Source organism: Carcharodon carcharias, chromosome 17 (genome assembly GCF_017639515.1).
Source record: "Carcharodon carcharias isolate sCarCar2 chromosome 17, sCarCar2.pri, whole genome shotgun sequence".
Lineage (NCBI taxonomy): Eukaryota > Metazoa > Chordata > Chondrichthyes > Lamniformes > Lamnidae > Carcharodon > Carcharodon carcharias.
Genome location: NC_054483.1, coordinates 25,586,854 through 26,642,832, shown reverse-complemented (window position 1 = coordinate 26,642,832; position 1,055,979 = coordinate 25,586,854). Strand labels below are relative to the sequence as shown.

General features: G+C 46.1%; 7 protein-coding genes, 1 non-coding gene and 1 pseudogene across 13 annotated transcripts in view; 4 read left to right on the top strand and 5 right to left on the bottom strand.

Moving 5' to 3' along the window:
• Positions 1–13,816, bottom strand: part of bin3 (bridging integrator 3) — a 128,462-nt gene extending 114,646 nt beyond the window's left edge. The window contains exon 1 of the mRNA XM_041210347.1: positions 13,701–13,816. Coding sequence (XP_041066281.1) covers positions 13,701–13,708 — 8 coding nt within the window. The 5' untranslated portion in view covers positions 13,709–13,816. The remainder of the gene's footprint in view (positions 1–13,700) is intronic.
• Positions 13,817–49,474: 35,658 nt separating this feature from the next.
• Positions 49,475–53,968, bottom strand: egr3 (early growth response 3). Its single transcript, XM_041210486.1, has 2 exons — positions 53,306–53,968; positions 49,475–52,108 (listed from the first exon to the last, which is right to left on the bottom strand). Exons 1-2 carry the CDS (start codon positions 53,466–53,468, stop codon positions 51,114–51,116), a joined length of 1,158 nt encoding a protein of 385 aa, XP_041066420.1. The 5' UTR covers positions 53,469–53,968; the 3' UTR covers positions 49,475–51,113.
• Positions 53,969–142,446: 88,478 nt separating this feature from the next.
• On the bottom strand, positions 142,447–142,610 carry LOC121290252. Its single transcript, XR_005945733.1, has one exon. It is a non-coding gene; the product is annotated as a U1 spliceosomal RNA (small nuclear RNA).
• A 22,522-nt stretch (positions 142,611–165,132) lies between these two features.
• On the bottom strand, positions 165,133–676,576 carry LOC121290046 (phosphatidylethanolamine-binding protein 4). The gene is made up of 7 exons (XM_041210194.1): positions 676,449–676,576; positions 593,696–593,827; positions 588,885–589,017; positions 476,433–476,531; positions 319,040–319,085; positions 273,278–273,394; positions 165,133–167,260 (listed from the first exon to the last, which is right to left on the bottom strand). The coding sequence occupies exons 2-7, from the start codon at positions 593,824–593,826 to the stop codon at positions 167,169–167,171; spliced, it is 618 nt and encodes a 205-aa protein (XP_041066128.1). The 5' UTR covers position 593,827; positions 676,449–676,576; the 3' UTR covers positions 165,133–167,168.
• A 52,274-nt stretch (positions 676,577–728,850) lies between these two features.
• On the top strand, positions 728,851–729,134 carry LOC121290125 (annotated as a pseudogene).
• Positions 729,135–731,642: 2,508 nt separating this feature from the next.
• Positions 731,643–791,311, top strand: LOC121290189 (rho-related BTB domain-containing protein 2-like). 3 transcript variants are annotated; one of them, XM_041210447.1, is made up of 10 exons: positions 731,643–732,450; positions 747,984–748,185; positions 752,390–752,493; positions 753,483–753,668; positions 755,335–756,326; positions 763,281–763,399; positions 769,532–769,682; positions 774,328–774,416; positions 781,767–781,872; positions 786,499–791,311. In XM_041210447.1, the coding sequence occupies exons 2-10, from the start codon at positions 747,994–747,996 to the stop codon at positions 786,690–786,692; spliced, it is 2,133 nt and encodes a 710-aa protein (XP_041066381.1). In that variant the 5' UTR covers positions 731,643–732,450; positions 747,984–747,993; the 3' UTR covers positions 786,693–791,311. The 3 variants fall into 3 exon arrangements, with proteins under 3 accessions (XP_041066381.1, XP_041066383.1, XP_041066382.1); XM_041210448.1 differs by lacking the exon at positions 731,643–732,450 and adding an exon at positions 732,675–732,813; XM_041210449.1 differs by lacking the exon at positions 781,767–781,872 and having other exon boundaries at positions 786,499–786,695.
• A 19,418-nt stretch (positions 791,312–810,729) lies between these two features.
• Positions 810,730–828,370, top strand: LOC121290174 (eukaryotic translation initiation factor 4E-binding protein 1-like). The gene is made up of 3 exons (XM_041210427.1): positions 810,730–811,006; positions 826,575–826,748; positions 827,912–828,370. Exons 1-3 carry the CDS (start codon positions 810,874–810,876, stop codon positions 827,941–827,943), a joined length of 339 nt encoding a protein of 112 aa, XP_041066361.1. The 5' UTR covers positions 810,730–810,873; the 3' UTR covers positions 827,944–828,370.
• Positions 828,371–850,565: 22,195 nt separating this feature from the next.
• Positions 850,566–860,416, bottom strand: LOC121289616 (nodal homolog 2-A-like). The gene is made up of 3 exons (XM_041209238.1): positions 860,101–860,416; positions 856,902–857,698; positions 850,566–850,718 (listed from the first exon to the last, which is right to left on the bottom strand). Exons 1-3 carry the CDS (start codon positions 860,414–860,416, stop codon positions 850,566–850,568), a joined length of 1,266 nt encoding a protein of 421 aa, XP_041065172.1.
• Positions 860,417–1,007,789: 147,373 nt separating this feature from the next.
• On the top strand, positions 1,007,790–1,055,166 carry ash2l (ash2 like, histone lysine methyltransferase complex subunit). Of its 4 annotated transcripts, none has more exons than XM_041209736.1 (18): positions 1,007,790–1,007,904; positions 1,018,110–1,018,173; positions 1,019,477–1,019,625; positions 1,021,224–1,021,312; positions 1,024,376–1,024,470; positions 1,027,690–1,027,785; positions 1,030,335–1,030,430; positions 1,034,747–1,034,822; positions 1,037,240–1,037,257; positions 1,038,587–1,038,649; positions 1,044,442–1,044,529; positions 1,046,287–1,046,504; positions 1,047,873–1,048,040; positions 1,050,256–1,050,449; positions 1,051,531–1,051,623; positions 1,052,511–1,052,609; positions 1,053,359–1,053,418; positions 1,054,277–1,055,166. In XM_041209736.1, the coding sequence occupies exons 1-18, from the start codon at positions 1,007,840–1,007,842 to the stop codon at positions 1,054,382–1,054,384; spliced, it is 1,839 nt and encodes a 612-aa protein (XP_041065670.1). In that variant the 5' UTR covers positions 1,007,790–1,007,839; the 3' UTR covers positions 1,054,385–1,055,166. The 4 variants fall into 4 exon arrangements, with proteins under 4 accessions (XP_041065670.1, XP_041065673.1, XP_041065671.1 ...); XM_041209740.1 differs by lacking the exon at positions 1,007,790–1,007,904 and adding an exon at positions 1,019,975–1,020,142; XM_041209737.1 differs by lacking the exon at positions 1,037,240–1,037,257 and having other exon boundaries at positions 1,007,791–1,007,904.
• Positions 1,055,167–1,055,979: the final 813 nt, after the last annotated feature.

The following is a 1,055,979-nucleotide window of genomic DNA, read 5'->3' as shown; positions in this document are numbered from 1 at the left end:
TTTTGCGTCATCAGCAAATTTAGAAATATTGCATTTGGTTCCCTCACTCAAGTAATTTATATATATTGTGAATAGCTTGGGCCCGAGCACCGATCCCTGCGGTACACCACTAGTCACCGCCTGCCACCTGGAAAAAGACCAATTTATTCCCACTCTGTTTCTGGTCTGTCAACCAATTCTCAATCTATGCCAGTATATTACCTGCAATCATTTGTGCTTTAATTTTTCCCACTAGCCTCTTATGTGGGACCTAATCAAAAGCCTTCTTGAAATCCAAATACACCACATCCACTAGTTCTACCTTATCTATTCTACTAGTTACATGCTCAAAAAACTCCAGAAGATTAGTTAAGCATGATTTCCCTTTCATAAACTCATGCTGACTTTGTCTAATCCCGTAATGCTTAAGTGTTCTGTTACCACGTCTTTTATATGAGACTCTAGCATTTTCCCCACGACTAATGTTAGGCTAACTGGTCTGTAATTCTGTTTTATCCCCTCCCTCCTTTTTTAAATAGTGGGGTTACATTTGCCACCCTCCAATCTGTAGGAGAACTTTTTTAGCCAGTATGTAGAAAGCCCAACAAGGGAGGGGGCAGTTCTGGACCTAATATTCAGAAATGATCCCGGGCAGGTGGAAGGCATATCAGTAGGGGAGCATTTTGGAGATAGTGACCATAACTCAGTTATTTAGGATATTATGAAAAAGGATAAGGTTGGGCTGGGAATAAAAGTTCTAAACTGGGGAAAGGCTAATTTTACTAAGATGAGGTATGATTTTGCCCAAGTGGACTGGGAGCAGCTACTTGCAGATAAAACTGTGTCAGAGCAGTGGGAGGCATTCAAGGAGGGAATAGCAAGAGTACAGGGCAAATATGTTCCCATAAAGACAGGGCGGGGGGAGCAAGTCCGGAGAACCCTGGATGTCAAGGGACAAAGGTTAGGATTAAGAAAAAAAGAGGTTATGGCAAATACCGAGGGCTCAATATGGCAGAGTCCCTCAAGGAGTATAAAAAGTACAGGAGGGAACTTCAAAAGGGAATTAGGAAAGCTAAGAGAGTGCATGAGAAAGCATTGGTGGATAAAATAAAGGAAAATCCAAAGGGGCTTTTTAAATATATAAAGAGCAAGGAGGATAGCCGTAAACTGCAGGAAGATATCAACGGACTAGTCAGGCGGGCAGAACAGTGGAAAATAGAATTCAACCCGGAAAAGTGGGAAGTATTGCACTTGGAGATGGCTAACAAGGCAAGGGGTTAACTATGAATGGTAGGACCCTGCAAAGTACTGAAGATCAGAAGGACCTTGGTGTGCATATCCACAGATCCCTGAAGGTAGCAAGGCAGGTAGACAAGGTGGTTCAGAAGACATATGGGATACTTGCCTTCATTAGCCAAGGCATAGAATACAAGAACAGGGAGGTTATGCTGGAACTGTATAAAACCTGGTTAGGCTACAACTGGAGTACAGCGTGCACTTCTGGTCACCACAATATAGGAAGGATGTGATTACACTGGAGAGGGTGCAGAGGAGATTTACAGGATGCTGCCTAGGCTGGATGATCTGAGCTATGAGGGAAAATTGAATAGGCTGGGGTTGTTTTCCTTGGAGCAGCGAAGATTGAGAGGGGACCTGATAGAGGTGTATAAGATTATGAGGGGCATGGATAGGGTGGATATGAAGGCACTTTTTCCATTAGTAGAGGGGTCAGTAACAAGGGGGCATAGATTCAGAGGTAGAAGGCTAAGAAGGGAGTTGAGGAGAATTTTTTTCACCCAGGTGGGAATCTGGAACTCACTGCCTGAAAGGGTGATTCAGTCAGAAACTCTCGTATTAAGAAGTATTTATATATTCACTTGTGTTGCCACAGCCTCCAGGGCTATGAGCCAAGTGCTGGAACATGGGATTAATGTAGTCAGATCTTAGTTGACCGATGTGGACACGATGGGCCAAATGGCCTCCTTCTGTGCTGTAAACGTCTATGAGTCTAACATTAAGCCTGTCAAAACGTCTCTGTCCAACCCATGGTTAGGCTGCCTTCTCTCTTTCAAATGCAGATGGATCTTCCTCCAGCATTTTCAGTTTTATTTCAACTGGTTTTCCCCCATTGGCTCCGGCTGCCTGGGTCCACCCCCCCCAGCAACAGGCAACTGAAGGTTAAAGTGTGCAGCTTTTGTTAAACTGGCAGCCAGAGCAGCCTGTTTTTCCACAGGGTCTTAATGCCCACTGCTGGAATTACTCCGGCCAGTAAAGGTATCCTAGCACGATTCCGGAATAACGCAATATAAAGCACGAGAACACAGCATCATCATCGTCATGATAGCATCAAGTATCATTAAACAGCACGAGCAATGGCAGAAAATCGACAGCCAAGGGAAAGAGCAGCTGGAGTAACGATATCACACAAAACAGTGCAGGGAGTGGAAATCTGAAATGAAAACAGCAGCAACCGTGGAGAGAAGAACCAAGTTAACAGGTCGGTGACCTTACATCAGAACTAGGGTGAAGCCAGAAATGGAATAGGTCACATGGGGGAGGGTGGAAAAAGAACACAAGGGAAGGTGTGAGAGAGGCCAGTAGGCAGCAGACATTGAATGACAAAAGAGTTGGGTGGGGCATAGTAAAGAAAAAGCAAAGAAACAGAAGATCTGTCCAGAGTAAGTATGAGCTGCAGAATAACGAGCCAAAAGCAAAAACAAGAGAATATCAAGTTGAGACTGGCATATGCAAAGAAAAGGAAACAAAATGGGAACAGAGATTATTGGCTGAAATTATTGAACCCAATGTTTAGTCCAGAAGGCTATAAATTGCCTCATCGAAAGAGCTGTAACATTCACTTGGTTTCTTTCTCCACAGATGCTGCCTAACCTGCTGAGTATTTCCAGCATTTTCTCATTTGATTACATTTTCTTCTGCTGTGCCAAGGCGCCACATAATTTCACAGCGAGCGAGACAGTGGATTTAAAACATGCATTATACCCCTATAGGCGAACTGCCTGTGCTTGCTGCATGCTTTCAGCCAGTCCAACTCCAGCTTCCGTGGTTTTTCTAGTCCAAGTACAGAGCCTAGAAATGGGAGTCGGAAGATACGCTATAAATACGGTTCCCTCTGTGCCCACAGGCAGGGACACAACTCTATTTTCAAACATTTCTGATCGGCATTTCAAATGAATTCTCCACACTTGAACTCGCTGACCCTGCTGATAGGAGGACTGTAAATCATCAGCTAAAAACCTCACCCTTTCCTGGTCAAGAAATTGGTCTTTGACACAAGCACCAGTTGCACAAATCAATCAAGCTGTACTGGAGGGGCCGTCAGCTCAGTTGGTTTGAGTGTGGCATAAAATTACGCTGGCAGCCTGAGTTCAGTCCCCGGGCCAACTGAGATACTTACCTATAAAAACAAAAAACTGCAGATGCTGGAAATTCAAAACAAAAACAGAATTACCTGGAAAAACTCAGCAGGTCTGGCAGCATCGGCAGAGAAGAAAAGAGTTGACGTCTCGAGTCATCATGATCCTTCAGCAGAACTGGATGAATCCAAGGAAAGGGGTGAAATATAAGCTGGTTTAAAGTGGGGGGCGGGGGGGGGTTTGGGTTGGGCGGGGGGAGAGAAGTGGAGGGGGGTGGTGTGGTTGTAGGGACAAGCAAGCAGATAATCAAAAGATGTCACGAACAAAAGAACACATAGGTGTTGAAGTTGGTGATATTATCTAAACGAATGTGCTAATTAAGAATGGATGGTAAGGTACTCAAGGTATAGCTCTAGTGGGGGTGGGAGGGCATAAAAGATTTAAAAATAATGGAAATAGGTGGGAAAAGAAAAATCTATATAAATTATTGGAAAAAACAAAAGGGGGAAGAAATAGAAAGGGGGTGGGGAAGGAGGAGGGAGTTTAAGATCTAAAGTTGTTGAATTCAATATTCAGTCCAGAAGGCTGTAAAGTGCCTAGTCGGAAGATGAGGTGCTGTTCCTCCAGTTTGCACTGGGCTTCACTGGAACAACGCAGCAAGCCAAGGACAGACATGTGGGCAAGAGAGCAGGGTGAAATGTTAAAATGGCAAGCGACAAGGAGGTTTGGGTCATTCTTGCGGACAGACCGCGGGTGTTCTGCAAAGCGGTCACCCAGTTTACGTTTGGTCACTCCAATGTAGAGGAGACCGCATTGGGAGCAACAAATGCAGTAGACTAAGTTGGGGGAAATGCAAGTGAAATGCTGCTTCACTTGAAGTGAGTGTTTGGGCCCTTGGACGGTGAGGAGAGAGGAAGTGAAGGGGCAGGTGTTGCATCTTTTGCGTGGACATGGGGAGGTGCCATAGGTGGGGGTTGAGGAGTAGGGGGTGATGGAGGAGTGGACCAGGGTGTCCCGGAGGGAACGATCCCTACGGAATGCTGCCGGGGGGATGAAGGGAAGATGTGTTTGGTGGTGGCATCATGCTGGAGTTGGCGGAAATGGCGGAGGATGATCCTTTGAATGCGGAGGCTGGTGGGGTGATAAGTGAGGACAAGGGGGACCCTATCATGTTTCTGGGAGGGAAGAGAAGGCGTGAGGGCGGATGCGCACGAGATGGGCCGGACACGGTTGAGGGCCCTGTCAATGACCGTGGGTGGGAAACATTGGTAAAGGAAGAAGGAGGACATGTCAGAGGAACTGTTTTTGAAGGTAGCATCATCAGAACAGATGCGACGGAGGCAAAGGAATTGAGAGAATGGGATGGAGTCCTTACAGGAAGCAGGGTGTGAGGAGCTGTAGTTGAGGTAGCTGTGGGAGTCGGTAGGCTTGTAATGGATATTGGTGGACAGTCTATCATCAGAGATTGAGACAGAGAGGTCAAGGAAGGGAAGGGAAGTGTCAGAGATGGACCACGTGAAAATGATGGAGGGGTGGAGATTGGAAGCAAAATTAATAAATTTTTCCAAGTCCCGAAGAGAGCATGAAGCAGCTATGAAACAGGCGGCTATGCCAGTCTCTTTATGGGGTACGTGGAACATTCCTTGTTCCAGTCCTACTCCGGCCCCCTTCTACAACTCTTTCTCCGGTACATCGATGATTACTTCGGTGCTGCGTCATGCTCTCATCGGGACTTGGAAAAATTTATTAATTTTGCTTCCAATCTCCAACCCTCCATCATTTTCACGTGGTCCATCTCTGACCACTTCCCTTCCCTTCCATGACCTCTCTGTCTCAATCTCTGGTGATAAACTGTTCACCAATAGCCATTACAAGCCTACCGACTCCCACAGCTACCTCGACTACAGCTCCTCACACCCCGCTTCATGTAAGGACTCCATCCCATTCTCTCAATTCCTTTGCCTCCGTCGCATCTGTTCTGATGATGCTACCTTCAAAAACAGTTCCTCTGACATGTCCTCCTTCTTCCTTTACCGAGGTTTCCCACCCACGGTCATTGACAGGGCCCTCAACCGTGTCCGGCCCATCTCCCGCGCATCCGCCCTCATGCCTTCTCCTCCCTCCCAGAAACATGATAGGGTCCCCCTTGTCCTCACTTATCACCCCACCAGCCTCCGCATTCAAAGGATCATCCTCCGCCATTTCCGCCAACTCCAGCATGATGCCACCACCAAACACATCTTCCCTTCACCCCCCCGGCGGCATTCCGTAGGGATCGTTCCCTCCGGGACACCCTGGTCCACTCCTCCATCACCCCCTACTCCTCAACCCCCACCTATGGCACCTCCCCATCCCCACGCAAAAGATGCAACACCTGCCCCTTCACTTCCTCTCTCCTCACCGTCCAAGGGCCCAAACACTCACTTCAAGTGAAGCAGCATTTCACTTGCATTTCCCCCAACTTAGTCTACTGCATTCGTTGCTCCCAATGCGGTCTCCTCTACATTGGAGTGACCAAACGTAAACTGGGTGACCGCTTTGCAGAACACCTGCATTCTGTCCGCAAGAATGACCCAAACCTCCCTGTCGCTTGCCATCTTAACACTCCACCCTGCTCTCTTGCCCACATGTCTGTCCTTGGCTTTCTGCATTGTTCCAGTGAAGCCCAGCACAAACTGGAGAAACAGCACCTCATCTTCCGACTAGGCACTTTACAGCCTTCTGGACTGAATATTGAATTCAACAACTTTAGATCTTAAACTCCCTCCTCCTTTCCCATCCTCTCTCTGTTTCTTCCCCCTTCCTTTTGTTTTTCCAATAATTTATATAGATTGTTCTTTTCCCACGCATTTCCATTATTTTTAAATCTTTTATGCCCCCCCACCCTCACTAGAGCTGTACCTTGAGTGCCCTACCATCCATTCTTAATTAGCACATTCGTTTAGATAATATCACCAACTTCAACACCTCTGTGTTCTTTTGTCTGTGACATATTTTGATGATCTGCTCCTATCACTGCTTGCTTGTCCCTACAACCACACCACCCCCCTCCACTTCCCTCCCCCCCACCCAAACCACGCGCCCCCCCCCCCCCCCCCCCCCCCCCCCCCCCCCCACCCCAACACCCACCTTAAACCAGCTTATATTTCACCCCTCTCCTTGGATGCACCCAGTTCTGCTGAAGGGTCATGAGGGCTCGAAACGTCAACTCTTTTCTTCTCCACCAATGCTGCCAGACCTGCTGAGTTTTTCCAGGTAATTCTGTTTTTGTTTTGAGATACTTACCTGCCTCTTCTACTTACCCCATTGTGATATCATAGCTTCATGAAGCCATGATGAGCAATCATCTGACAATGAGCATGCAGCAGGAATAGAGATGAAGCTGGACTCAACGACACACAGCATTAACAAGGATCTTCACCAATAATGCGATAAAAGAAAAGACTTTTGATTATGTTGAGCTTTTCACAAGCTCGAACATCCCAAAGCACTCTACAATCAGGTATTTTTGAAGTGTCATTACTGGTGTAATGTATAAAACACAACAGCTAATTTCTGCACAGCAAGCTCCTGCAAAAAAAAACAATGTGAAAGTGAGCAGATATCTGTTTCTGTGGTGCTGATTGGGGGATAAATATTGGCCAGGACATGGGGGAAGAACTTGCCTGCTCTCCTTTTAATATAGCGGCTGTGGGAATACTTTTACATCTACCTGGCAGGCAGATGGGGGCCTCAGTTTAACGTCTCACCTGACAGAGAACAGTTGCAAGCCCCTTTGCTCAAACTAAACAAACAGTCGCAAAACAACTTTCATGGGGAAAACTCGCAGCAAAGTTCAAATGATCACCGTCCATTGGCATCAATATTGGGGCCAGAGGGACAGAAGAAATACATGTGGTGAGTTTACTCTTTCCTTCCATTGCCTGTCTGGAACCTGCATACTAACAGGAGACAGTAGAATTGCTCCAAGATGTAAGTTGTCCTGAAGAGAGAATGTTATTATTTTGTAAGCTTGCAGGACAGATGGAGTCCAGTTCAAACTACAGTCTAGATTCTCATAAACGCTGACCCGGGCAGTGATTATACACTTGAGATCACAGGGCAGCATATGAATTAAGACATGTTTCAAATTCCTATTAATATTGAATAAAGTACTCTTTCACCATATTACAACAAGCATTATGAACATTGGGCATTTGTATGCACTTTGCTGCTATTAAAATGAGCACAGCCTGCCAGCCATTCAGAGTTTTATCAAGGGCAATTGTACAGACTTGCAGCAACCAACCTGCAATGCCAGGGGCCTTGTGTTCAGATGTAAATAAGGTCACATTAACACAAGTGCTGACAAAGTAAGAAATTGGATGTCAAAGAATATTAAGTGTGCGCGAAACATTCCAAATACCTCGGCATGGCCTTGGCATTCATAGTTGAAGAAGTGAATTAATAGCCAATTTCTTTTCTCTGCTAATTGACAATGCCACTGAGCATTGAGCAGTGAAACCGCTCTCGTTGCTGAGCTGAAAACGGCTGGTGGCTTGAACACTGCAGCAGCAACACAAAGAACCACACGTGTGTTTTAGATTTGATTCCTTCTGAGCTTTCACATCGCTCAACAATGCCAGTTACCTCAGCTATTTAACTAGTTCATCCAGACTTTGTCCTTGCTCTGTAGAAGCTGTTATTGCAGCTCAAGGCACCAAGTGCTTAAAAAGCTGTCTTGCACGTCAAGTATGCTGTTGTGATATTTTTCTCGGGAGGACAAAACAGTAACAAGGATAATTCTATTCATGTGTAAAGCATAGACCAAACATGGATAATGGTTACGAAACACAGCCATCTGAGTCCCTGCTTCCGTCCCTCAACTCCCTCACCTCACTCTCTTCCCCTTTAAGAATCTCCTTAAAAACCACTACTTTGAGCAAGGTTTTGGTCAGCCCGCTCAGGAGCCATTCTCCTCATGTCTATCTGGGACTCACTTTGGGACCTTTCCCTCGTCAGTGGAATAAAAAGGTGTTGTTATTCACATCCAGGAGAAATGCAGGGCTGAATGTGAAAGCCCTTGGCTCAGATGTGCAGGGGACTGAGGTCATAGGAACAAGGGAGGCTATTCAGCCCCTCAAGCCTGTTCCATCAATTAGATCGTGGCTCATTTGTATCTAAACTCCACCTTGGTTCTTTCACTCTTCATACCCTTACAGTGCAGGAGGTGGCCATTCGGCCCATCAAGTCCACACCGGCTCTCTGAAAGACCATTCTCCCTAATCCCAAATCCCTGCCTCATCCCTGTAACCTTACACATTCTCTCTCTTTTCAGGTCGCATTCCAATTCCCCTTTGAATACCTTGATCGAATCTGCCTTCACCACCTTCTCAGGTAGCTCGTTCCAGACTCCAAGGGTGAAAAAAAATTTCCTCACATCACTTTTACTCCTTTTGCCAATTATTTTGAATCTGTGCCTTCTTGTTCTTGATGCTTCCTTGAGTGGGAACAGTTTCTCACTATTTACCCCATTTTTAGCCCTCAGGATCTTGAATACCTCTATCAAGTCTGCTCTCAACGTTCTTTTCCCCAAGAAAAACAGTCCCAAACTCTCCAATCTATCCTCATAGCTACAGTTCTTCACCCTGGGAATCATTCTTGTGAATCTCCTTATTGTGCTCGCTCCAATGCCTTCACATCTTTCCTCAAGCATGGTGCGCAGAACTGGACGAAGTACTCCAGACAAGACCTAACTCACGTCTTATACAAGTTCAACATGACCTCTTTATGCTTGTACTCAATGTCCCTAATAATAAAGCCTAAGAAACTGTCTGCTTTATGAACTGCTCTCTCAACATGCCCTGTTATGGACTTATGGACATATACACTGAGGTCCCTCTGTTCCTGCACCTCCTTTAGAGCCTGCCTTTATTTTATACTGTACCTCCATATTCTTCCTGCCAAGATGAATTACCTCACACTTCTCTGCATTGAACTTCATATCACACTTGTCTGTCTAATCCACCAACATGTCTATGTTCTTTTGAAGTTCAAGACTATCCCCATCACAGTTGACAAGTGGTGAACAGAAATCTATCAATCTTAGCTTTAAAAATTTCAATTGAATTCCAGCCTCAACAGCTTTTTGGGGGGAAAAGAGTTCCAAATTTCCGCTCCCGTTCCTGACATCACTCTGAAAGGCCCAGCTCCAGGAGTTGGTGGGTGTTTTCCTGAGAAATATCACTGCACTCACCAAGAAGAATAGGACATAGCCAATTACTGTTCTTTGCAATGGGAGAATTACAGAATCTTAAAACCACCTCAAGTTCCACCACCAGGGACCAAACAAAAATTGAGTTGACATGCTGAATTCTGTAAAAGAGTTCTCTTAAAACCTGAGAGAGAATTAAAGCCTCCTAGGAAGTTTAAAGCTATAATGAACAAGAGGAGGAGAAAAAAAAAACACTGCTTTTCAGTTTGATGGTCTCCAGCAGCCCAGTGGTGTAACACATTAGCGCAATGTGCCTTCGATTCCAATTGCAGCTCCCTGACATCTGTTCTCCAGAAAGGCAGAAACATGACTGATGTGACTGACAAGTGAGTGGACTACAGATGCAATGAATGCATGAGGCTTCTTAGAGGTTTACAAATCATTTCCACAGTCTGTCAGCACAAACGCTCAATGCATTTACTGCTAACTTTGTGGTTGGATTTTGAACCTGCCCCTCACAGGTCCAAATACACACATGTGAACTCAGTAAACCTGCTGTGTTATTACATTCAATCCCTGTGCAATCAAGTATTTCACAAGGATGTAGAGTTTGGAGAAGGCCATTCAGCCCCTTTTGCCTGTTCCCCCATTCAATAAGGCAGCTAATTTATGCACAGCAAGCTCCCACAAACAGCAAACTCCCCAAAGCAGCAATATGACAATAAGCTTTTATTTAGGTGATGTTTATTGAGGGATAAAAATTGGCCAGGAAACCTGAGAGAACTCCCCTGCTCTTCTTCAAAGTAGTGGTCATGGCACCTTTCACATTGACTCGATGGGGCCTTGGTTTACAGCAAAATACAGCATTTCCGGCAATGCAGCATTGGATTGTAAACTTTGATTATGTGCTCAAACATGTCAAGTGCAGAACCCTATGTCTCAGAGACGAGAGTGCTAACCACTGAGTCATTCTTGTAGCTTTTTCAATGGTCTTTAGCTTGGTAATGAGCACACAAGGTGCATTTAAACACTATCTTGCTTACACTGCTTAGCTCTGATGCACAAATGTAATGTACACATACAATACTTTGAAAATCTCTGTAGCTTGACAGCTCATTGAGCTCGATATAAAGGTCAAGTGTGGTACCAGACAATATGGTGCCCAAGTGACACAAAAACAAATAGGATGTTATTCTTTATTGTGAGGAGAATTGAATGGAAGAGCAGGGAGGTGATGCTTCAGTTCAGGCACTGGTGAGACCACACCTGGAGTACTGCACACAGTATTGGTTTCCTTATTTAAGGAAGGATGTAAATGCATTGGAAGTAGTTCAGAAAAGGTTGACGAGACTAATACCTGGAATGGACGGGTTGCCATATGAGGAAAGGTTGGACAGATTAGGCTTGTATCCATTGGCGTTTAGAAGAGTAAGGGGCAACCTGGCTGAAACATATAAGATCCTGAGGGGGTAGATGACACAGTGGATGTGGAGAGGATATTTCCTCTTGTGGGAGAATCTAGAATGAAGGGTCACTGTTTAAAAATAAGGAGTGCTTAGTTAAGATGGAGATGAGATTAGATTTTTTTTTTCTCCCAGAGGAGTGGAATTCTCTTCCTCAAAAGGTGGTAGAGGCAGAATCTTTGAATATTTTTAAAGCAGAGGTAGATAAGATTCTTGATAAGCAAGGGGGTGAAAGAATATCGGGGGGGGAGGGGGAGGCAGGAACGTGGAGTTGAGGATAAAAATCAGATCAGCCATGATCTTATTGAATGGCGGAGAAGGCTCGAAGGACCGACTGGCCTACTCCGAATTCGCATGTTTGTAATTTCAAGACATTGTTGCAGATCGCACAACACATGCTTTTCACTCAGTGATCGCATTCTCATCTGAGCCAGCAGGATTATGGCTACTTCTAGGGATCACCAAGGGAGTGCTGCACTGTCAGAAGTGACGTCTTTCACCCAGTCATGTGGATTTAAAAGGACAAACAGCCTCAGCCTATACCACTGAAACAACTCACCTCACCAGGGATCTCTTGCACACAGGAAGCTCCCACAAACAGCAAGCTGACGACCACATTTTCAATGTTATGGCAGCAATTACAATTCAAACGCATTTCACTGGATCCGAAGTGTTTTGGGGCAAACGAGGTCTGAAAAGCCGTCACATCAATGCAGTTCTCTCTTTTATACATCACCTATTGACATGCCAATCTCAAGTATCAAGCATACATATAGTCAGTAGCACTGAGACGTGATCATTCAACTTCGTAAAGGTTTCTTCAGTCACCGATAAAGGAGACACATGGGTTTGATCATAAATCCATCAACTGACCTTGCAACTCACAAGACAGTTCATGTCAATAACTCCTCAGCTAATACAGAACATATCCCACACTCCATCTTTGAACCATTTCAGTATCTCCCTAAAACACAACACCAAAACACTTCAGAAGTATTTTGTTGTCTGTGAAAAATTTTGAGCCATATTTGAAGATTGTGACAGATGCTACATAAATGAAAAAAGCTTCCCCAACAGATGATGACAAAATAAATCTGATAAATAAGTGAACAATAAGGCTTGGTGGTACAGTATATCCTGTGTGGTTTCATTTCAGCACAGGCACAGACAGGATAGGTGCGAATTGGTTTGTGTGTGATGTGGCTTCAATACATTTCTTTATCTTGTAGAGTACTTGTCGAGTCAATCTTCAAAGGGAATACAGTGACTTAAGGCGGAATTGGACATGGGCTGTACAGCCCAGCAGCCTGACCGAATGTGAAGAAGGATAAGCTGTAGCCAGTTGCACAGCCCCAGTGGATCTGCTATCATACTGCTGAGGGAGCTTTGTGAAGAATTGCTCACGCCACAAGTTCTGAATCCAAGACCGCTCCCAGGCCCTGCTGACAGCTCAATATGATCCAATCTAAATCCCACTCTGAACTTCCTCAACCTTGGCCCCTCCCAGCCCTCCTGTCCCTCAGTACCTGTCCAAATGGTTCAAGATGAGGTAGCCCACCCTTCACCCCTGCACTCTGGTATCACGCGCACAAACCTTCTCCAGCCCCTTTCTTCTTCCATCGCCTGTTTAACAAGTAAAGATCCCCCACCCAACATACTATATATATAACATTTTGTGCCTGCGCATGACAACTTGAAGAGTCTGAGCTTACAGGGAAAGTCAGAGCCCGGGGGGGATCATTCAGCCTGTCGTGCCTTGGCAGCTCTCTGTGGGATCTACTCCCTTTGTTCCACTCCTTTTCCCCAGAGCCCTGCAATATTTTTCACCCCCTTCAGATAACAATCCAGCTTCCTTTCCAAATAGACTGGCTTTAGAGAGCACGCTGGCATCACCATAGCCCATCCCAACCCACCCCACCTTGTCCTCACTCCCGCCCACTCGCAGGCCTAGACCCCCCTTCCCCCTGCTCCCAGCAGGATTGGGGCTCCTCCCGGGGCAACCAACTCTTTTTAAGTAAAATCATCGACACTTGAGGAAAGTGAAGCTGAGACCACAGCCATGATGCTACTGAACGGTGCAGCAGGCTCGATGGGCCAAATGGCCTGCTGCTGCTGCTGCTATGTTCTGGAGTTGTAAACCATGGGAATTGTGAGGGGGTACGATGGGCGAGTGCGAGTGATCACAAGAGTGGGGAGGGTGATCAGAACTCCACCCCCACCCCACCCCACCCCCTGGTAGCCGCTGTCCACAGGTTGCATGAGCGAAGAGGTGAGGGAGGGCACATTCTCGGGATCAGTCTCCCCTAGGCTGTCCTCAAAACTAAGGGTCAAGAGACGTCTGATGAAGGGTCGTGGGACGAACCATCAAAAGAAAGGCGACAATCCCTTGAAATACACGACAGGTGGTCGCCCGGCCTCCTACCTATTCCCCTGCTCCTGCCACTGCGACGACAGACCCGCACCCTTGCCTCCCCGCGACATCAGACCCTGCCCTGCCCTGCCCCAGGATTGGGGGCAGAGAGGGGAGGGGGGAGGGGCGGGTCTCCCGCTCTGACCCTCTTCCCCGGACCCTCAGTCCCGGGGCCTCTTCCTGGGCCGCAGAGCCGGGGCCTCTCGCAGCGCCCGGTCGCCGCAGTCAGTGCGAGCGCAGGTGCGGATCCCGACCGCTCTCTCCCTCCGTCACTCACTCACCAGCTCATCCCGATCCCGATCCCGAACCTCCTTCTCCTTTCCCTGGGATTTGCTCCGCCGTCTCCTGGAGCCGGGGGGGTGGGGGTCACCGAGGGGGAGGGGTCAAAGGGCGGCCCCGCCCCCCCCCGGGGTCACGGTGACGTCAGCAGCAGCTGTTGCTGTAACCTCCAGGATTACACAGCAAGAGGCAACACAAACTTTCCCTCCTGCCCCTGCAGCTCAACCCTGAGTCAATATTAGAGAGGCAGACAAACCCCCTCATTCATTCCTTATTCTTACCTCCCCCACCGCCCCCAGACTTGGCCGCAGTCCACTGGCTGACTAACTGAGCCCCCATCTTATGGGATCGTCCCTAGTTTTTTGGGGTGACCAGACATCCCAGTTTTAATTGCCGGGATTCGTGTCCCAGGCTGCTGAGGGAGGCAAGGGAGGAGATCGCAGGGGCTCTGACCCAAATTTTTAATTCCTCTCTTTGGCCACGGGGGAGGTGCCAGAGGACTGGAGAACAGCTAATGTGGTTCCGCTATTTAAGAAGGGTTGTAGAGATAAGCCAGGGAACTACAGGCCAGTGAGTCTCACGTCAGTGGTAGGGAAACTATTGGGGAAAATTCTGAAGGAGAGAATCTATCTCCACTTGGAGAGGCAAGGTTTGATCAGGGATGGTCAGCATGACTTTGTCAGGGGGACGTCATGCCTAACAAATTTGACTGAATTTTTTGAGGAGGTGACCAGGTGTGTAGATGAGGGTAGTGCAGTTGATGTAGTTTATATGGATTTCAGCAAAGCCTTTGACAAGGTCCCACATGGGAGACTAATAAAGAAGGCAAATGCACATGGGATACAGGGTAATTTGATAAGGTGGATTCAAAATTGGCTTAGTTGTAGGAGACAGAGGGTGTTGACAAAAGGATACTTTAGTGACTGGAAGCCAGTGTCCAGTGGCATACCACAGGGATCTGTGCTGGGTCCCCTATTATTTGTCATTTATATAAACGACATAGATGACTATGGGGAGGGTAGGATTAGTAAGTTTGCGGATGACACAAAGATTGGCCGGATGGTTAACAGTGAGGTTGAGTGTCTTGGGCTATAGGAAGATATAGGCGGGATGGTCAAATAGGCAGGTAAGTGGCAGATGGAATTTAACCCTGAAAAGTGTGAGGTGATACACTTTGGAAGGAGTAATCTGACAAGGAAGTATTCAATGAATGGTATGACACTAGGAAGTTCTGAGGAACAAAGGGACCTTGGCATGTGTGTCCATAGATCTCTGAAGGCGGATGGGCATGTTAGTGGGGTGGTGAAAAAGGCATATGGGACACTTGCCTTTATCAATCGAGGCACAGATTACAAAAGTAGGGAGATCGTGTTGGAGTTGTATAGAACTTTGGTGAGGCCACAGCTGGAGTACTGTGTGCAGTTCTGGTCGCCACATTATAGGAAAGATGTGATTGCACTGGAGGGAGTGCAGAGGAGATTCACCAGGATGTTGCCTGGGATGAAACATTTAGGTTATGAAGAGAGGTTGGATAGACTTGGATTGTTTTTATTGGAGCAGAGAAGACTGAGAGGCGACCTGATTAGTTGAAGGGTCACTCACAAGGGGACATAAGTTCAAGGTGAGGGGCAGGAGGTTCAGGGGAGATGGGAGGAAAAACTTCTTTACCCAGAGGGTGGTGACGGTCTGGAATGCACTGCCTGGGAGGGTGTTGGAGGCAGGTTGCTTCACAACCTTTAAAAAGTACCTGGATGAGCACTTGGCACATCATAACATTCGAGGCTATGGGCCAAGTGCTGGTAAATGGGATTAGGTAGGTAGGTCAGGTGTTTCTCATATGTCGGTGCAGACTCGATGGGCCGAAGGGCCTCTTCTGCACTGTGAGATTCTGTGATTCGATGTGATAGTCCCAGGTTTTCATTAAATGCCCCGGTGTCCCGATGTTTTCCTAAAGATAGTTGAAATGTCCCAGGCATTTCACCTCTTCCCCTTCTGCCCAATATAAACTGAGCCTGGGTGGGGCAGATGAAAATCAGTGAGAAATTCCACCCTTCTTCTGCATAAACTGCAGTATTCGGGGTGTTCAGGGCTGAAAGGGCTAATGAAGAAGTACTGCCCAGATGAAGGCAAGAAGGAGAAAGCTCATGGCTTCGACTGTCGTCTTGTCCAGCCGTAGTTATGTTCGTCCAATAAACCAATTATTGTTCAGACATACCTGTGACTCCATAACCGCTCCTTAGTCAATCACAACCAGCAGTCAATGTAAACACCCATCACATGGTATATAGCAGGCTTGTATCCAACACCCGGCACCTCTGCCATCCTCCTGACATCTCTAAGGGAGTTAGAGTCATAGAGTCATAGAGGTCTACAGCACAGAAAAAGGCCCTTCGGACCATCAAGTCTGCACTGGTCAAACAAGTACCTAACTATTCTAATCCCATTTTCCATCATTAGACCCATAGCCTTGTATGCCATGGATCGCAAGTGCACATCCAAATACTTCTTAAATGTTATGAGGGGTTCTACCTCTATCACCCTATCAGGCAGCGAGTTCCAGATTCCCAACACCCTCTGGGTGAAAAAATTCTTCCTCACATCCCCTCTAAACCTCCTGCCCCTTCCCTTAATCTATGCCCCCTGGTTATTGATCCCTCCACCAAGGGGAAAAGTTCTTCCCTGTCTACCCTATCTATGCCCCTCATAATTTTATACACCTCAATCATGTCCCCCCTCAATCTCCTCCACTCCAGAGAAAATAACCCCTGTCTATCCAATCTCTCCTCATAACTAAAACTCTCCAGCCCAGGCAGCATCCTGATAAATTTCCTTTGCACTCTCTCTTGTGCAATCACATCCTTCCTATAATGCAGATTCCAGAACTGCACACAACAATCTAGCTGTGGCCTAACCAGCGTTTTATACAGTTCCAGCATAACCTCCCTGCTCTTATATTCTATGCCTCAGCTAATAAAGGCAATTGTCCCATATGCCTTCTCAACCACCTTATCTAGCTGTCCCGCTTACCTTAAGGGACCGGTGGACATGCACACCAAGGTCCCTCTCATCCTCAGTACTTCCCAGGGTCCTACCTTTCATCGTGTATTCATTCCCGTACCTTGTTTGTCCTGCCCAAGTGCATCACCTCACACTTATCCGGATTAAATTCCATTTGCCACTGATCAGCCCATCTGACCAGCCCATCTATATCCTCCTGTAATCTCAGGCTATCCTCCTCACTATTTAACATCCCACCAATTTTCGTGTCATCCATGAACTTCCAGGTCAACCCTCCTACATTCAAGTCTAAATCATTTATATGTAACACAAACAGCAAGGGACCCAACACCGATCCCTGTGGAACCCCACTGGACACAGGCATCCAGTCACAAAAACACCCCTCGAACATCACCCTCTGCTTCCTGCCACTCAGCCAATTCTGGATCCAATTTGCCAAATTGCCTTGGATTCCATGGGCTCTTTCCTTCATTATCAGTATCCCATGTGGGGCCTTATCAAAAGCCTTGCTGAAGCCCAAGTAGACTATGTCAAATGCATTGCCCTCATCTGCACACCTGGTAGCCTCTTCAATAAATTCAATCAAGGTGGTCAGACATGACCTCCTATTAACAAAACCATGCTGACTGTCCTTGATTAATCCCTGCCTCTCCAAGTGTAGATTAATTCTGTCCCTCAGAATTGCTTCCAATAGTTTTCCCACCACTGAGGTTAGACTGATTGGCCTGTAGTTCCCTGGTTTATTCCTTCCTCCCTTCTTGAATAACGGTACCACATTGGCTGTCCTCCAGTCCTCTGGAACGTCTCCTGTGGCCAGAGAGGTTTGAAAATTATTGCCAGCGCCCCTGCTATCTCCTGCCTTGCCTCACTCAACAACCTAGGATACATTTCATCCGGGCCTGGAGATTTATCTACTTTTAAGCCTGCCATACCACTTAAAACCTCCTCCCTTTCTATGCTAATTTCTTTAATTATATCACAGTCCTTCTGCCTGATTTCCACACCCACGTCTTCCCTTTCACCTGTGAACACCGACACAAAGTATTCACTTAGAACCCTATGTCTTCCGGCTCCACGTACAAATTACCACCATGGTCCTTAATGAGTCCTACTCTTTCCCTAGTTACCCTCTTACTCTTAATGTACTTGTAAAATAACTTTGGATTTTCCTTTATTTTACCTGTCAATATCTTCATGCCCCCTTTTTACTCTCCTAATTTCCTTTTTAAGTTCCCCCCAACACATTCTATACTCCTCTAGGTCATCCGCTGTTTTGAGCCGTCGGTATCTGCCATAAGCTTCCCTTTTTCTCTTTATCCAATCTTGTATTGCCCCCAACATCCAGGGTTGCCTGGATTTGTTAGCCCCATCCTTCATCTTTACTGGAATATGTTGGCCCTGTACTCTCTCTATTTCCTTCTTAAATGAGCCCCACTGCTCTGACACAGATTTACCTAAAAGTAGCTGGTCCCAGTCCACTATGGCCAAATCATATTTGATCTTATTAAAATTGGCCTTCTCTCAATTTAGAACTCTGATTTCTGGCCCATCCTTGCCCTTTTCCATAACAACCTTGAACCTAACAGAGGTATGATCACATCTGCAAGATGCTCCCCTGCTGATACCTCTACGACTTTCCCAGCTTCATTCCCTAGAATTAAGTCCAGGATCACTCCATGTCTTGTAGGACCAACTACGTACTGGTTTAAAAAGCTCTCCTGGATACATTTTAAGAAATCCACTCCTTCTAAACTTATCACATTATGACTAACCCAGTTAATGTTGGGGAAGTTGAAATCCCACTATTACTACCCTATTATTTTTACATTTCTCTGAAATTTGCCTACATATATGCTCCTCTATTTCTCTCTATTTGGAGACTTATAGTACACTCCCAGCAATGTGATCGCTCCTTTTTTGTTTTTCAGTTCTACCCATATGGCTTCATTTGAGGAGCCTTCTAAGATGTCATCCCTCCTTACTGCTGTAATTGATTCCTTGATCAATATTACGATACCCCCTCCTCTTTTACCTCCTTCCTGTCTCACCTGAAGACCCTATATCCTGGAACATTGAGCTGCCAATCCTGTCCTCTCTCAACCATGTCTCTGTGACAGCAATGACATCATACTTCCATGTGTTAATTTGTGCCCTCAACTCATCTGCCTTATTCGTCAGACCTCTTGCGTGAAAATAAATACCATCCAACCTTGCCAAACTCCCTTGTGCCTTAACGGGCCTTTTATTTCTATGCCTTCCAGACTCACTTGCTCTCTCTTCTAAGTTTGGCTGCGCATCTCCTCCTGCTGAACCTCATCTCAGGATCCCATCCCCCTGCCAAGTTAGGTTAAACCCTCCCCAACAGCATGAGCAAACCTCCCCGCAAGGATGTTGGTCCCATTCCGGTTCAGGTGCAACCCGTCCGCCTTGTATAGGTCCCACCATCCCCAGAAACCATCCCAATGTCCCAGAAATCTAAAGCCCTCCCTCCTGCACCATCTCTCCAGCCATGCATTTATCTGGACTAATCTACTATTTCTATACTCACCAGTGCGAGGCACCAAAAGTAATCCAGAGGTTACTACCTTTGAGGTCCTGTTTTTAAATCTGCTTCCGAACTCCCTATATTCTGCTTGCAGGACCTCATCCCTCCTTCTACCTACGTCGCTGGTACCAATATGAACCACGATCTCTGTCTGTTTGCCCTCCCACTTTAGAATGCCTGCAGCCGTTCAGTGACATCCTTGACCCTGGCACCAAGGAGGCAACACACCATCCTGGAGTCACGTCTACGGCCACAGAAACACCCGTCTGTTCCCCTTACTATCGAATCTTCTACCACTATTGCTCTTCCCCTCTTTTTCCCCGATACCTGTGCAGCTGAGCCACTCACAATACCAGGAGCGTGGCTGCAATCCCCCAAGGAACCGGCACTCTCACCGTTTTCCAACACAGAAAAATGGTTCTCCAGAGAGATGCACCCTGGGGATTTCCTGACTACCTGCCTGACACCTTTCTTCTGACTGATGGTCACCCATTCCCTCTCTGTCTGCACTTCCGTAAGCTGTGGGATGACCACGCCTAAAAACGTGCTATCCACAAAACTCTCAGCCTCACGGATGCACCTGAATGCCTCCAGCTGCCACTCCAGCTCCGAAACTTGGAGCTCAAGTGATTGTGACGACGTTTTTGGCACTGACGGCTCCACTGCTGAGTTACGCCTTTGAAACAATCTACCGAATAGGTTTGACAACTCTGGTTGGGCATGGTCCAGGAGATGTCCCTACGACCTCCTCACTTCTACTGTCCCTTGCCCAGGCAACAGGTTGGTTGCGCAATCTGTCTGTCATCGCACAGCCCCCACCTTCCCACGGCTTTTCAACATGTCCTGGTTTTGATTTTCGAAAATGTGGTCACCCCACTTACTTTGACTGTTTCTCCGATGTCCCTTAAGTGGACACCTTTTGTCTCTTACTTCCAGGGCAGCCTGTGATTTGAGCAGCTCTGCAAGTCTCTATGAGTCAGCCAGCTGAGTGATGACAATGCTGTGACTCCACAAGATAAGTTCTAAGTTTTGGTTGCTTTAAAACACCCCACCTAACTGTTATGGTAACAAGCACCCCCGCCTCCTGGTTCCATCATCAAAGTGTCCCTTCTTTTATTACACAACAATTTGTCACTCCTGGCTGGTCTCCCACATTCTACCCTCAATAAACTTCAGCACATATATACACAGAATTTACAGCACAGAGAGAGGCCATTGGGCCCATCATGTCCACTCCAGCCAATAACCACCCAGCCTTTCCATCCACCTCTAGCTCTGTAGCGTTGTAGTTTACTGCAACTGCATGCCCAGCTACTTTTTAATCCCATTGAATACTCTGCTGAGCATATCCTACCTCACAGCGATTCCCTTTCCTGTCACCCCCGTGCTCGCTCACCTACATTGGCTCTCACTTCAGCAATATCTTGATTTTAAAATTCTCATCCTTGTTTTCAAATCACTCCGTGGCCTTTTCTCTCTCTACTTGTGTACTCTCCTCCAGTCCAACAACCCACCCAGGTCTCTGCTTTCCCTTAATTCTGACCTCCTGAGCATCCCCAATTCTAATCTCTCCTCTATTCGTGGCTGTGTCTTCATCTGTCTGGGCCCCAAGCTCTGGAATACCCTCCCCACACCTCTCCACCTTGTTACCCCTCTCTATCCCTTTAAGACACTCCTTAACACTCTTTGACCAAGCTTTTGGTCACCTCCCCTGATATTTCCCTCTGTAGCTCAGTGTTATATTTTGTTTGGTAATGTAACACATTGACTTGTCTCATTATATAAAAGGCATGATATAAATGCAAGTTGTAGTTGACACAGAAGAATGTTTTTTGACATGAGTTGTTGTAATCTGCAAAACGCTGCCTGATGTCTTATCAATTATGTTATTCAGGGAAACAGGTGATGGGTATTTGAGCATATATAATTAGGGGATAGCTGGGACACTGGGTGTTGATGAGGAGTGTTGACACTGGACAAAGTCACGAAACTTTCTCAGCAAGGACAGTTTCTGTGTCTTAGTTTTGACTGCACCAGGCACCGTGGGACCTGTTAAAACACCTGAAAGGGTAATGGAAGCAGATTCAATCATAACAGTGAAGGGAACTGGACAAATACCTGATAAGTATTCAGGGAATGAGGAAAGGGCAGAGGAGCATGTCGAATCCAACAAATTTTCAAAGAGCCAGTACAGACATGGTGGACGGAATGGTCCCCTTCTGTGAGGTAACATTCTATAATTCTATACTACTAAAGCAAAAATGAACAGGCTAATAAGGCATTTGTAGAAATAAAGAAGCCAACATTCCATGGCATTACCCCCGATGAGTAGGGTTGCCAACCCTTCAGGATTGTCCCAGAAAATCCAGGAATGAAAAATTAATCTCGAGAAAATTTTTACTGGAAACCCAGCAGAGCAATTAGAGGGGTCACTAAAATGAATGTTTCAAGTCATACTTTTCACAACCTCAACAAGCATTTATACAGAGTTTCTAACATTAGAAGATCCCAAGAGCATTTCAAATGGAATTTGGCACCAAGACCCACAAAGAGTTTGTTCAAAGAGGAACATCTTACAGGGGGAAAGCATGTTAGAGAGGTGGAAAGGTTGAGGGAGGGGATTTCAGAGCTTAGGGCCCAGGTGCTAATGGTGGAGCAGTGGAAATCAGCAATACCTCAAGGCCAGAATTGGAAGAGTGCAGTGAGGGGTGTGGACTGGAGGGGATTACAGAGGTAGGGAGGGGCGAGGCTGTGGAGAGATTTAAAAACAAGGAATGGGAAGTTTATAATGGAGGTGTTACCAGACTGGAAGCAAGTGCAAATGAGGATTTGGGATTTCAGGATCAGGGAGTCTGATGAGCTGAAGTGTATGGAGAGAATAAGATGGGAGGCCATCCAGGAGAGCCTTGGTGTCATTGAGGCTAGAGGTAATGAAATCATGGCTTGGAGCTTCAGCAACAGAACAGCAGACACAGGAGTCAAAATAAGTTGATGCTCTGGAGGTGGAAGTAGGTGGCCCTGGGAATGAAAAGGATATGGGGCAGAAGATTATCCCAAGGTTAAACAGGCAAGCAAAAGCACCAAATGCTCTGGTTCAACCTCATTAATAAAGGTTTAATTGAGCAAGTTAAGTTTAGTTGCAGTTCTAATGGAGGAAAGGTGACAGGTAATTTGCAAACAGCAAGGTCCTGCAAGCAATGATGACTCAAAAGACTATTTTAGCTGCTGATAGGGGGCTAAATATTAGCATTAACATGGTAGAATTTAGCATTCAGTTTGAGAGTGAGAAATTTGGGTTGGAAACAACTGTGCTAAACATAAATAAGGGTAATTAGAAAGGAATGAGGGCAGAGTGGACTGGAGTGGACTGGGAACGGAGTTTAGCAGAAAAGACATTTGATGAACAATGGCAGACGTTTAAGAAAATATTTCATGACTCACAACAAAAATATATCACAGTGAGGAAGTAGGAATCTAGGAAGGGGATAGACCAACCATGGTTAACCAAGGAAATTAAGGATAGTATCAAATTGTAAGATAAAACATACAGTGCAGAAATTCACCCATCGGGGCTGGAAGGCAATTTCACACTCCACGTTTCAACGGGAAACGTGAGCAGCAGTGTTCAGCGCTGCCTGTGCAGGCGGGGGGGGGGGTGGGTGGGGAGGGCCAGTCGGCTGAGTGCGTGTGCGCACGTGCACACTTCATAACAAAGTGTGATACAAAAATAAAGAAAATAAAAATGTAATGAAACATGTCCCCTCTTGTGACTCTGTCACATGAGCAGGGACGTATTATTAATTAAGTTTCAAAATTTTAATTTGCTTTAGGAAACCATGCCCCACCCGTGGATGAGGTACCCTTAAAAAATGCCAAGGCCGCTTGGCCTTTTCGCCTGCCCGCCAACCGTAAATTTGGAGAGGCAGCGAAAAATTCATCTTCATTGATCAATTAATGGCCCTAACAGGCCTTTAATATCGCGCGATAGCGCGTCGATGTCAGGATACTCACCCGATGTCGATGTGCATTATTTTACGCTCGGGCGAGTCAGGTGCGCACCCACCTGCTGAGCTAAAAAATTTATCCACAAACATGGCAAAGATTAGTGGTAAGCCAGAGGATTGGGAAAGTTTTAAAAACCAACAAAAGGTGACCAAAAAAGTAATAAAGAGGGAGAAAATAAACTTTGAGGGTAAACTAACAAGTAATATAAAAACGGACAGTAAGAGCTTCTTTAAATATATAAAAAGGAAGAGAGAGGCCAAAGTGAATATAGGTCCCTTAAAGAATGAGGCTGGGAAAATAATAATGGGGAACCAGGAAATTGCAGAGGAGTTGAATAAATACTTTGCATCAGTCTTCACGGTAAAATACATTAATAGCATTCCAAAAATACTGAATAATCAAGGGGCAAAACGGTGGGGGGAGGAAATAAATACAAGAACTATCACTAGGGAAAATGTACTAGGAAACTAATAAGGCTAAAGGCCAATAATTCCACTGGACCTGATGGGTTGCATCCTAGGATATTAAAGGAAGTAGCTACAGAAATAGTGGATGCACCAGTAGTAATCTTCCAAGGATCCTTAGATTCTGGAAATGTCCCTGAAGATTGGAAAACTGCCAATGTAATACCCTTATTCAAAGAGAGAGGGAGACAGAGAGTTGGGATAAGGGGGGCATTTTCAGGATGGCAACCTGCAGCCAGTGGAGTGCCACAGGGGTCAGTGCTAGGGCCTCAATTATTTACAATATATATGAATGACTTGGATGAGGGAAATGTATGTACCATCGCCAAGTTTACAGATGACACAAAAATACATGGGAAGGCAAGTGGTGAGGATGACACAAAGAGTCTACAGAGGGATAAGTGAGGGGCAAAAAATAGCAGATGAAACATAGTGCGGGAAAATGTGAGGTTATGCACTTTGGCAGAAAGAATAGAGGAGCTGAATATTAATTAAATGGTAAAAAGACTGCAGAAAGCCGCAGCACAAAGGGATTTGGGAGTCCAAGTGCATGAATCCCAAAAAGCTAGCATACAATTTCAGCAGGTCATAAGGAAGGCAAATGGAATGTTGGCCTTTATTTCAAAGGGAATGGAGTATGAAAATAGGGAAGTATTGCTAAAATTATACAAGGCACTCGTTGGACCACACCTAGAATACTGTGAACGGTTTTGGTTCCTTTATCTCAGGAAAGTTACACTGGCATTGGAGGCAGTCCAGAGAAGGTTCACTTGGCTGATCCTGGGTATGGAGGGATTTGCTAATGAGGAGAGGTTGAGTAGGTTGGGCCTATACACATTGGAGTTTAGAAGAATGAGAGGTGACCTTATTGAAACATATAAGATTCTTAGGGGGCTTGACAGGGTAGATGCTGAGAGCTTGTTTCCCCTTGTGGGAGAGTCTAGGACCAGAGGGCATAACCTCAGAGTAAGGGGGTGCCCATTTGAAACAGAAATGAGGAGGAATTTCTTCTCTTAGAGGGTAATCAATCTGTGGAATTCTTTACTGCAGAGAGCTGTAGAGGCGTTAAGTATATTCAAAGTTGAGATAGACAGATTTTTAATCAGTAAGGGAATCAGGGTTATGGGGGAAAAGACAGGAAAGTGTAGTTGAGGATTATCAGATCAGCCATGATCCCATTTAATGGCAGAGCAGACTCAATGGGCCAAATGGCCTACTTCTGCTCCTACGTCTTATGGTCATTAAGGACACCAGGAAAACACCACTCCTCCTCTTCAAGATACGACCATGGGATCATGCAGATCTACCTGAGAGAGCAGAAAGGGTCTCAGTTTATCATCTGACCTGAAAGATGGCACCTCCGACAGTGCCATGCTGGAGGTGCCAACCTGGATTATGTGCTCAGGTCTCTGGTGTCGGTTTTGAACATGAATCCTTTTGACACGGAGTGTCAGCATTTGATCAAAGTGGTGGTGCATGTTCCTTTCAACCTTCAACAAATTAAACATAAAAAGGGTTACACCAGTTATCAACTGTATCTTGCATTAAGTATGTGAGAAAAATAAAGAAAAAGGGAACAAACTGTTAACACACAAAATCAATGTTCTAAAATAAGTCAGTTGCCCAATGCAAACCAGAAATTTGGTAATGAAGCAACAGGCACAGATCTTCCCTCCCCAGGGAAAGTCTGACCACGCTCCAGACAGAGTCCCAGAGGACAGCCACCCTCTCAGAGTGGTTAAGAAACATCGACTCACTTGCTGAAGGTGACAAGTTCACATTTCCTAAGGACAGAGTCCACTACCGCACAGGCAACAATCCCACTGTACCAAGTGAAGAACGATTGATACTAACTGGCTTACCCTCCCCCTTCAGGTATCGTGCCCCACGAGGGCATTGGCGACCATGGACATCCATTGGATTGGTTCATCATTGTGCTTGGCAAAGTACTGCAGTGGTTTACCGTTGCCTTCCGCAGTATGAGCGACCAGGAAACTCTCCCGTTCTTTCTGCCTGCCATCGGGCCTAGTGGAAGGATTTACAGGCCGATAATCAACCTTTTTTGGCCACGTGAGGAGCGCACCTTCCATGGCCACCAAATCCTGCAGCGGGACTTGAACCCAGGGCTGCTGGCCCAGAAGGAGGACACTACCCACTGCACAATAAGACCTCCTGCCAGCTGATTTTAAAGGAAAAATATCAAAAGGCAAGATATTTATTGAATGCCTGACAGTGTCATTAATGTTGCAAAATCAAAGGCCGATAAATTTTTTTATTCATTCATGGGATGTGGGTTTTGCTGGCTGGGCCAGTATTTATTGCCCACCCCTAATTGCCCCTTGAGAAGGTGGTGGTGAGCTGCCTTCTTGAACCGCTGCAGCCCTTGTGGTGTAGGCACACCCACAGTACCTTTTTTGAGACTTTGCAGCGGTTTGATCCAACTGAGTGGCTTGCTAGGCCATTTCAGAGGGCAATTAAGAGTCAACCACATTGCTGTGGGTCTGGAGTCACACGTAGGCCAGACCAGGTAAGGACAGCAGATTTCCTTCCCTAAAGGATATAAGCTCTAATATCTAAAATGGTATCTCCCAGTCTCCCATCAGCAACAGAAATAACTTGCCAGCTCACCAACGGAAACTTGACACTGAAAATACCCCAGTTTGGGGTCCCAATTCTAGTTGGACATATTCCTTGAGGTTTCATCACAAGATCTCTCAGCTCCAGCCAAGCCACCCCTCAACTCTCTAGCCATTGATTTTTTTAAAATTTGTTCTTTCTTGGGTTATGGGCATCTCTGGTTAGGCCATCATTTATTGCCTATCCCTAATTGCCCTTGAGAAGGTGGTGGTGAGCTGCCTCCTTGAACTGCTGCAGTCCATGTGGTGTAGGTACACCCACAGTGCTGTTAGGGAGGGAGTTCCAAGTCAGGTTGCTGTGGGACTTGGAGGGGAACTTCCAGGTGATGGTGTTCCCACGTATATGCTGCCCTTGTCCTTCTAGGTTAGTTCGAGGTCACGGGTTTGGATGGTGCTGTCAAAGGGGCCTTGGTGAGTTGCTGCAGTGCATTAGGTGGTACACACTGCTGCTACTGTGCGGCGTCAATGGAGGGAGTGAATGCTTAAGATGGTGGATGGGGTGCCAATCCTGGATTGCCAATCCTGGCCTGCTTTGACCTGGGTGGATTGACTGACTCGTCCATCATTGTGAACTCGCACCTTCCCACATTAATTGAAAAGAGACAGGCTCTTTGATACTCAATTGCATAATTCTTGACTGTCAATCAAAGGAATAATTTTCCCACCTCCAATATTTTTACAACTAACATGTGAAAGGGCTCAAACAAAATGGAAACAATGCACATGTTTTTGAATGTTCCAATGGTTCTTTTAGCTGAGTTGTTCACAGCAGTGCCTGAGGGTTTAATCTGTCAATCCTGGAGATTCCAGGACAACCCTGAACGATTGGCAACCCAACTTACTTCAGTTGTGTGGATAGGCTGGAGAAGCAAGTTGTCCTTGGAAAAGAGGAGGAGGGTAGATTTGATAGAGGCGTGAGGGATTCAGACAGAGCAGATGGAGAGAAACTGATCACATTGGTGGAAGGCTTCAGAACCAGAGGGCACCAATTGAAGGTGATTTGCAATAGACGCAAAGACGACAGGAGGAAAATCACTTTCACACAGCTCATGGTTAGGATCTGGAATGCCCTGCCCAAGAGTGTGGTGGATGTAGATTCAGTCATGGCTTTCAAAGAGGATTTGATAATTAGCTGAAGGGAAAGACCTGCCAGGTTAGGGGGTTGTGGGGGGGCGGGGGGGGTGGTGGTGGGTAAGGAAGGGGAATGGGTCTAGGTGAGTTGCTCTTGCAGAGAGCTGGCTCAGACGCAGTGGGCTGAATGGCCTCCCCCCTGTGCTGTAACCACTCTGTGGGCAGAATTTTCTGTTTGACATGTGGCGGGGGCAGGCCATGGTGATGTTGTGCGAGCGTCCCGACATCACTGCGCGCCATCACGACATTTCGCTGGGCGGGCAGGCGATGAAGTTCGACGTGCACCCGCCATTAGTTAATGGGCTAGTTAAGGCCCTTAAATCGGCAACTGACGGCGATTTTCAGGCGCCCATTCGATCTTCGGGCAGGCGCATGGGCGCAATGGGCAGGCGGGTAAGAGACTTTTTAATAAAACTCATCCATGGGCGGGATCTATGGGCTCAGTGGGGTTGTCAATCTGGTCTGTGAGTATTTACTGCAGAAAGTTTTTTAAACTGGCCTGTGTGATCTGCAGCAGTTTGGCACGAATTCCAGCAACTTTCTGTACTTCTAACCGTCAGCTCAACACTCTGCCGTCAGTAATTTTTATCGGGCCTGTAGCTTTCCGGAGGCCTCCCTTTAGCCTGGGTATGGATTCTGGCATGTCCACTGGAGGCAGCTCCTCTGAGGAGGAAGGGAGGGGCTAGAAGGGGGAGGAGGCCAGGAGTGGACAATCAGCCTCCAAGGGAGCCACCTTTGGGAGGACAGGTGCAGGCACGAGGGGCGCAGGGCCTAGAGGGAGCCCAAGATGGAAGGGGCTGCAGAAGACACCACTATCCTGCTGCCAGAGTACACAGGCGGCGAAGCAGCTACCTCAATATGAATGTGCTGCAGTGCCTAAGGAGGCTTCATCAGTCAAGGGAAACAGTCAACCATACCTGTCAGATGATTGGCCCTGAGATCTCCGCTAACTGTGTGGGTGGACACCCCATGCCAGCGGCTCTAAAGGTCACAGCTGCCCTCAACTTCTATGCCTCTGGCTCCTTCCAGGGGTCAGTGGGTGATCTTTGCGGTGTCTCCCAATCAGCTGTCCACACTTGTGTCAAGCAGGTTACAGATGCTGTGTTCAGGAGTGCATTGACCTTCATCCACTTCCGCTGGGACCAGGCAAGCCAGACACAGCGAGACAGAGGCTTCACAGCCTTTGCTGGCTTCCCCCGTGTCCAGGGTGCTATAGACTGTACACATGTGGCCATCAAGGCGCCAGCAGGTGAGCTCGGTGCCTTCATCAACAGGAAGGGCTTCCACTCCATGAACGTGTAGATAGTGTGTGATCACAGGATGCTGATTCTACAAGTCTGTGCAAGGTACCCAGGCAGCTCCCACGATGCCTACATCCTCAGACACTCCCAGGTATTGAGGCTGGATGGTTGGCTGCTCGGTGACAAGGGCTATCCCCTCAGAAGGTGGCTCACGACGATCTCCGCCATCCAAGACCAGAAGCTGAACAGCGGTACAATAGGAGCCACGGCTCCACAAGGGCTGTGGTGGAGATAACCATCGGTCTTCTCAAGATGTACTTTCGATGCCTGGACCGTTCAGGGGGCGCACTCCAGTTCCCCCCAGATCGTGTGTCGCTGATAGTGGTTGCATGCTGCACGCTCCACAATCTTGCGCTGGAAAGGGGGGCTGCAGTGGGCGATGAAGATGTTGACGCAGTGGCTGCAGCTGCACACGATGATCCCAGCACTGATTCTGAGGATGAGGAAGCACAGGGCGATGATGAGAGGCTAACCGCTGTCCCGGCACTACACCAAAGAGGCGGGGACACCTGGGAGGCTTTAATCCAATGAACCTTCAGCTCGGTCCGCACAAATGGATCAGGAGGACCAGCTTTGCCTGGCACTTCCATAGTGCTACATCTTCCATCTCATCAGCTGCAACTAAGGGCTTTGGACATAAACCTCAATGTCCACTCAAACACTTATGACATGTATGTAAAATATAAAAATGCAGAACAAAAGAGCCACCCTCAGCCATGGCAAAACGTCTGGTTTCAATTTTCACCATCATAAGGTCAAACAAAATGAAACCAAAATGTTTTTCCAGCATAAACAAATAATAATTCCCTTATCTAAAGCCAACACAAAAGCACCAGTGAGAAACCTGTGGTGCGCCTAAGGTGCCTTATGTTGACATTTCCAGGTGCTACGTCTTGGTGCTGCCCCATCGCTGGGAGTGGCATCTGAGCCAGCCTGCTGACTCTGCTGTCCCGTTGGCCTTGATGACCTTAGTGGTCGTCCTCTGGCCCGTGGAGCCTGTGCTGGCCCTGCCTCGGAGGGAGATGCCTGTTCTGCAGCTGGTATCTCCCCAGTTGTCGCAGCTTCATCGGATGTAACGGTCACTGGGAGAGGGGTGGAGGAGATGCTGCCCTCATCCGGAGCGCCCTGAGAGGTGCCCACAGAGACGACAGGCAGCTGCTGCGCTGACATGAGGTTACTTTGGACCTCCCTGCTCACCGTGGATGGATGGGCAACAAGCTGGGAAACTTGGTGCCCACACCATCTCCCACATTGGCACTGACCAGCTGCGGCCACTGGCACTGTGAGGGCTGGCAGATCCGAGCGTAACCCCAGAGAAGCTGCTTGTTCTCCTGGAAGCCCCTCTCTACGAGAGCTGCTAATCTCTCCATGGAGGAAGCATGATGGTCTGCCATGAGACTCATTGCATCAGTGATGCTACGCGTGGACTCCTCCACCACAGACACAAGCGAAGCATAGTCTCACGTATCTCCCCCATATGCTCCCGCACATCTGGCTGCATTTCCTGCAGTTGCTGCGTCGCGGACGACTCCAGAGGAACATCATCAGGTCCCGAATGTGCCTGGTCCCCTGCAGTCCTCTAGCTGTTGGCGCCATGGGCACTCTCTATCTCTGCCATCTCCTGCAGCGATTGTGAAGTGCCCTCACCACTATGCCCCGGAGACACAAGCCGATGTTGCAATGGCCTCCGAGGTGCTAGTATCTGCGCTGGTGCCTGACTGGCAGAAATGGCGTGACACAGGTGACAGTTGAGGGCCCTCGGGCGTGAGAGGGTGCATCTGGAATTGCTCCTGGTGAACAGGCTCTGATGATGCTGAAATGAACAACAAGCACAGTGGGTCAGTTAGCGTGCACACAGTGATACACTTCATCCCTTTCCCCCTGGCTCATTATGCGCTCAACCTTCCAGAACCTATGGAGACGAATATTGGTGGGGTGGCAAATAGTCAGGAGGAGAGCCTAACATTACAGATGGATACAGACGGGCTGGTCAGATGGCCTAAGGAATGCCAAATGGAATGTTATGTGGATAAGTGTGAGGTGATGCACTTGGGCAGGAGAAACAAGGTACGGGAATACACGAGGAATGGTAGGACCATGGAAAGTAAGGAGGATCAGAGGGACCTTGCTGTGCATGTCGACAGGCCCGTTAAGGTAGCGGGACTGGTACATAAGGCGTTTAAGAAGGTAAATGCCATACTTGCCTTTATTAGCTGAGGAATAGAATATAGGAACAGGGATGTCATGTTGCAAGTGCAGAAAACGCTGCCTAGGCCACAGCTATAGTTCTGTGTGCAATTATGATCAGCGCTTCATGGGAGGGATGTGATTGGAGTGGAGAGAGAGCAAAGGTCACTGACCAGGATGCTGGCTGGGCTGGAGAGTTTGACTTATGAGGAGACATAGCATACACGGGGGATATTTCCCCTGGAGCAGAGGAGATTGAGGGATGACATTATTGAGCTTTATACATTTTGAGGGGCATAGATAGGGTTGACCGAAAGGAACTTATCCCCTTGGTGGAGGGATGAGTAACCTGCTGGCATAGATTTAAGGTAAGGGGCATATGAGGTTGACATGTGAGGTGATGAACAACTTTTGCACACTGTATTGGGAATGTGGGACGCACTGCCTGAAAGGGTGGTAGACACAGAAACCCTCCTAACATGTAATAAGTATTTGGATGTGCAGTTGGGATGCCATGGCATACAAGGCCATGGGGATATGCTGGGAAATGGGATAAGGCAACTTTGGAAGGTGGTGGACATGCGCATCTTCGAAGGGCCGAGGGACCTTTGTCTATGACCCACACGTCTGACTCTATCAGTCTATGAATGAGCAATATTGCAACAATAACAATTCAAACAATCATCGGTGCTTTGGATGTTGGGAGGACAGAGCAGATGTCACTGTTGACAAATACCTGGCCACTCCACCCCAGCCTCACCGACACCTGTGGACCTGGGCACATGGCATTCTTCTCCTGGAAAACAAAGAAGATCATTCATTGCTGCTAATCGTACGTGGACTCTGCACGCACACACTGCACCCCAACCACAGTGGCCCATGTCAGGCCTCCAGTGCCTCCTCTCCACGTTACTGCTGATCAGTCACACAAAGATAGTATGCCTGCTCCCAAACCCCACCCCCCAACACCCACCACCACCCCCCCACCCCCCCACCCCCAACAGCCACCTTTGACACATTCTGCATCCATCATTTTAGGAAACATACGGTCTTAGCTCCCTTAGCAAGGAGGTGTAATTAGGTGCAGCGTCGAGTGCATCAGAAGGCTCTTGGCCACGAGACTTTGAGGCTCCCTTTCCACCATCTCATCACCGTGAATAGGACATGTGTTGGAGTTCTGAGTAAGCGCCGGGCTGCATCTCCTGCAGGTTGCCCCCAGACTAGTCATGTGCGACTAAGAGCAACACATGGGGTAGGACTCATCTCCTCATGAACCACTCAGGCTGATGTAAGCATGAGCACTATCTGCTTGCCCACCCAGAGTACGAGAAATGCCCAACATGATTCGGGGGGGGGGGGGTCCTGCTAAGGCTACCTGCTGGGTTAAATGCCCAATGCCAACATGGTGCTCACTCTTCCAGAGTGCAACAAATCATTGAAGCACTTATGGCACTGGATCCAGATACACCGCACCACATCACAGGAGCTCACCACCTCCGCTACGTCCTCCCAGGCATGTTTCATCATGGTGGGGGGCCTCCTCCTCCCGCCTTGAGGAACCAGCACCTCCCACAGTGCTGTAACCTCCTTGAGGAGGGCAGCAAGGCAATCATCAGAAAAACGAGAGGCACATTGGCCACCCCTGCTGGCCTACTCTGCAGACTGCCCTGCTCCTGTGGCAGACTGCCCTGCTCCTCTGCTCTCCCCTCCAGAGTGCCCTGCTGAACAGACCCCCTGCAGTTGGATCTCCAAGTGGCCATTGTGAGCAGCCTACAGGAGGCTGCCAAGCTTTTAAACAGACTGCCGGGTCACCTTTGGACCCAGCGGTCTGTGGACACCCGCTGCAGCCCACACACTCCCGCTATCCACAGGAGTCGGAAATGCGCTGGGCGTGCACAAAATGGTGGCGCAGCCCCGATCGCGGGCGCCGATCCAGGTCTGTACCTTCCCACGTCCACTCCTGCTCCACCAGCCCGCCAAATGGAAAATTTTGGCCCATGATCCTAATCTCTCCTGGGCTCCTACTTTTAACCCATTGAAGAATCCTAGTTTGGAAAACTCAGTTGTTGATATACACTAACTTTTCTATTCTGTAGAAATATATGCAAGGGATTCTGATTAGATACCAGGAGGTGGTTCTTTCTCTGAAAATAGTGGGCACCTTTGCATCTAGGTATCTCATGGAAGGGCAAAATCATGATCGTGGCAGTCCTCTCAAAAGGAAAGCTCCCTTGTATGTTGACGCTCATCAAGCAGAGGCGACTTCACTGGGGCATGTTTGCAGGATGGATAATGGTCACATATATTAATAGTATGTTAATTATATTGTTTGGATACACAGGTAAAAAGCATTGCTTAATTAAGTTCTTGGAGCAAATATAAATAGGGGACAGCTGGGACACTGGGTTGAGTAGGAGAGTTGTAAAACTGAACAAAACTGAACTCTCTCAATAAATAAAAGTTTTGTGTCTTGGTTTTGGCTTGATCAGCTGGCTTGAATCCTATTAACAACATGCATAAGGATTTTCTGTATGGCGAGGTAACAGTCAGGAGACCAGTAAGACATCCAGGGCTCTGCCTTCAAAGATACTTGCCAGCCTGACATGAAGGCCCTAAACATCAATTTTCACACCTGTGAGGCACTAGCCAATGACAGAGGAAAATGCCGACATCACCTGTGGGCTGGCATATGCTATCATGACAATCAGTGGCTACAGTGGCTTGATGACAGGCATGAAAACCAGAACCCACAACGACACTTGGCAAACTACTTCACACCAGGCAATTGTGCAGAACCTGTGTGTCAGGGATTGGTCTCTTCAGCGAACAGTGCAAGTCCGCCATGTGAAGCTAACGCATCCTCAGTGGATTTGATTTGCTGCACGTGCACCATAGATGGAAGGATGCCAATGACAATGAGCGAACAGGCTGGCTTATACTTTGGTGGACACCGATTCACTGAGTTTCCTTCAGGTGAGAGACGGACCTGTTTCTGATTCAGGGTGGAGATCAGCTCTTACAAAAAGAGAGCTATGGCAGGGAATTCAGGAGCAAAGCAATCTCCCCTGTCGTCTAGGTGGATCGGAGAGAAGTTCTTTCTCCCCCAAATTGGCCTGGTTTTCAGTAGCTAGGGATTATACATATTTCAATGCACAGGGCAGGTTAGAGGGAACAGAGTCTTTTCCCCTGTCTCTGATTGTTCTGATTGTAAATGCATTTCATTTTCCTCAGTTAGGCTTTATACAATAAACAGAGGAAGCAATTCATTTAATCACGTTTGTCATTGCTGTTCCTCTTTAGATTTTCCTCACTTCCAAATGTTAAATTTGATGAGTATCTCTGGAATATCGCTGCAGACTGCAGTCCAGGGAGAGTTGCGTTTTACTTCATTCGGCGAGCCGTGGGCAGGGGTGCAGGTTCAAATCTTCTCCGTGATCCTGCACGCACACAAACTGAAATGAGTAGAAAAACAGGCAGAGAAGGGATGGCGACGGCTATATGGGAATGATAACATAAATCCTGAGCTGGGACCAGGATGAGAAATGGTGTGAAAGGAGAAACAAGGAACAATCTTCCAAAATGTCCAGGCGGAACACTTCACAATGATTAAATAAAAATATAATACACTTTAAGTCATAGACACTTGCAAAACTTGTAAAACTTATAACAAGTAAATGAAGGCTGGATCTGAGCACAGTTAGTTACAAACCCTAACAAGGAAGTAATGGTATTCAAGCCAAGTTTAGTTTTTTTTGCTTTGGGAGGTGCTGTGTCTGTTTATACCTACATTACAACATTGTCCACACTTCATGATCTGTGAAGTGCTTTGGGGTATCCCGCAGATGGGAAAGGTGCTATATAAATGCAAACTTTGATACAAGTTGTTTCTATAATGGCCATTTGGGTTTTTTTTATGCTGTTTGGGGCGGTTTGTCTATATTCTGAAGGACCAGTTGAGATGGTTCACTGCAACATAGGATTGTGTGCAGCGCTGAAATGGTGCTGTTAATGTAGCTCAGCGGGTAGCACACTCACCTCCAAAGCCGTGGATTCAAATCCCACTCCAGACAGTCGAGGACCAATCTCAGTTGACACACCCAGTGCAGTGAGTACTGAGGCAGGGCTGCACTGTTGGGGGTGCAGTCTTCAGGGTGAAACATGAAATTGGCACCTTCTCTGCTCTCTCAAGTGGATGTCAAACCCACTTAAAAGAGCAGCAGTTGAGTTCTAGTGACCTGGCTGGTATTTCTCTTTCACCAACATCACAAACATCAGGTAACCTTGTCATTTATAGCATTGCAGTTTGTGGGAGCTTCCTGTGTGCAGAATGCCTGCTTTTCCCACAATACAACATGTCAAGAATATTTCTTCATCTATAAAGTGATTTGCAACACCCTGAGGCTGTGAAAAGATATGACAAAAATGCACATGCTTGTTTATTTCTGCAATACCTTTTACATCAGGTCTACAACACAGAATCAGGCCATTTGGCATAATGATCATCGCTGATGTTTGTTCTACACACGCGCCTCCTCTCACCCCTCAACATCTCAACTCTATCAGTATATCCTTCTATTCCTTTCTCCCTCATCTGCTTATCTAGTTTCCCTTAAAACCACCTGTACGGTTCTCCGCGACCACTCCCTGTGGTGACGAGTTTCACGTTCTCACCACTCTCTGGAGAGAGAAGTTTTTCCTGAATTCCCGATTGGACTTATTCCTGACTATCCTGTCGCCTCTCATCCTGGTCTTCCTCACAAGCAGAAACACCTTCTCAGTCCTAACGAAACCTTTCATAATTTTGAAGACTTCCGTCAGATCAGTCGCCACTTTATTCAGAATGATTGCAAAGGGTGTAACATTTCCACACAGATAGAAGGTGGTATGATCACCGACTGAAGCAGGAATGAACAGTTGCCCACAGGAAACTTAACGTCTCTCATTGGTTATGACAAGTTTCAGCCATGCAAGCCGGAACTGTGATCTAGTTTGTTGACTTGCCACAAGCTGGTCGGGGTGCATTAGCAAAACAGGTAATTCTGGTAACATGGCAAGAAGGATAGAGGATGGAACTTACACGGTGCACCTCAGCACATGATGGAGGAACGTCAGTCAACTGTTCAAATTGTAACAACAGCGTCGGCCTGAAGGACAAAAGGCTACATATCTTTTTTTTAAAGCATCTTTCATGACCTCAAAGCAGTTGAAAGCCAATTACATATTTCTGAAGTGCAGTCAGTCTTGTAATGTAGGAAATGGAGCAGCCAATTTCTGCACAGCAAGCTCCCACAAACAGCAATGTGATCATGACCAGATTATCACAGTTAACTAGGGATGGGCAATAAATGCTGGCTCGGCCAGCTAAGCCCACATCCCATGAATGAATTAAAAAAAAAATAACTTTTTTTTGTGATATTGATTGAGTGATAAATATTGGCCAAAAGGCAGGGGAGAACTCCCCAGCTCATCTTCAAAATGGTGCCATGGGACCTGAAAGGGCAGGTAGGGTTTCAGTTTAAGGTCTCATCTCAAATACAGCACCCCTGGGATAGCACAGCACAATGTCAGTATACCACTGAAGTCAGATGAGATTTTGTGCTCAGGTCTCTGCAATGGAGCATTAACCCACAACGTGCTAAGACAGAGAATCGAGTGCTACTCACTGAGTCAATCCTAACAACAATCTACCTACCTGTGACACAACGAGAATCGAGCACCAACCTATTGTGATGCTCCACGGTACTTAGCTTTATTTTCATTAACAGTGCAGGTGTACTTGTGTGTAGCATCTCATTCTGCTCAAAGAAAAATCATACAATTAGCTGGCACCAACAAACTGCTGGCAAATTGCAGCTTAGCTCCTTGCACAGGTAGCACTGGCCTCATCATTAGTGTTACATGCAATCCTTTTCTTCATTCTTAACTAAAAGCATAATGTTAAGAAATGACTTGCCACTCCGAGGTATTTTCTGGGCAGAAGCCAAGGACTATGAGTCCTGGCATGCCCTGGGAGTTCCGCCACATGCAGAGGAGCGGGACAGGCTGTGTTCCAGGCTCTTGGGGCCATGGCAGAGATTACCCACGTGGTGATGGTGGCATAGAAATCCAACCACAGGCCCTGTGGTGCTGGGAAGAGATAAGCTCATATGAATGGGTGTGTCAGGAGGCAGAAGTGAGAGGCTCCAGGCAGCAAAAGTGAAGACTCCAGGATGAAGGCTCGGGAGAAGTCTTGGGGGGTCCTGGGAAGGTGGCAGGAGGTTGTTGGAAAGGACTGGTGCTCAGAAGAAGCCCTGGGAGCTCTTAACAACTCAATACTGCCGTGAGACTAGAGTTTGGAGAAACTCAGGGGCCGTGCCAGCTCAGTGAAGCTAGCAATCTGCTAAAGAACCGAAATAATGAGATGTTGGAGTGTAGCTTTGTGAATCCTGTGGAAGGCAGTCTCAGGAGAAGAGATTAAACCTTCAGGAGGTTTGCCAGCATTGAGGCAGTTTTAGGTCGGAGCTGCTTTTGAGAGAATTCAGACGCTAGACTTCTGAAAGTGAAGATTTGCAATCCCTAGTGAGGGAGACAGAGTTTTCATGAGATTGTGTAACTCACTGTGGATACTGACATCTGGGCAAATTGATGAGAAATCCGTGGGATCTGTCTTGATTGCATCTGCTATTTGTTGTGTCGTTCAGCATGTTCAACTACAGTTTGCCTGTTAATTTCTATTTATCTCCTGTTAATTCTGAATTTTAGAGTATAAGATAGATATTGTAAATTGCTTTATTTTTCTGACATTGTAAAGTTTAATTTATTTGTTTAAAACCATGGAATCTTGTAGCTTTATTCTCTTACTAAGTACCTGAGATTTCAACCTTTGTCTACTTTAAACAAAATGTCACTGCTCCCCCACAAGATTTTAATGCTAAGAACTTAAGAAATAGGAGCAGGAGTAGACTGTATCACCCCTTGAGCCTGCTCTGCCATTCAATATGATCATAGTTGATATTCAGCTTCAACTCCACTTTCCTGCCCACTCCCCATATTCCTTGATTCCCAGAGACTCTATCCCAGCCTTAAATGTGTTCAATGCTGGAGCATCCACAACACTCTGGGGTAGGGAATTCCAAAGATTCACAACCCTTTGAGTGAAGAAATTTCTTCTTATCTCTGTCCTAAATGATTGGCCCCTTATCCTGAGACAGCACCCCCCCCACCCCTTCCGTTTTATATTCCCCGACCAGGGGAAACAACCTCTCAGTATCTATCCTATCAAACTCCTTCAAAATCTTGGATGTTTCAATGAGATCACCTCTCACTCTTTTAATTTCAAATGGCGGCCTTTATCTCAAGAAGGCTGGAATAGCCATGTGAGGAAGAGAATATAGACCCAATTTACTCTGCCTCTTATCATAGGACAACCCCCTCATCCCAGGGACCAATCTAGTGAACCTTCGCTGCACGGCAAGCATATCTTTCCTTAAATATGGAGATCAAAACTGCAAACAGTATTCCAGTTATGGTCTCACCAAAGGTCCATACAATTGTAGCAAGATTTCTTTATTCTGGTACTCCAATCCTCTTGCAATAAAGGCCAACATGTGATTTGCTTTCCTAATTTCTTGCTGTATATGCAAGCTAACTTTCAATGTTCCTTGTATGAGTACACCTAAGTCCCCCTGAACATCAACATTTACAAGTTCCTTGTCTTCTGAAAAAGTACTCTGCTTTTCTGTTCTTCGGATCACAGTGAACAACCTCACGCTTTCCACATTATACTCCATCTGCCATCTTGTTGCTGACTCATTTCACCTGGCTGTGTTTTTGCAATTTCTTTGTGCCCACCTCACAGCTCGCAGTCCCACCTAGCTTTGTGTCGTCAGCAAATTTAGATATGTTACTCTTGGTCTCTTCATCTAAGTCATAAACATAGATTGTAAATAACTGAGGCCCCAGCACTGATTCTTGCAGCACCCCACCAGTCACAGCCTGACAACTTGAGAATCTCCCATTCATGTATTCTCTGCTTCCTGTCCATTAACCAATCCTTTATCCATCCAAATATATCACCCCCAACTCCATGAACCCTTATTTTGTGTATTAACCTTTTGTCCAGCACCTGATTGAATGCCATTTGGGGATGCAAGTAGATTACATCTACTGTTCCCCTTTGTCTACCCTGCTTGTTACACTCTCAAAAAACTAATACATTTCTCAAACAGGATTTTCTATGTTCACTTGTTCTAATCATACTATGCTTTTCTGAGTACATTGTTAAGACTTCCTTAATAATAGATTCCAGCACTTTGCTGATGACTGAACAGGCTAACTGTTCCCTGTTTCCTCTCTTCCTCCTCTTCCAAATAGCAGTGTTACATTTTCCAGCTTCCAATCTGCTGGGACTGTTCCAGAATCTACATTTTGGAAAACCATTGCCAGACCATCCACTATCTCTGCAGCTATCTCTTTGAGAACTCTAAGATGTAGGCCATCAGGCCCTGGGGATTACATGCTCATTCATGAGTCTATAACAATGTTGAGACCAGTCAATGAGGTCACTGCAGTGAAGAAATTCAAAATACTAGGAAGAAATATGCCAATCAGATGAACACCAAGAGAACGGATGCTTCAGAGGGCTAAAAAAATAATTTGCAGTCACAGAGAACCTTTTCAAATAGTGGCCTTTATCTCAAGATGCCTGGAATAGGCAAGTGAGGAAGTGATGCTTGTGTTGCGCAGAGCCTTGGTCAGGACCTATTGGAATACTGCCTTCAGTAATGGTCACTACTCCTCAGAAAAAATATTGGCCTTAGACCAAATACAACATTGGTTCATATGACAAGGCTAAATCACGAGAATAGGTTTAGAATAAACTTCTTTCAAAGAGCTGGATTTTACAGGCGGACATACTGCCCTCCTCCCCAGCCAAAAAGTCTGTCATCTGTTGGTTTACCCAGCGATGTTACCCTGTGGGGCAGCCTTAATCCTGGAGGAAGTCCTACCCAATCTGATTGGCCGGCAGCTCCATAGTCCCCAGCAGCACCGGAATAAGGTAGTGGCCACAGCTGGGAATATAGGCAATCCACAAGGAAGCAGTGTCACGGATCCCAGGTGTGAAGTTAGTCCGGGGTTTTGGATGGGCCTGCCTGGCAGACCCCAGCATGCGGTGGGACTGGGGGATGGTGGGCGGTGGGGAAGTGGGGTCTGGGTTTTAGAGGGCAGGAGGGGGAGGCTTAAAGGGGAGGTACGATCTTGAAGGGGAAAGTATGATAGGCACAGGGCACACTGAAAGGAGGTGTCCCCTCTCCCCGCCACTTCCCGACCTGTGAAAGTTGCCAGGCTGCCCGCTTTGCCTTTGCCTTCCCCTGCTGCACATAAAATGGTTGTGGGGGCAGAAGGAAGCCTTTTAATGGCCACTAATTGGCCACTGATGAGCCTCAATAGGCCCAAGGGCAGGTTGGCTGCCCCAGTGACATATGGGAGACAGGTCAGGAGTAGGTGGCAAGGTGCTAATCGGCCACCTGTTTTATTTGAACTGCTTCCCTGTCTGCAGATGTGTCAGCGGGTGGAATCCAGCTCTTTTTCCTTTCAGTGCAGATAATTGAGGGGTGGTCTGATCAAGATGCTTAAAATGACCAGGGGATTCAATGGGGCAGATGGAGAAAAACTATTTCCTCAGCTGGGGCAGGGAATCCAGAACCAAGGAGGAACGGCCTATAAATTAGGATGAGGTAACTTTGGAGGGAAAGCAGGGAACATTGTTTCACACAAAGGCAAGGAGAAATCTGGAATTCTCGCTCCCCACCGCACCCACCCCCACCCCTCAACTCCCCATCACCACCCGAGCCCCCCAAAAAAATAATGTAGATGCTGGGAGTGTACAAGTTGAAGAATGATCTTTTTAAAGATTGTTTCCTCAGTCCTAACATTTACGAGGCTGAGATTGACAGATTTTTAGGATTTTGAGGAAAGGAAAGTCTCTGGAGTTGAGGTGAAGATCAGCCATGATCTGAATGAATGGTGGTGGAACAGGATGAAGCAACGGAAGGGACTATTCTTGCTCCTACGTCCCTCGAAGAAATGCCCAACAGAATTCCAAGTCCAGCCACCTTCTTTGAAGTGCAGTGGCTCTTGCAATGTGGAAACTGTTTGGGAAAGAAGGAATATTGCATTTTGTGCAAACGTGGCAAATTCTCTGAATAGTATGAACCAGAGCAAAGTTTGCAGTCTGTATATATTGGCCAATATGTAAGAGGATGAGTGACTCATTGTTCTGTGCCTTGTTAGCATGACTGATCCACTGACACAGTATTAAAGCCTTGAGATACTTTCTAATGACTTCCACCTCTTGTTCAGACAAGGGAAAAGAAAACAAATGATACAAGCTTGAAATTATAGGATTATAATCATTCCTTGTTTGGGAGGAAGGTTTTCTCCTTCCTCCACGCCAAGTTAAAAGAATGTGTTTAACTCTCACTGTACTTCAGGATTGTAGGAAATAATGACATTTTTCTTCCTATAATTGAAGGATGATCTTTTTTCAATGAGTTTACTCAGTGCTAACATTTGGGATTCAGGATTTAAGATGCTGGCATCAGTAAAGTGACTGTGAAGTTGTTGCATTGGCAACAAAAAAACCCAACTGGCTCACCACCATCTTCTGCAGGGTAGTTAAGGATGGGCATAAGAACACAAGAACATATGAAATAGGAGCAGGAGTAGACCATTCAGCCCCTCGAGCCTGCTCTGCCATCCAATAAGATCATGGCTGATCTGTTTGCGTTTCTAATTCCACATTCACATCTAACCCTGATAACCTTTGATTCCCTTGCCTAACAAGAATCTGTCTACCTCTGCCTTAAAAATATTCAGTGACCCCGCCTTCACCACCCTCTGAGGCAGAGAATTCCAAAGTCATACAAAGCTCTGAGAGAAACAATTCTCCTCATCTCTGTCCTAAAAGGGTGACCCCTAATTCTAAAACAATCCCCCCTAGTTCTGGACTCACCCACAAGAGGAACCATCTTTTTCATGTCCACCTTGTCAATAGCGTTCAGGATCTTATATTCCTCAATCAAGTCACCCCTCACTCTTCGAAACTCCACTGGAAACAAGCCCAGTCTGTCAAACCTCCCCTCTGAGCAAACATTTTTTTTCCTCAACTCAACACAAGGAAAAAAAATTATCTGATTTGTCCTCTGAATTGCCTCCAATGCATTTACATCCTTCCTTAATTCAGGAGACTAAAACTGCATACAGTATTCAAGGTGCTGTCTCAACAATGCCTTGTATAATTGAAACATAAAATCCTTACTTTCATGTTCAGTTGCTCTTGTTATAAACGATAGCATTCCATTAGCTGTCTTAATTACTTGCTGTAATTGCATACTAACTTTTTGTGACCTAGATCCCTCTGCACCTCAGGATTATGCAGCCATTCTCCATTTTAGTAATACTCTGCTTTTTTGTTCTTCCTGCCAAAGTGAACAACTTCACATTTTCTCACATTAAACTCCATTTGCCAGATCTTTGCCCACTCGCTCAACCTATTTATATCCATCTGCAGCCTCCTCATGTCCTCTTCACAACATACTTTCTCACCTATCTTAGTGTCATCTGCAAATTTAGTCACCAAGCTAAATGTTGGCCTTGCCATGATGACTCCATTCCACAAAGAGAAAAAAAAAACGATGTGCTTCAGGGAAGGAAAGCTGTTGATCTGTGACTCCAGTCTCACAGCAACTTAACTGACTCTTAACTGCCCTCTGGTGCGGCTCAGTTAAACACTCAAAGGGCAACTATGGGGTGGGCAATAAATGTTGACATTGCCAGTGATGCTTACATCTTGGCAATGTATTAAAACTTTATTTTATCCTCTCGTTTGGACAACTTTGCTCGGGGGGGGGGAGATATGTTACGCTCGTCCAGAGAGCGGAAACAATTCAGAATAAACAGGTTCCTATCTCAGGGAAAGGGATGCACGATGAAGCCATTCAGCATACATTTGAGATTCTGGCCCATGGCAGCAGTGAGTTGAACGTGATGGTCAGGACTGCTGAATATTGGATGCTACATCAGGGCATCAACTTTGGGAGTGCCAATCTGAATGGGAGTTTTGGTGTAGGAGTGCCCAATCAGCTTGCCACTCCACTGGCAGCACACTGGCGTCTACATTCAAGAGAAACACAGAGAGCTGGACTCACCATTTCAACACAGGCAGGAACCGGTGTCACTCTCAGGCTTGTGTACAGAGAAGGGCATTTCGTTCCAATGTCAGGAAGGGAAAATCTTCTCCCGATAAAAGCAAAATACAGCAAATGCTGGAAATCTGAAACAAAAACAGAAAATGCTGGGAAAACTCAGCAGGTTCTGGCAGCATCTGGTGGGGGGTTGGTGGCGGGGGTGGGGGGGGGGGGGGGTTGGTGGTTACAGAAACAGAGTTGACGTTTCTAGTCGGTATGACTCTTCTTCAGAGCAAATCTTCTCCTGCTCTGGTCTCTGGAGTTAACCACCTCCCTGCTGCCTGTTCCCTGTGCTTTGAACTTTCTGTATTAATGCTCGGCTGGGCGGATGGAAATGATCATGGTTGTTGAAAATGAGAGATCCTGGCATTCAGAAAAGCGCTCCTCACGGTGCGACAGAGCCAATCAGCGCACAGCAAGCTCCCAAAACATTTCTTTCCATTGTGCTGGGTTGAGGGGGAGGGGGAAGAAACGTTGGCTGGGGCAAGAAAACCTCCCGCCAAAAAAAAAAAAATAAAATAATTACGGATGGGGGAAAATCTGAAATAAAGACAGAAAATGGTCAGCAGCATGTGCAGAGAGAAAGAGGGAGGCAGCTCAGCCAGCCAGAGCAGTGGGATCTGTGACAGCCTCACACGGGTGCAGTACTCCCTCATTATTGCACTGAAGTGTCAGGGCCTATGATGTGCTTAAGTGGGACTCAAGCCCACAAGCTTGTGACTCAGCAGCGAGTGTGCTGACACTGAACCACGGCTCACAACCTACCGACAAGCTCACAAATACAGGTGACACAAAAATGACAAGCTCAGGACTGGAGCTATACCGCTGATCCGACACCGAGGGACAGACATTCTAAAAAGCACAGCTGACCCCTGCTGGACACCGCCTCGCACAGCTTAGACTGGACTTCCCTGTGGGAAATAGGATTTAGAAAATGTTCAGAAGCTGATGGGCTATTTTTTTTTAAAGTTCCGAGAAAGTGCTTTTGCTGGTGGCCAGAGAGGGTGGTTCGCAAAGAGTCGCGGTATAACTAGGGCGCGACCGACCGTCTGCTCTTCCACTGTCGGGAGGTTAGAGTGCAGACACAGCCTGAATGTAGACGCCTTTTTATTACCTGTGTGTTTTGCCCTCACAGTCAGGCAGGAATGTGGCTCAGGTGCCTGTGCAGGTGGGCACAGCAACTTCTGAGCAGGGGCAGGACTGTAGAGCATTCCATCCCTCACTAAGCTCTGGTCCTCACACTCAGGCCACCAGGATGTGCTCCACTTGACTCCCCCCCCCCCCCCCCCCTTTCTCTCTACCCATCGAAGACAGGTTTTAGCTGCCTGGGGACTCACTCTGCCAAGGCCCTCCACCTCTCTGTCTCACTCCCCACCTTCTCAAAGCCCAGCTCTGCCCATAAGGCTTTGCTCTGTTCTGCAGACCAGGAGCTGAGTTGCTTTCATTCTTGCCCAAATGTTGGAAGGCAAGGCAGCCCCCCAGATAGCCTTTGACCTTGTCCTGCACTCACTCCACCAGCTGGTTCACCCCTGTGCCCAGGGGAGGCGACCTGCCCATTCTCTGGCATCTCTCGCCTTGAAGTGCCTCCAGTCCATCCGAGGTGGTGGACTCTGACTGGCACATTGAGAGCCACTCAGTCACCCAACAACCCGTCATGAGGAAGGCCCAGCACCATCTTCTCAGGATAACTTGGGAAATTGTTCAGGGGAGAGAACTTCACATTCCTGAGGGAGATGAACTAAACAGCTGGGTGTGCCTGACACTGAGCCTTTTCCCAAGCTAACCAAGGTCTTGGCCCAGATGGTTTTATGCTGTCTTTTCCCAAAAAGATGATTGCTTAACTCACTGCCCGACATAAGGAACATTATTACACAATACCAAGGTTTTAATGGAAACAAGGTGGGTTGGCGGACTGAAGATACATTTCAGCCAGAATCTAAAGGCTGGAGGAAGTGAATGGCCTCCTCCTCCTCCTGTGACTACGTTCCTTTGTAACATCAGGATTTTTTGCTTAATTATTCACAAATCTTTCTGCAAACTCAGATCAATTTAAAACATAGGTTAAAATAATTTGCATTTATATAGCGTCTTAGCGTCTAAGAAAGTGTCTTCAACTGAGAGCAATGTCCCAAAGCTCCCTGGGAGTTTTATCAAACAATATTTGACACCAAGCCACAAAAGAAGATACTCAGGTAGGTGAGGCAGGTTTTAAGGAGGAGCGAGCAAGGCAGAGAGGTGGAGAGGTCTTGGGGGGAATGCTAGATCAGCAGGACTGCCAATGGTGGAATGATTAAAATCTGGGTTGTGCAAGAACCATATACGTAAAGATTCATATAAATTTGAGATATTAGCTATTGGATTGCAAAGTGCTAATTCCTGTGAATGAGATAAACTTCCTATTTAAGTTTGTTGATTGGAGTTATCGGATGATTATTTTCGGTCTTTGAGGGCTTCCTTTGTGTTGCTTATGTTGAGTTGGCAGATTCTCGGTTATATAATAATAGAGGGTTTTACATCATGTGGAAGAAATGATCAATAAATCAAGTTCTAATTCTATGACAGAGAATTCTGGAATTTTCCTGGCTCTTTGGAGATTGAATTTTGTGACCCTGTTGGTCTTTGACCACCTCCCATTTGTATTGTTCATAGTGACTTGATTTGTTTCATAAGAACAAGGATGTCAATATTAACCTTAATAATATATTCAAAGCCATTCTAAACATTAAGCAATTGGATTATCTGAAAAGTGAACCTTTATAAGAAAAAGCCATGAAGGACTTAGATGGTTGAGATCCTGCTCTACAATTCTCCCTGAATTGAAGTTACAAATAAAATTAATAATTCTCCCAATTAAGTCTCATCGAGTTCCCACATGAAAAATGAAATCAACAAAAGCAGAGGTCTTTGGAAGGTAGGGTAAAATTTGGAAATGGCGAAGAATTGAATAAATAGTAAGAGAAAATGTGAAGTGCAGTAGAACCACAGGGAAACGTTTTGAATGGACTATTGCATGATTCAGAACTCTAACCTCTCTTTTATCAATCCAAGTTATTTGGATTTGTGTTCAATTGTAAGCTAGTTCAATTTGGAAATGACAGTAGTAATGACTTGCTTTCAACATAATAAAACATTCCAAGGAACGTTATATTAGGGGCAAGAGGCCAAACACTTGGTCAAAGATTTTAAGGAGCAACTTCAAGAAAGAGAGAAAGGTAGAAAGGTGGAGAGTTTGAGGAAATGATTGATACTAACATTCAGGAAGCAATGGGAAGACAATGTACTGAATAACTTGTAGAAGGATCCAGACCAGTTATGTAACCAAATAGGAAAATAAAAAATAAAATTAAGTAAAGTGTTGTACATTGAGCAGAACAATAACCCATGATAGGCAGTGGAGTTGGGGAGAAAACTGGACTTACATTACTGTGAATGTGGAAACATCAAGGAGTGATCAAATAGCAAATAGAATATATAGATAGAACACAGAACACTGGATGATAAATTGACAGAGCTTTACAATGCAATCACGACATTACATTTAATGTGCTGTGTACAGTTTTGGTTATTGGACTTCAACAAGAATCTGCACTTGCTGCAGAGGAAGTAGAGAAGCACAGGGTTGATCCCAAGTGTAAAGGGGGAGTGCTATGTGGAAAGGTTAGAAATGTTTAACTTGTGCCACTCCATCTGTCCTGTAACCATTATATGACTCCACACTGCCTGGAAAGGGCGTTTCCATTAAGGTTCAGAGAGCATTAAGTGATATATCCAAATATACAATGTTGAATAATATTTCAAGATCATTTGCCCAAGTAGGACCAAAAGCCATAAACTTAAATATTTTGAGTAAATTTAAAACAAATAATTGGGGGGCATATCTCTCTAGAAAGCATTCATATTTTCAATCATCTACCAGGTGAAAGAGCAAAATCAAAGTAGTTCATAGTATTGGAAATGCTGTTGGATGAATTGGAATATTGCAGTGGCCAGTTTCCATGGGATAATATCACTGAATTCTCTTCTGTTCTGCCTATCTACAACAATTAGCTTGAATTAAGTTTGCACATTCTATGCTATTTTAATAAGGTATGATGGTAGGTTCCATAAGTGAACACACTTGATCACTGGGGCCACCATTTGCACAGAAGCAGCACAGAGATGGGAGGAAATCGATCTTCTGGGATTCTGTGTGAGGTCAGGCAAGGGTTTAACGCAACCCTCAAGTGGGATAGAAACCAAAACTAGTACTTAATTTAGAAAAATAACTTGCAAGGAAATAATGGGCTGTTCGGCTTAGAATCATGCCCACACTTAAAGTGCTTCAAATACTGAATCCTTTGCTTTGGGAAACAAACATTATGTAGTGGTTTGCATAAGATTTCCACTTGTACGAGCGCAATACTACTGTGCAATGGTGAAAAATGAACCTAAGGTGCCCATTATTTTGTGAGGCAAAGGCGGGTTACTTAAATGGCTGGCTGTTTACCAAGAGTCTGTATTAACAAAAAACAATAACAAAACAGACAGTCCTACAGGCTTTGTCATTGTTGTTAGGCTGCAGCTTTATGTTTTTATTTGCAATACTTTCCAGTTACTACGTAGAATGCTCCTGTCTTCATCGTCTATGACAATTAAACTACCTGCATTAATGGGTCTGAATTTATTCTGTGTTAAGCAGAGTTCCAGTCTATTCCCCAAAACATTCCTACCTGTCTTCCCCAATATAATTCAAATAGCAGAGAAATGCATATCCCTTTTATTGTTGGTACCAATTTGAAGTGTCCTGAGGCCTGCACTATGTTGGGAAATTATGTAAATAATTAAAGACTTGTAAGATTTGCATTTGCTGTTTATTAAATTGTTCTTCAGTGTCATATGAAATCAAATTAACTTTATAATGTTTGTTTTTAATATTATATCTTTCCCTTTTTGAACATTGTTAATAATTCCCCATTTGAAACTGAACTTGCTCGTCTTTTAATTTTTCAGTTTATTTTATTTGGCATGAACTAAATAAGTTTTCAAAGTCAATGATTATTCATAGTTCTTGCTAATCATTTGCTGTGATTCCCTGAGAATCAACTTTGCTTGGATGATTTCAATTTGGTAACAAGCCTTACTGAATTATTGCTATACACCATCCAGAATGTAAGTTTATGATTCACTTTATGCAATCAACATTTTAACTTTGGAAAAATAAACTTTGAAAGTGTTTATTTTTCTTGTTGATTATCTCCTTTGTTTTACAGAATGAATTCAGGCATTTATATATACTCATATCTATATATATTAACACAACTATTTTTGGTTTATTGAGGACATTTTGGAATAATATTATGTTGAGTATTTGACCCAAATTTTCCAACTGTCCAGCCTCTCTTGATATATTTTATTTAGATATAGGAATACTTATTGAATAATTAATTGCATTTCAGATAGTTTTATATGTGAAACAAAGAGTATTCTCTGGAATGCCTGGGTGATGGTATCTTATAATAACTGTTCTTTTTATATGTATAATATTATGAAACGTTTCTCTGTTCCTTTAGGCAATGTCTAGAAATGGTATTTTATTTAATAAAAGGAAAATACTTAAAGAATGCCAGGGTTACAAATGCTCAAACTATTCCTGTGCTGAAAGGTCTATTAAGTAGAACTGAAGCACACAAACAGCCCAGCTAATCTATTCAGATGTTTATATTTCCTAACAAGCCTCCTCCCATCTTATTTCATCTCAGCCCCTCAGCATGCCTTTATATTTATTTCTCCTTTGTGTGTTTATCCAGCTCCTTTCGATGATTCTATGATTCCCCTAAATGCAATGATACTACTTCCTCCAACCACTCCCTGTGGAAAGGTTCCATGTTCTAACCACTGCCTGGGAAAATAAGTTTCTCCTGCATTTCTTATTGGATTTATCAGTGACTACCTTATATTCATGACCCTTAGTTCTAGTCTGGAAACATTTCCTCCCCATCAAACCACTTCATAATTTTACAGACCTCGATCAGGTCGCCCCCTCATCAGCCTCCTCTTTTCTCGAGAGTTGGAAATGGAGAGAGAAAAAAATACATTATTTTTCCAAGAAAGGAAGTAGATCTTGTTGCAAACACGGAGATGGGGATAACAGGGAATGAGAAAGAACAGGAAAGGTACAGAGGAGATAGGCAGACTGAAAAGGGAGGGATTGGAGGAGAGAGATAGAGAGACTCCATTTCATGTGGGCTGGAGTTGAGGTCAAAAAAACACAGAGGGACTTCTCTCAGCAAACACAATATATTTATGTTTCAGCATTTGCCCACAGTGCAAATGGTACAACAATACATTAGGTATCTGTCAAATGCCTATACTTTAACTAAATTACAGTATTTGCATTACAATAGACAATAAGCCAATGAGAACATCGGTGAATAATCACCATCTCTTCACAAAATCAAGCATGTACCTTATTATAAGGTACCATAAAATCTTAAAAATAAAGCCACAAAATATAATACATCTCTGTTCAAAATACTGTATGCAAAAATCTTCCGGAAAAAACGCATTTCCCACAGGTTTCTTCTTGACTGTAAATATCAAACCACTTTGATCCCATGTCTGACATAAAATGTCCACATGCAGACATTAAAAACTGGAAAGAGCAAACAATAAAGGAAAACATTCTGCCTTGAAAGAACAGCTTAAAACTTTTTTTGCGCACAGTTTTCGAGGAAATAAATGTTAGCGTGCAGTAACATGCTTGAGATTAATGACTGGGAGTGCTCAGTCAAGGTGCAGAAGTGCTCCCCCTAAAAAAGGGGGTGGGGGGTGGTGGAAATGAAACAACACAACTTAAGTTCTGAGTGTACAAGTGGCGTGATTTTCCAGATGGGACTTGCACTCCCAGTATGGCTCAACCCAGTTTGCCATGTAAAACTGCAGTACACACACGCACACACACAAAACACAAAAGTCAAAAAAGAGAGCGTCAATTTAAAGGAGTCCGCACCAAATTGCAGGACACCACATTGTCTGTCTGTCTGGCGGTTCTTACACGGCAGTGGAACCCAAGAAAACCTAGGAACTTCTCGACTTGTTTGGCGTGTGTGTGATGAGGAGGATGATCATTTGTACAGTCGGCTGGTAAAGACTGCAGTGACCCTCCCGAGGTTTGTTTAAAAAAAACCCAGAAAGCAATTGTGCAAAGTTGGGAGACCCAAGCAAGTATTTGGGGAGGTGAAATTGGAAGAGTCTCTTTCGCTTGGTCGGTGTATTCAATTGGATCCGTTCATAAAATCTCACGGGTTTATAAACAGGTTCCCTGGTTGATGCTCTGAGCACTCTGCACTGACCAAAAATGTGCTCAACAAAACTCAGCCGGAGTTGGAGGAGGGTGGTGGGCTGATAGCTCATGGTCTGTGTTGTCCATTCCACAAGAAGACCCTGTACGAAGGGGAGGTGTTTATATCTACGCTTCAACAAAATTTGCTCCAGATTGATGCTTCACAAGGCAGTGTTCAATATTCCGCCGACATGGTGGCGTCCCGTTCGCGAGCTGCGCCGAAATTCCGCTAAGCGTTTGACGGAAGGGTTGCGCCTGGAACACACACACATACACACACGCACACTCGTCTAAAATTTGCACAGAGGCAAAGTCCGCCAGAGCTGAGTGCAGCTTCACGGAATGCTTCCATCCTGCCTGGGCCCCCTGCGCCAATTGGCTGCAAATCAGATTCGCGTTGCGCGCGCCAGGAAAAAACGGGCGCAAGAGGGTGAGCAGTGACCTCGGGCCCCGGAATAAAAGGTGCAAAAAATCCACTGCACTGAAGGACGCACTCTGCGGCTGTTGTACATGGCCTGGTGCTGAAGCTGATTTAGTACAATTTAACCTCTCATCTTTGTGCACATGGAGAGAATGGAGTTTAAGCACAGGTAGTCACCGGGGTGCTGGGGTTAGTTGGATTCGAGAGGGCTGGGTTCTTTTCCAGCTTTTTCTCCTTCTGTTTGAGGTGGATCTTGGCGTGTCTCTTGCGCTCATCACTCCGAGCAAACTTGCGCCCACAGAAGTCACAGGAGAAGGGTTTCTCTCCAGTGTGGGTCCTGATGTGAGTGGTCAGGTGGTCACTCCGGCTGAAGCTCCTCATGCAGATCCGGCACTGGAAGGGCTTGTGTCCCGTGTGGATCCTCAGGTGTCTGGTCAGCTCATCCGACCTGGAGAACCTGCGATCGCAGCCCTCCGCCGGGCAGGCGTGGGGTCGCTCGTGGACTGGGGTCTTGCTGGGCCGGTTCGGATACTTCCTTGGCCGGATGGGTTTGAGGGTGAGCGGCTGCGGATGAGGGCTGAAGTTAGTGGGCATCTGTTTGGAGTCTGTGTAGGCCTTGATGGTGGTCAGTGGGGTGAGGGGCGGAGGGATCCGAATGGGGTCGACAGAGGAGGTGAAATGTTTGTGTTCTGTAATTGAAGCCAGGTCGTTCTGGTGATGGAACAGGTTGTAATCCGGAATGACCGAAAAGATGTTACTCTCCTGGCTGGATTTGGAGTGATAATCCTGGTTGGAGTAAGGGTTTGTAGTGCTAGTAGGTGGATTGTGATAGACCTGTTCCTGGTACATTTCACTACACTGTGGATATGATGCTGGTCCCTGGTAGAGCGGCTCCATCTCGCCCTGATTCTGCACCATGGTGCAGGCAGTTGATGTCTGGGTGGTCGTTGAGGGGGAGTGAGAGACTCCGAAGATGCCCGCCAAGTTGATGATGTTTTCTGGACACCAATTCGAGCCTCCAAGTGGCCCAGGAGGCGAATCGAAAGCAAATTTGCCCAAGTATGTGAGAGTTTGACTCCGGCTTGAGTGCTGGAAAGTGTGTGGATAGGACAGCTCCTGATTGCCTTTGTCCATCCCAACGTCCATCAGTCCATCTGAGCAGGGGGGCAAAGAAGAAGGGTCACCATTAGTCTATCAGGACTTGGAACTGCATTCGTTTGTAGAGATAAATATTCACTTCTTCAAATACAAATTGTCTTTAATACCAGAGCCTTCCCGATATACACCCCTTTCCTTTAAAACATAAACACACGATTGAAGTTGGCGCTGAGCAATTGCAGGCTATTTCAATGTTTGATCAAATGTTGGCGGCAGTTTGTAATGTTGTAAATAACTGCTGGTGAACCGCAATAAAAGCCGAACCAAACACACCAACATGAGATGCCACCACACTAAAGTCACAGCGCGTTCGTGCTCCTGCCCCCACCCCCAGCAATCCACCCACCCACCTCAAGTGATGGTAATGCAATAAAGTGTAAATATGTAAATGTGTAAAATGCCTGCGTTTTATTTAATCTGCAACTTCACTATTACACGTTGAGCAGCGGCAGCCACATGACATCTTCGTGAACAGCTGAAATTTAGGCGTCAGTATCCTACATTACAGGGCTTCAAGTGTTATTTTTATACAGTGAGAAACATGTATTTCTATGGATCGTTATTGCCAGAAAGTTCCACAGTCAGATTGTGGAGAATACTTTATAATCCATTACTTCAGTCCCATGCACGGGGACTCCATAATATTCGAGAACTATATTACAATTTATCATTAGTATGCTGCAGAATCATCACCAAAATTATTTAAACGCAGCCCTATGGAGACAGCTCGCCTATTTATTTCATAACCCCCTTAATGATTTCTATTATTCCTGGCTACCTAAGGCACTGATTGACTATAGAAATATTGTCAAGAATACAAAGCGCGACGATGTCAAAGCTCCTGCGATGCAAATCTCACATTGAACCAACTACATGCAGCAGTGACAAGGAATACACGGAATTATTCCAGATTGTACAACTCTTATCACGAATGGATCTGTAGATAATGCCAGGAAACAGAGAGTGGAGAAACCCTCCAGAACATACATTGGGATCACTTAGGCTGAGCCGAGTATTGCTGTATATAACCTGCATACATCTCAATTGTATATCTGAACACCACCCACCCACAAACCCCCCCCCCACCCCCACCTCCACCCCCACCCAATTCAACACCCACACCTTGGTACAGTGAATGTTCAATACGCTTGAACGTTAGATCAGTATTACTTGACATTATTAAGGTGTCTTACCTCCGCCCATTTGACCGTACGCGCTGCCGGAATCGGAGTTAAAAATGTTCATGGATGTTGGTACTGCCGAAACAATCTCATCCTCGGGGTAGACAGTATCCTGCAGGTGGTTTAACAAACTGCTCATTGTCACCGGGATGTTCTCTGCAATCTTCCCTGTCATATCAGAGCGCAAACAGCGGGGGGATCCTCTTCAAACAAACGAATAACAGTCCCAGATCACATCGATTAGATATAGATAGAAACCTTTCCTTTTGCTCCTCTCTGGGTTTTTTTTTGGAGGAAAAAAAAATGAAGAAAATCCGCCAGGCAATGGAAAGGCTTCCAAGCAGGATGAGGTGGAAGCTGGAGTCACTGAGTTAATATGAAGGAAAACAAAATCATGTATTTCTCTCCTGTTGTCTCTTGGTGTTTCTCTGTTGAAAGCTTGCAATGCAATATTGAACTGCTGAAGAATTATGGTCCCCTCAGTATATATAGTGAGAAAAGGAAAGCACCGTGACGTAGATGCCCTTACATGGACATACAAAGAGTTAGATTCGGTGACGTCGAAGGTGGAAACGCACTTCATGGAAGATTGGGGCTTGCAATGAAGTGAGAAACCCGGGGAGAGAGGCAAAGCAAACCTTGCTCATTGTCAGACAGCAGCACTGAAATCTCAGAGGCCCGGGGGGGGGGGTGGGGGTGGTGGAGGGGGGAATGAAATTAAAAATAAAGGGTGGGTGACATTTTTCATTGTTTTGCACCCCTGAACACGGCGGAAATCGCCTTGCACTCTGCAGATGGAGCAGCCGCCGAGAGTGTGTGTTTGCACTTGAATCGGCTTTTGTCATTTTCGTGCAGAGTGGAACTCCATATTAGGGCAATGGCAGCCTACGTCACGGCACTCCCCGTCCAAATTTGGCACTTTTTCCGGCCTCTGTGTGTGTGTGTGTGTGTGTGTGTGTGTGTGTCGTTCCGTCCCTGGAGTGGAAAATACTGTCTGGTCGGAACCACATCCTTAAAAAGCAGCGACGTAATGGTTACTTCTGGGCACTCTCTCGTTTAAAATTGTAAAGTAGGAAAAAATAAAATTTAAAAATCCATTTCCTGATTTGAAAGTAAGAATTTGTGTTTTATTTGATTCACACTTCATCACCCCCTCCTTCCCTCCCTACTCCCCCCTATCCAGTTCTCTCTCTCTCTCTCGCTCCTGTTTTGCAGAGCCATTTTGATTTCCTGCTGTAATTTTAGAAAGCTGTTTTCATACATTCATTGGGATATGAGCAGATGGCAGCCAGGGCGAGCCCTTTGACAATGAGTCTGACGGTACATTCTCCAATTGCCAGGCAGCTGGGAGAGAGTGCGAAGTTGCTTTCTCTCTCTCTGTTCCACCCACAGGCCTGATCACAACAAGACAGGCCTGTCCCTCATCTCATCGCATCCACATCCCTGAAATCTCAATGATTGAACAGATCTAGTTTCAAAACACAAATGATATATTTTACCTAAAAACAAGGCCTGAAAATGGAATAAGTGCCTTTGACAGACTTGGGATGTGGCACAGTGCACAGTCCCACTTTATAGGTAATGAAACTGACCCACGGGTGATGACAGCACGATTAGCCTGTGCAATCGTTTATTCAAGGATGTATTTCCTTGATCTGGTATCCGGTGTCTAAATAGCTCACTGTTCAGTCTCAACCTCCCGAAAGGTTGGGACTCCTGGGTCTCATTGCACAGGAGCCTTACAGATGCATCTTCTCACTAGTGAGACTCCCAGCCACCAAAGCATTGCAGCTGGCACCGGTCAGCACTGCAAGTTGGCAATGGTCAGTGCTGCTGGTTGGCATTGGTCAGCGCTGCTGATTGAAAATGGTCAATGCTGCAGGTTGGCAATGGTCAGCACTGCTGTTGGCATTGGACAGTGCTGCTGGTTGGCATTGGTCATCGCTGCTGGTTGGCAATGGTCAGTGATGCTGGTTGGCATTGTCCAGCACTGCTGCTTGTCAAAGGCCAGTGCTGCTAGTTGGCAATGGTCAGTGCTGCTGGTTGGCATTGGTCAGTGCTGCTGCTTGGCAATAGCAGCACTGACCAATGCTGCTGGTTGGTATTGGTCATTGCTGCTGGTTAGCAATGGTCAGTGCTGCTGGTTGGCAATGGTCAGTGCTGCTGGTTGGCATTGGTCATTGCTGCTGGTTGACAATGGTCAGTGCTGCTGGTTGGCATTGTCCAGCGCTGCTGGTTTTCAAAGGCCAGTGCTGCTGGTTGGCAATGGTCATTGCTGCTGGTTGGCATTGGTCAGTGCTGCTGGTTGGCAATGGTCAGCACTGCTGGTTGTCATTGGTCAGTGCTGCTGGTTGGCATTGGTCATTGCTGCTGGTTGCCATTGGTCAGTGCTGCTGGTTAGCATTGGTCAGTGCTGCTGGTTGGCATTGGTCAGTGTTGCTGGTTGACAATGATCAGCACTGCAGGTTGGCAATGGTCAGTGCTGCTGGTGGGCAATGGTCAGTGCTGCCAGTTGGCAATAGCCAGCACTGCTGGTTGGCAATGGCCAGTGCTGCTGGTTGGCAATGGCCAGTGCTGCTGGTTAGCATTGGTCAATGCTACTGGTTGGCATTGGTCAGTGCTGCTGGTCAGCAATGGTTAGTGCTGCTGGTTGGCAATGATCAGTGCTGCTGGTTGGCATTGGTCAGTGCTGCTGGTTGGCAATGGTCAGTGCTGCTGGTTGGCAATGATAAGTGCTGCTGGTTGGCAATGATCAATGTTGCTGGTTGGCATTGGTCAGTGCTGCTGGTTGACAACGGTCAGTGCTGCTGGTTGGTACTGGCCAGCACTGGTGGGTGATAATGGTCAGTGCTGCTGGTTGGCAATGGTCAGCACTGCTGGTTGGCATTGATCAGTGCTGCTATTTGGCATTGGTCATTGCTGCTGGTTGGCAGTGGTCAATGCTGCTGGTTGGCAATGGTCAATGCTGCTGGTTGGCAATGGTCAGTGCTGCTGATTGGCATGGTCAATGCTGCTGGTTGGCAATGGTCAGTGCTGCTGGTTGGCAATGGTCAGTGCTGCTGGTTGGTACTGGCCAGCACTGGTGGGTGATAATGGTCAGTGCTGCTGGTTGGCAATGGTCAGTGCTGCTGGTTGGCATTGATCAGTTCTGCTATTTGGCATTGGTCAGTGCTGCTGGTTGGCATTGGTTAGTGTTGCTAGTTGGCATTGGTCAGTGCTGCTGGTTGGCCCTGGCCAGCACTGGTGGATGACAATGGTCAGTGCTGCTGGTTGGCAATGGTCAGTGCTGCTGGTTGGTACTGGCCAGCACTGGTGGGTGACAATGGTCAGTGCTGCTGGTTGGCAATGGTCAGTGCTGCTGGTTGGCATTGATTAGTGCTGCTATTTGGCATTGGTCAGTGCTGCTGGTTGGCATTGGTTAGTGTTGCTAGTTGGCATTGGTCAGTACTGCTGGTTGGCCCTGGCCAGCACTGGTGGATGACAATGGTCAGTGCTGCTGGTTGGCAATGGTCAGCACTGGTGGGTGACAATGGTCAGTGCTGCTGGTTGGCAATGGTCAGTGCTGCTGGTTGGTACTGGCCAGCACTGGTGGGTGATAATGGTCAGTACTGCTGGTTGGCATTGATTAGTGCTGCTATTTGGCATTGGTCAGTGCTGCTGGTTGGCATTGGTTAGTGTTGCTAGTTGGCATTGGTCAGTGCTGCTGGTTGGCCCTGGCCAGCACTGGTGGATGACAATGGTCAGTGCTGCTGGTTGGCAATGGCCAGCACTGGTGGGTGACAATGGTCAGTGCTGCTGGTTGGCAATGGTCAGTGCTGCTGGTTGGCACTGGTCAGTATTACTGACTGGCAATGGTCAGTGCTACTGGTTGGCATTGGTCAATGCTGTTGTTTGTCATTGGTCATTATTACTGATTGGCAATGGCCAGTGGCACTGGTTGGCATTCGTCAGATCTGCTGGTTGGCACTGGTCAGTAATACTGATTGGCAATGGTCAGTGGCACTGGTTGGCATTGGTCAGTTCCACTGATGGCATTGGTCACTATTGCTGGTTGGCATTGGTCAATTCTGCTGGTTGGTAATGGGCAGTTCTGCTGGTTGGCAATGGTCAGTTCTGCTGGTTGGCAGTGGTCAGTGCTGCAGGTTGGCAGTGGTCAGTTCTGCCACTGTTTCCAAGGATTCCCCCATGGACCTTGATTTGAAAAGGTAACCTCAAGGTGCCTCCCAGTTTATAGCAGATTTTTACGTATTAGGAAGTTCAACGCCTCGTGTTGCTGTGTCATTCTCCAGTCTCCACTGGCTGCACCTAGTTCCTTGGCACTCGGAGCAGCTGCATTGACTCTGATGCCAGACTGTCTCTGACAAGGTTGGAAATATACACAGAGCCTATCTCTGATTGTGTGGCAATGGAAGGGTCTGTGCTGCAACGAGTGCTTGCCTTCATCCAAAAATACAAGGCTAACATGCCTTCTTCCATTTCATGAATACAGGTGGACAGTGACTGCACACACACACACACACACACACACACCATGGTAACAATGTCCTCACTCCCATTATTCTGCACCCTGTTTGACTGAGTGACACTGCCTCCCACGTTGCAGGGGTCGATGGCTGAGGTGTAAATAAAGACAGGCTATTGTTCTGTGTTAAGAGGACAACTTCGAGTGTTGTACCCTGCTGCAGGCAATGATGCATAGTGGTGAGAATACTGCAGGGACTTTGAATATTGGGGATAAACTTGGCAAAGCTCCGATATGAACAGGAAACAAAGTATTGCGGATGCTGGCAATCAGAACATAAAATGTTGGAAGTAGTCAGCAGGTCAGGGCACCATCTGTGTAGAGAGTAAACACACTGAGCTCACGTCTCAGGAGCCATCGACCCGAAAGGAATTGAAACGCTACAGAGTGAAATGCCCATCATTAGGAGGGCATTCGGCCCATCGTGCATGTGCTGGCTCTTTGAAGGCTGGATGGATAAAAGCGCCCGGGATGTTTCACAATCCCCAGAGTTGGTTCTGAATGAGGAACTCGCCCACCCGTACCCCGCTATCACCTTATTTCGACTCTTGATGCTGGGTTGAATCCCATGAACTCACCGGAGAATTGGCATTAGTTATACCCCACCTGGGTCACCTCCAACTGATTCAAAGTGTCCCCAGACTCACGATTCCCACCCCATCAGCTTGCACCCAGTCCCCACTCTCTACTGTGGCAGGAGGTCAGAAATATATTTTTTTAAAAGTGACAACAGAATGACGCTGTGTGGTTTTTTCAGTGAAATCTATACCCCCCCCACCACCCACCCCAACCACCTACCCCCCACCCCCCGCCCCCCCCCACCCCCTCCACAACCAACCCCCAAACCCCTTCCTTTTTTTCAAGGTGCAAGGATATTTACACCGTCCTCATCCAGGGCTTCAAACAGCGTTCGTGCAACAATCCATTCGACTGTTCCTCACCCCCTCACTGTCGCTTGACAACTGTGGAGTGGACAAATCAGCCGGGATTTCAGGGGATGATCTCTCTCTCTCTCTCTCTCTGTGTGTCTGTGTGTGTTGCTCCTTGTGGCTCAGTGTCTGTGCTGAAGGAATACGGTGCAGGCCTGAAGAGGGCAGCAGTAAATTTGAACCTGACCATACTCTTGTCACGGAGGGAGAGCTCGTGTTGAGCAGGCAGTGAGAGTAACGTGGCGGAATACAGGGATTCCCCCGAATGACGTCCGCGCTTCCAAAAAGCACACGGGTCCAGGCAGAAATGGTGATACCTGTGGAGAGGCTGACTGACCTCCCCCGCACTCCACTGAAAAAGGTCTTCCAAGGCAGCCTCTCACTCCGCTCGCATTCTGACTCTTAAAAGGGCAATATCAAGCCCACCGAACAGCCAGACCTGCTCTTGCCGCAGTGAAATCAAATCGAGCAGGGCTGGGAGCTTTTAAAATGCAAGTATCAGTAAGGAATCAATTCAAGGAGGATCCCTGGGACCCCATCAAAAGCGTTCTACCACCCCACCACCACCACCACCCCCCGCCACCCCACGAGTGACATTATTTTATTTACGCGTGTTTTTGAATAATACAATCCATGGGGCCGGGATCTGAGCATTTCTCAAAGGTGGGACAGTGTCTGGTACGGCGCGGGGATCACATCTATCCTGAGAGCTGCAGGAAGGGGCGAAACTCGGTGACATTCCCCCCACCCACCCCCTCTCGTGAGCCAGCCAAAGTTTCCTGATCCAAGCGATATTATGATGAGCCAGCCCCGGCTGCATTCTCGAAGTCGGTGTTGCCGAGGTTGGAGCAACACCCGGACTCCAGGCAGTACCTGAATTGCCGAATGGCCAGAGGGGCTTAGCCGGAACACTTTGAGCTTTGAGAGGTGCCAGTTTGAGTCTGACGGCTGCCATTTCGGGAAACAACAGAGAGGCAAGGAGATGGGTGAAGTTTGTTTGTTTCATATCTTCACACGCAATGTAAGGAAATGTTGGAAGGATTAGCAAGCTGATGAACTCCCTTTTGGATCATGTCATGAACATCCCTTTGGGTGGCCATCAAGTCCTGGAATGGGACTTGAACCCTAAGCATCTGCCTCAAAGGCAGGGAAGCCAGCTACTGAACCCCAATGCCCCCAGGGACAGAGTAATAAGGATAGGCTGAGCTTCATTGGATCACTGGAGCAGGCCGAGGATAGGGAGATCAGAGTGGGAACAAGGTGGACAATGGAAAGAGCTGGAAGCTCAGGGTCACGTTTGTAACTGAACGAAGGTGTTGTGTAAAGTGACATTCTGCATTCGGTCTCCTCAGTGTGAAGCACACAGCATTGTGTGAAGAACACAGCATTGTGAGCAGCAAGTTCATTGTACCAACCTGAAGGAAGTACACGTAAATCACCGCTTCACTTGGAAGGAGTGTTTGGGGCCTTGGATGGTGAGAGGGGCGGAGGTAAAAGGTCAGGTGTTACATCCGCTCAGCTTGCAAGGAAAGGTGGGGTTAGAAAGAAAGGGGGTGTTGGCGGAGATGGAGGAGTGGAGCAGAGTGTCACAGAGGGAACAGTTCAGGCAGAATGTCGAGAGGGGAGGGGAAGATATATTTGGTGATAGCATCTTGCTGCAGGTGGCAAAAATGTTGGAGGATCATCCGTTCAATATCGAGGCTGGTGGGATGGAAGGTGGGGACAAGGGGAAACCCATCATGGTTCTGGGAGGGAGGGGAAGGGGATGAAGTGCAGGAAATGGGATGGATGTGATCGAGGAGCCTGTCAGCCATAGTGGGGGAGATTCCTTGCTTGAGGTTGTATCATCAGAACATGTGATGAACATGGGGAATCTGGGAGAATTGAAGGGAAGCCTGACAGGAGGCTGGGTGTGAGGTGTTGTAAGGTGTTGGTTACTGTTCGGTAGGTCTGAATGAGTCTTTGTAGTTAAACATAGGTGACCTGTAAGTCTTTATTGACTCTTAGAATGATTCACAAAGATACAGTAAAGGGTACAAGCAAGGAGCTGTCTCCATGTTTAGGTCTGCACACAGCTCTGTCCAACACCACACTGACCCTGGGGGTGGGACATGTGCTCTCCTACATCACTGTGTGGGCGGTATTGTACTCAGCCCTATATGTGCCAGACCTTTATACTGCATGAGGATGCTTAGTTGAAGTAGCTGTGGGAGTCAATGGGCTTATAGTCAATATTCTTGGATAGGCTATTCCCCAGAACTGGAGACAGAGAAATCGAGGAAGGGAAGAGTCAGGTAGATCATGTGAAGGTCAGAGAAGGGTGGAAACAAATAGGAAGCAAAGTTGATGAGATTTTGCAGTTCAGGGAAAGATCAGGAAATGGCACAGAATATAAAGCAGATTTCACATCATTGTCAAGCAGGCCAGAAGATTCATACATGTCTTAAAACTATAATTCTCCAAATCCAAATTTGATCCTGAATTAAGTTTCTGCCTGAATCACCACTTTAAAATAACTGAATGTGAAATATTTTCTATCAAACATATGCATGGAACAGTTGAAACAATACCTTTCTATATCAGTCATAAATGAATGAATATCAATTTCTAAATTATGGTCTTTGAATTGTTTTTTTTTACAGCAAAGAAACTGTTACATTAGGAATTCAAAGAGTAACATAACCTCAAAGAAGAAAAAGAAGAGACAAATTAGCTATAATTTCAAGCAATCAGCCCGCTTTCAGTAGCATCAAACTGTATATAATGTATACTGGGCAATTTCCCTGTAATCAGCTGCAAATTATTTCTCGATAAACCTGCGGCAGTGATGGCAGAGGACAGTTTAAAGCCATTCGTGTAACATTCTGCTCCTTGTGGTATTGAATAAAATGGTGTCATTTTGATCAACATTAGTAGCAATTATGAATTTAATTATCTGCACAAACTTGATTTGTGTACATGATACAAAAAAAAATACTTACTGGGGATCATTTCAGGACATCAATCTGATTTACGGGTTGGGGTCATGTTTAGAAATGTTCTGAAGTTTTCTTTTGTGGTCAACTACTGATTAAACTACAACTTGTCATTCATTCTCTGCAGACCACGAGAACACCAGTGTCAGGATACGGGGTCGGCCATTCAGGACTGAGGTAGAGAGAAGTTTCTTCACTCAGAGGGTGGCGAAGCTTTGGAATTCTCTAACACAGCGGGTTGTGGATGCTCAGTTGTTGCGTATATTCAAGGCAGAGGCTGACAGATTTTTGAGTAAGGAAATTAAGGGATATGGGGATATTGCAGGAAAGTGGAGCTGAGGCAGGAGATCAGCTATGATCTTGGTGGATGGTGTGTAAGAAATGATATTTTTCAGAATATGATAGAATTCTTATGGAATTAATTGGCATTTCATGAGAGTACCCAGCAAAAGAGTTGTTTCTCTTCTCTGTGGTAAAACAGGTAAACAGTCCCGAGACATGTCACAGTCTCCTGGTTCAAAGCTTCTATGTTGACATCCCTAAGTCAATAGGACAGCATCCTGTGTACTTTTATACAAGCCTCCAGTAAAGGCTAACAAATGATTCCCAGCATGAGGTAAACTAAAAGATTAAGAACATAGGGCCAGGTGTAGGCTATTCAGCTCTGGGAACTTGCTCTGCCATTCAGTAAGATCATGGCTGATCTGCTTGTGGTCTCAGCTTCACTTTCCTGTCTGCCCCTCTTAACCCTCGACTCCCTTGCCCATAAAAAAATTTGTCTGACTCTGCCCTGAATACATCAGAGACCCAGCCACCATGACTTTCTGGGGAAGAGAATTCCACAAGCCAACCGTCCTTTGAGAGAAAAAGGTTTCTCTTCATTTCTGTCTTAAAAGGGAGACCTCTTATTTTTAAACAAAACCCCGGAGGTTTAGATTAGCTCAAGCTAAAGTGTTGGGTGCGGGGTCAGTGGGGGCTTGGGGTGTTGAAGGGGGAGCGTGGGGATGTGTGCTAAGGTACCTGTCCTGGGGTCTTTGGCCAGACCTATTTGAACAACTAATTGACTTCGGGTAAACAACCGACCCCTAAGAATAAGTACATGAGTGGGTGCTCAGAGACAAAGGGCAGTGCTCTTCAGGCAGCTGCCTGATCTTCAAATGGAAGAAGACTAGGGAAGATAGAAGAAGACCTGGGAAAAGAGCTTCCAAAAACCTCAGGCCGCACAAGCTACAAAGATCAGCACACTCTATGCCATCCATCCATTTCTCCTCCAAGAACAGGAAACTGCTCTCACCTGTCACGGGTCAAATACTTTACCTGTCCATTGATCTGATACATCATATCTAAACTATTGCTTTTAATAAACTTAATAAACTAACTTAAAATAACTTATGAGTTCTCAGCTGCCTATCCTTGACTCCTGAACCTTAAAACTTACAGGTGCAGCTGGTCCGAAGAGCCAAGTGGCCTAATCGTGCTCCTATCTTTCATGTTTAATTTTTATCCATTCATGGGATGTGGGCATCGCTGGCTGGGCCAACATTTATTGCCCAACATGAGTTGCCCTTGAGAAGGTCGTGGTGAGCTGCCTTCTTGAACCACTGGAGTCCCTGTGGTGCAGGTACACCCACAGTGCTGTTAGGGAGGGAGTTTCAGGATTTTGACCCAGCGACTGAAAGAATGGCGATATATTTCCAAGTCAGGATGATGAGTGGCTAGGAGAGAAACTTCCAGATGGTGGTGCTCCTATCTATCTGTTGCCCTTATCCTTCTGATTGTAGTGGTCGAATTTGGAAGGCACTGTTGAAGAAACCTTGGTGAATTCCTGCAGTGCATCTTGTAGATGGTACACACTGCTGCCACTGTGCGTCAATGGTGAATGGAGTGAAGGTTTGTGAATGTGGTGCCAATCAAGCAGGCTGCTTTGTCCTAGACAGTGTCAAGCTTCTTGAGCGTTGTGGGAGCTGTACTCATCCAGGCAAGTGGGGAGTATTCCATTACACTTGTGCCTTGGAGATGGTGGGCAGGCTTTTGGGGGTCAGGAGATGAGTTACTCATCACAGGATTCCTAGCCTCTGACCTGCTTTTGTAGCCTCAGTATTTATATGGCTAGTCCAGTTCAGTTTCTGGTCAATGGTAAGCCCCCAGGATGTTGATAGTGGGGGATTCAGTGATGGTAATGCCATTGAACATCAAGGGGTGATGGTTGGATTCTCTCTTATTGGAGATGGTCATTGCCTGACGCTTGTGTGGCGCGAATGTTACTTGTCACTTGTCAGACCAAACCTGGATATTGTCCAGGTCTTGCTGCATTTGGACATGGACTGCTTCAGTATGTGAGGAGTTACAAATGGTGCTGAACATTGTGCAATCATCAACGAACATCACCTTATGATAGGAGGAAGGTCATTGATGAAGCAGCTGAAGACAGTTGGGCTGAGGACACTATCCTGAGGAACTCCTGCAGTGATGTCCTGGAGCTGAGATGACTGACCTCCAACAACCACAACCATCTTCCTTTGTGCCAGGTATGACTCCAATCAGCAGAGAGTTTTCCCCCTGATTCCCATTGACTCCAGTTTTGCTGGGGCTTCTTGATGCCACACTCGGTCAAATGCAGCCTTGATGTCAAGAGCGGTCACTCTCACCTCACCTCGGAAGTTCAGCTCTTTTGTCCATGTTTGAGTTAAGGCTGTGATGAGGTCAGGAGCTGAGTGGCCCTCGAGGAACCCAAACTGGGCATCAGTGAACAGGTTATTGTTAAGCAAGTGCTTCCTGATAGCCTTTGTTGATGACCCCTTCCTTTACTGATGATGGAGAGTAGACTGATGGGGCAGTAATTGACTGGGTTGGATTTATCCTGCTTTTTGTGAACAGGACATACCTGGGCAATTTCCACATAGCCGGGTAGATGCCAGTGTTGTAGCTGTACTGGAGCAGCTTGGCTAGGGATGTGGCAAATTCTGGAGCACAAGTCTTTCATACTATTGCTGGAATATTGTCAGCGCCCATAGCCTTTGCATATCCAGTGCCTTCAGCTGTTTCTTGATATCACGTGGAGTGAATTGAATTGGCTGAAGACTGGGATCTGTGATAAAAGCAAATATTGTGGATGCTGGAAATCTGAAGCAAAAACAGAAAATGCAGGCAAAACTCAGCAGGTCTGACAGCGTCTGTGGAGAGAGAAAAACAAAGTTAATGTTTCGAGTCTGTATGACTTCTTCAGAGCTGAAGAGAAGCAGAAGTGTGATTAAGTTTATACTGTTTAAGGGGGGTGGGGTTGGTGGAGCTGGATAGAAGGCCAGCCATAGGTGGGGACAAAGGGAAAATTGACAAAGATGTCATGAACTAAGGATAAAGGGAGTGTTAATGGTAGTGGTTAGTGCTAAAAAAGGTGCTAATAGTGGTGTAAAGGTAAGAAAGCAGAATGTGATTACAGCAGAACAAAGGTAGCATTGGGTGAAAGAACAACATGGAACAAGTAACAGATGGCTTTGTCGGGGATGGGGTGGGGGGGGGTGAGGGGGCAATTGTGGGGCAAAGAAAAGATAGAAAATTGGACAGAAGGGGGATAAAAAAGGGATAAAACCATGGATAAATGAATAAAAATAAAAATAAGTGGATAAAAAAATGAACATAGATAAAAGGGGATTTAAGAAGGAGGTGAGGATGGAGGAGAGAATTCATGGTCTGAAGTTGTTGAAATCAATATTCAGTCCGGAAGGCTGTAAAGTGCCTAGTCGGAAAATGAGGTGCTGTTCCTCCAGTTTGCATTGAGCTTCACTGGAACATTGCAGCAGGCCAAGGATGGACATGTGGGCATGAGAGCAGGGTGGAGTGTTGAAATGGCAAGCGACAGGGAGATCTGGGTCATGCTTACGGGCAGACCAGTCAAAGCAGTCACCCAGTCTGTGTTTGGTCTCCCCAGTGAGAGGAGACTACCATCTGTGATGCTGGGGACCTCCGGAGGAGGCTGAGATGGATCATTCATTTGTCACTTCTGGCTGAAGATTGTAGCAAATACTTCAGCCTTATCTTTTGCACTGATGTGCTGGGCTCCTCCATTATTGAGGATGGGGATATTTGTGGAGCCTCCTCCTCCAGTGAGTTGTTTAATTGTCTACCACCATTCACAACTGGATGTGGCAGGACTTAGATTTGGTCCATTGGTTGTGGAATCACATAGCTCTGTCTATCACTTGCTGCTTATGCTGTTTGGCACACAAGTAATCCTGTACTTTAGCTTCCCAACGTTGACACCTCATTTTCAGGTGCTGCTTCTGGCATCCCCTCCTGCACTCTTCATTGAACCTGGGTTGATCCCCTGGCTTGATGGTAATGGTAGAGAGGGGGATATGCCGGGCCATGAGGTTACAGATTGTGTTCGAGTACAATTCTGCTGCTGCTGATGGCCCAAGCACCTCATGGATGTCTCGAACTGCTAGATCTGTTCGCAATCTATCCCATTTAGCACAGTGGTAGTGCCACACAACACGATGGAGGGTATCCTCAATGTGAAGGTGGGACTCAGTCTCCACAATGATTGTGCGGTGGTCAATCCTACTGATACTGTCATGGACAGATGCATCTGCGGCAGGCAGGTTGGTGAGGATGTGGTCAAGTATGTTTTTCTCTCTGGTTGGTTCCCTCACCACCTGCCACAGACCCAGTCTAGCAGCTCTGTCATTTAGGACTCAGCCAGTAGTGATGCTACCGAGCCACTCTTGGTGATGGACATTGAAGTCCCCCACCCAGAGAACATTCTTCACCCTTGCCATCCTCATAGCTTCCTCCAAGTGATGCTCAACATGGAGGACCACTGATTCATCAGCTGAGGGAGGGTGGTACGTGGTAATCAGCAGGAGGTTACCTTGCCCATGTTTGACCTGATGCTATGAGACTTCATTGGGTCCAGAGTCGACGTTGAGGACTCCCAGGACAAATCCATCCAACTGTGCTGCCATCCCTTCTAGGTCTGTCCTGCCAGTGGGACAGAACATACCCAGGGATGGTGATGGTGGTGTCTGGGACATCATCTGTAAGGTATGATATCATGAGGATGACTATGTCAGGCTGTTGCTTGACTAGTCTGTGAGACAGCTCTCCCAATTTTGGCACTAGCTCCCAGATGTTAGTAAGGAAGACTTTGCAGGATCGACAGGGCTGAAATTGCCGTTGTCGTTTCTGGTGCCTAGGTTGATGCCGGGTGGTCCATCCGGTTTCATTCCTTTTTTGCGACTGTGTAGTGGTTTGATACAACTGAGTGGCTTGCTGGGCCATTTAAGAGTCAACCACATTGCTGTGGGTCTGGAGTCATATGTCGGCCAGACCAGGTAAGATGACAGATTTCCTTCCCCAAAGGACATTAGTGAACCAGATGGGTTTTTACAACAATCGGCATTGATTTCATGGGGCTTGTAATTCCATATTTTTATTGAATTCAAATTCCACCTTCTGCTGGGGCAGGATTCAAACCCAGGCCCCCAGGAGCATTAATCTAGTGATAATACCACTACGCCACTGCCTCCCCCTAGATTCTTCAATCCCTCATCACAATACTATATATCCTATAGATCTAGGTCAGCCTTAGATCAGCAGTGGCACTCTGATCTCAGTCCCACTTCAGGGCTTGAACATGGAGGACCAAATTTTTTGCGACTGAGACAGCTAGCTTGGACCCGCCTTGGTAAAAAGGCCCCCTTGAGACCCAATTTTTACCATGGGAGGTGTTGGGGGTGGGATAGAGTCGGGCCCTGAAACAAAGCATAGGCAGCGATGTAGGTGAGGTGAGTGCTGAGGTGGGCTGGTTAGAAGGCCTGCCTCACTTCTCTGAGACAAGCTGTCAGGCCCTCGAGCCCTCAACCCCACCGTCCCGATGCCTCCACATACCCTCTATGCTGACTCAATCATGTCCCCACCCACTCCCATGCCCCTGATTGCCAACTTGCCAACTCAATGCCTACTCATGCCCCTCACCCACCCTGCTGCCAACTCCATAGCTCTCCACCTAGTATCTACCATGAGCAGGCCTCAAGAGGAGATGAAAAAAATTCTAACAAAGTCATACAGCTCCCATTTATATGCATTTGATAGTGAAAAAACTCCCATTCATGAAATCCATTCAAAGCTTTTGAATCTCAAGTGGTTAATCTATTATTAAAACAAACAAACTTCTATTCAGACTCCACATCAAAGACAGCTCATCCTTTAATAGCTTCTTCAAACTGGCAATCTAACTGTGAATCCAGAAAACCCTGCTGAGATAATAGTAGCTTTTGAAAATTAGCCAAGCATTCATAATGACATGATAATAGCCCTTGGGGATAAGACAACAAAGGCCGCTATTGAAACTGCAGAAATAGATGTTAATCTTTTTTTCTTACCTATACCTGGTGACCTGTCAATCAAAGCAGTCCGGAAGAGTTATTTTTTAACACTCACTGACAGCCTCAGCGTATTTTTTAACTGTTTGAAGTGCAGGGCATTTTAAAAAATTTCAGATTATGACACATAAACAGATATTATCCTCCCTTCGAGGGCATTTACTGCATCAATTTGTGACTTCCACATTGCGGGTTAAGGCTTTTGCAACAGAAAAAAATGGGGCTCTGTTTTATCTCAGTATTATCTTCAAATGCCCCTGCTGATGTTGGGTTTCCTGGCTTGTGATTCATGCCTTATCCTTTTCCCCTATCAACAAAAATGGAATCTGTTGGAAATGGGGGTGGGACCTCTTCATCTGGGTCCAGTCTGCCATTTTTAAAGGTCCGCAGAGCCTTCCTAACTCGGTGAAAATCTGGCCCACGAAGTCTGACATGAAATGGGGGCAAAAACAGCCAATTTGGCAGGCAGCATGCCCGGTGCATCCTGAGCTTGGAGTACTCCACCCACCAGCATAGGTATGAGGTGTTCTCGACCTGCACCTGATGCAGGAATTACACACTTTCCATATGCAAATAAGAAGCCTAACACCTGTTTAATGCTCTCATTGGCAATTTTTTCCCCCCCTGAAACCAGTCAGTGCTGGGCAGGCTGCATTCTGGAAAACATGGTCTGCGTTTGGCCTAACCAGCAGCCCCGAAATGGTTAGAAACAATTTGCCGTCAAAAAGTTACACTTTGTAAACTATATTGATCTAAGTTTGCAGTCGGAGGAGCATTGAGGGTCCTGCCCAGATCCACTGCATCTCTGGAGACTTAACAGCCCCCACTCGCAGTTGCCTCCCTTTCTTCCAATTGCTTCACACCACCACCAGCAACCCCCCACAGTCCCACAAGAGGAAACATCCTCTCCACATCCACCCTCAGGGTCTTATCTGTTTCAATCAAGTCGCCTCTTACTCTTCTAAACTCCAGCAGCTACAACCCTAGCCTGACCAAACTTTCCTTCTAGGACAACTAGCCCATTCCAGGTATTGGTCTTGTAAACATTCTCTGAACTGCTTCCAACACTGCATCTTTCCTTAAATAAGGTAATCAATACTGTACACAGTACTCCAAACGCGGTTTCACTAGTGCTCTGTACAACTGAAGCATAACTCCCTACTTTTTGTAGTTAATTCCCTTCACAATAAATGATCACATTCTATTAGCTTTCCTATTTACTTGCTGTACCTGCATACTAATCTTTTGTGATTCATGCACTAAGACATCCAGATCCCTTTGCATCTCCGAGCTCAGCAATCTCTCACCATTTAGATAATATGCTTCTCTTTTATTCTTCCTGCCAAAATGGACAATTTCACATTTTCCCACATTATACTCCATTTGCCAGATCTTTGCCCACTCACTTAGCCTATTTACATCTTTTTGTAGTCTCCTTATGTCCTCTTCACAACTTACTTTCCTACTTATCTTTGCATTATCAGAAAATTTGGTAACCATCCCATCCATTCCTTCATCCAAGTTATTTATATAAATTGTAAACAGTTGAGGTCCCAGCACTGATCCCTGAGGCACACCACTTGTTGCATCTTGCCAACCTGAAAAAGACCCAGTTACGCCTACTCTTTGCTCCTTGTTAGCTAGCCGATCTTCTATTCATGCCAATACGTTACCCCCTATAGTATGAGCTTTTATTTTCTGCATTTTGATGTGGCACTTTATCAAATGCCTACTGGAAATCTAGGTATAGTACATCCACCGCTTCCCCTTTATCCACAACACATGTTACTTCCTCAAAGAACTCCAATAAGTTGGTTAAACATGATTCTCCTTTCACAAAACCACATTGACTCTACCTGATGGCCTTGAACTTATCCAAGTGCCCTGCTATAGCTTCTTTAATACTAGCTTCGAACATTTTCCCTGTGACCAATGTTAAGCTAACTGGCCTGTAGATTCTGTCTCACTCCCTTTTTGAATAATGGAGTTACGTTTGCTATCTTTCAATCTAGGGAGTTTTGGAAAATTAAAACCAATGCACCAACTATCTTGCTGACCACTTCTTTTAAGATCCTAGGATGAAGTCCATTAGGACCCAGGCGCTTGACAGCTCGTAGCTCCAACAATTTACTCAGTACCACTCACTTCTCTGGTGATTGTAATTTTCCTGAGTTCCTCCCTCCCTTCCATTTTCTGATTTATAGCTGCTTCTGGGATGTTACTTGTATAGTGAAGACAGATGCAAAATACCTGTTCAATTCATCTGCCATTTCCTTCTTTTCCTTGATCAATTCTCCAGACTCACTTTCTATAGGACCAACAGTCACTTTGTTAACTTGGTTCTTTTTAAAATGTTTATAGAAACTCTTACTCTCTGTTTTTATATTTCTGGCTAGCTTTCTCTCGTACTCATTAATCTTTTAGTCATCCTTTGTTGTCCCGTATATTCTGTCCAATCTTCAGGCCTTCTACCCATTTTGCACAATTATATACTTTTTCTTTAAGATTTATATTATCTTTAACCTTTCTAGTTAACCAGGAATGGTGTGTCCGTCCCTTGGACCTTTTCTTACTTGTTGGAATGTATCTATTCTGTGTATTCTGAAATATCCCCTTAAATGTTGGCCACTGCATCTCTGTTGACTTTTCCCTTAATCTAATCTGCCAATTCACTTTAGCCAGCTCAGCTTTCATGCATTCATAATTGTCCTTATTTAAGTTTAAAAACCTAGTCTCAGACCCACTCTTCTCTCCCTCAAACTAAATGTAAAATTCAATCATATTATGGTCGCTGCTACCTAGGGGCGTCTTCACTATGAGATCATTAATTACTCCCATCACATTGCACAATACCAGGCCTAGTATACCCTGCTCTCTAGTTGGCTCCAGAACAAGCTGTTCAAAGAAACTATCCAGAAACATTCTATTAACTCCTCATCTAGGCTACCTTTGCCCATCTGACTTTGCCAGTCTATATGTAGATTAAAATTTCCCATGATTAACGCCATGCCTTTCTGACAAACTCCAATTATTTCTTCCTTTATGCTGCATCCTACCATGTGGTTACTATTAAGGGGCCTGTACACAACTCCCACAAATGACTTCTTGCTTTTATCATTGCTTTTCTCTACCCAAACCATTTCCTGAACTTAGGTCATCCCTCTGTATTGTGCTAATGCCATCATTAACTAACAGAGCCACCCATCCACCTTTTCCTCGCTTCCTGTCCTTCCTAAATATCCTGTATCCTTTAATATTCAGGTCCCAATCCACGTCCTCCTGCAGCCATGTCTCTATAATGGGCATCAAATCATATTTATTTATTTCTATGTGCGCTCTCAGTTCATCTGTTTTGTTTCAAATGCTTTGTGCATTCAAATACAGATACAGATCCTTTTCAGATACAGATACAGACCCATTCAGATACAGAGCCTTTAGTTTTAGCCTTTTATTCCTTTTATAGCCTCCAGACTCATTTGTTGATTTTCCTGTTACATATGTGTTCTCTATCCCTCCCTGTCATGGTCTGTTTTTCATCTCCTCTTACAAATTTATTCTCTATCCCTTCCTGTCATGGTCTGTTTTTCATTTACTGTTACATATGTTCACTCTATCCCTCCTTGTCATGATCTGTTTTTCATTTCCTGTTACATATGTATTCTCTATCCCTCCCTGTCATGGTCTGTTTTCATTTCCTGTTATAATACCTTTTTCTTTTGCCTTGTCTCTAATATTTGATTTACCATATCTTCCCAAATTTGATCCCTTGCCCCCACTACTTAGGTTAAAACCCTCTCTGCTTCCCTCGTTATGCAGCTTGCAAGAACACCGCCCCAGCATGGTTTGGGTGTGGACCATCCCAACAGTACACATCCCACTTTCCCCCAGTACTGGTGCCAGTGCCCCACGAACCGGAACTCACTTCTCCCACACCAGCCTTTGAGCCACACATTCATCTCCCTAATCTGACTTGTCCTATGCCAATTTGCATGTGGCTCAGGTAATAATCCAGAGATTATAACATTTGAGGGTCTGCTTCTTAATTTGGTGCCTAGCTCATCATACTGACTATGCAGAACCTCCTTCTTTGGCTTGCCTATATCATTGGTATTAAAATGGACTACTGGATTCTCCCCCACCCACGGCAATTTTATCTCCAGCCCCGATGAGATGTCTCGAACCCTGGCACCAGGATCTCAACACAGCTGCTTGGGCTCATGCTCTTTGCTGAAGAGAACAGTGTCAATCTCTCTAACTATACTGTCCCGTACCACTGCTACATTCTTTGTAACTCCCCCCACTTGAATGGCTTCTTGCAATGTATCGTCTGAAAGACAACACCTTCAACAATGCAGCACTCCCTCAACACTGGGGCTGCAGTCTCTGCCTTGTTTTGCGCTGAACCCACAATCCTCTGACTGAGTGGCACTGAGCCACAGCTGACAGACTATGAACAGACAGGACCAGAAATGGATGCAGTTGAAGCTAAGTTCGGGCAAACGTTTTCCCCAGGGCTGTACTGTGAAACTATCTGTGTAATGTCTGGTTGTGCCGATGACTGATGTCTTGGACGTGCTGTGAACAATTTTCTTTCATGCATCCTGTCCTGAATTGCGTGTACTTGAATAAATAGCATTACTTTGTAAAAATAGAAAGCTTCAATTTTTCAAAATAAATATTGCACGCTGTACCCAAGTCCAAGCAGCCAGGAGTCCCTGTGCAGTCAGGACTGGTTTGCCAAAACAAATCCAGTTGAGTTGACATTCTCTTTTTGTTCCTTAAGTGGGCAAAGATGCTTTTTTTTTGTCAATGTTAACAAACTATTAAGAATGCCGTGGGAACGCACATGTTTGAGATCTACGATTCCTGAGAAAATGCAGTGGCAAAGCTTGAAGCACCTGCAGTGACGATCTTCTCATTTGCCCTTCAGTTGATCAATGGCTTTGCTGATGAAAACATCAGAGTGTCCAATAAGTTAACCCTGGAATTGATCAGTGGCAGTTACGCCAAGTGCGATTTATGAACCAGGACCTGCAACCATGGTGAATGCTGTTGCTTTGCTGCAGACTACCCCTTCTCACTCAGCTATACAGGAACTGTAATAGGATCTTAGGGCATCCAGGACAAAGAAGCCCGCTTGATTAGCACCCCATCTAATACCTTAAACATTCACTCCCTCCACTGCCAACACACAATGGCAGCAGTGTGTACCATCTGTAGTAACTCACCAAGTCTCCTTTGACAGCACCTTCCAAACTCATGACTTTATGATCTAGAAGGACAAGGGCAGCAGATAAATGGGAGCACTACCGCCTGTACGTTCTCCTCCAAGTCACTCACCATCCTGACTTGAAAATATATTGCTGTTCCTGCCCTGTTGCTGGGTCAAAATCCTGGAACTCCCTCCCTAACAGCACTGTGGGTGTACCTACACCACATGGACCGCAGCGGTTCAAGGAGGCAGCTCACCACCCACCTTCTCAAGGGGCAATTAGCGACGGGCAATAAATGCTGGCTGAGCCGGTGAGGCTCACATCCCGAGAAGGAATAAAAGAATTGGCTCACTCGATCTTGATTCACACTTCTGACCACCGAACATAGTCTCAATCAGGAGTCTACTATCTTTAGTGAAATAGTTTTGTCCAACTTATTCACTACTCCAAGAGGGAATGACTTGAGAGAATCAGCCAGGGTTCAGTGGCGAGCACTCTGGGTTAGAAGGTTGTGGGTTCAAATCCCATTCCAAAGAACTGAGCACCAGATCTACATTGACACTCCAGATATTCCCAAAGACATGGGCAACAACAGGAACAAAACTGATTATCTGGTCATGATCTTGCTGTTTCTGGGAGCTTGTTGTGTGCAAATTGGCTGTCACCATTTCCTACATTACAACAGTGATGACACTTTTACACGATCCTTTGGCTGTGAAGTGCTTTGTGGTGTTCTAAGGTTTGGAAAGATCTTATAGAAATGCAAGTTTTTTCTTCTCCTTTTGTGTCAACTGTAAAAACTGTCCCCCTAATTTTAGGCTCGCAGTCGAAGTTAAACCATTCATTGATACCTCTGAGCATTTGAATGACCTGGACAATCCCTTCCTCGCAATGCCTTTGCTGTGATGTGGGAAAGCTCAGCTCTGCAAGTCTCATCTCACAACTTTGGAGCATGATCCCAGGATCAGTGACACTCTTCTTGGAACCCTCTCCATGCATGAATGGCCCAGAATTTCCCTGGAGCTGCTCCTACTCCCTGTCATAATCTTCCAGCAAACAGATGGTGCAGAAGCAGGAGCATCCCTATCTAATTCAAGGTCAGGGACCCAGAGTTAGACATGATGTTTGAAGTATGGCCTCACTTGCAATCTCTAAAAGGTTAAAATAATGCTCTTAACCTCATGAAAATTGTTGCATGAGGATAAAGATGTAGCTCACAATCTAACAACAATCCATCCTGCCTCTATTAATGCCAGGAATATCAACAACTCTAAATGCCAATTTGACTCTCACAGTCTGGTGCAAAGATACATTGACACAAGCAACACTGGATAAAAGATTCAAATGCAACATCTATAGTTTGGTGACAAAAGAGGGGTTTATAATGTTCTAACCATGAATGCTTCAAGTTCACAGTGGAAATAGCCAATAAAGAGTTCAGCATTAGTAGAAATTACTTCGAGGCTAAGTGGCTGAGCTTGTTTGGGAGTGAGGGATTTTTTAATGTCTTGGTGACATCTTGTTGCCAATTGGATCAGTCCTTAAGCTATCTGTTAATGCGCATTAGCGCAAAGGGATCAGTATTCAGCCAATTGCCAGAAACACCAATGCTTCATCTAACAGTTTAAGTATGATTTACATAATCATCACTACTGAAGTGTATATTTAAATGATTAATTTAGTAATCCCATGGTGCACGACGCACTGAATGGCTTGTATGCACTGATCAAACACAAAAGCTACTAACTGTGTTCTGGGCAATAAAACCAATGGAGCATATCAGTGATTTTACTGTAAATGTAGTTCATCCACTGCCACGCTCTGTGACTCTCTGAGTCAGTTCCCCAGTGTCGCCATTAGCACTATTTAAACAGAGTTCTTTCAAAAACTGAAAGCAACACTGAAGAACAAAAAAGGTTACTGAGGATTTAGATTATTCCTTTTGAATTTTTATGTAAAGAAAAGATCATAATTAAAACTGCTGGCCACTTACCTTCGATAAATGTATTGGATGTAGCTTTCTTTATGAGATTATGTTAATCTATCTTGACTCCCTCCTCCTGCATTGTGACCTTACATTATTGCGAACACTTAAAATAAATGACTGATCTGTCAAACTTTGCAGTGAAATTATCCTCACAAAAACTGTTTGACAATTTTATTTTATTCAGAGTGGCTAAAAGAGCTCCATATCATTTTTAATGTAGCGGCATCCCTTGCAAGTGATCGTTCACGAAAAACAAGAAACAATTTCCCAGTTATTTTTTGATGAAAGTGGAGTTTCTTTAAACCTGATAGAAAACTGCACCTTAGGACAATGTATGGATAAAGCTGCTCTGTGCAATTCAATGGGAACAAGTTATTGGTGGACATCAGTGGAGACTCCTCCCAGCTGTCAGCTCACACTGTCACCTCTGAGTCAGAAGGCCATCAAGTTCAGTCTGCTCGAGAGACTTGGATAAGTAATCCCAGCTGATACTTGAGTGAGGAGCTTGAGGGAGGTAATTCCAGATCCTAGGCCTCAGGAGGCTGAAGGCATGTCCACCAATGGTGGGGCAAATAAAGTGGGGAAGACATCAAGGCCAAACAAGTTGATGGATGAACAGGGGAAGGAGGGCTGGGGGTAAACAGGTGAGGGGCACTGTTTAATTAAGCATAATAATATAATGATAGGTATTTCCGTGACCGGTGGGTACTGCTGGGGCTGGAGTGCATCATTGTCGCCCAAAATGACTTTAATTTATTTATTTGTTCATTTGTAAATTGGTCAATTTGTGTAATTGAGATACTGGAAAGAGTATAAAGAGAGCCTTGCACTGGTGTGCCTTCACACCCAGGTGGCGGCTTTCCCCCTTCAGCGCCTACAGCGACGCCTTTGTGTCGTGTGTCCTCCTAGTTGCTTTCCACTGACGACATCTTTCTTCCGCCAAGTGCAGCTCCTGCAGCTCCTGCAGCTCCACCGGAGCTCTCTCCAATCAGGAGTAGTGGCTATCGTACGAGAGCTGGTGCTCAGGTACCAACCCTCCAGCAATATGGGTTAATTTGGCAGGGGGATGAGGGGACATGGGTTGCTGGGGTGACCAGAGTCAGGGACATGCTGGATGGTGGAGGAACGGGCTGGGTGACACCACAAGAACTTGGACATCGTACATCTGTAGATGTCCAGCCTGTGGCCAAAGCCATCTGGACTCTTAAAAGTGTGGTGCTCGGCCCCGAGTGCACTCGTGGACTCATGGCAGCTCTAGCATGCGGAGTACTCCTGTCTGACCTGACTCATGTTCTGATGGAACTTCACATTTGCCCTGGGACTCGAAAGCTCCGTAGGGCAGCTCAGCTCCACAATTTGAGCCGTCCCTCAGAAGGTCCTGCTGTGCCATTCCATTCTGCACAGAGGGGTTTCCTGTACGGGCTGTTGCTGCACATCCTTCACTTCCTCACCTTAGGCTGGGGCATTCTGTCCTGCTGTCCGGCAGTGGCAGGGGCCTCCAGTGGAGCGATCTCTCCATAGGAATCCTCCCTTTTTCCATCGGGGGTTTGGTGTGGAGTGTGTTGCACACAGCAGTCCCATACAGCAAAAGAACACAACGGTTCATGGACTCCAGGCTGCCTGTATTTTCTGCGCTCTTGAGGAGTCCTGGTTCCATGTCTGTAAACGATGTGCAAGGTTGCAACCCCTTTTTGGTTATTTGAGGGGGCTGATCCGCAAATTTTGGCTGCACTTGAGCCCCACGCTCCCGACCTGTGGCCTCCTGGTGCGGACATGGGCGGGTGGGCGTGGGAAGGCATATCAGAAGGCCTCCTCTTGGATTGCTCCTGGGCCTGGCCAAGGGGGCCCAGGCAGTGGGCAACTGTGGGGCTCGTTTGACCCAACTGCTTACCTCCCTTCTGCAGCTATATTTATGTCCAGATGTCCCAGGAGAGGGAACACCTGGTGTCCACCGGTACGCTTCAGGCTTTCTGTGATTGGTGGGTGCCACATGGGCTGGAGTGCATCATCAGGACTGGCAATGACATTTTAGTTTAATTTTCTAAATTTCCTTTGTTGGTTTGTTTTAGTTACAGTGTCCCTTTAAGGGGCTGTTCATTATATTAGTTGTTAATTTGTTTCTCGTTTACTCAAAGGGTATAAAGAGAGACTGCTGGGACACTGGGGTTGGGAGGTAGGAAGCAGACATATCTAATGCTGCATTCTGTAAATAAACGTACTATCAAGATAAGTATTAGTGCTTCTTTCATTCTTCACCAACTGGCTTGGGATCGAGATAACAGGAATGAGAATATGGAGAGATTTGAGACAAGTGATTTTAGGCAAAGCAGTAGACTCTACAGTGAATGTGTTCAGGTGAGGAAGAAAGAAAAAAGAGCAAACTGTCAGGATAAAAGGCAAAGGGAGTTCTGATGGTGAGGTTCTATCCAGTGATACGTGACTTTGATCAGAATGGAGTTACCAATTAAGACTGTTAGCTGAGCACTCCGCATTTGATCTGCAATTTTATTCATCAGTAAATTGTGTTGCCTTTTTTCTCAGCAGGTTGTTTCAATGGTATTGACAAACAACATGTGGAAGGCAGGGCTATCCTGAGAACTGAGAACAACCAGCGAAAAGATCCCAAACATCTCTGTTCGTCTAGTTTCCTGGTACCTGACAATGGCAAAAGTTTATGTAAATGTGGCTTCATGGTAATCAGCTGCTGCTCTGTTTAAGCGTTACTTTTACTTGGAATGTTTTTCGTGAGGGCTCAATGTTTATCTTCTATTCTCAGCCATGGTCTCAGAGCCATTGATCCTCTGTAGTGTTTTTATTCATCCTTACAATGCACTGCAGTGACAGATGTCACAGACATTGCCAAGCCATGCATTTAAGAGGAAGGTTTACCGAGGGACAAAAGTTGATTTGTTTGTGAATACATGTTCATATTGTGCTGGCCATCACAACAGCCAGCATTCTTTGAAATAATTCACTCAAGGGCTGATTCACACTTCCAGGAGGGAGAAGTATTTGGAGATGATATGTGGTTGGAAGTTGTGGGTGCTCAGCCAGTGACCTTTGGCTATGTGCCAGCAGTGAGTGCAGAAAAATTTTGAGATTTCTCTGAGGTGATAGGGCACTGAAGATGCATTTGCAGATTCAAAGACAGAATCGAATTGCGGAACAACAGAGAAACTGGGATGGATACTGCATGATGGATACTGGGCGGCTACTAGAAGGCAGCTACTGGAGGACGGATAATGCAGGGTGGATAATGCAGGCCACAAAATAGTGAGAAAGTGGGAAAGGAACAAATTTGAAGGCAAATTGCAGAAAAATCCAGGAACTTGGTTATTTTTTTAAAAAAAGGATATGGGCTTTGCTGGCTGGGCCAGCGGTTATTGCCCATCCCTAGTTGCCCTTGAGAAGGTGGGGGTGAGCTGCCTTCATGAACCGCTGCAGTCCATGTGGTGTAGGTACACCCACAGTGCTGTTAGGGTGGGAGTTCCAGGATTGTGACCCAGCGACAGTGAAGGAACAGTGATATATTTCCAAATCAGGATAGTGTTTGGCTTGGAGGTGGTGAGAGGCATCTATCACCCTCATACAGACTGGGAAAGTAAAAGATTAAAGGGCAAAGAGGGGAGGAATTGCTGACATGTGTACAGGAGAACTTTCTTAGTCAATGAGGAAGGAGGCTATATAAGGGGAGGTGGTGGTGTAGTGTTATTGTCACTGGACTGGTAATTAGAGACCCAGGTATTGGGGACCTGGGTTCAAATCCCAGAATGGTAGATGGTGGAATTTGAATTCAATAGAAATTCTGGAATTAAAAGTCTAATGATGACAATGAAACTAAAAAAGGAAGCAGTACTGGAGCTAGTCCTGGGGAATGAAGTGGGACAAGGGAAGTGCACTTGGGAAATAATGCACCACACCATCCTTATTAAGTTGAGTAGCCACCTTGTAAAGGTATCTGGCCCTGGTGGATTGGAATCAAAGATTGGCAGGTAAAACAGTAAATGAGCAATTGGGTGACCTCAAAGAGGAGATTGTTGGGTCTCAGATGAGACACATGCCCAGGAGGAGGAAAGCAGGGCTCCCAAAGTTAGAGTTAACCAGGATGATGAACAACAACCACTTGTATTGTCTGAAACCTTTAACATAATGAAATGGAGTGTTATAAAGCAGATTATGATACCGAGCCATGTAAAGAGATACTTGTGCATATGACCAAAAGCTTGGTCAAAGAGGTAAATTTCAAAGAATGGTCTGAAAGTGAGGCAGAGTGCTTTACAGAGGGAATTGCAGCTGAAGGCAAGGCTGCCAATGGTGGTGCAATTAAAATCGGGGATGTTGAAGAGGCCAGAATTAGAGGTCTGAGAGGGTTGTGGGGCTGGAGGAGATTTGAAAACAAGGAATGAGGAGTTTTAAAATTGAGGCATTGCGTAATGGGAACCAGTATAGGTCAGCGAGCTCAGGCCTGAGGGGTGAACAGGGCCCATGCAAGTTAGGACATGGGCAGCAGAGTTTGGGTGGCCTCAAGTTTACAGAGAGCAGAATGCAGGAGACCAGTCAGGTAAAGAAGTAATGGATGTGACTTTCAGCAGTAAAAGAAATGATGGCTAACTGGGGCAGGGTATGTTTGGTGATTTTACGGGGTGGGAATAGGCAGTCTTAATGGTAGCATTGATAGGTGGTTGAAAGCTCACCTCACGGTCGAGTATGACACCAAGGGATGACTGTTTGGTTCAGGCTGAGATAGTTGCCAGGAAGAGGGATGGAATTAGTAGTGAGTTTGTGGCAGGAACCAAAGACAATGCCTTGGGCCTTCCCAATATTTAATTGGATGAAATGTCTACTCATGCAGTACTGGTTGTCAGTCAAGCAGTCTGACAATTTAGAGACTGGATAAGCATTGAAAGAGAAGGTGATGATGTTGAACTGGGTGTTGTCAGCGTACATATGAAAGCTTTCTCTGTGCTTTTTGATGATGTTGCTGAGGTTCAGCATTAGATGAGAAATAGGAAGGGGGGGGCAAGGATAGATCCTTGGGGGACAGCAATGCTAACTGTGCAGGACTTGGAAGATAAGCAGTTGAAGAGATACTCTGGCTAAGATTGGACAAGAATGGACCCAGTACAGCTATATCACTGGCATCATTCTAACCAAGTGGAAATTGCCCAGGTGTGTCCTGTCCACAAAATGTAGGACGAATCCACTCGATCCAACTGCCACTCCATCAATTTACTCTCGATCATCAGCAAAGTGATGGAAGTGTCACTGACAGTGCTATCAAATAGCACTTACTGAGCAATAACCTGCTCACCAGTCCACAGTTTGGGTTCTGCCAGGGACATTTGGCTCCAGACCTCATTACAGCCTTGGTCCAAACATAGAAAAAAAAAGCTGAACTCCTGAGGTGAGGTGAGAGTGACTGCCCTTGACATCAAGGCCGCATTTGACATAGTGTGACATCAAGGAGTCCTCATAAAGCTGAAGTCAACAGGAATCGGGGGAAAACCTAACACCTTATTCCCAGGACACCAATGCTGGAGTTCCTCAGAGTAGTGTCCTCGGCCCAACCATCTTCAGCTGCTTCATCAATGACCTTCCTTTCATCATAAGGTCAGAAGTGGGGATGTTTGCTGATGATTGCACAATGTTCAGCACCATTCGCAACTCCTCAGGTAACTGGACAGCCCATGCCCGCATGCAGCAAGACCTAGACAACATTCAGGCTTGTGCTGATAAATGGCAAGCAACATTCACACCACACAAGTGCCAGGCAATGGCCATATCCAACAAGAGTTCTCATTCAGAGAGCTGGTACAGACACGATGGGCCAAATGGCCTCTCTCTGCTCTGTAACAATTCTGTGAAGTGAGAATTTGATCATCACTCCTTGGCATTCAATGTCATTGCCATTACTGAATCCCCCACTAGCAACATCCTGGGGGTTACCAGTGACCAGAAACTGAATTGCACTAGCCATACAAATACTGTGGCTGCAAGAGCAGGTTAGGGGCTGAGAATTCTGAGGCAAGCACCTCACCTCCCCAAAACCTAGCCACCAACTACAAGTCAGGAGTGTGATGGAATACACCCCACTGGCCTGGATGAGTGCAGCTCCCACAACACCCAAGAAGCTTGACACCATCCAGCTTCCACAACCCATCCACCATTTTAAACATTCACTCCCTCCACCACGCTACACAGTGTGTACCATCTACAAGATTCACTGCATCAACTCGCCAAGTTTGACAGCATCTTCCAAACCCACGACCTTTCCCACCAAGAAGATCAAGGGCAGAAACACATGGGAACACTAGCACCTGGAAATTCCTCTCCAAGTCACACAGCATCCTGACTTGGGGCAGGATTTTCAGGTCGTCGGGCGGGCGCGGTGGGAGTGCCCGGGAGTGGCTGGGAAATGGTCCACCACCCGTGATCAGCCCCCGACCGCGATTTCACGCTGGCAGGCTAATTAACGCCCGCCCAGCCCGAAACCCGGCTCTGCACTGGCCGGGAAGAGCTGAGTGGGGGCGGGGCACTGTTGGCTGCCGGGCCCAATGGCGATCCGGCCGCCGGTTTAAAAACGGCCCAGGCAGCCCCTGGAAGGCTGGCACGGAAGGACGTCTCCTCTATGTTCCCAGTGGAGTCATGTGCGGCTGGACACGGCAGGCAGGAGGGCAGGTTGGGTGGCGCTCGGCCCCCACCCCCCCACCCCCACTTTTCTGATGGGTGCCTCACCGTCCTCCTGGAGGAGGCGGCTGCCAGGAGGGACACCCTTGATCCCAGGGATGGGAGGAGGAGGCCCCCGCACCTCACAAAGAGGGCTCGGGAGGAGGTGGTAGCAATGGTGAGCAGCCGTGATGTGGGTGCAGTGCTGGAAGAAGTTCAATGACCTGCTGCGTTCAGGAAGGGTGAGTACCGTGTTGGCGTGGGTCACGTGCAGAAGTGTTGAGGTGCGGCTGTCCCCCACCGGACCTCGTGGGTGTTATAGAGTCTGAGCGCCAACTGTCAATGACGCCGGGGCTGGCCAAGGGGCTGAGCCCTGGCTGCTTGGACTGAGTGCCTTGCAGCTCGAGGGCCATGACTCGGATGTGCCCTGCGAGGTGTTCCTCAGATGGGGTTGGCCAGGCTGTAATAGTGCTGCAGGTACAGAGTGGACTAATCAATGCTCCTCTGTTCTTTCAGGAAAAGACAAACCATAAAAAGCACTTAAGGCAATCAGCTGAGCCACCCGTCCAACCTTAAGGTTGTCGGGCAGGCGAAGAGCCCAGGCGGCCTTCGCATTATTCGTGGAACCTCATCCACAGATGGGATGAGGTTTCATGAATGATTTAAAATTTTCAGAAAATTTTTAATTAAAACTAATGTACATGTCCCAGCTCATGTGACAGTTTCACATGAGGGGACATGTCATAAACATTTTTTCAACACCTTATTAAGCTGTTTAAACTTAAAACTAATCTCCCCAAGGCACTTCCCGATTCAGGCACCCCACCCCACCCACCCCCCACCCCCCTCCCGCACAGCGCTCCCAGGCACGCGTCACACTGGATGGGCATTAATTGGCCCGCCCACAAAAAATGGCAGTGCTCAGCTGATCAGGGGCACCAATCGGCTGCGCACACGCCCACCCCAGCACAACTTCCCCCGATGGGGAGAAAGTTTGTTTCTCTCTCCACGCTTACTCAGACTTGATAGGCTGAATGGTTTGTTTTTGTGTTGGAATATCCTATGATTTGCGCTGGATTATTCTATGCTTTTATGAGACGTTGCTTCATGGAGCTAGTGATGAACACTGGGTAAATCAAACTGAGGTTCTGTGGTTAGTTATCACTCTGAATTTGAAAAAAGGAGTAGCACTTATAGTGAAGGATGACATGAGGCCATTAGTGAGAAACGATCTTTGTTCAAGAAATAGAATCAATATGGGTGGAGATTAGGCCAACAGCGGTATACAGTTGAACAGAGCATAAATTAGAAAATAATTGGGGCTTTTAACAAAAGCAATGGAATAATCATGTGGTCTTTAAACTTCATATAGACTGCACAAATCAAACTGGCAACAATAGTCTGGAAGGTGAGTTTGTTGAATGCTGTTGCAACAGTTTCCTGGAACAATATGTGGTGGAACCAACTAGGGCAAAAGCTACCTTAGATCTAGTATTTTCATTGAGGCAGGTTTAATTAGTAATTGCATAGTAAAAGAACCTCTGGGAAGATGTGATCTTAATACAATGGGATTAGATTAGTTAGGTACTTGTTTGACTGGCACAGACTCGATGGGCTGAAGAGCCTCTTTCTATGCTGTAGACCTCTATGATTCTATAAACAAGCAGAGAGGTCACGTACAGGCAGAGGCCCGCCCAACCTCCTGCTGCTCAGCAGGTCCGAGCACGACGCTCTGGAGCTCGAAAGCTGGCATGCTCCCCGTGCAACCAGGTGTGGAGAGGCGGGGGTGCCAGACAAAGGTAAGAAGGCAGTGCGGAGGTGAGAGTTTCAGATTGTACAAACATTCCAGTGTCTTCACTGATGTGAGCCTCGAACCTGGAGTCCCCATTGACCATTGGAAGACGATGGCACCGTGATGCAGATCTCCATTGTCTCACCAGAGTGCCTGGCATGCACAGTGACAGTGTGATGACTTTAACTAATGACCTTCTTTTCCCTGAGATTCACCAGCATGCACTCACTCTCTCGACCGCAAAGGCACCCCACCCCCCCACCCCCCCCACCCCCAGATGTCTGAGAACACCAGGCTTCAGTTGCACCTACGTCACACCCGCTCTCTGAACCAGGCACCAGCACAGATACCGGCACCTCAGTGGGCATTGGATTGCCGAGTAGAATGTCAGTGCACATTGGTGAGGGCAATTCACACTCACTTGAGGTGCAGATGGAGGCAGAGAGTGCCCAGGGCACTGGCAGTTGGAGGGCTGCTGGAGACCAGGATGATGCTCAGCCGAAGGCAGATGATGAGCCTCTGGAATCATCCATTAGGTGGCAGATGCTGGATGTCGAGCGAGATGGGCAGGAGGTGGAGATCCATGGGGGTATGTGTGCCATGGGCTCCGTTGTGGTGGAGTCCATGTGGAGCATCAGCACTGCATTGACCCTCATGGCCGAGCAGACTGCCTCCTCCCATTGAGAGAGTGACGACTCTCATGGAGAGGCAGCTCCAGGAACAGAATCAGGGGTTCCTGGGGTTGCATTCAGATCTGCAGCCCTCACACAGGCATTGATCTCAGGTGGTCAGTGCCAGTGTGGGAGATGGATGAGGCACCCAGTATCCCAGCTGTGTGTCTGGCCATCAATGGTGAGCATGGAAGTTCAGAGTGGCCTCACATTGGTGCATGAGCTGCCTGTCATCTCTGCTGGCTCCTCTCAGGATGAGGGCAGCAGCTCCTCTGCCCCTCCGCCAATGGCCGTCGCATCTGATGAGGCTGTGGTGACTGGGGAAATGCCAACCGTGGCACTGGCCACTCTGTCCCAGGCAGGGCCAGCACAGGCTCCACTGGCCAGAGGATGCCCGCCAAGGTCACCAAGGCCCACAAGACAGCAGGGTCAGCAGGCTGTCTTCAATGCCAGTGCCAGTGAGGATGGGGAGGACACCAAGATGTAACACCAGTTATAGGCACCATGAGCACAAGAGGGACAAGTCACGAGTGATTTTATATTCACTTTATCTAGACTAGTCTGGGAATGAAGACCAGAGAAGGTTATGTAAATTGTTCAGAATTGTCAAAATGAGATAAATTTTGTTTTTGTTGTCATAGCCTGAGTATGATTCACGTTTTTAGTTTATTGGTGCAGGGAAGGCCAGTCTGTAATGCTGGACGTAGGTGGCTCTGAACTTTACTGCACAGGCACTGAGTGTTCTTTGCCTTCAAATGAAAGGGTCATTTCAGACATCCGGGATGGAGGCGGCAGCCCTGGCATGTGTTTGAAGCTGATCTTTGGTCGCCTAGCTGATGGAGCGTTGGATCGAGGCGTCCCTGGTGTCCCTGCCTCCCCGCAGGTTCTGGGTCCATGCCCTCAGTGTTCTCCTCACCATGCTCCTCTTTTGACTCACCGCTGGACTCATCATCTGTGACCTGTGCAGCTGTGTCAAGATCCTCTTCCTCCAGTGGGTCCCCCCTTGCCAGTGCCAGATTGTGGAGAGTGCTGCTTGCAACCATGATCAGTCTCACCCGCTCTGGGGGGTATTGTAGTGCACCCCATGAACAGTCCAGGCATTGGAAGCGCATCTTGAGAAGACCAATGGCCCTCTCTATCGCCGCCCTTGTGGAGGCATGGCTTGCATTGTAACACTTCTCTGCCTCTGTTCTTGAATGGCAGAGAGGTGTCATGAGTCCCTCTTCAACAGATAGCCCTTGTCACCCAGCAGCCATCTATCCAGTCGGGCTGGAACACTGAAGAGCCTCGGCACCTGGGAGTGTCTCAGGATGTAAACATCATGGGAGCTGCCTAGATACCTTGCAGAGACTTGCAGAATCTGCATCCTGTGGTCACACACTATCTGCACGTTCATGGAGTGGATTCTCTTCCTGTTGACGAAGGCACCCGGCTGACCTGCTGTCGCCTTGATGGCCACATGTGTGCAGTCGATGACACCCTGGACACCGGGGAATCCAGCAATCGCTGCAAAGCCTCTGGCCTGCTCAGCCTGGCTGACATCGTCCATACAGTAAAGAATAAAGGTCAGTACCTGCCTGAATAGAGCTTCTGTCACCAGCTTGACACAGCTATGGACAGCTGATTGGGACACTCCACACAGATCCCCCACCGACCCTTGGAAAGTTCCAGAGGCACAGAAGTTGAGGGTCACTGTGACCCTCAGAGCCACTGGCATGGGGTGTCCACCCACACAGTTGGAGCTGATCTCAGGCCCAATCATCCGGCAAATGGAGGTCATGCTCTCCCTGGAGAGGCAGAGCCTCCTTCGGCATTGCACCTCGGACATATTGAGGTAGCTGCATCGCTGCCTGTAAACCCTGGCAGCAGGATAGTGGCGTCTTCTGCAGCCCCTTCCACCTTAAACTACCTGCTGGCCCAGCGCCCCTTGTGCCTGAGCCTCTCCTCCCACAGGTCCCTTCCCAGGAAGCTGCATTAGGGCACCTGGCCTCCTCTCCCTTCTGCCCCTCTCCCCCTCCTCAGAGGAGGCACCTCCAGCAGAGACCACAATCCCCATTCCCAGGGTAAGGGAAGGCTATCTGATACCTGGAAGGGTCCACACGGCCTGGATCCTGCGGGGGCCTGGCAGACACCAATGAGTCCTGGAATGAAGCCTGGAAATGCTAAGAATGAAGGCTCGAACAGAGATGAAGCTGCCAAGTTCCAATAAGCAACAAGCAGCAAACTATGTGCCAAACTCCTCACTCCTCATATTAACAATGTTGTTGTCCCCTCTTATCCCACACGTGGATGAGGTTTTTGAAAATGTCAGCTGGCCACCTGCCTGTTTTGCCCGTGCGACGAGTGTGAAAGGCGTGGGACTGCTGATGGCCTTAAGTGGCCTCTTAATTAATGGCGGGTCCGTCTCTGGTACCTGCTTGTGCTCACCAACTGAAATATCGTGTGAGTGTGCAATGACTTTGGGACACTCACCCGATGTCATCGCGTGCTATTTTGCGCCCATGGGGCGTAAAATTCTGCCCTTGGAAATATATTGGCCGTTCCTTCACTGTCGCGGGGTCAAAATCCTGGAACTCCCTCCCTAACTGCACTGTGGGTGTACCTACACCACATGGACTGCAGCGGTTCAAGAAGGCAGCTCACCCCCACCTTCTCAAGGGGCAACTAGGGATGGGCAATAAATACTGGTCAAGTGTACCAAAGGCTGCAGACAGATCGAGAAGGATGAGGAGGGATAATTTGCCTTTGGTGGTAGTTTGCAAGGATGGAGGGCTCACGTGTTGTATTTGCGAGGCAAGGGGTGTTGAGAGCAGATCTGAAGGGGAGGGAGGCACAATCCAAAAAAAAATGTAACCTAGAGATATGGAGATTAAAAATGAAACAGAGAAAGGAAGTGATTCAGTCCAGAATGCAAGCTGAAAATGAACAGTACTGGGAAGAACTGAAAAAGGAGGTAAGAGGGTCAAGGGGAGTATCTGAGAATAGATTAGTTGAAAAATATTGGCTGGAATATCAGAGCGAAATCCCCTGCTCTTGAGAGTTAGACTTTGGGATCTCCTGAATCTATGTAACGGAGGGAGTCTGCAATCCAAGCCTGGAGGGTGAGGGGATCCTAAAGGGCTGAGAGGCTGCGGAGGTTGGGTGGGGGTCATGTGGGCAGTGTAGGCATGCACAGAGTGGGTTGGGGGTTTTGGGGATGGATAGGGGGAAGCATGAACACAAGTCAGCAGAGCACCTCATTATTTTTTGCTGCCGTTCCTGAGCCCACAATTAAAGATAGTGACATGAGTTGAGCTGTTTCATGAATGGCTGCCAGCAGACTGCTCAATGGAAGTACAAATGGACAGGACTCGCAAGGCGCAGGCTCTGCCCATTTGTCCCTCCTGCAAACAGGGACCTCTGCTTGCATCATAAAAGAGGCCACTCCATGACACTTTAAGACATGAGTGAACAATGTAAGCTCCTGCTCTTTCCATCTACCCTGCACTCCTGAGCTGGTGAGCTCCTTCAGAGTGCCAGTGTGGCGCAAGTAGCTTGTTGAATGACTGCAGACGAAGTCCGGGGACCCGAAGCGGCTCAGTCATCTGTATTGTGAGGATAGGTGGGCTAGTAGCTCCCCATCAAATGTCCCTTTTGTGCCAAATGTTGAAATCAGCCCTATAGCACAGCAGAAGGGTTGCCTGTGCTTGTTTCAGAGTGTTAGACAAAGACAGGCCAAGGCTCTGGTAGCAGGAGTGGAGTACAGGAAAGAAGGATGCAAAATTTGGGAGAACTGAAGGCGTGCCTTCATACAAAGAGGTTACTGAGGCAGGGAAAGGTTCATAAATGGAATGTATCAGAGTCATTATGACTCTCTTCCCATTGAGTCCTTGCTGGCTTTCTGCAGAGCAATCCACTCTCCCACTCTATCCCCATAGCCCTGCAAGTTTATTTCCCTCAAGCATTTATCCAGTTTCCTTTTGAAATCAGCGATCGTCTCCATTTCCACCGCCCTTGAGGGCAGCAAGTTCCAGATCATTGTCGCTTGCTGTGTAAAAGGTTCTCCCTCACAACCCCACTTTCCTGGACAATAATGGAAGATCCATGGAAGAAAATTGAGGCCTTTCAAATGGGGATGCTAATCCATAAAATAAAAATTCCATAGATAGACCATAAGACCAATGAAGAGGTGCTTGAAATAAAAACAAAAAGAATTCTAAAAATTAAGTGACATCCAGAAAAGGCAGTGTCAGTGTTTCAGCCATTGGGTCAGAGCTGAAAAGCTACAGAGATCTCTCCCAGAGGACAAAGTTGGGGGGTGGGGGGGGCGGCAGCAGAAAGAGGGCTCGATCTGGGTGTAGTTGGATCATGGACATCACAGAGCGATTTCAGATGAGCTACGGTGGATGTGTGAGGATGGCACAAGACAGACGAGTGTGTCGTACCATGATGGAGGGTCTCCTGGTCGGAGGAGCTACAAGCAGCAGCAGCACTTCCCCCAGCTCACTCTGGATCTCTTACCCAAAACCTTAGATGTGTGTCCCCCATCCCTTGTACCATCAGCGATTGGCGACAGCTTTTCTTTGTCCACCTTATCTATACCTGGCACAATCTTGCACACCTCCATCAATCCCCCCTCGATTTCCTTTCTTCAAAGGAGAACAATCCCAGCTTCACCAACCTAACCTTGTGGCAAAAATCCTTCCTGGAACCATTCTGGCAAATCTCACTTCCTGTCTCCCCAAAGCCTATCCACTGTGTGATGGAATACTCTCTATTTGCCTGGGTGAGTGCAGCTCCAACAACACTCAAGAAGATTAATACCATCCAAGCTTAAGCAAGGAGTCAGGAGGGCTAAAAGGGGTCATGAAAAGTCATTGGCAACCAGGATTAAGGAAAATCCCAAGGCCTTTTATGCATATGTAAAAAGCAAGAGGGTAGCCAGGGAAAGGGTAGGCCCACTCAGGGATAGAAGTGGGAATCTGTGTGTGGAGCCAGAAGAAATGGGAGAGATGCTAAATGAGTACTCCTCATCAGTATTTACCAAAGAGAAGGACTTAGCAGTTGATTTGTCTAGGGAAGAGTGTATAGATAGCCTGGATATGTTGAGATCAAAAAAGAGGTGTTAGGCGTCTTGAAAAATATTAAGGTAGATAAGTCTCCAGGGCCAGGTGGGATCTACCCTAGAATACTGAGGGAGGCAAGGGAGGAGATTGCTGGGGCCTTGACAGAAATCTTTGTATCCTCACTGGCTATGGGCGAGGTCCCAGAGAATGGCCAATGTTGTTCCATTGTTTAAGAAGGGTAGTAGGAATAATCCAGGAATTTACAGGCTGGTGAGCCTTACATCAGTGGTAGGGAAATTATTGGAGAAGATTCTTCGTTACAGGATTTACTAACATTTGGAAGCAAATGGGCATATTAGTGAAAGGCAGCATGGTTTTGTGAAGGGGAGGTCGTGTCTCACTAACTTGATCGAGTTTTTCGAGGAAGTGACAAAGATGATCGACGATGGAAGGGCTGTGGATGTTACCTACCTGGATTTCAGTAAGGCCTTTGACAAGGTCCCTCATGGCAGACTGGTACAGAAGGTAAAGTTGCACAGGATCAGACAAGATGGATACAGAATTGGCTTGGTCATAGAAGACAGAGGGTAGCAGTGGAAGGGTGCTTTTCTGAATGGAGAGCTGTGACTAGTGGTGTTCCACAGGGATCAGTGCTGGGACCTTTGCTGTTTGAAGTATACGTAAATGATTTGGAGGAAAATGCAACTGGGCTAATTAGTAAGTTTGCAGACGACACTAAGGTTGGAGGAGTTGCAGATAGTGAAGAGGATTGTCAAAGGATAGAACTGGATATAGATTGGTTGGAGACTTGGATGGAGAAATGGCAGATGGAGTTTAATCCGGACAAATGTGAGGTAATGCATTTTGGAAAATCTAATATAGGTAGGAATTATACAGAATGACAGAACCCTTAAGTGCATCGACGGGCAGAGGGATCTGGGTGTACAGGTCCACAGGTCACTGCAAGTGGCAACGCAGGTGGATAAAGTAGTCAGGAAGGCATATGACATGCTTGCCTTCATTGGCAGGGGTATTGAGTATAAAAGCTGGGAAGTCATGCTGCAGCTGTATAGAACCTTGGTTAGGCCACACTTGGAATATTGTGTGCAATTCTGGTCGCCACATTACCAGAAGGATATGGAGGCGTTGGAGAGGGTGCAGAGGAGGTTTACCAGGATGCTGCCTGGTCTGGAGGTCATTAGCTATGAGGAGAGGTTGGAGAAACTTAATTGTTCTCACCAGAGCGACGGAGATTGAGGGGCGACTTGATAGAAGTTTACAAAATTATGAGTAGATAGTCAGAAGCTTTTTCCCAGGGTGGAAGAGTCAATTACAAGGGGACATAGATTTAAGGTGAGAGGAGAAAACTATAGAGGAGATGTGTGGAGCAAGTTTTTTACGCAGAGGGTAGTGAGTGTCTGGAATTCGCTGCCAGAGGAGATGGTGGAAGCAGGTACGATATTGATGTTTAAGAGGCAGCTTGACAAATACACGAATAGGATGGGAATAGAGGGATACGGACCCCGGAAGTGCAAAATGTTTTAGTTTGACAGGCAATATGATCGGCACAGGCTTGGAGGGCCAAAGGGCCTGTTCCTGTGCTGTACTTTTCTTCGTTCTTTGTTCAGAAAAATTTCAAGATCGGAGGGGTGGAAACCGGATCAATCAAAAAAAATTGTGTGCCTAACTAAGGTACTTTTGGTGAATAAATCCCTGACTTGCTTTCAGTATACAGTGCATTGCTTTCATGTTCATGGTGCCAATGAGAAAAGGAGGGTGAAGGTTTGGAATTTGATGTGCTGCGAGACAAAGAGCCATTGGGGGTTTGTAAAGATGAGGACTGGGGACAAATGGGGATCTGCACAATTCAATGCCAGTGGCTCAAGAAGCTCCTGTTCAGGAAAAAAGAACTGGGTTTTCTGCACCATGCGACTAATTCCTTTGCTGTTTCTTCCTTTAGCTACCCTTCTCCATTCATGAAGTGATCCTGCTGAGGTCCTTGTGAAGCTCATTCATGGAAGGGTATCGAGGGCACTTTGATTCTGAATCAGGCCCTCCAATGTGAGCCTCCATTGGTCCAGCACCAGCACTTCCCGGCATGGAGTTAAAATTCAAATGAGATGCTGGGCCTAACTCCATTCATAGCATGTGTACCATGACGTAAACAGCAACACGTGACACATGCAAGTGATGTGCAACATGTGTGAAGAGATTATTCCATTTGGCAGTGAGAAGAGGAGTTTCACATCACTAAATTATCATTCATGTCTTTAATGCATGTCTGGTGGACTTTTTTGTGTCAGCCGAAGAGATTACATTTGGTGCAGTGGAGGGAAAGCAGCCTCACAAAGTGTTGGAGGCTCTTAAACTTCTCAGTCACAAAGTCGGGAAATATTTCCATGGTAGACTCTCCTCTGAGATGTTTTCAAGATGCTTGGACCACTGTGATTGATGGTAAAATGTGGCAGCAAGTAAGGGCTGAGGAGAACTGGAATTTCCCATTAGATCAAAATATGTTGAGACGGTGGGAGAGTAGAAATATTGTGTGGTGTTTATAATAGTAAGTAACACATGGTTTACAGAGTTGTGAAAAAAATCATTCTAGGTCAACCTGAAAATAATCGGCCCATAATCTTGGGTCTTGGGAAGATAAAGCCTGGTGATGATTCGTGTTTTGTGCAATAGAAAGTAATGAAAATAAAAACTGCCTTTCCAGAACTAGGCTTGATTACGTAAGGAACGGCTATTGTCAAAACCATAAGAATAAGGAGAAATTATTGAAGGACAACTTAAAAGAGAAATTTTTGTCTCCTTCCGAATTCTACGTTAATGGATTGGACTGCACTCACAATTTAATTTACCGGAAATTGGAAAGTACGATGAGGTGTATCATGTGGAAAAAAAAATAAAGATGGTTTCGAAATAAATGCCGGGGGCTGACCCCACCCTCGAAACAAGTTCTGCAGTTGAGTTCTGCAGGCCTGCCCCCGCTCAGTCATCATATTGCCAGTCCCAAGGGTTTAGACTGACTGAATAAACAGACCAAGAATAGACTGGTAAGAGGCTGCTTTATTCCAGCGAGGTTTGAAACAATAGACACTTCTCAGGCTGCAGATGTTTCTGGAAAGCTGTATTACGGTGCACTATACCTATGAGTGTTGCTTTAAAAGGAGCCGGAAAGGATCATTAACTGTGAGAAGAAAAATAGGGAAGTCATGCTTTTCTACGGTCCCTTTCATGACCTCAGGATGTTCCATAGCTCTTTACAGCCAATGATCTACTTTTAGAAGTGCAATCACAGTTGCAACGTAGGAAGCGCAGAAGTCAATTTGCACACAGCAAGATCGCACAAATAGCAATATGATAATTGACTGCATAATCTGTTTAAGGGTTGTTGGCTGAGTGGTGGGGGGTGGGGTTATATATTCACTCGGGAAGGGCACCAGGATAGTTCCCCTCCCCTTCTTTGAAATAGTGACCTTGGAACCTAATACATCCAGCTGAGAGGGCAGACGGTGCCTCGATTTAATGTGTATTGCAAAAGCAGGAATTGAACAGACTTCACCTTTTTCACAAACCAATAAGGAAAGTTAATTGACTCTTGGTCACCCAATTGGATGATCAGTCAACGGCCCTTCTCTCCCCAAGGCCAATATTTCACTCAAGTTGGTATATTTGATGTGTGGACCCAGAAAACGATGGATGAAACAAAAGGTGTTGTACGAGAATTCAAAAAGGGATAAAGAGATGGCTGCCACCTTATGTTTTCTCCTGGGTTTGCTCGCGGCAGTGGACAGTGTCCTGCGAATTCAAGTTGAATTCTCGGAGACTCCAGGGCAATCCTGCAGGGTTGGCAACTCTCAGTTGGGAACGGTGCTAATTTGCTGTGTCAGAATAATGAGCGACTTTACTTTGCATTGTGATCTGATCCGGAAGTTATTGACTTTGGTGCTTGATATGGAAATTGCTTTGTATTCCTACCCTAGCTTCCCTCATTATGGAAATCAACAGAAAGATAACATCACAGTCCAATCATCCATTGTGACCCACTGTTACACATTCACCTTTAGTATTGCTGAAAAAAGAGACATTTTTTGTCGAAGCTTTTTGTCATACACTCATCAGGATAATTCTCAAGAAAATGCCAATGTCGGGGGAAACAACACACTTATACTGTATAAGAAGAGAGTGCTGATTTGTTGGCAAGTGGACTCTGATTGGTAGAGGCATTGCCATGGAGAGTGCACCAGTTGATGGTGACTGACAGTTAACTGCCAAGCATTGTTTGAAATTTAAACCAGGCAATTTGGCTTTGAAAAGCCAGGACATTGCCCTGGGGAATAAATCAGTGAATGGCTGTCACTTATTTTGTTTCGCTGACACAGTGTATGTGCATTCACCTTTGTACTGATGAGGTTCCATTGAAGTAACTGCCTCTTATGCCAAAGCAGTTTGTGTTTCAATGTACACATTGCTGAAATGACTACGAACATGACAGCAATACAGCCATTCCAATGTGACAGTCAGCTTAAATATGGTGCGAGCCAAGTCTCCATAATCAGAAATCCTCAGGCCGATCGTGTTTCACATTTCAGATCATTTCAATTTTCAGATACCGCATATAGGGCTAGCCCTAGTTACATTACAATGGCTGATGCCTAGTCTAACTATAGTCTAAAGTCAATAAAAGAGCTAGAAGATTAAGACGTATCACTGAATAATTAATACAGGGTACCTGAAATAAGTTCCCACCCATGGTGCAATCTACGATTCTGCTTGTAGTCGAGGTTCAGAGTATTGATGTGCAGACAAACAACTGGACTTTCCAGGTGTGGCCGGCAAGGTTTGTACTGGCTCAGGTCATGTCGGTTGGGGTCAGGGACTTCTCGCACTCGGGGTCGGGTGTGGCCGGCGAGGTTCGTGCTGGCTCAGGTCATGTCAGCTTGGGTCACAGAGTTCCCACGCTAAAGGCTGATGAGGTTCAAAAAAAGTGCAGTTTTTGGATGTGTTTGGTTTTCTGATTTGCAGATCAAAGATACTCAACCTATGATATCAACTGGACAATGAAACAAATTTTTAAACAATTGGGTAATATTGACTTTGCAAGATGGCTTGGAATAGGTGATGGCAAATCGTTACCCATCTTACACCTGCCTAATTTTTATTTCCATTGCCACTGGTTGAAAGAGAAAGCCCACCATTACCTTCTTGAAATAAGGGCTGGGCAATAAACCCTATAAAGCCACGAAGTATACTTCCTGGAGGGAAGAAGGGGACCATTCTGAACTTGAGAGTGTTATTGCATTGCGGAAGGTCACATCTTTAGGTCAGCGACCATTTGAAAATCTAGAATTCATTCTGAGGTCAGGAAGAGGCCACTGCCGTTACCCTTTCCTCAAATGATATTTGAGCCAATCAAATTCAAGTGTGACACAGGCTTTGCACATGTGGCGCTTCCAAACCTGGCAGGTACAGATGTGCCCGATGTACATGTTTGAATTTTCCTCTGTTACCTCGCCCTGAAACAGGTGGGGCAGTAAAAGGAAGCTGCAAGCTTACTTCTGCCTCTCAGGACAAGCCTTGATTTCGCACTTCACCCCCGCCCGCCCAAGCAGGGACCACTGCCGGCCTCCACTTCCCAGTCTGCTGCCTCCCTGGAACTAACTGCCTGCTGAAAGGTAGGTGGAGGCTGTGCCACATGTGATTTTACAGCATGGAGGCAGGCCATTTGGGCGCACTAGTCCATGCTAGTGTATGTCCTCCACATGAGCCACCTCCTACCTCACCTCATCTCACCTGATCAGCATGTCCCTCACGTACTTATCTAGTTCCCCATTAAATGCATCCATCCTATTTGCCTCAACCTCTCCACTTGGCCGTGAGTTGTTGCCCCAAAAGCCGAGGCACCTCTCCCTCCGATCCTTGGGTCTGCAGTCTCGTTCTTGGTCTTTGATGAAATGCTTCCAGTCTTCATGTGCTCTGTGTTCCCTTGAATGGTTACCCTTTCCACCTCCTGCAAGGTTCTCGTCCTCAGGGTTGTCCTGCTGCAGCCTCACCTTGATCTTCCGCTTGCTGATCCGATTGCCAGTCTGAACCCCTGGAAAACCGTGGCAGGTCCATGTCAACTGTTGGGCCCAGCCAGCAGGAATCCCGCCCCACCCTGCAGGGGCAGGTTAAAGAGCATCCAGCCCACGGAATTATCTTCTCCCTCTCAATTGGAAATCATTTGCATTTCAAGTGTTCGGATTGAACACATAGATGTAAACGTTTGAAACAGAGGGAGGAAACTGCCCCACATGACAGAGCATCATGCCGAGAGGCTGGTTACTCCCTCCTGCCAAGCCAACTAATCTCCAAGGAGAGTCAAAAAAAAGCAGAGCAAGGGAAAAGATACTCTGGAGATTGTTGCAGTATACCTTTAAGAATGTGAGCATGTCCCTGTATGCATCTCTAGAAGGGAAAGTATGGGCGTATTGTGTGTTCCACCTTTTGCTTTCAGCAGCAGAGCAGACAACAGCTCCTAGTGTTCCAAGCTCTCCAACAATGCCCCGTAACTGCCAGTCAGAATTGGATTGTCGCTCTGTTCCTACTTACTTACCTGGAAAAGAAGGTGCTCCTTCCTCGCCTGACCTTTCGACTTAGGCTGGGCGGGAACAGTGCAGTGCAGCAGGTTCCTCAGGCCTTCTGTCAAGGGCTGCAGAGTTAGAGGTAAGGAAGCCATGGCCCCTTTTTTTACGGCACTAGCTGCTGTAAAGCAGGTACATTTAAAGATCCAGCCACTTTGAGAAGCCAGGGAGAAGGTAAGTTTGTAAAGTAAGTAGGCAAGATTAGGGTGTAGAGGTGGGCGTGGGGAAGGGTCAGGTGGTCGGAGGGTGGGATGGTGGGGGCATTCAGGTGGTCAGTGGAGGGGTGGATTTGGAAGGTCAGTGGTAGGGTGATCAGGTGGTCAGAGGATTTGGTCGGGGGAGGGGGATGTGAGGTCAGTGGGGGTGTCGGGTATCAGTGGGGAGCAGGGTCAGGTGGTCAGTGGTGCGGGGTCAGGTAGTCGGGGAGTTTGTCAGTGGGGGAGTGGTCAGTAGGGGGTTGGGGAGGGTGGTCGGGGGAGAGGTGGGCAGTCGGTGAGGGGGTCCCGTGAGGAGTTGGGGCGGGGTGGGGTGAATTCCATGGGGAGGTTCGTAGTGGTAGTTGGGGTTTCCATGGAGGGTCAGTGGAGTCCCGTGGGGGCTTGGCAGGTGGTGGGGGCTGGGGGCAGGCGGTGAAGTCAGTACTATAGTTACGCAGAAGTTAGAAGTGGTTTTAATTCTCCTAACCCTTCCTTGGTAACTATTGTTATAGGACAGTTGGAACCATCCGATGTTTCTGATTTATATCATACTTTCGGATGGTTCCCAGTGCAGGGCAATCGCCCAACGGAAGTTTGAACTTCCCAGGTAGTTGCTGTCCAATCCTTTCCTGGGGTCTTCCCTGGTGGTGGAGGGGGTCCCCACTGCATCTTTGGGATCCCCCAGTTACAATGCCCTGCAGCTCAGAACTTACGGGCTAATGTAAGACTGTTCTCAAGTGCCTAGTGGAAATAAGTGAACCCACAACATGTTTACCCAATCCCTTCTGTACAGCAAATAAGCTCAAAAAATTATATCATATTAATAACATGACAGGGATATCCCTCCCAAATCCTGAAAGGGAACAAAATCAGCTCAGAACATCTGCACCAAATTTTACCTGTAAAGACACTTGCCCTGAACATCTGTGGCTGTAAAGCACTTTGGGAGTCCTAAGGTTGTGGAAGTTGTGATGTAAATACTTGTCTACCTTTTTAAATCCATACAGTAATTTCTCTGTGTCAGTCAGAAACCAGTCCAACACTGTGTTGAAAGTAGCGAGTCAGCACTCAGTGCACCAGACCACAAAAAAATTGCAGAGGCTCGCTACTCTCTGAGAAATCGAGTCTATTCCAAATTTGTTAAAGTAACTGCAAGGGAGCAGATTTAGTAAACTGCTTCCTTCTTGACCGTGTCATGTACCTTATCCATGTCAAAGTAATTCCTCATTTACATACACACAATCAGCTAAACAAGTTTGGCAAAGTGTTCTCTGAAAGATAAAGATACCACGGAGGACAGAGAAATGTCCTGTTTTCCTCAAACATAGCGCCGGAAATTCCAGTTTAACAATGTCGGTCTTTATCTCAAAATGAATGCAAGGAAAATTGGGCTGGGTTCTGTCAGAGCTGAGTGATTTTCCCTGCCCAATATTCCTCTCTGTGCTCTACCTGCATGATGCTTTATGCCCAGGGGTATTTTGAATGGTGACTGAGTTGGGAGGAAGACTTCAGCAACTCACTCTGTTGTGTAGCCTGCTGGTGAGAGCCTGCAACAACATGGTTACAGGCAATCTCACGTGGCATTTTACCAATGGGAAAACAGCGATGGAAATTCTACCGGATGAAAGCCTTCCCCCAGGAGCTAATTGCAACTGGGCAACCTGGAAGTGCCTTAACAGACTTAGGACTGGTGTAGGTCATTCAAAGGTGTCACTAAGCAAATGGGGATATACAACCAGCCCGACAACTTGTGAATGTGGAACTGAGCCACAGACTATGCAACATCTCCTGCAATGTCTATCGCTAGAGGAACCCTGCACTGAAGCAGATCTTGCCGAATTCAACAACAAGGCGCAAAAATGTGTCCATTTCTGGCTGGGCCATGTATAGACTGTCCGTGGACATGATAAGAAGAAGCCAAGGTAAATCAGGGAATATGTATTCTCTGTTAACCTGTCTCTGCCATCCTCGTGTTGTTGTTTCATTCATTTGTCTCTCCTCCTCTGGTTTTCATCTCTCTCTTTTTCTTCTGTCATGAACTCCTCTTTGTTATGGTGTTGTGGAGAAGGGAGACAACAGTGACTGCAGGCTGCATTTGGAGTGGGAATGGGGAAGTGTGGCTGACACTGGCTGTGTTCCTATCCCCTTTCCTTGATTACTCCTGCTTCCTCAAACCTATTGTATTCTTTCTCATTACCCATTCCTCTTCCTAATCCCCTCTTGCCTCCATTGCTACTCCTATCTATTTATCTTTGAACTATCTAATCAAGCCCTTCATCTTCCCCTTCTGCTCACTCCACTGTCACTCACCTCACCCATAAATTTCCATCCACTCTCTCTACTCTCACTTGCTCCCGCACGGGCAGTTGACGTGAGGCTGGTGGACCGCTAACTAGTTTCCCTCCTCCCCACTGCCTTTTACGCTACCTTCATATCTGTTTCAATCAAAGAGGATTTGCTCGCTTTCAAAACTCAACTTGTTTTTTCTTAGAGAAATCAAATTAGAATGAGGAAAGGAATTGCCTGTCTGTTTTGTCTTCCCCTCTGGCACACAGATATTAGCAGTAAAAATCTCAATATCACAGATGTTAAGCCATTTCTTCCCACTGTCAACAAAATGCAGGTGCGGCCATGAGTTGAGTCCAAAATTCAACTTTTTTCTCACTATTTCATGACGAAAGACATGTTTCCCCACCTTCATCTCTCTCTCTCTCTTTCACCCTGACTCCAATATCTCTTTCAAGCAAAAGCTGTAATAGAAGTGTCATCACATCATACACATTGCTCTCACTCTCGCTCTCTCACACGCACACAGACATGGCCCCTCTGTTCAAAGAATAAACACTGAGTAGCTATTTTACCCAAATGAGGCGTTTGACATTTCCCCTCTCCAAGTAATTTTGAACAATCTTTCAACAGAATTTGCTGCAAACTGAAGCAAAACTGTTCCATCGTGCAGGTGGTGCATCCTGAGGAAGGAGGTGCACGGCACATGTGCAGATTACACAAGGTGAGGATACAGTGGCCTGGTGGTAATGTCACTGGGCCAGTTATCCAGAAACACAGATTAATGTTTTGAGGACAAGGGTTCAAATCCAATGAAGCAGCTGCTGGAATCTAAATTTAATTAATAATTCTGGAATAGAAAGGTAGTCTCAGTCATGATAACCATAATAACCTGTCTGGCTCACTAATGTCCTTCAGGGAAGAAAGTCTACTGTCTTTACCAGGTTCGGCCTATGTGTGACTCCAGACCCACAGCAATGTGGCTGACTCTGCCATTTTGAAATAGCCGATCAAGCCACTCAGTTCAAGGGCCATTAGGGATGGGCAACAAACGCTGGCCTTACCATCAAAGTCCACATCCCATGAAAGAATAAAGAGAAAAAAAATTCCAAATGCAGCCGACAGCATCTCAGCTCTGGGCAAAACCTCAACTCCCAGACCCTTTCAGTGAAGTGATTAATGAAGACCTTGAAATACAATTCAACAGATAAATTTCATCCTGTCTTTCTGAAGTAAGTATTTTTACATTTTTTTAAAAAAATAATAATCTTGTTTTTTTTGGACATTTTTAGGATTAAGTTATGTTGGGAAAAAAATGGGAGTTGAAAAAAATGAAAGTGTTTTCATAGAGTGCACAGGCATTTTCCATGACAGGATAAATGCAGGCACTGAGTTTAGAAACTGAAAACTTTGACCCAAAAAGTTTGAGTAAACCATGAACACAGGAAGTTGTGTGGCACAGACAGGAAGTGAGTGAATATGTAAGATTATTAATCCATTATAGTTACCAATGTAGATCTGCTGGGCAATTCTGGAATTTTAACCTTGTTCTATATTTTTATCATTTATCAGGTTTTCAGTTAACTCTTCTGATTATTTGCCATCTCCGTTCAAGGTCACGTCAGCGAGTGGTAGCACTCTCCTGTTCGAGTCCAATCCAGGCTGAAAATTCACTGCAGGACTGAAGGGGTGCTACACTGTGGAAGATGGTGTTTTTCAGATGAGATGATGAAATGAAACCCTGTCTGCCTGTTCATGTGCAGGTAAAAGATCCGAAGGTACTCTTTCGAGGAAGAGCAGGGCAGTTCTCCCAGGTGTTCCTAACATTTATCCATCACCTTCTGTCTCAAATGTAGTACTTGGAGCCAGTGAGAAGGTTCAGAGCATTTTTGCCATAGGAATACACCTTTACCCGATGCAAGTCACAGCAAACAATACATTAGACAAAAGACAAACAGATTTAAGTCACCAAGGAGGCAAGTTGGATCACTTTGGATTCAACTTGACTCCAAGGTGACACCTGGTGATTTTTAAAAAAACTTAACAACATCGCAAGGGCTGATATCATCTGCCCCTTGTCTGGCATGTGGCTTTATTTACAAAATGGTTATCATGTGCCTGGAAAAACATTTCACTCAGATTTTTCTTCATTATTCTTTTGTGAGATGTGGGTATCACTGGCAAGGCCAGCATTTGTTGCCCGTCCCTAATTGCCCTGAAACCAAGTGGCTTGCTTGGCCATTTCGGAGGGCAGTCATGAGCCAACCACATTGTTGTGGATCTGGGATCACACGTAGGCCAGAGCATGACAGATTTCCTTCCCTAAAGACATTGGTGAACCAGATGTGTTTTTACAAGAACCAACGATTGACCTTATGCTCTTTTGATAGAACCAATTAAACTAAATTAACAAAAGTAGGGACAAATTAGAAGGTAGCCCCTTAAAGGGATACTGCAAAAAGAAAGACAAAATCTTAAAGGGAACTTACAAAATTCAAATTAAAAATTGGTTAAGGGGGTCGGTAAAGCACCTCAGTCCCCGCGGTGCCCACCAAGTACAGAAGGCCCTGATTGTGCCGTTGGACACCGCATGATCCCTATCCAGGGACGCCCGGTCACGAACATAGCCACGGAAGAGGAGCAGACAGTCAAGCTGGAGGACCCCCTCGATCGCCCACTGCTTGGGCTTGTTCAGAGCCAGTTTTGGCCAGGCCCAGGAGCAGGTCCAGTTTAGCCAGGTCCAGGAGCAGGTCCTCCTCCTTCCCTGTCCCCCACCATCTGCACCGGGTGGAGATTAACTTTATATTCCAGCTTTATGATTAATTAAATTTAAATTCCACAAGCTGCCAGGGTGGGATTTGAACCCATATCCCCGGAGCATCGGCTTGGGCCTATGGCATTACTAATCCAGTGACACTGCCATTACATCACCATGCCTCACACAAATTGGAGTTGTGTTTGGCCTCCTTGGCAGACTTGGCAACCTGATACCTGAGCCAGGCATGATCTCACTGCTTGAAGATGCCGTTGATGTCTGGCCATCCATGTGGGATCTGGTTGGGCAAATCTGTCACTGAACAAAAACGATCAGACTTTCCTCTCCTTGGGATATTTCACAGCCCATGAATTATTTTGAAGTCTTGTCCCTGCTGGCGAACAGTGAGACCCAAGACCCAACCTATGTAGAGAAAGCGCCGGTTAAGAGAGCTCACACCATAATCAGGCAAATGATAACTTTACTTGTACATATTTTTCAGTAATTTCATTTGAAGACCCTAAAACAAGAGGATGGGTCTCTGTGCAGACCTGTGCAGACTTTAAACTTTCTGTTTTGAATTACATTCCTTTTCCCTTCTTGTGATCAAAATTATCCATTCATCTTTTTCCCCAGCATAACCAAAATTACCCATTAATTTTTAACCAAGTTAACAGACCCCAGATAATAATCCAAATCCAAAACCACTCTAACGAACCAGTGGTACAGTTGATATGGGGAAGTGGTGGGGAGGGGGTGGCAGTGTTGGGAAGTAACTGGGGAGTGGATTATGTCAAGGGGCCAAAATGTACAAGGGATGTTTGGAGGTAACAGCAACAGAGCCACATTACTAGGGGTAAAAGTTTAAGAGCTGGAGTTGAGAGTCAGCTTAGACCTATGAGTGACCTGTGTCTTGTATTGTTCTGTTGTAATATCTCACCTTTGTGCAATCGCTTGTTGCATTCAATTCATTGGATAAATTGTCAGCTGGAGAGCTTTGTGACACAGAATGAGATTATGACAGGCTGCTGTGGTGAAGCTGTGTCAGTTTGCAGACCCGATCATCAAAGGGGAAGAAGCATGTAACATTGCCTTTACCCTACAGTCGACTTGTTTAGGGCTGGTTTAGCAAAAATCAAATGAACATCTGTGTTTGAGAATTAGTCAAACCAGTTTTCAACCGGAAACCAAGTCAATTAAAAGTAAAGAGAAATAAAGCAGCAGAGGAGTGGGAAGATTTCAGTTCGTCATCGCTCACCAGAACCCTGGATTAACAGTGAAAGTGCCTTCAGAGTACCAGTATTATGCTATATTGAGGGGATGAAGACCTGTATTGAGGGGATTAAGACCGTAATGAAGGGATTAAGACCAGTATTGAGGGGATTAAGACCTGTACTGAGGGGGATTAAGACCCGTATTGAGGGGATTAAGATCTGTATTGAGGGGATTAAGACCTGTACTGAGGGAATGAAGACCTGTATTCAGGGGATTAAGACCCGTATTGAGAGATTAAGACCCGTATTGAGGGGATTAAGACCCGTATTGAGGGGATTAAGACCTGTATTGAGGGGATTAAGACATGTATTGAGGGGATTAAGACCCGTATTGAGGGGATTAAGACATGTATTGAGAGTATTAAGACCCGTATTGAGCTATTGAAACTTGTATTTTGGGGATTAAGACCCGTATTGAGAGATTAAGACCTGTATTGAGGGGAATAATACCCCCATTGAGGGGATTAAGACCTGTATTGAGGGGATTAAGACCTGTATTGAGGGGATTAAGACCTGTATTGAGAGTATTAAGACACATATTGAGCTATTGAAACTTGTATTGAGGGGATTAAGACCCATATAGAGAGATTAAGACCTGTATTGAGAGGATTAAGACCTGTATTGAGGGATTAAGACCCATACTGAGGGGATTAAAACCCATGCTGAGGGGATTAAGACCCATATTGAAAGATTAAGACCCGTATTAAGGGGATTAAAACCTGTATTATGGGGTTTAGGACCCGTATTCAGGGATTAAGACCCGTACTGAGGAGATTAAGGTCTGCACTGAGGGTAATTGAGATATTGTAAAATACCATAACAAACAAAACCACAAGTGCTATCAAAGGGGGTGAGGGTTGGTGGGTGGGGTGGGGTGTGTGGGGGCAGATCAGAACATTAACAGGAATAGCCATGAAAATAACTGTAACCAGATTAGTACCAGAGTGGATCCTTACCAGACCTGTATTGGTTACCATGTACAATTACAGGAGACAACAAGTGAATTCGTTGTGAATAAGTGCTGGTCAGCTTGTGAGGTATCCAGGTGCTGTTGAGGAGTGAATTTTTAAAAATGTATTCATTGGATGTGGGCGTCGCTGGCTAGCCCAGCACTTATTGCTCATCCCTAATTGCCCTTGAGAAGGTGGTGGTGAGCTGCCTTCCTAAACTGCTGCAGTCCATGTGGTGTAGGTACACCCACAGTGCTGTTAGGAAGGGAGTTCCAGAATTTTGACCCAGTGACAGTGAAGGAATGGTGATATATTTCCAAGTCAGGATGGAGTGCGGCTGGAAAGGAACTTCCAGGTGGTGGTGTTCCCATCCATCTGCTGCCCTTGTCCTAGATAGTAATGGTCATGGGTTTGGAAGGTAATATCTAAGGAGCCTTGGTGAATTCCTGTAGTGCTTCTTGTAGATGGTACACACTGCTGCTACTGTGCGTCGGTGGTGGTGGAATTGAATGTTTGTGGATGGGGTGCCAATCAAGTGGGCTGCTTTGTCCTGGACGGTCTGAAGCTCTGTGAGTGTTGTGGGAGCTGCACTCACCCAGGAAAGTGGAGAGTATTCCATCACATTCCTGACTTGTGCCTTGTAGATGGTGGAGAGGCTTTGGGGAGTCAGGAGGTGAGTAACTCATCACAGGATACCTAGGCTCTGACCTGCTCTTGTAGCCACAGTATTTATATGGCTAGTCCAGTTCAGTTTCTGGTCAATGGTAACCCCCAGGATGATGATAGTGGGGGATTCAGTGATGGTAATGCCATTGAACATCAAGGGGTGATGGTTGGATTCTCTCTTGTTGGAGATGGTCATTGCCTAGCACTTGTGTGACGTGAATGTTACTTGCCACTTGTCAGCCCAAGCCTGGATATTGTCCAGGTCTTGCTGCATTTGGACATGGACTGCTTCAGTATCTGAGGAGTTGCAAAAGATGCTGAACATTGTGCAATCATCAACAAACATCCCCACTTCTAACCTTATGATAGAGGGAAGGTCTTTGATGAAGCAGCTGAAGATGTTTGGGTTTAGCACACTACCCTGAGGAACTCCTGCAGTGATGTCCTGGAACTGAGATGGTTGACCTCCAACAACCACAACCATCTTCCTTTGTATTGGGTATGACTCCAATCAGTGGAGAGTTTTCCCCCTGATTCCCATTGACTGCAGTTTTGCTAAGACTCCTTGATACCACACTTGATGTCAAGGGCAGTCACTCTCACCTCACCTCTGGAGTTAGGCTCTTGTGTCCATGTTTGAACCAAGGCTGTAATGAGGTCAAGTTGAGTGGCCCTGGAGGAACCCAAACTGGGCATTGGTGAGCCGGTTATTGCTAAGCAAGTGCTGCTTGATAGCACTGTTGATGACCCCTTCCATCACTTTACTTATAATCGAGAGTAAACTATTAGGGCAGTAATTGGCCAGGTTAGATTTGTCCTACTTTCTGTGTACAATTTTCCACATAGCCGGGTAGATGCCAGTGTTGTAGCTGTACTGGAACAGCTTGGCTAGGGGCGCAGCAAGCTCTGGAGCACAAATCCTCAGTACTATTGCCAGAATATTGTCAGGGCCCATAGATTTTGCAGATCCAGTGCCTTCAGCTGTTTCTTCGTATCATGTGGAGTGAATCGAATTGGCTGAAGACTGGCATCCGTGATGCTGGAGACCTCCAGAGGAGGCCGAGATGGATCATCCGCTCAGCAATTCTGGCTGAAGAATGTTGCCAATGCTTCAGCCTTATCTTTTGTACTGATGTCCTGGGCTCCTCTGTTATTGAGGATGGGGATATTTGTGGAGCCTCCTCCTCCAGTGAGTTGTTTAATTGTCCGCCACCATTCACAACTGGATGTGGCAGGACTGCAGAGCTTAGTTCTGATCCATTGGCTGTGGAATCACTTAGCTCTGTCTATCACTTGCTGCTTATGCTGTTTGACACACAAGTAGTCCTATCGTTGTGGTCAAATAGTTGTAGCTTCATCAGGTTGACACCTCATTTTTAGGTATGTCTGGTGCTGCTCTTGGCATGCCCTCCTGCACTCTTCATTGTTAATCCCCTGGCTTGATGGTAATGGTAGAGTGGGGAATATACTGGGCCATGAGGTTACAGATTGTGTTTGAGTACAATTCAGCTGCTGCTGATGGCCCACAGCACCTCATGGATGCTCAGTCTTGAGTTGCTAGATCTATTTGAAATCTATCCCATTTAGCACGGTGGTAGTGCCACACAACAGAGGATGTGTGCTATGCTGGCCAAGCCAGCATTTATTGGCCGCCCAGCCCAAGAGCTAATCCAGAATATACACTGAAGTGCATAAGATAGATTTGACACCACTACATTCATTCTGCAGGTTCTGGGACCCAAACCAAAATGACGGTGGAATGAGTTGTGGGCTAAGGACAGAAGAGCTTACATTCCAGGTGAGTCTGTGCCTGGCTAACAGCTCATTTTACTGTGTTTTTCCCTTTGTGTGATGCAAGTGTATCTAGAACAACCAACTGCATTTATATAGCACCTCTAACCGAGTGAATAATCCAAGGGCACTTAACAGGAAAGCCATCAAACAAGATTTGCCATCCAGCCAGGTCAGGGGATTTTAGAACAAAGCTTGGCCAAAGAGGATTGGTTTCAAGGACCCTCTCAAGGATGGAGAGAGAGAGGAAGAATGTCAGAGAGGTTTATGGAGACAATTCCAAGGCTTTGGGGCCAAGCAGCTGAAGGCAAGGCAGCCAATGGTGGAGCGATTGAAATCAGCAGTGTGCAAAAAGCAGAATGGGGGCAACACAGCAATCTTGAAGGTTTAAGGAAGGTTACAGAGAAAAAGACGGATGAAGCCATGGAGAGATTTGAACGCGAGGATGAGAATATTAATTTCAAGGTTTTGGTGGACCAGAAGTTAGGATTTTGGGAGCACGGTTTTTGACAAATTAAAGTTAAAAGAGGTTGGAAGATGGACATTGAAAGGCCTTCTGGTGTGTCAGCCTTAGCTCATTGTTGCCTCGAAATCACAAGGTTTCTAGTTCAAGACTCAGGGCCTGGGCACAGAAATCAAGCCTGATACTCCAATGCAATACTGTCAGAGGTGCCATCTTTAGGTTAAGGCATTAAACTGAGGCCCCATCTGCCTGTTCAGGTGGATGTAACAGATTACATGGCACAATTTTGAAGAAGTGCACAGTGCAGATGACTCCTCGGTGTCCTGGCCAATATTTATCCCTCAATCAACATGACATTAAACAGATTAACTGCTCATTTTCACATTGCTGTTTGTGGGAGCTCGTTGTGTGAGAATTGTCCACTGCATTTCCCACATTACAACAGCGAGCACACGGGAAAAAGTACGGGAAATTGACTTGAAGCAGCAGGTGGTCAGGAAAAAATGCAATATAAATGCAAGTCTTTCTCTCTTCCTCAGTGTACCAATGGCATGAGTAAAAGCTGATGCTCGAAAGAACAACACCAGATGTTCATAGTTTACCCAGCAGTCGTATTGTTATATTTGCTCGTGTAACATGGATATGTAAATTACCAATATTATGGGAAAACGCAAACTAAAATAAATGCAGACTTTCTAATTTGTCTTGCTGTTCTGCCCAAGTCATTCCATGAGCTTGATGAGTCATGTTCTCCAACACTTAATGTGCAATTTGGGGGCTGTAATAAGCTTGTGGGCAGGCTTACCACACCTTATCAAATTTTTTTCTAAAGTAATTTATTCGCAGTTCTGAACCACTTTTGCCAAAAACCAGGAGGTAAACACTGAGCAAGTAAGGATATGTGTGTGTGAGGGGGCGGCCTGGATAATTGGAGGCTGCTTGCTGCAGGTTTGAAGGTTGTGCCAGGGTTTTTTTTTGCCACACGCTTGAAGCACCCAACAGGGCATGTTCTTAAAGTGGGTTTGGAGAAGGGAGAACTGCTCTTCAGGGAAATCACACTGAAATAAGACAGAAGGTGAAACGCACCACACAGATCCAGAAATACGCAAGGAGTGTCAGAGATAAAGAGGCTCGAACAAAACTGCATCAATCCAGGAGCCTGGGGTATCCTCACTCCTTACCCGGCCATGGACAGGAAGCAGAAATTTTCCCTTTCCTTATGAAGGCACAGATTCTTTGATCTGCTCTCCCACTCTTTCTGATGCTTTGCCCGAGCAGCCAGCGTTTGTGCCTCAGCCTGAGTGAGAGTCAGCAACTCAACCTTGAGATGTATCAGTTCCAAGTTTGCTCCTTTCTTTGCCTGGTGCCCATTCAAACAGCAATCGTTGCATCGTGAGGAGAAAGCGAGAAATTCTTCCCTACCCCGGAGACATTGGCCCGGATTTTCCGTGCCCACCCATGTCGGGTGCGTTCGGTGGTGCGGGCGAACAATGTGGCGCAATCGGTTTCACGATGGCGTGAAACCAGTTTGCGATCATCCGCTCAGCCCACCAATGGCGGGCCACGTTTCCCACCATCGGACATGGGGAACTTCATTGTAATACATCAGCATATCCTTATAAGGCCAGCCTGCCGGACCCATTTCCTCCCCCCTCCTCTCCCCCCACTGCACAGCTGGATTGTCCTCCCACATCAGCGGGATAACACGCCAATGTGCTTCACAACAGCATATCAATGACGCCCACCTTATGGGCTATGCTTCGCTTAGGACTTCGAGGTTTGTTTGCCGACCTAGCTTGGGGCAGCACTTGCAGTCATCAGCACCAGGCTTCACAGACAGCACCACGTCACTGTTAGCGGGGCTCATGGGTACGTCTCTACCTACCCGATCAGCCATATGTGGGTGGCTTTTCAACAGTTGCAGGACTAGGGCTTGCTTGAAGGAGGGGGAGAAGTGGCCTCAGGCAAGGGAAGAGGCTGCAGGGTGAGGGCTGTACTGGGGAAGAGGGGTATCCCAGGGTGTGTGTGGGGGCACATGTTGATCTGTGCAAGTGGCCTCGAGGTGGTGAGGGCTGAGGAGGCAGCCTCCAGAGGAGATGAGGCCAGATGGAGATGTGAGGGTGTGTGTGAGAGAGTGAGTGGTGATGTCTCTCGACCTGACAGTGAGTGAGATGCCAGTGAATGTGTGATGGGCTTGAGCGTGTGAGTTTAGAGTGAACCCTGGCTGCACGGATGAGATTATTCATCCTCTATCCCCATTGGATGGCCAACCTCTTCTGTGCAGCATTGGCACTGACAACTGCTACCGCTGTCGACCAAGCCGGAGTGGTAACGTAGCTGCCCCTCCTGCTGCCAGAGGACATCACAGCAGCCTCCACAGTGTTCAGAAGGTGCTCGAGGGCTGCAGTCTTCTTGCCTTTTGGGGCCATGTCTTCTTTGCTGCAGCCCTGGGCCGGAAGCACTGAGCGTGGCTGTACTTTAAATGTGGTGCCTGACGTGATGAAGCGGCGAGGTGACAGTGTGGTGGGTGAATGAGAGCCCGCCCGCCGTGGAAACGGTGTTTATCCTGGGAATGCATAAATAATGCGGCAGGTTTGGGACAATACGATGTGGAAACCCACCATTGCAGCCGGTGGATAAAATGATGATTTACCCCCCCGCTACCACACAGTGCAAATCTAGACAATTTCACCCATTGAGACCATGAGCTGCATCCTAACTCACTATTGATTGGAGTTAAACACTGGACCTTATGGTTTTCTACAGCTTTGCATACTTGTGAATGGAGGAGAAAAATAATATAAATAATCAGCGATTGATTTCTCATAATGGTACTGCATACAGCAGATAAAGCTGATCCTTCACACTCAGTAGGTGCTGTATGCTTTGTATACATTTATATTTTAATTTGTAACATGTGATGATAGATGATGGTCATTTGCTAATGAATGGTACTGTGTTCCTTGAATGTGTCTTATCTACCTACATCTTCTACTACCCAGGAGGACTAGGGCAGCGGACACATGGGAACACCATCACCTGCAGGTTACCAAGCCACACACCATCCTGACTTGGAAATATGCCAGCCGTTCCTTCACTGTCGCTGGGTCAAGATCCTGGAACACCCTCCCTAACAGCACTGTGGGTGTACCTAACCACATGGACTGCAGCGGCTCAAGAAGGCAGCTCACCGCCAGCTTCTCAAGGGCAATTAGGGAGGGGTAGTAAATGTGGCTCAGCCAGTGACACACGCATTCCATGAAAGAATAAAAGAAAAATCACACTGTTTGGCAGCTCTGCTGGTGATGGACAAATGTCTCATAGCACCTCGAACATCTGAGATGGACACAGGAACAGTACAGATGAGATAAATCTCTTCTGTACATGCACAAAATGAAATGAGGTGAAATTCATTTCAAATTTGAAAAAAAATGCTCCCAATTAGTCAGCTAGCCTTCATTTTGATATTTGGATCACTTTGACAGAGACTTTTATCTGGAATGGATCTTCTAATTGCAACCAGTTTGATTCAGATTTCTTGCTGAACTGACAGTTTTCAATAAACTTCAGTATCTGAACTGGAAGACTGGAAATTGGCTCTTCCTCCAAGCCGTCCTTTTGACTCAGTCATGCCCAATCTCCGCCAGTGTGACTTTGGTGGAAATTCCATTTACATGTGAAAAGACGGTCCTACCAATGCTGTGCAGGGGAAATGACAGAAATTCTTAAAGAATCTCTGCTGCTTCCATTGTTGAACCACTTGAGTTATGCTTCCCTCACAACCTTAGGGAGAAACTAACAGCTTTCATTGACTATTCATGACACGATAGGAATCAGAATGATGGCGAGGGAGAAAAGCTACTTAGAAAGTTGAGGATACAACATCCTGAATCTTTCTTCCCTCGCCCGCCCCACCCCACCCCCAGCCCCTTGGCTGTTTATGAAGCTGTGTGTGGAAGTACAGCTGCTGGGACCCAATGGATTATTACAACATTGCACTAAACAGATATCAAAACAATGATGCAATCACAAAAAGACATGTGAGGTAAGGGAAACATTGCATGAAGCTGCAGTGTTCTTGAATTTAAACTGTTGCTTTGTGTTGCAATGTTTTCATCATTGCCATAAAGAGTGCAATTGGAAAAATGTCAAAGGAATACATTGTAAATTTCCTCAGGGTTTCTTTCCCTCCACCAGTGTGACTTTGGTGGAAATGCCATTTACATGTGAAAAGAGGGTCCTGCCAAAGTTGTGTAGGGGAATGATAGAAATTCTTAAAGAATCTCTGCTGCTTCCATTGTACCTCTCCTTACCTCATCTCTCAAAACTGCCAATCACACTCCATGTGATATTTATTGCTTGAGGTCCAATACAATTGCCCAGCAGGCAAATGCAGCAGCATTTTACACTGAGTAAGATCCCACATGAGATGAAAGTACATTAATCAATTTTTATGATGGTATTGGCTGAAGCAAGAATATTGCCTGGGATATCATTGCACATCATGACAGCAAATGTCCACTCAAACAGATAGATATTCAATGTCTCATCCAAGGCACAACACCTTTGACCACTTCTTCAGCACTCAAGGGACTGTTGAACAACTGCAGATTCAGCAAGGATGGAAGATAAATCAGTTCTTGACCAAGAGTTCAACAGAAACCTTTGGGCCTTGCCTATTTTTGAGAGTTCATTTGGATGTAATGCAGAAATCCACTGTTCTTGATACAGTGTAGATGGCCAGTCGACTGCTCAAGCGAAAGTCTCGCATCAAGTGATTGTACATTTGCGATGCTTATGTTGTCTTGTTTATTTATTCTTGGTCTTTTAACTGTAAGAATATCAGCATAGTAGGGTCTTCGTAACCCTGACATTTTTTTTCCTCACTGGTGTCAGCACTTTGCTGCTACTCCTCTTTGAGCTTGCCCTTTTTTTTGCAGAGGGAGCGTGCGTGTCTTAGTTGGCCACTTTCCTGCTATCAATTATCTGTAGTTTCCACAGCCAGACCACGACCATAACTCAATGCAACAGCACTAATTTGAAAGGGTTTTATTCAAAGGGTTGAATGTCGTTTTCAGAAGGCATAAAGAGGTGAGAACATTTGCATTTGGGGAGACATTATTAACAAATCAATATTGCATTTCTCTTTTAGTGCCTGAACATGCTTCTGCTCTGCACCTTGGGATGTTTTACTAAGTTCAGGACGCTGTATAAATGGCAGGTCATTGCTGCATTTGTCAAGAGGAAAATTTCCTCATGAGATTGACATGCCAGGTGCTGAGGTACAAAGGACCAGAACATTGCAAACTGTACTATCCAATGGGACAAACAAAACAGTGACTGTATTTTGACAAGTGCTTGATTGCTAATCAACCCAGGTACAGAAACACATAACGTTCAATTCAGCACATTAAACCATGTTTATTCCAACTGAGAATTTGGACCTGGAAAAGCAGAAACAGTTCTATGGCCTGCTTCTGTTCTTATTTTTAAATTATTCCATTGAATCCAAACGAAGCAATGTGATTTGATTTCTTGTCACCCTCTTTTTATCAATGCCAACATTTGTGGTTGTAGGGCTGGTATCAGTCAAAAAGAGAAAAGCTTTGTGTAAGTAATATAAAATGTCGTTGTTTCCAGCTGAGTTTCTAGGCAAAGTTTCTATGGTGAAGAGGGATCATACATCAAACATTATATTTCACTGCAGCGAGAGAATTTCTCTCTCCACTGTGGCAAACTACAGCATGCATAGATATTGGGAAAAAATTATCCAGTGTAATTAAAAAGCATTTACATAAAGGAAACATTTTGTTTTCAAATTAAGGGTATGTAAGTAATGGCAGGAACTCCAGTGGTGCAACATCTGTTCATCCAGCTGTTCTTACTTAGTGGAGCCAGAATTTACGGATACGATATTGCACCAGCACAGAGTTATTGCAAGGCTCCTAACCAGGTTCTGTCATTTTCTCTAAGAAGCTTCCTTCATTATAACCACATAACACATGGAATCTCTTCAGCTTTTCTGACAAGCTACATCTAATTGTAATTAATAACAAAGAGTCTCGTCAGGAAGGCAACACTCAAGAAACTCTGATCACTTCACAAAGGAGACTTTAAGTCTTGACAATGTTTGGGGGGAAAAAACAGCTCCCAAGTGATGAAGACAATCTGAGCTAATGGTGGTTTTTTTTATTAAATCACTTTCTGAAGGTGGAATTACCAGAAAATAGGACTGTATCCAGTGTCTATATTCCCTAATTCTGTGTCGAGTATTTTTAATAGGGCTGTTAGCCTGATAAGTATATATCTCTTGACTACAGCACTTAGAGCTTTATATATTCACAGAGTCACCTGTGAGCACTCATTGTTGAATGTTCATTAAATTGTACACCTGCACAAGAACAATGGAGCTCCCGGGTGAAATGAAGGGATGTTGGAAAATGCTGTACACATCGCACAAATATTATAGGATGAGCGCCAAAATCAAACACCAATCCAAACAGAGGACAAATAGTCTCATATTTTCAGAGTTTTCAATTTTTAAAAACTTTTTATTTTAATTTAGACAGTGTTATTGGTTGAGGTGCCTCTGAATTTAGCCTGTCGTTATATTTTTTGGTCTCAGTAATGGCTGTGAATTGTTGAGGCCAATGGGTTTTTAGGATCATTGAGTTTTAGAGCATATGAGGCCAATCGGCTCTGCGGGCTTGTACCAGATTGCTAAAAGGGTTTCCCGCTTTGTCCCATTCCCCTGCCCTTCCCCCATTTGGCCCATTACACCCATGTCCATATTAAGGGGAAGCAGATGAGGTAAATTGGGAGAACCTATTTCTGCTATTTAGGGAGTCTATGTCTAGGGGAACATAGTTCAAAAAATAAAACCTAAGCTTTCAAGGATGAAATTAGGAAACATGTCTTCAGGGATAAAGAACTGGAGCCATGAGGATAGATTGGAGAGATTGGGACTGTTTTCCTTGGAGAAAAGAAGGCTGAGAGGGGATTTGATAGAGGTATTCAAGATCCTGAAGTGTATGGACAGAGTAAATAATGAGAAACTGTTCCCACTCAAGAGAGCATCAAGAGCGAGAGGGCACAGATTCAAAATAATTAGTAATAGGAGTAAATGTGTTATGAGGAAAAATGTTTTTCACCCAGAGGGTGGTTGGAGTCTGGGACAAACATCTGAAAGGGTGGTGGAGGCAGGTGCGATCAAGGTATTCGAAAGAGAATTGGATTGCTACCTGAAAAGAGAGAATGGGCAAGGTGACGGAAATCAGGCAGGGGAGTGGGACTAGGTGGAATGCTCTTTCAGAGAGTTAGTGCAGACTCGATGGGCCGAATGGCCTCCTTCGGCACTGTAAAGATACGGTGATATTGTAATACAGAGGGGTGGTGGAAGTTTTGAACTCTCTTTGCAAATAGCACTTGATATTATCAATTGTTCATTTTCAATCTAAGATGGTTAGCTTTTTATTAACCAAAGGTGCTCAGGGATATGGGGCAAATGCAGGTATATGGAGTTGGGTCACAGATAAGCCCTGGTTTTGCTGAATCAGGTTCGAAGGGCTGATTGGCCGAGATCTGTTCTTATTTCCTAGGATCCGAGATATTTTCGATTGCAGCCAGGTTAATTCGTTCTTCTATTTTTTAGTTTCAGAAACTAACAGTTTGGCGAATAAAAGAAGCTTTATTTACAACTGGATTGAGAGCTTAGAATTAAAATTTAAAACTAAACTCCCCTGAACGGACTCGGGTAACAGGTGTAAACTGGTGTCAAGGAGCTTTTGAGGCTGCAGGATTTGGAAATATTTGCAGATCATTTTATCCTCATCGGCCAGTGTTGTCAATTTTCAGAAACTTCTCTGCTGTGACGCACCTTCGGAGCAGCAGCAGCAAATATTCATTTTCCCACATTTCCTTAGCTGTGCCAAAAAAAAAAATCAGAAGTATAATGATCCACCGTACATGAACAGAGGCAGAAGCAACCTTGTGAAAGCTCAGTCAATTCCCAGTCAGCACAATTTCTCTGAAAAGAGACTCTTGAGTGGCAGCGATCCCCTTCACAACACGAGGACTAGCAGCCAACTGCTCCTCTTGTATAGCAAAGAACTCTGCGGCCATTACGCTTTACATGTGTCATAAAAGTTCCAAAAGCAGCAATACACTTATCAAGGATGGGTCGGATGGGAGAGCATACTGCCGCCGCTCCTGCCCTGTCGGGGGGTTGCTTGCCGAAAGCTGGAAAGCATGCCAGGCCTCGCTTTCTCATTATATCATCGAATCATTGTTTTCGCAAAGTAGCTAAGAAAGGCTCAGTGCCACACATGCTGCTTGGCAAGGCTCTGCTGTAGAGTCACTGGCTATTTTTCTGCGGTGTGCTTCTCTTGCCATCACAGAATCACCACCGTGAAGAAGAGGCCCTTCGGCCCATCGAGCCTGCACCGACACGTGAGAAACGCCTGACCTACCTACCTAATCCCATTGACCAGCACCTGGCCCATAGCCTTGAATACTATGACGTGCCGAGTGCTCATCCAGGTACTTTTTAAAGGATGTGAGGCAACCCGCCTCCGACACCCTCCCAGGCAGCGCATTCCAGACCGTCACTACCCTCTGGGTAAAAATGTTTTTCCTCACAACCCCCCCCAAGCCTCCTGCCCCTCACCTTGAACTTGTGTCCCCTTGTGACTGACCTTTCAACTAAGGGGAACAGCTGCTCCCTATCCACCTTGTCCATGCCCCTCATAATCTGGTACACCTCAATCAGGTCGCTCCCTCAGTCTTCTCTGCTCCAACGAAAACCACAAGTCTATCCAAACTCACTTCATAACATGAATGTTTCATCCCAGGCAACATCCTGGTGAATCTCCTCTGCACCCCCTCCAGTGCAATCACATCCTTCCTATAATGTGGCGACCAGAACTGCACACAGTACTCCAACAGTGGCCTCACCAAGTTTCTATACAACTCCAACCTCCCTACTTTTGTAATCTATGCCTCAATTGATAAAGGCAAGTGTCCTATATGCCTTTTTCACCACCCCACTATCATGCCCCTCCGCCTTCAGAGGTCTATGGACACACACGCAAGGTTCCTTTGTTCCTCAGAACTTCCTAGTGTATTGCCGTTCATTGAATACTTCCTTGTCAAATTACTCCTTCCAAAGTGTATCACCTCACACTTTTCAGGGTTAAATTCCATCTGCCACTTATCTGCCCATCCCGTCTATATCTTCCTGCAGCCTAAGACACTCAACCTCACTGTTAACCACCCAGCCAATCTTTGTATCACCCGCAAGCTTACTAATCCTGTCCCCCCACATAGATAGTCATCTATGTCATTTATATAAATGACAAATATTAGGGGACTGAGCACAGATCCCTGTGGTATGCCACTGGACACTGGCTTCCAGTCACTAAAGCATCCTTCTGTCATCACCCTCTGTCTCCTACAACTAAGCCAATTTTGAATCCACCTTATCAAATTACCCTGTATCCCATATGCATTTGCCTTCTTTATAAGTCTCCCATTTGGGACCTTGTCAAAGGTTTTGCTGAAATCCATATAAACTACATCAACTGCACTACCCTCATCTACACACCTGGTCACCTCCTCATTGTCGTCTATTTTGAAAAAAAAGACCTAAAGGGCCTCCTGTTTTGCTCGTGTACATAACATCCCAGGAATCAACTGCTTTACCTTGTGTGACTCCATTAAAGAGGTAACTGAAGCTATATTGAGAAGCACTCAATGATCATGATGCCTATATGACAAACATCACTAAATGACAGATGATCTGGGCATGATCTCATTGCTGTTTGTGGGAGATTGCTGTGCACAAATTGGCTGCCGTATTTCCTACATTACAATAGTTGACTTCTCTGCCCAAAGACAGGTCCTTGGCGGTTCTTTGCTGAAACATGGCAAATGGACATGATTTTTTTCCTACGGATAGGGCAGGAGGCAGGCCCAGAGTTCTCCTCAGCCAGAATGCGGGTTGAAACCTGTGCTATTGTCCTTACCTTGATCCACACACCAGCCATTTAGCCAAGTGAGCTAGCCACCTTCCCACAACGAGGACTGCACTTCAAAAAAATCAATTTATTGTCTGTAAAGCACTTTGGATGGTCATGAAAGGCGCTTCATAAATGCAAGTCTATCTTTCTTCCTTTATGACGCAATAGTCAGGAGGAACGAGCAATTGGAGACACTGATTAAAGGTTTCAATATTGCTGACTTCCCTATAGCCTGGAGCATCACTGCCTGGACACATGCACAGTTCAACAATGCTGTGACACATCTACTCCATCAACATTTTCGTGGAATGCAACCCCTGAAAATTAAATAAAAATGATATCTCAACACACAAATCCTTGGAAAGTGAGATCCTTTCATTCCAAGCAAGACATACGTGTCATAGGTCTTTGTGGGAAAGGAAGGATAGAAGGCTTCTCAAAGTTAAGTGCAAACTTCACTGATACTATCATGACACAGCCCATGGCCACTGCCAAACATTTGCAAGGCAATGGAAAGGGTAAGATTGAAGAATTCAGGACCATTCTTAGCCAGAATGTTTGCAAGGGCCATTGACAGACTTAATTACTCCCCGTGTAGAGTGACTCTTGCAGGCTGTGCTTGTTGGAGAATCACATGTTTACCGGCTTGGATTGTCCCTCAGTTTAAATTATTGGAATCAGCGAGTTTGTAATTTGCTGGTTCATGCCCTACGCAAGCACCACTTGTTCCCCCTCCTGTGGTTTTCCTCCCTCAGGGTTTAGCCTGGCATTCCAGTGGAGAGGTTACCAGAAGCTGGAGGGTTTTGTCACTAAACTGCACCATTTATTATTTGGTAGAACAGAACTTGAATATTGCTAAAAAAAACACAGATTTTTTCGTTGAAGCTTTACATCTTGCGCTCAGGGCAATTTGCAAAAATACCAAATTGTGAAGGGACCAACAATTTACACTACATGAGAAAAGAGTGCAGATTGATTGGCAAGTGGACTGTGATTAGTGGAGGCCCTGCCATGGAGAATTTGCCAGTTAACTGATAACTGACAGTTAACTGCCAAGCCTTGTTTAAATTCAAACCAGGCAGATTGATTGTGATTGGTCAAGACACTACCCTGGGGAATGAACCAGCAAATGAATGTCACCTGAACTAAACAAAATAGGTGACAGCCATTCGCTGGTTCATTCTCCAGGGCAATGTCTTGACCAATCACGGTCAACCCTGCCTGGCTTGAATTTAAACAAAGTTTGGCAGTTAACTATCAGGTTTCTGTTAACTGGTGATTTCTCCATGGCAATGCCTCTACCAATTAGCACTCTCCTCTCATGCAGTATAAATTGTTCTTCCCTTTGCAATTTGGTATTTTTGCAAATTGTTCTGATGAGTACATGATGAAAAACTTTGAGTTTTAAAAGACTGAACAACAGCATTTCAATGACATAAAACAGCAACTTCTCAGATTGCCGAGCATTTGTTTCACTGTACCCTACAACTTGCAAAGCCATCAAGACAGAGTCAGACTATCTAGTAGAACCCCTCCAAGAGAATAACCTTAGAAGAATATGAGTGACTTCATCCCATGAACCATTCGCAAAACATCCAGATAATCACCTGTGCATTCAACTGGGTGTGGTACAAGCTGGAAGAAACAATCACTTTGAACAGTGGACCCTGGCTGACAAGGGAATTCTTCATGTCTAACCTAATCATGTCTAACCAATGGACCTGGAGTCAACTTACTCTGACCATGTTTGGGTAACTGGTCAGTTGGTGAGAGGGGATCATGTGAAGAGCCAACTAATCCTCTTTGTGGTAAAGAAACTGTTTTTTCCAGCCAGTCAAAACAGAAGAAGAAGAGATGTAGGAGAAGCAGGAACCTGAATGGGTACTCTCCCTTTCTTTCTATCTATTATGCAAGCTCAAGCCTTGCCTATTGTTTGACCAGCCACAGGCAGACTGTTAATATTCAACCCAGCAGTTGCTGACTCCAGAAGAAAAGATATAAATTATCTTTAAATTTAATCATGACACACAATCCAGAAAGACCATTAATGTACAATATTGGTAAACCATTGATTTTTATTAGACTTTTAAATGACTTAACCTGTCCTCCCACTTTGTAACTTGTGTGTGTGTTTTTGTGTGTGTGTGTGTGTGTGTGCCAATGCATGAATGCATGTGTGTGTGAGAGTTGGAGCATTTTTATTGTTTTCATTCAGATTGGGTGTTATGTACAATAGATACTACTCTCTTTCCTTTTAAAACTTACAGGAAAACCTGTCTGTGACTGTCTTTTACAGTCACAACACTTGAACTTAGTTTTAAAAATAACCTGTTGGGGTAAACAAGGGGTGGAAATAGAAGGGAGCCATTCTATCCTTTTGCAACTGGCTGTCACATGATGTCTACAGATTAGGTGACTCAATGGCTGATTGAGAAGCCTTAAAAAGTCTTTATCCCAAGGGTATTTGGTGCTAGTTCCTCGCCATTTCAATCTAAATCCCATTCTCAGAAACTGAATGTCTCAGAGCTTCAAACCTCTGCCGATTTCACCAGCAGTTCACAAGTAATATTGAAACACAGACACTTTACCCAAATTTTAAGAAAAGGGGAAAACACAGCCCTTAATGAGCCTGCTAAAATAAACCTACTAGTCCCAAGTCTAATCAGCAATCACATGCTGCTGCCTTGTTCTGTTTTTGGATTATCAACTCTGATTGGATGTATTCCTGGTGGTACCATCACATGATCTTTTCCCTCCAATTGTTCCTCATCCTTTGTTTCTTTATCACCCCAGCGCTTCCTGGCCTACCTTGCCTCCTGATCAAATAATGTCTTGATTTTAAAACTCTTAACTTTATTTCCAAATCCCTCCATGACTTTGCCCCATCCCTATCTATGTCATCTCTTCCAACCCCACAACCCTCTGAGGTGTCTGTGCTCCTCTAATTCTGGTCTCTTGTGAATTCCCAGTTGTGATTGTTCCACCATTGGTGGCTGTGCCTTCAGTTGGCTGGGCCCCAAGCTCTAGAATACTCTCCCTACACCTCTTCGCATCTCTGTCCCACATTCCTCCTTTAAGACACTTCTTAAAACCAACCTCTTTGACCAGGCATTTGGTTGTCTGACCTAATATTTCTTTATGTGGCTCTGTAGCATACTTTGTTTTATAATGATCCTGTTGAAGCACCTTGGGATGTTTCATTATGTTAACAGTGCTATATAAATCTAAGTTGTTGTTGTTTGTATTGTTCTACCCCCATTGACTGTACGACATGCCCATCCTTACTGGGCCCTGCATTTTCATGGCCAATTCAAAAGCAAACAATATCCACCTTAGCTGATTTGAAGTTTCTTGACTGTCAGTCAAACAGCCTTTTCTTTCCCAAACCTCGCATTTTTATAATTAATAAACAAAAATGGTGAAAGATAACTTTTTTTTTTCTTGGGTTGTCCTCAAGATGAGTCTTCAATTTTTGGAGACTGCAGGGAAATCCTGGAGGGTTCGTTGTTGAGGTATGAAACTAGACATTAATACTTTACTTGACAATAGGTTTATTCACAGAACACGGCATTACAAATGTCTGCTTCCTACCGACCAACACAGTGTCCCAGCAGTCTCGGTTTATATGCTTTTGGTACAATAATAACAAATGGGCAAATTAAATTAGTGATGGGCCCTTTCAAGGGACACCATCCCTCTTTTTGTCTTTTTGAGCGAAATGTATTTAACAAACTGAGAAGAAACCAATTGAAAACAATTGAAAGGGACGTTGTAACTAATGAAAAAAATAAAAAGGAACCTTGCCGAATTAAATTAAAATGTCATTTTAGGAATCACTCCAGCCCCCGTGGTGCCCACCAGCTGGGGAAGGCCTCGAGAGTGCCAATGGACACCATGTGCTCTCTTTCTAACGACTCCTGGCCACGAAAATAGCCATGGAAGAGGGGCAGCGAGTCAAGCTGGATGACTCCCCTCAACAACCCACTGCCTAGACCTGTTAATGGCCAATTTGGCCAGACCCACGAGCAGGCTTAGGAAGAGGTCCTCCTCCCTGCCTGCTCTCCCCCACCACCAGCCCGCCCGCACCCCCACCCCCACCCCCACCCCCCACACCGGGGGGCCAAAGATCAGGAGCGTGGGGCTGAAGTGCAGCCAAAACCTGAGGAGTAGCTCCTTCAAAAAAAAATTTAAAAGAGGGGTGCAACCTACTACAATCCTACAGGAAGATGCACGGACTCCTCGGGACTGCGGGAAATACAAGCGGCCTGGGAGTCCGTGAGCCAATGTAACCTGTGGTTGTATGGGGCTGCTCAGTCTTGGTTTAGAAGTGCTCCAAGTGCATTTTAACAACACGATGAACAGACCATTAACAGGGCCAGCCAAATCTGCAGGGAAGCATGATCGTTCCTTCTGCAAGTGCATGCCATCCCAAAGAGTACGTGACCAACTTCGAAAAGTGTCACAGGATAAATGCCACTCATGAATGAAGACCAAACATTGACATCACAGACAGTGACTTGACACACTTCACTCGACACACAAGTCTGGTGGTAGGATAGTTTCTAAACCTATGAATGGAAAAAGGAACTGAGGCCTTGACAAGTTGAACAGAAATAGTAATACAGGAAAATAAAAACTTCAACCACTTTAGTCACCACGTCGCAGATACCATCACATGTTAAACAACAATCATTGAAGACAATAGCAGCACTGACTTCATACAACTTCCTGCATCAGTGAGTCTTGTTTTTCCTACTTCTCTAGTGTAGAAGCTCTCGTCAAAACCACCAGAAACTATGCACTGTGCAGCGGGTGCTGCAGAGTGAATTCCACTTAACTTCTCAATTTGTGCTTTCTTTTGTGATGATACACAATGTGTCAAAGTTCAAAATGCTTGCATTACCCAGAGGGCTTCTGCAAATACAAAAACACCCGGTGGGATGTCATTTTCCTGGCGCAATTATTTGGTTGGAATTTGCAGTGGGAGCGCTGCAGCAAGGCTAGACTGGAAGGTGCTCCACATGTCCGGACTGAAAGCTTGCAATTTGTATTGGGATTGCTTGACCTGCTGTGCTAACAATCCTGGGGTCAGTCAGGGAGGTTACGACTAAGGCCATGCTGCAAAGGTTACACCTTGGACTCCTGTCCGCCAGAGGAGACAGGAGATGGTGGTGGAGTAATCTGCACCAAGTGGAGGCGGCAATGCTGCCTCAAAGCAGTGTCACGATGTCCCAGCAGCCCCTTTGATAAGAGATTCTGGAGCCCAAGCCGAGGCCCCAGACAGCTGAGTCTCTTCAACACGGCTACTTACCTCCTTGTCCTCAACTGCTGTCAAGCGGGGAGAGGACACTCTGAATGTAGTGGTTCAGTAGCTTGCGAGGGGAGGAAGAGTCTTCACTCTTGACAAAAGACCATTGGAAACTCCCGGGCAAGTCTGGGACCCAGCAGCCCTGAGTACCACAAACAAAAACAGAAAATGTTGGGAAAACTCAGCAGGTCTATCTGTGGAGAGAGAAAAAACAGAGTTAATGTTTCGAGTCCGTATCACTCTTCTTCAGAGCTCTGGAGGAGAGTCATACAGACTCGAAACGTTAACTCTGTTTTTCTCTCCACAGATGCTACTAGACCTGCTGAGTTTTCCCAGCATTTTCTGCTTTTGTTTCAGACTTCCAGCGTCCTCAGTATTTTGCTTTTATGTTCCTGAGTGCCAGCATGGTTGTGGCTATTCTCGCACACGCCCACTAGACTTAGGCTGGGTCTGTGCCTGATGAGCTGGCCGTTATTAGCCTCAGGAGCTCTCAACACAGAACTTAAGAGGCATTTGGAAAGGTCGATGCACCCAGCTTCTTGGGCCAGGGAGGGGTGTGGTTGCAAAATTATGGAAGGGCACGGTATGTCTTGGCTCAGTTTGTTTGCCCTGGAAACAAACTCTCTGAGTTTTTTCGGGTTTTCTGCCCATCATTCAGTCATAACTTTGACGAAAGATCGTCAGAAACTCCGGAGAAGCGATGTTAACAGCTCTTCTGCTCAGAGAAATTTCAGGCAGAGGTGTTTGAGAAATGGGAGAGAGGAAGCAAATAAAAATCATCTCGTCATTCCAAACAACAAACCAAACAATTTGAGACCATTTCACATGATTATTTTAAAACATAAAAAAAAATCTTGAACAACAGATTGCACAGATCCTTGGGCGGTGTAGGATTTACTGTACCTAAGGGCAGAATATCCCACACGGCTAAGGTTTAAAGTCAAATTGTACTGAAGAATGGTTGAACTGCAGGTGGAAATTGAATAGCTTCTCTGGGTCCCAGAGAAGCCTCCCCAGAGTCACTGACATCAGAAGGCATAGGAAAGAGAGGGGAGCAAGTGTGTTTACAGCCATTTGCACCCTACTGACCAGGACAGAAGAGTACAATCCAATTACTGAACAACGCAAGGAGCTGTTACTTCCAAGCAGCACAGAACAGACCATTGAGAGTACTGGGGGAAAAGAAATTCATCTCTGGTGGCAATTTTAACTTAGGATCAAAGTGTGAAATGGCCGACGGTAAACTAGCCACCAAATACCAGGCCTGAGATTCCTTCCCGATGAAGTGAGCAGGAAAGAAAAATGGTCAGAGTTTATAGTGGATGGAAATTTCTCTATCACCGCTCCAACATTATCATCCAAAGTTAAAATGGCCTCCTCCTTCTCCAAGGAGACCAGGAAATTGGTGTGGCTTCCACTCCGTTTGAAGTACTGTATCTTTGAAGAGCTTCCCAATTTCTACATCGCTAGAAATAATTTCTCATCAGAACAGTGGGGGAGTCACGTCATTGGCCCACAGACAGGTGAAAATGGGGCTCATGATGTGGTTCCTCCCCCACCCATGTTGAGTTACCTGTAAGGGACTCAGGGACTGAACAGCGACAAGGTATTTCCACAAAATGAAGGTTGGAGAGAGAGCCTGGGGCAGGTGGTCCATAAATCTTGTGCCCGAAGTAAGATACTTCAAAGGCACCCTTGTCAGGATAAATGAGTAGAAATATTACAGCATCAAAATGTCTTTGTTGTTAAATGAGAACTTATTTGTTTGGTTGGCTGAGTGTCCGATATGTGCAAAAGCTTGGCATGACGTTTTGGGGTCTTCGCTCCAAGCTACAGAGAAACGTTCAATGAATGTAATCACTTTCTCCTGTTAGAGACACATCCTGTTCACCAGAGTCTAAAGAGCTGATGTGCAGGTTGGCAACAATTAAGTCTTATACACTGTAAAATGTGCACAGGGGTTACTGCTGCATTCTAGCTCGCTGAAGCTCGTTGGTGATCTTTCTGTAGCTTGTCCAAACCACCTTCCGATTTGTAGGGTTTTCTCAAAACCCAGCTTTCTGTGACTGTTCCACTCCTGCAGGTACCATTCATGAAGCAACCAATGATCAGGAATTCCCTTGAGTACCATGGACCCAGATAGTGGATAATACGATCTGTCAGATGGGTGTTTGTGTCTCAATCCTCTTTTGGCTGCCTGGTCACTTTGGAGTCGACTGGTTCTCCGTACCCTCTGCCCAGAGTGAGTCGCCAAGCGGCCAAGCCTTGTTCATTGGAAACCTGGCAAACGCATGTTTGAGGCCTTTGGTGGTTGAGTGGGGTGTTGGGGTGGGGGGCGGGGGGGGGGGGCGTGGGGGGGGTGCAGGTTGTCCTGAAATACCGGGAACTCCGCATAAATGGAATGGTGAACAGTACAACTCAATCAAATGTGAGATTGCATCGCTACCATCACGAACCAGAGTTCAAACATGTGTCACATCCCTTTGAATGATGGTGCCAGCAGCAGCGGTAACTATTTCTCTGTTTGGAACTGACTCACGCTCGGCAATGGGCCCTGGCTATATCAGCACATCCTCCAACTGCCTCCAAATTGTTGTTCCAAGCTTCATTCCCTCATCAGCTAGACAGGTGACATCCTCCTTCAATGTGCGAGTTCCCTCAGTGATCCCATGCTACATACCAGGTCTACGCATCAACCTAAGTTTTTTGGGGAACCTTTGGCAGGGAGACAGGCTCAGGCTGAGGGTGAGACCTCCTCCAGGGTGCTGGTGCAGTCCGGACATTCCTTCCCACTGTAAACGCTTCGTTACTTTGCCACCTCACAGCCTGATCCGAGAGCTTGGTCATGAGCCAAACGACACCTGCACAGACCAGGGTCTGTCCCATTTGGACATAAATTTTGCATAGCTGCTCTTTGAAAGAATAAAAAAAAACAGATGTGGGTTTAAGATTTCATTTTTCCTGTGTTTCCAGACCATATCGACTGCCACGTCATGTTCCCGGTGAGTGGCATTGAAAAATGTAAGGCACTATTTTAATAATGGAGATAAAACTCTGGATGAATCAAATGTCATGTTCAACCTCAGTTCAATTAATACCTGGTGATTGTTAAATGACCAGCAATCTTTACATCAAGAGTCGTCAGCTCCTAGCCCCCACTCCCCCGACTCTTCTGCCACACGTTACTCTCACGTTGGTGAACAAAATCCCTTTTTTTTCCTGTAATCTCCCACAAAAGCAATAGTTTTATTTAGGCAGACCTAAATGTGACCATCTCCCGCTGGGTGTCCCAATGGCTGTAATGCGAAAGCCTTCAATTCCTGATGGGGAACCTTGGAATTGAAACGACAATGTTGACAGATGCTGACAGCCTGAGCTGCCCTCGGGTGCAATCTTTGCCCAGGTTGCCCTGTTGGCAAGGGGCCGTGCCCACACACAACTCAAGCTCGCCAACTTGGGGTCTGCTCTGAGGGAATCAGCAGAAATGTCGGTGAGCTGGCCTGAGTGAGACTGCGTGAGAACACGCTCAGACAGAGGAAGGAACTGTGTGTCCCCATGTTCCCGTTGCAATCATATCCAAAACTAAACGGTCCATGACTGCTGGTGCGTTTGTAAACTCCACCATTAATGAATTCAACTGTGGTGAATTCAATTTAGGCAAAGCAATATTTGTCAGTTAGAACTTATGACTTTGTCATGCCAAAGGAGGCTTTAACTTGTCAATTAAATCTGAGCCTATACCTCCAAGGGAAAAATAGCCTAAAACGCTTCTACTGTGGGTTCATTTCAGTATATTCAAGAAACAATAGTCAGTATGTTCTGACTTTACAACAGTGATTACACTTCAGGAAGTACTTAATTGAGTCTAAAACGCTTTAGGACATGGTGAGGTCGTGAAAGGCACCAGATAAGTGAAATTCTTTCTTTCTTCAACATTAATTTGATATTACTACCAAGGCATTAGCAGAATTTATAACAAGGGGGACCATTCAAGGGGAAATTAGTTGTGTGTTGTGTTGACAGTGACACTCATGTAATGGAAATTAACGCAAATGTTGAATGCCAATCTTTGATCAAAGGAAACATTACAGTAGAGTGTATTAGAAATCAATAAGAATGATACCCAACAGAAATAGAATCAGAATAATTTTTCACCAAGCACTGTTCCATTACAGAAGCGTCTAACAGTCTGTGGTCAAAAGCTTGGCTACCCACTTCCTCTTAGGAGTTACGTATTTCCTTGATCTTTGAACATAATTAGCAGCAAAAGATTTCCACATTTAGAACTCAGTCATCTTTAATGTTCAAAAAAAAACATAATGATACAAAACAAAGGTCAGGGCCTATGTTTGATTTTAAACACCGCTGTATAGTTTTAAGTTAACCGATTCGAGGATAATTATTTTTTCAAAACTTGCGGCAGCCCTGAGTCTACGAGCACTGCGTATTAACTGAAACAGAGGCAAAATGTGCCGCCATTTTCCAGGAATCTTAGAAATTAATTGCAAGCACAAAGCAGAAAAGTGTACTTGCTTGCTTGTGTGCCGGAGGAGGACAGGCCTGAAGCCAGTGGGTGCTCAGAGTCTTTGCAAGTTATTCTGCACAATGCACCACTATCCCACGGCATACCCATCACCTGAATACAGAATTACAAATCTCTTCTACTTTCACAGCCCACATAACAATGTAAACTTTGGTTGAATCGCATTTCTACTGCTTGCCCAACATCTGACAACCGATTAATTTCCACCCAGATAGGTATGTTGGTAATCACACTTTCTCTTTAAATAAAGTCATGCAGTGAGTCATACGAATGTGTTGTGACAAGTGTAATACAATGAGGGACAGTACCTTGTCACTGCCCACACAATGAGTTGCTGATCTCAGTCATGTCACTGCTAAGTTAGGTGAGCTGCTTCCTCATAGGGTAGAGGGGAGGGGGAATAAAATGGGAACTCAGATGAATGCAGGTCCCTTTCATTGTCTGGGGAGTTATCACCCGGAACTCTCCCAGGGCGATGTGGAGGGGTAGGACATTGAAATGAATAAGACGAGAGTCCAGATATGGCATCTGGCAGCACCCATTTTCCAAAAGTTGCGCAGACACCGCAGGCCCCAAAATGGCAGGCAGCAATTGCACGTATGCTTCACGGAGTAATAGAAATGTGACAGCACACAAGGAGACCATTCAGCCTGTTGAGGTCGGGTTGGTTCCATGCAAGATTACCTTACCTGACTCCACTCCCTGAGAATCCCCAGAACTGTGCCCTTCACCAGTTTGGGTAAGGGCAAACATGAGGATTCCTTTACCCTTATCCACACACTTTTATTGCCTCCACATACGACTATTGCAATGCTCTCCTGTCCCACCTTCCATTAACCCGAACCCCTCAGATCCCTGGTGCCCTGTATCCTAACTCGCTCCAAGGCCCATTCACCCATCAACCCCATGTGCATGCTGACCTACATTGGCTTCCACTCTGGCAATGCTTAAGTTTTAAAATCCTCACCCTTGATTTCAAATCCCTCTGTAGCCTCAGCCCTCTGTATCTCCGTGCGTTGCTTCAAGTTTTCTGTGGCTCCTCCAATTCTGGCTTCTTGAGCACCCAGTTTTAATGGTTGTGCCACTGGCAGCTGTCCCTTCAGTTGCCTGGGCCCTAAGCTCTGGAATTTCCTTCCCCAAACCACTCTGCTTCTCTACTCCTCTCCTCTTTTAAGACACTTCTCAAAACCTACCTCTCTGACCAATTTTGATCAACTATCCTAATATCTCCTTAATGTGGCTCAGTGTCAACTTTTGATTGATAATGCTCTTGTGAAGTACCCTGACGTATTTTACGTGGTTAAAGGTGCTTTAATGCTATAATGCTATATAATGGGCGAAATCCTCCCATCCAGGACCAAGACCCATGCTGGGGGAATAGTTCCAAAACCCGTGGTACCTTCTGGTCCTGATGTCATGAATTATGCAGCTGGGAGTTTCCAGACGTCTTGCGCAGTGGGGCAGGCTTGGATAGCACATGCCCCGCCGTCATTTCCGGGCACTATGTTTAAAAGGCGCCTGGACATCCACTGTCAAAATGAACAATGGAGATGTCTGGAAGGGGAGGTGAAGGTCCAGTGCCGAATTTCAATTTCAGTGACACTGCCCTGCACGTCCTCCTGGACCGTGTCCGGAGGAATATACTGTGCCCGGCTGGTGGGAGGAGAAGGAGGAGACTGAACAGGAAAACGAACCCTGTATGGGTGCAAGTGGCTGATGCCATCAGTGCCTAGACTGTGCAGAGTGGGTCAGCCATACACTGCCGCAAAAGGATGAACGATCTCAAGTGAGGGTAAAGTAAAGTTTCAACTGCTCCCAACAAAGATAACAAGACCAATGAAAGTCAGAGCATATGGGTCTCAGTGGCAGCAGTATCGTCAGACATCACAGCCCCACTGCAACGCATCCACTCTGCGGTGGGCTGACCACTGTGGCCTCCTTTACCTTCCCACATACAGAGACCAGTGCTGGATGGAGAGGGTGTGTTGGGGTGGTGGGGTGGGGGGGGGGGGGGGGGGGGGGGGGGGGGGGGTGGCGGCGGGGGTGAAGGAGGGCACTGGGTTTAGGTGCAGGGGGCACCAGCAACGTCGTCAAATAAGATGCCTGTCTGAGCCTTCTCCTGGCATGTGGATGATCTCAGCGCTCAGGAAGGGGCTGGTCCGCAACCCTCCTGGGTTCTGCCCTGCCACACAATCTCCCTCCAGATGATCCTTCTTCTCAAGGAGTCAGGCCGGAGCTTTCAGGCACAGGAAGGGGTGAGGAGTGGCAGCTGGACACCCCTGGGTCATCGACTCAGGAATCTCTGAGGGTGTCCTGCCCTTCCGAATCCCCTCTGCCTGTCACCCTGCCAGCCTCGTCCTCTGTGACTGCAGAGGGAACAGCTGCCCTCAGGAGGACAGCCAAAGGAAGCCGGGACCCTCCAGGCCTCAGCTCTCCAGAGGACGGCCGCTAAGTCATCAAAGGCAACAGGGCAAATTAGTCAGCGGGCTGCCTTCACCCCTGCTACAGATGTCAGGGGAACACCTCAGAGAAGAAGGAGGAGGTTATAGAAAATAAAGGAAATTGTAAAAACAACTGGCTGCATGGGTGAACAAATGATTGTAAATATATCACTTTCACATCTATAATGTCTACTGTCTTTTTTCAGTGTGGTTCTTAAGATGAAGTGAACACACCCCTCCTCTCCTGAAGATACCCATCCCCCAAGTGAATCTGCAGAGAGTCAAGGGTATGTGGCAGTGCCTTTGTGAGCCATGTGCAAGCACTCCCCCGTGCACACTGAGCCTTCATCCATCATCCCAGGCCCTAGCATGGTCAATGCTGCCTGCTGGGGTTCCCTTTCAGGTGTCCAGCTCAGATGATCTGCATCTCCACCCACCCACTGACCCAACTCCCATGCAGCACCTTGGCACCTCCACCATGAGGCTCTGCTTACCTTCGATCAGACCAGTGTGCTGGATGTGACATTCTTCTTGTGCTCTGGCACCATTTCCGCTCTGCCAATCACCCACGCCCTTCCCCCCATCACCATCGACTCCCCACCTCAGCATTATATTCAACCTCTCCACTGTTACCCCCCACAACCCAAACACCTTTCCTTTGATAATGTCCAGGTGCATATTCACATTCCCTTCCTCCCTGAAAATCCCACCCCAGTGCACATTGACCTGCCCGACCTCCTCCTGCCCACATCCCGACTCGGTGTCTACATCCAAGTTCCCAGGAATGACCCTCACTGCCCCTTCACATGGCACTGTCCACCTTTGCCCTCCCACTCTGCTGGCTCACTCTGCCCCATGTCACCTTGACCATTCCCTCATACCACGCCCACCCTGAGACCTCTCCCCAGGAGTCAGCGGTTAACTCCACTGACCCCTCCCTGTGAGGCCCGTCATCTGGACATAACCTCCCCCCCCCCGCCCAGCAACCAATGCAGCCTTACCTAACCTCCCCATCCGTTCCCCGTACCACCTACCACATCCCTGTAAAGCCCTATCCTGTACCTCCAGCCGACAATGCCCCCCTTATTGGCTCCCAAACCCCCACCACATCTGCAGTCCGCCTAGCCTTCTTTAACATCCCCACCACCATTCCATCGCCGCCCAACACTACCTTCTGCTGCCTTCCATCCCATTGTTTGAATATCCAAACCCAGGGAGAAGCCTCTGGAAGAAGATCCAAACCCAGGGAGAAGCCTCTGGAAGAAGATCCAAACCCAGGCAGGAGCCTCTGGAAGAAGATCTGACCCCAGGGCGAAGCCTCTGGAAGGAGATCCAAACCCAGGGAGAAGCCTCTGGAAGAAGATCCAAACCCAGGGCAAAGTCTCTGGAAGAAGATCCAAACCCAGGGCGAAGTCTCTGGAGGAATGTCAGAACGTTGAGTGAGGTTGCTGCGTTGAGATCTCCCACTTCCTGGGAGCTGCTTTGCCGAGGAACATGTGGGTGAAGCTCCACCCACACTGTGCTGCAGCTGGAGGCCTCCATCTTCTTCTCGGATGTCCTTGGGCTGAGTAAGGTCCTTAAGGTGATCCCAACCTTTGCATGCCATGTTGGTCTGGACCTGCATGGTTTCCCACTGGTGTCAAGGAGAATTGGGCGGCGGGAGGGAACGATTCCAGTCGGGCCTTCATTTGCTGCCTATTATGGGATGCCAATCAGCTTCACACTGGCCTCCAGCAGGAATCGCAACCTGCTATGGCGGGCAGTGTTATTGGGCGAGATAATGTCGGTCAGCCTTTCCACTCGGAGACCTTCAGCAGGAGCGTAGAAGGTGTTATGCAGCCCTGAGAGCATACAGGCAGAGATTCGGCTAACTGCAATTGTCAGAGACTCAATGCAGGAGAAGACTCAGACTATCAAGAGCTATGGTCACATCGCCCTGCGACATGCTTACAGGGGAGATCTCCTCCAACTGCATAGGGGGGAACCCGATGTTTGTGGCTTTGAAGGTTACTGTCGCACTCAGCTTGTTTGCAACAGGTTCATTCCAGGCAGCCTAGGGAGAACTCAGGCATCACACAACCTGCTGCACACCACTGCACTCACCTTTGAAGCCTGCAAACTGTCCACTTACACTTCTTCCAGAGACTTTTTACTCGATCCTACATCTGCTGGGTCGCCTGACACTGCCCCCGTGCCAGGGGGGGGGCCCTGTAACATACAGGCCCCGACCTTGTCGGGTCATGGCCTTCGACCTCGGAGGCCGGACATCCCGCTCTACAGTACCCATTGGGCAGGATGAAGGCCTCAAACCCGCCCTGCAGCCAATGCATTATTGGGCACGTTCTGAAGAGGGGACTGGAAGTTGAAAGGCTGCCTGCCCGCCGACCTCCGGGTGCGAATCCTGGCCTCAGCGCCCCAGCATTTTATTCCACCCATAATGCCTGTTTGAGTTCTCCTCGCCAAGACTGGTCAGCCCTGATGCAGCACTCTGAGAACCAAGTCCGAGGGATTGCCTACCAACCAACCTTAGTCACTTATCAGAAGCCATTAAACCACCCTCCTGATTCCTGCTGTGGCCGCCTTCACCCGCACCACCCCTCCCAGTTACCAACGTTCCCCCGACTGGAGATGCAAACTCTATCCCGATTCCCCCAACCCATCTCTAACAGTGTTCCCGCTGTGCTGGGTTTCTGTTCACTCCCAGAGGCTTTAAAGGTCATGGAATCCAAATCCAATATCAGGGATCCTCAGACCTAGTAAGTCAAATTCAGAGACTGATCACTGCAGCTTCCCAAGCACCCGCAAATGGGTGCCCCTAAATGCCGGGGCTATTGCATATAAAAGCACCGCAGTGGATGAACACAGAAGCTCTCCTGCTGCAGAAGCTCAAGCTGTTAACTAAGACAGCCTCAGTTCATAGAAAGTGAAGCGTACAACATTCCCACAGGTAACCATTAATGCTCTTAGAACTTTAATGTTCCATTACCTTGTGTGAAATTGGGTTAATTCAAATTGAAACGTAGGAACAAGCAATTAATCATCCAAACTAATGAGCTGATATTAATTAATGTAAAATATTTTACTCAAGTTGCATTTTCATACCGGCTCAGGACCTGGAAACATGGTGTGACTTTAATAAAACGTTAAAAAAGCAGCACCGCGTCAAATTATTTGCCAGACGACAAATCAAATGTTGCTTGTTGCCTGCACCTTTGTTCTCCTCTTCTCCCCTACGAGCTGGTTTAACTGGTTTCGAGCTGCGGTCAGTAAAGAACGTATCCTCTCAAGATGGAGGAGCACTGGCTATGATGCATTCATAGGTTGTCTTGCCTTATCTTGAGCAGAAAGTTCATTCCAGGAAAATGATTGGCTTTGTTATGCAGTCAGAATGTCGGTGGAGGTGAATGCAGTAGCCTTTTTGTGTAAAGGATGCCACGATTCAATATGGTGAAGTAACAGTTCACTTTTTTCTGGTGGCGTTGGGTGAGGGAGGAATGTTGTCCAGGACGCCAGGACAAGTTCCTGCTCTCCCTCGAAACTGCCAGGACAAGGCGATGAGACTTCAGATTGATGACTGCTCTGGATCACACCTTGTGCTAGCTTAGCCCAAATAAATACAGGGGTATTTCAGTAGGTGGGTAATAGGCATCTCGCGGCCCAGGAGCAGGAGGTTTGTCCTCCTTCCTCACATGAAAGTAGCAGCAGTCGAGGTGGCAACGGTAAATTTGTCCATGGATTGGTAATGACGGTTCACCACGTTAGTTTTCAACCACAAATGATTCTAGGAAAACTGCTGGATTTCACAGACTTGTTCAATAAATGCTGGCCCAGTCAGCAACACCCACACCCCATGAACAAATTAAAAAAAAAAAGACAGGTATGCAGGTGAAATCTTAAATTGATCACTTCTATTCTGTTCTGAGGGATGCAGATTTTCCACAATCAGCCTGTTCACCAAGTGCAGGCAGGTTCTTCCCGATAAAACCCAAGCAAACACCCCACCTCCGCCACCACCAACCCACACCCCCGCCAACCCCTGCCACCTTCCCACCTCCCTGTGACCTCCCACCGCTGCCACACCTTGAAGCGTTTGCTGACAGTATCAGTGACAGTGTCTGTGGAGGGCGCAACATGGGCTAGAGTTTATTTTTCCTGCTGACCCAGGGGGCCAAGGTAGAGAGTGCGGGGGTGGGGGGGAGCGAGGAGATCGGGTGTGGGGGGATGTGGGGGGTGGTGGGGGGGTGCTCGGAAAAGGGAGAAAATGAGAGGGGGGTGGGGGAGAGGGGTGGGGGGGGTGCTAAGAAAAGAAATGAAGTTGTTCTAAATTCGAAGCAGCACTTCTTTCTAATTTGGGGACCAGATGCACATTCTCGTCATGTCCTAAAGATTAATATATGTTAGAGTTTGGTCAGGGTGATGTTTTAAAGGTCATCAAATGAATAATTTGCAGAAATTAAATGATCACTTCCTCTCTTTTCTTTAATGCAGATTACACACATGCTTTGTTTCCCACCCACCCCCCCACACCCCCACGCCCCCCACCCCCCCCCACCCCCCCGCCCCCCCTCGTCCACCGCCCAGGCTGTGGTGTGTTGCATTGCAGACTTCCTTTATTTCTGAACTTAAAACTTCCTTCCTTTTAATAAGGCATGCTTTCATGATGAGTGCAGTTCGAAGCAGGAAGTTGGCCCAGTTAGGTTTCTGTAACTACACTATTATATGTTTGTTAGGACACTCGGTAATTAATCACTTTCACTGATGTGTGGTCCTCCACAGGACGTGTGTAGCTAAAGTGTTTTCTATTAAAATTCTCTGCCAGTTCCTAACCTCTGCTACTTTGCAGCTTTGATGTATCTTTACAGGAATTATTCATATGGCTGGTCGCCACTAATCAGTCACCAGTTTCAGTCCCCCATGCTAAATCCACAACAGACTACAAACTACAAATGGCCCTTCATCGATGAGGAAATTATATACAGTGCAGGCTTATACCAAACATGTGGCGTGTGGAACCCCACTGGCAGCATCTTCCGCCTCAGCTGTTCTCTTCTTTAAAGCAACAGTCCCAGTTGAGGCCTATGTGTGCAATGGTTAATGTAAATCTATATCACATGCCACAACTTCATGGACCACAGCAGCAGAAACTTACCTTGCTCACCATAGATGCTGAGATGTCACCTCAATCTCATAAAGTATTTACTGGAGAAGGGGGGTAGAAATACTCTGTTGTATGCTGCTCGCAGTCCACTCGAGCTCAGAACTTATACTACTTATTACTCAAAGAATATTGCTTTTTAAATAAAAGCACAAAATTTTACATATGGAACTTGTTTTTAAAAGAAATTATGGACCAAAAGAGGGGAGGTGCTTCATGACTTTCCCTTCAAAGGAAGGAAGACTTGCATTTATAGACTGCCTTTCATGATGATGTTTCCTCTGGCTGGGGCGGGGGGGGGGTCTAGAACAAGGGGTCACAGTCTCAGGATACAGGGATACAGGATACAGGACTGAGATAAGGAGAAACCTCTTCACTCAGAGGGTGGTGAACCTGTGGAATTCTTTACCACAGAAGGCTGAGGAGGCCGAGTCACTGAATATATTTAAGAAGGAAATAAATGGATTTCCCAGGCGTCAAGGGGTGTGAGGAGGAGCGAAGAGTATGGTGTTGAGATAGAGGATCAGCCATGATCATATTGAATGGTGGAGCGGGCCCGAAGGGTTGATTGACTTACTCCTGCTCCTATTTTCTATCTCAGAATGTCCCAGAGCCCTTTACAACCAATGAGTTACTTACTTAAGTATTTGTTGTCACTATTGCAGTGTAGAATATGTGGCAGCCAATTTGTGCACAGTCAGCTCCCACAAACAGCAATGTGACAACGGCCAAATAATCTGTTTAAGGTTAAAATTACCCACATGGGGGTAGATTTTAAACTATCCCACCAGGGCATGGCAGATGATTCTGTAACAGGCGGACGATCAGCATCACCACTTTTGTGCCCAGATGGAAAATGGACATTGACCCCATGGTCATGTTCCTCTTTATAGGATCAAAATGTTCTTCCAAACTGCAATTGGACATTAATGTACAAAGATGCTCTGCTATCAATTAATTACAAAGAAATTAAGAATTTGCAAATACAATGTTTTTCATGTCCTGAAGATATCCCAGAGAACTCTGCAGTCAATGGAGTACTCTCACAGAATCACAGTGCAGAAGAGGCCCTTCGGCCCATCGAGCTTGCACCGACATCAAGTTTGAGAAACACCTGACCTACCTACCTAATCCCATTTACCAGCACTTGGCCCATAGCCTTGAATGTTATGACGTGCCAAGTGCTCATCCAGGGACTTTTTAAAGGATGTGAGGCAACCTGCCTCCACCAGTCTCCCAGGCAGCACATTCTAGACTGTCACCACCCTCTGGGTAAAAAAGTTTTTCCTCACATCCCCCTAAACCTCCTGCCCCTCACCTTGAACTTATGCCCCCTTGTGACTGACCCTTCAACTAAGGGAAACAGCTGCTCCCTATCCACCCTGTCAATGCCCCTCATTTTCTCAAAGAATACCTAGACTGTTTCAATGTCAGGAAATCCGGTTCGGGGGACTGAATGTGAAATCTAAATACATGGACGTACATGGAAAGTTCGCGTCCACCGCTCATGCATATGATATCTCTCCAAGGCGAGCTCACCTCGCCCAACATATCCAAATCCACCCAGTCCACCATTGGAGTTGGCTGACTTCCTACCCTCCCCTGGGCGGTGAGTTCCTTCACCCAACCCATTTGGTGCACGCAGAGCCCTGGCAGGGAGGGTACTGGCTAGGCTTGGCTAGGTGCCTCAGGCTGGCAGGCCGGTGTCACCCCTTTCCCCACTTGGTACCTGTTCAGGGCACAAGTGGAATTTCACGGGCATTCCCTGATGCTGCTTTTGTGTATCCAAAATACCTGCTGACAAGATGCTCACTTTGCAATATGATACGGGCAACAGATTGAGGGTCACCCAAAAACAAGTGGAAAAGAGGGGCAATGATTTCTGGAAAGGCACACTTTCAAAAATCTAATCAATAGATATTTTAATTTCTTTTGGTAGATCACCAATCAAAAGTTAAGTGAGTCATTTTAACTTGAGGCCAAGGCATAGTATGGGTCATAGTGGATTAGTTGGCTGTTATCAGGGGATGGTGACATAATGGTAATGTCACTAACTGAGACACCAGAGGCCCAAACTAATTCTCTGGGGACATGGGTTCAAATCCCACCATAACAGCTGGTGGAGTTTAAATGCAATGAATCATAATTCTAGACTATAAAACTACCCCCAGGAAGGATGACCATGAAACTATCATCAATTGTTGTGAAAACCCATCTGGTTCACTCATGTCCTTCAGGGAAGGAAATCTGCCATCCTTACTTGGTCCGGCCTACATGTGACTCCAGATCCGCAGCAATGTGGCTGACTCCTAACTGCCCCTGGAAATGGCTGAGTAAGACACTCAGTTCCAGGGCAATTAGGGATGGGCAACAAATGCTGGCCTTGCCAGCGACGCCCACATCCCCTGAAAGACTTTTAAAAATGTGACGGTTGATTTTTTTTCTCTCCAATGAAATTAACTTGAAGGCATATCGTGCTGAGTGTATAACGGGCAGCCTATTCCTTAGTGTTCTTTTGACCGCATTGGGCAGCCTTAAAAATACTCTAATTGTGCTGCATTATGCAAATACTGACTATGGTTGAGGACAGGAGGAGTAAACTATTGTAATCAAATGACTGGGTGTGTTTCATGATTTTTACTATCTTTCGGTCTCCTTAAAAAGGTGCTGAAGGTCATTCTGGAATCTCAGGGTCAAGCAAACCACTTTGTGTGGGCTCCTGTGCTGACAATTCTTCTTAAGCAGACCAAGTCAAAGCTCGTTTTCACCACTCCCTCTTGTATTTCTGATGTTGCTGAAAATTAATGCCAGCCAGCCTCAATTAGGAGGCAGGGGTGGAAGCCACTTCCTAATAAGCAGCAGCAGCTTTTCAGTGAAAGCCTTCGTCAATCTGGCCAAACATCTCTGTTTGAGATTGAGGAATAACGTGCATTTTCTGCTCATTGGAGCATATTGGAGATGACGAGGGTGGGGAAGGAGGAGGAGGTGTGGAGAAGGAGGTAGTGATTCGTTTTCTAATGGTTTGCCCAGGATGGGGCAAGTTTAATGGAAGCTTTTCCAGTTCCATTGGTCCGGAATGAGCTGAAGGCAGGAGTCGCTCGAATACCTTGGCCCCTTTAATTTCCCACTGACAACACTTACAGCAGCATCTTTCAGCTCATTCCAGAGGGAAGCTGACTGCACCAACATTCCCAAAGAACCGGAGTCAGAAATTGGAATCGCAACTGAAGCAAAACGAACCAAAATGGCAGAACTGGACAGCGGCAGTATTGAATTTCCCTCAAAATTGCCAGCCACTTTCTGCTGGATTTGGAGTGGTAAAGGGAGTGAAATAGGACAGGACTGCAAACTGCCTTCAAAACCCTAATGGGCAGAAGTTTACAGCCCCGTTGCAGGAGGTGTGGGGCCGTAAAATGTGGCGAGCCGTTCAAATGTTCATTGAACTTGGCGGGACCATAAAAGCCCACTCACATAAAATTCCGCCTAACATCGTCTGATGTACATGTGGGGTGGTTGCTCGCTTCTGGTATGCTTAACCTATCCTGTCTAGAGAAACTGTAGTCCTACTCCAGCACCTGCTTTAAACTGATTTATTAACACTATGTATAAGGTAGGTTACAGAGCAGGTACGTCTCTCCTTAGTGCAGAGGGTTCCAACTTCCCTCTCTCTCTCTCCCTCAAGTGTCCAGCACATGACTGCTGATATCACCGATACATCATATTCTACACCACTCATGGCCATATCTATACTATTAACCCATTACACTACAGTATTGCACCGCAATTCTCCTGGAAAATTAGTTGCCATCCCTGGTCAGGCCGACAGCCTACTCTGCTGGCAATTTAAATGGAGTGAAATAGATGTTACTGATCCAGTTTACTGCTACAGTACTTGTATCTAACAAAACTTATGAAAACAAGACTTTTAAATTGGACATCTTCCAACAAAAATGGCACAATAAACTAAAACCTCAACCAATTTTCATGTCCTCCGATCCATTTCCATATCAAATTGGCCCTAATTAATTAACCTCAATGTGAATGTGGCAAACACAGCACCAGTAAGGTATCCCTGAGGCGCATACTGCTTGGAGGAGTCATTTTGGTGGTTAAAACTGAAGTTTTGTGCCACTTTTCCTGCATATTGATCTATTTACTGCTTTGAAGGTCTGTCGGGTGTTTTGTTGCTGCTTTTATACAGTTCCACCAAAAGTAAAGCTGAAGACCGGGGACTTGGGCTTCCCAATGGGTATCTGTCTATTCTTATGTTATAAAGAGGCAGAGGACGTGCATGTGGTAGAGGCTTGACTGGATGTTCTTAATATTAAGTATCAGAGAGGATGTTTCTTTCTTACGTCTTACAGGCTTACTCATCAGGGTTGACAAACCAAGAAAGCCCGACTTTGATTGTTCAGAACTTCAATATTTCACCTTCCCATCTTCCTTTGCAGTTTTCTGGGGAGCAGGCGGATGGGTGGGAAGTGGGGTGTGGTGCCAGCTGCTGGATGAAAATATGCACCCCAAGAGAAAATGGCAGCGTATGGCAGGCTGAGTTTGTCACTGGGAATTGCTTTGCCCAGGCAATGAGCTCTTCAGCTGTTGTCAGTCTGCTCAACTGCTCCTTCACCTCCCCCCTGATAACTTTACTTTCCCCCTTCCTGATCATTCCTCCCGGGATCCATCAAATCCAAAGGCCACACTAGTTTAGCATGGCTATTTCAGCCGTCCAGCACCAGATCCGTCTCAGATCAAGGACTATCATTCTCCACTAATTCAGCATTATTCTGGAGAGAAACAATGATCTTAAGCCTCTTTCATCCATGACTAACCATGTTTTGCAACCCCTCTCCCTCACCCACCCGTCACCCTCCGCTGCAACAATAAGGAGCTCACTGACTGAGATGAAGATGAGCTGCCTCTGATGCTCCTTGCTTTACCTTGTTCGCCTAAACTAAACCTTCTCCTACGCTCCCTCTGCCGTAGCCTTAAACAATTTTCCCCTTGAGTTTCTCCTCTTCCCCCATGCCATCTTTGAGTTCATCTAAGCCAGATCCTCGCTTCATTTCCTTGGCTGGCCACCCAATTTTTAAATAGCCCTTCTGCTCAGGTATTGTACCACCTCCCTGCCTCTCCTAATTTGAAAACTGCCAATGACACACACCCTTCCTCATAAAACCCATTATGACCCCTCTGTCTTTGCAAACTGCCATCCCATTGCTCATCCTCCCATTTTCCTCTTTTCTGCGCCCATGTTTCCCACAGCCTCATTTCCGAATCTCTCAAGTCAGCTTTCCCTTCCTGCCACAGCATATTGAACAGCGCCAAGCAAAGCCACAAATGACATCCTTCGTGAAGGTCTCACATGATTCCCACCTCAACGTCTTCAACATCTTTGCAGCTTTTGACATGGTCGATTACAACAGCCTCTTCTGAATCCTTCCCTTCCATTGTTCAGTCTCGTGGGATTTCCTTTGCTTGGAACCACTGCTATTTATCTGCTACAACACCTTCAGGAATGTCTCCTATGTCACACTGTGATCTCTGGCATCCACCCAAAGGAATATCCTCAAAAGGCGGTGGAAGCAGAGACTCTGAATATTTTTAAGGCAGAAGTAGATAGATTCTCGATAAGCAAGGGGATGAAAGTTATCAGGGGTAGACGGAGTTGAGTTAACAATCAGATCAGCCATGATCTTATTGAATGGCAGAGCAGGCTCGAGGGGCCAAGTGGCCTTCTCCTGCTCCTAATTTGTATGCTCGTACATACCCCTCCATTGCCTCTCCGGTGTCAGGCTGGTTTTCTGATTTTCAGTCTTGGATGAGCTGAACATTCTGCTAGTGAAGTATTATGAAGACTGAGGGCCACCTTCAGCCTTTGCCACAATCTCTGTACTCTTGACACCAATTCCACCCTCTTCCCCAGCCACTGTCACAGGCTGAGCCAGGCCTCAGCATACTGAACACTTACAGCGCCCATTGCTAAGGCTGCCTACCTCCAACTGTGAAATGTTGCCTGTCACTGGTCCTGATGCCAGAGTCCTCACCCATCAATCTGTTAGCTCCAGGTTTGACTCTTCCAATGTTCTTCCAGCTGGTCTCCAGTAGTTCTTCTCCAGAAACTTGAGCCGTAACTCTGCTACTCATATCCTATCCCTCAACATGTTCTGTTCGCCTATCACCTCTTCTTGTTAACATGTTGGATTCTGATCCCTCAGCGCCTCGACTTTAGAACTGCCTAGTGTTTTACTGCTTTCGTGGCCCTGCTACTCCCTATTTCTGTTCCGGTTGCAGCAGCATCTGGCATTGGCAAGGAGTGGCGAGCCCTTATATGAAGCTCCGATTCAGCCCACTAAACTCTGACAAAGCCTGTTAAACCTATTTTGGTGTACTTGTGAGGATTGACTCACATTGTGGGCTGAAGTGGATGCCAGACTGGGTTATAAAACCGGCTGACCAGGGTGAAGAAGTGAAATTGGCATCAAACTCAATTGACACAGTAATTAACTCCAGAGTTATGGTGATTAGAACAAGATGGATAATGAGCTATTTTTTACCCTGTGGATTATTTCTTCCTTTATGCAAAATTAAACATGGGGCAATGTGTGAGCCTGAGCTGTTTGCATTAGACATTCTTTCACAAGTGGAAACAACTCATGACTCATGTGTGACACAAACACAGAACAGTTGTCATGGATTTCTGGCCCATGTGGAAGCAAATTGGTAATACATCAATGCTGGACTAATATTTTGCAAATCTCAGTCTTTGTCTTTAGCTGTTTGACGACTTACTACCAGTGAATGAAAGCATTTGATTTCACTAAGTGAATGGTCATTTCGGCAGCAGTTGAAATAGTTTCAGGCTCGTTTCATGCATTGGAAGAGGGTTTTCTGAATTGGAAACTTGTCAAGGGCTTGTCCTTTCCCATTTTTGGCTGATTGCAGACCATTGGAAAGCTTCAAGTTCTCACAGGGATACCTGCCAATCCAACTGTCTCTGATCCTTTGCCTACTTACAACATCTAGCGGAGATCTGTTGGGTTACAAGTTGTACCTGCACCAAACGGACTGCAGCGGTTCAAGAAGGCTGCTCGCCACCACCTTCTCAAGGGCAATAAATGCTGTCCCAGCCAGCGAAGCCCACATCCCGTGAATGAACAAAAAAAACAAGCCCCCTCTCATGTCAGTCATGATGTTTCAGTGGTTTGTAAGAGTTAAGGTTCTTATGTTCAGTTGACTGATCTGGGACACTAATTTACCAGCACTGGGCAGCCTAGAGTCTGGCAACAATGGAATGGGGCTCAGGATTGAACAAAAATATGAGGAGGCTCTAGGACTGAGCTGAGATGGTGGCTCTGCAGCTCAGAGAACACAGCAATAGATGCTGGGATCTGGAATCACTGGGAGAGAGGGTTTGGGAATATTGAGAAAAGAGATTCCAGGGTCTGGGAGCATTGAGGGCTGCCCTAGGATCAGAGAGGAAGATGGGAATGCAGTTTCAGGATTTTTGAACAGCGAGAGGATGCTGGAACCTGGAAATGCTCATGGTGGAGAAATCCTGGAAAACGGAATCCGAGGATCCAGCTGATGGAAAGGGTCTTGTAGATCAGATCTAGTAGCCTTTTGGTGGCATGGAGCGGAGAGCATGCAAGCAGGAGGATGTAACCTGAATAACACTTGGCTCTTCTTGGAGCATCGGGCCCCCTGTCTCTCATTGTATTCCCTGACATCAGGTGGTTCCAGACATTTATGTTTTTGGCAATTTTTGTGCTATTCATGACAAACAAAAAAAAATTGCCTCATAAAATTAGTGGCCCAGAAATTCAGGCATTGAGCGTGCAAGGGTGCATGGGAGAGTGCTGGTGGCACAGGGCAGGGAACGTGTGTAGGGTGGGCAGGTCTGCGTCTATATGGTCACAAGGAGTGAGCAGGGTTGAGTGCAGGGTACCTTCCCTTCACCTGAACAATGAGCCTGGTGACAAATGTGTAAAATTGGATTGCTACACTCGCAGCCATTCTGGAACCCTCAGTAGCGTTCAAGAACTGAGCGGACAAGGATCATTGATTACACAGTCCTCCCCGGTTTGAATAAGTAAGTAAATAAAAACCTCTGTTAACTTCTCATAAAGGCTTAGTCGAAAAGAATATTTTACCTGCATTTTCAACCTTTCGAGCGAGGGAAAAGCAGCCCGTTTCGATCGACAAACTTTGACGATCGGAATGAAAGTGCAGCTGCTGCTAATCACACAGGTGATTAAATCTTCTCCTGTCGCAATCAGAGAGCGGACGGAGGCTTGGGAGAAAAAGTATTTGGGCAGAAAGTCATTCGTGTAAGATTCGTCGCCACAAAGAATCCCTGAGGCTGAAACCCTTCATGGTATCAGCCTTCACTCATTCACATCATCCTTGGATCTCAGTCAGAAGGCCATGGGTTCAAGCTCAGGACTTGAAGACATAATGTAGGCTGCAACTTCAGTTACATCGACAGAATATATTTCTTTTCAGGGGGGAGCGCGAACGCAGTCCCCCATTACCACAAATTTTATAGTCGGGCATCCCGCATTTGGGGACATTGCGGGCATCGGCACACCCGGAGTGCAATGGGGTAGCCTCGCCCAGGGAGCACTACCTCCATGACCATTGTTTCTCCGCTGCCAGGTAAACATTGGTGAACACTCAGCTGGACGTACAAGATCCCGGGTGGCACTATTTTGAGGAGACCAGGGGCAGAGTTTTGCCCTTGTCGGGCGGGCCTGAGAGCGTTGGTGAAGCCGACCACCGCCCACGATCGGGCCAAGTAAAAAGTAAAGATATTAAAAATGTTAAAAAAACATGTTAGAGATGAGTGTCAAAAGGTTTTTTTTAAAAGTCACTGCCCGAAACCTCATCCCGCCCGTGTCGCCAAAAATGCAAAGGCTGCTTGGCCTTTTCGCCCGCCTGCCAACAGAACGGTTGGACTGGTGGTGATCGAGTTGAACCAATTACTCCTTTAAGCGCCTTAGGCTGCTTATTTATCAGCGGGTGCACTGCCGACTCCTGTGCGCGTCCGCCGACCGAAAAATCGCGCAAGTGCATGATGAGGTCGGGAGGCTCGCCCCACATCATCGCGCGCCATTTTACATTCGGTTCAGGTCGGGCATGCGCCTGCCCAACAAGCGCAATATTCTGCCCCAGGGAATACTTTTTCCCTTGTCCTGGCCAACATTTACCTTTCAACCAACTTCCCCAAATGCAAATTAATTGGCCACTCATCTTGATGCTACTTGCGAGAACTGGCTGCCTCACTGGCTGATTTTGCATTTCCCAGTAACTCGATGACTGTAAAGCCTTTTGGAAATCCAGAGGATGTGGAAAGCACTGTATCAATGAGAGTTATTGAAGTGTTCAAAGCGGACGGAGATAGAGAGCCGTGAGGAGGATGGCTGGATTATGTTTGGACTTTGCAACACACACGATGGGCTGAATGACTTGCTGCTGTGCTGCAAATTTGTTTATGGTTAGGATGGGAGTATTGGAGAAGAGAGAACATTCCCTTCTCACACCTAATAAAAAGTACTTGAAATACCAGGTAATGCAAGCCTGGCCTCCGGCATGAGTTTCCATCATCCTTCGTGTTATGATCTCCATGGGGGAACGGTAATCCAAAATTATCAAATTTACTGAGTGACTCCAAAATGAAGAGATTACCAACAAGATTTCACTTCTTGTAACTTCTGCTTTAACACGAGTCAGAACCAATATTAATATGAATTAACAGATAAATAATACTTCAAATAAAAAGGTAAATTTCACTTTGAATGGTCAATGCAGCAAAGATACGTTTGAAATAACCACAGGCACCCACAGGCATGTGGCACTGTGTGCAGTTCCAAAGTTCTCTAACTCAGACTCTCGTACACAGGATCTCTTATTTCCCACTCAATTGGCCCTTCAGTCACATTCACCAGCAGCTGTATTCTATCCGAGGCCCGGGATACAGTTAACGCCAACAAGGCACATGTCTATGAACCATCTTGCACTCGGTCACATCAGTCCTGATGGCAAATCTTTCCAGAGTTCCTTTTCAACCGACCAACCAACAATACCTTGTTCATGACCCGGTGCCCTGATACAAACTCTTAGCTCTTTCGCATGCCTGAGCTATTCACGCTGCTTTTATGATTCAGTCCCTTTTAGTTCGGTTGAATAACATTTGCCCAAGAGCATTTGGAATTCTGTTTTTCTTCTAACTTCAAAAATGACCTTTTTCTAGATTGTTCTTCCTTGCTCCTAAACACACACAGAGTTTCATAAATATATTCTGCTGCGGTACCTCTTTTTGTCTGCATCTGTATACTGATCGCCTTCTGCCTCCAGCTCTCCTTTGTGTCTGCCAGCAACATGAGTTCTTAACTTCCTGCCTGTTGGTATTGCTTCCAGACTAAGAATCGCGAGGTCACAGGGACCAGTATTTCTTATTCTCCAAGAAAATTACAATTAATCCTTTTGCAATTGATGAAAACTCTTATATGTCCTTTTCAAGCATTTTTCAAAACAATTATAAATTCTACAGTCATTTTGAAGAAATGACAAATTTTCTTCATTGTACCACTTTGGGGTCAAATGTCATCAAACTTAGGAAAGAATTTTCCAGATTTTTCTTCTAGAATTGACCTTAGATGTTGACATTTCATTCTCTCTTGTGGGCAAGGTGTGTCCAATTATGATTCTTCTGGCATATGATTGTGTGGGGCAGTCTCGATAGACAAAGCTGAACCTTCTCTATTGATCCTTCCTGGATTTTCCAGTCTGGTGTTAGTCCAATTAATTTCCGCTTTCATTGCAGCTTCAAAGCAATACTTCCTACTTCACAAGTATAACGTGTTTTATCAACTCCAGACATCTTTGTGACTCTACCAAGTAAGGTTATCTAATGTATGCTTAATAAACCCTGTGCTGCATACTCAGGGCCATTGGAATCTAGACTTCTAGCAAAGTTAATTCATTTGAAGCAAATATTGACACCACTAAGATCAGCCAATGAGTTGGAGGCAGAGAGGGTCTTAGGCAGGACTCAAGACAAGCAGCCTATTTAACAGCAAAAAGGGTCTTTTTACTCAGCAAAGAGTCTCCTTGAACACAGTCTGCACAAACTACAGCAAACAGAACTCACGGTCGAAACTGTGGCAAAATCTCCCGATAAATCTCTCAGTAAAATGCAGTGGTTACATAACATAAATTAAGTTGCCTTAAATCAATCCCAGTCACGCCCTCCAGGCACGATTGATAGGGAAATTACCCAATCTTCGCAAATGGTGGTGGGGGTCAGGGGGCAGCATTCCAGGCAGGCTTTAAGCCCCCGCCTCGTCTGCCTGGATTCAGCAGCAGCTACAGGCCACTCTGTCAAGAGACTCCTTGCCCACAGTGAATGCTTTGAAAAAGTTGGGAGAGAGGCCGCCTCCCTTTTGAAGTGCCCTCTTGCTCACTAACCTGTCATGGCATCCCTGCTGCTGCTGCTGCTGCTGCTGCTTTCAAGAAGGAAGGCTTCTGATCTGCTTTCCAGCTTTGAGAGCCTACGCGCTTGCCATCCTTCTTTGGAAAGGAAACCTGCCTTCTAGACATCAGTTGGTTGATGTGGGGAAAATCACACTGAGAGACTGTTTTCCACACACGCTGCAGAATTTAACTCTGCCCTCAGGAGCAGGCTCAGAGTCAGGGTTGGGTGGGGGTGCGGCGCAAGGGCTGGTGGTGGCGGTGGTGTTGTTGGAGAGGGCCTTAAAAATCAGGACCGAAGACAAGGGATGGAGGGTCCGTTGTCTTCAATTCCCTCCAATTAAGTCAAGGGCTGGGAAAGTCCATGACAGCCTTCCCGCCTGGAGGCCAATTAATGACCACTTGAAGGATTTCATCCCGTTGGTGCTGGTAATCTATCCCCTCGCAGGAAGTGTTGTATGCATGTGAGTAAAAGCTGGTGCCTGCCTTGAGGGCTCAGGGAGGTTGGGGGGTGGGTGGGGGTGGGGGCGGGGGGAGGTGGTTGTTGGGGGTGAGGGGGAGGTGGGGGTGGGGGTGGAGGAGTCTGCAGTATTTTGCTTTTGTAGCAAACTACCCAGTTGTATTCAAGAAGGCAGCTCACTACTACCTTCTTTTCAACAATAATTAGCAATGGGCAGTAAATGCTGGCCTCGCCAGCAATGCCCACATACCGTGAATGAATTAAAAATTGCAAGTAAAATCTGAAATGGGAGAAGACAAACAAGGGGAGATAAAAATAAATGGCATGAATCCGGACACAAGGTTTACTGGTATAGCTCTTTCATTGCTACAGAATTGCTAACAACTTGTCCCATTGTGAACAGCTGCTGTAAAGTCAAATTTAATATGTACATCTCTCAAAGCGACAATAGGAGGGGTGGTGGTGGAGGGGGTATCTGAAGATAACACAGGAACGCCAATAAACAAAAGTGTGAGACTTGTTTATTTCTGTAGGAAGCATGGTTGCAGGAGGTGGGATGCTTGAGAACGAGATAAACCATCGGGATTAGGAAAGCCAGTGGGAGTTGCAACTGGGCTTGCAAACAATCTGGAGGAGTGTAGTAATCTCAATAGACGTGGTTAAGATCCCTGCCAGGATGCATGATCAGACTATTACTGTACTCAGTGGAAAGCAGGCTCCTCAGAAAGACAGATGAATGTTAATGAGTTTTTCATCATTGCTGGATATTCCATATCAAACAGAACAGTTTCATCACTAATGAAGTTGCCAGCAGACCGAAGAACTGAAGAACAATGAGACCCTTTGAACATAGGGACAACCAAGAAGGTTAAGATGAGTTGAGTCATTTATAGACAATGAGTAACAAGTGAATTTCCCCTGGCAAAAAATCAATGTAGAGCAGCAGTAACACTCAACACTCCTGATAACAGAAACATTTCAAAGAGATTTACAGTGGGGACAGTAGGCATTGGAACGGAAAAGGAGGGATGTTAGGGGAAGAGAGAAGTGAAGGCATAGTTGAATTGGTTTTCATTTTTTGAGGTAGCAAGACAAAATAGTTTTGGGGGAGAATTGCAGAGAGTGATGGAAAAGTTGGCCTCCACTGAAGGTGCAGAAGGGGCAAGCATTAAATAGCATTCGAGGGTGGAGGGTACATTAGACTTACAGCGGGAGAACATCAGTAAGCTAGCAAAGACACGGAGATATCTGAAAACAAGGGCATTGATTCACCAGGGCACAGGGAAGCAGCAGAGTTCAGCAACAAAGGTGATGATTGTTGGGTGGGAAAAGACTTCAGATCACAGAGAAACAGAAATTCCAGCCTTGCAGCTTAACTGCTTCATTCTGATGTTCATGCCTCACATGAACCTCCTTCCACTCCTCTTCATCTCACCCTGTCAGCATTACCTTCTATTCCTTTCTCTGCTTGTGTACAGATCTAGTTCCCCCTTAAGTGCATCTATGCTCATTGTCTTAACTACTCCAGTGGAACTAAGTATCAAATTCTAATCACAATCTGGGAAAATAGGTTTCCCCTGAACTCCTTATTAGTGACTGGCTTATATTTATGACCCCCACTCCACCCAGTTTTGGAGTTGTCGCAATTGGAAACCTTTTCTCTTCATCTATCTATCTTACCAAATCTCTTCATAATTTTAAGGACTTGGATCTGGCCACCTCTCAATGTTCTGGTTTCTTGAGAAAGCACGCCCAGCCTGATCAGATCAGTCGAAGTGTGCGAATTGTGGAGGCGAGGAAGGTATCTGAGAAATGAGCGCTGAGTTGAATGAATATTGTGGCATTGCTGGAGCAGAGGTAATTAAATAGAAGGGCCATGACCCTGGGTTTAAGAAGCTCACCGAAACCGCAAGGCTCCCAGCAACTAATTTCAGCCGAACCAGGTGGCCAGATAAGTTGATGGAATTTGAGTGCTGACAGATGCCAGAAGGGATGGCCTTTGTTTCTGTGACATTGCGTGAAAGGAGATTTTGGCTAACCCGGGAGCTGAGGGTAGACATGCAGCCGGAGGTGGGGTGGCAACAGGCGGCACGAGTGGTGGCGGAGACAGAGAGAGAGAGAGAGAGAGAATCATCAACGCGAATGTTTAAGGTGAGACCATACTTTGCAGATTATATCACTGATAAGTAACATGCTCATCGTGAATGGGTGTAACCCTGAGACACTGTTATTGACTGTACACACACAGGAGGAGATACAAATGAAGCCAGCAAGAGGAAGACGTTAACAATGTGGCCAAGCACAAACTGAGATGGGGAAGTGGGGCTGTCAGGAGCTGGATCAAAAAGGATTATAGAAACTGGAGTAAGCTGTTTCAGTCTCTCCCTCTCTCTCACACACACAGACACACATACATACAAAATTTCCAAGTTTCTTTCAAATAATTTCAACAAACAGAACAGAAACTGCAATGAGCTGAAGGAAAATACGAAATCAGTTTAAATCCTGGGTTGCGGACAGGAAGGGGTTCATTTAACAAGCATTAATTTCACCTCTCACCACCTGTCCGTAAACAGAAAAGTGTTTTGATTTGTTTCTCTCTTTATAAGCGGAGGCATATTTCGCAACCCCTCAGTTTTGGTGCAATCCAATTTTCTACCAATAACCCCACAGTGAACCCGAGGTAGGATGAGCTCAAAGGGGTTTGTACATTTGCACGCACTCAGAGCGCGTTAAGAGAGGGACAGAAAAAGAAAGATTTACAACGCAGAGACCACAGAGAAAAGAAATATTGGGTGGGATCTTCTGCTCAGCATGCGGGTGCCCGACACGCCTGAGCGTGAAATAGCACGTGATGACGCTGTCGCGCACTCGCACGATATTTCGGTCGGTGGGCCATGGGCGAGAGTCGGCAGCACGATCGCCGACCATTAAGAGGCCTTTTAAGGCAATTAATTAATTAATTAACCCGTATTTTTTGATGCCCGTCTAACGTCACGGTTGTACGCGGGCGAATCGGCCAGGCGGACTTTGCATTTTTGAGGAAACTTCAGCCATGGGCGGGACGAGGTTTCCATAATTAAGTTTTTAAAAATGAAGAATGTTTCAAATCTACATGTTAAGGTGAGTGAGTCCGCTGTGTGGGCATTTTTTCCGCAATCTTAAAAACTTTATTCATTGGTTTAAAATACTTCAGCTCCCTGAGGCAGCTCTCTGCCTTCAGAGAGCTTTCACCGGACACTCCCCTGTGCCTGCACTGACTTCAGCGCTTGCCCTCCTCCCACCACCCGGACTCCGGCAGCACTGAGCTTCTCAGCGTGCCTTTCACGGCCAGCCAACGTGAAATCGCGGTCGGGGGCCGACCGCAGGTGAAGGGTCATTTCCCAGCCACTCCTGGGCCCGCTGCTGTGCCTGCCCAATGACCTGAAAATTTTGCCCTTCGTTTCACATGGGTTCCAAAATCCAAAATCAACGTCCAATGAGTTATTCCTTCATGGAGGTCGGTGGGTTGAAAACCAATTCACTTTTCCGATGGTGTTGACTTCACATGGTGAAATAGGTATGCAATGATGAATCAGTTTTGTAGATGATGGTACAGAATTTCCAGCAGAAGCAGTGCAGATCAACCTGGGCAGATCTCCTTTTCTGTGAGGCTGCCAGTTAGATGGTAAACAGCAGACTGAGCATTTCAGTTCAGCAAGTCAATATTACTGGTCCCACAAGCCAGGGGCCTGTGTCACATGACTGCCACCTCTCCACGCTGTCTTTGACAAGGGATGTGTATCCCTCGTCTGGGTCCTCAAGATTGTTAAATGTCTCAACCATTAAGAAATAAAAGAAAAGTTGTGGGTCCCTTAGTCTTAGCAGGTGAACAGACTCCTGGATTACGAAATGCAGATGGCCTTTGTACAGCTCTGTTTGAATTTGGTCTGTGCAGCCCACAGGGGGTTGTTAGTGGCTCCCCAGAGATAATGAAGTGCGAGTTTTCCCAGTACTGTCAGGTAGTTTCCTTTGTTCACAGGTCACAGACAGATATAGTGCCCTTGTCGGGCAGGTGCGGTGGAGGGGCCCGGGAGTGGTCACGAAACCGACCACTGCCCCCGATCGGACCCTGACATCGATTTCATGCTGGCTGGCCAATTAACAGGCAGCCAGTGTGAAACGCGCGCTACAACGCTGAGCGCTGCCGGGGTGGGGGGGGGTGGGAGGAAGGCCTGCACAGAAGGTCACGCGTGCGTGCGAGTGCATACCATGAAAGTTCCCTGAGGCACAGAGCCTCAAAAATAAAAAAAAACTTACGAATATTAAAAACATGTCCCCTCACGGGACTCTGTCACATGAGCAGGGACACGTTATAAATGACACGTTAAAAATTAAAATTCCTGTTTGGAAACCTCATCCTACCCCTGGATCAGGTTTCATAAAAAAATCCAAAGGCCGCTTGGCCTTTTCGCCCTACCCTCAACCGAGAGGCTGGTCGGGCGGCGAAAAATCCGATTTAATTCGTTGATTAAGGGCCTTAATATGCGTCTTAACGGTCGGCAGGTGCGCTGCCACCTCCCGCATGTGCCCACCGAACGAAATACCGCGAGAGTGTACTATGATGTTGGGACGCTTGCCCGACATCATCGCGCACTATTGTACTCTTGTTCGGGCCAGGCACGCGCCTGCCCACCGAGATAAAAATTCTGCCCGTAGACTCGGCCATTTTTAAAGGTCTTTGCCCAGTTTTAAAAATTTCAGAAACATCCCACGAGGATATCTACGTATATCTATATCTTTTAAAACATGCACAGTGTGAGGTCTTGGTCCCCTCGCACCTGGGAATCTGGAAGCATTGCACATGGGTCAGACTACACAAACCACCTTCAGTGAGCAGCGTCACCCCTGTGGGCAAAAACGTTATGCAGGCTCTCCATTCGACCACTGCGCCTGCAGCAGTGAGGCAGCCAGCACGATCACCCTCTCTCTCGACATGACCAACTGACCTGGCCGTATATCTGGCTGCAGGGGTCATCACCCCTACGGGAGGCAGGCCCCTTGGTTTTTGCTGGAAAGTTACGCCACTCTGAAAGTAAAGTCAAGCCTCGGCTGGAGAAAACGGTTATATATTTATTTTATTTTTATACTTTACATTTTCCTGGCGGAGTGAGTACATGTCTGGATTCCGAAAATGGTTATTCAGGCCTCAACTGTGCCGTTTGGCTAAAAGCCCCCTCCTGCCATCAGATGCCTCTCCCCCCCACCCCCAGTATTGGAACAATGGAAAGAGTGGGAAAGCTGACAGGGACCTGGTTCTGTCATGAGCCTATGACTGATATGCGTTTGACCACACAGGGGCACGGGCATTCGCCTTGAGAGAACTGGCCTCCAGCAAACAAGCTGAGCTGCAGTGTGGTACAGCCTCTTAGCTCAGCATGGCAGGTACCGGCGAGTCCCATGTGTTGCACGTTAGTGCGTCACTGATATTGTTGCAATTCATGTTCCTCTTGTGTTTCCATTCTTGTCCCCGATGAGCCACCCACAGCTGCATGCCCAGAGGAGCGACTGTGCAGCACACACGCTGACACTCCCTGCACCTGCTGCGAGCGCCAGCAGAGGAATACCCACGCTGGGGAATTCTGATTTCGGCTTTCAGGAAGCAGCACTGAGTTGAAACACAACAGCACCAGCACCAGTCAGGGCCAAATCCAGGTGGCAGCAGAGGAGCAGCAACAAGCTGAGAGGAAGGCTAGGCAAGCTCAAGGGAACACTCAGCTGCTGAGCTCTGAGACTGGTGTTGTGTGGAGCTCATGTAGAAAAGAATTCTACCTTCTGAGCACCATCAGTACAACCGTCAGCCTGGGGATGCTTGTTTCACATCCAAAACCTCGGCGCTCATGTACTGAAAGTCAGGTGCCGATCATTCATATCTGTTTTGTGCACAGAGCGTGCCTGTTGCCATGTTGAACAGCTTCTTTGCGTCGACCAGCCTGCTTGAATGACATCGACGGGTGCCTTTTAACGCCAATTAGAGTCCGGCGCGGAAAGATCCAAAGGCCCTTTTCAACAGCTCTGCCATTCCAATTGCCAATTTTATATCAGCCGCACAAATCATGGATGAGGATTGCCTGATGGCCATCACTTAAGCGCGATATTTAAAGGGACCAGCAGCTGCTTTCAGCTAAATCGGTGGCCATTTTATTTCGGCCACTCATGCTGATTTTGAGCTTTTTGCAACTCTCAGCTCCTGAAGCTGGATTGTAGAAGTGTTATGGTGGGTAAGCAAAGGGTCTCCTGGCAAACTTGTGATTGTTTTTACACTTTTGTGGATGGAGGAGAAGGAAGAAGAGGTCGAGGACAAAGAGGAAGAGAAAGAAGAAGTGACTGAGGATGAGGGAGAGGAAGAGGAGGAGGAGGAGGAGGGGGAGGAAGAGGCAAAAGTCCAGGAAGCTGGAGCTGCTGAGAGGATAATGGGAGAGCTGTGCGGAATAATTCTTGCCACACCTTTCTGTACAGGCACAGAACTTCTCATTTGTAGCTGTATATCCAGGAACACCTGTTGTCTTTCAGTCATTTGTACCCCGAGCTGCCCTCTCTCCATGCTGTCGCTCAACGAACACATGCTCAGTGAATGCCCAGTACAGAACTCTCTAGGTCAGCATGTAAAGTCCCTGGGATTTAAATTTTGAGCTGGTGCTAGCATTACTACATCACTTGCATTACTATACTATCTACTGAAGCAGTCCATGTCCAAATGCAGCAAGACCTGGACAATATCCAGGCTTGGGCTGACAAGTGGTAAGTAACATTGGCGCCGCACAAGTGCCAGGCAATGACCATCTCCAACAAGAGAGAATCCAACCATCGCCCCTTGACGTTCAATGGCATTACCATCACTGAATCCCCCACTATCATCATCCTGGGGGTTACCATTGACCAGAAACTGAACTGGACTATCCATATAAACACAGTGGCCACAACAGCATGTCAGACACTGGGAATCCTGCGAAGAGTAACTCACCTCCTGACTCCCAAAAGCCTGCCCACCATCTACAAAGCACAAGACGGAAGTGTGATGGGCAGTTACTTGCAGTGGATGTGGTAACTTTCCCCCACTTGCCTGGATGAGTGCAGCTCCAACAACACTCAAGAAGTTTGACATCATTCAGGACAAAGCAGCCCACTTGATTGGCACCACATCCACAAACCTTCACTCCCTCCACCACCGACGCACAGTAGTAGCAGTGTGTACCATCTGCAAGGCACACTGCAGCAACTCACCAAGGCTCCTTAGACAATACCTTCCAAACCCATGAAACTAGCATCTAGAAGGACAAGGCAGCAGACACATGGGAACACTACCACCTGGTAGTTCCTCTCCAAGTCACTCACCATCCTGACTTGGAAATAAATCACTGTTCCTTCATCGTCGCTGGGTCAAAAATCCTGAAACTGCCTTCCTAACAGCACTGCAGATGCACCTACACTACATGGACTGCAGTGGTTCAAAAAGGCAGCTCACCACCACCTTCTCAAGGACAATGAGGGATGGGCAATAAATGCTGGCTCAACCAGCAAAGCCCACATCTCCTGAATGAGCACTTGAAACACCATAGCATAAAGAGCTATGGACCAAGTGCTGGAAAATGGGATTAGAATAGATAGGTGCTTGATGGCTGGCATGGACACAATGGGTCGAAGGGCCTGCTTCTGTGCTTTATAACTCTATGACTCAATGACTCTATAACATGCTGTCCTAAGAAACTATCCTGAAAACATTCTATGAACTTCACATCTATGTGACGTTTGCTCATCTGATTTTTCCAGTCAATGTGTAGATTAGGCTTTCTGGCAACCTCCCATTATCTCTTCTTTTATACTCTGTCCTACTGTGTAGTTACAATTAGGGGTCTGTACACCACTCCCACAAGTGATTTCTTGCCTCCATCATTCCTCATCTCAACCCAAACCGCTTCTACATCCTGGTTTCCTGAACTTAGGTCATCCGTCTCTAATGTACTAATACCATTATTAATTAACAGAGCCACCCCTCCACCTTTTCCCAACTTCCTGTCCTTCCTAAATGTCACATACCCTTCAATATTCAGGTTCCAATCTATGTCATCCTGTAGCCATATCTCTGTAATAGCTGTCAGATCGTACTTAGTTATTTCTATTTGCGCTCTCAGTTCATCTGTTTTGTTTCGAATGCTACATGCATTTAGATGCAGAGCCTTTAGTTTAGTCCTTTTATTATTTTTGTAGCATCAAGCCTTATCTCCTGATAAGGCGGTGGCATAGTGGTACTATCACTGGACCTGTATTCCATGATAATTCTCTGGTGACCCCAGTTCGAGTCCCATAACGGCAGATGGTGAAATTTGAATCCAATAAAAATCTGGAATTAAAAGTCTGTTAAATGTAAAAACCCATTTGGTTCACTAATGTCCTTTAGGGAAATAAATCTGCCGTCCTTACCTGGTCTGGCCTACATGTGACTCCAGACTCACAGCAATGTGGTTGACTCTTAAAAAAAAATGCCCTCTGAACAAGGGCAATTAAGGATGGGCAATATATACTAGCCTAGCCAACGATGCCCATATCCTATGAATAAATAAAAACAAAAATTGTACTCTCTGTCCTTTCCCGTCACAGTCATTTCCCACGTTAATACTTGTCTTGTCTCTATTCTTTGATTTACCACATCTTCCCAAATTTGATCCCTTTCCCCCACTATTCAGTGTTAAAACCTTCTCTATTTCCCTAGTTAGATGGCTCGCGAGAATACCAGCCCCAGCACAATACAGATCCGACTTTCCCCAATATTTGTGCCAGTGCCCCACAAACCGGAACCTGCTTCTCCCACAACAGTCTTTGAGCCACACATTCACCTCCCTAATCTGATTTGCCCTATGCCAATTTGCATGTGGCTCAGGTAATAATCGAGAAATTATTACCTTTGCAGTCCTACTTCTTAATTTGGTGCCTAGCTCGTCATACTGACTATGAAAAGCCTCCTTCCTCATCCTGTCTATGTCGTTGGTACCTACATGGACCATGACCACTGGATTCTCCCTCTCCTATTGCAAGTTCCTCTCCAGCCTTGAGCAGATGTCCTGAACCCTGGCACTGGGCAGGTAACAAAACTGTCTGGACTCTTGCTCTTTGCTACAGAGAACAGTGTCAATCCCCCTTACTATACTTCCCCTACTACCACAACATTCCTTTTTTCTCCCCCCACTTGAATGGTTTCCTGTACCATGGAGCCACGGTCTGTTTGCTCAACCACCCTGCAGCTCCCAATCTCATCCAAACAAACTGAAAGAACCTCAAACCTATTGGACAATTGCAGACGCTTACAATCCTGCACTCCTGCCCTCTGGGTCTCCTTACCTGCCTCACTCGCAGTCACACCCTCCTGTCCCTGGCCACTGACCAAATCAGAAGACCCTATCCTAGGCGGTGTGACTGTCTCCTGGTATAAAGCATCCAGGTAACTTTCCCCCACCCTGATGTGTCGCAGTGTCTGCAGCTCAGCCTCCAGCTCAATGACTCTGAGCCAAAGGTCTTCAAGCCGCAAACACTTAGTGCAGACGTGTTTGCTCTGGATCACAAAGTTATCCAGGAGCTCATTTGTGGCAGCCTTAACACATCACCAGTCCTGCCATCCTTAATGTGTTTTAAATAATTACTTAATTATATTAATCAGTTATTTACATTGCTTTCTTACATATTTTATTAAATTTACCACCAAATTGTGTACTATTTAAAACCTTAGGGATAGATTAGAATTTACCCACTTAGCAGATACTCACCAAACAGCTAGCTCCTTTCCCTGTAGTACAGCAAGAACCAATTTCTATGGGGTGAGAAAGATAGAAAGAGGAAACAAACAACTCCTTCTCCCAACTCCCATCCCACCAAATCCAAGTCTTCACTCAGTTAGTCAGCTACACTCGGTTTGCCCTCTATCACCGACACACAGTGGCAGCAGCGAGTACCATCTACAAAATGTATTCAGCGACTCACCAAGCCTCTTTCAACATTACCTTCCAAACCGGTGACCTCTACCACCAAGAAGGAAAAGGGCAGCAGATACATGGGAACACCACCATCTGCACATTCCCCTCCAAGCCACACACTATCCTGACTTGGATCTATATCGACATTCCTTCACATCCCTGGATCAAAATCCTGGAACTCCCTCTCCAACAGCACTTTGAGTGCACCTGCACCAGATGAACTACTGTGGTTCAAAAAGGCGGCTCACCACCAACTTCTCAAGGGTAATTAGGGATGGGCAACTAACACTAGCCTTGCCAGCAAGATCCAAATCCCATGAAAGAATAAAAACAGCAGGTTTAAACAGAAGACAGAGGGATTGGTGTAGGATATTGGTTGACAAATGTCCCAGTCAATTCTAACTGCTTGGCCTTTTGGTTTTCACCAGGGTGACAGTGTTAAAAACGCCCCTTTATGTCTATGCTGATGCAAAACAGGACAGCCCCCACAATAACAGTGAGGGTGTGCGAAGAGCAAACTGAACACATTCTCAGATCAAAGAAGAGGAATCAACAGTGGGGGACCAAAGTAACCAAATATGTAAATTTATTAAGAAAGCAACTAAGCAGTGAAATGCTTGTTCATCATTTTGTTCAAATTATTGTACTTAAATTAGACATACTTTTTAAAAATTAGTCTATTTAAAATTTTTCATTGATGTCACACCCACAACACTTTGTGATCCAATCTGACTAGGTGACATTTATAAAAGGATCACTTGTTATCTGATGACATTTCGTTATCTTGCAAGCTATCTGTTTTTAGAGACAAGATGGGCACAAAATGGTGAGATTGCTAATGCAACACACTGGAGGTCATTGGACTTTACAAAAAGGTGTGTTTAAAGCTAGCACTAAATTCTAAACTTTAATCTACCGATGTTTGTGCCACAGGAAGACAAAGGCTGCAGCCGGGCGGGCAAGTTGGTGCAATTTGAGGTGAATTTTCCCAGTGTCCTCAACCTAACTGGTTTAGGAAATGGAACCTTGTTGAAACCTCCCAAGTACCGAGGCAGGTTGCAACCCCACGATGTGACAAGATCTGTGCCAGTCACTGCAGCATCATGTTTCAAACACAACCTCAAATACTGTGAACCCTGAAAATTCCCACATTACTAATAACTGAAAGGTCACAGTCTATTTTTGAAGCAATTGGTCACATTTGTTTACTTCTGAGAAATTATAATTTCTCTCATTGAGCACTGTTACAATGCTCTGTGGTTCTGGTTAACCGTAATAGCGAGGATGCACCCCAACCGTATTAGGGATTTTCCCTATGTAGGCTATTTTAATATAGGCTCGGTGTTTCCCCAGGCCACATTGTGTTTGTACCAACTGGAAAGACAATGAGAAAATATATCATAAGAACAATAGCCTCCAATTGCCGTAAATGTAAGTAATACTGACCTGTTGACACCAGCAGCAACCTCATAATGATTGACCAGCTCTTTGGCACAACATCAGTCGGAGAAGCTCTGTCTCAGGGTTGCTTATGTCTGTTGTTTAGCTAATGCTCTGATGACTTCATGAAACTATCTTTACAGCGAGAGTAAGGAGGTTCCTAAATCTAGGCGACATATACTTTCATCTGATACCCCAAACCTACTTAATTCCAATACACAAGACTGTGACAAAAGGAAATCCCCAAGCGAGTGGCATACTTCAGAAGCTGACAGGAAATATCTCTTGGATTAAACTCCAGTGTTTAAAACCAGTGAAATCTACATTTGAAACTTGATTTGCAAGCACTTACTTGATTGTTCCCTTAAACTTCAGTGGATATGATGTCTTAAAATGTATTGCTCTAGGGCGGGATAAAAAGGGTCGGCGGCATTGCCAATGTGAGTAGTGAGGAGTTTTGGAGATAGTCTGCTGCTTGTTACTTATTGGTACCAGGCAGCCTCATTCCTGTTCGGTGCTTCATTCTTAGCATTTCCAGGCTTCATTTCAGAACTCATTGATGTCTGCAAGGCCCTCAGAGGGCTCAGACTGTGTGGACCCTTCCAGGTATCAGACAGCCTTCCTTACCCTAGTAATGGGGATTGTGGTCTCCACTAGAGGCACCTCCTCTGAGATGGATGAGAGGGGCAGAGGGGAGAGGAGGCCACATGTCTCTGTGGAGCTTCCAGAGAGGGACCTGTGGAAGGAGAGGCTCAGGCACAAGGGGCACAGGGCCAGGAGGTAGTCCATTGCAGAAGGGGCCACAGAAGGTTCCACTATCCGGTTGCCAGGTTTTACAGTCAGCATTGCAGCTACCTCAATATGTCGAGGTGCAATGCTGAAGAAGGTTCCGCCTCTCAAGGGAGAGCACAACCTCCATTTGCCAGGTGATTGGGCTTGAGATCAACTCCAACTGTGTGAGTGGACCTTCAGAGTGGCTCTGAAGGTCACAGCAGCCCTCAACTTCTATGCCTCCGGCTCTTTCCAGGATCAGTGGCGGATCTGTATGGAGTGTCCCAATCAGCTGTCCACATTTGCACCAAGCTGGTGACAGAAGCTCTGTTCAGGCAGGTACTGACCTTTATTCTTTAACGTATGGATGAGACCAACCAGGTTGAGTGAGCCAGAGGCTTTGCAGCGATTGCTGGGTTCCCCTGTGTTCAGGGTGCCATTGACTGCACACATGGCCATCAAGGCCCCAGCGGATCAGCCGGGTCGTCTTCGTCAACAGGGAGGGATTCCACTCCATGAACGTGCAGATAGTGTGTGAACACAGGACGGTGATTCTGCAAATCTGTACAAAGTACCCTGGCAGCTTCCATGATGCTTACATCCTCAAGACACTCCCAGGTGCGTCGCACCACATCATGGCTGCTCACCAGCACTGCCTCCTCCTCCCATACCCTCTTGGTGGCCTCCTCCTCCCATCCTTGAGGATAAGGCACTCGTCGGAAAAGCGGGGGGCTAAGTGCCCACCCAACCTGCCCTCCTGCCTGCTGTGTCCAGCCATACTCAACTCCATTGGGAACAGTGAACACACACCCATCCATTGTAGCCTTTCAGGGGCTGCCTAGGCCATTTTTAAACGAGCTGCTGGGTTGTCATTGGACCTGGCAGCCGACAGGCCCCTGCCCCTGCTCGGCCCTTCCCGTCAAGTGCGGGGCGCGTTTCACTCTGGACAGACCTTAATTGGGCCCCCAGCATGAAATTGCAGTCGGGAGCTGGATCGCGGGGGGCAGACCGCTTTCAGTCTGCTCCCGGGCCCATCCACCGCATCCATCCAACGACCTCAAAATCCTGCCCATGGGATTAGAATAGTCACCGTTTTTTTTTACACCCTGTCTAATTTTACTTTCCAATGGAGTCAATGACAAAAATAATCAGGCAGGGGTTTTAAAATCTTTTCATTTATTCATTCATGAGATGTGGCCAACACTTATTACCTATCTCTCATTGCCCTTGAGCAGGTGGTGGTGAGCTGCTTTCTTGAACTGCTGAGGTCTGTGTGCTCCCACAATGCTGTTGGGACAGGATTCCAGGATTTTGACCTGGTGACAATAAACCAATGGTCGATATATGTCCCATGGTGGACCCTGGGTGGGAAATCTGGCACCGTTACCTTTTACTGGGAGCTCCTCAATGGTTACCTTTTGCAGTCTATGAATTCCAGTTATCTAGGGAATATTATAATTATCTGGGAGTATAAAGTACTTGGGTTAGGAAAGTGCCATTGCCAGAAATTTCACATCTGCTACTTTGTGAAATTTTCCCTACTCCCATTTCTTTGGTGATTGTGGTTTGTTTGTGTTTTAGGACCAAAGATTCAAACAGGTAATTGATTCAATCTCATCAGCTCCCTGCTGGGCAGGTTAGGATAAAACTTCCCTAACTGTGCTTGTTATTAGCACTAGGTCCTTGGCAGGAGCTGTCTACTCTAACCTTTTGCCCCTGCTCCATCTTCTTCCTTTCCAAGTTGATTTGAATGAACACAAACTCTGCTCCTAAAGTGCACAGATCTGAACTTAATGCACAAGGAAAGCTTTCTTAGGATGAAAGCAAAATACTGCGGATGCTGGAAAACTAAAACAAAAACAGAAAAAGCTGAAAAAACTTAGCAGATCTGGCAGCATCTGTGGAGAGAGAAACAGAGTTAATGTTTCGAGTCTGTATGACGCTCCTTCAGAGCTTTCTTTCCTGCCTCTATGCATTTTGACCATGGTATTCCTTGCAGTTTCTTGAAATGCACAAATATGCCCGTCAACTATTTGGTTACTAATTCACGTTACTTGTAAGCAATACTTATTTCAACTTGAACATCCGCTGTGTCCGTCAGAAATATCAACTCGCAGGTATGAAAATTTCAAATCTTCCCACAAACAAAATGCGCCCTTTCCTCTGATTTTTTGTTTTGTTTCGCGGGAACACAAACCACATTGGCACGTTATTCCAGCACTGTTGCCACCAGTGTAAGGTTTCTGCACATGTAACCAGGAACACAATATGTCAGGATAAGGGGTGCAGCTACCCGCAAATGCCAGTCACGCAATAGCCCCAGTATTAACACCCTCATGACGGAGGGGAGAGGTGGCTAAGGAGTTATGAACTGGAAACATGGCACATGCCCCACCTCCTTTTGTACAGATATCAGATATAACTGAGTTTTCCACCAATGCACGAAGTAAGTATGTATTTAAGTCAGGCTTCCAAAGTGCGCTGGGAGCTTGATCTAAAATTGACAGCCGCTCCTCCGGTTTCCCAGGGAATCAAGGATGTCAGCAACGAGAGGTGCGAGATTCCACTTCTACTGTTTTAACTGGTCCTTGTGGGCTAGGAGGAGCAGGAGTGCTCCCTCCAGCTCCTCAAGAAAGCCTCTTGGCCTCCTGCAGACCCAGCTCCCAGCCCTCCTAATGACACCTCCTCTCTATCCCATCTGATCGTTGTCTCTCTGCCACCCGATTGTGGCCCCTTCACCCCTCCTATTTATTTGTCATCTCTCCTCCTCCCGATCATGCACACCTCCCCCCAAACCCCGGCTGGAGAGGCCCATCTCCAAAAGCACCACGGTTGCAGCCCCCAGCTGCCCAGCAGCCAGGCCAGGCTGTCCATTGTGCCAGCTGCCGCACAGGAAACAGGCCAAAATATGTGAATAAGATTCTGCCTTTAAGTTGGGCGGGAATTCCACAGCTCAGGCTTGGCAGATTCTTTGTTGTTTTTGACTTTCTCTACACCTCCTGAGGCCAACGTGTCCGATCCATTTCAAAATACAAGGATGGGCTTTTCAGGTCATTTCTGTAGGTATCGAATGAACCTCAGGGGTTGACACAGCAAATCCTCAACCACAATGAAGACTTAGGGGAGGCGATGGCGTAGTGATATTGTCACTGGGTTAGAAATCCAGCAGCACAGGGTAATGCTCTGGGGACCCGTGTTTGAATCCCGTCATGGCAATAAAAATCTGGAATTAAAAGCCTGATGATGATTATGAAACCATTGTCGGTTGTTGTAAAAACCCATCTGGTTCACTGATGTCCTTTAGGGAAGGAAATCTGTTGCCCTTACCTGGTCTGGCCTACATGTGACTCCAGGCCCCACAGCAATGTGGTTGACTCTTAAATGCCCTCTGAAATGGCCAAGCAAGCCACTCAGTTTTAACAAACCACTACAAAGTCACAAAAAAGGAATGAAACCGGACGGACCACCCGGCATTGACCTAGGAACCGGAAATGACAACAGCAAACCCAGCTCTGTTGACCCTGCAAAGTCCTCTTTAATAACATCTGGGGACTAGTGCCAAAATTGGGAGAACTGTCTCACAGATTAGTCAAGCAACAGCCTGACATAGTCATCATCACAGAATCATATCTTACAGATAATGTCCCAGACACCATCGCCACCATCGCCATCCCTGGGTATGTCCTGTCTCATGGGCAATACAGGCCCAGCAGAAGTGGCGGCACAGTGGTAAGTCAGGAGGGAGTTGCTCTGGGAGTCCTTAAAATCGACTCCAGAATCAGGTCAAACATGTGCAAGGAAACCTCCTGTTGATTACCACGTACCGCCCACGTATCTATTCATCAGCTGAGGGTGGCAAGGGCGCAGAATGTACTCTGGGTGGGGGACTTCAATGCCCATCATCAAGAGTGCCTCGGTAGCACCACTACTGACCGAGTTGGCCGAGTCCTAAATGACATAGTTGCTAGACTGGGACTGTGGCATTTGGTGAGGGAAATGACACGGGGGAAAAACATACTTGACCTCATCCTCACCAACCTGCTCGCCACAGATGCATCTGTTCATGACAGTATCGGTATGAGTGACCACTGCATAGTCACTGTGGAGACAAAGTCCCACCTTCACATTGAGGATACCCTCCATCGTGTTGTGTGGCACTACCACCGTGCTAAATAGGATAGATTTCAAACAGATCTAGCAACTCAAGATTGGGCATCCATGAGGTGCTGTGGGCCATCAGCAGCAGCGGGATTGTACTCAAATACAATCTATAGCCTCATGGCCCGGCATATCCCCCACTCTACCAATACCATCAAGACTGAGGATCAACCCTAGTTCAATGAAGAGTGCAGGAGGGCATGCCAGGAGGAGCACCAAGCATACCTAAAAATGAGATGTCAACCTGATGAAGCCATAAAACAGGACTACTTGCATGCTAAACAGCATAAGCAGTAAGTGATAGACAGGGCTAATCAATCCCACAACCAATGCATCAGATCTAAGCTCTGCAGTCCTGCCACATCCAGTCATGAATGGTGGTGGACAATTAAACAACTCACTGGAGGAGGAGGCACCACAAATATCCCCATTCTCAGTGATGGAGGAATCCAGCACTGCAAAAGATAAGGCTGAAGCATTTGCTACAATCTTCAGCCAGGAGTGCCAAGTGGATGATCCATCTCGGCCCCCTCCTGAAGTCCCCAGCATCACAGATGCCAATCTTCTGCCAATTTGATTCACTCCATATGATATCAAGAAACGGCTGAAGGCACTGGATAGTGCAAAGGCTATGGGTCCTGACAATATTCCGGCAATAGTACTGAAGATTTGTGCTCCAGAACTTGCCATGCACTAGCTAAGCTGTTCCAGTACAGTTGCAACATTGGCATCTACACAGCTATGTGGAAAATGGCCCAGGTATGTCCTGTATACAAAAAGGACAAATCCAACCCAGCCAATTACCGCCCCATCAGTCTATTCTCCATCATCAATAAAGTAATGGGAGGGGTCTTCAATAGTGCTATCAAGCGGCACTTGCTTAGCAATAACCTGCTCACTGATGCCCGGTTTGTGTTCCGACGGCCACTCAGCTCTTGAACTCATTATTGCCTTGGTTCAAGCATGGACAAAAGAGCTGAATTCCCAAGGTGAGCTGAGAGTAACTGCCCTTGACATCAAGGCAGCATTTGACAGAGTGTGGCATTAAGATGCCCTAGCAAAACTGGAGTCAATGGGCATCGGGGGAAAACTCTCCGCTGTTTGGAGTCATACCTAGCACAAGGAAGATGGCTGTGGTTGTTGTAGGTCAGTCATCTCAGCTCCAGGACATCAACGCAGGAATTCCTCAGGGTAGTGTCCTTGGCCTAACCATCTTCAGCTGCTTCATCAACGACCTTACTTCTATCATAACGTCAGAAGTGGGGATGTTCGTTGATGATTGCACACTGTTCAGCACCATTCGCGACTCCTCAGATACTGAAGCAGTCCATGTCCATGCATGCAGCAAGACCTGGACAATATCCAGGCTTGGACTGACAAGTGGTAAGTAACATTTGCACCACACAAGTGTCATGCAATGACCATCTCCAGCAAGAGTAAATCCAATCGCTACCCCTTGATGTTCTATGGCATTACCATCACTGAATCTCCCAATATCAACATCCTGGGGGCTTACCATTTTCCAGAAACTGAAATTGAGTAGCCATATAAATACTGTGGCTAGAAAAGCAGGTCAGAGGCTAGGAATCATGTGACAAGTAACCCACCTCCTAACTCCCCAAAGCCTGTCCACCATTTACAAGGCACAAGTCAGGAGTGTGAGGGAATACTCCCCCCTTGCTCAGGTGAGTCCAGCTCCCACAACACTCAAAAAGCTTGACACCGTCTAGGACAAAGCAGCCTGCTTGATTGGCACCACATCCACAAACATTCACTCCCTCCACCATTGACGCACAGTAGCAGCAGTGTGCACAATCTACGAGATGCACTGCAGGAATTCACGAAGGCTCTTTCGACAGCACCTTTCAAAACCTCGACCAATACCATCCAGAAGGACAAGGGCAGCAGATAGATGGGAACACCACCACCTGGAAGTTCCCCTCCAAATCACTCACCATCCTGACTTGGAAATATATCGCCGTTCCTTCACTGTTGCTGGGTCAAAATCCTGGAACTCCCTCCCTAACAGCACTGTGGGTGTACCTACACCACATGGACTGCTGCGGTTCAAGAAGGCAGCTCATCACCACCTTCTCAAGGGCAATTAGGGATAGACAATAAATACTGGCCCAGCCAGCGAAGCCCACATCCCGTGAATGAATAAAAAAAGTTGATTCAGACTGCAGTGAGAAGCATGTATGCACACCCACCTCACTGATATCTAAAAGTCAATATCTGTTTTCTTAAAAGCATTATTTGATCACTCTTTGATGGGAATCAGTGATTACTAATCTTGAATATTGCTGAGAAGAGAGACATGTTGCAGAAGCTTTTCATCTTGCACTCATCTGGACAAAGGCAAAAATGACAAATTTCAAATTATCACAACAATTTATACAATGGGAGGAGATAGTGTTGATTGGTTGGCAGGTCAATTCTGATTGGCTAAGGCATTGCAATAGGGAAAGTTAGAGGAACTATAGTCTCCCCCAATCCACTCATGGATTCTCCATTAATGTCTATCGGAAGCTTACCTTCAATGGTCAATATACACAGTGGGATTCCTATGGCTCTACATGCTATAAGATTGGCCTTATCAGCTATCATTTTGAAAACCCAGAAGCAGAGATTTCAAATAGTGGTGTCTATGGGGATACAAATGTTAAATATAAATTTAACAGAGAGAGATGAAAGAGTACTCTGTCTTTGATGCATTTTCTAATGTGTTGAAAGATCAAATACAAGTTACATCTCATGCAATGTTCAAGTCCCACTAATAAACCAAGCTAATTCAGAAGTAAATAACTAGGTCATGCATTGGCAAAAGCAGAAATATATTTCATCTGATTTAGTTAAGTCTTTATGATGAACAAGTTTGATGCATTTTTCGCTTTTTCAAGCAGCATTTTATTTTTGTTTCTGAACTGCAGGAAGAGACACAGAAAGAAAAAGATGAGTAAAAATGAAATTCCACCACGAGCGTAAAGCTAACAACAGCTCAGTATTTGATACACCAGTTAAGTCATTGACGGCAAAGCTTTTCCTGTCAACATCAGTTGCTTTATTAAAAATCAATCCAAGCCAATGAACAATTCAAAACTCATCAGTCTTAATTTAGCACCCAAATCTTGAAACTTAGAAAATAAATTACACTCAATTGTTACTCAATATTCAAAATAGTTAGCAATCTTCGCATGAACCAATTATGATTTGTGAAACAAAGAACTAACTTCTTTCACAGCCTCAAATCCAACTTTGCTCAAAAAAAAACTTTCAAATTTTAATTATTGAACAGGCAGAAGAAACAAGAGGCAGTCTGGCAATCACAGTTTAGACCCCCATCACGTGATTGAGTCTGGAGATAACCCACCACTGAGGCTCAAGCATCCAGGTTTATTCATGTGACTGGAGTCATATGGAAGCAAATTTTTAGCTGGAAAAAAGAACTTAAAGGTGCAAATCTTGCTCAAGAATGGCGAAATGTCAACTTTTTATCCGGGAATGGGGCATCTTGGAGGTTATCTTATGAAGGTCTACAGCACAGCCAAGGAAATGAAAGAGATAAATCTAGGCTATTACTTTAAATTGTGGGAGTAACTGTGCAAGAATTGATATCAGGACTTCCTTCACACAAAGGGTGATCAGCAAATGGAATCCAACTCCAGGTAGATTAGAGGTGGTGCTTTAAGACACAATTAGATATTACAATGGGAGAACTGTAGGGTCTATCTCAATCGATGAACTAAGGTGGGGTGAATAGTCTTCCTTGTTAATGTTCACACACTGGTTAAGGGCATTGTTTGATTAAGGGCTGAGAAACGTATAAGGAGAATCAGCTGGGACACTGGGGGATCAAGATAGTTAGGGGGCAGATCTGCAATGCTGCATCCTCTGAATAAACCTACTATCAAAGAAAAGATCCTTTTTTAGACTTTATCATCTGGCTTGAATCCAACATTCCACATCCTAATTATCTCGTGCAGAGAAGTATTCTTCAAAAATGTATGAACGGAATACTGCGCACAGTTAAAGAGAATCAAGCACCTTGGTTCACAGATGGATAAAAAGAGCATTGCTGTGCAACAATTCTGCAATTCTGCGTGATAGCCATTTGTCTTTATGCAATTATGTTACCACAAATACTTCTCAGGATTCATGACAAAACACAAATGAAATAAGAAGTCCACATTGCTCAGTGTAAAGAGTAAATTCATTGCACAATCAAACCTAAAGCAGTAAAGCCAAGAATCTGCTTGCCACGCCTCAAGCTTTAATTTTGAGTGAATCAGGTTTTGTTACGTGTCTCACCCTAACCCCTTTCCTCGAAACACCCGCATGACATGTCGATTTCTTTCTAATCTAACAATACATCATAGTAATATTGCCCAACGCACACCGATTAGAGCAGAATTAAATGCTCAGAATGAGCCTTGACCTAAATCAACTGAGAAGTGCACCAAGACACCCAAACTCATTTCACTTGGGACTCTTAGTAAGTAGTAGTAATGTTTTGAGAGAAAATCTTCTCAACCATAGGAGACCTGTTTGATTCAAAAATCCCTGAAAGAGACAGCAATCTATTTTCTTTTCTCAGTGCTGATAAAAAGAGATGAAATAAAGCTATCTCAATATCATAGATTTTTCCTCTCCCATTTATTATTTAGGCTGAGCTGTTCCCGTTATTGCTGATGGAATATTTTTAATTTTTAGGGTTTCAATTGCAATCATGATACTGACAGAGGTTATCCCTTGTTATGCTTGTTTTTGTAAAACATTTGTAGCCAAACAAAAAAAGAATTATCACATCATTTCTTGGTATCAGTCAAGCAAAAGCGGTGAAGCAATTTTTTCTAGTAGTGGGTGAAATGCTAAGCTGAAGTTCCTCTTTGAAAGCTTTCAAAGCCGAGCCTTTCTTTCTTTCAGTCTTCAAAGTTCTGGGTTATCAGTTGGGTTGACGCCACTGGGTTTCCCAGGTTGAAACTGGACACAAATGAATCCAAGTCCCAAGAACCTAAGCCAAGAAATAAAGCAGCGTTAGTGTAAATCAACTGCTGAGTTGAAAAGCTCATGTTAACACACTACAATGGAATCCTGTTACCTGTAATCTGTTCAGGCATGCAAAAGATGTTTAAAGTCCAACTTGCCTGTGTATGCAGGAAAGGTTATATCAGAACTAGCAGACTAAGGGATTTGTAAATATTTGTTTGTATTAGGTTTGTGTATGTAGACTTGGAAGGTGCATAAGCTGTGAGTATATAAGAATTTCCATATAACAGTGAATGATTGCAGGGATTAATGTACTTTTGGATTTCAGAAAACATTTCAAAGCAATGTTTATGACGTGTAACTGCATGATGATTTCCACCTTGTAATTCTTACCATTATCTTGTGTTTGTTACAATATATGTTACACATATATATCCGTTTATGTTAATGAGGGGGGAGGTTTCTTACAATCACTGTTTGTAAAATTGCAATACAATCTTGCTAAGTAGTGAACAAGGCAATCAACTCTGTTAAAATGGTTAGTTCTTATCCGTTTCTACCCTCGTATTGCTTGCAAACATAATGACAGACCTGGAACCTACCCCAATATTATAGTTCGAGCTAATGGCCTAAGATGAGTTGGGAGGATGGCGAGGGAGTGGTGGGTTTGGGTGGGGGAAGGTGGATGATAGAGAGGCAATCAGAGGGGGCTGAGCAGTGGCCAGCAGCAGCCCAGAGGTTTGTCATAGAGTCGAAAGGGCACCCTTGCACCTCCTGGTTCCACATAAAGGGGTATTTTTAAAAACATTGGGCAGAATTTTGCCCTTGGTGGATGGGCTCAGCGGGGGTGGTCAGGAAGCTGACCACGGCCTGCGATCAGGACCGGACCGCGATTTCATGTTGGTGGGCCAATTAAGGCCTGCCCAGCGTGAAACATAAGTGGCAGTGCTCAGCACAGCCTGTGCGGGGATGAAGGGCAAGTGGGCCGAGCGTGAACGCGCATGCGTGCGAATGAGCGCTTGAAAATTTCCCTGAGGCACAGAGCTGTCTCAGGGAGATGAAGTGTTATTAAAAAAATAAAATAAAAATTAATTAATAACATGTCCCTGCTCATGTGACAGAGCCACATGAGGAGACAGGTTTTATTACAATTGTAAAACTTTTATTTTATTTTTAGTTGCTTTTGGAAATCTCATTCTGCCCAAGGATGAGGTTTCCAAAAAAATGCAAAGGCTGCTTGGCCTTTTCGCCTGCCCGCTAACCATTAGATTGGATGGGCAGCAAAAATTTTAAGTTGATTGATTATTTAATGGCTTTAACAGGCCTTATAATTGTCGGCGGTCGCGCTGTCAACTCCAGTGTGCGCCTGCCAACCAAACTATTGCATGACTGAGGATTGACGGTGGCACGTTTGGCTGACGTCAACGTGCGTCATTTCACACACGAGTGAGTCGGGCATGCGCTCGCCCACCCAGCGAAAAATTCTGCCCATACTTTTTTCTGGCAGCTTCAGTCAAAGCTCACACTAAGCTATGTGTGTGTGCAACTATTTAACAGCCTGGAAGATATTGTACAGGCCTTAAAAACAAAAAACTGCGGATGCTGGAAATCCAAAACAAAAACAGAAATACATGGATAAACTCAGCAGGTCTGGCAGCATCGGCGGAGAAGAAAAGAGTTGACGTTTTGGGTTCACATGACCCTTATATAGAACTGAGTGAATATTAGGAGAGGGGTGAAATATAAGCTGGTTTAAGGTAGGGTGGGGCGTGGGGGTGTGGGGAGAGAGGTGGGGAGTGGGGTGGTTGTAGGGACAAGCAAGCAGTGATAGGAGCAGATAATCAAAAGATGTCACAGACAGAAGAACAAAGAGGTGTTGAAGGTGGTGATATTATCTAAATGAATGTGCTAATTAAGAATGGATGGCAGGACACTCAAGGTACAGCTCTAGTGGGGGGTGGGGTAGAAAGGCTAATAGGGCATAAAAGATATAGATTTAAAAATAATGGAAATAGGTGGGAAAAGAAAAATTATATAAATTATTGGAAAAAACAAAAGGAAGGGGGAAGAAACGGAAAGGGGGTGGGGATGGAGGAGGGAGTTCAAGATCTAAAGTTGTTGAATTCAATATTCAGTCCGGAAGGCTGTAAAGTGCCTAGTCGGAAGATGAGGTGCTGTTCCTCCAGTTTGCGTTGGGCTTCACTGGAACAATGCAGCAAGCCAAGGACAGACATGTGGGCAAGAGAGCAGGGTGGAGTGTTAAAATGGCAAGCGACAGGGAGGTTTGGGTCTTTCTTGCGGACAGACTGCAGGTGTTCTGCAAAGCGGTCGCCCAGTTTACGTTTGGTCTCTCTGATGTAGAGGACACCGCATTGGGAGCAACGAATGCAGTAGACTAAGTTAGGGGAAATGCAAGTGAAATGCTGCTTCACTTGAAAGGAGTGTTTGGGCCCTTGGATGGTGAGGAGAGAGGAAGTGAAGGGGCAGGTGTTGCATCTTTTGCTTGGGCATGGGGAGGTGCCATAGATGGGGGTTGAGGTGTAGGGGGTGATGGAGGAGTGGACCAGGGTGTCCCGGAGGGAACGATCCCTACGGAATGCCGCTGGGGGGGTGATGGGAAGATGTGTTTGGTGGTGGCATCATGCTGGAGTTGGAGGAAATGGCGGAGGATGATCTTTTGAATGCAGAGGCTGGTGGGGTGATAAGTGAGGACAAAGGGGACCCTATCATGTTTCTGGGAGGGAGGAGAAGGCGTGAGGGCGGATGCGCGCGAGATGGGTCGGACACGGTTGAGGGCCCTGTCAACGACCGTGGGTGGAAAACCTTGGTTAAGGAAGAAGGAGGACGTGCCAGAGGAACTGTTTTTCAAGGTAGCATCATCAGAACAGATGCGACGGAGGCAAAGGAACTGAGAGAATGGGATGGAGTCCTTACAGGAAGCAGGGTGTGAGGAGCTGTAGTCGAGGTAGCTGTGGGAGTCGGTATGCTTGTAATGGATATTGGTGGACAGTCTATCACCAGAAATTGAGACAGAGAGGTCAAGGAAGGGAAGGGAAGTGTCAGAGATGGACCATGTGAAAATGAAGGAGGGGTGGAGATTGGAAGCAAAATTAATAAATTTTTCCAGGTCCCAACGAGAGCATGAAGCAGCACTGAAGTAATCATCGATGTACTGGAGAAAGAGTTGTGGGAGGGGGCTGGAGTAGGACTGGAACAAGGAATGTTCCACATACCCCATAAAAAGATGGGCATAGCTGGGGCCCATGCGGGTACCCATAGCCACACCTTCAATTTGGAGGAAGTGAGAGGAGTTAAAGGAGAAATTGTTCAGTGTGAGAACAAGTTCAGCCAGATGGAGGAAAGTAGTGGTGGATGGGGATTGTTCGGGCCTCTGTTCGAGGAAGAAGCTAAGGGCCCTCAGACCATCTTGGTGGGGGATGGAGGTATAGAGGGATTGGATGTCCATGGTGAAGAGGAAGCGTTGTAGATGTGATGTAAGGTGTCAGAGGAATCACGGATGTAGGTGGGAAGGGACTGGACAAGAGGAGAGAGAAGGGAGTCAAGGTAATGAGAAATGAGTTCCTTGGGACAGGAACAGGCTGACACGATTGGTCTGCCGGGACAGTTCTGTTTGTGGATTTTGGGTAGGGAGTAGAAGCGGGCTGTCCGAGTTTGGGCGACTATCAGGTTGGAAGCTGTGGGATGAAGATCTCCAGAGGAGATGAGGTCAATGACAGTCCTGGAAACAATGGCTTGATGTTCAGTGGTGGGGTCATGGTCCAGGGAGAGGTAGGAGGAAGTGTCTGCGATTGACGCTCAGCCTCCGTGAGGTAGAGGTCAGTGCGCCAGACAACAACAGCACCACCCTTGTCAGCGGGTTTGATGACAATGTTGGGGTTGGACCTGAGAGAATGGAGTGTACTAAGTTCAGAGAGAGTCAGATTAGAATGGGTGAGAGGAGCAGAGAAATTGAGATGACTCTTACAGCCTTCCGGACTGAATATTGAATTCAACAACTTTAGATCTTGAACTCCCTCCTCCATCCCCATCCCCTTTCCGTTTCTTCCCCCTTCCTTTTGTTTCTTCCAATAATTTATATAGATTTTTCTATTCCCACCTATTTCCATTATTTTTAAATCCTGTTAGCCTTTCTACCCCAACCCCACTAGAGCTGTATCTTGAGTGTCCTGCCATCCATTCTTAATTAGCACATTCATTTAGATAATATCACCACCTTCAACACCTCTTTGTTCTTCTGTCTGTGACATCTTTTGATTACCTGCTCCTATCACTGCTTGCTTATCCCTACAACCACCCCCGCGCCCTCCCCCAATTCTCTCACCCCAGCCCCCACACCCCTCCCTCACCTTAAACCAGCTTATATTTCACCCCTCTCCTAACATTCACTCAGTTCTGTTGAAGGGTCATGAGGACTCGAAACGTCAACTCTTTTCTTCTCCGCCGATGCTGCCAGAGCTGCTGAGTTTTTCCAGGTAATTCTGTTTTTGTATTGTCCAGGCCTTGTTGAGTGTTAAATACTGTGCATTACAAAATACTCGCCACGCACAACAAAGTTTTATAATGAACACTGCCTCCAGTAGTCATTTTAAGTACCGCTAGTTCTATCACATCCACATCAGGTAATCCTGGTCCAATGACTGCTATGTTCAGGACAAACGTCTTTCTAATTTGGGCCCTAAAACAATACTTGTTCTTTTACTAGCATATTCAATGACCTAACAGTTGTTTTAGGCAATAGGATATCTCGACTGCACTTAACCAATATGCTGGTATACATGATGAAGGCAAAATGCTACGGATACTGGAAACCTGAAATAAAAACAAAAAGTGCTGGAAAAACTCAGCAGGTCTGGCAGCATCTGTGGAGAGAGAAGCATAGTTCACATTTTGAGTCTTTATGACTCTTCTTCCGAGCTGTTACTCATGGTTCTGACAGTCCTCAGGCAAAAAGTTTGGCTCTCTAAATTGGACCTCTTGTATCCATTTATCACAAGCAAAATGGAGTCAACAAAGTCCAATATCACCCTCATTCTTTCCAGGCAGGGCAAATGGAAAGCAAGCAGAAATCTTACATAGGTTCAAGACATTGAAGTTAACTGTGGCAAAATACTTCTGCTCTGGTTGGGATTAGCTCGTGCTAAGTACTGCATTATTCCTTTTTGACCTCTCTGGAACTTTTTTTTAATTCATTCACAGGATGTGGGCTTCGTAGGTGGGCCAGCATTTAGTGTCCATCCCTCGTTGCCCTCGAGAAGGTGCTGGTGAGTTGCCTTCTTGAACTGTTGCAGTCTATGTCGCGTATGTACACCCACAGTGCTGTTAAGAAGGAAGTTTCCGGATTTTGATCCAGCGATAGTGAAGGAATGACGATATATATCCAAGTCAGGATGGTGAGTGACTTGGAGGGGAATTTCCGGGTGGTGGTGTTCCCATCTATCTGTTGCCCTTGTCCTTCTAGATGGTAGTGGTCGTGGGTTTGGAAGTTGCTGCCTTGGAAGTTGCGAAGGAGCCTTGGTGAATTCCTGCAGTGCATCCTGTAGGTGGTACACATTGCTGCTACTGAGAATCGATGGTGACACCAGTCAAGCAGGCTGCTTCGTCCTGGATGGTGTCGAGCTTCTTGTGTGTTATGGGAGCTGCACTCATCCAGGAAATTGTTACTTGCCACTTGTCAGCCAAAGACTGGATATTGTCCAGGTCTTTCTGCATTTGGACATGAACTGCTTCAGTACCTGAGGAGTCGCGAATGGTGCTGATCATCAGCGAACATCCCCACTCCTGACCATATGATGGAAGGAAGGTCACTGATGAAGCAACTGAAGATGGTTGGATGGGAACACTACCTGAGGAACTCCTGCAGTGATGTCCTGAAACTGAGATAACTGACCTCCAACAACTGCAACTATCTTCCTTTGTACTAGGTATGACTCCGTGTCCCCTGATTGCCATTGACTCTAGTTTTGCTAGTTTTGATGCCACACTCTGTCAAATGCTGCCTTGATGTTAAGGGCAGTCACTCTCACATCACCTAGGGAGTTCAGCTCTTTTGTCCATGTTTGAGCCAAGGCTGCAATGAGGTCAGGAGCTGAATGGAACTGGCGGAACCCAAACTGGGTGTCAGTGAGCAGGTTATTGCTAAGCAAGTGCCGCTTGATAGCACTGTCGATAGCACTGGCTGGGTTGGAATTGTCCTGCTTTTTGTGTACAGGACATTTCTGGGCAATTTTCCACATATCCGAGTAGATGCCAGTGTTGTAGCTGTACTGGAACAGTTTGGCTAGGTGCGCAGCAAGTTCTGGAGCACAAGTCTTCAGTATATTGCTGAAATATTGTCAGGGCCCATAGCCTTTGCAGTATGCAATGCCTTCTACCGTTTCTTGATATCAATGGAGTGAATCGAATTGGCTGAAGACTGGCATCTGTGATGCTGGGGACCTCCGGAGAAGGCCAAAATGGATCATCCGCTCGGCACTTATGGCTGAAGATTGGAGCAAATGCTTATTTTTTGCACTGAAGTGCTGGGCTCCTCCATTATTGAGGGTGGGGATATTTGTGGAGTCTCCTCCCCCAATGAGGTGTTTAATTGTCCACCGCCATTTATGTCTGGGTTGGCAGGACTGCAGAGCTTAGATCTCATCCGTTGGTTGTGGGATCGCTTAGCCCTAGCTATCACTTGCTGCTTATGCTGTTTGGCACGCAAGTAGTGCTGTGTTATAGCTTCACCAGGTTGACATCGCATTTTTAGGTATGCCTGGTGCTGCTCCTGGCAAGCCCTCCTGCACTCTTCATTGAACCAGGGTTGATTCCCTGGCTTGATGGTAGAGTGGGGGATATGCCAAGTCATGAGGTTACAGATTGTGTTCGAGTACAATTCTGCTGCTGGTGATGGCCCACAGCGCCTCACGGATGCCCAATCTTGAGTTGCTAGATTGTTAGAAATCTATCACATTTAGCATGGTGGTAGTGCCACACAACACGATGGATGGTATCCTCAATGTGAAGGCAGACTTTGTCTCCAAAATGACTGTGCAGCAGGTAGGTTTGTCAGGATGAGGTCAAGTATGTTTTTTCCTCAGCACCTGCCACAGACCCAGCCGAACAGCTATTGTCCTTTAGGACTCAGCCAGCTTGGTCAGGAGTGATGCTACTGAGCCGCTCTTGGTGATGGACATTGAAAGTTCCTCCCCACCCAGAGTACATTCTGCACCCTTGCCACCCTCAGTGCTTCCTCAAGTGATGTTCAACATGGAGGAGCGCCAAGTTATCAGCTGAGGGAGGGCAGTACAAAAACAGAAGTTACCTGGAAAAACTCAGCAGGTCTGGCAGCATCGGCGGAGAAGAAAAGAGTTGACGTTTCAAGTCCTCATGACCCTTCAACAGAACTAGGGAGGGCAGTACTTGGTAATCAGCAGGAGGTTTCCTTGCCCATGTTTGACGAGATGCCATGAGACTTCATGGGGTCCAGAGTCTATTTTGAGGACTCCCAGGGTAACTCCCTCCCAACTGTATACCACTGTTCCACCACCTCTGCTGGGCCTGTGGGACAGGACATACCCAGGGATGGTGATGGTGGTGTCTGGGACATTATCTGTAAGATATGATTCCGTGAGGATGACTATGTCAGGCTGTTGCTTGATTAGTCTGTGAGACATCTCTCCCAATTTTGGCACTAGTCCCCAGATATTAGTAAGGAAAACTTGGCAGGGTTGACAGGGCTGAGACTGCCATTGTCATTTCCGGTGCCTCGGTCAATGCCGGGTGGTCCGTCCGGTTTCATTCCTTTTTTGTGACTTTGGAGTGGTTTGTTACAACTGAGTGGCTTGCAGGACCATTTCAGAGTCAACAATATTGCTGTGGGTCTGGAGTCACGTGTAGACCAGACCAGGTAAGAACAACAGATTTCCTTCCCTAAAGGGCATTAGTGGACCAATTGACAATGGTCATCATTAGACTTTTAATTCCGGATAGTTTATTGAATTCAAATTCCACCATTTTCCATGGCGGGATTTGAACCCCAGTCCCCAGAACAATACCCTGCGTCTCTGGATTACTACTCCAGCGACAATACCACGATGCCATTGCCTCCCCATTTGACACAGATTATCACACAATCCTCCTCCATCACCTGTCCTTCGTTGTTCAAATCAGTGGGATTGTCCTTGTTTGGTTCCACTCTTAGCCATGGGATCAAAGCCAGAGTGTCTTCAGCAATGGCTTCTCTGTAGGGTCTTTCTCAATTGATGAACTAAGGTGGGGTGAATAGTCTTCTTTGTTAATTGTTAGTTCATACACTGGTGAAGGCTATTGTTTGAGTAACTTTTGATTGAGAGCACATATAAAGATAATCAGCTGGGACACTGGGGATCAGGGTGGTTAGGAGGCAAAGATCTGAAATACTGCATCCCGTGAACGACTTATTATAAAGGAAGATTATTCATCCTGCCTTAGTTCTTTGATCAAGAAACCAGGCAAGCCATAGCTGGAGATGCTCCGTCTTTGATCGCACGGGTAAGAGTGGAACCAAACAAGGACAATCCCACTGAATTGAACAGGTGATGGAGGAGGATTGTGTGATCATCTGTGTCAAAGGTCCCAGAGAGATCAGCCATACCATAAACCAGGAAGTGATCTATTGACCTATCCTTGGCTGCCTCTTCTTCATCAGCTTCTAGGCATATACTGACAACACCAAGATCTACCCCTCCAGCAGCTCACTTGACCCTTCCAGTGTTTCCAGGTTGTCAGACTGCTGCTCCAATATCCATGATTAGAGGAACCACAATTTCCTCTAATTAAATACAGGGAAGTCTGGAGTGTAAGTTTTAGCCTGACCACAAACTCCAGGGCTTTGCCTTTGATTCCATTGCATTCAAGAGTGAATCACGTTGTTTACAATCTCAACCTCCTACACAACCCAAGATGAGCTTTCAATCCCATAGGCTTCAATATAAAGACTACCAATTCCACATGTGCAAAATTTTGCATCTCTGACCCTGTCTCAATCTATCTGCTGCAAATCCATCATCCATGGCTTTGTCATCTCCAGACTTGGTGATGCTAATGCTCTCCAGGTCAGCCTCATATAGCCCATCCTCCACAAACTTCAATAATAAAAACAGAAAATGCTGGAAAAACTCAGCAGGTCTGTCGGAATCTGTGGAGCAAGAAATAGAGTTAACGTTTCAAGTCCATATGACTCTTCTTCAGAAAATGTTAACTCTGTTTCTCTCTCCACAGATGCTGCCAGACCTGTTGAGTTTTTCCAACATTTTCTGTTTTTATTTCAGATTTCCAGCATCCACAGTATTTTGCTTTTATCTCCATAAACTAGTTCATCTCAAACTTTGCCCATATCCTTTCCCCTTCAACATCCTGCTCGCCCATCACTGTTTTCCTTGTTGACTAACATTGGCTCTCAGTCCTTAAATGCCTCAAAGTTAAATTCTTCTTCTCATGACTTCATCCATTTGTATCGCTTGGTTACTTCTTCCAGAACTATAACTTGCCCTGATCTCTCAGCTGCTCTTTTGTCAATCTCCCACCTCTCATTCTGGTGCCACCACTGACAGTTGGAACTTCAGTTGTCAAGACCCCACACTCTGCTATGCTTTCCTAAAATCCTCTGCCCCTTCACTATCCTCTTCTTTAGGACACTCCTTAAAATACATCTCTTTGACCAACCTTTAGGCCACCTCTCCACATATCTTCTTGATAGCTTTAAGTCCATTTTTGTCTGATTGTATCGCTGCGTAAAACCATGGAAAATTTCTCTGTGTTAAAGGTGTTAAATAAATGCAAATTGTTGTTATTATTAGAATTTTCTTTCAGAGCATATGAGATAAGCTTAGATTTTCAGTTAACTGGATCTCTTCCCCATGTGTTTCTGGCATTCATATGTCTTTGTTATGTACAAGTACACATATTTTTTATTTAATCTTATTTTCTGAGCAGGATTTTGTGTTTACTGTTATATTTCTTACTGACATTGGCCCCAATTGTATATTTTTTAATGCAGGGATTAAGTGATGAGCAGTAGGATGCAGTTGCCTTTCAAGCCTTCTTACCAATGTGGTTGCTGTTTGCCTTGTTATTTGATTCTTTGTCTAAAAATGCACAGTATTCTTCTGGAGGTTAACCAGCCCGATGTTGTCTTGTGATTCCTCCTTGTAGTCATTTACTGATAGCCTGCTATCATACACTGTATTTCACAAATTCATAAATAGGAAAAGGAGCTGTCACTCCTATCATTGCAACCATAACCAGATTTTTTTCAAGGAGGTGTCTACCAGGAACATTTTGCTTTGTGCTTTTTATATTTTCTATGCTACACACTACTCAACTTAAATGCAAATTGTTTCATGGTCATTTTTCACTCTGCATTAAGAAATCTGTCTTTTAACTGTGGCAGTGAATTATTTTTCTCCCCATCCATTTTCTTCAATTGATTTTATTTCTGCCTCTTCACTTGAAGTCTCCACAAGAGAGTCAGGGAAGTTGAGGAGTCAACCCACTCTGAGATCTCTGATGGCTTGATCTTGAGACTACTTGTAAAAGGAGTGTGAAACTGGTTGAAGTGTACCCTCTCAGTGCCTTGCCTTAACCCGGCATTTCACCCCACTGGAGCCCAATATATGGAGAATGCCAGCGTGCGCTGACCAAGACATGCCACAGTGATCATCCTGAAATAAACTGTTTTGCTGGAGAAAAAAATCCTTCTTTTTTGTCTTTAATGAGTTAGTTTTTCATCACCTCTTCTGCACCAATTAACATGTATTTTTAACAGAGGATGTGAGTGAACACTGCTGCTCTCCTAAGTCCACTGTAAGGCATGCTGTAAAAAGGAGCACAGGAGCAGCCTTAGGCAGGTCACTACTGATGTCCCAATCTTAACCTTGGGAAGTCTTCTTGTTTTGGAGCCTTTTGTTGATGCCAAACTTTCATTTGAAAATTTAGAGGAATGTGAGAAGGAACTTCCATTCTAAGGCTCCTTGCATAGTATCCTTTATTTCAAGGTGTTGACTCCAAAAGAAGCATTTTTCTTCCCTTCTTTCAAGGAATATGGCAACACTGACAAGACCAGCGTTTGTTAACCATCCTCAATTGCCCTTGAGAAGTGGTGGTGAGCCGCTGCTTTGAACTGCTGCAGTCCATTTGGTGCAGGTACATCCACAGTACTGTTGGGAAGGGAGTTCCAGGATTTTGATCTCTCGGCAGTGAAGGTACAGCGATATAATTCCAAATCAAGATGGTGTGCAGTTTTGAGGGGAACTTGGAGGTCGTAGTATTTCCATGCATTCATTGCCCTTGCCTTGCAACGTGATAGAGGTCGCAGGTTTGGAAGGTGCTGTTGAAGGAACCATGCTCAGTTGCTGCAATACATCTTGTACATAGTGCTGCCACTGAGCACCAGTGGCGGAGGCATTGAGTGTTCAAGGTGGTGGATGCTTTGTCCTGGATGGTCCCAAGCTCTTTGAGTGTTACTCATCCGGGCAAGTTGAGACTATTCCATCACACTCCTGACTTCCGCCTTGTAGATGGTGAACAGGTTTTGGGGAGTTAGGAAGCGAGGTACTTGCCTCAGAATGCCCAGCCTCTGACCTCCTCTGGCAGCTACAGTATTTATATGGCTGGTCCAATTCAGTTTCTGGTCAATGATAACTCCCTAGGATGTTGATAGTAGTAATACCATTGAATGTCAAGGGGCGATGGTTAGATTCTCGCTTATTGGAGATGGTCATTGCCTGGCACTTGTGTGGCATGAATGTTACTTGCCACTTGTCAGCCAAGCCTGGGTATTGTCCAGGTCTTGCTGCATTCGAACATGGACTGCTTCAGTATTTGAGGAGTTGCAAATGGTGCTGAACATTATGCAATCAGCAGTGAATATCCCCACTTCTAACCTTATGACGGAGGGAAGGTCATTGATGAAGCAGCTGAAGATGGTTGGTCTAGAACACTATCCCACAGCAATGTCCTAGGACTAAGATGATTGGCCTCCAACAACCACAACCATCTTCCTTTGTGCTAGGTTTGATTCCAACAGTGGTGATTTTTTTATCTGATTCCCATTGATTTCAATTTGAAGCTACACATGGTCAAATGCTGCCTTCATGTCAAGGGCAGTCACTTTTGCTCCTCTCGAGCTCAGCTCTTTTGTCTATGTTTGGACCAAGGCTGTAATGATGTCAGGAGCTGAGTGGCCCTGGTGGAATCCAAACTGAGCATCAGTGAGCAGGTTATTGCTGGGTAAGTGCCCTTTAATAGCACTGTTTTTGTTACCTCCCATCACTTTGCTTATGATTGAGAGGAGAGTGAAGGGGCAGTAATTGGCTGAATTGTATTTGTCCTGCTTTATGTGGACAGGGCATACCAATCTTCTACATTGTTCGTTAGATGCCAGTGTTGTAGCTGTACTGGAACAGCTTGGCTCGGTGCACGGCTTGTTCTGGGACATATCTGCAGTACTATTGCCGGGATGTTGTCAGGGCCCATAGCCTTTGCAGTATCCAGTGCCTCCAGCTGCTTTTTGATACCATGTGATTGAATCAAATTGGCTGAAGATTGACAGCTCAGATGTTTCAGATAATTGAGGAATATGAGGAGCTGGCGGAAAAATGGAGTTGAAGCATAAGATCAGCAATCATTGTACTGAAGGATAGAGCAGGCTTGACAGGCCGTATGGTCTACTCCTGCTCCTTGTTCTTGAATGCTGGGGACCTCATAAGGAGGCTGAGATGAATCATCCATTTCGTACTTCTGGCTGAAGATAGTTACAAATGCTTCAGCCTTGTTTTTTTCACTGATGTGCTGGGATTCCCCATCATTGAGGATGGGGATACTTGTGGAGCCTCCTCCTCCAATTACTTGTTTAATTGTCCACCACCATTCATGACTGGATGTGGAAGGGCAGTTTTGATCTGATCCATAGGTTGTACAAAAAAAAAGCAGAGTATCACTTGAATGGAGAACGACTGCAGAATTCCCACGTGCAGAGGGATTTAGATGTTCTCGTGCATGGGTCACAAAAAGTTAGTACGCAGGTCCAGCTTGTAATCTAGAAGGCTAATAGAATGCTATCCTTTATTAGGAGAGGAATTTAACATAAAAGTAAGGATGTTATGCTTCAATTATACAGGGCATTGGTGAGACCGCATTTTGAAAACTGTGTGTAGTTTTGGTCTCCTTATTTAAGGAACAATGTAAACATGTTGGAGGTGTTTCAGAGGAGGTTGACTAGATTGATACCTGGAATGAGCAGATTGTCTTATGAGGAAAGGTTGGACGGACTGGGTTGGTTTCTACTGGAGTTCAGAACACTGACGGGTGACTTGATTTTAGTAAATAAGATCCTTGAAAGGTCTTATCAAAGTGGAGGTGGAAAGAATGTTTTCTCTTTTGGGTGAGTCCAGAACTAGGAGGCACTGTTTTAGAATTAGAGGTCACCCTTAAAGGACAGAGATGAGGAGAAATTTTCCCTTTCAGAGGCTTGTGCGACTTTGGAACTCCCTGCCTCAGAAGACAATGGAAACAGGGTCACTGAATATTTTTAACGCAGAGGTAGATAGATTCTTAGGCAAGGGAATCAAACTTATCGGGGGTAGATGGGAATATAGAACTCGAAACACAAACAGATCAGCATACTTGAGGCGCCAAATGATCTACTCCTGTTCCTATTTCGTATGTCTGTATGTTGTGGGATCATTTAGCTCTGTCTATCTCATGAAGCATCTGCTGTTTGACATTCAAATCATTCTGTGTAACTGTAAAATATAAAGAACCAGCACAGGAAGGATGGGTTGAATGATCTCTTTCTGTATGTACAATTCTAAGAAAGTTGAAAACATAACTCTATATCTTATCTTTAATGCTTATTTGTTAAATTATTGAAGAAATTTGACTTGGTATGATTATCCTTCAATGATTAACCTGCAAAGAAGCTCACCACATATAGTTTTCATGAGCCACTGGGAGCTAAATGTGCAGCTTTACACAAGGGTTCAAATCATAAGGCAAACACCAGCCCAAACGGGTAAAAAAGCTGAGAGTCTGGCACAGGTTGAATACAACTGATTTCCACTCAAACCATCGTCACTTAATCCCTGCATTGAAGTAGTAAAATGGGCCCAATTGTCATGAAGAAAAGGAACAGTTAAAAACAAAATCCTGCTCAGAAAATTAGATCAAAATGTCTATAAACACAGTCAGTTTACCTACAGTTGATGCAGTTGCTAGGAGATTCCCCTCCACTGCTATGGTGATGGGTTTAGATTCACAAGCAAGGCTGGGGCACCTTTTGAACACCTGATCATAGCAGAAGTGGAATATCTCCTAGCAACAGTTAGAGATAGGTAGGCTGTTTTCCCTCTTTTCCCTTATTCTCTGTTTTTAGAGATATGAACAAGTCATTGCCCAACATTCACGTAGTCTTGCATACTCAGAGGTGACTTATGAAGAAGGTTATGGTCTAGAATGCATTGCCTGAAGTTGCTGGAAACAGGTTTGATATTAATTTCCGAAAGAAAACTGCATATCTGTTTGAAAATGGAAGATTCACAGGATTATGGGGAAAGAGCAAGAGAATGGAACTAACTGGATAGCTCTTTCAAAGAATTGGCACAGACCTGATGGGCCGAATATGGTATAATTCTATGATTCCATTTATAGATTCTGTTGCACAAAATTTGTAACCTTGTCTTAGTTGGTATTGGACAGCGGATACATATTTTAAAAATTTAAGTAAATTTTTAAAATAAGTTTTTAATTCTTTGAGTCAATACACACACTGCGCAGCATCCATGGTTTTCATGTACATGTAATTATTTTCTTTTGGATGTGACCTTCCTAGCTTCTTAGCAACAGCAGTGATGCTGGTGAAATTAAATAAATCCATATCTTGATTGCAGGCATTACCAATATTACACAGCAAATCAGAGGCTGGTGGGATGGAAGGTGAGGGCAAGGGGAACCCAATCAATTTGCGAGGGGAATATGTCAGAGCAGAAATGCAAAAAATGGAATGGACCGTCAACCATGGAAGATGGGAATCCTTGGTGAAAGAAAATGGAAGCCATTTGGGAAGCACCGGTACTGAAGGTGGGTAATGATTCTGCTGATCTCATTTGCACTTCCTCTAGATTCATCTTATGTTTCTTAATTTCTCCCACTCCCACTTTGCCTTTCACCTTCATGCCTTTAGTCATTTAATCTCTCTCATCTTCAAACCTAGCACAGACTTGCCTTTTTGTTCTCCCCACCCTCACGCCACCCCCCCGCATTCCCCCACCCTCACATTGCCTTGGTATTTGCTTAAGACCTGCCACATCTCTAGCCACATTTCCAGTTCTGAGAAAAGGTTGTTGACCTATGATGTTAACTCTGTTTCTCTCTCCACAAATGCTACCAGACCTGCTGAGTAGGTCTAGTTTTTTCTGCTTTTATTTCAGATTTCCAGTATTCATAGTAATTTGCTTTGGGACTGGATACGATATGGATTTTCATCTCCTGCCAAAAACTCCAAATCACGCTACATGCTCCCTCCTCCTTCCCAACAAATTGCTGAGGCTAAACCAGATGGTATGCACCTGGTTTTGTCTCAGGATTAGTTTGGAGATGGGTGAGGTGGAATTCTGCAGCAACATGTCAGGTTTTTGACAGGAGCTAAACAAAATGGCTTAGATTTTCTCAATGTCTATATGCTTCAAATGTAACATTCTCACTCCAAGTCAAATGGGATGCTTTCAAGATGTGCACAAGGACTTGAACACAAAATCACTGCCGTATTCAGGGAGTACTGCATTGTCAGAGGTAGCGTTCTTTGGTTGAACCACCGTGGAGCCATGGCATTTGTCTGTCTCCTGAGACGATGGACTGCGCCCAATGCGCTTCTGGAGTGAACACAGTCTGTTGTGGCTGTAGAGGCCAGTTCACGAGTGACAGTCCCTTCTGCAATAGCAGGGGTGAATAGTGTTAGGCTAAAGTCAACTGATTTCCTCCCAGCGATCTCTCCTTTCCACCATCTGGTCATTTCTTTTGTCCTCTGCTTTTTTCACATCCTTCCTGCTTGTCTCCAGGCATTTTGATCAGCAGCAAGGTCTTCCCAAGAATCAGCTCCAATTCTGGGCAACTTGACATTTCACTTACAGACATTCTTGTATTGCAGACATGGGCTACCTGTTGGTCTTGTGACAACAGCAAGCTTGCCATATAGCATGTCTCTGGGGATGCTGCTGTCAACCATTCAGCTCACTTGACCTAGCCAATGCAGTTGCCATTAACTCCAGGGGGCAAACATGCTGGGGATCCACTGTCCGCTGGCATACTTCCATATTCAGCATTCTGAGGCAGCAGAGGTGGCAGCTGGTCAGCTGCTTTTCTTGGCTTGTATATTTTGTCCATGCTTCGCTACTGTAAAGGGGTTTGCTGAGAGCACAAGGCTGGTGCACATGGAGCTTTGTGTTTTTAGTTGGCTTGCTGCTGGTCCACTCTCAACTTCTCAACTTTGACATGACAGCTATGGCCTAGGCAATCCTGGTGCTGATTTTGGCATCGAAGGACAGGTTGCTGGTAATTGGTTGATCCAAGGTATATGATGTTGTCGATGACTGTTTTGATGTGTGTTTGGGGTCTTTTTGGGATTGTCTATTCTCCCAAAGTATGCTGCTTGAGTCTGTAGTTTCTTAAAACCATGACTCTTTATTTGCAGCATTATTTACACATTTGGACTTCTACATGAGGTTGGAGCTTCTCTTCCTTCCAGATCGTGCTCTTCTCAGTCATGTGAACTGACATTATTATTAGATCAGCATCATGTATGGTTCTGATGTTGACCCTTGACTCTACAATGACCTCCAGAGTGAGCTCGTCAGCGATGCTGGAAGGTGGCTCTCTATGTGCTGGCCCCTAACTTTGGTCTTCCTGACGCCAATTGTCAGTTCAAATGACTTGCAGGCCTGGGAGAACTGATATACAAGCTGTTGCAAGTGAACTTCAGGATGGAATACCTACATGCTGCTGTTAGCCAACAGTGAGTCATGGACCAGGACATTACACACTTTGGTCTTGGTGCGCAGTCTTGCCAAGTTGAATAGCTTGCGGTTGGCTCTGGCATGCAGGTAGACACCCTCATTTGAGTCATTGAAAGTGTACAGTAGCAGCATGAAGAAAAATATGCCAAATAGAGTTGGCACCAGGATGCAGCCTTGCTTTACCCTGCTGCTGATCTTGAAAGCGTCTGATGTTGCTCCATTGTAACTGACAAAACTATGCATTTCTGCATCGAATCACACCCAGGAGTTCAGTCTATTTTGCACAGCAATTTAAGCAGTCTGTCTCTGCTGACAAGGTCGAAGGCCTTGGTGAGGTCTATGATGGCAATGTAGAGTGGTCTGCACTGTTCGCAGCACTTCTCCTGTAACTGCTGAAGTGAGAGAATTATGTCAACCATCAATCTGCCAGCTTTGAAACCGCACTGAGACGCATGATGCCAAGGTCTGCAATCTGATCAGAGCAATGTAAGCAAAGATCTCTCCCACAATATTTAACAACATCAGTAATTTTTACAATCACACCCTTTGTTTTTGTACAAGGTGACGACTTTTGCCATCACACACATCTTGAGGCACAAATCTTTCCTTCTAGCAGAGACAAAAAGTTCATGGGGATGCTGCAATAGTGCTGGTTTTCCACTTTTGATGATTTCAAGTGGAATGCCATTGTTTCCTGGGGCTTTACCACTGGCGAAACAGTCAAAGACCTTGTTGAGCTCTACTATGGTGGGCTTGCTGTCCAGCTCCTCCATGAGAGTTAAGTCTGGAAGGGTGCTGAGAGCTCCTTCAGTGACAACGTTCTCCGTTGTGTAGTTCAAGGTAGTACTCCACCTTCCTTTCCAGCTGCTTGCCAGGTTCAATGACAATCATCCCAATCGTTGTCTTCACATGGGCTGATTTGGTTGCTACTGGGCCTTTTACTTTCTTGATTACTTCCCTGGATACAGCAAAAGATTGTATGCTGTTGCTGAGTTTTAACCGGTTTGATTGGCACAGAGCTGAGCAGTCTGCTGAGACTTGATTCTTGCAGTTCTGAAAGCATCTAGATTTTGTTTGCTGGGGTCTTGCTTAAAGTTTATGAGGGCTCTCTTCTTAGGTGCAGCAACTGGCTCATTTCTGTCCAATAAGCCACAAACCAGTTAGCATTCCCCTGACCTCTTTTCTTGTACTGTGAGTGCAAAGTTATTGATGGTGTTGCGCAGATGATCCCACTTTGACACTGCACTCTGACCTTGGGAGTTGTTGTCCGAAAGAGCCTTATTGAGGATGTTCAGGAACTCCTGGGTCCTTTCCGGATCAGAGGTATGGCAAGTGTTGATCTGAAGATGATCTTTCTTCTTGAAGTGGATAGTTTCCATGGCTGAGGCCTGACCAAGACTGACCTCTTTTGGTTGAGGCATTAAATTAAGGCCGGCTCTGCCAGTTGGGCAAGTTCCACTGCAAGACTTAAAAGAGAACAGAGAATTTTTCCAGTGTCAAATCTAACATTTATTCCCTCAATCAACACCATCAAAACAGCTTGCTGGTCAGCTATGTGTTTGATTTTGGGATCGATCATGGATGAGCTGCCATTTTATCACAAAAACAGCTGTAAAATGTTTTGATACATCCTGAGGCTGGGAAAGAAGCTATGCCAATTCAAGTTTGTATTTTTTTTCTTTAGCATATTGCCAGTTCATTAAATAGACAAAAATTGTTATGTGACCTTACCATCGGGAAAAAAAATCTATACAGGTGAAATACCACAATGCTATATAAATATGTAATCATATAAGAATAGAGTCTCTGTGCACGGGGTGACATAGCGACTCGCAAAGATAATTTTGTTCAGGTGGTGACTGAAATCACCCTGCTATCCCCACCTCCCCCACCACTTCTAATTTTAGTCTTGAATTAATGAGAATCAGACAGAATTATGTTAGTAACTATAGTGATCAAAAAATGCATTTGTTGATAGTTTAATATTCCACATGAGTTAGAAGATTTAAGTCATTCTGGTCATGTGGCACTACTAATATCAGTCAAACCTATCAAGTCACAAATGCTATTCTGATGCATGGTTCGAAATAATCTTAAGGTTAATTTTGATGCACCTGAGCTGATTTTCTCAATGGTATTGCTAGCGAAAAGGCTTGCTTACTGGCAGTGAATAACAAGAAATAAAAGGGACATTGTGCGTGGTTTCTCAGCAAAATGATGACCTATATCATGAATGGTCAATGGCCTTCCAATTCTAAAACATATAGAGGAATAACTCTTTGCTTGGTTATTTGTTCATTTATGAGTGCCTTGTCTAAAAAAATACATTTTTGATTTCCCTACCAGCACCTCAGCGAATCTTCCCAGGACTATGGGATAAATCAGACCTTACAACAAAAGAACCAATAGTTTGCTTTTCTGTTGCACTGATGTATTTTTGACATCAGGCTTTCACTACATCTAGCTAATCAGACCAATGTAAATTACATTTATGAGGTTCGTTGAAATCAGTTGAAATACTAAAGGGCGTAAAGGCTGTTCTGGTTTCCTTATTTTCCAAATCCGTATAAATAGGTGGCAGAAATTCCAAATCAGCAACTTGAGCAAAAGCAGGGATTCCACAATGAATACAAATTGCTGAGTAGTTTGAGAAAATAAGCTGGTAGTTCTGAGGATAAACCATGATAAGAAATTGTGAGCTAGTTATAAATATCATTCACATACTAAGATTAAATTATAGCCTTAAAATCACTGCAAATCTGTCATTTTCTCATTTATATGGTTTAGTTTGTGATTCTCTTTCCCCTGTTTCTAAATCATGTTTACACTGACAAGTGTCTAACACAGCACATCAATACCTTGACACAGAATGATGATCATGGAAAAATATGAATGCCACAAGACACTATTTCAGCACTGCTGGCCTTTATGTTGCAGTTGATTACCAGAATCTACTGTCTTTAATATAAAAGTTGCAAAGTTTGAGTTGCTCCTTTGATTTGCATAAATATAAGATTGTGTCTGATGCAAAGATAAAATCACTTCCTTGAATTAATTAGCAAGTAATTTTCTTATGATTGGCGAGGACTGGATTGTCCTATTCTAAGTATTTTTACTTCAGTCCAGGCTGCAAATTATTCTCATCACCTACAAGACAATTTAAATAGTCACCATTATATTTATGACCTCTGGTATATAGTTAATTGGTATATTTTAGTTAACATAATAATACACAAAATTATTGTTCAAACTGTCTGGGAAAAAACAATTTTGCCACAGATATTGCAGCCAGATTCAGTTGTTCAAAAACAGCTCAAGGACACCATTTTCCCAGAAGTTTACATTAAGATAAATTGAAGGTGCTGCTGCATAAGATGATGTCCACATGAGGACAACTACCAAATGTGTTACTGACAGAAGGAAAGCAGGCCTAGCAAGAACAGGCAGTCATACTCAATAGTGCATACACAATTCAGAGTACCCTGCAGCCCTCTCACCAACCTTTCCAACCACTAGCACAAAAACACACATTCCACATTGCTTGAGCAGATGATGTTTGATATTCCAAAAGGCCCAGGTTCGAAACAGTAAGCGGTGGTCCCAAAAGAGAACAGAACCCACTAGTCACCATCAAGGATATCCCGAACTCTAAGAAATGCAGAAATGTATTGAAAGTGGGCTATATTATGTTTCTTTTGCTATTCAGCTGATAGTTCAAATGTTCTATTTTAGTGTGAAGCAATAAGAATTCAGCGTACTCATAATTGTGCTTTCCATTGGTAGTGTCAACCCTATGGCATAGGTTGGCTGCAGATATCCTTGCAGCATAGGGTCATGAGGACTCGAAACGTCAACTCTTTTCTTCTCCGCCGATGCTGCCAGACCTGCTGAGTTTTTCCAGGTAATTCTGTTTTTGTTTATTTTTATAGTAATGAGAGTCCTATTCAAGTTCCATTCATTGTATTCCTCCTCTTCTATCATTCCTTTAGATCAAGGATGATCTGTACATTAACTTTATTTATTCGCCTTTGGATCCATATCCCTAGATACCCTTGTGCTACAAAAATCTGTTAATGACAATCTTGAAAATTTCAATTGATCGAACATCCACAGCATCTTGAAGGAGTGAGTTCCAAGTTTCTGCTACACTTGTATGAAAAAGTATTTCCTCATTGCTTTGTAAATTAAGTGGCTTGATACGTGTACATCTATAGTTTGAGCTGTAATACTAAGGCATGACTCAATAGTGATCATGAGCGGAAACCCAATCATCAATGCAGCCAACTCGGAACAAATAGGGCATCCAACATAACACCTTCCTGCTTTCTGAGGTCCAATGATATACAAATCAGCTGAGTCACTGGTGAGCTCTGTTTCATCAGGTGACCTTAAGAAAAGGTCATTTTTAAACCGTTGTATGTGTTTACTTCCCTCCACATCTTCTTTTGACCTCCCCACAGTCATTGACATCATTGAATAGAAGAGGTTTTGAGAGGCATGGGGCAGAATTTTTAGGTTGGCAGGCGCGTGCACGACCCAATCGGATGGAGATGACGTCGGGCGACTGTCCCAATGTCATCCTGCACTCGGGTGATATTTTGGCTGGCGGACGTGTGCAAAAATCTAAAGTGCGCTGCCGACAATTAAGAGGCCAATTAGTGCAATTAAAGTTGCAACCGTATCTGATTTTTTTGTGGTCCGTCCAACCTTAAGGTTGGAGGAGGAACGAATCGGCCAGGCAGACTGTATTTTTCATGCAACCTCATTCAAGGGTTGGATGAGGTTCCCATTATTAAATGTAAAAAAAATCTATGGACAGCATTTTTATCGTGTATATGTTCAGGTAACTGATTGTGATGCTTGGACATTTTTCTCCTAATTTTAACAACTTTATTCAACTGTTTTCAAGACTTCAGCTCCCTGAGGCAGCTCTTTGCCTTGAGGAAGCTTTCATTCAGTGTTTGCCCATGCCCACACTTAAATCAGTGCCAACCCCCCAGCCTGGCAGCACTGAGCATTTCAGCGCATGCTTCACACTGGCTGGCCGTTAATTGGCCAGCATGAAATCGCGGTCGGGGGCCGATCGCAGTCAGCAGTCCATTCCCTGGCCGATCCTGGACCTACCGATTGCGCCCACCAACCTAAAAATTCTGCCCATGGAGACGAATAGAAATGACAGATAACTTAGTGAAATACTTTTTGAATAGCAGTCATTTCAGGGAAATTATATCAAGTGCCATTTTTCAGACATTCAAGCTCTAGGAATAAGTATTGGGTTCAGATAAAATGAACACTGAAATAATAACAGGCCTATAATTGACTAATACATTACAATTCCCCTGGCACATTGATTCAGGACATTTATTTAATTTTCAAGTGTTTTCCTTCTCTATGTATCGTGTTCCCACTGTCAGTTCCTGGTTTGGTCAGCTGGGTGTTTTTATGTAAAAAAAACCTTTTACCATGCTTTTGAGCCTTCCAAATTTTTTAAAGGACTTTGCGGTTGTCTTTATTAGTTTAAAATCTAAGATATTTATGAAAGGCAAGCAAATAAGAATAAAAATAATAAAAATAAGAAGCTAAATCAACCACTGACTCTTATAAACTCCAATGTAAGGTCAGATTTTAACCATGCCAGTGACATGATTGATAATTTTGATAAATTTTTGTAAGGATATTCAGGGTTATGGATATAGCCTTGGTTTAACTTAATGGCTGAACTGACTCGGACTGACGGGCCTACTTCAGATCTTATGTTAGCGTCCTTACTTTCACCTTGTGCAAAGATAGTCACTGGTATGGTTATACACAATATGCCTTGCCATTCAACAGCACTAACATGGCTGCTTTTCATGAAGCAAAATGTCTAGAAGCAAAAGAGAGACTGGTCATTAAGCTGTGGTGTGGGGGCTGGTTTGGATATTTGTTAGAAGGTCCAATTTAAGAGGCTGATTTTGAGGATGTCTTTGAAAGAAGAATCATAAGATTCATACAATGGTTCCAGCACAGAAGGAGGCCAATCGGCCTGTTGTGTCTGTGCCAGCTCTCTGCAAGAGCATCTCACCTAGTCCCACTCCCCTGCCTTTATCCTGTAGACCTGCAAATGTTTCCTCTTCAGATAACAATCCAATTCTCTTTTGAAAGGCACAATTGAATCTGCCTCCACCACAATCCCAGGCAGTGTATTCAAGATCCTAACCATTTGCTGCATAAAAAAGTTTTACTGTCTGTTGCCATTGCTTCTTTTGCAAATCACCTTAAATTGGTGTCCTCTGATCCTCAATTCTTCAATCAATGAGAACAGTTTCCCTCTATCTACTCTGTCTGGACCATTCATGATTTTGAATACCTCTATCAAATCTCCTCTCAGCCTTCTCTTATCCAAGGAGAACAGTCCCAGCTTCTCCAATCTATCCACAAAAGTGAAGTTCCTCATCCCAAGAGCCATCCTTGTGAATCTTTTCTGCACCTTCTCTTCTGCCTTCACATCCTTCTTCAAGTGTGGTGCCCAGAACTGGACACAATATTCCAGTTGAGGCTGAACCAGTGTTTTATACAGTTTTAACATAACCTTCCTGCCTTTGCACTTTATGCCCCTCCTTATAAAGCCCAGGATCCCATATGTATTTTTTGTAACTGCGCTCTCAATCTCTCTGCCACCTTCAATAATTTGTGCATATATATCCCAAGTTCCTCTGTTCCTGCACCCTCTTTTTAATTATACACTTTACTTTATAATGCCTCTTCCCATTCTTCCTACCAAAATGAAACTCTTCATTTCTCTGCATGAGATTTCATTTGTCCGCCCATACCACTAGTATATTTTCTTTTGAGGATCAACACTCTCACAGTTCACAATACTTCTACGTTTTGTGTCAAACGCAAATTTTGAATTTGTACCCTGTACACCAAAGACTTGGCCATTAATATATTTCAAGAGCAGTAGAGGTCCTCACATTAGTCCCTGGGGATCCCACGATAAACCTTTCTCCAGTCTGAAAAACACCTATTCACCACTACTCTGTTTCCTGTTACTTAGCCAATTTCGTATCCATATTGCTATTGTCCCTTTCATTCCATGTGCAGAAAGAGAAGTGGTAAGGCTTCAGTAAGTAACTGCTCTCTCTCTGTCTCTCTTCCTTCTGGTTGATGTAGATGTAGAGCACCAACTATAATTTTATATTCAGGCATTTAAACCAGATAATTGGGTCAGGAGTGGCATGGAATATTGCTGTAATGCATCCTTTTGTTCATCAAGTATCCACAGCTGCCATGGTTTGAGCGGATGAGGTTTAAGGTTGCTCATGAGCTAGCTGAAGATGGATGCCAGGGATCCTCTGCATCAGATCTTTCACCAGCTGCTTGTTTGGGCCTTCTGGTGAACTCTATTTGGCTTTTAAAACTTCATCAGGGTTTGAAGCTTCATTGTTGGAGGTTAAGCAATGTGTCCAAAAGGGCTTGTGTGTCTTCAGGCCCTTGGGGCAGACAGTGGAATTGTGGAAATGTCATTGCATGAGTAATCCAGAGGCCCAGGCTGATTGCTCTGGAGACATAGTTCAAATCCCACAATGGCAGCTAATGGAATTTAAATTAATTTATTAATTAAATCTGGAATTGAAAGCTAGCCTCAGTAATGGTGCCATGAAACTATCATCAAGTCCTTTCGGAAAGGAAATGTTCAATCCTTAAACTAAAACAGAAAATGCTGGAAAAGCTCAGCAGGTTTAACAGCATCTGTGGAGAGAAAAACAGGTTAACGTTTTGAGTCCAAATGACTCGTCTTTAGAGCTTGGATCTTTTTGCTTTTATCTAAATGTTCAATCTTTACCTGATTTGGCTTAAATGTGAATCTGCATGAAATGTGTTTAACTCTCAACTGTTCTCTGAAATAGCCTTACAGGCCACTCAGTTTTTTTTATTCATTCGTGGGATGTGAACGTTATTTATTGTCCATCCCTAATTGCCTTTGTTCAGAGTTCAAGGGCAATTAGGGATGGGCAACAAATGCTGATCTGGTCGGCAACAGCCATGTTCCATGAAATAATAAAGAAAAAAAGTGTTGAGGGACACTTTTGAGACCCTGGTGGATGGGAAGATGTTTGCTGGACTTCCCACAATGTTCCAGCACCGTGATGTGTAGATGGGGGAATGATATGTGTCAGCATGGGCAGTATATGTGTTGAAGGTGACTTGGAACTTCCAGTGAAACACCCGTTTACAGTGTTCAGTTAATCATCAACAGCTCGAGTATGCTATGTCTGGTCTATACAAGTGCACAGTACTTGGCTAAGGAGTAGACAAAGGCCATTGTTGGTGTCCAAAACATGGGCCAATGCTCCCGAATTTCAGCTTGCCAGTTCTTTGTCTTCATCTGGGTGGCTACCTTATTCAGGCAGTTGCAGGAGGTTGCAGTGTGGTTCAGCTTCATTCCAAGGTAGCTAGGAGTGGGGCCAAGTCATCCAGTATTGACACAGAAGGTCACGTTCAGGCTGCATTTAGTGTTCCTGTTACCAAGGTGAAACACAGTCGCTGTTATTATTGGGGTTCGGCTCGAACTTCCATTCTGGAAATATTGTTTCACGATGTTTAGGTCCCTGGTCAAGACGGACTCAATGTCATTAAAGGTGGCTGCTTGTATTGTCGGGGCAAGCTCATTTGCATGTGAAAATTTGCATGACTTCATTGGTGACTTGTTGCTCTTGTGAACTGTAGGCATTGAAGAGCACTGGCTTGAGTACTGAGTCGTGTGGCAGTCCAATTTTGAGGAATTAGGGAGAGCTAATTTTGTCATTCAAAGAGACATGTAAGCATCTATTTCTCAGTATTGTCTATAATAGCCTGAACAATGAAATAATTTTTCTGAGATTCCGCATCAGTCCTTTAATCCAGACCATGTCAAGCCTAATGACAGGTCTATAAAGGCTGTGTTGGTCTTGGAATTCATCTGGAATTCGATGAACAATGTTCCCAGTGTTCCCCGATTCGCTACTTCCCTACTGAGTTGGAACATCACCTTTCAATTTTTACTAAAATGAAACAGTTTTGTTGGGTTGTTTGATTGTACAGAGTATTTATGCACACTACCTTCTATTTGTCTCCTAACAGGCCACTGAAAAGTTGTCTTTTGGTGAGATTATTAAATCAGGGCCTCGTTAATGATCACATGAGAATGTTCAAATAAGAACATCATAGCTGGTTGCCTAAGCAGCCTTTGCTTAGTGGGCAGCACTTGTGCTTCTGAGTCAGATGGTCGTGGGTTCAAGTTCTGCTTGAGAAGTGAGCACAAAATCCAGACTGACACTCCAGTGTAGAACTGAAGGATTGCTGGAGATGCCGTCTTTCAGATGTTACAATGCACTGAGGTTCCAATCTCAGGTGGACATAAAATATCCCATGGCACTAACTGATGAACAACAAGCAAGTTCTTCCCAGTGCCCTGGTCAAAAATTACCCCTCAGCTGAAATGGCTATTTTGGTCACCTTCTCTGGGCTGTTTGTGGGATTTTGCTGTGCGCAAATTGGCTGCTGCATTTCCAACATTATAGCCGTGACAACACTTTAGAAGTACTTAACTGGCAGAAAAGTGCTTTGGGATATCTTCAGATTGTGGAAGGTGCTGTAGAAACACAAGGTATTTCATCAAAGCTCATCAAAAAAATTAACCAATGTTTCATGTCAACAAAATGTATTCGCTTGTCGAACAATAATCGCTCTATGTCAAAGTCATTGATTGTATGTGAAACATTTAGGTTTCTGAGACATGTAATTAAGGAACCACACATATGTAAGTTTTTTGTCTGACTGATCAGTACTATTTGTACAAAACTATTTTGAGTGATGCAGTCCAATCCATGAGGAGATAAATAGGAACAATCAAATAAAGCAAATAACTGGGTGACTGACAAAAGGAAAATGATTCAGCATTAAATATGACAAAATATTTACCATTAAAAACCTGAAGTTTAATTTTGTGACTTTCATTTTGTTTTGCAAGTTTATCACAAAAAAAGAAAATCATTGCTCCACATTAACAATATGGAATATCCCAGTTGTTTGCATTGCTGCTGGAGGGCTCCATTGGAGCAGTCAACCTACCACCCCTCTTTTGAGAACTAAAGGGTGCTGAAAACTGGAGATGGAATGACTCTACAGCTCAAAAGCTCCACGATGATTCATAATATTAATTATTGCTAAGTATGTGCAAGGCCTCTGATCGGTCAAGTACCATGACAGAACCCAAAAACAAACCTCGCTTAACTCAGCTTCAAAACAATTCGAATTTCTGTTGCTGTAACATTAAGAGGGTCCCATACAACATAATATTGTTGATAGCCTATGTTATAAATATCAATTAATTTTTAAACTAATCAATAAGATATTTGCTTATCTTGGGGTTAAGCACATGAGTATATACTGAACCTCACAATAAATGTACAATTGCACATTCATTTTAACTTCCTACAACTTAGCGAAAAAAAAGCATAAACCCAAATTCTCACTGCTGGTGGATGATGTAAATGGGAAACCATTTAGCCCTCTGGACCTCATCCACATGGCCATGAGCTGGCTGACGGCAGGAGGAGGATTTCAGGACAAGGACAATTCATGGACTTCTGCTGATAACAAGATTCATCTATGAAGCTATCTTGATGAGCATTCTGAAGCAACCACCAGAATGGTATTTGTAACTGGGAGACACCGAATATTAGTCAGCTTGGATAGCTGACAGTGGTAAAATTGATCCAGTACACTTATGAGTTTCGCAAGGACAGACCTGTTCCATTTTCAATCCCTACCTGAGGCTAATCACTATGCTGTATGGTGAGTGTCTCCACACTGCAGAATATGGAATGGATTTTTGTGGGGGATGCGGGAAGTCCATGTTGGAAAACTTCCTGAACCAGCAGACCTGTCTCCTTTAAAAGGGCCTCTATCACCATCTTTTAGTTGCGTAGAGACAGATGCAGGATTGAGCCAGACCCATGACATCCGGAGGCATGCCCGAGGCAACAATGAAGGCAGGTGGATGGCCAGGCTTTCAGGCTAGATTGTCTATCTCACATCTACCCAGTTTTAATAATGAATGACAAACCTTCAAACCCTTACTCCCACCCCACTTCGCCCTCCGCCCCATGCTCCCTTCATGCCCCACTGCCGTGCCCCCCCACCCTCCATTTATTCTCCACAACCATTTACCCAGCATCTACTATGGGCAGGCCTCAGAATGTCTCCAACATGGACATTAAAAACAAATTAAATTCTAACAATCTAATCAAATTCAAACACACCATACTGAAAAAAATTCTCATTCCAAAAAAATGAATCTCAAGTACTCAATCTGTTGTAAAAACATCTATTTCACCAACCACATGAAAGATAGCTAATCCTTTAATTACCTCTTAAAATTGTCAGTCAAAATGTCTATTCAGCCTCCTGCTGAGATTAGTGATTCCGGACCTATTGAAACTCAGCTAAGCATTCATAATGGCTACAGCTATCATAATAAATCATTCCAGTTCCCAGGCACCGGAGCCAATTGAAATTGCAAAAAAAACAGATGGTTATGTTTTTTTAAGCTACAGCAGATGGCCTGTCAATCAATGCACTTCATAGCTGCCTTATTTTTATTCCTCTGACAGTTGCTGAATTTCATTTTACTTTTAAAGGACTCTGGGCATTCAAATCACTTCAGATCAGTACAATGAAGTTCCAAAGCATTGTTTTCTTCAGTTTTGAATGCATAAGAGCAATTTTCCTAATGCACCTAAACAATTGCACAATGTTGGTGAACGTAATGGTCATTTTACCTTTGCAGAAAAGAGCCTTACTCAGTACAGGAGAAACACATGTACAATATTCAAAAATTGAAACTGAAAGAACAGATGTTTTTATTTCAAAGCCTGCTAATGGAATTCCAGAAGGTAATTGTTTTTTTGCTTCCCCACTTTGGACTGCGGTTCCCCATGGTTCACATCTCCTCTGAGAGGCTGTGGATCATGTTACTTACTGAAGTGGCCCGACTCCACTAAATTTGTGGGGGGGTTGGAGAGCGGAGAGGGGGGGGGAAATGTTTAAATTGCCCAGCAAGGGCAAAAGTGCTGAACATAGGATTCGGCTGCACCCTTATCCTGCACCAAAATTGCCAGAAACTATACTGGGGGCGGGAATTCTGGAGTTGGGTGAAGCCCGCCATTTTTAAAGGGCTCCCAAGTTGGCCTGACTCGGCGAAAATCCGGGCATATAAATCTATTCATTGCAATGAGTGAAATGCAGCGAGATACTCAGATGGAGGATGCCTCAAAGCCAAAGATCCCACTTGATCAGATGACCAACATGAGCAGAAGAGAGTTGGGCAGGATTTTCTTTCCTGAACCTGCCCTAGGGGAAATCAGTTGCTGGCCCGAATTTCCATGGATAACCCTTTAATTGGCCTCGAGATAGATTTGCTGGTCAATTAGCAGATGGAGGGTCAGGGACAGAAGTGCGGTACTTCAAGTGAAGGCCCCATTTTAAACAGACTCCTACTTTAGCCATTACTGTGGCTGCTATTTTACTGTTGTATCTTCTGTTTGCAAGATCAGAGAAACTTGGATTGTCTTAGGAGACCAAGTTGGATCATATCTGAGCAAAGCAGCAGAATGTAAATCCAAACCTGTTTGCTTGCATACCAAATGACCAGGATTAGGAGACATACACTGCACCACATTTTGGAGCCGTCATCAAGTCAATGCAGTATTATGAGCTCCCAGTAAATAGCATGCCAAATGGACTTGTTTGCTGTCCACCTCACCTCAGCACAATTTCTCTGGATGTGTGTTCCCCGTCTATATAGAGGCACAAGCATTATGAAGATCAACTGAAGTGATGATTGTTGGCCTCCCTGAAGAATACTATTCTTCTGGTAAACCACTATTCTATCAAATCATAAAATAGTGCTGCACTGAAGAAGGCCATTCAGCCTATGAGTCTATGCTGGCTCTATTGAAGAGGAATCCAGTTAGTCCCACTCCCTGGCTCTTTGTCCCTAGCCCCACAATTCCTTCTCTTTCAAGTACTTATCCAATCTCTTTTTGAAAGCTACCACAAAATCTTTATGCGGCAGCAGTGCACTTACAGTGCATCCCAAATGCTAGCCACTCTCTGTGTAAGTAAGTTTTTCCTCATGTTACCTCTAGTTCTTTTGTTTGTCACTTTATGAACACTTCAGCCAATGAAAACAGTTATTCCTCATTCACTCTGTCTCAACCTTTCATTATGTGAAGCATCTCTCGCAAATCTACTCAGCTTTCCCCGCTCTCAGGAGAACAATCTCAATTTCTCCAGTCTATCCTCAGAGCCTGGAACCATTCTCATAAATCTCTTCTGCACCTTCTTTAAAGCTTTCAATTCCTTCCCAAAGTATGACACCCAGACTTGGGCACATTATCCTAGCTGGGGCCAAACTAGTGTTTTACACAGGCTTTGCATAGCTTTCTAGCTTTTCTCCTCTCTGCCTCTATTTATAAAGTCCAGGATCCATATATTTGATTAACCTGTCCTACCACCTTCAAAGATCTGTGCACAGGAAATTTTGATCTCTTGCTGAAGCCAGGGGTGTCAGTTTGACTTGACCTGCCCAGTAAGAAATTGATAGGATTGAGTTCTCCATCCTGTCCAATTCTGATCTCTCTCTATTGATTGTCATGATAGCATAATAGCAAACTGCAAAGAGATTACCACAGATTCAGGTTTAGCTGCAAGCACCTAGTAATTCTATGAGCATCTGAGAACAGAAAGTGGTAGCTGCTAATAGCTGTTGTGAGGGCTTGCAGGTCCGAGTGCATCCCCAGGAAGTTTCGATTGATCTCCTGGAGGAGCCTTTCCATGAGAGTCACCACTCTCTCCATGGAGGAGGCATTGCGCTCAGCCATGAGGGTCATTGCATTGCTCATGTTCCGCACGGACCCCTCCATCGTGGAGACCATGGCATGTATTCCCTCATGTATCTCTGCCAGATCCTCCCACACACCCTGCTGTACTTCCAGCATCTGCTGCCTCAGGGACGACTCCAGAGGCCCATCATCAGCTACCGACTGAGCATATTCCTGGTCCCCAGCATTCCTCCAGCTGCCGGTGCCCTGGGCACTCTCTGCCTCTGCATGCATGTCAAGTGAGTGTGAAGTGCCCTCACCGCTATGCACCGAGATACTAGCCGACGATCTTATTCCCACCGAGGTGCTGCTACCAGTGCTGGTGCCTGCCTGGCTGAGAGGGTGTAACGTTGGTGCGTTCATATCTCCTGTGCCCTCAGGTGTCAGCGCCAGTCCCTCAGCCTTCTGAGACCAGGTGTGCTCTGGTGAGGCTCAAAGGAAGAACAAGGACATTTAATCATTGAAGTAGTTACACTGTTAACGTGCATGCCTGGCACTCGGATCAGGATGCACTCCTCTTTCCATTATCAAGGGGGTCCCATGTTGCAGGCTGAAATCAATATATAGTCAACAGTGGAATGGTTGCAATGACAGACATTGTGACCTCAGTGCACGGCACTCTTAGCTCCTAGTGGCACCCCAACCTCACAGTGGCCGACTGATCTAGGCGCATGACGTCTCTCCAGCTCCAGTGCCTCCTGCTCGTATCTGGTGAGGATCAGAAGGTGGGGCTGCTCTCCGCCAGTCCGCAGCCTCTCAGCATTATTGTGTGCTGTCTTCTCCTGAAAGGAGAGAGGAGCATTGATTAGTCCACACTGTACCTGCATTGCCATTGCAACCTTGCCACCCCCACCTGAAGAAAACTTTGCAGGGCTCATCCGATTTGTGACCCTGGAGCTGCAATACACTCATTTCAAGCAGCCAGAGCTCACCCCCTTGCCCAGATGCTGCCTCCATGACATTTGGCACTCACACTCTAAAAACTTCCAAACCCACGACCACCACCGCCTAGAAGGACAAGGGCAGCATATAGATGGGAACACCGCCACCTGGAAGTTCCCCTCCAAGTTACTCAGCACCCTGACTTGGAAATGTTTCGCCGTTCCTTCACTATCGCTGGGTCCAAATCTGGAGCTCGCCCCCTAACAGCACTGTGGGTGTACCTGCACCACATGGAATGCAGCGGTTCAAGAAGGCAGCTCACCACCATCTTCTCATGGGCAACAGAGATGGCAACAAATGCTGACCCAGACAGGAAGCCCACATCCTGTGAATAAAAAAACAAAATTCTGAGCTGTGGGGGGTGGTTGGTGGCCAACCTAACTACTGTGCTAAGTGACCCATGCCAACACAGTACTCACTCTTCTTGATCGGAGGTCATTAAATCACTTGTGGCACTGCACCCATGTACGTCTCACCACATCATGGGAGCTGAACTGTGATGCCACCTTCTCCCAGACATGTCTGGTTAGGTGGGGGGGGGGGCCTCCTCCTCCAGTCCTTTGGGACAAGGATATCCCAGCGTGCTGCCACCTCCTCGAGAAGGACAGCGAGGCACTCATCGGAAAACCTTGGGGCCGACTGCCCTGCCGACCTGCCCTCTCACCTGGCCAGCTCTCCGATGACGTTGTCCATTGCAGCTAACCGAAATTAGTGGCAGATGACCAAACTCAACGGCAGATGACTGAACTCAGTGGAAGCTAACCAATATCAGTGGCAGCCTTAGTATGGCTGCCTGCGCCACTTTTGAATAGGCCACTGGGTCGCCATTGGGCCTGGCGGACACTGGCTTCCTGCAGATCTCGGGAGCCATGAATTATGCTGGGTGGGCCTTAATTGGCCCTCCTGTGTAAAATCACAGTGTGTACATGATCACAGGCGATGATCAGGTTCCCAACCACCCCTGCCCACTCCCGCTGAGCCCACCCGCCAACTGAAAAATTCTGGCCAAGATTTTAGAGGCTTCGAAACAGTCTGACATTAACCTAGGGCTACATCAAACAACACAACTAAAAACACTTTGTTGTGCTTGGGTCTAGAAGATGAGGCTTCTCATACTTGCTGGATAGCTGAATAATGGCCATACAGCAAGATATTAGGTGGGGAACAGGGTACTTGCAACAGCTTTAGGGAAGAAAAAGACACTGCTGAAAATTATATTTTATATATACATATATATATATCCATATATATTTATCAGTCCACTTCAGTAACAGAGATTAAAACACTGGAAAATGCAAATTTTCAAAGCTTTTATTGAGGCAAGAAAGTTGAATGATTATGGCACCTGTAAACATGGAAATTATATCTCCAGGCCTGCACACATCAGTAGTAACCAGATCCTGAAACTGGATGCTTACCTCTACAACAATTTGGCTTGAATTTAATTATTTCTGTGTTCAACAGCGTTGCACCGGAATTTGTGGAGGTGTCTGAAAAGTACACAGTTCTGTCCATGGTATCCTGTTAAATTACAGCTACCTACTTGTGACATTTTCCGGCTTCATTGACTTCTGCCTCTCTTGGTCCCGGCAGTTCCTTCTTAGTCACTCTGCAATAAGCAGATGAGTGCTACACACACACACAGACAGACAGACAAACAGACACACACGCACACACACACACACACAAACACACACATATCTTTGCCAGGATGACTCATGCTCTCAGACACCATTATTGGCAGCTCCAGTCAGATGCTGCAGTGCCGACTCGTTGGGGATTTCCGAATCTCTGCACTGCTGAACTTAACTTGATGAGAACAAGGTTTTTTTCATAAAAAAAGAAACTGATTCCTTTCAACTGCCAAGTATTCTCTGAACTAATCTCCAAACATTATGATTGGCATTCTTCAGCACTGTGGAACACTTTCAAAATCAAACCAATTGAGCCTAGTAATCTTTCACCTTTGAAACATTGAGTTGTCCTAATTAGTTTTATATTCATATTTGTTCTCCATCAGTATTCCCCTCATTTTCCATTAGAGCAATTATTACTTTCATTTGAGGTATCAGCACCAGATAGTATCACCACCACAGAAATTTAGCCAAAACAAACTCAATTTTGAAACAAATCATTGTAAAAAGAGAGTGACTGAATAGCACAGTAAGTGAACACATTGACTTTTAAACCCTCAAGATCAGAGTTTGAGACCAATCCAAATAGTTGGATGAGAAATCTACTGTGTCCATTGTCTGCAAGGGTTCTATGTCAACTGATATCAGTTACATTTATAAAGGGGTCCCTGCTTTTGCACAAATCAGCAGTTGTATTTAAACAGTGGGTGTGACAAGTGGAAAATAGTTTGGTGTAAAGTGTTGTTTTGAGGTTGGGGTTGAATTGCATTATTATGGTAGGATAGAGATAACTTGACTTCACAGTTAAAATTATCTCCTCCCCCTTCTGCCATTTTTTGCGACCTTTCTCTCATGAGGGCACTGATTCCTTATAAATTGGTCATATTAATTGCAAAAGCCTATTCATGTAAGGGGACACAACCTTCAAACCGAATCTAGTTCTTGTCCGAAGTTCACATGTTAATTTGCAATCACAATTGCTGGACAGCATGCAGGAGTCTGAAATCTGGCAGAAGTATCATTCTGACAATGGAACAGCAACTGCTGCCGCAGCTTGAGATTAGGGTCAGGAGAGAGTCATGTGGATTGCTAGCAGTTAAACTGTAATATAGGGGTGATGTTTCTCATGACAGTCAAAACAGTTAAGTCTAAGATCAAACAGTGAATGCACTTTTGATTGATATTGTCTGAAAATAGGCATGGCAACTCCTCAGACAATACACAAAACTGGAGCAGGCAACAGTTTTGCTACAGCAATGACTGTGACATTAAACTCATTTGAGTTCTTGCAACACTCAACTATGTAGCAAGGACGTCTCTTTCCAATGAGTAGGCAACAATCCTCCCTGGCAAATGATGGGTTTTTTGACTGAAAGTGGCCATCATTGAATAGGCAGGACACCCAATTATTGTGCTGGTACACACAATTTGAAACAGGAAATTACACATTTAATGAATTAACAGAACAAATGACAGCACAAAATCAACCTTCACACGACATCATAAATAATTATGGATGATGAGGTGAAAGGTGTCAGAATGTCACCCTGTTACCTCTTCCTCAGTTTCAATTAAGTTCAGTACAAACAGAGCGAACCATGTTTCTGCTCTCTAACATTCATTTAAATGAATTCCTGTAGCTCGCATCTACTTCAAGTGACGCCAGCTAACAATAGGAATCCGTCCCTGAATTTAATGGGACAATCACACCCATATGTGCAAAGTAAGGTGCTGAAAACAGAGTTAGGGTACCAGTGTAGGAGTTGATGGAATATCAGATATTAAATATTGTGTGTGGTAATGTGAAGAATTCCATTTTCTTCCCGACTCAGCTTGAATCTTGCATTTTAGATCAATATCAGAATGGTCACAGAGCCAAATGTAAATGCCCAATTGCAACATTCTGTAGCAAGCAATGTGTCTTCACACTGCCACCCCCACATGTACTGCAGTGGATTAATTAGAGTTGGTGTGTCAGCAATGCTTGCTTTACTGCGGTTTGCAGGATCTAAGAGAATCTCACAGGGATCTCAAAATCTTCCTTCTTTCTTATTCCTAATGGTGAATAAGATTATGCCAGCAGACAATGATAGGATCCATGGATTTTGAACAACTTTACACGAAGTTGAGAAGCTACAATGGGGTGGGGCTAAATAAGAACAGGAGAAATTGTCGAATTTGATGAAAAAAGCAGCAATCCTGCTGAAATGGGGACAACTACCTTGATGTCATGTACCAACTCCTCCATCCAATGTTAAGGGAGCAGTTCGCGCTTTTCTTTCAACAAATGAAAGCTGTGCTTACCGAAAGCAGCCAGTGAGTGGAATCTGAATGGATATGAACTGTGAAGATGTGAGAAAATAGGTCTGAAAGGGTTTAATGGTGAGATTTTAAAACTTTCATGTATCTCTGGAGGTGTCCCAGCCAATGAGTTTACAGTCACATTATTGACATAATAGGGGATGTTATCCTACACCAGATAGTACTCTTAGGTGGAGAAGGCAGCATATTGGTAATGTCACTGGATCCAGAGACCCAGACTAATACTCTGGGGAAATGGGTTCAAATCCCTCCACGGCAGCTTGTGGTATTTAAATTTAGTTAATAAATCTGGAATATAAAGCTAGTCATCAATGACGGTGACCATGAAATTATCAGTCATTAAAAAATCCATCTGGTTCACTGATGTCCCCTTAGGGTGGGAAATCAGCCGTCCTTACCTGGTCTGGCCTAAGTGTGACTCCAGAACCACAGCAATGTGGTTGACTCATAACTGATCTCTGAAATGACTTAGAAAGGTCAGTTCAAGGGCAATTAGAGATGGGCAACAAATGCTGACCTTGCCAGTGATGCCCACATCGCATTAAAGGAGATAGAACAAAAATTAAAGTATGCTAAGATCCAGCAATTCACATTTCGCCACTTTACATTAAGGACTGGCAAGGTAAATTACCAATAAGGTCGCAGTTTTGAGTTGCAGATCAAAAATCAGTAATGAACTCTCTACATAGCTGGTAGTCTATCTCTGTCCAGCTATGATTCTGTATAAAGTAATTTGTTAGAACCATATCTTCATGTACGATATTTTCTTTTAAAATGTTGCAGGTCATTGCATTATTTGGACACTTGGGAATGAATCTGGGTTTTTTCAAAAAGCTCAGCATAAGTTCACCAATTTGGCTTGCACGAAGGAGCACCAGATCAACAGCATCAAATACACTGCAAACTTTATCCTTTTCATAATGTCTTCTTTTACTGCCCACCTCTGCAGAGACCCTATTTGTTTGTCCTTTGTTTGTTTGTGTGTGCGCGCATCCTGGGGTACTTTAAAAGGTGTAGATAGCTACACTTGCAGATTGCAAATTCTGTGTTAACCAGTTCTTCCAACAAAGTTTTGTTTTATAATAAATCAATCATTCTGAATTCATTGAAAGAAGCCTGGTTAAAGTCTCTTTTATTCTGGGTCTAACAGTAGCGAAGGTAAATAATTTGCCATTTTGGTAAGTGAATTCAACATTTACACTCATGGTACGACCCGCAGATCAGTGGGGCTAGATAAACTGCACACTATTCCCATCCCGGTCATAACAATATACAATATTATTCTCTATTTCTTCATGAAAAATGTCTGGTGCTGTATAAAAATATGCCCATTATAAAAGTGAAAGGAGCATTGTTAATGAACAATAGATCTATGATGCCACAAGCAGAAAAGCGTAATAGGCATCTCACACTAGAGAGGCAATGTGCCAAAAATAATGTGTTCTCACAAAAGAATTTGCAGTTTACAGACACGATAATGAACACGTTAGAGTGCTAAGTACCTTATATGTATGATGCTGTTAAGAACAGTAGAGATGCAAAGATGGAAATTAATCTTTGTTGCACCTATTTTCCAGGGGTAAAATGAGGGCAACAAAAACCAATTTTTGGACACAATATTGTAAGCCTGATCTCTGCCGTAAATGCGTCAATTCACTTATCCAGTTTTATAGCAACCTAACCAATGATTCTTAAACGCTAGAGGCTGCTGAAGAGAAGGTAGGTACTTTTTTTGTACTTATACTCTTGTGGAGAGGGACAGGAATACTCCTTCTGGCTCCAAAGCATCACTGCCAGGCTGCATCTTCCCAATCTCGTTCCCACCCCCAGGCATTAACTGAGTCCTGCTGCTAGTGAGACAGTGATATCTACATTGGTCCCATTGGTAAGTAGAGAGCTACCTTTGGAGATGAGACAGGCACCCCACAGTTCAGTGGCAACATTACAATAAGGTCAAAGGCCCAATTTCTGTTGGGCCTCGGAGTCAGCCTTGCATTTGAATTGTGTCAATAGTTAGGCTTCCACTTTTTATCAACAGCTTCACTGACAAACTAATGTGCCAATATTATACATCAGAACCAAGCACTGTAATGTTGATGTGCAATATGTACTTTCTGGAAATTCTTTGTTATCTCATTTTTATCAAAGATGCTTATTACTTTCCCCGTTATAAAGACATATAATGTGGATAACCCATTAAAATCCCTCAATGTCACAAATTTAGTGATTTATCAAAGTGGTTTCTTAACATCAAAAGTTCAGCAGGATCAGTACTTTTCCCAAAGTTTCTTTCCCTCACATTCATTTCAATTTTCTTTAACCTTTTGTTAATTCTGGTATCTTTTTAATTTTGTCTACTTCATATTTTATTTTCATATTTTGAGAGGTTGAAATTATGGTATGGGACACCAACAGATGGATGTTTCACACATTTGTCTGAAATTCATTTTAGGAGAAATGTTCACAGATTTGAAATTGCATTCTGAAAACTAGTTTTTATATAGTTTTCCCTTATTTCAATTTTGTTCTTTTCCACAACCCTCTGAGACTTATGTTGTCCCCCAATTCAGGCCTCTTGCATATTCTCAATCTTAATTGCTCCACTGTCAGCGGCCATGCTTTCAGCTGCAAAGGCCCATGGCACTGGAATTCCCTCTCTAAACCTCTCCGCTTCTCTACCTCTCTCTCCTCCTTTCAGATGTTCATAAAACCTAACTGACCAAGGTTTTGGTCATGTGCCCTGATATCTCCTTATGTGGAGGTGTGTCAAATTTGGTTTGACAATTTCCCTGTGATATCCTTTGGGACATTTTACTAAGTTAAAGGTGCTATATTAATTCAAGTTGTTGTTATTTTAACTCCCGTCTAGTTTCTTCACAACTTCCTTTTTTATTTATTTTCTTCTTTGTTTATCTTTTCCCTTTACTTTCTCCATTAATTCTGACATTACAGCAATGACTACATTTCAGATTTTCATCATTGGTTGCAAAGCACTTTGGAATGTAATTTGGACACGAAAGGCACAACATAAATGCAAGACTTTCTTCTTATTGCTTTGCATTTTGCTCATCTATTTCTATATTATTGTTTTTCTATTTAGTATTTCTTTTCATTTATAAAATGTATAAATTTAATTTTCTTTTCTTGCATTTTTTCCAAGGACAGCTCAGGCAGTGAGCATTTAATTCTCCTCTGGGGCACTGAAGGGAGGATCACTTTGTGTGTGTGGGGGGAGGGGGGGCACGAAAGAGAAGAGAGGGGGCGAATTAGTTTCATCTGCTCATGGTTAGCATTGTGACTCAGCAAGGCATTCCTTGGGGGTGGATTGTATGCTGCCTGCTTAAATCTCCAACCATCCAATCAGGAAAAGCACTGAAGGTGGTGGAGAATGTGTTTTTAAGACCACCCTACACAATCTAACTTGAGGGAGGAAGGAGCATTAGTCAGAGACTTGCAAAGGAATAAAAATAGCACTTTGGTGTTATCCAATTGTATCAATACATAATCTGAAGGAGAATTTTCTGACTTCAGACTTCAACGTACATGAAAATAAAACAGCCAGGAGAGACATTATCAGACATGGGAGTACAAAAAACTGTAATTGTTTCAAATGTTCAGACCATTCACTGTTATAGTTAAGATTGCTTTTTAATTTATTTACCTAGCTCATTATCAAAATAGCAAAATCTTCACATTAACCATTTAACGTGAGATAAATCTTCCGAATTGAATTATTTTTCAGTGTTGGTGACTTTTTTACTCTGCTTGGTGGGCTAAAAAGTAAAATCTCAGGGATTATTCTATTACATTTGATTGGTACCTGCTTAGTCCATGGGATGTCCCACCCTCTCCATAAAGTGAGTGTCAACAGTAAGATTTAAACAGTTATAATTTACTCCCTGATTCTCTTACTCTCTAAGGGTCTGTAATATGTGATAGAAATTCTTGGCATTCATTACTTACCATCAGTTAATGGCAAACTGTCTTGTTAGACTAACACATTACTTTTTTCACTTTGTATGTGTGTATGCTTGCTTCCGTATGTTTTCCCTCAAATGTAAATATAAAAACTATTGTTTAAAGCTCCCAACAAGCCCAGTAAATCTCATAAATAAGGCAATGTTGCAGTGACATTTCCAAAATCTCAAAATAACTGGATACAATTCAAAATAGCTAAAATAAGTGAATTAAAAATGGAACCTGTCAACAAAATTCAGTCAAGACCAAAGCTTCCAAAGAATGTAGCCCTTACAACTGAGACTTCCCTTTAAATCTGTCATTTCTCATAATCTTCAAATATCCCTTCCTGTGGTCAACGCAACTCATATTACACGCTCCGTCTATTTGCTTTGAGGAGGCTAACATCACTTCACTGATGCAACATCTTCTAAGGTTTACAGATCCTTTGCTAAATTCTTCTTATTGTGACACTGCTGATTATGTTCAACTCTTCCCCTTTAATTTAGAATGATAATGGGCAGGCTGTGCTATACACCCAAATTACTACCAGTTGAAATAATTTCCACTTTGCTCTTGCTTTATTCATTAACCCGCTTCCTTGAAATCTCCCAGATTATGCACCCTACCCCAGTTAGGAGAGGAAGTAAGCAATCTGCTCCTAAAACTTAGCCAAGTTTATGAGGAAGTAAAATTGGGAATGCTATTATCAGTTGTACTCTCACAACTGCTGTATTAACAATATCTCTGATAGAACTTCACATCCTAAAACAAAGCTACCATTTGTGTCCATCAATCTCCCTTGCCCCTCTCAAATTTTTAACCAAGCCAACCTCCAAACACACTGACTTAGCCCATATTTCTAAACACATACCTGTGGTGAAATACCAACTTTACATTTATATGTCAATTTTTTCTGCAGTCTCATGAAATATGTTGACGTTTTAAATGGTGGTTTGATTCTCAGCAGACCAAACCAAACTTCAAATCGAAAGATATCCTCAAGGGAAAGTTTTCATAAAATTGGGCAAAGATGTGTGAAGCCATTCTTGAATTATTTCTTAGAAATAAAGAATGATGCTGTCGTGTCAGTTTTAATCATATCAAAATAAAGGAAAAAAGTTTATCCTCTAGGGTACTTGTCATTAACATTTGGTGAAGCACCAATAAGTCGTTGTACAGCTATCCACCAACTGTGTTTATCATGGAAATATTGATAGGCAGTTGCAAGAATTGGATCCCCATTGTATATGTAAGTTTTAAGTTATTTAAAGAATCAAGAGTTCCAAATATCATTAGAATTGTACTATTTCAAAACTAAAATATTTTTTCTTACCTTTTAGTTTAAAATCAAGTCTCTCTGTGCTTTCCTGTCTTGGACTCTTGTCCTCTCTTGTCCATTTTTCTGTACTATCATGTCAGTCCATTTTTCTGCACTATCATGTCAGTCTCTGTTACTCGTTTTCTGTAGGTCTTTACATTCTCAGCCCTTGCACTTCCTCCATTTTGACGATCCTGTATCTGCTGAGATGGATCTTTTCTCCAGTCCGTTTTGTCTCTCTGATATAACATGAAACAAATCTTCCCTAATTTAAGTAACTGTATGTTGCACAAGAAATCTGACCGAACATGTTCTCAACAGCTGCTTACAAATGCAATCCACCACCACCCACCCATCAGCTGATTGTATGTAGAGAGCTCTGTTGAATACAATTGGTATGATACCTGACACTGAATTACTTCATGATGTAAAAACAAAAAACTGCGGATGCTGGAAATCCAGAACAAAAACAGAAACAGAAATACCTGGAAAAACTCAGCAGGTCTGGCAGCATTGGCGGAGAAGAGCACAGTTGACGTTTTGAGTTCTCATGACCCTTCAACAGAACCTTCATGATGTATTTGGGACGGAAGTGGAGAGATTCCTGCTGCCTAGAACTTCCATTTCTATGTCTTGATAAGATGAAATACATGAAATAAATAATCAAGTAAAATGTAAGGAAAGCATAATTAGGAATGCAAAGCTTTCTGAAGTTGATAAACTGAGCAAAATGAAAAATGTTTTGAGTCTACAGAGAGTGTACTTTTTTTTGTAATATTCAACAAAGTTGAACATGAACAAAAAAGTGTCCAATCCTCTCATGGTTTCCAGGCTTGGTATATTTTGTAAATTTGTCAGTAAGATTTTACTCGGAATTGACTCTCAAAACAAGTAGTTTTGATCTCTACCAATTGCACTGAATGCTAATGTCCTACATTATAACATTGACTGTACTTCAAAAGTACTTCAATGACTGCAAAGTGCTTTGGGACATCCTGAGTGAAGGGAGTGATAAAAATGCAAGCTTCTTCTTCATATATGTGCTCGGAGGCATTAGTGTATGAACACTTCATGTGTTTAGATACCTTTTATGGTAGTATAGTGGTTATGCTACTGGATTCATAATCCATAGGCCTGAACTAATGATGCTAAGGCAGGAGTTCAAATCTCATCACAGTGGCTGGGGAATTTAAATTCAGTTAATTAAATAAATCTGGAATAGGAAAAAAGCTACTGTCAGTAATGGTGATGGTGAAACATCCGTATTATCATAAAAACCCATCTGGCTCACTAATGTCCTGCAGAGAAAGAAATCTGCCATCCATCCCCAGCCTTTATACAACTCTAGACCATAAGACCATAAGACATAGAAGCAGAAATTAGGCCATTCAGCCCATCGAGTTTGCTCCGCCATTCAATCATGGCTGATAAGTTTCTCAACCCCATTCTCCCACCTCCTCCCCTTAACCTTTGATCCCCTTACCAATCAAGAACCTATCTATCTCAGTCTTAAATACACTCAATGACCTGGCCTCCACAGCCTTCTGTGGCAATGAATTCCATAGATTCACCACTCTCTGGCTAAAGAAGTTTCTCCTCATCTCTGTTCTAAAAGGTCTTCCCTTTACTCTGAGGTTGTGCCCTCGGGTCCTAGTCTCTCCTACTAATGGAAATATCTTCCCCACGTCCACTCTATCCAGGCCTTTCAGTATTCTGTAAGTTTCATTCAGATCCCCCCTCATCCTTCTAAACTCCATCGAGTATAGACCCAGAGTCCTCAAACGTTCCTCCTTTGTTAAGCCTTTCATTCCTGGGATCATTCTCGTGAACCTCCTCTGGACCCTCTCCAGGGCCAGCACATCCTTCCTGAGATACGGGGCCCAAAATTGCTCACAATATTCTAAATGTGGTCTGACCAGAGCCTTGTAAAGCCTCAGCAGCACATCACTGCTTTTATATTCTAGTCCTCTCAAAATAAATGCCAACATTGCATTTGCCTTCCTAACTACTGACTCAACCTGCAAATTAACATTAAGAGAATCCTGGACTAGGACTCCCAAGACCCTTTGCACTCCAGATTTCTGAATTCTCTCCCCATTTAGAAAATAATCTATGCCTCTATTCTTCCTACTAAAGTGCATGACCTCACACTTCCCCACATTGTATTCCATCTGCCACTTCTTTGCCCATTCTCCTAACCTGTCCAAATCCTTCTGCAGCCTCCCTGCCTCCTCAATACCACCTGTCCCTCCACCTATCTTTGTATCATCTGCAAACTTAGCCAGGATGCCCTCAGTTCCTTCATCTAGATCATTAATGTATAAAGTGAAAAGTTGTGGTCCCAACACTGACTCCTGCGGAACTCCACTAGTCACCGGCTGCCACCCTGAGAAGGACCCCCTTGACCCCACTCTCTGCCTCCTGCCAGACAGCCAATCTTCTATCCATGCTAGTACCCTGCCTCTAACACCATGGGCTCTTATCTTACTGAGCAGCCTCCTGTGCGGCACCTTGTCAAAGGCCTTCTGGAAGTCCAAGTAGATAACATCCATTGGCTCTCCTTTGTCTAACCTACTCGTTACCTCCTCAAGAATTCTAACAGATTTGTCAGGCATGACCTCCCCTTGATGAAACCATGCTGACTTTGCCCGATTTTACCATGCACTTCCGAGTATTTTGAAATCTCATCCTTAATAATGAACTCTAAAATCTGACCAACGACCGAGGTCAGGCTAATCTGCCTGTAATTTCCTATCTTTTGCCTCACTCCCTTCTTAAACAGGGGGATTACATTAGCGATTTTCCAGTCCTCTGGGACCCTCCCTGACTCCAGTGATTCCTGAAGAATCACCACTAACGCCTCCACTATCTCTTCAGAACTCTGGGGTGTAATCCATCTGGTCCAGGTGATTTATCCACCTCCAGACCTTTCAGTTTTCCTAGCACCTTCTCTTTGGTAATGGCCACCACACTCACCTCTGCCCCACGACTCTCTTGAACTTTGGGGATGTCACTCGTGTCTTCCACTGTGAAGACTGACGCAAAGTACCTATTCAGTTCCTCCGCCATTTCTTTGTTCCCCACTACTACTTCTCCAGCGTCATTTTCCAGCGGCCCAATGTCCACTTTTGCCTCTCTCTTACCCTTTATATATCTAAAAAATCTCCTGCAATCTTCTTTTACATTACTGGCTAGTTTACCCTCATATTTAATCTTCTCCCTCCTTATTTCTTTTTTAGTTGTCCTCTGTTGGTCTTTGTAGGCTTCCCAATCCCCTGGTTTCCCACTGCTTTTCGCCGCATAGTATTACTTTCTCTTTAGCTTTTTTGCTGTCCCTGACTTCCCTTGTCAGCCATGGTTGCCTCGTCCTCCCTTTAGTATGCTTCTTCTTCCGAGGGATGAACTTTTGCTGTGTCTCCCAAATTACTCCCAGAAACTCCCGCCATTGTTGTTCCACTGTCTTTCCTGCTAGGCTCATCTCCCAGTCAATTCTGGCCAGCTCCTCCCTCATGCCTCTGTAGTTGCCTTTATTCAACTATAATACCTTTACATCTGATTCCAGCTTTTTCCTCTCAAATTGCAGGGTAAATTCTATCATATTATGGTCACTTCCTCCTAAGGGTTCCTTCACCTTAAGCTCCCTTATCAAATCTGCCTCATTACACATCACTAAATCTAGAATTGCCTGTTCCCTAGTGGGCTCCACCACAAGCTGCTCCAAAAAGCCATCTCCTAGACATTCCACAAATTCCTTTTCTTGGGATCCACTACCAACCTGATTTTCCCAGTCTACCTGCATATTGAAATCCCCCATGATCACTGTAACCTTGCCTTTCTTACACACCTTTTCTATCTCCTGGTGTATCTTGTGCCCCACATCCTGACTACTGTTCAGAGGCCTGTACATAACTCCCATTATGGTTTTTTAACCTTTGTGGTTCCTCAACTCTACCCACACAGATTCTACATCATCTGACCCTACATCATTTCTTGCTATCGATTTAAACCCACAGCAATGTGGCTGACTCTTAACTTCCCTCTGAAATGGCTCAGCAGTCTGCTCCATGAAATCTCACCGGTCTCCAATTCTAAATGAAATGACTATTTGCCTATGCCTACATAGATCGATGGTAGGATCGTAGTTTACACACACATTATCTACTCAAATACTTCAGTATTGATTCATAATATACCTGCACTTTGATACCTTTCTATTAATAACACTGTTACATTTAACACAATATGTCCCAGGTTGTAATGCCAATGACAATACCGATCAGAACACTACCAAATGGGTTATAGACTGGGAAAGGAATATCCCTGGGACCAATTTCTTCATCTATCTGGAGTCCAAGCAATTCCATGGCTTTACCGCGGAAATGCTAGAGGCTTGCGGGACCCTGCTTTAAATATGCAGATCAAAGACCAAGCATGTCACCAAGCTACGATTATAATTTAACCAAAGTGTGCCAGGAAACATAAATACAGAAAAAAATACTAATTTTAAATATTTTGATTTACATGCTATTATTGACATTTCAATTGTCATTCAGGTAAGCTTTGATATTGCAGTGCTAACATACAAACAACTAGTGCTGCAATTGGCACTCAAACCCTGCGCCTTGAAACGTAGGTCTTCAAATATTAGCAGCTGAACTATTAACATATTCATGTGGTGAACTTTCTTTGTTCACTATTGTAACAAGGCACATGGTCTGAATGGGTCAACACTTTCAATAATTTAGCAGGGAAACACATTTTATTTATCTTTATATTGCTACGGATATCTAGTTTATAATTCATATGTTTTAGGATATAACTTGTAGTTTCAGGAATTAATGTTTTAACTATAGAAAATAGGGGCATCTTAATGAGAAATCGATAAGCAACTCTGATGTAAATGCAACTCAAACAAGCCAGGGGGCAGGAATTTACAGCCCCTGCGCAACAAAGGTGGGGCCGAAAATGCGGCAAGCTGTTCAAAAGTCCACTGACTTCGGTGGGACTGTAAAATACTGTTGGCGTAAAATGCCACCCTGGCTTTAATACACTTAAAAGGTAATTTGTGTTTATCTTACATGGTCAGAATTGATAGTGAAAATATACTTCATCAATGGGTGACCCATTTCGGGACTTCTGGGGAGAGCCAGGGAGTCTATTCTTATTTTTATAAAAGAAGCTAAAATCTAGCGATTCTGGGAAAGAATCATGAACTTGATTCATAATATGTGATTCATATCGTTTCCCAGAATCAAGGAAAACACTGAAATTAAAAGATAGTTAATGTGCATTTCTACTTGTGAATAGGCCATGTGTGTCATGGTGCCAAAGAGATAGTGATTGAGGGTGGCGCCTTGCTTAGAAGGTCTTTTTGTTTAATTTATGTGTGTGCGTTTGCTGACAGAAGCGGGCAGTTAGTTAAGTTTGGGAACAAAGCTTTGCTTTGGTGAGGACTGCATATACCAGGGTTGAAGGAGCCAACAGTAGGTGGTAGTCAGTTAGGCCTATATTTCAAGAGAATACTAGCTTCAGCATTTGCTGCTTGGAAAGCAGATGGAGCTATATCTCAGTTTAGAGTGCGTATGAGGAGAAAACAGCTGGAGGATTTGCTCAAACTTACAGTTAGTAGAAAAAATCTACACTGGTCCTCACAGAGCCTTGGGGCAGAAAGCAGTCTGGATAGTTAGCTTGGAAAACTGTGGGAAGGAAGTTAGATATCTGCTGGCAACCCAAAAGGAGCTGAGGCATCCACAGTCATGAGATCTGTGAAGGAAATGGGAAGATCACTTCGCCAGAAGCTAATGGAAGGATCCCGATACAATTTGTACCTTGAGGAAGCTGGAATACTAAGGAGAATTGAAATAACATTTAAGGTTGAGAGAGACTTGGAGAGACTGAAAGGCTGAGAGAGGGAATTCTAGATCCTAGGGCCCAGGTAGCTGAAGGAGTGGCCCCCAATGGTGGGGCAAAGAAAATGGGAGATGCACAATAGGCCAGTGTTGGAGGAGTGCAGAGATTTTAGAGGATTGTAGAGCTGTAGGAGGTTCCAGAGAGAGGGAGGAGCAAGGCCATGGGGGAATTTGAACACAAGGATGAGAATTTTAACATTAAGGCATTGATGGACCAGGAGCTGATGTGGATCAATAAGCACAGGCACAGATATGGAACAAAAGCAAGTAAATAGGGTGGAGTTATACATATATCATCTGTCACCAAACTGAATGATAGAATGATAGGTTTGAAGGGCTGAATGACCTATCCCTATGTTCTTATATGTCATAATGATGTCTTGATTGCAGAATAAGATCCTTAAAAGCTGTGACATAGAAAGGAACCATTTCACACCAAACAAGTTGTGAAATGGCTATGTTCATTCATTCTCTTCCAGTTTCTGTACAAAATAAACCAGATAGGTACTGAAGGAAATACTGTAACCTATTTCGCCAACTTGCACAAACAAATGACCGCAGTAACAGTCACCTTCAAATAATTACTGATCTACTGAACATCAGTTAGCATTTTTCTTAATTCCTTTGTTATCGGGCAGTCCTAATTGCCCTTGAGCTGCCTTCTTGGACCACTGCGGTCCATGTAATGATTTCAGATGTCTATTGTGGTTTGATTCAACTGAGCGACTTGCTAGCCCATTTTCGAGGGAAGTTGAAAGTCAATCGCATTGCTGTGTTTTTTCAAATTCTTTCATGGGATGTGTATCACTGGCAAGGCCAGCATTTAGTGTCCATCCACAACTGCCTTTATAGAAAGTGGTGGTGAGCCACCGTTTTGATCTGTGGCAGTCCATCTGGTGTAGGTACACCCACCATGCTGTTAAGGAAGGAATTCCAGAATTCTGACCCAGTGACAGTGAAGGAACGGCAGTATAGTTCCAAGTCAGGCTGGTGTGTGACTGCAGGTCATGGTATTCCCATGTGTTTGCTGCCCTTGTCCTTGTAGGTGATAGAGGTCTAAGATTAAAAGGTGCTGTCAAAGGAGCCTTGGAAAGCTACTGCAGTGCAGTGTTTAGACCATATAGACCAGAGTTGATAAGGACAAAAGACTTCCTTCCCTAAAGGACATGAATGAGCCAGTCAGGTTTTATGACAATCCAGTAGCTCCAAGGACACCATGACTGATAGGATTTGAACTTACATTTCCGGATCATTCGTTCATGTTTGTTGTATATTAAATGTGTTCAAATGGATGCAGGTGATGGGCGTTAACCAGGCATTAATTCGGGTTCCTATAAATAGGAACAGACAGAAACTAGGGTTTGAGTTCAGAAGGTCCAGGTTTGTATTATGTCTTGCTATTAATAAAATTTATATAGGTGTGTAAAGATTGGCTCCTGCTTTCTCATTCACCAGTAGGCTTTCCGGAGAGTAACAGTGCAGATCTCTAGATTGCTAGTCCAGTAACATGATCACTCAGCCAAAGTATGCCTTTTATCAAATGGAAATCTGTTAATTGATGTTGAGTATGATAAGACATTCAATGCTCATCAACAAACTTAGGCCACTGCAAAACATAACAAGCTGTTACCTTATCAAAAGATCCAGAAACCCAATTATCATCCACAGCTATGTAACTCACAGAATAACATTGAAGTGTCAACAAACTGCACTTTATGAAGAAAACAGGCTGTTCAAATCAACTCTATGAACTCAGCTAACTCTTCTGCCAAAGATTATTCATTGGGCTGGATTTTCAATCTAGGGTTGGGAATCCAATGCTCAGATCAGTTCTGGGTTACTAGTTTAATATGCAAAGCCCCTAATTGGGCTGGAGGCGAGCTCAGCGCCTATAGTAGCGCAGGACAAAGGAACTGGAGTACAATGCTCAAAGGCAGGCGGTAGTAATGGCTGGGAGCGGGGAGGAGAGCAGATGGTCAGCAGCCTCACGGTGCATATAATGTCCAAACAGAAGCTCACAAGGTACTTGATCTGCTTTGCTCAACCGATGGCAAATTTGTGCTCTCATTTGAGCATCTCATTTCCAATAAGCTTTTTTTTCAACATTTTAATTCAGCAGCAACATGACTTTATGTCTCCCCATAGTGCTCCCAACAGGTGTGCAGTGCACCAGATCATTCATTCTACATTCTTGCTGCTCTGAAATTCTCCTTCTGGTCCTCACCTGGCTGGTTGCAAGCTCTTCAACAATCTTAACTATCAGTTCATTGGAAGCGAGCAGGTTGCTGGCTCTCCCACTGCAGTCGCTTTGAAAATTGTAGTATGCTCCTGAGGCAATGGAAGACACGCCATCCAGAAGCACCACTTTCAAAGCCCGCACCCAACCTTGTCCCCATGGGCATTGGCAATCCATCCCTTAAATCTGGGGCTGCTCCTTCCTCATTTCCCATTATAATTCATCCAAAGATACACATAAAATAGAGGTCAGGAGTCAGAAGTGGAGTACTGGGATCTCATTTCTATTTGGTTATTAATGTCACAATGTCGTTTACTACATTGTCATTCTGGATGACATCACTATCAGGAGCGTGGAATGGAAACTAAACAGGGTATGGATGTAACCACACACACACCTTAAATCAGCTTATATTTCAACTCTTTCTTGGACTCGAACTCAAGTTCTGTCGAAGGGTCATGAGGACTCGAAACGTCAACTCTTTTCTTCTCCGCCGATGCTGCCAGACCTGCTGAGTTTTTCCAGGTAATTCTGTTTTTGTTTTTGTTATGGATGTATTACTGTACTTGGACCACACATACTATGTGTGCAGTGATAAAGGAAAATTTATGGAGCCTGCACTCTCAGTGGAGCTATGCTCAAAAGAACAGGATTAGCAAATTTACCCAATGAGGATCCCAAATTTGGTTTACTCAGTACAGTTCTTTGTTAGATCAGTCAAAAAATCTTGTACATGCCTTCAGACTTTCTAAAGAAAAACAGGCATGAGAAAAACAAAATAAAAATAAAAGTGTGCCTTAAAAGCTGACAGGGCTTTCAGTGTAAGGCAAAAAAAGGTGATAAGATGTTATGGGCAGAATTTTGCTGTCGGTGTGCGGGGGCAGGCTCGACAGCCAATGTGTAAAATGACGTCGGGCGTGTGTCCCGACGTCACCGTGTGCCATTGTGATATTTTGGAGGGTGGGCGCTATGAGTTCCGAGGCAGTAATTGACAGCGATTTTTCGCAGCCTGTGTGACTTTCAGTGCGTCGCAACGGGCAGGCCACATTTTTAAAAACCTTATCCACGGGCAGGATAAGAGAGGTGAATGGACTCGCTGATGTGAGTTGTTAATACTTTAGTTTTTAAATTTATTGCAACTTGCTCATGTGAACAGGACAACTTCAATTCTCTTCAGAGCTGCTTTGACAGAAAGAACAGGCTTCAGCTGAGATCTCTGGAGAAATCATAACACTTGGGGTCTTGCAGGTATCAGACAGCCTTCCCTTACTCTGGGATTCCGGATTGTGCTCTCCGCTGGAGGCGCCTCCTCTGAGGAGGAAGAGAGGGCCAGAAGGAGGAGGAGGCCAGGAGTCCATTTTCAGCCTCCAGGGGAGCCACCTGTGGGAGGACAGGCGCAGGCACAAGGGACGCAGGGCCACAGGAAGGGCAAGGCAGAAGGGGCTGCAAAAGAAGCCACTATCCTGCTGCCAGGGTTTATAGGCAGCGATGCAAAATGTCTGAGGTGCAACGCTGAAGGAGGCTCCGTCTCTCAAGGGAGACAGTGACCTCCATCTGTCAGATGATTGGGCCTGAGATCAGCTCCAACTGTGTGGGTGGACACCCCATGCCAGTGACTCTGAAGGTCACAGAGACCCTCAACGTCTATGCCTCCGGCTCCTTTCAGGGGTTGGTGGGTGATCTTTGTGGAGTCTCCCAGTCAGCTGTCCACAGTTGTGTCAAGCTGGTGACAGATGATTTGTTCAGGCATACATTGACTTTCATTCACTACCGCTTGGAAAAGGCCAGCCAGGCAGAGCGAGCCAGAGGCTGTGCAGTGATTGCTGGGTTCCCCTACATCCAGGGTGCAATCGATCGCACATGTGGCCATCAAGGTGCCACTGGGTTAGCCAGGAGCCTTCATCAACAGGAAGGGATTCCACTCCATGAATGTGCAGATAGTGTGTGATCACAGGATGCAGATTCCTGCAGATTCAACTGCAAGGTACCCAGGCAGCTCCCATGACGCCTACATCCTGAGACACTCCCAGGTGCCGAGGTTCATCAATGCTCCAGCCCGGCTGGATGGATGGCTGGTGGGTGACAAGGGCTCTCCCCTCAAAAGTTAGTTCATGGTGCCTCTCTGCCATCCAAGAACAGAAGCTGAGTAGCGCTACAATAGGAGCCACGTCTCCACAAGTGCTCTGGTAGAGAGAACCATCAGTGTTCTCAAGATACACTTCTGATGCCTGGATCGCTCAGGTGGTGCACTCCAGTCTGACCCAGATCATGTGTCACTGATAGTGGTTGCATGCTGCGCTCTCCACAATCTGACGCTGGAAAGGGGGGACACAGTGGAGGAAGAACATGTGGACGCAGATGCTCTGGCTGCAGACGATGAGTCTAGTGGTGAGTCCGAGGACAAGTACGCTCAGGAGGACGCTGAGGGGATAGACACTGACCCGAGCAACCTCCAGGGAGGCAGGGACACCCAGGAGGCTTTGTTCCAACGCTCCTTCAGCTAGCCTACCAGAGATGAACCTCCAACACGTGCCAGGGCTGCAGGCTCCTTACTCGATACCTGACAGCAACATTTGCCTGGTTAGGACCATTAATTAAGTGCCTTGTCAATAAACAAACAAGTCACTCGTAACATCATGGGTTCTCCTTCACCTTCAGAACTAATGAACCAAAACATTTAATGACTGCCAACTTGCATACAGAAATCAAAGTCCATTAAAAGATGTTGAACAGCACACCTACTTAAAAACAACTGAAAAAGGGGTCAAAAGAAAACCACCAGTGATAAGCCCATGATGTGCCTAAGGTCATGATGATGTGTCTTTGGCATTGCCCCTGGGGCAGAAAATGCTGGAAATCTGGCAGAGTGTGCGGGAGGATCTAGCGGAGATACATGAGGAAATGCGTGCCATGGTCTCCGTGGTGGAGGGAGTCCATGCGGAGCATGAACAATGCATTGACCCTCAGTGGCCGAGCGCAATGCTTCCTCCATGGAGAAAGTTTACATTTGTGGGTGCTACGTCTAGGTGCTCCCCCTTTGTCGGCACCAACATTTGAGACAGCCTGCTCACTCTGCTGTCCTGTTGGCCTTGATGACCTCAGCAGGCATCCTCTGGCCAGTGGAGCCTGTACTGGCCCCAACTGGGAGAGAGCGACCAGTGGCATGGCTGGCATCTCCCCAGTTGCCGCAGCCTCATCAGATGCCACGGTCACTGGCAGAGGGACGGAGGAGCTGCTGCCCTCATCCAGAGCACCCTGAGAGGAGCCAGAAGAGACGACAAGCATTTTGTGCGCCAACGTGAGGTTGCTTTGGACCTCCCTGCTCACTATTGATGGATGGGCACCTAGCTGGGATACTGGGTGCCCAATCCCACACTGACACTGACCACCTGAGGTCAATACCGCAGGTCCGTGTGCATTCCCAGGAAGCCCTGTTAGTTCTCCTAGAGGAGCCTCTCCATGAGAGTCGCCATTTTCTCCATGGAGGAGGCATTGCGCTCGGCCATGAAGGTCAATGCATTGCTTATGCTCTGCATAGACTCCCTCCATCATAGAGACCATGACACGCATTTCCTCATGCATCTCCGCCAGATCCTCCCGCACAATCCTGCCGGATTTCCAGCATCTGCTGCCTCAGGGAAGACGCCAAAGACACATCATCAACCACCAACTGAGCACTGTACTGTTTCCCAGCAGCCCTCTGACTGCCGGCGCCCTGGGCACTCTCTGTCTCCGCCTGCACCTCAAGCAAGTGTGAAGTGCCCTCACCGCTGTGCACCAAGATACTAAACGGCGATCTTATCCTCAGTGAGGTACTGGTATCTGTGCAGGTGCCTGCCTGGCTGAGAGGATATGACGCTGGTGCGTTTATATCTTCTGAGCCCTCAGGAGTCAGTGGCGGGTTCTCTGCCTCCTGAGTCTGGGCATGCTCCGGTGGGGCTGAAAGGAAGAACAAGAACATTTGATTAGCAGAAGTCGTTACAGTTAACGCGCATGCCTGGTGCTCCTCCTTCCATTATCAACGGGAAGCCCATGTTAGATGCTGAAATCAAGATACAGTCAACAGTAGAATGTTTGCATTCACAGATATTATGACCTCTGTGCACAGCAATCTTAACTACCAGTAGCACCCCAACTTCACAGCAGCAGGTTGACCTGTGCGCATGGCGCCTCTCTAGCTTAATGCCTCCTGCTCATATCTGGTCATGATGAGAAGGTGGGTCTGTCCTCCACCAATCTGCAGCCGCTCGGCATTATTGTGTGCTGTCTTCTCCTGAAAGGAGAGAGGAACATTGATAGTCTACCTTAATTGCCATTGCAGCCTTGCCCACCCCCTCCTGAGTGAAACATTGCAGGGCTCATCCGATTCTTGACCCTGGAGCCACCATACACTCATTCTAAGCAGCTAGGGCCAGTCCCCTTGCTCAGATGCTGCCTCCATCACATTTGCCACTCACACTCTCAGACCTTCCAAGCCCACGAGCACTACCACCTAGGGGGGCAAGGGCAGCAGATAGATGGGTGCACCACCACCTGGAAGTTCCCTCCAAGTCACTCAGCATCCTGACTTTAAAATGTTTCAGTACTCCATCATTGTGGCTAAGCCAAAATCCTGGAGCTCACCCCCAAACACTACTGTGGGTGTTCCTGCACCACATGCAGCAGATCCAGAAGGCAGCTCAGCACCACCCTCTCAGGGGCAACTAGGGATGGGGAATAAATGCTGGCCCACCCAGCGAAAACCACATGAATGAATGCAAAAGCAAAACTCTGAGTTGAGCGGGTGGGACGGTGGGGCCCTACCTAACGGCTGTGATAAATGACGCATGCCAACGCGGTACTCATCCTTCCCGATCGTAAGAGGTCATTAAACCGTTTGCGGCACTGCACCCAGGTGCGTCTCACCACATCGTGGGAGCTGACCCTTCCTGCCACCTCCTCCCAGGCACGTTTTTTTATGTGGAGGGGGCCTCCTCCTCCTGTCCCTTGGCACAAGGAGTCGCAGTGTGTGCTGCCACTTCCTCGAGGAGGGCAGCAAGGGCACTCATCCGAAAATCTCGGGGCAGACTGCCCCACTGACCTGCCCTCCCGCCTGGCCTGCTCTCCGAGAGCGCTGTCTGACTTCCTCCTGTGCAACATTGGTGGCAGCCTTTGGAAAGCTGTGTGCCTCGTTTTTGAAAGCTGTGTGCCGGGTCGCCATTGCCGTCCTGCCGCTGCCCGCCCCTTCCCGCTGTTCTCGGGAGCCACAATTCATGCTGGGCAGGCCTTAATTGGCCCACCCGCATAAAATGGCAGCGTGGAGCCGATCGCTGGCGGCGATCGGCTCCGCTCCCGTCCACACCCACTCCTGCCCAGCCCACCTGCCACTAGTAAAATCCTGGCCTATGGTTTGTCACCTTCAGCTGATCTCCAAAAATTGGTTTCGATGATTGTTAACTATGAAGCCCATTTCAGGAGGAATAAAAAGGATCACGGCCACAGTGCACTTTAGTCCCATTGATACAGAAAAGTCGAATGAACCCAAAATGAATACACTGTCCATCACATGCAGGCACATTATCAAAATATGAAGTTTAACTGAATGTATTGTGCATCTCTTGTAGTCCCCCATTACCACAGCAAAACCACAGAAAGGTTAATCAAATATGTAAAACAAAAATGCCAGTCAGGTCTCAATGATGACTGAATATGTGGAGACACAGCTTGTACAGTATGTTGCATGCTCTACATTTGCTTCTTTAAAAAAAAAGCATTTCCTGCTAAGATTTATATCAGGAACTGAATATCGTGTGCTGTCATTTGGTAATACGATAAAGCAATGAGTCATTTGTTTTAATCTGCTAAGCAAACAGATCAGCATTTCTGGTTCCACATCTCGAAAATACCTATATACTACAGACATGTTCCATGAGGCGTCAATAAGTACTTTAGCCACAGCTAGGAAATGTTTGGTAATGGAAAGTTGAATTTAGAAATTCAAAAAAAAGACTTAATTTTATGGAAAATAAATAACAGGAAGTGAATTCAACGCAAATAGATGTTTCAGTTCCTTGAGCCATTTTACATTATGTTAGGTAAATGCAAAGAGATAAATATTTTGTACCAGAATAACAATTAACAATTCCACCTACCTCTCATTATCTTCTTAATGGGATAAGGAACAATGGACAATGACTTCCTTTGCAATATTAGGCTAGAGAAATCTTAAAAAGCACTGTCTACAAATCAGTTTCTTATTTTGCAGCAATATAGAATGGAAATCTCCCCCACTGCCAAGTGCATACAATTTCCAGGAGGAAAGAGATGTGTTATTGAATGGGTGGAACATGAATGTATGCAATAAATTAGCAGATTGGTGTTATTCAGTTGTTTCAGTAGTTCAGTTAGCGAATGCCAACTGAAATGGTAAATGGAAATAGCTGAATAATGGACAGACTTGCAAAATTAAGTTCTTGGTACAACAATCGTATAAGTTAGATACTGCCATTACATGATGAGGCACATAATGCTTTTAGTTGATAGACAATTCTGAAATATTAAAAATAAAACTGCTTCCATTACAGGGAGGGGGCAGCGACTAAATGGATAGCACTTTAAGATAGCTTGCATAGATACAATATCCTGAATGGTTTCCTTCTGTACTAGCAACTTTCTGGAACCTGCTTCCGCTCCGCTTTGTTAACTTTGTCATGAATATAGTTTTCACCACACTGTCAGTCAATGTACAGTACGAAAATGAGAGCAACTCTGAGGGTATTTTTTGGCTCCAATTTCAAGTGAAACTTTATAATTACAAATACTTGCAGAAAAATCTTTTCCCAAACCCAGTAGAAATTCCATTATAGTTAGTTGAGAATTTTAATTTGTTAAGGCTCATAATAAGAACTACTTTAGTGGTCTGTTGTAGAAAGTTTGACTGCCTGTTTATGATTGATATCAATGGGGGATATGCAGGGGAAGAATCGTTGTAATACAGTTTAATTAAAAATCTGGGTTTGTGATCACGATTCCCTTCAACATTAGCTCCTAATCTTGGCCATATTATCAGTGAACAGATGCTGAATAAAGTCCAGATGTTTCCACACATTCAGGTTAAAAAACATTAAATGACAAGATAGCCAGAAGTGTTTTGGCGCAATATTTGGGAAAGCCTGAATGGGTACACAGCTTAAAATGGAGAAAAGGGTTAAAGATAGCTAAAAAAAAAAGTGAAGGACATTTGTAAATAAAGTAGGTTTTAATTTAGAGAAAGAAGAATTCCCATTTATACATTTCATTTTCACATGGTTCACCTATGACACTTCCCTTCCTTGATCTCTCTGTCTCAGTTAAGACTGTCTACCAATATTCATTACAAGCCTACAGACTCCCACAACTACCTTGACTACAGCTCCTCACACCCCGCTTTCTGTAAGGACTTCATCCCATTCTCTCAATTCCTTCGCCTCTGTCACATCAGTTCTGATGATGCCACTTTCAAAAACAGTTCCTCTGACATGTCTTCCTTCTTCCTTAACCGAGGTTTTCCACCCACTGTGGTTGACAGGGCCTTCAACTGTGTCCGGCCCATCTCCAGTGCATCCGCCCTCACACCTTCCTCTCCTTCCCAGAACCATGATAGGGTCCCCCTTGTCCTCACTTATCACCCCACCAGCCTCCGCATTCAAAGGATCATCCTCTGCCATTTCCGCCAACTCCAGCATGATGCCACCACCAAACACATCTTCCCTTCACCCCCCACCCCCCGGCAGCATTCCGCAGGGATTGTTCCTTCCAGGACACCCTGGTCCACTCCTCCATCACCCTCCACACCTCAACCCCCTCCCACGGAACCTTCCCATGCAACTGCAACAGATGCAACACCTGCCCCTTTACTTCCCCCCTCCTCACCATCCTCACTTGCACTTCCTTCAATTTAGTCTACTGCATTCGCTGCTCCCAATGCGGTTTCCTCTACATTGGAGAGACCAAACGCAGACATGATGACCGCTTTGCGGAACACCTTTGGTCTGTCCACAAGCATGACCCAGACCTCCCTGTCGCTTGCCATTTCAACACTCCACCCTGCTCTCATGCCCACACGTCCGTCCTTGGCCTGCTGCATTGTGCCAGTGAAGCTCAACACAAACTGGAGGAACAGCACCTCATCTTCCAACTAGGTACTTTACAGCCTTCCGGACTGAATATTGAGTTCAACAACTTTAGATCATGAACTGTCTCCTCTATCCCCACCCACTTTCCGATCTCCCTTTTTCCAATAATTTATATAGATTTTTCTTTTCCCACCTATTTCCATTATTTTTAATTGTGTTTCCATCCATTGTTTTATCTCTACCTTTTAGCCTATTTCGATCCCTTCCCCCTACCCCACCCCCACTAGGGCTATCTGTCCCTTGCTCGTCCTGCTTTCTACCCTTAATGTCACCATTCGCACATTTCTTAGCTAATATCACCACCGTCAACACCTCTTTGTCCTTTTGTCTATAACATCTTTTGGCAATCTCCACCTATCACTGGTCCTCTATCCAGCTCTACCTGTCCCACCATCCACCACCCGCTTAAACCAGCTTATATTTCACCTATTTTCTATTTTTCCTTAGTTCTGGTGAAGAGTCATATGGACTCGAAATGTTAACTGTGTTCCTCTCTGCAGATGCTATCAGACCTGCTGAGTTTTTCCAGGTATTTTTATTTTTGTTTTGGTCCAGCATCCGCAGTTTTTTGCTTTTACTCATTTATACATTATATATTTCATGGCCTCAGGGCATTCCAGTTACAGCCAATTAAATATTTTTCAATCGTAATCATGGTTCTAAATTAGGGCATTGTAGCAGCCAACAAGATCTGAGAAACAATAACGACATTACGGCCAGATTTTCTGTTCCAGTAACGTTAGGTTAGACATGGGGAAGATCTCCCTTGGCCATCTTTGAAATTGTGCTCTGGGATCATGTACCTCCATCCAAGAAAGCAGAGGGGGCCTCGGTTTCCCGGCTTATCTGAAAGATGATAACTCCAGCAATGCAGCACTCCCCAATACTGTACTAAAGTGTCTCTCAGTCAGGATTTGAACCCATGACTTTCAGACTCTAAAGCAAGAGCATTATGAACTGTGCCAGGATTGAAAACCTGCCATAGCCTACCTATTCTTGCTTCCATATAACTCCTCTTTTAGTCTATGTGGTTGAGACTTAATGGCTGGAATTTTATGGCCCTGTCACAGTGGGGGTGGGGTGTAACATGCAACGAGCCGTTCAAAGGTCCATTGACTTTGGCAGGACGGTAAAATTCTGCCCAATGTCTTCAGGTTACAAGGCATGGAAAATAATTTTTACCTTTATATTGACAGCCCAAAAATACATAAAGAAGAAATTAAATGATACTATAACATTGTCCCACAATCAGGAACATCTTTGACTGCCCAAGGAACAGGTTCATTATATGGTGCAGCCCATAACCATCGATGTATAATTCCTGTTCTATGCTTTCCACTGATTCAGGCAAGGTCACTTTTTTAAAAAATTGGTTGCAGTATTTTTGGAGTCAAATAGAAAAGAAAATCAGCCAAGGTTCTGAACACTAGAAAGCATACTTTTAGGGACAGCAGGCCTGGATTTGGCTCTGGTGTCCCCAGACCACACCACATGAGCATTAAAATCCAAGTCACCAGAAGCTCATTGCACTACCCTCCTCCCCCGTTTCCCTACTCCATGAATTAAACACACTGTGTCTCAATTGCTGCTTTCGGGGAAGGAAGACAGTTATGGGGATGGAAAAAATGTTCATCCTATAATACATTCAGAAATGACTTGTGTAAATTCTGCGCAGCACAGCAGAGTTCATTTTGACAGAGTAAAACAGGTGATATCAGATCAGCTGCTCATTACAACAACAATTTAGATTTATGTAATAAAACATTCCAAGGAGCCACACAGGAATATTCTGAAACAAAGTATAACACCAAGCTACATAAGGAGATATTAGGTCAGATGGCCAAAAGCCTAGTCAAAGAGGTAAGTTTGAAGGAGCAGCTTGAAAGAGCAAAGTGAGATAGAGATGCGCAGAGATATAGGAATGGAAGTCCAGAGCTCGGGTCCTAGGCAAGTGAAGGCATGGCCACCAACATTGGAGCAAGTAAAATTGGGGATGCTCAAGAGGCTAAAATTACAGTACAGATACCTCGGGAGGGTAATGGGGCTGGAACAGATTACAGAGATAGGGAGGGCATATGGCCATGGAGGGATTTGAAAACAAGGGTGAGAATTTTAAAATCAAGACATTGCTTGACTGTGAGCCAATCTAGGACAGGAAGCACAAGGGTGATGGGAGAACAGGACTTGGGCGAGTTATGACACAGGCAGTTGATTAATGGAACATAAATGCAACAAGAAAAATCAGCAGAGCTGTAAAATGGGAAGCCAGGGGGTGGGGTAGCGCAATGAGCTTCCCAGTTTATACCATCGTCCAACGTCAAAGTGACCCCTCAATACGTTTCCAATCTATGATAACCAACCAGCAAGTAGCAGAACAGAAATGGCATTTTCTCCAAGAGAGTGCAGGTCAATTTGCATGATCATACCATGATCGATTTGTTTTATTATGTGTTCCTGGAATGTCAGCATCACTGGCAAGGCCGGAATTTATGACCCATCCCAAATTACCCTTGAAAAGGAGCTGGTGAGCTGTCGTTTCTTGAACCACTGCAGTGCATGTGGTGTAGGTACACCCACAGTGCTGTTAGGGAGGGAGTTCCAGGATTTTGACCCAGTGATAGCGAAGGAACGGCGATATAGTTCCAAGTCAGTATGGTGTGTGACTTGGAGGGGAACTTGCAGGTGATACTGTTCCCATGAGTCTTCTGCCCTTGTCCATCTCGATGGTAGAGTTTGAAGGCTCACAAAGACTTACCCAGGTTTAATATGCTCTACTGCCAATAAAGAAGTTTCTTCCAGAAGGAAAATAGTTTGTGGTGATGAGGTTTTACTGTAAAGAAAAAAGTATGACACTGTTTATCTGCGTTGTGTTTTTTTATTTGTGAAATTTTTCTTGAATTCTTGTCAGTTCTTTTGTGTTTTCTTCCTTCTTTTCCTTGCAATGTCCATGCACAGGAATTTCTTTCTGGTCATTGTGCATCTGTCACAATGGAAAATAATGACCCATGATGGAGTTTATTCCATTGACATAAAAGTCCTCCAATACTTAGCCCGAACAACCATTCTTCCAAATGTGAGTCCAAGCAGTAACTTGTTCACAGGCTGGTGGCCCATGGATCTCACGTAGCATTTCCATATGCACACTTTCCAACAGGATTGCTCCAATCATAAGCAGACCAGAACAAAAACAGAATTACCTGGAAAAACTCAGCAGGTCTGGCAGCATCGGCGGAGAAGAAAAGAGTTGACGTTTCGAGTCCTCATGACCCTTCGACAGAACAGTTTTTTTGTTTTTATAAGCAGACCAGAGACTGAGTTTGGTCTTCCCTTGTTCCTTTACCAGAGGAGATCAGCACAGATCAGGAAGTAAACTTGTCTTTTATATTTATATTTTTATAGTCTTTAGCTTCTTTAAGTGTTTCCATTTCTCCATATATCAGGTGCCGAAGGTGGGAGACAAGAAAGATTTAAATTGGATTGTACAGTTGTACTACAATGCTTTGGCCACTAGTTGTTGCTCATGTGCATTGTGTTCACAAAGCACTTTAGTGGCGCCAAGTGGTGGAAATAAGAACTACAGTAAAATCACAAAATGTTTGATCTCTGGGCCTGAGAGTATGGGGATTGCTTTCTGCTATTTAGCAATCCAAATTGTGATGAACTTGAACAGGCCCTAAAGACCTAGCTTCATACTCCTGGATTTTTCTTTTACCTCTTTACACACACTCACACACACACACATACAAAGTGGAACAGAAAACTAAAGCCCCAACAATGATGGTCCAAATTATAATCTCCATATAATACAACATGATTTTAAAATCTTGTAAGCTTAATCGGCTTCACCAATGCCTTTCTTATCCATTAATTAAATCAAGGAAGCTCTAGGAAACCCTGGTTACTCATAATGCATAAATGGACATATTTAACCAAACCTCTCTCAAGTACGTCCAGGTCTATATTCTAACTGTAGAGAGGTGTATATGCATATACTCATGTCCTGTTTGCAAAAGCTGCATTTTTAAATTTTTACCTCAGCTCCTGTTTCTTATTTATTTCTGCTTTTCTCAGTCCAACCATGTTAAATACCATTCCTGTTACAGGTAACATGAGTTGGGACATAAGCCAGGTTATCATCACCTCCCTGCGAAAAAGCTGAATTCACAAATCTTGTGAAAGTTCCTTAGGATACATGAAATCATAGACAATTTTATCCACTCATGTAATTTCCGATAGATTTTAAAGAATAGAGAAATTTTAGACCATCTGAGCTCCAACAAAATTTCTAAATCAATTCAAATATTATATTGAGGTTATAATTTGAAACGATTTATGGGTAGCCATGGAAACCGAGCATGTAGCCATTGCTTCAGAGACTGCATGTTTATTTGCCCAGATTCTGCCCATCATAATGATCTTGCTAACATGGGACTTTTTGAAAATCAGTGATTTTCATTATGCCTTTGTTCATTTCTTGTTTTCAATATTTCTTTCTTAAATTGAAGAAACCAAGACTGGCAGTGCTTAGGAGCAAAATGAGAAGAAATATTGGTCCAGGTGGGTGCTACTTGGACTAACAGGGCCCAATAAATGGCAGACAGGAAGCATGTGCACAGTTCCAGCCCAAATTGAGCCATTCAACATACAGGGAAAGGACAAGCAAGAAGCATCCTTTACCTATGCATGAAGTAGCTGTTCAGCTCTTTACATATGCAAATAAGGGGCATAATGTGTGATTACAGTCTCCTCTCCAGGAATGGTTTGCTCTGAGGGAGTTGGCATCATTACAGGTTCCACTGAGGGAAACCAAGCTCTACTGGCCAAGAAGTTAATTACAGGGTAACTTAACTGAAAGTAGAGTTAGGACCATCAGCAGCAGTGTTGCTCCTGGTTAGATATTAAAAGAACCAATAAGTGCCATTCTCTCATACCACCCAACACTGGTGGTTCTAAACTGTGATCTCGATCGTCCCAACTCCTGATTGCAACCCTCTTCCATTTTCCCTGCTCCTAGACCATGTTCCTTGACCCCTCAACCTCAAGACCTAATTACCGTACAATTAAACTTGTAGCAGCCAGATTTTCAACTACACTTGAGACCACCTGGGGCCCAATATTTAGGGAGTCAAGGACATCATCATTCAAGCCCTATGGCTCCTTTGTGCAACAAAACAGCCGAATGTCATCAATTGAAGCATGTTTCAGCGTCCAATCTACATGCTAAGTTAGTTCTCTCACACAATCAGTCTCAGTATATCTTCTGAAGATGGTACATCCAATGATGTCATCAGCAATCATTGTTTGCTAAATTCAATACTTGTGATAGTCCCTGTCACCAATCAATCCCGCGCACCTACTGACACATTTCCAAACCAGAACAAAAAATAGATTAACAATCAAAAACTGTTCAACGACTTTTAAAAGGCTGACAGCGGCAGTCGGCATTAAATAACTCAAAGTGCAAGATCTTTAGTTCAACCGCAACAAGATTCTGAAACTGTGACTGTGACAATTGTTAAGGGAAACAATTGTAGGTCATTGTGCAAAACTGAATGCAAAATTTGTGCCAGGTATCCTTGTGGCTCGAGATAATCAGCTAAGCCTGAGACGATGAAACAAAAGGCTGAATTTTCCCCCCATTGGGGGCGAAGTTGAAGGGCAGGCGTGCACAGGCGTGCTTCTGATTGCCATTTTACACGGGTGGGCCAATTAAGGCCTGCCCAGTGTGAGGTCCGCACAGAAGTACTATGTGCTTCCTGTGCAGGCGGGGGGTGGGGGAAATCCCAAAATCAAGAGTGCGCTCTTTCACGCATGTGGACGAAAGAACGCACTCATCTCCCTGAGGCTAAATGCAGCCTCAGGGAGATTGGCTTTAAATGTTAAAAACCTAAAAATAGAAAAATAAAATTTCCCTAACATGTCTTTTCAAGTGACAATGTCACATGAGTTGGGACATATCCATAAGTTTTACAAAAAATTTATTAAAATTTTAAAAAACCTACATGAAACCTCATCCCGCCTGTGGATGAGGTTTCATGTTTTTTCTAATTCGCCCCGGGGCTCCTGGCCTGCCCGCCAACCTTAGGGTTGGACGGGCAGGTCCTTTAATTACTTAACTGACCCTGTCAATGGCCTCAATTGGCCATTGACAGGTCAGCGGGTGCATAGCTAATTTTGCTGCCCCCTTGCCACACCGCACCCCCCCCCCCACCCCCCGCCTACCTGAAAATTTAAATGGGGCGTGGTGACACCGGGAGCTCCGTGCGACGTCACCATATGTCATTTTACACGTCAGCGAGCGGGCCCCGCCCCCACTCATCGGCGCGTAAAATCCTGCCCAGTAAGTTTAGGTGCTACACCACCTCTCACAAAAGGCTGCCACCTCCAGTTGTGGTTACAGAAAATCCCGTTGTTCAGAAAAGGCATCAGCAAATGGCTTTACTAATGTGCAGACATGCACAACATATAATCAATTTCCAAACTTGTTTCAATGGGGATTTCCCCACCTTTGAAAAGGAGAGTTTGACCGAATGGAATAAAGTACAAGCATTTAGTGCAAGTCTCGAACTGTCAGAGCTCACTGATGGCCACATTCTTTATTTACTGATACAACCATGTTAGCATTTAACTTTGCTATAACATTTATGCATTCCTAAGATCAATTTCAAACAATGTAAGGAAAGGCATTACAGGAAAATTCTTACCTAAAATTCTCCTACGAATAAATCCTAAATAACACTCTATTTTTTCAAAAAAATGTCAAGACTGTGGGGGCTATTTTTGCCAAAGAGTGAAAACAAGCATTAAATGGATGTAGTGCTAATAAGCCTAGACGCAATGAAAGTCTGGATCTAGCACAGAAATTTCATCTTCATTACTGATTGCCACAATTTGAATTTTCCTGCAGATGCTCAATAGATACCTGTAGGTTCAGCACTCCAGTACTGATTAGATGCAATTTACGTGAAGTAATATTGAACATAGAAACATTTATGACACAGAAGAGAGGCTACATGACCCACTGTGTCTGTGCTGGCTGAAAAAGTGCTATCCAGTCTATCCCACCTTCCAGTTCTCGGTCCCTAGCCTTGTATGTTATGACATTTCAAATGCAAATGTTTTCAAAATGTGACGAGCATTTCTGCCTCTACCGGCCTTTGAGGCAGTGAGTTCCAGATCTCACGATCCTCGTTACTCCTCAAATCCCCTCGTCTCCTTCCACCAATTGCTTTGCATCTATGCAGTTTAACTTCAGTGGTGGGGAAACTTCTAGAAACAATTATTCAGGATAGAATTATAGCCACATGGAAAAATGTGGATTGATTTGGAAGAGACAGCATGGATTTGTTAAAGGAAAATTGTGTCCAACTAGCTTATTGGAGTTTTTTGAAGAGGTAACAGAGGTGGTTGATGAGGGCAAGGGCGTTGATGTGGTATATATGGACTTCCAAAAGTTCGATACAGTGCAACACAACAGACTTCTGAAGAAAGTTATACGTCGTGGAATAAAAGGGACAATAGCAACATGGATACAAAATTAGCTAAGGGATCAGAAACAGAGAAATGGCTAATGGTTATTTTTTGGGCTGGAAGAAGGTTTGTAGTGGAGTTCCCCAGGGGTTGCTGTTGGGACTCTTGCCTTTCCTGATATATATATAAACAATCTCGATCTTGTTGTGCAGGGGAGAATTTCAGAGTTTGCAGACGACACAAAACTTGGGAGAATTGTAAACTGTGAGGAGCACAGTGTAGAACTTCAAAATGACATTGACACATTGGTGGAGTGGGCAGATAGATGGCAGATGAAGTTCAAAGCAAAGAAGCGTGAGGTGATATACTTTGGTACAAATAACATGGAGAGACAGTATAAAATAAAGGATACTATTCTAAAGGGTGTTCAGGAGCAGGGAGACCTGGGTGTATACATATGTAAGTTATTAAAGGTGGCAGGACAGGTAGAGAGAGCTGTTTCTTAAGTATACAGCATCCTAGGCTTCATTAATAGGGGCATAGAGTACAAAAGCAGAGAGGTTACGATGAACTTATATGAGACCTTGGTTAAACCTCAGCTGGAGTACTGTGTACAGTTTCTGAGCGCCGCACTATAGGAAGGATGTGAACACGTTGGAGAGGGTGCAGAAGAGATTTACGAGAATAGTTCCAGGGATGAGACACTTCATTTATGAGGAAAGATTGGAGAAGTTGGGACTGTTTTCCTTGAAGAGGAGATGGCTAAGAGGAGGCTTGATAGAAATTTTCAAAATCATGAGGGGTTTGGATAGAGTAGATAGGGAGAAACTGTTCCTGCTTGTAAGTGGATCGAGAATCAGAGTTTTGAAGTGTTTTGCAAAAAAAAAACAAATGCAAGGTGAGAAATAACTTTTTCACACAGCGAGTAGTTAGGATTTGGAATGCATTGCCGGAAAGTGTGAATGAAGGCAGGTTCAATTGAGGTATTCAAGAGGGCATTGGATGATTATTTAAATCGAAACAATGTGAAGGTTACGGAGAAAAGGCAGGTGATTGGTACTAAGTTAAAATGCTCAGAGAGCCAGTACAGACATAATGGGCCAAATGGCCTCCTTCTACACTGCAACAATTCTGTGAGGTTATTGACCTCTGTTAATGGAAGTACATCCTTTCTATTCATTCTGTCTAGGCCCCTTATAATTTTGCACACTTCAGTTGAATCTCCCCCTCAGCCTCCTCTGTCCCAAAGAAAACAAACCCAGCCTATCTTATATGCCAGTTCCTTGCACTTATTTCCAATGAAGTCTGGCTGGCACACAGTGGCAGGTTGTAGGATGGCTCAAGGACCACGGAAAAGGGCGTGCATGTTCTCAGATGCAGTACTGGAGGTCCTTGTGGCACAGGTCCAGAGAAGGAAGGGCGTCCTGTGTCCTCGTGTGCTTTCTCTTGCAGCAGCCAGGTGTTACCCTGCTTGGTCTCATGTTTTCCTCCCATTCATCATTCAGACAAAGGGGGACCTCGAGCAAGATGGCCATGACCAAGCGCTCCCTTTCTCTGAATGACTCCAATAAGGAGCAATAAGGTAGAGTAGCATGGCTTTTATTCTTTTTAGTGAAGCACTCAGAGAATTTCTGCAATAAATGCTGCTCAAATGTTGATGAAGACTTAATAAAGTGTCACAGAAACTAACCCATCCTCTTCACAGCTCCAGCAGCAATATCCATGAAATGGAGATTATCCCTCTAAGTAGCACTTGAAATCAATATCAATGCTGCATTTAAAGATGGTCGCTGTTAGGAGAGGATGTTAGTTGCAGTGTTAGCCACCAAAATGTCTTGTAGCCTCTGTGATGTGCGCCAGCTGCAGGTGGCAGTTCCTGACACTGCCTTTAACTCCTTTACCAAGGTGGCGTTCAATGCTAAATGCGGGCTAAACTGATGTTTCATCTTAAGGTTGCAACTTGGCTATCACTTTACTGCCTGCAATAGTAAAAAAAATACCCCCGATAACTCAAGGTTTGCTCAAGGTAAATAGGTTTTTCCAGGGTGCATTGTGTGACACATTAACAAAAAATAACCACTTGCACAAAATATGGCAGTGATAAGCTCAAGTTACATTCCAGCTGTACAAAACATTTGTATAATTATATGCATAACAAATCAATTCAGGAGATAAAGCGCACAGTTGGGCAGATGTTATAATCAAGATGGTGTGTTCTGAGAAAACATTAAATCTTTTAATCTAATGGCTTATTTGACTGCAAGAGTTGAAAATGTCAAGGAGAAAATCCCTGAGTTTCATACAATCACACAGCACCATAGGAGGCCAGTCAGCCCATCATGCCTGTCCTGGACTTTGAAAAGATGACGCTATTACTCTTATCAGTTCCCTTCTCTTTCCCCAAAGTCCTAGAAATATTTGCTTTTTAAGTATTAAATCAACTACCTTATGAAAGTAACTACTGAATTTGTTTCCACCATCATTTATGGCACAGCAATCCAGGTTATAACAATTTATCATGCTCTGCTTACCAACCCTTCTGCAGTGGAATCAGTTTCTCCCTATTTACTCTATTAAACACATCATAATTTTTGAACAACTCTATTAAATTTCCCCTGACCTTTCTCTGTTCTGCTGTAAAGAGAATAATCCCAGCTTTTCTAGTCTCATCAAATACTGAAATAATATATTTAATAAATTCGACAGAAGTGTTGGAGCTTCCTGTGCAAACCCTTCATTTTAATTGTCTTCAAAAACAGCCTAAAAGGTGAAAGCTTCAGGAAGCTATTTTTCGTTGATTAAACTGTAGATTTTACCAGATTGATATAAATATCAAATTTTTCAAAAGATTCAATGGCTTTTTATTTTTAAAAGCGAACTCTTGGTGAAATCAAGTTACATCGAGTATACAGCACAGAAAACAGGCTAATCGGTCTAACTAGTCTATACTGGCTTTTAAGCTCTGCACGAACCTCCACCATTCTACTTCATTTAACCCTATTATCATATCCTCCTATTCCTTTCTCTGTCATGTGCTTATCCAGCTTTCCCTTAAATGCATCTCCGTTATTTGCCTCTCCTGAGGTAGCACATTCCACATTTTCATATTTTCTGGGTAAAGAAGTTTCTCCTGAATTCCGCATTGGATTAATGAGTGACTAGTTTTGGACACCCTACAAATGGATTACAATATTTTCTTTAGGACTGCTCTATTGATTCTTTTCAATAATTTTAAAGACATCTATCAGAGCATCCCCACAGTCTTCTTGCAGCTTTCAATTCTAATGAACAATTTGAGCTTCTTTCCAGCTCACTCTTTTAACCCACAGTATGAATGGCATTCTTGTTTTATTTCACGATTTGTGTGAATTTTCATTTTTTCATCTGGATTTGTATGTTGATTGAACATATTCAGATATTCCAATGCTGGGGAATGTTTTTTTTTATTTATTGCATTTGTGGTCAGCATCAAACACTTACACAACAGGAATAGCATGGCTGGAAGGACAGTAAAGCTGCCTTGAGTTTCCCGAAATGATTGGCCTTGAGACAAAGCTCAGAAGAGGCCAGCTGGAAAAGGAGGCTGGCTCCACTCTGCCTGGGCAAGTGCCACAAGGTGAACCTTTTACCAGATTTGTTGGTGACCTCTCGAAGCAAGACCATAACTCAATGTTAACTTATGTCACTCCAAGAGAAGCTTTGTGTTGTGTTCTGAGCTGTCACCCACAACAGACTGCACAAGGGACTGATTTAATTTTGGGTGTTTACTGCCAGACAGCAGTTAAACCTTTTATTTTGTCAATCTAGACATCAAAAGTGAAAGAAAAATGCAATAATTAACCCATGTTAGTGTTTGTGGAGTTTAAATCCCATGATCTTGAAACTCAAAGGTAAGAGTTCTACCAACTGAGCCAAGTTGACAAACCAAATCAGAGGGGTGACATGAGTAGAGTTATTCAGGTCTGCAACATTAATATTTTCACCTTGCTCTGCACAAAGCCCAGAAGACTTAGCATATATTACACAATGTGGGTAGGGCAAGGGGAGGGGAGTGGGTTATGGAAGAAAATGCTGCTGTGTACATATTTCACATCTGATCTAGCAGCATCCAATATCATCACTCCCAAACAAAATGTTGGGAAGAAAAACTGTTCTATTTCCCAGCACTACAGTTCATTGCCTCAACAAGTACAAATAATAAATAAGTAACAGAGGATATTTTATTGCCAAATTCCCATACTTCCGTTTTGATATGGGCACACAGACCCCTTGTGCCCTTCCTCAAGCAAGAAAACAAGCCCATGCAGAAGCACTGGATCGATAAAAGATAATGCTGCTGTTCTTGGCACCATTTCAGCTGGGCGCTGAGCACCACTGAAACATTCTTCCAGATGTTTCTGTGAAATAAAACACACTAATGTGACGTTACATGTTTCTCAGATGGAACAAACTAGATAACCATTGGTTTATTCCCATGGGTTATTAATCACAAGGATGTCCCATATGCTTATTTACCATTGTTACCATTTGTTACAATTATTATTTTAAATTCGTTTCAAGTGAAGTTTCTATGTGATAGATGTAAGCAACTCAGCCAAATACAGGGCATGTCAGAAACTGCCTATGTTTCTTTATAAGCAGAAACAATGTCCCAATTTGTACACAATTCATGTCAATTTCAATTTACTCAATTCACATCCATTATGGCTCGTTCACAATTTGACCCTGCTTAGACTGTTTCGGACATTGGATTGTTTATCCTGTGTGGCTGTAGGCCATGTGAAATAAAAGGTAACACTTAAAACATACCTGAAGAATGGCACCACTTGGTAAACCAGGAGAATTAACGTAGAATTCACAGCACACAAGTAGGCCATTCGATTCAACTGCATTGTTCACACAAACTTCCTCCCACCCTACTTCTCTAAACTCATCAGCAGATTACTGGGAAAATAATTTTTAAAACTTGTCACGGACTCACAAATACAGCCATCAATTGTACACTTGGACTGCATATAACATAAAACATCTGTAATGCTGACAATTGAGAAATACATGTCAACTTTTAAACGCTGCTGCAGAATTATGACTGTGAAATCCCTGCCTTGATATCACTATCAACTGGTACTAAAATTGGCTTTGTTTATAGTTCCATGGCTAGAATTAAGTGATGAAACAACTGTTCATTTCAAACACATATGCACATCAATTCTAAAGAAAGTCCCACTCAAAATGTTAAACTATGTTTTCTCTTTTCAGCTGATACTCTGTATTTCTGGGGTTTTATTTATGATTTCCAGCAGTTTACAGATATGATTTATATATTTATATATCTGTCGTTCTTCCTAGCTACTAAAAATGCACAGCACTATTTAAAAGTGACCAGTAAAAGACTAAAGCATTCCATCTTCAGTTGCTGAATTTTGAAACAACGAACAAGTCTTCAGCAGCTGAGAAATTTACAGAACAATCATGCTTGAAAATGTTATATAATGGTCCCTTATTATCCAATAAAAATGTTGTGAAAAATTACTGTGTCACCACGCAATAATGTTATGTGCCGAAGATTCTGAGTGGAAATAGCAAAGGGAATCCTATTTGATTCCAGGGCATAGCTGATGACCAACTTCTTGGAATTTCATACAAATCTGGAAATAATTCTATGGGATACAAGCAGACAATAACTTAACACATCCATACCTTAAGTGTTAACAGTTTTACGTGAAACAGATTGAAGCCTCCTTTAAAATAGCATAGGAAGGAATTGCTCACAAACAAATTGAATATCTGCTTCCTAGGAAAGAAAGCACAATTTCAAGTATATCGCTTTACTATTGTTAAGACCCTTTTGTTTTTTAAAAGATAGGTTCTGTTCATGAATCTTGAATGGAGCAAGGTTCTATACAGCTGCAGCATTACTTCCTAGCTTTTATACTCAATACCCCTGCCAATGAAGGCAAGCATGCCATATGCCTTCCTGACTACCTTATCCACCTGCATTGCCACTTTCAGTGACCTGTGGACCTGTACACCCAGATCCCTCTGCCCGTCAATGCACTTAAGTGTTCTGCCATTTACTGTATAATTCCTGCCTGTATTAGACCTTCCAAAATGCATTACCTCGCATTTGTCCAGATTAAACTCCATCTGCCATTTCTCCACCCAAGTGTCCAACCAATCTATATCACATTGTATCCTTTGACAATCCTCTTCACTATCTGCTACTCCTCCAACCTTAGTGTCGTCTGCAAACTTACTAATTAGCCCAGTCTGCTGAAAACACCAACACGCCAATGAATGGAGTGCAGAATTTTTTTTCCCCAAAATTTCACTAATTTCTACACATTGTTCATGCAGGCAATATTTTACATGTTTTTTACGTTATTTAAACATGCATATCATATCTGTCCCTCATCTGGCTACCACACTTTCTATTTCTTGTACTATACACATGGAGAATTAATATCCAAAATCAGAACAACTCTTAATATTGTTGGCACAATGAAATTTAATCTTGCTGCACCACAGATTTTCCTGACCTCAGTAGCATGGTGCAGACAAGCCAGTGTGCATCGGTGCCAGTCCCCAGCTTAGATAAATGGGGAGGGTTAGCAGCAGGAGGGGCATCTGGCTGTAAAACCACCCACCAAATCCAAACAATAATGGTTGATATGAAAGGTGATCAACCAGCATTGTGGCGACCCCATGCAACATGGGAAAAGCTGAAAGAGGATGAGAGAGCAGCATAGTGCAAGAAGGCACAGAGCACAGGCCAGGTGCCTCCCCACAGGAGCAGGAAAAAACATGGTCCAGATCTTCTGGTCTCCAGATGGTCAAACCCTGGACATACCCCAGAACATAAGCTGGGGAAACCCCTCAGAGGTCCCAACACAAGGACTCTGCGGGAATTGCCCAGGAAGTTTCAACTTCTGATGGGCAATTCAACCCTTCAACCACCCCAACACTCCAATTCCACACTGACCCCAAGACTTCCCCCTCAAACCTCGGACTCCCCCGTGACCCTCTGACCCCCAACTTCCCCTGCAACTGTTTGATTCTCTGCTAACCATCCTTCAATTCCCTCAACTCTCTGATCCTCCTGATCACATACCCGACTCTTAGCCTACCCCCCACAACCCAACCTCACCACCTGACCCACCCTGCCACCTACCACCCTATCCAGGTGGCACTCTGCCAATCTGCCATCTAACATCCTGACCAGCTGGCACCCAACCACCTTATCCACTTGCCTCATTCACTCTCATTCACTATCACAGTGAAAAGCTATTTAAATGCCCCAAAGTTTTTCGCTGTGTTAGTGAATGAAGGCTTGGCAAAATACAGCAGCTCGTGTCTTAAAATTGATGTGTGGCTTAGCTTCCCCAACAATCTTGCCTCACAATGAAGCACTCCAACAACAGATATGCGCTGCATTTCTGAATAAGCCCGGTTCAGAAGTCTGGACCAGAAATGTGGAGGTCTGGTGCTGTGTTAAAAAACAGGAGTGGAGTGGCAATCCGATGGTGATTGCCACTTCTCAGAAGGTTCGGTCCTGAGTCAGATCAAATTGTTGCAAGACCACTTGCTCAGATTCTAGTGGCCTTCTTAAAAAGTAGCTTTGCATCCTCACTGGCTATGGGTGAGGTCCCAGAGGATTGGAGAATGGCCAATGTTGTTCCATTGTTTAAGAAGGGTAGCAGGGATAATCCAGGATATTACAGGCTGTTAAGCCTTATGTCAGTGGTAGGGAAATTATTGGAGAAGATTCTTCGTGACAGGATTTACTACCATTTGGAAGCAAATGGGCGTATTAGTGAGAGGCAGCATGGTTTTGTGAAGGGGAGATTGTGTCTCACTAACTTGATCGAGTTTTTCGAGGAAGTGACAAAGATGATCGACGATGGAAGGGCTGTGGATGTTATATACATGGATTTCAGTAAGGCCTTTGGCAAGGTCCCTCATGGCAGATTGGTACAGCAGGTAAAGTCGCACAGGATCAGAGGTGAGCTGGCAAGATGGATACAGAATTGGCTTCAACACAAAAACAGAAACAGAAATACCTGGAAAAAAACAGCCGGTCTGGCGGCATCGAAGGTGAAGAGTACAGTTGACGTTTCGAGTCCTCATGACCCTTCAACAGGACTCTGATCCTGTGCGACTTTACCTTCTGTTTCCGTTTTTGTTTTGGATTTCCAGCATCCGCAGTTTTTTGTTTTTATCTACAGAATTGGCTTGGTCATAGAATACAGAGGGTAGCAGAAGAAGGGTGCTTTTCTGAATGAAGAGCTGTGACCAGTGGAGTTCCGCAGGGATCAGTGCTGGGACCTTTGCTATTTGTGGTATACATAAATGATTTGGAGGAAAATGTAACTGGGCTAATTAGTAAGTTTGCAAATGACACTAAGATTGGATGAGTTGCAGATAGTGAAGAGGATTGTTAAAGGATACGACGGGATATAGATCGGTTGGACACTTGGGTGGAGAAATGGCAGATGGAGTTTAATCCGGACAAATGTGAGGTAATGCATTTTGGAAGGTCTAATACAGGCAGGAATTATACAGTAAATGGCAGAACACTTAAGTGCATTGACGGGCAGAGTGATCTGGGTGTACAGGTCCATAGATCACTGAAAGTGGCAATGCAGGTGGATAAGGTAGTCAGGAAGGCATATGGCATGCTTGCCTTCATTGGCAGGGGTATTGAGTATAAAAGCTGGGAAGTAATGCTGCAGCTGTATAGAACATTAGTTAGGCCACACTTGGAATATTGCGTGCAATTCTGGTCGCCACATTACGAGAAGGATATGGAGGCATTGGAGAGGGTGCAGAGGAGATTTACCAGGATGCTGCCTGATCTGGAGGTTATTAGCTATGAGGAGAGGTTGGAGAAACTTGGATTGTTCTCACTAGAGCGATGGAGATTGAGCGGCGACTTGATAGAAGTTCACAAAATTATGAGTGGCATGGACAGAGTAGATAGTCAGAAGCTTTTTCCCAGGGTGGAAGAGTCAATTACTAGGGGACATAGATTTAAGGTGAGAGGAGAAAACTATAGAGGAGATGTGCGGGGCAAGTTTTTTACGGAGAGGGTAGTGAGTGTCTGGCTGCCAGAGGAGGTGGTGGAAGCAGGTACGATAGTGGTGTTTAAGAGGCATCTTGACAAATACATGAATAGGATGGGAATAGAGGGATACGGACCCCAGAAGTGCAAAATGTTTTAGTTGACGCGCAATATGATCGGCGCAGGCTTAGAGGGCCAAAGGGCCTGTTCCTGTGCTGTACTTTTCTTTGTTCTTTGTTCAGAGATGTAGAAATATGTTGCCCAAATATTCACCTTTCATAGCTGGTGAATAGCCCAGTCAAATGCAAGCAAGGAAACAAATATACTCAATTTAGGCTGATTAAATAATCAAGGGGCTGGATTGTGTCAGTATTGTTCCATTATTTCAGTTTGAAAGATTGAGAAGGACCAGAGAATATCGCTGAATTATACAATGGTTACAGCACAGAAAATGGTCATCAGGTCTGTCATGTTCATTCCAGCTTGCTGCAAGAGCAAGTAAGTCCATTTGTGCCACTCCCCTGCACTTTGTCCATTTCCCAGAAACTTCTTCCTCTTCAGGTGCTTATCCAATTCCCATTTGAAAGCTACATTTAAATTTGCCACACCACATTCTCAGGCAGTATACTCCACATCTTAACCACTCGCTGCATAAAGAACCTGTTCTCATATTGCCATTGGCTCTTTTCTAATTCACGTCAAATTGGTGTCCTCTGCTTTCTGACCCTTACACCAATGAGAAACGCATGCAAACCAAGCAGAAATGGGAATAAGCTAGATGCTGGGAGGTTCTTCTTTTCCTAGAGTGGCGAGCCTCTGAAATGCAATGCAATGCCTGCTGGTGCAGTTGGTGCTGAATCTCTCCCTTTAAGAGAGACAAGTTCTAGGCTGAGGCAGAGATCCTGTCACACAGGAAACAAGTGGATTGCAGATAACAAACAAATGGTTTATGTGATCTCTTGGGCTGGTTTTGATCACCGGTTGGCCAGGAATTTTCTTCTGCTCCCCGCCTGAACTCTTCAGCCCTGCTCCTCTGCCCCCAGTGAGCTCAGATTACTTCAGTAAAATAAAAACAAAATACTGCAGATGCTGGAAATCTGAAACAAAAACAAAAATAGCTGGAAAAACTCAGCAGGTCTGACAGCATCTGCGGAGAGGAATACAGTTAATGTTTCAAGTCCGTATGACTGATGAAGAGTCATATGGACTCGAAACGCTAACTGTATTCCTCTCTGCAGATGCTGTCAGACCTGCTGAGTTTTTCCAGATTAATTCAGTGTTTGGGGGCAGCATCTATTCATAGTGCTCCATATAAGATATGTGTGGGGCAGGCTTGATGACCAGCTGGTCTTTTCCTGCTTTTTATTTTCCTACATTTTTATATTTTCACAAAGACATATGCGAGCAGGACACTGTACTGTAGCTCTACCATTCTCTCTCCTCGGAATTCTCTTCTAAACAATTCATTCTTCTGCAGGATTAAAATCTCTTAAATAAACTTCAGCTAATAGCTTTTTCAGTGGAAATAGTTCATACAAGTTAATAAATTTGAAAATTGATACCAGTGCAAACCTGAATTTTGAGACAGCAACAAATTGCTTCCAAGTTGACAACTGGAAACAGATACTGTGGCCCACTTGTGTATTGTAGAAACATATGAATCACTTCTGCGTGGACACTGTTGGGATGTGCTTTGCTTGTATTGATAATTGTTCCACATGAGTTTTATTTTATGCTTTTATTCATTGTGATTTTTTTTTGAAGTATTCGTTTCCAATCACCTTAACAAAGCAAATGCTAATTACTCCTGCAACAAAATACTCTCAAACCGTTGATGTGCAAATCCAATATAGGTAAATGCATAGGGAATTTATAGAGTGTCAGTTTTCCCTCTGACAAATAAGCACAAAGTCACTGTGCTCACTGCTGCTTTATACAAATCTGGCAATCCCCAAGTGTATACCCCACATGAGATTAAGATCTCACGGAATATTAAAAGAAAGACAAAATTATTTTGTCGAAAAAATGTATTGTGAACACATTACCAGCTGTAAAGAGTTAAAACAGTTGAAGTGCTAACATCACACAGATAAATGGTAATGATAAGCCTGTGTCTATGCATGGTGGTAATCATTAATGATCTCTCCATGAGTCACGCAAACATCTTCAAAAGTACTGCTGAGGGAGGGGGTGGTGGTGGGAAAGAGGAGTATTACAGAACTCTTATCCATTAATCATATGAATGCTTTTTATACCATCATACAGGGATTTACCAAAACCACACAATGCTTAGGAAAGAAAATGACCTTTTCTGAGAATTTTTTCATTAATAGAGGCCTCCGTTTGTATTCAAAGGGCTTGTGTACAATGGGATTGGGGCTGCAGGGTGGGGAAAGAAAGATCTATTTTCCCTTCTCTTCCTCTTTTATTTGTTTCTCATTTTTTATTTTTTTCCCAAGTGAAATCCTACCGTCAGGCAAGCAAGCCATGTCTTCAATAAGAACCCTGGAATTCTACAATCAGAAAATAACATCTATCCCAGCAAGCTTGCTCCTTCCAAAGGCCACTCATTCCACTACAGGCTCACATTATCAGGGAGCTTGCAATAAGCAAAACCTCAAAGAAAATAAAGATCTGTGGAATTTTGGACAGAGCACTAAAGGTAAAATGGTATTAGTCAAGGTTATTAATCTGTTATTAGCATTCAATATTCAACCGAATAAATTGCATCGTCCTAATAGTAGAAGAACCATTGAGTCCAAAGATCCACTTTGTCCTCTGTGTCTGTTTTTAGTGCTTAAATTCCACACCCTGAGTCTACATTGAAACATTATCTGGCCACTTTTTTCTTTCAAGGGATATGAGTGTCACTGGCATTTGTTGCCCCATTTTTCCAGATCCTAACACTTTAACAAAAATTCTTCAAAACTTTTCTCTTCGACCTTTCCCTCCTCCCAATTTTTCTGTTTTACCTTTGGCTTGGAGGCCACGGCCTTATATTTACTATAAATTCCCTGAAAACATCTCTTTGTCACTGCGGAAATTTAAGTTACCATTGTTAAATTTTATCCTCAACGTTGCTGACAGTGCATAATACTGGGCATTCATTGTGAGGGAAATAAGTTAGAAAGATATCAATGTCGACAAAACTAATTACCCTGTTTAAATAATAGCCTATCTTTTTTGTTACCTATTTACAGTATGGCAGGGATTGCAGTTTGAATTACATTGGTCTGCTGAATTTGCTACTTCTTATTACTGAATCACTGACAATAACAGCTGGAGATGTATCCAGCTCAAGGCTGGAATGATGCAAGAACTTGAGCATCATAACCCCTCCGTCAGCAAGCTGGATTCCCATTTGGTATAGATGCTAGGAGAGAGACTTTGAGATGACATTCTTTATCCCAAAGCGTTACTAGACATTTGATTCAGTCACTGTGCTTTAGGAACAAAGCAAATTTGTTTGGAAACTGGAGACAGGGAGCTTTGTTTTAATTCAACATCAGTTCGGGATACTCTTTACTTTGGTCTCCCCAGCTTCCTTGATCCATTTGTGCTGCACATTTCTTTGGTGAGAAGCCAGGTAGGGAATATGCTCCCAGGATTCAGCCAATGCCATGGACCAGACAAATTTGACAGCGTTGTTCGGGAAGTTTGCCCTGTGTTTTTTCCCCTTCCTGTGACCTCCAATTCACATTTCCCTTGATGGCTGATACCAAGAATTCACTGAGTGTGGAAGAACTTCAAAGCAGCCCATATTCTACAAAGCACTGATGTTCACACAAAAGGTGGCAGAAATCTGGAACTCTCTCTTGCAAAAAGATGGGGGAGTCATTTGAAAATAATCAAAACTAAGATTGACAGATTTTTAGAGGGACAGATTAGCAAGGGTATTGAGGATGACAGAAATGAAGTATAGGGGAGGAATGATCTAATGAAATGGTAGAACAGGCTTGAGGGATTCTTATGTTCCTCAACATTTACAAAACAAGTTGGAGGTAGTGTTAGGATAGTGAAACTCTTGCAATAAACTGAGCCTCTCATCCAGTCAGCTCAATCGCTTTTTACTTCTATTTGTTCTTATCTTTCAATTCATCCAATTGTCTTCCATTTGTTGCAATATTGATGTTTCTCCTGTTCTGTTTAACCTGTATGTTTAATTTTAGGTAAAGAAGCGGGTCATGTGAGTTGTTCTAAATGCTGTTTGATAGCAAGCTTGGTTTAGCTGCGATGGGAACAAAAGGCCCAAGTCAAGGAACTTGTTGGGCAAGGTATGACACATTCTCACACTTGGGCCTGAGCAGCTGTGCTAGCAGAGAGTAGACTTGTCGACTCCAGGCACCTGAGCAGAAGAGAGAGAGCGAGGTCTCACAGAGGGAGGCAAAAGACTGCAGCTGATGTGTGGTCAGCAGAGAGAGAGGAAGGGAGGCTGCCATGCAGAATGTGGGAGAGTATGTGGTCTTTGGTTGGAGAGATGCATCCCATGGAAATTGAAGGAATCCGGAAGATTCATCCTGGCATAGCCAGGTGGTTAAAGCGTTGCCGGTATGGACCTTACTGCTGATAATCGGTTCAGGGATTCTCCAGAAATTTAGGGAAGCACTCTTTGATGGTCACTCAACTTTGCGACTTGGCGAAAAGAGGAGAGATGAATGTGTGTTGAGGGTGTGTTGAACTGGTTCCTCTAAAAATTTGACTCTGTGGATAGTGGGCAGTGAAGTATAGTTGTAGCATGGGGTTTTTGGTCGTGTTAAAAGTTACATGGCGGATCCTTCCTGTCGTTTAAAGTACAAATTGCTGAAAAAAAGAAGGTAGTGTTTAGTCAATAGTGATTTTTAGTCATTTGTTGCAAGAACAGTTTATTTTTAAATTGTGAAATCTTGATGCATCATTCTTTCAGCAATTAATTGGAAGTTCAAATCACTTTTTACAAAGCTATCGATCTCTACGGAGATGGTAACATTTTTAAAAAATTGGTAAATAAGTCAGTAACAAAGCTGAGACAGCTGATTTGACAGCAGGTGAAGTACGTAGTATATAATATCACTGTCTGCTGAAATGCAGAACCCTGGCCTCAAATTGAATCTCTGTGCGGGGCCTTCCACAAGACAAATGCGCCTATGCAGGAAGTTAACAAAGTAATTTGCAAATATTGCATGTTGTAATAGGACACACAGGGATTTTACTGAAGAAATATGCCATTGCCCAAGAAGAAATCATGTAAATCATGTTTCTATGGAAACAAGGCATTTGAGAACAGGTCTGTGAAGGCATTAAAGAGATTGGCATAGTGTTTCAACCTACCTCCAAATTAGGTAATAATGAACAAGGAGGGGTGGGTTTTAACTCACTTGGGATCACTGAAGGATGAGACAAAACTAATTGATGGAATATAAACATTTAAAAAATTTGTAGCAGTAGGTCCTCATTATAATGCTCTCCGATATATTTGTGCCTTCATTATGATGCAATATTTCCAATGACTCCCATTATTGCAGGATATGGAATTTGTTATAAATGTTATCTTTTCTGACAGGCCATAATTCAAAACTAAAGGACTAGGAGAGAGAGAGACTGGAAATCTCAAATTAAAAACCAGCAATACAGGAAAAACACAGCAGGCCTATCAGCATCTGAAAGAGAAGGACAGATTTCGGTGAGAGATTTCATTAAAGGCAACATTACAGACAGGCTGAAAAGGACTTGCAGATGGCCAAGAGAAACAGGAGAGATATTCAAAAGCAATAAACAAATCAAAATGGGAGTAATCTTAACAGAGGTGAAAGCACTCCATAAAGTTACAAATGGCATGCAACAATTAATGAAACTGACTCACTCCTGCTGTTTTTGTTTGATAGGGTGCCCAACAACACTCACTGTAACTACCACTGACCTTCGTACATCCATTCAAATCTGCTTTACAATTTTCTTACATGACATCTAGTCTGAAAATAATGCCACTGAGAAATTTAGAACCATGGATAACACTGAATTAAGGGTACGAGATACAATTGAGCAAATGTTAATGCAAACTCCTCTTCCTCATAATGAAGACATTTTTTCTGATGAATTAATTTGATTTTTCAGTACCTCCTGGCACTAACAGCACGTTTTTAAAGCTTGAATGTCATATTGCAAGATGATATTAACATTGATCTAATTTCACAAATTAAAATCTTTTTATTACAGCATGTTGGGATCATCATTTATTTTCAGTGACAAGTATTCCCATTGTATCTACCATTCTAAAAGAACAATTACCAGGCATAACAGAAAGTTTTAAACTGATGTTCTGCAATGATCTAATTTATCAAGTACAAAGAACTCCACCACATAGAATTTATAGTAAAGTAACAGGTCGCTCCATCCAACTTATCCATGCTGGTATTTATGCATCAGACCCTCCAAACCTTTTCATTTAACCATATCAACATATCCTTCTATTCCTGTCTCCCTCATGTAATTCTCTGGATGCCCCTTAAATGCACCAATGCTATACACCCTCAACTACTCCAGCTAGTCATAAGTTCCCATTCTTACTACTCTCTAAGTTCATAAGTTTTTAGTGAATCCCTTATAAGATTTATTGGTTTATCTTACAAATAACTGCCTGCAATTTTGGACGCCCTCATAGGTGGAAACATCTCTTTATCTATCCTATTAAATCCATTCATATTTTTAAGAGCTCTATTAGGTCATTCCTCAGCCTTCACATCTTTAGAGAAAAGTACACCCACGAAGACAAGTCTGAAGCAAGGACAGTTAATATATGGATTTGTACAACATTCCAATCTTGGCTGGGCTGGCTGGAGAGTTTGGAAATATAATTTCCTCATCAAGTGTGTGAGCTAAAAAGGTGATCTCTGACAAAGTCGGGTGGATGGTTGCAGATTTGTTAGCAACGATTTGGCTGCAGAGCACCTGGTCACAATTCCACAGCAGAGCTAAAATGAGGGAAAATAATTTTTAAAAAGCTGACCAAACACAAAAAGCTTGCTAAAATGTTGCTATTTACTGGGGAATACTGTACCGTTCATTGACATAACTTGTTACACATTGGTAATTCAAAATGAACCAATGCAATATGTACCTTCACATTTAAAGTCACAGTGTCGCTTTGTGTGGGCATCCCTTTGGATTAGCTCACACCAAGGCTGTTTGCAAAATCTATTTCTAAAATTCTTGACAGGCTATTTATTGCAGTGATTAAATCAACTGACATTCTCTCAGTGTTCATCGCCTACGATTGCTAGATAGTTTCTTCATTAAGCAGAGCAAATTCAGCAGAAGATGAAGCCACAGCTCACCTATTCCAAAAAGGACTTACAAGTATAATAACAGCAACACATAATACTAGTGATTGCAATGAAATGTCTTTAACTAGCTGTTCTCTCAGAGGTAAATTATATTCCCTTTTATTATTTGCATTAACAATGGTAGCCTTCCATTCTAGTAAATATAAAGGTGATGCTGTGTCGTCATTTCTAAAGCCATAGTTTCTCTGGATCCTGGCTTGTTTGTGGCTCTAATTCAGGTGTTCACCACTGAATTTCCAATGCAAGAGTTTCAGGAATGCAATTTTTGTGATCAAAGTGGTTTTGGCTCCAGCTCTTTGAGTATGAAGTGGCCACCTTTGACAGATGATTCCCTACAGAGGCAAATTTCAATCTCAGCAGGACCAACTGGTGAAGGCGTCACAGTGCTTCTCCACAGGGAGAGGTTGAAAATTGGCAGACGAAGCCTTTTGCTTGTTCACCTGTGGCTACATCCGGGAAATAGTCATTCACTATCCAAATTGAGGTATATGGGTGTATTTGGAGAGGAATATTTCAAAAACAAATTCCAGTTAGAAAGTTTACCTTTAAAGATATACACTTAATAAAAAATAAAGTGAAGTAAACAATAAAAATAAATTGTGTGAACATCTTGACAAACACAGCTCACAAGCACACACAAGATTTTACAGTCTTGTCTTTTTGTAGCAGTCATACCAAAGCTTCAGCTATTTCATCTCTTGTCTCTTTCAGGATTCTAGAGTATACCTAGTTGACATGATTGTTTCTTTATTCAAAACATGCATGGATGAACTCTGTGTATAGTATGGGGCAACTTTGCAATTTTGCACTCCAATTTCAGAGTTTTTACTTGCTGGGAGTGCATATTAGGAATTTGGCCACTTGGTGTGATGACTTTCCATCCATTAATTCCTGAATTCATAAAATTACACACATAGTGTAAACATTCCTGAGCCAAAACAACTGTCTGCATTTGTGGAAATAATCATTTTACACCTGTCACTTCCTGATTCTCTGTCACATTTCAGGTTGATTTATCTTGTAAATGATCTTGTTTTTGTCTGGGCTCCTTCCAATATCCTTTACTTTTGGAAAGGGCTGGATGCCAGTTTCTTTACAAATGCAAACCTGAATCTGTTACTCTCTGTCATACTGAGTTAACATAGCCTTGGCCTAGCCAATTAATCCCAATCTCACTATGTTACTTGTGGAAAACACACAGCTTGCTCAGTACATTGCCTGCCATTCTGGAAGGCAGAAAATATTCATAATTCTACATGCGACAAGATGTATTTACAAAAAAAATGACTCACAGAAGCAGAAATTTTGTTAATTACTCTGCAATAACTTTCTGCTAATATAATTGAAGTGGCTGTTGGAAGAATCTAATGTTTCAACATTGCTTTGGGAAATACTTTTAAGTGCTGTATATATAACAATGACAGATAGATAAAGACCTACTGGCCTATTGAGCCTGTCCTCTGTAGCTGCTTCATTCTTTCAGTCCATATTTCTTCAGCTGCACAAAGGACAGTACTGAAACCTGGGGCACTCATCCACATGATCTCCTTTTATGTCAAAGCACCTTTTTTGCTCCTGAAGAAGCAAATAAAATGTTAGCAGTCTTCACAAGAAGCAACATGATAACGCTTTCTAACTGCTGAACGTCATGCCTCTGACTTCTTTAAATCTTCATTATACTACTTTAACACATCTCAGTGAAGAAAAATCACATATGAGCCTTCCTCGTTATTCCAGGAAGAATTGAATGAATGGAGAGTTCAGGTGAATATTTCTTGTTCTTCATCAAACCAATCCTGATGAAGCGTGCTTCACAATCCAGTCAGACATCTGGATCAGCCATCCACAGACTAACCTTGTCCCAGAATAAAGGACATTTTCCAAATTATATCCCTGGGATACAGGCTGGGAGTATCCTTGGAACTGCTGTAATTTGGTTGAAAGTGCAGCAAAGAGCACAACTAAGCATGATAAACATAGTCTCCACTTCTGATAAAGTTATGGCATAAACGAAAGAGAGGTTCTTAAGAAATTCCCAGCACTACGTCATGATTGGAAGAAATGAAGGAAAAGATATATCTAGCTACGTCACCCTGGCTATTTTATAAAATAATTATTTTTCTTTCTAAAATGGACAAAGGGCTGGACTGATAAAATGGCCGTCGCTGACCATATGATGGTAGGTCTGAAAATTTCTGAGCAGTTTAAAAAACGGACAAAGGCTAACACACCAAACCCCTGAAATGTAATACTCCTTGCATTATATAAACATTCCAGCCAAGCCAACACAAAGGATAGCAGATGAGACATCTGCACCAGCCAGCTATGGACAAAGGCACAACTATTTCAGACTCCTCATCTCCAACAGTGTGTTAATGGTTCCATCAGTTATCTGCTCAAAACACAACGGGTTTTAACAAGAGGCCTCATTAGCCAAATAACATGGCCCGAAACCACCCTGTCACATGGCCAAGACTTGAGCTGTTTAAATTGCTTGTATTACACAGCTTTCGCATTCCATCTTCAGTCTGCTGTTTAACATCTGACGGTCAGGCCATACAGAAGCAAGCTCTGGCCAGGTGGACAACTGGGCCCCATCTAACATGGCTCTTTTGGGACGATTTTGTACTATCGCCTACAGAACTGATTCAATCTCTGCATGCCTCCTTCATCTTGGGACATCAACAGCACCGAAAAAGCGAACCTTACACCTCTGGTCTTCAGCCAGCTGAGCTCTGCGTAAGAAACCTCATTGGACTTTGATTCTGAACTTATGGGGGAGAATTTTCTCTTCGGAATGCGGGGGCAGGCTCAGCATACCGATGCGTAAAATGACACGTGGTGATGTTGGGCGTGTGGCCTGATGTCACCACGCGTCATTCCGATCTTCTGTTCGGTGATTGTGCACCGGAAATGGCTGCATGCCAGCCGAACTGTCAAATGTCTGTTAAGGCCATTAGTAAACCAATTAAAGAAATTGACAGGGCTCCCCGTCCAACCTTAAGGTTGGTGGGCCAGCGAAGAGCCCAAATGGCCTTGGCATTTTTCATGAAACCTCATCCATGGGCGGGATGAGGTTTCATGAAGGGTTTGTTAAATTAATAAATACTTTTTGAACATTTTAAAAACATGTCCCATCTCATGGGACATGTGTGAATGATTTTTTACCTTCTTTATTAAAAATTCTCATCATGAAATTAATCTCCCTGAGGCAGCTCTGTGTCTCAGGGAGATTTCTGTGTTCTTTCACGTGCATGCATGAAAGTGCACAGGCCCCAACCCTCACTTCTCCCCGCGTCCACACAGGTAGCATTGAAAGCTACCTAACGCGTATCATGCTGGGTGGGCCTTAACTGGTCTGCCCATGTAAAATGGTGGTGCGCAGCCAATCGCGGGTGGCGATTGGCTCCGCGCCCGCTCTCAACCGGCCTGCCCAATGGTGAGAAAATTCTCCCCATGTGAAACCATGATTGTTATTTTACTCGTGGTCTCTGCCCTGAACCTCGTTCTTTTCCTCATCCCTCTTTTACTGTATGAATGCAAAAAGGGGCAGACCTTGCAAAACCCCTTTCCTGAGTTTTGTGTGTGTGTGTAAAATAACACGGCCCTCGTATTTTAGCTTATCTCGAGTTTGCTGTGGGGTTATTAACAGAGGATTGGATGACCCCAAACCAAAAGGTTGAGGAACATAAGCCACCACTTACAGAAGAGGAAAATCAAAAATATCTTTCCATTTACGAATGGGTGGTGAATGGGGAAATCAGGGCTGTTCTAAATTAAACCCCTTCTGCCAATAACACATAGTTAACTTTTAATATGGACTTTGTTTCAGTTATCTCAAAATATATAGGAAAAGAAAAATCAGAATCTTATTGTGGATCTAAATGTTGCCTGCAAACCCCCCAAATATTACAATCATAGCTCCCTTTTTGTCCATCTTCTTTATAACCTTGCTGAAATTGTTGTGGAACCATGCTTTATGTAAAATAAAGTTATTTTTGAATGTAACGGCTGGGAACATTGAATTGATTAAAAAAAACACTAAAGCCACAATTCCAGTTATTTTTGAATGTAACGGCTGGGAACCTTGAATTGATTAAAAAAACACTAAAGCCACAATTCCAGTGACTTGGGATACTAGTCAAAGATAGCTACACATTTGCATTGCTGTACCTTCTCGATTCTAAAATCATTAAAATGGAGACAAACTATCTGCAAGGTTGCACCAGGAACAATTGCCTTGTTCTCCTATTTCATTAGCAAATCATCCAGACAATCATCTAAGTACTCAACTGAGTGCTGAGTAGAGAAAAACCATTAGACATAATCACTTGAACAATGGGACCCTGGCTGAGAGAGGATTTCCCCGCCAAGATCTAATCAAGTTACAACTGGAATACACTAGCCATGACAATATTTGGGTCAGCGGGCAGTTGGAGAGGATCATATGATAAGCCAACCCTTTTATATGTTTAAGCATCTGTTTTCTCTGCAGATGAGACAAGTAATTGAGATGCTAAACGAGCAAGACGTGGAGCAGGTTCCCTTCCTCTCTCTACATCTGCTGATTTTAATGATCCAGGTGTTGCAGACCAAGATTTAAAAGAGAGCTTAACCCAGCACTGCTGTCTCCAGAGGAAAAGAAAAAAATGTCTGTCCACATCTTTGAACTGCCTCAATGCTGAAAGTGGAACCACTGAGTTCAGCATAAAGCCAGCAAGTCACCAACCTTCGGGTGCCTTATACCCCTTTAATTTTAATAGACTTTAAATTGCTTAATCTATCCTCCCAATCTGTAATCTATTTGCGTGTGTGTGAACATGTTAACTTCAAGTATGTGTATGTGTGTGCGTGTGTTTGTGTGAGTGACTGCTTGAAAGTCAGAGCATATTTATTATTTTATGTAGAACACGGTAAGCACAATAAAAACTATCCTCTTTTTTAAAACTAAAGAAATCCTACCAATGTGCCTTTTATCGTCACAGCACATAAAGAGTTAAACACTCTGAATTAGAAAACATATCTTTTTTAAAAAAAAAATCTGTTGTGGTCAAATGAGGAGTGGGAAAAGACATCCAGTTCTTCCTCACCTGAATGCAACAGTATAAAATATAAACTAATGGAAACTGCCACCCTCAATCTATTTCTGTGCTTCATCCTATCGTGAAGCATGGTTTTTTAACATTGCATATGATCTCTTGTTACCACCCAGCCCAGGTGAGGTTCCCCAAAATTGTTGATCCAGGCAAGACTCCTCAATTTGTCACCGGTTGGCTGGGGCACCCCCAAATTGTTATGCCCCATGTGAGGAGGGATGAATTGACTCCCTGTCTTTATTCATTCTGTTGGTCACAACCAGATTTAATTTTAAAAGGATCCCTTTCACAGATACCTTTTTCCCAGACTCAATCATTCTGGTTTTGCAGGAGCCAATTTGATCTGACATTCTTGAGCTAAAGGTAAGAATGAGTTTATTATCTACTAAAGGCAAAAAAGGATAAAACACATGCATATACGGTCATACATGTCAAAAGTAAGAACTTAGCTTTAAGTGAGTGAATATATATATATATATATATCTATATAAAAAAGGTACATGGAACACTTCTTGGCTCATGGGGAGTAGGTGATTGAGCGATGTGGCCGTTGCGATTCGAGATTCCAGTAGAATTGACTCCGGTAGCCAAATAGTCGGGTTCAAGGTTCTAGTAGTGTTGAATTTGGTAGAGAGATCGGGATACCTGCAAAATGGCGATTTGCAGGGGTAGTGTGTGGCTATTACTTCTGAGTCAAACTTCAAGCACTTTTTCTCTCAGAACACCCACCAACAGACAGATCCCAGGGCAGCATTAACCTTCTTTGTGTATTCCAAGTGGGAAGTGAATTAACAAATCTGTCTCAGCATTGCTCACGTGATTTCTTGATGAGATGATGCTCATCTCCCATTGTCTCTAACGGAGGGAGCAATTAGCTTCTGGAAAAATTTATTAATTTTGCTTCCAATTTCCACCCCTCCATCATTTTCACATGGTCCATCGCTGACACTTCCCTTCCCTTCCTTGACCTCTCAATCTCAATTTCTGGTGATAGACTGTCCACCAATATTCATTACAAGCCTACCGACTCCTACAGCTACCTCGACTACAGTTCCTCACACTCCACTTCCTGTTAGGACTCCATCCCATTCTCTCAGTTCCTTCGCCTCCGTCTGATGATGCCACTTTCAAAAACAGTTCCTCTGACATGTCTTCCTTCTTCCTTAACCGAGGTGTTCCACCCACGGTGGTTGACAAGGCCCTCGACCGTGTCCGGCCCATCTCCCGCGCATCCGCCCTCACACCTTCCTCTCCCTCCCAGAACTATGATAGGGTCCCCCCTGTCCTCACTTATCACCCCACCAGCCTCCGCGTTCAAAGGATCATCCTCCGCCATTTCCGCCAACTCCAGCATGATGCCATCACCAAACACATCTTCCCTTCACCCCCCCAGTGGCTTTCCGCAGGGATCATTCCCTCTGGGACACCCTGGTCCACTCCTCCATCACCCCCTACAACTCAACCCCCTCCCATGGCACCTTCCCATGCAACCGCAGAAGGTGCAACACCTGCCCCTTTACTTCCCCTCTTCTCACTGTCCAAGGGCCCAAACACTCCTTTCAAGTGAAGCAGCATTTCACTTGCGCTTCCCTCAATTTAGTCTACTGCATTCGCTGCTCCCAATGCGGTTTCCTCTACATTGGAGAGACCAAACACAGACTGGGTGACCGCTTTGTGGAACACTTTCAGTCTGTCCGCAAGCATGACCCAGACCTCCCTGTCGCTTGCCATTTCAACACACCACCCTGCTCTTATTCCCACATGTCCGTCCTTGGCCTGCTGCAATGTTCCAGTGAAGCTCAATGCAAACTGGAGGAACAGCACCTCACCTTCGGACCAGGCACTTTACAGTCTTCCGGACTTAATATTGAGTTCAACAATTTCAGATCATGAACTCTCTCCTCCACCCCCACCCACTTTCCGATCCCCCTTTTTCCAATCATTTAAAAATTTTTTTTACAAATATATTTTTCTTTTCCCTCCTATTTTAAAATTTATTGCGATCTATTGTTTCATCTCCACCTTTTAGCCCATTTCGATCCCTTCCCCCCACCCCACCCCCACTAGGGCCATCTGTCACTTGCTCGTCCTGCTTTCTACCCTTAATGTCCCCATTAGCACATCCTTTAGATAATATCACCACTGTCAACACCCCTTTGTCCTTTTGCCTATGACATCTTTGGCAGTCTCTTCTTGGCCTCCAACTATCACTGGCCCCCTATCGAGCTTCATCTGTCCCACCCACCCCCCTCTACCAGCTTATATTTCATCTAATTTCTATATGTCTTAGTTCTGATGAAGGGTCATACGGACTCGAAACATCAACTGTATCCCTCTCCGCAGATGCTGTCAGACCTGCTGAGTTTTTCCAGATATTTTTGTTTTTGTTCTAGCTTCTGTGTGCCTTTGGAAGTGCTTTGTCTGGCAACAGGGTGGGGTTCCATTACCTCTTAGGGAGCCACCCTGCAGCATTCCAGCCAATGGCTTATGTGCATTTTTAAAACTCAGGTCTTATTTTTTTGAAGTCCAATATTTCCGGATGCAATTTGGTGTTTTTTCCTTCATTATCACGACACTCTCTTCAGTAGATGAGAATCAAAGGCAAGCTGAGATGGATATCATACTGCAACAAAAACACTTAAACGAGAGATAGTTTAAATAGCCACTGGTCATGCGACAAACTAAAATCACTAGGCACTTTATTTGTTTACCACAAATATCGGAGACTTTGACATTGTTCGGGGAGGAAGGAAGTTAAACATTTTGATGAGGAAAATAAGGAATGGTAAGAGAGCCGACATACACCTAGGAAAGACAATAGAAAATTAGGAAAATAATAAATTGGTGGAATTTGATGAACTGCAATTAACAAATGTCAATGACTGAGTTGGGAAAGTAATGGGACTTTTTTTCTATCAATGGGACTTTTATTTTAACCTGATTGGTTGACATAGTTTCAATGGCTCTAGTTTTCAATTTCTTTCACTTGCAAAATCTCAGAGACAGGCTTGAACAAAATGCCTGTTCTTGGCTATCATTAACTCTGGTAATGTGTGTGCCAGTTTTCATAGTACTGCACAATTTGTGAAATAAATATCAAGTGCACAAGTTTAGTTGCTGAGAAATTGAATGTTTAACGGATTTAAGTTTGTCATGTTCATATCTGAATTAGGAGTGTCAACAGCCATTCAGGAACCATCTGAAACCCAAACATTGAGAATAAACATGACCCTTTTTTCATTTCTGCTTTCTTGAATATTTTTGATAAACTAACAATGGAAGACATGACTGGGGGCAAGTGCCAAACTAAGTTAGTATGGGACATTGTGAAGGGGTTGGAAAAATAAAAACTGCGAATAACGATTCCTTCTGACTCAGGCGGGTCCTCAACACCCGGCATCACAGTCCAGCAGAGTCGGGTTGAAGAAGATGGCATCCCCATTTTTATGGGACTAGCTGCCGTAAATCAGGTAAGGTAAAGGTCCCATTGAAATTGACAGGCCAGGGAGAAGGTAAGTGTCTCAGTTAAGTGGACAGATTTGGGGGTTGGGAGTGATTGGAGGTTGGGGAGGGAAATCGGAGGTCAGGGGGGCAGGGAGGTCAGACCTCGGGGAGGGGAGTGAGACCTCAGTGGGGGTGGAGGGTCGGACCTCGGGGTTGGTAGGGGTGAGGGATCAGACCTCGGGGAGATTGTGTGGGTTGGGGGTCAGACCTCGGGTGGAGGGGTGTGAACCACTGGATCTTGGGTGCAAGGGGTCAGAGGTCGGGGGGGTTTAGTCGGAACAGTTCGGGTGGGGGTCAGGCCTGCGGTGGGGGGGATTCGGGTCGGGCTGGGTTGTGCCTGCCAGGGGACATGGGTTGTGCTAGGGGGTTAGGGGGGAATCTCTTGGGGGAATTGGGGAATGCCGTGGCGGGGGGGTGGGGGGTGGTGCTTGGGGGATTGGGGGGCATCCTGTGGGGGTTCAGTCCGGGTCTTTACAATAGTTATCCAGAAATTAGAAAACGTTTTAATTCTTCTAACATTTTCTGGGTAACTATTTGTGTAACACAGCTGGAACCATGCGAAGTTTGCAATCTAAATCACATTTTCAGATCGTTCCCAGCACAGGGCAATTGCCCAGAGGAAGTTCGCACTTCTGGACAACTGCCATGCCAACACTTAATTATGAAGTTCCGAGAGGGATTCCCCAGCACATCTTTGGGGTGCCACTCTCAATCCGACACAGGGAAGCTTGGAAGTTACAGCCAATTTTTGTGTATTCATTTTTATTCTCTTCAGTGCAGAAGATTAAGAGGAGACCTAACTGAGATGTTTAAGATAATTAAAGAATTTAATGGGGAAGGGGTCAAGGGAATGTGTGGGGGTTGACTGGAACAAGGGTTTCCGGAACAACATTAAAAATGGAGCTGGGGTGATATCAAGAAGGCCTTATTCACACAAAGGTGAGTGGAAATCTGGAACTGTCCACAAAAACGCTACAGTGCTGAGGCTTGTGAAATTGTCAAAACTCAAGATTGACAGATTTTTGCTAGGTAAGGTTAATGGAGCAAAGATGGGTTTGTGGAGTTCCGTACAAATCAACCCCGATCTAACTGAATGGCAGGACAGGCTGGAGGGGTTGAATGGCCTATTCATGTTCCTATATCAATTAAGAGATTGTCCCAAGTAGTACTGAGCCTTTGTTACAAATTTCACTGTCAGTATTAACATTCAGAAGCAAGAAACATGAGGACCTCAGCACTCCTCAGCAGCTGCCAGCCGCATAACACCTAACAGCTAATGTGTGACATCCAAACAGATCTTTATCTGTCAGGAGATATAGCATGGCATGTCTCTGAAATTGGTATTTGAAGCTATAGAAATGCAAGTATATTCTCCAAGAAGAAGCTATATGAAACAACCTTTTGTAAAAGAATTTGAGGAAAGACACGAGAAGCACCTCTTCCCCTCTCCTTTAATTAATCCAGAATATTTCAACAAACTTCTCTTGCTAATTCACCTTTTTATTACAATCAGTACAGTAAATCCTTCAAACCAGTCCTCACCATTCATGTCATCAACATTGAATGGTGAAAAAAACATTCAAAGGGAACACAAGGGGATGCAAAACACCAAAGAAAGTCAGTTTTTTTTAGTAAATGGCTTAATTGGAAAATAGTGGTGACTGAAAGGTAACCTCTGAGGTTGGGGGATGTGTTAATAATTGACTTAATCAAAATCTAAACAAGAAACGATAAAAACTTTTACACAGAATTTGTGTAAAGGAATTGAATGCCTTCTCATGAATTTTTAAAATCTAATTAGCAAGGGAAAGGCTGCGTTCATAACTCAGATCAAAGAAGTTGTGAATGAGTTATAGTCAGACTCCTAAGTGCAAATAAAAACTAGGTTTCACTAGAAAGCACTAAGCAGTATTCATACCGGTGTGTTTTTATCCTGTATTATGTCTTTTTTTTCACTTAAACTTGAATAACTGCTGAGTGATATCAGAGCCATTATGATAATATTTTTAGTTACACAACTTTGGTGGCCGGTCAGCTGTTATAATGAAAGGAATTAGTATTATACTTTTAAATCTAATTACTATTAGAGCAAATAAGTCACATGCCATAGCCTACTTTGCAGGAACACTATTATTTATTCATCAACAGGGCTAAGGCATCATTGGCAAGGCCAACATTTATTGTCCAACCCAAAATGCCCTTGAAGAAATGGTGGTGAGCCATCTTCTTAAATTGTTGTAGTCTGTGTGGCGAAAGTGCACCCACAGTGCTGCTAGGTGGGTAGTTCCAAGTTTTTGACCCAGCGATAATAAAGGAACAGTGATATAGTTCCAAGTAGGGATGCTGTGTGGCTTGGTTGGGAACTTGCAGTTGGTGGTGTTCCTATGCATCTGTTGCCCTTGTCCTTCTAGGCGCTGAAGATTGTAGGTTTAGAAGGTACTGTTGAGGAGCCTTAATGAGTTGCTGCAGTGCATATTATGGCTGATACACACTGATTCCACAGAGCGCTGATGGTGAAGGGATTGGATGTTTAAAGTGGTGGATCGGGTGCTTATCAAGTAGACTGCTTTGTCCTGGATGGTATTAAGTTTCTTGAGTAATGTTGGAGCTGAACTCATCTAAGCAACTGGGAAGTATTCCAACACACTCCTGACTTGTGCCTTGTAGGTGTAGAAAAGCTGTTGGTGAGTAAGGAGGTCAGTCACTTGCTGCAGAATTACTAGTCTCTGACCTACTCTTGCAGCCACACTATTAATGTAGCTCAGTCAATTCAGTTTCCTTTCAACAGTAACCCAAGGTTTTTGACAGTGGGGTTGATGGTGGGGATTCAACTGTGTTGAATATCAAGAAGAGGTGTTTAGACTCTCTCATTGGAGATAGTCATTGCTGGCACTTTTGTAATGTGAGTGTTACTTGTCACTCATCAGCCCAAATCTGAACACTGTTCAGTTTTTGCCACAATTGAGCATGGACAGTTTAATTATCTGAGGGATTGTGAATGGAACTCTGAACCATACAATCATCAGGGAACATCTCCACTTCTGACCCTATGATGGAGGGACCATCACTAATGAAGCAGCTGAAGATGGTTGAGCCTAGGACACTACCCTGAGGAACTCTTGCAGCAATGTCCTGGGGCTAAGATGATTAGTATCGAACATCCAAAATCATCTTCAAGCACAGTCATTGTTACCTCATCTCTGGAATTCAGCTCTTTTGACCATGTTTAGACCAAGACTGTAATGAAGTCTGGAGCCAAGTGGTCAAAACAGAACTGAGCATCAGTCAGCAGGTAATTTGTAAGTGCTACCTGATAGCACTGTCAGCAGCCCCTTCCATCACTTTTCTGTTGTTTGATAAGAGGCTAATGGGCAGTAATTGGCCAGATTGGATTTGCTCTGCACATATGTGGGCAGTAATCCATATTGTAGCTATACTGGAACAGTTTGGTTAGAGGCACAGCTAGTCCTGGAGGTCAGGTTTTCAGCTTTATAGCTGGGATGTTGTTGGGGCTCAAAAACAAAAATAAAAATACCTGGAAAAACTCAGCAGATCTGACAGCATCTGCAGAGAGGAACACAGTTAATGTTTCGAGTCCGTATGATTCTTCAACAGAATTAAGGAAAAATAGAAAAGAGGTGAAATATAAGCAGATTTAAGGGGGGGCAGTGGTGGGACAGGTAGAGCTGGATAGAGGGCCAGTGATAGGTGGAGATAGTCAAAAGATGCCACAGACAAAAGGGCAAAGAGGTGTTGAAGGTGGTGATATTATCTATGGAATGTGCTAATAGGTGATATTAAGGGTAGAAAGCAGGACGAGCAGGGTACAGATAGCCCTAGAGGGGGTGGGATGGGGGAAAGGGATCAATATAGGCTAAAAGGTAGAGATAAAACAATGGATGGAAATACATTTAAAGATAATGGAAATAGGTGGGAAAAGAAAAATCTATATAAATTATTGGAAAAAGGGGGGATCGGAATGGGGGGGGGGATGGAGGAAAGAGTTCATGATCTAAAATTGTTGAACTCAATATTCATTCTGGAAGGCTGTAAAGTGCCTAGTCAGAAGATGAGGTGCTGTTCCTCCAGTTTGCGTTGAGCTTCACTAGAACAATGCAGAACAAGGACGGACATGTGGGCATGAGAGCAGAGTGGAGTGGTGTAATGGCAAGCGACAGGGAGTTCTGGGTCATGCTTGCGGACAGACTGAAGGAGTTCTGCAAAGCGGTCACTAGTCTGCGTTTGGTCTCTCCAATGTAGAGGAAACCGCATTAGGAGCAGCTAATGCAGTAGAATAAATTGAGGGAAGTGCAAGTGAAATGCTGCTTCACTCGAAAGGAATGTTTGGGCCCTTGGACGGTGAGGAGAGGGGAAGTAAAGGGGCAGGTGTTGCACCTTCTGCGGTTGCATGGGAAGGTGCCGTGGGAGGAGGTTGAGGTGTAGGGGGTGATGGAGGAGTGGACCAGGGTGTCCCAGAGGGAACAATCCCTGCGGAATGCTACCAGAGGGGTGAAGGGAAGATGTGTTTGGTGATGGCATCATGCTGGAGTTGGCGGAAATGGTGGGGGATGATCCTTTGAATGCGGAGACTGGTGGGGTGTTAAGTGAGGACAAGGGGGACCCTATCATGGTTCTGGGAGGGAGAAGAAGGTGTGAGGGCGGATGCGCGGGAGCTGGGCTGGACACGGTTGAGGGCCCTGTCAACCACCGTGGGTGGAACACCTCGGTTAAGGAAGAAGGAAGACATGTCAGAGGAACTGTTTTTGAAAGTGGCATCATCAGAACCAGATGCGACGGAGGGGAAAGAACTGAGAGAATGGGATGGAGTCCTTACAGGAAGCGGGTGTGAGGAACTGTGGTTGAGGTAGCTGTGGGAGTCGGTAGGCTTGTGACATCAGGTCATTATTTCCAGGACTGTTACTAACCTCTGGAGATCTTCCTTCCACAGCTTCCAACCTCATCATCTCACAACCTTGGATGGCCTGCTTCTACCTCCTACCCAAAATCCACAAACAGGACTGTCCCGGTAGACCGATCGTGTCAGCCTGTTCCTGTCCCACGGAACTAATTTCTTGCTATCTTGACTCCATTCTCTCTCCCCTTGTCCAGTCCCTTCCCACCTACATCCGTTGTCCTCTGACACCCTACATCATATCAACAATTTCCAGTTCCCTGGCCCCAATCACCTCCTCTTCACCATAGAGACATCCAATCTTTCTACACCTCCATCACCCACCGGGATGGTCTGATGGCTCTCTTCTTCCTTGAACAGAGGCCCGAACAATCCCCATCTACCACTACTTTCCTCCGTCTGGCTGAACTTGTTCTCTCACTGAACAATTTCTCCTTAAACTCCTCTCACTTCCTCCAAATAAAAGGTGTGGCTATGGGTACCCGCGTGGGCGCCAGTTATACCTGTCTCTATATGGGGTATGTGGAACATTCCTTGTTCCAGTCCTACTCCGGCCCCCTCCCACAACTCTTTCTCCGGTACATTGATGATTGCTTTGGTGCTGCTTCATGCTCTTGTCTGGACCTGGAAAATTTTATTAATTTTATTCCAATTTCCACTCCACCATCATTTTCACATGGTCCATCTCTGACACTTCCCTTCCCTTCCTTGATCTCTCTGTCTCAATTTCTGGTGATAGACTGTCCACCAATATTCATTACAAGTCTACCAATTCCCACAGCTACCTCGACTACAGCTCCTCACACCCTACTTCCTGTAAGGACTCCATCCCATTCTCTCAGTTCTTTCACCTCTGTCGCATCTGTTCCGATGATGCCACTTTCAAAAACAGTTCCTCTGACATGTCTTCCCTCTTCCTTAACCGAGGTTTTCCACCCACGGTGGTTGACAGGGCCCTCAACTGTGTCTGGCCCAGCTCCCGCGCATCCGCCCTCACACCTTCTTCTCCCTCCCAGAACCATGACAGGGTCCCCCTTGTCCTCACTTATCACCCCACCAGCCTCTGCATTCAAAGGATCATCCTCCGCCATTTCCACCAACTCCAGCATGATGACACCACCAAACACATCTTCCCTTCAACCCCCTGGCAGCATTCCGCACGGATCATTCCCTCCGGGACACCCTGGACCACTCCTCCATCACCCCCTACACCTCAACCCCCCCCACAACATCTTCCCATGCAATCGCAGAAAGTGCAACACCTGCCCCTTTACTTCCCCTCTTCTCACTGTCCAAGGGCCCAAACACTCCTTTCAAGTGAAGCAGCATTTCACTTGCACTTCCCTCAATTTAGTCCACTGCATTCGCTGCTCCCAATGCGGTTTCCTCTACATTGGAGACCAAATGCAGACCTGGTGACCGCTTTGTGGAACACCTTCAGTCTGTCTGCAAGCATGACCCAGACCTCCTTGTCACTTGCCATTTCAACACTCCACCCTGCTCTCATGGCCACATGGCCGTCCTTGGCCTGCTGCATTGTTCTAGTGAAGCTCAACGCAAACTGGAGGAACAGCACCTCATCTTCTGACTAGGCACTTTACAGCCTTCCAGACTGAATATTGAGTTGAACAACTTTAGATCATGAACTCTTTCCTCCATCCCCCACCCCCCCCCGCCATTCCGATCCCCCCTTTTATCCAATAATTTATATAGATTTTTCTTTTCCCACCTATTTCCATTATTTTTAAATATTATTTCCATCCATTGTTTTATATCTAGCTTTTAGCCTATTTCGATCCTTTCCCCCCCACCCCACCCCCACTAGGGCTATCTGTACCTTGCTCATCCTGCTTTCTACCCTTAATGTCACCTATTAGCACATTCCTTAGATAATATCACCACCTTCAACACCTCCTTGTCCTTTTGTCTATGACATCTTTTGGTTATCTCCACCTATCACTGGCCCTCTATCCAGCTCTACCTGTCCCACCCTCACTTAAACCAGCTTATATTTTTTCTATTTTTCCTTAGTTCTGGTGAAGAGTCATACGGACCCGAAACGTTAACTGTGTTCCTCTCCGCAGATGCTGTCAGACCTGCTGAGTTTTTCCAGGTATTTTTACTTTTGTTTTGGATTTCCAGCATTTGCAGATTTTTGCTTTTATCTTGTTGTTGGGGTTCATTGCCTTAGCTGTATCCAGTCTGCTTATCTGTTCTTTGAGATCACGTAAAGTCTCCATTTTTTCTATCTGTTATTCATTATTTTACATTTTTTGGAAGTTTCTCTTCCATGTAATTTGTTTTCCTATTCACCTGGTCTCGACCCCTCCGCAACCAATAAGAATGGTCTCTCCAACTGGTCCCAGGTTGCCATCTTAACACCGTTTGCACTTCACAATCATTAGACAATAGGCACTGCTTTGCTCTGTCTTTCTCCTCTAATTCTTCCTTTTCTACTTAGCATTTCCAACTCAATAAAAATTTAATTGGGAAAGAGGATGAATCAGAAAGCTGAGATATTTCCCAAGTCTGAGGCTCAAAATGTTGATGTTTTCACACTATCCTCTGGAGCACATTTATAAATTTATGGCCTAGATGCAGGGTAAATAATCTGCCCAGGAATGGAGATGTTCAACAAGCCCTGGATATTGGATCTCAGATCTAACTGGAATGAAGACATTGCTGCGGGAGGAATTGGCAATGGTCAGATATTGCTATCACCACAGTTAAGCAAAGGACTTCAGGAAGGGTCACTGGCTTTGGCAGGGGAGTGGAGGCAGCTGCTAAACTAAGTTAGTTAATGTAGTTATGCCCATCATTCAAACTTGACTTGTAAAATCAGGGTTTCAAGCTCGGCATACTGTGCTTTTGTTCTAATTTATCTGCAATACTATGTGCAAGAGAAGATTTGCCAAGTGTAAGAGAGATGGAGACCTTCCACCTTTTTCACAAAGTAAACAAAATTGGAATATTTATTATTTTGTGACACGGATGCAGTTATGCGAAGGACATCCTTTTCACTAAAATGACCTGACAGTCACACTTTTCAAATATGCAAGTTAACCTTTATCAAATCTATTTTAGCATTATCACCTTATTGCATTGAAGGTCACAGTTGAACGGGGAAAATAAACTGTTTCCTGGTTTGTTATGTCAGTAATCCTGAGCAATATTCTAGCCTGTTTGCGGCAACCTGGCAGTTCTTATAATTATTTTTCTAATGTTAATTGCGACTAAAAGATGTGATTATCTGTGTCTTACAAGACAGTTTTAATACAACAAATTAAAAACTCTTTCTACCCAGAACAGATCAATGTTCATCCAATTATGTTTGATGTAAAGCAAATTCCTCTGGTCAACAACTGTTCCATGTGTACAAAAAACAGAAAATGATGTTTATATGTTCAGTGAAGATCAAGGTATTTATTCCATCAGAAAATATGTTTTACATTGCTGTTATGTGCACTGTTCCCTGGTCAAAGAACCATGTAGGAATGTGTTCCCAGACCTGCTCCTTGTTTATGGGGAGACTGAATCAGCAACCATGAGCAACTGCCATGAATTATTCCACCACTCAGCAATTAAATCCATTTTCAATATGATGCAATACTCCTGCACCTTGATAGATCTCATTTGTAGTAAGTTGAGACAAAAGTCTAAGTACAATGCACAATAAACAAGAGGTTTTACTCTGGGTAAACATGACAGTGGCAGCTTTGGTGTGAAGTGGTTTCACTTCACACCAGTATTAAGGTGATAGTATAAATCTTCAGTTATGAGCCCAGCCTAACACAGGAGAGAAGCAGAGTGGCAGAAGCAGTCTCTGCTTCACTCTGGAGTCAGATTTACACAACAACTACAATTACATATCATTTTACAGCACAGAAACAAGCCATTCAGCCCAATTAGTCAATGCCAGAGTATATGCTCTCCACGAGCTTCCTCCCACCTTACATCATTTCACCCGATCAACATATTATTCTATTTCTTTCTCCCCACACTATGCTGTGCTGCAAATGCAGACAAATCTGTTTCTTTTATTAATTCGTGGGACGTGAGCATCCCTGGCAAGGCCAGCATTTATTGCCCATCTCCAAATGCCCTTGAGAAGATGGTGGTGAGCTGCCTTGAACCATTGCAGTCCATGTGTTGTAGGAACACCCACTGTTCGGAAAGGAGTTCTAAGATTTTAACCCAGTGACAGTAAAGGAACGGAAAAATAGTTCCAAGTCAGAATGGTGTGTAACTTAGACAGGAACTTCCAGTTGGTGGTGTTGCCATGTACTGATGTCCTTGTCCTTTTAGGTGGTAGAGGTCACAGGTCTGTAAGGTGCTGTGGAAGGAGCCTTGTCAAGTTGCTGCAGTAGTGGAGGGAATGAATGTTTAATGTGGTGGACGGGGTGCCAATCAAGCGGGCTGCGTTGTCCTGGAAGGTGTCAAGTTTCTCGAGTGTTGTTGAAGTTGTGCTCATCCAGGCTAGAACAGAGTATTCCATCACACTCCTGACTTGTGCCTTGTAGATGGTGGACCGGCTTTGGGAGTAAGGAGGTGAGTTACTCTCCACAGAATTCCCAGCCTCTGACCTGCTCTTGTAGCCACAGTCTTTATATAGCTAGTCCAGTTCAGTTTCTAGTCAAAGGTAACCCCCAGAATGTTGATAGTGGGGGAATTCAGCGATGGTAATGCCACCGAACGTCAAGGGGCGATGGTTAGATTCTCTCTTGTTGGAAATGGTCATTGCCTGGCACTTGTGTGGCACGAACGTTATGTGCCAATAATCAGCCAAGTCTGGATGTTGTCCAGGTCTTGCTGCATGTGGACATGGACTGTTTCAGTATCTGAAGTGACATGAATGATGCTGAATATTGTGCAATCATCAGCAAACATCCCCACTTCTGACCTTATGACGGAGGGAAGATCATTGATGAAACAGTAGAAGATGGTTGGGCCTAAGACAGTGCCCAGAAGAACTCCTACCGCCATGTCCCAAGACTGACATGATTGACCTCCAACAATGACAACCATCTTCCTTTTAGGTAAGACTCCAACCAGTGGAGAGTTTTCCTCCTGATTCCCACTGACTTCAGTTTTACTGGGGGTCCTTAATGCCACATTTGACCAAATGATGCCTTGATGTCAGGAGCAGTCACTCTCACCTCACCTCCTGAGTTCAGTTGACAGAGAAAAGGAGGTATGCAGTATAAAAACCACAAAAAAAGAATATTAGTTCATCTAAGTTCCACATTCCAAAGCCAGAGTCCAGAAGATGTTTTCTTCATCGTGGGGTTCTGTTCTGATGTGTTTCTGGCTGGTGAAACGATATGAAAATCATTGAAGCCACTGACGTGGCTGCACGATGAACTTTTCAGTGTTTCAGCCTCTTGGCAGTGTTGATCAGAGACTTTTAGAGTTAATCAGGTTTTGTGGAGTTGAGACTGCTCACCCAGCCTGGCTGCTGGAGTTGTGTCCAGTTGATGTTAAAACAGCAGACTGGCTGTGAAGACCAGAAATGGCATATCAGGCCAGAGGCTTGAGTCATGTGACTTTCCTTCTCCACAATGACTTCAAAAGGGATGTTTATCCAGCATTTGGAATTCGCTTTGAGTCATTAGTTGTTGAACGGGGTGCCATCTATGTTGAAGTCCTGGCATTTGGGAAGCCTTTGGGCGGAATTGTCCGTGCCTGTTTGCATTGGGCGTGTTTGGTGGTGTGAGCGGACAACCTGGCATGGCCAAAAATCGGTTTCACAACGCCGTGAAACCAGTTTGCGGTTGTCCGCTCAGCCCATCAATGGCAGGTCACATTCCCTGCCATCCAACATCGGAAACCTCATTGTAATACATCAGTATATCATTGAAAGGCTACCCCGCCGGACTAATCCCCTGATGGATTGTCCGCCCGCGTCAGTGTGATTGGAGTTGGCTAGGGAAGAAGGCTGACCTGTGGCTGAGGGGTCTTTGAAGGGGGGGGCAGGGGATCAAAGCTGCCCTGCAATTGAGGCGACTTTGGGGAGTGGGGAAAAGGCAGCCCTGCAGTTAAAGGTAGGGCACAAGCATGTGCAGTGTGGGGTGGGGCGGGGTGGGCAAGGGAAGCGGCCACACATTAGGGACACCTTGTATAAAGTGACCATTCCTCTGCAGCAGAGACAGTTCAGGTGTAGCCACATTGATTGGAGTTAGATTTCTAGCTTATCTGCCCACTCAAACAATGCAGAGACATCAAGGTGCCACCAAGTACTCCAGAACTTTTCACCCCTCGGGCATAGACTGCAAACTAATGAGCATTTTATTGGACTGCAGAACAGTTGGATGACTGAGCACGTTGTACAATCTCCTTGCTAAAGCTGGCCATGGAGCAGTCACTGGTGGAGGCACTCACAGCCATGTGCAATGTGATCACACCAGTTTGGACCAGTCTCCCCCATGGTTCAAGCTAACAGTGCAGCCTTGCGTCCGAGTTAGGAGAATGCCTGCGCCTGAGCTCAGAGCACAGCATGCAGTCCAATGGGCAAAGCTGCCACCAATTGGTCAGGTGGGGTGAGGCGGAGGAAGGTGGGGTTTTGAGCGGCCATGCAGCGCACTGATCTCTGGCCAACCAAGTGGTGGCCAGCACTCTCCGGGGTGTGTTAAGGGGCCCTCAAGCTTAACCAAGAGAGGTTCTTAGTACACCCATGCTAACCCATGTGTCTCTCTCTTTCATCCTGCAAGAGGAGTACATCAGGATCATGGAACTTAGTGAACTAGCTGTGTGGCTCTGAAGAGCCATAACGAGTTGTTGCTGGTCAGCGCCTAGCTAGACCCGGTCTATAAAAGCTGCCTTTCATTCCTGCAGATGACTGAGAACCAGCGTCGCCAAAGACTGCGCATATCTAGGGAACTGGTTGGTCACATCTGCCAGTTGCTGCAGGATTTGGCACCACATGGAAATGGAGGGCATCCAATGCCAGTGGCCGTGAAAGTGACAACGGCACTCAATTTCTATGCCAGTGGTTCCTTTCAGGGTTCCACAGGTGACTTCTGTGGGATATCATAAGCCTCCACCCACAAATGCATCCATGAGGTCACGGATGCCATCTTCACAAGGGCATACAACTTTGTGCATTTCGCCCGGGACTAGGAGAGCCAGGATGCAAGAGTGATTGGATTCGCCCAGATCTCGGGTTTCCCACAGATACAGAGTGCTATCGACTGCACTCATGTGGTGCTCAGATTTCCGTTGCAACACGCAATCAACTATGCCAACTGCAAAGTCTTCCATTCACTCAATGTGCAGCTGGTGTATGACAACTAGAAATGCATCCTGATGGTCTGTGCATTGTTTCCAGGAAGTGTGCACCACTCCTACATTCTCAGTCGGTCACAGATCCCTGATGTCTTCTGTGGTCCACAGAGGCTGCAGGGATGGCTCCTTGGGGACAAGGGCTATCTGCAGACACTGTGGCTGATGACACCTGTGTGGCGGTCTCAGCCTGCAGCAGAGCGAAGCTATAATGAGGCTCATGCTGCAACTCGCAACTTGGTGGCACAAACCATCGGGATGCTGAAATTGAGGTTCTGGTGCCTGGGCCGGTCTGGTAGAGTCCTGCAATATAGTCCGCAGAGGGTGTCACGCATCATTATCACCTGCTGCGCCTTTTACAACCTGGCACTGCAACAGGAAGAGGAGTTGGCTGGGGAGAAGATGCAGGAGCTGGAGATCTCCGATGAGGAGGCCATCGACGGTGGTGAGGGTCAGGTGGTCCTCAAAGGTGGTGATGGTGGTGGTGAGGCCTCGCACTGGCCAGACGAGGAGACAAGCTTGGGAGGCCCTTATAGCGGCTAGATTTGTGGAGGATGATGACGACATGCAGTAAGGAGACACCAGAAGATCCTAAGATTGCAGCTATGAACATTTGACTCCAGTCTGGCTTATGGCAGTGCTTTGTGATAAAGCTCCTGTCATGGGGACGCAGTGGAGGCCCTAATCGTCACTCAGTTGCAGGAGAATAATGACAGCATGCAGTGAGGACACTCTACAGATCTTCACATAGCCTCTGTGAATGTCTGACTCCTGTCTGGCTGAGGGCAGTGCTCTATGTTAATGGCTGTGCAAGTACATCTTCTTAACATTCCTAAACCCACTGCTGCATCTTGGTGCTCCCCAGACATCTACAGCGAAGGTGGAGGCAGCCTGCTGACTGCTACGCCCTGTGATGACCTTGATGGGTGCCTTCCGTAGGGCCGAGACCTGGAGGGTCCCTGCCTGCATGGAGTGAATCAAATTTGCTGAAGATTAGCATCTGTGATGCTGGGGACCTTCGGAGAAGGATGCGATGGGTCATCCACGCAACACTTCTGGCTCAAGGTGGCTGCAAATGCTTTAGCTTCGTCTTTTGCACTGATGTGCTGGACTCCCCCATCAATGAGGATGGGGTTATTTGTGGAGCTTCCTCCTTCATTGAGCTGTCGAATTATTCACCACCATTCATGACAGGATGTGGCAGGACTGCAAAACTGAGATCTGATCTGTTGGTTGTGGGATTGCTTCATTCTGTCTATATTATGCTGCTTCGGCTGTTTGGCATGCAAGTAGTGCTGTGCTGTTGGTTCACCAAGTTGACACCTCATTTTTAGTATGTCTGGTGCTGCTCCTGGCATGCCCTCAAGCTCTCTTCATTGAACCAAGGTCAATTCCCTGGCTTGATGGTAATGGTAGAGTGGGAGATATACTGGGCCATGAGGTTACAGATTGTGATTGTATACAATTCTACTGCTACTGATGGCTCACAGTGCCGCATGGAGACCCAGTCTTGAGGTGCTAGATCTGTTTAAAATCTATCCCACTTAGCAAAGTGGTAGTGCCACACAACACTATAGAGGGTATCCTCAATATGAAGACGGGGCTTCGCCTCCACAAGGACTATGTGGTCAACACTCCTACAAATACCGTCATGAACAAATGCAATTGTGACAGGTAGATTGGTGAGGACGAGGTCAAGTAGGATTTTTCTCTTGTTGGTTTGCTCACCATCTGCCAAAGTCCCAGTCTAGCAGCAATGTCCTTTAGAGCTTGGCCAGCTCAGTCAGTAGTGCTGCTACCAAGCCACTCTTTGTGATGGATATTGAAGTGTCCACCCAGAGTATCTGCACCCTCAGTGCTTCCTCTAAGTGCTGTTCAACATGGTGGAGTACTGATTCATCAGCTGAGGGGGACTGTAGGTGGTAACCAGCAGGAGGTTTCCTTGCCCATATTTGACCTGATGCCATGATACTTCATGGGGACCAGAGTCGATGTTGAGGACTCCAACGGCAACTCCCTCCCAACTGTATACCACTGTGCTGCCACCTCTGGTGGGTCTGACTTGTTGGTGAGACAGGAAATACCCAGGAATGGTGATGGTGGTGTCTGGTACATTGTATGAAAGGTAGATTCCGTCAGTATGACTATGTCAGGCTATTGCTTGACTAGTCTGTAGCACAGCTCTCCCAGTTTTGGCACAAGCCCCCAGATGTTAGTAAGGAGGACTTTGTAGGGTCCGGCAGGGCTAGGTGTGCTGTTGTGGTTTCCAGTGCCAGGCGGTCCAACTGGTTTCATTCCTTTTGGACTTCATAGTGGTTTGACGCAACTGTGTGGCTTGCTAGGCCATTTCAGAGGGTATTTAAGAGTCAACCATATTGCTGTGGGTCTGGAGTCACATGTAGACCAGATCAGGTAAGGACGGCAGAGTTCCTTCCCGAAAGGATGTTAGTGAACTAGATAGGTTGTTACAACATTCGACAATGGTTTGGTGGTCAACATTACACTAGATTTTAATTTCAGATTTTCTTAATTGAATTCAAATTCCACCAGCCATGGTGGGATTGGAACCTCTGTCCCCAGAGCATTTTTCCTGGGCCTCTCGAATACTAGTCCAGTGACATATGACATGTGAGTTTAGTGAAAAGACATAAACATTTTAAAATCAGAGCCTGAAGTCCAATCTATTCTTAATGCATTGACAGCATACTGTTGCATAAAGCAAACATGGCTATGAGAAATTTGTAAACTGTTTCCCAGAAATTGAGATCATGTGCCTCATTATTATGGTGATTTAATACAGTACCACATAAGCTTGATGGTAGTTCAAATAATTATTAGTTATTTGTTCTACAATTTGGATGCCTAACCCTTACAATATTACTACCGAACAACTATAAAAGTCCATAAATAATAACAATTTCATATCCACACATTTTTCATGAAAATAAGATAAAATCCAGACATCCTTGTTCAAGTTTAACTTTGAAGGGAGCTACTTTGATCTTGTGTGAGCTATTGTGAATGTCAGGTATGCTAAATTAATCACCATATAAAGGTAAAAGCAAAATACTGCGGATGCTGGAAATCTAGAACAAAAACAAAAATAACTGGAAAAACTCAGCAGGTCTGACAGCATCTGCAGAGAGGGATACAGTTGACGTTTTGAATCCGTATGACCCTTCATTAGAACTAAGACATATAGAAATGAGATGAAATATAAACTGGTAGAGGAGGGTGGGTGGGACAGGTAGGGCTCGATAGGGGGGCAGTGATAGGTGGAGGCCAAGAAGAGATTGCCAAAGATGTCATAGACATCTATATAAAGGTGTTAGGTTAACTTAGTCAGGCTTGGACAAATACGATAAGTCACCTAGAACTTCAGAGTATAATTGATAGAGGTTATCACCAATGGGACATTTCTTACTCCCAATTATAAACTTGCATTTAATATTCATTCCAGGACCAATGCAATCCTCAGGTGAAACATGTTAGTGAGGACAAAGTGCAACTATCTAAAGCATGATTCTTTTCTTAGGTACCCTATCCATAAGGTAAATGCAAGACACTGACTTAGCCTGATGAACAAAAACTATATTGAACTTCTCTCCTCTTTACAGAGGTTAGGTGCAATTCCATCCTATGATGTTGCTCTAAGAGCCTCCAGACACAATTGCACTGCCTCATTAACATGTATGTTTGTTTGTTATTGCATCAGTGCAACATAAAAGTGCCAGAAGGGTTGAGTGTCAGCTTGCCAATCAGAGTTCATGTCGCAGCTAAGCTGCCCTACTATTTCATGAAGATCCTGTCAGAACAGTAAAACATACTTGTATGTGCATCTGTATGAGATCAGTAAAGAGATTATATATCAATATTTTGAATTGGTGAAGATATTAAAGAAAGAAAATGATTGTTAAAACCAAACTGCTGAGAAAAGAAATGCTGTCCCCCAGTTAATTTTTTGTCATCTTACCCAAGGATTTAGTTTCCTGTTTATTCAGTGAGATTATTCTATCGTCTGGCTGCTCGTAAAGGCAGAACTGGTAGCGGTGGTACCCTGTACCAGATGGTGGGGTGGGTGGCCTGTACTCTGTAATGCAATGAAACAAAATTAAAGTCATAAATACCAACATTTTCACATTAAGGGGTCCTTTACTGAGAAAGCAATCACACAACTTATTTTTTTAAAATTAGATATATTTATCAAGCACATCAACTCTCTCAAATTTGTATTACATTTACTCTGTTTTTTTGCAGTAATCAGCTTAAAAGTTAGTGTCGAGCGGTACAGAATTTTTAAATAGCTATGTGCTGATAATTTCACCGCATATATTGCAAAAAAAATATATAAAATCACATCTGAATACTGTACATTTAGCTCAGGACCACAATTCGAAATTCACTTGGCTGATGTCGGCAGAGTTCTAAGGAGAAAGAATTTGTTCAGTAGTTTGGATTCTCTTGACATAAAGGAGTAGTAACCCACTGCATCTGAACAACATCCCTTCACCTGCGATTACACTGTAAGCTCTCCAGTCCGGAATGTTTGGAACCAAGTCATTTCTGGATTTCAAAATTTTCTGTATTATAGAATGATGTTAGAATGATTAACCACAAGTTTGTGAACTGATAAACAGCGGAGATATAAATATTTACCTGAAATATGAAGAGTGATATTTTGTAGCATGTAGAATCTCAGGTATCTAGACAACACCACATTCCAAGTTTGAATAAAGGAAGAGCTCAAGACTATGGCAGGTCTAGTCAAAAGACATGGTGAGTCTTTTGGACTGAATATAATTGAGGCTAAGACCAATGTTATGGCTCAAAATGACAAGCACCAACACAGAGGCAGTGGACAAATTCAACGACCTTGGTTTGATGATAAACACCAAAGTTACATCCAAAAATGAAATCCAGGTTAGATTAGTTAGAGACGTGACCAGTGACTGAATTAGGCTCTGCAAGTCCAAAAGCATGGAGCTGAAAAAAAAGTCTAGTACAATCACTAGTGTGCAGTGTTGCTTGCACTCTTAGTATGCAACAGCTATCCTCTAAAGAAATGTTGGCATGACAGAGGATGCTCAGAATCAACTGGATGGACAGAAAGACAAATGAATGTGTAGATCAAGAGCAGAAGTTCAGGAATCAAGAGTTGCTAAGTGCAGTTAGAGAGAGAAAGATAGCCAGTAGTATGCACATTGAAAACAAAGGCCCAACAGCTTTGTCCAGGCAACAACTGAAGGAGAAATGGAGGGTAAAAATAGAAAAGGAAGAAGAAAAATTGATGGTAAATAAGATTGAGACATGGACTGAGGGAGGTATGAAGAAAGCCAGAGAATAAGCAAGACATTATCAAAGGACTCACTTAGTCTATGGTGACAACGAATGAACTAAAACAGTACATAAACATTGTAAAGCAAAAATAAAAAATATTTTACTAATCCATGTTTCTGTCCCCAAAGAACTGTACTAAAATGATGCCAATGACGCGTGGGAATGCTTGGGTCTCCTCAAATAATTTCTGGACAACTGGCTCTTCTGAACAATAGATTTCCGGAATGGAGATGTTGAAGTGTGTTGACAAGTTTTGTCTGTGGAATAAAATTGTGAACAGATTTCTTGGCCTTCAAATTAAAACATTAACTGAGGAGCATGAAAGAAATTTCTAAAAAGATGACATTTTATTCTTTGGAACAATATCAGGTATTATTTTTAGAAATGCAGGGATATTTGTTTACTGTAGCTACAACATAGAGAAATACCATTAGCCAAACCAGTGCTTGTCAGCATTTCCTCTCCATCTGAGCACAGTTCAAAGCACATTATCTCACGCTTTCCTGTATCCCTCCAATACTTTGACCTTCACCCACTTATGTAATCTTGAATGATGTTGTGGTTTTTGTCCAAACCACTAACTATGGAAGTGAGCTCCTTTACAACTCCGTGTCCTCTGTTCTGAACTTCTTTCATTTAATCTTCTTTCTTGTAGGTGCACAGGTATTATTCAGTGAAATTACAAATATTTAGAATAAAACTATGGGCAGAAGCTGAGCACATCTTGAAGAAAGGCTCATTCCGGGTTGCTTGGAGCCTTTTCACCATCTATGAGGCTCAAGTTAGTGGTGTGATGGAAGATTTGATAGGTACAGCCACAACAGCCAACATTATCTGGAATAGGAGAGGCTACCTGATCACCAAGCCAGCTGATCATGACGTTACCAGCAAAGTGGCTACAGCATCCACTGGCTATAGAAAGCACTGTGGCAACTCAAACAAGCTTCCCCAATACCATCCTTCAGCTTCCTGACTTCCACGAACCACTGAGAAAGACAAGAGGTATCAGTGTCAAGCGAACAATAGTACCTCCAAATTGCTTTCCAACTCATACACTGCCCTTCCTTAAACATTTACCGTCATTCCTTCAGAGCCACTGGGTCAAAACTTGAAACTCACAAGCTTACAAATTGCAGCGCCATCAGCTCAAGGACTGCAGTGGCTCAGGAAAAAAGACCACCATATTACAACTGGGGATGGACAATAAATGTACCTTTGTCAGATAGGCAAACTAATAAGGCTAATTCATTGCCCCTGTCTCAAGAGCAAATATACAGGTAATACAGTTTTGAAGTCAAAATGGAGGGTCATGCTTCTAAGAAAGGACGAAAAAGCAGTGAGAAAGAACTGAAGTGCAAGTCATTCCTGAACTCTGCACACAATTCTCTGCAAGCTGTTACAAAGCAGCACTGGTTGACATGTGGGAGCAGACTGGCTGATTGCCCAGACAGTGCTGTATGCAATGTGTTAAAACGAATGAAGTCTGCAAACTTAATACTAAATTGTTCAGCTGCACTGATAGCGCTTCCACAATATCTTTCCCCGCAGTTTAATTTCCAAGTTCCAGAGCATTCATTTGTAATTTGAAATAGCGCTGAAGATAAAAATGAGTCTGGTTTGTTGAGTTCTAATTACATTGCCCTTGCAACAATATTAATTCACCTTACAGTTATGTTATGAGGGGAGTTAAACATTGTGATGGATGACATGACCTGTAAAGGTATAACTTGATTGACAGATTCCAACTGGATCAATTAAAAGTCTATTTCCTGTTAAAAGAGATGACAATAATCCGACAAAGTCAGTGAACCATGACCTGTCGAAGATATAAATCAAAACTGAGTAATATAGATCTGGAAATTATTGCTTGCAATATTATCCCACTGAATGTTCATATACTATTCCTGAGTTCACTACTTAAAGAAATATATTATGCTAAATATTTCAACAGGTTAATGCCTCCTATAAAATTGAAAGAAGAACGCCATGCAAATGGTTTCAGTGTGCATTGTCTCATGTTACCAACATTCTAAGCCATTGCTTTTTTTTTCACACAAATTGGATTGACCTAACAAATTATTTATCTCCAGAGCCAGGAAGGTTCTGAGATACATCAACACTTGGACCAGAAAGGTGATTGACAAACTCTGTAAAAATTTTAGCGTCATACACTTTTTGTTTTTTAAATTAAACTCTTAAATTAAATGAATACAGTAAACTTTGTGAGATCCGGCACTCTACCAACTGGAATTTCTGATGTACCCCGCATACGAATCGTCACTTTACCAACTGAAAGCAATTGGGAAGTTATCTGGAACCTGTATCTGTATGCTGTTTCTTTTATACTTTATGTTTTAATGTACTGTTCAAGATTTACAAGTAAAAAGAATACTATTCTTTACTTCATGGGTTACTACTACACGTGTGCTCCATTGGTAAATGGTACTCTCCGTTAACTGGCATCTTTAATTAACTGACACCACCCATTCCCCGTGCATGCCGGACAATCAAGATTTTACTGTAGTTTGGGTTTTTCAAACTGCAAACCACAAATGCCTCTCTCCTTACCATTTCCAGCAAGACAAAGTCAATTTGTTGCAGTTATGTTGAAGAATAACTTGCACTCCAGCGAGGTGAATCAGTGCTTTTAGTATGTTACTGAGGCTGCACATGTCAGATCTTCACATCCATTTGAACTTAACAACTGTAGGCCAGGTTTCCCAGCCATCTCGAAACCCTCAGCCAAAGTGGGGGAGGGAGCTGCCAACTCAGACAAAGCAGCTAATTGCTTTTCCAGCACTGCTTGTGGGCCAGAAATAGGAATGCTTCCCTGTGGCATGACAAGCAAACCTGTCATGATTTGATCTCTCCATCCATCATGATCCTGGTCCTCCAACCCACAATCTCTCCCTCCCTCCCTCCACTCCAATCTGAGCCCTACACTCCAATCCAAGCCCTACACCACCCCTAATCTTCTTAATGCCTGGATTTATTCCTGGTTGCTTTCTTGTAGAGGTAGGTTGTCTGACCCAGCCTCTCAATCTGTCTGTCAAGCAGGAAGAGTAGAATACTTCTAATCAGGTTATGGTGATAAATTCAGCAGGACATCTGCCTACTCAGTGTTGCTAGGGGTCTTGGCCAGTAGTAGGCATCCTCAGTACCACTCTGTCACTCTGAATGTCAGTTCCTTAGTGTTTTACCTCTTAAAGTAGCTTGAGCATCTTTAGTGGGGCTCGACTGACTTCATGGCCAGCTGTGCTCTAAGTGGTTATTGTTGGTGGCAACAGAAGTTAGACCAGGGCTGGAATTTTCTGTTCCATTGTTCCCTGCTTTGTGATTTTCTCCCATCCTTTATTAGAATGAAGGGGTGGTTGGTGAGCAGAGAAGTAGGAAATCTGCCAAACCCTCACAACGATAACAAAACACTTGCACGCTCTACTTTTCCTCTTACCATTTTTGCAATAAATGCACAGAAAGCTTACAATTTACATATGTATGCCATGTGAATCTGAATACTCAGCTGCATGCCAAATGACTGTGGTGATTACTCATTTTGACCCAAAAATCAGAAAAGATAATAGGAACAAATGGGCCAGAATATTGCTGTCGGCATGCGGGGTGGGCCCGACACGACGTCCCGACATCATCGTGCGTCATTCCAATATTGTGTTCGGCAGGCACGCGCCCGCCGTACTGTCAAAGGCCTATTATAGCAATTAATAAAGTCATTAAGATCATTAACACCACTGCCCGTCCAACCTTAAGATTGGCGGGCAGCCGGAGAGCCCAAGCAGCCTTCGCATTTTCCAGGAAACCTCATCCACAGGCGGGAGATGTTTCCTGAAGGTTTTATAAAATTAATAAATAAATTTGGTGAACTTGACAAACTTGTCCCAGCTCATGTGACACTGTCACATGAGGGGACATGTTCAGATAATTTTTTATTTATAACAAAATTTTCTTCAACAACTTAATTTCCCTGAGGCAGCTCCATGCCTCAGGGAAATTGCTGCGCTCTTTTGCGCGCATTCGTGAAAAAGCGCAGGCCCCAACTCTCCCTCCTCCCCCCGCTTGCACAGGTCGCTCTGAGCGCTACTGGCTGCCCGTTACGCTGGGCGGGCCTTAATTGGCCAGCCCATGTAAAATGGCAGCGTGCAGCCGATGGAAGGCAGCAATCAGTTCCACGCCCTCTCCCGCCTGCTCCCGTCCGGCCCGCTGACATAGGTAAAATGCAGCTCATGGATTCTGAATTCATGCCATGTAGCTAATGTAGTGGAAACCACTGCTATGGAAATATACTCAATCAGGAGTACATTGGCTGGCAAGCACTCTGACATTCTTTTCAAGCAGCCACTTTGAAAAACATAAATTGAGAAACCTTCATATCTAATCGTCTGCACAAAATGCATAGGTAACACTAATCACAAACAATGTTACTGGAAGCTCTCAGGAAAACTTAGTATGTTGTCAATTTGCTTCCTGTCTTATTTACAGCAGGAAACAACTACAAACTAAAATGATCTAAAGTCTGTTTTAAAAATATCAATTATGACTGTTCTCAATAGCTTTAACCTCAACACGGATTTCTGAAGAATCCTAAAGATCCAGTATCATGCGCATTTAGGAAAGATAATTATGGCAATAGAAAAGAAAGATCTGGAATCTTATTTTAAATTGCAGGAATAAAACAAAGCAACACTGACTGAGGGGAGGGAAAGGTAAATTTAAGACTCATCTTGGGAAATTCATCTTCATGTAGGGTGATCAAAATTTGGAATAGACATCCACATGTAGCAATAAAGGAAAAAAAAAACACTGGGATCATTTGTGTTCGGAACAATGTATAATTTTTGTTGAATATATATATTTGTGTATTAAGAAAGGTAAAATGGTTTCAGCGTCATTTTTGGTTCTCAGCCTTTGTGCTGAGAAGTCTGGGTGGACCTGTGGTTGAAAGGTCAGTCTTTTGGGTTTGGTTTATACAACCCCTGAAGTTAAAGAGGTGGGTTAAAAAGGGGTTTAGTGATTTTGGAAAAAAAACACAAACTAGAAAAGATTGGCTGTTGCCTTGCAACAGTGGTCAAGTGACACAGAGAAAGACAAGCAAGAGTTCAGTGTGTGTTAAAGGGTGAAGACAAGAGGTGGAATTGTTCCAGACTTGCACGAAGTTCGACAGCGGGCGGATAAAAACCACGTTCTACCCAGCGGCTGCAACTATTCTCAACACCATATTGTCTCAAACCTGCCACATTAATTCTGCATTCCCGGGAAACACGGAGTTTCCACGATGGGCAGACTCTCATTCCTCTACCGCGCCATCACCTCGCCGCTTCATCACACCGGGCGCCATATTTAAAGTCCAGCAGCACGCACACATCTCAGTGCTTTCAGCCCACAACTGTTGCAAAGGAGACATGCCCCTTAAAGGCAAAAAGATTGCAGTTCCCAGGTTCAATGACACGCCCCTCCAGCGTCTTTTGGATGCAGTGGAGGTTCACCGTGTTGTCCTCCAACCCGCTCTGGCTGCAGGATGGACAGCGACCTCACTAATTTGGCTTGGGAGGCGGTGGCAGTGGTGGTCAGCGTCAATACCCTGCACAAGAGGACAGCCACCCAGTGCGGCTACAGGATGAATGGTCTCACCCGTTCTGATGAGGTAATTCACTCTTCTCATCACTCTGAACTCACACACTCACAAACCAATCACACATCCACAGGGATCTTACAACTCAAGGGACAACACCACTAACTCTCACACACACACCATTACATCTCCATTGGGCTCAAACCCTAACGAACTCATGTCTCCATCCTGTCCATGGCTCCACTCACCACACAAACATTCCAAACAGTGCCATATGTCCTGCTCACACTCTCATCATCCGTTTTCATGCAGGAGAAGCCTGCTCACATGAGCAGGGAGTGGTCCCAGACTGGGGCTGGTATGGCCCACATTAGGTCCCTCAGTCACTTTGAGGAGTGTGCCATCATGCTGAGTGGTGAAGACTAGGGCCATGAGGTTGGCAGTGAACACCTTCGTAAGGATCCTGTACCACATCATCTCTCCCTCAGCTTAAATGTGAATGCTTTCTCTCCTGCTTATGACTTTGCTGCCATGCACTAATTATCTCTACTTCAGTTCACAGGGAGCTTTGCCAAGTAACCTGACCCCTCAGCCAGCCAGTCCCTCAGCTCCATCTACGTCCTCAACTCCAGCCAAGGGGATGCCTCCTCTATTGAAAGGTTGGAAATAAGCAGCCTGGAAGACCCGTCACAGAGCTCACCAAGACACTGCACCAATGCAGAGACACACAGCTTGGTGGAACCTAGACCTAGAGCAGGCTCGGGTTCACAATGTGGAAGTCACCGCATGGACACATGTCCGCAGCAGCAGGAGACAGGTTCGTGCGAGCTCCCCAGCACTCGGAGGACTGCTGGGGATCAGGCATCTATGAGGTCCAAGTCAGATGATGAGCCTCTACATTTGGCCTTCCAACTCATCATGGAGAGTCAGCAGAAGGTCAAAGCTGTTGAAAGCCCTTAGCAGGTTGGCATACGAGTCAGAGGAGTGCATCCACTTGCTCTCTGATGAAGTGGTACCCACATGTGTGTGTATGGAGGTCTCCATGTGGAGGATGACGGATGCCATGGAGACCCTGGTGCAACAGAACGTGGAGATGTGTGCAGGCCTGCACTCCTTCGTGGGAACCATGGGTTAATTCCTGCAATAACAATGTGAGAGGAAAATGGGGCACATCGATGTCACTCCATGCGCTTCTTCCCCTTAAGGAGTCGGGCAGGACCCCAGGGCACCCGAAGATGAGGAGGAGAGGCAGCTGGACATCCTTGGGTCATCCATAAGACTATAAGACATAGGAGCAGAAACTAGGCCAATCGGCCCATCGAGTCTGCTCTGCCATTCAATCATGGCTGATAAGTTTCTCAACCCCATTCTCCCACCTTCTCCCCGTAACCTTTGATCTCCAAACCAATCAAGAACCTATCTATCTCGGTTTTTTTTTATAACATTTTTCATGCCCCCTTTTTGTTCTCCTAATTTTTTTAAGTTCTCCCCTATACATTATATACTCCTATAAGGCCATAAGACATAGGAGCAGAAATTAGGCCAATCGGCCCACACTCAGGAATCTCAGAGGCTATCCTCTCCCTCCGAGTCTCCTTTGCCTGTGAGCCCCTTATCCTTGTCCTCCATCACTACAGAAGGAGTAGCTGGCCAACGAGTGATTCTGGATGGAGAGGTGCGTGTGTGTGTCAGGGCCTTTTGGAGTCTCGTGCAAGCACTCTCCCACGCACGCGGATCCTTCAAGTATCATACCTCAATGTCCTGAGAATTTGGAATGCTGCCTGCTGGGGTTCGCTTTCAGTTGTCCATCTGAGCTGACATGCATCTCCACCCACCCAATGATCACACTCCCATGCAGCACCTGATCTCACCCATCATGACGGTTGTTTCACTTTTGATTTGGGCAGCATGGACTCGATTTGGTTTTTCATCCACTCCCCCATCTTTTCCCTTCCCCCAGCCACCCATTTCCTTTCCCCCATCACAGTTGATCCTCTGGCATCACCTTCCATCTCCCCTCCGTGATCTACCAGCTATAACCCTTTTCCTCACCACCCTGTGACACCTTCATTCCCCCCTCCCAACCTCAACCCTGACACTTATTCCTCGCCTAGTCGATCCCAGACCTTCCTCTCCCAACCCCTCGACCATCATCCAATGTGAGCATCAACGGTAATTTTCCAACTTCCATGAGTTGTTTCGCAGCAGAGCCATGTACTTGAGAATCCACCCAGCATGCCATGGACCTTCCTCCAGGATCCCGTTGGTGTCAGGCTCCAGCATCTTCTGCTCCTCAGATGTCCACGATGTGAGCAAAGCGCTGGTGCTAAGTCCCAACTTCTGCATGTCACAGTTATCAAGTCATGTTCTGCACTGCCGTGTTTTCCTGCTGACATGGCAGATGATCCAATTGGGGGAGGGAAACAGTCTGGCGGGCTAGCCTTATAATGATATGCAGATGTATTACAATGAGGTTTCTGACGTCCGATGGCGGGGAACGCGGTCCACCATCGACGGGCTGAGCAAACTGGTTTCATAATGTTGTGAAGCCTATTTTTGACCTTCTCGTCATAATGTCCACTCGCACCACCGAACATGCCCGACGCCACGAGGCATGGAAAATCCCAGCCAAGGATTTTTCAGCTCTCTGAGAAAAGTATAAGGCTTGTGGGACAGGGGTTAACTGAAGAGTCAGTTAATGGACTCAGTACCTGATCAGTTTGGCAGTGTTGCTACCGAAACAGAGAGTTTAAAGTTTAAAGGTATTTTACAGCCTTCCGGACTTAACATTGAGTTCAACAACTTCAGACCATGAACTCTCTCCTTCATCCCCATCCCTTTTTGATCCCCCCCCCCTTTTCTCTATATTCATTTTTATTTTTAAATTTTTATTTATTTATGTATATATTTTTTCCCACTTATTTTCATTAACATTACTTTTAAAATGTATTTCCATTTTTATTCATTGTTTTATCCCCAGCTTTTAGCCTTTTCAATCTTTTCTCCTACCACCGTCCCCTCTCCCCACCCCTATTAGAGACATCTGTCACTTGCAAGTGTGCTTACCCTGGTCCGGCCATTATCACATTCTACTTTCCAATCTTAATGTCACCATTAACACCTCCTTTAGCCAGTACCACCACTATTAACAACCCTTTGACTTTTGTTTATGACATCTTTCGCAATCACTCCTTTGCCTCCACTTATCACTGGCCTTCTATCCTGCTTCACCTGTTCCACTTCCCTTAAACAGTATATGTTTCACCACATTTCTACTTCCCTTGAGCTTTGAAGAGTCATAAAGACTCGAAACATTAACTCTGTCTTTCTCTCCAAAGATGCTGTCAGACCTGCTGAATTTTTCCAGCATTTTTTGTTTTTGTTTGAGTTTAAAGTGCAGTTATTTTTGGGTGTCTCAGGAGTGATACGAGTTGGATGAGAAGCATCGAGTGAATGCTCAACAATTCACCGGAAGCATACCATTTGCACATGTGCCAGTTGTAAGCAAGGAGCCTTTGTGTCAAGCTTGAGGTAGCTCTTCACTCATTTTTATGTCTTTAAAGATATTGCTGGGTAAAGGAATATTGGGAAATTGAATCATCTTCTTCTGTTTGTATTGAGATTTTTCCAACCTTTTTGTCTGGTATAATATGGTTCATTTTTCTTGTTTTAGTACATATTTTATTCTTCGTGTTATAAGTTAATTAGCGCACTGCTGTGAATTTGTTCAGAAACTTTCTTCCAAAATTTCTAAAAAAAATACATTTCACTCTAAGATCTGACTTGTCCAGTGGTGACATCAGCTGGGGTCATAACATTTGTGAAACAACTGTATTGAGCAACAAGGATTGATCTAGGATGGACGGATCCTCATCCTTCACTATTTTGTGATCTTGCGCAATGAAAAAAAACTACCACTTTAAAATCTGATGTGGATTATTTCAGTCTAAACTGCCACACTGGTGTTGCAACTACTTGCTAACAGCTGATCTGATCAATGTTTAACTTGCAGAGTTCCACTATCAGCAGGCAATGCACACATCATACAAAGACATACTCACAAGAAGAAAAATGACTGCAATTTCCATGCAACATCAACTTTTATCTCACAGTTCATTAAACTCCATCTTGTTTTAAAATGGTCAGTTGTACAAATGCTGTGGCGAAGCAGATTATGCTCTGAAGGAAATCTGTGCTCTGTACTTGCTGTAGACAAGTTTATTTTACAGTATTTAAAGCAGCTCTATCCAGGTTTGTTATGTGAAATATGGGTGATAAAAATAAAAAGTGAATAAATCCAATGATAACACTGATGTGACAGCCTTGGAAATGTAAACATTAAATGGCAGTGCCATGAAATGAGAAAACACACACTTAGGGTGGGATTTTCCGCCCCTGTCAGCGGCTGGTGTAATGGTGGGTGGGAGGGGAAAATATTGCACGAACAAAAGTCAGGTTTTCATCGGTGTGAAAACAAGTCGCGATCGTCCACTCCAGACTTCAATGGCAGCATGTTTCCCACTGCGCCAAGTCAGGAACAGTATTTGAATATATGTGAATATCATGGATGATCATTGTGAGGGCAGCTCGCCGGAATCATGCCCCCACACTGGATCAAAAGGCCACGTCAGCTCTAATTAGACCGGCATCATTCACAATCAGATATAAGGGACGTGCACCTGGTGAACTGCACTTCACTCGTGACTTCGAGGTATGTTCGCCTACCTTACATCGCACATCGCTCATGGTTCCTCTGACTCCGTGCCAGGCTGCGCAGGCAACAGCACAATGATTTCAGGGTGGCTTCAGAGCCAAGGCTCTATATACCAGACCAGCAGTAAGGCTGGGGGAGGGGTTTGGGTTGAAATGAGCTGGAGGGCAAAGAGCTGACTGCAGGAGGGACGCGGGTGGGGAAGACAGGACAGAAGCAAGGGAAGGGGCTGGACGGCAAAGGCCTAACTACAGCGGGGGCGGGGGGAATACTGGGTAAGGGTGCACTCAGGCACATGATTGGGTGGGGGGTAGTGAAAGTGTCCTTGGGGCCAGAATGGGAAATGAATCTAAGGTAGAAGCCCAAAAGCAAGCCAGGGCCAGAAAGGGCATAGAGCCGAATAAAGGAGCACTTCAGTTTAGATCGGTGAGCTTCCAAAGATTGTCCTTGTTCCAGTACAGAAAGCGCGGGATGCCATGCCATTCCATTGTCAGTCATGCCCAGCAAGGTGCGCAGGGCCTGGTAACCACCTCACATGTCTGGGGGGTGGGGTTTCAGGTATAATACTGGGCTGCTGATGGCACAGTCACAGTCAAGGGGGGACATCTGCAGCTTATAGATCAGTAACAGGTAGTGTAGGGATGGGCACTCAACGGGGTCATGGGGGTTGTCTCTATATGTCACTGTGCATTGGGCCTTGGGGCACAGGTACATCCATCTCACACAATGCGGGGAATAAGACAGGGATATTCACCACAACGATAATGGGATTAAGAATTACAGGTGGAGGACTGAGAGTTATTGGATTGGGGGGGGGGGGGGGGGGGGGGGGGGGGGGGGGGGTGAGAACTGTACATTTTGCTCCTCCAGGTCAATGGAAGTCATACAGGGAGGGTCGAAGCTGGTCTAGTAGTACAGCCTCAGTATCACCATCTTGCAGCCTGAACCTTTGAAGCAGTAGAAAGCACTCTAGTAGGGAGGGCATAGGGCTTCTAGGAGGAGTGTACTGATGGGTCAACTTAAAGGGAACTCAACAGATGTCTGTATCCCCCAATGAGGGGGAATGCACAGCTGAGACATGTTAGGAGCATTTTAGCAGCAATAGATGCAATCAGGAGTCCCAAACTGTTCCATTACAGTTATAATATTGGCATCTACCCGGCTACGTGGAAAATTGCCCAGATATGTCCTATATACAAAAAGCAGGACAAGTCCAACCCGGCCAATTACCGCCCCATCAGTCTACTCTCAAACATCAGCAAAGTGTTGGGAGGTGTCATCAACAGTGCTATCAAGCAGTTTTTACTCAGCAATAAACTGCTCATTGATGCTCAGTTTGGGTTCTGCCAGGGTTACTCAGCTCCTGACCTCTTTACAGCCTTGGTTCAAGCAGAGACAAAAAAGCTGAACTCCAAAGGTGAGATAAGGGTGACTGCCCTTGACATCAAGGCAGCATTTGACCAAGTGTAGCGTCAAGGAGCTAGAGCAAAACTGGAGTCAATGGGAATTGAGGGGAAAATTCTCGGCTGGTTAGAGTCGTACCTAGCACAAAAGATGATGATTGTGGCTGTTGGAGGTCAATCATCTCAGTTCCAGGACATTATTGCAGGAATTCCTCAGGGTGGTGTCCTTGGCCTAGCCATCTTTAGCTGCTTCATCAATGATATTCCTTCGATCATAAGGTCAGAAGCAATGATTGCACAATGTTCAGCATCATTCGCAACTCCTCGGATATTGAAGCAGTCCATGTCCAAATGCAGCAAGACCTGGGCAATATCCAGGCTTGGGCTGACAAGGAGCAAGTAACATTCAGGCAATAACCATCGCTAACAAGAGAGAATCTAACCATCTCCCCTTGACATTCAATGGCATTACCATCGCTAAATCTCCCACAATCAACATCCTGGGGGTTACCATTGACCAGAAGATGAATTGGACTAGCCATATAAATACTGTGGCTACAAGAGCAGGTCAGAAGCTTGGAATCCTGTGATGAGAAACTCATCTCCTCACTCCCCAAAGCCAGTCCACCATCTACAAGGCACATGTCTAGCGTGTGATGGAATACTCTCCAATTACCTAGATGAATGAAGCTCCAACAACACTCAAGAAACTCAACACCATCCAAGAGAAAGCAGCACACTTAATTGGCACCCCATGCACAAACATTCACTCCCTTTGCCACCGACGCACAGTAGCAGCAGTGTGTACCATCTACGAGATGTACTGCAGGAACAAAGTTCCTCAGACGGCAACTTCCAAACCCATGACCGCTACCATCTAGGAAAACAAGGGCTGCAGACAAATGGGAACACCATCACCTGGAAGTTCCCCTCCAAGCCACTCACCATTCTGACTTGGAAATATATCGCCGTTCCTTCACTGTCGCTGGGTCAGAATCTGGAATGCCCTTCCTCACAGCACCTACACCACATGGACTGCAGTGGTTCAAAAAGCAGCTCACCACCACCGTCTCAAGGGCAATTAGGGATGGGCAATAAATGCTGACCTATCCAGTGATGCCCACATGCCATGAAAGAAAAAAAATCATGAAGCCCATTCATATGAGATTAATTTCAATTCATGCCACTCATTGGTCTCCTTGCAATAATCCCTTGTCCCAAGCGTAGAATTCCCCAGTGCAACAATAAATCCAAAACCAAGTGGGCTACTGGACAAACTGCAGAAGGCCATTGGAAACTGCACTTCCCAACCTTGCAGGTGGAATGTTCAAAGATGTGAAACCCCAGCCCCGCTTAAAATAATCGCATTCCCTCAATGAACATTCGCCCTCATGTGTATTCCAAAGGATGTAGTCGTAAAGTGCACCGGATGAAGATTCCAGTGCCTGGGATAAAAGCAGCACAACCAAGCGCCTGTCCAAAACGATCTCAGAGCATTAGATCTTGGAATAGGAAGGTGGAGGGTGGGGGTGTCAGGGTAAGGCGCATACTCTGTTCCTGAAAATTGTCATTGCACTGCCAAGGAACTTTCTGGAGATGAGGTGCCTCGACTGAAACTAACTCCTTGAAACTGCAGTCATTTATCAGTCACCAACAGGAAGAGGAGCTTTGGAGGCGGATGTTTTCTCATGTTTTTCTTCAATGCTCCAGCAGAAAGGATAACGTAAGGAAGATGAATGTTGCATTTAACATAGCCCTCATCATCGCCTGCAGGCAGGAGGAAAGGTGGAGAAGAGTGCAACGTCAGGGCCAGGCTCGGCAAAGGGAGGTGCATCACCCTGATGAGCAAGGGGTAGCAGGGCCCCCTCCACACCCAGAGGGTGAAGCTCACAGATCCGCTGAGTGCAGGTGGCTCACAAGACCTATGGTGTAAAGAAGACACATGTCATTCCTCCACATGGGCGAAAATCAGTGGCGTCGACAGCTCCGCGTGCCAGAGATCCGGTAGGTCACATCTGACACATTCTCCAGCAGTTGGCACCATGGGGACAGGGAGGATATCCACTGCCAGTGGCTTTCAAAGTCACCACGGCCTTAAGTTGTATGCTTGTGGCTCCTTCCAAGGCTCCACTGGGGACCTTAGTGGCATCTCTCAAGCTTCCACTCACAAGAGCTCACAGGAGGTGACGGAAGCCTTCTTTGCCAAGGTGTACACACACCATGCTAGAGATCAAGCTAGCCATGCAGCCGGAGCACTGGGATTTGCTGCTCTTTGAGGTTTCCCACAGTTGCAGGGTGCCATCAACGACACTCACGTGGCTGTAAGAAGTCCCCGGCAAGAGCCAATGCAATACGTTAACAGGAAAGTAATCAAAGTAATGTCTGCGACCACCAGGAACATATCATACAGTTATGTGTAAGATACCCAGGAAGCTGCCACTACTCTATCTTGACTAAATTGCAGATTCTGGACATCAAGGGCCCAAATCACAACCAGGTTGGCTCCTCAGCGACATAGGCTACCCACAAAGCTTATGGCTGATGGCGCCTGTCAGGCGGCCACAAACTCCATCTGAGGATAAGTGCAATGATGTTCATGTCACCACACAAACACTGGTAGAGCAAATCATTGGCATATTGAAGATGCGATTCCAATGTCTCGACAGATCTAGTCGCACATTCCCAATTCACTCCCCAGAGGGTCTCATGGATCACTGTGTCTTGCTACATCCTACACAACCTGGTGCTGCAAAATGGGGAGGTCTTGCCTAATGATGAGAGAGCTATGAGGGCATTAAGAGGGCTGAGGGCAACGAGAGATAGGAAGTTGAGGCTGCAGGGGAAGAGACCATAGCACAGGCCAGTTGAGGCGCTAACAACCACCAGATTCCAGGAGGATGATGACAAGATGAAGTGAATATACTCTTGGATCACTGGCCTCTATCCAAGAGAGTATAGATAATTAGTGCATGGCAGCAAACTCCCAAACATAACAATGTACACGCAGTGTCACTGTCAGAAGGAGTAGCTGATGAAGGATCCTCACTTGGGTCTGCATTGCCAACCTCACCAACACCGCAGGCACGGTCCCAGTCCTTTCTGGCCCACTCAACAGCACAGGCCTCAAAGGCAGTGATCGCCTTGAGCTCAGTCACCTCACCACTGGTCTGGGACTTCACCCTTATATTGTGGGCGAGCCTGTCCTGCATAAAGACAGATGGCAAAAGTGTGGTCAGGACATATGCCAAGGCAGATGACAAGGATGTCATGCATGGAATGAGTACATGAGTTGCACAGGACGTGAACCAGATGGAAAGGTCAAGGTGTGTGTGATAGAATGAGTGGTGATGTCCCTTGAGCTGGCAGTGTGTGAGATCCCTGAGGAGACTCATCCTGCGAATGTGAAAGTATGAGTTCAGAGTGATGAGATGGTTGACTTAACCTGGTGAAATGGGTGCAATCATTCATCGTCTTCCTGCACTGGATGGCTGGTCTCTTGTGGGCTGCACTGGCACTCACTGCCCTTGCCGCCTCCTGCCAAGCTGCAGTTGAGAGGTTTTTGGACCTTCTTTTGCCATCACGGGGGTACAGCGCCTGCCAGCACTCATCGACAGTATCAAGACGGTGACCTAGCGATGTGTCGCTAAACTTGGGAGCTGCACACACGGCTTGGGAAGTGGTGGCAGAGGTAGTCAGTACCAATGCTGCAAGATTGCTGCAATACCAAGAGGTCAGCCTTCCAGTGCAGAAAACAGATGAATGATCTCATCCATGCTGCCAGGGTAGCAAGGCAACCATTTTATCACTCTAACCTCACACACTCACAAGGCCATCACACATTCACTGGCATCTCAAGGGACATCACCACTCATGCTCTCATACAAACCCTCACATCTCCATCTGGCCTCATCTTGTCTGGAGACTGCCTCCTCAGCCCTCACCATCTTGAGGCCGCTTACAAGATCAACATGTGCCCCCACACGCATCTTGGGATACTTCCCTTCCCCAGTACAGCCCTCACGCTGCAGCCTCTTCCCTTGCCTGAGGCCACCTCTCCCCCTTCCCCAAACAAGCCGCCACCCTGCAGCCGTTAAAAAGCTACCCCCACCTTACGGCTGGTCTGGTAGGTAGAGGCCTGCCTGTGATTCCCCCCCTAGAAGTGATGTGGTGCTGCCTACGAAGCCTGGTGCTGATGACCGTGAGTTCTGCCTGCAGCAAGGTAGACAGACAAACCTCGACGTCCTGAGCGAAGTGCAGCTCACCAGATGCATGTCACAAATGTACAGTTGTGAAACATATGAACAAACAATCATACCAACGTGCTTGGATGATCCTGCGTGGAGGACGATTCCAGCGAGCAGGTCTTATATTGAGAAGCTGAAGTATTGAAATTAGATTCCCGATGTGTGGTAGCAGGAAACGCGGCCCGCCATTGATTGGTGGGGTGGACAATCGCAAACTGATTTTGAGACTGCGTGAAAATGATTTTTGGCCTTCTCGGCATATTGTCCCCTCTGGGTCTCTGCCCACCATGACACCCAACGCCAATGAGGCCAGAAAATTCCAGCCTTGGAGTTTCTTTTTGCAATACAATAAAAATCTATCTTTATCTATTTAACTCATTTACAATTTGTTCCAACATGCTGTTGCTAATTCCAGACTCAACTATCCCAAATGCTGTCTTGACCGTCCTCCATAAATCTGAGCTCATTCAAAACTCAGCTGCCCACATCCTAACTCACACTTGTTGACTTGTCCGGTTATCATTCTTTTATTTGTTGACCTACATTGCTCCCAGTCCACCAGCACTTCAGTTTTCAAATTCTTATCTGTGTTTTCTATCTTCCATGAGCTGGGCCTATCCGGCCTCTGTAACTTCCTCCAACAATACAATATGTAGCATTCCTCCAATTCTGGCCTCTTGTGCTTCATCTCATCGCTAAGTGCTTGAACCTATGTGTGGCATAAAGGTGGATCTTGTTTGACTGATGGAAGTGCAAATGCACCTGTTGAGTATATTTTCTCTGATCTTCCTCGTTGAGCACCTGAAAGCAAAAAGGATGCGCAGCAGGATATCCTTTACTCTTATGCAGGCAGCATGCAAAAAAAATGTCCCCTTGGGAAAAAAACAAAGAAAGCAAATGTGACCTGGCTTGAAAAGCTCCCAGTTCAGTAATTTTTTGGCAGAGAACAAAAGGGCTAAAAAGAAAAACAGATAAACAGCAAAGAAGCACTGCAACAGGTATACATCAGTGAAGTGCAACAAATTCAACAAATGGGTCCACCTTAAGAGATAGGATCCAACGTATGGAAAGAATCTTCACAAGCCATGACATTTTAGAAAAGCTTGTTCAAGCACTCCAAATAAAGCAAGGCCCCACCTGCCCTCTCAGGTGGATGTATAAGGTCCATTGAAACATAGGCTGACAGTCATAAGAACATAAGAGCAGGAGTAGGCTATTTGGCCCCTCAAACTTGCCCCGCCATTCAATAAGATCATGGCTCAGCTGCCCCAGGCCTCAAATCCTCTTTCGTGCCAGTTCCTCATAGCCCTCAACTCCCTGATATTTCAAAAATCTATCTACCTCCTCTTTAAATACTTTTGGTGATCTAGCCTCCACAACTCTCTGGGGTAAAGAATTCCAGACTTTCACTACCCTATAAGAGAAAAAATTCTTTTGCATCTCAGTTTTAAATGTGTGCCCCCTTATTCTGTAACTATGTCCCCTAGTTCAAGATTCCCCCACTGATGGAAACATCTTCTCAACATCTACCCTGTCAAGCCCCCTCAAAATCTTGTATGCTTCAATAAGATCACCCCTCATACTTCTGAACTCTAATGAATAAAGGCCTAACCTGTTTAGCCGTTCTTGATAAGTCAACCCCTTCATCCCAGAAATTGGCCTAGTGAATCTCTTTTGAACTGCCTCCAACGCCAGTATATCCTTTCTTAAATACAGGGACCAAAACTGGACCCAGTACTCCAGGTGCGGCCTCACCAACACCCTGTACACTTGTAACAAGATTTTGCTATTTTTAAACTGCAACCCCTTAGCAATACAGGCCAAAATTCCATTTGCTTATTCAACTATTTGCTGCACCTGCATGCTAGCTTTTTGTGTTTCATGCACAAGAACGCCCAGGTCCCTCTGTGCTGCACTTTTTTGGAGTCTCTCTCCATTTAAATAATAGTCTCCCTTATGATTCTTCCTACCAAAGTGCATGGCCTCACACTTTTCTACATTAAACTCCATCTGCCAAGTTTTTGCCCACTCATTCAACCTATCTATATCTCCATGCAGATTCCTTACGCCCTTATCACAACATGCCCTCCTACCTATTTTTGTATCGTCAGCAAAATTTGAATACATTACACTCTGCCCCCTCCTCCATGTCATTAACATAGATAGTAAATAATTGAGGCCTTAGGACTGATCTTTGCGGAACTCCACGAGTTACTTCTTTCCAACCTGAAAAAGACCTATTAATCCCAACTCTCTTTGTGTGTGTTAACCAATCCTCAATGCATGCCAATACATTACCGCCAATGCTGTGAGCTCCTATCTTGTTCAATAACCTTTTATGTGGCACCTTATCGAATACCTTCTGGAAATCCAAATGCTCTACATCTACTGGTTTCCCCTTATCAACTCTGCTTGTTATATCCTCAAAGAGCTCTAACAAATTTGTCAAACATGATTACTCTTTCACAAAACCATGTTGTCTCTGTTTGACTGTGTTAAACTTTTCTAAATGTCCTGCTATTTCTTCCTTAATAATGGATTCTAGCATTTTCCCAATGACAGGTGTTAGGGTGACTGGCCTATAGTTTCCCTCCCTGCTTGAACAGGGGCGTCACATTAGCGGTTTTCCAATCCGCTGGGACCCTCCCAGAATCCAGTGAGTTCTGGAATATTTCCACGAATGCCTCCACTATCTTTGCAGCCACTTCCTTTAAAACCCTAGGATGCAGGTCATCAGGTCCTGGTGACTTGTCTGCCTTTAGTCCGTTAGTTTGTCAAATACTTTGTCCCTCGTGATAGAGACTGTTACAAGATCTTTCCTCCCATTAGCTCCTTGCTTATGTGATATCTTTGGGGTGTTTATAGTATCCTCCACCGCAATGATTGATGCAAAATATTGGTTTAAATTATCTCCCATTTCTCTGTTCCCCGTTATCAATTCTCCAGTCACAAGCGCCAAGGGTCCCACGCTTTAGCCACTCTCTTTTTATATACCTGTAGAAGCTCTTGCTGCTTATTTTAATATTTCTTGCTAATTTACTTTCAAAATCAATTTTCTCCCTCTTTATTATCTTTTTAGTCATCCACAGCTGGTTCCTAAAAAAACTCCCAATCCTCTGGCCTACCACTCATTTTCACTGCTTTATATGCCTTAGTTTTAATTGGATACTCTCCTTGACCATCTTTGTTAAGCACAGGTGGTTTATCCTTCTCATCGAGCCCTTCTTTTTGACCGGGATAAATTTTTGCTGAGCGTTATGAAACATCTGCTTAAATGTCTGCCACTGCTCATCCATGGACCTTCCCCTTAGTCTATTTTCCCAGCCCATTTTAAACAATTCTTTCTTCATACCTCTGTAATTGCCATTATTTAAGTTAAGGACACTGGTTTGAGACCTGAGTTGCTTGCCCACAAACTGAATTTGAAATTCTACCATGTTGCGATAGCTACCCCCTAGAGGATCCTTAACTACGATATCTGTTATTAATTCCACCCCATGACACATTACTAGATCTAAAATAGCCTGTTCCTGGGTAGGTTCTGAAACGTATTGCTCTAAGAAACAATCCCTGATGCACTCTACAAATTTGTTTTCTATGTTACCCCTGCCAATTTGATTTGTCCAGTCAATGTGCAGATTAAAATCACTCATGACAATTGTAGCACCCTTCTTACATGCCTCCATTATTTCCTGATTTATACTTTGTTCTACAGTGAGGCAACTCTTCGGGGGCCTACAAACGACTCCCACCCATGACTTCTTCCCCTTTCCATTCCTTATTTCCACCCAAACTGATTCCACATCACGATCTATTGCACCTATATTACTACTCACCACCACACTGATACCTTCCTTTATTAACAAAGCTATTCCAAATCCTTTTCCATTTTGCCTATTTTTCCAGAACGTCGAATAACCTTGCATGTTGAGTTCCCAGTCTTGGTCACCCTGCAACCACGTCTCTGTAACAGCTATCAAGTCATATTCATTTATTTCTATTTGATCCGTCCACTCATCTATCTTGTTACAAATGCTGTGTTCATTCAAATAAAGAGCCTTAAGCTTTGACTTTTTACCATTATTACTCATTTTGGTTCTAATTTCTGTGCGCTCTTCTGCTTATATTTTCTGCCCCTTCCAGTCACGCTCTATCGTTTGTTCTTCACTACCCTGCACCTCTGCTCTCTCATTTCTCTTTGATTTTTTAAAGTTCCCTTCAATTGAATCTTCCCCCTGACTAATTAGTTCAAAGTCCTATCTATAACCCTAGTTAAATGATTTGCCAGGACACTGGTACCAACATAGTTCAAATGAAGCCGTCCCAACGGAATAGCTCTCTCCTTCCCCAGTACTGGTGCCAGTGCCCCATGAATCGGAACCCATTTCTCCCATACCAATCTTTGAGCCATGCATTTACCTCTCTAATCTTATTTACCCAACATCAATTTGCATGTGGCTCAGACAGTAATCCGGAGATTATTACTTTTGTGGTTCTGCTTTTTAATTTAGTCACGAGCTGTGCGTAGTCCCTCAGGAGAACCTCTTTCCTAGCCCTATTCATGGACCTACATGGACCACGACAACTGGATCTTTCCTCTCCCACTCCAAGTTCCTCTCCAGCCCAGAAAAGGTGATCTTAACCTTGGCACCAGGTAGGCAACACAGGCTTCGGGACTCTTTCTTTGCTGCCAAGAACAGTATCTATTCCCCTAACTATGCTATCTCTTATTACTACTACATTTGTCTTTTCTCCCCCCACTTGAATGGTGCTCTGTACCACTCTGCTGTGGTCTGTTCGCTCATGCTCCAAGCAGTCTGCCTTCATCCACATGGGAGCAAGAACCTTGTACCTATTGGACAAGGGCACTGGCTGAGGCTCCTCCAAGGTTAAATTCTGGATCCCCATACCTGCATCACTCACACTCACACGTTCCTGTCCCTCACCACGGTCTAAATTTGATATAATTAATCTAAGGGGTGTGACTGTCTCATGAAACATAGTGTCCAGGTAACTCTCCCCCTCCCTGATGTGTCGCAGTGTCCGCAGCTCGAATTCCAGCTTATCAACTCTGAGCCGAAGTTCCTCAAGCAGTCAACATATGCTGCAGATGCGATCACTGTGGATCGCACTGGCGTCCATCAGCTCCCACAATCTACAGCTGCAACACATTGCTTACCCAGGCATCTCTATTCTATTTAATTAGTTTGGGTATTAAATATTTTAAAAGTGAATTTCTCAACTGTAGTCTTCAGCTGTAATAAGTCTCCTGATTTAAACCACTTGGCCAATCAAAAGAGACACGGAAGAGATACCCACCAATCACCCACCTGTTTTCCTTTGATGTTACACTTAGGCTCTGACAGGTAGAAACAGGTTGAAGGGGCTCGCTGTCACTGGTTTTTATCTCCCGCCGCTGCTGCCCTTCTCACTCAGGTCCGCTCTCCGTGTGCTTATGTCAGGGTAATTCTGGGTCACAAATATGTTTATATTACTGTTATGTGATAATACCTGTCAAGAATAAGTACTTTGGTCTCAAGCAAGTCATCTTCAAAAACCACCACAAAAAAAGGCTCAAAATATTTCAGTTTTTAACTGTATATTAACTGTATATTAACTGTATATTTCTTTCTTATACTTTTCTGAAGGAAGGAAATATTTTCATTTTATCTGTAGATAAATAAATCTGTAGTTTACTCACCTTCTTTCCATTTACTTAATTATGTCTCTGTTCTCCAACAAATCGTCCTTTGGCAAGTTGCTGAGGATTACCTCCTATCCACTGGGACAGGTGAAATTGAGTTTGTGACTTTATGACTGAATCATTCCTTATCTCATTAAATGAGGACTCATAACCAGCCAGTTGTTTAGATAGACTAATGTCATTAACAGGATTAAGGCTGTTTTTGCCTCAATTAACCCATCACCTTCCAGATGAAAGGTCATCTATTGCTGGCAGAGATTGATATTTCCTCAATTCTTGAACATCTTTACATATAGGCTCCTTGAAAATAATGGAGCTCGTTAAGGAGTTTTGCGATGATATAGTTTTCTGCTAGGGTATCTTATGGTGCAAGAGATGCTGGCTAAGGTCGTCATGTGAATTTCCATGGTACTAATTTTACATTTTCAAGATATAATGCTCAAAAGAGAAATGAATACATTTCAAAGGTACAGTGATCAGGTTTTCACAAACATGAACAAGCCACCCTTCCAGTGTTTCACATGAACAAAATTAGAGAATGTGATTTTCTAGCCAATAAATAAGGTAACATAACCAGCCCCATGAAGCAACACTGGCATTTCTCACCAAAATACAGAAAATATTTCAAACATTGCAACAATATGAGGTCAGGGCATCAGCAACCATGATTTCAATGTGACCATCACAATGACGATTAAACTGGAAGATAAACAGCAGCTTTCTAAACCTCAGGATTAAACACATGATATAGTGAAGAAACTAGTAGGATGAAAAGACTGAAGAGTGAAGATGAAGAGGTAAAAAGACATGGTTGACTTTAAATGCCAAGGAAGCCTTGTGCTCAATTAAAATAATTCTAGAAAGAGCTCAAGAGAGGCAATGCTTTTCTGGCTTTCAATGAAAAGCAATAAAATAGAATAAGGCAAAGAGAGGCCAACTGACTCTAAGGTAGCGGGGAAATGCTCAATATGCACAGTACAATGTGAATATAGTTCAGTTTTACAATAAAACCACAAGCTTCTTATTGGATAAATTGAACATGTCAGTCTATTACTGGATAACAAACAATTCAATTGTTGTTCCTTCAGAAGACTTTTTCTTTCACTCTGACTGATCTTGATGATGGTGGTTTTCCCTCAACCTGCATGAACACAGAAAAGCCAAAAGAGCAAAATGCTGTGGATGCTGGAAATCCAAAACAAAAACAGAAAATGCTGGAAAAACTCAGCAGGTCGAGCAGCGTCTGCGGAGAGAGAAACACAGTTAACGTTTCGAGTCCGTATGACTGTGAAAAAGGCTCTGAAGAAGGGTCATACGGACTCGAAATGTTAAATCAGAAAAGCCAATTCCACATGTTGCCTGATGTTCTGAATACAATTACTCTAGAAAAAGCCACAGCAGTCATATAGGTTAGGATTTTACCGAAGTATAATATAGATCAATAAGGAGAATTCATGTTCAGAACAAAATTACTGAGCTTACATATCTTGCACCAAGTTTATCTATACAGGTGACTCTGACTCTTGGCCGGAAGTGAAAGCACAGTCCAGTTACTCAGAACAGTGCATTCAGACACTGATTTGGTCCCCTTAAACTGTGGGTCACCCTCTCCATCTCATATTCAGCAGTCAGGCTTTTCCACCTTGTCTTTGTTTCCACAATATTTTATGGATGTTTGGCTGCCAGCATGTTTAAAAGTCTCTGTAAAATTAGCAGCTCTCCCATGGAGCAAAATAATAATGATTTGGCGATAGGTCGAGGTGGTGGTGGTGGGGTGAGTTGGGGGGGGGGGGTGGTGGCGGGCGGTCAGGAAGCAGGCTCACATGGAGAATAAATTTCAGCATGGACCATTTGGACCAAATAGCCTACTGCTGTGATGTACATTCAAGGTCGAGGTCAGTCAGTATGATCCTGTTCTTGTTTCTTCACTCTGCTCAACTAATTCAGCCATGTTTTCCTCATGAAAATACAAGATGTATATGTAAGGGTTCATATGACACAGCAAGTAAGTTTTGGATGATAAGAGTGTTCAAACAGATTTTAATTTAAATCAGGTCTTAGTCTCTGCTCATAAGATTAATAAACTTGGAGGCAAATGCCATATTTAAATGCCACACATTCTGTAATTTTAGTAAAATGAATTCCGTCTAATGCTATTTGACTGTCCTTATTTTCTAAAGTTCCTATTTCTTTCAGTGGCTGCACGTTCATGACTGTCAGTTTTTATTGTCTGTTCCTGTGTATTACTATTTGACTTTTGTATGCAGAATTCCTGTGCACACGTTTTTTATTTCTATTCATTTCTGACACCAGCCAGAAGCAAGCGCCAGCAGCTTCCTTAAAACAGGATACATAATTAGATGCTGCACAAACATTTTTGACAGTCATTGACAAAACTGAGTGCCTTTTTTCAAAGTGGCCTAATTTTTCAAAATAGTTCATCAGGAGTATTCTTCTGAGGGAAGCACAAATTGGTGTTAACTTGTTGTGATCACTAGTTCAGCTGTCAAAATGTCATTGTCAATAAAAGGAATCTATTTTATTGATCAGCAGCAGCACACTTCAGAAATCGGTATCAATGGAATACTTATAAAGCCACAACCCGCAGATTTAAGACTTGAGCGCCAAGGACCATCTAAGCCTCCAAAAATCTGTTTACAATGATGATTATGAGAGAAATTTGATCAAGGTTGCGTAGAAACTGAGCTCACAGCTCAGGACATAAAAACATAATTTGGCAGACTCTAAATCGAAAGCAATAAGAACACGACTAGTATGAATTTTGCCTATTTTGCTGGCGCAAAACAAACACAAAGCATACCAATTTAGCAGTGTGACGGCCTGCGTTTTATCTGTTTGGACGCTGGTCCACTGCTAAGTTTGTGATGCACCTTTTTTTAGGAGACGTGGGGGAAGTAAGTTCTGGACCTGACACATGTTAAATTAGTGATCAATGTGACAGGCTTGCATCTTTAAAGACAGTGTTCCTGCTATTTTTCTGAACAAAATAATTGTTTCCAAGAAAGAAGCTTTACATTGCCTTCTTTAGCTTTTGACTGTTTATGACAGAAGGAAAAGGAGAATATGATCATCATGGTTTTTAGCAAATTTTATCAGCATGCAGATGCTCACACATGTGAACTCTGTTTTAAATGAACCCTCATCTTTTTTGTTTGAAAACACCTCTTTTATTGAGTAACTTGTACTTTCATGGAGCTCCATTCAAAAACTGAACTCTTCACCCTGACATGAGTCCCGTATGTATTCATGGTAAAGTGACGCTGTGGATAGAGGAATTGTGGAAAGATAAAAAGCAGAGTAGGAGTAAATGGATATTGCTTGGAATGGATTAGTGTTACCAGCAATGTTCCCTGGGATTTGTGTTGGGGCCTCTCCAGGTATATAAAAGATTTGGATATGAGCACAGAGAGATATGTGCAAACACAAATTAGATGGCACAGTAAACTATGAGGAAGAATGCCTGTGTGTGCTCGAGGGTGCAGACAGGTTTGAAAAATGGCAGATATTTGGCAAAGGCAATTCAACATGAGTAAATGTTAGAGGTTAAAAAAAATGGAAATATAGCCAAAGGGTAGAATTCTCAAGGAGTGGAAGAGGAGAGAGGTTGAGGAACACAGATACACGGACCTTAACAAGCAGGATTATAGGTTAAAAATGCAACAAGAAAGGCAAAGGGAATTTTGGCTTTTTTTTCTTAAACATAGGAGCATCAAATTCAAACACAAGAAAAATAAAGACTCTTAATTCGATATGAACTTGTACCTTCCTACTGCCCCCACCCATGAGATAACTGAAAGCACAAATGAAGAGGTAGATTTTAAGGATGCCTCTGAAAGCAGGAAAGTCAGGTGAAAGGGCATTGAGAGAAATTGGGGCTTACGCTTTTGCCAGAAATGCTAGATTGGCAGGAAAGGGAAGCACACGGAGATCAGAACTGGAAAATCAGACAATGTGAACAGGAATGAAGGACTGGAGGGGGCTGCAAAAGGTAGAAAGGGGAAAGATTGTGGAGAAACTGGAAGACAAGGACAAGGGTTTTGACATCAATATACTGATGCATGAGGACCCAATGAAAATGAGCAAGGAGCGATAGGTGACTTTACTGTGTTAAGAGAACTATATAAATGCAGGTTGTTGATTTGGTGTGCCAATTGTAGTGAGTATTCCTGTAAGATGGAGTTTAGGCTGATAACAAGGGCATCAATTTAGAACTGATGTCAGAAACAGGAGAGGTATGTTCTTTTCATGCAAGGGTTTTTAGAATATAGAAGGCGGATGGCCATTCAAGTGGAGTTAATCATGGCAATTGAAAGTGAATTAGAGAAACATTTAAAAGAAGAAAAATATGAAAGAGGATGGGAAAAGAGCTGGGAAATGAAATTAAAGGAGTTAGCTCCAAAGTGAGCTCACACTGGCAAGGGCACAATGTGCTGAAACTCCTACAATACACTCTTACAAATGTGATTCAAACAAATCAGATGGCACATGTCAATGAAATTCAAGAACGTTGCTGTATTTCATGAATTCATTGCTGCACAATGGTACATTTTTCTGGCAGCTGCATTCAGTACAGATACCCATTTCTTGTATTAAGACCAAATGTCAAAGAACTCATTTGAAAGACAAAATCAATGTATTAGACAAGGTTGCTATCTCATTTTATCATGCATTTAATATTTTTCTGGAAATTATATACACATAAATAGCCATCATGTAGAATCAAGAATGAAAACTTCCTTCTCTTCTTCCATCATCGGGATAAAGGAAGGAAGCAACATCTTACTAATGGAATATTTTAGTCTTCTTTCCCCCACTAAATGGGTGACATGTAATTTGTCACATCCCAGAGTTAACATTCAAAGGAAAATCTTGCCCTACTTGGCCCTTTGTGGGCGACTGCGGCTCCGAGTATGGCAGTGAGCCGACCAGGAAGCCAACCCAGGTTCAATTGCTGATCTGTGCTGAGTTAGCTGATCTCAGATGGCGTCCTTATGAAACAAAGCCAAATTAGCCTTTAATCAAATACTGTTGCGTTCATTACAGATAAGTTTATTAAAAGCAGCAATCTTTTATCTTGGTTTAAAAATGCAACCTGCTTTTGTGAATGTCACTTATAAAAATAAACACCACTCCATATGCTTAAGTGGGTTTGCAAGCTGTGTCACTCTTTGTTGATTGCAAATGTCACCAGGAGCAGTTCCCTGATGCGGTTACAGTCTGAACACTGTAATGCTGATGGGCTATAAAGATTGTACAGGATAGGGTGTATTGTTGTACTACAACATGCTTCACAGTGGGATGGAATGAAATAACTCCAGTAAAATGAAAGTGGTTAGAGTTTTTTGTTACAAGTGAGGGAGGCACATTATTTTCCAAGTCTCACATTCTGTTCACAATAAAATCAAATTCACTCATGAAAATAAGAATCACTCCATGAAAATGTTACTTAAAATGCACCTTTGCTTCCTGGTTCTTTATTGCAAAATGACAACTTATTGCTTTAGATTGAATGTCACCCAGTCACAACAGTGTCATTCCAGCAGATTTTTTGAATGCATGGAACTTCAAGATCAATGCTTTCAGCTCAAATAATATAACTTTCAGGAGCAAGTGGAGCTTCCAGAATATATTAATCTTAACATTAAGGTCCCAGAGATACAACCTCCCACTTTGATAATGTTCAAAGGATAGCATAATTAGAGGCTGTGGTAGACAGTAGGTTAGTCCAACAAGCAACCAGGCTCTGATACTGGAGGCTGGTAACGGATTGGAATTTATTTACACAAGTCTAGATAATCAATGTTTGAATATTTGAGTTGAGAATATGATGGGTGTTCAAGAGCAAGATCTGTGCTTTTGTCCAAGAAGCTGGAATTTTGAAAATCCAACCTCCAATGTGACTGGAGAATATAGTTTCTGTCACTTGTCTTTGTTTTCTCCATGTTACTGTTTTTCCCTTTCTCAATCATTCCACTTCTGCTTCCCTTTACTGAATCCTTTTTTCCTTCATCTTCACCTTTACCTTCTTTCCCTTTGGGTGGGATTCATGAGTGGCAAGGCATAGTACAGCAGGAAGGAGCCACGAGTTACTGCACATTGCATTTGGCACAGAACCACCATGGAAAATGAATCCTCATCAGCTTCCTTCCCATCCCTCTCCCAATTACTTGTGCTTTAACTACCCTCTCACTTACATTGCATTGCCTAACCCTTCCACATCATCTTCCAATCATCCCCTCATTTCCAACACGACTTGTACTTTGATCCCTATATCCACTCTCCCTTGAACCACTCACACTCACCTCAATGAACACTCCATCCACCCACTTCAGCTAGCCCCGAGAAGGGTGGATGATGTGATTTGCCTTCTTCCTTACTCTCCTCAACTATTTGTTGCCTTCTAAAAGCTGTTGCCTTGTAAAAGGCTTTCCCTCTTTTCAAAATTCAGCTTGCAGGTTTTCTACAACAAAGTCAAATCAGAAATGTTCAAACACTATGTGGCTGGATTTTCAGACCTGCTAGGGCCGAAATCAGAGGAGAGCTAAATAATAGCCCCACAAGCCTCCATCACACGTCTGGGCTATTGATGTAGGGTCAGGATTTGGGGGAGGGAGCAAGGCTAGCCCATGAGGCTCCAGGTTCTTGGAGGCGATGGAGGGCAGTTTAGCTACCTGGAGGTGGGATCCCGGATGCAGACTGGGGAGCCAGCACTACAGATAGGCCTATAGGGCCTACCTCCCTGCCAAGGTGGAGCCACACAGCAGTGCCCTGGCTACAAAAGCTATATTTCATTTTTTTAAGTTGGAGAGAGAGTGCCTCCATCTTGAAGCATGTTCTTTTTCACTTGCCTTCCTTTAGTATACTGCTCCTTTCCTGCACTTTGCCAGGAGGAGTTGGGCAGGTGTTTTCATATTGAGGCCTCTTTTTAGATATATGCCATTAATACTGGACTTTTCCATCTAGAAACAAAACACAGGTTATTAATTTTGTTTTTTTCAAATGTGAATGATTAGCACAAAGAGAAGTGCTTTTTTTTCACTCGCTGCAGTCTATCTCTCACTCCAACCCTCAGTCAATGCAGTTTTTTTGAATGTTTTCAACACAAAACAAGGTTCCAACATCTTGGTCACGAGACAGCCAATTTTTTCACACTTTTTTTGCAATCACGCACAGTGGGGAAGGGGATTTCCCCACACTGCACTAAGTGCGGGAGCGGGTGAGAAAAGCTGTGTTTGACTCACTGATCGCAACGGTGAATATTGTCCGGTCCTCCACTTATCAATTATGCACACACATGAAGCATGCCGTGTCATTGGCGGGCGGTCTCTGATTCGTCCACATCGCCATCAGCTCTCAGCACCATGTATTAAGTACAGGTATGCACATCCTTCTCAATGTCAGCACCCCAGGATTGCTCCACTGAAAACATGGCCCCAAAACTCAAGAAGACCGCAGCCCTCAAATTCAGTGATGCGTCACTGGAGCGCCTGCTGGACACAGTCGAGGCCCGCCATGTCCTCTACCCCGTTCTGGCCACAGGAGGTGCAGCAAGGTGATCAATCCAGCTCGGGAGGCAGTGTTAGCGGTGGTCAGCGCTAATGCAGTCCATAAGAGGTCAGCCACTCAGTCAAGGTTAGGTCAACCATCTCAACACTCTCAACTCACACACATCATTTCACTAGCATCTCACTCATTGTCAGCTCAAAGGACACCACCACAATATCCCTCAAACAACTTCACATCTCCATCTGGGCTCATTTATTCTGGAGATTGCATCCTCATCCCGTTCATGGCTCCACTCACACATGCTAGGCATCCCTATCATCTGCCCTGACATGTGTCTTCCTCATACTCTGATGGTCTGTCTTTATGCAGGACAAGCTGCAACACAATAAAGGGAGAAGTCTCAGACCGGGGATGGAGTGCTCAGCATCAAAGTCCTCACAGGGTTTGAGAATCTAGCCAGCAAGCTGGCTGGAGAGGACATTGTGCCTGTGCCAATGGTGAGGTTGGCGGAGCACACCCAAGTGAGGAACCTCCACCAGCTCATTCCTCATACAATCATACTGTGAGTGCTTTGTCTTGTTTCAGAGTTGCTTGCTGTGCACTCATTGTCTCTCCTTTGTCTCAGGCACCTCTGGAAAGCATCTAATGGTATCCACAAGCATCCACTCCACCCTGAGGACACCTCGAATGAGGAACCAGTGGGGAGCACCATAAAAGACCCATCACAGCACTCACCGCATACCCTCCACCAGCGCAAGAGACACGCACCTCGGTGGGACCTAGTTCTAGAGCAGGCTTGGGGTCACAATCTGGTCCTCCCGCTGTGGACCAGATTGTGAGTACAACACACAATCTGGTCCACAGAAGGAGGAGGCAGGAACATCCAAGGTCATCGGCACTTGGAGGACTGCTGGAGGCTGCCCTGCTGAGTCCAAGTCAGATGACGAGCTTCAGGACTCAGTCCTAAATCAGTTGCTGAAGCTGCAGTGACAACATCAAATGCGTTCCTCAAATTGCAACATACAATGGAGGAGTCCGACCACCTTCACTCTGAGGTCATAGGGCCAGCATTCCAACGCACCGAGGTCAACACTGGTAGGATGGCGGCCAGTGTGGCCGAGGACATCGATCCTGCACCGCTGCAAGAGCAGCACTCCATAGCTTTAACCCTTACTGGCATCCATCAGTGGCTACGCGAGAGGGAGATGGAGCACCTGGATCTCACTGCAGCTGCCCCTTCTCCTCAAGGAGCCAGCCAGGGGCCCTTGAGCACGTACATGGAGAAGGACCAGCAGCTGGACACCCTGGGGCCATCCAGCCAGGTGACTCCGGGACTTCCTGGCTGATCTAAATCCCCTTTTTCTTTGATCCCATCACTTCCAGCTCCACAGGCCAAGAATCACAACGATGGCACAGTTGTTCACAACATGTTTGCGATGTGCACGAATGTAAAAAGAGTCGCACCCATTTCACATCTTTTCTTGTGCATGCCTTCTTTTTATGATGAGCTGTGTTGCTGTCAATCAGGTGCAATACCATGGTCCCTCCCCCCACTTAGCACACATGTCACCATCATGGGCCTCTTATCTATGTGGTGTGCTTCCATATCACCACAGTGTGTGTCCCTTTTGCACATCATTCACAACATCAGTGATGTCTCAATCTTAATGTTAAATGTGCTTGTGGAATGAACCTTGTTCACATGCTTTGCAGGGTCATGTTATCTTTATTCTTGACTGTGTATGATTGAGGCACAGGTGTTCTCCTATCTCATATACATTCTTCAAAGGTGGAGTTACAGCATTTAAGGAAACATATGTTCATGCATGGAGAGTGGTCATATATCGTGCGAATCCCTGTGCTCTCTGTCTTTTGGCAGGATTTTTATGCCATGAGCCCATACTCAGAGCTCATGTGCACTACTGTCAGCCAACCACGTTTTTGACTTTCATTTCGCCAATAAGCGGGGCACCTTACTACCTCAAGCTGACGAAGCTCGGGCCCTCTCAGCCACATTATAGTCCTGGCGCTTAAATGTCCAATCTTGGGTGTCTCTCACCATGCGGTTGTGGGGGCAAGGCTTTTGTCACAAACTAGGGATTAGGTGCTGTGCGTCCCCTCACCTGAGCATTTGCCAATATCACTTACGCTAATTGCAAATGGTGTTTTCTGGCAGGCAATAGATGCTTTGAGCATGCTCTGGAAGTGCATGTGTTTGCTTCAGACAATATGGAGGGGAGCAATGGGATAGGAGCAAGGATATAATGAAGCTGAAGTGTGCTCTTCATTAAGCAATGACACGTGCCCTTGAGGGCTTCATGTTTTGTGTGCGCTTTGTGGACTTGGCAAAGGCCCTGGCTGGCCATGAGGGCACAATGTCGGCAGTAAAGAGGAGACATTTTAATGTCTGGCAGGCAAGTCTTTGACGTCGTCATGCTCAGGTGGTCTATGTTAAGCTGAGGATATATGTAGCCCAGGACCCCTAACTGACAGTGCCACATGTCAATGTGATTTGGAAGAATGCACAACAGATGACTGAGTCATCACTAAATCGATGAGCAGCAGCAAAGCGCCTTTGGTTGCCTTATCCCAAGTGTAAATGATCTGATTCACCATCGATGTTGCACAGAGTGCATATTCCGTTGCTTGAGATCGATCTCCTTAAGGAGCCTTGTCATCTTGAAGGCATACAGCTATGAGACCACTGAGGATCGTGCAATAACTCCTGGCTCTTGCAGGTTGTTGTGGTGACTGGGATGCTGAAGAGATGCTTGAAGAGGCAGCACCTTTTGACATCTGACGCTAGTATGCCCTCCTCCAGTTAGCACCCCATCTCAGCAAGGACACATGCTGCCAAGGGTTCATCATCCTTCAAAGGATCAGGACAATGTGAGCCTGATGTGTAACTGTTCACTCTCATATTGAAGTGCATGGCGGAAATGAAGGAATTGCAACACTGGTGCTCATGCTAGCTCTTGATGGGGTGCTCTTGTCTAATAGGATACTCACTACAACTCATCATTCTCCTGGTGGAATCTGGTGGCAATGAAGGCTTCACGGGCATGACTACTTCATCTGTCCTGTGCTATGGCCTCTTCCCATATAGCCTCAGCTTTCTTGAACTCATCACCCTCATCGCCTTCAAGGTCCTCCTCCATCACAATACCTGGCAAGTCCTCCCCCTTTAGACCACCAGGTTATGCAGCGCGCAGCAAGCCACGATGATCCATGATACCCTCTGGAAACCACTGGACTGCTCTGCCAGATCTGTCCAGGCAAGGGAATCCCATGTTTAGGATCCTTATGGTGTGCTAGCAGCATGAGCCTCATTGTACCTTTCCCCTGCAGGAGAATGAGGCTGCCGAACGGGCATCATCAGCCACTTCCTTTGTGGGTACCCTTTGTCACCGAGCAGCCAGCCCTGGATTCTATGTGGTCCCTTGAAGATGTCCGGGATCTGTAATCTTCTCACGATGTACGAGTCGTGGACGTTTCCTCAATACCAGGCGCAAACCTGCATAATCAGTTTCTTATGGTCGCAGACTAGCTGTACGTTGAGCAAGTGGTAGCCTTTCCGGTTTATGTATTGCAATGCCTGTTGCCAGGGAGCCTTTATAGCTGTGAGTGCAGTTGATGGCATCCTACACATGTGAGAATATAGCAATCTCAGCAAAGCCCAGTGCGCTGGTGCCCTGGCTTGCTTGGTCTCTGTCAAACTTGACGTAATTGTGGACCTTGGCAAAAGACGTGCCTGTTGCTTCATGATTGCAATTTTGCATGGACGTTTGAGTGATCCCACAGGAACCCTGGAAGAAGCCGCTGGCATTGAAGTTCAGAGCAGCTGCTACTTTCAAAACCACCGGCAATGAATGCCCTCCCAGTTGCCATGGCGCCAATTCCTGGAGAATGTGGCACACGTCAGTCACTAGATCCTTGGACATGCGGAGCTGTGAGTGACACTGGTTCTCGCTCATCTGAAGATAAGACATGTACAGTTCTGTGGACCCTGAGTCTTGCAAGCCACTTACGCATGACCTGTGTGTCAGCGTCATCCCCTGGGTCTGAAGGAGGCCCTGCTGGCCCTTGGTCTTAAGGGTATTTCTCCTCCCTTCGGCGATCCAGGCACCTTTAACACAGTCATCTCCTTCTATCTTGCCTGTACCGAGAATGCAGGCACTGATAAATCCAGACTCCATCTTTGTGACTGTCGCCTCTTTGCAGTATCAATGAAAAAGAGACAAGTGTCAGCATTAGTCTCCAAAGGTCCATCTTAGGTCAATGAAGCGTGAGTGAAAGTGGGTTCAAGGGCTTTGTTCCCACGTCAGAGAGTACTCATCCCTGAAATGATGGCCTGTGCAGGGGTGCACATCAAGGTCCCCCTGCTCAACATGACCTTCTATGTCGTCTATGACATTGCTTTGGCCAGGCGCTTGGATGTACTGCTTTCAGCTGAGGCACCAGGAGCCTCATATCACTGCACTCTAATACTAACCCTTCAGAATAAACCTGAGGGTAAATGTTCATTCAGGAAATGAGATTATTTGAGGGGGGCCTGATGCTTCTCTTCCATGAACTGTCCAGTGCCAATTTTCTAACAGGCTTGTCCATTCGGCCAATTACTATGAAGTTTGTTACTACTCTGGGGAATTTCCACACTGTGAACAACAGGTTAAAACAAGGAAATCGATTAATGCCAATTTGCGGGATTAGTCTCGCATGAATGGGCATTCACTGTCCTGATTTCCTGCACTGTCAATGAAAGGCTCCTAACATGTTTCAGCTGTGCCTCTCTCCATTTTGGGAATGCACAGTTCAGTTGCATGCCAATGTAATCAGCTCCCACACTGCATTCAGCTGCCCTCCAATCCGACTGCAGCGCCCTCACCAGAAAAGTTATTCCTCATTTTAATTTAGCACTGTGCCATCGCTAGAGGTTGGAACATGGTGGTGCAGAACTCTCACTGCCAGACCAGCTTGGACCCACCCTGTAAGAGTATGAAAATCCCTCCCATCACCCTGGAGCAGCTTCATGTTCATAGTTTCCTCCCTCACAGACCTCTCCATCCATCCCCTGTATTCCTTGATCCCGTTGCGCATCTGATGCATGTCCGTTTGTCAGCCCCTGAACATTGTGAAGTGGATTTGCCGATGTGCCGTGTGGACCTCACCCATCCCGATCTTGAGGCCACTTAGACTGTTCAACTTCCACATCCCCTCCTCCCTCCTCCATCTTGCCCCCAGTCATGTGTCTGAGTGCAACATTCCCACTCATAACCCCCAGAACAGCCCTAGTCCAGCCCCTTGTCTTTTGTAAGGTCACTTGCCCCCTTCCCCAGGACAGGCCTAGCCCATGAGAAGCCAAACCCCACCCACCCCCCCCACCCCCCAGCTTACTGCTGGTCTGGTAGTTAGAGACTTACCTATGATAACCCTCTGAAAGCAAAGTGGTGCTGCCTGTGAAGGCTGGTGCTGCTTCCCACAAGTGCTATGCGATGCAAGGTAGGTGAACTAACCTGAGGTTGCCAGGTGCACGTTGCTTATATCCCGTTGTGAAACACGCCATTCTAATTGCACACTGACGTGCCCGGATGATTCCGGTGAGGAGACCTCATAATGACATGAAAAAATATTGAAATGACGTGCCCGACGTTCCGCAGTGGGAAACGCAGCCCATCACTGACAGCTAGAGCGCATAACCATGGCCTGGTTTTACAATGCTGTAAAACTGACATTTGACCTTCTCGTGATATTTTCCACTCCCGCCCATCATGACGCCCACTGGGAACAGGTACAGAAAATCTGGCTAGCGTTTTTTTCAAATCACAGTACATATTTTGCCTGAACAAAAATTTAAACTTTTTGCACAAAATTTACATCACAAAAACAAATCTTTGGACCCAAATGGTCTCTGCCAATGTTTTGGTTCCACACAGAATATAAGCATCAAGAGCAAGGCCAGCAGTTATTGTCCATCCCTTACTTGTCCTTGAGAAGGTGGTCCTTGAACCGCTGCTGTCCCTGTGGCATAGTGCTGTTAAGGAAGAAGTTCAAGAATTTTGACCCAGTGACGATGAATTCTAAGCGACATGTCGGTAGAACATGAAAGAAAGCATAAACTGTGTAAATCAAACTTAATTCTTTTTGGTTATTTAAAATTGGACTTTGCAGAACCAAAATATGGCTGCTGCAGGTCACATGACTCACAGGATTGGCCACAGTTTCCAGCAATTTCCAACACAAGTTATAAGGACAATAAAGTTCCACCCTTATCCATGTGGAATCTCACATCTAATTTTAAGAATCCCTTGTAATCCACAAAACTAGAGGACTATAACAAAGAGGGAGGCACTGAAACTCGTTATAGCGCATCAGCACTAACAGTCGGCATCTCATACCTGGGACTATCAAGGTCCATTTTGAAAATGAACTATGGAAGGGAAATGGATGTAATTTACACCCCTCTAGCAGAGTCCGAGGACCTACCAAGACAATAGCTACCCGGAAGAGGGTCAGAGGCTGATGATTGGGACATTATAAGCCATAAAACAAGCAGGTCATGACAACAGATAAACATTCTTTTATGAAATCATTGTGGAGGAAGGAGGTCACATAACACAAGTGACCATTTTGAAATCTTTATATTCAGTTGGGAACTGAGAAACAAGCAGTCTGTTGATTTACCTCCAACCTGCAAGACCAACAACAGGACTCCAGGTTGACCAAGCAACCTGCAACAATGTCAGCCCCTCGAAGCCTGATTATCTGGAAACCTCTGAGACTTGGTCTGCTTGGCAGGCTACGTATAGCAATCTCATCTCGCTACATCACCATCCACTTAAAAGGGATTCGGTGCTGCTATCTTCTTCCAGGAACCCACTGGAACTGGAACTTCTCAGTGAAGGTATCCCCCTCTGGACTTTGACTTTCTGGATTCTGAACTGATATCCATTTCTGTGGTTGTTTTCCTGTTAAGTTATTCACATTTGTAAAACGCATCTTTTCTATTCCCCCTTACTGTATATTTGCATGTGTGTGTGTGTGTGTGTGTGTGTGTGTGTGTGTGTGTGTGTGTGTGTGTGTGTGTGAAGTTGTGAACATCCCCCGGGTTTGAATTTGTGAATAAACTAATCTTTTGATTTAATCATAAAGAGAGTTTGCTACGAGTCTCTTTAAAAATTGGACTTCACAATTTGAGAGTTTGGGGAAACATACCACGGCCTCTTTTTAAACATTTAAAAACACCCCTGCTTATGGACAGACAGCGAAAAGATAAAGGAGTTCAGTTTTGCCTCTCTCTTCTGTCCATAACACAAATTTTGCTGGTTTATGCCTTGGAAAGGAACTTGGATGTGGTGTTGTTCCCAGATGCCTGCTTCCCTTCTCCTTTGAGGTTGGAGTGGTCATGGGTTTGGGAGATGCTGTTGAGGAAGCCTTGGAGAATTGTTGCAGCACATAATATAGATGGTGCACATTACACCAGAGGCAGGGTAGTGAATGCTTAAGGTGATGGGTGCAGTGCCAATCAAGTAACCTGCTTTGTCCTGGATGGTGTCCAACTCCTTGAGTATTGTTGGAGCTGTGGTCACCTTGGCAAATTCCATCACACTCCTAACATGTGTCCTGTAGGTAGTTGAACGAATCTGGAGAGCCAGCAATCACCACAGAAAACCTAGCCTCTGACCTTATCTTGTGCTTATATGGTTGGTGCAGTGAAGTTTCTGGTCAGTGGTAATCCTAAGGATGTTGATAGTGGAGGATTCGATGATGCTAATACCATTGAATGTCAAGGGTAGATAGTTCGACTTTCTCTTATTGGAGATGGTCAGTGCCAAGCACTTGTGTGATGCAAATGTTACTTGTCACTTATCATCCAAGCCTAAACGTTGTCCAGATCTAGCGCCAAGTTGGCATGGACTGTTATACTTTCCAAGGAATTGTCAAGGAAACCAAATATTGTGACATCACAGCAGTCACCCCCACCTGTAACCTTATGAACATAAGTGTTAACGCAGCTATAGATGATTGTGTCTTGGAGGTTGGCCTGAAGAACTCCTGCAGCAGTGTCCTGGGGCTAAGGTGCTTAACTCCAACAAGTTCTTCCTTTGTGCTTGGAAGACATCAGCCAATGTAGAGTTTACCCCTGATCCTCATGAACTTTAATTTTCCTGGGGTTTCTTGGTGCCATAGTCAGCCAAATGCTGCCTTAATATTTACAGCAGTAACTCTCACCTCAACCATGGAAGTCAACTCTTTTGTCCAACTTTGGAGCAAGGCTGTAAGAAATCTGCAGTTGAGTGGTCGTGGTGGAATCCAAACTCAGTATCACTAAGTAAGTGCTGCTTGACAGTGCTGTTGATGACACCTTCCATCACTTGGCTAATCACCACCTTCATATATGGATATACGAAAATGGCAGATGTTGACAGTGACAACAAGAGACAGATGCCGATGGCCGTGATCGCTGAAGACTGACTGTTTGGAAGGGCATTAGAAGAGGTGAGCAGAAATGAAAAGCTCAGCTGGCTGAACAAGGGCCCAGAGAAACAAGGCCAGCAAATCGTGCATCTTCTCAGCTCATTGACTTCATCTGCAGCAAATGCAGGCGAGGCTGCCAGAAGAGTGACTCACATCAGGCAATACTTAACATCAAGTTGACCACCACAACGTAAACCACCGTGTTCCGAGACAGAAGGCTACCATGTGATTGGGTGGCAATTGGCCAGATTGGATTTGACCTGTTCTTCTTGTGGACAGGGCATACGTGGACAATTTTCCACATTGTAGAGTAGATGCCAGAGTTGGAGCTGTACAGGATAGCCTGGCCTAGAATTGTAGCTTGTTCTGGAGAACAGGTTTACAGCACTACATTTGGACTCATCGGCTTTTCTGTATCCAGTGCACTCAACCATTTCTTGATAACACGTGGAAATGGCATCTGTGATAGTGAGAACTTCAGAAGGGGGCTAAGGAAGATAGATCGCTCACTTGGCACTTCTGGCTGAAGATGCTGCGAACACTTCATGCCTGTTCTTTGCACTCACATGCTCTGTTTGCCATCACTGAGGAGGATGTGGGATGTTTATGGAGTTGTTTCCTCTTTTTAATTGTCCACCACCATTCACAAGTGGGTGTGGTGGGATTTTGAAGCTTTGATCTGATCCATTGATTTTGGTATCACTGAGCTCTGTATAAAGCATGTTCCTGCTGTTGTTCATCATGAATGCAGTGCTGTGTTGCAGCTTCACCATGTTGGTACACATTTTCAGAGTGCCTGGTGCCGTCCTGGCATACATACATTCATACTAACAAATGAGTTAGGAGCAGGAGTAGGCATTTTGGCCCCATGGCTGATTTGATTGAGGCCTTAACTCTATCTACCTGTCTACCCCCTATAATATCTGACTCCCTTGATAAACAAGAATCTATCTAACTCAGCTTTAAAAATATGCCTCCATTGCTCTGTGCGGAAAAGAACTCCACAAACTAATGACCGTCTGAGAGAAAAAAATTCTCCTCATCTCAATTGTAAATGAGAGACCCCTTATTTTTAAACCATATCCTCTCGTTCTAGTCTCTCCCACAAAGGGAAACATCCTCTTGGCATCCACCCTGTTATAAATGTTTCAGTGAGATCACCTCCCATTCTTCCAAATGTCACTGAGCATAGGCTCAACCCATCCAACATTTCCTCATAAGATAACCACCCCATCCCAGATATCAGTCAGTTGGACTCTCTCTGCACTGCTTCCAATGCAACTGTATCCTTTTTTAGATAAGGAGGCCAAAACTTTATAGAGTACTCCAGGTGTGGACTCACCAAAGCCCTGTAACAAAACTTCCCTACTTTTACACTCAATTCTCCTTGTAATAAACAATAACATTCCATTTGTGTGCTCTCGTACACTCGTTATTGAACCAGGGTTGATTCCCTGGCTTGATGGCAATGTTACAGTGAGGGATATGTCAGCCCATGAGGTTACTGATTGTGGCAGAATACAATTATGATGCTTCTGACAGCCCACAGAGCCTCATGGATGTGCAAATTTGAGCTACAGGATTTGTTCTGAATCCATCCCATCTAGCACAATGGCAATGCTATTCCATACAATGGACTGTGTCCTCAGTGTAAAAACAGAACTTTGCCTCCACAAGCCTAGGGAGAGGCTTGAGCCTTAATAAAGAAATTTGAATAAAAGCATTGAAAGACAATTCAATTAACAATGTCATGCTGTTGCCAAATACGTTTCCTTGTATTTTATCTGAATTTTTAATTTTGGTTATAGAAATTTCAGTAACCAATACAATGTGGCACCTGAAAATTATATTCACAAAGCATTCTCCCCGATTTGTGGGAACCCAGAGGTCAGAATTCAATTTGGCAAATTAACATGGTGAAACCTCATTCTGAATGTGGACCCAGGAATTTTTAATAGGGAAATGTTGACATAAAAAGGTATGACAACAAGAAGTATATTTGGGCAGACAGCAAATGCACATAGATGTTATGTTTATTGATAAGATAGGGATGGATATATTCAAAGGCAGCTTAGATATAGTTCCCAAGCGCTGAGGTTATGAAACTTGGATGTCATATTCTATAGGCTACAGGGGGAGGGAGAAGAATAGTATGCTGTTGGGAGGAGAAGCTGAGCAAATGGAATTTGTTTCTCCTTAGATTCCTCTCATGCACCCCAACAAGTAGTTTGAACTAAACTTTAGAAGCCAAATGCCTGTGTCTGATTTTTGATTACAGAGTGCTTGTGGCATGAGGTGATGGGGACTCAGGGGAAAGAGAATAGACAATAGCGCTGCAATTACCATATTTAAATTTTGCTGTGAATTGTAAATAATGTGTTAACATTTCAATATACATTTCTATAGTCTGATATTTTATTTAATAATAAATGAATTAATTTTCTCTAAAATTGTAATCAAAGAAATTGCCTACAAACTGTTTCGGTTATTGCACAACATGAGTTCTTCCCCGTGTTTCTTTCATATTTTGTTTTAATGAAACATGACACAAACAACGATTTCAATGTAATTGGCATTCATTTATGTACAAAGCTTGTTTTCAGTTTCATTAACGGAAGCATGATCATTGTAAGACTGCAGTGTTCTTATTCTTACTACTCCCAAATTGCTGATACACAAAAGCTTCTGTGCAAGCCTGATTTAAATGCAGTATTACGTCAAAAGTAATTGGGAGAGTGTTTCGTTAACAGTCAATAAAATGAAGTCAAACTAATTAGCCAAATGCACTAATTGTGACATCTTGTGGTAAATATGTACCCATTATCTTTCGGTGCAGGAAGAAACAGCTGGTCACCCTGCAGTAAATGTGTACCACTTCATGAGTCTGATTCGTCCTTTAGTTTATGAATACCATAGGTACAGTGCAGCAGGGCTTAGACAGAGGCTTGAAGCTATTTATGGGTTTATTCCAGACAATTAGGAAGTTCAAAAGAAGATCGCATATATATCATTGGCATTAGGCCGATGGTTAATACCCGGCTTTTTTTCATTTCATTCATTCACGGGATGTGGGCTTCGCTGGCTGGGGCAGAATTTATTGCCCATCCCTAGTTGCCTTTGAGAAGGTGGTGGTGAGCTGCCTTCTTGAACCACGGCAGTCCCTGTGGTGTAGGTACACCCACAGTACTCTTAGGAAGGGGATGCCATGATTTTGACCCAGCGTCAGTGAAGGAACAATGATATATTTCCAAGTCAGGATGGTGAGTGGCTTGGAGGGGAACTTCTAGGTGAGGTGTTCCAATCTATTTGCTGCCCTGTCCCTCTAAACGGTAGTAGTTGTGGGTTTGGAAGGTACTGTCGAAGGAGCACTGGTGAATTCCTGCATTGCATCTTGTAGATGGTACACACTGCTGCTACTGTGTATCGGTGGTGAAGGGAGTGAATGTTTATGGATGTGGTGCCAACCAAGCAGGCTACTTTGTCCTGGATGGTGTCAAGCTTGAGTGTTGTGGGAGCTGAACTCATCCAGGCAAGTGGGAAGTATTCCATCACACTCTTGAGTTATGCCTTGTAGATGGTGGACAGGCTTTGGGGAGTCAGGTGGTGAGTTACTCATTCCAGAATTCTTAGCCCCTGACTTGCTCTTTTAGCCATAGTATTTAAATGGCAACTCCAGTTCAGTTTCTGGTTAATGGTAATCCTCAGGATCTTGATAGTAGGGGATTCAGTGATGGTAATGCCATTGAACGTCAAGGGGCAATGGTTGGAGTCTCTCTTGTTGGAGATGGTCATTGCCTGACACATGTCTGGCGTGAATGTTAGTTGCCATTTGACATCCCAAGCCTGGATATTGCCCAGGTCTTGCTGGACGTAGATTGCTTCAGTATCTGAGGAGTCACGAGTGGTGCTGAACATTGTGCAATCACCAGCGAACATCCCCACTTCTGACCTTATGATGGAAGGAAGGTCATTGATGAAGCAGCTGAAGATGGTTGGGCCGAGGACAGTACCCTGGGGAACTCCTACAGTGATGCCCTGAAGCTGAGATGACTGACCTCCAACAACCAAAATCATCTTCCTTTGTGCTAGGTATGACTCCAATCAGTTCTCCCCCTGATTCCCACTGACTGCAATTTTGCTAGGGCTCCTTGATGCCACACTCGGTAAAATGCACCCTTGATGTCAAGGGCAGTCACTCTCACCTCACCTCGGGTGTTCAGCTCCTATGTCCATGTTTAAACCAAGGCTGTTTTGAGGTCAGGAGCTGAGTGGCCCTGGAGGAACCCAAACTGGGTTCCGCAGGTTATTCCTAAGCAAGTGCCGCTTGATAGCACTGCCGATGACCCCTTCCATTACTTCACTGATGATGGAGAGTAGACTGATGGGGCGGTAATTGGACTTGTCCTGTTTTTTGTGTACAGGACCTATCTGGGCAATTTTCTACATAGCCGGGTAGATGCAGTGTTTTAGCTGTACTGGAATAGCTTGGCTAGGGGCGTGGCAAGTTCTGGAGCACAAATCTTCAGTACTATTGCTGGAATATCGTCAGCCTTTGCAGTATCTAGTGCCTTCAGCCATTTCTTGATATCATGGGGAGTGAATCGAATTGGCTGAAGACTGGCATCTGTGATGCTGGGCACCTCCGGAGGAGACCGAGATGGATCGTCCACTCGGCACTTCTGGCTGAAGATTGTAGCAAATGCTTCAGCCGTATCTTTTGCACTAATGTGCTGGGCTCCTCCATCATTGAGGAAGGGGTTTTTTTGTGGAGTCTCCTCCTCCAGTGTGTTGTTTAATTGGCTGCCACCATTCACGATTGGATGTGGCAGGACTGCAGAGCTTAGATGTGATCCATTAATTGTGGGATCGCTTAGCTCTGTCTATCATTTGCTGCTTATACTGTTTGGCATGCAAGTAATCCTGTGTTATCGCTTCAGCAGGTATGCTTGGTGCTGCTCCTTGCATGCCTTCCTGCACTCTTCATTGAAACAGGGTTGACCCCCTGGCTTGATGGTAGTGGTAGAGTGGGGGTTACGCTGGACCATGAGGTTACAGATTGTGTTCCAATACAATTCTGCTACTGCTGATAGCCCAAAGTGCCTCATGAATGCCCAGTCTTGAATTGCTGGATCTGTTTGAAATCAACCCCATTTAGCATGGTGGTTGTGCCACACAACACAATGGAGGGTAACCTCAATGTGAAGGTGAGACTTCATCTCCATAACGACTGTGCTGGTCACTCCTATCGATGCTGTCATGGACAGATGCATCTGCAGCAGGCAGGTTGGTGAGGATGAGGTCAAGTATGTTTTTCCCTCTTGTTGGTTCCCTCACCACTTGCCACAGACCCAGTCTAGCAGCTATGTTATTTTGGACTTGGCCAGCTCAATCAGCAGTGGTGCTACTGAGCCATTCTTGGTGATGGACAGTGAAGTCCCCGACCCAGAGTACATTCTGCGCCCTTGCCACCCTCAGTGCTTCTTCCAAGTGGTGTTCAACATGGAGGTTCACTGATTCGTCTGAGGGATGGCACTATGTGGTAATCAGCAGGAGGTTTCCTTGACAATGTTTGACCTGATGGAATGAGATTTCATGGAGTCCAGAGTCAACGTTGAGGACTCCCAGGATAACTCCCTCCCAATTGTATACAACTGTGCCGCCACCTCTACTGGGTCTCTCCTGCCGGGGGGAGTCAGGACATACCCAGGGATGATGATGGTAGTGTCTGGGATATTATCTGTAAGATATGATTCTGTGAGGATGACTATGTCAGGCTTGCTGTTGCTTGACTAGTCTGTGAGACAGCTCTCTCAATTTTAGCACTAGCCCCCAAATGTTAGTGAAGAGGACTTTGCAGGGTCGACAGGGCTGCGACTGCCATTGTCTTTCCGGTATCTAGGTTGATGCCGGGTGGTCCGTCCGGTTTCATTCCTTTTTTGTGACTTTGTGGCAGTTTGATACAACTGAGTTGCCTGCTAAGCCATTTCAGAGGGCATTTAAGAGTCAACCACATTGCTGTGGGGCTAGAGTCACATGTAAGCCAGAACAGGTAAGGACAACAGGTTTACTTCCTTAAAGGACATTAGTGAACCAGGTGGATTTTTACAACAATCGACAATGGTTTCATGCTCATCATTAGACTTTTAATTCCAGGTTTTTATTGAATTCAAATTCCATCATCTGCCATAGTGGAATTCAAACCCTGGTCCCCAGTGCATTACCTTGGGTCTCTAGTCCAGCAACAATACCACAGCTTCATCGCATCCCCAGTTGTTGCATTCATTACAGCACTTAGAGAATGTGTTTCAGGAATACAAATGCTGTTAAATTTTGGTGCATTGGAAAAGGGCATTTTCAATATTCTTAATTTCACCTTTCCAAATACAATTGTACTTTTAATAGTCACAGAATTTGTTTTTAGTTTTATTCATGTGTAAAAGGAGCCATTCAGAAAGACTTTTGACAAGTAAAAGTGACCCGTGGGTATCTATAGCAAGGGAAAAAAAGCAGTGGGAGAATATACCTTTAAGATCAGTATGAACAGCCTTAGAAATTTTCTTTATTCTGTGAGAATTAATTAAGCACACCCCCTCTTCTGACTAAGTCACTGAGCAATACTTGTGTCACAGGACTGGAGGAGTGTTTGTGCCAGCCCTGCACTCTCAGCTGAAGGTGGATATGGAGGGGTGAGTGGCTGTGATGGGGGTTGAAAGCAGCACATGAAGGGAGTGGTGATCAACGAATGCTTACCTGAGAGTACTGTGCCGTGAATCATTCCAACCCGTAGATCTTTACCCTGTCAGTGGAAAATAAGAAGGATAAGAGGTACTCAATGAAAAAAATAGTGTTATGCAGCTTCAAGCATTAAATATCCATGCAGTTATTCAGATTTTTCCCACAATCTAACACTGAATTCCCTAACCCTGGATCAACTTTTGAGAAAGATGGTTTGTTGGTCTGGCTCACGACTAAGATAATCCTAACTATTGAGAACAGCTGCAGAGTAAAGCTCCATCTTTCCTGCCTCAGCAAAGGGACTAAATTCAACCCCAATTACCACTTCTAAATCCACCACTTCTCACATCAGCCATCCTTACAGCTCCTATGGCAACACTGGCAAACTGCAAGCACAAATTGGTACTGTGTACTGATACTAAGTGGTATCATGAAAGAATAAAGAAAAAAGATCTGGTTTCAGTCTGCTCTACTTAAGCCACATAGAATCCTTAAAATAAGAATGGAGCTCCTCTGGATTTAAATCCAAATCCCTGATGTGAAAGGATAATGAGCCAGCCACTAGTATCAGACAAACAAAAGAACCTTTAAACCAGAAGAATAATAAACAACAAGGGCAATGGGGACAAAGGTCTGATAATCTCATCCTTCTTGGTAACGTCAGCAAGTGTAAGCCCATTTATAAATTCATTCCAACAGGATCCATTCATGATGAGATCTGATGAAAGGTCACGAGCTGAAATGTGAACTCTGTTTCTCTCTCCACAAATGCTGCCGGACCTGCTGAGTATTACCTGCATGTTCTGTTTTTACAAGCAGGGTAGTTATTATTTCTTGTGATTCTGTGAAATGGATTTCAGTGAATTGGCAGCCCATTTTATATTTCTCCTGATTTTTATTCCCAATTACTTAACTAAACATCAGGAGAGATGTAAAACAGATGTTGATTTGCTATCACCCATTTTACACAATCACACACAATCAAGTTTATCCTGTCTTCAAAAAACATATAACTGGCAGTCATATTTAAACCCCAAAAACACTTTCATGCACACCTTTATAGATTCACTTGACATTTAGAAGTTATTTCTAAAAAGAAACAGTAACAATTCAAATTCAGCACAGAATGAGCAAGCAGTCAGCTACATTCTCCATCTCTCAGACTGCTAATCAAGATGGCCTTATTTGAAACATCAGTTCCATCCACCCTGAACTCCCAGACGAATGTTCCTGTAAAAGAACTGCAAATATCCATGAAGGTGCTGTAGCTTCACCTTTTATTTACAGTATGATAACAAGCAAGTTATATAGTAGAGTCAGGGCAATATGTGTGTTTGTGAGAGATTTGCTGGTTAATAACGTTCAGGTATGAACATAAAACTGTCATGTGTCATACTTTTGAGTGTGCAGATGTCTCAAAAATCAAAAGCAGCTCCATAACAGTTACGGAGAACTTTGTAGGTTCTTGATTTGTAAGGGGAAAGTGTTGACAAATAATACTATCGATGGAAAAAGCAAATAAGAACTGACATTTGCAGGGAGGGCATGAGGCAACGGAAACCCTTGGAAGGGCCACAGCTGTGATTTAACTTTCTGAGTGAGAGCACAGGTGGCGGGGGTGGGGGGGGGGAGACATTGCAAGTGAGGGAATGCATAGTAAAAATATAATGGTATGGCCCACTTAGGGCCTGCGGTTTCCTCTAGTTTATCCAGAAGCCTCAATAATCTAATGGACAAGATCATACTAAAAAGTTATGACTTTCTGTAAATGAATATGTGAATGAATATTCTAATGATGAAATCTGTCACAGGTGATCACAAACAATTGCAAGCATAGTAGAGAAAACATGTGTATTATATTTATCCTGCTGGAAAAATCACAGTGGGTATGTGGCATTTCCCATGGGATACACGTAGCACACAGGAGGAACTTCCTCTTGTACTTTGGTTTCAAACACCTTCTGCAGCAACATGATCTCATAATGTAACTTTTATTTCTGAACAATGGGTAGGCAGTGATATTGTATTTTTTAATTGAAAATGTGTATCTGTGTGCAGATTAAACACAAGGATGCATGTTATAGCCAACAATTAATGTTAATAGTAGTTAATGCTTCGTTGGTTTATATGATTTTCCTCTATCTGTGACCTTAATAAAGCCATTTGACCTATTTAACTGCACCACAATGGCACACATAGCAATGTCATTTTGAGAGCACGCAGTACTCATCTCTAAATGTTGACAACAGTTATTTGTTGGCTTATAAGTGTTTCCATGTATCTCCTTATTTAAGCACACACAAATTTGTGTTGAAACCAATCTCTGGGTATGTATAATGTACGACATTTCCTTTAAAAGACTTCTGGAGGGAAATAAATGAAGCTGAATAACCTGGGGTAGGAAGTAAATTCCCCTATCATTTCTACAGAGATCTAGCGTCACATTTCTCAGGTTACGTACAGTCAAGTGTACAGAAACAAATCAGTCAGTTGCAAGACTGCCCTTTTCCCAAAGGGACGAGTCCAGATAGAAATGGCAATAATTTTTTTAAGTTCCAACTAAAATTGATCTGAACAATCTTGGCTTCATTCTGAGTGGGCACAAGCCCACTGTACAAAGCTACTCAGAAACCTGGCATAACTCAGCTAATTCTGTCATTTCATTGAGTGCTTAATCACTCTCAAATCTTTGTCCTTTCCAGCTTTTGCTCATGCACACCCATACAGTGTGCATATGCTTTAATTTGAATATTTTGTCCAACATTTATCATTTATTATTTCCTCAACCCATGCCTTAATTTGTCCAGATCCTTTGGAATGCTATCAATATCCTCTATAGTTGTTAGCTAGCCACATAGGGTTGATACTCAGCACGTTGTATTTTTAGAACAACTTCCGACAAAGAATAACAGGTATGTAATCAAGGTCCTTTCTCCTTCCAAAACCGCCCGATTCTATCTGCACGACTTAAACAAGAATTGAGTCATAGGAACAAATGTGACAAGTTGTAATTTCAGTTAATGTTAAAAATTCCAATTTCTAAACTATACTTACTACCATACTTTATATATCCATAAACAACCATTAAGTACAAACAGCATCACAAAGAAGTTTTTCCTCTGTTATGGAGGATGAACAAATACCCCTATAACTTTGACAAGTATGCCACATAGGACTGAAACTATGACAGAAATACTTAAAGAGATCACTGTTTTGGGGTGAGAAGTTGAGCTGTTTATTTTTGGTACACTGAAGGAAAAGCTGGTCATTATTTGTTTTTAACTGCATTGTCATGATGTTGCGTGCTAGACAGGGCTCTGTGAGGAAAAAGAAGGCACCAAATGCTTAAATAGAAATAAGATTTGCATACATCCAAGCTTTGTACAAATAGGTTGAACTATACAACTCAGTAAAAGGTTAAATGTTCGATCCTAGAATCAACAATGATTCGTTTGCCATGGCACATGAATGGTGTGCTGTGAAAGAGAAAAATATGTACTTTGAATTTGCGAATCCTGAAGCCCAAACAAGAGCTTTTCAAAAAAGTTGTAGCAATCTTTTAATGAAGATGAGAGATAGGGTATGTAGAACAGCACAAAAGGTGTTATGTGAAACCTCTGTGAAAATTTAAACAGGCAAAAACAGGCGATTTTCAATTCAGCCGGAATATGGTAATAACAGTATAATACGTGGAACAAAAGAACTCAGGGTCAAACAGAATGCCAAGGATGCTTACCACTGGATTTAGCTAGGGAGATTAATAGGTTTCATAATTATAACAGTATTCTATTTAAGAAATACGTTAACACTGAATTGCAGTGTGACTGCAATCAAAAAGTTCACAAATATACTAAGTAAGCAGGTTAAAAATTTGCAAACATTGAACTGAAAATGACCTGAAAGGTTAACTATGTTTCTGTCCACAAATGCTACCTGGCCTGCTGGGTGTTGTCAGTAAATTCGGTATTTCAAGGGCGATGAGGAGGATGAGGATGTTGGAAATGGGGCTTTAGAAGAGTGGAAGGGAGATATGGCGAATTGGTGATGGGGACAGCGTTGTGAACCTAAGAGCCCCTAGTCAAGAATCTCCAAACTGGCATCACCGCAATACACAAAGTCGAAGATGAAAAAAAATCAACGTATAAGCCCTAAAGCAGTCCAGCCGAAGAGAGTGATCCCAAGTGCAGTTCACGAGCAATCTGTAAAATCCTCACACATCTAATTTCAGAATAGTGAGATCCAATTAAGTTATCTAAACAAGACTCCTGTGTCCATACCTTTGGGTCACCAGGACTGGTTCACCGAAAATGATGCAGAACTGTGTGACCTCCTGGAACAAAAACGAGCAGCTCTCATTGCCTGGCAGAAGAACCCAAGGTCGTAAGTTAAGAAGGCAGCATTCCAACAGCTGAAGATTGACACCCAAAGACAAATCTGGAAGATAAAGGACAAACGCTGGGAAGAGAAAACAAAAACAGAATTACCTGGAAAAACTCAGCAGGTCTGGCAGCATCGGCGGAGAAGAAAAGAGTTGACGTTTCGAGTCCTCATGACCCTTCGACAGAACTTGAGTTCGAGTCCAGGAAAGAGCTGAAATATAAGCTGGTTTAAGGTGTGTGTGTGGGGGGCGGAGAGATAGAGAGACAGAGAGGTGGAGGGGGTTGGTGTGGTTGTAGCGACAAACAAGCAGTGATAGAAGCAGAATATCAAAAGATGTCAACAACAATAGTACAATAGAACACATAGGTGTTAAAGATAAAGTTGGTGATATTATCTAAACGAATGTGCTAATTAAGAATGGATGGTAGGGCACTCAAGGTATAGCTCTAGTGGGTTTTTTTTTTTTATTTTATATAATGGAAATAGGTGGGAAAAGGAAAATCTTTATAATTTATTGGGAAAAAAAAAAGAGAAGGGGGAAACAGAAAGGGGGTGGGGATGGGGGAGGGGGGGGGGGGGATGACATCTTTTGATATTCTGCTTCTATCACTGCTTGTTTGTCGCTACAACCACACCAACCCCCTCCACCTCTCTGTCTCTCTATCTCTCCGCCCCCCACACACACACCTTAAACCAGCTTATATTTCAGCTCTTTCCTGGACTCGAACTCAAATTCTGTCGAAGGGTCATGAGGACTCGAAACGTCAACTCTTTTCTTCTCCGCCGATGCTGCCAGACCTGCTGAGTTTTTCCAGGTAATTCTGTTTTTGTTTTGGATTTCCAGCATCCGCAGTTTTTTTGTTTTTATCGCTGGGAAGAGAAAGCCTGACAGATCCAACAGTATGCTGACTGTCATGACATATGTTTCTTTTTTCAAGCCACCAGGGCCATCCATAGACCAGGGTCAAATAGACAAAATCCCCTTCACTCACAGGATGATGCCTCTCTCTCCTCAAGGATGGCAACGCCATAAGTCAACACTGCAAAAGAACATTTCTATTGACTCCACAATCATAAATCCACTGTGGCAGTTGATATTCTCCAGGCTATCCCCTAGTACACAGTGTGGTAGAATCAGTAGGTGAATTGCCATTAATGCAAGAGTTGCAATAAGCAATCGAACAAATGAGCAACAGAAAAGCCTGAACCCCTGACGGTATTCCAGCTGAGGTCTTCAAAGCTGCTGGGTTTTTGCTCACATCAAGACTCCGTGCATTCATCATATGGATTTAGGAAGAAAAAGAACTCCCATGCCACCACCCACCACCCGATTTCAGGAATGCAACAATTGTAACTACCTTTGAGAAAAAAGATAAATCATGCTGTGGAAACTATAAAAGTGTTTCTCTCTTGTCCATAGCGGAGAAAATCCTGACACGCATTTTCCTGAATTGCCTACTTCCTGTGGCTGAGGAAATCCTCCCAGAGTCACAGTGTGGATTTAGGCATGGCCTTGTTGCCAGACAAATCCAAGAAATTCTTAATCGCTTTCATTGACCTGACCAAAGCATTTGACTGAGTAAATCTTAAGACACTGTGGATTGTGCTCCAGCGATTTCGACATCCAAGAAATTTCATCACAATTTTGCAACTGCTTCATGATGATATAACTTAACCTGCCTTGAGTGGGAGATCTTAAACAGATGCCTTATAATGCAGGCTAGGGTCAGGCAAGGCTGAGTGGTAGCCCCCATACAATTTACAATCTACCTGACAGTGGGTATTCACCTCATGAAAGATCAATTGCCCCCTGGTGTCAGAATTAAATACCACCTAGATAGGAAACTCAACCTCAGTCGTCTCTGTGCCAAACCTAATCTGACCACCAAAGACAAACCTGATCTACAGATTTCAGGTGACTGCAGTGTTGTTACTCACTCACTGCACCAGGTTTATAAGCCACTCTCGATCTCTTCAATTCTGTACACTTGAAACAAGGCCCGTCCTTGACTGTTACCAAAACAAATCTCAGATCAACCAAGACCTGGTCTGTCAAATATTCTACCTCCCATATATGTTGAAGGAGAGACTGTGGAATATTTTGAGCACTTCCTATATTTTGGCAGCCACCTCACTAAAAGGCTACTGCTGATGAGGAGAGCCAACACTGCATCAGTTGCACCAGCTCAGCCTTGTACAAACTATGCAAGTGAATGTTTGGCAACAAAGATCTCCCCAAGTCAACAGAAGTCCCAATGCACAGAGCAGTTTTCATCATCACACTTCTGTACTGCAGCAAGACCTGGACTGTGTATCAGGGACACATAGAAGTGCTTGAGAAATTACACCAGCAATGCCTCCAATGCATCCTCCAGATTCAATAGGTGGAACCAACAAACAAACGCTAGTATCCTTCATGAAGCCAGCTCTACAAGCATTTTGGCAAAGCTTCTGCAAGATCAACTACAGTGGACTGGACATAGTGTCCAGATGGCTGAAAAGTGTCTCTCCCACAAAGTCCTGTTTTCTTAACTGTCAAAAGGCAAGCACTCCAGAGGAGGACAAGGAACACTCTACAAAGACACTCTGGAGCTCTCCTTGAAGCTCAGCACCATTGATGTTGATGACTGGGAGGAGTTTGCCACCAAGTGCTCATAATGGCAACAGCCTGACCATCAAGCAGCATCATGCCTTGAGTCCAAAACCTTTAATGTTGAGGTTGAGCTGTGGCAGAGAAAGAAAGAAAAGGAAGCAAATCCTGCACTCTGGATCCCACTACCTCATGGGGCTTCCTGCCTCTTATGCTAAAAAGATGTGCAGGTCAAGAAACGGTCTGTTCAGTCGCATGAAAGCCCATGGTAGAAACTTGCAACCTGAGTAAACATCATTTCAAATCGAGGTACAGTCAATAATGATGATGTACCCAGCTCAGCCTTGTCAGAAAAAGTAATACGACACTGGTGCACACAAGGTGCAAAACTTCCTCCCCATCTGAATGAGGCTTAGTTATTAAAGCCCCTATTGCTTCCACTCCTGAATAATTTAAATGCTTGCGTTGCTGTTTTCTCACCCAGGAGTTAAAAGTGTTGGTGTGAGCAACAGTAAATTTTAGATTATAATCAGCTCAGAATTTGCACTGCGTTTTTCCTTTCATCATATTCTCTGAATCAGTCCCAGGAAACATGAAGGAAAATATATATATCTACCTATATCATCCTGGCTACGCCATAAAATTATTATTTTAAAAAAATGAACAGCCTTTTTTTTTAAAAGGCTTTACATAACTGAAGCAGGTGAGTGATGACTCACACGACAGGAATTCCTTGCCTTCATAAAGCAGCAGGGACCTTGTTATCGCTAAAGAGTTGCTAATGCCCCCTGTGACTGCAGAAATCAAATTCCAAGGAAATGCACAAAGACCTTTTACATTTCTAAGGCAGAGCTCTGGTTAATGGAGATGATACATCTGTGAGGACAAAGGGGCCCTGTAATCTCTGTTAAATGGATTAATGGATGAAACATCAGCTATCCCAAGAAACCAGACCAAAAATATATATCATTTGTCCAAAGCAAGGGGAATAAGTGGGAATTTTGTTACGTGACTCCTCCCCACTACCCCCACCCCAAACTGTTAGAACCTGTAGTATTGCCTTGCCAGCTGAACAAAGGCAGTGTGCCATCTTCCATCAACCAAGCAGCAGCAGAATGAGAGCTCTGTCTAGGTTTAAAGTGCCTGGCCCTCATTTACACTGTTACTAGAACATCTGAACTTCTGTACCAGCACCTATGACTAGACTAATTCACCTCTACATGTTACTCCCATCGTGGAAGTCAGCGCTACTAGAAAAGTGGGTGACCCCAGATCAGCTTCATCCTGCTAACCTCTCTGAAGGAATACACAATTGGGCTTGTGATTCTGGAGTGGACTCATGTGAAACAATAATTCTTATTTTGTCTGTGGTTCTTTGCCCTGCACCTCTTTTTTATCCCTTATCCCTCCTTTATTGTGTGAATGTACAGAGATTATGTAACGACACCCCATCCCGGTGTTTTGAGTGCGTGTAAAATAAAATAATCCTACCTCAAGTTTGCTGTGGGGTTATTAATAGAGGATTGTATCACTCCAAAAATTAGGGTTTGGGGAAAATACACCACTTATAAAGGAGGAAAGCAAAAATGAAAAGGTGGAGAGCGAAGAAGCTTAAACCACCTCCTGCCCATAACACTTGTAACAAAACATTCAGTCATAGAGTGATAGAGATTTACAGCATGGAGAGAGGCCCTTCAGCTCATCATGTCCGTGCCAGTCATCAAGCCCCTGTCTACTCTAATCCCATTGGTTAATCGTTCTCCCATGTAACTCAGAGAAAGAGGAGAGGATGATGGGCTGCAATGGTGTACTTGTGGACAGGCTTCACTTATTGTTCACAATAGAATGTGTGTGTTAGACGAGACCAAAGCAGATTCATAGTTTGCAGGACTGCCCTTGCTTTCCATCAGCTACAAATATGTATCTACAGTTATGATATGACAAAGGACACCAGCAACATCAGTTAAGTTATAGATCGGAAATATATAATGAAGGTGAGTAACGTGTTGTTGAAAAGACAATGCATTTTTTCGCATGGCATGATTCCGTAAACTTTAGGATGTCACCCATTCGGCATTACTGGCTTTGGCACACAATTTATTTGCCTTCAGAACTGCAAGGGCTTCCACTCCATTAATACACAGGTTGTGTGTGACTATCAGAAGCAGGATCAAGCAAATAATGTCAAGTTCCCCAAGAAGCAATCATGATGCCTGTCATGAAGAGATATTAACACCCATAATTTTATTGGAGATTATTTTTAAATAGGAATTGTAGTGGGGTCTGTGTCTATATGTGTGGCTGCGTGTGTCTTAACTGGATGACAGCAAGCTAGTCTGGGTGCTTTGATTTATAGAAAGAAGTAGGTTTGAAATGGTAATTAGATAAACATGGGGAAGTTTAGAAACAGAGGTGTCAAGGGGACAATTTGTATTTTTAAATAAATCATTCAAAAGAATGGGTGAAATCTTGCACCTAACTAGAAGATAACAAGCGTTTTTTTTTTCAGCTTACTAATAAAATTGGTGGAGTCAAAGGAGAGGTAAAATGGAAAACCTAGTTATACAACAGAAAATTTACATTCAAAGAGAAAGATATGTATAAACGGGAAAGGAGTTTGTGGGTGTAAGTCAGAGGCATTTAAGATCTAACCAGCCTGTAAGCCTATAAATGTGTCTGCAAAGGAACTAAATTGCAAGGAACCTCATTTTGAATTTGTACGGTCAAATGTGCTTTGCCCAATGTCTGTCTAAAGTCTATGGGTTACTGTTGTCTTGGTGGAGATTTACCTGGAAGTGATTAATTTGGGGTTTGATTAGAAGTTATTATGGGAGTAATTTGTAGACATGTGTATGTGTTTAATTTGTTGTTAAATTAATAAATGTTTAATTTAGTTTGATATAAAAAAACCCCTGAGACTCGGTGGTCTTATTCTTGAATTCGGAGCTGCATCTCAAATACACCAATTGAAAATAAAGGTTATGACAGTTGTTCAAGTTTCCCTCTGGGATTTAAACAACTCAGCCTTTACCAACTGTTGTGTCACAACAATTGGGGGTTCTTGGCAGGGTATATTTGAAATTCCTTGATTGCTTTGAAATTGGTGAATCTTAAGGCGACGAGTACAAGAAGCACTTGGAATTCAGGAGTGGGTGTGAGGTATTTTGAAGCGGTGAGGCTGCAAAAATGGCTGAATCCATGGCTAAATTTTTTTTGGAAGTAGAAGATATAACTCTGATTGGTTTACAAAAGATATCCAAAAGTAAGTTAACAGAGTTGGCGGATAAATTATAATTGGGGTTACCTGTGGGGGCTAGGAAATCAGACATAATTAAAGGTGCAGCACAGCATCTACAGTGGGAAGTGACACCTGCCACTAGTGAGTCACAGCTAGAGGCAGTGAGACTTCAATTACAAATGAAGACGCAAAAACTTGAACAAGCAAAGGGACTGAAAAAAGTTGAGTTCAAAGCAAAGGAAAGAGAAAGGGCATTTCAAAGGGAGCAAGGAGAAAGGCAGGATAAGGCAAGGAAGCTGGAACTGGAATTTCAGGCAAGAGAGAAGGATAAAGAAAGGGAGGCAAGGGAAAGAGAGAAAGAAATAGAATACCTGCTTGAAAGGCTGGAAGTTAAAAAAAGATCTCAGATTCTGAGGAGAGTTCTGATGATGAAAAAGTCTTTAACCTAAAACCCAGTGGAGAAATGTTTACATTTGTACAAGCTCTTCCGAAGTTTGAGGAAAAAGATACTAAGGATCTTTTATTTCATTTGAGAAGATAGGTAAACGGATGAAAAGGCCACAGAAAAACTGGACATTATTATTACAGTCTGATTTGGTAAGGAGAGCACATAAGGTATATGCTTCGCTATCTGAAGAGTTACTGGTGAGTTACTATGTGGTGAAAAAGGCTATTTGAGTGCACATGAGTTGGCTCCTGGGGCATACAGGCAGAAATTTAGGAATATGAGAAAATAGCCTGGGCAAACTTATATTGAATTTGAGCGAGTAAAATAAAGTAATTTTGATCAGTGAATACGGGCATTAAAAATAGAGACAACATATGCAGTTCTTAGAGAAGAAAATTCTTTTGGAAGAATTTAAAAACTCAATCCCTTCGGTAGTGAGAACTCATGTGGAGGAACAGAGGGTTCAAACTGTAAGGCAAGCAGCAGAGATAGCTGATGATAATGAGTTAGTTCATAGAGCTAAACCTTCTTTTGGTTCACCCTCATAAATCTGAAAAGGATACAAAGTGGGAAGGTGAAAGGAAGGTGGGTAGTCAGGGAAGAGAAGGAGTAGGTGGAAGTTCCCAGGAAGTTTTTTCTCAAAATAAAAAGGAAGGTGATGAGGGTAGAAGTGACATTGGAAAATTGAGGCGTTTCTATTGTAATAAAGTGAGACATATGAAGTCAGTGAGTTGGAAATTACTGGGAAAATCTGTTAGAATTATTGGGGTGCAGAAAAGTTCTGGAAGTAAAAGTGCTGTGGGTTCTGAGGTTCAGGCACAGGAGAAACCAGGGGTTTGTGTACAAGTAAAACAGGGAGAATCAGTGAAAAGGTAAAGAAGTGGGACTGTGTTCACAGTTTATCGAAGAGAATTCTGAGAAGCAAGTTGCAGAAATGTTTAAAGACTTTGTGTGTGAAGGGAAAGTCTTTCCATGTGTACAGGGTGCAGTAGGTGAGGATGTTAAAATATTAAGAGACATGGGGCTAGTTAATTGTTACTGTTGTGGGATAGTGACATTTGCTGTTCAGAGTGAGTTTTACAGGGCCAGGTGATAATAAGTGGGGTTCATGGAGATGCTAAACATATCTCCTTGCGGAAGATAAATTTAAAGAGCAAGTGGAAGACAGGTGAAATTATTGTTGGAGTAGTGGAAAAATTGCCCATTGCAGGAGTTCAATTTATTCTAGGTAATGATACAGCAGGATTACAAATGTGGGTGATGCCTATGGTAGCTGAGCAGCCTGTAGAAATGGTTTCAACAGAGGTGCTACAGAAGGAGCATCTTGGATTGTTTCCAGATGGTGTGGTAAATGAGATCACAGGCTCTGATTAAAACTAGAAAAACAATAAGGAGAGGCAGTTCAAAGGCATGTACACATGTGTATGTGTTACATTTGTTGTTAGATTAATAAACATTTAATTTAGTTTTGTATAAAAAACCTCTTTAGGCTTGGTGATCTTATTCCTGGATTCAGAGCTGCATCTCAAATATACCAATTGAAAACATAGGTTATGGCGGTTGTTAAAATATCCTCTGGGATTTAAACAACTCAGCCTTTACCAACTGCTGTGTCATAACAATGCTTTCATTTTAAGTTCATTCATACTGTGCTAGTTTTATGGCACAGCAGTTGGTACAGGCTGAGTTATTTAAATCCCGGAGGGAAACTTGAATAACTGTCATAACCTATATTTTCAACTGGTATGTTTGAGATGCAGCTCTAAATTCAGGAATAAAACCATCAAGCCTCAAGAGGTTTTTAGATAAAACTAAACTAAACATTTATTAATTTTACAACAAATTAAACACAGACATTTAAACAAATCCCCAAATTAATCACTCCCAGGTAAATCTTCACCATGGCAACAATAACCCATGGACTTTAAACAGACACCGGGCAAAGCACATTTGACTTTACAAATTCAGAATGAGGATACTTGCAATTTGGTTCCTTTGCAGACACAGTTCTAGACATACAGGTTGGTTAGATCTTAAATGCCTCTGACTTATACACACAAACTCCTTTCTGTTTATACCTGGCTTCCCCTTTGAATGTAAATTTTTAATTGTATTACTAGGTTTTTAAAATTTTACCTCTACTAACAATAATCGTTTCATTCGCCCAGTTTTATTAGTAATATAAACATATTGCTTGGTGTCTCCCAGCTAGGTACAAGATTTTACCCATTCTTTTGAATGGTTTATTCAACAAATGCAAAATTTACACTCTACCTTTTCTTCCTTACGTTTATCTAATTAACATCTCAAACTACTATACATCAAAGCACCCAGACTAGCTGACTTTAATCCAATTAAGCCACACACAGACACACACATAGACACACACCCTACTATAATTCCAATTTAAAAATAATTTCCAGTCACATTATAGACATTAATATAGCTTCATGACAGCTAGTAGAAAGCAAGATTGATTTGAGGGAGACAAAGACAAAACACATCTCCCATGAAGTCACGAACATTAGAAGAGTCTAGATGGAAGAACCAAAACACTACCAGGATCACCTAAGGCCTCTGACTTCACCCTCACCCTCTCAATCCTCTGGCCCAACAATGTGCAATATGGCCTCTTCAAATGCAGACAAGGCCTCAATGTTTTGTGAATGCAGAAAGATATATCAAATCAAAAGAATTAGTGAAGCTATTCACCAGCACATCACTAAACTGACCTTGTATGCCTTACAGTAAATGAAAAATGCTGTAATGGTATTTGGTAACCAGGTGAGATGGGACAATAAGCTGCACTGGTTTCTAGCTGCAAGGGCAGCATAGGTAGAAAATGCAGTATTCTTATCACCACGGTGCAGTTATGTGGTCAAAATTTTGGCCAGTTTTGGTCAACCAAGAAATTAAATTAATAGTACACCTGGCTCTGGAAAAAAGTTTATTTGGAAATGTAAGAAAGCTTAATTGCATAATTTGATCCCAAGGAAGGGAAGAAATTACAGGATAGAAAAGTCAAAAAAAGTTGCTGATAACATAGCATTCTATTTCTTTGCTGAAGAGACAGTTCACAAAATAGTTGCTTGGATACGTGAATAAACTGAAATATCAAACAGCATCCCACAATAAAATGGAGTGCACTTCATCCAGCAAAATTCTTTCCATAAGTCGTTGGATCTTTCTTCGAACAGTGTGCATTCACATTTTAAAAGCTTACTACAATAAAAGTGCAAAGTTAAAAGCCAGAGAATGTCAAGATGAATAGCTTTAATCATATCCCATTTGATTTTCCCTCAGCAAATATATATAGTGCTGCATCAACCAAGCAGATTTCACCAACACTATTTATCATTCCAACTCTCCTCAGCTAGAGGAGATCCTCCACTAATGAACTGTACAGCTTCAGCTTTTAACTGGGCAACAATCAAGGCTGAAGTCTGTGAAGTGAAACCTCTGTCAGCCTGTGCAACCTGTTGCATTAAGTCCTTACTTTCAGTTTAATCTCTGCCTCACTCTATAATAATTCTATCTTGTCGTGCATAACTCTGTACTATCTTCGAACAAAGTCAATGGATCAGTGGAAGCACTCTCATCTGACTTAGAAGCTTGTGGTTTCAAGCCCCACTATGGAATCTTGAGCATAAAATCTAGGCTGGCACTTCCATTACAGTGCTGAGGGAGTGCAGCACTGCTTATGATGCTTTCGTTCAGATGAAACATTACACAGAACCCATGCATATAAAAGTCCACAGCACTATTTTGAGGAACAGCAGGCGAGTTTGTGCTGGTGTCCTGGCCAATATTTATCTCTCAACCAACATCACTGAAACAGGTCATCTAATCTATATCACATTGCTGTTTGTGGGGGATTGCTATGTGCAAATTGACTGCTGTATTTTTACAACAGTGCTTACACTTCAAAAATACTTGAGCATAAAAGGCTTTGAGACATCTTGAGGTTGTGCAACACCCTATATCAATAAAAGTTCTTTCTTTCAACAGCTTGGACAAGAGACCAACAGCAGCTCCTCAACTTACCTTGGCAGGATTGCTCTGGCTGGTTACCAATTATTAGTCATAGTGGCTTTTATAGAATCATAGAATGTTACAGCACAGAATTGGCCATTCAACCCATCGTGCCTCTGCCTTCGATAGTGTTCTCCATTAATTCCAATCCCCTGCTTTTTTGCCATAGCCCTGTAAATGTTTCTCCAACCAGTATTTATCCAATTCTCTTTCAAATGTTACAACTGAATCTGCTTCCACTGCTCTTTTAGGTAGTGTATTCCAGATCATAGCAACTTGCTGTGCAAACAAAAAAAATCATGTCACCTCTGATTTTTAGCCAAATGCTTTAAATTTTTGTCCTCTGTTTATAAACCTTCTGCCATTGGAAACAGTTTATCCTTAATTATTTGCAATTAAAACCCTTAATGATTTTGAATACCTCCAGCAAATCTCCTCAACCTTCTCAGCTCTAAAGAGAACAACCCCAGCTTCTCCAGATAACTAAAATTCCCCACATGTGGTGCCATGGTAGTAAATTTCCTCTGCGCCCTCTCCCAAGCTCTGTCATCCTTCCTTAACTGTTGTGCCAAGAATTGAGCACAATGCTGTAGAAGAAGCATAACCAGTGATTTATAAAGGCTTTGTTTAACTTCTTTGCTTTTGTACTCCATTCGTCTATTAATGAAGACAAGGGTCCCATATGATGGTTTTTAAACAGATTTCCCAACCTGTCATAGTCAACAATTTTTGTGCATACACCTCAGGCTCTCTCTGTTTCAGCATTCCCTTTAAAACTGTGCATTTATTTCCTCTCCTCATTCTTCCTACCAAAATGTATCACATCACACGCTCTGCATTCAATTTCATTTGCCATGTGACTGCCCATTTTACCAGTCTGTCCAGTTACTCTTGAAGTCTAAAATTGCCCATTTCATTGTTTACTCAGTTTTGCATTTTCTGTAAATTTTTAAATTATCCCCAGTATACCCAAGTACGGGTGATTAATATATATCACTGAAGAATAGTGGTCTGAATAACAGCCCCTGGGGAGCACCACACTGTACTTGCCCCCAGTCTGAAAAATAACTGCTATTCATTACTTTGTCCCTTTGCCAAAGTTGTTTTCATGTTGCCACTGTCCCTTTTAATGTATGGGCTTTAAGTCTGTTCACAAGTATATATATTTAAACATAGCAAAACTTAGGTAAACTTAGGCAAGTAACTCACCTCCTGACTCCCAAAAGTCTGTCCACTATCTACAAGGCGCAAGTCAGGAATGTGATGGAAAACTCCCCACATGCCTGGATGAGTGCAGTTCCAACAACACTGAAGAAGCTCGGCACCATCCAGGACAAAGCAACCCGGTTGATGGCACACTGCCTCCAACACCGACGTACAGTGGCAGCAGTATGTACCATCTACAAGATGCACTGCAGGAATTCACCAGCACCTTCCAAACCCACAACTGCTACCATCTTGAAGGACAGCAGATACATGGGAACACCACCACCTGGAAGTTCCCCTCCAAGCCACTCATCATCCTGACTTGGAAATGCATCGCTGTTCCCTCACTGTCGCCGGGTCAAAATCCTGGAACTCCCTCCCAAACAATCCACCACATGGACTGCAGCAGTTCAAGAAGGCAGCTTAGTATCACCTTCTTAAGGGCAATTAGGGATGGGCAATAAATGCTAGCTCAGCCAGTGATGCCCACATTCTATGAATGAACAAAAAAAAAAAATCTGATAAAATGATGTAGAACTGTTATCTTATTTTATTGGTTGGCTTATAACCTTACTATTATAGTGCAAGTTAAAACTAGATAATCGTGTTTTCATATAAACTGCAATATTAACAACAATTGCTGGTGCTCACTTCAATACAGCATCTTTAGTCTAATAACACACTGATGTATAGAATATGTAGCCTTGGGGAAAGTTAACCTCCACTCCAGCTCGTCCACTCTGAACACATCCCTGATCTACCTATCATGAAGAAATATTAATGTCTATAATGTTATTGGAAATTGTTGTTAAATTGGAATTGCAGTAGAGTCTGTGTCCATATGTGTGTCTGTGTGTGTCCTAATTGGATTAAAGCCAGGTAGTCTGGGTGCTTTGATGTATCGTAGTTTTGAGGTGTTAATTAGATAAACATGAGTTAGTTAAAAGGTAAGGTGCATTTTTAAAGAAACCATTCAAAAGATTGGGTAAGATCTTTCACCTAGCTGGGAGATGCCAAACAATGTGTTTATATTACTCATAAAACTGGTGGAATGAAAAGATTATTGTTAAGAGGGGTAAAATTTAAAAAACCTAGTAATACAATGAAAAATTTACATTCAAAGGAAAAGCTAAACATAAACAGAAAGGAGTTTGTGTGGCATTTAAGATCTAACCAACCTGTAAGCCTACAACTGTGTCTGCAAAGGAACCAAATTGCAAGGAACCTCATTTTGAATTCATAAGGTCAAATGTGCTTTGCCTGGTGTCTGTTTAAAGTCTAAAGGTTATAGGAACATAGATATTAGAGCAGGAGTAGGCCATTTGGCCCTTCGAGCCTGCTCCGCCATTCAATATGATCATGGCTGATCCTCTATCTCAATGCCAAATTCCCACTTTCTCTCCATACCCCTCGATGCCCCTAATATCTAAAAATGTATCAATTTCTTCCTTGAACATACTCAGTGACCCAGCCTCCACAGGTTCTGATGTAGAGAATTCCACAGATTGACCACCCTCTGAGTGAAGCAATTTTTCTTCATCTCAGTCCTAATTGGCCTGCCCGATATCTTGAGTGTGGGACCTGGTTGGTTCTAGACTCCCCAACCAGGGGAAACATCCTCCCTGAATCTATTCAGTCTAGGCCTGTTACAATTTTATATGTTTCAATCAGATCCCCTCTTATTCTTCTAAACTCAAGTGAATACAGGCCCAGTTGAACTAATCTCTCCTCACACGACAGTCCTGCCATCCCTGGTATCAGCCTAGTGAGCCTTCGGTACACTCCCTCTATGGAAAGTATATCCTTTCTTTGGTAGGGACACCAAAACTGCATTCAATATTCCAGGTGTGGTCTCACCAAGGCCTTGTACAATTACAGTAAGACATCCCTACTTCTGAACTCAAATCGTCTTGCAATGAAGGCCAACATTTGCCTTCCAAATTGCTTGCTGCACATGCCTGTTTACTTTCATTGACTGGTGTACAAGGACACCCAGGTCCCTTTGTCCATCCTCATTTCCCAATATATCACCATTTAAATAATATTCTGCATTTCTGTTTTTCACAACAATGCCTATAACCTCACATTTATCCACACTGCCCATTGTTGCCTTGGTGAAGATTTACCTGGGAGTGATTTAGGGATTTGTTTCAAATTTGTTATGGTAGTAAATTGTAGACATGTGTATGTGTTTAATTTGTTGTTAAATTAATAAATGTTTAACTTAGTTTTATATAAAAAACCTCTTGAGGCTTGGTGGTCTTATTCCTGAATTCAGAGCTGTATCTCAAACACACCAATTGAAAATATAGGCGATGACAATTGTTCAAGGTTTCCTCTGGGATTTAAACAACTCAGCCTTTACCAATTGTTGTGTCATAACACACCTCTAAAAAGCTGCTTAAGTTTGATGTGATGACCTTGTTTGGGGCACAGAGGATATTGCACCAGTAGCGGCATTGAGACGTGGGTCTGTGTTGTAATGTTCAAGTTGCTGAGTTCCCGATCTTAGGCATCTCACTGTGTGGAAGCATTGAAAGGGAGTGAATGTCACCAGCTATCTGTTCTCACTTCCTTGTATAACATAGTTTGATACTGGGGAGATACTTTCTCTCAAAGAAAGGGAAGAAAGTTGCAAGTAACTGAAAAATGGAAGCATAGGAAGAAAAAAAAAGTGATCCAGTACACCAGAATGCTATGACATTAATTATGCCAATGTTCCTGCAAATCCCTATTTTAAACATCTCAGTTCAATTTCCATTATATTTTCTTTGGGTTTACAGCAATCAGAACAGAGTAACAAAATAAAACAAATTATTTCAACATACTGTGATACATTTACACTGAAATGTGTGTCATATAACTATAAGCACTTTGTGGTCAAGTTCAGATGTGTGAATACAGCTCACATCAATTCAAATTTAACTCAAACAGAATTCTCCCAATTTTCCTGTATGAAAGTGGGGGATCTGGAGCAGAAGGGCAATCCCTTCTGAAATTGGGATTGAGGAACTGTGGCCGGTATTTTACATGAAGGTGGTGACTTTGCCACCCAACTGCCATCCCCACCTGAAAAGTTGGCCGGGTCATCAAGCAGCAATTTTATGGCCGTTAGCTAGATTGATTCCACCCCCATCTGCTCAACAGGAAGTCCTGCCTCCAAGAGATGACAGCCAAACGAATGATTGGCAGCTCTGTAGTTCCGGAAGTACCACTGGGAGTGGTGGTCATGGGCAGCCTCCAAAGAAGAAACACCATGGATCCATGCTTAAAGTTAAGCCTGGAGTTTTGCCAGGGCCAGGTTGGCAGGCCCTGACGATGAGGGTGGGGGGTGGGGGCCAGGTCCGTCAGGGCAGAGGATGGGGTGAACTACCTGAACTAGCTTGGAGGTTCCATTGGGCACATGGTGCAAGGACCTACCACCTACCACCCACTGCCAGCAAAACTCACCATATGGTGTGGACGCCTCCCACCACAGGTAAAATCCCAACAGTGACTGTTGGAGTCCTTGGCCTGAATGTTTCCCTTGTTGGGCGGGCTCGGCGGTCGGGACGCTGACATGATCAGCTTTGCACCGCAATTTCATGCAGGTGGGCCAATTAAGGCCCTCCCTGCGTGGATCGCGAGTGGTAGTGCTGAGTGCTACCTGTGCGGGCAGCAGGAAGGAGGAGGAGGGAGAACAGACCTAGCACATAGTTCACGCTTGCACAAGAAAGAGTGCTTCAATCTCCCTGAGAAACAGAGATGCCTCTGAAATTGAAGACCTTTTTTTTAAAAAAAATAAAGACATTAAAAACTTGATGAAACATGTCCCATCTCATGTGACTATGTCACATGAGATCGGACATGTTTTTAATATCAAAATAATGCTTTTATTTAATTTGTCTTAGTTTTAGGAAACTTCATCCCGCTCGTGGATGAGGTTTCCTAAAAAATGTAAAGGCCGCTTGGCCTTTTGGCCTGCCTGCCAACCATTAGGTTGGACGAGCAGCATAAATTTCAACTTAATGAGCTCATTAATGGCCTTAATAGGCCTTTCAATTATTGGCGGGCATGAAGCCGACTCTGGCACGTGCTGCTGAATGAAGTATCGCGCAACTATGCGATGATGTTGGTACGCATGCCCAACGTCATCGCGTGTCATATTATGTTTGTGTGTGTCGGGCACGTGCCCACATGCCGAACGTAAAATTCTGGCCCTTGAATTGCTATCAGTTGGCCGCTTAAGGGCTTCAATTAGCCCATGGGTATGCCCACCACTCAATGCCCACCCTACTACAGGTAAGATTCATTGCCACATAGAGCTGGGTAGATTAAATTTATCTCTGCATTTAGCTGTGGTTTACCTGACTTGGGAGTGTCCGATGCTCGCACCAGGAGTTTTACATGGGAAGATTCCAATCCCCATCATTAGTTTAATTTAAATGGATATTTGTACTTTGGTGAATTCACATGGGAATGGTCATTACCTCAAACATACCTGTGATTGAAAACAGAACAACAATTGATACCTGTATGACAGATTTGAAGTTTGAGGCACCTATTTTTATTTTCGTCAATGAAGGATTACAAATAATTGTCATGCAAATTTACAATGAATATTAAATACACTTGAGGCCTGTGACATTTTCCAGTAAATTAAAACTGAAGAATACTAGAATGATTAAAACGTAAAAAAGATTATTGTTATGTTCTACTGTGGGGTCGCTTTGCTTACAAACCGGTTGCATGCTTATCTGTCAACGGGTGAGTTGATGACAACATACTGCAGAAGCAGAGGCCAATATGGGGTGAAGCACATGCTATTTGTTTACCCAGACAACAGAGCACTAACATGATGTGTGCTTCTCCAACCAGGCCCTACTCTAGACTAACATTAATACAGTAGCCCGTGCTATACAGCTACTGGGTCATACAGTCACGTGGTCAATCTGCTCACATTCTCTTAAAGGTGCATTGCACCTCAGATTACCACATCCCTCCCCTTTACGTGCAAATACAATTTACAATATTTTAACTATTTACATAAATTTACAAATTAGTCTCTCAGGAGGCTTTTTCAAACATGTCGACCATTGTAGATCTACAACTTTGGCTGGTTTATCTGAGGCCTCCCTCTCAGGAGTTATCTGTCCACTAGGCTCCCCAGTAGGAACCTGTAAATTTGCCTCTTGGAGACTCTTTCAGGTTCAAAGGATCCTACAGGTACTTCCAAAGCAAGGGGAGTTCCTCCTACCTGTAATGTAGACCCCACCGGGAATGTTTTCACACGTTTTCGGGCCCCATCGCATGCACTCCTGCTGCCCCTTCCCTCCTAGTTCAACAATATGAAGGGCAACTGCCAGGCAGGTTTTGAGAATTAGGAGATAAAAACAAAAAAACTGCGGATTCTGGAAATCCAAAACAAAAACAAAAACAGAATTACCTGGAAAAACTCAGCAGGTCTGGCAGCATCGGCGGAGAAGAAGAGTTGACGTTTCGAGTCCTCATGACCCTTCGACAGAACTTGAGTTCGAGTCCAAGAAAGAGTTGAAATATAAGCTGGTTTAAGGTGTGGGGGGCGGAGAGAGAGAGAGAAGTGGGTCTCTCCACTTCTCTCTCTCTCTCTCCGCCCCCCACACACACACCTTAAACCAGCTTATATTTCAACTCTTTCTTCGACTCGAACTCAAGTTCTGTCGAAGGGTCATGAGGACTCGAAACGTCAACTCTTTTCTTCTCCGCCGATGCTGCCAGACCTGATGAGTTTTTCCAGGTAATTCTGTTTTTGTTTTTGTTGAGAATTAGGATGTCGGGCAAGGCTAAATTCAACACGGAATGATCAGCTGCTTGCCATGTAAAAAAAGAATTCAGGGCCTTGTTAGTAATTCCGCCTATTGTTTCTACGAGTCTTCTTTCGATTCGTTTTCTTCTTGGCAGCGCTGACTTTAATCTCAGCTTTCTTTTCAATTTCCCTATTGGCCAGACCAGGCTCAAGTATGAACTCAACTTGAGTGAACTCAGTGGTTGAGTCTTCCAGCATTTCCTCATCTGACAGCTCCTTTGAAAACTCAGGGGTCTCTATTTGTAAACCTTCTTGGCTTCCACGTAGCTGATTCTTCAGCTCTTCCAGTTCTTTTTTATATTTGTTAGTTGTTTCCTGTAGAATTAAGTATTGTTGTGCTTTCTCGGCTAATTGATTTTTCATCTCGGCCAGAGATGTGCTGAATTCTTCCTGTTCTTACTCATACCTTTTCAGTGGTGCAAATTGGGATCTGAGGGAATCTTGCAATATGCAAAAGTCCTTCAGCAGGTTTTCTTTTTCTTTTTGGAGGTTACTGACTTCAACTCGAACTCTGTCCTGAAGCATCAGCTCTACGAGTTCCTTTTGTTGAGTCTTTAAATGTTCCTTTTTCCAAGAAACAACATTTCTTGCTTCAAATTGAGATCTGTCATCTCTTAAGATTGATCCCTCTTAACCAGTTTCTTCCAAGGAGACTCGGTCTTCTGCCTTCTATCATCATTAGGGGTAGATTAGCAGACTGGCTTCTATTTTGTACTGGAACCTTGCAAATATCTCTTACTCGTACTCTTATGTCTTTGCCAGTCGACGTCTTTAATCTAGCATCTGAACTTTCCAGCTCTACTGAGTGATCTCTTCTATTCAGATACTTAAACGTGTGTTCCCCTATAACTGTCGAGGATGCCCCTGTATCCACCTCCATTTGGATGGGTTTTCCGTCGACTTCTACTGTCACTTAGACTGGCTCTGTTTTACCCATTTTTAAATTGTGTTGCAAGTAAATGTCTGACTCTGTTTCTTCTAGTTCCACCATTATATGAATTTCACGATTTTTGCCTTTTTGTTTGAAATTTTGTCTCAAACTGCCTTTGCAATATTGCATAATGTGCCCATTGCGATGGCAGCAGAAACACTTCGTTCTTTTAAATTGTCATTTATTTGCAGGCTGTCTGGGTCCAGTTCTGCCATGATTAATGTGGATTTTATCCAATAAATCATTGCTTTTTGCTGGTCTGTTAATGATGGCTGTTCCCCGCTTTTCCATGGAGCCCAGTGCTTCCACGCTATTTCTAACAGGGGCCTCCCTCCTGACGTGAAGGACGGTGCCATTTTGTGCTCCCTTGATTGCTTCTGAATCCCTGACTGTACTTTTCACTGCAAGTGCCAACTCCAGCACCTTGTTGAAGTCAAAATTTGTTTCTGACAACAACTTTTTTTGAATGGCACCTTTGTTAATTCCACATACTAATCGATCTTGTAGCATGTCATTAATCAACATCCCGAACTCAAGACTGCTCTATCAGTTGTTTCAAGGCTGCTACACAGCAAGCGACTGTCTCTCCGGGGGCACGACACCTCAAATTGAATTTAAAATGCTGCATTGTTACAGCAAGGGTTTCAGCTGAAAGTGGCTTTTCATAAGATTCAGCAAGTCATCAAAGCCCTGCGAATCTGGGGCATTGGGTGCTGTTAGACTACGAATTAGGCCGTATGTTTTACTGCCACATGTCGATAAAAGGATCGCTTGCATTTTCTCCTTCCCCGATATGTCATTGGCCAAAAAGAAAAACGCGAGGTGTTCAGTGTAATGTGACCAGTCATCGGTGGTCTGATCAAATGGTTCGATGCGGCCAAATTGTGGCATACCGGAGGGAGATAACTTCGATGACTATGATGAGGGTTGTACTTACAATCGGCCTTCAATGCACGCAGCTAATTGACTTCAGTTGAGTTTTCGCGGCTTTCCTTGGTGTCATCAGCTGGTCGTGTTTTTCCCCGTCGCCAGTTGTTATGTCCTACTGTGGGGTCGCTTTGCTTGTGAACTGGTTACACGCTTATCTGTCGGTGGGTGAGTTGATGACAATATACTGCAGATGCAGAAACCAATATGAAATTAAGCACATGCTATTTATTTACACAGACAACGGAGCACTAACCTGACGTGTACATCTCCAACCAGGCCCTACTCCAGACTAACACTAACATTGTAGCCCGCACTACACAGCTATTGGGTCGTACAGTCACGTGGTCAATCTGCTCATATTCTCTTAAAGGTATATTGCACCTCAGATTACCACAATTATCTGCAGGTTTAATGACAATTCGATATTTTGCCCCACTTCAATTCAAAACATGTATATATTTCAATGCTTAGGGCTCACATTGAAAGCCATCGGTCTTCCACTATCATCAGTAATTGTTAGCAGTAATCTTTCACAGGCCTCTTTTCCAAGGTGTAAATATTTAAGAATACAGTCTATACACCAAGATTTAAATAATCTATTTATGGGTGAAGTGGTGACACAGTGCACTGATGTATCAACTCTTCAAAGGGGAAGATGGTGGTGCCATGATAGTATCACAGGGCTAGGAGTCCAGGCTCAATTCAATTCCAACCATAGCGACTGGTGGAACTTCAAATTCCATTAAAAAATAAATCTGGAACTGGAAGCTAATCTCAGGAATGGTGACAATGACAACTGTCATCGATTGTCATAAAGACCCATCTGATTCACTAATGTCCTTTAGGGAAGGAAACCTGCTATCCTTACCTGGTCTGGCTGCCAGTTGACTCCAGACCAGCAATGTGGTTGACTCTGAACTGCCCCTGAATTTGCCTAGAAAACCACTTAGTTCAAGGGCGGTTATGATAAAATGCTGGCCTTGTCAGTGAGGTTCACATCCTATGTAAAAAAAATACAAGCTGGACTCAGCACCCCTGGCTGGTGTTACTGCATCCATGTATAATAACTAACCAATAGCGTCTACTGAGTCGGAACTGCTAAATTGAGCTGTCACGTTCCCTACAATTGAAAACTCATTCTCATGAGCAACAACCATGAAATAAAGGGCCCATATTCCATGCAAGAATCAATACCTTCACAAAAAGACAGATGCTGAAGAATTTTGGCAGAAATGGGAAGATAGTAACACACGATTTCATTGCATGTTGGCTTCAATTTTATAATCTAACATGCAAATCTGCAACCTTGAGCCAAAAATAAAAAAATAAATGTTTGCCTAAGTATTACATTTTGAGTGTAGGTGGTGAGAAATTTGCTCACATTAATTCAATATACCTCAAGTTTAAATGTGTTCATAAAAATTGTTCACCTAACAGCTGGTGGAATTTCCCTATCTCCAGAAAAAAAATACTGTTCACAGGAATTTGCTGTACAATTATTTCTCTCTTTCAGAATTAAACGTTTCAACCAAGGATGACAATAAACGTAAAGTGGTGTAACATGGAACATTGCGACCAGCTTTACTTTATCACAGCTTTTGGAGAAAACATGTTGGAATTTTCCGTGCTGGCGCAAGCGTGTTTAGAGTCATGAGTAGACAATATGATGTGAATGCCAAAAATCAGTTTAACGACATCGTGAAACCAGTTTGCAGTCTGCCTGCCAATGGCGGGCCGCTTTTTCTGTCGTCGAACGTCAGGAACTTCATTGTAATACATCTGCTTTTAATTATAAGCCCAGTCCACCAGAATCATACCGCCCATGCTGGATCATCCAAGCACGTTGGCGTGCATTTTCACAACAGCATATATAAGACTTGGTGGACTGCAATTCGAGGGGAACTCAGAGGTGAATGCACAGTAACATCGCGCAGCGCTCTCCAGGGTCACCCTGTTGGACTTAAAAGTTGAGATGCCGTGCATTCAAGCAAAGGTACAGACAAGTCACTTTTTCCTGGCTGGCTGACAGTGCGGTTCTCGGGCAAGGGCTGCCCTGCGATTGAGGTGAATTGGTGGGGATGGAGTTACAAGGGCTGCGCTGCAGTTGAGGTGACTTGTGCGGGGGAGGGGGCAAGGGCTGCACCACAGTCGATAGCAGTGCATAAGCACACGCAAGGTTGAAGGGAGGGAAGTGGCCATACATTAGGGAAACCTTGAATAAAGTAGTGATGATCCCTTCACAGCTGAGGCAGTTCAGACGCAACCATATTGACGTGCGTAGAGTTGGGCCTCTAGCTTATCTGCCACTCAAGCAATGCAGTGGCATGAAATTACCATCAAGTGCTCCAGAGCTTTTCACCCCTCGGGAACAGGCTGCAGATTAATAAGCTTTTTATTGGACTGCAGAACAATTGGGCCAGCCCATATTAAAGGTGCTGAGAGCACACAGAGAGAATGGCAGAACTCTGTGACGCCTGCCCAAGATATACTGGCTGCAATGATATGCACCATTGAGGTGCAGGAATTAGAAATGTGTCCAACGAGTATGAGGCCGGACCATCACTTTGGTCTGAAGGCTGCACATAGCACAAGGAAGAGGCCCTGGACTGAGACATCTTGTGCGGGAACCAAAGTTTCACATCTGAGTGACATGAACACTGCTCATCACAACAAGGCAGGGGGACATTCTTGGAAGTTTAGTTACAACAGTGAACATAATGTACAAGTGATTAACACTTGTGCCCAGGCAGTGCAAATAGCCAAGTGGTTATGGTACTGGGCTTGTAACCCCAAGATCAAGAGTTCAAATCTCACAATGGCAAACTATGAAACAATGTAACTTCATCTGAATAGGAACAGATGGAAATGTGTTTGTACTCGAAAGAGTTACATCTTCTTAACCTTCCTAATCCTGCTGCTTGGTCCTGGTGCTCTAGCAACATCCACAGCATAGGTAGAGGCAGCCTGCTGACCCCTACGCCCAGCCTGTGATGACTTTGGAAGACGTCCTCTATAGTGCTGAGACTTGGAGGCCCCGGCTTGCTTTCAGTGTGGCAGTGGCACCCTCCTCGGCCTGAGGAGCTGGAGCTGCTAAGGTCATAGGAAGGGGGGATTCAGAAGGGCCAGACACCTCCAGAGTCACCTGGGTGGATGGCCCCTGGGTGTGCACCTGTTGATCCTCCTCTCTATGCGTGCCCTGGAAGCACTGAGAGGTGTTCATGCAACTGCACTTTAAACATGGTGTCCAGTGTGATGGAGTGGTGAGATGATGGTGTGGTGGGGGAATGAAAGCCCATCCAAAATCGATGAGGCATATTTCCTGGGAATGTATTATTAACGATGCAGGATGGGGTGATATGGCGTGAAAAGCTGCCATTGCGGCCGGCGGGTAAAATGCCCTTTTTCCTACGCGCTACCACACAGTGCAAATCTGGGATGATTCCACCTGTTGACATGTATTTTGAATTTTTGGTATGTACAATATTATTCTATGAATTCATCTTCCTCTTGCCCCACAAAATTAATGATCAAAGCTTTCTAAAATTATTTTTGTAAGAAAAGAGTGGAGAGCGGGGAGACTTCATTTAAAAAAGAGCGCGGAGAGCGGTGAGACTTCATTTTATAAAGAGCGCTAAGAGCGGAGAGGCTTCATTTTAAAAAGAGCGGGGAGAATGCAGATTTTCATGTGAGACCAGCGACAGAGTGACGTCACAAATCACAAGAAAGCAGCTGATTGGTGAGTAGGATTGGTGAGTATTTCTAATCTTTAAAATAAAAGTAAGGTTTTTAGTTTGTGTTTAGGTCTCTAGTCTTTTTTCTCTTTTGTAAAAAAACTTGTTAAGTAAAAGATCAATCCTGGGTTAGTAAAATAAATAATTACAATACATCGTAAAGATGGGAGATTCTTCAAATGTAAAGAGCAGGGATACCAGAGTAATTAATTAAAAAATTAATTTAAATATGATAGTGATGACAGGATGGGTGATGTGTTGCTGCTGCAGAATGTGGGTTCTGCTGGAAACCAAGGTGAACCCAACGAACACATCTGTAGGAAGCGTTTGCAGCTCGAGGAACTTCGGATTTGAGTTCAGGAGCCAGAGTCTGAGTTGCTGACATTGCGTCACATCAGGGAGGGGGAACATTACCTGGACCACTTGCTCCAGGAGGCGGTCACACGCCTCAGACTATGTAATTCAAATTTGGTCCGTGATCAGAGACGGGAGGGTGTGACTGCAGGTGAGGCAGGTATGGGGATCCAGGGGGTAGCGATCGAGAAGTCTTGGCCCCTGCAATTGTCCAACAGTTACGAGGTTCTGCCAAGTGTGTGGATGAGAGCGGGGACGGCAGAGAGGATGAGCGAACTGACCATGACACCGTGGTACAGGGAGCTGTTCAACTGCAGGGAGGAAAATGGAAAGTAGTGGTGGTAGGGGGCAGTATAGTTATGGGGATAGATATTGTTTTCTGCAGCCAGAAGCATGAGTCCTGAAGACTGGGTTAGTTGCCTAGTGCCAGGCTAAGGACATCTCCTCAGGGTTGGAGAGGAACTTGGAGTGGGAGGGGAGGGGAGGGGAGGGATACAGTTGTCATCGTCCATGTTGTTACCAATGACATTGATAGGACTAGAAAGGAGGTTCTGCTGAAAGAATTTGAACAGTTAGGAGCTAAATTAAGAAACAGAACCTCCAAGGTAATAATCTCGGAATTACTACCTGAGCCATGGGCAAACTGGCATAGGGTAAATAAAGTCAAGGAATTAAATGTGTGGCTCTTCAGATTGGTGTGGGAGAAATGGGTTTCAGTTCATGGGGCACTGGCACCAGTACTGGGGTAGGAGGGAGCTGTTCCAGTGGGAAGGGCTTCACCTGAACCGTGCTGGATCCAGTGTCCTGGCGAATCGAATAACTAGGGCTGTAGAGAAGGTTTTAAACTAAATGGTGGGGTGGGGGGGGGAGAGAGGCGGGGAGGGTTCTGGAGAGGGGATACGTCGGCTTACAAAGCATAAGGATAAAGAAGCATTGCAGGGCAACTATTTAGGTAATGATACCCAGAATGTGACAGGAAGAGACAGAGTGTACAAACATAAAGTAAATAGGGTCAAAGGGGGAAAACTGCTAAAAAGGCAAAATTAATGGCTCTTTACTTAAATGCACGTATTATTTGGAACAAGATAAATGAATTAATGGCACAAATAGAGGTTAATGGGTATGATCTTATAGCCATTACAGAGACATTGTTATAAGGAGATCAAAGCTGGGAACTAAATATTCAGGAGTATGTGACTTTTTGAAAGGACAGGCAGTAAGGAAAGAGTGGTGGGGCAGCTTTGTTAGCACCAGAAGGGATGTACGATTGCAAGAAATGATCTTGGATCAGAACATGTAGAGTCCATATGGGTGGAGGTAAGAAATAACAAGGGGATGAAAACATTGGTGAGAGTAGTGCATAGGCCCCCTAACAGTAGCTATACTGCAGGACAGAGAATAAACTAATTTGGCAGGGGGAGGGGACACAGAATGTGAGCAGAATAGGGACACATCATAATACAGTAAAACAATCAAGGTAGAGGAAGTAAGGCTGCATTAAGTTTCAAGGGAGTATGGCGAGGCTGGATGGCCTCTACTTTAATGCCAGGAGTATTACAGGTAAAACGGATGAGTTTAAGGGTGAGGGTTGACACGTGGAATTGTGATATAGTAGCCATCACTGAGACGTGGTTGAGGGAGGGGCAGGATTGGCAGCTCAACATTATGGGATATAGAATCTTTAGGTGAGACGGGGAGGGGATAAAAGAGGAGGAGGCACTGCATTATTAGTTAAGGATTCAATTACTGCTGTAAGGAGAGATGAAATCTTGGAGGGGTCATCGAATGAAGCTTTGAGGGTAGAGCTTCAGAATAAAAAAGAAGCAGCCACATTGTTAGGTGTTTATTATAGGTCCCCAGATAGTCAGCGGGAAATTGAGGAGCAAATATGTGCACAATTTGCAGAGAAGTGTAAAACCAATAATAGGGTAATTATATTAGGTGATTTCAACTTTCCCAACATTAATTGGGATAGACATAGTGTTAAGGGCTTGGATGGAGTGGATTTCTTGAAATATGTACAGGAGAACTTTTTAGGTCAATATGTAGAGGTACGGCGCAGTGCTGGACCTAATTCTGGAGAATGAAGCCGGACAGGTGGCTGAGGTGGTGGTGGAGGAGCATTTTAGAGATAGTGACCACAACATGGTACAATTTAAGCTTGTTATGGACAAAGAAATAGACAAGTCGCAAAAAAATGTTTTGGATTGGGGGAGAGCAAATTTTAGTAAAATAAGGCAGGATCTGGCCAAGGTAGACTGGGAACAGCTACTTGTGGGGAAATCTACAGAGAAGCAGTGGGGGGCATTCAAAAAGGAAATGGGGAGGGTACAGGCTCAACATGTTCCCTCTAGGTTGATAGGAAGGAGTAACAAGCCCAGAGAACCATGGATGACCAGAGATATTCAGGTTACAATGAGAAAGAAAAGAGAGGCTTTTACCAGGTACAAGGGAAGCAAATCAGCGGAGGCATTAGTGGAGTACAGAAAGTGCAGGGTGGAGCTTAAGAAAGCAATTAGGACAGCAAATAGGGATATGAGAAAGCTCTGGCTGGTAAAAGTAGGGATAAGGGAAGAGGATAACCAGGGAAAAAGTAGGGCCCATTAGGGATCAAGGGGGCAATCTATGGGTGCAGCCAGGGGACATCACTAGAGTGTTGAATGAATACTTCACATCCATCTTCACCCAAGAGAATAAGGATGAAGTTATTGAACTTGGGGAGAGAGACTGCGAGGTTCTTGAGCGAATTGATATAGGGAGTGACATGGTATTGGAGGTGTTGGCAGGCTTAAAAGTGGACAAATCTCCAGGTTCAGATGATTTGTGTCCCAGACTGCTGAGGGAGGCAAGGGAGGAGATCGCTCTGACCCAAATTTTTAATTCCTCTCTGGCCATGGGGGAGGTGCCAGAGGACTGGAGAACAACTAATATGGTTCCGCTATTTAAGAAGGGTTGTAGAGATAAGCCAGGGAGCTACAGACCAGTGAATTTCACGACAGTGGTAGGGAAACTGTTGGAGAAAATTCTGAAGGAGAAAATCTATCTCCACTTAGAGAGGCAAGGTTTGATCAGGGATAGTCAGTATGGCTTTGTCAGAGGGAGGTCATGCCAAACAAATTTGATTGAATTTTTTGAGGAGGTGACCAGGTGTGTAGATGAGGGTATACAGTTGATGCAGTTTATATGGATTTCAGCAAAGCCTTTGACAAGGTCCCACATGGGAGACTTATAAAGAAGGCAAATGCACATGGGATACAGTGTGATTTGATAAGCTGGATTCAAAATGGCTTAGTTGTAGGAGACAGAGGGTGATGACAGAAGGATGCTTTAGCAACTGGAAGCCAGTGTCCAGTGACGTACCACAGGGTTCTATGCTCTGTCCCCTGCTATTTGTCATTTATATAAATGACATAGAAGACTATGTGGGGGGTAGGATTAGTAAGTTGGGGGATGACACAAAAGATTAGCCAGGTCGTTAATAGTGAGATTGAGTGTCTTGGGCTACAGGAAGATATAGACGGGATGGTCCAATGGGCAGATAAGTGGCAGATGGAATTTAACCCTGAAAAGTGTGAGGTGATACACTTTGGAAGGAATAATTTGACCAGGAAGTATTCAATGAATGGCATGGCACTTGGAAGTTCTGAGGAACAAAGGGACCTTGGCGTGTATGTCCACAGACCTCTGAAAGCGGAGGGGCATGTTAGTGGGGTGGTGAAAAAGGCATACAGGACATTTGCCTTTATCAATTGAGGCATAGATTACAAAAGTAGGGAGGTTATGTTGGAGTTGTATAGAACCTTGGTGAGGCCACAGCTGGAGTACTGCGTGCAGTTCTGGTTACCACATTATAGAAAGGATGTGATTGCACTGGAGGGGGTGCAGAGGAGATTCACTAGGATGTTGCCTGGATGAAAGATTTAAGTTATGAAGAGAGGTTGGATAGACATGGGTTGTTTTTGTTGGAGCAGAGAAGACTGAGGGGCAACCTGATTGCAGTGTACAAGATTATGAGGGGCATGGACAGGGTGGATAGGGAGCAGCTGTTCCCTTAGTTGAAGGGTCAGTCACAAGGGGACATAAGTTCAGGGTGAGGGGCAGGAGGTTTAGGGGGAATGTGAGGAAAAACCTTTTTACCCAGAGGGTGGTGACAGTCTGGAATGCACTGCCTGGCAGGTGGTGGAGGTAGGTTGCCTCACAGCCTTTAAAAAGTATCTGGATGAGCACTTGGCACATCATAACATTCAAGGTAATGGGCCAAGTGCTGGTAAATTGGGTTAGGTAGGTAGGTCAGGTGTTTCTCACGTGTCGGTGCAGACTCGGTAGGCCGAACGGCCTCTTCTGCACTGTGTGATTCTGTGAAATCAGAAGATAATGAGGGCATGTAAAAAAGGCAGTACATTAATCATGGGTGACTTTAATCTTCATGTAGAATGGGAAAATCAAATTGGCAGAGATAGCCACAAGCAAGAATTCATAGAGTACATTTGGGATAGTTTGCTAGAAAAATATGTTGTGGATTCAATCAGGGATTAGGCTATTTTGGATCTGGTAATGCGTAATGAAGCAGGTTTAATAAATGATCTCAGATAAAAGATCCCCTAGGAAAGAGTGACCATAACATGGCTGAATTTAGCATTCAGTTTGAGAGTGAGAAACTTGGGTCGGAAACAACTGTGTTGAACTTAAATAAGGGTAATTACAAAGGAATGAGGGCAGAGTTGGCTGAATTGGGCTGGGAAAGGAGTTTAGCAGAAAAGATGGTTGATGAACAATGGCAGACATTTAAGAAAATAGTTCATGACTCAGAACAAAGATATATCCCAGTGAGGATGTAGGATTCTAAGAAGGGGATAAACCAACCACGGTTAACCAAGCAAAGTACTAGGGAAACTAATGGGGCTAAAGGCCAATAAGTCCCCTAGACATGATGGGTTGCATCCTAGGATATATTTGTTCATCACTGGCTAGGCCAGCACTTATTGCCCATCCCTAATTGCCTTTGTTTAGAGGGCACTTAAGAGTCAACCACATTGCTGTGGATCTGCAGTCACATGTAGGCCAGACCAGGTAAGTACAGCAGATTTCCTTCCCTAAAGGGCATTAGCGAACCAGATGGGTTTTTACAACAATTGTGAATGGTTTCATGGTCATCATCAGACTTCCTTTATTAAATTTAAATTTCACCATCTGCCGTGGTGGGATTTGAACTCTGGTCCCCAGAGGAATACCAGTCCAGTGACAATACTACTATGCCACTGCCTCCACATTTTAAAAGAAGTAACCTCAGAGATAGTGAATGCACTGGTAGTAATCTTCCAAGAATCTTTAGATTCTGAACAAGTCCCAAAGGATTGGAAAGCTGCCAATGTAACACCCTTATTCAAAAAGGGAGGGAGACAAAAAACAGGTAACTATAGGCCAGTGAGCTTTAACATTCATCATTGGGAAAATGTTAGAGTCTATTATAAAGGATGTAATAGCAGAGCATTTAGAAATGGATAATATAATCAAGCAGAGTCAACATGGCTTCATGAATGGGAAATCATGCCTGACAAATTTATTAGAATTCTTTAAGGAGGTAACAAGTAGAATAGATAAAGGGGAACCAGTAGATAGAATATCTATGGATTTCCAAAAAGTGTTCGATAAGGTAACGCACATAAGGCTGCTGAATATCCATGATGTTGGGGGTTGTACATTAGCATAGGTGGAGGGTTGGCTAACTAATAGAAGACAGAGAGTTGGGTAAAGGGGAGCATTTTCAGGATGGCAACCTATAACTTGATCAGTGCCACAGGGATCTGTGCTGGGGCCACAATTATCTACAATATATATTAATGACTTGGATGAAGGAAGTGAATGTATCATCGCCAAGTTTGCAGATGACATAAAAATAGGTGGGAAGGCAAGTGGTGAGGATGACACAGAGTCTGCAAAGGGATATAGACAGTTTAAGTGAGTGGGCAAAAACTTGGCAAATGAAATATAATGTGGGAGAATGTGAGGTTATGCACTTTGGCAGGAAGAATAGAGGAGCTGAACATTATTTAAATGGAGAAAGATTACAGAGCACTGCAGCACAGAGGGATTTGGGGGTCCTTGTGTATGAATCACAAAAAGCTAGAATACATGTTCAGCAGGTAATAGGAAAAGCAAATGGAATGTTGGCCTTTATTTCAAAGGGAATGGAGTATAAAAATAAGGAAGTCTTGCTAAAACTATACAAGGCACTAGTTAGGCCACACCTAGAATATTGTGAATAGTTTTGGTCCCCTTATCTAAGGAAATTTACTAGCATTGGAGGCAATCTAGAGAAGGTTCACTAGGTTGATCCCAGGTATGGAGGGATTTTCTTATGAGGAGACATTGAGCCGGTTGGGCCTGTACTCAATGGAGTTCAGAACAATGAGAGGCGACCTTATTGAAACATATAAGAATCTTAGGGTGCTTGACAGGGTAGATGCTGAGAGGTTATTTCGCCTTGTGGGACAGTCTAGGACCAGAGTGCATAATCTCAGAGTAAGGGGTCGCCCATTTAAGACAGAGATGAGGAGGAATTTCTTCTCTCAGAGGGTAATAAATCAATGGAATTCTTTACTGCAGAGGGCTGTAGAGTCATTAAGTATATTCATGGCTGAGATAGACAGATTTTTAATCAGTAAGGGAATCAAGGGTTATAGAGAAAAGGCAGGAAAGTAGAGTTGAGGATTATCAGATCAGCCACGAACTCACTGAATGGCAGAGCAGACCCGATGGGCCGAATGGCTGACTTCTGCTCCTTCGTCTTATGGTCTTATGGACTGCGTTTGAAGGACTGCTGGTTTAGCTGCTCAATGGTCATTCGCACTAGAAAGTTCACATCGGGGTCCAAATGTAACGTATGACTTCAGTTTATATATCGTCAAGTACTTTCCTCTAAGTATACTTGTTATGCTGAAGCATTTTCACTCAGCTGAAAACAGTTTCATTGCCATTCATGTGTTCCTTATGACAAACATTGCTCCTTTCAAAAAGGAAAATCTTCTAGGAGAAAACTAATCCCTTGTCTTTAAACCCATTTTAAACCAATTCCTTTTGATCCAATCACTGATGAAGCCCTGTGTAAATGGTAAGAGAAGCATTTCACAATCTGTACTGGGGGCGAACAATGGTTTTCTAGGTGAATTTATAATGTAGCAAGTTAGCTAAAATTTCATTAAAAAGGTCTTAATGTCAATGATGCTTTCTTAATTTCTTAATGAAGGATTTTCCTGTTGCTTTGAAGGATGATTGTTCAGCAAAAGCAAAAAAAATGTTTTCGGTCTATGCTGATGTCGTATAATGTGTAACGTTGGGCCAAGTCTCAATTTGCATAAGCGACTGCAAATACTACATATGAAGTTCGTTTTGGAGGAATGGATGGAGGCTTTGGCTTTACGCTGTGTTCACTTGTCCTGAAGGACTCGAAACATCAACTCTTTTCTTCTCCGCCGATGCTGCCAGACCTGCCCAGTTTTTCCAGGTAATTCTGTTTTTGTTTTGGATTTCCAGCATCGGCAGTTTTTTGTTTTTATATCTGGAGGCATTTGACTCTGTTCTCCTCAAAAGTCAAAATCGCTTGATGACAGAGACTTCTCCATTTAGCTCTGTCCACAACTGTTTCTTCCCATGTATTGAGATCTAATTTGCAAGCTCTTAGGTTGGTTTACAGATAATCTTTATTTGGGACAACCCGTGCTGTGGGCTCCTGTGCTCAGCTGGCTGTAGAGTGTTGCCTTTGCTTTTAAGGAATTCTCCATACAAATCACATGACCAACCAGCGTAAAATGCGGCTCCACACTGGCCGGGAGGGTCCGAGCAGGGGCGGGGGCCTGTCGGCCACCGGGTTCAATGGCGACCCGGTTGCTGCTTTAAAAGCCGCCCAGGCAGCCCCCAGAAGCTGAGCTCTTGATGCCAGGAATGCAGTTCTTTGCAAGAACCTCTGTTGGGGATTTTGTCCTGCAATCTGATGCTGCAAACAGATCTCAGACAACGAAGATGGAAAGCTTCTAGTTACTTTGTGTGATGCTGGTAGGTTGTCCAGTTAAGTCTCGCAGCCATAAAGAACCACTGCTTGGTGGACTTTGATCTTTGTTTTGACAGAAACGCCATGATCTTTCCAAAGTCTGTGTAAGCCTGCTAAATGCTGAGCTTGCTTTGTCCAGGCAGTGGTTGAAGTTATGACGCATATCCCGGAAGCCGATGGAATCAGCTGAACCAATATGGTGGGCGGTGGCCTAGACTCAGGACGGCCATGTGCCACCTACCATATTGGATGTCCCTGTTGCATACTTGAAATACTGGCCATTATGTTTTCAACCCCCTATACAAATTTAATCCATCTAAACCCTATATAAAAAAACGAGCTTGTGAAACACAAGTTAGCTCGCCTATATGGAAAAAGAAGATACACATTTATCTAGACAGTTATCATACCTGCATTATTGTTATTATAACTCAAGTATGGAGTACTTAAATAAATGTGCATCCTTAAGTTAATCATTGACATGAGGTATGAGAATTACTGTTTATTTACAAGTGAACAATCCAACTTATCTTCTGGAATCACCTATGAGCTCCTTAACTTCACAGCTACTGATGCAGGTCATTACAGATCAATGAAGGTTTGGTAGATAGTAGAAAATGCTTTTAACTGAGAAGGGCGATTAGAAACTTTCTCAGCCAATTCAAACTGTTTTAAATCCAATCTAAGAAGAATTACACATGGGGCAGGATTTTCCAGTTGTCGGCGGGCGGGTGGGCGGGACTGAGAGTGGCTGCAAAACACACCGCTGCCCGTGATCAGGCTCCAACCGCAGTTCCACGCTGGTGGGCCAGTTAAGGCCTGCCCAGCATAAAATGCGGCTCCACACTGGCCGGGAGGGTCCGAGCAGGGGCGGGGGCCTGTCGGCCACCGGGTCCAATGGCGACCCAGTTGCTGCTTTAAAAGCCGCCCAGGCAGCCCCCAGAAGGCTGCCACTGAGGTTGTCCCCTGAACCTTCGCTATGGACCCAAGTGCAACTGGAGATGGCAGGTGGGAGGGGAGGTCAGTGGGCACTTGGCCCCCCCCGCCTTTCTGATGAGTGCCTCACTGTCCTCCTGGAGGAGGTGGCAGCCAGGAGGGGCACCATTTTCCCCAGGAATGGGAGGAGGATGCCACCACACCTCACCAAGAGGACAAGGTGGCAGCAATGGTGAGCAGCCGTGATGTGGCGCGGCACTCAAGGGTCCAGTGCCGGAACGCTTCAATGAGCTGCTGCACTCAGTAAGGGTGAGTACCATGTTGACATGGGTCAGTGTGCAGATGTGTTAAGATCTGGCCATCCCCCCCCGTGGACCTCAGGGGTGATAGAGACTGAGTGCCAACTGCCAATCGCACCAGAGCTGGCCCTGGCTGCTTAGACTGAGTGCCTTGCGGCTCGAAGGCCACAACTTTGAAGTGCCCTGCCAGATGCTCCTCAGCTGGGGTTGGCCAAGCTGCAATGGGTGGACTAATCAACGCTCCTCTGAAGTTTCAGGAGAAGAAGGCCCACAACAAAATAGAATAATCGTGGACAGGCGGAGGCCCCGTTGGCCTCCTAATCCTCTCGAGATACGAGCGAAACAGCCTGGAGTTTGAGAGCTAGCATGCCCCCTACGCAATCAGGCGTGGAGAGGCGGGGGGTGCTAGACAAAGGTAAGAGTGCAGTGCACAGAGGTGAGACTTTCAGCTTATGCAACCATTCTAGTGTCATGAGCCATCTTTTCAAGGGATAGTCCTTGTCACCCAGCAGCCATCCATCCAGTCAGGCTGGAACACTGAAGAGCCTTGGCATCTGCGAGTGTCTCAGGATGTAAACATCATGGAAGCCACCAGGTACCTTGCACAGACTTGCAGAATCTGCATCCTGTGGTCACACAATATCTGCACGTTCATGGAGTGGAATCCTTTCCCGTTGACAAAGGCACCCGGCTGACCCGCTAGAGCCTTGATGGCCACATGTGTGCAGTCGATGACACCCTGGAAGCGGGGGAATCCAGCAATCGCTGCAAAGCCTCTGGCCTGCTCAGCCTGGCTGGCATTGTCCGTACATTAAAGAATAAAGGTCAGTACCTGCCTGAACAGAGCTTCTGTCACCAGCTTGACGCAATTCTGTCAGCTGATTGGGAGACTCCAACACAGATCACCCACTGACCCCTGGAAAGAGCTGGAGGCACAGAATTTGAGGGCTGCCGTGACCTTCAGAGCCACTGGCATAGAGTCTCCACTCACATAGTTGGAGCTGATCTCAGGCCCAATCATCTGGCAAAAGGAGGTCACGCTCTCCCTTGAGAGGCGGAGCCTCCATCGGTATTCAACTCGGGCATATTGAGGTAGCTGCATCGCTGCCTGTAAACTCTGGCAGTAGGAGAGTGGCATCTTCTGCAGCCCCTTCTGCCTTGAACTACTTCCTGGCCCTGGGCCCCTTGTGCCTGTGCCTCTCCTCCCATAGGTCACTCCCCTGGAAGTTGCATTGGGACACCTGGCCTCCCCTCCGTTCTGCCCCTCTCTTCCTCCTCAGAGCAGGTACCTCCAGCAGAGACTACAATCCCCATTACCGGGATAAGGCAAGGCTGTCTGATACCTGGAAGGGTCCACATGGTCTTAATTCTCTGAAGGCCTTGCAGATGGCAATAAGTCCTGAAATGAAGCCTGGAAATGCAAAGATTGGAGCTCCCAACAGAAATGAGCCTGCCAAGTACCAAAAATCAACCAGCAGCAAACTATCTACAAAACTCTTCACTACCCACACTGGCAATGCAGCTGACTCTTTTTATCCCGCCCTTGGATAAGGTTTGTGAAAATGCCAGCTGGCCGCCTGCTCGTTTTGCCCATGCTACGAGCTGGAAATCACACAGGCAAGGGAAAACTGCAATCAATTGGACTCTTAAGGGATTTTAGTGGCTGCTTAATTAATGGCAGGCGCCACTCCGGCACCCGCATGCGCCCAATGAGCGAACTATCTCAGGAGTGCGCGATGACGTCGGGATGCTCGCTGACATCGTCACGTGCAATTTTACGTCCAATTGTGTTGGCCGTGTGCCCACTCATGGGACGTAAAATTCTGCCTAAGGATTTCTTTCCCCAGCTCAGTTTACCAATGCAGCTATTCTTATTTTATCTTTTATCCCTGATATGCTGATCATTTTTGCTTGATATTTTTATCCAATATTAAACTCCAAATATTTAATGTCTATTTCATTTCAACTGTTATCTATTTTCAAAGTCTCATTCAAAGATAATTCTGACAGATCTTATTGTACAGATCACCAATACAGCAATTCTATAAATAACAATCACAGGAAAACAAAATTTAGTGCTTTTAAACTCGTTTTAACAAAAAAGAAAATCCAGAAAACAATATTCCGCCATTCTTGCAATTTTGGATCTGCACCAACTCAGGATTGAGCAACCACACACACACACCTACACCAAGTAGCTTGGCCTTGTTTCCATGACAGCACGGGGCAGAGTGACAAAGTTAATTGGATGAATGCCATGACAGTGAATACGATGTGCTTGAAGGTGGGAGAAGCTATGTTGATGATGGAAGATTCTGTGTTTCGGAGAAATGATTTTGGTGACAGCCAAGCTGAATCCATTTATCCAGCAAGATATAAATAGTGCGCCTATCTCATGTGTATGCTTGTTGTTGGCGTTCCAATGTTAACATGAAAACTCACGAGTCTTTGTGCACTGAAATGAAAAAGTAAGATATGCTTAAAGGTATTCTGAGATTATTAATTTGACGTGCTCCTTGTAAATGGAGAAACTACAAATGTGTGATTTAGTTTTTGAAATGTTTCAACAAAGCAACAATTCATCAAAGGGGACTTACAAACACAGCCATCATTTTGAAAAGGTCCTCTTTTCCAACTATTCAAATATACTCTTGTTCTTGGTACTTCTATAGTTAATACGAATTGGGACAAATATTCCACTTTTTGGTGAATTAAAGATTGAGTTCTAGTTTACCAATAAGATAACAAAGAAAGGTGCAGCTGATAGCTGCCCAAAGAATTTTACTTTCACATGGAAATACATATACTCTGCAGACAACCAGTGACAGGAAAAAGCAGAGCTCTGTCATCAAAGAAATTCTTCTAATCACTCAAAACTCCTGAGTATGTTAAATCCATGGCATTTTCTGTTCTCTAATATGTATGCCGTTAAGACTTCTCCAGAGCATTTCTGCTGCTGTTTTCCCAGCAGACTTTATATCTTCCAATGCTGCAACTAACCACAAGGATAATGTCCATGAAATCTAGGTACATTTTCTGTGTTACATGACTACAAAAAGGAACATTTCACATTTTGTTGCAAGACCAGTGCTGTCGCAAAGTTAAGAGATAGTCCTGCTGAGAAATAATATACAACTTTTTCTGTCGATATTAAATGGTATTATTTTAAATCTCTTATTATAGTAAACATGTTTCTTTAACCCAATGCTACTTAGAAACATAAAAAACACAGGGACAGAAGTAGACCACTTAGCCCCTCTACCATTCAATGAGATGGCTTATTTGCAGCCTAATTCTATAAACACATCTTTGTTCCACACCGTCTCTATGTTTGGTCAACAAAAAGTTATCAATCCCAGATTTCAAGTTAGGAATTGAACTAGCCTCAATTACTTCTAGCATAATTAACTGAAGGATTGCTAAAGTAAAGACCCAAAATATTTAGATATTTGGAATGAATTTGCCAGCATCCCTGAGTTTGAGATAATGGGATTTGCATGTACTATATATTCATATGTAATCGACCTCTGTATTCAAGGGGTTAAACAACTAAAAATGAGGGAAGAAACTCAGAAAACACAGCCAATCTTAAAAATTAGCCCGTAGTTTCTGGGAATTTGATTTTTCATTACATTTAAAGTCAGACACAATGAGACATGGTAATATTATCAAGGCATGATGGTAGAGTCCAAGGATTCCACCTCTGAACTGTCAATTAGTTTAATAGCTGTCTGCATGTCATCTGCATCTCTCAGTATTCATCTGCAACTAACCACAAAGCAAAATTGTCTACCAGACTGTTAACACAATCAATTGACCAACTACTCCAAATTAATGTACAGCTTTGCACTAAAAGCTAGAAATTCCCTGTTACACAACCCATTGAGAAGAGGACAATCCTGGAGTGTTTTCATACTGTCTCTAGCTTTTCTCCTTCTCAGCATGTTTTGCAGATGGCACAGGCTGTGTGCCCCAGTAACTTTTCTATATTTTTTCTAGATCTTTTATTTTCAAAATGAGGAAAGCACAGAGAGATTTATCCAAATTACGAAAAAATTATGCTGACTTCAGGTGAAGTCAACAACAACGTATTTTTATATAGTACCTTTGAAGTAGTAAAGCATCCCAAAGAGCTGAACAGGAGCACAAACCAACAAAATCTGACACTGAGCACAGAAAGAGATCTTAAAACAGGCGAGCTTGGTCAAAGGGGTCTTCTTAGGCAGTCCCTCAGGGTTGAGGGTGACTTGCTTCCACACTAAAAATGAGTTCTCAGGTGACTGAAGAGTCCAATGTGTGGCCTACAGTCTCTGTTACAGGTGGGGCAGACGGTGGTAGGGGGAACAGGTGGGTGGGGTGCTCAGATTGCCACACACTCCTTTTGTTGTCAACATTTGGCTTCAGCAATGAGACTCGAGGTGTTCAGTTTCTTCCTGGATGCTTTGCCTCCACTTCAGGCTGTCTCGGGCCAGGGATTCCCAGATGTTGGTGAGAATGTTGCACTTTTTCAAGGAGGGTGTCCTTGGAGTGTTTCCTCTGCCCTCCTGGGGCTCGCTTGCCGTGTCGAAGTTCCGAGTAGAGCGCTTGCTTCGGGAGTCTCGTGTCAGGCATGCAAACCATATGGCCTGCCCGGTGGACCTGATCGAGCATGTTCAATGATTCGATGCTGGGGTCAAAGGGGTACGTTTTAAGTTGCAACTTGAAGAAGGACAGACAGAGAGTGAGAGAGAGAGAGAGAGAGAGAGAGCGAGAGAGAGAGAAAGTGAGTGAGAGAGAGGGAGAGGTGGTCAGGTTTAGGGAGAGGGTTCCAGAACTTAGGTCTTTGGCAGCTGACAGTACAGCTACCAATGGTGGGGAATGGAAATGGAAGAAACGTAACAAGCAGAATTGAAGGAGCGCAGAGATCTTGGAGAGTTTTAAGGTTGAATATGGCTGCAGAGGCAGGGAGGGACAAGGCGCTGGTGCGCATTGAACCCATAGATGAGAATTTTCAATTTGTTGCTTTGTGGGACCAAAAGCGAGCATGTAATTGTGGAATAAGTGCAGAAAATGCTGGAACAACTCAGAAGGTTTGACTGCATCTGCACTGTGTTATGACTCAGCAGTTGGTACAGGCTGAGTTATTTAAGATCCCAGAGGGAAACTTTAAACAACTGTCATAACCTATATATTCAATTGATATGTTTGAGATGCAGCTCTGAATTCAGAAATGAAACCATCAAGCCCCCGGGGGTTTATATACAAAATAAAGTTAAACATTTATTATCTTAACAAGAGATTAAACACATACATGTGTCTACAAATAAGTACCATAATAACTATAAAACAGATGCCCAACTTAATTACTCTCAGGTAAATATCTTCACCAAGGCAACAATAACCCATAAACTCAAACAGACACCAGGCAAAGCACATTTTATCTTACAAATTCAAAATGAGGTTCCTTCGCAGACACAGTGGTAGGCTTACAGGCTTAGATATTACATGCCTCTAACCCACACCCAAAACTCTTTCCTGTATATACCTAGCCTTGCTTTTGAATGCAAATTCTCATTGTATTACCAGACACTTTGAACTCCACCTCTTCTAACACTAAAACCCCTTTCATTGTACAAATTTTATTAGTAATATAAATATATTGCTTGGTGTCTCCTAGCTAGATGCAAGATTTCACCCCCAGTCTTTGAATGCTTAATTCAACAAAATGCAAATGTACCCTGATCTTACTGTTTAACATCTCAAAACTACTGTACATCAAAGCACCCAGCTGACTGGCTTTAATCCAAGTAAGACACACACACACACACACACACACACACACACACACACACACTCACATCCAAAGACCTTACTATAAGACCAATTTAAAATCATTTCCAATAACATTTTATACATTAATATCTTCATGACGGGAGACAGAAACAGATTTAATGTTTCGTGTCCATATGACTCTTCTTCCAGTAATACAGCCTCAAAACAAGAACCCTGTTTCTCTCTCAGCAGATGCTGTCAGACCTGCTGAGATTTTCCAGCATTTTCTATTTTTATTTCAGATTTTGAGTATCCGCAGGATTTTGCTTTTATCTTAGTATGTAATTGTGGAATGTGTGTTACTAAGCACGAGGGTTATGGATGATTGGGGCTTGGTATGACTTCTGATTCGGGCAACTGAGTTTTGGAAGAGCTGAAGTTTATGGAGGGTAGAAAGTGGGAGGCCAGCTGAGCAAGCAATGGAATAGTCAAGTCTGGAGGTAACAAAGGCATAGATAAGCTTTTAGCAGCCGATGGGTAAAACAGGGGTGGAGATGAATCATATTATGTAGGTGGAAGTAGACAGACTTGCTAATGGAGACAGACTTGCTGATGGAGAGGATATAAGATCGGAAGCTCAGCTCAGGGTCAGATAGGATGCCAAGGTTGTGAGTAGTCTGGTTCAGACTCAGGCAGTGTCCAGAGAAGCAACTGGAGTCTGTGGCTAGGAAACAGAGTTTGTGGCAAGGACCAAAGACAATGGCAAAACCTGCCCTACGTTGTTCCTAAATGTAGATCAAGGTCAAATGGTGTATGGAGCTTAATGTAAAGTAATACTTAATATTTAATGTCATGGTACATCAATCTGGGCCAAAATGAAACACATGAGTAGGAATAGGAACTAGTGTCTTGCCAGCTGGAGAGCTGAGGCCATGCTCCAAAATTCTGGTGTAAACTGAATCAAAACAGCAGGGGAGCAGTTGTATTCAAATTATCTCAAGCATTCCCTGGACGGATGGGTAGTTGGAACAGAATATAACTGGCCAGGCAAACTACAGTTTTCAATTTAGTCCTGTTTCAGCTATGTTCAGGAGAGGAGGTCTTTTTGAGCAAGTGTCAGAAGGAGAAGCTTCATTAAAAGGCACGACATAAAAACTGGTAACCCCCTGATTACTATGAGAACCACATCCTAATTGGCATAGGGATAAAACAGGTCAGGAATGCAAATCCTTGGCCGAAACACTGGTGCAGCATTAAGAGGTGCCATTTTATAAGGCTGGTACCATTGGGACAGGCTGCACCTGAATTGGGCTGGGACCAAGGTCTAAGCACAATGAATAATTAGGGCTGGAGAAAGGGCTTTAAACCAAAAAATGAAGGTAACAAAAACAGTAAAAATGATAACTTTTTTTAATCCTTTCATGGGATGTGAGCATCCCTGGCTGGGCCATCATTTATTGCCCATCCCTAATTGCCCTTGAGAAGGTGGTGGTGAGCTGCCTTCTTAAGCTGCTGCAGTTCATGTGTTGTAGGTACACCCACAGTGCTTTTAGGAAGGGAATTCCAGGATTTTGACCCAGTGATAGTGAAGGAACGATGATATAATTCCAAGTCAGGATGGTGTGCGACTTGGGGGGGAATTTGTAGGTGGTGGTGTTCCCATGCATCTGCTGCCCTTATGAGTTTGGAAAGTGCTGTCAATGTAGCCTTGGTGAGTTGCTGCTGTGGGTCTTTTAGATGGTACACACTGCTGCCACTATGGTGGTGGTGGTGGTGGATGTTGAAGGTGGCGGATGGGGTGTCAATCAAGCAGGCTGCTTTGTCCTGGATGGTGTCAAGCTTCCTGAGTGTTGTTGGAGCTGCATTCATCCAGGCAAGTGGAGAGTATTCAATGACACTACTGGCTGGTGTCTTGTAGATTTGAACAGACCTTGGGGTGCCAGGTGGTGAGTTATTTTCCTCAGAATTCCCAACCTCTGACCTCCTCATGTGGCCACAGTGTTTATATAGGTGGTCTAGTTTGGCTTCTAGTCAATGGTAACCCCAAGAATGTTGATAGTAGAGGATTCAGCATCGGTAATACCATTGAATGTCAAGGAGAGATGGTTGGATTATCTCTTTTTGGAATTGGTTATTGCCTGGCACTTGTGTGGCGTGAATATTACTTGCCATTTATCAGCCCAAGCCTGAATGCTGTTCACGTCTCACTGCATATGGGCATGGACTGCTTCAGTATCTGAGGAGTCAGATGCTGAACATTGTGCAATCATCAGTGAACATCCCCACTTCTGACCTTATGATGGAAGGAAGATCATTGAAGCAGATGAAGACAGTTGGGCCAAGGAAAATACCCTGAGGATCTCCTACAGTGATGTCCAGTGAGGATTGACCTCCAACAACCACAATTATCTTCCTTTGTGCTCGGTATGATGCCAACCAGTAGAGATTTTATCCCCCCAGGGTCCCAGTGACTTCAGTTTTTCTAGGGCTCCTTGATGCCATACTTGGTCAAATGCTGCCTTGATGTCAAAGTCTGTCACTCTCACTTCACCTCTTCAGCTCTTCTGTCCATGTTTAGATCAAGGCTGAAATGAGATCAGGCCCAAGCAGAACCCCCAGTGAGCGTCAGTGGACAGGTCAGTAAACTAAAGAAGAGATTAAACAAAAGGCAGACTACACAAACTGGTGATGATAAAATAAATACTTCAGGTTCAGAAAAAATTAGTCTGTGAAATAAATATTAAAATACCTGCGACATAGATAAAAAAAAATACAAGGGTGATGTAAATGAGAGAAAAAATGTGATAAATCAAAAAGCTTGAGCAAAACAACACAAGGGCATATGGGTAGGGTGGGGGCTGTTAACCAAATAAAAATAGTTCTGTACACAATGCGCAGAGCACTATCGATAAAATAATGGAATAAGAAACACAAATTCAGCTTCAAGGGTCCGACAGGCCAGCAATTACAGAGATCTGGCTAGAAGTTAGACATGACTTGGAGCTGAATATTCCAGGCTGCAAAGGTCTTCAGAAAGAAAATTGAAGTTGGGAAAGGAAAAGGGGCAAAATTGATAAGATACGCTACAACAGGAGTTTAAAGAAGGGATATTAGTAAGTCTGAGCAGGCAGCGGAAATACTTTGATTGGAATTAAGGAACAGCAAAAGGATGCAAGACTTTCTGCAGTTTCTGCAGACCTCCTGACAGTTGCGATATGAGTAATGGCATCCATTAATCTGAAGGTGAGAGAAGCATGCAGTAAAAGGAAAGTGGTTATAATTTTCATGGAAACTGGAAGAATCAAAGCAGCACAACTTGTAAAGATAACAAATTTCTAGCGAGTATTCGGGAGGCTTTTGTGGATCAAAGTGTTTTGAAACCAATAAGGGAACAAACCATTCTAGATTCCATGATAATTAAAATTAAATAACTAAAACTAAAAACCTGACAATACAGGAATATCTTAATAGTGACCAAAGTATGGTCAAATGTAATGTGAAGTTTTAGACGGAGAACAAAGAGTCACAGTCAAAGTTTTAAACTTAAAGCAGGTTGACTTTTAAGTAATAAAAACAAAAAACTGCAGATGCTGGAAATCCAAAACAAAAACAGAATTACCTGGAAAAACTCAGCAGGTCTGACAGCATCGGCGGAGAAGAAAAGAGTTGACGTTTCGAGTCCTCATGACCCTTCAACAGAACTGAGTGAATATTAGGAGAGGGGTGAAATATATAAAAGGTGTGGCTATGGGTACCCGCCTGGGCCCCAGCTATGCCTGTATCTTTATGGGGTATGTGGAACATTCTTTGTTCCAGTCCTACTCCGGCCCCCTCCCACAACTCTTTCTCTGGTACATCGATGATTACTTCAGTGCTGCTTCACGCTCTCGTCGGGACTTGGAAAAATTTATTAATTTTGCTTCCAATCTCCACCCCTCCATCATTTTCACATGGTCCACTTCTGACACTTCCCTTCCCTTCCTTGACCTCTCTGTCTCAATTTCTGGTGATGTTCACCAATATCCATTACAAGCATACCGACTCCCACAGCTACCTCGACTACAACTCCTCACACCCCGCTTCCTGTAAGGACTCAATCCCATTCTCTCCGTTCCTTCGCTTCCGTCGCATCTGTTCTGATGATGCTACCTTCAAAAACAGTTCCTCTGACATGTCCTCCTTCTTCCATAACCAAGGTTTTCCACCCACGGTCATTGACAGGGCCCTCAATCGAGTTCTGCCCATCTCGCGCGCATCCCCCCTCACGCTTTCTCCTCCCTCCCAGAAACATGATAGGGTTTCCCTTGTCTTCACTTATCACTCCACCAGCCTCCGCATTCAAAGGATTGTCCTCCATGATTTCCGCCAACTCCAGCATGATGCCACCACCAAACACATCTTCCCTTCAACCCCCCTGGCGGCATTCTGTAGGGATCGTTCCCTCCGGGACACTCAGGTCCACTCCTCCATCACCCCCTACTCCTCAACCCCCACCTATGGCACCTCCCCATGCCCACGCAAAAGATGCAACACCTGCCCCTTCACTTCCTCTCTCCTCATCATCCAAGGGTCCAAACACTCCTTTCAAGTAAAGCAGCATTTCACTTGCATTCCCCCCAACTTAGTCTACTGCATTCGTTGCTCCCAATGCGGTCTCCTCTACATTGGAGAGACCAAATGTAAACTGGGCGACCGCTTTGCAGAACACCTGCGGTCTGTCCGCAAGAAAGACCCAAACCTCCCTGTCGCTTGCCATTTTAACACTTCACCCTGCTCTCTTGCCCACATGTCTGTTCTTGGTTTGCTGCATTGTTCCAATGAAGCCCAACGCAAACTGGAGGAACAGCACCTCATCTTCTGACTAGGCACTTTACAGCCTTCCGGACTGAATATTGAATTCAACAACTTTAGATCTTGAACTCCCTCCTCCATCCCCAACCCCTTTCCGTTTCTTCCCCCTTTCTTTTGTTTTTTCCAATAATTTATATAGATTTTTCTTTTCCCACCTATTTCCATTATTTTTAAGTCTTGTATGCCCTGCTAGTCTTTCCACCCCACCCCCACTAGAGCTGTACCTTGAGTGCCCTGCCATCCATTCTTAATTAGCACATTCATTTAGATAATATCACCACCTTCAACATCTCTTTATTCCTTTGTCTGTGACATCTTTTGATTATCTGCTCCTATCACTGCTTGCTTGTCCCTACAACCACACCACCAACCCCCCAAACTTCTCTCCCACCACCCCCCAACCTCCCAACCCCCACCTTAAACCAGCTTATATTTCACCCCTCTCCTAATATTCACTCAGTTCTGTTGAAGGGTCATGAGGACTCGAAACGTCAACTCTTTTCTTCTCCACCGATGCTGCCAGACCTGCTGACTTTTAAGTAATCAGACTTAAACTTGGCTGGACTGTTAATGGTTAAGCCTGCAAACAGTGGGAGGTATTCAAAGTAGTATTCAGTACAATAGAAAACCAAAATGAACCATGGTGAGTTAATCAATTAACTAATTAATTAAAAAACAAAAAAACTGCGGATGCTGGAAATCCAAAACAAAAACAAAAACAGAATTACCTGGAAAAACTCAGCAGGTCTGGCAGCATCGGTGGAGAAGAAAAGAGTTGACATTTCCAGTCCTCAACGTCAACTCTTTTCTTCTCTGCCGATGCTGCCAGACCTGCTGAGTTTTTCCAGGTAATTCTGTTTTTGTTTTTGTAACTAATTAATTGGTTATTTGTGAGCAAGCACCAGGGTTGTTGTAGAATCCCAACTGGTTCACTTACATATTTAAGGATTATCCCTCATTTTGTTCATTTTGTTTAATTAGTTGACTCCTAAAAGAGTTACATATTTAAGGGAAGAGGACATGCCGTCCCTAAATGGCCTGCCTGCATATATGGCTAAATCTTAATTTCCTTAGGGCAAGCTAGAATGTTCCAGCATTCCAAGAACAATCAAGAAATAGAGTTGTAGAACACAAATATATTCAGCAGCTACTCACTATGCCCTGCTGTATCATCAAAGAATACATCCAGAAAAATCTGCATTCAAACAAAGCAAGTAATTCATGAAACAATGCAAAAATCAATCTAATTACATTAAGTTGCTTAAAGAAGTGCCTTCCACAAACCACTTAATGTTGTTAGCACTCCTTCCCTGGTCATAAAAAAAGTGATTTGTGCAGTACAGATCATTCAATTCCACTTCCCTTTCTGAGAAGTGAAAGGAACAGAAAAGTAAAATTCTTTATCAGGCATATATTCTACATCTACCTGCAAATTTTTTGTTGGTCTTTATTTGACCACAAACATGCTGTTCCCCTCCTGCAAATTTACCTTTTAATCAAGCACCTAAAGATACCCAGTTAAAAAATAAAATGACAGCCTGAAATTCTTCAAACCTATTTTTAAAAAACAGTTGCAGAAATTCAGTGTGAATTCAGGTCAGATAAACATTTTCATTAAGTGACCAGGACTGTGAAAAACAAGTTATTCCCTTATGAGGAAGTGATTGGAGCTTTAAAGCCCACAAATAAAACTAACCAATATAATACTGCTTTATTTACCAAGATGCATAGAATGAAAATCAAACAAGCAGAACTAACATCTCAAAGATAAATCTTTCTTCATTCTTTATGTTCATCTGACTCATTGAGCATGAATCATTGTTTCCTTTCCTTGTGGCTTTCCAAGTAAATAGTAAATTATACAGGCGAACATAAGGCAGGAGGAGGGAGAGGGTCCAATCTGGACAGGGAGTCGTGGGTGGATATATGGGGATTAAGAACGGCAGGCAAAAGATCACTGAAAATATATTCTGAAATGTACCATTACTTAATAAGAGCCTGGAATTTTGGATTCTCATGTATTTGCTTTCTGGTCCAGCATCATTCGAGATTTTAAAAAATGCTCTCTCTCTTCCATTCAGCAATTCTGGTGACAAATTCCCTTAGAAAAGTGTTGATAGATTGTAGTCTTGTTTACCCTTTTGTAAGGATTAATAGTTAGCAACTGAAGAGGAACAGAACTTATAAGGTGAGAACCATTACCAACTGTAAAAACTAGAACTGTCTTGGGACTTTGGTTCTTTAGAATCTTTTGGGGAATTCAAGTTAAGTTCATTTAGCCATTTTACACCCTGCTCAATCTTACATGGACTTGAAAAGAGAGCCCAATAAGGTGGGGTGTCAAATGGGCAGCCCAACTGTATATGTCCATTTCACACCAGGCAGGTCAAGTCAAAATTATTGCCTACAGTTCAGGAACAACACTGTTTATTTGTCAAAATAGCCATGACTTAACTGATCCAATATTAGGCTACGACAATCAATGTTGCAATCGTTACAGATGTTTATTCATTGAGACATGTCAGGCTCCTGGGACCACTGACAAGTACATTTATTACTTCAGATTTTAATAATGCAGCAAAGATGGACTGAATGGAAGCACATCTCCCAAATCAGAACTTTTTCAGTTGGGATAAAAACATTGTGTTCCAATTAGCTCTCACCCAACACAGACTCAGTTTTCAAACTTCATCCCTGCTTGAAATGCCCAGTGGGAGTCAATGGATAGAGCCAACAAGCTAAATAAGACATCTTAATTACTGTTTTTGGACAGTTAGGGGGCAGGAGGTTTAGAATAACAGTTCCAGAAATTGTGAGATATTAGATAGAAAAGAATTTGATGTTAAAATTACTAATAGGGACGATCTAGAATAGGAAACATGAAACAAAGACTGAGATTGCTGCTGTTTCCTGCTGCTTTTCGGCAGGAGACAAACTGAGTGTGCTGAGCTAAGAACTGTGTGCCGCCCACTTTGGCCCCTGCCTGCCTAACTCCTGCCTGAGGTAAAATAGGAACTACGGTCACTGAATGAAAATGTCAATTTGAAGAATACTTCCTCTCCAATATTTGTAGTGAAGTTAAGCATCTTCCGGAGGATTTTTTTCTTTGTAATTTGCAGAAAAATATTAAATGTGCTTACAAAATACATCTATTATTTCACAACGTACATTAGAAATATTCCTTCTTGATGAACAAACTAGCGCTAATGCAGCATCTTTCACACCCTCTAAACGTCTCAAAACATTTCATCATCAATGAATCACTTTTTTGAAGTGCAAACATGATTGTTTTGTAGGTAAACATGAGAGCCAAACAACAACAGCTCACATTTATACAGCACATTTAACATAATAAAACGTCCCAAGGTGCTTCACAGGAGTAGTCTCAAACAAACTATGACAACGAGCCACAAAGGAGATGTGAGATCAAATGACCGAAAGCTTGGTGAAACAGGTAGGTTTTAAGGAATGTCTTAAACAAAGAAAGGCAGAGAGGTGGAGGGAGGGAATCCCATCCAATTTACATGCAGCAAGTTTCCACAATATCAAAGACAAATGGCCAGTTCATTTGTTCTTGCGATCTTGGTTGGCTGATAAATGTTTGCTCAAACATCAGATGAATTTCCTGCTCCTCTTTAATCATACCATGGGATCTTTTAAGTACACAGGGTCTCAAGGTAATGTCTCTTTTAAAAATTGGTATATCCACCATTGTAGCACTCCTTCAGTTTGTAATAATTTTCACATTTTTAAATGTAGTTTTGCTTCCTCTTTTTAGCTTTCACCACTCCTTGGAAAATAAGAGTTCAAATGGAAGAGAGGAACAAAGGGAGCTGCGATACAGACTCAAATATCATGAAAAGCAGTCAGCAGGTTAAGAAAATTATAAATACCTGAAACAAATCACTGGGATTCATTTTAGAGGAACAGAATTCAAAAGCAGAGCAAATACATTAATTTTTTACAGTCTTTTTGAGGCCACACTTAGAACGGTTATGCACAGTTCTGGTTCCATACTACAGAACAATACTGGAGTGCTAGAGAAAGGGGAAAAAGATTTGCGAGGATATACTTAGCAGGAAAAGTTGAATAGGCTGGGGATCCTTTCTCTGGATAGAGGAAGATCGAGAGGTGAAATCTTCGAGGTCTTCATAATTATGAAGGGGTTTAATAAGGTAGACCCAGTGAAGCTGTTTCTACTTGTGAACAGTCTAAAACTAGGGACTACAAGTGTAAGATAATCACAAATAAATCCAACAAGGAATTCAGAAGAAACTTTTTACTCAGCGCAGTGAGAATATGGAACTCTCTACCACATAGAATCGCTGAGGCAAAGGGACAGATGCATTTAAGGGGAAATGAGAGAAGTACACAAAACAGAAAGGAATAGAAGAATATGTTGACAGGGTTAGTAGTAGTAAGGTGGGAGGAGGGTCATGTGGAGCATAAATACCAGCATAGATCTGTTGGGCAGAATGGCCTGTATCTGGGTTGTAAAATTCAATAAGAATTCTGTGTACTGTGATTTGAATCACTCCTGAAATCAAGTTGAAATTTGGAATTTGTCAGTTAGGAATCATACCTTTCCATTTCATTACTGAAATATATTGTTATTGTCATGATGACGATCCTATCCCTGAATTAATTATGGACATACTGAACTTTTAGGTAAGACATGTGTTTTTCAAAAAAGGCATTCAAGTAAAAGATGGCTGAGTATGTAAGGTCGCCACTTGCTGGAAAATTCCAATGTGGATTACTTGACCAGCTAGTTCAGAGAGAATGGAATGTCACAACTAAAAGGTATGACATGGCCTACTTCAGACAGAAGCACTGCTAAGGAAAAGATACAACACAAACTGAACTATAATATTATGTGGTTGCAGAGATAATGGAAAATGATTACCATTTTAGCCAAAACCACCTCCTGTTGAGTTATATCCCAGACTGTGAACATGAACTGAGTTGAAAAGAAAACAGATCTGGGCAACAGGCTTGTTTGTTTTTCCCTTCCAGGAATACACAAGGAAGGGGGTTTAAAAATGCCAACTGCAACCCTAGTTCTGTGTACTCGTCTAGTATTCTATTCTGGTGTGTACGTGCTGTGAGGGTTACAGCTGAATAACACCAACTGGGTATCCCTGCGCTTGCAGATAAAAAAATTATTTTCTCTGATTACTGGAAACAAGTCACATGTCAGCAAAGCCACAATCAAAAAGGAAACAGGACAACTCCTTTCAGCTAACCTGCAAAACCAAGAATCTTCAACCCAATTGCTCAACTGCCAAAGTAGCGCTACTGGAATCACCACAATTTAATGGCAGCAATGTTTCGCCTTTGCTCCTCACGGACAAGTCAAAGGGCTGACTCGTATATCTTAGTTAACTTTTATTTTTGGACTCAATTTCTCATTTCTAATCTGTATGTATGTGTGTTGCGGTTTCATTATTTTTCCTCATGTTTGGTAACTAATAAACTCACTCTTTCTTTGACTCAAGGCACCCTGGTTAAATTGGCTCCTTTTAAAACATAAATACATTTGGACTGTGAAAAGGTATCTATGAAGGAAGGGATCCTTTTTAAATTAACCTTCTTGCGACCAACCGAGGGGGTTGAATAAAGAAAGGGAGCCAGTTCATCCCTCCTCACCCGGGAGCACAACAAGACAGGTTACCTCATCCGGATCAAAACAACTTGGGGGAACCTCGCACCAGGACCGGTCGTAACATTACGTTTCAACATTACTGACAAAGCAACTAATTTGTGACTAGTCTGAAGAAATTAACTGAATAGTCTGTGCATCTTTCAGTGTTACATAATGCTGCTAACATCCAAAACTCTAAATTCATGCAACCAGTGTTTTACATGCAATAATGATTAAATGCAGCAAATATACAATTATTCCTTTCTAGGATCAACAGAATATTTCAAAATGATTGGCCAGCAGAGCCTTATTTCAGCTTTTAATATCTTGAATGCACTGTCCCAAGAACTTAGAGACAGGCAGAAACTGATTAATATTAATATATTAATGCATATAAGAAAGCAAAGGGGTATTAGAAAATTCTAGAATTTTCTGGCAATCACGATTCTACAATCAGACCAGTGACTCGACCATTACTTAGCAGAATGGTATTAGTCACACATGACAAGGTTTGGGTTGCCGCTCAGTTGTTTGTCAATGGCATTAGTCTACAGGATGTTGCTGAGCCCAGTTCACCTTCACTCAATTGTGGTTAGTGCACTTCCTCAGCACACACATTACAGGGGTGGCAAGCCAAGAACAGATAAATGGAATCCTTATAACTGTAATGGAGAATGAAATAGGGCAAAGGACAAGAAATCAGCATGGGCCCATTCCCAACAGTTTCCAGTTGAGCAGGTTAGGTTAAAATTTACACTACAGAATCTTACAGTACAGATGGACGACATTCAATCCTTATTTTATTCATTCACAGGATGTGGGCTTCGCTGGCTGGGCTAGAATTTATTGCCCATCCCTTCTTGCCCTTGAGAAGGTGGTGGTGAGCTAGCTTTTTGAACCACTGCGGTCCCTGTGATGTAGGTACACCCACACTGCTGTTGGGGGGGCGGGGGAGTTCCAGGGTTTTGACTGAGTAGCTGTGAAGGAACGGCGATATATTTTCAAGTCAGGATGGTGAGTGACTTACAGGGGAACTTTTAGGTAGTGGAATTCCCATCTATCTGCGGCCCTTGTCCTTCTAAATGGTAGTAGTCGTGGGTTTGGAAGGTGCTATCAAAACAGCATTGGTGAATTCCTGCAGTGCATCTTGTAGATGGTACACACTGCTGCTACTGTGCGTCGGTGCTGGAGGGAGTGAATGTTTGTGGATGTGGTGCCAATCAAGTGGAGCCGCTTTGCCCTGGATGATGTCAAGCTTCTTGAGTGTTGTGGGAGCTGTACTCATCCAGGAAAGTGGAGAGCATTCCATCACACTCCTGACTTGTTCCTTGTAGATGGTGGACAGGCTTTGGGGAGTCAGGAGGTGAGTTACTCGTCGCAGGATTCCTAGCCTCTGACCTGCTGTTGCGGCCAAAGTATTTATATGGCTAGTCCAGTTCGGTTTCTGGTCAATGGTAACTCCCAGGGTGTTGTCAGTGGGGGATTCAGTGTTGTTAATGCCACTGAATGTCGAGGGGCAATGGTTAGATTCCCTTTTGTTAGAGATGGTCACTGTCTGGCACATGTGTGGCGCAAATGTTACTTGCCACTTGTCAGCCCAAGCCTGGGCATTGTCCAGGTCTTGCTGCATTTGGGCATGGAGTGCTTTAGTATGTGAGGAGTTGCGAATAATGCTGAACATTGTGCAATCATCAGCAAACATCCCCACTTCTGACCTTATGATGGCAGGAAAGTCACTGATGAAGCAGCTGAAGATGGTTGGACCTTGAAGAACTCCTGCAATGATGTCCTGGAACTGAGATGACTGACCTCCAACAACCACAACCATCCTCCTTTGTGCTGTGTATGACTCCAACCAGTGGAGAGTTTCTTCCTGATTCCCATTGACTCCAGTTTTGCTAGGGCCCCTTGATGCCACACTTGGTCAAATGCGGCCTTGATGTCAAGGGCAGTCACTCTCACTTCACCTTGGGTGTTCAGGTCTTTTGTCCATGTTCGAAGCAAGGCTGTAATGAGGTCAGGAGCTGAGTGGCCCTGGAGGAACCCAAACTGAGCATCAGTGAGCAGGTTATTGCTGAGCAAGTGCCGCTTGACAGCTCTGTTGATGACCCCTTCCATTACTTTACTGATGATTGAGAATAGACTGATGGGGCAGTAATTGGTTGGGCTGGATTTGTCCTGTTATTTGTGTACAGGACATTACTGGGCAATTTTCCACATAGCAGGGTAGATGCCAGTGTTGTAGCTGTACTATAACAGCTTAGCTAGGAGCGTGGCAAGTTCTGGAGCACAAGTTTTCAGTATTGTTGCCGGAATATCACCCTTTTTAGGCAGCGCATTTTGGACCATAACAACAAACTGCATGAAAATGTTTTCCTTCATTATTCCATAAAAACCCCTCATAATGTTGAGCAACCTGTCCTTATCCATCTCTGCTCAAAAATGAAAATACAGCTTCTGTAGTCTCTCCAGATAACAGAAGTCCCTCATCTCTGATATCATTCTCATAAATTTTCTCTGCATCTCTCCAAGGCCTTGACATTCTTCCTAGAGCATGGTGCCCAAAATTGGACATGTTGTTCCAGGTAAGGTCTAGACAGTAATGTCTAAATGGTTAACATAACCTCCTTGCTTTTGCTTTCTATGCTTCCATGTATAAATCCAAGTATCCCACATGCTTTAACACCATCGTCATGAAAATATAATAATTGTCATAATATTATTGTGATTTATTGTGAACATAGGTTAATAGTGGGGTTTGGATAGTTTCTTTCTGTGTGTGTGTGTGTGAGCGCGCGTGTTTTTTAATTTTATTGGAGACAGCTGGTCTGGAGGCTTTGAGTCATCAACACGAAGCTAGGTTTGAAATGCTGAATACGTAAACATGGCTGAAGTTTTAGAATGTGAGGTGTAAGTAAAATTTGCATTTTTAGATAAATTAGAGTAGTTTGAATTTCAGAGATGGTAGGATGTTCACCTAGCTAGAAGATGCTAAGACAAACAGTGTGCTTATTTTTCCCAAAGATTACTGAGAATATGAATTCTATGAAAAGATTTATATTATGATAAAGGTAAAGTTCCAAAGATGTATCGGAACAATGGAATTTGTATTAAAAAGGGGGAAACATGTATAAAGGAGATGAGGCTATGTGTCAGAGGAGAAGACATTCTAAGGTCTAACAAAGGTGAAAAGCCTCCAACTCTGTGCATCAAGTTGCTGTCCACAGGAACTGAAGCTGAGGAAACTCACTTTGAATATTCCACTGTCCAGGGTATTGTGTTGCTTTACCAGGGTCTGTTTAAATCTAAAACAAAAACAGAATTACCTGGAAAAACTCAGCAGGTCTGGCAGCATCGGCGGAGAAGAAAAGAGTTGACGTTTCGAGTCCTCATGACCCTTCGACAGAACCCTTCAGTTCTGTCGAAGGGTCATGAGGACTCGAAACGTCAACTCTTCTTCTCCGCCGATGCTGCCAGACCTGCTGAGTTTTTCCAGGTAATTCTGTTTTTGTTTTGGATTTCCAGCATCCACAGTTTTTTTGTATTTATCTCTGTTTAAATCTATTTGGTTTTACTGTTGCCTTTAAGGGAAATTAACTGGAAGCCAGATTAGTTAAGGTTTCAGGAGTTATTATAGTAGCAATTTGTAGACCTATGTTTGTGCTTGAAATCTTTTATTTTGCTAATAAATGTTTAATTTAGTTTTCTAAAATCTTCTGAAGTCATAGTAGCCTTATTACTCCTGAATTCAGAGCACACATCTCAAAACAAAATACAAATTGCAAAACAGTTGTGACCGCATGATCAAGTTTCTCTCATGGATTTGATCCACCTGGCACACATCATCTGTCACGTCATAACAGATTGGGGGCTCGTCCGGGAAGCATTTGAAATTCCTTGATTGGGTGGAGTTGGTGAATCTTAAGGCTACGAGTACGAGAGGCACTTTGAATTCAGGAGTTGGTGTGAGTTAATTTTAAAGTGGTGAGACTACAAAAATGGCTGTATTTATGGATAAAAGTTTTTTGAAAGTATAAAATATAACTCTGATTGGGTTATAAAAAGTATCTAAGGGTAAGTTAACAGAATTAGCGGATAAGTTGCAGTTGAGGTTACCCATAGGGGCAAAGACAGCAGACATAGCTGAAGTGTTAGCACAGCATTTGAAGTTGGAGGGGTACCTGCCACTTCTGAATCACAAGCTGGACGTAAGGAGACTTCGGTTGGAAATAAAGAAACTTGAGTTTGAATAAGCAAAGGAACTGAGAAAAATTGAATGGGAGGCAAAGGAAAAGGGAAAAGAATTGGAAATAAAAAAAACTGGAACTAGAGGCAGCAGAAAAAGAAAAGGGAAGAGACAGAGAGTACTGATGATGAAAAAACCTTTAACCTGAAACCTAGTGGGGAGATGTTTAAATTTGTGCAAGCTGTTCTGAAGTTTGAGGAAAGAGTTATGGAGGTGTTCTTTATATTATTTGAGAAGATATCTAAGCAGATGAAATGACCACAGGAAAATGGACATTGTTGTTACAATCTAGGTTCAGGGGTAGGGCACATGAGGTTTATGCGTCACTGTCAGAAGAAATGTCAGTGGACTATGATGTGGTTAAAAAAGGCATTATGGGTTGGTTCTTGAGGGATAGAGGCAGAAATATAGGAATATGAGAAAACAGCCTGGGCAAACTCATATTGAGTTTGGGAGAGAAAAACAAAGTAATGTTGACTGATGGATACAAGCACTAATGATAGAGACAACATATGCATCTCTTAGAGAAGTAATGCTTTGGGAAAAATTTAAAGGTTCAACTCCCTCAGTAGTAAGAAACCCTTCCTTTGGGTGGGAGAGAAGAAAAAAAAATCTTATGGTGGTCTCACATTGTTAGAAACAGTGACAAGCAGCTCAAAGTTGGCAAATGGGCAAAATGAAGTGAATTGCTTCAAAGGCCATTTCTAACTGGAAAAATCGTAAGTGAACATTTTCTGATCAAGCGTCACATTGGACTCGAAACGTTAACTCTGTTTCTCTCTCAAACCATTAACTCTGTTTTTATTGTGATAAATTGATTTTGGTAGTCTTTTCTACTTTCCCCAACTGCTATCTCATAAAAAGGCAGAATAGTTGCAGATGAGGTCAGCTATTCGGCTCAAGTTACTTCATCCAGCAGAATAAACCTATCGTACTCCCATTAAACATCCAATTGGTTCCAGGATTTTCCCTGTGCCACTTTATCCAGGAGTTCAATTTACATATTCATCATGTACCTTGCTTATGGACCTGAGGTTCCTGTTGCTTGCCATTTCAGTTTTCCAATTTGCTCTCACTCTGACCTTTCTGCCCTCGGCCTGCTACAGTGTTCCAATGAAGTTCAACACAAGCTCAAGGAACAGCACTTCAGTTTTCGACTGGACACTTTACAGCGTTCTGGACACAACATTGAATTCAACAGCCTCTGCATACATTTTGCTTCTTTTTTTTGCTGGTTTGATTTTGTCTCATATACTTCTTTATTTTTTCATGTTGCATTTGAACGGCTGCTATGCAACCATTTGCACCTATTCTGGACACATCTTTTATTTCTTTACTATATCTATTGCGACTACCATGAAACTTTTTGTCATTTAATCTCTCCTGCCCTCCACCCTATCACAGACCTTCCCTTTAGACTGTCACACCCTCTCTACTTCCACTTGCTCAAAACCCATGATATTTCTAACTTCCCTCAGTTTTGAGGAAGGGTCCTCACATCCTGAAAGGTTAACTCTGTTTCTCCCCACAGACACTGTCTGACCTGCTGACTATTTCCAGCAATTTCTGTTTTTATTTCAGATTTGCTGCATCTCCAGTATTTTGTTTTTGTCTAAAAAATGCTTGTTCCTTATCAATACCCAAAATTTAGTGTGAAGCTGTTCCAGTGTAACTAGGGCACTGTTATCTATCCAACAATGTAACAAATTGCCCGGGTAAGACTAACCACAAAAGACAAATACATCTAACCTTCTGATTAGTGTCCTGTCAGGCTCCTCCTAATCAGCAGTAAATCCTGGCGGGAGGCTTTAATAGTGCTATCAAGCAACACCTACTCACCAATTACTTGCTCATCAATGCTTACTATGAGCTCTTCCAAAAAGAAAATCAACTCCAGACCTCATCACAGTCTTGATTCAAACATTTTTGCATTAACCAAATGGCAGAGAGAAGCAGCCTTTAATATCATAGCAGCATTTGACCAAGCATAGCACCAAGGAGCTTTAGCAAAACTAAGATCAGTGAGGACCAATAGAAAACTATCCAATGGCTGGAGTCAAAATTGCCACAAAGACAGTTGTATTGGCCAGAAACCACTTATCACAGCCCTAGGATATTTGCACATGAGTTCCTCAGGGTCATGTCCCATCTTCAGTTGTGTAATCAATAACCTTCTCTCCATCCTACGGTCAGGAATAAGCCTTTTCATTGATAACTTCTTAGTGTTCAGCTCTAATCACATCTCCTCTTCTGGTGAAACAGCTAAAGCCAGCCAACACAAGATCTCCTCAGTATCCAGATTTGGGATGACGGGGGACAGGTAACATTCAGGTGACTTAAGGTTCAAATTTTTCAAACAAAAGAAAGCATTGCAGCATACATTTGACCTCTAATGGCACCAGTGTCAGGGAATCAAATTTTAGTAACCCGCATTAACCAGAAGCTGAACTGAACCAGCTGTACACCGCCATAGCTACAAAAGCAGGGCAAAGGCTAGACACTCAGAAATCAGACACACATCTAATAACTACTCAAAGTCTCTATCCTTGACAAGGTGGAAGTCAGGAATATACTGGAATATTCACCACTCACCTGGATGAATGCAGCTGCAATACCACTCAAGAAGCTTGACACCATCCACGACGAAGCAGTCCACTTGATCATACCTCATTCTCCCCACTATGAACTCAATTTCCACTCTCGTCCATCACTGATGCACTGTGACTTCAGTTTGCAAATCTACATGATGCCTTTCAAAAACTCACTCAGGTTACTTTGTTAGCACCTTCCTCCCCTGCAACCTTTACCACAAAAAAAGATAACAGCAATAATAGTGGAGGTGCAGCATTACCTCCAAATTTCCTTCCAAGTCACACACCATCTACATGTCTGTTCCAACATCATCTCTTGGTCAGTATCCTGAACTTCCCTACCTAATACCATTATGGGGCACCAGCAGGATAATGTTGCAGTGATCCAAGAGCACCGACCTTCACCATTTGGTGGCCAAATGGGATGGACAATAAATTCAGCATGTATGTCACTTACATCCTGAGAACAAATATATTTTTCTGAAACCACAACCTGTTGTGTTGGCTTCCAAGTATTATTATTCAAAATAAGGCAGTCACACCAAATTCTAGTTTCAGATTTTAAATTGTGGATACTGGATATTTAAAACAACAGCACCAGTACAATCAGTTTGACAACTAATTGTGCAAGGTTTGTTATGATTCCCAGATGAGGTTGCCATAGAACAAGCCTGATCCCAGGGTGGAACCCAGCTTGAAAGATCCTAACTTTTATTTGTTTGTTTAGATATGTAGAGAGGGTCTACTGAACAGAGTCATTGGAGTCAGCTGATGAACTTTTAACAAAAGCATAAAACATTTATTAAACAGGAAAAGATGAACTATATTACAAATCTCCTTCACCCATAAGTATATCTATACAGATATATACAGATTTGTAAAGATAATACAAGTTACAAAAACTATCTTATACTCTTATGTTCAAACTAAGTACACAGTCCAAGTGACCTAATTGGCAACCTGTGGTTGGACACATCACACTCTGAAACCAAGTGACAAATGCTACCTCAACCAGATCCCATGGGTCTCTCATCAACTTCCCCCAGATGCTTGTCACAGCAGTCTCACTGAACTCCGTCTTTCACACAAGGCTTTCCAATCTCCACTCTCCAAAGACTCACTTTGGAATCTTCTCCCAAACCAACACTTTCTCTCAGACTCCTTCTGCAAGGGTTTGCCTCAAGGGTTTTGAACACTCCTTCTAATGTTCAACTCCCCTGGGTCACCACATGCATCCAAGCTGCCTTCCATGCACTCACTCTCACTGACTCAGCTGTCAACAGTACACCATGGCTTCACATGCCCTTACAAAGAGTCACAGGCCTTCAGCTGTCTCTTTGAATCTTCTGGCCTCTTGCTTTAAATCTACTTACTTTAAGCTTGAGGATTGGAGCCTTCCTTTCTGCTCCTTACTTGCACTTCCACACAACAGACCTTTGACCTGGATCTTGTCCTTCCTTTGACTGGAAGGTGTGCTTGGAACTTTCTCCTGTTCCACTCCCTGGGTTTTGGGACTTTGCTATAGCTCAGGACTGGCCCTTTTGCTCCAGTCTCTCCTGGCAGCTACTTCTAAAACCAACTCAACTCAAACAGCTTCCAAATCAAACCACTGTTTCTAGCTTCTGCTGTGTGTGTCTGTGAGAGGGACCTGCCTCTCTAGACCCCTGTTGCTCGGCAACAACCCAGATTTTTTTTTACCCATGTTTGCTCTACTTAAGAGTCATAAAACTCTCATTAGAAATGCAGACAACTTTTAAAGTAAAACTAAAACTCAATTTGACCTTTCTTGACACACAGATACAGAAACTTAAACTATAAAGCTAAAACTCATTCCAAACACCCACAAATACATAAATAATTAATTTAAACTATCTCTATTTCCTAATATGTTTGAGAGCATGACTACATTCTATCACTGAAAGGGTAACAAGCAGGTTTGCAGTGCATTTGTAATTTTGTCATATGGGCTTCTAATTTTAACAGGCCATCATGTTAAGTGGGCAAGGAGAACACAAAGAAAGTTAAACATTTCTGGAAGACATTATAGAAGGGGAAAAAATAGTAACTCTTATTGTAAGGCATTTATTAATTTTTCTTCCTTTGTCCCTTGCACCACCCACTATTCAAACTGAGAAGGTGATCAGAGAACCTGTGCACCACAACTTCCTAACTAGCTGTTAGGAGATAGATAAACAGATAGATAATAAATCTCTTACATTTGCTTGTGCTTATTATAAACAAGTGCCTTGGGCCTTGTGTGACGTTTCTCCCACAACAGAAAACCTGAGAATGTTGCTTCACTGTGTAAGGAGTTCTTCATCGTACCACTCCACACGTATAACCTTTGATCATCCAAATAGAGATTGCTGCATTAAACCAATAATTAAATGTAGGCATCCACTAACCATGATTTTATCCTGCGTTTCATTCTAAATAGTGATCAAAGCAAAAGTGCAATTTTGACAGTAGCTGTTCTCAAATGGAACTTGGAGTCCAGGTGCAGTTTATTCCGACTGAATGGTTGGTGGTCATAGATTATGATTGGGAACGCAATCAAGGCTGACATGCTAGTGCAGTACTGAGAGAATGCTGCATTTTCTGTGGTGCTGTCTTTCAAACAAAATGATGAATGGAGTCCAAGTGCCTGCTCAGGGGGATGCACAAACACTACTTGAAGTGGAACTGGGAGTTTTTTCACCATCTTGGTACATATCCCATCTTCAACAATATCACCAAAGACAGATGATCTGGCTCATCATTTGTTGTTTTGGGGGATTTGTGGTAATTTTAGGATGTTTTAAGGACATAGAAGGTATCACATGAGTGTAAATTATTTCTTCTTTCTTTGGTCCATTTGAGTATCAAAATATGAAAGTGGTGACTCTAATTATTTATGTAAGTATGTGAACCTGCAATAAATAGTGACTTATAATGACAGAGTACACGGGCTATTGGAATTTGGGTAATATTATTAGCCCCTGGAACAGACAGAAATGAGCACAACTGACCCGATCAAATATATACTCTTCAAAAGAAGAACTTCTCAACAGGTCTCAGTCATTGCCATCTTGTAAATCAAAGCCAAAAAACCAATCTGAAGTTCACTGTACCCCCATTTTGTTTTAACAAAAAGACAGGCAATAATAGCTAATAATTTATACCTGTTACACATGATATTTGCCTGCATCATATAAGCAGATGGATGGATATTTGAATTCTTACTATACAGCGTAAAATAGAGACAAGGCCTGCCAATTCTCATGCCATTTAATGTCTGGTTAGAATAAGAGATATCAATTAATTATTTCATGTGCAGAATTACAGCTACATAAAGGCAATATAACACCAGGAACAGTATGACTCTCGACATAGGTGAGCGAAAATGTGCCCATCTTACGCCTTGTACACAGCTCTCCTTTTTAAGAACAAAATTCCTGTACCTGTTTGGCAGAAGCTGGATTCTGAGAAAGGGGTAAAGTACAAACAGTTATATATCTTTTTTTAGCTAGTCTCACAGCCCTTGCACATGTGTTTATCAATGACACTCTTCCAGTTTGTTTTTTTCCCCTGCCTTTGGGAGATATCTGGAATTGCACAGAGTCAACTAGCCCAAATGGTGCAGCACTCCTAATCAGAAGGTTTGGCATTCAAATTCCCTCCAGGAATTAAATCTGTATATGCTCCATTGGTCTGTTATGTTCTGTAGAAGCATTTTCCCTTATGACTAGTCATAGATAGACATCAACAACAGGCATTGGGAACTCTGAGATTGATCATCTTCTTTCTCAGTTCAGGAAGGCACAGAATTTCAGGTGAGCAAAAATAAACACCCAGAAATTACTGGAAAAATAACAGTACCTTACATGACACAAGAGTTTTTTTTGGCTAGCAATTTGTGCTACATGGTTTACAGGTTATCGCAAATTATTGATCAAATTGTGCTGCTTCGCTATTAACCTTGTTTAAACGGCATCTCATCCTTAACCGCCCATGATTTTTATTAAGTTACTGCCTTCACACATTGTTGTTCGTTATATTCACCACAGGAATATTAAGTACCCTTCCAATTGTGTGATAACTGTTCTTGCCAGTCACCCTCTCTTGCTCAGTGAACAATTAAAAGGATGGAGTCTCATTCCCTCAGTTAATAAATTTGTGTTGCAGATTTTAAAAATGTCAATTTTCTTACCTCTGTCTCTTAGCTCTGCCTTTCTCTCCTCCTTTCTTTCTCATTCTGTTATCAGGTTGCACTTTCAGTAGCTTTGTGGGCAAAAGAGTTTTGAACTGAAGGGTGCAGGAACAAGTCTCAACCAATGAGTCAAAAGCATCTTACGGTAATGTCAAGCAATGCTGAAATTCACATTATGAGTAGAAAAATTAAACTCAGTGTCCATTGGCCCTTCAACTTGTGTTAGCAATAAAAAGTGACCATTTCAGATCACATTGACTTTGACAAGTAGGTACTGTGGGCAGGTACCGTTGAGACGCAAACCTGCAATCATATGGTTGTAAGATTGGAATACTACCTGATATACATTTCATGCACTACAAAAATAGCTTCGATCAGATCAGTCTTAACTGGCACACAGGTAGCCTCGAGGATTCATATCATTTCCTGTTCCATAAATATTTCTCTTAAGTTTGAAGACATGCTTATTTCAAATTAAAAATCAAAAGGAAACTAGGGAAAATAAACTTGTGATCTTTAACCAAGTCTAGCAGCATGCGCATGTCTGAGACAATCCTCTTGGGTTGTAAAACATCCCAAAACACTATTCAAAGAAGAGCAGGAGACTTCTCTCACATATCCTGACCCTCTCACCTGAAGAATCAATCTAGAGAACCTTTGTTGCACCTACTCTAATGCAAGAATCATTCCTTAGGTAAGGTGACCAAAACTGTACACAGTATTTCAAGTGTAGTCTCATTGAGGCCCTATGCATTTGCAGGCAGACTTATAACTCTTATACTCCAACTGTCTTACAAAAAAAGCCTAACATACCATCTGTTTTCTAACTTGCTTGCTGTACCTTCATGCTAACTTTGTGATTCGTGTCCATGGACACCCAAATCCCCCCTACTCCATGATTAGTCCTCATAGCTTGTTCCAATTCCTTCCAGTAGATCAGAGCTACTTCTGGCATGGCAGGCAGCAAAGTGTCTTTTCTTTTGAGGTTGCCTATGGAGGAGCCAACAGGGACAATTTCTTGCAATCTTGGATTGGGCATTAATTTCTATCTGCAGTATCTGCATTAATTTCCATCCCACCTTCTTTTAAGTGGAAGTTTACAAGTAGCTTTAAGACAAAATGGACTGGCATTTGAGGAAATCAACAATCTCAAAATAATGTTAATCAATCGGAAAATTCTCTCACAGTAGGCTTTCAGCAAGCAAAAATGAACTTACAACTCTGTTGCAATGTCTTTGACATCACTGTTCAATAAATGGCTGAGAAGGATATTCAGATGAGTAAAGACTGAATGATGAATAATTTCAAAGAACAAAAATTCCATTTGAGTGCATTATCATCTTGTAAGTTAAAATCTTTGGTGATGGACAGCTAGCCACAAAACTTCAGATATTGCTGATCAAGAAATGGTAAGGTACAATATCTTTCTGTATGCCAGTAAATGCAGTAAGCTCCAACATATGGACCAAGCTTTGGTTCAGTCTTCAGAAAGTTATAGTCAGTGAAATTTCTTTCTCAAGTCAGCAAATCATTTGAAAACAATCAAATTATTTGGTGAAAAATCACTTTAAGTGTATTTGTGTAGCTTGGTAGAATTAAATAAAAGCCACTCATCTCACAATTTTACAGAACAATGGCATTGATAATTGTAAGCAAATTTTACAATCACTTCATGGGGCTTCAGTAAACAAAAATGGCAATGACAAAAGTACTTATATTTTTATACAATCAACAGATGTTTTAGGAGTGAAACCAGGGGCAGGGATGTCAACGAATGGTTCAAATCTCATGAAAACCTAAATCACCTGCTCGCAATTCTGAACTTGAAACTCTAGATTTGCTTCAGAGTCTCTCGTCAAGGCAACAAGCACTTCGAAACATTAACTCTTTTCTTCTCCGCTGATGCTGCCAGATCTGCTGAGTTTTTCCAGGTAATTCTGTTTTTGTTTTGGATTTCCAGCATCCGCAGTTTTTTGTTTTTACTTCAGATAAGTATCTGCTCATATGTATATGGATCCTCCGGTGCCCTCTTATGGAAGAAAGGGTGAGATTATCTTTGTACATAACAACAGTGACAACACGTTAAAAAATACTTTATTGGCTATAAAGTGCTTTGGGACATCCTGAGATTCTGAAAGGGACTATCTACATACAAGTTTTTTTTTCCCCTTTCGATCAGTGTGGGCTGAATCCCCACTGTTTGATTATTCACAAAGAAGTCTTTTTCTTTAAAAGTTTCATGACAATGCTGTTGGGAAAGTGTAGTGGCTTACATTTTTCCATCTCTGGACTTCTGTTCAAATCCAGTGCAAACTGATTTAACAAAAGTCTCCTCTAAGGACTGTAAGGACTCTTTTAGAAGTGACTTAAGTCTGTGTTAATCGAGGGTCTAATCGAAACGAACCATTTGGCAGGAAATGGGAGTTGAAACTCAGGTCAGTGATGGCTCAAGGGGCCAAATAGCCTCATATTATTCTCATGAGAGCAGCAACTTGGAATTTCACAACACAATGTGGGAATAGAAGTAAATACCATACTAATGCAGTAGAGATTGCTCTGCTGAGGTTTGGGCTGAGGAATATTATTGGGTTAGGATCAAGGGAGCTTTATCTTGCAACGGCACGGCTGTAACTCATGTGGACGTGTTAGGTACATGGTTCTTCAAATGGGAAGACTTCTACTCCACAGCACCAGCATCATGCGCCTTGACAAGCAGAAAACAGCTAAGAGAAAAGTAGAATGCTGCTTTGAAAAAAATAAACAAACGTTCCTTGTACTAGTTCGTGGGATGTGAGCATTGCTGGTAAGGCCAGCATTTATTGCCTCCTTAATGGCCCTTGAGAAGGTGGTGATGACTGCTGCAGTCCACGTGGTGCAGGTATAGCCAGAGTGCTACAAAGAATAGAGTGACATTTTCAAAATTCAAAACCAAGATATGTGGAAAAGCCATGGGAAGGCAGGGCTATGTGATGATTGACATGTTGGGTGACCAATGGCAGGAGACTAAGGGAGAAGCAGTTGAAGATGGGAGGTCGTGTGATGACATCTCCTGGAAAATGTGCAGCCAGAGTTGGGAAACCTATTTAAATAATAGAGATTCCAAAAAAGTGAAGCTCAGAGGGATCTGGGTGTTCTTGTGCATGAAACACAAAAAGTTAGCATGCAGGTGCAGCAAGTAATTAAGAAGGCAAATGGAATTTTGGCCTGTATTGCTAGGGAGTTGGAGTTTAAAAATAGGGAAGTCTTGTTACAACTGTACAGGGTGTTGGTGAGGCCGCGCCTGGAGTACTGTGTACAGTTTTGGTCCCTGTATTTAAGAAAGGATATACTGGCATTGGAGGCAGTTCGAAAGAGATTCACTGGGCTGATCCCTGGGATGAAGGGGTTGACTTATTAAGAAAGGCTAAACAGGTTAAGTGTTCATTCATTAGCGTTTAGAAGAATGAGGGATGATCTTAGTGAAATGTATAAGATTCTGAAGGGGCTGGACAGGGTAGATGTTGGGAAGATGTTTTCACTAGTGAGGGAATCTCAAATTAGGGGACATGGTTACAGAATAGGGGTACATTCATTTAAAACTGAGATGCAAAGGAGTTTCTTCTCTCAGAGTGTAGTGAATGTCTGGAATTCTCCACCCCAGAGAGTTGTGGAGGCTAGATCACTGAAAGTATTTAAAGAGGAGGTAGATAGATTTTTGAAATATTGGGGAGTTGAGGGCTCTGAGGAGCTGGCACAAAAGAGGAGTTGAGGCCTAGGGCAGATCAGCCATGGTCTTATTGAATGGCGAGGCAGGCTTGAGAGGCTGAATGGCCTACTCCTGTTCCTATTTCTCATGTTCTTATGTTCTTATTCCATAGTTTGTTCAAAAGGCATCATTCAGCAATGGAGCCATCAGCGCCAAAAAGATAGTGACAACTCCCTTGGCAACGTTAAGGGGGCGGTGGGGGCATAAAGTCTGCTGCATGCAATGCAATTCCATGTGATGGGTGTTTACATGAAGAAGGATGAAATTTCACACAGATTTTCTCCCCCCGCAGGCCCAGTTTATATTTGACAAAAAGTGAAAGGGTAAAAACTGGTACACTCGAACCATTTTTAGCAAATTAATTGCCAGGACACTAAAACATTTAACAAAAACTGGGACTGCCCTGGCAAAACCAGGACAAATGGTCGCCCAAGTTAGGAAGGGAGTTCCAGGATTTTGATACAGCAACAATGAAGGAATGATGAGATTTCTCCAAGACAGGATATTGTGTGGCTCAGAAGGGAACCTACAAGTGGTGGTGCTCCCATATGTCTGTTGCCCTTGTCCTTCTTGGTGGTAGAGGTTGTGGGTTTCGAGGGCTGTCAAAGGAACCTTGACAAGTTATTGTATTTCATCTTGTAGATGGTATAAACTGCTGACACTGTGCAGTTGTGGAGGAAATGAGTGCTTAAGGAATGGGTGGGGTGCTAATTAATTGGTCTGCTTTGTCCTGGGCAGCATTGAGTTTTGTAAGTTTTGTTGGAACTACACTCATCTAGACAAATGGAGAGTATTCCATCACTCTCCTGACTTGTGCCTTCTAAGTGGTGGACTGTCTTTGGGAGTTCACAAGTTGAGTTACTCACAAGAGAATTCCCACCTCTGACCTGCCCTTGTAGCCACAGTATTTATATGGCTGGTCCAGTTCAGTTTCTGGTCAATGGTAACCCCCAGCATATTGATAGTGGGGGATTCAGCGATGGTAATGCCATTGAATGTCAAGGGACGATGGTTAGATTCTCTCTTGTTGGAGATGTTCATTACCTGGCATTTGTGTGGCACGAATGTTACTTGCTACTTGTCAGCCCAAGCCTGGACACTGTCCAAGTCTTGCTGCATTTGGACATGGGCTGCTTCAGTACCTGAGGAGTCATGAATGGTGCTGAACATTGTGCAATCATCAGTGAGCATCGCTACTTCTGACCTGATGATGAAAGGAAGATCATTGATGAAGCAACTGAAGATGGTTGGGCAGTAAAATGTTAAGACATTTTACTGAAGAACTCTTGCAGTGAAGTCCCAGGACTGAGATAATTGACCTCCAACAACCACAACCATCTGCCTTTGTGCAAGGTATGACTCCAACCAACGGAGGGATTTCCCCCGATCCAATTGATTTATTTCAATTTTGCTAGGGTTCCTTGATGTCAAACTGCTTTGATGTCAAGCACAGTTACTCTCACCGTGCCTCTTGAATTCAGCTCCTCTGTCCATGTTTGAACCAAGGCTGGAATGTATTCAGCCAAGAGGCCCTGACGGGACCCAATCAATTAGCAGTTTTTTTCCAACTATGGTGCTAATTTGAAATTCATGTTCAACAAATAAATCTAGGAGAATAAAAAATAATTAAATTAACTATGCAGTGCATAAGCACTGTTATTTGGAATTTTGCTCCAGTTTCTATTTCTAGTAATTATTATAAAATCTGATGCTTTTAAATTTGGTCTGAAAAACTTCCTTCATGGTTCAGACCTAAGATATTAATTAATATCTGAACATGTAATCAAACATTTTCACTCTTCATAATGAGTATGGATTAGGTTTTTTTTTTGCAAGATGTTGACAGTATGCCTGACAAGCTTTTCTTATATTTTTGTTCTTGAAGAAGTTCACCTTATACCTTAATCAACCATTACCAACCAACTGTTAGAGAAGGGTTCATTATTTTGGTCCTTGAGTGTAATCAATGTTAGACGTTTTACTGCAAAACCAGAGAAATTTACATTAAGTACTGGATAATACTTTCCTAGTTCAAATGATTGGCATTTTCCTTGCCCTGTTGGCTCTTCCTGTTAAGAGACTTTGATGCAATAAAGCTATGATATGTTTTATAAGATTTGCAATATAAAAGATCTTTGCACAATTTAAGATATTTGACCACAGCATTTATTTTGTACATATGACTGTAAATAAATATGATTAGAAGCATGGGATAGGCATGTTTCAGCACCAACATACTCAAAATTCAATGAATTGTTAGTGAACTTGTTGCTAAGTGATTGGTACTTGGATGCTCTAGAAATCAGAATCAGAATCACAGTGCAGAAGAGGACCTTCGGCCCATCGAGTCTGCACCTACACGTGGGAAACACCTGACCTACCTACCTAATTCTATTTACCAGCACTTGGCCCATAGCCTTGAATGTTATGACGTGCCAAGTGCACATCCAGGTATTTTTAAAGGATGTGAGGCAACCCGCCTCCACCACCCTCCCAGGCAGTGCATTCCAGGCTGTCACCACCCTCTGGGTAAAAAGGTTTTTCCTCACATCCCCACTAAACCTCCTGCCCCTCATCTTGAACTTATGCCCCCTTGTGACTGACCCTTCAACCAAGGGGAACAGCTGCTCCCTATCCACCCTGTCCATGCCCCTCATAATCTTGTACACCTTCATCAGGTCACCCTTAAGTCTTCTCTGTTCCAACGAAAACAACCCAAGTCTATCCAACCTCTCTTCATAACATAAATGTTTCATCCCAGGCAACATCCTGGTGAATCTCCTCTGCAACCCCTCCAGTGCAATCACATCCTTCCTATAATGTGGCGACCAGAACTGTACACAGTACTCCAGCTGTGGCCTCACCAACGTTCTATAATTCTCCAACATAACCTCCCTACTTTTGTAATCTATGCCTCGATTGATAAAGGCAAGTCTCCCGTATGCCTTTCTCACCACACACTAACATGCCCCTCTGCCTTCAGAGATCTATGGACACACACGCCAAGGTCCCGTTGTTCCTCAGAATGTCATGGTGCCATGCCGTTCATTGAATACTTCCTTGTCAAATTACTCCTTCCAAAGTGTATCACCTCACACTTTTCAGGGTTAAATTCCATCAGCCAGTTATCTGCCCATTTGACCATCCTGTCTCTATCTTCCTGTAGCCCAAGACACTCAACCTCACTGTTAACCACCCAGCCAATCTTTGTGTCATCCCCAAACTTACTAATCATACCCCCCACATAGTCATCTATGTCATTTATATAAATGACGAATAATAGGGGACTGAGCACAGATCCCTGTGGTACGCCACTGGACACTGGCTTCCAGACACTAAAGCATCCTTCTGTCATCACCCTCTGCCTCCTACATCAAAGCCAATTTTGAATCCAACTTATCAAATTACCCTGTATCCCATGTGCCTTTGCCTTCTTTATAAATCTCCCATGTGGGACCTTGTCAAAGGCTTTGCTGAAATCCATATAAACTACATCAACTGCACTACCCTAATCTACACACCTGGTCACCTCCTCAAAAAATTCAATCAAATTTGTTAGGTGTGATCTCCCTCTGACAAAGCCATGCTGACTATCCCTGATCAAACCTTGCCTCTCCAAGTGGAGATAGATTTTCTCCTTCAGAATTTTCTCCATTAGTTTCCCTACCACTGACGTGAGACTCACTGGCCTGTAGTTCCCTGGTTTAACTCTACAACCCTTCTTAAATAGCGGAACCACATTAACTGTTCTCCAGTCCTCTGGCACCTCCCCTGCGGCCAGAGAGGAATTAAAAATTTGGGTCAGAGCCTTTGCGATCTCCTCCCTTGCCTCCCTCAGCAGTCTGGGACACAATCATTTGGACCTGGAGATTTGTCCACTTTTAAGCCTTCCGACACCTCCATTCCTTGTCATTCCCTATATCAATTTGCTTAAGAACCTCGCAATCTCTCTCCTCAAGTTCAATACCTTCATCCTCATTCTCTTGGGTGAAGACGGATGTGAAGTATTCATTCAACGCTCTAGCGATGTCCTCTGGCTCCACCCTTAGGCTGCCCCCATTGTTCCCTTATGGGCCCTAGTCTTTCCCTGGTTATCCTTTTCCCTTTGATATACTTATAGAATATCTTGGGATTTTCCCTACTTTTCCTTCGACTTCAAAAGTTTATTTTCCTTAGTCATGGAGCTGAACATGATGAATACAACAGAAGGTTTGTTGGTAGATACTATGATGAATTTGAAGCAAATGAGAAGGTGGGACCAATTGGTATTGAATAGATGGTGCCATATGACAAGGTTGGACTTGCAAAAATGGAAGGGCCATGTTTCAATGTGGAACTGTTGGCAGCAAACATTTTCTTCATCTATTCTCAACAGAGACCCAGGTGATGCAGCACAAGGCAGATTAAGCATGCACTGTACAATGTTTGAAGGACAGACACCACAGGCACTCAGTGGGTTATCTATTGCAGGAAGAGTAACTCAGCAGTTGTAGGATAGATTGAGTACATTGTTGTGTGCAGAATGCTGAGCATGAATAAGAACGTCCTTCTTGGAATAGCATGGCTGAAAAGAGCTGAAAACAAATCTTATCTCCATGATATCAACTGTCCATGGAATTATTTGTCAAACTGAATTATTCTATCTTTTGGGTTCTAGTCCCTTAGAATACCAGCAGCTTAAATGTCCCATCACTCATCATCAGAATGATTTCTGGGTTGCATTAAAGTCAGAATAGAAGGAAGACCCGAATACACCAAGAAACGCCACATTCTAACACACAACTACTTTGCACAGACTACAGTTGAGGCTGGACTTCAGCACTGGACAGAGGTAATTACCTTCCAGCTAAACCCAATGACGGTATCTCTTCAGCATTCTATCATGCATATGTTTTTGAACTGTCTAGTATTAACATCAAGAATGAAGGAAGGTGTCGAAAATGTCTGAGCGATGTCACTGACACAATATCTCTTTTATTTTGTCATCCCTTCCTCTCCTCCTTTCATTGGGTTTAGTTGTAATTACCTCTGTCCAGTGCTGAAGTCCAGCCTCAACTGTAGTCTGTGCAAAGTAGTTGTGTGTTAGAATGCGGCATTTCTTAGTGTGTTCGGGTCTTCCTCCTATTCTGACTTTAATGCAACCCAGAAATCATTCTGATGATGAGTGATGGGACTTTTAAGCTGCTGGTATTCTAAGGGACCCTTCCTCTCCTACTTTCTTTCACTATTCATTTGATGAAATATTAATAAAAATGTAGCCCAACTGTCTGGCACATTATTGTGGTGCATCAACCCATGGTAATATAGTTATCTCCCTCTTCCTTTCACAATGTGATTTAGAAATCTCTGATAGACCGACATGGAGACAAAGGGTGAGATTTTAATTCATTCAAAAGCCACCCAATTACCCAGAGTTAAAACTGGGCCGAAAGCCACAGTCCATTGAATGATCTCTTGTCCCTCCAAAAACAGGTTATTTACTTGTGTTAATTGGTAATGGTGAACAGATGGACACAAATGGGAAGAAAATAAGTCAAGCAATTGATCTGGTGAGAAAAGCAGGAAGTTGGAAGCATTGATAGTATTGCATCTTCAGTTTTGGTTCAGTGAAACAAAAGCAAACGGTCGTGAGGGCCCAATTAAAATTGGTATTTACATCAGACAGTCAGTTGCTAGACACAGAACTCACCATTTTCCTCTGACAAACTCTCCTGTCTGCTGCACAACACTGAGTGTGCGCATGTTGTCCCGAATTAACTCTCACAACAATTAAACAGTCTCTGGAATTGCAGGTGAGAAATAATGAAGATCTTAAGACAAACCAAATAGTTTGAATTAAAAAGCACCTAAGATTCTTCCTCAGATGATATTTAGTTAGTATATAAACTCAGTTTGCAGTGACTTACCATTTGAACTTGGTAGCAAAGAAATATTATTTTCTACTGTAAAATTACAGACAACAGTATTATTTGTCAAATGCCCTTCAGATACATTTTTCAGTTCATCTCATGCTTGCATGCCAAAGTACCATATCACAACAAACCACTTTCACATCTGAAGGCTGAGAATGGTGTTGGGGTCCAGTGTCATTGCTGCTGGCATTTCCACATAAGCTCATACATTTTATCCAGTTCGAAACAATGATCCTGCACCTAAAACTTAAACCTTTCCGTTCTCTTTGCACCTGCCAATAGACTTGCTTTGTATTGCCTGCATTTCCAGCTTTCACCCGAGAAAGGAAGCGGTTACAACAACTCATCACCTTTCCCTCTCCATGACAAGGAAGGTAATATCTACTGTTACAAGGTGACAGACCTGACTCAAGTAACCAATATTGTTCTTCCCTCTTAAGCAGTGGCAGTAAATATGCCACTGTTATGCAAGTACAATTGTCTGCTCCAGCCTGATTTCACTGAGTGTGGAACACACTCCTGGAGTATGATTATTTCCATAACACTACTTATGACACAACATCTCTAAGCACTTCCAGCTCTGACGAAGTGTCACTGATCTGAAACATCGGGCAGAATTTTCTCTTTCGGAGACCAAGTGCAATGGTGTGCAGGATTTGCAATGCCTTGCCCGCAGGGCAGTGGGGCGGGAACTCAAGCCCGAGTTCACACTTGGAAGCTCATTAGGTATGCATTGGCAAGTAGCTCTCCAAATCACATGGTACGGCAGGCACTGACTGTTCCGCCTGTGACGTTACCCAATAGGGTTTTAGGTCCAGGTGCCGTATTTAAATGCCACCTGAACACACACATTAATCTCAGCAGGTCAATTGGTTATCAGGAAGCATCTTGGAATAGCTGCACCAAGGAAAGAAGCTATACTAAGGTTCAACAATGACTCTCTTGAGGCCCTCATTTGTGGGATCCGCCAGCATTGGGATGCCCTCTATCCAAGGGTTGGCTCCAGGAGGTCCACCAATCTCACCTTGCCATCCTGGGAGATGGTTGCAAGGGAGGTCAGCTTGTCAGGCACCCGCTCAAGAAATGCAACCCAGTGTAGGAAGAGAATGAATGATCTCATCCGCTCCACCAGAGTAAGTCAACCTTCAGCTCACTCCAATCTCACACTCACTTTGACTGCATCATGCGTCAAAGAGTTACACTGCTCAGGGATCTCACACAATTGGCCAGATGAGGCTGAAGCACTTGCAACAATCATCAGTCAGAAGTGCTGAGTGTATAATCCATCTCGGCATCCTCCAGAGGTCCTCAGCATCACAGGTACCAGTCTTCAGCCAATTCAATTCACTCCATGTGATATCAAGAAACGGCTGAAGGCACGGCAAAAGTTATGGGCCCCTGACAATATTCCAGCAATTGTACTGAAGACTTGTGCTCCAGAAATTGCTGTGCCCCTAGCCAAGATGTTCCAATATAGCTACAACACGGGCAATGTGGAAAATTGCCCAGGTATGTCCTGTACATAAAAATCAGGACAAATCCAAACTGGCCAATTATCGTCCCATCAGTCTCGATCATCAGTGAAGTGATGGGAGGGGTCATCAGCAGTTCTATCAAGTGGCACTGATGATTGTACAATGTTCAGCAGCATTCGTGACTCCTTAGATACTGAAGCAGTCCATGTCCAAATGCAGCAAGACCTGGACAACATCCAGGATTTGGTTGACAAGTAGCAAGTCACACTTGTGCCACACAAGTGCCAGGCAATGACCATCTCCAACAAGAGAGAATCTAACCATCGTCCCTTGACAATTAATGGCATCACCAAAGCTGAATCACCCACTATCAACAATAACCTGCTCACTGACGCTCTGTTTGGGTTCTGCTGGGACCACCCAGCTCCTGGCCTCATTGCAGCCTTGATCCAAACATGGGCAAAAGAGCTGGACTCCAAAGATAAGGTGAGAGTCACTGCCCTTGACATCAAGGCAGCATTTGACTGAGTGTGGCATCAAGGAGCTCTAGCAAAACAGGAGTCAATGGCAATCAGAGGGAAAACTCTCCGCTGGTTGGAGTGAAGGAAGCACAAAGGAAGACGGTTGTGGTTGTTGGAGGTCAATCATCTCAGCTCCAGGACATCACTGCAGGAGTTCCTCAGGGTGGTGTCCCAGGCCCAACCATCTTCAGCTGCTTCATCAATGACCATCCTTCCATCATAAAGTCAGAAGTGGGTATGTTCACTGATGATTGCACAATGTTCAGCAGCACTCGTGACTCCTTAGACACTGAAGCAGTCCATGTCCAAATGCAGCAAGACCTGGATAACATCCAGGCTTCGGTTGACAAGTAGCAAGTCACACTTGCGCCACACAAGTGCCAGGCAATGACCATCTCCAACAAGAGAGAATCTAACCATCATCCCTTGACAATTAATGGCATCACCAAAGCTGAATCACCCACTATCAACATCCTCAGGGTTCCCATTGACCAGAAGCAGAACTGGACTAGCCATATAAATATTGTAGCTACAAGGGCAGATCAGAGGCTAGGAATCCCGCGGTGAGTAACTCATCTCCTGACTCCCCAAAGCCTGGCAATCATCCACAAGGTACAAATCCAGAGCGTGATGGAACACTCCCCACTTGCCTGGGTGAGTGAAGCTCCAACAACATTGGACAAGCTTGACACCTTCCAGGACAAAGCAACCAGCTTGATGCACCCCTTCCAACAACACTGACTCCCTCTACCACCGACAATAGTGGCAGCAGTGTGTACCATTTACAAGATGCACTGCAGGAACTCACCAAGGCTCCTTAGACAGCACCTCCACAACCCACGAATGCTACAATCTAGAAGGGCAAAGGCAGCAAACACATGGAACACCACCACCTGAAAGTTCTCCTCCACTCACCATCCTGACTTGAAAATATATTGCTGTTCCTTCACTGTCTCTGAATCAAAATCCTGGAACTCGCTCCCTAACAATGCTGTGGGTGTACCTACACCATATGTACTGCAGCGTTCAAGAAGACAGCTCACCACCACCTTCTTAAGGGCAATTAGGGATGGACAATAATGCTTGCCCAGCCAGTGATGCTGACATCCTATGAATGAATTGAAAAAATATTAGCAGGGGAGACATCAGCACTGATTGTCTCATGGACAGTTTAACATCACCAGCATCTCTTCTATCATGTTGCAAAAACTCCATCCTCAGCCCTTACTGGGGAAGGCTCAGCACACACAACAGGCACGCATGCTTCCCATCTCTGCTCCAACTCTTCTCATCATGTTCCATTCCATTTATCTTCACACAGGCCAAGCTCGCCCAGAGCCACAGGGTCATAGCCCAAGAGGAGGAAGGACAGCAGGCATCCAGGAACTGACCCACTTTGAGGAGAATGCTACCATGTTGGTTGTCAAGGACAGAGATCACTCCTGTGGTGAAGGCAAAAGTGGCCCCTCCCAGCAGGCCAGTATGGATGAGTCCTCCATGAGCACAAAGAACAAAGAACAAAAAAAACGTACAGCACAGGAACAGGCCCTTCGGCCCTCCAAGCCTACGCCGATCATATTGCCCGTCAACTAAAACATTTTGCACTTCCGGGGTCCGTATCCCTCTATTCCCATCCTATTCATGTATTTCACATCCTAATAATTACAGTGAGTAACATGCAATGTTGTATTCTGCTTGCTTATGAACTAAATCTATCTTCTCTATCTTACAGGCACCAGCAGTCCCAGACTACCAGAGCTACCATTAGCTCAAGCCCCCAAGGCCATCTCACAGGAGGATGCATCAGAGGAAGAGGGTGCATTCACCTGCACCCTCAACCAGTGCAGAGACACACACCCCGGTGGTCATAGATCTAGATTAGGCTCGCGGTCACTTTCTGGAGAACACCTCACAGACACGGCTCTGCAGCATGTGGAGCCAGTGACAGCCCAAGTCTCTATCACTTGGAGGACTGTTGGAGATCGGCACTCACTAAGTCTGAGCCAGATGATAAGCCTCTGCAAGCGGCAGTCTTGAACATGCCGGAGGTGCAACAACAGTTGGTGGAAATTAGGTAGCTTTGCGAGAGGCAGTCAGCAGGCTAGAATGAAGGATGGAGGAGTCCACCTGTGTTCTGCTTACTGCTACGGCAACAATGTTTCAGTGCCTCGAGGTCTCCATGGGAAGGGCGGTGGCCAGATTTGTACTCAGACCTGCACTCCATCGCTGTAGGCATTGGTGGGATCCATCAGTGGCTTGTAGAGGGGAGTGCGAGGCACCTTAACTTCCCTCCAGGAGCCCCTTCTCCTTAGAGAGTCAGGCATGGGCCCTCAGGCACCCACAGGGAAGAGAATCAGCAGCTGGAGACCCCGGGGCTATGCACCAAGGTGACTCGCAGAGAGTCCAGCCAATCCCAATCCCCTCTGCCTGTGGCCCTATCACCTTCAGGTGAACAGGATGAGGAGGGTGCACCTGCCCCACAAAGCAGGCCAGGGTCTTCCAGGTCTCGGTCCTCTGGAGGATGCCCGCCAAAATCATCAGAGACAGCAGGGCACAATAGTAAGCAGGCTGCCTCCAGCTCTGGTGTGGATGTTGGGGATGATCCTAGACTTGGTGGCAGGGTGAATAAAATTAAAAAGCTTAGGCGTCATTTCAGGGTCACAAGTGTATATATATCATGCACCTTTGTAAATACATTTGTTGGTCATGAGAATGGTCTCATCATTTGAAAGGTCATGAGAATGATGTCATCATTTGAAAGTGTCGTGCAAATGCATCTCTGTCCCTTCTTGTTGCGAGGGTTCACCTCCCTTTGCTAGCCTCAAATTCATGTGATGTGTAGCTGTGTGATTTTAGTTACTCGGCCCTTGTGTTATGTCGGGGGATGTGTTAAACTCTTTACTGGAAGTGTCTGCAAACTGTGTTAGTAACCTCTACTCTGACAAGCAATTGTAATATTTTTCTTCTGGTAATAACCCTGGCATATTTTCTTATGTGCTACAAGTCAGGCTGTAATTGGATTAAGAGCTAGAGTGATGGCCAGGGCCTAAAATCAACAGTAAGAAGTTGCTTTGATATGTTAATGAACCAAGAGGAACTTCAATCAGAGTTTTACATAAAACAAAAATAGGAGCGTTTTTGAATTGAGTTATAGTTCAAAGGGGAATGGATATATGCATGTTGTAAAAAGGTGTAAGGAAGTGACGTAAAGATAGGGTAAGTTTGTTTTTATAAGTCTAAGATCTAAATTAAAGAACGATTTAATCAAGTCTGGGATGAATGCATTTCTAAAGAAAATGGTTGAGACAAGGGAGAGATCAAAGGGAAGGAATGCATTTAAGGAAATACTGAAGCCTCTGTGAGGGGATAGCTGGTCAGATCTCCCAGAAGATAGCACAGGGTAGCTGGTCAGATCTCCCAGGAGACAAAAGGGTAGCTGGTCAGATCTCCCAGAAGACAGTTTGAACAAGACCCAGTTGCTGTCAGCCTCAGAGGACACCCCAAGGAAAAAGCATTTTGTGGTAAAACTTACTGGACTTCTATAGATTCTAAAACCTACAAGGATAGTTACTGAACAGAAAAGGGGAAGGTTAGCTTTAAGGCTAGTCAAGTTAAGATTTGTGGAACTGTTCTAAAGTACTGTTTACTGTGTGAAGCCATTCTTGTGTCTAAATGCAATTGTGTTTTGTTTTCCTTTATTCTTTTGATAAATGTTTACTTTACTGTAAAATCATCACAAGAAGTCAGGGACATCATTTCCTGTTTTCAGAACCACACCTCATACTATAAAAATTTCAAAAAAACCATTTTGGCAGCTGTTTCAAATTCCCCTCTGGGATTTGAGCAGCTCAGTATTTACCATCCACTGTGCCATAACAACTCCTTACCAGGCAAATAGGGCAGAATTTTGCCGTCAGCGAGCAGGGGGCTGGAGCCCGCTCTCCGATACGTAAAATGACGCGGGATGACGTCGGGCAGAACCCCTGACGTCACCCCGCCCCATTTAAATTTTCAGGAAGGCGGAGACACAGCAAAATCAGCTGTAGGTCTGCCAACCTGTCAATGGCCACGTAAGGGCCATTGACAGGATCATTTAAATAATTAAAGGACCTGCCTGTCCAACCTTAAGGTTGGTGGGTCAGCCAGGAGCCCCGACGGCAAATAGAGAAAACATGAAACCTCATTCAGTGGCGGGATGAGGTTTCATGCAGGGTTTTAAAAATTGTAATAAAGATGTTCTGTAAATTATGAATATGTCCCAACTCATGTGACAATCATGTAAGGTTTTTTTTTTCTATTTTTAATATTTTTCAAAGTCCAGGCGATCTCGCTGAGGCTACACTTAGCCTCAGGGAGATGTGCGCTCTTTCATGCGCATGCGTGAAAGAGCGCACTCTCGCTTTTAGGGATTCCCACCCACCCGCACAGGAAGCGCATAGCACTTCCCGGCAGACGTCACGCTGGGCAGGCCTTAATTGGCCCGCCAATGAAAAATGGGCGACCAACTTCGCCAGCGGCGATCAGCTCTGCGCCTGCTAGCGATTGGGTTGGGCCCGCCTGCCCGACAGGCAGAAAATTCTGCCCATAGAGTTAGACATGCTCAATGACCTTAAGGGGTGAGCTCTAATTGTTTCTCAAAATGAGAAGGCTGCCTTCATTGGTAATTCCAAAGCACAAGACCTCCAGTCATGATGGTCTCTCCAACCATGCGCACATCTCAGTGTTCACTAAAAGGTTCTGATTCAGGTGGCAATGTCTGCATCAAGTCCTTTGACACAGCATTTTTATTCTTGTGCTCACTCCCCAAAGTGCACAGCTACAGGGTTCGCTGCTGACCTTTCCAAAAATTAGAGCCTGGTGAATCACGAGGGTTACAGCTGCATGTCCAAATGCTGAACTTGCTCTCGATATAATTGGTTGTAAAGGTCTTTCAGTACACTGGCATGACACTAAGAGACTGTGAGATGTCGCATAGGTACCCTGTGGATCCCTGGAATGAACTGCAGGCAAAAATATTGAGCACAGCAGTGTCCTTCAGAGGCACTAGCAGTGGATGTCCTCCCCGCAGAATGTGGCAGTTATGGTCCACCACATTGTTTGACAAATGCAAATGTATGCAGCATTGTCTTTCACTCATCTCCAGAAAGGAAAATCTTCTTTGGTAGAACCTTGGCCATGTGAGCCGCCTCCTCATCCTCTGGATGTTGTTGGAGCTCCCCTGGACCATGGGCCTCTGGTCAGACCTTCTCTTAAAGCTGCACAAGGACTCCTCTCCTCCTCCTAAATCGGATCACTGCCATTAAGAAGGCAGCATTAAGTGCAGGCTCCATTATTCAATCCTCCTTCTCCCTGTGGCCTGATAGCTGCAACAGAATAATGGATATTGGGCAAATATACTAGACCTCCCACTTGCAAACAGAAAGCCAATGTTATGCCCTTGGTGCGCTAGTAGCTTTTTGCTGATGCAGCCTTGCAGCTCAGGTGCAAACTTGGTGACCTAGATGCTAACCCTTACACTTGACATCTCAATCCCACAGAGATTGGAAGAGGTATGGACACATTCATGAAATGTGCCACCTTACCAAAAGCACTCTGCTCTGGCAAGCGCCTCAAGCTCAACTTGCACTTCAGCAATGATTGGATGCCCTTTGGCCCATTATCTATTCCAATTGGAGAAGGCACATTCGAGGCTTTCATTGATGATCTGGCAGATATTCAGCAACTGTGCTTGCTCAATGTTTGCCTACATTTTCCATTCTCACATACCTCTCTGTTAAAGCTCAAATGGAGCAACTATGTTGAGAAGCTAATGCCTCCTGCTGTCTCTCGTTAAAGCACACCAAAAGGCAATGGCTCCAACTGCACCTTCTCAGGGAACTCTTCTACTTTCCTCTCAGCTCTGACTCCATTTCAATATTGTGACTCTAAGCAATTTGAGGTTGCCCCTTGAAAGGACCTCTTAGTCCAGCTATAGGCTTCCCCCACACTGCTTCAGACCCCTCCCAGCAAATTCTTTTCCAATTTTGATTTCAAACTGCTCAACAGCTTTGGGGTTTCAAGAAGGTGGTGCTGCATTTTTATTTTGAGACCAGCCTTGACATCTCAATCTCACAGAGTTTGAGTCCCTCCAATCTTCCAGGAACCTCAACAAGTGCAGGTAGAGCTCCCACTGGTTTTTTGCCAGCTTCCCCCATTGTAATTGTGATGGACATTCCAGTCCTCCCCCCTGAACCCATCATTGTTGATGTTTCCATGCCACATATGGAACCCACCCCTGCCCATCTCAAGGCTGTGTGCATGGTCACATACAGAGGAGAACCACCCCCCACCCCCCGCCACCCCCCCCCCCCCAACCCCCAATCCCCCACCTCCCCGGCAGGAGAGCTTCGAATTATATTTTCTCCATTTAGAGGCTGCCCCTAACCATGACCATCCCAACTGCAGTCCAGTACTGAGCCAGACAACCCCTTTGCCAGTGACTCTAAGACTGTGAACTCACCCTATACACTAAGTTCTGTCTTATTCCAATTGAGCGCACAGGCCTTACCCCTCCCTGGAGTGGGACAATGCCTGGCCCTGTAGCATGGCCTCTAAAGCCCCAGGACTTTGTTTAATCTCTCACCCTGACTATGAGTTGCACAAAGCCCCAAGATTAGGTTTGATCTCTCACCCTGACCTCTTCTATCTCTCCTGTTCCTTTTTTACTGATTACAACACAATCTCCCTTCCTCCACACCCCCATGAGTCTCTGTGCAACCCGTCCTTAATGCACAAGCCATTCCCCTGCCCCAGGAACCTCTGTGCAACCCATCCCTATTGTGCCACACTAACAAAAGCCTCCATCCGACCCCCGATTCCTGAGTTCGTGTGTATCCCTTCCCATTCACAGTTGGATTCCCACTCACCCCCTACTGTACCTGCGTTCTAGTTTTCCTTGTTATGCTCCAGCTTCCCCACCCTCAGTCTCCCCTCTGCCTGCCATCTTCCCCCACTTCTCCAACCCCACCATAGCCCATTATCCCACATCTCCCTCCTCCTTCCCCCCGCCACCCCTCCAACCCCACCAAAGCCCATTGACCCCCATGTCTCCGTCATCCTTCCCCCCGCTTCGCCTCCCTCCCAGTCGCAAAGCTGATCTCTGGTTCAAAATGCAGCCCTGAGAACCACAGAACACACCCTCCTGGAATACGGAGGAACCCAGGTGAGCAGACCAACCCTACACCCCAACCAGCGTGGAGTCTCACTGGTGTTGATGAAAAACCGGAGCAGCGCTGTTGCAGGTAGGCTTTGAATGTTGCACTCACCTTTAAGTCATGAGTGAAGTGAGAGCACGCCACTTGTATCTGAACATGATTCAGACCGGTCTAATTTCCTGCTGGTGTGGCACGCAATTGGGAGGGGGAACATGATTCAGGCGAGCAGCATTTTTAATGAGCATTCATGACATAGTAACGTATGCAAATGGTGTTTCTGCCATGGATCAGTGGAACACCCGATCAGCCCACCAAGGAAATGGTGAGGGGAGAATTCAAACTCATTTCCTGATGGTGTGATTCCAAGTTTTGTTCTCTCTCCTAATTTTCCGCTCCTGCCCACCGTGAAACCCACCGCTGACAGGACCAGAAAATTCAGCCCATTAACTCCGTGTTCTCTCTCCACAGATGTTGCCTGACTTGTTGAATATTTACAGCATTTTCTGTTTCTATTTCAGAGTTCCGAATTCTCAGTAACTTGCTCTTGGAGGAGGTGGAGAATTTTTTTTTTATGTAGCAACTTATGATCTAGAATTCACTGGCTGAAACAGTGCTAGAACCAGAATCAGTAGTCACTTCCAAAACGTAACTGTATATATCCTTGCAAAGAAAAAAAAAATTGCAGGTCTCTGTCGTTGGAGAAATTATTTTTCAGATTTCCAGCATCTGTTGTATTGAACAGTTTGAAAACTGGAAGATAATTATCTAAATCCAGTCTTACCTATAGCCTGGACAAAATGTGTGCCAGACATTTGCCATTCCTATATGGGTTCACATCTTTTCCATGGATCGCCACCTTGACTTGGTGGAGAGGCTTGTGATGATCCCTTGAGTGACACCATCAGGAGCTCCTTGGTAGTGCCACAAGGTGAAGGAAAGGTGCCAGACGAAGTGCAGTTCAAAAGGTTCTCAACAGCAGAGCAGGTGAAGGAAGTTGAGGGGTGATATAATTGAGTTACTTAAAATCATTAAGGGATGTAACTGGGTGTATTTAGAACAACTATTTTCTCTTGTGAGGGGATCCAGAACCAGGTGGCATAATCTTAAATGAGAACTCACTCAGTTATGACTGAAATCATACTTTATTGAACCTGCTGCTGTTTTCAGTATTTTCTCTGTTTTTTTCAAATCTCTAGCACCAGCTGTATTTTACTTCTTAAAATTTATGATAACAGCTTTTTTAGAGGAACAGGAGTTGGTTATTCAGCCCCTCAAGCCTCCTCCCTCATTTAATGAAATTGTGACTGATCTGCACCTCAACTCTATTTATCTACTTTACTCCATATTCCCTGACCCCCACCCCCCTCACCGAATGAATAATTATCTATTAATTTGGACCTTGAAAATTTCAAATTACCAAGCACCCAGGAGCTTTCGGGGACAAAATTCCAGATTTCCATCATTTCGATAACGAGGGCCAATACACAAAAGCAGAGTGGTATTCCAGCACCTTGAATGCCAGCAATAAAAGAAGTTCAGCCACCGAACCGTTTTTTAAAATCAGCATTGGCTGAAAGATGGCTTTGAAAGAGTGGTGAAAAATGGGAGAACATGAATCAAATAAATATAAGAAATTTTACTGAATTCCAGTTAATATTCCACTAACTGGGTTCATAACAAATTGGTCATTAATTTAATTTAATAACCAACCACAGAAAATTTGCAAGTATCTTGTTAATTTTGAGCATTGTCGAGAAACAAATAAGTTGCAGTTATTTCAGTTTTTTTTTTACCTCAGGCTATTTGTTAGTAGCAACCATAAGCATAAACTGCAATGAAAAGGAATCTCAGCTGAACAGTCCTGACAGGTGATAATAAACGCAGATCTTTACAAAAGGCAAATTTGCAAATGGATGCACAATGCACTCTTGTGCTGAACAATCCACTGACTGACATGTACTGCCCCTTTGCAAAATGACCTGGAGTTTCAGCACAGTTTTTCTCCTCTCTGAAAATTCCCAATGCCTATTTTCAAAGAGTGTTTAGAAGAGGTACACCACAAGAATGAAGTTTGAAATTTAACCAGCGAAGACATCCCAATGATTATGAGTCAGCAACTTTTTCAAATGGTTAGTTTAATCTAACAAAAAATAAAATATCCATTTTATGAACGTTGTGGCTGCAGTTCTGGATTTGAGACCATTATTCCTCCCTTCCTTTCACCCTACCTCTGCATCCTTTGACCCCACTTGGCATTTCTCTCCTGTCTTCTCCCATTTCTGTCATCCAATCAGGGCACCTTTTTCTCTCCTCTCTTGGATGCTTTTCCTCCTCTTACTCCTACCTCAATCCATCACTGCTCATCTGCCTTCCTACTCTCCTGCTGCCATTAACCCTCTGTGCCCATCATAGCAGCGGTACTTGTTGACGACACCTTGCCCTTAATTAAATCTCTTGGCCAGGCTATCTACCATCAGCCCACCCAAAATACCACTGTGGTGATTTGGCTTTATCATCATGCCACATCCAGTTTCTTCCCTCACTCCTTTGTTACCATTAAAAAGGTCAAAGGAGGAAAAAGTATATTAATTATACTGTTAAGATACACCAGTGAAGGGCATTGCTTAATTAAGTACTTTCTTCACATATAAATAGGGGGCAGCTACAACACTGGTGGTGGGCTTGGCCTAAATAGCCAAGTGGTTATGGTACTGGGTTTGTAATCCCAAGATCAAGAGTTCAAATCTCACAATGGCAAACTATGAAACAATGTAACTTCATCTGAAACAGATGGAAACGGGTTTGTACTCAAAAGAGTTACATCTTCCGAACGGGCTTGGCCTAAAATAGCCAAGTGGTTATGGTACTGGGCTTGTAACCCCAAGATCAAGAGTTCAAATCTCACAATGTAAACTATGAAACAATGTAACTTCATCTGAAAAACAAATGGAAACGTGTTTGTACTCAAAAGAGTTTACAACACTGGTGGTGGGCTTGGCCTAAATAGCCAAGTGGTTATGGTACTGGGCTTGTAACCCCAAGATCAAGAGTTCAAATCTCACAATGGCAAACTATGAAACAATGTAACTTCATCTGAAACAGATGGAAACGGGTTTGTACTCGAAAGAGTTACAACACTGGTGGTGAGAGGAGAGCGATGAGACTGAACAAAGTCAATAAACTGTCAGTGAAGAAAAGCTTCACATCTTGGTTTTGGCTTCATTCCATGAACAAATCTTACCTTATGTCACATCTCTAAAATGCTGTCAGGTTTTTGTCTCTAAAATCGTTGTTAGCTTCTGCCCTCCCACCCACCCTCACCAAGTGTCTCACTCAAATATCCTCACTCCTTTCCTGCCTTGATCTCGAGAATGTGCAATTCCTCACCTTCAATGATTTCCATGCTCAACTTCACTTTCTTTCTGATCTCATGGGCCTCGATATAAATTCTTGGGCCTTTCATTCTCATAACCGGCTCCTTGACTTGGTAATCTTCCATAACCTCCCTACACTTATTGTCTGAATCTTAAACAAATAACTGAAGGAGGAGGTTCCACAAATATCCGCATCCACAATAATGGAGAGTCCAGCACATCAGCGCAAAAGAGAAGGCTGTAGCATTTGCAGCCATCTTCAGCCAGAAGTGCCAGGTGGATGGTTCATCTTGGCCTCCTCTGGAGGTCCCCAGCATCACAGATGTCAGTCTTCAGAGAACTCGATTCACTCCATGTGATAAAAAGAAACGGCTGAAGGCACTGGATACAACAAACCTATGGGCCCTGACAACATTCTGGCAATAGAATTGAAGCCGTGTGCTTCAGAAGTAGCTGCACCCCTAACCAAAATGTTCCAGAATAGCTATAACACTAGTTTCTACCCATTAATGTGGAAATTTGCCCAGGTATTTCCTGTCCACAAAGAGCAGAACAGACCCAATCCGACCAGTTATTGCCCCGTCAGTCTACTCTTGATCATCAGCTAAGTGATGGAAAGTGTCACCAACAGTGCTATCAAGTGACACTTATTCAACTATAACCTGCCTCCTGATGCTCAGTTTGGGTCCCACCAGGGTCACTGAGATTCTGATTGCATTATACCCTTGGTCCAGGCATGGATGAAAGAGCAGAATTCCAGAGGTAAGGTAAGAGTAACTGCCCTTGACATCAAGGCAGCAATTGACGAAATGTGGCATCAAGGAGCCCTAACAAAACTGAAGTCAATGGGAATCAGAGGGAAAACTCTCCACTGATTGAAGTCATACTGAGTACAAAGGGAGATGGTTGTGGTTGTTGGAGGTCAATCATCAGCAGGAGTTCCTCAGCCTCCTGTCCTTGGCCCAACCGTCTTCAGCAGTTTCATCAATGACCTTCCCTCCATCATAAGATCAGAAGTTCGCCGATGATTGCACAATGTTCAGCACCATTCACGGCTCCTCAGGTGCTGAAGCAGCCCATATCCACATGCAGCAAGACCTAGACAATACTCAGGCTTGGGCAGACACATGGGAACACACCCCCTACAAGTTCCCCTCTCAGTCACACACCATCTGGACTTAGGACTATATCCTTGTTCCTTCAATGTTGCTGGGTCAAAATCCTGGGACTCCCTTCCTAACAGCACTGTGTCCAGCACATGCACTGCAGCAGTTTATGAAGGCTATACACCACCACCTTGTCGAGTGCAATTCGGGATGGGCAATAAATGCTGGCCAAGCCAGCAATGCCCATATCCCATAAACGAATTTAAAAAACATGCAAAACAACCCAGACCATTTTCTTCTATCCCTCCACAGCTGACCCCCTTCAAACCACACTTCATTCTGTACATCCCCGAAATATATTCAAAGACAGTTGTATATGATTTGAGGGACAGAGAGAAGGAGGCTGCATTGGAAAGGGCGTAGGGGACACTGACTGTGGGGGATACAAAAAAGTTGTCAAAAATGCCTGAATAAAACTCAACCTCTTATCCTTTGACTCTTCATTCACCACAATACTTAGGGGGCCATTGATCTTCTGAAACACTCCTTTATGTCTGCCTTTGATGGCCTTTTTCACAGCAAAAAATATTACTTGCTTTCAGCCCAGTTGAACAGTGGAATGGACGCTTTCGTTGCTTCAAATCGAAGGGGCACAGACTTGAGTTCATCTGGCCAAAAAACTATCCATCATAGATCTGCTGGACTACATAAAGTGCTACTGGATCGCATTATCCTCTGCCAAAATTGTACATTGCTCCAGGACCATCCTGGAGTGAAAAGATAATCAGCAGTTTCTTTCCTTCACTACCAACTTGAAATCGTCTTCTCTTATCCTCCACTCTTAGCTCCAACGTGAAATCCTTTTCCCTTAGATCCTCCCCTCTAAGCTCCAACAAGATGTGCAAGAAGCTGACTGACTTCACTGAGATTGGGATCATCTGTTTAGCAGCTTCCTTCCCTTCCCATCAAACTAAACCTCCTTCAGGCTCCTTTTGCTCGATCCTTAAAATCACTTCTTTCTTCAATTTTTCTGCCCTCATGCCCTCCCTTGTGCGCATGTTGTGTATTAGATCCATCTCCTGCCCAGCTCCACTGATCCTCATTTCCTGGTCCCCATGCTTACTGGTGTTGTAAATGGCCCCCTTGATTTGGCCAGTTGTTGCAATGCATTTTATTCATGATACAATATTGCAGCCATGTGTTATGACCACAACTGGTGTTAATTGCTGCACAAACCAAATCCCAGAGGGAAACTTGGCGTACGGGCCATACCTTTTTTGGTATTCTGAAATCGAGAAGAAGGCTTACTGATCTCAGCAAGAAGAGGTTCAGTAACACTTTTGGGATTTTAAAAATGAAAAGTAAAAGTTTTATTAACAAAAATAAAAGAAAACTTAAGCACACAAGATTAGTTACACCATTAAGGTTAGTCTTACAAAACATTCCCACCAAAACTCCCAATTGGTCAAACCCACAAATAAACACCTTCCAAGCATCACTCCATTATAGATGTCTACTATGAAATGTAGTAATATTACTCAAGGCAAATTGTTGTTGCTTCAATAAAGGCATACCACATGACCTCGACCCTCATCCACTCTGCAGTGGAATCCATTTCAGAATAAAATGCTTGTTGCAGCCCAAAATGTTTCTGGCTTCACTTGATGGTTGATTCAAACTGAATCCTCTCCCAGCCCAGAGCTCCAGTGACAACTTAACAGCTCAAACAGCTCCAGCTGTCTCTCTCCTAAGCTCTCCACAGTAACTGTAAACTACCTATTTTCCCCCCCTTTAATCTCAGGTTCCATTATTCTCACACCTCTTTGAAACTCAAATCCTTCCAAATATAAATATTTTATGCCCTTATCTTGTCTTTGCTTTTGGGTCAATAAAACATAATACTCCCAATACTATTTTCCTATGGAACTCCTGCAAGAGGTAAACATGTTTCTTGTGAGGTTTGACTCCCCTTTGATAGTCAAACAAACTTGCAACTTATCTAAAAATGCAAATATTTGATCTAACCTATTTATTTGTACCTTTTCATGTTTCAACCCTGCCCCCTAGGCAACCTGACTTCTATCAATCCCTTGCCCAGCTTAATTAAAATGCACGCACGCATGTACACACACACGCACTGAGCAGAGTTATTACCTTTGGCCAGGCCATAGGGCGAGGGCAGAAGAGGGGGTGGGGTTTGCAGTGGGGGTAAATATCTGGTTAGGGACTGATAACATTTTGTTGACAGTAACAAAGTTTGATATTCAAGACGCTTACTCAGTGAATAAAGCCACAGGATTGCATGGGTTTTGAACAAACAAAGATAAACTTTACCAAAAAAGTTCAGAAAGATAAGACAACTTACAATATCTATGTTATACTCTGATATTCAGGGTAATTATGAGGTGCATTTGAATTAACAGGCAAACTGGTCAAACACAGCACAATAGATGTCAGATGCGACTGAATCCGATTCCATAGATTTGTCAACACCCAAACCAGATGTCTGTCACATTGTGAGCCAATCTCAGTGAAACTTTTGCCCTTCTCACGAGGGTTTCCAGTCTCCACATCTGAAGACCTTGCACTGGAATTCTCTTCAAAAGTCTCGCCCACTCAGGTGTCTTGAACAATGACCCAACTTGCAGGATTTCAATCTTGTCTTCTGAGATTCTTTTCCCCTCGATCTCCGAGTATAATCAAGTTTCACTTTCCACACACAATCTCAGATCTTTGGCCGTGCCCAGCAGAACACCACTTCTCCAAAGGGCTATCTTTGCCCCAACTGCCTGCAGCATGGAGTCACCAATCTTTGGCTGCCTTCTTTGACCTTCAGAGCTGCTCTCATGTCCACTTCACTTAAAGTCTGCTCCCTGCAACTCTTGAATTCAGAGCATTTTTAAAATTCATTCATTCATGGGATGTGGGTGTCACTGGCTTGGCCAACGTTTATTGCCCATCCCTAATTGCCCTTGAGAAGGTGGTGGTAAGCTGCCTTCTTGATGTAGGTACACCTACAGTGCTGTTGGGGAGGGAGTCCCAGAATTTTGGCCCAGTGACAATGAAGGAATAGCGAAATATTTCAGAATAGTGAGTGGCTTGGAGGGGAACTTCCAGCTGGTGGTGTTCCCATGTGTCTGGTGCCCATGTCCTTCTAGATGGTAGCGGTTGTGCGTTTGGAAGGTGCAGTCTAAGAAGCCTTGGTGAGTTCCTGCAGTGCATCTTGAAGATGGTACACACTGCTGCCATTGTGTGTCGGTGGTGGAGGGAGTGAATGTTTGTAGATGGGGTGCCAATCAAGCAGGCTGCTTTGTCCTGGATGGGTTGAGCTTGCTGAGTGTTGTTGGAGCTGCACTCATCCAGACAAGTGGAGAGTGCCCCATCATACTCCTGATCTGTGTATTTTAGATGGTGGACAGGCGTTGGGGAGTCAGGTGGGTTACTCACCTCAAGGTTCCTAGCATCTGACCTGCTCTTGTAGGTTATTACTCTGTTCCTTTCTTTAAATTCACTTAAGGGACCTATTTCCTGTCCCCTATCTTCATCCCTTACCTGGGACTACCTTTTGGGACCTATTCTTGTCCCACTCTGTGGTTTGGGACCTTCACCCTGTGCTCCTCCCATTTCCTGCTCCCTGAGACACACACTTACACTGGCAATCCCTTCCAGATCATCTGATTTGCCTCTTCGCAACGTTTTATCTCTTTCTTCTCTGCGCAAGCATGCAAGGCCAGCCCTCTGCTTAAAGAATGCAAAATCACCAAACTGGAGCCATTTCCTGGCCAGTGCACGTGCAGGAGGACCAAGGTTCATCGAGGACTGAAGTCCCCCAGTCCCCAGCCTAATAACTAAAGTTAAGTACTTGAGTTTCTTAACAGCATTGGTGAGCAGGTAATTGGTGAGTAAATGCTGCTGATTGTTGATGATTTAGCGTAGAATGATGGGGCATGTCAGAAAATTCTCATCATGTTATTGGAATTTATTGTAAAATAGTGGCGTCTGTATCTCTGTGTGTTTGTGTGTGTGTGTGTGTGTGTGTGTATCTGTATCTGTGTGAGACTTAATTGGATTAAAGGCAGCTGTAAACATGGCAAACATGGGGGAAGTTTAGAACGTAAGGTGTAAAACGATGGTTGTATTTCTAAATAAACCAGACTAGATTGTTTTCAAAGGAGGGGTGAAATGTGTCACCTAGCCAGATGAAGTTTAGAAACAGTATGTTTATTTTTTGCAAAGATTATTGGTACAACTTAGTGCTATGAGAGATCTTCATTATCAGAAAGGTAAAGTCCAAAGACATAATGAAACAATGGGAATTTGCATTCAAAGAGGAAAATATGTATAAATGAGACAAGACTGTTTGTAAGGGTAGGCATTTTAAGATCTAACAAGTGTAAAATGTCTTCACCATCTATACCTCAAGCTGCTGTTTTCAAAGAACTGAAGTTAAGAAAACACACATTGAATTCAACTGGTTCAGAGTATTGTGTGTCACCTTGCCTGGGTCTTTTAAAATCTATGTGTCTTATTGTTGCCTTAACGAAAGTGTAACTAGGAGTCAGACTAAGTAGGGGATTTAGAAGTTATCATAGCAATAATTGTAGATCTATGTATGTTTAAAATAATTTCTCTTACTAATAAATGTTGAATCTAGTTTTGTAAAAAAAACTATAAGATTTGGTGATCTTATTACTACTGAATTCAAGGCACACATCTCGAAATTTATACAAATTGCAAAACAAGTTGTAGCAGTTGTTTCAAGTTTCTCTTTGGGATCTGAACAACTGAGCATTTACCATCAGCTGTGCCATAACAGGGCAGTCATTGGTCAAATTGAATTTGTTCTGCTGTTTGTAGACAGAACAAACATAGGCAATTTTCCTCTTTGCCGGCTAAGTGCTAGTGTTGCAATTGCACTGGAGTAGCTTAGCGAGACATACAAAGGTAAACTTTGACCATTTTTTGATATTTCTCTTAATGACCATTTCTCTTGCTGACCATTTTTCGTCAGGCAAATAAGTTTGGGTCCACTTATTCTGCCAACGTAACCTCCTAAGTAAAAATCCTGCATAATTTCTTAGTTGCAATCAAGCAGAATTCTACTGTAACTGCTTATCCCCATATCTTCACTCTGCAGCCCAGTCTATTCATTTGTAAAGAAAACACTTACTTTGTATTTGCAGCTCAGAAACTACAATGTTCCAAGAATTATTGGATAGTTTCCATCTAAATTTAACCCGAAAGCCTTCAATGACATTTCTCACTTGTCCACTGTCTTCTTGACTGAGTATCAATCTCACTGAGTGGGAATCAACTCTACATACCTACAACTATTTTTCATCTCAATAACACTATGATCATCTCTAGTCTTATAAGAATCAGTATCCTTTACGTTTATGTTCTCAATCAAAATTAAATTTCCAAATTACATATACTGTGTCTGCTGCTCAACACTTCAAAGACCTGGATCATGCCCCCTCTCAAACTTTGTTCGTCTAGGACAACCTTTTTCAAAACTTGGATGCATAATTTCCAGCTGTGAACCAAGTATTAAACAATCTGTGATTTTTTAAAAAATTAATTCCTGGGATGTGATCTTTGTTGGCAAGAATGGCATTTGGGGACATGGGTTCAAATTCCACCATGGCAGCTAGTAGAATTTAAATTCAATTAACCTAGAATTGAAAGCTTGCCCCGGTAATCATGACCATGAAACTATCAGTGATTATTGTAAAAACCCATCTGGTTCACTAATGTCCTTTCAAGAGGGAAATCTGCCATCCTTACCCAGTCTGGCGTTTATGTGACTCCAAACCAATTACAATATTGTTGACCCTTAACTGCCCTCTGAAATGGGCCAGCAAGCCACTCACTTCAGGGGCAAATAGGGATCGGCAATAAATGCTTTCCTTGCCAGCAATGCCCACATCCCATGAAAGACCAAAGAAATTTACGGTCCATCCCCAATTGTACTCAGGTGCCAGTGAATGCCTTCTTGAACCACTGCAGGTGGTGTGGTGAAGCTGTTTGACACAACTAAGTGGCTCACTTCAAAACCCAGTTACGTATAAAACACACTGGTTCATGCCAGTCCCTCTGATTTCACCTTAAAATACACCTCTCAATAATGTTAAACTGGCACATTCCGACAAAGAAGTAATAACACTGCATTCAAATAGGCCCACAATATCTGGCCCAACAATGCATTAATTCATTCTGCAATTTACTGGTCTGATACTCCCATTGAGAAGAGACAAGCTGTTCTGTGAGTGCAACGTTTCTACAAGATTATATACTTCTCATGGCTAGCTAAAAATGCAACACCAACCTTTTCCCTCCACTCGCACCACTCTGTCCCTTCCACACAAGATAAAAAATCACATGAGTAATATAGATCATCCACTTCTAACTACAATAATATTGCTGGCTGATGGAAAGTAAATAATTTTAGTTTTATGAACGTATGAATATTAGGTGAAAACCTACAAAGGATTTCAAACCATAAAAGCAGGCTCTGTAAATGTCAGCATTAAATCAATGCCATGATTTACAGCCTATATTCAGTATTAGTGAAAGGCTAGTTATGCCTGATCACACCACCCCCACATGAAGCACTGCATTTTGTTCTCAAGACCCACAATATTCAAAATCATACTGTCATAGTTCGATACACCCTTTTTCAAACAACTGCACTTCGGTTCTCAAAGGGTAAATGGAACAATACCGTTTGTCAACTTTGGAAAAATTGAGTTGGCTGCTTCTAGACTTTGCTGGTTTTCAAACATTTGATGACATGTCTAAAATAACGATGCCAAAGGGGTGTCAGGCAGTGAACAGAAGGAGAAGGCTATACCATGTAGGTGGAAGGAAATCCAATTAGTTATGCAGCATGAATGTGTCTGTGTGGGAGTAGGTGTGTGGGGTGGAGGAGGGAGTTCCTGGCTCATCCCAATGACAAATCATTAGAACACGAATTAACTAGCCATCACCTTGGGAACAAGATAAAGGGCTTCCCTGAGTAATGACTTATTCCTAAGCATGGCTTACTTTAAGGCTGTGAAATCATCATCCAAAAATTAACACAAGGGAACACTATGACTAACCAGCAAGTACAGTGTGTTTGTGAAAGCTCTGAATGCTTAAAATACATTCTAGTTATCTCCCACAGCATTATTCATGAGAATACTGGGGCCTGAAGCCTTATTTCTGAAGTTTACTGCAGCTTGCTCAATTGTCCAGTGCTGCTGATCTGACACTTGGCTGATATCCTTCATGTTTGGGGATCAGCACACACCCCTTTCTACTTCATTTTAGTTTCAAGGTGAACATTGCTTGATACATCTTTCACAAACTCTCCTGTTTTAGTTCAACCAAAGTACCCTTCTGAATACAGTCAATTATTTATTTATCATTCTCTTTTCGAAGGATGGCATTTCGCTTGGGTTCATTCTCCTGAACTTGCACTCACAATCAGCTCTGCAAAATTTCCCAACCTGTGCTGCTTCAGAGCTGGGTTGAGAGAATTCAGCAGATGAGAAGGCTCTCTCAGCCTGAAAATTGGTTAATCAGCTGATTTCCCAACCACATCAACAGTCAACAAGGATATTTCCTCATTTTCCAGTAAGGTGGTAAGCTTGCAAAAAGCTCCCTCTCTCACTATGATGCAATACCCCATTGTGGTCCAGACTCGGAAGCCACAGTATTTCCCAAACTGGTTCAAGGGTCCAAACATAGCAGGAATGAGAGTCTGACTGCATATTAACACTGACAAGCTAACACTAAGGGAGCAGAGAACAGACTGGGAGCAAAGCAGGACTGGAAAACTCAGCACAACCTGTAGCAAAGCATTTGGAGCTTAGACTCTGCTGATCTGAAAATGGGAGATTAGTGATGTGAGCAAATAAAGTCGGGTGAACAGGGTCCCAAGTGGGAAGAGCAAGATTGAGCACTGCTGACAAATCATTAGTGTTGCTAGTTGCTTGGAGAGCGTACAAACTGAAACTTGCAGTGTCTCTGTCCCTGCATGCTTTGTCTTTACCAGCATATGTCCAAAGGCTTGTCAATTGAATCCAACACAATCAACTTAGAACCATATTGACTTCTAGTCATCATTACAGCTAGCAAGTGTCAACCTTGTAGAACTTGACAGCAAAGAAATAAGGCCATTTGGCAACTCACATCTGTGTCAGCTCCCAACATAAAAGTAAAACTTCATTCCACCTTCCCATTTTTTTCTTTTTAACTGTTTACCCAATTTCTTTTTTTTAAGTGATTCTGTTGCCACCTCACACCTTGGTTGTCCTATCAAAAACAAACAACTCAAGAGTCAAAAAATGTTCTCAACATTTTTCTTTGTTCCTTTGTGAAGAAGCTCAAATTCTTGTTCTCCACTTGCTGACTCACTGATCATGGAAATTGGTTTTCCCCATTTACCTTTGCTTCTCATAAGTTTAGAGATTTTGATCAGGTCTCCTGTTAACTTTTTTATTATGCTGAAAATATTTCTCTCACCTCTCCTCATAAATAAGACCATAAAAAAAGGAGCAAGAATTAGGCCATTCGGCCCATCAAGTCTGCTCCACCATTCAATCATGGCTGAAAGGTTTCTCAACCCCATTCTCCCGCCTTCTCCCCGTAACCTTTGATCCCCTTACCAATCAAGAACCTATCTATCTCGGTCTTAAATACACTCAATGACCTGGCCCCCACAGCCTTCTGTGGCAATGAATTCCATAGATTCACCACTCTCTGGGTAAAGAAGGTTCTCCTCATCTCTGTTCTAAAAGGTCTTCCCTTTACTCTGAGGCTGTGCCCTCGGGTCCAGGTCTCTCCTACTAATGGAAACATCTTTCCCACGTCCACTCTATCCAGGCCTTTCAGTATTCTGTAAGTTTCAATCAGATACCCCCTCATCCTTCTAAACTCTATCGATGACACAAAACTTCCCCTGTATCATCATATAAAGCTTTGTTGTGCCCTTTACATGGTCTCAATATCTCTCCTAAAACGGATACAACTATGGCTGGATGAATGATTTAATGCTGAAGCATTATATATGACTTTTGTTTCTATTTCCCCTATTTCTCATTTACATGCTACCCTTTGGCAACATCATCTGAAAATACATCAGTTTTCCAATGTACTCTGAAAACACCCAGTTCCAGTTCATCACCGCCTCTCTCAACCCTTCTGCTAGTTTCTAAATTGAGAGACTGTTTGTCTGACATCTAGTCCTGGATGAACAGAAATTTCCTCCAATTAAATATTGGTGGTGTGGATAAGAGGGGATTTAATTTAAACAGCGCTGATTTCTCCTCTCACCACCCATCTGTAAGCAGAAAGGTGTTTTGATTTTGACTTCCCCCTTTATAAGCAGTGACATATTCCCTAACTCCTCAGTTTTGGCATGATCCATTTTTTATTGATAACCCCACAGCAATCTTGAGACAGGGTAAGTTCAGAGGGTTAGTTTATTCGAAACGTGGGAGGGGATATGGCTTAGAGCCCCCGCTATATTCATACAATAAAAGATGGATAGAGAAAGGAACAGTTACAGAGCAAAAACCACAGAGCAAAGGTTTATTGTTGCACCTGAATCAATAATCAAAGTCCAAAGCTGTATTTTTTCACAGAGGTTGGCAGGTTGAAGACTGATGCTGGATAATTCACTTTTCCAGTGGTGATGACTTTCGCAATGGGATAGACTCATAGAGATGAATTAGTCTTGCTGGTGCTTTCACAGAAGTTCAGCAGCTCTAATAGAAACAGTGTAGATGGGGACCAGGTATTCAAACCTGAACAGAGGCATTTTTCTGAGCTGCTGCTTGCTCGAAGGAAAATGGCAGACTCATTGGCAGTACAGCAAGGCAGGGTTCCGGGTTCCTCCAGGTAGGCAGTCATGTCACATGATTCCTACCCATCCACTTTGGCTTTGACAAAGGATGTATATTCCTCTGATAATATTTCAATTATTAAGAGTTTGAAAGGAGGTTACAGGGTCCTTTGTCCTAGCAGACTGGCAGGCTCCAGTGGCTTATGAAATGTAGATGGCTTTTGTAAAATTCCTTTTTAATTTGATCTCTACAGCCACAGGGGTTGTGAGCATCTCTTCAGAGATAACGTAGTGTCAGCTTCTCTGATATTGCCAGAAAGTTCCTTCTGTTCAGGGTTACTTCAGCCTTTTTGTCCAGTTTTTAAAATATTTTAGGGAAGTAGCCATGTTGAAATACATACATATATATACATTCATAAAAATATAGTGTGAGGTCTTTTTTTCTAATCATTTACAGGGTGTGGGTATTGCTGGGTAGGCCAGCATTTATTGCCCGTCACTAACTGCCCTTGAAAAGGTGGTGATGAGCTGCTTTCTTGAACCGCTGCAGTCATGTGGTGTTGGTACACCCACAGTGCTGTTAGGGAGGGAGTTCCAGGAGTTTGACCCAGCAACAGTGAAGGAATGGCAATATAGTTCCAAGTCAGGATGGTGAATGGCTTAGAGAGGAACAAAGGTGTTCCCATGCATCTGCTGCCCTTGTTCTTCTAGATGGTAGTGGCTATGGAAAGGTACTGCCTAAAGTGTCTTGGTGAGTTCCTACAGTGCATCTTGTAAAATGGTATACACTGCTGCCACTCTTCGTCGGTGGTAGAGGGAGTGAATATTTGTGGTGGGGGTGCCAATCAAGCGGACTGCTTTGTCTTGGATGGTGTTGAGCTTCTTGTTGGAGTTGCATTCATCCGTCACACTCCTGACTTCTGCCTTGCAGATGGTGGACAGGCTTTGGGGAATCAGGAGCTGAGTTACTCGTCACACGATTCCTAGCCTCTGGCCTGCTCTTGTAGCCACATACTTATATGGCTAGTCCAGTTCACTTTCTGGTCAATGGTAACCCCAGGATGCTGATAGTGGGGGATTCAGCGATGGTAATGCCACTGAACATCAAGGGGAATGGTTAGATTCTGTCTTGTTGGGGATGGCTGGTACTTCTGTGGCGTAAATGTTGCCACTTGTCAGCCCAAGCCTGGGTATTGTCCAGGTCTTGCTGCATTTGTACATGGACTGCTTCGGTATCTGAGGAGTTGTGAATGGTGTTGAACATTGTGCAATCATCAGCGAACATCCCCACTTCTGACATTATGTCCTTAGCTCTGTGACAACTGGGAAGACAAAAACGCAATCATAGGTTCCCCGCAACAAACTTCACTCTTTAGCTCTTGAATCCATCTTGCTCTCTGGCAACTGTCTAGGCCAGACTGCTTGCAACTTGGGTGCCATATATGATATCGAGAAGTGCTTCCAACCACATAAGCTTACCGTCACTAAGACCGCCTACTTCCAGCTCCATAATGAGCCCAAATCCACCCATGGAGACAAGGGTTTAAATGGGCAGGGTGGGGTGGGGGGGGGGGGGGTTGAGAAAATCACAGGAAACACTGTCAGAATGCCTCCCAACACTGTCCAATCTCTGGGCGATTTCCGAGGGACAGGTTGCCGCGGGAAATGGCAGCCTGCTCTATAGTCAAGCCGGCAATGAAGTCAATTAAGGATCCAAAGAAAAGGCGATTTTTCACTGGTGCTGCAAATGTCCCAGAATCACATTGGAATCTCCACTGTGAGTCCAGCAACTCGGCAGGGGGTGGCCTTTCATCAAGGGGTGGGCGGTTAAGTTAATTGGCTGCATCAGGAGGCTGCAAGTTTCACAGAGTTCCAGGAGAGACCAAAGTAGGAAATCAACACAATTTGCTTACTCGGGAATGTAACTCTCTGGTATTTCAACTGAACCTTCCAATTTTCCAGCTCCTAATTTAATTTCTTTTTTATTCGGTGTGACTCTCGTGTTTCTTTACATTTCAGGTTTATAAGTTTGCTCCAAGGCTAACTGGTAGAATCCGTCGAAAATCACCTCCCAGCATAACAATTTTCTCTCCGAATATAATATCTTTATTCATTAAATCTTTAAGTAAACGATTCACCACCAGGAAGCAATATGGTAGCATCATTGGAGCTTCATCCAAAAAAGCTTTGACTTTCTAATAAATTCTCCTTCTATAGAACTTGCTTTCAATTGGCAAGTTTAAGACCAGTAAATTGGTACTGGAATTTTAAAAATTCAATCTATTGCTTTACTTCTGAACATGCTCCATGTGGACGACGCTCACATGTCTTCAAGTTTAATTTAATAGGATAAGCAGGATTGGGCTTAAAAATCACACCCCAAAGTCCTTTGTGCACCCCATGTGTTTCTGCATGCATCGTTGCAGTGATCAGCAACACATCTGCAGTAAAGTAATATCTCTATTGCAAAAGCACATACTTATGCACAGGATTTCTAGTTATTCTTCCACCAAATACTGAACAGAATCACAACTTCTAACCCTGGAAAAGGTTCCATCAAGTGTAAAAACCATGGGTTTAAAATTGCGCCAAAAAATCAACACGCCCATGTGGACAATGCATACATATCTCAAAGATTCATTGAATGTAACAAGCCAATTTGGGTTTCATAAATAATAATTACAGTTTTAAAAATTGCAGTTAGCAACCAATTCACTGAAACAACATTTTCACCTGTCAGATGTGCACTTGCGATGCCATGGCATACAAGGCTATGGGTCTAATGCTGGAAAATGGGATTAGAATAGTTAGGTACTTGTTTGACTGGTGCAGACTCGATGGGCCGAAGGGCCTTTTTCTGTGCTGTAGACCTCTATGACTCTATGAGAGACGCAGTCCATTAAATAAGCCTGCCAACTGACACGCCCCCCCAAACTGACCAATCAAAACAGTCTGAACAGACAAAAACTGCATTAATATTTCAGATGTTTTCACAAAGTCCTTGACTTTTCTCGTTATCTTACCAGCTAGTATTTGTTCAGAATTCTTCTCATGCAGCCTTTTTAATTGTTTTTGCATCCTCTCAGTACTTTCCATATTCGGCTTGATGTCAATATGACTATTATTATTTTGTCTCTTGTACTGTTAACTTAGATCTGTCATACACTTCTTTTTTAAAATCTCATTTTAATTTTTCAACTCATCAAAAGACCTTACTTCACATAAACTTGTCCTGTAATTGCCCCTGTTTCAACATTTGCCAATATTTGTGTGTGATTTTATTATCAACTTTTGCCTACACAAGAACATAAGAAATAGGAACAGGGATAGGCCATTTGGCCCATCAAGACTCCTCGACTACTGAGTAAGATCATGGCTGATCTAACTGTGGCCAGAACTCCACTTTCCTCTCTAACCCTTGACAACCTTGTAGATCTTGCTTGCTATCTAGGTTAGTTCCTGTATATATCAGTGAAATTGTTTTTTCAGTCAAGTGTTTTCATCTATAACAGTTCTCTCTTTTTTTTAATTTTATGTTTAACCTAAATGTGCTAAGATCATGAAAACAGCAGAAAGAATTGGAATCAACATATAATGCCCATTGTCCAATGAGATCACTCAAACTGGTGATTTTTTTTTTAACCACTACTTGTTGCATAAATGTTAACTGGTCTTGTACCAAATTTAAATAACAGCATACTAAATACAAACCACAGAAAGACACAAAAATTTGAGAGTACCCAATCCTTGCTTGGCTAAAGCCATTGTTTCTTTGGATATTCTTCTATGGTCTGTAACATGGAAAAGAAATCAGACAGTGCAATCTAAAATATTAGCAGCTGCTGCGCAAAAATGTTTATAATTCCAAAGAATGGCATAAATTGCAATATCTGTAATTTCTGTTTTGTTCCTTTGTCACGCTTAAAACAACATGATGGGTAAAACAAAAATCTGTTCTGGGTATAAACTTGAATGTTACTGACTTGTACGTGTACCAAGTAACACAATAACATGTCTGAAAATAATAGGTAGCTTGTCAATGTTGCCTGTGTTTGCTGTCAATGACTCTATTTTGAATTGGCCCTTGTCATCAGGCCTTCCTTAATTTCTTTATTTGCTTCCTGACTTGTGCTCCAACTACAGCTAAAAATGCAGTTTAAGATACATTTTTATTTCTGTGTGCTTGCTGAAGGAAACAATGTCCATGCTATGGAGCTGAACATTCATCGTGTGATTGCTGACAAGGTAAGATAATCTCATACAGGCATAACACAGATATATTCTTAGAGCACTCAGCCATGAAAATGTATCTCAACCCTAATCACAGAACATCTGTTCAAGTGACACATTTTGATTTCTAATACTCACTTGGCCCACTGACCTGTCAGAAGATGATTTCCCAATTAGTGCTAATTCGTGCTGAGTTTCAAAACTTACGTCCGGTGACACAAGGTATCAAGACTGTCCCCTTCACCACAATTATTCAATTAGAACCCAAGAAAGCCAGGGTTTAATGGAGCATGTTCAGACACCAACAGTTACCCAGAAAAATTTCAAGAATTATAACCTCTTCTAACTTCTGGGTCATTATTGCAGACCTACACTGAGCCCCCACAGGATTCCCCCACATCCACCAACCTCCAGAGGTCTCCCCACAGCCGCCCCACAGGACTCTGCCCAATCCCCAAAGGGTCTCCCCGCATCATGGGACTTGCCCGCATCCCACAAGGACTCCCCGTAAATCCCCAATACTCCAGGGGTTGTCCCCACCCCCTTCACTTCCACAACTACTACCCCCAATGTGGACTCTTCCTCAACACCACCCTCCCCGGGTCAGGTCCGACTCTCACCCGCAGACCCCCGATGCCCGATCCGAGCCCCCACCTCTGCTCCCCCCCAACCCATCCCATGCCCCACCCATCCTGAACCCCTCCCCAATAGGCCATATCCTCCCCTCCCCTCCAAGACCTGAATGCCCCCCCAACACCCACACCCCAGAGGCCTGACTCCCCCAGTATACCCCCCTGCCCGTGGCTTGGTCCTCCACTCCGCACAAGCCCCCCAGCCCAATGAGGCCCGATCCCCTAACCCCCACACCATGCCCAATCTGACCCGACCTGAACACACACCCACCCAGACCCAACCCCCCAATTCCCCACCCCAGCATGTGCCGTAAAAAAGGGGGTATGACTTCCTTCCCTTCAACAGAGCTGCACTCGATGCTGGGCCCTGGGGACGCCCTGCACTACCCACATCTCACCCGGTCTGAGTCAGAAGGTCAGACGGGACAGGCTTTCAGTTAAGAAGTTGGTTGGAATGGCAATCTGATGCTGACTGCCACTCCAAGGAAGGTCAGGCCCAGGGTCTGGTGAATAAGATGACATCAGTCCTATACACAGGGACACTGTGCAGTTTATGTACTTTCAGCACTTTCACAGAACCTTTGCAAAATTAGTTGTAGCTAAATGTCTTATAGGCCAAACTCAGAATCTAAAGCCATGCTCAGATGGAAGAGAATGTTTCGTTGAAGACGGTGCCAGCAGTATCAACAACTAAAGATTGTTTTTGAGGGTGACCTCATGGAGGCATTTAAAGTGATGAAAGATTTTGATAGAGTGGATGAAGTGAGAATATTTCCTCTTGTGGGGAAGAACATAACTAGGCCCATTATATAAGATAGGCACCAAGAAATCCAATAGCAAATTTAGAAGAAACTTCTCCACCCAAAGAGTGGTGAGAAAGTGGAACTCGCTACCACAGGGAGTGGTTGAAGCAAATCATATAGTTGTATTTAAGGGGAAGCTAGATAAGTATATGAGGGAGAAGGGAACAGAGAGTTACAATGATAGATTCAAATGAGGAAAGTTGGAGAGATCATAAGCGTTGGCATGGACTGATTGGGTTGAGTGGCCCACTTCTGTGGCAGATATCCTTTATGTTATTTACTACGCATGTATTTCACAATTCTCATTTGGATTCAAAATTTTACCAAATGCGCATTCCTCGGGGGAAATATCCATTCCCGTAACGTGCTTCCAGCAGCACTATGCAGACTATGTTCATTCCCAGGGCAGGCAGCATTGCAGGCTGAAAGGCCTATGTGAGTTTCTTCAATTATAGCAATGAGGAGCGCCGCACAGCCTGTGGCACTGCCAACCACTAGCCCCCCAACCCACCCCCGCTGGGGAATCAACGTAGTTTTCAGAGTACCTCTCAGAGTGCAACTGTAAAAATGTATTTTTCATCCCTAATTTACGTATGTTATGATTGTTGAACACTTGGGTAAAAAGTCATGTTATGCGGAAATATAACAGTCAGTGTTAAATCTAAACACACTCCACCCCTCCCCCATATTCAAGTCAACTGATTCCAGCAGACGGTGATATTGAGTTGGGTGCATAATGGGCGACTAATACAATACTATCTATTCAGCACTAGCACACAAGATGAATTTCCATTTGGTTGTCATCTTCCAACATTCTTTCTTCAATGAGCTTATAGGGTTTTAGTGGAGCAGGAGTGAGTTGGAGGAAAGGGAGAAGGCTCAATTTCAGGGCCAAACTTATTCTCATTTATTGCATAATACAGAGCTGGCTGTTCCATGATGAAGTCTGATGGAATGAATCACTGGGCAGAATTTTACCGCCCCATCACGGTGGGAATGGGCCAGAAAATGTGACGAGCCACTCAAAAGTCCACTGACTTCGGTGGGACCAGAAAATCTTACTGGCGGGAGGGGCCAGAAAATTCTGCCCTCTATTTTTGTTCTCTGTAGAAGATGGCCCTGAAATTCCACACTATTTTCATTGAGGCTGCAATATTAAATTGTGGCAAATACTTCTTCTGGTCAGCAACTGAGGACAGAACCCACTTGTTTTCTGCCCCAAAATTACTCCCTCAGCAATTTTTCTAGCATGACTTGGTCCCCTCTGTGGTTCGGTCTACCATCGTTTTTATTCTCCGGACAAACCTCCACCTATTTAATTCATCTCACGCAATCACGGATTTTTCTTTTCCCCTCTCCCAATATGTACAAATCTAGATTCCCCTAAAAGCACCTGTCCTATTTGCCTCAACATTCCTCCTCATTCTCACACTCTGAAGAACATTTCACCTGATTTCCTCATTGGACTGATTAATGACTATTTTTTTATTTATGGCTCCTTTGTTTGAATTCTTCCTCAAATGGGAACACTTCTATGTACACCCTATCCAAGTCCTTCCTAAGTTTTAAAGACTTCTATCAGGGAAAAGAGCCTCAGTCTGATCAGGGGTACAATGTACTAAGAGTAAATTAGACTGAGAAATAATACAGCTGTTGACAGGGTGGGGGAAGGTTGACAGAATTGAGCAGTTTTGAAGCCTAGAAAGTGTAATTTTCAGTGTCAATTACAGAAGCTCGGAACATCTGTTTGGAGTGTTTTTTTTTGGATTCATACAACACAGCCTTGGACCTGCTTCTGACTGTCTGAGATCACCAAAAGAATTTGACCCCCAACCAACCATCAGTGAAGGCTCCTCAGGAGCAAGAACATCACTCCCAATGAACATCCCTTTACATGTAGTTCTCATGCAAGAGGAATAGGAGCAGCAGAGGATAAAGGAAAAAGCAATGAAGCAGCATTTAAGGGTGATGCAGCCCACCAAATATTTTGCCCTCTCAAGTAGCAGCTTTGAAACCACTCACCAGATTAACGTTCTCACATCTCAACTGAGATATAAAATGGTCAGGTAAAGCCTGGAAGAACAATGTTGCACTTATTGAATTGACAAGACAGCTTTCAAGTTTTAGAACTGCAATCACAGAAGTAATCCCCTCCTCGTAACCAACTATGGGTTGTTGACTTTGCATTGTCTGCTAAAGTAAGCATTTAAAAAGGTTGACATCCTGGTTTTCAATTCACCTGGAAATCTGAAATTTCCCTTGATTTGTTTTCTGTTATTTATTCTCGAGATGCTGGTAAAACAAACAAGGCAACATGTATTGCTGAGTAGGTGGAGATGGACCTTCAGTTTTATACTGAGTGTTTGCACAACTAGGTGTCTTACTGGACCACTTCAGATAGCCTGAAGAGTGAACCTCATGATTTTGATCTGCAGTCATATGCCAGCTGCTTCCCTGGAGCTGGAGGCACTGTCAAGAAGATATAAGAATGTCTATTATGTTATTGGAAATTATTTTAAAATAGAGTTTAGTGGTGTATGTGTCTATGTGTGTGTATGTGTGTGTGTGTCTTAATTGGATTAAAGCCAGCTGGTCTAGAGGCTTTTATGTATAGAAGAAAATGGGTTTGAAATGGTAATTAGGTAACACAGGTAAATAGAAGGTGAGGTGTAAAGGGAGCAATTTGCATTTTTAAATAGACCATTCAAAACAGTGGATGAAATATTACACCTAACCAGGTGAACAATGTTTTTTTTTAAACCTTACTAGTAAAGTGGGTATTATGAAAGGGTTTATTGTTAGAAGATTTAATGTTAAAAAAAACCTAGTGTCAATGAGAATTTGTATAAAGGAAGAGAAGGCTGTTGGTAAAAGGAGGAAGGATTCTAAGATCTAATTCCTCCAGCCTGTAAGCCTCAAGTCTGTCTGCAAGGATCCAGAGCTGAAAGAAACTCATTTTGAATGCAACTGTTCAGGGTGTACTTTGCAAGGGGTCTGTTTAAATCTATGTGCTTTACTCTTGCCTTATTGGGGGTCTAACTGAGAGTCAGTTAAAGTAGGGGATTCTTATAGTTATAAAAGTAGTAATTTCGTAGACATACGTATGTGCTTACAATCTTTCTTGTATTAATAAATGTTTAATTTAGTTTTATAAAAAACCTCTTGAGACTCGGTGGTCTTATTACTATTGAATTCAAAGCCTGCATCTCGAAACACACAAATTGAAAAAATGACAGTTGTTTCAAGTTTCCCTCTGGCATATGAACAATTCAGCCTTTACCATCAGCTGTGTCATAATAGCACACACTGGCTGCTTCCCTTCCCTGGAAGGCATGAATTTTTGCAGCAGACTGCAACTTCCATAACTACTTGTGTAGTGCCATCCCATAAACCAGCTGATTTACTGAATTTAATTTAACAACCTGTCACACTGGAATTGCTATTCCACCACCATACAGCACACTCCTATAGATGTTTAATCTTGGGGATTTCAGTGGTCTGCATTTTCCAGTCCTCATGTACCATAACTGTGAATTTGCTGATAACCTGTGAAAGGCCCAAATCTAAAATGAACTCTTAGAAAAAGTCATCCTTTTCCTTGTGCAACTCCTTAGAATAGGGAAGGCATATTTCTGCCTGCGCTATTCTTTGAAAAGAGGAGATATCCAAAACCTGAAAATTCCAATTCAACCTTCATATTATTGACAGTGGAAGAAATACATTAAGGATGGGGAACTGGAATACACATGGCTTCCTTAATAAAAGCATTCATGCATAACATACATCTACCAGTGGAGGATAGTGTAAAGTGCAAAAAGGAGGCAAAAATAAATAAACTGGACATTATTTGAGGCTCAGCAGGGAAAAAAAGATAACAACTAGGGCCACAAAAGCTTGAAGAGGAGAAAAAAATGAAAACACAAAACTTTGGGTTTTCAAAGATATGCCACTCTTAACTTTGATGATGTACAAAGAAGCACAATGTATGACAATGCCATAAATGTGATGTCATTTTGTGGCAATGCACGTTAGCTACCACCAATTTGCACTAAGGGAGGTTTTTTGACAGTGGCAGTAAAGATTCTTTATCTTCTGGAACAATGCCGCCTGACCACAATTGGCATCTCTTTTCTTTGAGGTTTCCCTGTCACATCAAAGTAATGACTGCCTAGCATCGAAAACAACCCCAGCCTTCCATTCTTTCCATGCAGCTATTATATATGTGTGTATATGTAAAATATACATATGTAAGACAGTGATCAATAGTTTTCTTTGGAACAGATTTAAGGGGAGATTTAACTTGGGTGTATAAAATCTTGAGGGTGCTGGGTTGAAATGGATGGTAATGATCTATTTCCCTTAACCAAGACATCAACACCCAGGAGGCATAGATTTAAAGGAATTGGTACAGGGTCAGAGGGAAGTTGAACAGAAATGCTTTTATCCAAAGTGTGGTAGGGGTCTAGAACTCAGTACCTCAAAGGGTGATAGAAATGTCATTGCATTTAACAAGTACCTGAATAACTACAAGATGGTGGACCAAGGACCGGAAAGCAGGATTAGGTCAATTGATTTTACATTCAGCAGGCACAATGGGCTGATTGGCTTCCTTCTGTAAATTTCGATGGTTCTTTTATATTGGTGAGCTTCAGCACTATTTCCAAAACTGACAATGGTGGAAAGAACTTACAATGTCCAGTAGGAGTGCCAATACTGCATGTAAAATGTATAAGGGGAAAGTCACAAAGATAATAAATGGAGACAGTGGCAGAATGGTATTGTCGTTGGGTTAGTAATCTAAAGACCCAGGATAATGATCTGAGGACCCAGGTTCGAATGTCACCACGGCAGATGGTGAAATTTTAATTCAATAAAATCTGGAATAGAAAGCCACTGGCAGGGCAGGTCAAGCAGGGATGGCGGTACAGTGGTGTACAGTCAGGAAGAAGTTGCCCTGGGAGCCCTCAACAGCAACTCCAGACCCCATGAAGTCTCGTGGCATCAGGTCAAACATTGGCAAGGAAACTCCTGCTGATTGTCACGTGCCCCGCTCAGCTAATAAATCAGCCCTCCTCCACATTAAACACCAGGAAGCACTGAGGGTGGCAAGGGCGCAGAATGTACTCAGGACAGGGGACGTCAAGGCCCATCACCAAGAGTAACTTGGCAGCACCCTGAGCTGGCCAAGTCCTAAAGGACACAGCTGCTAGACTGGGTCTGCAGCAGGCGGTGAGGGAACCAACAAGAGGGAAAAACATATTTGAATTCATCCTCACTCATCCATTGCCTGCCGCAGATGCATCTGCCCATGACAGTATCGGTTGGAGTGACCACTGCACAGTCCTTGTGGAGACCAAGTCCTCGCTTCGCATTGAGGATTCCCTGCATCGTTTTATGTGGCACTATAAATGGGATAAGATTTCGATTAGTCTAGCAACTCAGGACTGAGCATCCATGATGTGCTGTGGGACATCACAGCAGAATTGTACTCAACTACAATCTGTAAACTCATGGCCCAGCTTATCCCCCATTCTACCATTCCCACAAAGCCAGGGGGTCAACCCTGATTCAATGAAGATGCCAGGAACAGCACTAGGCATATCTACAAATGCTGTGTTAACCTGGTGAAGTTATAACACAGGACTACTTGCATGCCAAACAGATAAGCAGCAAGTGAAAGACAGAGCCAAGCAATTCCACAACCAAGGGATCAGATCTCAGCCCAGTGGTGAATGATGGCGGACAATTAAACAACCCACTGGAGGAGGAGGCTCCATAAATATCCCCATCCTCAATGAAGGAGGAGCCCAACATATCAGTGCAAAAGATAAGGCTGAAGTATTCACAAAAATCTTCAGTCAGAAGTATTGAGAAGGCAATCCATCCCAGCATCCTCCGGAGGTCCCCAGCATCACAGATGCCAGTCTTCAGTCAATTCGATTCATTCCATGTGATATCAAGAAACGGCTGAAGGTACTGGATATTGCAATGGCAATGGGCCCTGACAATATTCCTGCAATAGTACCGAAGACTTGTGCTCCAGAACTTGCCACACCCCTAGTCAAGCTGTTTCAGTACAGCTACAACTGGCATCTACCTGCCAATTTGGAAAATTGCCTGGGTGTGTCCTGTGCACAAAAAGCAGGACAAGTTCAACCCTGCTATTTACTGCCTCGTCAGTCTACTTTTGATCATCAGTAAAGTTATGGAAGGGGTCATCAACAGTGTTATCAAGCAGCACTTGCTTGGAAATAACCTGCTCACTGATGCTCAGATTGGGTTCTGCCAGGATCACTCAGCTCCTGACCTCATTACAGTCTTGGTTCAAACATGGATAAAAGAGCTGAAGTCCAGAGGTGAAGTGAGAGTGACTGTCCTTGACATCAAGGCAGCATTTGACCAAGCGTGACATCAAGGAGTCCAAGCAAAACTGGAGTCAATGAGAATCAGGGGGAAAACTCTCGGCTGGTTAGAGTCATCCCTAACACAAAGACAGATGGTTGCAGTTGTTGGAGGTCAGTCATCTCAGTGGACATCACTGCAGGAATTCCACAGGGTGGTGTCCTTGGCCTAAACATCTTCAGCTGCTTCATCAATGACCTTCCTTCCATCATAAGGTCAGAAGTGGGGATGTTCGCTGAGGATTGCACAATGTTCAGCGCCATTTGCGATACTGAAGTGGTCCATGTCCAAATGCAGCAAGAGCTGGACAATATTCAGGCTTGGGCTGACAAGTGGCAAATAACATTCGCCAACAAGTGTCAGGCAATGACCATCTACAACAAGAGAGAATCTAACCATCGCCCCTTGACATTCAATGGCAATACTATCACTAAATCCCCCAATATCAACATCCTGGGAGTTACCATTGACCAGGAACTGAACTGAACTAGCCATATAAATACTGCGGCTACAAGAGCAGGTCAGAGGCTAGGAATTCTGCAGCAAATAACTCAGCTCCTGACCCCCCAAAACCTGTCCATCATCTACAAGGCACAAGTCAGGAGTGTGATGGAATACTCTTCACTTGCCTGGATGAGTGCAGCTCCAACAACACTCAAGAAGGTCGACACCATCCAGGAAAAAGCAGCCCATTTGATTGGCACCCCTTCCACGAACATTCACTCCCTCCACCACTGATGCAAAGTGGCAGCAAGGTGAACCATCTACAAGATGCACTGCAGAAACTCACCAAGCCTTCTTAGACAACTCCTTCCAAACTGACAACCTCTACCATTTCGAAGGACAAGGGCAGCAGACAAATGGGAACACCACCACCTGGGAGTTCCCCTCCAAGACACTCACCATCCTGACTTGGAGATAAATCGCCGTTCCTTCACTGTTGCTGGGTCAAAATCCTGGAACTTCACAGCACTGTGGGTGTACTTACACCACATGGATTGCAGCAGTTCAAGAAGGCTGCTCACCACCACCTTCACAAGGGCAATTAGGGATGGGCAATAAATGTTGGCCTAGCTAGTGATGCCCATATGCCATGAATAAATAAACAAAATAATAAATAATGACCAACATAGATAAATCACCAATGTGAAACCAATTTCAAACGGATTTTCAAAAATTGTCAGGCTTAACTCCAAAAGTATGTGATTGATATGAAATAGAAAAACTGACATTCTAGAACATTTTTGAATGTGGTTTCCTGGCGAGCTTAAAATTCAGTGTAATTGTTGTGACAACAGTAGGGGGAGCTCTGATGTACATCCAGCCCAACTCTTACACTTTTGTGTCAGAAATGTTCACCAATATGACATTGATTTACAAATATGCAAGAGTAGCCCCGTTTCTCACGAAAATATTTCATTACATCAATTTAATGTCTCATCAGATTATAAGATGAAATACACTATTAACAATTGCAAACCACTGGCTTATGGTTGTCACAGAAAATTGAATGCAATCCCTCAAACATGACTCACATTTCTTAAAACACAAATGCAATGAAAATGGAATTTGACTTATTCAGTCACGAAAAACGAGGATCACTAATTACAGATGGATTGAGTTAAGGAATGTGAATCCCTTCGTATCAATAATATCCTGGTGTAAAAGCTAGCACAATGGAATTTGACTTATTCACTCAGACTAAACTAATGCCCCTGCCAACATGCAATGAGAGTCTGATCTGGCATATTTTGCATCAGCACATGTCAAATCAGCTCTGTTGCTATGAAACTGGGCATTAATGTATGAGTTAGAGCCTCTGGGTTAAAACTACAACAATCCATCAGTGAACAGACCCAGAATTCCTATTTATCAATATTAGTTTTGCTTTATCAGTTGTTAATTAGCAAAGCTACAGATAATGATCCATTTTCAATTGTTTGCACTTAGATATACCAATTAGAAAAAACAAGCAAATATGTTGTAAGACAATTATAGAAACACAAGAAAAAATATAGCACTAAGATAAAAGCAAAAAAACTGCAGATGCTGGAAATCCAAAACAAAAACAAAAATACCTGGAAAAACTCAGCAGGTCTGACAGCATCTGCGGAGAGGAGCACAGTTAACGCTTCGAGTCCGTATGACTTTTCTTTAGCGAGAGAAGCATTTCCAATAAATGTTGAGAACTTCAAAAAAGGACTCAAAATATGCTCAGACCTTCTTGATGTTTGGCCAGGATTGTATCCAGCTTTCTCGTAAGTATTCAAAACAGGCTTGTGAAATGTCAAGAGAATGGAAAACTACAACTTAAAAGTTTATCAAATATAAGGCTACCATGCACTGTGTAATGGACAAAACTGATGTACCTCAAATATCACACACCTATTTGTTTTTAGAAAAGTTTATACTAAAACCAGTACCAGTGAAGGGGTTAGCAAAGTTAAAAAAAAAGCCTCCCTGCAGACAGCTCACACTGGCTTTCAGTGGTCCCTAATTATATGGGGATTAATTAGCTCACCTTGAAGTAATGTTTAATTAGGCTGTTAAGCAATTCACGGTCAGTCAGTAAGGCTAAGACCCCAGTACAGCCCACGAGAATCGTGCCTGTTCTGCTCAGTCATGTGTCAACACTTGGAAGTGTGTTAATTCAGCTAGATCTTGAATGTGTAACTTTTAACACATTTGATGAAGTCCCTGAATAAACAAAGAAGTGTTGGAATGTAACACATATTTTGTTGAATTCAACGCACTGGTATACAGAAGGTATAAATATAAAAATGATAACAGCATACATTCTGTTTGAAGAAATGTGAAATCTTTCAGTTCCTAACATGTGGCTATTTGGAAAAAGGAAAGAGGAAAAAAAAAGCACATGCGCAAACATTCTGCTTTTCCCAGACACACATTCGCAGGTGCCCAGCTTTTATAAACAAAACTATTTTTGCATCTAGACACAGACAGTCTAATTTAGAAAAATAAAAAAAGCCTTCCAAGTGTGCTTGCCGGCTACAGGAGTGCAGTTCATATTGTTGCTATTTTTGTCAGCATGCCAGAAGAAGGGTGAAGGTCATGTACCCATCCAGTGGTCTGGATGCTGAACTCATAAAACGTTGCAGACTAGGAATTTGTGATAACTTTTGAGGGATAATGATCAGATCAGTTGACTACAACATCTTTTGCCATAATAAACCATGTATTTCAGACCCTTGAGTTACCATGTTTCTTTTGCTCGTGAAAAATTATGATTAAAAGACGCAACTAAGCTATATTTTCTGTGCAAAATTTAAGTTCAGCCTGCCATTAATTTGGTTGCAGAGATGAAAAAAAATGAAGTGAAGAACTTATACAAAGAAAATTGCTTTGGGAGTTTTGCATAGGCAGTTGTCAGAAGAGTTGGATATTGTTATCCTCAGTCAACATATACTCTCTGCTTCCCTGGTCATTCCTCTTGTTACCTAATCTTTGCTCCCTTAAATGTATGCAGATTTTAACAGTTATTGCACACAACTTAGCACCAGATGTGGATGGACCACTTTAAGAACTATCAGGTCCTGCTCTCCTTTGTCAAAGCTGTTTCCTTTCTCCAGGATCATCCTAGAATGCCATGACAACACCCAACTTCTTTTCTTCACTACCAACTGTATCTTTAAACTCTTCTCCCTCCTTCTGAAATCACCACCCCACCCACATCTCCAATAACAACTGAGAAGAGTTCAAAGGCATCTTTGTCTATCCAATCAACAGTCTCTACCGTGTGCTGGTTTCCCTTGTCCTACCATGCCAAATGTCTCCCGAGGCTTCCACTGCCTATGTCTCAATTCCCACCTTTCTCAAGCTTCACTCCCATTTCCCCTCATGCTCTCTCCAATCACATGCCCTCCAGGAAATCAAGCTCCTATTACCACAAAACTGCTGACCAACCAACTTCCCTTCCTGATCACTGTGCCAATTGATACTGTATGCAATTCTCTCTCGCTCAAATATTTCTTTTGCTTGTTTTCAAATTTGTCATCATCAATAATCCTTAAAAAAAAATCACCCTTGATGGTCATCATTGCAAACCAGCTACCAACTCCAACCTCCCTTTCTTCCCAAAAACTATTGAACATGTTGTCATCTCTCAATTCCCTGCCCATCTTTCTCACAACTCTTGTGTTGAAACCTCTCCTAAACCTAAACCAGACACAAACTACATCTTATGTGACTGTAACCTTGGTACACAATCCCGCCTCATCTTTCTTGCAGCCTTTGAAACATTTGACCACATCATCCTCCTCCCATGCCTCTTCTGCATTGTCCAGCTGAGTGGGGATGTTCTTGCCATATTACAATTCTGTTTATCTAGACATAGAGAATATCCCACAATGGTTTTCCTTCCTACCCCATGTTAGTACCTCAGGAATTCTCCTTCTATTTCTCACCAACATACTGCTCTCAGTCACATCACCCGAACACACAATACCAGGTTCTATAAATATGCTGATGATACGCAGCTCAAGCTCATTATCTTCTCCCTTCTTCTGCTGCCTCTATTTTATCAGGCTGCATTTCCAAAATCAACTCCTAGATAAGCTAAAATCCGCTCCAATTCAACATTAGGAAGAGTTAAGCCATTGTCTTCAGCCCCCACCACAATCCTGTTCCCCAGCCACCCAATCCATTTCGGCCTCTGTCCCCTTATGGCTGAAATCAACTGTTCACAACCTCAATGATCTATTTGACTGAGTGAAGCTTCTGATCCCATATCCTACTCATATCCAATACCTTCTACTTCCACCTCTGTAGTATTACTCATCTTCACCTCTGCCTCAGCCCATCTGCTCCAGTAACATTCTTTCATGTTTTTATTATCTTCAGAATCAACCATTCCAATGTTCTACTGGCTGACATCCCACCTGTGACCTTCCATAAAATTAAGCCCATTGAAAACTCTGCTGCCCTTATCCTAATTTTTACCAAATCCTGTTCAGCCATCACCCACTGTGTTCGCTGACCTACACTGGCTCCTAGCTTGGTTGCATCTTGAGCTTAAGATTTTTATCCCCATGTTCAAATCCACCCCACACCACCACCCCCCCGCCCCCCCCCCACCCCCCAACCCCGCCCCCCCCCACCCCACCATGGCCTTCCTCACTATCTCTGTAACCTCTTCTAGCCCAACAATGCTCCAAGAATTCTGTGTTCCTCAAATTCTCCCCTCACCTGCATCTCCCATTTCTTACATTCCACCATTTGCAGTCAGCCAGCTGCTTGGCTTTAGATCTCTAAATTTCCTCCCAACATCTCTCTCTCTCCTCCTCGAAGGCCAAAATGTACCTCTTTGACCAAGCTTTTAATCACATTTGTGATATTGCTTCATCAGTTAACATGTGCAGCTGCTTTCGTGTAAATGCAAACTGTTTTAAGGTGGGCATTAGTATGGAAGTGGCTGTATTTCTTGGCATTAAGTTTTGATTGGGCACCTGAGCAAGCTGAAGTCAGGCTGTGCAACACTCAGACAAGTAGGTCAGCACACGCTGTGTAGATTTGGCACAGTGCAGTTATACTTCAGTCTGGAGTGCTCATATACCGTTTCTGTACTGAATGATTTTTATATGCCAGGTAAGCAGAAACTGCTGGCTATTTTTTCATAACGTTGAAAAGCAGCAGGGAAGCAGAGAGCATACATTCAAGCATGGATGCCAAGAAACATTTCCTGGTAGATTCAGAATGAACCACAACACAAACTATAAATCCTATCTCAACAGCAGGTCTTTGCGCTCTACCTACATCTGAACTTCAGCCATATAGTCCAAAGGTTCCCAGGAATAAAACCTGGGATGTGTGGAATTATATTATACCTATAAAGATGACAGTAAGGCCTCTGTAGCACCACCTTGGGCTAAATAAAAATCAACCAGGATTTGCATTCTTCATCAAGGTCTGGTGACACCTGCTGGAAAGTGTGCACATCAGAACATCAGCATCAAGCTTGGCTGCAGTGGCCCAAATCGCCAACCAACACACAATGTCTCAACTCACAATTAAATGTTAGCTTCTTGGGTCAATACGGGACAGCTGTTGATGCACAGGGAACCATATCTCAGCATGAGTCAGGAGGGGAAGAGAGAATATTGGAGACAGCAAAAAAATCCTATGTCTTCAGCAAGTAAAAGGCCATACTTGATATTTCAGAGAATCAGATTACTTTCTTAAACATGATATGACCTCAGGTGCTGGTTTAAACTATAGCCTTCTTCCTCATTTCTAATATTGCATATTGAATTTATTAGATAAATCATCTTTTGATATGGTTTATTCAATTTTGTTTCCTTTCAAATAATTTTCTACTTTAAAATTTAGCTAATTTTAACACTGATGCTATAACCTTGTGATATCACCAAGAACATTAAAGACACCTTAACAGTTCTTCAAAGCATGTCTCCAGAACACAACATTGCGAAGACACGATGGTTGGTGGATGACACAACAAGCCTGCAGCCATAATTATGGAGAGATTGAGAGTTGTACAGTACATTAGCCCAAACATTTATTATTACTGCACTCCTGTCACCTCCCTCATTGCTTCTGAAAATATTTTGTACAATAATGCAATTGAATTTGAAGGAAGTGTGGTCAATGCACTTTTTTGACTGAACTACTGAATTTCTTTCATAAATCAATGAAGTACATCACAAAAGTTTTCTTGGAACTAAAGCACAAAACAGTTTCATGTTTCCAGCTCTTAAACTTAACCCAAAAAATACATTGTGTGCCAACAGTGCTTTAATTTGAGCAGGATTGCCCTGATATACTTCAACGATTAGAATGTTCAAATCGATATGTCACTAGGGCAGACTCTCAAAGGAGAAATTAAGCAATAATTCTGAAGCAAATGGCAAAAATGGAATTATGCTGGTCATCAGCTCAGGCTCACCCACAGTGGCAACATGCCTGTAGAATAAAGCAGTACCTGATACTGATGTAACTATGATGCAAGGTTACATAACTCAGAGACTGCAATCTGGTGGAAAGCAGAAGTACAACCTGAGATGTACAAACACCTGTAAAGAACCAAGAATGTTTTTTATGAATAACAGTCTATGGTAGCATTCCCAGGGTAACAGGCAAACCCTAAAGAATCTCCATCTAGGCCCTGTACTCAAGACAAAACTGTGCCAATTTTAAGTCAACAGCTGGCACATAAACAACTTGTCCAGAGAGCTATGCCCAGATCATATTTATCTGAGATATGTCAAATTTGGTGAAGCACTAAGTCTTAGAGGGCTACAAAAGTAGTTGCAGAAAAGTGGATGCTTTTTTCACAATACACAGTCAAAACATCTGGGGTTGAATAAAACGTTGGGGCGCTGAGGATGGGCTCTGCACCTGGAATGCAGCAGCCTTTTGACTTCTGGTCCCGTCTTTGAAATGCACCCAATATGTTGATTGGATTTAATCAAGATGAAGGGCAGGTTTGAGGTCTTCATCCCACCCAATGAGTGCTGTAGGGCGGGATAGCCAGCCTCCGAGATCATAGGCTGTGTCCCGGGACAAGGTCTTGGCCAGTACTTTAAAGAGCCCCCAGGATGGGACAGTGTCAGGGATCCTGGAAGATGCAGCATTGAGCAACAAGTCTCCGGAAGAAGTGTAATTGAGCAGTTTGCAGGTTTCAAAGGTGGGTGCAGTGGTGTGCAGCAGGTTGTGTGATGCCTGAGTTCTCCATAGACTGCCTGGGAATGAACCTGTTGCAAACAAGCTGAGTGCGACAGTAACCTTCAAAGCCACAAACATTGGATGCCCCCTATGCAGTTGGAGGAGATCTCCCCTGTAAGCATGTCACAGAGCGATGTGACCATAGCTCTTGATAGTCTGAGTCTTCTCTTGTATTGAGTCTCTGACAATTGCAGAAAGCTCAATCTCTGCCTGTATGCTTTAGGGGCTGTAAAAGACTTTCTACGCCTCTGCTGAGGGTTTCCGAGTGCCTCTGGACCCTCAGGCTCTGGCGCTGCTCTGCCCCTTCATGCGCTACCAGTGCATTCTGCACCTCCCGCTCTGTCCTTCTCCCTCTTGCCCTCCTCTTCCTCGGTGTCTCCCACCGAGGCCACAACGCCCATGTGTGACAGATACTTTAACCCTGTGAGTTGGACAGGAACAAAATCTAGCACTCAGCAGAACACTCCACATCCAAGAAAAGGCCTCAACCTCAAATGATTTCAGAATGCTTCATCTGCTTATTCATATGAGCACTCCCTGCAGTCACTGATTAACTAACTGCTGAGCTGAGACTGTGCTCAACTGTAGCTTTTAAACCCACCCTACCAAGCTTGCCTATTTAAAAACAGATTCTCCACATGGCATGATTCTGACTCTTATGCCATAATATTGCCTTCAGAGCATATTATGGCAGTCAATTGAGCCTTTAACAACCTTATTTACACCTTTAATTGAGGTTACCATAGTGCAGACAGGCTTTCAAGCCCAGCCACATACCATATTATTTGAAACTGGCGTGATGACATTGGAAATTCCGCTAGATAATACAAATTGGTCCCATTTTGGGAGCGTATTATTCAGCCCAGATGGATCACTGATCACTTTAAACTGAAAACTGCTGCTTCTGCTTCAGGAGGTATTTAAAAACTGAATGTCCCTATCCAAGGGTGAAGGACGCTCGTCAGCAAAAGCACAATTGCAAGCTGCATGGATATAAGGCACAAGAGTCACCCAAGTCCTGCATATTTGATTGTACAAATTGAACACACTGAGGTACACATTAGCATCAGTGCAAGAGTGAAGAGAACTGCATTCTTCAATTTTACACAAATTTGCATAGGACCCATCACACAAGGTACAATTCGCAATGGTCACATTGTCTGGTAGCTGTTGCAGGGTGTGAGTTATAGTTTGGTGGGTCTGAAGAAGTATTCACAGTCATACATAGGTTAACTAAAAGTCTTTCTTGTCTCTTAGAACTATTTACAAATATACAGTAAAGGGTACAAGTTTGGAGCTGTCTCCATGCTTGCGGGTACACATGGCTCTGTCCCACACTCGACTGACTCTAGATGCAGGTCACGTGCTCTCTTACACTGCTGTGTGGGCGATACTGTACTTGGTTCCACCTTAGTTCTATATGTGCAAGACCCTTATGCTACAGTAGCCACCATTCAAAGGCATTGTACGCAACTATTTTATAAACAGCTTTTTACGTCAAAGTTGAATGCCACACACAAGCTGCAGGTAGGGGTTAGGCTGGCAGCCAAAGGACTATCAACCAATGTTCAGGTGCCCATCCTGAGGCACTTTGTCATCGTTAGCGGGTTTCCTGCTGAGGTCAGAATTCGAACATTTAGACAGTAGCCTTGGTGGCATCGGCATTCTTCCATTTGCGGAAGATGATGGCCAGGCATCAAATTAAATTCTTTGGGGATGGGGTAGCTTCATGTGTTGGCTTCATGTCGTGCACTTTTGCTGATGGCTAAGGAGGCCAATCTGTGAGAGACTGGTTCTGCCACAAGTGTCGCACATCAGTTGTCATTGTGGTTTGTTGTTTTCTGTGCTGCCGCCTGTTGTCAAACTGCTGCAGTCACTGATTGTCATGGTAGCACACATCAGCCCACAGGTGATGTTGCCATTTTCCTCTGCTGGGAGTTAGTGTCTCCCAGGTGAGAGAATCGATGTTTAGGGCCTCCATCACGTTTGAAGTGGAGCTTTGGGTGTCCTACTGGTTGTCTGGCTCCAGATACCTTGCCATTCAGAAAGTTATTAGGTACGCAACCATTTTCCATGCGCCCATCAGCATGGTAGTGCTGGTGACTTAACAGTTAAATCCCTTCCCAAGTGTTGCTTTTCCTTCGAACTTATCATTAAGGAATCATGCAAACTTCCAAAATAATGATACTTTGGGCACGATAAAGTTTCTGTGAACACATGCTAGCTAAAGGTTAAATGCAAAACCTTTCTGTAACTGCCGCGTTGATATGAGGAACCCTAATGCTTTCCATTTACGACAGGAAGATACTTGACTTGAAGATACTCTGTCAGCCAGTGAAAGTTCTGTACCTTATCCAGTTGAAGCCTTCCTTTAACAGAGAAGATGATGGAAATATTGTCACCTGAAGGCCAAGAACAAGCATATTACTTGTTTTATACGTGCGCACTATAATTCCTCATATGGTTGATGTCCTTTGTTGTGGCTTGAAGAAACCAGTTGTTGCAACCTTCACTACTAGATGAAGTGCAGATCCCATTCAAGGTGTTGTCTGCAGTATCCAACAACAGATTGTACACCTCTATGAGACTCTTCTGTGACGTGCAGGTGGCAAATACAGGCCTCTTCTGACATAATTAGCATTCTGTGATGGGGTCTATAACTGCCAGTTTTGGACAAGATCCCTCAGTTGTCATTGTATCTGCATTTATTGTTCCCTCATGAACACACTTTCCTCATCAAAATTGTACAATATTCATTGTTAATGAGGCTTGCATTCCACAATCTCAATCTGCCCTTGAAAAACGTTTGTTACAAGCTGCAGTGTGCAGCAATTTGGGAGCACCCAATTTTACAATACAAGCATGCTCTTAGAGTCTTGTAAAACCTGGGCTACAAAGTACCATATCTTAAACATTCTGCATTGACTTTTTCAAAAAAAATCTAGTTATATTTATACCAATGTTATGAAAACAAAGTTGGATATTTTATCAATGCGTGTTAAATTAGCTACCTTTTGATATGAACTAAATTTATCTTGTTTACATTTGTTACCTCATGTAATAACTCAAAGGAAAAAATTTTGTTTTGCCATGTTAGGTAAAAAAGCAAAAGGAACTTGCATATGTCCTCTCTCTGTCTCTGTTAGAGACAAGGTACAGTGTGCTGCAAAGTTTGTGATCCTGTACAAGAACAAAGCTAATGCTGCAATTGCAACAATTATTGAGATATCTCCCTGCTAAGTATTGTGGGAAAAGTATTTTCCCATGTCACCCTGCCATCGTGGCTGAATACATCTATCCTGAATCACAGTGTGGCTTCAGAACTGGAAGATCCACAATTGACATGATCTTGTCAGTCCGGCAACTGCAAGAGAAATGCTGTGAAGAAAGGAAACAAATGACATCTTGCCTTTACTGATTTTACCAAGGCATTCGATCATGTGAGCAGAGGCGGTCTGTTCAAACTGCTGAAGAAAACTGTTGAAGTTTCTCAGTGTGATCTCTTTCTATGAAAACACAATGGATAAGATTAGATAATTTGGGGCAACATTAAAACCCTTTGAGACACACAGTGGGGTCAAATAGAGTTGTGCTGGACACTGACACTCTTTGGTAAATTCTTCTCTTTGCTGCTGTCATATCCTGCAGGTCATCTACAGAGGGTGTCTACTTACAAACCAAAACTGGCTAAGAGCTGTAGAGCCGTCTTCACCTGAGATCCAGGACAAAGGTGTGCTAAGTCCTCATCAGAGTTGCTATATGCTGACATGGCACACTAGTATTCCATACTGAGAAATACCTTCAATGGCAAAAGTAGACTCTGTCAAGCCTGTAAACAATTTGGTTTGACTATCAACATGAGGAAGGCAAATGTCATGATCCAGGACATGCTGATAGATGGATTACGGCAATTGGACGTTGGAGATTGCTGATGGCTTCACATTTCTAGCCTTGACAATCACCAGACTGTCATAGATGCAGAAACCAACGCACGCATCATAAAAGCTGCAGCTGTTATGTCCAAGCTGACTAAGACAGTGTGTAACAGCCTGACTGAAAACACCAAGCTGCAATAAAGCAAAACCTTAATGCCACTATCAGCACCTTCTTTAGCCCTTAACACTACCCTTAATGCTCCCTTTGTCCTTTTGTTCATGACATCTTTGTCAATCTCTACTTTGCCCCCCACCTATCCAGCTTCACCTGCTCTGCTCCCCTTAAACAGTATAAATTTAATCACATTTCCACTTCTCTTCAGCTCTGAAAAAAGGTCATACGGACTTGAAACGTTAACTCTGTTTCTCTCTCCACAGGTGCTGTCAGACCTGCTGAGTTTTTGCAGCATTTTGTGTTTTTGTTTTACACCATGCTGCGGGTCTACCAAGCCTGTGTCCTCAGTGCACTCCTTTAATGCGGTGAGAAATGGGAAACATTGGCGAGTCAAGAGAAAATGCTGAACAGTTTTCACCTTTGCTGCCTCAAATGTCAACGTCTCTTGGCAGGACAAGATCACTAACTCAGGGGTCCTGGAGCATGCTAATTCTATTTGCATACACTCATTGCTAAGCCAACGACGTCTGCGCTGGCTCAGCCATGTTCATTGGATGGATGACAACCATATTTAAAGACCATTGTACAGTTAACTGGTCACTGAGTTGTGCCCTCCTGGGAGTCCATAACTTCCACTACAATGACATCTCCAAGCAAGATATGAAGATGGTAAGCACTGAGGCAACTAGGAGAGAGTTGCTGATGGCCTTGATCACTGGAGGCTAACTGGAGGGGCATTGGAAGAGGTGAGCAGAAACAGAAAACTCAGCTGGCCAAAAAGAGGGCCCAGAGAAAACAGAGGCCAGTGAATCCTGTGTCTTCTCAGTCATCTTCATCTGCAGCAGAGGCTGCCATGCAAGAGTAGGCTTCCTGAGTCACACCAGGCAATGTTTGGCATAGAGTTGACCACCAAGGCACAAACCATACCTCATGAGACGCAAGCCTACCAATTTGCACCGAAGATAATTTAGTTACCTTCTGGCATAAACTAAAACTATCTTGTTTACATTTGTTACCTTAAGCATCAATTCAAAAGGAAATAATTTTTTTTCGGCACATCAGGCAAAAAAAGAAACTGCAAATAGAATAAGCTATACATGTCCTTGGAACAACTCGAAAGAGCTTCACAGCCAATTAATTTCTTCTTGAAATACATTGACCATTGTCTTGTAAGCAAATATAGCAGCCAATTAGCACAAAGGGAGATCTCACAAGCAACAAGTATAATAAATGACCAGATGTAATTTGGGCACAAGCTTTTGTCATTTAGAGACAAAGATCAAGCTGAGGCTTTTTTCCATTGGTAAGATGGAGATATTGAAACAGACTTCAAAGTACAATCATGTTTACAGCTGACAATGATGTTGGCAAAAGGTTTGCTCTCTCAATTAGAAATTATGGGCTGGATTTTTTCCAAAAGCTGCACGACCTCGGCATCGGGAACAAATAGGAGACTGGAGCACGCACTTAGTTGCAGCGCATTTGACAGTGCAATCTTCCCAGATGCAGTTTCCTAACTGATGCCTCCACATTCACTGCCCTTTTCAGGACAGCCCAATCAGATCATGGAGGCACCCTCAGAGGCGTGCATTTGAACCAAAGAACCATAGAAAAGTTACAGCACAGGAAGCCGCCATTCAGTCCATCGTGTCTACACCAGCTGAAAAATAAAAAATAAAAAAACTAGCTGCCCATTTTAATCCCACCTTCCAACACCTGGTCTGTAGCCTTGAAGGTTACAGAGATTTTGGTGAAGATCCAGGTGCCTTGTAAATGAGTTGAGGGTTTCTGCCTCCACCACCAAACCAGGCAGTGAATTCCAAACACCCATTACCCTCTGGGTGAGGAACATTTTTCCTCATGTCCCCTCTAATCTCTCTACTAATCACCTTAAATCTGTGCTCCCTGGTCATTGACCTCTCTGCTAGGGGAAACAGGGCATCCCTGTCTACTCTATCTAGGCCCCTCATAATCTTGTACACCTCAATCAGGTCACCCACCAGGCTCCTCAGTTCCAAGGAAGATAACGTCAGCCTATCTAATCTTTCCTTATACTGCAATTTTCAAGCCCTGGCAACATTCTTGTAGATCTCCCCGAACTCTCTCCAAAGCAATTATGTTCTTCCTGTGATGTGGCGACCAGAACTGTACACAGAATTCTAGCTGTGGCCTAACCAGCATTTTATACAGTTCCATCATTACATCCCTGTTTTTGTATTCTATACCTCGTCCAATAAAGGAAAGCATTCCATATGCTTTCTTTACCACCTTGTCTTGCCACCTTCAGGGATCTGTGGGCATGCACACCAAGGTCTCTCATTTCTTCAACCCTCCCAATATCCTCCCATTTGTTGTGTATTACCTAGCTTTGTTTGCCCTCCCCAAATGCATTACCTCACATTTCACTGGACTGAATTCCAAGGTTAGAATTATTCAGGGGCGAATCTCTTTGACCCTTCGAAATGGAGGGGAAACCCCATCAGGTGCATCATTTGGACTGCAAATGCAGCCTTTGTTACCAGTGGCCCCTTTTTTGAGGCACGGAGCCTGCGATTCCGATGGTTCCCTAGCCTGCTGCAGCGAGGCTGCTTCTATGGACAAGCTCGCCTCTGCATATGGTGGCGGTTGTAGTGCTGGGCGGGTAAGGACTGGTCCAATGGTGGCTAAATGCCAGCCTGCCCACAAAAGTGGACATATTTAGGTCTATGATCAGCTTCATTGGCTACCTGCCTTCAAAGTGCAGATAGCCAAACTGGAAATTTCCCTGGTGGGGGGAATGCCTTGTGGGCTGCTCTTGATGCAGCTCCCGCGTATTTTCCTCATCAACTCCCTTTCCAGCCTCCAAGTCCACCATTACAGGGCTGAGAAAATTCGGCCCTCTATGTCCAGGTTGAACTGAAACAGGGGAGGAAATCTATTTTTCAAAGGGGTGCAGGTTGAAAGGTTAATTTGTCAATGATCTTATGAACAGAATTACAAAGATTATGGTAATTAATCAAAATAAAAGCAAAACCGTGGATTTTGGAAGCCTGAAATAAAAACAGAAATGCTGGATATACTCATCAACCTTGCGGGGGAAGAGAGAAACAGGTAAAGTTAGTTTTGTTTCCTGCTTCACAAATGCTGCCAGAACTGAATATTTCCAGCATTTTTATTGTAATCACATAGTAACCTGAGTAAACTGCTGTATATTCTTCTGCCATTATTACCAGACAAACACAAAGTGCTAAGCATATACAAAAACAATCACTGAACAAATAATTTGTATTTCTCAGATATTACAACAGTGACTATACAATGTCATGGGCCAAATTTTAGAATGCCATACAATCATGAAAAATGCTTTTGAAATCTAAGGCTGAATTTTACATACCTTGGTGGTAGGAGTCTGATTTACAAATGCATGGATCACCGAGTCGCACCCCCGGCCTTTGAAAGGCATTGCACAATACAGGTCATCAAGAATGAACTTGTGAATCAGTTTCATGAGTTCCCACTTGAAAGAACTGAGTGCCTGGCAGGGAGCCAATTCACCGTATGACCCAACTCTGAACGCCAAAAACAAAACCAAGGAGCATTTTGATGCCAACCTTGACCATGATCTCACAGGAGTTCCAAACAAGCTTATTCTTCTCGGAGACTTAAATGCTAAGGTTGGAAGAGATTCCAATCTCTGAAATGGAACCATTGGCAAGGATAAAATTGGAAATGTCAACTCCAATGGCATTCTTCTCTTCGCCAAATGTGCATCACCAATAAGATAAAAACAAAAAACTGTGGATGCTGGAAATCCAAAACAAAAACAGAATTACCTGGAAAAACTCAGCAGGTCTGGCAGCATCGGCGGAGAAGAGTTGATGTTTCAAGTCCTCATGACCCTTCAACAGAACTGACTGAATCCAAGGAGAGGGGTGAAATATAAGCTAGTTTAAGGCCCGGGGTGGGGGGGGGGGGGGGCAGCAAGCCAAGGACAGGCATGTGGGCAAGAGAGCAGGGTGGAGTGTTAAAATGGCAAGCAACAGGGAGGTTTGGGTCATTCTTGCGGACAGACCGCAGGTGTTCTGCAAAGCGGTCGCCCAGCATTGTTCCAGTGAAGCCCAACGCAAACTGGAGGAACAGCACCTCATCTTCCAACTAGGCACTTTACAGCATTCTGGACTGAATATTGAATTCAACAACTTCAAATCTTGAACTCCCTCCTCCATCCCCACCCCCTTTCTGTTTCTTCCCCCTTCCTTTTGTTTTTTCCAAAAATTTATATAGATTTTTCTTTTCCCACCTATTTCCATTATTTTTAAATCTTTTATGCCCCCCCACCCCCACTACAGCTGTAAATTGAGTGCCCTACCATCCATTCTTAATTAGCACATTCGTTTAGATAATATCACCAACTTCAACACCTCTGTGTTCTTTTGTCTGTGAAATCTTTTGATGATCTGCTCCTATCCTTGCTTGTCCCTACAACCACATTACCCCCCTCCACTTCTCTCCCCCCACCCTACCCCCACCCCCCCACCACACCGCCACCCCACCCAACCTTAAACCAGCTTATATTTCACTCCTCTCTCCTTGGATTCACCCAGTTCTGTTGAAGGGTCATGAGGACTCGAAACGTCCACTCTTTTCTTCTCCGCCAATGCTGCCAGACCTGCTGAGTTTTTCCAGGTAATTCTGTTTTTGTTGCGCATCACCAATACCCTGTTCCTCCAGGAGAGCAAGTACAAAATGCTGTGGTAACATCCACCATCCAAGCACTGGTACCTAATCAATTACACCATCATGCCCAGAATCACAAAGGTGTCTGCACCACAACAGCAATGGCTGGGGCTGATGACTGCTGGACCAATCATCAACTTATTTGTTCAATTATGTCCATCAAACTGGCTCCCAAACAAAAGTGCAACTGGAGAGATGTTCACGAAAGATCAACATCAAAGCTCCAAGAGTCCAATGAAAAGAGATGAAATGCAACAATGCCTCAGGGAAAAACTTTCAAACTTCAATCAAGAACAGAAGAAGATCGTCCACAATGCTTGACAAAGTCCTTCAATCAATATCATCAATGCCTGCAAAGAGACACTTGGATTTTCTGCTGGGAAACATTAGGAGTGGTTTGATGAAAATTATCAGAATATCAACAAACTCATTGGTCGTCAACACAAGACCTTCTGCACCTGGCAGAACAACCTGAACTCAAAGTAAAAGAAATTGCCTTACCAACAAGTAAAGGCTGAGGTACAAGGCTATGCCCTTGACATGGAGAACATGCGAAGGATGGAGAAGGCAAAGGAAATTCAACATCTCGCTGACATAAATGACATCCATGGCGTATTTAATGCCACAAAAGCCATTTTTGGTCCAAGTGCTCAAGGATCAGAGCCTCTGACGCCTAAGGACAGGGGAGATCTGATCAAGCAAAGGGAAGCTATCACTCCCGTTGCAAAGAGCATTTTTAAGACCTTTTCAATCAAGAATAAATTGTTGACAAGACTATTATCAACTCCCACAATACCCAGTGATAAATGAGCTCGGAACTCTGCAACATCTATGCAGGTGGCGAAACCCAACACACACAAAAGAAAAGAAAGCAGCAGGAGGTGAAGAAATCCCCGCTGAAATCTTTGAGCATGGAGGAGGTGAACTAACATTATAGCTCCATGCCATTATCCTAAAGATCTGGAATGAAGAGGAAGTCACAAATGATTTCAAGGGCCCCGTGAGTGTGACAATCTTCAACAAAGGAGGCAAATCCAACTGTGGAAATTACAGAGGCATCTCCCTGTTTTCCATTGCAGGATAGATCAGTACAAGAACACTTCTGAACAGACTTGTTACACTTGGTGAAGAGCTACTTCCTGAATCTCAATGTGGATTTAAGCCATCAAGGGCAATTAGGGATTGGCAATAAATGCGGCCTAACTAGCGATGCCCACATCCCATGAATGAATAGAAAAAAATCATCGTGAGAGATGACCTTCTTCAGATCAAGATGTAGAATCAGTTTGAGTCGAAGTAGCAAAGAGTAACGGTGAGAAGTCACTTGCAGGAGTAGGTTATAGGCACCCTGAAAGTAGCTACACTGTAAGACAAAGTATGTAGGATGAAATAATGGGCACTTGTAATAAGGATACTCCTATAATCATGAGTGATTTTAATCTTCATATAGATTGTATGAATCAGATTGGCAAAGGTAGCCCGGATGATGAGTTCATGGAGTGTATTCGGGACAATTTCTTGGAGCAGGACGTTCTAGTGCCAACCAAAGAAAAGGCTATTTTGGTCTAGTAACATACAATGAGATAAAATAATTTAATGACCTCATAGTAAAGGCACCTGTAGACAACAGTGATCATAGCATGACAGAATTTCACATTCAGTGTGAGGGTGAGGAATGCAGGTCTAAGACTAGTATCTTAAGCTTAAATAAAGGCAATTACAAGGCTATAAGGACAAAGTTGGCTGAAGTTAACTGGAGAAATAGGTTAAAAGGTAAGGCAGTAGAGAAACAATGGCAGACATTTAAGGAGGCATTCCATAACTCTCAGCAAAGAAATATTCCATTGAGAAAGAAAAATTCTGTGAGAAGGATACACCATCCATGGTTAATTAAGGAAGTAAAAGATGGTATCAAAGAAAAAGTGTACAATACTGCGAAGATTCGTGGTAGGTCAGAAGATCAGACAGATTTTGGAAATTGGCAAAGCATGATAAAAAAAAATGAGGAAGGAGACATGAGAGTATGAGAGGAAGCCAGTTAAAAATATAAAAACAAGCTAAGAGTTTCGACCAGAGTTTCTTTAGAAAGAAAAAGAGTAACCACAGTGAGCATTGGTCCCTCAGGGAGTGAGACTGGGGAATTGATAATAGCAAACAAGGAAATGGTTTAAGCGTCTATCTTCAGTGGCGAACAAAAGACATCCCAGGAACACTTGAAAATCAAGAGGTAAAAGTGAGGGAGGAACTTAAAACAATCACAATCACTAGGGAAAAAGGTGCTACGAAAACTAATAGAACTAAAGGTTAACAAGTCCCCTGGACCTGAGTGCTTTCATCCTAAGATCTTAAAGAAGTGGCTGAAGAGATGGTCAATACATTGGTTGTGATCTTCCAAAACTTCCTAAATTCTGCAAAGGTCCCAGCAGATTGAAAAATTGCTAATGTAACACCTCTCGATTCAAGGAAGGACATAGAAAGCAGGAGGCTAGAGGCCAGTTAGCCTAATATCTGTCACAGGGAAAACACTGGAATCCATCAAGGAGAATCAACATGGTTTTGTCAAAAGGAAATTGTGCTGATTAATTTATTTGAGTTCCTTGAAGAAGTCACAAGCAACATGGATAAAGGGGAACCTGTAGCTGTGCTACACTTGGATTTCCAAAAGACATTCAACAAGGCGCCACATCAAAGGTTACTACATAAAATAAGAGCTCATGGTGTAGGGGGCAACATATTAGCACGGATAGAGGATTGGCTACCTAACAGGAAGCAAAGAGTAGGGATACATGAGTCTTTTTTGGGCTGGCAACTGCTTACAACCTACACCAATGACTTGGATGAAGGGACCAAATGTATTGCAGCTAAATTTGCTGATGACACAAAGATAGGGAGGAAACTAAGTTGCCAAGAGGACAGACAGGGCAGAATTCTACAGCCCTGTCACAGCAGGGGTAGAGCTGCAAAATGCAGAGAGCCGTTCACAAGCCCACTGACTTCGGCCAGGCTGGAAAATCCCACCGGCAGGAGGGGCTGTAAAATTCCACCTAAGGAGTCTACAAAGGAATTTAGACAGTTTAAGTGAGTGAGCAAAAGTTTGGCAGATGGAGCATAATGTGGGAACTTTTCCACTTTGGCAAGTAAAATGGAAAGGCACTATATTACTTGAATGGAGAGAAATTATAGTACACTACAGCGCAGAAGGATCTGGGTGTCCACGTACATAAATCACAAAAAGTTAGTATACAGGTACAGCAAGTGATTAGGAAAGCAAATGGAATGTTGACCTTATATTGTAAGGGGAATCAAGCATAAAAATAGGACAGTTTTGATGCAGTTGTTATAGGGTATTGGTAAGACCACATCTGGGGTATTGTGTATAGTTTTGATCTCCTTACTTAAGAAAGGATATAACTGCATTAGAAGCAGTTCAGAGGAGCTTCACTCAACTGATTCCTGAGGTGAAAACATTATTTTATGACGAAAGATTGAGCAGGTTGGGCCTATACCCATTGAAGTTTAGAAGAATGAAACACATAAGATCCTGAGGGGATTTTACAGAGTGGATGCTGAGAGGATGCTTCCCCTTGTGAGGGAGTCTAGAACCAAGGGACTGTTTAAAAATTACGAGTATCCCATTTAAGACTGAGATGAGGGGCAATTTTTTTCTCTCAGAGTTATTAGTCTGTGGAATTCTCTTCCCCAGAGAGCAGAGGAGACTGGGCCATGGAATATATTCTTGGCTGAGTTATAGGTTTTTGATCAGCAAGGGAGTCTAGGATTCTGGGCAGCAGACAGGAAAGTTGTGTTGAGGCCCCAATTAGATCAGCCATGAGCTTATCGAATAGCAGAGCAGGCTTGGGGGACCGAATGGCCTAATCCTGCTTTTAATTCTTGTGTTCTTCTGTGTACTAGTCTAAGAAAAATCATGAAGGAAACAACATTTTTATCTAAGTCATCCATGTGTTAATCAGTATTCCAATGTACTGATATTTCACTGCTAATTTATGTGAAGTGACTGATGCACATATGGAATTTCACATGAACAGATCAGCTTCAGAATTGTACAGCTGATAGTAAATAAATGTTGAGAGGGGAGGGAGATGTATTAACAGCTATGAAAATGATATGCTCAAATATAGCTAGAAATATTTCAAACGAGTGCAAATGAAACACTTATGGAAGCGTCTGCAAAGTTAAAATCTTAATCAACCCCAAAGTCCACTGCTATCACAATACAAAAGCTGAATTCAGAGAAAGGTGTTTTTTGTAGTTTCAAGTTTTTCCTCAAATTCTTGTGCTCATCAAGGTCAGGGATGTCAGTGCTCAGAAATGAAATACTCTTCCATTATTGTCACAATGTCTGCAGCATACACTCCTAGGCCATGAAAAGCACAGAGAGACATAGGCCTGGATTTTGCAGTGGTAATTACGGCAAAACTATCAACATTCTTTGCCATGATCCCACTGAAACTGACAGAAACTTCAGGAGCACATGCATGCCAAAATAATGCAGGAGTACAGAAGTTGCTGACACTGATTCTGTGCTCCGCCAGGGGGTGCGCTGTGAGGGACCTCCAGACTACAATCAATAAGCAATCAGTGAATCAACAAACTTCTTTGCATTCTTAGGCTCCTCCCCTCTGTAAAAACTCTTGAAAATGTTACGCCTTGTTGAATGAGATGTAAATGGATTCTCAATGGCATACTATGTTCTTAATTACTGCTAAACACTCTGACTGGCTGATTTTATATTTGTGACGGTCAAATTTCTCTGCAATCATTCAAAAAATATGCATTTTTAAAAAACCATTTTTTAAAGCTTGTTTATGATATCTTAAGTCCTATCCATTAATTTTGCTTTCAGAAAATTGAAACGTGAAGGACAATCAGCTTTCTGATTGTCTGTGTGATTACTTGAATGTGATTGGTTGCTTCCCCCTTTGTTGACATCACTGCTGGTCGAAGCCTGGAGATCCCCTTGGACTTTAAACTGCCATTAGAAAACACCAGAGATCATGAGATCTTTGTCGGTAGTTTTTTTTAGGTCAGCAGCACACACTAGTACATCACTGTTGACTGCAAAATGCAGCCCATATAGCTATCTCAATTTTGTCTATATCACAAGCCCAAATCAAGACCACCTCGAATGCACCAGCCTGATATTTCCATTTTCAAATCAACCATCCTGAAGTTCCGTTCAGATATTAATTCCTTAAGGCAGCCAAATAGGAGACACCACTAATTTCTTAGTTCTGATCTCTTAATCTTGGGAAATGTCTCAAGCAGTGGAACTATAATACTTGTACACCAAATGTTACGATGGGGGCCTGTTCTGGACCTGTAGGTAGTGTACATTTGGAACCGTACAACCTGAGAGGAGTGCACATTCGGCATATTGATCTTCAAGCAGATGCATGACAGCAAGTTTGTAAGGGGATTCCTGAAAAGGATATATTGTGAAAGCTCAAATGAGCTTTGTCAAAATTTATGAGGACCTTAAGGACCTGCTGACAATTGTTGATCCAGTTTCCTGAGTTTAGATTGTCTCAGTTGATCGCCCAATTAAGCATGCAAATATAAGCCCTGTAATCAGAGAAAGGCTGTTAAGTACTGACAGGTACTTCATAAACTGTCCTGTTCAAATGTCACCTTGGAGTATTCTGAACGAGTTACCTACTTCCTTTCCATTACACGTCAAATGCTTTCAATGTCAAGGTCGTACTTGCACCTGAGTTCCAAAGTTGCTAGTGAACCTTCCAAATAGGTTGACTGAATAAATGTAACAGGTCATAATGTGAGAAAATGCGAATGGAAGAGAACTCTCCCAAAATCAAAGGAATGAGCATTCCTGGCAGTCTCTCTTACCTCAGTATCTCACACGATGAGGTTTCATTTAACGAGAGAATTTACTATTTTTTCCACTTGTCCACCATCAATGTCATAACTTAACAGCAAAAGATAAAAACAGCCTGACAGCTGAAAACCATGTTTCAAGCTGCATTCCCAGACTCTGACATGGCCTCCAAGGGTTGGGACAATCATGATTGGCCTTCAGGCCAGGCTGAGATTATGGTTCCACTATTTTTAGTATGCTTATCAAATTAAACCTAACTAAACGTGACTCACCTTGATTGGAAAGGAGTGTCATTGTCAGCCAGAATTGAGTTGCGCTGATCAATTTAGGAACCAAACACATCAGACCAAAATCCAGTTCAGCTCCATCTTTTCAACATAATAGATGAATAAATAGTTCATCCCTATATCTGTGCACTATTTCTGCTGCTGGCACTCCTTTTTAATTGCATAATTGGTGCAAACAAAGCCTGATGTTCATTAACAGTCATTGAATGCAACCTGCGGAATAAAATGCAAGATTTGAAGAATATATCTGTCATAAAACTAGTTGTGATTTCAGTCATATGACGGCACTACCTGTCCACTGTTGTTTCTTTATGCAACATGCCTGCTGTATTCAACAATGAGCTTTATAATAGTGTTATGTAAAAAGATGACTCATCAATACTGTTCTTTATTCTAATCCTCCTCTTTAATATTCAGTATTATCATCTTATTCATTGTCATTGTTAAAGACATTAGGCACAGAGAAAAGATTTTGATCAGAAAAATTCAATGTACAATACTCAACAACCTGGTAACCCAAAGAAAAGAAAAAACAAGATCAGATGATCTTGATTCACTGATTCACAAACTTTTTCAGGTTCAGGCTCACCCAAAAAATAGAAAGCCTCTCAGTGCCCATAAGTTACGGAAACTATTTCAAAATAAGTGAAGATGGGAAAATCAGTTCAAGATTCTGGGAAAGGTTACTTTATCCAGGTTACTTTGTGTGCCTTTGAAAGAGAAAACCATTCTGCAGTTCAGTGCCAAAAGGAGAACTTCATAATATTGTATTTGCTTGTTCGTGACTACCCTGACATAATCTCAGTTTGTTACACCTATATTTTTCTATTGTTCCTAAAATATTAGTCTGTGTAAAATAACTAAAATAATGCTGCTGAGCAGTGATGTGATTTTGTTTATAAATTTGCTATAACTGTATCTATTTATATATCGCATGGTATGATCAATGCAGACAAATGTATTAAAACATAAAATCAAATCTTGCAAAAGGTACCACTTCTGACAACTGGTAAGACTTAATTCTTAATTGTTGTACAGTTTCTATTACCTTGTTATGAAAAGTTTACAGCACAGAAGTAGGCCAATCAGTCCAAATGCTCTTTATAAATTTAAGATAGTCACTAATAAATCCAATAGGGAATTCAGGAGAAATGTCTTTATGCAGAAAGTAGTCAGAATGTGAAGCTCACGATCATATGGGGTGGTTAAGACGATGCATTTAAGGAAAAGCTAGATAAGTACATGAGGGAGAAAGGAATAGGATATATTGACAGGGTGAAGTGAAGAAGGGTGGGAGAAGGCTCGTTTGTAACACAACCATGGGCGGTGACTAATTGGACCAAATGGTTTGTTTTTGTGCTGTACATTGTATGTAATAAAAGCTTACCATGCAAGAGGTGGCATTAAAGTGTCATTTATGAACTCCTTAAACAGCATTCTCCCCATTTCTGTTGTGATTTTAAGTCCATGGTTGTGTTTCACTTTTAAATATGCAAACCTTCCAAAGTGCCCACAGTTCCACATGCACTCACCTTCCTTTTGGGATTTAAGCATGTGGTTGATGATTTCTCTTTTTATGTACAGCATTTAATTAGAAATCTTTTTATAAATTGTATATTTAGGTGTATAACACAAATTTGCAGCCGAACAAGCATTAAAAGCTGTTCAAATTAACATCTGTGTATTAAGTATTTTAAACAGATTGTTCCATATTAATCATTGTTATATGGCCTGTAATTATTCATGATAGTAAAAACAAGAACATCTGTATCACTTATAATATAGTAATGTTTACTCTACACGCATGAAACTTGGGAATTGATTTCGCTGCAGCTTCACTGAATTAGAGCTCATAGCATTAGATCTTATTCTGCTTTCCTAAATACTCCTGCTTTTCAGCCTCTTGGTTTTACTGGCGATAGAACAGTCAGCACAACCCTGTTATAAATTTGCAAAAGGTTGAAGAATCCAAAGACACCACTCCCAAAGAATAACCTTTACTCTCAGGCTGGCCATTGAGAGTTATCCATTTTCTGTGAGATCCAATTCCAGGCCATTTTGTTGAATCATGACATGATAGCACTTCCACAACAGGATAAAGGTAATACAGTGGTGCTGTGATGATGGGACATTCTTCACAGGCAAAGATCATGGGAAGGCTAGTTGAGATAATGCTGCCTAGACAGGTAAACTGTTCTACTACGTTGAGATTGCTACTGCAAATGATGCTTTGTGGTGAATTGTACTTTTCTCTGGGCCATAGTTGGAACAACACTTAGTTTCTTTAGGCTAATGGTAAGGCACATTCCGCCTCAGAAAAATGGCTGCATTGTCTTCTCCATGTGTGCCACAAGGGCACAAACGTCAAGAAACAGAAGCTCCCCAATAGTTCTTCTGTAATTTTGCTATGTGCCAGCAGTTATCGCAGGTTGAAGAGACTGGCATGTATGGTGGCATAAATAGGGAACAAATGGCAACATTTTCCACATATACCACAATCAAGTTTCAGATGGCAGAGCTCAAAAAAAGTTGACATGCACTTTACAGCACAGAAATAAGCCATTTGCCCTGGCTCATCTACCCTCATCTACCTGCATTTACCCTCTTCTCACCCTACTTCATCTCACAACCCAACCGAACAATTTGTGAGGGAAGGGAATAGATGGTTACAATGATAGATCTTTTTTTTCATTCACAGGATGTGGGCTTCGCTGGCTGGGCCAGCATTTACTGCCTAATCCCAGTTGCTCTTGGGGAGGTGGTGAAAAAATCTAGGTGAGAAAACATGGGAATGGGCTCAAGTGTTACATAAATACCAGTATAGATAAGCAAGGCCAAATGGTCTAATTCTGTGCTGTCAATTCTTTGTGATCCTAAGTAACCTTATCAGCATATAACCCTAGTTTTTTCTGCCTCATGTACTTAATTATCTCTTCCTACCACCATATATTTAAGATCCCAGGTTTTGGACCTCCTTCCTCTCACCCTTCACCAACACGCAAACACTGACTACACCGAAACACCTTCTCTTCATCTACCCTGGCATACTCCTCATACCCCTTCAGAATTTTGAAGACTTCTATTACATCATTCCTCAGCCTTCTCTTTTATAAAAAGCAGAGCCCCAGGATAAAATCCTTCTTGATAGTTAGAAACTTTCGGTTCTGGTATGATTCTTGTTGCACTCTCTCCAATGCCTCCATGTCCTTTGTATAATAGGACACCAAGGCTGTGTATAGCACTTTTAAGGGCTGCATTTTTGCATGGAGCAAGAAACAGGAGCCAGGTCTGTTTTTGAGTTAGAAACCCATTTCCAGTGGGAAGTTAATTCAAGTTCAGACATTCACAGGAGGATCCCTTGATTGATATGGAGAGGATTTCGTGTCCACTTAGAGCAAGTGGGGATGGGAAGGAAAGTGATCAAGATCAGATTAAGTATGGATCTCATTTAAAGTTCCATGGCAGCTATCACGGAGGCTGGTGGTTGCCCCAAGGAAGAAACCCTTGGATTCTGAGAAAGCCTTCCAGAGGGAAGCGTGATGTCACAGGCAAGCTAGAGGTCTGGCACCTAGGGAAAGGCAACCCTCACTTCAGCAATCTTGATCTGGATCTAATGCCATGAGGACATGAGGGAGGGGACGAAAGTCCTCTTCCCCAAGGGTGGCAGGAAGAGGCCTCCTCTCTGATCAGTGTCATCTTACTGCACCTCTTCCTCCTCTCTCACCTTTACTGCTACTCCTCCACCAACGAGCTGTTTCCTTCCAGGACCTCAATGCCCTCAGGTCTACACAACTTTGGAGGATCATGTAGTGAAGAGTGCACAGACCTGGCAGGAGGGTATTGGAGGCACCACCAGACCAGTTCAGATACTGGATTTGCATCTTCGCATCCTTGTCCTCCCGAGCAGGTGGCATTGGTTGCATCTCCTCTTACCTCTGCCTGGAGTTCCGCAGAGTGGTCAGTGCCCATCTCTTCAAGGGATATCTATTGTCCCCTGGGATCAATCCACGCACTTTGGGGTTGATGTGAAGATCTGAATAAGTTCAAGATCATTTTTGAGATAACACCAAGGCCTGCAGCTGTTTCTTGCAAAGAGCCAGAGATGAATAAGTTCAAGATCACAGTGACTTTGACAGGCCCTTGGCAGGCATGGCGAACAGTGCTGCAAGGTCTTGGGTGATGAAGGCATAGACGTCTGTGACCACCTGCCTGGAGAGTCCAAGTATCCTGTGGCACTGGGTCTTGGTCATCTCCAGGTCGCTTCATCTTCAGTAGTAGTCAGTGTTGAGAATTGGCCTTGGTTGCCTTCCTGCCCTTCTTTTCTCTCCCGTGCCTTCCTGATGCCTGGGGTTCTGCCCTTGATGTGGAGGGTATTGTCCCTAGTCACCAATGGGCCCTAAATCTGGCCTGCCCCCGTTTCCAGGAGATCCTTTCTTCTGGGCAGGTGGCCGCCTAAATGTCCTTGGCAGCCTTTCCCCCTGTTTGTCTGACCCTGTTCAAAGGCTGGGCATCGAGTGCCCACTTGTCCTGTCACCTGGATCCCCTGACTAAGAGCTGAGTCCCCCTTTGCCCCCTTGGCCCTTTTATAGGGCCTGGGTGATGGCCTGGGGAAGCCATGACTGGCTCTCCATTCTGTTTGCCCCTGATCCAGCTGCTCTGTTTCAGTGGACGGTTTTACCTGTGCGCCTCTTTAAAAATCAGAACTTCAACTCCTTCAAATTTCTGAACATTCTTTGAAACGGTGTTAATAAAAACAAAAAGTGCTGGAAAAACTCAACTCCGGCAGCATCTCTGGAGAGAGAAACAGAGTTTATGTTTCCAGTCCAACATGACTTCTTCAGAACTGAAGAGAGGCAGAAGTGTGATGGGTTTTATGCTGTTTAAAAAGGGGGAAGGTCAGGTGGAGCAAAAAGGAAAGGTCAGGGATAGGGCAGAGGGCGGGGGAAATTAAATTACAAAGATGTCATGCAATGAAAGGAAAAGAGAATGGGAATGCTTTAGATCTAGTGCCATTTGGTTTGTTGGGACTAAAAGATCCAGGTTGCATGCTTGTTTCAGGGTGACCGAGTTGGTACAGAGACAGAGAACATCAGGAGATTGTTAGAATAAACACATGCTGCTTATTTACAAACTAAACTCAGCAGCTACATTTGTGTGCTCACAGATCAAAACTCTTGTCTTCACTCTTCAATGTCTAAGTTAAGACTCTCCCACAGAGGTCACCCTTGCATCTCAGCTAGTGGGTATTAAGATCATGTGATCTTACATTATAACACTTCTCTTAAAGGCATATTACATATTACTAGGTAAATTACTAGGAATAAAGATATATTACAGATTACTACATCCCTCCCCCTTTAATGAAAAATAGACTTTACAATTTTTTCAATATATCAAGTCATCAACACAGATGAATTATTTACAATGTCAGGCTCTCTGGGGGTTTCCAAATGCGTGTAGAATGTCTCAGCTCTACAGCTTCTGAAGTTTGATTTGGAAACCCCTGTACTGAAATCGCCTGAGCTTCTGATTTTTCAGTGGGTACCTGTAAATCTGTTTCTTCGACTCTTTCAGATCCAGTCGGCCCTTCAAACACATTACTGCTCCGTTGAGTTCTTTCAACAAGAGATGCTGATTCAGTCTCGAAAGCTTGTGGAATCATCTCTGGATATTTAGTTTTTCGTCTTCTTATATGATCCACATCTCCGAATTACTCGATCTTCGACTTTCACATGGTAGGAAATAGATCCGGTTATTGCACTTATCTCACAACCATGCTGGTCCTTCTCTAAAATTTTTCACAAGCTTTCTCTCCTACGTTAAATGTTCTGTCCCGACTGTGACAATCATGTCCCATTTTCTGACTTTGCTACCTTCTTTCTACCTTCCCCACCCCCAAGTTTGACATGATTAGGCTGAGTCTCGATCAGGGATGGCGCTTCATCAACAATTCCACAGGCGAGACACCTGTTGTCAAACGAGGGGTGGTTCTATAATGGAAAAGAAATCATGCTAATTAAGTCACTATTGAATCTCCAGACAATTTCTTCATACCAGATTGAACGTCTCTCAGGGAGTCCATTTGAAGAAGGGTGGTATAGGTATGTTTTCACATGAACAATACCGTTAAGGCTTGCAAATCTGTTAAATTCAGCACTTGTGAACACTGTTCGACTATTTGATCCAGCACTTCAGGTAATCCATTAATTGCGAAACTTTGTCATACCTTGCCTATTGTCACTGAAGATGTGGGTGACCTCACTTCGTATATGTATATCCATTTTGAATGCACATCTAAGTAGAAAAATATTCCCATAAAAGATCCCACATACTCTTTGTGTATTCGTACCCATGGTCTTCCTGGCCACTCCCAGGAGTGTAATGGGGCTGTTGCAGGTAAGTTTTGTACTTATTGACATTGCATAGAGCTTCTCACTAAATTTTCTATTTCTCCATCCATTCCCACATTTTCCCATTCATTTTGGAAATTCTGGGATGTGCACTGTGAAGTTCAGATAACAATGGCTTTCGTTCTTTTGGAGGAACAATCACTTGAGTTTCCCACAATAAAGTGCCTTCTTGGCTGGTTATCTCATCTCTTCTCTGGAAACACGGTTTCATTTCACCAAATTCTTGTTTTTGTGGCCAACCATGAAGAACTTGATCTCTCACTTTGGATAAGACTAGGTCTCAGTTTGTCCAAACTTTAATTTGTCTTGCACATATTGGAGATGAGTCCAGGAAATTCAATACTTAAATAAATTCCTGAGGAATTGGAACATCCTCATCTCTTATTTGCAAGGGTAAACAACTGAGTGCATCTGCATTTGCAATTTGATTTCCGGGTCTATGAATAGAAGTATACTCGTATGTGCCAGGATCAACGGTACTATTTGTTTCTGTGTCTTCTTTCGATGGGTGTTCTTTTTTCTGAAACTGACTTTATTCTTGGCCTTCTTTTCGACTCCCAAATTGGCCAGACTAATCTCAGGTGTAAGCATGACTTGAGTGAACTCAGTGGTTGAATTTTCCAGAATTTCATCATCTGTCTGCTTCTTATAAATTTCTGCGACTTATGCCTCCAAAGCCTCTTTGGTTTCACGTAGCTGATTTTACAGCTCTTACATCTCTTTTTTGCATTGGTGTATTGCCTCCTGAAAAATTAAGCATTGTCATGTCTTCTCTGCCAACTCATCCTTCATTTGACTTAGAGAAATGCAGAACTCTTCCCGTTTTTCTTCATACTTTTCCAGATGTACATACTTAGACAGGAGAGAAACTGGTAGTGCGTGAGGGTCTTTCGGCAGGTTTTCACTTTTCTATTGGAATCTCTGTGACAAATAAAGGTTGATTTCCCTCAGCCAATTTCGTCCTAGTGTGCTTGGTCCTCTGCCTGCTACTATCATCAAGGTAATCTCACTGTTTGAACTCCATAATGTACTGTGACTTTACATATATCGTTGGCTTGTATGTCTTCTCCTGTATAAGTTCTTAATTTGTCATCAGCTTCTTCTAATTCATCTTACGTTCTCCATGATTCAATTACTTAAAAGTACGTGCACCGATCACGTAGTGGCTGCACCAGTGTCCGCCTCCATTCTGATAGGCTTCTCATTCACTCTCATGGTTACGTAGCTGGGCTCTGTTCTTCCTACCTTTAAATTATATAACAAATATATATCAGGGTATATTACTTCAGGCCTTTCAACACGGTTTATCTCATTGGGCTTTTGATTTTGTCTGCAATCTTTATCTTTAATATCTTTTTTTTTACAATGTCTCATGAGGTGTCGATATCGATGGCAGAAGAAACATTCAATCTTTATAAACTTTGGTTCATTAAAAGCTTGTCTGCTTCTACCTCTGTTACTATTATGCCATGTTTTAGCTGCTAAGTTATCCGTTTTAATTTGTCTGCTAGCAGAGGCTGCTTCCCACTTCTGAGTAAATTTCTGCACTTTCGCACTTCCCACCCAACATGGAGCACAGCGCCATTCTGCGCTCCTCACATGGCATCTAAGTCTCACACTGCACCTTCCATTGCCAGAGTGATTTTCAATACCCTCTGAAAATCTAAATTTGTTTCAGCCAGTAATCTTTTCTGAATTGCATTTTCGTTTATACCGCACACCAAATGATCTCTAAGCATATCATTGATAGACTTACTGATCTCACAATATTCAGTTAATTGCTTTAGACTTGCCACATAATAAGCAACTGTCTTCCCTGCAGCTCTAATTCTTGAGTTAAATTTAAACCATTGCATCGTCACCGACGGCTTGGGATGGTAATAATTCTTTACAAGGTTTACCAAGTCAATCAAAACTTTTTGAGCTGCGGCATTGGGCACCAACAGATTTTGAATTAGTCCGTATGTCTTACTCCCACATATGTACAGAAGGATCCCATGCCTCTTCTCCTCTCCCGCAATATTATTCACCTGGAAGAAGAATAAGAGGCTTTCAACATAGTGAGACCAGTCGCCCGAGGTTGGGTCGAAAGGCTCCACTCTTCCAAATTGTGGCATGCTCTGAGGGGATTACTTCGATGATCAAGGGGGAAATTTTCTTTTACTTACAACACCATGTGAGGTACGACCCAATTTTGGTTCTTCTGATTTCTTTCGTTCTTCCTCACTTTTTGCCTCGTTTTTTCTTGTGGCTTTTCATGCTTTTATCAGAGGGAGGCATTGGCATAGTGGTACTGTTGTTGGACTAGTAATCCAGAGGCCTAGGGTAATCCTCTGGGGTCTCAGGTTCGAAACCCACCGCAGCAGATGACAAAATTTCATTTCAATAAAAAATCTGGAATTAAAAGTCTGATGGTGACCACGAAAACCATTGCCGATTTTTGTAAAAACCCATCTGGTTCACTAATGTCCTTTAGGGGATTGACTCTTAAATACCTTCTGAATGAATAAAATAAATAAATAAATTACTCTCATCGCCAGTGCATTGGATGCAGTGTCCTTTGGTTTGTTGGGGCTAAAGGATCTGGGTTGCATGCTTGTTTCAGGGTAACAGAGTCAGTACAGGGACAAAGAACATCAGAAGATCGCGGTTAGAATAAACACGTGCAGTTTATTTACAAGCTAAACTCAGCAGCTACATTTGTGTGCTTACCACTCAAAACTCTGTCTACACTCTTCAGTGTCTAACTCAAGACTCTCCCAGAGGTAGCCTGCACTACTCAGCTATTGGGTATTAAGATCATGTGATCTTACATGACAACACTTGTCTTAAAGCTATATTACATACCAGATTACTATAGAATGGTAGTAGTAATGGAACAAAACATCGGTCCAGACTAGGGGCAGGATTTTTAGGTTAGCATGCGGGCGTGATCAGCAGGCCCAGGAAAAGGACCGCCACCCGCGATCAGCCCCCAACCGCGATTTCACACTGGCTGGCCAATTAACGGCTGCCAGGGTTGGGTGGGAAGAGGGCAGGCGCTGACATAAGTGCAGGCACGGGTGAACGCTGAATGAAAGCTCCTTGCAGGCAGAGAGCTGCCTCAGGGCGCTGAAGACTTTGAATTCAATAAATAAAGTTTTTAAAATCCAGCAAAAAATGTCCACCCACCAGAATCAGTCACTTGAACATGTACATAATGAAAATTCTCTCCATACATTTTTAATTTGTTAATTTAACAACACAAACCTCATCCCGCCCTTGGATAAGGTTTCATGAAAAGTATTAAGTCTGCCTGGCCGATTTGCCTGGCTGTCAACCGTAAGGTTGGACAGACCACAAAAAATCGGAGACAATTACAGCTTTAATTGTACTAACTGGCCTCTTAATTGTCGGTGGGCGCGCTTCCAACTTTTGTATGTGCCTGCCAACCGAAATATCGCGCGAGGGCGGGATGACATCAGGATGCTCGCATGATGTCATGCTGCACGACTTCACATCTGATCAGGTCAGGCACGCGCTCATACGCCAACCTAAAAATTTTGCCCTAGGCGTTAATAACGGAATAAGGGTCAGCACTGTACGATAGGTCACGCCGTTTAAAAGTAAAACATGAGAACAAGATACAGACTGGCACAAGGGGATAAAAATACAAAATGGAAGACAGAGTTCATGGTTTGAAACTGTTGAACTCAATGTTGTATCCAGAAGGCTGTCAAATGCTTAATCAGAAGATGAGGTGCTGTTCCTAAAGCTTGCATTGGGCTTCAATGGAACATTTCAGCAGGCCGAGAGTAGAAATGTGAACATTAGAACAATGTGGTGAGTTGAAATGGCAAACAACAGGAAGGAAGAGTCATGCCTGCAGACTGAATAGAGATATTCTGCAAAGCAATCACCCAGTCTGCATTTAGTCTCCCCAATGTAAAGGCGGCCACATTGTGATAGCGAATACAATAGACTAAGTTGAAAGAAGTACAAGTAAATAACTGCTTCACCTATAAGGTGTATTTTGGGTTTTGGTCAGTGAGGAGGGAGGAAGTAAAGAGGCAGGGGTTGCATCTCCTGCAACTGCATGGGAAGATGCTGTGGGAAGGGTGTTATGACACAGCGTCAAACAGTTTGGTAACGGCCGAGTTATTTAAAATCCCAGAGGGAAACTTTAAACAACTGTCATAACCTATATTTTCAATTGGTATGTTTTGAGTTGCAGCTCTAAATTCAGGAATAAGACCACCAAATCTCGAGAGGCTTTTATATCAAATTAATTGAAACATTTATTAATTTACAACAAATTAAACACATACACATGGCCACAAATTAGTACTATCATAACTTTTAACAAATTCCCAAATTAAACTCTCCTAAGACAACAATAACCAATAGACTTAACCGGACACCAGGCAAAGCATTTTTCACCCTATGAATTTAAAATGAGGTTTCCTTTGCAGACTGCTGTAGGCATACAGGCTTAGATCTTATGTGCCTCTGACCTGCATACATGAAGTATTCTCAGGTTATACCTAGCCTTCCTTTTGAATGCTAATTCTCATTGTATCACCAGATCTCACATGTCTCTGAGCCACACACAAAACTCTTTTCTGTACATACCTAGCATTCTCTTTGAATGTAAATTCTCATTGTATCAACAGGCCCTTTGAACTCCACCACTTCTAACAACAAAACCCCTTTCATAATATCAATTTTATTAGTAGTACAAACATATTGCTTGGTGTCTCCTGGCTAGGTGCAAGATTTCACCCCCAGTTTTTGAATGCTCTATTTAAAAATGCAAATTTCCCCCATGTTTATCCAATTACCATTTCAACATTCTACATCTTTCTGTGCATCAAAGCACCCAGACTAGCTGGCTTTAATCCAATTAACACATACACACAGAATAAACCTCTATTTAAAAAAGAAAATTTCAATAACGTTATATACATTAATATCTCTTCCTGACAAGGGGGTCAGGTTGTGGGGGTGATAGAAGAGTGGGTCAGCGACCCCCGGAACTCGAACATGATTCTGGAAGCGGTGGGAGGGGGTGAGGGCAGAAGTATGGGAACTGGGTTGGATGATATGGTTGAGGGCTGGGGACGAGGTGGGGTGGTGGAATCCTTGGTTGAGGAAAAAAGGGCATGTTGGAAATGAGGATAGCATCATCGGAACAGATGTGAGATGGAGAAACTGGGATAATGGAATGGAGCCCTTACAGGAAACAGGGTGTCGACGGTGTAGTCGAGGTAGCTATGGGAGTCAGTGGGCTTATAATGAATATCAGTAGGCAGTTTATGCCCAGAAATGGAGACAGAGAAGTCAAGAAACGGAAGGGAAGTGTCAGAGATGGAGCATGTGAAGGTGGGTGGAAATTGGAAGCAAAACTGGTTAATTTTTCCAGTCCTGGACAAGAGCAGGAAGAGGCACGGACACAGTCATCGATGTGCCGAGAAAAGAGTTGTGGGAGGGGGCCTGAGTAGAACTGGAACAAAGAATGTTCCACATACCCCACAAAAAAACGGCCAGTGCGGGAATCCACAGCCACCCCTTTTATTTGGAAGGAGTGAGATAAGTTAACAGAGAAATTGTTCAATGAGAAAACAAGTTCAGCCTGGCGAAGCAGGGTGGTAGTGGATGGGGACTGTTTGGGGCTCAGTCCAAGCTAGAAGCAGAAATCTTGGTGGGGGTTGGAAGTATAGAGGGATTGGACGTCCGAAGTGAAGAGGAGGCTGTTAGGACCAGGAAACTGAAAATTGTTGAAATGATGTAGGGCGTCCAAAAAATCACCAATGTAGATGGGAAGAGACTGGACAAGGGGAGAAAAAATAGACTCAAGGTAGTTAGAAATAAATTCAGTGGGGCAGAAACAGACTGAAACAATGGGTTCAGCAGGACAGTCCTGTTTGTGGATTTTGGGAAGGAGGGGGAAGCGAGCTTTATGAGGCTGAGAGACTATGAGTTTGAAAGCCGTGGAGGGAAGATCTCCAAGGGAGATAAGATTCAGTGACTGTCCTGGAAACAAAAGCTTGACGTACACTGGTTGGGCCATGGTCCAGGGGAAGGTAGGAAAGACGTGTCTCAAATTTTGTGCTCAACCTCTGCAAGTTAGAGATCCGTATGCCAGACAACAACACTGCACTTGCCAGCAGGTTTGATAACAAAGTGAGGGTTGGACATGAGAGACCAGAGTGCAGCAAGTTCAGAGGGAGACAGGTTGGAATGGGTGAGGGGAGCAGAGAAATTAAGACGGCCGATGTCATGCTGACAGTTCTCAAATGAAAAGATCAAGAGCAGGTAAGGGGCCAGAGGGAGAGGTAAACAGTGCTCATTGGCCTGAATTGGAGGAAGGGCTGGATTCCTGTCCCACCCTCTCCCAGCACTGCTTATTAATGCCAGTTGGCGCCTTCAAATTGATATGCCGTGCCCAGTGCATTTATTTTTTCGGGCTCCACCTGCCTCCATTCCCATCTTCAGGGGGCCTTGAAAATTCAGTCCCAAGTGTGCTCAAACTCAAGTTCTGTACATGTTCAACTTAACTTGTCTGGTTTTTAATTCTCTTCCACTAGCTTAAAAGTTTGGAGAGAGAGACAGATACCAAACAACAGTGATGATGGTGATTTTTCTGTTGACTGCTAAGAAATGATGGTGTTGGTGGGTGTCTTGAATGGATAGAAAAGAGTAGATGGTCTTGCATATGATCCATACACAAACAAAATTGCACTGCAGTATTGGTAGTGGCATTACAACCCCTGCGCTGCAGTGATGGCAAAAATATAGATAATAAAGGCATTTTAAGCATAACTTCTAAATTGTAAATAACCCAATTCCTGACAGCTACTCAAAGCTTCAAATATGACATCATTTCACTTATACATTCCCCACATAATTTCTTACACTATTTTCCATAGCTTCATTAGAAATACAAAACATGTTTCAAGAGCACATTCTTTTCTATAAATATTATTTCAATCTCTTCCAATGGCAACCTTATGGAGATGTCTAAATGCTACTTACTTACTTGTTTTAGTTTAAATGCGCAAAATGTTAAATATGATAAATGTGAAGTAGTACTTCGCTTTAGTAAGACTAAGGAGGCCACTTAATACTTGTAAGGTGCAAGTCCAAGTTGGAGAGAGAAAAATGAGATCTCAGAGTTCAAATATAACCATTACAAACTCAAAGTTTTGCCACAGGCTTGAAAAGGAACCAAGCACTAGGCTTTACTGCGAAAGGGATAGAACTGACAAGTCGGGAAGGTATGCTAAACCTGTATTAAACTTTAATTAGACCACACATTGAACACTGTATGCAGTTCTTGTCACCATATGACAAAAAGGATTTGGAGGCACTGCAGAGGGTGTAAAGGAGATATACAAGGATGGTGCCAGAAAAGCAAAAATATACCGACAGTAAAGGATGAACAGGCTGTCTTTTTTTCTCTTGAAAAAGGAAGGCTGAGGGGTGATCTAACAGACGTATTTAAAATTATTAAATGTTTTGATACAGCGGATATAGAGTGGGAATTTCTCCTCCATGGGGAAGAGTATAACTAGCAGTCATCAATATATAAGATAGTCACCAAGAAATCTAATGGAGAATTCAAAAGAAACCTCTTCACCAAGAGAATGGTAAGAATGTGGAACTCGTGACCACAGGGAGTGGTTGAAGCGAATGATGTACTTAAGGGGAAACTAGACAAGCCTGAGGGGGCAGAGAATAGGTAGTCACGTAGGAGGCTCGAACGGAGTATAAATAGTGGCATGGACTGGTTGGGCTGAATGGCCTGTTTCTGTGCTGTCTATCCTACAGAATCCTATGTAAAAAACTCATGGTCCACAATCTTTGACTTCTTCAGCTTGCAGAGCAATGGATGCTTTGCCAAATTTTCTTGCACTGTTAATGCGCAAGCTCGAAGATGCTTTGTAAGCTGTTTAAAACTCAATTAAGTCGGGGGACCAGATACAGTAGGTGTGGTTGACCACACCATCCTCCAACACTGCATCTCCACCATCATCTAGCTGGGCGTGACTGCTCTCAACTGGTTCCATTATCTATCTAACCTTAATCAGAGAATCACTTTCAATGGCTTCTCTTCCTGCTCCCTCACAATTAGCTCTGGTGTTCCCCAAGGATCCATCATTGCCCCCACTCCCCTATTTGTTATTGACGTGCTGCCTCTTGGCAACATTGTCCAAATGCACAGCATTAGTTTTCACATGCACACTACAACTCCTAATGCTACCGCGCCACCATCTCTTTCGTCTCCACCGTTGTTAAACTGTCAGACTGTTCGTCCAACATCCTGTGCCGCATGATCAAAACTTATCTCCAGTTAAACAATGGAAACATGGAAGCCAACGTCTTCAGCACACCGTTACAAACTCCGTTTCCTAGCAACTGACTCCATCCCTTTCCCTGGCAATTATTTAACACTGAGCCAGAGTGTTTGTAAAAATGATGATCCCCTGAATTTGTTCTTACACAGCTCAAGCTGCTTAGTTCAATTCGTATAGACTGAAGCTTGAGAGAAAGTCACCTGCCAACATTCTTGACCAAGAAATGTCATTTAGTATGTAAATTTGGGGAGGATTAACTGAAACAGTGGAGGAAGACAATTTTAAAATGGGTCAAAATCAATCCTTGAAGCAAGGCACAAAAAAATGTAACTGGGGAGAGAGCAGACATGCATCCCATCACTTTGGTTGAACTCAAACTCAAATCCAAGAATGAAAATGCAATGCAATAATCCGACAACAAGTTTTATTTATATGAGTTTACGACCACTAATCCCTGCCAACACTAAGGCTGCCTACTTCCACATCCACAGCATTGCAAACCTCAGCTCCTGCCTCAGCTGATCTGCTTAAATCCTCGTCCATGTCTTTCTTACCTCAAAATTTGATTATTCTAATGCATTCCTGGCTGGCCTCCTACATTCTTCATTCTTTCATGGGATGTGGGCCAGCATTTGTTGCCCATCCCTAATAGCCTTTGAACTGAGTGGCTTGCTTGGCCATTTCAGAGAGCTGTTAAGAGTCAACTACATTGCTGTGGGTCTGGAGTCACATGTAGGCCAGACTTGGTAAGGATGGCAGATTTCCTTCACTAAAGGACATTCATGAACTAGACAGGTTTTTATGACAATCGATGTAGTTGTTAAGATCACCATTAATGAAACTAGCTTTATATTCCAGATTTACTTCTTGAATTTAAATTCCACCAGAGGCCATGGTGGGATTTGAACCCATGTCCCCAAAACAGTAGCCTGGGTCTCTGCATTACCAGTCCAGCTTGAGGTCAATCAATACCCGGTTGCTTGCACCAAGTGCTTTGTACTCCTAGTCAAACAATGCCTAAATTTTAAAATTCTCATCCTTGTATTTAAATTCTCCCATGGCATCACCCCTTTCTCTTTCTCTAATCTCCTCCAGTCCAACAATACTTCGCGATATCTAATTCCAGGTTGTCAAGCATCTTCGATTTTAATTGTTCCACTATTGCTGGCTGTGCTTCTATCTGTCCAGGCCGTAAGCTCTGGCATTCCCTCCCTAAATCTCTCTACCTCACTCTCCTCCTTGAAGATGCTCCTTAAAACCCACATCTTAGATCAAGCTTTTGTTCATCTGCCTAATAACACACAAAGTGGCTTGGTCTCAAACTTTGCTTAGGACGTTTTATCACGTTAAAAGTGTTACATAAATAAAACTTGTTGTTGTTGGATTATTGCACTGCATTGTCACTCTTGGACTTGAGTTTGAATTCAGCCGAAGTGACGGGATGTATGTCTGCTCCCTCCCCTGTTACATTTTTTTGTTGCCCTCACTTCAAGGATTGATATTGGTCCATTTTAAAATTATTGTCTTACTCCACTGTTTCAGTTAATCCTCCCCAATTTTCATACTAAATTACATTTCTTGGTTAAGAACGTTGGCAGGTGACTTTCTCTCAAGGTTCTGTCAATACAAATTGAACTGAGCAGTATGAACAACTTCAGGGGATCATCATTTTGCCCTGGTGATTGAGTGCTTAGCCTCAGTTTCTTGGCTCTCCCAATGACACAGGCAAAAAATACTTAATTGTGTGGGGAAATTATGGTCACAAATCCTTGTCCTGCTGATATGTGCATTGCCCACCTCAGGTTTCTTTGTATGACTCCCAAAGAAAGGCATTCTGTATCTTGAAGGCACATAGATGGTATGCCAGAGCACCTTTGATGTCACTTTGCTGGTGTGATATCTGTTGCTTGGATACAGAAGGTTGTTTCAAATGGGTCTCTCTGTTTACAGTCTGGGAACTGCACTTGTACTGGAGTCAAACTGCCTGCAGGGGAATCTAGTTTCTGCTCTGAAATAAATCAGAATTCTTTTGAAATCTTCCAGGATAAACAATTGTGGATGTTAAAAATTGTTAGTCAATGCTTAAATATATTCTGGAGTACATGGTAAAAATAGTTCAAGACAGGTCATGTAAGAATATCAGTTACCCGCCCCAGCCAAAAATTAGAACAGGATAGATACTCTAGAATTATGTTGTACCCCCATTTTATGCTTAAGTAACAAAGAAATTAAAATTTTAGCACTTCAGTAACATGAATCACAGCAGCTGCAAAGTGCTGACCACCAATAATTCTTCCAATTCTCTGAGTTTAGTTTTCCTTTAAGAATCACGAAGGCTAAATCAAAATAAAGGCTGGGTGAACAGCGTACTTGCTATTTCTCCATTCGTCTCCCTCCAACACATAAGTTGCACCTTGTTGTTGCAAGTTTTTTCTCTTCACACCTGCAGCTGATTGATACCACAGATTTCACACTGTTGTCTGAAAAAAATCAGACTTGACTAAAACATAGATAACAAATATCAACCCTTTCAAGAATACAGTGGCAAGCCCAAGACATACCAAAAATAGCATGAATTATTTTTCTTTATAAAAATATTTATGCACAAAACCTTATGAAATCAAAAACTGGTCTCCATTCCAAGTAGTTCACGAATTCTACTGAACTCAGCAGTAGCAATCTCAAGAAAATCATTCTTGTGGATTAGTTCACAAAACCAAAGACCCATCTACTTTGACAGCTAAAAAGATGTTGCCTCATTCAAAGGGTTTTAATCGTTACTTTACAATCTCCTGCAGTGCTGTTTGTTATACCTGTATCATGCAGAGGAGGTTTTTCTAGCTGCATTATTACAGAGTTGGGCCAGAAGCTGTTGAATAAAGTAGTGAGGAACAGAGTGGGGAGTATTTTGGGTTGTAGATAGTTGCATGCAGTACCAGGAATATTGTGGCTCTGGGCCAATATTAATTGGGAGGTAAGGTGTGAAGTCAGATTGAAGCACCTTGAATAGGTCTGTGCGGGGAGGTTAGGGGAACAGAGCATAAGTGGGCAGAGTGGGTCAAGTACCCAGAATGCAAGATGAGCACATGGGAAGCAAGGTGGCAAAGAATTAGTTGAAACTTTTTTCCAACAAGCTGATTGGTACACGGGGTCTGGTGAGGATGGACCAATGTTAAAATACTCACTACACGGTACCATGATTTTACAATTTTACATTTGTACAAAGTCACCGACACATAAATAAGCATCGGGCAAGATTTCACCAGCCCCCTCAGGTGGCAGGCTAAGAGATGGGACACGGACAGTGGTGTGAATAATAAGCCATGTCGGAAGGGCTTCCTGATGCAGTCCTACCGCCAGATCTTTTTACCAGTGGCGGGAACAATTGTGGCTTGGCTGGCCCCCATCACATGGGTTGGCCACCAGCCAAATAGATGTTGCCTCTCCCATCACCAGGGTTTGCCTGTAAGTCTGATTTTTCTTCCTCCCCTGCAATTAAGGATGCCCCAAAAGCGGAGGTGCCTTCTGGTTCTCCTTGGAGCCTAGGCAGCAGCGACCTCCCTTGCTTTCTGATATCAGCACAAGAGCTGCTTTCTGATTGGGCTGGTAGCATGGAAAGCCAGCCTGCCATCCTTAATTAGATGATGTGCCTGATGGCAGCCATGTCAGAAGCTGAAACTGGGAAGATAGCCTCCGTGTTCCAGCTGCAACTCAGGACCCATTTTTCCCCAAGTCAGGATTTAACCCTTCTGGTAAAATCATGGCCACAAATTCACAGCAGCTATAAGCTGTTCAGAAACATAGTAAATCTCAGTGCAACAAGGACTCTAACTCATTATATGTTAATCTTTTGATTCACTCCAAAGTTTCAGGTGTAGTAACAGACATAGAAAGTGTTGTAAACACAATATGTACAGGATATTTCTATGAAATGATTATCATATTATAGTAACTTTCAGAGCAAATATTCACAGGAATAGAAATGGCCATATGTTCAATATGTTCCTTTTTTGAATACATTAATACACTGCATTGAATTCATTATTTTTCGAAATAGAAATACCTTTTCCCTTCATCTTTTTCACTTCAATGTTTTCTAACTAAAGTTATTAAAAACGCATTCTAAGGATGATTCTCCATGGGCACCTACACCCAGAATTTCACCAACAGTGAGATCTCAGTCATAGGTGCACCACCAAAGATGTTGGCTTGAATTTTCCTTGCCTAATAGAGGTGGCTTTGGAACCTGTGGGTGGGGGGGAGTGCGATGGGAGAAAGATTCGATCGATTTGCATCGCGCCAGCTCCACAACGTGTTCTTGGCTTGATGCATTTTTCCCAGGAGTGGCAGGTAGCCGATTAGAATACTTAAAAGGCAATTAGCCACTATCGTGAAAATGGGGTGAAGTTTTTCAGGCTTACAGGCCAGTCACTTTCTCACGAACCCCGAAATGGAAGGCCGGATAGCAGCTTCACAAAGGATGATGTGAGCCGCAAACCATGTGAGGGCCTTTATTAAGCTGCCAATGTTCAACTGCAGTGTTTAGGTCTCCCAAATGGCATGCCATTGTACTCAATGTAAAGAGGCTGATATCTCTGCTCATGCAGCTCTTGCTGCAACGATATCCACTGTACTCCGATAGAGGGCAGCTCCATGGTGTCGCTGCCACTCCTGTTGCTGGTCCATCGTCAGGGCCCACAGTGCAAAGGAGGCCAGCAGCACTGTCAACGGGCTTTTTTCCAAATTCATTCACGGGATGTGGGCTTGGCTGGCTGGGCCAGCATTTATTGCCCATCCCTTGTTGTCTTCAGAATGGTGGTGAGCTGCCTTCTTGAACTGCTGCAGTCCATGGTCTTTGAAGATGTGACAAGCAAAGTGAATAATGGAGATCCTGTAGATGTAACGCATTTGGACTTCCAGCCTTTGATAAGGTGCCGCACAAAAGATTAATACACAAGATAAGATCACACGGAGTTAGGGGTATATATTAGCTTGGATAGAGGATTGGCTAACCAACAGAAAGCAGACAGTCAGAATAAATGGGTCTTTTTCAGGACGGCAAGCTGTAACTAGTGGGGTGCCACAGGGGTCGGTCCTTGGGCCCCAACTATTTACAATCTATACTGATGACTTGGATTCAGGGATAGAAGGTACTATAGTTAAATTTGCAGATGACACCAAAATAGGTGGGAAAGTAAGTTGTAATGAAGAAATAAGAAATTTGCAAATGGATACGGACAGGTTAGGTGAATGGGCCAAAATTTGGAGATGGAGTTTAACGTGGATAAATGTGAAGTTATCCATTTTGGTCGGAAGAATAAAAAGGCGACTTATTATTTAAATGGAGAGAAACTTCAGAATGCTTCAGTGCAGAGGGATCTGGATGTCCTTGTACATGAATCGCTGAAAGCTAGTATGCAGGTACAGCAGGAAATAAGGAAGGCAAATGGAATTTTGGCATTTATTGCTAAAGGAATAGAGTATAAAAGCAGGGAAGTATTGTTGCAACTGTACAAGGCATTGGTGAGGCCGCAACTAGAGTACTGTGCTCAGTTTTGGTCCCCTTACGTGAGGAAGGATGTAGTTGCATTGGAGGCGGTTCAGAGGAGGTTCACTAGATTGATCCCAGAGATGCGGGGCTTGTCTTATGAGGAGAAATTGAGCAGTTTAGGCCTATACTCACTAGACTTTAGAAGAATGAAAGATCTAATTGAGATATATAAGATGCTAAAGGGGATAGACAAAGTAGACGTGGAGCGGATGTTTCCCTTTGTGGGGCATTCTAGAACAAGAGGCCATAGTTTTAGGCTAAGGGATGGTAAATTTAAATCAGAGATGACGAGGAATTACTTTTCTCAAAGGGTCGTGAATCTGTGGAATTCACTACCTCAGCGTGCAGTGGATGCTGGGATGCTGAATAAATTTAAGGAGGAGATAGACAGGTTTTTAATTAGTAATAGGTTGAAAGGTTATGGGGAGAGGGTGGGAAGTTGGAATTGAGGCCGAAATGAGATCAGCCATAATCGTATTGAATGGCAGGGCAGGCTCAATGGGCTGAATTGCCTACTCCTGCTCCTAGTTCTTATGTTCTTATGTGGTGTAGGTACACCCACAGAGCCGTTAGGGAGGGAGTTCCAGGATTTTGACCCAGCGACAGTGAAGGAACGGCGATAAATTTCCAAGTCAGGATGTTGAGTGACTTGGAGGGGAAGTTCCAGGTGGTGGTGTTCCCATCTATCTGTTGCCCTTGTCCTTCTAGATGGTAGTGGTCTTGGGTTTGGAAGGTGCTGTAGAAGGAACCTTGGCGAATTGCTGCAGTGCATCTTGTAGATGGAAACACTGCTGCTACTGTGCTGGTGGTAGAGGGAGTGAATGTTTGTGGAAGGGGTGCCAATCAAGTGGGCTGCTTTGTCCTGGATGGTGTTGAGCTTCTTGAGTGTTGTGGGAGCTGCACTCATCCAGGCAAGTGGGGAGTATTCCATCACACTCTTGACTTGTGCCTTGTAGATGGTGGACAGGCTTTGGGGAGTCAGGAGTTACTCAACACAAGATTCCTACCCTCTGACCTGCTCTTGTAGCCACAGTATTTATACGGTTTGTCCAGTTCAATTTCTGGTCAATAGTAACCCTCCAGGGTGTTGATAGAGGGGGATTCAGTGATGGTGATGCCATTGAACATCAAGGGGTGATGGTCAGATTCTCTCTTGTTGGAGCTGTTCATTGCCTGGCACTTGTGAGGTGTGAATGTTACTTGCCACTTGTCAGCTCAAGCCTGGATATTGTCTAGGTTTTGCTGCATTTGGGCATGGACTTCTTCAGTGTCTGAGGAGTCATGAATGGTGTTGAACACTGTGCAATCATCAGCAAACATCCCCACTTTTGACCTTATAATGGAAGGAAAGTCATTGATGAAGCAGCTGAAGATGGCTGGGCTGAGGACACTATCCTGAGGTACTCCTGCAGTGATGTCCTGGAGCTGAGATGACTGACCTCCAACAACCACAACTATCTTCCTTTGTGCTAGGTATGAATCCAACCAGTGGAGAGTTTTCCCCCCGATTCCCATTGACTCTAGTTTTGCTAGGGCTCCTTGATGCCACACTCAGTCAAATGCTGCCTTGATGTCAAGGGCAGTCACTCTCGCCTCACCTCAAGAGTTCAGCTCTTTTGTCCACATTTGTACCAAGGCTGGAATAGGTTCAGGAGCTGAGTGACCCTGGCGGAACCCAAACTGGGCATCAGTGAGCAGGTTATTGCTATTCAAGTGCCGCTTATAAGCACTGTTGATGATGTCTTCCATTACTTTACTAATGGTCAAGAATAGACTGATGGGGGTGGGGGTGGGGGTGGTGGGGGGGTTGGGGGGGGAGTAATTGGCCGAGTTGGATTTGTCCTGCTTTGTGTATACAGGACATACCATGGCAATTTTCCACAAAGCTGGGTAAATGCCAGTGTTGTAGCTGTACTGGAACAGCTTAGCTAGGGGCACAGTAAGTTCTGGAGCACAAGTCTTCATTACTTTTGCCAAAATACTGTCGGGCCCCTTAGCCTCTGAAGTATTTAGTGCCTTCAGCCATTTCTTGATATCACATGGAGTGAATTGAGTTGGCTGAAGACTGGAATCTGTGATACTTGGGACCTCCGGAGGAGGCCAAGATGGATCATCCACTCAGCATTTCCGGCTGAAGATTGTAGCAAATGCTTCAGCCTTATCTTTTGCACTGATGCTATGCACTCTCTCATCATTGAGGATGGGGTTATTTGTGGAGCCTCCTCCTCCAGTGAGTTGTCAAATTGTCCAGCACCATTGTGTAGCACTGCAGAGCTTAGTACTGATCTGTTGGTTGTGGGATTGCTTAGCTCTATCTATCACTTGCTGCTTTTGCTGTTTGGCACGCAAAGAGTCCTGTGTTATATCTTCACCAGGTTGATACCTCATTTTTAGGTATGCCTGGTGCTGCTCCTGGCATGTTCTCCTGCACTCTTCATTGAACCAGGATTGAACCTCTGGCTTGATGGTAATGGTAGAGTGGGGGATATATATGCTGGGCCATGAGATTACAGATTGCATTTGAGTACAGTTATGCAGCTGCTGATGGCCCACAGCGCCTCATGGATGCCCAGTCTTGAGTTGCTAGATTTGTAGTGCCACACAGCACGATGGAGGGTATCCTCAATGTGCAGATGGGACTTCGTCTCCACAAGGACTGTGCTGTGCGGTGATCACTCCTACCGATACTGTCATGGACAGATGTATCTGCGACAGGTAGGTTAGTGAGGATGAGGTCAATTGTGTTTTTCCCCTTGTTGGTTCCCTCACCACCTGCTGCAGACCCAGTCTAGCATCTATGTCATTTAGGACTCGGCCACCTTGGTCAGCAGTAGTGCTACCGAGCCACTCTCGGTGATGGACTTTGAAGTCCCCTACCCAGAGAACATTCTGCACCCTTGCCACCCTCAGTGCTTCCTCCAAGTGATGTCCAACACAGAGGAGCACTGATTCATCAGCTGGGCGGGGGGGTGGGATGCAGTAGTGGCAAACAGCAGGATGTTTCCTTGTCCCTGTTTGACCAGATGCCATGCGACTTCATGGGGTCTGGAGTACATGCTGAGGACTCCCAGGGCAACTCCCTCCCGACTGTATACCACTGTGCTGCCACCTCTGCTGCGTCTGTCCTGCCGGTGGGACAGGACATACCCAGGGATGGTGATGGTGGTGTCTGGGACATTATCTGTAAGATATGATTCCATGAGAATGACTATGTCAGGCTGTTGCTTGACTAGTCTGTGAGGCAGCTCTCCCAATTTTGGCACTCGCCCCCAGATGTTAGCGAGGAAGACTTTGCAGGGTCGACAGAGCTGAGATTGCCATTGTCGTTTCCGGTGCCTAGGTCGATGCCGGGTGGTCTGTTTAGTTTCATTACTTTTTTGTGACTTTGTAGCAGGTTGATATGACCAAGTGGCTTGCTAGGTAATTTCAGAGGGCATTTAAGAGTTAACCACATTGCTGTGGGTCTGGAGTCACATGTAGACCAGACCAGGTAAGGGCAGCAGATTTCTTTCCCTAAAGGACATTAGTGAACCAGATGGGTTTTTACAACAATCGACAATGGTTTCATGGTCATCATTAGACTTTTAATTCCAGATTTTTATTGAATTCAAATTCCACTATCTGCCGTGGCGAGATTCAAACCCGGATTCCCAGAGCATTTACCCTGGGTCTCTGGATTACTAGTCCAGCGACAATAGAGCTACGCCATCTCCTCCCCTCTCAATGGACCTCCAGGCATTAGAACCAGCCATCCCTAATTGCACAGGGCTCCCAAATGCAACTTGTAAATCTGCCACATTTAAGGGAAGGTTACGCCTGACGTCTCGCCACAATCACTTGCAGGTTCCCAAGCCAGTTAAGGCTGATGCCAGGAGTGCAAATTTGAGCCTGTTGACTCAATGTTTTTGCAAATTACCTGTTGATGAATTGTCATTTTTCATGCTCATGAAGGTAAGGGATGTCATTACAGGAGAATGAAACCTTGATTTACAGCTTTGCATGGAACAGGTCTACCCAATTACATTCCTAAACCCCGTACTGCAGAGCACAGAGAGTGAGAGTTTATTCCCAATTGTCACCCAGTATTAACCATCTAAAATTATCAAATTATGCCAGTTCATACTGACTTCTGGGAACTTGTGTTGGGAATGCATTTTAACTGGGGACTGGGTTGTTGAAGCTTATTTCAAGGAGACCCGCGAAGCAAGCATGAATGAGTGGGTTTCATTCCACTGTCGTGCCCAGGTCCCATAGGTGAAAGGATATTCTGCAAGTTCATTTGCCAAATGTGTAGAATAGAGGCTAAAGTTAATAAACAAGCATATAATTGAGGAAAATATCCAACAGATTCAGCTCAACAACTATTTTTGAACTGCAGGTCTATTCTACAGGATCCCTAGGTTACTCTCCACCCTTGGACAAAATGTGATTGTTACACCACCCCTCTATCACAGCACCTAACAATGATGACTTGAAGCCATCACAATTACAATCAATGTCAGAGCTGCAATAAAATCAGTAATGTACCCACCCAAATAACTCTGATGATGCTGTGTAATACATTGAAAGGTAATCAATAAAACCGTGCTGCATGGGTCAAAGGTGTGAATTCACGTTCAGGCCAAAGCAGGATGTTTCTCCAAATGCAAAACCCAAAACCCAGTATCAGCACATTAATGCCCTTCCCCTTCCAGGATTAAAATCACAGTTGTGATGCCTTGCCTAAGAGACCAGATCTAAACATCTTAGTCGGCTGTATCACCTGATTGTGAGAATACTAACAGCCATAATTTCCATCAGGTTCATTAACAAGAACATTGAAGGAGATCGTACTTGTTTTACATGAGCTAAGTGGACCATACATAATGGGCAACACTGGGATCAGAATTAGTGGTTGGTGGTTGGAAGAACTGCATTCCATTAATAGAACCATCAAGATGCTATAAACAATTTAGTTAAAGCACAAGTATAAAAACAGATCTCAAAGCAAATTTTTAAAACCTAAAGCGCTGCATCGTGAGGAAGTTAATCATGGCTCGCAAGTTACGATTAGACACACTTACAGAGATGTTGGTCACCAACCAATGTCTCCAGAAACGGTATTTAGGATTTTTCTTGCTAGGGGCATCAGGATCCACCATTATCAAGATGTAGTTCTTGTCCTGTTAGATAAATATGGTGGACACAATTAGAAGCATTGCTCTGCACCAACACAACATCAATCACCTTATTACAATCATGTGACTTTGAAAGCTATTAGGAAACTTCAGGTTGTATTTTAAGATAGAGGGCAAATTACTAAGCAGATGTTTGTTCTTAAATATGAATTCAACACATCCTATTTTCTTGCAGCCAAAATCAAATAAAATGAATGGGTGCAGGCGTTCGGATATTTTTATTTTACGATACCACTCACAGGAGTTATTTGTAGACACTACAGTTAGACATAAAGCCTATGATTTTGCAGTCCAGCTTGTTGTCTTGAATCATAATTTTGTTTTCTCTCAACCAGTAAAGGTCAAAATTCAACATTTGAATTCCCTAGAATATGGAAAAATAAATACACTGGTCTTCTCATAGATGAACTCATTTTCTTCCGGGTTCAGTCCGACAATGCTTTAAAAAAAAGTTCTGCAAAGTTCCATTTGATAAAGGCCTAATTGTTTGTCCAAAAGAAAATATTCCTGCAATTAAGGAGCTTACAATTTTTTTGTTTGCAAAGATCTAAAAGACGCTCCATTTTTTGGAAAAACAAACGGTCCTTCTTTGGTTAAGCTTTTTTTATCCGAAATTTTAAACTGAGGCCTGCAAACACACAAAATTGTGCATTTACCTGTCTGTGTTCAACTGGGTCTCCAACCATGATTGATAGCCAAAATTTTGCCGAAACTATTGAAATTCAGTGACAACTCAAATCAACAGAAACAAAAAAGCAGAGTTTGCATTTAAATCAGGTTTCAGGAACAGTCAAGAGACCTATGTTTCAAATTGGATCATGTCAGCTCTTCCTTCCTCTCATCCAGTGATAAAATGTGTATCTTGCATTTGGCAAGACATCAAGCTGAAAAGCAAGGACTGCATTGCGTGTGAGTGCAACATCAGTGCCTTTCTTCCTTTCTCTGATTCTCTTCTCCATGTTCCTGGTAGTTTTGAACTTTCAAAGGCTTTCTCAATCACATCAACCTCACCCTTCTCTATTCACTGTCCAACTGCGTTTGCATCGCGAAAGATATATTTTCTTTTTTTTAACCAAGACTGTTCAGTGAGACATTGATTTAGGTGGAAGAAAATTGCTGAAAATGCGTCAAGCAGCCATGAATTTTAAGCCATGATTTTTCCAGAAGAAGGTGGAATTACAAAACATGTCCCTGTTGGTGAGTAATTTCAATTAAGTGCTGCCCTAAGGCTCGGCTGGTAACCACCTGATCAGGCATTCAGCCACTCAGTCTGCGATGTCATCCTTTATGATAATTTTATTGTCCCATTATCAGTTAATCTATCATGATCATCAACAGCAATTCAATCTAAGTTACAAAGAAACACTGAGTAAATAGGCCAAATGACTGCAACATCTTAGTCGGTGAAAAACCATTTCATTCTCTTGAAATGAATCAAGCATTTTTACAAACCTTTGAGGATGCAAACAACTTAGAATGCATGGTTCTTTAAAACAACCTGTAGTGATAAAATTAACTTGTAAAAAAAAATATATTTTGATGCTCCTCAAAGCAAGAGATCAATACCAGAGACTTGAATATGCTGCCAATTTAGCGTCAAGCAATCCAGGATGGGCTTATTACTTTTAGCCTTTTTCGATTTCTTCACCCCACCCCAGCTCCACAAGGGCTATCTGTACCTTGCTTGTCCTGCTTTCTACCCTTAATTAGCACATTCCTTAGATAATATCACCACCTTCAACACCTCTTTGTCCTTTTGTCTGTGACATCTTTTGGTTATCTCCACCTATCACTGGCCCTCTACCAGCTCTAATTGTCCCACCCCCCTTAAACCAGCTTATACTTCACCTCTCTTCTATTTTTACTTAGTTCTGTTGAAGGGTCATTTGGACTCGAAACGTTAACTGTGTTCCTCTCCACAGATGCTGCCAGACCTGCTGAGTTTTTCCAGGTATTTTTGTTTTTGTTTTGGGCTTATTACAGGTTGAGCAAATAACACATCACACACCTCCTGATTTATTCAAGGGGGTGCTGCATTAGTTGTGTCTAATAGTACAGGCAAACTTTCCACATGCATTACTCCACGCTTGCTTTGGAGCATTGCTGAAGCATCAGGATTAGGGCTGGAGTTGATAGTGCACACTCCTTCCAAGAAACTTGTAAAATACAGAAATGCTTTTTTAACCTTAAACCCAAAAGAACATTCCCCAATTCCCGAAGTAATATTGATTGTATTTTCTCACACTAACCATTTAATAATATCTCTGACTGATGGATTAGCAACTTGTGCTGTAGATACATTCATATTTGAACAAGAATGTCCAACTTATGTCACACAGAATCTCTGCAGTTAGGAGCATAACATTGTCATTGTATCAGTCCAGGCTGAATTTTATCCTAGATCCCAGAATATAACATACTAACTGTCTCGTTGTAACATCTTGTGTAAAAACAACCATGAGTCCATACTCCGTGATAAAACTTGTCACACTACTTGTGACAAAGGAAAAACATATAAAAAGGCATGTTATAAATATGCATTAGTGTCAGCAATGGATCGGTTGCTACAATTCTTGCTTCTGAGTCACAAGTTTCTGAGTTCAAGTTCCGTTCCAGGGCTTGAATGCAGAAATATACACTTACACTCCAGTGCAGTACTGAGGGAGTGCTGCAATGTCAGAGGTGCTTTCTTTTGGGTGACATGTCAAACTGAGGCCCCATCTGCCTGCTCAGGTATGTAAAAGATCCTAAGGCAGTATTTCATTTAAGAGCAGAGGGGTTATCCCTGGTGTCCTGTCCAATATTTATCCCTCAATCAACATCAGGCAAAACAGATGACCTGGTCATTAACACTTTGCTGTTTGGAGGAGTTTGGTGTGCACAAATTGGTTGCCTGTTTTCCTAGATTACAACAATGACTACATTTGAAAAAAGCTCTTCATTGGCTGTAAAGTGCTTAGACACGTCTGGTGGTCTTTCCTTCTTTTCTTTCTTTCAGGAAAAGATGCAAGTTACTGAGCTCTCTCTCTTGGTGTTCCTCCCCTCTGTTTTCCTTCGGATCAGCTGGATCTCCTTCCTTCCTGAAACATATTATGTTTTAAAATACATCAAATATTTCCCATTAGGCTCCCAAGGAAATACATTTCATTCAGACCCTGGAGCCTGTTCCACCATTCAATCAGATTACAGATGACCTTTCTTCCATTAACCTTCCTTCATTCTATATCCCTGAATACCCTTGCCTCACAGAAATCCATTAATCTCACTTCTGAAATGTTCAATTTACCCACCAGCTTCAAATATGTTTTGAGGAAAAGATGAAGAAAGACTTTTCCTTAGTGTGGCATTCCTGTCTTTAAGTCAGAACTCAGCTCCAGGCAATCCCAGGGAGTGCAGATTCTTACAAAAAATGCTGGAAAAACTCAGCAGTTCTGACAGCATCTGTGCAGAGAAAGACAAGGTTAACGTTTCAAACCCGTCTGATTCTTCTTCAGAGCTCACAGCCAATCGAGTACTCATGTCCGTAGCCCCCATCTCATAGTGTGGCTTGTGAAAACCTATAAAACCTCCTGCCAAATAAGACTAACCACCAATTGAGCAGTAACAGGATGATTACAGCCGTGAAAGGCCGTTAATGTTGTGGCCTGCTAGACTGTGAATCCTTTCACAACCCCACATCTTTTTCATATAGAGATATATGAAAACAACAACTGTGTAGGTCCAGCAAACCTATGAACAGTAATCTTGTTAATGCATGTTTGGTAGCCAGGTATACAGCATATGCATGTTCTGTGTGCACATAAGAGTTTGCATATCTATTCATTTTTCAAAAGTCAAACTTGGAACTCGTGTTCCTTTTATGCACTTCGTTCATACAACAATACATGCAAATGCCATTTATGCAAAAAAAAACACTACTTCAGGCTAAATGAAAGGCAACTCTCAAAAGTCTTTGCTTGTCCTAACAGCCTGTTCTTGGTCACTGGAATGATTTTAGGCTGCAACAACTAAAAGGCCAAGAGTACAATCTTTGTACAACACACACACAGTCGAGAACAAGAATGTCTTCCTGTTGGTGAGATAACAGCACGTTTATTTTACTGGTATAGATTTGTGTTACATGAAGTCTAAACATTTTGTGGGCGCACCATATTGTGTGAGTAAAACTTCACAGTATTAATGACTGACTGCCGGCAATCTGCTAAACCATATGATGAGTTGATCATTTGACATAAAACAGTGTCTGCTTTGCCACTTTTCCAGTAACAGGACTATACAAGAATGAGAACCTCGCTGCATGTACTATGCACAATTGATTACAGATTACTTAAGTACTCTCAGTTTGGACTTCTGAAGTATCCTACGTAAAAACTAAAACTGCCCTCCACAGTATTCCCTAATATGCTTAAAATCATGTGCATATGTTACACATCTTATCAGGTCTGACAGAGTCAAACAACTTACAGAAGTTTAGAACTTGAAGTAGTTGCCATTTTGCAATACACAGGAAGTGACTTATTTATACCAGATTTTAAAGCAGCAATAAAATATGAAAGAGAAAAGCTGCGAGATAGATCAAGCCTGTTCTTTCTGCAAATCATGTGCAATCTACCCTACTGAACTCCACCCAAGTCAATAAATCTCCAGGTGCAAAGTTCTGAATAAATACTCAAGGAACTAAAAGGCTGCAGCCAACTGACTCATCTCTTGTCAGTCACTATTTAATGCTGATCTGCATTAGATAACAGACATGCACAACCACCGACCAACTCTGTTCCAAAAGCTTTGGACTACTCTCCCACAGAGTATTTGATCATTTCAATTCCTGTTAAGTTAAATGCTTGCATTTTTGTATATTTGCTCTCAGGTGGTGGATGGTACTGGGAAGACTGTATTTGTCATCTATTCCAGTTGGCCTCCAGTGGCGGTAGTGCGCCTTCTCCCTGAACTGCTGCAGTCCTTGGCAGATGGGGCACCCATAATTAATGATCGGGAATGCAGAATTTTCTAGCCGTAAAGATAAGAAGCAATCTGTCCAAGTCAAGGTGATAGCTGATCGTAAATGATGTGTTCCCATAACATTGCTACTCTTACCCTTCTGGGTTGGAGAGCTCACAGGGAAGGGGCTTCTGAACTAAATGTGCTGAATTGTCATACTCCTGTAGGCCACAATTGTTACAGCCACAATTCACCAATAATCCATGGGGTGGGTCGGGGGATGGGAGGGCGGTGGGGATTAAACAGATGGAAGGAGGGTGGGTGAGGGAGAATCTTGAATAAAATGGGAAAAGTGTTTTTCAAACAAAGTGCCTAGAATGGTGTCAATCTTCTCTCGTCTTCTGGTAACAATCCTGAGCACAAACACAGATCATCATGTAGCTCTCTCTCAAAAGAATTAATTGGTATAGCTTCAGCTCTATTAGCTAAGACTCTATTCCATAGATCCATGACAAGGAAAATAAATTGCAGAGGAACAACAGCCATTCAGCCCATCAGACCTGTTCTACAATTCAAATAGGTTGTGGCTGATTTGCACCTCAACCTCCTTCATCCACCTTTGCTTCATATTCCATGATATGCTTATGTTAAAGACAGGAGGGGGATTAATTAAAACAGCCCTGATTTGTCCTCTCACTACCCATCCGTAAACACAAAAGTGTTTTTGATTTCTGATTTCCCCATTTAGAAGTATTATCCCCAACTTTCCAATTGGAGTGATCCAATCCTTTTTGATAACTCCACTGCAAACTCAAGGTAAGGTAAAACAAGAGGGTTGGATTATTTTACACACACACAAAATGGGGTAAGGGGTTTTGTGATGTCTGCCCCTCTTTGCACTCATACCTTAAAAGAAGGATAAGGGAAAGAAAGGGGTACTGGGCAAGAAAACAGTAAAAATAAGAGTTATTTCACGTTAAGTCCAGAGTCTAGAATCAAAAGTCCAGTGGGGTATTCTGTCAGAGGTTAACAGGCTAAAACTATTACAGAGTGATCTGTTTTCCCAGAAGTGATGACTCCCCCAATGGAAGGAGTTGCACACATGCAGAAATAAATGAGTCTTATAGGTACAGATACAAGAGTATGCAATGTAGTGGAAAGCCAGGCAATTGACCTGGACAGAGCACTTTCTGTTGGTACCTGGTAGGTGGTAAAATGGAAGACTGCCTGGGTTCCATTCTACACAGGAATATTACAGGTTCTAGCAGCTTGGAAGGCTTTTTTTTATTCATTCACGGAATGTGGGTGTCACTAACTAGGCCAGCATTTATTGTCCATCTCCAATTGCCCTTGAAAAAGTGGTGATGAGCTGCTATTTTGAACCACTGCAGTCCATGCAGAGTAGGTACACCAACAGTGCTGTTAGGGAGAAAGTTCCAGGATTTGGATCCAGCAACCACGAAGTAACGACAATATAATTCCAAATCAGGAACGTGTGTGGCTTGGAGGGGAGCTTCCAGGTGGTGGCATGCCCGTGCATCTGCTGCCTTGTCCTTCTAGATGGTAGCAGCTTTGGGTTTGGAAGGTGCTGTCTAAGGAGACTTGGTCAGTTCCTGCAGTACATCTTGGCGATGATACACACTGCTCCCATTGTGTGTCGGTGGTGGAGGGAGTGAATGTTTGTAGATGAGGTGCCAATCAAGCAGGCTGCTTTGCACTGGATGATGTCGAGCTTCTTGAGTGTTGTGCAAGCTGCACTCATCCAGCCAAGTGGAGAGTATTCCATCACACTCCTGACTTGTGCCTTGCAAATGGTGACAGGCTTTGGGGAGTCAGGAGGTGAGTTACTCACCGCAGGATTCTGAGCCACTGATCTGTTCTTGTAGCTGCAGTATTTAACTGGCTACTCCAGTTCAATTTCTGGTCAATGGTAACCCCCAGGATGTTGATTGTGGGGGATTCAGTGATGGCAATGCCATTAAATGTCAAGGGGCAATGGTTTGATTCTCTCTTGTTGGAGATGGTTATTACCTGGTACTTGTGTGGCGTGAATGTTATTTGCCACTTGCCAGCCCAGCCTGGATATTGTCCAGGTCTTACTGCATTTGGGCATGGACTGCTGCAGTATCTGAGGAGTTGTGAATGATGCTGAACATTGTACAATCATAAGTGAACTTCGCAATTTCTGAGCTTATGATGGAAGGAAGATCATTGATGAAGCAGCTGAAGATGGTTGGGCTGAGGACACTACTCTGACGAACTCCTGCAGTGATATCTGGGAACTGAGATGATTGACCTCCAACAACCACAACCATCTTCCTTTGTGCTGGGTATGACTCTAATCAGTGGAGAGTTTTCCCCGGTTCCCATTGACTCCAGGTTTGCTAGGGCTCCTTGATGTCACACTCAGTCAAATGCGTCCTTGATGTCAAGGGCAATCATTCTCACCTCACCTCTGGAGTTCAGATCTTTAGTCCATGTTTGAACCAAGGTCATAATGAGGTCAGGAGCTGAGTGATCCTGGCGGAACCCAAAGTGAGTGCCAGTGAGCAGGTTATTTCTGAGCAAGTGCCACTTGATAACATTGTTGATGACCCCTTCCATCACTTTACTGATGATCGAAAGGGCAGTAATTGGCCAGATTGAATTTGTCCAGTTTTTGTGGATAGCAAATATCTGGGCAATTTTCCACATTGCCGGGTAGATGCCAACATAGTTATAGTGGAACATCTTAGGGGTGCGGCAAGTTCTGGAGCACAAGTCTTCAGTACTATTGCTAGAATATTGTCAGGGCCCATTGCCTTTGCAAATCCAATGCCTTCAGCAGTTTCTTGGTATCACAGGGAGTGAATCAAATTGACTGAACACTGGCATCTGTGATGCTGGGGATCTCCAGAGGAGGCAGAGAGGGATCATCTACTCGGCACTTCCAACTGAAGATCGTAGCAAATGCTTCAGCCTTATCTTTTGCACTGATGTGCTGGGCTCCTTCATCATTGAGGACAGGGATATTTGTGGAGCCTCCTCTTCCAGTGATTGTTTAATTGTCCCCCACCATTCACAACTGGATGTCTCAGGACTGCAGAGCGTAGATCTGTGCTGTTGGTTGTGGGGTCACTTAGCTCTGTCTATTACCTGCAACCTACACCGTCTGGCACGCAAGTAATCCTGCTTTGCAACCTCAACAGGTTGACAGCTCATTTTTAGGGTAGGCCTCGTGCTGGTCCTGGCATGTTCTCCTGTACTCTTCAATGAATCAGGTTTGATCTCCTGGCCTGATGGTAAGGGTAGAGTGGGAGTTATGCTAGGCCATAAGGTTACCGATTGTGTAATACTGCTGCTCTTTACGGCACACAGCACCTCATAATGCCCAACCTTGAGTTGCTGGATCTGTTTGAAATCTATCCCAATTAGCACGGTGTTAGTGCCACACAACGTGATGGAGGGTATCCACAATGTGAAGACAGGACTTCATCTTTCCAAGGACTGTGTGGTCATGGACAGATGCATCTGCAGCAGGCAGATAGGTGAGGATGAGATCGAGAATGTTTTTCTCTCTTGTTTGTTCTCTCATCACCTGCCGCAGATCAGCCTAGCATCTATGTCCTTTAGGATTCAACCAGCTCAGTCAGTGGTGCTGCTACCAAGCCACTCTTGGTGATGGACACTGAAGTCCCCCCCACCCAGAGTACATTCTGCGCCCTTGCCACCCTCAGTGCTTCCTCCAAGCAGTGTTCAACATTGAGGAGTGCTGACTCATCAGCTGTTGGGGATGTTGGGGAGGTAGTAATCAGCAGAACATTTCCTTGCCGATGTTTGACCTGATGCCTTGAGACTTCATGGAGTCTGGGGTCCATGTTGAGGACTCAGAGGATGTGACATACATCCCACTTCTTCTCATGGGTGTTGGACAAAGGATGAATTTTTTAAGGTCTGTAATCTTGAGAGGTTCAATAAGGGAGTCAGTTTCCCTTTTGTCCTTGCAGATATACTGGGTGAAATTTTCCCATCCTGCCTGCAGCAGGCAGGAGCACTAAATCCAGCAAAAAGTCAGAAATCTGCCAATGTAAAACAGCTTACAATTCTCCCAATGGTGGGTTTATGGCACATCAGTTATCTCACTGACTAGTGGCAGAAACGCCTTTAGCATTCATTAACATGTCAAGAATGCTCATTAAAACAACTGCTTGATGGAATCTTGTCACACCTTCCAATCTTGCAGGAGATTATGTCGGCCTCAAACTTTTTGAAAAGGAGTGGCGTGCACAAGTTGGACCTCAGTTCAAACGTAACTTTGAGGTGAGTGCAACATACATAGCCAACCTGCCATAGCGCTGTACCAGTCTTGTTGAAATAAATGCCATACTGCTGGGGCTGTAGATTTGGTCTGCTCCTGATCTTTGCCCACGTTGTCCCAAAGGACACCATTGTGCAGCAGCACACATGCAGGCCTCCACTTTCAGACAGTGACCAGTACTGCGGCCGGGGTTGGGGAGTGCAGGGGCCTCCTACACCCGATGGCTGAGACCATTGTCCACAAGGGCACGACTGTGCAGTGGTACAAAAACAGGAAATGCTGGAAATGCTCAGCAGGTCTGGCAGCATCTGTGGACAGAGGAACAGAGTTAACATTTCAAGTCCGTATGACTCTTCTTCGGAGCTAAAGAGAGGTAGGAGTGGTAGTCAGGCAGAACTCCACTTTCAGAAACCAGCACTTCAACTGGGGGTGGGGTGGGGTGAGCGGCGAGAGTGGGGATGACAAACACAAGGTGGGCAATGGGGAAGGAAAGCTGTGGAAGGGCTGTGAGGGAAGGTTGAACACGAGGGGAACTAAGAGAGGGAGGGCTGTGGAATGGCTGTGAGGGGTAAGGGCTTTCTGGGGTACTTGTTGCCGCAAAAGTGAACAGGAGTCTGCTTAGAAGAAAATGAGGAAGACCTCCTTGCAATGAAGGCCACTAAAAGCCAACGGCTTCATTAGCACTATTAAAGGGCTACTTAGAACTCAGTGGCTTCACATCCCAGTTGCTGCATCTCAAGAGTAACTCAGGGGAATTTAGAATTTGGGAATGCAGGCACTAGCAAAAAAGGCACTGCTGCATCATTTATGGCATTCCATCAATGAAGGCCTGTCATGTGTTCACCAGATTTGACATTCCAAACGAGCCAAAGAGCATCCACTCATTGACCATGAGCAACTGATTGGTCATTAATATGCCACATCAGAAATTGGAGCACAGAGCTAGGTTGGGTCATTCATCTCAATTAAACCTGAGCATCCCACACTGGGCTCAAGATGTTACGTATCTGCGATGCCATCTTGGTCACTTTGATGTGCGTACTAATGTCTCAGGGACAAGGCGGCATCAGCCATAATGCAAATAGGGCAGGAAAATCTATGGACCTCTACAGTTTCCATACATTTCATCTTCTGAGCTTCACTTTCTTGTCCATGAATCATTGTCTTCAATGTTGCCTTTCAGAGAGAAGGCAAAAGCACAAATAGATCCAGGATTCAGAGAGAAGGCATAAGCACATATGGATCCAGGGCTCAATGTTGTCCTTGCCAGGGTTCTAATGCTATGGAGGAGGCAAAGGAAGGGAAGATGACGCCATGCATAGCTCCAGCAGGAGGCCATGCCTGAGGGAGATGGTCAAGTGGAGCCAAAGCATGAACAGGAGGGTCAGGAGTAGAGACCCAAAATGGTGGTGAATCGCCAGACCCAGGCTTTATTGTGGAAGACTCTCCTATTTACAAAAGGGTGAGAGGGAGTACCATGCACATCTGTGCTTGTTCCGAGCTCTGGTACATCACAGATGCCACATTCTTCATGAAGACCTGCCGCCACATGGAGTTGGAGGGTATCCCCTACCAGTGGCTTTGAAGGTGACCACAACACTCAATTTCTTTGCCTCAGGGATCAACAGGGGACCAATGCAGCATCTCTCAGTCCACAATACATCAATGCGTAAAGGAGGTTCAAGATGCACTTTAAAGGAAGGCCCATCATTATGTCAGGTTTGCTCTGGATGAAGACAGCCAGGTTGCGAGATTCACCGGTTTCGTTGCCAACTCAGACTTCCCAAGAGTGCAGGGTGCAATAGACTGCATCCATGTGGCTACAAGGGCTCCATAGCAGCAGGCCCTAATGTTCATGAACTGTAAGAGCTACCATTCCACCTATGTATAATTGGTGTGTGAGATCATTTGAGGCACATACTGCAAATTTGTGCATGGTAGGGAAGCTAATGGGGCTAAAGGCTGATAAGTCACCCGGACCTGATGGGTTGCATCCTTGGATATTAAAGGAAATAGCTGCAGAGATAGTGGATGCACTGGTAGTAATCTTCCAAGAGTCCTTAGGTTCTGGAACAGTCCCAGAGGATTGGAAAACTGCCTATGTAACACCCTTATTCAAAAAGGGAGGGAGACAAAAAAGCAGGTAATTATAGGCCAGTTAGCTTAACATCCGTCATTGGGAAGATGTTGGAGTCTATTATAAAGGATGTAATAGCAGAGCATTTAGAAATGCATAATCTAATCAAGCAGAGTCAATATGGCTTCATGAAGGGGAAATCATGTGACAAATTTATTAGAATTCTTTGAGGAGGTAACAAGGATAGATAAAGGGAAACCAGTAGATGCAATATATTTGGATTTCCAAAAGGCGTTTGATAAGGTACCACACATAAGGCTACTTAATAAGATAAGAGCCTATGGTGTTGGGTGTAGTATATCAGCATGGATAGAGGACTGGCTAACTAATAGAAGACAGAGAGTTGGGATACGGGTGGGGGGGGGCATTTTCAGGAGGGCAACCTGTAACTAATGGAGTGCCACAGGGATCAGTGCTGGGACCACAATTATTCACTAATATATTACTGACTTGAATGAGGGAAATGAATGTACTATCGCCAAGTTTGTGGATGACACAAAAATTGGTGGGAAGGCAAATGGTGAGGATGACACAAAGAGTCTGCAGAGGGATATATACAGGTTAAGTGAGTGGGCAAAAATGTGGCAGATGGAACATAATGTGGGAAAGTGTGAGGTTATGCACTTTGGCAGAAAGAATAGAGAAGCTAAATATTATTTAAATGGAGAAAGATTGAGCAGCACAGAGAGATTTGGGGGTCCTTGTGCATAAATCCCAAAAAGCTAGCATACAAGTTCAGCAGGTAATAGGGAAGGCAAATGGAATGCTGGCCTTTATTTCAAAGGGAATGGAGTATAAGAATAGGGAAGTCTTGATAAAACTATACAAGGCACCAGTTAGGCGACACCTAGAATACCGTGAACAGGAAAAATATACTGGTATTGGAGGCAGTCTAGAGAAGGTTCACTAGGTTGATCCCAGGGATGGAAGGGTTTTCTTATGAGGAGAGGTTGAGTGGGTTGAGCCTGTACTCACTGGAGTTTAGAAGAATGAGAGGCGACCTTATTGAAACATATAAGATTCTTAGGGGGCTTGACAGGGTAGATGCTGAGAGGTTGTTTCCCCTTGTGGGAGGGTCTAGGACCAGAGGGCATCATCTCAGAGAAAGGGGGTGCCCATTTAAGACAGAACTGAGGAGGAATTTCTTCTCAGAGGAATTCTTTACCACAGAGGGCTATAGCGGCTGGGTCATTAAGTATTTTCAAGGCTGAGATAGACAGATTTTTAATCAGGAAGAGAATGAAGGGTTGTGGGGAAAAGGCAGGAAAGTGGAGTTGAGGATTGTCAGATCAGCCATGATCCCATTGAATGGCTGAGCAGACTCAATGGGCTGAATGGCCTACTTCTGCTTCTACGTCTTATGGTCTTATGGTACCCTGGGAGTTGCCGTGACTCCCACATCCTGAGTCACTCGCAGATGCCTGAGAGTTCGGAGGGCCCATTACATCTACAGGGATGGCCGCTTGGGGATAAGGGGTGCCCACTGAAACGCTAGCTGATGACACCGGTGAGTCGTTCTGAGGAGAGGTACAATATGGCTTACAGCTCCACACTGTCCCTTATAGAGCAGATCAGAGGGCTTCGGAAGATGCATTTCAGATGTTTAAACCACTCAGGTGGCTCACTACAATACACTTTGGTTAAAGTTTCCCGCATCATCACAGTTGTTGTCTCCTTCACAATCTGGCAATGACAAGAGGTGGACCCCTGCCAGAGGGTAAACCGGAGGAGGTTGAGAGCTCATTGGAGGATGAAGATCTGGACTCCCAAGAACCTCAGGAGGCTGCTGAGCGTCAGTATGAGTGCAATCACACCACCAAGGAAGGAAGGCGAGGGAGACAGGCCCATGGTACTTTAATTGCTGACAGATTCCAGGAAGAGTAAAGTTAAGTGAGGGCATTTGGCCACATATCTCTCAGCTCTCAATGCCATTCCATTTCATCTCAGAGGATGTCCAACCACTTTCAGCGAGAACAAGTCCTGCATTCATACTTGTGCATTCTGACCTCGTGAATCGTCAGGCCATGATATCTGCTTTGGTGGAAGAACAAGAGTGATGTAAGAGAAGGCTATAATGATGCAAACACTGCTGCAACTGAGATGTGGACATGCCTAGGGATCTCCACCTCCCGTGCGAGTCTTTTCTTCTTCCACTACTGCTGAGAAGTCACAAATGCTGCTAGAATATCAGTGCTGCTAAGCTGCCCTCACTCAAGAGCATTCCTTGAGGAAGAAGGGTGAGAAATGCTTACATCACACACTTCAAATAAAGATTTAAACACATCTCCCTGACATCACACAAGGGTGCTGAGACTAGTCCAATTGAGGGTGACATCATACAAATGTTAATCTCACAGTGGGACATTATCACTGAGTGGGAGGAAGGATAACCTCGACATAAGAGGATTCCAATCCTCACATTTACAACACCTTCAGTCGACCAAAACATTCACATAATCATCAAATGTTTTCACAAAAGTGCAACTTCTTTACAGTTATAGAGCACTTGTGACCCAAAAGTGACAACAACATTTCTTAACTTTCCTATCCCTACCACTATGACTAGGAGCAGCCCTGACATCTGCAGCAGAGGTGAAGGCAGCCTGCTGATTGCTAAGTCCTGATGTCTGTGTTGACCTTGGCAGACAGCCTCTGGTGGCCCAAAGCCTGGAGGCCCCGGCCTGATAAGGGTCTCCTGCTCAGGGGCACAAGCGCTCTCAGCGGCCTGAGCAGCTTGAGTGGATGGGGTCACAGGCAGAGGGGACTGTGAACAGCTGCACACCCTTGGAGCGACCTGAGAGGAGGCCCGCTTATCCCCCCTGTGGGGGCCCCGAGAGCACCGCCCTGACTCCTGCAAAAGATGGTGCACGAAGAGGGAAGTCAAAGTGCCTCATCCCCAAGTTGCCTACACCTTGACAGTGCCTACCAGGGTGTGTAGCCTTGGAGTGCAGGGCTGAGTGCAAATCCGGCAACACCTGCTGGACTAAGGTCTCCATGGTGGTTGCCAGCATTCCCTTGGCGATCTTGGATCTCGAAGGTTTCAAACAAGTCGCCTGTTACTCTTCTAAATTTCAGCAGGTACAAACCTTACCTGTCCAATCTTTCCTCATAAGATAACCTGCCCATTTCTGGTATTGGTCCAGTAAACCTTCTCTGAACTGCTTCTAATGCATTTCATGTTTCCTTAAATAAAGGGGACCAGCACTGTACAGAATAATCCAGACGTGGTCTCACCAGTGCCCTGCACAACTGAAGCCTAACCTCCCTACTTTTGCATTCAATTTCCCTTGCAATAAACAAGAAAATTCTATTAGCTTTCCTAATTACTTGCTGCACCTGCAAAGTAACTTTTTGTGATTCATGCACTAGGACATCCAGGTCCCTCCGAGTCTCAGAGCTCAGAAATCTCTCACCATTTAGATACTAAGCTTCTTTTTTGTTCTTTCTGTCAAAGAGGACAACTTCACATTTGCCCACATTTTACTCCATCTGCCAGATCTTTGCCCACTCACTTAACCTATCTATGTCCCTTTGTAGCCTCTTTACGCCCTTTTCACAATTTACTTTCCTACCTATCTTTGTGTTATCAGCAAATTTAGCAACAATTCTTTCAGTCCCTTCATCCAAGTCATTTATATAAATTGTAAAAAGCTGAGGCCCCAGCACTGATCCCTGTGGAACACCACTCATCAGATCCTGCCAACCAGAAAAAGAACATTTATGCCAATTCTCTGTTTCCTGTTAGCTAGCCAATCTTCTATCCATGCCCCCATGTTACCCGCTATACCATGATCTTTTATTTCCCACAATAACCTTTGATGTGGCACTTTATCAAATGCCTTCTAGAAATTTAAGTAGAGTACATCCACCATTTGAGTGCATGATGAGAGCTTGATATTGGAGGGAGTTGAAGGATGACTTACCCTGGCGGAGCAGATGAGATCATTCACCCTCTTCCTGCGCTGGATGGCATTTCAGATGCAGTTGCCAGCTGCACTCACCTATTCTGCAGCAATCTCCTAGGCCAGAGGCGTGAGACTGCTGTGCTTCTTGGAATGATGCCTGGGCTACAGAAATGCCTGTGCGCCTCCACTCCTCTGATCAATGCCTGGATGGCCTGGTGGATGAAGGCAGGTGCTGCCTTCTTTTTGAGGCTTTTGGGATGCCATCTTGTGGCTGGAAGACATCTCTACACATGTCCTGAAGACAAGTAGGCTGGAGAGAGTGAGATGTAAGTGTTGGACTGGCATTTAAACGTGATGCCCAGACCTTAACCCTGCCTGCTGACGGTGGACAGATGAATCAGCTCCTGACCTGCCAGATGTTTCGGCCCAATACTCGCCTGTGCATAATTCATAAGCTTTCAAATGCAGAATCAGGCACAAGTTCACGCAATTCCAGCCAAAGGGGTGGGCGCTGCCGAATCTGCCCACCACCACACTTCGTCTCATAAATGGAAAATTCCACCCACCATCTCCGTTGCCATAGCTCTGCCTTAGAAAAATAAAAGGTGTTAGTGCAATTCTCAGGTATTTGATTTTCTGCAGTTACGGGGGCATTAGCGCCTCTTTAAAGGTAATGAGGTCCCTGCTTGTTTCTGAAGGTTAGAAATTCCTCTCGCCTGAGTCATAGCTTGTCAGCCCATTTTAAAAATAAAATAATTTTATCAAGCATCTAGGTTGATGTAAGTATATATTTTCCTTCCTGTCTTCTGGACGGGACACTTGCCTAACAAACTCTACCTGTCTCGTTCTTGTATGCACCAATTGTCTCACATCCATAGCCTTTTGGGAAACAGTATTACAGTGTTCTTGCCTCTTCTGATAAAAATGCTTTAACTTCACTACTGAATCATCAGGCTCTAATATTAAAGTTACGTATCATTGTTTTTGATTTTCTCACCAGAGGAAATAATTTCTCCATCACTACACTCTTCAATCCTTTTCACATTTTAAATACCTCAATCAGATCACTTATGAATCTTTTACACACAAGGGAATACAAGCCAAGTTTATGCAATTTGTCCTCACAATGTAACTTCCCAGGCCATGGTATTTGTCTGGTTAATCTGCTCTGCACGACTTCCAAGGTCAGTATATCCTTCCTGAGGTGTAGTGCCCAGAATTGAACTCAATACTCCAAATGGAGTCTGACAAATGCTCTACAACTGAAGTGCAACTTCATTCTATTTTGTATTCAAAACCCCTGGAGATGAAGACAAACATTCCATTAGCCTTTTTGATTGCTTTTTATACCAGTCTACAAGCTTTGATTTGTGAAATTGCACTTGCAAGTCTTTGTTCATCTATATTTCTTAATTTCTCACATTTAGAAAGTACTCTGGCTTATCTTTCTTGGGCTCTAAGTGGATGACCTCACACTTGTTCATCATGAACTCCATTTTGGATGCGATCTTTCCTACTCACTTGAACTGTCAATATCCCTTGCAACTTCCTATCCCCATACTTTCTGTCCCACCTAACTTTAGGTCATTTTTCTGATCTCTGGTCTTGTTTGAAACCTGTTAATTTAAATCCCGTTTCCTCTATTGACACAGGCCAAGTCGAGTAGACTGCTTACATCAACTTCATCTATGTCTTGCAGCATCTAAAACTTAGATCATGACCTCCCATTGCTTTCAATGGAAGAAATAATGAGGTGGAAAAAAGTTAATGTACTGTGAATCCCTGAGTTAAGTGAGACTCATTGTTTGGGGCAAAAATGGGTTGCTACTTTTTCAAAAGAGAAAATCCGTATTTTTTTGTCTCTCAAACACAAGTTCTTGGCTGAAATGGTCTATTAGCTGAGTTCCTGACCTCAGCCAGAGAAACCTGTCTGCAGAGATGGCAAGCAGAGGCAAGACATTTCCCTTAAATGAGCCAATATAATTTGAGTTACTCAAGCACAGAGGTTTAACTTGTTAAAGAAAAGTGCTGGCAAGAGTGTTATACAGCCAGGGTAAGGCTTTGGGGGCAGGGGGTGGTTGTAGAAGGTTTTTTTTTGAATGTATGAGTTTCACGAAACCCCAAGTCACAGTAGTTTAACTTTATCCACACTTGGAGTGCATTTTGCGAAGAATAATCCAGTTAATATTTTAAAGCATGATTATACAAAAAATGAATAGCGCCATTTTTTTCAAAATCAGAACTTCTTAAACAAAAGAGGTTAACCTTCTTCTCATTTCTACTTAGGTTCCTTTGCAGTCTTGTAGCTCAAGTACAGTACAGCATGTTCTGAATCATTTTATTCAATTTAATTTCCTCCACAGTCAAATGCATTTGAAACTATCAAAAAAGTGTGATTTTGGACATTGGTTTACTGATGACAAATAAAATAATAAACAGAATTCAAGTGGGAATTAGATGATTATTTATTTGCAAAGGGAAGTTATGAAGTGGTCCTGGTGCATGTTATGAGGTGGAATATGGAGTGCTATGCGTGAAAGAAAGCCTGCAAAACTTAAGTTTAAAAAAAACTGCAAAATAGTAATCAATTATTCTGCATCATCTGATTACATAAAATTCATGTAACGTGATGTGGCAACTGCGGTTCTGTAGGTAGCACTCTCACCTCTCATGATTGTGGGTTCACCGCCAACTCCATAACCTTAAACATAAAGTCTAGACTGACACTTCATTATAATACTGAGCAAGTGATGCATTGTCAGAGGCAGTGTCTTTCAGATGAAACATTAAAGGCTCTTTGGTTGACATAAAAGATCCCATTACATTATTTCAAAGAAGAACAGGTGAGTTCATCCAGTGCCCTAGTCAATATTTATTCCTCAAATGATCATTATCGCTTTGCCCTTTGTGGGACTTGGCTGTGCGCAAGTTGGCTGGCTTGTTTCTTACATCACAGTCGTAATTACTCTTCAGAAGTCCTTCACTGGCTGTAAAGTGCTTTAGGAGATCCTGAGGTCATAGAAGGTGATGTATAAATGCAATTTCTTCTTCGACATGATCAGCTCCATTTATCCAGCTTAAATTTGGGTGATAGTAGATCAAATATTTTCAAACATCTATTCAAACTCCATGTCTAAACTTTAAGGCAACCAGGGCTTTTATTTCATTTTATTTGACAATCTTTCCAGCGGGATTTATAAGATCATTGCCTTTCAATGGTGCGTTTTGGTGTTTTCAAATATTTCTTCAGGAAAAGTATTCCGTGTCCTAATCCTGATGTTTGCACACATGACACAACAAAAACCCTGCTCTCATCCAGATCGTTGGAAGATGATCGTTGTTAGACATAGCACTATTTTTTTTAGATTGCATTCATTGTAGATGTCCATGTTTCTATTTCTGTTTTAATGTCTCTCCCTTTGATATATGTCGCTGCTAACTCAATTGTGACTACAGTTGTGACTTTAGTGGTTTCAATGAGTCGATGCTCATGTTTTTCCTCTTCCCTCCCCATCTGCAGCATGTTTCACCCATCACTTGAAGGCAAAGAGATTGGGCAAGGAGGAGGTTTACGAACATATGAACATAGGAAATAGGAGAGGTAGGCCATTCAGCCCCTCGAGCCTGCTCTGCCATTCAACAAAATCATGGCTGATCTGTTTGTGTTTCAAATTCCACATTCCCATCTACCTCCGCCTTTAAAACATTCAATGACCCCACCTCCACTGCCTTAGGAGGCAGAGAGTTCCAAAGAGGCACAACTCTCAGAGAGGAAGAATTCTCCTCATCTCTATCCTAAAAGGGCAACCAGTAATTTTATAACAGTGCCCCCTAGTTCTGGACTTACCCACAAGAGGAAGCATCCTTTCAATACTGTTGAAAATCTTAAATGCTTCAATCAAGTAACCCTTCACTCTTCTAAACTCCAGTGGAAACAAGCCCAGTATTTCTAAACTTTCCTCATAAGACAACCCGCTCATTCCAGCTATCAATCTAGTAAACTCCTCTGAACCGCCTCCAACACATTTACATCCTTCCTTAAATAAGGAGACCAAAACTGCACACAATATTCGAGATACGTTCTTACCAATGCCCTGTATAACTGAAGTATAACATCCTTACTATTATGCTCAATTCCTCTCACAATGAAGGATAGCATTCCATTAGCCTTCTTAATTACCTGCTGCACCTGTATAATAACTTCTTGTAACTCATGCACTAGAACATCTCGATCCTTCTGCACCTCGGAATTCTGCAACCGTTCTCTGTTTAAATAATACTGCTTTTTTAATCTTCCTACCAAAGAGAACAACTTCATATTTTCCTATATTATACTCCATCTGCCAGATTTTTGCCCATCCACTCAACCTATCTATATCCATCTGCAACCTCCTTATGTCCTCTTGACAATATACTTTCCTACTTATCTTTGTGTCATCTGAAAATTTAGCTCCCATGCCTTCACTTCCCTCATCGAAGTCATTGATATAAACTGTAAAAAGTTGAGACCTCAGTACAGACCCCTATGGACTCCACTCATCACATCTTGCCAGTCAGAAAAAGACCCATTTATGCATACTCTCTATCTTGAAGTTGCTAGGCAGGCTGAACAATGATATCATGGAGAAGATCATGGATCTTAAAAGAAAATCAAAATCGGCCCAAAATCAATCAACAGTACAGTGATAATGTGCAGTTAGTGGTGTTTGCTCCTTTTTTCCAGCAATAAAACAGGTGTAGTTTTACTGAAGCCTTTATCCTGAGTTTCTCTGTCTGGGGTCAATTCTGTATTTCAATTGTGCATGGTTGCCATTTTTTCACAATAAAATTTGGACAGCTTTCAAGCAAACGTTTGAGTGTTTTGTCCGATATGTCCTCCAAATCTTCAGAACCACAGTTATTAATCTTGAGCGCTTTCATCCACACAAATGGACACTGGGAAGGGAAGATGGTGGTGACGTAGTGGTAATGTCACTGGGCTAGTAAGCCTAATGGCTGGGGGACATGGGTTCAAATCCCACCATGACAGTTGGTGGAGAAAAAAAACTTAAAATTCTAACATGACTAGACAGGGTAGATGCAGGAAGGATAGGGGGTAGACCATTTAGGACTGAGATAAGGAGAAATTTCTTCACCCAGAGAGTGGTGAGCCCGTGGAACTCGTTATCACAGAAAGTAGTTGAGACCAAAACATTGTATGCTTTCAAGAAGGAGTTAGATAAAGCTCTTGGGGCGAAAGGGATCAAAGGGTATGGGGAGAAAGCAGAGCAGGCTATTGAGTTGGATGATCAGCCATGATCATAATGAATGGCAGAGCAGGCTCGAAGAGCCGAATGACCTACTCCTGCTCCTAGTTTCTATGTTTCTATGCATCCTTCCAGTTTTTGACATCAGTTGATGCTCACTTGAGCCTTCACCAGCAATAAATGTAATGTTTTCATTGCTTATTCATTTATTTGAGTGAACCAGAAATAAAGGCCACCGAATAAAGTGGAAAAATAATCAGTTTGGACCAATACTGGGAATACCACAAGAATCAGGCAGTTCCAACTGGCCCTTTCCAGCATCACTGGCACCACCACCAGTATTACTAGAACACCAGTTTAGAACTGATTTTCATTTCCTCATTCAGAACCAAATCCAGCTGATACCAGTATTACTGGAACTTCCTTCTGAGTGCATCCCTCATCTCAACTTCCTTTCTGCACATTATAAACAATGGAAAGTGGTGTTTTGGTGGGAAGAGTGATCATCTTCAAAAGATGGACATGTACATTCTGCCTTGTTATCTCAGTTCAAATTATGGGTGGGGCAGGATGTGGGGGAAAGATCTAAACTTCAAAGTTGACAGAAAGAGAATAAAAACTGATATATTAATGTTCAAACTGAGTAATTTTTATTAAATTAAACAAGTATGTTCCTAGCACAACTTCTGAAACTAACGTACAGCTAAAATTATGTTGCTTTTTCTCCAGAATTCAATGCATTTCCCAGATAATTGCATTGCACTGTACAATATAATACAAAATTTTATCACTTTCCAAAAGTAATTTATTCCCTGCTAAAACGTTAATTATGGAGGACACTTCCAATTAAGCACAAATTTACCAAATTAAGTCCCTAAAGCCTTAAAACTACCACCTCTAATAGGATTATATGACAAGACCCTGTTCTGCAAATGGTTTCCATGGTAACTAAAAATACTGAACGTGCATCATTTAATAAACTCAATTTTAGTAACTGGGCTCCATCTGGATTCAAGATGGTTTTGGTTAAAGTTGCATGATTCCTTTCAAATGATCTACTTCTTAATTCCAGGTCAAATTCATTTGTTCAAAAATCAAACCATTACTGATTTCCTCATATTTTGCCTGACTTATCATTGCAACGTGACCCTCAGTGAACAGGTTACTGTAATCAAACTTAAATCACCTTTAAATGAAAATGATTATGTCACAACATTCTTCAATTTTTAATCTTGCTACAAACTGTAATGTTGACCTTCAAAAGCATGAGAAAAAAGGAAATATGTGCTACTTTATAACTCGAATGGCTTAGCAATGAAGCTCCTGAAGCCCCAAAGTTACTTGGAACCCTAAACCTTGGGTAGCTCTGTCATGTGACTGGCCATTTCTCAAATTTCTTGGATTCACCACTGCTCAGTAGGAGGCAGTTCCATTAGGGATAGAGGGATAAGAAAAATTAAGATTGGCTGTTTTATTCTACTCGCAATAATGAATGATTGCATAGTGGCATTCAGGATCACCACATAGAAATTTAAAGCCAAGGCTATTTTGACCTCCCAGTTAAAGGTGATAGAAAATAAGACTTGAAAAAAATAGGAAAGGGGAACAGTTTTCAAATAAATGTATACAAATTCAGTATAGTGTTGAGATAGGCTCGTATTTTGATCACCCTTGGTTAATGGGCCTTTTAAATTAGACTACTGAGAGATAATGTAAACTTTCATATCATGTTTTCGATATTAGTTAATTTAAATCAGTCAGAATTCAAAGATATCACAACTAACATTCATTTCAATTGTGGTAGTGATGTTACAGTTCAATCAGGAAGTCTGAGTTGCATGTTCCAGTCTGGAGCTATGGATAGCAATGGTAAAGGCTAAAACACTTGTTTAGTTACATGGTTGACCAGAAATCTCTCTTGCTTTCACTGCCTGACATTGTTGTATGGATTGGAAGGATGTGCAGGGTGATTCCCAATCTGTTTGGCCATGTTAAGAACATGCTTTCCTTGGCCAAAAAGTCTTGGTGTATGACTCGAAGCTGGAGCTTCTGGCTTAGAGGCAGAGACACAACCCATTCTGTCTTAAGATCTCAAATTTCAATTCTTACTGCCTATTATTATTTTGGCAAGATGATAATATGGGTGCATTCGAATGGCAAGGGAAATGAGAACAAATGTGCAGTAAACAAAGAAACTCTGTCTCAGCCAGTGTGCAATTTCTCACAAAGGGGCTGGGTATTTGTTTCTGAGTGTCCATATGGTGGTGGGTAGTTATGGGGGAGTGGCCTGGATGTGGGTGCATACGTATGCAGGGTTAAGTGTATTGTGGCCAAAAGAGAGCAACAAAGACATATGACATTCACTGTCTCAAAAATTTATTTCAGTATATTATCTGTGGTTGTTTCTTCAAAATAGAGCTCTAATAACAATGATAGTATTGACAGGGCTGTTCACTGCTCTGTTGTTATTCATGAATGCATTGCAATATTACTTAGAAAGCTTCATATATACTTACAACATCAACATATTGCTCTGAATTTGAACTGACCTAGACAAAAATAAATTTCCAGTAAACTGCCAAATCAATTTAGTTCAGTAGTTTTCTAATTACATGACTAGATCTTGAGAATCATATATCATTGGGATTCACTGAATATTATTCAGAAGTTGAACTCTGTACCCAAACACCACTGATGGAGAAAAGAAAAACCTCAAATCTACCCTAACAAGTAGCTTGCAATTCCCAAGCTGAGTCCCTTCTCAAACCCCTTTTGGTTGCTAGTTTGGCTATCAGCGGAGCACTTCTATTCTTAGCTTAGGTATAGTTGGTGTATTTTACATGATCATTCTTGGCTACTCAGCAGAATGTCAGACACGCGGGGAGATGCTTGAACATTGTTTAGTAAAATTATGTTTGATGTCATTGTTCATCACATTCCTCTGATACTGGGTAGCAATTCATACATTTTATTCCAAGTAAAACATTTCAATCTGAGCCCAGGTTGAGGTCAATTCAGCCGTGCTGCAAGGCCAACAGGATAAATAATATTTTTCTGAGTATATTTTTTCTTAAATACAAGAAGAGTGTTTAGTTATACAAGGAACTAGATTACATAAACTGGTTAAAAAAATTGCATTGTACCCAAATCAAGTGCAATCTTGGTCCAGCACATACTGTACACACCTCTTAAGGCTGGTAGCAGAACAATAGCAAATTGGTCTGCCAGCCTCATTAAGATGTAGGCACTATTTGCAGCTTGTAAAACCCAGCTCCCCAATTGTGCAGCAGCAGAGGCCAGCAGATTCAGCCACCACTAGTCAAGAGGCATAGAAGGCCTCATGTGGGAGAGGCAATAAAGACTCCTCCTGACTCCACAATACAGTAGGTCAAAAACATGAAGAGATAAACAACTTGAACTGAATTTCTGTTCAGCAAGATCCCACAAACAGCAAGAGGATAGTGACTGGATAATCTGTATTTTTTACCAATGTCATTTGAGGAAGAGGTATTGGTCAGGACACTGGGGCAAACTTCCCTGCATTTCTTTGAACTAGTGCCTTAAGTATTTTTGTGTTCACCTCATACTCAAGTGGAGGCCTTGGTTTAACATATCTTGCAAAAGATGACAGCTCTTACAGTGTAGCACTTCTTCAGTACTGCAGTGAAGTGTCAGAAATGAAACTAATGTTTTCACTTGCTGCCTCCAGCAGTCACTTTAAGGACCACTCTTGTCCTGATTGAAATTGGTCCAGAGGAAAGACATAGGTGAACAGCTGGAGATAGGTTCAGATGCAGTAGTTGACCAGGACATCATCTGTGCCTTGTTGTACTCTACCGTTTCCACAACATGGTGCTGAACTGCCTTCTGCCCAATCCGCTGAAATCATTCATTGCATGCAGTTGTAATGAGTGATGTATATTTTTATATGTTTGTGATTATGTTGCCTGTGTAGAAATCTTTGGGTGTGAGTGTGTGTTTGTCCAGGGTTAATTAAACAGGTTACTAGAGGTAGGTTGTTTGTGAGAACTGAAAGGTTAAAGATATTAGGTTTGTGCATTTGTAATGAAAGGTTATAGTGAATTTGAGTTACAAATGAACAGATCGGATCTATTTAGAAACTCAATGAGATCAATAGTTTTGATTACTCAAGTTAGATAAAACATTTGAAAATGTAAGGGAAATTATGATCATGGAAAAATTCAGAAATAGTATTCCAGTAATTATCAAAACTTATTTAGACGAAAGACAAAGTAAAAAGATAAGAGAAGCTGCAGTTTTAGCCGATACTTATGATATTTCACACAGATAGTTGAGTATGGGAAAAGGGTCATATGGGAGTCAGCAAGGAAGTTGAAGATATAGAAATCCTAGTGATGGAAAAAATGTTAGCAATAATGAGCAAACTGAAGGGCGCCAGTCTACCAAAGATGAAATGGTAGAAAGCAAAGGTGAAGGGAAAATGGTAATATATCATCATTGCAACAAGGCTGGACTATTATGACATAGCCGATGGTAAATGCTGAGCTGCTCCAATTGCAGAGAGAAACTTGAAACAACTGTCATAACCTTCTTTGCAAGTTGTATGTTTTGCGATGCAGACTTTGAATTCAGCAGTAGTAAGACCACCGAGACTCAAGGTTTCTTGTAAAACTAAATCAAACATTTATTACTACAAGAAAAATTGTAAACAAATACATATATCTACAAAATTACTACTATAATAACTACAAAAATCCCCAAATTAATCTGACTCTCAGTCAGACCCACAGTAAGGCAAGAGTAAAACACAGATTTAAACAGACCTGTGGCAAAGCACACCCTGAGCAAGTCACATTCAAAATTAGTTTCTTTCATCTCTGGGTCCTTGCAGACAGACTTGAGGCTTAGAGGTTGGAGACTTTAGATCTTAAAATTCCTCCTCCTTTTACCAACAGCCTTCTCTTCCTTTATACAATTTTTTCTTTTTGAATGCAAATTCTCATTGTCACTAGGTTTTTTTTAAACTTTAAATCTTCTAACAATAAAACCCTTTCACAGGATCCACTTTACTGCTAAGGTTTGAAAAAAAATAAACACATTGTTTCTGAGCTTCACCTGGTTAGGTGTAATATTTCACCTGTTCTTTTGAATGGTCTATTTAAAAATGCAAATTGCCCCCTTTACACCTCACCTTCTATTTCCCTATGTTTATCTAATTACCATTTCAAACCTACTTCTCTTCTATACATCAAAGCCTCCAGACCAGCTGGTTTTAATCCAATTAAGGCACACATACATACACAGACACAGACACCACTACTCTATTTTAGAATAATTTCCAATAAGATTATTGACAATATTATATCTTCTTGACAGGGCATACAAGGTCGAATTGCTGGAAGTTAAATGGGAGACCGACTGCAGTGAAAGGAACTCACAAGAGGTATGTAAATAAAAGTGCTTTGGGCTCTGCGTCCCAAATGAGAGATAAACCAGGAGCATTCGTACAGGTGAAAAAGGAAGAGTCATAATTAGCCGGAGAGGTGGGAATGTGTTCTCAACCTACCCAAGGAGATTCTGAAGGGCAGGTTATAGAGATGTTTGAAGATTTTATATGTGAGAGGGAAGTATATCCTTGTTTTGCAGGAAAAGAAGGGAAATCTGTCAAAATTTTGAGGGATACAATTGCCAGTCAATCACTAATGTGCCATCTGCTGTCCAGAAGGGTTATTGCAGGAGAAATGATTAGTTAGTGGAATAGTGGAATTTAAACCTATCTCACTATTTGAAAAGTGATTTGAAATCAGGAGAAGTCATTGTTGGAGTGGGAGAGAAATTGCCCCTTGCAGGGGCTGAATTCATTTTATGAAATGATATAACTGGATCTCAAATATTGGCTCTCCCTCAAGGGGTAAAAAAATCTACTGAAATACAATTAATGGAGGTTATACAAAAAGAGCATTCTGGGTTGTTCCAAGACTGGTGACAAAGTCACAGGCATATAAACATGAACAGGAAGAGGAAGAATCTAAAAGACAGGGGAAGGATGCCGAACCTCAATTGGTTGGGTCTATTTTTGAAAAGATTGCTCAGGACGAGAAGATTAGAGAGAATGAGGCTGAGGTGTTTAGTCTATCGAATTTAGTGGAGTTACAGCAGAAGGACCCTGACCTAAAACAGCTATATCAGAAAGCTTATTCTGAAACCAAGGCAGAACACATTCCAGAGTGTTATTATCTGAAAGACAATGCGCTAATGAGGAAATGGAGACTGCCTCTTGTCCCTGCAGATGAGAAGTGTGCCACTGTTCACCAGGCAGTAATCCCAGCTGGATATTGGAAGGAAATTTTAAGAGTGGCTCATGAAATCCCAATGGCTGGACATTTGGGAATTAGGAAGACCCAAGCTAAGATACAAAAACATTTCTATTGACCTGGACAACACAAAGATGGAGTTAAATTTTGTCGGACACGCCAAAACCTCAAGCAGTGATGCAACCTGCACCTTCAAATCCTATTCCAGCATTTGAGAAACCTTTTAGCCAGGTCCTGATTGATTGCATAGGGCCCCTCCTGAGGACTAAAACTGGAAATCAGTATTTACTGACAATGATGGATGCATCCACAAGATTTCCAAAAGCAATATCTTTTAGGAAAATCACAGCAAAGGTGATTGGAGAAGAAATAACCAAAATCTTTGCAAGATACGGGTTGCCAAAAGAAATACAAACTGATCAGGCATTGAATTCATGTTGCAGCTGTTTAAGTAATTGATGAACAGTCTGGGAACAAAGCAATTCAGGTCATCAGCTTATCATCCTGAATAACAAGGTGGTTTGGAAAGGTGGCATCAAACTTTAAAAACCATGATTACAGCGTATAATCAAGACTGCTCTTATGATTGGGATTGGGGAATTTCATTCTTGCTGTTTGCTACTAGGGACACCCCAAATGAGTCAACAGAGTTCAGCACTTCAAGTTCATTTATGGTCACAAAGTAAACGGACCACTCAAACTGATTCAGGAGAAATTAGTGAATTAGAGTTCTGAAACTACACTCTTGGATTATGTAACAAAATTCAGAGAAAGATTAAGTAGGGCAAGTGAGTGAGCCAGGGAACATTTAAAAGTACCTCAGCATGTAATGAAGGCAAATACAGATAAAAGGGCAAAGACTTATAGTTTTGTGGCTGGTGAAGAAGTGCTGGTATTGTTGCCGGTCTCAAGCAAACTGTTGGAGGCTGTTTGGGGGGTCTTACCAAATCGAAAAAAATCTGAATGAGGTAAACTATGCAGTGAATATTCCAGATAGAAGAAAGAGTCAGTGAGTGTGCCATGTGAACATGCTCAAATGGTACTTTGACAGGGAGGATAAACAAGGAGGTGCTAGTAACTGCAGATAAAGAAGAAGAAACAGAAATTAAAGATTCTGAAATTGACCTTCCTCTGATTAAATTGGAAAGTGAGGAAGTACTTAAGAATGCCTTCCAGAAAACTGTCGAAGTGAATGACAAAAAGCAATTTGTGGGAATAGGCCAGGAAAGACTGTTTTAGCTATGCACGATGTTAATGTGCGGGGATTCAGTTTCAATAAGGCAACACCCATATAGGTTAAATCCAGTAAAATTGGATTAAGTGCAGAAAGAAATTGAATTTATGCTTCAAAATGATATAATAGAACCTAGTCACAGGAATTGGAGTTCACCCATCGCAATGGTGCCAAAACCAGATGGGTCGCAAAGAAGGTGCTTTGATTATTGCAAAGTAGATGCAGCAACAAAGGCGGATTCGTATCCAATTCCATGGTTGGAAGATTGCATCGAAAGAATTGGACAATCAGTCTTTATTACGTAAATTGATTTAATTTGGGGATGCTGCCAAGTACCATTCCAGGAAGGGCAAAAGAAAAATCAGCTTCTGTGACTCCGGACAGTCTGTATCAATTTAAGGTAATGCCCTTTGGTATGAAAAATGCGGCAGCAACATTTCAGGGACTAACTAACAATGTGGCTGAAGGAGTAACTAATGCTGATGACTTAGTAGTATTCAGTCAGACCTGAGAAGAACATCTACAACTTTTGAAGGAACTATTTGCCGACTACAAGAGACCAATTTGGTTATAAATTTGGATAAAAGTGAATTTACGAAGGCTTTTTGAAGTGTATGTTGCAAGCAACTCCTTAGAAATGACTGTGTATACTGACCATAATCCTTTGAAGTTTCGTGAGAAATTTCAGAATAAAAACGCCAGACTGTTCCGGTGGAGTTAATTATTACAACCGTTCAATATGAAAATTATACATGTGGCTGGACAGGATAATTTCACTGTGGACGCCTTGTCAAGAGCTTAAATTCAAAGGGACTTGGATGTCAGAAATTGAAAAATGGACCAGAATGAACTTTATTCTTGCCAAAGATTTGTGTATATTTTCATGTTTCATGCATGTACACTATAGTGTGGTATTATTTTGCATAGATAAGGATAGTGAGTGATAAGAAGGAGGATAAGAAAATGAAAACATCTTTCGAAATATGATGTTTCATTTTTTGCTTTGAGGGAGGTGTGATGAGATATGTATATTTTTATATTTTTCTGATTATGTTGTCTGAGCAGAAAAGCTGTGGGTGGGTGTGTCCAGGGTTAAATAAACAAGGGCAAGGTTACTGGAAACAGGTTGTGTGTGAGGTCCAGGAAGTGAATGGTTGAAGGTGTTAGGTTTGTGCATTTGTAATGAGAGGTGAGAGCGGGTTTGAGTTACAAGTAAGTAGGTTGAATCTGAAATTTGCATTTTGAGTTAAGTTAAGAAATTGATTTTTCAGCTGTTGAATTTCAAAAGGGATTTTCAAAAGAGGCAACAAGGAACATTTGCATCTTACAGGGGTTCCAGGAGTTAATAGGGGAAGTGTATTAAATTCTATTGACCCAAAAGTAGAGGCAAAATAGAAGAGATTGAAGATTTTTATTGTTGGAGAAGTTGAGTTTCAAAGAGATGTTTGAGGACAATGGAACCTGGGATGAAAGGGGGAAAAGACATTTAATGAAAGGGACATTTAACTGTTGAGAGTTGCCATGGGGGAACCCACTGAAGGACAGCTTCTTTGTGTTTGACCTGCTGAGAGGCTATGGAAATTTGGAATTGGAAGCAGCCACCCAGTGTTAAACCAAAGAGTGTTTGTTTTGGGAAACAGTTTGTTTCTGAATTTCCTCTTGGAATTCCACAGAGTGGAGGTGCACCTTTATTAAAAAAAACAATAATTGCTTGACCTGGGGGGTAATACTTACTAGATTCTTATGGTTAAAAATCTATAAGGGGTTGGTGCCAGAAGGTAGTTTAATTGTGTACTTTTGGCCAAGCATGTTTTTTGGGGTTTGTTTTGTAAGACTGTTTTAACTGTGTAACTTTTATCTTGTTTGCTTAAGTTTTTTTCCCTTTTTAATAAATCTTCGAATTTTTTTTAATTCTCAAGGTGTTACTGCAGCTCTATGCTTCTGAGGTCAGTAATTCTTCTTCCTCGCTTTCATAATAAAAAAAGGTTTATGATCAGTGAGACAGGCTTCTCTCTGGGACCTGACTGGCTCAGCAATAACATATCAGCTGCAGCCATAACACAGGACAGACAAATCCCTAAGTTGCCGAGGTTAGGAGACCTCACCTCTACCCTTATCTGGTGTGGCCTATCCAACAAAGCCACTTACCAGGGTGTGGCCGCTGTCACACGTTAACAGGTGCTTGGAGAGATCAGTGAGAGCTGGGTGAAGATGAAGACCAATGTAGGGCGAGCCACTCCAAGGAGTGGGGTGAGCCCGGCTGAGAGAGGTGCTACCCCTCCCTCACACCCATCTCACTTCTCTTCATCACTGGCGAAATCTTCTCCAGAATCCTTTGAACCACTTAGTGCAGCATCTCAACAAAGATCTGCTGCCAGAGAGTCAGTGCAATTTCAGAGATGATCAAGGAACCATTGATATGGTGTTCACAGTTAGACAGCTCAGGAGAAAGGCCAAGAAAAGAACATGGACCTCTACCGTTATTCAAGAAGGGAGGAAGGGATAAACCAGGGAACTACAGGCCAGTCAGTCTAACCTCAGTGGTGGGGAAACTATTGGAAGCAATTCTGAGGGACAGAATTACTCTACACTTGGACAGGCAGGGTTAATCAAGGACAGTCGGCGTGGTTTTGTTAAGAGGAGGTCATGGCTGACCAATTTGATTGAATTTTTCGAAGGGGTGACCAGGTGTGGAGATGAGGGCAATGCATTTGATGTAGTCTACTTGGACTTCAGCAAGGCTTTTGATAAGGTCCCACATGGGAGACTGATAATGAAGGTAAGAGCCCATGGGATCCAAGGCAATTTGGCAATTTGGATCCAGAATTGGCTGAGTGGCAGGAAGCAGAGGGTGATGGTCGAGGGGTGTTTTTGTGACTGGATGCCTGTGTCCAGTGGGGTTCCACAGGGATTGGTGTTGGGTCCCTTGCTGTTTATGGTATACATAAATGATTTAGACTTGAATGTAGGAGGGTTGATCAGTAAGTTTGTGGATGACACAAAAATTAGTTGGGTGGTAAATAGTGAGGAGGATAGCCTTAGATTACAGGAGGATATAGACGGGCTGGTCAGATGGGCTGATCAGTGGCAAATGGAATGTAATCTAAATAAGTGTGAGGTGATGCACTTGGGCTGGATAAACATGGCACGGGAATAAACGATGAATGGTAGGTCTCTGGGAAGTGCCGAGCATCAGCGGGACCTTGGTGTGCATGTCCACCGGTCCCTTAAGGTAGCGGGACAGGTGGTTAAGAAGGCATATGGGATACTTGCTTTTATTAGCTGAGGCATAGAATATAAGAGCAGGGAGGTTATGCTGGAACTGTATAAAATGCTGGTTAGGCTACAGCTAGAGTGTTGCATGCAGTTCTAGAATCCGCATTATAAGAAGGATGTGATTGCACTAGAAAGAGTGCAGAGGAGATTTACCAGGATGTTGCTTGGGCTGGAGAGTTTTAGTCATGAGGAGAGATTGGATAGACTGGAGTTATTTTCCTTGGAGCAGAAGAGATTGAGGGGGGGACACGATTGAGGTGCTAAGATTATGAGGGGCATCGATAGGGTAGACAGGAAGGAACCTCTACCCTTGGTGGAGGGATCAATAACCAGAGGGCATAGATTTAAGGTAAGGGGCAGGGGGTTTAGAGGGAATATAAGGAAGAATTTTTTCACCCAGAGGGTGGTGGGAGCCTGGAACCCGCTTCCTGAAAGGGTGATAGAGGCAGAAACCCTCATAACATTTAAGAAGTATTTGGGTGTGCACTTGCGATGCCATGGCATACAAGGCTATGGGCCTAGTGCTGAAAAATGGGAGTAGAATAGTTAGGTACTTGTTTGAATGGCGCAGAGTCAATGGGCTGAAGGGCCTTTTTCTGTGCTGTAGACCTCTATGACTACAGTTTGACCTGACCAAGGCCTTCGACACAGTCAGTCGTGAGGGCCTTTGGGGAAATTTGGCTGTCCTGAGAAATTCATCATAATGGTTAACAGGTCCATGACAGCATGCTTGGGTGTGTCCTGAATTACAGCGATTTTTCTGACCCATTTCTAGCCATTAGTGGAGTTAAACAGGGCTACATGCTGGTACCAACTGTCTTCAGCACATCTTTCTCCGCCATGCTCTCCAGTGCCTTCCATGATGATCTTGGCATCGAAATTTCAGTATCGCATGGACAGGAAGCTGCTCAATCCAAGATGACTCCAGGCCAAGACTGAGGTCTCTAAGGCCATACTTTGCGATTTCTGGTTTGCACATGACTGTGCTTCTATCTGGTGGATCAGAACTGTATATGCAACATAGCATGGGGACCTGACAACTTTGACCTTATGATCAGCATGAAGAAACCTGAAGTATTATATCAGCCTGCTCCAGGAAAGTCCAGTCTCAAACCCAAAATTTCAGTCCATGACCCAGAACCTGTCAGCAGTGGCTAAGCTCACTTATCTTGGCAGCACACTCTCTCGAGCTATCTCTGTCGATGAAGAGGCATAGGCAAGAACTGCCAAAGTAAGTGTCGCCTTTGGCAGACTTAAAACATCAGTGGAGTTAAGTCTGCCCACTCTTCTCTATGCATGCAAGACTTGGATTGTGTACCAGTGTCAACTTGATCTACCTTTGGAAACTTCTGAAGATCAGGTGGTAGCACAAAAGCCAGGCATTAAGGTGCTTACCTGAGCTGGCATGCCAAGCATCCACACCATATTGAGACAGTCACAACTGAATTGAGTTGGTCATGTGGTTAGAATGCCTGATTTACAAAATTGAATCTTCTATAGAGAGTTCAAGTCTGGGTTGCACTCCCATCACTGTCTAAGGAAACATTACCAGGATACATTAAATGCTTTGCTTAGGAATTTTGACATTGACCCCAAGTCCTGGGAGCTTGCACAACAAATAAAAAATTATTTAGCTTCCTTCAAAAGCAAAAGCATATCAGAAGCAGAGGGAAAACACAAGGAGAGGAAATACCCAGCCAGCAGCTCATCCAAAACTCAAACGTCTGCAGTTTCCTTTTCTGTTTGCAACAGAACCCTCTGGGCACAGACTGGCCTTAAGAGTCACCAACATATTCACTGGAGCCCCACAAAATACCCTAGATGATGGACGTGGACATGGTCATCTTTGCCTTGAAGACCAAATAACATAAGGATCATTGGCTCAATTATTGAATTCCTAAAAAAACTGACACAAATTAATTTCTCCAAAGGGCCTGAAACTGGTGTTCAGCTCATTGCGCATACAAATTGAAGAGGCCCAATACCAAGTTAAGGTGAATGTTTTGGACACCCACTGAGCAGCCCTATCCAAAAGACAGACATGCACTTTTATTTTGGAAACAGAGAGTGCACACGCTCACAATACTGGACCCTTAAGCACTTTGTACCATATAAAACAGTTGCAGTGCTTTCCAATTTCTAAGCCACTCGGTTCCATATCACGTCTTTCCAGCTGGCAGAAGGAGAGGTTTTAATTTCATAATTTGGAACTGGATTCTATCCAGTTTTCAGAGGAAAGGTCAGTGCGCAAGATTACTGCAAATTCCATTCTTAAAAATTAAACCATTACAGAAAAAGCATCTATATTTGTATTCCACAATTTTTTTTTTGAAAATGTCTGCTTTAGCACTGTATACTCCATTCTGCCAGTTTCACATCTGGGTGGTAAGTTCAAAGTATACTGCGAAAATTCTTCACTTAGAGATTTAAGAATTGTTGAGATTTTGAATGTTTCCAGAAACAATGCCAAGGGAGGGTGAGATGGGAAAAGAACCATTACAGGATAATACCACAACTAATGAGAGAGAGATGGCAGAAATATTAAACAATTATTTCACTTCAGTATTTACCAGGGAGATAGAACAGGTAGACATATCATTTAATGGTACAATGAGATAAGTGCGTTTAAAATAAAAAATGGGGGCATATATTGAACAAACTAATAACTCAAAGGGTATAAAACCCCCAGGCCAGCTCTTCCCTCCATCATAAGGTCACAAGTGGGGATGTTTGCTTGTGATAGCACCACGTTCAACACTATTCCCGACTCCTCAGATGCTAAAGGAGTCCTTGTCCACATGCAGCAAGATCCGGACAACATTCAGGCTTGAGCTGCTCAGTGGCAAATAACAGGCAATGGCCATCTCCAACAAAACAGAATCTAACTATCCCTCTTTGATATTCAATGCCATTTCCATCACTGAACCCCCACTATCAACATCTTGGGGATTGCCAATGACCAGAAACTGAACTGAACCAGCCATATATATATACTCTGGCTACAAGAGCGGGTCAGAGGCTGGGAATTCCATGGCAAGTAACTCACCTCCTGATTCCCCAAAGCCTGTCCACCATCTACAAGGCATAAGTCAGGAGCGTGAGGGAATACTCTCCACTTGCCTGCATGAATGCAGTTTCCACAACACTAAAAATGCTCGTCGCTATCCAGGACAAAGCAGAACACTTGATTGCCATCCCATCTGTAAACATTCACTCCCTCCACTACCAACGCACAATGGCAGCAGTGTGTCCCATCTACAGAGATGCACTGCAGCAACTCACCAAGGCTCCTTCGACAGCATCTTCCAAACCCGTGACCTCTACCACCTTGAAGGGCAAGGGCAGAAGATGCATGGATCATAGGGCTTAGGAGCATGAGGAGACCATTCAGCCACTCGAGCCAGCTCCACCATTCGGTAAGTTCATGGCTGTTCTGGTTGTATCTCAACTCCACTTTGCTGTCTGCGCCCTCCTAATTCTTGACTCCCTTGTCCATCAAAAATCTGACTGAGTCTGCCTTGTATAAATTCAATGACCCAGCCTCCACTGCTTTCTGAGGAAGAGAATTCCAAATACTAACGACCTTTCGAGAGAAAAAATGTTTTCCTTATCTCCATCTTAAACAGTAGACCACTTATTCTTAAATTGTCCCCTGGTTTGAGTCTCTCCCACAAGTGGAATCATCCTCCCAGTATCTACGTTTATGCCCTTGCTAAATTTTGCTGCACCTTGCAATGATTGGTGTATTTGTACTCCAAGATCCCTTTGTTTCTCCATCTCAACCTTACTTGCACCCTCCAAGTGATATGTGACCTCCTTATTCTTCTAACGTAAATGTGCAACTTGGCGTTTATCTGTGTTCAGCTCCATTTGCTGGTTAGGCCAGCATTTATTGCCCATCCCTTGAGGCGGTGGTGGTAAGCCACCTTCTTGAAGAGCTGCAGACCATGTGGTGCAAATACGTCCACAGTGCTGTTAGCAAGGTAGGAAGGTATGAGAACGCCACCACCTTTAAGTACCCCTCGAAGCCATGCGCCATCCTGACTTGGAACTATATCACCATACCTTCATTGTCACTGGGTCAAAATCTGGAACTCACCTCCTAAAAGCACTGTGGGTGTACCTACATCAAATGATCTGCAATGGTTCTAAAGAATTCAGAAGAAACATCCGTAGAGTCATAGAGACACAGAGGTCTATAGCACATAAAAAGACCCTTCGGCCCATCAAGTCTGCACTGGTCAAACAAGTACCTAACTATTCTAATCCCATTTTCCAGCACTAGGCCCATAGCCTTGTATGCCATGACATCGCAAGTGCACATCCAAATATTTCTTAAATGTTATGAGGGTTTCTGCCTCTACCAGCCTTTCAGGCAGTGAGTTCCAGATTCCCACCACCATCTGGGTGAAAAGTTTCTTCCTCACATCCTCTCTAAACCTCCTGCCCCTTACCTTAAATCTATGCCCCCTGGTTATTGATCCCTCCACCAAGGGGAAAAGTTCCTTCCTGTCTACCCTACCTATGCCCCTCATTACTTTATACACAAATCCTTATCCCAAGAGTGGTGAGCGTGTGGAACTTGCTACCACAGGGAGAAGCAAATAGAAGAGTTTATTTTAGGAGAAGCTTGCATGTGAGAAAGAAGGAAATAGAAGGCTACTATGGTAGATTTAGGAACCATCAGCAGATGCCTAAAAAGCTAATAAAAAGGGAGAAAATTGATTATGAAAGTAAATTGGCAATAAATATAAAAATAAACAGCAGGAGCTTCTACAGGATATCTAAAAAGAGAGTGGGACCCTTAGTGGATGCAACTGGAGAATTGATGACGGGGAAAAGGAAATGGCAGATAACTAAACTAATATTTTGCATCGATCTTCACGGTGGAGGACACAATGAGCATCCCAAAGATATCAAATAAGCAAGGAGCTAATGGGAGGAAAGATCCTGTAACAGTCTCTGTCATAAGAGACAAAGTATTTGACAAACTAATGGAACTAAAGGCAGACAAATTGCTAGGACCTGATGGCCTGCATCCAAGGGTTTTCAAAGAAATGGCTGCAGGCATTGGTCGAAATATTCCAGAACTCACTGGATTCCAGGAGGGCCCCAGCGGATTGGAATGTGACACTCCTGTTCAAGAAGGGAGGGAGACAAAAAGCAAGAAACTATAGGCCAGTCACCCTAACATCTGACGTTGGGAAAATGCTAGAATCCATTGTTAAGGAAGAAATAGCAGGACATTTAGAAAGCTTAATGCAATCAAACAAAGTCAACATGGTTTTATGAAAGGGAAATCATGTTTGACAAATTTGCTAGAGTTCTTTGAGGATATTACAAGCAGAGTTGATAAAGGGAACCGGTTAATGTAGTGTATTTGGATTTCCAGAAGGCATTTGATAAGGTGCATAAAAGGTTATTGCACAACATAAGAGCCCACAGTATTGGGGATAATGTATTAGCACGGATTGAGGGTTGGTTAACACACAGAAGACAGACAGTCAGGATTAATGGGACTTTTTCAGGTTGGAAAGACATAACTAGTGGAGTGCCACAAGGATCAGCCCTAGGTCCTCAATTATTTACTATCTATATTAATGACTTGCAGGAGGGGGCAGAGTGTAATGTATCCAAATATGCTGACGATAGAAAAATAGGTGGGAGGCCATATTGTGATGGGACATAAAGAGTCTGAAAGGGCATATAGATAGGTTGTGTGAGTGGGCAAAAATTTGGCAGATGGAGTTTAATGTAGGAAAGTGTGAGGTCATGCACTTTGGTACGAAGAATCAAAAGGCTGACTGTTATTTAAATAGAGAGACTCCAAGAAAGTGCAGCACATAGGGGGTGTTCTTGTGCATGAAACACAAAAAGTTTGCATGCAGGTGCAGCAAGTAGTTAAGAAGGCAAATGGAATTTTGGCTTGTATTGCTAGGGGGCTGGAGCTTAAAAATAGGGAAGTCTTATTACAACACAACAGGGTGTTGGTGAAGCCGCACCTGGAGTACTGTATACATTTTTGGTCCCCGTACTTAAGAAAGGGTATACTGCATTGGAAGCAGTTCAAAAGAGATTCAATAGGCTAATTCCTGGGATGAAGGGGTTGACTTATCAAGAACAGCAAAACAGGTTCGGCCTTTATTCATTAGCGTTTAGAAAAATGAGCAGTGATCTTATTGAAACGTACAAGATTTTGAGAGGTTTTGACAGGGTAGATGTTGAGAAGATGTTTCCACTAGTGGGGGAATTTCAAACAAGGGGTTTTAGTTACAGAATAAGAGGACGCTCATTTAAAACTGAGATGCGAAGGAATTTCTTCTCTCAGAGGGTAGTGAATGTCTGGAATTCTCTACCCCAGAGAGTTGTGAAGGCTAGATCATTGAGAGTATTTAAAGAGGAGGTGGATAGATTTGTGAAATATCGGGGAGTTGAGGGCTATGAGGAGCTGGCACGAAAGAGGAGTTCAAACCTGGGCAAGATCAGCCATGATCTTATTGAATGGTGGGATAGGCTTAAAGGGCTGAATGGCCTACTCCTGCTCCTATTTCTTATGTTCTTATGATTCAGATGAAGAAAGATGGGAGAAGGCTTCTAAGGGATGCCGGCATAGACTGTACTCTATCTCATATGTACGCAAGCCTCTGTAACATGTTCTTGTAGATAACCACAGCAAGTTGAAAATTGAGCCAAATGAGACGAAGAAGGCCGGAACAACAGTGTTGCAAGACAGAGGCATCAAAAGTCAAACAGAATAACTATAATTGCATATGAATGCGGACTGCCTGCTTCATGATTCCCATCATGCTGTACTGAACTGAGAAATATTTACAAGATAATCAATACAACTGTAGGAAAGGACTTGCTGAAGGTATGCATATTTTTCTTTAACTAATAACTGTAGTGGCAAAACTCCCTCATTAAACTTATTCAATCATCTCAGTTCCAGGATATCTCAGCAGGAGCTCCTCAGGGCTGTGCCCTGGGCCCAACCATCTTCAGCTGCTTCATCCATAACCATCTTTTCCATCATAAGGTCAAAAGTGGGGAAGTTCGCTGATGATTGCACAATGTTCAGCACCATTTGGACTCCCCAGATACTGAAGCAGTCCATGTCCAAATCATCTCCAAATGCAGCAAGACTTGGAAAATATCCAGGTTTGGGCTGACAAGTGGCAACTAACATTTGCATCACACAAGCGCCAGGCAATGACCATCTCCAATAAGAGAGAATCTAACCATTGCCCCTTGACACTGAATTCAAAGGCATTACCATCGCTGAATCCCTCACTATCAACATCCTGGGGGGGCGGGGGGTGTTACCATTGACCAGAAACTGAACCGGACTAGCCATATAAATACTGTGGCTTCAACAGTAGGTCAGAGGCTAGGAACACTGAGGCAATTAACTCACCTCCTGACTCCCCAAAGCCTGTCCACCATGTACAAGGCACAAGTCAGGAGTGTAATAAAATACTCTCCACTTGCCTGAATGAGTACAGCTCCAACAACGCTCAAGCAGCTTGACACCATCCAGGACAAAGCTTGATTGGCACAATATCCAGAAACACTCCCTCCACCACCGATGCACAGTGGCAGCAGTGTGTACCATATACAAGATGCAATGCAGCAACTCATCAAGGCTCCTTCGACAGCAACTTTCAAACCCCCAACCGCTACCATCTGGAAGGACAAGGGCAACAGATAATAGGGGACACCAACACCTGCAAGTCCCTCTTCAAGCCACTCACCATCCTGCCTTGGAAATTTTTAACCGTTCCTTCACTGTCGCTGGCTCAAAATCCTGGGACTCCCTTGCTAACAGCACTGTGGGTGTACCTACACCATATGGACTGCGGTAGTTTAAGGTGGCAGCTCACCACCACCTTAGGGATGGGCAATGAATGCTGGCTTAGCCAGAGACACCCACATCCCGTAAATGAATAAAAATAACATTCACTTTAGTGCTTCCATAGCACTAATGTTGATTGGAGCAATACACCAGGTATGTACTCACTGACTATAATTATCAGGAATAAAGGGAAAAATGATGAGTATTTGGCTATATTGAAAATGAAGCAGTTTAGAAAATTATACTCATGAACTGAAATGTTATTGTTTATTTCCTCTAAAGTACAGGTGAATATCATATTCAATAATTATGTGGGCAGCAGAATTTTGCACAAATTGGAGCTTATATCGGGCGGAGTTTGGGAGGCAAATGAGGAAGTCATTTGAGAAGTGAGGTGTTCAGGTAACTGAAGTACGGATAATAACTTAATTAATAGGCTCAAATTATGACATAAAATGGAACTGCTGCCAATGAGCAATTTGTCTTCTGAAACCTAAAACATTATTTTCACAGAAATCATTCTCAGACATCAATTAGTTTTTGTAGAACAGTTATTCCAATATTTCAATCTTGAAGGAATTTAATCTTGATCTTCAATAGATACTGCAATTCGATACATTATATATTCAACAAAGAAACTATTACCTTAACTAAACAACATTGTAGGATTTTCTGGAATTTCAAAGCCCACAATCAATAACATCAAAACAGTTCTACCCTCATTTACATACTTTGAAGTAAGGATATGTAGAAGTATTGATGGAATAGACCATCCCAATCTATCCTATTACAAAGCAGCAGTGCAGATGCCAACTAATAACAAGGTCAGTCTCAATAACTTCTGTCTTCACATATCTCTGTCTCTTTGTCCTCCAGTCACCCCAATTTATCCTCACAATCTCTGCAATTCTGTGAGAATGTCGGTATTCAGTCTTCCTTGAAAGTACTAAAACACCAATATCCTGCTTTGTACCAAAAAGCACTGTTGACCTCTAATATGCTGATAGTCATCAATGCAAGTGCATGAACATGGATTTAATCATTTTTATTTTGTGCCATGGTGGATATTCCTCTTATCACTCCAATCATTACTGTGACACTACTTATAATGTACGGAGACACCTCTTTGGAGGTTGAACTTAAAGAACATAGTTAAATCTGAACAGAGCAGCTTTTGTTTTTACATATACGAACATACATATGAATTAGGAGCAGGTGTAGGCCACTTGGCCCTTCGAGGCTGCTCCATCATTTAATAAGATCATGGCTGATCTGATTTTAACCTCAACTCCACATTCCTGCCTACCCCTGATAACCTTTCCCTGTCTTGCTTATCGAGAATCTACCTCTGCCTTAAAAATGTTCAAGATTCTGCTTTCACCACCTTTTGAAGAAGAGAGATCCAAAGACACTCAACCCTCTGATAGAAAATATTTCTGTTTTAAATGGGCGACCCCTTATTTTTAAGCAGTGACCCCAGTTCTAGATTCTTCCACTAGAGGAAACATCCTTTCCACATCCATCCTGTCAAGTCCCCTCATGATGTTATATGTTTCAATCAAGACGCCTTTGTATTTTGCATTTGTCCATGCTTTATGTGGTTAGAAACGTGTTGTCACATTTATACCAGTGGGATGACCAAACACAAAAAGAATAAATAGTAAAGGCCCACGTTTTTTATGCCCAGAAGCATTAAAGGATACAATGTACATCCAGTTAGCATGGAGGAGAATGAGGGTCAAAAACCATTCCCAATCCTTAATTTATCTAAGCTGGGCAATTTTGGATTTGCTGAGCTACTTCTTTCCTTACTTAATTGGCATCAATTTTGAGCTGGTCCAAGTACAGTGACAATGTTATGACACACAGAACCTAAAACTTCTAGTAAAGAAACTGCATGCACCAAACTCCGAATATAGAATAATGGCTGAGGCAAAGGACCAGGTCAACTGTACAATGTTGTCATGATGTGGCAGGTGATAGGTGCCAGGCGGACCAAATTGACAAGGGAATCTTGGCCACACCATCACAACAGTTTTGCAATTTGTATTTATTATGAGAAGATTCATACGTTGAATTCAGAAGTAATGAGTCCACTAACACCTTTAGTGATTTTAAAAATTAAATTAAAACATTTATTAACAAAGGAAAAGAATTCAAACACATACATAAAATTACAATTACTTGATATTATAACAAATCCCAAAATTCCTAATGAACTTGACTCCCAACTACACAGCCCCTTTAAGGCAACAGTCCAAAATAGATTTTAAATTTAAATAGCCATCCAGCAAGGTTACCACAACACCCACTTGACAATGGAGTTCCAAAGGCTCCTAACACAACTTTAGTTACCGGAGCAGCACTTCTTCAGAGCATGGTTAGGGCTTCTTCCAAGTCTGTGTCACACAGTGTACCTTTTGAGATTTTACACGGCCACAACCCACATAGCCTTCCACCTTTCTTTATATATGTTTCTCTCTTTTTAATGTGTAAAATCCCAATGTTCTTAGTGTCTTTGGAAACTTACTTTTCTCATAATACAAAAATCTTTCTTGTTGTCAACCTAGCCTTTTTCCTCTTGGGAAAAGTAAACGTAATAATCTTGTACTATTTATCATTTTAGTTGTAAACGTCCCACCATCCCTTTGAAACTCAAACAACTCCCCATTTATCTTAAAATGCAAATTTCATTCACACCTTATCTATTGACTCTTATAGTTTAGCTCAGCCATTAGCATTCAAATATGCTTTTTACATCTGACTCTTCTGATAAGTTCAGCCTTGCCATCTATCTAACTCTAATTCAGTCACACAGACAGAACCATTCCAAACTCACACCCATAAGCATGCAATTAGATTATGAAAAATATGAGAGTTTGGTAACAATGTTATCAATCAGAGATAGCAAGTGAATGCAGGGCGCTATCCCCAAAATAATGGGGTATTACGTCTTCAGAAACATTACTACTCACCTCCTGGAGAATAGTTAAAAAGTTATCTTGGCAGAATAATTGGAGCAGTTACCTGCCTCCCTTGCTTAAACTTTCTTCCTTAAGGTTTTACAAATCACTACACTCTACAGTTCTGGATAAGTAAGATTCTGGGAAAAATCCTTTTGGACAGTCCCAATGTCCATCTTGCTTCTTCGATTTTAGGTCAAAAGTTAAGTTAACAAACGGATCATAAAAAATGAATTGGAACGTCTCTAAAGGGAGAAAGCTGACCGAAAACATAATGCTAGAGTTGTCCTGAAAGCATTCTAAACAGTTCCCATTTACCCTATTTAACATTGTTGTTCTGCACTGTAAGCTTTATACCCATCTTATTTCGGATCACTCACATTCCTCCATTCCCAATAATCTCAGTTGAGGGATTTTCATGACCTCCTGTACAATCTCACTTTATCCAGGACTCTTATCAGCCTTTAGCAGTCTCTGCCCAAAATTTCTTCCCCTTCTTGATGTCTAAGTAGAAAAACCTGTGGAGCTATCCCTGCAAGTACATTGCAAGTGAAAAGGTACAATTAAAAGAGAGGGCATTGGTTAAAATCTATGATGAAAAAATGCAGCTGAGTTTTTAAGATGCTTTTACAATTCCTTAATTCTTAGGTGATTGATATATTATGTGCCACAAAATATCAAACAATGTAAGGGAATTGTACATTTCAACTAACAACAGCAAGGAACAAAATTAAGATCAGAGTACTATAATCATGCATTTCCTGGCATCCAATTTGTAAATGGTGGAAACTGGAGAAAATGTCTCACCCGTTCATTTCCGTATCAGGAGAAACATTACTTAATTCAAACAGCATGTAGAGGGGGAAGCGGGTCAGCCTCAGACGACTGAAGAAAATTCATCTCCCAAAGGATTAATTCAACCAGTATGAAATATGATAGGTATATAGGTTATTTGGATGGATCGAGACCCGAGTCACAGGGGACAGGTTGGATTAACTTGCAACTTACGCTAACAGGAAACTGTAATTGAATTTGGAGGGCAAAATTCAGTGAGTTACATTTCTGTCATTAAAGTTAACGAGTTTAAGCATTTCCATGCACCTCACACTGAACAGTGTCACAGTCCAACCATTTCACTGTGCACTTTCTCCTTTATAGAGAAAGCCCCCTCACCTCCCTGTGCCCGGTTAAAGATAAGTTCATACAAAGTCACTGCTTTAGGGTCACCTGAAAAGATTGATTTTGCTCAGATATAGAATTTCAATCTTACTTATTTGCCCAATGACTTCACTTGCAGCAAAACAGTCCAATGAAGAAATCACTTTTTGAGAAGTAAAGGAAGTAGATTGTGCACTGGCCTGCCAAATCCTTTCCTTGGTTTTCCAGAACTTTGCATGCCCATCCTGTACGGAGCACTCATTTCTTTTTAAACTGAAGGTTTAGCCTTTGCTTAAAAAAATTCTCTTCATTCTATCCTACTCATAAATGGTGAATCATCTCCACAAATCATCCTACCATTGGGAGAAACAATTTCAAAATCATGGTTTTAGCTCATCTGAAAGGAAAAATTTGGGACATCAGCTGCATGCATCTAATCATGTGGTCAGGACCAGACTGGTAAATTGGTATGGGACCTTTGTCATCACTAAATTCTGGGCTGACAGTGTTAGGCCCACACTTGATTAGTAGCTCGCCTACTCAAGGTCTTCAATTCTGTGGTGTTTTGGTCATTATTTAAAGACAGCCTGAGAAGCTTAAAGGGGAGATGTACTTGGTTGAAGGCAGCTCAGGAGATGGCAGGAAAAGCAGGTGCTTCAAGAGGCTTCTCCTCTTCTGATACTACAATGCAAGTCCTTGGGGAAGGAGATGGTCAGGTCGAGTGAGATCCTCTTCCCACTGAACACCAGGGAGACATCACACACTGTTAAGAAGCAGTGGGTACAGGTTGGAGAACACAATAATGAGATAAAGCCAAGAACATTGCCTGATGGGCCTAGTTCCAATGTAAAAAAGTTTAATAACAACACGAGTTGCTAAGCTCAGGCTCCTGACTCCATGCTTGCTTCACTATGCATAACCCTGTACTACCAGAAGCCCTAGCACTTGCCTCCATTCACTCGAGGGCATTTCATCCACCTTCTTCTGCTCCAGCTGCCACACTCAACACCTATTCTCCTCTTTAAATCAGCTTTAACTTTATTACGTTCATACGTTCACACTATTATTCAACCTTAATGTGTACATCCAATTTTCAAAGACTGATCACTGTTGTACTAGGATCTTTTAGGTGCAATGGGCAGTTAACTTGCACACAATGGGGGAATCCACTCTAGCTGTATAGGGTCACCCTGGCAAGACTTTCAGATCAAGCAGTTCAATCACGGATTGAGTGACCAGCTCTATGAATACTGCCAAGGGGTCCATAATGATGGAGCCTCTGGTTAAAGTTCTGACAGTAGGCTCAGCTTTAAGACAATCTCTCAAGGTAGCTCAAGAGTGTAGTATCCCTTTGGCCTGTCAATCCATCAAAGAGATCATGGAGGCTGGAGAGAATGAGATGAACTTCCAAATCATCTCTACACTTCTTCACTTTATTCCCATGAATAAGAGTAGGGGAGAAACACTGCACCTGGTGGTGCTGAGGTACACCTGAGATGCACCTGGTGCCCTTGACCTTCTAGTTGGCAGAGATCAGTAATTTGAGAGGTGCTGATGAAATCTTAGAAAGCTGCTGCAGTGCACCTTGTAAATGGTACATAGTGCAGCCATGATGTGCCAGTGCCAACCTGATGAAGTCAACGGTTAAGAACATATGAAATAGGAGGAAAAAGCCATTTGGCCCTTCAAATTTCCTCTGCCATTTAATGTGAACATGGCTGAACTTTTACCTTAATACTAACTTACTGCAATCAAGCAGGTTACTGTGTCCTGTGGGAGTTCTTCAAGTGTTGTTGGAGCTGCACTTATCCAATTTAGTGCAGAGTATTCCATCACACTTCTGCTTGTGCCAAAAAATGGCTTTGGAGAGTCAAGTGAGTCACCACAGAATACTTAGCTTCTGAGCTACTCTGCAGCCACAGTATTTATAGAAACAAAAGAATTAGGAGGAGTAGGCCACTCGGCCCCTCAAGCCTGCTCCGCCATTCAATAAGATCATGGCTGATCTGATTGTAACCTCAACCCCACATTCCTGCCTTCTCCCGATAACCTTTCACCCCCTTGCTAATCAAGAACCTATCTAGCTCTGCCTTAAAAATATTCAAAGAGTCTGCTTCCACCGCCTTGTTTGATGATGCTGACTTCATTGCATGTCAAAATGAGTTCCAGGCTCTTTCCTGGAGTATGCGTGGCACAAAAATTACTTGGCATTTATCAGCACAAGCCTGAATACCAGGTCTTGCTATCTGTGGGCACAGATTGTTTCATTATCAGGGGAGTTGCAAATAGAAGTGAACATTGTGCAAGCATGAGTGAACATCCCCACCTCTGACCTTATGATGGAGGGAAGGTAGTCGATGAAGCAGCTGGAGACTTACTTTGGAAGTCAGAGATGTGGACCTGCGAGGGAGCAGCCCAGGGCGGGAGAATATAAATCGGAACCAAGGATAGCACGTTCGGAGAGATGGTCACACTGCAGCTTAGGAGCCTGGAGGCAGAAACAGAATGGGTGACCGCCTGGCAATCGAAGAGAACCAAGTAGGTAGTGCTGGAGTCCCCTGGGGTCCCACAAACTGGTTTTCCATTTTGGAAGCTGGTGAGGGTGCTGGTTCCTCAGAGGAGTGCAGTCAGAGCCAGGTTTGTAGCACCACGAGCAGCTAGGTTGTACAGAAGAAGAATAAGAAGAAAGGCAAAGCAATAGTGATAGAAGATTCATTAATTAGGGGAAAAGACAGGTGTTTCCATGACGGTAGAAATGACGCCAGGAATGGTCTGTTGCCTCCGGTGTGCCAGGGTCAAGGATGTCACTGAGCAGCTGCAGGACATTTTTCTGGGGCAGGGTAAACAGCCAGAGGTCATGGTCCACATTGCTACCAATGACTTAGGGGGGGTGTGGTCCTGTATTCTGAATTTAGGAGCAAGATTGAAAATTAGCAAGCAGGACCTCAAATGTTTACTCTGATTGCCACATGCAAATACAGAAATAGGAGGCTAAGGTATATGAATGGATGGCTGGAAGATGGTGCAGGAGGGAGGGCTTTAGATTCCTGGGACACTGGGACTGGCTCTGGGAAGTTGGCACCTGTACAAGCCAGATGGATTGCACCTGAACAGAGCCAGGACTGAGTTCCTTGTGAAGCGTTTTGCTCGTGCTAACTGGACAGGGGTGTGGGAACAAGGATAGAATATTAGAGAGGAATACCACAAAATACTGGGAGAGATTGGGAGTCCAAGTAAGGGAGAAAATCATGAAATCTAAATCAGGGTAACTGTGCATGTTTGTGAAAGCATGGAGTATAGCAAATAAGATTGAGGAGTTACAGGCGCAGATTGCCATGTGGAAATATGATGTTTTGGCGATAACAGAGACCTGGCTCAAAGAAGGGCAGGACTAGGTGTTAAATATTCCTGGGCTCAAGACATTCAGAATAGATAAGAAAGGAAGATGGGCGGTGGTATTGGTTAAGGAGAGCATTGTAGTGCTGGAGAAAGAGGGTGTCCCTGATGGTTCAAGGACAGAATCAACTTGGTTAGAGCTAGGGAACAAAAAGACTGCTATTACATTTCTCAATATAGCCTATAGACCGCCAATTCGTGACAATGATGTAGTGGAACAAATCTGCAGGGAAATTACAGAGAGATGCAAACATTATAGAGCAGTTATAACGGGGGACTTTAATTACCTGAATGCAGACTGGGACAGTGGTAGTGTAAAGGGCGGAGAGGGGCAAGTGTTCCTAGATTGTGTTCAGCAGAATTTTCTACAGCAGTATATATTGCCAACAAGAAAGAATGCACTGCTAGACCTGGTTCTTGGAAATGAGGTGGGCCAAGTAGATCAAGTGTCAGTGGGAGAACATTTCGGAGTCAATGATCACTGTATCAGAAGGTTTAGGATGATGGTAAAAAAGGACAATAGGCAATCCAGGTTAAGAGTAATTAACTGGGGGAGGCCCGACTTCAATGGAGCTAGAACGGAGCTGAGCCAGATAGATTGGATAGGTTGATGGGAAAAACTACAGCTGAACGATAGACTGCGTTCAAAGAAGAAACAGTTCAGGCACAGTCAAGGTATATTCCCTCAAAAGAGAAAGGTAAGATAAATAAATCCAGAGCTCCCTGGATGAAAAAGGCAACAGAAATTAAGATAAAGAAGAGAAAGTGTGCTTATGATAGGTGTCAGGTAGAAAATACAATTGAGAACCAAGCGCAATGCAGAAGGTTCAGAGGAGAGATGAGGAAGCAAATAAGGGAAGCAAAGAAGGATTATGAGAAAAGACTGGCAGCCAACATGAAGGGAAATCCCAAAGTCTGCCAAAGGCTCATAAATAGTAAAAGGCTAGTAAAAGGAGTGGGGCCAACTGAAGGTCAAAAAGGGGATTTACTCATGCAGGCAGGGAGGATGGCTGACGTATCAAATGAATACTTTGCATCTGCCTTTACCAAGGAAGCAGAAGCTTTCTATGCCATGGTGACAGAGGAGGAAACTCTGTCATAATAAGGGTTCAAAATTGCTTCAAAGTTAGTTTTGGATAAACTATCAGTACTTAAAGTTGACAAGGCCCTGGGATCGGATGAGATGCACCCAAGAATATTGAAGGAAGTAAGAGGAGAAATTGCAGGGGTACTGGCCACAATCTTTGAGAATTCCTAGACTCAGTGGAGATGCCAGAGGACTGGAGAATTGCAAACATTACGCCCTTGTTCAAAAAAGGTTGTAGGGGTAAGCCCAGCAATTACAGACCAGTCAGTTGAACCAGTGGTGGGGAAGCTTCTGGAAACAATCATTCAGGAGAGAATGAGTGGTCATATGGAAAAATATGGTTGGATAAGGAAGAGCCAGCATGGATTTCTAAAGGGGAAATTGTGTTTAACTAACTTGCTGGAGCTTTTTGAAGAGGTAACAGAAATGGCTGATGAGGATAACGCTGTGGATGTGGTGTACATGGACTTTCAAAAGGCACTCGATACAGTGCCACACAACAGACTTGTGAGAAAAGTTATAACTCATGGGATAAAAGGGACATTAGCAACATGGATACAAAATTGGCTGAATAATAGGAAGCCGGGAGTAAGGGTCAATGGAAGGTTTGTAGTGGAGTTCCCCAGGCGTCCGTATTGGAAGCCTTGCTTTTCTTGATATAAAGATCCAGATCTTGGTGTGCAGGGGCCAATTTTAAAGTTTGTAGATGATACGAAATTTGGAAGCATAGTGAATTGTGAGGAAGACAGTGCAGAAGTTCAAAAGGACATAGGCAAGTTGGTGGAGTGGGCAAATAACTGGCAGATGAAGTTCAATGAGGAAAAGCATGAGGTGATGCATTTTGGTAGGAAGAACATGGAGAGACAATATAAAATAAGGGGTACGATTCTTAAGGGGGCACATGAGCAGAGGGACCTGGGTGTATATATGCATAGGTCATTGAAGGTGGTAGGATAGGTGCAGAGAGCAGTTAATAAAGCACACAGTATCCTGGGCTTTATTAATTGGGGCACAGAGTTCAAGTGCAAGGAGGTTACGCTGAACTTACATAAGACACTAACCAGACCTCAGCTGGATTACTGTGTGCATTTCTGGTCACCACACCATAGGAAGAATGTGAACTCATTGGAAAGATTGCAAGGGAGGTTTACAAGAATTGTTCCAGGGATAAAAAACTGCAATGATGAAGATAGGTTGGAGAGGTTGGGGCTGTTTTCCTTGGAGAGGAGAAGGCTAAGAGGAGATTTGATAGAGGTGTTCAAAATCATGAGGAGGTTGGACAGAGTAGATAGGGAGAAACTGTTCCCACTCGTAAAAAGATCGAGAACAAGCTGGGACAAATTTCAAGTGATTTGCAAAAGAAACAAATGTGGTGAGAAAAAACTTTTTCATGCAGTGAATGGTTCAAGTCTGGAATGCAGTGCCAGAAAGTGCGGTGGAGGTAGGTTCAATTGAGACATTCAAGTGGGCATTAGATGATTATTTGAATAGAAACAATGTGCATGGGTACAGGGAAAAGGCAAGAGAATAGCACTAAGTCATAATGCTCATTTAGACAGCTGGTGCAGGCATGATGGGCTGAAAGGCCTCCTTTTGTCCGTAACAGGTCTGCAATTCTGTGAAGATATTCAGACCTGGGACACTATCTTTGCAAACACTTGCAACGATGTCCTGGGGTTGAAATGATTGGTCTCCAACAAACAGAACCATCTTCCCTAGTACTAGATATGACTGCAGACAATGGAGAGATTTCACTGATTCGCATTAACTTCCAATTTACTGGGGTTCCTTGATGCCACACTCAGTCAAACGGTGCCTTCATGTCAAGAGAAACCCCTCACGCAATTTATAATTACAAACTCCAAAAGGAATTTTATTTCAAATACTACTGTTGAAAATCCAGAAAGATTAACCAGTTCACCTTCAAACCTGCTACGAAGTCAATTTTATCAACAAACACAAACCATTCTTCTTAGGATATAGTCCAGACATTGGCCTTTTTTGATACGAAGAAGATATAAGAGATGAAAATCATGATGAGCAAAGATTTGCTGTGTTGTTAAGCCACAGTACATTCTGCTACGTCTGTGTCAAATATTTGAATTTCATTTGACAATCAAAATTCCTTCAGCAGCAGTGTTGAAAGCACAGTCGCTTAAGCAATGAAGATTGTGAAAATACGTCTTTACGCAAAAATATTTTCAAAACTGTCCCTCAGACAAAAATCTCAAAATCTGTTACCTCAGAAAAGTTATTTTCACTGCATGTAATTGATCAGAACAAATTTTCATAAAAAGCACATGGGGAATTTGTAATGGCTTTCAGAGAATTTGTGGCTTAAACATACAGAATGTCGCACATACAAGTTCATACTGGTTTGTGAGCATAGGAACAAGATCAGATCATTCAGCCCCTGCAGCATTCCTCCATTTAATGAGTTCATGGTTGATCTGTGTCAATTCCATCAACCCAACATTGTTCCATAGCCCCTAGCACCATTGCCTAGCAAAAACAAGCAGCATATCTGACCAATTTACAGAATTGTGTGAACCATCAGTATTGGTAAATAAATGTAAATCTTCGATGGCCAGTTTGTACTGATCTCCAATATATTGCTCTTCTGTTACACAAAGCACACAATTTACCCAGTTTCTACCGTACCTGTCTTGCCAGCCATGCACAAGTCATACAACACAGATGTCAGAAAATTGCTACCTTTCATCCATTTCATGCCCAAGTACGATCAGGGCATTTCTTTTCAAACATTAGCTCTAAAAGTCCCATTCTGTTATGTTCACAAAAACATCAAGATACACTGAACTTGTGGAAAGACAGCAGTGTCCGATGTGAAGCTATAATTGTTAATGTGCAGCTCTCAAATGCTCTTAACTGTAATATTCCAACAGCAGATGGGTACAAATAGAACACAATAAATATCAGCTGTGAAGGCAAGCCACCTAAATGGAACGGAGGATAGACAAAGAGGGTGATCTTGTTGGACTTACAAAGGATATTTTTATAACATTTAAATGTAATCAAACTGTAATTGCATTGATATTATTACAATCTTTTCTGTGACAACTCTTCAGCTATCTGACATTTTTTTCCACTTCAGGTGGTGAATATGCTGTGTCATATCTAACATTGTTAAGGCAATTTTGATTTTCATACAATCAAGGTAGATTGTGTTGAAATGGTAACCTAATGAAATAAACAATTTTGCAACACTACTTTTACAATATTCATCACAAATTTTGGCTTGGGAGAAATTGGCCACTCTGTATTGTGATGTTTATTTTGATTACGGAAATCTTTTTAATTGGTCTTGTTCCAGCTCTTTGGGGTACATTGCTGCATGTTTTGATTTGGAAATGCAGCATCTTCTATCCCAGTTGTACATGACAATGAATGCAAGCCAAATTTTTGGTATTCGCTGCCCTAAGGTCAGAGAGAACCTTTGGCTTAATGGCAGCATTCCCACCTTTGAGGAAAAAGGTGAAGGGTTATAGCACCACTCCACTCCACAAACTGCTTAGTCATGACTGGCTTGCCCTCTAGCAGGGGACTTGCAAGTGGACTGACTCCATGTTAGCACTCCTGCCTCCCAGTCAGCAGAGTTGGATTTCTGCTCCACTCTTGACAGCCCTGGTGAGCAGAAACCAGAGTTCTGGCTCTAAATACGGCTGACTTCCAGCAGGATACCAGCAACCAAAGGGTATGGGTCCAAATGTGAATGCTGACCTTTCAAACTGTAAAATATAGGAGAGGCTCTTTAGCTATGAATGTAGCACATCTCTGAGAAAGTAGCCTGAAAATAAAAACTGCTGGAAAGCAATGGGTAACTACTTCACCGGCTCTTCCCAGTAAGTGGTTCAACAATCTCAGACAATAGATTTGATAGCACCTGCTCAAAAGCAGAACACAGTTGATAATTATTTTAAGAATGGGAAAATACGAATTAGGAGGAGTAGGCCGTTTGGCACCTCGAGCCTGCTCTGCCTATTGTTAAGATCATGGCTTATCTGATTGTGGTCTCTCATTTCCTACCTATCCCTTATACTCCCTTGTCAATAAAAGAATCTAACTCAGGCTTAAAAATATTCAAAGACACAGCCTGCACTCCTCCCTGGAGGAGAGAATTCCAAAGGTTCAAGACCCTCTGCAAGAAAGAATTCTCATGTCTATCTTAAATGGGAGTCCACTAATGTTTAAACAGTTTCTACTAGTTCTAGTCTCTCTCATAAGGGAGAACATACTTTCAGTATCCGGCCTGTCAAGTTCCCTCAGAATCTCATGTTTTAATACGATCACCTCTCATTCTTCTGAACACCAATGGATCCAGGCCCAAGCTGTCTAGCCTCTCTCATAAGGCAACTAAACAGGTACAATATGTACCTGTGTATATCTGGGATAGTACATCAAAAACTCTTACATTGATGAAACTGAAACAACACCCTATTTAGGGCAGTTCAATCAAGAGGGGAATTGTTAGTATAAAATTACTTCCTGAGTACCTTTGCGACAAAAAACCTGAATGTCTAGTTTTATGTTTTTGGTTATCAAGTTCGCTTTGTCCAGCAAACGCCAGCTGTGCCCTTGATATTAACACGGTAGTTGGTGCTTGAAATAGTACAGGCAGAGAGACCGATTAACTGAACAAACACTGGTGGTTTATTGCTACGAAGAACAGAGCACTAACACTATGTGGGCTTCTTCATTCACCTCCAACTCTAGGTTTACAGTTACCCAAGAAGCCCGCACTGTGTAGCGACTGGTCAATACAGTCACATGGTCAACTAACTATATTCTCTTAAAGCAATGAGGTAACTGAGGAATGAAAGATAGGGATAGTAATTAAGGCAAACCCTCACAAATTCCATGTGAAAGTACCTCAGTATCTTATTTTGATACACAGTACACAAAGCTTCAGACAGATGAATGCTAAAGAGGCTAAGGCTGAATTAATGGCAACATTTTTAGTCAAAGCCTGAAATCTCAACTAATAACAAGAGCAGACATCAGTCTGAGAAGGATTAAACACGGGGAGGGGTTTTCTGGCCTTGCCCACCGCCAGGATCGTCCTATCCTGTCGAAAGTCAATGGACTTTTGGCTGGGCCGCCGAACTTCCTGCAGCGGCTCCCGCCAGAAAATCCTGGCCTATGACTAGCCTCACCTAGTCCAGGATTGTGCAATCTACTGTGATGGTAAACATTAGAAAAATTCTAGATTTGAGATTTTTATTCATGAAGCATTAACAAAGGCATCAAGCTGTGTCCATTCTATCCTCTCAGCATTGAAGGCACGGACACGTTTTCCTACTCATCACCTGTCTCTTCTCTATCTTTGCCTTCTTTCTCTTTTCCCTGCTTACTTGGCTGTAGACCTTCCAAATGAATATTGCTGCAGCTTGAACTCCTGGTGCTCTTTTTAATATTGCTGCACTGAAAAGCCACGATGCAGTATTTCACAAAGAAATGTGATTAGTAATGCAATGACCGTACTTCAGCAATTAAATATAAATAAGAACACACAAACAATGGTGGCTGATGGAACCAAACAGTAGAGAATGAGGCCATTCAGCCGATCATGACTGTGCCAGTTATTTCAAAGAGTCATTCAATTAGTTCTAATCCCCTGCACTTTTCCCACAATGCTGCAAGTTCTCTAAAGTGAATATGCAATTACTTTTTGAAAGGTAATGTTGAATCTGATTCCACCAAACTTTCAGGCAATGCCTTCCAAATCTTTTGTCGCTGCATCAAAAAAAATTCTCATCTCGTCTCTGATTCTTCTGCCAATGACCTTTCAAGTGTGCCCTCTGGTTACTGACCGCTGTGCCACGGGAAACAGTTTCTCCATATTTACTCTATCAAATATGCCTGTTGCACAGCAGGACAAGGCTTGGTTCACTCCAGCATTGCAATTCTCATCCAAGCCACAATGTCAGTGATATTTTTACAAGGTTTGTGTTGCTGAAATCAAAAATTGCTTCTTCTTTTGTGCTTCCATAGATACGTCTGAGTCAGAGGCTGCAGGGACAACCATCTCACATCACAGTCTGGCTCACTTCACTTGCAGCAAACATCATCCCAGGAACATCCACTTGAAGGTGATTTTCCGGTGTGGAGATGTACAGGGACAGTCAGGAAACATCATATGATACACACAGCGTGGCTCAGGTGCAGGCAGCAATAAAGGAGCAGCAGCAAGGTGCTGATCAGCAACAGCTCTGGGCAATGCTGAGTTTCAGTAAGGTTTGGCAAGCCTCCACGATTGTCCTGGAGTCTCCGGAAATTCTGGATTACAAGGAGTCCCCACTTCAAGTTGTGATTGCATTCCTGAAAATCAGGACTTAAGTGAAATAACTATAAGCGAATCATAGGTTACCATAGGAATCAATGTTAAAGCCAGAGTTAGATTACTCCAGACATTTCTCGCCCAGAAATGCCAATGAACAAGCTGAAATACTGTATCATACTTGTGTGGCATTGTACATACCTAGCTGAAATAACTTGCGAAATAAAATGCATCACTAAATATAAAAGAAATATAATACACAATACTGTAAAACATAAAATGTTTAAAAGAATTGTAGTGCACTCACTTACATAACAGTCCTTATAGATTGGCTAGGCTCCGTCTAGTGGCAGAGGCTGGCTGGTGCAGGTAGCAGCTGAAGTCTTGACGACCTGCACTGACCAACTTCTACCATGAGATTGAGCCCAGGACTTTAGTTCAAGTTCAGCAGCAGAACCAGGAGCAGAGCCAGGAGCGAAGCCAGAAGCGGAGCCATAAGCCAGGAATGGAGCAGCCTCAAGGACGAAGGTAAGAACAGAGGGAGGGAGGCGAGGCCAGGAGGTAAAGGCGGGAAACAATGCCAGGCAGCAATGCTGGATGGCAAGGCCGGGGAGCAACGCCAGGAGACAAAGCTGGTCAGAGGCAAGGCCAGGCAGAGATGAGGCCAATGAGCAACGCCAAGAGGCAAGACCAGCAGCAGAAGAGGGACTAACAATGACAGCGGAAGCACTGTGGGAAAGGTCATGTGTACAAGAAGGCCACAAAAGAGGGAGTCTGTGGCAAATGTCAGTAAAGTGAAACTGTCAATGTTAAATGGATATACCGTCACTACTTTATTAAAGATGTTTCACTTTAACGTTGTTAAGTGAGTTAACGTGAAGCAAGGATTTACTGTCATCAACTGGGCACTGCTGGTAGAAACCCAGGTGAAAATTAAAAGGAGAATCACAAAAAATCTGGGCTTCCTTTTCATTTTCTTTATCAATTATTAATATGTAAGAGATGGAGGAAAAAGGCTGTTTGACTGATGGGGAGGCAATGCATTGGGTGTAGGAGGTCATGTGATGACAGCTCCAGGAACCTGTGCAAATGTATTGCTTACAAAATTAGTGGAAGTGGAGACGATCAATGATTTCAAAAGGAAATTGGATAGGCATTTGAGGGAAATAAACTTGCAGGGCTACGGAGGTCGAGTGGGGGAATGGGACCGACTAGATTGTTCTGAAGAGGGCTGGCATGGACTCAATTAGCTGAATGGCCTCTTTCTGAGCTGTAATGACTCGATACAACAGAGCTGGGAGCCCGAGTTTCGGTGATGGCATAATCAATTACAAAATAATCCCACTTTCTTAGCACCATCAATTCATTGAGTCCACTGAGATTGTGCAAAACACAACGGGGGAGAAATTCTCTCAAGCAGCATTATGCAGACTCCACCAGTTTCACAGAGGCAGGCAGTGCCATTGGGCCATTACCTACAAAGCCTGCACAATGTCCTTTAATGATATCAATGCCCTGGGGAAGCAACATAAGTCTGCATAGCACCAGTAGAATTTCATCCCTAGGTCCACAAATCTTGACCTAACTGCAATCTACCAGGGAGTGTGCAACATCTTGTTGCTTCCAGAACATGCACCCAACATGTTTCTAGTGCAAAAAGTCTGCCTCCAAATTCCCCCTCAACAAACAGCATAAGGACTTGCCACTACATGGGTGCAGAAAATCACCCCTGCCACGCACAATTGGTACACTTTTTTAAAAAACCACAGCAAAATAGAATTGCAATGAAAGGAAATCTATTTAAAGATCAACAAATATTCAGTGTGGAGAATTTATACCAGAAGGTTTCTTTAAACCAGTTGTTCCCACTGAGAAAGCATCCATTGTTAGAACAAGCCAGATTGGCAGTTACATTGCAACTGAACATAAACTGAATCTAAGCTATCAGATGTATTGTGGATACTGACAGTTTGAGCTTCTCACTACAACCAATTGCAAAGTACAACAGGGGAGCATGATAAAGCTGTTGAAATCATTATTTTAGTTCTGCTTTATCTGTTCAGGGAAAAGAAAATATATGCTGCACTTATTAAAGCCATAAAAGATGATTATGCCAATTAATTTTTTTAAATCAAGTGCTTACAGCTGTTAATCTGATAACAAACGAAAAGCAACACTGTAAGAACTGTGTCAGAAAAAGCAATCCTAGTCTGAGCTAACGACTATCAACATGCATTTATCCAAATAGCATATGAAAACTGGCCCCTAAAAATTACTATTTTTGATAATATTCCCACAATAACTTGGTAAATATTCAAAGGTAAAATCACTCTGCTTCCTTTGAGAAATAAAAAAAATTGCCAATTGGATCATCTAAGACTTCATAATAGCAAAGTGAGGATTCCCATTTTATTCCAAAGTAAGACTCATCAAATTATTAGCTGCAATGTTTTACATCAAACTCTACTGGCAGGGAAGGGGGAGGAAGGTTTGAAATTTTCAGAGAAATCAAACTGAGGCCTGAAAATTAGTTACATTTAGACCGAAGGAGTGAGAAGATGTGAGTTCAATGCAGAGGAAAGTCAGAAACAGGCCAGATTGGGCCCAGAATTGTCAGCTTCAAGCCAAGGAGAAGCAATGAAGCCCTGGAGCTTCCAGACTTTATTATAACTCCATCAGTAGCTTCTAGAAATTATATTAGAAACATTAGCAACAGCTTGATATGGTTCGAAGAACAGCAGGAAATTCTTGCTTTGAATAATTAACTTGCAACGCTAAATTTCAAGAAAGATAGGGAGAGGGGCTAACAGGATTGCAGGAGATTCCGCAAGTACAACTGTTGTCTAGGTTTAAATTCAATCACATACAGTCCTCAGGATGCTTGCAAGAGAAAATCAGTTAATAAACATCAATTCAATTTTATTTTCTTGAATATATGCCTGCTATTCACACTGATTGAGTTACAATACTGGAAATAAAAAAAAAATAAGCCGACTGACTATTGGACACATTGCCAGCTTTGGCACTCTACTCACATGACAAATTAAATGAACAAATGTGTCACATGGCAACACCAATTAGCATCATCTGTAGCAATCTGCGAGCTGTGAAAGTGGTTTTATTATAGTAGGTATGCCAGGTCGCGCTTTTGTTCTGAAAAACGTGGTCTGGTGCAATAATAACTTTCAACCTTCTGTTTTAAACTGTCACAAGTATGAAACGTTAACCCACTTCTACAATTTCAGGAGCACGAAAGCCTCCTCAGATCTTGAACATAACTTTAACAGGCAGGCAAGACTTTAGCTGAACATCTTATCCAAGGGGATGACAAGGATTCCCGATTTTGACAATTATCAAGTGACACTCAGGTTGAAAGTTTCTGTCAGGACATTTTATGAAATGACACGTTGAGGATCAGGCTCCACTGTGATATCACATGAGGACAGTCATTTACACAAGACACCAGCAGAGTTGCCAGGACCTGTGGAATTATACTACAGAATGAATTACTTTACTGGGGTGAGGATAGTGAAGAAGTAATGATGCAGGGGGAATTAGCTGGTAACTTCTTAGAAGGCTTTTGCGACAGCAAGAAATGAAATTTCCGACTTTAATTTGAAAACTGGTATAAGTTCTCAACAATAGAACAAAGAGGTGTAACAGTCAATTATATTTGATCATTGAGGAATATATTATCTTGTAAATGAGAAACTCAACTGTTCCATAATGTATACTGTCAAGAAGCACCAAGGATAATTGGCTGAAGAATTATTTAAACCAGAGTTAACAGCATTGTTCATCAACTATCCCTATCAGACTGAAGAGCATACAATTTTGTCCATTGATAGCGCTTTTGAGCAATGCTTCTTAAGTTATCGGTCACGAGCGGGCATCTTGCCTGGTATATTTGAGGATTGCCAGGCCCTTTGCACACTGTTTGCTGTTCCTGGTGTATATGATGATTTGGAGCAACCTCTAAAGCAAACTAGTCCTTTTCTTTGCGATCCATTGCAACAAGTCACTTCCTCTCTAAGTATCGGTTCATTTCTGCAATTGTTATTTGGTCATTTGAGTCACCTCACACAGTAAAAAATAGGCCTCCCACATCATCACAGAAAATAAGATGAAAGCAAATATCTTACAGCAATTTGGCCAAAATAGTTTCCATTTTCAGTGGTGAAAGTAAAATAACAGTAACCAATTTTGTAATGTTTTATAGCTCTGGCTATTTCTGGAATTCTCTTGCAAGTGCACAAACAAGAACTAAGGTATTAATTAGCTATTTGAATTACAGCTGGAGAACACTGGGATTAAAAAATAGTAATCTCGATCAGGCAGATTTCTTGCCTCCATCTTATTTTTCTGTGATGATGTGGGAGGCCTTTTTTTTTACTGTGTGAGGTCACTCAAATGACCATGTTACAAATTTCTAAGCAGTCAACTCTGGTATGTCGCATAGCAATAATTTTCTTTTCCTATTCATTAACTGAGGGGGTGAGGTGACAGGGGTGAATTCAGAAATATGATTTTAACTGGGGGCAGCAGCGAGCTGATCCAATTCTTGGACCACTTTAATCTCTGGAACTAATTTAACATACCAGGTCCAAATCTGGTAGTAAGAGGCTGGGGTTTGGTATGGGAGGCAGGTGGCAGGTGAAAAATAGAGGATTGCAATTGGGTCAGGAAGTCTGGGGCTCTTGGTATTGTAACAACCCACAAGGTAATCTTGCTTCTAAAAAAATCTAAGTTTTCAGCCTACTTTTAGGCCTGCTGCTTCTTTGCACGAGGTTTCTCCCAAGAGGTGTCAATCTTGCAACACAAAGCTGAAATCATGTCGACATTGGACCTGAGTATTGCATTTTAATGAGACCCTTGTGTAAGGTTATAAGGTGTCTCACTAAGAGGTCTGGAGGCTTATGTGGTTGAACATCAACTGTTCATTGGTAATTTATAATTATATACATATCCAAGACGCTGCCATGCATGGGAGCTGTCTGCATGCTGGCTCCTTCCAACTTGATACGCTGTCTACCATCACGTAACTCTCTACATCATACCGTGTGTGGAACTGTTCTCCAGTCCCACATAAACCCTTGCTCTGCCGAACACTTTAAAACTACACCTCCCCAAACCTCCCAAGTATTTACCCAAATATTTTTAAGATACAATCTTCTTTACTTGCTCCCCACTCTCCCCAACTCAGGACTCTGACTTTATAAATTCAGACAGTCTGGAGGCTTGACGATTCTTCCAGATCTCATACTGTTTGAAGAAATGTTGGTCTCAATGGTTTCGGGTTGACTTTGTCAGTTTGGCGTTGAAATGGTAGCAATCGGTGTTTCTAGTACTTGCTGCTCTCAGTTTGATTCGCTTTTTGCACTCCTTCAAGTTGCCTTTCTCTGTAATGACTGTACTCTCCACAATCTGCAGTTTAAAATATTTGTCAAAGGCTTTTGATACCTCACCAAATGTGGTTGAGGATTCATTTAAACATTATCTTAGGATTAGTCCATCCACAAAAACACCAAACAAGTATAAAAACATATTAACTTGTATTGTTTCTGATTCCTTGCTTAATCCTGATGTACTCCAATAAGCTAAAAATGTTCTTCTCCAAGACACCAATTTTGGGTCTGTTTTGTCCCTTGCCTTCACCTAAATTGGTTTGGTCGTTTTAATCTACTATCCATGGCTGTTTTTTTATAACAGGTGAGTACCTCTTTCATTTCGTTTTCCTTCTTCAAGATGCCTTGGCTGCTTTTTATCCTTCTCTGTTCTTCCCACACTTTGTCGGGTTTCAGCTGGTTCCCACTGCGCCAATACAACCGTTTTTTTCCCAAACTAATTGATACTCCAGGAAACACCAAAACTAATAGGTTTAACCAGCTACCTGCCCCTCCAAGCCTGGAAAGCAACTGGAATGTGATTTTTTAAATTCTGCCTGCCATTTAGGAAAAAGTAATTTTTCCTTCAGTCCAGCTCGGCCACCACATTATGGTGCCAGCTGTGGACCTGATGCTGCAGCTTTCTTGCAGCCGTGCTCTAGATGTGCTGATCCCGTCCTGCCTATTTTAAGAAGTAATTTCAACTTTTTTTTACTGTATTTTGCTCACGTTTCTGTGATTTTGTGAGGTCTCTTGACTCTGCATTCAATCAGGTTCTTTTTTCCATCTGTAAGGTGGATTCTTCTGCCTTTCAGCCTTTGTTCCTTTTTTGAATTTTGTTCAGCCTTTTGTGATCTGACCAGGCCCTTTGACTCTGCCTCTGCATTTAATCAGGTCTGGCTTTTCATTCACACATTAAATTCTTCTGCTGCCTTTCTGCCTTTTTTTTTAACTTTGCTCAGCCTTTTTATGATCTAGCTGGGTCCCTTGATTCTGCCTCTGCATTCGATCAGGTCCGGCAATGGACCTCCACATGCTCTGGTGAAGCCCTTCAGCTTCCACATCTGCAATGGAGCTTCTTCTTTTGTGATCTCCACTGTATCTTCAATTGAGGCACGTTTCTCTCAGGTCAGGTTTCAGTTTCTTTACTTCTTTATGTTTTGAGATTCTGGGTTCCTTTTCTAGCTTCTTTGGGATTTTGGGGTCCATCCTTCACTGCCAACATGTTGTAACATTGTTTTGTGTCTCACTAAGCGGTCTGGAGGCTTGTACAACTGAAAATAAACAGTTTATGTACAAACTATATATACACATCCATGGTACTGCCATGCATGGGTAGTGTCTCCATGCTGGCTCCTTCCAAATTCTACTCTACGCACAGTTGACCATCATGTGACTCTCCACATCATACCATGGGCAGTACTGTTCTCCAGTCTGAAGGGTGCTGAACACCCTTTACTGCACCCGAACATGCCTCCCGAAACCCAAGAGTTATAACACCAGCCATCATGCACACAACAGCAAACCACTGACTTGTACCCCATTCTCAGCAGGTACAGGGACCTAACTGTTGCCATACCATGCATGGGTAATGAAGTATAAACACGTTTTTTTGTTAGGTTCTCAACAACAGTTTGTCCAAACATTCTTTCAAACCAAGTGGAAAATCTCGTTCCTGAAAAGCAGATCTCACCCTTCCCAGACAATGACAGAAGAGTGAGAGAGAGAGGAGGGTCCAGAGACAGTTAACAACATCCAGAAGAACTATCCAGTCCAGTCCAATCCATGGCTACAGAATGGATGGACTGCATTCTAAGAAAAATCCAAGTGTGACACTACACGAAAATAGGTAGTTGATTGGTTGCTAAATATTTTTCTCATTTATTTTTCCAAACTTGGGTCATTTAGTAATTGGAAGGTTTCATTAGTAATAGTCAGGTTTAGTAATAGTAGTAAACATTATTAGATTGACTGGTAAGTCTTTCCTATTTGTCATAATGAGGAAATTTTAATTGTGGGCAAGGAGAAAAGCACAGACAGGACTCAAGATATGAATTAAAATTTAATCAGTAAAATAATTAGTTAAATGCCATAAAGATGACAGGTAAGGTGATGTGTAGTAGCTGCAGAATGTGGGATTATTGGACTCCTGTGTGATCCAAAGTAAACACATCTGTCCTAAATAACTGCGGCTTGAGAAACTTTGGTGAAGAGTCACTGAACTAGAGGCCGTGCTGTGGACATTCAACACATCAGGGAGGGGAAAAGTTACCTTAAATCTTTGTTGCAGGAGGCAGACACATTCCTTAGGTAGGGTTATCTGATTTGATCCATGGTCAGGGACAGGAGGATGTGACTGCAAGTGAGGCGGGTACGGAAATCGAGAAAGTAAAAGTGAGAGGAGCCTCAGCCTTGCTAATGTCCCACAGGTTCAAGGTTCTTGAAGCCTGTATGGATGAAAGCTGAGGCTACAGGTTGGATGAGTGAACTGACCACAGCATCATGCTACAGGAAGTCATTCAAGCAGGCGGAGTTAAAAGTAATGTAGTGGCAGTACGGTACTGTATCATCAGGGCGATAGACACAGTTCCTTGCAGTTGAGAGTGAGAGTCCAGAAGGCTGTGTTGCCTGCTTGGTGCCAGGGGTTGGGACATCTCTGAGCTGGAAAGGAACTTGAGTCTGATCCAGTGATGGTGGTCCACGGAGGTGTCAAGGGCATGGGCAGGACTCGGAAAGAGATTCTACTTAGGGAGCAAAGAAGCTAGGGGCTGGATTAAAAAGCTGAACCTCAAGGATAATAATCTCTGGATTACTACCTGAGCCACGGACAAATTTGGGTAGGCTAAATCAGTTAAGAGAGTAAAATGTGTGGCTCAAAGGTTTGTGGGAGAGAAATGGTTTCAATTCATGGGGCACTGGAACCAGTGCTGAGCCAAGTGGGAGATGCACCATTGGGATGGTCTTCATCTGAACCATGGTGGGACCAATGTTCTGGCATGTTGCATAACTATGGTGGTAGATAGTGGCGGCAAGGGATCAAGTGAGATAAGACGTGATAAATTAAGTAGAGAGAACAATGCAGGAGAGCAAGGCAGCAATACAGGAATTGATAATCTGAGTGTGACAGGGACTGACAGAATGTAGAAACTTAAAGTGCACCAGAAGATAAGACTAAACGTTACAAAAATAACAAGATGACAGAATTATAGGCACTCAATCTGAATACACACAATTCGCTAAAAGTGGATGAATTGACAAATAAAAGTAAACAGGTAAGATCTAATTGCCATTGCGGAGACATAGCTACAGGGTGACCAAGGCTGGGATCTGAATGTTCAAGGGTTTTCAAAACTTAGGAAGGATAAGCACAAAGAAAAAGGAGGTGGGGTAGTGCTGTTACAAAAGATTGGAAGATCAAAATGTAGGATCAGTTTGGGTGTAGCTAAGAAACAACAAACATTGATAAGAGTTGGTTAAGGCCAGCAAACAACAGTGATGATGTAGAGCATGGTATACATCAAGGAATTAGAGGCACATGTAACAGGGGTAATGTCATAAACATGGGGTACTTCAATTGACAGATAGACCGGATAAAGCTCATGAGCACTAACTCTGCGCAGGGCGAAATCTGGAATGTATACCAGATGGTTTTCTAGAGCAGTATGTTGTGGAACCAACAAGTAATGGTCATTTCAGATCTGGTATCGTGCAATGAGAAAGGGCTAATTAATATTCTCATTGTATAAGAGCCTTTAGGGAACAGTGATCATAATATGGTGGAATTTAACAATAAGTTTGAAAGTGATGTAGCTCAATCCAAAACTAAGGCCTAAAATCTAAACAAAGTAAACTACAAAGCTATGGGGCAAATTGCTTGGGCAGATTGGGAAACTACATTAAAAGGTTTCAAGATAGACAGGCAATAGTGAACATTTTAAGAATTGATACATAGTTACAACAAATTTATTCTCCTTTGAGGCACAAAAATCCAGCAAGAAACCATGACTAATACAAGTTTAAGATTGTATTGCATCAAAGGAAAGGGCTCAGAAATAAAAGTAATTAGCCTGAGGACTGGACGCATTTTAGAACCCAGCAAAGGAGGCCCAAGAAACTGATATAAAAAGAGAAAACAGAATACGGAAGTAAACAAACAAAAAACATAAAAATGGACTGTAAAATCTTCCACTGTTAAGTAAAAAGAAAAAGGTTAGTAAAGACACATGTGGGTCCGTTAGAGGCAGAGACAGGAGGACTTATAATGGGGGAGGTAAGGAAATGGCAGAGAAACGAAATAAATACTTTGTGTCTGTCTTCACGGAGGAAGGTAAACAAAACTTCGCAATAATCTGAGAGCGCCATGGAACTCACAAGCAGATCTACAAGGTTTATTGCAAGAAGTACGACTTAGAATAGAGTGCTGGGAAAAGACTAATTAAGGGAGTTAGGGAAGGAAAGGAAAGAGGTTCCCTTTTGCTTTCTACGTTCTAACTTTCTCAGCCTTCAGCAAATGGTCATACTCTGCTAGAGGAGAAGCAGCTAGTTATTTGGTGAGTATCTGGTAAGTGACTAAGGTTTATTCTATTCCTAAGGTTCAAAAGGGTCTAGCAACTTGTGGTAATGTTAATAAAATATATAAAAACAAAAGTAAAATATATAATTGAATTAAATAATTAAATAATTAATTGGAACACATTAAGGATGTAATGTGTCACAGCGGCAGCATGTGTGAGCTCCTGGATGCCAGTTTGATCCAGTGCAAACACATCTGCAGCAAGTGTTTGAAGTTTGAGCAGCTTTGGCTCAGAGTGTATGAGCTGGAGGCAGAAATACAGACAGTGCGATGCATCAGGGAGGGGGAAAAGTTACCTGAATTCTTTGTACCAGGAGGCAGTCATGTCTCTTAGGACAAGGTCTTTTGATTTTGTCAGTGGCCAGGGGCAGGAAAGTATGGCTCGAACGGGACTCAGAAGGCAGGAGCGCAGGAGCCTGAACCTTTACAATTGTCCAACAAGTTTGTAGTTCTTTCATCTTGTTTGGATCAAAATGGGGGCTGCAGGGCAGATGAGATAACTGGCTATAGCACTGTGGTACAGGAAGCCATTCAAGTGGGGGGAGCAAAAAGGAATGTTGTGATAGTAAGAGATAGTATAGTCAGAGGGATTGACACCATTCTCTGCAGCAAACAGCGTGAGTCCAGACAGCTGTGTTGCCTGCCCGGTGCCAGGATGCGAGGCATCTGCTCAGGGCTGGAGAGGAACTTGCAGTGGGAGGGGAGGGCCCAGTCGTCGTGGTCCATGTAGGTACGAACGACTTAGGTAGGACAAAGGAGGAGGTTCTGCATAATCAGTATGAGCACCTAAGCACCAAATAAAGAAGCAGAACCTCAAAGGTCAAACACTCTGGATTATTACCTGAGCCACGTGCAAATTGCCAAAGGATAAATCAGATTAGGGAGATGAATGTGTGGCTCAAAGTCTGGTGTGGAAGAAGTGGGTTCCGGTTCGTGGGGCACTGGCACCAGTACTGGGGGAAAGTGGGATGTGCACTGTTGGGACAGTCCACACCCAAACCATGCTGGGGCGGTGTTCTTGCAAGCTGCATAACTAGGGAAGCAGAGAGGGTTTTAACCTAACTAGTGGGGACAAGGGATCAAATTTGGGAAGACATGGTAAATCAAAGATCAGAGGCAAGGCAAAAGAAAAAAATATTATTGTGGGAAATGAAAAACCATGACAGGAAGGGATAGAGAGAACAAATCTAACAATAAATCAACAGATGAAACTAGAGATTATAAAAAGAAAAGGACAAAATCAAAAGCTCTGTATCTGAATGCATGTAGCTTTCGAAACAAAACAGATGAACTGAGAGCGTACATAGAAATAAATAATTACGATTTAATAGCCATTACGAAGATGTGACTGCAGGAGGACGTGGATAGGGACCTGAATATTTAAGGGTAACAGGATATTTAGGAAGGACAGGAAATGAGGAAAAGGTGGAGGGGTGGCTTTGTTAGTTAACGATGGTATTAGCAGAATAGAGAGGGATTACCTAAATTTAGGAAACTAGGATGTGGAAACGGTTTGGGTAGGGATGAGAAATGGTAAAGCCAAGAAGTCACTTGTGGGAATTGTGCACAGGCCCCCTAACAATAACCACATGGTAGGGTGAAGCATAAAGGAAGAAATAATTGGAATTTGTCAGAAAGGCACGGCGATAATCATGGAAGATTTTAATTTACATATAGACTAGAAAAGTCAGATGGGCAAAGATAGCCTAGATAAGGAGTACATTGAATGTTTTCGGGATAGTTTCTTAGAACAGCATGTTCTGGAGCCAACCTGAGAGCAGGTTATACTAGGCCTGGTATTGTGCAATGAGATGGGAGCAATCACCGATCTCAAAGTGAAGGGACCTTGAGGTAGCAGCGAGTGTAATATGATTGAAATTTACAATCAGTTTGAGGGAGAGAGGTCTGAGACTATGTTTTTAAACTTAAATAAGAGGGCTGACTAAAGTGAACTGGCATATTAGATTAAAGGATAGGTCAAAAGAGATGCAGTGGCTAATAGTTAAGGGGATATTTCAGAATGCAAAGAATAGATACATTCCAATGAGTAAGAAAAGGTCCAAGGGACAGACACACCATCCCTCGTTAACTAGAAAGGTTAAAGATCATATCCAACTTAAAGAAAAAGCTTTTAATTGTGCAAAGTCAGGTGGCAGGTCAGAAGATTGGACAGAATATAAGGAACAGCAAAGAATGACTAAAAGATTAATATGGTGGGAAAAATTAGAGTATGAGAGAAAGCAAGCTAGAAATATATTATTATATTAGAAATATTTTAAAAATAAACGAGTTAACAAAGTGAGCATTGATCTTGTAGAAAGTGAGTCTGGAGAATTAACAATGGAAAACAAGGGGATGGCAGATGAATTGGACAGGTATTTTGCATCAGTTTTCATGATAGCGGATACAGTAACATCATAGAAGCAGCTATAAACCAGGAATTGGAAGTGGGGGAGGAAGTCAGGAAAATTACAGTCACCAGAGAAGTGGTACTGAGTAAATTGTTGGAACTGCGGGCTGACAAGAGCCTGGGTACTGATAGACTTCATCCTAGGATCTTAAAAGAAGTGCCTAGAGAGATAGTTGAAGCATTGGTTTTAATTTTCCAAAACTCTCTAAATTCGGGGAAGGTCCCATGAGATTGGAAGATAGCAAATGTAACTCCATTATTCAAAAAGGGAGGGAGACAGAAAGCAGGAAACCACAGGCCAGTTAGTTTAACATCTGTCATAGGGAAAATGTTAGAAGCTACTAGTAAAGAAGTTATAGCAGGGCACTTGGATAAGCTCAAGGTCATCAGGCAGGGTCAACATGGTTTTGTGAAAGGGAAATCATGTTTAACCAACTTATTGCAGTTCTTTGAGGAAGTAACATGTGTTGTGGATAAAGGGGAACTGGTGGATGTACTGTACTTGGATTTCCAGAAGGCATTTGATAAAGTGCCACATCAAAGGTTGTTGTGGAAAATAAAAGCTTATGGTATGGTGGTAACAGCTTGGCATGGTTAGAAGACTGGCTGGCTAACAGGGAGCAGAGAGTAGGCATACTCTCGTTAGCAAGATGTAACGAGTGGTGTGCCACAGGGATCAGTGCTGGGACGTCAACTCTTTACAATTTATATAAATGACTTGGATGAAGAAATGGATGGGATGGTTGCCACATTTGCTGATGACACAAATATAGGTAGGAAAGTAAGTTATGAAGAGGACATAAGAAGACTACAAAAAGATATAGATAGGTTCAGTGAGTGGGCAAAGATCTGGCAAATGGAGTATAATGTGGGAAAATATGAAATTGTCCATTTTGGCAGGAAGAATAAAACAGAAGCATATTATCTAAATGGTGAGAGATTGCAGAGCTCTGAGGTACGGTGGGATCTGGGTGTCTGCGTGCATGAATCACAAAAGGCTAGTATGCAGGTACAGCAAGTATTTAGGAAAGCTAATCGAATGTTATCATTTATTGTGAGAGGAATTGAATACAAATGTAGGGAGGTTATGCTTCAGTTGTAGGTGGCACTAGTGAGACCACATTTGGAGTACTGTGTACAGTATTGGTCACATTATTTAAGGATGGATTGGAAGCAAAATGCATTGGAAACAGTTCAGAGAAGGTTTACCAGGCTAATAATTGGAAAGGGTAGGTTGTGTTATGAGGAAAGGTTAGACAGACTAGGCTTGTATCTACTGGAGTTTAGAAGAGTAAGAGGCGATTTGATTGAAACACACAAGATCTCGAGGGGTCTTGACAGGGTGGATGTGGAGAGGATGTTTTCTCTTTTGGGAGAATCTAGAACTTGGGGTCACTGTTTAAAAATAAGGCATCACCCGTTTAAAACAAATGAGGTGGAATTTTTTCACACTTTTCAAAAAAGTGGTGGAAGCAGAGTCTTTGAATATTTTTAAGGCAGAGGCGGATAGATTCCTGGTAAGCATGGGGTGATAGGTTATCAGGGGTAGGCGGGATGCAGATTTCAGGTTACTATCAGATCAGCCATGATCTTATTAAATGCTGAACCAGGCTCGAGCGGCTAAATGGCCATATGCTTGCATTTCCCAGAGTGTTGAAAGAGATGGTTATTGAGATAGTGCTTGCTTTGGTGGTTATCTTTCAAAATGATAGATTCTGGAACAGTTCCTGCAGATTGGGTGGGACCAAATATAACCTCACTATTTAAAAAAGGAGGGAGACAAAAAAAAGGGGAACAACAGGCCCTGTCAGCCTGATATTCGTAGGAAAAATGCTAGTATCTATTATGAAGGATGTGATTATATTAAACTAAATGAAACATTTTATTAATTTGCACAAGTTAAATATATACACATGGCTACAAAGTACTACTGTCAAAACTTATAACAAATTCCCAAACTAATCTCCATTAAGGCAACAGCAACCCATAGACTTAACCCAACACCAGGCAAAGCACCTTCACCTTACAACTTCAAAATGAGGTTCCTTTCACTTTGGTTCCTGTGGAGACAGTGCAGGCTTACAGCTACTTTGATCTTACATTGCCTCTGCTCTGCACACACGAAAACTGTTCAAGTTATACTGAGCACAGCTCATTGAATGTAAATTCTCATTGTATCATTTGCCTTTTTGAGCTTCACATCTTGTAACAATAAAGCCCTTTTCATAGTACCAATTTTATTAGTAATATAAACATATTGCTTGGTCTCTGCTAGCTAGGTGCCAGATTTCACCCCACTTCTTGAATGCTCCATTCAAAAAATGCAAATACATTCTACCTCTCTTACACCTCAAAGCTAGTACACATCAAAGCATCCAGACTAGCTGGCTTTAATCCAATTAAGACACACCCACAGATTAAGCCTCTATGTTAAAAGAAAAATATTTTCCAATAATGTTATATACATTAATAGCTTCATGACAACATATTAAAGGTATCAAGGGATATGGGGACAGTGCAGAAAAATGGTGTTGAGGTGGAAGATCAGTCACATCTCGTCGGATCGTATAACAGGCTGGAGGGGCCAAATGGCCTATTTTCCTGCTCCTATTTCTACGTTCTGATGTTCACAATGCTCTATGTAACAAAAAATTGCATCGATATAGCACCTTAAATTCATAAGTGTCAGCCATGGTTCAGTTGGTAGCGTTGTTACCTCTAAGTCAGTTGTGGTTTAAATCCAATATCAGGACCAGACCACAAAAATCAAGGCTGACACTCCAGTGCAGCACTCATTGGAGGTGCCACCTTTCAGGTGAGATGTTAAGCAGAGGCCATGCTGCTCTCTGAGATGGACTGAAAAGATTCCACAATATTATTTCAAAGCAAGCAGGGGAGAGCTCCCAGTGTCCTGGCCAATAATTATTCCTCAAAAAAGTCACTAAAATTGATTACCTAGGTGTCATCACATTGATATTTGTGGGAGCTTGCTATGCACAAACTAGATGCTATGTTTTCCTACATTACAACAGTGACGACATGTCAGAAGCACTTCATTGGTTGTAAAGCGGTTTGGGAAATACTTCAGCCATGAAAGCTGCTATATAAATGCATGTCCTTTTTTCCATAATAAACAAAAGTGCTTTGCAAACAGACATAAAGAAAATGGACGCTGAACCACAATGGGAAAGATCAGAAGGAATCACCAAAAGCATAGTCATGTATTTGAGAAGGTTTTTATACTTGTATCTACTTTTATCTAGTTTTGTTTGGTGAAGTATTTCTCCAGTTGGCAAAATTTCAAATACTGGCTGCAGCCATCTTTTAACTTTGGCATAGCACTGTGACACTGGCTGAATCCACTTTGAAATTCAAGACCATATCAAAATTTCAGGGCAAATGTGAGTCACAGGAGCATTCTATCTATCATTACACTTGGCATAGTATACACTGACAGCAGCAGTTGCTCAAACAAGCTGAATACAACAATCATGTCTAAAAAATAAATTTTAATCCCATATTCCTTTGACAATATGAATTTTCTGATTCCCCAAGTAACCATTGCAGGCTCACAAGAACCAGGCAAAGATGATTTGATTGCAGTAACCAGATTAAGATTAAAATACAGTAAGTATCACCCATTACTGGATATAATTGGTCACAAAAGTCAAAATAAAATGCCAACAGCTGAAAACTAACTGTAGCTACTGTGCAAAGTTGTTGAATGGACGTTTTCATCTGTTGGAGTGGGACAGGGTTAATTCTGCATTGTATCTGCACATTTTCTGATTGTCTAACAACAAGTTCCCATAGCAATGGCCAATCACAGCAGGACATCTGATCATTGTCATGGAAATCTTAGTTGGCAATGAGAAATTTCAGCAACACCAATTTCATAAATTTCCATGATTACTCCATAGTGTGTGCCCATAAATGCACACACACTCACATGCTTAGGGAATGGAGCGTTGTAACTACCATGCTATAGATCATTAAGTCTCAGCACTTTCCAATGCATTTGCTGTTAGCTAATAACTTGATCTAGAGGATGAAAAAAGATTGGCTGGGGTATGGATACTGGGCTCTGCTCTGCATTACTCTGGCCCAAACACTGCTAGCAGGCTATGTAAATTGCCAAGGGGAACAATACAGGTAATATAAATGAGTAATTTATTTAATGATTTCCTTGAGCCCTTGATTAATACCTACTCCACATCCAGAGATAATCAAAGTGGGTCAAAGACTCAGCATCCATGGAGATTGTAATTGCATTCAACTGTGTTAACAATAAAATTGCTAATATTAAAAGAGATGAGGATATTGCTTTAGAAAGATTAAGGAACATGAAAATAGATCAGGTTATCAGACCTGCAGATACTTCAGGAGAAAGGCAGGTGCAATGTGAGATTCTTGGCTCTATCATTGATAGCTTATTCGAGTAGAAACTGTTCCTTCAGCTGGATGGAGATAAAGTCCAATTTTTAACAAGGGGGAATGAAGCAGAACCAGGTAACTATAGACTCATCAGCTTGACGTAATTAATAAGTAAGGTACTTGAAGGAATAATTAGAAATGCGCTATATTCCCACTTGGACATGAAGGCCACATCAGGGACAACCAACATCGCTTCCAAGAAAGTCAGGTCTTGCTGATCCGGTTGAATTTTTGAAGAAGTCACCACCACATTACAATGGGCTGAAGGAGCTCTTTGCATACTGTAAAACTCAATGACTCTATGACGTTAGTGGATGAGGGTAACCCTGTCTACGTTGGGCAGTAGGCAGCATTTTATCACCCAAAGAGTTGGCAGAGAATGTTTCTCCATTGACGTCAGCTGCCAGCTGCAACCATTTACGTTCCGAGGAATCTTAATTGGCTGAAAATGGGACTTAGCCCCTCACTTGGGGTATCAGATTGGCTAGCAGCTCTGTAGCTTCAGCAGCGGAATGGGGAGTGGTGGCCGCTGTTGGGTCTACAAGTTGCCCCACCAGTCTAAGTGCCAGAGCACAGAGGACCAGGTAAGGCCAGGGTCTCAAGTGGGGATGGCAGGGGAAGTCCTGGGCAGTGGGGTGAGGTGGCTGGGGTCTCGATGAAGAGGTCTGGGGAAGGGAGCATCTGGTTGGGGCAGAACCTGGAGGAAGGATGTCCTGATTGGGAAAGTGGGACAGTCATGGAATTGTTTCCCCATCCTCCATCTTCCACCTCTCACCCAAGAAAGGTGATCTGCCAAGAATCCCCACACGGCCCCCATCCCTAAGCTCCTCCACCAGCAGAAAAGTTGCATCACTTATAAGCCTCAATTGGGGTGAGGGCGCCTATCCGACCCCCTCTAAAATTGCGGTTAGGTCAGTAGAAGGCAGGAAGGCCGCCCATGGAATTTTGCAGGCCCTGCCACCTGCAAACTGGCTAGCCAGGTACTGGAAAATTCTGTCCTTGTCTACCAGAACTTTGAGAAAACTTTTGATAAGGTTTCACGTAGCTTATGGCATTCACGGTAATTTGCCACAGAGGAGTGAGATTGGTTGCAAGTAGGCTCAAAATGGCTGTTCCTGGATTTGAATCTGCTTGCAGACCAGTTACTAGTCATGTTCTGCATGGATTAGAGTTGTGATTTTTGCTATATTTTGATAGATGATCTAGATGTATCTTTTAGGGGAATTACCTGCAAGATATGTGAAAGAGGATGTTGATACTGTAGATGATGTTCAATTATTATTATACATTGAGATGTGCAGGGGTTTGGCCTAGGTTTGGCAAAAGATGTTCAACTCAGAAAAGTTCATTGTTATGCATGTGGGCAGATCAAATCCCAAAATCATATCCATTGTACAGGGAAAAGAATTCAAGACTGTGAAAAAAAATCTGGGTGTTTCGGTGCAATGGGAGGTGATGGTGCAGTGGTATTATCACTGGACCAGCTAACCAGAGAGCCAGGGTAATGCTCTGGGGAAGCAGGACCCAGGTTCAAATCCCATAATGACAAATGGTGAAGCTTGAATTCAACAAAAAATCTGGAACTAAAAGTCTAATGACAACCATGAAACCATTGGCAATTGCCACAAGAACACATCTGGATCACTAGTGTCTTTTAGGGAAGGATATCTGCCATCTGAAATCTGGCCAACATGTGATTGATTCCAGATCCACAATCATTTGGTGATTCTTAAATGCCTTCTGAAATGGCCAAGCAAGCCACTCAGTTGTAACAAACCGCTAAAAAGTCAATAAGGAATGAAACCAAACGGACCACCTAGCACTGGAGGCAACAACGGCTAACTCACACCTGTCAATCTTGCAAAGCCCTTCTTACCAACATCTGGGGTTAGTGCCAAAATTGGGAGAGCTGTCTCACGGACTAGTCAAGCAACAGTCTGACACAGTCATACTCATGGAATCATACCTTACAGATAATGTCCCAGACACCACCATCACCATCCCTGGGTATGTCCTGTTCCACCAGTAGGACGGATGCAGCAGAGATGGCAGCACAGTGGTATGCTGTTGGGAGTGAGTTGCCCTGGAAGTCCTCAACATTGACTCCTGACCCCATCAAGTCTCATGGCATCAACCTAATGCTGATTACCACATACCGCAGCACGCCCCCATCAGCTGATAAATCAGTACTCTACCATGTTGAACACCAATTGGAGGAAGCAGGTGGCAAAGGCCAGAATGTACTCTGGATGAGGGATTTCAACATCCATCAACAAGAATGGTTCGGTAGTATCACGACAGACTGAGCTGGCTGAGTCCTAAAGGACAGAGCTGCTAGACTGGATGCTGCAGCAGGAGGTGAGGGAACCAACAAGGGGGAAAAGCATATTTGACCTCATCCCCACCAACCTGCCTGCCGAAGATGCATCTGTCCATGACAGTAATGGTAGGGGTGATCACCGTACAATCCTTGTGGAGACGAAGTCCTGTCTTCATAATAAGGATACCCTCCATCATCTTGTGTGGCACTACCACCATGCTAAATGGGATAGGTTTCAAACAGATCTAGCAACACAAGACTAGGCTAGCATGAGGCACTGTGGGCAATCAGCAGCAGGACTGTACTCAGTCACAATCTGTAACTTCACAGCCCAGCAGATCCCCCACTCTACCATTACCACCAAGCCAGGGATCAATGCTGGTTCAATGAAGAGTGCAGGAGGGCATGCCAGGAGCAGAACTAGGCATACCTAAAAATGAGGTGTCAACCTGGTGAAGCTGCAACATAGGGCTACTTGCATGCCGAACAACATAAGCAGCAAGTGACAGAAAGAGCTAAGCGATTCCACAACCAACGGATCAGATCCAAGCTCTGTAATCCTGCCACATCCAGTCATGAATGGTGGTGGATGATTAAACAACTCACTGGAAGGGAAGTATCCACAAATATCCCCATCATCAATGATAGGGGAGCCCAACACATCAGTGCAAAAGTTAAGGCTGAAACATTAGCAACAATCTTCAGCCAGAAGTGCCTCTCGGCCTCCTCCGGAGATCCCCAGTGTCACAGATGCCAGTCTTCAGCCAATTTGATTCACTCCACGTGATATCAAGAAGCGGCTGAAGGCACTAGATCTGCAAAGGCTATGGGTCCTGACAATATTCCAGCAATAATACTGAAGAACTGTGCTCCAAAGCATGCCGTGTTGCTCGCAAAGCTGTTCGAGTACAACTACAACACTGGCATCTACCTGACTATGTGAAAAACTGCGCAGGTATGTCCTGGACATAAAAAGCAGGACAAACCCAACCCGACCAATTAACACACCATCAGTCTACTCGCCATCATCAGTAAAGTGATGGAAGGGGTCATAAACAGTGCAATCAAGTGTCCCTTGCTAAGCAATAACCTACTTACCGAAGCTCAGTTTGGGTTCTACCAGGGCCCCTCAGTTCCTGCCTCTTTACAGCCTTGGTTCAAACATGGACAAAAGAACTGAACTCCCAAGGTGAGGTGAGAGTGACTGTCCTTGACATCAAGGCTGCATTTGATCAAGTATGGCATCATGGAGCCCAAGCACAACTGGAATCAATGGGAATCACAGGGTAAACTCTCCGCTGGTTAGGGTCATACCTAGCACAAAGGAAGATGGTTGTGGTTGTTGGAGGTCAACCACCTCAGTCTAGAACATCACTGCAGAAGTTCCTCAACACGGTGCCCCAGACCCAATCATCTTCAGCATCAATGACCTTTCTTCTACCATAAGGTCAGAAGTGGAGATGTTCGCTGATGATTGCACAATGTTCAGCACCATTTGCGGCTCCTCACTGAAGCAGTCCATGTCCAAATGCAGCAAGACCTGGACAATATCCAGACTTGGGCTGACAAGTAGCCAGTAACATTCACAGCACACAAGTCACAGGCAGTGACTATCTCTAACAAAAGATAATCTAACCATCAATCGTTGACATTCAGTGACATTGCCATTGCTGAATCCCCCACTATTAGCATCCAAGGGGTTGGTACTGACCAGAAACTGAACTGGACTAGCCATATAAATACTGTGGCTACAAGAGCAGGTCAGAGGCTCAGAATCCTGGGGCGAGTAACTCGCTTCCTGACTGCCCGGAGTGTGTCCGCCATCTACAAGGCACAAGTCAGGAATGTAATGGAATGCTCCAACAACACTCAAGAAGCTTGACACCAAACAGGAAAAAGCAGCCCTCTTGATTGGAACCCCATCCATAAACATTCATTCCCTTCACCACCGACGCACAGTAGCAGCAGTGTGTATCATCTTACAAGATGCACTGCAGCAAATTATCAAGCCTCCCTAGACAGCACCTTCCAAACCTACAATCACTACCATCCAGAAGGACAAGAGCTGCTGACACATGGGAACCACCACCACCTGCAAGCTCCCTCCAAACCACTCATCATCCTGACATGGAACTATTTCGCCATTCCTTCACCACTGGATCAAAATCCTGGAACTCCCTTCCCTAACAGCAATGGGCATATCTACACCATTTGGACTACAGCAGTTCAAGGAGGTAGCACACCATGCTTTCTCATGGGCAATTAGGGATGGGCAATAAACGCTGGCTTAGTCAGCGAAGCCCAAATCCATGAATGAATAATAATATCTCAAAAGATCCATGATCAATGCTATGAAACGACAGCTGAAACCAACAGGTTAGTGGATGTACTCACAGGATACTTCACGATTTTCAACATACCATTTTGTCCTTGTGCAAGACCTTGGTTTGGCCTTAGTTAGAATACCAAATCCTGTTTGGTCTTCTCACAGAGTGAGGAATAATCAGCTTTTGCAAAGAGTTCAGAGAAAGGCAACAAGATTAATTTCCAATTTAAAACAACTTAGTCAGCCACATGGGCTGAACAAGCAGGATCTGTGCACTTTGGAAAAGTGTATTCTAAAATGTAGCCACTGTTATAACATAGCAAAATAGACACTGAGACCATGATAGCCACTGTCATGATTTGAAGTCACAGTAATAGAAAAGTATTGTAATCGATTATCCAAATACAAAAAGCTGTTGCTAATTCTTTCTCTTTTACATCTACAAATTATGTTACATTGCATCGCATAGTGCAGCGCATTCTAATATTGCACATAATGACCCCAAACCTTCTTTCAATAAGTTCAGACAAATAGCATTCTACTGTACTTCCTAAACACCAAGGCTGCAACTGCGTTTAAACAAGGGGCTCTCAGACCCTCTATGCTGCATGTTGCTCTGATACCATATCTATTCTTTTAACGTTGTCATGGAAACTGTCCAAGAGATAATGAGGAATTCAACTGCAAAAGCGTAAAAGTATTATCTGATCCCTTTAGACATCTAAGGTTGTTTCTGTGATTAATGATCATATCATGAAGGAATAGCATGAGGGATGCCTTTTTTTGTTAATACATTTATGGAAAATACCAGGGAACATTGTATATTTTACACTTGATTAAATGAGATCTGTAGGTAGTCTAAACATTTTAAGTAACTGGTGCTTTCCAACTAACCAACCAATTTTTTGGGGACTTGACAAGCCTGGTTGATGAGGGCAACGCACTGGGGATGTGATCTACATGGATTTTGCAAGGTTCTTGACAAGGTTCCACGTGATAGGCAGGTCAAAAACTTAAAAATCCCTGGGATCCAAGAAAGAGTGGCAAATTGGATCCAAAATTGGCTTAGTGCCAGGAAGCAAAGCGTAATGGTTGATGGGTGTGGAAGGTTGTCACCAGTGTGGTTTCACAAGGCTCAGTGTTCAGTTTTTTTTTATTCATTCATGAGGCGTTAGCCTCGCTGGCTAGGGCAGCATTTATTGCCCTTCAGGAGGTAGTGGTGAGCTGCCTTCTTGAACTGTTGCAGCCCATGTGGTGTAGGTAAACCTACAATGCTGTTAGGGAGGCAGTTCCAGGATTTTGACCCAGTGACAGTGAAGGAACAGCGATATATTTCCAAGTCAGGATGGTGAGTGACTTGAAGGGGAACCTCCAGATGGTGGTGCCCTCGGCCTTCTGGATGGTAGTGGTCGTGGGTTTGGAAAGTGCTGACTAAGGAGCGTTGGTGAATTCCTACAGTGCATATTTAGATGGTATACACTGCTGCTACTGTGCGTCAGTGGTGGAGGGAATGAATTTTTGTGCACATGTGGTGCCAATCAAGCAGACTGCTTTGTCCTGGATGATGTCAAGCTTCTTGAGTGTTGTGGGAGCTGCACTCATCCAGGCAATTGGAGGGTGTTCCATCATACTGCTGGTGTCTTGTGGATGGTGGGCAGGCTTTGGGGAGTCAGGAAGTGAGTTACTCTTTTTATTCGTTCGTGGGGTGTGGGCCAGCATTTATTTCCCATCCCATTTTAAGAGTCAACCACATTGCTTTAGGTCTGGAGTCACATGTAGGCCAGATTCCTTTCCCCAAAGGACATTAGTGAACCAGATAAGTTTTTATGGCAATCGGCCATGGTCATCATCAGACTTTTAATTCCAGATTTTTTTTCTATTGAATTCAAATTTCACCATCTGCCGTGGTGGAATTTGAACCCGGGTCCCCAGAGCATTACCCTGGGTCTCCGGAATACTGGTCCAATACTACCATGCCACCACCTCCCACTTGCTGCAGGATTCCTAGTCTCTGATGTGCTCTTGCAGCCACAGTATTTATATGGCTTGTCCAGTTCAAATTCTGGTCAATGGTAATCTCCAGGATGTTGATAGTGGGGGATTCAGTGATGGTAATACCATTTTCTAGCTTATATTAATGATACAGGCTCAAGTGTTGGGGGTATGGTACAGAAGTTTTCAGGTAATACAAAGATTGGCCATGTGATTGACAGTGAGGAGGAAAGCTTTAGACTACAGCAAGATATAGATGGTCTGGTCAGTTGGGCAGAAAAGTGGAAAATTGAGTTCAATTCGGACAAATGTAAGGTAATGTATTTTGGGTGGTGCAACAAGGCAAGGAAATACACAATAAATGGGAGGATACTGATGAGTGTGGAGGAACAGAGAGACCTCGGAATGTATGTCCACAGGAAGCAGGACAGGTTGATAAGATGGTTACAAAGGCATTGGCATGCTTTTATTTATCAGCCAAGATACAGAATATAAGAGCAGGAAGGTTATGACATTATGACAAGTATATGACATTAGCTTGACCACAGCTTGAGTACTGTATACAGTCTTGGTCACCAAATTACAGGAAACGTGTGACTGCATTGGAGGGAGTGCAAAGGAGAATTGTAAGAATGTTGCCACAACTGGAAAATTTTAGCTATGAGGCAAGATGGGGTTGTTTCCCTTGAAACAGAGAAGGCTGATGGGTGACTTCATTGAGGTGTATAAAATTATTGAATTGTCTAGACAGAGTAAATAGGGGCGGCCTATTTACATTAGCAGAAGTAAAAAACCAGGGGGCAGAGATTTAAAGTAACTGGTAGAAGGATGAGAGGGGAGATGAGGAAACAGTTTTTCACCCAGAGGGTGATGGGGACCTGGAACTCACTGAAAGGGTGGGTGGAAGAGGCAGAAATTCTCACCACATTTACAAAGTACTTGGATGAAGGTGGAACTAGGATAAGTAGTTCTTTGTTCACCAGCATGAACATCATGAGCCCAATGGCCTCCTACAGAGTCATAAATTTTCTGTGATTTCTCAGGCCATAAGGTTCAAATCCAAAAGCTGTCTGTCCTTTGTCTCTACTATGATCATTCACTATTTCATTATTTCACAGTCATGCTGGTACATGGAATGCACCGCAGGAGAACAAGTCAAAACAGACAACAGCTATCTCCAGTTCCCACTGAATGATTGTAAATAAGGGATGAGGTCCACTGCTCATGGACCCTTTCCTCCCAGCTCAGAGAATACTTGATAACAAATTACTACAAGGAAATGGAAGAGCATAAAGACTACGTTAAAACAAAATTTAAAGCATCGCAGTTATGGGTCAGCCACACATAAAACACAATTTAATTCAGTTGAAACAAACCACCTCTGAAGCACTAATGGGATGCAGTGCTGATATAGGTTAATGTGAAGCACTCAAATGCATATTTATGTTCCTCCACTAAAACATTTAGCGCTCTTCATCTATAGAAAAGTGTACTTACATTTTGCTGTGATCTGCCTGGATAAAAATGTTGTTGTGAGGTCCACAACCATTTCACACCCAGCAGGATGATAATTACTAACCACTTTAAGTCCATCGATGAAATTGAATCTATAGGAGCCATCCATGTTATTTCAGGGTGTGTAAAGCAAACAACTCATTCTGAAAACTACCAAAATCATGGAAACTTTTGAGTTCGAGCAAAAAAAAGTGATGACAGTCCAGATTAGGACATGTTCTATAGTTAGCAGATAACCTATAAGGACAGATGACTTGCAGCACTTACTATGCACCACGCTTTAATCCTTGATCATTGTTCTTTTCTAAACAAGTGACGATGCTTTTTGTAAGGCATTCATCCCTCCCCTTACTAGTTGTTCAAACACTCCATGCCAAATGCCATTCAGAACTAAACATTCAACTCCATTCACTTTAAAACCAGTGACATGGAGTTTCAGGGAAATGGCAGAAGGATATATAAGTGATGGGCAAGTGTCTGACCTCTGTTGAGTGCCTCCTGATAATGTCATTGAGGTCAGAGGCCAGGATTTGACAAGACCATGTGCACAAACCTATATCTGATGGAGCTTTGCAACTAGGGCAACCTTTCGCAAGTTTTTCAGAAATTGCTGCCATATTTTGTGCTTATTTCAAAACACTATTGCCATTAGTCATAGCTTCTGAATACACAGAGTCCCATGATGAATCACATTCCAAAAAGGACTGAATTCTATTGTGGTTATATATAATGGTTTGACATGTTATGCTAAAATAGAAAATAGAGCTTTAATCATCTCAAGATGCCACAGCATTGCATCAACATTCATTATGTTAAGAATTTGCATTGCACTGCATCTGCTATGCTCATTCTAGGCATTTTGGCTTTTGCCATGCATTAATTAATTCTCACTTTTTTTGATCACCGAGGTGTGTTCTTTATGATATTCATCAATCACCATTAGAGCCCACACAGAGTTTACTCCACAACTCTCACACTGTCTCTGCCCCACAGCAATCCCTGCAGCTTTCCTCCATGTCTTTCACACTATTTACAACATTGAAAGCAGGCTTCTCTCATCACAACTTTTCTGGATAGCGCCATCTACCAACTTGGCATGATTTCTAGCCTTGACATCTGTGGCATGAACATCAATTTACTTTACACACACCAAAATTCCATTAGATGAGTCTCTCAGACAACAATTTAACTAAGAAATTGAAACTGTGCTATAAAAATTAAATGATTTATGCCATAATCAAGGTGTGACGAGGAATAAATCTAATATCATCTTGTTTGCACCTATGAATCATCCTCACAAGTGAGTAGGTCATGCTTGAACTTCAAATCTGGATACACATCAGCCACAAGTTGCACTTGCACCTAACGTACCCACCCACACTGCTACCCCACCTTCTCAGACTTCTCCCAGGATTCAATCTCTACAATCTATACCCTTTAACCTTATATTGGAGATAACACAAAGGCTTATCAATTCAACTTGAACTGCTAATTCAGAATGTCTGCCAACTAATTTGAGGAAGTTATATTCACAAAGGCTTTCAATCCTGCAATCTATATTTAGAAGATCTTTCCTTGAAAACTTAATTCTGGCCAATGACAGAGTGAACTCTAAAGTCTGAGTGGTAATATTTCGCAACCAGATAGTCCTGAATATGACTTCTGGAACTACCCACTTCCAGAAACTTCCAACTCATGGTTCTACTATTTTGCAACTCCCTAATTGCCTGAATGGAGAATCTGGATAGGAAAAGCCAATTCTACCCACTTCATTCCGCTCCAAGTGCTGCTCATAGGATGGAATAAAATGATCAATGTCAGAGTGATGATTGCGTTGGAGAATCCTATCGGTTGCATCCTGGTTAACTGGTTAAATAAACTAAACAAATTGGAGAGATGTGAAAAAAGACCACCTAAAATATTGATAGTGTTTTCCTTAATGTAATATAGTTCCATCTACAATGCTTCTCTATATTTTCAACTTATTCACTGAAGAATAAGGCCAGATCCATTGTTTTTTTAAAACTAGTCACTGAAATGTAAATTTAAGCAGGATAAAGGAAAATTGTGCTTATTTTCTTCTGTTTGATAACTTTAGCAAAAAGGTACAGCATAAAGCAGGAAGTATTGTTTCATACTCACATTTACTTTTTCTTTCAAGAGAATAGAGGAGAATATACTCTTTATCCTTTTGACATCAGAATGTTCACTAGAAAATTTCTTATTTAATAGTATTTGATTGCAAGTCCCAAGAGCACTTTTCTGTTGACACAGTCTAATGAGCTCCCACCATGATCTCTTGAGCAGCAGACTGCTCAGTTCACAGCACATTAATCTACAACCAACAGTGCAATGCAGGGATCCAGGCATTTGTAAAGGAGGAAAGAAAACTTGAGACTGCTTTTGGGGAAATGCTGATGAGTATCTGGTAGGGAGAGCATTATGGGTGCAGTATTATTGTTGCTAGCATAGAGTTTTGTTGACTGACAAATGCTTTAAAGCAATGCTCGAATTTAAACAAGAATTTGTTATACATGACAACATATTTCAAACAGCGCAGTGTGCATTAAAAGATGAAAATGCCATCATCATTTGGTTTGAAAGAAGTGATCCTCCATGGCTAAAACTTACTTAATTAATTATTTTGTAAAGTAAGATTTATTCAAAGCTTATCACGCCTTTTATAATCAACAGCAGTAATCACTGTTTAAATTTTAATTTCCCTGACCACATAAGTTGAAGAAGAAAATCTGTTCCAAAGTGATGGCTATCGATATGCGCTTCACCAGGAGTTGCTCAACTCCTACATACTAACTATTTGTTTAATGAGGGAATTCCTGTCAAACCTGTGGGCACACATACTGCTGCTTTGTGAGTGCCTCGAACTTCAGAGTTCTCATGAATGTGGGAATGTTGATCAAGATATTGAGTTCCCTTTCTGCCCTACTCCAAATTTCACTCACTTTTCAAGCTCTGACATTAAAATTTTCACTGTTTTGGAGAAGGGATCGATTGCTTAGTGCATCAAGGTGAGGAGGTGAGGGAAGCTCTGGAATTCCTTCCAGGACACACTACGCCTCTCACTCTGTCTCTCTCCCCATTTCAGACACTCCTTAACATCTTTGACCAAGCTTTTGGTCACCTGTCCTTATATCTCCTCATGTGGATCAGTGCCTAACATTCTTAGCATGTCTTAGTACATTGAAAGCAAGTTGTTGCTGTTGATGTCCAATTCATTTTTGTACAAAACACCAATACTTTGTTTGATGAACAAGATGTGAGGTATGCAGACAGACCAAACTGTTGGGAAATGCACATAAAACTGTTTTGTTTTTTCAGATTTGGTGTCATACTCACTTCCAATGATATGTTTCTCTAACCTAAGCCCAGAAAGTATAAGTGCAGGATGGCAAAAGCCAAGGCATGGAAATCTACACGTGTGCAGGGTTAGTTAAAACAATGAGATTTGCCAAATGATTACTGAAAGGATTCCCTGGCTTGCACAAGTCAAAGTACTCTACAATGGGGCATTAAAGATTAGGTGCAAAGTCCCCAAAGACACATCAGTTGCAGCATGAGTCAGGTTGAAGATAAAGCTCTCTTTCCACTGCCACAACATTCTGCTTAACTGAAACCCGAAATGAACAACAAAAACCGTCCACTCATGTGATACTTCCTTTTGAAGCATATTTTTCTTACATTTCCTTTGTCTTTTATTTTTCTCTCTCACAATCCAATCTTTATTTTAATTTCTCCATCTGATTTGACACTAAATTCATCTCTCCGAATTTATCGACTACCTCAATCCTTCTTCAGTTTGTTTCTTAATCTTTAAATCTCAGTGATTGGGGATATACTCTGTTGGCCAAGGTCTAAGATGCACCATCGCCCTTGCTGCAGCATTATCAGCCTGCATCTCCAGGGAAGGGTGCAGGAAATGACCTAACTAGCCGTCACACTGCCCCACTCCAGAAAATTTTGGGCCAATGAATTCACAATGCCCGTATGCACATGAAAAATATTCTCCAGAGAGAAGGCCTACCTGATTTAGAGAAATGGCAAGTGATAGTAGTAGGTTTTGTTCTCTATTCAACCTCATTTTATACACATCACTCTGCTTGGTTCAAAGCACAGAAAAGCACAGCATTAATTTTTACATGTACACTGAAGAAACTCAGCTCTACCTTAGCACCACCTTCTTAATGACTCTATTATTGCCAAACGAGAAGACTGTGTTTCCAACATCCAGTTTGTAGAGCAGAAATTTCCTCCAATTAAATATTGGGAAAACTGAAGCCATTGTTTAGGGTCCCTGCTGCAAATTCTGTTCCCAAGCTACTGATTTCATCCCTCTCCCTGGCAACAGTCTGAAATTAAACCACTCTGTTCACAATCTTAGTGTAACATTTAACCCGTAGATGAGCTTCTGACCTCACATTCGCACCGTCATTAACAGCAGCTATTTCCACCTCTGTAACATCGCCCAACAATCACATGGTGGTACAGCACTTGAATATTCCTGAAAAGAGAGACATGTTGCCGAAATTTGTCATCTTGCACTCAACAGGACAAATGCGAGAATGCCAAATTTTAAATGATCACAACAATCTTTACTACAAGGGAAAAGAATGCTGATTGATTGCAAATCGACCCATTGGCAAAGGCATTGCCATGGAGGAAGCAATGGGGAAACTACAGGCAAGTGGTATTTTCCACTAACAGGATGCTGCCGTCTGTTCAAAAAGGCCTGCTTACCACACAATTGAGCAACATGGTGTATGAATTTCAGTGACAGTGTGATGCCATGATACCTAGGCCATATCCCAGCAATTGGCCTACCAAATCAAACAGCATGTTTGGTTGTTCATAATAGGAGCAGCACAGAATGTACTCAACCATCCCGTGTTTGCAAAACCCAAAACAAACCACCTTCTGCTTGATGTGATTCCACGATTGGGCAGGGCTTGCTGAACAATCCTCAGTGCGTTAATAGCTACACTAACAACTAATTTAATATAATCAGTTGAGCTCATAACATGGTTCATTTACACTTGCTGGAAGCGACATACATGCATATGCAGAGACCCACTCTCCGCAAACAGAGGGAATATGTTCAAACTTTGAACCTGTCGAATTACCCAGAAACTTGCCTACAGTTCCCCTCCAAGTCACTCACCATCCTGACTTGGAAATATATCACCATTCCTTCACTGTCACTGGGTCAAAATCCTGGAACACTTTTCTTAACAGCATTGTGCATGCACCTATGCCAAATGGCCTGCAGTGGTTCAAGAAGGCAGCTCACCATCACCTTCTCAAGGACAATTAGAGAGTTCCCCATTGCTTTCTCCACGGCCACACTTCAACCAGAGTTGAGTTGCCAGCTAATCAACACCCTTTTCTACTTCAGTATAAACTATTATGATCATTTCAAATTTGGCATTCTTGCATTAGTCCTGATGAGTGCAAGACAAAAAAACTTAAGCAACATATCACTCTTTTCAGCATTATCAGCCAACTTCACCCCTACCTCAGCTCATCTTCTGCTGAACCCTTCATTCACGTCTTTGTTCACGCTATATTTGACTGTTCCAACGCACTCACTCCTGATTGCTCTCCCACACTCTCCCCTTGTAAAATTGAGGTAATCCAAAACTCTGCTACTAGTATCTTAACTTGCATCAAGTCTTGTTTCCATTTCACCCTTGCGCTGACCTACATTAGCTCCCGGGCAAGTGTCATCTTGACTTTAATATTCCCATCTTTGTTTTCAAATACCTCCACAACCTTGCCCCTCCCTATCTCTGAAATCTCCTCCAACTCCACAACTCTCCAATATAGCCAAGGTGTGCTGATTCTGACCTCTTGAGCATCCCTAATTTTTATTGCTCCAAACTTCAGATGCTTTGGTTCTATGCTCTGCAGCAGCTTCACTACAACGCTCTACCTCACTTTCCTTTTTAAGACTCTCTCTAATTACCCTTGAGGAGGTGATGGTGAGCTGCTTTCTTGAACCACTACAGGCCATTTGGTGTAGGTACATGCACAATGCTGTTAAGAAGAGAGCTCCAGGATTTTGACCCAGTGACAGTGAAAGAACAGTGATATAGTTCCAGGTCAGGATGGTGAGTGACTTGGAGGGGACCTTCCAGGTGCTGGTGTTCCCATGTATCTGCTGCCCTTGTCCTTCTAGATGGTAGTGGTCGTAGGTTTAGAAGGTGCCGTCTAAGCAGCCTTTGTGAGTTCCTGCAGTGCATCTAGTGGATGGTACACACTGCCACTGAAAATCGATGGTGGGGGGAGTGAATGTTTGTGGATGGGGTGCCAATCAAATGGGCTGTTTTGTCTTGGATGATGTCAAGCTCGAGTGTTGTTGGATCTGCACTAATCCAGGCAAGAGGGGATCATTTCATCACACTCCTGGCTTGTGCCTTGTAATGGTGGACAGGCTTTGGGGAGTCAAGAGGTGAGTTACTCGTTGCAGGATTCCAAGCCTCTGACCTACTCTTGTAATTGCACTATTTATATGGCTAGTTCGGTTCGGTTTCTGGTCAATGGTAACCTCCAGGATGTTGATAGTGGAGGCTTCAGCAATGGTAACGCCTTTGAATGTCTAAGGACAATGGTTAGGTTCTCTCTTGTTGGAGATGGTCATTGCCTGGCACTTTTATGGCACGAATGTTACTTGCCACTTGTCAGCCCAAGCCTGAATATTGTCCAGGTCTTGCTGCATTTGACTATGCACTGCTTCAGTGTTTGAGGAATCACGAATGGTGCTAAACATTGTAAATCAGCAGTGAACAAAGCCACTTCTGACCTTATGATGGAATAAGGTAATAATGGCCATTGATGAAGCAGCTGAAGATGGTTGGGCTTAGGACACTACCCTGATGAACTCCTGCGGATGACTGACCTCCAACAAGCTGTGCTAGGTATGACTGCAAACAGCAGACAATTTTCCCCCTTGATTCTCACTGACTCCAGTTTTGCTCGGGCTCCTTGATGCCACACTCAGTCAAAGGCTGCCTTGATGTAAGGGCACTCACTCACACCTCACCCCTGGCGTTCAGCTCTTTTATCCATGTTTGAACAAAGACTGTAATACTGTCATAAGCTAAGTGACCTTGGCAGAATCCAAACTGTGTATCAATGAGTAGGTTACTAGTTGGCTAGGGGCTCAGCAGGTTCTGGAGCACAAGTCTTTAGTACTATTGCCAGTATGTTGCCAGGACCTACAGCCTTTGCAGTGACCAGTACCTTCAACCATTTCTTGATATCACATGGAGTGAACCAAATTGGCTGGAGACTGGCAAATGCTTCAGCTTTATCTTTTGCACTTATGTGCTGGGCTCCCCCATCATTTCGGATGGAGATATTTGTGAAGCCTCCTCCTCCAATGATTTGTTCTATTGTCCACCATCATTCACGTTTGGTGTGGCAGGACTTCAGAGCTGAGATCTGATCCGATGGTTGTGGAATTGCTTAGCTCTGTCCATCACTTGCTGCTTATGCTATTTGGCACAAAAGTAGTCCTGTGGTATAGCTTCATCAGGTTGACACTTCATTTTTAGGTATGCCTGGTGCTGCTCCTGGTATGCCCTGCTGCACTCTTCATTGAAGCAGCAATGATCCCCTGGCTTGGTGGTGATGGTGGAGCAGGGTATATGCCAGGCCCTAAGGCTACAAATTGTGGATGAGCTGCTGCTGATGGATGCCAGTCTTGAGGTGCTAGATCTGTTTGAAATCTATCCCATTTAGCACAGTGAGAGTTCCACATCATAAGATGGAAGGTATCCTCAATGTGAAGTGCAAGGGGCAGAGACCTTCTATCTTTCATTTAAGTCTTTTGTGTGAAGGCAATTTGAGTTATCAAGAATTAATTGAAGTCCAAAAGTGTGTATGTTATTTGTTATTGCTGTTTAATAGCCAAGTAGTCTGAACTAGGTGCTCTACAGAAAGAATATTTTCTTTCCCCACAACACTAACGTGCTCCACACTATTAAGCACTGAATATTTTTAATAACCGTTCATTCAAATAACTGAGGGAGGGTGTTTACTGGACCACAAACATTTCAAAGTTTAATTAAAGATGAAAGGAACATATCTTTTTAGTTCTGTTGGGCTGTTGTAAAGAACATATCTTTTTATTTTCTGTTAGACTGTGGATAAAAATTACAATGGCTACAGTTTGAAAGACATATCCACTGGAACAGGAAGAGAGATATATACAATGTTACTCTGCTGGAACACAGTGTGCCATGAAAGACAGGATGGTGCCAAGGAGGAGTCCAGTCTAATGGGGAACTGCCTGGCAACAACGTTTTAATTGGCACCTAACCAGGTTTGTGTGAGGGCAGTGCAGCAGAATAGCTCCTAGCCTGAAAGGAAGACCACCTAAAACCTCTCTCTCGTGTGTGTGTAAGATTCCAGTAATTCTACAATAATAGCTAGCTGGCTTTTTCTTCTCATATCTCTATAACCTGCTCACTCTCTCTGGAAACCCCTGTCAAGAGGCAAAGGGGAAAATCACTGTTAGAGACATTGAAAGGCAAATGCTCAACCAGTGAACTAAACACTGAAAGTGCTGGAAGACCACCTCATATCACCAACAAGAACTGATAGGAATTTGGAAGGCATCAATCGAAATCAACCCATTGAATCCTGTGCTCCAGAACTGGTGCTATTGAACTGTTTTATCCCACCCTTAAAATCCATGCTTTTGTGTGTCTTGTATGTGTGTGTGTGTTTGTGTCTACAGGGAAATAAGAAGGGTAGAGTTTAGTTTATAGAGTTAGAAATTAGCAGTTCATATTTCTTTCCTTTGCCACTGGTTAACGATAGTTTGTTCAATAGACAGTTATTTACTTATTAAGTTTACAAACCTGGTGCTCGTATTCTGCTAACCTAAATTAAACAGGTGAAATTGGGGCAATTTGGTGGATTGGTCAAGCTTTTTGCATTTGTAGTGGCTCAGGAACAGTGGGGCTTGGTATTACAGTGCACTATCCCCAGTGAGTCATGACAAAGAATAGTGATCAGGTATTGCTTGCAATGTCAAGTGAAACAAATCAGCTATCACCTGGGAAGAGCAATGTGCTGTATGCTCAGAGAAAACCAAGTTATCAGGAGAATGAGTCAGATACTCTCAAGTTCAAATAAAAGTTTCCTCTATCTGACATCTAAAGATAAGGCTCCAGTCCTTCTTGAATATTTCAGACTATTATTTGATGTCCACGTGGGAGAGATGAGAGTGTCCACAGACTGAATTGCTGTTTATGCCTCTTCAAGCAAGCACCATTTTTCTGCCTTGGCAGGCAAACACCATTTCTTTTTTCAGCGCAAAATCTTGTTACTTTATGAGATGTTTAAATTGGCTGCTTTGAGGAAAATATATTCCAGTGTTAGAGTTTTATCTTCAACTTCTGAGCAGAAGTCTTTAACAGTAAAAGAACAAAAGGTTTCAAGCCAGCTGTGATTTTTTTTGACCAGTACAGTCAGGTCAGCAAGGTTTTCTTTACAGTCACATTTGCCAGTGACTGTAATTGGCAAAGGGTTCTCCAAGTCAATCTTTTTCCCTTCCTATTCCCTAATTCTACTTGTCATATCCATGTCTGGTTAGCACAAGTAGGGCAAAATTACATGACCATCAAAATTCAAGAATCAGCTGAAAAAGAAACAAATAAAAGATAAAAGTCCTCATTGGAAAAAATTTCATAGTTTGCTCAAGCTTTGTTGCACAGAATTTGCAGTATATGAATAATGGTCACCTGGATGAGGTACTGAAGGATGTCCATTAACGTTGGAACCAGATCCCAGTAGGCAGCCACACAAGCCTGCTCCCTTCCTACTTCATCTAACCCTATCTGTTTGGCCTTCTTTCCTTTCTCATTCAGTTTATAACTAACTTCCCCTTAATTGCATCTCTGTCATTTGCCTTCACTCCTCTAAATCATAGCAAGTTGGACATTCACTGGAGTTTAGAAGAATAAGAGGGGATCTTAATGAAACGTACAGAATTCTGACAGGGCTGGACAGACTAGATGCAGGGATGATGTGTCCTCTGTCTGGGGTGTCTAGGACAAGGGGTGACAGTCTCAGGATATAGGGTAGGCCGTTTAGGACTGAGGTGAGGAGAAACTTCTTCACTCAGAGGGCAGTGAACCTATGGAATTCTCTACCACAGAAGGCTGTGGAGGCCAAGACACTGAATATACTTGAAAAGGAAATAGATAGATTTCTAGACTCCAAAGGCATCAAGGGGTATGGGGAGAGTGCAGTAGTATGGCGTTGAGATAGAGGATCAGCCATGATCGTATTGAATGGCAGAGCAGACTTGAAGGGCCGAATGACCTACTCCTGTTTCCATTTCTCTATGTTTCAATTCTAACCACTGTCTGGGTGAAGACGTTACTCCTGAATTCCTTGTTGCAGACACAATTCTCATTGTCTGGGCATTCTGATCAAAGTATAAATACACACTAGTTAGAAGAAATGCATATGCCCCAGAAATGGGTGTAATTATCACAACAAATAGGAAAATAATTTGCTCTCCTAAAACAAATGCATTTGATTACCCTTGTAGCTGCAAACCAACATCATAAATGCTTTTGAGTGAAATGTCTGACCTGAAGGGGAAGACTATTTATTGTCATTAATAAACAAGCAACCTTCTTCTCTCAATAATTACAAAATACAAATGGACAGTGAAGCTCCCATTTTTATTAAGCAGTTTTTCAAAAGCCAAAATTTTCCTTGTTTATTTCAGAGATCCCATTCGTCTCTCAACATTTTATTCCTACTGCACAATATTGCATTCTCCATTCTCACTGCCTCAACTACAAATCTGCTGAATTTTTCCTTTCTAAATTAACAGCTGAAACTAATGATACAAGATAAAGTGTTTAATCTGGTTCCTAAAATACTCCAAGATAAACTCAAACACAACTTTTCAAGCATTCCTCAAGTGTCTTACAATTGATTCAGCCTCAATGGTGCCTCAAGCATGGTTCTTAGTTCTTTTTCTTACTTTATCACCTCCCTTCTTATCTTCAAACTACTGTCTGCCTGCCTGCTGGGATTTGGTTCCAATGTTAACAGACATCCTTTGGTACCTCATCTGGGTGACCATTATTCTTTTGCAATACTTGATAATGAGTGTTCTAAGGCCATTCAAGTTTGCATCAATTCTGTTCTCAATCCAGTCTCCACAAACACACAAATTCAGATAGTGATCAGGAACACGAACTCCAGTCCCTTTCCTTCTCATTAACCCAGGGCTCAAAGGCACACTGTAGTGCTCCTTCTGTTTCCCAGGCTGAGGTCAACTCACTCAGCAGAGACTGGGAACCGAACCTGAGGCTTGAGTAATTTACTTTGTAATTTACCGAAACACATATGAGGTGCATTCAGGTAGTCCCCATGCTTATGTTAATCTGTTACTTTGCTGACGTTTGGGCCCAAAATTCTGTTAATGCTTGTGTTTGAAGAGCCTCGCATTTACTAAGCAAATATGTTTTGCTTCATGGCTGTTATGGTATTATTACACTTGGAATTATACTGAAGTGCATAGAACCTACAGTTTAGAAACAGGTCATTCAGTTCAATTGTATGGGTACTAATGGTCTATGAGTCTCTTTCCACCCTACATCTCCTCACTTTCTCATGTATATAAATAATCATTTGGTAGTACAGATCTTGAGCATTGCTGAAAAAAGAGGCATGTTTAAGCTTTTCATCTTGCACTTATCAGGACACTCAATATAAGAATACCAATATAAGGGTGAAAACAACAATTCATACTGTATGTGAAGGGAGTGTTGATTGGTTGGCAAGTTATGTTGCCATGGAGAATGCACTGCTGATAGTGACTGGCAATTAACTACCAAGCATTGTTTGATCCTGATTGGTCAAAGCGTTGCCCTGAGGACTGAGTTAGCGAATGGCTGTCACTTATTTTGTTTAGCTGAAACAGGCTCAGTGTACATACGTGTTCTGTCTGCAAAGAACAGGGCCCTGTGTATTAATATATGTAGCCTCCAGTACACGCAAATGCGCCACTTTGACTTTCACTTCATTGTACCTGCACTAAAAGGGGCAATGATAGCAAATTTTCATTGCCACGACTTACATCATCACAACACCACAGCTGACAATCTTAAATTGGTTTTCAGCATAATTCTTAGCACACTGAGGTTTATTTAGCAAATTTTGTTCAATCGCAGAATCACATCTAATGTTGGACTCTATGTTTTGAGTTTTGCAAGCACAGGCTAGTTGGGTACGGTCCTTTGCAAAAAGTGGCTAGGACGTGTTGTTTGATGCGACCTGCCAGTCTTTAGGGCATACAGCCTAGATACCTAGCATCACACTGGCAATGAAATTCATATACCACATTACTCATTTGTGTGATAGGCTTTTTGGCCTGATGGCAGCATCTTGTTGGTGGCAAATACTACTCAAGTTGCTACTGCATAGTAGCAGCTTGAAACAACTAGCTTCACCTGTTGCTCAAATATTTGAGATACTTTGTCCTTCCAGGGTTATCTCAGGTAGACTAGGCACTTTTCAGGGTCGAAAGTAATGGCCTTAGACCCATTCATGAGTTTGTGTGATATATAGTGCAAAATGATCTGATCAGGGTGGCCATTAGCCTGCAGGGTGCCTTTGATGCGCCCAGTTTCAGAATCAAGCTTGCATGGTGAGCAAATGACTTGGGCCCTATTTACAAGTTTGCCGTTAAGACCAATTTTATAGCGGTGAAACTGGAAGAATTCCAATGCATATGATGCTACCAGTGAAGGTAGGCTTGCAGTAGACCATGGTAGAGAACACTATGGCATATTTCTCATCTGGTACCTCAAGGAAGGGGAGTTCATTTGACTGCTCTATTTTGAAGATAAATTTGAGCACAGGATGGAGCCCATTAAGACATGTAAGGAAATTATTACATGCAGCTGCAGATTTAAATTTGCAGACAGAAATAACATGTACATACATTACACCTGTTTCAGCTAAACAAAATAAGTAACAGCCGTTCGCTGACTCAGTCCTCAGAGCAATACCTTGACCAATCAGGGTCAAGCTGCCTCGTTTAAATTTCAAACTAAGCCTGTCAGTTAACTATCAGTCACCGTCAGTGGGCATTCTCCATGGCAATGTCACTTGCCAATCAATCAACACTCTCTTCACATACAGCAAAAATTGTTGTTTTCCCCCTTAAATGTTGGTATTCTTGTGAGTGTCCTGCTGAGTGCAAGATGAAAAACTTATTTGTCTCCTTTTTTCAGCAATCCTCACTTTCTACTCATTTCTCCCTCTGTGCTGTTCACCTTTGTAATGCCTTGTGGTTCTAAAGTTCCACATTCTAGCCCATCCCTGGGTAAAGAAGTTGCTCCTGAACTCCTATTGGAATTATTAATGATGACCTGACATTTGTAACCCGTAGTTTTAGTCTCTTTCACAAATGAAAACATATGCTCTTTGTTTACCTTAACAAATCCCTTCATGAATTAAGAGCCTGCACCATGTTCAGTCTTGAAAATTCTCACATTGATTTCAGAGAGTCAAACAGCCTTTGCTAACCATGACGAATAGGATTAAAAAAGACACAAGGGCTGAATATACATATACACACTGCTTCTGATTTGAAACACCTATTCTGAAGACCATCAAGGAGATCAGGTCTGTAATTTGCAATATCAAGCTTTGGCCTTCGTAAGCAAAGTACTATAAAATTTAAGATGAATGCATTGTGGTCTGCTTAAAGGCAGCAGTTAGAATAAAACATTTTGCACTCCATACACATCTCACAAGGGATCCCCTTTGTACAAGAACTCTGCTTCAAAGAGGTTGGCGTTTGCTGCTGTATTGTCTGACAGATCATGCGTGGGTTGGGAGGTGGGATCTCCTCAAATGACAAACCTCGTCTCTGCTTAATGCTGAGGCATAGCACACAGGCAGAAGCAGAAATCATCACTTGTACAAGGTGTGTGGGGGCTGCATTTCTCCTCCTGCCTAAGGGGGTGATGACAACTGGAGGCTTTACCAACTCATAGCAGACTTTGAAACCAGTAATAGGCAGCTAGGTCAATATTTCCACCTCCAGATAGCAAACAATGAAAATTACTCCCTAAAAGATGATTACCAACCTATGTTTTTTTAGGATTGCAAAAATAAGGCATTTATAAAAACTGATATTATTTTCTGGTCTCTCACTTATTATATCTTACCAATCTTTTCCCAATTTCATTTGATTTAATGACATCTATTATTTAATCATATTTCAAATATACTGTACCACAAGTCTTTGCACTTCCCCTACTGAATACAAAGAATGTTCATAATTACAGTGAATATACAGCACAGTAAAATGCTGGAAATACTCAGCAGGTCTGCAAGCACATGTCAAGAGAGAAATAGAGTTACAGTTTCAAGTCTGTGACCCTTCAATAGAACAGAGGAAAGTTGCAAATGTTTTGAGCATTTGATACAGGACAGGAGGAGGAGAACAAAACAGGAGATCTAAGACAGGGTGGAGGACAGGAGAAATTAAATGGTAACAAGTTTCACACTGCAAAAGCTGAAGGGACAAGTAAAGAAACAAAAGATATGTTTTTTGAGTCATGATTAGCAGGATAGCAACCACCCAAATACAACATAAAGGGATGAAGAAAGAAACAAGAGAAAAAAAGCCGAACCAATCTAAAACTTGCAACAAAATGGGAGCAGAGGTTACGATCTAACATAGTTCAACTTAATCTTGAGTCCAGAAGGTTGCAAAGTACCCAGTCGAAAGATGAATTGCTGTTCCTCAAGCTTGCGTTGAGCTTCAATGGAACACTGTAGCAGGTCAAGAACAAAATAGGTCAGAATGGAGCAAAGTAGGGAATTGAAATGACAATCAGATCAGCAGAGCAGCCTCGATGGGACCAATGGCCTACTCCCATTCCTATTTCTTATGATCTTATAATTGGATCCCATGTCCTTCATCCTGGGTCAGAGGGACTCAGTTGAATCATTCCTGAATCAAAAGAAATACGACATTCATGGTAACCTCATAGAACATTTGGCCCTGCACCATAACCAGCCACCTCATTGTTCTGCATTTTCCACGTCCTCCTCCGATCTCACCATCTATGCTCTTAGCAATCTAGTTCTCTGACCTCTCTGGAGGGCCGTGTTAAGGAGGACACAGTGGACCATCACAATGACCAAAACCCTTTGTATGTGTATATTTGGAGTATATTGGAGGGCACCACACGACTGGTCCAGGCACCGGAATCACATCCTCAGAAGCCTGATGGCCTATTCAATGGTGGCCCTGGTGAGCAGATGGCTTTGGTTGTATCACCTCTGTACTTCCGGTTGGGGCTCTCATAGAGGGGTGAGTCACCATCTCTTCAAGGAATATCCCATGTCCCCTCGAAGATTTTGGGGGTGGACTGAACGTCTGTGGCAGCCTGGGCTGGCAGAGGATGAAGGACCCAGGCAGCTGCCAGGAAAGCAAGTGTGCACATATGGAAGAAGCTCTTGTTGTGATCACAGACCAACTGAACATTGAGAGAGTGGAAGCCCTTCGTACTGATGAATCTGAATCTGAATGGCCTGTCATTGAATGCCTTAATGGCCGCATGGGTGCAATCGATAGTACCTTGCACGTGGGATAATCCAGCGATGACAGTGAAACCAATGTCATTTGTGCTTGAAAGGCCTCATCTGTCATGAAATGAAGCTATTTTCATGCTCTTGTATAAATACGGAGCGTCAGTTTCATGCAAGATTAAGTGATGTACAGCCATTTCTAAGTTGCCACCAAAGTCAATGGCGTGCATTTGAAGGAGCCAGCAGCAAAGAAGTTCAAGGCCATGTTGACTTGGACAGCTACTGACAGGGCATGGCAAACAATGCTGTAAGATGCGAGGTCTTCGCTGAGAACACAAAAGTTTCATCATCTTCACATGCTTTCTCATCTTCTTTTGTAAGATTACATTCTTTCCTCTGATCCATAAGTTCCTCCTGCTCTTCTTCTTCCTGATTCTGTTCTTCTCTGACATAAAGCTGCATAGCGTCAATCTTCTTAAACCTAACGTATCGTCAGGTTTCTTACTTGACAAGCAAAACATCACAATGACATGAGGTTTTGGGGTCATGAGCTCTGAGGCAGCAAAGGCTGCTGTGGAGCTTGGATTGATTTCTGACAGCTATAAAACCCCTTTCAATGCTTGCATTTTTTTTTTTGTTGGTGGGCGTGGCCTAATCAACTGCTCTCTGGGCCCAACTGCTGCAAAAAAAAAGCCTGTGAACAGGTAGGTGTTTTTTTTAAGAGAACGCTGCTTTTTCATCAATTCCCCCCATGCTCAATTCCTATTTCTCAACCCTCACCAGTCAAGAACCAGTCTCTCGCTCAACAATTGAAGAACTGAAGCCACATCACCCTACCCCCGCTCCCCCCCCCATAACAACTTAAATCTGTCCCTGCCCTGCCATTCAACAACTCTTGAACCCCCACCACAATCCCCCACAAAAATTTCCCTCTGGCATCACACCAAGTCTGAGGTATTAAAATGGGGTCACATCAAGAAAAAGATTGGGAAGCACTGAACTTAGGTATTAGCTGTAACTCATACTAACACCTGTGTGAATCGAAAGGTTATGGATTGAAGTTCCACTCCAGAAACTTGAGCAGAAAATCTAGTCTGACACTCTAGGCAGAACTGACAGAGTGCTCCATTGTCAAAGAGAACGTCTTTTGAATGAGATGTTAAATTGGGTCCCTATACTCTCTCTGGGGTATGTATCTATTGCATGGTATGATTTCAAAGAAGAGCAAAGGGGTTGCTTAGTGTCTCAACTCTCAACCAACATTTCTAAAAAAAACATATCTGGTCATTTTCACATTGCTGTTTCTGGGACCTTACTTTGTTCAATTTTGACCCTCCCTTTCCTGGTGGAACAGCAAATACACTTGAAAAATATTTCACTGGCTGTAGCTCTTTGGGGCAACATGAAAGTCACTGTATAAATGCAAATTCTTTATTTCTTAAATACAATGATGCCTGACTAACTGTTGACAAATCTAGTATTTTATTAATGCACCTGATGAGGCATGGAGGATTATACAGCTTAATCCATATATATTGAAGTTATTAGTCAAGAGATAATGATTATAGTTTAAAGTCAATGCTGGAAACAATTAAAAACAAAAATTCTCCACAGTGGGTGAACAGCTCATCATTCACGTTACTAAAAATGGGAATAGAAGAAATTGTCAGTAACCTAATTGACGAGCAGCAATACGTTTTATCACCAGTGATTTTATTACCAGTGCTACACAGTGAACGTCCTATAACTCATTTACTCACATTCTCTTCCAAGTAATATACTCTCTCTAACCTTTCATTTTCATCAGTACCTGCAGCTGTGTTACTAGGTGAGTATTTAATCCAATCACAGATCTGATTTCATGAAATTGGAAACCTATATTTTGAGGAAGAAAATGACAACCAAGACATAATTTTGTCCCGTGAAGAGCACCCTTCTCAGTTGCACAAACTAAAACAACCCATTATAGTCAGCAGGATAAAAATATTCATACAATATATATGTGGTTGACAAGAACTAGTTTATAGATCTCACAATCAGCCACATAAATCTCAAATGATGGTCTACTTATCGACCAAATGCATCAAATACAATGATCTGAAAATGATGACAAACACACTTGAGTCACAGTCACAAAAGTGCATGGTCTGCAAGCAATTCAGTCCATTACAATTCATTTTTACAGTGTCTGCTCTGCTGTTGCAGTTGCAGCTGAAGCACATGAAACCTGGTGGAGACCAGTGCGATCCACGACAACCACATCTGCACCAAGTGCCTGCAGCTCGAAGAATTTGGACTCCAAGTTGATGAGCTTGAGTCCAAGCTTCGGACATTGTGATGCATCAGGAAGTGGTAAAAGGTACATGGACAGACTGTTCCCAGGGTCATTCACACCTGTTAGACTAGGTTCTTTAGATTTAGTCCATAGTCAGGAACAGGAGGGTGTGACTATGTATGAGGCAAGTATGGGGATTCAGAAAGTCACAATGGAGGAGCCTCAACCCTTGCAATTGTCCAACAGGTTTGAGGTTCTTGCAACTTGTGGGGCAAGAGCAGGAACTGCAGGGAGGTTGAGCAAACTGACCATGAGACCATGCGGCAGCGAGCCATTCAAGTGAGGAAGTAATAGTAAGGAACAGTATATTTAGGGGGTATATTTAGGTACTGTTCTCTGCAGCCAAGAGCATGAGACTCAAAGGCTGTGCTGCTTGCCCAGTGCCAGGGTTAATGCTGTCTCCTCAGAGCTGGAGAGGAACTTGGAGTGGGAGGGGAAGGATCCAGTTGTTGTGGACCACGTGGGTACCAACAACAGAGGCAGAACTAAGGGAGCATGGGCAGCTAGTGACTAAATTAAAAAGCAGAACCATCAAATTAATAACCTCTGGTTTACGACCTGAGCCATGACCGAATTAGCATCTGGTAAATAAGATTTGAATCAGTGGCTCAAAGACTGGTGTGGGAGAAATAGGTTTCAATTCAAGGGGCACTCACACCAGTACTGAGGAAAGAAGCAGCTGTACCATTGGGACTGCTTCCACCTGAACCATGCTGGGACCAGTGTACTGGCAAATCATACAACTATGGCTGTACAAAGGGCTTTAAATAAAATAGCTTGGGGGAAGTGGGGGTTGCAGGGCTCACATGAGGGGAGATTTCAAAAGTTAAATACAAAGGACAAGACAATAGTGTAGGGGAACTACGCAGGGTAATGATAACCAGAGTGTGAAAGGAAGGGACAGAGCAAACAAACATAAGAATGCCACAAATAAGATCAGGGAAAATGGTAACAAGACAAAATTAGAAGCTCCTTATCCAAATGCACGCAGCATTCGTAGCAAGATGGATGATTGACAGCACAAATTGAAATAAATCAGTATGATATATGGCCATTACAGTGATATAGTTGCAAAGTGACCGCAGTTGGGACCTGAAAGTTCAAGGCTATTTGACATTTCAGAAGGACAGGAACAAAAGAAAAGGAGAAGGGGTGGCTCTATTCATAAAGCATGAGATCAATACAACATTGAGAAATGATCTTGGTTTGGAGGATCAAAATATAAAATCAGTTTTGGAGATAAGAAATAGCAAAGCAAAGTCACTGGTAGGAGTGGTTTATAGGCTCCCCAAATGTAGCTACAGAGTAGGATAGGATATAACTGAAGAAATAATGGAGGCTTGTAAGAAAGGGCTGCAATAGTCATGGGAGATGTTAATTTTCATATAGATTGGATGAATCAAATTGGCAAAAGTATACTGGAGAATGACATCATAAGATTATATTCGAAACAATTGCATAGAACAATACATTCTGGAACAGGCTATTTTAGACCTGATAATGTACAATCAAGCAGGATCCTCCAGTTAACAGTGATCATAACATGATGGAATTTCACATTCAGTTTGAGATTGTCCATTTTAGCAGGAAGAGTAGAAAAGCAGAATATTATTTAAATGGAGAGAGAGAGACAGCAGAATGCTGCCATACAGAGGGATCAAGAATCATAAAAAGTTAGCATGCAGGTATGGCAACTAATTAGGAATGCAAACAGAAAGTTGGCCTTCATTGCAAAGGAGATGGGGTATAAAATTAGGGAAGTCTTGTTACAGCTGTACCAGGCATTGGTGAAAATGCATCTGTAGTACTGTGTATAGTTTTGGCCTCCTTACTTAAGGTGTTACATAATTGCATTGGAAGCAGTACAGGGAAGGCTCACTCCGCTGACTGGTGGGATGAGGGGTTGTTTTATGAGGATAGGTTGAGCAGGCTGGGCCTATATTGAGTGGGATTTACAAGGATGAGAGGTGATCTAATTCAAACATAAGATCCTGAGGGGACTTAACAGGGTAGATGCTGACAGTATGTTTCCCCTTGTGGGGGAATCTAGAACAAGGGAGTATATTTTCAAAATAAAGAGTCTCCCATTTAAGACAGAGATTAGGAGGAATTTCTTCTCTCAGGGGGTCTTTGGAATTCTCTTCTCCAGCTGGCAGTGGAGACTAGGCTGAGTTAGACAGATTTTTGATTGACAAGGAAGGCAAGAGTTATGAGGCGAAGGCCACAATCAGATCAGCCATGATCTTTACTGAATGACACAACAGGCTCGATGAGCCGAATGCTCCCATCTCTTATTACCTTCTGGTCCTCCAAATCCCCCAAATTTCAGAGTCAAGCTAATCTTGTTAAAAATGCAGAGGACTGTATTGGAGATCCATACCACTCAATAGCCAATATAGTGCAGCTTCATAGAAAGGTTCAGGTGGAAGCAGTCCCAATGGTACAATTGTTCAACAATCCTCTATTCATGCTAATACATTAACTCATCATCACAGCTAGATAAAAGACAACAAAGATTCACGGAATAGGAGGGTCAATGTCAGTTTGGATTTGAAAAATTGGCTTAAAGAAGGAAAACAGCAAATCGTGGTAAATGATTGTTTCTTAAACTGAAGGATGGTGGACAGTGCCCCAAGAATCCATGCTTTAGTCTGATTTTTATGGCTTGGAAATTGGAATGTGGAGGAAAATTTCAAAATTTGCCAATGATACCAAACTTGGAGATGTGGCAAACAGTGAGGATGATACCAGTTGACTGCAACAGGACATTGATAGGCTTGCAGAATGGGCAGACAAATAGCAAACAGGAGCTGTCGAGTTTGTGGAGGCAACATTTTTGTTGAACAGCAATGGCATCTATACCTGCTGGGCACACCAGGTGGGAGGGCAAGTCCGGTAGACACTCGTCCCCTTGTTCTCAGATGAGTGTCTGGGAATCCTTGTGGAGAAGCTTAATGCCAGGTGGAAGATCTTGATATCTGAGGATGGCAAGAGGATGGCACCACACCTCACCAAGAAGACATGGGCAGAGGTGGCAGCCCAAGTCAGCAGCCATATTGTTGTGTGGCACACAAATAGGTGCAGTGCTGCAAAATGCTCAATGATCTGCTACGCTCACAAGAGTGAGCAACGAGTTGACATGAATCTGTGTGGAGAAGTGTTAACGGCTGGCCTTTCCTCCCACTGTGGTGCTCAGGCGTATAAGAGTCTGAGTGACAACTGTCACTGACATCAGCGCTCTATTAAGATCCCCCGCTGACCCCTGGAAAGAGCTGGAGGCATACAAGTTGAAGGCCACTATCACCTTCAGAGCTACTGGCATAGGGTGGCCATACACATAGTTGGAGGTGATTTCAGGCCCAATCATCTGACATATTGAGGTCACAGTCTCCCTGGACAGATGGAGACTCCTTCAGCATCGCTGTCTGTAAACTCTGGCAGCAAGATAGTGGCATCTTCTGTGGCCCCTTCCACCTTGGACTCCCTGCTGGCCCTGCGCTACCTGTGCCTCTGCTTCTCCTCCCTTGGACGCTGCGATCGGACACCTGGCTTCCTCTCCTTTCTGCTGCTCTCTTCCTCCTCAGAAGAGGTGCCAATCGTGAAGTAGACAATCCCCTTTACCAAAGAATCAGAAAGCTATCTGCTGCCTGGAAGGGTGCATACGGTAAAAATCCTACAGGGGCCTTGGAGACAACATTGAGTCCAGAAACGAAGGCTAGCAATGCAAAGACTGAAGTTTAAAACAGAGACAAAGCTGTCAAGTTTCACTAAACAACCAGGAGCAAACTATCTCAACTCACCACGACTCTCAATGGCAATGCTCCAGGCCCTTTTTATCCCACCCTTGGATGACAATTTGTTAAAAACCTTTTGCCCATGCGATGAGTGGGATATCACAATGGGCAACATAAAATCTTAGACAATAGGCTTTTTAATGGCCTTAATTGGCTTTAATTGTTGGTGACTGTGGCTCCAACTTCTGCACGTGCCCACTGACCACAATATTGCAATCATGTGTGATGATGTTGGAATGCACACCCGACGTCATGTCGTGCAAATTTACATGCATTTGGGTCAGGCGCGCAACTGACCTGAGAATGTAAAATTCAGGCCAGCAATTTAATGAAATAACGAAGCCACACGATTGCACAGTTTAGACAGAAGAATTTTTAACGCACAAGTGTCAAACAAAGCAAACACTAAATATGACCTTCAATAACTACCTTATTCTAAAACCTAGAATTAATGAGTTAAACATGAATTAACAGACAAATTGCATTCGATTATAAACTACAAATTACATATCAAATAGCAGATACAATTAAGACATAGTTTTACAACTTCGCTTGACAGTCCACTCAGCATATGTTAACAATTTCAGTCACAGGGTTCTTCGAAATTCTGTCTTACTCGTGAAGAATTTCAACTCCTCTTCTTCTCAGATGTAGCCTGGCCCCCAAGCAAACAGCAGGGCACTACCAACCCGAGTTCCACAGTCTTCACCAAAAATGGCACGCTCCTGCAGAACCTCCTCAATTTTGCTTATGACATTGTGGATAGTGTAGCTCTACCAATATTATCTTTAAGTAACATAATCAACTATATCTTTGCTTATTCTTAGCTTCTGGATTGAGCATCTGTCTTCCTCAGCCTGTCTGTACCGCACCACTGGACGACTCATCTACAGAGCTCCGAGTGCTCTCTGTGCCCTTTTATATTTTCAGCGAGGTTCAGTCACCCCAGAAATTTTGGATTCTAATCTCAGTCTTTTAGAAACTGGGAGTATCCAATTTCTTTCTCAGTTTTCCTTTTTGATTTCCCTTTTCAATAAGGGTATGTCTCAAAAATGCAAGCTTTGAAACGACGGATCCTGTCACATCGTGCCACAATGACTCTAATGATACAGCAGAGAAGGAAGCCATTCAACCCACAGTGCCTGTTCTGCTCCTTTGAAAGGCCTATCCAAAGAGTCCCATTTTGTTGCCCTTTCCCCATAGCCCTGCAAATTTCTCCTTTTCTATTCAATTCCCTTTTGAAATTTGCTATTGGATCTGCTCTACCATCCTTTGAGGCAGTGCAGTTCAGACTATAACAATTCGCTGAGTGAAATTTTTCTCATCTCACCTCTGGTTCTTTCACCAGTCACCTCAAGTCAATGACATCTGGTGACCGACCCTTCTAGCACAAGAAGCAGTTATATCTTATTTTCTCCATTAAAAACATTCATGATTTGGAACACCTCTATTAAATTTAACCCTCATAACCTTCGCTGCTTGAAGGCGAACAACCCCAGATTTTCTGATATTCCATCAACTGATGTCCTGCATCCTTGGTAAATTCTTTCTGCACCTTCCCTATTCTTTCCAAATTGAGGTATTCAGAATTCAATCTAACACAGCAACTGGGGGCTAAGCTATAATTTATAAAGATTTCGCAGAACTTTCATGCCTCTGTTTGTAAAGCCAAGGATCCTGTAAGCTTTATTTTTGAAACACTGGCTCTGTTCCTGCACCCCCAGCACCGGTAAGATAGTATAGTTCCGATGCAACAAATTTGTACAGGCAGTTTCCATTATAAATGCAGCTGACTTAATGGAAATGGGAAAAACTGTCAACAGGAATTAAGATTTTATTAACAAGAATTATAGAGATAGAACACTTTCAAATAGCCAATAAATGGTTTGATATCTAGAAAGAAGTCAGGCGATCATTTGTGATCTGACAATTTAAAGAACTTGAGAAAGCTGGGGAAAGTATCCCTTAATTGAACATTATTTTGTGTAGTCGTGAAATTAAGTGATTGCAACAGTGTGAACAACAAAAATCAAATATATAGTATCGTCACTTGGTAAAAATGCATGCAGCTGACATTACTATGCTAGGTTTAAATTCCAGAGTCATCAATCACTGAAATACTCCTATCATATTTTAGGAGACAGGAATACAAAAAGTTGAGATGATCTTCATTCTTAAATTCCCTGTTGCTGTAGTATATTCAAAATTCCCAATAAATTTTAAATATTCATCCATCAGGATCCTTCTCATGGTGAAGTTTTTATTGGAGGATGCTGACATCAAGTCATATTGGCAACATATTTAACTTCCTGGATGACCCACAAAATGGCAATAAGTATGAATTTGATTTTAGCAAAAAATTCAAGCAGAAATAAATCTTCAACGTGATATGCAGAAGTCTGCAGCCTTAATTTTGACCTCTTGATAAAAAGTCCAAGTTCTGACTAATAATTACCATGAGCAGAATTTGACGGCTCTGTCGTGGCGGGGGTGGGGCCGTAAAATGCAGCGAGCCGTTCAAAACTCCATTGATTTCGGCAGGACCGTAAAATCCCACGGGTGTAAAATTCTGCCCTACATTTTTATTAGACACCTTCTTTTTGATTTAAGATTTCTGACTCAGTTTGCCACCTCATGAAGCCTCAGATTTCAGAGAGGCACCACCCTCCCATTTCTGAGAGTTTCAATTTCTAACTTGCACTTGAAGATGCACTGGCACGACTTGTACAAAAAATACAATTTTACCAAAATCTGAAAAAGTTCTGATGAAGATTCGAAGGAAGCAGTCAGTAGTTAAACTAAACTCAAGTGCTCTTTTTGAAATTGTAGGCAATGCTCTGGAGAGAATCAACAGTATGTTTTCATATAGTGTGAAAGCGTATATAGTAGGAAGAGTTTTTGAAAACTCAGTAAATGAAATATATATCGATTTGACCTAAAAAGTAATCTGTTTTACTGACTGCCACCAACACTAGCAATAAAGAAAAATCATGTAACACAGTTTTGCAGATAATATGACCATATATCACAGACACTTAGGAAAGCACTCGGGTGATCTATCATTTGACACTGCAACTGCTTAGGTGCAAAATTTTATAAATTTACTTCAACTGTAACTTATCCATATTCTTTCTCCAATGTTCTTTTTTTTGTTTAGCTGAGCAATATTCATAAATCAAGCAAAGAAACTGACCCCACATACAGCGGCTATAGGGTTGACCATCACACGAATGGTAGAATTCCATCTGCTAGACACTCTAAGCTGATTGCTTAAATGAGAACAATCTTGCCTTGAGCTCCAAAATCTACAAAAGCAGTTCAACAGCGCATTAGTGTCAGCTGGTGTGCACAAAACAACACTTAATCGGTTAATTCATCATACCCTTTTACAAGGGGAGGGGATGGAAACAGAGAAAGAGGGAGCCTCTGGTCTGTAGGGAGTGTACACAGTATTTGACACTTTAAGTACTGTACTAATATTTGCCTGCCATATAAACAAATTCATGAAAACTGAAAGACACTGTAGATTGTGGTAAGCCTTCAGAAACAATAAAAACTTAATAAATGACATCTTTATCCTGAATTCACAACTTTGGATTCTTTGTCTTAAAAGCCGTTGTTGCCTTTTGTAGGTGGATCCTGCAAAATGGTGAGTGAGAAGAACAAAACAAAGACAATGAGTAGATATGATGAGAAGTTTTGAGGTGAGGTGTGAAACTTTTATTTAGATGCTCTAGAAACAAGCAAGTGTTCAGCTGTAATGAAAGTACTACGCATAGAAAATTTATGGCAACAGGTGAAGTGACACCAGAAAAGAGATGCAGGCAGTGTGGGCAGTGTTTCAATGAGTGGCAGAGCTGCAGAGATTGCAAAAACTAATATTAATGAAAAGAAAATATGCTGGATAGTAAAGGACTGAAAAGAAACAGAAAAATTTAACAACAGTAGAGAGCTGTGAGGCAGAGAGGTGGAGGAAACAAAAACATTGATCAGAAACCAAACTGGACAAGCCATATATCTACTGTGACTACAAGCACAGGTCAGAGGCTCGGAATCCTGCAGCGACTAACTCACCTCCCGACTCCCCAAAGCCTGTCCACCATCTATCTGCAAGGCACAAGTCTGGCTGTGATGAAATACTCCCCATTTGCCTGGATGTGTGCAGCTCCAACAATGCTCAAGAAGCTTGACACCATCCAGGGCAAAGCAGCCCACTTGATTGGCACCCCATCCACAAACATTCACTCCCTCCACTACTGACACACAGTGGCAGCAGTCTGTACCATCTACAAGTAACTCGCCAAGTTTCCATCAACAGCATCTTTCAAAACTGTGACCTTTTCCACCTAGAAGGACAAGGCTGCAGACACATGAGAACACCACCACCTGCAAGCTCCCCTCCAAGCCACACACCATCCTGGCTTGGAACCAAATTGCTGTTCTTCCACTGTTGGTGGGTCAAAATCCTGGCACTCTCTCCCAACCAGAACTACAGGTGTCCAGATTAATTGGCTCATGTTTTTAAGCTGTCCACAAACAACGATTGGCAGACGTTGGTACTTAAATACTCAAAGGCAAGCCCTGCCCTATTGGAGGACCGGTGTGCAACTACTTAAAATCAACGGCTTGGCCTAAATAGCCAAGTGGTTATGGTACTGGGCTTGTAACCCTAAGATCAAGAGTTCAAATCTCACCATGGCAAACTATGAAACAATGTAACTTCATCTGAAGAAACAGATGGAAACGTGTTTGTACTCGAAAGAGTTATTTAACATCAACTGTCTAACCTCAAATAATCCTCACATTTTGTGCCTACTCTTTGTTTTTGTTCACGACTAGTGCAAGGAAACCATTAATCATGAGCATCCTTGTTGTTTAAATTTTAATCCCAATAAAGGTGACACCAATGATTGCCTTATAATGAATGCATCATAATGACTGCTTGAAAAGTTGACAGTGACTTGCATAACCCCATGTTCTTGATCACTGACTACGTGAACATTGATGGAATACAATCCCTTTCAAGCTTGGCCTAAATAGCCAAGTGGTTATGGTACTGGGTTTGTAACCCCAAGATCAAGAGTTCAAATCTCACAATGGCAAACTATGAAACAATGTAACATCATCAAGAGTTCAAATCTCACAATGGCAAACCATGAAACAATGTAACTTCATCTGAAACAGATGGAAACGGGTTTGTACTCGAAAGAGTTACAGCTGTCTCATGATTTCATTTTGGAGGCACGTCTCCGTCAGCCCGACGCGGACCCAGCCCTGCGGTCGGTGTACGATGAGAAGAAGGGCGCACTGCGGGAGAGGAGGGCTGTGGCCGCAGGGGTGACCAGGATCGGGGACGTGCTGGGTGGCGGAGGACTGGGCTGGATGCTCCCGCAGGAGTTGGCGCGACGCGCGTCCGTGAGTGTCCAGGTTGCAGCCGATGCCATCCAAGACCAGAGAACGGTCGTGCTCGGACCCGACGTTATTTTGGGTCTTGAGGTGGCCCAGGTGCACGGTGGTCTTCCGTCTGAACGTTCCCCTGTTCGGACGGAATTCCACATTGGCCCCAAGCCCCGAACCCTCCCTCGGGTGCTGGTGCCCCGCAATATGAGCCGCCTCGGTGACACGCCCTCCGTGCCTTTTGGCACGGCAAAGAGGGGCTTTTTGTACGGACCGCTGCTGCACACCTTCCATTTTCTCGCCCTTGTCCGTCGACCGGACACGCCCTGGCGTGCCTTGTTGCCGTCCGGCGGCGGAGGCCCCCGATGGGAGGCCCTCTACAGAGGTGTCCTCCCCCTTTCTATCGGGGACCTGGGTTGGAGGGTGTTGCATGCAGCAGTCCCTTATAATAAGAGGATGCATAGGTTCACGGACTCTCAGGACACGTACCCTTTTTGCGGTCTTGTGGAGTCCGTGGACCATGTATACATAGGGTGTTGTAGGCTGCACTCCCTTTTTAGTTATTTGAAAAACCTTTTATTGATGTTTTGTTTGCACTTCAGCCCCACGCTCCTGATCTATGGGCACCCGGTGCGGAAGGGGGTTGGGAAGGAGGAGGACCTCCTTGTGAACCTGCTCCTCGGCCTGGCCAAGTTGGCCATTAACAGGTCCAGGCAGCGGGCGATCGACGGGGGAGTCCCGCCCGATTGTTTGTCCCTCTTCCGTGGCTACGTTCGCTGCCGGATGTCCCTGGAGAGGGAGCACGCGGTATCTGCTGGCACTCTCGAGGCCTTCCGTGCTCGGTGGGCACCGCGGGGACTGGGGTGTTTTGTTGACCCCTTTAATCACATTTTGATTTAAAATTTGTAAGGTTCCTTTAAATTTTTGTCCTTGGTTTTACAGCTGACCTGAATTAGGGGCTGTGCCTGATTTATCCCAATTTTGTTGATTTGGTTTTCATTTAAAAGATTATCAAGAGTTCGCTTGGCCTAAATAGCCAAGTGGTTATGGTACTGGGCTTATAACCCCAAGATCAAGAGTTCAAATCTCACAATGGCAAACTATGAAACAATGTAACTTCATCTGAAACAGATGGAAACGGGTTTGTACTCGAAAGAGTTACAATCCCTTTCAGGCTTGGCCTAAATAGCCAAGTGGTTATGGTACTGGGGCTTGCAACCCCAAGATCAAGAGTTCAAATCTCACAATGGCAAACTATGAAACAATGTAACTTCATCTGAAACAGATGGAAACGTGTTTGTACTCGAAAGAGTTACAATCCCTTTCAGTTTATGTGGACCATTAGTCATGCTGAGGAGCCCACACTGCTTTCAAGAACTCCAGGATTTTGGGGAAGTCAGCATTATGATAAAATGGGACAGCCTTGTTAGTGTGCTGTCGCTGTTCAACGGGCAAGTTACTAAATAAGTTAGTCTCCCCTTGGAATACATCTGCCAACTGTAAATTGCCTTATATGGAAAATATTCCTGACTGTAACCCAAAACCAGGAAGAGGCATAAAATTTGAAGGCTATCTTTCACTGCTACTGCAATCCCTTTGGAGCAAGTTGTCCACAGTGTGTTTGCACACAACTCCAACTGCCTCCTAACTTCGAGTCTCCAATGTCAGCCATGACTCAGTTGGTCACACCCTTGCCTATGATTCAGAAGGTTGTGAATTCATGATCCACTCTAGAGACTTGAGCACAAAAATACTAATATTCCAGAGCAGGTCTGAGGGATTGCTGCGCCTTCAGAGGTGCACCAGAGGTTAAACCAAAGCTCGATCTGCTCTCTCTTCGGTACAAAAGATCCCATGCACTATTTAGAACAGCAGGCAGTTATTCCTGGTGTCCTGACTAATCTTTATCCCTCAATCAACATCAGAGAAACACATTATCTGGTCATCATCACATGGCTATTTTGGGGAACTTGATGTGCATAAATTAGCTGCCATGTTTCCAATGTTACAACTATGACTACATTTCTAATGTACATTGCTGGCTGGCTGGTAAACATTTTGGACAACTTGAGGTCATGAAAGACACTTTTTAAACTTCAAATATTATTTGTTATTTTTTCCAATTGCTCTTTTTTGCCAATATCACCAATAAGGTATACCTGGGCCTGTAGATATGGTTACTTGGATAATGAAAATACAGTCAGTCCATCTCTGGCATAATTGCATCTCTCCAACAACCCTTCTTTAGTCTTGTTCCTTCTTTATATAAACTCAAGAATGGAGCACCAAATCTAAATAGCCATAACTCTACAGTAAATTACAAAAGCATGAACGAAATAGACAACTTTTACAAAAAAAAATTCCTAGAAGGTAATTGTTGCTGGCCTACAATTCTGATTTAAAATGGACATAATTTGTGGAGCTTCCATGGATGGTGACATGGGACTTAGCCAACTTAGAATAAATATGCTGCTGGAATAAATATGCTGCCATCAGAACTGAACTCTTATGGCTAGCAGATCTGACAATGTTCTATTCCTGGCCTGCGTGGAGTTACCAGATGTCAGCCAAAGCAGCAGTGGGTCAAATCAGACTGGCATTAGTTTTTCTGTGCTAGAGAAGAAGGAAAAAAATCACTATCCTGAGTCCTGCTGGAAAGTGTGAATTTAAGGACATTTAGTGAGAATATCATTAGCCTTTGCTATTAAACCTCTCCACAACTGAACAGTCTACCAACATTAACTGTTCAACCTCACACAAAGAATAACCCTTTCTGCAACCTACTGGGAAACATATGGCCATTTTGGCTCCTTATGTAGATAGCACATTCCCACAAGGAAAAATACATCTGTTGCCCACACGTGTTTGTTTCTCCTTCAGCTAACTTATCTCTATGTATAGCACTCTTCCCTCTACCAAATTTACCTGCTCTGTGGAGAAAAGTTCAAGAAAACTCAGATTAAAATAAAATGAAAAATAAATAGAAAAATATTTATTGTGTTATTTCCCATCATCATGTAACTGCATTAACCACAACTTAGACTATTCTATCATCAATAACATACGAGAACCCCAACTGGCACTTGGGTTATGTGCACTCATAAAACATAAATAAGTTGGAAGCTTTACAAAGTTTCAGCATTAGCACCTGATGAAACAATTTAGACACTTAAACCAAACATTGACCACAAAAAAGTGCTTCGCCCCAACACCTGATGAAGTGAAAAAAAAATGAAACATAGCTGAAATGGTTACTATGCAATTTTCACACAAACAAAAACGCCCATCTAAAGAATTTAATATATTGACTGGCAAAAAGGGCTTTACATTTTTGGGCAGAGTGTCCGCTTTGAGCACAATCTGGAAATTGCACCAATGATGTGCTCAAAATTTCACAATAATGTTACAGTTAAGTTTCTCTAGAATTTATTTACATTAGCACAACATGAAATCTTCCATGAACTTGCATAAGCAAGAACAATGTTTTTTTTCTCTCTTTTCATGAAAATGTATTCATTGACGTATCTAAGAATCGTAGCCTGGTGCACCTTTTTTGATACAACTGAAAATGGACACATACACTGTTTTATGCTGAATGATGTTCTGTATTTTGGTAATTTAACTGTCCCAGAATTGTTACATCCAGGCATATGTTTATGTCCATGTACCTAATGCAGTTACCCCAAATTGAAAAGCTGTAAACTGGAGCAAATCATATTCAAGAACTCTAATCCAGAAAAGCTACCTGTAAGCGTTTTAAATTCACCATTTTCTCTCGAATATCTATGTAGTAGAGTTCCTCTCTTCACAAAACATGGTCTGCCTTTCCCCACAATAGGATTTCCAAACCACACTGGAATATTGGAGAAAGCTACCAGAATAATAAAATATGATGTGATTATTTCAAACACAAAAAAAGCTTTTTAATGTGAACATTCTTCTGAAATCTTTTGCCCTCTTTATACAAAGTTACAACTGTGGCCTGACTCATTTCTGATCGTGTGTGGCTTTGTGTTAGCTGACATCCTTTGGTATTTTTCTCAAAGGCCCACAACTGGAAATATGTTTATTTTGGTTGGCCATCAAAACGTTATTATGCAACTATTAAGAAACAGAATGAAGTTGCAAGTAAAATGATTGTTACGTGTTACAATTGATTTTGTCAGCCATACGGTGACACTCCACCCAGACCTAGCTTCATCAAGGTATACCTTCACATATCAGTTTCATTGTCTTATTGAAGAACACATGAAGCATACAGAGAACAATGCAGACTAGCAAAATGATTCAGTAAAATAACAACCAGCTATCTGTGATTCCACATGCACTATGTTAAACACTGGACTTTTAGAAGCATTCAATAAATACAAAATGCTGCATAAGGAGTTAAATAAATCCCATAAAATAGTCATTTAAAAAAGCCAGAGCACAACTGCAGGGGTCCAAAAACAATTTCATTTGGAGCTTCAATCTAAAATGTGTTTGTTGTTAAGAGGGTAATGGTTTCTTGCAAATGATTAAAACACATTATTCTATTTACTATATTCAGATGATGTTATAAGCTTTCAGCGGAGTCAAGCTTAAACAGTAATTTGAATCCAGAGTTTAAATTGAAGTTTCTAAAAATCACTACCTGATCCATTATTCAAAAAACAAGCCAATGTCATACGACAATTTTTTTTTCCATGCAGCTGACACTAAGGTGCTCCATGTCTTCTATGCTTAATTGCATTCATACAGAATTGTTACATTCTTCATACAGGTTTATTGAATAATAACCTGCAGGTGATTAGTGAAGAAAATCTAAGCACAACAGATAGAAAAGAGTGAGTTACAAAAAAAATCGTGTCACTGCATTCAGAAGAACACCGAGTCAAACTCAATTCTTCTATTGCCCTCTACTGTTGTATTGTTTCTCCTGTAATCTTTCCCTCCTGTCCATTGGTTGTATTGTTTTAAAAAGAACTTGGGGAAGTAAATAGGCTCCCGCAGCTGTTAATTCTAAACTGCAGTGCTCATATCACTCCAGGATTAATGGAATATAAATTTCAGTTGATTATTGTTAATATTCAAGTATACAAATAACAAAAACGTGTCCATGAGCTTGTCCACTTTTTTCGAACTGATTGGCGCTGATAACTGATAATATATGAAATATTATGTGGTTAGCAAGGGCCAATCAGACGAACAGTGCTTTACATGGATTACAACGACAGGAAAAGGATCCGCTTTATTGTCAAGTTCAGAAGTGCATTCATATCCTTGAAAATCCTTATACATGAATATAAAAAGCAGTGCTTCATTTGCAGAGCGTGAACTCTTCATTGCCTCTGCATCTCCAAGGCTGCTTCAATACCTGCATGAAACCTCCATCCAAGATCAGGTTTTAAAGCTTTCTCCTAACACTGGCTATATCCCAACTCCTTTGGCATCCACAGCCCTCGTCCTGGAACCCAGCTCTTCTTCAGTCCCATAATCTAGCATGTTCTTAACTCCCTCAGATGAGTTCCATACCCCATCCCAGCAATATATCAAGCAATAAAGATCTCCCAACATGTGCAGCCTCTGGCTTGGTCTGCTTCTCCGGTCAAGCCCGAAGCATGGCTTCAGCGTCTATTCAGCCCAAAATCTTTGGCCCAGAGGTGAAACACCAACTTGGGTGAACACTAGAAAGCACAGTTATGGGGAGGACAGGCAGAAAATCCAACCTTAAAACATGGCAGTAGCTCTTAAATGAATCTTTTAGTTACAAATTTTAATTAATTTAATAAAGTATGATTTAAATTTTGTCTGTAATGCAAGTAATGAATTACTCTGTAAAAGAAAACAAGACAGTTTATCTAATTATAGACAGTCCTGCACACTTGGAAGACAATTGCACCACTCTGTGGTATAATAAAGACAAGGCTCACTGTAAATTAGAATCCACTTTTGTGAACTGAAATGCTTCCTATTCTGAAGGGTTATTTTAATCCAAGTATAGCCAATTAAAGTTCGTTTTTTCAAACTTCACTTTCCATATTCTACTTTTCCTTTCTCATCTCAAAAAATATTACTTGGCATCGAACTAAGTGGCTGACAGAATTGCCCTCAAAAACACGAGTTCACCAGTAGTTAAGCTAAAATCTTACACATAAGCAAAACTTCTAATGCTGCTTTTATGGTTATCATGTACCTGCTTAGCTTGAACAAATTTAACACGTGGTTCTCCCCATTCTTCGCTCAGCAGTCTTCGGAACTGGCGACATCTTGGGATGACAGCGCAGGCTGCATTTCCCAAACCTGGATAAATCACAAGGAGCTCACCTCTGAAAATAACGAGAACCTGTGGATGAGTGTCATTACCAACAGAATAGAAGCTGCAAAATTGTGGAATTCCCTGAAACTTTTAATCAGGTAAACAAAAAAATGCAATCGAACTTTAATCAGCTATACTGTCACAGCAGGGATCCCCCAATAGCTTAATGATCAAACGCACATAGAGGACTCCACATTTGATCTTTGGTCTTATAACTTAGCTATAGCTAGTTATAACCAGGTAACACTGGAAATAGCACAAATTGCCCATGGCATTTGGCAAGTGAAGGTCCAAAACTTCCAGCCAAGGTTTCCAATTAAGCAACAAGTTTTCTAATGTTGCCACTCACATTACCCTAAGTGCTCTAATACTTACCCTCTCAGCTCTCACATGCAGAATGGCTGCCAGGATAAGGTACGTCTGGGCCATCAGTACCTATGGAACAATGATACCTTAAAAATAGAATTACCATGCAGGATCAGCCTGACTCTGGGTTCTGGTTCAAAGCTCACACCAATACTTGAGCAGAAAATTTATGCAAACATTGTACTGTAATACCTCGATAAACATGAGGACATCCAAAATTCTGCTTGCTGCCTGTGTCTTAAGTAGCACACTCCCAATCATCCATTACTCCTGTGCTTGCTGACTTACACAGGTCTCTGGTTTGCCAACACTTCAATTTCAAAATTCTCACACTTGCTTTCAAATCACTCCAATGCCTCACTGCCCCTATTTCTGTAACCTCTTCCAGCCCCACAACCCTCCGAGATTTCTGCAATCCTCTAATTCTGGCCACTTGAGCATCAACTGAAGTACTTGAGCCGCCACAACCCGAAGCTTTGGAATTCCCTCCCTAAACCTCCTCCTCTTCCCTCCTTCAACATGTTCCTTGACATCTACCTCTTTGGACAAGTGTTTGGTCAATTGGCCTAGTATACCCTTATCTTACTCAGTGTCAACGTTTGCCTTATAACACTCCTGTGAAATACCTTGGGATGCTTAACCACGTTAAAAGGCACAAGATAAATATAAGATGATGTTCTTGAGAAAATGTTGCATTGCCATGAGTCCATTGGGCTTCTGGAAGATTAATCTAAGAACCCATAATTATTTATGTGGAAGTTAAAGATCCCATTGCACTGCTCGCACAAGAAAAGGGCTCTTTCTTGGACTCGAACGCAAGTTCTGTCGAAGGGTCATGAGGACTCGAAACGTCAACTCTTTTCTTCTCCGCCGATGCTGCCAGACCTGCTGAGTTTTTCCAGGTAATTCTGTTTTTGTTTTGGATTTCCAGCATCCGCAGTTTTTTTGTTTTTAGCTCTTCTAGTCTGTTGGCCAACATTCCACCCTTAGACAATACCACCAAATAATAAATCACCAGTCATTCATTTTCATTGTGGTTTGTGAATTGTGCTGACTGGCATGTTAAAAGGAAAGAGATACAGTAAAGGTACTTAACATATTATGCTATTTTTTACACAAAAAGTCATTGCAGAACAATGATAAAATGAGTTATTGTAGCTTGAAATCCTCAAGAATAATTGTGCAAAATGATCACAATACACAAAAACGGATGGTGGGATGAGAATGTAGAACGAATGCTATGATAAAATTCTTACTGCCATTTGTAGCCAAAAACGGAGAGATTTATAATTCAACAGGGATTAAGGGAACCCAAGCTAAGAGCCAAGAGTAAATGAAAATTCTAAAGTTGAATGACCTTTCCTGATTGTTCCATTATTGTTTTCTTCATAGATAATCAGAGCAGGAGCCAAAAGTAAATGTTCATGTTTTACTCACAGTACAACTATAAAAGCAATCAACCATGAAACATAATGAATTGTCAGCTTTGAAAAACTTGTACTGCAAGCAAAAAGGTGCATTTGTAAATGAAGAAATACAAAGCACATCTGTACCACCCTGTGGCACAAATTAGCTACTACAGGAACTTGATCTCATACAAAGACAAAATGATGAATGGAATGGTTTGCATTCAAGTAAACAGCATCTTCCAACTAAACAGGCAAGGAAGGGCCAGGTTCACAATTTTAAGATCAGGTTTGCAGTGGCATGTATGTATTGGGTAGAGTTTTACATTCCCGAGTGGCAGACGTGCAGAGGGTCAAATGTCAGTTGAACATCTGGAACAGAGTGTCTGCTTGTGCAGTGGATGCCGATTCGTTGAATTCCTACAAGTGACAGCTGGACCTGTTTGTGGCTCGGGTGTCACTTTGTAAGACAGACACGTATAGCATTGTCCAGGGACAGGGTGAGCTCCTGGGTGAGATTTTGATCATCTAAGGACAGATGAGACGGTACAGACCGAAGACAGATGGTATGGTGAGAAGGACATGCTACACTCTGGGCCAGCCACCGCATCTCCTGATGCCTCAGACTCGGTTACAGTCTGCAGAAGCTCAGACTGTGTGGAGAGAGTCAGGCCCAAGATTTGGGAGTAGGAGCACAGGGACAGGAAGCTGCCAGCTGCTGATCAGATGAGTAACTTGGGACTGGGGAGAAAGGGAGCAGGACACCCAGCTCCATCGGCAGCTCATCCCCCTTATCCTCCCAACTTCATTGGTGTCGCAGGATAGGGGCTCAGCCCCTGCAGAGTGAGGGAGAGGCCCAGGTTCCAAGCCTCTGACTGGGAGTTGTCCAGTTACTTTTTATCTGTGTGTGGTCTGTGGCTGATTTGGTCCATGTGTGAGTGACCCTTGATAAGAAAAAGGTCCCCTTTACAGGAAAGAAATGGAAAAGGTGCAACACAGGTTCACTAAGATGTTAACTGGGAGGGGGGAGGAGTTGCAGTTGTGAAAAGAGATCCAAGAACTGCGGAACATTTCACCAGAGTTCAGATGAATAAAGAAAAACCAAACCCAGGTCTTTAAGGATTATTAAAAGTTATGGTAAGGTCAATTATGGCAGATTTGCTTTCATTAGCCAGGAGACAGCAACAGGAGAGCACAAATTTAAGACAGGCACCAAAAAAAGGAATTGGATAATTGCTTCCAAAACAGAAATATTCAAGCGTGACAGAAGATAGTAGGAGACTTTAGATTTGAAGGCTTATATGGAGAACACCACCAAAGTTGACTTGATGGGCCTATTGGCCTGTTTTTGAGCTGGAATTTTGTATCTTTCTTTTGGCTTATCTTCCCAAAAGTAATACGCACCAGGCTTGTTGCTGGTGCTTAGGATGACTCAGCATTTATGAAGAAAGTCTGCTGCCTAACATCTAAACAAACGATAAGTATTTTTCAAGACTTCTACAATTTCACAACAGATTAGAACTATCAATGCAAGGAGAAATGTGACACAACATCCAAAATCTTAGTGGCTCATCTCCACATTGTTAAGGGTCACTCTCCCGTAGACTAGCTGAAAATGAAAACCACAAATTATAGATCCCATGCACTATATTTCGAAATATCACTTATCCATAGCAATAAGTTTTTAGCAAGCTTTAGAAACAGTAATCTGTAACAACATAAAATAAATAAATCCTCAGTTTTTGTTGTATGAAAAAGCAATGATTTTGTGTGTGTTGCAATTCAGTATAATATCTCTGCACCACTGTGTGTGTGCACACGTCTATAAGATACAACATTCCATTCAAGCAGAGATCAATATGTCTCACGCAAGATGTCTTCAGTCACTTCTTTACCTCACTCTCCTGTAAATCCATTGACCATTTTTAAAGCAATACCTCATCTATCATCACTTTGCTTTTTTCATTACTCTTTTGTTTGTTTAAGTGAAGTACGTAACATAGAACCAGCAGTTAGCTTGTTCTGTACCACTGTCTCTCAATTCGAATGGAGAATAGGTATGCCAGCTCCTGCTAAGTGGTGGCCAGGGCTCTGCCAGATGCTGAGTGTGCCACAACCATTCTGTGCCATGGGATGGTAAAAGGGAACAGAAAGAAGTCGGCATGAAAGTCACCCAAATACTACTATTTACCTAATAATGGTGAGTTTAGAATACATCAGACTTCATGCAAGGCCATAAGCCTACCTCTTCAACCTTAGTCAAATCAAAGAAGGGGAGAAAAGTAACTTGTCAAAATTGAAGAGGGTGTTCATTTATGTAAACAGATGAAATTTATATTCCCCATAACTCCACCCTATCCATATTCTCCTGCAATTATCATCTCTGAAATACCATGTCATTCCAACTTGCAATATTTATGATTCATCATGCAATAAATGCTTCCACCATTCAACTGACCAGGATTTGACTATGGGTGATGTCTGACACTGATTCCTCATTTGGTTTATTTCCTGATTGCCCTTCTGATTGTTCATTGAAATATATTTAATTTCAGCAAAAATAAAAGCTGGGGGAAGAAAGACAAATCACCACAGTGGATACATGAACAAATGAAAATTTGATTAAAAGAAACAACAACAAAATGAAACAATTGGGTTAATTGCGAAGAACCTACACTGCAAAGTAATAACACTTCACAAGCTCTTCAGCGAAGTCTATATCTATATCAAAAATCTGCCTCTCAATCAAAAAGTCACCAGTGTAACATGATTATAAGCTGTGCGAGTACTGTTTTCAATCAATTGCTTCTCCCAGTATTGCGATTTACAGATGTCCAGAAGATGAGTGTAAACTCATTTCAGCAGCCAATTACATCATAAAACCTGTTACTCTATCTTGGTTTCACTCTTACTTGCCTGCAAACACTGCTGTCACTAATTTTTTCAATAATACACATAGATTCTTCTTCATTCATCGAACAATCTACTTTCTGATGAGAGAGAACGTCCAGTCCAATCAGAAGAACAAGAGTCTCAGGCCACTTCATGCTGAAAAATAAAACATTACATTCACTCCCTAAGTGCTTGTGAAACACAATGAAATGAAGAAACTTCAAAACTAAAACAGGCTTGTCCAACCTTTTTATGCCAGGGGCCACATTTCAAACTTTTTCTCACTCAGGGAACCGATGAACAGATTTCAGAAAGATAAGGTTTGGCAATGACATTAAACATGAATTTCAATAAAATGTTGAGATATGAAGCAAAGAAACAACTTGCTGAGCAAAAATAAAGCAATGTCAGTGCAATAAATCGATAATTTAAAAAAAGATGAGTAATTAATAAAGGATGACAATTCGTGCGTGAGGTCAGATTGTGTGTCCGTCACACTCCCAGTCTCAGGGTGCTCATTCATTCACTTTCACCCGCTGTATGTGGGTGGGTGTGTTGATGTGTAGGGTGAGGGTGAGTGCAAGCCTTGAGACTGGGAGTAAGCCAGACAGACACACACACACACACAGTGTCTCGCACTATCCTGCTGCCGCCAGCTGCTTCCCTCGTGCGCACTCTCTCTCTCTCTCCCCCCCCAACCCACACACACACTCTCCCTCCACCCACCTCGAGCGCACTCTCTGTCCTCACCTCGCACACATTCTATCTCTCTCTCCTCACTCAGGCACACTCTCCCATCCTCCTCATGCACACTCACTCTCCCTCCTTGCAAACACTCTCTCTCCCCACTCGCGCACACTCTCTCCCCCTCAAGCACACACTCTCTTTCCTACCCTCGCAAGCACTCTCTCTCCTCCACTCGTGCGCACTCTCTCCCATCTCTCCATCGCAAGCACTCTCACTCTCCCCCTCAAGCGTCCTCTCTCTCTTTCTCTCCCCCTCGCGGGCACTCTCTCTCTCACTCCACTCGCATGCACTCTCTCTCTTCCCACTCACGCGCACTCTCCCTCTCCCCAGTTGCGCGCGCACTCTATCTCTCCCCCCTCTCGCGTGCCCGCTCTCCCTCCCCTCCTTGCATGAACTCTCTCTCCTGCCTTGCAAGCATTCTCTCTCGCCCCCATCGGGCTGCCCTCTCTCTCCCCACTTTGCACGCACACTCCCTCTCCCCACTTGCACACATTGTCTCCCCTTTTGTGCGCCCTCTCTCTCCCCTCTTCTTTCTCTCCCTCACGTGCACACTCTCTCCCTGAGCTTGCACATACTCCTCACTCCCTCTCTCCCCCATCGCGCGCACTCGCTCTCTCCCTCACGTGTGCTCTGTCACCTCCCACTTGCACACACTCAGTCCCCTCCCACTCATGCGTGCTCCGTCTCCTCCATCTCACGCGCGATCCGTCTCCTGCACTTCGCGCGCATTGTCTCTCCTCCCCACCCTTACAAGTGCACACTGTCTCACTCTCTCGCCCCACCTTGCGCGCACTCAATCTCTCTACCCCTCGCGCACACCCTATCTCCCCACTCGTGCACACACTCTCTCTTGCTCTCCCCTTTGCGCGCACTCTCTCCCCCTCCCCGATCTCATGCACGCACACGTGCGCTCTCTCTCCCTCCCCAATCTCGTGCGCGCTCCCTCTCCCTCCCAGATTTCGTGTGCGCTCTCTCTCTCTCCCCCCTTGCATGCACTCCCTCTCTCTCTGCCCCACAAGCAGACTCTCGCTCTCCCCACTCACACACACTCTATCTCGCCCCACCTCACGCACACTCTCCCCCCCCTTGCGTGCACTCTCCCGACTCGCACGCACTCTCTCCCTCTCTCCACCCATGTGCAAGTGCCCGCTCTCTCCTTCACTCACCCCTTGAGCAGGCGCTCTCTCTCCCTCTCTCCTCCCTCATACACACTTGTTCTCTCTCTCTCTGTCCCCCCTTGCGCGCACGCTCTTTCTGTCCCCCGATTGCACGGGCTCTCACTCCCCACAATTGCGCACATGCTCTCTCTCCCCACTCTCGTGCACTCTCTCTCCCCCCTCACATGCTCTATCTCATCTCCCCTCCTGCACATTCTCTCTCCCCCAACTTCATGCGCACCCTCTCCCTCTGTCCATCAATTGTGCACACTTCTCTCTCTCTCCCACCTTGCATGCACGCTCTCCCTCTACCCATCTCGCACATGCTGTCACCACCGCCGCCCACACTCCGTCACCTCCCCTCCCCATGCCCGCTCCGTCGCCTCCCCTCGCCACCGCACGCGAGCTCCGTCGCCTCCCCTCCCTGCTGCACGCGCACACTCTCCCCGCTTATGCGCATGCTCTCGCTCTCCCACTACTTGCGCATGCACTGTCTCTATCTGTCCCCACTCGTGTGCGCACCCTCCCTCTCTCCCCACTCGCACATGCGCACTCTCCCACCTCACGCTCTCTCTCTCTCTCTCCCGCCTCATGTGTGCTTTCTCCCTCTCACCCACCTTGCCCACGCTCTCGCCCTCATCACATGCGCTATCTCCCTCTCGCCCACCTCGCACGCACTTTCTCCCTCTCTCCCACCTCGCACGCACTCTCTCCCTCTCTCCCCACTTGCGCGTGCTCTCTCCCTCTCTCCCAGCTGGCTCGCGCACTCTCTCCCTCTCTCCCACCTCACACGTGCACTCTCTCCCTCTCTCCCACCTCACACATGAGGACTCTCTCTCACCCTCTCTCTCACCTCACGCACACGTACTCTCCCTCTGTCCCACATCTCACTCGCTCTCTCCCTCTCTCCCACCTTGGATGCGCTCTCTCCCCCTTCATACGCACACATGCTCTCTCTCTCCCCCAACTCATGCAAATGCTGTCTCATCTCGGCCCCCCTCGGGCGCTCTCTTCTGCTCTCCTGCCTCGTACGCGCACACTCTCTCCACCTCTCCAACTGCGCATGCTCTCCCTCTCTCACAAGTCGCGCGTGCACTCTCCCTCTCTGCCACCTCGCGCGCTCTCTCTCCCACCTCGCATGCGCGCTACCTCTCCCTCTCTCCCACTTTGCATGTGCGCTCACTCCCTCTACCCCCTCGCACGCGCTCTGTCACCTCCCCTCGCCATCACTTCCCCATCGCGCGCGCCCTCTCCCATCCCTGTCGCGTGCGCACTCACTCTCCCTTCTCGCGTGCACACTCTCTTCCCTCCCCATCGCACACGCGCACTTCCTCTCTCCCCACTCAAGCAAACGCGCCCTCTCTCCCACCATTCATGTGCGCGTGTCTCTCTCCCCACTCGCATGTGCACTCTCTCTCTCTCTCCCCCAACTCACACACGTGCTCTCTCTCTCTCTCCCTACTCGCACGCGTGCTCTCCCCACTCATGCGCGTGCGATCTCTTTCTCCAAACACGCACGCGCGCATGTTCTCACCTCCTCCCCACTAGTGCGTGTACTCTCTCTCCCTCCACAAACACACGCGCGCTCTCTCTCTCTCCCCACTCGCGCGCACTTTCTCTCACCCACCTCGTGTGTGTTCTCTCTCTCCCACTCGCGCACATTCTCTCTCCCCACCCGTGCACGTTCTCTCTCTACCCTCTCGCACGCGCACTCCCTCACTCCCACCTCGCACGTGCACCATCTCCCACCTCTCGCGTGTTCTTTCCCTCCTCGTGCACGCTCTCCCTCTCTCCCCACTCACATGCCCTCCCTCACCCCACTCGCGCGCTCACTCTCTCCCCCCTCGCACGCAGTCTCTCTCTCCCCACTCTCGTGCACTCTCTCTCTCCCCCTCACTTGCTTGCTCTCATCTCCGTCGCCTCCCCTCCCTATGCCTGCGCCATCACCTCCCATCGCCACCGCATGCGCGCTCCGTCGCCCCCCACTTGCGCATGTGCTGTCTCTTTCTCTCCCAACTCGTGCGCACGCCCTCCCTCTCTCCCCACTCGCACATGCGCGCTCTCTCCCACCTCGTACGCACTCTCTCCCGCTCTCCCGTCTCGCATGCGCTCTCTCCCTCTCGCCCACTTTGCGCACACTCTCGCCCTCCTCGCGCACGCCCTCTCCCATCTCACACACGCCCTCTCCCTCTCTCACATCTCACGTGTGCCCTCTCCCTCTCTCCCACATCACATGCGCGCTCTCACCCTCTCTCCCACCTTGCATGCACGCTCTTTCCCTCTCTCCCACCTCGCACGCACGCTCCATCCCTCTCTCCTGCCTCATGCGTATGCGCTCTCCCACCTCAAGCGCGAGCACTTTCTCCCTCTCTCTCCCCACTCACACGCCGCTCTCTCTCTCCCAACTCGTAGGCACGCTCTCTCGCTCCACACTCGCGTGCGCTGTCACCACCCCCTTGCGTGTGCGCTCTGTCCCCTCCCCGTCACACGTGCGCTCTCCCGCTCTAGCCCCATTCGCGCACGCGATCTCTCTCTCACCGTTCGCGGCGCATACTCTCTCCCTCCCTTCCACTTCACGTGTGCACGCTCTCCCTCTCACCTCACGCGCCCTCTATCCCGCCTCTCGTGCGCTCTCTCCCACCTCACGCATGCTTTCTCCCTCTATCCCACCTCGAGCGCGCCCTCTCCCTCTTTCCGATCTCTCGTGCGCCCTCTCCCTCTCACCCACCTCGCATACGTGCTCGCGCTCTCTCCCCACTCGCGCATCCTCTCTCTCCCCGCTCGTGCGTGCGGTCTCTCTCTCTCTCCCCATTCACGCATGCGCTCTCACTCCCCAATCAAGCGTGCGCGCTCTCTCTCTCTCCACTCGCTCGCACACTCTCTCTCCCCATTCACGCATATTCGCTCTCTCTCTCTCTAGCCCACCTCGTGCGTGCGCTCTCTCTCTCCCCACTCACACAGGCTCTCTCTCTCACCCCACTCGTGCGTGCGCTCTCTCTCTCCCCACTCGCACACGCGCTCACTCTCTCTCCCCACTCGCGCGCACTCACTCTCTTCCCCACTTTCATGCACTCTCTCATCTCCCCTCCTGCACATTCTCTCTCCCCCCAAATCATGTGCTCTCTCTCCATCCGTCCCCTACAGACACGCACTCTCTCTCCCCGGAACCTAATGCGCACCCTCTCCCTCTGTCCATCACTCGTGCACACCTCTCTCCCTCTACCCATCTCGCACACGCTGTCACCTCCACCATGTGTGCTGTCGCCTCCCCTCTCCTTGCCCGCTCCGTCGCCTCCCCACACCGCAGCATGCGCGCTCCATCGCCTCCCCTACCTGCTACGTGCGCACACTCTCCCCACTCGCGCGCGTGCTCTCTCTCCTCCCACTTGCACATGCGCTGTCTCACTCTCTCTCGCCACTTGTGCGCGCGCCTTCCCTCTCTCCCACCTCGCGCGCACTCGCTTACGTTCTCCCAGCTCGCGCGCGCACTCTCTCACTCTCTCCCGCATCACATGCACTCTCCCCCTCTCGCACACCTCGCGCACGCTCTTGCCCTCCTCGCGTGCTCTCTCTTCCTCTCTCCCACCTCACGCATGCACTCTCCCCCTCTCTCCTACCTCACACACGCGCTCTCTCCCTCTCTTCTCACTCGCAGGTGCTCTTTCCCTCCCTCTCACCTCACAAGCGCACACTCTCTCCCTCTCACCTCACGTGCCCTCTCTCCGGCCTGGCGCACACTTTCTCCCAGCTTGCGCATGCTCTCCCTCTCCCCCATCTCGCGCGCGTCCTCTCCCTCTCTCCCATCTCACATGCGCCCTCTCCCTCTCTCCCATCTCACAAGTGCACTCTCACCCTCTCTCGCACCTCACGCATGTGCTCTCTCCCTCTTTCCCCAATCGCGCATGCTCTCTCCTAACCTCCTCGCGAGCGCACACTCTCACCCTCACCTCACGCGCCCTCTCTTCCACCTTGCGCACGCTCTCTCCCTCTCCGACCTCGCACACACCCTGTCCCTCTCTCCCATATCGCGCACACCCTGTCCCTCTCTCGCATCTCATGTGCACGCTCTGACCCTCTCTCCCACCTCGCCTGCGCGCTCTCTCCTATGTCGCACGCATGCTCCATCCCTCTCTCCTGCCTCATGCGCGTACTCTCTCCCACCTCAAGCGCGACCACTCTCTCCCTCTCTCTCTCCCCGCACCTCGCTCGCACGCTCTCTCTCTCCCCACTCACACGCGCGCTCTCTACCCACTCACGCACGCTGTCGCCACCCCCTCATGTGGCGCACTCTCCCCTCCCCATCACAGGCGCTCTCCCTCAATAGCCCGACTCACGCGGGTGCTCACTCCCCGGTCATGTGCGCATGCTCTCTCTCCCCACTTGCGTGCGCTCTCTCTCTCCCCGTTCGCAGACACATGCTCTCTCTCCCCCAACTTGCACACAAGCACGCTCTCTCCCCAATCGTGCATGCGCTCTGCCTCTCTCCCCACTCACGCGCACGCGCCCTCTCTCTCCCCGCTCTCTCCCTTATCACCTCATGCACGCGCTCTCATCCTCTCTCCCCACTCACGCATGCTCTCGCTCCCACCTTGCGAGCGCACGCTCTCCATCACCTCACTCGCCCTCTCTGGCTCTCTCTCACCTCGCGCATGCTCTCTCCCTCTCCAGTCTCACACGTTCCCTCTCCCTCTCTCCCACCTCGCGCACGCCCTCTAGCTCTCTTCCATCTCACGCGCACCCTCTCCCTCTCTCCCACCTCACACGTGAGGACTCTCTCTCACCCTCTCTCACCTCGCGCACGCGTACTCTCCCTCTGTCCCACATCGCACTCGCTCTCTCCCTCCCTTCCACCTTGGATGCGCTCTTTCCCCCTTCATATGCACACACGCTCTTTCTCTCCCTCAACTCGTGCAAATGCTGTCTCATCTCGGCCCCCCTCAGGCGCTCGCTTCTGCTCTCCTGCCTCGTACGCGCACACTCTCTCCACCTCTCCAACTGCGCATGCTCTCCCTCTCTCACAAGTCGCGCGTGCACTCTCCCTCTCTCTGCCACCTCGTGCGCGCTCTCTCCCTCTCTCCCACTTTGCATGTGCGCTCACTCCCTCTACCCCTTCACACGCGCTCTGTCACCTCCCCTCGCCATCACTTCCCCATCACGCGCGCCCTCTCCCATCCCCGTCGCGTGCGCACTCACTCTCTCCCCCTACTCGCGTGCACACTCTCTCCCCTCCCCATCGCACACGCGCACTTCCTCTCTCCCCACTCAAGCAAACACGCCCTCTCTCCCACCATTCATGTGCGCGCGTCTGTCTCCCCACTCGCAAGTGCGCTCTCTCTCTCCCCCAACTCACACACGTGCTCTCTCCCTCTCTCCCTACTCGCACGCGCTCTCTCTCTCCACTCATGCGCGTGCTCTCTCTTTCTCCAAACTCGCACGCGCACATGTTCTCACCTCCTCCCCACTTGTGCGTGTGCTCTCTCTCCATCCCCACACGCACGCGCTCTCTCTCTCTCCCCACTCGCGCGCACTCTCTCTCTCACCCACCTCGTGCATGTTCTCTCTCTCTCCCACTCATGCACATTCTCTCTCCCCACTCGTGCGCGTTCTCTCTCTACCCTCTCGCACGCGCACTCCCCCACTCCCACCTCGGACGTGCACTGTCTCCCACCTCTCGCGTGTTCTCTCCCTCCTCGCGCACGCTCTCTCCCTCTCTCCCCACTCACGTGCCCTCTCTCTCCCCTCGCACGCAGTCTCCCTCTCCCCACTCTCGTGCACTCTCTCTCTCCCCCCTCACTAGCTCGCTCTCATCTCCGTCACCTCCCCTCCCCATGCCTGCGCCATCACTTCCCATCTCTACCGCAAGCGCGCTCCGTCGACCCCCACTTGCACATGCGCTGTCTCTTTCCCCACTCGTGCGCACGCCCTCCCTCTCTCCCCACTCGCACATGCGCGCTCTCTCCCACTCTCCCGCCTCGCATGCGCTCTCTCCCTCTCGCACTTTGTGCACACTCTCGCCCTCCTTGCGCACGCCCTCTCCCATCTCACACGCACCCTCTCCCTCTCTCACATCTCACGTGTGCCCTCTCCCTCTCTCCCACCTCACATACACGCTCTCACCTCTCTCCCACCTTGCATGCGGGCTCTTTCCTTCTCTCCCACCTCGCACGCACGCTCCATCACTCTCTCCTGCCTCATGCGTGCGCGCTTTCCCACCTCAAGCGCGAGCACTCTCTCCCTCTCTCCCCCCCACTCACACGGGCGCTCTCTCTCTCTCCCAACTCGCAGGCACGCTCTCTCGCTCCACACTCGCGTGCGCTGTCACCACCCCCTCGCGTGTGCGCTCTCTCCCCTCCCCGTCACACGTGCGCTCTCCCGCTCTAGCCCCATTCACGCACACGCTCTCTCTCTCCCCATTTGCGTGCGCATACTCTCTCCCTCCCTTCCACCTCACGTGTGCACGCTCTCCCTCTCACCTCACGGGCCCTCTCTCCCGCCTCTCGTGCGCTCTCTCCCACCTCACGCATGCTTTCTCCCTCTCTCCCACCTCGTGCAGGCCCTCTCCCTCTTTCCGATCTCTCATGCGTGCTCTCCCTCTCACCCACCTCGCGTACATGCTCGCGCCCTCTCTCTCCCTACTCGTGTGCCCGGTCTCTCTCTCTCTCCCCACTCACGCACGCGCTCTCTCTCTCCCCAATCACGCGTGTGCGCTCTCTCTCTTTCCACTCGTTCGCACACTCTCTCTCCCCATTCACGCATACTTGCTCTCTCTCTCTCTAGGCCATCTTGTGCGTGCACTCTCTATCTCCCCACTCACGCAGGCTCTCTCTCTCTCCCCACTCGCGCATGCGCTCTATCTCTCTCTCCCCACTCGCACGTGCGCTGTCTCTCTCCCCACTTGCACACGCGCTCACTCTCTCCCCACTTGCGCGCACTTGCTCTCTTCCTCGCGTGCACTCTCTCTCTCCCCCCTCACATGCAATCTCTCATCTCCCCTCCTGCACATTCTCTCTCCCCCCAAATCGTGTGCTCTCTCCATCCATCCCCTACAGACGCGCACTCTCTCTCCCCAGAACCTCATGTGCACCCTCTCCCTCTGTCCATCACTCGTGCACATCTCTCTCCCTCTACCCATCTCGCACACGCTGTCACCTCCACCACGCGTGCTGTCGCCTCCCGTCTCCTCGCCCACTCCGTCACCTCCTCACACCGCAGCATGCGCGCTCCATCGCTCCCCTACCTGCTACGCGTGCACACTCTCTCTCCCCACTCGTGCGCGTGCTCTCTCTCTCTCCTCCCACTTGCACATGCGCTGTCTCACTCTCTCTCGCCACTTGTGCGCGCGCCCTCCCTCTCTCCCACCTCGCGTGCACTCGTTTACGCTCTCCCAGCTCGCGCGTGTACTCTCTCCCGCATCACATGCACTCTCTCCCTCTCGCCCACATTGCGCATGCTCTTGCCCTCCTCGCGTGCTCTCTCTTCCTCCCTCCCACCTCACGCATGCACTCTCTCCCTCTCTCCTACCTCACACACGTGCTCTCTCCCTCTCTTCTCACTTGCGGGTGCTCTCTCCCTCCCTCCCACCTCGCAAGCGCACACTCTCTCCCTCTCACCTCACGTACCCTCTCTCCGGCCTGGCGCACACTCTCTCCCACCTCGCGCACGTCCTCTCCCTCTCTCCCACCTCGCGCACTTCCTCTCCCTCTCTCCCACCTCACGCGCTTCCTCTCTCCCATCTCGCGCGCGACCTCTCCCTCTCTCCCATCTCGTGCGACCTCTCCCTCTCTCCCATCTCGCGCGCGACCTCTCCCTCTCTCCCATCTCACAAGCGCGCACTCACCCTCTCTCCCATCTCACAAGCGTGCACTCACCCTCTCTCCCATCTCACAAGCACGCACTCACCCTTTCTCCCATCTCACAAGCGCGCACTCACCCTTTCTCCCACCTCGCGCACACACTCTCTCCCTCTCTCGCACCTCACGTATGTGCTCTCTCCCTCGTTCCCCACTCGCGCATGCTTTCTCCCAACCTCCTCGCGAGCGCACGCTCTCATCCTCACCTCACGCGCACGCTCTCCCACGTCGCACACGCCCTGTCCCTCTCTCCCATCTCGCGCACACCCTGTCTGTCTCTCGCATCTCACGTGCACGCTCTGACCCTCTCTCCCACCTCGCCGGCGTGCTCTCTCCTATGTCACACGCACGGTCCATCCCTCTCCTGCATAATGCGCGTACTCTCTCCCACCTCAAGTGCGAGCACTCTCTCCCTCCCGCCAACTCGCTCGCACGGTCTCTTTCTCCCCACTCACACGCGCACTCTCTACCCACTCACGCACACTGTCGCCACCCCCTCATGCAGCGCGCTCTCCCCTCCCCATCACGCGCGCTCTCCCTCTATAGCCCGACTCACACGGGCGCTCACTCTCTCCCTGGTCATGTGCACGTGCTCTCTCTCCCCACTAGCATGCGCACTCTCTCTCCCCGTTCACAGACACATGCTCTCTCTCCCCCAACTTGCACACACGCGCGGTCTCTCCCCAATCATGCATGCACTCTGCCTCTCTCCCGACTCATGCGCACGCGCCCTCTCTCTCCCCGCTCTCTCCCTCATCACCTCACGCACACGCTCTCATCCTTTCTCCCAACTCGCGCGTGCTCTCTCCCTCCCACCTTGTGAGCGCACGCTCTCCCTCACCTCACGCGCCCTCTCTGGCTCTTTCCCACCTCGCGCACGCTCTTTCCCTCTCCCACCTCACGCACGCCCTCTCCCTCTCCAGTCTCACGCGCTCCCTCTCCCTCTCCAGTCTCACGCGCTCCCTCTCCCTCTCTCCCACCTCGCCCTTGCCCTCTCTCTTCCATCTCACGCGCGCCCTCTCCCTCTCTTCCATCTCGCGCACGCCCTCTCCCACTCTCGCATCTCACGCGTGCCATCTCCCTCTCTCCCACCTCAGGTGCGTGTTCCGCCCCTCTCTCCCACCATGCGTGCGCGCTCTCTCCCTCTCTCCCACCTCGCACGCATGCTCCATGCCTCTCTCCTGCCTCATGCGCGCACTCCCTCTCTCTCTCTCCCCCACCTCGCTCGCATGCTCTCTCTCTCCCACTCGCACTTGCGCTCTTTCTCCTCTTCATCACGCGTGTTCTCCCTCTCTAGCCCCACTCGCGCGGTCGCTCTTTCTCCCCGTTTGCATGCGCGCTTTCTCCCCCTACTCGTGCGCGCACACTCTCTCCCCAATCACGCATGCTCTCTCTCTCCCAACTCATGCACGCGCTCTCCATCTCCCCACACTCGTGCACGCGTTCTCCCTCTCCACACTCGCATGTGCACTCTGTCCACTCACCGTCGCATGCGCACTCTTCCTCTCTCAGGCGTACTCTCTCTGCCCACTCGCGCACACGCTCTCTCTCGCTCTCCCCCCATTCGCGTGCACGCGCTCTCTCCCCACTCTCGCACATGCGCAGTCTCTCTCCCCACCCAGCCACGCGCTCTCTCTCTCTCCCCCCACTCGGCCGCGCGTGCTCTCTCTCCCCCCACTCAGCCACACACGCTGTCTCTCCCCCCGCACATGTGCTCTCTCTCTCTCTTCCACCTCACGTGCGCTCTCTCTCACCACTCACCCACACTCTCCCCACTCACGCGCGATCTCTCTCTCCCTCCCTCGCACCTCGCATGCGCGCGCTCTCCCTCTTACCTCACGTGCGCACTTTCTCCCTCTCCCACTTCACGCGCGCGCTCTTTCTCTTTCTCCCACCTCGCGCACACACTCTCTCCCACTCTCACTCCTTGCGCGCACGCACTATCCCCCTCTCCCACCACACGCGCGCACTCTCTCCCTCTCTTGAACCCCATGCGTAAACACGCTCTCCCTTTCTCTCCCACCTCGCGCGCATGCGCACTCTCTCTCTGCCCGATCGCGCACGTGCTCTCTCTCCACTCGCGTTCGCTGTCATCACCCCCTCACAGGTGTGCTCTCTCCCATCCCCGTCGGATATGCGCTCTCCCTTTCTCTCCCGACTCGTGCGCGCGCTCTCTCTCCCCGTTCGCATGTGTGCGATTTGTCTCCCTGTTCGCGCTCTCTCTCCCCCCACACGTGCATGCACTCTCTCTCCACACTCGCGAGCGCACTCTCTCCACTCCCCATTGCACGCGCGCTCTTCCTCTCTCCCTAGTCACGCGCACGCGTCCTCTCTCTACCCACTCGCCCGCGTGCCCTCTCTCGCTCTCCCACCTCGCGCGCGCCCTCTCCCTCTCTCCCACCTCGCGCGCGCCCTCTCCCTCTCTCCCACCTCGCGCGCGCCCTCTCCCTCTCTCCCACCTCGCGCGCGCCCTCTCCCTCTCTCCCACATCGCGCGCGCCCTCTCCCTCTCTCCCACCTCACGCGCGCCCTCTCCCTCTCTCCCACTTTGCGCGCGCCCTCTCCCTCTCTCCCACCTCGCACGCGCCCTCTCCCTCTCTCCCACCACGCGCGCGCCCTCTCCCTCTCTCCCACCTCGCGCGCGCCCTCTCCCTCTCTCCCACCTCGCGCGCGCCCTCTCCCTCTCTCCCACCTCGCGCGCGCCCTCTCCCTCTCTCCCACCTCGCGCGCGCACCCTCTCCCTCTCTCCCACCTCGCGCGCGCACGCCCTCTCCCTCTCTCCCACCTCGCGCACGCCCTCTCCCTCTCTCCCACCTCACACGCGCCCTCTCCCTCTCTCCCACCTCGCGCGCGCCCTCTCCCTCTCACTCACTCCCACCTCGCACGCGCCCTCTCCCTCTCCCCCATTTGCCCGCGCTCCCTCTCTCTCTCGCCCGTGTGCCTTCTCCCTCTCTCTCCCCACTCGCGCTCACGCTCTCTCCCCACTCACGTGCCCTCTCTCTCCCCACTCGCGCGCTCAATCTCTCTCTCCCCACTCGCGCGCTCAATCTCTCTCTCCCCACTCTCGTGCACTTTCTCTCCCCCCTCACTTGCTCGCTCTCATCACCATCGCCTCCCCTCCCCATGCCTACGCCATCGCTTCCCATCTCCACCCCACGCGCGCTCCGTCGCCTCCCACTTGCGCATGCGCTGTCTCTCTCTCCACTCGCACATGCGCGCTCTCTCCCACCTTGTACGCACTCTCTCCCGCCTCGCATGCGCTCTCTCCCTCTCGCCAACTTCATGCACACTTTCGCTCTCCTCGCGCACGCCCTCTCCCTCTCTCCCATCTCACAGGCGCCCTCTCCCTCTCTCGCATCTCACGTACCCTCTCCCTCTTTCCCACCTCACATGCGCGCTCTGACCCTCTCTCCCACCTTGCATGCACGCTCTTTCCCTCTCTCCCACCTCGCACGTACGTTCCATCCCTCTCTCCTGCCTCTTGCGTGCGCGCTCTCCCACCTCAAGTGCGAGCACTCTCTCCCCACTCACACGCACGTGCTCTGTCTCTCCCAACTCGCAGGTGCACTCTCTCGCTCCACACTCGCGCGCGCTGTCACCACCCCCTCACATGTGCGCTCTCTCCACTCCCCGTCACACGTGTGCTCTCTCGCTCTAGGCCCATTCGCGCACGTGCTCTCTCTCACCGTTCGCGTGCGCATACTCTCTCCCTCCCTTCCACCTCACGTGTGCACACTCTCCCTCTCACCTCACGCGCCCTCTCTCCCGCCTCTCGTGCGCTCTCTCCCACCTCACGCATGCTTTCTCCCTCTCTCCCATCTCGTGCGCGCCCTCTCCCTCTTTCCGATCTCTCGTGCACCCTCTCCCTCTCACCCACCTCGCGTACGCGCTCGCACTCTCTCCTTACTCACGCGCCCTCTCTCCTCGTGCGCCCTCTCTCTCCCCACTCGTGCGTGCAGTCTCTCTCTCCCCACTCACGCACGTGCTCTCTCTCCCCAATCACGCGTGCGTGCTCTCTCTCTCCACTCGCTCGCACGCTCTCTCTCCCTATTCACGCATACTCGCTCTCTCTCTCTCTAGCCCACCTCGTGCGTGCGGTCTCTCTCCCCACTCACGCAGGCTCTCTCTCTCTCCCCACACGCGCGTGCACTCTATCTCTCTCTCCCCACTCGCGCACGCGCTTACTCTCTCTCCCCACTCGCGAGCACTCTCTCTCTTCCCCACTCTCGTGCACTCTCTCTATCCCCCCTCACATGCACTCTCTCATCTCCCCTCCTGCACATTCTCTCTCCCCCTAAGTCGCGTGCTCTCTCTCCATCCGTCCCCTACAGACACGCACTCTCTCTCCCCAGAACCTCATGCGCACCCTCTCCCTCTGTCCATCTCGCACACGCTGTCACCTCCACCACGCGTGCTGTCGCCTCCCCTCTCCTCGCCCGCTCTGTTGCCTCCCCACACCGCATGTGCGCTCCATCGCCTCCCCTACCTGCTACGCGCGCACGGTCTCTCCCCACTCGCACGCGTGCTCTCTCTCTCCACTTGCACATGCGCTGTCTCTCTCTCTCTCCACTCGTGCGCGCGCCCTACCTCTCTCCCCGCTCGCGCACGCGCACTCTCACTCTCTCCTGCATCACATGCACTCTCTCTCTCTCGCCCACCTCACGCACGCTTTTGACCTCCTCGCATGCTCTCTCTTCCTCTCTCCCACCTCATGCATGCACTCTCTCCCTCTCTCCTACCTCACACACGCACACTCTCTCCCTCTCATCTCATGTGCCCTCTCTCCGGCCTCGGGCACACTCTTTCCCACCTCGCACACAATCTCCCTCTCTCCCATCTTGCGCATGTCCTCTCCCTCTCTCCCATCTCGCGCGCTTCCTCTCCCTCTCTCCCATCTCGCGCGCAACCTCTCCCTCTCTCCCATCTCGCGCACGACCTCTCCCTCTCTCCCATCTCGCGGGCGACCTCTCCCTCTCTCCCATCTTGCCTGCGTGCCCTCTCCTACGTCGCACGCATGCTCCATCCCTCTCTCCTGCCTCATGCGCGTACTCTCTCCCACCTCAAGCATGACCACTCTCTCCCTCTCTCCCCCCACCTCACTCGCACGCTCTCTCTCTCTCTCCCCACTCACACGCGCGCCCTCTACCCACTCACGCACGCTGTCGCCACCCCCTCATGCGGCGCACTCTCCCTTCCCCGTCACGCGCGCTCTCCCTCTATTACCCGACTCACATGGGCGCTCACTCTCTCACCAGTCGTGTGCGCGTGCTCTCTCCCCGTTCGCGGACACATGCTCTCTTTCCCCCAACTTGCACACACGTGCGCTCTCTCCCCAATCGTGCATGCGCTCTGCCTTTCTTCCCACTCACGCGCACGCGTCCTCTCTCTCCCCGCGCTCTCCCTCATCACCTCACGCACGCACTCTCATCCTCTCTCCTCACTCGCGCGTGCTCTCTCCCTCCCACCTTGCGAGTGCACGCTCTCCCTCTCCCACCTCGCGCACGTCCTCTCTCTTCCATCTCACGCGCGCCCTCTCCCTCTCTTCCATCTCACGCACGCTCTCTCCCTCTCTCGCATCTCACGCGTGCCATCTCCCTCTCTCGCAACTCACGCGTGTCATCTCCCTCTCTTCCACCTCAGGTACGTGCTCCCCCGGTCTCTCCCACCTTGCGTGCGTGCTCTCTCCAGCTCTCCCACATCGCGCGCATGCTCCATGCATCTCTCCTGTCTCATGCGCGCACTCTCTCCCTATCTCTTCCCCCACCTCGCTCGCACGCTCTCTCTCCCACTCGCACTTGCGCTCTCTCCCCTCTCCATCACGCGTGCTCTCCCTCTCTAGCCCCACTCACGCAGGCGCTCTTTCTCCACGTTCGCGTGCATGCTTTCTCCCCCTACTCGTGCGCGCGCACTCTCTCTCCACTCACGCATGCTCTCTCTCTCTCCCAACTCATGCACGCGCGCTCTCATCTCCCACACTTGTGCACACGCTCTCCCTCTCCACACTCGCATGCGCACTCCGTCCACTCACCGTTGCATGCGCACTCTTCCTCTCTCTCCTCACTCAGGCACAATCTCTCTCCCCAATCGCGCACACGCTCTCTCTCACTCACCCAACTCGCGCGCGCGCACTCTCCACACTCGCGAGCGCACTCTCTCCACTCCCCGTCGCACGCGCGCTCTTCCTCTCTCCCCAGTCACACGCACGCATCCTCTCTCCAGTCACGCACATGCGTGACCTCTCTCGCACTCCCACCTCGCGCGTGCCCTCTCCCACCTCGCACGCGCCCTCTCCCTCTCTCCCACCTCGCGCGCGCCCTCTCCCTCTCTCCCACCTCCGCGCGCCCTCTCCCTCTCTCCCACCTCGCGCGCGCCCTCTCCCTCTCTCCCACCTCGCGCGCGCCTTCTCCCTCTCTCCCACCTCGCGTGCGCCCTCTTCCTCACTCCCACCTCGCGCGCTCCCTCTCCCTCTCTCACCTCGCACGTGCCCTCTCCCTCTCTCTCACCTTGCACGCGCCCTCTCCCACTCCCACCTCACGCGCGCCCTCGCCCTCTCGCCCACCTCGCGCGCGCCCTCTCCCTCTCCCCCCATTCGCCCGCACTCCCTCTCTTTCTCGCCAGCGTGCCCTCTCCCTCTCTCTCCCCACTCATGCTCACGCTCTCTCCCCACTCATGTGCCCTCTCTCTCCCCACTCGCGTGCTCACTCTCTCCCCACTCGCACGCAGTCTCTCTCTCCCCACTCTCGTGCACTCTCTCTCTCCCCCTCACTTGCTCACTCTCATCTCCCTGCTCATGCGCGCGCACTCTCTCCCCACGCACGCATGCTCTCGCTCTCCCAACTCATGCACGCGCGCTCTCCATCTCCCAACACTCGTGCACGCACTCTCTCTCTCTCCACACTCGCATGCGCGCTCTTCCTCTCCTCACTCAGGCGCTCTCTCTCCCGACTCGCGCACACGATCTCTCTCGCTCTCCCAACTCACGTGCGCACACTCTCCCCACTCTCGCACGCGCTCTCTCTCCCCACTTGCACATGCGCAGTCTCTCTCCCCACTCAGCCACGCACACTCACCCTCCCTCCACTCGGCCGTGCACTCTCTCTCTCCCTCCACTCGGCTGCGCGCGCACTCTCTCCCCTCGCACACGTGCTCTCACTCCCTCTTCCACCTCGCGTGCGTTCTCTCTCCCCACTCGCGCGTGCGCTCTCTCTCACCACTCACCCACACACTCACCACTCACGCGCGATCTCTCTTTCCCTCGCACCTCGCATGCCGCGCTCTCTCCCTCTTACCTCACGTGCGCACTTTCTCCCTCGCTCCCACTTCACGCACGCCCAACCCCTCTCCCATCTTGCGTGCGCCTTCTCCTACCTCACGTGCGCCCTCTCCCTCTCTCCCATCTGCGTGCACCCTCTCCAGCTCTCCCACTTCGCATATGCTCTTTCTCTTTCTCCCACCTCGCGAACACACTCTCGCCCACTCTCACCCGTTGCGTGCACGCACTATCCCTCTCTCCCACCACACGCGCACACTCTCTCCCTCTCTTGAACCTCACGCGTAAACACGCTCTCCCTCTCCCACCTCATGCACACGCGCGCTCTCTCTCTGCCCGACTTGTGCACGCGCTCTCTCCCCGTTCGCATGTGCGCACTTTGTCTCCACATTTGCGGCCCCCCACTCGTGCACGTGCTCTCTCTCCACACTCGCGTGAGCACTCTCTCCACTCCCTGTCGCAAGTGCGCTCTTCCTCTCTCTCCCCAGTCACACGCACGCATCCTCTCTCTCCCCCTCCCACCTCGCACGTGACCTCTCCCTCTCTCCCACCTCGCGCGCGTCCTCTCCCTCTCTCCCACCTCGCGCGCGCCCTCTCCCTCTCTCCCACCTCGCGCGCGCCCTCTCCCTCTCTCCCACCTCACGTGCGCCGTCTCCCTCTCTCCCACCTCGCGCGCGCCTTCTCCCTCTCTCCAACCTCGCGCGCGCCTTCTCCCTCTCTCCCACCTCGCGTGCGATCCCTCTCCCTCTCTCCTACCTCACGCGCGATCCCTCTCCCAACTCACACACGCCCTCTCCCTCTCCCCCACTTCGTGCGTGTCCTCTCCCTCTTTCTCACCTCGCGTTCGCCCTTTCCCTCTTTCCCACCTCGCGTGCTCCCTTTCCCTCTCTCCCACATCGCGCAATCCCTCTCCCTCTCTCCCACCTCGCGCGCACCCTCTCCCTCTCTCCCACCTCGCGCGCACCCTCTCCCTCTCTCCCACCTCGTGCGCACCCACTCCCTCTTTCCCCACCTCGCGCGCACCCTCACCCTCTCCCCACTCACCCACGCCCACTCTCTCCCTCTCCCAACTCACCCCCTCTCTCCCACCTCGCGAGCACCCTCTCCCACCTCGCATCTGCATACTCTCCCTATCTCCCACCTTGCGTGCACACTCTCTCCCTCTCTCCCAGCTCCCTTGCACGCACGCTCTCTCCCTCCTTGCGTGCACGCACTCTCCCTCTCTCCCACCTCACGCGCGCGCACTCTCCCTATCTTGTACCTCACATACGAAAACTCTCTTCTCTCTCTCCCCACCTCGCCCGCACCCTCTCCCTCTCTCCCCATTCGCCCACGCCCCCTCTCCCACTCTCCCACGCGCCCTCTCTCTCTCCCCAATCAACTCCTCTCCTTCTCAAATACTCGCTCCCCTCTCCCACCTAGCGAACGCCCTCTCCCTCTCTTCCATCTCGCGCACGCCCTCTCCCTCCCTCGCATCTCACGAGGTGGGAGAAAGGGAGATGGCATGCATGTGCGTGCTCCCAACCTCTCTCCCACCTTGCGTGCGCGCTCTCTCCCACCTCGCGCGCATGCTCCATGCCTCTCTCCTGCCTCGGGCGCGCACTCTCTCCCTCTCTCTCCCCCACTTCGCTCGCACGCTCTCTCTCCGCACTCACGCTGCTCTCTCCCCTCTCCATCACACGTGCTTTCCCCCTCTAGCCCCACTCATGCGGGCGATCTTTCTCCCCATTCGCATGCGCGCGCTCTCTCTCCCCATTTGCATGCACGCTTTCTCCCCCTACTTGTGCGCGCGCACTCTCTCCCCACTAACGCGTGCTCTCGCTCTCCCGTGTGCACGCGCGCTCGCCATCTCCATCTCCCCCCACTCGTGCACGCACCTCACGTGCGCACTTTCTCCCTCTCTCCCATTTCACGCACGCACTCTTTCTCTCTCCCAGCTCGCGCTCTCTCTCCACACTCGCATGCGCAATCTGTCCACTCCCCGTCACATGTGCGCTCTTCCTCTCTATCCCCACTTAGGCGCACTCTCTCTCCCCACTCGCGCACACGCTCTCTCTCGCTCTCCCAACTCGCGCGCGTGCACTCTCTCTCCTCACTCACGCACGAGCTCTCTCTCCCCATTCGCGTGCGGACGCACTCTCCCCACTCGCACATGCGCAGTCTCTCTCCCCACTCAGCCACCCCTCTCTCTCCCCCAACTCGGCCGTGCGCTCTCGCTCTCCCCTCGCACACGTGCTCTCTCTCTCGTCCACCTCACGTGCGTCCCCTCTCCCCACTTGTGCGTGCGCCCTCTCTCTCACCATTCACCCGCACTCTCCCCACTCACGTGCGTTCTCTCCCTCCCACCTCACGTGTGCTCTCTCCCTCGCACCTCACGTGCGCACTTTCTCCCTCTCTCCCACTTCACGCACGCACTCTTTCTCTTTCACACACCGCGCGCACACACTCTCCCACACTCACTCCTTGCGCGCATGCACTATCCCGCTCTCCCACCACACGCGCGCACTCCCTCCCTCTCTTGAAACTCACGCGTGAACACACTCTCCCTCTCTCTCCCATCTCGCGCGCAGTGTGCCCTCTCTCTGCCAAATTGCGCGTGTGGTCTCTCTACTCGCGTGCGCTGTCACCACCCCCTCAGGGGTGTGCTCTCTCCCGTCCCCGTCGGACGTGCGCTCTCCCTCTCTCTCCCGACTCGTGTGCGCGCGCTCTCTCCCCGTTCGCATGTGCGCGCTTTGTCTCCCCATTTGCGCGATCTCTCCCCCCACTCATGCACGCGCTCTCTCCCTCTCCACACTCGCATGCGCACTCTCTCCACTCCCCGTCGCAAGCGCGCTCTTCCTCTCTCTCCCCAGTCACACGCATGCATCCTCTCTCTCCCCCTCCCACTTCGTGCGCGCCCTCTCCCTCTCTCCCACCTCGCGCGCACCCTCTCCCTCTCTCCCACCTCGCGCGCGCCTTCTCCCTCTCTCCCAACTCGCGTGCGCCTTCTCCCTCTCTCCCAACTCGCGTGCGCCCTCTGCCTCTCTCCCAACTCGCGTGCGCTCCCTCTCCCTCTCGCCCGCGTGCCCTCTCCCCCCTCTCCACTCGCCCACGCGCCCTCGCTCTCTCCCCAATCGCCGGCGGGTCCTCTCCCTCTCTCTCTCTCTCTCCCACCTCGTGCGCGCCCTCTCCCTCTCTCCCACCTCGCACGTGATCCCTCTCCCTCTGTCCCACGTCACGCGCGATCCCTCTCCCTGTCTCCTACCTCACGCGTGATCCCTCTCCCTCTATCCCCACTCGCCTGCGCACCCTCTCCCTCTATCCCCACTCGCCTGCGCACCCTCTCCCTCTCTCCCACCTCGTGCGCGTCCTCTCCCTCTTTCCCACCTCATGTTCGCCCTTTCCCTCTTTCACACCTCGCGTGTGCCCTTTCCCTCGCTCCCACCTCGCACGCTTGCTTTCCCTCTCCCACATCACCCGATCCCTCTCCCTCTCTTCCTCTCTCCCACCTCGCGTACGCCGTCTCCCTCGCTCCCACCTCGCACGCTTGCTTTCCCTCTCCCACATCACCCGATCCCTCTCCCTCTCTCCCTCTCACCCAACTCGTGCGCGCCCTCTCCCTCTTTCCCCACCTCGCGCGCACCCTCTCTCTCTCCCCACTCGCCCACACCCCCTCTCCCACTCTCCCACGCCCACCCTCTTTCTCTCCCCATTCACCCCCTCTCCTTCTCAAATACTCGCCTCCTCTCCCTCTCTCCCACCTCGCGAGCGCCCTCTCCCTCTATCCCATCTCATGGGCGCCCTCTCCCACCTCGCATCCGCATACTCTCCCTATCTCCCACCTTGCGTGCACACTCTCTCCCTCTCTCCCAGCTCTCTTGCACACCCGCTCTCTCCCTCCTTGTGCGTGCACTCTCCCTCTCTTGTACCTCACATATGAACCCTCTCTTCTCTCTCTCCCCACCTCGGGCGCACCCTCTCCCTCTCTCCCACGCGCCCTCTCTCTCTCTCCCCAATCAACCCCTCGCCTTCTCAAATACTCGCCCCCTCTCCCACCTCGTGAGCGCCATCTTCCTCTCTTCCATCTTGCGCACGCCCTCTACCTCCCTCGCATCTCACGCGTGCCATCTCCCTTTCTCCTACCTCATGTGCGTGCTCTCAAACTCTCTCCCACTTTGCGTGCGCGCTCTCTCCCACCTCGCGCGCATGCTCCATGCCTCTCTCCTGCCTCATGCATGCACTCTCTCCCTCTCTCTCCCCCACCTTGCTCGCACGCTCTCTCTCCACACTCGCGCACACGCTCTCTCTCGCTCACCCAACTCGCGCGCGCGCACTCTCTCTCCCCATTCACGTGCGCGCGCTCTCTCCCCACTCGCGCATGCGCAGTCTCCCCACTCAGCCATGCGCTCCCTCTCTCCCCCCACTCGGCGGCGCACTCTCTCTCCCCCCACTCGACCGCCACTCTCTCTCTCCCCTCGCACATGTGTTCTCTCTCTCTCGTCCACCTCGCATGCGTTCTCTCTCCCCACTTGCGCGTGCGCTCTCTCTCTCACCACTCACCCGCACTCTCCCCACTCACGCGCGTTCTCTCTCTCCCAACTTGCGCATGCTCTCTCCCTCCTTCGCACCTCGCATGCGCGCGCTCTCTCCCTCTTAACTCACATGCGCACTTTCTCCCTCTCTCCCACTTCACACGCGCATAATTTCTCTTTCTCCCACCTCATGCGCACAGTCTCCCACTCTCACGCCTTGCGCGCACGATCTATCCCTCTCTCCCACCACACGCGCGCGCTTTCTCCCTTTCTTGAACCTCACGCGTGAACATGTTCTCCCTCTCTCTCTCCCACCTCGCGTGCACGCGCGCTCTCTCTATGCCAGAAGACGCGCGTGCTCTCTCTCTCCACTCGCGTGTGCTGTCACCACCCCCTCACGGGTGTGCTCTCTCCCATCCCCGTTGGACGTGCGCTCTCCCTCTCCCGCCTCGTGCGCGTGCTCTCTCTCCCCGTTCGCGTGTGCACATTTGATCTCCCCGTTCTCGCCCTCTCTCCCCCCACTCGTGCACGCGCTCACTCTCCAAACTCGCGTGTGCACTCTGTCCACTCCCCATTGCACGCGCGCTCTTCCTCCCTCTCCCCAGTCACGCTTACATGTCCTCTCTCTCCCCACTCGCCCACACCCCCTTTCCCACTCTCCCCACTCGCCCACACGCCCCCTCTCTCTCTCCCCACTCACCCCCTCTCCTCAAATACTCACCCCCTCTCCTACCTCGCGAGCGCCCTCTCCTTCTATCCCATCTCATGCGCGCCCTCTCCCACCTCACATCCGCATACTCTCCCTATCTCCCACCTTGCGTGCACACTCTCTCCCTCTCTCCTAGCTCCCTTGCACGCCCACTCTCTCCCTCCTTGCGCGCGCGCACGCACTCTCCCTCTCTCCCACCTCATGTGCGCGCACTCTCCCTCTCTTGTACCTCACATATGAAAACTCTCTTCTCCCTCTCCCCATCTCATGCGCACCCTATCCCTCTCTCCCCACTCGCCCACAACCCCTCTCCCACATGCCCTCTCTCTCTCTCCCCAATCAACCCTTCTCCTTCTCAAATACTCGCCCTCTCTCCCACCTCGCGCGCACCCTCTCCCTCTCTCCCATCTCGCGTGCGCCTTCTACATCGCACGCGCCCTCTCCGTCTCTCCCATCTCGCGTGCACCCTCTCCTGCTCTCCCACCTCGCGCGCGCCCTCTCCCTCTCCCACCTCGCACGCGCCTTCTCCCTCTCTCCCAACTCGCGCGCTCCCTCTCCCTCTCGCCCACGTGCCCTCTCCTTCTCTCTCCCCACTCACCCGCGTGCCTTCGCTCTCTCTCCAATCGCCTGCGGGCCCTCTCCCTCTCTCCCATCTTGTGCACGCCCTCTCCCTTTTTCCCTCCTCGCATGCGGCCTCTCGCTCTTTCCCACCTCGAGCACGCCCTCTTCCTCTTTCCCAACTCGCGCGCGCCCTCTCCCTCTTTCCCACCTCGCGCGCGCCCTCTCCCTCTTTCCCACATCGCACGGTGCTCTTCTTCTTTCCCACATCGCGCGCGCCCTTTCCCTCTCTCCCTCTTCACGCGCGATCCCACTCCCTCTCTCCCACCTTGCGCGCGACCCCACTCCCTCTCTTCCACCTCGCATGCGATCCCACTCCCCATCTCCCACCTCACGCGCGATCCCACTCCCTCCCTCCCACCTCGCGCGCAATCCCGCTCCCTCTCTCCCACCTCCCGCGTGATCCCTCTCCCTCTCTATCTCGCGCGCGATCCCTCTCCCTCTCTCCCACCTCGCGCGCACCCTCTCCCTCTATCCCCACTCGCCTGCACACCCTCGCCCTCTCCCCCACCTCGTGCGCATCGTCTCCCTCTTTCTCACCTCGCATTCGCCCTTTCCCTCTTTCTCACCTCACGTGCGCCCTTTCCCTCTCTCCCACCTCGCGCACTCCCTTTCCTTCTCTCCCAAATCGCGCGATCCCTCTCCCTCTCTCCCACCTCACGCGCGCCCTCTCCCTCTCTCCCACGTCGCACGATCCCTCTCCCTCTCACCCATCTCGTGCGCGCCCACTCCCTCTTTCCCCACCTCGCGCGCACCCTCTCCCTCTCCCCACTCGCCCACGCCCCCTCTCTCCCCACTCACCCCCTCTCCTTCTCAAATACTCACCCCCTCTCCTACCTCGCGAGCGCCCTCCTTCTATCCCATCTCATGCGCGCCCTCTCCCACCTCACATCCGCATACTCTCCCTATCTCCCACCTTGCGTGCACTCTCTCCCTCTCTCCCAGTTCCCTTGCACGCCCGCTCTCTCCCTCCTTGCGCGTGCACACGCACTCTCCCTCTCTCCCACCTCATGCGCGCGCATTCTCCCTCTCTTGTACCTCACATATGAAAACTCTCATCTCTCTCCCCACCTCGCGCGCACCCTATTCCTCTCTCCCCACTCGCCCACGCCCCCTCTCCCACTCTCCCACGCACCCTCTCTCTCCCCAATCAACCCTTCTCCTTCTCAAATACTCGCCCCCTCTCCCTCTCTCCCACCTCGCGCGCACCCTCTCCATCACTCCCATCTTGCGTGCGCCTTCTACATCGCGCGCGCCCTCTCCATCTCTCCCACCTCGCGCGCGCGCCCTCTCCCTCTCTCCCAACTCGCGCGCGCCCTCTCCTTCTCCCCCCACTCCCTCTCGCCCGCGTGCCCTCTCCTTCTCTCTCCCCACTCAGGCGCACTCTCTCTCCCCACTCGCGCACACTCTCTCTCTCGCTCTCCCAACTCGCGCGTGCGCACTCTCCCCACTCACGCATGCGCAGTCTCTCTCCCCACTCAGCCACGCACTCCCTTTCTTCCCCCCACTCGGCCGCGCGCTCTCTCTCTGCCCCCACTCAGCCGTGCGCTCTCTCTCTCCCATCGCACACGTGCTCTCTCTCTCTCGTCCACCTCGCATGCGTTCCCTCTCCCCACTTGTGCGTGCGCTCACTCTCACCACTCACTCGCACTCTCCCCACTCACGCGCGTTCTCTCCCTCCCACCTCACGCGTGCTCTCTCCCTCCCTCGCACCTCGCATGCGCACTTTCTCCTTCCCTCCCACTTCATGCACGCACTCTTTCTCTTTCTCACACCTCGCGCACACACTCTCTCCCATTCTCACTCCTTGCGCGCACGCACTATCCCTCTCTCCCACCACACGCGCGCACTCCCTCCCTCTCTTGAAACTCACGCGTGAACACACTCTCCTGCTCTCTCTCCCACTACGCGCGCAAGTGCGCCCTCTCTCTGCCAAATCACACGCGTGTTCTCTCTCCACTCGCATGCGCTGTCACCACCCCCTCACGGGTGTGCTCTCTCCCGTCCCCGTCTGACGTGCGCTCTCCCTCTCTCTCCCGACTCGTGCGCGCGCTCTCTCTCCCCGTTCACATGTGCGCGTTTTGTCTCCCCATTTGCGCGATCTCTCCCCCCACTCGTGCACGCGCTCTTTCTCTCCACACTCGCGTGCGCACTCTCTCCACTCCCGGTCGCAAGCGCGCTCTTCCTCTCTCTCCCCAGTCACACGCACGCGTCCTCTCTCTCCCCCTCCTACCTCGCGCACGCCCTCTCCCTCTCTCCCACCTCGCGCGCGCCCTCTCCCTCTCTCCCACCTCGTGCGCGCCCTCTCCCTCTCTCCCACTTGCGCGCGCCCTCTCCCTCTCTCCCACCTCCCGCGCGCCCTCTCCCTCTCTCCCACCTCACGCGCGCCCTCTCCCTCTCTCCCACCTCGCACGCGCTCTCTCCCACCTCGTGCGCGCCCTCTCCCTCTCCCACCTCGCGCGCGCCCTCTCCCTCTCCCACCTCGCGCGCGCCCTCTCCCTCTCTCCCACCTCGCGTGCGCACTCTCCCTCTCTCCCACCTCGCGCGCGCCTTCTCCGTCTCTCCCAACTAGCGTGCGCCCTCTCCCTCTCTCCCACCTCGCGCGCACCTTCTCCGTCTCTCCCAACTCGCGTGCGCCATCTCCCTCTCTCCCAACTCATGTGCGCTCCCTCTCCTTCTCGCCCGCGTGCCCTCACCCTCTCCCCACTCGCCCACGTGCCCTCGCTCTCTCCCCAATCGCCTGCGGGCCCTCTCCCTCTCTCTCCCACCTCGTGCGGGCCCTCTCCCTCTGTCCCACCTCGCGCGCGATCCCTCTCTCTCTCTCCTACCTCGCGCGCAATCCCTCTCCTTCTCTCCCACCTCACGCGCACCCTCTCCCTCTATCCCCACTCGCCCACACACCCTCTCCCTCTCTACCACCTCGTGCGCATCCTCTCCCTCTTTCCCACCTCGTGTTCGCTCTTTCCCTCTTTCCCACCTCGTGTGTGCCCTTTCCCTCTTTCCCACCTCGCATGTGCCCTTTCCCTCTCTCCCACCTCGCGCGCTCGCTTTCCCTCTCTCCCACATCACGCAATCCCTCTCCCTCTCTCCCACCTCGCATGCTCCCTCGCCCTCTCACCCACCTCATGCGCGCCCTCTCCCTCTTTCCCCACCTCGCCCGCACCCTCTCTCTCTACCCACTCGCCCACGCCCCCTCTCCCAAGCCCCCCCCTCCACATTCACCCCCTCTCCTTCTCAAATACTCGCCTCCTCTCCCCCTTTCCAACCTCATGAGCGCCCTCTCCCTCTCTCCCATCTCATGCGCGGCTCTCCCACCTCGCATCCACATACTCACCCCATCTCCCACCTTGCGTGCACACTCTCTCCCTCTCTCCCAGCTCCCTTGCACGCACGCTCTCTCCCTCCTTGTGCGCGCACACGCACTCTCCCTCTCTCCCAGCTCACGCACGCGCACTCTCCCTCTCTTGTACCTCACATATGAACACTCTCTTCTCTCTCTCCCCACCTCGCGCGCACCCTCTCCCTCTCTCCCATGTGCCCTCTCTCTCTCTCCCCAATCAACACCTCGGCTTCTCAAATACTCGCCCCCTCTCCCTCTCTCCCACCTCGCGAGCGCCCTCTTCCTCTCTTGCATCTCGCACACGCCCTCTCCCTCTCTCGCATCTCACGCATGCCATCTCCCTTTCTCCCACCTCGTACGTGCTCTCACCCTCTCTCCCACCTTTCGTGCGCGCTCTCTCCCAACTCGCGCGCATGCTCCATGCCACTCTCCTGCCTCAGGCGCGCACTCTCTCCCTCTCTCTCTCCCCCACCTCACTCGCACGCTCTCTCTCCACACTTGCGCTCTCTCCCCTCTCCATCACGCGTGCTCTCCCCCTCTAGCCCCACTCGCGCGGGCGATCTTTCAGACCGTTCGCGTGCACGTGCTCTCTCGCCCCACTTGCATGCGCGCTTTCTCCCCTACTCGTGCGCACGCACTCTCTCCACACTCACACGTGCTCTCTCTCCCAACTCGTGCACCCACGCTCTCCAACTCCCCCCACTCGTGCACACGCTCTCTCTCCACACTCACATGCGCACTCTGTCCACTCCCCGTCGCATGCGCGCTCTTCCTCTCTCTCCCCACTTAGGCGTACTCTCTCTCCCCTCTCGCACACACGCTCTCTCGCTCACCCAACTCGCGCGCGCACACTCTCTCTCCCCATTCACGTGCGCGCGTTCTCTCCACACTCGCGCATGCGCAGTCTCTCTCCCCACTCAGCCATGCGCTCCCTCTCTCCCCCAACTCGGCGGCACGCCCTCTCTCTCCCCCCACTCGGCGGCGCTCTCTCTCTCCCCCCACTCGGCCGCGCGCTCTCTCTCCGCTCGCACACATGCTCTCTCTCGTCCACATTGCATGCGTTCTCTCTCCCCACTTGCGCGAGCGGTCGCTCTCTCTCTTCACTCACCCGCACTCTCCCCACTCACGCAAGTTCTCTCTCTCCCAACTCGCGCGTGCTCTCTCCCTCCTTCACACCTCGCATGCGCGCGCTCTCTCCCTCTTACCTCACGTGCGCACTTTCTCCCTCTCTCCCACTTCACGCGCGCATACTTTCTTTCTCCCACCTTGCGCGCACATTCTCTCCCACTCTCACGCATTGCGCGCATGATCTATCCCTCTCTCCCACCATACGAGCGCGCTATCTCCCTCTCTTGAACCTCACGTGTGAACATGCTCTCCCGCTCTCCTACCTTGCGCGCACGCGCACTCTCTCTATGCCAGACCACGCGCGTGCTCTCTCTCTCCGCTCGCGTGTGCTGTCACCACCCCTCACGGGTGTGCTCTCTCCCGTAACCGTCGGACGTGCGCTCTCCCTCTCCCGACTAATGCGCATGCTCTCTCGCCCCGTTCGCGTGTGCGTGCTTTGTCTCCCTGTTCACGCGCGCTCTCCCCCCACTCGTGCACGCGCTCTCCCGCTCCAAACTCGCGTGCGCACTCTGTCCACTCCCCATCGCACACGCGCTCTTCCTCTCTCCCCAGTCACGCGCACGCGTCCTCTCTCTCGCCACTCACCCGCGTGCCCTCTCGCTCTCCCACCTCGCGCGCGCCCTCTCCCTCCCTCTCACCTCGCGCGTGCCCTCTCCCTCTCTCCCACCTCACGCGCACCCTCTCCCTCTATCCCCACTCGCCCGCGCACCCTCTCCCTCTCTCCCACCTCATGTGCGTCCTCTCCCTCTTTCTCACCTCGCATTCGCCCTTTCCCTCTTTCCCACCTCGTGTGTGCCCTTTCCCTCTCTCCCACATCGCGCGATCCCTCTCCCTCTCTCCCACCTTGCGCGCACCCTCTCCCTCTCTCCCACCTCGTGTGCTCCCTCTCCCACCTCGTGCGTGCCCTCTCCCTCTTTCCCCACCTCTCACGCACCCTCTCCCTCTCCCCACTCGCCCACGCCCTCTCCCACTCTCCCCACTCACCCCCTCTCCTTCTCAAATACTCGCCCCCTCTACAACCTCGCGAGCACCCTCTCCCTCTATCCCATCTCATGCGCGCCCTCTCCCACCTTGCATCCGCATACTCTCCCTATCTCCCACCTTGCGTGCACTTTCTCCCTCTCTCCCAGCTCCCTTGCACACCCGCTCTCTCCCTCCGTGCACGCCCTCACGCACTCTCCCTCTCTCCCACCTCACGTGCGCACTCATGCACTCTACCTCTCTTGAACCTCACATATGAAAACTCCTCTCTCTCCCCACTCGCCCACGTCCCCTCTCCCACTCTCCCACGCCCCCTCTCTCTCTCTCCCCAATCAACCCCGCTCCTTCTCAAATACTCGCCCACTCTCCCTCTCTCCCACCTCGCGAGCGCCCTCTCCCTCTCTTCCATCTCGCACACGCCCTCTCCCTCCCTCGCATCTCACACGTGCCATCTCGCTTTCTCCCACCTCATGTGCGTGCTCCCACCCTCTCTCCCACCTTGCGTGCGCGCTCTCTCCCACCTCGCGCGCGCGCTCCATGCCTCTCTCCTGCCTCATGTGCGCACTCTCCCCCTCTCTCCCCCACCTCGCTCGCACGCTCTCTCTCTGCACTCGCGCTTGCGCTCTCTCCCCTCTCCATCACGCGTGCTCCACCCCTCTAGCCTCACTCGCGCGGGCGATCTTTCTCCCCGTTCGCTTGCGCGTGCTCTCTCCCCACTTGCATGCGCGCTTTCTCCCCCTACTCGTGCACGCGCACTCTCTCCCCACTCACGCGTGTTCTCTCGCTCCCAACTTGTGCACGCGCGATCTCCCTCTCCCGACTCGTGCGCGCGCTCTCTCTCCCCGTTCGCATGTGCGCGCTTTGTCTCCCTGTTTGCGCGCTCTCTCCCCCCACTCGTGCACGCGCTCTCTCTCTCCAAACTCGCATGCGCACTCTGTCCACTCCTCTTCGCACGCACGCTCTTCCCCTCTCCCCAGTCACGCGCACGCGTCCTCTCTCTCGCCACTCGCCCGCGTGCCCTCTCTCACTCTCCAACCTCGCGTGCGCACTCTCCCTCTCTCCCACCTCGCGCGCACCCTCTCCCTCTGCTCCACCTCGCGCGATCCCTCTCCCTCTCTCCTACCTCGCACGCGATCCCTCTCCCTCTCTCCCACCTCGCGCGCAACCTCTCCCTCTCTCCCACCTCGTGCACATCCTCTCCCTCTTTCTCACCTCGCGTTCGCCCTTTCCCTCTTTCCCACCTCGCGTGTGCCCTTTCCCTCTCTCTCACATCACACGATCCCTCTCCCTCGCTCCCACCTCGCGCACGCCCTCTCCCTCTCTCCCACCTCGTGTGCTCCCTCTCCCTCTCTCCCACCTCGTGCGTGCCCTCTCCCTCTTTTCCCACCTCGTGGGCACCCTCTCCCTCTCCCCATTCGCCCACACCCTCTCCCACTCTCCCCACTCGCCCACACGCGCCCTCTCTCTCTCTCCCCACTCACCCCCTCTCCTTCTCAAATACTCACCCCCTCTCCCACCTCGCAAGCGCCCTCTCCCTCTATCCCATCTCATATGCGCCCTCTCCCACCTCGCAGCTGCATACTCTCCCTATCTCCCACCTTGCGTGCACTCTCCTTCTCTCCCAGCTCCCTTGCACACCCGCTCTCTCCCTCCTTGCTCGCCCTCACGCACTCTCCCTCTCTCCTACCTCACGCACGCGCACTCTCCCTCTCTTGTACCTCACATCTGAAAACTCTCTTCTCTCCCTCCCCACCTCGCGCGCATCCTCTCCCTCTCTCCCCACTTGCCCACGCCCCGTCTCCCACGCGCCCTCTCTCTCTCCCCAATCAACCCCTCTCCTTCTCAAATACTCGCCCCCCTCCCTCTCTCCCAACTCGCGAGTGCCCTCTCCCTCTCTTGCATCTCGCGCACGCCCTCTCCCTCCCTCGCATCTCACGCATGCCATCTCCCTTTCTCCCACCTCATGTGCGTGCTCCCACCCACCTCACGCTCATGCTCCATGCCTCTCTCCTGCCTCATGTGCGCACTCCCTGCCTCATGCGCGCACTCTCCCCCTCTCTCTCTCCGCCACCTCGCTCGCACACTCTCTCTGCACTCGCGCTTGCGCTCTCTCCCCTCTCCATCACACGTGCTCTCCCCCTCTAGTCCCACTCGCGCGGGCGATCTTTCTCCCCGTTCGCGTGCGTGTGCTCTCTCTCCCCACTCGCACACACGCTCTCTCTCGCTCACCCAACTCGCACATGCGCACTCTCCCCATTCACGTGCGCGCACTCTCTCCCCACTCGCGCATGCGCAGTCTCTCTCCCCACTCAGTCATGCGCTCCCTCTCTCCCCCCACTCGGCGGCGCGCTCTCTCTCTCCCACAACTCGGCCGCGCGCTCTCTCCCCTCGCATATGTGCTCTCTCTCGTCCACCTCACGTGCATTCTCTCCCCACTTGCGCGTGCGCTCTCTCTCTCACCACTCACCCGCACTCTCCTCACTCACGCACGTTCTCTCTCTCCCAACTCGTGTGTACTCTCTCCCTCCTTCGCACGTTGCATGCACGCGCTCTCTCCCTCTTACCTCGCATGCACACTTTCTCCCTCCCACTTCACGCACGCATACTTTCTCTTTCTCGCACCTCGCGCGCACACTCTCCCAATCTCACGACTTACGCGCACGATCTATCCCTCTCTCCCACCACATGCGCGCGCTTTCTCCCTCTCTTGAACCTCACGCGTGAACATGGTCTCCCTCTCTCTCCCACCTCGCGCGCTCTATGCCAGACCACGTGCGTGCTCTCTCCCTCCACTCGCGTGTGCTGTCACCACCCCCTCACGGGTGTGCTCTCTCCTGTCCCCGTCGGACGTGTGCTCTCCCTCTCCCGAATCGTGCGCGCTCTCTCTCCACATTCGCGTGTGTGCGCTTTGTCTCCCCGTTCGCACGCTCTCTCCCCCCACTCGTGCACGCGCTCTCTCTCTCCACACTCGTGTGCGCACTCTGTCCACTCCCCATCACACGGGCGCTCTTCCTCTCTCCCCAGTCACGCGCACGCGTCCTCTCTATCCCCACTTGCCCACGTGCCCTCTCGCCCTCCCAACTCGCGCACGCCCTCTCTCCCTCTCCTACGCCCTCTCCCTCTCTCCCATCTCGCGTGCGCCCTCTCCTACCTTGCACGCGCCCTCTCCCTCTCTCCCATCTCGCGTCCGCTCTCTCCTGCTCTCCCACCTCGCGCACGCCCTCTCCCTCTCTCCCACCTCGCATGCGCCTTCTCTCTCTCTCCCACCTTGCGCGCGCCCTCTCCCTCTCTCCCAACTCGCACGCGCCCTCGCCCTCTCCCTCTCTCCCAACTCACGTGCGCCCTCTCCCTCTCCCTCCACTTGCCCGCGCTCCCTCGCTCTCGCTCACGTGCCCACTCCTTCTCTCTCCCCACCCGCCCACGCGCCCTCACTCTCTCCCCAATCGCCTGGGGGCCCTCTCCATCTCTCCCACCTCGCGCGATCCCTCTCCCTCTCTCCCACCTCGCACGCGCCTTCTCCCTTATTCCCACATCACGCGCTCCCTCTCCCTCTCACCCACCTCGCGCGCACCCTCTCCCTCTCTCCCACCTCGGGTAACCCTCTCCCTCTCTCCCAGCTCACTTGCACGCACGCTCTCTCCCTCCTTGCGCGCACGCACGCTCCCTCTCTCCCATCTCACGCGCACGCGCTCTCCCTCTCTTGAACCTCACATTTGAACACTCTCTTCTCTCCTCATCACACACACGCCCTCTCCCTCTCTCAAATCTCACGCGTGCCATTTCCCTCCCACCTCATGTGCGTGCTCTCCCCTCTCTTCAACCTTGCGTGCGTGCTCTCTCCCTCTCTCCCACCTCGCGCGCATGCTCCACGTCTCTCTCCTGCCTCAAGCACGCACTCCCTCTCTCTCCCCCACCTCGCTCGCATGCTCTCTCTCCGCACTCGCACTTGCGCTCTCTCCCCTCTCCATCACGCGTGCTCTCCCTCTCCAGCCCCACTCACGCAGGCGCTCTTTCTCCTCGTTCGCGTGCGTGTGCTCTCTCTCCCCACTTGCATGTGCGCTTTCTCCCCCTACTCGTGCGCACGCACTCTCCCCACTCACGCGTGCTCTCTCTCTCCCAACTCGTGCAAGCGCGCACTCCATCTCCCCCCACTCGTGCACACGCTCACTCCACACTAGCATGCGCACTCTGTACACTCCCCCGTTGCATGCACGCTCTACCTCTCTCTCCCCACTCAGGCGCACACTCTTTCGCTTTCTCCCACCACACACGCGCACTCCCTCCCTCTCTTGAACCTCACGCGTGAACACACTCTCCCTCTCTCTCTCCCACCTCGCGCGCACGTGCTCTCTCTCTCTCTCTCTCCACTCGCGTGCGCTGTCACCACGCCCGGACAGCTGTGCTCTCTCTCCCGTCCCCATCGCACGTGCACTCTCCCTCTCTCTCCCGACTCATGCTCACGCTCTCTCCCCGTTCGCGTGCGCGCGCTTTGTCTCGTTTGCGCGCTCTCTCCCCACACTCGTGCACGCACTCTCTCTATCCACACTCGTGTGCGCACTCTTTCCACTCCCCGTCGCACGCGCATGCGTCCTCTCTCCACACTCGCCCACGTGCCCTCTCTCGCTCTCCCACCTCGCACACGCCCTCTCTCGCTTTCCCACCTCGCGCGCGCCCTCTCCCTATTTCCCACCTCGCACGCGCCTTCTCCCTCTCTCCCACCTCAAGCGCTCCCTCTCCCTCTCACCCACCTCAAGCGCTCCCTCTCCCTCTTTCCCCACCTCGTGCGCACCCTCTCCCTCTCTCCCCACTCGCCCACAACCCCTCTCCCAATCTCTCCCCTCGCCCACGCCCCCTCTCTCCCCACTCAGCCCCTCTCCTTCTCAAATACTCGACCCCTCTCCCTCTCTCCCACCTCGCGAGCGCCCTCTCCCTCTCTCCCACCTCAGGTGCGCCCTCTCCCACCTCGCATCCGCATACTCTCCCTATCTCCCACCTTGCGTGCACACACTCTCCCTCTCTCCCAGCTCACTTGCACGCACACTCTCTCCCTCCTTGCATGCACGCACTCTCCCTCTCTCCCAACTCACGTGTGCACGCTCTACCTCTCTTGAACCTCACATCCAAACACTCCCTTCTCTCCCTCCCCACCTCGCGCGCACCATCTCCCCTCGCCCCACTCGCCCATGCCCCTCTCCCCACTCACCCATGCCCCCCTCTCTCTCTCCCCAATCAACCCCTCTCCTTCTCAAATACTCGCCCCCTCTCCCTCTCTCCCACCTCGCGCGCGCCTTCTCCCTCTCTCCCACCTCACGCGCTCCCTCTCCCTCTCACCCACCTCGTGCGCACCCTCTCCCTCTTTCCCCACCTCGTGTAACCCTCTCCCTCTATCCCCACTCACCCATGCCCACTCTCCCCATCTCCCCACTCACACACACCCCCTCTCTCTCCCCACTCACCCCTCCTCCTTCTCAAATACTCGCCCCCTCTCGCCCTCCCACCTCACACGCATCCTCTCCCTCTCTCCCATCTGGCGTGCGCCCTTTCCCTCTCTCCCACCGCGTGCGCGCGCCCTCTCCCTCTCTCCCACCTCGCGCGCGCCCTATCCCTCTCTCCCAACTCACGTGCGCCCTCTCCCTCTCCCCCCACTCGCCCGCGCGTCCTCTCCCTCTCACCCGCGTGCCGTCTCTCTCTTTCCCCACTTGTCCGCGCACCCTCGCTCTCTCCTCAATCGCCTGCGCGCCCTCTCCCTCTTTCCCACCTCGTGCGTGCCCTCTCCCTCTTTCCCACCTCGTCCGCGCCCTCTCCCTCTTTCCCACCTTGCGCGTGCCCTCTCCCTCTTTCCCACCTCGTGCGTGCCCTCTCCCTCTTTCCCACCTTGCGCGCGCCCTCTCCCTCTTTCCCACCTTGCGCACGCCCTCTCCCTCTTTCCCACCTTGCGCGTGCCCTCTCCCTCTTTCCCAACTTGCGCACGCTCTCTCCCTCTTTCCCACCTCGCGCGCGCCCTCTCCCTTTCCCACATCGCGCGGCCCTCTCCCTCTTTCCCACATCGCGCGCGCCCTTTCCCTCTCTCTCACCTCACGCGCGATCCCATTCCCTCTCCCACCTCGCGCGCAATCCCTCTCCCTCTATCCCCACTTGCCTGCGCACCCTCTCCCTCTCTCCCACCTCGTCCGCGTCCTCTCCCTCTTTCTCACCTCGCGTGCGCCCTTTCCCTCTTTCCCACCTCGAGCGCGCGCGGTCTCCCTCTCTCCCACCTCGCGAGGCCCTCTACCTCTTTCCCACATCCTGCATGCCCTTTCCCTCTCTCCCATCTCGCGCACAATCCCACTCGCTCTTTCCCACCTCGCACACAATCCCTCTCCTTCTCTCCTACCTCGCACGCGATCCCTCTCCCTCTCTCCCACCTCGCGCACACCCACTCCCTCTATCCCACCTCACGTGCGCACTTTCCCTCTTTCCCACCTCGTGTGCGCCCTTTCCCTCTCTCCCACCTCGCGCGCTCCCTTTTCCTCTCTCCGACATTGCGCGATCCCTCTCCCTCTCTCCCACCTCGCGCGCGCCTTCTCCCTCTCTCCCACCTCAAGCGCTCCCTCTCCCTCTCACCCACCTCGCGCGCTCCCTCTCCCTCTTTCCCCACCTCGTGCGCACCCTCTCCCTCTCTCCCCACTCGCCCACAACCCCTCTCCCAATCTCCCCCCTCGCCCACGCCCCCTCTCTCCCCACTCAGCCCCTCTCCTCAAATACTCGACCCCTCTCCCTCTCTCCCACCTCGCATCCGCATACTCTCCCTATCTCCCACCTTGCGTGCACACACTCTCCCTCTCTCCCAGCTCACTTGCACGCACACTCTCTCCCTCCTTGCATGCACGCACTCTCCCTCTCTCCCAACTCACGCGCGCACGCTCTCCCTCTCTTGAACCTCACATCCGAACACTCCCTTCTCTCCCTCCCCACCTCGCGCGCATCTTCTCCCCTCTCCCCACTCGCCCATGCCCCTCTCCCCACTCGCCCATGCCCCCCTCTCTCTCTCCCCAATCAACCCCTCTCCTTCTCAAATACTCGCCCCCTCTCCCTATCTCCCACCTCGCAAGCGCCCTCTTCCTCTCTTCCATCTCCCGCATGCCCTCTCCCTCTCTCCCACCTCGCGCGTGCTCTCTCCCTCATTCGCACCTCGCATGCGCGCGCTGTCTCCCTCTTACCTCACGTGCGCACTTTCTCCCTCTCTCCCAGTTCACACGCGCACGCTATCTCCCTCCTTACACGAACGCACGCACTCTCCCTCTCTCCCATCTCGCGCACGCGCTCTCCCTCTCTTGAACCTCACATCTGAACACTCTTCTCTCCCCATCACACGCACGCCCTCTCCCTCTCTCACATCTCACGCGTGCCATTTCCCTCCCACCTCATGTGCGTGCTCTCCCCCTCTTCAACCTTGCGTGCATGCTCTCTCCCTCTCTCCCACCTCGCGCGCATGCTCCATGCCTCTCTCCTGCCTCAAGCACACACTCCCTCTCTCTCCCCCACCTCGCTCGCATGCTCTCTCTCCGCACTCGCACTTGCGCTCTCCCCCCTCGCCATCACGCGTGCTCTCCCTCTCTAGCCCCACTCGCGCAGGCGCTCTTTCTCCTCGTTCGCGTGCGGGTGGTCTCTCTCCCCACTTGCATGCACGCTTTCTCCCCCTACTCGTGCGCACGCACTCTCCCCACTCACGCGTGCTCTCTCTCTCTCCCAACTCGTGCAAGCGCACACTCCATCTCCCCCCACTTGTGCACACGCTCACTCCACACTAGCATGCGCACTCTGTACACTCCCCCGTTGCATGCACGCTCTACCTCTCTCTCCCCACTCAGGCGCACTCTCTCTCCCCACTCGCGCACACGCTCTCTCTCCCCACTCGCACATACGTAGTCTCTCTCCCCACTCAGCCACGCGCTCCCTCTCCCCGAACTCGGCCGCACGCTCTCTCTCCGCCCACTCGGCCGTGCACTCTCTCTCCTCGCATTCTCCCCACTCGCGCGTTCTCTCTCTCCCACCTCGCACGTGCTCTCTCCCTCCCTCGCACGCGCACGCTCTCTCCCTCTTACCTCGCGTGCGCACTTTCTCCTTCTCTCCCACTCCACGCGCACACTCTTTCGCTTTCTCCCACCTCGCGCGCACACTCTCTCCCATTCCCACTCCTTGCGCGCACACACTATCCCTCTCTCCCACTACACACGCGCACTCCCTCCCTCTCTTGAACTTCACGCATGAACACATTCTCCCTCTCTCTCTCCCACCTCGCGCACACGCGTTCTCTTTCTCTCTCCACTCGCGTGCGCTGTCACCACCCCCTCACAGCTGTGCTCTCTCTCATCCCCGTCGCACGTGCACTCTCCCCCTCTCTCCCGACTCATGCGCGCGCTCTCTCTCCCCATTCGCGTGTGCGCGCTTTCTCATTTGCGCGCTCTCTCCCCAAACTCGTGCACGCGCTCTCTCTATCCACACTCGTGTGCACACTCTTTCCACTCCCCGTCGCACGCGCACTCTACCTCTCTCCCCAGTCACGCGCATGCGTCCTCTCTCTCCCCACTTGCCCACGTGCCCTCCCTCGCTCTCCCACCTCGTGCGTGCCCTCTCCCACCACGCGCGCTCCCTCTCCCACTCTCCCACCTCGCGCGCTCCCTCTCCCACTCCCCCACCTCGCGCACGTCCTCTCCCTCTCTCCCACCTCACGCACGCCCTCTCTCGCTCTCCCACCTCGCGCGCTCCCTCTCTCGCTCTCCCACCTTGCGCACTCCCTCTCCCACTCTCCCACCTCGCGCACGTCCTCTCCCTCTCTCCCACCTTGCGCACGCCCTCTCCCTCTCTCCCAACTCACGTGCGCCCACTCCCTCTCCCCCCACTTGCCCGTGTTCCCTCTCCCTCTCGCCCGCGTGCCCTCTCCCTCTCTCACCCCACTCGCCCGTGCGCACTCGCTCTCTCCCCAATCGGCTGGAGGCCCTCTCCCTCTCTCCCACCTCCTGCGCGCCCTCTCCCTTTTTCCCACCTCGCGTGCGCCCTCTCCCTCTTTCCCACATCACGTGAGCCCTTTCCCTCTCTCCCACCTCGCGCGTGATCCCGCTCCTTCTCTCCTACCTCGCGCGTGATCCCTCTCCCTCTCTCCCACCTCGCGCGCACCCTCTCCCTCTATCCCCACTCACCCACGCACCCTCTCCCTCTCTCCCACCTCGTGTGCATCCTCTCCCTCTTTCTCACCTCGTGTTTGCCCTTTCCCTCTTTCCCACCTCACGTGCGCCCTTTCCCTCTCTCCCACCTCGCGCGTTCCCTTTCCCTCTCTCCCACATCGCACGATCCCTCTCCCTCTCTCCCACCTCGCGTGCACCCTCTCCCTCTATCCCCACTCACCCACGCACCCTCTCCCTCTCTCCCACCTCGTGCGCATCCTCTCCCTCTTTCTCACCTCGTGTTTGCCCTTTCCCTCTTTCCCACCTCACGTGCGCCCTTTCCCTCTCTCCCACATCGCACGATCCCTCTCCCGCTCTCCCACCTCGCGCGCGATCTCTCTCCCACCTCGCGCGCACCCTCTCCCTCTATCCCCACTCACCCACGCACCCTCTCCCTCTCTCCCACCTCGTGCGCATCCTCTCCCTCTTTCTCACCTCGTGTTTGCCCTTTCCCTCTCTCCCACCTCGCGTGCGCCCTTTCCCTCTCTCCCACCTCGCGCACTCCCTTTCCCTCTCTCCCACCTCGCATGCTCCCTTTCCCTCTCACCCACCTCGCGCGCACCCTCTCCCTCTTTCCCCACCTCGCGCGCACCCTCTCCCTCTCCCCACTTGCCCACATACCCTCTCCCTCTCCCCACTTGCCCACGCACCCTCTCCCGCTCTCCCCACTCACCCACGCCCCTTCTCTCACTCTCCCCACTCACCCCTCCTCCTTCTCAAATACTCGCCCCCTTTCCCGCTCTCCCACCTCGTGCGCGCGCCCTCTCCCTCTCTCCCACCTCGCGCGCGCCGTATCCCTCTCTCCCAACTCACGTGCGCCCTCTCCCTCTCCCCCACTCGCCCGCGCATCCTCTCCCTCTCACCCGCGTGCCGTCTCTCTCTTTCCCCACTCGTCCGCGCACCCTCGCTCTCTCCTCAATCGCCTGCGCGCCCTCTCCCTCTTTCACACCTCGTGCGTGCCCTCTCCCTCTTTCCCACCTTACGCGCGCCCTCTCCCTCTTTCCCACCTCGCGCGCGCCCTCTCCCTCTTTCCCACCTTGCACGCGCCCTCTCCCTCTTTCCCACCTCGTGCGTGCCCTCTCCCTCTTTCCCACCTTGCGCACGCCCTCTCCCTCTTTCCCACCTTGCGCGTGCCCTCTCCCTCTTTCCCAACTTGCGCGCGCCCTCTCCCTCTTTCCCACCTCGCGCGTGCCCTCTCCCTTTCCCACATCGCGCGGCCCTCTCCCTCTTTCCCACATCGCGCGCGCCCTTTCCCTCTCACCTCACGCGCGATCCCACTCCCTCTCCCACCTCGCGCGCAATCCCTCTCCCTCTATCCCCACTTGCCCGCGCACCCTCTCCCTCTCTCCCACCTCGTCCGTGTCCTCTCCCTCTTTCTCACCTCGCGTGCGCCCTTTCCCACTTTCCCACCTCGAGCGCGCGCGCGGTCTCCCTCTCTCCCACCTCGCGAGGCCCTCTACCTCTTTCCCACATCCTGCATGCCCTTTCCCTCTCTCCCATCTCGCGCACAATCCCACTCGCTCTTTTCCACCTCGCACACGATCCCTCTCCTTCTCTCCTACCTCGCACGCGATCCCTCTCCCTCTCTCCCACCTCGCACACACCCTCTCCCTCTATCCCACCTCACGTGCGCACTTTCCCTCTTTCCCACCTCGCGCGTGATCCCTCTCCCTCTCTCCCACCTCGCGCGCACCCTCTCCCTCTATCTCCACTCACCCACGCACCCTCTCCCTCTCTCCCACCTCGTGTGCATCCTCTCCCTCTTTCTCACCTCGTGTTTGCCCTTTCTCTCTTTCCCACCTCACGTGCGCCCTTTCCCTCTCTCCCACCTCGCGCGTTCCCTTTCCCTCTCTCCCACATCGCACGATCCCTCTCCCTCTCTCCCACCTCGCGTGCACCCTCTCCCTCTATCCCCACTCACCCACGCACCCTCTCCCTCTCTCCCACCTCGTGCGCATCCTCTCCCTTTCTCACCTCGTGTTTGCCCTTTCCCTCTTTCCCACCTCACGTGCGCCCTTTCCCTCTCTCCCACATCGCACGATCCCTCTCCCGCTCTCCCACCTCGCGCGCGATCTCTCTCCCACCTCGCGCGCACCCTCTCCCTCTATCCCCACTCACCCACGCACCCTCTCCCTCTCTCCCACCTCGTGCGCATCCTCTCCCTCTTTCTCACCTCGTGTTTGCCCTTTCCCTCTCTCCCACCTCGCGTGCGCCCTTTCCCTCTCTCCCACCTCGCGTGCGCCCTTTCCCTCTCTCCCACCTCGCGCACTCCCTTTCCCTCTCTCCCACCTCGCATACTCCCTTTCCCTCTCACCCACCTCGCGCGCACCCTCTCCCTCTTTCCCCACCTCGCGCGCACCCTCTCCCTCTCCCCACTTGCCCACATACCCTCTCCCTCTCCCCACTTGCCCACGCACCCTCTCCCGCTCTCCCCACTCACCCACGCCCCTTCTCTCACTCTCCCCACTCACCCCTCCTCCTTCTCAAATACTCGCCCCCTTTCCCGCTCTCCCACCTCGTGCGCGCGCCCTCTCCCTCTCTCCCACCTCGCGCGCGCCCTATCCCTCTCTCCCAACTCACGTGCGCCCTCTCCCTCTCCCCCCACTCGCCCGCGCGTCCTCTCCCTCTCACCCGCGTGCCGTCTCTCTCTTTCCCCACTCGTCCGCGCACCCTCGCTCTCTCCTCAATCGCCTGCGCGCCCTCTCCCTCTTTCACACCTCGTGCGTGCCCTCTCCCTCTTTCCCACCTTACGCGCGCCCTCTCCCTCTTTCCCACCTCGCGCGCGCCCTCTCCCTCTTTCCCACCTTGCGCGCGCCCTCTCCCTCTTTCCCACCTCGTGCGTGCCCTCTCCCTCTTTCCCACCTTGCGCACGCCCTCTCCCTCTTTCCCACCTTGCGCGTGCCCTCTCCCTCTTTCCCAACTTGCGCGCGCCCTCTCCCTCTTTCCCACCTCGCGCGTGCCCTCTCCCTTTCCCACATCGCGCGGCCCTCTCCCTCTTTCCCACATCGCGCGCGCCCTTTCCCTCTCACCTCACGCGCGATCCCACTCCCTCTCCCACCTCGCGCGCAATCCCTCTCCCTCTATCCCCACTTGCCCGCGCACCCTCTCCCTCTCTCCCACCTCGTCCGTGTCCTCTCCCTCTTTCTCACCTCGCGCGCGCCCTTTCCCTCTTTCCCACCTCGAGCGCGCGCGCGGTCTCCCTCTCTCCCACCTCGCGAGGCCCTCTACCTCTTTCCCACATCCTGCATGCCCTTTCCCTCTCTCCCATCTCGCGCACAATCCCACTCGCTCTTTTCCACCTCGCACACGATCCCTCTCCTTCTCTCCTACCTCGCACGCGATCCCTCTCCCTCTCTCCCACCTCGCACACACCCTCTCCCTCTATCCCACCTCACGTGCGCACTTTCCCTCTTTCCCACCTCGTGTGCGCCCTTTCCCTCTCTCCCACCTCACGCGCTCCCTTTTCCTCTCTCCGACATTGCGCGATCCCTCTCCCTCTCTCCCACCTCTCGCGCGCGCCTTCTCCCTCTCTCCCACCTCAAGCGCTCCCTCTCCCTCTCACCCACCTCGCGCGCTCCCTCTCCCTCTTTCCCCACCTCATGCGCACCCTCTCCCTCTCTCCCCACTCGCCCACAACCCCTCTCCCAATCTCCCCCCTCGCCCACGCCCCCTCTCTCCCCACTCAGCCCCTCTCCTTCTCAAATACTCGACACCTCTCCCTCTCTCCCACCTCGCATCCGCATACTCTCCCTATCTCCCACCTTGCTTGCACAAACTCTCCCTCTCTCCCAGCTCACTTGCACGCACACTCTCTCCCTCCTTGCATGCACGCACTCTCCCTCTCTCCCAACTCACGCGTGCACGCTCTCCCTCTCTTGAACCTCACATCCGAACACTCCCTTCTCTCCCTCCCCACCTCGCGCGCACCTTCTCCCCTCTCCCCACTCGCCCAAGCCCCTCTCCCCACTCGCCCATGCCCCCCTCTCTCTCTCCCCAATCAACCCCTCTCCTTCTCAAATACTCGCCCCCCTCTCCCTATCTCCCACCTCGCAAGCGCCCTCTTCCTCTCTTCCATCTCCCGCATGCCCTCTCCCTCTCTCTCACCTCGCGCGTGCTCTCTCCCTCACTCGCACCTCGCATGCGCGCGCTGTCTCCCTCTTACCTCACGTGCGCACTTTCTCCCTCTCTCCCAGTTCACGCACGCACTCTTTCTCTTTCTCCCACCTCGAGCGCACACTCTCTCCCACTCTCACGCCTTGTGCGCATGCACTATCCCTCTCTCCCACCACACGCGGGCGCTCTCTCCCTCTCTTGAACCTCACATGTGAACACGCTCACACTCTCTCCCACGCACGCACATGCGCGCTCTCAATGCCAAATCATGTGCGAGCTCTCTCTTTCCACTCGCGGGTGTGCTCTCTCCCGTCCCCATCGGACGTGTGCTCTCCCCCTCCCAACTCGTGTGTGCGCACTCTCTCCCCGTTCGCGTGTGCGCGCTGTCTCCCCGTTCGTGCATTCTCTCCCCCCACTAGTGCACGCGCTCTCTCTCTCCACACTCGGGTGCGCTCTCCCCATCGCACACACGCTCTTCCTCTCTCTCCCCAGTCACGCGCACGCAACCTCTCCCCACTCGCCCACGCACCCTCTCTCGCTCTCCCACCTCGCGCGGGCCCTCTCTCGCTCTCCCACCTCGCGCGGGCCCTCTCTCGCTCTCCCACCTCGCGCGGGCCCTCTCTCGCTCTCCCACCTCGCGCGGGCCCTCTCTCGCTCTCCCACCTCGCGCGGGCCCTCTCTCGCTCTCCCACCTCGCGCGGGCCCTCTCTCGCTCTCCCACCTCGCGCGGGCCCTCTCTCGCTCTCCCACCTCGCGCGGGCCCTCTCTCGCTCTCCCACCTCGCGCGGGCCCTCTCTCGCTCTCCCACCTCGCGCGGGCCCTCTCTCGCTCTCCCACCTCGCGCGGGCCCTCTCTCGCTCTCCCACCTCGCGCGGGCCCTCTCTCGCTCTCCCACCTCGCGCGGGCCCTCTCTCGCTCTCCCATCTCGCGCGCGCTCTCTCTCGCTCTCCCATCTCGCATGCGCCCTCTCCCGCTCTCCCACCTCGCGCGCGCCCTCTCCCTCTTTCCCACTTCGCGCGCATCCTTTCCCTCTATCCCCACTTGCACGCGCACCATCTCCCTCTCTCCCACCTCATGCGCGTCCTCTCCCTCTTTCTCACCTCGCGTGCACCCTTTCTCTTTCCCGCCTCGCGCGCACGCGCTCTACCTCTTTCCCACCTCGCACGGCCCTCTACCTGTTTCCCACATCATGCGAGCCTTTTCACTCTCTCACACTTCACGCGCGATCCCACTCCCTCTCTCCCACCTCACGCATGACCCCTCTCCGTCTCCTACCTCGCACGCGACCTCCCACCTCAAGCGCACCCTCTCCTCTATCCACACTCGCCCGCACCCCTCTCCCTCTCTCACTTCGTGCGCGTCCACTCCCTCTTTCCCACCTCGCATGCGCCCTTTCCCTCTTTCCCACCTCGCGTGCACCCTTTCCTTTTTCCCACCTCGCGTGCGCCCTTTCCCTCTCTCCCACCTCGCGCGCTCCCTTCCCGACTCTCCCACCTCACGCGCTCCCTCGCCCTCTTTCCCACATCGCGCGCGCCCTCTTCCTCTTTCCCACCTCGTGCGCATTTTCCCTCTATCCGCACTCGTGCGCGCACCCTCTCCCTCTCTCCCACCTCGTGCGCGTCCTCTCCCACTTTCCCACCTCGCGTGCGCGCTTTCCCTCTTTCCTACCTCGCGTGCGCCTTTCCCTCTTTCCCACCTCGCGTGCACCCTTTCCCTCTCTCCCACCTCGCGCGGTCCCTTTCCCTCTTTCCCACATCGTACGCTCCCTCTCCCTCTCACCCACCTCGCGCGCACCCTCTCCCTCTCTCCCCACTCGCCCATGCCCTCTCCCAATCTCCCCACTCGCCCACGCCCTCTCTCTCCCCACTCAACCCCTCTCCTCAAATACTCGCCCCTTCTCCCTCTCTCCCACCTCTCGAGCGCCCTCTCCCTCTCTCCCATCTCATGTGCGCCCTCTCCCACTTCGCATCCGCATACTCTCCCTATCTCCCACCTTGCGTGCACTCTCTCCCTCTCTCCAAGCTCACTTGCACGGACGCTCTCTCCCTCCTTGCACGCGTGCACGCACTCTCCCTCTCTCCCACCTCACGCGCGCGCACTCTCCCTCTCTTGAATCTCACATATGAACATTCTCTTCTTTCTCTACCCACCTCGCGCGCACCCTCTCACTCTCTTCCCACTCGTCCATGCCCCCTCTCCCACTCGCCCACGCCCCCTCTCTCCCCAATCAATCCCTCTCCTTCTCAAATACTCGCCCCCTCTCCCTCTCTCCCACCTCGCGAGCGCCCTCTCACTCTCTTCCATCTCGCGCACACCCCCTCCCTCTCCCGCATCTCACGCGTGCCATCTCCCTCTCTCCCAACTCATGTGCGTGCTCTCACCCTCTCTCCCACCTTGCGTGCACGCTCTCTCCCTCTCTCCCACCTCGCGCGCATGCTCCATGCCTCTCTCCTGCCTCAAGTGCGCACTCACGCCCTCTCTCTCTCCCCCACCTCGCTCGCATGCTCTCTCTCTGTACTTGCGCTTGCGGTCTCTCCCCTCTCCATCACGCGTGCTCTCCCTCTCTAGCCCCACTCGCGCAGGCGCTCTTCTCCCCGTTCGCATGCGGGTGCTATCTCTCCCCACTTGCATGCGCGCTTTCTCCCCCAACTCGTGCGCACGCACTCTCTCCCAACTCATGCATGCTCTCTCCCAACTCGTGCACACGCGCTCTCCATCTCCCCCCCACTCGTGCACGCGCTCTCTCCACACTCGCATGCGCACTCTGTCCACTCCCCGTCGCATGCATGCTCTTCCTCTCTCTCCCCACTCAGGCGCACTCTCTCTCCCCAGTCGCGCACACGCTCTCTCGCTCTCCCAACTTGCGTGCACGCACTCTCTCTCCCCAGTCACGCACGCGCTCTCTCTCCCCACTTGCTCATGCACAGTATCTCTCCCCACTCAGCCACACGCTCCCTCTCTCCCCCCACTCGGCCGCGCGCTCTCTCTCTCCCCCCACTCGGCCGCGCGCCCTCTCTCTCCTCGCACACGTGCTCTCTCTCGTCCACCTCGTGTGCGTTATCTCTCTCCCCACTTGCGCGTGCGCTCTCTCTCTCACCACTCACCCGCACTCTCCCCACTCATGCGCATTCTCTCTCTCCCACCTTGCGCATGCTCACTCCCTCCCTCCCACCTCGCATGCGCGCACTCTCTCCCTCTTACCTCACATGCGCACTTTCTCCCTCTCCCCCACTTCACGCGCGCACTTTCTTTCTCCCACCTTGCGCGCACTCTCTCCCACTCCCACTCCTTGCGCGCATGCACTATCTCTCTCTCCCACCACACACGCGCAGTCCCTCCCTCTCTTGAACCTCACGCGTGAACACGCTCTCCCTCTCTCCCACCTTGCTCGCACGCGCACTCTCTCTCTGCCAAATCGCGTGCGTGCTCTCTCTCTCTCCACTCGCATGTGCCCTTTCCCTCTCTCCAACCTCGCGCGCTCCCTTTCCCTCTCGCCCACCTCGCGCGCTCCCTTTCCCTCTCTCCCACATCGCGTGATCCCTCTCCCTCTCTCCCAACTCGCGTGCGCCTTCTCCCTCTCTCCCACCTCGCACGCTCCCTCTCCCTTTCACCCACCTCGCGTGTGCCCTCTCCCTCTTTCCCCACCCCGTGTGTACCCTCTCCCTCTCTCCCCACTCGCCCACGCCTCCTCTCTCTCTCTCCCCACTCAACCCCTCTCCTTCTCAAATACTCACCCCCTCTCCCATCTCATGCGCGCCCTCTCCCACCTCGCATCCGCATACTCTCCCTATCTCCCACCTTGCGTGCACACTCTCTCCCTCTCTCCCAGCTCACTAGCACGCACGCTCTCTCCCTCCTTGCCCGCGCACACGCACTCTCCCTCTCTGCCACCTCACACGCACCCTCTCCCTCTCTCCCCACTCGCCCACGCACCCTCTCCCACTCGCCCACACACCCTCTCTCTCCCCAATCAACCACTCTCCTCAAATAGTCGTCCCCTCTCCTTCTCTCCCACCTCGCGAGCGCCCTCTCCCTCTTTTCCATCTCGCACACGCCCTCTCCCTCTCTCGCATCTCACACGTGCCATCTCCATCTCTCCCACCTTGCGTGCACGCTCTCTCCCTCTCTTCCGCCTCGCGCGCATGCTCCATGCCTCTCCCCTGCCTCAAGCGCGCGCTCTCTCCCTCTCTCTCCCCCACCTCGCTCACACGCTCTCTCTCCGCACTCGCACTTGCGCTCTCTCCCTTCTTCATCATGCGTGCTCTCCCTCTCTAGCCACACTCGTGCAGTTGCTCTTTCACCCCGTTCGCGGGCTCGTGCTCTCTCTCCCCACTTGCATGCACGCTTTCTCCCCCACTCGTGCGCGCGCTCTCTCCCCACTCACGCGTGCTCTCTCTCTCCCAACTCGTGCACGCGCGCTCTCCATGTCCCCCAACTCGTGCACACACTCTCTCTCTCCACACTCGCATGCGCACTCTTTACACACCCCCATCGCATGCGTGCTCTACCTCTCTCTCCCCAGTCAGGCGCACTCTCTCTCCACACTCGCGCACACACTCTCGCTCTCCCAACTCGCGCGCGTCCTCTCTCTCTCCCCACTCGCGCATGCGCAGTCTCTCTCCCCACTCAGCCACGCGCTCCCTCTCTCCCCCAACTCGGCCGCGCGCTCTCTCTCTCTCTCCCCCCACTCGGCCGCGCACTCTCTCTCTCTCCTCGCACACGTGCTCTCTCTCTCGTCCACCTCGCGTGCGTTCTCTCTCCCCACTTGCGCGTGCGCTCTCTCTCTCACCACTCAACCGCACTCTCCCCACTCATGCACGTTCGCTCGCTCCCACCTCGCACATGCTCTTTCTCCCTCGCACCTCGCATGCGCAGGCTCTCTCCCTCTTACTTCGCCAGCGCACTTTCTCCCTCTCTCCCACTTCACACACACACTTTCTCTTTCTCCCACCTCGCACGCACACTCTCCCACTCCCACTCCTTGCGCGCACGCACTATCCTTCTCTCTCACCGCACGCGCACACTCCCTCCCTCTCTTGAACCTCACACGTGAACACATTCTCCCTCTCTCTCTCCAACCTCGTGCACACGCGCGCTCTCTCTCTGCCAAATCGCGCGCGTGCTCTCTCTCTCTCCACTCGCATGCGCTGTCACCATGCCCTCACGGGTGTGCTCTCTCCCGTCCCCATCTGACGTGCGCTCTCCCTCTCTCTCCCGACTCATGCGCGCTCTCTCTCTCCCCGTTCGCGTGTGCGCGCTTTGTCTCATTGTTTGCGCGCTCTCTCTCTCCACACTCGCGTGCGCACTCTCCACTCCCCTTCACACGCGCGCTCTACCTCTCCCCAGTCACGCGCACGCGTCCTCTCTCCCCACGCACACGCGTGCCCTCTCTCGCTCTCCCACCTCGCGCGTGCCCTCTCCCACCTCGCGCGCGCCCTCTCTCACTCTCCCACCTCGCGCGCGCCCTCTCTCACTCTCCCACCTCGCGCGCGCCCTCTCCCCCTCTCCCAACTCGCACGCGCCCTCTCCCCCTCTCCCACCTCGCGCCGCCCTATCCCTTTCTCCCACCTTGCGCACGCCCTATCCCATTCTTCCACCTCGCGTGCGCCCTTTCCCTCTCTCCCCACTCGCCCGTGTGCCCTCTCTCACTCTCCCATCTCTCGGGTGCCCTCTCTCCCACCTTGCGCGCACCCTCTCTTGCTCTCCCACCTCGCGCGCGCATGCGCCCTCTCCTGCTCTCCCAGCTCGAGCACGCCCTCTCCCTCTCCCACCTCGCACGCGCCCTATCCCTCTCTCCCAACTCGCGCGTGCCCTCTCCCTCTCATTCAACTCGCGCACGCCCTCTCCCTCTCTCCCAACTCACGTGCGCCCTCTCCCTCTCCCCCAACTCACCCGCGCTCCCTCTCCGTCGCGTGCCCTCTCCCTCTCTCTCCCCATTCGCCCGTGCGCTCTCGCTCTCTCCCCAATCACCTGCAGGCCCTCTCCCGCTCTCCCACCTCGTGCGCGCTCTCTCCCTCTTTCCCACCTCGCGCACGCCCTCTCCCTCTTTCCCACCTTGTGCGGCCCTCTCCCTCTATCCCGCATCATGCGCGCCCTTTCCCTCTCTCCTACCTCGCGCGCGATCCCACTCCCTCTCTCCCACCTCGCCCATGATCCCTCACCCTCCTACCTCGCACACGATCCCTCTCCCTCTCTCCCACCTGGCGCGCACCCTCTCCCTCTATCCCCACTCGCCTGTGCCCCCTCTCCCTCTCTCCCACCTCGTATGCTTCCTCTCCCTCTTTCCCACCTTGCGTGCACCCTTTCCCTCTTTCCCACCTCACATGCACCCTTTCTCTCTCTCCCACTTCGCGCGCTCCCTTTCCCTCTCTCCAACAGCGTGCGATCCCTGTCCCTCTCTCCCACCTCACACGCGCTTTCTCCCTCTCTCCCACCTCGCACGCTCCCTCTCCCCCACCTCGCGTGCGCCCTTTCCCTCTCTCCAACCTTGCTCGTATCCTTTCCCTCTCTCCGACATCGCGTGATCCCTGTCCCTCTCTCCCACCACACGCAGGCATTCTCTCCCTCTCTTGAACCTCACATGTGAATACACTCTCACTCTCTGCCAACTCGCGCGCACGCGCGCTCTATGCCAAATCACGCGCATGCTCTCTCTCTCCCTCCACTCGCGTGTGCTGCCACCACCCCCTCACGGGTGTGCTCTCTTCCGTCCCCGTCGGACGTGCGTGCACTCTCTCTCCCCGATCGCATGTGCGCGCTTTGTCTCCCCGTTCGCGCCCTCTCTCCCCCTACTAGTGCACGCGCTCTCTCTCCACACTCGCGTGCGCACTCTCTCCACTCCCCGTCACACGCACGCTCTTCCTCTCTCTCCCCAGTCACGCGCGCGGGCCCTCTCTTGCTCTCCCACCTCGCGCACGCTCTCTCCCTCTCTCCCATCTCACGTACGCCCTCTCCCACTCTCCCACCTCGCGCGCGCTCTCTCCCTCTCTCCCACCTCGCGCACTCCGTCTCCCTCTCATCCACCGCGCGCCGCCCTCTCCCGCTTCCCCACCTCGCACGCACCCTCTCCCTCTCCCTACTCGCCCACGCACCCTCTCCCACTCTCCCCACTTGCCCACACCCCCTCTCTCTCCCCACTCACCCCCTCTCCTCAAATACTCGCCCCCTCTCCCTCTCTCCCACCTCGCGAGCGCCCTCTCCCTCTATCCCATCTCATACGCGCCCTCTCCTACCTAGCAACTGCATACTCTCCATACCTCCCAACTTGCGTGAACATTCTCTCCCGCTCTCCCACCTCGCGCGCGCCCTCTCCCTCTCACCCCTCGTGCGTGCCCTCTCCCTCTCTCCCAACTCGAGTGCGCCCTCTTCCCCTCGCCCGCGTGCCCTCTCCCTCTCTCCCCCCACTCGCCCGTGCGCCCTCGCTCTCTCCCCAGTCTCCTGCGGAACCTCTCCCTCTCTCCCACCTCGCGCGCGCCCTCTCCCTCTTTCCCACCTCACACACGCCCTTTTCCTCTATCCCCACTTGCCCGCGCACCCTCTCCCTCTCTCCCTCGTGCACGTCCTCTCCCTCTTTCTCACCTAGCATGCGTCCTTTCTTTCTCACATGGCGCGCGCGCGCTCTACCTCTTTCCCACCTTGCGCGTGCACGCTCTACCTCTTTCCCACCATGTGCGGCCCTCTACCTCTTTCCCACATCGTGCACGTCCTTTCCCTCTCTCCCACCTCGCGCGCAATCCCACTCCCTCTCTCCCACCTCACGCAATGTCCCTCTCCCTCTCTCCTACCACGCATGCGACCCCTCCCTCTCTCTAACCTCGCACGCACCCTCTCCCTTTATCCCCACTCGCCCGCGCCCCCTCTCCCTCTCTCCCACCTCGTGCGCGTCCTCTCCCTCTTTCTCACCTTGCGTGCGCCCTTCTCCTCTTTCCCACCTCGCGTGCACCCTTTCCCTCTTTCCCACCTCGCGTGCGCCCTTTCCCTCTCTCCCACCTCACGCGCTCCCTTTCCTTCTCTCCCACATCGCCCGCTCCCTCTCTTTCCCACCTCGCGCGCACCCTTTCCCTCTATCCCCACTTGCCCGCGCACCCTCTCCCTCTCTCCCACCTCCTGCGCGTCCTCTCCCTCATTCTCACCTTGCGTGCACTCTTTCCCTCTTTCACAACTCGCACGCGCGCTCTACCTCTTTCCCACATTGTGCTCATCCGTTCCCCCACTCCCACCTCGCGCGCGATCCCACTCCCTCTCTCCCACCTCGCGCGCGATCCCACTGCCTCTCTCCCACCTCACGCGCGATCCCACTCCCTCTCTCCCACCTCGCGCATGATTCCTCTCCCTCTCTCCCATCTCGCGCGATCCCTCTCCCTCTATCCCCACTTGCCCACACACCCTCTCCCTCTTGCCCACCTCATGCGCATCCTCTCTCTCACCTCGCGTGTGCCCTTTCCCTCTCTCCCACCTCGCGCTCTCCCTTTCCCTCTCTCCCACATCGCGCGCTCCCTTTCCCTCTCTCCCACATCGCGCGCTCCCTTTCCCTCTCTCCCACATCGCGCGCTCCCTTCCCCTCTCTCCTACATCACACGATCCCTCTCCCTCTCACCCACATCGCGTGTGCCCTCTCCCTCTTTCCCCACCCCGTGTGCACCCTCTCCCTCTCTCCCCACTCGCCCACGCCTCCTCTCTCTCTCCCCACTCAACCCCTCTCCTTCTCAAATACTCGCCCCCTCTCCCTCTCTCCCATCTCATGTGCGCCCTCTCCCACCTCGCATCCGCATACTCTCCCTATCTCCCACCTTGCGTGCACACTCTCTCCCTCTCTCCCAGCTCACTAGCATGCACGCTCTCTCCCTCCTTGCGCGCGCACACGCACTCTCCCTCTCTGCCACCTCACACGCACCCTCTCCCTCTCTCCCCACTCGCCCACGCCCCCTCTCCCACTCGCCCACACACCCTCTCTCCCCATTCAACCACTCTCCTCAAATAGTCGTCCCCTCTCCTTCTCTCCCACCTCGCGAGCGCCCTCTCCCTCTTTTCCATCTCGCACACGCCCTCTCCCTCTCGCATCTCACGCGTGCCATCTCCATCTCTCCCACCTTGCGTGCACGCTCTCTCCCTCTCTTCCGCCTCGCGCGCATGCTCCATGCCTCTCCCCTGCCTCAAGCGCGCACTCTCTCCCTCTCTCTCTCCCCCACCTCGCTCACACGCTCTCTCTCCGCACTCGCACTTGCGCTCTCTCCCTTCTTCATCATGCGTGCTCTCCCTCTCTAGCCACACTCGTGCAGTTGCTCTTTCACCCCGTTCGCGTGCGTGCTCTCTCTCCCCACTTGCATGCACGCTTTCTCCCCCACTCGTGCGCGCGCTCTCTCTCCCCACTCACGCGTGCTCTCTCTCTCCCAACTCGTGCACGCGCGCTCTCCATGTCCCCCAACTCGTGCACACACTCTCTCTCTCCACACTCGCATGCGCACTCTTTACACACCCCCATCGCATGCGCGCTCTACCTCTCTCTCCCCAGTCAGGCGCACTCTCTCTCCCCACTCGTGCACACACTCTCTCTTGCTCTCCCAACTCGCTCGCGCCCTCTCTCTCCCCAGTCACGCACGCGCTCTCTCTCTCCACTCAGCCACGCGCTCCCTCTCTCCCCCAACTCGGCCGCGTGCTCTCTCTCCCCCCACTCGGCCGCGCACGCTCTCTCTCTCCTCGCACACGTGCTCTCTCTCTCGTCCACCTCGCGTGCGTTCTCGCTCCCCACTTGCGCGTGCGCTCTCTCTCTCACCACTCAACCACACTCTCCCCACTCACGCACATTCGCTCGCTCCCACCTCGCACATGCTCTCTCTCCCTCGCACCTCGCATGCGCAGGCTCTCTCCCTCTTACCTCGCGTGCGCACTTTCTCCCTCTCTCCCACTTCACACACACACTTTCTCTTTCTCCCACCTCGCACGCACACTCTCTCCCACTCCCACTCCTTGCGCGCACGCACTATCCTTCTCTCTCACCACATGTGCGCACTCCCTTTCTCCCTCTCTTGAACCTCACATGTGAACACATTCTCCCTCTCTCTCTCCAACCTCGCGCATACGCGCACTCTCTCTCTGCCAAATCGCGCGCGTGCTCTCTCTCTCTCTCCACTCACATGCGCTGTCACCATGCCCTCACGGGTGTGCTCTCTCCCGTCCCCATCTGACGTGCGCTCTCCCTCTCTCTCCCGACCCGTGCGCGTCCTCTCTCTCCCCGTTCGCGTGTGCGCGCTTTGTCTCATTGTTTGCGCGCTCTCTCCCCACACTTGTGCACGCGTTCTCTCTCTCCACACTCGCGTGCGCACTCTCCACTCCCCGTCACACGCGCGCTCTACCTCGCTCTCCCCAGTCACGCGCACGCGTCCTCTCTCCCCACTCGCCCGCGTGCCCTCTCTCACTCTCCCACCTCGCACGTGGCCTCTCCCACCTCACGCGCGCCCTCTCTCGCTCTCCCACCTCGCGCGCGCCTTCTCCCCCTCTCCCACCTCGCGCGCGCCCTATCCCATTCTCCCACCTCGCGCGCGCCCTTTCCCTCTCTCCCACCTGGGGCACGATCCCACTCCCTCTCTCCCACCTCGCATGCGCCTTCTCCCTCTCTCCCACGTCGCGCGCTCCCTCTCCTTCTCACCCACCTCGCGTGTGCCCTCTCCCTCTTTCCCCACCCCGTGTGTACCCTCTCCCTCTCTCCTCACTCGCCCACGCCTCCTCTCTCTCTCTCCCCACTCAACCCCTCTCCTTCTCAAATACTCGCCCCCTCTCCCTCTCTCCCATCTCATGCGCGCCCTCTCCCACCTTGCATCCACATACTCTCCCTATCTCCCACCTTGCATGCACACTCTCTCCCTCTCTCCCAGCTCACTAGCACGCACGCTCTCTCTCTCCTTGCGCGCGCACACGTACTCTCCCTCTCCCACCTCGTGCGCACCCTCTCCCTCTCTCCCCACTCACCCACACCCTCTCCCACTCTCCCCACTCGCCCACACACCCTCTCTCTCTCCCCAATCAACCACTCTCCTCAAATACTCGTCCCCTCTCCTTCTCTCCCACTTCGCGAGCGCCCTCTCCGTCTTCCATCTCGCACACGCCCTCTCCCTCTCTCGCATCTCACATGTGCCATCTCCCTCTCTCCCACCTCATGTGCATGCTGTCACCCTCTTTCCCACCTTGCGTGCACGCCCTCTCCCTCTTCCGCCTCGCGCGCATGCTCCATGCCTCTCTCCTGCCTCAAGCGCGCACTCTCTCTCTCTCTCTCCCCCACCTCGCTCGCACGCTCTCTCTCCACACTCGCACTTGCGCTCTCTCCCCTCTTCATCACACGTGCTCTCCCTCTCTAGCCACACTCGCGCAATCGCTCTTTCTCCCCGTTCGCGTGCTCTCTCTCCCCACTTGCATGCGCCCTTTCGCCCCCAATCGTGCGTGCGCTCTCTCTCCCCACTCACGCGTGCTCTCTCTCTCCCAACTCGTGCACGCGCGCTCTCCAAGTCCCCCACTCGTGCACACACTCTCTCTCTCCACACTCGCATGCGCACTCTGTACACACCCCCATCGCATGCGCGCTCTACCTCTCTCTCCTCAGTCAGGCGCACTCTCTCTCCCCACTCGCGCACACTCTCTCGCTCTCCCAACTCACGCGCACACTCTCCCCAGTCACGCACGCGCTCTCTCTCCCCACTCGCGCATGCGCAGTCTCTCTCCCCACGCAGCCACGCGCTCCCTCTCTCCCCTAACTCAGCCGCGTGCTCTCTCCCCCCCACTCGGCCGCGCACTCTCTCTCCCTCTCCTCGCACACGTGCTCTCTCTCTCGTCCACCTCGCGTGCGTTCTCTCTCCCCACTTGCACGTGCGCTCTCTCTCTCACCACTCAACCGCACTCTCCCCACTCACGCACATTCGCTCTCTCCCACCTAGCGCATGCTCTCTCTCGCACCTCGCATGCGCAGGTTCTCTCCCTCTTACCTCGCGTGCGCACTTTCTCCCTCTCTCCCACTTCACACACACACTTTTTCTCTTTCTCCCAACTCGCACGCACACTCTCTCCCACTCCTTGAGCGCACGCACTATCCCTCTCTCCCACCACTCACGCGCACTCCCTCCCTCCCTCTCTTGAACCTCACACGTGAACACATTCTCCCTCTATCTCCAACCTCACGCACACGCGCGCTCTCTCTCTGCCAAATCGCGCGCGTGCTCTCTCTCTCTCTCCACTCGTGTGCGCTGTCACCATGCCCTCGCGGGTGTGCTCGCTCCCGTCCCCATCTGACGTGCGCTTCCCTCTCTCTTCCGACTCATGCACGCTCTCTCTCTCCCCATTCGCGTATGCGCGCTTTGTCTCATCGTTTGCGCGCTCTCTCCCCACACTCGTGCACGCGATCTCTCTCTCTCCACACTCACGTGCGCACTCTCCACTCCCTGTCGCACGCGCGCTCTACCTCTCTCCCCCCAGTCACGGGCACACGTCCTCTCTCTCCCCACTCGCCCGCATGCCCTCTCTCGCTCTCCCACCTCGCGCATGCCCTCTCCCACCTCGCGCGCGCCCTATCCCTCTCTCCCACCTCGCGCGCGCCCTTTCCCTCTCTCCCAACTCGCGCGTGCCCTCTCCCTCTCTCTCCCTACTCGCCCGCTCGCCCTTGCTCTCTCTCCCCAATCGCCTGCAGGCACTCTCCCTCTCTCCAACCTCGTGCACGCCCTCTCCCTCTTTCCCACCTCGCACGCGCCCTCTCCCCCTCTCCCACCGGGCGCGCGATCCCACTCCCTCTCTCCTACCTCGCGCGCACCCTCTCCCTCTATCCCCACTCGACCACACGCCCTCTCCTCTCTCAACTCGTTTGCGTCCTCTCCCTCTTTCTCACCTCGCGTTCGCGCTTTCCCTCTCTCCCACCTCGCGCACTCCCTCTCCCACTTACCCACCTCGCGCGCATCCTCTCCCTCTTTCCCCACCTTGCGCGCACACTCTCCCTCTCCCCACTCACCCACGTCCCCTTTCCCACTCTCCCCACTCACCCCCTCGCCTTCTCAAATACTCGCCCACTCTCCCTCTCTCCCACTTCGCGAGCGCCCTCTCCCTCTATCGCATCTCATGCACGCCCTCTCCAACCTCGCATCCGCATACTCTCCCTATCTCCCACCTTGCGTGCACACTCTCTCCCTCTCTCCCAGCTCACTTGCACGCACGCTCTCTCCCTCGTTGCGCGCGCGCACTCTCCCTCTCTTGTACCTCACATATGAACACTCTCTTCTCTCTCCCCACTCGCCCACGCCCCCTCTCTCTCTCTCCACAATCAACCCCTCTCCTTCTCAAATACTCGCCCCCCCATCCCTCTCTCCCACCTTGCGAGCGCCCTCTCCCTCTCTTCCATCTCGCATATGCCCTCTCCCTCCCTCGCATCTCACGCGTGCCATCTCCCTCCCTCGCATCTCACGCGTGCCATCTCCGTTTCTCCCACCTTATGTGCGTGCTCTCACCCTCTCTCCCACCTTGCGTGCGCGCTTTCTCCCTCTCTCCCACCTCACGCGCATGCTCCATGCCTCTCTCCTGCCTCATGCGCGCACTCTCCTCTCTCTCCCCACCTCGCTCGCACGCTCTCTCTCCGCACTCGCGCTTGCGCTCCCTCCCCTCTCCATCACGTGTGCTCTCCCTCTCTAGCCCCACTCACACAGGCGATCTTTCTCCCCGTTCGCGTACGCGTGCTCTCTCCCAACTTGCATGCGCACTTTATCCCCCTACTCGTGCGCGCGCACTCTCCACCCTCGCGTGCTCTCTCTCTCTCAACTTGTGCACGCGCACTCTTCCTCTCTCAACTCGTGCACACGCGCTCTCCATCTCCCCTCACTCGTGCACGCGTTCTCTCTCCACACTCGCATGCGCACTCTGTCCACTCCCCATCACATGCGCGCTCTTCCCCTCTCTTCCCACTCAGGCGCACTCTCTCTGCCCACTCGCACACACGCTGTCTTGCTCAGCCAACTCGCGCGCACGCGCGCATTCTCTCCCCACTCATGCACGCGCTCTCTCTCCCCATTCACGTGTGCACGCTCTTTCCCCACTCGCGCATGCGCAGTCTCTCTCCCCACTCAGCCACGCGCTCCCTCTCTCAACCCACTTGGCCGCGCACTCTCTCTCTCACCCCACTCGGCCGCGCGCTCTCTCTCTCCCCTCACACACGTGCTCTCTCTCTCGTCCACCTTGCGTGCGTTCTCTCCCCACTTGCGCGTGCGCTCTCTCTCTCACCACTCACTCGCACTCTCCCCACTCACGCATGTTCTCTCCCTCCCTCGCGCCTCGCATGTGCGCGTTCTCTCCCACATACCTCGCGTGCGCACTTTCTCCCTCTCTCCCACTTCACACGCACACTCTTTCCCTTTCACCCACCTCGCGCGCACACTCTCTCCCACTCTCACGCCTTGCGCGCACGACCTATCCCTCTCTCCCACCACACACGCGCACCCTCTCCCTCTCTTGAACCTCACATGTGAACGTGCTCTACCTGTCTCTCTCACACCTCGCGTGCACGCGCGCTCTCTCTGTGCCAAATCACGCGCGTGCTCTCTCTCTCCACTCGCGTGTGCTGTCACCACCTCCTCACGGGTGTGCTCTCTACTGTCCCCGTCGGACGCACCCTCTCCCTCTTTCCCAACTCGCGCGCACCCTATCCCTCTTTCCCAACTCGCGCGGGCCCTCTCCCACCTCGCCCTAGCGCTCTTCCACTCTCCCATCTTGCGCATGCCCTCTCCCTCTCTCCCACATCCCGCTCGCCCTCTTCCTCTCACACACCTCACGTGCGCCCTCTCCCCCTCTCCCAGTTCGCGTGCGCCCTCGCCATCTCTCCCACGTCGTGCGCGCTCTCTCCCTCTCTCGCACCTCGCGCGCGCCCTCTCCCTCTCTCGCACCTCGTGCACCCCCTCTCCCTCTCTCACTTTGCATGCACCTTCTCCCTTTCTCCCACCTCGCACGCACCCTCTCCCTCTCTCCCACCTCGCGAGCGCCCTCTCCCTCTCTCCCATATCGTGCACGACCTCTCCCTCTCTCCCACCTCGCGCATGCCCTATCCATCTTTCCCAACTCGCGCGCGCACTCTCCCTCTCTCCCACCTCGTGCACCCCCTCTCCCTCTCTCACTTCGTATGCACTTTCTCCCTTTCTCCCACCTCGCAGGCACCCTCTCCCTCTCTCCCACCTCGCGCGCGCCCTCTCCCTCTCGCGCACCTCACGTGCGCCCTCTCCCTCTCGCGCACCTCACGTGCGCCCTCTCCCTCTCTCGCACCTCGTACACTCCCTCTTCCTCTCTCACTTCGCATGCGCCCTCTCCCTCTCTCCCATCTCGTGCACTCCCTCTCCCTCTCACTTCACATGCGCCCTCTCCCTCTCTCCCACCTCACGCACGCCCTCTCCATCTCCCAACTCGCACGTGCCCCTCCCTCTTTCCCAACTCGCACACGCCCTCTCCCTCTCTCCCACCTCGCGCGCGCCCTCTCCCTCTCTCCCATTTCGCGTGCACCCTCGCCATCTCTCCCACTTTGTGCGCGCTCTCTCCCTTTCTCGCACCTCGCGCGCACTCTCTCCTACCTTGTGCACCCCTCTCCCGCTCTCACTTCGCATGCGCCTTCTCCCTTTCTCCCACCTCACACGCAGCCTCTCCCTCTCTCCCACCTTGCGCGTACCCTCTCCCTCTCTCCCACATCGCGCACGGCCTCTCCCTCTCTCCCACCTCGTGCGCGCCCTCTCCCTCTCTCACACCTCACATGCGCCCTTGGCCTCTCTCCCACTTTGTGCACTCCCTCTCCCTCTCTCACTACGCCTGCGCCCTCTCCCATTCTCCCACCTCGCGCGCGCGCTCTCCCTCTCTCCCACCTTGCGCGCGCCCTCTCCCTCTCTCCCACCTCACGCACGCCCTCTCCCTCTCACCCACCTCGCGCGCGCACTCTCCCACCTCGCGCGCGCCCTCTCCCTCCTCGCGTGCGCCCTCTTCCTCTCTCCCACCTCACACGCGTTCTCTCCCTCCCATTTCGTGTGCGCCCTCGCCATCTCTCCCACCTCGCGCTCTCCCTCTCTCCCCACTCGCCCGCACTCCCTCTGCCCTTTCCCGCCACTCGCCTGCCTGCCCTCTCCCTCTCCCCCCACTCGCTTGTGCTCCCTCTCCCTCTCTCCTCACTCGCCCGCTCTCCCTCTCCATCTCTCCCCTGTCACCCGCGCTCCCTCTGCCCTCTCCCCCCACACGCCGGCGTTCCCTCTGCTCTCTCCTGCCACTCACCCGGGCGCCCTCTCCCTCTCTCACCATTCGCCTGTACGCTCTCTCCCTCTCTCTCCCCACTCGCCCGCGGGCCCTCACTCTCTCCCCACTCGCCCGAGTGCCCTCTCCTCTCCTGACTCGCGCGAGCCTTCTCCATCTCTCCCTCCACACGTGCGCCGTCTCGCTCTATCCCACCTCGCGCGCCGTCTCGCTCTCTCCCACCTCGCTCACGCCCTCTCCCACTTACCCACCTTGCCCTCTCTCTCACCTCGCGCACGCCACATCTCCCTCTCTCCCTATTTGCCCGTACCCCCACTCCGTTTCCCCACCCGCACCCTCTCCCCACTCGCCCCCTACCACTCTACCCACTCGCCCCCTCTTCCTCTCTCCCCACTTGCTCACTCTCCCTCTCCCCCCACTCACCCGCGCCCCCTCTCCCTCTCTACCCACTCGCCGGCGCTACCTCTCCTCCTCCCCCAATCTCTCACGCTCCCTCTGCCCTCTCCCACCACTCGCCCGTGATCCCTCTCCCTCTCTACCTACTCGCCCGGTCGCCCTCTCTCTCTCCCTCTCTCCCCACTTGCCCAGGCGCCCTCTCTCTCTCCCTCTCTCCCCACTCGCCCGTGCGCCCACCCCTCACTCTCACTTCACTTGCACCCTCCCCCTCTCCCACCTCGCACGTGCCCTCTCTCTCCCAACTCGCGCGCGCCCTCTCCCTCTCCCCCACCTCATTTGCGTGCTCTCCCTCTCCCAACTCGTGTGTCCCCTCTCCCTCACTCACACTTTGCTTGCGCCCTCTCCCTCTCCCACCTCGCGCGCACCTTCGCCTTCCATCCCACCTCGCACGCGCCCCCTCTCTCTCTCCCACTCACCCGTGCCCACCTCCTTCTCTCCCCACTCGCCGACCCCTCTGCCTCTCCCACCTCACGTGCGCCCACTCCCTCTCTCCCACCTCGCGTGCGCCTTCTCCCTCTCTCCCACCTCGCGTGCGCCTTCTCCCTCTCTCCCACCTCACGCGCACCTTCTCTCTCCCACCTCGTGCACACCTTCTCCCTCTCTCCCACCTCGCATGCGCCTTCTCCCTCTCTCCCACCTCACGCGCACCTTCTCTCTCTCCCACCTCGCGCACACCTTCTCCCTCTCTCCCACCTCACGCACGCTCTCTCCCTCTCTCCCCACTCGACCATGCACCCACCCCTCTCTCCCCACTCACCAGCGTGCCCTCTCCCTCACTCCCACCTCGCGCTCTCTCTCTCCCCACTCGCCCACACTCCCTCTGCCCTCTCCCGCCACTCACCTGCCTGCCCTCTCCCTCTCCCCCCACTCGCCTGTGCTCCCTCTCCCTCTCTCCCCACACACCCGCTCTCCCTCTCCATCTCTCCCCTGTCACCCACGCTCCCTCTGCCCTCTCACCCCACATGCTCGCGTTCCCTCTGCCTTCTCTTGCCACTCACCCGGGCGCCCTCTCCCTCTCTCACCATTCGCCTGTACGCTCTCTCCCTCTCTCTCCCCACTCGCCCGAGTGCCCTCTCCCTCTCTCCTGCCTCGCGCGAGCCTTCTCCATCTCTCCCTCCACACGTGCGCCGTCTCGCTCTATCCCACCTCACGCGCAGTCTCGCTCTCTCCCACCTCGCTCGCGCCCTCTCCCACTTACCCACCTTGCCCTCTCTCTCACCTCGCGCACGCCACGTCTCCCTCTCTCCCCACTCGCCGGCGCTACCTCTCCTCCCCCCCAATCTCCCACGCTCCCTCTGCCCTCTCCCACCACTCGCCCGTGCTCCCTCTCCCTCTCTACCTACTCGCCCGGTCGCCCTCTCTCCCTCTCTCCCCACTTGCCCAGGCACCCTCTCTCTCTCCTTCTCTCCCCACTCACCCGTGCGCCCACCCCTCACTCTCACCTCACTTGCACCCTCCCCCTCTCCCACCTCGCACGTGCCCTCTAACTCTCTCCCAACTCACGTGCGCCCTCTCCCTCTCCCCCACCTCACTTGCGCGCTCTCCCTCTCCCAACTCGTGCAGCCCCTCTCCCTCACTCACACCTTGCTTGCGCCCTCTCCCTCTCCCACCTCACGCGCACCTTCTCCTTTCATCCCACCTCGCACGCGCCCCCTCTCACTCTCTCCCACTCACCCGTGCCCACCTCCTTCTCTCCCCACTCGCCCACGACCCCTCTCCCTCTCTCCCACCTCATGTGCGCCCTCTCCCTCTCTCCCACCTCACGTGCGCCTTCTCCCTCTCTCCCACCTCACGCGCACCTTCTCTCTCTCCCACCTCGCGCACACCTTCTCGCTCTCTCCCACCTCACCCGCACCTTCTCTCACACCTCGCGCACACCTTCTCCCTCTCTCCCACCTCATGCACGCTCTCTCCCTCTCTCCCCACTCGATCATGCGCCCACCCCTCTCTCCCCACTCACCGGCGTGCCCTCTCCCTCACTCCCACCTTGCGCCCTCTCCCTCTCTCCCACCGCGTGCGCGCCTTCTCCTTCCATCCCACCTCCCTCGCGCCCCCTCTCCCTCTCTCCCAATCACACATGCCCCCGTCTTTCTCTCCCCACTCACCCACGCCCCGTCTCCCTCTCCATCTCTGCCCACTCGCCTGTGCGCCCACTTTCTCGCCACTCGCCAGTGCGCTATATACCTGTCTCGCCCTACTCGCCCGCGCTCACACCCTCCCTCCCCACTCGCCCACACGCCCTGTCCCTCTCTCCCACCTCTCCCGCACTCTCTCCCTTTCTCCCAACTCGCGCGCGCCCTCTCCCTCTCTCCCCACTCACCAGCATGCCCTTTCCCTCTTTAATCTTGCGCACGCCCTCTCTAAATCGCGCTCGCCCCTTCTCCCTCTCTCCCACTAATCCGTGACCCCGCTCTCTCTCCCTATTCGCTCACGCCCCCTCTCCCTCTCTCCTACTCACACGTGGCCCCCTCTCCTTCTCTCCCCACTTGCCCACGCCCCCCTTCCCCACTCGCCCCCTCCCCACTCGCCCCCTTTCCCTCTCTCCCACCTCGTGCGCGCCCTCTCCCTCGCTCGCACCTCGCGCGCTCCCTCTCCCTCTCTCTCCACTCGCCTGCGCTACCTCTCACTCTCCCCCTCCACTCGCCCAAGCTCCCTCTCCCTTTCTCCCCAGTCGCCCACACTCCCTCTCCCTCTCTCCACCCACTCGCCCGCGCTCCCTCCCCCTCTCCTCTCACCCGCACGCCCTCTCCCCGTCTCCCCACTTGCCCGCGCCACCTCTCCTTCGCTCACCACTCGCCCACACCTCATCTCCCTCTCCCTACTCGACTGCACCCCCACTCCCTCTCTCCACACCCGCACCATCTCCCCACTCACCCTGCTACCTCTCTCCGCACTCGCCCCCTCTCCCTCTTCCCCCACTCACCCGCGCCCCCTCTCCCTCTCTCCCCACTCGCCCGCGCACCTTCTCCATCCATCCCAACTCGCGCGCGCCCCCTCTCCCTCTCTCCCACTGCGCGCGCCCCCTCTCCCTCTCTCCCACCTCGCGCGCGCCCTCTCCCTCGCTCCCACCTCGCGAGCGCCCTCTCCCTCGCTCCCACCTTGCACGCACCCTCTCCCTCGCGCACGCCCTCTCCCTCTCTCCCACATCATGTGCGACGTCTCCCTATCTCCCACATCGCGCGTGGCCTCTCCCTCTCTCCCACATCGCGCGCGCCCTCTCCCTCTCGTGCACCTCACGTACGCCCTCTCCCTCTCGCACCTCGTGCACTCCCTCTTCCTCTCTCACTTCACATGCGCCCTCCCCCTCTCTCCCACCTCGTGAACTCCCTCTCCCTCTCACTTCACATGCGCCCTCTCCCTCTCTCCCACCTCACGCACGCCCTCTCCCTCTCCCAACTCGCACGTGCCCCTCCCTCTTTCCCAACACGCACATGCCCTCTCCCTCTCTCCCACCTTGCAATCGCCCTCTCCCTCTCTCCCATATTGTGCCTGCCCTCTTCCTCTCACACCTCGCGCATGCCCTCTCCCTCTCTCCCATTTCGCGTGCACCCTCACCATCTCTCCCACCTCGTGCGCGCTCTCTCCCTCTCTCACACCTCGCGCGCACTCTCTCCCACCTTGTGCACTCCCTCTCCCACTGTCACTTCGCATGCGACTTCTCCCTTTCTCCCACCTCGCACGCAGCCTCTCCCTCTCTCCCACCTTGCGCGTGCCCTCTCCCTCTCTCCCACCTCGCGCGCGCCCTCTCCCTCTCTCCCACCTCGCACGCGCACTCTCCCTCTCTCCCACCTCGCGTGCGCCCTCTCCCTCTTTCCCAACTCGCGCGCGCCCTATTCCTCTTTCCCACCTCAGTGCTCCCTCTCCCTCTCCCACCTCGTGCTCGCCCTCTCCCTCTCTCCCACCTCGAGCGCACCCTCTCCCACCTCGCGCGCACCCTCTCCCTCTCTCTCACATCGCGCTCACCCTCTTCCTCTCTCCCACCTCATGCACGTCCTCTCCTCCCATTTCGCGTGCACCCTCGCCATCTCTCCCACCTCGCGCTCTCCCTCTCTCCCCACTCGCCCACACTCCCTCTGCCCTCTCCCGCCACTCGCCTGCCTGCCCTCTCCCTCTCCCCCCACTCGCCCGTGCTCTCTCTCCCTCTCTCCCCACTTGCCCGCTCTCCCTCTCCGTCTCTCCCGTCACCCGCGCTCCCTCTGCCCTCTCCCCCCACACGCCCGCGTTCCCTCTGCCCTCTCCTGCCACATGCCCGCGTTCCCTCTGCCCTCTCCTGCCACTCGCCCGGGCGCCCTCTCCCTCTCTCACCATTCGCCTGTACGCTCTCTCCCTCTCTCTCCCCACTCGCCCATGGGCCCTCACTCTCTCCCCACTCGCCCGAGAGCCCTCTCCCTCTCTCCTGCCTCGCGCGAGCCTTCTCCATCTCTCCCTCCTCGCGTGCGTTGTCTTGCTCTATCCCACCTCACGCGCGATCTTGCTCTCTCCCTCTCCCACTTACCCACCTTGCCCTCTCTCACCTCGCGCATGCCACATCTCCCTCTCTCCCCACTTGCCCGCGCCCCCTTTCTCTCTCCCTATTCGCCCGTACCCCCACTCCGTTTCCCCACCCGCACCCTCTCCCCACTCGCCCCCTACCACTCTACCCACTCGCCCCCTCTCCCTCTCTCCCCACTCGCTCCCTCTCCCCCCAATCTCCCACGCTCCCTCTGCCCTCTCCCACCACTCGCCCGTGCTCCCTCTCCCTCTCTACCTACTCACCCGGTCGCCCTCTCTCTCTCCCTCTCTCCCCACTTGCCCAGGCGCCCTCTCTCTCTCCCTCTCCCCACTCGCCCGTGCGCCCACCCCTCACTCTCACCTCACTTGCACCCTCCCCCTCTCCCACCTCGCACGTGCCCTCTAACTCTCTCCCAACTCGCGCGCGCCCTCTCCCTCTCCCCCACCTCACTTGCGCGCTCTCCCTCTCCCAACTCGTGCGTCCCCTCTCCCTCACTCACACCTTGCTTGCGCCCTCTCCCTCTCCCACCTCGCGCGCACCTTCTCCTTCCATCCCACCTCGCACGCGCCCCCTCTCACTCTCTCCCACTCACCCATGCCCACCTCCTTCTCTCCCCACTCGCCCACGACCCCTCTCCCTCTCTCCCACCTCGCGTGCGCCCTCTCCCTCTCTCCCACCTCGCGTGCGCCTTCTCCCTCTCTCCCACCTCACGCGCACCTTCTCTCTCTCCCACCTCGCGCACACCTTCTCCCTCTCTCACACCTCGCGCACGCCCTGTCCCTCTCTCAATTCGCGCGCATCCTCTGTCTCCCTCATTTCGCGCGCGCGCCCTCTCCCTCTCTCCCACCTTGCGCGTGCCCTCTCCCTCCCTCCCACCTCGCCCGCACCGTCTCACTCTCTCTCACCTCGCGCACGCCACGTCTCCCTCTCTCCTCACTCGCTGGCGCTACCTCTCCCTCAACCCCCAAATCTCCCGCGCTCCCTCTGCCCTCTCCCCCATTCGCCTGCACCCCACTCCCTCTCTCCCCACTCGCCCTGCTACCTCTCTACCCACTCGCCCCTCGCCCTCTCTCCCTACTTGCTCCCTCTCCCTCTCCCCCCACTCGCCTGCACCCTCTCTCCCCCTCTACCCACTCACCAGTGCCCTTTCCCTCACTCCCCACTCGCCCGTGCTCCCTCTCCCTTTCCGCACACTCGCCCGTGCTCCCTCTCCCTTTCCGCACACTTGCCCGGGCTCCATCTCCCTCTCTCCCCACTCGCCCGCGCTCCATCTCCCTCTCTCGCCGGCACTACCTCTCCCTCACCCCCCCAAATCCCTCGCGCTCCCTCTGCCTTCTCCCTCCCACTCGCCCGCGCTACCTCTCCCACTGCCACTCCATTCACCCATGCTCCCTCTGCCCTATAGCCCCATTCGCTCGCGCTCCCTCTGCCCTCTCCCCCACTCACCCGCACTCTCTCCCCCACTCTCCCCACTCGCCCGCACGCCCTCTCCCTCTCCATCTCTGCCCACTCGCCTGTGCACCCACCCCTCTCTTGCCACTCGCCAACGCGCCATATACCTCTCTCCCCACTCGCCCGCGCTCTCTCTCCCTCCCCACTCGCCCGCACGCCCTCTGCCTCTCTCCCACCTCACCCACGCCCTCTCCCTCTCTCCCACCTCACCCGCGCCCTCTCCCTCTCTCCACACACGCCAGGGTGCCCTTTCCCCCTCTCACACTTTGCATGCACCCCCTCCCTCTCTCCCCAGTCACCCGCGCTCCCTCTGTCCTCTCCCCTGACTAGCCTGCGTTCCCTCTGCCCTCTCCCACCATTCGCCCAGGAGCCCTCTCCCTCTCTCCCCACTAGCACGCACGCTCTCTCCCTCTCTCCCCACTCGACCATGCGCCCACCCCTCTCTCCCCACTCACCGGCGTGCCCTCTCCCTCTCTCCCACCGGGCGCGCGCCTTCTCCTTCCATCTCACCTCCCGCGCGCCCCCCTCCCTCTCTCCCAATCACACATGACCCCCTCTTTCTCTCTCCACTCACCCGCGCCACCTCTCCCCACTCGTCCGTGCACCTCCTCCGTCCATCCCACCTCGCGCGCGCCCCCTCTCCCTCTCTCCCACTTCGCGCGCCCTCTCTCCCTCTCTCCCACTTCGCACGCGCCCTCTCTCCCTCTCTCCCACCTCACGCGCGCCCTCTCCCTCGCTCCCACCTCAAGAGCGCCCTCTCCCTCGCTCCCACCTCGCACGCGCCCTCTCCCTCGCTCCCACCTCGCACGCGCCCTCTCCCTCGCTCCCACCTCGCACGCGCCCTCTCCCTCGCTCCCACCTCGCACGCGCCCTCTCCCTCGCTCCCACCTTGCACGTGCCCTCTCCCTCTCTCCTAAATCACGCGTGCCCTCTCCCTCCCTCTCACCTCGCACGCGCCCTCTCCTCGCCCACGCACCCTCTCCCACTCTCCCTCTCTTCTCTCCCTCTCTTCTCTCCCTCTCTTCTCTCCCTCTCTTCTCTCCCTCTCTTCTCTCCCCACTCACCCATGCCCTTCTTCCTCTGTCCCCACTCGGCCGCGCTACCACTCCCTCTCTCCCCACTCAACCATGCTCTCTCTCCCTCTCTGCCCAATCACCCATGCTCCCTCTGTCCTCTCCCCCCACTCGCCCATGCTAACTCTGCCCTCTCCTGCCACTTGCCCGCGCGCTCTCTCCCTCTCTCTCTCTCCACTCGCCCGCGCGCCCTCGCCCTCTCTCCCATGCAGTCTCGCTCTCTCCCACCTTGCGCACACCCTCTCCCACTCTTCCACCTTGCGCACGCCCACTCCCACTCTCCCACCTCGCGCGCGCCCTCTCTCTCTCCCCAATTGCCCACGCCCCCTCCCTCTCTCCCCACTCGCCCGCGCCCTCTCCCTCCTCACCTGCGCCCCCACTCCCTCTCTCCCCACCTGCACCCTCTCCCCACTCGCCCCACTACCTCTCTACCCACTCGCCCCCACTCCCACTACCCCCACTCGCCCGTGCCCCCTTTCCCTTTCTCCCCACTTGCCTGCGCTCAATCTCCCTTTCCGCCCATTCACCCGCGCTCCATCTGCCTCTCTCCCCACTCGCCCACGCTACCTCTCTCTCTCCCCAACTCGCCTGCATGCCCTCTCCCTCTCTCCCACCTCGTCTGCATGCCCTCTCCCTCTCTCCCACCTCGTCTGCATGCCCTCTCCCTCTCTCCCACTTGCCCACACCCCCTCCCCAACTCGCCCTCTCCACATCTCTCCCCACTCGCCCCCACTCCCTCTCTCCCCACTCACCCACTATCCCTCTTTCCCCACACTCCCTCTCCCCACTCACCGGCGCTCCATCTCCCTCTCTCCCCAATCGCCCACGCTCCCTCTCCCTCTCCCCACTCGCCTGTGCTCCCTATCTCTCTCTCCCCACTCGCCCCCTCCCTCTCTCCCCACTCGCTCGCACATCCTCTCCCTCTCCCTCTCTCCCCACTCGCCCGCGTGCCCTCCCCTCATTCCCCACTCACCCAAGCGCCCTCCCCTCTCCCCACTTGCCCGCACGCCCTCTCTCTCTCCCCACTCGCCCACGCCCTCTCCCTCTCTCCCATCCCGCGCCCTCTCCCTCTCTCTCACCTTGCCCCTGCCCTCTCCCTCTCTCCCCACTCACCCGCGCTACCTCTCTCTCCCCAACTCACCCACATGCCCTCTCCTTCTCTCCCACCTCGCCTGCGCCTTCTCCCTCTCTCCCACCTCGTCCCTGCCTTCTCCCTCTCTCCCCACTCGCCCGCACCCCCTGCCCTACTCGCCCTCTCCACATCTCTCCCCACTCGCCCCCACTCCCTCTCTCCCCACTCACCCACACTCCCTCTCCCCACTCACCCACACTCCCTCTCCCCACTCACCCACACTCCCTCTCCCCACTCACCCACACTCCCTCTCCCCACTCACCCACACTCCCTCTCCCCACTCACCCACACTCCCTCTCCCCACTCACCCACACTCCCTCTCCCCACTCACCCACACTCCCTCTCCCCACTCACCCACACTCCCTCTCCCCACTCACCCACACTCCCTCTCCCCACTCACCCACACTCCCTCTCCCCACTCACCCACACTCCCTCTCCCCACTCACCCACACTCCCTCTCCCCACTCACCCACACTCCCTCTCCCCACTCACCCACACTCCCTCTCCCCACTCACCCACACTCACTCTCCCCACTCACCCACACTCACTCTCCCCACTCACCCACACTCCCTCTCCCCACTCATCCACACTCCCTCTCCCCACTCACCCACACTCCCTCTCCCCACTCACCCACACTCCCTCTCCCCACTCACCCACACTCCCTCTCCCCACTCACCCACACTCCCTCTCCCCACTCACCCACACTCCCTCTCCCCACTCACCCACACTCCCTCTCCCCACTCACCCACACTCCCTCTCCCCACTCACCCACACTCCCTCTCCCCACTCACCCACACTCCCTCTCCCCACTCACCCACACTCCCTCTCTCCACTCACCCACACTCCCTCTCCTCACTCACCCACGCTCCCTCTCCCCACTCACCCGCGCTCCATCTCCCTCTCTCCCCACTCGCCCGCGTAGCCTCCTCTCTCCCCACTCGCCCGTGAGCCCTCTCTCACCCCACTCGCCCATGTGCCCTCTCTCTTCCCACTCGCCCGCACACCCGCTCTCTCTCCACACTCGCCCCCGTGCCCTCTCTCTCCCCACTCGCCTGCACGCCCTCTCTCTCTCCACACTCGCCCACGTTCCCTCTCCCTCTCTCCCCATTCGCCCACGTGCCCTCCCCTTTCTCCCCACTCACCTGTGAGCCCTCACCCTCTTTCTCCACTAGCCCGCGCGCATTTCCCTCTCCCCACTCGCTTGCCCGCACACCGTCTCCCTCTCTCTCTCCGCTCGCCCAAGCGCCTTCTCTCTCCCCACTCGCCCGAGCGCCCTCTCTCTCTCCCCACTCCCCCGCGCGCCCCCTCTCTCTACCCACTCACCTATGCACCCTCCCTCGCTGCCAACTCGCCCGCGCGCCCTAGCCGTCTCTCCCACCTAACCCGCGCACCATCTCCCTCTCTCCCACCTCACGCGTGTACTTTCCCTCTCCTCCACCTCGCACGCACTCTCTCCCCACTCTCGCGCGCACCCTCTCCCTCTCTCCCCACTCTCGCGCGCGCACCCTCTCCATCTCCTCCACGTGCCCTCTTCCTCCCTCCCACCTCACGGGCGTTCCCTCTCCCTCTCCCTCTCCCCTACCTCACGCACGCCCTCTCCCCTCCCTCCCACAGCGCGTGCGTCCTCTCCCTCTCTCCCACCCCGCACACGCCATCTAGCTCCTCCCACCTCACGCGCGTCCTCTAGCTCTCTCCCCACTCACCCGTGCCGCCTCTCCCTCTCTCCCCACTCACCCAATCTCCCCACACGCCCGCTTGCCCTCCCCTCTCTCCCCACTCGCCCATGCGTCCTATCCCTCCCCACTCGCCCATGCGCCCTCTCCAACTCTCCCTACTCGCCCGCACTTCCTCTCTCTCTCTCCGCACTCGCCCGGGCTCCCTCTCGTTCTGTCCCAAACTTGCACGCCCTAACTCTCCCTCTCGCCCCACTTGCCCACGATCCCTCTCCCTCCCACTCGCCCACACTACCTCTCCCTCTCCCCCCACTCACCTGAGCTCCCTCTGCCCTCTCCCCCGACCCGTCCGCGCTCCTCTGCCCTCTCCCCCCACTCACTCGCGCACCCTCTCCCTCTCTCCCCACACGCCAGCGCACCCACTCCGTCTCCCCACTCGCCTCCTCTCGCCGCTATCTCTCCAGACTCGCCCTCTAATCCTCTCTCGCCACTCGCCCCCTCTCTTTCTATCCCCACTCACCCGCACGCCCTCACCCTCTCACCCCACTCGCCTGCGCGTCCTCTCCCTCACCTTCTCTCCCAACTCGCCCGCGCTCCCTCTCTCCCCACTCACCCACACATCCGCGCGCCCTGCCCTCTCTCTCCACTCACCCGTGTGCCCTTTCCCTCTCTCTCCCCCTTCGCCCAAGCGCCCTCTCTCTCCCCACTCGCCCGCGCTCCCTCTCCCTCTCTCCCCACTCGCTCACACACCCGCGTGCCCTCCCCTCTCTCCCCACTCGCCCATGAGCCCTCTCCCTCTCTCTCCCCACTCGCCCGCACGCCCTCTCCCTCTCTCTCCAATCGCCCGCATGCCCTCCCTCTCTCTCTCCACTCGCCCGCGTGCCTTCTCTCTCCGCACTCGCCCGCCCGCCCTCTCCCTCTCCCCACTTGCCCGTGCACCCTCTCCCTCTCCCCACTCGCTAGCGCGCCCTCTCCCTCACTCCCCAGATGCACGCGCACCCTCTCCCTCTCTCTACCCACTCGCCCGCACTCCATCTCCCTCCCTACTCGCCCACATGCCCGCGTGGCCTCCTCTCTCTCCCCACTCGCCCGTGCGCCCTCTCTCTCTCCCCATTCGCCCATGCGCCCTCTCACACCCCCATTCGCCCGCACGCCCTCTCTCACCACACTCGCACGCGCTCCCTCTCCCTCTCTCCCCATTCACCCACATGCCCTCCCCTCTCTCCCCACTCACCCGTGAGCCCTCACCCTCTCTCTACACTGGCCCGCGCGCATTCTCCCTCTCTCCCCACTCGCCTGCGCGCCCTCTCCCTCTCTCCCCACTCGCCCTCTCCCTCACTCTCTCCACTCGTCCGCACAGCTTCTCTCTCCCCACTCGCCGTGCACCCTCTCTCTCTCCCCAACTCGCCCGCATGCCCTCTCTCTCTCCCCACTCGCCTGCGCGCCCTCTCTCTCTCCCCACTCACGCGCGCTCCCACTCCCTCTCCCCACTCACCCGCGCGCTCCCACTCCCTCTCTATCCACTCACCCGCGCTCCCGCTCTCCCCACTCACCCGGGCGCCCTCCCATCCCTCTCCACTTGCTCGTGCACCCTTTCCTCTCTCTCCCCACTCGCCCGTGCGCCCGCCCTCTCTCCTCACTCGCCCGAGCGCCCTCTCTCTCCACTCTCCCGCGCGCCCTCTCTCTCCACTCTCCCGCGCGCCCTCTCTCTCCACTCTCCCGCGCGCCCTCTCTCTCCACTCTCCCGCGCGCCCTCTCTCTCTCCCCACTCGCCCGCACGCCCTCTCTCTCTCTCCACACTCGCCCGCGCTCCCTCTCCCTCTCTCCCCATTCGCCCACGTGCCCTCCCCTCTCTCCCCACTCACCCGTGAGCCCTCACCCTCTCTCTCCACTGGCCCGCACGTACTCTCCCTCTCTCCCCACTCGCCTGCATGCCCTCTCCCTCTCTCCCCACTCGCCCAAGCGCCCTCTCCCTCTACCTCTCCACTCGCCCACACACCTTCTCTCCCCACTCGCCCGCGCACCCTCTCTCCCCAACTCGCCCGCATGCTCTCTCTCCCCACTCGCCCGCGCACCCTCTCTCCCCAACTCGCCCGCATGCTCTCTCTCCCCACTGGCCTGCGCGCCCTCTCTCTCTCTCCACTCGTCCGTGCTCCCACTCCCTCTCTATCCACTCGCCCGCGCTCCCTCTCTCCCCACTCACCCGGGCACCCTCCCATCTCTCTCTACTCGCCCGTGCGCCCTTTCCTCTCTCTCCCCACTCATCCGTGCACCCTTTCCTCTCTCTCCCCACTCGCCCATACGTCTTCTCTCTCTCCCCACTTGCCTACGCACCCTCCCTCGCTCCCAACCCGCCCGCGCGCCTTAACCCTCTCTCCCACCTTACCCGCACACGTTCTCCCTCTCTCCCACCTCACGCGTGCCCTTTCCCTCTCCTCCACCTCGCACGCACCCTCTCCCTCTCTCCCCACTCTCGCGCGCACCCTCTCCCTCTCTCCCCACTCTCGCGCACGCAGCCTCTCCATCTCTCCCACGTGCCCTCTTCCTGCCTCCCACCTCGCAGGCGTTCCCTCTCCCTCTCCCCCCAGTCGCCCGCACTCCATCTCCTTCTCACCCCACTTGCCCGTTCCCTCTCACATGCGCGCCCTCTCCCACTCTCCCCATTCGCCCTCTCCCTTTCCCTCTCTCCCCACTCGCCCGCCCGCCCTCTCCCACTCGCCCATGCTCCCGCTCCTTCCCACTCGCCCGCGCTACCTCTCCCCCAACTCTCTCGCGCTTCCCCTACCTCTCTTCCCACACGCCAGCGCACCCACTCCCTCGCTCCCCACTCGCCGCTATCTCCCTTTCCCCAGTCGCCCCCTATCCCTCGCTCGCCACTTGCCTCCATTCCCTCTCTTCCCACTCGCCCGCGCACTCTCTCCCTCTCTCTCACCTCGCGCGTGCCCTATCCCCCCCGTGCCATGCCCCCCCACCTCGCACGCCGCCCCACCCCACACCTCGCGCGCACGCCGCCCCCCCCTCTTCCACACCTCGTGCACGCGCCCTCTCCCTTTCTGTCCCTCCCTCCTCCACCCACTCTGTTTCTCTCTCTTACCCTTCCACCCACACACACACACTCTCACTCTCTCCCTCTCTTTCTCCCTCAGTCTCTCGCAGTTTGCATGAACTGATAGTAGGCCTATCAGCACAAAGTGCAGGATGATTGGCTGAGCAGCTTTTCAGCACTTTTCAAATCTCATTCAGTTGAATATCCAGCAAGTTTGATGGGCTCAGGTCGGACACCTCGGGAACTGCAATGCAGCCATCAGTTGGACATGTTGCTTTACAACCTCCTTGACTCAATATCAAGTTCAACAATTTCAGGCTATAAGCACTTCACCAAATTTTGCAGACAGCATGTGCTGATTTTATTGTTGTGCTCTCAACCCATCTCTTGATTCTTCATTTGTCCCATCACCACCCTCTTTTGTATTGCACCATCATCCCTTTTGTCCTTTAACCGCTCCTGTCTTCACCTAATCACAGACCATCTTTGATTCTTTTCTCCCCCACAGGCCTTTCCATGCCTCTGCACCTACTTAAAGCCTGTTAGATGTGTAACATTTACCAGTTCAGGTGAGTGGTCATCAATGTGAAATGTTAACTCTGTTTCTCTCTCCACAGATGTTGCCTGACCTGTTAAGTATTTTAAACGTGTCCTGCTTGTATTTCAGGTTTCCAGCAACCGCCTTTGTAAAACGTAACAGTGCCTGGCTCTCTCCAAATCCAAGTGCTGATATGCTTATGCTGTCTGCTTTTACACACTGTAACAGACTGTGGCCAAACATGTCATTCTTCATCTCCTGCCCTTGCTTTACCTGCAGAGGTGCCAGCGGAGTGACCCAATCCAAACTACCCATATTATCACTGCAGCTGGCAGTGCCGATCTTTTGTTGCTCCAACCTGTGTCAACTACCGTGTTCTCCAAAGAGTACAAAGCTCAAGCATTCACCTTTGCTCAAGTCAAGCGTCACTTGATGTCAGCTGGCATGATGGTCAGGGCTTCACAATCAGTTTCTGGAGCTCCAAGTTAGGGAAAGGGAAAACCTCAAGCACAGTTGCTTCACTAAACATTATCCATCACAGCACTTCATTACAAAAGGACTTCTTTGGTTTGAGCACCTTGGGATGCTCTACGGTCATGAAAGACACTATATAAATGCAAGCGTTTTTATTCTTATCTCTAACTCCTGCTCCATGTATACATACGTTGAAATCAAATGAGAACGAAATCAAGTTGAGATAAAATCTCCTCCACCTTTAGAGGAGAATAATGTCAGAGAATTGGAAAGGAATAAAAATCAAGTCATTTCAATCAATTAAAGTGTTGTATTTATTTTTTTAATTTCCCACTTCCAAGTTGACATGCATCATGGTGAGCAGTGGCAGTTCATATATTTCATCAAATCACAGCCTTAGTCACAAGGTAATACTGCACCACACAATTTGACAATATTGAAACTTACTTCACTTCAACTGCAAGGTAATATTATACCTTGCGTGCAATAAGATTGCAGAGTCATCACCCAAAGTCATCCTCTTCCATATGTCAGCTGAAGCTAAATTCATTCCTCCCATCAACAACTCATTACACGCCTCCATTTCAGTTTCCCCTCAAATTATGCCCAGTTGATTTTTGTATCTTATTCAGACCTGTACATCATACCTCTCAAATGTTTCTCTCAAATTAACACTCGCATTATTTGTTCCCCCAAATTGATTTGTTTCATGACCACACATTCCAGCTACTTCTCTTAACCAGATTAAAGAGCGCTGATCCCTACAGTATAGATTCTGCAAATTAACAGCAAGTTAGTGAATATTATACACATACAAGGATTATTCAACCTTCAATGTAGTTTAAATAAATGCATTAATTGCCCAAAATCCACTCCTAGAGTTTATAAAGCCGTCAGAACCCATTCGTTTACAGCATTATCATACTTAACTTCATCCTACGCTGTCTGTAAGTGAAATTTAAATTCAAGCATGAAGACATTATGGTAAGCATTAGCATTCCTGTTCATTTTGAAAGATTTATGCACTTGGTTGTCTGCATTTGAAATATTGTGAAAAATATGGGAACTACATTACAAAATAATTAGAGATGAGAAAGATCATTTGGTCCATTTTAATTGATCCATCCAGAAACTCTTTACAAAGAATCATAGAATCTTCCAGCCCAATAATCCTATGCCAGCTCTTTGAAAGAGTTACCTGATAAATTCCACATTCCCAATTTTGCCCCAGAGCCCTGTGAATTTTGCCTTTTCATAAATATCTCCAATTCCTTTTGAAAAGTTACAATTAAAATTGCTTTCACTACCCTGTCAGACAGTGCATTTCGGATCATAAATAATCACTGTGTCAGAAGACATTTCATATTGCCCGGGTTCTTGTGCTAATTATCTTAAATCTGCACCCTCTGATTACTGACATTGCAAAGAAGGGGTTAACAATATCCACACACTGGAAGATAAAGTGTCCCCACATACATTCAAGTCTGCGTCCTTAAGACTTCAGGAAACAGAAATGAGGGTCATAATGGGATATTCTCTGGGTGAGGGGCAGTAATGGTTTTCACGCCAGGGCTAGGGTATCAAGTATGTACATCACAATGGGGTAAATCGGATCAGCAGGTGTATAAATTTAATGGTGAATGGAGGGCCAAAAGCTAGACAGTTGGAATTTTGTAAGTACAGTTGGTAGCAAATTAGGAAGTAGTTTTATCTTGGGACAGACATAGAAGGAAGAAGAGTGAGGAGAAGGAAGTGAAATGTGGATGAAGGCACAAGGCAGTGATTAGAACATAACATAAGAAATAGGAACAGGAGTAGACCATTCGGTCCCTCAAGCCTGCTCTGTCATTCAATAAGATCATGGCTGATCTTCTTGTGTTTCAATTTCCACATTCCCATCTAACCCCAATAACTTTTGATTCCCTTGCCAAACAAGAATCTATCTACCTCTGCCTTAAAAATATTCACTGACCTTGCCTTCACCAACTTCTGAGGCAGAGAGTTCCAAAGTCGCACAACCCTCGAAGAAAATATTTCTCCTCATCTGTGTCCTAAAAGGGCAGCCACTAATTTTAAAACAGTGCCCCCTAGTTCTGGACTCACCCACAAAAGGAAACATCCTTTCGATGTCCACCTTGTCAAGGCCATTCAGAATCTTGTATACTTCAATCAAATCACCTCTGTCTTCTAAACTCCAGTAGAAACAAGTACAGTCTGTCCAACCTTTCCTCATAAGACAACCTACTCATTCCAAGTATCAATCTAGTAAACCGCATTTGAACCGCCTCCAGTGCATTTACATCCTTTTTTAATTAAGGAGACCAAAGCTGCACACAGTATTCGAAGTGCTATCTCAACAATGCCCTGCATAGCTGAAGCATAACATCCTTACTTTTATGTTCAATCCCTCTCATATTAAAGGATGTCATTCCAATAGCCTTCTTTAATACCTGCTGTACCTGAATACTAACTTTTTGTGACTCACGTACTAGAACACCTAGATCTCTCTGCACCTCAGAATTATGCAGCCGTTCTCCATTTTAGTAATACTCTGCTTTTTTGTTCTTCCTGCCAAAGTGAACAACTTCACATTTTCTCACATTAAACCCCATTTGCCAGATCTTTGCCCACTCACTCAACCTATCTATATCCATCTGCAACCTCATGTCCACTTCACAACATACTTTCCTACCTATCTTTGTGTCATCTGCAAATTTAGCTACCATGTATTCACTCCCCTCATCTAAGTCATTGATGTAAATCGCAAAACTTTGAAGCCCCAGTACAGACCCCTGTGGGACTCGTCACATCCTGCCAATCAGAAAAAGACCCATTTATGCATAATCTCTGCTTTCTGCCAGCCAGCTAATCTTCTATCCAAGCTAATAGGCTACCCTCTACACCATGTGTTTTTATTTTCCATAATAATCTTTGAAGGGGCACCTTTTCAAACGCCTTCTGGAAATCCAAGTACAGGCTCCCCTTTATCCACTGCGGATGTTACTCCTTAAAAAACTCCAATAAATTGGTTAAGCATGATTTTCCTTTTACAAAACCATGCTGACTCTCCCCCAATTGCTTTGAGCTCTAAAGTGCCCAGCTATAACCTCCTTAATGATCGATTCTAATAACGTCCCCATGACAGACGTCAAGCTAACTGGCCTATAGTTTCCTGTTTTCTGCCTCCCTCCCTTCTTCTTGAATATTGGGGGTTATATTTGCTATTTTCCAATCTGATGGAACCTTTTCAGACAGAAACTAGCGAATTTTTGAAAATTAACACCAACGCATCAACTACCTCATTAGCCACCTCTTTTAAGACCCTAGGATGTAGTCCATCGGAACCCGGAGATGCAGCTCCATCAATTTGTTCAGTACCGTTTCCCTTGTGATTTCAATTTCACCAAGTTCCTTTCGCCTGTTCACCTCCTGATTTGCAGCTATTATTGGAATGTTTTTTGTATCCTCTACAGTGAACACAGAAGCAAAATATTTGTTCATTTCTTCCACCATTTCCTTAATATCTACTATTGACTCCCCACTGTCACTCTCTAGAGGAACAACACTCACTTAATTTACTCTTATCCTTTTTAAATAGCTGTAGAAACTCTTATCTGTTTTTACATTTCGAGCTAGCTTCTGCTCGTACTCTAATTTTTCTCCTGATTAACCTTTTAGTCATTCTCTGCAGTTCTTTATATTCTGTCCAATCATCTATCCTGCCACTCAACTTTGCAGAGTTGTATGCTTTTTCCTTAAGTTTGAAGCTTTCCTTAACATCTCTAGTTAACCATTGATGGTGGGTCCTCCCCTTAGAATTTTAATTATAGTAGAAATGTACTTACTCTGAATACACTGAAATATCCCCTTAAATGTCTGCCACTGCTTCTCCATTGATCTATCCTCCAGCCTAGTTTCCCAGTTTACTTCAGCTAGCTCAGCTTTCATCCCCACATAGTTGCTCTTATTCAATTTTAAGATACTAGTCTTAGACTTGCTCCTTTCCCTTTAAAACTGGATGTAAAATTCAATTGTATTGTGGTCACTGCTACCGAGGTGTGCCTTTACTCTAAGGTCATGAGTTAATCCTGTCACATTACACAATACCAAATCTAATATAACCTGCTCTGTTCTGGAACCAACCTCGAAAACATTCTCAGAACTCCTATCCAGGCTACTGCTGCCAGTTTGTGTAGATTAAAATCACCCATGATTATTGCCGTCCCTTTATCACAAGCACACAATATTTTCTCTTGAATGATTTGTCCTACACTGCGGCTACTGTTAGGGGGCCTGTAGACCACTCCCACTAATGACTATTATCCTCTACTATTCCTCATCACCACCCAAAGCAATTCTACATCTTGATCACCCGAGTTAAGGTCATCTCTAACTGCTGCACCAATGCCCTCTTTGATTAACAGTGCTACCCCTCCACCTTTACCTAGCTTCCTATTCTTACTGAATATCATGTACCCTTCAATATTAAGGAACCAATCATTGTTGTCCTGCAGCCACGTCTCCGTAATTGCTATCAGATTATATTTATTTACTTCAATGTGACCATCAATTCATTTACTTTGTTATGAATGCTACATGCATTCAGAAAGAGAGCCTTCAGTTTTGTCTTTTTGTTACCTTTATAACATCTCGTCTTGACTGTTGATGCGGTCTTAGGTTTTTTCTCTCTCTGTCCCTTCCTGCCATTCTCTGACCCTCATTTCTCACATTACTACTTTGTTCTCCTGTCTTGACTCTACACCTTGAATTGCTACCTCTACCCAAACTTGATCCCTCACTTCCCTAAAGCTCTTTCTACTTCCCTAGTTATGTGATTTGAGAGAACACTCGTCCCAGCATGGTTCAGGTGTAAACCGTCCCAATGGTACAGACCCCACTTTCCCCAGTACTGATGCCAGTGCCTAACAAATCAGAACCCGCTTCTCCCACACCAGTCTTTGAGCCACACGTTCATCTCTCTAATCTTATTTGCCCTATGCCAATTTGCACGTGGCTCAAGTAATAATCCAGAGATTACTACTTTTGAGGCTCTGCTTCTTAATTTGGTACCTAGCTCCTCATACTGACATTGCAGAGCCTTTTTCCTAGTTCTACTTGTGTCACTGGTACCTACATGGACCACGACAACTGGACTATCCCCCCACCACTGCAAGCTCCTCTCCAGCCCTGAGCAGATGTCCCGAACCCTGGCATCGGGCAGGCAACATAGCCGTCTGAACTCTCACTCTTTGCTGCAGAGAACAGTGTCAATCCCCCTCACTGTACTATCCCCTACTACCACTATATGCCTTTTTGCTCCCCCCACTTGAACGGCTTCCTGTACCACAGTGCTATGGCCAGTCAGCTCATCCACCTTGCAGACTTCGCTTTCATCCACACAGGTTGTGAGCACCTCAAACCTATTTGACAATTGCAAATTGGCTCCTTCCCTACTGTCTGCTCTGTCCTGTTTCTTGCCTCACTGACAGTCACATCCTCCTGTCTCTCATTGCTGACCAAAACAGACGACCCTATTCTAAGAAGTGTGACCATCTTCTGGAACAAAGTATCCATGTATTTCTCCCCCTCCCTTATGTTGCGCAGTGTCTGCATTTTGGCTTCCAGATCAGTAATCCTGATCCAGAATTCCTCAAGCTGCTTACACTTCCTGCAGACATGTTTGTCATGGATCGCCTTGACATCCAAAAGCTCCCACATCTCACAGCTGCAACTTAACACCTGCCATTCTAACTTGTTATTTAGTTAATTTACTTCAATTACTTACGTATGCTATAATTTACGGGGTTAAATCTTTCCTACAGCGGGTGGGCTGTTCGGGAGTGGGGCCGATCGCTACCTGCAATTGGCTGTGCTCCACCATTTTACGCGGGCAGGCCAATTAAGACCCCCGAACATTACACATGGCCGGTAGCACTCAACGCTACCTGAGCAGGGTGGGGGGGGAGAGGGAAAGTCAGGGCCAGTGCGCGCAGCGATCTCCCTGAGGCACAGAGCTGCCTCAGGCAGACTAAGTTAATATTAAAACTTTTTTATAAATAATGTAAAAAATTATTTAAACATGTGCCCTCATGTGACAATATCACATAAGCTGGGACATGTTTGTGAATTTTGCAAATTTTATTTAATTATTTTATAAAACCTTTGGGAAACCTCATCCCACCCGTGGATGAGGTTTCCTGAAAGATGCGAAGGCCGCTTGGGCTCTTCATCTGCCCAACGTTAAGATTGGACGGGCAGTGTTGTTAATAAGGTAAATTACTTTTTTAATGGCCTTAATAGGCCGTTGACAGTACGGTGGGCGCGCAGTTGCCTCCGGCACACACCCGCTGAACAAAATACTGGAATGACACGCAATGTCGGTACGCACTTCCGACGTCATCTTGTGTCACTTTACACATCGGTGTGTCGGGCACACCTCCACACACCGACACCAATATTCTGCCTATTGTGTTTATTGAATGCAAATACTACTGACAACTAAAGGTTATATGCTTAACGACAAGATATGTGTTTTAGATGCTTGTTTAAACTACTTTATTTTTATTGCTTTTTTTATCTTTATAGTTTGATTTTAATTTTAAAGTTTTCAAATTTTGTTTTATTTTTAAAGTTTTAGTTCTTTTTATTTATAGATCTACCTTAACTTGCCTGTCCTAAGCTGGTTTCTCACACACTGTCCCTTAGGCTGAGCACTTACTGACTAATCAAATTAGTAGCTTCCTGTAACGTCACAGTTGCTTTTTTTTTCCTTTTTCCCCAACTGCGCCCTTCATAAACTGAAGTCCCTGCCGCTCTCCATGTCCTTTTTAAACTGAAGTCCACACCACTCTCCGCACCTTACCTATGACTGACACAATGGAAGAAGCAAGATGATGCGAATGACAAAGTCAGGAAGATGGCCCTGTATATGGGTTAAGGAATTTGTATGGAGGGAGAGATAATGAGAGGGTCAGAGGCCAGTGAACTCCAAGAGACGGCATGATGAAATGAGATGGGGGTTGATATCACCAAGGATGAGAGTTTGCTCAGTGCAAAGGCTGAGAGAGGAAAGCAGTGAAGTTACCTGGGTGAGAAAATGTTTAGGATACTTCAGTGGAAGACAGAGAACAAGAATTTGAAATGGCAAGTGAGAAGGGTGGAGCTCAATGAGATGCTCAAATGAGGACAAAGTGCCAGAAGTGTAGGGACAGACTGTTATGAAGCTACTGATGTATATGTTATTGGAAATTATTGTTTTTTAAATAGAGGTTATGTCTGTGGGTGTGTCTTAATTGGATTAAAGCCAGCTAGTCTGGGTGCTTTATTGTATATGAGATGTGAACAGTAAGGTAGAGTGGATTTGCATTTTGTTGAAGAGACCATTCAGGAAGGGGAGTGAAATCTGGCATCTAGCTAGAAGAGACCAAGCAATGTTTATATTACTAACAAAATTGGTACTAAGAAAGGGGTTTTATTGTTCGAAGAACTGGAGTTCAAAGGGGCTGGTGATAAAATGAGAATTTACATTCTAAGAGATGTGCTGGTTATTACAGATAGCAGTTTTGTGTGTGCAGGGCAGAGGCATGTAACATCAAAGCAGCTGTAAGCCTGCACAGGGACCAAAGTGAAAGGAACCTCATTTTGAATTTGTAAAGTGAAATTGTTTTGCCTGACATCTGCTTAAAGTCCATGGGTTGCTGTTACCTTAGTGGAGATTAGTTTGAGAATCTAGTAAAAGTTATGACAGTAGTAATTTGTAGCCATGTGTATATATTTAACTTGGGTAAATTAATAAATGTCTCACGTGATTTGATATAAAAAACCTCTCGAGAAATATTGGTGTTATGCCTGAATTCAGAGTTGCATTTCAAAACATACCAAATGAAAATATAGGTTATGACAGACATCTAAAGTTTTCCTCTGGGATTTTTTAAATGACTCAGCTTTATCAACTTCTGTGTCATAAGACAGACCAAGGGTGATTTGGGGCTCAGAGCCACAGTGACACATTGACAGTTTGTGCAAGGCATGTGGAGGAAGACATAGCCTGGCAGAAACGCTTCACTGACAGAAAAGCTGCCATCACTCCTCAGCCAGGTTTCTGCCAAGGCCGTGACATCGATCCAAGCATCCATAATAAGCTCATAGATGACAAGAGCATTTTCACAAATGTCTGCACACTCTGGAGGGAGATTGGGAGGGGGCAATGATAACTCATCCACTGGCCGCATCAGCACTGGAAGGGATGAGTTGGATGGGGAGGAGATTGGCAAAATTAGCCCCCAGTGGCTATGTAAAGTCAGAGAGAAAGATGGGGCTGTTTGGGTTGCTGCTCATTGGGAGGCAGTGACAAGTATCTCAATGGGCCCTTCATAGGATGCTAAAACAGATTACAGCAGGCTTATCTAAGACAGAGTCATGCTTGACATGGCAGCAGCGAGCAGGAAGGTCCAGGACAACTAAATGGTTGTGATAAGGGGTTTTTGGGGACAGCACACACAAGATGAAAAAAAATGAAAGGGAACATGACAACAGAAGAGATGGATAAAGTGAAGAGGTTAAAAGGGGATCAAGAAAAAAGTGCAAACAGAAGCTTAATAGATTAATTTACAGGTTCCAAAGCAACAGCCAAAATGCAAATGCTTTTTTTCTTTTATTACCTGTGCCGATTCATTCAGAGGACATACAACTGCAAACAAATTGCAACATGGGCCATGTTTGGATATGTCAACAACAAAATTAACTTAATTTTGAAATAGTCCTTAGCTGTCATTTTTGACCATTCAGAAACATGCTGACTTCAAGTGTGCAAACAGGGAGTTCGGTGCATTGATCACCAAAATTCAAGAATTGCTATCCTCTTCGTGATTTTCCATTACCAGTCTCTGCTGCTGGAAAAACACCAATCTTCAGGCCAACTAACTAAATGCCATTTTTTCCCAATTGTACTTCGAAACAAAGAATTTGCCACAAGCAAGGACACGTGGAAATTTTAAATTGAACACTTCCAGGTTCCCAAAATGTATAAGCAGTGAGAGCCCGATGTCCTGACAGAAAACAGTTCAAGACATAACCATGTAAATCATGATAATTTCATGGACCTTAGTGTAATTATGGCAGCTAGTATCTAGTGTAGTAAATACAACAGTCAACTTCAGAGCTGTCAACATCAGGGAAATAGCAGTAAGTGCTTTGATAATCAAAAGAAGTGACAAACTGCAACATATTAGCCAAACTTCACTCATATGGGTTTAAAAAAACAAGCAATAGACGATAACAACTTGCATTTATATGGCACCTTTAATGTCCCAAGTTGCTTGCGAGGAGCTTTATGAAGCAAAATTTGACAGTGAGCCACTTAAAAAGATATTCAAACAAGCCCAGTTTTACGGAGGTATCTTCAAGGAGGAGAAAGGGGTAGAAAGAAAGTAAGATATTTCGGGAGAAAATTCCAGAGCTCAGGTTGGTCCAGTTGGTTTCTTCTGGGTGAGGCCTTAAATTGTAGTCATACCTAATCTCTCAGCTGGATGGGCACTATTTCAAAGAACCTGGGAGTTCTGAAATAAAACGGAAAATGCTGGAAAAACTCAGCAGGTCTGGCAGCATCTGTGGAGAGAGAAACAGAGTTAACGCTTCGAGTCCATATGAACTCTTCTTCAGAGGTTGGGAGTTCTTCCCGGTGTCCGGGCCACTCGTTTGTCACTCGACCAACATCGCTGAGAAAAGAAAGATTCTCTGGTCACGACCGGGGTGCTGTGCTTGGGATCTAGCGGTGGGCAATGTGACTGCCACCTTTGCCGCATCACAACAGTGGCTCCGCGACAAACATGCTTCTTTGGCTGTGCGAAGCTCTTTGGGACATCCTGAGGCAGTGGAAAGCTCTGGATGAAAGGCACATCTTTCCTTTTTGAGCTGTCTTGAATATTTTGCTCCCAGTGCAAAGCCTGCTCAGGTCACAGAGCTAGTTTTCCATGAGTGCGGCTGTGTGTCTCTCTCTCTCTCTCTCTGTGAGACCCCTTTGGACAGGAACAACTTACCCTTTAGGGAACTCTACCCTGGCTCAGTACTCCTGAACATCACTCTTCGCAGCTCTCTCATGTTGACAGGGGAGCTGTCAACAAATACAAACTCCATTTACAGTGTGGGGTGGGTGTGTGTGCGTGTACTTTTCAAGGCAAAAGCAGCCGACATTTTACACTTATTTTCCACTGGAAATGACAGACTGAGTAGTTGGCATTGGCGACTGGTGTAGAATCAATAAAGTTCCACCTTCGCCGAACATTTCCACAAGCTGAGGCTGAGGGATTAAACCTTTAAAAAAAAAAGCTGATTTTGAAGTAATTCACCTCGTTGATTGTTTAAAAAACAAAAGAAACGTGCGATTGAAGGCAACAGGACATGCCCGGGACGGGGGTGGGAGGGGTCAACAACAACAACAACAACAACAACTGGCGCAAAACGCGCCAGCGTAAAAAGGGGGCGGGGGGGAGGAATTGCGCTTTATTTTGAGCCCCCTTGAAGAAAAGGCAATTTCGCCTCATGATTTGTCAAACGCCATCCCGCAAGGGCTTACCTGCCGACAGTGAGGGTGATTTTTGTTTGTTTATTATATTCCCAGTCCAGTTCAACGCCGCTCCGGCCGCTCGGTGTTTGGAAGACGCCAAAAACGGACGAAATGCTCCGCGCGCCCTCATTCGGCTCAACGGCCAGCTACAAGTTCCCGCCTTCCCGGGCATCCTATTGGCGGAGACGTCGGGTCGAAGCGGCACCCGATTGGCTGAGATCGGCGTCCATCATCCTGCGTCAGCCACTCACTGTCCGCGCCCACCCTTCCTTCTCCTGCCAGGCCAGGAAGAAGGTCTTGGGCTTTCAGCTCTTTGATCTACTCCAGCCTGTACATCCTGGAGGGAGAGTCATAGCTTAGTTGGACTGTTCATTTGGTTATGGTACTGGGCTTGTAACCCCAAGATCAAGAGTTCAAATCTCACAATGGCAAACTATGAAACAATGTAACTTCATCTGAAACAGATGGAAACGTGTCTGTACTCGAAAGAGTTACACACCAACCACAGTAGCTCATCAACTATCTAGGGAGGGTGGTCAGGCGCTAGTGTGCCCATGCACACAGGTGGCGACTTTCCGCCTTCAGACCCTGCAGCGATACCTCTACGTCGAGCCTCCTCCTAGATGGTGTGCCCTGACGATGTATTTCTTCCGTCAGGTGCACGGCCTGAATTATGACGTGCAGCTCCTGTTTATAGAACAGAGGGGCCTCAGTGGCTCCTTGCAGGCGTTGCCCATCTTTTACCAGGACCTGATCAAAGTCTGGAATATGGTCGCCTCGCGACGCAGCTCTCCCCCATCAGGAGTAGCGGCTATCATCAGAGAGCCGCTGCTCAGGAATCCGCCCCTCCGTCCCTTTCAGTGGTTGGCGGAGGGGAGGGCTGTGGCCGCAGGGGTGACTAGGATTGGGGACGTGCTGGGTGGCGGAGGACTGGGCTGGATGCTCCCGCAGGAGTTGGCGCATCGCGCGTCTATGAGTATCCAGGTCACGGCCGATGCCATCCAAGACCTGAGAACGGTCGTGCTCGGACCCGATATGATTTTAGGTCTTGAGGTGGCCCAGGAGCGCGGTGGTCTTCCGTCTGAGCGTTCCCCTGTTTGGACGGAATTCCACATTGGCCCCAAGCCCCGAACCCTCCCTCGGGTGCTGGTGCCCCGCAATATGAGCCGCCTCGGGGACATGCCCTCTGTGCCTTTTGGCACGGCAAAGAGGAGCTTTTTGTACGGACTGCTGCTGCACGCCTTCCATTTTCTCGCCCTTGTCCGCCGCCCGGACATGCCCTGGCGTGCCTTGTTGCCGTCCGGCAGCGGAGGCCCTCGATGGGAGGCCCTCTACGGAGGTGTCCTCCCCCTTTCTATCGGGGTCCTGGGTTGGAGGGTGTTGCATGCAGCAGTCCCCTATAATAGGAGAATGCATAGGTTCACGGACTCTCAGGACACATGCCCTTTTTGCGGTCTTGTGGAGTCCGTGGACCATGCATATATAGGGTGTGGTAGGCTGCACTCCCTTTTTAGTTATTTGAAAAACCTTTTAATGATGTTTTGTTTGCACTTCAGCCCCACGCTCCTGATCTATGGGCACCCGTGCGGAAGGGGGTCGGGAAGGGGGTCGCCAAGTTGGCCATTAACAGGTGCAGGCAGCGGGTGATCAACGGGGGAGTCCCGCCCGATTGTTTATCCCTCTTCCGCGGCTATGTTTGCGGCCGGATGTCCCTGGAGAGGGAGCACACGGTGTCTGCTGGCACTCTCGAGGCCTCCCGTGCCCGGTGGGCACCGCGGGGACTGGGGTGTTTTGTTGACCCCTTTAATCACAATTTGATTTAAAGTTTGTAAGTTTCCTTTAAACTTTGTTCTTGGTTTTACAGCTGACCTGAATTAGGGGCTGTGCCTAATTTATCCCAATTTTGTTAATTTGGTTTTATTGGTTTTAACTCAAAAGAGTTACAGTGACTAGAATGCCTGACGTTCACTCACCAAAGCGAATCTACTTTGGAGAGCTTGAGTATGGGATGGCAGTCAAAGGAGGCGCCTCAAGGCTTCACTTAGACACTTTGATGTCAACCCTCAGTTCCTGAGAAAAGCTCACCCAGGAACACTACACCTGGCTCAACCACACATAAAACTCCCTTTGAAAGCATGCACCAATCAGAGGCAGAGAGAAAACACAAGCCGAGGAAATCCTAAGCCAGAAGCTCGCCCAAAACTCAATCACAGAATCTCACAGTACAGAAGAGGCCCTTCAGCCCATCGACTCTGCACCGATACTGAGAAACACCTGACCTACCTACCTAATCCCATTTACCAGCACTTGGCCCATAGCCTTGAATGTTATGACGTGCCAAATGCTCATCTAGGTACATTTTAAAGGACGTGAAGCAACCCGCCTCCACCACCCTCCCAGGCAGTGCATTCCAGACCGTCACCACCCTCTGGGTAAAAAAGTTTTTCCTCACATCCCCCCTAAACCTCCTGCCCCTCACCATGAACTTAGCCCTCTTGTGACTGACCCTTCAACTAAGGGGAACAACTGCTCCCTAACCACCCTGTTCATGCCCCTCAAAATCTTGTACACCTCGATCAGGTCTCCCCTCAGTCTTCTCTGCTCCAACGAAAACAACCCAAGTCTATCCAACCTCTCTTCATAACTTAAATGTTTCATCCCAGGCAACATCCTGGTGAATCTCCTCTGCAGCCCCTCCATTGCAATCACATCCTTCCTATAATGTGGCAACCAGAACTGCACACAGTACTCCAGCTGCTGTCTCACCAAGGTTCTATACAAGTCCAATATGACCTCCCTACTTTTGTAATCTATGCCTCGATTGATAAAGGCAAGTGTCCCATATGCCTTTTTCATCACCACATTAACATGCCCCCCCCGCCTTCAGAGATCTATGGACATACACGCCAAGGTCCCTTTGTTCCTCAGAACTTCCTAGAGTCATGCCGTTCATTGAATACTTCCTTGTCAAATTACTCCTTCCAAAGTGTATCACCTCACACTTTTCAGGGTTAAATTCCATCTGCCACTTATCTGTCCATTTGGCCATCCCGTCTATATCTTCCTGTAGACCAAGACACTCAACCTCACTGTTAACCACCCGGCCAATCTTTGTGTTATCTGCAAACTTACTAATCATACCCCCCACATAGTCATCTATGTCATTTATATAAATGACAAATAATAGGGGACTGAGCACAGATCCCTGTGGTACGCCACTGGACACTGGCTTCCAGTCACTAAAGCATCCTTCTGTCATCACCTTCTGCCTCCTACAACTAAGCCAATTTTGAATCCACCTTATCAAATTACCCTGTACTCCATGTGCCTTTGCTTTCTTTATATGTCTCCCATGTGGGACCTTGTCAAAGGCTTTGCTGAAATCCATATAAACTACATCAACTGCACTACCCTCATCTACACAACTGGTCAACTCCTCAAAAAATTCAGTCAAATTTGTTAGGCATGACCTCCCTCTGACAAAGCCATGCTGACTATCCCTGATCCATCCTTGCCTCTCCATGTGGAGATAGATACTCTCCTTCAGAAATTTCTCCAAGTTTCCCTACCACTGACATGAGACTCACTGGCCTGTAGTTCCCTGGCTTATCTCTACAACCCTTCTTAAATAGCGGAACCACATTAGCTGTTCTCCAGTCCTCTGGCACCTCCCCCATGGCCAGAGAGGAATTAAAAATTTGGGTCAGAGCTCATTCAATCTCCTCCCTTGCCTCCCTCAGCAGTCTGGGACACAAATCATTCGGACCTGGAGATTTGTCCACTTATAAGTCTGCCAACACCTCCAATACCTTGTCACTCCCTATATCAATTTGTTTAACAACCTCGCAGTCTCTCTCCCTGAGTTCCATACCTTCATCCTCATTCTCTTGGGTGAAGACAGACGTGAAGTATTCATTCAACACTCTAGCGATATGATCTGGTTCCACTCATAGATTGCCCCCTTGGTCCCTTATGGGCCCTACTCTTTCTCTGGTTATCCTCTTCCCATTGATATACTTATAGAATATCTTTGGATTTTCCCTACTTTTACCAGCCAGAGCTTCCTCATATGCCCTCTTTGCTCTACTAATTGCTTTCTTAAACTCCACCCAGCACTGTCTGTACTCCACTAATGCCTCTGCTGATTTGCTTCCCTTGTACCTGCTAAAAGCCTCTCTTTTCCTTCTCATCGTAACCTGAATATCTCTGGTCATCCATGGTTCTCTGGGCTTGTTACTCCTTCCTATCACCCTAGAGGGAACATGTTGAGCCTGTACCCTCCCCATTTCCTTTTTGAACACCCCCCACTGTTCCTCTGTAGATTTCCCTACAAGTACCTGTTCCCGGTCTACCTTGGCCAGATCCTGCCTTATTTTACTAAAATCCACCCTCTCCCAATCCAAACATTTTTTTGCAACTTGTCGATTTCTTTGTCCATAACAAACTTAAATTGTACCATGTTGTGTTCGCTATCACTAAAATTCTCGCTCAGCACCACCTCAGCCACATGTCTGGCTCCATTCCCCAGAATTAGGTCGAGCAATGAACCGTCCTTTGTTGGACCCTCAACATATTGACCTAAAAGGTTCTCCTGTACATATTTCAAGAAATCCACTCCATCCAAGCCCTTAACACTATGGCTATCCCAATTAATGTTGGGAAAGTTGAAATCACCTAATATAATTACCCTATTGTTATTGTTTTTACACACCTCCACAAATTGGGCACATATTTGCTCCTCAATTTCCACTGACTATCTCGGGGTCTATAACAAACACCTAATAATGTGGTTGCCCCTTTATTATTCCTAAGCTCTACCCACAAAGCTTCATTCGATGCCCTCTCCAAGATATCATCTCTCCTTACTGCAGTAACGGACTCCTTAACTAATAATGCAACGCCTCCACCTCTTTTACCCCCTCCCCTGTCTCGCCTGAAGATTCTATATCCCGCAATATGGAGCTGCCAATCCTGCCCTTCCCTCAACCACGTCTCAGTGATGGCTACTATATCACAATTCCACATGTCAATCCTCACCCTTAACTCATCCGTTTTACCTGTAATACTCCTGGCATTAAAGTAGAGGCTATCCAGCCTTGCCTTACTCCCTTCAAGCTTATTGCAGCTGTACTCCCTCTGACTTGATTGTTTTACTATATTATGATGTGTCCCTATTCTGCTAACATTCTGTGTCCCCTCCCCCTGCCAAATTAGTTTAAATTCCTCCCAACAGCACTAACAAATCTGCCCGCAAGGATGTTAGTCCCGCTCTGGTTCAGATGTAGACCGTCCCGCTTGTACAGCTCCCACCTTCCCCAGAAACGGTCCTAGTGATCCAGGAATCTAAAACCCTCCCTCCTGCACCAACTCTTAAGCAACGTATTCATCTGTGCTATTCTTCTATTTCTGAGCTTGCTAGCACATGGCACTGGGAGTAATCCAGAGATTATAACCCGAGAGGTCTTGCTTTTTGGTCTACTGCCTAATTTCCTGGATTCTTGATGCAAGACCTCATCCCTCTTTCTACCTATGTCATTGGTACCAACATGTACTGTGACCTCTGCCTTATCACCCTCCCCCTTCAGGATGCCCTGCAGCCGTTCAGTGACATCCCAGACCCTGGCACCAGGGTGGCAACATACCATCCTGGAGTCATGTTGACAATCACAGTTGCGCCTATCTGTTCCCCTGACTATAGAGTCCCCTATTACAATTGCTCTTCCCCCCTTCCCCCCCTCCTGTACAGACAGGCTGCTTATGGTGCCAGCAGATTGGCTCTGTCTGCACTCCCTGGAGGAATCAGTGCCCTCATCAGCCTCCGAAACGGAATACCGATTTGCAAGCAAGACCCCAGGGGACTCCTGAACTACCTGCCTGTTTCTCTTTGACTGCCTTGTAGTCACCCATTCCCTTCCTTCCTCAAATCTCTTCATCTGCGGTGTGACCACCTCTCTAAACATGCTATCCACGATGCTCTCAGACTCGTGGATGCTCCACAGTGTCCCCAGCCGCCGTTCCAGCTCTGAAACCTGAGCTTCCAGGAGCTGCAGCTGGGCACACTTCCTGCACAAATGCTGGTCCCAGGCATTGGAAATGTTCCCGGCTTCCCACATGGAGCATGAGGAGCACACCATGGCTTTGAGCTCTCCTGCCATGACTTATCCCTTTAAATTAAACCTTTTAAGTCAATTACTCTCAGGCCCTTCTTTCCTGACCCTCGTTACTGCAGAGTATACAAACTGTAAACCACAAAAATTCTGCAATATCCTGTCCTATTTGCAGCACAACCTTCAAGGTGCTGATCGACCTGTGCAGTCACCTATGTACACACCACAATCCTTCCAAACATCCCAGATGATGATGAATATGGTTATCTTCGCCTCGAAGGACGAACAAGATACGCCAACAGAACTTTGCAAGTGAATTATTTTGCAGCTTCGTCCACAGAGACAATTGTTGGTGATTGCATGCAGGATATTCAATGGGCCAAATGGCCTCCTTCTGTGCGCCAATGACTATGACTTTCTGAGGGAGTGCTGCACCGTCAGAGGTGTCACATCTTTCAGATGAGGTGTTACACCAAGGTAACGGCTGAAATCTTAGCTGCATGTAAAATATCCCACAGCCACTATTTCAAAGAAGAGCAGGGGTGTTCCCTCCTGGTGTCCTGACCGATATTTACTATTCATCAGACATCACTGAAATAACAAATTATCTGGTCACATTGCTGTTTTTGGGAGCTTATTGCAACCAAATTAGCTACCACTTTACTTAGATTACAGCAATGACTATACATCATAAGTACTTGATTGGCTGTGAAGCGCATGGGACTCCATCAGATCGTGAAAGGCATGATATAAATGCAAGGCTTTCTTCTTTCTGATCTCTCCCCATAGGAATACTCGCTGAGCCCAGGAATTAATCCAGTGAACCTTTGTTGCACGCCTTCAAAGGCAACCACATCCATTCTTAATGGACACAGTTATGAGTCCATTAAGATATAGGATCTTTACTAGAAAATATAATTGCTAAATGGAAAGGTCGATTTATGACTGAAATTTAGTTTTGATGCACTGCAGTGAGTCAACAAGCCCCTAAGCCTGCGCCATAGCAGTTGCAAGAAGAATGTGATGTCTGATAAGGTAGCTGGCACTCATTGGCACAAGCAACAGAACCCATGTTCACTGAAGAGAAGGTCAATGTTACTTCTTTGTTTCTTCCCATATGGAATTGTTTTTAACCCTTCCTTTGCATAACCATGTACTGGACACATATCGCAGTCATCACATACATCTGAGACCTGAGAGTTTAAACTGAGAAATTTTAAGCAGCTGTAAGCACCTGGGATCAAGATAGAATTAGCACAGTTTAGGACACATTTCATGTTCTGCCAGATTGTTAATGCCTGATCCATCAAAGATAGCTTGTGTACAGAACGGTATCAGTCTTGAATCTTTGGCTTCCTAATAAAGCTTATTAAAAAAGGATTACATCATTGAGTATCTTCACTCGTAAGCAAAATCAGTTTGTAGACCGGTCAGATATAAAGCAACCATTTGATCCTCTGTACTCTAGTGAAACTATATTCTAATAGCTGTCCCTCAATGGAACACGATGTTCAGCTAACTTTGGAACAAATCGCTGTTGTGTCACTGAAAAGAAGACATTGTCCTAATTATGTTGTTACTGATGTTGCTTTGAAGGGACTTGCATCCTGAACAGTCAGTCCCCTCAAACACAAACAGCTAGAGCACCAAAAAGATGTCTCTTTTCTTCAACCATTGTAAATCATGTGAGTGGTAGCATGCAAACAGCTGCACAATATCACAAGATACTGTCAAGAGTAGCAGCATGATGTTGAGTACAGTCTTGATTCTAAGAAACCTGAAGAGTTCTCCAACCTGGCGCATAATGATATATGTGCTGAATGCTCCAATATTTCACGCCATGCAAATGTTACAGGAAGCAAAATGGTGATATGGTGAGAGAAGGAATTAGTATAACTTTTAAACTTGTACAAGTCTTCTGCCAAATACCTCAACATTTATTCAGCTGAAGGTGTGTGCTGAAACCAAAAATGTTCTTTGATTAAAAAAAACCTTTTTAATGTTGCCAGTAACATGGCTCATCTGCTGCTTCAGTCACCTCATCATCTTTAGAGTCTTCATATGTTACCGGAGCTAAAGCAATTAAATTATGTTGCATAGGCCAAGCTTATATTCTCTTGAATATAAAAAGTTGAGGGGCAATCTCATTGAGGTGTTAAGAGAATTAAAAGATTTGATATTGTAGATAGGGCAAAACTATTTCCTCTGGTGGGGGTTCCGGAACAAGGGAACATATCTTAAAATTAGAGCTCGGCATTCAAGGGTGATGTCAGGAAGTATTTTTTCACTGAAGGGTAGTGGAACTCTGGAACTCTCTCCCCTTTAAGCTGTGCAGGTCAATTGTAAATGTCAAAACTGAGATTGCTGGATTTGTATTAGGTAAGGGTATTCAGGGGTGTGGAACCAACCCGGTTAATGGAGTTGAGGTACAGATCATCAATGTTCGAATTGAATGGTAGAACAGGCTGCAGGATTCTGTTATAGATGACAGAATTTTAATTTCTTTCAGAGTTCAGTTGGCATTCAAGAAGCAGATGAACTGAATGACAATTATCTGCGAGTCCTATTACATCGCCCAGAAGAGAATGCCTAACTTTACCTTGTTTCTGTTGATATGGTATTGGTTACAGAACCTGTCTGTTAAAGAAGTCTTCATACTCTTCTGTATGTTTACAGTAAGTCTTCATTAACTCCTTATAACTAGATGCCTAATACAGCAAAGGGTACAGGCAGGGAGCTATCTACATCCTAGGTCTCAACACATCTCTGACAAACATCACATTGACCCTAGGTCTGGGTCAGGACTCCAGTGTGCCAGCTCAGCCTTTGGCTGACAGAGGAAAAGAGTATTTGAGGACCAGGATTTCAAACCCAAGACTAGGGCCATGTTTTATTGGGCAGCAGTGATCCCCCGCGCTGCTATATGCTTTGGCGACTTGGACAACCTAGAAGAGGCACCTAAAAGCACTGGAGAAGTACCACTAGCAGTGCCTTCACAAGATCCTCCAATCTCTGTGGCAAGAAAGGCAATCCAACAGCAGCGTCCACTCCCAAACCAACTTGTCCAGCACCGAGATGCTGATCACTCAAAACCAGCTCCGCTAGATGGGACATGCATGTGCCTACACTAGACTCTCAAAGCAATTATTCTACTCAGAACTCAGTCGCAGCAAGAGACTCCCATGAGGACAACGGAAACGCTTCAGGGAAGTCCTGAAAGCGTTCCTGAAGAGGTCAAAGATACCCATTGACTCAGGGGAGACTCTGGCATCTGACTGACCAAAATGGAGACAGTTCATTCGCAAGGCACCGAACACATGGAGAGACTTCACTGGGAACGTGCAGAGGCAAAGTCACGGGTTGGAGGGAGCACACAAACCTCCAAACAGCCTCCCTATTCAATACTTCAAGCACCACATACCCTGCATGTGGTAAAGTCTGCAGATCTCACATTGGAATTATCAGCCATTTCAGAACACATCAAACCTGAGTGTAAGCGAGTCATCCTTGATCTAACATACTATTAGCCTTCTCAATTGCTTGCTGCACCTGCATGTTAGTTTTCAGTGACTTATCAGCAAGGGTATTCAGGTCCCTTTGTACATCTACACTTTCTAATCTGTTACCATTTAAGAAATTCTCTGCACATCCTTTCCTCCTTCCAAAGTGGATAACCTCACATTATTACATATTACATTCCATCTGTCATGTTCTTGGCCCCTCACTAAGTCTGTCCAAATCCTCTTGAAGCTCTTTTGCATCTTCCTCACAACACACATTCCCAACTAGCTTTGTGTCATTAGCAAACTTGGAAATATTAGTTTTGGTCCCCACATTCAAATCATTGATATACAATGTGAACAGCGGGGGCCCAAATACTGATCCTTGCAGTACCCCAGTAGTCACATCCCGCCAATATGAGAATGACCATTTATTCCCACTCACTGTTTTTTGCCTGTTAGCCAAGTTTTATTCTGTGCCAATATGTCACCTTTTATTCCACGTGCTTTAATTTTGCTAATCGACCTCCTGTGGGGCACTTTATCAAAGCCAACTGAAAATCCAAGTATACCATGTCCACTGACTCCCCTTTCTCAATTCTGTTAGTAACATCCTCAAAAACTTGAACAGGTTCATCAAACGTGATTTCCCATTCATAAATCCAAGTTGACTATGCCCACTCAGATCATTATTATCCAAGTGTCCATTTGTCACATCCTTTGGAATAGATACTAGCATTTTCCCGACTACTGATGTAAGGCTAACAGCTCTGTAGTTCATCATTTTGTCTCTTTCTCTCCCTTCTTAAATAGTGGGGTGGCATTTGCCAGCTTCCAGTCTGCAGGAATCATTCCAGAATCTTTAGAGTTTTAGAAGATGATCACCAATGCATCCACTATCTCCATAGCTACCCCTTTTAACTTTCTGGGATGTGGAATATCAGGTCCCAAAGACTTAGCGACCTTCAGTCCCATTACTTTCTCCAATACATCTTACTAATACTAATTTCCTTCAATTCCTCATTCTCCCTAGTCCCATGGATCTCTAATTCTGAGAGATTTCTTGTATCTTCCTCAGTGAAGACAGACACAAAGTAATCATTTAAACCATAAGACCATAAGACATAGGAGCATAAATTAAGCCATTCGGCCCATCAAGTCTGCTCCGTCATTCAATCATGGCTGATAAGTTTCTCAACCCCATTCTCCTACCTTCTCCCCTTAACCTTGATCCAATCAAGAACCTATCTATCTCGGTCTTAAATACACTCAATGACCTGGCCTCCACAGCCTTCTGTGGCAATGAATTCCATAGATTCACCACTCTCTGGCTAAAGAAGTTTCTCCTCATCTCTGTTCTAAAAGGTCTTCCCTTTACTCTGAGGCTGTGCCCTCGGGTCCTGGTCTCTCCTACTAATGGAAACATCTTTCCCACATCCACTCTATCCAGGCCTTTCAGTATTCTGTAAGTTCCAATCAGATCCCCCCTCATCCTTCTAAGCTCCATCAAGTATAGACCCAGAGTCCTCAAACGTTCCTCATATGTTAAGCATTTCATTCCTGGGATCGTTCTCGTGAACCTCCTCTGGATCCTCTCCAGGGCCAGAACATCCTTCCTGAGAAAAGGGGCCCAAAATTGCTCACAATATTCTAAATGTGGTCTGACCAGAGCCTTTTAAAGCCTCAGCAGCACATCCCTGCTTTTATATTCTTGTCCTCTCGAAATAAATGCCAACATTGCATTTGCCTTCCTAACTACCAACTCAACCTGCAAGTTAACCTTAAGACAATCCTGGACTTGGACTCCCAAGTTCCTTTGCACTCCAGATTTCTGAATTCTCTCCCCATTTAGAAAATAGTCTATGCCTCTATTTTTCCTACCAAAGTGCATGACCTCACACTTCCCCACGTTGTATTCCATCTGCCACTTCTTTGCCCATTCTCCTAACCTGTCCAAATCCTTCTGCAGCCTCCCCGCCTCCTCAATACTACCTGTCCCTCCACCTATCTTTGTATCATCTGCAAAGATGCCCGCAGTTCCTTCATCTAGATCATTAATGTATAAAGTGAAAAGTTGTGGTCCCAACACTGACCTTTCCGGAACTCCACTAGTCACTGTCCGCCATCCTGAGAAGGACCCCCTTATCCCCACACTCTGCCTCCTGCCTCCTACCTTCTTAATTCTCTACTATTTCTCTATTCACGATTCTAAATTCTCCTGACTCTGCTTGTAATGGACCCACATTTGTCTTAGCCAAACGTTTCCTTTTTACATATCTGTAGAAGCTTTTACAGTTCATTTTTATGTTTTTTGCTAGTTTACATTCATATTCTATTCTCCTTTTCTTTATCAGTTTCTTGGTTCTCCTTTGCTTTATTCTGAAATGGTACCAATCCTCAGGTTTATGACTATTTCTAGCAACCTTTTGGTCTTTTCCTTTTATCTTGTACAATCCTTAATTTCCTTTGTCAGCCACGGTTGACTGACTTTTCCTTTTGGGTTTTTGTACTTTGAAGGAATGAATTATTGCTGTAAACTATGTAATCATTCTCTAAAGACTAACCATTGCCTGTGTACTGTCATACCTTCTGATGTATTTTCCCAACTGACCTCAGTCAATTTGCCCCTCATACCTTCATAATTTCCTTTGTTCAAATTTAACACCCTGGTTTCAGATTGAACAGCCTCACTTTCAAACATAATGTAAAATTCTATCATATTATGTTCAGTCATCCTTAAATGTCCTTTTACAACAAGATTATTAATTATCCGTTTTTAGTTACATAATACTGGATCTAAAATAGCGTTTCTGTCATTTCTTCAAAATACTGCTCTAGAAAACCATCCCTAACACACTCCAGAAACTCATCCTATAAGCATTATACATTCGTCCACAGCATTCATGCTCATTAGGTTTACCCAGTCAATATGCAGACTGAAGTCACCCATGATTACTGTATTACCCATGCTACATGCTTCTCTAATCACCTGATTAATACCATGTCCCACTGCTATGATCCCCAGCTGAGGTTACCACTGGACAATCCTGATCCCAGGGTGAAACCCAGTTTGATAGATCTTAACTTTTATTTGTTTGTTTAGATACGTGAAGAAGGGCTACTGAACAGAGTCACCGGAGTCAGCTAATGAGCTTTTAACAAAAGCACAAAACATTTATTAAACAAAAAAATATTAACTATATTACAATACTCCTTCACCCATAAGTAAACCTTTACAGATATATACATATTTGTAAGGTATACACAAGTTACAAAAGCTATCTTATACTCTAATGTTCACAGTAAGTGCACAGTCCATGTATCCCAATTGGCAACCTGTGGTCAGGCACATGACACTCTGAAACCAAGTGACAGATGCCACTTCAACCAGATGCTAAGGATCTCTCCTCAGCTTCCCGCTGACGCTTGTCACACCATGAGTCAATCAGTCTCACTCAGCTCTGTCTTTCACACAAGGGTTTCATTCTGCACTTTCCAATAACTCACTTTGGTATCTTCTCCCTAACCGACACTTTCTCTCAGTTGCCTTCAACAGGGGCTCACCTCCAGGCTTTCGAACTTTTCTGCTGATGCAATTCTCCCTTGGGTCACAACATGCATTCAAGCTGTCTTCCACACACACAATCTCACTGACTCAGCCCATCAAAGGTACACTGCTGCTTCACATGCCAATAGCAAAGAGTTACAGACCTTTCTTGCCTCTTACAAGCTGTTCTCACTGCGTTCCGCAGATTTTGTCTCTTCAAATTTGAATCTTGGAGCCTCTCTCTCTGCCCTTCATTCTTAACTTCATTTATCAGGACCTTTACCAGGTTCCTGCCCTTCCTTTGACCAGAAGGTCTGCTTGGGACTTTCTCCTGTTGTCCTCCCCTGGATTTTGGGGTCTTTTTAGCTTGGGACTTGCTATCTGTCCCTTTCGCTCCAGTCTCCCTCTGGCAGCTACTTTCAACAAATTTTAGCTTGCAACTGGCTACCTGTCCCTTGTAGGTGGCTTCTGTTTGGCAGTTAAACTCAAAACTGCTGTTTCTTTAGTTTTTCTGTGTGTGTCTGTTGGTTGGGGGGGAGCACCTGCCTCTCTGGACCCCTGTTGCTCAGCAACAACCCAGTTTCTCTATTCTTGTTTGTTTAACTTAGCTGCCACAGACATAAAGCACTCATCAGAAATGCAGGCACCTTTTAAAGTGAAAAAAACTCAATTTGACCTTTTCTTGACACACAAATACAGAAATACAAATTAAACTTAAACTCTAAAGTTAAAACTCATTCCTAACACCTACAAATACAAATATAACTTACTTAAGCTATCTCTATTTCCTCACACCACACTACCACTACTATTTGGTGGCCTTTTAACAACTCCTACCAATGTTTTCTGACCTTGCAGTTTCTTGGCTCCACAAAACTGATTCTACATTTTGTTCTTCCGATCTGAGATCCTCCCTTACTAATGTACTGATCCCATCCCTTATTATCAGCGCAACACCACCTTCCTTTCCTCTTTGCCTGTCCTTCCTAAATATTGAGTATCCTTGAATATTCAGTTCCAAGTCTTGGTCACCCTGTAGCCACATTTCCGTCTATCAACACATATTCAACAATATTCACGTCGAATTCAAACAATGCAGTGATAGGGGTCCGAAGCTGTTGGGAAGCTAATGTACAAACAATTCAGTCCAGTCTTCTGGTTCCCACAGCTGCCTGCTTTGGATGCTCTTCATCCAAATGTTGTTTTGGGTTATTTTATACAAGAGTAGAAAGGGTTATCTCAGTTATTTGTCCTTTTTTACCCTTGTGAGTGAAAGAAACTTTCTCATAACACAGATAGTATCTAAATCCAGATCCCAAGCAGCAACTGTGTGCTAAACAGCCGCTCCTTGTGTTAGATTTTATTGCTGCAGGCTACAATGGGTTCTTGCCTTTCCTCTCCTTTGTTGGACACTACCCATGGTTATCATTGGGTCACATGAACAGCTATGTACTAGAGAAGGCCCATCTCCTCCAGTTGGAACTTGAAGTGCCTGGACATCATTTACAACCTTCTTCTTCAGAGTTGCTGCAGACCTTGGAATAACTGCTCCTTGTCCAGTGAAGTGAAGTAAAGTGGCAGTCTGATGTGACCTTGAGGGAAACTGACTGGTGTCAGGTATGAAACAATTTAACAAGAAGGATTAAAAAATATACAGTGAATTAAAGGGCACTGATGTTCACAACTCGAGTTCACAGAGTAGCAACTCAGGAAGCACTGAGTGTCGAGGCACAGGTAGGTGGGATAACCCTTCCAGATTGCCCTAGTCTCCAGGAATTAAAGATGAATTTCTAGGGTACTGCTGTGAGCAACGTAGGAGAAAAATCAGAGGGTTATCAAAACAAAGTGTGCATTTTTCATTTTCATTGATTCATTATAAGGATTTTGGAAAAGGTTTCAATAAAGGTCACTGGATGAGTAATCAGGTACCCAGGTTAATGCTCTGGAGACATGGGTTCAAATGCCATCATAGCAGCTGGTAGAACTTAAAGCTGGAATGAGAGGGTAGTCTCAGCACTGGTGACCCATGAAACTATTGTAAAAACCCACCTGATTCAGTAATGTCCTTTAGGGAAGGAAGTCTGCCATCATGGTCTGGCCCACATGTGCCTTCAGAGCCACAGCTATGTAGATGACTCAACTGTCCTCTGAAATGGCCTAACAAGCCACTCAGTTCAAGGGCAATTAAGGGTGGGCTACAAATGCTTATCTTGCTGGCGATGCCCACATCCCATGAAGGAATAATAAATAAGAAAGGTTGTTTGACTAGGCGAGGTGATTGAGGTGGAAAGTTGTGTGATAATGTTTCTAGGAATACATCCAACCCTATTCACAGGTTTAACCACTCCTAATCTCATCTTCACTGCATCAGGAGGTGATGACCAAGGGTCAACTGTCTTATTCAAGGGATAGGGATAATTGAAACAGGCTCTTCGAGATCGCCCCAGCACACCTTTTGGATGTGCTGTTGGTCAAGGAGCACTATGAACATATGAACAAGGAGCAGAAGTAGGCCCCTCAAGCCTGCTCTGCCATTTAATAAGATCATGGCTGATCTTATAGTAACCTGAATTCTGCATACCACCTACCCCTGATAACCTATCACCCACTTGCTTCCGAAGAACATATCCACCTCTGCCTTAAAAATATTCAAGGACTCTGTTTCCACCACCTTTTCAGGAACAGAGTCCCAAAGGCTCACGACCCTCTGAGTGAAAAAATTTCACTTCATCACTGTTTTAAATGGCAACCCCTTATTTTTAAACAGTGACTCCTAATTCTAGATTCCCCCACAAGAGGAAATGTCTTTTCCACATCCAACCTGTCAAGCCCCCTCAGGATTTTATATGTTTCAACCAAGTCACCTCCTAGTCTTCTGAACTCCAGCAGATAAAAGTCTAGCCTGCCCAACCTTTCCTCATAAGACAACCCACCCATTCCAGGTATTAGTCTGGCAAACCTCTAAACTGCTTCCAATGCATTTACATCCTACTTGTCTTGTGCTCCTGGGCTCACTTTCACCACAATAGTCAAATGGAATTGTGATTGCATCAGATGAAAAGAGGTGCACTTTCTCAGGTCTCTTCTCATAGGTTCCTTACCTCCTTGAAGGGGAGTTAACCAGGTATCCTGGCCAATATTTATCCCTACATCAATATCTCAAAAGCAGATGAGCTGGCCATTATCACATTGGTGCTTGTGGGAGTTTGCTGAGCACAAACTGGCTGCCACATTCCCTAAATTATAACAGTGACTGCACTTTAAAAGTACTTCATTGGCTGTCAAAACTTTGGGTTGTCTGGTGGTCATGAAAGGCATTTTATAACTGCAAGTCTTTCTTTCTTTTTTTACCATCTTAGTGGATGTTATCCGCATCCGACTTACAGCCGAGACATTCTTCCCAAAGTAGATTGCCCAAAACAGTATGCATTATTCGAATTGTAGCTGAACCAATGACTGTATCAATTCAGCGTTGCCACCTATTTGTATGACCCTGTTTGTGAAAGCATCTCAGATATGTTATTTTTTTAAGAGCTTCATCAGCTTGTTCTTCCAAGCCCAAAGAGTCACTTCTAACTTGTGCATTTCCAAACCCCTCTGCTTCTGCACTGCTTTTAAAGCTTCACTGTTCGATATACATTTCCTCCCCCAAAATGTATCAGCAACTAGAATGGGTTTCCTGAAAGAATGGTTGTGGGCAGGTCACGGGGCTCTTTTCTGTTTAATTTGAGGAAGTGCTGGATGCCTTTTCTCATTTATTCGTGGAATGTGAGCATCGCCAGGCAAGTACAGCATGCATTGCCCATTCCTTTTATCTATTGGAAAGGGAAAAACCAGAAGGCTCGTATTCTAGAAGGATGAGATGAAATGGATAGAAGAGTTTTCTTCATCCAAAACCATCATGCAGCCTGTAGGGTTGGTCAAGCAGCAGGACTTGAATTTCTTTGCAGCCAATTGAAAATGTTAACTTGCAAAACTTTAGAATATTTCTTCTGAACACGGCAAGCTCTGTTCACAGCCTGGGTGGTGACATGACAGATCCTGCTTATAGCCCTTAAGGGTTGTGTTGCCAGGAATGCACCAGAGAAATGTGTTTTGCCTGACTTTCCATACTCCCAGTCAAGGACGTAGTGCATGGACAAATGATCATTGAAGTCTCGAGTAAGTGAACATGGAATTAAGGGAATAAGAAACAATTCAATCTTCAGAAATGCGATTTTAATAAGAAGCCATTGTTCCAGAGATTCCACCCTCTTTCTGATACTCAAAACCCAAAAAGCCACTTAAATCCTTCATAAGTACTAAATTCCTTTAAAGGTCAACTTCCTAAGAATGTGAAATTTAGCATTGTCCATACTTGGGGATTCCGTTGCAAAATAGGGAGCAGTAGGTTAGATTACTGTTATGAAATAATATAATCTGGGAAATTGAAAGGATTTAGCTGTTTTAAAGAAAAATTGCTGATGAACTCTTGTCTTTATAAAAAATGCCCACAGCTTAGATAAAAAGGTTTGCATTATTATTGTCCTGGAGATTACATCATAATCCCCTTGATTCTAAAGCTAAAATTGCTTTAAGGCTAAATCTTACTTCTAAATATTCAGCAAATGTGCCACACGTTAGGTTTTATCTCAAGATTCACACCTGAAATTATAGTTCAAGTGCTTAGCGACCAAAATGCTTTAAAAGTGCCTCTGTAAATGTGTTTTGTTGAAATATTGTATTTCAGCTGTCTACAAGGAGACAGAAATTCTTTTTCTAAGCAGATGAATTCTGAATTGGCTTGTCTGTGTTAAATGGAATTTGCATTTTGACAATAAATCTCACACTTAGCTTGTGCAGTGGAAGATCACTGAGCTGCCTTCACGTAATATTTTAGAGAATACACTCTCTTGCTTGCACTCCCATGTGATGCAGCAAGCCTCCATTTCTGACTGATTTCATTTTCCAGCAGAACGCTGAACTATTTTACACAAATCAATTAGTGTTGCATAATGTATCTTTGAACTCACTTCTAATCAGATTTATTATCTTTTTACCTGGATTCATGTGACAATGGACAAATGCTAAGTTTATTGCAAATATGGTCCCAAAATAAGGCTCAGTGAGTATTGCATAGTTTTTTTTATTCATTCACGGGATGTGGGTTTCACTGGATGGCCCATCCCTAGTTGTCCTCAAGAAGGTGGTGGTGAGGTGCCTTCTTCAACTGCTGCAGTCCATGTGGTGTAGGTACACCCACAGTGCTGTTAGGAAGGAAGTCCCAGGATTTTTACCCAGTGACAGTAAAGGAACAGTGATATATTTCCAAGTCAGGATGGTGAGTGACTTGGAGGGGAACTTCCAGGTGGTGGTGTTCCTATCTATCTGCTGCCATGTATCCTTCTAGATGATAGTGGTTGTGGGTTTGGAAGTTGCTGTCTAAGGAGCCTTGGTGAATCTCTGCAGTGCATCTTGTAGATGGTACACACTGCTGCTACTGTGTATTGGTGGTGGAGGAAGTGAATGTTTGTGCATGTGGTGCCAATCAAGCTGGCTGCTTTGTCCTGGATGGTGTCAAGCTTCTTGAATGTTGTGGGAGCTGCACTCATCCAGGCAAGTGGAGAATATTCCATCACACTCCTGACTTATGCCTTATAGATGAGGAGACAGGAGGTGAGTTACCTAGCACAGGATTCCTAGCCTCTGACCTGCTCTTGTAGCCACAGTATCTATATGGCTAGTCCAGTTCAGTTTCTTGTCAATAATAACCCTAAGGATGTTGATGGTGGGGGATTCAGTGATGCTAATGCCATTGAATGTCAAGGGATGATGGTTAGATTCTCTCTTATTGGAGATGGTCATTGCTTGGCACTTGCCCCTTGTCAGCTCAAGCCTGGATATTGTCCAGATCTTGCTGCATTTGGGCATGGATTGCTTCAGTATGTGAGAAGTCCCAAATGGTGCTGAACATCTTGCAATCATCAGCGAACAAATCCACTTCTGACTTTATGGCGGAAGGAAGGAAGGAAGCTGAAGATAGTTGGGTCTGGAGCACTACATTGAGGAATTCCTGCAGTGATATCCTGGAGCTGAGATGACTGACCTCCCACAACCACAACCATCTTCCTTTGTGCTAGGTATGACTCCAACCAGTAGAGAGTTTTCCACCTATTCCCCTTGACTCCAGTTTTGCTAGGGCCCCTAGATGCCGTGGTGTTGAGGGCAATCACTCTCACCTCACCTCAGGTGTTCAGCTTTTTTCCCCATGTTTGAACCAAGGCTGTAATGAGATCAGGGGCAGAGTGGCCCTGGTGGAACTCAGTGAGCAGGTCATTGCTAAGCAAGTGCTGCTTGATAGCACTGGTGATGACCCCTTCCATTACTTAACTGCAAAGGCTGTTGGCCTGACAACATTCTGGCAATAGTGCTGAAGACTCATGCTCCAGAACTTGCCGCGTCCCTAGCCAATCTGTTCCAGTACAGCTACAACATTGGCATCTACCCAGCTATGTGGAAAATTGCTCAGGTATGTCCTGTACACAAAAAGCAGAACAAATCAACTCGGCTAATTACCGCCCCATCAGTCTGCTCTTGATTATCAGTTAAAAAAGTGGAAGGGGTCCCCAACAGTGCTATCAAGTGGCACTTGTTTAGCAATAACCTGCTCACTGATGCCCAGTTTGGGCAGGGCCATTCAGTTCCTGACCTTGTTACAGCCTTGGTTCAAACATGGACAAAAGAGCTGAACTCCTGAGGTGAGGTGAGAGTGACCCCCCCTTGACATTAAGGCAGCTTTTGACAGAATGTGACATCAAGGAGCCTTAGCAAAACTGGGGTAAATGGGAATCAGTGGGAAAATTCTCTGCTGATTGGAGTCATCCCTAATACAAAGGAAGGTGGTTGTTGGAAGTCAGTTATCTCATCTCCAGGACATCAATGCAGGAGTTCCTCAGGGTAGTATCCTCGACCCACCATCTTCAGCTGCTTCATCAATGACCTTCCTTAAGGTCATAAGATTGGAAGTGGGGATGTTCGCTGATGACTGCACCATGTTCAGCACCATTCACGACTCCTCAGATACTGAAGCAGTCCGTGTCCAAATGCAACAAGACCTGGACAATATCCAGGTTTGGACTAACAAGTGGCAAGTAACATTCACGTCGCACAAATGTCAGGCAATGACCATCTCCAACAAGAGAGAATCCCAACCATCGCCCCTTGATGTTCAATGGCATTAACAACACTGAATCCCCGACTATCAACATCCTGGTGGTTACCACTGACCAGAAACTGAGCTGGACTAGCCATATAAATATTGTGGCTATAAGAGCAGACAGAGGCTAGGAATCGTGCTGTGAGTAACTCACCTTCTGACTCCCCAAAGCCTGTCTACCATCTACAAGGCACAAGTCAGGAACGTGATGGAATACTCCCCACTTGCCTGGCTGAGTGCAGCTCTTACGACACTGAAGAAGCTGGACACCGTCCAGGACAAAGCAGCCCGCTTGATTGGCACCACATCCACAAACATTCACTCCCTCCACCACCGACGCGCAGCAGCAGTGTGTGCCATCTAAAAGATGCACTGCAGGAATTCACTAAGGCTCCTTAGACAGCACCTTCCAAACCCACGACCACTACCACCGAGAAGGACAAAGGCAGCAGATAGATGGGAACACCACCACTTGGAAGTTCCCCTCCAAGTCACTCACCATCCTGACTTGGAAATATATCGCCTTTCCTTCACTGTCGCTGGGTCAAAACCCTGGAACTCACTTTCTCACAGCACTGTGGGCGTAACTACACCACACGGACTGCAGTGATTCAAGAAGGCAGCTCAACACCACCTTCTCAAGGGCAACTAGGGTTGGGCAATAAATGCTGGTCCAGCCAGTGAAGCCCATATCCTGTGAATTAATAAAAAAAAAACTGGAACCCAATTTCTTATGTAGTTCATAGCAAGGCCTACTTCTGATTGACATATTTATCCTGAATTCCAGGCAATTAGAATTCAAAATGTTGATTAGAGCACATTCTCAATGATAATTTATGTAATACAGACTTAGCAAACTCAGATCACATGTCAAAACCCATCTGAGTTATTTCTTTAACTTTAATTTCTCCTGTCACATTGTACTCCCAAAAACAGTACCTCATGTGACATTCCCATTCAATACAGCAGCCATTCTGAATGATTGTGTGATGGTCTGGACTATGACAATTGAGCATCATCCTGCCCTTGCCTGGTGTCCACAGACATACTCCTTTCAATATTGGACACAGTTATAGCATTCCCACAATCATGAATTTACAGGCACAGATATGGGGCTGAAGCTGGGGCCTTCTTTTATTAATAGGGCACCACAGCATTCAGCCACTGAACTATTAGGAGAAAGGGACGGAACTAAATCGCTTCACTGCTTATGCTGCTACAGTCCCCTTCGAGACCGATAACTTTTAAAAAGACATTTGAATTCCCAGTGACCAACTTAAAGGAATTGCATGACAGGATTTCAAGTTTTAAGACTTCTACTGTGACAAACAAACTGAAAGCAACACTAAACATTACTTCAGAGGCAATTCGTGCTCTAAACTACAGAAAATATATTTTTTTAACACGACTGAAAACTCAATATCATAGTTGTACTGCACTGCCCACTCTCCACAGAATTGCAGTTTTTACAGGAACCAGTCCACATCATTCCCTGCTCCCAATGGGTTCATTTTGCCAAGGTGCAACACCAAGTGACCGTTAAAAGGCACTTCTCTCTGTTTTGGAGCGCTCCCAAACTGACTACCAGCAGTAAGGCCTTTTCCGAAGGTTCCTCCTACACTCTCTCTTCACCCAAGCACACCAAGCCAAATCTTACAGATTCCTCAAATTGCCACAAGATGTTTCTCTTTGACCAAAGACAGTCTTCCCTCCTGCATTATGCCTGGTAGTCCACAGAATGGACACACTCTCCTCTGTACTGACCACACTAGCTGTCGCCTTTCGTCTCTCTTTGAGACCTCCTTATCTCTCTCTCTCTCTCTTTCAGTCCAAAATCTCAGAGACACAAGTTCTGCCCAGTCTGTCACAGTTGCTCTTGCCTTTGTTTCATGTGTGAACATTTTGCACATTGCTCTTAGTAACTCTTGGCTTGGGCCCCCTGATCCCAATGGTAACCAAGACACCTGGCCTGTGGCCAGGCAGAACTCAAAACAGATCACATGAATCTCTTCATTAGTCCATTTTACTTTGAATTAAAGAGACAGTTTGAAACATAACAGTATTATAAACTCCCCATTTGTAACAACGGGAATATTAATAGTTGGGGAAGGCAAGAAAATTGTTGTTGATTTGGCCTTGGGTTCTGAGACTGATTCTGAGCAACCTAAGTATAAGTTCAGTTACTAAAAATATATTCATATGGTTAAAAACAAAACTCTAGGTTGTCAGGGCAACACAGGGGGAGTTGTGCGCAGCATCTGTCTGTGACATACTGCACCTGAAAGTATTGAATGCACAGTACAAAGTAGAGATGATCTGTTTCTCTGCGCTCTTGCAAATCAATGTCGAAGGGTCATGAGGACTCGAAACGTCAACTCTTTTCTTCTCCGCCGATGCTGCCAGACCTGCTGAGTTTTTCCAGGTAATTCTGTTTTTGTGTTGTTAATAATTTCCCCTGCTGGTCACGACATTCAGATTTATATAAACTATTAACTTTATGCTGAAACTTTTTCCGCAAAAAAAAGCATGTTTCACTTGACCTTAGTTGCAGAAGACAGCATCAGCGTTTACACAAACATTTATTCGTTTGTTTAAAGAATGTGACCCATTAAGAAATATTCTGTCAATTGCATCAATTCTCCCTCTGACAATGATCTCTACAGATATTATTTGAAAGACTAATGATTCTTATTCAAAACTCCTTAAGCCATGTTAAGACCCAATGGGTCCATTCCAACAAAACAAAAAATACTGAAAAAAGACCAGGACCACTGAGAAAATGTGTACTCTCAACATTTTGATGAGGGAAATCAACAAAAAACTGCTTTGCAGTTCAATAGAACGTATGTTAGCGTGTGTGTGTGTACGCGTACGTGTATGTGTGCGTGTGTGTTATGTGATGCATCTAGTGATTGAGAAAGAGAGTGAGCATGCTTTCGCTTATGTGTGCTGTTTATTACTTCTCATTTTCAGCCTACACCATTGGCTAGCAGCAATGAGAAAAAGAGAGCCAAATGTGTAAGTTTCTCCCTGTCAGTACACAGCCTGTCCATCAGCAAGTCCTCAGCTGTGCCGATCAGGAAGACACATAGAAACTGGGCTATAGCTTTAGAGGAACTCAGAGGGGGTTGACCCCAGACATGCAGTGTGCAGGCCTCATGACATGTGGCACTCATGAACCAAACTCCCGGCTATGGGAAACTAGCTTCACTGCCTTGCGGATATCTTGGGAGAGTTGAAGGCTAAGGGAGTAAACCCTAACAAAAAATTCTGGAGTGGAGCTCAAAGGCAGACTGATGTCTAAATATGTCATTTTTTTCGGCAACTCCTGCAACTTAGCCAGTACCAAATGTTGTGCTTTGCATTCCTTTGGACTCAACCGGAGAGGTTGAGAGGGGGACCCTGACATTTGGGCAGCCAAGGTCTCCATAAATATTGCCCGAGCTTGTGCCCTGGAGAGGTTACTCCAGTTTCACTGAGATAGTTAACACAACACAGGAGATATCAGTTATGAGTGATAAACCCAACTCAATTGGCATAGAGAACAGGTGTTACAGCCTGTGTCTGATGGTGGAAGGGGCCATCATGACCTATTGATCAGCCACCATACACCTCAAGGCATTCAATCATGTGAGCAGAAGTGGTCTATTTAAGTTGCTGGAGAAAACTGGCTGCCCACCAAAGCTGCAGAATGTGATCTCCTCTTTCCCTGGCAACATGATACATAAGATCAACTGTGAGGGTGCAACATTGGACCCCTTTGGGCAGCCCCTGATTAGAAATGCACCACAGTCTATCTGCTTCACTGGGTGCTAGGGAGCTTAGACTCTCTGCTCAACATGTGGATGGAATCCATCGGCAAAAAAGAAAAACAAACAAAAACTCTTCGATTGGCAAGCTGGACCGTCTATGCTCCAATGCTGCGTCCATTGCGAAGGCAAAAGATCAGTTTAATGAGGAACATGACACTGCTGTCAGAAGAATTTCTAAATCAGACCATCTTTACCTACTGGCAGATTTCAGCGTAAGAGTGGGTGCAGACCTTGAGGCATCACCCTCATGCCTTGGATATCATGGCCTGGGAAAGATAAATGAGAACGGACATGGGCTACTTGAGCTTTGCTGCTACCATGACATTTGTGTAACTAACACCTTCTTTTAGAACAAGACATGTCACAACGTGTCCTAGAGGCATCTGAGATCAGGGCATTGGTGCCAGCTGGATCTGATCATCACCAGGCGTGCCACTCTGAACAGCATTCTCAACAAACACAGCTACCACAGCTCTGACTGTGATACAGATCATGACCTAATGTGCACTAGAGGGAGGATGCAACTCTTGAAGTTTTGTCATTCAAAGCAGAAATGCCGTCCTTATATCTTCATCAGCCATACTGCATCCTCAGAAAAAAACAACAGTTCCGCAACTCTATTGAACAGGCCCCCTCAAGCATTCCCACACAGAGTACAAAAGCAAAATGGAACATACTTCAGAACACCGCATCTACAATACCACACTTTCAATCTAAGGGAAGCTGGAGTGGAAAAATGGTGACTGTTTCAAGGCTAACATTACTGTGATGGAATCTATAATTGAAGCCAAGCAATCCACTCTCATTAATTACCAAAGAGTTCCAGGGAGAAAACTCCGAATGCACTTAGAGCCACTCAAAGTAAAGTGCAACAAACAATCATTACTGCACCAATCATTTCATGTATGAAAGGATCAAAGAGGCAACAGGTCCATCAGCAAAGAAAACATTCCTATTGAAAACAAAGGCAGGGGAGGGCATTACCAACTACAATAAACAGTTAGAGAGATTTGTGGAACACTAACTTGAGTTGTGCTTCAGAGTGAACACTGTCACAGTGGAGGAGCTTAGCAAAGCTATTGACTCAACTTTCCATAGGCAAAGCCCCAGATGCTGATGCTATACCGCCTGAACTCATCAAGCAGGGGAAACCGGCACTCCTGCTGCACCTGCACAAACTCCTCTGTCTCTACTGGAGGGTGGAGGCAGTGGCCCCAGGATATGCATGGTGCAAAGATTGTGAATCTGTAAGAGAACATGGGCAACCACAGCGAATGCACTAAATATCAAGGAAGTACCCTGCTGAGCAGTGTGGGAAAGGAGTTGTCCGTCCACTCTTGTAAGACTGCAGATGCTGGCTGAACACATCTACCTGGAAACCCAGTGTGGTTTCAGAACTGGAAGATCTACAACTGACAAGATCTTCTCAGTTTGGCAGCTGAGAGAAATGTTCTGAACAAAGGAGACCACTGTATATTGCCTTAACTGACCTTACCAAGGCATTCAACCATGTGAGCAGAAGTGGTCTATTGAAGCTGCTGGAGAAAACTGGCTGCTCGCCAAAGCTGCACACTATGATCTCCTCTTTCCGTGATAAGATCAACTGTGACAGGGCAACATCGGAACCTTTTGAGATCCACAGTGGGGTCAAATAGTGTGTTCTAGCACTGATACTCATTGGTGTGTTTTTCTCTTAGCTACTGTCACATGCCTTCAGGTCATTTACATTTTCTGTTTACATACCAGAACTGACAGAAAGCTGTTCAACCTCTCTTGCCTAAGATCCAAGACAAAAGACGAAAGTGTGTCAAATCCTGATCAGAGAGTTGCTCTACGCTGCCAATGCCGCACTAACATTCCATACTGAGGACCTGCAGCAACAAATAGACAGTCTCTCTCACACCTGGAAAGAGTTTGGTTTGACTATCAGCTTCAGAAAGACAAATGTAATGTTCCAGGATGTTGCAATATCGCCATCTATCAGCGATGAGGTTGTTGCTCACTTCACATATCAAGGCTCCACAATCACCAGCAATCTGTCTCTTGATGCTGAAATCAACGCATGCATTGCAAAAGCTGCAGCTGTTATGTCCAAGCTGAGTAAGAGAGTGTGGAACAACAGCAACTCAACTGAGAACACCAAACTGCAAGTCTACCAAGCCTGCGTCCTTAGTGCACCCCTCTACAGTGGTGAGACCTGGACAATATATGCAAGGCAGATGAAAAGGCTGAACAGTTTCCACCTTCAATGTCTCAGACTTATCCTCAGTAATCTCTTGGCAGGACGAGGTCACCAACTTAGAAGACCTGGAGCATTCTAATTCCATCAGCATATCTGTGCTAGCTCAGCCACATTCATCAAAGGATGATGGCTGTATGGATGACTAGGGGAGGCGGTGGTATTGTGGTATTATCACTGGGTGAGTATTCCAGAGACCTGGGGTAATGCTCTGGGGATCTGGGTCCAAATCCCACCACAGTAGATGGTGAAATTTGAATTTGATAAAAACCTGTAATTACAAGTCTGATGATGACCAGGAAACCATTGCCAATTGTTGTAAAAATCCATCCGGTTCACTAATTTCCTTTAGGGAAGGAAATCTGCCATCCTTACCTGGTCAAGCCTACATGTGACTCCAGACCCACCGTAATGTGGTTGACTCTTCAATGCCTTCTGAACAAGGGCAATTGGGGATGGGCAATAAATACTGGCCTAGCCAGCGATGCCCACGTTCTATGAACAAATTTAAAAAATACCCAAATGGGTATTTGGCCAATAGGTCATGACCTGCAGGATGTCCATACTGCCTCTGCAAGGATACCTGCAAGTGAGAAATGAAGATGGTAGACATTGACACTGACACTGGGAGACAGACACTGATGGCTATGACCTCTGGAGGCTGACTGTTTGGAAGAGGTGAACAGAAACGAAAAGGTCAGCTGACTGAGAAGACAGCCCAGAGAATGAACAGAGGCCAGCGAATCATGCACCTTCTCAACCTACTGTATTCCTGTGCAGCAAATGTGTCACAGACTATCAGGCCAGCCTGGGGCTCCTGACCACAGCAGGCAATGCTTAACACAGAGTTGACCACCACGATGTAAATCACTGTCTTGGAGATGGAATGCTGCCATCGTTATGTTACTGTGAGATTTGTAGCAGAATCCAAACTGAAAAAAAATTAATAATCCAGTTAATCTAATATAAAAACACAGAAGAAATAAATGCAGCAGCTTAATCAGCACTGCAGAAAGAAATAAAGATTATTGTTGTCATTAGAACTGGCATTCCAGAGTGCCACAATAAAGCATGATCCTTTCCTTCTCTTTCACTGTGCTGTCAATTTCCCACTCTTTCTAGATTTCCAGCATTTATGCATTTAATTTTTCGAATCACAAGTTCGTGATTAAAGCTGGAAATTATAATAGCTTAAATATTACAGTTGGCAATTTCAGCAGACGAAGCCTAAAAGTACCTAAACAGCATTTAACAGAATTACCCAGAAAAACTCAGCAGGTCTGGCAGCATCGGCGGAGAAGAAAAGAGTTGATGTTTCGAGTCCTCATGACCCTTCAACAGAACTGAGTGAATATTAGGAGAGGGGTGAAATATACGCTGGTTTAAGGTTGGGGGGGGGGGGGGGGGGGGTGGTTGGGGGTGGGGGTGGGGGGGAGAGAAGTTGGGGGGGTGTGGTGTGTGGTTGTAGGGACAAGCAAGCCGTGATAGGAGCAGATAATCAAAGGATGTCACAGACAGAAGAACAAAGAGGTGTTGAAGGTGGTGATATTATCTAAACGAATGTGCTAATTAAGAATGGATGGCAGGATACTCAAGGTACAGCTCTAGTGGGGGTGGGGTGGAAAGACTAGCAGGGCATAAAAGATATAGATTTAAAAATAATGGAAATAGGTGGGAAAAGAAAAATCTATATAAATTATTGGAAAAAACAAAAGGAAAGGGGAAGAAATGGAAAGGGGTGGGGTTGGAGGAGGGAGTTCAAGATCTAAAGTTGTTGAATTCAATATTCAGTCCAGAAGGCTGTAAATTGCCTAGTCGGAAGATTAGGTGCTGTTCCTCCAGTTTGCGCTGGGCTTCACTGGAACAATGCAGCAAGCCAAGGACAGACATGTGGGCAAGAGAGCAGGGTGGAGTGTTAAAATGGCAAGTGACAGGGAGGTTTGGGTCTTTCTTGCAGACAGACCACAGGTGTTCTGCAAAGCGGTTGCCCAGTTTACGTTTGGTCTCTCCAATTTAGAGGAGACCGCACTGGGAGCAACGATGCAGTAGATTAAGTTAGGGTAATGCAAGTGAAATGCTGCTTCACTTGAAAGGAGTGTTTGGGCCCTTGGACGATGAGGAGAGAGGAGGTGAAGGGGCACGTGTTGCATCTTTTGCATGGGCATGGGGAGGTGCCATAGGAGGGGGTTGAGGAGTAGGGGGTGATGGAGGAGTGGACGAGGATGTCCCGGAGAGAACAATCCCTACGGAATGCCGCAGGGGGGTGAAGGGAAGATGTGTTTGGTGATGGCATCATGCTGGAATTGGCGGAAATGGCGGAGGAGGATCCTTTGAATGCGGAGGCTGGTGGGGTGATAAGTGAGGACAAGGGGGACCCTATCATGTTTCTGGGAGGGAGGAGAAGGCGAGAGGGCGGATGCACACGAGATGGGCTGGACACGGTTGAGGGCCATGTCAACGACCGTGGGTGGAAAACCTCGGTTAAGGAAGAAGGAGGACATGTCAGAGGAACTGTTTTTGAAGGTAGCATCTTCTGAACAGATGCAATGGAGGCGAAGGAACGGAGAGAATGGGATGGAGTCCTTACAGGAAGCAGGGTGTGAGGAGCTGTAGTCTAGGTAGCTGTGGGAGTCGGTAGGCTTGAAATGGATATTGGTGGACAGTCTATTACCAGAAATTGAGACAGAGAGGTCAAGGAAGGGAAGGGAAGTGTCAGAGATGGACCATGTGAAAATGATGGAGGGGTGGAGATTGTAAGCAAAATTAATACATTTTTCCAGGTCCCAACGAGAGCATGAAGCAGCACTGAAGTAATCATTGATGTACCGGAGAAAGAGTTGTGAGAGGGGGCAGGAGTAGGACTGGAACAAGGAATGTTCCACATACCCCATAAAGAGACAGGCATAGCTGGGGCCCATGCGTGTACCCATAGCCACACCTTTTATTTGGAGGAAGTAAGAGGAGTTAAAGGAGAAATTGTTCAGTGTGAGAACAAGTTCAGCCAGACGGAGGAGAGTAGTGGTGGATGGGGATTGTTCAGGCCTCTGTTCGAGGAAGAAGCTAAGGGCCCTCAGACCATCCTGGTGAGGGATGGAGGTGTAGAGGGATTGGACGTCAATGTTGAAGAGGAAGCGGTTGGGGCCAGGGAACTGGAAATTGTTGATGTGACCTAAGGTGTCAGAGGAATCACGGATGTAGGTGGGAAGGGACTGGACAAGGGGAGAGAGAAGGGAGTCAAGATAGCGAGAAATGAGTTCCGTGGGGCAGGAACAGGCTGACATGATCGGTCTGCCGGGACAGTTCTGTTTGTCTATTTCCCGTTTTAATACAGGCAGCTTTGTGTTTATTTTAAACCACTATTAAAATAGTGGATAGTGAAATGTTGAAATGTTGTAAGACCACACTCAGCATTCATCATCAATGTTAAAATTGCCAGCTGTATTTCCAACTGAATTTTTTTTCAACAGCTGCTATCTGCTTTCAGGTGCTTTGTCAAAGTTGCTGTTCTTCATGGCTGAGCTAAGTGTTGGTGTGTTCTCCGATCATTTGGGACATAACAGTTTTGCTTGACCCTGTCTATGCCGAGCATCCACGGCCATCAACTTTCCAACTACTTAAGGATCATGAACAGGAATGTTGAATTATTTTACTCCTCCACAGCTTGGAAACACCAAGGCCAATGCATAGCCCCCACAACCCTCGCCACAATCATAGAATCATAAACTGGAAGAGTACAGAAAGAAGACAGTTGGCCCTTTGAAACTGTGCCAGCTCTTTCAAAGAGCAATCCAGTTAGTCCCACTCCCCAACTCTTTCATAACCATCCCTGCAATTTTTAATTCTTCAAGTATTTATTCAATTCCTTTTTGAAAACTAGTATTAAATCTATTTCCACCATCCAATCAGACAGTACATCCCAAGTCAAAAACATTCATTGTGTCAAACGTCTTTTCTCATGTCATCTCTGGTTCTTCTGCCAATCACCTTAAATAAGCTAATTCAACATGGAGCAAGGATGGAATCTGAAATCATGCTGTTCTGTAAGGCTGAGCATGACACAGCAGGGTCAACATGTATGTATATGTATATATATTGCACTACCAAGGGAACATCAGTGCGATCTTCTGATTGGTGTTACTTGAAGATGAATGGGAATCCCATTACCTCTTATGTTAAAGCAATGCCAATCAGAAAATCTCGGTTAATATGGAGTGACTAGCCGGAATTTCTAGAATGAAATAAGCATGGTAATGCTGACCCCACCACTTACATAGTTGGATCCACTTGCAGCTGTCCAGGTACTTCAATAAATAATTGCTATTTGAGCAAGGCAGCAGAGAGTACACGGTAGCCTTGGAATCAGATGCCAGCAAGGAGTCAGCACTTTTTCAGACAGGGAGGGAGGGTGAGGGGAGAAAATTTATAAGGTATAAAGTACTTCAAGTCAAGCTGAACCATAAAGCCAAATCTAAGAAAGTCCACAAATTTCAAGTAAAATCGAAGCGGCAAGTGCATAAACAAAGGCAGCTGAATGCTGTCACACTGCACTTAGCAGTAAAGAAGCTTAGTCACACGGCTGCATAAATGCTTTATGTGGTTTGTTACTTGGAACATCACAAAGTGCTCAAAATGTTTGGTTTTAAAATGTCTTGGAGTGCAAAAGGAAGAACTTTACAAGGCCTGGACTCATTTGTTCAAATGACTCCTGCTTTATTGCAGGGTCCTCTGTTGCTCTGCTCCTGCTTCGCTCCCTCACCCTGGCCTTACCCAAATCTCTCATAAAGAAATTGCATAGTGTCATGTTCCAGTATATTCTGAACTTCAAACTAATTTTAATATTAAAAGAAAACTGACCACGAAAGGCTTCAAAAAGGGGGATGCCTAAACATCGCCTGACTTCTCTTGTAGATTGAAACCAGTTCCCTGTTTCAAGAGGGAACAGAAGGAACCTTCCAGACTGATGTTGTATCAATCTCTTTGAACTTCTACAAGTCACATGATAAGACAGCCATACTTTCTGCTTGCTTTTAAAAAGAGCAGGAGTTTTTCTACAGAGTCCCACTGAAAGACATCAAACCTGCTGCAAGTCATTCAAGCAGCCAAGGTAATAAACTGCAATACCTTGAACATGGGAGAAGGACTTCTTCCAACCTGTTCCAAATTCAAGTTCACCCACTGAAATTCAACTACAAGAAGCCTCACAGCTTATTGAGAATTCTCTGTTTTACAAGACCTTCACTTCATCTAAAGCGTCCAAGAAACCACAGGCCTGCCACAAAAGAGACTGAGATAATATAAGTTGTACCTACACTGTTTTACCTTCAACTGTATCTATTTTTTCTGTGTGTGATAGCTTGTATGAGACAAGTGAATGAGATGATGTGTTTTAAACATCCGGAGTAAATGGGTAATAATAAATGACTTTTTTATTTTAAAATTCACAAAAAGTCTTGCTGCTGGAATCATTTAATTGGGACAATTACCCTGAGGGTCAGAAAACACATCCCCTTCTTACACAAACAAACTGATCTTGGGCAATAAGTTGGACATAAACCTCTCTGTGACAATAGTCTCTGGCTATAAAGAGATACAAGTCATAGCTCACCAAGTCATTTTACCTCTTTGCTGTGGGAAGATATTTGGTTCCACTTGACATTGCTAAGATTAGGAGTGCATCATGTCTTGCTGCTGAGCTACTTTGAGCTTGTTTCAGAGATGTTTCACAGTTCTTGCCTCTGCATATGCTAATTTTTAGCCATTGGGACTACTTCTTAATTTTCTTTTGTAAAATTCCACCATTTGTCACAGGAGGAGGGGGTGCAAATTGTCTGTGGAATTCTACGTCAAAGATGGCATGGGAGCTACAAAGCTCTGGACTCACTAAGAGCTAGCAAATTGAATTTTACCATTTGGAATCAGGTTCTCTAAGAAATGGGAACAGGTACTGAGGAAAGATTTTACACTGTGCTACTTCAACTTGCCCTCAAGTAACTGAACTGAGGAGGGATGTCACCATTGTGTTTGGAGGTGTCTGTGAGCTCAACATTGATTTCTTCCTGATTGAGGAGAACAGCTTGGCTGTGCAGTGTAGGGAGGGTGGGGATGCTAAGATGACTTGACAGATCTCATCCATCATACCTTTGCCCTTGCCCTTTGATGTTTATTCTCAGTAATTCCTTATTTTTACAAGGACAGCTAACAGTTTAGCTGTTGCTGAGTTGCTGGTTTTACTCTTTAATGCTGATCTCAGCATTTGTCATGCCAACTGTGGAGTTCTGGTTTATTCTTCAGGGTAAAGGCTTGGATTTATATCTTAATTAATGTAAAGCAATCAGCCAACTGGATCATTTTATTTTGTTCTATGAAAAATCAGAAGATTCAGAATATGGTGGTCAGAAATCAATTAAGCCTATTATTAATGGATTTGTGATTATTCTTTCACTCCTGTCAGCAGAATTATTTTACACAACAAAAAATGAATACTTTTACAAAAAAAATGACTTGGGAATAAAACTCCTGTTTTAAAAAGTTGGTTGCAAGAACATTGGAAGCTGGACATTCTGCCAACTTGAGCCAGGCAAACCTTGTGGGTTTCTATCTAATTAAGTATTGACTAATTAAGTTTTTTTCCTGATCTATCAATGGTCTGCCTGTAGGTTGAGGAATTTTGCCACATTATTGCAATCATTTAAAAGACTGCAGCATCTGCTGAAGTTTGAGTTTCAGTTTCTCATTGCAGAACTTGCAGTTTCTCATTGCAGAAGTATAACTCTGAGTTTACAGATGGAGGAATGGCCTGCTGCTCCATAAAATTCTTCTAAGTATGGCTGTACAGTCTAGTGTTCTAGGGCATTAATCCCTGAGGAAATCCATCTGGAATTCCTGGCAAGGGGTCACCAACTAAATGTAGTCTGTGTCTAGCATACAGAGGGCATGTATGCAGTGAGAAAGAAGGAAGCAGACCCAGAAAAAGGCACCAAGCTAAAGCTATCCTATAGTTCCTAATATTGAGTAAATGCCCCGAGTTTGTTTGCTGCTACAAGCAAATCACTTAGACATCTTGCTTTTGTAAAAAAAACATTTTTTCCAATGTTACCGTGGGATACTGTGAAGCAGACTTGTGGGGGCTGTGTGTATGTTTGTGTGTGTGTATGTGTGTGTGTGTGTGTGTGTGTGTGCATGTGACTAATTTTATTAAACTGAAGACAGTAAGACTGTAAGGTTTAAATCATAAAAGGGTTAGGTGTGAAAGCAGGCATTTTGCAGTGAACATGAACAAGCTAAGATGGGATACAAGTAAATACAACATGAATAGGAATTTGTAGTAGGAAATAAATGAGGAGTTGAATTTTTAACTGTTGAATTTCAAAGAGAAATAAAGGGAAGTTTTACAACTGGCAAAGATCATAAATAAATAAAGTAGTGGCCTTAAAGACAACATGAAAGATTTTTTATATTCTGGGAAAGGTAGCTTCCAAAGAAAGTTAAGAATAATAGGTTTAAACATGAAAGAGAAAAACATGTTTAAAGAAAGATTGAAAGCTATATGAGAGGTGTGGCCATGTGAGATCTTGAAGAATGTGCTGTGTGAGGACAAAACTGCGAAGTAAGCAGCCTCTAGCCACCAGAGAAGTGTTTGTTTGTTCCAGAAAGCAAGATTTTGTTCCAAGCCTTGGATTTTCATTGTCGAGTAAGAGAGAGAGAGAAGCCTTTAAGCTACCTTCCCTTTTGCAACAGTGTGCGCCTTGCGGTAATATTGCTGGATTTTTTATGAATTAAGTATCTAAGTGGATTGTTGCCTGAAAAAGGGTGTTTATTTGTGAGCCTAGCTAAGAAAAACCTTTTGGAAAATGTTGTAAGACTAAATTTAACTCTGTAATTATAATCTTGTGTGTGTTTAAGATTTTTGTTCTTTTATTAATAAATGTTTTAATTTAATATTTAAAATCTCCAGAAGTGCAAGTGGAATCTTTACTTCTGACTTCAGTGCACATACCTTCTCATAATAAATACAAATTGCAAATTGTTGTGATAGCTTGACCAAGTTTGGGATTTGGTCAGCCTGGCAATTACCACCTGCTATAGCATAAAACTTTCAATAAGGAACACATTGAATCTGCAAATTACAATTAACGCCTTTATCACCTTGCAGCTAAAGGAATTTACACCAAAAATCCTTTTAAACAAAACCTAGTTTCACAACATGTGCTGATTTACTCACAAACAAATAATCTGATGCAGCATGGGGAGTTCAATAGCAATGTATCTGCTCCTGATTCATTCAACATCCCAACGTCACACCCCCGCCCCCCAGGACCGAGGCCTTTGAGAAGTCAAGGGGGTGATTTTAACTCTCCCTACCTGACATAAACCAGCATATCAGAGTCCAATGATGGTAGCTTAAAGTGCTATACCAATGTAAATTGGTCCTGTTGTTGTTATTGGGCTCTGACTATAATTGTAACTTAGGCCTGAGTGGAGAGGTCATTATGGTTTCCCCACAGGGTTGAAGAAAACTGGGAACAGGATGAGACTCAAAGAGTAGGATTTTGAACTTTTGTTTCTGGGACTAGGAGGAGCAGGAGTGCTGCAAAGTATCCCACAAGAAAAATCCGGTGTTCCATACTCCTCACCAGACATGACCACAGCCTCCAACCATTTTCTTCCCAAGAGACCCTCCCAGAAGCCTTTTCCTCCACACCTATCTACATTCCAGGCAAGAAATGGATCAGCAGCATTGTATTGAGGCCCGGGGTTAAAATATACCAGGTGTCCTACCAGTCTTAAGCATACGCAGGATTAAAATCAAGCCTCAGTTCATTGACTGTGCTCAAATGATCGTGCTGGATTTTATTGGATTGGCGGGAACAGAAAGAGTGGGAAAAAGTGGTCAGCCATATGTTCCTTTGCTCACACAGAGACGTACGCAAAATACTGTGTCATTTTAGTAATGTTTGAAACATTGTTTTGCAATCACCATTCGAACGTGTGTTGCTCCTTTGACTTTGTAAGTGACCGGATTCAGTGTCACAAAAGAAGGCAACAGTTCACAGCAGCACAGCTGCATACATGCCAGAGGATTTCAGTGTGGATATTGAGAATGTATATGAAGAGGAGTAAGTGTGGCTGGCAGTGAAGGAGCAGTGACCTATGATGGGGGAGCAAACACACTTGATTCCTTAACTGCAAACTTGAGTGAACTCAACATTGCAGAGTTTGCTTCTAAAAGACAATTGTTGCATCAGCAGTATCATATGCACAAGTCAATAGATGCTGTTCAAAATGTCCTGTAAGGTCTGATTACAATTGTGCACTCCATTCCTGTGCCAATTTTAACACTTTCAAAGTCTTGCGTTACTCAAACCCACCTGCTGTTCTTGGGAAATGGTTGGGTCACATCTTGGCTCTGCTCGACCCTCTGCTGTCCTTTCCCAACTTGGGCAGGGGAACAAAGTGCACACATTAGATTCTTTTTCTTACAAAGTGAAATGCCCGACCCAAAAGGGTGGTGGACACAGTTTTGATCGTAACTTTAAAAATGGAATTGGATAAATACTGGGAGTGTACTGGACAAGGGCTATGGGAAAATAGGAAAGAGTGGGGCTAGTTGGAAGGACCTTGCAAAGAGCAGGCACAAACACAGTGGGCCAAATGGCCTTCTGTGCACTGTGATTCTCTGGTTTCCTCTGAGGTTTTTTTGCATGTAGAGTTTTTTTTTGTGCTAATCAAGGTGTGGGAGATCAATGCTGGATACCGTTAGGTCTTCTGTATCCACTATGAATGTCAAGTACTCCTTCCCTAGTCACGGGTTGTACATAATTTATCTGCACACCTCCCTTTGCAACAGGCTTTTCCATCCATCCTCTAAAGCACTCCCCTGATGTGCCAGTATGACAGATCCGTTTCTCACACCAGTCATTCATCTGTTTACTGAACATGCCCAGTTCAGTATAGCAACATGATTTTGCACTCACCATGAGCCAGACTGAGACTAGTTAAATGTATTTCACCTAGGACTCTCACAGCAGCAGAGATTTTAAAGTAATTATTTTCGGCTTAATTTCAACCCACGTCTCAAAGTTGGAACAACAGGGCATTACACACTGAACCACCACTTTTCCATCAGGAATTCCAGATCTTCTGAGTGGATGTAAACCTCGGTCACTGGTTCGGTTCTTTTTCTCCTGAAAAAAGTAAACTGAGGTGTAATCAAATAAATGTCTTTTTAAAGCTATAAAAGGATTTGATCGGGTAAAAGCAAAATACTTGGATAGAGTCGTTGTATTGAAGATGTTTCCACTTGTGGGTGAGCTCCAAAATCAAAATTACAAGATTGTCACTGAGGAATTCAGGTGAAACACCTTTATCCAAAGAATGCTACCACATGAAATAATTGAGGCAAATAGCACAGAACTCATTGAAGAAAAATGCGGAGAGTTTAAATTGGGGACTTCAGATGTGTGGGCTGAGCCAGCTGAAGACACAGGATTGTGCAAGAGGCCAGAACTGGAGGAGCGCCGACGTCTTGAAGGATTGAAGAAATGGAGGAGCAATATAAATGAAAGGTTTCTCCCCGTGTTCTGAGCAACCTCAAGGTCACATTTGTGAAATCCTTTCCCTTGTTTTTCCACTTGTCTCAAGCTGCACGCTGATGTTATCTCACCCACTATAAACAGCAAGTCTCTCAATCTCTCCAGGTGTACCCTGGATCAACTGTGCCAGTCGTAGACTCCTTAACATTTCAGGTAAACCTCCTGACTCCATCATTCTCCACTCCAGAGCATTGCCTGCAACTGTGGGAGTCAGAACTGACGCAGGTGAATCAAGAAACTTGTAGAGTCTAAGTAAACTACTCTCCTTCAACCAATTACAAAGAACTTGACATTCCAGACAAGGCATTCCTTAGGCATTTGGTGGGGGGTTGGGGTGGCGGGGGGTGGGGGTGTGGGAGGGCTTGGGGGGTTGTCGGGGGGGGGTGTCGGGGAAACATTTTTTCTTAAAGATATTATTATATTTGGTCTCCTTTGGAAAGGAACCAATGAATGACTCTTCTATTCAAGATTTATTTGATTTTAATGCATCTTTCCAGAAATCTCAGGCACTAATCCATTAATTAACTGGCGAAGCCAGAAACTGGTTTTCAGTTTAATCATGTTGTGATCTGTGTTTTTCTCAGGCCAGTCCCAAAGGTTGAATTTAGTGTTGGAAGCTGATCTGTTTATGTCAGAGAATCAATAGTTCTCCATGTCTTTCTTGCTTAGTGCTGCAGCATGCCTGCATCACGCTTATTATTATTTTTCAACTCAGTTCCAAATGAGCCTTTTCTTTCTGATTCTGCTGTATTTTTTTCTTCTCACAGTGCTGCAGATTTCTCTGAAATGCTGAGGCATATTATTAGCTCTTCCATCATAGCTGCTCACAGCTGCGCAGTCCCTCTGTGACTGAGAGGTGCATTGCATGGGTCACAGACAACAATCTCTGCCACTTACACAATCACTGTCGTTCAGCTGACAGGAGCACGCTGCCAGAGGCTCAGATAGTTAGAGTTCATTTCCTTGTAGGCACTTGAAACAGTTGAGCCGAATGATACTGTACATCTCAATTGCAAGGAAATAGGCAGTGATGCAGGGGCTTCCATTTATATATAATGGGGGGAGGGGGGGCACTAAATGCTGCCTGTTTCTTCCTTGTAATAATTTTACACAAACAAACATCTGAAAACACTGCAGGCTGCCTTGAAGGAGTGAGTGACCACCCCACCAGATTTCTCATCCCTCCCAATTCAGCAAGCTTGCCCACGGCAAGCACGATTTGTGCTGCAATCTTCTCTGGCTGCGTTTCGCTGAGGCCCATTCAGAAGAGGGTCTTGGGCCTCACATCAACTGCATCAGGAGACAGCAGAGGACAGCTGTCCCACCTGCCCATCTTATGCCATACTGGCCCCCAGCGATTTTGCAGTTCCTTCAAAGAACTGTATCTGGGCGCCTGTGATGAGTTGGGAGCGAAGCAAAATGATTCCTGAAACAAATTAGCTCAAGTTGTCCAAAGTCAGAGCATCAAATAATGGCTATATGTTGGTTGTGAATGGTCACATAGATTTTCTTCAGCCGCCCATTTGATGCAGAGATTGCACACGTGAAAAGCACAGACAGTAAAAACACTTAACATTCCTGAAATATTTTTCTCCGACATATAGAATCAGCTTGGTTTACGTTCCACTGGCTTGGCTGTAATTCCTGAAATATCAATAGATTTTTTTTTTGCCTGAGAGTTTTGCTTCCTAAATCACTCACAGGGGAATAAAAATACAGAATGGAAAAGTATCCATTAGCTGAACATTTGACCACAAAGAAAGTCAGAGACAGTCTCCTATCAAAAACCAAAACAGGTGTTTGGTATTCAAAGATCCTGAAACTCAAAGGTATTTAGAAAGCAATCATTTAAGGGTTCGATTCTGTGATGTGGTCTGAAGAGTGCAGGGTTTGATAGATAAAAACTGCTGGAAATACTCAATAAGTCTGTGAGGAGAGAAACAAATTTAATGTTGACAGTTTCAGATTTCCAACTTCAGCAGTATTTTGCTTTTATATTACAGTTCAGGAGACGTTAGACCAAACAACGCACGGCAGAAAAAGTCTGTTTTATCGACTGTCTGAGATCATACAATAGTTTGAGAGGGTAGATGTAGAAAATAAGTTTCCAATTGTGGGATCATCCAAAACTGGAGGTCTTAAACCTAAATCAGTCATTCATAAATTCAATAAGGGGTTTTGGAGAAACTTAAAAATTCAGAGTGGTGAGAATGTGGAATTCACTACCACATGGAGTGATTGAAGAATAAAATGCATTTAAGAGGCAGCCAGATTAGTGCAGGAGGGAAGAATATGTTGATAGAGTGAGATTAAATTAACTGGCGGGAGGCTTGTGGACAGCATAGACATAGACATGTTGGGCTAAATGGTCTGTTTATGTGCTGTAAACTAGATTAATTCCTGGGAATGAGAATGTTGTCCAATGAGGAGGGATTTAGTTGAATAAGCCTCTCTTCCCTGTAGTTTAGAAGAATGGGAGGCAATCTAATTGAAATATATAAACCTCTTCAATGTCTTGGCAGAGCAGATGCTGAGAGGCTGTTACCCTTGGCTGGAGAATCTAGAGCTAGGGTTCATAGCCTCAGGATAACTGGTTGGCTGGTTCAAGAGGAGTTAGACTCACACATGGTATCTCTATAAATTCTGTGTAATACTTAAAAAAAAACCCCGACAATTATCAAGTCAGTTTGGGTGTTTTTCTAATAGTGAGAGTACTGGAATTTAGGTCAGCAGGCTGCTATTTTCAACACGTGACTGTCTCTGGAATGACAAACCTGTCCCATGTTTTCTAAGAATAATCCAGATATAATAATGTTGCTGAGTGTTTTCCCAGAACTGCCATTGCACAAATGAATGTATTCTATAGGCTAGCAATTCATGGGAAAGCTATTGAGGAGAAAATTTGCAAAGAAAGGACAGAGAATTGCAAGTACCATAGAGTGGTTATAATGGAGGACATCAATTATCCGATTGTAGACTGGAAATGTAATTATATAATGGGAAGAGGAGGAGAAGAGGTTCTGAAAGAATTTTCCTGATCAGTACATTTCTAGTCCAATAAGGAAGGAGACAATGTTGGGTCTGGTTCTGTGGAATGAGTTGGGTCAAGTGAATGAAGTGTAACTCGGGGAAATGTTAGGAAACAGCCATCATAGTATCATAACGTTTAGGTTATTTTTGGAAAAGTGGAAATCTAGAGTTAAAGTAGTTAAATGGAGGAGAATCAATTTCAGTGGGTTGAGAACAGTTCTCTCCTGTGTAAATTGGATTGAAAGATTGTAAGATTGGCAGGCAAAACTGTCATAGGTGTATGACAGATGTCAGATTGAAATTATAAGTAAGAACAAGGCTGAATATAAAAAGTTCAGAGAGTGAAAATAGAAATAAGAGAGGCAAAGAGAGAGCATGAGAAGAGACTGGCAGCTTACAGAAGTACAAAAATCTTCTATTGGCATATAGATAATAAAAGGGTGATAAGACAAGATGTGTGGCTGATTATGGACTGGAAAGGGGGTCTATGCTTGGAAGTAGAAGGCATGGCTGAGGTACTAAAGGAGTAATGTGTATCTGTCTTCGAAGCTGCTCGGTCATTGAGACACCATCCCCATGCAGCTACAGCCTCAGCAAAGACCATTGCTTGCGGTGGTGCTGCTGAGCTGCCAGCCCTCTGATTGGGCTGCAGCTCTTGAGGGTGGACGGCCTTTCTTAAGTGATCAGTGAACCCGACATATTCCATTTAATTGGTCACCAGTGGGAATATGTCTCCTGTGTCCTGCCACTAGCCGAAGTGGAGTTGCCGCTCGCTTTTGGCCCCAACGGATGGTCTCCTGCTGTCCAGGTGAAATTCAGGAGTGAATGGTTGTTTTTCAGACTGAAAGAAGCTACATAGTAGGTCTCCCCAGGGATTGTAACAAGGACCACTGCTTTTCATGATATATATTAACCATTTAGACTTCGCGTACAGGGCACAACATTTGCAGAAATTACAAAACTTGAAAGTATAACGAACTGTGAGAAGGACAGTGATGGACTTGAAGAGGATATGGACAGTCTGGTGGAATGGATGAACATGTGATAGATTAAATTTAATACAAAGAAATCTGAAGTGATCTGTTTTGGTAGGAAGATTGAGGCGAGGCGGTATAAACTACAATTCGAAAGTAGCTGCAGGAACAGAGAGACCTTGGAATAAAAGTGCACAATTTTTTTGAAGGTGGCAGGGAAGGTTGAGAAAGTGGCATGTGGGAGCCTGGGCCTTATAAATAGAGGCAGACTGTATAAAAGCAAGCAAGTAATTATGAACCTTGCTCAAACACTGCTTTAATCTCAACTGTGTATTCTCTGTGTCACACTTTAGGAAGGATGTGAATGCTTTATCCTGTGTGGTGAAAGTGCTTGCACAGTGCTGTTAAGTGGGGAGTTCTGGGATTTTAACACCGCATAGGTGAAGGAATGACAATACACGTCCAAGTTGAGATGGCATATTGCTTGGAGGAAAACTTGGAGATGATGGTGTTCCCACTCAGGCTGATGCTCTTGTTCTTCTCAGTGGTGGAGGTCAGGGGTTTGGGAGCTTATACCTAAGAAGCCACGCTAAGATGCTGCAGCATATCTTGCAGTTAGTGCAAAATGCAGGTGATGGAGTGAGTGGAAGTTTAAGAATTCACATTAGTACTCCCCATTTTCTGAATTCACCTGTTTGGCTAAGGCATCAAGCTGGAAGCAGGGAATGCCAATGATCAGAGGTCAGTCAGTTCTCTGAGAAAAATCCGCAGACTTTTTTATTTCTGGACCTTCCTTATGCATTTACTGCTGTCTGTTAAAATATAAGGACATAACTTCTGGATGAATAAACTGGGAGCAGATCACATGGCTGATAATTCAGCTGCTGAATGATATTCTGTGCAAACAAAATTGAGAATAGGAAAGATGATACTAAGCAAAAGAGTGCAGACAGATGGTGGAATTCAGTAATTATTCTTCCGGTTGCATTAACATGCATTAGCACCTATGGCTTGGACATATCACACTCAATTTTACTTCTTCAAGTATCATGCGTTGTCTGGGGATTACACTGAAATATCATCTATGAGATGTACAGGTTATTTAAGTTGCAGAGATAGTGCCTTAATTAGTTTTATTCTCCTGAGTTCCACCTCTCACTGTGCCGATACCTGCAGTGTGCTCTGCAGAGGTCAAACAGTCGATGACGTGTGTTCACATGCTCTGACACACATTTGCAAACTGTTTTTCAGCACCATTAACTGCTTGACTGCTGTAATCCTGAGAATTCTTCTTAAAGCTCTAAATTTATAAACATACTTCTGTTTTTGGATAGTCATAATACATCATTACTTTGAAAGCTTTGGTTTGTTTTAGAAAAGTACCATAATCTACAAAATCCTATTATTAACTGCATGGTTGATATAGAATAGAATAATAATCTACATGCATAAATTTTAAAATTAAAGAATGTTTACATGTTTAAAAACATGATGTGAAATTTAATGAGAAGTGCTCTTTGGCTGTCTAACACTTGTAAAATCATGACATCATTCCTTACAAGTGCTGCTACATCACTGTTGTGAGATGCTATCCTGCTAAGAGTGATGCACAGCTTTTCAGCATTTCTTCCTCATCATACATTGAGTTTGTCTCATGAGAGGCTTCAGCATCATGTTCTTAAACTACACTCATTTTACGTATATGTGAAGTTGACCTGACTTGGGTGTCATTTCACTCACCCAGTGCGCCACAGATACTCCATGTGGATGATAACTATGCATTACAATTCTGACATTACAGCAGTGACTATACTTGTAAAAAAGGACTTCGTTGGCTGTCAGGTGAATTGGGCCTGTGGTTGTGAAAGGCACCATATAAATGAAAGGTTTTTGTTCTTCCTTTTGTGAATAGAATACACCAAAAGGAATAATAATTTGCAAAAAGAAATGCAGCTAAAAATAAACAAAATCCAAGAGGAAGCGTAATATATTCCCCAAAGCTTTTAATTCCCCCAGATGTCAAACATTGTGCTCCATTCGAATACAAGACAGCCTCTGTTGATAATGCATACCAACCAGTGTCTGCAAAGCATGCAACAGCCTCTAAGGATAACTTTTTGAAAATGGTCTTCTTTGTGCAGGCTGCCAAGGCATGAACAGATGGAAATGTACCCAATTCTTACATGTACAATATTTTGGTGGACATGAGTTTTTATGGTTGAACATTCCTTAGATATTTTCCCCAATGTCATCGGAGCTCCCTGTACTATTTAGAATGATTTATTTGCACAATATCTAGTTATGAGTTTCAGATGAGGTCAGCATTAGATCAAACCTGTTAATTGACCACTTAAGGATGAGTGCGTGGTCTCCCTTTAAAGCTGCACTCTGTTAAAACTCTTGAAATTGCCATTCCTTCCAGCTGAGTGGCAAGGTGAAACCTCGGCTGTACTTCAAGTGGCCACTTTATCGCTGAGTTAAAAAATTGAACATGCCTAAAATGACAAAGTTTATCTTACTCAGTTCAGCTAAACTGCCGGAATTTGCATTTCCCACAATCTCTTCTGCTTTAAACTTGTAGTTTTTAACCAATGAAATGCTCACCTTTTGGTTCTAATCATGGATTGTAAATTCCAATGAATTCGCAGCACAGAAACAGGCCATTATCCTGACTGATCCATGTTGGTGCTTATGTTCCACAGGACCCTCCACCCATCCCTCATCTCATCTTGTTAGCATAACCTTCAATTTCACAATCATGGACCAAATCAAATGAATCACTATATTGCTATTCTTTCTGTTCTTCATGCCTGCTTTGCTGGACTTCAAGTCCATCTCAGTATCACTCCAAAGCAGCGCTTGTGCCCTACAGTAACATGTCTTAGAAAGGAAAATAAGAAGGAGGGCATTCTGTTCAAAGTATCCCTAATATAATTTCCAAAAAATAATATTCTTTGACATTTATTCTAAGGCCAGCTGAAACACTACCTTATCTCCAGATCATCGTGGTAACAGTAGATATTGCCTGACCCAGAAAAATCCAGCTAAACTATTCAAATAGAGAAAAGGATCTAACTGTTTAGGAAAATGTACTCTGGATATCTTCCACTTTAACTCATCTGCTACTTTCCTTCATTTTTCTATTTTAAAACTTACAAAGGAAGACTTGGAAGAGGTCTTCAAAGAACTCTCCCAAAATCTCTCTCTCTTCTTCTTTCAACTTATCCTGTTTTATTTGGGGTCACCACAATGCTGGTTCATTCCCTTCTCCTCCTCCTCCTACCATTCACCCATTCCTCTTCCAATCCTACTGTGTTTAAGTTTCTAGACGCTGCTTGTCTCCATCTGCTCTTAGACCTTTCTCTTCTCCTTCCTGGAAATCCCATGTCCATCACTCACCTCACCATATTTCCTCCCTCTCTCTCCGCAACAGATGACCACCTCTTCTTGGTTACTTTCTTCAATGCTTCCACTGACTCCTTGATGTACTGATTCCTGATTTTGTCCTTTCTAAACACTCCACACATCAATCTCAGCATCCACATCTCATTAGTATCCAGTTGTCATTCCTCTCTTCTTGATGTTCCCCAGATTTCTGCACTACATAACAAGGCCAGTCCCACATCTGTCTTGTGGATTCCTCTTTTCAGTTTCAGCAATACTTTTCTATCACATAACACTCCACTGCACTTCTTCCAATTAGTCCCACCAGAGCTAATCCACTGCTTAATTTGCATTCCCATACTTCCATTTTCTGCCACCTCTGACACCAAGTATCTGAAACTACTCACTTTCTGCAAGACCTCATCCAGAATCTTTACACATTTACTCTATTCCTCTTCCTTAGGCTCAAACTGACAGTCCATAAATGAGGTCCTTGGTCTCCTGATCTTCATAGCTGCCTGACCTGTCTTCCAGAACTTTTCTCCAGTTTTCCACATACTCAGTCATCCCTGTCACATCACTGAATGTTATCTGCAAACTTGATTGGCCACGACACTTCCTGTCTCACTTGTTCAGTTAGAACATCTATGACAATCAGGATGTTCTATTACCTATGAACTCACCCAAAATCTATCTTGGTAAAATATTATCAGCAATATCAGCTTTACCACTGTCAAAATGAGCCCAATGTTATATCACATACCTTCCATTTTCCCTTCCCTGCTGTAGCATGATGTCATTGATGTGCCCCAAAACAACTGGAGTCATTCTAATGAAGGTGTCAACTTTGGCCTACTTAGTGCATTGATGATTATCAAAGGGAATTGGTCCTATGAGCCTTGGACCTGATCCAAATCTACGTGACTCAAGAAACCACATTGTTTGGGACTGGATTCACATGTAAGCAGATCAATAAAGACAGCAAGTTTCCTTTCCAAAAAGACAGGCCCTATTTTTGTGCTATTTGAGTTCCCTAAGTAGATTTTACAACTTGCCACCTGGATATGAAGCCAGCATTTTGCTGCATCCTCTCTCTCTACAGGAGCTGCCATATCTTCCTTTCCAGTGAAACCCTTACTGATTTCAGTGAGTCTGCTTCACTTAAGAGACAAGCACAGAGTACCCTGATTTTATTTAATTTAGGTGTCACACTTGACACCCAAGGATGCACTTTTATTACTGAATCAGAGGGACTCTAGCTTCAAGGCCAATTCCAGAGATTTGAGAACATAATCTAGGCTGACACTTCAGGTGCAGTCATTCAGATGAATCATTAAACAAAGACCCATTTGCCCTCTGAGATAGGTGTAAACAAAGTATTTGAATGATTAGAAGATGATGTTGGAGTTATATTCCCGGTACCAGACACCATTCATCTCTCATCCAGCATCATTGAAGGGATTATCTAATTATTAAGTACTGGACATTGCTGTGTGCAGTTTGGATACTGTATTACCCCTCATTACGACAGTGACTGCACTTTAAAAAGCATTTCATTTATTGTAAAATGTTTTGGGAGAATGCAAAAGGCACTATATAACTGCAAGTTCTTTACTGCATTTCACTGTATTTCCAATTATTTATTTACTACATTACTTGTGTTTTTACTCATTCCACTTTCTTGTTAGTTGTCTTTGCCTTTGTAATCCCAATCTCAACGATAATACTACCAACAGTTAGTAAAGTTGATCTGTTGCCTTGAGCCAGCATGTTTTCTCAATCTGTGTTTGTTTCTTAAGCGAAACAGACTCACTGAAGTTGGTAAACATTTCACTGGAAAGGAAGATGGGGCAGCTTCTATAGAAAGAGAGAGAGAGGTTGCAACACAAGGGTGGTTTTATGTCCAGGGGCAGAATTTTCTGGCTGGCAGGGGGGCGGAGTGGGAGTGGGTGCAGGTGAGCGCGGACCTGATCGCCACCCGCAATTGGGTCCTCGCTGCCATTTTACGCGGACAGGCCAATTAAGGCCCACCCAGCGTGACTCGCGGCTCCCGAGGACAGTGGGAGGGGGCGGGCGGCGGTGGGACTGCACTGACCACCAGGTCCAATGGTGAGCCGGGCGGCCTGTTTTAATAAGTTGCTGCAGCCTTTCCCAGGCTGTGAATCACCTAGTGGAAGGGCTCCCCAGAGCGCTGCTGATGAGCAGGCCAGGCAGGAGGGTAGGGCAGGAGGGGGCACTGTGCCCCTCGTTTTTTTCAATGATTGCCTTGCTGTCCTCCTTGAGGAGGTGGCAGGATGGTGGGAGGTCCTCGTACCCCAGGACAGGAGGAGGAGGCCCCCCCCAACATGACAAAATGTGCCTGGGAGGAGGTGGCGGAGGTGGTGAGCTCCCACGATGTGGTGTGAGGCACCTGGATCCAGTGTCACAAGCGCTTCAATGACCTGTTGCACTCAGGAAGGGCAAGAACCATGTTGGCTTTGGTCATTTAACCCAGCAGGTAGGTTTTCTCCCCTGGTGCCCCCCCACCACCACCCCCAAGTCTGAGTGTAGTGACTGCATTGAATCACTGACAGCATGTGTCCTTCGCTGGGTGGGCCAGCAGGTATTGGCCATGCCGAGGTCACCCTGAGAGGGTGGTGAAGAGATGGGTTCTGCCCCCGCAGCATGTGGGACACTGAGACCTGCGTGACTGTTTTGGGGGCAACCTGGAGGAGCTGCACCTGGGCACAGTGCTGGGACTCCAGGACATGTCAAAGTCAGGGTGATGAGATGCTGGGAGGGGAGCTTCAAGGTGGCGTTGGCACCGATCGATCTGCTGTCCTCTACACTCCACGTGCTTGTGCCTCCTTGCTGTGGAAGGTTAGACCATGTGGTGCTGAATGTGATGTAGGCAGCATTTAGCCAAGGGAGTGAGGGTGTAAGGGACAGGCCTAGTGTCTTTGTTCGAGTGTTTGGCAGCAGAGGGGTGAGGAGGCACTGGAGACCTTCAATGTCCCACTCTGGTTGGGTTGGGCGAAGAGATTCCAGGTACAAGTAGCACTGATCAATGCTCTTCTCTCCTTCTCAGGAGAAGAATGCACATAATGCCGCTGAGCGGGTGAGGACTGGTGGAGGGCTGGCACAGTTAGCGATTCTCAGCTGTTTTGAGCAGGAGGCCCTAGATTTGGAGAGGCTCCATGTGCCCAGGTCCAGTGGTGTCGGTGAGGCTGAGGTGCCAGAGGCAGGTATGTTTGCCCAGCACTGAGGTCACCATTGTTCTCCCAGCAGCCATGGCAGTACTGACTGTTCAGTGATTGAAGTTTACAACAGACTTGACAATTGCTTATGGAAGGATGAGCGCATAATGATCCAGGGGACAGGGATGCACATTGACATTGTGTCCACGTTAACTGATCCAATGTCCTTGTTCTTCCTTTCAGCATCAGCGAAGCAGGGCTGGGAGGAGGAGCAGCAGAGGCCCCCTCTCACACCTGAGGGCCCTGAAGTCTCACCAGCGCCACACCATCTCTGTCAGGCAGGCACCAGCGCAGATACTAGCACCTCAGTGGGAGTTAGAACATCGGCTAGTGTCCCAGGGCACAGCGGTGAGGGCACTTCACAGCCACTGGAGGAGTGGCAGAGACAGAGAGTGCCCAGTGTGCCAGCAGTCGGAGGACGGCAGGGGACCAGGCACATGCTCAGTCAGTGCCTGATGATGTGTCTCTGAAGTTGTCCACGACGCAGCAGCTGCAGGAAATGCAGCCGGGTGTCGGGAGCATCTGGGGGAGATACATGAGGTTATGCTTGGCTTGGTCTCCGTGATGGAGGAGTCTATGTGGACACTCGCCGAAACAATGAGCCTCATGTCCGAGCGCCATGCGTCCTCCATGGAGAGAGTGGCGACTCTCGTGGAGAACCTCCTCCAGGAGACCCGTCAGTGCTTCCTGGGGATGTGCTCTGACCAGCAAGCCCTCACATCGGCATTGACCTCAGCTGGTCAGTGCCAGTGTGGGAGATAGTCTGGGCACCAAGTTTCCCAGCTCGGTGCCCATCCATCCATGGTGAGCAGGGAGGTCCAAAGCGACCTCACATCAGCCCAGCAGCTGCCTGTCGTCTCTGTGGGCTCCTCTCAGGGTGCTCTGGATGAGGGTACCAGCTCCTCTGCCCCTCTCCCAGTGACCGTTACATCTGTTGAGGCTGCGGCGACTGGACTGATGCCAGCTGTGGAACTGGCAGCTCCCTCCCAGGCGGGGCCAGCATAGGCGCCACAGGCCAGAGGACATCCGCCAAGGTCATCGAGGCCAACAGGACAGCACAGTCAACAGGCTGGCTCAGATGTCCCTCCCAGCGAGGGGTCTGCACCAAGATGTAGCACCTGAAAACGTAAACATAAGACTTTGATGCTTTTGTGTTGGCCTGCAATGAGGTCTTTATGAGTTGGTGTGATTTTTAACACATTTTCATTTTGTTTCATTAATTTTCTTTGGTTGTAATATTAAATTCAGATATGTCACCATGGCTGGGGGTGCCTCTTTTGTTCTGCATGTGGATGGTTTCCAATAATGTAATGAATTTTTTGTGGGACATTCAGCTTTATTAACAAGGACCTTAGTTAATGTTCCTAACTAGGCAGAATATGGAGCCTACAGCTCAGGCTTGTCTTAAAGGTCCATGTGTGGTGTGCTAGCTGAAGGTTCATTGGACTAAAGCCTCCCGGGTGTCCCTGCCTCCCTGGAGTATGCCCGGGTCACCCATCGACCCCCTCAGCATTTCCATCAGCTTGCTCATCCTCGGACTCACTGCTGGACTCATCATGTGCAGACGCAGCCACTGCGTCAACATCTTCATCGTCCACTGCATCCCTCGTTTCCAGCGCAAGATTGTAGAGAGCACAGCATACAACCACTATCAGTGACACACGATCTGGGGGGTACTGGAGTGCGCCCCCTGAACGGTCCAGGCATCGGAAGTACATCTTGAGAAGACCAATGGTTCTCTCTACCACAGCCCTTGTGGAGTCGTGGCTCCTATTGTACCGCTGCTCAGCTTCTGTTCTTGGATGGCGGAGAGGCGTCATGAGCCACCTTCTGAGGGGATAGCCCTTGTCACCTAGCAGCCATCCATCCAGCCAGGCTGGAGCACTGAAGAGCCCCGGCACCTGGGAGTGTCTGAGGATGTGGGCGTCGTGGGAGCTGCCTGGGTACCTTGCACAGACTTGTAGAATCAGCATCCTGTGATCACACACTATCTACACGTTCATGGAGTGGAAGCCCTTTCTTTTGAAGAAGGCACCGGGCTCACCTGCTGGCGCTTTGATGGCCACATGTGTACAGTCGATTGGACCCTGGACATGGGGGAAGCCAGCAAAGGCTATGAAGCCTCTGGCTCACTGTGTCTGGCTTGCCTGGTCCCAGTGGAAGTGGATGAAGCTCAATACACTCCTGAATAGAGCGTCTGTAACCTGCTTGACACAAGTGTGGACAGCTGATTGGGAGACACCGCAAAGATCACCTACTGACCCCTGGAAGGAGCCAGAGGCATAGAAGTTGAGGGCAGCTGCGACCTTTAGAGCTGCTGGCATGGGGTGTCCACCCACACAGTTAGGGGAGATCTCAGGCCCAATCATTTGACAGATATAGTTGACTGTCTCCCTTGAGAGACAGAGCCTCCATCGGTACTGCACCTCAGACAGATTGAGGTAGCTGCTTCGCTGCCTGTAAACCCTGGCAGCAGGATAGTGGCATCTTCTGTGGCCCCTTCCATCTTGGACTCCCTGTTGGCCCTGTGCCCCTTGTGTCTGCGCCTGGCCTCCCAAAGGTGGCTCCCCTGGAGGCTGAATGTGCACTCCTGGCCTCTCCCTCTTCTAGCCCTTTCTTCCTCAGAGGAGGAGGTGCCTCCAGTGGAGAGTTCAGCTCCCATTCCCAGGGTAGGGGAAAGCTTCCTGAAACATGCAGGCCCAAAAAAGATTCCTCACTGCATAATGCTGACCTGAAGGTTGTGAGTCCAGACCAAGCAGCTGTTATGCCTTTTGAAGTATTGCACACAGGCAAGTATCAGTAACTTTAAAACATCAATATTTGACTGCGCATGTTCACAGCCCCACTGAGCCCTCTTATCCCGCCCATGGATGAGGTTTATACAAATGTGTTCTACCCGCCTGCCCATTGCGCCCGTGCAATTGCACCCATTGCACGGGTGCCAAAAACTCACGGTCAATTGGCACCTCAAGGGCCTTAAGTGCCCCGTTAATTAATGGTGGGCAAGATAATCGCGCGCATGCCCAATGTCAATTCGCGAAGCTGCACAGTGACGTTGGGACGTTCACCCGACATCACCGCGTGTCATTTTACACTGACACGCCCCTGCACGCCAATGGGAAAATTCTACCCCAGGTGGCAAGTTGTAAAATCCACCCCAGTGTAGTTTAGGGAATTCTGTTTGGTTAGGACACAGACAGATATAGCTTCAGCCATTTTAAAAATGTCATTGTCCAGTTTTTAATTTTTTTAGAAATTAGCTGTGAGTCTATATATATATATATATACATATATATTAATATAAATAAAAATGTAGAGTGTGAGGTCTTAGCCCCCTGACAGAGTAAACTGTTCATGAGCATGAACATTTAATTGAAGTAGTTCTGAGATGGTCTGCTGTTATTAGGGAACTTTAAAGGTTTGCTTTGTATAACAGTAGTGTCAGGAAGATATAATAATTTTCATCGTGTTATTTGGAATTTATTGTAAAGTAGAATAATAGTCAGGTCTGTGTCTATATATATGTATGTTTGTATGTTTGGGACTTAATTGAATTAGAGGTAGCTGGTCTGAAGGCTTTGATGTTAGAAGAGAAGGTTTGAAGTGCTAAACATGGGTGAAGTTTTAGAATGTGAGGCGTAAAGGGAACATTTGCATTTTTAGATAAACCAGGGTAGCCTGAATTCAAAAGAGGTGAAATGTTTCACTTAGCCAGGAGAAGTTAAAAAACAGTGTGTTTATTTTTCCCAATGAATACTCATAAAATTGGTACTATGATAGATTTTTATTATTTGAGGATAAAGTCCAAAGACACAATGGGAATTTGCATTCAAAGGAGAAAATATGTATAAAGGAGAGAGAAGGCTATGTGTAAGGGCAGGCATTTTTAAGATGAAACACAAACGTGAAAAGCCTCAAGCTGCTGTCTACAAGGAACCAAAGCTGAGGAAAATCTCACATTGAATTTGACTGTCCAGGGTGTGTGCTTTGCCTGGGTCTGTTTAAATCTTTGAGTTTTACTGTTGTCTTAACGGGGGTTAGATTAATTAGGGGAGCTAAGAGTTATCATAGTAGTAATTTGTAGACCTGTGTACGTGCTTAAAATTATTTATTTTATTAATGAATGTTTAATTTAGTTTTGTAAAAAACCCTCTCAGCTTTGGTGGCCTTTTTACTGAATTCAAAGCCTGCATCTCAAAATAAATACAAACTATAAATAGTTGTGGCAGCTGCTTTAAGTTTCCCTCTGGGATTTGAGCAGCTTGACATTTACCATCTGCCTGCCATAACAGTAGGCTTCAACAGCTGCAAAGCTGAAACATTGTCATGCTACTCTCTTGGAGTGACCTCACATTATTTTACTAAATTCAATTTGCTTAACTGCACCGAACTCACAGAGTTCCATTCTTGCAAATCCAAGGCTGGTTTGTGTCAGTGCAAAATGCATGACATAACTGAATTATAAAAGTAATGAGGCAATAGGGTGGGTAATTCACACAGGTGGGCCATGATCAGTGAACATTTCATACACACGAGAAATAGCATCATGATTTAGTTGTTCAGCTTCCTTTGGTTTTGCTGAAGTGGAACTTAGTTGCTTTATTCTGAGCTTTGTACAATTTGATTGGACCATGCTTTGGCTTATTGTTTCCACGATGCCCTTCAGGGGTACTTGTGGTGCTGACCTGGGCCAATGAAGTGTTGTGCCGATTGGCCCAATTAAGATGAGCGCAGGTGGAAGACTTCTGAAAGCAAGCCAACAATGAAGATGACTATTTTGCTGCACTCAGTGAAAATGACAAAGGGACCATCATCAGTCAGTAAGAGGCGGAACAAGACGCACACTCTTTGCCGGCTAAAGCATTTCACTTGCAGAAATCGACCTGCGGTAAATGTGCCTACCCTGCCAAGAGAAAGAGGAAGCATAACTGGAGTGCTCAGGCCAAAAGGAGAAACACAACTGGTACAGGCTGTATGAGGCACTTGAAGGTGGTGTATCGCCAATTCAGGGATGGATTCCATGAAGGGACCACCCAAAAGCCCAGACATTCCACAATGGCTTCCTCCAGCACTGCATAAAATACTAGTGTATCTACGCAACAAATAAAGCTATAGTTCGGCAAGTTAAAAAAAAGAGAAAATGATTGTTGAAGAGTTAGTTGTATCAGCTGTGGCTCAGTTGATCCTCTCACTTCTATATCAGAAAGTCATGGCTTCAAGTTCTAGTCCAGAGACTTGAGTGCAAAAATCTCAGCTGACATCCGGTGCAGTACTGAGGGAGTGCTGCAGTGTTGGTTTTCTAATCATTCAGATGAAATGTTAAACTGAGGTTTTTTTTTGTGGTTACTAAAGCTCCTGTGGGACTATTTTGAAGACTAGCAGGGGAGCTCCCTCCCTGTTGCTTTTGCCAGTATTTATACCTTAATCAACATTAGTCAAAAACCCTGGTAATTATCGCATTGTTCTTTGTGGAAGTTTGCTGTCTGCAAATCGGATGCTGCATTTCCTACATTATAGCAGTGACTACACTGCAAAAAATACTTTTTTTCTTCATTCATGGAATGTGGGCTTCGCTGGCTAGTCAAGCATTTATTGCCCATCCCTAGTTACCATTGAGAAGGTGGTGGTGAGCTGCCTTCTTGAACCGGTGCACCCACAGTGGAGTTCCAGGATTTTGACCCAGCGACAGTGAAGGAACGGCTGATATATTTCCAAGTCAGGATGGTGTGTGGCTTGGAGGGGAACTTGCAGGTCGTGGTGTTCCCATGTGTATGCTGCCCTTGTCTGTCAAGGGGCAATGGTTAGATTCTCTCTTGTTGGACATAGTCATTGCCTGGCACTTGTGCAGCACAAATGTTACTTGTTCCTTGGCAGCCCAAGCTTGGATCTTGCTGCATTTGGACATGGACTTCATTGGCTACAAAGCACTTTGGGGCAGACATCCTGATGTTGTGAAAGGTGCTAAATAAATGCAAGTCTTTTTTTCTAAATTAAAAGGTCATCAAGGAATCTTTGAAACACTCAAATTGAGCTAGATTTATAATATTCTCATGTTTTTTCCAAAGTTTCTGTGCTGTCCCCCCTCCCTATCTCTCTATACTCCTTGAGCCCTACAGCCCTCCCTATTTATGTAACCTCCTCCAGCCCCTACAACCCTCCCTATCTCTGTAACCTCCTACAGCACTTGCTACCCTCCCTATCTCTGTAACCTCCTACAGCCCCTACAACCTTCCCTATCTCTGTAACCTCCTACAGCCCCTACCACCCTCCCTATCTCTGTAACCTCCTACAGCCCCTACAACCTTCCCTATCTCTGTAACCTCCTACAGTGCCTACAACCCTCCCTATCTCTGTAACTTCCTCCGCCCCTACTACCCTCACTATCTTTGTAACTTCCTCGGGCCCCTACTACCTTCGCTATCTCTGTAACCTCCTACAACACCTACAACCCTCCATATCTCAGTCATCTCCTCCACCCCGAACCCTCTCTGTCTCCGAAATCTCACCTCGCACCCAACAGTGCTCCCGAGATCTCTGCACTCCCGCAATTCTGGCCTCTCGCACACCACCGATTTCCATCACACGACAACTGGTGGCCGTGTCTTCAGCGGTCTGGGGCCCTGAGCACTGAAATTCCCTTGCAATCTCTCCCTGACTCTTTCTCCTGTAAAGCCCTCCTTGAACCTGACCTCTTTGACCAAGCCTCATATCTGTATTGCTCGGTGTTCCTGTTATACTATGTTGAAGGTACTATGTAAATGCAAGTTATTGTTACAATTCATAACAGTGTGAGATAGTCTCGAACTAGGACCTGACCTCGGAGCTGCATCGTCACTATTTCACTGATGATCTCAGGTTAGCCATGGGGTTACATTCGATACTGTTTCATTTTCGGTTTTATCTTTTGCAATAGAGTTTAGAAATATTATTCTTTTTTAAATATAGTTAACCTCCATACAAAGGAATTGGAGTGTATGAGATACCCAGACAATCGCTTCACCAATCATAAAACTTGCACATTTTCCTGTGTCCTCGAAATTTGGGATGTACCACGGTGACAGGTCATTTTTAAACATCCAGTGTCTACTGGATGGTCAGCTAAGTAACTCGGGAAGTTTTTGAATAAAATCGATTTATAGCCAGACAAATGAGAGGTTAGAGAAAAAAATTACAGCCGACTAGATCGAAACCCCACGGCCTTCAATCGACGATGGACAGCTCGTCACCTTGTAAGGTGCAAAATTCCAAAGTACGAATTGTGTGAGTTTGTGTTGTCGGAGCTGAAAGCTCCTTCAGGGATGATTCTTACTGTACGCGAGTGGTGTCACCGCTGGGTATGATGTCCGGGCTAAACGGGGATGGTGGAAAATGTTATTCGGGTGAAGAAAAAGCAAGAGTTGGATTTGAAGCACCACAGGGGATTTTATTATTTTTTTAAAAAGACGTTTTCTCCACCCTTGGAAAAGAAACGGAATGACGGAGGCAGGTTTCTCTCTTTTAATTTCACACAGCAGCGATGCAAGATCAACAGCCGGTCCGGCTCATTCGCAAGTGCGCGAAATGTGTCTGCTCCTCATCGAACAGCAACTCAAGTGTCCAAAAGTATTGCAGGCGCCCGGTGGGAGAAAGAAGACAGAAGCTATTTTTTAAAAATATCCAGAGCCCTGCTTGCTCCAATTGTCTATTTTTGCGAACAGGGGAGGGGGCGATTGGTCAGAATTGAATGAAACACCCGGAGCATGAGTTTTCACTGTAGGAGTGAGTATGTGTTCCAGGACTGTTTGCGTCCCCGGACTTGTGCCTTGGACACTTGAGTATTTTCTGTTTCAGAGGTGGGGGTTCCTACCCTTCCGGTGCTGGCGGGTGTCGGATGATGGACGTTATCGCGGGCCAATCGGGAGAAAAAAGCCTTTGTGACGAAGTTGTGGGCGGGGTCGCATCGGAGCCAATGGGCACGGTGAAAGGAGGCGGGGACAGTCCCTTCCAGCGCCTTGCACTCAATTCGCTGCAGAATCTTTTTATTTTTATGAATGAAGCAATATCTGCAGCGTGGGCCGATTTTAGCGGATGGTTTTAATGGAAGGGGGAAAAAAAAGATCTCGTTTAATATATTTAATATATCTCCGCCTGCTTTAATACTTCCATTCACTAGCCATACGCAGGGCGCTGTATTTTCTGCGGAAACATGATTTCTTCAGTGATTTGTTGCGCGATCGTTTTTATGTTTTAGTTTACAGCGTGAAGCCATTCATTTTGCTACAATGCCGAATGGTTTGTTTCTAATTGCCACACTCTTCAAATGGATACAATGACTGAGATTCCTGCGATTCACTGAGGGAGGGAGAGGCGAGGCGAATCTACTTCCTCATTGAAGGAAGATTTACCATTCAAAAGGGTGAGTTGCCAATTTTATTATTATTTTTTCTCTTCCCCCCCCCCCCCAGGATATGTGCGCGTATATATCTGTATATTTGTATTTCTCCGCTTCTATTTTCGGAAAGGTGCATTTTTTTCCCTTTCTGTCAAGGGTCTGTCCTGGCCCATCAGTGGCTAAATTGAGCTGGTTGTCTTGGTAACAGGAAATCTGGATATGGACTCTGCTCTGAGTACAGACCAGAGTATTTCTGTGCACAAAAGCTTGAGGGCTTGGATATCGTCTCTCAGTAACTGGGCGATGGATGGAGCCTTACCCACACAGCCCCAGAGGGAGAGAATATTTCGGTCGCTTCTGATTTCCTGCCCGAGCCGAACATCTCGTGTGAGTTTTAAGTCTTTGTCGGTCCCCTACATCTGTCCAGCGCTACAGGAAGGAAGGATTAATATTTTTTTTAATTTAAAAAAAAGAGATTAAAACATTCACGTGAATCACATTCTTTTCCTGCCGTGGCCGAATATCTCTGGTATCAGTCTTATCTCTTGTGGGTCACTCGCTTTGTACAATTTGTGCGAAGAATTAATGCAACTCTTTAAAAATAGATTCAACCTTTATTTTTTTTTGCGTGCGAAAGGAATGTACGTACAGATTTGATTATGAATTATGCATTTCAGAGATGCTGTCTAACCATGTGATAGATAAGTACAATCGTGTTATCCTAAAAATGACAAGAGCGGACAAAGTTCATCAGGGCGACAATAATTCTTTTTTAATTCTTTCATGGGGTGTGTGTCACCTGCAAGGCCAGCCATCCCATGCCGAATTGCCCTTGAACTGAGTGGATTGCTCAATCATGTCAGAGGGTAGTTAAGAGTCAGCCACATTATTGTGAGTCTGGAGTCATATGTCGGCCAGACCAGGCAAGGATGGCAGATTTCCCTCCCAGATGTTTTTTTTAAATAAAAATTCATGATACTTTGATGGCAAAACTTCTGATATTAACTCTCGATTAAATTTAAATTCCACCAGCTGCTCGGGTGGGATGTGAACCCCCCCACCCTCTGGGGCATTTACTTGGGCCTTTGGATGACGAGTCCAGTGGTGTTACCATGAGACCACCAGCTAGCCCTATTTGGTTCCATACTTGTCAATGCACTCCTGTCCACTGGTTATTTGCAATTTAATGTATTTTTTTTACATGCATTTAAACTTTAAAAACTATGCTAAAGTGGGTAAATATTTCCATTGTAAAGCCACGAGAGCCAGACACAAAGCAAAACAGTTGACGTAACTCAGTTTCTTTATTACTGTTTGTAGATTTCAAACATTAGTCAGAACAGTTTTAGTAAATGACTCAACATGTAATTATTCACATGCTAGAACACAAAACATCCATTGTAAAATTTAACAAATCAGTAATCCTCGCAGATTAGGCTTTGTACACCAGTTCTAATGCACAGTACAGGTTAGGGTGACACCAATTTGACTTGCATTTGAGACTCGGGAAGGTAAGGGTTATGGAACCAGAATCGGTGGATTGAGCTAAAACGCAGGTCAGCCATGATCTGACTGAATGGTGGAACAGGTTGGAGGGCATGACTGGCCTTCTTCTATCCCTGTGTCTCTACAAACTACTGTAGAAGATGCAAGTTTTAATCTTACAGTAGGCTTTTGCTTACCCCCACTTCAGTTTTTATTGCCTTGCCCAAGTGGTCTGTGTGTGTGTGTTTGTGTGGGGTAGGGGAGGGGGTGGGTGATGTGGGGGTGAGTGGTTTGATACCTGAGTATCGGGAGGCAAATAAATTATCAAGAGTATCATGGATGAGCCTGATCCTGTTATTCCACAGTACCCACACACAGTTTTACTTCACCAACTTTTAGTTGTTCTTCGAGTGTGGGTGACATTGGTAAGTACCCAACTGCATAGTGTGGGACTGGAGTGACATGAAAGTAAGGATGGCAGGATTCCATCCCTGAAGGGCATCTTGTGCATGTATTCCGCATTGTAATTTACTGCTGTGATTTTCTTGTGTCAAAATTATTGCTAAGCAGGCTTGAGGGAAAGTGCCCACTGTTGTCTACTCAGCCATCCTAAGGTGAAGGAAATAAAAGAAGTTGGAATTAAATAGCACCTTTCATGACTAAAGCGCTTTACAGCCAATGAAGCACTTTAGAAGCGTAGTTACCTTTGAAATATTGAAAAATTTGGTCGTCAATTTGAGCACAGCAAAGCCCCACAAAATGCAATGGGATACATGATCAGATAACCTGTTTTAGTGATGTTGAGGGACAAAAATGGGCTAGGACACTAGGAAAAAACTGCTCAGGCTGCTGTGATGCTGTTAGTAATATGTGATGGAAACTCAATATTTACAACAAGAAAGCAAGATAATTCAAATGAGTTTTTAATTATAATAACATGCACAAAGTTTATTTTAATGATTAAGTTAATGTAGTGAATACACAGCCCAGCATAGAGTACAGCAGGTGGACGAGGGAGTTTCCAGCTTTGATTAAAGTAAAAGCAAAATATTGTGGATACTGGAGATCAGAAATACAAACAGAAAATGCTGGAAAAGCTCAGCAGGTCTGGCAGCATCTGTGGAGAGAGAAACAGAGTGAACGTTTTGAGTCTGTATGACTCTTCTTCGAACCATAACCTTCAGCTTTGATTCCTGGTCTGTTTGATTTTTAATTCTCCTTAATAATCTTGGAGGCAAGATTGAATAAGTTTGAAGTTATTTGAGACTTGTATATGATAGATCTGCTCCTGATAGATCAAAGCCAAAAGAAACTATTTTGGAACTGCTACATCAATAGGAATGTGTTATTTTCTATAAGGGAGATGCTACAATTTAATTTGTGTGACTACTGCTGCTAAGTTGCTTCTGCCCTTAGGTAGACAGATTTTTAATTAGTAAGGAATCAAGTGTTATGGGGTAAAGGCAGGGAAGTGGAGTTGAGGATTATCAGCTCAGCCATGATCTCATTGAATGGCAGAGCAGACTCGACGGGCTGAATGGCCTACTTCTGCTCCCATGTCTTTTGACCCCATAACAGTCAATGAAGATTGCACGATGATTTCAACCTGAGGGCTTTAGTGTCAGGCCAACAATTACCCTCATTTGCTCTCACTGTAGGGGGTCATTTTAACCTCACTTCGGGCTGACCAGCCACATTCTACTCCATGTGAGCTGCTGCTGCCCATGTCTTAACTTGCACTAAGTCCTATTCACCTATTGCCTCTGTGCTCACTGACCAACATCAGCTGCCGGTCATGCATCCTCTTGATTTTAAAACTCTCATCCGTGTTTTCAAATCCCTCTGTGGCCTCGCCCTCTCGCTATCTTTGTAATCTCCTCCAGACCCACAATTCTCTGAGATATCTGCATTCATCCAATTCTGGTCTCTTGAGCGTCCCTGCTTTTAATCACTCCGCCATAGGTGACTGTGTCTTCAGCTGACTAAGCCTAACCTCTGGAATTCTCTCCTTAAATCTCTTTGGCTCTATCCCTTGCTTTCCAACTTTAAGACGCTCCATAAAACCTAATTCTTTGACCAAGCTTTAGGTCATCTGAGCTAATATGTCCTTAAGGGGCTTGGTGTAATATTTTCTTAATTAGCGGTCCTGTGAAGAGTCTTGAGATGTAATATGATGTTAAAGTTGCTGTTGTTAACTCCCCAACTGAGAAATGTGCGGGATTGGGAGAAACACTACTTTTACACTCTGCCCAATGACTTTACATTTCTGATGGGCAGATTGGCTTAAATCCACCCCCTGAGTATCTCCATTACATTGAGGAAATTCTTAAAGCAGTTGCCCACACTTTCACAATTCTGGTTTATCAATCATGAAAATATCTTGCAACTGGGAAAAGTAAATAACTTTTGCCTTAAAATGTGTTAACATGCCTCGCACATGCGTTCAACAGCTCTCTCATAATTCACAGTTTATATATAGTGTTCCAATAAGAATATTGGATTGTGGACCAAGAGCACAGGTGAACTATGAGTAGCTCTCTGCAGATGTTCCGTGACAGCTTGCAACAAGACACTGAGTGACACTGCTACCAAATGATATGGATACCTGATTTTTTTGTTTTGTGCCCTTTCTCTACCTGCTCAAGTGTCTTTGTCGCCTGTCATGCTACCAAATAATGTGATGGCACATTAGACCAAAAATAGCTTCACAGCCAGTGACAGGTTCCTCATCAGATGTTCTATTATAAATTAGACATGTAATTCAACATTTGAAGTTGAGAACAAATGTGCAAAGCAAAATATTGTTTGGGGCAGATGGCCTGATCTGCAAACTGAATGATTTTTGAAGACAGCTCTTTTATAACAGAGTGCCGGACTTATTACTTTTCAAGATACTGTTGTACATTAATTCACGGTGCTGTTTATCGGAGCTTTATTTAGTGTCACCTAACAACTTATGGAAAGAAATGAGAAAAAGCCTTAGATTTACCTAGCACCTTTCATGACCACCAGACTTGCCAGAGCGCTTTATAGTTTATGAAGTGTAGGAAACACTGTAGCCAATTTGCACAGAGCAAGCTCGCAAAAATGGCAATATGATAATGACCAGACATTTTGTGATGGTGATAGAGGACACCAGGGGTAACACCCTTGCTATTGTCAAGGGATCTTTTATGCTCATCTGAGAGGAACTCAGTTTAACCTCTAATCCTAAAGAAAGCACCTCAGATGGTACTCCCGCAGTACCGCACAAGAGTATCAGTCTTGATTTTTTTTTGTATATGCTCTCAAGTCCTGAAGTGGGACTTGAACTTACTGACTGACACGTGAGAGTGCTACGCACTGAACCTCAGATTTGTGAAGTTATACATGATCAATACTTGTGTTGATATCTGGGACAGAAATCAAATTGTGCCCTGCCAATATTTTGTGTACTTTTCAAATCCAATGTGGCTGATGTCAACCTGCTTGCTCCCACTTTCCGACCAAGCCACAGTTGTCGTGGACTTGATGCGTGGGATTCAAGACATTTCGGTAGAAATGCTAAGGAGATGAAGTCAGGGACTGACAGCTGGGATTGCTGATTGGCACCACAGGGTGCTAGTTCTACACCCACAGACATGAGGCTGCAATATACTTAGCTTCTGTACACCCATTCTGGAAACGTTAAGTACTTCTCACTAAGCTACCTTAACCTGCTGTATTTTTGGTGCAACTAGGAGAGATATTTATGAACAAACTGCACTACAGCTAGCTACCTCTTTAAACTGCATAGATTTTCCTCTCTGTCACCCATAAAACCCCATTATCCAGTTCATGAATAATATGCCACAAAAATGATGCCAATCACAACTTGGAAGCAGAAAAGTGTCTGACCGGCAAGGGACAGGAAGACCCTCTGGTCCTTTCAGCCTCCTCCAACCATCTGAAATGCCATGTGCATCAGAATAGATACCCAACACCCCACCCACAAGCCATGTGATTTCCTTGACTGAAATTAGATAGACCACTTTTTCAAGTGTGTGTGGAACACTACTCCCTATTCAATATACTTTTACATGGTCGACTGACAAAAGCAAAGTTTATTCCTGGCCTTTTGGAATTCAAAAAAATAAACCAGGAATGTTGGCAGAGTGAACAGGAATCAGTAATAACTATTGCTGCTTAGACTGGCTTCTAAGTTAGGAAATAAGTCTTCATGTTCGAAGCACAATATCATCTAACATTATTAATAATTATCTGGATCAATTCGAAAGTCTCTCTTTCTGAATATCCATCCTCATTGAATTGTCCTATAAAAGTATATCATCCGTTAATCTGGTCTGTGAAAATCAGGAGATTTAAAGAAAAATATGAAGTTTTTTGAAAGTAGAGTATTTAGCAAAGCTCAGCTGATTGAGACATCTTTCAGTGTTCTTTTAACCAAGTTTCAAACAGCAGCTTCCGAAATTGCACTGTGTGATTATTCCCAGACAAACACTAAGACATACTCGCCTCAGACTCTTTCCTCCAATACTTCAGCTGAGGTGTTAATTTGTCAAAACTCAACACCTTGATTAAAATATGAAACAGGAGTATTTAAGGGGAACCTGTTCGCCCACAGCATAATTTCAGGGCCATTTGACCCAATAGATCTGTACTGGTGTTTATACTCTGTACAAGCCTCCTTCCACTTCATACAGCTAATTCTGTATCTTAATGATTGTGTTCCACTGTGCCTGTACTTCGTACTATTTCATTCTTAAGAGATTGCATTTAATTCAGCTGCAGAAAGCTTTTCCCAAAGCTGAACTCTCTGAATTTGATTTCCTCGATGCATTTGAACATTGCCTTGCACTCTGCGATGTGCAGCATTGTGCAATTAATATTTTCAACATGTTATTCTCACAAAAGCTTTAATCTGTATGTGTTGGTTTCCTTTTCTTACTCATCATCCATGACGGTAAAAAAAAATAGCTGCCATAAGTACAGAAACAAAATACTGCAGATGGTGAAAAATAAGCCAAAAGCAGAAAATGCTAGAAATACATAGGCCATGCAGCGTCTGTGGAGAGAGCAAAACAGAGGTAAGAGTTTGGGGTTGGTGATGTTTCGTAAGAAGTGGACAATGTTAGAAATGTAATAGTACTTAAGCAAGTCCAGAGGGAGGGAGAGGGGAGGAAAGAACAAAAGGGGAGATGTGTGGTCAGGTGGAAGGCAGGAGTGATACAGTGACTAAAGGGATCTGGGTGCAAGTTGTAAAAGGACGGCCATGAGACAAGAAAAACATCAAAATTGTTGCGTTTCGAAGACCTGTAAATGACAACAGCAGAACCGTTAGCAGCACCTGCTTTTTGAGAAATGGAAACAGTGCTTATGATCTGACGTTGTTGAACTTGCTTTTGAGTTTGGAAGGCTGTTTGGAAGTGTCTTAATGGAAAGATGAAGTTCTGTACCTCGGACTTCTTTGCAAAAGTGTTGGAGACGGAGGACAGAATGGTCTGGGGTGGGAGCGGGGCAGAGAATTAAAATGACAAGCTCTGTGTCAAGCTTGTGAACTGAATGGATGTGTTAAGGAAAGCAATTACCCAATCTGAGTTTGGTCTCCCTAATGTAAGCGAGAAGGTTCAACTTGGCACTGTATGACTTTTTGGAATCAATATTGAGTTCAACTGCAAGTCCAAAAGTAATAGATTGGCTGTGAATTAGTTTGGGACATCCCAAGGACATGATCAACTGCTATATAAAGGCAATGATTAAAGCAAAATACTGCGGAAGCTGCAAATCTGAAATAAAAACAGAAAATGCAGGAAAAGCTCAGCAGGTCTGGCAGCACCTGTGGAGAGAGAAACAGAGTTAATGGTTCAAGTCCATATGACTCTTCTTCAGAGCTAAAAGGCTAAAATGCAACTTCTTTTGACACAACAGAAAGAACTTGCTTTTGTATAATGCCTTTCACCACCTCAAGATGTCCCACAGCCCCACACAGCACTTTAGAAGCGCAGTCACTGCTGCAAACGAGGACATGCAGCGGCTGATTGGATCACAGCATTCCACAAGCAGCAGTGTGAAAATGACCAGATAATATGCTTTAGTAATGTTGTTTGAGAGACGATTATTGGCCAGGACATAATACCATCTGATTTCACGTGAAAAGTCTTGCAACATTATCCTGCCTGCTTTAAAGATTAAAAAATGCATGGTGTCGTAGCTAAAGTGAAGTCATTGATAGGATGAATAATGCATAGGAGCACTAAGACACATCAAATATGCCATACTTAAAAACAATACAGATGCAACAATCTTTTCACAGTTACACAAGTATGTAAGCATAGAAAAATGATGACAGCCTCATTTTAACAGGGAGTGGACATCGAACTGAGGGTTTGGTGGGGGGGGGGGGGGAAGGCATGGTTGGTGGTGGTGGGACAGGAGGCGGGGTGATAAGTGGCTAGCCTCATCCCTGCCCTGATCCCCTAAGCTTGGCAGTGTGACACCTGGCACCTGGGCAGCATTAACTATTACAATGCTTTCTTGGCCGCCTCCCATCTAGGAAACTTGAGCTCGTCTAAAACTCTGCTCTCTCGAATCCTCTTCGCCTTTCCATCCATCCTTCCTTCTTTAAGATGTTCCTTAAAAGCTGCTTTGACCAAGCTTTTGGTCGCCTGTCCTTTTGTGGCTTGGTGTTGGATAATGCAGCTGTGAAGAACTTTGGGAAGTTCTGCTATGTGAAATGCATTCTATAAATTCAAGCTGTCGCAAGTTTCCAGTCAGCTGCCGATTTTGGTAAGGGAAGAATTTCACTTTCTTTCTCACTATTTTGAATGTACTATGGTGCTCAGACAGTTTCCATGTTTTGCACAACTCTATCGGAATTCATAGAAAACTGAGGCAAAGTCACTGGAAATCCTTATGCGCAGTTTACTGGAAGTGAGGAACTTTGTTAGTTCAGGGTCATATATCAGCTGCAAAGATGGACAGTAAAATAAATGACAGCTTTCAGATCGTGAGCAGCAAAGTCCATTAATAGGAAACCCGCAAACCTAATTCCCACGAAAGCAAAATAGTTTTTTTTTAAAAAGCAATGAGCATCTTAAGGGGTAGGAATGAGACATCTGTGCCATCACGATAAAAGTAGCATTGCATGGGCCATCTATCGTACTCCCTGCTTAATAGTCAGTCATCCGAAATGCTACAACTGAATATTGGGCGGGAGGTATGCCTGGTGACACATTCAATACTGTCTATCTGGCGCTATGCCTATAAAGGCTATATCTTTTTTTGATTAAGTAATCCCTTTCCTGAGTTAGCTGACCTCAGTCTATTTCGCAGTAGGGGTGGTACAGTTTTAGTTCCATACTCCTGGTCAAGAGATGGTAAAAATCTGCCAGGCTTTTAATCCTGATTGCTATCCAGTGACTGCTGCTGGTTAGTGTCAATGTTGCTTGAGCAAAGGATCAGAGGAATGGCCCATAAGTAGTCCAACCATGCTGTATTTGGGCTCCTGTTTGGGTAAGATTGCAGACACGCTCAGGTGAGTGTGGAATTGTTGCCATTAAAAGAGGGGAAAAAAGAGAATTGCTAGAGAGGGGGACTGTGGAGAAATGAACTGCTGCAAATAGTAAGTATAACTTTAATCTGCAAGTGTAAACAGCTCATTGTGTGGGTGCCTGTGCATATCAGAGCTTGGGGAGGTGATTTGAAATGCTTTCAAATTGGCAGGTGGTTCCAGATGGTGATAACATATTCAGTCGCCCTTGGTTCTATTAGCAAGACTCATTTGGTTGACGGTTAGTTGCATTGGATGATATTATGCTCTGCTGTATTGAGTCAAAGACATTAATGTACAGATGGCCCAGCTGTTGCTCATCCTTGATTTCTTTTCAAGTGCACACTCCTTTCGATAATTAGAGTGACAGATATGATCATATTTAATTGGTTATGCCACTGGACCAGTAACAAATCAAGGGTCAATAGTGAGGAAAGTCTTACTTTTACTTTCCTCAAAAGGAAAAATACTACAACTAGTTTTCAGGGTTTGAAAGATGATCAAACAAGTTTCATGAGATCGTAGTGAATAAAAACTGTCCCCCGCTACCCAAATAACTTCTCTATGAGGTGATGTTGGCCACTCGGAATTCGTCCAACTCCCTTTTAAATGATAACAGCAAATCTATATTCACAGCACAAGTTGACAACTTGTTCCACCAACATTTTAGGTTGCCACTGACCAGAAACTGAACTGGTACCAGCCATATAAATACTGAGGCTGCAAGAACAGGTCAGAGGCTAGGAATCCTGCGATGAATAACTCACTTCCTGACTCCCCAAAGCCTGTCCACCATCTACAAGGCACAAGTCAGGAGTGTGATGGAATACTCTCCACTTGCCTGGATGAGTGCAGCTCCCACAACACTCAAGAAACTCGACACCATCCAGGGCAAAGCAACCTGCTTGATTGACACTCTTCCACCACTTCAAACATTCACTCTTCTCAGCACAGTGGCAGGAGTGTGTATCTTTTACAAGATGCACCGCAGCAACTCGCCAGGACTCGTTCAACAGCACCTGCTAAACCCATGACCCTGACCACTTAGAAGGACAAGGACAGCAGACACATGCAAACACCAGCTCCTGCAAGTCCCTCTCTGAGTCACTCACCAGCCTGACTTGGAACTATGTAGCTGTTCCTTTAAATACCTGGAACTCCCTCCCTAACCGCACTGTGGGTGTACTAACATCAGAAGGACTGCTGCAGTTTCAGAAGGCGGCTCACCACCATCTTCTCCAGTCCAATAAGGCTGGGTAACAAATGCCGGCTTTGCCAGAGACGCTGACACCCTGTGAACAATTTTTTTTAAAGTCAACCACTCTTCTGGAAAACAAGTCACCCCCAACACCTGCCTTAGTTTTGTACTTAAGCAATTGATAGTCATATCCCCTTATCCTCCCTGACTTATCTAGCACTGGGAGTTCCAGCCTGAGTTATGCACACAAGTCTCCGAGAGTTTGACTCGAACCCATGATTTTCTACTTCATCAGCCAGAGTGCAATTGACTGAACTAAGGCTAATTCCAAAATCATAGCTCATTGGTGGTGAGAGTGATTCCAATTTTCCCTCACTTCCTTTGAGGAATGTACAGTATGGCTTCTGCTTGACACTTTGTTAAAGTGAGAAGGATATATTGGCCTTGGAGCAAGAGTAGCATAGATTTACCAGAATGACACCTGGACTCCATAGAGGAGAGAACACACAAACTCAGAGATAAAAACAAAAAACTACGGATGCTGGAAATCCAAAACAAAAACAGAATTACCTGGAAAAACTCAGCAGGTCTGGCAGCACCGGCGGAGAAGAAAAGAGTTGACATTTCAAGCTTGAACTCCCTCCTCCATCCCCACCCCCTTTCCATTTCTTCCCCCTTCCTTTTGTTTTTTTCCAATAATTTATATAGATTTTTCTTTTCCCACCTATTTCCATTATTTTTAAATCTATACCTTTTATGCCCTGTTAGTCTTTCCACCCCACCCCCACTAGAGCTGTACCTTGAGTATCCTGCCATCCATTCTTAATTAGCACATTCGTTTAGATAATATCACCACCTTCAACACCTCTGTGTTCTTTTGTCTGTAACATCTTTTGATTATCTGCTCCTATCACTGCGTGCTTGTCCCTACAACCCCCCATTCCCCACTTTCCCCCCCCCCCCCCCCCCCCCCCCCCCCCCACCCCCAGCCTTAAACCAGCTTATATTTCACCCCTCTCCTAATATTACTCAGTTCTGCTGAAGGGTCATGAGGACTCGAAACATTAACTCTTTTCTTCTCCGCCGATGTACACACAAACTCCGGTTGCATTCCCTGCAATTTAATAAGTTAGTGAATGATTTGATCAAGGATTTCAAGATATTAAAGGGAACAGAATGGATAAATGGAGAGAAACTATTTCCATTGGATGGAGAATCAAAGGCCAGAAGGGCATAACCTAAAAATTAGAGCCAAATCTTTCTGGAGTGATATTAGGTAGCACCTCTACACACAAAGGGTTGTAGAAGTTTGGAACTCAATTACACAAATGGGAATTGATGCTAGATCAATTGTACATTTGAATCTTAGATTGATAGATTTTCCTTATCCTAAAGTCTTAAGGGAATTGGGACAAAAGTGGGTATAGTTCAGTTAGATAATGCCTGATCTGTGGCTTAATTGTGGAAGAGACATAAGGGGCTAAATGGTCTCCTCCTGTCCTATCTTTCTATGGCCTGAGTTTTTTAGATGGCTGGTCTCCCTTCCCGCCGTATGAAAAATTGGCAGGGAAAATATCCCTGCCTACTCTAAGTGCCCTGCAGCCATTTCATGCTTGTTTGAGTGTTAAGTGGCTGCAGTCAAGATTTCTGGCCCTAACTCGGGAGGAAGTCCTGCCTTAGAGAGCTGCTGGTCAATCTGATTGGCCGGCAGCTCTTCAGTCCCTGCAGTGATGAGCTACAGTGAACTGAAGAGGAAGTGCACCAACATGCCTGAGCCTAAGTCCCAGGGACAGAGGGCAAGGTTGGTTTAAGGGGTCCCGGGGGGTGGGGGGGAAAGGCCTGGGGGATGCAAAGGGTGCAATCAGGGTGTTGGAGGAAAGGCTGGTGGTGGCGGGGAGGGAGGGAGGCCCAGTGGCCACTGGACCTTAAGGGGCTGTGACTGCAGTCAGAAGTGGGGCTCCTGATGGACGATCCCCCCTCCCCATCCGAGATCTGGGCCTGTTCTTTGTCGGGCTTCCCCCACGCCAGGTAAATCCTCCCACCAGCATAAAAATCGAGGCTGGGCAGGAAACAGCCCTTAAGTGGCCAGTAAGTCCTTGCCCACTCCATTGTAAAAGCGCTGTGCAGTGGGGGCAGGAACCCAGAGGGAATCCCACTCCTTCAATTGTACGCTTCCCTGCCCCCGCCCCACCCACCTAAAGACATTCTGGCCCATGTTCCCCTTCCAGATAGTGGTCTTGTGGTGCAGTGGGCCGTATTCCTGCCTCTGCACCAGAAGCCCCCGGGTTCTGGACCCATCCCAGGAAATGATGGTCAAGGAAGGTGCATTCAGAACATGGCCAAACAGGTCAATTACCAATCCTTCCAACATGCACCAATGGCAGACGGTGAGAGCAGCTGAGATTCCTGGTCAGCCACGTGATGGAATGAAAGTTGGAGATTCAGCCATCACTATCCATAGCTGCAGACTACAGCATGTTGCCACAGCAACGTGGACTCGATTGTCTCTCACAAACACCAATCTGGATAACATTGCACAGTTCAATTGATGTGAAAAACTCCAAATGCCAAACCACGAACCACTGCAACCTTGTACGCTGCATGCAACACCAATTTATTGTGCCATGGCAGTGCCCTTCATAATGTCATCTGATACTGGTTAATGTAATAGCTAAAAACCTGAGAGCTTTATCTGCCACTAATGCAACTGAAATTAGATCTGATACGAGCGATGTGCTGAACAATTTAAACAGTACTCCAGTTTTCCGAGTCCTCACTGTGTCTATAAATAGATCATAGCCCAGTTTGGACTTCAGCATTTTTGTTTTGCATTCAGTGCATGAAAAGTAGATGGCTGATAAAAATCTGCTGATTGTGTCAGGAATCTGAAAAGAGAGAAGCCAGTGCTTCTAATCCACCTTTTAAGCTATTTCATTCTTTCTGTGGATACCCAATGATACAATCCTTCCCATCCAGGAGGGATAGCTATGAGAGTGCTATCTCTGGGCCACAGTTAACTCTATGGATGTCACAATGTAATTCCAGATTGTATTCAATAATGCCTGCACCAATCATGAGCCTAGCTACCAAAACTGGCCAATAAGTTCATCATTCATCAATCGGGTTGCTTCAAACGTATGGTAAAAATGATAAGCCAATGGGTAAGGGTTTGCACCATGGCTCAGTGAGTTTATCCAATAACGAACTGAGTCATGTAGACTAAGAGGTCCCAGTTTCAATCCTTGCCCAACATTGGGTTAGCTGGCACTGTTATGAAAGTATAATAATTTTCGATATATTTTAATGGTTTGTTGTAGTGGGTGTGAGTGTAGATGGTTCTGTCTGTGTGATTTAATTACATTTGGAGTCAGGCAGACTGCAAGCTTGAAATTATCAAAAGAAGCGAGGTGTAGAAATGTACTTGAAATGTTAATGAGTAAACATGGATGCTGTCTTAGCATGTAAGGTGTGAAGAGAATTTGTATTTTTTAGTTAAGCAAAGAGATTGTTTAGATTTCAAAAGGATGTTAGTATGTTTACAGCTAGCCAGGTAAGTAAGCCTAAGGAGTGTGTTTATTTTTCCCAAAGGTTACTGACAATATTGGCAATATAAAAGTTTTTAATATTATGGGAAAGTTACAGTTCCAAAGGCATATGGAACAATGGAATTTACATATTAAAGAGAGAGAAATGTATATAAAGGAGAATGAAGGCTATGTGGGGGCCATGAAAGATCTAACAGGAGTGTGTGAAACAGCCTTGAAGAAGCCTTCAGCCATTTGTGCATCTGTTGTGTCCAGTAACTGAAGTTGGAGAAAACCATTTGGAGTTCCACTGTCAAGTGGGTACTGTGTTAACTTGCTGGTTCTGTTTCATTTATCTATCTTGGACTATTGCCTTAAAAGGGGTGTGTAACAGTCAGTTTAATTAGGAATTTTAAGATTTGTTATCACAGTCAGTAACTGTAGTCTTATGTATGTACTTTCCATCTTTTCTTTTTGTTAAGACTTTTTTTAAATTTAATTTTTAAAATCCCTAAAGGACTTAGTGGACTCATTGCTTCTGAATTCAGTGCACGCATCTTCTCGTAATAAATACAAACTGCAAAATTATTGTGATAGCATGGCCAAGTTTACCTTCTGGATTTGGTCTGCCTGGCAGACATCATCTGCCACATCATAATAAATAGATTGGCAGCAGAACATGAAGAATTTGCCCAAACCTGCCTTATCCAGGAGTATGAGAAAAATCATTTCGGCTTCTCCTGCTCCCGATCTTGATCCATCGGCTGGAAGTGTGCATTTGAACATGATTGGGGTTGTCTGTCAACATAATCAAGGCCTGTATTTGATTGATAGAGTATGATGTTCTGTGCACCATATTCTGTGCTGGGTCGTCCCACTTCTCCAATTCACAGTCTACAACCTTTCATCTAATGAATTGAATAGATGGAAGATTGCAGCTGTGTCTTCAGTCAGACAAAAGGGAGAACTGGTGAGGAAAAAAAAACATTGGATTCTGAGAAATATTCACTTATATACACATAATAGTTGAACTCCTGACGAATGTTTGTGCTATTTATAAATGCCAGCTGGCATCTAAGATTATATTACAGTCTGGAACTCTTAGCTTTCCAAAATTTCATACAGATAGAACAAGCAGTGTGGAGTGTAAGTAAGCAGTTAAATTTTCATTGCAGCTTGAATATTGTACCAATGTATCTGCTATGTGTGCTGATAGTCATGAGAGGGGAAAAGCTCCTTGCAACATTGCTGCAATATTACCAGAGTGCAATGTGTGTAAGATTACAGGGAAAATCTATATATAGTGTGGTCTAAATAAAAGATCATTCGTGCTCTGAGTTTAAAATTTGAGTGGTGACTGAATTGTATTTGAGCTTTGAGAAAACTTCATCTACAAGACAATTCAATTCAGTTCTTTTTCTGACATCCAGTTTACTTTATAAACAAAGACTTGCAAATATAGACATACAGCACCCTTCACAACCTGAGGACATCATTGCCTGCAAAGTGCTTTGAGAAGTACTTCAGAAGGCGTTCACTGTTGTAATGTAGAAAACATCATGATTCCCTTTTATTATCAGAGCACTAATAATGTCACAACTTGCTGCAAATTTGTGTACAGCTCAAGTAGCTTATGTGGGGAAAGTAGAGGAGTTGGATTAAATTTTTCATTGCTCCAGCAAAGAACTGGCACAGACATGATGTGCTGAATGTCCTTCTATGCTGTAAACTTAGGTATCTGGTGGGAAGAAACAAAACGTAGTTTTAACTCTTTCAATTTGTGCATCTTTTTTAATTTGATCATTCTCTTTGTCATGTCTAGCCCATGGTTGATGGATACAAATATGGACTACGAAAGACCAAACGTAGAAACCATCAAGTGTGTGGTCGTGGGTGACAACGCAGTAGGAAAGACCAGGCTTATCTGTGCGAGAGCATGCAATGCTACCCTAACACAATACCAGCTACTGGCCACTCATGTACCAACAGTCTGGGCCATTGACCAATATCGTGTGTGCCAAGAGGTAAGTAGCACATGGGGTTTGTGCGTGTGCATGCATGCGTGTTTGCATCTCTTTAAATTTTTACCAAGAAATTGGGAGGAAGATCCCAACTAATGCAGGCACAGTTTTTGCATAAAAAATTTAACTATCGACAGATCCTGAAGGAACACACCACAGCTTTCATTTCAGCACTTTATGACATTCCAAGATTAATAGAGTTCAACAATTTCTGTTTCAGCAGAAAGCAGGTGCTGGCAAGAATTCTGCTCTTGCAATTTCCAGCTCCCCTAGACCCATCTTGCATTGTTTTACTTGTCCTTTTACCACCCTCTCTTGTTTCTCTTGGACCATCATTCCTTTTAACATTTAATCATTCTTGTCTTCAACTCTTAGCAAAGGCCTTTTGACATTTTCCCCTTAGCCCTACTTTCTATCCCTCTGATCTTGCTTAAAACCTGGTACATCTGTAGCATTTTTCATGACTGTCACTAGGTCAACAATCTGAAATGTTAACTGTTTCTGCACAGATGCTGCCTGACCTGCGGACATTTCCAGCATTTTCTGCTCATGGTGCAATAGTCAATGTGTTCTGCTGTATCTGGCACAGGCATAATGGGCTGAAAGGCTTCCTTCTGTCCTATATCATTGATTGGACAAGCTGGTCATGTATCCATTGGAGTTTAGAAGAGTGAGAGGTGATCTTATGGAAACTATAAGATCCCAAGGGGACTTGATGAATGCTGAAAGGATGTTTCCTCTTGTGGGACAGGTGAGAACTAGGGGACACAATTTAAAAATAACAGGTATCCCATTTAAAACAGAGGTGAGGAGAAATCTTTTCTCTGGAAGGGTCTTGAGACTGTGGAACTCCCACACCTCCCCCCGCCCTTCCACAGAGAGCGGCAGAGGCAGGGTCATTGAATATCTTTAAGGTTGAATTCGATAGATTCTTGACTGACAAGGGAGTCAAAGGGTATTGGGGTTAGGAAGGAAAGTGGAGTTGAGGACACAATCAGATCATAGTCTCGGTCTTATTGAATGGCAGAGTAGGGCTTGAGAGGCGGAATGGCCTATGCCTGCTCTTAATTTGCAGTTTGTATGTATGTTCATACGCTTGCTGATATTTAAGGGAGTCAGATGCTAAATATAGATGCATTATACTCCAGATTGCCAGTTGGTGAAAGAGAGATCCAGAGCCAATCTATACTTTGGGTAGATTTATTCACAGAGTGAAATATTACAGGTATATATCTCCTGATTCCACTCAACTCTTGTGTCAGTAAATGTGTTTTTATATGTGCTCAAGTGACCATCCAAGCAATGCCCTCTACCTTTTGTGTACTTAACTTCAGTTCATACAATCGACATGCATGATCCTCTACAAATGCTTATAAGATGGGAAAAAAGGCCAGATTATTTAATCCTAAAATAATTTAGAGTATTATTAAGACCCAAAATGAAATAATAAGTGGGATTTATGCTTACATTTTGCGTAGTCCTGCTGTTTTATTTTATTCTTTGATTGTGGCTTAGGCTTTTCCTAATTGTCCGAAGGCAGTCAGAGTTGACCATGTAGGCAAGGCCAGAGTAGGTAGGACTGGCAGGTTCCCATTCCATGAAGGATATTGGTGAACCAATTGGGTTGTTACAAAAAATACAGCTTGTCTTGGCCCCAAGGCCTGGAATTTCCTCCCTATACCTCTCTTTCCTCCTTTAGGATGCTCCTTAAAAACCTCCTGTTGGATCAAGCTTTCGATCATCTCACCTTGTATTTTCTTACATGGCTCAGTGTCTTATTTTGTTTTCTAATGCTCTGTGAAGCACCGTGGGATGTTTATTATCACAAAAATCACAGATTTGTTACGGTGCAGGAGGCCATTCTGCCCATCATGTCTGCAGCGGCTCTCCAAATGAGCAACTCACGTAGTGCCATTCTCCTGCTTCCTCCCTGTAACCCTGCACATCCTTCCTTTTCCAATAACAGTCCAATTCCCTACTGAATCCTTCATTTGAACCTGCCTCCACCACGCTCTCAGGCAGTGCATTCCTGACCTTAACCACTCACTGTATAAAGAAAGGTTTCTCCTCATATCATTTTTGCTCCTTTTACTAATTAATCACATTTATAGATGCTATATAAGTTACTCTTGTGAATCATTATTTTTAAGGTGCTCATGCATAAGTGAGTGTAAAACGAAAGCAAAAAACTACAGATGCTTGAAATCTAAAATAAAAAGTAGAACATGCTGGAAATACTCAGCAGATCAGGCAGCCTGTATATAGAGAGAGAGAGAGTGTGTGTTAGTGTTTCAGGCTGGTAAACCTTCGCCACATTTGGTCAATTAAGTTTGGCCACGGTGTGATTTGAACTCTCGACCTCTCAGTTGCAAGTCCAGTACCATAATTGCAAAGCTCCTGTGGTGTCAATTTGATTTTGCAAATGGTAAAATTATCAGTCAAATGAGTAGATTTTGTTCAGGCTTTATTTATAACCATAATAAATCTGTGCAAAACTGAAAAGCATTGCGTATGAGAAATTACTTTATCACTCGGACATGAAAGAGAATTTATGTTTTTGACATTAAGTCGAATGGTCTGGAAAATGCAACTGAAGAGAGAATATTAGTTCAAGTATGTGTGTCAGTCGCGCTCTTGCCTGAATCAGAAGGTAGTACCTTCAAGCTCTACTCCAGAGAACGAAGCACACAATCTAGGCTGATATACAGGTGCTGAGGGACTGCTGCACTGTCGGGCAGACCATCTTTCCGGTGAAATGCTGAGGTCCCATCTGCCCTTTCTGGTGGACATAAAAGGCCCTGTGACCCTATTTCACAAAAGGAGAGGGGAGCTTTCCCTTTGTCCTAGCCAATGTTTATTTCTCAGCTGTTGTAGTGTGCCTTTAACTGAGTATGTCCATAATCTGTATCCATCATCAGACAGGACATGATGTCATTTGCCACTTGACTCAGTAGTTGGAATCTGTTAGTTGACTAAGCAAGACGCAGTAGTAAGAACTCTCCGGCAATGTTAATGCACTGCTGTAATCTTTGAATAAAGAACTCGCAGTATAGTTTACCAGTCCAGTTGAGTAATTGGTGAGTTTGTGTTTGAAGAATAGAAGGAAACACAACATCACAGTTTGTCCAGTCAATGTCGCATTGCTGTATGTGGGAGCTTGCTGTGCTCAGATTGACTGCTGCTTTTCCTGTATTAGAGCAGTGCACCCCACCTAAATGGATTGTTTGCTGTGTGTCCATCATCTCTTGCAGGTGGAAGGATGCCAACTACTACACTTTTAAAGTACATTATTGGCTGTAAAGCCCTTTGTGATGTTCCGAGGTCATTAAAGGTGCTGTTTAAATGCAAGCTTTTTTCATGAACATCTGGTTCAGCCTATTTAAAAATGACACATTGGCCACCAAGCATGAACACTGGGCGATAGCCAATAGGTTTTAGAAGATGAAGGTTTGAATTCTGATATTAATTTATGGATATTCAGTATTTTCCTCAGCCGCAAATTAAAAAGGGCATTCTTACCTTAACCCCAAGCTTGTCTCTATAAAGGCACAGTGTTTTATTTGTTCAGGGATGTGGACAATATTGACATTCGTTGACTGTCCCTTGGTCTCCTGCGATTGTTAAGAGCCAAACATGTGAAATTTCATGGCATCAAGCCTTAATATATCTTTTTAGCAGTTTGAAGCTCTGTTCCCTTGTTGTACCCTTGCAGTTTAACTTAGTTATGTTCAAGGTGCACCTTTTCCGTTTCCTTAACTGTCTTCCACATGTCTGTAACATAGCTGCTACCCTTACCTGACACCTCAGACCTTTAACATGAGAAATTAGCCTTATAGCTCTTCTCTGCACCATTCCCACTGCTCCAATGTGCTCCTTGTGTCTGAGCAACCAGAACTGGATGTAGTATTCAAGGTGCAATTTGATCGTTATGCACTTGTAGACACAGTTTTTTTTCCTCCACTGTACTGGCAACGTAGTTCAATATGAGCGCCATTCAACATTGGTCTAACATGTTGAATGCTAAATCGACGAAAACACTGAGCTCTCTTTAAGCCTTAACAACTGCAACACACTTGATAGATCACATTTGCAGCTTATCTTCTCTTCCTTTGCTCTGGTAGTTATAGAGCAGGGTTGCAGGATACGCTTTTCAGCTAATAGACTTAAGTTGCATAAAATGACTTCATCAGTTGTTTTTTTTTCATAGGTTCTGGAGCGTTCACGCGATGTAGTCGATGACGTCAGTGTATCTTTGCGGCTCTGGGATACATTCGGTGATCATCACAAGGACAGACGGTTTGCCTATGGCAGGTATAACAATGTAAAAGTTGAACAGGTCATTCTTGAGTCTGTTTGAGGGGGGGACATCCCCATTCTGCAGATCTCCAGCTGAAGAAACCGAGAGGGGTCAAAGAAAATCGTGAAACAATCAGTGGCATGAGAAATCTGAGGTCTTTGTAGACCTGATATCTTTGCAAAGATATGTCTCATAATATCCTGTGAAGCTTATTTTCAGAGTGAACCATTGTGAAATGAGACTTACAAGACTGCACATGCTTTTTAACCAATTCAGTATTTCTTGAACTAAAATGAGAGAGTGTGATTGTTGAAAATGTGGGTAATTGCAGCCCTCGGCTGATGAAGGATATTGTCGGAGTAATGCAGCATCTCTTGAGTATCATTCAGCTGCACTGCTAACCATTACCTCTGGAAAGGACACTGCTGCATTATTCTGAAAGTGTGGCCAATCTAATTAGCTGAGAGAAAGCTTCCATCAGGGCCAAAGAAGGAGCAGTTTCCCTTGCAACAATTTTATTCACTGTATTTTATTCCAGGGGTTTTCATTGTACCCAACCGTCAATGATTCCAATGACACTGAAGCTGAGTTGCTGCCATAAGATTTTATCCATGTGCAATCGATATTCACCCCTGTTATATACGTAGCTGGATGTTGTAGTAATTACCTCTTACAGGCCTCAATGTTAAAAAAAAAGCACTCAGCAAATCAGATACATTTAAAGGGAGGCTGGATAAACACATAAGGGAGAAAGTAGAGAATATACTGATAGGGTGAGATGAAAGAGGGTGGGGAGGAGACGTGTGTGGAGCATAAATACCAGCATGGACCAGTTGTGCTGAATGGCCTGTTTCTGTGCTGTACATTCTATGTACACAATCCAGCTTCTGAAATTTCATATGCATCAATTAAAAAAAGATACAGAAACATTATATCGCTGTGCACAGAAGTCCCAATTTCATTTGAAATTGTAATGGGTTAATTTCTTGTCTCTCTTGCTCAGGTCTGATGTGGTTGTGCTTTGTTTCTCCATTGCTAACCCCAACTCACTGCACCATGTAAAGACCATGTGGTACCAAGAGATTAAACATTTCTGCCCACGGGCACCTGTCATTTTGGTTGGCTGTCAGCTGGACTTGCGGTACACTGACTTGGAAGCAGTTAATCGTGCGCGAAGGCCTCTTGCAAGGTACCGTCCTTAATGTCTATGTTCAAGTCACGTGCATAAATGCATTCTGTGGTTACCATTTAGGAAGAATTCAGGCTAAAAGTGAGAACTTTCCCCCAAGGTTCAACTGAGTTTGTCCAGTGAATTGATGAGCAATCAGACCAGAAAGTCTTGCTTAACTATGAGTCAGCTCATCTCAGTCAGAATGATCACTCCAGTCATCCTCAGCTGGGTTAAGTAACGTAAGTAAACCTAACCCAAGTTGGGTGAAGGCAGAATTGGGTGAGGTTTTGCATGCCCCACCCTATCCTTCTGCCACTAGAATAGCCTGACTGAACTCACTGTACTGAATCACAAGCGAAGAATGCATACTTAGGTGAGGTACCATTGGGTGGTTAACACCGGTACAACAGCAACCCATTGTGAGTCAATGAGGAGTAATCAATGAAGGGAAAAATGGGCAATAAATCAAAGGTGTGCTGTGAGAGCCTTACTCATTTACTATTGTTTAGATTTGGATTATGAGAATATAAATCACAAATCTCCAGCAAGCTTCATTATTAGACATATGCCCCCTGTTCCCCCAGCCCACTGCCGCCCTCCTACAGGAGAGTGATTGTGTACAATTGACTCCCAACGAAATCAACCAATGTACTCTCAGTGAACATTTCTTAAACGCATTGGCTTAATGTTTGTTTAGAAAGTGATTGAGGATTACATGGATAAATACTGATAGCAGTGAGGGAACATTGAATGTTTCTAGCTACTGCCTAAGTCATTTGAGGCTTTTCTCAATGTTAGTACTTATCACAATGCAAAGCTCATCATTTTCCAGCCAAAAAATGCTGACAATGGCTCAATTATAGCTGTGGAAATGGGTCTTGGGCAGTAACTTATCAACCACCTGTTATTTGCCCCAGTGGGTATTCAGCTTCATTGAAGGCAATGGAATTGAATATCGTTTGCGGAGAGCGGTGGTGGGGATGAAGCGAGGTGTTAATATTGGGTAGCCGATTAGATGCTGCCTGTTTGCACCATTACCCAATCCTTACCCCATAGACTTCTCACAGACCAGCAGCAATTCCGTGTTGTGATTATGTCCCCGAATCTCATGTGAATTTTTTTCTCTCCCTTCCATTCAAACTGATTAATAATCTAGCCGCCAACCCAATGAAGGTCTGGCTGAGCAAGTTGGACAGACTTATTGTCTTTCATTTGCGAGTGATATATTCCTATTGCTTGGAACCACAAGTCCACACGGTTCACATTTAAAATTCTACATGACTGAATCTGTGTCCTGGATTTCTTTCAAAACTTTTCCATTTGCTCCTTTCAACGTTGTTAGAGATGTCAGATCTCAAGATGGGTTCTGCCAGAGTACCTATTTCGCTCCATCAAAATATCATGAACTATAATGCAGATTGGCTGAGGCAATGTGATGTTTACAATATTAACTTGTACTTTGCAAAATTGAATATATTCTTCCTGTTTGCAAAATCTAGATTCAAACAATCATTTAAGCGCACTAAAATACCCCAAACATCGCGGCTTGACATTTCCAACAAGCTTTCCAAATTGTGTCTTAGCAAGGAAGCAGTTATAGAAAGCCCTAAGGCATTAATGCATGATATGTGGCATGTTTTGAGTTACCTTATCCAGCTTACACGGTATTTTTATGCATTCACAGGCCAATAAAGCACAATGAGATTTTGCCTCCTGAAAAGGGCCGCGAGGTAGCCAAAGAACTGGGTATCCCCTATTACGAAACCAGTGTGGTGGCCCAATTTGGCATTAAGGACGTCTTTGATAACGCCATCAGAGCTGCCTTGATTTCCAGGCGGCACCTCCAGTTCTGGAAGTCACACCTGAGGAATGTTCAGAAGCCTTTACTCCAGGCCCCATTCCTGCCCCCCAAACCACCTCCCCCCATCATCACTGTCCCAGATCCCCCCAAAACCAATGAAGAGCATCCTGCCCACTTGTTGGCAAATCCCCTTTGTGCAGACGTCATCCTAGTGCTTCAGGACAAAATTAAAATCTATGCTCACAAGATTTATTTGTCTACCTCCTCCTCTAAATTTTATGACTTGTTTCTAATGGACCTCAGTGAGGAACCAGAGTCTGGTGGCACACGAGCAATGAGCCACAATGACAAGCAGGGCAGGGAATATTTAATGAGAGCTGCAAGTTTTGACGTCAGTGAAAGCACGGATGAAGTTCCAACCACCCAACCATTATCCAACCTTAGAGCCTCCACAAGTGATGGTATCTTGAAACTTAATGCCTCTGATAGTAGTGCAAGAGCAAAGGCTTGGTTCAAAAGAGGGAAGATTTTGTCGTTGTGGAGCAGAGCTTTCATCAGTATCCAGGAAGAGATGGCGGAAGATCCCATCACATTTAACAGTCGGCTGATGACTGTCGTCAGGATGGACTACTCAGTTCATCCTGATGCGTTCAGCGCAGTCATGCGTTACTTGTACACTGGCCAGCTGGATGAGAATGAGAAGGAGCTGATGCAGATAGCCCACATCGCAGAGCTGCTGGAGGTTTTTGACTTGCGTATGATGGTGGCCAATATTTTGAACAACGAGGCCTTCATGAACCAAGAGATTACAAAAGCGTTCCATGTGAGGAGGGCAAATCGTGTAAAAGAATGCCTTGCCAAAGGGACTTTCTCAGGTAAGCATGTGTAGCGTGGTTTCGATATGCATTTAAACCAGTGTTTAGACAGATGGTCTCTGACAATTTAGTCAGATGTCCTGGTGATGCAGTGCGTTTATGTATGAACATACACCACCAGAGGCATATGACGTGGATTTACACTTGTAATACTGCATTTCAGTTTCTTATCTCAGCTAAGGTTTATTTTAGTTAATAGCTTAGGAATAAAAATTTTGAGATATCAAGTCATCTGTTTGCAAGCTGCTTCAGTCAAGGGCCTGGGAAATGATTGACAGGGGAACCATGCTTGCCATTGAAGACCCTATACATGATTCACAGCCATTGAAAGTGTTGAAGATAGATATTGCCTCAGTGCTCCAATTGGGTTATGTTTTTATAGATTGAGGCCAGTTTAACAGGAGGGGTTTTACTGTAAGGAGGTATGTGTGCTTGGCCAATGCTGATTCTGAGAATAGCGACCTATTCATTCTGGACAATGGTGCCCATTTTGGACAATGGTGGGTTGGGCTTTGGGCAGAGGTGTTACCAGTCAAACCAACCTCACCATGGGGGCCTGAAAAAAGGTTTAAAGCCCATTGCTTGCGTATGCAAATGTTTGAGTACTGCACACTGATTTTTTTTTTAGCCTGTAACAATATGGTGGGCTCATAATGAGCATTTGTTCCTGCCCACAATATTGGAGATTGAAGAGGCTGTTTAGTGCCTCCAAAGCAGAATTTCTAGGCCATGGTCTCCTTGAAAAATTGCTTATTCACAAAGTCACCACCTGATTGCAGAGCACACATTCACTAAAAGCCCAGAGTACCCAGTGATGTGGAATATACCAAAGAAAATGCTTCCTTTTGATTGATTGTAATTCTACTTCACTGGTGTAAATTTGGCCACTATAGCTTCACAAGATTTGCAGTATTGGTTTTGATGAGGAAGGTTGTTCACCTGCTTTGATCGTCACCTTGCATAACACCAAGCTCACCATCTTCTCATTACACCCTTAGGCTGGCTGGCTCTTAGACATGTGCAGTGTTCTCGTGTCAGCTTCGTATCTTCTTTTCAACTTGTTGCTGATGCTCAACCTCTGTGTGACGATATTAGCCTATGGTGTGCTAAAATTGCCCTTCACAGTCCTGACCTGTTCCGTCTTGTCATCTTCTTTTGAGTTTAGTTTTTCCAAACCATGAATATCTTTATCAGTTTCCCTGTGAAATGTTCTCTTCTCTTTAAGGCTGAAGAGATTAAACTGCCAATGCATGTCTCCCTATTAGCCCCAACCTTGCAGTGTTGTAAATTGATCCTTATTAGTAACTGTGACTGGTTTGATAAGACTCTTAGCACCATGTGCAGGCAGAATGACTGTAGGATACTCATTTCTCCTCAAACCATCAAATAAAATTAGTATTTTGTGAGCGGAGCTCAAGAACTGATGAGTTAAAAGTGGCTGACATTAACAAACTTAGACAGTTGATGCCTTGTGCATTGCTTCACCACATGTCAATGAGGACTTGCGGTGCCTGACGAAAGCTTGTTCCTTTTTGTGAAATGAAAAGGTGGCAGATGAGTTGAGATAAGATCGGCCATGATCTAACTGAATTGCAAAACAGCCTCAAGGGGCTAAATAGCCTCTTCAAGTACCTCGAGACCAAGAGACTTGGTGCTGCAGTGAGTCACAAAATTGTCTTTCCACCTTTGCACTTAGGATTTGGATCCAATCCAGACTGATGGGCCAGTTTCATTCAAAGGATACAGGAATATTTGGTGTAGGAAATAGAAGTTAAAAACACTGGCAAAGTATAATTGTTCTTTCACATTTGGGGGAGAAGATTATGTTGGGATGAAAGTTAAGATCCATCTGTGTTACTGTGGACTGGAACCAGAAATATAATAGAGGCACTCTTGAATCCAATAGAGAATCCAGCAGAAGCGTCTTTACCCAGATGGTAATGAGGATGTGGAACTCAATACCACAGGGAGTGGTTGAAGTCAATAGGATAGATGCATTAAGGGGAAGCTAGATCAACACATGAGGGAGAAACGAATAGAAAGATGCGTTGATAGGGTGAGCTGAAAAGGAATGAGAAGAGGCTCATGAGGATCACAAACACCATCATGAACCAGTTGGCCCAAATGGCCTGATCCCATGCTAGGGAATTCCAGATTTTGCTGCTTGGCATGCCCAAAATGTTTCACTCTCCACCACTTACATCCCTCGCTTGGATGAGCACCAATGTTCACCATCCCTCCTCCTTGCCAGAAATTTATCTGTAAATCTTGGTAAGAAAACCCAAGAGGCCACAAAATGCTGTGACCACAAGAATAAGAAGCAGCTGAGGAACAGTTGATTGAATTAAAAGGAGAAACGATGAATAATTCAGTGGCTTCATGGGGGATCGTTTGTTTCACTTGAATGATTGAGAATTAACCAGGGCATTCAGATAACCTAAAACAAAAACAGAATTACCTGGAAAAACTCAGCAGGTCTGGCAGCATCGGCGGAGAAGAAAAGAGTTGACGTTTCGAGTCCTCATGACCCTTCGACAGAACTTGAGTTCGAGTCCAGGAAAGAGCTGAAATATAAGCTGGTTTAAGGTGTGTGTGTGGGGGGCGGAGAGATAGAGAGACAGAGAGGTGGAGGGGGTTGGTGTGGTTGTAGCGACAAACAAGCAGTGATAGAAGCAGATCATCAAAAGATGTCAACAACAATAGTACAATAGAACACATAGGTGTTAAAGTTAAAGTTGGTGATATTATCTAAACGAATGTGCTAATTAAGAATGGATGGTAGGGCACTCAAGGTATAGCTCTAGTGGGTTTTTTTTTTTTATTTTATATAATGGAAATAGGTGGGAAAAGGAAAATCTTTATAATTTATTGGGAAAAAAAAAAGAAGGGGGAAACAGAAAGGGGGTGGGGATGGGGGAGGGGACTCACGACCTAAAGTTGTTGAATTCAATATTCAGTCCGGAAGGCTGTAAAGTCCCTAGTCGGAAGATGAGGTGTTGTTCCTCCAGTTTGCGTTGGGCTTCACTGGAACAATGCAGCAAGCCAAGGACAGACATGTGGGCAAGAGAGCAGGGTGGAGTGTTAAAATGGCAAGCGACAGGGAGGTTTGGGTCATTCTTGCGGACAGACCGCAATAAATTTTTTCCCAATAAATTATAAAGATTTTCCTTTTCCCACCTATTTCCATTATATAAAATAAAAAAAAACCCACTAGAGCTATACCTTGAGTGCCCTACCATCCATTCTTAATTAGCACATTCGTTTAGATAATATCACCAACTTTAACTTTAACACCTATGTGTTCTATTGTACTATTGTTGTTGACATCTTTTGATGATCTGCTTCTATCACTGCTTGTTTGTCGCTACAACCACACCAACCCCCTCCACCTCTCTGTCTCTCTATCTCTCCGCCCCCCACACACACACCTTAAACCAGCTTATATTTCAGCTCTTTCCTGGACTCGAACTCAAGTTCTGTCGAAGGGTCATGAGGACTCGAAACGTCAACTCTTTTCTTCTCCGCCGATGCTGCCAGACCTGCTGAGTTTTTCCAGGTAATTCTGTTTTTGTTTTGGATTTCCAGCATCCGCAGTTTTTTTGTTTTTATCATTCAGATAACCTGTTGATGTTAGATTCTGACACGTTGCACAGGTAACAGATGGTGGGTATGCAAGTGAATATAATTAAAACCACTAAGATAAAAGCAAAAAACTGTGGATGCTGGAAATCCAAAACAAAAACAAAAATACCTGGAAAAACTCAGCAGGTCTGGCAGCATCTGCGGAGAGGAACACAGTTAATGTTTCGATTCTGTTGAAGAGTCATACGGACTTGAAACATTAACTGTGTTCCTCTCCGCAGATACTGCCACACCTGCTGGGTTTTTCCAGGTATAATTAAAACCACAATGGTCTCCTTTTCATGACATTTCCTTAGCTTGAAAACAGTCCGCTCAATCAACATAGAAGATCACATTTATCAGGCATAAGGAGCTGCAATTTCAGTAAACAGATCCTCAACAGTGCTCAAAAGGTTGCTCCTAATTTTACAGGTGCTATTCTTCACTTTTCTACCTGCTGAAATATGCAAAAGATCAATCCATAATCTGTTCCTCTCTTCTAGTTTTGTCTCCCTGGAGAATTTGCTCTGCTTAGAAATTGAGTTTGAGGCATTTCTAGGAAATCTATTTGCACTCCTCTGGGAATTTAATTTTGCACACATGAAAGGAATTTATTGCAGAGTTGGCTGTGTTTCTTTATACAAGACAGGAGGATTATGTGTGGCTAAAATGGGAAAAAAAGGATTCCACTTTTGCTGCAATTGGTTTTGAAGTTCACTGAGTTCCAAGGTAGCAGTCAAAAGACAGAGTTTGGAAAAAGGTTCCCAAATCTCTTAAAATCGTTCAGAAATAAAATATTCGGATGTTTTTTACCAACAGCTCACTAGTTGAAATCTCTATCTTTTTATCAAGTTCTGTGTTCAGGTGCTAGTCAGTTTTGGAACTTGTATTCCTTGCTTGAAGTTGAATCAACTAACAGAAGCTCAAAACTTTGGGTTCCTTAACCCAAAGATGACACTTGGTCATGCTATGTAAAGTGGAAAAGTTCAGCAGTCTCGATAAATACTCCGATCCATACCCAGCATTTTCAACAGATGATGGTACCATTCCTTGTCAAACACAATATTTGTGCCAAGAAATTCAAAGTTTAAAGCAGTGCTACAACTCACATTGACTTTTCCCTCATTAATATTGAGATGTCAAGGGCTTGGAGAGGAGATTTCCGAGAATGTTACCGGGGATGCTGGACTTCAGTTAGGTGGAGAGACTTGAGAAGGTGAGATTTTGCTGCTCTGGTGCAAACAAGGTTCATGGGAGATTTAATACAGGTGTTCAAAATTATGACAAGTTTTGACAGAGTAGATTATTTCCAATGACAGGAGGATCAGTAACCAAAAGATACAGGCTTAAGATATTTGGCGAAGGGCCATTTCTATCTTTACGCAGTGCGTTATGATCTGGGATACACTGCCTTAAGCAAATTGAGTAATAACTTAGAAAAGGGAATTGGGTGTATACTTAAAAAGAAAATATTTGCAGTGTTTTGTAGAACGAGCAGGGAGTGGGACTAATTCGATAGCTCTTTTAAAGAGTGATACAGGCATAATGGGCTAAATGGCCTCCTGTGCTGTCTGATTCTATGATATTGCTTGCTCTTAATATCTGCTATCAGGCATATTGAAAGGATTTACAGGCTGATAATCAACCTGTTTGTCCATGTCATGAACTCACCTACCATGGCCATCAAGTCCCGGCATGGGACTCGAACCCACAGCTACTGACCCAGATGTAGAGAGGCCACCACTGTGCCAAACACCACCACCACACACTCCCGCTGCCCCCACCCCCAGAAGTTAATAACAAGTAAGGTGAAGTAATTCAGGCAAAACATTTCATCGAAAAGGTAATAGAATTGTTGATCAAGTTACCAGGGAATGGCATAGAAATATTTAAGAGACAATGATATGATTTTCTGGGGAAAGGATTGAGGGGTGTAGGGAAGTGATGGATAAGTAGAATTTATCCCACAGCAAGGATGTGCTATTTGACCAAATTACCTTTCTTTTTTGCAAAAGATTCTTCTGAGCTATGTAGCACGAGGTTGTCACACTCATCCAGATCATTGCCAGCGCACAATTCCTAAACGTCTATTCCTTTAATATCCCTCACATCATTTCCCTCCCAAGCCAATCCATGAGAAAGTACCTGACCTTTGCCAAGACATTTCTGGCTACTAGACTATAGAAGATTGTGAAAGCAGATTCATAATTCTCAGCACTCTGCTCCACTTCTTATTGGTCTTTCCAAAGACATATATTCAAGTTAACAGGGTGCAAGCAAAAAGATGTCCAGTTCTGGTCAGGATCTATCAACTTAGGAGATAGTTGATATTTTTACTTCATTTCTACGAACCATTTCTTGAGATGTTGATGGCAGGGAGTCCAGAACAAGGGGACATAATCTTAAAATTAGAGCTAAGCTGGTCAGGGGTAAGAGCACAGAGGAGGCCCAGCTGGGGGATTCAACCAGTGCAGTGTTAAGGAATTGTGCAGCAAAGAAGATCAACAAAAGCCAATGGAATGATCAGGACAAAAGTAATGCGGATGAAATGATTAGGATGCAGACAAAGCTAAGTTGGAGGGAGAACAGGCTCTGAAAGAGCTCCTGGTTGGTGGAATTTTAATGAAAGAATGTGCTGTCAGTTGCAGCAGAGAGAGTGAAATCTGAGAGGAATATCGAGGGCTTTGAACAGAGCTTCGATGGAAGACTATCTATAGGGCGGTATCTTGTTGAGCCATGTAGAGTGCCCAGCCCTATTCAACAAGATTGTCATTGGGAGAACAGATAAACATTTAGTACTCAGGTGGTGAGGCTCTTGCAGGGAGGATAAAGGTTCATTTTTAATGATGGGGCATTGACTACCAAGTCCTAATAGTGTGTTTCCCATTCAGAAGCAGTTGATCCTGTATCTTGAGTAGGAAGTGGCAAATTACTTTATTGATCTCTGACAGCACTTGCTTTAGTTGGGTCATTTCGTCATTTTAAAGGCTTCTGTTGGTTATTTGGCCAACAAATCCCATAGTGCTGACTTGCCTTACAAACCATCATAGACATCATGCTCAACATCATTCTGGAAGTTGGTGTCTTATTGACTGAGGGATCAGGATACCTGTCAATATTTGCACACTTATCTGGCTAATGCAGTTCATAATGACGTTTCCGTGGCAACCGCACAAAGAGGTACATTGTGGTTCTCCACATATATGATGTTAGCCTTTAAAGCAGTGCAGCTGATCATTCAGGCACTTGATCATGTTAACATGTTCAAGTTTTGAAGCATTCAAGGGCACAAGCTGTGTTGAAATGAACTTCACTGCTCTTGTTTCACAACAGATGTGGTCTTCAAGCTGGATGATGGGACAATCTGCGCGCATAAACCCTTGCTAATCTCCAGCTGTGACTGGATGGCTGCAATGTTCGGAGGTCCATTTGTGGAGAGTTCAACCAAAGAGGTAAGGAAGCAATTGGTGGCGATTTATTATGGGTTGCTGTTGCATGGATAATGCAAAGGACAAAGAAATTGACCTTCACTTTGTGAAAATTCAATTGAAGTAAAATCTTGCTTGAGCCCCATTTGCACAATTACACAAAGTTACAAGATCTACCTCAAGAGGTTACCAGAAGCAAGGTATTTGTTACCTATAGGCTTCCAAACCAAACAAGATCAAATTGTGTTTCAAAGTTTGTCTTCCTTACATATGGTTGTAAGATGCTTATTTGAATTCCAGCTGGCACTGAAGAGCAGCTAATCCGAATCAGACCAGAGGGTAATGACTTCTACCCACATTCAAATGGAACCAACATTCCAAAAGTAAATTCAATTTTCACACGCTGGTGATTGCCTCCCCTTTTCTCTCCATCTTTCCCCACCCCTCTGCACACCACAAGGCTCAGTGATGATGGGATAAACTGCTGACCCCATTGGAAAAGGCATTGAGATGGTCCCATTCGTCTCACTGTTCTGGGCTAGGGAACGGGAGGAGAAAACAGCAGCCAGGCTTCTAGCTCGTCTTGGTCATTCACTGACTCTGCAGGAGAATAGTTTTCATATGCAACACACAGTGGTCACAAAAATTAGCACTGACATAAAGAACTGGAGGGCGGCTACTACCCATTTAGATTGGTGCCCACTGTTACTGCTGATGGCAGCAACAACAATGGAAGAAAGAGGATATTGGGGTCACAAATGTGCAATGATAAGTAACTGATTACAAGTTGGTCATGTGTTTACAGAATGGTGTTAGCCCATCAGTCCACATCAGGTGACACCTTTCACCTGTCATCATCTAAAGCAGATGTTGTAGAAAATGTATTGCTCTCTTTAACTTGCAGTGCTGCATTGTATCCTGCATTGCAACTGCAGCATCGGGTCAACAATGAGTCTGAAATGCTGAGGTTGCATTAAAACTGCAGCAGTCAGTTGGCCGTGTGAACTAAGCAATAATTACATTTCTTCACAATTCGGTGTTCACATTAAAGGAAGAGTTATTGAAACAAGTACTTTGTTGACCTATAAACCTGTCTATGAACACCAACTAGAAAAGAAGTCTCTCAATTTTTCACATCGATGCCAACTGTGACGAAGTGTCATTTGCTTTACCATGGCTCAAAGGATTGGATTCTGTCCAAGGGCACAAACAATATTTTGGCACAGCAAAATAATTGATAACCGATTTTATTGCCCTTCTGGTTGAGAATTATCTCCCTAGAAAGTAGAAAATTCTTAAATTAAATAATACTTGAAGAGGCCCATTTTTGGTGGAAGAAAACATCAGGATCATTGACAACAACAGAAAATGCTGGAAAAACCTAGCAGGTCTAACAGCATCTGTGGAGAGGAAAATAAAGCAGAGTTAACGTTTTGAGTCTATGTGACTCTTCATCAGAGCTCTGAAGAAGAACCATACAGACTTAAAACGTTAACTCTTTGTTTTTCTCTCTCCACAGATGCTGTCAGACCTGCTGAGTTTTTCCAGCATTTTCTGTTTTTGTTTCAGATTTCCATCATCCGCAGTATTTTACTTTTATCAAGAACATTGACCCTTCCTTCACTAGGTCTCCACCTGCCACCACAGCCCTCAGCTCCTGTACTTGTCAATGTACTTCAAAACTGTCCTCTCTCGTTTCTCTTAAGCTGTAAATTTGGCTCTTCCTCCACCCTCCAGTTTACCCTCTAGAAATCAAGAACCTGAACAACATTTTTTTTTAAATCAGGGCTTCAAAATTGTACAATTCCTTTCTTCCAACGAATTATACCGAAGTTTTGAGCCAATGTTTGGTGGCCTGTAAACGCTGAGTTACCCTCGGCTGTTTCCAAACTCAGTGTTGTCCTGCGCTTTGGCCTTTCCGCCATGCTTCATAATTTATGGACAACTTGGACCCATAAGAGCAGGTTGTCAACGGCTGTAATTCCCGATTAGGCTTTATGTTTTAGTCAGTTGGCATTGTTGCAGCATTTTGATACCACATCCAGTTGGTGCAGTGTGCGATTTAAGGACCGAGACCATGCAAAGAAGGAAAAATGGAAGTGAAAAATGCTGCACGGGGGAAAATAAAATGCTCTGGTTGCTATGTGTGGTGATGCTCCAAAATAGTGCAAACCTGATCTGGAAGTTTAACTGTCCTCCCAACTGGTACAAGAGTGGCTGCGTTTGAATTGGCCTCAGTGCAGTGATGAGCAACAGGAGGATGGGGGAGATCAGTAATATTCGCCCACTTTTCACTCTAGCTACTTCAATCTTCGAGTTTATCTAGGCTGGAGATGAGAGTGGAGAGAATCAGGCCTCATTCTTCATTGATCTGTTCTGAAAGCTGTTTGCACCTCAGGCTGCATACTTAAGTATCAGCCACCTCTCCAGTGAAGAATGGGGAGGAGGGAAGCAAACCTAAGCTGCAGAAGTCTGTGCAAGTCTAAAGTCTTGGACTAAATCTACTCAAACTGGTCCTGGGAATGCACCAGTGAATGGGTATGCCCTGGGTTGAAGTCTCTCTATGGGACTTGTTGGCTTTGAAGAAACCCAGCCTTTTGGTGCAGGCAAGCCAGCATGCATTGGTGCCGGTCCCCATGCTGGCTAAAAGGCGAGGGTCAGTGGCAGGAAGGGCATCTGGCTGTAAAACCACCCACCAAATCCAGAAAATGATTGCTATGAAGAATGATTAATCAACATTGTGACGAGCCTATGTAAGATGGAAAAAAAACCAAAAGAGGATGGAAGGATAGATTATATATTGTGTTATCTATCTATCTATCTATCTATCCATCTCTATATTGACCTATACCACTAGATCTATACAAATGGAATGTTACAAATTAGAATTCTAAACTGTGTAAATGTATCAAAAGAGCACTGTTTACCACCGTGACAAGTGCCAAGGTTGACAAATAAAGACATGTAATGAAATACATCATAAAAATATGTCAGTACCGCTCAAAGCACTTCACAGCCAATGAAACAACTTTGAAGTGTCAACACTGTTGTGACATAGGAAATATGCAGTCAATTTATGCATAGCAAGATCCCTGTAACAGCAGTGAGGCAAATGATCAGATTACCTGTTTTTGTCTTGTTGGTTGAGGGATAAATGTTGGCCCATGGACATATTTAAAAATTAACTTGGGGCCAGGTTGTGTCTTGAAATTTAGATTTAAGATGTGTTGCGTGCTTTTCGGCATGAATGTAAGCTGAAGGTTGCTTGCTGCTGAATCTTTACTGTCTTCATTTCACAGCAGCTCAATGTGTCTATACTTTGCCCTCTCATACATGTTTTACAACCCCAAGACACCGGTGAAAATGGAAACATAAATCCCGCTTTGTTTTATTAATCAGACAGGAGGCTGTTCAATCATGAAGGGCTTAATGTACAGATGATGTCAGAACTGAAGCTGCCTGAAGGATCAGGAGTGTTTTCCTTTATCTTTGGGCAATAATTATCAGAGATATTCGGAGATGGAGCTCACAGAGTCTGACCTTCCATGTTTTATGAAGTGCTGTGTTGACTCTCTGAAGGTTACAATGCTATTTATAGGATTGCCGATGAAGCAACATGATTCTCTTTATTACAATTTAAATATAAAGGGATTATGTTGTGTGTGATACAAATCAACATGGCCATCTGAGAGTCAGTACATTAAACAAGTCCCTCAGAAAGGAAAGGAATGTGATTTTGTTTACTCAAAGCTGCAGGGTGTTTTTGAAGTATTTTGAAGTTTTGCTTTCACCACACATGTCGAGGGGAGGTTCTGACTTTGCAAAATAGCCATTCAAAGAGAGAATAGTTGCTTCCATTTGCTCTTCTGTGCACCTTTTCTCACTCTGCTAGATCCTTCCCATTTGTGAAGGTTCCAGGATGTTCATTGTGTTACTGACCCATTGTTATTTTCCAGTTACTGTTTGGTTAGTGTGGCGTGCCAGAATCAAGCCCTGTGCAGTACAAACCGCACGTACTGTGGTTATGTTGTGTGTCACAGAGGAGCTACTATTAGAAAGTATGGGGTGTGATTTCAGTGATGCAACAGTTGCATTTGTCTGTGTTTTACCCTTGAAGTGCCAGCTGTGCCCTTTATAAACACATGTTGATAGTATACGCAGTTAAATTATGCAGCAGCCCATATGGACAATGCTTGGTACATGGACACCATATTCTGTCTGTCTCCAGATATACATGTACCAGTGTTGGGGATTTTGCTAGATATAACTACAAATGTGTGGTCTGGGTGTTGAATAATAGCTTGGTTGAAAGAGGTCTGGAGGGTTGTGTGGTTGAACATAAATTGTTTATTGTTACCTCACAACTATATACATATCTCCATGGTGTAGCCCTATCTAGATGATCTCTTCACACTGACTTCTTGTAGACTCTCTCTACACACAGCCTGCTGTCATGTGACTCTACATCACAATGTGGGCGGTACTCTTCTCCAGTCCCACATGAACCCTTGCCATGCTGAGCACCCTTATACTAAAAACTCCAACACCACTGCAACATTTCAACACATCAATGTATATTTCAGCAACAGATTCATTCTGATTTTTCCTACATTCACCCATTTTGTCCATTTTGATTTTGTATTCTAACTGTACTTATTCCTGGTGAGCTATGACATGGAACAGTCACTCATCACAGCTGGTGGTGAATTGACAGTCCGGCCGTGAACTGTGCTGAAGCATATTCCCAGAGGTTTCATCACGTGCCTCTGTCTCCAAATGCCACCCCCCCCCCCCCCCCCCCCCAAGTCCTCTTGCCATTGGCCACCCAACACACAAACCTAAACCTAGCCTTCCTTCACCTTTTGGAAAGTGATTAGACTGTTGTTATCTGATTGGATGATTCTTGATTGTCATCTGCCAATCAGCCTTTCTCCCACCTCCAACAATTTTTACAATGATGGAACAAAAGTGTTTTCATTGTTCTCACCGAGTTGCTGACGGAAGTGTCCCGGAGATTAATCTTGAATTCCTGGAGAGTCTGGGTAATCCTGGAGTGTTAACAACCCAACATGACATGTTCAGTCATATTTCTCAGCTGCTTTGTAACTAATTACAAAGGAATAGCAGTCACAACACAGGTCCCAGTGCTTGTGAACCTGCAACCTATGGCAGAGAGCAGGCGACCAGGATCAAGTAGAGACCCTTTACCCAAGATCAAGGACAGGTATAAGGGGCCAAATCAGTCGGCTCAGTTACGTTTAGTGGGCAACTGTGGGCTCAATTACTTTTCACAGAATCACAGTGCAGAAGAGGCCATTTGGCCCATCGAGTCTGCACTGACACCTTTGGAAACTTCTGGAATAAATAGTTTTACTCACTGCGTGTGTAACAAGTGATTGTGGAAGTGCAGGATATCAAATTAAGCATTAAATTCTTTTTACACCGTTTGTGGCATCCATTCTCACATTAGCTTCTTCACTGGTATATGCAACATAATTTAAGCCCTCACAGGTTTTTTTTTAATTCACAGACCTGCACCTTGAAGAAAGAAGCAACTTGTATTTCTATAGCATCTTTCTCAGTCTCAGTACATGCCAAAGCACTTCACAGCCAATGAAGTACTTCTTGAAGTGTAGTCACTGTTGTAATGCAGAAAACAGCAATGTGCACACAGCAAGCTCTCACAAACAGCCACATGATGATAGCCAGATAATCTATTTTCATAATGTTGATTCAGGGATTCATTGGCCAGGCCACCAGAGAGAACTCTCCTGTTCCTCTTTGAAATAGTAGCAAGGGATCTTCTGCATTCATCTGAGGGCAGACAAGGCCTCAGTTTGACATCTCATTTCAAAGAAAACATTTCAGATAGTGCACTTCTGCCTCTCTGTACTCTGCTCGTGTCAACTTGAATTATGTACTCAAACCTTTGGTGTGAAACCTATATGCAATACCTTCTGACTTGATGCACAGCTGACTCTGAGATATAGATTTCTCAATTTCAATGTGCCATAGAGCAAACTGGCTCTCCCAGATAAAAGGGTGGAAAAAGTGAGTCATAGTCATTTTCATCAGCAGGTCATGGTGAGATATTGGTGTTATCCTTATCGTGCAGTATGCAGAGACATTACCAATTTGGTTTTACGTTTCAAACAGGTGTACTTTCCAAACACATATAAGAGCTGTATGCAAGCCGTGCTGGAATACCTGTACACAGGACAGTTCTGTTCTAGCCCAGACCTGGATTCCATGGAACTCATAGTGCTGGCAAACCGCCTCTGCCTACCCCACCTGGTAGCATTAACAGGTAAGAGCTGTGATCTCACCATTCTTCACCTTATGTTAGGTCAGTTAAATGTAACGTTCACACTATTAGGACACTAAATTTTGGGGGGAGAAAATTAAATAAGCTTAGTTAAAATAATTGAATGTTAATTTTTTTTTTTACATTGCTCTCACTTTGATTCTGCCTTGCCTTAACCCAGCAGTCATACTTTGACCTCTTGAGTCAGGAGGTCAGAAATTTAAGATAAAAGCAAAAAACTGTGGATACTGGAAATCCAAAACAAAAATAAAAATACTGGAAAAACTCAGCAGGTCTGACAGCATCTGTGGAGAGGAACACAGTTAACGTTTCGAGTCCGTATGACTCTTCACCAGAACAAAGGAAAAATAGAAAAGAGGTGAAATATAAACTGATTTAAAGGGGTGGGACAGGTAGAGCTGGATAGAGGGCCAGTGATAGGTGGAGATTGCCAAAAGATGTCATAGACAAAAGGACAAAGAGGTCAACCACCGTCAACACCTCTTTGTCCTTTTGTCTATGACATCTTTTGGTTATCTCCACCTATCACTGGCCCTCTATCCAGCTCTACCTGTCCCACCCCCCCCCTTAAACCAGTTTATATTTCACCTCTTTTCTATTTTTCCTTAGTTCTGGTGAAGAATCATATGGACTCGAAACATTAACTGTGCTCCTCTCTGCAGATGTGGTCATAAATTTAAGTTATATTATTGAGCTTGATCACATAATCTCAACTGACTTTTCACAACAGTATTAAACAAGTGATCCACTGTTGGAGGTATCATCTTTCAAGCCTATAAGACAATACAATTAACAAATGTAATGCTTTTGCTGATTAAGTTTTTTTTTCTTCATTTTTTATTTTGTTTCTTAACAAAAACAGACAGCCAATGGGCCTATTTCAGCAACATCTTGTGGAGCTGGACCCCCCTGAGATACTTGGATTCAAAAGGCCAAAATGATCCAAGCCCATCTCCCTCGCCCCTTTTTTATACATAGAGTCCAATCACCATTCAACACTGTCATTAAGCACAATTCAGCTCATAGCTGAAGGGAGGGAGACAGAATCCTTCACATGGTCCTCCTGTTGAAGCAAGTATTCTGACTTGACACTAATGCTGTCAAGGACGTGACAGAGCCCCAGCCACCAGGTTCCCGGTCCAAGCAGTTAAAATCTCACTGGAAAATGGATTCTTTTGGGAATAACAAAACTGAGAAGTAGGACCAGCAACAAGAATATAGTAGCTGAACGCTGAAGACCCGTCCTGGGCAAAAAATGAGCTACTCGCAAAAGAACTCCTGACAAGAATGTGGACGTAGTCACCCTACAGGAAACGCACCTTGCGGATCACTGCAGCTGTTGAGCTCACTTTTCTGAGTACCAACTCATCACAAGCACAGATTCAACAAGCCATCTACATCAAGACATGTCTCAAAGACTCAGAAGACCCAAAATCAGACGACCACCTGCTCCATCTCCAAAGTAGCTAAGCTGACCATTACAAATATCTTCAAGCCTCTAAATGACCTGTTGCCCAACATCCCAAAACAGCCTGCAGCACACCCAACCATCTACATAATGTGACTTCAACAGCCAACCCCACATGGAGGGGACAGGGTACACCAGCAACACTGTAGGAGAACAACCGTCAGACTGGGCCTCTGTGAACAATCTAAAACATGTGCACAGTGCAGATCAGCCTGGCACAGGCTGACCCCGCTGGGCCAACAGAACTCTTTATCCCTTGATGAAGGATACTTTATAAGATCACAGGAAACAGCGGAGAACATTGACTACATGCACTCAAACTGAAAGGTTTATGCTGCCTGGGGAATACCGAGCAACAACCACACCACTGGTGCAATCGCTTCACCAGTCTGAACAAACTACAAGATACCGGTCAGCAAGGATGATAAGTGGACAGTAGAAGTAGCCCTGATGCAGCCTCTGAAGGCTGTTCCAGAGCAGGCAGACTTCTCAAGCCCTTGACACACAAGGCGAAGTGGATAGCACCCTCATGGTTACCTAGTTAGGCAAAGCAACAGGCATCAATGGGATTTACCTAGGAATGCTCCAGAACGTCAGATCACAGGAGAGGCAGTAGCTAGCAAAGCTGTTGACCAACATCCTCAGTACAGGAACCATTCCAAACTTGCGATGTCAATCTAAGATAAGATACATTGCTAAGCCAGGGAAGCCAGCTGTCTGTGACTATCCAAGTCAGATCATTGCTCACTGAACTCCTGCCCTGGGAGTCAACACTTCACATTGCTTCAGTTGAAGCCATTGAATGGATTGTTAGCCCTGAAATTTAACTATAACTTATTCCCCAGTCTTACAAAATATATAACTCACAGCTAGCAGAATTACAGCTTTGTTTAACCCATTTGCTTGTTCTGATAAAGGAAGGTCTTGCATTTCTAGAATTTCACAATTTCAGGATGTCCCAGAACAGTTTACAGCCAAGAAAGTAGTTTTTTTGAAATGTGATGACTGGCGTAACGTAGGAACTGCAGCATCCAATTTTGTACTTCGCAAGATCCTGCAGACATTTATAAAGTAAAAGGCCAGGTGATCAATTTCAGAGATGTTGGTTGAGAGATTATTTTAGCTTGGCCGCTGGACTGCTTTTGTTCAAAATTGTGGCCTTTAACCAATTACATGTACCCAACATCCAAATGCCTCAGTTTAACATTTCATCTGAAGGATGGCAGCTCCAACAGTGCAGCACTGTCTTTGTACTGCACCGAAGTGTCGGCCTGGATGTTGTGCCCAGGTCCCTCAAGTGACGCCCGAACACACAACCTTCTGACTCAAGAAGCAAGAATGCTACTCAATGAGTCACAAGTGCTCTGATGTACACAAGTGCTTAATTGACCTGTTTAGTGTTACTGCTCCTAATAAAGGGTTTACTATGCAACTGCTGTTTGTAGGCAAACACATCCTGTCTCAAAGCCCAACCTTAGTTAAACAAGACGTGACAAATGCATCCAAAGGGATCAAAGTTGCAGCGTCTGGCACACAAATGAAATAGAGCAGGGCCAGACTTTAAAGACTATGATATTGTTAGAACAAAACTATAAAATCTGCAGAAAAAAATATCATTCTATGGAAAACACCCTTAAAAACCTTAGAGACTATTAACGTTTAATCCAGTTCTCACTTTCTCAGCAGCAGCATTCTTGGTCGTGGCCTGAATATCTAAGATGATTTTTTTTTTACTGTGCCACTCATCCAGGCACCTGTTACACAGGAGAGGTTTAAAACAAGCCTCAACTTGCTCATACCTCCTGCTTCCCACTGCTGTTTGGGCTTATTTTCATGAACCACTATCACCAGGAAGAACTGTTGTGGTCCAAAATAAAAGCTCAACATGGCCAGAGAGTCAGTTACCAGAGGACACTGAAGATCACTGACCAAAAAATCCAGGGCGGCAGGGGGGGGATTCAGGACACTTCTTATGCAGCGAGTTATTATCTCGAACAAAAACAAAAATACCTGGAAAAACTCAGCAGGTTTGGCAGCATCTGTGGAGAGGAGCACAGTTAATGTTTCAAGTCCGAATGACCCTTCAACTGTTGAAGGGTCATTCGGACTCAAAACATTAACTGTGTTCCTCTCCGCAGATGCTGCCAAACCTGCTGAGTTTTTCCAGGTATTTTTGTTTTTGTTTTGGATTTCCAGCATCCGCAGTTTTTTCCTTTTATCTTTGAATTATTATCTGGACTGTGCTGACTGAAAAGGCATTAGAAGCAGATTCAATGATCACCTTTCAGAATGAATTGTATGTAGATTCGAGGAAAAGGATAAATTTGCAGAGCTACAAGGGAAGAACAGGGGAGTGGGACTAAATGGAGAGCTCTTTCTAAGCCGGCACAGACACTGGGCTGAATGGCATCATTCTAAGTATGATTCCATCAGCAAAAAGTGTCCCAACACAACTTTCCCAACTAAATGATAGTTATCCATGCCTCTAAGACACTATCCTCTACAGGGTCCAGCGGTTGCACAGGGTCTCGAGCAAAACTAGTGTGGGTCAAAGATTCCGCTGCCTAGGTTCAGGTTCCTCAGGTTCCAATCGTATGCTCAGAAGCCTATAAGGGAATTGTGAAAAGACACACAGCAGTCACAGTCTTCCTCTAGATCTACAGATGTTGTCTGACCTGCTGAGTATTCCCAGCATTTCCTGTTTTGGACAATAATAAGAATCGTTATGGGGATTGAGTATGTGTATTCTTGTGTAGCTGAAAGCAGCCCAGTTTTATTTATATTCTGATAAGGTACACTGAAATTGGATCTTCTCAAATTGCTGTCGGCTATCAGCAGGATGATATTTTTGTTTTGGGAACTTGATGAAAAGGTTCATTGACTGCAGGAACTCCCTGTCTCTGGAATTCCCTCCCCAAACCATCTGTTTCTTGGCCTCCATCTTCCATCTTAAGGTCATCTTATCAACCAAATTTCTGGTTAACTCTCCCCATCTCTGCTGGTTTATATCATCACATTATTTTTCCTCACACTTGCCTTTAAGTCCTTTTGGTTTTCCTCTCTGTCAAAGGCACCAGATAAATCCTAGGTTTTGTGGTGAACCTTTGAGAACTGATAACTGAATAATTAAGTGATCGGATTCATTTTGGTTTGTTGCAGAACAGTACACGGTAATGGGGCTGATTGAAGCAACACACCTGGGCGTAGACATAGATGGAGATGTTCTCCTGTTACTGGAGATGGCTCAGGTAAGAGAGAGATTTGAAGGATAATGTCAACTGCTTCGTGATACCATCAAAATGAAAATGTTAAATCCTTTAGCTGCTCAAAACTTGATTTTGCAAGTTGGCCACAAACATGGAGATAACAGTTATATTCCATGCTGATAGGTGTATGCTGAAGTCTCAGCTATGGGATACTGGAACTCTCTATAATTGGTATAATAAGGAAAGAAATTGCATGCAGGAGTGAAATACCAAACCAAACGGAGAAATTACATTTCAAGAGTTGCTGTTAATTTATTCTCAGGCTGTGGGCATTACTGGCAAGGCTGGCACTCATTGTCCGTTCCTGGTTGCTCTTGAGAAGGTGACTGTGGACCTTCATGAACTGCTGTGGTAAAGGTGCTTCCAGAATTTTATCCCAGCTACCAAGAAAGAACTGTGCTATTGGTCTAAGTTAGGATGTGGCGTGATTTGACCTGGTGGAAGCCACACAAGTTTGGGAGGTGCTGTGAAAGAAGGCTTGGTGAGTTGCTGCAGTGCATCCTCCAGGTGGTGGTACACACTGTTACCATGGTGCTGTGGGTGGTGGAGGTTTAAACCTATGGCTGAGCTGCCGATCAAGCAGGTTGCTTTAGTCCTGCATGGCGTTGAGGTTCTCGACTGTTGTAGCAGCTGCACTCATCCAGGTGAGAATGAGCATTCTCGAAGGAAGAGAGGATTTGGGGATTTAGGAAATGAATCACTTGATACAGGATACCTTCTGGCTGTGCAACCTTCTCCCTACCACTGTGCTTTTACACACAATGTCACCAACACCTCGTACAGACCTAAATGTGTATCATCACAGAGTAAAAGCTGTGAGTTGAGCTTCAATGCAACTTTAGACTTCCAGAATGCGCAGGTGTGAGATGTTCTATCTTGTTCAGCCTATTTAGAGATACAGTATGGGGAATTATTTAAGGGAGGACCAAATAAATCAGCCTTCCACCTTCAATTCTGCAGCAGTGATGGATAGGTTTGAGAACTCACTTTCCCCAACCATCAGATTCCTAGGACATTCAACACGGAACCAAATACTGCAGGGCGTGTTTGTAGCGGACATCAAGCTAGGAAAGTTGCTTGTGTTGTTTATTGAACACTATCAAGTTACAACTGTCTTTAGAATGTGTCTTAACCCAACAGGAAAACGGGGCTCAGAAACTGTTTAGGCATATTACAATAAACAAGAAGAAACAAATGCTGTATGATATATAAAGTGAGGAGGATTTGGACCGCTTCTTAATGTGTAGGTTATCAATGAAGGGGGCAGTGATCAGTGTGATTAGACTGTTGTAAAAATAAAAATAATTTTCTCCCACAAGTTACAGGCTCATTCTAGGACAGAGGTTTTCTCTCCAATAAGCCAAATTCATTTGAGTGTTGACAGTGTAAGTCATGGGGATAGTTGACAGTCTTTGTCATAAGGGTGGCTGGATAGAGTAGGAATCCAGGCTAATTTCTCCTCTCTTCCCCCTGCTTCCCTTCTCACCCTGTTCAATAGATCCAAGGCAGATAGTAAAATATGAGACTGGACAGATTATTTTCTTGGTAGTAGGTTTATTCACAGAATGCAGCATTACGTAACTGCCTCCTACCTACCATTGCCCCATGTTCAGCAGTCCCTTTTATTTGTGCTCCGGATACTAAAGTGAATACCCCCCACCTGTTTATTCTTAATACAATTAATATAACATGAGCAGATTCCTATCTCTTTAAATTAAAAACTTAACACAATCTTTTAGAATAAAAGAATAGAAAAAAAGCAACATTTTTTTTACCGTATTCTTGCACTTTGATGTGATACATAGGTGTCCCTCTTATGGAATCTCCAATACTTGTTGTGCAAGCATTCCTCTTCAAAATAAATATCTGACAGCTGATGACTTGCATCACCCACTTTATTTTGGAGATGTCTTTTCTCTCCAAGCATCTCCTTTATACTGGCAAGGTCAATCCTCAACCTTTTTGTCAAAACTAAATGATCCCACAGGGGATGGTTGTCTACATAGTACTCAATGGATAAATTTTTTGTCCAAATGTCCCTTATGTAGTATTTCCTTAAAAATGTTTTGATAAGTAAAACTTATCTTTCATTTCTACCAGAGCCAGCATTTCTGCAACCAGGGTACTTTGAACCACCCTTGTGATTTTCTTGGCTTCTGAAGCCAAGTCACAGCCCTTTCTATTTTTACCTAGGAAGAACATTATAAACCCAGCTTGTACTGTAATGCTCATCCTGAAGATTGATATGGGAAGCTACCATAAAGGACCAGTATCATACCTTTTTGTCACCTGGGGCTACAAACTTGTGTATTCATTTCTCAGAGTTTAATTTTTTTCGAATGTTTTATTTGTCTTCAAAACCTCTTCAGTTGTAATGTTTCATAAGACAAAATTCCATTCTGTCACATCTGGCATTGGGTCTTGTCCAAGTACATAGCTAGTTCAAACATCCAGTCAAGTTTCTTGACTATTCTTTCTCCTTGGAATGCAAGATCATCATTGTGATGACCTGGTCTGATTCCTTGTTATACCGTTAAACTTTCTAGCTATCAGGGTTGATTCAAGGTTCCTCCTCATTATCTAAGCCTATATGTTTAAAACCCCCATAAAACATGACTTCCAATCTTAAATTTCCCCCCCTAACTTGTCTGTAAGAATTTGCTCAAATTCTGCAGAACCTTCTCATAGAAAATTGTCAGCATGCATGATAAAGATGCCCATGAACTTCTCTTGGTGATACCAGTAAAACATTGCTGGATCTGTTTTCAGCTGAGTACAGCCCACTTGGAGCAAGACATAGGCAACCAAGAAACACCATATCCTCGCTGCAGCGTTCAGCCCCTAAACACATCCAGTTTAATTTCCACAGCTCCCCTTCTACCTCACTTGCTTTTTAAGCTGGTTCAAAAACAATTACATTTTGACCCTACAAAAATGTGGTTTTTACATTTTAGATAGGCATACAGACCCATAAATTTGGGCTGAGAAAATGTTCAAGATCGGTTTTTGTGCCAGCGGTGAGTGCAATCTAACACCTTGATCTTCGAAACCCTGCGCCACGAGTCTCGCTTTTGCTTCAGAGTAGACAGCAAACTCCTTCCAACGATCCAACTCTAGTTTGCAGCTCTTGTTGCTTTGTCTTCTAAATTGTTTGCAGCCATCAAAACTTAAGGGCTTCCACTTCTACTAGTGTTCCTAGATTGTTCTGAAGTACTTGTTCTGTCGCATCGCTGAATCCAACTACAGCCTCTCCTTGCCCTGTCCTGGGGTCTTTCCATCCCAAGATCAGGAAAAGTGCCAGAGTCACTTCCAGACCCGCAATGTGGACTTAGACTGTATTTTCCAGCTTTCCACCATTTTACCTCACTTTGCCAGTCCATATGGATCCTACCTCTGGTCTCTGCTCTTGGACATTTAGCCAATGTCTGAATTTGCCAGCGGCTTTCCCTGATCTCCCTATTAAGTTCATAGGCACCCCATTCCCTGAATGACTGACTTCTGGACCAGACGTTAACCTAGTACCAATTTGAGGTAGTTGTCCTTTGGGTAAAATAGCCTGTTCTTATGCATCAGTGTCACTTTGTAATCATCCAGTCCCTTATCCAGCTTATTCTGTTCCTCGTAACTGTCAAACATGAGCCTTTGTGAGGTACAGGGTGCCTCATCAACTAATTGCTGAGATTCTGAAAGTTTGCAATCAATCCAGAGTAATGTGAACGAACATACCTTAATAGTTTGACTAGCACGTTAGAGGATCACTGCCTTCCCATCACTTTACCCAGACACTTCCACTCCGATCCTCTTTTGTGGTTCACAAAATCCCCAGGATTAAAGTTTGTCTCTTATGGTCTTATACAGTCCTGGAAGGCTCGTGAATTTTCCTCAAAGACTTCTGCCTTGATGAATGCCCTTCTTCTTGCAGCTAGGGCATTGAAGTGTGCAGAAAAGGTGGAGCTAATTGTAGTCCCATCGAAGGCAGGGAGATGACTACACAGCACAGAAGGTATTTTGGGACATAGACCAACTGATGTGTACGACAGCCGCCAACCATTTGATACAAATGCTCCATATGGACTGCCCAAGCCAGGACAGATGCTAGCTTGCAGTTTGGTTGGTTGTTTAAGATCTTATAGAGCATTTCAATCACTGCATGATTCCTTTCACAGAGCCCATTACTCCAAGGACCATCACTACAAGATTTATATTTTCACAGGTGCCTCCGAACCCATTTTTAGCAAATTCCACCCCCTACCCCCACCCCCACCCCTTCCCGCCAATACATTGTCAGGCAGGAATTTTCTTAAAAGCAATAAGACATATGCTCCATTAGCACGTTACTTTCCAAGAAGCCAACTCCGATTAAGTCCAGGAGCCTATCCATGTGGCACTTCAGCATAGCACAGCAATTTGATAGCAAGCACTGAACAAGCAATTTCCAATTTGAACTTCTACAATCTTCTATATAAAGCAGCCAATTAAATTCCATGATTAGTTCTTCTGAAGAAGAATATCTGTTCATTTTTCTAGATTCAGTTGCTGGCCATGACTCAGATGCATTTAACAGATCATCTTTTAACCATAAATTTAACCTTGAAAATGAATAGAATATCCAAACTTCAATCAGTGTCCAACTGACAAGCCTCTAGCTCACAAATACTTTGCACACGATCCTGCTTTTGTTAAGAAGCAACAGTGCCAAGGCTATGTGTTGTTTCCCTTTCATGAAGGATACAACCAAAGGCCACATATCAAATTCATTTTCCCATTGTTCAAAAAGGCTCAGATTCAGAGAACATAGATGGGAAATCATACCCCGACAATTTACAAACACACGGATCAGGAGCAGGAGTAGGCCATTCGGCCCTTCGAGCCTGCTTTGCCATTTAATAAGATCATGGCTGATCTGACTGTAACCTCCCACCTACCCCCGGTAACTTTTCACCCCCGTGTTTATCAAGAAGCTGTCTACCTCTGCCTTGGAAACATCAAAGACTCTGCTTCCATTGCCTTTTGAGGAAGGGAGTCACAAAGACTCATCACCCTCAGAGAGCGAAAATTTCTTCCCATCTCTGTCTTAAATGAGTGATCCCTCATTTTTAAACAGTGACCCCTAGCTCTAGATTCTCCCACAAGAGGAAACGTCCTCTCCACGTTGACCCTGTGAAGACCCCACAGGCTGTTTTACGTTTCGATCAAGTCACCTTTTCCTCTTCTAAACTCCAGTGGATACAAGCCGAGCTTGTCCAATCTTTCCTCCATAAAGCAACCTTCCCATTTCTGGTGTTAGTTTAGTAAACCTTCTCTGAACTGCTTCCAATGCGTTTACATCCTTCCTAATAACGAGACCAATACTGTACACAGTATTCCAGATGTGGTCTCACCAATGCCTGGTACAACTGAAGCATAACCTCCCTACTTCTGTATTCAATTCTCCTCACAACAAATGATAACATTCTATTAGCTTTCCTACCCTTGAACTTGGTTTCAGTCATTCTTCTCAAAAGTAACTCAGATTACAACCTTCAGTCTGGAAAAAAAAATTCCTGGTTCTCAATCTTCACCTTTTAAGCATTCATTCTCTGCTCCCACCTTAAATGGATTGTAAAGTATGAAGTTAGATATGGACCCTTGCCTTGTTTGTAGGTTTATTCACAGAATGCAGCCCTCAACCATATGGAACAAATGCCTTATTCTATTTACCAACACACCAGTGTCCCTGCAGTCCATTTTTTTTAGTCTTTTGAGGAGCAAATACATTAATTTACTAATTGACAGCCCCTTTGGGGCACTTGCAACAAAAACACATCTTTAAAGGCATCTTAGCAAATTAAAATTAAAATATAGATTTGGGGGAAGTGATGCACTCAAGCAGTCCCTTTTTATACTCTTGAGCATACCAATAAAAAACTAATTAACAAATTTACCAATTAACAGCCCCTAAAAGGGGCACTGAAACAAAAAGACCAGGCTTTAAAGGAAAGGTAACAAATGAATATGTCATTCCTGGGGCTTATAATGCACTCCAGCCCCTGCAGCACCCACCGGTCCTGGAAGGCGTCAGGCAAATGGACACAACATGCTCCCTCTCCAGGGACGCTCAGTCGCGAACAAAACCACAGAAGAGGGGCAAACCAGAGATTTTATACCAGGCCTCAAGGACTGAGAACCACATCGGGTATTTATGAAAACCATCTTACAATTAACAGCTGACATGCTTCTAAATACGTTCCTGAAGCTGCTGAAACTGTTATATGGAGCTAAATTGGAAAATTGGAAGCATGGAGCACTGAGGGTCTTGTCTGATTAAACAGATTTCATTCCCTCAATCTCTCAATGACTAAGCTGTCAGTCGAAACTTTGTATTAAGCATGCGAGATTCATTCCCATTTAACACTGTGGTCGTGCCACACAACATGATGGAGTGAACTGTGAAGATAGACTTTCTGTTCACAAGAACTGTATGGTGGTCACTCTTATCTCTACTGTCATAGGTAGATGGCAGTCTGTGGAGATATGGAGCCTAAACACAAGAAGAATTAAAAAATTGTGCCCTTATCCCCTGTCCACCAGTATTGTATAGATAACTGAGCAATGAAATAAAGGAGCAATTAATTTAACTCCGGGCAACACTTCACTACTATAATTCAGACAATAGTCCAACACAGCAGCTTCAATTTTAATCTGCCACCCGCTGCTGCTGACAGAGGGCAGAGGGACGGGTGAGGATAAAACTTGGAAAATTGCAATCCCTCTCCAATCCATCACATTCCCAGGCATTATACTATCAATGGCAATAATTCCGATCATTAACTTGCTTCCTGGTGAAGGCAGACAGGAAAGGTCATCGCCCAATGACGTGATTGACACCACAGTGTAATTTTTAAGGAACACCAGGGGCATTCCTGTACTGCCCATTGCCCGTTGGCAGAACCACAGCACAGCTTGCTGGCGGACTGCAGGAGGCCACTGTAACTTGATCAAACTCCTTGTGGGCACAAGTAGCAGGAGTGTTTTCCCCAAACCCCTCACCACAACTTGAGTACTTGAGCCTTTCCAGCCCTGGCCTCCCTCTGATCACACTCTGAGACCTGCACCCGATCACCTCCAGACTCGGGCATGGGCTGTTCCCGTGAGTCCTTGGCGGTGACTGCTTGCCCGCAAATTTCCACAGCTGTGCAGTGAGCAGCTATGAATCTGGCCAGATGTTGGGAGGGCCTGTGGGAACTTTTATTTAAATGAGACCCTGTAATTGACAAAAAGGTTCATTGAGCAGTCAATTTAATGGATGGCAACAATAAGCTTACTTGTATCTCTTTCTTGCTTTCTGAGCAGTTCCACTGTGCCCATCAACTATCTGAATGGTGCCTGCATCACATCTGTACAAACTACAACAACGTATGTCGCAAGTTTCCCAGGGAAATGAAGGCAAAGTCTCCTGGTAGGATTCCGATACCCTTTCTCATTCAAAAACACACATGGTCTGCCTTACAATTGCACTTGAATCATTGGAAAGCCCAGCATATGCAGTAGTGTTCACTCAGCATCTTACTGTCCGTGTTCCTTGAGACTTCACAAGAGAGTCAGGACACCCATTGACTGCTTTTCTTTACATCATGCTTAGACTCTTAGGCAGTTACAGCCATTTGATTCCATGTTTTACAATAGGTGTAGCGGATAGGGGTAAAGTATGATGTGAGCTAGGGTTATTGTGAGGATTAAACAGGAAGAAGACAGCATCCAGCAGTCCTGGACGTCATGCTACCTGTAAACTTTATTCACGAGAGAACTTTTATTGGCAGGAGGTTCAGTAACCAGAGGACACAGGTTTAAAATAATCATCCAGAAAAGCCAGATGAGTGGCAGGGGGGAATAAGAATTTACTTGGTGCAGTGAGTTGTGATCATCTGGAATGCATTACCAGAAAGGGTGGCAGAGGTAGATTGAACAGTAACTTTCAAAAAAGAAATCTTTATTTTAAAAGGGCTATGGGAAAAGGGCAGGCAAGTGGGACTAACCGGAGCTCATTCAGAGAGCTGGCAGGGGCACAATGGGCTGAATGGTAGCCTGCTGTGCTGTATGATTCTATGATTTTATAACTGGTGTTTGTTTTTCCAATCGTGTAGCTTTGTTGACTTTTTCTTTCAAGGTGAAGATTGCCTGATTCTTGTCCTGACATCTAACGTTGCCAGACCGGCTCGAATGTAAATTGTTAGCTGGTAATTGTTCGAGAAGGGAAAATAGTATTTGTTTGCACCTGGCTGTGGCGCAAGTGTTTGATTCCAGGATTCCCTTGGCAATGCGCAAACACTGGATCTGACCACATTGGTCTTTTAACATTAAATTAGAAAGAAGCTGATTTCAGTGATTCACCAAAAGGCTTGCTTTTTCCATCCTTAGAAATAGTTTTTTCTCAGATTCTGAGGTTTGTGGAAAAGAAAGAGAAAATTGCATTTATATGGTGCCTTCCATGACCTCCAGATGTCCCAAAGCATGTCACAGCCAGTGAAGGACTTCTGAAATATATTCACTGCTTTAATGTAGTAAACACAGTGGCCAATTTACATGTAAGCAAGTTCCACAAAACAGCAACGTGACAATGACAAGATAATCTGTTTTTAATAATTTTTGGTCAAGGGATAAAGGTTGATTAGAACATCAGGGAGAATTACCCTGCTGTTCTTTAAATAGTCGATGGGATGTTTAACGTCCGTTTGAGAGGGCAGATGAGGCCTCGGTTTAACGCCTCATTCGAAGAATGTGCTGCACTCCCTCCATACTGCACTGTGGTATCAGCCTGGATTTTGTGCTCAAGACTCTAGAGTGGGTCTTGAACCCAGAACTTCTGACCTCAGTGGAAGAGTGTAGCCCACTGTGCGACAGCCAGCACCATGTAGATAGACTGTTTCACATTAAAAACTTCAAGTTTGTACCATTTGACTGAGATTAAGTGATCTTTGAAAGAAAACCTGCCACTTATTCTTACATCCGAACATTATTCGAGCTCCTGCACTGGCCTCACTCAGTCACTACAGGCTGTTTGAATCTTGCAGCTCAATAAAATATATCATGAAAAGTGTTGATTTTCAGCAAGCTTATACAGAGTTATTCATGCAGAAAAATGGCGCTCAGAACAAAGTGGATGAGAACATTTACCGACTGAACTCCCTTCTATACCAATCGGTTCTATGTGCCAAAAAATTCAAAACATTCTTTTCAGAGTTATTTCCATATTAAAAACATGAAAGACATCCTCAGTTTGACATAGGTGACTTTCTGTTGGGAGCTTCATTCAATTTGAAGGCCTTTACTTGAGCTACGTTTCTTTCCATATACGAGTTCTATTAGCCGTCAGCTAGCTGTCAGATGCAAATCTTTGGAGGTGTTGGAGTGTTTAATTTTAGGGATGAGGACAGTGAGTAATGCTGGTGTCTTCCCACCAATACAGAGAATTACACTGAACTTTACAGCACAAAAGCCATTCAACTGTTCAGTCCAACAGATAGCTGTTGCTCCATATGAGCCTCCTCCCACCTCATTCATCTCACCCTATCAATATATCTTTCTACTCCTTTCTTGCTACGTGTACTTATTTAGCATCCCCTGAAATGCACCTATACTCTTGGCTTCAACCACTTCCTGTGATGACAAGCTCCACCTTCTAACCACTCTCTGGGTCAAATTTTTCCTGAATTCCCTGTTGGATTTATTAGTCACGATCTTATATTTATAGCCCCTAGTTTTAGACTCCCTGAAAAGGTCCCTTTCAAATTCCTACACCCTACCTCTTGAAGGCAGCAACACAAATGTAGGTAAAAGCATTTGGGATCTAATAATGAGAACAGGTGCTCTGTAGCATTAAAGGTATAGTATGGCCTTTGTTTGGTATTGTTGAAAGTGACAGCACATTTGTTCAGGAGAGAATTCCAATATATTGCAGGATTCCCACACTGGAACATCAGCCTGATCCACTATTCAAATATGACTGATCTGTATTTACCTGCTTTAGCTCCATATCCCGTGATACCCTCACCTCACATAAATCTCAATTGATCTCAGTCTTGAAAGTTCCAATAGCCCTCCAGCATCCACATATTTTGGGGAGAGAGTTTTAGATTTCTCCAAACTTATGCTTGATAAAATGCATCCTGATTTCCCTTCTAAATAGCCTCGCTCTAATTTTAAGCTTTGATCCCATCTACCAGCAGAGAAACAAATTTCTCCGCATCTACTTGTGCAATCCTTTTAATATTTTCAATACTTCGATCAGATCATCCTTCAATCTTCTATGCTCAAGGCCAGTCTCTTGCAACCTGTCTTCAAAATTTAACTTTGTGTCCTGAATTCACTCAATGTGAATATGGAATGAATGTCTCTGAATTGCACTTTGGTTAATTATTAATTTTTAATTGCACTGTTTATGTCTGGCTGGATGACGCTCCACTGCAGGCTAAAGAGAGAAAAGCAAGAAAACTCATTAACAAAGAGAGAGAAACATAAGGCGCCCGAGCAAGAGAAATCCAAAAAGAGAGCGATAGCAATAAGTTAGATTTGTATAGCGCCTGTTGCGTAGTCAAAACAAAATCCTGAAGCATTTCCCTGCAGCATTTGTGGACAAAATTTGGCATAAGGAGATAGGACAGGTGAGGAAAAGCTTGGTGGGTAGGTTTATGGTGTGGAGGTACGTTTAGTGAGTGGAGCATCTTAAAGGCAGGGAGAGGGGTAGGAAAAGATTCAGAGATTTAGGAAGTGGATTCCCTAGTTTAAGGCCCACCCAGCTGAAGACATGGGTCAAAAGTCCGAGCAAAGAAGATCAAGGATGCACGGGAGAGCAGAACTGGAGGAATGCACAGATCTAAGAGAATGCACCATTAGTGTGAGGGTTAAAAAAAAGTTTATTGAAGGGTGCATGGAAGTCAATGCAAAGAGAGAGGAATACAATGCAGCAGAAAGAGTGGCATCAAAATAGAAAATATAGATAATATTTAATCTTCCCAGAATTATTTTGGTGACCGGTCAGTATAATGGGTTTTATTTTGGTGCTTTTACTCAGGAATGAACCTGTAGGTAACTAGAGCTTACAGGGAAAGTAGACTAAAAAGAGCATTGAGCCGTTGTGATACAGGTGATAGTTGAAATATGTCATGGCACTGCTTTTTGATTGAAACACCAATGGTATGGTTCTACCCATAGAAATATCAAGTAGTGTTCCCTGTAAGCTACATGGTCATGCAATCGTGCAGCATACCAAAAGTTCCCTTGCAGTCCACGCAGAAGTCAGCCCCTTTGAGTTACCATTTGTACACAACTGCACAAGATATTGTAACAGGCCGCACACTTGAATAAATTGCCTCTGCACTCTAAAATAATTAGAGGCTACATTCCAAACCAGGTATATTTCTTTTTGTTGGATGAATTGAGGGAAACTCCTACTTCCCCACCAGGGATGCCATTTTTCTGGTGAGTGGAATGGAGTGAAGAATCGCCAAGAGCTGACACAGCCTGACTGACGATCATATCACTTTACTCGGACAAAATTCTTGCCACTGGAACAATAATCATGGGTTCAAATTGCACTCGAGAAAGTTCTGAGCGCAAAAGCTTTGCTGACGCTCTTATGCAGTGCTGAGGGATTCCTGCACTGTCAGAGCTGCTGTCTTTCTAATGAGATGCTAAACCAAGTCTGGCCTCTCTGGTGGACATAAAAGATCCCATGGCACAATTCAGAAACAGTCAGATGTGTTGTCTCCTATGCTCTGACCAATATTTAGCCCTCAACCAACATCATTAAGACAGAATGTCTTTCTCTTGTTTCTGTGGGATCTTGCTGTGTGCTGATTGGCTGCCGTGTTTCCTTCAATTGTATTTATTGGTGCTGGAACGCTTTGGAATGTCCTGAGGTCATGAAAGGCGCTACAAAAGTCCAAGTTCTTTCTTTAACTGGTGGGAGTTGCGTTGGGAAAGGTAGACTTGTGTGTCCTGCTCATTTCAAAAGACCTTCTAATGTGGTGTGAAACGAGTAAAAACACAACATTTCATTAATGGGTTTATTGATGTGTACTTCCAGAAAACCAGGACTATTTTGAAAAGCACCGCTGGCCTCCTGTCTGGTTCCTGAAAGAAGATGACCATTACCAGCGAGCCAGGAAAGAACGTGATAAAGAGGACTACTTGTGTCAGAAACGCCAGCTGAAGCGCAAGTGGTTTTTCTGGAATTCAAGCTCACCATCTACAGCCTCGTCCTCCTCAACTGTAGTTTGAAAGTGTGGCTTCCATTGAAGGACCCTTTTTTTCAACTAACCGTTAACCCAGCGCACGACAATTTGAAGGCATTAGTCCCAGTTGACTAAATCTATACTGGGTTTTAACAACCAGTGAGTGGGCCAGAGTGGCGTGGAGCGGCTAAACCGTGACAGCCAAAGTGAGTTTTCATTTTCAGGTGACCAGTGCCAACTTCTCTCTCTCTCTCTCTCTTGCACGCACATAAAAAAATACAGGTGAGGCATTAATAAGCCTGAGCTGCTGACACACCCCCATGACAATTGGCCAGAGCGAATGTGGGTGAGAATGGTGACACTGAACCCTCTGCGAAATCGATCAGATTAGAACTGCAGCAAACTGGTGGGAGATGTTAGGTCATGATCGGCAACTTGTGTTAATCCTGGTTGCTGACAGGCGTTTGTCCAGTACGGATCAGCAAAGCATGATACTCCTTGCATGGATTCTGCTGAGGCAGTTTGAATAAAAACTGGTATATTCTAGGACTCATATTTGGGCATGGACTGGATGGCCCATATCGTTCATACCTACAGCTAATACCTATTGTTTAAAAAGAAGAAATCAGGGTTTCATTCAATGGAAATTTAGAAACAAATTATTTATTTTCCTCCCAAATATCAATATGTTATCTGAGTTTGATTAGTTGACTTGGAAAGCAATTCCTGAATTTGGAATTTATACTTTGCACACTGAACTTCAGTACAAAATGTACATATTTTGTATTTAAAAAAAAATCGAAGAGAACATGAGCTGGAAGTTTATCGGTACATACATAGGTCTTGATCAGGAGCAAGGTGATTCCTTTTCTACATAACATGGAAGATGCAGTATTGTAAAATAGTACATGAGCAAATAGCACTTGCACATCAAGAGGAGGTGGTGTGAGCTATAGGCGTAGAATTTTTTTCCTCGCAGCACTGAGGAGGTTTTCAATTTTAGCATATGCAACGATTTTTGCAGGTGATTTTTCAAATTGTGATATTTAACTAAAAATACAAATTGCAGGTCTCTGAGTGCTGCATTTCTGACCGAACTGCACTGACAGCAACAGGACAGGACAACCTGGGGAGAGACTGACTCCAGGGTCATTGTCACGACAGAAAAAAAGGCATCCGCAGATATTTTTCATGCAACTGTTCATGCAGTCACATGCATCAAACTTTGCTTCATGAACTGTATCAAGGATGTTCCCCAGAGCCAGGCGATTGGGAATCGAATGGAATCTGGGATAAGTTAATTTTCTCCAGCCTTTGATGGGAAAAATTATTTAACCATAATTACAGGGCTGGGACATTTTAAATTGAAGCTTGAGTATGGCATATGTACGAGCTTACAAGCAAAGAAATAGGTGGCTGTAGATAGCTCAGCATGATGTGCCCATGTGCCACTTGATTGGCCCCTGTGCATGCCTGGGGCCATGTGCTTGCACGGTGGGTAATGCATCGGTGCTGGGAGCCTCTAGGAAGTATGAGATTGTTCCTAAAGGCTAATGCAACAAAATGGAATGTAACAGATCAATCCAAAACAAGGCAAGTGTAAATAAGCATGGTTTGAGTCATTAGTTGATGAGAAGGCAGTTGGGGCAGTTTGTTCACAGCCGTACCTAGTTAGGTGTCACTTGCATGTGGTGACAGTCAGGTGCCAGTTAAAGTGCCTCCGGCAACTCGTGAAATAGTTGCGCAAGGCTAGAACTCCCAACAAACCTGGTTGTGATTTGTTGTAACTTTACCAATAACGGGACTTCTGAGATTCATCTGAGATGAGTGGAAAATATCAAATTGATGTTGCTGCGCTGTGAATCCTTTAGGTGGAATGTTCAGTCCGTTAAACTTATTCATTGTAGGAATCTGAAGTTGTGCAGTCTTTTTCAGGGGAATTAAATGTTTACCTTAGTTTGTTGCCTTTTGAATTCAACGTGAGATTTTTTTTTTAAAAAGGGAAATAGGGAGTTATATCTTGAGTAGTTGTTGAACAGAAATTGATTGAGTTGAAGAGTAAAGTGGATGTGAAAATATTTTAAATGTTGTCATTCGATAAAGTTTTCTCTCTTGGATGTAGAGCTCCTTGTGGAATTCCTGTGTAAACGTGGATCAGAACTACTCTCAACCTTAAAGAAATAGAGGCTTGTGAACTGTGTTGTGGAATGTGCCAATTTGTGGTCTACACGTTGCTCTGAGCCTATGCTGTTCGAGTTGTGGAGCATTTGTAGCATGTTGCTACAAGTCAAACTACATCTTGATAACTGTTTGGGCAAAAAAGAAGCCTATGCCGATTGAGCAGAATTGTGATTGCAATGGGAACTCCACATGAACAATGCAATGGGAAGCACCATCATGAGATTACTGTGCAGCTTACACATGTGATTTATTGTTGTGTTCAGTGCGGTGTGTGTGTGTGTGTGTGCAAATCACTGAAATCCAAATGAAAAGGCTGCAGTTACGTGATGGAGTTGGATCACTGGTCAACTTGTTTGCCTTATTGACAGTGCCCCTTTATAGTGCTGTTCTTCTTGGGTGGAGTGTGTCTGGGCCTGGGAAATGTCAGTGAAACAGAAAGTTCTGGAAACAAAGAAAAACAGGCTGGCTACGGGCTTTGCAAGGAGACCCCTTAGTTAGAAATAGTGATAGATCGCTAACCAGAGGACTCAGATTTCAGGTAATTTGTAAAGGCTCAGCGGGGAGATGAGGAGAAGCTTTTTATGGAATGAGGTGTGATCTGAAAAGCACTGCCTGAAAGGTGAGTGGAAGCAGATTGACGAATAACTTTCAAATGGGAATTGGGGATAGCTATTTGAAAAAGCAACATTTGCAAGGCTATGGGAGGAGAGCAGGGCTGGCACAGACATGATGGTCCAAATGGCCTTTTCCAATGCTGTAAGATCCTTTTAGGCAGGACAACATACTTACAGGTTAAATAGAGTACAGAGGAGATAGGTGCCGAGGCAGCTCATGGCGTTCACAGCCTGCAATGCATTTTCAGAAGCTGGAGGGAGATAAAACTGTTTGAGAGACTTGTGAAGGCCAGGCTGCAAAGAAATAGACATCGAAAGAGATAAGGCAAGTAAAAACAGCGCCACAATGGAATATTAACTGGAAGACGAGAGGAGAGACCGAATGAGTCTGAAGACGATTGTGGTGGACAGGGAAAACTGATGACCTTGGACAGAATGAGAAAGGATGCATGAACTGGTACTTGAGGTGCAAAACTGCTGCTTGCAGATACCCAGGATTTGTCAGCATGGGCAATCTGAAGAATTCTTTCTGAGCCAGAGATCAGTATTGCAAGTGGTCCAAGGTCCAACTGACATTCAGACTATGCGTGCTTTCTGTAGAATAGTTTGCTTTCAGTAGCTCGTCAGGGCCCTATCTGATCCTGTGAACCTCTAGCTTTACCCCTTCAATGCATAAGTCCCAACTTGCAAACTTATATAGAAAATGGGATGCAGAAACATTTAGCTCAGCACATTCATGATGGCATTTCAAAGAACACCTCCTGTCAGAGTAAAAGCATCACGATTTATGAATTGTTACAGCAGTGGAACTTTTTAAAGTTCTGAATTCTTGGAACAGATTTCCAAACCTGCTGTAAGGTCCTTTCATATATCACAAATTGCAATACACCACACGCACGAGCTAACACATATCAGCTTGATATCTCGCGATGTCGAAATGGGGTACAATTTTAACCTAACCCGCCGAGAGATTGACAGGATCAGGTGCACCGCTGGTTTATTTCACTCCACATTGAAGTCAGTGAAGAGTGATCCTGGGATTTCATCTGATCCCATGGGTTTCCTCCACGGCAGTTTAGTTAAAATTACCTCCCACAAACTTTTTCCATTTTGGTCACGTAACAACTGGAGCAGTTGCTTACCATGTTGTCACCTACCCATGCAAAAATAACAACCTACCTTGAATATTGCTCACATATCTCACCACAACACTGTGCATGGTGATAAATCACACCTTCTAGGAACTTCGGGATGGCTGTTGACCATACAGCCCCTCAGCGACTGGTCCATTATTCAGATGGCTGAACTGCATCTGAACTCCATCTATCTATTTTGCTTCCATCACCCTCAATATCATTGCCTCACAAAAAACTGTCAATCTCAATTTTGACACTTCCAATTGACTCCCTCCCCCAGCGCCAACAGCATTTGACGGGAGAGAGATTCATCTTTTCACTGTCATTGGTCTGATGGGAATGCTTCCTGATGCCGCCTCTTGCAATGAATCCCTCACGACCAAAGAACCACTTCTCTTTCGCGGGCCAGCATACCCTGAACTCCACGAACTTCAGTCCCAGGTTGAGGCCTTGCCTTTTACTAAAAATACAGCTCACACCGTAACACACTCAACAGGGCAGATTTTTACCTCGCTGGGTGGGTTGTGACAGGCGGGCCCAGGAGCGGCTGCAAAATTGACCACCGCCCGCGACCAGGCCCCGACCACGACTTCACGCTGGCTGGCCGATGAGCGGCCAGCCAGTGTGTGAATCGTGCACTGCAAGGCTCAAAGCTGCCTGGGTGGCGGAGGGGAGGAGGGTGAACACGGAAGTCTGCGCAAGCGCGCTCACAGAAAGCTCCCTGAAGGCACAAAGCTGCCTCATGGAGCTGAAGATTTTTAACATTAAAAAATAAACAATTGAAAAGTAAGAAAACCATGTCCCCTCACGTGACTCCGTCACATAAGCAGGGACGTGTTAAAAATGAGTTTTAAAAGATTTTATTTTTTTTAAAAAAAATCACTGGATGGGGTTTCGCAAAAAATACGAAGGCTGCTTGGCCAATTCACCCGCCCGCCAACTGAACGGTTGGACAAGCAGTGAAAAATTCCATTTCATTATTTGATTAAGGGCTGCAATAGGCCTCTTAATCGTCAGCGGGTGCGCTGCCACTTCTCGCGCACGCACCCACCGAGCAAAAGAGTGCGCGATGACGTTGGGACGCTCCCCCGACATCACCGCGCACTATTTTTCTCCTGTTTGGGTCGGGGGCGCGCGCCCGCCCGACAAGGGGAAAATTCTGCCCACGGCGTCTGGCTCCAAATGCTGCTGCTGTCGAGCAGGACGCCTGCCTGTTACTGAGTAATGGCAGAGGGCTTTTCACTTTAATTGTTGCACACAATCGCAAGACCTTGTGCTTTCCAGATGGTGACACCGTTGTAATGAGATTTTTTTACCACGGATCTAATCTTCTGCACCATGATATTAAAGGGCTCCACTATCTTTTAGTCGAGTGAAAACGTGCACAGAACCACAAAATGTTGTTTTTGTTCTCAGTATTTTCTGATTTGGTGGCAGAATTCTGCTGTAGTTAAGGTGGACTAAACAAGCAACACAAACACCTCAACACTAAGTGCACACTTTGGAAAAGGGCAGTGAAGTTGATCACTCAAGTTGTGCTGTCAGTGATTGACATTCCAACAGGATACAGGGAGAATGACAAATGATGTGTAGCACAGAAACAGGTCATTATTGCCAACTGGTCCAACTGCTGAACAGGACATCAGCATAAAGAAAAACTAGAGGCAGGAGGATGAAAGAAAGCAAGTTAATGATCTGGAATGTGATGCCTGAAGAGGTTGTGGAAGCAGATTCGATCGTCACTTTCAAAAGGGAATTAGCCATATAGTTGGAAAGGTTAAAATCCAAGAGGAAAGTGCAGGGGAGTGAAACTAAGTATGTAACTCTTTCAAAGGGCCACCACAGGCACAATGGGCAGAATGGCCTCCTTCTATGCTGTACACTTGTAAGTCTGAGCAACAAATTTGTAACAACTTTCTTTGGCTGAGAGGGGGTTTTGGCCGGGCCCATCCGATACAGATACCCGAGTGGACAGAATTCAATGCCTTGCAATGTTTCAAACATTGCTGCTGTAATGATGTTCCTCCACTGGGTGTCAGTCATGGATTCCAGCAACTGCTCCAGCTAGGATTTCCTTTCCTTGTCCTGGGGGCCGGGGGGGGGGGCAAGATAATAATTGCCCCTGACCATTACAGCTTGAGAACTGTGCCCTCAAAACCCTGTCTGCTTCTAAACATGTAATTGTCATTTACCCTTATAGGGGCATTGAGACAATGTTAAAGGATCGGCCACGCTGGAAGCTTAGTATCTTAGCTGGCTAACCTGTCACAACCATTGCACCAGTCAGAACTGAGCAGAGGAAGCAAGTACATTAGTCCCCGAGCCAGAGAATACCTGGCCTTAAAAAGGCCTTTGTGTTTGTCAGTCATTATGCTGCACTTCTCTGACTGAGTGCAGAGCTGGTTCACCATATCTCCATCCTCTGAACTCGAAGCTCTGCAAAATGTTGGTAAGACAAGAAATAGGCATTTCAGCTCCTGGAGCCTGCTCTGCCATTCACCAAGATCATGACTGAAACTCCATTGCACCTTCCGGCACTATCCCCATATCCTTTCAATCCTTCAGTATTCCTGACAAGAGTTATCTTGAATGTTTATTTTGGTATGAAACAGCTGAGCATCCACAGGTCTGTGGGATGAGAGAATTTCAAGGATTCGCAACCCTCCAAGTGAAGAAATTTCTCCTCACCTCCATCTTAAATAGCTGTCCCCTTATCCTGAGATTGTGATCCTATGTTCTACACTCTCAGCCAGGGCATGGATCTTCCCAATATCTACTCAGTCCAGCCCCTTCAGAATCTTATGTTTTAATGGGGTCAGCTGCAATTTTTCTGGTCTCTAGAAATGATGTCCTGGAAATGCATTCGTGTGTACGGACTTGAACAATTACGTAAAATTCACAGCATTGATCCAGACTATTCGGCCCTGCCACTCCCTGCTGGTGCCAACGCTTCACACAAGCCTCCCCCAAACACACTCTATTTCATCGCATGCTAGCAACATTTTCTGCAAACTAATAAGGTAAGGTAAATAGCCACTGTCCACAAGTGGCCATCGATATTTCTCTCTGTTGGATAGAGACAAGTAGTTATGCAGCTTGAGGTGCAACACTCCACATCAAGCATGGGACAGGACAAGGAGACAGCTCTACAGGAACTACCTCAGCCAGAATGGGGATTGAACCCAGACTGTTGGCATCATTCTGAAGTACACTGTAGCCAACTGAGCTAATCGCCAAGCCCCCCAACCCCCCTCCCCCGCACCATGTATCATGTTCTCCTCCCCTTAATATTTAATATTTTGGGCTCAATTTCCCAATTATTAGGAAGTATTTGGTTGGTAAGTGTAACATGAGTGCACATGTAACGAACAGAAGAAAAAAATTAGAAACAGGAGCAGGGGCATGTCATTTGAACTCTGAAGTCTGCTCAGCCATGCTCTTAAGAACATGGCTGATCTTAGCCCCGACTCCATTTTTGGTGTGTTATGTCACTGCCTGGTGTGATCCCAAAGCAGGCAGGCCAAGAAAGTTTTAAATTCAGCTTCTGTTCCGTGCATTGAGTTGGCAAATCTCGGCTCGTACAGCAGTTGATGGGGTCAAAATTAGCTTCAGTGCCTCTGGTGACGCCACCCATCCAGAGAGGTTGACATTCTGTGTGATAGGGAAGGGGTTATCTGATGAGGACAGACTTGAGTACAGCACTGATGGCCTCGATGGGTAAATAGTCCGCACTTGCAGTCAAGGTTCGCAAAGCTACAAATGAGAGGCTGTTGAGTTGTAACCCCACTGTCAGCAAGTGCCTTGAAGGAATAACATTTTCAAGTAGATATTCTTAGAACCTGCCCCCAGGGGGCAGAACATCATTATAACTGCCGCTAATTGGAGTTCCCAAAATTAAGCAACAGGTTCTGAACAGACATTTAGTTTCGGGATCAGAGATTTAACAGGAACAGCCCTGAGTGAGAGTATGAAAATTCTGAATCGGAGAGGTAATTTTAACATAACTCTCCGCGTGGGAAACTTCCAGGATCGGGTGGATCGCTGGTTTTACTTCCAGTCCAATATTCCTCTCCCTTGACTTCAATGGAGAGTAAGTTCAGGCAGCAGCAGCAACTTGCATTTATATAGTGCCTACAACTTGGAAAAGATGCTTGGCAGGAGCATTGTCAAAGAGAATTTGACATGGAGCCACAAGAGATATTAGGACAGGTGAGAAAACCTTGGTTAAAGAGGTAGTCTTTAAGAGGCGTCTCAAAGGAAAGGGGGGTTTCGGGACAAAATTCCAAAGCTCTGGGCCTCGGCTGTGGAAGGCATGGCTGCCAAGGTTAAATGATGGAAATTGGGGGACACGAAAAGGCCCAGAATTACTGGAGAGTAGACATGGTGCAAAACAAACACTCGTTTCCTGACAGGCGCGTTACGTTCAAAAGTGCCCCCTTAAGTTGTTGTTGGTTCTTAGTCCACCTTCAGGTCTTTAAAGAATTATAAAGTGCTGGATACTTGTATTCCACGAGTGCTGCTCAGCTCTGGCTGTGCAATACGTCAATTTATACCTTATTATAATATATTTTAATGTTAGATAAGTGCTAGATGTAGTAACGAGATGAATTCATGTATTGTCCTTTCTTATCTTAAATTGACAATTGCTGTTAGATATTTTCAATGCGAAGAAAATATTTTTGTACCTGTTTGTTGGTGTTGCTGATGTGTTGATGAAGAGAGAAATAGGAAGTGGAGTATGTGGCACGTGCAATGTTCATGTATTAAAAAAGGAATTGAAATTAGCCCTTGCTTCTTGTTAATCATTTTTTAAACCAAATAAACAATGTTTAATATTTATTGGCATGTACTAAGGATTGATGAAGGTGAGGGGACACATTCATCACTGAGCATCATCACTGAGTGCTGCTGGCAGCTATGGAGAACAAGTCTCTCTACCTTTCCTGAAAAAATAGTGCTTTTCACAACCTCAGAGCGTGAGTCCAAGTCTCAAAGTTCTTTAAAGCCAAGGAAGTACTTCTGAAGTGTAGCCACTGCTGGAGCGTAACAGCCAAATCATGTGATAAAATGATCCTTATGTTGTTCACAATAGGTTTATGAATTTGCTGCACAAGCTTTGCAGACAGACTCTTCACCCCGTACCTTCAGGAGCATAATCCTGAGAGTAGTGGTGATTTTTCTACTGCCTAGCCCTGTAATCCTATTTGATTTAGATGTGCACAAACTTGGCAATGCCCACTCTGAGCTTGATTGAGACTATTGGAAATCACTCTGCACATAACCCTTACTGCCAACAGGCAGAGGAGGCCTTCCCACCTAGTCTGGGTTCGGGCCAGCATTCTAGAGATTAAAGCTTGATGTCTGACCCATTGGACCACCCTGTCATAGAAACAGGAGGAGTCCATTCAGCCCCTCAAATTGGTTCAGTAAGATCATGGCTCATCTTCACTGCAACTTGGTTTACCCGGCTGCATACCATATCATAACAAAAATCTAGAGATTGCACTGTTGGAGATGTCAATTGACCCAGCACCCACAGCCTTTCAGGAGACAGAGACTTCCAGGTTTCCACAACCTTATAGGTGAAAATATTCTTCTTCATTTCATTCCTAAATGGCCAAACTCTTATATGAAGATTATTTCCTTTCTTCCAGGTTGCTCCACTATTTACTCTGTTTGAACCTTCTCCAATCCTTTTAGGATTTTACACACCAATATTAAATGGTTCCTCAGCCTTCTGGACCTCTAGAGAATGCTAGTTTAGTCTGGGTAACCTGTCATCATAACTTAAACATTTAAGCTGTGGTATGTCATTAAGGTGAATCTGTACTGTGCCCATAAAGTCACTACGTTCTTCCTAAGGTGTGGAGCCCACACTGAACGCAATATCCCAAAAGCACTTTGTTCATCTGAAGCATCACTTTTTACATTCCAGTTTCCTTGAGAAAACAAGTCAATGTTCTATTAGCTATTTTTGGTTGTGTTCTGAATTTATGCATTTTCTTGTTGTTTCTACTGCGGCATGGGCACTGGCTGGGCCAGCATTTATTGCCCATCCTTAATTGCCCTTGAGTAAATGATGGTGAGCCATTTTCTTGAACCACTGCAGTCCATGTGGTGTAGATACACCCATTGTGCTGTCTAGGAAGGGAGTTTCACCATTTTGACCCAGCGACAGTGAAGGAACGGTGATTTAGTTCCAAATAAGGACGGTGAGTGAACTTGGATTAAAATGACTTGATGCAATAACAGTTTTCTTGTTTGTGGATGATCAAGCGGGCTGCTTTGTCCTGGATGGTGTGGAGCTTGTTCAGGGTTGTTGAAGCTGCTCTCATCTGGGCAAGCGGAGAGTATTCCATCACACTAATGAGCAATGACAAAAATAGAGGTGGAGTTTTATTCTTGTCTGAAAACTGCATATGTTAAGCAGGCAGTATGAAAGGAACGCACATTGAATCCAGCAATGATTCCACTAAACATGCAAACTCCAGTTGCGTAATGCAGTAGAATCACCACATTTGAGGGCTTGAAGAGGATTAGGAATTTATGAAGGACACAGACTTCAGAAGGAAGAACAACTTCGGTGCAAGAAACCAGAAAAACACTAAAAAAAAAATCCATTTAGCAGTTGGCAAGCATCAATCTGAACATTGTGTTCTTCAAGTAAAAAGTTGCTCATTAATTAGTTTAGCACAAGATCATGAACATGGGGATTAATGAGCACTCATACTCAAAATCAGTTGAAGTGTAGAAATGTTCATTATGACTCCAGCATTTAGCCCAAACAATGGGATGTTTGGGAAGTGGATTTGAAGTACTTTTTTTTCACTATTCGGAAGGAAAAGGGGGACTTGCTGCATTTGGGCAATAGGGAAACGATGAAATGTCATAAAATAATATTTTTTTTAATTCAGGTGCCAACTGCTTTTCCAGGCCTTGGCGAGGTGGAAAGGCTTCGGGGAGTCAGGAGCTGAGTTACTCATCGAAGGATTCCCAGCCCCTGAGCTGCTCATGTAACCACAGTATTTATATTGCTAGTCCCGTTCAGTTTCTGGTCACTGGTAAACCTGAGGATATTAATAGTGGGGGTTTCAGCGATGGTATTGCCATGTCAAGGGGAGATAGTTAGATTCTCTCTTGATGCAGATGGTCAGTGCCTGGCACTTGTGTGGCGCAAATGTTACTTGCCACTTTTCAGCCCAAGCCTGAATGTTGTCAAGGTTTTGCTGCATGGACATGGACTGCTTCAGTATCTGAGGAGTTGCAAATGGTGCTGAACATTGTGCAATCATCAACAAACATCCCCACTTCTAACCTTATGATGGGAGGAAGGTCATTGATGAAGCAGCTGAAGATGGTTGGGCTTGGACACTACCCTGAACTCCTACCGCAATGTTCCGGGACTGAAATGACTGACCTCCAACAACCCCAACCACCTTCCTTTGTGATAGTTATGACTCTAACCAGCAAAGAGTTTTCCCCCTGATTCCCATTGACTCCAGTTTTGCTAGGGCTCCTTGATGCCACCCACAGTCAAATGCTGCCTTAATGTCAAGGGCACCTTGACATTACCTCACCTATGGAGTTAAGCTCTTTTGTCCATGTTTGGACTAAGGTTGTAATGAGATTAAGAGCTGAATATCCCTGGGAGAACCCAAACTGAGAGTCAATGACCAAGTTATTGCTGTGTACGTGCTACTTGATAGCACTGTCGGTGACACCTTCCATCACTTTATTGATGATTGAGAGGAGGCTGAAGGGGCTGTAATTGACAGGGTTGGATTTGTCAGGTTTTTCATGTACAGGACATCCCTGGGCTGTTTTCCACATAGCCGGGTAGATGCCAGTGTTGTAGCTGTGCTGGAACAGCTTGGCTAGGGGTGCGGATAGTTCTGGAGCACAAGTTTTCAGTACTATTGCCAGAATATTGTCAGGGCCTTTGCAATATCCAGTGCCTTCAGCCGTTTCCTGATATCATGTGGAGTGAATCAAATCGATTGAAGTCTGGCATCTGTGATGCTGGGGACCGTAGGAGTAGATGGAAACAAACTCTTTTTATTCCTCCTTATTTCCTTGTGTTTCACCATTAAGAAAATGTATTTTTGGTATCCTAAATGGACATTTCCCCACCCTCCATCATAGTTTCTCACATTCACTTCAACTATGTTGCTACCATCCATACAACTGTCTGTGTCTCTGAACATCATGTCATTGAAAACTTGGATATTGAATTTTTGTTTCTTTAATCCATGTAATTAAAATGGATAATTTTTAAAAAGCTGAGGTGCTAACTAGTTCACTTCAACATTGCAAACAGTAATTTCAAGGTAGTCATGCTTTACTTATGGCAGTAGATATTTTTTCTTGCAGGTTCTGACAGATTTAGCTTTTGTGCTTTAAATTCTCCCACAGAAAGCCTTTAAGGTGTGAGAATCAATCTGTTGATGTTGGCTGACCTACTGAGTGTTTTGAGCATTTTCTGTTGACACTTCAAATTTCCAGCATCTGCAATTTTTTCATCTTATTTTATTGTTCAATTCACTGTCACTTCTCTTCCAGGAGTGACCACCTTCAAGATACTCTGCTCTTTTTTTGCCCCCCATGATATTTCAGTCCATGATTTCACTCCCTCCAAACTTGACTTCTAATTAAATAGCGTTTTTAACCAAGTCAAATGTTCCGAAGCACTTCAAAGGAGTGTTGTCAGACAAAATTTGACACTGAGTCACATGAAAAGAGATTAGGATAGGTAACCAAAACCTTGACCAAACGGGTAGGTTTTAGGGAATATATTAAATGGAAGAGCAAGGCCAAGAGATTTAAAGGGCTAATTCCAGAGCTCAGGGCCGAGCCATCTGCAGGTACAGCTGTCAGTGGTGTAACAACGGAAATCAGGGATGCACAGGACCCTAAAACTGGAGACATTTTGAGATCAGGGAGGGGACAGAGGCTGGAGGAGACTTTAGAGATATGATTACAATTACAGAGACATGGCTGCAGGGTGACCAAGGCTGGGAACTGAATAACCAAGGGTACTCGATATTTAGGACAGACAGGCAAAAAAGAAAAGGAGGTGGCGTGGTGTTGCTGGTTAAGGATGAAATCAGTGCAGTAGTGAGAGAGGATATTGGCTCAAAATCTAGATGTAGAATCAGTCTGGGTGGAGATAAGAAGCAACAAGCTGTGGAAAATATTAATGTGAGTTGTCTATTGACCTCCAAATAGTAGCGATAAGGTAGGAGATGGCATTAAACAGGAAAATAGAGATGAGTGTAATGAGTAATCATGGGTGACTTTAACCTAGATATAGACTGGGCAAATCAGATTAATAATTATACTGTGGTAAATGAATTCCTGGAGCGTGTACAAGATGGTTTTTTTGACCAGTATGTCGAGGAACCGACTCGGGAACAGGATATCCTAGATTTAGTAATCTAGCATTTTTCAATGAGAAGGGTTTAATTAATAATCTTGTGCGGGGTCCTTTAGATAGAATTCTTCATTAGAATAAAAAGTGAAGTAGTCCGATCTGAAACTAGGATCCTAAATCTAAACAAAGGAAGCTACAGAGGTATGAGGCATGAGTTGGCTATGATAGAATGGGTAACTTAATTAAAAGACATTACTAATGGCTAATGTTTAAGGAATGAAATTACGCAACAGTTACACATTCCTTTCTGATGCAAAAACGCAACAGGAAAAGCAGCACAACTATGGCTAACAAAAGAAATTAAGGATAGTATTAGATCCAAAGAGGAGTCATATAAAATTGCTAGAAAAAGGATTGGGTTTAGAATTCAGCAAAGCAGGACCAAGAGATTGATTAAAAGTCTCTGTAAGTATGGAAAAAGAAAAAGATTTGTGAAGACAAATGTAGGTCCCTTACAGTCCAAAATGAGAGAATGTATAATAGAGAACAACAAGGAAATGGCAGAGCAATTAAGCAATTACTTTAGTTCTGTCTTCACGGAAGAAGACACAAATAACTTCCCAGAAATATCAGGGAACCAAGGGTCTCATGAGAAGGAGGGATTGAAGGAAATTAGTATTACTAAAACAATAATGCTGGAGAAATTAATGGGACTGAAAAGCCAATAAATGCCTAGGGTCTGATAATCTACATCCCAGGATACTAAAGGAGGTGGTCATGGAAATAGTGGATGCATTGGTTCCAAAACTCTGTAGATTCTGGAACAGTTCAGGCAATCGGAGGGTGGCAAATGTAAACCCATTATTTAAAAAAAGGAGGGAGGAGGGAGAAAACAGTGAATTACAGATGGGTTGGTCTAACATATGTAGTAGGGAAAATGCTGGAGTCTGTTGTAAAGGATGTGATAACAAGATACTTAGAAAACATCAACAGGATTAGACAAAGTCAGCATGGATTTATGAAAGGGAAATAATCTTTGACAAACCGACTGGAGTTTTTTGAGGATGTAACTAGCAAAATAGATAAGGGAGAACCAGTGGATGTGGATTTTCAGAAAGCTTTTGATAAAGTCCCACATAAGAGGTTAGTGTGCAAAATTAAACCACATGGGATTAGGGGCAATGTTTTGGCACGGATTGAGAATTGGTTAGCAGACAGGAAACAGGGAGTAAGAATAAATGGGTCTTTTTCGGAGTGGCGTGTGATGATGAGTGGGATACTGCAAGGATCAGTGCTTGGGCCCCAGCTATTCACGAAACTTGATGGGAATTTGAGCGATGAGGAGAGTCTTAATAAGCTTCAGGGTGATTTAGACAGGTTGAGTGAGTGGACAAATACATGGCAGATGCAGTATAATGTGAATAAGTACGAGTTTATCCACTTGGTCTGAAAAACAGAATGTCAGAGTATTATTTAAATGGTGATAGATTGAGGAACATTGATGTACAAAGGGACCTGGGTGATCTTGTACACCAATCTCTGAAGCATGCAGATGCAGCAAGCAGTTAAGAAAGTAAATGGTATGGTGGCCTTCATTGCAAGAGGCTTTGAGTACAGGAGCAAGGATGTCTAAGTGCAGCTGTACAGGGCCTCGGTGAGATCACACCTGGAGTATTGTGTGCTGTTTTGGTCTCCTTACTTGAGAAAGGATATACTTGCCATAGAGGGAGTGCAGCAAAGGTTCACCAGGCTGATTCCTGGGATGACAGGATTGTCGTATGAGGAACGAACAAGGGGTCACAGTCTCAGGATACGGGGTAGACCATTTAGGACTGAGATGAGTTGAAACTTCTTCATTCAGAGGTTGGTGAAACTGGAATTCTCTGTCACAGAAGGCTGTGGAGGCCAAGTCACTGAATATATTTAAGAAGGAAATAGATTTCTAGATTCTAAAGGCGTCAAGGGGTATGGGGAGAGATTGGGAGTCTGGCATTGAGGTAGAGGATCAGCCATGATCACCTTGAATGGTGGAGCAGGCTCGAAGGGCTGAATGACCTACTCCTGCTCCCATTGTCTATGTTTCTACACCACAAATGCTGTAGCCACCAAATTACCAGATGCAATCCAATGAGAAACCCAATAGTATGTGGAAATGTTTTCACTTTGTCACACTTCAGATGTCCCACTTTATTGTGGATATGATCTTCAAAAGTCTTTGACAAATGAAAGCCATTCATTTCCTGCTGCCTATTCAGACCTTGGGGAAGAGGGGGGCGGTTTACAAGTTCTGAGACAAAGTGATCTGTGTAAGATCAGGTCTTCTGTTCATTCCTCCACACCTCATGGTCTTCCCTTTCCTTTTCAGTTGTGCATAGGGGCTTCCCATTTTCAATTTCATGTTGTCTAACATCATCATTTTCTATAATAAAAGTAAAATACTGCAGATGCTGGAAATCTGAAATAAAAACAGAAAATGCTGGAAAAACTCAGCAGGTCTGGTAGCATCTGTGAAGACAGAAACAGTTGAGAGAGTTGTAGAAATGTGGTGGGTTTTACACTGTTCAAGAGATGGGGTGGAGCAGGTGGAGCAAAATAGAAAGTTGGGGGCAGGTAGTAGCTCGGGAGAGATTTGACAAATGTGTCATGGATGCGAGACAAAAGGAGGGTAATGATTGTGTGAAAGACTAAGGCAGCTGTTAATAGTGGCATAAGAGTCAGTTAGCAGAATGTGTTATCAGCAGAACAAGGGTCAGCACTCTTTGAAAGCAAAACAAATTACAGACTGGTCCTTGTGGGGGGAGGGGTTTGGAAAAAAATATAATAAAATATCAAAATGGTGGAAAGAGTTCACGGCCTGAAGTTGTTGAACTCAATGTTAGGTCCAGAAGGCTGTATAGTGCCCCTAATCAGAAGGTGAGGTAATGTTCCTCCAGTTTGCATTGGGCTTCACTGGAACACTATAGCCGGCCGAAGCCAGAAGTATGAGCATGAGAGCAAGATGGTGTTAGGAATGAGAAATAGTTTAAGCAAGTTATATATGTATTTCTGTGTGTTAGGAATAAGGTATATCTTTAGGTTTAATTTGTGTTTCTGTATTTATGTGTTAAGAAAGGGGGAACTTGAGTTTTAGTTTCATTTTAAAAGATGCCCACATTTTAATGAGGTTTTTAGACTCTTGAAGTGCAGTTGAAATAGACACAAGGTAGAAAAACTGGGTTGTTGCCTAGTAACAGGAGGCCCATGCGGAGAGACAGGGAGAAACAGAACAGCAGTTTTTTTGTTCAGTTTAGAAGCCAGGAGTGAGGAGAGCAGAGGGAACTGCAAAGAGACCATATTTCCCAAAAGAGCCGAAAGGTCCCAAAACCAATGAGGGAGTAGAAAGCAAAAAGGCCCCAAGAAGACCTTCTATTCAAAGGAAAAGAGCAGGAATCTGGAAAAGATTCTGTTCAGTGGAAGTGAAAGCAAGGAGCAGAAAGGAAGGCTCCAATTTTAAAAGGAGAAAACTGCAGGATGCAGACGTAAAGCAAAATAAGCTTGCAAGAAGCCTGAAGATCCAAGGAGACAGCTGAAGGTCTGTAACTCTTTACTATGGGCATGTGAAACAGTGGTGTTCTGTTGGCATGGCTGAGTATTTGAGAGACTGTGATGGAAGAAAGCTTGAATGCATGTGGAGATCCAAGGGAGAGGAACATTAGAAGGAGAGTTCAAAACTCTGGACGTGGACCTTTGTGGAAGACATATGAGAGAAAGCATTATTTTGGAGAAGATTCCAAAGCAGGTACTTCGAGAATGGACATTGGAAACCTTTGTGTGAAAGACTGAGTTCAGTGAGACCAGTTGGCTCACTGTGTGACAAGCATCTGGGGGGAGTTGATGAGGGTTTCATAGAATCTTTCTGGGGTGGCATCTGTCACTTGGTTTCAGAGTGTGTTGTGCATAACCACAGGTCACCTATTGGTTTACATGGATGTGTACTTAGTGTGAACATTAGAGTTTAAGAAAGCTTTTGTAACTTGTGTTATCCTTATGAATCTGTATATCTGTAAAGGTATAGGAATGGGTGAAGGAGTATTGTAATATAGTTAATATTTTCTTGTTTAATAAATGTTTTACTCTTTTGCTAAAAGTTCATCAGCTGACTGCTGTGTTTCTGTTCAGTAGCCACTCTCCACGTTTCTAAACAAACAAATAAAAGCTAGGATCTCTCGAGCCAGGTTCCACCCTGGAATCTGCCTGGTCCAGTAGCAACATCAGCTGGGGTCACAACAATGGTGAATTGAAATGGCAAGCGACAGGGAGGTCTAGGTCATGCTTGCGGACAGACTGAAGCGGTCACCTAGTCCGTGTTTAGTCTCCCCAATGTAGAGGAAGCCGCATTGGGAGCAGCGAGTGCAGTAGACTAAATTAAGGGATGTGCAAGTGAAGCGCTGCTTCACCTGAAAGGTGTGTTTGGGGCCTTGGACGACAAGGAGGGAGGAGGTAAAGGGAAAGGTGTTATACCTACTGCAATTGCATAGGAAGGTGCCATGGGAAAGGGATGAGATGTTGGGGGTGGTAGAGGAGTGGACCAGAGTGTCATAGAGGGAACGGTCCCTCTGGAATGCTGACAGGGCTGGTGAAAGGAAGATATGATGCAAGTGGTGGCATCATGCTGGAGTTGGTGGAAATGGCAATGGATGATCCTATGAATGCGGAGGCTGGTGGGGTGAAAAGTGAGGGCAAGGGGGACCCTATCATGGTTCTGGGAGGGAGAGAAGGGTTCAGGGCAGAAGTGCGGGAAATAGGTTGGACCAGTTGAGAGCCATTGTCGACCACAGTTGTTGGAGGGTGAGGGATCCTGGGCTCAGGAAGAAGGAAGACATGTCAGAAGTGCTATTTTGGAAGGTAGCATCATTGGAACAGATGCGACAGAGGCGGAGAGACTTGGAGAATGGGATGCAGTCTTTACAGAGTGTAAGGAGATGTATTTGAGGTAGCTGTGGGAGTTGGTGGGCTCCTGATGAACATTGGTGGATGGTCTATTACCAGAAATGGAGACAGAGAAGTCAGGGAAGGGAAGAGAAATGTCGGAGCTGGACCATGTGAAGGTGAGAGAGGGATGGAAATTGGAAGCAAAATTGATGTGGGAGGAGGCCTGAGTAGGACTGGAACAAGGAATGTTCCACATACCCTAGGAAACGACAGGCATAACTGGGGCCCATGTGATATGGGCTATTGGCACCCGCATCTTTGTGAAATCACCCCTGAGCGCCCACCTATCCCTGACCTTCGATTTTGCCCCACCTGCTCCACCCACTCTTTTCAACAGTATAAAATCCATCATATTCCAACCTCTCTTCAGCTCTGAAGAAGGGTCATACGGACTTGAAACGTGAACTCTGTTTCTCTCTCCTCAGATGCTGCCAGACCAGCTGAGATTTTCCAGCATTTTCTGTTTTTATGTCAGACCAGCCTTTTTGCCTCTTTTGGATGATACCCAAGAACGATCTTTCTATCCAGGGCCGCATTTCACAACTTTTGAATCTTCAAATGTCCAAATTTTCTTGGACTCCACATTTCAGTCTTATACAACAAGATGCTTCAAATCACAGTCTTGATGATTCTTAAGATCTCAACTAATTCCCATGTTCTTGCCATCTGTAACAGATCAATTATCCTTGAAATGACCGACAGATATTTCTACTTACAGGAATGAGGAATTTTGGCCTTCAGGGCATAGGTTCAATTCAACTGCAACAGCACACATTGCATATTAAATGCTTAATGCTCCAATCGTAAAAGAGCAGGCTGTGAGCTACCATGAGAAATAAGCAGGTGCTTTGCACAAGGCCTGAACAGAATGTGTCTAATGTGGGTTGAAATTATGTGAAGTTCCCCAAACACAGATGATACATACTGCATTATTTATCAGGAATCTCTTCAAAGGAATTATGAGAATGAACAAAACTAATTAATTTTGGCTGTTAAGGTATTTAATTTGCCTTATTTTAGTTGAGATACATAAGCTGGCCCTTAAGGAATTCTTGCAAAAACCACACACACTATTTTTGCTAACCAACTTGACTGGACATTTATTGCTGAAAAGTACTTCACCTCAAGATCTGAAGCATTGATGGGATTTGTGTACCTGGCCATGGGATTCTGTCTCCATACTCCCAGTATTGTGCTCTTTTCCATTCACTATCTCACTGATATAATTGCAAATAGAGGCAAATAATATTTGCAAATAAATTTGTGTCATGGTTTAGTCTGTTATGAAAAAATATCTGTGTTATAGGTTCTAAATGTCCTCTGAAATGATATGAGAATCCTCCATCCTATCCTGCAGCAAGTTTAGAAAGGAAACGAAAGATCGTAGGCCCAAAGCACACTATGTACAGATACTGGAAGAAGCCTGGGGTCAATTTAGGAAACTTACTTTGCAATCAGAATATAGTTTGAAAGGAAACTTGACTTCTAATGGACTGGTAAGTGCCCTGCTCCCGCAGATTGGAATTCTGCATGTGTAAAACTGTGGGCTATCATCCTTGCTCATTAATGCTGCAAGATTGACGCATTGAACATTAGTCACTTGATGCATCACCTGGAATAACAGATCTCCTGTGAAATGTAATTTCTTTTCATCCCCACAGTATGCCATCAAAGAGAATTTGTGAAGTATCCTTTTTTCTGTATGAGCTTGGATGTTCGTGCAAAAATGTTCAACAATTGTTCGCAACTGAGATTTTAGTGGCAGATTGGGAAATGAAATTCAAAGCACCTCCATTGGGAACAGGGGAGGTGTTAATGAAAGCGATTGACTTCCGCTTTTAGTAGTCTCCCCTGTTATTTTTCTCTGATCTATATCTTCACTGGAGAAGGGCTAAGTAACTCTCTTTTGAGTTTAAATTGACACACCTGGCAACGGGAGTTCGGAATCTTGTTAATCTTTTTGCAACAAACCCAGGAACACAAGACTTGAACGAAACAGGCCCACACTATGCCATGGGAGTTGTGCCTTTGGATTGAAAAATTGAAAATATCCCCCCCAGTCCAGAAACTTGAGTGCATGCTGAGACAGTGCTGACTGTCGGAGTTGCCAATTTTCAGATGAGATGTTGAATGAGTCCTTTCAGGAGAATATAAAATGTCCCTACTTCAAAGGGGAGCAGGGAAATTATCCCCAATGTCCCAGAACAATGTTTATCCCTCAATCAACATCACTGAAAAAAATACCTGATCATTATCATGTCGCTATTTAGAAGGTTGCTGTGCGTAAATTGGCTGTGCGTCTCCTACGTTATAACTGTGGTTGTACTTCATAAGCACATCATCGGTTAAAAACTATTTTGCAATGTCCCTAGGTCATGAAAAGTGCTGTAGAAATACAAGTCTATTTTTTGTGTTCCCAGAAAGTCTAATTATGTGGATTTCTGAAGTTTCTTGTAAAAATTCTGCAGACTAAATGCACTGTCCATATTTGTGATCGGCAAAGTCAAAAGTTAGCAGAATCCATCTTTATATTTTTCCATCTGTCTGGATTTGAAGCACATCAAACTGTGTATTTCATGAAATGGTATTGCATGAGAGGAGGCTATGTGGCCCATCTGGTATGGGCTAGCTCTTTCAAAGAACAATAATGTTAATCCCACTCCCCAACTTTTTCTCCTGTATGAATTTATCCAATTCCCTTCTGAGTGTGACTATTGAAATCCAAATTCTAAACATTTATTCTCTCTTGAGTTCACAACTCAAGCTATTTTCCATTATCAGTGCTCAATGGAATTTATGCCCAATAGTTAATAATTAATGGTTAAAATAAGATTGAAATTTATAAAGCACTTTCCATAACCAGCAGATGTCTCAAAGTGTCTTAAATCAATTTAATACTTTTTTGAAGCATAGTAATTATTGTAATGTCGGAAACACGGAAGCCAATCTGCACTCAGAAACTCCGATGAACTGCATTCTATAAAGACCATAAAATCTGTTTTTGTGATGTTGATTGAGAGCTTAATATAGGCAGGACACCAGGGATAGATCCTCTGCTCTTCTTCAAAAGAGTGCCATGGGATCTTTAACAGAGACTACTGGAAACAAGGCATCCAGGAACATAAGAACATTAGAACTAGGAGCAGGAGTAGGCAATTCAGCCCCTCAAGCCTGCCCCGCCATTCATTACGAACATGGCTGATCTCATTTTGGCCTCAACTCCAATTTCCCACCCTCACCCCATAACCTTTCAACCCATTACTAGTTAAAAATCTGTCTATCTCCTCCTTAAATTTATTGTGTCCCGGCATCCACTGCACTCTGAGGTAGTGAATTCCACAGATTCACGTCCCTTTGAGAAAAGTAATTCCTCCTCATCTCTGATTTAGACCTACCATCCCTTAGCCTAAAACTATGGCCTCTCATTCTTGAATGCCCCAGAAGGGGAAACATTCGCTCCACATCTACTTTGTCTATCCCCTTTAGCATCTTATATACTTCAATTAGATCTCTTCTCATCCTTCTAAACTCTAGTGAGTATAGGCCAAAACTGCTCAATTTCTCCTCATAAGACAAGCCCCGCATCTCTGGAATCAATCTAGTGAACCTCCTCTGAACCGCCTCCCCTGCAACTACATCCTTTCTCAAGTAAGGGGACCAAAACTGTGCACAGTACTCCAGGTGCAATCTCACCAATGCCTTGTACAGTTGCAACAACACTTCCCTATTTTTATACTCTATTCCTTTAGCAATAAATGCCAATATTCCATTTGCCTTCTTTATACCTGCTGTACCTGCATACTAGCTTTCAGCGATTCATGCATGAGGACACCCAGATCCCACTGCACTGAAGCATTCTGAAGTTTCTCTCCATTTAAATAATAAGTTGCCTTTTTATTCTTCAGACCAAAATGGATAACCTCACACTTATCCACATTTAACTCCATCTGCCAAATTTTGGGCCCATTCACCTAACCTGTCCATATCCAGTTGTAAATTTCTTACTTCTTCCTTGCAACTTACTTTCCCACCTATTTTGGTGTCATCTACAAATTTAGCTAGAGTACCTTCTATCCCTGAATCCAAGTCATTAATATAGATTGTAAATAGTTGGGGCCCAAGGACCGAACCCTGTGGCACCCCACTAGTTACAGCTTGCCATCCAGAAAAGGACCCATTAATCCTGACTCTCTGCTTTCTGTTGGTTGGCCAATCCTCTGTCCAAGCTAATATATTACCCCTAACTCCGTGTGATCTTATCTTGTGTATTAATCTTTTGTGCGGTACCTTATCAAAGGCCTTCTAGAAGTCCAGATACACTATATCTATTGGATCCCCATTATCCACTTTGTTTGTCACAAGTTCAAAAAACTCCCAAACGTTTATCAATTGTATACAATTATGTACAGGGATAGATAAGCAAGAGGTTCCTTCCAGAACCATTTCTCCCTCTGTTCTAGAGACACGTGATCTGGCACAAATGATGCTGTATATTAGCTATTAGCATAATAGTTATGAACCCTTTATATGACAATTTCCAGTAATTAGTGGTGAACACAATTTCCCCAATTAAATGTTCTTCGTGTGATTTATTCCCAACTGTGAGAAATTCTCTAACTCAAAGTTAAAGCAGAATCCATTGAATCTTTAAATGCAAAGTTGCTTAAATATTAAAACCATTGAAGGTGCAGACGACGAAGAAAAATTGGATTTGGATAGAGCAACCAAATAATGCATGAATACATGGGGCAAATGTCCACCTAACCCAAGGTGTGTGTGAAAACATCAAAGCAGGAAGACCAACAGTGGCTGCTGGGATAAAAAAAACAGAAAGTGCTGGAAACACTCAGCAGGTCTGGCAGCATCTGTGGAAAGAGAAACAGAGTTAATGTTTCCAGTCCAATACGACTTCGAAAGTGAAGAGAAGTAGAAACGTGATGGGTTCTATGCTGTTGAAAAAGGCAGAACGGTCGGCTGGAACAAATGGGAAGGTCAGGGGTGGGTTTCAGGATGGGGCGATTGAGATGTCATGGAATAAAAGGCAAGGGGAATGGTAATGGTTGGTAAAGAAACAAAACATAGGGCAGAATTTTATGGCCCTGTCGCAGCGGGGGCACAGGTGTAAAATATGGCGAGCCATTGAAAACTCTATTGACTTGTGTGGAACAGAAAATTCTGCTGACCGGGAAGGCTGTAAAATTTTGCCCATAGGTCCAGAGTAGGTGTTAATAGCAGAATAAATGTTCAGTCTGAAAGTTAAAATAGGATACAAACTGGCACTTGGGAGGGGAGAGGGGAGGGAGTGGGAGGCGAGGGGGAGCGGGAGGCAAAAAAAATTCTAAATGGGGGACAGAGTTCCTGGTGACTGCTGAGCCCCAAGTGCTGACACCAGACAGGAGGGGAAAGCGCTCGGTTATTTCCGGAGGGTTTCCGAAGTGAGGTTCAAGCGGAGAGGCGAAGGCTGGGTGACGCAACAGCTCTCGTCTCTTCCCGCTGCACGTCCGAAGATGACGCAATGCTCACGCGGCGTGGCTCCCCGAGGGTTCTCGGCTGTTTCCGGCATGCGAGGGGGATAGGCTCGGGGAGGAAGGTGAGGCGCGGTGACTTTCGGTTATTTCCGGGCGCTGCCGAGGATGACGCAATGTACGGTCGGGGAGGCTCCCCGAAGGCGCTCGGCTGTTTCCGGAGAGTTTCCGAAGATGACGCCGTGTGGGGAGGCCGGCTGAGCGGATGTTGTCGTTGGCGGGCGGCTGGGGCCTGGTTGTGGGTGTGTGTGTGTGTGTGTGTGTGTGTGTGGGGGGGGGGCAGGGGTGGGTGACTGACTGAGTGAGGGAGTGAGGGAGGGAGGGAGGACCTGGTGTCACTGACTGAGTGTGAGGGACAGACAGAGAGCGAGAGAGATCCGGGCCCCGCTTCCCCTGTCCGCCCGCCCAGCCGCTCACGGCAGCCCCCAGGATGTCCGGAGCAGCTCAGAAAACCGAGAGCCGCGCCATTCCCAGCCGCAGGGTGACCGTCAGCGACTCGGCCCAGTTACCACAAGATTACAGCACCACCCCCGGGGGCACCCTCTTCAGCACCACCCCAGGAGGTAAGGCCAAAAGGTTTCAATCCTACCCCCCACCGATCTCCCCCCACACCCACTGATCTCCGCCCCACACCCACTGATCTCCCCCCCCACACCCACTGATCTCCCCCCCACACCCACTGATCTCCCCCCCACACCCACTGATCTCCCCCCCACACCCACTGATCTCCGCCCCACACCCACTGATCTCCCCCCCATACCCACTGATCTCCCCCCCACACCTACTGATCTCCGCCCCACACCCACTGATCTCCCCCCCACACCCACTGATCTCCCCCCCACACCCACTGATCTCCCCCCCACACCCACTGATCTCCGCCCCACACCCACTGATCTCCCCCCCATACCCACTGATCTCCCCCCCACACCTACTGATCTCCGCCCCACACCCACTGATCTCCCCCCCATACCCACTGATCTCCCCCCCCACACCCACTGATCTCCCCCCCCACACCCACTGATCTCCGCCCCACACCCACTGATCTCCCCCCCATACCCACTGATCTCCCCCCCCCACACCCACTGATCTCCCCCCCCACACCCACTGATCTCCGCCCCACACCCACGGATCTCCCCCCCATACCCACTGATCTCCCCCCCCACACCCACTGATCTCCCCCCCACACCCACTGATCTCCCCCCCACACCCACTGATCTCCCCCCCATACCCACTGATCTCCCCCCCACACCCACTGATCTCCACCCCATATCCACTGATCTCCCCCCCACACCCACTGATCTCCGCCCCATACCCACTGATCTCCCCCCCCACACCCACTGATCTCCCCCCACTGATCTCCACCTCCCCCACTGATCACCACCGCCCACAACTGATCTCCCCCCAACAACTGATCACCCCCCCCACTGATCTCCCCCTCCCCCACTGATCTCCCCCTCTCCCCATTGATCTCCCCCTCACCCCCATTGATCTCCCCCACCCCCCACTGATCTCTCCCGCAACTGATCGTTCCCCCTTCTCCACTGATCGTTCCCCCTTCCCCACTGATCGTTCCTCTACCCCCTCCACTGATCTCCACCCCCCCCACTGATCTCCTCCCCCCCACTGATCTCCTCCCCCCCACTGATCTCCACCCCCCTCACTGATCTCCTCCCCCCCCACTGATCTCCTCCCCCCCCACTGATCTCCTCCCCCTCCATGATCTCCCCCCTCCACTGATCTCCTCCTCCGCACTAATCCGCCCTCCCCCTCTGATCCTACCATTCTTCCACTGATCCTCCTCCCCCCCGACTGATTCCCCATTGCCCCCCACTTGATGTAATTCTCCAACCCTCCCACTCCCCCGCTGATCCCATTCCCCATCTGACACCTCCGCACTGTTCCCTCCCCTACTGATTCCTCTACCTAACTTCACAAGATTCTCTCCACTGATTCCCCCCACCCCCTCACTGATTTCTCTCCTGCACACCCCACTGATTCCCTGCCCCCAACCTCCCACTGATCTCCCTCCCCCCCCCGCCACTGATCCCCCTCCCCTGCTGATCCTCCCCCCTGCTAATCCCCCCCCCCCCCCCCGCTGATCTCCCCTCCTCCCTGTCGATCCCTCCTGCCCCCGCTAACCCCTAACCCCCTCCCCACTGATGCCCCCCCCCCACCACGGATCCCCGTCATTTCCCTGATCTTTCCTCCCCTCACTCCTCCTCACCCACTAATCACCCTACCCTCCCTGGTATTCGGTTCCCTCGCTCCTTTGAACCCCTCTTCCTTCCCCCACTGCACCCTAATTCCTCCCCTCTCCTTGCTGCTACTGAACAACATGATGTAATCAAAAGTAATATTGGTGCAAGTGTGACGGGTGTCAGGATGTAGGACCCCACAAGGAAAGCTGATCTGCTTTGCTGGGTGAAATTTCAACACTAGTTTGAAATTGCAAAAGATAATTGAGTTTTTCAAAACATGAGACGCACAAATGTGCCAATTTTTAAACTGTGCCAAAAATAATGTCACGTTTGGGAGGAAAGTAAGCCTTGATGACTGGATTAAAAAATACAATCCAACAGCCAAGTAAATTGATCACAAGGCAGTAAAACGATCGCAAGGATCACTTGAAACGACAAGAACCACTTCACAATCGCTCAAAGCCTCAGATTAGATTATAGCCTCAAAATAATTTTTTTTCTGCATACTTGCATAAAGATTTAGCTTTTCTTATCACTTCGTGTTGAGCTGCACTAAGCTTTTTGTGTTTCCTGTCTCTTTGACACGAGATGTGGTGATAAGTTCTAACATCTGTAAATTTATGCAGCATAATTGAGGTTGATGACTGGGAAGTTTTCATCCTTCCTATTAGTTGTCAAACATATGTTATTTTATCATTTTGATTCAAGCTGTTTAGGCATTTCAACCAACAAAGGCAGATTTGAGTGTCATTTGAAACCCTCATCGGTTTGTAGATTTAAATTATTTATCGCTTCCAGTTCTGTTGTAATGGTTATGGTTGGGATCTGGTGTTGGAAAGATGAACGCGAAATCCAGTGCTGAGAGCTGACCCGGTGTGAAGCAGCTGTGACGAAGGCTGTCATTTTCGCCATGTCCGTTAGCAGCTGCTGCCAAAACAGTGCTTGTTCCTGTGAAGCACAGCTTTGTTCTGTCTGTGGCTTTGCTTTTCGATTTCACTGGCTGAATTGCATTTGAACCCTGCGAAGCTTGCTGTTTGCTTCTATCTTGCAAATGGTTGCTTTTCAGTCTTGTTTCTCTCCCTGGACTCCTTGAAAGTAGTCATCCAGGAGCCTTTGATCAACTTTTGAAGTACCTGGGGCCAGTTGCTTGCAATATTAGCCATTCTTCCTCTTAGGTTGGGAAATTGAGCATTCTACCTCTCTTCCTTTCGCCAATAATTTTACTTTCATTTCTGTGCAATGAAGAAAGGGGTGCTAGTCCCTCTGCAAGCTGCAATTTTTGTATAAATCGGTCAGCCAAGCCTGAGCTGATAAGACAAGTTCCACTCCCATGCTTCTCAGCTTGAGAGGTCAGGAGTGGAATGCTGGTTAATCTATTAAACTATCCCTCCTGAGCTCGGAGGAGCCAGTGCCCACTGTATCCACCCTACCTGAAGAACCTAGTGTGGCATAGGTTGCTCCAGATCTTGAGGGAACCAGGCAATTTGAAATTGATTTGAAAAATCATTAGTTTTCAGTGTCTCCTTGCTATGCTTGTTGATGTTTGCGGAATGATGGTGTACATATCAGCACTGACGTTTCTGCAGGCATACGAGAACTTCATGTTGTTTTATTGCGGCACAGTTCCACAGCCAATGAAGTACTTTTTGAAGCAGAATTCCTGTTGTAATGTTGGAAAGACAGCAGGCCATTTGCACACAGCAAGTTTCCCCAAACATGATTTCCACAAATATGATTCGGACTGGAAAACCTCTTTCAGTACTGTTGGTTGAGGGATAAATATTGACCAGGCCAGCGAGGGAAAAATAGCGGCCATGGGATTTTCTACACCCATCTGAATGGGGCAGACAGGACCTTGGTTTCATGTCTCATCTGAAAGATGGCACCGCTGACAGTGAAGCATTCCCATACTACCGGCTCTAGAGTGTCAGCCCAGATGTTTTGCTCAAGTCCCACAACCTCCTGACTCAGAGATGAGAGTGCTGCCACTGAATCATGGCAGACACCATCTTGTCGAATAACTGCGGCGCACTGAGCATTTTTGAGTCTGGAAATTCTGCTGTCTGCATATTTCAAACCAGTGGACAAAGTGCAGATCGGTGTTGCAGTTAGGTATTTATGTATTCAGTTTGTTCTCTTACTCAAAGCAAAGAATCTTAAAAGATGAGAAATATCTCTGGCATTTTGAATTAGGTGAGGTACATGTTTGAGGTTGAAAGGTACTTGACTACTAATTAATTTCTCTCTTTTCTGCTCCTGCTACTCTCATCTTGAGCTTCCCCTGACCTTGGTCTGCTGTCTGTGCATGATAAGATAGACACTTTGTGTGAGTTGGAAGGGAGTTTGGCAAATTTGTGTTGCGAGAGCGTGTGTTTGAGGCTAGGCAGCTCCTGCCATGGAGGGAACTGCAGCCCTTCCTCCAGTCCATTTCACAAGAAGCTGAAAGTCATTTTCCTCTGCTGCACCACAGTGAAATGTACTGTGCCACAACCTGTGACTTGGCATGTTTTGAAATCACCGCGGTGATCATCATTTTACTTACATTGGCAACCCCGGGGAGGGCTGAGTGAGAAATGGAGGCACGGAGAATTTTTATTATCTAGAATGTATGCAGAATGCCTGAAAGGGTGGTGGAAGCAGATTCAAGAGTAACTTTCAAAAAGGAATTGAATAAGTACTTAAAGGAAAAATTTGCAGGGCTATGTGGAAAAAGTAAGCGAGTGGGATGAACTGAATCTCTCTTTGAAAGAACCAGCAGTGGCATCCTGTGCCAAGTGGCTACCTTCTGAACACTCATTTCTCTGGAAATACTGGAAAGGCTGTTATCTAATTTGCTGACTGAGAGCTGTTTTTCCCAGAGGAACTGATGATACAGGTTAATAATAATACAGGCTCTGAAGAAGAGTCATGCAAACTCGAAACGTTAACTCTGTTTCTCTCTCCACAGATGCTGCCAGAGCTGCTGAGTTTTTCCAACATTTTCTGTTTTTGTTTCATATTTCCAGCATCCGCAGTATTTTGTTTTTATGACAATACAGGTTGTTTGTAGGTTACCTTTCTGCCACTTGTGGTCCCCGGGAGACTTGTTGCTGCATGTGTTCTTGGAGGTCCCTGTCTGGCGATAGGATTGTGATCAGGCTAGAACAAAGTACAGATCCCTGTTAGAATACAACGAAGTGGTCATGTTGGAGCAGCTATTTAATCTTCAATATGGTAGTGTTGTGTTCATGACATGGGATGAGTCCCACCATAGCAAATTGTGAAATTGAACTCAATAAAAACAGCGCTTTGTGAGCTGGCACCTTCAAAACTGAGTGTGAAGCTGCCAGGTTTTCGAAAAGTACTCAACAGTTTGAATGCCACCTTGAGGGAAGGAAGCCTGCCATTCTACCCTATCTGGTCTCGATGTGACTACAGTCCCACTGTGTGTTTGACTGCTAATGGCCTCTGCTGAGCTTTTTCTTATTCATTCATGGGATGTGAGCATCACTAGCTGAGCCAGTCTTTACTGCCCTTCCTCAGCTGCACTTGAGAAGGTGGTGGTGAGCAGCCTTCTTGAACCGCAGCAGTCCCTGTGGTGTAGGTACACCCACAGTGCTGTGAGAGAGGGAGTTGCAGGATTTTGACTCAGCGGGTGTTATCAGGTTAATTAGGGAAGGGCATGGTAGTGTGGTGTCATCGTTTCCTGAGAAAAATACTTGGTCAATAAAGAATAGCAAGGGCACTATTCGTTTACTGGGGAGGCGGTGGTATGGTGGTATTGTCACTGGACTAGTACTCCAGATGCCCAGGGTAAAGCTCTGGTGGCCCGAGTTCGAATCCCATCAAGGTGGGATTTCCCAGATGGCGAAATTTGAATTCAATAAAAAAAATCTGGAATTAAAAGCTTAATGATGACCATGAAACCATTGTTGATTGTTGTGAAAACACATCTGGTTCACTAAAAATGTCCTTTAGGGAAGGAAATCTGCCATCCTTACCTGGTCTGGCTTACATGTGATTCCAGACCCATAGCAATGTGGTTAACTCTTAAATGCCCTCTCAAATAGCCTAGCAAGCCACTCAGCTCTCAAGGGCAATTAGGGATTGGCAATAAATGCTGACCCAGTCAGTGATGCTCACACCCTATGGGTGAATTTAAAAAAGGATCAAAAGTACAGTACTAAAATTAGCTTTTGTCTCAGTTTCGTTTCCCTTATGGGAAAGCACACTTGTCGCCATCAGACACGTGTGCAGTTGCAAGATTGAAATCTGAGATTACAAGCGCAGATCTGAGTCCCATCAAGTATAATGAGTCTCATTGTGAGTGGCCCTTGGGCAAGGCTTTGCTCAGTAAGACGGCCCTTGACCATTGAGGAATGGTCCAAAGTGAACAACAGTCTTAGCAAGTTGCAGGATACTGATAAACTGTTTGATTGAAACTTATAGCAGTTCTTAGCAATTATTTGAATATGCCTCCTTTCTAGTAAGCCAGTGTACATCTTTTAGATTGCTTCCTATCATGTGTTCCTATTAAGATCCAACCAGAGATTGTTAATCTGCCTTTGACGTAGTTATGACAATTAAATAGTACACACTGGAGAGTCTCAGCACTTTCCTGGTTGAATGGAGGTACCACTGGACGGTGTTACGTGATCTCTCTTTGCAATGCATTTTTCACACCTAGTGCACTGTAGACATTGCTTCATGCTGGCATTTTGTTCATGGCGCCCGTCACCTCTCCATTGTCTTGTCAACATGAGTTTTCTTCATCTGTCCACTGAAGCAGTTTTGAAGTGTGGTCGCTGATGTAATGTGACATGGCAGCCAATTTAGGCACAACCAACTCCCACAAATAGCCATGTGATAATGACCAGAAAATCTTTATTGGTTGAGGGATAAATATTGTGAGAAACTCTTGCCCTTTTTTGAAATAGTGCCATGGGATCTTTCATGTCCACCTGAAAGGGCTGGCTGGTCTTCACGCTAACATCTCATCCAAAAGACAGCATCTCCAATTGTGCAGCACAGGACAGTTAACCCAAATTTTGTGCTCAAGCGTCTGGAGTGGGACTTGCACAACCTTGTGACTCTTGAGGTGAGGGTGTTACTGAGATAGACACTTAATCGAAGTCTTAATGCAGTCTGAACAGTGTTGACAGGCTCATTAATGGGAGAGGCATCACACCCAACCTGATTTTGAACTCGTTCAGCTATACTTTGTAATAGGAGTTGTTTGGTTTTGATCATAAAGGCGAATAATAATTGAATGACTGCTGTGTCCATTGCAATGAGCTCTGAGGTAAATGGCATGATCTGCTTCTCTATCCTAAGTATGAGAGGCTGCAAGACAATCACCCATGGTAAACCTCTTGGTCTTACAGATGATACCAAATAGTATCTTCCTTCATCCTCTATTTTATTTGTTTCACATTGGGATAAATGCAACCATTCCGTGTGATGACAAGATCTGAAGGATGGTAGAGCTACTGGCAGAGTACAGGCACTCCATTCTTTCTGATCCCTTTCCCAATCCCTTCAGTGGGAGACTATTGGAAGTTGGGCTTCTGGCTCAAGGATGGGTTTAGGATCTCCTGATGTTCACTGAGCAAGCTGATGTTTTAGTGGTGTCCAGGAGGTCTGTTGAGAAATAAAGGAAACCTGATACATTATCCAAGTCTTCATATAGCTAACCAACTACTGCTCATGTTGGTCCTCACAGTTCTCTGCCCCCTATGAAGTTTGACTGCTTCGCTGTCGGAGGGATACCTGTAATCCACCAGGGTGGTTCTGATGGAAGAGCAGAGTGTCGGATAAAGAAAGATGTGTAGATTTATAGTACCTTTCACCACTTTGGGACCTCCCAAAGCCAGTTCAATCGTTTTGAAGTGTCGTCATGTATCCAATGCGATTTTATATGGAATCTGCAACAGAGAAACAGGAGCTTTTGCTCCATGCTGGTGCTTATGCTCCACATGAGTCTCCACCCATCCTACTTCATCTCACCCTATCAACATAACCTTCTGCTTCTTTCTCCCTCTGTTGTTATCAGTTCCTGCGGCAGAGAGTTCCACATTCTCGCCGATCTCAGGGCAAAGAAGTTTCTCCTGAATTCTTCATTAGATTTTTTTCAGTCATGACTTTGTATTGATGACTTTTTGGACTTGCCCCATAAATGGAAACATCCTCTCTACTTCTACACGATCCTATCCCCTCATAATTTGAAAGGCATGTATCAGGTCCAGTTTTCAGAAGAAAAACCTGGGGCAAAATTAAGTCACTTGGACAAATCCAGATTAATTAAGGAAAAATGTAGTTTATCTCGTGTAGCTGTATTGTTTTGATGAGGTAGCAGCGAGGGTTGATGAGAATAATGTTGTTGATGTGGTATACATGGACTTCTGAAAGACATTCTATAAAATGCTACATAACAGGCTTGTTAGTAATGTTGAAGTCCTTGGAGTGAAAAGGACAGTGGCAGTATGGATACAAGGTTGGCTGAGTGACAGGAAACAAGAATAATGGGGAATGGTTGTTTTTCAGACCGAAGGAAGATGTACTGTGGGGTTCCTGAGGGATTGGTATTAGGACCACTGCTTTTCTTGATCAATATTAATAACCTAGACTTGGGTGCATGTGGCTTAATTTTAAAATTTGCAGATGACACAGAACTTAGAACCATGATGAACTGTGAGGAGCAGGGTGGACACATGGCAATGACAATGTAGAGAAGTGTGAAGAGATGGCTCAACTGGAGGTTTCTGTCCAGCTCTGGGAACCACACTTGAAGGATGTGAAGGTACCAGAGAGGGTGCAGAAAAGACTTCCGCGAATGGTTCCAGGGGTAAGGGACTTCAATATGAGGACAAGTCTGGGATTCAGTGTTGGAGAAGCTGGGACTGTCCTCCTTAGAGAAGAGGAGGCAGAAGGGAGATTTGAGAAAGGTGTTCAAAATCATTTGGGGTCTGGACAGAGCAAGAACCAAGGACTAGAAGGCACAGATTTAAGATGATGGCAAAAGAAGCAATGGTGACATAAGGAAAAACCTTTTCACGCAGCCAGTGGTGAGGACCTGAAATGCACTGCCTGAGAGAGTGTGGTGGAGGCAGATTTGATTGTGGCTTTTAAAAGAGAATCAGATAATTATCTGAAGAGAGAAAAAAATGCAGAATACACCAAAAGAAGTGAGGGAGTGGCACGAGGTGACTTGTTTTTGTTGGGCTGTGGCACAGACATAATGGGCCCAATGGTCTCCTGTTCTGTAATCATTGTATCATTCTTACTTTTACTTTGCATTTCATTCTGCGATCAGAAAAGGGAAAGAATGAACACTTATTGTCCTGCATGTTAATTTATTTTGTGGGGGGGAGGGAATGGTGCTTCTCCTTTCTGATGAAGAGTCAAACTGACTCGAAACGTTAACTGTCTTCCTCTCCACAGATGCTGTCAGACCTGCTGAGTTTTTCCAGTTATTTTAGTTTTTGCTTCTCCATTCGTTCAGTGAATAGCTGAACTGTACAGATTAGGAAGGGAGCTTTTAATTTTCACATTGGAAAGCTAGAATTGGCCTCAACACCATTGGGTTGAGGGGGAAAGTTGGACCTCAGTTTCCTCCCATGGTCAGATTAGTGTGTGAGCTCGAAAGAAGTCAGTTACAGATTGGACAGCCAGCTGATCTCCATTGTGAAGACTTGCACATGAGTCATGGCCACATCAGAGAGGTACTGAAAGATGTGGTTGCAAGCAGCAGTTCACATCACTTCAGTACACTGTGAGGTATCCGACTTGAGTATGGTTGATTAGAGTGAAGCTATTAAGCATTTGAGGCTGTGCAGTCAGTCCAGTTACTCATTCATCTTCCTTCTAGATAGGTTGAGAATTTGTCCTTCCCGTTACACGCTGAATTGGACTCCAACACAATACTCAGTTACTGCCTAATTTGTACAGTGGGATTGTACCGTGGCCCACAGTTAATGGCAGAAGAGAAAATTGGTGGTGGAAAAGGTGCATTTTTCCTGTTCATCTTCCCTCGGGTGTCATTGTCTAACAGGATCATGATATGATCTGCATCCAGGTTTCTACTTGTGGTACTCTTGGAGAAGGAGTGAAGACCCATCCTTTTGATTCTTCACTCTGTTAAGAAATGCCCTATTTCTCTCCTCAACATGTGGCATCAATTTGTATAAGCTCAAGATGAATTGAGGAAATGATCATGTGTCCTGAACAAAAAGCAGAAAGTGCTTTAAAAATTCAGCAGGTCTGGCAGCATCTGTAGAGAGAGAAAAACAGTTAAAGTTTCAAATCAAATATGACTATTCTCCGGAACGGAGGGGTTCCGAAGAAGAATCATATTGGATTTGAGTTTCTCTCTCTACAGAAGCTGCCAGACCTGCTGTGTTTTTCCAGCACCTAATGTTTTTATTTCAGATCTCCAGCATCCACAATATCTTGCTTTTATTTTGTGTCCTGAACTGCCTGTGACAAAAACAATGTCACCAGAAATTGGAAAATGATGAAACAGAATAATTGGTCTTGACACTGTGGCTGAATCATCACATCGCCACCTGGAACAAGTTCAACAAGAACACACAGGTCAAGGTTCTCAAGAGCATCTTTCATCATCAAGTTTTACATTTTCCCTTAAAAATGTAATGAGATGGACAATTCACACAAAGTTCACATCCTTCCTCCAGTCCAAGTGTTCATTAGTTTGCCCTTTGTCATAGCAGGGCTCCATCTTGTTGCTAATTGGAACATAATGATGATTGGCTGTTTCCTAATTCTCAATTGGCCAAACCCACACATTTGCTTGTGAATAGATGTGTTGAAAATTGGGTTTGAGTTGAGGCACGCACCTTGTCATAGTTGGGAAATCTAAGCCTGTCTCCAGTTTCAGTTAACAGCACTTAGGTATTTCACACTGTACCCTGAGCTACACATTACAGAGTCGGCTTAAAAGCTGAACCTGTTGAATGAGTAAACGATGGGGCTCAGCAGATTAATGAAGGTTTTTGCATTTGCGACAACAACAAAATCAACTCCTGTACGACTCTTGCATCCTGCACTTGTGGAAGAATTTTTATATGATCCCATTCAAACTGCCAATATACAAGACAAGCAATCATTTAATTGCAGGTACAGCTATTTTAGTTGTGCTCTCTGCACACTTTAAAATGTGATTTTGGCGAATTCCAGTGAAACATTGGGTATGATTTTGGGTCAGGACCTTGACGTCGGGGTCAAATGGGGGTCTTGACCCAGCACTTTGTCAGGCACAGTCACCCAGCAGTAATTTTTTTTCCCTGAATAGGGGAGCGCTAATTAAAGATGGCGGTTGGGCTGTCAAAGCTGGAGGACCTATGCAGCCTTCCAGTGCAAGAGAGTGAGAGGAGGAACATCTCCAGCTTGTGCTCCCAGCAACTAGAACAAAACTGAAATAAAAATGATCACAGCTGCTACTCCACCATGTAGAGGGGAAGCTCCTCCATAGGGCAACCTGCAGCTACAACTGTGGCCATGTAGGCAGGAGCAGGTCTCCAAGCCTTCTGCCAGGAGGCTGCTTACAGACAGCTGCACTGCTCCTGATGCCAGTCAGCCTCCAGTTAGTGGCCTTTCAATTGTATTAAGCTTCCTGCTGCTTGTGGGTGAGCTGGGTAGCGATTCTGCCCTTGATCTGCCCCTCAGAAAAATGGTGCCGGCAAACTGGCATGCAGGCCTATGCCACAGAATTACCTGCCCACCTCTGTTCTTGCTCCTATGTTAGCGCAAAAGTCCTGCCTGCCATCTCGAACTGTTTTAAATCAAGAAGCAGATGCAGTCTATATTTAAAAAAGGGAATTTTTTTTTTATTTGTTCATGGGACGTGGGCATCGCTGGCTAGGCCAGCATTTTTTACTCATCCCTAATCACCCTTGCTCAGAGGCCATTTTTAAGAGTTAACCACATTGCTGTGGGTCTGGAGCCACATGCAGACTATACCAAATAAGGACAGCAGATTTCCTTCCCTGAAGGACATTAGCGAAGCAGATGGGGTTTTATGAAAGTCGGCAATGGTTTCATGGTCATCATCAGACTTTTAATTCCAGATTTTTATTTAATTCACATTTCACCATCTGCTATGGTGGGATTCGAGCCCGCCTCCCCAGAGCATAATGCTCGGTCTCTAGAATACTAGTCCGGTGACAATATCGCTATACCACCGTCTCCCAGTCAGTTGTTAGCCAAGCTGGATTGTAAATGCTTTGTAACTGCTAACCAGTAAAGACAATTAAGATATTTTTAGAAGTTGATTTTTATAATTTGGTGTTATGTTTCACGCCCCCATCACCCAGACCCACTTCACCATGTATTGGTTTTTATTTAGAGAAATGTCTTTTCTTAATCCTTCACCTCTCTGGTTCCCAAGGCACCCAACACCATTTTTGGCAGGAGCTATGGTAAGACTTACTCCCAGCCTTTTCATCCTGTGCAGCTTCAGAGTAAGCTTTGAGGTACAGTTATCCCAGGTGGGGATGAGAACAGCTAACTTCATTGACCTGAATCATTAACTTAGCTTGTCTGTCCATAGGTGGCTGCCTGACCTAAAGAATTTCCAGTATAATATATTGATTACAAATTTACAGCATCCACAGTGTTTTCTTTTTCCAAGAAATTGTTCACCCCATCTTTTACTGGAGGAATAATGTCGCACAGCAATTGCCACAGTGATAAGGAACAGATTCTCACACAGATTATATTGACCAAAATTATCCCTGCTTCTCTACATCCTGTTGGGCGTATTTTGTTGAGTTCAACACTAAGTAATAGCAACCTCTTTTTTGTACCATTTCAGAGTACGGTATCAGATATTGAGATTATATAAGGTTTTTAAAGACAAACAAAGTGTCAAATCAACAATGTTCAAAATGGGGCAGTTCATCATCTGTACAGAAGCTTAATCATTTATTGGCTTGCTATTCCTCCTTGACTTTGTTTGCTCACGTTGTATGCCCTTTTTTTTATCAGGGATGACTATTTGAAGTCAGTATCCTCCAAATGCTGATAGTCCCACGATAAACATTCCCTCTGTGACCTCATCGCATTCTGTCCAAATATTGGCACAAATTGACAAGGGTTAAGTGGGCATTACTCCACAAAGAGAATAAATGTGACCAGGATCACAGCGCTGACAACAGAAAAAAGGGAGGCTATCTGCTCAAGTTGCAGTGAAAGCTTTTTAGAACATACCTCATTAACTGAAGGTGACAAACCTGTTGTTGGGAGAAATATTTCTACATTGCCAGATGTACATGTTATGTCTTTGAATATTATCTTTAAGTGGATAATGTTTCTAGTAACCTTGAGTTTATGTTTGTTCGTTCAACATTGACTTGAATGGGTGCCCAGTTTTCAAATAGCTCTTGGCTCACAGACACCAAATCTTAATGAACATTATTGAACAGACCTCATCAGTAGCTCAGTGGACACATATGCTGCAAGTGGTTTGTTCAATCAGAATTCAATCCCTGGCACCAATGTTCTATATCCTAATATGCTCCAAAATCCTGTGCTCAGAGTAGGAGGAGATTGGGTTCATTGTATACAGTTATCCATTCTGATGATTGGATTGGTTGTACTGTTCTCCATTCCGTCCCACCACCCCGCCCCCTCCTGGTCAAATACTCCACTTGCCACTGTACGTGCAGTTTAACCCCACGTCCACCATATGGATTAACAGAGCCATACCCCAACAAAACACCCAGAAGATGGATAAAGTGGAATAAACCCAACCCCGTCAGTCTTGTATTGTACAGGCATTCATTTTCTACCTTCTTGATGACCAGGCACAATGTTTGAAGGAAAGTACCTCACATGAGCAAGCACCTCCCTGCACACTTGATATAACATTTCTTTTGTACAACAGTTTCTTGCGTCCAGTAGCCTAAAGCATTACTGTGTCATGTTAAGTATCAGCAATACTTCAGTTAACTGCCTGTTTTCATTACCCATCATTGGGCTCCATGCCGCCAGATAACGGAAATTGTTAAGCTGCAAAAAGACTTGATTATGTAACATTACAATCGGCAGAATATTACTTTCCACATTTTACTGAGAGTATAGCCAGAAGCATAATGTAGTGTGTGTCTGCAGCTGATAACATTGACCAAGGCTTCGAAAGGAAGCAAATGGGTTATGTGAGAGAGAGAAATTACATTCGTGCTTGTGAAAAGCTTCAGAACTAAATTGCCTGCATGGCAGTAAGACCTGGACAATGTTTAGGCTTGGAATGCCAAGTTGCAAGGGCCATTTATGGCACATAATCATCCAATGACCATCTCCAAAAGGAGAGAGTCTAACCACTTCCTTCACCCTTTTCAAATCCCCCACCATCAAAATCCTGGAGTCCCAATTGAGCAGAAACTTGACTGGATCAACCACATTAATTCTGCGGGTGCTAGAACAGTTTAGAGGCTGGGAATTCTGCATTGAATAACTCACCTTCTATTCCCCAAAGTCTGTCCTCCATCTCCAAGGCACAAGTCAGGAGTGTGATGGAATACTCCCCCTCTTAGCTGGGTGAGTGCAGCTCCAACAACACAAGAAGCTCAGCATCATCCAGGACAAAGCAGACCGCTTGATTGGCACTCCCTCCACCACTGATGCACAGTGCCAGCAACATGTACAATATCTAAGGTGCGCTAGAGCAACTCACTGAAGTTCTTTCAACAGCACCTTCCAACTTGCTTCTAGAAGGACAAGGGCAGCAGGGGCATGTGAACACCATATGCTGTTTTCTACACCACATGGCAACAGCTCCACCTACAGCCAGGCAAATAGCAGCAATGATGGGATGAGGCCCTTTAGTGGTCATTTATTGGCCACTTAGGGCTTCACTGGGTGGTGGGATGGGAAGGTCGAACATCGGCCAAGCCGCCCTTATCCCGCCTAATTATCTGCCCTTTCTGCCTCCAAGCTCTCCACCAGCAAGAGCAGAAGATTCTGCCCTATATCCCTGGTCCCTCGTCATTGCTGGGTCAGAATCTCTTCCTAACAGCACTGTAGGTGTACCTTCACCACATGGACTGCAGAGGTTCAAGAAGGCAGCTCACCGCCACGTCCTAATGGGATGGGCAATAAATGCTGACCTTGCCAGAAATGCTCACATTCCATGAATTACAAACACTTTGTGCCTTCAGCTGATAACACTGGCTGAGGCTGGAAAAGGAAGCAGATATCTGTGAGAGAAAGCATGCCTGCTTTGGTGAAAAACCTCAAAACAAAGCTTTCAGCTGAATTCCTGTGTCTTCGTTGGAAACAGGATGCCTAAGTCAGTTTGAAGGGCTGAATTGACTAGATTTGGCTTTCAGATAGATGACATACTATTGGTTCAAGGACATCACTCCCTTGTCTCTGTGTATGATAAAATGGTAGTGATCTGTAAGGGAAGGTTCCCACAAGTGTAGGGCATTTGAACAAAGATCTTAGTCAAAATTTAAAGACTTGAGAGTAGGAAATTAACTTAGGCAGTGTGGACCACTGCCACAAGGACCAGCAAAACCCTGAGGTGCTAATTGAAAGTAGCATTTAAAATGCTGTCCCTCGGAGAGAACATTTTAAAGGCAATCAGTACAGTTTTGAATATGCATGATATTTAGTGAACTGATGAATATTCTTTCATGCTGTCATGGTAGCGAATTTGGAAGGTGCTGTAACACAGGGTTCATGAACTTGAACTGGATCCCTGGCTGCTTAAACGTACTTGATACTGCAATCCTCTCAATGACATCACGGGCTAGGATCCAACCTGGAGTACTCTGGTTTCTTGTGGAAAAACATCATTCAAAACAGCAAGCGTCCTTCCATCGTGGCAGTGCAGCCTGAGAAAACATGATCCAAGTCTGTAAAACCTGCACACTTGTAATGAATAACATTAACTCCCTCTTGTTCTGATCACTGCATTGCTTTCATGTTGCAGGCACCCGCATTATTTATGACCGCAAATTCCTCATGGAATGCCGCAATTCCCCTGTTGCCAGGACTCCTCCGCGTGATCTTCCAAACATTCCGGGTGTCACAAGTCCGAATACAGCAGAGAAGGTGAAGCCAGCAGCAAATCACGTGAACAGTCATGAGGAGAAGGCAGCAGGTGGTAAGTCATGGGAGCCGGTGTATTGGTAGGATTTCCGGGAAGGGCACATTGCATGGGGTAGGGGTGTTAGTTTGTGTTATCCACTTAACACCAGCACTGTTATTGTATATTTAGTCCATCCAAACTAGAGTCTCTGATTTGAGCTTTGTCTTCATCAGCTGTCCCTCGATTTGAGGATGATGTCGACACTGGTTGGTGAGTTTCTGTAGTGACTGAACCGGCCGATTCTTGACCCATAGATCTTTGGGCACATAGGGCAGGATGCCCTACGAGGGATCCAGAGTGCAGGGTTTGCTTCCTTTTCTTTCCTTCTCTGCCTCATCATTAGGACATTGTAACTCAAAGTGTGATGCAACTTGATGGACAAGTTGTAAGCATTTTGAGCAATTGGTAACATTAATGCCCAGTCATTAATGTCCACGCTGCCGCACTTCAAGGAGAGCTTCACAGTGTCTTTGAAATGTTTTCTTTATCCACGCTGGAACACTGGTCATTTGAGAGTTGAGAAAACAGGACCTGGCGGCTGTGATGCTTTTGGGCATCCAGACGTTGTGTCCAGTCCAGTATAGTTGATCTTGCATGAGTTTTGCCTGAAGGCTTGTGGAGCTAACTTCAACAAGACACTGGCGTTTGTTCGACGGTCCTGCTGTTGAATCCGGAGGATGCAGAGGAGGCGTTGCTGGTGGAATTTCTCTAGCACTCTTATGTGTCACTGATGCACAATCCAGGTCTTACTGCAGAACAGGCGCACGATGGCGATAACTGCTCTCTACACCAGCAAACAATTGAGACATGATATTTGGCTTCAGTATGACTGGATTAATGAGGGGGTTAATCAACACGGCTTGCAATTCTGATGACTATCTCGTAAAATCTGCATGTGAGAAACATGGGACCTGATTGCACTGTGCTGCTTCATTCCTGGCCCGGTGGGCTACCATATTTTTTCCAGCAAGTTAAATGTGAAGAATGAGAACATGAATGAGGTATTGCAATATTGTGGAAGCAATCTCTTGTCAAAAGTGAGTCTGCCCTGTAAAGATGGGGTGGGAGGTGGGCATAAATGGAGGGTCAGGTAACCAACCATCTTCTGACAGTTGCGTCAACCTTGTAATAATGAAAAGGTCACTGAACACCTTTTTTGTTTTGTTTTGCTTCAACAGGAGATGATGCCCAATTTGAGATGGACATTTAAGTCACGACACATAGTTTCCTCCAGAGTGAGGAAGATTGACCCTGGACTCTCTTCAGCTGGGCTTGTCGGTCAGCCCAGCCACGAGCTCGACTTAAAAAAAAATAAATATGCAAACATTTCCTGCCATTGACGGAGTCCATCTACTTCTATCTGGCTACAGACAGCAACACATTCTTCAAATGCTCGGAAAAGTCAAAAGTGCCGCGTGTTGTATGTGGTAGAACATTTACTGTTTGAGTTGGTGATGGGCATTGTCAAGAGGGGGCATCCCTCAGGTTCTGAATCTGTTTAATCTGGTTTCAAAATTTGTACGCCTTTGGTAATCAAGGCTAAAGGTTAACTTTTCAGAGATGTAATTCTTGGTGGGAGGGAGGAAAAAGAGAGAGAGAGAGAACCAACAAAATAAAGCAAAATGAAGTCATCTGAACTAATTTTGTCAGGCCTCAAACAATTTACAACTTTACCAAAATGTTTTGAGTTTATTGATCAAGTACATTTGTAGTATATAACTCGAGTGCGTTGTACACACATGATGAAAGAGCATATTAATATGGGCAAATAGGGCTGATTGGAGATAAAACTGGCTTTTGCCCCTTGTAACAAGCGAACAAACATCTTGTTGTCCAATGAACTTATCTTCCTGGCTTCCTTCGACATCTCTGAGATCAGCTTCTTCGAAGTGTTGAAGTAATCTGACCAACTCTTGCCAGGACTTGTATTTTATTTTCATGCCTTGGTGTTCTCCCCTTGGAGAGAAACAGTGTCAAGTACTGAAAGGATCCCCAGGCTGATTAGCAGCTTGATGCCAATGCTCCTTCCATAGCCATCCTGATAGCAGCCAAGAGGCTGGCCAGTCATATAACGGTGGGGAGGATTTATGGGCTCCCACAACCCGTAGAATGAGTTTGGGCCACCCACACCAACCAGACTCCAGCGTCTTGCTGGATGTCATCCCAGAATTTAGAGACAGTCTTTTGATGCCAGGATTGGCTGGAGCAGGTTTCAAATCTGGCTCAGATAGGAGGGCTGCAACAAAGCCAAAACATTGCCCCAGTAATTGTTAACTGAACAATCTGTGTGTGATTTATCAGTTGGAGATATCCCTCCCGAACTCCCTTCTGAAAAGGTTCATGTGTTTTCATCAAGTCTGAATTCCTCTAGTGATATTATTGATTGCAGTAGCACTTGGTACACTAAATCAATACATATCCAGGCTGTGAGATGGAGAGAAATATGAAATTTAGTATTCAAGATGAAGATGTGCTTTCAGCAGGTGAATATCTTCACTTCTATTCATGATCACAGTCCAAATGCACAGACTATTGATGCAAAATATATCCTCCCTTCACAGTTCAGAAGCTGAATGCATAGCATGGTGGTGGGAAATTCCACGTACAATCCCTGCTCTGCTAAATTGGTCATATTCAGCCACGATGATAATGGCACGCTAAAATTGGCCTGAAAGAAAGATCCACCAGTGTGCAGCCCTCCATTTTGAAAGTAGATCTGGGCATTGATCAAACCAAACCCTGAACAGGATGTTTTATTCTGTTCAGTTCTCAGAAAGAGGTCGGTGACAGACTGCAGACCTGGAGTTTAAAAAGATTTCATCGTGACTACGTTGTTCCTTGGTCTCACATTGAAGTGAGGGATAACAGTGATCAGATTTCCCTGGAACTGCTAGTGCAGTGCAAAATCATATCAGTTAATCATGTTATAGTGTCATAATGGCACAGAAGGAGGCCATGTGTCCCATCTAGTCTGTCACATCTATGCATAGCGACGTAGTCCCATTCCCCGACTCGATCCCCGCAGCCCTGCAAGTTTACTTATGTCAAAAGTTACTGAGACTCAAGTTTTTTTCCCCCAGTATCAATTACCCTTTCTATATGAGGGCAAGGCAAGTAGATAACTCAGCTGATATCTTGGTGTGAGTGTTGTCGATTGGAGAATGGAATACAGGGGAAGCATTTGTTGAACTTGCCTTACAACATGCGGGATGGTGTGAGAGATACTGGGAGCACTGAAAGCAGTGGTGCAGTGTTCAACTGGAGCTCAGCATTGTGGCTGTAAGGTCGCTTGAAGTTCCAGCTTGGGGGAGGGGGGCGGGGGGCGGGGGTCAGAAATTTCAAGCAATAACATAAGCCCATAACTCCAGGGTCTCATAAATTTCTCGCACATGCAAACTGCAAGAACTCCCTGCATAGCTGATTTCTGGGCACAGAAGTGGCTCCATACAGCATGAAGCACATGGTTGCCTGGTATATTTGTATATTTTCAACACATTGTAGGTTTCACATTCTGTTAAACTGTGGATGCAAATTCATGTTAAAGAAACTGAATGCTTCCGTGCTTTCGACCCACAGCCAAAATTCATAATCTGCCAAGTTCATTAAACTCTGAAGGACCGCATCGCATGTTGACTTAACAGTGGGACATTATTTCCGTAAAGGGGTGTGCTGATGCACCTGAGGAAGTACGAGTATTATTTGGTATCATGTTCCCATTCTTATAAAACAACGTTGCTCTGAGCAATGGCATGGTAGAGCAGCTAATGTACGTGTGGAAAGCAACAGGGAAATTTGTCACCCACCCTAAGAATCGCAGGTAATGTTTGGCTCAGGCTTTTTGTTTAAAGTTTCTTTTCTGGCATTTTCTTTCAAGTGTGCCTGCGTCAGAATGAGACATGCTGTCAATCCACTACAAGGTTTCCTGTTATGCTTTTGGAAGATTATGAACTGCATTAATCAGATCTGAGCTGTTTGATGAGATTGTTGCAGCACAGTGGGACTGAAAAATCCTGACGCGGCGTTTCCATATAAGCACTGCTCAGAATTCCTGGCTTGCGACTTCAGGCAAGCCACATGTATTGAATTAATTTGCTTCAAGCAAGTATTTAAGGAGCTGTTTCAGTGTATGGAGTATCTACACAGATTTGCGATGCATGTATTTGAACGTTCAGCTTGGAAAATGATACTGCATTAATTAACTAAAAACAGCACATAAAAGAGGCCCGCTGTGCCCAAGACAGCAGGGGAAGGAGGAACAAAACTGTGTACTTATTTACCATGTCTCACAACATCAGGACGTCTCAAAGTGCTTTACAATGAAGCACTTACTGAAATGTAGATGTTGTTTAATGGTGAAAAGCTGGATGAAGTTACTGAAAAGATGTAATGTTTGGACAGATTGCAGTCCCTGAGGACTGAGGATGACTTTCTTCCACTCCAGGATTGTGGGTTCTGATGTGACCAAAAAGTCCAATGCCGGATCCACACACTCTGCTGAGGTTGTCCATGAGAGTCCTGATATTCCAGGTCCTGAAATTCATTTCGAGGGGGGGGCAGGGGGGTAGATGATACCTGTGCATGGGTTCTTAACACTTCGGGTGGTCATTGTTACCACGCAGTCCAGACGGAGCAAGGTCTTTGTCCAATGCCAGGGATAGCTGAGACGATTGAAGACCAGGTTTGGCTGCACGAACAGGGACTAACACACACATAAGAAAATCCTGTTTTTTTTTTACGCGCGCGCACACATAATGTCCCTCACCCACTCCGCCAGTCCCCCTCCTCACCAGTCCCAGGAGTCTGATAACATGGGGTTTTCAGCTCCATGAAGAGAATGCAGTTGTCAGAACTGACGGAGAATATATGTTCATCTTTAGATCCACTGGGGCCCTTTCAGCATGTTCAGATTAATTCTTTCTTCAAGAGCAGGGAATTCTCCTGATGTCCTGATCAACCTTCATCCCTCAACCAGCAACACCAAAAAAGATTAGCTGACCATTCATTACATTGCTGTTTGTGGAGCCCCGCTGTCTAAAAATTAGCTTTTTGTTTCTGCAGACACTGCAGCAGTGACAACTCTTCAGAAATTGCTCAATGGTTGCAAAGTGCTTTGGACATTCTGAGCATGGCCCCACTCACAGCTGACAAAATCTACTGACTTCCTCCTCTGTAATATCACCTGTCTTCACACCATCCTCAGTGCATCAGCTTTACCCATTTCCCTACCTCCAGATTCAAGCAATCCACTGACGAGCCTCCCATCTTCAACCCTCTTTAAACTTGGGCTCATCCAAAAATCTGCTGCCTGTATCTGAACTCACGCCAATCGTATCCTTTCACCAATTGACTGCCAGTCCACCCACACTTCAAGTTAGAAATTCTTATTCTTGTGTTCAAATCCCTCTGTGGCCCCACCACATCCCTCTCTCTGGAACCTCCCTCAACCTTTCTCCAATGCTGACCTCTTGCACATTCCCCATTTGCATCGCTGCAGCATTGACGGCTGCATCTTCAGCTGCCTGGGCTCTGGAATTCCCTCCCTGAACCTGTGAACAGTGGAGGCAGGGTCATTGAATATTTTTGAGGCTGGGTTAGAAAAGATTCTTGATGGACAAGGGAATTGAAGGGTATAGGGGGTCAAGAGGAAGGTCAAGTTGAGGCCACAATCTGATCAGCCATGATCTTATCAAATGATGGAGCAGGCTTGAGTGGCTGAATGGCCTACTCCTGCTCCTGGTTTGTATGTATGTACTCATCCTATAAGATGTGATTTAAAACCTATCGCTTAGACCATTTTTTTAATCACCTGCCCAATTATCTTCTCTTTTAACTCAGTGTTTTAACAGATTATCTCCTGTTAGGCTCCTGTGAAGTGCCTCAGGATGTTTTGCTCACTAAAAGTGTGATATAAATGCAAGATGTTGTTGAGATGATTGAACAGTCAACTTGTTACTGGTTTAGGTCCTGGATGAATGTCGGCTGTGAAAGATGCAACATAAATGCAGACTTTTCTTCCTTGGGGGAATTGTACCTGATTTGTGAAACAAAGCAAACGTGTGAGTTCACAAATGGCTTCTTCCTCCTGTCCTTGGATAACGCAGGAAGCTGACAACAGCGATCAGCAGCAGCAGCATATCTGTGAAAAAAACAATCAAGTCCTCCCTAGGATGACTGCAGCACACTTTTCAGCAGTTACTATGAAAGCATTGATCTTACAGCAGTTAGAGTCCTCACTGACTGATGGGTGCCACACTCACATACACAGGTACAATGCTGGTACCTGAAGAAAGGTTATCTGATTGTTGCAATTGCAGCAGAGCTTGTGAGAATTGACAGCACCAAGGAGACAGTATTCCTCTTTCCTACAGCTTCTTCTCACTGAAATACTTGGCATTGAGGCTGCTGCATTATGTTAAGAAAATGATTGCACGCAGTCTCTTTCACAGGGGCCTTAATGATTGTTCGTTCACCTGTGGGATCTTGCTGCATGCAAATTGGCTGCCATGTTTGGCTGCATAACAACTGTGGTTGCACTTCAAGAGATATTCATTGGGTGTGAAGTTCTTTGGAGAATCCTGAAGCACATGGTGATGCACAATATAAATACATGTCTTTGAGTGGAATTGTTCCAGATTTACACTAAGTGCGGTAGCGGGCAGGGTAAAGGACATTTTACCCGCCGGCCACAATCGCGGCTTTTCAAACCATCTCATCCCATTCCCGCCTCATTAATTATGCATTCCTGGGAAACACACCAGGTCGCTATGGAGACCCTGATGCAGCAGAATGTAGAGATGCACGCACAGACTTGCACTTCATCACAGTAGCCAAGGGTGAGCTCCTGCATTGACAACGCGAGAGGGAAACGGGGCACCTCGATGTCCCTCTAGGTGCTCCTTCCCCTCAAAGAGTCAGGCTGGGGCCCTCGGGCACCTGAGGGGAGGAGGAGCAGCAGCTGGACACCCCTGGGTCATCCGCTCAGGAATCTCAGAGGTTGTCCTCTGTCTCCAAGTCCCCTTTGCCTGTGACCCCCCCCTCAACCTCATCCTCTGTCACCACAGAGGGAGCAGCTGCCCCACAGGAGGACAGACAAAGCAAGACGGGGCTCTCAATGCCTCGGCTCTCCAGAGTACACATGCCAAAATCATCAGAGGCAACCATTGCTGCAGATGTCAGGGCAGCACCTAGGAGAAGTGATAGGCATAGAGAAGTTAAGAATTTCTGATCACAAGTGATTGCACGGCTAAACACAGTTTGTCACTTTATAATCCGAAAGTATTTTCACTTTCACTGAGTAATGTGTAATGGTGGCTTTCAGCTTCATTTCTAGGCTTTGTGAGTCCTCCTCCTGCCTTCCCCCCCCACTAGCAGTTCAGCTGCATGCTGCCTGACCATGAGTGATTCTGGAGGGAGAAGTGTGTGTATGGCAAGATCTTTCAGAGCCTCGTCCAAGCACTTTCCAATGCAAGCGGAGCCTTCCTCCATTACACTCACCTCAATGTCCTGGGCATTTTCAATGCTGCCTGCTGGGGTTCTCTTTCAGTTGTCCATCTGAGCTGACCTGCATCTCTGCCCACCCAACATGAGGCTCTTTTCACTTCAGATTGCAGAAGCACATTGGTTGTTAAGTATATCTTCAGCTCCCTTGTCTTTTCCCCTGCCCCAGTCACCCATTTCTTTTCTCCCATCATTGTTGACATGCCTGGCATCATTTTCCACTTCCCCACCACCACCTACCAACCAGAATCCTTTTCTTCCCAGGATGTCCAGTGAATGTGCATGTTCTGTATCTTCCCAAGAGTCCGATCCATATCCCACGTTGACCTCCCAACCTCCTCCTTCCCACCCTGAGGGTCCGTGTCTACCTGAGTCCCCACCAACCACCCTCGCTATCTCTTCTATCGCTACTGTTGCACCCTCACCCTCTCACCCTACTGGCTTCTTCTGCCCCCTCTCATTCTCACTCATTCTACCATGTCCACTCTAATTTTGCTCCCCAGGAGGCAGTCATAGACTCCACAGACCCCTCCCCTGCACCTGGACATCCCTCTCTTTGTCCTTCCAACACCCTTCCCCCTTCCTCCACCCTTACTCCTTCCTCCCCAGGACTCTTTCCTCCACTCTTATTCTTTCCCCCCTCCAAACTCCCTGTTCCTCCTAGATTCCTTTCCCCCTCCGGCCTCTCCCCAGACTCCTTCCCCACTCTGAGCTCCTTCCCCCTTCCAAACTTCCTCCCCCTAGACTCCTCCCTTCCAAAAACCTTCCATCCCCCCAAACTCCTTTGATCCGCCAAACTTCTTCCCATTCACCTTTCTCTCCCCTTACACCTCCTTCCTCCTCAGTTATCGCATTCTCCACCATTACACACCCCTCTTCCCATACTTCCTCTACCCCCCACCCCACCCCCAGCACCATCGTTCCTCACCCCCACCCCCGGTACACCTTCCTCCCCCAGTCAAGCCTAGACCTTTCTGTCTACCCCCTCAATGATCATCCATTGCAGAGCATGGCCAAGACACTGATGTCCCAAAGCAGACCTCACACATCATGAGCTTCTTCGGGGTGGAGCCATGTCCATCTGAAACCAACCAGCATGCGTTATCCTCCAGTGTCCGGTAGCCGTAGGGCTGCAGCATCTTCTGTTCCTCGGATGTCCGCGATGTGAGCAAGGCGCTAATGATAAGTCCCAACTTCTGTACGACACGCTCGTCCAGAGGTGCTCTGGGCTGGCCTGTTTTGGGCCGATGTGGGCGGTAAATTTGACGTGCGGGATGTACCCGGTGAGCAGGGCTTATAATTAGATGCAGATGTATCAAAATGATGTCCCCGCTGTGTGGCGGTGGGAAAGGCAGCCTGCCATTGTCGAGTGGAACGAATGATCACGATGGCGTGAAACCAATTTTTGACCGTCCCGCCATATTGCCTGCTCACGCCCGCCATGATTCCCACCGTCAACAGGGCTGAAAATCCCGGCCTTCGTTTCTGACTCTTCCAAAAGTGACCAAGAAGTATGGGTGAAGCAGCTGCAGCCATTACTGTCAGACGGGGTGTGAGAAACAAGGTGTCTGTCGACAAGAAGCATACGGTAGTTTAGAAAGGCAGATTATTTTGATTTGTACAACAGTGCAGCTCGAATGACTGGCACAGTTTCTGCTGAAGAATGTAGTCTAGCTGCCCTCTGCTGGTGACTGCTTTCTTTCTCTCCTTTGAACATTCCTTTCTCAAAAGGGTGCAGCATTAACACGGTGGAAATGACAGTGGTAGATCGCATGTCCATGAAAGGAAAGATCTGGGAGTTATTACTCTGGCCAATACCAACCTAATGCCATATTCCTCTTGCAGCCCTGAGTTCTGCTGAAAAAAGGAATGACTTGTATTTATCCAGTACCTTTTACAACCTCAGACTCTCCCAAGGTGCTTTACAGTAAATAAAATACTTCTTCAAGTCATTGTTTTAATGTGAGAAATGTAGCAAACAATTTGTGCACAGCAAGATCCCATAAACAGCAAGGTTATAATTACCTAGTAATTTCTGTCGTACCAGTTGAGGGACCAATATCAATCATGGCACCAGGCAGAACTCCCCTGCTCTTCTTTGATATAGTGTCTTGGGAATTTTTTACATCCACCCAAGAAGCAGACTCAATTTGACTTTACATTGTACTTCCGAAGTATGCACGCTCAGATTTTCTCCCCAGCTTATTTGCAAATGCTGGTTATGTTCGTTTCTGTTGGTCCCATCAGTTCTCTACAATCAATAGTTGGGTAACACTAGAAACCGTAAAGGTTGCTGGGTTGGTTTGCTCTGGATGCCACCATTCAGAAGTGATGTAAAGTCACTCTGAAGTGTAACGCTACAGCACATTGATGCAGAAGCTATCAAATAACCAAGCCTTTCTTGTAAAAGTTAACTTGATATCACAGACATACCTCAATCCCAATGTGATGGGTAGATATCAACACAAGAGATCCCCGAAATCTGCCTGAATTGACAGAGCAACATATCCCACTCACTCAGAGTAATGGCAAGAAAAATTTTACAAATAATCTTGTGTTGTTTGTAGTGTTCAACTCTTCTGTGTTTGATGATGTTTGTCTATTGATTGCTCACCATGTGTGATTACTTAAGCCTGGATGTGGTGACTGAGAAAGAAAAATTATACTGTAGGCAAGCAGCTGGAAGCATGAGAGCAGACATTTTAAAGCATTGAATAAAATGCCTGTTCAGACATATAACCTGGAGTGTATCATCTCTGAGGCACAAAACACAACACTGTTCACTGTCACACTCATGCTGACTGACAATTGAAAAAGGTCCAGTGAAGGCACATTTCTCAGGTGTTTTGACAAGACCTGCAGTAATTGATGGATCAATGTCACTACAGATGATTCAGTTTCAGTGATCCTGTAATGACTATGTAAATCGCCAATAACAGACAGAACATGATGGCTTATCACACTTTAAATCGATTGTTCAGAGATTGTGTGCTGGGCCTGGACACTGGCATAAAGAGCCAGCAGTTCCTGTCCTTGTTTGCTGCCTGAGTATTAGATCTGAGCTGAGCAGACTGTTTTCTTTTCGCTGTCTCAGTTTAGCTTCTTGCTGCTGTGAGAATCTGACAGACATTTGTTTATTCACTGATCTTCTGAGGATGTGGATTGGAGGTAATCAGCCTGAACCAAGCTGGCTGAACATCTTCCTTCATTACTGTTTGGGGACAGGGTGGTGCTGAGATCTCAAAGGTGCTGCTTGCTTTGATACTGAGGCTCAGGTTTCTCCTGTTAAATTGCCCTTTTTATTTCTCTCTCTCGCTCTCTGCTGCTCAATCTCTTGGATTCAAACAGGCTCCTCTTAAAAAGCCCTGTGTATATTGCAGCTTTTACACAAATGCTGTGCAGTCTTGCCAGTCTCTCATTAAGACTGTGCGATGAATCTGGAGTGACAGTACACATCACAAAGTGACAAGCAGCAAGAGACACCCCATCGAATACATCCTCCCACATCACTGCACACAGTTACTGCAAAGCAAACTTGACAAAGTGTCAAATCTTCACTTTGTGTGTCGAGAAAAGGCTTTTGAGCCAGCTGCATCTTTCTTTTATTTATTCTCTCATGGGATGTGGGCATCGTTTTCAAGGCCAGCATTTGTTGCCCATCCCTAATTGCCCTTGAACTGAGTGGCTTCCAAGCCATATCAGAGGGGCAGTTAAGGCTCCACCACATTGCTGTGGGTCTGGAGTCACATGTTGGCCAGACCGGGTAAGGACAGCAGATTTCCCTCCCTAAAAGGACATGAGTGAACCAGATGGGTTTTTACATCAATCGATAATAGTTGTCATGGTCACTATTACTGAGATGAGCTTTATATTCCAGGTTTATTAATAGAATTTAAGTTCCACCAGCTGCCGTGGTGGGATTTGAACCCGTGTCCTCCCCAGAGCATTAACCTTGGCCTTTGCATTACTAGGCTAGTGACATTATGACAATGCCACCACTCCCCCAATCGGTAGAAAGAACAGCCATTTCATGCACAGGAAGATCCCACAAAGAACATTAGCCTGGGTCTCTGGATGACTAGTCCAGCGATATGAACACAATGCCACTATCTCACCATAATCTCTGCCCAGTGAAAGAGAAGGCAAGATTCACCTTTCTACAACATCTTTCACAACCTCAGAAGCTAGCCTGAAGTAAATGGCCCTATCAAACCCACAGTAACCCAGAATTCCCATTAAAAGAAAGGCTTGCACTTATATACAACCTTTCATGGCCAACGGATGTCCTAAAGCTTCATAGGCAGTGAAGTACTTTTGAAGTGTAATCAGCCAATTTGCGCACAGCAAGCTCCCACAAACAGCAATGTGAAAGTGACCAGATAATCTGTTTTAGTGATGTTGTTTGAGGGATACTGGGGATAACCAGGCGTGATGATGTGGTATTGCCGAGCCGATGTCATCACTCCATATTGTACATATGTGTGGGGGAGGGCTGGTTTTCAGATATTAAATAGTCTAAAAAAAAGTTAGAAACCAGCCTGTCAGGAGTGAAATTAGGAAACACTTGCCCACACACAGGGTGGAAGGATTAAGAAAATAGTATAAGCTCACAGCATTTAAAAAGTGCTTGGATGAGCACTTGAAATGCCATAATATACAGGGCTATGGGCCAAGCGCTGGAAAATGGGATTAGGATAGATGGGTGCTTGAAGGCCAGCATGGACATGATGGGCCAAAGGGCCTGTATCTGTGCTATATAACTCTTTGACTATTTCTCAAAGCACTTTACAGCCAATGAAACACTTGTAGTTTGGTCACTCTTCCACTGGGTCTTGGCTGTGTTCAGTGGGGAGCACTCATCTCTATCAGAAGGTTGTGGGTTAAAAATCCCACTCCAGCACCTGAGTACTACAGCCCACGCTGACACTATCACTGCTGCACTCTTGGAGGCGCTGTCTTTTGGATGAGATGTTAAACTAAGGCACTGTCTGCTCTTTTGGCTGGATGTAAAAGATACTTTGGCACTGTTTCGAAGAAAAACAGTGAGGTTATCCCCAGTATCCCTCAAACAGCATCACTAAAACAGATTATCTGGTCATTTTCACATTGCTGTTTGTGGGAGCTTGCTGTGCGCAAGTTGGCTAATTACACTTCAAAGGTACTTCACTGCCTATGAAGCTTTGGGACATACATTAGTCATTAAAGGTTCTTTATAAATGCAAATCTTTCTTTTATTGGGAATTCTGGGTTACTGTGGGTTCGATAGGGCCATTTACTTCAAGCTCTGTGGTGAACTGCAGCCCAGACTGATGGGGTGAAAGCCTCTTCTGTCAGCTGGCTTTTAGGATTCTCTACGGAATTAGGGTGTACAAGTTCTGGGGGGCGTGGACATACTGCAACATCAGTCTGAGGAGGCGAATGGAAAGAATGGCAGATTAGTGCTGTCGAAAGTACCAACCTGAAGTTAGATGACAGTCCTGTTGTGGGACCTTTATTTTGCATCTCACTGTCACGGTCAGTACTGAATATCTAAGATATTAAATATGACATTCCCCTGCACTGATAACGCACCCTGGAGAATGTTTCGTTTTTTAAATGCTCCTGATGTTTACATCCTGTTGGGTTGAGCGCGGTATACAGCCAGCAGTATAACTTAGACTTAACAATATAGATTCTAGACTTGTCTACTCCAAGGTACTCCTGGCTGATCTCCCACATTTTACCCTCCATAAAGCCCCACAACACTCTGAGACATCCGTGCTCTGCTAATTCTGGCCTCTTGTCTCTTGTATGTCCCCAATTTTCGTCACCCTACCATTGATGGCTGTGCCTTCAGGTGGGCTCCAAAGTCTGGAATACCCTTCCGACAACTCTCCGCCTCTCTCTGTCACTTACCCTCTTTCAGATGCTCCAAATATCTTATGTGGTTCGATGTAATACTTTATTTCCCCATGCTCCTGTGCCACGCCTTGATATGTTTCGTGAAGTTAAAGGTGCTATGTAAATATAAGCTCTTGTTGTATAAGTCACACCCATCTCAAACCAGTCACTGATGTACAGCCGTGCGTTTGTCACAGGATATATCACATACTCCATTCTCTCATGGTGATGAGCTGTTGGGTGTCAATCACAGGACTTCCATCCAATGTGTCGCAACTGTTAATCCAGAACAGGAGGTCTTCACACAGCAGACAGAAATAGAGACTGTGATTGTTCTCCTTTGGGTTACCTGCTACAGAGGGAGAATGGAAGCAATTCAGAATAAAAGACCCACATGAGAGGAGATATAATAAGACATGTTCAGGGTTATGCAGAGACTTGATTCAAGTGAATAGAGAGAAAATATTTTCGCTGGGAGTAGGGTCAGTGAGTAAAGGACACAGGTTTAAGATCTTTGGCAAAGGAGGAGTTGAGGACTTTTTTTTAAAGTAAGTTGCTGTGATCTGGAATGTGCTGCCTGAAAGGGCAGAGGAAGCAGATGCAATGGGAAATTTCAACAGGAACTTGAATATGTGTTTATAAAAGTAACATTTGTGGGACTACAGGGAAAGTGATGAGAGTGGCACTAATAGTCGTTTGATAGTACAGAGCTTGAGTATTTCTGAAAAAAGAGACATGTTGAAACTTTTTGTCTTGCACGCATCAGGACACTTCGCAAGAATACCAATATCAGAGGAAAAAAACAACAATTTATACTGTATGAGAAGAGCATGCTGATTGGTTGGCAAGTGGACTCTGATAGGTAGAGGTGTTGCCATGGAGAATGCAACAGTGGTGGTTACTGACAGTCAGCGGGTATTCTGATGAGTGCAAGAAGCAAAGCTTCAACATGTCTCTTTTTTCAGCAACACTCATGAGATAGTCCTTTATGAACACAGTTACGATGGGCTGAATGGCCACCATCCATGCTATATAATGAGTTTGTGTGTCAAAAATCAAGGTACATGAAGCTCACATCCCATTGCGGGGCCAAGGAATGCTCTGGAGCCACCAACTCATTACGTAAAATTGAGAATTGAATGTGATTTTCTGTGATGGTAAACAAATAGGGTTTTCTCAGTGTCGCCCACATCCCTAGAATAGACAAGGCAACTCAGAAGGGATCTAATGAGGTATCTTGAGGTGACAGCTGTGGCTCAGTAGCAGTCTCACCTCTGTTGCTGGGTGGTAGGTTCAAGTCTTGCTCCAGGGTACTTGAGCACATGATTCAGGCTGGCACTTGGTGTAGTACTGAGGGAGTGCTGCACCATCAAAGGTGCCCATCGTTTGAATGAGGTGTTAAACTGAGGAATTTGAACATCTAGGTGGATGTAAAAGATCCCCTGCCAGTATTTTGAAGAAGAGCAGGTTATTCTGGACCAATATTTATCTCTCAATCTACATCAGATGAACTGCTTATTATCACATTGCGATTCATGGGAGCTTGCTGTGCACAAATTAACTGCTGGGTTTCCCACATGACAACGGAGATGACACTTCTTGGTTGGTTAAAACGAGCTTGTGGACTTCCTGAGGTCATGGAAGGTGCTGTGGAAACACAGAACTTCATTTTTTTCCTTTTTGCTAGCATGACAGTTTTGAAATGGGGAATTTGGGAGGTCTGCAAGCTCAGGGGGATGATGGTCTAACAGGCATTTGGTGCGAATCAGGATATGAGGCAGCAGAGGTTTGGATGTGCTGAAGTTTATGGAGGGTGGAATGTGGGAGGGCCAGCCAGGAGAGCGTTGGAACAGTCGAGTCTGGAGGTGACAAAGGCACAGAGGAGGGGTTAAAATGTCGCTGCTGATCGTCTAACAAAAACAGATGCGGGTGGGAAACACACAGAAAACAAGTGGCAGTTTCTCCTGCAGAGGCTGATGTGGATTGAACTAATCTCCATTAGTCTGAACAAACAAATAGGTGTCTGGCTTCAGAGCAGAGCAGAAAGGGATGTTTATATTGGGGCTGGCTTGGCTGAATGCTTTTGTTGCTGTCATTGAGAAATGAGATTGTGATGTGCATGTGCAGCAAAGTTTAACACAATATTCTGTTCAATGCTGTAAGGGGTTTAAAACGATAGAAAGGGTACACCCGAGTCTTCAATCGGAGGGATCACCCGGGCTGGGAGTGAATGACTGTGAGCAGATGGATGTGGACTAGAACTGGGATTGGTACCCAGACCCATCAGCAAAGGCTTGCAACTTGAAAATTGGGGGAATGTCAAAAAACCACCAGCCTGTTCATGATATGTCTGTAACGGTGACAGTGATGGGAAAATTAACTTGAGCTATCAGGACAGATGGCACAGGAGCAGAGAGGCTGAGAAGAGGTTTGGAGCAGAGTTTTGGAATGTGAACTAGGGCAGGCTGTTTCCTCTGGCTGGCGAGTTGGGGACAAAAGATGTCATCGATTTAAAATGAGGAGTTGTCAAAGAGAAATGAAGTTAATGTGGACAGTTAGTGGTTATTGCCTTACGCAAGGGGATGCTTAAAGCAGACACCAGAGGTTTGGGGAAATACAATGAATATTTGAAGCACTGGGGTTTGTTTGGGATTGAGACAGGAAAATGGGGAGAGACCAGGGCAGTGGGATTTGTTTGGGATTGATACCGGGGCTTTGGAGGATAGGGGCTGTGGGATAAATTGGGAATGATACAGGGCTAAGGGGAAAGAGTGAGACAATGGGATTAATTTGGGATTGATACAGGGCTATGGGGAGAGAGTGGAGCAGTGGGATTAGTTTGGAATTGATACAGGACTATGAGGAGAGAGTGGGGCAGTGGGATTAGTTTGGGATTGATACAGGGCTATAGAGAGAGCGAGGAAGTGGGATTCGTTTGTGATTGATACAGGGCTATGGGAGAGAGCAGGGCTGTGGGATTAGTTTGGGGATTGATACAGGGCTATGGGGAGAGAGTGGGGCAGTGGGATTAGTTTGTGATTGATACAGGGCTATGGGGAGAGAGTGGGGCAGTGGGATTAGTTTGTGATTGATACAGGGCTATGAGGAGAGACTGGGGCAGTGGGATTAGTTTGGGATTGATACAGGGCTTTGGCGAGAGTGGAGCAGTGGGATTAGTTTGTGATTGATACAGGGCTATGGGGAGAGAGTGGGGCAGTGGGATTAGCTTGTGATTGATACAGGGCTATGAGGAGAGAATGGGGCAGTGGGATTAGTTTGTGATTGATACAGGGCTATGAGGAAAGACTGGGGCAGTGGGATTAGTTTGGGATTGATACAGGGCTGTGGGGAGAGAGTGGGGCAGTGGGATTTGTTTGTGATTGATACAGGGCTATGGGGAAAGAGTGGGGTTGAATGTTTGTCAGGCAATGGGGAAGGGGGGTGGGGGTGCAGAGGGGAAAGGGGCAATGAGGAATGGCAAGGTGCAGGGGAGAGAGTGAATGGGAGGGGATGAAGGGGCGTAGGGAGGGTGATGAAGGGGAGGACAAGGGGGAGAATTGGGGAGGGTGGTGCTTTGAAAAACTACAACTCAATAAGCAGTAATTTCCAGGAGAAAGGTTAATTTAGAACAACAACTTGCATTCATATATCTCCTTTAAGACAATAAATCACTCCAATGTGCATTTATAACACTCCAGGAGCATTAATATCTCAGCCATTCTCAACTCTCGGCCTCTGTCCAGGCTCTTGTCACGTGTAGAGTACTGAATCATGCCTATCCTCTGGCTGAGAATCCCTGTTCCTTTTTAATCAAGGCCTCTCTGATGGAAAGCATCATCTATTCCACTACAGCAGATGGCACTTATTTCAAACACCAAGAGTTGCTTGGGGTGAGCTTTGGCCAGCACCATGGGCAGTCAACGCATGAGGCAAAGGGCCCGAGAATCTATTTGGATTGAGAGAGGGAGTTGGGCCAGGACACTGGAGAGAAGTTCAACTTTGACCCGCACTACGAGAGCTTCCCCTGGATCTTAAGAGACTGATGAAGCCTCAGTGAATGTTAGAAATGCAGGTCCCTTTAACAAGCTTCAGAGCGGATTGAGATCAGCTGACACTCATTGATGCCTGTATTTAAGAGCTGGATTTTTCCTGTTGTTGTGTTTGCTTTTGGATAGGGAGAGGAGCCAGAAGGGAGGAGTGGAAATAGGTGTTTGTACTGAACTAGAGTGTAACAATAAAACAGTTGTGATTCACACAATGTCTTCTGCTGCTTGATTCGGTCAATATATTCGCCTATTAAACACTCAGTGCTATGCTCAAGTGTCAAACTGGATATGTGCTGCAGTTTTAAATCAGGGATTGATTCAGCAACCTCTAAGTTAGAGCAAGAGTGTTACTGAGCCAAACTGAAGAGAGGCCCAATCCTTCTGGATTTTGGGAAGAGCTGCAAATGAAGCCAGAAATGTCTGTCCACCATTTGATGAATACTGCCAGGTTCTGCATGGGGAGGGGGGTGCGCAGTTGTTTGGGGAAGCATGATCCACCTTTCTCCTCAAGGAAAGACAGTTCACGACAGCTGAACACAGAGCAAAAGGTGTCAATGGGCTCAGTGGGTCACAAACCTGCTTCTGAGTCCAAGGGTTGTGGTTTCAGGTCCCACTCCAGAGAGTTAAGCGTGAAATCCCCGCTGACACTCCACTGCAGTACTGAGGGAGTGCTGCTCTGTCAGAGTTACCATCTTTCGGATGAAATGTTAAAGCGAGACCCCATGTGCCTTCCCGGGTGGGTGTAAAAGACCTGAGGACACCATTTCAGAGAAGAATAGGGGGGTCCTCCCAGGTGTGCTGGGCCAATGTTTGTAATTCAACAGCAACGCTGAATCAGATGATTTGTCCATTGTTTCATTGCTGTTTGTGGGAGCTGGTTGTGCTCAAATTTCTGACATTACTACAGTGACCACACTTCACAAAGTTCTTCAGTGGCTGTGAAACATTTTTGAACACCCCGAGGTGGCGGGAAGTGCTGTAGAAATGCAAGTCCTTTCTTGCCTTCACTCTGAATGACAGAGGAACTCTGAGGTCTCTGCATCGCTCCTGCTTGGATAACTCCACAACAGACAATGAAATAAGTGAGTGATTTCTCAGGGCTGTGAGCAGCTTGTGTGAAACAGGAAAAGGAATCATTTGGTCAGACCACTGACAGTGACACACAGATGAACCCGACATTCAATAACACACACACACACACACACGTGTGCTCACACTGACACATGCACCCACACACACACACACAGACCCACACTGAGGCACACACAAACACATGCAGCTGCTCATGTCCCACATACACACACACACAGGTGTCATACAGATAGACACGCGCAGCCACACACAGATGTATGGACAGACACATGCACAGCCACACATTTGCAAACACCCCCAGGGGCACCCGGACTGATATATAGAGACATGAGCGTTGCACCATGTTCCAAGCCATTTCACAGGGACTTCAACAATAACAATTTTACACTGAGCCACATAAGGAGATATTAGATTCAGAAAAGCTGAGTTGCAGAGCAAAGCTCACTTTTCAACTCTCACATCACACACCCCGCACCCCCACCGCACAACCTCAGTGGCAACCTCTGAGGACCATGTCCCCTCTTTCAGGGGTAATGGCTCACTCGTATTTCCTGCACAAACCATCATTTCTCTATGGGACAGACGTGTATTTCACACAGTACCAGATGCAAAGCTGAGCTAGGCCTGTGTAGCTGCCATTGTGCAATGTTCCTGAAGCAGTCTTACCTGACAATGCATGCATAGGCAAAAACATAGGCAGCAAATGGGAGCATTAGCTCCCTGCAGGATACTACCATGAACAGACACAAAGAAAGCCACTTTGATCCCTTCTTAGTTGTCCTTCACTGACAGATGTTTATTATCTCCATTGGTCCGAGGTGTCTGTTGCAAGTTAACTTGAATAGGGGACTGGGTTGCTCTGCTCTTTAACCCTGAGACCTGGGTTTGAACGGACTCAGACAGAGTGCTGTGATCTGATGAAATGCTCTCTTGACTGAAATTAACTCCCGTTCCAGCACCCCTCAATTTTAAATTCTCAACCTTGTGATCAAATCCCTGCACGGCCTCAGCCCTTCCTAACTCTGTCATCTCCTCCAGTCCCTGGAGCCATCCAAGATCTCTGTCCTCCTCCAATTCAGGCCTCATGAGCATCCCTCGCTTCCCTTGCTCCACAACTGGTGGCCAAGCGTTCAGCTGCCTGGGCCCTAAGCTCTGGAATGCCCTCCGTAAACCTCTCTGCCTCTCCCTCCTTCCTACATTTATATAAGAAATAGGCGCAGGAGTAGGCCATTTGGCCCATCGAACCTGCTCTGCCATTCACTAAGATAGCGGATGATCTGATTGTGGCCTCAACTCCGCTTTCCTGTTTGTCCTGCATAATCTTTCACTCCCTTGTAGATCAAAAACCTCTCTAACTCAGCCTTGAATATATTCAGTCACCCACTGCTCATTGTGGAAGAGAAATTTGAAAGGTTAGCGACCCCTTGAAAGAAGAAATTCCTCCTCATCTCCATCTTAAATTAGAGATCCCTTATTTTGAAATGTGTGCCTAGTCCGAGTATCCCCCACGAGGAGAAACATCCTCTCAGCATCCACTCTGTCAAGTTCCCTCAGAATCTTAGATGTTTCAATAGGATCACCTCTTATCCTTCTAAACTCCAATGGGTATCGGTACACCCTGCTCAACCTCTCCTCATTAGATAATGTTTGAGATGCTCTTTAAAACCTCCCTCTTTGAGGAAGCCTTTGACCACCCATCCTCGTATCTCCTGAAGCGACTTGCTGTCGAATGCATCATTACGCACCTGTGAAGCACTTTGGGATGTTACTCCTACATTCAAAGTGTGATATAAAAGGGGAGTTGTTGTTGCCATTGACTGACTGACGTGGGCTGAGTGTGAGCAGTCTCAGTCCATGTCCGAGTGTGTGCTGGCCTGAAATGATAACTGGGATGTAAGCTGCCATTCGCCAGCCACAGAGAAACTCTAGGCTAGCCAGTCGAGGAATTAGATACATCTCGCTTTGACACTGATGTGACTGTACTGCTGAGGGCTGCAAGTGGAATCGGAGCCCGGATATAGTGAATCCTTCCATTCCTGTAAGCTGGACATCACACAGTGCCAAGTACTGTGCTGTATCTGACAGCAAAGCTGGAGAGGAGAAGGCTGGGAGAAATCCAACCACAGTGATCAGACGCTTCCCCACTGAGGTGAAATGTACAGCACCTACACCTCCTCCCCACCTTCTCCTCACACATTCACCCCACTGTTCTCCAATGGGTCCGCGTACACCAATATCACACACACATCACCACAGCCAGCTCCAGAGAGGCACCAGGGCAGTGCCAAAGTGGCTTTGACCCACCCACAAAGCTGTCAGTCCCTGCCTCCCCTTAGGCACCCCCTAATTGACACCCTGCTATGTACTTGCACCCCACGCCCGCCACCCATAACCACTGAGGCTCTTTTGATAATGTTGGAGGTGCTGTCCCTTGGTGAGACATTAATCCCAGGCCCTCTCTAGTGGATGTAAAAAAACCCCACAGCCACTATTTTGAAGAAGGACAGGGGAGTTCCCCCTCCCACCCACCCTGCTGTCCTGGACAATATTTATCCCTCAACCATTATAACTAAAACCGATTCTCTGGGCATGATCACATTGTTGTTTGTGGGAGCTTGCTGTGCGCAAATTGGCTGCTGCTGCATGACAACTGTGACTATGCTTCAATAAGTATTTCAGTGGCTGGGAATACTTAGAGCCATCCTGAGATGATAAAAGGCATTGCATCCATGTGCTTCCTGTCTTTCTATGTACATAGACACATGTACAATGGGACTGAATATTTTACTTATGCTTTTCCTGCCACAGACATATTCCTGGGAATAGCTGCCTTGGTCTTTTTTTTTAAAGGGGTTCGATTTGGTCACTTTTCTGGGATTCCCAACAGATTCCTGTTGTGCCAGCTAAATAAACATGTTCTCCCAGAGAGCCAGACAGACAAGGGAGGGAAAAGGACACGACCTCTCACACATCACCATTACACCGACCCCTGGAGCAAGTGGCCAGAGCAGGCACTGACCGTCAGGCAAACCACCACCTGTTTCATCTCAGGGAATATTATTTGTCGAGTGTAAACTAGCTCCCACTCAGTGGGTACCCTGTAAACTCATAGATTATCTACTTAGAGCTGCAAAACTAACATTTTTATCAGACAAAGGGACACTGCTTCTGAAAAGCTTTCCTTAAAGAATAACAACTTGTGTCTGCGTCACTTAATGTTCAGATAAATAGTCCCAGGCTGCTTCTTGGAGGCAAAGGAAGAAAAATGGACATTGACTGGAGAGCCATTTACTCAGTCATGGAGTCAAGGAGGAGACCATTGGGTCCTTTGTGTTCATGCTAGAAGGGGTTTTAAGGGGGTCCTTAAAGGAAAGGTGAAGGGTTTTGGGGCATGAATTCCACAGCACGAGGCCTTGGTGATTAAAGACATGGACATGGGGTGAAGAGAGGGGAAGGAATGCACGTGAGGCCAGAATCAGAGGGATAACGAAGAGGTAAATGAATTGGGGAGGAGCGAAGCAATGGGCAAAAAGATGTGCATTTGTATCAGCACCTTTCATAACCTCAGGGTATCCCAAACCTCTTTACAACCAGTTAAATGTTTCTCTTGTACTGTACCCACTGTTGCAACCAGAATTTGCAACTTGAGGCAATGTTTGGTGTTTTTGGGGTGGGGGTGGGGGAAGGGATGCAGGGTCTTGTGCAGGTCAGCAATCACTCAGGAGCTGCTACCTGAGACCAGGGGTGAAGCAGGTCATGAGCAACTGAGTTGAATGAGTTGAAGTTTATGGAGGGTGAGAGACAGGAGGCCAGCCAAGACAGTGGTGGAACAGTGGAGCCAAGAGTTGACCACAGGCAAGGAGGAGGGTCTTAGTCAGTGTTGGGAGAATAGCTTGCTTTATATTTTCATATTTTGAAGCGACTGAGTCTTATTCAGAATAACTCCCCCCAGCCCCTACAGCCTTGCAACCAAAAGTTGTCCAGATGCCTGTGCAGGCACTGGGAAGCATTAGGCTGTTTGGCCGTGGTTGGCTTCACCTCAGCATGTTCTCACCTTGATGGGGAGCTTGGCTGGTCTCCCTGCCCTCCCCAGTTTGTGGTACCCTGACTGCTGCCTCTCCCAGTGCACAGATGTGGAACCTTATGATTAACCGGAAACATTAGGCCAGGATGACCTATCACCTCACTGCACTGGCCCTGCTCATTGTAGCACTGAGGAGCCATTAGCAATGGGAAATCACTTGGTGCCAGCTTGAGGGTCACAACAAATGCCATTGCGTTCTGGCCGCAAGAGATGTGAGCTCGCACCCACCTGTGGAATCTGAGTATGATGTTACCTAATAACTTGTCCAAGGCAGGTGCGTGTGTCAGTGAGTGAGCTTGTGTGCGGTGAGTTATCACTGAGTGTGCAAATGGGTATGCGTGGAGCGTGTGTTGGTGGGGGGAGGATGTGCTTAGGAGGAAAGATTTGTTCAAAATTCAGCCGGTTGTGCAAATTATTTTCCATTTGATCATTGTGTGTTTCCATGCACTCAGTGCCAGAGGACCATTCACACTTGCTGCTCAGCAAGTGCACACCTTGTTTGAGAAGGGTCAACATGGTCAGATAAATAATCTTCCAATTCAGAAATAATAAACTGGGAGTGAGAGCGGTTCCAGTTTGTTTTGTTTCAGTACCAATCTCCAGAGAGATACTTTGTACCTGTAGGATAATTTCATCCAGTGTTAAAATTCAGCACTGTCTAAACACATTAAGTTTCAATTCTGATGTTTAATCTGCTACTGGTGATTTCCCATTCATAAAATGGTTTAAATTAACTGAGGAGGAAAAGTAGCTTCCATCAATCATGATGAAAGATTGACACAGGACATAAGGAAGCCATTCAGCCCATTGTGCATCTGTCAGCTCTTTAAATGAGCTGTCGAATTAGTCCCACGCCCACTTCACCCCCAAAGCCCTGCAAACCATTCACTTTCCAGAATGGATCAAGCCTCCATCTGTGTGAGAGATCTACAATGATATGGAACAAAGTGGGTAAATGGAACTGGGGTACAAATCAGTGATAATTGAATTAAATGGCAGAACAGGACCAAGAGGCTGAATGGCCTCCACCTGTTTCTTAAGATCTAGTTCATATCCTGATTTATTGATGTACAGTAGTCCACACAGTAGAGTGAAGACAGTTTTATGTCACCTTTATTCAACACGTATATAAAAATATATAATTTTATAGTCTATATACTGCATTAATTATTTACTTTAAAATAATATTTTTAAACAGAAGTCTTTCCATTCCGGGCCTTTGATGGGCTTTGATCAGTGACACCCACACTCCTCCACGATCATGTCCTTGTGATGGCTCAGCACCACCTCCCATTCCTTGTAGTATAACATGGACAAAGAGCTCATCTTGACCGGCACACAGGACGTACAGGGCACACGTTCTGGCTGAAAGGATTTCAGCAAACTCTGCAATTAAAAAAAAGAGATTGTGAGAGGGAGAGAGATCAGAACAAGTTCCTTTTGCACTCTGAGGACAGAGAGGAAAAGAGTAGCAATGGCAGCTTGACTTTCCTGTGAAGAAAGTTCCTCTGAGCAGAGGAGTTTACAGGAAAATTTAATCGAGTTGCTCAAAATTGTGAAGGCTTTGGGTAAGAGTAGAGAGGGAGAAAGTAGTTGCATTGATCAGTAACCAGAGAACGTAGATTTCAGATAATTGGCAAAACAATCAGTGGGAAGATGAGGAGAATTTTTTTAGACAGTGCGTTGTTCAGATCTGGAACGTGCTGCCTGAAAGGGCGGTGGAAGCAAATTAATCGTAACTTTCAGAAGGGAATTGGATAAACACTTGAAAAGGAAACATTACAAGACAATGGAGAAAAGTCAGGGGAGAATGGACATAATTGGATAGCTCTTTCAAAGAGCCAACACAGGCGTGATGGACTGAATGGCCTCCTTCAACTCTGTACAAGTGACTGGTGATGAGGGACCAGGACAGTGAGCAGGGGACGAGGAGATTGGGAGCTTGGTTGAAGGGATGCATTTTGAGAAGCTTCCTAAAAGAGGAGATGGGGGGTATTCAGGAATAGCAACCCAGGAGTAAAAAACACGGTGAAGTGATCCAAGCAAGCGAAGGCCAGTGTTGGGGTAATGGTCTGCCAAGAAAACACAAGAGCGGGGAATGCGGAGATCAGTGTTTGGAAGGACTATAGGACCATGGGAGATTGTTGGAACAAGGCTGGGCCAGGCCATGGAGAACTCTGAAATGGCACAACATAACACAGTGAGCAAAGAGCAAAGCAGGACTTTGTGTGGGATAGGGTACAAGTTTTGACCAAGTTGCGAGTTTAGGAGATGAAGGAGAGAAGAGGAGAGCGCTGGAGAAGTCAGCTCTAGAGCTGTGAAAGGCTTTAGGTATGAGACCTTCAGTGGGGAATACTCTGAGGTTGGCAGGGGAGAAAGCAATGCTGCTGTGGAGGTCATAAACTGACTTGGAAATATATCACCGTTCCTTCACTGTCACTGGGTCAAAATTCTGGAACTCCGTCCCTAACAGCACTGTGGGTGTATCTACACCACATGGACTGCAGCGGTTCAAGAAGGCAGCTCACCACCACCTTCTCAAGGTTAATTAGGGATGAGCAAAAAATGATGGCCTAGTTAGTGGTGCCCGCATCCCTTGAATGAATAAAAAAAAAACTATGAAATGCAATGGACAGGATAGCCTTGGGATATTGTTTTAAATTTCAGTCACTTTGACACTGGGAGATTGACCTCTGCCTATGCGACAATGTGCAGGGCTGATTCCAGCTCCCTTATCCCAGAAATAGAATCCTGGGTCCAGTTTGTCATGGGCCTACGCCATGATAAGGGAGCCTGACCTTGGAGTCGGAACTAAAACCATTCTGGTGTGAACACACCTGGGGTGCACAACTTGCGGACTTGCAATTGACTTAGTGGGGAAATGATCCTCAAATGGAGGTTAAGGAGGAGCTTGTCATTGGAAGAGTGGTGAAAGTTTGGAATAATAGGCCTGGTGGGAATGTTTGCACATAAACCGGGATATTCCGATAGAACCTTGAGGGACTTTAATGGGCTGAATGGCTTCATTCATCCTTGACTTTTCTTCCAGTGCTTGCAGCTTCATTGAGAACCTGGGTAATCCGTGGAGCCACTGGTAGAGAATGAGTGAAGCAAGATCAGTCAGGAACTTTTTAATCATTCATTCATGGGATGTGGGCAATAAAAGCTGGCCCAGCCAGCGATGCCCTAATTCCCCTTGAGAAGGTGGTGGTGAGCTGCCTTCTTGAACTGCTGCAGCCCATGTGCTGTTAGGGAGGGAGTTCCAGGACGTTGACCCAGCAACTATAAACAGATAAAAGTATTATACAAAGACAGCTCTGAGTTAAAAGACTGAAAAAAGCAAATCCTACTTTGGGAGCAAATCTGGCTTATTATTCATTGTCAGGATGTGAGCATCGCTGGCAGATCCAGCATTTACTGCTCAAACTGAGAAGGTGGTGATGGTGGTGATGAACCACTGGGAGTGGTTTGTACAACTCACTGACTCGGCCACGACTGAGCACAGTTAAGAGTCACAAGCTGGAGTCACATATTGTCCAGACCAGGGAAGGATGGCATCTTTCCTATCTGTAAGGACGTGAAGGAACTGGTTGAGTCATCAGTCTAAAGACTGATCTGAAGATTGCTCCTGCCCTATCGGTAGATTCTTATAGAAGGTGTTTTTGAAACAATATCAGTGGCTTGCATCCAGACTTCCACTCAGCACTGATAACTGGTCTGCCTCCTCACCCACATGCTGAAAGTGGTTCCCTTTACACAGTCAGCTTCACCCATATCACCATGCTTTGAGCACAGGAGCATTCAGTGATACAAGGGAGAGACAACCCCTCAGCTGTCCAAAATCCAGACCAACAGCAAATGATTAAATTGATGGTAAATATTTCAAGGGGCTAACCATAGTGAAATGAATGTTGTGCGGTATATGAAAGCACAATTAGACTGGGTCATCATCAAAGGATGAGGGGAGAGAGAACGAGATAGAAGGGTTTTGGGAGTGAATTTAAGAGAATTGAGTGATCACAGGTTTAGTTTACAATCCTTTGGGCAGTGTACACAGGAATTATCTTGTCCGGACTGTCAGTCTCCAGTGATCGAAACCTGGATGGTTTCTGAATCGAGTTTTGAATCGAAAGGACGTGGAAGATTCTGAAACCGAGGTTTGAGTATATAGATTATGTGGGGGAGCTGCGGGAGATAGTAACTGTTAACAAATTAAATATAAAACATCAAAATATTAAAAGAGACATGAAGCAGAGGGAATGTAGGAAAGAAAGAGAGGTGCTGATACTGAAGGTTCATGGAAAAATGTTTGACATTTGAGAAGTGTTAATCCAGAGATATTAGTTCCATTTTTACAATGGCTGAGCTGAATATGTAAAAGGGTTAACTTTAACTTTGATAAAAACAAAAAACTGCGGATGCTGGAAATCCAAAACAAAAACAGAATTACCTGGAAAAACGCAGCAGGTCTGGCAGCATCGGCGGAGAAGAAAAGAGTTGACGTTTCGAGTCCTCATGACCCTTCAACAGTTCTGTTGACCTGCCAGACCTGCTGAGTTTTTCCAGGTAATTCTGTTTCTGTTTTTAACTTTAACTTTGGTTGTTTGTGCTAAATGGATTTGACACGTCAGGAGAGATCTGTGAATGGCAGCTCAGTTCAGTGCTCAGCAAAGGACTTAGTTTCATACCCTTACGCCCTCATCTCAATGAATTTCAGGCTCGGCACGATGATGCTGAACTCTTCTTCCACTGCCTTCGTCTCCGTGTTCACTTCTTTGGGCAGGAGTCCTCTCCCCGTTCAACGGATCCTTTTACCCACCTCCAATATTCTCCCTCCACCTGGACCCCTCCCTCTGGATTCTTACGTTCTCTTGACCTGTTCATTGAGAACTGTCAGTGTGACATTAGTGGTCTCAATTTCTCTACTCCTCTCACCCATTCTAACCTGTCTCTCTGTGAACTTGCTGCACTCCGTTTGCTCAGGTCCAACCCTGACATTGTCATCAAACCTGCTGACAAGGAATGAAGGAAAGAAAGAGAGGTACTCATACTGAAGGTTCGTGGAAAAACGTTTGACATTTGAGAAGTGTTAATCCAGAGATATTAGTTGTATTTTTACAACTGCTGTTGTTGTCTGGCGCACTGACCTCTACCTCACAGAGGCTGAGTGTCAACTCGCAGACACTTCCTCCTACCTCTCCCTGGACCATAACCCCACCACTGAACATCAAGCCATTGTTTCCAGGACTGTCACTGACCTCATCTCCTCTGGAGATCTTCCTTCCACAGCTTCCAACCTCATAGTCTCCCAACCTCGGATGGCCCGCTTCTACCTCCTACCCAAAATCCACAAACAGGACTGTCCCGGCAGAGCGATCGTGTCAGCCTGTTCCTGCCCCACAGAACTAATTTCTCGCTATCTTGACTCCATTCTCTCTCCCCTTGTCCAGTCCCTTCGCACCTACATCCGTGATTCCTCTGACACCCTACATCATATCAACAATTTCCAGTTCCCTTGCCCCAACCACCACCTCTTCACCATGGACGTCTAATCCCTCTACACTTCCATCCCCCACCGGGATGGTCTGGTGGCTCTCCGCTTCTTCCTCGAACAGAGGCCCGAACAATCCCCATCCACCACTACTCTCCTCCATCTGGCTGAACTTGTTCTCACACTGAACAATTTCTCCTTTAAATCCTCTCACTTCCTCCAAATAAAAGGTGTGGCTATGGGTACTCGCATGGGCCCCAGCTATGCCTGTCTCTCTATGGGGTATGTGGAACATTCCTTGTTCCAGTCCTACTCCGGCCCCCTCCCACAACTCTTTCTCAGGTACGTCGATGATTACTTCGGTGCTGCTTCATGGTCTCGTCAGGACCTGGAAAAATTTATTAATTTTGCTTCCAATTTCCACCCCTCCATCATTTTCACATGGTCCATCTCTGACACTTCCCTTCCTTGACCTCTCTGTCTCAATTCCTGGCGATAGACTGTCCACCAATATCCATTACAAGCCTACCGACTCCCACAGCTACCTCGACTACAGCTCCTCACAGCTGGCTTCCTGTAAGGACTCCATCCCATTCTCTCAGTTCCTTCGCCTCCGTCGCATCTGTTCTGCTGATGCCACTTTCAAAAACAGTTCCTCTGACATGTCCTCCTTCTTCCTTAACCGAGGTTTTCCACCCACGGTGGTTGACAGGGCCCTCAACCGTGTCCAGCTCATCTCCTGCGCATCCGCCCTCACACCTTTCTCCTCCCTCCCAGAACCATGATAGGGTCCCCCTTATCCTCACTTATCACCCCACCAGCCTCCGCATTCAAAGGATCATCGTCCGCCATTTCCGCCAACTCCAGCATGATGCCACCACCAAACATCTTTCCTTCACCCCCCTTGGCGGCATTCCGTAGGGATTGTTCCCTCTGTGACACCCTGGTCCACTCCTCCATCACTGCCTACACATCAACCCCCTCCCACGGCACCTTCCCATGCAACCGCAGAAGATGCAACACCTGCCCCTTTACTTCCCCTCTCCTCACCGTCCAAGGACCCAAACACTCACTTCAAGTGAAGCAGCATTTCATTTACACTTCTCTCAATTTAGTCTACTGCGTTCGTTGCTCCCAATGCGGTTTTCTCTACATTGGAGTGACCAAACGCAGACTGGGTGACCGCTTAGCAGAACACCTTCGGTCTGTCCGCAAGCATTACTCAGACCTCCCTGTCGCTTGCCATTTCAACACTCCACCCTGCTCTCATGCCCACATGCCCGTCTTTGGCTTGCTGCATTGTTCCAGTGAAGCTCAACGCAAACTGGAGGAACAGCACCTCATCTTCCGACTAGGCACTTTACAGCCTTCTGGACTGAATATTGAGTTCAACAACTTTAGATCATGAAGTCTCTCCTCCATCCCCACCCACTTTCTGATTTTCCCCCTCCTTTTTGTTTTTTCCAATAATTTCTATATTATTTTTCTTTTCCCACCTATTTCCATTATTTTTAAATGTATTTCCATCTATTGTTTTATCTCTACCTTTTAGACTTTTTTGATTCCTTCCCCCCACCCCACCCCCACTAGGGCTATCTGTACCTTGCTCATCCTTATTTCTACCCTTAATTAGCACATTCCTTTAGATAATATCACCACCTTCAACACCTCTTTGTCCTTTTGTCTGTGACATCTTTTGGTTATCTCCACCTATCACTGGTCCCCTACCTAGCTCTTCTTGTCCCAATCACCCCCCCACCTTAAACCAGCTTATATTTAACCCCTTCTCTATTTTTAATTAGTTCTGTTGAAGAGTCATGCGGATTCAAAACGTTAACTGTACTCCTAACCACCGATGCTGCCAGACCTTCTGAGTTTTTCCAGGTATTTCTGTTTTTGTTTTGGATTTCCAACATCCGCAGTTCTTTGCTTTTATATATAAGTGAATGGCAGCTGATCTGATACTGTCTGTTTAACGTTGTCACTCAAACTCACAATTACCCCTAAAACAGACCCTTTTCCAATAATTCTGGATCAAATGCTCTCCCAGGGAAGTGAGGGTGTCTCTTCCTTCTCACCTGCATGTACGCATGGTTGGTTGGCATGAAAGTCTCGTCCAAGGGTGAGGGACATTCTCCCCCACATCTGTAGGCATTGAAGGTTTTGGGGTATATGACCCATCCTCCCCAGCCGATCTGGTCAAAGTTCACTTCCATGTCCATCCGTCGACACAGGGACTGGTCTCGCACTGATGTGCTGTTTCCCATGTTCAGTCTTTCCTTCCTGTTTCTTTTCTGCCTCCTGCTGTTGCCATCCTCGCTGTCCTTGGCTGCTGCTTGGAACTTGGAGTGTTGCACAGTCCTCAGGAGTGTGGAGGAGACCCCCCCTGCCTCCGTTCTGTTCCTCTCGAAGAACACCACCATCATGATCTGCTCTGCGCTCCTGTGAGGGGGCTTGCTCTGGCTGCCCATCGCTGCCAGCTTGGCAAACTTCTCCCACAGGCGCTGGTGGTGCTCCTTGTTTCCCTGGCAATCTTCGGAGGGAGGCTGCTGAAGACCCTGTCTCCCAGGTGCCTCATGCGGAGGGGACTCCTGGCTCAGCCAGCTGCTCAGGAGGCTGGTGATGTTGAATACCTTCCAGTTTGAGCTGATGGCTGAAGGGTTCGCAGCGAAGGAGCCAAGAGGCAAGCGATCATGGCACATCCTGTTGCTGTTGCACTTGTAGCTGTGGCTGTGGTTGATGAGAACTGTGGTGTTGTGACAGGAGGAGAATGGAGGCAGCCGAATTCTGAGCTCGGCAAACTGCACAGAGGCACGGTCGGCAATGGAGGTCATGTCGAAATCAAACGTCCAGGTCCCTCCACTGTGATTCCAACCTGAAAGAGAAAGGGTTTGAGTTATAGAAGCTTACAGCACACAGGGAGGCTATTTGGCCCTTTGAAAGAGTAGTCATGCTTAATCCCATAACCCAGCTCTTTGTCCAGAACCCTGGAAGTTCTTCATCCTCAAACACCCTCAAGTAGAAAGAACATAGACATTGTTCAACAACGAAAGGTGAAGGTCCGCTTATTTCACCTTCTGCCATCATGCCAGTTGCATGATATAACGATAATGGAGTCAACAAAGCACTCCATCTTATCAATTATCCTGCACCAGAACCACCCCCACCCCCCCTCCCCCAACACACACACACACCCTTCCACCCCCAGTGATGGAGCGAGTTACAATCTAGGTCCAAAGTTAAGCTGTTCCTCCAAACTCCACCATGATTGGCTTTCCCAGCTCAGGTGATGGTCATGTGAATGGCCAACATTCAGTGTTACAGTTCACTTGCAAACAATGGCCATTTGGGTAAGGGGGTGAAACGTTGACTGGGGCCTCCAAAACCCCAATGATGGAAGAAGGTAAGAAAGTGGATGGAAACTGAAATCAGAGAAGGATAGATGGTCAGCTCCTTCATAACTGCCTCGATTGTTTTTCACCCATTGTGTGTCAGCCAATGAAAAATATCAAGAAATGAAATGGTGAGGAAGAGACACTAATTGACTAGAAATTAGTCATAATTTTCACATCAGTGTTGGTGCAAACTTTCCCCCAAAGCTTAAAGGGTTAAATGGTGTGAGCAGGTTGGATAAACTGAGCTTGTATTCTCTTGAGTTGTAAAGGATGGGGGATTAGCTGATCAAGGTACTTAACATGTTGTTAGGAGGTTGATATTGAGAAAGTATCTCCTTTGATGCAGGAATCAAAAAGACAAGGGGACATAATCATCAAATTAAAGCCAAGCTGTTTTTGGAATGAAATCAGGAAGCATACCTCCACTCAGTGGGTAACAGGAATCTGGAATCTCTTCCCCCCATGAAGGTTGTGGATGTTGGAATTGGACCTAAAGATTGAGACCATAGGACGTGCGTGAGGTCAGAGCACAAGGCAGGTAGATGGGATTAAGATACAGATCAGCCAGATTGAACATAATGGCAGAACAGGCTCAATGGGCTGAATGGCCTCTTTCTAATCAGCTCTGGTGCCATGTTCACGTTTGAATGGGTTTCTCGATAGATTTGAAAATGATTTGGAAGGGTGTGTCAAGATTTATTCGAGTGCTACCGCAATCTCAGTGGAGACTCTGGTGCGGTGCTGAGGGAATGCTGCCCTGTCAGAGGTGCCATCTTTCAGATGAAACATTCAACCAAGGGCAGTCCACCCTGTCAAGATCCCATGGTCGCAGGTCCTCCCCAGGGTTCTGGCCAATCACTGCCATGCTGATTCTCTGGTTGGTAGCCCATTGCCTGTTGCGGGATCTTACTATGTGAAAATGGTCTGCCACATTTTCTGCATGGCAACACGGACTACACTTTCAAATGCACTCTGGGCTATTCCGAGGTGGCGAAAGGCGCTACCTCAATGCGAATTCTTTTCTCCAAAGTAAGGTTCTGAAGAACTGTCAGGGGCCAGTCTCTCCACAGACACTAACAGATCTGGTACGAGGGGCTGAATGGCTCTGTGAGCACTGTCTGATTCGGTGTGTCTGCACCTCCTTTTGGGGGGGTGGGGAGGGGTGATGCTTTCTGATGGAAGTCCAGCTGCTGCTGAAGAGAACACTAACATTACCAATAACATGGACCCATGACTGAGGGCTGGATTAGTCTGTGCGAAAGGGAGGGAGCAGGATCCCGGTGAGCCTGTCAGCCGGGCCGGCTATCCGGCAGCTCGCTGCGAGTGCTCAGGCTGTCGCACTCTTGCCCGGACAGATACTGCTGTCAGCTCCTCATCATCCCCTGTCCTGCTCATGGGCTCGGGGGAGGGGGACATCTGGCTTCAGGACCCCTGGAGGGTTTGGGGTGGGAACAGAGTCCCAAAGGGAATTTCACAAGGAGGAGCAGCGAGCGAAATAGAGAGAGAGACCAAGGTTTCACCAGTTTGACTTCAGGACAATCAAAATGCTGCGGATGCTGGAGATCCGAAATATAAAAAAAAACAGAAAGTGCTGGAAAGAAATCTCAGCGGCTCTGGCAGCATCTGTGCAGAGAGCGAGAGAGAGAGAGACAGAGGTTCACCCTTCCCAGTTTGTGTGACTCTTCAGAGCTGTTCCCGTTCTGAAGGAGGGTCACAAGGACTCGAAACGTTAACTCTGTTTCTCTCTCTCTCTCTCTCTCTCTGCACAGATGCTCCAAATCCGCAGTATTTCGCTTTTCTGGTCACGTTCCCAGCCTGTGTGACCCTTCCCCAGTTTCTCCAGCCCCCGTCTCCCTGCCCCCCTGGATCATGGAAGCCTTACCTCTGGCCAGGAGGCTGACCACTTGTCCCGCCTGGAGGAGGGCGGTGTGCTCCGGGGCTGACATCTGAGCGCCTCCCCTCCCGCTCACTGCCCGGTACAGCTCGATCATGTACAGGTGGCTCTGCCTGGGCCCGGCTCCCCTCACCCTCGGCTCCCTTCTCTGTGCCCTCCCGGCTGGCTGGCGCTGGCTGCCCTGCTCCTGTGCCCGGCTCGGAGCGCCCAGGAGCCCGGCACCCAACAGGAGGAGGGTGACCCAGGTTGCGAGGCGCTGCTGCTGCTGCTGCTGCTGCTGCTGGAGGCGGCGACGACGAGACATCCTGGGGTCCCGAGCAGCGGAGACTGAAGCGCCAGAGAGTCAGGGCTGCTCCTTATGTGCACACGCTCAGCTCTTTGATCTGACCGCCTCGCCACTGCCTCCCGATGGCACAGAACTCATTTCCTCACCTCAATACACACAAGTTCAGTGTCCCCAGTCTCAGATCACAGCCCCCTGTACCACAAACATCCCACCCCCCTCCCACCCACCCCCCCACCACCCCCACAATGCGGATGAAGAGTCCATACAGACTCGAAACGTTGACTGTCTTCCTTTCCACAGATACTGTCACAGACCGGCTGAGTTTTTCCAGCTATTTTTGTTTTCGTCTCATCACAATAAACCCTGTTCCATCCTGAATCTTCACCCTCTTCCCAACCACCCACCCCCCCCCCCAGCTCTCTCTCTCTCTCTCTCTCTCTCCCCCCCCCCCCCCCCCCACCAAGAAAAATCCCTCTTCCTCGCCGGGCAGAAGTGAAAACTGGCAGAGGATCCAGCCTCGAATCAGCAGGAGAGAGTGAGATGTTCAATTGGGGCCGGCGGGGGCGATACACCCCCTGAGAAACCCTCCTTTTTTTTTTGTTCAATCTTCCAAAGAGGGATTTGTCCGTTTGACGGTGAACTGTCGCGGTGATATGTAAGAGGGGGGAGGCTGTGAGATTATAGAGGTTTGTGACATGAACCAAAATCCTGATTGACCCGTTTGTGGGTGAACTGAGTCATGTTGGGAGTGATGTGGACTGAGGGTTTTGAGCTCGTTGTCCTCGACTCATCCAGTTCATCCTCAACAAAGAGAAAAAAATACCTGGAAAAACTCAGCGGGTCTGGCAGCATCTGCGGAGAGGGACACAGTTAACGGTTCGAGTCCGAATGACTCTTCAAACAGAAGTCATACGGACTCGAAAGGTTAACTGTGTTCCTCTCCGCAGATGATGCCAAACCTGCTGAGTTTTTCCAGGTGTTTTTATTTTTGTTGTGGTTTGCCAGCATCCGCAGTTTTTTTTTGTGCTTTTATCCCAGTTCATCCTCACTCTCCCCAGCTCCCTGGAAAAGCCCAGTTCCCCTTACTCCCGAGTACTGGCTATAGAGAGAGAGAGAGAGCAGGGAGCTGTGAATTCAACTGTCCGGTGTTCGGGCCCATAATCAGATTAGTTTTGTCCAGATTAGATCATTCTATAAAGAGCGGCCTCATTCGATCCAAACCATAATCCGTCCCAAATAACCGACTTTATCATCACCCTCTTTATCATCTCTCTCTCTCACCCAGGCTGCCTCTTCCCCCCGTTGAGACCATGTCCATAACTCGGCACCTACAAATTAGACAGGAGGTGAGGCCTGAAATGCTCCACAAATGCAAACGGAAAGCTGTAGAATTAGGAATTAAACTCGGAAAGCCGGCAGAGTGACTTGCAGGTCCCAGCACGTTCACTGCTGGGGATGGGAAGGGACACATTTCATCCCAGTCAGGGTGTGAGTTACCGGCCCCTTTGAAATGAGCAGCGCAAACGACCTGCTAATGGTTCAAAATGTACTGGGCGGCTTCATTTCATTATCCGCTCATTTCTCTCTCTGGTGTCAGCTACGCTGCACAATTCCTTTGTGATCAGATTCCACCCCCACCCCCACCCCCACCCCGCCCAAAATTCGCAATCAGGTGCAACAAAAGCTCCGCAAATTCTGTGCAAAGCGTGGGACTTTCAGACCAGTCACTTCAGCAGCGTTTCTGAAAATGTTGTCACAACCCCTGGCGGTTCAGCCCATGTGGGGAAGTGATGTTGCTTCAGCAGGTCAGGACTCATCCGAACCTTGTTTTCTTTTTCAAGTCTATTCCACCCCCCCTCACCACCCCCCTCCCCCCCACCCTCCCCGCACCCGGTTTGTCAAACACTCCAACTGAAGTTCCAATTCAATGTATTGAATTGAATAGGCCAGTAACGGGCCATTCAGCCCAACTGGTCTGTGCTGGCCTTTGCGCTCCGCACGAGCCCCCTGCTACCCGCCCCCCTTCCTTCATCTCACCCCATCAACATAGCCTTCCCAATCCTGGGATAAATGAAGAGTCCATACAGACTCGAAACGTTAAACTCTGTCTTTCTCTCCACAGATGCTGTCAGAGCTGCTGAGTTTTTCCAGCAATTTTTGTTTTTGTTTCAAATTTCCAGTGTGCGCAGTATTCTGCTTTTAGCATATCCTTCTCTTCCTTCCTCCTCATGTGTCTATCCAGCTCCCCCGTAAATACATCTATCCTATTCGCCTCAACCACTCCATGTGGGAGTGAGTTCCACATTCTTCCCACTCTCTGGGTAAAGAAGTTTCTCCTGAGTTCCCCATCGGATTTATCAGTGACGTTCTTGTATTGATAATCCCTCGCTTTGGACTCCCCTGTAAATGCAAACACTTTCTCCAAGCCTAATTCGTCTAGATTCTAAAAACTAGAATGCCGAGACAGATTCAGGATTCCGGTTGAAAACCTGCAAGGATTTTTGAGGTTCCAGGGGACAGCTTGCACTCGAATCTTCAAGTTTGAATTCTGATTGGAAAATGACCAGCGGTCACAAGATTGCAGTCCGATGCTGGCCTGCTCCAGCTGAAATGCTGATGCTTTTGAGGCTCTGCTGCGTGGTTTCCATTGTGAAAAACTGGACATTTTTAAAAATCAAAATTGGGTGAAATAGGCTGAGCCATTAAAGGGTTAACACTAAGGTAAAAGCAAAATACTGCTGATGCTGGAAATCTGAAACTAAAACAAAAATAGCCGGAAAAACTCAGCAGGTCTGACATTATCTGTGAAGAGGAACACAGTTAATGTTTCCAGTCCATCTGACTCTTCACCAGAAAGATTTTGTCATTACTATTATTGCCCCAGCTGCTGACTCCAGGAATTAACATTCCTGTGAAGGTCAACCAAGAGACAAAAGCCCATGAGTGTTTAATAAAAGAATAGATACTATTGTTTCTTTACTGTTGTTGAACCATTTTGCTTCATTGTTCTAAAATATCTTGGGGTTGAGGAAGAAAGGCTTGGGAGAGGCTGGGTTGGGGGTTCTGCAACAGCAACAGGAGAACAAATCCTTTGTACACAGCAAGTGGATAGGATGTTAATGAACTGACCAAGGCTATGGTGGAGGGAGATTGAACAGAGAGTGTGGAGGAGGGAGATTGAACACTGAGTGTGGTGGAGGGAGATTGAACACTGAGTGTGGTGGAGGGAGATTGAACACTGAGTGTGGTGGATGGTGATTGAATACTGAGCGTGGTGGATGGTGATTGAACACTGAGTGTGGTGGATGGTGATTGAACACTGAGAGTGGTGGAGGGAGATTGAATGCAGAGTGTGGTGGAGGGAGATTGAACACAGAGTGTGGTGGAGGGAGATTGAACACAGAGTGTGGTGGAGGGAGATTGAACACAGAGTGTGGTGGAGGGAGATTGAACACAGAGTGTGGTGGAGGGAGATTGAACTCAGATTGTGGTGGAGGGAGATTGAACACAGAGTTTGTTTGAGGGAGTTTGAACACAGAGTGTGGTGGAGGGAGATTGAACACAGAGTGTGGTGGAGGGAGATTGAACACAGAGTGTGGTGGAGGGAGATTGAACACAGAGTGTGGTGGAGGGAGATTGAACGCAGAGTGTGGTGGAGGGAGATTGAACGCAGAGTGTGGTGGAGGGAGATTGAACGCAGAGTGTGGTGGAGGGAGATTGAACGCAGAGTGTGGTGGAGGGAGATTGAACGCAGAGTGTGGTGGAGGGAGATTGAACGCAGAGTGTGGTGGAGGGAGATTGAACGCAGAGTGTGGTGGAGGGAGATTGAACGCAGAGTGTGGTGGAGGGAGATTGAACGCAGAGTGTGGTGGAGGGAGATTGAACGCAGAGTGTGGTGGAGGGAGATTGAACGCAGAGTGTGGTGGAGGGAGATTGAACAAAGAATGTGGTTGAGGGAGATTGAACACAGTGTGTGGCGGAGGGAGATTGAACACTGAGTGTGGCGGAGGGAGATTGAACACTGAGTGTGGCGGACGGAGATTGAACACTGAATGTGGCGGAGGGAGATTGAACACTGAATGTGGCGGAGGGAGATTGAACACTGAGTGTGGCGGAGGGAGATTGAACACTGAGTGTGGTGGATGGTGATTGAATACTGAGCGTGGTGGATGGTGATTGAACACTGAGTGTGGTGGATGGTGATTGAACACTGAGAGTGGTGGAGGGAGATTGAATGCAGAGTGTGGTGGAGGGAGATTGAACACAGAGTGTGGTGGAGGGAGATTGAACACAGAGTGTGGTGGAGGGAGATTGAACACAGAGTGTGGTGGAGGGAGATTGAACACAGAGTGTGGTGGAGGGAGATTGAACTCAGATTGTGGTGGAGGGAGATTGAACACAGAGTTTGTTTGAGGGAGTTTGAACACAGAGTGTGGTGGAGGGAGATTGAACACAGAGTGTGGTGGAGGGAGATTGAACACAGAGTGTGGTGGAGGGAGATTGAACACAGAGTGTGGTGGAGGGAGATTGAACGCAGAGTGTGGTGGAGGGAGATTGAACGCAGAGTGTGGTGGAGGGAGATTGAACGCAGAGTGTGGTGGAGGGAGATTGAACGCAGAGTGTGGTGGAGGGAGATTGAACGCAGAGTGTGGTGGAGGGAGATTGAACGCAGAGTGTGGTGGAGGGAGATTGAACGCAGAGTGTGGTGGAGGGAGATTGAACGCAGAGTGTGGTGGAGGGAGATTGAACGCAGAGTGTGGTGGAGGGAGATTGAACGCAGAGTGTGGTGGAGGGAGATTGAACGCAGAGTGTGGTGGAGGGAGATTGAACAAAGAATGTGGTTGAGGGAGATTGAACACAGTGTGTGGCGGAGGGAGATTGAACACTGAGTGTGGCGGAGGGAGATTGAACACTGAGTGTGGCGGACGGAGATTGAACACTGAATGTGGCGGAGGGAGATTGAACACTGAATGTGGCGGAGGGAGATTGAACACTGAGTGTGGCGGAGGGAGATTGAACACTGAGTGTGGTGGAGGGAGATTGAACGCAGAGTGTGGTGGAGGGAGATTGAACGCAGAGTGTGGTGGAGGGAGATTGAACGCAGAGTGTGGTGGAGGGAGATTGAACGCAGAGTGTGGTGGAGGGAGATTGAACGCAGAGTGTGGTGGAGGGAGATTGAACCAAGAATGTGGTTCAGGGAGATTGAACACAGTGTGTGGCGGAGGGAGATTGAACACTGAGTGTGGCGGAGGGAGATTGAACACTGAGTGTGGCGGAGGGAGATTGAACACTGAGTGTGGCGGAGGGAGATTGAACACTGAGTGTGGCGGAGGGAGATTGAACACTGAGTGTGGCGGAGGGAGATTGAACACTGAGTATGGCGGAGGGAGATTGATCACTGAGTGTGGCGGAGGGAGATTGAACACTGAGTGTGGCGGAGGGAGATTGAACACTGAGTGTGGTGGAGGGAGATTGAACGCAGAGTGTGGTGGAGGGAGATTGAACGCAGAGTGTGGTGGAGGGAGATTGAACGCAGAGTGTGGTGGAGGGAGATTGAACGCAGAGTGTGGTGGAGGGAGATTGAACGCAGAGTGTGGTGGAGGGAGATTGAACGCAGAGTGTGGTGGAGGGAGATTGAACCAAGAATGTGGTTCAGGGAGATTGAACACAGTGTGTGGCGGAGGGAGATTGAACACTGAGTGTGGCGGAGGGAGATTGAACACTGATGGCGGAGGGAGATTGAACACTGAGTGTGGCGGAGGGAGATTGAACACTGAGTGTGGTGGAGGGAGATTGAACACTGAGTGTGGCGGAGGGAGATTGAACACTGAGTGTGGCGGAGGGAGATTGAACACTGAGTGTGGCGGAGGGAGATTGAACACTGAGTGTGGCGGAGGGAGATTGAACACTGAGTGTGGCGGAGGGAGATTGAACACAGAGTGTGGCGGAGGGAGATTGAACACTGAGTGTGGCGGAGGGAGATTGAACACTGAGTGTGGCGGAGGGAGATTGAACACTGAGTGTGGCTGAGGGAGATTGAACGCTGAGTGTGGCGGAGGGAGATTGAACGCAGAGTGTGGCGGAGGGAGATTGAACGCAGAATGTGGTTGAGGGAGATTGAACCAAGAATGTGGTTGAGGGAGATTGAACACTGAGTGTGGCGGAGGGAGATTGAACACTGAGTGTGGTGGAGGGAGATTGAACGCAGAATGTGGTTGAGGGAGATTGAACCAAGAATGTGGTTGAGGGAGATTGAACACAGAGTGTGGTGGAGGGAGATTGAACACAGAGTGTGACGGTGGGAGTTTGAACACTGAGAATTTGGTAGAGGGAGAGTGAACACGGATTGTGTTTGAGGGAGTTTGAACATTGAGAGTGTGGTGGAGGGATATTGAACACAGAGTGTGGTGAAGGGAGATTGAACGCAGAATGTGGTTGAGGGAGATTGAACGCAGAATGTGGTTGAGGGAGATTGAACCAAGAATGTGGTTGAGGGAGATTGAACACAGAGTGTGGTGGAGGGAGATTGAACACAGAGTTTGACAGAGGGAGATTGAACACAGAGAATTTGGTGGAGGGAGATTGAACACAGATTGTGGTTGAGGGCGACTGAACATTGAGATTGTGGTGGAGGGAGATTGAACTCAGATTGTGGTGGAGGGAGATTGAACGCAGAGTGTGGTGGAGGGAGATTGAACACAGAGTGTGGTGGAGGGAGATTGAACACAGAGTGTGGTGGAGGGAGATTGAACGCAGAATGTGGTTGAGGGAGATTGAACCAAGAATGCGGTTGAGGGAGATTGAACACAGAGTGTGGTGGAGGGAGATTGAACACAGAGTGTGACGGTGGGAGTTTGAACACTGAGAATTTGGTAGAGGGAGATTGAACACGGATTGTGTTTGAGGGAGTTTGAACATTGAGATTGTGGTGGAGGGAGATTGAACACAGTGTGGTGGAGGGTGATTGAACACAGTGTGGTGGAGGGAGATTGGACACTGAGTGTGGTGGAGGGAGATTGGACACTGAGTGTGGTAGAAGGAGATTGAACGCTGAGTGTTGTGGCGGGAGATTGAACACTGATTGTGGCGGAGGGAGATTGAACACTGAGTGTGGCGGAGGGAGTTTGAACACTGAGTGTGGCGGAGGGAGTTTGAACACTGAGTGTGGCGGAGGGAGTTTGAACACTGAGTGTGGCGGAGGGAGATTGAACATTGTGTGGTGGAGGGAGATTGAACACAGAGTGTGTTGGAGGGAGATTGAATGCAGAATGTGGTTGAGGGAGATTGAACCAAGAATGTGGTGGAGGGAGATTGAACACCGAGTGTGGTGGAGGGAGATTGAACACAGAGTGTGTGGCCCAGGGAGATTGAACACAGAGTGTGTGGCCCAGGGAGATTGAACACAGAATGTGGTTGAGGGAGATTGAACATTCAGAATGTAGTGGAGGGAGATTGAACACTGATTGTGGTGGAGGGAGATTGAACTCTGAGAGTGTGGCGGAGGGAGATTGAACACTGAGTGTGGCGGAGAGAGATTGAACATTGTGTGGCGGAGGGAGATTGAACACTGAGTGTGGCGGAGGAAGATTGAACACTGAGAGTGAGGTTGAGGGAGACTCAACACTGAGAGTGTGGTGGAGGGAGATTGAACACAGAGTGTGACGGAGGGAGTTTGAACACTGCGAATTTGGTGGAGGGAGATTGAAAACAGATAGTGGTTGAAGGAGATTGAACACAGAGTGTGGTGGCGGGATATTGAACGCTGAGTGTGTGGTGGCGGGATATTGAACGCTGAGTGTGTGGTGGCGGGATATTGAACGCTGAGTGTGTGGTGGCGGGATATTGAACGCTGAGTGTGTGGTGGCGGGATATTGAACGCTGAGTGTGTGGTGGCGGGATATTGAACGCTGAGTGTGTGGTGGCGGGATATTGAACGCTGAGTGTGTGGTGGCGGGATACTGAACGCTGAGAGTGTGGTGGAGGGAGATGGAACACAGAATGTGGTGGAGGGAGATTGAACACAGAGTGTGTGGCCCAGGGAGATTGAACACAGAATGTGTTTGAGGAAGATTGAACATTCAGAATGTAGTGGAGGGAGATTGAACACAGAGTGTGGCGGAGGGAGATTGAACACTGAGTGTGGCGGAGGAAGATTGAACACTGAGAATTTGGTGGAGGGAGATTGAAAACAGATAGTGGTTGAAGGAGATTGAACACAGAGTGTGGTGGAGGGAGATTGAACACAGTGTGGTGGAGGGAGAGTGAACACAGAGTGTGACGGTGGGAGTTTGAACACTGAGAATTTGGTAGAGGGAGATTGAACACGGATTGTGTTTGAGGGAGTTTGAACATTGAGAGTGTGGTGGAGGGAGATTGAACACAGAGTGCGGTGGAGGGAGATTGAACTCAGATTGTGGTGGAGGGAGATTGAACACAGAGTTTGTTTGAGGGAGTTTGAACACAGATTGTGGTGGAGGGAGATTGAACACAGAGTTTGTTTGAGGGAGTTTGAACGCAGAGTGTGGTGGAGGGAGATTGAACGCAGAGTGTGGTGGAGGGAGATTGAACGCAGAGTGTGGTGGAGGGAGATTGAACGCAGAGTGTGGTGGAGGGAGTTTGAACACTGAGTGTGGCGGAGGGAGATTGAACACTGAGTGTGGCGGAGGGAGATTGAACACTGAGTGTGGCGGAAGGAGATTGAACATTGTGTGGCGGAGGGAGATTGAACACAAAGTGTGTTGGAGGGAGATTGAATGCAGAATGTGGTTGAGGGAGATTGAACCAAGAATGTGGTGGAGGGAGATTGAACACCGAGTGTGGTGGAGGGAGATTGAACACAGAGTGTGTGGCCCAGGGAGATTGAACACAGAATGTGGTTGAGGGAGATTGAACATTCAGAATGTAGTGGAGGGAGATTGAACACTGATTGTGGTGGAGGGAGATTGAACTCTGAGAGTGTGGCGGAGGGAGATTGAACACTGAGTGTGGCGGAGAGAGATTGAACATTGTGTGGCGGAGGGAGATTGAACACTGAGTGTGGCGGAGGAAGATTGAACACTGAGAGTGAGGTTGAGGGAGACTCAACACTGAGAGTGTGGTGGAGGGAGATTGAACACAGAGTGTGACGGAGGGAGTTTGAACACTGCGAATTTGGTGGAGGGAGATTGAAAACAGATAGTGGTTGAAGGAGATTGAACACAGAGTGTGGCGGCGGGATATTGAACGCTGAGTGTGTGGTGGCGGGATATTGAACGCTGAGTGTGTGGTGGCGGGATATTGAACGCTGAGTGTGTGGTGGCGGGATATTGAACGCTGAGTGTGTGGTGGCGGGATATTGAACGCTGAGTGTGTGGTGGCGGGATACTGAACGCTGAGAGTGTGGTGGAGGGAGATGGAACACAGAATGTGGTGGAGGGAGATTGAACACAGAGTGTGTGGCCCAGGGAGATTGAACACAGAATGTGTTTGAGGAAGATTGAACATTCAGAATGTAGTGGAGGGAGATTGAACGCAGAGTGTGGCGGAGGGAGATTGAACGCAGAGTGTGGCGGAGGGAGATTGAACGCAGAGTGTGGCGGAGGGAGATTGAACGCAGAGTGTGGCGGAGGGAGATTGAACGCAGAGTGTGGCGGAGGGAGATTGAACGCAGAGTGTGGCGGAGGGAGATTGAACGCAGAGTGTGGCGGAGGGAGATTGAACGCAGAGTGTGGCGGAGGGAGAGTGTGGCGGAGGAGATGAACGCAGAGTGTGGCGGAGGGAGATTGAACGCAGAGTGTGGCGGAGGGAGATTGAACGCAGAGTGTGGCGGAGGGAGATTGAACGCAGAGTGTGGCGGAGGGAGATTGAACGCAGAGTGTGGCGGAGGGAGATTGAACGCAGAGTGTGGCGGAGGGAGATTGAACGCAGAGTGTGGCGGAGGGAGATTGAACGCAGAGTGTGGCGGAGGGAGATTGAACGCAGAGTGTGGCGGAGGGAGATTGAACGCAGAGTGTGGCGGAGGGAGATTGAACGCAGAGTGTGGCGGAGGGAGATTGAACGCAGAGTGTGGGCGGAGGGAGATTGAACGCAGAGTGTGGCGGAGGGAGATTGAACGCAGAGTGTGGCGGAGGGAGATTGAACGCAGAGTGTGGCGGAGGGAGATTGAACGCAGAGTGTGGCGGAGGGAGATTGAACGCAGAGTGTGGCGGAGGGAGATTGAACGCAGAGTGTGGCGGAGGGAGATTGAACGCAGAGTGTGGCGGAGGGAGATTGAACGCAGAGTGTGGCGGAGGGAGATTGAACGCAGAGTGTGGCGGAGGGAGATTGAACGCAGAGTGTGGCGGAGGGAGATTGAACGCAGAGTGTGGCGGAGGGAGATTGAACGCAGAGTGTGGCGGAGGGAGATTGAACGCAGAGTGTGGCGGAGGGAGATTGAACGCAGAGTGTGGCGGAGGGAGATTGAACGCAGAGTGTGGCGGAGGGAGATTGAACGCAGAGTGTGGCGGAGGGAGATTGAACGCAGAGTGTGGCGGAGGGAGATTGAACGCAGAGTGTGGCGGAGGGAGATTGAACGCAGAGTGTGGCGGAGGGAGATTGAACGCAGAGTGTGGCGGAGGGAGATTGAACGCAGAGTGTGGCGGAGGGAGATTGAACGCAGAGTGTGGCGGAGGGAGATTGAACGCAGAGTGTGGCGGAGGGAGATTGAACGCAGAGTGTGGCGGAGGGAGATTGAACGCAGAGTGTGGCGGAGGGAGATTGAACGCAGAGTGTGGCGGAGGGAGATTGAACGCAGAGTGTGGCGGAGGGAGATTGAACGCAGAGTGTGGCGGAGGGAGATTGAACGCAGAGTGTGGCGGAGGGAGATTGAACGCAGAGTGTGGCGGAGGGAGATTGAACGCAGAGTGTGGCGGAGGGAGATTGAACGCAGAGTGTGGCGGAGGGAGATTGAACGCAGAGTGTGGCGGAGGGAGATTGAACGCAGAGTGTGGCGGAGGGAGATTGAACGCAGAGTGTGGCGGAGGGAGATTGAACGCAGAGTGTGGCGGAGGGAGATTGAACGCAGAGTGTGGCGGAGGGAGATTGAACGCAGAGTGTGGCGGAGGGAGATTGAACGCAGAGTGTGGCGGAGGGAGATTGAACGCAGAGTGTGGCGGAGGGAGATTGAACGCAGAGTGTGGCGGAGGGAGATTGAACGCAGAGTGTGGCGGAGGGAGATTGAACGCAGAGTGTGGCGGAGGGAGATTGAACGCAGAGTGTGGCGGAGGGAGATTGAACGCAGAGTGTGGCGGAGGGAGATTGAACGCAGAGTGTGGCGGAGGGAGATTGAACGCAGAGTGTGGCGGAGGGAGATTGAACGCAGAGTGTGGCGGAGGGAGATTGAACGCAGAGTGTGGCGGAGGGAGATTGAACGCAGAGTGTGGCGGAGGGAGATTGAACGCAGAGTGTGGCGGAGGGAGATTGAACGCAGAGTGTGGCGGAGGGAGATTGAACGCAGAGTGTGGCGGAGGGAGATTGAACGCAGAGTGTGGCGGAGGGAGATTGAACGCAGAGTGTGGCGGAGGGAGATTGAACGCAGAGTGTGGCGGAGGGAGATTGAACGCAGAGTGTGGCGGAGGGAGATTGAACGCAGAGTGTGGCGGAGGGAGATTGAACGCAGAGTGTGGCGGAGGGAGATTGAACGCAGAGTGTGGCGGAGGGAGATTGAACGCAGAGTGTGGCGGAGGGAGATTGAACGCAGAGTGTGGCGGAGGGAGATTGAACGCAGAGTGTGGCGGAGGGAGATTGAACGCAGAGTGTGGCGGAGGGAGATTGAACGCAGAGTGTGGCGGAGGGAGATTGAACGCAGAGTGTGGCGGAGGGAGATTGAACGCAGAGTGTGGCGGAGGGAGATTGAACGCAGAGTGTGGCGGAGGGAGATTGAACGCAGAGTGTGGCGGAGGGAGATTGAACGCAGAGTGTGGCGGAGGGAGATTGAACGCAGAGTGTGGCGGAGGGAGATTGAACGCAGAGTGTGGCGGAGGGAGATTGAACGCAGAGTGTGGCGGAGGGAGATTGAACGCAGAGTGTGGCGGAGGGAGATTGAACGCAGAGTGTGGCGGAGGGAGATTGAACGCAGAGTGTGGCGGAGGGAGATTGAACGCAGAGTGTGGCGGAGGGAGATTGAACGCAGAGTGTGGCGGAGGGAGATTGAACGCAGAGTGTGGCGGAGGGAGATTGAACGCAGAGTGTGGCGGAGGGAGATTGAACGCAGAGTGTGGCGGAGGGAGATTGAACGCAGAGTGTGGCGGAGGGAGATTGAACGCAGAGTGTGGCGGAGGGAGATTGAACGCAGAGTGTGGCGGAGGGAGATTGAACGCAGAGTGTGGCGGAGGGAGATTGAACGCAGAGTGTGGCGGAGGGAGATTGAACGCAGAGTGTGGCGGAGGGAGATTGAACGCAGAGTGTGGCGGAGGGAGATTGAACGCAGAGTGTGGCGGAGGGAGATTGAACGCAGAGTGTGGCGGAGGGAGATTGAACGCAGAGTGTGGCGGAGGGAGATTGAACGCAGAGTGTGGCGGAGGGAGATTGAACGCAGAGTGTGGCGGAGGGAGATTGAACGCAGAGTGTGGCGGAGGGAGATTGAACGCAGAGTGTGGCGGAGGGAGATTGAACGCAGAGTGTGGCGGAGGGAGATTGAACGCAGAGTGTGGCGGAGGGAGATTGAACGCAGAGTGTGGCGGAGGGAGATTGAACGCAGAGTGTGGCGGAGGGAGATTGAACGCAGAGTGTGGCGGAGGGAGAGATTGAACGCAGAGTGTGGCGGAGGGAGATTGAACGCAGAGTGTGGCGGAGGGAGATTGAACGCAGAGTGTGGCGGAGGGAGATTGAACGCAGAGTGTGGCGGAGGGAGATTGAACGCAGAGTGTGGCGGAGGGAGATTGAACGCAGAGTGTGGCGGAGGGAGATTGAACGCAGAGTGTGGCGGAGGGAGATTGAACGCAGAGTGTGGCGGAGGGAGATTGAACGCAGAGTGTGGCGGAGGGAGATTGAACGCAGAGTGTGGCGGAGGGAGATTGAACGCAGAGTGTGGCGGAGGGAGATTGAACGCAGAGTGTGGCGGAGGGAGATTGAACGCAGAGTGTGGCGGAGGGAGATTGAACGCAGAGTGTGGCGGAGGGAGATTGAACGCAGAGTGTGGCGGAGGGAGATTGAACGCAGAGTGTGGCGGAGGGAGATTGAACGCAGAGTGTGGCGGAGGGAGATTGAACGCAGAGTGTGGCGGAGGGAGATTGAACGCAGAGTGTGGCGGAGGGAGATTGAACGCAGAGTGTGGCGGAGGGAGATTGAACGCAGAGTGTGGCGGAGGGAGATTGAACGCAGAGTGTGGCGGAGGGAGATTGAACGCAGAGTGTGGCGGAGGGAGATTGAACGCAGAGTGTGGCGGAGGGAGATTGAACGCAGAGTGTGGCGGAGGGAGATTGAACGCAGAGTGTGGCGGAGGGAGATTGAACGCAGAGTGTGGCGGAGGGAGATTGAACGCAGAGTGTGGCGGAGGGAGATTGAACGCAGAGTGTGGCGGAGGGAGATTGAACGCAGAGTGTGGCGGAGGGAGATTGAACGCAGAGTGTGGCGGAGGGAGATTGAACGCAGAGTGTGGCGGAGGGAGATTGAACGCAGAGTGTGGCGGAGGGAGATTGAACGCAGAGTGTGGCGGAGGGAGATTGAACGCAGAGTGTGGCGGAGGGAGATTGAACGCAGAGTGTGGCGGAGGGAGATTGAACGCAGAGTGTGGCGGAGGGAGATTGAACGCAGAGTGTGGCGGAGGGAGATTGAACGCAGAGTGTGGCGGAGGGAGATTGAACGCAGAGTGTGGCGGAGGGAGATTGAACGCAGAGTGTGGCGGAGGGAGATTGAACGCAGAGTGTGGCGGAGGGAGATTGAACGCAGAGTGTGGCGGAGGGAGATTGAACGCAGAGTGTGGCGGAGGGAGATTGAACGCAGAGTGTGGCGGAGGGAGATTGAACGCAGAGTGTGGCGGAGGGAGATTGAACGCAGAGTGTGGCGGAGGGAGATTGAACGCAGAGTGTGGCGGAGGGAGATTGAACGCAGAGTGTGGCGGAGGGAGATTGAACGCAGAGTGTGGCGGAGGGAGATTGAACGCAGAGTGTGGCGGAGGGAGATTGAACGCAGAGTGTGGCGGAGGGAGATTGAACGCAGAGTGTGGCGGAGGGAGATTGAACGCAGAGTGTGGCGGAGGGAGATTGAACGCAGAGTGTGGCGGAGGGAGATTGAACGCAGAGTGTGGCGGAGGGAGATTGAACGCAGAGTGTGGCGGAGGGAGATTGAACGCAGAGTGTGGCGGAGGGAGATTGAACGCAGAGTGTGGCGGAGGGAGATTGAACGCAGAGTGTGGCGGAGGGAGATTGAACGCAGAGTGTGGCGGAGGGAGATTGAACGCAGAGTGTGGCGGAGGGAGATTGAACGCAGAGTGTGGCGGAGGGAGATTGAACGCAGAGTGTGGCGGAGGGAGATTGAACGCAGAGTGTGGCGGAGGGAGATTGAACGCAGAGTGTGGCGGAGGGAGATTGAACGCAGAGTGTGGCGGAGGGAGATTGAACGCAGAGTGTGGCGGAGGGAGATTGAACGCAGAGTGTGGCGGAGGGAGATTGAACGCAGAGTGTGGCGGAGGGAGATTGAACGCAGAGTGTGGCGGAGGGAGATTGAACGCAGAGTGTGGCGGAGGGAGATTGAACGCAGAGTGTGGCGGAGGGAGATTGAACGCAGAGTGTGGCGGAGGGAGATTGAACGCAGAGTGTGGCGGAGGGAGATTGAACGCAGAGTGTGGCGGAGGGAGATTGAACGCAGAGTGTGGCGGAGGGAGATTGAACGCAGAGTGTGGCGGAGGGAGATTGAACGCAGAGTGTGGCGGAGGGAGATTGAACGCAGAGTGTGGCGGAGGGAGATTGAACGCAGAGTGTGGCGGAGGGAGATTGAACGCAGAGTGTGGCGGAGGGAGATTGAACGCAGAGTGTGGCGGAGGGAGATTGAACGCAGAGTGTGGCGGAGGGAGATTGAACGCAGAGTGTGGCGGAGGGAGATTGAACGCAGAGTGTGGCGGAGGGAGATTGAACGCAGAGTGTGGCGGAGGGAGATTGAACGCAGAGTGTGGCGGAGGGAGATTGAACGCAGAGTGTGGCGGAGGGAGATTGAACGCAGAGTGTGGCGGAGGGAGATTGAACGCAGAGTGTGGCGGAGGGAGATTGAACGCAGAGTGTGGCGGAGGGAGATTGAACGCAGAGTGTGGCGGAGGGAGATTGAACGCAGAGTGTGGCGGAGGGAGATTGAACGCAGAGTGTGGCGGAGGGAGATTGAACGCAGAGTGTGGCGGAGGGAGATTGAACGCAGAGTGTGGCGGAGGGAGATTGAACGCAGAGTGTGGCGGAGGGAGATTGAACGCAGAGTGTGGCGGAGGGAGATTGAACGCAGAGTGTGGCGGAGGGAGATTGAACGCAGAGTGTGGCGGAGGGAGATTGAACGCAGAGTGTGGCGGAGGGAGATTGAACGCAGAGTGTGGCGGAGGGAGATTGAACGCAGAGTGTGGCGGAGGGAGATTGAACGCAGAGTGTGGCGGAGGGAGATTGAACGCAGAGTGTGGCGGAGGGAGATTGAACGCAGAGTGTGGCGGAGGGAGATTGAACGCAGAGTGTGGCGGAGGGAGATTGAACGCAGAGTGTGGCGGAGGGAGATTGAACGCAGAGTGTGGCGGAGGGAGATTGAACGCAGAGTGTGGCGGAGGGAGATTGAACGCAGAGTGTGGCGGAGGGAGATTGAACGCAGAGTGTGGCGGAGGGAGATTGAACGCAGAGTGTGGCGGAGGGAGATTGAACGCAGAGTGTGGCGGAGGGAGATTGAACGCAGAGTGTGGCGGAGGGAGATTGAACGCAGAGTGTGGCGGAGGGAGATTGAACGCAGAGTGTGGCGGAGGGAGATTGAACGCAGAGTGTGGCGGAGGGAGATTGAACGCAGAGTGTGGCGGAGGGAGATTGAACGCAGAGTGTGGCGGAGGGAGATTGAACGCAGAGTGTGGCGGAGGGAGATTGAACGCAGAGTGTGGCGGAGGGAGATTGAACGCAGAGTGTGGCGGAGGGAGATTGAACGCAGAGTGTGGCGGAGGGAGATTGAACGCAGAGTGTGGCGGAGGGAGATTGAACGCAGAGTGTGGCGGAGGGAGATTGAACGCAGAGTGTGGCGGAGGGAGATTGAACGCAGAGTGTGGCGGAGGGAGATTGAACGCAGAGTGTGGCGGAGGGAGATTGAACGCAGAGTGTGGCGGAGGGAGATTGAACGCAGAGTGTGGCGGAGGGAGATTGAACGCAGAGTGTGGCGGAGGGAGATTGAACGCAGAGTGTGGCGGAGGGAGATTGAACGCAGAGTGTGGCGGAGGGAGATTGAACGCAGAGTGTGGCGGAGGGAGATTGAACGCAGAGTGTGGCGGAGGGAGATTGAACGCAGAGTGTGGCGGAGGGAGATTGAACGCAGAGTGTGGCGGAGGGAGATTGAACGCAGAGTGTGGCGGAGGGAGATTGAACGCAGAGTGTGGCGGAGGGAGATTGAACGCAGAGTGTGGCGGAGGGAGATTGAACGCAGAGTGTGGCGGAGGGAGATTGAACGCAGAGTGTGGCGGAGGGAGATTGAACGCAGAGTGTGGCGGAGGGAGATTGAACGCAGAGTGTGGCGGAGGGAGATTGAACGCAGAGTGTGGCGGAGGGAGATTGAACGCAGAGTGTGGCGGAGGGAGATTGAACGCAGAGTGTGGCGGAGGGAGATTGAACGCAGAGTGTGGCGGAGGGAGATTGAACGCAGAGTGTGGCGGAGGGAGATTGAACGCAGAGTGTGGCGGAGGGAGATTGAACGCAGAGTGTGGCGGAGGGAGATTGAACGCAGAGTGTGGCGGAGGGAGATTGAACGCAGAGTGTGGCGGAGGGAGATTGAACGCAGAGTGTGGCGGAGGGAGATTGAACGCAGAGTGTGGCGGAGGGAGATTGAACGCAGAGTGTGGCGGAGGGAGATTGAACGCAGAGTGTGGCGGAGGGAGATTGAACGCAGAGTGTGGCGGAGGGAGATTGAACGCAGAGTGTGGCGGAGGGAGATTGAACGCAGAGTGTGGCGGAGGGAGATTGAACGCAGAGTGTGGCGGAGGGAGATTGAACGCAGAGTGTGGCGGAGGGAGATTGAACGCAGAGTGTGGCGGAGGGAGATTGAACGCAGAGTGTGGCGGAGGGAGATTGAACGCAGAGTGTGGCGGAGGGAGATTGAACGCAGAGTGTGGCGGAGGGAGATTGAACGCAGAGTGTGGCGGAGGGAGATTGAACGCAGAGTGTGGCGGAGGGAGATTGAACGCAGAGTGTGGCGGAGGGAGATTGAACGCAGAGTGTGGCGGAGGGAGATTGAACGCAGAGTGTGGCGGAGGGAGATTGAACGCAGAGTGTGGCGGAGGGAGATTGAACGCAGAGTGTGGCGGAGGGAGATTGAACGCAGAGTGTGGCGGAGGGAGATTGAACGCAGAGTGTGGCGGAGGGAGATTGAACGCAGAGTGTGGCGGAGGGAGATTGAACGCAGAGTGTGGCGGAGGGAGATTGAACGCAGAGTGTGGCGGAGGGAGATTGAACGCAGAGTGTGGCGGAGGGAGATTGAACGCAGAGTGTGGCGGAGGGAGATTGAACGCAGAGTGTGGCGGAGGGAGATTGAACGCAGAGTGTGGCGGAGGGAGATTGAACGCAGAGTGTGGCGGAGGGAGATTGAACGCAGAGTGTGGCGGAGGGAGATTGAACGCAGAGTGTGGCGGAGGGAGATTGAACGCAGAGTGTGGCGGAGGGAGATTGAACGCAGAGTGTGGCGGAGGGAGATTGAACGCAGAGTGTGGCGGAGGGAGATTGAACGCAGAGTGTGGCGGAGGGAGATTGAACGCAGAGTGTGGCGGAGGGAGATTGAACGCAGAGTGTGGCGGAGGGAGATTGAACGCAGAGTGTGGCGGAGGGAGATTGAACGCAGAGTGTGGCGGAGGGAGATTGAACGCAGAGTGTGGCGGAGGGAGATTGAACGCAGAGTGTGGCGGAGGGAGATTGAACGCAGAGTGTGGCGGAGGGAGATTGAACGCAGAGTGTGGCGGAGGGAGATTGAACGCAGAGTGTGGCGGAGGGAGATTGAACGCAGAGTGTGGCGGAGGGAGATTGAACGCAGAGTGTGGCGGAGGGAGATTGAACGCAGAGTGTGGCGGAGGGAGATTGAACGCAGAGTGTGGCGGAGGGAGATTGAACGCAGAGTGTGGCGGAGGGAGATTGAACGCAGAGTGTGGCGGAGGGAGATTGAACGCAGAGTGTGGCGGAGGGAGATTGAACGCAGAGTGTGGCGGAGGGAGATTGAACGCAGAGTGTGGCGGAGGGAGATTGAACGCAGAGTGTGGCGGAGGGAGATTGAACGCAGAGTGTGGCGGAGGGAGATTGAACGCAGAGTGTGGCGGAGGGAGATTGAACGCAGAGTGTGGCGGAGGGAGATTGAACGCAGAGTGTGGCGGAGGGAGATTGAACGCAGAGTGTGGCGGAGGGAGATTGAACGCAGAGTGTGGCGGAGGGAGATTGAACGCAGAGTGTGGCGGAGGGAGATTGAACGCAGAGTGTGGCGGAGGGAGATTGAACGCAGAGTGTGGCGGAGGGAGATTGAACGCAGAGTGTGGCGGAGGGAGATTGAACGCAGAGTGTGGCGGAGGGAGATTGAACGCAGAGTGTGGCGGAGGGAGATTGAACGCAGAGTGTGGCGGAGGGAGATTGAACGCAGAGTGTGGCGGAGGGAGATTGAACGCAGAGTGTGGCGGAGGGAGATTGAACGCAGAGTGTGGCGGAGGGAGATTGAACGCAGAGTGTGGCGGAGGGAGATTGAACGCAGAGTGTGGCGGAGGGAGATTGAACGCAGAGTGTGGCGGAGGGAGATTGAACGCAGAGTGTGGCGGAGGGAGATTGAACGCAGAGTGTGGCGGAGGGAGATTGAACGCAGAGTGTGGCGGAGGGAGATTGAACGCAGAGTGTGGCGGAGGGAGATTGAACGCAGAGTGTGGCGGAGGGAGATTGAACGCAGAGTGTGGCGGAGGGAGATTGAACGCAGAGTGTGGCGGAGGGAGATTGAACGCAGAGTGTGGCGGAGGGAGATTGAACGCAGAGTGTGGCGGAGGGAGATTGAACGCAGAGTGTGGCGGAGGGAGATTGAACGCAGAGTGTGGCGGAGGGAGATTGAACGCAGAGTGTGGCGGAGGGAGATTGAACGCAGAGTGTGGCGGAGGGAGATTGAACGCAGAGTGTGGCGGAGGGAGATTGAACGCAGAGTGTGGCGGAGGGAGATTGAACGCAGAGTGTGGCGGAGGGAGATTGAACGCAGAGTGTGGCGGAGGGAGATTGAACGCAGAGTGTGGCGGAGGGAGATTGAACGCAGAGTGTGGCGGAGGGAGATTGAACGCAGAGTGTGGCGGAGGGAGATTGAACGCAGAGTGTGGCGGAGGGAGATTGAACGCAGAGTGTGGCGGAGGGAGATTGAACGCAGAGTGTGGCGGAGGGAGATTGAACGCAGAGTGTGGCGGAGGGAGATTGAACGCAGAGTGTGGCGGAGGGAGATTGAACGCAGAGTGTGGCGGAGGGAGATTGAACGCAGAGTGTGGCGGAGGGAGATTGAACGCAGAGTGTGGCGGAGGGAGATTGAACGCAGAGTGTGGCGGAGGGAGATTGAACGCAGAGTGTGGCGGAGGGAGATTGAACGCAGAGTGTGGCGGAGGGAGATTGAACGCAGAGTGTGGCGGAGGGAGATTGAACGCAGAGTGTGGCGGAGGGAGATTGAACGCAGAGTGTGGCGGAGGGAGATTGAACGCAGAGTGTGGCGGAGGGAGATTGAACGCAGAGTGTGGCGGAGGGAGATTGAACGCAGAGTGTGGCGGAGGGAGATTGAACGCAGAGTGTGGCGGAGGGAGATTGAACGCAGAGTGTGGCGGAGGGAGATTGAACGCAGAGTGTGGCGGACGGAGATTGAACGCAGAGTGTGGCGGAGGGAGATTGAACGCAGAGTGTGGCGGAGGGAGATTGAACGCAGAGTGTGGCGGAGGGAGATTGAACGCAGAGTGTGGCGGAGGGAGATTGAACGCAGAGTGTGGCGGAGGGAGATTGAACGCAGAGTGTGGCGGACGGAGATTGAACGCAGAGTGTGGCGGAGGGAGATTGAACGCAGAGTGTGGCGGAGGGAGATTGAACGCAGAGTGTGGCGGAGGGAGATTGAACGCAGAGTGTGGCGGAGGGAGATTGAACGCAGAGTGTGGCGGAGGGAGATTGAACCAATAATGTGGTTGAGGGAGATTGAACGCAGAGTGTGGCGGAGGGAGATTGAACGCAGAGTGTGGCGGAGGGAGATTGAACGCAGAGTGTGGCGGAGGGAGATTGAACGCAGAGTGTGGCGGAGGGAGATTGAACCAATAATGTGGTTGAGGGAGATTGAACGCAGAGTGTGGCGGACGGAGATTGAACGCAGAGTGTGGCGGAGGGAGATTGAACACAGAGTGTGGCGGAGGGAGATTGAACGCAGAGTGTGGCGGAGGGAGATTGAACCAATAATGTGGTTGAGGGAGATTGAACGCAGAGTGTGGCGGAGGGAGATTGAACGCAGAGTGTGGCGGAGGGAGATTGAACACAGAGTGTGGCGGAGGGAGATTGAACCATAGTGTGGCTTGAGGGAGATTGATCGCAGAGTGTGGCGGAGGGAGATTGAACGCAGAGTGTGGCGGAGGGAGATTGAACGCAGAGTGTGGCGGAGGGAGATTGAACGCAGAGTGTGGCGGAGGGAGATTGAACGCAGAGTGTGGCGGAGGGAGATTGAACCAATAATGTGGCTGAGGGAGATTGAACGCAGAGTGTGGCGGACGGAGATTGAACGCAGAGTGTGGCGGAGGGAGATTGAACGCAGAGTGTGGCGGAGGGAGATTGAACGCAGAGTGTGGCGGAGGGAGATTGAACACAGAGTGTGGCGGAGGGAGATTGAACCAATAATGTGGTTGAGGGAGATTGAACGCAGAGTGTGGCGGACGGAGATTGAACGCAGAGTGTGGCGGACGGAGATTGAACGCAGAGTGTGGCGGACGGAGATTGAACGCAGAGTGTGGCGGACGGAGATTGAACGCAGAGTGTGGCGGACGGAGATTGAACGCAGAGTGTGGCGGACGGAGATTGAACGCAGAGTGTGGCGGACGGAGATTGAACGCAGAGTGTGGCGGACGGAGATTGAACGCAGAGTGTGGCGGACGGAGATTGAACGCAGAGTGTGGCGGACGGAGATTGAACGCAGAGTGTGGCGGACGGAGATTGAACGCAGAGTGTGGCGGACGGAGATTGAACCAATAATGTGGCTGAGGGAGATTGAACGCAGAGTGTGGCGGAGGGAGATTGAACGCAGAGTGTGGCGGAGGGAGATTGAACACAGAGTGTGGCGGAGGGAGATTGAACCAATAATGTGGTTGAGGGAGATTGAACGCAGAGTGTGGCGGAGGGAGATTGAACGCAGAGTGTGGCGGAGGGAGATTGAACGCAGAGTGTGGCGGAGGGAGATTGAACACAGAGTGTGGCGGAGGGAGATTGAACCAATAATGTGGTTGAGGGAGATTGAACGCAGAGTGTGGCGGAGGGAGATTGAACGCAGAGTGTGGCGGAGGGAGATTGAACGCAGAGTGTGGCGGAGGGAGATTGAACGCAGAGTGTGGCGGAGGGAGATTGAACCAATAATGTGGTTGAGGGAGATTGAACGCAGAGTGTGGCGGAGGGAGATTGAACGCAGAGTGTGGCGGAGGGAGATTGAACACAGAGTGTGGCGGAGGGAGATTGAACCAATAATGTGGTTGAGGGAGATTGATCGCCGAGTGTGGCGGAGGGAGATTGAACGCAGAGTGTGGCGGAGGGAGATTGAACGCAGAGTGTGGCGGAGGGAGATTGAACGCAGAGTGTGGCGGAGGGAGATTGAACGCAGAGTGTGGCGGAGGGAGATTGAACCAATAATGTGGTTGAGGGAGATTGATCGCCGAGTGTGGCGGAGGGAGATTGAACGCAGAGTGTGGCGGAGGGAGATTGAACACAGAGTGTGGCGGAGGGATATTGAACCAATAATGTGGTTGAGGGAGATTGAACACAGAGTGTCGTGGAGGGAGATTGATCACAGAGTGTGGTGGACGGAGATTGAACACAGAGTGTGGTGGACGGAGATTGAACACAGAGTGTGGTGGAGGGAGATTGAACACAGAGTGTGGTGGAGGGAGATTGAACACAGAGTGTGGTTGAGGGAGATTGAACACAGAGTGTGGTGGACGGAGATTGAACACAGAGTGTGGTGGACGGAGATTGAACACAGAGTGTGGTGGACGGAGATTGAACACAGAGTGTGGTGGAGGGAGATTGAACACAGAGTGTGGTGGAGGGAGATTGAACACAGAGTGTGGTGGAGGGAGATTGAACACAGAGTGTGGTGGAGGGAGATTGAACACAGAGTGTGGTGGAGGGAGATTGAACACAGAGTGTGGTGGAGGGAGATTGATCACAGAGTGTGGTGGACGGAGATTGAACACAGAGTGTGGTGGACGGAGATTGATCACAGAGTGTGGTGGACGGCGATTGAACACAGAGTGTGGCGGACCGAGATTGAACACAGAATGTGGTTGAGGGAGATTGAACACGGAGTTTGGCGGAGGGCGATTGAACACTGAATGTGGTATAGGGAGATTGAACACAGAGTGTGTTGCCCAGGGAGATTGAACACTGACTATGGCGGAGGAAGACTGAACACTGAGAGTGCGGCGGAGGGCGATTGAACGCAGAGTGCGGCGGAGGGCGATTGAACGCAGAGTGCGGCGGAGGGCGATTGAACGCAGAGTGCGACGGAGGGCGATTGAACGCAGAGTGCGGCGGAGGGCGATTGAACGCAGAGTGCGGCGGAGGGCGATTGAACGCAGAGTGCGGCGGAGGGCGATTGAACGCAGAGTGCGGCGGAGGGCGATTGAACGCAGAGTGCGGCGGAGGGCGATTGAACACTGTGTGTGGTGGAGGGAGTGTGGTTGAGGGAGATTGAACACTGTGTGTGTCGGAGGGAGATTGATCACTGGGTGTGATGGAGGGAGATTGAACACTGTGAGTGTGGTGGAGGGAGATTGATCACTGGGTGTGATGGAGGGAGATTGAACACTGTGAGTGTGGTGGAGGGAGATTGAATACTGTGAGTGTGGTGGAGGGAGATTGAACACTGTGAGTGTGGTGGAGGGAGATTGATCACTGGGTGTGATGGAGGGAGATTAAACACTGTGAGTGTGGTGGAGGGAGATTGAATACTGTGAGTGTGGTGGAGGGAGATTGAAATCTGTGAGTGTGGTTGGAGGAGATTGAACAGAGAATCTCAGAATCACAGAAGGAGACCGTTCGGCCCATCGTGTCTGCACCAGCTCTCCACATGAGTACTATGTCCTCCTGCCACTGCCCTGCTTTTTACCCCTGCACATAGTTTCTATTCACATAATTATTGAATGCCCTCTTGAATGACTCGATTGTGCTCCCTGACAGTGCGGTGTAGATAGATCAAAACGTGACTTTCAAGACAATTGGATAAGCACCCCAAGAGAGAAAAATATATATTTACAGAAATGGCGGGGATGTGGAGGTAGATGGCATACGCATGATGGGCTGACTGGCCTCTTTCTGGACTTCTAAATGATTGTTCATATTTATTAGGTGTGACATTTGACAGTTCTCCATTTCACAGTGGATAGTGAGCCTCTAGAAAACATTGTACCTCTTCTGATGGCTGCTGGCTCCCTCCCTTCAAAAGGGATCTGTACTAGGGAAGGGATCCAATGATTGAGCAGTTAAACCAGCACATAACCCATGTAATCGTCGGAGAGGAACTTTCACTCCATTTGGTCCTGGACTTTTACCTCTCCCAGGGCATGGCCTAGTTTGGGGGTGGGAAGGGGTGTTGTGTGTCTGGGTGGAATGGGGACAGGATGGACTCCTCGTAGAGAATGTCCAGAGATATTAAGGTTGGGTGTGACAGGCTTGATTTTACCCCTCCAGCTTGTTCCTGGGACCAACGTCGTGCTCTTGCAGCTCCAATTCCACCAAACTGCTGACCCTATTCACCAGCAGGGGGAATATTTCCCTCTTCTCTGCTACTGTCCCAGTCACCCTTCACCCACATTTAAATCTGTCAGATCAGCCACTCTCCTCAAAAAACCCACCCTAGAGATCTCTATGCTTGAAAACCACTGCCCCATCTCCAATTTCCCTCAACCACTGCCTCATCTCCAACTTCCCTTAACCACTGCCCCATCTCCAATTTCCCTCAACCACTGTCCAATCTCCAATTTCCCTCAACCACTGCCCCATCTCCAACTTTCCTTAACCACTGCCCCATCACCAACTTCCCTTAACCACGGCCCCATCTCCAACTGCCCTTAACCACTGCCCCATCTCCAACTTCCCTTAACCACTGCCCGATCTCCAACTTCCCTGAACCACTGCCGCATCTCCAACTTCCCTTAACTAATGCCCCATCTCCAACTTCCTTGAATTACTGCCCCATCTCCAACTTCCCTTAACTACTGCCCCATCTCCAACTTCCCTTAACCATTGCCCCATCTCCAATTTCCCTTAACTACTGCCCCATTTCCAACTTCCCTTAACTAATGGCTCATCTCCAATTTACCATAACTACTGCCCCAGCTACAACTTCCCTAACTACTGCCCCATCTCGAACTTCCCTTAACTACTGCCCCATCTCCAACTTCACTTAACTACTGCCTCATCTCCAATGTCCCTTAACTACTGCCCCATCTCCAACTTCCCTTAACTATTGCCCCATCTCCAAATACCCTTAACTATTGCCCCATCTCCAACTTCCCTTAACCACTGCCCCATTGCCCACTTCCCTGAACTACTGCCCATCTCCAACTTCCCTTAACCACTGCCCCATCTCCAACTTCCCTTAACCACTCCCCCATCTCCAAATTCCCATAACCACTGCCCCATCTCCAACTTCCCTTAACCACACCCCCATCTCCAACTTCCCTTAACCACTCCCCCATCTCCAACTTCTCTTAACTACGGAGCCATTTCCAGCTTCCCTTAACTACTGCCTCATCTCCTACTTCCCTTTACTACTGCCCCATCTCCAACTTCCCTTAACCACTTCCCCATCTCCAACTTCCCTTAAGTACTGCCTCATCTCCAACTTCCCTTAATTACTGCCTCATCTCCAACTTCCCTTAACCACTGCCCCATCTCCAACTTCCCTTAACCATGGCCCCATTTCCAACTTCTCTTAACTACTGCGTTATCTCCAACTTCCCATAACCACTGCCCCATCTCCAACTTCCCTTAACTACGGCGCCATCTCCAACTTCCCTTCACTACTGCCCCATCTCCAACTTCCCTTAACCATTGCCCCATCTCCAATTTCCATTAAATACTGCCCCATCTCCAACTTCCCTTAACTACTGCCCCATCTCCAATTTCGCTTAACAACTGCCCCATCTCCACGTTCGCTTAACCACTGCCCCATCTCCAACTTCCCTTAATTACTGCGTCATCTCCAATTTCCCTTAACCACTTCCACATCTCCAACTTCCCTTAACTACTGCCCCATCTCGAACTTCTATTAACTACTGCCCCATCTCCAACTTCCCTTAACTACTGCCTCGTCTCCAATGTCCCTTAACTACTTCCCCATCTCCAACTTCGCTTAACTATTGCCTCATCTCCAATTTCCGTTAACCACTGCCCCATCTCCAATTTCGCTCAACCACTGTCCAATCTCCAATTTCCCTCAACCACTGCCCCATCTCCAACTTTCCTTAACTACTGCCCCATCACCAACTTCCCTTAACCACGGCCCCATCTCCAACTGCCCTTAACCACTGCCCCATCTCCAACTTCCCTTAACCGCTGCCCCATCTCCAACTTCCCTTAACCACTGCCCCATCTCCAACTTCCCTTAACCAATTCCCCATCTCCAAATTCCCTTAACTAATGCCCCATCTCCAACTTCCCTTAACTAGTGCCTCATCTCCAACTTCACTGAACCACTGCCCCATCTCCAATTTCCCTTAATTACTGCCTCATCTCCAACTTCCCTTAACCACTGCCCCATCTCCAACTTCCCTTAACTACTGCGTTATCTCCAACTTCCGATAACCACTGCCCCATCTCCAACTTCCCTTAACTACGGAGCCATCTCTAACTTACCTTAACTACTGCCCCATCTCCAACTTCCCCTTACTACTGCCCCATCCCCAACTTCCCTTAACCACTCCCTCATCTCCAACTTCCCTTAAATACTGCCTCATCTCCAACGTCCCTTAACCACTGCCCCAATTCCAACTTCCCTTAATTACTGCCTCATCTCCATCTTCCCTTAACCACTGCCCCATCTCCAACTTCCCTTAACCACTTGCCCATCGCCAACTTCCCTTAACTACTGCCTCATCTCCAACTTCCCTTAACCACTGCCCCATCTCCAACTTCCCTTAATAATTGCCTCATCTCCAACTTTCCTTAACCACTGCCCAATCTCCAACTTCCCTTAACCAATCCCTCATCTCCAACTTCCCTTAAATACTGCCTCATCTCCAACGTCCCTCAACCACTGCTCCAATTCCAACTTCCCTTAATTACTGCCTCATCTCCAACTTCCCTTAAACACTGCCCCATCTCCAACTTCCCTTAACCATTGCCCCATCTCCAACTTTGCTTAACCATTGCCCCATCTCCAATTTCCTTTAACTACTGCTCCATTTCCAACTTCCTTTAACTACTGCCTCATCTCCGATTTCCCTTAACTACTGACCCATCTCCAACTTCCCTTAACCACTGTCCCATCTCCTATTTCCATAAACCACTGTCCCATCTCCAACTTCTCTGAACTACTGCCACATCTCCAACTTCCCTTAAACACTGCCCCATCTCCAACTGACCTTAACCACTGCCCCAGCTCCAACTTCCCTTAACTACTGCCACATCTCCAACTTCCCGTAACTACTGCCCCATCTCCAACTTCCCTTAACCACTGCCCCATCTCCAACTTCCCTTAACCACTGCCCCATCTCCAACTTCCCTTAACCACTGCCCCATCTCCAACTTCCCTTAACCACTGCCCCATCTCCAACTTCCCTTAACCACTGCCGCATCTCCAACTTCCCTTAATTACTGCCTCATCTCCAACTTCCCTTAACCACTTCCCCATCTCCAACTTCCCTGAAATACTGCCCCATCTCCAACTTCCCTTAACTACTGCCCCATCTCCAACTTCCCTTAACTACTGCCCCATCTCCAACTTCCCTTAACTACTGCCCCATCTCCAACTTCCCTTAACCATTGCCCCATCTCCAATTTCCCTTAACTACTGCCCCATTTCCAACTTCCCTTAACTAATGGCTCATCTCCAATTTACCATAACTACTGCCCCAGCTACAACTTCCCTAACTACTGCCCCATCTCGAACTTCCCTTAACTACTGCCCCATCTCCAACTTCACTTAACTACTGCCTCATCTCCAATGTCCCTTAACTACTGCCCCATCTCCAACTTCCCTAACTATTGCCCCATCTCCAAATACCCTTAACTATTGCCCCATCTCCAACTTCCCTTAACCACTGCCCCATTGCCCACTTCCCTTAACTACTGCCCATCTCCAACTTCCCTTAACCACTGCCCCATCTCCAACTTCCCTTAACCACTCCCCCATCTCCAAATTCCCATAACCACTGCCCCATCTCCAACTTCCCTTAACCACACCCCCATCTCCAACTTCCCTTAACCACTCCCCCATCTCCAACTTCTCTTAACTACGGAGCCATTTCCAGCTTCCCTTAACTACTGCCTCATCTCCTACTTCCCTTTACTACTGCCCCATCTCCAACTTCCCTTAACCACTTCCCCATCTCCAACTTCCCTTAAGTACTGCCTCATCTCCAACTTCCCTTAACCACTGCCCCATCTCCAACTTCCCTTAATTACTGCCTCATCTCCAACTTCCCTTAACCACTGCCCCATCTCCAACTTCCCTTAACCACGGCCCCATTTCCAACTTCTCTTAACTACTGCGTTATCTCCAACTTCCCTTAACCACTGCCCCATCTCCAACTTCCCTAAACTACGGCGCCATCTCCAACTTCCCTTCACTACTGCCCCATCTCCAACTTCCCTTAACCATTGCCCCATCTCCAATTTCCATTAAATACTGCCCCATCTCCAACTTCCCTTAACTACTGCCCCATCTCCAATTTCGCTTAACCACTGCCCCATCTCCACGTTCGCTTAACCACTGCCCCATCTCCAACTTCCCTTAACCATTGCCCCATCTTCAATTTCCATTAAATACTGCCCCATCTCCAATTTCCCTTAACTACTGCCCCACCTCCAACTTCGCTTAACCACTGCCCCATCTCCACGTTCGCTTAACCACTGCCCCATCTCCAACTTCCCTTAACCACGGCCCCATCTCCAACTTCCCTTAACCACTGCCGCCTCTCCAACTTCCCTTAACCACTGCCCCATCTCCAACTTCCCTTAATTACTGCGTCATCTCCAATTTCCCTTAACCACTTCCACATCTCCAACTTCCCTTTACTACTGCCCCATCTCGAACTTCCATTAACTACTGCCCCATCTCCAACTTCCCTTAACTACTGCCTCGTCTCCAATGTCCCTTAACTACTGCCCCATCTCCAACTTCGCTTAACTATTGCCCCATCTCCAATTTCCCTTAACTACTGCCCCATCTCCAATTTCCCTTAACCACTGCCCCATCTCCAACTTACCTTAACCACTGCCCCATCGCCCACTTACCTTAACTACTGCCCATTTCCAACTTCCCTTAACCACTGCTCCATCTCCAACTTCCCTTAAACACTCCCCCATCTCCAACTTCCCATAACCAGTGCCCCATCTCCAACTTCCCTTTACCACTGTCCCATCTCCAACTTCTCTTAACTACGGAGCCATCTCCAACTTCCCTTAACTACTGCCCCATCTCTAACTTCCCTTTACAACTGCCCCATCTCTAACTTCCCTTAACTACTGCCCCACCTCCAACTTCCCATAACTACTGCCCCATCGCAAACTTCCCTTAACTATTGCCCCATCTCCAATTTCCCTTAACTAGTGCCCCATCACCAACTTCCCTTAACTACTGCCTCATCTCCAATTTCCCATAACTACTGCCCCATCTCGACTTCCCTTAACTATTGCCCCAACTCCAAATTCCCTTAAATACTGCCCCAACTCCAACTTCCCTTAACCACTGCCCCATTGCCCACTTCCCTTAACTACTGCCCATCTCCAACTACCCTTAACCACTGCCCCATCTCCAACTTCCCTTAACCACTCCCCCATCTCCAAATTCCCATAACCACTGCCCCATCTCCAACTTCCCTTAACCAGACCCCCATCTCCAACTTCCCTTAACCACTCCCCCATCTCCAACTTCTCTTAACTACGGAGTCATTTCCAGCTTCCCTTAACTACTGCCCCATCTCCAACTTCCCTTAACCACTGCCCCATTGGCCACTTCCCTTAACTACTGCCCATCTCCAACTTCCCTTAACCACTGCCCCATCTCCAACTTCCCTTAACCACTCCCCCATCTCCAAATTCCCATAACCACTGCCCCATCTCCAACTTCCCTTAACCACACCCCCATCTCCAACTTCCCTTAAACACTCCCCCATCTCCAACTTCCCATAATCAGTGCCCCATCTCCAACTTCCCTTTACCACTGTCCCATCTCCAACTTCTCTTAGCTACGGAGCCATCTCCAACTTCCCTTAACTACTGCCCCATCTCTAACTTCCCTTTACAACTGCCCCATCTCTAACTTCCCTTAACTACTGCCCCACCTCCAACTTCCCATAACTACTGCCCCATCGCAAACTTCCCTTAACCATTGCCCCATCTCCAATTTCCCTTAACTATTGCCTCTTCATAATTTCCCATAACTACTGCCCCATCTCCAACTTCCCATAACTACTGCCCCATCTCCAACTTCCCTTAACTAGTGCCCCATCACCAACTTCCCTTAACTACTGCCTCATCTCCAATTTCCCATAACTACTGCCCCATCTCGACTTCCCTTAACTATTGCCCCGTCTCCAAATTCCCTTAACTACTGCCCCATCTCCAACTTCCCTTAACCACTGCCCCATCTCCAACTTCCCTTAACTACTGCCCCATTTCCAACTTCCCTTAACTAATGGCTCATCTCCAATTTACCATAACTACTGCCCCAGCTACAAATTCCCTTACTACTGCCCCATCTCGAACTTCCCTTAACTACTGCCCCATCTCCAACTTCACTTAACTACTGCCTCATCTCCAATGTCCCTTAACTACTGCCCCATCTCCAACTTCCCTTAACTATTGCCCCATCTCCAAACACCCTTAACTATTGCCCCATCTCCAACTTCCCTTAACCACTGCCCCTTTGCCCACTTCCTTTAACTACTGCCATTCTCCAACTTCCCTTAACCACTGCCCCATCTCCAACTTCCCTTAACCACTCCCCCATCTCCAAATTCCCATAACCACTGCCCCATCTACAACTTCCCTTAACCACTGCCCCATCTCCAACTTCTCTTAACTACGGAGCCATTTCCAGCTTCCCTTAACTACTGCTCAAATCCTACTTCCCTTTACTACTGCCCCATCTCCAACTTCCCTTAACTAATGGCCCATCTCCAACTTCCCTTAACCACTCCCCCATCTCCAACTTCTCTTAACTACGGAGTCATTTCCAGCTTCCCTTAACTACTGCCCCATCTCCAACTTCCCTTAACCACTGTCCCATTGGCCACTTCCCTTAACTACTGCCCATCTCCAACTTCCCTTAACCACTGCCCCATCTCCAACTTCCCTTAACCACTCCCCCATCTCCAAATTCCCATAACTACTGCCCCATCTCCAACTTCCCTTAACCACACCCCCATCTCCAACTTCCCTGAAACACTCCCCCATCTCCAACTTCCCATAACCAGTGCCCCATCTCCAACTTCCCTTTACCACTGTCCCATCTCCAACTTCTCTTAGCTACGGAGCCATCTCCAACTTCCCTTAACTACTGCCCCATCTCTAACTTCCCTTTACAACTGCCCCATCTCTAACTTCCCCTAACTACTGCCCAACCTCCAACTTCCCATAACTACTGCCCCATCGCAAACTTCCCTTAACCATTGCCCCATCTCCAATTTCCCTTAACTATTGCCTCTTCATAATTTCCCATAACTACTGCCCCATCTCCAACTTCCCATAACTACTGCCCCATCTCCAACTTCCCTTAACTAGTGCCCCATCACCAACTTCCCTTAACTACTGCCTCATCTCCAATTTCCCATAACTACTGCCCCATCTCGACTTCCCTTAACTATTGCCCCATCTCCAAATTCCCTTAACTACTGCCCCATCTCCAACTTCCCTTAACCACTGCCCCATCTCCAACTTCCCTTAACTAATGCCCCATCTCCAACTTCCCTTAACAACTGCCCCATTTCCAACTTCCCATAACCACTGCCCCATCTCCAACTTCCCTTAACTAATGCCCCATCTCCAAATTCGCTTAAATACTGCCTCATCTCCAACTTCCCTTAACCACTGCCCCATCTCCAACTTCCCCTAATTGCTGTCTCAACTCCAACTTCCCTTAACCACTGCCCCATCTCCAACTTCCCTTAACCATTGCACCATCTCCAATTTCCATTAAATACTGTCCCATCTGCAATTTCCCTTAACTACTGCCCCATTTCCAACTTCCTTTAACTACTGCCTCATCTCCAATTTCCCTTAACTACTGCCCCATCTCCAACTTCCCTTAACCACTGTCCCATCTCCAATTTCCATAAACCACTGCCCCATCTCCAACTCCTCTGAACTACTGCCACATCTCCAACTTCCCTTAAACACTGCCCCATCTCCAACTGCCCTTAACCACTGCCCCAGCTCCAACTTCCCTTAACTACTGCCCCATCTCCAACTTCCCGTAACTACTGCCCCATCTCCAACTTCCCTTAACCACTGCCCCACCTCCAACTTCCCTTAACCACTTCCCCATCTCCAAATTCCCTTAACTAAGCCCCATCTCCATCTTCCCTTAACTAATGCCTCATCTCCAACTTCCCTTAACCACTTCCCCATCTCCAACATCCCTTAACCACTGCCCCATCTCCAACTTCCCTTAATCACTGCCCGATCTCCAACTTCCCTTAATCACTGCCGCATCTCCAACTTCCCTTAATTACTGCCTCATCTACAACTTCCCTTAACCACTTCCCCATCTCCAACTTCCCTGAAATACTGCCCCATCTCCAACTTCCCTTAACTACTGCCCCATCTCCAACTTCCCTTAACTACTGCCCCATCTCCAACTTCCCTTATCTACTGCCCCATCTCCAACTTCCCTTAACCATTGCCCCATCTCCAATTTCCCTTAACTACTGCCCCATTTCCAACTTCCCTTAACTAATGGCTCATCTCCAATTTACCATAACTACTGCCCCAGCTACAAATTCCCTTACTACTGCCCCATCTCGAACTTCCCTTAACTACTGCCCCATCTCCAACTTCACTTAACTACTGCCTCATCTCCAATGTCCCTTAACTACTGCCCCATCTCCAACTTCCCTTAACTATTGCCCCATCTCCAAACACCCTTAACTATTGCCCCATCTCCAACTTCCCTTAACCACTGCCCCTTTGCCCACTTCCTTTAACTACTGCCCATCTCCAACTTCCCTTAACCACTGCCCCATCTCCAACTTCCCTTAACCACTCCCCCATCTCCAAATTCCCATAACCACTGCCCCATCTACAACTTCCCTTAACCACTGCCCCATCTCCAACTTGTCTTAACTACGGAGCCATTTCCAGCTTCCCTTAACTACTGCTCAAATCCTACTTCCCTTTACTACTGCCCCATCTCCAACTTCCCTTAACTAATGGCCCATCTCCAACTTCCCTTAACCACTCCCCCATCTCCAACTTCTCTTAACTACGGAGTCATTTCCAGCTTCCCTTAACTACTGCCCCATCTCCAACTTCCCTTAACCACTGCCCCATTGGCCACTTCCCTTAACTACTGCCCATCTCCAACTTCCCTTAACCACTGCCCCATCTCCAACTTCCCTTAACCACTCCCCCATCTCCAAATTCCCATAACTACTGCCCCATCTCCAACTTCCCTTAACCACACCCCCATCTCCAACTTCCCTTAAACACTCCCCCATCTCCAACTTCCCATAACCAGTGCCCCATCTCCAACTTCCCTTTACCACTGTCCCATCTCCAACTTCTCTTAGCTACGGAGCCATCTCCAACTTCCCTTAACTACTGCCCCATCTCTAACTTCCCTTTACAACTGCCCCATCTCTAACTTCCCTTAACTACTGCCCCACCTCCAACTTCCCATAACTACTGCCCCATCGCAAACTTCCCTTAACCATTGCCCCATCTCCAATTTCCCTTAACTATTGCCTCTTCATAATTTCCCATAACTACTGCCCCATCTCCAACTTCCCATAACTACTGCCCCATCTCCAACTTCCCTTAACTAGTGCCCCATCACCAACTTCCCTTAACTACTGCCTCATCTCCAATTTCCCATAACTACTGCCCCATCTCGACTTCCCTTAACTATTGCCCCATCTCCAAATTCCCTTAACTACTGCCCCATCTCCAACTTCCCTTAACCACTGCCCCATCTCCAACTTCCCTTAACTAATGCCCCATCTCCAACTTCCCTTAACAACTGCCCCATTTCCAACTTCCCATAACCACTGCCCCATCTCCAACTTCCCTTAACTAATGCCCCATCTCCAAATTCGCTTAAATACTGCCTCATCTCCAACTTCCCTTAACCACTGCCCCATCTCCAACTTCCCCTAATTGCTGTCACAACTCCAACTTCCCTTAACCACTGCCCCATCTCCAACTTCCCTTAACCATTGCACCATCTCCAATTTCCATTAAATACTGTCCCATCTGCAATTTCCCTTAACTACTGCCCCATTTCCAACTTCCTTTAACTACTGCCTCATCTCCAATTTCCCTTAACTACTGCCCCATCTCCAACTTCCCTTAACCACTGTCCCATCTCCAATTTCCATAAACCACTGCCCCATCTCCAACTCCTCTGAACTACTGCCACATCTCCAACTTCCCTTAAACACTGCCCCATCTCCAACTGCCCTTAACCACTGCCCCAGCTCCAACTTCCCTTAACTACTGCCCCATCTCCAACTTCCCGTAACTACTGCCCCATCTCCAACTTCCCTTAACCACTGCCCCACCTCCAACTTCCCTTAACCACTTCCCCATCTCCAAATTCCCTTAACTAAGCCCCATCTCCATCTTCCCTTAACTACTGCCTCATCTCCAAATTCCCTTAACCACTTCCCCATCTCCAACTTCCCTTAATTACTGTCTCATCTACACCTTCCCTTACACACTGCCCCATCTCCAACTTCGCTTAACAACTGCCCCATCTCCAACATCCCTTAACCACTGCCCCATCTCCAACTTCCCTTAATCACTGCCCGATCTCCAACTTCCCTTAATCACTGCCGCATCTCCAACTTCCCTTAATTACTGCCTCATCTACAACTTCCCTTAACCACTTCCCCATCTCCAACTTCCCTGAAATACTGCCCCATCTCCAACTTCCCTTAACTACTGCCCCATCTCCAACTTCCCTTAACTACTGCCCCATCTCCAACTTCCCTTATCTACTGCCCCATCTCCAACTTCCCTTAACCATTGCCCCATCTCCAATTTCCCTTAACTACTGCCCCATTTCCAACTTCCCTTAACTAATGGCTCATCTCCAATTTACCATAACTACTGCCCCAGCTACAAATTCCCTTACTACTGCCCCATCTCGAACTTCCCTTAACTACTGCCCCATCTCCAACTTCACTTAACTACTGCCTCATCTCCAATGTCCCTTAACTACTGCCCCATCTCCAACTTCCCTTAACTATTGCCCCATCTCCAAACACCCTTAACTATTGCCCCATCTCCAACTTCCCTTAACCACTGCCCCTTTGCCCACTTCCTTTAACTACTGCCCATCTCCAACTTCCCTTAACCACTGCCCCATCTACAACTTCCCTTAACCACTGCCCCATCTCCAACTTGTCTTAACTACGGAGCCATTTCCAGCTTCCCTTAACTACTGCTCAAATCCTACTTCCCTTTACTACTGCCCCATCTCCAACTTCCCTTAACTAATGGCCCATCTCCAACTTCCCTTAACCACTCCCCCATCTCCAACTTCTCTTAACTACGGAGTCATTTCCAGCTTCCCTTAACTACTGCCCCATCTCCAAATTCCCTTAACCACTGCCCCATTGGCCACTTCCCTTAACTACTGCCCATCTCCAACTTCCCTTAACCACTGCCCCATCTCCAACTTCCCTTAACCACTCCCCCATCTCCAAATTCCCATAACCACTGCCCCATCTCCAACTTCCCTTAACCACACCCCCATCTCCAACTTCCCTTAAACACTCCCCCATCTCCAACTTCCCATAACCAGTGCCCCATCTCCAACTTCCCTTTACCACTGTCCCATCTCCAACTTCTCTTAGCTACTGAGCCATCTCCAACTTCCCTTAACTACTGCCCCATCTCTAACTTCCCTTTACAACTGCCCCATCTCTAACTTCCCTTAACTACTGCCCCACCTCCAACTTCCCATAACTACTGCCCCATCACAAACTTCCCTTAACCATTGCCCCATCTCCAATTTCCCTTAACTATTGCCTCTTCATAATTTCCCATAACTACTGCCCCATCTCCAACTTCCCATAACTACTGCCCCATCTCCAACTTCCCTTAACTAGTGCCCCATCACCAACTTCCCTTAACTACTGCCTCATCTCCAATTTCCCATAACTACTGCCCCATCTCGACTTCCCTTAACTATTGCCCCATCTCCAAATTCCCTTAACTACTGCCCCATCTCCAACTTCCCTTAACCACTGCCCCATCTCCAACTTCCCTTAACTAATGCCCCATCTCCAACTTCCCTTAACAACTGCCCCATTTCCAACTTCCCATAACCACTGCCCCATCTCCAACTTCCCTTAACTAATGCCCCATCTCCAAATTCGCTTAAATACTGCCTCATCTCCAACTTCCCTTAACCACTGCCCCATCTCCAACTTCCCCTAATTGCTGTCTCAACTCCAACTTCCCTTAACCACTGCCCCATCTCTAACTTCCCTTAACCATTGCACCATCTCCAATTTCCATTAAATACTGTCCCATCTGCAATTTCCCTTAACTACTGCCCCATTTCCAACTTCCTTTAACTACTGCCTCATCTCCAATTTCCCTTAACTACTGCCCCATCTCCAACTTCCCTTAACCACTGTCCCATCTCCAACTTCCCTTAACCACTCCCCCATCTCCAAATTCCCATAACCACTGCCCCATCTACAACTTCCCTTAACCACTGCCCCATCTCCAACTTGTCTTAACTACGGAGCCATTTCCAGCTTCCCTTAACTACTGCTCAAATCCTACTTCCCTTTACTACTGCCCCATCTCCAACTTCCCTTAACTAATGGCCCATCTCCAACTTCCCTTAACCACTCCCCCATCTCCAACTTCTCTTAACTACGGAGTCATTTCCAGCTTCCCTTAACTACTGCCCCATCTCCAACTTCCCTTAACCACTGCCCCATTGGCCACTTCCCTTAACTACTGCCCATCTCCAACTTCCCTTAACCACTGCCCCATCTCCAACTTCCCTTAACCACTCCCCCATCTCCAAATTCCCATAACTACTGCCCCATCTCCAACTTCCCTTAACCACACCCCCATCTCCAACTTCCCTTAAACACTCCCCCATCTCCAACTTCCCATAACCAGTGCCCCATCTCCAACTTCCCTTTACCACTGTCCCATCTCCAACTTCTCTTAGCTACGGAGCCATCTCCAACTTCCCTTAACTACTGCCCCATCTCTAACTTCCCTTTACAACTGCCCCATCTCTAACTTCCCTTAACTACTGCCCCACCTCCAACTTCCCATAACTACTGCCCCATCGCAAACTTCCCTTAACCATTGCCCCATCTCCAATTTCCCTTAACTATTGCCTCTTCATAATTTCCCATAACTACTGCCCCATCTCCAACTTCCCATAACTACTGCCCCATCTCCAACTTCCCTTAACTAGTGCCCCATCACCAACTTCCCTTAACTACTGCCTCATCTCCAATTTCCCATAACTACTGCCCCATCTCGACTTCCCTTAACTATTGCCCCATCTCCAAATTCCCTTAACTACTGCCCCATCTCCAACTTCCCTTAACCACTGCCCCATCTCCAACTTCCCTTAACTAATGCCCCATCTCCAACTTCCCTTAACAACTGCCCCATTTCCAACTTCCCATAACCACTGCCCCATCTCCAACTTCCCTTAACTAATGCCCCATCTCCAAATTCGCTTAAATACTGCCTCATCTCCAACTTCCCTTAACCACTGCCCCATCTCCAACTTCCCCTAATTGCTGTCACAACTCCAACTTCCCTTAACCACTGCCCCATCTCCAACTTCCCTTAACCATTGCACCATCTCCAATTTCCATTAAATACTGTCCCATCTGCAATTTCCCTTAACTACTGCCCCATTTCCAACTTCCTTTAACTACTGCCTCATCTCCAATTTCCCTTAACTACTGCCCCATCTCCAACTTCCCTTAACCACTGTCCCATCTCCAATTTCCATAAACCACTGCCCCATCTCCAACTCCTCTGAACTACTGCCACATCTCCAACTTCCCTTAAACACTGCCCCATCTCCAACTGCCCTTAACCACTGCCCCAGCTCCAACTTCCCTTAACTACTGCCCCATCTCCAACTTCCCGTAACTACTGCCCCATCTCCAACTTCCCTTAACCACTGCCCCACCTCCAACTTCCCTTAACCACTTCCCCATCTCCAAATTCCCTTAACTAAGCCCCATCTCCATCTTCCCTTAACTACTGCCTCATCTCCAAATTCCCTTAACCACTTCCCCATCTCCAACTTCCCTTAATTACTGTCTCATCTACACCTTCCCTTACACACTGCCCCATCTCCAACTTCGCTTAACAACTGCCCCATCTCCAACATCCCTTAACCACTGCCCCATCTCCAACTTCCCTTAATCACTGCCCGATCTCCAACTTCCCTTAATCACTGCCGCATCTCCAACTTCCCTTAATTACTGCCTCATCTACAACTTCCCTTAACCACTTCCCCATCTCCAACTTCCCTGAAATACTGCCCCATCTCCAACTTCCCTTAACTACTGCCCCATCTCCAACTTCCCTTAACTACTGCCCCATCTCCAACTTCCCTTATCTACTGCCCCATCTCCAACTTCCCTTAACCATTGCCCCATCTCCAATTTCCCTTAACTACTGCCCCATTTCCAACTTCCCTTAACTAATGGCTCATCTCCAATTTACCATAACTACTGCCCCAGCTACAAATTCCCTTACTACTGCCCCATCTCGAACTTCCCTTAACTACTGCCCCATCTCCAACTTCACTTAACTACTGCCTCATCTCCAATGTCCCTTAACTACTGCCCCATCTCCAACTTCCCTTAACTATTGCCCCATCTCCAAACACCCTTAACTATTGCCCCATCTCCAACTTCCCTTAACCACTGCCCCTTTGCCCACTTCCTTTAACTACTGCCCATCTCCAACTTCCCTTAACCACTGCCCCATCTACAACTTCCCTTAACCACTGCCCCATCTCCAACTTGTCTTAACTACGGAGCCATTTCCAGCTTCCCTTAACTACTGCTCAAATCCTACTTCCCTTTACTACTGCCCCATCTCCAACTTCCCTTAACTAATGGCCCATCTCCAACTTCCCTTAACCACTCCCCCATCTCCAACTTCTCTTAACTACGGAGTCATTTCCAGCTTCCCTTAACTACTGCCCCATCTCCAAATTCCCTTAACCACTGCCCCATTGGCCACTTCCCTTAACTACTGCCCATCTCCAACTTCCCTTAACCACTGCCCCATCTCCAACTTCCCTTAACCACTCCCCCATCTCCAAATTCCCATAACCACTGCCCCATCTCCAACTTCCCTTAACCACACCCCCATCTCCAACTTCCCTTAAACACTCCCCCATCTCCAACTTCCCATAACCAGTGCCCCATCTCCAACTTCCCTTTACCACTGTCCCATCTCCAACTTCTCTTAGCTACTGAGCCATCTCCAACTTCCCTTAACTACTGCCCCATCTCTAACTTCCCTTTACAACTGCCCCATCTCTAACTTCCCTTAACTACTGCCCCACCTCCAACTTCCCATAACTACTGCCCCATCACAAACTTCCCTTAACCATTGCCCCATCTCCAATTTCCCTTAACTATTGCCTCTTCATAATTTCCCATAACTACTGCCCCATCTCCAACTTCCCATAACTACTGCCCCATCTCCAACTTCCCTTAACTAGTGCCCCATCACCAACTTCCCTTAACTACTGCCTCATCTCCAATTTCCCATAACTACTGCCCCATCTCGACTTCCCTTAACTATTGCCCCATCTCCAAATTCCCTTAACTACTGCCCCATCTCCAACTTCCCTTAACCACTGCCCCATCTCCAACTTCCCTTAACTAATGCCCCATCTCCAACTTCCCTTAACAACTGCCCCATTTCCAACTTCCCATAACCACTGCCCCATCTCCAACTTCCCTTAACTAATGCCCCATCTCCAAATTCGCTTAAATACTGCCTCATCTCCAACTTCCCTTAACCACTGCCCCATCTCCAACTTCCCCTAATTGCTGTCTCAACTCCAACTTCCCTTAACCACTGCCCCATCTCTAACTTCCCTTAACCATTGCACCATCTCCAATTTCCATTAAATACTGTCCCATCTGCAATTTCCCTTAACTACTGCCCCATTTCCAACTTCCTTTAACTACTGCCTCATCTCCAATTTCCCTTAACTACTGCCCCATCTCCAACTTCCCTTAACCACTGTCCCATCTCCAATTTCCATAAACCACTGCCCCATCTCCAACTCCTCTGAACTACTGCCACATCTCCAACTTCCCTTAAACACTGCCCCATCTCCAACTGCCCTTAACCACTGCCCCAGCTCCAACTTCCCTTAACTACTGCCCCATCTCCAACTTCCCGTAACTACTACCCCATCTCCAACTTCCCTTAACCACTGCCCCATCTCCAACTTCCCTTAACCACTTCCCCATCTCCAAATTCCCTTAACTAAGCCCCATCTCCATCTTCCCTTAACTAATGCCTCATCTCCAACTTCCCTTAACCACTTCCCCATCTCCAACTTCCCTTAATTACTGTCTCATCTACACCTTCCCTTAAACACTGCCCCATCTCCAACTTCGCTTAACAACTGCCCCATCTCCAACATCCCTTAACCACTGCCCCATCTCCAACTTCCCTTAATCACTGCCCGATCTCCAACTTCCCTTAATCACTGCCGCATCTCCAACTTCCCTTAATTACTGCCTCATCTACAACTTCCCTTAACCACTTCCCCATCTCCAACTTCCCTGAAATACTGCCCCATCTCCAACTTCCCTTAACTAATGCCCCATCTCCAACTTCCCTTAATTACTGCCTCATCTCCAACTTCCCTTAACTACTGCCCCATCTCCAACTTCCCTTAACTACTGCCCCATCTCCAACTTCCCTTATCTACTGCCCCATCTCCAACTTCCCTTAACCATTGCCCCATCTCCAATTTCCCTTAACTACTGCCCCATTTCCAACTTCCCTTAACTAATGGCTCATCTCCAATTTACCATAACTACTGCCCCAGCTACAAATTCCCTTACTACTGCCCCATCTCGAACTTCCCTTAACTACTGCCCCATCTCCAACTTCACTTAACTACTGCCTCATCTCCAATGTCCCTTAACTACTGCCCCATCTCCAACTTCCCATAACTATTGCCCCATCTCCAAACACCCTTAACTATTGCCCCATCTCCAACTTCCCTTAACCACTGCCCCATTGCCCACTTCCCTTAACTACTGCCCATCTCTAACTTCCCTTAACCACTGCCCCATCTCCAACTTCCCTTAACCACTCCCCCATCTCCAAATTCCCATAACCACTGCCCCATCTACAACTTCCCTTAACCACTGCCCCATCTCCAACTTCTCTTAACTACGGAGCCATTTCCAGCTTCCCTTAACTACTGCTCATCTCCTACTTCCCTTTACTACTGCCCCATCTCCAACTTCCCTTAACTAATGCCCCATCTCCAACTTCCCTTAACTACTGCCCCATCTCCAACTTCCCTTAACTACTGCCCCATCTCCAACTTCCCTTAACCACTTCCCCATCTCCAACTTCCCTTAACCACTCCCCCATCTCCAACTTCTCTTAACTACGGAGTCATTTCCAGCTTCCCTTAACTACTGCCCCATCTCCAAATTCCCTTAACCACCGCCCCATTGGCCACTTCCCTTAACTACTGCCCATCTCCAACTTCCCTTAACCACTGCCCCATCTCCAACTTCCCTTAACTACTGCCCCATCTCTAACTTCCCTTTACAACTGCCCCATCTCTAACTTCCCTTAACTACTGCCCCACCTCCAACTTCCCATAACTACTGCCCCATCGCAAACTTCCCTTAACCATTGCCCCATCTCTAATTTCCCTTAACTATTGCATCTTCATAATTTCCCATAACTACTGCCCCATCTCCAACTTCCCATAACTACTGCCCCATCTCCAACTTCCCTTAACTAGTGCCCCATCACCAACTTCCCTTAACTACTGCCTCATCTCCAATTTCCCATAACTACTGCCCCATCTCGACTTCCCTTAACTATTGCCCCATCTTCAAATTCCCTTAACTACTGCCCCATCTCCAACTTCCCTTAACCACTGCCCCATCTCCAACTTCCCTTAACTAATGCCCCATCTCCAACTTCCCTTAACAACTGCCCCATTTCCAACTTCCCATAACCACTGCCCCATCTCCAACTTCCCTTAACTAATGCCCCATCTCCAAATTCGCTTAAATACTGCCTCATCTCCAACTTCCCTTAACCACTGCCCCATCTCCAACTTCCCTTAACCATTGCACCATCTCCAATTTCCATTAAATACTGTCCCATCTGCAATTTCCCTTAACTACTGCCCCATTTCCAACTTCCTTTAACTACTGCCTCATCTCCAATTTCCCTTAACTACTGCCCCATCTCCAACTTCCCTTAACCACTGTCCCATCTCCAATTTCCATAAACCACTGCCCCATCTCCAACTCCTCTGAACTACTGCCACATCTCCAACTTCCCTTAAACACTGCCCCATCTCCAACTGCCCTTAACCACTGCCCCAGCTCCAACTTCCCTTAACTACTGCCCCATCTCCAACTTCCCGTAACTACTGCCCCATCTCCAACTTCCCTTAACCACTGCCCCATCTCCAACTTCCCTTAACCACTTCCCCATCTCCATCTTCCCTTAACTAATGCCTCATCTCCAACTTCCCTTAACCACTTCCCCATCTCCAAATTCCCTTAACTAAGCCCCATCTCCATCTTCCCTTAACTAATGCCTCATCTCCAACTTCCCTTAACCACTTCCCCATCTCCAACTTCCCTTAATTACTGTCTCATCTACACCTTCCCTTAAACACTGCCCCATCTCCAACTTCGCTAAACAACTGCCCCATCTCCAACATTTCTTAACCACTGCCCCATCTCCAACTTCCCTTAATCACTGCCGCATCTCCAACTTCCCTTAATTACTGCCTCATCTACAACTTCCCTTAACCACTTCCCCATCTCCAACTTCCCTGAAATACTGCCCCATCTCCAACTTCCCTTAACTAATGCCCCATCTCCAACTTCCCTTAATTACTGCCTCATCTCCAACTTCCCTTAACTACTGCCCCATCTCCAACTTCCCTTAACTACTGCCCCATCTCCAACTTCCCTTATCTACTGCCCCATCTCCAACTTCCCTTAACCATTGCCCCATCTCCAATTTCCCTTAACTACTGCCCCATTTCCAACTTCCCTTAACTAATGGCTCATCTCCAATTTACCATAACTACTGCCCCAGCTACAAATTCCCTTACTACTGCCCCATCTCGAACTTCCCTTAACTACTGCGCCATCTCCAACTTCACTTAACTACTGCCTCATCTCCAATGTCCCTTAACTACTGCCCCATCTCCAACTTCCCATAACTATTGCCCCATCTCCAAACACCCTTAACTATTGCCCCATCTCCAACTTCCCTTAACCACTGCCCCATTGCCCACTTCCCTTAACTACTGCCCATCTCTAACTTCCCTTAACCACTGCCCCATCTCCAACTTCCCTTAACCACTCCCCCATCTCCAAATTCCCATAACCACTGCCCCATCTACAACTTCCCTTAACCACTGCCCCATCTCCAACTTCTCTTAACTACGGAGCCATTTCCAGCTTCCCTTAACTACCGCTCATCTCCTACTTCCCTTTACTACTGCCCCATCTCCAACTTCCCTTAACTAATGCCCCATCTCCAAATTCCCTTAACTACTGCCCCATCTCCAACTTCCCTTAACTACTGCCCCATCTCCAACTTCCCTTAACCACTTCCCCATCTCCAACTTCCCTTAACCACTCCCCCATCTCCAACTTCTCTTAACTACGGAGTCATTTCCAGCTTCCCTTAACTACTGCCCCATCTCCAAATTCCCTTAACCACTGCCCCATTGGCCACTTCCCTTAACTACTGCCCATCTCCAACTTCCCTTAACCACTGCCCCATCTCCAACTTCCCTTAACTACTGCCCCATCTCTAACTTCCCTTTACAACTGCCCCATCTCTAACTTCCCTTAACTACTGCCCCACCTCCAACTTCCCATAACTACTGCCCCATCGCAAACTTCCCTTAACCATTGCCCCATCTCCAATTTCCCTTAACTAATGCCCCATCTCCAACTTCCCATAACTACTGCCCCATCTCCAACTTCCCATAACTACTGCCCCATCTCCAACTTCCCTTAACTAGTGCCCCATCACCAACTTCCCTTAACTACTGCCTCATCTCCAATTTCCCATAACTACTGCCCCATCTCGACTTCCCTTAACTATTGCCCCATCTCCAAATTCCCTTAACTACTGCCCCATCTCCAACTTCCCTTAACCACTGGCCCATCTCCAACTTCCCTTAACTAATGCCCCATCTCCAACTTCCCTTAACAACTGCCCCATTTCCAACTTCCCATAACCACTGCCCCATCTCCAACTTCCCTTAACTAATGCCCCATCTCCAAATTCGCTTAAATACTGCCTCATCTCCAACTTCCCTTAACCACTGCCCCATCTCCAACTTCCCCTAATTGCTGTCTCAACTCCAACTTCCCTTAACCACTGCCCCATCTCCAACTTCCCTTAACCATTGCACCATCTCCAATTTCCATTAAATACTGTCCCATCTGCAATTTCCCTTAACTACTGCCCCATTTCCAACTTCCTTTAACTACTGCCTCATCTCCAATTTCCCTTAACTACTGCCCCATCTCCAACTTCCCTTAACCACTGTCCCATCTCCAATTTCCATAAACCACTGCCCCATCTCCAACTCCTCTGAACTACTGCCACATCTCCAACTTCCCTTAAACACTGCCCCATCTCCAACTGCCCTTAACCACTGCCCCAGCTCCAACTTCCCTTAACTACTGCCCCATCTCCAACTTCCCGTAACTACTGCCCCATCTCCAACTTCCCTTAACCACTGCCCCATCTCCAACTTCCCTTAACCACTTCCCCATCTCCATCTTCCCTTAACTAATGCCTCATCTCCAACTTCCCTTAACCACTTCCCCATCTCCAACTTCCCTTAATTACTGTCTCATCTATACCTTCCCTTAAACACTGCCCCATCTCCAACTTCGCTTCACAAATGCCCCATCTCCAACTTCCCTTAACCACTGCCCCATCTCCAACTTCCCTTAATCACTGCCCGATCTCCAACTTCCCTTAATCACTGCCGCATCTCCAACTTCCCTTAATTACTGCCTCATCTCCAACTTCCCTTAAATATTGCCCCATCTCCAACTTCCATTAACCACTGCCGCATCTCCAACTTCCCTTAACCACTGCTCCATCTCCAAATTCTCGTAACCACTGCCCCATCTCCAACTTCCCTTAACTTCTGCCCCATCTCGAACTTCGCTTACCCATTGCCCCATCTCCAACTTCCCTTTACAACTGCCCAATCTCCAACTTCCCTTAACCACTGCCTCATCTCCAACTTACCTTAACCACTGCCTCATCTCCAACTTCCCTTAACTACTGCCCCATCTCCAATTTCCCTTAACTACTGCCCCATCTCCAACTTCCCTTAACCACTGCCCCATCTCCAACTTCCCTTAACCAGTGCGCCATCTCCAACTTGCCTTAACCACTGCCCCATCTCCAACTTCCCGTAACCACTGCCCCATCTCCAACTTCCCTTAACTACTGCCCCATCTCCAACTTCCCTTCACCACTTCCCCATCCCCAACTTCCCTCAAGTAATGCCCCATCTCCAACTTTTCTTAACTACTGAATCATCTCCAACTTCCCTTAACCACTGCCCCATCTCCAACTTCCATTAATTACTGCCTCATCTCCAACTTCTATTAACCACTGCCCCATCTCCAACTTCAATTAAATACTGCCCCATCTCCAACTTCCCTTAAATACTGCCTCATCTTCAACTTCCCTTAACCACTGCCCCATCTCCAAATTCCCTTAACCACTGCCACATCTCCAAATTCCCTTAACCACTGCCACATCTGCAAATTCCCTTAACCACTGCCCCATCTGCAAATTCCCTTAACCACGGCCCCATCTCCAACTTCCCTTAATTCCTGCCTCATCACCAACTTCCCTTAACCACTGCCGCATCTCCAACTTCCCTTAACCACTTTCCCATCTCCAACTTCCTTCACCACTGTGCCATCTCCAACTTCCCTTAACCACTTCCCCATCTCCAACTTCCCTTAAACACTGCGCATATCCAACTTCCCTTAACCTCTGCCCCATCTCCAACTTCGCTTAACCAATGCCCCATCTCCAACTTTGCTTAAACACTGCCCCATATCCAACTTCCTTTAACCACTGCCCCATCTCCAACTTCCCTTAACTAATGCCACATCTCCAACTTCCCTTAACCACTGCCCCATCTGCAACTTCCCTTAATTACTGCCTCATCTCCGACTTCCCTTATCCACTGCCCCATCTCCAACTTCGCTTAACCACTGCCCCATTTCCAACTTCCCTTAACCATTGCCCCATCTCCAACTTCCCTTAACTATGGAACCATCTCTAACTTCCCTTAACTACGGAGCCATCTCCAACTTCCTTTTACCATTGCCACTTCTCCAACTTCCCTTAACTATGTAACCATCTCTAACTTCCCTTAACTACGGAGCCAGCTCTAACATCCTTTAACTGCTGCCCCATCTCCAACTTCCCGTAACCACTGCCCCATCTCCAACTTCGCTTAACCACTGCCCCATCTCCCACTTCCCTTAACCACTGCCCCATCTCCAACTTCGCTTAACCACTGCCCCGTCTCCATCTTCCCTTAAGTGCTGCCCCATTTCCAACTTCCCATTACTACTGCCCCATCTGCAACTTCCCTTAACTACTGGCCACCTCCAACATCCCATAGCTACTGCCCCATCGCCAACTTCCCTTAACCATTGCCCCATCTCCAATTTCCCTTAACTACTGCCTCTTCTCCAATTTCCCTTATCTACTGCCCCATCTCCAACTTCCCATACCTACTGCCCCATCTCCAACTTCCCTTAACTACTGTCCCATCTCCAACTTCCCTTCACTATTGCCCCATCTCCAACTTCCCATAACTACCGCTTCATCTCCAACTTCCATTAACCACTGCCCCATCTCCAACTTGCCTTAACCACTGCCCCATCTCCAACTTCCCTTAAAAGCTGCACCATCTCCAACTTCCCTTAACCACTGCCTCATCTCCAACTTCCCTTAACTACTGCCCCATCTCCAACTTCCCTTAACCACTGCCCCATCTCCAACTTCCCTTAACCACTGCCCCAAATCCAACTTCTCTTAACCACTGCACCATCTCCAACTTCCCTTTATCACTGCCCCATCTCCAACTTCCCTTAACTACTGCCCCATCTCCAACTTCCCTTAGCTACTGCCCCATCTCCAATTTCCCTTAACTATTGCCCCATCTCCAACTTCCATTAACCACTGCCCCTCTCCAACTTCCCCTAACCACTGCCCCATCTCCAGCTTCCCGTAACCACTGCCCCATCTCCAACTTCCCTTAACTACTGCCCCATCTCCAACTTCCCTTAACCACTTCCCCATCCCCAACTTCCCTCAACTAATGCCCCATCTCCAACTTTTCTTAACTACTGAATCATCTCCAACTTCCCTTAACCACTGCCCCATCTCCAACTTCCATTAATTACTGCCTCATCTCCAACTTCTATTAACCACTGCCCCATCTCCAACTTCAATTAAATACTGCCCCATCTCCAACTTCCCTTAAATACTGCCTCATCTTCAACTTCCCTTAACCACTGCCCCATCTCCAAATTCCCTTAACCACTGCCACATCTCCAAATTCCCTTAACCACTGCCCCATCTGCAAATTCCCTTAACCACTGCCCCATCTCCAAATTCCCTTAACCACTGCCGCAACTCCAACTTCCCTTAACCACTTCCCCATCTCCAACTTCCCTTCACCACTGTGCCATCTCCAACTTCCCTTAACCACTTCCCCATCTCCAACTTCCCTTAAACACTGCGCATATCCAACTTCCCTTAACCTCTGCCCCATCTCCAACTTCGCTTAACTAATGCCCCATCTCCAACTTTGCTTAAACACTGCCCCATATCCAACTTCCTTTAACCACTGCCCCATCTCCAACTTCCCTTAACTAATGCCACATCTCCAACTTCCCTTAACCACTGCCCCATCTGCAACTTCCCTTAATTACTGGCTCATCTCCGACTTCCCTTATCCACTGCCCCATCTCCAACTTCGCTTAACCACTGCCCCATTTCCAAGTTCCCTTAACCATTGCCCCATCTCCAACTTCCCTTAACTATGGAACCATCTCTAACTTCCCTTAACTACGGAGCCATCTCCAACTTCCTTTTACCATTGCCACTTCTCCAACTTCCCTTAACTATGTAACCATCTCTAACTTCCCTTAACTACGGAGCCAGCTCTAACTTCCTTTAACTGCTGCCCCATCTCCAACTTCCCTTAACTACTGCCCCATCTCCAACTTTCCTTAACCACTGCCCCATCTCCAACTTCCCTTAACTATTGCCCCATCTCCAACTTCCATTAACCACTGCCCCATCTCCAACTTCCCTTAACTACTGCCCCATCTCCAACTTCCCATAACTACTGCCCCATTTCCAACTTCCCTTCACTACTGCTCCATCTCCAACTTCCCTTAACTTCTGCCCCATCTCGAACTTCGCTTACCCATTGCCCCATCTCCAACTTCCCTTTACACCTGCCCAATCTCCAACTTCCCTTAACCACTGCCTCATCTCCAACTTACCTTAACCACTGCCTCATCTCCAACTTCCCTTAACTACTGCCCCATCTACAACTTCCTTTAACTACTGCCCCATCTCCAACTTCCCTTAACCACTGCCCCATCTCCAACTTCCCTTTAACAGTGCGCCATCTCCAACTTACCTTAACCACTGCCCCATCTCCAACTTCCCTTAAAAGCTGCACCATCTCCAACTTCCCTTAACCACTGCCTCATCTCCAACTTCCCTTAAAAACTACCCCATCTCCAACTTCCCTTAACCACTGCCCCATCTCCAACTTCCCTTAACCACTGCCCCATCTCCAACTTCCCTTAACCACTGCCCCATCTCCAACTTCCCTTAACCACTGCACCATCTCCAACTTCCCTTTATCACTGCCCCATCTCCAACTTCCCTTAACTACTACCCCATCTCCAACTTTCCTTAACCACTGCCCCATCTCCAACTTCCCTTAACTATTGCCCCATCTCCAACTTCCATTAACCACTGCCCCTTCTCCAACTTCCCGTTACAACTGCCCCATCTCCAGCTTCCCGTAACCACTGCCCCATCTCCAACTTCCCTTAACTACTGCCCCATCTCCAACTTCCCTTAACCACTGCCCCATCTCCAACTTCCCTTAACCAGTGCCCCATCTCCAACTTCCCTTAACTCCTGCCCCATCTCCAACTTCCCTTAACCACTTCCCCATCCCCAACTTCCCTTAACTAATGCACCATCTCCAACTTTTGTTAACTACTGAATCATCTCCAACTACCCTTAACCACTGCCCCATCTCCAACTTCCATTAATTACTGCCTCATCTCCAACTTCTATTAACTACTGCCCCATCACCAACTTCCATTAAATACTGCCCCATCTCCAACTTCCCTTAAATACTGCCTCATCTTCAACTTCCCTTAACCACTGCCCCATCTCCAAATTCCCTTAACCACTGCCACATCTCCAAATTCCCTTAACCACTGCCACATCTCCAAATTCCCTTAACCACTGCCCCATCTCCAAATTCCCCTAACCACGGCCCCATCTCCAACTTCCCTTAATTCCTGCCTCATCACCAACTTCCCTTAACCACTGCCGCATCTCCAACTTCCCTTAACCACTTCCCCATCTCCAATTTCCCTTAACTACTGCCCCATCTCCAACTTCCCTTAACCACTGCCCCATCTCCAACTTCCCTTAACCAGTGCGCCATCTCCAACTTGCCTTAACCACTGCCCCATCTCCAACTTCCCGTAACCACTGCCCCATCTCCAACTTCCCTTAACTACTGCCCCATCTCCAACTTCCCTTCACCACTTCCCCATCCCCAACCTCCCTCAAGTAATGCCCCATCTCCAACTTTTCTTAACTACTGAATCATCTCCAACTTCCCTTAACCACTGCCCCATCTCCAACTTCCATTAATTACTGCCTCATCTCCAACTTCTATTAACCACTGCCCCATCTCCAACTTCAATTAAATACTGCCCCATCTCCAACTTCCCTTAAATACTGCCTCATCTTCAACTTCCCTTAACCACTGCCCCATCTCCAAATTCCCTTAACCACTGCCACATCTCCAAATTCCCTTAACCACTGCCACATCTGCAAATTCCCTTAACCACTGCCCCATCTGCAAATTCCCTTAACCACGGCCCCATCTCCAACTTCCCTTAATTCCTGCCTCATCACCAACTTCCCTTAACCACTGCCGCATCTCCAACTTCCCTTAACCACTTTCCCATCTCCAACTTCCTTCACCACTGTGCCATCTCCAACTTCCCTTAACCACTTCCCCATCTCCAACTTCCCTTAAACACTGCGCATATCCAACTTCCCTTAACCTCTGCCCCATCTCCAACTTCGCTTAACCAATGCCCCATCTCCAACTTTGCTTAAACACTGCCCCATATCCAACTTCCTTTAACCACTGCCCCATCTCCAACTTCCCTTAACTAATGCCACATCTCCAACTTCCCTTAACCACTGCCCCATCTGCAACTTCCCTTAATTACTGCCTCATCTCCGACTTCCCTTATCCACTGCCCCATCTCCAACTTCGCTTAACCACTGCCCCATTTCCAACTTCCCTTAACCATTGCCCCATCTCCAACTTCCCTTAACTATGGAACCATCTCTAACTTCCCTTAACTACGGAGCCATCTCCAACTTCCTTTTACCATTGCCACTTCTCCAACTTCCCTTAACTATGTAACCATCTCTAACTTCCCTTAACTACGGAGCCAGCTCTAACATCCTTTAACTGCTGCCCCATCTCCAACTTCCCGTAACCACTGCCCCATCTCCAACTTCGCTTAACCACTGCCCCATCTCCCACTTCCCTTAACCACTGCCCCATCTCCAACTTCGCTTAACCACTGCCCCGTCTCCATCTTCCCTTAAGTGCTGCCCCATTTCCAACTTCCCATTACTACTGCCCCATCTGCAACTTCCCTTAACTACTGGCCACCTCCAACATCCCATAGCTACTGCCCCATCGCCAACTTCCCTTAACCATTGCCCCATCTCCAATTTCCCTTAACTACTGCCTCTTCTCCAATTTCCCTTATCTACTGCCCCATCTCCAACTTCCCATACCTACTGCCCCATCTCCAACTTCCCTTAACTACTGTCCCATCTCCAACTTCCCTTCACTATTGCCCCATCTCCAACTTCCCATAACTACCGCTTCATCTCCAACTTCCATTAACCACTGCCCCATCTCCAACTTGCCTTAACCACTGCCCCATCTCCAACTTCCCTTAAAAGCTGCACCATCTCCAACTTCCCTTAACCACTGCCTCATCTCCAACTTCCCTTAACTACTGCCCCATCTCCAACTTCCCTTAACCACTGCCCCATCTCCAACTTCCCTTAACCACTGCCCCAAATCCAACTTCTCTTAACCACTGCACCATCTCCAACTTCCCTTTATCACTGCCCCATCTCCAACTTCCCTTAACTACTGCCCCATCTCCAACTTCCCTTAGCTACTGCCCCATCTCCAATTTCCCTTAACTATTGCCCCATCTCCAACTTCCATTAACCACTGCCCCTCTCCAACTTCCCCTAACCACTGCCCCATCTCCAGCTTCCCGTAACCACTGCCCCATCTCCAACTTCCCTTAACTACTGCCCCATCTCCAACTTCCCTTAACCACTTCCCCATCCCCAACTTCCCTCAACTAATGCCCCATCTCCAACTTTTCTTAACTACTGAATCATCTCCAACTTCCCTTAACCACTGCCCCATCTCCAACTTCCATTAATTACTGCCTCATCTCCAACTTCTATTAACCACTGCCCCATCTCCAACTTCAATTAAATACTGCCCCATCTCCAACTTCCCTTAAATACTGCCTCATCTTCAACTTCCCTTAACCACTGCCCCATCTCCAAATTCCCTTAACCACTGCCACATCTCCAAATTCCCTTAACCACTGCCCCATCTGCAAATTCCCTTAACCACTGCCCCATCTCCAAATTCCCTTAACCACTGCCGCAACTCCAACTTCACTTAACCACTTCCCCATCTCCAACTTCCCTTCACCACTGTGCCATCTCCAACTTCCCTTAACCACTTCCCCATCTCCAACTTCCCTTAAACACTGCGCATATCCAACTTCCCTTAACCTCTGCCCCATCTCCAACTTCGCTTAACTAATGCCCCATCTCCAACTTTGCTTAAACACTGCCCCATATCCAACTTCCTTTAACCACTGCCCCATCTCCAACTTCCCTTAACTAATGCCACATCTCCAACTTCCCTTAAACACTGCCCCATCTGCAACTTCCCTTAATTACTGGCTCATCTCCGACTTCCCTTATCCACTGCCCCATCTCCAACTTCGCTTAACCACTGCCCCATTTCCAAGTTCCCTTAACCATTGCCCCATCTCCAACTTCCCTTAACTATGGAACCATCTCTAACTTCCCTTAACTACGGAGCCATCTCCAACTTCCTTTTACCATTGCCACTTCTCCAACTTCCCTTAACTATGTAACCATCTCTAACTTCCCTTAACTACGGAGCCAGCTCTAACTTCCTTTAACTGCTGCCCCATCTCCAACTTCCCTTAACTACTGCCCCATCTCCAACTTTCCTTAACCACTGCCCCATCTCCAACTTCCCTTAACTATTGCCCCATCTCCAACTTCCATTAACCACTGCCCCATCTCCAACTTCCCTTAACTACTGCCCCATCTCCAACTTCCCATAACTACTGCCCCATTTCCAACTTCCCTTCACTACTGCTCCATCTCCAACTTCCCTTAACTTCTGCCCCATCTCGAACTTCGCTTACCCATTGCCCCATCTCCAACTTCCCTTTACACCTGCCCAATCTCCAACTTCCCTTAACCACTGCCTCATCTCCAACTTACCTTAACCACTGCCTCATCTCCAACTTCCCTTAACTACTGCCCCATCTACAACTTCCTTTAACTACTGCCCCATCTCCAACTTCCCTTAACCACTGCCCCATCTCCAACTTCCCTTTAACAGTGCGCCATCTCCAACTTACCTTAACCACTGCCCCATCTCCAACTTCCCTTAAAAGCTGCACCATCTCCAACTTCCCTTAACCACTGCCTCATCTCAAACTTACGTTAACCACTGCCTCATCTCCAACTTCCCTTAAAAACTACCCCATCTCCAACTTCCCTTAACCACTGCCCCATCTCCAACTTCCCTTAACCACTGCCCCATCTCCAACTTCCCTTAACCACTGCACCATCTCCAACTTCCCTTTATCACTGCCCCATCTCCAACTTCCCTTAACTACTACCCCATCTCCAACTTTCCTTAACCACTGCCCCATCTCCAACTTCCCTTAACTATTGCCCCATCTCCAACTTCCATTAACCACTGCCCCTTCTCCAACTTCCCGTTACAACTGCCCCATCTCCAGCTTCCCGTAACCACTGCCCCATCTCCAACTTCCCTTAACTACTGCCCCATCTCCAACTTCCCTTAACCACTGCCCCATCTCCAACTTCCCTTAACCAGTGCCCCATCTCCAACTTCCCTTAACTCCTGCCCCATCTCCAACTTCCCTTAACCACTTCCCCATCCCCAACTTCCCTTAACTAATGCACCATCTCCAACTTTTGTTAACTACTGAATCATCTCCAACTACCCTTAACCACTGCCCCATCTCCAACTTCCATTAATTACTGCCTCATCTCCAACTTCTATTAACTACTGCCCCATCTCCAACTTCCATTAAATACTGCCCCATCTCCAACTTCCCTTAAATACTGCCTCATCTTCAACTTCCCTTAACCACTGCCCCATCTCCAAATTCCCTTAACCACTGCCACATCTCCAAATTCCCTTAACCACTGCCACATCTCCAAATTCCCTTAACCACTTCCCCATCTCCAAATTCCCCTAACCACGGCCCCATCTCCAACTTCCCTTAATTCCTGCCTCATCACCAACTTCCCTTAACCACTGCCGCATCTCCAACTTCCCTTAACCACTTCCCCATCTCCAACTTCCCTTAACCACTTCCCCATCTCCAACTTCCCTTCACCACTGTGCCATCTCCAACTTCCCTTAACCACTTCCCCATCTCCAACTTCCCTTAAACACTGCGCATTTTCCAACTTCCCTTAACCTCTGCCCCATCTCCAACTTTGCTTAACCATTGCCCCATCTCCCACTTCCCTTAACCACTGCCCCATCTCCAACTTCCCTTAACTAATGCCACATCTCCAACTTCCCTTAACCACTGCCCCATCTGCAACTTCCCTTAATTACTGCCTCATCTCCGACTTCCCTTATCCACTGCCCCATCTCCATCTTCGCTTAACCACTGCCCCATTTCCAAGTTCCCTTAACCATTGCCCCATCTCCAACTTCCCTTAACTATGGAACCATCTCTAACTTCCCTTAACTACGGAGCCATCTCCAACTTCCTTTTACCAATGCCACTTCTCCAACTTCCCTTAACTATGTAACCATCTCTAACTTCCCTTAACTACGGAGCCAGCTCTAACTTCCTTTAACTGCTGCCCCATCTCCAACTTCCCGTAACCACTGCCACATCTCCAACTTCCCTTAACTACTGCCCCATCTCCAACTTCCCTTAACCACTGCCCCATCTCCCACTTCCCTTAACCACTGCCCCATCTCCAACTTTGCTTAACCACTGCCCCGTCTCCATCTTCCCTTAAGTGCTGCCCCATCTCCAACTTCCCATTACTACTGCCCCATCTGCAACTTCCCTTAACTACTGGCCACCTCCAACATCCCATAGCTACTGCCCCATCGCCAACTTCCCTTAACCATTGCTCCATCTCCAATTTCCCTTAACTACTGCCTCTTCTCCAATTTCCCTTATCTACTGCCCCATCTCCAACTTCCCATAACTACTGCCCCATCTCCAACTTCCCTTAACTACTGTCCCATCTCCAACTTCCCTTCACTATTGCCCCATCTCCAACTTCCCATAACTACCGCTTCATCTCCAACTTCCATTAACCACTGCCCCATCTCCAACTTCCCTTAACCACTGCCCCATCTCCAACTTCTCTTAAATACGGAGCCATCTCCAACTTCCCTTTACTACTGCCCCATCTGCAACTTCCCTTAACTACTGCCCCACCTCCAACTTCCCATAACTAATGCCCCATCGCCAACTTCCCTTTACTATTGCCCCATCTCCAATTTCCCTTAACTGCTGCCCCATCTCCAACTTCCCATAACTACTGCCCCATTTCCAACTTCCCTTCACTACTGCCCCATCTCCAAATTCCCTTCACTCTGCCCCATCTAAAACTTACTTTAACTATTGCCTCATCTCCAACTTCCCTTAACCACTGCCTCATCTCCAACTTACCTTAACCACTGCCCCATCTCCAACTTCCCTTAACCACTGCCCCATCTCCAACTTCCCTTAACCAGTGCGCCATCTCCAACTTGCCTTAACCACTGCCCCATCTCCAACTTCCTTTAAAAGCTGCACCATCTCCAACTTCCCTTAACCACTGCCTCATCTCAAACTTACCTTAACCACTGCCTCATCTCCAACATCCCTTAACTACTGCCCCATCTCCAACTTCCCTTAACCACTGCCCCATCTCCAAATTCCATTAACCACTGCCCCATCTCCAACTTCCCTTAACCACTGCACCATCTCCAACTTCCCTTTATCAATGCCCCATCTCTAACTTCCCTTAACTACTGCCCCATCTCCAACTTCCCTTAACCATTGCCCCATCTCCAACTTCCCTTAACTATTGCCCCATCTCCCACTACCATTAACCACTGCCCCTTCTCCAAGTTCCCGTAACCACTGCCCCATCTCCAACTTCCCTTAACCACTGCCCCATCTCCAACTTCCCTTAACCAGTGCGCCATCTCCAACTTGCCTTAACCACTGCCCCATCTCCAACTTCCTTTAAAAGCTGCACCATCTCCAAATTCCCTTAACCACTGCCACATCTCCAAATTCCCTTAACCACTGCCCCATCTGCAAATTCCCTTAACCACGGCCCCATCTCCAACTTCCCTTAATTCCTGCCTCATCACCAACTTCCCATAACCACTGCCGCATTTCCAACTTCCCTTAACCACTTCCCCATCTCCAACTTCCCTTCACCACTGTGCCATCTCCAACTTCCCTTAACCACTTCCCCATCTACAACTTCCCTTAAACACTGCGCATATCCAACTTCCCTTAACCTCTGCCCCATCTCCAACTTCGCTTAACCAATGCCCCATCTCGAACTTGGCTTAAACACTGCCCCATATCCAACTTCCTTTAACCACTGCCCCATCTCCAACTTCCCTTAACTAATGCCACATCTCCAACTTCCCTTAACCACTGCCCCATCTGCAACTTCCCTTAATTACTGCCTCATCTCCGACTTCCCTTATCCACTGCCCCATCTCCAACTTCGCTTAACTACTGCCCCATTTCCAAGTTCCCTTAACCATTGCCCCATCTCCAACTTCCCTTAACTATGGAACCATCTCTAACTTCCCTTAACTACGGGGCCATCTCCAACTTCCTTTTACCATTGCCACTTCTCCAACTTCCCTTAACTACGTAACCATCTCTAACTTCCCTTAACTACGGAGCCAGCTCTAACTTCCTTTAACTGCTGCCCCATCTCCAACTTCCCGTAACCACTGCCACATCTCCAACTTCCCTTAACTACTGCCCCATCTCCAACTTCGCTTAACCACTGCCCCATCTCCCACTTCCCTTAACCACTGCCCCACCTCCAACTTCGCTTAACCACTGCCCCGTCTCCATCTTCCCTTAAGTGCTGCCCCATCTCCAAATTCCCATTACTACTGCCCCATCTGCAACTTCCCTTAACTACTGGCCACCTCCAACATCCCATAGCTACTGCCCCATCGCCAACATCCCTTAACCATTGCTCCATCTCCAATTTCCCTTAACTACTGCCTCTTCTCCAGTTTCCCTTATCTACTGCCCCATCTCCAACTTCCCATAACTACTGCCCCATCTCCAACTTCCCTTAACTACTGTCCCATCTCCAACTTCCCTTCACTATTGCCCCATCTCAAAACTTCCCATAACTACAGCTTCATCTCCAACTTCCATTAACCACTGCCCCATCTCCAACTTCCCTTAACCACTGCCCCATCTCCAACTTCTCTTAAATACGGAGCCATCTCCAACTTCCCTTAACTACTGCCCCATCTTCAACTTCCCTTTACTACTGCCCCATCTGCAACTTCCCTTAACTACTGCCCCACCTCCAACTTCCCATAACTACTGCCCCATCGCCAACTTCCCTTTACCATTGCCCCATCTCCAATTTCCCTTAACTAATGCCCCATCTCCAACTTCCCATAACTACTGCCCCATTTCCAACTTCCCTTCACTACTGCCCCATCTCCAAATTCCCTTCACTCTGCCCCATCTAAAACTTACTTTAACTACTGCCTCATCTCCAACTTCCATTAACCACTGCCCCATCTCCAACTTCCCTTAACCACTGCGCCATCTCCAACTTCCCTTAACCACTGCCCCAGCTCCAACTTCTTTTAACTACTGCCCCATCTCCAACTTCCATTAACCACTGCACCATCTCCAAGTTCCCTTAAATATTGCCCCATCTCCAACTTCCATTAACCACTGCCGCATCTCCAACTTCCCTTAACCACTGCTCCATCTCCAAATTCTCGTAACCACTGCCCCATCTCCAACTTCCCTTAACTTCTGCCACATCTCGAACTTCGCTTACCCATTGCCCCATCTCCAACTTCCCTTTACAAATGCCCAATCTCCAACTTCCATTAACCACTGCCTCATCTCCAACTTACCTTAACCACTGCCTCATCTCCAACTTCCCTTAACTACTGCCCCATCTCCAACTTCCCTTAACTACTGCCCCATCTCCAACTTCCCTTAACCACTGCCCCATCTCCAACTTCCCTTAACCAGTGCGCCATCTCCAACTTGCCTTAACCACTGCCACATCTCCAACTTCCCTTAAAAGCTGCACCATCTCCAACTTCCCTTAACCACTGCCTCATCTCAAACTTACCTTAACCACTGCCTCATCTCCAACTTCCCTTAACTACTGCCCCATCTCCAACTTCCCTTAACTACTGCCCCATCTCCAACTTCCCTTAACCACTGCCCCATCTCCAACTTCCCTTAACCACTGCACCATCTCCAACTTCCCTTTATCACTGCTCCATCTCCAACCTCCCTTAACTACTGCCCCATCTCCAACTTCCCTTAACCACTGCCCCATCTCCAACTTCCCTTAACTATTGCCCCATCTCCAACTTCCATTAACCACTGCCCCTTCTCCAACTTCCATTAATTACTGCCTCATCTCCAACTTCTATTAACCACTGCCCCATCTCCAACATCCATTAAATACTGCCCCATCTCCAACTTCCCTTAAATACTGCCTCATCTTCAACTTCCCTTAACCACTGCCCCATCTCCAAATTCCCTTAACCACTGCCACATCTCCAAATTCCCTTAACCACTGCCACATCTGCAAATTCCCTTAACCACTGCCCCATCTGCAAATTCCCTTAACCACGGCCCCATCTCCAACTTCCCTTAATTCCTGCCTCATCACCAACTTCCCTTAACCACTGCCGCATCTCCAACTTCCCTTAACCACTTTCCCATCTCCAACTTCCTTCACCACTGTGCCATCTCCAACTTCCCTTAACCACTTCCCCATCTCCAACTTCCCTTAAACACTGCGCATATCCAACTTCCCTTAACCTCTGCCCCATCTCCAACTTCGCTTAACCAATGCCCCATCTCCAACTTTGCTTAAACACTGCCCCATATCCAACTTCCTTTAACCACTGCCCCATCTCCAACTTCCCTTAACTAATGCCACATCTCCAACTTCCCTTAACCACTGCCCCATCTGCAACTTCCCTTAATTACTGCCTCATCTCCGACTTCCCTTATCCACTGCCCCATCTCCAACTTCGCTTAACCACTGCCCCATTTCCAACTTCCCTTAACCATTGCCCCATCTCCAACTTCCCTTAACTATGGAACCATCTCTAACTTCCCTTAACTACGGAGCCATCTCCAACTTCCTTTTACCATTGCCACTTCTCCAACTTCCCTTAACTATGTAACCATCTCTAACTTCCCTTAACTACGGAGCCAGCTCTAACATCCTTTAACTGCTGCCCCATCTCCAACTTCCCGTAACCACTGCCCCATCTCCAACTTCGCTTAACCACTGCCCCATCTCCCACTTCCCTTAACCACTGCCCCATCTCCAACTTCGCTTAACCACTGCCCCGTCTCCATCTTCCCTTAAGTGCTGCCCCATTTCCAACTTCCCATTACTACTGCCCCATCTGCAACTTCCCTTAACTACTGGCCACCTCCAACATCCCATAGCTACTGCCCCATCGCCAACTTCCCTTAACCATTGCCCCATCTCCAATTTCCCTTAACTACTGCCTCTTCTCCAATTTCCCTTATCTACTGCCCCATCTCCAACTTCCCATACCTACTGCCCCATCTCCAACTTCCCTTAACTACTGTCCCATCTCCAACTTCCCTTCACTATTGCCCCATCTCCAACTTCCCATAACTACCGCTTCATCTCCAACTTCCATTAACCACTGCCCCATCTCCAACTTGCCTTAACCACTGCCCCATCTCCAACTTCCCTTAAAAGCTGCACCATCTCCAACTTCCCTTAACCACTGCCTCATCTCCAACTTCCCTTAACTACTGCCCCATCTCCAACTTCCCTTAACCACTGCCCCATCTCCAACTTCCCTTAACCACTGCCCCAAATCCAACTTCTCTTAACCACTGCACCATCTCCAACTTCCCTTTATCACTGCCCCATCTCCAACTTCCCTTAACTACTGCCCCATCTCCAACTTCCCTTAGCTACTGCCCCATCTCCAATTTCCCTTAACTATTGCCCCATCTCCAACTTCCATTAACCACTGCCCCTCTCCAACTTCCCCTAACCACTGCCCCATCTCCAGCTTCCCGTAACCACTGCCCCATCTCCAACTTCCCTTAACTACTGCCCCATCTCCAACTTCCCTTAACCACTTCCCCATCCCCAACTTCCCTCAACTAATGCCCCATCTCCAACTTTTCTTAACTACTGAATCATCTCCAACTTCCCTTAACCACTGCCCCATCTCCAACTTCCATTAATTACTGCCTCATCTCCAACTTCTATTAACCACTGCCCCATCTCCAACTTCAATTAAATACTGCCCCATCTCCAACTTCCCTTAAATACTGCCTCATCTTCAACTTCCCTTAACCACTGCCCCATCTCCAAATTCCCTTAACCACTGCCACATCTCCAAATTCCCTTAACCACTGCCCCATCTGCAAATTCCCTTAACCACTGCCCCATCTCCAAATTCCCTTAACCACTGCCGCAACTCCAACTTCCCTTAACCACTTCCCCATCTCCAACTTCCCTTCACCACTGTGCCATCTCCAACTTCCCTTAACCACTTCCCCATCTCCAACTTCCCTTAAACACTGCGCATATCCAACTTCCCTTAACCTCTGCCCCATCTCCAACTTAGCTTAACTAATGCCCCATCTCCAACTTTGCTTAAACACTGCCCCATATCCAACTTCCTTTAACCACTGCCCCATCTCCAACTTCCCTTAACTAATGCCACATCTCCAACGTCCCTTAACCACTGCCCCATCTGCAACTTCCCTTAATTACTGGCTCATCTCCGACTTCCCTTATCCACTGCCCCATCTCCAACTTCGCTTAACCACTGCCCCATTTCCAAGTTCCCTTAACCATTGCCCCATCTCCAACTTCCCTTAACTATGGAACCATCTCTAACTTCCCTTAACTACGGAGCCATCTCCAACTTCCTTTTACCATTGCCACTTCTCCAACTTCCCTTAACTATGTAACCATCTCTAACTTCCCTTAACTACGGAGCCAGCTCTAACTTCCTTTAACTGCTGCCCCATCTCCAACTTCCCTTAACTACTGCCCCATCTCCAACTTTCCTTAACCACTGCCCCATCTCCAACTTCCCTTAACTATTGCCCCATCTCCAACTTCCATTAACCACTGCCCCATCTCCAACTTCCCTTAACTACTGCCCCATCTCCAACTTCCCATAACTACTGCCCCATTTCCAACTTCCCTTCACTACTGCTCCATCTCCAACTTCCCTTAACTTCTGCCCCATCTCGAACTTCGCTTACCCATTGCCCCATCTCCAACTTCCCTTTACACCTGCCCAATCTCCAACTTCCCTTAACCACTGCCTCATCTCCAACTTACCTTAACCACTGCCTCATCTCCAACTTCCCTTAACTACTGCCCCATCTACAACTTCCTTTAACTACTGCCCCATCTCCAACTTCCCTTAACCACTGCCCCATCTCCAACTTCCCTTTAACAGTGCGCCATCTCCAACTTACCTTAACCACTGCCCCATCTCCAACTTCCCTTAAAAGCTGCACCATCTCCAACTTCCCTTAACCACTGCCTCATCTCAAACTTACGTTAACCACTGCCTCATCTCCAACTTCCCTTAAAAACTACCCCATCTCCAACTTCCCTTAACCACTGCCCCATCTCCAACTTCCCTTAACCACTGCCCCATCTCCAACTTCCCTTAACCACTGCCCCATCTCCAACTTCCCTTAACCACTGCACCATCTCCAACTTCCCTTTATCACTGCCCCATCTCCAACTTCCCTTAACTACTACCCCATCTCCAACTTTCCTTAACCACTGCCCCATCTCCAACTTCCCTTAACTATTGCCCCATCTCCAACTTCCATTAACCACTGCCCCTTCTCCAACTTCCCGTTACAACTGCCCCATCTCCAGCTTCCCGTAACCACTGCCCCATCTCCAACTTCCCTTAACTACTGCCCCATCTCCAACTTCCCTTAACCACTGCCCCATCTCCAACTTCCCTTAACCAGTGCCCCATCTCCAACTTCCCTTAACTCCTGCCCCATCTCCAACTTCCCTTAACCACTTCCCCATCCCCAACTTCCCTTAACTAATGCACCATCTCCAACTTTTGTTAACTACTGAATCATCTCCAACTACCCTTAACCACTGCCCCATCTCCAACTTCCATTAATTACTGCCTCATCTCCAACTTCTATTAACTACTGCCCCATCTCCAACTTCCATTAAATACTGCCCCATCTCCAACTTCCCTTAAATACTGCCTCATCTTCAACTTCCCTTAACCACTGCCCCATCTCCAAATTCCCTTAACCACTGCCACATCTCCAAATTCCCTTAACCACTGCCACATCTCCAAATTCCCTTAACCACTGCCCCATCTCCAAATTCCCCTAACCACGGCCCCATCTCCAACTTCCCTTAATTCCTGCCTCATCACCAACTTCCCTTAACCACTGCCGCATCTCCAACTTCCCTTAACCACTTCCCCATCTCCAATTTCCCTTAACTATTGCCCCATCTCCAACTTCCATTAACCACTGCCCCATCTCCAACTTCCCTTAACTACTGCCCCATCTCCAACTTCCCATAACTACTGCCCCATTTCCAACTTCCCTTCACTACTGCTCCATCTCCAACTTCCCTTAACTTCTGCCCCATCTCGAACTTCGCTTACCCATTGCCCCATCTACAACTTCCCTTTACACCTGCCCAATCTCCAACTTCCCTTAACCACTGCCTCATCTCCAACTTACCTTAACCACTGCCTCATCTCCAACTTCCCTTAACTACTGCCCCATCTACAACTTCCTTTAACTACTGCCCCATCTCCAACTTCCCTTAACCACTGCCCCATCTCCAACTTCCCTTTAACAGTGCGCCATCTCCAACTTACCTTAACCACTGCCCCATCTCCAACTTCCCTTAAAAGCTGCACCATCTCCAACTTCCCTTAACCACTGCCTCATCTCAAACTTACGTTAACCACTGCCTCATCTCCAACTTCCCTTAAAAACTACCCCATCTCCAACTTCCCTTAACCACTGCCCCATCTCCAACTTCCCTTAACCACTGCCCCATCTCCAACTTCCCTTAACCACTGCACCATCTCCAACTTCCCTTTATCACTGCCCCATCTCCAACTTCCCTTAACTACTACCCCATCTCCAACTTTCCTTAACCACTGCCCCATCTCCAACTTCCCTTAACTATTGCCCCATCTCCAACTTCCATTAACCACTGCCCCTTCTCCAACTTCCCGTTACAACTGCCCCATCTCCAGCTTCCCGTAACCACTGCCCCATCTCCAACTTCCCTTAACTACTGCCCCATCTCCAACTTCCCTTAACCACTGCCCCATCTCCAACTTCCCTTAACCAGTGCCCCATCTCCAACTTCCCTTAACTCCTGCCCCATCTCCAACTTCCCTTAACCACTTCCCCATCCCCAACTTCCCTTAACTAATGCACCATCTCCAACTTTTGTTAACTACTGAATCATCTCCAACTACCCTTAACCACTGCCCCATCTCCAACTTCCATTAATTACTGCCTCATCTCCAACTTCTATTAACTACTGCCCCATCTCCAACTTCCATTAAATACTGCCCCATCTCCAACTTCCCTTAAATACTGCCTCATCTTCAACTTCCCTTAACCACTGCCCCATCTCCAAATTCCCTTAACCACTTCCCCATCTCCAAATTCCCCTAACCACGGCCCCATCTCCAACTTCCCTTAATTCCTGCCTCATCACCAACTTCCCTTAACCACTGCCGCATCTCCAACTTCCCTTAACCACTTCCCCATCTCCAACTTCCCTTAACCACTTCCCCATCTCCAACTTCCCTTCACCACTGTGCCATCTCCAACTTCCCTTAACCACTTCCCCATCTCCAACTTCCCTTAAACACTGCGCATTTTCCAACTTCCCTTAACCTCTGCCCCATCTCCAACTTTGCTTAACCATTGCCCCATCTCCCACTTCCCTTAACCACTGCCCCATCTCCAACTTCCCTTAACTAATGCCACATCTCCAACTTCCCTTAACCACTGCCCCATCTGCAACTTCCCTTAATTACTGCCTCATCTCCGACTTCCCTTATCCACTGCCCCATCTCCATCTTCGCTTAACCACTGCCCCATTTCCAAGTTCCCTTAACCATTGCCCCATCTCCAACTTCCCTTAACTATGGAACCATCTCTAACTTCCCTTAACTACGGAGCCATCTCCAACTTCCTTTTACCAATGCCACTTCTCCAACTTCCCTTAACTATGTAACCATCTCTAACTTCCCTTAACTACGGAGCCAGCTCTAACTTCCTTTAACTGCTGCCCCATCTCCAACTTCCCGTAACCACTGCCACATCTCCAACTTCCCTTAACTACTGCCCCATCTCCAACTTCCCTTAACCACTGCCCCATCTCCCACTTCCCTTAACCACTGCCCCATCTCCAACTTTGCTTAACCACTGCCCCGTCTCCATCTTCCCTTAAGTGCTGCCCCATCTCCAACTTCCCATTACTACTGCCCCATCTGCAACTTCCCTTAACTACTGGCCACCTCCAACATCCCATAGCTACTGCCCCATCGCCAACTTCCCTTAACCATTGCTCCATCTCCAATTTCCCTTAACTACTGCCTCTTCTCCAATTTCCCTTATCTACTGCCCCATCTCCAACTTCCCATAACTACTGCCCCATCTCCAACTTCCCTTAACTACTGTACCATCTCCAACTTCCCTTCACTATTGCCCCATCTCCAACTTCCCATAACTACCGCTTCATCTCCAACTTCCATTAACCACTGCCCCATCTCCAACTTCCCTTAACCACTGCCCCATCTCCAACTTCTCTTAAATACGGAGCCATCTCCAACTTCCCTTTACTACTGCCCCATCTGCAACTTCCCTTAACTACTGCCCCACCTCCAACTTCCCATAACTAATGCCCCATCGCCAACTTCCCTTTACTATTGCCCCATCTCCAATTTCCCTTAACTGCTGCCCCATCTCCAACTTCCCATAACTACTGCCCCATTTCCAACTTCCCTTCACTACTGCCCCATCTCCAAATTCCCTTCACTCTGCCCCATCTAAAACTTACTTTAACTATTGCCTCATCTCCAACTTCCCTTAACCACTGCCTCATCTCCAACTTACCTTAACCACTGCCCCATCTCCAACTTCCCTTAACCACTGCCCCATCTCCAACTTCCCTTAACCAGTGCGCCATCTCCAACTTGCCTTAACCACTGCCCCATCTCCAACTTCCTTTAAAAGCTGCACCATCTCCAACTTCCCTTAACCACTGCCTCATCTCAAACTTACCTTAACCACTGCCTCATCTCCAACTTCCCATAACTACTGCTTCATCTCCAACTTCCATTAACCACTGCCCCATCTCCATCTTCGCTTAACCACTGCCCCATTTCCAAGTTCCCTTAACCATTGCCCCATCTCCAACTTCCCTTAACTATGGAACCATCTCTAACTTCCCTTAACTACGGAGCCATCTCCAACTTCCTTTTACCAATGCCACTTCTCCAACTTCCCTTAACTATGTAACCATCTCTAACTTCCCTTAACTACGGAGCCAGCTCTAACTTCCTTTAACTGCTGCCCCATCTCCAACTTCCCGTAACCACTGCCACATCTCCAACTTCCCTTAACTACTGCCCCATCTCCAACTTCCCTTAACCACTGCCCCATCTCCCACTTCCCTTAACCACTGCCCCATCTCCAACTTTGCTTAACCACTGCCCCGTCTCCATCTTCCCTTAAGTGCTGCCCCATCTCCAACTTCCCATTACTACTGCCCCATCTGCAACTTCCCTTAACTACTGGCCACCTCCAACATCCCATAGCTACTGCCCCATCGCCAACTTCCCTTAACCATTGCTCCATCTCCAATTTCCCTTAACTACTGCCTCTTCTCCAATTTCCCTTATCTACTGCCCCATCTCCAACTTCCCATAACTACTGCCCCATCTCCAACTTCCCTTAACTACTGTCCCATCTCCAACTTCCCTTCACTATTGCCCCATCTCCAACTTCCCATAACTACCGCTTCATCTCCAACTTCCATTAACCACTGCCCCATCTCCAACTTCCCTTAACCACTGCCCCATCTCCAACTTCTCTTAAATACGGAGCCATCTCCAACTTCCCTTTACTACTGCCCCATCTGCAACTTCCCTTAACTACTGCCCCACCTCCAACTTCCCATAACTAATGCCCCATCGCCAACTTCCCTTTACTATTGCCCCATCTCCAATTTCCCTTAACTGCTGCCCCATCTCCAACTTCCCATAACTACTGCCCCATTTCCAACTTCCCTTCACTACTGCCCCATCTCCAAATTCCCTTCACTCTGCCCCATCTAAAACTTACTTTAACTATTGCCTCATCTCCAACTTCCCTTAACCACTGCCTCATCTCCAACTTACCTTAACCACTGCCCCATCTCCAACTTCCCTTAACCACTGCCCCATCTCCAACTTCCCTTAACCAGTGCGCCATCTCCAACTTGCCTTAACCACTGCCCCATCTCCAACTTCCTTTAAAAGCTGCACCATCTCCAACTTCCCTTAACCACTGCCTCATCTCAAACTTACCTTAACCACTGCCTCATCTCCAACATCCCTTAACTACTGCCCCATCTCCAACTTCCCTTAACCACTGCCCCATCTCCAAATTCCATTAACCACTGCCCCATCTCCAACTTCCCTTAACCACTGCACCATCTCCAACTTCCCTTTATCAATGCCCCATCTCTAACTTCCCTTAACTACTGCCCCATCTCCAACTTCCCTTAACCATTGCCCCATCTCCAACTTCCCTTAACTATTGCCCCATCTCCCACTACCATTAACCACTGCCCCTTCTCCAAGTTCCCGTAACCACTGCCCCATCTCCAACTTCCCTTAACCACTGCCCCATCTCCAACTTCCCTTAACCAGTGCGCCATCTCCAACTTGCCTTAACCACTGCCCCATCTCCAACTTCCTTTAAAAGCTGCACCATCTCCAAATTCCCTTAACCACTGCCACATCTCCAAATTCCCTTAACCACTGCCCCATCTGCAAATTCCCTTAACCACGGCCCCATCTCCAACTTCCCTTAATTCCTGCCTCATCACCAACTTCCCATAACCACTGCCGCATTTCCAACTTCCCTTAACCACTTCCCCATCTCCAACTTCCCTTCACCACTGTGCCATCTCCAACTTCCCTTAACCACTTCCCCATCTACAACTTCCCTTAAACACTGCGCATATCCAACTTCCCTTAACCTCTGCCCCATCTCCAACTTCGCTTAACCAATGCCCCATCTCGAACTTGGCTTAAACACTGCCCCATATCCAACTTCCTTTAACCACTGCCCCATCTCCAACTTCCCTTAACTAATGCCACATCTCCAACTTCCCTTAACCACTGCCCCATCTGCAACTTCCCTTAATTACTGCCTCATCTCCGACTTCCCTTATCCACTGCCCCATCTCCAACTTCGCTTAACTACTGCCCCATTTCCAAGTTCCCTTAACCATTGCCCCATCTCCAACTTCCCTTAACTATGGAACCATCTCTAACTTCCCTTAACTACGGGGCCATCTCCAACTTCCTTTTACCATTGCCACTTCTCCAACTTCCCTTAACTACGTAACCATCTCTAACTTCCCTTAACTACGGAGCCAGCTCTAACTTCCTTTAACTGCTGCCCCATCTCCAACTTCCCGTAACCACTGCCACATCTCCAACTTCCCTTAACTACTGCCCCATCTCCAACTTCGCTTAACCACTGCCCCATCTCCCACTTCCCTTAACCACTGCCCCACCTCCAACTTCGCTTAACCACTGCCCCGTCTCCATCTTCCCTTAAGTGCTGCCCCATCTCCAAATTCCCATTACTACTGCCCCATCTGCAACTTCCCTTAACTACTGGCCACCTCCAACATCCCATAGCTACTGCCCCATCGCCAACATCCCTTAACCATTGCTCCATCTCCAATTTCCCTTAACTACTGCCTCTTCTCCAGTTTCCCTTATCTACTGCCCCATCTCCAACTTCCCATAACTACTGCCCCATCTCCAACTTCCCTTAACTACTGTCCCATCTCCAACTTCCCTTCACTATTGCCCCATCTCAAAACTTCCCATAACTACAGCTTCATCTCCAACTTCCATTAACCACTGCCCCATCTCCAACTTCCCTAAACCACTGCCCCATCTCCAACTTCTCTTAAATACGGAGCCATCTCCAACTTCCCTTAACTACTGCCCCATCTTCAACTTCCCTTTACTACTGCCCCATCTGCAACTTCCCTTAACTACTGCCCCACCTCCAACTTCCCATAACTACTGCCCCATCGCCAACTTCCCTTTACCATTGCCCCATCTCCAATTTCCCTTAACTAATGCCCCATCTCCAACTTCCCATAACTACTGCCCCATTTCCAACTTCCCTTCACTACTGCCCCATCTCCAAATTCCCTTCGCTCTGCCCCATCTAAAACTTACTTTAACTACTGCCTCATCTCCAACTTCCATTAACCACTGCCCCATCTCCAACTTCCCTTAACCACTGCGCCATCTCCAACTTCCCTTAACCACTGCCCCAGCTCCAACTTCTTTTAACTACTGCCCCATCTCCAACTTCCATTAACCACTGCACCATCTCCAAGTTCCCTTAAATATTGCCCCATCTCCAACTTCCATTAACCACTGCCGCATCTCCAACTTCCCTTAACCACTGCTCCATCTCCAAATTCTCGTAACCACTGCCCCATCTCCAACTTCCCTTAACTTCTGCCACATCTCGAACTTCGCTTACCCATTGCCCCATCTCCAACTTCCCTTTACAACTGCCCAATCTCCAACTTCCATTAACCACTGCCTCATCTCCAACTTACCTTAACCACTGCCTCATCTCCAACTTCCCTTAACTACTGCCCCATCTCCAACTTCCCTTAACTACTGCCCCATCTCCAACTTCCCTTAACCACTGCCCCATCTCCAACTTCCCTTAACCAGTGCGCCATCTCCAACTTGCCTTAACCACTGCCACATCTCCAACTTCCCTTAAAAGCTGCACCATCTCCAACTTCCCTTAACCACTGCCTCATCTCAAACTTACCTTAACCACTGCCTCATCTCCAACTTCCCTTAACTACTGCCCCATCTCCAACTTCCCTTAACTACTGCCCCATCTCCAACTTCCCTTAACCACTGCCCCATCTCCAACTTCCCTTAACCACTGCACCATCTCCAACTTCCCTTTATCACTGCTCCATCTCCAACCTCCCTTAACTACTGCCCCATCTCCAACTTCCCTTAACCACTGCCCCATCTCCAACTTCCCTTAACTATTGCCCCATCTCCAACTTCCATTAACCACTGCCCCTTCTCCAACTTCCATTAATTACTGCCTCATCTCCAACTTCTATTAACCACTGCCCCATCTCCAACATCCATTAAATACTGCCCCATCTCCAACTTCCCTTAAATACTGCCTCATCTTCAACTTCCCTTAACCACTGCCCCATCTCCAAATTCCCTTAACCACTGCCACATCTCCAAATTCCCTTAACCACTGCCACATCTGCAAATTCCCTTAACCACTGCCCCATCTGCAAATTCCCTTAACCACGGCCCCATCTCCAACTTCCCTTAATTCCTGCCTCATCACCAACTTCCCTTAACCACTGCCGCATCTCCAACTTCCCTTAACCACTTTCCCATCTCCAACTTCCTTCACCACTGTGCCATCTCCAACTTCCCTTAACCACTTCCCCATCTCCAACTTCCCTTAAACACTGCGCATATCCAACTTCCCTTAACCTCTGCCCCATCTCCAACTTCGCTTAACCAATGCCCCATCTCCAACTTTGCTTAAACACTGCCCCATATCCAACTTCCTTTAACCACTGCCCCATCTCCAACTTCCCTTAACTAATGCCACATCTCCAACTTCCCTTAACCACTGCCCCATCTGCAACTTCCCTTAATTACTGCCTCATCTCCGACTTCCCTTATCCACTGCCCCATCTCCAACTTCGCTTAACCACTGCCCCATTTCCAACTTCCCTTAACCATTGCCCCATCTCCAACTTCCCTTAACTATGGAACCATCTCTAACTTCCCTTAACTACGGAGCCATCTCCAACTTCCTTTTACCATTGCCACTTCTCCAACTTCCCTTAACTATGTAACCATCTCTAACTTCCCTTAACTACGGAGCCAGCTCTAACATCCTTTAACTGCTGCCCCATCTCCAACTTCCCGTAACCACTGCCCCATCTCCAACTTCGCTTAACCACTGCCCCATCTCCCACTTCCCTTAACCACTGCCCCATCTCCAACTTCGCTTAACCACTGCCCCGTCTCCATCTTCCCTTAAGTGCTGCCCCATTTCCAACTTCCCATTACTACTGCCCCATCTGCAACTTCCCTTAACTACTGGCCACCTCCAACATCCCATAGCTACTGCCCCATCGCCAACTTCCCTTAACCATTGCCCCATCTCCAATTTCCCTTAACTACTGCCTCTTCTCCAATTTCCCTTATCTACTGCCCCATCTCCAACTTCCCATACCTACTGCCCCATCTCCAACTTCCCTTAACTACTGTCCCATCTCCAACTTCCCTTCACTATTGCCCCATCTCCAACTTCCCATAACTACCGCTTCATCTCCAACTTCCATTAACCACTGCCCCATCTCCAACTTGCCTTAACCACTGCCCCATCTCCAACTTCCCTTAAAAGCTGCACCATCTCCAACTTCCCTTAACCACTGCCTCATCTCCAACTTCCCTTAACTACTGCCCCATCTCCAACTTCCCTTAACCACTGCCCCATCTCCAACTTCCCTTAACCACTGCCCCAAATCCAACTTCTCTTAACCACTGCACCATCTCCAACTTCCCTTTATCACTGCCCCATCTCCAACTTCCCTTAACTACTGCCCCATCTCCAACTTCCCTTAGCTACTGCCCCATCTCCAATTTCCCTTAACTATTGCCCCATCTCCAACTTCCATTAACCACTGCCCCTCTCCAACTTCCCCTAACCACTGCCCCATCTCCAGCTTCCCGTAACCACTGCCCCATCTCCAACTTCCCTTAACTACTGCCCCATCTCCAACTTCCCTTAACCACTTCCCCATCCCCAACTTCCCTCAACTAATGCCCCATCTCCAACTTTTCTTAACTACTGAATCATCTCCAACTTCCCTTAACCACTGCCCCATCTCCAACTTCCATTAATTACTGCCTCATCTCCAACTTCTATTAACCACTGCCCCATCTCCAACTTCAATTAAATACTGCCCCATCTCCAACTTCCCTTAAATACTGCCTCATCTTCAACTTCCCTTAACCACTGCCCCATCTCCAAATTCCCTTAACCACTGCCACATCTCCAAATTCCCTTAACCACTGCCCCATCTGCAAATTCCCTTAACCACTGCCCCATCTCCAAATTCCCTTAACCACTGCCGCAACTCCAACTTCCCTTAACCACTTCCCCATCTCCAACTTCCCTTCACCACTGTGCCATCTCCAACTTCCCTTAACCACTTCCCCATCTCCAACTTCCCTTAAACACTGCGCATATCCAACTTCCCTTAACCTCTGCCCCATCTCCAACTTCGCTTAACTAATGCCCCATCTCCAACTTTGCTTAAACACTGCCCCATATCCAACTTCCTTTAACCACTGCCCCATCTCCAACTTCCCTTAACTAATGCCACATCTCCAACTTCCCTTAACCACTGCCCCATCTGCAACTTCCCTTAATTACTGGCTCATCTCCGACTTCCCTTATCCACTGCCCCATCTCCAACTTCGCTTAACCACTGCCCCATTTCCAAGTTCCCTTAACCATTGCCCCATCTCCAACTTCCCTTAACTATGGAACCATCTCTAACTTCCCTTAACTACGGAGCCATCTCCAACTTCCTTTTACCATTGCCACTTCTCCAACTTCCCTTAACTATGTAACCATCTCTAACTTCCCTTAACTACGGAGCCAGCTCTAACTTCCTTTAACTGCTGCCCCATCTCCAACTTCCCTTAACTACTGCCCCATCTCCAACTTTCCTTAACCACTGCCCCATCTCCAACTTCCCTTAACTATTGCCCCATCTCCAACTTCCATTAACCACTGCCCCATCTCCAACTTCCCTTAACTACTGCCCCATCTCCAACTTCCCATAACTACTGCCCCATTTCCAACTTCCCTTCACTACTGCTCCATCTCCAACTTCCCTTAACTTCTGCCCCATCTCGAACTTCGCTTACCCATTGCCCCATCTCCAACTTCCCTTTACACCTGCCCAATCTCCAACTTCCCTTAACCACTGCCTCATCTCCAACTTCCCTTAACTACTGCCCCATCTACAACTTCCTTTAACTACTGCCCCATCTCCAACTTCCCTTAACCACTGCCCCATCTCCAACTTCCCTTTAACAGTGCGCCATCTCCAACTTACCTTAACCACTGCCCCATCTCCAACTTCCCTTAAAAGCTGCACCATCTCCAACTTCCCTTAACCACTGCCTCATCTCAAACTTACGTTAACCACTGCCTCATCTCCAACTTCCCTTAAAAACTACCCCATCTCCAACTTCCCTTAACCACTGCCCCATCTCCAACTTCCCTTAACCACTGCCCCATCTCCAACTTCCCTTAACCACTGCACCATCTCCAACTTCCCTTTATCACTGCCCCATCTCCAACTTCCCTTAACTACTACCCCATCTCCAACTTTCCTTAACCACTGCCCCATCTCCAACTTCCCTTAACTATTGCCCCATCTCCAACTTCCATTAACCACTGCCCCTTCTCCAACTTCCCGTTACAACTGCCCCATCTCCAGCTTCCCGTAACCACTGCCCCATCTCCAACTTCCCTTAACTACTGCCCCATCTCCAACTTCCCTTAACCACTGCCCCATCTCCAACTTCCCTTAACCAGTGCCCCATCTCCAACTTCCCTTAACTCCTGCCCCATCTCCAACTTCCCTTAACCACTTCCCCATCCCCAACTTCCCTTAACTAATGCACCATCTCCAACTTTTGTTAACTACTGAATCATCTCCAACTACCCTTAACCACTGCCCCATCTCCAACTTCCATTAATTACTGCCTCATCTCCAACTTCTATTAACTACTGCCCCATCTCCAACTTCCATTAAATACTGCCCCATCTCCAACTTCCCTTAAATACTGCCTCATCTTCAACTTCCCTTAACCACTGCCCCATCTCCAAATTCCCTTAACCACTGCCACATCTCCAAATTCCCTTAACCACTGCCACATCTCCAAATTCCCTTAACCACTTCCCCATCTCCAAATTCCCCTAACCACGGCCCCATCTCCAACTTCCCTTAATTCCTGCCTCATCACCAACTTCCCTTAACCACTGCCGCATCTCCAACTTCCCTTAACCACTTCCCCATCTCCAACTTCCCTTAACCACTTCCCCATCTCCAACTTCCCTTCACCACTGTGCCATCTCCAACTTCCCTTAACCACTTCCCCATCTCCAACTTCCCTTAAACACTGCGCATTTTCCAACTTCCCTTAACCTCTGCCCCATCTCCAACTTTGCTTAACCATTGCCCCATCTCCCACTTCCCTTAACCACTGCCCCATCTCCAACTTCCCTTAACTAATGCCACATCTCCAACTTCCCTTAACCACTGCCCCATCTGCAACTTCCCTTAATTACTGCCTCATCTCCGACTTCCCTTATCCACTGCCCCATCTCCATCTTCGCTTAACCACTGCCCCATTTCCAAGTTCCCTTAACCATTGCCCCATCTCCAACTTCCCTTAACTATGGAACCATCTCTAACTTCCCTTAACTACGGAGCCATCTCCAACTTCCTTTTACCAATGCCACTTCTCCAACTTCCCTTAACTATGTAACCATCTCTAACTTCCCTTAACTACGGAGCCAGCTCTAACTTCCTTTAACTGCTGCCCCATCTCCAACTTCCCGTAACCACTGCCACATCTCCAACTTCCCTTAACTACTGCCCCATCTCCAACTTCCCTTAACCACTGCCCCATCTCCCACTTCCCTTAACCACTGCCCCATCTCCAACTTTGCTTAACCACTGCCCCGTCTCCATCTTCCCTTAAGTGCTGCCCCATCTCCAACTTCCCATTACTACTGCCCCATCTGCAACTTCCCTTAACTACTGGCCACCTCCAACATCCCATAGCTACTGCCCCATCGCCAACTTCCCTTAACCATTGCTCCATCTCCAATTTCCCTTAACTACTGCCTCTTCTCCAATTTCCCTTATCTACTGCCCCATCTCCAACTTCCCATAACTACTGCCCCATCTCCAACTTCCCTTAACTACTGTCCCATCTCCAACTTCCCTTCACTATTGCCCCATCTCCAACTTCCCATAACTACCGCTTCATCTCCAACTTCCATTAACCACTGCCCCATCTCCAACTTCCCTTAACCACTGCCCCATCTCCAACTTCTCTTAAATACGGAGCCATCTCCAACTTCCCTTTACTACTGCCCCATCTGCAACTTCCCTTAACTACTGCCCCACCTCCAACTTCCCATAACTAATGCCCCATCGCCAACTTCCCTTTACTATTGCCCCATCTCCAATTTCCCTTAACTGCTGCCCCATCTCCAACTTCCCATAACTACTGCCCCATTTCCAACTTCCCTTCACTACTGCCCCATCTCCAAATTCCCTTCACTCTGCCCCATCTAAAACTTACTTTAACTATTGCCTCATCTCCAACTTCCCTTAACCACTGCCTCATCTCCAACTTACCTTAACCACTGCCCCATCTCCAACTTCCCTTAACCACTGCCCCATCTCCAACTTCCCTTAACCAGTGCACCATCTCCAACTTGCCTTAACCACTGCCCCATCTCCAACTTCCTTTAAAAGCTGCACCATCTCCAACTTCCCTTAACCACTGCCTCATCTCAAACTTACCTTAACCACTGCCTCATCTCCAACATCCCTTAACTACTGCCCCATCTCCAACTTCCCTTAACCACTGCCCCATCTCCAAATTCCATTAACCACTGCCCCATCTCCAACTTCCCTTAACCACTGCACCATCTCCAACTTCCCTTTATCAATGCCCCATCTCTAACTTCCCTTAACTACTGCCCCATCTCCAACTTCCCTTAACCATTGCCCCATCTCCAACTTCCCTTAACTATTGCCCCATCTCCCACTACCATTAACCACTGCCCCTTCTCCAAGTTCCCGTAACCACTGCCCCATCTCCAACTTCCCTTAACCACTGCCCCATCTCCAACTTCCCTTAACCAGTGCGCCATCTCCAACTTGCCTTAACCACTGCCCCATCTCCAACTTCCTTTAAAAGCTGCACCATCTCCAAATTCCCTTAACCACTGCCACATCTCCAAATTCCCTTAACCACTGCCCCATCTGCAAATTCCCTTAACCACGGCCCCATCTCCAACTTCCCTTAATTCCTGCCTCATCACCAACTTCCCATAACCACTGCCGCATTTCCAACTTCCCTTAACCACTTCCCCATCTCCAACTTCCCTTCACCACTGTGCCATCTCCAACTTCCCTTAACCACTTCCCCATCTACAACTTCCCTTAAACACTGCGCATATCCAACTTCCCTTAACCTCTGCCCCATCTCCAACTTCGCTTAACCAATGCCCCATCTCGAACTTGGCTTAAACACTGCCCCATATCCAACTTCCTTTAACCACTGCCCCATCTCCAACTTCCCTTAACTAATGCCACATCTCCAACTTCCCTTAACCACTGCCCCATCTGCAACTTCCCTTAATTACTGCCTCATCTCCGACTTCCCTTATCCACTGCCCCATCTCCAACTTCTCTTAACTACTGCCCCATTTCCAAGTTCCCTTAACCATTGCCCCATCTCCAACTTCCCTTAACTATGGAACCATCTCTAACTTCCCTTAACTACGGGGCCATCTCCAACTTCCTTTTACCATTGCCACTTCTCCAACTTCCCTTAACTACGTAACCATCTCTAACTTCCCTTAACTACGGAGCCAGCTCTAACTTCCTTTAACTGCTGCCCCATCTCCAACTTCCCGTAACCACTGCCACATCTCCAACTTCCCTTAACTACTGCCCCATCTCCAACTTCGCTTAACCACTGCCCCATCTCCCACTTCCCTTAACCACTGCCCCACCTCCAACTTCGCTTAACCACTGCCCCGTCTCCATCTTCCCTTAAGTGCTGCCCCATCTCCAAATTCCCATTACTACTGCCCCATCTGCAACTTCCCTTAACTACTGGCCACCTCCAACATCCCATAGCTACTGCCCCATCGCCAACATCCCTTAACCATTGCTCCATCTCCAATTTCCCTTAACTACTGCCTCTTCTCCAGTTTCCCTTATCTACTGCCCCATCTCCAACTTCCCATAACTACTGCCCCATCTCCAACTTCCCTTAACTACTGTCCCATCTCCAACTTCGCTTCACTATTGCCCCATCTCAAAACTTCCCATAACTACAGCTTCATCTCCAACTTCCATTAACCACTGCCCCATCTCCAACTTCCCTTAACCACTGCCCCATCTCCAACTTCTCTTAAATACGGAGCCATCTCCAACTTCCCTTAACTACTGCCCCACCTCCAACTTCCCATAACTACTGCCCCATCGCCAACTTCCCTTTACCATTGCCCCATCTCCAATTTCCCTTAACTAATGCCCCATCTCCAACTTCCCATAACTACTGCCCCATTTCCAACTTCCCTTCACTACTGCCCCATCTCCAAATTCCCTTCGCTCTGCCCCATCTAAAACTTACTTTAACTACTGCCTCATCTCCAACTTCCATTAACCACTGCCCCATCTCCAACTTCCCTTAACCACTGCGCCATCTCCAACTTCCCTTAACCACTGCCCCAGCTCCAACTTCTTTTAACTACTGCCCCATCTCCAACTTCCATTAACCACTGCACCATCTCCAAGTTCCCTTAAATATTGCCCCATCTCCAACTTCCATTAACCACTGCCGCATCTCCAACTTCCCTTAACCACTGCTCCATCTCCAAATTCTTGTAACCACTGCCCCATCTCCAACTTCCCTTAACTTCTGCCACATCTCGAACTTCGCTTACCCATTGCCCCATCTCCAACTTCCCTTTACAACTGCCCAATCTCCAACTTCCATTAACCACTGCCTCATCTCCAACTTACCTTAACCACTGCCTCATCTCCAACTTCCCTTAACTACTGCCCCATCTCCAACTTCCCTTAACTACTGCCCCATCTCCAACTTCCCTTAACCACTGCCCCATCTCCAACTTCCCTTAACCAGTGCGCCATCTCCAACTTGCCTTAACCACTGCCACATCTCCAACTTCCCTTAAAAGCTGCACCATCTCCAACTTCCCTTAACCACTGCCTCATCTCAAACTTACCTTAACCACTGCCTCATCTCCAACTTCCCTTAACTACTGCCCCATCTCCAACTTCCCTTAACTACTGCCCCATCTCCAACTTCCCTTAACCACTGCCCCATCTCCAACTTCCCTTAACCACTGCACCATCTCCAACTTCCCTTTATCACTGCTCCATCTCCAACCTCCCTTAACTACTGCCCCATCTCCAACTTCCCTTAACCACTGCCCCATCTCCAACTTCCCTTAACTATTGCCCCATCTCCAACTTCCATTAACCACTGCCCCTTCTCCAACTTCCATTAATTACTGCCTCATCTCCAACTTCTATTAACCACTGCCCCATCTCCAACATCCATTAAATACTGCCCCATCTCCAACTTCCCTTAAATACTGCCTCATCTTTAACTTCCCTTAACCACTGCCCCATCTCCAAATTCCCTTAACCACTGCCACATCTCCAAATTCCCTTAACCACTGCCCCATCTGCAAATTCCCTTAACCACTGCCCCATCTCCAAATTCCCTTAACCACGGCCCCATCTCCAACTTCCCTTAATTCCTGCCTCATCACCAACTTCCCTTAACCACTGCCGCATCTCCAACTTCCCTTTACCACTTCCCCATCTCCAACTTCCCTTCACCACTGTGCCACCTCCAACTTTCCTTAACCACTTCCCCATCTCCAACTTCCCTTAAACACTGCGCACATCCAACTTCCCTTAACCTCTGCCCCATCTCCAACTTCGCTTAACCAATGCCCCATCTCCAACTTTGCTTAAACACTGCCCCATATCCAACTTCCTTTAACCACTGCCCCATCTCCAACTTCCCTTAACTAATGCCACATATCTAACTTCCCTTAACCACTGCCCCATCTGCAACTTCCCTTAATTACTGCCTCATCTCCGGCTTCCCTTAGCCGCTGCCCCATCTCCAACTTCGCTTAACCACTGCCCCATTTCCAACTTCCCTTAACCATTGCCCCATCTCCAACTTCCCTTAACTATGGAACCATCTCTAACTTCCCTTAACTACGGAGCCATCTCCAACTTCCTTTTACCATTGCCACTTCTCCAACTTCCCTTAACTATGTAACCATCTCTAACTTCCCTTAACTACGGAGCCAGCTCTAACTTCCTTTAACTGCTGCCCCCTCTCCAACTTCCCGTAACCACTGCCACATCTCCAACTTCCCTTAACTACTGCCCTATCTCCAACTTCGCTTAACCACTGCCCCATCTCCCACTTCCCTTAACCACTGCCCCATCTCCAACTTTGCTTAACCACTGCCCCGTCTCCATCTTCCCTTAAGTGCTGCCCCATCTCCAACTTCCCATTACTACTGCCCCATCTGCAACTTCCCTTAACTACTGGCCACCTCCAACATCTCATAGCGTCTGCCCCATCTCCAACTTCCCTTAACCATTGCCCCATCTCCAATTTCCCTTAACTACTGCCTCTTCTCCAATTTCCCTTATCTACTGCCCCATCTCCAACTTCCCATAACTACCGCTTCATCTCCAACTTCCCTTAACCACTGCCCCATCTCCAACTTCCCTTAACCACTGCCCCATCTCCAACTTCCCTTAACTACTGCCCCACCTCCAACTTCCCATAACTACTGCCCCATCGCCAACTTCCCTTTACCATTGCCCCATCTCCAATTTCCCTTAACTACTGCCCCATCTCCAACTTCCCATAACTACTGCCCCATTTCCAACTTCCCTTCATTACTGCCCCATCTCCAAATTCCCTTCACTCTGGCCCATCTAAAACTTACTTTAACTACTGCCTCATCTCCAACTTCCATTAACCACTGCCCCATCTCCAACTTCCCTTAACCACTGCGCCATCTCCAACTTCCCTTAACCACTGCCCCAGCTCCAACTTCTTTTAACTACTGCCCCAGCTCCAACTTCTTTTAACTACTGCCCCATCTCCAACTTCCATTAACCACTGCCCCATCTAAAACTTACTTTAACTACTGCCTCATCTCCAACTTCCATTAACCACTGCCCCATCTCCAACCTCCCTTAACCACTGCTCCATCTCCAACTTCTCGTAACCACTGCCCCATCTCCAACTTCCCTTAACTTCTGCCCCATCTCGAACTTCGCTTACCCATTGCCCCATCTCCAACTTCCCTTTACAACTGCCCAATCTCCAACTTCCCTTAACCACTGCCTCATCTCCAACTTACCTTAACCACTGCCTCATCTTCAACTTCCCTTAACTACTGCCCCATCTACAACTTCCCTTAACTACTGCCCCATCTCCAACTTCCCTTAACCACTGCCCCATCTCCAACTTCCCTTAAACAGTGCGCCATCTCCAACTTGCCTGAACCACTGCCCCATCTCCAACTTCCCTTTAAAGCTGCACCATCTCCAACTTCCCTTAACCACTGCCTCATCTCAAATTTACGTTAACCACTGCCTCATCTCCAACTTCCCTTAAAAACTGCCCCATCTCCAACTTCCCTTAACCAATGGCCCATCTCCAACTTCCCTAAACCACTGCCCCATCTCCAACTTCCCTTAACCACTGCACCATCTCCAACTTCCCTTTATCACTGCCCCATCTCAAACTTCCCTTAACTACTGCCCCATCTCCAACTTTCCTTAACCACTGCCCCATCTCCAACTTCCCTTAACCAGTGCCCCATCTCCAAATTCCCTTAACTACTGCCCCATCTCCAACTTCCCTTCACCACTTCCCCATCCCCAACTTCCCTCAACTAATGCCCCATCTCCAACTTTTCTTAACTACTGAATCATCTCCAACTTCCCTTAACCACTGCCCCATCTCCAACTTCCATTAATTACTGCCTCATCTCCAACTTCTATTAACTACTGCCCCATCTCCAACTTCCATTAAATACTGCCCCATCTCCAACTTCCCTTAAATACTGCCTCATCTTCAACTTCCCTTAAATACTGCCTCATCTTCAACTTCCCTTAACCACTGCCCCATCTCCAAATTCCCTTAACCACTGCCACATCTCCAAATTCCCTTAACCAATGCCACATCTCCAAATTTCCTTAACCACTGCCCCATCTCCAAATTCCCTTAACCACGGCCCCATCTCCAACTTCCCTTAATTACTGCCTCATCACCAACTTCCCTTAACCACTGCCGCATCTCCAACTTCCCTTAACCACTTCCCCATCTCCAACTTCCCTTAACCACTTCCCAATCTCCAACTTCCCTTCACCACTGTGCCATCTCCAACTTCCCTTAACCACTTCCCCATCTCCAACTTCCCTTAAACACTGCGTATATCCAACTTCCCTTAACCTCTGCCCCATCTCCAACTTCGCTTAACCATTGCCCCATCTCCAACTTTGCTTAAACACTGCCCCATATCCAATTTCCTTTAACCACTGCCCCATCTCCAACTTCCATTAATTACTGCCTCATCTCCAACCTCTATTAACCACTGCCCCATCTCCAACTTCAATTAAATACTGCCCCATCTCCAACTTCCCTTAGATACTGCCTCATCTTCAACTTCCCTTAACCACTGCCCCATCTCCAAATTCCCTTAACCACTGCCACATCTCCAAATTCCCTTAACCACGGCCCCATCTCCAACTTCCCTTAATTCCTGCCTCATCACCAACTTCCCTTAACCACTGCCGCATCTCCAACTTCCCTTAACCACTTCCCCATCTCCAACTTCCCTTCACCACTGTGCCATCTCCAACTTCTCTTAACCACTTCCCCATCTCCAACTTCCCTTAAACACTGCGCATATCCAACTTCCCTTAACCTCTGCCCCATCTCCAACTTCGCTTAACCAATGCCCCATCTCCAACTTTGCTTAAACACTGCCCCATATCCAACTTCCTTTAACCACTGCCCCATCTCCAACTTCCCTTAACGAATGCCACATCTCCAACTTCCCTTAACCACTGCCCCATCTGCAACTTCCCTTAATTACTGCCTCATCTCCGACTTCCCTTATCCACTGCCCCATCTCCAACTTCGCTTAACCACTGCCCCATTTCCAACTTCCCTTCACCATTGCCCCATTTCCAACTTCCCTTAACCATTGCCCCATCTCCAACTTCCCTTAACTATGGATCCATCTCTAACTTTCAATAACTACGGAGCCATCTCCAACTTCCTTTTACCATTGCCACTTCTCCAACTTCCCTTAACTATGTAACCATCTCTAACTTCCCTTAACTACGGAGCCAGCTCTAACTTCCTTTAACTGCTGCCCCATCTCCAACTTCCCTTAACTACTGCCCCATCTCCAACTTCGCTTAACCACTGCCCCATCTCCCACTTCCCTTAACCACTGCCCCATCTCCAACTTCGCTTAACCACTGCCCCGTCTCCATCTTCCCTTAAGTGCTGCCCCATCTCCAACTTCCCATTACTACTGCCCCATCTGCAACTTCCCTCAACTACTGGCCACCTCCAAGATCCCATAGCTACTGCCCCATCTCCAACTTCCCTTAACAACTGCCCCATTTCCCACTTACCTTAACCACTGCCCCATCTCCAACTTCCCTTAACTACTGCCCCATCTCCAACTTCCCTTAACTATTGCCAGAACTCCAACTTCCCTTAACTACTGCCTCATCTCCAACTTCCCTTAAGTGCTGCCCCATCTCCAACTTCCCATTACTACTGCCCCATCTGCAACTTCCCTTAACTACTGGCCACCTCCAACATCCCATAGCTACTGCCCCATCGCCAACTTCCCTTAACCATTGCCCCATCTCCAATTTCCCTTAACTACTGCCTCTTCTCCAATTTCCGTTATCTACTGCCCCATCTCCAACTTCCCATAACTACTGCCCCATCTCCAACTTCCCTTAACTACTGTCCCATATCCAACTTCCCTTCACTATTGCCCCATCTCCAACTTCCCATAACTACCGCTTCATCTCCAACTTCCATTAACCACTGCCCCATCTCCAACTTCCCTTAACCACTGCCCCATATCCAACTTCTCTTAAATACGGAGCCATCTCCAACTTCCCTTAACTACTGCCCCATCTTCAACTTCCCTTTACTACTGCCCCAGCTGCAACTTCCCTTAACTACTGCCCCACCTCCAACTTCCCATAACTACTGCCCCATCGCCAACTTCCCTTTACCATTGCCCCATCTCCAATTTCCCTTAACTACTGCCCCATCTCCAACTTCCCATAACTACTGCCCCATTTCCAACTTCCCTTCACTACTGCCCCATCTCCAAATTCCCTTCACTCTGCCCCATCTAAAACTTACTTTAACTACTGCCTCATCTCCAACTTCCATTAACCACTGCCCCATCTCCAACTTGCCTTAACCACTGCTCCATCTCCAACTTCTCGTAACCACTGCCCCATCTCCAACTTCCCTTAACTTCTGCCCCATCTCGAACTTCGCTGACCCATTGCCCCATCTCCAACTTCCCTTTACAACTGCCCAATCTCCAACTTCCCTTAACTACTGCCTCATCTCCAACTTACCTTAACCACTGCCCCATCTCCAACTTCCCTTAAACAGTGCGCCATCTCCAACTTGCCTTAACCACTGCCCCATCTCCAACTTCCCTTAAAAGCTGCACCATCTCCAACTTCCCTTAACCACTGCCTCATCTCAAAGTTACGTTAACCACTGCCTCATCTCCAACTTCCCTTAAAAACTGCCCCATCTCCAACTTCCCTTAACCACTGCCCCATCTCCAACTTCCCTTAACCACTGCACCATCTCCAACTTCCCTTTATCACTGCCCCATCTCCAACTTCCCTTAACTACTGCCCCATCTCCAACTTTCCTTAACCACTGCCCCATCTCCAACTTCCCTTAACTATTGCCACATCTCCAACTTCCATTAACCACTGCCCCTTCTCCAACTTCCCGTAACAACTGCCCCATCTCCAGCTTCCCGTAACCACTGCCCCATCTCCAACTTCCCTTAACTACTGCCCCATCTCCAACTTCCCTTAACTACTGCCCCATCTCCAACTTCCCTTAACCACTTCCCCATCCCCAACTTCCCTTAACTAATGCCCCATCTCCAACTTTTCTTAACTACTGAATCATCTCCAACTTCCCTTAACCACTGCCCCATCTCCAACTTCCATTAATTACTGCCTCATCTCCAACTTCTATTAACTACTGCCCCATCTCCAACTTCCCTTAAATACTGCCTCATCTTCAACTTCCCTTAACCACTGCCCCATCTCCAAATTCCCTTAACAACTGCCACATCTCCAAATTCCCTTAACCACTGCCACATCTCCAAATTCCCTTAACCACTGCCCCATCTCCAAATTCCCTTAACCACGGCCCCATCTCCAACTTCCCTTAATTCCTGCCTCATCACCAACTTCCCTTAACCATTGCCGCATCTCCAACTTCCCTTAACCACTTCCCCATCTCCAACTTCCCTTAACCACTTCCCCATCTCCAACTTCCCTTCACCACTGTGCCATCTCCAACTTCCCTTAACCACTTCCCCATCTCCAACTTCCCTTAAACACTGCGCATATCCAACTTCCCTTAAACACTGCGCATATCCAACTTCCCTTAACCTCTGCCCCATCTCCAACTTCGCTTAACCATTGCCCCATCTCCAACTTTGCTTAAACACTGCCCCATATCCAACTTCCTTTAACCACTGCCCCATCTCCAACTTCCCTTAACTAATGCCACATCTCCAACTTCCCTTAACCACTGCCCCATCTGCAACTTCCCTTAATTACTGCCTCATCTACGACTCCCCTTATCCACTGCCCCATCTCCATCTTCGCTTAACCACTGCCCCATTTCCAAGTTCCCTTAACCATTGCCCCATCTCCAACTTCCCTTAACTATGGAACCATCTCTAACTTCCCTTAACTACGGAGCCATCTCCAACTTCCTTTAACCATTGCCACTTCTCCAACTTCCCTTAACTATGTAACCATCTCTAACTTCCCTTAACTACGGAGCCAGCTCTAACTTCCTTTAACTGCTGCCCCATCTCCAACTTCCCGTAACCACTGCCACATCTCCAACTTCCCTTAACTACTGCCCCATCTCCAACTTCCCTTAACCACTGCCCCATCTCCCACTTCCCTTAACCACTGCCCCATCTCCAACTTCGCTTAACCACTGCCTCGTCTCCATCTTCCCTTAAGTGCTGCCCCATCTCCAACTTCCCATTACTACTGCTCCATCTGCAACTTCCCTTAACTACTGGCCACCTCCAACATCCCATAGCTACTGCCCCATCGCCAACTTCCCATAACTACCGCTTCATCTCCAACTTCCATTAACCACTGCCCCATCTCCAACTTCCCTTAACTACTGCCCCATCTCCAACTTCTCTTAAATACGGAGCCATCTCCAACTTCCCTTAACTACTGCCCCATCTTCAACTTCCCTTTACTACTGCCCCATCTGCAACTTCCCTTAACTACTGCCCCACCTCCAACTTCCCATAACTAATGCCCCATCGCCAACTTCCCTTTACCATTGCCCCATCTCCAATTTCCCTTAACTACTGCCCCATCTCCAACTTCCCATAACTACTGCCCCATTTCCAACTTCCCTTCACTACTGCCCCATCTCCAAATTCCCTTCACTCTGCCTCATTTAAAACTTACTTTAACTATTGCCTCATCTCCAACTTCCCTTAACCACTGCCTCATCTCCAACTTACCTTAACCACTGCCTCATCTCCAACTTCCCTTAACTACTGCCCCAGCTCCAACTTCTTTTAACTACTGCCCCATCTCCAACTTCCCTTAACCACTGCCCCATCTCCAACTTCCCTTAACCAGTGCGCCATCTCCAACTTGCCTTAACCACTGCCCCATCTCCAACTTCCCTTAACCACTGCCTCATCTCAAACTTACCTTAACCACTGCCTCATCTCCAACTTCCCTTAACTACTGCCCCATCTCCAACTTCCCTTAACCACTGCACCATCTCCAACTTCCCTTTATCAATGCCCATCTCCAACTTCCCTTAACTACTGCCCCATCTCCAACTTCCCTTAACCATTGCCCCATCTCCAACTTTCCTGAACTATTGCCCCATCTCCAACTTCCATTAACCACTGCCCCTTCTCCAACTTCCCGTAACCAGTGCCCCATCTCCAGCTTCCCGTAACCACTGCCCCATCTCCAACTTCCCTTAACTACTGCCCCATCTCCAACTTCCCTTAACCACTCTCCCATCTCCTACTTCCCTTAACCAGTGCCCCATCTCCAACTTCCCTTAACCACTTCCCCATCCCCAACTTCCCTTAACTAATGCCCCATCTCCAACTTCCATTAATTCCTGCCTCATCACCAACTTCCCATAACCACTGCCGCATCTCCAACATCCCTTAACCACTTCCCCATCTCCAACATCCCTTCACCACTGTGCCATCTCCAACTTCCCTTAACCACTTCCCCATCTCCAACTTCCCTTAAACACTGCGCATATCCAACTTCCCTTACCCTCTGCCCCATCTCCAACTTCGCTTAACCAATGCCCCATCTCCAACTTTGCTTAAACACTGCCCCATATCCAACTTCCTTTAACCACTGCCCCATCTCCAACTTCCCTTAACTAATGCCACATCTCCAACTTCCCTTAACCACTGCCCCATCTGCAACTTCCCTTAATTACTGCCTCATCTCCGACTTCCCTTATCCACTGCCCCATCTCCATCTTCGCTTAACCACTGCCCCATTTCCAACTTCCCTTAACCATTGCCCCATCTCCAACTTCCCTTAACTATGGAACCATCTCTAACTTCCCTTAACTACGGAGCCATCTCCAACTTCCTTTAACCATTGCCACTTCTCCAACTTCCCTTAACTATGTAACCATCTCTAACTTCCCTTAACTACGGAGCCAGCTCTAACTTCCTTTAACTGCTGCCCCATCTCCAACTTCCCGTAACCACTGCCACATCTCCAACTTCCCTTAACTACTGCCCCATCTCCAACTTCCCTTAACCACTGCCCCATCTCCCACTTCCCTTAACCACTGCCCCATCTCCAACTTCGCTTAACCACTGCCCCGTCTCCATCTTCCCTTAAGTGCTGCCCCATCTCCAACTTCCCATTACTACTGCTCCATCTGCAACTTCCCTTAACTACTGGCCACCTCCAACATCCCATAGCTACTGCCCCATCGCCAACTTCCCTTAACCATTGCCCCATCTCCAATTTCCCTTAACTACTGCCTCTTCTCCAATTTCCCTTAACTACTGCCCCATCTCCAACTTCCCATAACTACTGCCCCATCTCCAACTTCCCTTAACTACTGTCCCATCTGCAACTTCCCTTCACTATTGCCCCATCTCCAACTTCCCATAACTACCGCTTCATCTCCAACTTCCATTAACCACTGCCCCATCTCCAACTTCCCTTAACCACTGCCCCATCTCCAACTTCTCTTAAATACGGAGCCATCTCCAACTTCCCTTAACTACTGCCCCATCTTCAACTTCCCTTTACTACTGCCCCATCTGCAACTTCCCTTAACTACTGCCCCACCTCCAACTTCCCATAACTAATGCCCCATCGCCAACTTCCCTTTACCATTGCCCCATCTCCAATTTCCCTTAACTACTGCCCCATCTCCAACTTCCCATAACTAATGCCCCATTTCCAACTTCCCTTCACTACTGCCCCATCTCCAAATTCCCTTCACTCTGCCCCATCTAAAACTTACTTTAACTATTGCCTCATCTCCAACTTCCCTTAACCACTGCCTCATCTCCAACTTACCTTAACCACTGCCTCATCTCCAACTTCCCTTAACTACTGCCCCAGCTCCAACTTCTTTTAACTACTGCCCCATCTCCAACTTCCCTTAACCACTGCCCCATCTCCAACTTCCCTTAACCAGTGCGCCATCTCCAACTTGCCTTAACCACTGCCCCATCTCCAACTTCCCTTAACCACTGCCTCATCTCAAACTTACCTTAACCACTGCCTCATCTCCAACTTCCCTTAACTACTGCCCCATCTCCAACTTCCCTTAACCACTGCTCCATCTCCAACTTCCCTTAACCACTGCCCCATCTCCAACTTCCCTTAACCACTGCCCCATCTCCAACTTCCCTTAACCACTGCCCCTTCTCCAACTTCCCTTAACCACTGCACCATCTCCAACTTCCCTTTATCAATGCCCCATCTCCAACTTCCCTTAACTACTGCCCCATCTCCAACTTCCCTTAACCATTGCCCCATCTCCAACTTCCCTGAACTATTACCCCATCTCCAACTTCCATTAACCACTGCCCCTTCTCCAACTTCCCGTAACCACTGCCCCATCTCCAGCTTCCCGTAACCACTGCGCCATCTCCAACTTCCCTTAACTACTGCCCCATCTCCAACTTCCCTTAACCACTCTCCCATCTCCTACTTCCCTTAACCAGTGCCCCATCTCCAACTTCCCTTAACTACTGCCCCATCTCCAACTTCCCTTAACCACTTCCCCATCCCCAACTTCCCTTAACTAATGCCCCATCTCCAACTTTTCTTAACTACTGAATCATCTCCAACTTCCCTTAACCACTGCCCCATCTCCAACTTCCATTAATTCCTGCCTCATCACCAACTTCCCATAACCACTGCCGCATCTCCAACTTCCCTTAACCACTTTCCCATCTCCAACATCCCTTCACCACTGTGCCATCTCCAACTTCCCTTAACCACTTCCCCATCTCCAACTTCCCTTAAACACTGCGCATATCCAACTTCCCTTACCCTCTGCCCCATCTCCAACTTCGCTTAACCAATGCCCCATCTCCAACTTTGCTTAAACACTGCCCCATATCCAACTTCCTTTAACCACTGCCCCATCTCCAACTTCCCTTAACTAATGCCACATCTCCAACTTCCCTTAACCACTGCCCCATCTGCAACTTCCCTTAATTACTGCCTCATCTCCGACTTCCCTTATCCACTGCCCCATCTCCAACTTCGCTTAACCACTGCCCCATTTCCAACTTCCCTTAACCATTGCCCCATTTCCAACTTCCCTTAACTATGGAACCATCTCTAACTTCCCTTAACTACGGGGCCATCTCCAACTTCCTTTTACCATTGCCACTTCTCCAACTTCCCTTAATTATGTAACCATCTCTAACTTCCCTTAACTACGGAGCCAGCTCTAACTTCCTTTAACTGCTGCCCCATCTCCAACTTCCCGTAACCACTGCCACATCTCCAACATCCCTTAACTACTGCCCCATCTCCAACTTCGCTTAACCACTGCCCCTTCTCCCACTTCCCTTAACCACTGCCCCATCTCCAACTTCGCTTAACCACTGCCCCATCTCCATCTTCCCTTGAGTGCTGCCCCATCTCCAACTTCCCATTACTACTGCCCCATCTGCAACTTCCCTTAACTACTGGCCACCTCCAACATCCCATAGCTACTGCCCCATCGCCAACTTCCCTTAACCATTGCCCCATCTCCAATTTCCCTTAACTACTGCCTCTTCTCCAATTTCCCTTATCTACTGCCCCATCTCCAACTTCCCATAACTACTTCCCCATCTCTAACTTCCCTTAACTACTGTCCCATCTCCAACTTCCCTTCACTATTGCCCCATCTCCAACTTCCCATAACTACCGCTTCATCTCCAACTTCTCTTAAATACGGAGCCATCTCCAACTTCCCTTAACTACTGCCCCATCTTCAACTTCCCTTTACCATTGCCCCATCTCCAATTTCCCTTAACTACTGCCCCATCTCCAACTTCCCATAACTACTGCCCATTTCCAAGTTCCCTTCACTACTGCCCCATCTCCAAATTCCCTTCACTCTGCCCCATCTAAAACTTACTTTAACTACTGCCTCATCTCCAACTTCCATTAACCACTGCCCCATCTCCAACTTCCCTTAACCACTGCCCCATCTCCAACTTCCCTTAACCACTGCCCCAGCTCCAACTTCTTTTAACTACTGCCCCATCTCCAACTTCCATTAACCACTGCCCCATCTCCAAGTTCCCTTAAATATTGCCCCATCTCCAACTTCCATTAACCACTGCCGCATCTCCAACTTCCCTTAACCACTGCTCCATCTCCAAATTCTCGTAACCACTGCCCCATCTCCAACTTCCCTTAACTTCTGCCACATCTCGAACTTCGCTTACCCATTGCCCCATCTCCAACTTCCCTTTACAACTGCCCAATCTCCAACTTCCATTAACCACTGCCTCATCTCCAACTTACCTTAACCACTGCCTCATCTCCAACTTCCCTTAACTACTGCCCCATCTCCAACTTCCCTTAACTACTGCCCCATCTCCAACTTCCCTTAACCACTGCCCCATCTCCAACTTCCCTTAACCACTGCCCCATCACCAACTTCCCTTAACCACTGCCCCATCTCCAACTTCCCTTAACCACTGCACCATCTCCAACTTCCCTTTATCACTGCCCCATCTCCAACTTCCCTTAACTACTGCCCCATCTCCAACTTCCCTTAACCACTGCCCCATCTCCAACTTCCTTTAACTATTGCCCCATCTCCAACTTCCATTAACCACTGCCCCTTCTCCAACTTCCATAAATTACTGCCTCATCTCCAACGTCTATTAACCACTGCCCCATCTCCAACATCCATTAAATACTGCCCCATCTCCAACTTCCCTTAAATACTGCCTCATCTTCAACTTCCCTTAACCACTGCCCCATCTCCAAATTCCCTTAACCACTGCCACATCTCCAAATTCCCTTAACCACTGCCCCATCTGCAAATTTCCTTAACCACTGCCCCATCTCCAAATTCCCTTAACCACGGCCCCATCTCCAACTTCCCTTAATTCCTGCCTCATCACCAACTTCCCTTAACCACTGCCGCATCTCCAACTTCCCTTAACCACTTCCCCATCTCCAACTTCCCTTCACCACTGTGCCACCTCCAACTTCCCTTAACCACTTCCCCATCTCCAACTTCCCTTAAACACTGCGCATATCCAACTTCCCTTAACCTCTGCCCCATCTCCAACTTCGCTTAACCAATGCCCCATCTCCAACTTTGCTTAAACACTGCCCCATATCCAACTTCCTTTAACCACTGCCCCACCTCCAACTTCCCTTAACTAATGCCACATCTCCAACTTCCCTTAGCCACTGCCCCATCTCCAACTTCGCTTAACCACTGCCCCATTTCCAAGTTCCCTTAACCATTGCCCCATCTCCAACTTCCCTTAATTCCTGCCTCATCACCAACTTCCCTTAACCACTGCCGCATCTCCAACTTCCCTTAACCACTTCCCCATCTCCAACTTCCCTTCACCACTGTGCCACCTCCAACTTCCCTTAACCACTTCCCCATCTCCAACTTCCCTTAAACACTGCGCATATCCAACTTCCCTTAACCTCTGCCCCATCTCCAACTTCGCTTAACCAATGCCCCATCTCCAACTTTGCTTAAACACTGCCCCATATCCAACTTCCTTTAACCACTGCCCCACCTCCAACTTCCCTTAACTAATGCCACATCTCCAACTTCCCTTAGCCACTGCCCCATCTCCAACTTCGCTTAACCACTGCCCCATTTCCAAGTTCCCTTAACCATTGCCCCGTCTCCAACTTCCCTTAACTATGGAACCATCTCTAACTTCCCTTAACTACGGAGCCATCTCCAACTTCCTTTTACCATTGCCACTTCTCCAACTTCCCTTAACTATGTAACCATCTCTAACTTCCCTTAACTACGGAGCCAGCTCTATCTTCCTTTAATTGCTGCCCCATCTCCAACTTCCCGTAACCACTGCCACATCTCCAACTTCCCTTAACTACTGCCCCATCTCCAACTTCCCTTAACCACTGCCCCATCTCCCACTTCCCTTAACCACTGCCCCATCTCCAACTTCGCTTAACCACTGCCCCGTCTCCATCTTCCCTTAATCTTTGCCCCATCTCCAACTTCCCTTAAGTATGGAAACATCTCGAACTTCCCTTAACTACGGAGCCATCTCTCAATTCCCTTAACTAATGGCCCATCTCCATCTTCCCTTTACTACTGCCCCATCTCCATCTTCCCTTAAATACTGCCCTATCTCCAACTACCCTTAACTACTTCCACATCTCCAACTTCCCTTAACCATTGCCCCATCTCCAATTTCCATTAAATACTGCGCCATTTCCAAATTCCCTTAACTACTGCCTCATCTCCAACTTCCCTTAACCACTGCCCCATCTCCAACTTCCCTTAAATACTGCCTCATCTCTAACTTCCCTTAACCACTGCCCCATCTCCAACTTCACTTAACCACTGCCCCATCTCCAACTTCCATTAATTATTGCATCATCTCCAACTTCCCTTAACCACTGCCCCATCTCCAACTTCGCTTAACCACTGCCCCATCTCCAACTTCGCTTAAACACTGTCCCATCTCCAACCTCCCTGAACCACTACCCCATCTCCAACTCCCTTAGCCATTTCCCCATCTCCAACTTCCTTAATTACGGAGCCATCTCTAACTTCCATTAACTACTGCCCCATCTCCAACTTCCATTATATACTGCCGCAACTCGAACTTCGATTAACTACTGCCCCATCTCCAACTTCCCTTAACTATTGCCCCATCTCCTACTTCCCATAAACACTGCCCCATCTCCAACTTCCCTTAACCACTGCCACTTCTCCAACTTCCCTTAAATACTGCCTCACCTCCAACTTCGCTTAACCACTGCCCCAACTCCAACTTCCCTTAATTACTGCCTCATCTACAACTTCTCTTAACCACTGCCGCATCTCCAACTTCCCTTAACCAGTGCCCCATGTCCACCTTCGCTTAACCAGTGCCCCATCTCGAACTTCGCTTAACCACTGCTACATCTCCAACTTCCCTTAACCACTGTCCCATCTCCAAATTCCCTTTACCATTGTCCCCATCTCCAATTTCCTTTAAATACTGCCCCATTTCCAACTTCCATTAACCACTGCCTCATCTCCAATTTCCCTTACCTACTGCCCCAACTCCAACATCTCTTAACTACTGCCCCATTTCCAATTTCCCTTAACAACTGCCCCATTTCCAACTTCCCTTAACTACTGACCCATCACCAACTTCACATATCCTCTGCCCCATCTCCAACTTCCCTTAACCACTGCCCCATCTCCAACTTCTCTTAACTACGTAGCCACCTGCAACTTCCCTTAAGTACTGCCCCGCCTCCAACTTCCCATAACTACTGCCCCATCGCCAACTTCCTTTAACCATTGCCGCATCTCCAATTTCCCTTAACTACTGCCTCTTCTCCAATTTCCCTTAACTACTGCCCAATCTCTAAATTCCCTTCACTCTGCCCCATCTAAAACTTACCATAACTACTGCCTCATCTCCAACTTCCATTAACCACTGCCCCATCTCCAACTTCCCTTAACCACTGCGCCATCTCCAACTTCCCTTAACCACTGCCCCATCTCCAAATTCTTTTAACTACTGCCCCATCTCCAACTTCCATTAACCACTGCCCCATCTCCAACTTCCCTTAAATATTGCCCCATCTCCAAATTCCATTAACCACTGCCGCATCTCCAACTTCCCTTAACCTCTGCTCCATCTCCAAGTTCTCGTAACCACTGCTCCATCTTCAACTTCTCGTAACCACTGACCCATCTCCAACTTCGCTTACCCATTGCCCCATCTCCAACTTCCCTTAACAGCTGCCCAATATCCAACTTCCCTTAACCACTGCCTCATCTCCAACTTACCTTACCCACTGCCTCATCTCCAACTTCCCTTAACTACTGCCCCATCTCCAACTTCCCTTTACTACAGCCCCATCTCCAACTTCCCTTCACCACTGCCCCATCTCCAACTTCCCTTAACCACTGCGCCATCTCCAACCTCCCTTAACCACTGCCCCATCTCCAACTTGCCTTAACCACTGCCCCATCTCCAACTTCCCTTAAAAGCTGCACCATCTCCAACTTGCCTTAACCACTGCCTCATCTCAAACTTACCTTAACCACTGCCTCATCTCCAACTTCCCTTAACTCCTGCCCCATCTCCAACTCCCCTTAACCACTGCCCCATCTCCAACTTCACTTAAACACTGCCCCATCTCCATCTTCGCATAAACACTGCCCCATCTCCAACTTCCCTTAACCACTTCCCCATCTCCAACTTCCCTTAATAACTGCCTCATCTCCAACTTCCCTTAACCACTGCCCCATCTCCAAATTCCATTTACTACTGCCCCATCTCCAACTTCGCTTAACCACGACCCCATTTCCAACTTCCCTTATCCACTGCCCCATCTCCAACTTCGCTTAACCATTGCCCCATCTCCAACTTCCCTTAACAATGGAACCATCTCTAACTTCCCTTAACTACGGAGCCATACAAACTTCCCTTAACCAATCCCCCATCTCCATCTTCCCTTAACTATGTACCCATCTCTAACTTCCCGTAACTACGGAGCCATCTCTAACTTCCCTTAACTACTGCCCCATCCCCAATTTCCCTTTACTACCGCCCCATCTCCAACTTCCCTTAACCACTGCCCCATCTCCAACTTCCCTTAACCACTGCCCCACCTCCAACTTCCCATAACTACTGCCTCATCTCCAACTTCCCTTAAATACTGCCTCAGCTCCAACTTCCCTTAACCACTGCCCCATCTCCAACTTCCCTTAATTACTGCCGCATCTCCAACTTCCCTTAACCACTGCCGCATCTCCAACTTCCCTTAACCACTGCCACATTCCAAACTTCCCTTAACCACTGCCCCATCTCCAACTTCCCTTAACCATTGCCCCATCTCCAATTTCCATTAAATACTGCCCCATTTCCAACTTCCCTTAATTACTGCCTCATCTCCAATTTCCCTTAACTACTGCCCCATCTCCAACTTCCCTTAACTACTGCCACATCTCCAACTTCCCTAAACAACTGCTCCATTTCCAACTTCCCTTAACTACTGCCCCATCTCCAACTTCCCTTAACTACTGCCCCATCTCCAACTTCCCTTAACTATTGCCAGATCTCCAACTTCGCTTAACTACTGCCTCATCTCCAACTTCCATTAACCACTGTGCCAACTCCAACTTCCATTAACCATTGCCCCATCTCCAACTTCCCTTAACCACTACCGGATTTCCAACTTCCCTTATCTACTGCCCCATCTCCAACTTCCCTTAACCAATGACCCATCTCCAACTTCCCTTAACTATTGCCCCATCTCCAACATCCCTTAACCACTGCTGTTTCTCCAACTTCCCTTAACCACTGCCGGATTTCCAACTTCCCTTAAATACTGCCTCAGCTCCAACTTCCCTTAACCACTGCCCCATCTCCAACTTCACTTAATTACTGCCGCATCTCCAACTTCCCTTAAACACTGCCGCATCTCCAACTTCCCTTAACCACTGCCACATCTCCAACTTCCCTTAACAACTGCCCCATCTCCACTATTCTTAACTACTGAATCATCTACAACTTCCCTTAACCACTGCCCCATCTTCAACTTGCATTAAATAGTGCCTCATCTCCAACTTCTATTAAGCACTGCACCATCTCCAACTTCCATTAAATACTGCCCCATCTCCAACTTCCCTTAAATACTGCCTCATTTCCAACTTCCCTTAACCACTGCCCCATCTCCAAATTCCCTTAACCACTGCCCCATCTCCAATTTCCCTTAACCACTGCCCCATCTCCAACTTCCCTTAACCACTGCCCTACTCCAAATTCCCTTAACCACTGCCCCATCTCCAAATTCCCTTAACCACTGCCCCATCTCCAAATTCCCTTAACCACTGACCCATCTCCAACTTCCCTTAACTATTGTCCCATCTCCAACTTCCCTTAACTACTGCCCCATCTCCAACTTCCCTTAACTACTGCCCCATCTCCAACTTCCCTTAACTACTGCCCCATCTCCAAATTCCCTAAACCACTGCCCCATCTCCAAATTCCCTTAACCACTGCCCCATCTCCAACTTCCATTAACCACTGCCTGATTTCCAACTTCCCTTATCTACTGCCCCATCTCCAACTTCCCTTTACCTCTGCCCCATCTCCAACTTCCCTTAACCACTCCCCCATCTCCAACTTCCCATAAACTCTGCCCCATCTCCAACTTCCCTTAACCACTGCCCCATCTCCAACTTCTCTTAACTACGGAGTCATGACCAACTTCCCTTAAGTGCTGCCCCATCTCCAACTTCCCTTTACTACTGCCCCATCTGCAACTTCCCTTAACTACTGGCCACCTCCAACATCCCATAACTACTGCCCCTTCTCCAACTTCCCTTAACCACTGCCCCATCTCCTGCTTCCCGTAACCACTGCCCCATCTCCAACTTCCCTTAACTACTGCCCCATCTCCAATTTCGCTTAACCACTGCCCCATCTCCACTTCCCTTAACCACTGCCCCATGTCCAACTTCCCTTAACAACTGCCTCATCTCCAAGTTACCTTAACCACTGCCTCATCTCCAACTTCCCTTAACTACTGCCCCATCTCCAACTTCCCTTATCTACTGCCCAATCTCCAACTTCCCTTAACTACTGCCCCATCTCCAACTTCCCTTAACCACTGCCCCATCCCCAACTTCCCTTAACTAATGCCCCATCTCCAACTTTTCTTAACTACTGAATCATCTACAACTTCCCTTAACCACTGCCCCATCTTCAACTTGCATTAAATACTGCCTCATCTCCAACTTCTATTAAGCACTGCACCATCTCCAACTTCCATTAATTACTGCCCCATCTCCAACTTCCCTTAAATACTGCCTCATCTCCAACTTGCCTTAACTATTGCCCCATTCTCAACTTCCATTAACCACTGCCCCTTCTCCAACTTCCCTTAACCACTGCCCCATCTCCAAATGCCCTTAACCACTGCCCCATCTCCAAATTCCCTTAACCACTGCCCCATCTCCAATTTCGCTTAACCACTGCCCCATCTCCACTTCCCTTAACCACTGCCCCATCTCCAACTTCCCTTAACAACTGCCTCATCTCCAAGTTACCTTATCCACTGCCTCATCTCCAACTTCCCTTAACTACTGCCCCATCTCCAACTTCCCTTATCTACTGCCCAATCTCCAACTTCCCTTCACCTCTGTGCCATCTCCAACTTCCCTTAACCACTTCCCCAACTCCAACTTCCCTTAAACACTGCCGCATATCCAACTTCCCTTAACCATTGCCCCATCACCAACTTCGCTTAACCACTGCCCCATCTCCAACTTTGCTTAAACACTGCCCCATCTCCAACTTCCCTTAACCGCTGCCACATCTCCAACTTCCCTTAACCACTGCCTCATCTCCAACTTACCTTAACCACTGCCTCATCTCCAACTTCCCTTAATTACTGCCCCATCTCCAAATTCCCTTAACAACTTTCCCATCCCCAACTTTTCTAAACTAATGTCCCATCTCCAACTTTTCATAACTACTGCCTCATCTCCAACTTCCTTTATCCACTGCCCCTCTCCAACTTCCAATAATTACTGCCTCATCTCCATCTTCTATTAACCACTGCCACATCTCCAACTTCCCTTAACCTCTGCCCCATCTCCAACTTCTCTTAACCACTTCCCCATCCCCAACTTCCCTTAAAGAATGCCCCATCTCCAACTTTTCTTAACCACTGCCACATCTCCAACTTCCCTTAACCTCTGCCCCATCTCCAACTTCCCTTAACCACTTCCCCATCCCCAACTTCCCTTAATGAATGCCCCATCTCCAACTTTTCTTAACTACTGTCTCATCTCCAACTTCCCTTAAGCACAGCCCCATCGCCAAAGTCCCTTAACCACTGCCCCATCTCCATATTCCCTTAACTACTGCCCCATCTGCAACTTCCCTTAACTACTGCCCCATCTCCAACTTCCATTAATCACTGCCCCATCTCCAACTTCCCTTAACTATTGCCCCATCTCCAACTTCCATTAACCACTGCCACATCTCCAACTTGCATTAATCACTGCCTCATCGCCAACTTCTATGAAGCACTGCGCCATGTCCAACTTCCATTAAATACTGCATCATATCCAACTTCCCTTAAATACTGCCTCATCTGCAACGTCCCTTAACCACTGCCCCATCTCCAACTTCCCATAACCACTGCCCCATCTCCAACTTCCCTTAACTACTGCCCCAGCTCCAGCATCGCTCACCCACTGTCCCATCTCCAACTTACCTTAACAAGTGCACCATCTCCAACTTCCCTTAACCACTGCCTCATCTCCAACTTACCTTAACCACTGCCTCATCTCCAACTTCCCTTAACTACTGCCCCATCTCCAACTTCCCTTAACTACTTCCCCATCTCCAACTTCCCTTAACCACTGCCCCATCTCGAACTTCCCTTAACCACTGCCCCATCTCCAACTTCCCTTAACCACTGCGCCATCTCCAACTTCCCTTAACCACTGCCCCATCTCCAACTTCCCTTAACTACTGCCCCATCTCCAACTTCCCTTAACCACTTCCCCATCCCCAACTTCCCTTAACTAATTACTCATCTCCAACTGTTCTTAACTACTGACCAACTTCCCTTAAACGCTGCCACATCTCCAACTTGCATTAATTACTGCCTCATCTCCAACTTCTATTAACCACTGCCCCATCTCCAACTTCCCTTAACTATTGCCCCATTCTCAACTTCCATTAACCACTGCCCCTTCTCCAACTTCCCTTAACTACTGCCCCATCTCCAACTTCCCTTAACCACTTCCCCATCCCCAACTTCCCTTAACTAATTACTCATCTCCAACTGTTCTTAACTACTGACCAACTTCCCTTAAACGCTGCCACATCTCCAACTTGCATTAATTACTGCCTCATCTCCAACTTCTATTAACCACTGCCCCATCTCCAACTTCCCTTAACTACTGCCCCATCTCCAACTTCCCTTAACCACTTCCCCATCCCCAACTTCCCTTAACTAATTACTCATCTCCAACTGTTCTTAACTACTGACCAACTTCCCTTAAACGCTGCCCCATCTCCAACTTGCATTAATTACTGCCTCATCTCCAACTTCTATTAACCACTGCCCCATCTCAAACTTGCCTTAACCACTGCCTCATCTCCAACTTGCCTTAACCACTGCCGCATCTCCAACTTCCTTTAATCACTTCCCCATCTCCAACTTCCCTTCACCACTGTGCCATCTCCAACTTCCCTTAACCACTTCCTCATCTCCAACTTCCCTTAAACACTGCCGCATATCCAACTTCCCTTAACCACAGCCCCATCTCCAACTTCGCTTAAACACTGACCCATCTCCAACTTTGCTTAAACACTGCCCCATCTCCAACTTCCCTTAACCACTGCCCCATCTCTAACTTCCATGAACTAATGCCACATCTCCAACTTCCCTTAACCACTGCCCCATCTCCAACTTCCCTTAATTATTGCCTCATCTCCAACTTCCCTTAACCACTTCCCCATCTCCAAATTCCCTTTACTACTGCCCCATCTCCAACTTCGCTTAACCACTGCCCCATTTCCAAATTCCCTTTACTACTGCCCCATCTCCAACTTCGCTAAACCACTGCCCCATCTCCAACTTCCCTTAACCATTGCCCCATCTGCAACTTCCCTTAACTATGGAACCATCTCTAACTTCCCTTAACTACGTAGCCATCTCCAACTTCCCTTAGCCATTGCCCCATCTCAAACTTCCCTGAACTATGTAACCATCTCTAACTTCCCTTAACTACGGAGCCATCTCTAACTTCCCGTAACTACACCCCATCCCCAACTTCGCTTTACTACTGCCCCATCTCTAACATCCCTTAACTACTGCCCAATCTCCAACTTCCCTTAACTACTGCCCCATTTCCAAATTCCCTTATCTACTGCCCCATCTCCAACTCCCTTAACCATTGCCCCATCTCCAAATTCCATTAACTACTGCCCCATCTCCAACTTCCCTTAACTACTGCCCCAATTCCTACTCCGCTTAACGACTGCCACATTTCCAACTTCCCTTAACCATTTCCCTAATCTCCAACTTCCCTTAACCACAGCCTCATCTCCAACTTACCTTAACCACTGCCTCATCTCCAACTTCCCTTAAAAACTGCCCCATCTCCAACTTCCCTTAACCACTGCCCCATCTCCAAATTCCCTTAACCACTGCCCCATCTCCAACTTCCCGTAACCACTGCCACATCTCCAACTTCCCTTAACTACTGCACCATCTCCAACTTCCCTTAACCACTGCCCCATCTCCATCTTCCCTAAACCACTGCCCCATCTCCAACTTACCTTAACCACTGCCTCATCTCCAACTTCCCTTAAATGTTGCCCCATCTCCAACTTCCCTTAACCACTGCCCCACCTCCAACTTCCCTTAACCACTGCCCCATCTCCAACTTCCCTTAACCACTTTCCCATCCCCAACTTTTCTAAACTAATGTCCCATTTCCAACTTTTCTTAACTACTGCCTCATCTCCAACTTCCTTTATCCACTGCCCGATCTCCAACTTCCATTAATTACTGCCTCAACTCCAACTTCTATTAACCACTGCCCCATCTCCAACTTCCCTTAACCACTGCCCCATCTCCAACTTCCCTAAACCACTTTCCCATTCTCAACTTTTCTAAACTAATGTCCCATCTCCAACTTTTCTTAACTACTGCCTCATCTCCAACTTCCTTTATCCACTGCCCCATCTCCAACTTCCATTAATTACTGCCTCATCTCCAACTTCTATTAACCACTGCCCCATCTCCAACTTCCCTTAACCTCTGCCCCATCTCCAACTTACGTTAACCACTTCCCCATCCCCAACTTCCCTTAACAAATGCCCCATCTAAAACTTTTCTTAACTACTGCCTCATCTCCAAGTTCCCTTATCCACTGCCCCATCTCCAACTTCCATTATTTACTGACTCATCTCCAACTTCTATTAACCACTGCCCCATCTCCAACTTCCAGAAAATACAGCCCCATCTCCAACTTCCCTTAAATACTGCCTCATCTTCAACTTCCCTTAACCACTGCCCCATCTCCAAATTCCCTTAACCACTGCCCCATCTCCAACTTCCCTTAACTATTGCCCCATCTCCAACTTCCCTTAACCACTCCCCCATCTCCAACTTCCCATAACCTCTGCCCCATCTCCAACTTTTCTTAACTACGGAGCCATCTCCAACTTCCCTTAACTACTGCCCCATCCCCAACTTCCCTTTACTACCGCCCCATCTCCAACTTCCCTTCACCACTGCCCCATCTCCAACTTCCCTTCACCACTGCCCCATCTCCAACTTCCCTTCACCACTGCCCCATCTCCAAATTCCCATAACTACTGCCTCATCTCCAACTTCCCTTAAATACTGCCTCAGCTCCAACTTCCCTTAACCACTGCCCCATCTCCAACTTCCCTTAATTACTGCCGCATCTCCAACTTCCCTTAAACACTGCCGCATCTCCAACTTCCCTTAACCAGTGCCCCATCTCCAAGTTCGCTTAACCAGTGCCCCATCTCGAACTTCGCTTAACCACTGCCACATCTCCAACTTCCCTTAACCACTGCCCCATCTCCCACTTCCCTTAACCATTGCCCCATCTCCAATTTCCATTAAATACTGCCCCATTTCCAACTTCCCTTAACTACTGCCTCATCTCCAATTTCCCTTAACTAATACCCCATCTCCAACTTCCCTTAACTACTGCACCATCTCCAACTTCCCTTAACAAACGCCCCATTTCCAACTTCCCTTAACGACTGCCCCAACTCCAACTTCCCTTAACTACTGCCCCATCTCCAACTTCCCTTAACTATTGCCAGATCTCCAACTTCCCTTAACTACTGCCTCATCTCCAACTTCCATTAACCACTGCCCCATCTCAAACTTCCCTTAACCATTGCCCCATCTTCAACCTCCCTTAACCACTGCTGCATTTCCAACTTCCCTTATCTACTGCCCCATCTCCAACTTCCCTTAACCACTGCCCCATCTCCAACTTCCCTTAACTATTGCCCCATCTCCAACTTCCCTTTAACTCTGCCCCATCTCCAACTTCCCTTAACCACTCCCCAATCTCCAACTTCTCATAACCTCTGCCCCATCTCCAACTTCCCTTAACCACTGCCCCATCTCCAACTTCTCTTAACTACGGAGCCATCTCCACCTTCGCTTAACTACTGCCCCATCTCCAACTTCCTTTACTACTGCCCCATCTGCAACTTCCCTTAACTACTGGCCACCTCCAACTTCCCATAACTACTGCCCCATCACCAACTTCCCTTAACAATTGCCCCATCTCCAATTTCCCTTAACTACTGCCTCTTCTCCAATTTCCCTTCACTATTGCCCCATCTCCAACTTCCCATAACTACTGCCCCATCTCCAACTTCCCATAACTACTGCCCCATCTCCAACTTCCCTTAACTACTGTCCCATCTCCAACTTCCCTTCACTATTGCCCCATCTCCAACTTCCCATAACTACTGCTTCATCTCCAACTTCCATTAACCACTGCCCCATCTCCAACTTCCCTTAACCACTGTGCCATCTCCAACTTCCCTTAACCACTGCCCCATCTCCAATTTCCCTTAACTACTGCCCCATCTCCAACATGAATTAATCACTGCCTCATCTCCAACTTCTATTAAACACTGCCCCATCTCCAACTTCCATTAAACACTGCATCATCTCCAACTTCCCTTAAATACTGCCTCATCTGCAACTTCCCTTAACCACTGCCCTTTCTCCAACTTCCCTTAACTAATGCCACATCTCCAACTTCCCTTAACCACTGCCCCATCTCCAACTTCCCTTAATAACTGCCTCATCTCCAACTTCGCTTAACCATTGCCCCATCTCCAAATTCCCTTTACTACTGCCCCATCTCCAACTTCGCTTAACCACGACCCCATTTCCAACTTCCCTTATCCACTGACCCATCTCCAACTTCGATTAACCACTGCTCCATCTCCAACTTCCCTTAACCATTGCCCCATCTCCAACTTTCTTAACAATGGAACCACCTCTAACTTCCCTTAACTACGGAGCCATCTCAAACTTCCCTTAATCAATCCCCCATCTCCATCTTCCCTTAACTATGTACCCATCTCTAACTTCCCGTAACTACGGAGCCATCACTAACTTCCCTTAACCACTGCCCCATCTCCAACTTCCCTTCACCACTGCCCCATCTCCAACTTCCCATAACTACTGCCTCATCTCCAACTTCCCTTAAATACTGCCTCAGCTCCAACTTCCCTTAACCACTGCCCCATCTCCAACTTCCCTTAATTACTGCCGCATCTCCAACTTCCCTTAAACACTGCCGCATCTCCAACTTACCTTAACCAGTGCCCCATCTCCAAGTTCGCTTAACCAGTGCCCCATCTCGAACTTCGCTTAACCACTGCCACATCTCCAACTTCCCTTAACCACTGCCCCATCTCCCACTTCCCTTAAACATTGCCCCATCTCCAATTTCCATTAAATACTGCCCCATTTCCAACTTCCCTTAACTACTGCCTCATCTCCAATTTCCCTTAACTAATACCCCATCTCCAACTTCCCTTAACTACTGCACCATCTCCAACTTCCCTTAACAAACGCCCCATCTCCAACTTCCCTTAACGACTGCCCCATCTCCAACTTCCCTTAACTACTGCCCCATCTCCAACTTCCCTTAACTATTGCCAGATCTCCAACTTCCCTTAACTACTGCCTCATCTCCAACTTCCATTAACCACTGCCCCATCTCCAACTTCCCTTAACCATTGCCCCATCTCCAACTTCCCTTAACCACTGCTGCATTTCCAACTTCCCTTATCTACTGCCCCATCTCCAACTTCCCTTAACCACTGCCCCATCTCCAACTTCCCTTAACCACTCCCCAATCTCCAACTTCCCATAACCTCTGCCCCATCTCCAACTTCCCTTAACCACTGCCCCATCTGCAACTTCTCTTAACTACGGAGCCATCTCCAACTTCGCTTAACTACTGCCCCATCTCCAACTTCCCTTTACTACTGCCCCATCTGCAACTTCCCTTAACTACTGTCCCATCTCCAACTTCCCTTCACTTTTGCCCCATCTCCAACTTCCCATAACTACTGCTTCATCTCCAACTTCCATTAACCACTGCCCCATCTCCAACTTCCCTTAACCACTGTGCCATCTCCAACTTCCCTTAACCACTGCCCCATCTCCAATTTCCCTTAACTACTGCCCCATCTCCAACTTCCATTAACCACTGCCCCATCTCCAACTTCCCTTAACAATTGCCCCATCTCCAACTTCCATTAACCACTGCCGCATCTCCAACTTGAATTAATCACTGCCTCATCTCCAACTTCTATTAATCACTGCCCCATCTCCAACTTCCATTAAACACTGCATCATCTCCAACTTCCCTTAAATACTGCCTCATCTGCAACTTCCCTTAACCACTGCCCTTTCTCCAACTTCCCTTAACCACTGCCCCATCTCCAACTTCCCTTAATAACTGCCTCATCACCAACTTCGCTTAACCACTGCCCCATCTCCAACTTCCCTTTACTACTGCCCCATCTCCAACTTCACTTAACCACGACCCCATTTCCAACTTCCCTAATCCACTGCCCCATCTCCAACTTCGCTTAACCACTGCCCCATCTCCAACTTCCCTTAACTATTGCCCCATCTCCAACTTTCTTAACAATGGAACCACCTCTAACTTCCCTTAACTACGGAGCCATCGCAAACTTCCTTTAATCAATCCCCCATCTCCATCTTCCCTTAACTATGTACCCATCTCTAACTTCCCGTAACTACGGAGCCATCACTAACTTCCCTTAACTACTGCCCCATCCCCAACTTCCCTTTACTACCGCCCCATCTCCAACTTCCCTTCACCACTGCCCCATCTCCACCTTCCCTTCACCACTGCCCCATCTCCAACTTCCCTTCACCACTGCCCCATCTCCAACTTCCCATAACTACTGCCTCATCTCCAACTTCCCTTAAATACTGCCACAGCTCCAACTTCCCTTAACCACTGCCCCATCTCCAACTTCCCTTAATTACTGCCGCATCTCTAACTTCCCTTAAACACTGCCGCATCTCCAACTTCCTTTAACCAGTGCCCCATCTCCAAGTTCGCTTAACCAGTGCCCCATTTCGAACTTCGCTTAACCACTGCCACATCTCCAACTTCCCTCAACCACTGCCCCATCTCCCACTTCCCTTAACCATTGCCCCATCTCCAATTTCCATTAAATACTGCCCCATTTCCAACTTCCCTTAACTACTGCCTCACCTCCAATTTCCCTTAACTAATACCCCATCTCCAACTTCCCTTAACTACTGCACCATCTCCAACTTCCCTTAACAAACGCCCCATTTCCAACTTCCCTTAACTACTGCCCCATCTCCAACTTCCCTTAACTACTGCCCCATCTCCAACTTCCCTTAACTACTGCCCCATCTCCAACTTCCCTTAACTATTGCCAGATCTCCAACTTCCCTTAACTACTGCCTCATCTCCAACTTCCATTAACCACTGCGCCATCTCCAACTTCCCTTAACCATTGCCCCATCTCCAACTTCCCTTAACCACTGGTTCATTTCCAACTTCCCTTATCTACTGCCCCATCTCCAACTTCCCTTAACCACTGCCCCATCTCCAACTTCCCTTAACCACTGCCCCATCTCCAACTTCTCTTAACTACGGAGCCATCTCCAACTTCGCTTAACTACTGCCCCATCTCCAACTTCCCTTTACTACTGCCCCATCTGCAACTTCCCTTAACTACTGGCCACCTCCAACTTCCCATAACTACTGCCCCATCACCAACTTCCCTTAACCATTGCCCCATCTCCAATTTCCCTTAACTACTGCCTCTCCTCCAATTTCCCTTATCTACTGCCCCATCTCCAACTTCCCATAACTACTGCCCCATCTCCAACTTCCCTTAACTACTGTCCCATCTCCAACTTCCCTTCACTATTGCCCCATCTCCAACTTCCCATAACTACTGCTTCATCTCCAACTTCCATTAACCACTGCCCCATCTCCAACTTCCCTTAACCACTGTGCCATCTCCAACTTCCCTTAACCACTGCCCCATCTCCAATTTCCCTTAACTACTGCCCCATCTCCAACTTCCATTAACCACTGCCCCATCTCCAACTTCCCTTAACAATTGCCCCATCTCCGACTTACATTAACCACTGCCGCATCTCCAACTTGAATTAATCACTGCCTCATCTCCAACTTCTATTAACCACTGCCCCATCTCCAACTTCCATTAAACACTGCATCATCTCCAACTTCCCTTAAATACTGCCTCAGCTCCAACTTCCCTTAACCACTGCCCCATCTCCAACTTCCCTTAATTACTGCCGCATCTCTAACTTCCCTTAAACACTGCCGCATCTCCAACTTCCTTTAACCAGTGCCCCATCTCCAAGTTCGCTTAACCAGTGCCCCATTTCGAACTTCGCTTAACCACTGCCACATCTCCAACTTCCCTCAACCACTGCCCCATCTCCCACTTCCCTTAACCATTGCCCCATCTCCAATTTCCATTAAATACTGCCCCATTTCCAACTTCCCTTAACTACTGCCTCACCTCCAATTTCCCTTAACTAATACCCCATCTCCAACTTCCCTTAACTACTGCACCATCTCCAACTTCCCTTAACAAACGCCCCATTTCCAACTTCCCTTAACTACTGCCCCATCTCCAACTTCCCTTAACTACTGCCCCATCTCCAACTTCCCTTAACTACTGCCCCATCTCCAACTTCCCTTAACTATTGCCAGATCTCCAACTTCCCTTAACTACTGCCTCATCTCCAACTTCCATTAACCACTGCCCCATCTCCAACTTCCCTTAACCATTGCCCCATCTCCAACTTCCCTTAACCACTGCTTCATTTCCAACTTCCCTTATCTACTGCCCCATCTCCAACTTCCCTTAACCACTGCCCCATCTCCAACTTCCCTTAACCACTCCCCAATCTCCAACTTCCCATAACCTCTGCCCCATCTCCAACTTCCCTTAACCACTGCCCCATCTCCAACTTCTCTTAACTACGGAGCCATCTCCAACTTCGCTTAACTACTGCCCCATCTCCAACTTCCCTTTACTACTGCCCCATCTGCAACTTCCCTTAACTACTGGCCACCTCCAACTTCCCATAACTACTGCCCCATCACCAACTTCCCTTAACCATTGCCCCATCTCCAATTTCCCTTAACTACTGCCTCTTCTCCAATTTCCCTTATCTACTGCCCCATCTCCAACTTCCCATAACTACTGCCCCATCTCCAACTTCCCTTAACTACTGTCCCATCTCCAACTTCCCTTCACTATTGCCCCATCTCCAACTTCCCATAACTACTGCTTCATCTCCAACTTCCATTAACCACTGCCCCATCTCCAACTTCCCTTAACCACTGTGCCATCTCCAACTTCCCTTAACCACTGCCCCATCTCCAATTTCCCTTAACTACTGCCCCATCTCCAACTTCCATTAACCACTGCCCCATCTCCAACTTCCCTTAACAATTGCCCCATCTCCGACTTACATTAACCACTGCCGCATCTCCAACTTGAATTAATCACTGCCTCATCTCCAACTTCTATTAACCACTGCCCCATCTCCAACTTCCATTAAACACTGCATCATCTCCAACTTCCCTTAAATACTGCCTCATCTGCAACTTCCCTTAACCACTGCCCTTTCTCCAACTTCCCGTAACCACTGCCCCATCTCCAACTTCCCTTAACTACTGCCCCATCTCCAACTTTGCACACCCACTGCCCCATCTCCAACTTCCCTTAACAACTGCACGCTCTCCAACTTCCCTTAACCACTGCCTCATCTCCAACTTACCTTAACCACTGCCTCATCTCCATCTTCCCTTAACTAATCCCCCATCTCCAACTTCCCTTAAATACTTCCCCATCTCCAACTTCCCTTCACCACTGCCCCATCTCGAACTTCCCTTAACCACTGCCCCATCTCCAACTTCCCTTAACTACTGCCCCATCTCCAACCTCCCTTAACCACTGCCCCATCTCCAACTTCCCTTAACTACTGCCCCATCTCCAATTTCGCTTAACCACTGCCCCATCTCCAACTTCCCTTAACTACTGCCCCATCTCCAACTTCCCTTAACTACTGCCCCATCTCCAACTTCCCTTAACTACTGCCCCATCTGCAACTTCCCTTAACCACTTGCCCATCCCCAACTTCCCTTAACTAATGCCCCATCTCCAACTTTTCTTAAGTACTGAATCATCTACAACTTCCCTTAACCACTGCCCCATCTTCAACTTGCATTGAATACTGCCTCATCTCCAACTTCTATTAAGCACTGCACCATCTCCAACTTCCATTAAATACTGCCCCATCTCCAACTTCCCTTAAATACTGCCTCATCTCCAACTTCCCTTAACCACTGCCCCATCTCCAAATTCCCTTAACCACTGCCCCATCTCCAAATTCCCTTAACCACTGCCCCATCTCCAAATACCCTTAACCACTGCCCCATCTCCAAATTCCCTTAACCGCTGCCCCATCTCCAACTTCCCTTAACCACTTCCCCATCTCCAACATCCCTTCACCACGGTGCCATCTCCAACTTCCGTTAACCACTTCCCCATCTCCATCTTCCCTTAAACACTGCCGCATATCCAACTTCCCTTAACCACTGCCCCATCTCCAACTTGGCTTAACCAATGCCCCATTTCCAACTTTGCTTAAACACTGCCCCATCTCCAACTTCCCTTAACCACTGCCCCATCTCCAACTTCCCTTAATAACTGCCTCATCTCCAACTTCCCTTAACCACTGCCCCATCTCCAAATTCCCTTTACTACTGCCCCATCTCCAACTTCGCTTTACCACTGCCCCATTTCCAACTTCCCTTATCCACTGCCCCATCTCCAACTTCACTTAACCACTGCCCCATCTCCAACTTCCCTTAACCATTGCCCCATCTCCAACTTCCCTTAACAATGGAACCACCTCTAACTTCCCTTAACTACGGAGCCATCTCAAACTTCCCTTAACCAATCCCCCATCTCCATCTTCCCTTAATTATGTACCCATCTCTAACTTCCCGTAACTACGGAGCCATCTCTAACTTCCCTTAACTACTGCCCCATTCTGAACTTCCCTTTACTACCGCCCCATCTCCAACTTCCCATAACTACTGCCTCATCTCCAACTTCCCTTAAATACTGCCTCATCTCCAACTTCCCTTAACCACTGCCGCCTCTCCAACTTCCCTTAACCAGTGCCCCATCTCCAACTTCGCTTAACCAGTGCCCCATCTCGAACTTCGCTTAACCACTGCCACATCTCCAACTTCCCTAAACCATTACCCCATCTCCAGCTTCCCTTAACCATTGCCCCATCTCCAAATTCCCTTAACTACTGCCCCATCTCCAACTTCCCTTAACCACTGCCCCATCTGCAACTTCCCTTAACTATTGCCCCATTCTCAACTTCCATTAACCACTGCCCCTTTTCCAACTTCCCTTAACCACTGCCCCATCTCCAACTTCCCTTAACTACTGCCTCATCTCCAACTTCCCTTAACCACTGCCTCATCTCCAACTTCCCTTAACTACTTCCCCATCTCCAAATTCCCTTAACTACTTCCCCATCTCCAACTTCCCTTAACCACTGCCCCATCTCGAACCTCCCTTAACCTCTGCCCCATCTCCAACTTCCCTTAACCACTGCGCCATCTCCATCTTCCCTTAACCACTGCCCCATCTCCAAATTCCCTTAACTACTGCCCCATCTCCAACTTCCCTTAACCACTGCCCCATCTCCAACTTCCTGTAACCACTGCCCCATCTCCAACTTCCCTTAACTACTGCCCCATCTCCAATTTCCCTTAACTACTGCCCCATCTCCAACTTCCCTTAACTTTTGCCCCATCTCCAACTTCCCTTAACCACTGCCCCATCTCCAACTTCCATTAACCACTGCCGCATCTCCAACTTCCCTTAACCACTACCCCATCTCCAACTTCCCTTAACTACTGTCCCATCTCCAACTTCGCTTAACCACTGCCCCATCTCCAACTTCGCATAACCACTGCCCCATCTCCAACTTCCCTTAACCACTGCCCCATCTCCAACTTCGCTTAATCACTGCCCCATCTCCAACTTCGCTTAACCACTGCCCCATCTCCTACTTCCCTTAACCACTGCCCCATCTCCAACTTCCCTTATCTAATGCCCCATCTCCAACTTCCCTTAACCACTGCCCCATCTCCAACTTCCCTTAATTTCTTGCTCATCTCCAACTTCCCTTAACCACTGCCCCAACTCCAACTTCCCTTAACCACTGCCCCATTTCCAACTTCGCTTAACCACTGCCCCATCTCCAACTTCCCTTAACCATTGCCCCATCTCCAACTTCCCTTAACTATGGAGCCATCTCTAACTTCCCTTAACTATGGAGCCATCTCTAACTTCCCTTAACTGCTGCCCCATCTGCAACTTCCCTTTACTACTGCGCCATCTCCAACTTCGCTTAACCTTTGCCCCATCTCCTATTTCCCTTAACTACTGCCCCATTTCCAACTTCCCTTGACTACTGCCTCATCTCCAATTTCCCTTAACTACTGCCCCATCTCCAACTTCCCTTAACTACTGCCTCATCTCCAATTTCCCTTAACTACTGCCCCATCTCCAACTTCCCTTAACCACTGCCCCATCTCCAACTTCCCTTAACCACTGCGCCATCTCCAACTTCCCTTAACCACTGCCCCATCTCCAAATTCCCTTAACTACTGCCCCATCTCCAACTTCCCTTAACCACTGCCCCATCTCCAGCTTCCCGTAACCACTGCCCCATCTCCAACTTCCCTTAACTACTGCCTCATCTCCAATTTCCCTTAACTACTGCCCCATCTCCAAATTCCCTTAACTATTGCCCCATCTCCAAATTCCCTTAACCACTGCCCCATCTCCAAATTGGCTTAACCAATGCCCCATTTCCAACTTTGCTTAAACACTGCCCCATCTCCAACTTCCCTTAACCACTGCCCCATCTCCAACTTCCCTTAATAACTGCCTCATCTCCAACTTCCCTTAACCACTGCCCCATCTCCAAATTCCCTTTACTACTGCCCCATCTCCAACTTCACTTTACCACTGCCCCATTTCCAACTTCCCTTATCCACTGCCCCATCTCCAACTTCCCTTAACCATTGCCCCATCTCCAACTTCCCTTAACAATGGAACCACCTCTAACTTCCCTTAACTACGGAGCCATCTCAAACTTCCCTTAACCAATCCCCCATCTCCATCTTCCCTTAATTATGTACCCATCTCTAACTTCCCGTAACTACGGAGCCATCTCTAACTTCCCTTAACTACTGCCCCATTCTGAACTTCCCTTTACTACCGCCCCATCTCCAACTTCCCATAACTACTGCCTCATCTCCAACTTCCCTTAAATACTGCCTCATCTCCAACTTCCCTTAACCACTGCCGCCTCTCCAACTTCCCTTAACCAGTGCCCCATCTCCAACTTCGCTTAACCAGTGCCCCATCTCGAACTTTGCTTAACCACTGCCACATCTCCAACTTCCCTAAACCATTACCCCATCTCCAGCTTCCCTTAACCATTGCCCCATCTCCAAATTCCCTTAACTACTGCCCCATCTCCAACTTCCCTTAACCACTGCCCCATCTGCAACTTCCCTTAACTATTGCCCCATTCTCAACTTCCATTAACCACTGCCCCTTTTCCAACTTCCCTTAACCACTGCCCCATCTCCAACTTCCCTTAACTACTGCCTCATCTCCAACTTCCCTTAACCACTGCCTCATCTCCAACTTCCCTTAACTACTTCCCCATCTCCAAATTCCCTTAACTACTTCCCCATCTCCAACTTCCCTTAACCACTGCCCCATCTCGAACCTCCCTTAACCACTGCCCCATCTCCAACCTCCCTTAACCACTGCGCCATCTCCAACTTCCCTTAACCACTGCCCCATCTCCAAATTCCCTTAACTACTGCCCCATCTCCAACTTCCCTTAACCACTGCCCCATCTCCAACTTCCTGTAACCACTGCCCCATCTCCAACTTCCCTTAACTACTGCCCCATCTCCAATTTCCCTTAACTACTGCCCCATCTCCAACTTCCCTTAACATTTGCCCCATCTCCAACTTCCCTTAACCACTGCTCCATCTCCAACTTCCATTAACCACTGCCGCATCTCCAACTTCCCTTAACCACTGCCCCATCTCCAACTTCCCTTAACTACTGTCCCATCTCCAACTTCGCTTAACCACTGCCCCATCTCCAACTTCGCATAACCACTGCCCCATCTCCAACTTCCCTTAACCACTTCCCCATCTCCAACTTCGCTTAATCACTGCCCCATCTCCAACTTCGCTTAACCACTGCCCCATCTCCTACTTCCCTTAACCACTGCCCCATCTCCAACTTCCCTTATCTAATGCCCCATCTCCAACTTCCCTTAACCACTGCCCCATCTCCAACTTCCCTTAATTTCTTGCTCATCTCCAACTTCCCTTAACCACTGCCCCAACTCCAACTTCCCTTAACCACTGCCCCATTTCCAACTTCGCTTAACCACTGCCCCATCTCCAACTTCCCTTAACCATTGCCCCATCTCCAACTTCCCTTAACTATGGAGCCATCTCTAACTTCCCTTAACTATGGAGCCATCTCTAACTTCCCTTAACTGCTGCCCCATCTGCAACTTCCCTTTACTACTGCGCCATCTCCAACTTCGCTTAACCTTTGCCCCATCTCCTATTTCCCTTAACTACTGCCCCATTTCCAACTTCCCTTGACTACTGCCTCATCTCCAACTTCCCTTAACTACTGCCTCATCTCCAATTTCCCTTAACAACTGCCCCATCTCCAACTTCCCTTAACCACTGCCCCATCTCCAACTTCCCTTAACCACTGCGCCATCTCCAACTTCCCTTAACCACTGCCCCATCTCCAAATTCCCTTAACTACTGCCCCATCTCCAACTTCCCTTAACCACTGCCCCATCTCCAGCTTCCCGTAACCACTGCCCCATCTCCAACTTCCCTTAACTACTGCCTCATCTCCAATTTCCCTTAACTACTGCCCCATCTCCAAATTCCCTTAACTATTGCCCCATCTCCAAATTCCCTTAACCACTGCCCCATCTCCAACTTGGCTTAACCAATGCCCCATTTCCAACTTTGCTTAAACACTGCCCCATCTCCAACTTCCCTTAACCACTGCCCCATCTCCAACTTCCCTTAATAACTGCCTCATCTCCAACTTCCCTTAACCACTGCCCCATCTCCAAATTCCCTTAACTACTGTCCCATCTCCAACTTCGCTTAACCACTGCCCCATCTCCAACTTCGCATAACCACTGCCCCATCTCCAACTTCCCTTAACCACTGCCCCATCTCCAACTTCGCTTAATCACTGCCCCATCTCCAACTTCGCTTAACCACTGCCCCATCTCCTACTTCCCTTAACCACTGCCCCATCTCCAACTTCCCTTATCTAATGCCCCATCTCCAACTTCCCTTAACCACTGCCCCATCTCCAACTTCCCTTAATTTCTTGCTCATCTCCAACTTCCCTTAACCACTGCCCCAACTCCAACTTCCCTTAACCACTGCCCCATTTCCAACTTCGCTTAACCACTGCCCCATCTCCAACTTCCCTTAACCATTGCCCCATCTCCAACTTCCCTTAACTATGGAGCCATCTCTAACTTCCCTTAACTATGGAGCCATCTCTAACTTCCCTTAACTGCTGCCCCATCTGCAACTTCCCTTTACTACTGCGCCATCTCCAACTTCGCTTAACCTTTGCCCCATCTCCTATTTCCCTTAACTACTGCCCCATTTCCAACTTCCCTTGACTACTGCCTCATCTCCAATTTCCCTTAACTACTGCCCCATCTCCAACTTCCCTTAACTACTGCCTCATCTCCAATTTCCCTTAACTACTGCCCCATCTCCAACTTCCCTTAACCACTGCCCCATCTCCAACTTCCCTTAACCACTGCGCCATCTCCAACTTCCCTTAACCACTGCCCCATCTCCAAATTCCCTTAACTACTGCCCCATCTCCAACTTCCCTTAACCACTGCCCCATCTCCAGCTTCCCGTAACCACTGCCCCATCTCCAACTTCCCTTAACTACTGCCTCATCTCCAATTTCCCTTAACTACTGCCCCATCTCCAAATTCCCTTAACTATTGCCCCATCTCCAAATTCCCTTAACCACTGCCCCATCTCCAACTTGGCTTAACCAATGCCCCATTTCCAACTTTGCTTAAACACTGCCCCATCTCCAACTTCCCTTAACCACTGCCCCATCTCCAACTTCCCTTAATAACTGCCTCATCTCCAACTTCCCTTAACCACTGCCCCATCTCCAAATTCCCTTTACTACTGCCCCATCTCCAACTTCACTTTACCACTGCCCCATTTCCAACTTCCCTTATCCACTGCCCCATCTCCAACTTCACTTAACCACTGCCCCATCTCCAACTTCCCTTAACCATTGCCCCATCTCCAACTTCCCTTAACAATGGAACCACCTCTAACTTCCCTTAACTACGGAGCCATCTCAAACTTCCCTTAACCAATCCCCCATCTCCATCTTCCCTTAATTATGTACCCATCTCTAACTTCCCGTAACTACGGAGCCATCTCTAACTTCCCTTAACTACTGCCCCATTCTGAACTTCCCTTTACTACCGCCCCATCTCCAACTTCCCATAACTACTGCCTCATCTCCAACTTCCCTTAAATACTGCCTCATCTCCAACTTCCCTTAACCACTGCCGCCTCTCCAACTTCCCTTAACCAGTGCCCCATCTCCAACTTCGCTTAACCAGTGCCCCATCTCGAACTTTGCTTAACCACTGCCACATCTCCAACTTCCCTAAACCATTACCCCATCTCCAGCTTCCCTTAACCATTGCCCCATCTCCAAATTCCCTTAACTACTGCCCCATCTCCAACTTCCCTTAACCACTGCCCCATCTGCAACTTCCCTTAACTATTGCCCCATTCTCAACTTCCATTAACCACTGCCCCTTTTCCAACTTCCCTTAACCACTGCCCCATCTCCAACTTCCCTTAACTACTGCCTCATCTCCAACTTCCCTTAACCACTGCCTCATCTCCAACTTCCCTTAACTACTTCCCCATCTCCAAATTCCCTTAACTACTTCCCCATCTCCAACTTCCCTTAACCACTGCCCCATCTCGAACCTCCCTTAACCACTGCCCCATCTCCAACCTCCCTTAACCACTGCGCCATCTCCAACTTCCCTTAACCACTGCCCCATCTCCAAATTCCCTTAACTACTGCCCCATCTCCAACTTCCCTTAACCACTGCCCCATCTCCAACTTCCTGTAACCACTGCCCCATCTCCAACTTCCCTTAACTACTGCCCCATCTCCAATTTCCCTTAACTACTGCCCCATCTCCAACTTCCCTTAACTATTGCCCCATCTCCAACTTCCCTTAACCACTGCCCCATCTCCAACTTCCATTAACCACTGCCGCATCTCCAACTTCCCTTAACCACTGCCCCATCTCCAACTTCCCTTAACTACTGTCCCATCTCCAACTTCGCTTAACCACTGCCCCCTCTCCAACTTCGCATAACCACTGCCCCATCTCCAACTTCCCTTAACCACTGCCCCATCTCCAACTTCGCTTAATCACTGCCCCATCTCCAACTTCGCTTAACCACTGCCCCATCTCCTACTTCCCTTAACCACTGCCCCATCTCCAACTTCCCTTATCTAATGCCCCATCTCCAACTTCCCTTAACCACTGCCCCATCTCCAACTTCCCTTAATTTCTTGCTCATCTCCAACTTCCCTTAACCACTGCCCCAACTCCAACTTCCCTTAACCACTGCCCCATTTCCAACTTCGCTTAACCACTGCCCCATCTCCAACTTCCCTTAACCATTGCCCCATCTCCAACTTCCCTTAACTATGGAGCCATCTCTAACTTCTCTTAACTATGGAGCCATCTCTAACTTCCCTTAACTGCTGCCCCATCTGCAACTTCCCTTTACTACTGCGCCATCTCCAACTTCGCTTAACCTTTGCCCCATCTCCTATTTCCCTTAACTACTGCCCCATTTCCAACTTCCCTTGACTACTGCCTCATCTCCAATTTCCCTTAACTACTGCCCCATCTCCAACTTCCCTTAACTACTGCCTCATCTCCAATTTCCCTTAACTACTGCCCCATCTCCAACTTCCCTTAACCACTGCCCCATCTCCAACTTCCCTTAACTACTGCCTCATCTCCAACTTCCCTTAACCACTGCCTCATCTCCAACTTCCCTTAACTACTTCCCCATCTCCAAATTCCCTTAACTACTTCCCCATCTCCAACTTCCCTTAACCACTGCCCCATCTCGAACCTCCCTTAACCACTGCCCCATCTCCAACTTCCCTTAACCACTGCGCCATCTCCAACTTCCCTTAACCACTGCCCCATCTCCAAATTCCCTTAACTACTGCCCCATCTCCAACTTCCCTTAACCACTGCCCCATCTCCAACTTCCTGTAACCACTGCCCCATCTCCAACTTCCCTTAACTACTGCCCCATCTCCAATTTCCCTTAACTACTGCCCCATCTCCAACTTCCCTTAACTATTGCCCCATCTTCAACTTCCCTTAACCACTGCCCCATCTCCAACTTCCATTAACCACTGCCGCATCTCCAACTTCCCTTAACCACTGCCCCATCTCCAACTTCCCTTAACTACTGTCCCATCTCCAACTTCGCTTAACCACTGCCCCATCTCCAACTTCGCATAACCACTGCCCCATCTCCAACTTCCCTTAACCACTTCCCCATCTCCAACTTCGCTTAATCACTGCCCCATCTCCAACTTCGCTTAACCACTGCCCCATCTCCTACTTCCCTTAACCACTGCCCCATCTCCAACTTCCCTTATCTAATGCCCCATCTCCAACTTCCCTTAACCACTGCCCCATCTCCAACTTCCCTTAATTTCTTGCTCATCTCCAACTTCCCTTAACCACTGCCCCAACTCCAACTTCCCTTAACCACTGCCCCATTTCCAACTTCGCTTAACCACTGCCCCATCTCCAACTTCCCTTAACCATTGCCCCATCTCCAACTTCCCTTAACTATGGAGCCATCTCTAACTTCCCTTAACTATGGAGCCATCTCTAACTTCCCTTAACTGCTGCCCCATCTGCAACTTCCCTTTACTACTGCGCCATCTCCAACTTCGCTTAACCTTTGCCCCATCTCCTATTTCCCTTAACTACTGCCCCATTTCCAACTTCCCTTGACTACTGCCTCATCTCCAACTTCCCTTAACTACTGCCTCATCTCCAATTTCCCTTAACAACTGCCCCATCTCCAACTTCCCTTAACCACTGCCCCATCTCCAACTTCCCTTAACCACTGCGCCATCTCCAACTTCCCTTAACCACTGCCCCATCTCCAAATTCCCTTAACTACTGCCCCATCTCCAACTTCCCTTAACCACTGCCCCATCTCCAGCTTCCCGTAACCACTGCCCCATCTCCAACTTCCCTTAACTACTGCCTCATCTCCAATTTCCCTTAACTACTGCCCCATCTCCAAATTCCCTTAACTATTGCCCCATCTCCAAATTCCCTTAACCACTGCCCCATCTCCAACTTGGCTTAACCAATGCCCCATTTCCAACTTTGCTTAAACACTGCCCCATCTCCAACTTCCCTTAACCACTGCCCCATCTCCAACTTCCCTTAATAACTGCCTCATCTCCAACTTCCCTTAACCACTGCCCCATCTCCAAATTCCCTTTACTACTGCCCCATCTCCAACTTCGCTTTACCACTGCCCCATTTCCAACTTCCCTTATCCACTGCCCCATCTCCAACTTCACTTAACCACTGCCCCATCTCCAACTTCCCTTAACCATTGCCCCATCTCCAACTTCCCTTAACCACTGCCCCATCTCCAACTTCCCTTAACCACTGCCCCATCTCGAACCTCCCTTAACCACTGCCCCATCTCCAACTTCCCTTAACCACTGCGCCATCTCCAACTTCCCTTAACCACTGCCCCATCTCCAAATTCCCTTAACTACTGCCCCATCTCCAACTTCCCTTAACCACTGCCCCATCTCCAACTTCCTGTAACCACTGCCCCATCTCCAACTTCCCTTAACTACTGCCCCATCTCCAATTTCCCTTAACTACTGCCCCATCTCCAACTTCCCTTAACTTTTGCCCCATCTCCAACTTCCCTTAACCACTGCTCCATCTCCAACTTCCATTAACCACTGCGCCATCTCCAACTTCCCTTAACCACTGCCCCATCTCCAAATTCCCTTAACTACTGCCCCATCTCCAACTTCCATTAAACACTGCATCATCTCCAACTTCCCTTAAATACTGCCTCATCTGCAACTTCCCTTAACCACTGCCCTTTCTCCAACTTCCCGTAACCACTGCCCCATCTCCAACTTCCCTTAACTACTGCCCCATCTCCAACTTTGCACACCCACTGCCCCATCTCCAACTTCCCTTAACAACTGCACGCTCTCCAACTTCCCTTAACCACTGCCTCATCTCCAACTTACCTTAACCACTGCCTCATCTCCATCTTCCCTTAACTAATCCCCCATCTCCAACTTCCCTTAAATACTTCCCCATCTCCAACTTCCCTTCACCACTGCCCCATCTCGAACTTCCCTTAACCACTGCCCCATCTCCAACTTCCCTTAACTACTGCCCCATCTCCAACCTCCCTTAACCACTGCCCCATCTCCAACTTCCCTTAACTACTGCCCCATCTCCAATTTCGCTTAACCACTGCCCCATCTCCAACTTCCCTTAACTACTGCCCCATCTCCAACTTCCCTTAACTACTGCCCCATCTCCAACTTCCCTTAACTACTGCCCCATCTGCAACTTCCCTTAACCACTTGCCCATCCCCAACTTCCCTTAACTAATGCCCCATCTCCAACTTTTCTTAAGTACTGAATCATCTACAACTTCCCTTAACCACTGCCCCATCTTCAACTTGCATTGAATACTGCCTCATCTCCAACTTCTATTAAGCACTGCACCATCTCCAACTTCCATTAAATACTGCCCCATCTCCAACTTCCCTTAAATACTGCCTCATCTCCAACTTCCCTTAACCACTGCCCCATCTCCAAATTCCCTTAACCACTGCCCCATCTCCAAATTCCCTTAACCACTGCCCCATCTCCAAATACCCTTAACCACTGCCCCATCTCCAAATTCCCTTAACCGCTGCCCCATCTCCAACTTCCCTTAACCACTTCCCCATCTCCAACATCCCTTCACCACGGTGCCATCTCCAACTTCCGTTAACCACTTCCCCATCTCCATCTTCCCTTAAACACTGCCGCATATCCAACTTCCCTTAACCACTGCCCCATCTCCAACTTGGCTTAACCAATGCCCCATTTCCAACTTTGCTTAAACACTGCCCCATCTCCAACTTCCCTTAACCACTGCCCCATCTCCAACTTCCCTTAATAACTGCCTCATCTCCAACTTCCCTTAACCACTGCCCCATCTCCAAATTCCCTTTACTACTGCCCCATCTCCAACTTCGCTTTACCACTGCCCCATTTCCAACTTCCCTTATCCACTGCCCCATCTCCAACTTCACTTAACCACTGCCCCATCTCCAACTTCCCTTAACCATTGCCCCATCTCCAACTTCCCTTAACAATGGAACCACCTCTAACTTCCCTTAACTACGGAGCCATCTCAAACTTCCCTTAACCAATCCCCCATCTCCATCTTCCCTTAATTATGTACCCATCTCTAACTTCCCGTAACTACGGAGCCATCTCTAACTTCCCTTAACTACTGCCCCATTCTGAACTTCCCTTTACTACCGCCCCATCTCCAACTTCCCATAACTACTGCCTCATCTCCAACTTCCCTTAAATACTGCCTCATCTCCAACTTCCCTTAACCACTGCCGCCTCTCCAACTTCCCTTAACCAGTGCCCCATCTCCAACTTCGCTTAACCAGTGCCCCATCTCGAACTTCGCTTAACCACTGCCACATCTCCAACTTCCCTAAACCATTACCCCATCTCCAGCTTCCCTTAACCATTGCGCCATCTCCAAATTCCCTTAACTACTGCCCCATCTCCAACTTCCCTTAACCACTGCCCCATCTGCAACTTCCCTTAACTATTGCCCCATTCTCAACTTCCATTAACCACTGCCCCTTTTCCAACTTCCCTTAACCACTGCCCCATCTCCAACTTCCCTTAACTACTGCCTCATCTCCAACTTCCCTTAACCACTGCCTCATCTCCAACTTCCCTTAACTACTTCCCCATCTCCAAATTCCCTTAACTACTTCCCCATCTCCAACTTCCCTTAACCACTGCCCCATCTCGAACCTCCCTTAACCACTGCCCCATCTCCAACTTCCCTTAACCACTGCGCCATCTCCAACTTCCCTTAACCACTGCCCCATCTCCAAATTCCCTTAACTACTGCCCCATCTCCAACTTCCCTTAACCACTGCCCCATCTCCAACTTCCTGTAACCACTGCCCCATCTCCAACTTCCCTTAACTACTGCCCCATCTCCAATTTCCCTTAACTACTGCCCCATCTCCAACTTCCCTTAACTTTTGCCCCATCTCCAACTTCCCTTAACCACTGCCCCATCTCCAACTTCCATTAACCACTGCCGCATCTCCAACTTCCCTTAACCACTGCCCCATCTCCAACTTCCCTTAACTACTGTCCCATCTCCAACTTCGCTTAACCACTGCCCCATCTCCAACTTCGCATAACCACTGCCCCATCTCCAACTTCCCTTAACCACTGCCCCATCTCCAACTTCGCTTAATCACTGCCCCATCTCCAACTTCGCTTAACCACTGCCCCATCTCCTACTTCCCTTAACCACTGCCCCATCTCCAACTTCCCTTATCTAATGCCCCATCTCCAACTTCCCTTAACCACTGCCCCATCTCCAACTTCCCTTAATTTCTTGCTCATCTCCAACTTCCCTTAACCACTGCCCCAACTCCAACTTCCCTTAACCACTGCCCCATTTCCAACTTCGCTTAACCACTGCCCCATCTCCAACTTCCCTTAACCATTGCCCCATCTCCAACTTCCCTTAACTATGGAGCCATCTCTAACTTCCCTTAACTATGGAGCCATCTCTAACTTCCCTTAACTGCTGCCCCATCTGCAACTTCCCTTTACTACTGCGCCATCTCCAACTTCGCTTAACCTTTGCCCCATCTCCTATTTCCCTTAACTACTGCCCCATTTCCAACTTCCCTTGACTACTGCCTCATCTCCAATTTCCCTTAACTACTGCCCCATCTCCAACTTCCCTTAACCACTGCCCCATCTCCAACTTCCCTTAACCACTGCGCCATCTCCAACTTCCCTTAACCACTGCCCCATCTCCAAATTCCCTTAACTACTGCCCCATCTCCAACTTCCCTTAACCACTGCCCCATCTCCAGCTTCCCGTAACCACTGCCCCATCTCCAACTTCCCTTAACTACTGCCTCATCTCCAATTTCCCTTAACTACTGCCCCATCTCCAAATTCCCTTAACTATTGCCCCATCTCCAAATTCCCTTAACCACTGCCCCATCTCCAACTTGGCTTAACCAATGCCCCATTTCCAACTTTGCTTAAACACTGCCCCATCTCCAACTTCCCTTAACCACTGCCCCATCTCCAACTTCCCTTAATAACTGCCTCATCTCCAACTTCCCTTAACCACTGCCCCATCTCCAAATTCCCTTTACTACTGCCCCATCTCCAACTTCACTTTACCACTGCCCCATTTCCAACTTCCCTTATCCACTGCCCCATCTCCAACTTCACTTAACCACTGCCCCATCTCCAACTTCCCTTAACCATTGCCCCATCTCCAACTTCCCTTAACAATGGAACCACCTCTAACTTCCCTTAACTACGGAGCCATCTCAAACTTCCCTTAACCAATCCCCCATCTCCATCTTCCCTTAATTATGTACCCATCTCTAACTTCCCGTAACTACGGAGCCATCTCTAACTTCCCTTAACTACTGCCCCATTCTGAACTTCCCTTTACTACCGCCCCATCTCCAACTTCCCATAACTACTGCCTCATCTCCAACTTCCCTTAAATACTGCCTCATCTCCAACTTCCCTTAACCACTGCCGCCTCTCCAACTTCCCTTAACCAGTGCCCCATCTCCAACTTCGCTTAACCAGTGCCCCATCTCGAACTTTGCTTAACCACTGCCACATCTCCAACTTCCCTAAACCATTACCCCATCTCCAGCTTCCCTTAACCATTGCCCCATCTCCAAATTCCCTTAACTACTGCCCCATCTCCAACTTCCCTTAACCACTGCCCCATCTGCAACTTCCCTTAACTATTGCCCCATTCTCAACTTCCATTAACCACTGCCCCTTTTCCAACTTCCCTTAACCACTGCCCCATCTCCAACTTCCCTTAACTACTGCCTCATCTCCAACTTCCCTTAACCACTGCCTCATCTCCAACTTCCCTTAACTACTTCCCCATCTCCAAATTCCCTTAACTACTTCCCCATCTCCAACTTCCCTTAACCACTGCCCCATCTCGAACCTCCCTTAACCACTGCCCCATCTCCAACCTCCCTTAACCACTGCGCCATCTCCAACTTCCCTTAACCACTGCCCCATCTCCAAATTCCCTTAACTACTGCCCCATCTCTAACTTCCCTTAACCACTGCCCCATCTCCAACTTCCTGTAACCACTGCCCCATCTCCAACTTCCCTTAACTACTGCCCCATCTCCAATTTCCCTTAACTACTGCCCCATCTCCAACTTCCCTTAACTATTGCCCCATCTCCAACTTCCCTTAACCACTGCCCCATCTCCAACTTCCATTAACCACTGCCGCATCTCCAACTTCCCTTAACCACTGCCCCATCTCCAACTTCCCTTAACTACTGTCCCATCTCCAACTTCGCTTAACCACTGCCCCCTCTCCAACTTCGCATAACCACTGCCCCATCTCCAACTTCCCTTAACCACTGCCCCATCTCCAACTTCGCTTAATCACTGCCCCATCTCCAACTTCGCTTAACCACTGCCCCATCTCCTACTTCCCTTAACCACTGCCCCATCTCCAACTTCCCTTATCTAATGCCCCATCTCCAACTTCCCTTAACCACTGCCCCATCTCCAACTTCCCTTAATTTCTTGCTCATCTCCAACTTCCCTTAACCACTGCCCCAACTCCAACTTCCCTTAACCACTGCCCCATTTCCAACTTCGCTTAACCACTGCCCCATCTCCAACTTCCCTTAACCATTGCCCCATCTCCAACTTCCCTTAACTATGGAGCCATCTCTAACTTCCCTTAACTATGGAGCCATCTCTAACTTCCCTTAACTGCTGCCCCATCTGCAACTTCCCTTTACTACTGCGCCATCTCCAACTTCGCTTAACCTTTGCCCCATCTCCTATTTCCCTTAACTACTGCCCCATTTCCAACTTCCCTTGACTACTGCCTCATCTCCAATTTCCCTTAACTACTGCCCCATCTCCAACTTCCCTTAACTACTGCCTCATCTCCAATTTCCCTTAACTACTGCCCCATCTCCAACTTCCCTTAACCACTGCCCCATCTCCAACTTCCCTTAACTACTGCCTCATCTCCAACTTCCCTTAACCACTGCCTCATCTCCAACTTCCCTTAACTACTTCCCCATCTCCAAATTCCCTTAACTACTTCCCCATCTCCAACTTCCCTTAACCACTGCCCCATCTCGAACCTCCCTTAACCACTGCCCCATCTCCAACTTCCCTTAACCACTGCGCCATCTCCAACTTCCCTTAACCACTGCCCCATCTCCAAATTCCCTTAACTACTGCCCCATCTCCAACTTCCCTTAACCACTGCCCCATCTCCAACTTCCTGTAACCACTGCCCCATCTCCAACTTCCCTTAACTACTGCCCCATCTCCAATTTCCCTTAACTACTGCCCCATCTCCAACTTCCCTTAACTATTGCCCCATCTTCAACTTCCCTTAACCACTGCCCCATCTCCAACTTCCATTAACCACTGCCGCATCTCCAACTTCCCTTAACCACTGCCCCATCTCCAACTTCCCTTAACTACTGTCCCATCTCCAACTTCGCTTAACCACTGCCCCATCTCCAACTTCGCATAACCACTGCCCCATCTCCAACTTCCCTTAACCACTTCCCCATCTCCAACTTCGCTTAATCACTGCCCCATCTCCAACTTCGCTTAACCACTGCCCCATCTCCTACTTCCCTTAACCACTGCCCCATCTCCAACTTCCCTTATCTAATGCCCCATCTCCAACTTCCCTTAACCACTGCCCCATCTCCAACTTCCCTTAATTTCTTGCTCATCTCCAACTTCCCTTAACCACTGCCCCAACTCCAACTTCCCTTAACCACTGCCCCATTTCCAACTTCGCTTAACCACTGCCCCATCTCCAACTTCCCTTAACCATTGCCCCATCTCCAACTTCCCTTAACTATGGAGCCATCTCTAACTTCCCTTAACTATGGAGCCATCTCTAACTTCCCTTAACTGCTGCCCCATCTGCAACTTCCCTTTACTACTGCGCCATCTCCAACTTCGCTTAACCTTTGCCCCATCTCCTATTTCCCTTAACTACTGCCCCATTTCCAACTTCCCTTGACTACTGCCTCATCTCCAATTTCCCTTAACTACTGCCCCATCTCCAACTTCCCTTAACTACTGCCTCATCTCCAATTTCCCTTAACAACTGCCCCATCTCCAACTTCCCTTAACCACTGCCCCATCTCCAACTTCCCTTAACCACTGCGCCATCTCCAACTTCCCTTAACCACTGCCCCATCTCCAAATTCCCTTAACTACTGCCCCATCTCCAACTTCCCTTAACCACTGCCCCATCTCCAGCTTCCCGTAACCACTGCCCCATCTCCAACTTCCCTTAACTACTGCCTCATCTCCAATTTCCCTTAACTACTGCCCCATCTCCAAATTCCCTTAACTATTGCCCCATCTCCAAATTCCCTTAACCACTGCCCCATCTCCAACTTGGCTTAACCAATGCCCCATTTCCAACTTTGCTTAAACACTGCCCCATCTCCAACTTCCCTTAACCACTGCCCCATCTCCAACTTCCCTTAATAACTGCCTCATCTCCAACTTCCCTTAACCACTGCCCCATCTCCAAATTCCCTTTACTACTGCCCCATCTCCAACTTCGCTTTACCACTGCCCCATTTCCAACTTCCCTTATCCACTGCCCCATCTCCAACTTCACTTAACCACTGCCCCATCTCCAACTTCCCTTAACCATTGCCCCATCTCCAACTTCACTTAACCACTGCCCCATCTCCAACTTCCCTTAACCACTGCCCCATCTCGAACCTCCCTTAACCACTGCCCCATCTCCAACTTCCCTTAACCACTGCGCCATCTCCAACTTCCCTTAACCACTGCCCCATCTCCAAATTCCCTTAACTACTGCCCCATCTCCAACTTCCCTTAACCACTGCCCCATCTCCAACTTCCTGTAACCACTGCCCCATCTCCAACTTCCCTTAACTACTGCCCCATCTCCAATTTCCCTTAACTACTGCCCCATCTCCAACTTCCCTTAACTTTTGCCCCATCTCCAACTTCCCTTAACCACTGCTCCATCTCCAACTTCCATTAACCACTGCCGCATCTCCAACTTCCCTTAACCACTGCCCCATCTCCAACTTCCCTTAACTACTGTCCCATCTCCAACTTCGCTTAACCACTGCCCCATCTCCAACTTCGCATAACCACTGCCCCATCTCCAACTTCCCTTAACCACTTCCCCATCTCCAACTTCGCTTAATCACTGCCCCATCTCCAACTTCGCTTAACCACTGCCCCATCTCCTACTTCCCTTAACCACTGCCCCATCTCCAACTTCCCTTATCTAATGCCCCATCTCCAACTTCCCTTAACCACTGCCCCATCTCCAACTTCCCTTAATTTCTTGCTCATCTCCAACTTCCCTTAACCACTGCCCCAACTCCAACTTCCCTTAACCACTGCCCCATTTCCAACTTCGCTTAACCACTGCCCCATCTCCAACTTCCCTTAACCATTGCCCCATCTCCAACTTCCCTTAACTATGGAGCCATCTCTAACTTCCCTTAACTATGGAGCCATCTCTAACTTCCCTTAACTGCTGCCCCATCTGCAACTTCCCTTTACTACTGCGCCATCTCCAACTTCGCTTAACCTTTGCCCCATCTCCTATTTCCCTTAACTACTGCCCCATTTCCAACTTCCCTTGACTACTGCCTCATCTCCAATTTCCCTTAACTACTGCCCCATCTCCAACTTCCCTTAACTACTGCCTCATCTCCAATTTCCCTTAACTACTGCCCCATCTCCAACTTCCCTTAACCACTGCCCCATCTCCAACTTCCCTTAACCACTGCGCCATCTCCAACTTCCCTTAACCACTGCCCCATCTCCAAATTCCCTTAACTACTGCCCCATCTCCAACTTCCCTTAACCACTGCCCCATCTCCAGCTTCCCGTAACCACTGCCCCATCTCCAACTTCCCTTAACTACTGCCTCATCTCCAATTTCCCTTAACTACTGCCCCATCTCCAAATTCCCTTAACTATTGCCCCATCTCCAAATTCCCTTAACCACTGCCCCATCTCCAACTTGGCTTAACCAATGCCCCATTTCCAACTTTGCTTAAACACTGCCCCATCTCCAACTTCCCTTAACCACTGCCCCATCTCCAACTTCCCTTAATAACTGCCTCATCTCCAACTTCCCTTAACCACTGCCCCATCACCAAATTCCCTTTACTACTGCCCCATCTCCAACTTCACTTTACCACTGCCCCATTTCCAACTTCCCTTATCCACTGCCCCATCTCCAACTTCACTTAACCACTGCCCCATCTCCAACTTCCCTTAACCATTGCCCCATCTCCAACTTCCCTTAACAATGGAACCACCTCTAACTTCCCTTAACTACGGAGCCATCTCAAACTTCCCTTAACCAATCCCCCATCTCCATCTTCCCTTAATTATGTACCCATCTCTAACTTCCCGTAACTACGGAGCCATCTCTAACTTCCCTTAACTACTGCCCCATTCTGAACTTCCCTTTACTACCGCCCCATCTCCAACTTCCCATAACTACTGCCTCATCTCCAACTTCCCTTAAATACTGCCTCATCTCCAAATTCCCTTAACCACTGCCCCATCTCCAGCTTCCCGTAACCACTGCCCCATCTCCAACTTCCCTTAACTACTGCCTCATCTCCAATTTCCCTTAACTACTGCCCCATCTCCAAATTCCCTTAACTATTGCCCCATCTCCAAATTCCCTTAACCACTGCCCCATCTCCAACTTGGCTTAACCAATGCCCCATTTCCAACTTTGCTTAACCACTGCCCCATCTGCAACTTCCCTTAACTATTGCCCCATTCTCAACTTCCATTAACCACTGCCCCTTTTCCAACTTCCCTTAACCACTGCCCCATCTCCAACTTCCCTTAACTACTGCCTCATGTCCAACTTCCCTTAACCACTGCCTCATCTCCAACTTCCCTTAACTACTTCCCCATCTCCAAATTCCCTTAACTACTTCCCCATCTCCAACTTCCCTTAACCACTGCCCCATCTCGAACCTCCCTTAACCACTGCCCCATCTCCAACCTCCCTTAACCACTGCGCCATCTCCAACTTCCCTTAACCACTGCCCCATCTCCAAATTCCCTTAACTACTGCCCCATCTCCAACTTCCCTTAACCACTGCCCCATCTCCAACTTCCTGTAACCACTGCCCCATCTCCAACTTCCCTTAACTACTGCCCCATCTCCAATTTCCCTTAACTACTGCCCCATCTCCAACTTCCCTTAACTTTTGCCCCATCTCCAACTTCCCTTAACCACTGCCCCATCTCCAACTTCCATTAACCACTGCCGCATCTCCAACTTCCCTTAACCACTGCCCCATCTCCAACTTCCCTTAACTACTGTCCCATCTCCAACTTCGCTTAACCACTGCCCCCTCTCCAACTTCGCATAACCACTGCCCCATCTCCAACTTCCCTTAACCACTGCCCCATCTCCAACTTCGCTTAATCACTGCCCCATCTCCAACTTCGCTTAACCACTGCCCCATCTCCTACTTCCCTTAACCACTGCCCCATCTCCAACTTCCCTTATCTAATGCCCCATCTCCAACTTCCCTTAACCACTGTCCCATCTCCAACTTCCCTTAATTTCTTGCTCATCTCCAACTTCCCTTAACCACTGCCCCAACTCCAACTTCCCTTAACCACTGCCCCATTTCCAACTTCGCTTAACCACTGCCCCATCTCCAACTTCCCTTAACCATTGCCCCATCTCCAACTTCCCTTAACTATGGAGCCATCTCTAACTTCCCTTAACTATGGAGCCATCTCTAACTTCCCTTAACTGCTGCCCCATCTGCAACTTCCCTTTACTACTGCGCCATCTCCAACTTCGCTTAACCTTTGCCCCATCTCCTATTTCCCTTAACTACTGCCCCATTTCCAACTTCCCTTGACTACTGCCTCATCTCCAATTTCCCTTAACTACTGCCCCATCTCCAACTTCCCTTAACTACTGCCTCATCTCCAATTTCCCTTAACTACTGCCCCATCTCCAACTTCCCTTAACCACTGCCCCATCTGCAACTTCCCTTAACTACTGCCTCATCTCCAACTTCCCTTAACCACTGCCTCATCTCCAACTTCCCTTAACTACTTCCCCATCTCCAAATTCCCTTAACTACTTCCCCATCTCCAACTTCCCTTAACCACTGCCCCATCTCGAACCTCCCTTAACCACTGCCCCATCTCCAACTTCCCTTAACCACTGCGCCATCTCCAACTTCCCTTAACCACTGCCCCATCTCCAAATTCCCTTAACTACTGCCCCATCTCCAACTTCCCTTAACCACTGCCCCATCTCCAACTTCCTGTAACCACTGCCCCATCTCCAACTTCCCTTAACTACTGCCCCATCTCCAATTTCCCTTAACTACTGCCCCATCTCCAACTTCCCTTAACTATTGCCCCATCTTCAACTTCCCTTAACCACTGCCCCATCTCCAACTTCCATTAACCACTGCCGCATCTCCAACTTCCCTTAACCACTGCCCCATCTCCAACTTCCCTTAACTACTGTCCCATCTCCAACTTCGCTTAACCACTGCCCCATCTCCAACTTCGCATAACCACTGCCCCATCTCCAACTTCCCTTAACCACTTCCCCATCTCCAACTTCGCTTAATCACTGCCCCATCTCCAACTTCGCTTAACCACTGCCCCATCTCCTACTTCCCTTAACCACTGCCCCATCTCCAACTTCCCTTATCTAATGCCCCATCTCCAACTTCCCTTAACCACTGCCCCATCTCCAACTTCCCTTAATTTCTTGCTCATCTCCAACTTCCCTTAACCACTGCCCCAACTCCAACTTCCCTTAACCACTGCCCCATTTCCAACTTCGCTTAACCACTGCCCCATCTCCAACTTCCCTTAACCATTGCCCCATCTCCAACTTCCCTTAACTATGGAGCCATCTCTAACTTCCCTTAACTATGGAGCCATCTCTAACTTCCCTTAACTGCTGCCCCATCTGCAACTTCCCTTTACTACTGCGCCATCTCCAACTTCGCTTAACCTTTGCCCCATCTCCTATTTCCCTTAACTACTGCCCCATTTCCAACTTCCCTTGACTACTGCCTCATCTCCAATTTCCCTTAACTACTGCCCCATCTCCAACTTCCCTTAACTACTGCCTCATCTCCAATTTCCCTTAACAACTGCCCCATCTCCAACTTCCCTTAACCACTGCCCCATCTCCAACTTCCCTTAACCACTGCGCCATCTCCAACTTCCCTTAACCACTGCCCCATCTCCAAATTCCCTTAACTACTGCCCCATCTCCAACTTCCCTTAACCACTGCCCCATCTCCAGCTTCCCGTAACCACTGCCCCATCTCCAACTTCCCTTAACTACTGCCTCATCTCCAATTTCCCTTAACTACTGCCCCATCTCCAAATTCCCTTAACTATTGCCCCATCTCCAAATTCCCTTAACCACTGCCCCATCTCCAACTTGGCTTAACCAATGCCCCATTTCCAACTTTGCTTAAACACTGCCCCATCTCCAACTTCCCTTAACCACTGCCCCATCTCCAACTTCCCTTAATAACTGCCTCATCTCCAACTTCCCTTAACCACTGCCCCATCTCCAAATTCCCTTTACTACTGCCCCATCTCCAACTTCGCTTTACCACTGCCCCATTTCCAACTTCCCTTATCCACTGCCCCATCTCCAACTTCACTTAACCACTGCCCCATCTCCAACTTCCCTTAACCAATGCCCCATCTCCAACTTCCCTTAACCACTGCCCCATCTCCAACTTCCCTTAACCACTGCCCCATCTCGAACCTCCCTTAACCACTGCCCCATCTCCAACTTCCCTTAACCACTGCGCCATCTCCAACTTCCCTTAACCACTGCCCCATCTCCAAATTCCCTTAACTACTGCCCCATCTCCAACTTCCCTTAACCACTGCCCCATCTCCAACTTCCTGTAACCACTGCCCCATCTCCAACTTCCCTTAACTACTGCCCCATCTCCAATTTCCCTTAACTACTGCCCCATCTCCAACTTCCCTTAACTTTTGCCCCATCTCCAACTTCCCTTAACCACTGCTCCATCTCCAACTTCCATTAACCACTGCCGCATCTCCAACTTCCCTTAACCACTGCCCCATCTCCAACTTCCCTTAACTACTGTCCCATCTCCAACTTCGCTTAACCACTGCCCCATCTCCAACTTCGCATAACCACTGCCCCATCTCCAACTTCCCTTAACCACTTCCCCATCTCCAACTTCGCTTAATCACTGCCCCATCTCCAACTTCGCTTAACCACTGCCCCATCTCCTACTTCCCTTAACCACTGCCCCATCTCCAACTTCCCTTATCTAATGCCCCATCTCCAACTTCCCTTAACCACTGCCCCATCTCCAACTTCCCTTAATTTCTTGCTCATCTCCAACTTCCCTTAACCACTGCCCCAACTCCAACTTCCCTTAACCACTGCCCCATTTCCAACTTCGCTTAACCACTGCCCCATCTCCAACTTCCCTTAACCATTGCCCCATCTCCAACTTCCCTTAACTATGGAGCCATCTCTAACTTCCCTTAACTATGGAGCCATCTCTAACTTCCCTTAACTGCTGCCCCATCTGCAACTTCCCTTTACTACTGCGCCATCTCCAACTTCGCTTAACCTTTGCCCCATCTCCTATTTCCCTTAACTACTGCCCCATTTCCAACTTCCCTTGACTACTGCCTCATCTCCAATTTCCCTTAACTACTGCCCCATCTCCAACTTCCCTTAACTACTGCCTCATCTCCAATTTCCCTTAACTACTGCCCCATCTCCAACTTCCCTTAACCACTGCCCCATCTCCAACTTCCCTTAACCACTGCGCCATCTCCAACTTCCCTTAACCACTGCCCCATCTCCAAATTCCCTTAACTACTGCCCCATCTCCAACTTCCCTTAACCACTGCCCCATCTCCAGCTTCCCGTAACCACTGCCCCATCTCCAACTTCCCTTAACTACTGCCTCATCTCCAATTTCCCTTAACTACTGCCCCATCTCCAAATTCCCTTAACTATTGCCCCATCTCCAAATTCCCTTAACCACTGCCCCATCTCCAACTTGGCTTAACCAATGCCCCATTTCCAACTTTGCTTAAACACTGCCCCATCTCCAACTTCCCTTAACCACTGCCCCATCTCCAACTTCCCTTAATAACTGCCTCATCTCCAACTTCCCTTAACCACTGCCCCATCACCAAATTCCCTTTACTACTGCCCCATCTCCAACTTCGCTTTACCACTGCCCCATTTCCAACTTCCCTTATCCACTGCCCCATCTCCAACTTCACTTAACCACTGCCCCATCTCCAACTTCCCTTAACCATTGCCCCATCTCCAACTTCCCTTAACAATGGAACCACCTCTAACTTCCCTTAACTACGGAGCCATCTCAAACTTCCCTTAACCAATCCCCCATCTCCATCTTCCCTTAATTATGTACCCATCTCTAACTTCCCGTAACTACGGAGCCATCTCTAACTTCCCTTAACTACTGCCCCATTCTGAACTTCCCTTTACTACCGCCCCATCTCCAACTTCCCATAACTACTGCCTCATCTCCAACTTCCCTTAAATACTGCCTCATCTCCAAATTCCCTTAACCACTGCCCCATCTCCAGCTTCCCGTAACCACTGCCCCATCTCCAACTTCCCTTAACTACTGCCTCATCTCCAATTTCCCTTAACTACTGCCCCATCTCCAAATTCCCTTAACTATTGCCCCATCTCCAAATTCCCTTAACCACTGCCCCATCTCCAACTTGGCTTAACCAATGCCCCATTTCCAACTTTGCTTAAACACTGCCCCATCTCCAACTTCCCTTAACCACTGCCCCATCTCCAACTTCCCTTAATAACTGCCTCATCTCCAACTTCCCTTAACCACTGCCCCATCTCCAAATTCCCTTTACTACTGCCCCATCTCCAACTTCGCTTTACCACTGCCCCATTTCCAACTTCCCTTATCCACTGCCCCATCTCCAACTTCACTTAACCACTGCCCCATCTCCAAATTCCCTTAACCATTGCCCCATCTCCAACTTCCCTTAACATGGAACCACCTCTAACTTCCCTTAACTACGGAGCCATCTCAAACTTCCCTTAACCAATTCCCCCATCTCCATCTTCCCTTAATTATGTACCCATCTCTAACTTCCCGTAACTACGGAGCCATCTCTAACTTCCCTTAACTACTGCCCCATTCTGAACTTCCCTTTACTACCGCCCCATCTCCAACTTCCCATAACTACTGCCTCATCTCCAACTTCCCTTAAATACTGCCTCATCTCCAACTTCCCTTAACCACTGCCGCCTCTCCAACTTCCCTTAACCAGTGCCCCATCTCCAACTTCGCTTAACCAGTGCCCCATCTCGAACTTCGCTTAACCACTGCCACATCTCCAACTTCCCTAAACCATTACCCCATCTCCAGCTTCCCTTAACCATTGCCCCATCTCCAAATTCCCTTAACTACTGCCCCATCTCCAACTTCCCTTAACCACTGCCCCATCTGCAACTTCCCTTAACTATTGCCCCATTCTCAACTTCCATTAACCACTGCCCCTTTTTCAACTTCCCTTAACCACTGCCCCATCTCCAACTTCCCTTAACTACTGCCTCATCTCCAACTTCCCTTAACCACTGCCTCATCTCCAACTTCCCTTAACTACTTCCCCATCTCCAAATTCCCTTAACTACTTCCCCATCTCCAACTTCCCTTAACCACTGCCCCATCTCGAACCTCCCTTAACCACTGCCCCATCTCCAACTTCCCTTAACCACTGCGCCATCTCCAACTTCCCTTAACCACTGCCCCATCTCCAAATTCCCTTAACCACTGCCCCATCTCCAACTTCCCTTAACCACTGCCCCATCTCCAACTTCCTGTAACCACTGCCCCATCTCCAACTTCCCTTAACTACTGCCCCATCTCCAATTTCCCTTAACTACTGCCCCATCTCCAACTTCCCTTAACTATTGCCCCATCTCCAACTTCCCTTAACCACTGCCCCATCTCCAACTTCCATTAACCACTGCCGCATCTCCAACTTCCCTTAACCACTGCCCCATCTCCAACTTCCCTTAACTACTGTCCCATCTCCAACTTCGCTTAACCACTGCCCCATCTCCAACTTCGCTTAACCACTGCCCCATCTCCAACTTCCCTTAACCACTGCCCCATCTCCAACTTCGCTTAATCACTGCCCCATCTCCAACTTCGCTTAACCACTGCCCCATCTCCTACTTCCCTTAACCACTGCCCCATCTCCAACTTCCCTTATCTAATGCCCCATCTCCAACTTCCCTTAACCACTGCCCCATCTCCAACTTCCCTTAATTTCTTGCTCATCTCCAACTTCCCTTAACCACTGCCCCAACTCCAACTTCCCTTAACCACTGCCCCATTTCCAACTTCGCTTAACCACTGCCCCATCTCCAACTTCCCTTAACCATTGCCCCATCTCCAACTTCCCTTAACTATGGAGCCATCTCTAACTTCCCTTAACTATGGAGCCATCTCTAACTTCCTTTAACTGCTGCCCCATCTGCAACTTCCCTTTACTACTGCGCCATCTCCAACTTCGCTTAACCTTTGCCCCATCTCCTATTTCCCTTAACTACTGCCCCATTTCCAACTTCCCTTGACTACTGCCTCATCTCCAATTTCCCTTAACTACTGCCCCATCTCCAACTTCCCTTAACTACTGCCTCATCTCCAATTTCCCTTAACTACTGCCCCATCTCCAACTTCCCTTAACCACTGCCCCATCTCCAACTTCCCTTAACCACTGCGCCATCTCCAACTTCCCTTAACCACTGCCCCATCTCCAAATTCCCTTAACTACTGCCCCATCTCCAACTTCCCTTAACCACTGCCCCATCTCCAGCTTCCCGTAACCACTGCCCCATCTCCAACTTCCCTTAACTACTGCCTCATCTCCAATTTCCCTTAACTACTGCCCCATCTCCAAATTCCCTTAACTATTGCCCCATCTCCAAATTCCCTTAACCACTGCCCCATCTCCAACTTCCATTAACCACTGCCGCATCTCCAACTTCCCTTAACCACTGCCCCATCTCCAACTTCCCTTAACTACTGCCCCATGTCCAACTTCGCTTAACCACTGCCCCATCTCCAACTTCGCTTAACCACTGCCCCATCTCCAACTTCCCTTAACCACTGCCCCATCTCCAACTTCGCTTAATCACTGCCCCATCTCCAACTTCGCTTAACCACTGCCCCATCTCCTACTTCCCTTAACCACTGCCCCATCTCCAACTTCCCTTATCTAATGCCCCATCTCCAACTTCCCTTAACCACTGCCCCATCTCCAACTTCCCTTAATTTCTTGCTCATCTCCAACTTCCCTTAACCACTGCCCCAACTCCAACTTCCCTTAACCACTGCCCCATTTCCAACTTCGCTTAACCACTGCCCCATCTCCAACTTCCCTTAACCATTGCCCCATCTCCAACTTCCCTTAACTATGGAGCCATCTCTAACTTCCCTTAACTATGGAGCCATCTCTAACTTCCCTTAACTGCTGCCCCATCTGCAACTTCCCTTTACTACTGCGCCATCTCCAACTTCGCTTAACCTTTGCCCCATCTCCTATTTCCCTTAACTACTGCCCCATTTCCAACTTCCCTTGACTACTGCCTCATCTCCAATTTCCCTTAACTACTGCCCCATCTCCAACTTCCCTTAACTACTGCCTCATCTCCAATTTCCCTTAACTACTGCCCCATCTCCAACTTCCCTTAACCACTGCCCCATCTCCAACTTCCCTTAACCACTGCGCCATCTCCAACTTCCCTTAACCACTGCCCCATCTCCAAATTCCCTTAACTACTGCCCCATCTCCAACTTCCCTTAACCACTGTCCCATCTCCAGCTTCCCGTAACCACTGCCCCATCTCCAACTTCCCTTAACTACTGCCTCATCTCCAATTTCCCTTAACTACTGCCCCATCTCCAAATTCCCTTAACTATTGCCCCATCTCCAAATTCCCTTAACCACTGCCCCATCTCCAACTTCCATTAACCACTGCCGCATCTCCAACTTCCCTTAACCACTGCCCCATCTCCAACTTCCCTTAACTACTGCCCCATGTCCAACTTCGCTTAACCACTGCCCCATCTCCAACTTCGCTTAACCACTGCCCCATCTCCAACTTCCCTTAACCACTGCCCCATCTCCAACTTCGCTTAATCACTGCCCCATCTCCAACTTCGCTTAACCACTGCCCCATCTCCTACTTCCCTTAACCACTGCCCCATCTCCAACTTCCCTTATCTAATGCCCCATCTCCAACTTCCCTTAACCACTGCCCCATCTCCAACTTCCCTTAATTTCTTGCTCATCTCCAACTTCCCTTAACCACTGCCCCAACTCCAACTTCCCTTAACCACTGCCCCATTTCCAACTTCGCTTAACCACTGCCCCATCTCCAACTTCCCTTAACCATTGCCCCATCTCCAACTTCCCTTAACTATGGAGCCATCTCTAACATCCCTTAACTACGGAGCCATCTCTAACTTCCCTTAACTGCTGCCCCATCTGCAACTTCCCTTTACTACTGCGCCATCTCCAACTTCGCTTAACCTTTGCCCCATCTCCTATTTCCCTTAACTACTGCCCCATTTCCAACTTCCCTTGACTACTGCCTCATCTCCAATTTCCCTTAACTACTGCCCCATCTCCAACTTCCCTTAGCTACTGTCCCATCTCCAACTTCCCTTATCTACTGCCCCATCTCCAACTTCCCTTTTCTATTGCCTCATCTCCAATTCCCCTTAACTACTGCCCCATCTCTAACTTCCCTTAACCACTGCCCCATCTCCAACATCGCTTAACCACTGCCCCATCTCCAACTTCCTTTAACTACTGCCCCCTCTCCAACTTCCCTTAACTACTGCCCCATCTCCAACTTCCGTTAACTACTTCTCTCCAACTTCCCTTAACTACTGCCCCATCTCCAACTTCCGTTAACTACTGCCCCATCTCCAACTTCCCTTAACCACTGCCATATCTCCAACTTCCCATAACCACTTCCCCATCTCCAACTTCCCTTAACTACTGCCCCATCTCCAACTTCCCTTAACTACTGCCTCATCTCCAACTTCCCTTAACCACTGCCTCATCTCCAACTTCTCTTAATTACTGCCTCATCTCCAATTTGCCTTAACCACTGCCTCATCTCCAACTTCCCTTTACCACTGACCCATCTCCAACTTCCCTTAAATACTGCCTCATCTCCACCTTCCCTTAACCACTGCCCCATCTCCAACTTCCCTTAATTACTGCCTCATCTCCAACTTCCCTTAACCACTGCCGCATCTCCAACTTCCCTTAACCACTGCCCCATCTCCAACTTCCCTTAACCACTGCCCCATCTCCAACTTCCCTTAATTTCTGATTCATCTCCAACTTCTCTTAACAACTGCCTCATCTCCAATTTCCCTTAACCACTGCCCCATCTCCAACTTCGCTTAACCACTGCCCCATCTCCAACTTCCCTTAACTACTGCCCCCTCTCCAACTTCCCTTAACTACTGCCCCATCTGCAACTTCCGTTAACTGCTGCCCCATCTCCAACTTCCCTTAACCACTGCCCCATCTCCAACTTCCCTTAAATACTGCCTCATCTCCAACTTCCCTTTACCACTGCCCCATCTCCATCTTCCTTTAATTACTGCCTCAGCTCCAACTTCCCTTAACCACTGCCGCATCTCCAACTTCCCTTAACCACTGCCCCATCTCCAACTTCTCTTAACCACTGCCCCATCTCCAACTTCGCTTAAGCACTGCCCCATCTCCTACTTCCCTTAACCACTTCCCCATCTCCAACTTCCCTTATCTAATGCCCCATCTCCAACTTCCCTTAACCACTGCCCCATCTCCAACTTCCCTCAATTTCTTCCTCATCTCCAACTTCCCTTAACCACTGCCCAACTCCAACTTCCCTTTACCACTGCCCCATCTCCAACTTCCCTTAACTACTGCCCCATCTGCAACTTCCCTTAACTACTGCGCCATCTCGAACTTTCCTTAACCATTGCCCCATCTCCTATTTCCTTTAACTACTGGCCCATTTCCAACTTCCCTTGACTACTGCCTCATCTCCAATTTCCCTTAACTACTGTCCCATCTCCAACTTCCCTTATCTACTGCCCCATCTCCAACTTCCCTTAACTACTGCCTCATCTCCAATTTTCCTTAACTACTGCCCCATCTCCAACTTCCCTTAACTATTGCCCCATCTCCAACCTCCCTTAACTATTGCCCCATCTCCAACTTCCCTTAACCACTGCCCCATCTCCAACTTCCATTAACCACTGCCCCATCTCCAACTTCCATTAACCACTGCCGCATCTCCAACTTCCCTTAACCACTGCCCCATCTCCAACTTCCCTTATCTACTGCCCCATCTCCAACTTCCCTTAACCACTGCCATATCTCCAACTTCCCATAACCACTTCCCCATCTCCAACTTCCCTTAACTTATGCCCCATCTCCAACTTCCCTTAACTACTGCCTCATCTCCAACTTCCCTTAACCACTGCCTCATCTCCAACTTCTCTTAATTACTGCCTCATCTCCAACTTGCCTTAACCACTGCCCCATCTCCAACTTCCCTTGACCACTGCCCCATCTCCATCTTCCCTTAAATACTGCCTCATCTCCAACTTCCCTTTACCACTGACCCATCTCCAACTTCCCTTAAATACTGCCTCATCTCCACCTTCCCTTAACCACTGCCCCATCTCCAACTTCCCTTAATTACTGCCTCATCTCCAACTTCCCTTAACCACTGCCGCATCTCCAACTTCCCTTAATCACTGCCCCATCTCCAACTTCCCTTAACCACTGCCCCATCTCCAACTTCCCTTAATTTCTGATTCATCTCCAACTTCTCTTAACAACTGCCTCATCTCCAATTTCCCTTAACCACTGCCCCATCTCCAACTTCGCTTAACCACTGCCCCATCTCCAACTTCCCTTAACTACTGCCCCCTCTCCAACTTCCCTTAACTACTGCCCCATCTGCAACTTCCGTTAACTGCTGCCCCATCTCCAACTTCCCTTAACCACTGCCCCATCTGCAACTTCCCTTATCTAATGCCCCATCTCCAACTTCCCTTTACTGCTGCCTCATCTCCAACTTCTCTTAATTTCTGCCTCATCTCCAAGTTCCCTTAACCACTGCCCCATCTCCAACTTCCCTTAACCACTGCCCCATCTCCAACTTCCCTTAAATACTGCCTCATCTCCAACTTCCCTTTACCACTGCCCCATCTCCATCTTCCTTTAATTACTGCCTCATCTCCAACTTCCCTTAACCACTGCCGCATCTCCAACTTCCCTTAACCACTGCCCCATCTCCAACTTCTCTTAACCACTGCCCCATCTCCAACTTCGCTTAAGCACTGCCCCATCTCCTACTTCCCTTAACCACTTCCCCATCTCCAACTTCCCTTATCTAATGCCCCATCTCCAACTTCCCTTAACCACTGCCCCATCTCCAACTTCCCTCAATTTCTTCCTCATCTCCAACTTCCCTTAACCACTGCCCAACTCCAACTTCCCTTTACCACTGCCCCATCTCCAACTTCCCTTAACTACTGCCCCATCTGCAACTTCCCTTAACTACTGCGCCATCTCGAACTTTCCTTAACCATTGCCCCATCTCCTATTTCCTTTAACTACTGCCCCATTTCCAACTTCCCTTGACTACTGCCTCATCTCCAATTTCCCTTAACTACTGCCCCATCTCCAACTTCCCTTAACTACTGTCCCATCTCCAACTTCCCTTATCTACTGCCCCATCTCCAACTTCCCTTAACTACTGCCTCATCTCCAATTTTCCTTAACTACTGCCCCATCTCCAACTTCCCTTAACTATTGCCCCATCTCCAACCTCCCTTAACTATTGCCCCATCTCCAACTTCCCTTAACCACTGCCCCATCTCCAACTTCCATTAACCACTGCCCCATCTCCAACTTCCATTAACCACTGCCGCATCTCCAACTTCCCTTAACCACTGCCCCATCTCCAACTTCCCTTAACTACTGCCCCATCTCCAACTTCGCTTAACTACTGCCCCATCTCCAACTTCGCTTAACCACTGCCCCAACTCCAACTTCCCTTAAGCACTGCCCCATCTCTAACTTCCCTTAACTACTGCCTCATCTCTAAGTTCCCTTAACTACTTCCCCATCTCCAACTTCCCTTAACCACTGCCCAACTTCAACTTCCTTTAACCATGGGTCCCATCTCCAACTTCCCTTAACTACTGCCCATCTCCAACTTCTCTTGCCCCACTTAAGTTTTTGAACATGCTGTTGTCTCCTGATTCTTTGTCCATCTTTCCCAAAGCTTCTCCAGTCAGGTTTTCTGCCCTGCAGCCCTGCAGCATTGAAATGGTCCTTATTTTAGTCACAATTCTTATCCTATGTGATTGTAGTAAACCATCCCTCTTCATTCTGTTTTTATTCTTTCACAGGATGTGGATATCGTTGGCTGGGCCAGCATTTATTGCCCATCCCTTGTTGCCCTTGAGAAGGTGGTGGTGAGCTGCCTACTTGAACCATTGCAGTGCATGTGGTGTCAAGGAGGGAGTTCCAGGAATTTGACCCAGCGACAGTGAAGGAACGGTGATGTATTTCCAATTCAGGATGGTGAATGGCTTGGAGGGGAACTTGTGGGTGGTGGTGCTCCCATGTGTCTGTTGCTCTTGTCCCTCGAGGTGATGGAGGTCCACTTACCCAATCCTGGCAGCTACCTTTCTCAAAAGGTCACCATCGAAGATGAGATCCAGCACAGAACCAGCTGTGCCAGTGCAACCTTCCTAACAACCGGGTCTTTGAAAATAGAGATCTCCAGAAGAGGGCAAAGGCTTCAGTCAACAACACTTGATATCTCCACCCTTCTGTATTGCAGTGAGTCTCGGGCACTGGAGAATTTTCACCATTGCTGTCTCCACAGGATACACAAAGTCAAGTGAGAGGACAGACGGACAAACTCCACTATCATCACTGAAGCCGATTCCTCCAACATCACAACCATCATCTTGCGAAATCAGCTTCACTGGTCTGGACACCGCATCCGCATGTCAAATAATCAGCTTCTGAAGCAGATTCTCTCTTCATAATTTGAGGAAGACAGCTGATCTCAAGAAGGACACGGAAAATGTTTCAAGGACATTCTGAAAGCCTCATTGCAAAAGGGAAAAAATTGACATTGGCGCCATCAGACAGCGCCTCATCCAACAAGTTACAACTCAGTCGGAAACTGATCGTGTAAACTCTGCTGCGGAGAGATGAGAAAAGTGTAAGAAGAGAGTGGATACCTGGCTCGAGAACCCTCTCTTACTCAGGACAACTCTTGTCCCCTCTGCCCAATGGCCTGTGGCTCCGGAAGTAGCCAACTGTGGATACACAAATCATGAAGCGTGCCAGACATCACCATCATTTCCAGGGAGTGACGACGATGAGGTCACAGGTTTGGAAGGTGCTGTTGAAGGAGGCTTGGCAAGTTGCTGCATTGCATTTTGTTTCTGTGTGTCGGTGGTGGAGGGAGTGAATGTTTGTGGATGTGGTGCCAATCAAGTGGGCTGCTTTGTCCTGGGCAGTGTCAAGCTTCTTGAGTGTTGTGGGAGCCGCACTCATCCAGGCGAGTGCAGAGTATTCCATCACACTCCTGACTTGTAGATGGTGGACAGGCTTTGGGGATTCAGGAGGTGGGTTACTCTCTGAGAGTTACTCTTGTTGACTACTTTTAGTATGCGGCATGACACAACTGTACTCCTCGAACCCCTGTCCTCCATTGTCCATCTGGGTGGGACTGCTCTTTCCTGGTTCCATTCTTCTTTGTCTAATCATAGCCAGGCAATCACTTGCAATGGCTTCCCTTCTTGCTCCTGCACTGTTAACCTCTGGTTTCCCCCAAACATCCATCCTTGGCCCCCTCCTATTTCCCATCTCTATGTTGCCCCTTGGTGACATCGTCCAAAAGCACTGTATCAGTTTTCACATGTACACTGATGACACCCAGCTCTCACCCACAACCACCTCTCTGATTTGTCTGGTGGTTTATCTGACATCCAGTACTGCAGAGCAGAAATATCCTCCAGTTAAATATTGAGAAGACGAAAGCCATTGCTTTGGATCCCTCACTCTCAACTCCATTCCTCTCCCTGGCAGCAGCCTGAGGCTGAACCAGACGGTTCACAACCCTGGCATCCCTATTTGATCCTGAATGGGTCCTAAGCTCTGGAGTTCCCTCCCTAAACCTCGCTGCCTCACTCCCTCTTTCATCTCTTGTTAAAAGCTACCTGTTGGACCAAGCCTTTGGTCACACATCCAAAGATTTCGTTATGGGACTCAGTACCAAATTTTGCTTTGTAATTTCCCGTGAAATAACTCAACATCTTTTGTTACAGTAAAGGCAGTAAAGAAATGCAAATTATTGTTGGAGTTGATGCCCGCCATTCTGGCAGCTGACTGGGTCCTTGCCCACATGGTCAGGATGGGGTCCATTTCTGTCCTTGTACAGTGTTTTCAGTCGCATCCACATACATAGACACACGCACCCATGTACAAATTAGGGGGAGGAGTAGGCCACTCGGCCCCTCTAGCCTGCTCCGCCATTCAATAAGGTCATGACTGATCTGATTGTAGCCTCAACTCCACATTCCTGCCCATCCCCGATAACCTTTCACCCCATCGCTTATCAAGAATCTATCTACCTCTGCCTTAAAGATATTCGAGGACTCTGCCTCAACCACTTTTTGAGGAAGAGAGTTCCAAAGTCTCATGACCCTCTGAGAGAAAAAGTTTTCCTCAACTCTGTTTTAAATGAGCGACCCCTTATTTTTAAACAGGGGCCCCTAGTTCCAGATTCCCCCACGAGAGGAAACATTCTCTCCACATCCACCCTGTGAAGAACCCTCAGGATCTTATATGTTTCAAGTCACCTTCTCACTCTTCTAAACTCCAGCGAATACAAGCCTGGCCTGTCCAACCTTTCATCATAAGACAACCCACCCATTCTAGGTATTAGTCTGGTAAACCTTCTCTGAACTGCTTCCAATGCATTTAATAAGGTGACCAATACAGTACGCAGTACTCCAGATGTGGTCTCACGGGTGCCCTATACAACTGAAACATAACCTCCCTACTCTCATATTCAACCCCCCTCGAAAGAAATTATAACATTCTATGAGCTTTCCTAATTACTTACTGCACCTGCATACACAAAAAGCAGGACAAATCCAACCCGACCAATTACTGCCCCATCAGTCTACTCCCCATCATCAGTAATGGAAGGGGTCATCAACAGTGCTATCAAGTGGCACTTGCTTAGCAATAACCTGCTCACTGACGCCCAGTTTGGGTTCCGCCAGGGCCACTCAGCTCCTGATCTCATTACAGCCTTGGTTCAAACATGGTCAAAAGAGCTGAACTCCCGAGGTGAGGTGAGGGTGACTGCCCTTGACAAGAGGCAGCATTTGACCGAGTGTGGCATCAAGGAACCCTAGTAAAACTGGAGTCAATGGGAATCAGGGGGAAAACTCTCCACTGGTTGGAGTCATACCCAGCACAAAGGAAGATGGTTGTGGTTGTTGGTCACTCATCTCAGCTCCAGGACATCACTACAGGAGTTCCTCAGGGTAGTGTCCTCGGCCCAACCATCTTCAGCTGCTTCATCAATGACCTTCCTTCCATCATAAGGTGTTCATAAGTAGGGATGTTCGCAGATGATTGCACAATGTTCAGCACCATTTGTGACTCCTCAGATACTGGAGCAGCCCATGTCCAAATGCAGCAAGACCTGGATAATATCCAGGCTTGTGCTGACAAGTGGCAAGTAACATTCATGCCACACAAGTGTCAGGCAATGACCATCTCCAACAAGAGAGAATCCACCCATCGCCCCTTGATTTTCAATGGCATTACCATCACTGAATCCCCCACTAGCAACATCCTGGGGTTACCAGTGACCAGAAACTGAACTGGACTAGCCATATAAATACTGTGGCTACAAGAGCAGGTCAGAGGCTAGGAATCCTGCGGTGAGTAACTCACCTCCTGACTCCCCAAAGCCTGTCCACCATCTACATGGCACAAGTCAGGAGTGTGATGGAATACTCCCACTTGCCTGGGTGAGTGCAGCTCCCACAACACTCCAGAAGCTCGACACCATCCAGCACAAAGCAGTCCACTTGATTGGCACCACATCCACAAACATTCGCTCCCCTAACCACCGACGCACAGTACCAGCAGTATGTACCATCTACAAGACGCATTGCAGGAATTCACCAAGGCTCCTTCAACAGCACCTTCCAAACCCACGACCACTACCACCTAATGGGACAAGAGCAGCAGATAGATAGGAACACCACCACCTGGAAGTTCCCCTCCAAGTCATTCACCATCCTGACTTGGAAATATATCACCGTTCATTCACTGTTGCTGGGTCAAAATCCTGGAACTCCATCCCTAACAGCACTGTGGGTGTACCTCCACCACATGGACTGCAGCAGCTCAAGAAGGCAGCTTGCCACCACCTTCTCAAGGGTAACTAGGGATGGGCAATAAATGCTGGGCCAGCCAGCAAAGTCCGCATCCTGTGAATGAATAAGAAAAAAAACTATCCTTTTGCCAACCCTCTGCACCTCAGAGCTCTGCAATCTCTCAACGTTTAGATAATTTTTTATTCTTCCTGACCAAATGGACCTCACATTATGCTCCATTTGCCAGGTCTTTGCCCATATATAGATATATGCAGACATAGGAACGTACTAAAAAACATCTAAACACACACATGAACACATTGACTACATTTCAAAAAGTATTTCAGTGGCTGTAAAGTGCTTTGGGACATCCTAAGGCTGTGAAAGGCGCTGTCAAAAATGCAATATTTATTTGAATCCTGGTGAAATGCTGCCACCATCTGGTGAACAGTAGGAGCAGCAATTCCTTCAAAAAGAGTGCATGTTCAGACCTGGCCTGTGTATTTGTTTTTGGCACTTGGTCATCCAAGCTGGATACACAAAAAACACACCTTGAATCTTGGAGGAACATTGCTGTCACGATTTGTCATTTTAGCAGACACCATTCACAGGGACAAGAAAGATTTAAATCGTAAAATATGCTGCTCAAAAACTGGTACAGACCGCAAGGTCACATCCAGAGACAGCCAACGGGATAACAGCCTGGCAGGTCTCAGCATGGGTACTGTTATAGTAATCCAGTGAGGCAGCTTGTTGCTAGATTCTAATGCTAAAAATGCCCCTTTACCTGTGCTTTGCTGACCCTATCCTCAGCTCATCATTGCCTCCCCAATTCATTTTCTTTTCCATATCCTCCCTCCCATCCAGTCCTGTTAACCCATGTGAAAGCCAAATACTGTGGAAGCTGGAAATTTGAAGGATAAACAGAAAATACATTGGACCTACTCAGCAAGTTAGGAAGAATCTGTGGAGAGAGAAAGAGAGTTAGCGTTTCAAGTCATTGACCTTTCATCAGAACTTGTTTACCCATCGCTGAGCGACATTAACCAGCTTTGGTTTGTGTTTCATCAGTGCCTTTGGCCTCTTGAAAATCCCTGATTTCTATCCCTTCACTATTGGTGTCCCTGCCTTCAGCTGCGTAGTTCTGAAGCTCTGGAATTCACTCGCTAAGTCTCTCCACCTCCCTCTCCTCCTTTAAGGCACTCCTTAAAACCTATCTCTTTGACCAAACTTTTTGTCACTTAAGACCATAAGACGTAGGAGCAAAAGTAATCCATTCGGTCCATCGAGTCTGCTCCGCCATTCAATGAGATCATGGCTGATCTGCTAATCCTCAACTCCACCTTCCTGCCTTTGCCCCATTTTCCTTTTGTGACTTGGTGTCGAATTTGATTAAATAATTTCTCCTGTGAAGCACCTTTGAGTGTTTTGTTATGTTAAATCTTCAATACAAATATCAGTGATGACACTTCAAAAGTACTTCGTCAATGTTTCGGGTCCTTATGACTCTTCCTGAAGAGGAGTCAGACAGACTCGAGACGTTAACTCTGTTTCTCTCTCCACAGATGCAGTCAGGCCTGCTGAATTTTTCCAGCATTTTCTGTTTTTGCTTCAGATATCCAGCATCTGCTGTATTTTGCTTTTATCTTCAAAAGTACTCCATTGGCTGGACAGCACTTTGAAATGTGAGAAGTGCTGTATGGAAATATCTCTCTCTCTAAATGCTGTTGCCACCAGCTGACGGTCAGTTCCAACGGCACTGAATATTTGCTGGGGTATCATAATGGGTGTCTAATCAGACAGCATCTGTTTTACCTTCCTATCTCAAGTCTAATATCACACCCAAGATAAAAACAGAATTACCTGGAAAAACTCAGCAGGTCTGGCAGCATCGGCGGAGAAGAAAAGAGTTGACGTTTCGAGTCCTCATGACCCTTCGACAGAACTTGAGTTTGAGTCCAGGAAAGAGCTGAAATATAAGCTGGTTTAAGGTGTGTGTGTGGGGGGCGGAGAGATAGAGAGACAGAGAGGTGGGGGGTGGGGGGTGTGGTTGTAGGGACAAACAAGCAGTGATAGAAGCAGATCATCAAAAGATGTCAACGACAATAGTACAATAGAACACATAGGTGTTAAAGTTAAAGTTGGTGATATTATCTAAACGAATGTGCTAATTAAGAATGGATGGTAGGGCACTCAAGGTATAGCTCTAGTGGGGTTTTTTTTTAATTTTTTTTATATAATGGAAATAGGTGGGAAAAGGAAAATCTTTATAATTTATTGGAAAAAAAAAGGAAGGGGGAAACAGAAAGGGGGTGGGGATGGGGGAGGGAGCACACGACCTAAAGTTGTTGAATTCAATATTCAGTCCGGAAGGCTGTAAAGTCCCTAGTCGGAAGATGAGGTGTTGTTCCTCCAGTTTGCGTTGGGCTTCACTGGAACAATGCAGCAAGCCAAGGACAGACATATGGGCAAGAGAGCAGGGTGGAGTGTTAAAATGGCAAGCGACAGGGAGGTTTGGGTCATTCCCAGTGAAGCCCAACGCAAACTGGAGGAACAACACCTCATCTTCCGACTAGGGACTTTACAGCCTTCCGGACTGAATATTGAATTCAACAACTTTAGGTCATGTGCTCCCTCCCCCATCCCCACCCCCTTTCTGTTTCCCCCTTCCTTTTTCTTTTCCAATAAATTATAAAGATTTTCCTTTTCCCACCTATTTCCATTATATAAAAAAATAAAAAAAACCCCACTAGAGCTATACCTTGAGTGCCCTACCATCCATTCTTAATTAGCACATTCGTTTAGATAATATCACCAACTTTAACACCTATGTGTTCTATTGTACTATTGTCGTTGACATCTTTTGATGATCTGCTTCTATCACTGCTTGTTTGTCCCTACAACCACACCCCCCACCCCCCACCTCTCTGTCTCTCTATCTCTCCGCCCCCCACACACACACCTTAAACCAGCTTATATTTCAGCTCTTTCCTGGACTCGAACTCAAGTTCTGTCGAAGGGTCATGAGGACTCGAAACGTCAACTCTTTTCTTCTCCGCCGATGCTGCCAGACCTGCTGAGTTTTTCCAGGTAATTCTGTTTTTGTTTTGGATTTCCAGCATCCGCAGTTTTTTTGTTTCTATCACACCCAAGGTGTTGTTTTAGATTCCAGGAAGTTTGCATTGCAACCTTACAGGTACAGGAAGATTAAATGACTGTGGAATTATTATTGAGTGGAAAGTTGTCGGGTGTGGAGGTTGGGGTGGGGTTGGGGGGGGGGGGGGAGGAGGTGACAAGCGGTGGGTGGGTTGAGTGGGGGAAAATTCCTTCTTCCTGAATCCCATGTCATGGTTCCGGCCATGAGATACCAGATTGAAGGGGACGTTGTCAAGGAGCAGCCAGAATCCAAACAACTGTCAACCTATAGTGGGATCGGACTGTGCACTGTTGAGGAACTTTTTTGGTTGGGGAGGGGGGGGGGGGAAGTATTTAAAAGAGAATTAAAGACAATTTCCAGAATGAATTTCAGCAAGAGAGTTGCTCTGCTGGGTGAGATGGGGATGGGGAGATTGAAGAGACTCAACCTCAATTACAGCCAAGGGGGCGGGGCCGGGGTCGGTGGGGGCGGAGCCGGGAGCAGTGGGGGCGGGGCCGAGGAGGAGGGCGGGGTGGAGGGCAGGAGGGCGGGGGCGGGGGCGGGGACTGTGGGGAATTTTTGTCCGCCGACAAGGCGGGCTCTTTAAGAGCTGCGCGCCCGGGGGCGGGGCGGATGGCGCGCGCCCGGAGTTCTCGCGAGATCGGGAACGCGCAGTAAGATGGCGGCGGCGGCGGCGGGAGCGGGAGGAGAGAGTCCAGGAGCGGTCGGAGCCGGGGGAGCAAGGTGAGGGTCGGCCGGTGTGACCCGCTCCCCATCTCCCCCCCCCCCCCACCTCATCTCCCCCCCACCTCATCTCCCCCCTCATCTCTCTCCCCCACACCATCTCTCTCCCCCCTCATCTCTCTCCCCCCCCACCTCATCTCCCCCACACCATCTCTCTCCCCCACACCATCTCTCTCCCCCCCCTCATCTCTCCCCCACACCATCTCTCTCCCCCATCTCTCTCCCCCACACCATCTCTCTCCCCCATCTCTCTCCCCACACCATCTCTCTCCCCCATCTCTCTCCCCCACACCATCTCTCTCCCCCATCTCCCCCCCCCCACCTCATCTCCCCCCCACCTCATCTCCCCCCCACCTCAACTCTCCCACACCATCTCTCTCCCCCACACCATCTCTCTCCCCCATCTCTCTCCCCCACACCATCTCTCTCCCCCACACCATCTCTCTCCCCCACACCATCTCTCTCCCTCCTCATCTCTCTCCCCCACACCATCTCTCTCCCCGCCTCATCTCTCTCTCCCCCCTCATCTCTCTCCCCCACACCACCTCATCTCCCCCACACCATCTCTCTCCCCCACACCATCTCTCTCCCTCCTCATCTCTCTCCCCCACACCATCTCTCTCCCCGCCTCATCTCTCTCTCCCCCATCTCTCTCCCCCACACCATCTCTCTCCCCCACACCATCTCTCTCCCCCATCTCTCTCCCCCATCTCCCCCCCCCCCACCTCATCTCCCCCCCACCTCATCTCTCCCACACCATCTCTCTCCCCCACACCATCTCTCTCCCCCACACCATCTCTCTCCCCCCTCATCTCTCTCTCCCCCCTCATCTCTCTCCCCCCCACCACCTCATCTCCCCACCACCACCTCATCTCCCCCCCACCACCTCATCTCCCCCACACCACCTCATCTCCCCCACACCACCTCATCTCCCCCACACCATCTCTCTCCCCCACACCATCTCTCTCTCCCACACCATCTCTCTCCCCCACACCATCTCTCTCCCCCCTCATCTCTCTCCCCCACACCATCTCATCTCCCCCACACCATCTCATCTCCCCCACACCATCTCTCTCCCCCACACCATCTCTCTCCCCCACACCATCTCTCTCCCCCACACCATCTCTCTCCCCCACACCATCTCTCTCCCCCACACCATCTCTCTCCCCCACACCATCTCTCTCCCCCACACCATCTCTCTCCCCCACACCATCTCTCTCCCCCCCTCCATCTCTCTCCCCCACACCATCTCTCTCCCCACACCATCTCTCTCCCCCACACCATCTCTCTCCCCCACACCATCTCTCTCCCCCACACCATCTCTCTCCCTCCTCATCTCTCTCCCCCACACCATCTCTCTCCCTCCTCATCTCTCTCCCCGCCTCATCTCTCTCTCCCCCATCTCTCTCCCCCACACCATCTCTCTCTCCCTCCTCATCTCTCTCCCCCACACCATCTCTCTCCCTCCTCATCTCTCTCCCCGCCTCATCTCTCTCTCCCCCATCTCTCTCCCCCACACCATCTCTCTCCCCCACACCATCTCTCTCCCCCACACCATCTCTCTCCCTCACACCATCTCTCTCCCTCCTCATCTCTCTCCCCCGCCTCATCTCTCTCTCCCCCATCTCTCTCCCCCACACCATCTCTCTCCCCCACACCATCTCTCCTCCCCCCACACCATCTCTCTCCCTCCTCATCTCTCTCACCGCCTCATCTCTCTCTCCCCCATCTCTCTCCCCCACACCATCTCTCTCCCCCATCTCTCTCCTCCCCACACCATCTCTCTCCCCCACACCATCTCTCTCCCCCACACCATCTCTCTCCCCCACACCATCTCTCTCCCCCACACCATCTCTCTCCCCCACACCATCTCTCTCCCCCACACCATCTCTCTCCCCCACACCATCTCTCTCCCCCACACCATCTCTCTCCCCCACACCATCTCTCTCCCCCACACCATCTCTCTCCCCACACCATCTCTCTCCCCCACACCATCTCTCTCCCCCACACCATCTCTCTCCCCCACACCATCTCTCTCCCCCACACCATCTCTCTCCCCCACACCATCTCTCTCCCCCACACCATCTCTCTCCCCCACACCATCTCTCTCCCCCACACCATCTCTCTCCCCCACACCATCTCTCTCCCCCACACCATCTCTCTCCCCCACACCATCTCTCTCCCCCACACCATCTCTCTCCCCCACACCATCTCTCTCCCCCACACCATCTCTCTCCCCCACACCATCTCTCTCCCCCACACCATCTCTCTCCCCCACACCATCTCTCTCCCCCACACCATCTCTCTCCCCCACACCATCTCTCTCCCCCACACCATCTCTCTCCCCCACACCATCTCTCTCCCCCCACACCATCTCTCTCCCCCACACCATCTCTCTCCCCCACACCATCTCTCTCCCCGCCATCTCTCTCCCCACCATCTCTCTCCCCGCCATCTCTCTCCCCGCCATCTCTCTCCCCGCCATCTCTCTCCCCCCATCTCTCTCCCCCATCTCTCTCCCCCACACCATCTCTCTCCCCCATCTCCCCCCCCCCCCACCTCATCTCCCCCCCACCTCATCTCCCCCCCACCTCATCTCTCCCACACCATCTCTCTCCCCCACACCATCTCTCTCCCCCCTCATCTCTCTCTCCCCCCTCATCTCTCTCCCCCACACCACCTCATCTCCCCCACACCATCTCTCTCCCTCCTCATCTCTCTCCCCCACACCATCTCTCTCCCCGCCTCATCTCTCTCTCCCCCATCTCTCTCCCCCACACCATCTCTCTCCCCCATCTCTCTCCCCCACACCATCTCTCTCCCCCACACCATCTCTCTCCCCCACACCATCTCTCTCCCCCACACCATCTCTCTCCCCCATCTCCCCCCCCCCCCACCTCATCTCCCCCCCACCTCATCTCCCCCCCACCTCATCTCTCCCACACCATCTCTCTCCCCCACACCATCTCTCTCCCCCACACCATCTCTCTCCCCCCTCATCTCTCTCTCCCCCCTCATCTCTCTCCCCCCCACCACCTCATCTCCCCCCCACCACCTCATCTCCCCCACACCACCTCATCTCCCCCACACCACCTCATCTCCCCCACACCACCTCATCTCCCCCACACCATCTCTCTCTCCCACACCATCTCTCTCCCCCACACCATCTCTCTCCCCCCTCATCTCTCTCCCCCACACCACCTCATCTCCCCCACACCATCTCTCTCCCCCCTCATCTCTCTCCCCCACACCATCTCTCTCCCCCACACCATCTCTCTCCCCCACACCATCTCTCTCCCCCACACCATCTCTCTCCCCCACACCATCTCTCTCCCCCACACCATCTCTCTCCCCCACACCATCTCTCTCCCCACACCATCTCTCTCCCCCACACCATCTCTCTCCCCCACACCATTCTCTCTCCCCCACACCATCTCTCTCCTCCCCACACCATCTCTCTCCCCCACACCATCTCTCTCCCCCACACCATCTCTCTCCCCACACCATCTCTCTCCCCACCCATCTCTCTCCTCCTCATCTCTCTCCCCCACACCATCTCTCTCCCTCCTCATCTCTCTCCCCGCCTCATCTCTCTCTCCCCCATCTCTCTCTCCCCACACCATCTCTCTCTCCCTCCTCATCTCTCTCCCCCACACCATCTCTCTCCCTCCTCATCTCTCTCCCCCGCCTCATCTCTCTCTCCCCCATCTCTCTCCCCCACACCATCTCTCTCCCCCACACCATCTCTCTCCCCCACACCATCTCTCTCCCTCCTCATCTCTCTCCCCCCCATCTCTCTCCCCCACACCATCTCTCTCCCCCACACCATCTCTCTCCCTCCTCATCTCTCTCCCCGCCTCATCTCTCTCTCCCCACACCATCTCTCTCCCCCACACCATCTCTCTCCCCCACACCATCTCTCTCCCCCACACCATCTCTCTCCCCCACACCATCTCTCTCCCCCACACCATCTCTCTCCCCCACACCATCTCTCTCCCCCACACCATCTCTCTCCCCCACACCATCTCTCTCCCCCACACCATCTCTCTCCCCCACACCATCTCTCTCCCCCACACCATCTCTCTCCCCCACACCATCTCTCTCCCCCACACCATCTCTCTCCCCCACACCATCTCTCTCCCCCACACCATCTCTCTCCCCCACACCATCTCTCTCCCCCACACCATCTCTCTCCCCCACACCATCTCTCTCCCCCACACCATCTCTCTCCCCCACACCATCTCTCTCCCCCACACCATCTCTCTCCCCCACACCATCTCTCTCCCCCACACCATCTCTCTCCCCCACACCATCTCTCTCCCCCACACCATCTCTCTCCCCCACACCATCTCTCTCCCCCACACCATCTCTCTCCCCCACACCATCTCTCTCCCCCACACCATCTCTCTCCCCCACACCATCTCTCTCCCCCACACCATCTCTCTCCCCCACACCATCTCTCTCCCCACACCATCTCTCTCCCCCACACCATCTCTCTCCCCCACACCATCTCTCTCCCCCCACACCATCTCTCTCCCCCACACCATCTCTCTCCCCCACACCATCTCTCTCCCCCACACCATCTCTCTCCCCCACACCATCTCTCTCCCCCACACCATCTCTCTCCCCCACACCATCTCTCTCCCCCACACCATCTCTCTCCCCCACACCATCTCTCTCCCCCACACCATCTCTCTCCCCCACACCATCTCTCTCCCCCACACCATCTCTCTCCCCCACACCATCTCTCTCCCCCACACCATCTCTCTCCCCCACACCATCTCTCTCCCCCACACCATCTCTCTCCCCCACACCATCTCTCTCCCCCACACCATCTCTCTCCCCCACACCATCTCTCTCCCCCACACCATCTCTCTCCCCACACCATCTCTCTCCCCCACACCATCTCTCTCCCCCACACCATCTCTCTCCCCCACACCATCTCTCTCCCCCACACCATCTCTCTCCCCCACACCATCTCTCTCCCCCACACCATCTCTCTCCCCCACACCATCTCTCTCCCCCACACCATCTCTCTCCCCCACACCATCTCTCTCCCCCACACCATCTCTCTCCCCCACACCATCTCTCTCCCCCACACCATCTCTCTCCCCCACACCATCTCTCTCCCCCACACCATCTCTCTCCCCCACACCATCTCTCTCCCCCACACCATCTCTCTCCCCCACACCATCTCTCTCCCCCACACCATCTCTCTCCCCCACACCATCTCTCTCCCCCACACCATCTCTCTCCCCCACACCATCTCTCTCCCCCACACCATCTCTCTCCCCCACACCATCTCTCTCCCCCACACCATCTCTCTCCCCCACACCATCTCTCTCCCCCACACCATCTCTCTCCCCCACACCATCTCTCTCCCCCACACCATCTCTCTCCCTCCTCATCTCTCTCCCCGCCTCATCTCTCTCTCCCCCATCTCTCTCCCCCACACCATCTCTCTCCCCCACACCATCTCTCTCCCCCACACCATCTCTCTCCCCCACACCATCTCTCTCCCCCCCCACACCATCTCTCTCCCCCCCCACACCATCTCTCTCCCCCCCCACCTCATCTCTCTCCCCCCCCACCTCATCTCCCCCACACCATCTCTCTCCCCCCCCACCTCATCTCCCCCACACCATCTCTCTCCCCCCCCCACCTCATCTCCCCCACACCATCTCTCTCCCCCGCCACCTCATCTCCCCCACACCATCTCTCTCCCCCCCCACCTCATCTCCCCCACACCATCTCTCTCCCCCCCCACCTCATCTCCCCCACCTCATCTCCCCACACCATCTCTCTCCCCCCCCACCTCATCTCCCCCACACCATCTCTCTCCCCCCCCACCTCATCTCCCCCACACCATCTCTCTCCCCCCCAACCTCATCTCCCCCACACCATCTCTCTCCCCCCCCACCTCATCTCCCCCACACCATCTCTCTCCCCCCCCACCTCATCTCCCCCACACCATCTCTCTCCCCCCCCACCTCATCTCCCCCACACCATCTCTCCCCCCCCCACCTCATCTCCCCCACACCATCTCTCTCCCCCCCCACCTCATCTCCCCCACACCATCTCTCTCCCCCCCCCACCTCATCTCCCCCACACCATCTCTCTCCCCCCCCACCTCATCTCCCCCACACCATCTCTCTCCCCCCCCACCTCATCTCCCCCACACCATCTCTCTCCCCCCCCACCTCATCTCCCCCACACCATCTCTCTCCCCCCCCACCTCATCTCCCCCACACCATCTCTCTCCCCCACACCATCTCTCTCCCCCACACCATCTCTCTCCCCCCTCATCTCTCTCCCCCACACCATCTCTCTCCCCCCTCATCTCTCTCCCCCACACCATCTCTCTCCCCCACACCATCTCTCTCCCCCCTCATCTCTCTCCCCCACACCATCTCTCTCCCCCCCCCATCTCTCTCCCCCCCCCATCTCTCTCCCCCCCCCATCTCTCTCCCCCCCCCATCTCTCTCCCCCACACCATCTCTCTCCCCCACACCATCTCTCTCCCCCACACCATCTCTCTCCCCCACACCATCTCTCTCCCCCACACCATCTCTCTCCCCCACACCATCTCTCTCCCCCACACCATCTCTCTCCCCCACACCATCTCTCTCCCCCACACCATCTCTCTCCCCCACACCATCTCTCTCCCCCACACCATCTCTCTCCCCCACACCATCTCTCTCCCCCACACCATCTCTCTCCCCCCTCATCTCTCTCCCCCACACCATCTCTCTCCCCCCTCATCTCTCTCCCCCACACCATCTCTCTCTCCCACACCATCTCTCTCCCCCCTCATCTCTCTCCCCCACACCATCTCTCTCCCCCCTCATCTCTCTCCCCCACACCATCTCTCTCCCCCCTCATCTCTCTCCCCCACACCACCTCTCTCCCCCCTCATCTCTCTCCCCCACACCATCTCTCTCCCCCCTCATCTCTCTCCCCCACACCATCTCTCTCCCCCACACCACCTCATCTCCCCCCCACCTCATCTCCCCCCCACCTCATCTCCCCCCCACCTCATCTCCCCCCCACCTCATCTCCCCCACACCACCTCTCTCCCCCCTCATCTCTCTCCCCCCTCATCTCTCTCCCCCCTCATCTCTCTCCCCCACACCATCTCTCTCCCCCACACCATCTCTCTCCCCGCCTCATCTCTCTCCCCCACACCATCTCTCTCCCCCACACCATCTCTCCCCCACACCATCTCTCTCCCCCACACCATCTCTCTCCCCCACACCATCTCTCTCCCCCACACCATCTCTCTCCCCCACACCATCTCTCTCCCCCACACCATCTCTCTCCCCCACACCATCTCTCTCCCCCCCCATCTCTCTCCCCCCCATCTCTCTCCCCCCTCATCTCTCTCCCCCCCCACCTCATCTCCCCCACACCATCTCTCTCCCCCCCCACCTCATCTCCCCCACACCATCTCTCTCTCTCCTCATCTCTCTCCCCCCCCCCACCTCATCTCCCCCACACCACCTCTCTCCCCCACACCACCTCTCTCCCCCACACCACCTCTCTCCCCCACACCACCTCTCTCCCCCACACCACCTCTCTCCCCCACACCACCTCTCTCCCCCACACCACCTCTCTCCCCCACACCACCTCTCTCCCCCACACCATCTCTCTCCCCCACACCATCTCTCTCCCCCACACCATCTCTCTCCCCCACACCATCTCTCTCCCCCACACCACCTCTCTCCCCCACACCACCTCTCTCCCCCACACCACCTCTCTCCCCCACACCACCTCTCTCCCCCACACCACCTCTCTCCCCCACACCACCTCTCTCCCCCACACCACCTCTCTCCCCCATCTCTCTCCCCCATCTCTCTCCCCCATCTCTCTACCCCCATCTCTCTACCCCCCCTCATCTCTCTACCCCCCCTCATCTCTCTCCCCCCCTCATCTCTCTCCCCCCCTCATCTCTCTCCCCCCTCATCTCTCTCTCTCCCCCCTCATCTCTCTCTCTCTCTCCCCCCTCATCTCTCTCTCTCTCTCCCCCCTCATCTCTCTCTCTCTCTCCCCCCCTCGTCTCTCTCTCTCTCTCCCCCCTCGTCTCTCTCTCTCTCCCCCCGCGTCGCCCTCTCTCTCCCCCCTCGTCGCTCTCTCTCTCCCCCCTCGTCTCTCTCTCTCTCTCCCCCCTCGTCTCTCTCTCTCTCCCCCCTCGTCTCTCTCTCTCTCCCCCCTCGTCTCTCTCTCTCTCCCCCCCTCGTCTCTCTCTCTCTCCCCCCTCGTCTCTCTCTCTCTCCCCCCCTCGTCTCTCTCTCTCTCCCCCCTCGTCTCTCTCTCTCCCCCCCCTCGTCTCTCTCTCTCCCCCCCCTCGTCGCTCTCTCCGCCCCCTCGTCGCTCTCTCCGCCCCCTCATCACTCTCTCTCCCCCCTCCCCTCATCTCTCTCTCTCTCCACCCCCCAGATCCGCACGGGTCCCCATCTCTCTCTCCCCCCCCCAGCCCCGCACGGGTCCCCATCTCTCTCTCCCTCACAAGCCCCGCACGGGTCCTCATCTCTCTCTCTCTCTCCCCCCTCATCTCTCTCTCTCTCTCTCTCCCCTCATCTCTCTCTCTCTCTCTCCCCTCATCTCTCTCTCTCTCTCTCCCCCCTCGTCTCTCTCTCTCTCCCCCCTCGTCTCTCTCTCTCTCCCCCCTCGTGTCTCTCTCTCTCTCCCCCCTCGTCTCTCTCTCTCCCCCCCCTCGTCGCTCTCTCTCCCCCCCCTCGTCGCTCTCTCTCCGCCCCCTCGTCGCTCTCTCTCCGCCCCCTCGTCGCTCTCTCTCCGCCCCCTCGTCGCTCTCTCCGCCCCCTCGTCGCTCTCTCCGCCCCCTCGTCGCTCTCTCCGCCCCCTCGTCGCTCTCTCCGCCCCCTCATCACTCTCTCTCTCCCCCCCCCCCCCCATCTCTCTCTCTCTCCACCCCCCAGATCCGCACGGGTCCCCATCTCTCTCTCCCCCCCCCAGCCCCGCACGGGTCCCCACCTCTCTCTCTCTCTCTCTCTCTCTCTCTCTCTCTCTCCCCCCCCCCCCCCCCCCCCCCCCCCCCCCAAGCCCCGCACGGGTCCCCATCTCTCTCTTCCCCCCCCCAAGTCCCGCACGGGTCCCCATCTCTCTCTCCCCCCCCTAAGCCCCACACAGGTCCCCATTTCTCTCTCACCCCTACCCCACATCCGTCCATGTCCCTCCCCTTCCCCCAAACGTCTGACTCTGCCCCTCCCCCCCCCCCCACATCTGTCCCTCCCCCCCACATCTGGCCCGCCCCCCAGCTGCTCCGCCCTCCCCTCTGCTTCTCTCTGTCCTGCCCCCAATTCCCCTCTGCTTCTCTCTGTCCTGCAGATATTTTCTTTGTTCTAGTGTTTAGGAGACAGAGACCTAGGATACAGTGACTGACGTCCATGGCCTTTGGAGGCTGATGATTTGAAAGGGCGTTGGACAAGGCGAGCAGAAACAGGAAGCTCAGCTGGCCAACAGAGTTCTCAGAGAAAACAGACACCAGCAAATCGTGCACCTTTTCAGCACACCGACTTCCTCTGCAGCAAATGTAGCAGAGACTGCCATGTCAGAGTGGAGCTCCTGAACTACACCAGGCAAAGCTTGATGAAGAGTTGACCACCATGCGCAAGCCATTGTCTTGTGAGACGGAGGGCTGTTCGCCCATCAAGTATTTCTCCTGTTCCCTTTCAAAAGTTACTGTCCAGAATCAGCTTCCACCACCCTGTCAGGAAGTTTATTCTGGATCACAACAAGTCACAATGTGTGGTAAAAATTCTTTGGAAAATAGTCGCCTCAAGCCCTCTCTCAGTTCTCTGCCAATTATCTTAAGTCAGTGACACCTGACCCCCCTCCCAATGGAAACAATTTCTTGTTTGTTTACTCGATGAAAAACCCTCAGAATTTTCAACATCTCGATGGAACCTGCCCTCAATCCCAGCTTCAGTTTCCCCTCATCCCCAGTACCCACCCTGGGAAATCACTTACTTCCTCTCCTAAGCCCTGACACCCTTCCTAAAATGTAGCACCCAGACTTGGTTGGAATACTCCAGCTGAAGCTGAAACGGTGTGTTCTGAAGAAAATTGTGTTGAGTTCGTTAACCAGCCATGTGCAGAAGTTGTCCTGAGTATTTTGTTCTAACTGAGTCACAGCTATCCTCTGATCACTGCAGTGTTCAATAACAATCCGTTTGTTTTCTTTTCAGTGAGCCCACAATGGCTGACATAGTTGTGACAATGGAGACGGAGTCCTCTGTTGGCAAAGATATCGTAAGTCTGTGTGTTTTACTCTGATCAGGTGTGACCTGGGGAATCGCCTGTATCTGAGCCCTGCTCGGTTCCGAGTAAGCAGATGAGGTGTTTGTTGTGTCCTGGTTCAAAATGGGGAAACTTCCCAGTGCTCACTCTCCTGATCACATACTCATGAGCCTTGTGGACAATTTGTGATTGTGCAGCACATTAGCACAGGCACCTCCCTGGCTGTTGAGACGCCTTGGAAGACATGTTTCAGCTAACACGCAAAGTTGCCCACTTGGTCAAAAAATTTCCATACTCCTGCATTTAAAAGCGAGATTAAACTCCTGGCAGTTTTAATTCATTATCATGTCTGAACAAAGGTGGCAGGAGCCTCCCTGAGTTATCCCAAGAAGGTGGGGTTAAGCTGCCTTGAATAGCTACGGTTGATGTGGTAAAGCCACTCTCTGTCCTGTCCAGGAGGGAGTTCCAGGATTTGGACCCAGTGACAGTGAAGGAACAGTGATATATTTCCAAGTCACGATGGTGAGTGACTTGGAGGGAAACTTCCAGGTGGTGGTGTTCCCATGTATCTGCTGCCCTTGTCCTTCTAGATGCTGGAGATCATGGGTTTGGAAGGTGCTGTGTGAGAATCCTTAGCAAGTTCCTGCAGTGCATCTTGTAGATGGTATACACTGCTGCTACTGTGTGCCAGTGGTAAAGGGGGTGAATGTTTGTGGATGTGGTGCCAATCAAGCAGGCTGCTTTGATAGTGCCAAGCTTCTTGAGTGTTGAGGGAGCTGGACTGATGCAGGCAAGTGGAGAGAATTGCATCACACTCCTGACTTGTGCTTTGTAGATGGTGGACAGGCTTTGAGGAGTCAGGTGAGTTACTCATTGCAGAATTCCTAGCCTCTGACCTGCTCTTGTAGCCACAGATTTTATATGGCTAGTCCAGTTCAGCTTCTGGTAAATGGTAACCCATCAAGATGTTACTGGTGGGGAATTCAGCAATGGTAATGGCATTGAACCAAGAGGGGCCATGTCAGCAAACTCCTGCTGATTGACTCTTAGGATTCTCTTCTTCCCCCACCTCACCTCCCCGCCCCCGGGGATTTTCTCCATTAGCAGCATGGGTGAGAGAGGTTGCTCAATGTGGAGTCTGCTTCAACTGCTTTGGTGGTTAGTTCATTTGGATGGGAGAGAGAGAGAGAGAGTGCCAAGTTATTGCAGCCCTGTTGTTGCTTAAGTGGCTCACATGCTGCTCACGCGGGCCGAATGATGAATTGTTGCCAGTTGTTTGTGTGTCCCACACTCGAATTGCCCCTTGTTTTTGCAGGAGGCGTCTGGCGACAGCACCGAAACAACTGATGCTCAGCAGGCAGGGGCGATGGAGGAAGAATCTGTCCGCCATCTTGGCGGAGTGGAGCTCCAGTGTGGGATCTGCGTCAAATGGTTCTCAGCAGACACATTTGGGCTGGACACAACGTACGTAATTTGCAGCTTGTGCTGCAGTTGGGTCACCAGGGTGGGTTCACATCTGAGGATACAGTCTGAGGGCGTATAGCAGCCATGTAGATTTAAGCTGACGTATTATATTCTTGTATTCGCACGTCAAATATGTTGAAACTTTAGGGCCAATTTTAACCTGACCCTCAATCAGCCTGGCATTTTGTAACAAGAGGAATTAGGTTCAGATGTTCTCTTCATCTCTAACTTAAAGCAGTAGCATTGGAAATCAGGGCAGTCATTTTTAACTCGTATTGAACCTTGACTAGACCACACTTGGGAAACTGCAAAAATTCTGATCTCCGTATTATTTAAAAAAAAAATGTAGACTGACTGGAGAAGATGCAAGAAAGATTCACAAGAATGGTAGCAGAAGTGAGGGGTCCGACTTAACAGAGAACACTGAACAACCTTCTCCTATCTCTCCTCTCCAGAAAAGAGAAGATCGAGGAGTGACTTGATAGAGGTCTTTGAAATATGGAAAGGATTTGCTAAGGTAGACATGGTGAAAACATATTCATTTCTCGGGAGACAAAAACTAAGGGTCATAAATACAAGATAGTCACTCATGAATCCAATAGGGAATTCAGGGGTGTGGTGAGAATGTGGAACTTGTTCTCGCAAGGAGTGGTTAAGGTGAATACTCTCAACATTTTTAAGAGGGAAGCTGGATAAACACGAGGGAGAAAGGAATACAAGGATATGTTGAGAGATGAGATGCAATTGGGTGGGAGGAGGTCCATGGGGAGCACAAATGTCCATGTGCAGTAGTTGGGCCGAATGGCACGTTTTCGTAGACTTTAATTGGATTGTCGGGGAGTGTGGGGTAGGAAGTGAAGGCACTGACAACCTTTGGTGCCCCACTAAGATGGTCACTGTTGATGTCTGACTGCTGATGGGATGCTTCAGCAAACTGCTTGATAACTGGACAGTACCAGTTCGTGTTCTCACCTCTCATCTGCCTCTAGTTTGCAAACAGCACACAAATCCCAGCTGGTGATTGAATTTCCTCCTCCACATCCCCCCACCCCCTCCACAGCCTCTGCTGTCAGGGGCATAAGAGGGTAATTTAAGATTATCTGTGGGACTTTTGTTCAAATTAATTTGGGGGATGTGAGTGTGACTGGCAAAGCCAGCATTTGTTACCCATCCCTAATTGCCCTGGAGAAGGTGGAGGTGAGCAGATATCGCCAATACAGTGAGAGGCTTGCTGTGCCATTTCAGAGGGCAGTTTGGAATGAAGCACATCACTGTGGATCTGGAGTCACACATTGGCCAAAGCGGGTAAGGATGGCAGATTACCTCCTCTGAAAGACATTAGTGAACCAGATAGATTTGTCATGACAACTGGGTAGTTTCATGGTCACCATTACTTTTTAATCCAGATTTTGATCTTATGAACTGAATTCAAATTTCCCAGTTCTTGTGGTGGGATGTGCACATATTCGCGCAGTAACAAAACCACTCCACTCTCCAGTAATTTCTACTCGTGCTCACTGAAGCCACAATGCAAGTTCATTTGCAAATATTTAACAGGGGTTGTATCTCGTTCTGATTGCTGGCTTTCTTCTTTGCAGCTCATGCCTTCCGTTCATGACCAACTACATATTTCATTGCAACATGTGTCACCATAGTGGGAATACCTACTTCCTCCGAAAACAAGCAAGTAAGATTGCTGGTCACGCAAAGCATCCTGTGTTTTTGATAGTCAATGAGATTAATTCCCTTGGTGAAAATGTTGTGATTAGAGATGCTAAGTTTGCGCTGTAAAGACTAATGACGCCGATTGATTTTGTTTTCTGAAAATATATCCTGGATTCACAGTTCTGGAGCTCACTTGGGCAGTTGTACATGTACATATTGCATTGATGTAGTAGAGCTCCTGGTGTGAAACCTAACTTTGTCTTCCTTCTGCATGGTGAGCCTATAAATGAATATAAATCCTGGAGGAGACCATTCGGGCCTGTTGCATCGTTCAGTTTAGATCAGAATTGATCTGTAACGTAACTCCACCCAGCCACCTTCATTATGTAACCCTTCATAACCTGGCCTAAAAGGGCATCTTTTTCCACCTGGCTTTGGAAGTTTTCAATTGATCCCTCCCATTTTGGGGGGGAGAATTCCAGGTTTGCACTTCCCTTTGTGTGAAGAGGTGCTTCCTGACATCATCCCCTTATGGCCCAGCTTGAATTTTAAGTTTCTGCCCTGCTGTTTCAGACACAGAGTAAATAGTGTTGTCTTTTTCGACCATATCAAATGCTTTTAATCTTCTTAAACACCTAAAACTGGAGTCACTGGGAATTGGGGGGGGGGGGGGGGGGGGGGGGGGGGGGGGGGGGGTGGGTGGGTGGGGGGGTGGGGATGGATTCCTCAGGGTAGTGTCCTTGGCCCATCCATCTTCAGCTGCTTTATCAATGACCTTCCTTCCATCATAACGTCAGAATTGGGGATGTTTGCTGATGATTACACCATGTTCAGCACCACATGTGACTTCTCAAATACTGAAGCAGTCCATGTCCAAATGCAGCAATATCCAGGCTTGTGCTGACAAGTGGCAAATAACATTCATGCCACATGCACCAGGGAGTGACCATCTCCAACAAGAGGGAATCTAACCATTGCCCTTGACATTCAGTGGCATTATCATCACGGAATCCCCCACTATCAACATCCTGGGGGTTACCATTGACCAGAAACTGAACTGGGCTGGCCATATAAATACTGTGGCTACAAGAACAGGTCAGAGGCTAGGAATCATGCAATGAGTAACTCACCTGACTCCTCAAAGCCTGTCCACTATCTACAAGGCACAAGTCAGGAGTGTAATGGGTTACTCTTCACTTGCCTGGATGAGTTCAGCTCCAGCAAGACTCAAGAAGCTTGACACCATGCAGGACAAAGCAACCTACTTGATTGGCACCCCATCTGCAAACATTCACTCCCTCCACCACCGACGCACAGTAGCAGCAGTGTGTACCATCTACAAGATGCACTGCAGGAACTTATCAAGGCTTCTTCGACAGCTCCTACCAAACCCACGACCGCTACCATCTAGAAGGACAAGGGCAGCAGACAGATGGGAACACCACCACCTGGAAGTTCCCCTCCGAATCGCTCACCAATCCTGACTTGAAACTATATCGCTGTTCCTTCACTGTCGCTGGGTCAAAATCCTGGAACTCCCTCCCTAACAGTACGGCGGGTGTACCTACACCACATGGACTGCAGTGGTTCAAGTTGGCAGCTCATGACCATCTCCTCAAGGGCAATTAGGGATGGGCAATAAATGCTAGCCTAGCCAGTGACACCCGTATCCTGTAAATTAATAAAAAAAAGTTAGAATTTCTAATATTCTACACTGTGAGGAACACAACCAGTCCTCATGAATTGACCTTTTTAGTTTTGGAAACTCAGTTTTATTTTTCTTTTTGGAGGGGATAACTGAGATTGATTCCAGCACCAGCCCTCCAGACATAAGCTAACAGCAGGGATGGGGTTTGCTGTTGGGCCCAGGAATGGGTACACAAGCTGAGGAATCAATCTGCCAGTGATCCAAATGACAGTACTGTAACATGTTGCAGACACCAGAAACCTGAAATCAAAAGCTAGAATGCTGGAAATGCTCAGGCAGCTTCTGTGAAGAGAGAGAGAGAGTTCTGATGAAGGGACATCATTGGCCTGAAACATGAGCTCTGTTTGTCACCAGAGATGCTGCCTGACCTGAGAATTTCCAGCATTTTCTGTTTTTAATTCGATCAAATGTGTTCTTCTTAAAGGATGAGCTGGAGATGGGTTTGGATGAGAAATAGATGCCAATGGTTGGTCACATCTGAAGGTCTCTGGTGGGGCAGGTGTGGGATTTTTAAAAATTGTTTCATGGGATGCGGGCGTCGCTGGCAAGGCCAACATTTGTTGCCCATCCCAAATTGCCTTTGAACTGAGTGGCTTGCTTGGGCAGTTAGGAGTCGGCCACATTTCTGTGTCTGGAGTCACATGTAGGCCAGACCAGGCAAGGACAACAGATTTTCTTCCATACCCAAACCAGATGGGTTTTTTTTTTACAACAATTAATGATTGATTTGATCATTGACAGTTTCATGGTCACCATTGTTGAGACCAGCTTTATATTCCAGATTTTGTGAACTGAATTCAAATTCCATCAGCTGATGTGGTGGGATTTGAACCCAGGTCTTCAGAACATTAGCCTGGGCTCTGGATGACTAGTCCAGCAACATTGCCACTGCATCGCCACCTCCCTGAGGAGGAGGGTCAAAACAGCAAGGTGATGTACATGACTTTGTAGAATGTGTGACACAGAAAACCTATTAACAGTAAAGCTCTCATCCACCCTGGCTCTCATTTCAGAGTGGACATACTGAGAGAGTGCTGCGCTCTCAGAGGCACCATCTTTTGGAGAAGACATTGCACCGAGGGCCCATCAGCCCTGTTCGGTGGACATAAAAGATCCCACTTGGAAGAAGAGCAGGAGGCGCTCCTCAGTGTCCTGACCAATATTTATCCCTCAGCCAACATGACTGAAACTGATCATCTGGTCATTATCACATTGGAGTTTGTGGCATCTTGCAGTGCGCAAAGGGGCTGCTGTACTTGCTGCATTAGCATAGTGACTACAGATTAAATGTACTTCTTCATTGGTGGAAAGTGATTTGGCAGATCTTGTGGTTGGGAAAGGCACAGTAAAAATGCAAGTGTTTGTCTTCCTTTGCAGATTTGAAGGAAATGTGCCTGACAGGCCTTGCGAATCTGACCTGGCGTTCTCGGACTCAGGATGAACATCCCAAAACCATGTTTTCAAAGGATAAGGTACGATGGGCAAAGGCTTGAAGGCCAAACAGCTGCAGAGAGAGTTGATCCTGAATATACAATTCGAGGAGCTAAATGGCTTGCTCCTCTTTGTGTGTCCAGCCCAGAAGCATTTACCCATTCCTGCCCTAAGTGTGTTGCCCATGCAGTGCCAGTGGGCAAAACCGACCTGGCAATGGCCCAGGATCTAAATCATAGAGCAGTTGTTGAGCTATTGAAATTTGCCAGACTCTTGGTCAACTTTCCAGCTTTCAGATAAGGAGCATAGCCAGGCAGCCTGCTTGATTGGCACCCCATCCCCCACCTGAAATACTCACTCCCTTCACCACCGATGCACAGTAGCAGCAGTTTGTACCACCTATAAGATACACTGCAGGAACTCACCAAGGCTCCTTCGATGGCACCTTCCAAACCCATGACCTCTGCCACCTAGAAGGACAAGGGATGGGAACAACACCACCACCTGGAATTTCCCTTCCAAGTCACTCAACATCTTGACTTGGAAATATATCACCGTTCCTTCACTGTCGCTGGGTTAAAATCTTGGAACTCCCTAACAGCACTGTGGGTGTACTTACACCACATGGACTGCAGCGGTTCAAGAAGGTGGCTGGCTCATCACTGCCTTCTCAAGGGGCAATTAGGGATGGGGAGTAAATGCTGGCTGAGCCAGCGACATTTGCATCCCATGAAAGAATTTTTAAAAATCGGAAATTCTTCTGCAATAGTTCTAAAAGGAAGTCTTGGAGATCCAATGTCATCCATTGTCCCTTCACTCCCTCCATTCAACCGGCTACTGATTTCATTCCAGAACTTTGTCGATCAAATGGGAAGCCTGCATTGCTTAGGCTGTATCTCGAGGCACTTGTGTTATCTCTCAGGTGTCCTAGCAACAGAACTATTGTCCAGCATTACAGACTCGTGTTTGATTCTGTTTAGAATGAGAAGCTGATGAAGCTTAAGGCATTGCAGATTCTTTGAGCAATTGGATCTTCACAAGTAGCATTGGGCAACTTTAGGAATTTCACAGGGGCTGTTTGTGCAAAGGTTCCCCCATCCCCATCAGTATTCCTTGTTTTGAAGCAACTGGTTTCCCGCTGCAATTCCGCCCAAGCGGCTGTTCTTCATTCCAGAGTCTAGACAGTGAGTGTCAGCTGGCTGCTCAGTGAGGTGAGGTATCACAGTGGAGCCACTGCTGACGCTTGTGCTTTTTCGTTTTCTGGGCTGTGATGGGGTTGCAAGGGCTGTTGTACAATAAATGTTGATCCAGAGTGGGGCATGGAGCTAATGTCTCACTGAGATCAGATGTAAAACCCTGACTGTGGATTGGCTGCAGTAATTTGTCTCAGTACTGAGCAAGGATTGAGTCTGGGACACTCGCTGTCTGAGTGCAGCAGGTGACAGGAACCTTTCTGGCCTGTGACTGGCCAGTAAAGTCCTCTTGTAACTTGTATCCTTGGTCATTTTTGAATACTGTCTCTTGTAGGCCAATATTTTCATTGAAAATATCAAAGGCCAATGCCTGAAAATGCTGCAGAAACACCTATAGCGCCACAAATAATATCTGCCAGAGAGAAAAGGGAAACCACTTGCAGTCAGCTGGGGCTGGGAGGGGGAAGCTTCTCAAAATATTTGGTGTTCAAGAAATGGTGACACAGAGATTTGAAGCAGTTCTTGTTGTGACTCTCTTGCTGGTGGTGTTGTCCCTGAAGAGACCCTCCATCACCCAACCTCAGAATAGTAGCTTTGGCTATCCAAGTTCCTGCAGCATCAACAGCTTGCATTCGCACAGCATGTTTAATGCACCTAATTGAGCCTCAGGAGGAGCCGCATAGGAGATAGGTTGTATGGAGAAATCTTAAAATTAGGAGAGAGAGAGAGAGAGGTGGGTAGGTTTAGAGAGGGATTTCCAGAGCTTGGGGCGAGGTAGCTGAATGCACAACAGCCAGTGACGGAGTAGTTAAAATTGGGGATGCACAAGAGGCTAGAATTGGAGGAATGCAGAGATCTCGGAGGAATCTAAGGCTGGAGGAAATTGCAGAGGTAGGAACGGGCAAGGCCATGCGATGCCTTAGAGCCTAAAATTTTTATTTGCCCCAGGATTAACTGAATTGTTCGAAGCTTGATTCGTAAAGCAGAATGTGAGGACAGAAAACTAATTGTGGGATCAGTCCACAAACTGCCTCCCTCCTCTTTCCACACGCCCACCTCCCCTCCACAACCCCAGGGTTCAGGGGTTCAAATGATTTTAAAGTAGCAATATCTAAAAACAATTACTGCATGAAAATGGTCGCTGGGTCAAAATCCTGGAACTCCCTCCCTTACAGCGCGGTGGTGTACCTACATCACATGGCCTGCAGCGGTTCAAGAAGGCAGCTCACCACCACCTACTCAGGGGCAACTAGGGATGGGCAATAAATGCTGGCCCAGCCAGTGAAACCCATATCCCATGAATTAATTAAAAAACGGTCACCTTTCACTTAAGAGGCTGATGGGGTTGGGGAGGAGAAGGGGTGTGTGCAGAACCTGCTCCTGACCCACTCTTCCAGACCTGCCATCATGACACGTGTACTCTCACAAAGCAAGGAGGGGAAACGGTGGTGCACTTGGTCATATCGCTGGACTAGGAATCCAGAGCCCCAGTCTCATGCTCTGAGGGCACAGGTTCGAATCTGGAACTTTAATTCAATTCATAAATCTGAAATATAAAGCCACTATCAGTAATGGTGACCACGAAACTCTCATCAACGGTCGTAAAATCCATCTGGTTCACTAATGTCCTTCGGGAAAGGAAGTCTGCCGTCCTTACCTGGTCTGGCCTACATGTGACTCTAGACCCACAGCAGTGTGGTTGACTCTTGGCTGTCGTTTGAAATAACCTAGCAAGCCACTCTGCTCAAGGGCTATTAGGAACGGGCAGTAAGTGCCGTCCTTGCCAGTGACACCCGCAACACATGAAAGAGTAAAAAAAACCTGCAGCTGCACCTTATGGCCATGTGAAGCCTTGCCCCCTTAGACAGAGACTGTGAGACACAGTGTCTGACAAGGGAGGAGAGGTGAGTTGAATTGCCAGTGACATAATGAATCCTTGATTCTGCTTGGGTCTTGAAATGTAATGTTCAGCGTTTGGTTTTTATTTCTCGCCTGTTGTCTGATGAGCGGTACGAGGTTTCAGTTTGACCCCACATTCTTGCATCTTGCCCTGTTGTTTATCTGCAGGATATTATACCTTTCATTGACAAATACTGGGAATGTTTGACTACCCGACAGCGACCTAGCAAAATCACTTGGCCAAACAACATTGTGAAGACGATGGTGAGTGTACTCCCCATGGGAATGGGATCAAAATTGCTGCCGTGGCTTGTCTTTTTCCTGTGTTTCACATATATCAGGTAATTGACCTGCTTTGCGATAAAGATTAAGGGTGGAATTTTAGGCCGGCAGGATTTGACGGTCTTGCTGAAGTCAGAGCCCTAAGTAACATTTCTGAACTTGGCACAATAATGGGTCGTTCCTGAGATCCCAGTTGTGCTGACTCTTGATTATTTCTAGTGTTATTTCCATTGAGTTGTGGTGCTGCCCAGCAGGTCAGTTTTGTCCTCCTGAGCTTTGTGCCACATAGAGATGGCCCAGGACACTTGTCAGCAAAGCATTCCCATCCACAAGATTGTGGGCTCACGTCCCAAGAGACAGGAACCCAAAACTGAAGTCTGACACTCCAGCGCCGTACTGAGATTGTGCTGCGCTGTAAACTGAGGCTCCTTCTGCTCTCTGGGAAAAGGATCCCGTGGCACTACTTTGAGGAAGAGGAGGGGATTTCTCCCCGTTTCCTGGTTAATATTTTTCCCTCATCGAGACAAACAGATTATCTGGTCATTATCACACTCGTTTGGAGCTATCTACTTGTGTGACCTCACGTGCACTGTCCACCCTCTTTCCCCACCTCAGCAATGGTGTGTGCTGGGTGAGGCCAAGAAATACGTCTCTTGGATCCTCTGGATGTGAATGTAGTTTCCCACTAATAGCACACTGAGATTGGTGGAACAGAAAGTGGACAAAAGCTGTGTTTTCCTGCATCCCAATATGAAGACTAACCTTGACTGGAGAGCAACAAAGGACAGGTGTGGTGAAAGGATTGAGTGAGAATGTGATGCTTTCACAAATGAATGATTAACTCTTTTTGTGAGATGAACAGACAAGTGTTGATGTTCACCCTCCCAGCTTGGGTAGTAACCTGGTAGAACTCCTTACCTACTGATGAATGAGCAGGTTTTGTAACTTGCTCTGGGCCTGCGAATGAAGGTGTAAATTTATGCTACCGCCTTTGCGATGTGTGCTGTCAGGGGTTTGCATTCCCCATCTGAACTGGGTTCTAATCTTCATTCAACACTTGATGTGCTTTTGCCCACATATACTAAGAGTTAGCTGCACTTCAGCTGCCCAACATTGCAGTTCACAAGAGGGATATGAGTCTGCCTTTCAGCTGTCATAATACTGAGTGGAGCTGGATCACTATCTTAATCTTTCATATCTCTGCTGGAGTGACAACATAAGGTTAGATGGCTTACTCAGTTTGGGCTCAGATAGCATCTTGGCACGCTTGATGGCTTAAGTGACATAAGTACACATGTAGCTTCATTGTTTGTACCGTACCCAACGTTGCTGAGTTTGTCTGTACCTAAACGAACATACGAATGAGGAGCAGGAGTAGGCCATTCGGCCCCTTGAGTCTGCTTCGCCATTCAATGAGATCATGACTGCCCTGACTCAACTCCACGTTCTACCTACCCCTGATACACTTTGACTTCTTTGTTAGTCAAGAATCTATCTACCTCTGCCTTAAAAATATTCAACGACCCTGCCTCCAACACTCTGAGGGAAAGGGTTCCAAGGACTCACAACCCTTTCAGAGAAAAAAATCTTCATCTCCATCTTAGTTGAGAGACCCCTTATTTTTAAATTGTGTTCCCCAGTTCGAGTCTCTCCTACAAGGAGAAATATCCCTTCAGCACCCATCCTGTCAAGTCCCCTCAGGATCTTGTATGTTTTCATTAGATCACCCCTCATTCATCTAAACTCCAATGGATACCCCAATCCAGCCTGACCAACCTTTCCTCTTAAGATAACACACCCTCACGCACCCCCCCAACAACCCCCCCAACCATCCCAGGTATCAGTCGAGTGAGCCTTGTATGAATTGCTTCTAACGCATTTATATCCTTTTTTAAATGAGGAGACCAAAACTACACCATGACAGAGGTGCGTCTGTCTGCCCGCCTGTATCACTGCCCTGTGCATACACACAGCCAGCCTTGGTTCCCAGAGCAGCAGTAGCTTGAATTTGTCTAACCCCTTTCATGTCGTAACATGTTGCAAGATGCTTCACAGCAGCAGAATCAGACAAAAAAATGACATCGAGCCAAAGAAGGAGACATGAAGAGGGGTGACCAGAAACATGATCAGAATGTCTTTGAGGAGGAAGAATTTATTTAAGAAATTGCTGATGTTGAAGGCGCTGCTGCCATTGGTGGAGTGAAGGAACTAGGGGATGCACCAAGTGTATCTCATTGCTGATTTCTCCCTTGTGCTCAGCATTGGAACTTGTTAAACTTTACCCCTTGTGGTGATTAGCACAGTCTTCAAAGAATGCACTTCATCATCACCTGGGTTCTTACCATCTGGGGTGAAGAGCCACACTGAATAACCAGTATCTGAGAAGCAGAACAAAAACCGTTGGCATGTTTGAAGGCAGGTGTTGTGAGGGGGTATGAAAAGTTTTTATTTGCGTTGTTCACCATTCACTTGTTGCATTTGGGATAAATTGTGGAACCTGTAACCGATTTTGGATGTCCCTGAAATTTCAGACCAAAGAGCGGGATGTGTTCCTGGTGAAGGAGAACCCAGATCCTGGTAGCAAGGACCCACAGGAAGAGTACCCTAAGTTTGGGCTGCTAGACCAGGTAAGAGCCCTGTTCCAAGTAAGGAGATGAGAGGTGCAATTGCATGCCAGCAAAGTGAAGACATCATCAAAGCGGTGCCAGTCATCAGAGCCAAGTCTGTGCACTCAACAACAAACCATTGGCTTGATAAAACTGTGTCTCTGCTTAGTTCAGCTACTCCATTTTGCATTGGCTTTTAAACTTTTTAACCTGAGACAATGTAAAATAGCTTCCTTGCCTGAAACATTGTTGATGGATTTCTAGTGGCATCCAGCGCAGCAAAGCATATTCATGTGGCAGAAAATGAGATTCGCTGGATGGATTTCTGGAATGAGAGGGTTCTCCTTTAAGGAGAAATTGAGTAGAAAGGGACCTGGATTGTCTGGAGTTTGGGAGATTGAGAGGCAATCTGATTGAAACATATAAAATTCTTCAAGGGTTTGACAGGGTGGATACTGAGCAGCTGCTTACCCGAGCAAGGAAGGGATCTCGACGGATGTGTCAGGGTACCAGAATGAGGGATAAAAGCAAAATACTGTAGATGCTGGAAATCTGAAACAAAAACAGAAAATGCTGGGAAAACTCAGCAGGTTGGACAGCATCTGTGGAGAGAAAAATAGAGTTAACGTTTCAAGCCGTATGACTTCTTCAGAGTTCTGAAGAAAAGTTACACAGACTCTCCACAGATGCTGTCAGACCTGCTGAGCTTTGCCTGTATTTTCTGTTTTTGCCTCAGAATAAGGATTGGCCATTTCACACACAGACAATGAGGAATTTCTTCGCTAAGAGAGTTTCAGATCTTTGGAATTCTCTCCCCCAGAGAGCTGTGGATACGCCAATGTTGGGCGCATTAAAGACAGATCAGTTGATTTTTGGTGCTTCAGTGGGATTGAGGGGTATGGAGATCGGGTGGAAAGATGGAATTCATGTACAAGTTCAGCGAGATCTTATTGAACGGCGGTGCAGTTTCAAGGGGCCGCATGAACTACTTCTGTTACTTGTGTGCTGTGAAATTTGGTGCTGTGCAGCAGTTGTAAGACAATGGGAGGTTTTCGTTGGGTATCAAGTTTATGGGATCAGCTTGCAACATGAAATTATTTCTTTAAACATGAGCAAGGTTAAAAAAAACTGAATAGATTGTATTCATATTCAAACTCTCCACGTTGTTTTCATGTTTTGTCCTTGACAGGTGCTTTGTGGGTTTTTTTAAAAAGTTGATGAATAGATAAGCATCCCCTATGTTGCTGCCCCCTTCAGCTGAGAGATCTGTGACACAAGAACAATACCTTCCAATGTTCACCATGTTCAATGCAGAGAATAATTAATAAGCTCAAGGGAGTATATTTTAGTTAGTCCCCTGCTTTTTCAAATGAGTGCAGTTCTGAAGTATAACTGACTTCAATGTTACTGCACTGCTTCATAACTAAGTTGCTTTAAATATTGCAACAATGTAGTTGATTCTTTTCTATGTCACAAAGCATTGGAGTATTAAACATAAAAGGTAATGGAGGGATGGTGGAGTAAGAGGAGAAATGCAGGAGTAAGTGTGCAAATATTTTCTTTGTGAGCAGTTGCTTTACAGAGCAGTCTTTGCATATTTGGATTCCATTCCCTCTTCATCAATTCTAAGCTTCTCTGTGGTCACTGTCTCAGGCTAATCCAGACCATTCTGCTGTCTGAATTGACCAGGAAGTGAGCTTCTGACCCCTCACCCCCTATCTCAAAGACTGTCTATGTAATATTGCCCCACTCTGCCCCACCTCAGCTTATCGGCTGCCGAAGCCCTCTCCCCATGCTTGTTTACCTCCAGTTTTGACTATTCCAGTGCTCTCTTGGCTGGCCTCCCATCTTCGACATTCCATAAAATTAACATCACCCAAAACTATTGTGCCCATATCCAAAGGTGCACTAAGTCCCACTCATCCATCACCCTGGTGCTTGCTGACCGACACTGACTGCCATTTGGTACGATCACTGAGAGACCGTAAACTTTCAAACAAATTTGAAATCCCCATTATCTACTGAAACAATAAAGCTACAAGATTCAAGGTTTAAAATGCAGATAGATTTTACCAGACAAGAAGCAAGTGAAGCCAACACTATGAAATAAACAGTCTTAAGGTGAATACACTCCTTATACCTTACATCGAAAAGCAGAATATAACACAATCACATTTACAGAAAATGCTGGAAAATCTCAGGCCTGGCAGCACCTGTGGAGAGAGAAACAGTTAACATTTTGAGTCGAGCCCTTTCAGCTCTGAAGAAGGTTCATACGGACTCAAAACGTTAACTATTTCTCTCTCCACAGATACTGCTAGACCTGCTGAGCTTTTCCAACATTTTTTGTTTTTGTTTCAGATTTCCAGCATCATTTTGCTTTTCTGGACTAAAACTTTCAAGTGAACCTTCACTTCCTTATGATGCTCACCCTGGCCAAAAAAGCCTTTGGATCCTTATCAGATTCTTGAAGGTTATCCACTTCCCTGGGACCAAACCCATGTGTCACAGCACTCAGTATGTCTTAGCATTCCTGCTATTCTTTGAGGTTTGACTTTACTTAGGGTCCTTCCACAAGCCTCCAGCTCAACGACCCTGCACTGCTTCCTCAGAACCTCATGATTGTGGACCCTCCAGCACAAGCCTGGGCTTCACTGCGTAGTGACTCCACCTCAGAAATACTTGTGATTTCTGACGGCCCTTTTCCTTCTCTCCAGCTGCTTTTCAGCCCTGAGCAGACTGTCTATCTCAGTCTGCCAACTGAACTGAGGGCTCACACCCACTAACTTGGTGGCTTTCAGCTCCAGCCCCAAAGACCTTCTGGTGACAAGCCATGTATAATTTCACTGAATTACAGCCAAGGCTCCACCCTGAATCGCTCACGCCTAAGGCAAGAGAGGCTAGTTGAGACGTCCATTGGATATTTACATTAATTCACCTTCAGCTTTGAAACCAAACCTCTTGACCCTGAAGCCTGCATTAATAATTCATCTTTCTGATTAAGGCAGGACAATACAGCTCAGACACCCTGTCTCTAGTTGTCCAGCTGTTTAATAGCTGCCCCTCTTCTATTCAGACCTTATTAATAAACACATTACCTTGATCTGTAATTAACCCAGGCATGTTTGTTTTGAATTAAGGTTAAGGTTGTTAATTTCTTAACCACGCTTTTCCATTTATCTTATTTAAATGGAGAGAAACTTCAGAATGCTTCAGTGCAGAGGGATCTGAGTATCCTTTTGCATGAATCGTTGAAAGCTAGTATTCAGGTGCAGCAGGTAATAAGGAAGGCAAATGGAATGTTGGCATTTATTGCTAAAGGAATAGAGTATAAAATAAGTAAGTGTTATTGCAACTGTTTAAGGCATTGGTGAGCCCACACTTGGAATACTGTGCACAGTTTTGGTCCTCTTAGTTGAGGAAGGATGCAGTTGCATTGGAGGCAGTTCAGAGGAGGTTCACTAGATTGATTCCAGAGATGCGAGGCTTGTCTTAAGAGGAGAGATTGAGCAGTTTAGCCTATACTTGCTCTAAAGAGTCAAGTTTGGAAGGATGAGAGGAGATCTAATTGAGGTATATAAGATGCTAAAAGGGATAAACAAAGTAGACATGGAGCGGATGTTTCCCCAATGTGGGACATTCTAGAACAAAGGGCCATAGTTTTAGGCTAAGAAATAGTAGATGAGGAGGAATTACTTTTCCCAAAGGGTTGTGAATCTGTGGAATTCTGTGAATCTGTAGGACTCTAAATAAATTTAAGGAGGAGATAGACAGATTTTTAATTAGTAACGGGTTGAAAGGTTATGGGGAGAGGGCGGGAAATTGGAGCTGACGCCGAAATGAGATCAGCCATGATCGTGTTGAATGGTGGTGTAGGCTTGAGGGGCTGAATTGCCTGCTCCTGCTCCTAGTTCTTATGTTCTTACCTAATATTTTACACTTTAATTCAGACAACCAAAAGTTTTACCTCTAAAATATTAATATAAACCATGAAACTAGATGATTGTGACACAGTCCACCAACAACTCAATTTTAAAATTCTCTTCCTTGTGTTCAAATTCCTCTGTGGCATCGCCTCTCACATCTTCCAACCTTTAAAACACTATAAAAACTCTGCATCCTCCACTAACTTTCACGGCAGGATTAAAAATATGTCAATTGAAATGGTGATGTGCTTTAAATAGTTTAAAAGAGAGCGTTGAGGTCTGCTATCGAATGTTATAGTTCCAAAGGAGGTTATTCAGCATGTCGTGCTTATGCCAGCACAGCTGGATATCTGAACTCTGTGGTGTGTGATGCTTACTGAAACTGCCTTGCTGCTTGAAACTCTCTTGTAGGATCTTTCTAACATTGGTCCGGCCTACGACACACAGAAACAAGGCGGCTCCTTGACCCCAGGAAGCAACCTCAATGGTATGTTGATGACTTCAGTACTGAGCTGCTCACAATTTGAGTTTCGAGTGAATCATTGGCGTGAATGTATCTTTTGGCTTTGTCATGTTCATTTGGATTTGTCCACCAGTTTGTTACGCTGTGACAAATCTTCAACTAACCTCTCAATGCGCATGACTTTTTAAAAGAGATTTGTAAATAAAATACAGTTAACTAGACAGAGGAACGTGTAAAACTCATGGGATGCTGAATTATTTGCATTAAATATGTAATTGGTAGTAACCTTATTTGTGCTCAGTTGTAGGGAAAGCCATTTTTTTTAGAAGCATTAATTTTGAATCCATCAATAGAAGCCGCCAATCATATGGACCCCTATGTATTGGCAAGGTTTGCTATTCTGATTATTCACAAGTTGAATCTCCAATTATCTGCAAGTGTTTGTCCCACTCCAGGCAGGAACCTGTTGACCTAATGAATGCAGGGGCAAAGCTAATGAAAATTAACTTTAAAAAAAGACCATTTTAAAAAGGTATTGATAGCGTGCAGTAAGTAAGCAAGGCACAAGTCAGGTGTGTGATGGAATACTCCCCATTTGCCTGGATGAGTGCAGCTGCCACAACTCTCAAGAAGCTTGACACACCACCCTGGACAAAGCAGCCCGCTTGATTGGCACCGTATCCAAAATCATTCACTCCCTCCACCACTGATGCACAGCAGCAGCAGTGCGTACCATCTACAAGATGCGCTGCAGGAATTCAGCAAGGCTCCTTAGACAGCACCTTCCGAACTCACAACCAATACCATCTAGAAGGACAAGGGCAGCAGATAGCTGGGAACACCACCACCTGGAAGTTCCCCTCCAAGTCATTCACCATCCTGACTTGGAAATATATCACCGTTCCTTCACTGCCGTTGGATCAAAATCCTGGAACTCCCTCCCTAACAGCACTGTGGGTGTACCTACACCACATGGACTGCAGCGGTTCAATAAGGCAGCTCACCACCACCTTCTCAAGTGCAACTAGGGATGAGCAATAAATTTTGGCCCAGCCAGCGAAGCCCACACCCTGTGAATGAATAAGAAAAAGTGTGCTTAATGCCTTCATAAGATTCTGTATTTTTATGAAGAAAAATGCCCTCAAATGGATCAACTGGCAGGAGCGGGTGAGATTGTCACCTTTTAGTGTTCAGGCCCTGTGTGAGAAAGTGGAGCTCCTGATACCTGTCATTCACTGTCAGATACCCAATGCCAGGCATCTAGTAGCAGCCTGAGAAATGAGCATTGATTGGAGCAGTATCCCTGGGTGTGCAAAGTGTTAGAGAAGGTAGCCAGTGTATACTCTGTCAAGCTCCTTGCTGATTCATTCACCATACGATCAGGTGGTTTTTGAGCATTTTTTTTCAGAGTAGATGTTTTGAAAGTCAATAGTTGACTCCTCCTGCTCGATGAAGCCAGTCCACTGCCTTTACCTTTTTCATTCCAGGATATAAAATGGCAAAAGCCCAAGTTCCCTGCCTTCCAGTTCAGTCCTATTAGATGAAATTTTTCTTTCCTACTGTGCCTCAATCATCATGCAAGAATAGGTTATTTCCTGGCAGTTGTTTCCAAGAAAAAAACATAGTGAGTTGGGAACACGATTCACTGGAAAAAGGACCAAGTTCTGTTCCATTTCTTCTGTCATCTTAGTTGTCAGAATGCAATGACCAGGAACTTAGCATCTGTTCATGTCAATCAATCTCTATCAATTAATCAACACCAGAGGCAAGGAAAACCCCCACTGCCGAAAAGTTTGGGGAATCATTGGTCCAAAGTTACCTGTTGCTTTCAAGCTTACCCAGTCTGCTTTTAAAAGTCCAGTTTCTGCGTGGCATTGAGTCTTTGAAGTGCTTTCCATTGATACTGAAGTGCAGAATAGTTGAGAAAATTTTGCCACTTGTGTATTTATTTGGACATTGCTGAAATGAAAGTATCTTTCCATCTGTTATGCCCCCAGAAATGTTGCAGTGCAGCCAGCCTTGGCCATTGATGCAGCAGTCAAGTGATAAAAGATCACTGCTTCAGCTAGCTCTCTAAGAGCCCTGTGACGTGTTTGGCTGTCTGCACTACTTGGGTGGGGTTTGAGGTAGCTATCTGCCTGCTGAGCTCAAAGTGGGCCACCCTTAACTGCTGCAGGTACCTTCTCCACTCAGAGTTGGAAGATGCAGAGGGAAGGCGGGCGGGTGGGTTGCTTGGGTCTCCTGCTACGCTTGTGAGCAGCAGGAAGTTCAGTGGGAGCACTGGGCGGTGCTGTCCACTGGTACAGGAGCATTCTGCTTGTGAAACATTGAGTGTAGAAAATGAGTTTTGTGATCAAAAAAGCGCTAATGCATAAGAGTTCATAGTCGGTGCATGTGTTGTCCTCAGACTATACAAATGCATGCTTTGACCTCTCTTCCAGGTGGACCTTCATTTGCAGGTGAAAGTTTGTGTCTTAAGAAATGCTGTAACTTAAGTATTTGTACCTGGCTTAAAACGCTTGATGTTTAGCGATTTGCAGTGTATTTTTTTGAAAATACCTTTGCTATTTTTCTCCTCTGATCTGAACTTGTGCAGGGGGGGAGAAGTGCTTCTTATATTATGCGTTAAGACAAGCACAGGCAGGAGCCTATGATTAAATGCTGCATGGACTGCTTGCACGTGATGCGAAGCAAGCCACATTTACCTGTTTGGAATTTTAAATTAGGGCAACATTTCATGACCAAAAATTTTAAAATGGGTGTGAAGGTAATGGTCAAGTTTCTGTTCCAGCACGCTTTTGAGACTTGCACAGTTCAAATCAGACGAGCCAGTTCAACTGGAGTTTTGAGTGGGTGGTGCTGGTGATGGAAATGTTCTTGTCTTTGCCACCTTGAGCTTTAGGTAGCGAGCATTCTGAAAGCTGCACACTCGAGAGCATTAAAAATATAAGTTGCACCCAGTTGTTGTCACAGGGAGGGGAGGTTGGATTGTCTGTGATGTTGATCACAGTACAGCTGCAATGAGTAGCATAGCCCAGGTGAGTTAACGCAAAGTAGGTCCAATTCCGGCACTGGTGCCACCTTTTAAATGCATTGGATTTCAAACTGTCTACTTCTGTGTGCAACATCCTTCCTCCCTTGGTTGACTGCATTCTAGTTACTCTCTTGATTATTATTTCTGCTTTCTCCCTTCCCCAGCAAAAGTTGCTTCTTTCTCGTGTCTGTCCGTTGAGTGGCTAAGTGGGGTATGGAACTGCGATGTTCCTTCCCCCAGGTTGGGCTGAGTGCAAGGGGGCAGTGTGATGACTGCAATTGGGCATTAGCACCCTTCAGCAGAAAGCATAGAGAATCCGCCACAGCTGGGTTTTCGTTCCTGACCTCAACTTAAAAAAAAGTCTAAACATTGGACAAGATCGGGGTGCCAACTTGGCACTGGCACCCTCTGGTCAAAGCTGCCAATTTTGCCCATGTAAGCTTTCAAGTGAGGCATAGTCTCCCAAGTTGGTACTGGAGGACAGCCAGCATTGTCGACATTATTCCTTGGTGTCGTGGAGCAGGCACCAGTGTGCTGGTGTCGAGGCTCGCAACCCCCATTGTGGTCGCTGGGTGGAGCTCTTGCTATTTCCTCACGCAGAGCCTGTGCTGAAGCGTTGGTCTCATGTAAGAGAAGCAGTCCCACTTGAAGCCGGCAAGTCCTTGGGTATTTAGGGCACTGGCTGGGTGCTGCTGCTAACTGAACACAACAGGCTCACAAGTGAGAATCGTGGCTTCACCATTTGTGTTTGCAGGGCGTCTCAGTGGTGCGGCATGCAGTGACGGGACTGGGGGTCGGGCCCGTGACTCCACGCAAGGTGAGTTAACAATATCCGCTGGAACTGCCTGGGGATAGGTGGGCGGTTGGGGTGGCTGGGAATGGCAGGGGGAGTGGACGGATTATGCATTATGTTTCAGGTATTCGCCCTGCCCTCGGCATTTCTAAACGTAGCTGAAATTGGAGGGGACAGTATTGTCTGCTGCACAGCGTCATGGATAAAGATTAACAAAAGAGCTTGAGCTGATGAGTTTGAACTAAGTTAGAGTTAATCCTTATTCCTAAACTACTTCCAAATTGAGAAGAATTTGTCCACCGTCTCTAACCCTTGATTTGGGCTGGAAACTGGAATTGTCAGACTGATGGGAGGAGATAGTCCATTGCGGGTGAGGGAGTCGTGTAGATGGCTTCAACCCTGTGTCAAACCCATGCTACGTTTGTTTTGACTTTCATCCATAACTAGTCTTCTGGGTTGAGCAAAAAATGATAGAACGTTTCTGTAACTTGGTACATCTATTTGAAAGCACCCTCCTTCAGTCTCTTTTCCATCTGCAGCTGCAGGAGGTGCAATTTCGTACATCTGTAGTCTTGTCCTTAACATTGTTGCTGCACAGGGTGTTATGTACAGTATATGTTCATGTAAGATGGCCTTTGGGTGAACTCGAGCGTGTTTTTGTCAACATTTTTGTGTGGAATAATTGTTCTGCCATTTGTCTTCCACATGTACACCTGTAAAATTGTGCTTGATACCAAGGGTGATGCATAGTTAATTCCACATGACAGTTCATGTAAAAGTTGGTGTCAAGTTAAGATCTCACCCTGTCTCTTTCAGTGCTTGTCTGTCTTTATCAAAGAGGGAGGAATGTAACTGATGTGTAATTAAGGGTACTTTTGTCAGAAGGGTTTGTAGGAAGTAAATAAATGCTGGCCCAGCCAGCGAAGCCCACATCCTGTGAATGAATAAAGAAGGAAGTGCAGAAGCTGGATTGTAATACATTTTCAATGCAAAACAACACCCTTCTGTTCTTCTGTTTGCTGAGCAGTAAATTATTGATGCCTAAATTAACCAAGTTAGCTGAATTTAATGTAAATAAAATGAGTTAATGAAATGGAACTAACGGTTTGTTCTCAATCTGATAATGCAGCATTTATGTACAGCTGGTGCTTGTAGATATCTGTCTTAGGAAACAAGCACTAGAAAAATGTTCACCTGGGGAGGGAATTGCTTTGAAGAATTTGACTCTCAGTCTACAATCTCCCCATTGTGGTCTAGCGAAGACAGACCTGAATATTTTCAGGCTTTTTTTAAAGTAACTCTTCAAACATCCTTTACGAAACAAATGCATTGGAAATGCTGGCAGTGGGAAGTGATGAGGAGGCATTTGGAGTGAAGAACAATTGTTGATTGTATTCTGTGTTCGTTTTATCCTTAAACTGAGCTGTGCACAGCTTGAACTGGGGGATAATTTTTGCTTCCCCTACCCCATCCGAGATTCACTGCTCTTCCTGTACTCCCTAACTCCTGCTCTCCATTTTCTTTCCTGTTCATGTTTTCATGTTTAGCCATACTCTTCACCTTAGTCATATGTCCTTGGACACAAGGCCACTTCTTTATATCCTTCAACAGCTGCATTCTCTCCCCCTTTCTGCCCTCTTTTCCTTTTGTCCCTGTTTGGGAAAAACACTTTGCTCCCAAGTCATCTAGAATAACATGTCAGCATTATCCCATCTTTTTTTCCCTTAAATGTATTTTCAAACTCCAAACTGGCTAGCTTTCAGCCCACAGTGTTGTGTCTGGATCCATCACTCCACTCGACATCTCTCCATCCCTCCTTTGCCTTTATTCCCATCTAAAACCTTACTCTCTCCTATGCCAGTCGTTCCCTCAAGTTTGAGAATCGCATATTTGAATAGACCTGGCATTCAGTGGTTTAGCCGTCCATCAGTAGATCTTGCTAAACTTCATCAAACTCTGCCAGACTCCCATCCACTACTCTATCCCATTGATCCTGGATTCTAATCTTCATTATCAACCGCTTCCTTAACCCCTTCACCTACAAGTCTGAGGAGCATGTGGATAATTTATCACTAATATTGAGAATATCTGTCTGATGTTTGGCTGAACGATCCCCCCACTCTTCCACCCCTATTCCAACAATTGTATCCTCTAAGGCTACGTCTGTGTCTTACTTCTCTGTTATCTCCCCCTCACATTCTCTTTCAGTTCATTGTGCCAGTGGAAACCTATGTCCTGTTCCCTTAACTTCAGCTTCCACTGAACTGCAGACAGCTCATTTCCCTCCCTGGGGCCCACATTAGCTGATTTGTGAATGGTTCCTTCGCTTCAGGCACTATCCCACTCTGTCATGACCACCTCTTCAAAAGAAACTCCCTCAACCTGTCTGGTCTTGAAAGCGATCACTCCATATCTAACTACTCTTGTCTCTTCAACGTCACATCCCATATCCTACAACTTGATGTTTGAATCTCTCCAATTGCATTTCCACCTCTATGACAGCACTGAAACTATCCCAGCCACAAGTCACAGATGGCATTCTCTGCTTGAGCTTCTCAGCATTTTTGTGCAGTTGGCTGACACCATTCTTCTACGACACCTCTCCTCACTTGTCCAATTTAGTCAGACTGCCCTAACTCTAGCCTGACTGCTATATATCCAGCAATGGTTTCTGTCTTTACACTTCTGCACTGTTGCCTCAAGTACCCCGAAAAGAATCTATTGTTACCTCTTTTTCTTCTCAATCTATGTCCTGCTCCCTTGATGATATCTATAGACTTGGGGATCAGTGGATTCACCCAGCTCTAAATAACCCCCATACCTCCCAACTTCTCCACTACCTGTGTGGTGGAACAGTTTGCCTGACATCTAGTCTTGGTTGAGCTGCAGTATCCTTGAGTTAAGCATTGGCGAAACCAAAAGCCATCGCCTTTGCCTCCATTCCATCCCCGTGCCCTTGATTCCACCTTGCTCACTGGCAATTGTCTCAAACTCAAACCAATTCAGCCTTGAATTGGGTTTGTAACCCCCGTATCCATGAAAAAGACTGTCTATCTGTCTCTGCCCTTACTTCAGCTCATTTGTTGCAGAAGCTCTCATCCAACTGTTTGTTGCCTCGAAAACCTGTTTTTACAAAAGCTTTTTGGCTGTCCTTTATAGGCTACAGCTCATTCAAAATGTTGCTGCTTGTATCTATCCCTCACCAAGTGCCCACTATTCCATCACACTTGTCTTTACTGGCTTGCATTCACTCCAAGCTCCCTCAATACTAAGTTTAAAAATCTCATCCTTGTACTTAAATCCCGTTCGTGCCTCTATCGGTAGCTTTCTCCTGCCCTACAGCCCCTTCCTCTGACTCTGGCTTCTTGTGAATAAACCCCCACTTCACCCTACCATTGGAGGCTGTGCCATCAGGTTCGCAAAGCTCTGGAATTGCTTCTCTGAATTCCACTTCCCCAAGTCTCCTTCCTTCCTGAGGTCCTTCCATAAAATCCCCCTATCCAAAGCAACTTGATGATCATCCTGTACAATGCCCTCATCTTTGGCTCAATGATTTTTTTAGGTGAATGCATCTCTTGTGAAGTTCCCAAGAATATTTTCCTGCATTAGATATGCTGTATAATTGAAGAGCTTTTTAGAGTACAGCACTGGTTCTGTCCTGTATCTCAGAGGACACCTCTTTGAATGGGGTAATGCAGCAGTTAATTCACACGTAGGATAAGCATCTCTTTGCATGGGTGATACAGGGCAGTGTCCCTTTCTGCAAATTTGGGAGTTGTCCATGAGCAGCCTTAGGGGTGAGCTATTGGTCTCGCATTATGAATTGGACGTGGCATGAACCTATTGTGGAAGGACATCTGAATAGAGCTTCAGAAGTAGCATGTGCAGAGAGGAATGTTGCCATTGCAGCTGTACATGTTTGAAAAGATGTCAGCATATTAAAAATTATTGCACAGGATGGGACTTGACTGTGAGGAGTGAGTGATTAAAGAGAGCTCAGCTTTTGCTAGTGTGGTGAGTTCATTTTCCAATTCTTCAAGTTTCTGTTTTCTGTGCAGCCTCTGCATCTTTGTGCTTTCCCCGAGAAAAGCTGCAGAAACAAATACACCTGCAAACAGTGGCAAAGGAAAATGCAGCTGGTGCTTCAAGAATTCCTGTGCTTCTCAAAAAAAAAAGTTACACCCTGACTTGCATCCTTTATTGCTTTGCAGTCCGATACTGCCAGAATTTAGCACAGAAGCTAAAGGAATATTAAAGCTGCCCATATCTTGGTACCTCCACTGCAGAGACTTGCTGAGGGTGGGAATGGTTCACTGAACTGGCTGTCATTTCCCGAGCATAACTTACCTTGTCAGAGATCTGGAAATCTGGGCTTGACTTAGACATTGACAACATGATGTTAACATTTGGGCAGCATCTGAAAATTAATTTTAAAAACCTGTTGGTTGAAAGCCACAGGTTACCCTTCCATGTGTCGTTCTCTGGTCTTGACAGTTTTAAGAGGTAACCCACTATATGGATTGAAGCAAACCCTCAGCAGTCCTGTGACTGTAAGCCGCAGAGTTGAGCGGTCACAATGATGAGTGTAATAATTATATAATGGGACTGGACAGAAATCACTTGGGTGGTTAAAGCCCTGATACCAAGTGGGCTCCAGAAGAAATGCCACTGCACATACCATCACTGTTTGATTGACGACATTCGCACTGTATAACTAGGTTATACTGAAAGGTCAGGCGCTGGAATTGCACCTTATTTAATGTTAATAGACCAATGATGAGCAGATTTAGCCTCCCCTATACCGGTATTTATTAAGAATAGATTCGTGAATACATTAATCCATCAGAGAGGAATTTGACACACTCAAGTCATGTTTCTAATTTCCAGGACTTGGTGTTGGAAATGGTCGACGTGAAGCATCCATGACCAACAGTGGAACAGATCTCCGGTCTGTCAGCTGAACCTTCCTGCATTCCAAACTTCTCTCTGCCTTTTTCTTTTAGTAGTTGTTCCAGTAACCAGCTGAACTTGCACTGTTTCCTCCTACGTTTCATAAATTTGTTTAGGAAATGTGCATTCAGCTTTGCATTTAAAATGGAAATTTCTTCAGGGATAATGACTTAATTGATTGCAATATTTAAACCAGATGGGTTTTGATAAACGTGTCCACACAACAGCAGGAGGTTTATCGGCACAATCCACAGGGAGCACGAAACCGGATTAAAACATGAGCGTGTTTTTTGAGTGAGAAGAGATCTGATTTGTAGGAATTAAACCCAAACGTGCAATAGAGTTGAACTAACATTGGCAAACAATATGAATTGGTTTGGTTCTAGCTCAAAGCTCAACATCGAGTCTCATCAGACATGGACTTTGGAACAACTCAAAGTGAGTTCCTTGGTTTGACATCCACACTGAACAGTCAGACACTGTTGAATTTTATTGAGGTTTTACTTTGAAAAGCAGATAGTACTGATGGAGATACTCTTTGAGCAAACATCTAATTTTATTCACTCGTTCTGTGTGAGATTCTGGCAGTAGCAGCCGTGAAGGAAAGCATAGTGAGTAATCTAGCATTGCTATGCTGAAGTTGGTGTTGATGTTGTCAGCAATGATTCCTTTTTTTGTCCTGTCCTGAGTCCTTGTTCCCCTGTCCCAGGCATGTCAAGTAGAGAAAGGCTTAGAGGCTGGTCTGTTCCCAATGCACATGAAGCTGTTGGATTCGGTGCTTTTTCCCGAGCAGTCACTCAGCTCTGGGTGTTCGGGAGCAGACAGTTTAGTCCCAGATCACAATCTTCAGTATTTTCTTTTTCAAGGTGGCACCGTTGGAGGGAGTGGGAAAGGAAGAGGAGCAAAACGTAAACAGGACGGCACTTCAGGAGGGACTGCGAAGAGGACCCGAAGGTGAGACTGTTTGGGAATTGGTTGGGGAACCGGTCCACAGGGCTACTGACTGCTTGAGATGGCTGATTGTGGGGGTGGGGGAACATAGCGGTGCAGCATTCACACAGGAGAGCATTTTTTCACGGATGAGATCGTAGGCTTATTTTCTGCAGTTTTCCTCTGGCAAGCTTGGTTCAGTGTTCTACTGAATAGTGTGGTTTTCTTTGAGTGAGATGACCAGTAAGTTCTAAAATGCATCCTGCACATAAAAAGATCAGTTTCTCCCTTATATGTGGGGGGGGGGATTAATTGTTAACATGGTGGCTTTGCAGTGGATGTTCACCAGCAAATGAACTCAAACTGCACTCTCTGTCCAACTTTCTGACATTACAAAACTGACTTTAAAAAAAAATGTACTAATTTATGGGATGTGGGCATCAGTGGCAAGGCCAGTGTTTATTGCCCATCCCTAATTGCCCTTGAGAAGGTGGTGGTGAGCTGCCTTCTTGAACCGCTGCAGTTCATATGGTGTGGGTACTCCCACCGTGCTGTTAGGAAGCGAGTTCCAGGATCTTGACCCAGTGACAGTGAAGGAATGGCTGATATATTTCCAAGTCAGGATGGTGAGTGGCTGGAGGGGAACTTCTAGGTGGTGGTGTTACCATCTATCTGCTGCCCTTGCCCTTCTAGGTGGTAGTGGTCGTGGGTTTGGAAGGTGCTGCTTAAGGAGCCTTGGTGAGTTTCTGCAGTGCATCTTGTAGATTGTACAGACTGCTGCTACTGTGTGTCGGTGGTGGAGGGAGTGAATGTTTGTGGATGGGTTGCCAATGAAGCGGGGCTGCTTCATCCTAGGTGGTATCGAGCTTCTTGAGTGTTGTGGGAGCTGCACTTATCCAGGCAAATGGGGAGTATTCCATCACACTCCTGACCTGTGCCATGTAGAAGGTGGACAGACTTTGGGGAATTGGGAGGTGAGTTACTCATCTCAGAATTCCCAGCCCCTGACCTGCCCCTGTAGTCACAGTATTTATATGTCTAGTCCAGTTCAGTTTCACTTCAATAACAATACTTCATTGGCTGTCAAGTGCTTTGAGACATCCTCTATAGGTGTAAGTCTGTCTTTGGACTTGTTTGAGGGTGGGGAGAGTAGTCGCTCCACGTTGAGTTTCCGATCTTTAATTTGCTGTTTGAGGGAAGTGCTTAATCATTCATAACAGGGCCTCCACCATGGTGATTTACAGACTGAGCAGAATAGCTTAGCTTTGAGCATTAGGCCCTAGTCCAAGCCAATTGAGAGTTCAAGTGTTTGCATTCAAGTACAGGAGAGGGCAGAGTGATGTGTGGTCAATACTGAAGTGGTTCACATGCAATCGAGGGACACTTACCATATTAGTTTCTTGAGGGAATGGAGTGCAGAAATGGACTGTGTTGGATATGGAGTTAATTACTGGCATATTTTAGTGTCACTGGTCAAAGAGAAGAACAACATGACACAATTGTGTAGACCCTTTTGTGACTTGCAACTGATGTCGTTAGAATGTTTACACCGCAGCAGTACTTGTTTGAGCGCACTGTGGCCCTGTCTGATCTGATTCAGGTTCCTGGGGGAGTAGGTGGGAAGTATCAGATGGTAGAAATTAGGGTTTCATCCAAGGATGTTACCAGCTGCATTTGGGCCCATGAATAGGGAATGGCTGGGGAAGATCTTGAGGGGAGATGAGGTGCTTTTATGTAAACTTTAATGTATATGTTTCTTCCCCCCACCCTACACCGTCCAGTGACCCGCTGTTCGCTGCTCAACGTCTGCCCCCACATGGCTATCCCCTGGAACATCCGTTCAACAAGGATGGTTATCGGTATATCCTGGCTGAACCTGATCCCCATGCTCCGGACCCAGAGAAACTGGAGCTGGACTGCTGGGCTGGTAAACCCATCCCCGGGGACCTCTACAGGGCTTGCCTGTATGAAAAGGTTCTTCTGGCACTGCATGATCGAGGTACGTACATGAGGTGGTCGGGGGTGGGGTGGGGTTAATTCTTCAATGCACAGCAATAGATGTACTGCAGACCAAATGAGTAAAAATTGAACAGATACCGCAGGTATGCTGCTCATCGAATATAACTACAGATTTCACTGGTAGCTTATCAAATGTGACTTAATTAATTTACTACTTGATGCTAATAGCTACTGTAGCAGCAGGATAACTTATGTTCTTAGAGGCACTGTGGATATATTGCCTGATACTCATGTCTTCCACTTTTTCTTAAAATATACTTAATATTTCACAAAGCATTGTTATTTTTGGGAGCACACACTTGTTTTTATTCTTAGTCACACAAGTATTAATACTGCTGAATTCATAATATATATGCACACAAGCACTTCTTTTTAAATGTTTCTCTGTTGGGCTAATGGGGCAGTGGGCAGCCTCAGAGAATTGGAGGCTTCCTACCAAGGAGAATGGAGCTCCAAGAGGATCGCAGTGGCTGTAACCTTTGTGCTCTGTAGAATGGGTAGGTCTTGATGTGCAATTTGAAGATGTGGCAGTCTGCTTGCATTCTTTCCAGTGTTTGTCAGGTGGGGAACAGTCACATTGGGGACAATTCCAGCTGTGTATAACTTGGAATCAGCCCCTCGTCCTCAATTTACTGTCATTAACAGTTGTGAACACTTGTTCCATAAAAGGATCTTCTCCGCCCTTGTATTAATTGGTAGCCCAGGCCTTATTCTCAGCCTCTCAGCACAGGGAGCCATAGCAATAGGGAGCTGAGTGCATTGTGCAAGGTAGAGATAGCTTTGTGGCTTTTCGGGTGCAGATTTGCAGTCCTTCGGTCACAGTGGTTCCTGCATCACTTACTCCCCAAGAAATCTCAGAATTTGGAGATGTCATAAATTTTCCTGGGTCAAATTGAAATTGAAATAACTGTGCCTTCCCCTCTCTGTGGTGGTACTGACCCATTGTGGCCAAAGCCCTTCATGTACCAGACTCTGGGTTTACTTGTGATGAGCTCATGTTGGAGATCTTTGTCCCACCAGATCAAGGAGAGGGCCTCTCCACTTGTAGCCACCATTTGCAGGGGAAGGAAGGGATCAGTAGGCACAATGTCCAGCATCAAACCACAGACTTAATGTACAGTCCATCCTCCAAATTATTCTTTCTCTAAGATGGTTACCCAGCTGTCGTATCTAAAGTTGGGGAGACTTGGAAGTTCGGGAAGTAGGAGACACTTAATGTTGTTGCTTTCTCGAGCTCCTAATTGAAATTGATCTTCGTACATCATCGAGCACTTATGAAACCAGGCAACTCCATAATATGGAGAGCACCTGTGAAACCTGGTGTTTATTGGCTCTGTGACTTTTCCAGCCCCTCAGCTGAAGATATCCGATGACCGGCTGACAGTGACAGGAGAAAAAGGCTACTCCATGGTGCGAGCGTCTCACGGAATCCGGAAAGGAGGCTGGTACTTTGAGATCACAGTGGACGAAATGCCTGCAGAGACAGCTGCGAGACTTGGTTGGTCACAACCTTTAGGTACGGTACGTCTCAGACCTGCACAATGGTATTAGAATAAGGGACTTCACTTTGTGCAGGCCTGGCTCTGTTTGACCTCATCAGCCTGAGCTTTTCAAGGGCATCTCTTGGAGTAAAACGGGTTGAGGTGAGAGTCCAGTTGACAGCCAGAAAGACATGTCAATTTTTTAAAGAAAGCAATTTCATGGACAGATGTGAAACATGTAAAAGCTAAGTGGCTCCACAAGTAACAATCAACCTATGTAATCTGGTTTTTGTTTCTTGAGGGAGTTGGGGAGGAATTCTCTAGAGCATTTTATCCTTCCTTCTCAGCTTGGGTTTTTCATTATTTTTTTTGGCCTCTCTCAGCCAACAGCATGGTTGGGGGAGGCCAAGAGTGAGTGTCCAGTCATGATGCAAAGGCAGTTGAGAGTGGGGCAGATTTGATAGGCCCACTGGTTTTTGTTTGTCAATTTTATATGTTCATACGAGAGAGAGAACAAGTCCTGCAGTGAAATGAATGACAGATGCCAATTAACTATGGCCTCAAACAAAGCACAAAACAAATGGAGTTAATGCTTCAGCCCCTGATAAGGCTCAGTTGGATGACCACAGAATTTTGTAGTAGTTTATCCAGCTCTTGGCTAATGCAACATGAAAGACAACTTTATTTTTAACTTATATGATGTATCTATCCTCCAATCACTGCATTTTACTGGAGAAATAATGCTGCCTTTTTCAGGAGACCTCTGCTATAGTTTTGGCCATGAGTTTTGTTTGCTGACGGTCGTAGAGACTGTTTAAGTAGACTCTGTTTGCTGTAAGCTATGCCAGCCTCCAATTCATTGGCTGATGCAGTGGTGGTGAAACTCTGATTTTGCCACTGAGTGCACTGTCCCCTCTTTCAGCTGCAGTTGGAAATCTAACCCGTCTCTCTTGCCTTAACGTGGGTGGCAGTGGGGGAGCCACTTATTCTCAGAGCCTTCCAAGCTGCCACCAACTTCCTAGGTTTTCCTACCTGCTCAGCTCCAGTGGAGAAGCATCCCAGAAGGGGTTTGACACTCTAGACACTGAGAGATTGTTTCGGCCGACTGGGGAATCTCAAACACCGGGTCGCGATCTCAGGATAAGGGGGCCAATGATTTAGGACTGAGATGAGAAAAAAATTATTTCACCGCAAAGGTTGTGAATCTTTGGAATTCTCTCCCATGGAGGATTGTGGATGCTGCACCACTGAATATATTTAAGGCTGCAATAGACTGATTTTTGGTTCCTCAGAGAATCAAAGGATTTGGGGAGCAGGCGGTAAAGTGGACTTGAATCCTGAGATCAGCTATGATTGAACTGAATGGTGGAGCAGGCTTGACAGGCCAAATGGCCACCTCTTATTTCTTGTGTGGGTGAATGCAGCACAGAAATCTTGAAAAACCTTCCATTCAAACTGTATGAGATTAGCTGCTTGCCTATCTCAGGCCATTGAGGTGATGCCACCTTTTTTTTTTAATCTGACCTTTCCTTTTTATTTTAACTGAGGCAGTGACTGCTGGTAGAGTTATTGACATGGATTTACCTTTGACCAGTTGGTTGTTTTGCCCAAACTTGAACTTTCTCAAAAGCTACCTGCAGAAAGGTTAAATTTATTGTACAAGTCAGCAGTTGATCAAGCAGAGTGGAGCGAGTGAACGTGGATTCTGATCAGTTGTAAATGGGATAAGGGACGATGATTTTATGAGGGAAAAAAAAGTTGGATTTTCTAGTGAGCGGAATCCCTCAATGTTTAAAAATTAAAATTTAAATGTGTACTGTACTTTGTTTTGGAGCAGGTTTGCTCACCTGAGCCACGGGATGCTGATGTATGGCAGGTACTGCGGCTTATTCTTTTGGTACTGGTTGTGGCTTGACAAAATGTATACTTCCTAAAACTTGTCTCTTGTACAGTGAATTCTTGATTAAGAAACTCAGTCCCCTCACACGAGATCTTAAATGAGAGGCAGTGAGGTAAATTGAGTAGCAGTGGTTTGTTAACACCAAGCCCTAGAGTTGGAAAGCATGTAGCTCAGATGAAAGGATGGAAAAAAAATTGCACAGTTTCTGAAATTGTGAGAAGGTGGGTCTTGATGCCAACCCAAAATAAATCGGAGTTGGCAGACTGTCTGGCAGCATCTCTGGAGTTGAAGTGATTGACAGCAAAGTTCAGAGATCAAGTTGTAACCTCTTCAAACTTGGCTCCCTCCAGGCAATCTCCAGGCACCCTTGGGCTATGATAAGTTCAGTTACTCATGGCGCAGCAAGAAAGGAACCAAGTTCCATCAGTCAATTGGCAAACACTACGCCAAAGGCTACGGGCAAGGGGACATCCTTGGGTTTTATCTCTACCTTCCGGAGGATACTGAGGCTGCTCGGGCACTGCCAGACACTTACAAAGATAAGGTAAATGGATGGGTCTTTGCAGATGGATCAAAATTTCAATTTCACAAAATTCCTTCTTTAACATTAATATGTTCATTGAAGTTGTACATTTGGTCAACTTGGGGTAAACAAATTTAACATTTAGGTTAAGCACATTCCCTGTTTGACTCTGTTGTGGTGGAACAGCCAGGAAATTACATCAAAGGCATTTTTGGTTTTTAATATCCAAAGAATTGGAGCAGAAAACATTCTGATTATGTGATGGCCTTGCTGGTAACTTGCAAAGATGAAGGATGGAATCTGTCCCATTCTGGTGGGGAGTCCCATGTGTTTATGCTGTACAGAAGGCCATCTGGTCATCAGAATGAGCTGTCTAACATTATTCTACCTCACCTTATGTTGTCTGCATGAATTTGGCTCTGTTCAGTCTCCTTGTCCCTCCAAATGGTAATTTTGTGCCCTGGTGGCTGAGCAAGTGAATTGTCCCCAAGGCATCTGATAATGCTATTGGAGCCTAGATGTCAGCTGTGACTCAGTGGGAACACAACTGAGCCAGAAGATCATGGGTTCCAGCCCCACTCCAGAGGCTTGAGCACAAAATCGAGTCTTGATGATTCAGTCCTGAGGGAGTGCTGCACTGTTGATGCATCGTCTCTCAGATGAGAGGCTGTACCAAGGATCCATCTTGGATGTAATCGATCCCTAATTACCATTCTGAAGAAGTGTGGGGTATTCCTTTCAGGTGTCCCGGCCAATATTGATCATTCAACCGACAACTTTAAAAGACAAATGATCTGGTCGTGGTCATACTGCTGTTTCCAGGAGCTTACTGCCTAATTTCTTGCAGTGCGTCCCAAAAGACTGTACAGCTAAGGAAGCATGTACACCATGTCAGAATGCTCATTTTAAAGCTTCTTATACACGGAGCCCAGATTAGTATTTGCATCTGTTGGAATGGCCACCATCTGTTTGCCCAGCTGTTGAGAGCAGCTCCTTCAATGCTTGCAGCCTTTGTTTTGAGCACTAATCTGGGAAAATCTGCAAGAGGAAAAGGAGTTTGTGTTATGTACCATTAATGTCAGTGTTTTTCTCTTTGGATCAGGCTCTGATTAAATTCAAGAGTTACTTGTACTTTGAGGAGAAAGACTTTGTGGACAAGGCTGAGAAGAGCCTCAAGCCAGCGACAGGCAGCAAGGTGAGATTCCCAATTAGATTATGCCACACGTGCCTGTCTGCAGTTGCCGTCAGCCAGCAGTTCCATTTCATCAAAATACTTGGAGACATATGCGGATGTACAGTTCCTGCAGTTTTTCACATGAGATACAGGACAGTATCAGTAGATCACTTGACCTTATTTCCTGGGGGCCGAAGTGTATACAAGGAGGTTAATCCAGACTGTTCGTGATCTTGTCCACGTCCAGTACATGTGCGAATGCACCACAATAATGGTGCAGCCATGACTTGGAACTCTGCTCAAGCCAAGTGTAATGCTGCACCCCAACTTTGGCTCGGGCTGGCCCAAGAATTCAAGCTGGGACTTCTGACCAGAAGCCTGAGTCAGAAGCTCATGGGTTCAAATCCCACTCCAGAAACTTGAGCGCAAAGTCAGTATAAACACCACAGTCCGGTACTGAGATAGTGCGGTCAGAGGGCAGAGGGGCTGCCTTTTGGACAGGACTTTGCACACGCTGGTGCACATAAGAGATGCCGTTATCTGAGGAAGGACAGTTCCTCCCCGGTCCCCCAGTGTAATATTTATCCTTCGGCCAATACCACGAGAAGCGGATTATCTGACTGTTATCTCATGGATGTTTGTGGAATCCAGCTGTGTGCAAGTTGGCAGCTGTGTTTTTTGCAATACAACAATGACCACGCTGTAAAGAAAGCACTTCATTGTCAGAACCTGAGATTGAGCCCGGCTCAAGAGAAATGCAGGTTTCTTCATTGTTATCTGACTAGATCAGGACAGGATTGAATCATTGCAGGAGTACTTGCTTTTGTCCAGTTCTTACAGATTGGATTTAGAACAACTGATGCCATGGCTATGTCACTGAAATGTTCTCTTTTTTTTTTCTTGATCAGATGATATTTTATAAGAATGGAGATAATGAGGGAACTGCCTATGAAAATGTATATGCTGGTGTGTACCATCCTGCAATTTCTTTGTACAAGAACTGCACAGTAAGTACAGCTGTAGAAGCACAATGAGCTCTTGTTGGTGGCAGCCTTTGCCTATTGTGTCTCTGTTACATTGATCACCTATGATGGTGCAATAGATTAAAATGACAGAGGGAACCAACTGCTCTATTATATGCACAGAATTCCCTCGCGGTTTCACTGCTCACCATCAGTGCAGCACTCACTTTCTTGGATTCAAGTAGTCATCGTTTTCACATGTTTCCTGCTTCCTGTGCCTCTGGGTTGAAAGCTGCTGGAAGGCTGTGGGGTTGCAGGACCCCCATTCTCGAGCTCAGCTAAAGAGGACCACGTCCAAGATGAGCATTACCCCAAAGAGGAGGAGATGCACTGCAGGCACTTGGCTTTGGGAGCCTCTCATGAATTAGTTATCTTCGTGATGTGGGAGATCCAGGGCAGAGAGAAGGAGAGGTTGTTGGTGATAGGGAGCCATCATGTACCGATGTAAAAGCTCCATGCAATTAATGGAGGGAATTGGGTTTTTGCACTTGCAGTTAGATTTTTGTTTCGATGCCTGAGAATTTCAATTAGATTTGTTTGCTCGATTTGAGTAAGATGAACCTTATTTTTTTTAGAAGGCAAGAATTGGATTGAAGTTTTGGTTAAGTCTACCTCTGAATCTCACATTAGACCATGGGACTCCGTTTTCATGCTGTAATATCGAGTAGGCGGTTCACTCATTCAGACACCTTAAGGTGAAGCAAATCATTGATTTTTGGGTCTGATCTTTTCAGGTGTCAATCAACTTTGGGCCAAATTTCAAGTATCCTCCAAAAGACATTCCATTCAAACCAGTAAGTGATTCAAACGATTGCTTCTCATTGCTTGTAGTATGCTGTTCACTCCAAGTTTTAAAAAGAGGAACAAATGCAGGAATTGGAGAACTGAGGGGGGCCGGCACACCTGATTGGCCAGATCCTGCCTTTTCTCTTCATAAACACTGACCTGTGAATTTGCAGCGTTTTGTGTGGGAAGGGCTTTGGATTTCCAGCTTCACTTTCTTTCCTTGAATTCTAAAATTGCTTTTGGTTGACCACGAAACCAAGGCTGAATCATCCCCGATGTCACGTTAAAGACCCTATGGTAAGATTTGAAGAAGAGCTGGGGAATTCTCCCAGTATCCTGGCCAATATTTACCCCTCAACCCACAGCACTACAGGTTAACTGGTCATTTTTCTCAGTGTTGTTTGTGGGAGCTTGCTGTGTGCAAATTGGCTGTCATGTTGCAATGGTGGCCTGAACTTCAAAAGTTGCTATTGGCAAAGTGCTTTGGGGTTCCCACAGGCTGTGCAAGGTGCTGTAAAATTGCAAGTTATTTCCTTTTCTAGACCAGCAATGCCATATTCATAGAATCATAGGAACTTAAAGCGCTGGAGGAGATCATTCAGCCCATCATGTGTGTGCTGGCTCTCGGAAAGAGAGCCCCACATACCCTCTTCTTGTCTGTAAATTTCTCATCCTCATGATTATCGCACGCCCTCTTAACATGATTGATGCTTTCGGATTTTACCTCCCTTTCAGGTGGACTGTGTATCAGAAGTCAGTTCCCTGAAATGGAGTCAGAAACTTAGCCAGCGGGTGCAAGCCTATGCTCCGATGTTCAGGAGCCTCTGTCGTTAACCCTATGCTGTTTGTCTTTCCTGAATGTGCAGATAAGTGACATGGGCTGGTATGCTGTGGTGGAGCACACACTGGCGGACATCCTTTACCACGCCGAAGGAGAGGTCGATGGCAGGCGAAGCCCACCATGGGAGCCTTAAGTCCCTTTTAATGGAGAGATACCCTGGGACTTCAGAAGTAGCTGAAGAAATTGTGGGCAACTAAGCTTAATGGAAGTGATACTTGAGCCATGAACTGTCGTGATGGGTTCACAACCTTGGAGTCATGTCAGAACAATTTCAATGTACTTGGGTTTAGGTGAGCCAACCTGATGTTATTGCCAGCCATCTCCATGCACATGTAAGTCATGTGGTGTACAATTGCCAAGTTCAGATCTTGTACATGAGCCCTTTCCCCACCCAACAAACCAGTCGCAATTGTCTTGTGACATGTGACTGGAGCCTCGTGATGATACATTCCCCCTGTTGTGATGCTGAATCCTCAACATGAGATAAGTAACAATGGCATTTTCTCAGTATTGAATGGGTCCCTTGCTTTTACGTGCCTTGACTTGGTGACATTGGCCTTTTATTAGTATAGAAGCTGCTGCTTCTTGGAATCCTAACTAACGTACACCACTTTACTCACTACTGGATAAAGGGGCACCGGGAGGACTGTAAACTTCAGTTCAGATCTGTGTCAGAACAAGCAAGATGAAGTGATTATGAGAGACCACACAACATTTGCTAGGGTTGGGTTCCACAGCACTACAAAAGCTTTATGTCTCTTTGTGGGATGTGAATGTGATTTGGTGAATGTGTAGGAATGGCAGGTTCACAATCATAGGAAGATGGCCTGACAAAGACCCATCAGACCAAACAAGGAAGGCTAAAAGAAATCTTGTATTTTGATACCATTACCCTGTAATAAAAGCTGGAATTGATGTCCGTCTCTTGTGCTCCTGAGCAAAGTTGTGTTGTATATTTGTGTGCCCTCATTCTGGGAGGAAGGATATGACATTGGCAGGTTCTTGCTTTCGCTGTCTGCCAATTGTCACCTCTATTTCTTTCTGGTTTTTATATCCACTTATAGGTTTGAAGTCATCCTCATGACCTTCGTATTGACGTATTTTTCACCTCTTTCCAGTTTAACTTGAAGCCTCTAATGTCTCAGACATCTGCCCATCTAACCTAAATTAGGACAATGGTAAAAAAGAGCCCATATTTTAAAATTGGACTGCTGATGGATATTTGTGAGAATTGAATGTCATTCTGTTCCATCCTGTAGGGCAAAGTAGCTTCATTTCTGCCTGCACTTAACAGTTTTCTTGTCAGTTTGTTTGGGAATTGGGTTTGTATGCTTGCCATTTCCTAGATGCATCTGGGGCTTGTCCATGTTTTTCCTCCAGCTCATCCTTTAATTTTCTTTGCAAAGTGAAAGATTGGTGAAAGGGTCAACCAACTGGAGTTGAGAAGAGTGATGTTGCAAAGGGACAGGGAAATTGATGGATATTATGACACTTCGGACCAATTTTAAGTTAGGATGCTCAGATCCAAGGGGGGAAATATTAGCATTGTGTCTTCCTATTTGTGTATTTTATCTGTAAATAAATTGTACTAGTACTTTTAGCCTACGGTGTTGTCTTGCTCTGAGGGCATGGGTGTCTACACATTTTGCAGTGAGCAATTTGTTGCTATCAGTGTTGGGCCTGATATACATTCCTCCAAATATCCCAGAATAACTACTGATTTCAACT

Bases quoted from the DNA above. Each gene is read 5' to 3' on its own strand.
- LOC121290174 (XM_041210427.1), top strand. From the start codon at position 810,874: ATGTCCGGAGCAGCTCAGAAAACCGAGAGCCGCGCCATTCCCAGCCGC. The intron at 811,007-826,574 runs GTAAGGCCAAAA...TTCATGTTGCAG, and splicing joins CTTCAGCACCACCCCAGGAG to GCACCCGCATTATTTATGAC. The intron at 826,749-827,911 runs GTAAGTCATGGG...TTGCTTCAACAG, and splicing joins TGAGGAGAAGGCAGCAGGTG to GAGATGATGCCCAATTTGAG.
- LOC121290046 (XM_041210194.1), bottom strand. From the start codon at position 593,826: ATGAAGTGGCCTGAGACTCTTGTTCTTCTGATTGGACTGGACGTTCTC. The intron at 589,018-593,695 runs GCAAGTAAGAGT...CGTTATTTTCAG, and splicing joins AGTGACAGCAGTGTTTGCAG to AGGTGAGCTCCTTGTGATTT. The intron at 476,532-588,884 runs GTACATGATAAC...TTTATCTAACAG, and splicing joins AATTTGTTCAAGCTAAGCAG to GACAAGAACTACATCTTGAT.
- ash2l (XM_041209736.1), top strand. From the start codon at position 1,007,840: ATGGCGGCGGCGGCGGCGGGAGCGGGAGGAGAGAGTCCAGGAGCGGTC. The intron at 1,007,905-1,018,109 runs GTGAGGGTCGGC...TTTTCTTTTCAG, and splicing joins GTCGGAGCCGGGGGAGCAAG to TGAGCCCACAATGGCTGACA. The intron at 1,048,041-1,050,255 runs GTACGGTACGTC...GGCTCCCTCCAG, and splicing joins TGGTTGGTCACAACCTTTAG to GCAATCTCCAGGCACCCTTG.
- LOC121290189 (XM_041210447.1), top strand. From the start codon at position 747,994: ATGGATACAAATATGGACTACGAAAGACCAAACGTAGAAACCATCAAG. The intron at 753,669-755,334 runs GTACCGTCCTTA...ATGCATTCACAG, and splicing joins GCGCGAAGGCCTCTTGCAAG to GCCAATAAAGCACAATGAGA. The intron at 781,873-786,498 runs GTAGGATTCCGA...GTGTACTTCCAG, and splicing joins AATGAAGGCAAAGTCTCCTG to AAAACCAGGACTATTTTGAA.
- egr3 (XM_041210486.1), bottom strand. From the start codon at position 53,468: ATGACAGGGAAGATTGCAGAGAACATCCCGGTGACAATGAGCAGTTTG. The intron at 52,109-53,305 runs GTAAGACACCTT...CCCCCTGCTCAG, and splicing joins GTACGGTCAAATGGGCGGAG to ATGGACTGATGGACGTTGGG.
- LOC121289616 (XM_041209238.1), bottom strand. From the start codon at position 860,416: ATGTCTCGTCGTCGCCGCCTCCAGCAGCAGCAGCAGCAGCAGCAGCAG. The intron at 857,699-860,100 runs GTAAGGCTTCCA...TTTCTCTTTCAG, and splicing joins GGTCAGCCTCCTGGCCAGAG to GTTGGAATCACAGTGGAGGG. The intron at 850,719-856,901 runs GTGAGAAGGAAG...TTTTAATTGCAG, and splicing joins CCAACCATGCGTACATGCAG to AGTTTGCTGAAATCCTTTCA.